The sequence below is a fragment of the Zootermopsis nevadensis genome, unplaced genomic scaffold, assembly GCF_977971745.1.
Source record: "Zootermopsis nevadensis isolate Lab colony 2312 unplaced genomic scaffold, Znev_1.0 Znev_ptg000022l, whole genome shotgun sequence".
In the NCBI taxonomy this organism is placed as follows: Eukaryota; Metazoa; Arthropoda; class Insecta; order Blattodea; family Termopsidae; genus Zootermopsis; species Zootermopsis nevadensis.
Window position 1 is genome coordinate 25,495,581 of NW_028259154.1, and position 1,026,577 is coordinate 26,522,157.

The 1,026,577-nt window shown below is 38.1% G+C and overlaps 33 protein-coding genes, 4 long non-coding RNA genes and 3 other non-coding genes across 95 annotated transcripts; 19 read left to right on the top strand and 21 right to left on the bottom strand.

Annotated features, from left to right (window-relative positions):
• The first annotated feature begins 465 nt into the window (after window positions 1-465).
• SrpRalpha (signal recognition particle receptor alpha) lies at window positions 466-11,034 on the top strand. The gene is made up of 13 exons (XM_022083072.2): window positions 466-815; window positions 987-1,184; window positions 1,283-1,460; window positions 1,680-1,733; window positions 2,819-2,960; window positions 3,312-3,459; window positions 3,997-4,151; window positions 4,649-4,793; window positions 5,584-5,775; window positions 6,410-6,581; window positions 7,128-7,255; window positions 7,839-8,015; window positions 10,144-11,034. The coding sequence occupies exons 1-13, from the start codon at window positions 699-701 to the stop codon at window positions 10,267-10,269; spliced, it is 1,932 nt and encodes a 643-aa protein (XP_021938764.1). The 5' UTR covers window positions 466-698; the 3' UTR covers window positions 10,270-11,034.
• A 149-nt stretch (window positions 11,035-11,183) lies between these two features.
• Window positions 11,184-21,656, top strand: LOC110839166 (upstream transcription factor usf). 9 transcript variants are annotated; one of them, XM_022083073.2, is made up of 6 exons: window positions 11,184-12,302; window positions 13,521-13,771; window positions 14,449-14,598; window positions 15,756-15,874; window positions 16,455-16,598; window positions 16,833-21,656. In XM_022083073.2, exons 1-6 carry the CDS (start codon window positions 12,112-12,114, stop codon window positions 17,058-17,060), a joined length of 1,083 nt encoding a protein of 360 aa, XP_021938765.1. In that variant the 5' UTR covers window positions 11,184-12,111; the 3' UTR covers window positions 17,061-21,656. The 9 variants fall into 9 exon arrangements, with proteins under 9 accessions (XP_021938765.1, XP_021938767.1, XP_021938766.1 ...); XM_022083075.2 differs by having other exon boundaries at window positions 16,455-16,583; XM_022083074.2 differs by having other exon boundaries at window positions 15,756-15,865.
• A 69-nt stretch (window positions 21,657-21,725) lies between these two features.
• LOC110839182 (uncharacterized) lies at window positions 21,726-26,884 on the top strand. Of its 2 annotated transcripts, none has more exons than XM_022083095.2 (2): window positions 21,726-21,810; window positions 23,607-26,884. In XM_022083095.2, exon 2 carries the CDS (start codon window positions 23,647-23,649, stop codon window positions 26,053-26,055), a length of 2,409 nt encoding a protein of 802 aa, XP_021938787.2. In that variant the 5' UTR covers window positions 21,726-21,810; window positions 23,607-23,646; the 3' UTR covers window positions 26,056-26,884. The 2 variants fall into 2 exon arrangements, with proteins under 2 accessions (XP_021938787.2, XP_087210132.1); XM_087354006.1 differs by lacking the exon at window positions 21,726-21,810 and adding an exon at window positions 21,817-23,023.
• A 1,046-nt stretch (window positions 26,885-27,930) lies between these two features.
• On the top strand, window positions 27,931-58,940 carry LOC110839163 (bridge-like lipid transfer protein family member 3B). Of its 2 annotated transcripts, XM_087354020.1 has the most exons (20): window positions 27,931-28,102; window positions 29,923-30,124; window positions 30,561-30,752; window positions 32,091-32,316; window positions 32,729-32,895; window positions 34,194-34,350; window positions 35,417-35,484; window positions 36,468-36,722; window positions 37,385-37,577; window positions 38,155-38,187; window positions 39,263-39,355; window positions 39,849-40,036; window positions 40,373-40,610; window positions 41,087-41,889; window positions 42,128-42,862; window positions 44,181-44,315; window positions 50,245-50,499; window positions 51,306-51,453; window positions 51,966-52,165; window positions 52,276-58,940. In XM_087354020.1, the coding sequence occupies exons 1-20, from the start codon at window positions 28,059-28,061 to the stop codon at window positions 52,402-52,404; spliced, it is 4,461 nt and encodes a 1,486-aa protein (XP_087210146.1). In that variant the 5' UTR covers window positions 27,931-28,058; the 3' UTR covers window positions 52,405-58,940. The 2 variants fall into 2 exon arrangements, with proteins under 2 accessions (XP_087210146.1, XP_087210147.1); XM_087354021.1 differs by lacking the exon at window positions 38,155-38,187.
• On the bottom strand, window positions 33,225-35,671 carry LOC147873057 (uncharacterized). Its single transcript, XR_015536592.1, has 2 exons — window positions 35,591-35,671; window positions 33,225-34,379 (listed from the first exon to the last, which is right to left on the bottom strand). It is a non-coding gene; the product is annotated as an uncharacterized LOC147873057 (long non-coding RNA).
• Window positions 58,941-59,986: 1,046 nt separating the features above from the next.
• Taldo (transaldolase) lies at window positions 59,987-66,807 on the top strand. Its single transcript, XM_022083027.2, has 7 exons — window positions 59,987-60,365; window positions 62,888-63,011; window positions 64,060-64,164; window positions 64,410-64,541; window positions 64,631-64,893; window positions 65,291-65,401; window positions 66,026-66,807. The coding sequence occupies exons 1-7, from the start codon at window positions 60,266-60,268 to the stop codon at window positions 66,193-66,195; spliced, it is 1,005 nt and encodes a 334-aa protein (XP_021938719.1). The 5' UTR covers window positions 59,987-60,265; the 3' UTR covers window positions 66,196-66,807.
• A 456-nt stretch (window positions 66,808-67,263) lies between these two features.
• FANCI (Fanconi anemia complementation group I) lies at window positions 67,264-85,372 on the top strand. The gene is made up of 25 exons (XM_087353957.1): window positions 67,264-67,942; window positions 68,412-68,522; window positions 68,896-69,068; window positions 69,902-70,069; window positions 70,377-70,630; window positions 71,426-71,622; window positions 72,295-72,431; window positions 73,029-73,252; window positions 73,858-74,059; window positions 74,673-74,823; window positions 75,069-75,186; window positions 75,836-75,996; window positions 76,638-76,778; window positions 77,239-77,433; window positions 77,940-78,106; window positions 78,650-78,817; window positions 79,075-79,226; window positions 79,854-80,050; window positions 80,376-80,546; window positions 81,591-81,771; window positions 82,015-82,231; window positions 82,710-82,782; window positions 83,088-83,249; window positions 83,600-83,698; window positions 83,936-85,372. Exons 1-25 carry the CDS (start codon window positions 67,841-67,843, stop codon window positions 84,038-84,040), a joined length of 4,026 nt encoding a protein of 1,341 aa, XP_087210083.1. The 5' UTR covers window positions 67,264-67,840; the 3' UTR covers window positions 84,041-85,372.
• A 4,320-nt stretch (window positions 85,373-89,692) lies between these two features.
• On the top strand, window positions 89,693-162,903 carry Vmat (Vesicular monoamine transporter). Its single transcript, XM_087353959.1, has 14 exons — window positions 89,693-89,834; window positions 104,659-104,940; window positions 139,092-139,238; window positions 151,582-151,758; window positions 151,882-152,032; window positions 152,872-152,930; window positions 153,889-153,972; window positions 154,213-154,395; window positions 154,505-154,606; window positions 154,901-155,075; window positions 156,133-156,184; window positions 156,905-157,088; window positions 157,615-157,748; window positions 159,684-162,903. The coding sequence occupies exons 3-14, from the start codon at window positions 139,097-139,099 to the stop codon at window positions 159,750-159,752; spliced, it is 1,512 nt and encodes a 503-aa protein (XP_087210085.1). The 5' UTR covers window positions 89,693-89,834; window positions 104,659-104,940; window positions 139,092-139,096; the 3' UTR covers window positions 159,753-162,903.
• Window positions 162,904-163,804: 901 nt separating this feature from the next.
• Window positions 163,805-169,988, bottom strand: LOC110839181 (cytoplasmic dynein 2 intermediate chain 2). Its single transcript, XM_022083090.2, has 10 exons — window positions 169,830-169,988; window positions 169,387-169,471; window positions 168,908-169,132; window positions 168,206-168,327; window positions 167,524-167,636; window positions 166,580-166,799; window positions 165,834-166,033; window positions 165,375-165,526; window positions 164,754-164,962; window positions 163,805-163,951 (listed from the first exon to the last, which is right to left on the bottom strand). Exons 1-10 carry the CDS (start codon window positions 169,886-169,888, stop codon window positions 163,873-163,875), a joined length of 1,464 nt encoding a protein of 487 aa, XP_021938782.2. The 5' UTR covers window positions 169,889-169,988; the 3' UTR covers window positions 163,805-163,872.
• A 72-nt stretch (window positions 169,989-170,060) lies between these two features.
• On the top strand, window positions 170,061-196,818 carry mura (ring finger protein murashka). 3 transcript variants are annotated; one of them, XM_087353676.1, is made up of 13 exons: window positions 170,061-170,151; window positions 178,368-178,533; window positions 179,574-179,793; window positions 180,633-180,759; window positions 181,737-181,813; window positions 182,265-182,440; window positions 182,931-183,261; window positions 183,598-183,789; window positions 184,489-184,689; window positions 185,326-185,468; window positions 185,595-185,765; window positions 186,097-186,232; window positions 186,654-196,818. In XM_087353676.1, exons 2-13 carry the CDS (start codon window positions 178,370-178,372, stop codon window positions 186,714-186,716), a joined length of 2,001 nt encoding a protein of 666 aa, XP_087209802.1. In that variant the 5' UTR covers window positions 170,061-170,151; window positions 178,368-178,369; the 3' UTR covers window positions 186,717-196,818. The 3 variants fall into 3 exon arrangements, with proteins under 3 accessions (XP_087209802.1, XP_087209801.1, XP_087209803.1); XM_087353675.1 differs by lacking the exon at window positions 170,061-170,151 and adding an exon at window positions 176,627-176,982; XM_087353677.1 differs by lacking the exon at window positions 170,061-170,151 and adding an exon at window positions 176,989-177,177.
• Window positions 196,819-197,500: 682 nt separating this feature from the next.
• On the top strand, window positions 197,501-209,976 carry LOC110839155 (coiled-coil domain-containing protein 186). Of its 4 annotated transcripts, none has more exons than XM_022083059.2 (15): window positions 197,501-197,761; window positions 198,400-198,658; window positions 199,285-199,471; window positions 200,367-200,579; window positions 200,861-200,980; window positions 201,271-201,406; window positions 202,012-202,166; window positions 202,610-202,752; window positions 203,353-203,533; window positions 204,091-204,330; window positions 204,911-205,111; window positions 205,485-205,700; window positions 206,236-206,271; window positions 206,678-206,827; window positions 207,710-209,976. In XM_022083059.2, exons 1-15 carry the CDS (start codon window positions 197,716-197,718, stop codon window positions 207,779-207,781), a joined length of 2,355 nt encoding a protein of 784 aa, XP_021938751.2. In that variant the 5' UTR covers window positions 197,501-197,715; the 3' UTR covers window positions 207,782-209,976. The 4 variants fall into 4 exon arrangements, with proteins under 4 accessions (XP_021938751.2, XP_021938749.2, XP_021938752.2 ...); XM_022083060.2 differs by having other exon boundaries at window positions 197,502-197,748; XM_022083057.2 differs by having other exon boundaries at window positions 197,501-198,658.
• Window positions 209,977-211,547: 1,571 nt separating this feature from the next.
• LOC110839157 (uncharacterized) lies at window positions 211,548-253,569 on the top strand. Of its 10 annotated transcripts, none has more exons than XM_022083062.2 (7): window positions 211,548-211,699; window positions 214,118-214,196; window positions 245,300-245,398; window positions 245,761-245,901; window positions 246,645-246,911; window positions 247,122-247,283; window positions 248,701-253,569. In XM_022083062.2, the coding sequence occupies exons 1-7, from the start codon at window positions 211,656-211,658 to the stop codon at window positions 249,604-249,606; spliced, it is 1,698 nt and encodes a 565-aa protein (XP_021938754.1). In that variant the 5' UTR covers window positions 211,548-211,655; the 3' UTR covers window positions 249,607-253,569. The 10 variants fall into 10 exon arrangements, with proteins under 10 accessions (XP_021938754.1, XP_087209805.1, XP_087209806.1 ...); XM_087353679.1 differs by lacking the exons at window positions 211,548-211,699; window positions 214,118-214,196 and adding exons at window positions 221,029-221,559; window positions 222,343-222,672; XM_087353680.1 differs by lacking the exons at window positions 211,548-211,699; window positions 214,118-214,196 and adding exons at window positions 221,029-221,191; window positions 222,343-222,672.
• Window positions 253,570-254,327: 758 nt separating this feature from the next.
• On the bottom strand, window positions 254,328-256,816 carry LOC110839156 (heat shock protein 70 A1). Its single transcript, XM_022083061.2, has one exon. It carries the CDS (start codon window positions 256,539-256,541, stop codon window positions 254,637-254,639), a length of 1,905 nt encoding a protein of 634 aa, XP_021938753.1. The 5' UTR covers window positions 256,542-256,816; the 3' UTR covers window positions 254,328-254,636.
• A 93-nt stretch (window positions 256,817-256,909) lies between these two features.
• Window positions 256,910-265,599, top strand: LOC110839178 (coiled-coil domain-containing protein 149). 2 transcript variants are annotated; one of them, XM_087353683.1, is made up of 11 exons: window positions 256,910-257,559; window positions 257,649-257,807; window positions 258,151-258,312; window positions 258,867-258,983; window positions 259,124-259,296; window positions 260,359-260,431; window positions 261,820-261,901; window positions 263,161-263,305; window positions 264,060-264,259; window positions 264,747-264,929; window positions 265,423-265,599. In XM_087353683.1, exons 1-11 carry the CDS (start codon window positions 257,500-257,502, stop codon window positions 265,554-265,556), a joined length of 1,488 nt encoding a protein of 495 aa, XP_087209809.1. In that variant the 5' UTR covers window positions 256,910-257,499; the 3' UTR covers window positions 265,557-265,599. The 2 variants fall into 2 exon arrangements, with proteins under 2 accessions (XP_087209809.1, XP_087209810.1); XM_087353684.1 differs by lacking the exon at window positions 261,820-261,901 and having other exon boundaries at window positions 256,912-257,559; window positions 263,166-263,305.
• A 2,736-nt stretch (window positions 265,600-268,335) lies between these two features.
• On the top strand, window positions 268,336-303,167 carry LOC110839159 (uncharacterized). Of its 11 annotated transcripts, none has more exons than XR_015536481.1 (6): window positions 268,337-268,434; window positions 269,147-269,582; window positions 269,688-269,864; window positions 271,161-271,208; window positions 274,203-274,679; window positions 282,717-284,969. It is a non-coding gene; the product is annotated as an uncharacterized LOC110839159 (long non-coding RNA). The 11 variants fall into 11 exon arrangements; XR_015536484.1 differs by lacking the exon at window positions 271,161-271,208 and having other exon boundaries at window positions 269,147-269,309; window positions 269,382-269,582; XR_015536485.1 differs by lacking the exon at window positions 271,161-271,208 and having other exon boundaries at window positions 269,147-269,309; window positions 269,387-269,582.
• Window positions 286,441-353,776, bottom strand: LOC110840935 (uncharacterized). 6 transcript variants are annotated; one of them, XR_015536473.1, is made up of 67 exons: window positions 353,608-353,776; window positions 352,928-353,042; window positions 334,126-334,186; window positions 333,892-333,961; window positions 333,626-333,695; window positions 333,475-333,539; window positions 333,275-333,322; window positions 333,035-333,078; window positions 332,877-332,952; window positions 331,539-331,826; window positions 331,381-331,457; window positions 330,021-330,308; window positions 329,863-329,938; window positions 328,741-328,788; window positions 328,501-328,544; window positions 328,343-328,419; window positions 327,211-327,254; window positions 327,053-327,129; window positions 325,933-325,980; window positions 325,693-325,736; window positions 325,535-325,611; window positions 324,414-324,461; window positions 324,174-324,217; window positions 324,016-324,092; window positions 322,896-322,943; window positions 322,668-322,711; window positions 322,510-322,586; window positions 321,389-321,436; window positions 321,149-321,192; window positions 320,991-321,067; window positions 319,871-319,918; window positions 319,631-319,674; window positions 319,473-319,548; window positions 318,351-318,398; window positions 318,111-318,154; window positions 317,953-318,028; window positions 316,830-316,877; window positions 316,590-316,633; window positions 316,432-316,508; window positions 315,310-315,357; window positions 315,070-315,113; window positions 314,912-314,988; window positions 313,792-313,839; window positions 313,564-313,607; window positions 313,406-313,482; window positions 312,286-312,333; window positions 312,046-312,089; window positions 311,888-311,963; window positions 310,766-310,813; window positions 310,526-310,569; window positions 310,368-310,443; window positions 309,246-309,293; window positions 309,006-309,049; window positions 308,848-308,924; window positions 307,726-307,773; window positions 307,486-307,529; window positions 307,328-307,404; window positions 306,173-306,226; window positions 305,938-306,097; window positions 305,713-305,785; window positions 305,114-305,231; window positions 304,964-305,035; window positions 304,365-304,482; window positions 303,183-303,300; window positions 302,206-302,381; window positions 293,802-295,094; window positions 286,441-286,556 (listed from the first exon to the last, which is right to left on the bottom strand). It is a non-coding gene; the product is annotated as an uncharacterized LOC110840935 (long non-coding RNA). The 6 variants fall into 6 exon arrangements; XR_015536474.1 differs by lacking the exons at window positions 310,766-310,813; window positions 327,053-327,129; window positions 327,211-327,254; ... (1 more) ...; window positions 328,501-328,544; window positions 328,741-328,788; XR_015536475.1 differs by lacking the exons at window positions 310,766-310,813; window positions 311,888-311,963; window positions 312,046-312,089; ... (3 more) ...; window positions 328,501-328,544; window positions 328,741-328,788.
• Window positions 353,777-353,797: 21 nt separating this feature from the next.
• On the top strand, window positions 353,798-355,392 carry LOC147873058 (uncharacterized). The gene is made up of 2 exons (XM_087353636.1): window positions 353,798-354,273; window positions 354,370-355,392. Exons 1-2 carry the CDS (start codon window positions 353,965-353,967, stop codon window positions 355,351-355,353), a joined length of 1,293 nt encoding a protein of 430 aa, XP_087209762.1. The 5' UTR covers window positions 353,798-353,964; the 3' UTR covers window positions 355,354-355,392.
• Window positions 355,393-356,227: 835 nt separating this feature from the next.
• Window positions 356,228-379,727, bottom strand: bbx (bobby sox). Of its 4 annotated transcripts, none has more exons than XM_022084287.2 (9): window positions 379,433-379,727; window positions 375,841-376,113; window positions 374,851-375,010; window positions 371,927-374,498; window positions 371,234-371,488; window positions 370,578-370,703; window positions 369,788-369,981; window positions 367,776-367,979; window positions 356,228-366,804 (listed from the first exon to the last, which is right to left on the bottom strand). In XM_022084287.2, the coding sequence occupies exons 1-9, from the start codon at window positions 379,457-379,459 to the stop codon at window positions 366,713-366,715; spliced, it is 3,903 nt and encodes a 1,300-aa protein (XP_021939979.2). In that variant the 5' UTR covers window positions 379,460-379,727; the 3' UTR covers window positions 356,228-366,712. The 4 variants fall into 4 exon arrangements, with proteins under 4 accessions (XP_021939979.2, XP_021939978.2, XP_021939977.2 ...); XM_022084286.2 differs by lacking the exon at window positions 379,433-379,727 and adding an exon at window positions 379,147-379,407 and having other exon boundaries at window positions 367,776-367,976; XM_022084285.2 differs by lacking the exon at window positions 379,433-379,727 and adding an exon at window positions 379,147-379,406.
• Window positions 379,728-381,220: 1,493 nt separating this feature from the next.
• Window positions 381,221-649,735, bottom strand: Dop2R (dopamine D2-like receptor). 4 transcript variants are annotated; one of them, XM_087353261.1, is made up of 9 exons: window positions 649,053-649,735; window positions 633,337-633,446; window positions 404,839-404,948; window positions 393,388-393,640; window positions 388,904-389,095; window positions 388,532-388,650; window positions 388,207-388,372; window positions 387,200-387,476; window positions 381,221-385,996 (listed from the first exon to the last, which is right to left on the bottom strand). In XM_087353261.1, the coding sequence occupies exons 2-9, from the start codon at window positions 633,358-633,360 to the stop codon at window positions 385,782-385,784; spliced, it is 1,356 nt and encodes a 451-aa protein (XP_087209387.1). In that variant the 5' UTR covers window positions 633,361-633,446; window positions 649,053-649,735; the 3' UTR covers window positions 381,221-385,781. The 4 variants fall into 4 exon arrangements, with proteins under 4 accessions (XP_087209387.1, XP_087209388.1, XP_087209386.1 ...); XM_087353262.1 differs by lacking the exon at window positions 633,337-633,446; XM_087353260.1 differs by lacking the exon at window positions 649,053-649,735 and having other exon boundaries at window positions 633,337-635,947.
• Window positions 649,736-651,222: 1,487 nt separating this feature from the next.
• On the bottom strand, window positions 651,223-655,405 carry LOC110837520 (uncharacterized). 2 transcript variants are annotated; one of them, XM_087353505.1, is made up of 5 exons: window positions 655,322-655,405; window positions 654,431-654,673; window positions 653,742-653,822; window positions 653,119-653,370; window positions 651,223-651,550 (listed from the first exon to the last, which is right to left on the bottom strand). In XM_087353505.1, exons 1-4 carry the CDS (start codon window positions 655,331-655,333, stop codon window positions 653,128-653,130), a joined length of 579 nt encoding a protein of 192 aa, XP_087209631.1. In that variant the 5' UTR covers window positions 655,334-655,405; the 3' UTR covers window positions 651,223-651,550; window positions 653,119-653,127. The 2 variants fall into 2 exon arrangements, with proteins under 2 accessions (XP_087209631.1, XP_087209632.1); XM_087353506.1 differs by lacking the exon at window positions 653,742-653,822.
• Window positions 655,406-657,255: 1,850 nt separating this feature from the next.
• On the top strand, window positions 657,256-799,566 carry LOC110836406 (uncharacterized). The gene is made up of 2 exons (XM_087353653.1): window positions 657,256-657,489; window positions 797,218-799,566. Exon 2 carries the CDS (start codon window positions 797,247-797,249, stop codon window positions 798,318-798,320), a length of 1,074 nt encoding a protein of 357 aa, XP_087209779.1. The 5' UTR covers window positions 657,256-657,489; window positions 797,218-797,246; the 3' UTR covers window positions 798,321-799,566.
• LOC110837523 (uncharacterized) lies at window positions 669,803-672,554 on the bottom strand. The gene is made up of 2 exons (XR_002545696.2): window positions 672,475-672,554; window positions 669,803-670,447 (listed from the first exon to the last, which is right to left on the bottom strand). It is a non-coding gene; the product is annotated as an uncharacterized LOC110837523 (long non-coding RNA).
• Window positions 678,504-681,570, bottom strand: LOC147873059 (uncharacterized). The gene is made up of 2 exons (XM_087353483.1): window positions 681,486-681,570; window positions 678,504-679,457 (listed from the first exon to the last, which is right to left on the bottom strand). Exons 1-2 carry the CDS (start codon window positions 681,495-681,497, stop codon window positions 678,846-678,848), a joined length of 624 nt encoding a protein of 207 aa, XP_087209609.1. The 5' UTR covers window positions 681,498-681,570; the 3' UTR covers window positions 678,504-678,845.
• On the bottom strand, window positions 703,020-706,224 carry LOC110837521 (uncharacterized). The gene is made up of 3 exons (XM_022079739.2): window positions 706,148-706,224; window positions 704,946-705,104; window positions 703,020-704,206 (listed from the first exon to the last, which is right to left on the bottom strand). Exons 1-3 carry the CDS (start codon window positions 706,157-706,159, stop codon window positions 704,006-704,008), a joined length of 372 nt encoding a protein of 123 aa, XP_021935431.1. The 5' UTR covers window positions 706,160-706,224; the 3' UTR covers window positions 703,020-704,005.
• LOC110837524 (uncharacterized) lies at window positions 713,011-714,026 on the bottom strand. The gene has a single exon (XM_022079740.2). The coding sequence runs from the start codon at window positions 714,024-714,026 to the stop codon at window positions 713,067-713,069; it is 960 nt and encodes a 319-aa protein (XP_021935432.2). The 3' UTR covers window positions 713,011-713,066.
• On the top strand, window positions 739,724-742,099 carry tko (30S ribosomal protein S12 technical knockout). 2 transcript variants are annotated; one of them, XM_087354018.1, is made up of 2 exons: window positions 739,724-739,977; window positions 741,335-742,099. In XM_087354018.1, the coding sequence occupies exons 1-2, from the start codon at window positions 739,908-739,910 to the stop codon at window positions 741,703-741,705; spliced, it is 441 nt and encodes a 146-aa protein (XP_087210144.1). In that variant the 5' UTR covers window positions 739,724-739,907; the 3' UTR covers window positions 741,706-742,099. The 2 variants fall into 2 exon arrangements, with proteins under 2 accessions (XP_087210144.1, XP_087210143.1); XM_087354017.1 differs by having other exon boundaries at window positions 739,726-739,977; window positions 741,332-742,099.
• LOC147873060 (uncharacterized) lies at window positions 742,683-745,081 on the bottom strand. Its single transcript, XM_087354016.1, has one exon. The coding sequence runs from the start codon at window positions 744,699-744,701 to the stop codon at window positions 742,689-742,691; it is 2,013 nt and encodes a 670-aa protein (XP_087210142.1). The 5' UTR covers window positions 744,702-745,081; the 3' UTR covers window positions 742,683-742,688.
• Window positions 746,912-751,011, bottom strand: LOC110839767 (uncharacterized). The gene is made up of 2 exons (XM_087354014.1): window positions 750,003-751,011; window positions 746,912-749,895 (listed from the first exon to the last, which is right to left on the bottom strand). Exon 2 carries the CDS (start codon window positions 749,863-749,865, stop codon window positions 747,793-747,795), a length of 2,073 nt encoding a protein of 690 aa, XP_087210140.1. The 5' UTR covers window positions 749,866-749,895; window positions 750,003-751,011; the 3' UTR covers window positions 746,912-747,792.
• Window positions 751,037-756,200, bottom strand: LOC147873061 (uncharacterized). The gene is made up of 3 exons (XM_087354015.1): window positions 755,800-756,200; window positions 754,951-755,026; window positions 751,037-754,843 (listed from the first exon to the last, which is right to left on the bottom strand). Exon 3 carries the CDS (start codon window positions 754,811-754,813, stop codon window positions 752,744-752,746), a length of 2,070 nt encoding a protein of 689 aa, XP_087210141.1. The 5' UTR covers window positions 754,814-754,843; window positions 754,951-755,026; window positions 755,800-756,200; the 3' UTR covers window positions 751,037-752,743.
• On the bottom strand, window positions 757,157-761,194 carry LOC147873062 (uncharacterized). 2 transcript variants are annotated; one of them, XM_087354012.1, is made up of 2 exons: window positions 760,702-761,194; window positions 757,157-759,931 (listed from the first exon to the last, which is right to left on the bottom strand). In XM_087354012.1, the coding sequence occupies exons 1-2, from the start codon at window positions 760,756-760,758 to the stop codon at window positions 757,829-757,831; spliced, it is 2,160 nt and encodes a 719-aa protein (XP_087210138.1). In that variant the 5' UTR covers window positions 760,759-761,194; the 3' UTR covers window positions 757,157-757,828. The 2 variants fall into 2 exon arrangements, with proteins under 2 accessions (XP_087210138.1, XP_087210139.1); XM_087354013.1 differs by having other exon boundaries at window positions 757,157-759,986.
• Window positions 763,391-767,723, bottom strand: LOC147873063 (uncharacterized). Of its 3 annotated transcripts, none has more exons than XM_087353482.1 (2): window positions 767,676-767,723; window positions 763,391-766,120 (listed from the first exon to the last, which is right to left on the bottom strand). In XM_087353482.1, the coding sequence occupies exon 2, from the start codon at window positions 766,088-766,090 to the stop codon at window positions 764,018-764,020; it is 2,073 nt and encodes a 690-aa protein (XP_087209608.1). In that variant the 5' UTR covers window positions 766,091-766,120; window positions 767,676-767,723; the 3' UTR covers window positions 763,391-764,017. The 3 variants fall into 3 exon arrangements, with proteins under 3 accessions (XP_087209608.1, XP_087209607.1, XP_087209606.1); XM_087353481.1 differs by lacking the exon at window positions 767,676-767,723 and adding an exon at window positions 766,891-767,385 and having other exon boundaries at window positions 763,391-766,175; XM_087353480.1 differs by lacking the exon at window positions 767,676-767,723 and adding an exon at window positions 766,891-767,384.
• Window positions 769,113-772,057, bottom strand: LOC147873064 (uncharacterized). The gene has a single exon (XM_087353579.1). It carries the CDS (start codon window positions 771,742-771,744, stop codon window positions 769,672-769,674), a length of 2,073 nt encoding a protein of 690 aa, XP_087209705.1. The 5' UTR covers window positions 771,745-772,057; the 3' UTR covers window positions 769,113-769,671.
• Window positions 774,975-778,201, bottom strand: LOC110840925 (uncharacterized). The gene is made up of 2 exons (XM_087353507.1): window positions 778,155-778,201; window positions 774,975-777,270 (listed from the first exon to the last, which is right to left on the bottom strand). Exon 2 carries the CDS (start codon window positions 777,238-777,240, stop codon window positions 775,168-775,170), a length of 2,073 nt encoding a protein of 690 aa, XP_087209633.1. The 5' UTR covers window positions 777,241-777,270; window positions 778,155-778,201; the 3' UTR covers window positions 774,975-775,167.
• Window positions 799,567-801,169: 1,603 nt separating the features above from the next.
• On the top strand, window positions 801,170-869,054 carry l(2)k10201 (zinc finger protein 511 lethal (2) k10201). Of its 5 annotated transcripts, XM_022077554.2 has the most exons (6): window positions 801,170-801,394; window positions 802,043-802,197; window positions 802,610-802,811; window positions 802,963-803,158; window positions 804,817-804,873; window positions 868,991-869,054. In XM_022077554.2, exons 2-5 carry the CDS (start codon window positions 802,052-802,054, stop codon window positions 804,867-804,869), a joined length of 597 nt encoding a protein of 198 aa, XP_021933246.1. In that variant the 5' UTR covers window positions 801,170-801,394; window positions 802,043-802,051; the 3' UTR covers window positions 804,870-804,873; window positions 868,991-869,054. The 5 variants fall into 5 exon arrangements, with proteins under 5 accessions (XP_021933246.1, XP_021933247.1, XP_021933243.1 ...); XM_022077555.2 differs by lacking the exons at window positions 804,817-804,873; window positions 868,991-869,054 and adding an exon at window positions 804,023-804,472; XM_022077551.2 differs by lacking the exons at window positions 804,817-804,873; window positions 868,991-869,054 and having other exon boundaries at window positions 802,963-804,472.
• On the top strand, window positions 809,992-810,063 carry TRNAT-UGU (transfer RNA threonine (anticodon UGU)). Its single transcript has one exon. It is a non-coding gene; the product is annotated as a tRNA-Thr (tRNA).
• Window positions 822,984-823,055, top strand: TRNAT-CGU (transfer RNA threonine (anticodon CGU)). Its single transcript has one exon. It is a non-coding gene; the product is annotated as a tRNA-Thr (tRNA).
• A 38,727-nt stretch (window positions 869,055-907,781) lies between the features above and the next one.
• Window positions 907,782-907,854, bottom strand: TRNAK-CUU (transfer RNA lysine (anticodon CUU)). The gene has a single exon. It is a non-coding gene; the product is annotated as a tRNA-Lys (tRNA).
• An 8,060-nt stretch (window positions 907,855-915,914) lies between these two features.
• LOC147873065 (general odorant-binding protein 19d-like) lies at window positions 915,915-918,887 on the bottom strand. The gene is made up of 5 exons (XM_087353360.1): window positions 918,737-918,887; window positions 917,617-917,695; window positions 917,429-917,481; window positions 916,560-916,719; window positions 915,915-916,210 (listed from the first exon to the last, which is right to left on the bottom strand). Exons 1-5 carry the CDS (start codon window positions 918,788-918,790, stop codon window positions 916,140-916,142), a joined length of 417 nt encoding a protein of 138 aa, XP_087209486.1. The 5' UTR covers window positions 918,791-918,887; the 3' UTR covers window positions 915,915-916,139.
• A 37,727-nt stretch (window positions 918,888-956,614) lies between these two features.
• Tis11 (Tis11 zinc finger protein) lies at window positions 956,615-965,113 on the bottom strand. Its single transcript, XM_087353228.1, has 2 exons — window positions 964,754-965,113; window positions 956,615-959,569 (listed from the first exon to the last, which is right to left on the bottom strand). Exons 1-2 carry the CDS (start codon window positions 964,811-964,813, stop codon window positions 958,472-958,474), a joined length of 1,158 nt encoding a protein of 385 aa, XP_087209354.1. The 5' UTR covers window positions 964,814-965,113; the 3' UTR covers window positions 956,615-958,471.
• Window positions 965,114-989,817: 24,704 nt separating this feature from the next.
• LOC110840927 (putative methylmalonate-semialdehyde/malonate-semialdehyde dehydrogenase [acylating], mitochondrial) lies at window positions 989,818-999,081 on the top strand. The gene is made up of 10 exons (XM_022086247.2): window positions 989,818-990,076; window positions 990,564-990,716; window positions 991,342-991,491; window positions 991,961-992,039; window positions 992,225-992,592; window positions 993,318-993,564; window positions 994,095-994,276; window positions 995,003-995,182; window positions 996,199-996,297; window positions 997,214-999,081. Exons 1-10 carry the CDS (start codon window positions 990,041-990,043, stop codon window positions 997,313-997,315), a joined length of 1,596 nt encoding a protein of 531 aa, XP_021941939.1. The 5' UTR covers window positions 989,818-990,040; the 3' UTR covers window positions 997,316-999,081.
• The last annotated feature ends 27,496 nt before the right edge of the window (window positions 999,082-1,026,577 follow it).

The window sequence follows — 1,026,577 nt, forward strand, 5'->3', positions numbered from 1 at the left end:
TCCTTTACCTACTAGAGCAGAGCGCTCCTTTTGGAGCTCCTCGGGCGGGTTGGTCAAGTTTGTAAAATGCAACCAACCGTGTGTAAGAAACTAAATTAACCCCCCGAATGGAGGGTTAAAACACTTGAACAACCCCCCCTTCGGGGGTTGGGGTTGGTTGCGTTTTAAAATCTTAAGTAACACACTAAACTATCCTCCCTTCGGGGGGTAGTTTAGTGTCTCATTCAAGTGTTTTAACCCTTGAGTAAGAAACTAAACTAACCCCCCGAATGGGGGGTAAAAACATTTGACCAACACCCCGTCGTGGGGGCTTGGTCAAGTGTTTAAAACGCAATCGGCATATCTGTTGACATTGTTGATAACGTCATTTCTTGAAGGCATTGTTGTGTTTCATTATTGCCGTCAACAATGTCATAAAAATCTCTAGACTTGTAATAAGGTAATCTTAACGAGCTGCGCGACCATTACCTTCTCAAGGGCAATTTCATATACATATTTGCTGTTGTGGTTCGCCTGTCATCGTATTTCTTCGTTGAGACCAAGGTTGTTGTGTGCTCGAATTAGAGTGGTATCACTTAAAAATTGTATTTAATCTTTGTGTTTCGAAGCTCAGCGTACTTCCGACAACCGTGACTTCGTATATAGTGCGTGTTTCCGGTCACAATTGACATACTAACAGCTGTTAACAAAGGGACAAAATGTTGGATTTGTTTACGATATTTAGTAAAGGTGGCATCGTGCTCTGGTGTTTCCAAAGCACTAGCCAGATTTTTACGCCATCAGTTAATGCTTTAATTCGAAGTGTCATACTGCAAGTAAGTTATGGCATGGTGTACTGAGAGGTTATGGTCATCTGTTCACTACTTGTCATCTATAAACTTTTATTTTTAGTTGGTTAGAATGTGTCAGTTATGCATTTTATGATTTATAACATACGTCGATTGCATCTGACAGGATGTCACGAATTGAAATTTCCGATGTTTCAGGAAAGAACTGGAAACGACAGTTTTGAGCACAATGCATTGACTTTAAAATATAAACTTGATAATGAATTTGAGCTTGTATTTGTTGTCGCATATCAAAAAATTCTACAGTTGTCGTACGTTGACAAATTATTGAATGACATCCATTTGGAATTTAGAGACAAGTACAAGACAGATTTGCAGGAAGGACTTTACTTTCAGGTATGTGATGTAATTATAATTTAATTATTTTTATTGCAGCTGTTTGACTCTTTTCAGTAAAGGCTGAACAAAAAATTAATGTTTTAATTTGCTTTTAGGGTTTTGAAGACTTTGGTAGTCATTTCAGAACTATTTTGAATTCAGCAGAACAATGGGGAAAATATCAGTCAATGATTCCCAAACAGATGAGAACTTTTGAAGAGTCATCTAAGTCAAAGAAAACTGTTGCGTCTATGATTGAAAGAAAGAATGATGAAAAAGAAAATAAGAAAACTGGTGAGTTGAGAGTCAACACAATTGATTTTGGGTTTGCTTGTAATCCGTAGAAGCATGTATGTTTATAAAGTTTAATTTTAGTGAACTCAGGGTCATTCCTAAGCAGCATAGTCATCATGCTGGATGTAGCAGGCCTCGTTTATTATGAGGTTTTTATTTGAAAATGCCCAAATGTATTGTTTCATTTTATTCACTTTTAATTATCATTATGGTTCACAGGGAAGAACAAGAAGAAAGGAGTTGCTTTTGTTAATGGTGAAGGCATCACTAATAGTAAGTACTAATCATATTGACAATTTAGCAGTATTTTTATCTCATTCAGTGGGAGAGTTGTAATGGTGCATGTAAAAATACTTATTGAATTTCCTTGCTTTTAATGTCATCATTTAGCTAAATAACTGCCTAAAATGTTGTAGTGTTATGGTTTCTCTTGCTTCATGTCCATTTCAAACTCTGGCTGAGAACAACTTGCATGATGGAAGTTTACAAAACTTTTTCAGTCTCTCTAGTTAAACAGTGCTGCATAACCTTGCAGTTGGTATAGAATTGTTAAATAACCTAAAAATCAATGATAAGTAACTGAATATGATTCATAAATTACAAGCAATAAAATCATTGCTTTTTCCACTGCATGGGTTTATTGGTCTGCTATGAAACAGGAGACAATGATTTTCTTAAACAAATTGTGATTACTGAAAAGTCACGTGTGAATCGCTTACAGTCTGAAACAAAACATCCTAGCAGACAGTTGTGTCAGCCTTCACTGCAATAACTCAAAGTATTTTGATGACCACAGTCTGCTGAAAAGGTCATGTTCACTGTTTTGTCAGATATGAGCAGTGCATGGCTCCAGAATTACAATTTAAATATGCTAGTCAAATTACAGAAATCTCACTCATAGTCCTGCAATATACTTCATACAGATACTTTCACATACTCACCACCAGTTTCCATTAATTTGTGTGCGACAGATGTGCAAGTACATTTCTAGAGCCCTGGCCATTGTGACAGGTTTCTTGTGGAAAAGGCCAGCAGTGATGAGTGATACATTTCAAGTTTTTGAAGAGTCTGAAGGTAAAAACGACATTGAAAAAGAATACTCATAGGAGTACACTGACATTCTGAACGTGTCTTAATGCCACATCACATAGGTCATAATGAATAATTATGTCTGTCTTAAGAAATAATGTGTATTGATTGTACTGCAAAGTAATACATATGTTTCATAGCAAAACATCTGTTTTAATTTGAATTACTGTTATGTCTTTATAGCAGGGTGCAGGACTGGTTGAGGGGTTAATCAGAGAGTCACATCATTTTCTTCTAAATCTTTTCTTATGTTGTTTTTCACGTTGTAGTGAAGAATGCAGAACCTCTGAAGACCGAGACACAGCAGCCCTCTAATATAAAATTGGATGAAGAGACCTTACAGCAGAACCGTCTTCGCCTTGCCCAAAGGATGGCAGCTGCTGGGAAGAGCCCGAAACCCAAAACAGATAAGTAAGTTTGGGTGTGGAAAATACTTGCAGATAAGTCTATACCATATCAATTTAAATTGGAGTTTTCATTGATTTGAGATGAACAACCGAATTGCACAAATTTTCATCACTTTATCAGATGTCTGTAGTTTTAAGAGGTCTAATACCTGTTTTTTTTTTCAAACTAAGGATTGACTTATATTTATTATAAGTTTGAATAAAAATTCAGGTTTCTACTGACATATTAACAGCAGTGCAAATGCTAACATGTATGGTCTGTAAATACAAGGTTTGGTACTAGTGGTGTTGAACATTATGGATCTGCTACTCTGCACCACCACTTGCATTAGCTATCGTAATGCTGGCATTACAGGAAGAGCCCAAAGCCCACCAAAGAAGGAAAGAAGCCACGTGTATGGGATCTGGGAGGCAACACAAAGGATCTTGCAAACCTTGATTACACCAAGGACAAGCCCACAGACGGAGTGCCTGGTCAAGATGAGATCCAGCCTGACACCAGGGTAAATCTATGCTATATAATTTATTTTGTGCTGTTCAGGTGCGCTAGAACAGTCTCAGCAAGAGAATAGTTGGGTGTTCCTCTTGTAGTTTCTTGGCTTCCAGATTTTTAGTTATATTGATTCCATCATTTGCACATTTTTTCTTGGAATTTTTTAAATTAAACTTGTAGCAGGGAATGATCTATCTGAGCTATGCTGAATGTAATATCTTCTGTCTGCTTGCTCACTTTAGATTTATACCTTCTACTATGCTTTTCAGACATTGGTGAAGAAATTTTTCGTTTTTCATTATCAACCAACATGCTCTTATATTTTCCTTGAATCATTCGACAATGCTTTCTCAGCTTCATAGATTGTATAGTGTTGAATTGAAGAATATTTCATTGGAGGGACTGAGGGGAACTATGAAAATCTTCAGTCAGGATAGCGAAACCTCTGGGTAAAGTTGAACTCTGATGTTCCTAATATGAAACCACTACTAAAGCATGAAATGCAAGATAAACTTCTGCAATATGATTCATATTCTGTTTGTTGTAGATCATTGGGTCAATGGCAGGTGGCATTCGTGACCTGGAGGTGGAGAGCGACTCCGAGAATGAAGTAGAGTATGAGGAAGAAGGAATAAACTCAGAGCCTCGCAAGCAGAATGCTGTAACTGGTGCTAAGTCGAAGGGTGTGTTTTCCTTATTCAGGTAAGTTATTGTTATGATGGTAACTGTAGTAGAACAGAAAGGGGTGGGCATCAAATTGCTCTCATATTCCAACCAATCATGATCTGTTTCTTGTCCCCAGTAATTATTACAGTAGTAACCTTTCTCCTTGAACAAATTTTAATACTTTACTCATTGGGACCTTACGATAATCACTAGAGTTTAACAGGTAAGCAGACAGTACCTGAATCCTGCAAGGGACTTGTAATATGATGGCAACTCTGTGTGTTACTTGTTTATTTATGGTTTGTTTATTGACTGTCAGTAGCTCAGACTGTTTAGTAGTGAATGACGGTCATTAATAGAAGAATTTGTCAGCTCTGTTGAAGGTTGTGTAATATTTCAGTCTTAATTCTCCAAGAACTACAGATCTTCAAATATATTTAGATACCGAGGAAAATGAAGGTCCTAGTCATTTATTTGTAATGCAGATATCTGAATTGAAGGAACATTTGTTATTTTGAGGTTGTTATATGCAGGGGTCTGGTAGGAAGCAAGAATCTGACACACGAAGGCATGCAACCTGTGCTTGACAAACTGAAAGATCATCTAATTGCCAAGAATGTGGCAACAGATATTGCTCATAAGCTGTGTGATTCTGTGGCAGCCAAACTGGAGGGGAAAGTAAGTACTTATCTGTAGCGGTTTACTATTGATGTTGAAGTTACAGTGAAATTCTATTATATTGTCAAGACACTGTAAAGTAAATAAAGTCAGCTGGCTGAGTAAACATTTATGACATTACCTGCTTCTTGGTTGAGTTTGCTGAATTTTGTGCATCCCATGATCTTTTGCAAAACTTACAATATCCTACATTGTATTGCGTTATATACCTAAATCCCTATACTGTGAGGCTTCAGGTTTAATGGTGTAGCAGTATTCTGCTGCAACCAATAGCCAGCTTAACTGCATGTAAACTGTGATACATGGCCAGTAAAGATTAATAACGCTGTTAGAAATTTTCTGCAAACCCAATGTGTTCTTTTAGAGTGGTTGAATAACATTGTCTGACTTCTTCAACCTTCAGTAATTTTAACGCTTCTGGGTTAACTTTGCATAGAATCTCAAAACAGTCTGTATCAATGAAATCCATCTTTGTTTCCTTTCCACACTCTTACGCTTTTATAATCTGCAATTTAATGAAAATAAAATCAGTTTTATATCTTTCTTTCATAATTTTGTGTTGTGTGCTTATTTAGTATCATATATTACTATTTATTCACATGTTTGTAAACTGTGCCTTAGCATCACTATTCATGTGTAGTGTTTACATGACCTCTTATATCAAGATCTGGTAATTAAAAATTGGCTACTTATGTGTACCACTTAATGGACCTGCCTGTTACATTTACTGTCTTAAAATATTGTAACCTGCTTGAGAGAATTTTTTTTGTGAAGAGATACTTTATTGCAGGTGCTGGGAACTTTCGACAGTGTAGCTACCACAGTCAGAACTACTCTGACAGAGGCTTTAGTACAGATCCTTTCTCCTAAGAGGCGTGTAGACATCTTGCGAGATGCCATGGAAGCCAAAAAACAAGGCCGGCCCTATGTTATGACTTTCTGTGGAGTAAATGGTGTTGGGAAGTCTACTAATCTTGCCAAGGTAAGCAGGTAATTTTATTCTAGCTAATATTATGGGTTTATTTTAACATTTTTAGTCCTTATTTATCTTATTGTAACAGAATTTAAATGTTATTCCTTATTTTATTATTTAATTTAAATAAACTTGGTGATCAGTTCATGATCCCAGCTATGTTACCATGTGTTCTTTTGGATTTTCCTTCTGCTGTTCATGTCCTGGACACAAGTGTGAATGCAGTCTGAGTGCACTGCCTGTAACATGAACGTGTAATTTTTTTATGTACTGCTTAAAAGGTTTCAGTGTACTTTTAGTTACTGCATTGTTCAGAGTTTTTTTTTTGTTTAATGTACCTGAATTTAAAGTTTTCACTTATTTAGGATTAAGTTTGTATTTTGTGTGTTTAATTATATTTATTAAATTTTCTTCATTTAAGGTTTTTCGTGGTTTAGTCACCATACCGCTATATTCTCTTTTATTTTCCTGAGATCTGCTGTGTCACTGCTATCTATACGCATTATAAATTGCCTGTAAATTCCACAAAATGTTGGTTCTTGCAAGAAATGTAAATATCAATAATTTCCTTGTGGGACTCTGTAATATGGTTGTGCCTGGCTTCATGGCTTTGTTGGCATCAGCATTGTTTTTTTTTTTCCAGATCTGTTTCTGGCTCATTGAAAACAACTTGCGTGTACTTATCGCAGCATGTGACACATTTAGGGCTGGGGCTGTGGAACAGCTGCGTACACACACACGTCATCTGAATGCTCTTCACCCTTCAGATAAACATGGTGGTCAGCAGATGGTGCAGCTGTATGAGAAGGGATATGGTGAGTTTACATCTACAAGTACATTTATTTGTAACTCTTTCTTTGGTCAGCATGAGACTATCATAATAAATACTTATAAGCTGTCACATCCTATGGGTACATGCAAACATACATTAGTATATATTCATTGGATCCAAAATATAGTTGCGTTGGCTGTAGGACATAGAATACGTTATAGAAAGAGAAAACTTATGTAGTATAGTTTGCGTTACAATATGAGAAAGGAAGGGGCTCTTTCATTGATACATGCATACACAATTTAAATTGCATAATTTTCTAATTTGTGTTTCTTGATTTAAGGTTTTCTCCATTTTTTGTTGATTTTTTTTAGTCACAGTCTCGTTATTCCAGAATTAAATTTCTTCTGTTTAAGATTTCCCTCAGTTAGTGCTAAGTTCGTTGTCCCAGAGAGAAACATTGAATGGACATTTTACTGTAGGTAACACTGGATTTTCTTTGCAAACTCGGGTATTGAAAGAATTATGGCTTTAAAATTTATTGTTTATTTAGATTGTTACAAATTATGAATTTAAATGTGTTTTCTAGGCAAAGATGCTGCGGGGATTGCTATGGAAGCCATCAACTTTGCACGTGACCTCAAGATTGACGTGGTGCTGGTCGACACAGCCGGGCGGATGCAGGACAATGAGCCGCTCATGAGGGCCCTTGCCAAGGTAAAGTGTTGCTCTTAATAGTGTAGTGGTTTTGCAGTTACGTGACTGGAGGTGAACACCATTGTAATGAAAATTTTGTTGCAAAACAAGGAGCATACCTAACATAAAAAATACATTGTATTACTTTCTACTTAATACAGATTTCAGAAAATAAGTATGCAATACTTGATGTAAACAAATTTTGCCATCTAGAAAACCATTACTATAAGGGAATTCGACTTGGCTACTTGCTGTAAGTGTTCAGGTATGTGAAGTGCTTGTACTTCTAAAGACAAAACTGTGAACAAATTAATGAAGCGTTTCTATGGTATTTTATGTTAGTTATGTAGAAGGCTTTTAATCGAAAGATGTAATGTGGCTAGAGTTGCTGTAGAATAGGATTTTGAACAGGTAGATGAACAAAAGACTGCATTTCAAATTGTTCGGAGCATGAAACTCCATTCAGACTGTCCAATATGTTCTCAAGACAAGAAAGGTACATTTATTTAAAGAATGTAATCTTTTGCACGTTATAATCAGTGATAATACATCCAAGTTGCAGTAGTACATTTTAATCTAGTCATATTTCTATGTGATGTTGCAGTTGATAAAAGTGAACCAGCCTGATCTGGTGCTGTTTGTTGGAGAAGCACTTGTAGGCAATGAGGCTGTGGATCAACTTGTTAAGTTCAATCAGGCCATAGCTGACTATTCTTCTTCTTTTAACCCCCAGCTCATTGATGGCATTGTTCTTACCAAGTTTGACACCATTGATGATAAGGTAAGTATAATGATTGCCAGATTTACTAACACTTAAGGCAGTGGTCCCCAACCTTTTTGTGCCTACGGGCACATTTGAGAGTTTATGAGATTGTGGCGGGCACCAACCATTTAACAAAGCCAAATTTTCTTTTCTCTGGGCAAATAAGATATGGACACCCAATAATACACAAAACAACACGACGTTTAATGATACAAGAAACCATGCGATCAAAAATACATAGTTTTATAAGTACAATTATTATTACTCAAGTGGGAAGTTCGTGTGATGTTTGGCACTGCATTTCATCGGCCATTTTTTCAAATTTGGGAGTGTAGGATGATGTTGCTGCTCGCAAACAATCGTCAAGATGGGCATCAGTAAGTCGAGATCTGCGCTTTGATTTTATAATGTTCATGGTTGAACGGCCTTCAGTTCAATTCAATTCAATTCAATTCAATTCAATTCTTTATTATTAGTTGCTGTATCAACAGCCAGAAGGCCAATTACAGATACAGCACAGAGATGAGCACACGAACACAATAAAAACATAAAAGGTAAAACAAGCAGAATATAAAATACATTAATACGGAGGACGTAAATACACAAGAAAATTGCAACTAAATATATTAGCATATTTGTAAAAATAATTTAAATCAATTAAGTGAATTATACTATTATAGAATGTGAAGAAGTGTGACAATTTTCGTCTCAAATATGTCCAAGTCCCTGCAGACAACATTAGCAGCTGATGCGCATCTAGCAGAAGGACTGTTTTTGATCAAAGGGCTAAAACTGAACCTAGAAACATCTCTCAGATTCCGAGCAGGGATGCGGAGACCGATAGCTTCCAGAAGGGAAGGACAGCATTTAAAACCGCGGTAAACCTGCGCAAGGAACAGTGCATCACTACAATGCCTTCTCATTATTCAGTATAACCTCTTTCCGTAACAATGCGGGCACCCAATAAAAGCCTTGGCGGGCGCTCGCGGGCACAGCGTTGGGGACCACTGATTTAACACATGGTATTGTCCTATATTAGGATCTGAGAAACCAGGAATTTTCTTCATTTTGTGTTATAATAAAATACTCTTTCGGGGTGGACATATATGTTATGAGTAGCACTGTACAGTGTGTTTGTTTGCTGATGCTGTACTGCAGATTTTGTTAAACCATCATTAGGCTAGATTTCAGGTTCTCATGGCAGTGAGTGTGCACACTACAGTGGTCACATGTTATAAATATATTAACATGTTAATAACATTTTTCCAGCATATCCAATAACTTTTCCCCATTATTGAGTAGTTTGACAGCATTCTGTCTGAACTTCATACTAGCTCATACCCAATCTGAGTTCCATCGTGTTTATTAATATTTACTATATACCATAATTTTAACAAAATCTCACAGTTTTGTTCTCAGCACCTTCACTTATATTCACATTGTCTTTCACATCTCCCTTTGACCATATTTATATTTAAAGCACATTTACTCTTATGCAGTGTAATTATTTGTACATATCTGTTATACTGTTGGCAGAGCCACTTATCAGCAGAATTAGGTTTTGCCACTAATGTGCAGCATGATGAAAATTTTTATTTTATAGAGGGGAGATACCAAGTTATTATTAGTCTGGAAAAGTCAGGGAAGAATACTGGAAAGAGGAGACAGATGTATTTGCATTCATTATGACTACAGTATGAAACAGATGAAAGCATCTACAGCAGTTCTAAGCGAGAGAAAATTTTTAAATTTATTTCTGTGAATTACATGCGATGGACTGGTAGCTGTCCAAACTGTGTGAACATATGTATGTTGTTGCCATATAAATGTATTAGAATAGAATAACTGTACCTGTCAATTTCCATTTCTTATTTTTAAGGTTTTGCTTTTATCATGCTGTCTTGACATCTTTGTCGTTCTTAAATAATTATAATATTTTAGTTCTAAAGCATGTTCATCTCCGTTGTGGTGATATTGTTTAAATTGGGATAAAATAGTAAGTTGTATTGTTTCAGTTCAGACATAGACTAGCCTGAACTTAAAATGAATAGCATAAAGAAGGAGGATTACATTTTTCACCACATTAAGCACTTTGCTTATCAGTAGTTTTCATTTAGTTTTTATTTGACTCACACATTCTGAACAGGTTGGAGCTGCCATCTCTATGACATATATCACGGGCCAGCCTATTGTGTTTGTGGGTACAGGGCAGACCTATACAGATCTCAAGTCTTTGAATGCCAAGGCCGTCGTACATGCCCTTATGAAGTGAAGAGGCTCTTCAGTCTTTGAAGCAGGAAGATTATACAACATTCTAAATTTATCAGATAGTCATTTTATTAGCAGAATTTTGATATTTTAATTCCTTCTTTGTAAATGTATTTTAATAGTGTAAAACAGAGTATCCAATCATGTGTTTTGACTCTGACAATATACATTCTTTCCTGCGCAACATATCTGAAATATTGTTTTCTTTTTAACACTATTGTTTGTTACTATCCTTCACCATCTTGATTTATAGTTGTCATATTTGTAAAAATTTTATAAGATGTGTTTACTTTATAATTGAAAATGAAATATATCATGTGACATGTAACTCAATTTAACAGTTGGATGAAATGTCCAGATATCAACAGCCTTTCATCACTGTTACTAAAACTACTAGGTCTCATATGTTGATGTTGATGAGAGCAAAAAGACTTGTTAGACAAAGTCAGTCTATAAAGGACATTTTGTAATACAGTCTTAAGATCCTGAGGAACTGATATGTGAGTTCGCATCTTGAATAATTATTTTGTGAGTAATATATGACTAATTGTGCAAGTCTGTTAGTGGCCACCCATCATACTCCACTATTTCACTTGGATATCATTGTTGATGCAGATGGATTGCCACCACCCATTACCATAGTCATCTACATGGTGGAGGTAGCTTTTGGTGTAGCATCTGCTACTTTAACAGTATTGATCATTGTTAATATTACTTCAAGTGGTGTATATATTATATCTCTGGATTAAATAAACATCTTCTCCTAGTTTGTGGAATTCCTTTCAATATTTGACAGTTTATTAAGCCTAGAGGATGTTGCATAATTAGGAACTTCATGATTTCTTCAGTTGCAGTATTCTTAGGACAGTTCATTCTAAGTTTAAAGGGCAGGGCAGATATCTTGAAGAGAGGAGATGGGATATACAAACAAGATTCTGATAGTCAAACCTCTTTCTTTTGAATCCTGCACTTACTTGATGAGACCCCATTTTGAATTACGTGTTCAATATGAATGTTCTTACTTGAATCTAGATACATTTTCACAATTTCATTTTCTATTCTTCTATTTGGAATTCATTGTGAAAATTGGTTCTAATGTGTCCTCACAATGCTATTTTTTTCCCCATTAACAGCTCTACAGCATTTTAAACAAATGTAGATACTTTTATTTAATTTATATTTTTACCCATGTAAGAAATGTTAAATTATGTTTGTTTAATTTATATGAATTTTTAAAGCATAAAAGATGGCATAATATCCTATGATTGATATTAAAATTATAAATACTTTTTGTAGTAGGTAGTGGAAACTTGTACTGACACAAGATAAATATAGTCATAAAATTGTTTGAAACATTTGCCCAAATATGTATTAATCTTTTGTTATATTGATTTTTGTTTATTACAAAGGACAGTATGCTGGTTTTGATAAGTTGGTGGATTCTTTTTTATAACAAATATACTGGCTCTCTCGCCAGAACTTCTTAGTGCAAACTTTTCACAAAGTAGAAATAAGTGGTGTCATTATTTGGTGCTTATTTTGTTGAAAGAGTGAGTAATTTACTTTCCCGTTGATGTATGTTTAGTTTTGTGTTCTGAGCCACAAATTGTCACATTCAGGTGCACATTTATATAAGATATTTAAACCCATGTTTAGACATTGTGTATGTGCTGCCATCTTATGACTGCTATGTCTTACTATCGTGATAAATTGTAATGGAACATCATGTCTTTGCTTGATGTAATATATGCCATGTAACAGTCGGACTTTGATATAATATTCGTTGTTAATTTTGTCTTGTACTAAGTCCAGTGAACAGTGTAAATGAGGGATTTTATTCGCATGAATGCAAAAATGTGGCACATTATTGAGTTTTAGCAGATTTGTGAAGTTCTTCCTTTTAGAAGGATATGTTCTGATTGACCTCACGACCCATGTTCAAGGATTTTCAATTGCGCGACAAATAAGTGCCGAAGGTTTATCGTCAAATATATTGCTTCGTGTTAAAAGCGCAGATATATTAATGGAATATATAAAGTATGTTTAATCTTTAAACACACTTCTTGTTAGAGACATTCAGTGTAGAAAATATAGTGTTTCGCGGAAGTATTTATAATATCCTCCCTCCAAGTACTCAGTCGGCCATTACATGGTGCTCACATGACCCTGTTGTTTGGCCCCGTGATCAGGTCGGCTGGCTTCCTGGCAAATTCAAAACTTTCACAAAGTGCTTTCTCATGGATATGTTAGATCATACTTTGGAAAGCAGGTATGTTGTTAAAATGGAGCTGTGAAGCCGGTCAGTAGACGAGACTACGTATCTATTTCCCCAATCTTACGACGAAGGTCACTTGGTAAATGTGTTCGTCGTATCCTGACTGTATAGTAGGTATTGCCATGAGGTCTTATCAATTTCTTATCACAGTTCATTGGAATTTGCCTCACAGTGGTTAATATTAATTAAATTATTCGAAGGTTGGTGACATAAGTTTGGGTTCTCTACTTTGGGTAACTGCTGTACACGGACGGACAGCTACAGATGAAATATGGTTTTTGCCTTGCAGTCTTATTCTTCTTATTAGCAATTTGTAGAGGTGAAAGAAACATTGATACTTAAAGTTATACTTGATTGTAATGCCTTTTAATTCTAGAGGTGCTGTTTCTGAAATGTTGACAGGAGAGTTAAAAATATGCAGGAAGTGGTACATACAACTACTAATAGTTTGAAGTATTATACAGAACATGATTGTAATGTTTATTTTATTTATTGAGTATTTAACAGTGCATTAGTACTTTTGACTTAATAGCAGCAAATTATAGAATGTTTATGAATTATGGAATTGGATAGGAAGTTGGGGGAAGGGGCCTTGCTCAAATTTAATTTGCTATCTTGGTATTTGTCAGTGTTAGCCTTATGGGTATTATTGCTAAGTTTGAATTAGCATGGTTTGTCTTATATAGCATTGCATTTAGGAACTCTTGATAGAATTGTAAGTTTGTTGTACTGACCTGCATCACTTTCAGTGTGAGTGAATTATTTGATAGTAGCCTAAAACAGCATCGAACTGCATCTTCCATGTCTTGTCAGTTCATAAATGCATGCCTGTAAAAGGATTCTGTTTAAAATTGTACTATTGAAAAAAAGTATACTATAGCACTTAATTTACAGATCTGTAGAAAATGGCATGTTTGGTTATGATGTAAACTGATGTTAGGGTGGCAGTAGTAATACAGTTCTGTTGGTTATTGTTGTAGAGTTGCGTACCACTTCGATTCTGACGGAAAGCTGTGTTCCAGCCAGGACAAGGACGGGGAAGCAAGTGATGGGTCCTGTCTTGGCAATGACAAGGAGATCATCACAGCACAGAGTTTGACCATTGTGGAGGAAGATGGGTCCCTGGGTTCGGGCGAGGACCAGGCAGCAGTTGCAGAACTGGCACACACACAGGGACTGCTGGATGCTGGTGATGATGACGTGCAGTACCAGTTTCGTTCTGGAGAGGGTGGTCAGTTCTGAAAGTAAAAAGTAAAGTAAAGCTGTCCCACTATATGCCATGTAGGTGCTTGGGGGGAGAGAAAGTATAGCTCCTACTCATTCTTAACCTTGGCAGTTGTGTACCAATGACAGGCAGTTCAAGAACTGTTTGCTCTGTCTGAAAATTCAGATGCTTAGGCCATACATTTTAAGTGTATGAGATTGTAGTCCATTCATATAAGCGGGAACACGGTCTCCATGTTTTAATAACCAACCAACTAGATGGCTTACGGAACCCGAAAGGTTATTCACCAGATTAACTAAAGCCCTCCATCAGTCCCTGTCTTGGGCCAACAAAATCAGTATCCTTCAACTCATATCTCCCATAGATCCTGTCTGATGCCTGATATTATCCTCCCATCTACGTCTAGGTCTCCCCAGCAGTCTCTTCCCTTCAGACTTCCCGACCAATACCCAGTGCACACCTCTTGCCCCATCCATGTGCACCACGTGCCCCGCCCATCTTTGTCTTGACTTAAATACCCTGACAATACTGGGGGTACACTTTTACTTTTTACTTTTTTGCAATGAAAACTTAAAATTTCAGATAACATTGATATAGTTGAACTTGAGGTGGTCAGAGTTTCTTAAGTACATTGAGCTCAGTACTGTAGACTGACAAAAACAACTTAATTTTAATTTTTTCAGCCACGGTAACATACAGAGTGGTGCAGGTGGGTGGCGGGAGTGACACAGTGGATCCCCTACCGCAAATCGTGTCTACATCTCCTAACTTCTCGGCTACATCAGCAGGGGTACAGCAAGGTGTGCAAGCAGTCCTTACGAGTCCTATCAATGGTGAGCTATTTCATACACGTAGATATGATGTTGCACCATAACTTTTGTATCGCAACTTTGTAACTTCGTTCGTTTTTTCGCCATACCGCAGTTAACTGTATTCACTAGTAAACTGATTCTTAGTAGGATTTTAGGTTTTCATGGTGGTGAGTCCAAATATGGCTGTCTTCTGGGTTGTAGTGCCGTGTAGTCTGGTAGAAGTTTATAAAACATTCATTTTACGTTAACTTTATGGGCTATCCACAAATTTGCTACTTTGTATTGCAAGTGTAAATGAACATTTCTCGTGCAAGTGGTTGCGTCTTTAATGTGTTTGGAACTGCTGCTGTCTTCCGTGTTTAAATGTAAGTTTAGTGGGCTTTCGTTTAACAAATCTTTGTCAGAAAATCATAGTGGAGATGCACTTGGGGATGTAGGACCTGGATGTTCCATTATTATTTATTAAAGGAATCTTCTTCTTTTTTGGCTGTACAACCCAGTTGTGGGTCTTCACCGCCTCCTTTTTCTGAGGTTTTCCTAGTCTTTGAAGTGTGCATTTATGACTGGTGAGTGATAAGCCCACTGCCTCTGCACAATTTTTACTCAATCCTGATTTGTCTGCTAGAGCCATCTAGTAGTGAATCAGGAGAGACTTGGGTGGGAAATGGCCGTTGAATTTTGCTTATGAAACATCTTGTTTCATGCTCGTAAGGTTCTTTTACATGCCGTAAATCTACGACATGGAACCGCCGACTTTACTTCCCCTCCGAAGGAAGTTGTGCTACGGTTTTTATCACCCTTAAAAATCCATCGACCTCTGCCAGGGTCCAGTGGCGAGCACGTTAACCACTAGTCCACCGAGGGTGACGATTAAATGAATCTTCAAGGAAAAAAATATGAGGGCCTGGACTGGATAGCGTCAGTGGACAGGGTTGTAAGGACACTAATAAACCTTTGGGTTTCATAAAATGTGGGAAATTTGTAGAGTAACTGATTATCTATTAGTTTTTAAGATACAGCGTACTGTTGATGATATGAAAATGTGAATGTGTAATTAATGTAAACTGGCTTCCTGAATGTACCACGAGTGTTTCACCATTAACCATCCAGGACTAACCCAGTGGCATGCCAGATTAAAAGCTGTCTTATTTGTGAGAACATTTCCTGTCTGTTCTCAGGTCAGTTCTACGTGATTGGCTCACCACAGGATGTGTTTGGTACACAGAACCCTCGCTCACTTGCACCCAGAGCAGGCATTCAGATCGAATCAACTCGGGGAGGTGTCTCCGTAAGTGGGGTAAACAGTAACTTTGATTTTTATTTGCTTTATATTAGAATCCCACTTGTGGGTGAGTGGCATGAATTGTTTACTTTTGATATGTGATTTGAAGCTTTCGTGATGACGTAACTCAATAAAATTTTCTCGGGTGATCAGTCGCGTCAGATGGTTAAACGATGACCATCGTTTTATTGTTTAACCATGTGGCACGGCTGATCACCCGAGAAAATTTGAATTTTTACGTTTGATAAAGCCGTTCTAGTTTGTCATTTTCATTGGATTTTGTATATCTAATTTTGACATAGTTTTAAGTGTAGTTCGGTGTTTTTTCTCGACATTTGGTAGTAACTCAGAATACCAGTCACGTCAGATTGTGCAGAAGGATACTGAGGAGATAGAAGAAAAGGAAGCTTCTCGTTCATTGATAAGAATATTATAGACTGGCAACTCTGTTGCTTCATGTAACTTGACAGTAAGTTCATTTTATATTTCATGTACATGTGACTTTAGTTGGCAATCCTTATTGTTTATGGTGTTTACATTGCATTTCTTTCTTATGTGTACCCACCTAACTTGGACACTGTTGTGGGTTGAACAGAGAGATGATAGGAGACGCGCAACACACAATGAGGTGGAGCGCAGACGGCGTGACAAGATTAACAACTGGATTGTGAAGTTGAGCAAGATCATCCCTGACTGTACAACCGAAAGTGCCAAGACTGGCCAGGTGGGTGATGCAAGGGTAAGGTTACAAAGAACAATAAAAATGTTACTTATCGGATTTTATTAGGGTTTTTACTGTGAGACTCGATTACTGAGCTTGCATGTTGCTGTCTACTGTGTTTCAAAGTATATATTGTCTGTAATTTGTATGAAACTCTATATGAACAGTATGCCGTTGAAGAATTTTCACTTTGTATATATGGATGAAATTATGCATGGCATAATGGCATATGGCACATGGTTTATTTTGCAGAGCAAGGGTGGGATCCTTGCAAAGGCATGTGAATACATCGTGGAACTGCGTTCATCAAATCAGCGCCTTGCAGAATGTCTGAAAGACAACGAGCGGCTAACAATGGACATGGAGATAATTCAGCGGCAGAATGAGGAATTGAAGAGGGACAACTCACTGCTGCGTGCACAGTTGTCGCAACATGGTATCATCCCCCCACCTGATTTGAGCAACCCGACAGTGTCCTAGTACAAAATCACCGAGGTTCACGGATGGATTTCATGGTGTGATTTTTTTTACAGAAATGTAGGGTGTGATTGGTTTAACATGTAACCAGTTGTTTAAAGCAGAAGTTGGTAACAGTGGTGCACTCTCTAAACCCCCAGCAGCCTTGGTGCAGCAAGCAGTAATGTACGAGGAATTCTTAATCTTGGTTCAGAGATTTGTTTCTGGTTATCAAGTTTTAATTGATTTTACTATTGTAATGTGTGGAAGAGATGTATGTTACAAAGAAAGCTGCACACGAAAACATGATTGTAATATATTGTAAAAACCAAACAAGAAGAAGCAAGTTCAGTAATAACAACTTATGCGCATGATAGTTCTTTGCAATATCAAAACTGAAGCGCGACTTCCTGATTACAAAAGTTTTGTTGTGTGTGATAGGAACAAATGAACAAATATGAACTGATTGTTCAGGTCTTCGGGCAGTCCTGTGTGGATTATTTTTGTATATGAGTAAGGTACCTGAGTGAAAGATTCCCCCATTTTCGCTAGTTCAGTCGCTGTTGTGAATTCAGTTTGAGATCGGATGGATAGGCAAGAGAATCTTCCGAACTTAGGTGTTTGTTGTGAATGTTAAACTGGGGCCTTAGTTGACACATGAATTGCTAGGTTGACCATTATCAATTCAGATTTTTTTGTATAAATTATTCTGAATACATGAATATTTATTATATAAGAAGGATATAGTTTTACTTGCACCAAAATTTATATTCTTGAGTTATGTTGAGGGAAAGTCTGGCATGATAAAATACATTCCTTTTCATTTTACCAACTGTTGGAAGATTTGAGTATGGAAAATGAATAAAAGGTGAGCCAGCTCATTGTGTTCTACATGAACGTAGAATTTGTTATATCGCATTTTCCGTAACCGTGGAATAAAATAGTCGTGTTTAATAGCTATTACATAATGAAAGTTCTTGTAGGAGTCATGATCTTAACTTGTGATGATTTTTGTTTTCTTTCTGATGTCACAGGAAGTTGATTATAGAAATTCACAAATATTTTACCAGAGAATCAAAAGTTTCTTGTGTTCTAACATTTTTCAGAAAGTTAATTGTTTGGGTTGAGCGATGATAAGTGGTCATTTTAGTGGGTGATATGTATATATATATATATATATATGCATACTCTGCATCGTGTGGGCGGTATCTTTGAAGCAGGCTAGAGATATAATTTATATAACCGTGTGTGGCCGAGATGTAGTTACGTGACCTGCGTAACTCTGAGTACAAGAAGAATATATATTTGTGTTGGGAATTTTAAATAATAGAATTGAGTACAGTTTCTTTTTATTATTGACGTATTTGACTTCTTGCGCAGAATGATGCATCTTTTTTTCCCAGTACTGGTCTAACATTGCACTGTAATTAAGAAATGGCAGCATTACAAATGCAGTAAATTTCTGGTATGACATTTTTTTGACCTTGTGGATAATTGTGCAGGCCTAACATTTTGTGTTTTACAAAAGGGAGTGTTGTTGAAAGATTTGATGCTTCGGTAGAAACATCATATATTGGCGTTTATTCGTGGTTTATTTGTTTTGTTGTTTGACTACTGGAACATAATAGATCCATCATCATGTGAAAAATTATATGGTAAGACGTGTACAGATTATGTTTTGATGTGTCCACTGTTGCCAATCTTGGAAGCAATCTGGTGACCAATTGGCCAGCATTGATGTTGGTATGGGGTGGTTGAAAACCGGATTAGATTGTTGTTGATAAACTATGCAATGATATATATATATATAAATATGAATGGTTTTTAATATTTATTATTACAATATTGAGAGAGAAGAATTGATACTGTTTATATATTTGTTTGTTCTTCATTGAATTGGTTGTATAGGGACAACACTGTAGACTGGGTGCAAGACACAAAGTTGTATTTCATAATGTTTATGGTAGCTGCTGTATGGAAGCTCTATGCATTAACCTTTGCTGCAAGAGTACGTAAACTTAATGGTTCCGTTGTGGCTAGGCACCCAGCATTGAAGGCTTGTAAGGGCTGTCGCAGGTGTTCTCAGTCTTTCCCAGACTGAGGTACAAATTTAGGCAATGTCCTAGGTAAGCGATAAGAAGCGAGCTGTGCGAGCTGCATAAGCAGCATGGGGTGTCATATGACATAAGGGAATCGCTTGTTGTGTCCTGCGTGAGAGAAACACACGGCCTTCCTGCGCATGCCCCTTCCGTGTACTGCACAGGCAGAGCTTTCTTGCGCGTGCGTCTTACTGGCCAGCGCAGCGACCTGCGCGAAAATATCAAAATATTTGATCTCGGAATCCGGCCGCTTTACTCTCCTGATCGCTTCGGTATAACCTAGGATAGCGCCACACAAACAGCCAGTTTGATATTTCCGCTTCACCCACGCAACTCGCACCGCTCGCATTTAATCGCTCACGTAGGACACCGGGTTACAGTCTTATCGACATGTGGGCTGAAAGCTTTCAGTCAGAACAGTTTGTAGAAACTTAATGGAATTTAACAATGTTGCTATCATAAACAGCTTTATGTGCCAATTTTCTTTGGCAAAATCAGTCTGGTGAGATTTAATGGTGTTTTTGATAGAGTAATTTTTCAGAGTCCTGTTTAATTTATATTGTTACATGCACTTGCTTCAGTAAGATGCATCTTAATTCTGACTACATAATCAAGCTGTATTCTCTGATATCAGGGAACTATTTTTCATCATACACATTAACACAGTAGGTTTTAGAATAATGTATGTAGGCCTCGGAAATGTTGGGTGGCTGCATCCTGCCCATCACGAGGCCCCTATCTGTACACAGGACAGCACAACACAGATGTGGACAAACATCCGTGCCTTCAGTGTGATTCAAACCCACAGTCCAAGCACACAAGGCCCACGCCTCAGACCGTGCGGCCTCTGTGACTGGCTCATGCAATGCTTATGTCCCATATTTCCATATTTATGAACTGTAGGGTTTTGTTGAGGGGGGTGGGTATTTTTGACATACCAATTCAAACATTCGTCCTTGGTTACACATAATTCTTGAGATTAAGTCAGATTAGATGCTGGAAGTATATGGTATTGACGTATTTTGTAATGTGTGTGAGGCGGTGCAAATTGTTGCTGGATGAAGTGCATGTAGTGATGAACTGTAAGCAGCAAAGTTCTACAGCATCATTGATTGCTCGCTGGTTCTGCTAGTGTCATTAACTACAGTGCTACTGTTGGTATATGGCTAATATATTTTTGTCAGTTTTTGATATTCTACTCCTGTGAAAGGAGTATGTATCTTACATATTTTAAAATGATACTATTAGGGCTACATTTTAAGGAACATCTGTTCTAGTAGGTCTGAGTTATGTGCCATGAATTGCCTTCCATACACTGAACCGCTATGGCTACTGTAGGCATCATGAAATGCTCGTCTCAAGTAAACTTTTTAGGTATTTCAATATTGACTTGCACCAACTTTACCAAGTTAGATATTATAATCAGCCTTTCAAGTCCATGGAAATGTTATACATATTATATTATTATATGAGTAATATATGAAAATGGTAGATTGACTAGGTGGATCACCATTGTAATGACTTCTACGAAGTGATTTATTTCTCAGTGTGATGAGATGCCTAATTTTATCTGGTGTCAAGACATTTTTCACTAGGTTATCTGCATGCTGATAATAAACTAGTTTTGTTGAGTGTTATATAACTTAACATTTATGTGTGTGCACATCGGTGGAGTCCTTTTGCACTTGTGGATCCCTTTTAACATGGCTGACAGTTTTCAGGATTGTTTGCTAAAACTGGTGCTCTTAAAGTTTGGTCCGAACAAATTATGTAAGATCTTTGTTTTTCATTTTGTTTCAAACAAGAAATTGCACTTTGAACATTTGCTGAGCTGAGGGTGTTATTTTAGCTAGGTAACTGAATGTGATTTACCATTCTTAATTTTTACAACCAGTCAGTGATGCAATCATCAGTGAACTGTGGGACAGCTATAGTTCAGTCTTTGGTTGATTCTTTAGTAAATTTTCTTAGCACCAGAGATTCTTTCCTTGGGTATAGATGTGCCTGGAGCCCTGAAGCTGACGTCTTTCTCCATAGCCATTGCCAGAAGCTGTTTGAAGTTTTTCTCATACATTGTCTGTATATGGTGCTTATACAGCTTCTGTTTTCCTTCTACATTTCAGTAAGAATATTCTTATCAAGTTCAGTTATGATTGTAAAACATTTTCATAAAATGAAGAGAGGAGAAGTTGTTAAGATGTGTTTATGTTTGATAGGAAATTTCTCGACAAAGTGTTTTCCTCATATGATTTCATATGTAATGTGCCTATGTTTGGGGCACTGTCACTGGTGCAATTAGGCTACACTGTTGCCAACCCTGTATATAATATTACACCTTGGTATTTGTGGTGGCAGCCCTGGAGGTGCAATATGTAGGAGGAATGAACCATTGGAATATTTGTTGTGAATACATATTTAGTGGTTGTTACCTTGCATATTACTGCAAAGTTAAAAATTCTGCACCTCTAAGAACTAAGCAGGTTTAAATGACTGTGATATTAATAAATTGTGTCCAACTTCACTTGACTTTTTTTAGGTGTTTTTGGTCTTTATTGTCCACCAGTTGTGGCTGTTGGCAGATGTCACCACTCTCTGGTAGGGTGCCACTTCTCCAAGATGCAGTTATTACAATGGACATAGTGTACGGGATACATGGCTGCCAACATAAGAGAAGGGTATTACAAAGAATTGTAACTTGTCTGAACCATGCCTCTTCTTTCTTAATTGCTGTTTAAGAATGTATGGTGATATTCTTTTACATTGTATGAAATACGATGTGGGCACTGAAATAAGTCCAGATCTTCATTTGTCTAGGTGACAGAGATTCATGTGCATCGACCTGCTACAGTCTACAGGTTTAGAAGGCATTGTGTGCAACATTACTTTGGCAAATTGTGTTTGTTGTGTTATGTGAAAATTAGCTTTTGTTGGTAATGCATTACAGTATACATGCAGTCATTTAGGCAAAGGTAAAATCACTATGCCATCAGCATATATGGGGAATGTTCTTTTCATGGCTTCTGGTTCCCTATTTCCATTCATCACCCTGCCTACATATCCAGCTGATGTTCATAACTACATACAATACCACACAGTGTCATAACAGAGAAGATCACAATCCAATCTCATCATGACCCAGTTCATGGTTTTGGCTTGCTTTCTTACATAATGTTTCTCCCACCTGAATTTGAAGTTTAATTGTACGTATTTTGGACCAGGAATTCTGTATTTCATTGTAACACCTCATTACATTTAGTGATTGTAAAATTTTAGCAAGCATTCTTGAGATCTTGTATTTGCTATTTAAAGCATCATATCTACAGAAGTGCTTATTTGAGTACTCGAGGGACTGTAGAACCATTTCTATAATGCGGTCTATTACTGACATTAGCTTGTGACAGTGTGACTGAGTGTTCCGTGTAAGTCACATTAGGACTTCCATTGGCATCAAATTTGGTGACTTGTGTCCATTTCCTACCTAATCCTTCTCTTGCTTCCTTTTGCCAGCCTGAGTTTTTTGTTCCATCTCTTTGTCACCATTAAGACTATGTAAGCAGCTCAGTTTCTGGAGTCTGCATCATGTTCATTAATTTGGTACTACCTCTTGGATCAGTTCACTTGGACAGGTTATAGAAGGAAGTAGTCATAGCCTAATTACATTTATAAATATATATACCATCTGGAACAAAATGTATTCAATGTCAGCAGCTCAGATACCATCAGTTGTGTGGGTCGCTTGATGAGTACACTCATTATACACAAGATGAAGATAGCTTTATCTTGTTTATATAAGATTAGAATCAAGTAAATTTAGAATTAAAGTTTCTAGATTTCAGAGATACATAGCCAGATCAGCTTGGATACTGCGTGACACAACTCATATAGCAGGTAAGTTTTCAGGTCCTTATGGTGATGTATGAAAATGGCTGTCTTTTTAGATTTTGCAACATGTATTGTAGTAGACATAGACTGATGTTCCAGAGGAACTAACTGCCTTGGTCTTCAGGGTGATGAGTCCCTAATGATGGAGGCAGTTAGCTCCTCTGAAATGTGAGTTCATATCTGTCACACTGCATGATGCAACATCCCAAAAAAATAGCCGTTTTCATTATGTCTGACAAGGCAGAGATAGATATTTTAGATTTGGATAAAGATCCACAGGTTATGATGAATTGTCTGTGGATATAATGAAAGCAACAAGATCAGTTGGTACATACTGGCTGTATTGCGTCTTTAGGCAAATTTGGATAGAAAAAAGAATACTGGAGCAGTGGTATAAAGGAATAATTTTACCAACTTACAAGAAGGGAGTTGCCTCAAAATCTGTAAGTTTCGAATGTGGATAATGGCTTGGCACTTGCTCAAATTTCCCTGGTTAGTACGTAGCTGCCTTATTGTCAGAAGACATAGTTACTCTGAAGTTGTATTTGCCTGTTTGTTGAAAGCTTACAGAGAACTGTTCTTGTTTCAGGTACTTGATTGTAATAAACTAACAAGCAATAAATCTTAACATGGCATTGTGTCATGGATCAGTCATCTTATGTGTGCTATCATCAGCATTACTTTTGGGAAGTATAGTGAGTAGTGAAGAAAGTGCTATAGAGGAACATGGGGGTAACCCCAAGTGTAGGGGTTTGACTAATGAATCAGGAATGTTGATGGTTGACTGCAGTTTGCAGGGCCTGATGTCTGTGCCCACCATCAGCCCAAGTCAGCTGGTGCATATACTAGACATGTCTCACAACATTCTACACAAGCTACATAATGACAGCTTTCATCCTTATCCAAAACTCACACGGCTGATACTTTCATCTGACAGTATCACCGAAATTGAAGTAAACACATTTAGCAGACTTAGAGCTCTGAGGAAAGTGGATTTATCCTATAACAGCCTGACATCCATCCATCCTAACATGTTTATTCACAACACAAAACTGGAGTCGCTGTCACTACAAGGAAATCCTCTGCGCCTACTAGAATCCAGAACACCATTTTTAATATCTACATCACTGCGGTCATTGGACTTGAGTCACTGTCACCTTTCAGAACTCAATGAAGAGAGTTTATCTCAGCTTCCAGAGCTGAAGATTCTGAATCTCAGCCACAACAGTTTGAAGCAACTTTTGATGAACAGTATGTCTGCACTTTTTTCACTTCATCTAGTTGGCAACCCTTGGCAGTGTGACTGTCACTTCCATGCTCTACTGATGTGGATATCAGCCAATCCAATGGTGGACTCAGATGTCGGAACTGACAAAACAGTCCAGTGCTGGCAGGGGGATAGTCTCAGAAGTCTAACAACAAGGCAAGAACAGGACAGCATCTGCAAGGTAGACATGGGTCACCCTACCAGTCAGAAAATAACACCTGAGTCTGCTGTTGTCAGTAGCAACAAAAATGAAAATATACACAGCAGGGAGGAAGGTGCTGAGTTTGGGATTGAAACATTGTTGGATGATGTTTCCAGTAATTATGATGAATTGGGTAAAGACAGTGGTTTATCTTCTGTCTCCAACAAACATGGTGTATGGATATATGAAGACGAAAACCTAGACATATCCAGTTCTGATGATGAAGATTTTGAAGAAATGCACAAGGATAATATTCCATCTTCTGCAGCTGAAGTTCCTATGGACCTAAATTTGACTGTTACTGTCAAAGTTGGAGAAAATCATAATGAAATTAATAGAGAAGAATCAATAAATTCTACCAATCAGTTCTCAGGAACACATGGTTTTATTCCTGAAGATATTGGTGTTGGTTTTGATGAATTTTATGGTGATTATGAATATTCTGGAGAAATGGACAAGGATATCACCTTACATTTACCAGCAGAAATCCATAGCTTAGACCATCAGAATGAAAAGAATGTCAGTATGAAAATTAGAAAGAATCTTACTGAAATTAGTAAAGGAGATGAAATCAGAGATTCTACCAGCAAATTTTTAAGTTATGGTTCTATTCCTGAAGATACAGATGATTATGAATTGTACGAGTATGATGAGATTCAAGATTCTGAAGAATTGTATGAGGACATTTCACTTTCTTCATCAGAAATCACAAACTTAACACTCAAGGATGATAATCTAATTACTAATGCGCATTATATTTTGGAAAATTCAGATTTACAAGAATTAGACACAAAACATCAAACAGCAATCTCTACATCAGGTTTTTCAAGTCAGAATAATGACTCAGTTATGGATGGCATTGCTTCTGATAGCAGAAGTCTTAGAGTGCCAAACTCACATTTGACTTCCAATGACAAAGATGATACCTTGAATAACAGTCATGGTTATGAGTATAAATGCATATCCTGTGGTGATAATAATGCACTTCCTTCTATCCAAATCCCAAGCTTGAAAAATGAAAGTGCATATGAATTTGCAGAAACATCTATTTTCTTTGAAAATATAAGCTCTGAAGAAACGGCTATTGAAGATAAAAACACAGACTATACCATTCAGTTCCCAAGTATATATGATGACTTTAATCCTGAAGATGAAGGTGATCCATTTGCCTTTGTTCTTGATGATTTAGATTCTATAGAAGTAGCCAATAATGAAACCTTACCTTTTACTACAAATCATCAAGATTTAATTGAAGAAGATAATTTTGATATTGACAGACTAATTGCCTCTGTTCTTAAAAGCTTTTATTCTGAAGAAAATATTCAGGAACATACACCTTTAAAGAACCAAATTAATGATAAACCACTTAATGGGCTGAACCTCAGAATATTCATGATTATAAAATTTCTGATTGTGGCAGGAATGGTTTCAGTGATAGTGTTTATGTTGATAGTGACAATTTATTGTGTTAGCAATATATGCCTTACGTCTATGCGTTCTAGGCAAGTTATTGGCTACAATAGAATGGAAAAGAATGCTTCAAAAGATGTACTTCTGCAGAATGTGTGATGCAATATTTTAGGCAGGATAATGAATTAATCCATGGAATTACAGATATCTCATATTAACAATAATCATAGATATGTGAAATTTTGTATGGAGATAATTCATGAACATACCTACAAATTCTGTATGACTCATACTTCATTATTCATTTATAGTGACAAACATGACAATAGTGCAAAACTTTGAGGTTATATTTCACATATGAAACATAGAGGGAATCTGTAATGGAAATTATAGACAGAAAGGGCAGCCTAAGAAATGGAGAATATCCCTATTTAAAAGTTACTGCATACCCATATTAAAGTAAGGAGCACAGATTTAGCTCCATATAATCTTAATCTCAGCACATATGAAGGTGAGTAGTCAGGCTCCTACCTCAGCCACTTTACTTCTAGAGAGATAGCCCCTGGTACTTGTTGGATAAAATGCTGGGCATGATAATATGTTGACATAGGATGTTGCAATATGCCTTCCAGGTGTGTGTGGTGATTATTTTGCATTTACTAGCAGAGATGTTACATATTCTGAAGAATGGTCTTCTATCTTAAGGCATTATCACTGTCAATAAAATTCTATCTAATCTTATCATTTAAGTTATTTATATTTCTAGATATAGATATTTTATGTATAACTGAAAAATTGTAATTAACATGTAAGGTCTAAGCCTCAAGTTAATTTTGTACTTTTTCAAGCTATCCTTAAAGAGGAGTGTGCTGGTACTGGCGGTGATGGCTGAAAGGGGCATTATATTTTATGTTTACTGCCAAGTGGTATTACCTATTATGTGGAAATGATTAATTTAAGCCTGAATTAAAATTAAAAGACATCCTTATTTTTGCCTCCATTATTTCTCAATTTCTATCAACATATTTTTTTTCCTCTTGTGACATGAAGAAAGATGTTGGTATTGTATACTGCTGTGTGCTGATAGGAAAAAAGCCTTCCCCCTGTAATAATAGTTTCAACATGTTGACTCCTACATGATTTTACACTGCTGGAATGAACTAATTTTTGTGGAGTTCTGACATGTTCAGCTAACTCCATGATGCTGAATCCTTCATGAGAAGCAAGTCACAAAATTCTCCACCTTTTACAGAACCCGAAGGTTTATTATCTTGTTCACAAGGACCTGCTACTGGACCCTGTTCTGATCCACTTGAATCCATTCTATTAATACATCCTTATACTCTAACATAGTTAATCTGTTTATTGAACACAAGAAGCATGCTACTAAGGCAACTATCATAATGTAATAATACATTCATTCTTTTGTTGTAAAGAAAATTATGAATAACTAAAATATGTGACATAGTTCAATGTTTGGAGGAACTGGGTAACTGCAGAAAGTACTTTATCTGTTTTAGAGTGGCGGTGGTATGAGTAAATCATTGTTCTGTACAGTGCATCATGGTGCAAATGTTACTAAATCTGAAAAGGGAACCCACTGCTACCAAAACCCTCTATTTAGAGTTCACATGTCTGAACCATTTCCACCCTGATATTTGAAGCAGTAAGTGCCTCTGAGACATTGGTGAACTACTGGAATACATAAGGCAACATCGCAGACAGCTGCCTTCTTTTCCATCATCATAACCTATATAAAATTAATCTTAATGCTTCTAATCAGGATTATGGTCATTAAAATGTATTTATTCTGTCAACCGAATTAGATTGGTGGGGAGGGGCCTGCATAAGCGAGCTACCGTCACGGAAATTGTTGTTGGCATTCATCTGTGTTCATAACCCTATAACTTGGGCAGAAAGCTTTCAAGTACGAACAATAGATGTCAACAAATATTGTGGCGGAGCACGTTCAGTTTCTTCCGCAATGTAATCGTATCATAGCGTATTGATTGCTTTAGAAATGCACTCTTGGAATAATTTCAACTTTGCATCCGTAGAGCTCGCTAGTTTCGTAAAATCTGTAAAATTACGCATGTTTTTTTTTTGTAAAAATGTAAGGTTTGCGACAGCCGTCTAGTAGGCTAACAGAACAAGTCTGAATAATGGTATCTATAATAAAAAATCAACTTTTGAAGCACTTATCAAGGTAATGTAAGAATTATAAACGTCAGTAAAATGTTGTTGTGATGATGACAACATTACTTTATTATGAAAATTTGGCCTTTTTCGAGTGGGATGGAAGTTGAATACATATATTTGTTAGTTTCAATATAAATTCTGATAAAGATCTCAGATATTACTGTATTGGCCTTTAAAATATGGTTAGCAATGTGTTTAACCTATCTAAAGATAATTTTGTATAGACTAAAGAAGCACATTTGTGTACAGTAGTAACATATTCTTGTCTTCACATAATTCAGAAGGACTTGTCATTAGAATTTAGCTACCATAGAAGTTAATCATTCTGTCAAATATGTGAACTATGCTTGAAAATGAAAGGATCATGTTATTTGGCGTTCAGGGATAGGACACGTCGAATGTTGATAGTTTTCCAAAGATTCTGCAAACATTGCAGATACTGTCTTTAGGGTGAATATATGGAGGTGGGCATTTTTGGAAGCATTTTCGGCCAGGCAGTAGGTTGCAAGTTGGATTTGATCATCCCGATTGGTGGAGTAGAGGTGTGAGCTGATATGTAATAGGAGAAGAGTTTGCAGATGAGGAAAGTTGTTTAGGTAACAATGTTAATCGGGAACGATTTTCAGAGATTATGTGAAAAGGAGATGAGGTTATTCTTTGACCTTTAGGTTTGAAGACTGGGTAAGTGAAAACAGCCTCTTTCAGGGCCAGGTAAAGGACAGTAGATGACAGAGGAAGACCTGAAATCTATGAGAATTGGAAAGGAGTGATAACTCTTTTAGTGATTGTATGGCAAGGAGAGGAAGTGATAAGATTTATGACATGTATGGGGAGGAATGTTAGTCACTATTTAGGGATAGTTGTGGTAGGGTAGCTGGTTTGGAAGAAAACTGGTGAAACCAGGCTCTGCTTACCATCTTCATGGTTGAAGTTCTGTAGGTGTTTAGATATCTTGATTGCTTCCCTGATTATGTGGGAATGGCAGCTGTGGATGTCCTTTGATGGGAGGTTTTGATCTTTCATCAGAATAGAGATAGGGGCCTCTATATTCTGTGAAATGATGTCAGACTTGCCTGCCATATTGATTGAAAGGGAATACATACATATATTATTGCAGTATTACCTGTTAACCCTGTGTCTTTTCCATTTATATCATAGCTGCCTTGTGCCAATAGATAAGTTTTATAAAATCTTTGCCAAAGATGCATAAAACTAATATAAAGTATGATGCCATGTCAGTCTGTATTTCCAGAAGTACCAGACAGATTTTGGTGTTATTGGAGAGGTGAACATTGAAATTTGTCAAGAAGTTAAGATTTGTATTTAATATCAAATTTAAGTGGACATTAAAAAAAAAGGAATTTCTGGATCCTTATGTTGATGGAATTAATATTTAAATGTATTTCCAGCCACAAGATGACAGATGTACTATAAGATGTTATTGTTATTGCTGTCATTACTTTCCTAAAAAAAATTGCCTTTACAGAAACAAATTGTTTCATTTTTTTGTACTTAAAGTGCTATTCTGTATGTATCACAAACTGTCATGTGGAAGATTTTATGAAACACAGTGATAGCCATTTCTTGTATTTGATTAAGTTAGTGTTTATAAAAGAGTGTTTTATCAGTCCTTCTTTGTTTAAATAACCTCAAAAACCATATAAGTTGAAATACTTTAATTGGTTTTTAAGTCAATGAACTCACTGAAAAATGAATTGTAAAAAGCTAGGCGATGTTTGCAAATTCTAAGGTGAACATTTACTGGTCAATCATTATTCACTTGCTGTCTGAACCATTCTCTGCATGTCTCATATATTTCCGTTTCAGATTCACCAAAAACTTATCAGCAGACAAAATCAATCTCAGCACATTCAAAGGTGAAGGTGAGCTGTCTAACTTGGAACTTGATGAAATTGTGCTAACAGAATTGCTAGAGTTACCATCATGGTTAAGGCTCACTAATGCATGGTGCAACCGCGTGTCTTTCCGTATTCAGTGGACCAAGCTGAAAAGTGTACCAATATTTCTGGTAAGTTGGTGTTGAAATAAATATGATTCTAACACCTTCTCCTTTTTTTTTTTGTCATTTACTGTTTTTCACTTTTATTTTTCAAATATCTTATCATATTCGGTTTTCCCCTTCCCCCCTGTGGTACAGATACACAGAAACTGGTCTTTTATCACCTGAAGGTGTTTAGTATTTGACAGTATCAGACAAAGGAGTTCTCTCGTGGCCATCTTTTGAAAGTACTGTCTGTTGTGGTGACTTTACACAAATTGAAGTTTAAGTCAAATGAATGTATGCACACAAAAGAAAAGCCATTTATTTTGATTTAAGAACTCTTTGTGCACTGTACTTACATATGTTTATATACTTCTGTGCACTAATTTGCTGGTAGAATTTTCTTAACGTGATTGTATGCAATAACATTGGTACTGTGTGATGGTTTTCATCATGTTTACAGAGTTTGGATGAAGTCCACATACAAGTAGAGACATGTGAAGAGCTGCGTTCAATGTCTACACAGCAAGGTCTGTCATCGTATGGCGGCAATGCAAAGTATAGTTTTATCAACAAGGTGATAGATGGCATGACTGTTTCAGTCAATACTGTACAGGTTACCTTCAAGAGTCCAGCATTCATAGCCTCAGTTCAGGTGTGTAAATCTAATTTAGCTGTATTCTGCCCATTTTTTCATATTTGTATGTGTTTGTTTAGATTTAATTTTGCGAGAGGAAAATTCCACCCATATGTCTGTTTTATGATGCTGTATGGTCTTGTAGGTGATTACAAATGTTTTTTAGGATGTTTTAACTTCATATTCAGGGTATAAGGAGGAGATGATACATTCCTGTGAAATATTCTTCACCACGTGCAAGTCTAAACAGTGTCACAACCCAAAATAAAACAACAAACATTTTCATTGCCATGAAAACCTCAAATCTCATACAAAATTGCTTTACCTTGGAGACACATCACGTAGACATTTACATTTTATTTTGTGGAGCTAAGAGTAAGTGTAATTGTTTCCTCCATAATTATGCTTGATAGTTCATAATCACTGTGTCATTTTCTAATTAGCACACATCATAAACAGTCAGGAACCGTAATGCCATGATATATGTGAACATGTCTGTAGCATTATGTTCTATTGCGTTTTGATTTTGTTTTTTCTATATTATTACTTACAACCAGTGGTATAACCATTTTCTTTTCGGTACTCTAAATACTGTGTGAAATTCTTCATTCTTTTGTTTCTACCAATCAAGTAAGATGATCTACTGGAAATTAAATTCAGAATTACGTATCTAAGGAACTGTTACAGCCCACAAAGTGTGTTATTTCTGATCATATCACACTACACAGCAATATTAGTTTTCTAGACACTGCTGACAGTTTAATGTTTAGTACTCGTATACATGGAATTTTGTTTCAGAATTATGATTTTTTTTGTAGAGTGTTATATTTTGTGAAAAATGGCCAGGCTACTGGATTGTGAAACCTTCATAAGTTGTGGTCTCACTGTTTTAACAATTTCTGTTACTTCATTCTGAGTTTTAGGAATATGACATTACTAAGAAGTAAAAGGATGTAAGACTTGAGGTTCTCACAGCGGTGAGTATGAAGATATCCGTCTTCTGGGTTGTTGCGCTGTGTAGTCTGGTCGATGTTAACCAACGTTTCAGAGGTCATACTGCCTCTGTCATCAGGGCGATTAAAAATATGAAGATTTCTGTCTTCTGGGTTGTTGCGCCGTGTAGTCTGATCGACGTTTACCAACGTTTCAGAGGTCATACTGCCTCCGTCATCAGGGCGATGAGTATGAAGATATCCGTCTTCTGGGTTATTGCGCTGTGTAGTCTGGTCGATGTTAACCAACGTTTCAGAGGCGGTATGACCTCTGAAACGTTGGTTAACATCAACCAGACTACACAGCGCAATAACCCAGAAGACGGATATCTTCAAGTAAAAGGATATTTTTGTGTCTTCCTAGATGCAACGCATTATGGTAGAATCCAAGTCACCGTCCTGGCAACGCTGTGATTTACGAATGACAAGATTAAAGGAGCCAGATCGTGGTCAGTTATTAATATTCAAGGAACTGGAATGGCAGACAGTTAGGATTGAAGCTAAGTCTACAAAGGATGCGGATCTTACTCCACTTCGATTGCTTACCAACCAGGCTCGATGCAGAATTACCATTAAGAAGAGAATAGCAGGTAATATTGTTTGCTTTAAAGAAACAGATTTGATAGTGAACTATTAAAAATTGGGAGTTGGGCATGTTGAAAAACACATTATACTTCGTGTGTTGCATAATACAGTAATATAAGCATGGCTTGTGAAAATAAACTTTAAACTTTTATCGAAACATAAACACTTCCTTGGGGCGGTCAAGGCCTGTAATAGGCTGTAGAACCCGCGATGATCGCTGAAAGTCTAAGGTAAATTTTATCCTTTATCAGCAGGACTCATGTTGATGTCTTTCAAATTAATATTCTAAGAATGTAAGTTGAATATCTTTGCTGAGCTGCTTTACTGATAAGACCTTAGGTTTTTTGATTAGCTTCTTGGTATATATGTTTATTGAAATACAGACATTTATTTCATGCAAATAAAAATATTTTGCAGATTGTTTCATCATGGGTTCACGCTTGGTATTGATCTTAGATGATCTGTTGTGGGTATTGACAGACTCACAGCTGAAGGCAGCACTTCACTTCCTTCATTCTTTGACTGGGCTTGTGCAGAAAGCAACGGAGTTAACAAGGATAAAGAAAGCGGCTAGAAAATTAGAGGTAATTTTCGTAATGCTTCGTTTAATCGGCTGTCTAATTAACCCTTTGTTGGTAGGGACTTGGGACTAATTTAATGATTTTTGCACTCCCACCTTAAAATTAAATATTTTTGTAAATGTCAGCATTCCAAGTTTATCCAAGTATTTTTAAGTTTCAAGTTGCCAATTAATCCTATTTTAAGAGAGCAGAGTCTATAAGTATTTGTATTTAGAATTTAGAAATAATTTATGAAGAAAAGACGTAATGCGTAATTTCCTTCATTATGCTTTGAAACGTGTGATATTAGGTCGTGGTAAACCCTGTATATAGTAAACTTAGAACTCCAAATCTTTTTGAATTTGTTGTATTTGAGTTTATTTTCATGTAGAACTTATAACCTAACAGTGTAAGTAAGCACTGAAATGTCAGTATAACAGATTTCAACATTTGCAGTTCTGGTGTCAGTGAAGAGAGAAAAAGCCTGAATTGTTTCATAGCAATTCACTGTTGACAAGTTTTCAATCTGAGATACCAGCATCATTGCTTGCCAAGGATGAAAAAAAGGATTGCTAGAGTCTCCTCATCAATTGTCACAGATTTCTTGATTTTGTGTACTGTGAGTTGAGATTTGCAGTCCTCTGAGGCTTCAAATTTTCAATAAAATAACATTGACCGTTGTTTTGTAAACATACTGTAAATAAAATATGCCATGAAGGTATAACGTTGGACTAGTGGTAAAGCTTAATTCATTTTTAATATCATTGTGAAATGGAAGTGAGGCCTTATGGAAAGCGCTGCTGATACCCATTGAATAAGAGGCCTTTATTTTACTGACTGATAGACTTTAACCCCATGGCAAAGAATCTCCTTTGAAAAGTTGAACTTGAATGTCTATCACTGTATTTAGAAGAGCCCACCATTTGACCTTATCCTGAGGCAGTCGATTCATTTACATACATTCCCATTTGTATCTCTGTATGTTCTCTGCTTCTGGTGTTTATCAACCAAAATTTTTTGTGCATTTCTTCCTTGTGCACTACATGTTCTACGTGTTTCAACCTTATTGATTTAATCATGCAAACAATAATAGGTGAAGAATACAAGTTATGAAGATCCCAGTTGCTCAGTTTTCTCCTGTTGATTTTTATTTTACACATAATAAATATGAACCTTGTAGGATGTGAGTTTGACTGGAGTAAGGTACATAATCAGAATTTATCTGTGCAATAATCTTTATCTTAATGTTTGCGTGGTACGATCGTAGACGTCATTCCAGTTTATGTGACGACTATAAAATTACTGTGTTATGTTATTTGCAGGTATTACCTGAATACCAAGCTCAGGTCTCTCAGCAAACCCAAGGCAAAGAGCCGAAAAGTGCTATATCTCGTATCTTCAGCAGGTATGATGTTGTTGAGACTTCCTACCACTTTCTATGTCAGCGTATAGATCTTCACTTGTGTGATGATCCTGGAGGTGAGGGACAGTTGCTTCAACCTATGTTTCTGTTGACAAAAAGGAACATCACTTTCATGGTTGTCTTCTTCTTCTTCGCTCATTGTATTTAGAACAGTTTACGTTGTACAATAAAGAGTATGAGTAATACAATCCCTAATTAACAGTGCAGGCAACACTTTTCCAGCAGTATTTTCAATTTTGATCAAAGAGAGGATGGTGTTTATGTGCTTGAATATTTTAATGTTTGTTTCTAGAGTATGGGTCTGAGCATCGTACAATACGTTTACATATTTTATTTGTGGTTTATTTGATAATGCTGTCAGCTCATGATACATACCACTGAATGATAGGATGATTAATAAATAAAAAGTTGGAAGGGACATGGAAAGAAAGAGCTATGACCTAATTTAACATTTAAATTACAAGAGATGGTAAAAGAAGGAAGTTAACACAGTGTTTAATATGGAACTGAACAATCTAAAATGACACAGCTTGTACATGAGAATTATTTAATTCAGTCTTGTAACATTATAAGGGAAAGCCAGTAGAGTTGTTTGCATTTTGACTGAAAGACATGTCCCACTGTCAGAAATGCACCGCCATTATTAATGATTGTGTATAGGGAAGTTGTTATGAGCCAATGAACTTGCAGCTCTGTGATGGAACAGCGAATACAGATGCTTATGCAATAAGTGGTAAGTAAGTATATGACTGCGGCAACTGCTTACATTGTACTATTGAAAAACAGGAGGTTAATTATGCAAGAAACTAAGTACGGCTTAAATATTTCATGTGAAACAGTAGTCTTCAGCATCCATAAATTTGTATTTCATGTTTGGTTGTAAGAGCGGTAACTGAAGACCACAGCATATTTAAATTGCTCCTTCCATGTCAGTTCAGCATTGTACTGCTGATGGCCAGACACTTCTCAAACGCAATGCCACAAGAGATAAAACGTGAATTCATTCCCATAATTTTTTATTATATTAAGGATTTTGTGAAAGAAAGGTTTGTATGATAGAAATTATAAATGTTAATGTAAGTTGAAAGTACATTTTGAGTACTTTTGACTGTGATTTTCCAGATGGGAGGTCAGTTCATCCCGACTTGAAAGATGGAGGTGCCCTTCAAATTAGCTTGCAGCATTTTCAGGTATTTCCACAGTTGTGAAGTTTTAAACAATTGTTGTCTCAGTTGATAAGCATGAAAGATGAGTCAGTAGAGCAAATTTGTTGTTGTATCTTCTTAAAGTACTTACTATTACATGTGTCCCCACCTCCTTATCACTGACTGATGAGAAATATACTCAGGTACTGTTAAACCTCTGCAGTAAAATTTAAGAAAGCCAAGTTGTGTGTGTTCGTTGTTTCTATATTTATTTACAGTAGGGTACCTTTTAGTGAGCCAACATTTTGTTTGATGTGGAGAGCTTTTATTGTATTTGGCGGTGTCTCAGAAGATCCATGCGTATACAAGTGTTCTATTTGTCCTGTTTGAAATGACGCTATGAACTCTCAGAGGTCAGGAAAATGTTTAAATTAACACTGAAGCATGTTTAAGTGACATGCTTTCATGGAACTAGTAGTTATATTTTTATCAATTTTGATTTGTGAAAATAAGGAACCACCTTGCAGTGAAATTTAACCATTATCATTGTAATGTGTGATGTATGTACAAGCAGTTTTATTTTTAATCTTGCACATTATTCCATTTGTCATTGTTACATGTTCCATCTCTCGTTCTATTTCTGTCGTCTCTATGTTCTTAACTCAATGAGTTGTATAGCCATACCAACAATTTTTTACAGAAACATTCTTTTTAAATACATTTAAGTATTTCACTGGGTTATTTATTTCAGCTCTTAATATGTCCTCCCTCAGATCATGTGGTTTCTGCTAATAGTAATTATATAATATATGTTAAAATCCAACATGCAGCATCTAACTGTTCCAATCATTACTTTTGTTTGTGTGTGAATGCACCGTACTGAATTGTTGAATGTTGTATACATGACTGCTGGTGTTGCAATATGCACCTCTGATTGCCAGTTTGTAATGGATTTCAGCTGGTAAAAAATAATTTTGCACTCATAAATAGTCAGTGTTCTTATATTTGTGACTCACCTTTGATTTCAGGTGGATTATTACCCCTATCATCTAGCTATTGGGCATCGAAAGCACTGGCCCAAATATCGGGAAGGGGCATCTCCCCATTCACAGTGGTTGGATCAGGCATTAGCTGCGTTTCGTAACAGTTTTTTGGATTTAATTGATCAGGGCCGAATACAGCATACACCGCTTGTACGCACTCAGGTTGCTCAGCAAGGTCCTAGCAAAACTGGTGCTGCCAGTGATGGTAATTATCATCAGCAGCATCAGCACCAGGCCCAGGTAAGAATGGAAGCTTGTTGCATAAAATTTAAAGGCTTACAGTACCTGAGAAAAACAGGTTAAATTTTTTTATTATGTACAGTGGGAGAATGTGTTACTGAAGCAGTTTGGAATTTGGAGAGTGGTTACCTGTATTTTAGAAAAGTTAATTTTACAACGTTACGAACTTCAGTTCAAGATTGCTTGAAATATCAGTTAAAATCAATAAGCTGGATGTTGATGCACGTTATTTTTGGTATTTGTTAGTATTCCAATAATCTCCAAATAATATGTATTGCACTGGATTTAGAATGCTGAGTCATATTAATCATGGTAAATAATTATGGATTTTTTTGTCTTCCAGAGGTTAATCCTTGTTAAGTTGTAAGACTTAAGACAGGTTTAAGTTCTTAGTTCATTAAAATTAAATTATTTGGTTATTCAGTCAAATCACAATGTATTTAAAATAAGATAATTAAAATAATTAAAATATCATTCTTTGTTCCATATCGAATAATCGATTTACAATTGGAATATTTTAATTATTTTAATTATCTTATTTTAAATACATTGTGATTTGACGGAATAACCAAATAATTTAATTTTAATTTAATAAATCACAATATGACGCAACTACACTATTTTATTTTCTTAGTTCAGATAGATTATTTTCTGATGAATAGGAATCACAGAGAAAGTGTCCAACAACAGCAACAACAACAACACATGGTAGCACTGGTAACCCTGTAAAGAACTATGTCCTCACACAATTGGCCAAGCTGATGACAACTTGTGTAATACTCAGGATACAGGATTTTATCCTTTACCAAGTAACCACATCAAAACGCAAACAGATACCAAAGGAATTCATAACAGGTAAATTAGCTACAAAAATATTTTAATGAATTTTGGGGTCTGGTAACTAATGCTTCATTAATGAAGTTCTTGTGTCCACCACAACAGAACAACTCTACTGTATTTTTATGCACTTTATCCTATTTCTCTGACTTTCTTATCCAAATTAAGATGTTGGTACACTGCAGAGTTAATGTTAATTTTAGTGAACAAAATGTAATTTCCTAACAATATTAACAGCGTTTAATGTACCGTGTGCATTGGATGGAAACATACAACACACACGCGTGATATTCTGAGTACATTGGTAAATGCTGAGGGTTTAATATAAAGTTTTTTTTTTTGAGTCATTGCTTTCAGTGCACTGTGCAGGATAAATATTCTTTCTTTCAAGAGAATTTGACGTTATAATTATGTAAATATAAATTTGAGATTTCTAATAAGTATTATGTTTCTCAAAAACTATGTTTTTTTGATGCATTAATTTTCTGTTTCACACTTTGTGGTACAGAGAATTGAAAAGGGGATTATGTTGATGTTGACTATAATACAAGATTGAATGTGGTCTGTATTTTATTTTTTCTTTCTATTACTTTAGCTCAACATAAGAGGAAAACAAAGATTGGTCCAGGTATTATACGTGCATGGTAGATGCATGACAAAGTCCGTCATTGCTATGACTAGGTTTAAAGGTACAGCATGTCTGTTTCAGTATATAAAAGCTTAGAAGGAAGTGTTAAGACATTTATGATTGTTTTTCTTAACAAGGCAATAATTGGTTAAGAGTACTGAAAGTTGTTGGGTACTGAACTTAATTTGCCTCTCTTGCTTGATGTGTTGGCCCTTGGGTGTGTCCTTATAACTAGGGGTGATTTATTGATGATGAACACTGAATCTTCTGTCAGAAGACATTCCCTCATATGATAGATGAAATTTCCAAGTGACCATGCGTTTTTGTAAGCGATGTGTTGACCTTTGCACGTCTCGTAGCGTTGGTACACTGTACGTATTAACACTTGCAACAGAGAAGTACGTGGTAATGAACATATTCAGGGCACTTACAATCCTGTGTGTATTTAGCTAGTGCAACAGATGTCAAGCCTCAAGTATTGGTTTGGTTTGTTGATCTTGCATGTAATTATGCTGTCAGTCCTGGAAGCTTAAGTTCTACAGTAGTTCAGGGATTTATATTGGCATATGTGCTGTACTAAAATGTGTTCCATAGGTAGTTGGAAGTATTTGAAGGAAAGTAGGCATCACGAGTTCTTATAAAAATTTGCATATGTAGTCAGAATTGTTAGCATTTTTGTGTCTGTAGGAGTTGTTATGTATTCATGCTTTTTATGTTGTGTTATTCTCTGCATGTAACTGTTTTCAGCAATGTTAATAAAACATCAGAAAATGTGGCATCACAGTTCAGAAAATACCGCTGCTAGGAGTTGCATTGGGGTATTTTTATATCAATATTTCACTAGCTGTTTAAATTGTTTAAAAAAATTAATTTACATGGTTATAAAAATTTACTATTTTAATTGTAAATATGTTAATCATAATACTCATGCGTTTATCAGCCTTCATGTCTAGTATTCTGCAGTGAACTTCAAAACCTCTCTTTAATTCAGAATGCTTGTAACAAGTTGCAGAATGCTGGCTTAAAATACAGCAAGACAGTTTAAGCCACTGTTCACATTTTTCTTGTTTTGTAGGTGATCGGGACCGCTATTCTTTGCCTGAGGACCTTCCCATCTTGCATGCGGAGTTCACGTACTACTACTACCCAGGCGACATCCCATTCCCATGTAAGTCATGCAGTGTTTGCTTTTCATCACATTTTCTGTCATCAGCAGTCTGAATGTGTTTCTATAAATAGTGTGTTACACTATTATTTATAGTGTCCGTGCTTTTAGATGAATTAATTTTCGAGGAAAGGTGAACATTCGAATGAGAGTATATTTTGATCCTTATCAAACTTTATTTCTTTAACCTCTTAGGTCACGCATTTATTCACAGACTAGCCTTTAGAGATCCAAGAATGCGACGTTGCCAATACATGATCAGAAAGAGCATTTCTTCCACACCAGATCAACTACAAACATCATATATCAGTCATTATTTCCATAATTATGGGCTTTTGAAATTAGGCTTAACAGCAGACCGGGAATTTAAATGCCAGGGCGTCCCGGGACGTCCAACCACCTTGAAGGGTTAAATTCTGTTTATTTAAACATAAATTTGTCAGATTTTCTAAAATGTTGTTCTTTTATTAAACCACTATTTTCTGTTTGTCTTTAGTGCCTCAGCCAAAGTTCTATGTACAAGTGAATCCAATTCAGATTCACTTCGATGTGTGTAGCTGTTTATGGCTCAACTCCTTTGCTCTGAATCTTCATCAGTCACTGTTATCCTCAAATCCTGAGCAGCAGCAGGCAGCCGCAGCTTTAATGTATATGGATGTCAAGCTTGAAGCCATCATGCCTAGAGTATGTTAATGTTTGTTATTCTGTATGTATTGCATCACTGAACAGTTTTGTAGCTTTCTGACAGCATGTAGATTATGTGCAGCCAAAATGTTACCAAACAGATTTATTTAATTAGTTTCTTTAATATAAATAATGTTCTAAAATCGCTTAGTGCAGTGGTTTAATGTAAATATGTTACTTATGCAGCTTTCTAGTGTAGGATGTAGATGTAATTGACATGGAACTGAATAGCACTTGGCTGCCGATGTTTGTGGGTTGCTGGTGAATCGAGATGTACAGAATATTGATGCTTGACTTTCATCGCTTTTTGTTCATATTCACCCACACATATTGCAGGTCATATTTGAGAGCTCTGCAGAGCATCCAAATCAACGAGATCGTCCAAAATCTCTTCATTTTCAAGTGTCGCGTGTCTCGGTGACTAATGTACGCAGCATGGAACACAGTTCCAGGGCGGATTTAGCCAAGTGCATAGACACATACCAGCTGGGTTCTCTCTTCTTTGGGGCAGATTTTCCTGCCTTACCTGATGATTACCATGTGGTAACAGACAAATTCCTGAAGCATGTTGCGGGTAAGATGTTCGTATTATTATTTTTAAATAGGACTGTAATGCCTTTGAAGCGCATACTAGTTGCTTTAACAAATAGCAACTTTTAATTTTGTGTATGTATGGTTTGTATGATTCTCACTGTAAACAGCAATTTTATCCTTAAACAGCATTAAGCAGCTGATCTTTAAAATGGTGACATGTTGTGTTTTCTTTGTAATGTATGAATATGGATGATTTGGCAAATAATACTCACTATTATGTAAATGTTAGGACTAAATGGGTTTCTTTCAGTTTTTGTTTTTTGCTGTCTTTCTAATTACGTAATATATGAAGATTTTCATATGTGCCATTTGAACTCAGGCTTTAAAAGACAGCATTATTAGCTTTATATTTATATATTAATGAGACATTATACAATTGAGATAATAATAATCATACAAGATTTACAATAAAATATTGTTCTTATCATTTTTATGTGTACGTGTGAAATGTTCCAGGCACAGATAATGTCCGGCCGTCTCCTCCTCCACACTTCTCTGCATCTTCTGTGTCAGAACTGGTACGCATGTTGAGCCGTGAACTTCTGTGGACAGAAGCAAAAGATGTGTGGTGTGTGAACTTAGAACCTGTATGGGGGGATTTCTTTGGGGCGTCTGCTGTTGGGAGTAATCGCCCCGTTCCGTTCCTTGATGCCTTTCCTCTCACATTGTGGGTCTACGTCACAATTTCTTCTCCACTTTCTCCTTCTATGAACTCTAATGCTTCTTCCCAGTTTGATGCTGTTTCTGCTATGAGAAAAGTTCACCCTTCCTTCCCATCTCCACAAAACATTCCTCCAACTCTGGCTTCTTCCAATTCTTCCCTGAGTTACAGTATTCAGACAGGTACTAGCATGGGTGGTGATAAAACTGGCATATACCATGAAGGTTTGAAAACTAGTGAAATAGGTAATGATGTAACCAACAGTAGAAAATCAGATTTTTCATCTTTCAACCACGTTGCTTCATGGGGCTTCCAGGATGCTTCCAAAGTAAATGCTATAACACAGTCGACTTCTGATACTTCAAGAACTTCTGCTGGGAGCCATGTTGACTCTGAGAGAGTAAAGACTGCAGACATTCATGTGTTGGCCTACATATCAAATCTGGTCAGCATTCAAATTAATCACTATCAGTTTCTTTTCCTATTACGGCTATCAGAGGAAGCTGCAGAACTGGCAACATTCTTGGCCCTGGACTCAAATCGCATCTTCAAGCAAGAGCTGGGTGGTTCACTAGTCATGGGTGCGTTAATACCACAGGTGAGACTGCACGTGCAAATAGGAATATGCAAGCATTCAAGGTTTCAAACTTAAATTTTGTCCATCTACTAAAATTTACTTTCAAATTTGATATTTTCTTAATGTGTAGCATAGTATAAAATTCTCATATTATTTCTGACTCTGTGGAATGTTTCACTTCAGCACCCTCTTGTGGATGTTCTATGAATATGTTTTATTTCTATTATCTAGTATTATATAACTGTGCTGTGTGTTCCAGTTAGAAGTGACGTTTGTAATGCCATCTCAGTCTCCTGGTAAGGAGTGTTCGGGTGGGGACCTGGAGTCTGTCCTGCCGGATTCCGCGAGCATTCCAGAGGAACTAATGGGTATCAGCAACAACTTGGCTGCTAGTAATAGTAATGTTACACAGAGCGTAGGTGGTGTTGGTGGCAAAAGAGTGGTTATGGGAGGGGTGAATACACCAGTGAGTGAACTTTCATCATTGTCAATGGATTTCCCGCCCCATGAAGTTATATCTTCCATCGTCACTGCCTCAACCACACCCGGTGTCAGCTGCACAAAACCAGCTGCAAATGGGCCTAACCCTGCCACTGCCTTTCCCAACATTAATATTCCTGATAACCTAAATGCAGGGATAAGCTCTGTTAAAAAGGGATTCAGTAGTCTCATGACGTCGATAGACTCGGCACTAAAACCGAGTCCAGATGATGCTAGTGACACGGTTTCTTTGAGGAGTGACGCGTCATCAGACAGTGAGAATTATGTTGTTGTGAACATGTCAGCTGGAGACTCAGGTGCAGCAGAAAGGAGTGTGTTGGAATGTGTGGATGCCATGTTCCGAATTGATCCAAATACTAGTCGTGGAGAGACACCACTGCCTCAGCAATTAGAGGTTGCAAGTGAGGCAGTACCTGAGGAAGAAGATGCAACAGCTACCACCACTACACCCAGTGAACGTTCGGTTGACAGTTCTTATAAGAGGAGGGATTTGGTAAGTTGACTCTTAGATTTATTTGTTTCTCTTTGGTGAAAGGAATTATTATTGCTGAAGAGAAATACTGAAATGGAAAAACTTGTGCGAAGATATGGATTTGCTTAAAATAGAATTTGTAGTAATGGCAGTGAAGTTGTGGGTTCAAAGTTCATTGTTAACAGAAGAAACATCAATTACTGATAACATCGCAGATGCCCATTTTAATCAAATTCTTGTTTGTATATTAAATCATTTTGAACACTGTGCTGCAATAAATCTTTTATTAAATCTGTGCTCTGGATTCCTGGTAAACCATTTTGTTAATGACAGAAAATTTTTGTAGTTGCCACTTTGGCCACGAAATTGCAGTTCCTCAACATATACCTCACTAATTTCCTCAGCTATCATTTTGTTATTGCTGCTTGTAGCATATTCAGAAGTATAATTTCGAGGTTGTGCAGAATAGCACACACAACGTCTACATCAAATTTTATCTGAATCTGTCCAGTTCATGATTTGAATCAACTGGGAAGACAGACAGACGGATGGGCATTCATGACCAGCCCATAATTCATTCTCACTATGTACTTCGTGCAAAGAGCATGTACGAGGCGCGTCCTCAAAGTAAGTTTCCCTGGGGCCGTTTACAGAAACAAAACACAATTTCATGGGAATATTTATTGCAACAGATACAGCAAGTGTCCAGCTATTTTTCAACATATTCGCCACCGGAATTGAGACATTGGTCATACCGTGGGACCAACTTTTGATTACCTGTGTCGTAGAAGTCTGCCGCCTGGGATTGGAACCACTGTGTGACAACCATCTCCGCCTCTCTGTCATTCTCAAAACGCTGACGCTGACCGGACAGGAATTTCTTGAGGTGTAGGAAAAGATGGAAATCACTGGGAGCGAGGTCCGGGCTGTAGGGTGAATGATTAAACACCTCCCAGCTGAACTCCTGCAGGAGACTTGCTGTCCGTCGAGCCGTGTGCGGCCTAGCGTTATCACTGACCGCACTTCACAGTCGGCGGGAGCTGGAATAAGAACCTCCATCTTCAACAGCTGCAACGATGCTACTGTGAGAACGCGGGTGGTGCCGTTAGTGCATGCGCCATTCTACGTCATTGCTCTATCACGTACGCACAGTCGCTTCGCGCAATATAAGGTTTGCTAGCTGTGGGACGAGTGGGAAACTTACTTTGAGGACGCGCCTCGTAATAAGAATATGTATTATTTTGCAGAAAATTCTGATTTTGTGAGTGTGAAAGTATAATGCTTAAATCTTAGTTACAGAGGAAGATTTTATTAATGTTATTGGTATTTCTGACTACAGGTATCCATGTCCACTTTCAAGCTGGGAAAGGTTGAATTTGTACAGCAGTCCCAGGGGTTTTCGTCTGCTATAAAGGTGCAGGTGTCAAGTCTCACCTCTGATGATTGTGGAGCAATCCCTTGGGATGAGTTTCAGGTATTTTAATTTGGTGCTCTGAGGAAGCTCTTTCCCATACAAAATGCACAGTTTTCTTTGAGAGGGTGTGATGCTTTTTGTGTGAAAAGATTGGAACTAGGTTGATAGTGATGGATTGGATGGTGTGGATTTGGGTGGCAGTTCTGTAGGAATTTACTTTGTGTGAATTGCAGACCCTTAGCCATCTTCAAATAGCAAGTATCTCTGAAGGAGATGAAGGTACAAAAGAAAAGAAAATTATCGCTGCAGCTATGAAATTCATCTGTCGCTGGCTGTTTGTTCCTTGGTCTGTATTAATATTAATAGGACAGAGTTAAAAGCTGGGAGCGTGTGGATAAGGAGGCAGGTGCTGTCTTAGTTTGTGTATGTTTCCATCCCTCATATCAACTTCGTTCCAGTCCATCTTGCTGCTTTGTCATTTTAATATTTATCACATTTTATTGTGTTACATTTTCTTCCATGTGTTTTCCTTTTTTGACATTAGATGTAAGTTACATTATTAAAGTATAATTACTCTTTACAATACTTCTTTCAAACCTGTAGTGAACAGTTATAGTTACTGTTTTGCATCATCTTTGCCTCCCATATTTACTAATTAATATATATGCATATGTCAAAAAGTAGCTAGTCAAGTTGAGTAGAGGTACTGACAAGCAGATGGAGAACAAAAAGATATCTCAATTAACCACTACAGAAAAAGTCCTGCTACGCAAATTATACTCTTCTTAAATTATTGTGGTTTTACAAGCATGATTGTGGTTAATATCTATGTTTGTAATCTGCTTGTTTATACAGTGTGTCCAAGAATGTATGACTTTCTCACATAGATACACGTAATCTGCCCTAAATGACGAAAACATGCCAGCAGATGTGTTTATGATTGTTGGCTTTATGCATCCTCATAATGAAATTACAGATGTTAATAGGTGTTATAAAAATAAAATGCTTTTTCTTGTTTGCCGGAAATCATAGCTACAGTAAGCAGTGAACGCCTGTAGCAATGCTTTCCCATTGTAATTAAGAACACTGCTAGGAAACTGTTTTAATGCTGTTGTTACTTTTCGGTAGTCGCCATTTCAAAATAAAATTTTGATTTATTAATATTCTTGTTTGTTGCATAATATGCATTTCATGCAGAGGCATTTGATTTAAGTAAGATGTGAATTATGTTTGTAGGTTGGCATTTGGCCTCGATTTGTTGAATATGGAGTTTTGGTATGCTGTGCCATGGCTGATGATTCTTCATTCTTATCTTGAAATATTTAGAATATTTATTAAAATTTATGTTTAAAACCAGTTATGATTTTTATAACCTCATTAGGCATCCATAATTTGCTTGCTTACAGAGCTGTAAACTAAGGAAATTTTACTTGCAGGCCGGGGAAGATGACATATATAAAAAATTGTATAATTATTATTTCCATCGTTAATATTATAGAAACCCTGAATATATGTAAGGGTGTGTGTACAGATTACAACTTACAGTTTGCAAAACATTTGATTTCCTGTATTTGCAAAAATGACACAGTTGTTAATAGATGCTAATATATTCTTCGCTTGGACACATTGTACATTTTCCTCTACTCATAAATTCCCCAGCTGACAACTACAGAATTTCTCCAGGATTATCAATCTTCCTATTTTATCTTAATGCATTACCTTGTAATTAGTAGAGCCATTTCATCCGACACATTTACTGTCCAGAGACAGAGGAAGGTATATAATTCTCTTAATACACTTGAGCAATAATTCTGCTCTCAGATGATGGCAATTAATTGCACTGTATAACTTTGTCATACCAAGGAGGGCTGTCACAGAATTCAGAGAAAGTATCCACAGATGGCAACCATTACAGTATATCAAGACACGTCTTTGATATTGAGGACTGTGTCATATATACTGGCATTCATACCAGCCACATGCTGTGGTCATTAGGTAGAAGTTAGTGACAGCTTGTTATTATATTTCTCTTGAAACAACACCTACAACATTACCTAACATTTGATCTGTTTGTTGTGTGCCTCGCATCTAGGCAGTTTGCTGCTTTTCAGTCTCTTTGTGATTTATATGTTAATACTACTTTGTGGCATTGGTTATTTCGTAGTATTAATGGGGATTTAACAGTGTTTCTTAGTCAGGGATGTCATGTTAAAAAACTTTTTATAATATGTATTACATGAAAACATAATTCCGAAATTATACTAAATTCAAAATTACTTAATTTATAAATAACTTTCACACTTACCGAGGTCTTCTTGAAGGATTGCAGAATTTTGTGTTAGTATTGTTGGTTTTGAAATCATAAATAATGATATTAATGACCTAAATATCAGTATCACTGTTCTCAGTAATTATTAGTATAAATACCTTTTAAATGGTTTTAATTAACTTCATGTAATAGAAATATTTATCTGTGGATGACACAGGATTTGGTTAAATTTCTGTATGTGAAGCTGCACACCACACAAAATAGGTAACAGCATTTTTTAATAATGTTAACTTACCTTTCTTATAACATTACGAACATAAATTGAGCTGTGATCTTCTTTATGCTTTGACTATTTGCAGTTACTTCTAAACAATTAAAGTTTATTATATTCTGCAAGATTGACAGAATTAAATTCTGAAAATGTTAGGTTTCCCTTTCTCCCTCCCTTAATTTACATTAGCAAACACACCTGTGTGTTGCTCTAGTCCTTATACAAGGTATACCAGAATTAAGTTGCAGCATTGACTCAGTGATCTTTTAAGCATATTATAAGATACACTTTTCTGATTTCACTGTGACTAACAGTTTGATAAAATGTTCAGTTTTAGTTATATAAATTAAAATATGTTTTAAATGTAACTGTTAAAGCATATCACAATATGTACGTTACTATTACAAAGCCCTTTATGATCTCCTGATGAGGAAGGACATCTAAAATTTTTTCAAGTTAAATTTTTGTTAATGTTAACTGTTTTCATTATATGATAGACTGTATATAATACCTACTGACATGACATAATGAAAGTAAGTGCTGCTATTAAAAACTTTTTTTTGGTATATTTTGTACGTCAAGTTATATACTACAAATTTTTCTCTGTACATTTTTTGCATGCCCTCTTCCTGCCTTCGGTCTCTTGTGAATGTTGTGTGTGGCACATTGGCAGGCCAAGGTCAAGGTATTGGCAGTTTCTCTTATCGATCTGCATGATAAAACAACTGGGATTGGAGTATGTGAGTTTGCATGTGTGTCTATTGATGTATGTGTGTGCCAAGTTGCGTTTGTTTCGCCACACTTGACAGGCATATGAATGCTTGTTACACTGGCTACTTCTATGAAATTCTGTACACATAATGTTGTAAATAAAACAACAGAATCAGCCTGTCAGTTCTGTGTTCTCATTAATTGCTTGTCAGATGTTCGTTTATGAAGTAGACATCCATGTGTTACATGTACCACCTAGCTCCCGAAGCACACTTTTAGAGTTGACTGTTGGTGTACTGTGTCCAAGATTTATGAAAGTAGTGAACTTAAAGAAATTCTGTATGTAGACTGTTTCATAATATTACATAATCGAGGTGATTTTAATACATGAAAGTCACTGAATTTGCCATGGAAATCGTGACTGATGAAAGTACTGTCTTAATTTAACTCGTGAAGAGTACAGATCTTCTCCTGAGCTTAAGCATTCTTCCATGAATTTTTCCTGAGGTATGTAAGTACATTCTCAGACTGCAGTAATAGAAAGAAGGTAGTGCTGGAATTTTCTGTATATTTAGCAATCAGCTTAGTGGATTGATTCCCAGAGCCATTCTGAGTGTGGAAACAGAAATTCTTTCACATTCAGGTTTTAAACCCTTATCTTTTACTAACTACCTACCTAAATAACTCCTGGCAGAACCCGCAGGTCCAACACCAAAGCCTGACACTGGGTACAATCCTGAGCCAACTCCATCCATTTTCCATCCCCACAGCCTACCTCCCAAACATCCACCTTGATATTATTCTACCATCTCCTTCTTTGTCTGCCCAGCAGTCATTTCCCACCAAAATTCTGTGTGCACGCCTTGTATCCCCCCATGCCTGCCATGTGTCCGGCTTATCGGAGCATCCTAGATTTCACTATCTTTATTGTGCTAGGTGACTTGTACAATTCGTGCAGCTCCTACTTATGTAATATTCTAAATTACCCTCTTATTCCATCATTCCTAGGTCCCAATATCTTCCTGAGCACCTTGTTTTAAAACACTTCTTTGAAGGTAAGATCTTTTACTCTGAAGTTATCTTAGTAAGCTACCATAACATTTCCTGTTATCACTGACATTATAATCATTTTAATCTTCATAGGTATGAATATTAAGTCTTTTGTTGTATCAAATGTTTTGAACTTTTGTGTGTTGATCAATAATTTTTATTTTGTCCCCTCTTCGTAATGGTCTCCTTGCAGGTAACTTGTGTTTTTTACTTGTTTTGTTGTTGGAATCATCTCAGGACCCTGAAGGCTGCATGATTTTTTTGGAATTTGCTACTAAGTGGTATAGATAATGTTATATTAAGAATTACATTTTTGTGTAAAATATTTATGCTTTTGATAATGATTTGAAATTTGAAGTTATCACAACAATGAACATGTTGATTGTGGTGTTGTGGGTTGTGATGCCATGTAGTGCTATTGGTGGTTACCAGCTTATCAGAGGAATGTATTTCCTCCGTCTTCAACCTTGAAAGTGAAGGTGATGTGTTCCTCCAAAAATGTTGCTACATAACTACATAGCATCACAATCCAGAAGACCAAAATTAATATTTGCCTGTTTACGATTCCTTTTCTACTCTTGATTCTGATCTACGATTTCTGTTGTTTTTATTCTGCCTATATCATAACTGGATAGTTGTTTTTTATTATTAATCTAGAGAGTAACTGGTTTTTGCAGTCGTTAAATCACCATGTTCACTAGCTTTGTAGTAACTGTAATGATGCAGAAAGATCATATTCAAGCTGCTTTTTTCATCTATTGAAACAAGGGAGTATTTGGGCAGCAAATTGTAAATAGCTTGAATTTTGCATGGCTTCTTAGAGTAGAGCTTTAAGGTTAGATTTGTGTGATCAGATGAGTTGTAGCTGTGTAATGTAAAATTAAAAATGCATGAATGCATGCAATAGGTCCCACACTCTTCACTTGGTGACTCAAGACTCAAATATGATATTGTGCAATAATTTCAGAAATATTTTTATGTGTTTCTATATTAAATGTTCATTGTTTAATTTTGAAAAAAACAAAAAACAAAATGAGCTGACAGAATGTTGTTAAGAGGTCATACTTGGTGTCAGAATATTAATTCTGAATACAGAATCATTACTTCAGGATTAAGATGTGATTTGCCATCTATGCCCTTTCCTTTGCATAGTTTGTGAGTAAAATGAACAGGCAGCAAATCTGTCAGATGACTGATGTGATACTAGATTTACACTTACTGTTGCTGTTGCATATACAGTGAACCTCTTTTATTGTTACAGACATAAATTCGCTTAATATAATTAGCCTCACATATACTGTACATTCCAGCAGAGGAGTCCTGTTCCAGTTTGCTTGAAGGATATTGGTTGAACCCTTTGTACTTAGAATGCAGTTTTGTGACTTTCTTTTTTTGGCATTTCAAATGTTATTAAAGACAATTATTTTTGTGGCAGAAAATACAAGAAAATTCATTACATGATTCTGGTGTAAGTAATATTGTAATTTTTAATGCATATTGTAGATAGCAAATAGCACACTGTTTTGGCATAAATGATATTCCCACTTAGTTTGTCATAGCCAAGCACATCACTGCACCCAGTGTGTTGTGGCTGATGGAATTAGCTTTGTGGGGAATTTGCATGCTAGGATTTATGTTCTGGTGAGAACTAGAATTTGATTTCTTTTTTCTTCAATTTTCCTTTGCAGAGCAAATTTAGTTGTCGTTCCCGTGCTTGGATGGAAGTTCCGTTGGATGCTGCCGGCCGTCCCTGTGCTCGGATACGACTGGACCATACGGTGAATCCAGGTGTGATCCCTGACAGGACAAGCTTCAAGGAGTGGTGTAAAGATCACATGCAAATTAAGATCAGCGACTTGAGTTTGGATCTCAATATGAGCACTGTGGCAGGTCTGGCTGATCTGGTTGAGGATGAAGTGATTCCTCACCCGCTACCTATGCAAGTGAGTTTCTGATATTTATTAACAGCATTTTGTCCTGAGGCCCTTACACTTAAATGCTAGTAGAACCCCTCACCAAAAATGTTTCTATGAAGGAACATGAACAGAATGGAGCGTGAGAAATTAAATGAAATTACGTGATTTTTCCCTTTAGCTACTGAGCTAGTACAAAATTTACTTTTACGTTAAATTAAGTAAATCCAAGGTGAATTGTGTTTCTCTTGATGTTTGGAAAGTATATGTTAGTTGTTACACCTCAGAATTATTTTATTTCCTTTTCATGAGACTGGAAAGTCAAATTTAGCAAATAATGACTTTCTGAATTCATTGTACTTAACCGATGATTGTATGCAAGCTGTTATCTAGAGTGTCCTCTTTATGTAGTAATGGTGCATGTACCTTAAAGGCATTTCTGGATAATTAATGTAATGAAGTTTTACATAGGTTATTTTTTAACCCTAGGGTTCTGTTTTTTGGCATACCATCAGTAAACTTTGAATCAAATTTGTTTCTTTGCTCGTAATGGTTGGTGTTTATATATTTTACAGCAACGAAATTAAAATGTTGTATGAGATTGAACATAATCACAGCAAATGTTTTGGTTCATAATTGTATGCATGGTAGATTTTTTATAAATGCTACATCAAGAAACTTAGAATTTTTATTGGGTCCAGGTATTCTGATGAATCCAGACTAAGCTGTTATGAGTGTGAAATGTAATTTAGTTATTAAAGGTGTTTGTTTATTTCACTTTAATTTTCACGGCGCTTTCAGTACTTCCTCTATCGTAGGTTTCTGTTTTATTTCAGATGGTGCTTGATAATATCAAACTTTGTTTAAATGAAGATCGTCCTTCCACCAACATAACTTCACCGGGTCCAGTCCCTATAAATTTAGAGGTATCAGAGTTGATTGTGAACAGAGGATCAGATGGCGTATTCCACATAGAACCACCAGGTAATTTAACTATAGAAAAATCATACAGCTGGTTAGTTCATTTAATTACCTAGGTGTAAAAACAACTTCCGATGGAGATTTGAATAATGAAATTAAAGAACAGACAATGAAAGATATGAGGATATCGGGTGCTGTAGGTGACAACATATGGAATAACAAATGTCTAAGAAGAGATGAAGAGATGGTCTCTTGGTCTATTTAAAGTAGGGTTTATTTTATATTTTACTTCACTTGGATGTGTATATATACATTTATATATAAACTTTTAACTATGTGAGATTTGAGGCTTTCCTGGCAGTGAGGATGATGATGATCTGGGTTATGACACCATGTAGACTCATAAGTAGATACCAACATTTCAGAGAATGGTATTGGCTTCCATCTTCAGGGTAGAAGTGGTAGTGTACAGCCATGAAGATAGAGACAGTATGTTTCTCTGAAACATTGGTATCTATGTGGCGTTCCAACCGTGAAGAACGTCGGTTTTTGTTGGTGTTTTTATGTCCACCTAGTGGAAGCAGTTCAGCGAACTGGAGATGTATCTAGTTGTGGTGGGATTCTAAGTGAAGATACTGTTAGACACCTAGCAGCTCTGGAACATTCCAACAGACAGCTGCAAGCAGAGAATGCAGAACTGAAACGGAGATTGACTGCTTTAGAGAGAGTATCAAAGGAGAACCACACCCTGCGTCAGTCAACGGAGGAGAGCCAGGTTAGCTGACCCCTTAACTGTGTAAACTAGATCTGAGCAGTAAGGTAGTGAAGTATTTGCAGTACCTGATTTTAAGTGTCACTAAATACTGCACTATTACGTCTTTTCAGATTTTACGATCTTGTCTAGCGACTGCTCAAGATGATGTTGCTTCTCTGTTGGAAGAGAAGCGGTCACTACTAGACCGTATGCGACACCTGCAGGATCAAGTGGACCAATCGCAACGCAGCAAGAGATAGCAGAAGTGTTTCAAATGCTGTAGTGCCAAGAGAGCATCATAGTAGTGGCAGTAATACCAGCCATTTGTTCTGTGAAATGGTTGTTTGTTTGGAAGAAGGTTTATTTCTGTTTATGTTCTATACAAACCGTGGAAAATAGTAATAATACTTCATTTCTAAAAACCTATCAACTCCATTTTCATGCAGTGATTTCAGATAAAGTAAAAGTACTTAAATAATCAATTAGTTTTTAAACATTTGATTATTGTGATGTAAATTTATATTTTTGTTTTGAATGCATGATATATAATCTGCATTTTCTTTGCATAATCGCAATAAAGTAACTAGGATATGTTCAGTCACAATATGTTACTGGAAATATTTTATGTGATCTATGATTTCTTTTTGAACTTTGCCTGGTGATATTCACATAGTGTGAAGTAATAGACAAAGAAAGATCTGTGAAAAAGAATAAGTTGCTGCTGCTACTTTACTTCTGTTACAGTATCAAAAGTACTTAATTTTTTGTCAAAAACTGTTTCATTTTGCCATGTTGTATGCATGTTTGCTAGAATTCTACTTGTCCATTTGGATCTTATGTGACAGTATTTTTCATGTTTCTTGCAAACAGTTTATTGTAAGATATTTATGGTATTGTCTGACACATCTACTTCCTATGTGGGAGGTCCAAGTTTCGGATCTTTGTCTGGAGACTAGTTATCCTGACTAACGTATTTTGTGGTTTTCCTCAATCCCACCAGGCAAATTCCAGGATAGTCCTTTAAATTAGGCCATGACAACTTCTTTCTATAAGCTTTCTAATATATTATTCATTAACTATCCTATCATTCAATACTCTGAGCAACTTATGTCGTTAAATTACTGAAATAGATTTTGGTCTGTTTTGGAGTTGCTAGGTTTAGTAAATGAAGTGTTAAAGTTAATAATAATATTATAGATAATTTTCCATGGTTTTCTTTCAAGTGTTCTTTGGTAAAATGTGATTGCTAGATTTATTGCAGTACCTATATCTTTTTTTCCTTCTTCTTAGGTTTCTATTAAGATATACTTTTCTAGCAGGGTTATTAAAGTTTAAGAGTTTTCACCCAAAATATCTAGTGTATATTTTTGTAATTTGTATTAGAAGGATTTGGATAATTTGATATTAAATTACAGAGGAACCATGGTGCTAAAATCAACCCTTAAACCCTAAAACCCTTAAAAATAAATAAAATCCTGTTAACTGAAATAGAAAAGGGAAAGCAGAAATATAAAACTTGTATCTGTCTATCCAAAACTTTTAGCATTCTAATGAAAATGCTATGGATGTTGGACATTCATAACAGTCCCAGTGTTTCAACTTATAAAATATGTGTGTTACGTTTCCCATTAAGTTATTTTCGCATTAACAGAACAGTCAGTCTTTAATGAATTACTGGGAAAGAAATAAAGCTGTGGCGCATCTACAATATCTTATAAAGCTGTGGCTATTCCGATTTCATTTGGGGATCAGGCTATATTGCTATTTGCCCCTTGTCGTAACTTGTTTTATTTAGTATGTATTTTTAGCAGCTGTCATCTAAGCAAGCAAATACATAAATTTGGCAGAACTCAGTGTCTGTGTCTTTGCTGTTTTCTCATAGATAAGCTTTTCTGAAAGTGGGAATCTTTTAAATGAGTAGGTGAATGAATGTTTCTGTTGAACCTTTGATGTATTTAAATTCCCACTGACTGAAGTTTTACCTGAACAGTACTAATTATTTAATCATAACTGTAATGACTTGCTGGTATAGGTTATGAAAACAGTAAAGACACTGTGAACATTTACACTTTTTTAATGCATATGAAAGTGTACATATACAGAAATTTACTCTAAAAAAACTTATTTTTTCCTCAGGTATAATGTGATATATATATTTTATCTATTGTAATGTTCTTGAATACTGTTTCTGTTTCTTCTCTTTTTTCGTGTTACTTAAACATAGCATCGCTGTAGTTATGTATTTTCTGTTGCTTTTTAGTTTGCCATTGATAATTAGTCTACAGAAGTTAAAGTTATGATTGTCAAAATGACTTGATGTTTAGTCACATCAGATTTAAAAGTACTCTTTGTTGGCCTTCCAGTATGACATTCAGAAATGTTTAGTGAATCATATGCGTTCACTGCTACTCATTAAGAAGAAAGGAGTTAATTTCTTGCCACAATTAATTAAGATTTACTGCACTTTTTTTTTGATTTATTAAACTGCACCATGGAAATAATATTGGATTTTATATTTTTTTTGGGGAATGCACATTATGAACTGGTGAGAGAAAGGCGCATATAATATATGATGTATACTGAAATATGACGAGATTTTTGTGCTATAAAATATCTCGTATCTTCAAAAATTATATTCCCCCTAATAATTTATGAATATGGACTAGTTTGGACTATGTAAATATTGATATGTACAGCTTTGAGGATAGTTACCAATTTAATCCTGATCAGCATTTAGTGTCATCTAGTAATACAAGCTAATTACTACCTTTGTGTATGAATGATGTATTCATATCTCGCGTGGTGGAAATAAGCAGTAGATTATGTAGCAGAAGTTGGTACCACCATATGGGTACTCTACATGTAAGGAGAGAGTACTGAATGTGGGTGCAAGTTATGATGTGTTCTTTGCTCACCAGTTTTTGTTTATTTACTTACTATTACTGGTTGGAATGAGATGTTCCCCACATATATCTTCTATGGTCAGCTTTTATATAATTCTAAAATGAAATCAGACACTGAGATGCCATCGTAAACTGTACACAAATTTATATGAATTAACTAGCTAGTATTTACTAATATGCTTCAATACATAAAATTTAATGGAATTATAATTGAATGCAGCCATTGCTGTTGAAATTTACATAAAAAATATGCATCTTTGCAGAGTCAAAATTATGGGATTTGTAGAAGCTGTTTGTTGATATTTGTTGCTTGTTTTGTTGTGGTGTTTTGAAGTTGTAGGCAGAAGAGAATTGTGCTAATGGTTTACTGGATTCCAAGATGACTGCAGTCCTTCGTGAACTGTGAAATAAGTGTGGAAGGGTGCATTCCAGAATTCAGAACACATATTTTTCAGTGTCTTATTTTTTACTTTGTATTTCTCATTTAATGTGGATGCAAGTCAGTTCCATTTCTTACCGCTTGTTTCATCTTTTCCAACTTGTGTTTAACAGCCCATACGGTATAATACAATTTCCAATTTAATAAATAAGACTGAAGAGGTCCATTTATTTTCAGACCTAAGCACTTCTAATTGCGTAATTTTCATGTTTATCTCATTCGGTTGCGATGTCATCTTGGGGACAAGCAGTTTTATCTGACAGATGCATAACAGGTTATGGAGGTGTTTCATGTCATTCCTTGTAAATGAAATTCCTCATAAATAATGCCTTCATGATCACCGTTCTTTGGTAGCAATGGATAGGTAATGTGTGGAAGAATTAACTGTTGTGTGATACAACTTGTTCATGTCTGTCATATTTGGTTAATCAAGGTGTCAGTACAACACTTTACTTCAGTGGTGTCTCATGTAATATAGCTGTTTGGTGTTATTGTAGATATGTGTATGTATTTTCAGCCATGCAGATGTGTTGAGAATGTTAAGGGCAGGTAATTTATAACTAAAACATTAAAATCATTTTATCTTTTTTTTATATCTGAACATATCTTACATGCTTAAGGCATTTTAGTTAAATGAAAAATCGAAGAAAGTTTGTGTTCATATAGTTTATTTGCTCAAAGCAAGTATCATTACTTGAAAAATACTGTAATTCATACATACCACCTTCTGTTTACTGAGTTTCCATAAATTGTGTTTTGGATTGTATTTGCCAATTATACCTGTCAATACATATTGTAACAAATGTTGATACTTGCTTAACCTACGTAAAGAAATCGTCCTTTCCATACTTAAATAGCAAAGCTTGAAAGCATGAATTTTCATATATAAAAAGGTGTTAATTTCAAGAGACAGGGAGAGCTCAATGATAATTCTTAATGCTTTACTGTTGTTATATATAAACCAAATGTTTGTTGCATTTGATCAAGAACCAGTATGATTTGAAACATAACCTTCAGCCTTTATGTTGGAAGTCTTGTGTGGTTAGAGTAGGTGTACCTATAAGAAGGATATTTTTAATTATCCTTCTCCCTGTACAGACAGACTGATAAGTACTAAAGTTTTATTTTATTACGGTCTGTTATACTCAAAAGTAGAAATTTCATTTCAGTCTGAGCTTAGTGGATTAGTAACTGTACGTGTACTGTGAATGTGATATTGTTGTGTAAGGTTTAAGGTTCTCACTGCGGTGAAATTGTTGATTGTGGTCAGTCTTCAGCACATATGACCTGAAGACAGAATTTGTTATTCAAAACTACCTACAAGACTGCATGGTATCACATCCTAGAAGACTATAATCAACATCTTAATATTGCCTTAGAATTGATTTATGATGTAAGGTTGAAAAAACATACACACAGTTGCAATATGTAGAAACTTGATACAATATTCAACATTTCTGAGCAAGGAAGACACATCTTGATAAGAAACAGAGAATGTGAATTTTATGCATTTAGAGTCTGAAAGAAAGAGGGATCTTGTTTATTCATAACATAAAAGGTGGATGTCTAACATGAATTAAATGAATATAGTAACATTATGACTGGTAATGACATATGTCTAACTAACTTCATGGAGCAGAGTCCCTCTTGGGAAGCTGATAGTACTGTCAAGAAATTTCTCATCTTCTATAGAAGGTATTATTAAGTCTTAAAACTAGATGTTTAATGGTTACCTTGTACTACATATTGATATTTAAAAATAACCAACCTGTGAGTTTAAAAAAAACTTAAAAGGGCAGGTAACTTTTTACTGTGTGAATAGAAACTTGTAGTGGCATTTTGTCTCTAACTAAGCATTTCATGCCATATTTAATGAAGGTCAGATATTGTTTATGATAAAAAATAACAATCTTTATATGCTTCCTTGTGTTGAAATTTGAATGTGTGTCATGTATCATTTCTTTGAAAATGTTGGATGTATCTTGTGGCAAACTGCTGTAGGAATGCAGTATTCCAAGATAATTTGATGTATACATGTGGGTCTTATTTCTGAACAATTCTTTAAGCTCTTGGAATGTGCCTAAGATAAGGTTAACACATTCTTCATATTTTGAGCAACACGTGTAATAACCAGTTCAAACAGGCTTATTGGTTTTTTCAAAGTTTCACACTTGTGAAAATGACTTACATATTTAAGGGAACATTATGTTTTATCTAATAATCTTGCTTAAATGACAAAACTGTATTGTAGGTTGATTTTAACAATCTTTATTAACATTTAAATGATTTAAAAATGCTATCTATATTGGATTATATTTTATGTTACTAAATACCAGTCATTACTGTGGTTGTTACTACAAATGCAATAGAAGGTTGTTTCATTTATGGAAAATATGCAGTACTATAAAGACATGGTACAGATTTGTTACAGTTATGATGTAAATGCATTTTGTCTTTTGGAATTTAATATGTATGTACATAGTGGCTTTTAAATATGGGGAACATATTATGTGAACAAATACAATGTGTAGGTGTTTTGAATATGTGCCTCATCTGGTTCTAGTCAGTTGTTGATCCAGATAACTAATCATCATCACCTCTGTTAAAAGCTGCATATCTATTTATGAACAGAATTAATTCTTTTGATTTTATTGTGGAATATAAGTTTTGCAGTTTTGTGAAGGAGCACTGTGTTGGGATTCACTTTATTATTATTAATTCTCCATTACAAGTATATTTAATACAAGTACATGGATTGCAAAGATAATTGATAATACAAAACTCAAAAGGAAAATAATGTGGCCAAGAAATATGAATAAGAAAGGAAATGTGATTTGTAATGTAATTAAACATTTAAGTCTGTGATTAGCAAATAGTGACAGACTTCCATTATAATAGTTATGGTAGATTTTTTGCATTTTCTGAAATTTTTGCTAGTAACATAAGAAAAACAAAAGTAAAATGCTTACAGATTCTGTCACTATATGGAATTCACATATTTCCGTTCAGTGAGCATTAGTGCAGAGAAGAATAAAAATGAACATTGTATTTCTTATGAAAGCGTCCATAGTAATAATATGGCAAATCAAAAGTCAATCCAATTGTGGGACTGAAACTAGAAATAAGTAAACAGTTGCATAATAAGGAGTTGCACTTCAGAATAGTAGCCATGCTGGAAGTCAAAGCATACTTAGTTATTCCATTGTCATATTCAAATGGGAATCAGGTTGTGTATGTGTGTTCTATTCCACTGCAACAGTTGAATTCAAGCAGTTGTGATTTTGGAGTTGAGATTATTTTATAATACCTGTAACATATAGATTTATATATTTTTTTTTGGTTTAAAGCAAGAATACTGTATGTGAGTAGCATTGTTATGTACATTGGAATCAGAACATTGTAAAGGAGTGTAGCATGTTTATTTGTTGAAAATAATATATAAATCTGTCATTTATTTGTGATCCTAATTCATTACAGGTAGATCCTAAAATGTTTAGAACAGTACAGGTTTTACATGTTAAGGTAGACATGGTTCTGTGCCTTTCAAATGGATGAAAGTAAGAAGAAATTTGAAAAAAAATCGTCATATGAACATTACATTTTCCCTCTTGTCCTAATTTTGAGACTGTCATTCAACAAATTATTGTACTGTAAATTAATTACTTGCAGATAGTCCACATCACAGCATTATTTTAATATGGTCTGGAATTTAGTTTCAGAGAGTTATAGCATATACTCTACTGAGAGGCTACTAGCAGTGGTTGGTCAATGCATTACTCAAAATTGTAGAGATGAAGATTTGATACAGACATCAGATCTTTGGAAGACATATGGGTATGCTTCGTTATGTGCGGGCTAAAAAAGTGTGATTTAATTTTAATGCAGTCAACTATAATTTAGACCAATTTCAATTTATAGCAATAACATTTATACATATTGTTGGTCAATTGAATGAGGAGGGGGAGTTGAGTCTGGTAGAACTTCTACCGTACTGCACGGTGTAAGAACCCAGAAGACGGCCATATTCAGACACTGCTGTGAGAACCTCAAATCCTACAGAGTTGGGGGTGGTTGGTGGAAGAGGAATGTGAGGGGAGAAGGGATTTTATTTTTTCCATTTATGTGATTTAAATAAACTCTGTATGAGTGTCTTTGGAATACAGCTTACATAAATTGGAGTACTTGCATATCAAATTCCTTCATTTTTTATGCATGAATTTTAATTATGAGGACATGGACATGCCCTAAGAGAGAGAAACCTAAACTCCATGCACCTGAAATAAAATTCCTGAGGGAAATACTGGGGAAGGGGGAAAAGGAGATAGGATTATAAAAAAACAGACGTTAAGGGAGATATAAATTTGGAGGAAATTCAGTATCTATGTTGGTATAAGTAAGTTGGTATTATTTGCCATTCTGTCCCGATTCACTTATGTTCTGACTGTTGTAAGCAATGTTGTAAACAGTGAAAGATGTACGTGAGGTTCGTAATTTTATGAAATCGTTTGTAATATGTGCTTAGCGGCTGTGATTTAATACTTAACGTATGTAAAAATAATAGACCTCATATTGTTACCTTATGTTAGGAACGTAGTTTCTTATAACATTTTCACACAACATAAAGTACAGGGAATGTTGGAGTGTAAGTTTGGTTGCCCTGTCGAGTCATACTTGTGGCAGGCTGTAGTTATCTATGGCATAGGTTTTCTGCGTCTTCTCGAATGCTATTTAAACAGGGCAATTGTTTCTACTCGGTAATTGTAAAAGGAAGGCAGGGTGATGACGGACAGTGAACCTCAAGCAAAGAAGAAAATGTCAAGTTCTCTTGCACAACTTAAGAAGTTTACCACTGTTGTGGCAGATACGGGGGATTTCGAAGGTAAGAGTCGCCACCGTTGTGTAACCTAGTTATGCAATTCATGCAATGCAAAATTACATAATCTATCAGGATGTCCCCGGGCAAGGATTTTCAAACTGTATTAGAAAGTACGATATGTATAACCAGAGTTTGAAAATTCTGAAAAAAATTACACTTCGGAATAAAATATAATATACCGGACGATGGGGGTTATGTACTCATCATATTAACTTTGTCTTTACATGTGCATTGATTTATTATAAAGTTCGTATTACAGCATTGTAAACCATCATGTATAAATTAATTACGTTTGTTGGAACTGGTAAAGAAATTGTGTGATGAGTATTTTTCCATTAAGGGGGGGGGGAGGAGGAGCAGCAGCAGCAGCAGCAGCTTTCAGAATGAAATGTTTATGCTTGCCCAGGGCTTACGTCCATATTTTATTGATTAGTTATTGGGCTAATAACAAGAACAAAGACTTTGTAGAACATGGAGTATTATAGCTTACACATTTTTTACATCCAACATAGACATGAGTTTTGATAAGTATTCTTTGGGTTATTTCATATGAAATCAGTACAATACATAATCTGATACTGTTTTTGCATCTGTTACATATAGGTTTGTCGCATGAATTCTTTTACATACTTTTTATTAATTTTTTTAATTTCTGACAGAAAATGTAGGTGACTGAGGAGGGGAAAAAACTCTACTTTTGTTGTGCTTTCACTTGCTGACAGAATGTATACTGCAGACCAAAAATTGTCATAAGCTTGTCACAGAATGTTCTGTGCCATTTATCATTGTTATTTTCTTGTAGCTTGCCAAAGAAGCTAGTGGGTCTAATAAAAATGTGCTTAAATGAAACCTGCAGCAAAATTCGAGTAGGTAAATATGTATCTGAGACATTCCTCATCAAGAACGGTCTAAAACAAGGAGATGCTTTGTCTCCCTTGCTCTTTAACTTTGCGCTAGAATACGCCATCAGGAAGGTCCAAGGTAGGCAGGAGGGTTTGCAATTGAATGGGACACATCAGCTATTGGCATATGCTGATGATGTTAATTTATTGGGGGACGATATAAATACAATAAAGAGGAACGCAGAAGTTTTACTAGAGGCTGGTAGACAAGTGGGGCTGGAAGTAAATTCAGAAAAAACTAAGTACATGTTAGTATCTCGTCATCAGAAGACAGGCGGGCAAAATTATCTTAGGGTGGCTAATAAATCCTTTGAAAGGGTTACAAAGTTCAAATATTTGGGAACAACAATAACAAATCAAAATGATACTTGTGAGGAAGTTAGGAGGAGACTAAATTCCGGAAATGCTTGCTACTTCTCAGTCCAAAATATTTTGTCTTCCCGTCTGATTTCTAAGAACCTGAAAATTAAAGTATACAAAACAATAATATTGCCTGTTGTTTTGTATGGGTGCGAAACATGGTCTCTCACTCAGAGGGAGGAACACAGATTGCAGGTGTTTGAGAATCGGGTGTTGAGGAGGATATTTGGGCCTAAGAGGGAAGACGATGGGGCGTGGAGAAAACTGCACAATGACGAGCTTAAAAATCTGTACTGCTCCCCCAGTATTGTGAGGGTGATTAAGTCGAGAAGAGTGAGATGGGCGGGACATGTAGCGCGCATGGATGGGACAAGAGGTGTGCACCGGGTACTGGTTGGGAAACCTGAAGGGAAGAGACCGCTGGGGAGACCTAGACGTAGATGGGAGGATAATCTCAGGCGGGATCTATGGGAGATAGGAGTTGAAGGAAACTGGATTTTGTTGGCCCAGGACAGGGTCCGGTGGAGGGCTTTGGTTAATTCGGTGATGAACCTTCGGGTTCGGTAAGCCATCTAGTTAGTTAGTTAGTTAATTTTCTTGTAGCAGGGACATTCAGCACTGTGTTGAGTCACTAAAAAAATCTGTAAACTCAAGTTTAGTAACGGATTGAATAAATTTTGTTTATAATGGTGGTTTGTGCCATGTCAAAAATTTGTCTGGGAGATGGTAATTTTTTTGTAAGCTTGTTTATACTGCCATTTAGTTCACAGTTTTCTGTAGACCATCATATGCACTCTTATAAAGAAGAAGTGAAATTCAGGAGGTTAAATAAAAAAAATCCTATTCATGTATTGAGTGGCTGATCCATATTAGAAATTGATAACTTCTTTAAAGAAAATATAATATTTTGTAAAAGACAGTAATTTTTGTGAAAGAGATAAACAGCAGCACTGTCATATTTTAGACATCTGGTGTATGCATTTTAAAGTAGTGTGAGTTAATACCACTGAAATGAATTCTCTAAAATTTATTGTAAAAGAGTGAACACTTTGTTGGACATACTTCAGTATAAGCTTTAAGCCTCACTCCCCATCTTGCAAGACATGGATCCATAATTTACGGAATATAATAAAGATGTATTTATATGTATGTATGAATAATTTTTAACCAAACTTCTCTACATAACTTCACCTACTTTTAAGCTTGCTAATAATTTATGAGCAGTATAAATATTGTGTTCATGGTAATTTCTTATTTGCATAGCCATGAAGCAATACAAACCCACTGATGCCACCACAAACCCATCTCTTATGTTGTCTGCTGCCAACATGCCACAGTATAAACATCTTATTACAGAAGCTGTCAAATATGGTCGCAAAGCTGGAAAGTAAGTTTTGAAATTGACATTTATACTGATATGGATCTGAATAATTGGCTCAGAACTTAATATGTGCTATAAAACATTTCATGAATTTAATTAACACTTGCATTTATCATTGGATCTATATGCTTTTTTGCTTTTAGCTGCCTTTTTTTAAAATTTATAACAAACAAGGGACAAACTAACCCATTAACTGAGTGGTAATAGGGTTCAAAAATTCAACACTGCAGCACATGAATTTGTAACAGTTGGATCCAGTCCACAATCTCAGTGGTAGTTTTACTAAGATACACTTTAATATTCTCTCCTTGGTCTTCCAGAGATATATAAACCATTAAGGTTCTTTTTATGTAATATTGTCTGTTTTCAATTACTATCAAAAAGATTGTTAGTTCAAATTATTATCTGTAATAGTAACATTTCTAGAAGCTCTTAGTAACAGCGTGGAATGAATTTAGTTATTTCACATCATAATTATTTGTCCTTGAACTTTTTTTTTTTGTAGTATTTCTGTAACATAGTGACCTTTACAGACCACATGTCCACTTGATAACCTCTTAAGTATATTGGTTTGATAAGTAACATTGACAAGGAGCATGACTGGTGTGTGGACTGATTATGTAGTGAGTTCTTTTGTGAGTGCAGACTAAGGCAGAAGAGCCATGTGCTGCTCCTCTCAAGTTGTGCCAACCCATAAGGCTGCACTATGCAGAGAACTTAATGTACTTATTACCTAGTATTTGAAAATAATTGTTTGACTTTGTGAGTACTTACTGTGAGCCACCTGTATTTCATTGACTTGTGACTCTTTGCTGCAGTACATAAATTAAAAGTTATGGAAGGGGTAAAAGAAGTCTGTGCTTACTTTTCCTGTGTTAAAAATTTCCAAACACTGGGAGGAACTTAGGTATGAGCATCCTTCACATTGCATGTATTTTAATAGCCATGGCTTGAATTTAGTTACATATGTGTCAAAAAATTCAAGATATTAAAATATCTTTGATATTTGGAATATTTAAGTTGGCAGGTATGACATGAATAAATCTTATTCTAGCCCTGTTAAACAACTGAAGGCTGCGGCGGATATGTTGCTTGTCTTGTTTGGAAATGAGATACTGAAAATTGTTCCAGGACGAGTCTCTACAGAAGTTGATGCTAGGTGAGTTTTGTAAGCAGTTGTCTGACCCTTAACATCTTACTTTTTTCTGTTTTGAGTAAGTGCCCTTTGTGATGAAGCACTGTAAGAGGAAGCCTGGATACAATGTAATTGTCAATTTACTTTTGTTATACACAGGAGCCACTAGTTAAATTACTAGTGTGATTCTAATTATGACATTACAGTGGTTTATAGAGATTTTAAATTGTTTCATTGTCAGATTTAAAGATGCTTTTCTCTGTTTCAAGGTTGTCATTTGATAAAGAAGCCAGTATACAGAAGGCTAGGCATTTGATTCAGCTGTATGAAGAGCTGGGGATAAAGAAAGACCGGATTCTCATTAAGCTTGCATCTACGTGGGAAGGCATACAAGCTGCAAAGTGAGTGCATGCATCTTAGTATCTGGTTTAGCGGACATGTTTGTGCATTGCAGCGACTTTGGCATTATTACATTTTCACTTTGTAACAGAGAATTGGAAGAAGTTCATGGGATCCACTGCAACTTGACATTACTTTTCTCCTTCTGCCAAGCAGTGGCATGTGCTGAGGCAGGAGTTACACTTATTTCACCGTTTGTGGGTCGAATTCTTGACTGGCACGTAGCAAATACAGGCCAGAAAACGTATGAATCGCACGAAGACCCAGGAGTTACATCTGTTACAAAAATCTACAACTACTACAAGAAGTTTGGATACAAGACAGTTGTCATGGGAGCATCCTTCAGAAATGTTGGTGAGTTGAAAAATTGAACCCTGGGAATGTGTGATCAAACATCATACCAAGATCATGATCATTGAGGTAAGAGTTAATTATAAAGTTAGTTGCAGACTGAAAACTTTTTAAGGGGGCATCTTGTGTTATTTCATTTCTAATTAATGTCATGCTTTCATTGAATTGTTGCAACATGACCAGGAAATTATTTAAATTGCCTACAATTCCATAATAAAATTCTTTTTTAAAGACATGAGAGTCACACGTACAGCTTTTTGGGTCATGGCCACCCAGTATTAATACATCGTACAAATAGAGCTGGGTGAATTAAGAACCTGTATAGATGTAGACATGTTGGTATATCTGGCAGTAGCAGAGATTTTTGGTGTTGGTTTCTATATAGCCTTTATGTTTTTAGGTCAGGTAAAAGCACTAGCAGGTTGTGACTTGCTAACAATTAGCCCCAAGCTGCTGGAGGAGCTTGACTCAAGTAACGAAGAAGTGTACGAGTCTCTTACCGAGAAGTCTGGTATGTTTGTTGTTACTTATAATGTGGTGGAGTTAGAATTTTAAAATAAAAATGAACAAAGTTTGATATGTAAGAAGATTATTTGTAGTGGAGCGATATTCTAAAATCTATAAGACATGAAGTGTGTCACAGTAGTCAGTAGTATTTAGTCTGAGCCAAGCTTCTGCAATATTGTGTTCTAGAAGATGCAATATCATGTCACATGACATCAGAAGGTCAATTTGAAAAATAATGCTGGAAAAATAATGTGCTTAGCAAGAACAAAGCATATAGAAATTTTAGAGATTATTAGAAACTATATGGAAATTGGTTATACTGTAAATAGTTTGTGGGTTACTAATCAAAATACAGTAATATTCCTTTTATTAAAGGAAAACCTGCAATAAGTGAGATTTAAAGTTGAGAGACTTGAACTGGAATAATATGAATTACGTCTAAAATAATGTAATCGTTAAATTGAATCTTAGATCGTGTCCCCTTGTAAATTAATTTATGAGAAAGGTGACTGTAATTGCCAGAACAAGTTCTCATAGAAATACAAATTAGATGGTAACACTAGATATTTTGTTCACACGTTTATTTTTGTTATGAGTTGTTAACATATCTAAGACATTTAATTTGCAGCTCTTAAGGCCGATGTTGAAAAGGTGACTGTGGATGAGAAACTATTCCGCTGGATGCTGAATGAGGATCAGATGGCCTCTGACAAGCTGTCTGAGGGTATTCGCAAATTTGCTGAAGATTCACGCAAGTTGGAAACGCTTCTGAAGGAGCATTTGAGCAAGGCTAAATGAAATTATCAGTGAACTGTCATACTTCAAAATGCAATCAATGCCAATTGCCATCAAGAAATAAATTATATATTCATTACACTGGTTTGGCATCTATAATTTTGGTAAAAGGGAAGGTGAAATTCAGAATGATACTTATAGTCGTAATTGAGGAAATGGTAACAAGTTATTACTATTTTAAACTTTTCACTCTCTTTTATTATATAACATCACACAGTTTTATGAAATATATTGTCTGTCTTTACAGTTCCAGAACTGTTTTTATCTGCATTCTTTTGTATGCTTTTTTATTTGAGATAACTTCCAGAACTGAAGTACATCATTATATTTTAAGGATTTTTCTTTTTCCCCAATTATAATATAATATTTAATTTCAGACAATGCAAATTTTTAATAATGCCCTGATATGTAATATATATATATCTGACAATAATAGTACTAGTTGCAGTTTTTGACATGGTATGGGTTTTGCGATAAAAATGCTGTGTAACGAGTCTTATCAAAATCTGTTGAATGACTCAAAGAATGCATATTGTTTACATGTAATACTTATCTTAGGAGTTTATAATGAATGAGAGTGTAATAAAGTTTGTGTATGACACTTATATCAAATGATTTGAAAAATCAGTTTATTAATGTATTTTACTTCTGTTGATTCTCAGTCACCATTCTTGTGTATCCATCCACTGCCCTTCCTTAAATCTCTGCCACTCAGTCCCTTGATTTAATTTATTTTACTTTGTGAACATTTTTTACATGTGTATTCATGCCCCACACATTCTCCTTGATATTATCAACGTAGTAATGAAGATTCTTATTGTGGAATTTTCTCCAGCCATTTGTAAACTTTTGTGTGTTGTAATGGGGTGAGACTAGGCCCCAGTGGAATGACTACTGCTAATGGACCCATTTTCCACTCTGCATATCTGAGAATGTGGCTATAGTGATGGAATGATAATGGCCGTGGACAACTGAAGGAATCTCTGAAAAATCTGTCCCAGTGCCACTGTGGCCACCACTAATTCCAAGTTCACTGAAACTGGGTGCAAACCCATTGATAACCCCTTGAGTTGACATGGTTGTCCCATTATTTGCATTTTTCAGTATTGTGATGATTTTCTTTCCATTGTGGTTTGGAGGGTGTTCCAGTGTATTTATAATACACAATGTTGTAAAGTGCGGCCAGGTCGTGACGCTGACCATTCCCCACTCGTGCCGATGTTAAAAATGAGGCGCCATACTGTCTTCACAAGCGTCTGCATGACGTTTAGTGGGACAGTTTTACTTTTACTTTTAGTATTGTGTTTGTGCTTGACTCTTAACCTCAATGTATACCTAGGTCAGGAGAAGGGTTTACCAACACACTGTATGAAAACTTCCGGAAGGATTACGAAATAATACATATCGCGGGTAATACGGCCTTCCTCTCTGCCATGCATACATTTATGGATGCATCTTCTAAAGTGGCGGTAGCTCAGCCGATATGAAGGTTATTTCTTTTCGTAGATCATACCAATGAAGATAGAGTAGTGAGCTCCCGCATTTTATGCTGTTATTAAGTGTGTGGCAACGGTATAATTGTGTTTTAATGTTACTTATGTTTGTTATTGTTTGTTGTACTCGTCCTTAATGGAAAAAGAGAAGTAAGATGGTCACAATAAAAGACATAGAAGTAAAATTGAAGGCACTGGGTACGAAGAATGATATCGCCGCTCTTGAAGATTTTGTGAGTAGTTTGGAAGATGAAAAGGTAATTCTGACAATTCCAGACTTATGTGGGCTGTACTAAATATGTTGGGAAAGATCAGCATAGTTTACGATGTTTCGTATAAAATCGCATAGAGAAGAGAAACTAAAATCATGACGCCAACATTTCATCTGTATATAAGTAAAGTTGAAATTATTTAATGATTAATGAAGCATTATTAATTATTTATTAAACATAACCTCAGAGTTTTGTACTATTATATCATGTTAATGTATAAAATATCATCCACCATGTCATGAGTGGAACATGACAGGAAAGTGGTTAGCTGTCCTGTTCTGTGTTCTGTAGGCCCTGGGTTTAAATTTTGGCCTGGAGAGTGGATGCCATGGCAGGGTTTTGTGGTTTTCTCAGCCCTTCCAGGCACATGCCAGGATTGTGATTTTGTTTTTACTCACGCATGATTAAGGATAATTTTTTTTTGCAGTATGTTAATGTATATACCTGTTTGCAGATTTGTTCTCTGATTGCACACAAGATATGTCATTCAGATGCTCCCCAGTTACTCAATTACCTTTACCAAGGTATGACCCAGAAAAGTTCAATGGAGGTGAAACGCTTCAAGGTAACTGATTACTGCTATACATATTGTTAGAAGATGGCTGCCTTCTGAGCTGTATAGCTGCGCAGCTTAGTCATTTCCTACACTTATTGTTTTGATTATTATATACAGCCTGTGCCTGGCACATAGTACAGTAGATTCTGGTTAAACAGGCCATTGGTTAATTGGGGCAGCTGCTTAATTGGGCCAAAGTGTTCTAGTCCTGATGTGTCCTAATCAACTGGAATCCACTGTATTTGCAATTACTGTAGTTTTTATAAGTTGATTTTCTTCCAGTGTCTTTAAAGCATCGTGTAGTCCAGGTATGATACTCAAGTAGTAAGTTGTTGACATATGTGTTTAAGAATTCTGAGCCAAAGAAGTGAACATTTTGCAGGTGACAGAGAAGGTTTTTAAGGAACTACAGTCACAGAAATTACACAACAGGCATGTGAATGCTATTGTGAGTAGGCTGGCACTGGAGGTAGAGAAGCTGACTTCTGCACACCTGGTCCAGTTCTGTGAATACTGCATCCACTGCATTCAGCATAGTGATGGAGAGCAGACAAGGTGAGTGGGTGTCTCAGATTGGCTTTGACTTACATTTTTCTGTTCCTCAATTACTGTCTTTTGTGTTGTTACTGTGCTGATTTCTTGTCCCTTAGTCTCCCACCATTATTTCTCTCTTTTCTTGCTCTCATCTGAATTTAAAATCATAATGAACAAAGCACCCAGTTCACTGACCTGCTTAATCAAAGCCCACTGTCTCACCTTGCTTTTCTTGGGAGTGCAAAATTTTGTTTTATGGTTTTTATCTTGGCATCTTAGCTAATATATTCCCATTCTCTTCATGAGCTATACCAAATATCATCATGCATTTGCCAGGCATTCAATATATATGGTGTTATTGATTGATGAAATGGCCCTGATAACAGTCTGTTGACTTAAAAAAACAGTTGATTCTTACTGTGTGCATAAAATAAAAGTGTACAAGGTTGATTGTTTCTGCCTTCATGTATCAAATCTGGAACTGTGCTATGGCTTTTGATTAAATTTGTTATGAATGTTGTGCCATTGAAGGCTATCCCAATCTCATACTATATCATCTTCTTCTTCTATGGCTCTCCGGTCCGTATTCAGTCCATGGCCTCCGCAATTCTCCTCTTCCATTCGGTCCTCTGTTAGCTCATACTATTTATTGTCCTATAATTGGTATTAATATGACTAAGAATGTTTAGAATCATGTTCAGTTGTTGACTTTGGTATTAATGGCTTTAAATCATCAGGGCCTATTACCTGAGAATCAAATATAATATGGCATGTATGTGTGTAATAATAATAAAAAAAAAGTAATCAACAAGCATTGCAAACAAGTATCTTTATTGTTGGTTAAAATCTTGCAGTTGGAAAGATCTGCTGCCAAAGATACTCAGTGTTCTTGTCACCAATGATTTGGTGAACCATTCTGGTGTGGATGTGAGTGGCTTGGAGTACAAATCTGAGGTCATCAGATCATTACTGATGGTGCAGTGGCAGCCTTCAATTGTAACAGCTCTAGCTTCAATGTTCACGTAAGTAGAACCCTAGTCCGAAGAAAACGTAAATGCACAAGAGAGTGAGCATCACTCTCTGAATCAAGGATTTACAGAAACAGTTACAGGCTGATAAACCTGTTATTTTGCACATAATGTTAAGATGGATGATATTAAAATTGATTTTAAATTAATATTATGTGAGGGTTTGGTTTGGATTCAGCTGGCTTAGGACAGGTTCCAGTGCCACCATCAGCCACTCAAGATAGCTGTCTGTTGTATGGAGTTTAGTTTTCTTAGTCTTGCTTTCAAGTTACTTGTGAATAAATATGTTTTTTTATTACAGTGAGGTACCAATGTCCGCCGAACAGCACTTGCAGGTTGTGAACAAGTTGTGTGCAAGCTTTGAGCAGCTAGGTCCACCAGAAATACCACCTTTGGTGCATCAGCTACTTCGTCTGTGTGAGAACCAACACGGCGTAGCTCTTTTCCTTAGACTGCAGGCGTATTTCTGCACACGGCTGTATAGCCGACTTCTTTCAAAAGCCAGCGACTTGGAAAGTATCGACTTGCTTGCCGACAGTGATTCTATTGGACTGGGTATGTATTACAATAAGAATATTTATTAAGTTAAGAGCCAGAACTTCATGCAGTGAAATTGGAGTACTTTTCAGAAGAACGTGTCTCTTTCTCTCTATACACACATACCAGCGCACGCACACAAAACTTCTGTATCAGTAATGGCCTGGCTCTAGAAATATGACTTAAATGTGCTCACTTAATTGAATTCACTCACCTGTAGTCTCATTTTGTGCTTGATACAAAAATTTTTGTAGTTTATAAAGTGAAACTTTCACGGCGACTGAAGTTGATATTTAAATATTACGGCTGGAGAATGAAAATAATACAGTTTTTTAAACTTTTTTCTATGTATTATTTATTCTAATAAATAATTTATTATATTTTTATTACATCTAGACAAGGCCAAAAATGTACTAATTCTCAATCTCTGTTGACTCACCATGGTGAGTGGGAAGTGCATTATGGAGCCCTCGGTGTCAGACAACTGTTTCTTGATTAAGAGCCACTTTTTCAGGTGCAGAGTACTGGTACTTTTGCGACAGAAATCTTTATGTAAAGCCAGTGGTTTGTCTTGCAAAGTCAGGTAGACTACGTTCTCATATATACAGAGGACTTCCATAATATACAGCCTAAAAGTTGTTGAATTTTATAAATGTTGCTTTACGGAGGTTTCGCTCTGTGTAAAGTGCATTGTGAGATCCCAAATTTATCATCACCTAGATCTATTTTTTTATATGCATATACTCAGTTATTTATTAAATTAGAAATAGTCTAACGAGGCAGCGTTTGACACTGGTGTTCATGGTATTGCAGCCAGCGAATGTGAAACGCAGTTTGCGGAGGGTACTGTACTGTTCCATGTCAATCAGTCTGCTGGATTTGGGCATGCCAGCATCAAGAATTTTTTGAAGTTTATGAAAAATGTAACAGATGCCCCAGAACTTGTATTGGATCCATTCCTGCTGACTGTACTGCTGTCCATATCAACTATTTCAATCTATGAGGCCCAGGTACTTTTATATTCAAGTCGTGTGAGGTGATACCAGTGTGAATGTTTGGTAGTACTGTACAGTGAATTTTGAGCTGTTAGAGTCGGTATCAGTATCGTGGATAAACGTCCTTGGAAAAGTTAAGAGTTCGTTCAACTGGCCAAGAAATTCTTTGTCATTTATGGGACCGAGAGATTCATTACAATGTATATTAAGATCCTGCCACTGGACCGTGAGCTAGTTGAATCCAGTCCACGTCATTTTTCTAAGATACATTTTAATGTTATCCTCCATCTGTAGTTAGATATGAAATGTGTGCATTTCTCGTCTCTCTCATATTTGCTGCGTCTCGTACAGTGCATTTTCCAGGAAACTTCTTTTGGACGATAATTGGGTATTTAAACCCTTGCGTTACTGGGCTGCCAGCTGGATTTTAACTCCAGAGTTAATGGTTTAGTGTTATGTTAGTGTGATTCACAGTAAACTTGATTGTGTTTAAGGAGTATCATATGGATGATAAAAGTTAATGATATTTGAGTTTTGAAATTAAAGGTGAATTTGTGTTCTAGTAAGGAAGAATAACATATAAAGAGGTCGAGCATCAACAAATTAATCTTTTGATTTCTTTCTAATGCGTCTTGGTTACTGAAGTAATGGATGTGGCGTTAAGAGATGTTTTGTTGATTGGTGCAGGTCTTTGATGTCTTGAAGTGCACTATGCAGAGGGTAGTGCAGGAGGAAGAGAGGAAAGTTGAGTCCGCTTGGTTCCGAAACGTGAATCCCAGTACCTGTAATGTAGACATTGTACTGACGAAACTCATGGAGAACAGGTATACTGTCATTGTGGGCATTTTTCTAGGACAATTGCACTGACTTTGGCTTCGATCTCTTTAAATTATTTTCTTGATCATATAAAAGGGATTCTTTTGTGAAACGAGCTTATATATAACACTAGGCCGTTTAGTGTGAATCCACCAAACGGGTATGAAGGAAAACACTTTTGGACTGGGAGCACTTATTGCATTGTAGTGTACTTCCAATAGGACATTAATAAAAGCTGTTTCTCAATATTTATGGCCTCCATTGACGTGTATAAACACATGAGAAATCCAGTGCCTTATCTTATGTCACTAAGCCCTTTATGCGGAAAAGTTTAATAAACGTACTTATGAGTTGATTAAATATTTACGAACATTTTTTATTAAAGAAAGATTGATATCAAAAGGAATAGTTTATACACTCTAGTGTATTTTGAAAACAGTGGAAATCACAGCTTAATTTGGTCTAGAAGAGAAAATTCTCATTCTTGTCTTGATCCTTGGAATTGTTCCCAGTTCTCATGTCAAACTGGAAAAATAATTCTTACAGTGCCTGTTGTGTCTGTGATGTGCCCACACTTATTTATGATGTAATGTCTTCTTTTCTAGTCTGCGAGAGCGCAGTTCGGTGATAGAGGGGATGGTGAACCTGGCCTTTATACTGTTGGGAGAAAAGGCTGCAAAGGGGAGGGAGACCTCGGCAGAGAAGCTGTGGAGATTAGGCATTTCTGTACTAGTGAAACTTGTAAAGAAGCATAATAAAGTAACTGGTTGTGTTCTGCAGAGGCTGACTGATTGCATCATCAGTGATCAGGCTGTTACGCAGTACACAGGCAAGTAATGTATCTCATTGCTGCCATAGTAGCAGGCATCCATTATTCTGTATTTATGGTAATTGTGATTTTATGTTGTTTCACTTGGTATAGTTGTATTATTTTTCCAAATATTTTTTGAATATTTTTGAGTTAATATTGAAGAAGTGACAGTAGACTGAAGAAAATCCATAACAAGGAGCTCCATAATTTGTACTCTTTGCTTGTAGTATCAGAATAATCAAATTGAGGAGAATGAGATGAGTGGGACATGTAGCTCGCATGGGAGGTATGAAAAATGTGAGCAACATTATGGAAATAGTGAGGACCTAGGCATAGATGGGAGATAAAATCAAGATGGATATTACGGAAATTGTGTTTGTGAGTGTGGACTGGATCTATCTGGCTTAGGATCTGGTGGTGGTCTCGTGAATGCAGTGATGAACGTTCAAGTTTCTTTCAAAGCAAGACATTTCTTGACTAGGTGAGACCAAGTTTTGTCTTTTTAAGGACTTTTCTTTTGTGGTGTTAGTTAAATATTTTTTCTGTGCCATGCTATAGAGTTGTGTGTGAATGGTCATATTCAACTGTAATTTCTTTCATTCTCAAAAACGTGTGTTCCACAGATTGCCTGCATCAGTTGTCGATGTCTGTACCATTGGTATTAAATGAATACCGTTCCAGTATCATCACCCTCTTGGAGATGCTTACACAGTTACCAGGACCCGTCGCTGAGAATGTGGTTTATGCAGTGTTGCCAATTGTGCGTTCATTTCCATCTCTGCGAGATGTTCTCATCATGGTATTGCGCAAGGCTCTCTTTGCTCGGTAAGTCGGGTTTCCAAATTCCGATGCGTAATTCTTAACACATCCGAATCAGAATTATTTTTGCGTTCAAGTTAGAAAATATTTTCCAGTCTTTTCAGTTCACAGTGTGAATTATGGGGAAGCTGATAAAAGCTAATACGTGATTTATTTAATGATGCAGTGCCAACTGAAGGTAATATATGTAATATAAATTTAAGTACTGTATGAAGTTAGATGTGACTGCTCACTTTATGAGAGCTAGTTGCCTGATCAGAAACTGGACTCATATTTGTTCAGGATAGGAACCCATTTTGAGTCCTGTGTACTTGGTAATGAACCTTAGGATGCCATAAAATGCTAGTAATTGACTCACTGGAGATGCCTATGTTCTGAAGTCAGAATGAGTCTGCCACATCGAGCTGGTACATCTAACCTGCAAGGCGGACACTTTGTTATAGCAATGCTGTAAGGCCACTGTATGGGTGAATACCTGGAAAAGTCTTCTCTGTGTTTACAGAGTCTGCCCTGATACATATTTTTCCTTTTCTGAATGATCCATCTTCTCTGTTTCTACTTTATCAACTTTTCCGTGTTTGTTAAGGATGCTGTGTGATATGGCATGGTTGTTTTGTAGTAATGTGGGAACAAGGAAGATGGCTGTGTCAGGATTCCTGCAGCTACTGAAACATCTCGATGTGAAAGGGTTGGCAGTACTGAGCAGCAGTCAGTCAAGTTACCATAGCAGCAATCCACGTCAGTCTCCAGGACCCAGCTTGTTGACGCAGGTAAAATTGATGCTGCTTCTGTATGCAAGGAAACGGTAGCTAAATATTGGGCTGTTCCAGCTCCAAGTAGTCCCCGGTGAAAAGTTAGATTGTCAGCTCGATGAATGTGACCGGTGTTCTCGGTTTAGAATGGGAAATAGTCCGTGGCATAATTCAAACTCCAGTCTTGTAGCCTGTACCAGTCACTTTATTGATCGAGCTTGTACAGCTCAATTAGTATGTATAAGCTGGAGAATTTATTCCAGATTGACATGGAAACTGGAAATTCTAGCAGCAACAATGAGGCCATTTGTCTAGAACTGCTGGGAGTGTTACGCAGGTGTTTTATGCAGCAGGCTGATGTAAGGCTTCGTCTTTATGAAGGTGAGTCGCGCTACTTATTCAGCCACTGATATGATGAACTTCAAAGGCTTATTTATACTGCAAGAGACTATAATTAGACCTTACTTTGAGCCAGCTCAAAGCAGCTTATGTCTATAAATTTATGTTAGTAATATCTGTTGTCACCATGATGATCACATTCACAAATAAAATGACATGTCCTCTAAATCCCCCCCCAAAAAGCCACCAATGATATGCCAGATTGTGTCATCAACTATGCGAAACACATGAGTGGAACTGACGGAACCAACCATTTTCTTAGCCTCTTACCAATTTGTGAGGTGTACTGATGTTCTGTTCATCATAGATGTAGACAGAAGTTATCCCCTACAGCAGTGGTCCACAACCTTTTTGTGCCTACGGGCACCCAAATTTTCTTTTCTCTGGACAAATAAGATACGGACACCAAATAATACGCAAAACAACACGACGTTTAATGATACAAGAAACCATTCAATCAAAAATACGTAGTTTTATAAGTACAATTATTATTACTCAAGTGGGAAGTTAGTGTGATGTTTGGCGCTGTAAATGAGTTGTTTATCAGATGGACAGTTTTAGAAATTATACAACATTTTATTGTAGGAAACCATTTTAGAATACCGTTGTATCTATGCTGCTATGCTGACAGGTCTGCATTCCGGAGTGACACGAAACCCAGAGCTCAGAGAATATGTGCAAGACATGCTGATTAACCACTTCGGTCAGTTCTACGAGTCTGATACTGACACTCTGCCACCTATCAATTTCACCAAGGCTGTTGTTCTCAAAGACATCTCTGTTGAGCTACTGGTATGTTACATCAGATCTCTTCTGTTTTATGTTTAGAAAATAAAATGTTAACAGGGTGAAATGAATATGTTAAAAACCTCCTTTGACTATGTACAGTTAATGTCATTGTAATGTGTTATCCCTGTGGTGATCAGTTATGATTGCCTCTCCTTCTTCCCAAATGTCCTGTCTAAATCTTTCTTCATCAAATCTATCTAATCTCTATTCATAGCATGATCCTACCTTAATCTTCTTCTTCTTCTATGGCTCTCCAGTCCGTATTCGGTCCATGGCCTCCTCAATTCTCCTCTTCCATTCGGTCCTCTGTTAGGTCCGTCTGTCCGAGGTTGAGGTTTCGAAACATCTTCCTTTTTACGGTGCAAGGTTGTTAGCCTTGCGGCCGACCCCCAACCTGGAGGACCAGGGTACCTGTCTTAGTCTGACCTCTCCCCCCTCGACCAATCTGGCTAGGGGGGCCCTACCAGTAGCTCTTGGGGTCACTGAGGTAATCAAGCCCCACCACCACGACAAGGTGCAGGGTCCTACCTTAATATTTTGAAATATTTTTTAAGCTTTGAAAGTGATCTGCAGAATCTCTGATAATAATTTGTTATTATGTTGTAAGTGAACAGCTTTTGAATCAGTTCTCATGATTTTTTCAGGAACCTTTGGGACACCTGGTGTTTTCACTTCAGCAGGTTGCAACCCCTAACTCTTCTGACAGTAGTCCCACAAAAATCATCAGTGTGCTGGAGTCGCTGTGCTTGCGAATGTTGAAGTGCTCTCTTGAAGACTTCGGTTTGGTAGGTGTTGCATACTTCTTAACCACTTTCCTTTTTTTTTATTTCTAGCTTATCTTTATGTAAGAGTGATAATTAACTTTTATGTGTCTTCCCACTTATTATGGAAGCATGAGTATTTGATATGATAAAATTGTAATTTTAAGAGGGAGGAATTATTTGGAAATTGAAGAGTAATGCAAATTTTGTGGTTTTCTTGGCAGTGAGTTGTTAGCTATGGTCTTCTGGATTGTGTTGCCTTTGGTGTTGAAGGTGGTTACCAACGTTTCATAGAAATATATCGCCTCACACTTAACTCTGAAGATGTAGGTAATATGTTCTCGTGAAACGTCTCTAACCACCTACAACACCATGCGGTGTAACAGCTAAGAAGGCCACAGTTAGAGATCAATGGTTAATAATGTTTTTATGAGGTTGAAGATTTGGTGCATACTGAATTTGTTAGTTGTCTGTTACTTTGTAGGATGAGACAACGAATCTTCTGGATGTTGTGCCTGAGAGTCAGCAGAAGCAAGAGATTGTGTGTCAAATACTTGGAGTATTTGAAGCTCTTATGGGCTACACTGTCTCTTCATGCACCGTAGATACTTCTGCTGAAAAAGTGCGGAAACTCAACGGCCTGTTCAAAGGCTATAGGATGCTGGCAGAATTCGCTAAGGTAAAGTTTTCTAGTCAGATTGGGATGTTAGAAACCACGTAACAGAGTTTTCAATTTGTACACATATTCTTCTCAAGGCTTGGTTTATACATACCATGCTAAAATTATCTGAGTAAAAGTCAGGTGGTTATTTAAACCTGTACTGCCAGGCCATTTTTTTCAGTGAACACAGAAATTTTTGTACGCTCAGTTATTGTACATTTTCTTGAAACATGTAACTTTCTTACATCACTTTAGAACTCTGACTATGATGTAAACATTGCAAATGTTTTAATTATGTGTGACTATCTAGTCATCAAAGAATTTCAATCAGAAATTCAAATTGAAGGAATTCAACTTAAAAGTGAAGTAATGTAAATAGGCTAGTAGGATTTTCCCCACACCAGGCCTAATGGTTATAAGGCCATATCTTGGTCACCAGAACACGTATGTGAAAATGGAGTTACTGTGGTAGGAGAGACTTTATAATGAATATACTATCCCTTACTTGCTTGTGTGTGCCCTAGAATAATGGCAAAGCTGGGAAGAAGACTAGCAGAGATTCAGATACACAGCCAAAAAAGATGGACGTTGGCAAAAAAGCAACTGGGAAAGGTCGAACAGTTGCATTTATGTTCCCACACACTGTGCTTGATTGTCATGTAACATACAAGATGCTCTGCATTCTGTACATGTAAGTGATATCGAACAGTTTCCTATTAGTCTTCTTAACTTTCATAAAAGAAGTGGCTTTGGTGTGCGCGTGACTGAAGACATTTATAATTTTTTACAAAATTTCGTATGGACATTGTATTATTACAGGTCACCCCAACCTTATACTTTTTAATTTCATACAGTCAGTATTAATTTTGTGTTGGACCTCTGAACATATGACGGAGTGACGCTAGCAGTATGTTGAAGGATAATTTTAATTATATCTGTTATTATTTTAACTTGTTCTTTTGTTTTGTTATGAATGAGGAATGTGTTTTGCTAAATTGTAAATTTGTTAATATATTTAGAAGTAGTGTTAAAATTATAAGTATTTTGAAGTAATAACAATTATAAGATTTACTGACACATTGTATAAGGAGATCTGCTTAATATTGAGCAATTTGACTCATTGGTAACAAATCTGATTTGTGTATTGGAGTTACCTGGTTGAATTTCAGCCAGTATACTGTTCTTAAGTAATTTTTTGAGTCTCGTTAGGTGATCTGCTAATGATTTTCTCCAGGAACTCTGTGCCATGGTGTACAGCCGAAGCAGCTAATTGTGTGAAAGGTCGACATGAGTTCAGTAGTTACGTCATGAACACGACACTCAAACTGGTAAAAGCATCGCAAGATGAAAAGCGCAGGAAGAAGTCTACATCCATGCTCACCTCCTTCGTCAATATTGGCAGGTAATTTTGAAACAGAACAAACAGTGGGTAAGGGCTGTGAGCATGCACTTGGCAGATGCCGTACACTTCCAGAAAATAGATTTGTGATTGATAATTGTGAGAAACAGTGCCATAAAGCATGAACTTACAGTAATTTGAGTTGCATGGAAACAGGCTGTTAGCGGCTTATATTATTTTTATTCTATGCTCCGCAGTGAAAACGTTAGCATTTAAATTGGTTGTGAAGAGTGGACTGACGTTCCTTACCTGTGTTATAGATTGCTGTACACCAACTGTGTGATCAGACTGCGGGAGTTCTCTCAGTTACACGTTGGGACAGCTGCCCTTGCACTGGAGTGCTTTAATGAATTATTCAGCCTTATGTGTTCTCATTATGAGGATAAGCTGGAACAATTTCTGGAAGAAGTGGGTATGTCAATTTAGTGTGAATGACTAAAGATGACTGTCTTCTGGGTTGTTGTGCCATGTAGTCTGGTCGAAGTTTACTGACGTTTCAGAGGTCCTTGCTTATCACTCTCATGTTGGAGGCAGCAGGGATCTCTGAAACATCAGTAAACTTGTAAGATTTGAGGTTTTCACAGCAGTGAGTATGAAGATTTCTGTCTTCTGGGTTGTTGCGCTGTGTAGTCTGGTCGATGTTTACCAAAGTTTCAGAGGTCATACTGCCTTTGTCATCAGGGTGATGACGGAGGCAGTATGACCACTGAAACGTTGGTTAACATCGAGCAGACTACACAGCGCAACAACCCAGAAGACAGCCGTCTTCAGACTCACTGCCGTGAAATCTTCAAATCCTACATGTGATTAACTTAATTAATTTTTAAGTTACTTCTACTGAGCGTCATAGCTGAATGGTTAGAACTCTCCAGAATATGATGCATTAGTGTTAACCATTGGACTATAACATTCAGTATAGTTACTTCATTCTAATGAGAATTTGTTCCACTAATACTGCAATTTCTGTATAACTTATTCATTATTATTTCCGGCTTCATTAATAATCTTGTTATACAGTGTGTCGTATGTCTGCATATAGGAACTGTACCAGTCAGAGAAGGTCTGACGGAACAGCTGCTTGCTCTGGTGTCAAAGTATGAGGAAAATCTGACGAGCGTTCTGTCCGAGGCAGGTGATGATGAAGATGACCCATTAGCAAAGAAGATCCCGCTGTTGCTCATACAAGGCCTCGGACTGTTCACATTGAAGATCCCGTGTAATGATGCCAGTACTACGGTGAGATAGCATTCTCAGTCTGTCGTTACTACGGGCGAACAAGGCGTAGTCCAAAAATGACTTCCGTTTGCTTGCTGTTACATAAGTTTTTCTTTCTGCAGGAAGTCAGCAGTTCTACCACATGTTACTACATATGATTTTTTGTGTTCTTAGTTCAAGTTCAAGTCTAAATTTGCTTTGCGTCTCTTAAAGTACTTTTTTACTGTCTTGGCTACATCTGACTTCTGTCCGGTATCAAAGTCTATTTACATTTAAAAATTATGGATTTATGCTTTCCGACAAAGTAATAGGTGTTAAACTATTTTATCAAATCTTGTTGTTTAAGGTGCTGAATTGGGTGAAGACATTTGTGAAAGACAAAGTGTTGTCAGATGTGTACCTAGTGAAAGCGATATTGTCTCTGCTTTTTAAACTCGAGGTTCGCTGCAAGGGATCCAGTCAGCTGTTTGACCACATCACTATGCAACTTTTTGAAATCATGGGGACTGTTGATGAAGTGAGTCCACAATCAGAAACTGTAATTCTCATGACTGACGCATCATTTATTGTGGACTGGTTGTGGGAAGTACCGTAATGTGTATCATAATTTAAATATTTTGATTGATAATTCAATTATGCTTTTAAATTTCGTAGGTTTGTTATGTCAAGTAATATTATGATTGTGAATGATGAACTGGAAGGGGTATGGAAGGAGGTGGTCAGGGCCTTTATTAAGATACTGTTCCAGAATTTGCATGGAGGGTATGTGAAAAATCATAAAATATCTGTCAGTGAGTCTAGCCTGTTGCCAAATCTGATCCTGGGACCTCCGAAGTGCAGGATGGAAGTGCTAATCATTGTACTGTGATGTCTGGAACTCTTTACAATCCAGTCTTATTTCTATAAAATCTCATTTCTCTTGACTTAAGTCTGCTTTCTCATCTGTCTTTGCACAAGTTTCACTTTACTATTGAATTACTGTAGAGCAGTGGTCCCCAATGCGGTGCCCTGCGGGCGCCATGGCACCCGCCAAGGCTTTTTTTTGGGTGCCCGCGTTGTTACGGAAAGAGGTTATACTGAATAATGAAGGCCGTTCAACCACGAACCTCATAAAATCAAAGCGCAGGTCTCGACTTACTGACGCCCATCTTGACGATTGTTTGCGAGCAGCAACATCATCCTACACTCCCAAATTTGAAAAAATGGCCGATGAAATGCAGCGCCAAACATCACACGAACTTCCCACTTGAGTAATAATAATTGTACTTATAAAACTACGTATTTTTGATCGCGTGGTTTCTTGTATCATTAAACGTCGTGTTGTTTTGTGTATTATTTGGTGTCCATATCTTATTTGTCCGGAGAAAAGAAAATTTGGCTTTGTTAATTGGTTGGTGCCCGCCACGATCTCATAAACTCTCAAATGTGCCTGTAGGCACAAAAAGGTTGGGGACCACTGAGATAGAGAGATTGGTGGGGGGGGGGGGGGGGGGGTGATATAAACAACAGTGGATTCTTGCACGCGCTGGTTGGCCGTCACCTGACACTTCATTTTCCGCAGGATGAAGAAGTTCAAGAGCACACATCGTACTGTATTGTCAGGGCTGGCTGTGAAAGTGCAGTGTTGTCTCAGTTGTGTGACACTGTGAGTCAAATGCTGAAGCATGTTGACTGGGTACTGTCACGATTGCAGGCGGAATACACTGCCATGACACACGCAGTTTCCGACACACTGCAAGCAAGTAAGTGTTAACATTTGAAACAGAAATATAGGAAGATATATTAAATTTGTAATTGGCAGGACTGCAGTGATTGGTCAATAAGTTGTATGAGTTGTACTCTGTGGAACACAAATTTCGCATGAAGTGCCATGGGTTTGATTTTTTGTATTTGAGCAAAGAGTGTTGAATTATGTATATTGTATTTGTTGTTGACTGCCAGCCTCAGAATTTACTGTTCCATTCTTCATGAATGATGTTTTTCAGAACGAGAGATTCTGAAAAGCAGGGAGTGTGATGTCGTGCATCAAGTCAGCCACTGTTTGAAGATCCTGAACTATATGAGCAGCCTGGCGCTCGACCCAGGCCCCACAACTGATGCTGTCCTGAAGCTTCTGACTCAGCAATATATTAATCTCACCATGCTGACCAAATACTTTATTCTACGATCTAACAAGGGAAACCCTGCATTTCAGAATGCCAGGTACGGTGATAATTTTAATTTTTATGAAGTTATGATATATTTTATCAGATTCTGTAAGTTATATGTGGTTTTTGGTTAGGATTTGAGGTTCTCGGAGTGGTGACGATAAAGATGGCTGTCTTCTGGGTTGTAGCACCACGTGGTTTGAGAGAAATCAGTGTTTCGGAGGTACTCCTTATGGTGGAGGCAGCAAGTACCTCTGAAACATCGGTAAACATTTACCGGACTACGCAGCACAATAACTCAGAAGACAGCCATCTTCATGGTTTTTATTGTCTCCCTTCCCTTTGGCTACTCTTATGTTAAAGAGGTACTCAGAATTGAGCAGTGAGTTTAATGAAGTCTATCAGTGAATCTTTGAGCCCTACGCTTGTGTTTTTCGTACGTGCAGTTGATGAAAGTTCATAATTTTCTTCAATGCTTAAACTGGAATGAACACAAAGTTTTTCAGTATTCTTTTTCTTCCTTTCATTTGCAGGTTTGAGATGGTTGTCAGGCTGGCAGGGAAGCATCTGTCACCCCATGTCTACAATTTAATTTCTTATATTGAGGTATGTTACTTTGAAGCGAACATCAAATATTTATATTTATGTGCCATTAGCCTTTGACTGCTAAATGTTGAGTATCGGTTACGTTTCATTTCCTGCGGATGTTCAAAGTTGAGATTGCTGGAAGCATTTCCTTCAGAATAATAATTTAACTCTTATTTGGTTACGAGATGGGTGTAGTCACATCTGTTGTGCAGTTCACACTAATTACGATTTATTTCCAATATTAGAAGAGGAAGCAGAGAGACAAGGCTGACTATTGAAACTGTGTTCATGTCCATTGATTTGAGACATATCTTCTTTTGTAGGCTAATCAGAAGAAGAATAAGAAGAATGGTATTAAAAAGAAGAAAGCAGGTCCATTGCTTATAAAATCAAAGGTTCTCAGGGAGACACGATTCATCCCAAATCTTATATTTGAAATTGAACAATTTGAGAAACTTGTCATAGAATTATCCAAAAAATCAAAGGTGAGCCTGTAAAATTATTTATCCATGTGATCGCTTATAGTTCTTGAAACACATTGTATTTTCATGAATAATGATAAACATTATACATTAGATTGTGTAATTCTAACATTTAGATGTGCGTGAACTTGTGATATACATAACTGTTAACGCATAATTTTAAGAATGTAAATACAAGTAATTGATCAGATTACGGTATATAGAAGGATAAAAGATGAGGAACTGCGTTTGATTTTGTCAGCATCTAACTAGTGTAAACACACCACCAAAAATGTTGTCCTAACCTTTGCTGTTCAAGAGGGGCAAAATCAGGTACGAAGGGACTCTCATTATTGTCATGTAACCGTTCGCAGGTTAATCTGATGAATTACGTGAAGCTCGGTACATACCGAGACTTCCGCATCCACTCGAACCGTTTGCATACCACTGACGACGAGGATCAGAATGTTTCTGTAAGTATCTTTTATTTCTGTACATTGCCTTCGGTTCTACAAACAAGTTAAATGAACCTGAAGTTTCTTGTGCTATTTCTGGACAGTTTACGCTTTCCCATTTACAGTTTTCAAATAGCGTTGTAGCTGTGGTAGAAAATATGATATTAAAGGAAATTATAAACAAAATTCTCTCTGTAGTAAGCATTAAATAAATGAGTTTTAAATTTTCTTAAACATTCACATCTTTATTTCTAGAATGCAAGCGATGCTGTTGTGGATGGGGTAGAGGCACAGGGAAAGGGATGTGCTGATGACAGTGTTGTGAAGGAACCTCCGAGAAAGAAGGCTCGCAAGCAGTGAGGTTGTGTTTCACTGCTTATCATGTCATGACTGTGACTGCCGTAACTGTCATCATCATCATCATCCATTGCTGTTTCCAGCCTGGGGCCGGGTCCGCTTGGTAAAGCCCATCCATGTCTTCCTGTCCCTCCACCAACTGTTACTGGGCACCTCTCTCCATCACTCCTCGTCTCATCTGCTCCTCCCACCTTCTTCGTGAACTGTGAACCACGGAATTACACTTGGCTTTATTTGAGAGAAGACGATAAGATGGGAAGGATCATTTAACCACATAAAAACCTACTGAAGTACGTAAGTTTCTGGTTTCTGAGTTTGTAGTCTGCATTCCGTGTTTTTGAGTTTGTAGTCTGCATTCCGTGTTTTTGAGTTTGTAGTCTGCATTCTGTGTTTTTGAGTTTGTAGTCTGCATTCCGTGTTTTTGAGTTTGTAGTCTGCATTCCGTGTTTTTGAGTTTGTAGTCTGCATTCTGTGTTTTTGAGTTTGTAGTCTGCATTCCGTGTTTTTGAGTTTGCAGTCTGCATTTCCGTGTTTTTGAGTTTGTAGTCTGCATTTCCGTGTTTTTTTGTTGTATCAGTCAATACTTCTTTTAGATTAAAAATGATAAATTTCTGTTAAAAAACATTTCAGCAGATGAAGTGTTGTAAATGGTATGAAGAAATCAGAGCGTGGTTTTCAAGAAATGCACAAATTGTGTCTATGGAATCCTGGGTCTGTTGCACGTTATCTTAGTTACATCAGCATTCTTGTTTTGTTCACTGAAAATCAGTCGAGGGAATTGCTTAATAGGTTTTTAAATAAGCAGTAAGTAAATAAATTCATATTGTCCTTCAGTGTGTGTGGAAGTGTCCAAAGTGATCTTCCATGAAGTTCAGTCACTCGGTGGTGCAGGATATATTTTGAAAAGTCGATCGTTTACTCGTCTTGTCAAAAAATAGTCCACTTTCTTTATGGAACCCGAAGATTCATCATTGTGTTCGCAACAGCCTGCCACCAGACTCTATCCTGAGCTAGCTGCATCCAATTTGCTCCATCAATTCCTATCTCCCTGAGGTCCATCTTAAACCTAGGTCTACCCAGTGGTCTCCTCCCTTAAGGCCTCCCAACCAATATCTTGTAACGCCCCCTTCCCCCTCATGCATGCCACATGTCCCACCCATCTCATCCTCCTCCCGTGAAGATTCGTAACCAAAGCGTTGTATTAATTTCTTACTTCCGCTGTATGAGCTGCGTATCGGGTGAGTTCCATGTAGCACTCGGGTAGACCCTAACGCAGCTACAGTCTTTTTTAAAAACTGATGGTTGCTGTAGTGATCAATAAAACCTGAAGGATCATTACCTTATTTACAAGATCCTGCCCCTGGACCCTGTCCTGCCATTTCCTCGCACCGTCATCGGCAGTAAAAACCCTTGTGGCACTGTAGGTGGATCTTACGGTCCTTACAAATGCTCGGAAAGTATTAGACCCTGACGCTGTCGCATCTTATATGCGGACAAGATGGTATCCATTTCAACAAGAAAAGAAATAGTTTTATGTATCGAAATATTAGTAGTCTTTGGACGTATACGTAACATTTCTCTAAAGAAAGTTCCGGAACCATAAAAAAAGATGACGCCTGTAACTCCATCAAGATTAGGGAGGATGTGGATTGGATTCATCTGGCTGAGGGTAAGAGGCTGGTGATGAGGTGTTGTGAAACTTTGGGTTCCATAAAACGAGGAGAATTTTATGAGTATCTGAGCGACTGTTAGCTTCTGAAGGAGGACTTTGCTCCATGGAGTTGGTAAAATTATTAAAAAATTAATATATCCAGGCAGGTTAAAAGTATTAAGATGTTTAAGTGTAAACTCAGCCAATGTATTCTAACATCACCAAATTATTATTTTTTTCTTGGTAAATTTGTGCTGGATTCCTCGGATATTGTGAGGAGCGATGTAGACTGTCTTATTGGCTACTTGAAATGGTTCGGGAAAATGGTCTACAGTTTTTCAGTTATCTACGGGGAAATAATAAAATTTCATCAGTATTTTGAACGCTTGTGGGAGGCAGGGCTCTTGATGCTTATTCAGTTCCCAAGAGCCAATTAAATTTTCCGTTTGTGACACATTAATTTGCTGGCCTCTTGAAGGAGATTGCGAGTTGCGAGCGTCAGCTGTTCGTGGCGTGCGAATTCTGGTTAACAATGACCACAGTACCGTGCATCTGCCGCTAGATCGCAGTGTAGAGAATAATAAATAGATCACGGCATACAGCGCTCGACATGAAAAATTCAACATGGTCGTATGTAGTGGGCGATTAAAAATATTCATTTTCTTCATTCCTTTGATACGGAAAGAAAGTTGCAGAATGACTGAATATTTTACTGAAATCTTTGTGGATGTCTAGGTGTTTGTTTTGATGAAAAAATCTACCAAATCTTTAAACCAAGTCACATTCCACCAGAGGCACTAACTTCCAACGTTCGCGTCTAATTATTATTAACGGCTACAAAGTGGAAACACTACATTGAAAGAAAAGACAGTGCTCTTATACTACAGGAAAAATCCTTCCTTACGTGTTTCCGCTCAACAATGGAAATAGCGTAACTTTGCAGTTCTCGCAAAAACTTTTCCAGACATCAGGGCGACATCCTTAGAATGAGTGATCGTACATCCCTATATACTTCCACTCGCTCACAGTTGTAATAACTTTACAAAATTCTATATATCGAGGATTGTAGGATAATTAGGCGTAAACGTAACAATTTATACTTTTTCATAGTAACTTCGGCGCCGATGTAATTTATATGGGAATTTTGCGTAAAATTTCGACCCACGATCGAGGCTGTATCGATTGTTACGACCTCAAGTACCGGTTTCAGACAAATGGGGTGCTTCAGAGTGACGGAGTGGGCCATGGAATGACGTCACGTTGTTGTGATTCAAGCTTAGTAGATGCGTTGATGTTTGTTCTGTCCTTGGCCTTAGTCTGCACACCGAATGCTGTAGATACTAACAGCAGATGCGGAATATCGTCTTAGTCATTATTTAAGGACGTTCGATCAAGTACTGAATTATTTAAACTCCCAACATTTGATACCGTGAGTTAAGCCAAAGATGATTATGGAATGCATACCACTTGAAAAAAGACCATCACTTGGGTAAGTGTTCTGACATAACCTTTGTGTACGACTTTCCGGAGTGAGGTTTTCCGTGGTTTCTCTCGGAATCTCCAGGGAAAATGCCTTAAATTAGGTCACAGGTATTTCATTTCATATCCTTTCCAATATTTCTAAATAGACCACAGATAAATAAACAAATGCACTATAAGTTTATACTGTATTAAATGTATTATTTATAAAAATTAAGATCATCGAAGTAATACCAGAGTTTATAATAATTTAACTAATGATTGCAACATTGATTTTATCTGTAAGACGTGCTTATATGTTTTGTATTGTGTAGAATACTTGGGCTCTGTGTTGAACACGTGACTTGAGACATTGTTGGCCTCATATATCTTCGTTGCTCGGTACGTTTCGAACTAGGACTTTTATTTTATAGTTCTGGAGTCGTTCATGCTCTGTTAATGTTCATTCACTGACTGGCGACTCTATTGTGAGCCCATCAGTGATGTGATTGAAGACTAAACTTTCAGAGACAGAGTTAACGATGTTATATGAGCACATGTCAACCGCGATTTTTCAGAAACGAGCACAAAATATATATTCAACGGAACTGAAACAGTCGTTAATTTGATAAGATGTAATTAAATGGTTCAGAAGTTATTTTGGGGGGACACGTGGGTATGGTATGGTATCTTTCTTTGTAAAATGAATGGAGTAGGTTAAAATTGAACGTTGTATATTTCTCGTTTGCTACGACGATGCTGCCATCTATCTCGTGCTGTTAAGTACCGGGCACACTTTTGCACTAAACAATGCTATAATAAAAAAATTCGGTTCAGACGCCGTCTAGGATGCCTGACATACCAAGACACACCCTCTGGGTGCAATCCGCGGTATTTAACAAACGAGCATCGCAATGCCAGGAACACACAAAGCGCGAGTGGTATTACGCGGTTCTTAATAATAGACATTCCGATTGTGCATTATTGAGACACGCTATGGACTTCAGTGGCGTGAAGTCTACGTGGCTGTCAGACGATGTTAGTGGTTTAGGGTCATCCGGGGGGAGATAAGGATTTCACGTATCGTGGCAATTATTAGTCCATATGTGGGTCTACGTGACGCGCCTTCAAATTCCTGGCAATTGGGGCAGAACAAGACTTTGAAGTCGCCCCGGAATGAACGTTTTAAATAAGGACTAGGATTCAAGTGTTGGTTGTCATATTATCTGAAATCTTAACCAGAACTGTACTGTTATTTTAAAGTATTATATTACGTAATCTTGGTATCAAAGAAGACGAGTTACTTTATTGTATAATAACAAGGGTTAAAATGTGGATTTAAAAAGAGGGTAGGATTATCAAAAGGATAATTAAAACTGCACAATGATGGAGTTATTTGGTATTTTAGAATCCAGAGGTGGGCTTCTAAGGATACATTAATGGACCTTCGGGATGTATAAATGACGACTGTTTCATTGACTAGGCGAACAACCATAATTTTATCAAGAAAGAATCTGAGATGATAAAATTGCGTCATATTGTGATAAAATATATATTTGTTTAATTCTTGTCCGTTTAATCACAATTTAAAATATTTAAAATACCATATGATGTTCTCTATCGAAACATTCGATTTACACTAGAACATCATTTTTTCTCACGACATGTTTCAGTTCTTAAATGAACCCGGCGGTGCCCGAATTTATAACTTGTGTTGGGCAAGGCCGTGGTCTAGGCAACACGGAGTTTTCCTCCGTGGCATCCCGACAATTACTCCATTCACACACAGAAGAAGGCAATGGCAAACCACTTCTGGATCATCTGCCAAGAACGTATATGAACAGGTCCCAGTCCGAGAAAAGGATGGAAGATCCTGTTCATATGGACCTGTCGTCAGACAGAACACTACAAAAAAGAAAAATATACGTACATATATAGAACAACTTCGAATGTGTTAAAAAGAAATGGAATCCGGAAGAGAACATCATTGATATCTAATAAACATCTGACTAAAATACAATAATATATAAAAAAAGTTGCATTTAAGAAATTATATTTAAGTTTAAGTTTATATAATTTTAATTTTATACACCTGAAGATAGTTCATTTAAGAACTGAAACATATCGTGAGAAAAAATGATGTTCTAGTGTAAATCGAATGTTTCGATAGAGAACATCATATGGTATTTTAAATATTTTAAATTGTGATTAAACGGACAAGAATTAAACAAATAAACAAAGAAAGAATTTGTTTGTTGGAGTTATTTGGAAATTAAATATCAATTTAAATTCCGTATAACTGTAACACGTTTTTATTGTTTTTACTGTTCGTGTATTTTGGACGTTTCGTGAATTTTTTATGCTAACAGACCACATAATATATGCAGCCACCCGCTGTGATGGCATTATGCTGTTCTATAAAAAACGCCTAATCACTTTCAATCAAAATAGATTTTACTGTCATCAGCATTAAAATCAAGCTTTTATTTCAGTGATCTGAAACCATAATCTGGTGTCTGACTGTAAGTCCACACGGAGTTACAAATCAAAACACCAACTCCGGCCTTGAGAACCTGAAAATGCAACCATTCTCTCAATCATGCAACCGGAAATGAAGTAAATATCTTGAAGCCGATCTTAAAGACTCTACGAGTTGACGGAACACACTTCCAGAACCCTCTGTTAATGGTAAGTTATTATATTCAAATTTATATTATTTATTGAATGGTATTTTAACTTTACGATCTGCTCCATTCCAGCTGTAGGTTTCTATGGCAACGTGTTTACAATTACTGATAAATTAATTATGAATCTCATCGCATCAGACAGCCTTATCCATGAGAGCTGAAATCATGGATCAGTGTAATTACTTGCATTTTAAAATTGTTTTTGATAACGAAAGTAAGTTTCACTAAAATACGTCGAAGAAAATTATATGGGCCTAATCACTGCTTAGCGGAAGATCAAATCAATGTCGATAAGATTTTCCAAAAAAAAAAACTTTTCGTGATATAAAATTGTGATGGATTACGCAATATATATAATTCTTTCGAAACATTTTCGATGTAACAGATATTTAACGAAATACGTGACACTGTGTAATGTAGTATTTTTTTTGTTTACAATAAATGAACATCGCGGCCAGCAACATTGGAGTAGGCCTCTAAATTCCCAGTATTCTTTGTAACGAACGTGTTATGTATTTAACTGTGCAGAATCCGATATTTATGTGTTTCAGAATCGACAATTTAATTTGCATTTTGTTAGATACGCGTCTCTAAATTTACAGACTATTGTTTGTGTCGTGAAATGTTCAATTAAAATTAATAAGAAAGAGGCTTCGGTTTGTATACTTTTAACGTCCTACTTATAAATGTGTGTCGAGAAATACTTTTTTTATCGCAATTTTTATTTCGTGGATTATTTAATCATTCTCTACAAAACTCTCGTGTACGTGAAGTTACTTATTATTTCCACCTTTTTTAAAAATGCCAAAGTATATATAAGGAATGATACTAGCAGATTCAATTAAGTTGTTGACGTCAGGAAAAGAGAAAAATTATGTTGACGTTACAATGCCACTGGGAAGAGACGCTCAGTGGACCGATGCGATGAACTTCATTGACGACAGAAATGTATGTGACGTTGTATATGGATGCACGATATTAAAGCAGCTGGTAAGTTGTTGAATTCGCAGTTTCTGCGCTGAACTGGACGTTTTGCCATAGCCTTGCCTTAAAGCGTGACTTCGGAAATCGGTCATGACTGGAATATTTTTAAGAATTTTCCTTCACCTCAAATTTAGAATTTCGTACCCACAAACTAAGATTTAATTAGGACTGAAATATTTTCTTTCTATAATGTTTTAGTTGTGTTTATTTAAAGTTTTAACTTGGGAAAATAATTGCCTTGTACTTCTTCAGGAAAATTCTTTTAGGACATTCTCGAAACGTCAAATTATAATATTATTGAAGATACATTACACGTAATGATTTATGAATTTATTTATTATATTTCTTCAAAACTGTACTTACACTAATCACCTTGTCTCATTTGATGCTACATACATTCATTTGTTAATTCAGCATCGTTAAATAACTCGCGAAGGAAGAAATCAGTCTAAGATAATTTACGGTCTCTTATTTGAAAATTATGCTGTTACATTCTATACGTGTTTATGATTTGTATTGCAATGAAAAGACGTGTAATATTATGATAATTTTAGGAGCTGTAAATAGTTACATGATTGTGGTGTGGGATTGGATCTTTCTGTGATTATATTTTATTTTTCGATGTGGCTGCGCGAAGTATGGTAGATCTACCATACTGGAATATTTTAAGAAGTGATTGCATTAACGCCATATGAAAAAATAAGTTTATAATTGATTTTTTTCTAAATCAATTTCGTTTTCAAGCCCACTTGCTTATGGAGATCAACAGGTGTCAGAGCAGCCGAATGGTTGGGCCGTGCTACAGACGAAACTATTGAATTTATGTTAAACTTATATTTTATTTTATTCTTTAGTTACTAGTTTGTTTCTGTCAAGAGTGTTTGCTCAGTATAAATAGTTAACTTTAAACAAAAATTTTTTTTTGTAAGGGAATACGAATCTAGTTTGGTGAAGGTCTATTTTATTCATAAGTCATTTCATATTTAACTCAGACGCAAGAATTATGGTAATTGGGATCGGGTCGCATTCTTCAAATGTCTCTGCGTTCTGTAATAAAGTCGGGCACGCCCGCTTATGGCTATCAACCCGTGCCGAGGATTCCAGAGCGTGTACGGCATAGATCATATATCGAGAGCGGTCCAACAGCCTCTATAGATCATGTCACCTGTATATCACCAAGTCTAACTCACCACCGAACACACAATGTTACTTGCCTTCAAACTCTCTTTCTTTTGGTATTTGCTTTAAAGACTTGGGGCAAGAGTGGCCGAAGTTTCTATTTATTTTGACACCTCTAACTGCCCACAATAGTTTTTGATCGTTCAGATGTTGCTCAGGATGTTTTAAACGAAGTTATGTTTTTTTTTTATTTTCCTGTATTTCCCTACGTTTGTTACACATTTTAAAATGATGATAACGCAGTTTACATACTCAGTGGTATAATTCCATGACAGAATCTCCCAATTTTAGCATATTATTCTTAATGTTGCGCTGTTATAAATGAAATCAGGTTTTGTTCTCAAAATTTTAGTTCACTCATATTTTGGATGAGTGGCGGAAAATTAGGATCGAAAATCGTGTGACATTCGGCGGGCGCTTGTGATGTTCAGGCGATCATGTGACACGTTCATGCTTGCTTCTCTGCACTTTGCGCCAGAGTAGCAATTGTGCTGTTACGCCATTCTTGCGCGATATCTTCGTAGTAACGACGTTTTAATGGGGAAGTTCTAATTAATGCCCGAGGAAAAACAATAGGTTAATGCTGAACTCTGTACGTGATTAATAGTTGTTTTAAAAAAGCCATGTGACCTTTCAGAACGCTAATGACACGCGATGAAAAATAGTTCTTATAAGTATTAAGAACCGTTGAAATTTCAAAATCAGCTTTTACCCACTCTTTGCCGATCTCATTTCTTCCGAACTGTATTTATCTGATTGATTATACTCATATCACGTTGATTTCACAGATCTGCAAAGGTCAAAGAATGGTCTCGACAATTTCAGCCCAGGATTTTGCGTAATACAGACCTTTAATGATTTCAAGGTCATATGTTCTCTTATTTTTGCCGAACTGTAAGATACAGATGTACTATATTCTGGTTAATTTGAGGTCACACATAGGGCAAGGTCTTGTACAGGCCTCGACAAAATTACCCCAAGGGCATGCCGAATAGTGGCATCCAAATTATTCAAGGTCTTTTCATGATAATACGTTCTCACGTTTATATCTCTCGAACCGTGTGCACTTGAGTTACCATTTTCTTGTGAGTATGAGGTCACATATAAAGTAATGAAATGTCAAATTCGCGATAAAATCAGCCGAAGGGTTTGCCGTGTAGAAGCTTGTAAATTTTTCAAGGTTGTCTCAAGGTAGTTTTTCTCACGATTATTTCTGCCAAACTGCAGATACCTTGTTGACCATTTTCATGTGTCTTAGTTGTTACGGATAGGTGAAGGTTATGACAAGGTCACGATAAAATTAGCCCAAGGGATTGCCGGATAGATGCTTGTAAAATTTTGTAGGTTTTTGGAAGTTAAATTTTTCGCACGTGTTTCTTCCGAACTGCATTTATCTGCCTTACAATACTCGTGTCTATTATAGGTCAAGGTAATATAAGAAGTCACGATAAAATCAACCCACTCGTTTTCCGGCTACAGGCCTCCAAACTTCTCAAGGTCATTTCTTCTCAAGCTTATTTCTGCTTAACCGCAAATTCCTGGTTGACCATACTCATGTCATGTGCACCGGTAGTTCAGAACTCTATCCATGAGTTTTCCTGAACGGATTTTGAAAACAACGTAAATTTCTGCCCGAGATTCAAAGTTGAAATTCCCCGAATAGTTATCAGCAGTAGTGAACTGAGACACAGTTGTTAGTATCCCAGTAGAAGCATTTTTGTAAAATATCTGTGCTAAGATACATGGATTGAATATTCACTGGACTTTTAATCTTTTCCATGATTTTAAGTTCGCCATTACAGAAGCTGTCCCTCGACGGGAGTCTACGTGGCAGAAAGAGATCTCTTTCACGACAATTGGTAAAATTGTCGTTGGATCACGGTACAGGAAGACTCTTAAAAGTTGGTTTCTTTATCTCTAGATTTACGTCATGTTCCGGACAATGATTGGGTTCTGTGTTATTCTGTCACGTCTCCATTGTTCCTAGCTTCCAGGCCGTGGTGCAGTATCTAGGCACTTTTTAGCCGTGTTACATTCACCTGGTGTATTTTTATTCTCATGCCTTGGTAGACAGCGCGTCCTATGACCTCTGTATCGAGTCTTTGAAACACTCGCCCGAACGTCGTAATCGAGTGGTTAGCACTCCTATTTCGTACTCTGGAGTTCCTGCTTTTAAATCTTGTTTATGAGTTTTTCGTGATTTTTCTCAGTCCGTCCAAGCAAATGCCGGGGTAGTACCTTAAACCAGGCTATAGATAATCCAAGCTACTGACAGCATAGTTGAATATATCACTACAATAAAAAAACTCACCATTTGACTTGATAGGTTCTCCTGGGCCATGATATTTTGGGCAGTTTTAAATTTATAGGGGAACAGACCAAATGCTCATGCAGATAACAGACAATACCCGAAGTAAACATTAAGGTAAAAGTGCTTAAAGAGACGGCTTAGGTTCAGTACTGAGGGGAGACTTTAATTTTCCTTGTAATTATTATGTCCAGAACTGCAGTTTTAATTAAGAAGGATTATATTCAATTTGAAGATTACTAATTAATTACAGATTATATTGATATGATAAATATACGTCTCTGTGATTAAAAATACAGATCTAGTAACTATGTAAGACTTGAGGTTTTCACGGAGGTGATGGCTGTCTTCTGGGTTGTTGCATCGTGTAATCTGGTAGAAGTTTACCGACGTTTCAGAGGTCCTTGCTGCCTCCATCATCAGGGCAGTGAAGTAGGCAGCAAGGACCCCTGAAACGTCGGAGTAAACTTCTACCACACTGCACGGCGCAACAACTCAGAAGACAGCCATCATCAGCTAGAATTTAGCTATAACGCCGTGCTTATGCGGCAACTTCTCCGACACGCTAGTGTGATTGGTAGCGTGATTGGAGGCTGCTAGGGGATTCGCACTTTGGTGTTGAGGTTCTTAGTGCGGTGAAGATGTTTACACCTCACTGAGGTAGAATTTTCAAGAAAATGAATGCCTTCGAAGAGGTTAGCTCATTAGTCCTGAAGTACTTAACATGTATTCTAGTGATGGTGGTTTCAAATTTCGGTTCGTCGGCTGTCATGAGTGACATTTTTAACGGTTTTATACACTGCCCATCTTTCCGTATGGACCCTCCGTCTTTTTAATTAGCAAACCAACAGAGCAGAGTCTTTTTTGAGAAGCTAATAGTCGCTCAGCTAGTGAATAAATTCCGTGCTTTTACGAAACTCGAAGGATCTTTTGCCGTGTTCGTAACAACCCGCCACCGGTCCACACTTTCAGCCAGATAAATGCAGTCCACACCCACGCCTTCCAACTCCATTTCCCTGAGAACCATTTTAATGTTAATACCAGGCCTTAAAATGTATTTTTCTTGTAGGCTTTCCAACAAAAGTCCTGCACGCATCTCTCATCTCCCTCCATGCATGTTACATGCTCCGTCCATATCATTATCTATGATTTTATCGTCTTTAAAATATTTGGAGAAGAGTCAAACGATTGTCCTCAAGTTTAATATTTTAGTATGAAGTCTGGTATTTGTCCTGTCGTGTATATCAGTTTAAGAGTCTTCACGTTTTCACATGGGATTCACGCAAACAGACCTTAAGGGCCTATGATTATTATGTGCAGTATTTATGTTCTATTTTTACCAAGAACAGCAGTTAGGAGCGTATGCACTAACACAAACCCCTCAGTACTGCGTAGTTCGATAAATAGGGCCGCATCTTGTCTTCCTCGGCTCTGGAGTGGGGCAAGTCCGGAACAGATGGCGCTCCGGGACTGTGCCCGGAGGAGATCCCGGTCTGTGAGGATTCAACCATTTTCCTTTCTCTATCTCTCTTCCTTCACTTTGAACGCGAGCTCTAAGAAGAAAAGAGTCAGTGAGGTGGAAGTATCCCCCCCCTCCCCTCTTTCCCCCACATCTCTCACTAAACGTCTATATTCAGGCTCTTTGCCAGAATTGTGCCGCGGCGTGATATAGGCGCAGCCACTCCGGCAAATTGGTTCGCGCTGCTCTTTTGTCGATCTGACGTCACGCTGTTTTATTAATTTGTTTTCATAGAGTAAGATCTGTAGATTTATTCGAAGTGTCCGGGAACGACACTAACAGATGAACGAGGTTCATGATGAAATTATAATAAAGTTTCAAAATTCCCCTTATTATTCAGCCCAAAAAGTGTTATCATCGGATCAAACTTCCGAAACTATTAAAATTATGATATGCAAAGGACAAAATTGCCAGTGAGGGGGGGGGGGCTTTTATGAATCCAAATTTTATATCTTTGCATAGCTATTCATACCAACGTTGAATGGTTTCCAGCGACGTTTAACACGAATTAAATAAAATAAATCCCCTAACGAAGTGGTAGTAGAGCCCATTACATTTTCATCCTTGTTACTACTTATAAAGTTGACGGGTAATGAAAAAGTGATCGATTGATCGGTACCTGCATGCGATTTGATAACCGCAAAGAACATTTCATTTCTTTAAGAACCAAAATATCGAACCGTGTGATTCAATACATTCTGTTTAGACCTCCTATCCGAATGCCCACTATAACAGACTTTTTCTATAGTAAAAGATTTATCAGTGCAATACGGGGAATAGGAACCAGCTTTACAAAAGGAGAGTTGGAAGAAATAATCCATGAAAAAAAACCCAGCTTTATTCTCTATAAATAATCTTACAGTGGGTTATATATAACCCATTCTACTGTCCGTATAAGAATACGAACAAATATTCCTCTTCGGTACATTTGTCAAAATGTTCTGACTTATGTCCGTTATCTGCAAGAAGTGTTGTTTATGTGGGACTCAAAATCTGTTTTTAAAATTAAAGAAAACGATGATGATTTCATGTCTTTATATGAAGTTTACGAATTTAAGTGTTCAAATGTTTCTATTCTAGCAACTATATATGCACAACACGTTTCGAAGTATACGCACAGCATAACAATTCTGTAACGTTCACCAGTGACGCGCCTCTGACCTTTGTAAATTGACAGGGATTTTTTCCAGTCAATCTTCAAGGAAAGCGAACCGTTATTGCTGTACAGTCTTGACTAAAATTAGGATGAGCCGACAAATTTTATTAAAACTTCTCAGTATCGAAATTTATGAAAATCCTCTCAGTTGTTCTAGAGGTCTTACGCACGTGCAGTTGGAAAGACGTCTTGAGTGGTCTAGAGGTTAGAACGCTGGCCTTGTAATCCTGGGATCTCGGGTTCGATTCCCGGCGGTACCCGAATTTATAACTTGTGTTGGGCAAGGCCGTGGTCTAGGCAACACGGAGTTTTCCTCCGTGGCATCCCAACAATTACTCCATTCACACACAGAAGAAGGCAATGGCAAACCACTTCTGGATCATCTGCCAAGAACGTATATGAACAGGTCCCAGTCCGAGAAAAGGATGGAAGGATCCTGTTCATATGGACCTGTCGTCACACAGAACACTAAATAATAATAATTTAGACGAGACTTGCGAATTTTACATTTTCCCAAAGTTGTCGCTTCGAAATGTCTACATTTCCATAATACCCTTTTCCCTGTCTGTGCATTGACAACAAGGGTGTTACGTAACTGAACATTCTTATTCAAGCTGTGTCCAAAGGACCCGATTTTAGGACTCCATGAATCGTAATTATCCTCACCCTCCTCAGGATTATTACCAATAAACTTGGCCAGGACATTTTTTGTACATAACTAATACAGTTTTTCATTCGCTGTAATATACACTATGCAGCTGATACAGTTCCCATAATTATGACTCGTCACGCTGGAATTATTTTCCAACGTGGAAGTTTTCTGGTTGTAGCAGCAAGTTTTTTTGGCGGGAGAGATTTGTCCGGAGAGGAAGAGGTCTTATCGCCTGTAATAAAAACGCTTTAAGTAAAAGTCGAAAGTCCTTAAAACATAATTCCAGCCATTGACGGTCTGATATGTAAAGTTGTATGAGAGTTATGTAAGAAAAACTTTGCTTTTGAAATCCTTGACTCTACACCTCATTTGATCTTGTCTGTTTCGTGTACTCCACACTCTTTAATCCCTTCTAGTCAGACAATTTCCTATTCTTGCAAGAGCTTCTTGCCTTCGCTTTTAAATTCTCTTCAAATTTTTCCCCTTCTCCTCATCTTTTAAAGAAATTTCGTCCATTTTATTTTCCTTCTCATCGCAGCCGAGCAGATTTCTGTTCTAGTGCAACTTCCAGTCTGTTACCACTGCCTTATCTTGTCACTGTCAAGGGCTTTGAGCTCTGTCTGTATTATTCCGCTAAGCTCAAAAAGTCCCCAGCTACAAACTTGTTTGAAGAAGAACACAAGATATTTCTCATGCAGATTTAATTGTATAAACTTTATTTTATAAGCAAATTTTTGTTTAGGTATACTTTTAATGGAAGACATGAGAATTTTTAGTCCAAAAATCTGAACGAAAGAGACTAGTTGAAAAAGCTGTATTACTTATACATACACACGTCTCTTCTCAGGACTCATGGTATGTCGAAAGACATTTGACGGAATTCTAGCTGATTTTCTATAAAAATAACAGTTACACTGATATCAAATCCAGTTTTGAAATTTCTTCCGGACTCCATTTTGCTTACGTCATTGAAACATATGTTCAATCGTCTTCACTGTACGGAGAACACTGTACTTTCCACTCGTAAGCAAGCTTTTTATTTTTGAGTACCTGATAAATTGTTTTGAACAACAAGGGACTTATAATGTTCAAACCTACTTCCTATAATTCCAAGCGAAATTCTTTTGTAGCCGAACACATCAAAGCTCCATGACAAAATCAATAGTGACCGATACGCACGACATCTCTCGTCACTGATGGGACGCATTTAAGAACTTAGTATCGATGTTTGTTAATTTGATTCATTGTTGTTTCCGGTAGAGTTCGTTACTGTGTGAGCCCAGCAAGTTCTCGATCAGGCATATAGGAACGTATCGATATATGTATACACGTAACAGCGCGCTACCTCGTGATAAGAAATAAAAATAATCTAGTACGTAAGCCATCGGTTCTCCACATTCCTTTCGTATTTAACTATTCCAAATGATCTGTAAAATTATTTGAGGCCGACATTAAATTGTTAATTGATGCAAAATCATTCACTTACACTTATTATCGGTCTTTTGTAACATATGTATTTACGTATGATTGATTCTGTACGCGATTCCTTACGTATGTATCTGCCGAGGCCGGTGTGTACGTATTTGAGGTAAATTTTTTTCGAAATAAAATATTCTTTTGTAAGTATTTGTGTTCCAAAATGTATTTCACTACATATAGACACGATTTAAGTAATGTTAGCATGCACGTGTCTGCATAATTAAGTTAATATTAAATTTCGTACATATTGGTCGTGGCCGATTTCACTTGTGTCCACCTCCCGACTTTGACGCCTTCGTGGGAATTTATTACAATTGTTATGAAATAATAGAATATGAATTTCATTAACCTACCTGTGGCATGAGGTCCATATAAAATTTCGTTAACTTCCGACCATCTTTTCTGTACTTTCAAAATTTGTGCGCAAGACGCCATCCTTCACCGATGTCTGGTCTTGGTCGAGTTGGGTTAGCTAAACGACTATTAGCTTCACGATGTCCGAGTGCTATAGTCAAATTGGTTGTGATGACACCTTTAAGTAAGTAAGTTTAGTCACTTTTAATTTATCTGGAGGTACTGTGTAAGACCATGAAATACCTTAGTGAATGTATCCCCGGTAAATCGGCTGGGATTCGAAGAGGGTGCTTCCTAAATACAGGTCCAGAGCGTTGCGCTTGCCCGATCAATGCAGAACGTTAAAACACGTGTTACGAAATTTGCAAGAAGGCACAGGATATCTGACGTTTCAACATTAAAATTACATGGATGGGCCTAAAATGCAACCCTACTTCTCCGTACCGAGATGAGATGCCTACAAGTTTATAGCCAGAGGAAGATCTTCGAGCGGGTACTTACCCTCAGTAATAAAACGGTTTCAAAGCGCAAGTTTACTTTAATTAATCGGTTCAACGTTCATGCAACAAGACACGCGTACAGAATTACGAATAAATCTATTTCGAGATTAGTTAAAACGACTTACCTGAAGGTGGAGGAAGTATGTTCCTCCGAAACTTTAGTATTTATTCTCAAGTCCCTACTGCGCCATCATCGAAAACTTCTCCGTCTTTATATCCTCAATCCTCATGGTACATTTTATTCTTTTGAGATAAAATTCTCTCAGGCAAAAGTTCTAGACATAAGCCCAACGTTTCGGAAACCTTCTCTGCTTCCATCATCAGGGGAAGTATATTAGGTTTTGCGGTGAAGTATCGGACACTTTATGACTTAGCAACTGAGAAACGATATAGAGTTCTAGATATTAAAGCTACGTGCATATCGGGCAGTTAGCTCCGTTCCTTATCATTCAGACCGATTTAATGCGTTTATGAGGTGGTTAATTGAGTTGCAGGCTCGTGCGGCCATGAACACTTCATTACGGTCCATAGACGTCAAGACGCTTAGGAATTTTCTAAGTGACCCGTAGCAAACATCGAAATATAAACTTCTTTGATCATAAAGGATGTTAAAGTCAATGAAATTCCTGTTACAGCATTTTAATCAGACCTTGAATCAGTCTCTTAAGTTAAGAAAAGATATTGGGATCAGGGGTGTTAAACGTAAGAGTTTTGTGTAACATTAAATTAGCCTAAAAGAATCGAATGAAAGGGTAATAATGAATATCGAATTGACAACGATGTTACAGAAAGTGGTCGTAATTTACGTAATGGCATCTTCCTCCAAATTGCCTTATGGGGTTGTGATAAGTCATTAGAAACTCATGTTAGGTGGTCATTCTTTTGGATTCGATCGTGGGAAATTCGGATGAAACATTGGAGTGAATAACTACACTTTATTTATTATTATTTAGTGTTCTGTATGGCGACAGGTCCATATGAACAGGATCCTTCCATCCTTTTCTCGGACTGGGACCTGTTCATATACGTTCTTGGCAGGTGATCCAGAAGTGGTTTGCCATTGCCTTCTTCTGTGTGGGAATGGAGTAATTGTTGGGATGCCACGGAGGAAAACTCCGTGTTGCCTAGACCACGGCCTTGCCCAACACAAGTTATAAATTCGGGCACCGCCGGGAATCGAACCCGAGACCCCAGGATTACAAGGCCAGCGTTCTAACCGCTAGATTATCTTATGTTAGCAAGTAATGCATACATCGATTTCATTCCGTAGCATGAAATTACACCAACTACAGAGTATACTAGATGGGTGTCGAAACAGATTCTTAAAGTCAGCGACTTATTTTGAAACAGAACATATTTGCGTGCGTGTCACGTGGCGAAAATTCCTAATCCAGGACCTCCAATGGATGTGACCTGATTAGATGAGCTATTTCTGTTGTAAGGCTCAAGGCACCGCCCCTAAGAAGTCTGCAACACGGCTTCACACTCTGGTTTAAGAGCTGCCACTTAACTCTGACGATAACACATGAGGGAGATGTGTCCTGACCTCAAATTATAGAACTTACATACGACAGTATTAACAATCTTTGATCTTAATGTTCTTTATGCAACTCGGGGAAGCCCATATAGGATTTTAAAGTTTTGGAATACATATAGTGACATCATTAAACACAAAATACTTTCATACTTAAATTATATTGCTTGAGATGCACAACAACCACTATGGTGTTATAACGATTTAAGATCTTAAGTTAAGTTAGGTTAGGTTAGGTTAGGTTGGGTTGGGTTAGGTTAGGTTAGGTTAGGTTGGGTTGGGTTGGGTTAGGTTAGGTCAGGTTGGGTTGGGTTGGGTTGGGTTAGGTTAGGTTGGGTTAGGTTAGGTTAGGTTAGATTAGGTTAGTGACGCGCATGCTCAGGGGATTATGGCTGATCGTGTCTTTTCCATCCCACCTCTTTAGTGTCAGAGACCATGTTTCACACCCGTACAAAACTACAGGCAAAAGTGTAGTTTTGTATGTTTTAATCTTTGCGTTTTCGGACGGTAGACGACAAGACAAAAGTTTCTGAACTGAACAGTAGCAAACATTATTATTATTATTTAGTGTTCTGTGTGACGACAGGTCCATATGAACAGGATCCTTCCATCCTTTTCTCGGACTGGGACCTGTTCATATACGTTCTTGGCAGATGATCCAGAAGTGGTTTGCCATTGCCTTCTTCTGTGTGTGAATGGAGTAATTGTTGGGATGCCACGGAGGAAAACTCCGTGTTGCCTAGACCACGGCCTTGCCCAACACAAGTTATCTCCTCTTAATTTCCTCATGAATCAAATTTTGATGTTTTACCATCGGTTCCAGGTATCTGAACTTGGCCACATTATAAAACGATCCATAATTATATTTATCTTACAATTTGCCCTGCATTCTGGTGACGAGACATCAACATATGCTTAGTTTTTTTTTGCTTTTACTTCTAGATCAACCAGTTAGACCTTTGTTTCTGTGGTTCTTGTATTATCCCCCAGTAGATTTACATCATCAGCATTGACCAGAAGCTGATGTGTCCCATTCATATTCAACCCCACTTGGTTTTCTTGGAACTTCCTAATGGCTTAGTCTAAAGCAAGAATCTCCTTTTTTGAGATCATTTTGAATAGGAAAGGACTTCATCGTAGGTTTCAAGGGTGTGATGCTGGAATCGCTGTATTCAGTGTCAACATGCACGGGAACTCATAGCTCCCTAGGTGGAGGTTAATAATCTGTGTGATTTATGACGAGAATAATAATCAGTTTTACATAATTAGGACTACATTGTCTAGGGGTTAATTTATAGGGTTTGGAGACTATCATTCGAGAAAAAGAAAATTTCCCTTTTGATATTTCAGCTAGTTAAATTACAGATTTTAATTTACGTGGAACTAATGTTAAGAACGGGTATTATTTCAACAATCTCACGACATTTATTTTAATTCGTGATGTGTGTGTAATAATATAGTTACAGATATACAGAAATGTGGACATTTCTTACTGAAAGTAACACGAATTATTAGTTCGTAAGTTGTGACCGATATATGACGTCACAAGTAATATGAGCTGTTTAAAGATCGCGTACGAAGAAATTCGATAAACAGACATGGAAGACGTTGAATACAGAAATCGACACCACCAAATTGGGTCACGAGACTTGCAGTGCGAACCGTTTCAAATTGCAGATACGTAGGTGGGGATCCAGCTCTGTCCAAATATAAGTATCCACGACTTTTTCAGTGTTGCCACCACAAATAAAGAAAATTCACTGGTAACGAGGAGTTTTTTTTTGCGAATTTCAGCCTCATTTTAATATAAATATGGCTCTCTCTCTCTCCTGGTGATTTGCGTTAATCCTTTTCGCATTACATGCCCTTACTATTTCAACCCTTTCGTCTACATTCTGCCTGTTTCTTAATTACCAATTATTCTTCATATTTCAGAATTTCGCTTCACAGCCATAACACACAATTCTCTTCAATGTGGCTGTTATAAGTTGTCTTCATGTCTTGTAGTTGAAATGTTGCGGATTCTCTATCCGGCAACCCCATCTCCCATTTAGAGCGGTTGATTGATTGATTGATTGCAGTGTTGTATAGTGCATATGTTGGCAGCTCATCAAACTGACGATATGCACCGGGTGTTCAGAAAGCCACAGTCAGTATTCGATTTACTTAAATATTGTTATTTGTTTCACACGGTTTAAAATCCTTTTCTGCGTCTGGTGCCCAATATATCTGCTCAACATTCCGAGTTATGCAGGATCACTGACTCGTCTGATGTTGAGCCATGTTTTCGGGTGTTTTGGAAAGAGAGAAAGTAAGTCAGGGTCCACTGAAAGTTAATTTCATGACACAGACTCACAAATGAAGTGTACAATCTAATATCAGTGTTCAACTAGATCACGAAATCTTTATTTTGGAGTTAATTTATTCAGGACGTACATTTTGGCCAACAGTTCAATGTATTTGTGGCAAATTTTAACCTCGTAAGCAAGGCAAGGCCGTGGTCTAGGCAACACGGAGTTTTCCTCCGTGGCATCCCAACAATTACTCCATTCACACACAGAAGAAGGCAATGGCAAACCACTTCTGGATCATCTGCCAAGAACGTATATGAACAGGTCCCAGTCCGAGAAAAGGATGGAAGGATCCTGTTCATATGGACCTGTCGTCAGACAGAACACTACAAATAATAAAGCCCTACGAATGCGCGACATTTGAATTTATCTCTGCGACAAGTATGAAATGGTGGTTCTCTGAGCGTGGGCTGGTATACGATTGCAAGAACATGCAATACTTAAGAGCGTTGGGACAACAGGAGAAAGTTTGAGGCAGCGTCGCGTTATATGAACTATCCTATGTAACATTTGAACCAAAATCTTGGAGGAATGCGGTTGATATTCTAAATATAGGGCATAAGGCAGGATTTGGAGCTGGTCTTTTCAAGTAAAAATCTAGTCAGCAGGGCGGAAATCATTCGCATTCGCGTGAAGTCGTCCTAACATACCAAAATATAGGTTCTCCTGACAACAGTCCAGTTCATATTGAGTCGATAATTAAACTTTAGGGCGTGGAAATTGATAGACGGGTGGAGTGGAGGGGAATAATTTTACAAAAGAAGGAAATTTCGCATGCGTATCGTAATAGTTGTTGTTCTGGCCAATAGGGGTGCTGTGAGTGGGTTGCTCGTGTGGATATCAGAGCGCTGTAAAGGAACGCAACCCGCCAGAACACGCAGACGCGCCCGTCGGCTGTCGTTTGTTCTGCTACGACTTGGAGTGACAGACGGAGCGCGGCGAGCGTCCATTCAGCATCTGAGGCAAGCAGCTCGGTACTCCATCGCTCTTTGCCGGGGGCAGGCAGCCTGCCTTACATGTCAGCCGCCCCCGGACACCATGGGACCTTGAGGGGGGTTCCCCGTCCACAACAGTAGAAGCGCCAGCAACCGGTGAGTGTTGCAACCACTTGCTACACGTGGATTTATTTCAGAGTTTAATGAATAGTTTATATGACAAAATATGGTTAGTAATGCAGAAATATGCAACAAAATAGTTAAGTACACCTGCAAAGTCACACTGGATATGACTTAAATAATTTATTATTGTAACTAAAAGTAAAGCAAAGTAGAATAGAATTAAAAATGGCTGTCTTGTGGGATATCTGGTAGAAGCAACTCTGAAACGTCGGTAATCTTACAATAACATCCGAGAAGACAGCCATCTTCACATTTGCCGCCAGTCTCAATCGGCCTGTGCTTAATTATGCGCCTCGCCATTAAGACGTGCGGGAGTGGAGGTGAAACCCCACGCATTCTCAACCCCGGCACCAGGCGGAGGTCAGTGGTCACTTTCACGACCCTCGATTTTCCTCCAGGGGTAAGATCCCGGAACCCATTGGGTAGAAAGCTGGGTGGGCCCCAGAATGCTAATATTTATTATCGTAGTCCAGAGGAAGCCCCTGAATCTCGGCAACAAGTGAAGAGGAGGGGCGCGAGTTAGCTCCGTGCCCTGTCTGACGCGGCACCAAAGTGAGAAATCTTTGCCCCTGCCGAGAATCGAATTTCATTTGTACAGCCCTAGCTCAGTCAGAAATGTGATTGAATAAGAAGAAGAGATTTAAACTTTCTAGTAAGTCTGATATACAGCCCATTTAATCCACCAGAATTTCATGTTTTCGTGTAGTCTATAAAGGAATAAGAATTTGAAAAACTTTGGTTTTCAGCGCTCTCGTCTGTTATTAAAATCAGGACAGGGAAATCTATAAGGCAACTACAAAAAAATCGGAGCTGGTGACATTAAACTCATGAGATGAAAAGAGAAGAAAAAAAGGATCGAAGTTTTTTAAGAATGAAGAACTGACGGCTGGGTACTGGCGAAAGCCCCCCCCCCAAAAAAAAAATTATATACGCAATTTGTCAGTGAGGTTCCTTATTAATTACGAGAAAAAGGATTTAGCATATAATTCTTAAATCTGCGACATTAAAGCAAGACTCTGTGCGTCCCGAATGTTTCTCAGTGTAATTTTTCAGGTTGTCACTGAAGATGTCTGACTTCTGGGTTGCTGCACCTTGTAGTCTGTTAGAAGGCTACCAACGTTTCAGAGGTTCTTGCTGCCTCCATCATCAGGGTTTGTTTCCTTACTGACGATGGAGGTACCAAGCATCTCTGGAACGTCGGTAGCCTTCCGTCAGACAAAAAGGTGCAACAACCCGGAAGTCAGCCATCTTCGTATCTTGAACACCTCACGAGTTCGGAAACTCCTCCTCCAACATGAGCGTAATGTACGTACCTTTCCGGGAGTGTCCCACGTTTTTTAATCTCTTTACGAATATGAAAACTTTTTGGTGTTTGTGACAACTGATGTTCTCAGGAAGGTGAAGGTAACGATGTTGTTCTTGTAGGTTATGACGCGATATTCATCCCTGAAGATGGATACAGTATGTTTCTCCGAAACATTGGTATTTCATTATCCAGAAGACCAATATTTTCATCTCTTTTCAATGCGTGTTTGCTTTACCAGAAGGGAAATACGTCTATTTACCGGTGTAATAACTTTTTTTTTGTACGATAGAGTTTATATGGCGATTTTCTATATTACGTAGACGGTAGATACAAGACGTCCCAGAATAATGTTACCACTTTGCAAAAAAAACAACAACCAGTGTTGGAAATAATGTATGTAATATAGCAACACACAGGTGAGAACTGTTACATTGCAGTTTGTTTTGCCACAATATCACGCTACTGTAAATTCTGATGAAGGACGAACGCACAGAAGAAATGGTCGCGTTATTATGGGGCATTCTGTGTTTCTGCGTATATGAACGTTAAAAACTGCTGTCATTCCATAGTCTCAGCGTGTTAACACTTCCGGATAGCAAGCGAATCTGAAACTTGTCTTCTCCCACGCGTCTATCATAATTAAAACGAATTTTTTTCTCAGTTTCCCACTGCTGTCTGTCAGCACTCCACCACGATACATATGAATAAGTTCAGAGAAATTATAACGAATGCTGTGTAAGCAGAATATTGTATCAAAGACGTAATTTTCTTGGAAGATTAACCCGAATTCCGGAATCAGACGAGTTTATTTCGTGAAATTCTACGATAATACATAATTTTAATAGACTGTTTCCGTCGATAGTCCACCGTCCACAGATGGGATGTAAGAAATGCACACAAAATTTTGTTTGGAAGTTGAAGTTCAGAGACCGTTCGGAAGACCCAGGCGTAGATGGGATGATAATATTAAAATTGATCTCAGGTGAATAAGTTCAGGGAAGGAGTGCATTGAATCTGGTTGGCTTATGTTAGGGAGCGGTGGCAGGCTCTTGTGAACACGGTAATGAACCTTCTGGTTTCATAGAAGACGGGGAATATCTTGAGGAGCTGAGACAATATTAGCTTCTCAAGAAAGGCCGAGCTCAGCTGAGCTAGTTAGTCCAAAATTAGTTCAGTGAAGATTTTTGTGCGTCAAATCTGCGTCTCTAAATACGATACGGTCACGAAGAAAATAATTCTGCTTTAATAAGTGATGTTAGTTTAACGTAACACGTGTTCTATCTTATGATAGCAAGACACCTTGTCCCTCATCCCGGCAGGAAGACGATTTTAAAATTCACCTTCGCATCTCCATTAAAGCCCGCTGTAATATGTATTTCACGAGGCTTAACGAGCTTTATTGGGGACTAAATTTGTGTCTTTGATTAAGGCAACAAACACTGAATTACGGAGTGACGCAAGCTTCGGTTGTGACGTTGCGTCGAGTAAACAGGGCAACAGTGATTCATGTACAGTACGAAGCGATCTGAAGTTTTCTGTCTAACTCTGAACGCCCGCGTCTCAGAAGAAACGATATTTTTTTTTAAAAAAAAAAACTGCTTAGAATTTGGTTTATTGTGATTTCTGCGTCACTGTTGAATTATTTTAGATATAGGATGAATGCAATGTAGTTCGCCGGCATTTCTGTCTGCAGTGTAATTTTCTTGTTAAAATCCCACTTCCAATCGTTGCTTTGAGGTTCTCAGGGCGGTGAACACGTCGATGTTCGTCTTCTGTTCCTAATTGATGAGGTAGTCATATTTTAAATTTATAATCGGAAATATTTTGTAGTATTTGATGAACATCTGACGAAGAATTGCACTTAGGATATTACATTTGAGTTTATATGGATTATACACCTGAAGATGGTTCATTTAGAACCGAAACATGTAGTGTAAAAGGTGATTCTCTAATGTAAATCGAAACATTTCGATAGAGAGCATCATTTTAATATATTTTAAATATTTAAATGTTAATTGTAATAATATTTTTAACATTTAATAATAATATTTTATTGTGATTAGACTGATAAAATTGAGCAAGTATATATTCAACACAATATGACGCAACATTATCATCTCATTTTTGCAGTATGTAACTGTTTTCAGTGTATGTTCGTAATTTATACTTCCATGGAGTGAATTCCTTTTTTTCAAAATTCCACCACGTAAAAGTTAAGGGTTTCGATTATTATCGTAAACACGTCATTCAGTGTTTTGAATTCATTGACGGAGTAAATATATATATATTGTAATTTTGTGAAGACATTCAATGCCAGAATTAGTCGAATTTCTTCCGTGTAAGTAATCGTTGTGACACGTGTTCAGACAATAGGAAGACTTCCCTGAATCTAATATGTGTTTACGAACTCATGTTAAATGCAATAAAATAGAACACTTTCGCTGCTAGTCAAGCGTGCATTTTAATTAACATTAATTAAATATGTCTGTGGGGTAAAGTGTAACGGAACAAGATTGTGCGTGGTAAAGATGAAAGGAAATCCTTTTGGAAGATGAAATTTTGCTTATCTTATAAAGAAGATTCTTAATTTATATTAAGCCCCATTATAATTTACGTAACTTTGAGGTTTATAGGTTGTATTGTTTAATTCTAGCAAATATTTTACAAAGACGAGTCTGTAGGATTGCTAGAAGCTTTGATAAACAATACACACCTAATTATAATTATACGACGCTCCGGGATGCTGAACTCACGTCAAGTTTCCATGGATACCGCATCTCATTGACAGTCATAAATGGCTGGAGGAATTATAAAATTGAGGGCCGGGTAATTTGTACGTGGCTTTCAGACCATGAGCGAACAGTTGACTGGGTCAGAGCACTGAAGATAGAAGCATAAGATGCTGGAGAGATGAAACACAGAGACGGAATAGGAGGAGATTAACGAAGGAAAGAATGTAAGAAGCAGAGAATGGAAGAGGATAAGATGGAATCTTTCAGTTTTCTTAACTAAATTTGGCCAAGAAACGAACCGTAGGTTGAAGACGGAAAAGGCTAATTGTCGGTGTAGCTTTCTTTCTTAAATTTTCGACGTCGAAGGATGAAAGTTCTGCTGAATAAATGGTCGAGAGGGGAGGTCACACCCCGAAGACGGGCCGAATGATTGAATTACATGTCTGATTGTTAATCCCTAGTATGTGCGTCGTTAAATACAGAATTCCCTTGGTTACAAGTACACAGACCTGTCACACAGTAATCTGACGTAGACTCGAGGGAGTAAAATACGTCTGTGAGCGGATTTATTTATTCTACCAATCAGTTAAATTAAATCAGAATCACAGTCCGAATCCTGTCTCGTAGTCTGAGCTGAGACTCTGTGGAGAACCAATCAAGGTCGGGAAAGTCTTAGGACTGCTTTTGGAATTACCTTGAAGTCAGTTTTGTTACCACACACAGAAATTCTTTTTGCAGTCAAATTATTTTTTCCCACTTTTGTAGGTCTGTTCTCACTCCATAACCAAACGCTAGGGCTTGTCTTTCCCGTGGTTTTGTCATCGAAGTAAAATTTAAATTTTTGTAAAATGTATAATTTACCTTATCCGACATTCTGAGTAGTCAAATCCTGCTGTGATAGTGAAGTGACCTACAGGAGAGAGCCGATGTGTTTGAAATTGTTAGTATGAGGCAAAGAAGTCAGAAAAAGTAAGAGTTCATGTTTTACAAAGAAAATTTGGAAAGCTGTACTAAGAGAAAGTTTTCATGCAGTAATTTGTAACAATGTTATAAGCCTATAATACGTAAGAGGGAAATATATAAGTAATGTGACTCTATTGAAGAACGACATCGAAGATTGTTGTCGGCAGATTCAGCCCACTTCAAGACTTCGCGTTGTATTTTCTCCGTACACTCCTTCGAAATTTTCGAAATGCCAAGCCATTTTTAAAAATTATTTAACTTACAAGTAGCTGAAAATTATAGCTCTCTTAATGAAATTTTATTTTACTGTATGCTAATACAAATCTGTTATTTCCAAAATGACTTATTTTTTCAAAATTCTGGGCTTACATTCAAGAACATTTTTTTTATAAATATCCTATGTTTTCACGATGATTTATCTTGGCATCTGGCCGCAATAATAATCTCATAATTTATTCTTCTTCATCTCTTAATCACATTGACTTCGTCATACGACACGTTTCTCTGTCTGTTTCATTTTACGCTTTAGCAGTATAATGTATTCTAACCTGCATGTAGCGTTTCTGCAGTGCAACGCGTAGTGTATGTGTATTTTGTTGTTACAAAATCACCGCCATAAATCCAAGCGTCTGTACCCAACTTCTCAACAGTTGCATTCCCTCGTCACCCCTAGTAGAAGGTAGGTATATCGATCTACTGACGAACAACCCTCGTCTTCAGACAGTTAAACCACCCTGGGCTGTTAAGTCGAAGGTTGCAAGCCGTGAGCGAGAGTTTTTCGCACATTTGTGTGTGGACGGGTTTATAACTCTTTTACAAATGTTCTGTCTACTATACGTCCAGTAATAACTAAGGAAATGCTTCAACGTGGATGTAAATCTCCTTTGATATCCTCCGAGGATTTTCAAACCCATTCCTCACTTTAAAACTCAAAATTAGACCAATGTTTTGTTTCTACGACCAATTTTTCAATAACCTAATTTCGTCAACCACGAGCTGGCTTCTATTGGACAGCAGCCCGCTCCTCAGTTCCACCAATCAGGGTCTTCACACCTGCTGTAAGGCTCCCTAAACCCCCCCAACTCACATTTTCCCTGATGATGGCAACTACAATGCTTGCCGAAACGTTGGAGAACCCAGAGCGTCCCTGGGTGTGATTGTAGGGTGTAAGTTTATGACCCGTGAGGGACAATGGTGTGAGGCAGTGGTATTCAACCTGGGGTACGTGTACCCCCGGGGGTACGCGAAGACATCTTAAGGGGTACGTGAAATTTAAAAAAAAAATTATGATAAACACTGAATAATCAGTAATGTAATTTATTTAATTTATTTTAGATGTAGATTATATACCATGTACAACTTGAATTATACATCAACAACTTTGGGGGTACAAAGTTGAAGAGAAATTATATCTGGGGGTACGCGAACAAAAAAGGTTGAATACCACAGGTGTAAGGGGTACCCAAACACTTAATCATAGCCTTGGCCCACAGATATTGTCCGATCACTACTGTAAATCGGGATTTTGCGTCTGTAATGTTTGGCATCATTTCCTTAAACAGCGTCAATCAGTTGATCTTTGTAATGGTGAAGTGTTGTGTTTACTTTGCGGTACGGGCCGAATTCTTAAATAATATTTAGACGAGCTTTGGCGTCAAGGGGGTAAGCAGGACGCTGTGATCAGTTGCGAGACACGTGCTTGGCTAAGTCTCTCGATCGTTGGACGAATTTATTGCAAATAAATTCTAGGCGCGCCCGTGAATCTTCTGCCCTCACGCTTAAGAAATACGGAGGATCAGCGCGAAGGAACTAGGGGCAGTAATGGAATTGCGTTCGTTGTGCGGATCGGGACAACGTTAGTGCGCCTACGTACAGCGAGTTGAATGCTGTGACAGAAAGAGAATTAAGTCACTGCTGTGACTCCTGTCCTCTCCTTTTTCTTTCCAGGTCAGTTTTGTACCATTTCTGTTCCTTGTACCTGTTCGCTTTTCCTCGTTTATCCTTCCTCATTTAAATGTCGTTTTCCTCACAACATCCCATCATACTATTGTCACATCTATTTAAAATTATATTTTTATTTGAATTTTTTCTGCGTTTCTACTTTCGTTAAATTCTTTCCTTTACTCCGGCAGTCACGGGGCAGTGGCTTCCACTTCCGTTTTGTGTTTATCTCGTACAGGATTCTTTTCCCCTGTCATTGTCACCCATGAACTTACGTCATTGCTTACCTCACAGGAAAATTCTGGGCCAGCAAGTCACGATTCATTTCTCCTAGAAATGCGTCCACACTGCTCGTGCTCGCGCTGCTGAGTCTCGGTGTGTACAGACGTGTATACCGACGCTGTAGCGAACTCCTTGCGCCCATGGCTCACGTTGATCGCACGACTTCGGTTCGTGAAACCGTCCACATTCACTGATGCACACGATGTAAATATCATATCCTAATTTTCCTCTACCGTGCCACGGTGGTCTAGTTAGAACGCTGGCCTTGTAATCCTGGGGTCTCGGGTTCGATTCCCGGTGGTGCCCGAATTTATAACTTGTGTTGGGCAAGGCCGTGGTCTAGGCAACACGGAGTTTTCCTCCGTGGCATCCCAACAATTACTCCATTCACACACAGAAGAAGGCAATGGCAAACCACTTCTGGATCATCTGCCAAGAACGTGTATGAACAGGTCCCAGTCCGAGAAAAGGATGGAATGATCCTGTTCATATGGACCTGTCGTCAGACAGAACACTAAATAAATAATAAGATGAGGTGGTCTAGCGGTTAGAACGCTGGCCTTGTAATCCTGGGGTCTCGGGTTCGATTCCCGGCGGTGCCCGAATTTATAACTTGTGTTGGGCAAGGCCGTGCCGTGGTCTAGGCAACACGGAGTTTTCCTCCGGGGGCTTCCCCGGTTTCTCCGTGGCATCCCAACAATTACTCCATTCACACACAGAAGAAGGCAATGGCAAACCACTTCTGGATCATCTGCCAAGAACGTATATGAACAGGTCCCAGTCCGAGAAAAGGATGGAAGGATCCTGTTCATATGGACCTGTCGTCAGACAGAACACTAAAAATAAATAAAATTTTCCTCTCCATTTTGATATTCTTCATTTTTTAATATATTTCTTCCAAAGTCGCATTATGTCGGAATAAACAGCGATTATTAAAGAGCAGCATTAATCAGCTGATCGTTGTCATGGACACGTGTTGCGTTTTCTTTCAGGTACGGACTGAATTTATAAATTTCATTCAGAATACTCGTGGCTATGAAGGTCTAGAAGTTCGCTGAGGCACTAGTACTTTGGCAAATGTTCATAGTTCATACTGCAGAGTGGCAAAGCTCCGTAGGCAGTCAATGAGCGTGAGTTCTTGGTCCTTATAACTCAGCGAGCACTTGACAGCGATAGAACTCATTCGCTAGTTATTCGTATCCGCTCTTGTGCAACGCGAAGCTTCGCTGTGTTTATTATCCAATTGCGGAATCAATGTACGGCGTGTACTGAGGACAGCTGACCGCTGCGAGCCGCTACAGAGGCCGTAATTCTCGAGACGCATTTCGAAAAAAAAAAAAATCAGAAAGCACACATGTCCATCCACATGTTGGCAAATAACGGCGATGAGATTTTTAAAGATAGATTTAGACGAAACTTGGTATGGAGTGCCTGTAACTGTTTTTATTCTACTATTCTCATTTTGGATTGGAGTGATCCATTTTATAAAATTGTTCACAGAACTCAACAAACTAAAATTTATGAGCCCTGTAAGAAGTTTTGATTAAAATTGACATGCCGAACTTTTATTAAATATATTAAAATGCGTAAGTATCGTCCATTTTTCGCCCAGAAGATGGAGGCAGCGACGACTTATGAAAAGTCGGTAAAATTCTGTTAGACTACGCGGCGCGGAAACCCGAGGATCCTACGGGAGATCCTAGCAGGCGCTGACTTGAGTCTAGTTTCCTACTGAATCTGACTGTGGGACTTGCAAAGTTTGTCCATTTCCTTTCATGGATGCAAATCACGCAGAAGCCAAATAAAACATTTATTCTCGAAAGACAAACTTGAAAAAAGGGGGGGGGGGGTTTCTAGACGGGAAGGAAAACAATCGAAAGAAGTTATAGTTTTTAATATTCGAGTTAATACAACTCATTCTGTACGTCGCCCATTTCAGAAGACTCTCAAAGTTTGTTTGACAACAAAATAAATGGAACAGGAAACACCTGTTGTTACGAAGCCCCAGAATTTTGTACCGATGTTGAATAAAACGTCCGGGCTGTCTTGAAACGAAAACGCATGTTAACCCTTTAAAGCCGAGTGGTAACGATATATACCAGGTGCTTTAACGGTAAGTAAGGGAAACTTCTGTTGAAAAGAGACTCCTCTGATTTATATTTTATCTCCCTTCAGCTTGTACAGTTTAGGATATCTGACCTACTCCAATTTAGAATTGGCTTTTGAAATAAATATATTTGAGTATTTTGAAGGCCTCTACCTACATCCATAAACGCTGACAATCATTCATGCCTCGGGTGGGATTCGAACCCACGATTCCTATTTTAGGGCGATCTAATACCGTAGTTTTTTCCTTCTCTCTTTACATTCCTTCATATTCGTTCCTTTTCTCTCCACATCCTGTTTTGTCGCAATTTTCTCTTATTTCCCTTCGTCTTTTACGTGAGTGCGTTTCATTCGTCGAGTATGTCTCTCTTCAGAACAAAGCGCTCAAATTCTTCTCTCCGCCTTCTTAACATCGCTCCATTTTAACTTGAGTACCTGAATAATTCTATTATGTGCTGAATCTTGAGTGAGTTACCTAATTCTGCATTTTCTTCAGGGTCTGCGCTAAGTGTCCAGTAAGAGGTGTAATTTAATTAGTCTGACTTAAAAAAGTCATGCTACTTCCACTTTTTTTAATTTCTACATTTCTGTGTCCCATTGTATGTGAAAAAGTTAGATTTTACTGTGATATTACGTAGGATTTATTTTGAATTCTTTTCACGTCTCGTATGCAGTATTTCATTCCATTCTTTTATTTTAATTTAAACCAATCAGCTTCTTTCTTACGGGAGAAGCTAAAACCACTACAGAGTTGTGAATCTGCTGAACCCAGTCTGAACCCTCATAATTATTCCCTTCATTTCATTTTAAGATAATTCTTTATTTGATTCTACTGAGACTCATTTCTGAACTGACTTCATGGCATAGGATAGTCACTCAGCTGTTCGAAAAATTCTTAGCTCTTCAGGAACTCCATCTGTTCCTAGGTCTCGAATATGACCTTTTCTTTTAGGGTGGAGACAATCATGTCGATTGCAGATCTTTATAAACGAGTTTAGTCTGTGTCGATTCTGGCCTCCTGGGTTGTTGTCACGCCGTGTAATGTGGTTCAACCCTGAAGAGGGAGGCGTTATGTTCCTCCGAAACGTTCGTAACCACCTATAAGACTACACGGTATGAAGATCTCAAATCTCATGAACTTAAAGATATTTTAAATAGAAACTTAGTTGCAATGAATTTTACGAAAATTACGTGTAAAATTTCTGGGGGGCAGTTGTTGGTTTTATCTCGTTAGAAGCTGCCATTACCTAGGACAGATTTATGAATCACATTCAGATAGGAAGTACACGAAGTGTGTGCGTTAATTACTTAGTCAGAGACGTTTATTTCTTAAAAACGTGTACAAAATTTTAATGATAAAAGATCAACTCACTTTGAGATTTTACATTTTGAAATATTGCAAAAACGTTTCCTTAAGTAAAATTAAATTATTTTCGTAGGATGTGTAACTTACTTGCATTAGCTTTGTTTAGGATTTGGCTTCTGTGCTTTATATAATTGAGTGCTTAACAAAATAAAAACGAATTGTAACAGGCACGGGCAAGTGTACCAACTTTGTAACGTGAATGGTTTTGCTCTCTATGGTAGAACCTGGAATTAATTACTGAGAAACGGAGCTATGATAGCCCTTGATAGGGTTCGAGAGAAGGGCGAAGGGTCTCCATCAGAGAATGAATTACTAATTAGAGCACGAGCGAGGAAGAGAGAGAGAGACGGAAGGTAATTAAAGTGACAGAAACAGACACGAAGTCCCTTTTATCACGTATGTCGAGAAAGGAAAAAAATAAAGACGTAATCTTAAAATGTTCCCATTTTTATGGAAGAGTGTATCACGTGTTAAGTTTGTTTTGTCCTCGAAACTTGGTTAATGATAAACTGTATTGAAACAGCACGTGGAAACTTTGTTATTAAAATCTGAATACGTAACTGCTTGCAATTTTTTGTTCGTGGTAGGTATTTTATGAACGAACAAGTTTGTAACACTGGAATTTTTATTTCGAATAGCTGATGTGTGTATTTTGCGGTCCAGCTCTGTTTGTTTAATCCAGGTAAAAAGTTTGACTTATTATTGTTGTTAATTTAGGAAAATATTATTTGTATAAATATATGTACTATATATCTATACTAAATGGAGCAGAGTATTAAGTTCGATAAAACGGAATTTATTTATTTTGTGGGATAATTTTATTTTATCAGGGATGTGCAAACTGTTTAAGTGAGACCAGTGATGATCCATAATTGCACACTTTTACACAGTCACATTAAATGTGATGGAAGGAATACAATTTGCTTGAATGTGTTGTGATTGGTGGGAGAATCGGTATAGTGTTACCAACGTGAAAAATTAGTTGACAGAATATAAACAGCAGAATAATTTTTTTGTTGAAATTAGATCGTGGTCTTCTTTGTTAACACGAAAACTTCAGATCTGATAATGATGAAATTTACTTCCTTTGTTGTATTTTTCATTCTGTCCAATCGAAGGCTTGTTTAAATGATTAAAATGTAATTTTTGGCTCGAAGTTTAAAATGCGCCAAACATATCGGCAGACGTTAGTAAAGTAAAATGCTGTATATTTGTGGAAGATTATAAAAAAAAACCCATCTTTTTGTGCGACTGTCCCAAGAATCAGTCGCTGATTCCTTTTTGATTCTGCTGGTTAGCCGGGTAATTTAGCGATCTTCTGCTACGGCGCGTCACCAAGACAACGCGTCTGATCATGTAGAAGTGTAATTAGTGATACTGCAGTGCAAAGTCTCCTGATTAACTTATAATTGGCTACGATACTTCACACTGCAGCCAACTCAACGCTGACAAAGGCGTTCTCTTCCCTTCAAGTTTTCCGACTGAAGTTGTGTATGAATTTCTCATCTTTACCATACATTCTACATGGCCCCGCCCATCCTATCGTCCCTAATCTGATTTGATGTAACATCTGTATACATAGATCATTATTTTTTGTGATGTTGACACCACTGTCTTTATTGTTTCCTGTAATGGATGAGTGGTATCGTGCAGTCAGACTCTCAGTTAATGAGACTATTGTCTAGGGAGCTCATTTATTACAACTGTATATATATATATATATATATATATATAATATATTATTTCGACAATCCTAGAATGACGTCAGAGTGTGGGAGAAGGACAATATACAGAGAATCGATGACACAGAAGAAATTCTGTCGCTGTCTGAAATCTACTGCAATTATTTCGAATTAAGCTCAGCGACTCAATCTGGAACAGATTTTTACTTAGAAGGAGTTCTTCAGAAGCTACTGCATGGCTTGGAGACGGGAGGGCTAAGAATCGAATCCTGATATCCGAGTCCCAGTTCATAAATTTTAATATGTTGTCGGCATATTAAGATATAGTACGTATTAATTACGAAACGGCTAGAAAAATTAGGGGAAAAATTAAGCATTTATTGAAATCTATTCCCAAAATTAGCTCAGTCGACGTAAACATAAGAGTGAAATATGTCTGAAAAAATTGGGAACAGTTATGACTCTTTAACCGGAATAAAGAGCTTTATCTATGACCTTAATGTTGATGAACTCTTATAATAGTTACAGATCAAGTTGATTAGCATTTATTGGTAAAGATGAAGGAGCAAAATTGTATATAAGCCCACCGAAATATGTTAGTTCATCAGCCCCAAACTACTTTACCAACCTTTTAAAATTACATTTGAAGGATATTCTATTATTTGATAAGCCAAATACAGAATTTAGGATTTCAGTTTATAAAATTTCTACCAGACGTCGCGAAAACCCAGAAGACATTCAACTTCAAACACCCACGTATTTGCCACCAAGTGTGACGTGTTGTAGTACGAATTCATATGAATATGTGGAAATCATATTTAATACTGAAAACATTTTGTACGTCACAATAAATACGTGATTGATTACGAAGGGGAATCGGTCTTAAGAAATGTGAAAAATCATTAGCATTCAATGATTGTATCAGCTATGTTGTTCTGAAATGATTAAGATGGATCTGCATAATGGTATTTCGTATTCAATTAATTCATTAATTCGTTCATTAATTTGTGCAGTGCTTTTACTGTGCTCCGTGATTATTATGTCAGAGTTAGTTATTAAGTTGTAAACTTGTTTATTAACCATCAATCTTGTACTAATTCCATTTCAGGATGCGAGACGGTATAGTACCTAATCTTTCCATCTGAACCTTCGCGATTAGCTCTGTCTCGCTCTGTCCTCATGTAGACTGCTTTATTCTCTGATGTAAGCGTCTTGAGCCACTCTATCAACTCATTCTTCCTTCGGGATGTTATGAAAATGACTACAGCTTCCTAGTACTCGTGTAGATTAGCTAGTTTTTGTTCCAGTGCCGGGAAGAGTTGTAATATCTTTGAATGTGATGATGCAATCTTTTATACTTATTTGCATGTCGGATGAAGGAAATTATTACAATTAGGGCGTGGGAAGTGTCAGATGTTCAGTGAGGTTCAGAATTGAAGTATACAGAGCTGTGAATTTGGCTCCAACATTTTGGACTTAGTATGTTATATGAGTGTCATGGCGCACACTTATGATTAGGTTTTCGCATTTATTGTGTTCAGAAAAGATTCTTTGACGGTAGATCCAGCGTCACTGCATTGACTTTACGTTTAAAGTTTTGCGTAAGGAAGATTTTGATTGGTGAATTAGGCGACGCCTTGTTTATGGCACTGTCCGTACGCTCGCCTGGAATAAGTGAGTAAAATCTTGTAATTTTATCAGTAAGGAAAGCAGGTGTTTATACAAAAGTGTGATACACGTTTTAAGGCTTGAATATATGTTTCTACGACGAACAATATTTGAGAATACCTGAAAATTCCGTGTGATATTTCTGTTTTAGTTTTATTCTAAAGCAGAAATTTGTGTTGGACCGAAACTGACCGAATTTCAGTTAGTTTCGTAACATTTAATGTAGAACTCCTATACCAAATTTTATTAGAAACCCGTTGTGTAAAATTTGAGGTTAAACTGTGGGTGCGAGGTTAAAAATGTATGAGTAAAGAAATTAAAACCGGAGCATGATCGCTATGTTACAGCCTGTTTTTAATATTATCAGCAATTTGGAAAAAAAGTATCGCGTTAGATTTAAGGTGATATGTGAAATAAAAATTATGTTTCTGTAATTTTTTTGGAAACAAATAATGAGCATGATTTGTGAGAAATTTCCAATTTTTTTTTGTCGTTTTGTAAAAGAATTGCGAATTGTAACTGGTTAAATACACGGACGGTCGGACATGTGTTAATTTCGTGTGTTTCGGATGGAATCAGATGCGACAAATAAACTGAATCCTTGCGTTCTGGACAGAGAGCTTCGAGCCAGTAGATGTTGTAAGTCTCACGGAAATTAATTGAGCTAATTTGTAGAGTTCTTTATCTCGTTTCGCCATTACGTTATCTGACATTTACAGACGCCTGTGGACAGAAAGCAGCATCTTAGAGGAACCGGTTAGCAGATCTTTTCTTCCAATTGGCCGCAACTTGTTCCTACGACATCCGATGCATTTCCTGCTCACGGCGTCCAATTTATCACGACACCAGCACGCATGAGGGTACGGTGGCTTGCGTCATAATCTTGGGACGGACCGTGATTTGGTGGCAAATAAAGTTCCTTTATCTTGCCCTCACAGAGTATTTGTGGGTTTCGTATATGATTCTCAGAATAAACAGCGATTAGTTCCTTGAACAGCGTTAACCAGCTGATCTTCGTAATGGTGAAGCGTTGTGTTTTCTTCGCGGTACGGACTGAATTCTTAAATATTAATCAGACGAACTATGATCCTCACTATAAACCGGGATTATTTCCTTAAACAGCGTTAACCAGCTGATCTTCGTAATGGTGAAGCGTTGTGTTTTCTTCGCGGTACGGACTGAATTCTTAAATATTAATCAGACGAACTATGATCCTCACTATAAACCGGGATTATTTCCTTAAACAGCGTTAACCAGCTGATCTTCGTAATGGTGAAGCGTTGTGTTTTCTTCGCGGTACGGACTGAATTCTTAAATATTAATCAGACGAACTATGATCCTCACTATAAACCGGGATTATTTCCTTAAACAGCGTTAACCAGCTGATCTTCGTAATGGTGAAGTGTAGTGTTTTCTTCGCGGTACGGACTGAATTTTTATATGTGATGTGGATAAGCTTCGGCTGTTGAGATAGGTTTCTCATAAGAAATGAGCTCTGCAGTACTCATTTAAATTGAAATAAATAAAATGAAGTTATTTTGATATGGAATGCCGTGGACTCCTGACAACTGTTGTCGAAGCAGATACAAATGTTCCTGTTCTTTTACGTGACAGACATTGGTTCCAGTTATGTCGTGCTGGGCCGCGTCGCTGCGAACAGCTGACAAATTCTCGCGTCACTGCCGTCCAGCGCAGACATAGCACTTACGACTTCTCTAGGACTATTATTACCCAATCATGGTTAGTCTTGCAAACGTCCTACAAATGTGCGTCCTCGCCTGTCTCCTCACCCGTGTGCAGTTACAAAAATTACGAACACTACGTGACCGATTTCTGTAAAATTCAGTCCTTTGTAACTTCCAGTCGTCAGTATTACCAACATGGCGGCCGTTAAACTGTCATAACTCCATAGAGCAATCCTTCGTGAGAATCTGATAGTCACTCAGCTAGCCAAAACATCCCTCGTCTTCTGTCTAACACCAAACGTTCATTATCGTGTTCACAAAAGTTCGGCAACGGTTCATGTGCTTAGCCAGATAAATCCAATCCACACCCTCTAATCCTATGTCCCTGAGGTCCATTTTAGTATTATCCTCGGGGTCAGTTTGTATCGAGACGCGGCGCAAAGTCACAGAAATTTTGCGACTGATTCTCAGTAAAGATGTTGTAAGTAAGACGTAAAACCGATCGTCATTTGGGATAAAATGCCCCGTATGTAGGTCAGGAGAACGAACTGAGATTAGTAAGACTTGAGTCTAGCGTTACGTCTTCCGGGGGGGGGGGGGGGGAGGAGGAGGAGGATTTCAGTTTGTTATTGGACGAGACCGTCAAAGAGCTGCGAGGACTTTAGATTTTCTACCACTCATCCTGATATTTAGTAAACGAACCGGCTTCCGGAAGGTATATATTAAGCTTCTACGTCACTTCTCAATCTTCGTACACAATGTTCCCACCAGTCACTCACGATAATCTATTTTTGTTGAAATAGCATCGTTAAATAAACTAGTCGATACGTACTGGAATTGCAGAGACCAGGTCAGAACACCACGGCGAATATGGATTCCATGATGAAAGTATTGCATGGGGATGGCGTGCGTCGTTGAACATACACAAGGGCTCAGCTGCGTTGGGTAGACGTAGCTTGTAAGCTTATTAGAACCCGCGTTCTTTTTATTAATTCCTTCAAATTAAAGTGAGGACCGCAAATCCTAACCAGACGGAGGATTACAGGATTAATTGTTCTGCAACAGCGGACTATTAGGCTAATACACCTCCACTTTCTGTGGTCCTTAGACCGCTCTGCGATGCAAGGAATTGGGCGCCAGACTGGATTTCTCAATGACCTTACCTTCAGTCGCTACAGATTACAGACCGACTGGCAAATTAATGTCAAGGCTTAATCTATAAAAATTTAGTGTAGAAACTCGGAAATGTGTTGCATAAAGTGTACAGCTTGTCGCGATATCATTTTCGTCGCAAACTATAGCAAAAATAACGATAATAATTGCATGGAACAAATGGGATAGTCGCTCAGGTAGGCAAGAAATAATCCGCCTATAAGATACCCGAAGTTTAATTAAATAAATAAATAAATCCGTGGCGTAACAGCTCTAGAGAGCCAAAGCCGACTAGCTTGACTGCTGGTCTCACGTTCACATGCCTAAGCAAAGGTGAACGATCATCCAAGTTTAATTACTTGTTTAAAATAACCCTCCACCGACAATTATCACGAGCCAGATAAATTCATTCCACAGTCACTCATATTATTTTTAGATTTGACTTATCATTGTCCTCTCATGTACACCCCAGGCCTCCCGAGTGGTAATAATTATAATAAACTACGAATTCCTTACAAAATATAGATTTTTTTTAGATTAGGAAATTTTAATTGTTCATGTGTAGATATATAATAAACAGCTTTACGTCGGAAAAAAAAGATGTCTCCATATACATTTCACTTTACTTTAAAAATTGTGTAATTTGTAAGGAAGTGTATAGTTAATATTATTTACTGTTTGTTAGGGTTAGTTGTATAGCTAACGGAATCTCCGGATATCCTAGATTCTATGTGAAATGTCTTGTTATAACAATTAATGTGTTGTAAGACTTGAGGTTCTCACAGCGGTGAGTATGAAGATTTCTGTCTTCTGGGTTGTTGCGCTGTGTAGTCTGGTCGATGTTTACCAACGTTTCGGAGGTCATACTGCCTCCGTCATCAGGGCGATTCTTAGTATGAAGATTTCTGTCTTCTGGATTGTTGCGCTGTGTAGTCTGGTCGATGTTTACCAACGTTTCGGAGGTCATACTGCCTCCGTCATCAGGGCGATTCTTAGTATGAAGATTTCTGTCTTCTGGGTTGTTGCGCTGTGTAGTCTGGTCGATGTTTACCAACGTTTCGGAGGTCATACTGCCTCCATCATCAGGGCGATCGCAACAACCCAGAAGACAGAAATCTTCAATTAATGTGTTATCGTTTTTAGATATGGCACTGTTTAGTGCTAGTGTTAAATATTTTCACGAAATCTTCAGATAGTCTTCAAAAAGTTTTCCCGAGAAGACTCAGTCTTTCAATTGACCGTCTCTCATGAGGTTTCTCCGGCAAAATTCAATATGCGCGACACCCGGACAGAAGCGACGCCTTGAATTTGACTACCCTGCAGTACGAGTTCTCATACCGCGATCTCTCTAGTTTCATTGAAGCTCTGTAGAGGCGATGGAAATTAATTGTATCATTTCAAGCACTTGCCAAAGAATGACTGGAGACAGTAACGAAATTTTACAAGGCAAAAGCTTTGAACGTGGTGTAAGAATGGATAAAAAAATCTGAAATTGGATTCTTCGAGCAATATTGGGGTTTACGCTGTGAAAGAAATCACTCATACTGAGATACTCACAAACTGAGTAAATAGAATAGATAAGGCCTACTAGGTGGGGACAAGGCATTCTTTAATAATAATATTAATGATAATAATAATTAGCGTAGTAAATTATGCTCAGTAATATTTTTAACACAACTTGTATATCGCATTTATAAATTTGCTGTAGTCTGCCAGAATCTGCAGATATCACACCTTGTATTCCACGAAAAACAAAACTGCTTTGTTATCTCACCCCCCCTTACCCATTTGCTTGTACCGAAAGACAATTTTGGGTTTAACCCCTTTTCAATAAGATAGTGTAGTTGCGTCATATTATGACTTATTAAATTAAAATTAAATTATTTGGTTATTCCGTCAAATCACAATGTATTTAAAATAAGATAATTAAAATAATTAAAATATAATTCTGTGTTCCATATCGAATAATCGATTAATTTTAATCCCTTTTAAATTTTGATTTGTCAAATGTTCTCTCTTTTTGAGGCAACGTACAAAGTCCGATCCGCTAGGTGTGTCACTTAGTTCACTCGTCCTTTAACAGCGCTACTCTATTTCCCTAGTAATTTAGAATTCAGCAAATTTGAGCTCTCGTCTTATTTCTAATCGGTCCTTGCATATGAGCGTTTGAAGGTCTCCATAGCAACCGGATGATGTCACAGTTGTACGAAGATCAACAAATCATCAGAACTTCTGTCAACGTACTGAAGTATGAACTTAATTGTTATTTGAACTTGGTTTATTTTTTAAAAGCTCGATGTTCTACGGCGGCTTAACTGAAATCCAAACAAAACTTGTGCTACTTTTCGTTTTATTTAGAGAGTTTCATTATCTCGTCATGAAAGAGAATATTAATATGAATTACAAGGACAAAAATGTTCCGTACTGTGCCTTAATTTCCTAGTAATGACCCCTGTTTGTCTCATACGAGGTGCGATCGGAAAGTTTCAAGACTGCGCCTATAAAAACCCGTACACTTATCTCAGGTATTAAATTCATCCATCACCCTCGAAGTAGTTCCCCTGGGAGTGAACACAACGATCCCAGCGCCGCTGCCAAGCCTGGAAGCATCCCTGGAAATCTTTCTTTGTCAGCCTGTCAAGCACCATCTGCGATTCTGCCTGAATCTCTTCTATCGTCTCAAATCTCCTTCCCTTTAGCTGAATTTTCATCTTTGGGAAGAGGAAGAAGTCACACGGAGCTTAGAAAGGAAGTTGGGGTCGGTTCTTGCAAGATCTTTGAGCTCCTGACAAACGAGAAGTCGATTCTGCTTCTGGCCCTCAGACAGGATGCGTCGCATGTGGAGTTCTTCCTTTAGAATCAGCTGACAGGTTCCATAGCCTATCCCAAGAATGTCGCACAAGTCGTTGATGGTACGACGTCGATCTTCGTGAATGGCCTGCCGAATCTTCGTAACATTTTCGGGCGTTGTGCTCGAAGATGGTCGTCCAGAACGCTCGTCATCATCGACAGAGGTTCGGCCATTTTTAAAACGTGAATGCCACACAAAAGTTTGTGCACGACCCATTGCGGACTCCCCAAATGCTTGCTTTAGCATTTCATAGGTTTCCGTAGCCGTTTTGGCGAGTCTTTGGCAAAATTTGATGCACACTCTTTGTTCATGAAAATCTGCAATCGCAGGAGGGTCGGTGTAATGCACTACCAAAACGCCCATAACTAAGAAACAAATGCTAATTCGATGATGCCGGCTGGCACACTGATTCACTATGAATGTAGGCCGCACCCCCTAGCGGCAGAAGCTCGTACTACATCCGGTTCGCCCGCTATTGACACAGTCTTGAAACTTTCCGATCGCACCTCGTATATGATGTGCTGTAAGTCGTTGTTAGGAATCGCTCTTAACCGTTGCTGAAACGTGGTAATTCTACCGAATTATTAATTAATTATAATTCAATGTCACATGTAATTCTAGAATATGTGATTTTTTTTAACATTTCTACCACATGAAATATACATATCGAGTTACAACGAATAAGCTGTTTTAATTATGCTAAAATGTGTCGCGCAGTCGCCATGACTAATCAATCACAGAGACGAAAATAAATGAAATATAAAAAACAAATTGTCATCATTTAACAAGTAATGTAACAGGCATTGAATCAGCAAAAGAGAACTCTATATAAAAACATTCAACTGGGAATTAATGGCATGACAGTCGCACAAATATCAGAGCTCGCTGTCATATATGTCAGGCTTCGTAACGGGAAGATTTCACGGCCGATAGAATAGTGATTTCTGTTATCAGCCCGTGATGCAAATTTTCCAGTGGCTGTTGTGGTATCTTCAGCAACACGTGTATATCGGCATAAACGCCTTTCAAGTTTTCAAAATTAAATGTATACCATCTAATTTATTTCCTTTTGAATTTATAAAGTAACGTAATTGATAATTGTATCCTTTTAAATTATCGAAGCTGCACGCTTATATCAATGTGAATTATGCCCATTGGTACGTACCACTTGCTCTAACAACGAGTAGCTTGATATCCATGGTAAGTTTGTAGTTAACAGGAAATTTACTTTTACAATACGCGCCATAAATCACTTGAATACAGCTATTTATGTGACGCTATGACCTTGTAATCCTGGGGTCCCGGGTTCAATTCCCGGCGGTGCCCGAATTTATAACTTGTGTTGGGCAAGGCCGTGGTCTAGACAACACGGAGTTTTCCTCCGTGGCATCCCAACAATTACTCCATTCACACACAGAAGAAGGCAATGGCAAACCACTTCTGGATCATCTGCCAAGAACGTATATGAACAGGTCCCAGTCCGAGAAAAGGATGGAAGGATCCTGTTCATATGGACCTGTCGTCAGACAGAACACTAAAAAAAATGACTGTATTGAAGAAAATATATCAAAAATTGAGTAACGTTCAGAACGAGCGTTGTAATGTACGTTTACATATGCCACTATGGCACTATAGTTTGTACGCCAAAACTGTCCATCATTGCAGACGATGTTCATTTATTATTTCACATTTGTGTATTTCAAATGTCTGTCCGTTCAGACATGTTTATATCAGATTTATCTCTCCCGTGTGTCTCCGTTTCGTGACTGGGAAGAAACGATTTGAGCTGGAAAATGGCTTCATCATGTTACATTTGTTATCTGATGTCGGAGGTCGCTGCTAATGGACAGATAGCGATTAATTTGTCCCATGTCAAATTGTAACTTGCGTTATACATTTTCCTTTTTGCCTTGCATGTTCTTTAAATAATTAGTTTGCAAATAGTGTTCACCTGTTTCAGTATACAATTACTACTTTTAGCGAATGACCCGTTAAAGTAGACGGAATGAAACTTTTCTTGTGTTGAACAGCAACTCAATTTCTTGCAGAATTATCTTTGAAATTCACTTTAAAATTACAATATTTATTAAAGTATTAAAGATGGATTCCTGTCAAATACGCGAACATAAATTAGTCCGCCTGATTCCAGACTCGGACACACCCCACCATAGCCACGTTTGTATTTCTTGCTACCAGAGTCGCCCCTCATACACTGAAGCATGACAGGCATTGCCTATTAGATAAAGTTATATAAGTTATGCGATTGTTTAACGGAGACTCGCCTCATAAATCTTCTCTACTATAAGAATTTGTGATTAGTCGTTGTCGTCAACCAATTTGTCGTCAAAAATGACGTCATCAAACAATGTTACGTTATGTTAGTTTACTCGGGGGGGGGGGTTATTTTAGTGTCTTACTCAAGATTTTAAAACGTAACCACGTTTTAAACACGGGGGGGTTGGTTTAATTTCTTACTCAAGATTTTAAAACGCAACCAACCCCCCAAAGGGGGGGGGTTGGTTGCGTTTTAAACACGGGGGGTTGATTTAATTTCTTACTCAAGATTTTAAAACGCAACCAACCCGCCCGAAGGGGGGTTGGTTGCGTTTTAATAACTTTGAGGAACCCCCCAAGGAGCTCTCTGCTCTAGTTTAAATAAAAATCCCACTTTAACTGCTGTTTTGCCTATTCCGGATTTCAAGTATCCGCGGTGTTTCGTTTGTACATACTTTTCCCAATACGGAATTATATATTGTATATTTTAAAATTAATGTTTTTAGATATTCGAGAATGTAAAATATTCTGGATTGCGGGGTAACATGTGTTCCGCACCGCAACTAGCTCTTAATTTCTCTCCGAATACAATTTTTGATTTATTATCCCCTCAGACATTTAACTGTTTTTGTTCGTAATGGCTGTATCGTCGCCTAGTAACGAAAAGTAAAGTAATTGAACACATTTCAGAACTCTGCTTTCACAAATTATCTATAAATGACAAAATATACAAACTAAAAGAGGTATATTTGCTGTATTTATTGGGACATTTTGTGTGCAGTAATTGTGAGCACTGTAACTGCGTTTCATGAGAGTAAACAAAAGACTGTCGGAAACAAAGCCGCGGCGCTGATGCCCGACGACGGCAATATGAAGTGCAAACAACGCAAAGTCGTGGCGCGTCGTTCGCCGCACGATCTTCTTCTGTTGGGTCGAGGTCAACAGAAGCTCCTCAAGTGGTGATGGCGGCCCCCTCTGCTCATGGCAGCAATTGTTCACGCAGATTGCTGTTAAATTTGCTCTTTAGAATCGGCTGGCTTGGCCAGACTGTCGGATAGTACGCTGAAGAAGTCAGGACATGTTGCGACAGGGCAAGGCTGTCATTAGGGCCCGTCTGTTCCTATCTGTATACCCCTCAGTCTGCTGTTTAGAATTCAGTTTCTTAGACATGGCCGCTGTAGCTACAACTTAACTATTTCACTGCACGTATTCAAACCCCCCCCCCCACTATCTTTGCCCTCACTGCCCCTCATGCGCAGATCAGCGGCCACGTCAGAAAAATTGAACTGTACATAATGAACATCAACGTCGTAAAAAAATTACTGAAGAATTTGTGTTATGTCTGCGATATTTTAAGCAGTATGTCATTGAATATTAATTCGTCTTGATATGTCTTCTTTTAACAGACACGCATTGACAATGCCAATATGGCAGCCGCCAGAACTTGATGTTACATCGAGTCTACTTACGTTCTGTGGCTGAACACGGTGATTAATCTTTCAGTAGTATGCGGATTTTTCAGGGAAATTTATTGGAATGTGCTTATTCAGAGTTTATCGTCGTCTTCCAATTTATTTCAATGCCAAACTACAGGTAAAATATCATAGTTAAGTAATCTAAGAATGAAGGAAATGAAGGACTTGGACGAATGAATAAGGGATAGACGATTAATGACCCTACCCGCGAATTCCCAAGATCTACTGTGCATCCCTTCGTGCCTTAAAGTCTAGCAGTCTTCCACCTCGAAGGAAGATCGCAATTTTACTTAGTGGGCCTTCGAGAGGTGTGATCTAAGATGACGAAATCGTCATTCAGCTGAGGCTACACAGTGAGATAGAACTTTTATCTTGTGACGGTAATTCTAGGAAGACGTGCGAAAAGTGTATCGACACACGTGTAGGTCCAAATGTTTCTTCTCGTGTTATTATAATGTAGAAAATATAATTCATTTGGACTGTGACTCCATCGTTGCAAAGAAGGGTGTTTGCTTAGTTAGATTATATGACAAAAGACATACCTTTATGACGTATAAATGGAGAAAGAAGGTTTGGGAAGAGAATAAAGGAGTGGTGATGAAAGACAACAAAGACAGATGTAAACCAAATCACGTGCGGGTCTTGTTTTTAATGGCAAAGTGTTCCTCGCTTCAAGTAAATGCAAAGTTAATATTTGAACTGTATCAAGCCTTTTGTCTGAGACTGGGCTTTGTGAAAGAGGACCATCTGCAGCGGACATCACGACATCTGGCGTCATTCTGACATAACGGCGACAATTACATTTCTGGAGGTTACTTACAGTTTGTCACGGTGGTCTAGCGGTTAGAACACTGGCCTGGGGGTCTCGGGTTCGATTCCCGTGGTCTAGAAAACACGGAGTTTTCCTCCGGGGGCTTCCCCGGTTTCTCCGTGGCATCCCAACAATTACTCCATTCACACACAGAAGAAGGCAATGGCAAACCACTTCTGGGTCATCTGCCAAGAACGTATATGAACAGGTCCCAGTCCGAGAAAAGGATGGAAGGATCCTGTTCATATGGACTTGTCGTCAGACAGAACACTAAATAATAATAAGATGAGGTGGTCTAGCGGTTAGAACGCTGGCCTGGGGTCTCGGGTTGGATTCCCGGCGGTGCCCGAATTTATAACTTGTGTTGGGCAAGGCCGTGGTCTAGGCAACATGGAGTTTTCCTCCGTGGCATCCCAACAATTACTCCATTCACACACAGAAGAAGGCAATGGCAAACCACTTCTGGATCATCTGCCAAGAACGTATATGAACAGGTCCCAGTCCGAGAAAAGGATGGAAGGATCCTGTTCATATGGACCTGTCGTCAGACAGAACAAACAAAACTTCCAGTTTGTATAGAAAATCTTCTCAATATCAAAGTGCTGTTAGGTCAGTAAAATCGAAGACGTTGCTTTGGTTCAATTCTGAAGGGTTTTGACGGTGGTGGATTACACTTCAAATTGTTCATTATCTGGACTTTTTCCATCGTTCTTGTCTAAAAGAAAGAAACCGCGACGTTTCGGAAACTGGCTCTTATTACTTTGGGTTTCGTGTTGGAGGGAGCAGACAACAAACTTGCTTATAGAATTTTTCTGGGGGAAATTTTTGCAGACCGAAAAGTAGTCTACATTTGGATGTGACATAAATATATTTATTTCAGGAGAATTATTCGTGTTTTTTCCGTCTAATCACAATTGTATATAAATAAAATGATACATAAGATATTAAAATATCATTTACATATTTGGTACAACTTTTTACAAAGTAATTAAATTTTAATTCACAATATGACGCAATTATATCAACTTATGAATAACATTCAGGAGAATGGCTAGAGAAAACGCGTGATGGGTGAAAATGGGTTAGGATAGTGTCCAATGGTGTTCTTTCTTTATTATAATTGTTTATCTTCCTGGTTATATTGACTAAGAGATGATTTGGTTCATATTTGTTCGTTAGATAACTTGAAAACCAATCCGTCGTAAGAAAGAGTCTTGTCGGTATAAAGAAATCTTAACCGCTTTGTAGACTAAGATAATGCTGACCTATAAAGTCAAATTAATCGCAAGGAAATCTGAACTTTATAATGCGAGAGCGTAATCTAGAGGAACTGACAAGTGACGTTAGCTTCAGAGATGTCTCAAAGGGAAAAGTTTTAATTAATTCCGTGCGTGTGGTGAAGCTTGAAGTTGGATAAACAGAGGCGGAGTTGGTAAACAGAGCGCCCAGTAGTAGCAAAACGGTATTACAGCTAACTTGGCACCCTCGCCCCATGAAGTGAGGCAGACCAACTTTCTGAAGAAATCTTCGTTTGACGCTTGGCTCGACTGGGGGAAACCACGGTAAGACTGCACGAGATCAAGCGGTGGTGGGTTTCATCCTATGCGGGTCGGCTATTTTGAATTCATTTAAGTTTGATTTTTATAAGTTACTTTGGATAGGTTGCGTTTTCTGTTAGGTTAGGTTCGGTTTAGTTAAGGGTAAGCTAAGGGTAGGTTATATAATGTTGTTTTACGATGGGTTGTGTTGTCCTGGAGAATTTGAATCGTGTTCATCGGGTGGTCGTAGGAATGTCCTGGAGAAGTGCTGGAGAATTCCAGGAGAATTTCTGGAGAAATCCTGGTATAAGTTACTTTGGATAGGTTGCGTTTTGTGTTAGGTTAGGTCAGGTTCGGTTAGGTTCAGTTAGGTTAGGTTAGGTTAGGTTAGGTTAGGTTAGGTTGGCGTCTTCGGTAAAAATACGTCCTTCGAGAACTCCGTTACGCACGGCGTCGATTTTCTATCATCGTGCCCAACGTCATACGAAGGGTGGTATGCTTCATCTGGCGTGACGGCGGGTGGCGTCGCGACGCCAGGCGTCGGTTTTCTAATTTCGTCAGCAGTGATATTTAAATTCATCTGCGGTTACTTTGGCGCCATGATAGGGCGTCGCAATGATCGGCGTCGCAATGATCGGCGTCGCGACGCCAGGCGTCGGTTTTCTAAAATTGAAATCAAAGTTATCCAAATCTTTCGAGTCACGTTCCTGGGTCTTGTGGTGGTGTCGTGACGATAGGCGTCGCGACGCCGGGCGTCGCTTTTCTACTTTTGTCTTCAGTGATGTCTGACTACATCTGCGGTATCTTTTGTATTATTAGATGGTGTCGTGATGCTCGGCGTCTCGATTCGTGGCGTCGATTAGGTTAGGTTAGGTGTGGTTAGGTTGGGTTGGGTTAGGTTAGGTTTGGTTAGGTTTGGTTAGGTTAGGTTAGGTTAGGTTGGGTTAGGTTAGGTTAGGTTTGGTTGGGTTAGGTTAGGTTGGGTTGGGTTAGGTTAGGTTAGGTTAGGTTGGGTTAGGTTAGGTTAGGTTGGCGTCTTCGGTAAAAATACGTCCTTCAAGAACTTCGTTACGCACGGCGTCGATTTCTATCATCGTGCCCAACGTTATACGGAGGGTGGTATGCTTCATCTGGCGTGACGGCGGATGGCGTCGCGACGCCAGGCGTCGGTTTTCTAATTTTGTCAGCAGTGATATTTAAATTCATCTGCGGTTACTTTGGCGCCATGATAGGGCGTCACAATGATCGGCGTCGCGACGCCAGGCGTCGGTTTTCTAAAATTGAAATCAAAATTATCTAAATCTTTCGAGTCACATTCCTGGGTCTTGTGGTGGTGTCGTGACGATAGGCGTCGCGACGCCGGGCGTCGCTTTTCTACTTTTGTCTTCAGTGATGTCTAACTACATCTGCGGTATCTTATGTGGTATTAGATGGTGTCGTGATGCTCGGCGTCTCGATTCCTGGCGTTGATTAGGTTAGGTTAGGTTAGGTTAGGTGTGGTTAGGTTGGGTTAGGTTAGGTTTGGTTAGGTTGGGTTAGGTTAGGATAGGTTTGGTTAGGTTAGGTTAGGTTAGGTTAGGTTGGGTTAGGTTGGGTTAGGTTAGGTTGGGTTAGGTTGGGTTAGGTTAGGATAGGTTTGGTTAGGTTAGGTTAGGTTGGGTTAGGTTAGGTTAGGTTGGGTTAGGTTAGGTTAGGTTAGGTTGGGTTAGGTTAGGTTAGCGTCTTCGGTAAAAATACGTCCTTCGAGAACTCCGTTACGCACGGCGTCGATTTTCTATCATCGTGCCCAACGTCATACGAAGGGTGGTATGCTTCATCTGGCGTGACGGCGGGTGGCGTCGCGACGCCAGGCGTCGGTTTTCTAATTTCGTCAGCAGTGATATTTAAATTCATCTGCGGTTACTTTGGCGCCATGATAGGGCGTCGCAATGATCGGCGTCGCGACGCCAGGCGTCGGTTTTCTAAAATTGAAATCAAAGTTATCCAAATCTTTCGAGTCACATTCCTGGGCCTTGTGGTGGTGTCGTGACGATAGGCGTCGCGACGCCGGGCGTCGCTTTTCTACTTTTGTATTCAGTGATGTCTAACTACATCTGCGGTATCTTATGTGGTATTAGATGGTGTCGTGATGCTCGGCGTCTCGATTCCTGGCGTCGATTAGGTTAGGTTAGGTTAGGTTAGGTGTGGTTAGGTTGGGTTAGGTTAGGTTAGGTTTGGTTAGGTTGGGTTAGGTTAGGATAGGTTTGGTTAGGTTAGGTTGGGTTAGGTTAGGTTAGGTTGGGTTAGGTTAGGTTAGGTTGGGTTAGGTTAGGTTAGCGTCTTCGGTAAAAATACGTCCTTCAAGAACTTCGTTACGCACGGCGTCGATTTTCTATCATCGTGCCCAACGTCATACGAAGGGTGGTATGCTTCATCTGGCGTGACGGCGGGTGGCGTCGCGACGCCAGGCGTCGGTTTTCTAATTTCGTCAGCAGTGATATTTAAATTCATCTGCGGTTACTTTGGCGCCATGTTAGGGCGTCGCAATGATCGGCGTCGCGACGCCAGGCGTCGGTTTTCTAAAACTGAAATCAAAGTTATCCAAATCTTTTGAGTCACATTCCTGGGTCTTGTGGTGGTGTCGTGACGATAGGCGTCGCGACGCCGGGCGTCGCTTTTCTACTTTTGTCTTCAGTGATGTCTAACTACATCTGCGGTATCTTTTGTGGTATTAGGTGGTGTCGTGATGCTCGGCGTCGCGACGCCTGGCGTCGATTAGGTTAGGTTAGGTTTGGTTAGGTTAGGTTAGGTTAGGTGAGGTTGGGTTCGGTTTAGTTAAGCCAGTTAAGTTAAGAGCAGGTTATATAATGTTGTTTTACGATGAGTTGTGTTGTCCTAGAGAATTTGAATCGTGTTCGTCGGGTAGTCGTGGGTATGTCCTGGACAAGTGCTGGAGAATCCTGGAGAATTCCTGGAGCATTTCTGGAGAAATCCTGGAAAAGTCCTAGAATAGTGTTGGGGAAGTCCTGGAGACGTAATTCGGAATTTTTTTGTCATGGGGTATTACTGGAGAAATCCTGGAGAAGTCCTGGAATGTTATTTGGAAATTCCTAAGCGGTGGTGTGTTTGATCCTATGCGGGTCGGCTATTTTGAATTCATTTAAGTTTGTTTGGTATAAGTTAATTTGGATAGGTTGCGTTTTGTGTTATTTTGAGTTAGGTTAGGTTACGTTAGGTTGGGTTAGGTTTTGTTAACTCCTCGCGGTTGTTGATCTTGTGGGTTTTAACGCCGTTTCGGAGGACCATATTACCTCCCTGACGATTATGGCGGTATGTTCTCCCGACAGGTTGTAACAATTTGCTTCACGGCTTTGCGTAATAACTCAAGAGATGATAGTCTTATTTTTTTATAAAGTGTTTTAGTTTAATTCATGAACGTTCGTTCGTAACGATGGACGGTTTAAACTCTCGAAACTAGTAATCGACATGATGACATGTCCCTGAACCGCCTTGGGCCTCGTGTGCCAACCTGTGCTTGCGTGTGTGTGTCGTGGAAGGAGCAATAAGGTGTCCCGTGAACTGTCCCGGGCGATTCCATTGCTTGAGTAAGTGAATTCGTTTCACTGTTCAGCAGAACTCATTGCCCGAATTGATTGAATCAGTTCGGCCCCGTGCTGCTGCACTGGCAGGAACAGAAGTTGGTTCGTGTGCGCGCGAGAATGGATTAAGCGACTGTCATCAGATTGTATCAATCCTTATGACCTGGGCACTGCGTCTGTTCCAATTTGATTCTTTTAGTCTGAAAAGTTATTTTCTCTTTCTTCCGTTCAGCGTCTCTGTAAATAACTCGATGAAACTGAGTGCTCTTCGAGGAGCTGATAGTCGCCCAGCTAATCAGTCCCCTATTAATTGAATTAAAGGTCTTTGGTTCCTATCTTGAGCCAGATGAATCTGCCATCCATCACAAACCCTCATATCCCTTTCCTTTAAAATATGTTTTAATAATATACTTCTGTGTACTCTTCTATGTTCTTCCTTTAGGTATATAGACTAAAATTATGTATGAATTTATGGTCAGGGTGATTACAGTCGAGAAGAATGAGATGGGCGTGGCATGTAGCGCGCATGGATGGGACAAGAGGTGTGCACCGGGTACTGGTTGGGAAGTCTGAGGGGAAGAGACCGCTGGGGAGACCTAGACGTAGATGGGAGGATAATCTCAGGCGGGATCTATGGGAGATAGGAGTTGAAGGAGACTGGATTTTGTTGGCCCAGGACAGAGTCCGGTGGAGGGCTTTGGTTAATTCGGTGATGAACCTTCGGGTTCCGTAAGCCATCTGGTTGGTTGGGTCCACAATTTGGGAAGCCTGAGGGGAAGAGACCTCTGGCGAGACCTAGACGTAGATGGGAGGATAATCTCAGGCGGGATCTATGGGAGATAGGAGTTGAAGACGATTGTATTTTGCTGGCCCAGGATAGGGACCTGTGGAAGGCTTTGGTTAATTCGGTGATGAACCTTTGTGTTCGGTAAGCCATCTGGTTAGTTAGTTAGTTAGTTAGTTATGCATTTATGGTCTCTCCCTTTTGTACTCCGTAATAACATTTCGTGAAAGTATTCAGACAAAAAGTTTGTTTTATTTTCTTGCTTTTGTTATTTATATTTCTTTTGTACTGTTCTTATGCTGGTCTCTCTTATCTTCTCATCCTCAGTTCTTTTCCATTAATCGTCCTTCGACCATTTGTTTCTTACACTTAGAGTTGATAGAGATTTATTTCATTGGGACTGAAGCTCCTTCATTGCCTGTGTGAGTATTAAGTTTGTTTATTGGCAATTCGTGCAATGGAACCGCGTGCTATCAATCTGTACTGCATAAATCTAGGCTTAAGCTCCATAAAGTTTACTTAGTAGAGAATTGTTTTTACTTGTGCGTTCCTTAGCCCCCTTTTCCACTGAACACTCACTCTCAAAAGAGACATCTCGACTGATCGACTCGATAGAAGGATTTATCTTAACAAACTGAGCCACAGAAAGAGGAGTAGAATCCACGTGTTCGTGTCTCCGGTGGGCGCAACTGGAGAAGATTTAAAGTCGGATAAAACAGGAGGTTTAATAAATTTCCAGTATTTTGTACAGAAATGTTTTTTATGGATGACGAAGCTTAAAGACAGAGGGACACAAGTGCAGTAAAGAGAACTTCTCGAAAGCATCGTCATATCGAATATGATAATTCTCCTCAGTACAAACTCGGGATTCCCCTTGAATCTGATGCCCTTTTTGATGATTTGACAGTTAACATAACATACTGCTGAAGATGTTTTGTGTTCTGTAATGCTGCGCCGTGTAGTCTGGTAGATAACTGACCGACGTTTCGGAGGAATTTATTGATTCCATCATCATTGCAGAAAATGAGGCCATATTGAAGCAAATATAAAAGATAAGTTGAAAAGGGGGTGTGACAAAGATGCTGGAAAGTAGATGCAATCTGTAAATATAAAAAGAAAGAGAGTGTGAGGTTGAATGTAATAAATGTATGTAGAAGCCGGGCAATAAGACCATAGATTTATGACCCTCACTGTCAACTGCAACGAATAACCTCGATAAATGTCAATGTCTGCGCTAAATTTCCACAAAGGTCAAAGGTCGATTTTTGTGGTTTTGTGTTCGTTACAGCAGCAGGCCATCTCTTGCTTTATTAAACATTAATTACGAGACAATAGCTGGCGGTTACTGAGACTCACAGTGCGACTGACAGTAACAGAAGATTCTCTTTGATGTAAGACCGCTTTTAAAGAATAAAGAAACAAAACTTTGAAGTCTGTTTGCTGTCAAACGTGCAGTTTCTTTCCCATTATTCTCTCTACACTCTTAATTATTAAATGTTTCTAACCTAACCTAACTTTTTTTTTAATTTCTCAGCCGACAGCTTCTCTCTTTCCACTCTCTGGAATTCAACTCTTCACCGAATTTCTCCTTTGTAATTGGGAGGTCTTCGGTAAGAATCTCGGTCGAGGGACAAGCAATCTTACGGTTTTTAATAGTTTTCCTCAGTCCCTTAAATAAATGCTATAAAAATAAAAATTTACTTGGAGATTATCCATCGTCTAGTAATAAAACGTAAAACGACGTTTCGGAGATGGGGCTCTATCTCCGTCTTCAGGTTCCTACTCAGTTGGGCCCACTAGATAGAGCTAATCCCTATCTCCGGACCGGAGAGTCCCATCTCCGAAACGTCGTTTTACGTTTTTTACGTTTTATTACTAGACGATGGATAATATCCAAGTAAATTTTTATTCAATTGACTCTTCACCATCGTCAAGAAGTTTTAGATTTGCTACAAAAATACCTCGAAAGTCGATGAACGTATCATTTTACGTAATTTATAGTAATCTTTCGTTTATCATCCGATACAGGCGGGAGGGAAAACGTCGGTAATAAACAAAGAATTAGTCATCATCAATTCTATGTTACTGGCTTGTAGGAACACAAACTGTGAGTAAAAGGAAATCTTTATATATTAAGCGTCTTCGCAATGGGACCCTCGGGCGATGAGTCAACCCTGACGATAGAGGTGAAGGCAGTGTCCGTAAGTCGAACTATGACTCTATACTGACACGGTTGAATGCCGGAGAATACTTCATTGCATTCAGTCGTCGTGAAAGCTTCTAATCTTAGATTGTTGTTCTTATTTAGAATAGATCTGAGGTCCGTTTTTAATTTTGTATGTTAAATTTATGGCTCTTTTTTACTGGTAGAGAAGAAATTTCTCTTTGGATTGTGACCCCGTGAATATATGTAATCCTTCGATCTTAAAGTAAGTTAATTGCATGAATGTAAGTTGGCAGAACTGTCCCTTCTGTCAGCATGTTTACTTGGCACGCCGCAAAGTAAATCAGGCGACGAAGCTAATTAGGACGGTTTAGTGCTGTAATGAATAGTAACCATGAAGTGATACCAACTTCTGAACGTTTTCATTATCTTCGTGGATGAATTTTTATAATCCTGGTAGATGTTAGTGGCTGTATAATTAGAAAGGGATGAGAATTAAATTGCTTTTTAAGCGACTCTATCTCCTTCCTTCTGCTGAACTCCTGGAGTAATTAAAACTTGATCGTAATTAATATTAAAAATTGTGAAGCTGACATAAACAAAGTTATCCGAAGATTTCCCTTCTGTTTTCTCGCGTCCCGGATTGGTTCGTCGTTTATGTATAATCGTGAACCGCAAAAGTTAACTCCACCAACTTTTCAGCCACACTAGCTTTGGCTGTGAACGAAGATGCCGACAGTTCTTCAAACAAGTCAGGGCCATTCTGTATATGATTGACCTGTACTTCTTAATCGACCGCAAAGAATTACTTTAAAAAGTTTTATGCTCGCGTATGTTCCTTTTCTATACTCAATATTGTGACGTGTAAGAACCTTCCAATTTACAAACGAGCTGCATTACAAATTTCGTTAGTATGTCTTTCGATCGAAACTAATATCCACAGGCACAGTGTTATATATAGTAATTACGTCCCAGTGCCAGCCAGCAATTGTCTATTTAACTTATAATTAATCTATAGTAGGGACTATTGTACACTTAAAATGAAGTTATGTTGCTATAATGTTAGGAAAGAGACCATGTATAAAGACAATCAAACTGAATAACAACTCTTTTTAGATTTTGACGTTCTCACAATGTGGATTATGGTATTCATGAAGGTGTTACGTTTCTGACGAGACGCCAATGCAAATGTATACGTTTCTGACGAGACGCCAATACAAATGTATACGTTTCTGACGAGTCGCCAATTCAAATGTATACGTTTCTGACGAGACGCCAATGCAAATGTATACGTTTCTGACGAGACGCCAATGGAAATGTATACGTTTCTGACGAGACGCCAATGGAAATGTATACGTTTCTGACGAGTCGCCAATGCAAATGTATACGTTTCTGACGAGACGCCAATGCAAATGTATACGTTTCTGACGAGACGCCAATTCAAATGTATACGTTTCTGACGAGACGCCAATGCAAATGTATACGTTTCTGACGAGACGCCAATGCAAATGTATACGTTTCTGACGAGACGCCAATGCAAATGTATACGTTTCTGACGAGTCGCCAATTCAAATGTATACGTTTCTGACGAGACGCCAATGCAAATGTATACGTTTCTGACGAGACGCCAATGCAAATGTATACGTTTCTGACGAGTCGCCAATGCAAATGTATACGTTTCTGACGAGTCGCCAATGCAAATGTATACGTTTCTGACGAGTGGCCAATGCAATGTATAAGTGTGTGATGAGCCGTCACTGTTACAGGCAGCATGACTGTGGTGCAGGACTGCAGCTCAGTGGGCGCCTCGCGGTTCTCCGACTACCTGCAGCGATGCAGGGAGTCGCGACGCCTGGTACTGGTGATCGTCGCCATCGCTCTTCTGCTAGACAACATGCTGCTAACCACAGTCGGTGAGTCGCCTGCCTCTTGCACTCCTACAAACCAACAGTCTCTTATCTGGTCAAGAAACCATCATCCCGATAATGGATCCTATCCTGAGCTATATGAATCCAGTCCACATTCTGGATAATCCAGATTACAAGTTCTCGTGGTTTTACGCTGTATGTTCAGTCTGGCCGATGTCATAGTTATGTCTTCACGTAGTCCATGATTTTCTTCTTCAAAATTCTTTCTCACCGTTTATAATTGTCTTCGTTATATAGGCCTCCATCTTATGTATATGAAACAGAGTCGTTGAATATCCTAGGAATCATCACGCAAAATATATGAACTTAAAACACGATTTGTGCTATAAATTTCGCTTGTGAAATAACTCCAAACTGCGTACCAAGGGAATTTTAAAAATGCACGAAGCATGATATTGCTCGCATAATACTTGGATTTGCATTTTAATTCACGAATGAATAAATGCGAAAACGTTCCAGCGGCTGTGCCGTCCATTGATATTTGATCTCTACCACACTGTGCTGGTGTGTGTGTCCCCCTTCGATTTCCTCATACCTCAGAAAGGCTAATCTCTTAACTGCAGAATACCATTGCGCGGAATTTATTTAATTACTTATGTTCTATTTCCTTTAACTTTTTAAATACCTGTTGGTGCCTGACAAATGTTTCATAATTACGTTTGTGGAATATTGAACGTTTCTGAATATGAATTATGCGTCTTTTCGATTTCTGCAAAATAAATTATTTTACTTTTATTTAATATCCATTCGAATGATAAGAAATAATGTGGAAGGGACGGGGGAAACTTTTGTTAGAGAACACCTCAATAAGAGTATATCTAATTGTCTTCCTGAAGTTATTCGTTTTAATTAAATATAACTCTATAGTAGATAAAGTACCCAATCTGTGAGACGTGATTTATAAGAATACTCTAATTAAACGCCCCTAATTTATCGCCCTGTTACCACAGCCTGCACAATCTCAGATCATTCGAAGTTAGAGCTAAAAGATGAGATTTTCCGTTGGATCCATGTCCTTCGCATTAAATACGGGCTACAACCTTCAGTTGTTTCTTTGTCTAAGCGATACGCGGTGGACGCCGCCTGTAGAAACCCTGTGTATTACGACGCGAAGCGTTCACACCGAAACTGCGTTGAATCGATTTTAAAATTATCGATATGGACAGGGACTCCGTGTTGTGCCTTGTAGCTTCATCCGATGAGCCATTGAAGAACAACGAACTCTTAAGTTTCTGCAAATTAAAGAATACGCAGTGTGCAATGATCATTTCATTCACCGAAATTTTTACAAACCCAGTTTTATAGCTTCGGTGTGAATCTACGAGCGATATGATATCGCCTGTCGCCTGTCGCCTGTCGCTTGTCGCTAGTTGATTCGGTGTAGATCCTGCCTAATGAATAATGAATTGGGGAGTACATTAAAGGAACTGGCTTGAAGGGAATGAGGATAACTCTGAGAAATCTCAAGATAGCCGGTGTCAGGACCGATATTTGAATTTAGATTCTCCCTAATTTGAAATAGGCGAGACGGTTTTTGAGTATCGTATTTTTAAACAGACGCCACGGTGGTCTAGCGGTTAGAACGCTGGCCTTGTAATCCTGGGGTCTCGGGTTCGATTCCCGGCGGTGCCCGAATTTATAACTTGTGTTGGGCAAGGCCGTGGTCTAGGCAACACGGAGTTTTCCTCCGTGGCATCCCAACAATTACTCCATTCACACACAGAAGAAGGCAATGGCAAACCACTTCTGGATCATCTGCCAAGAACGTATATGAACAGGTCCCAGTCCGAGAAAAGGATGGAAGGATCCTGTTCATATGGACCTGTCGTCAGACAGAACACTAAATAAAAATAATTTTTAAACATTAGTAAATCTATTAGGGGCCTGAATATAAAGACAACGTTGGTATCTTTTCATGCCACTAATAAAAGCAAATATCATTCTTTTCCTGGGGGCGGGGGCGGCAAGCCGTTGACAACTTGAACGACTGTAACGCTCTAAAACACTCTGTCGGCCGCATAGTCGGTTGTGACAAAAGTTACGGTCAGGTACGAGATATTTCTGCAGGAAGTTTCCACCCTTAGAGGACGCAGAGGTGTTCCTGGCTCCCTCGCAGTGGATGGGAGACTGAACTGCCTGTCTACAGAGTCAACAGTGTGTCAGATAGAGGAACCTGCCTGTGAAAGGGCCTGACTGAGACAACGTTTGTTGAGGATCCTAAAATTCGCGTTTGGTGTCATCTTCTTTTCGCTTAACACGCGTCATTTCTAATGCTCAGAGCATTTCTTGCAGCTCAGGCAGGTTAGGACTTTTTACAGAGGATCACTTTAACCTTTTTTTAGAGATAAAAATGGAAACCTGCAGGCATTCGACTGTTTCCTCGTGTCTTTGATTTGAAGCCGAAGATCGTCTGAATATTATTTATGAATTCAGTCCGTACCGCGAAGAAAACACTTCACCTCAACATTACGAAAATCAGCTGGTTAACCCTTTGAAGCCGAAGCTCGTCTTCATAATATTTACGAATCCAGACCGTACCGCGAAGAAAACACTTCACTTAACCATTATAAGTCGAATCAGGCGGTACCACATAAGATTTAACAAAAGAACATCCCGGTCAAAGCCTTAATGACGGTTTCTTAACTACAGAGGACACCTGGACGCAATGATTTGGGAATACTGTGGAATTAAAAGGTGTCGTGGCACATTTTAAAGCCCAGATGTTGCCTTGGTGGGCAGAGAGAAGTCACAAAATCCTTTTTTCCTTCCTGAGACGAAAGGGAAAGGCGTGGTCGCTGCCGGTGGCATAGCTGTTCTCTTCAGGAAACGGAACTGTAGTGATCATTTGTTGACCGAATGGCGTGAGATTCGGTCTCGAGAGATCCTTGCCTGTTATTTACGCGAATGTGTCACTGCCTGCCTGCGACCACGGGTTCCGGAGGGGCGACCGGATGAGCTACCTGGAGCCGTGTTCCTCGTGTGGCAGCGAGAGCGACACAAGGGACAAGACAGAATCTGCGTTCATATTCTATCCATTTACAGAGTTGCCCGTCAATAACGACACGAAACTCTGAAGTAGAAGACACACATTATCATAAATATTATCACACAAGACCCAAAATTACCATGACAACGGTTAGACCTGTAACAACACACGATCACCAACAGACACTTGTGTGATCACCACGCATCTCCATCTACTGCCGAGATTAAGAACCTCCACGCCACCATACGTCTTCATGCGCGGTGACAAGTTTGTACCTTTTTACCGAACATTACATAAGAACGAGAATGAGCCGGGATAGCTCAGTCAGTATAGTGACTAGCTACGGGCTGGACGGCCGGGGTTCGATCCCCGACGGGGGCAGAGGATTTTTCCTCTAGCCTCTGCGTCCAGACCTGCTCTGGGGCCCACCCAGCCTCCTCTACAACGGGTACCGGGGTCCTTTCCCGGGGGTAAAGCCGGCCGGGGCGTGATGCTGACCACTCACTCCCATCTAGTGCCCAGGTCAAGGAAGAGAGGAGCTATAACTCCACTCCCCCCAAGCGCCTACATGGCGTATAGTGGGACAAACTTTACTTTACTTTTTACATAAGAACGAGAACTCTGATTTTGTGCGCCGTGTAACATCAGACACGTGAATGTTTTCCTCAGGATTCGTCTCAGGCAAGAATCAAGCCTGTAGTTATATTTGAAGTTAACTCCGAGGAGAACGAATGAAAGAATTTAAGATTCTTTTGTGACAAGTGCAGTCGTCATTCATCGCATCCTATTCTATGCAGCGGTGGTATTTGAAACATCGTCGTTCAATAACTTAACAGTGAATCATTCGTTAGTAATTAATTTTCGCCGGTCCCGGTGTGCCTTATGCCAGTTCTGCGCGTAGCATGCACAAAGCAGGGCATTTTTGTTTGAGCGGCACTCGTGAAGCACCGCGTGGTTGAAGCTCCTCATAGTTCAACTCTGAAGTTGAGAACGGTCCAATGTTAGCGGGGAGGGCCCCAGGTCTGTAGAGGGCTGTTAGCCGCCATCACTCCGACTGTGTCCTCCTCGCTTTCTGGGGCAAATCCCAGCTGTCCTCTGTCCAGACAGGTATTAAAATTCAAACCCATTTCGTAAGGTCATCATTTCAGGTATTTCGTAGTGGGTTATTAAATTTATATTAAAATATTGTTAAAATTGGTTATATCCTTGATTAAGGACGTCATAATACTTTAATTTCAACAAGTGGTAAATATAATAACCACCTGCATTAACCACAAGTAACTGCAATTTGCCCACGAAGTGACCTAATGGGTGGTTTTTATGATTTTAAGAGTAAGCAGCGATAACTAGCATTTTAAAAAATTACCGTTGTCATGGAAACGTGTTCTTTTCTTTGAGGTAAAGCTGTCCCACTATACGCCATGTAGGCGCTTGGGGAGAGTGGCAGTATAGCTCCTACTAATTTTTAACATCGGCTCTAGATAGGGGTGCGTTGTTAGCGTCACGCCTCGGCCGAGCTTACACTACGGAAAGGACCCCGGTACCCATTGAGGGCGCTGGGTGGGTCCCAGAGCCGGGCTCGACGTAGAGATGAAGGTCCATGCTTTATAGATCTTGTACCCAGCTTAAAGTTCTGGCCTCATTTACCGTAGGAGGTAGGTATGCGTTGTTCCGTCTTGCCTGTTTTTAGGATAATTGAATACATCGCAAATGGTGTTAGGAAACTGCCAGAAAACCTAACCTAACCTAACCTAAAATAACCTAACCTAACCTAACCTAACCTAACCTAAATTAACCTAACCTAAACTAACCTAACCTAACCTAACCTATTAAGTCGATGTTATTTTGACAGTCCAGAAGTCAGGAAAAAATTGTTCTACTGTCTTCTGTTAAATTTATTTATATTTGTTTGCATTCATTCGCCACATTCCTGCAGTTGACACGAGAAGATTAATTTCCTAAGGTGTCAAGGAAACGTCTGTCTAATTATTAATATTTATGTAAGTAATTTCTTCCATTTCAAATACGCCTATGGTCTGTAATTTAATTGCAAGCAGCTACGTTTTTTTTAACTCCTGTCTCTCCACTGAAGGGACACAAAAGTATTTTTTTGTGGTTTCACTCAGAAATAAGTGTCGGTCTCTCTGACTTCCTGGATATCTGTGATTTACCGCAAGGGATCCTACCCTCTGCTTTATCTCTCCACTTGTCGTTCCTCCCCCTCGACTGTACATTCATGATAAATTCACCACTCTTTCTTAGCTGCCTCCCACGCACCTTTATCGTCTTCCACTTTATTCTTTCTGTGTTATTACTACATTTTCCGCTTCGATCTTCTAAAAGCCGGCCCCGTTTTATTTAAGAAAATCGCTTGAAAATGATGGCGGAAGTTCTTTCTTCTCTGGCCTGAATAAAAGTGACGTTCTAAAGCTCTTAGTTGCGGTTATGGATGTCTTTGCAGTGAAGTTCTTATGGCTATCTGAGCATCGAACCGTGCTCTATTGACTCTTGGTTCCATCTTTAGAGCTTTTCCTACCACTTAAGCGCAAAGTACAACGATGTGGATCTATGTAGTGGCAATCGGACAAGAGTTTAAAACTCTGGGACACATCAACAGTGGTCTTGGGTTCGAAGTTGGCGCTGTTAGTCTGCTAGAAACTGACTCACGTTTCGTAGGTGTTTATTGCCTCCATCATCAGGGCGAAATTTCACATGGAAGTTTTGTTTTTAGCATATTCTTATGTTACACCCAACATATGTAATAAAATTATCTATTCATTTGTGGTTTGTGAAACAACGGTGTTAGTAGCTTAGATTTTTAGCGTGCAGTTACGAAATAATGAATGAATTGGAAACATCAGTCGAGGTAGTCGGTCTCCGGATCAGGATTTGAATCCGGCGTTTCCAGTCACAAATACTCGTCGAGTTTATGATTTATATTTTATTATTTGTACACACGCAAGTGATGTTTTGTATGCTTACTGTCTTTAAATAAGTTCTGATTACTTAGGCTTGAACGAAAACAAATACTGTCCTTTTTATTACTACGCTGTACCAAAATTGTGAAATTTGGGGACATAGAATCAACAGTTGGTACTCCTGTCGGTTGCCTTTGTGTATATATTTTTTAAAAATTTCGTCAGTTACTACGCATTGGCTCCCGATTTCTGCATATTGTTTACATTCTTTTCAGATTTTTACAAGTAGAATTTTGTAAAGCTTGAAGTTCTTCGCAGGTTAGGTTAGTTTTAAATGGCATTCTTCAGGGTTGTTACGCCTTTTTGAATTTCGGCTGCATGCCAACTTTTCAGGTTAAAATACTGCCTGTATCTTCAGTCCTGAAGACCATAGAAGCTTTAAATAGTCTAAGGAGAATATTTTTTTTAAAAAAATAACAGCCAATATTAACGCATGCCCAGATAATCTACCCACCTGTTGCATTTATACCAGAGGTACCCAAAGTGTGGGGCGCGCCCCCCTGGGGGGAGTGGTTTTCTGGGGGGGGGGGGTGGTGTTGTTTGTATGAAAAACTTTCTTTTAACGAAATATGGAGAAACGTCCTTTGTTTGGTCGAGCCTTTAGCATTATTCTTGTGTGAAGTTTTTATTTCCAGACGGTGGACAAACATTTTTGGTTGTATAAGATGTTCCGAACAAAGAAAATCAATCAATCGATACGGATATGCATTAACTTTTCACGTTTAACCAGATGGCATCTGTACATTTCAGAAAGCGTATGGGCAGATTCTATTTTCGAGCAGTGAAACAATTGAAGGATTATCTCCTTACGTCATCATCACCACTTAATTGATCCATTTGAGATAAGATATTATCCTGAGAAACCGTCTTACTGGATTATCCTTCTTAATACGAGGCCATATAGAACACGTCTATTGTTAGACAGCGAGGTATCGATTGGTCGAGACTTCTACAAAAATTTACTGCTCTGAGGACCATTCTGCCTCCTTTTTCCTTTCCATTTACCCCTTTCTTCCAATGGTAAGACTTCCAACCAACCACTGTTGCATAAAACATGAAAAGGTTGTGCCTTTCAAAGGTTAGAGACGTGATAACTTCGGAAACTGCGCTGAGGATGGACCATCTGCTACAGTGGCAGTTATGGATTGGCCACTTCTCATCTTCTCGGAAAACCACTGCTCTTTCCAATATAAAGTATTTCGATATCCATCTTACAGTAGTTGAAATAGGTGATGTTCTGCCTATCGACATAATTTCCTGTTATCTGCAAGGCCGTGGTCTAGGCAACACGGAGTTTTCCTCCGGGCTCTTCCCCGGTTTCTCCGTGGCATCCCAACAATTACTCCATTCACACACGGAAGAAGGCAATGGCAAACCACTTCTGGATCATCTGCCAAGAACGTATATGAACAGGTCCCAGTCCGAGAAAAGGATGGAAGGATCCTGTTCATATGGACCTGTCGTCAGACAGAACACTAAATAATAATAAGATGAGGTGGTCTAGCGGTTAGAACGCTGGCCTTGTAATCCTGGGGTCTCGGGTTCGATTCCCGGCGGTGCCCGAATTTATAACTTGTGTTGGGCAAGGCCGTGGTCTAGGCAACACGGAGTTTTCCTCCGTGGCATCCCAACAATTACTCCATTCACACACAGAAGAAGGCAATGGCAAACCACTTCTGGATCATCTGCCAAGAACGTATATGAACAGGTCCCAGTCCGAGAAAAGGATGGAAGGATCCTGTTCATATGGACCTGTCGTCAGACAGAACACTTAAAAAAAGTGTAAATAGGGATTTTGAGACTTAAATTATTGGTCTCGCTGCAGGTGCCAAAACTACGATGAGATAGATATAGAATGTCGTCTTGGGATAGCTAGAAGACACTCTGACCAACTGGGGTAGGTTTGAAGAAAAGTAGCGTATCATTTTTAATATATTTATTCCCGTCAAATGTCATTGCCCCCAGTTAAGTGACGCTAATATCGCTCCCAACTCAGAAATTTGCATAGTTGATATTATTTTCTGTAAGAAATTAGAAAACAAGTTACGAAGATGTGAACAAAACCTGGTATTGAACTTGAGGCATTTTTCGAACTGGCCATAAAACACGTGGGCAATTCTTATTTGTGTAGGAAAGTTTGGAGACTTCTCAAGTAGAATCTCAGTATTCGTGTGGCCGTTTGAACGGATTCCTTCCCCCCCTCGGAGTGCATAATGCAGCACTTGTTGACTTATTCATAGGGGAAGTTCACGTTGGGTCGACAACATCGCCCTCAACGTCTCATCCCTTTCTAGACAGCCTCACCCCTTCGTACTCCACCGACTTCAAATACTAACTGAAACTCTCGACGGTTTTTACTTGAAGAAAAAATAAACCTCATATGGGGTAAAGTGTAAATACTGAGGACTATAAAGGATTCGTTGTCGTGGTGAAGTTAGTTCAATGCAAGTTGTCATGAATTATTGATGAGAAGTTCTAAATAGTCACAAAATTTTGTCGTAGTTTCAAGTATTGTTAAAGTAAACATTTGAATGTGGATTAAGTATACTGTAAACATTAATTCTTAGAATAAAGACTGGGAGTCTACTCAGATTAAGAAAACGCCCAGCTGCGCATTTGAAGTCACTAGACCTTCATTTTAATCAACAGAGTTTCGTATCATCTGTGAGTTTTTTTGTGTGCAGCGAGTCTTATAACAAATCAAATAGTTACACAAATAGTAAAGAAATGTCCCGCCTTTTATGTAACTCGAAGATTCATTACCGTGTTCACAAAGCAGGTCACCGGTTGTTGTTTGCACAAATATTAATCCAGTCTACACTGTCCAGCGGCGTCGCGACGCCCGGCGTCGTTTTGTATCGTCGCCTCAGCAAGCGTCCCGACGCTCGCACTTATACACGTAGCTTCCGTCGGCCGCGTACGGCGACTGGGAAGCATCGAATGGAATCTCACCTGCGATGAATGTGGTATCCCATGAAGGCGTCACGACGATACGCATCGCTGCATTCTGCGTTGATTTTCTGAACTTCATATTAGAAGCATCCCGACGCTCATCTATGCTAAATGTGGCGTTTTTTTAACTGCGTCGCGACGAGTGGGTCGGGGAGCCTCGACCTCAGTTTTTAAATTGAATATTCAGAGACTTTTCTAGGATCACCTGTGCTGAATGTAACGTCTTATGGCGGCGTCGAGGTTAATGGCGTCTCGATGCTTGGCGTCGATTTTATATTATATTTTCAAAAGTATATCGAAATTTACCAAAACAGAATATGATTTTTACACTTGAATAATCATCAGTCTCTTATCACGAATATATGACATTACGTCAACTTTTATTTATCATTACTGAACCAGTTCAATTTTACACTGCGTTGTCTTAGGAGACAGTTTACATACTAGTAGTAATGGGAGGGATGTTTTATTAATCAACCGCAAAGAGTCATTCCGAGAAGAAAATTTGTTGAATCTTTAATTTACAAATCATCATTTTTTATTATTTTTTGGAATACACCCAGTTCGTATATCGGATCAGGATTTGTTCTTATCTCATGAGGCCGTGTACCGGTCGGCATTTTGAAAATCTACTGCCCGTAAGATTTTAAGTTCTCACTGGTTAATTCAATTTTGGGAAATATTTGCTATTTTTACTTCGAGTATCATACAAATAGCACTCTGTGAGGAAATTGTGGTTACGAAACGTTAAGTCAGGTGTCGCATGCAGTTGGCAGTGGGCTTAAATGAATTAATTACTGTGGTCTGTTGCAAACTCAAATTTTACACGTTAGGGAATATTATCTGTCCGAAAGTTGAAAAGTTCTCATTAATTTCCGAACATGAGTTAGGGCTGCCATTGTATGAAGCTTCTTTTTTTCGGGAAATCAGACCCCGAAGATAAAATATCTCTGTGAAAGATACGTTGTTAAACAAATTGAAACTTCATTATCTGAACCCTTCAGTCTTTCCATATCCGAGTAGAAGCTTTTAAACTGAACTTGGAGATATAAGGTTCAAAATGTCATGTTTGATAGGTCGTATTTACGACGTAATACGAGTAGCACAGTGAACCATATCGACTTTATATTTAGAACCTTATTGGTTTTAATCAGATAGATGGCTGACAAATACGATTACATGTCTCTGCAATATATCGGTTCTTGTACCGTGCTTCACTGCATATACGTCGGCAACTGAAGCCGACGCTCCACGTACACGAAACTGCGGTTGTGGCTAATTCCGTCAGAGCCAGGACGACCTACGATGGCATCTTGACACTTTATACAGTGGGCCCCGTCATGGAACTTCATTAAAATTCAGCGATATATAAAAAAAACGGGGTAGCCTAAAGACACGGGTGGTTCTGGACACCCCTCTCCACACTCAAAATGTATCGCAGAGGGGGTGCCCCCCTAGATGGAAAGATTATGTTTTATCAGAGAGAATACGAAAATGTTCGCTCTAGTATTAAAATCTCTTAACTTATATAATGTGTTTGTTTATTTATGGGTTGTATGTCGTTAAATTGTGTTTTTAAAAGCACAAGGATATTGTTAGAAACAGTGATTTTGGCCTTATCGCCCTGATGATGGAGGCAGTAACCGCATTTGAAACATCGACCAATTTCTACGAGACTACGTAGAGCGACGTACCAGAAGGCAGTCATCCTCTTGTAGGACGATACTCAAAATCCAACTAGCCTGTTGTTTTGCTGTAACCATTAACCTTTGAGCAGGATCCACGTTTCTGGGGAAATACCAATACATTTATACATTCTCACAACAGACTAAATAATATACGTAACGTCTACACAGGCGGCTCTGATATCAAAATTCTATTGTAAATTCCACACATATTAAACTCGGTTAATTAATCGATAAGTCCTTCCATAGGTTCAGGCCCCCGCGGAACCAAGAGATGTATGGACGGCGATTTCACACGAGCTAAAGACCCTCGTCCAGAAACTTTCTTCAGGAAGGATTAATGTTATTCTTTATTTGTTATACAAAAATAGAGAAAGTATTGTATTCGAAAATATAAAATAATTATAAATCGAGATATTAGCGGAAATTTAAAATTTTCTACCTCAAGTGGACAGGTTTGTATGTTTCCGTGTTTCCTGATAACACCAAAAACGTTTCAGAATATCTTGTCCGAATTACCTATTAATAGTATAGCTATATTATTTCATCGCTGTTATCATCATTAACGTTATCATTATTGGGATAGCGACTGGCTCTTGTATACACGGTAATGAACCTTTGGATTCAGTAGAAGACGACGAATTTCTCAACCAGCTGAATAACTGTCAGCTTCTCAAGAAGTACTTCGCTGTATGGCTTGGCTAATGCATTATTTATACGCTTCGAATCAACAGCGTTTACTAAATCCCAGAAGTCTCGTGTATGTGAGATTTGAGGTTCTCAAGGCTGTAGACTATCAGCCTTGAAGATGGAAACATCATCTTTCCCCGAAAATTCATTAAGATAATTCGATCTTTTGTGATGTTTAACCGGGTAATGGGCTTTCAGTGCCCGAATGTCTGCAGAGGAGATGTCTCCAATCGGCGCCGCAGGGCGCTTGTGAGCGGAGCAGGGGCGTTGCTAAGGGCCACTGCGCTATTAGTCACGTGACTGAGATGAGACTTAAGTGAATTAGACGTGGAGCGTCAGGTTATTACAGAAGGCAGTGGCAATATTGACGCGCTTAAATTGAGAAGCGAGATGGGACCCAAATCACATCAGTCCCAAGCACTGATAACCTGGTTCTTATTACAGAATTTAAATCTCATTTCGTCATTTAGCGTGCAGGCCTAAACTTATTTTTATCTCTCTCTTAATTAGGTAGTTGTCCACCATTTATCATGCGTCTGCTTTCCTACTCCGTTTAAATTTTAATAGGGTCTACATTTACAGGCTTTATATCACGGAAAACACTGGTTCTTGTCCGATCACCGAAGTTACAATGTCGTTGGGTAATAATATTAAAATGGTCTCTAAAGAAACAGAATGTGAGAGTGTGGACTGGATTAATTTCGTTCAGATTTGGTACCAGTGGCTGGCGTCTTTAAATACAGTCATTTAGCCTTCATGGACTATTATCTTGCAGAATGAAACAGTACCAGCAAGTATCGTATTCAAACTCTTATTCCTGTAAAGTGGTCATTGTAAATACCACCTGCTTTAACATTTTGCCAACACAGTGTATTTATAGGATTTGTATGGATTTCAAAATAAACAGCGATTATTTCCTTAAACAGCGTTAGCCATTTGATCTTTGTAATGGTGAAGTGCTGTGTTTTCTTCGCGGTACGGACTGAATTCTTAAAATGGTTTTCACTTTATAATTATCGTTGATTGCTGTGTCTCAGTTCCCATTATACCGGAGTTTCTCTACGAGATCCGACACCCGAACGAGACTGCTGCAGATCTCATGACCGCCGCCAGCACCACGACAGTGACCGCCCCAACACCGCCCCCGCCTTGTAGCAGTAACCCCTCGGGCAGCCAGGAATACTCCAGTGAGCCATCCACCACGGTCGAAACTAGTGAGTATCTGCAGGTCTTTGGTCCAGACGATGAATTATCGCAGATGAAAATCCTTTGCGTCTTCACGAGATGAAGGGCAGATTCTCGCCCTTTTTCCTACCCTCGTCGTCACAATGTTGCAGGTAACGTGACTACGTTGTCGCCACAGCAGGTGATGCAGAAGAAGAGACACGAGGACTTGATCAAAGAGACAGTCCCCGTTGGTATGATGTTTGCTTCGAAGGCCTTTGTTCAACTCCTGGCCAACCCTATCGTCGGACCTCTCACTCACAGGCAAGGATAAATAATTACAAGTTTTTGCTGTTGAAGAATTAAAACAAGACGGTAAAAATTGAAGAAACCTTGTGGTGAAGTCAGTGGCACACACTCGTCGGAGGAATTGAATTATTTTAAACCAATTCTGAATATTAAAAATATTACAATAATTAACATTTAAATATTTAAAATATATTAAATGATGTTCTCTATCGAAATGTTCGATTTACATTAGATCATCACTTTTTTTACACGACATGTTTCAGTTCTAAAATAACCATCTTCAGGTGTATAAAATTATATAAACTTAAATATAATTTCTTAAATGCAACTTTTAGTCAGATGTTTATCAGATTTCAAATGATGTTTTCTTCCAGATTTTATTGTATTTTTAATATCGTATTCGAAGTTGTTCTGTATATGTACGTCGTGTTTAACATGATTTTGTGTGGGTGAAACGTTTTTTTTTTATATCATCCAGAAATGAAGTTGTGGAGGAGTTACGTCCGTCTGGAAGTATTGCCGTGTTTGAACTTTTATACACCTGAAGATGGTTCTTTTAGAACTGAAACATGTCGTGTAAAAAAAGTGATGATCTAATGTAAATCGAACATTTCGATAGAGAACATCATTTTAATATATTTTAAATATTTAAATGTTAATTATTGTAATATTTTAATATTTAATAGGAATTTTATTGTGATTAGACTGACAATATTTAAACAAATATATATTTATCACAATATGACGCAACTTTATCAACCCAATTCTGAAGTTAAATTGAAGAAATTCGTAGAAATCATTCTACGTAAGTTAATTTCGTTCAGGAACTGAAAGAACTCTTTGTTTTGTTCCAGGATTGGTTACAGTATCCCGATGTTCACAGGATTCATTATCATGTTCCTGTCCACACTCAGTAAGTTTTTTTGTATTACGTCAGGAGTTCGTAACATTTTTAAGTCCTGAGACATACTTCGTGCAACTTAACTATTGGCGAAGTCCAAAGTTGTGGGTCTAAATTGGGACAATGTATTAGTCTTGTATAATTATAGGGAATTTTACTTTTAAAGTACTTCCTGCGGTGTTTCGTCCTGATTAATACGCTCTTATGAGAGAGTTGTCGCTTTTGATACAAGTGTTGGACCACAGTGAAAGCGTTTCCAGCAAAATAGCTAATAGAATTATGTCGTGGACCACAGACTGTAGAACATTGCGTTAACCAACTTCATATCGTGATGTTGGATGCAATGGATCAATGAAAATTTAATTTGGTAGCATTGAAACCTGTGTTCCCTCTAGCGGTAATGGAATTAAAACAAACAGGAAACGGAAGTGGATGGAGTTCTTTGACTTTCTAATGCAGCTCATCAGTCTTTTGAACCACGAAATGCTCGATCCTCTGGTCTATTAAAACCTCACACCACGATAAACGTTTTCCTTCGGGTTTTCCTTTCGAGATAAAAGAAAATGAAAAATGAGACTTAGAAGAAGGTGATCTGTCTTCAGGGCTATTTCTTCGATAGTCTGGTAGAAGTTTACCGACGTTTCAGAGGTGCTTGGAGCCTCTGTCATCAGGGCGATGAATGAACTTGTACCAAACTACACGAACACAACAACCCACAAGACAAGTCATCTTCAAAATTGTAAGTTTTTTCGTAGTATTCGAGGTAGTGGCGCCATATTGATATTGTACGTGTTTGTGAAATTTTTGAGAAGAAGTAACTATACCGAAAATGAAATCGATGAAACAATTCAAGCCATTTGTCCACGACTAACACGAGATCTTATCGACTAGCTGAAATGTTTGAAAATTATTCAGTAGCAATGCGAGAGCTGTCTCTGCTGTCTGCTAAGTCGGTGCTTTGTTCTTCCAGTTTTCGCTTTTGGTCGTAGCTACAGCGTTCTGTTCCTGGCGAGGGCCCTTCAAGGCATAGGCTCCTCTTGTTCCAGTGTTTCTGGTAAGTGATCCTTGTTTCATAATGCAATGATTCCCGGATTAGTTTCAGCTTCAGATTCCCTTTGGTGTGATTAAAACTTTCCCAGATCTTCCAGCCCATAAAATGACTCATATTTAAAAAAAAAAATTACTAATGAAAGTTAATGATACTTACGAAGTATTCATTTGGTTAATTGTATTAATTGTGGGTTTGTAATTTAATGGGTTGTTTTGTGTCTCGTTCCTTGGAACCCACCCCCAGGCATGGGGATGTTAGCGGAGCGGTACCCTGACGATAAAGAACGAGGCAACGCGATGGGTATCGCCCTGGGCGGTCTAGCGCTGGGCGTGTTGATCGGCCCGCCCTTCGGCGGTGTCATGTACGAGTTCGTTGGCAAGTCTGCTCCTTTCCTTATCTTGTCGGCCCTGGCTTTAGGAGATGGATGTAAGTATAACTGGACGGTGCCTGCTTTCAGTGAGCGCATGGATATGACAAAGCGTCCCTATTGCGTTCCTCGCTTGTTTTTTCAAACGCGCCGAACTATTTTTTGCAGTGTTGCAGCTGCTGATGCTACAGCCTGGCGTGGTACGACAGGAGTCCGACCCTCCGTCGCTCAAGACACTCATCATGGATCCTTACATCGTGGTAGCTGCAGGTGAGTACGCCGTATAACATTTCTGCCCGTCATTACAGCGATTCGAGTGTCGGCCATGTTGGCTTCGTGCGTGTATGCGCGCGCAAGCGGGTAAATCAGGGAATAACAATAATTATCGTAACGCCACCGGCCCCTATCCTGAAACAGATGAATCCAATCCACGCCCTCCCTAAGATCCATTGTAATATTACCCTCCTCGTGATTTGTTCCCCTCGGGTATTCCAACGAAAACTTTGTGTTCATTTCTGGTCAGAGCCAGCAGGTCACGTGAGGCGGCGCCCTGTTGTGTTTCAGGCGCCATCACGTTCGCCAACATGGGCATCGCGATGCTCGAACCGTCTCTGCCGATCTGGATGATGGACACGATGGACGCGGGCCGCTGGAAGCAAGGCGTCACCTTCCTCCCGGCCAGCATCTCCTACCTGATCGGCACCAACCTTTTCGGACCGCTGGGACATCGCATGGGACGGTACGGCATCTGCAGATTGTCATACGCCCCCCCCCCCCCCACACGCACTTTTATAGGCGCGTTCGTATTCCTGCAGGAGGGCCCATTGAAATTCGTCCTTACGTATGAAACACCTCGAGAACAGACACGCTTATTTTGATTAAAACTTTATATTTGAGAATGTTACAAAAAATTACTGACCGTTTCAGTTTTAAATTTGATCCCACAGTTTTAATGACCATTTTTTAAATTTAAAAGCGTTTTAAACGTCACTGATCTCAGACAATTATGACATCATCACAGGCGTCGTTCGTAGAGACGAAGGGTCGAATTTTTTCCTAACCCGCCAGAAATGTTATGCAGTGCATACATTTACAATTTTTTTTTATTCTGCGTAGAGTAATCGGATGTTCGACAAAGATCTGAACCTGGTACCTTCATTTATGTTGTCACAAAGCTCTGCAAGTTCAGTCAGACAATGTAAAAGACAATGTTTGTGAAAAAAAAAAAATATATAAAAAAGATTGGTGACCCACATAAATATAAAGGTTATTTAACTATTCAAGAAATGTACTGGTTCCGATTATTTACTGTTTCTTAAGATTTATGTCTGCCGGTTTTTCAGGGCCCCATAGATGACGTATCATCTGAATCTGTGAAAGCTTTGTGAACAGAAAGATCAGTATAGTCGGCGTAGTAATTTTTGGCCGGTGGAGCTGGCGGACGGGCCTACTCTGTGTACCTGAGGTGGCACGGTCAGTGTATTTCTTTTGTTTGGGCGTTCAGTCCGATAAGCTCCTCGGTGCAGTCAGCATTATACTATCGCACAAGTGACTCGCTCCTAGCCTTCCCCTTGAAAATTCCACCGGCCAAAAACTACTGCGCCGACTATTCATGAACGTACTCCATCAAACTGTACGACTGAAGAAAAGACTGAGGGTCGGATAGACAAATGATTGTTCTTATCTTCAAACAGGCGTCGTGTCTTTTGTTCTGCACGTGTGAAAACAATGCTTGTAACACTTTGTCCTTTGATGTTTGATGACGATGTTATCAGTGACGAATGGCTTTATTGCAGATGGCTGGCTTCACTCTTGGGGCTCATTATCATTGGAATCTGCCTCATGTGTGTGAGTACCGACCTTGATACATATAGATATATGTAGAGTCATATTGATGCATTTATAAATATTTCTCCTTCTTACTATGACAATCCTGATCCATAGATTCTATGCTAATTTTTTGCATTTCCCACTATATTCTTTTTGTGATTAATTCGTTTGTCAATTTAATGTTACGTACTTGTCTTATTGCAAATGGCTGTAATCGTAATTTAACATTGTCGTTACCCAAATTACCAGCTGAGTTGCATCTAGTACACTGTATTCAGACATACGTATTCCGACAGTAATTGGAAATGTGGATCAAAATACGTAGGAACATAACGTTAGTCAGTACATAACGATTGTATGTGACCTGTGGAGTTCTTATACAAATGCATGACGTGAAGGAAAATAAGATTTATGTCGAGGGTGGAAACACGAAGCAGCGAAGTATTCGCTGTTACTCTGTTGCCACATTTTGCTTAATTGTAGGTTGTGTTTGTTTAGAACTTGAGTCATACCCAGTATTCACTGGCTGTATTGCCAAACCCCAAAAACGTTCACATTTGCGTGGGCTGTCGATCTGTGAGCCGCTAGCAACGGGTGTAAACATCGACTGTTTCTAGACGTAACTTTTTCTGTGAGCCGCTGGCAACAGTAGATCTCACACCTACTTTGTTTCTAGACGCCACTTTTATGTACTGTGAGTTACTAGCAACAACATAACCTGACGCTGCTTGTTGGCAGATCCCTCTAGCACGCAGTATGAATCACTTGATTGTGCCGAATGCTGGACTTGGATTCGCGATTGGCATGGTTGACAGCTCAATGATGCCCGAACTTGGTTACCTGGTGGACATTCGCCACACTGCAGTTTATGGCAGCGTGTACGCCATAGGCGACGTTGCATTTTGCCTGGGTTTCGCTATTGGTGAGTGTGATCTCTGTTAAGGCTGCCTCAAGTAATCATTCAGTAATCGATTTTATCAGTGTTCTACTGGTTTGATAGGAGATGTCAGTCTATTTGTGTTTTAATTTAGAGCAAACTTGAAATATTATAAACGTTTTAGTTAGATACTGCATCTACTTTTACTACATTCCGCGAGCTAATTTTAAGAATGACACACTGAAAGCTTAAATAGTTTTTGAAAACGTACTTTCTACGTGGAACAGCATCTTAAGCTACCTCAGTGTTGGTACTTTTACATACGAACAATTATTAGGAAATTTATGGCATTTTATGATTGTTGATGTTATTTAGTTTAAAAAATAAAAGTTTCAAGAACATTAATTGTAAATTCAACTTTGTGCTCATCACCGTCAGAACCTGAAATTTCACCTGGGACCAAAAACAGAAAATGTTCATATCCTTTGGAATTTTGTTGTGTGTAGGTCTAACCGCATTACTAGTAGGTAGGTACAGTCACCGTAAATTGCAACTTGCCGGTGTCCTGCAGGTCCTGCACTGAGTGGAACGCTGGTGAATTCCATTGGTTTCGAGTGGATGCTGTTTGGCATCGCGATCCTCAACTTCCTGTATGCGCCTCTCATGTACTTGCTGCGCAACCCACCCACCAAGGAAGAGAAGAAGGTGCGCTTATCCGGATGCTGACGCTGACACTGATCAGTCGAGCAGATGCGAAGACCACCGGGCGTTTGAATCGCAGTCAAACTTCATAATGATACTATTAATAATATCTACTTCTTCTGCGACTCCTCTTATCCTCTGCTACTTATAATAATACAAGTGGGGGGGGGGGGGGGCGTGGTCTCAAATGGTCCCATTGCACCAGAACCTGGTGATATCATTATCCTATGTTACAGGCTGTTATGGTAATTAACTAGACGATGGAGCAAAGTCCTCCTTGGGAAGGTAAAATAGCCCCTTTGCTGATGAAGGAATTCCATACTTTTAATGGCTCCCGTCCTATCCTATTTCCTTGGTATTAATTTTAATATCCTTACATTTATGCCATGGTCTCCTAAATAGTCTCTTTCCTTCTGGTTTTTCTGACAAAAATTTTGCAGGTTTTTGTCATTGCCCAATTTATGCTGTACGCCTCTTTTATTATATTCTTCTTAATTTGATCTTCTTACATATTATTTCAATTAGTTTGGTAATTTTATAAAAAATTTATGATGATTTTAGTTTTAAAGGCTTCATTTATGATGTAATGGTATGTAACGTGAACTTCTTTACGTAAATTCCATTTCTGATGCCATCGGTCTCTTTTCGTCAGTTTTCTTGTCACGCGGGCTTTACGTCCATATGCTAACAAAGTTTTGTAAATATTCAGTCTGGGATGTTTTTTGACTAGTGAAGGTGGTGATGATATGTTTTTCATTATGACGATGTGTCAGGTCGAGAACAAAGTCACTCAGTATGTCCTCTTCCATTCGAGAGTGTTTTGTTTTTTTGCAGTTTGAGTATGAGAGACGATGGAAAATCCTACCGATACATATCAAATGTGACACGGTAACAAATCATGAACGTGTTTGCGGTTGTGCCGTAAAGTGTTGAATATTACGAACATGGTGATTGAGCAAATGAAAGAAAAGGAAAATGTTACAGTTTGCTTTAAGCTTGGTTTGTGTTATTTAATTGTTTTTTGTTGTTTTGTTTTTTTTGTTTCTTGTATAATCAAAAGTATCATCTAAAGGTGAGACTGATTAAAATAGGTCAAATCCTTGGGCATCTTCAACTTTTCTGAAAGTGATGATTTGCTAATAGTTGGACTGTAGAAGTACACATTACTACTTGCCAGTTGCTTTGAACTTAAGAATTGAAAATATTAACATCTTAGGAGCAAGATTTAACTTGTTCATATTTAAGTTCTGCTACTTTTAACTTAAATTTATTTTAAATTTTAAAAGTTGTTAGTTAATGTTTTTCTTTATTTCTTTAATAATTCATAATTTTACTCTGTAGTATTTCTTGTGCCTTACTTATACCATTTGTACCTGTATGCTGTAATTATTTTTTGTTTATTAAAACTTTGTTCATGTAGTGTCCATTTATTTTAATTTTTAATATTTTGTTGATTTTTCATTTTTTCTCCTTACAGTTATCTTGAAATAAAACATGAGCATATGCTGTAATCAAAACTACAATTATAGATACCAAAATTATTATTAGGTTTTCATATAAATCCAGATTTTGGAGCAGCACTTTTAAAGTCTTCTTGTTTCATATGTTATATATATATATATTTTTTAATAGCACACGACCACATGATGAGTTAATTTAGTCTTAACATTTCCAATACAAATTATTAATATCAGCACATTAGACATTTTCCTATATGACAGGTAAGTTCTTATGTCATTAAAGAATCATCTTATGAATTCAGTTCATTTCTTATTAATTTTTTTCTTATTTTATTCTGTCCTTCCTCCTCCAATTTTATTTTCTTCTGCTTTACCTCCTCTACTTAATTTTCTTTCTGATCCTTACTGTCCTCTTGCAGCCCAACCATCTGAAAGGGTTACTGATGAAATTGGATAAATATGTTGCTTTTTGTTTCAGTCCCTGATCCTCGGAGAAAAGTCTTCAGTGCGATACGTGACGTACCAGAACGAGGATGAAGACGAGTAAACCTTATTGCTGTCGCGGTATTTATACCGCACTCTGAAGATGACGTCCTTGCTTGGTCTCAAAGAGAATAATTCAGTCTGTTTTAAAATACAAGAACACGAAACGGTGTTCGTATTGTCAATCAATCAAATAATGCTTACAGACATAAATTTGGCTGAATGCAGAGTAAGTTACAAATGACCATGAATATAATTACAAATTAGCATGCACTGAAATACCATGTACACACATCTGTACTCCCAGTTGTTTCTTTATATTGCAGTGCATACAACTTGAGGAACCAAAATACCAATCACAACCTGTAATATACAAGTACCCACTTAAAAGGGGAAGTCATCGATGTCGACAAAATAATCGTGCACAAAATCGATACCAAATTTAAATGTAAAAGCATTAGTCTATATCATGTAGGCCTATACAGATGGTCTAGATAAGTTTTAAAGAGACCTCCAAACACAATTTATTTATCCTTGTGCAAGAAATAATGGAGACAATTTTTATTTTAAATTTTTACTGCAGAACACTCTTGATGCACATCTGTTTGAGCTTTTGAAAATTTACTTTGATGATTCTAGTAGTTTCCAACAGTTTGTTTTCATAATCAGCAGGATTTCCGACATGATCACATAATGGTAATAAGGAAGAATTATGATGGACTTAAGAAACAGCTCTTTCTGCCATAGATCATGGTTTTCCAAACTGGTTATTGTATTTCATTGTTCGTGACGTTTCAGTGTAATTGTAAAATGTAATAATATTTCCCCCATTCACAGATCGGCCTGACATTACAAGATACGGCTTTGGAAAGCTCTGATCTGAGATATGTGCCGAAAAGTTTAATTAAATGTCATGATATTTTTTTCTGAAAATTATTTCTCATAATGGTTGTGTTTTGACTATGAAGATATGCATAGAAGCTTAATTCAATATTATATGGACCAATAGTTGACTGCTAAAATTTAAAAAAAAAAGATGAAAACATGGCTGTTTATTTCTACTTTAATGTGGTAAATTGAGACGCTAATAACTGTTGTTCTGTTCTGGTTTAAAATATTAATTGGTTAATGAAGATATCTGAAGTTATTATACAATATCATGGTTTCTATTACATTTAAAATATAAGCATTCGAGATTTGCTGTTTGGAGGTCTCTGCATTCACTAGGAATGCCAAAATCCACAACAAAAGCCTGACAACAGGGTATATCAGTGGGACAAACTTCATATTACCTTTTTCACTCGCCTCCGTTCACTGTAAATACTTTATTTAATTGGCCACTACCATTATCTCATATTATCTGACAACAAATTGTATTATCCTTTTATCCTTTGGCCCACTAGTTTCAGTTAATATCATTTTCCTACTTCCAAACCCGTACATTGCTTGATATACAGGATGGGTGGGAAGTAAGTAGGCATTACATAATATCTTTGCATTGGAAATATAGAGGTTATAACCATTTCTCAATGCCTACTTACTTTCTACCACCCTGTAGATGCATATCTTTGTCATATGCTCTACAAATCCTCTAACAGATGCATTTCTTTTAACGAGGATCCTATTTTGAGATGATGGTTCTGTGGATATGTAGAATGCATTACTAAAATTTCTGAGGTTCTTTCTCCCTTCATCCTTAAGGTGAAGTGTCTAGTCTAGGTATCTATGCTTGCCATTGGGTACTCACTTCTCCGAGAAGATGGAGAATCTCTGAAACACTGGGAATACAGACTACTTCTACTCAGTGCCACCAACAAAACACAAGACCCACATTAGAACTGTATTGCCAAGAAAGTCTAAAATCTTCTAAATGCATTTCTTGTGTCTAAAGTTTTTGAATCTGTCCAACTGACTGTGAAGATAACAAAGATACTATTTTAATTAATAATAGTTTTGAATAACAATATTTATTTGGTAAAATACAGCAATGAAAATATTTATTTTTCCATATTTTCAAGAAACGCTAAGATAAATTGTGAAAACAGTGCACTACTTTTCAATCGACTTCTTAATGCGGGTAGATTAGGTTTTATAGGTCAGGGATGGTGATTATTATAGCATGCAGGCGTCTTAATTTGAACGAACCACCGAAAACGACTTTGATAAGAGTGCATGGAATTAAAATTTCTATTCATATTGCATTAATAAATCTCCAGGTTCTTGCCCGGAAAATGGGTGTCCTTACTAAGGATTTTTGTGAATGGCTGCACAAAATCCAATTATATAAGGTTCAATGTAAAAAATACACCCCTGTACAATTTGGTCTCCAATTTGGAATCTAGTTACACATTGCTTTATAAATCGGAGCGCTCTTATCACTCAACACCGATGATTTTAAAAATCGATCAAGACTTTTCAGTAGACTCTTGTGCAACTGCCGACATCTTGATATTACAAAATATTGATAACAGTTGATGCTTTATGCACTACTGTGTCTGGGCAATCCTTTTAGTTTACATTCTTTTCATGATGTCGCCATGATGAAGGCTGAGCTTGTCTATCCAGACTTTATTTCCATCATCTAATTGTTACATGCCAAGACAAACAGAGGTGTCTGACTCATTGCATTTTGTGGCATTAGCCAAGTATTGTGTATTGTAATTAATAAACAAATCAAGAGATACACTTCTAATTGTTCATGTAAAACTAGCATGTTGTGTATCTTATTTATGTTTTACTCTGTATAAATAAATATGCTGAGGTTGTTTTTTAAATTTAAAGAGTTAAAGAAAGACAAACTTTCTTCAGACGAGCTGAACTCGCTGCTCTCTGAATTGTCTTTGTGAACAGACAATAAAATGTCATGACACAAATAAAATGTTTGTTCTCTCTGCTGCGCATGGAATGCGCTCAGCTGGTTTGGGTCCGAATACATTTACATGACGGGCACCATCAACTTGATGCCACCTGGTGGCAAGTTTGAGAGCTGAGGGGCTCGTCTGTAAGATACTATATATAAATATATATTCTCTATGATAAATATTAATTGTGCGGATATAAGCAGAGTATTCCACTTCCCCTTATAAATAACTGGCTAAGTGTTACATGGCATTTGTAAATGGAGTGCTTCAAATGTTTTGTGGTGTTTGCTGAAATGTGGTGCAAATAAATGGTGTTTAAAATGTTCAATAAATCCCTTATTCTTTGATCCTGTACTGCAAAGTAACTACATTATTTGAGAACTGAGCCAATACCCTAATTAAAACTAGCTATTAGGGGAAAGAATACACTGGATGGTACCTGTTTAGGTAGTCCTGAGCAGTGTGATGCCAGAATTGGAAAGGAGCAAGTAATTGCCAACAAAATTTTTAAGAATCCAATACCACCTACGTGGTACCATTTCAACGTTGAAATACGGTGGTCTCAGTCTTCACTAGTAGCGAATTTCAAGGTTTTCCATTTGTTCCCCATCTACCAATCATATTTGGTTTTATGTATTAAAGCTTTCTGGTCGTGTGCATGTGGAAAACATCACTGGTTTCCACACCGAGATATCCACATTTGCTAAGGTAGGGTTCTAGTGAAATACAGCTTCTCTAAAGAGCAAATTTGTTCAAGTAGCTTATTGTTAAATGGTGAGTTCAGAATATGTTTATTATTTTAAGTGCAGTTTATTAAACGGTGGTAATGACACTTCCAGATGACGCAGTATGTATGCCTATATTTATTATGAATTATTATTATGAAAGGTAAGATTCTGCCTTTTTCTGACTGTAACATGTGAATATACAGTTTTGTATAGAAATCTGCATCCTGAAACCTTGTGGCAGTGCACCAGTTGCAGAACACCACTGTGAAATGAAGTCAAAATGGTGATGGAGCATAGCAGTCTTACATTTCAATTGAAAAGTGTTGAATCTGTATTTGGATTATGTATTTATTGCAGCAGGAACCTGGTGACGTAAGTGGGTGGAACTGGGACAATAGCGATGACACCGTTGAATTTCTGAATGTGGAACAGGATCCAGGTGACCAACAGCATTTCTGCACGTGGATGGGTTATGGGGAGTAGTAAACAGACCCAGTGTAGCCGTCTTAGAGGAAACAGTTTGTAAATATCATTGCTCATAGATCACTTTATTAAATAATTCTTGACATAAGTAATTTTAATACTAACAGAACAGTTATTTGTCTTCCTTGTAAGAAGGTTGCTGCCACACTACCACTTTTCCTTGTACATCTCCTACTGCGACCAATTGACGGCTGTAAGGCAGAGATATTGAGATACTAACAACATTTCTAAGTTCTTATTTTAATTTCTCTCTTTTTTAGCCATGTCAAGTTTAAAAAGTTCTGTTTTGTGGTGGTGGAATTAGAATGTAATAGTGATTTTCAACTCTTTGACATTTTGAGTACTTTTGAAGTCATTGCATGCATTTGAGGCATGTGCCTTATTCAAGAGTCCCATTCCAAATTCTATGTTACCAACCAAATTGGTAAAGACCTTTGGAGAGACCATACACACACCGGCATGAGACTGTAGTAGGTCACCGGGCCTAAGCTGTGTCCATACAGATCATAGGTGATTTTCAGTGTCAGGTCGCTGTCATATCCTTTGTTACAGATGTATAGTTTCTCCACATTTCAGGTTTAGTCATTTAACATAATGTACAATCGCTGAGACTTTTATACCAGAATTGAAGTTAATTCACTTATGCAGCCATGTATTCAAAAATGTTAACCCCTTAAAATATTTAGACAGAAAATAAATGCTTGACCAATATTCATGATAATCTTATGGGTAAATTAATGTTTGCCCTTCATCTCAAAAACTTCCTGATTCAAACAAAATGCTCAAAGACTTATTGGAACAAACCCCACTAAAATGCAAACCATCTAATGGTCAATCTCTAGATATACATATTTGATAATTTTGCATTCATACATATAACTATGAATATTTGTGACATGCAGTAAACCTTTATAATTTCAAAAGTTTTAATTGATATAATTATATAAATTTTGCTATGTAAAAGATGGGTAAGTGAAAATGAGAGGCACAAACCTATGAGGGTTGCAGCATACAGCAGAGATAAGTGCAGGTTTCTCACATGCAGGAAGCTGCAATGAAGGAATGATCTCCCCATTGTTCAGGTTGTAGAAATTGACGCAGCCAGAGATGTTGCCCCATGCCCCAAACAGGTCTGGATGTGCTAGGCTCCACTCCAGACCCACAACACCAGCTTCTACATAAATCACTCGGACAGGAGCGGTCTGCAAAAAATTTGAAAATAATCTTTCTGTGGAGATGACAAACTTTAGTTTCACCGTATGTGTCCATGCACCAGTGATTTTCAGACAAACAGTAACATTTGAAAATGTTGCATGCTGCTTCTGTAAGTGTGCCCCACAGTCACTAAAAACTGTCAAATTTTCGCTCTGGTTGTGTGTTTTATAAATGACATTAGCATCAATTCTACTGTAGCAGCAATTATGGGCAAACCCTTGTACCGTTAGCTTTCCAACAGTAATTTTAAATCTTTAATAAGTGAAGTATGCAAAATTTCAAAGAATGGATTTGAAAAATATGTGTAGTACAAGTTGGAGTAGTGGTTAATAATATTAATTTGTCATTTTTACATGGGGCATATTAATTTTCATCATTTATGTAACTTGAATAACAAACCTGATTCATATGGTAGATGCGAATTTCATTGTCAGTTCCACAAGATATGAATGTTTTTGCATGGTGTGGAGAGCACTTTACACATGTTACTGCTCCCTCGTGCTTCTCAAACGTGTTCAGAACTGGATCCTTCAGCGGCACTTCTGAGTGCACTGAAACTCAGTCATATGATCTGTATTAATATAATGTCCCATTCTACATTTGGTAGCCTTATGTGGTAATTTTCTATAAAAAGTCAAAGAACCCCACAAGTCCACAAGAGCCTACCACCAGTCTCTATGGTTTGTCTAGTAGTGCTGCTGATTAAGAACAGTAAATTATAACTTTTTGAAACCCTAGAAAAACAGAGGAAAGTGTTTTTTTTTAATACTGCTTTCACGATAATTGTTTCTTATGCCCCTTTATATTTTTCACTGTCAATCTGTAATAACAAAATTTAAATTTAAAATTTCAAACAACCTGGTGCAGGTTTCGTTGCAATGGTGGTACAGTGCAGTAGGCCACCTCCGTCCACCCCAACCACAAAAGTTGTCAAGTCCTGTGCAGCAAAACTAAAGCATGTGACTCCCAGTTCCATATCCACATCAGGACCACCTACGGGTGAAGGCACTGCTTTGCTTGGACCTGTGTACTTTATGTGTTCCAACATGATGAAAAACCTAGTAGTAATGAGACGTTCATTGTTAGCTGTGACTGCTAATTTGCACACGCACACACTCACATTTGTCTACTGACATATCATCTTGCTGGCATAATTATGGAATGGATTGGCTGTATGAGTTACCAGAGAATCTGACAATGTTCTGAACTTCCTGAGCATAGCCCATTATTCTATTAATTTTAAACATTTTATTAATACTTACCAAAAGTTGGTAGCTTATAAATTTGGTGGCACCGTTTTAATGGCACCAGCCACTTGCTCAATCGTTAGCTTGTATTTAGGAAGCGTATTGAATGTGGAGAAGTGATACATAATAAATGATTTTGATTGTGAAGTGGAAAGTGGGTAATGGGTAAAAACAAATAATAAAATAGATAAGTACTGTCAACAGAAAGCAAAACAATTATATTTAGTGTTTTCCATCTTTGCTGAATTAAAGACAAACATAAAAAAATTAAAACCACTACAAAACCCTAACATTTGCAATGTTTTTGTTAATTTGTTTTATTCAGAAGCCTAAGACATGCATGAATGTGTTTCATACCCTTCGATCAGTTGAATGCTCCCTGAGTGAGTTCCCACTTGCCACATTAATAAACGCCCGTCACGGCCTGCTGAAACAAGCACGTGCCGCTGTTGAGTAGGATCTGGGTTACGAACCCAGGACACTTGGCTTACAGCTTCTCTGTGAGCACCAGGTACAGTGACAGTGGTACTTATCAGACAGTCATCATCTTTTTGGAGGTTCCACACTAGAATTTCTCCTGCAATGTATGAAATGTACATTCAAATTTTCCCATCTCTTCTCTTATGCCCTAGGATTATCTTACTTTAAGGCTTACAAGTTTGTGTTTGTTTAGATATCTTGGTATCGTGTAATTCTGTTTCATCCTATGAACTGTAATGACTTTATTCAAGGACATGTTTACTTCATAGCTGTCTTAAGGTATCCTTGTTTCTTTCATGAATCATGTTCAGTGTCTCATAAATTTCATATTTGTTGCTGCTATCATTATGATTCTTGTCAGATTTTTTTTTTAAATTTGTAGCTTATTGCAGTCAAAAAATTTACAGAATGAAAATTCTGTTTTGAAACTTTTGATAGTGACTTACACTTGATGGCTTAAACTTTTATAGCTGTTATAAATTTTAAACCCGTGAAATCATGTAATTTTCAAATTTACTGAACACCTTTGTAAGTAATACACCCTTCTTTACCAATGTAACAAGGAAATATGAATCGCCAACAGTTAATTCAGTGAAAAATACACATGACCTGTACTTCAGCAACAGTACCATTTTTGGTTTCTTCATTTATTTAATGCTTTTAAATTTAACTGGCTCATATATGGAAGAATGATTGTGAATGGTTAATTGAAAAGGGTGTGGATATGACCTAGCTGCTCCCCTGAAGTGCCTATATGGCATATAATGGGACAGCTTTACTGTACTTTTATATATAAATCGGAAGTAACTGGTCTCACATACCGCTAAATGTTCCACCTGCCAAGATGGATGGTTCATAGGGATGAGCACTTAGACTTGTCACACAAGACCTGGTCTCCAGTGTTTTGCTTGGCACTGAGTCTGAGAAGTCCTGCCTATGCAAATAGACCCATAATGTGACATTACATTAGCATTCACACTTAGGTTTACAACTAACTTGATCCAAATTGAATTTTGGATAAAGCCACATCAATAAATAGGTTCTGAGGACATGAATTAATTGAAGATATGTCAAAATTCTTTTGACATATGTACAAAATGTAGGTGGGGTCTGTAGAAAGTAGTAGTATGAATAAAATTTTATCAGAAATTTTAGAAAGCCATGTTTGGTTTACATAAATGTCAGTTCATCTGATGTATTTCTGTTGTTTGATACAAAAAAGTGGTAATAGGACTATTTTCTCTCAAGAATAAGAAACACAAGCTTGCCTTTGCAAGTATACAGTTTAATTCTTTGTTCTACAAAAATTAAAATTGACAGTTTTGAACTTTTTCATGTGCAATGACAGTAGATAATTTACTTCAGCTTTAAGTTCGAACTCAACACAAATTTTGTGAGAAGTGTATAATTAATAGAGGCTAATGATCTGAGGTCAGTGCCATGATAACACAATTCAGAAACTTTTTTTTCTCGTTGATCCTTAAGGCAGCTTCATTGCTTTACCTGTTAATGTTAAAAAGATGCACATTGCCTGAATGGTCACACCAGCTCTCGTGTTTTGACTGGCTACAGGCAAATGCTACCACAGCACCAGTGCAGCTCCAGGACAGACTGCTAACTTTCATCTGTAACAAATTAAATTTATTTAGATTCGCACAGTAAGAAGTTTTTACACAGACGTTTTCCAGTTCAGAGCACGTGTTTTGTACCAGTAGTTCAAAGTTAATTTCCATATTGACTGAGCAAAGTAAGATATCAAACTTCTACCTAGAAGGTTTTTGAATGATATCAACTTTCAGACCAGTCATACTGGAGAATTTCAGAGTTGTCAGTTCCCCAGGTATATACCAAAAATACCATAAACCTGGGCTTCCATCCTCCTCATCATTCACATGCCCCTCAGTGGATCACATGCCTCAAAAAGTGTGAGGAGGGGACACCTACATTACATAAACTGACCTGAATTTCATGGTTTCAGGTTAAAATCTCAGCCCAGAGATTGACTATTCTGAGATGTCATGTTTGTTTTCCTCAGCCCCTTCAGGAAAATTCGTATAATACCTTAAATTAGGTCATGACTGCTTCTGTGTATTTTCCAATTCATTATTCATTCTATTCTGTTATCTGATGCTATACAATCTAAACTACTGACAGTATCATTAAATAAACCATAAATAAATACATAAACATTGCACTTATCAGTACCTCAGTCTGTGAATTGGTGTTGCGCACTTGAAGAGTATGTAACTTCCTAACTGCACCATCAGTATTATCTTCTGTTGGCTCATATCCATTAAATGCTTGGCTTATATGCATCTTGTCAAGTTCAGCAATCACTTTAGGGTAGATACGATTCAAGAAGGCAGCTAGTCTGTCATAATCTACATTTTCAGCCATTATCAAGTTTGGTTGTATATGGTCTGTTTGTGTCTGTAACCAGGAAGCAGAAACATATGTAAAAGAGCTGGCAGCATATTGTATAAAGGGCATTTGAATGAATTGATTTCATAACATCAGGATACAATGAATTGAAGTGACATGACATACAGTTAATACTGCAAATGTATTCTAATCCCTTCTAATGTGAGAATATATTGGATAAGTTTTTGTGGTTTTTAGAATGCATGTGATCATGCAAAGGTGTATTATTAAACTCAGTAAGAGGAGTAATTAAGTTCTTATACCTCAGCACCTTTGGAAACTGTGGACTGTGACTCCTGCTCATTGTATGATGAGGCTGTTGTTTGGATTCCCTCATCCTGAAATTCTCTGAAATATACAGGGGAAGATATTGATCAGAACTCAGGGCAGTTTAATTGAAATGTATTTAATTGTATTGAATATTTATCTAAACACAAGAGAAAGTAATTTCTCACTACTTTATCTTGTCTCTTGCATCCAGTGTGTATGTGTAGATGCACACACACACACACTTTTATTTGGAGATGTAAGTTTTATTTTAGGAAACGTATCAGGGCAAAACACAAAGGTATGATATGTTATTGACACTTTCCCTGGACAAAGGGCATTAAAGGGAGTCAATGTCAGGTATAGTACCATACATAAAGGTAAAAAATGACATCTGTAACCTACAGTTCAAAATGGTTTTGAAATCAGAAATTTGTACCTGGCAGTTTTCCAACATGAATGGAATCCAACAACATCAAAAGATTTGTCTGAAAACATGTTCCTTTTAAATATGTTCCGTTTTTTTATCAGTACAGCTGATTTTACCAAAATACCGATTCTAAACGAACACCGCCATAAGTAAACGTTTGTTTTCTTTTGTCATGTTACCATAGCAACAGGAATTGTAATATCTAGGTCTAGGTGGCTCTGATAACAGTTTGACAGTATGAAATGAATGTCGTTTTAATTGGTGCTCGTGCTTGTGTACGTGTGAGCGAGATTGTGGTGTTCAGCTCTGATGTTGTAATTTTATGGAAAAGGTCCGTATTTATTACTCAAGAAGTGTACCTCATAATAATGTGCCAAACATAATACACTTTACCTGGAAAGTCTTGCATAAACAATAGACGAAATGAGACAATTTTTGAAATTGCGTATTTATAGTTCATATATCTAACAGACTATTATAATTAAATTTGATAATTTTGAAATATTTATGTGCTGTATGTGAAGTTTATATTCTGTTTTGTTCGTTACATACGTTTGGAGTTCTGTATCGTTCGGCAGAGAAGGAAAGTGTATGATGTGGTAACAGTTCTTTCTCTGAGGTTTCTCTGTCTTAAATTGTTTGGGTGGTGCATGTCTTTTACAGTTTACTGACTTCTATGTGCTTTCCCCCATTGCCTTCATTAGTATCCCAGTTCTCATTAAGGTTCAATACTTGGTCCTCTGCTTTTTCTTGTATATATCAATGATCTGCCACGAACCATCAACTGTCAATCTAAACCTAAACTCTTTACTGATGATACTGATATTATTATTTCACATCCAGAAATTGACTGTTTTCAAAACTGCATAAATGATGTCTTTTCTAGATTGAACAAATTGATTAATTCCAATAAACTCACATTAAATTCTGACAAAAGAAATTTCATTAAATTTTGTACTAACAACAGAATTTGTGAAGATTTCTGTCTTCTGGGTTGTTGCGCTGTGTAGACTGGTCGATGGTAACCAACGTTTCAGCGCAACAACCCAGAAGACAGAAATCTTCATACTCACCGCTGTGAAAACCTCAAATCTTACATAAACAGAATTTGTGTAAATCTAAATATATGTTATGATGATGAAATCATTGAAGAAATAGAAACAATAAATTTCTTGGCCTACAAGTTAAACTGGGAAACACGTATTCAATATATTATCTCTAAACTTACGAGGACAGTTGCAGCACTCATGAAACATGGATAACGTGGAAAAATTTCAAACAAATTAATTTATCCAAAATATAAGAACAATATACAGATACAACCTTCATGTGCCAAATTCTAACCTCAGTAAATATCAAAAATTAGTTTGCTATACTTTATTAAGTTATTCAATAATCTTCCACCTACTATCAAAAGTTGAAATCATGATATAAAAATGTTTAAACCAGTTTTAAAAGAGTATCTCCTATCTCACTCCTACTCAGTAGAAGAATTTACATTGCCTAAAAAGTCTCAACTATTATAAATAAATGTAATTAATAATGGTGATGGTTTCTTGTGATAATTATTTTGCTGTAATACTGTAGTTCCAAAAATCTGTAAATAGCTGTTATAACTATGTATTTATTTTTGTACTGCAAACAAGTATTGTATTTGTGCTATGACCTGTTCTACATCCTTGGCATAGGCCTATGGTAGGATGTATGGAATGTAAATAAATTCTGTTATAGTCAGTAGTGCCAAAAAGTGTTTATATGCTTAATTTGTACTAAAGTAGAATTGTTTGTAGCACAGAAATAGTTGTTGAAGGGCGGTAGTAGACATTGTGATAAAGTAATAGACATGTTACACTCAGATTTACTTACATTCTTGCCTATATTTTTATGTTAATTTACGAGTCTTGAAGCAGATGGTTTTTGCCCCCGTCTCCCCAATCACAGCTATAGGTCTAAAAGTGTTTTTATTTTAGTCAGTTCTTATCTGCTTTGTGCTTAACATGTTTCATCAGTTCTTGATATTATTGAGGGCTTTTCTTTATGCCACTTAGGTTATCATTAATACTGTCTTCACCTACTCTCAGGTTTTCCAAGTGGTCTTTTCCCTTCAGGCTTCCAATCAATGCATTTCTTATCGCTGCCATGCTTGCTGTTTGTGATTTTACCATCCTCAGTATTTTGTGAAGAATATAAATTATGAAGTTCCTGTTGTTAGTTTTCACAAACCTCTGTAAGTGAACCTTCTTTGATCAAAATATTTTCTCTACTGACCTGTTCTCAAACACCCTCTTGCAATTACAAGAGGTAAAGTTACAGTTTAGTAGATTGTAATTTTATTTTAAAGGTATGAGGTGGAAAGACAAAAGAGTATGAACTTGATAGTAGTAAATCAGTTAAGTAATTTTAAATAAAATTTCTACTTATATCAGCTACAAACCAGTTAAATTAAAAGAAATCAAAAACACCCAGAATAATCACTGATCAATTTGAATGTTTAAAACAAATTAAATTGGTGCTGCATTACAGCACCTTTGAAGTTGCAACATTTCATTATGGTCCAACTTAATATTTGTAGGTTAAAATAAGGTTATCCCCTGTGCTCTGGTAACATATCATACATTTATATGGGGGAGTGAAGGTATAGCTCCATGTCTTATTTACCATAATAGCATTAGATGTAGGTTAGTTCTCAACTTCATGCCTCACATAAAACCATTATTGATGAAAGACTCTCGGGCTACAAGCCATGTCAGGTGGCTTGAAGGCCAAGTCTCTTTCATAAAATTCAGTCGCTGCGAAAGCTTCACTTTATACAACAACTTTTCATTAGATAAGAGGGTGGGCGGGCTTCAGAGCCACTCTGTTGTGAACAGAAAAATTGTCCTGACTGGAATAAAATCCCAATCTACCTGTAGCCTAGTCATTATGCTGACTTAGTTATCCTGGCTCCTGTAATTTATACATGTTGTTGGAAAGCAACGTTGCTATGGGCTACCATTTGGTAGGCCACTCAAGAGCAAGAACCAGCACCCAGTTTTAACACTTTTGATACCAAGCCCCGCCACTGGACATATCACGAGCCGGGGAAAAAAAATTATGTTTTCTCCATTAACTTATAACCCCATGACCCATACTAAGATTATTCAGCATACAAGTTATCAAGTAACACAATACTTGCTTACCTGCAGTAGGTCCCACTTTCTGCAAGCATCATCACTGTGCACAACTGAAATAAAAAGTTTGGTTTGTACACAACAAACTTGCTCTTTTGTGATATTTTTGGTGGGCCCTTAAAAGGGCCCTAAAGGAAACAGAATAAACAATTTTTGAGAAGAGAAAACCTAGGATTCATTGATTTTAAGGTAAAATTTTAAAAAGAAAATAATGGGATTTCTGGTTTAGCATGAGTGTTTCTTTGGCAAAGGTTAAAGGATGGTTTGAAGCTGATGTAGAAAGGAAAATGTGACATACTGGTAGTGATAGGATAAGTATTGAGATCTAGGAAATACATAACAAAAATATAAGGAACACAGGACATACACAATTATACAGCAACCAATATCACTTCCTGCTAGGCCTAAATTATTGCACATAGCAACATTTTTTATGTGGAAGACACAATGATCTTGATTTCTTCTTAAATGTCTCTCAAGTGTTTCTCAATACATTGTATACAGTTCCAATAATTGGCTTTCTTCTACTGATTTGATGACAATGGGTCAGCAGTGCCCAATGATGCGATGATACTGAAAGACGAAGGATTCCTCTTCGAATACTTTGTACTGAACTGCATTTAGATGGGACGCTGAGACTTCAAACTCGAATGTTGAAGTTAGTGTTTCACTTGGTCCTTTAGGTATTTGAAAGTTGTCTTATAAACTTTCACTGTACACAGGCAGATGGCTTCAGTGAGAAATGAACAGATTGAAGGTTTATGTAATGTTATTAGATGGGAGGGCAAACCCATGTCATGGAATGTTACAAAATTAATCAGCAGCGGTCCAGAGGCTGTTTTAAAACAGTTCATCTGAATCTTGCATGAGCATGATGCACTGAAGTCACTCATATACTGCAGAATCCTCATTGTGTATCTTGCATTCCTGATACCTAGACGACATCCTTCTCAAGTATGTCCAATTCCAAATGCTATTAAATTTCAATGGGGAGGGGGAAGACATCCCACACAGTCCAACAAGGACATAAGTCCACCGATTTTCCAACTTTATGGAATGAATTCTGAATTAATTCTACCTTTTGAGAGGCAGTCAACAAGCATTTGTACCTTGTTATCACATGGAAGGAACTGTAAAACCTGAGTATCTCTATATAACAAATGACTATTACTAGTCATTGTACAATAAAAGGGTGGCTCCCTCAGATCATAAAAACATACCATATACAATTAAAGTTTACAGGCAACTTTCATATCATCACAGACAATTTAAAAAATAGCATTATCTTCTACACAATATTTACAATCTACGTGGTATAAAATCAATGACCTCTTTGACTAGATACTAATACAAATCTTTGCTCAGTCTCTCAAGGTCATTTGGACATGATGAAACACTAACTTATATGGAAATGAGTAGAAATTACTACTACTGTTAAGTAATCTGAAGAACCTTCCTAATACAAATTCTACTGAATGAGTGATACAGTAGTGGGTCTACCTGTGATTTAACTTCTGAATGGCAAGAGCCACTTTTAATCATTGTGTCTGAATTAAAAACCACTTAACCTACACTTATAGACTATTGAAACTTGATAACAAATATTTATTCCAGAGCTAAATTATCCAAAGATGGAAATCACATTATAATGAAACAGCTGATCAGATATTTAAAAATTCAGTAGTGATGAAAAACTTTTCAAGCAGACAGCACTGTCTGATGACAAATACAAATTTTAATCCCTCTCATTCCTTTCATTAAAATTTTAAGAATTCCTTCTCAGAACAATCTAGCTGCTCTATGATTTCGAATTTTGAAAATCTGAACACAAAACCCACACTTGAAATGTTCACAACTAATTAGTTGAAAGATGAAATTACTCTATTACTATAACTGCAATTCTTGCAGTCAAACTACAAAGACCACATTGATGTTTACATAAGTGAGCAAAACAATGATTTTTATCTTTGCTGGAAAGAATGTTTCTTTCCATACTGATTTGCCAATTGCAGTATTTGATACAGAAATAGAAAAATTACACAAACAATTTCATGTTACAGCTTTTAAAAATTACCATTTTACTATAACAATACCAAAGATGCATCAACATTGTTCTGCCCACATACTGTGTAGTAAATAAACCTTCCCACATAAAAAGGAAACTACAAAACATTCAGTTTAGCTTCCCATTATACATATTCTAAAATACATGATTACATCTTTGCACTTTATACTCTTAGAGTCCACCCATTAGTGACCTGCATCAGAAGAGTCAGGCTGAAACATTCAGCAGCATTTTAAGTTGATTTGATATTTCCCTACACTTCTCTGGTCTCTGTGGTGAAATCAGAGGGAATGTAGTCCCTGATGCCATGTACATACAAGATGTCCAATGAGTAGGTGGCTTGGGCAGTGCAGTAGGTGATGGTGGTTCACTGAACTTGGCACCAGCATAGAAAACTCCAAGCGTTGGGGAAAATCTTGGGCTCCCTTCCTTGGACGGACTAGCTCTTGGTTTCAATTTGGGGGAGCCCTGTCTTGTGGTATTTGATAACTGTACTGCAGCTTCAGAGGATGGGTTTGCTTTGTATTCCTGTTCACTGACATCTTCACGACGAGTTTCCACTTTTCGATGTTTACTTCTTGGCGGAGTGACGATACCCTGAAAGTAGGTGGAACTCTTTGATATTCTAGGCCTGTCATGGTTCTTATGGCGATTGTTATGTCCATGAGAACCTGGGCTACTGTATCTTTCAGTGTTTTTTTCTACCATTTTTGTCGTATTTGTCATTAAAATTTCAATGAAAGCGACACATCCAACAGTTCAGCACATAGGTTTTTTTTATCGATCACACAATTTGAGCGTTCAATCAGGCCAACGCTCCAACACTACAATTTGACCTTGGCAACGCTTGATAATCGAAGCATTTTACGGATTTTCTTCTTTGCTTTTTGTAGGATGTATCACAAGTCTTAGCACCACAATGCATTTACAGTTAATGGCTTCAAGTGCCGTAAATCGATACGTCAAGTCACAACAGCTGTTTACAGCTTTCATAAACACATCTTCCTTGAATACAAACAAAATGGCTTCTTTGTCCAGATTCCAAAGTCAACTCAAAACACTCTTTCAATTATTACAAATTATTTAAAATTGCCAATAATACTGCCTCTTAAAGAGACATAACAATATTATGAAGACCGCGAGCTTGACGAACACAATCGACAAACTATATACAAAAACTATGTTTCTCAACGGCAAAGCTAACTCCAACACCTTCGCTATATCACTGAACTGCGTCATGAACAATGGGAAAACAAAACTTGCCGACTGACGTAACACCAATAATATTGTAGAATTTAGTCACATGACTGTAGTTGTCAAATCATGACAAGTATATCTCGGTGTCCTTCGTGTATATTCGGATTGTTTTGCTATAAACAACTATTAATGCGAGCAGAATAGAGAACATTTTAGACATACATATTTCTACAATAATTTGTTTTTTTCTTTATAGAACACTAGTTTTATTTATGAGGAAACACATCAGTGTTATTAATGACGTTAAACCCTGGGTGCGGTGTTAGTCAAGAAATATCGAGCTCTGATTGGTTATGTATTGTATGTGGGCGTGGTAAAGTTTAGTTTGATACGAGAGATCGTTTCTGACGGCCATGGTCATGTAGCTAAGGCTTTGTAGAAGCAAGGGGAGTAAAGGGAGAACTGGAATGGGGCAGTGGTAACGCAATCAGTAAGACGTTCGTAGACGGGGGTAGGGAAAGTTGAATCACTTGGCATAGCTTAAAATGGAAGCTTGTGTCTGATGTTTGGTAATACTACTATCAGAAAACGTTTCTACAAGACAAATTGTTTCAAATTTCTAAAGGACAGTGCAAATAATTTTCATTAGTGAGTTTTATCAACAACACTATGTAAAACTGCTTTGTCAAGCAGTTACAGATAACAGTTTTCCTGTTTTACATATTCGCAGGTTAGTTGAAAACGATATTTTGGACAAAGAATTGTAGGTGTAAGAAAAAAATTATAATCTTAAAAATGTTGGAAATAGAATTATCAGTGGATCAATACCGGGCATCATCCTTAATGGTACTTATATTTATAACGAAGCTATCCTAGGTCCGGGCAAAAAATTATCAAGGTAATATTCCTTGAAGGGCATGCTACAGTAAGTATTGTGCTTTATAACTCATTTCGTTTGTGTGATTTCCTTATATAAAATTAAAGCTAGGTTAGGGATGCTAAAACATGTCAGAATTGTGCCACTAACTATATATATATATATATTTGTCCCTATTATAATGTGTATATAACCCACATGAGATTTCAGCAAGTACAGGATCGACACAACATTACACCCATGAAACAGTAAGGAGACTTGCAAAACGAGAAGGCTCATTTTTCAATGAAGTATTCTTGCGAGATTGACTGTGTAAGTAAGGAGTTACTTTCCAATGTTTCGAAGAAATGAACATCAGGAAAATGTAAATGTACAAAAAAGTCATTATTCTACTAGAAGCAGCAGTGCAGTCAGTCACCAGGGTCAAGCTGCCTTTTATAGAACCCATAGATTACCATGTTTGCAAGCGCTCACCACTGGATCCTATCCTGAGCTAGGTGAATTCACATCCTCATCCCTATGTCTTTAAGAATTACTTTAATATTATCCTCACATCTGTAGTTGGTCTCTTCTGCTCCAGTTTTGCAAGTACAATTTTGTATGCAGGTTTCTTACCCATCTTATCCTCATTGATTTGATCCATCTGATAATTGGTGAAGGGTACAGATTATGAAGCCCCCTTTGTGCAGTGCAGTTTTACACCATCCTGTACTTAAATTGTTGAAGGCATATGTAATAGACATGTTACGTAGGTTTGAAATACTGACGCTCATCAAACAATAATTTGGTTGATAGGCCAGTTTCAGACATCTGTGAGAACAAAAGCTTGTCTTTACAAATACTTGCAGCTATGATGGTGGCATTATGTGATTTGTAACATGACAGTAATGTATTTAATATTGTGCATGTGTATGGTATACCAAGAGAAACAGCATTTCTTTGGATACTTGTCAATAAAGTCAAGGTTACATGTTTTATATGGTAATGTTAAGGCCATTTTTTATTATAGTTTGCTAGTTTTCTTCATTGACTATTAGTGTATTGTAGTACTGAACTACTATCAACTGTTTTGTCTTGTGCATGGCAAATTCTACAAATGTTAGGAAATTAATAAATTGTATCAGGAATTGTTTTGCAAACTCTCAGATTGAGTTCTTAAGTGAAAGTACTTCATTTTTCATAAATATCTGAGAAGTTTTACATTGAGTTTCTATTTAGTAGTTATTTTATTTTGTTAGGGATGTCTTCAAATAATCGCTCTTCATCAGTGAGAAGTTCTGCACAGTTTACTCGTCACGTCTCTGCAAATCACTCAAGTCGGCCAAACCACCAGTCACGCTGGCCAGTGAGTCACGTCTCTTATCCCAAGGACTTCAGGCAATACGAACCATGCTACAGTGCTGGGTAAGAGTTGCTCAGCTACACGTGACTTATTAGTAGTCTGAGTTCAAGATCAGTGGCTGTTGAATACGTCTTAAACATCACCGCACTGAAAGTGTTACTAGCCGGGAGAGGTACTTTCTGTGGGTTTGAGATTTCTACAGCAGTTAAAGTTATTGTCATCGTATGGGTTATGATTATGTGTAATTTGTAAGCAGTTGCTTCGAAAGTGCCCTCCCATGTGTCTTTGGCATGGATATTTCACAGAAACGTTTTAATGCAGTATCTATAAAATTGATCAGATATGCTTTCTGATGAAAGACTAACAGACCGATTAGTAAGTGTTGCTGATAGTTTGACAAGTTTACCTGAAAGTTCAGTTAATGAAGAATGTGTAAGTTGGTCAGAAGCAAAGGCAGCATATCGCTTTTTGCAAAATGAGAGCGTAAAAGAAGCTGGTGTTTTAGCATCACATGTTACAAAAAATGTTGAAAGAGCAAAAGATTATAAAAGAATTATTGTAATTCAAGATACAAGTTTTTTTTCTCTTCATATACTGGCCACAAAAAAACAAGTGGGTTAAGGACTATTTCGAGCAAAATGAATAATGGTCAAGCCAAGGACATGACAATGCATACAGCTCTTGCTGATATTACAGAAGGTTTGGTATTAGGAATATTGGATCAAAAGATTTATTCAAAATCTTCTGAAAAATTTAGGAAAAAGAAACCATAACGCTGCTGTCCATAATAAAGATAAGAAGAGTATAACATGGTTCTGTGTCTTTGATTGAGGCATTATTAAATAACCTGTGAACCAGTCGGTGAACCACAACCTTTTCGGCCTGTATTTTATATTATAAATGGAAATCAGTTTAGAATTGTTTTATTTGTTGTTAGATATGCCCAGTGGCATTTTGCAGATTCATGTGATTTTATAGGTCTTCATCTAACTTCAAGGCAATTCAGTTGGGTATCAAACATATGTTATGTGGTGTTTGGATTAAAATGTATGGTACGGAAAAAATAAAAACTATAATGTCTTTCCTTATGATCACTTTCCAGAGATTGCCCACCAATACCTATCACAGGAAATAACATCCCCCAAAAGGACTCTGGATATTTATCTCACCAGAGTTACCCAAAGCCAGGTCACGGACCAGGGTCCCAGCTCAGCCCCAATACTCAAGGACACACAGTGTACTCAGGAGATCCTGTCGCAGGAGGTGGCATACAGGAGAGACGTCAAGTATCACCACCCTTACATATTAACGTGTGTGGCCAGGTAGGGTAGGAGTTGATGTTTGATATTCTTACAGTGTTGCCACATTTGTTCAGAAATAGTGATGGGACTCATGGGCAAATACCCACCTATTGAAAAATTGCATTAATCAGGGAATTGGTGGAATGTTTGTAGGTTTCCGTTGTTACCCCTAACGAAACTAATAAACTCATACATGAGACAGTATCTGTCGAGAACTACCCATTGAAAAAACTGTGGGTTATGATAGTTGTTAGATGTAGGAGGCAATGATCGAGTCTGAATGGACCTATAGACTTCAAAATATGTATTATTTTAAACGAAGCAGTGGTAGAGTTGCTGGAATGAAGGGAGCTAATTATTCTCAAGCCATTGTGATGGTTACTCAAGGTTTTGTTACCAAGGTTACAGAATGGAGTATATAAAAACATGCAATAGTAAAGAAGATTTCTGTCTTCTGGGTTGTTGCGCCGTGTAGTCTGGTAGATTTCCACCAACGTTTCAGAGGTCATACTGCCTCTGTTATCAGGGCGACGACATTTATCGGTGCAACAACCCAGAAGACTCGACACTGTGAAAACCTCAAATCCTACATACAAAAGTAAGTTTATTAAACATCTAACTTCTTGATTTAAAAGTGTTGATGAGTATTTACATTTTTCTTTTGGCAAGTAACATGCTTGCAGCTTTCGAAAAGTTGGAAGTTTTGAAAAAAACTTTGTGTTGCCGAGGAGAATTCTGATTAATGTAGAATTTTTGTAGCTTTAAATTTGTCTCTTTCCTTTTTTCTTGTTGGACGACAAATTTCTGCAGTGTGGATAAAGTTTCCATAAATGTGACAACTTTGATTATGTGTGTTGCAGGAGAGTCCTCTGCGAGGAGCATCCCTGCTGAATCTTAGCCCCACTAACATTGGGAGTGGCACCATGGATGGACTTCCTCACTCTGGGGGTATTGGCTTGGAGTTCTCCCCACATCGAAACACGGGAGGTGAGGTTCTCATACATATCTGTTTAGGCGTTCTTCACGCTCCATTGTGAGCGAAGATCAACTTCTGGCTCATCAACATCAGGCCCTTCACGAAGATGCTTGCTGTGTTGGGGCCTGGCCCCCTGTGTTTTGTGTTCCTAGTGCTGTGCCGCTCCTAGGCCTTTTATCCCGTGCTTATCGGAAGAGGGCTTTGGAAATATATTCTGCCCTCACAGGGCATCAACCATGATGGGCTCCACAGGTGCCTGCAGGCCTTTGCTTAATCAGGGCATCATAACTTTGGTGTTTTACCCTCAGTGGCATTGTCTCCTTGGCCTTCCTTCACTGTTTTGGACACCCTTTAGCATATACCATCTCAGGTTAGGTCATCAAGGCTTCAGGAGGATCTGGATCACCCTCGAGGGGTTTTACCACCTATGGGACTAAACCCCCTTCAGCATACCTCCAGGTAATACCCACAACCAATGTCCAAACCAGAATCATTTAACTGATGGCTTCACCAGCCAGGCCCTTCCCAGGTATGCTTGCGTTTTTGGGGCTTGGCACCCAGCAAATTTTCTTATTTATTTATTTTTTCTTCAGGGGCTTTTAACATGGGTTTCCTTTCCTTTGTCCACAAGGCCTGGATATCCCTGTACGCCCACTATCCTGGTTGCATGTAACATGAAGAATGCCTTTGGAGTGTCAGTGTCCCCCAAAAGAGTGGACCTTTCCAGTCTTATTGTGTGTTCTTTGTACAGCATGTTCAGATAACAAATTGTGCTGTTCATCTAAACATCCATCCGCCTACATTTCATCTGTGAAACCACTCGGCAGATTTTGACATTGGAGAGTCGAAGCTAAAAGTTGCCTACCAAGTTTTAATTTTTGTCTTCTTACTTTTATACATAGAATGTGTGTGTGTGTGTGTTACACAGATTACTTCTGAAGTTAATGAGATGTTTCGCTTAATTAAAGTTTAAAATTCTGTTTACCAGAGCTGCGATTGAGTCCAGTACAAATCCAACATTCTCCAAGTTTTTACCATGCGTCCAGCCAAGATGACAGTGGGAAGGTAAGTGAAAATTTTATTTGTTGTTACCATGTAAAGGATTTAAAACAAATGTATGAAGTTTGTGACCACCACTTTCTCCAGATCCAGTAATTCCCATATTAGTTATTTCATTTTTGAATTAATTTCCTGCTGCCTTTTTAAGAAACATCGCAGTTATTACCTTTCCAGATCATCGTTATGTCTTTATGGTGTTATTACCAGATTAGGTGTATTTGTGGAACCAGTAAGTCATTGATATTTCTTCTTTGCATATAAAATCCCTACCCTTAAACATTATTTTCTTGTTTTTTAATTTTTTATCTGATTTTGTGCTGAATAGTTGTGACTGCAAAAATAATTTTGTAGATTGGAGTATTGTGGATGATTTGGATTTAACGCATGTCAATTGTTGTGGTAATATAAATTGTCTTCGCACAGTTCTACTATAAAGGAAAGCCGCTTTTCTGTTCAGAGTGAGAGTCCGTCTCGCAAGCGGCGGCGAGTATCGCGGGGAGGCCACCACCAAATCTTGGAACTGTCTGCTCCAAATACTACGCCACCCCCACACCCACGTAGTCCTTGGGACCATGCAGTGACCAGTCACAGACGATCGCCTCGGCACCAGCCTTCCAACCGGAACAGAGGGAGGTGAGAATACAGGACAAGAACTGCTAATAAACTCTTAGAAAATGCGGCAGAGTTCAAGTGTTTAACTTTATAGAATGGGAATAAGAGTTTAAGTCCCAATATTTTGGGTCTACCAGACGAGCTGCAGTTCCGGGGTTAACAGTTTAGCAGAAGTAAGCGCTGTGGTAGATGCTTTCTCATCTCGTCACCCATTGGTCCTTCTGACAGCACGAGTCTTGTGAACATCCTTTCTCCGTTTTTCAGTATTCTTCTGTGAGTGTTCGTGCTGTATTTGTGTCCTTTAACTACTCTCTTTTGTATACCTGCCCTTACTTGATTTCACCATTTTCTTGAACTTCTCAAAGGTGACTTATTCAGTGTCTTAAATTTTATGCTTTCAAAGTGATGCTGTTTTAATTCATATTCAACATTTGTTCATATTGTATCTGTAATATATCTGATTTATGAATTTAATCCTATGATTTGCAAGATTTAAATTGCATTGTTTCAGCCCTCCATTAAGGCGAACACGATACCATGAGTGTGGCCCACTTTGGAATCAGGACGGGTATGCTCTGAACCATTCTCACCACCCAGCAGCATTCCTGCAGACCCCGCAGACGGGGGTGTCGCACCAGCCGACCGCGGTGATGATGGATATGAACCAGGTGCCTGTGTCCATTCCAGTCCCACTTCCTCATCATCACCGTCATACTCTGCCGCTGTATTCAGGACCACCACCTCCTCCTCCTCACTTGTCTGGAGTGTGTTCTGCTGGCACCAGCGGTGCCTGCCAGCTACACGGACTCTATGCCTGCCCACAGTTTCCACCTACCTGCCAAGTAAGTCTGAAAACCACCGTATTCATAACTTTGATATGTGCAAGAACGAAGTGGAATTTTGTAGGACATCAACCTTTTCCCATCTTCCTCCAATTTCCGTATGTTTTTTTGTAGTATAGTAGTCTAAAACATCCTGACAGTCTTATAAACAGCACAGTCTTGTAATATCAACCATGTAACGAGTTTTCAATGTAGGAAGCCCTTCAGGTAGGTTTTCAGTTTTCACATAAATGGGATGTTGTCTTTAAGTTGCGTAAATTATCAGTCTGCTGGTTTAACTTTTACGTTTTGTAACATAATGAAGTTTCTCATATCACGGTCGTGTTTATCTTGCAGGTTCATCAGTTTGGGAACTGTATGCCGCCGCAGCAGCATCATCATCACCACCACCACCATCATCAGTCCTACCCAGCGTTCCTAACACAGCCACAACCTGGTACTTATCCTCCACAGCACAACCCTCTACCAGTGCCACCGGGAGTCCACACCACACACTATGCACATCCACATCAGCATTTGCAACCTCAGGTATGCAGAACAGCACATTGAGATGCACTTTTATACTTGAAATGTATGTTTCTGCTACACCATGTACTTATCAAACTTGTTCTTTATATGAGCTCAACTTTTCATACGTAGGGCAGTCAAAAAGTTCCCGGAATTGTGGTATAGCACTGTAATGGTAGGACATATGGCAACGCTTACCTAATCACCTTCAAAGTAGGACCCTTGCGCGCGCACACACTTGCTCCATCGATCCTGCCATTGTTATAAGCACCGGCGGAACGCTTCGTTTGGAATCTTCTGGAGTTCGGCCATCGCGTTCGACACATCGCTGGTTGTGCAGCAATTCCTCGCTGAGAAAAGCATTCCCATCATCACCCAACTGCCATACTTTCCGGATCTCGCTCCGAGTGACTTCTGGCTGTTCCCTACTCTGAAAATGGGCCTCAAGGGGGCACATTTCGCAACCATGGAGGACATCAAATCGAATGCGACGGCCGAACTCCGGAAGATTCCAAACGAAGCCTTCTGCCGGTGCTTCCAACAATGACAGGATCGACGGAGCAAGTGTGTGTGCGCGCAAGGGTCCTACTTTGAAGGTGATCAGGTAAGCGTTGCCGTATGTGCTATACCACAATTCCGGGAACTTTTTGACTGCCCCTCGTATATCTGTAAAGAACCCATGATTTGCCTTGTATATGCACTAACAAATTTATGTTGCAGAGACCAGATGGTGTGGACATGGAACTTCTGACTGAGCAGCATCGCAGTAATGCACCTGCATTCCACCATCACCATCACCCCACTGCTCACCCCTCATTACATCCCAGTCCTCACCCCTCAATGCACCACCATCCCCACCCCCATCCTTCTGCAGCTGCATTGGCTCAAGTATCACCACCACCCCCAATATTCCTCTCGGAGGTAAGTATCGTTATATGGGACTCAGACTTTTGAGAGGTTGCGAAATTTTATTTTGGAAAGTAATATTTACATCACGCATATTCTGTAAGCTGTAATACGCTTATCAGAATTATTCAAGACTTACAGTTTTTGTGGGACTAAAAGTGAATGATCAGCCATGTCAGGTCAGAGAAAAATTGCAGTATTTCACAGACCACGTCTCCGTCACTTGCTTGATGTCGCGCACTTCCTGACGGACACATGAATTTTTATTCTTTGGCATTTTGTTCCGGACAACCGCGGTGCCACGTATCAGTGGAGGACTAGGGGTTATGTCTACCAGGAGTTGGTGGTCAGAACGGAATCTGTGGAGTTTGTGACCTTCAAGTTGTGGTGCCTATGTGTGAATACACCCCTAATTCTTATTGTACTTGTTCATAACATGTAGAAAATTGTACTGGCTTCTTTGGACCAAGCCTTTACTGTGGGGTCTGAAAGTGATCTATTGTGACACATGGCTGGCTGGATTGTTATAAGGTTGTGATGCAGAACTGATTACGATAAGGTTGTTCAGGGCGTCTTTAGGTTAGATCCTACCAAGACATGAACGTATTGATACAGATATTGGTAAATTTTAATATATGCTTGAACTTACAGGCACGAGGTAGTCAGCTGGACCATATACCATCATGCACCAGGCATCCGAGCTCACAGAGTAGGCGTGTTAGTACACATCAGTGGCGTGGAAATACCCTTCCACCTGGTCCAGCTGTATATTCAGGACTGCTTCTGCGTGTCTTGTAAGCGATACATAACATTCTTTTGGCTACTGAAATAACTACCAGTATATCGTCATCTTTTCTTACAGTACAGGAATATATGCTTTAGTTATGAAGATATAAGAAATTATGTTTATTATTTTGCAGAGCGGTGTTTTCAAATCCACCACTGTCACCATACAGTCAGGCAGAACTGGGAAGCCCAGATTCAACAGAGACGGAGAACTATGAAGCACTGCTGAACCTTGCAGAGAGGTTGGGTGAGGCAAAGCCAAGGGGTTTGGCTAAGGTGGAAATTGAACAGCTTCTGTCATACAAGTAAGTGATGATCTCACAGTTGGTTTGATAATCAGAGGCATGCGTATTGTTGTTTGTGGTTTTTTTATGGTACTCTCAGTAGCTCGGACTATATAACTTTTGAAAGCATAAACAAGATATTCATAAAAGTTACTTTATTCTGAAAAGGGACTACACTGACACCGAGAAGTTCAAAGGCAGTCAGAAAAGATTTATGGAAACTTTGGAAAAATGGAGTATTTTTCAATTGCTAAAATTTCTGAAATTGTATTCGGTCATTAATGCATAAATTGATTAAAATTATTGAAGTTTTTTCTTTTTGAAATAATATCTGATAACATACTTTGTTCAGATTCAATCCAGATTCTCGTCACGGAGACCAGACGTCCTGTGTGGTCTGCATGTGTGATTTTGAATCGCGCCAGATGCTCAGAGTTCTTCCTTGCTCACACGAGTTTCACGCAAAGTGTGTCGATAAATGGCTCAAGGTGGGTTTACGCTGTACTATTGCATTAATACCTACCAGCATATATGTCACTTTTTTGATTTGAATTTGTCATTGGTTTCATATTTAAAATCTCAAACATTAAAGTATGCAAAACTATAATATACTTACTTTGTATTAGTGTTATACTCGTGTTAGCTCGTAGCTACAAGTAAAGAAAGTAAAGGAAAGTCCCACACATTTTTGTAACAGTAATAGGCTTTAGTTATCCTTACTTGCATTAAGATATCAAAATCAAACTTTTCTTGTTTGATTTGAAAGAAGCAAAAGCTAAGGAGGTGACAGATTGCCAACCAAGAGAATACGTAGCGTTGATCTACTAATTTTATTCCGCCATTAGATCGCACGATGATTTATTGTTGTCTTCTTATATTCTGTTTGCTTGTTTTGTATTGTATTTACAGTCCAATAGAACATGTCCAATTTGTCGTGGTGATGCATCTGAATACCTCAGTCATTTGGATTAGAAGAATACTGCAGGGTTTTGAAAAGAAGTTCCGTCAGCTTGAAGTTGAAATAATTTACGTGAAGACAAATCGTTGTTAACTCCCGGTTGTTTTGTTTTGATAATGTTACATATATGTGTGTGTGTGTGTGCATTACACAAGTCATTGTGCTGCTAGCTCTAAGCTGTGAACAAAATGATGTTTTACCTCAGATCATACAAATTGAAGGACCAATGTTACAGAGAGCAATAAGATTTGACACTCTTGGTGCTGTCAGAATGCAAGGTAATATTCCTATATTACTTTTTTAATCTTCCTGGTGATATGCTTGTTTTGTTTTACACGACTGTCTGTTTTGTTTGTTATTTTTCACATGTGTATGTAGGCTGAAACAGTTTGTTAGATATTTTGGTTTGCACCTTTTATGTATTGTAAATTTTTCTTGTAGCTGCAGGAAATCACTTCTGAGGTGAACTTGATGTATGATCCATCCAGGTTAAGTTTTGTTGTAAAACAACAGTCTCTTTTGTTTGAGTGAAAACGGTGCATATGAAACCATATTAAAATTAATACAATTTGTATAAAGATGAAGCTAGATTTTTGGGGGTGCCTTGTGTTTGAAAGTATAGGAGTTCAAACAATGACAGCTGTGTCGAGATGTATTCTGAAAGTAATTTGCTAGATTGAGTGGAAGAAGAAGGATACCGCAAGTTGCAAATGGAAATTATGCAAAGTTTTCTAACCTTGCAGATTGTCATATCTTGTTTAATTTTGTGCTTCTATAGACATAGTAATGAACTTCTTGACATCTCACAGTCCAAGTTCTGTGAATAATTATTTTGAAGGAAAATAAACCTCATTGAAATGTATTATATGCACAAATAGTTTTATGTATTACTGAGAAAATAACTTATTACTGAATGAAAAATTATGAAATTGCTATTGTTTCTATCATCTGTTTCAGAATGTTTAAGGGTTATTTTGTATTCATGCTAGAGGGAGGTAGCATTATCCAAACCTGAGTGAAATTTACTAAATTTCGTACCTTACTTATTTGCTTCTTAAAACTTTTAGTCTTGTTATAACATGAAAGAATAAATTCTCCTTTTTAGTTGAGTTCGGCATCATTCGAGAAAGCTTCCGCTGTTCCATCCCACCAGTGTTATGCCGAGCAGGGGTGGTCAAACAATGCTTTCAAGTCACATGTCTCTCTACTCTTTAAAATGCAGTTTTAGCAAATGGGTGTAAAAGTTCACATAATACCCTTGCCACTGAGCATATTTGTCTGATAGAAAATAGGGTGAATATGTAGAAACATACTAAAAGTAATAAGACTGATACATTGACTTTCTGAAAGTAAATGCTGCATCATGTTCTATTCTTTATATACTGGTATGAAGTTTTATTTTTCATGCTAGGTCCTGTTTCTATGTCTTTATAAACGTCTATTTCAGTCAGATAGTAATGGTTAGAAAACCATCCCTTTGTAAAGTTAATATGTAGAAATTATGTAACTGGTATCAAAATGCTAAATGCATGCAGTTTGTATCATAAGTATCTTGATCATGTTGATTACCCAAATCAGGAATGTTAGCCACCCCTGTATACGTCTGAGCAAATCTGCTGAAACTAAGATTTGTGTTGTTTTTTTGTTAATACATTCTGTGACTGCATAGTACAAAAATGCACTTGTAATAATGTTTACTGTAGACCTAGTTTAGTTCTGATGTGCCAGATGCAGCTTCTGAATTTTGCTGTTCCATGCAGAGTGAACATTTCTTCCTATTTACGGTCATATATTTTGAGGCATGTAAATATTTTTGCTTGTTTTTTTTAAGAACTTGAAGCAATACATGTGTGTTGTAGGCAGTAAAGAAATCATTTCTTTAATACCATGTTTTGTAAAGTGTGTGTGCATGGTGTAAGTTTGGTGTATTCCTGTATCAACATGTTCCGCATGTATATGATATGAATCCCATATTTGGTGACCATTTTCAGTTTTATGTTGTCATTCAGGTTTAAACAATCCTTGATATCTAACCCTGTTCATCCAACTATTCAATGTGATTCATTGCTTAGATCATGGCAAAATTTGTAGTTAAAATTATACTCTAGCAGTATTTGGTTTAAATGTTCCTAAACGGGATGATTTATATTACTTTGTGTATATTTTGTGTGTGAGGATGGTATAAACAGTAAACTTAATTTCTTGTGTTATGCATGTGTAATTTGCTTGCTTATTTTTTATGGATTATTTGGGACAGTTCATTGCGTTATTTAAATATGCAGATTACGCAAAAGTATAATACTAATTCTGACAGAACATGTTATCTAAATATTCATGGGCTGGTTGAAAAGAAATTATGAACTAGCACATGGAAATACACCCAACCACTTCTAAGATGTGGCATGTAGGTTCAAGTGTTTGATCCAGAATCCCCCTCCCCCACACTTTCAAATCAAATTAACACATGCACTGTTGGGATGTATTAGAATCTCATAACAGGTATTAATACTGTACTTTGCGATCTGTTACTATTTAATAGATTTCATTATATTATTTATTTCTTCAACATACAGAATCCATGCCATGAATAATCTGCTCAGGCATAATTTGCGTTTTATTGTATATATGTACAATTAATCATTTCTAATTAACTTCAGACAAAGAACATTTAACAGTTCAGCAGTATTGGAGAAAATACACGTTTTCTGGACAGATTTGTCAAGGAGTTTAAGATATTAGTTCTGTGCTGGAATGATATGAATATGAACTGTTTGTAAGAAAGATAATTAAGAGATGGCTGAATATTTAGGTATACAGAATAAATATAAAATAACGCATCAGTTTCTGTTTCTGACGTGGTATGTGTCTTGTGTTTGTTTTTGTGAGATGTGAAATGGCCACACACAAGCAGAGGAATGTGTACAGGACAAATTTGTACATTCCCCAAAATTGAGTGTTGAATATATTTTTTAAAAATGTAAATCTAATAATATTGCTACTCAGTCTCAGGCATTGATTAGAAATCTAGAAGCTGAGATAAGTACAAGATGGAAGGGGCAGAAATCACACTTCAACAAATTTAGTGCAGTTTTATCAGTCCTCAAAGAGTAATACATCATGTAGTTCATAAAAGGGGTATACGCATCTTCCTCTTGCCAATGTGTATGTAAATAAAAGTCTCTAATCGTGATGGGCAAATGCTTGATTTTTAAGATAGGTGAACAGATTTCGAGTAATACGGTACAAGACCATGCATATGAAGTCTGAGTGGTTTCCAATTTGGGGAAGAATTTCAGAATAGTCAAAATATCAATTTTATCTATCCAATCTTTTCTTTTGATTAAACATATATTCATCATACCAATAGAAAATAAAAATTTAACATTTACAGTAAGTTAGCCAGCCATGGGCAGTGTAATTAATTGTTATTATATTCTGTCTTATGTGTCTTCCAAAATGGTTAACGTCTCAGTATTTCTATACCTGCCATTTATATTATGATTTGAAGCTGCTGTCTGTTGACAATAGTTACTTACCTTTGCTGCAGAAAATTACTATAAATAGGAAATAACTGTTTCTATAAACCTTACCTTCATGTTTTTTTGTGTTGATGCCATATTGTGGACCTCTTTGTTAACAGTGTGGAGAAATTATATCTACACATGGGCAGACTAACCCACCACAATACTCTGTCATCATCAAAAACTGGGAAGTCATTAATTTCTTTTTCTTATGCCTTATTTACTGTTATGACATCTTCATGTTTCATCATATATCCTTTTCAAAATCATTACACTTCTGCATTTAGGAACGATTGCCCTTCTTTTCGATGTTAAGTTGGGAATTTTCTTTTTAAAAAAGATATGGATACAATTTCAAATACTTGTCTTGCATAGGAATGGTTAAATATGAAATACTGTCAGATGTGTTGGCTAAGCAAATTGCATATTTATCCAAATACTGCACTGCATCTTTTTCGTAAAATGTTTGCATCAGTGAAGCTAATGAAAAGGGGAATTGTACTGTGACCAGAAAGTTCTGTACAAATGAAAGGGTGGAAGATCTTCCCCAACAAACACACACATACACAAAATCTGGGTGCACATCTTATTTGGGAAAATGTGGTATTTGGATAAATACAGTTTGTCTGTGAATTATGATATATTTTGGTATGGTATTTTCTTAGAGAACTGTTACTTTTGTGGTTTGTAAACATTCCTAATATAGGACTCTAATTTTAACCTGAATACAGAATTTCAGTGCAATATCTACCATTATGTTAAAATTAACAAAAAAATTATTTGAAATATTTTTGTGATTGTGATGTGTTGTTAATGCTTCCTCATTCATTGTTGTTTTGTTGTCTGTTGATTTATTGATTTTCTAAAGGTTTGTGACTGACCAGTTCACTGTACAGTTATTATGTTGGACATTTCCTTGTGTCGGCTGTTTATTTTTTCTGGCTTTGCATAGGAATAGTCTGATATTTGTCTTCCTTTTACAGCTTGATCAGGAATGTCTCATAAGTTCTAAATGTACCTTTTACTCCAGATCCGTAATAGGTATGAGAACCAGTTCCCAAATTGTGCATATCAAGTACACACTGTTCATTATCCAAGATAATAATTTGTATAATGTTGTATTATTGCTTTCTTGCTCAACATGTTTAAGACAGTTGGAAGCTACAGAATATTTGATTTTGTTCCTGAGTGTAATATAGTACTGGGTGCTTATGGTAACCAGGTACATGGCACTACCCAAGCCTAAAAGGCCCAGGTTTTTGGGCAGTTCCCTAATTGAAGAGGTTATCACACCTACAGGGAGGCCATGATTATGGCCACCAATAAAAGAATTGCCATTGTAATTCTGGTATGTAGGTACTTTTTGGGAGGCATGTGACTACAAGTGGGTTAAGTGAGAAGGAATGCACAAAAGGTCAAGAAATTGTCACAGTGCAAACGTTGGTTAGGCTCCCACCACATTTAAAATATGTAATCTAATTTAGGGTATAATAAATTTTGGGTCAGAATTATGATTTCATTGAGAGGTTCTCTTCCTGTCAGAATTTCTGTTCTAACCAACGGACATCAGATGCTGACTAGCCACATTTTTGTACATTTCTAGTATTCCTGTATAAAACTACAGCAAAGATTCTAACTCTTTAATATGTATATTTGTACTTTGTTTTCATGCGATTGGATAACAGCTAAAAAGGAAAATGCAAATCCAAACAAGTTGCATTACTAACATTCATTTCTTTGGAAATATTGTGTTGATTTTTTAACATATCTAATCAGTAGCACATAGTAGTCTCCCAAAATAAAATGTAATCAAAATCCAATGAATATTTCAGTAGATAAATGTATAGCCATGATCTCCCATTTGGCATTAATTATATGCACTTCATGCAAAATGTTTATGGAAACACATGTACTGTATGTATTTCCATAGGCATTGCTGGTATTTTTAGTAACCTATATTATGATAATTTCACCAACTTTTTTGAGGCATAAAAACAATTTTTTTAAAGCACCTTATACCTTTCAACAGATTTTTTCACATAATTTTTTTAGGATAGTTGAAAGATATGGGTCAGTTCATTACATGCATACTCCACATCAAGGAGTATCTTAGTCTATGATGTTTCATGATTAATGATTAACAAAATCAAATTATATAATCTAGAAATATTTCTTCATGTGTTGAAATTAAACGGTGTTGATATGAAACGCAGCCCTCATGTTTAAAATGAAGGTAAACCAAAGATGTATACTTGTAAAATTTGTATAGGCTACTTCGGTATTCCGGAGGAAGAACAACCAGCTTGTACAGGCTGCCAACTGTTAGATTATGTTGTTTTGCAATGGGAAGGCATGTCATTTCTTCTTCCCTTCCCATACCTGCTGCCATTTTTGTAGTGTATCATATTTCTAACCTCCTCATCAATCTGATAGTGTGTCTGTGTGTGCATGCACGCATGTGGTTTCCTACAAAGGTTCAGTGTCTTATTAAAGAAGTAATTATCAAGTTGCAGCATCAGAAGTGTTACTTTATCAACTGATTCATTCTTATCTCCTACAGTTTTCACTGTAAAAATGATGGGAAATAGAATCATGCTTGTGAGTCATTTTTGTGGTCTAGATGACAGAAGTAATTCTGACTCTGCTTTTTGTGGCTTTCTGCAGACTATACAATACATACCTTTATATATAGAGAAAAAGAACTGTTTAATGTTGAACAGAAATGTTTTCTGAATACATGTACTGGTTCATTCCACTTGTTCCATAAAACAAAGATGATTCTTAATAGGTTGATTTGTTGTATTCCTGTAACACTAACAATGTTGGTGTGTGTTTGTAATTGACTTACAGGTTATAGAAAACAGTTCAGCTGTATAGAATTCTTCTATATTGTATTACTTGCTATTCCTCACAGTCTGTTTTAGTGCTAGGTAAACATTTAATTCTTAAAGCAATCACTGTGTGAGGCCACAAAAGTAAATATAAAATTTGTCGACGTAACGCAGGTGAGATTTCAAGTTCTCACGATGGCAATGATTAAGATGACTGTCTGATGGGATGTTGTACCGTGTAGTCTCGGACTACAGAAGCAGTGTGACATCCCAGAACACAGTAATCTTCAACAGAAATATATATTCATAAGATTGTTACAATGAATGATCTCATTATTTCAGTACAGTATAATATAAGAAAATCCTGAAAAGTAAATGGGATATTTTCCTTGCATTTAAATTACTTCACAAGGTGTGTGTTAGAGTTTATTCAAATTTAATGTTGCATGCATCATTATATAACAAAGGTCCATAAATGGTGTTTTCAAAATCAAATTATCCCCCTGATATTCAAGATTACTACAGTAACCTCATATTAGAAGTGGAAAAAAATGTTCTGAAGTTAATGCCATTTTTAGCCAGGTATCCTAACCTGTGTTGGAAGTAAGTGGTCAGATGTTATCCCGAATGAGTATCCCTACTGGCCCTTCATGCATATGCTTTTCAGGTGTTTGAAGCGATAGTGATTTTTTGGTAAAATTTGTTAATCTATGTATGATCAGGACTGCTATAAGGCATTGATCAGCCCTAGGCAGTATATCTCATTAGCTCTAGTCCATTTCTTATAAATGTCTAGCAGCATAATTTATTACACCTTTTTATATGAGAATAGCATTCTACATATATTTAGTGACATACTTTTTCAATGTCTTGGCCTTTATTGTAACAAGATTGGAAAGGTATACTTCTTTGACTATACTGACATTCAAAAGGTATACTTTATACCAGATTATGCATGTTGTTACACAAAAGTTCTCTGAGATCACTGTTGAGTAACAATGTGTTCCAAGTGTTCTTAGAGGTCATCATGCTGATGTGATCCAAGGTCATTGTTGATTAAGTGTTTTTCAATAATGGTGTTAGGTCATTATTGCACTGATAGGCCAAGGTTATTTTGCAGCCAAGTGTTCCAGCAATGGGACTGGTTCCCGTTGGGCAACAGTGACTCCTGGTCACACAGGTTGCCTTCCTCCTAGGAAATCACAGCAGTTAGACTTACAGTCATGGATGGGCCAATAAGGTGTTCTTCCCTCACACCAGCTCTTGAGGAATGCTTAATAATTGCTTCTGATAATTAATTGAAACTAGTCTGGTCACTAAATGATTGAGATTTCTCGATAAGCTCTTTCTGCTTAGCAGTTCTGTTACAAATATTAACAGTAATTGCTCATAGCTTCAGTTTTGATTTTGCCAAGAGTTTTAATGTGTGAGTGTGAGATGTTTGTATATGAGCGCAGCAGAATGTGTGTCAGCTAGTGTAGTGTAGCTTTCTTACCAAGCAAGCTAGTTACCAAAGAGAGCTCAGAGCACTTTTTTAACAATAGCATCTGTTTCATGTTGTAAATGATTGTGGGCTTGGCATCAAGCATGTTGTGTTGTGTTGTGTTGTACAACTGTGGTTGCATAAACAATTATTTTAAATTCCCCTTTTGTACATATTATCTTTGGTGAAAACAGACCGCTTTTGATAATGCAGTTATGTATACAGCTAGGTCATTTCTCTTCTAGCATTGATATGAAAAAAAATACTGAACTACAAGTTTGGTGAATTGTCATGTATATATTGCAATTTCTTTCATGGGCAAATTTAATTTAAAAATGTTCTTTTTTTAATTAATGTGTGATTTTTATTCCATGACATGTTTATTTTGTGACTGAAACTTCAGATAGATGAGTTTAAGCCTTTCACAGCTTTTTAGGTTACAAGAATCCATGCTAAGCACAAAATTGCTGAAGGTCAAGCATCACTTCTCATACATTTATATTTTGTAAGTTTTCTTATAATCTTCCATTTTATGCCTTATGATAAAAGCTGATAAAATAATATGTCAGTGCAATGTAATTTTCTGAGTTTCTTTTATATGTACTGTAATGATATGATAAATACAGTTCATAACAACTGTGACCTGATTCTTCATTGGGAGTCAAAAGAGTAGATATAATCAGTTTTGTTTCTGGTGTTAATCATGTATTAATAATATACATCAGCACTAAACTATAAGAGATGGGGGCAGTGTGGCTTAATTTCTGAGACTCCAAGTTGTACAGTCCTGATGGAAATTATAACTTTATTGCTCAGAAGTCTCATTATTTTATTTATTACCCCAGTTATTTGTGTGTGGTCTCTATTAAGGTATTTGAAAAGTTGTGTCTAAATTAAAAAGGTATTAGGGGTTAAAGTTGTTGGTTGAAATTTGTGGTCTCCAGTCACTGTTTGCGAATTATTTGAAGCAATAATATCTTGAGTTTTGTTTGTCTCGGACTGAAGAGATGTGTCGTCCGATCTACTTGGTCTTAATTAGTTTAATTATTTGTATTTTAGGGGGAGGATTGTTTTTGTTGAATGAAAGTGCTTTTTTTGTTATGTCTGGAGATGAGTGATGTTAGAGTACTGTTGACAACAGATGTGTGGAATATTTAGCAACCAGACTGGATATCTCCACTCCTTGTTTTAGATAAGCTCAAGCATCCAGCACATCTTCATTTTACAGTCTATTCCACTATACATCCAGGTCATTAAAATTTGATTTCATATCCTTACAAGTGTAGTGATTGTCACGTGTTCTCATAGTTAACATGGTTTGGAGTATAATACCTGAAATCTGCAGCTTAGTAGGTTTTTCATTATTTCACTTTAAGACAGCCATCTTCAGACCCACCACTGTAAACCTCAAATCCTATATCTTTAAAGGAAATACTGGAAATTTAAACTGATCATAGCTAATTGTATATGCTGGCTGGATTTGTGCAATTATGATGTACTTTGTTGAGTGAATAGAGATTCTTTAAGGTGGATAGTCCTTGAATCTAAAAACTGTCATGCTGCCTTAATGCCATGCATAGGTGAACATGTCATATTTTACTTGAGGAAGATATAGACCTGGAAAGTATTTGGACTGGATTGAATTTGTGGAGGATCTTGAATTGTGTTAGTTTCTCTTTGATATATTACTGAAACTTCTTTGATCAAAAGATGTGCCATTTTTAATTTGATTTTTTTGACTGTTATACTACTTAATGGTTTATATATAGGTAATTTAATGTTTTGGTTTGCATTATATAACTGTAGGATTAATTATGTTCTTGAATTATTTGTAGCCAGTCTAATACTAAACTTAATTTTATTAGTTTTATTATTAAATTGAATTTGTTTTGGCAGTAATCTTTCAGCTAACGTATTGGCCAGTATGTTTTACTCATGTTATTGTCTTATCGGTATTAATTTATCACATACTATGTAATTGGGTCTGAGTTTTAAACCTTTTGTTTATGTAATGTAATGTACTTTGAAGTGACTGCAAAAAGATGATTAATCCAATCATAGTATGAATTATATGTTCAGTTTACTTACTTGAGTGCATTATCAATGCAATCTGGAGTCATGTATTGTAAGCCAGAAGGACTATTTTTTTTCCTTGGCATTTTGTGAAAAGTGCTATATCAAACATGAATTTAAATCACAATGTCAGATAGGTAATTTGTAAACATACTACTTTTCTTAACTATAACTGTCAACATTATTAAATATTGTATGTCAAAAAGAAGTGGAATTGTTTATTTTTCAGATATCAGGAAATGTGTAAAAATGAGAGCAGAAACCAACAACCAATACCCAATATTTATTATCTTTCCCATATGGTGTATAAAGTCTTAATTTTCTATAATGCAGTATTACTAAATAAGATCATTTTGAGGATAAAGTACTTTGTGTTTATCACATGTCCTTTACGTTAACCATTACAAGTTCTCATATTTTACTGCAGTCTTACGTATGTGTAAGACAACAATCAGGGATCCACAGTTTATGTCTTGTGTCTCATCTGTTATAAGAGTTTTCATTTGCCTGTTTTTTTAGTATATTTATTTCCTTATTTTACTATCCAACCTTTGAATCTTGGTTAAGTGATTTTCTTTTAGGTAGAATCAAACTCAGTGTTTGCTAAGAGCCACTTATGAAAGAGGCAGCTCTTACAGGTACTGTTACATGGATGCAGGAAATCATAACCTCCTACTGTTTCTAGATTCAAGCTTATGCTATATTTGTTTTATTTCACACAAGCATGCACAAGTGCAATTTCTATTTATTTAATTGACGTAAAAGGCAGTAGCACACTAGTGCCTGTTAGATGGTATGCTTCTGTACCTGTTGTATAGTAGGTTACGTTGTCGTCGATTGAGCTATAGAGATCTGGTTATGGCAATATTGGTTGTGCTCTGACAAAAAGATGGGAGGTTGATCGATGTCTGAAATATTGTGCTTCAGCTGCGTGTTCAGCCAATGCATTAAGTAGTCCGTGTTGACTGATATTGTTTTATTAACTATGCTTCTCCCGCAGTACTAATGAAACATTTTCGTGGTTTTAAAGTATTTGTAATAATTATCATGTAATCTTGGTGTTCTGTTGAACAACGGCATATTAAAATATGGTAGGCCGCAGGTTATGTATGACTGTGACTGCATAAAAGCTGCCAAGGTATCTCCAGAACGTAAGATACGTAATACTTAGTAGTTATTAAATATGGATTTTATATCAGCATTTTTATGAACTAAAATCTCATATTGTACAGTGTGTATTTCTAGCTGCTAGGTTTTAGTTGGTTCACTGATATGGAAAATATTCGTTGTTACGTAGGGTGAACGATCGGTCACAAAAATGTGTGATTTGTCAACGTAAGACATACAGTTTTGATTAGTTTCGTGGGTTTAATGAATAATATGCAATGAACAGCGTATAAATTGTAAATACTATTGACGACTGTTAGCTGTAACATTTAGTTTTCTATGCCTTTTTTATGTTCAAAAAACGAAGCGTATGTTTTTGCCTGTATAAGTAAGTCATTCAATAATAGAATGTCCGAATCAAGTATTAATGAAGATTTGGAATCATGTTTACCGACATCAAATTTCGCACATTCTACAAGTAACAATAATGAAAATGAAATGGGTACTCTGAATTACAATGTACCTGAAGAGACTAATAAAAAATTGGATCATATTAGTGAGGTTAGTAAATCATCCAGTGAGTGTGAAGCGAATGATGATATCGATTCATCAAATTCAGGCAGTCTTACTGTTAATAATGCATATTCAAATTGTGATCACTTTTCTGAAACCTCTTCGCAAGATTTGCGTGACAGTGGTGCAGAAATGGAAACTGATATCACAACAAAGTTTATGGACTGTGCAGTGCCAAATCTTTCTGCTGAGGATGAACTGTTAATGGAGATAAATATGCAGTTGCCAGAGTCAGAAGATTTGTCAAGAAGTCAACCTCCAAATGGCATATCGGTGTCAGTTTTCAATCATCCAGCCTATAAAACTGTAATTCAAGAATTGGCCCAGTTTAAAGAGCAAGTTTCTGCATTACACATGGAAATCAACAGGTAGTAATCACTTTTTCCTGTTGTCACATTTTAGAGCCATGTAGAGAAATTATTATTTAATGTTTCTCAATATCAGTATTTCCAAAATGTGGTATTTTAAGTTTTTAACATTATAGTCTCATTATTTACCCAGAAACTAATTACAACTTGGTAGTGGAGAAAAGGAAAGTGGTGACCTATTTCATTTAGAACTTTGTTAGGTCTGTCGTATGGTTGTAATAAACTTTACCATTCAGAAGACGAGATATAAAACTGGAATATACATAAATATTGGGTATGACCTAATCAAGGGGGGAAGGGGGGGGATAACAAAACCTGAAGGGAAGAGCCTTGGGAGAACCAGACATAGGTGAGAGCAGACCTTAAATAAATAGGGTGTTTGGGTGTAGATTGAAGTGATCTGGCTCTCCTGTGAACACTATAATGAACCTTCAGGGGTGCCATAAGAGGCAGACAATTTCTTGACTGAGTAACTGTTAGCTTCTCTAGAAGGACTCTGCTCCATATAGTCTATTAAATATTTTCTGGACAGGTATTGTATAATTATAGGTGTTATAACCTATATATTAAATTTGTTTGATATGAATATGAATCAGGTTAACATCTGAGTACTATGATGTTGGCAGACTTGAGGCTGAAAACCAAAGATTAGAAACAGATCGATCACACGAAATCTACATGGTGCAGCTAGAAACTGTGGAGAAAACAATTGATGAGCAGCAAAAGGAGCTGAATAGACTCAATGCACAGGCCACTCAGCAGGCGGAGGCCTTCAGTCAGATGAAGCAGGACATGGAAAATAGGCTTGAAAAGGTGCAGTCACTTGGGGATTTAAAGGATCATGTTTCATCACGTGGAATTGTATATTATATTACCGCCTCTCTCCATATTTTTCAAATGAATATCTTGGTTGAGTACTTAGAATTCCTGCTTGAATTTTGAGAAATTTGAGCTTGACTCTCAGCTGTAAGGCTGGAATTTCTGACTCAGGGTTTTTAATGGTTCACCTCAGTCACTTGGGGAATCTCAGAATTAGCATGCATTCTGAAATGTGTTTTGGTCCTTTAAGTCCTGTTTTTAAGAATTTTTGACGGTGTATCAGCTTTGTGTTTAAGTTAGTACAAACTTCCCTGAGTACTTTGTAAACGCAATGGTGTGCATGACAGCAGCTGCAATTTAGCATTGATAATCTTTAAGGAAAGTAACGGATTTCATGTCATGTAACTGTTACACAATCTTCATCAGGTATATTCTTTGTTTACAGAAGCTGGTACCCTTTTCTAGTTTGAATTTGTTGTGAGGTATTGAATTACTAGGTACATTAACCACAGCAAAATAATAACAATTAAAAAATCTCCAGAGATGTTTTATGAATGTCATTTTTTTAGTCATGTGATTGAGTGTTCTAATTTTTGTCTTGTCTTTGTTGTGTTTTCTTGTTTGTGGCTGATATGATACGTGTCTGTTCAGACCTTATGGTTTTGATTTCACATTGTCTTGTGGTAGGTTACTGACATTTTGGACAGATATATCACCTTCTACCTTGAATATGAACATGTTTGTAATCACCTACAAGACTATGCTGTGTCACAACCCAGAGGACCAGCATTTGGCATAGGGTTTTACGTACTCTGGCAGTCACGTTTCTTTTTCTGTGTAAATGATGTTCACAGAAGGATTGTACAAGGTATCATGGTTTGTGGTTCAGGTGACAAAGCAGTATGAGGCATCGAACAAAGACAAAGAGGCAATGGTAATGCGTTACGCTGTGAGCGAAAAAGAAGTGATTTACCAGAAGGGGGAACGGGAGTTACTGGAAAAGAAGCTCCGTGAAGTGACTCGAGAAAAAGACATGCTGCTTGGCAAGCTGAAGGGCGCGTCTGCTGAAAAGGCACGGATCTGTCAAATGCTAGACGTCAAGGTAACATCCAGATTTATATTGATTTCACGGTCTTTTCATATGACATTAAGTAGAACGCTCATAACTCATTTACTTTAAATATGAACTGCCAGAATTTGACAAATGACGTAATTATGTTAATTGAACATGTGGCATGTTCCCCGTGACCTAGCTCCAAAGGGGCTTACGAGACTACGCAGCATCATAATCTCTTCTTCATAGTCACTTCTTTTCAGATTATTTTAGCGTAGTTATAGTTTAAGATCAGACGTTGTGGCAGTTACGTATGTTCTGTGTTTCAGAATCATGAGCTGTCTGTAGCGCAGAAGACGAATGAGAAATTGAAAGAAGATCTGAGTTCTCGCGAGATCAAAATAAAATGGGCACAGAATAAATTGAAGACTGAAATGGATGCTCATAAGGTACTGATGATCTAGAAGGTGTGATGTATGTGGTTAAAGAATATGATATTGCAGAAGAGTGTTTAGTACCGAAACAGATTATAGCAATATTAAATTATATGAAGAAGGGAAGTTTAGAATGACCACTGAGGACATCGGACTAAACCGTAACTGGTCGTATGGCATAATACAAGGCAGGATAGTTGTGTGTGTGTGTGTGTGTATTGTACATATGGTTCTGATCATCTTTTTTTGTGGGATTTTGGAAATTATTATTATGTGATATAACATTTTGAATGTTATAATTGTAGGAGGTGCAGGCAAAACAGGACAAGTTGGTCCAGAAGCTTCAGGAAAAGCAAGAAGAATTGGATCAGGTGCGGCGAGACTGCCAAGCAATGATGCAGGCATACCAAGAGTCCCAGGAGAACAGGGCTCATACACTAGGTACTTAATCAGGTGCTGTCATATATCACCATTTTCAGGTTCACCAATTTCCTGCCACCTTACAACCACAAGAAGCACAGTTATGTTAACAGCATAACTGGTGTTGAAACATCCCAGAAAACCACAATACATCTCTGAAATTGATCAGTTTCTCAAATGGTGTCATTACTGCAGTGTTTTAGCAATTGTGATTGTACTATTTTTAAATTAATATGCAAGTGAATTTTGTCAGTTTTGATCTTGCGATTGATAAGAGCATGTGGATATGTAGGAGTGGATGGTACCTGTGGAAGTTTCAGTACATTTATTTCTTTTTCATACTAGAAATATTATACCATTACAATCTCCTCAATGTTCTACTGACTTAATCCTCCATCCTTCCGTTCGCCATGCGAAATTATTCGTAGAGGCCCAAACAAGAAGCCGAATGTGGATTTCAACAGTGGCTGAACTGTGTGCACCAAAAGAGTAAAATTTAGTAATTTAAATTTGGCAGCTCAGATTTTTTGATTATGTCTCATAATAGTTAATTAGGTACACGTAACCTCCTGTCTTGCTGCCATGTATGTATTAGTCTCATATTGACTAGTGTAGTGTAATTGCAGACCAGCAGTTGAAAGAGCAGCAAGCAAAGCTGATCTTGGAGCGACATGAGCGGGAGGATAAGGAGGAAATGCATCGGCAACTGCAGCACGAGGTGGACAACCTGAAAAGAAAACATCAGCTCATCATAGATGAGAACAACCTTCTGTCCATCAAGGTATACCAGCATTATGAAAGGACAGTTTTTTGTTAAAGGTCTAGATTTCATAAATACAAACAACTTAAAATTGATTTCCTGAAGGTATCTGGACTGTTGGGTTTTTGGACCTTGTCCGTCGTCTGATGCTATAAAATTACATAACATTTCAAGGACTGGATGAGCTAATCTCAACCACCGGTCCAGTGATTTGAGAGTAGGTCGTTGTAACAGACCTCCTTCCCTCTCACCACACATGCAAAATGAGGCAGATCAGTCCTTGCAACGTTGCGTAATTTTAAAACATCAGGCGATGGACAAGGTTGAAAAACCCATCACTCCATATTGTATTACACCATTATCAGAACCCTTCAAGACAGATTTCCAGAAGGTATCTTCACTAGTGTTGAAATTTTCTTGCCATTTTATATAACTGTGAAATATTGTGGATGCTGTGTCAACAGGTGCAGAACCTGGAGAAAGAAAGACTTGAGTATGAGCAGAACCTTTCGAAGCTAAAGAGGTCATCAGACCAACAGCGGCAGGATGTCGTAGACCTGCAAGCACGGTTGTCGGAGATGGAGTCACTCAAGATACAATTCCAACAGTAAGCTGATGCTTTAATTCTCATGTATGTTGTGGCAGATGACACTGAGAACGGACTGGTGGTATAATATTTACATTTCCTTATGTTATTTCTGAATCAATGGAGGTCAAAATATGTAAAAAAATTGTGTTCAGTGTTATTATTTGATAGGTATGTAAACCATATATATCCAGTGTTGTTAAATTGACTTAAAGGTCCATTAACTTCTTCTTCTTCTTCTTCTTCTTTTGCTCTCCGGTTTGTATTCGGTCCGTGGCATCCTCAGTTCTCCTCTTCCATTTGGTCCTCTGTTAGGTCCGTCTGTCCGAGGCTTTCGTCGAGGTTTCAAAACATCTTCCTTTTTACGGTGCAAGGTTGTTAGCCTTGCGGCCGACCCCCAACCTGGAGGACCAGAGTACCTGTCTTAGTCTGACCTCTCCCCCTTGACCATTCTGGCTAGGGAGGCCCTACCAGTAGCTATGCTACCGCCAGCATAGCTCTTGGGGTCACTGAGGTACTCAAGCCCCACCACCACGACAAGGTGCAGGTACCATTAACTGGTCCATTATATTATGCTCATACTTTTCAAAACTTGTGTTTGATCATCATATTATTGTTAAGTGAACAGGAAAAACTGGTAGCAAGTCAGGGGGAAGTGGAGCACCTCAGGTTAAGCAATGCGGAGTTGCAGCAGGACATGGCAGTGTGTCGGGAGCGAGAAGCAGAGCTGTTGGACTTCACACAGAAGCTTACAGAAAAGAATGTTCGTCTGCAGTCGGAGTTCTCTGCCACAGAAGCGAAGGTAGTATACCCAATCGGATTAGAGTTGCGTTGCTGCAGCTAGTGAAGTGAGGCCACTTTTCTGTCTGGCATCCATACCACTGTATTATCCAGATGAAGAGCAGATTAAGTTTGGGAAATTCTCATTACCGTTCAGTTCAAAACCTTTTATCATTCTGTCTGCTAGCTGAAATTGTAAAATTAAAATAAACACAAATATACAGTGACTTTTGCTTTTCAAGAAGGACTTTGCGTCATGGACGTAGTTTAGTTATATTCCAAGTCCTTTAGTAAGACATTTGTTTATTTGTTTGATTATACAGTTATGATTCATTTAATGATATTATCACTAGCTCACATATGTAACATAGTAGTAGTTGCTTCCTGATAAAATACTATTCTGGTATTTGCCTGGAGAAACTGAGGGAAACCATAAAAACCTTAGTTGGTTTTCATGTTGAGACTTTAATATGAAGTAGAAGAGCTGACCACTTTGCTGTGGCATTCAGTGGTCAGTATATGCACTGCAACGTCTTTGTGAAATGTCGGTAAAGTAGCCATTATTATTTGATGTACCAGGCCCAGCAGTTAGAGTGTGAACAGGGGCCGCTTCAGCGACAGATAGTGGAGCTTGAGAACCGTGTTTCATCACTGAGTTGGCAGCTAGAACAGGAGCAACAGCAGCGGCAGGAGGAGAACCAGTTACTGGCGCGTCACCTTGCCGAGCGAACGCAGCAAGCCGAGGTGCTGGCGGAGCAGCTGGAGGATCAGAAGGGCGAAAACCAGGTGCTGCGCCGGAAACAGGCATCTGCGCTTAAGGTTAACATTTATATTACTACCTTCCTTTGAATCAGGTTGGCAGGTAAATAAGAAAATGCTTTTTCTGAAATTAGGGTTCAAGGTTTAAAGCTGTAGCATCTGTTAATATTGATATAACCCATTTATGTTTTTTATTAGAATATGTTCTGAAATTATTCTCTCATTCTTAGAAAAACTGTGTTTGAGGATGTGGACTGGATTCATCTGGCCCAGTGTAGGAACGAGTAGATGGCTTTTGTGAACACTGTAGAAAACCTGGGTTTACATAAAATGTGGGGAATTTCTTGAATGTGCTACTATTATTTACTTAAGTGAGACCTTGTGGTCTTGGGCAAGACACTGGGCTCTCGTTCAGATGCAAAACTTGAGGAAGTGCAGTACAGCAGGCTTCCACCTCAGAAATGGATTCTGGACGTTCTAAGATTGGAAGATGCCACGAACGGCCATCACGTCATTTGGAACCAACCATCAACAAGCTTCTCAAGAAGGATTTAGGTCTATGGGGTTAATTTTCTATGATTTTAAAACATATTATGTTAGTTGTTCCTGTTCACTGGACTTGAACCACCGTTCTGTGCAGGAGCTGACAAGGGAGCTGCAACATTGTCGGAAGAAGCTGGACATTTACGAGTCTTCAAGTGGCAGCAATTCCCTGGGGCAGGGTTCTCGAGCCAGTTCTTGTAATTCTCTGAACACTGTAGAAGGCAGCATGGTTAACACAAGTAGCAGCAAGGTATCAGCAGGAGGGCAGAGCTCCCCAGGAAACTCTGGTACCAGTCAGGTAATGTTTTATTCCACAGCATTTTGATAATTTGATCAGTCATATTTTGGATGTAATTTTTGCCTTGCAAATTTTCTTTCTATACAGTCCAGAAAATTTTACACACACTTTTAAATCAACCATGAAAAGTCTTGATGTTAAGTATTTTACTTACTGAAATAACATTCTTGCATATTTCTTTGGGTCTCTGCCTGGAGACCCGTGATTATGACTGAGGTTTTCCATTGTTTTTTTTCAATCCCATCAGCCAAATGCCAAAATAATGTCTTAAATTAGGTCATGATTGCTTCCTTCTGTATCGTGTAGAATTCATTATTTACTAATCATTAAATGCTGTAAAACCTGAAATTTTAAAAATGAAATTTATTGTTAGGCGAGCCCTCCTTTGGAGCCAGATCGCCAGACACTAATTGAAAGGATCGTTAAACTGCAGCGAGCTAATGCACGCAAGACAGAGAAATTGGACTTCATGGAGGAGCATACGCGCCAATTAGTGGCTGAACTGCAAAAGAAAGCACGCATTGTGCAGAACTACATTTTGCGTGAGCAGTCGGGTGTGCTGTCCCCTGCCTCAATGGACCAGAACAAAGTACGGTGTACTGTTTTGTAATATAATTTGTTTACCACTTGTCAGAAGATTGGAAATTTAAATTTAAATGAAATCCAGTTCGTATCACGGATTTGAACAACTTAAAATGTATATCAGTTTTATACTAACAAGTTAAAATAAAATAAGATGCTATGTCGTAATAAAACCACTGTTCATTACGCAACAAAATGTTTCAGTATCTTTCATTGGTTGCAACATAATGTAATGTTTTGAAATAATGAATTTCTTTTGACATCAAAGTTTTTAAAGATGGTCACTGCGATGTATGAATATGACAACTTCAAAAACTATAGCTTACTTTCAATTTGTACCTAGATATGGGTTTCTGTTTCGAATAGAGACGATCGATTTACAGAGATTCTAAAGGAATTCTCTGCAGCTGCAAAGCTGTTTTGCTAATTTTTTCTGTTAAATCCATTCTATCGCATTAGTGTTCAAGTGCTCAGAAAATGAATACTTTGATTAACATTGAGTATCTTGTGCTATGTGTTTAATTCAAAATTTTTTTTACAAGCCTCCACATTCTGGACATGAAAGGATGAAGACAAAGGTAAAAAGGAATTACATTTTTGTTTTGTATTATGGAGGTATTTTGTCAACAAAAGAGAGAGGGAAAAGAATAGGACTAAAATCACAGTTTTTAATATAAATAAAAACTAATTTAGTCTGACATAAGCTCACACGTGTGATTGGCTGAGAATTCCAAACTAATATAATTCACTGTTTTAGAAGCTTCCCATATGAAAGAATGGGCGTAAAATGTTTTGTTATAATATTTCACACACCTCTTCTGATGGATAGCAAGATTGTTTTACTTAATTGCTGTGGTAAATTAAAATAACTTTAGTTTCACATGAATATGCTGCTTACATGTATAAATTTATAACTTATAATTGTGCGTAACAATTGCTTGAGCATAGACATTTCACAAATTGACATAATCTTGTCACGTTCAGGCGGATCTTTCACGGCATGGTGGTATCATGGCCTCGGTGTATGGTTCCCGGGCAGTGGACAACAATATGACACTGGAATTATCACTGGAAATTAACAGGAAACTCCAATCAGTACTTGAAGACACACTCCTAAAAAATATCACACTCAAGGTACTGTTGATGTGTGCATTACCCTTAGTTAATAAACAAGAAGGAACCAAGTTTGTTACTCACTGTTGTGCCAGTCCAAGTTCATAGTTCGATTCCCGAACGGGCTGAACCTTGAGATGAAGGGTAAACCAGGTTTTGACATGTTAATCTGGTTTATATAAATGAAGAAGGTGTAATTAGATGATTTTTTGAATCCCTTACTTCATCTAAATTTGATTGAGTTATTAATTTTGGCTTCGTTAAACGTATTAAGTTCAAGGAATGTGGCCACATACAGTCACTTGGGCGTCTCCCTCCTTGACATTCCGTCTGGAGGGAGCCAGGCGTAAACAAAACACTTAAGCCATCCCAGACATGGAATGAACCCTTTCCAGATGTCGGGTGACGACTGCATTACGACCATCGCCTTGCTGCGAAGGTCCAATTGAATTATGAGCGCGTTCCCGCTGCTGTGGGAGAATGAATCAGATCACCGCATTTAATTCAAATTCAATGACAAACTACGTAATGCAGTAGTATTTAAAGAGCGACTGTGGTTGAGGGGCCCTCTCTTAGCCGCTCATGCTCACCAACCTAAATCCCTGCCCATTATCAAATTTTCCTAAAATCCCTTCCGCACTTATTAAAAAGATTCGAAGCTGCAACCATACGAGTGCCTGACACGTCACTGGATTTGACCCGTGACTTAAACAAACAAACATCGAGACGAGAGCGTGGAAGGACGGTTGCACTATATGTGGGTGTCTTCATCTTATATCTGTTTTGTTGCTTAAGAAATGGGAATTCCAATGATTCCTTCCATGTTACTTGTTTCATGTTTCATATTTGTTAAAGATATATTTTCATTTACTTATAGAATTAAATTTTATTTTACTTTCGCAGGAAAATATTGACACGCTAGGTGCTGAAATTGCAAGACTTACAATGGAGAAGCAGAATACAAAGCAGCCATAGTCATTTTGTTTGACAGACTTCATCTAATTTCATTTTGGTAAGACTGATAATATTGTGTGTTTAATTGTTACAAGATTTATATATATCGTGAACCATCTCGCACGCTTTTATAGGTTATGTTAATAGCCAACTATGTGCAATATGTATATACAAAGAAGAACTCTAGTACAAATTTCACTTCTGATTAGAAATGTACTAAAGGCATGACATTAAAGAGGAAAATGGGTTGTGAACATACTGGTCCTCATGTGAATTTAAATTTTCGCCAAATTTCGCAGTTTGTTAATAGAGTGTTGGTCTATACTTTGATTGATATATTCGTCTGTTTCATTGGTGTGAATGATTTTCTGATATCTGAAGAGTAAGTTAAATTCTTAAGCTGAATGGTATGCTAAATTATACTTGAATGGGAAATAAGGATGTAGGGCACGAGTCAGAAGAACTTTTTCTGTAACTGATCATGGGAATCATATTTTAAAAATATATGTACAGAATAGAAGAAATTTTACTGCTTTCTCAACAATCAAATCGCCTTAAACAGTGAGTCGCATACACATCATTCTCTGTACCAGAGCTGTTTACCAATTTTTATCATCTTTGGTAAACAAAATTCTCTCCCTATTTGAAATAAAGATGGTTTATTAGGAAGAAAAATGTTGAAAACAAGTTCAGACATGTTTAGTTTCAAAATTGTAACATTAAAGTACACAGTCTGATACTAAATAGAAATACACATGCATGTCTATTGAAATAACATGTATAAATTCTTTTCTCATAAACATCAGAAAATTAACAGTCTTTAGTAATATAATGTGAAGATTTAACACATTCGTTACTGAAGACCACCGCCCAACCTGATCTTGAAACAGTTCTATCCTTTGTCCTTCTTCATAACCTATTTCTCTATGATCTGTCTTAATATCATCTTCCCTCGTCTAGCCTCAGTGTATTTCCCTTTGTAAGCTCCCATTTCACAAAACAGTTGCAGGATGCTAACACCTCTTTCGTGGATATTGAACGTAAAGAAAACAAGTCTGACAAAGTAGGATTCGAGGTTCTCATGGTGATGAGTATGAAGATGGCCATCTTCTGGGTTGTAGCATCAAGTGGTCTGGTAGAAATTTACTGACCTTTCAGAGGGCCATGTTGCCTCATCACCCTGATGATGGAGGCAGGCATTAAGGACCCCTGAAACATCGATAAACTTATACCAGACTACATGGCACTACAACCCAGAAGACAACTATCCATGTCTGAGAAAAGTTACCACTGCCAGTACAAGTCTTAAGCAAAGTTATACTTCTTGGCTAAGGACATGAATAGCGATGTCGAAAGTGTACAGTTGTTCCAAAAAATAGTTATATAAGTCATAGTTATGTAAAAGTGACTGAATGTGTGAAATATGTACATAATCATGTGTGTACTTACAAAACTGCAGCTGGCACGTAAATTGTCGGTGTATTTCAATTATCACATGGCATGCTTCATTCCTCCTTATCTGTTATTATACAAGTGTTGTTAATGCATTTACTGTTAAGTTATGAGTACCTGTTTTTTCAGTTTCTGGCTTCAAATGTTTATACTGTGAAAATTCCATATAGTGGAAGTAAAGAGTTTTCTGGATATTTTCCATCATCTAATAAATAAAATCATAAAATCCACGGCGTTTCAGAGATGGGACTCTTGTCTCCGTCTTCAGGTACACCTAACTCACCTTTGCCATGTCCGGAGATAGGATTAGCTCTACCGATTGGGCTGAACTGAGTAGGTCTACCTGAAGATGGAGATAGAGTCCCATCTCCGAAACATCGTTTATTATATGATTTTATTTTTTAGACGATGGAAAATATCCATAAAACTCTTTACTTCAACAACGCACCATCGTCACAGACTTTTAGAATTGAGCTTCCATGTAGTGGAATTTAGAAACCCCAATACTTGTACTTCATTGTATTGGAGTTCTGTATGTAAATGTTGTAACGTATATAAATATATTATTTCTTTACACTCATGTGAAGGTTTTTGGGGGACTATGTTGTTGAAGGTTTGCTATGTATGACATTCATCTACTTTTGTTAATGTTTACAAAATTGAACATTTTTTTCCCCTATGAACATCACTCAGATGCTCAGTGTCGCATACGAAAGACGAAGTTGTGTAATTAAAAAATATATATATTTATTTATTTATTAAAATTTGTATTTCTTGTTTTGTATTTTTGAAAGTTACAGGTTCAGTCATGGCTGGTAGAAGGTTGTGCAGAATTGTTTCCTTGCAGTGAGCGTTTTTTAGATGAGGATGAGGACATTGTTTCTCAAAGAGAGAGGCATTCTGTGTTTATGAATTTAATTCATTCTGGATATATCTTAATCAGCATTAACAGTAAATAGGAAAGTTTTACTTTTATTTAAGCATGCCATGAAGACATGTAAAGGGAATGAAGAATAACTTTGATACTGTGTCAACTAAACAGTTAAGTTGTCCTTGGAAATTAATTAAGCATCATGGAATGCAGAACGTATGGGGAGTATAACTCCACACCTTCGTCACCTGGGGCAGTAGAGGTACAGCTTCACACATTCTTGGCCTTTGCATGAGATGGAGGTGTGTAATTCATGGCCCAACCACTGATGAACCCCATTGGGCAGACCAGCTAGTCTTGATGTTGTGTCAAAGAGCTGTGTTAAGATTTGAACCCTGTTATCCAGCCTATAACCCAATATCTGTACTAACTGAACTCACCAAGCTTTTACTAAATGGTGATTTTGAAGTGTAAAATCTGATTTACCATAACACATTCTTGTCAGACAGTGGAATGGCTGTGTTGACTGCCTGATGTTATTCTAGTACTTCTACATATATATATACTACCCAAGAACTGATGACCAAATAGGTTCATGTTGTAACATTCTTATAGTCCTATATTTAAGAAATTCCCAGTTCAAACCTCAGTTGGGCTGGTTATGGTAAATTCAGAGTTCAAGGGAGACATGGTGACAACAGTCTGGGAGAAAAAAAACTAGGACTGGATTTCATTTAAAAATCAACAAAGAAATTTAATCATAAACTTCTGTGGTACATATTGGTCATACTAAGTAATTGAGTTTTTATCTCCTTCAACTGTTACATTCGGAATCATTCGTAGTCCAGAGTGGCACAGACTTGCTCACATAGCTGCTCAGAACTTCCAAAGTATTTTCTTGTGTAAAACTTATTTGAAGTGTTTCAAGCAGGAACCATGATGTTTGTTCTCATTTTCACATTTAGAAAACTCTGAAGTGGAGCCCTCAAGAAACTAACAGTTGATAAACTAGTCAAAATTTCCCTGCATTTTGTGGAATTTGAAGGTTCGTTACTGTGTTCACAAGAACCTACAGGGCCCTGTGTAGCTTTCATAGAATGCTGATCTCTTGTGAGTTATTAGTCCCTTCCCCAATCATCAGACTAAGGGGTTACTCTTTGTCAGCTGTTGGCTATTGCTTTTACAATTTTTTTCCAGTTGCCCTGCATGGATGGAAGTCACCACTGCCATTCATAGGCTGAGGACAAGCCGTGTGGTGGTGACAAAGGGACCACTTTTTGATGTTTCATGCCCTATTTTGGTTCTGTTTATCAGAATATTTCGTGATAGTAGACAAAAATAAATACTACCAACTAAATTTTGAAATTAACTGTGCTGTAATGATGAGTATCTTAGGTGGATAATCTCGGAAGAGTTCGAATGTTTATCAGCAGGTGGCACAGTAAACAAAGTTAACTTCTTTGGTAATTTTAAAGCCAGGACCGGCAATTATTTGTGTATGGTGTTTTTTTCTTTGTGTTGGTATAGAAGTTTGAAAAATGGCCACAAAATAACAGGTGTGTTGTCATCGAAATGTGTGGAACTTACGCAGTATATTTCTCTGGAACTTTCCATTGGTAAGTATTTATAAAATAAGTATTAGTTATAGGGATTATGAAAATTGTGTTTCCTTCTGGTGTGTTATCCATTCGAAGCCATTATGGGTTGCTGGTTTTGCTCCTGGTTAATGCGGGACTGCATAATATAATATATATATTTTTTTCTGGAGAAATATATCGGAGACCTGTTGATGAATGGAGTTTATAACTAAGTCAGACTTTTGATTATAACAAAAGATTCTTCTTGGGATTATTCCATCAAGCTTGTAGAATTATGTATGACATATAGTAGAGGTGACAACAGCTAGGAGGGATATAAGTTTGCATTTTTCATAAAGAAACACTATGCTTGGCTTGGAATCAGGCTACAGTCTGAATTTAAATGTTGAAGTAAGCTTCTAAAGTAAGGTTAACTAGTGATATTCATTAATGGCATTGTTAAAATCAACATAATCCATTGTCTCTGATATAAAATAATGCATAAATGCTGAAAATTTGGGAAATTCTAATTGTAAACTGGTTTAGAGGGTAGATTACGTGCAGGTGTCCTTTGCCAAAAATCACCTTTACTCTGTAATCTTTGTCGCTGCCTTTCGCAAGCAGCCAGGAGCCTCAAAGATAATAGAAGACTATAATGAGAAGCAATCTAGAAAAATGTTTTTCATTAAACAGGCTTTCGAAGTCCATATTGTGTGGTATGTAATATGTGATACAGTGTTTGAGGAATCTGTAAATTTTGTCGGTAAACTTATTCCCTCAGTTGATAACCTGTCTTTCAAGATATATCTCATTTTATCAGATGTTTGTTTTTATTAGTTCAGTTGTTAATGTTAGTTCAGTCAGTGAACATAAATGAAATATTATTAAATATCAATGGAAGTTCATTCGTAAAGTATAATCAGAAATTGGCAAATAACCTAAAAGATCACATGATCAGTTTAGAAACATCATGAAACCTATCATGGAAAGGAGACTTGAAGTGTGTGTACAAACAAGCTGGCTGATGTTTACAGCTAAGCAGACAGGTCTCTTGCATCTTCATTAAATGAGTGTCTGTCTGCCACTGTTGAGTGACTGAATGTCTTCTAGGGAGATGCTTCTGATGAGTTCAGAACATATTGTTTCTAATTTGCTTTACTATAATTATATATTATTAATCCTGTACATATTTATATATGAAAGTTGACATGTTTTTCATACTTAACTTTCCTGTACGTGACTGCAGAAGACAATATTATTGTATAATAATGTATTATGTAGTGTTTATACATATACAAGAGGTTTATCGTCTCTTTTTAAAAGCATCACCGCAGAAGGAAACATCAGAGATTATTAAATTATTTCATCTAGTATATATCATTGTGACCAGAGTGGTATGGATCTTGTACCTACTCTGTCATCGTTGAACAAGTATTGGGAAAAATTTGTACATTTCTTTTCAGCATAGAAGAGTCCGTGAGGTAACAAACACTCGGTAGCCGAAGGATTAATGTACATATTTTTGTATGTATAATGATTTGGAGTAGCCTGTATTTTCTGAATGGACTGGGCTTGATGTGTAGTTATTGCAGATCAAAAGCTGTTGTTTCAGAGATTATGACACGAAATATGAATTACTTTACATAGTAATAAATATAGTGTCCTTGTATTTCAATAAATATATATGTCATGGCAGATGTAGGTCATAACACTTTTGTATCGTTTCTTCTGTGATGAGCCGGGATAGTACAGTCTGTGCAGTGACTAGGCTGTTGGATGTACAGCTGAGTTAATTTCAGAGTGGGACAATATTTTATTTTCAGTGAAACCATTTATATTAGCTGCAGGGCTGACCCAAAGACTTCTATCCAGTGAGTTCCAGGATGAATCTAACCACTCACCGATTTCTGCCCTGGTTCACAAAATCTGTCATAAGTGGGATAATTTACAATCCCTTTTGTGTGATTAATAGTTTCAAATGTTCATCAGTATGATCCACCTAAGCAATTATGATTTTCATTTCTTTGAGCAGTTATTGTCAATCTTGGTCGCATCAGAAACGTGTTTTTCGTCTTCAGCTGTTTTCTTTGTAATACAGAAAACAGTTGAACAGAAGATGTGCGAAGATCACACAAAATACATAATTTTATACCACATGCTGTATCCACTACTGTAATTCACTAACCCTTGACCTCGATTTAATGTAATTTAAAGTTAAGGTCTTGCATTACGACATGGATTGGCGGTAGTGTTTGCTGCTCGATAGTGCAGCCAATCAGTGCGCTGGTAGGCGTGGCTATCAGGGGAATAACCATATGCATATATTTGTTGACCTGAGTGAGCTGAATATTTTGACGTAAACAAAATCTCTGATTAGGTGTCAGATGTGGGACCGTGTTATCAAATTAATGTTGGTTACAGCCCTGATATAGTGTAATTATTGCTGTGTTTTTGTAGTGTTCGAGATTATACTGAAGTATATGGATTGGAGTGTGTTCCTGCCCAACTCAGCGAGATGAGCACCGAGGAAATTTCGGTGAGTCTCTGTGTCACTACGTTATGAATCGTAACTTACATCGTATTCAGAATATTGAAGAGTTTAGTCTCGAGGTCATATCACCTTGATGACAGTGTTATTGTTTTCAAACTCCCAATTCGAATATGGAAACGATCTTCGGTGAACTATCCCTCCCGCCCAAATCCTTGGCAGTTTCTGATCGTATTATTTATGTTGCTAACTATTGACGATTAAATTAAGCTCGGTGCTTGGTGCTTAACGTCTGGCCAGCTCTGTTTTCCCACGGTTTTCTCCAGTATGTCTAGGTAGACGTTGGATTATTTCTTCAATATGGCCATCATTCTTAGAATTGTAGTATATCCCCACATATGTATAAGATATTTATGTCCAAAGCATAAACTTTACGTACTACGTGCTGGACTTGAAAGCTAAGATCGCCCCCCCCCTCTCCAGATGAGAACTTATTTTTGCGAAGTGGAGAGTAGAACATCAGTGTTGTTAACTGTGAAGTGGCCAGATTGAGTAAACATTTGCTGATGTGAAGATTAAAAACATATCAGATTAATATTTTTTTTAAAAACCCCCCAGTGATTTGAAGAAGTCAGTATGATAAGTGTACCAATTTATTTACACTCGTACCAACTCTAGCGAGTAACATTATTTTTAATTTTCCTCATTGTTGCCAAGCACTGTTCTTATATGTATATGAAATATTTTATAACGTTTTATTTAATATATTTTATTCGTGGCGTTACGTGAAGTGTTTTTTTTTACAAATTGACCATTGCCTTGTGGTTATGTAACTTACTTAAGAGGCCTGTAATTTTTGCTTATATTAATATTAAGGAAGACTTAGCTTTAGAAGGGTACCTCATTGGCATCTGCCAGGTGTTAATCTTGCAAGTGACGGCTCGTAATGTCAGATCGTTAAGCGAGATAAAGGCGAGTTGCTATAGGAAACATGTCAATAAAAGTAATAGACGCTTAAGATTTTGCTAAGAAAGAATCCTTGGGGACGAGGTAACGTCTTAAATTAAACCACGACGGATTCCCGTCACATTCTTTGCATATTCATCTTTCAGAAAATCGTTTTCATTATCGACTGCTAAAGCGTATCGATTTCATAAACCAACAATCGATAAGTCGCTTATCCGATTAGTCGTAAGCTCCAGTATACCATCGGTAAAGTTGTAGTTTTGAATGCTAACAATCGGTTCATATCACAACAATGTAACGCATTTGATTAAAACGTATGTTACAGCCGTATATGCATTGTTGCCGCAAAAAGCCGTCAGAATTTAAGCTGAAGTGCTCATTGTTAGTTGGTTGTATTCTTGTTAAAATTAGCCAAAATTATTATTTTGACGTTAGATGAAGACATTGATGGTCTATTTATGAAAGCAAAACTTTGTTTGTCTATTTAATATGACAGGCAGTTGTTGGTGAGTGAAAAGATGACAGACTGCCGTTTTGTTTTGAATAATGTGCTCCAATCGGTGTCGCCGTCTAGTGGAAGTTGTTAAACTCGCTCCCAAAAACAATGATGGTTGTTTCGTGTTGGTTATTACTTCTGATAAAATGCGTGTTATATTTCTGAATATGGTGCGATTTTAGGTTGTTTGACGTTGTGTGAGTTTCGTTGAATACGTAAACGTAGAAATACAATGTGTGCATTTTTTAACGAAGACACTTTGTGGACGTCCTGAAGAGTACGTTAATTCGCCACGAGCTGAAGTGTAGTCCAACAGATGGCAGTAATAACGCTGGCGTCTTGAGTGGGGAATCCCTGTTTTACAAAAACATGCTCACATTACAGTTACGAGCTTTTATCATCCAGTAATGTAAGTCAAGCTTGTAGTGAGCTAGCAGGCAAAGTATAATTTTTGTTAGTAAATGATTTGTTGACGTTAGATGAACCATTTCGCCGTTCTGAACGTAAGAAATGGAGAGACGCCATCCGACGTTCTTTGGGAGTTTCAGTCTGTAGCCAGTCACATTTTGGGTGTCTCTCAAACTAATTAGTAGTGTATTGACCGCTTGAAGCAAAGGGCAGGAGAGTTTTGGCGATTGGCAATACATTCAGAGGTGCATAGTTCTATACTTAGCGTGAGCCAGTCTAGTTACCTCACATTGGTGTGTTGGTTGGACACTTTCAGATTTGACTCAACTTTGTAAAGTTTACGAGGGGGAAGTAGCTTTGTGTGTAATATACACGCTGTCTCCAGGTTTTATTCACCAACACTGGGTTGGATATCAGCTGCAGTTACTTCCTTGCATAATTTACGTAATAATTATGTAAGGAACTTTTTTATGTATCTAAGAGCTGTCTTTCTTTTTGAATTTATCTGCGATAAATAAGCGAACTTTTTTTCTTACATATTTTTTATATAGTATGATTGTAAATAGGGCTAATGATATGCAAAGCAGTATTATGTAAAGGAAACATTGAATACGTCATCATCAATTCGTGTTTGAATATCGTAGAAGAGTTGATAAGTTGTGACGGTATCAGGTTAAAGTAAGCCTATTCAGTACAACCGAGGAAAAGCACGAAACTATATCAGTGAATTACGATTACCGTATCACTTGTAGGCAGAACGAAGTGAATATCTACAGGATATTAAGATATCCTTGAGGCACAAAGATACGAAATCTTTTTTTTTCGATCCTTCCTTCATTTCCTTTCCTGTTTCTTTATTTTTTCAGGGGGAAAAGTTTAAAGCATGTCTTCGGGGCTGCTTTGTTCAGCATTATAAGCCACTGCGGAAGAAATTCTAACAAAATTCTCCCTTTGAGATGTTCAGAAGGAACTTATTAAGAACCATGACAAGTAAAGAGGATTAAACTGTGCTGTCCTGCTGGTAACTTGGTTCGAATCCTGTCACAGTAATTGAGGCTGTCAGCCCATTTACGCAAATGCGGGAACAGTGCAGTAAAGGAAGCCATGACCTTCCTTTCCTGTTTGTCGTTCATAACTATCTTACCACATCGCTTTTTAAACTCAACGGTCGATACAACGTCATAAAATTAGCCGTAGTTTTGTGTGCCAATGGTTCGCGACCCCCCCGCCGTGGGCCCTTTGATAATTTCCTAGGTCTTGACCCTCCACTTTAATGATTTTTCCACTTGTTGCGATGTGCTAGATGCCAAAGATAATATTAAAAAAGAAGTGGCACTGTGCTTCATTCAACAGGTATCTTGGTATTTTTGTACTACAGCAGATCCTTACCTTTTTTTTTTGGGGGGGGGGGGGGTTGACGTCGACATTCGTGGTTTTCAGGATGATGGAACACAGGACAGCGATCGGTTCTGAAAACCTTCGAGTGGAAATGATCTGGAGCATGGAGTAACAGGAAAAATCCTTCGCGCGAATCTGACAGTGATTGATTCGTGTTTGCTCACACTTAAGCAAACTTGCATTTAAGTTATGAGAAGGAAGTTTCTGCCCGCGAAGTATCAGCTGTGGCAGCAGGTCACGTGGACTACAGATCTGCGCTTTGGGTGAACTGAAGAAACTGGTCACGTTGGCGGGGTTTGGTGAAAGCTAGAAATGACACCGAATTCTGGTTGGTAATCCTCAGGACAGACTAGTTGAGAGATGTCTGATACAGGAATGTTAAAAGTATGTTAAAATATGAATATGTATGAAAAATGGGCTATGAATACTTTTGACTTGCCAAATGCAAGATTTTGTGAACACGGTGATGAACCTTAGATGTCTGTAAACGCAGGGAATATCTTAACCAGCTGTAAGTTATATTAACTGGCGAAGGAAAACCTTGTACTTGGATTAATTTTTTAATATTTTCCGTCAAATCACAATTTTTAATAAGATAATAAAATATAAAATATTTAAAATATTATTTCACGTTCCGCATCGAATGATCGATTTACAAATTGGAACGTCTCTTACGACATGTTTCGGTTATATTTAACCGTCCTCAGGTATAAATTAGATTGGTAAATTTAAAACTCGAATTACAATCATTTACAATGTTATGCAGTTTATTGAAATGTTCTTATCAGATTATTCTTATATATTAGAACGAAGGTATTGTTTTTTATAGGGCGTGGTTCATCTGATGTTCAATATTAGTCGGTGATGAGTTGGTAGAGACATGACGTGTCTGGAGGAAGACATCTAGAAGTATTACCGTGTCGGGTCGAGGTTTAATACTGATGCGGAACGTGAAATGATATTTTAAATATTTTATATTTTATTATCTTATTAAAATTGTGATTTGACGGAAAATATTAACCTAATTCACAATATGACGCAAATATACTACCTTGTACTTGGAGTTAATATTCAGACGTATGTAAAGTTATGTAGGGGAATTTACAGGTCACTGGTTGGGAGTCTTGAAGGGAGGAGTTAGCTGGGAAGACCTCGGCGTAGATGGGAGGATAATGTCAAGGTTGACCTTAGGAATCGATGGAGCGAACTGGATGAAGCTGGCTCAGGATAGAGTCCCGTGGCCGGCTTTAGTGAACACGGTGATGAACGTTGATTCTATAAAGAAAATGGGCTATTATTTGACAAGCCAAGTATACAATCGACTTTTCAAAGGATTTCCTGCACCGTAGACTGGGTGAGTGAATGTACAGTCATGTAAAAGTGTGATGACACTATCCGGTGCTTTGATTATGTACTTTGTATGTTGGTTGCATTCGAATTTCTATGAACAGGCAGGGCGTAGCCGGATTTTGGCTGTCACATGGATCGACCCCGCCTTGTAAATTTGACTAAAGTCAGACGCTATTACTGAAGTGACAGCTGGGGCCGATTTGGCGTCGTCCGACACCGTTTACGTCATGCTCTGTGCAATTCACAGATAAAATATAGTTAATTTAGGCTATATTAGTTTGCGGTAACCTTGAGACCGATCTAATAATAGGTCGATCCAGACGCCGATGACAGAGGACTTTGTCCGGCGACTGAATTAGTCGTCGTCGTCGTCGTCGCATCTGATCATCGCCGAGACGAAGTCAGTCTCAGCGGATCCGCGGAGTGTCGATTTTGGTCCGGACCGGATCTCGGCTATATGCGTGCGGGTGATTCAGCTCAAAGTGGATATTTTGGTTATTTCCACATATGCTGATGTACACGCAACACTTGCATGGAAACTTGCCTGAACAAACTGAATTATTGAACCTTGACACGTATGATTAACCCTTCGAAGCCGAAGATCGTCTGAATATTATTTATGAATTCAGTCCGTACCGCGAAGAAAACACTACACCTCACCATTACGAAAATCAGCTGGTTAACCCTTTGAAGCTCGTCTTCATAATATTTACGAATCCAGACCGTACCGCGAAGAAAACACTTCACTTAACCATTAGAAGTCGAATCAGGCGGTACCACATAAGATTTAACAAAAGAACATCCCGGTCAAAGCCTTAAAGTGGAATGGTGCAGTCTTGTTATTTTATGTTGTCTCTGTCAGGAACTCGCCGATGAGAGAAGTCGCCTGTCAGTTTGCTCCGTGTCCGAAGGCGGTCGACTATGGAAAATTCTTGGTAGATTTGTGAGCAGACATGTCGGAAGTCTAATGATGTTTACAGTAAAAATATTTCGTGATGCCTTCGCCGTGTGTTTTTCGAACGGTGAGTCATAGTGAATGACTCTTGGAGGGACAACCCTAGGATAATTTTTTTTTTCTGTTTTGAAAAATTAATCGTATGGTGCTCAAAAATCGGTAATAGAAGCGCGCGTCGTGGATAGAATGACAACGTAAAAGAAAAGTGGGCTCTTCTCGGAGACAGAACCTCCGGAAAGTTATTGATTCCGATAGAAAATCAGGTTCATGGTGTCCGAAACACCCGGTGCCTCGTAGAAAATGCCTTGCTTCCGGTCAAACCCCTCCAGTTCCCAGTCTCCTCCGCCCTACCCATCACCTTAATATAATATTCTGCAATGTAAATATAAATCAAAATATCGCAGAAAACACGTCGTTAGTGAAGAACAGTGGAAATATATGAACGACGTTTTTACCGTGGTCTGCTCCATTCTTAAATATCCTTGTCAGAGCAATCAAATACTTTCCGTGAAGCTGCCCCCCCCCCGGTCCAAATGTTATGGTGGCCACCAAATGTCTGATTATTCAAAAATTATTTTGTACGAGATGCATTAATGAGAATTTCCGCTGTTCCCCGGCAAAAGCTTCGAAATACGAACAACTTTGGTCACAGATTTGACTGTGTATTTTATTTGAGAGGAACAAGATGACGAAGGTTTTGGAACCTGCACGTAATACGCCAATCACAGCGGAACAGCACGTACATTAGGCCGACATATTAAAGCACTGGTACTTGGAATCCACGCATCAAGGACGTGCTAGGACTTGAATTTGAAATAAATTCTTCTCACAGTTTCTCCTCTTAGGCAAGTACTGTTAGGGTGACGTTGACGCGGGTTTGATGGGCGGGTCGAGTAGCACGCATGGTGGAAATACGTTATGGGATAATATTTGGGTCGGAAAACTCCTAGATAGAACACTTCGGAGACGTAGGCCCAGATCGGAAGATAATATTAAAAAAATGTATTTTACATGGGATAACTGGATGTGGTCTACTGGTGGACTTTTGTTAACGCGGTGATGAACCTCTGGTCAACATTAGAAGCAGACTGTTTAATGATTCACTGTCGCCCAGCCAGTCCACGTGGTTCTGACTGTGCACCGTCAGTAAACAAGGTATATTTTGCGTAAAGGCTGTAGAGAATTCCAACCCTCTCTCTCCCCCCCCCTCCCAGACACATGTGCGTCGCGACGCTGGCGGCGTCTCCCGTGGTGTTGATTTGGGGCAGAGCGCCAGCCAAGAGATTCATGAGAGTGGCATGCAGAACCAGGGCTTCACAATGAACGCTGTGCGTCTAGTGAGTTGTCTCTGTCTCTCGTGTTTCGGGATTGTGCTGAAAGTTAGACAGTCTGTGTTCTACGGTCGTACGTGTTCGGAAAACCGCTCTGTGTTCTATACATAACTTATCAGAGTAGAAGCATTTCATTTACGTACGTGATTTGTATGTGTCAGTGCTCGACATAACTTGATAAACAGGTTACGATGGGCAGGGCATGTAGATTGAGTGTAAATGAGGAAGAAATTCACACTGATCTTTGTGGAGACTTCATTTAGGGCATGGTCTATCGGCAGACAGAAGGATGATACTAGAATGGTTTAAGAAATAGATTCTGGCAATGTGCAATTTATGTTTCCAATATTTTGTGATCGTGGTTTTGAACCATCGGATTCTGTTACTAGACAGTTGCTTGGTTGATCAGTCGTTCGGTTGAAGACTCATTTAAGTGATTTAATATGTTAAGTTCGGTTAATTATCTGCACTTATGACTTACATCAAGGGTTTTGGATCCGCGGTCTCGTAAGTTTCATGCGGTTCGATTACATATTTTTTTTTAATATTGTGTTTCTCTGTTTTCCGAAAAATATTTGATACACGTGACAGAAATTTCTGATATCGGAAAGCACGACTCTTTTTGTTGAGTTTTAAAATTAAGTTCCAAGAAGTTTGACCTCCGCCTTCTTAATCTTTTGCTGTCAAAAAGTCGATAAGGAAGGCGTGAAATTGATGTAGACCTGAAGAAGGTGAAGAACCTTTGACTTAGATAACTTCCTTATTACAAAATCTGTTTTCAAATTTATCACACTGATGATTAAGGCAGCAAGAATCTTCATACTCGTCGCCGCCCTGAGAACCTAAAACTTCGCCGAATTTTTTAAATGTTATTAGACGAACTTTAAATGGTTAAAACAAATTGATTTTGTAGAATGCATTTGATAATGTAATATAATCCGGAGGCTGCAATAGGGTTATTTTGCGCATGTGTCGTGAAGTAGGAAGGAATGCGTACACAATTTTGGTGATGAAGTCTTTTTAGAGAAATCCAGAAGTTGGATTAGGGTCTATAAATTATCGCTCTGTATTTTTCGGAACGTTTTCTTTTCCTCAATATTGAAGTTTTCTGTTAATTTAAAAATTTCAGCCGAACCAAATCGTGGCTCGTAATTATATCTCACCCGTTGAAATTTGCTGTTAGACGATTGGCGTAATTATTATAGGCACTAGCATATAATATGTTTGTTTTTTTATTATTTGAATTCGTACTACATGTTGAACGTTAGTAATAATTAATTTGTTACACAGCAGAGAACAACATCGAATTGGTTAATTAGTGAGTAAAGTGTTTATGTAAACGGAAGTCTCTTGAACTAAAAGAGAACTGAAAAGAGTTGGTTACGTGAACAAGTTTCAGCTATTTTCTCCGAACACTTCGTGGCTCCTCGCCTTGGCTCTTGCGATGTCCTTAAGTGAAATTTCCGAGTGAAGATGGAGATGTGGTTTGGAATGGACGAGGACGACGACCTGTCGTCCCGACGCCGTCGAGTTCTGCGTAGCAGCCGGCTGGACATGTCCTACCTGCAGGAGGAGTTCAACACAAGAAGAGTCGAGCGGTTCAGGACGCTCTTTTTGAAGGTCAGAGACGAGCGTCTTTTCTGGAAGTCGAAGATTCGTCGTTGTTTCCACTAGACCTCCACAACTGCAAATTATCCTGAGCCAGCTGAATCCAAGTCATACTCTCCCACCTTTCTCTCGTTATCATCAGTGTTATGTGTGTTCTACGACCATGTCTAGGAAATGGTTTCTTTCCTCTGGGGTTTCTGTCCAGATTTTTGTATGCATTTCTTATCTCCACCGTGCCCCTCCCATTCTGTCATCCTAACATTATCGGTAGATGTTTCTCGTCGCGTCGTCATCTGAAGTCTCCTGTGCGTTATCTCTGATAGATTCAATAGGGTCTCAGCACCGTGTTCTGAAACAACGTCAGTCTGTGTAGTCTGCTAGAAGTTCACCGACGTTTCGGAGTTGTTTTCTGCCTCCAGCATTATGTACTTTAGTTTTCTCATGAAGAACTGTTTATGAAACAGTATCAGTTTTCAGTTTTGATGGTGTTTTGTGTTTATGAATCAGAACTCGCACACGAACACGTGTCTCGTCATGGTGAAATTCTGTTTTTTTCTCTTCGGAAATCGCATTTCTCTCGCAGGAGAGTTCTCGCGAATCAGTAAAATGACGTCGCCAGGCGATGTGGGAGCAGGTCGCAACATTAGCCTAAATATAGGGCGCCCGGATGACGTCATACGTGTCCTTATATCGGTCGTCTGTCAGTTGGTACGGCAACCCAGGTTTACCAACTTTTCCTCAACGAAATCTTCGTTCTCCATGTTTCCAGGTTATTTTTTATCCAGAGATTATTATTATTATCCTATCTATTCACCATTTTATAGGGTATTTACTTCTATGTACCCGAGACAGACCTTGTCCCTAAGGTATTTCCGGGATCCATATTATTTTTAACACGTGCCACATGTATTATATAATTTTATTTTATAACAGCGTTATTATTATTAATCGGAAAATCGTGGCGATCGGACTTGAGAGACGCTGATCCACGATAAGCTACGAATGAAGTCTGAGGAAGACTATCGTGAGTGTTGCCGTAGGTCAGTAGCCAGTTGGTAACCCTGGCGAGGTTTTAATCAAGTGCCACTCGAGTACAAATAACAATCTGCCTAGTCTCGTGCCACATTTCATTAAAATCCACCGACTGAATCTGCAATTGAAAGACTTGAAACCCCGACTTGTTCTATGTGTTTATTTAACGACGCTGTCAGTAGCATAAGTTGTGTAGAATCTGACGATGCTGTGATTAATGTGCGTCAATTAGATTATATAAAGTATGTCGTGGCCTATTTCAAAGTCTTATCCCTGAAATTTTCCTGAAGGATCTGAGGAAAACTGAAGAAAGCATAGAAAAGAACTGGTCTCCGGGCCGTGATTTGAACCGTAGACCTCCCAAATGCGAGGCATCGGTGTTGGCTACTCGGCGGCGATATTTGGCCGCAGTGATAAGGCATTGTGTATGCAGGGTCTGGGCGGTTCCTTCGTGTGGTGTCGTAACCGGTGTCACCCGCTGGGAAATGTCCGGGGGAAGATGATCGGGGGGAATCACGAGTTCCGCCTGGGTGGCATTTTATGTCGAGAGCTTCGAGAAACGATTAAGTCTGAAAGCGATTTCAGAGATTTTCACGTCTTCGCGCGAAGTTAACAGTGGCATCGTCGAAAAGGTACCCGGTTCCCACTTTTCAGAAGACACGCTCGTGTCCTGGGCGGACACGATCTCGTAACTTAATTATATCTCCCTGTTCCCGTCATTCTGTGTCCCTTTGATACAGAATATTCCCTCAGAACTATGCTCCGAGAAAATCTACATCCTTCCTCGTCACACACAAAGTTTCACACCGATATTAAACAGTGAAATAAGCGTTGTTTAACTCATTCTTAGATTTAGATAAAATTCTGATCTCACTGGCAGTAAGCATTTCACTTCCTACTCAGAGTAATTTTAATTCGTTACTGTCGTTGAGCACCAAAGTATTTGAACTTCGCCACATTTTCAAAGGATTTGTTAAATCTGATTTTGTCTCGCTGATAACGCGATATAAACATTGAGGCCAACTTTATTTTCCTGTTCGTTTATTTGTACAAACGTCCTAACAAGTGTTTGCACATTTTCTTTTAAAGTTCTTTTTCCACCGGCCAGAAAATTGTCGTTGGTACACTCTTGAACTGAACGTTTCATCCAGTGATAGTCTGTTATCGCATCGAAGTTCACTTGCAACCAGGGTTTATGAGATGATAATGTTGTATCATATTGTGTTGAATATATACTTTTTCAATTTTATCAGTCTAATCACAATAAAATATTATTATTAAATATTAAAATATTACAATTAACATTTAAATATATTTTAAATGTTCAATTTTATCAGTATAATCACAATAAAATATTATTATTAAATATTAAAATATTACAATTAACATTTAAATATATTTTAAATGTTCAATTTTATCAGTATAATCACAATAAAATATTATTATTAAATATTAAAATATTACAATTAACATTTAAATATATTTTAAATGTTCAATTTTATCAGTATAATCACAATAAAATATTATTATTAAATATTAAAATATTACAATTAACATTTAAATATATTTTAAATGTTCAATTTTATCAGTATAATCACAATAAAATATTATTATTAAATATTAAAATATTACAATTAACATTTAAATATATTTTAAATGTTCAATTTTATCAGTATAATCACAATAAAATATTATTATTAAATATTAAAATATTACAATTAACATTTAAATATATTTTAAATGTTCAATTTTATCAGTATAATCACAATAAAATATTATTATTAAATATTAAAATATTACAATTAACATTTAAATATATTTTAAATGTTCAATTTTATCAGTCTAATCACAATAAAATATTATTATTAAATATTAAAATATTACAATTAACATTTAAATGTTAATTGTAATATTTTAATATTTAATAATAATATTTTATTGTGATTAGACTGATAAAATTGAACAAGTAAACCAGGGTTTAGCTGTGCCTGAAACTTATTAAGCGCCTCGCCACGAAGGCTCATCTCGTAGTGGAGGTATAACTCCACTGCTTCTCGACTTGTGCACTAGACTGGGCTGAGTGGACACTCCGCTTTACCCCCAGAGAAATGGCTTCCGGTCTCCAACCAGTTTGTTCTTCAAGAAAAACAGTGGAAATACGTGGATTCGTGAGACGTTACTCAGCGCCCCGCGTAATGACGCGAGGATTCCGCGAGGATTCCGTTCGGAGTGGCTTTGGCGCCGTGGGTAAATCTGTCGCGATGAGTAAGATCAGGGGTTGCCTTCTGTTTGGGTCCACATATGAGACGCCTTTACTCTGCGTCTTGACCTCGTTTGTAGCGCAAATGTAGACTCGACACGTACGCGTAGACGGTGATGCTGGTTCCGTCATTTCGAAGGAAGTAATTACGCGTACGTGCCTGAATTTTATCTTTGAGAATTTTTGAAGAAATATCTTGCTTCGTTGATTTCTTTTCCGTCATCTGGTTACGTTAATCTAGGGAACGAATTCTTGTTGAACCGCATTTCTGGTTATCGTCAAGGCACTTGGAAGATCCATTCGGACGTTCATAATTTCGTTTGATCCTGGCGAGTTTTGGTTCCAGTGATGTGGATCGAGACCTGGTTGCCACATCAGTCATCTGTGTGTCTCGGCAAACCTGTTATCACCTGGTACACCTCCACAATCATCCATATGGTCCAGGTAGGCTTTTCCATCACCGCTACATCATTCTGTATAATCTCCTCACAATGAAACGATTAATAAGGAGACTTAATAACTCAGTCGTGATTGTGGCTAGACTACGAGCTACGTCGGGGTTTGATTCTTGAGAGGGGTATGAGATGTTTTTTTCTCCAGACCGATTCTGGGGTTTGCCCATCCCCATGGATGTCAGAATCGCCTTTCATGTGCTAAGGCCTTGAGGCTGGCCGTTCTTCAGAATCAAAAACCGAAGTCAGAAATGATTAGAACCATATCCGAGTCCCTCTGTAATTTTTGAAGGCGTCATACTTTTTGTTTTTGTTTTAAATGTCTTAGTAGTTGCTGAAGTATGTTTTTTTTCGATTGCCAGCCAAGTCTTGCCGCCGTCACGGCCGCGGGTTGTAACCTTGCCACCTTAGCTTTCATCTCTGTTTGTAGCTGTTACGTCATTCGATTCCGTTGAACAATCCTTGTGTCATAGTTTGAGATCACATGCCACAGTACAAAAGGTGAGAGTTAACCAGGATGCACGACGTCACCTGGTAATCTGACATCTCCTGACTCTGCGAATTGTCTACTCAGCTGTCCTTGCCCGAAAAGGGTGCGTTGTCCCTTTCTTCGTAAAAGCTCCCTATTGGCTCAACATACAGCAATGCCATTTAAGTGTAGTGACTCGACTGCGAGCATGACGTCAATGACGGATAATTATGACCCGAAGATGGAGGCAGAATGTGAGAAATTGGATGATACCTGACCGGGGCCCTTTGGGGGGGGGGAAGGGGGTTAGTGGGAATTGGACCGATTTGTTTGTCCCACATGACGATTTTTTGGAAAACACATGAAGTTGATTGGGTGGTTTTCATTTTATTTCATGATTGTATCCCGAAATTTTATTCGAAGTAGACGCCGTCTGAAAACGCTGAAAAGTCTGTAAAAACTTCTTGATACCTGAATTTTTTTACTCTTTGAAGACCAGATGTAACTTCGTGTACTTCCGCTTTAAACATCACTCACACTGCTCCAAAGGTTTATTTAAATCCGGATTAAATGGCAGGCCGGAGTTGGACAGATCCCACAGTGACGACGTCTCCGTCATGTTACCTGTAATGTTATTTGTGTTTTCGGGAACATTTGTTATAAAGGTCCGACTTTCTTGTTCCATTGGCCCTGACCGCAGTTTCGCAATTCACCGCGTGCACACTGAACCGCGACATTCATCCGGAAGATTTTTCAAGGAAAATGTACGTATGTAACTCCAGTTCTCTGCGATTACCAGAAAATAATGGCATGTTTGCTTTAGTTGTTTGAAGAGCCATTTCACATGACGTGGAGTTTGTTGGGTCTTTGAGTGGTTTTGTTAATGGAAACTGTCCTTCGGTACTTCCAAGAACGTTACACATCGCATGTAAGCTTTGCTCGTATTAGGTAAATGTCAAACTTAAAACCGAGTCACAACATGAAATTAAATATGCTGGGCCTAAGAGGGAAGACGATGGGGCGTGGAGAAAACTGCACAATGACGAGCTTAAAAATCTGTACTGCTCCCCCAGTATTGTGAGGGTGATTAAGTCGAGAAGAGTGAGATGGGCGGGACATGTAGCGCGCATGGATGGGACAAGAGGTGTGCACCGGGTACTGGTTGGGAAACCTGAAGGGAAGAGACCGCTGGGGATACCTAGACGTAGATGGGAGGATAATCTCAGGCGGGATCTATGGGAGATAGGAGTTGAAGGAGACTGGATTTTGTTGGCCCAGGACAGGGTCCGGTGGAGGGCTTTTGTTAATTCGGTGATGAACCTTCGGGTTCGGTAAGCCATCTGGTTGGTTGGGTCCACTATTTGGGAAGCCTGAGGGGAAGAGACCTCTGGGGAGACCTAGACGTAGATGGGAGGATAATCTCAGGCGGGATCTGTGGGAGAAAGGAGTTGAAGGAGACTGGATTTTGTTGGCCCAGGACAGGGTCCGGTGGAGGGCTTTTGTTAATTCGGTGATGAACCTTCGGGTTCGGTAAGCCATCTGGTTGGTTGGGTCCACTATTTGGGAAGCCTGAGGGGAAGAGACCTCTGGGGAGACCTAGACGTAGATGGGAGGATAATGTCAGGCGGGATCTATGGGAGATAGGAGTTGAAGGAGACTGGATTTTGTTGGCCCAGGACAGGGTCCGGTGGAGGGCTTTGGTTAATTCGGTGATGAACCTTCGGGTTCGGTAAGCCATCTAGTTAGTTACTTAGGTGATTTAACCTTTTCCATGTCCTCTCGGTGTAAAATAAATAATTTTTTCCCTTCTGGGTTGATAATATTTATAAACGATTACAGGCAACATATAGAATTAATGTTATGTGTGTTTGAAGACAGCAGACAGGAAGAATTCCCGAAATTTAGTATATTCTTAATTTTCTCTTGAAATTGTTATAATCACGTATCGATTTTAGAGTTGTGAAAGATTTTTAAAATCCTTCTCTGGAACTCATGGGAAGGAAAAGTTTTTTTCCAGCGTCTAAGCACCGCACCTCGACGGCGTATAGGCGGGGACGGGAGTATGAATGCTCCAGATTCGATCTCCAGATGGTGACATATTCCGTACGTCTTTAGGGGACTGAACCTCGCCGACCTACAGTTGTTCCCGAAGTCTTTCCGGATTTGTTGGAAGCTACACATCATAGCATTTCCATTTTTATATTGAAGGTGGTTTCCGTTCCAGACTTTTATCTTTCTAGGGGGCTGCAGTATCACCCGAAACCATTTTCCTAACTCGCGTCTTATCGCGATTACACTTGTTACGTTCTGTACCAAATGTTGGTTTACTCCATGTTTTATTCAACGCTGTGAAAAGTTTCTGCAAAGACCGGAAACTTTTCGACGAGAGATTCTGTCGACTTGTTCGACGCGTTTCGACTCTTTGAAGACAATTGACGGAGAGGTGTAAGGAGGTTATAACGTGACGTGATTAATCTAATCGAATTGTAATCGTCGATACGTATTTTGACATAGTGCAAGCATCTTCGTGTGAAGGATATGACAGCGGTGCAAAGTGCATCGTTGAATAACCCCTGTGTTTTTTAGACCTATGATATGGCCATGAATTTCTATTGTATTTTCCTTTTAACCGTAATCTTTACGCAAGGAACTGTTTTCCTGAAGTAAATAAGGATTGTGAAATACATGTCTTTTTGAGTTGACTGTATTTGTGAGCTTGTGCAACAAGAATGAGGAAAGATACGCTCGTTTCCTGGTCATGTTGAAATGGATTTTTCTGCGCCGCGATGTTCTCTCAAGGAGTCCTGTATACGAGGTGCGATCGGAAGGTTTCCAGACTGCGCGTATAAAAAACCCGTACACTTATCTCAGGTATTAAATTCATCCATCACCCTCGAAGTAGTTCCCCTGGGAGTGAACACAACGATCCCAGCGCCGCTGCCAAGCCTGGAAGCATCCCTGGAAATCTTTCTTTGTCAGCCTGTCAAGCACCATCTGCGATTCTGCCTGAATCTCTTGCCAAAGACTCGCCAAAACGGCTACGGAAACCTATGAAATGCTAAAGCAAGCATTTGGGGAGTCCGCAATGGGTCGTGCACAAACTTTTGTGTGGCATTCACGTTTTAAAAAATGGTCGAACCTCTGTCGATGATGACGAGCGTTCTGGACGACCATCTTCGAGCACAACGCCCGAAAATGTTACGAAGATCGACGTCGTACCATCAACGACTTGTGCGACATTGTTGGGATAGGCTATGGGACCTGTCAGCTGATTCTAAAGGAAGAACTCCACATGCGACGCATCCTGTCTGAGGACCAGAAGCAGAATCGACTTCTCGTTTGTCAGGAGCTCAAAGATCTTGCAAGAACCGACCCCAACTTCCTTTCTAAGCTCCGTGTGACTTCTTCCTCTTCCCAAAGATGAAAATTCAGCTAAAGGGAAGGAGATTTGAGACAATAGAAGAGATTCAGGCAGAATCGCAGATGGTGCTTGACAGGCTGACAAAGAAAGATTTCCAGGGATGCTTCCAGGCTTGGCAGCGGCGCTGGGATCGTTGTGTTCACTCCCAGGGGAACTACTTCGAGGGTGATGGATGAATTTAATACCTGAGATAAGTGTACGGGTTTTTTTATACGCGCAGTCTGGAAACTTTCCGATCGCACCTCGTACTCTCTTTCCTTCGTTTTTCTTTGTTTCTTCCTCCTTCATTCTAAAATTCGTATCAACGTGGGAGAGAGTCATACAATTATCGCTTCTGACTTTGCTGTCAGTGTGGTCGTACTTATACAAACATTTTGTCCATCCGCCGAAACGTCTAGTTTCGACAGGTGAGTTTATGCGTCACAGTATACGTGCATAAACGAATACCGCGTAATCGCGGTATGTTCAGCGCTTGTGTTCCTGAACTGCATGATAACATACGCTATTGAAGGACTGCAGAGTCGTTCAACATGCATTTACAAGGAAAGAAAGATTTTAATGAGTAAGCCAACAGGAACTCAGTTGTAAAATGTTCGTTGCCGTTCACTGCTTTCTGTAAGTCATTTTGTAATTAGCGGTTGTTAACGCCTCTTAAAATTCCGCTAACATTTCGGAAAAATTTTCGTTCATCTGCTTTTTACTCTCGTTAGTGTGACCAAAGTTCGAAATTGACGTATTTTATGCTCGGTACTTTTACGTCTGACCTTGGCCTTGATTGTCGTAATCACATGAAAAAACATTTCGTGTGTACTATGGTATAGTTCGCGCACTTATTCGCAGAAGTCATTTACTCAAATTAAATGATTGAGAATGTAGATTACGCAAACTCATGCTTTATACCCGGAAGTTACGACTCAAATATCCGACTAAAAACGTGACAGTTGTGTGATAAATATCACGCAGACTTAAAAAAATGGAGACGATGGATCGTAAGTAAGATAGGTTGGAAGGCATCTGTAGGTCTTTAGTTTATATAAATGTCGTTTGTGTGTTTGAATATTTTTTTGTGTGGAAGTAGCATTGCTCCTATGACGTTATCTCAGTAAGAGTTGTTGTAAACATCTCTCTTAATTACACTTTTTTTTAAAGTTTCCTACGTCTTAACTTCATGATTTGTGCTCAGTCATTTTCAATCGATTCTATCGTAAGCGTACGAATTTACGTCAGTAGAAGTCTGACTCTCCGCCGAATCAAGGAGGTGCTGTGGGATGTGTGGCCCGCATGGTGGGGGGGGGGAGGTGAAAGATGCTTACAGAGTTTTTGGTTGGAGATCCTAAAGAGAAGAGGTCGCTCGGATGGAACGTTTATAAAATGTATCTGAGGCAAATATGGATGAAGGGAGTGGAGTTTTCCTTCAGCAGACGGATTTTCTTATTAGTTAAGTGTTGAACTTTAAGGTTTCCTTCATCATTCTTCAGAGTTGAGATGTGTCGCTTGTTCTAGAGGAATTTCCGTATTTTATTCTCGCCCCCCCCCCCCCCTTCGGCTTTATTTTGAGGTAAGTTGCCGTTTCAAATGCTGGTCGGTCTGCGTGATATTTCTAATATTTCACACTGTTATACCTCCCGAATGTTGGTTCAAAATGTTGAAGAACGTTTCACCTTTGAGTGGCGATGGTTAGAACTGGAACCACCGATTATGACCGCTGACCTAGTAGGGAGTGTCTAGTATGCGGACCACTCAATGAAGGAAGGAAGGAGTTTTCGTCGTTCAGTACAGTCTGTGTCAGTGCAGCAGTGTAGAAGCCTGATAATTATTGTCCTGTGACTGTGATGTGTTAACAACATGCCATGTGTTCGTTGCAAATTCCTTTCTGGTCATTCATAACGCCTCGTATCACAACACTCGGACAGACAAACCACAGACGTCCTAATCAAAGAAGGACGAGATGAAAGCCTGGCTGTTGGAAAGAAACATCCCATTTTGTGACGTGTTGAAAGCTCAAATGTACGATTTAATCAAATTAAATAAGTCAAAGCACAAATATTATGTGATTAATCAGATTTTAGCAGACAAAGAACTTAATATGCTGAGACTTCCGCCGTACAATACCGATACGGTGATCCCGTGTCACGACGTGAACGCAGGTCACGCTTAGTCACTAAGTCACGTTTCGGCAAGCTTACGTTAAGTTACGTACGGCTCGGTTAATTTCTGCTACTTTGCAGTACTTTATATGAAGTAACGACAGGTTAGGTTGGGTTAAGTTGGGTTAGGTTTGGTTTGGTTAGGTTAGGTTGGGTTTGGTTAGGTTAGGTTTGGTTTGGTTAAGTTGGGTTAGGTTTGATTTGGTTTGGTTAGGTTAGGTTAAGTTTGTTTAGTGGCTTTTGTTAGGTTAGGTAACGTTTTGAAAATATTTGTGACGTTTTGACACTTGTGGCCACAATTCGTCACGCCCTTACAGTACGTCACGTTTGGTCACACTTTTGTAAATATTCGTCACGTCACCACATCTCGTCACTCCGTTACAGTACGTAAACTGAAAATAACGCCGACAATGCGTTTAATTTGCCGTCCGTTCGCAAGTTCTTCCAACTTCTAGATATTTAATCATCCCACGGAGATAATGGATTTCAGCTGTCCGCAGCCGAGGACTGTGCCCCTTATTGAAGTGTGTGTGGGGGGGGGGGAGGTCCCTCATTGGCTACTGCTGATTATGCGTGTACAAGACATCACAGGACAGACTAAAAGTGGAAATACGAGCATTCCCCCCTCCGAGATTGAACTCTGCAGCGATCCATACGCGGTCACTTTATTACTCGTAATATGTAAATGTGACGAAGCTAATGTCACGTTTTCCGCACTGTGCAGATAGCAAGCCATTTGCGTCTTATGATAAGATAACATATGGGCTTTCAAAAACTCGTGTGTTGCAGTTACAAACCAAGGACATGTCATATCGGTTCGTATTGCAGCATTCTGACAGAATCCAGGTGAGTCCTTGCTCTGCACAGAATGTGGCGGACATTCCTGAGGTTTTGTTGCTACTCAAAAGGTCACGAATCCGTGTTGCTTCGCGAGAAATACAACTCAGTCTTGGAAAGAACGTCATAAGACCAGAATAATAATTTTGTCTCCCGCTACTGATAGAGACGCTGTCGTACATTTCTGGACCGAGTAATGCTGCCAACTGTCGCGTAGTCTCCCGGCTGTGTGGTTGGTATCCCTGGGAGACGCTGCCGTACATTTCTGGACCGAGTAATGCTGCCAACTGTCGCGTAGTCTCCCGGCTGTGTGGTTGGTATCCGTGGGAGACGCCGTACATTTCTGGACCGAGTAATGGTGCCAATTGTCGCGTAGTCTCTCGGCTGTGTGGTTGGTAGCCCTGGGAGAGAGTTGAGGCGTTGCACAAGATTTTATTTTCTCCGGCCCTGTCTCTGTCAGTTCACTGGAACTTTTCTCTTTTTCCAGTAAGTGTCTGTTAATTGGTGACCGCCTGGTTCTAGGGAATTCGTCTTGACTGACCGCAACATCATCCTGCCTGTACTTCACCGATCTTGTTCTTTGTTGTGGCCCCAACCACAGCCTTCATGATGTGTTGTAATAATCTCACATTTCCTTCTTGTGCTTCCGATCCTTTGTCCTCATTCCGCGAAGTGTTGTGGCTAGGCGCTGATCTCCAATCTGTGGCTGGTAACCTTATATCCGGTCGACCTAGTTTTACGCCCTCTACTTTGGGATTGTGTTTTTTCTTTCCTGCGTATTCACTTTGCAAATGTCACGGAAATTTTGGGAACATAAAGATCCTTACCGTGTCCGTCTGTTTAAATTTTAAAATGTTTTCTCATTGTTGGAAATGGCTTTTTATTAGACGTTTGTGGACCAGAATTAATATGGATTTCTTGTATCCCTTCTTACCTGCTTTATACACAAATAGATTAATAATTATTTAAGAAATATTAGTTTAAGAGCCACGTTTAGGCAGACAAAGGAGGATTTACGACTGTCGTAGGACATGCAACTTATTTAGTTTCTAAGTGAACAAAAATATATAAGTAAACATGCAAACAAGAATTCAGATTAAAGTAATTTAAAAATCCGGTGTTGTTCAACGACACTGTATCCCCTGTAGGCCGTGGTATAGTGTCGAGGTATGTACAAATACTTTCCTGGCATTGTTAATTTATTTTGTGTTAGGGAAGGCGGTGGGATATTTACGCTTAGAGAATTTGCTGTTGGTCAGTGATGAGGCATTTTGCCAAATGTGACAACACAGAATGAACACCTGCAACCATCATACACGCCCCAGGCTTTCCCCCTGCCACTAAAATGTGAGAACAAATTTCCCTCATTCGTGTTTATGGTAACTACCCTTTCGTTATCCAACGCAGTGCTGACATATTCATCTTTTCTAGTTATCTGTACGTCATGGTACGTATTCGTGCGAACTGTGAGATAAGCGTTGATGACGTCATGTAAACAGTCTCGTCATTCTGCTACGTCACTTGTGGAGCTAATATGTCTCCCTTCCTTCGTTTGTTCGCCATTGTGCAGTAGGAAGCCAACGCGGTAGGTGGTGATGGCGGTGAATATAAAAACGTTCTTATCGCGGGCTTTTAGTCGTTCACATGTTAGTAGCCGCCTCGTAGGGGTGGTTCACGAAACATGAAGAGGTGGTGGAATTTTCGTAGTGTCAGAAAGTGGTTAATGAGACAAGAACTTATTTTAGTCCAGTGTTATTAGTTTATTTATTGCAACTGGTGTTTTCCAGTTGAACATTTGTGCACAGACGAATAAAAACTACATTTTATCGTGTATTGTTGCCAATATTAATTTAAATATCGTGTTACCATGTGTTCTGACACATTTAGTCTGTTACCAAAGATGTTTCTGTGTTAAAATAATATTTATTTTTGAGACTTTCTTTCGACAATGAGAACAGTGTGCAATCCAAGTCCAACGTTCGGGCGTTTTTTGCAAGCTAGGAATCCAACAGTCTCCGCCCATCCCAAGGTGAGTAAGTGACTGTCAGAACCCGGTCATCGGTTATACATGTAGCACGCATGCAGTGGTATAGTCCGCAAACCTGAAGGAAATAAACCATTTGAGTGACCAGATGTGTGTAGGAGGATGTTAATATAATCTTTAAGATACAAGGTGTTGACAGATTAATTTGGCTAAGGATGCTGGTCCCTGGTATGCTCTTGTGATCACGGTGATTAACCTTCTGGTTCTCTAAAAGACGGGGAATTACTTTGTGACTGTACATGAAGCATGAGGCAAATGTCATTTCGACTTATTCTCTGCTCCTGGAACACGTCCGTTATTGTTGTACAACATTAATCGAAATTGGAATGTGTCGACAAATTGTAGTGAAACGCTCCAGTATCCGGTTTCATGAAAAATCCCGTTCATCCGTTCTCGAGTTGCATGAACTCCGACCGACGGACGGACGGAACAGTTTTAACAGGCGTTCGAACGCTACAAGAAATGAAAAGCGTCTTTTGTGGGTACGTTCAGATACTTGCGGATTGTGTGGACCTCGAGAGTGGCAAAGAAGGTTATCACGGGATGTGCCACAGATTTCATTGACATCGGGCAAGTGTAACACATTCGTTCTTGTTCGTGAAGATCTATTGTTAGTGGCTGGGTGAAGGGTGATCTGTGGGCTATTATTATTATTCAGTGTTATGTCTGACGACAGGTCCATATGAACAGGATCCTTCCATCCTTTTCTCGGACTGGGACCTGTTCATATACGTTCTTGGCAGATGATCCAGAAGTGGTTTGCCATTGCCTTCTTCTGTGTGTGAATGGAGTAATTGTTGGGATGCCACGGAGGAAAACTCCGTGTTGCCTAGACCACGGCCTTGCCCAACACAAGTTATAAATCTGAGCACCACCGGGAACTGAACCCGGGACCCCAGGATTACAAGGCCAGCGTTCTAACCGCTAGACCTACTGTGGTAAAAAGTAAGGTTATGACGAACGCGCCGGAATCGACACATTATGCGTACATTGTTACAATCTTCTACAGAATTCTGTCTGGTACTTGCAGTCAGAATACATTGTCAGTTAATCTGACTCGTTCAAACAGACGTTTGTACTCGTCTTGTTAGTGTGTCTTGTCTCGGCTGTCTTCCATTCTTCTAGTCTGATGGGCGTTGCTTCCTCGTGTACGTTCCGTGGGCGTATTCCATTGTAAGGTCAAAAGTTTTCGGTTATTTCCTTGAGGAAAAACCGGCTTGTAATGTTTATCGCACCAGCGTAATGAGTGACGCTTCATTCAAGCAAATTAGTTTGCACTGTAATTACATTGCAACAATTGCACGGTTGGAAAAGATCGGAATAAATTTCATGGAATTGGAAGACCCCCCGTCGTCAACAAAATGTCTTGCATTAAGAGTGTCTTGAACTCGGTTCTCTTGATAACAGGACCTCTGTGAACGAATCGCAGTGCTCGTCGAAATCAAACAGTGAGTCCCCCCCCCCCCCCCCCCCCCCACGTATGTCCATATTTCACTTCGTGTAAAGCAGGTTGGGCCAACCCAAATGATCTTTCGGGCCACTTTGGAAATGCATCATAACTTCGCGGGCCACATATAAAATTATATATCCCCATATTAGATTTAGATACACTATAGACATTTTTTTGGAGTGAAAAATTGAAACATAATGAGTTATTATTATTGTGTTTACTATTATTCTTACATGTAAACATAGATAATATAATAATAATGATACTAAGCGTACATTGGCCATTATAAAATAAATATATTTTGTAAAAGTGTGATGAATCTCGCGGGCCGGAAAAATGTTCAAGGCGGGCCACATGCGGGCCGCGGGTTGGCCACCCCTGGTGTAAAGTATCCACAAATATATTTTAATCTCCTGTTTGTTTTGTCATTACCGTGAGTTGGCATATGTAATGAAAATTAAATGGTGAATTTTTAAGACTTGCGAATTTCGTGCTTTGAGGTTTTCGGGGCCTTAGACCATGTGATAGATACCAACGTTTCGGAGAACATATTACCTCCGTCTTAAGCCCCGAAGATGGAGGACAGTATGTTCCTGCGATAACGTCGTATCTGACTACAGTTTCATACGGCGCTGCTGCCAAATAGACCAGCTTCAATATCCCTCTGTCGGCACAGTATATGCAGTATGTATGGCCGATACACGTTTTTTCTGTCTGATGATGCCAAATGTGACGCCTCCTTGATAACACGGGTGAAAGAATGTCTTGTGTACAATCCAAGGAATAAGGAAAACGAAGAGAATGTAAATATTATGTTATTTCCTCACTTAAAGCTTACTTTTTATGAGGTGGTGTTTGTGATGTTGTCAGCCAACACATATCTGCCACTGTCTCTATTCGCGCTGCCCTTTTGTACAGGTTTTGACACCAGAAGTTTCCGGTAAAAATCAGTGGTTAAACATCAGCAGTGAAGAAATAACAAAAACAGATGTCTTTCTCGGAAAGACTCATTCTTAACAACATCGATTATTGGTCTCTTTTCACGAAATCGATTGTTATGCCAATGTCGGCCGTGCAGAACCCATAATTCTTTACAATCGATAATAACGTGTTTACAATCGATAGTCGATAATAACGTGTTTACAATCGATAGTCGATAATAACGTCTTTACAATCGATAGTCGATAATAACGTGTTTACAATCGATAGTCGATAATAACGTGGCAAACTTGTGAGATAAGAAGGAAGGTTATTTTCAAGAAATAATAATGGTAATAGTTTGTATCGTACTACGGTAACCCGTCAGTCAAAATGATGTCCTGAAACGTTCAGTAGGAAAGTGCCATGAATTATGCACGAACCTGCTCCTCCCGTAAACATCGCGAACAAACAAATTAATAAGTGAAATGGCGTCTTGAGTACGTGTATGTGCCCTAAAGATGTGTGTAACACATTACGTCACTCCAGGCGTTGAACCAACGCGACCACTTGGCTTCGTCGGGTTATATAGCGTTTGCCCTAGTTTAATTATCTTTATACTTTATTGGTAGATGTTTGTGGAGTTTACGGTCTTGGGAAAAAGTGTTAATGCAAATTTTAAACGCGAAGATGCATGAATATCCTTACACCCGTAACGAGAATAATTATATAAATGAACAGGGGGCGGTGCATTTTTAAACGCCAGTGACTGCCTTCTTCATGAAGCAATGCATGTGTCATCTGTACACACTCATGTACAATAATTACAGTGTAATGAGTCATCGTTGATGTAATAATCTAATTGTCCGTATCCTCTGTGAACATGGGTTAGACCTTCAAGATCTGTTTCTCCGTTAGGGAAACGTGGTTTCTTCCATCTTCTTCTGGGTCTGCCCGGTTCTCACTTTCCTCGTTTCTAATGTATGCTTTTTTCAGAATTATCTCACCAGTCGTTCTAGTGACCTGATTTTCGAAATAACTAATGTTCTCACCGAATATTCTATTACACATTTCTTGATCAAGACATGGTTTTGTTCCTTCATCATACTTGTTCTTAGGCTATGACGTCAGAATATAGAATAATTTGGAACTTTGGTTAAAAGTAATTACCGTGGCGTATTTTAAGTCGTTATTGAGCATATGCGTGAAAGGACAGCGTGTGACTATTAAGGCTTCGACCGGGATGTCCTTTTGTTAAATCTTATGTGGTACCGCCTGATTCGACTTCTAATGGTTAAGTGAAGTGTTTTCTTCGCGGTACGGTCTGGATTCGTAAATATTATGAAGACGAGCTTCGGCTTCAAAGGGTTAACCAGCTGATTTTCGTAATGGCGAGGTGTAGTGTTTTCTTCGCGGTACGGACTGAATTCATAAATAATATTCAGACGATCTTCGGCTTCAAAGGGTTAAAACCTGCGGGTACAGTTGTAGAGATTCGAACCAGTGACACATAAAAGCAGGGCCGGTAACCCTTCGTTGTATCGTTCTGGTAAGAGAGAACATGGCACTTCGCACGTAAAATGAGAACGCAAGGTTACGTTCTTCATTTGAGCACGGAGCCGTCGAAGGCTACGTGACGTAACAGACCAGTTTCTCCCGTAATTGGACTCGCGTGTGCACAGTTCACTGAACGAAGGTGCTAAAGAGATTTGCTGCTCTGAGGGTTGCCTGTGGCTCGTGTGGACTAACACGAGGCTCAGTTACGTAACGCACAAGGAAAAGTGTCCCAAGATTTCCTGCTAGAGATTCAGATAATCATCAAACAACATACCTGAAGTGCTCTCTCTGTGGATAGGCTTGTCCGTGAAGCTGACACGAGACGAGAATTTCTGTCCAGAAAGGAATGCTATTGATGGGATTTTGCGTTTTTGATTGAACGCGTAATGGCGAGTTTGTTTTGTGTTCGTCTGTACGCATGTTTGATGTCCGTTTTTACCGGCAGTATTTACAATTCTTGTTGTCTGTTTATTTTCCTTCCATTGTTTATGTACTTTTTTATTTTTTAAGGCTTGCGAGACGTAAGTTTAATTTTTTGATCGTATCGGCTGTGGTTAATTCAATAATTTGTCTATGATATGAGGTTGCATTTGCTGGTTAATAAGACTGTCTTCTTATTACAGTCGTTGAAATTTCTTTCCGTGTTATTTTTCATATATATAAGCTTAAAATATATTAAAATTGTCCGACATTGACGGACAATTTTAATATATTTTAATACTATTTTTAAATAAAATCACAATATGACGCACCTACAATATCTTATATATAAGCTCTTCAAACCCCGGGATGAAAATGTACCATCTGCTTTAACAGTCAGTAATTCTTCTGCGTTTTTGCCCACAGATTGCATTCTGTGGTTCTCAGAATAATGCAGAGATCATTACTCCAAGCAGGATTTACCAATTGATCGTTGCCATGGAGACGTATTTTCTTTTCTTTCGGGTTTTTTTGAAAATGTTTCTAGACGAGCGTCGGCTGTAATGGTTTAAGTAGGAAATGCTGAGATGTCACTTACGCACTGCAACACCCCCGAAGACGGTCTGTCAAAAAGACACCTGTCGCAAGCGACACACGTGGCCTGTTAATAGTTAGTGGACTTTGGATACTGTCGGCTCTGTCCTTGGTCTTCGAAGCGGGAGCCCCCTCGAGGCCTGTGATGCAGTCCAGTGTGAGGTTGCACAAGCTTAACTACGCGACTAAACTTCCTACGTCACTCTGGCTTTCGTTTATGGTAACACATGTTGCTGTTTTATATTATCGTCGACATGTCACGTCTGCACCATGTTTGGACAGTTACAGAATCGCCCATAGTAAATGTCTCCCTACTGTAGGTGACGTACTCGATTAAAATACCGGGTTTTAAATCCGTTATCCTCGCTAATGTGTCTCGTGGTTGTCCTTAGTCTCCCCGTTAAATAATTTATAAATAAGTAATAGAACAGATAAAACATATCTTGTCCTCCGTCGTCGCTGAACTAGTCATTGAGAAGTATTTTTATGTTTTCCTTCTTCATATGGACATGAACTTGGAGAGAATTGCACTCTTCGCCGAATATTATTAGGGCGATAAGTTTAAGGAGGGTGAGATTGGTATGGAATGTAGCATGCACGTTGTTAGATGATAATGCACACAGAATTTTAGTGTGAAAACTGAAGGGGACAGACCACGGATGGGATCTAAACGCAGATGGGATGTCTTCTGTGACTTGCCTTTCGCTTAATGCAATTTAACCCCCCCCCCGCATGCAGGTCTCCAGAAGCCAGATGAATTCAATCCTTTACCTTGTAACCCTATTTACACAAGAACTATTTAGTACTACCCTCCTGTCACGTGGATTCACGTGACTTCGAGGTCTTTTTCCAGTGGCTCTTGTCACGTGGATTCACGTGACTTCGAGGTCTTTTTCCAGTGGCTCCTTGTCACGTGGATTCACGTGATTTCGAGGTCTTTTTCCAGTGGCTCCTTGTCACGTGGATTCACGTGATTTCGAGGTCTTTTTCCAGTGGCTCCTTGTCACGTGGATTCACGTGATTTCGAGGTCTTTTTCCAGTGGCTCCTTGTCACGTGGATTCACGTGACTTCGAGGTCTTTTTCCAGTGGCTCCTTGTCACGTGGATTCACGTGACTTCGAGGTCTTTTTCCAGTGGCTCCTTGTCACGTGGATTCACGTGATTTCGAGGTCTTTTTCCAGTGGCTTCTTGTCACGTGGATTCACGTGATTTCGAGGTCTTTTTCCAGTGGCTCCTTGTCACGTGGATTCACGTGATTTCGAGGTCTTTTTCCAGTGGCTCCTTGTCACGTGGATTCACGTGATTTCGAGGTCTTTTTCCAGTGGCTCCTTGTCACGTGGATTCACGTGATTTCGAGGTCTTTTTCCAGTGGCTCCTTCACGTGAACATGGTAATGGATCTTCGGGTTTGATAAAGGCGGAGGAATTTAAGCTTGTCTAAATTTCGGTAAACACTTGTTCTGTTATCTGTGAGCTGGTGACTTAGTGTGCGCCGGTGTTGCGTTGGTGTGTGGCAATTGCTGCAGTACGATTACAAGTAGGCTTTAGAACGTGGTCCATTTTGTGCAGGGATCGAAATAGAACTGCAGAGACGCAAGATGCTGAGAAATGATAAGACGTGATCATGGACTCACAGGTAAAAGAATTCAGAGAAGGGTAGAGGGTAAGGACTCCAGGAAAACGTTCTGACCGTAAGGTATAACAGCCCAGAGCTGCTGGACCTCTCGCCCACGTTTGCCACCCTGGGGAGACGCAGTGCTGCATCTGGGTAAATATCAAGGGGTAGCCAGCAGATGTGAGTAAAATTAAGTGCTGAGTCTTGTCCATTATTTCACTTTGATTACCAGTGCGCAATTAAGTAAAATTGTTAACTTCTTACGGTCCTTGCCCTCACGAAGTTTTCTGCCGTTGTCTTATGGTTGAAGGATGTTTTATTAAGATGAGGTTCCGACTAGGAGACTTAACGTAACGGTGCCCGAGAATTGCGTAATTACATTTAAGCATCGAAGCTTTTATATGGGTCAAAATAAGTCTTAAGTAGCTGGGTAATGTATGTCGGTCCTTTGGCTCTCGTTTTGGTTAAGAAATTATCTGATTTCGTCCAAGTCTCTTAGTCGTGCATTACCACCAACGAATGAGGAAGTCGACGTTTGAAATTTCAGGGGTTCCCCGTTCTGATTTCGCCCCCCAGCGTTTGTTAATCATCCGTTATCGACACTATTATCAGTATCGATTGAGGAAAAGATATTTAAATTGCGTTTAACATTTCGCAGGAAATAATAATGAAAGTGGGTAATCTGTGTTCTTTATTCATGGTGAAAGACGAACTTCCATCAGACTCCTGCTTTTTTGTGTTGGACAACCTGTAGAACGTTCGACTATATCAGTGGTATTCAACCTTTTTCGTTCGCGTACCCCCAGATATAATTTCTCTTCAACTTTGTACCCCCAAAGTTGTTGGTGTCTAATTCAAGTTAAACGTAGTATATAATTACATCTAAAATAAATAAAATTACTGATTTTTCAGTGTTTATCATAAAATAATATATTTTTTAAATTTCACGTACCCCCTAAGATGTCTTCGCGTACCCCAAATTGAATACCACTGGACTATGTTATGAATTATTTTCAACGATGGTGCTGGACCACTGGAAGAGGGGGAAATGGACTCTGATAAAGTCCCGGTGCCACAGTCCACCACACCCAGGTCAGTCCTCTGTGCGAAAATGGATTTTTTGAACATTGAATATTTTACAATGTATATACTCCCTATATAATGCAAATTTACCTCAATAAATCGATAACATTTCTCACCACAGTTTACAAACACGCTATTTGTAAATCCTCTAATGTAACTTCAGTATTCTCTGCTGCATACCGCTGGCTCGGGGGGGGGGGGGGTCCCCCCTTTTTTTCATTCTGTTTTGGTGTGATTCCATCAGGATTATTTTTTCGACTGATAAACTGGGACTGAGGCTTTGAGTAAATACGAATACTGGGAAATTACAGTTTAGCCATTCAGTATTAATGTGTAAAGAAACTAAGGAGTTTTCATTAACTTTGCTACAACAATATTAAAAAAAATTAGGTTTCTATGTTTCCAAATGCACTTGATTTTATTTATTTAGTGTTCTATCTGACGACAGGTCCATATGAACAGGATCCTTCCACCCTTTTCTGGGACTGGGACCTGTTCATATACGTTCTTGGCAGATGATCCAGAAGTGGTTTGCCATTGCCTTCTTCTGTGTGTGAATGGAGTAATTGTTGGGATGCCACGGAGGAAAACTCCGTGTTGCCTAGACCATGGCCTTGCCCAACACAAGTTATAAATTTGGGCACCGCTGGGAATCGAACCCGAGACCCCAGGATTACAAGGCCAGCGTCCTAACCGCTAGACCACCTCATCTTATTATTATTTAGTGTTCTGTCTGACGACAGGTCCATATGAACAGGATCCTTCCACCCTTTTCTCGGACTGGGACCTGTTCATATACGTTCTTGGCAGATGATCCAGAAGTGGTTTGCCATTGCCTTCTTCTGTGTGTGAATGGAGTAATTGTTGGGATGCCACGGAGAAACCGGGGAAGCCCCCGGAGGAAAACTCCGTGTTGCCTAGACCACGGCCTTGCCCAACACAAGTTATAAATTCGGGCACCGCCGGGAATCGAACCCGAGACCCCAGGATTACAAGGCCAGCGTTCTAACCGCTAGACAACCGTGGCTGTATTTCAACACATTAGGGTCATATAAACAATGTTATAGTTCTTTTAGATGTTTAAAAAGGTTCATATTAAGTTACGTAATGTTAAATAGGTAATTTCTCAAAATACTATCATTTTACGTAGTTTTTTTTGTTCAATTTGTCGAATGTTTATGGAAATAAATATAAGACTGCATTTAAATCGCAAGTAATATGGCAACCACTTTTTTTATTATTATTATTCGTGATGGCCGAGATGACATTTCCTGTTTACGCAATTTGAAATATTACTAAAACCCCGTTCACGAACGGACAGAACGAGGCGTTCGTTGTTTTTGTTGTGGCAATGAAAATGCTCCTCTCCTGACCGTCTAAAAATCGGGGTGTGATGAACGCTGCTTTGTTACGATTTGGCAGATCATTCCGACGGGCAAACCCCCCCCCCCTTCCCCTGTTTTTTTCTGAGTGCTGTCTTGAGGAAGTACCACAGACCTGTCTCATCCTGATCTGTTTGTTCCAGTCGCGGATTGGCCTGCGCACTTTTCCTTGTTGCGACAGAAGACCAATCACTGCCTACTTCTCATGGGAGGTCGATATCGTATTTAGACTCTACATAAAAATACCGCAACAAATTGCCATTTCATTTTCCCTATGGATGTCAGAATCCAGGTTATACGAATATTCTCAGTCAGGCTTCAGCAACTGTGGGAGAACTGTTTCTTTAATAGGTGAGATCTTAGGTTCTCACGGCAACAAATAAAACAAATGACAGTCATGTTGGATGTTGCGACATGTAGTCTGCTAGTTTTCAGAGGTGCTTAAGGCGATCGCCCTGATGATGGAGGCAGTAAACACGTCTAAAAAAACATCAGTAAAATTCTTACCCAGACTGCATGACGTACCTTTCCAGAGGGCAGGCAGTCCTCGTCATCGTGACTGGAGGCACATTCTGCCCGCAGTCGTGTTCCTTAAATTTGGGGTTGAAAACAGTTTTGACACCCCTATTTCTACATTAGTACTTAATAAAGACAGTGTTGTCTTTGTAACAAACATGGAGATGACATGAACCCTTTTACCACTGAAGCAAACATTCATCCAAACTCTTGGCAACATTTCTCAGGGATCTGTTGTTTTCATACCAACATAAATTCGGCCACGTGAACTATGTTTGGTATTATCGCAGTTTTGTTTTGTGATCTGGAGAAATTATCATCTCTTTTCTTTTTATCTCGTGACATTCTGTTCGTAAGTAATGGAATTATAGTCACAGGCTTCGGAGTGCATCCTCGTGGTGTTTAACGAAGGCTTTTACTCATTTATCGTATCTGTGTTACAGAGCAACGGTGATAGTCCAATGACAGAAGTTGATGAGCTCAAGAAAAACTTCAGAGCTGTTCAGGAAGAAAATTACAAGTTGCAAGCAGTAATTACAGATGTGAGTATTTCGTAGGTGTTCGAGGTTTTGCTCGAAGTATATAAGAAACAATATTAAACATTTTACTCTTTTTTTATTCTCAATAGTGTAGTCTTTGATCACAGGTCACTGTGCGTTAACGTAAGGTCATTATCTATGTGGGCAGTTTCCTGTAAAAAATTCACTGTTTATCTGATGTGAAGTGATCTGGGATTGAACCCGGGTCTCCTTGGTGAAGAGCCAGTGCCTTAGTCATCTGACCTATGACATGGCCTACTTAAAGGCTATTATGTCGGTTAATTAATGTTAGAATATGTTAATAATATGTGTAATAATAGAGCTGTTATTTTGAAAAATTAGGAAGTAATCAATTTTTGGCGCAGGTTACGGAGGTGAACAAGCGTTGGCAAAAATACAACAATGACAGGCAGATGTACGTCCAGCGTCTTCTGTCCACCATACAGGAGCAGCAGGAACAGATGAATAAGATCGTTGAATGCAGAGCATTTCCATCCGTGCAGCAGGTAACTACTCCTTGGAAGTTTGACGTTGGTATAACACGCAAGACGTCCCACGTCTTGAGCTAATTGAGTAAGAATTGTCGTTGCACATGAACACACGTAATGAAGAGACATTTAAAGTTACGTTCATTCTTAACATTGACGTCGGATGATGGGGTAAGGTTTGGCGCGTTCCAACCGCTTGCCCGGCGCTCGGATAGGGGACGGTGGTCCCTGGAGCCAGTCTTGTTACGGTGGTTCTTATAGCCCATGACGTTGAGATGCTACCAGAAGAATACTTTAGCCATTTTGCAGTTCAGTCTTGAGGAGAAGTTTTGTATGCCTTCAGAGGTGCTCGTTGCCGTCTGCCACCTCTCGGAACGTTGTTAGATATCTGCACAAAAGTGTTTTCCCTCAAATAAATGCATCCTCTAGTAATGTGAGGTTAAGAACCGGTTATGCGACTAACTTAGAGATCGGACAGTTAGGACAGATTGGCGACGGCGAGGTTTCTGTGGGATAAGTCAAATATTTCTCTCTCGGTTTAAATGACTTCTGACTAATTTACCTGAATTTTGTGTCTTCAGTAGCCAGAAATAATTCTTAAATTAAATTGGTCCGAGGGAAGCTGTAAAACAGATCGATATGTTACGCTGATGAGAGATGTAACCGCAAACAATATTTTGTGACACGTGATCGAGTGATATCTCATGTAATGTTTAATGAATCTTTTACTGACTCTTAATCACACGCCTCTGCATTGTCAGGTAACGCCAGGCCATCACAAGACTTTGGAAGACGTGCAAGCCGAGAACGCGTCCCTGAAGGAGGAACTTGAAAAACTACAGAAGCAGTTGGAACGGCTGGAGCAGGAGCACCGGGAACACGTGGAAGTACTGGAATTTCAAGTGAAGGCGCACCGTGACGACTGGGAGGCAGAGCGCAGCGAGAAACAGCAAGCGTTACATGACAAGGCTGCGTTGGAGCGCCTGGTGAAGGAGTTGAAGAGGGATGTCCACAGTTTGAAACTCAAGGTGCTGGATGCATTATCAACTTTATCATGGGCTTTGCTGTAAAGTGCTTCATATTTCGTCGTCACATAATTCTTATTCATTCTCTGCGTCATTACATATTGATAGATGAGGAGGAAGCGTAAAATTTAATGTAATCATTGGTATCATCGCTCCGTAACGAAATATATGCTGCTCTGGTTTTAATAGCTTGTGCCGTTCTGTGTTCCGCAGCTGAGGGAAGGGCGACCGCACAAGCAGCTTGTCCACTGCGTTCACTGTTGCGCCGCCTACGCGTGCGAAGCCGGCCATTGCGGCGCTGCAACAGCTGGCAGCCACTGTCACAGGGAAAACCCAAAAACCTACAGAACTTCGGTACATCTTCCTTGCGCTTCTGTATGTACATCTCTCCAGCTAGCTGAGAATTCTGATAAGCCATTTTTTATTATATTTTGCCTGGATCTGATCAGGCGAATGAGGCGGCGATTAGCATATAGCACGTATGGGAGAGATTAGAGATGTATACAAAATTGTGGTCAGAGAATCTAAATGGAAGAGACCAATTGAAAGAAAAGTAAAAAAAAATAGTCTTTTTTTATTTTGTCTTTGTTTGCAATTCATATCAGATACATTAGACGGTGTTGTACCTCCTTCTTAAATTTCTTGAAACATTTTTGTTGTTCTTCTCTTCTATTTCTCCCCTCCCCCCATTTTCTTGAAAAACACGTACTCTGCTACCGAAACTTACAGTTGTGTATCAAACTAAATTCCAACAGTTGTTTGATACGACTGCTCAGTCATCGAAATGATCATTTGATCAAACACCCGACTCATCAGAGTTGACATTTGTTGTATGAAGTCCTCTCACATCGTAAATAGATAGCAGGTGCCCATGTGGTTAGGTTAGGTTAGTCAAAGTATTAACTGAAGGGTGTGTTCTGTTAGAAGTTGTAAAAGCAAAATGCAGTAGAACCCTCTATACCAGTGGTATTCAACCTGGGGTACGCGAAGACATCTTAGGGGGTACGTGAAATTTAAAAAAATATATATTATTTTATGATATACACTGAATAATCAGTAATCCAATTTATTTAATTTATTTTAGATGTAGATTATATACTATGTATAACTTGAATTATACATCAACAACTTTGGGGGTACAAAGTTGAAGAGAAATTATATCTGGGGGTACACGAACAAAAAAAGGTTGAATACCACTGTTCTAGACCATAGCACATTAAGAGTCATTTAAAAGAGAAAGAGCGGATGGGTGGACAAACCCATGTCTGTGAGTTTTCATTCGTCCCCATGTATTGTTAATGTGTGAAGCGTCGCTTCGTGCTGAAACACGGTTGAAATGTTTCAACCCTGTGTTTCAGTTTGTCAAGAAGCAGAAAAATTTCAAGTCTGGTATTATATGTTTATTATCAATTGTCCATGCTCAAAAATATCTTCTTCTTCTTCTTCTTCTTCTTCTATGGCTCTCCGGTCCGTATTCGGTCCGTCACGTCTTCAGTTCTCCTCTTCCATTCGGTCCTCTGTTAGGTCCGTCTGTCCGAGGCTTTAATCGAGGTTCCGAAACATCTTCCTTTTTATGGTGCAAGGTTGTTAGCCTTGCGACCAACCCCCAACCTGGAGGACCAGGGTACCTCTCCCCCTGGACCAATCTGGCTAGGGAGGCCCTACCAGTAGCTCTTGGGGTCACTGAGGTACTCAAACCCCACCACGACAACAAGGTCTAGGTACCATTAAGTGGGGGTTAAAAAATATCTGGGGAATAATTTCTTGAACGTCATTTGTCTTTCTCCCGCAGGGTCACCTCCTGTCCAGAGGAACAACCGTGTATTTTGGTGATGACCTTGTGACTGATGGTGATGAAGCGGTTGGTGATGACTTAGAGAAAACTGCAGTATCTCGTGGTGAGATGCCGAGGTCCAGATCTTCGTCTGTGGACGAGTCTCCTCCGCCTTTGTCACTTAATGAGGACGTTCAGGAGGAAATAATGCACAGAACAAAGTCAGATGGCAACAACAATCTATCCCATACAGTTAAAGTAGCAAGCTCCTGTGCTGAAATAGTAGAAGGAAGAGAGAAAGCTTTGGAGCTTAACATTGCTCCTGAGGACGACTCGGGGCACGAGTACAGGTACTCCGTATTACACGTCTCCCCTGCCAATAGTGGCAGCAACCTTACGGCAGATGATAAGTCAATGGATTCTTCAGCCAGTGGTGTGACCATTGGCTTTAGCGCCAGTGGTTTGGCTGCCGTCACGTCCTTCTCGCAGAGATCGGTTGTCAAGTCGTCGTCCTTGCCGATATCTGAGAAGATACAGTTTGGTAGCGAGATTGAGGAGAATCCAGCGATTTCCCAATGGTCTCTTGATTCAGGTTTGTCCTCAGTGGTAGGTCCACCAGTGACCTACAATTTCACAAAAGATGTTTTTGAAGAGAAGAAGTCGTTCAAGACGTTATCATCTGGAAATCTGACGAAATCAGAGAGTAACGTTACCACGTCAAACGTTCGAAAAGGTTCGGTCCCGTGGAAGGCAAGATACTCTGAGGAGGGAGTTGCGACCCAGACTCAGGAGGACGTAATCTGCCCGGGTTGTGGGCAGGTATTTCCTCCGAGACTCCATCTCAAGTTCCTAGATCACTTTGAGGTGTGTCAGAAGAACATGAAGGACTCCTCAAAAAGAAGCCACAAACTGACAAACTTATAGCGATGGAAATTACTAGGCTTACTGAAAGAGTATTTGTGTAGACTTCATAACCATCGTTGTTCATAATGGCTGAGGAAATGTAAATAATAATAATTCCTGTGTAAGCCCTCATACTCCGAATCCTTTCCCACTTCTTATTTCTTTATTCTTTCCCTTGTGAAATAATTATCACTCGGTGAAATGTCTTATGTATCTCGCACAGTCTACCAGTAGTTTTATTTATTAATTAATATTGCCGAGTGCACTTTGGTATTTTGTATGGTCTCTGCTCTGAGAGTCAGGATGGTAGTGTTTCAGGAATTATACAGGGTAAAGTAGCTTTCATCTTACTGCACAAAAGAATTAGGATGGTCCTAAGAAAATAGTAGTTGAAATAATAATTTAACAGTTTTGACTAAAAATGGTATTCTTCTTCTGTGGCTCTCCGGTCCGTATTCGGTCCATGGCCTCCTCAATTCTCCTCTTCCATTCGGTCCTCTGTTAGGTCCGTCTGTCCAAGGCTTTGATCGAGGCTTCGAAACATCTTCCTTTTTACGGTGTAAGGTTGTTAGCCTTGCGGCCAACCCCCAACCTGGAGGACCAGGGTACCTCTCCCCCTCGACCAATCTGTCTAGGGAGACTACTGCCAGCATAGACTAAAAGGTATTGGCAAAGTGAATTTTAAGGTTAAGTGAAGTTTAAGTTTGTGTTTAGTGACAGATTTTTTTGTTCCGCGTAAGATTAATTTCCTTTCGTAAGAAGTGATACGATACTCCCTTAAATGTCTTTAAACACTATTTATATTTGTATATTTAAAATGGTTTATTTTTTTAGATGGAAATGTTTGGTTAGTGGACACTGTATGCATAATGTTTGTATATTAACTTTAGTATTGACCAATTTTTGACTGGTAGGAAAGAATGCCTGAAGGTTTGTACACATTTAAAAAAAATTCTATGGGATCATGTTTTCTCATAACATGTAAGTCAAGCTTTGCAATTAAGGGGTATCTATTTTATGACAGGATATTATTGGCATTTTTATTTATCGTTGTAAAGAATTGATTAGTGAAATTCTATTGACCCAAACTATATTTGGCAGCTGCTTGAAGTATTTTCTTGTGCCACAGTTTCCAGTACTCATTCTATATTTACATGTGCATAATAGTTTCATTTGTCTCTTATTTTGTATATTTGAATAATTGTTTTTAGTTAATGTTTTATATAATTGCAATTAGTCCTGCGCCGTAGCCACGCTGTCTGAGGCATCATGCTTCGGATGTGCGCCGGTTCAAGTCTCGGGGAAAAGAAATTTCTCATGAGATTTCCGACCGGTGTATGGGACCGGTGCCAACCCAGCATCGTGAGGAAATTGGGGATTTACAATGGGTAGCGTAATCCGGTCATCGAAACTAGCAATGTCTGGGGGTTCGTTGTGCTGACCACGCGTCATCCTGTATCTGGTTGGATGATCGTTCACCTCTGCTTGGGCATGTGAACTTGAGGCCGGCAGCCAGCTAGTCGGCTTTGGCTCTCAGAGGGCTGTTACGCCACGGATTATAAGATTTTATAATTTCAATTTGTAACGTTTTACAAAATTCAGTACTTTCTAGCACTTTACGAATTCATAATTACTAAGCGAAGAAATGTTAACATTTGTATTGTATTTACTGTAATGTGAAGATGCCTTAGCCTGGTGTCATATCGTAGGCTTCGTACAACCCGAACCACATACCTGAATTTCTTTGTCTATAACTACGAGGGGTTAGATGAGATTCTAGTCGTATGCAAGTTCTCACTTATCTCCTTGGGAATGAAACCAATAATAAATTAGTGACAGAGCTAGAATAGAAGTTGTTATATGTCTGGAAGTGAAAGAAGTTTTTTAAGAAATATATCAACTTACATCAAAAAAACATATCATTCTGGATACTTTTTGGTCCCAGTCTGGAATTAATTTGTCAAAAAAATCTCTTTCACAGTATGAAAGATATGCCATTTCTCTTCTATACAATTGACTGTTCAAATTATAAGCAGATGGTATATTTTTTGCCTGTTTGTACGAGATATTATTAAGACATTTATCTGATAATCTGGATTTAGCATTCACTGTCTCACTGTAATATGTATTCACGTGTGTGTACACGCAGTGACCAAAATTTTAAGAAACTCTTATTCTTCTGTTGGCTGTTCATATACCGAAAACACTCCTTTGTTTTGAACAAATTCTTACGTCTCTAAGCCTGCTTCATAATCACATAGACCATCGTTGCTGTACTCTATACCTTTTCAAAATTCATGTCTCTTGGACAGAGAAAGTAGTTCTCGTGGAATGTATTACATTATGCGAAGGAAGTAGTATTTTTAAATATGTTCAGAAGATTTTGAAGAGTGGCTTGATCTATACACACTTTGAATTTCCGTGGACTTGTTTAACAGAGATTTAATACATATTTGCGAATGTCAGCCTTTTGGGATTTAATGCGTTGTAGTCCTATAGGTATGCAACAAATATCAGAGGAATGTACTCCTGTCTTCCTCTGAAATGTTGGTATCTACCTACACGTCCTGGCGTCACAACCCAGAAGAGCAGCATCAGCATCTTCATGACAATTTCAAATCTCGCATACATAATTGGCTACTTGACTTCGTATTGTCTGAAATAACTTATTATATGTCATGTCACTGTGTGCGCAGTCTCCGGCAGTACCGACGTGCTGTTGTCCGATTTGAGTGCAGTCTTAATTCTGTCGGTGTGGCTGATATTGATGGAATCAACACTCCTCATACTTTTAAAGTCTTTCATAATTGTAGCATATAACAAATAAATAGGTGTATTAACTTATTGACTGATGTTGTTAAATATCTGTTGTGACTTTTAATTACTGTGATGTAAAGAAATTTATTCTTTACATTTAGTAAGCATTTTATTATTAATTTAGTTGGAACTGTGAGAAGCAGAACTGAGTCTAAAGACGCATTCGCCATATCTTCAGAAATTATTGTACGGCTCTTGGCTTCAGACTGGGTACTGATTAAAAGGGAACCTTAAATATTGTTGATTATTGTGACGAATGAAAGTTTATTTACCATTGCATGAAGTCCGATGGGAGATGTGGACAGAATTTTATTTTTATGACTACTCGTGAAAGGTGCGAGCTGGAAAATCTGTTCAAAGAAGGAAGCAGGCATTGCAGAGGAGAAGGTGGATGAGAACACAGAAACAGATAGAAAAATTGACTGTGGGGCTGATGTGGTATGGAGGCGTGGCAGAAGAAAAAGTGAAAGGGGAAACAGCAGGTTGAAGCTTAGATGGTTTGAGATGGCGTAAGTTGAAAGAAATGAGAGAGAGAGAGAGAGAGAATGGTGTGACTGATAAATTAAGAGTAAATTAATGTGAGGGAAGTATGGTTGGAGGTGATGCGGTAAGTTGTAACTAGTAAGAGGAAACTGGTAGCATTAAGAAAGGGAATTGGGATGATTAAAATAAATGCACACATTTGAAGTGATTGAACGTGTTTACCTTGAATTGCCTCTTTACATATAAGCGTGCCAGTGGGCACCCTCGTGCATCAGGAGGGCTATCCAAACCGAATAATGAGCCCATATTGGCCATTACTGTTGAGCAAAGAATCATCATTGTGTAGTGTAAATGCTAGACAGGAATTGTATGTGGCAATAATGAGAATTATATTCAGTATAAGTTTAATTGAATGTGGAATACTTTTGTTTTTAGAGAGACTGTTACGTTCAGTCCCTCTGTGTTATATTAATTTTCTCTAGTACATGAAATAATTACTCATTAGTAATATTGAAGCATGTGTATAATAATTTATTTTGTCCTGTTTATATGTGTATTTTCCTGTGACAATTGGGGAGAAACCTGCATTAATTAATTCAAGATACTTTCTTGACTCTGAAACTATTCAGGTAATTATTAACATATTTTTGACACAAGGAACAAATAAACCAGTCTTCCCATCTACTGGTATATGATTTCTAAGTCTTCATTTCTTTTCCCTCTCAAAATGAAGTTTATTTGGCTATGTTACAGGTGGTTCTGGAAACGTTTAATGTTAGTTCTGATGTGTTCCCTACACCTAAACAGATCCTCCAGGTTCACGTACCATAGTTCATTGACATTTCTGAGTTCTTTGTGAATTGGTTTGACAGACTTCCCCACTGACTGGAGATACCAGTTATGGAAATTAAGTATGCCTACAAAATCATGTGACTGCAATTAGCACACATGTCTTATTTCTTCTGATCATCCATAATGTTAAGGCCATGTCATAACAGCCAGACATGCTTGTGATATTTTAGATTTTCTTTCTTTTACTGTGCAGTTCTAAAAGTGTAGTGGGGGAGGTGTTTGCATAGGAGACACTAACCTTGTCCTAGGTGTGTTAAATTCTAGAAGCATTGTGTTTACATTTGTTTCTTTTAAGCATCTTTCAACAAGAAGACCACTTAAAATTGAAATAGCTATCAGGCTACTGGATTGATATGGTTTGAGATAGGGAAAAGTGTTGGGATCTTATGAACACAGTAATCAAACTTTTGTTTTTATAAAAGGAAAGAAAACTTATTGATTAGTTGAGAACACTGAATATTTAATTATTATTACTGAATTTCTGGACTGTGTCCATTGTCTGGTATTTTGAAAAGTACAAATTTTGGGGTCTGTGTTCTCAAAAGTCTACACCAATATGGTAGTATTCTTTCTAATAAACAAATACATGGTTAATTGTAACATTTAAATATATTTTAGCATGTAGAATCCTACAAATATTTAAATGAATTGACTCATATAACAGTTTAAACAGCTTTTACATATATAGTTGCATACTTTACATTAACATTTTAACATTTTAAATAACACACATTCACTGGCAACAATCGGTTTATAAATTAAAATGTACATGAGAATTTATAAATAACTTTGAACATAATTTATATTCATACATTTAAAATGCCTTCGTTTGTCTCTTCTTGGCATTTTTTGGAATCCCTATCTTCGGTGGAAAAGAAGTAAGCAGTTACAAATCAGTACTAGTCCACTTCCTCAACAGTCGGTCCCTGACTTCCTGCCTGCTGACCAGAACAGCCACCACCTGCACCTTGATGAATCTTGGTCATGATGGGGCCACAGACTAGCTGCACCTCCTGTAGTTTGTGTTCTAACTCGTCCTTGTCAGCCACGGTGTTGCTGTCCATCCACCGCAGAGCACTGTCACATTCTGACCTCGCTGCCCTCTTGTCCTCTTCGCTAAGTTTGCTACCTGCCTCATCTACAGACTGCTTCACACTGAACACATATCCTTCCAGTTGGTTCCTTGCTGCGACTCTCTGCCTCTGCTTCTCATCCTCTTCCTTGTACTTTTCTGCTTCTGACAACATCTTGTCAATCTCTTCCTTTGACAATCTGCCTTTATCGTTATGAATTATAATGTTCTTTGATTTACCAGTACTACTGTCCTTTGCAGACACATTCACAATACCATTGGCATCAATGTTGAATGTGACCTCTACCTTTGGCACACCACGAGGTGCTGGAGGAATGCCTGTGAGATTGAAAGTTCCTAGGAGATTGTTGTCTCGAGTCATTGCTCGCTCGCCTTCGAACACCTGTATGGTGACAGCAGGCTGATTGTCAGAATACGTTGTGAAGGTCTGCGTCTGTCTGCAAGGGATGCGAGAGTTACGTTCGATGATATTCGTCATAACTCCACCAGCTGTCTCGATACCAAGGGAAAGCGGCGTCACATCCACCAATAGAACATCTTGGATCTGTGAGCTGGTGTCTCCACTCAGAATAGCAGCTTGCACAGCTGCCCCATATGCGACAGCCTCATCAGGGTTGATGGACAGGTTCAGCTGTTTCCCACAGAAGTAGTTCTGAAGCAGATTCTGGATCTTTGGAATTCGAGTTGAGCCACCCACTAGCACCACGTCATGTATCGACCCCTTGTCAAGCTTTGCATCTGTCAGTGCTTTTTCTACAGGGTGCAGTGTCGAACGGAAAAGATCAGCACAAAGTTCCTCAAACCGTGCTCTTGAGACTTTCGAATAGAAATCGATACCATCAACCAAGGCATCAATTTCAATGCTTGCCTCTGTACTGGAAGAAAGGGTTCGCTTTGCTCTCTCAGCTGCTGTTCTGAGTCGTCGCAATGCTCTTGGATTCCCACGTATGTCTTTCTTGAACTTCCTCTTGAACTCATCAGCCAAGTGGCTTACCAGTCGGTTATCAAAGTCTTCACCACCAAGGTGGGTATCTCCTGCAGTTGCCCTAACCTCAAAAAGTGATCCTTCATCAATAGTAAGGATGGAGACATCAAAGGTACCGCCTCCCAGGTCAAAGATGAGTACATTACGTTCTCCCTTGAGGTTCTTGTCTAGCCCATAGGCCAGAGCAGCGGCTGTGGGCTCATTGATGATGCGGAGCACGTTGATGCCTGCGATGGTACCCGCGTCTTTTGTAGCTTGACGCTGTGAGTCATTGAAGTACGCTGGCACCGTGATTACAGCGTCGCGTACTGTGTTACCCAGGAAAGCCTCTGCCGTCTCTCTCAACTTAGTCAGTACCATGGAGCTGATCTCTTCTGGTGCAAACTTGCGTGTTTCACCCTTATATTGTACCTGGATTTTAGGCTTCCCGCAGTCATTTACCACTGTAAAAGGCCAATGCTTCATGTCACTTTGAATCTTTTCATCGTCAAAGCGTCTACCGATCAGCCGTTTCGCATCGAAGACTGTATTTTTGGGATTCATAGCCACCTGGTTTTTAGCGGCGTCTCCAATAAGACGTTCGGAGTAGTTGAAAGCCACATAGCTGGGAGTAGTGCGATTTCCTTGATCGTTTGCAATGATCTCGACCTTGCCTTGTTGCCAGACACCAACGCAAGAATACGTGGTTCCAAGGTCAATTCCGATAGCCGGCGTTTTCGGTCCCATGTTTCACTCTAGAAAATATTTTTCCTGTTGTCAGTACTGTAACTTTAAAATGTTTTCGCTGTATGCCTGTTGTTCACTAGCTATACTTTGACTCGCTGCTCTTATTCCTTATATTTGCTTCTCTTGCTCAGAATAAACTGTCAAGTTTGACGCGTCGACCCCATTATATACTACAAGCTACATCCATCAGATATTTCTGGATTACCTAGAAAATTCTAGCTATTCATATTCCGTACGCTTCTCGAAGCATCGAGAACCCCTTTGCCATTGGTTAATCTCTGCTGTCGTCATGGGAACGTAGATCAGCTGTCGTCATGGCTGGTTAAATTGCGTAATAAACAGAGGTTACTAAATGCCACAGATAAAAGACTAGAAGTGTCGAAGACAACTGATGTAGAGAAATATCGATGTTATTAATTTGGCAAGTTTCGTTTTAGGTAGAAGGTCGTCACAATTTGGAACATAATAAGTGTTCTGTTTGTTACGTGAGATCAAAATATGTATTTTTACATCATCCCTAAACCGTAGATTGAACCTGTTTTTATTTAAGCTTGAATAACTAGTCTTGGCTCTCTGTGCTTTCAGCTACACAGCTGTCTTCAGAGTAATAAAAGCAATGCCATACAAATTTTTCTTATTGCCTGCAAATTTTTGTATATTAACGGTGCTACAGTTTGAATAATGAGTTTTTAAACGCTTTGACATAATTCTTTTTATCATAGACCAATATTAACAGGCATAATGCAATATATATATAAAAGCAATATGAAGAGTTTAAAATCGTCCAATTTTTTGACGCTTGGCATTCCTGAGGAGTTTAGTCCCTGCTTTAAAAGTAGGTAAATGAGAGGTTATGCATCTGTTATCAATTTGAAAATCAACTAGACAGATTATGTCTTATTAATACGTAGCCACACATGTCTGTTTTTGTGTTGTGAATGATCGGTGCTTCTGAGTCATGGCGAATGCTCCTGGAAATGTAGGCTTTGAGGAGTACGTCGATAATTTCTTGGCTGAGGTACGTAGTTGGACAAATACTGTTGAACAATTTTATACATGAGTTAAGACGACGTTTGTAACCGTTTTGCATTTTCCACTTTGTAACAGAACTCAGCCCTGCGTCGTAAACTTCAAAGCAAATCCGAGGCTTTGCTAATTCTGAGTAAGGATCTTGACCAATGTCGCACTGAACGAGATCAGTTCAAGTTAATGGCAGAACAGCTTCAGGACCGATATTCCATGCTGAAGAAGAAATCGCACGATATGGTTAATAGACGATAAGCTACAGTTATTTGTTTATAAGTTATTCTAAATTAACATCAAGATAATGTGGTATTTTATGACTGCTATGTGCAGCAGAACATTTATAGACATGATGGCGAAATAATGTAGCTTTGCAATTGTAGTGAAAATGTTTCAGATTGCCTGTAACTACGATGTTAGGTTGTATAACTCTTATGCTAGCACAAAGTAGGATGCCAGAAATTTCAGTTTTATGTTTGAGGGCTCATGTCAGTTATCAAGTTTAAGTCACAGAAATTATTAACATTGTTGAGTGTGCTTTCTCCTAGTGAATTATCACGATTTCACTTTTATTTTCTTCTTGTAGGGTTTCAATTACATGATGTTCTATCCTGATGGTGTGGACTCTAGCAGATGTGGCAAAAGTCTGGCGCAAGTTTTAGGAGAAAGCACAGAACAGAACAAGGCTCTGAGGATTGAGCTGGAGGATCTACGACAGAAACTCCGTGATGCACATGGGGATATCAAGGTAAACCAGCTCTGACTATGTTTATTATAACTATTATAGTTATGATTCATATTTAAGAAGTTATGATGTGTAAATGTTGTGAACAGTAAAATAATGAAATGTCCAATTTTACAAATTATTTTTTTGTCTTGTTTCATAAGTCAATATGTGATAACTTTAGAAAATTGTGGGACAGTAGCTTTACCTTAAATACAGTCACTAAGACACTCTCAGATGCAGCTGCTAAAGAACAGAACTCATTGTTTAATACATTACTGTATTGAAGTATATGCTGCATATGTAAAGATAAGATTTTATTGTTGGAGATAATCACCTCTAACCCAGATGTTATAATTTTAATGCCTGTAGTTTATGAGGCTGAGTGTAATCTTAACCTAATCTGGGATGAGATGATCTTTATGTTCTGTTAAACTTCAACCCTCCATCCCACCACATCAAAGTGATCCTATGAGGATAAGAGTGATCTTGATCTATTCTGATTGTGAACTCGCAAGTGCCTGACCAGTGCTCCTGAATACTTTGTAATATACTGTCATGTTGACTGCCCTGTCCAGGTGCTACGTCTAAGTCTAGGACAGCAGCGTCCTGGCACAAATGTGGGAGAGAATCAGGCATTCCCTGCACATCAGAGGGAAGAATTGGTTCAGCAGTTGGAAACACTGAGTTTGAAGGTACTGAGTCTCAAATTTGAATCAGAATTTAATATTGTTACACATGCGGTACCTGACGGCGATGAAGTGACACAAATCGGCAAGTGTGCACGCACAGCGCAGTCTTCATTTGCCAGGTGTCAAATTGTGTTGTGTTACAGTGCACGCAGATGAGGACTGACCTACAGGCAGTGCTGGATGAGAAGGAGGAGCTGGTCACAGAACGGGATGCGTACAAGTGTAAAGTTCATCGTCTGAACCACGAACTAAACGCTTTGTTGAAGGGAGACAGTAAGAAACTGGTTGACGTTGATTCACTGGTCATGGAGAACAGGTACTGTCATGTTGGTAGCAGTAAGACTGCAGAATGCAAGGAAGAGAGTGGGGTGTGGGCACGTTATGTTTTTTCTCCTTCCTCTTGATGTGAAATTTAAACAGACGTTGCTTATAATTTGTTAGAAAGTCAACAAATGCTGTTATAGGAGATAGTAAGAAAATCTTTGTAGTTTTATATAGAATAATAAGATAAATTCCTTCAAAAATTTAACCAAATTTAGGTAATTGACAACAACAAATAAGGAGATATTTAGGGATAAATGAATAGAACATTGTGCTGCTGGCAGCGAATGCCTCCAGTTTTGGTAAATCAGCCTTTCCGCATTCTCCCCTTGAATTCCAGTAGTTTTATGTAAAAGTGAAGAGAAATAAGATTTTCATGTGCGTAGCTGAAAAACGTCTGAGGAGGATAGTTGGAGATGAGAGAGGAGAAGTAGCACGTAAATTGAAGGGTGTGTGTTGTTTGTAGTGTTCATGTGACAATTGATGGGGTTGTTAAATTAAAGAGGTTTAGATGGGCTGAACATGTAGCTTACACGGGAATGAAGAATTACATATCACATTCCTCAGTGATGTGTTAAAACTCATGGTACATGTCAAGCGTGTTTTATGACATTTTACTTATGGTCATCGCCATAACCTTCAAGATGAGAGTCATTCTGGTTAGCATATAAAGTCACCCTAAATGACCATCCATCCATCCAATGGCTCTACAGCCCACATCGGGCCTTAGCCTCCTCGAGATTTCTCAACAATTGATTTTTACGGGGTGGGCTGTCGGCCACACGCCCAATCAGAACCGATGGAGCTGTTTGAGACACCTTTCGTCTGGGCCCTAAGCGTTGACCTGTCCGGCACGGTTGGACCTATCAGTAGCTAAGATACCGCCGGCATAGCTCTCCGCTTCAAACAGGGCACGCAATCTCTCCGCCACGTAAAGGCAGTGTCTCAAGGAAAAGTCCTAAATGACCACCCAGTCCATTTTGTAAAGAAACACCGAAGGTTAAGAAATTATGGAAGTAAGAACAGTTACATGAATTTTGTTTTTGTCATGTTGCAGGTATTTGAAGGAGAGACTTCAGCAAGCAGAGGAAGAGAAAGACATGTCAAACCAAGCTCTCTCTAAGTATAAGGTAATATAGTGATCAGTTTTGAGTGGTGGGTCACACATGAAAGTGATACACGTGTTTTTTTGTAATATTTTTTTTTTTTTTTTTTTTTTCAAAATATCTCATATGAGGCAGATCATTTATCTCAATTGAGTTCTCAGCTTTTGCTTGAAACATTTTTCTCTGGTAGTGAAATCACGCGATTCTCCTCACGTTCTTCTTCAGCTTTGGCTTATGTAACTTTTGAGTTTGATGTGCAGGGACTTTACAACCGCGTGCAGAAATGCTCTGGGCCCCTGTGGCCTTCTAACGAGTGGGTGTTGGGAGCTCTCTGTCTGTTTGGAGTAAAGTTGTTATGTTGTGAAGCTGATTTTCTAAAGATACTTGAGTGATAATAATAATAATAATTATAATAAAGGTTTCTGGGCCTCAAATTTCAGATAATTATTCCATATACGAATCTACGTTGCTGGTATTAGAATCTGTTTCACTGCTTCATTTCCTGTTTACGTTAACCAGTTGTGAGATCCGAATTATTTACTTGTGTTTTGTAAATGCTGCATACTTGATGCTGTTGACATATTTCATGTTTGAGAACAATATGACAGTGCCCTGTCTCATTTTTGTTCTTGCTCTCATTCCCACCAGGCAAGTATTGCGTACTTCCTCATGTAGATCACATCCCATCTGCCAATTCTTAAGTCACCAAGTGCCCTGTGATGTGAGCCGGGATAGCTCAGTCGGTATAGTGACTGGCTGCAGACTGGACGACCGGGGTTTGACCCCCGACGGGGGCAGAGGATCTTTCCTCTAGCCTCTGCGTCCAGACCGGCTATGGGGCCCACCCAGCCTCCTATCCAATGGGTACCGGGGTCCTTTCCGGGGGTAAAGCACGGCCGGGGCATGATGCTGACCACTCACCCCAACCTGGTACCGAGGTCAAGAAAGAGTAGGAGCTATACCGCCACTCCCCCCAAGCGCCTACATGGCGTGTAGTGGGATAGCTTTACTTTTTAAGTGCCCTGTGATATATAAAAATTTCCCGTACCTTGATCTCCAGCTTTGCAATTCAAGGTTGGCCTACCTTTAAATTTCTGGGCCATTTTGGTATCAGTATATTCCAATATTGTTTCGTATCCACAGATTATTGTGTATTTTTAATGTTATGGATTAATTTCATGAGACAAGGCCCTTTTTGGGAAACTATCATTCAGTTAGTCAATGAATTTGACATCTTTTATGATACTCAGATTTCTTATTGTCGTGATTCATCACAGGTGAAGAGAGAAAGTTATAAACTCATTATGCAGTTTTCTCAATCTTCCTGTTACTTCCTCCCTCTTACGTCCCGGCAGTCTGTGTTCTAACGACTAACACGTAGTAAGTGGCCGTATGTTTGTGTGTACTAACAGAGCATGCTAGACAAGAAGCGCAGCAAGGGCACCGTTAAGCTTGGCACTAACAACACTGGCATGGTCATGTCTCACAAACAGGGTGAGTTGTGAAGTTCTTTGTGGGTAGGAATGTGTGAAATCTTGCGTGACTAATCGAGTTCAAGTTCACAGTAAAGCTTCATTTGTACACATGAGGAATTATTCACTGGTTGAGGACATTATGATGAAATGTTATATCGGTCGCCAATACGAACCGTCATTTAACCTCAATTGAACAGTTTGCAATTCCTTTTACATGACCGGTGTACGTAAGCGGTTAAATATTTGTAAAAAAACCTTAATATTTGAATTGAAATATAAAGTAATACTCGTTGAATCAAGTACAGACCGTAGTTATATGATGTTAGAACCTCACGATCTTGTTGTTAATTTGGCATTAGATAATATATGCCGTCCAGTGTCATTTAGTGGATCATACCCAAGTCCTCTCTAGCACAACGTTATCCTACAAAATATTACCGCGTGGACTTGGGCATTTTGTGTCGGCAGTGGTCGTGTGGGTTGTGACACAATGTGGACTTGTAAGTGGATACCAACATTTGTGAAGAACTTTGTTTCACATGGTGTCATAGCCTGGAAGACCACCATCTATCCCAGTGGTCCCCAACCTTTTTGTGCCTACAGGCACATTTGAGAGTTTATGAGATCGTGGCGGGCACAAAGCCAAATTTTCTTTTCTCCGGACAAATAAGATATGGACACCAAACAACACGACGTTTAATGATACAAGAAACCACGCAATTAAAAATACAATTATTATTACTCAAGTGGGAAGTTAGTGTGATGTTTGGCGCTGCATTTCATCAGCCAGTTTTTCAAATTTGGGAGTGTAGGATGATGTTGCTGCTCGCAAACAATCGTCAAGATGGGCGTCGTTAAGTCGAGATCTGCGCTTTGATTTTATGAGGTTCGTGGTTGAACGGCCTTCATTATTCAGTATAACCTCTTTCCGTAACAACACGGGCACCCAAAAAAAAGCCTTGGCGGGCGCCATGGCGCCCGCAGGGCACCACGTTGGGGACCACTGATCTACATCATCACTGACGTGAATGTGATACAGCATTTTAGATAATGTTTGTGGCTGTTTACTGCAGAGCGTAAAACATAAATCACTGATGCTGTTATTTCAGGATGTGTATTTTACCATATTGCCTTTGGATTCAGAGTATCCGTCATAATAGAAAGTTTAGTTTCTAAATTAAGAATCTGAGTGTTTGATAATGGTGGAAAATATCTTCAGGTACTCTTCTGTTCTTATACTTTGGTTATTTGATTTTAAAGAAGTCTGTTAATTTGTAGTGCAGCAGCTGCTTGAACGAGGCACATCAGCACAGTTGCCCAATACTGCTGCCACCCTGTCAGACTTGAAATCACTATGTCTTGCTTTACTGGAGGCTCTCGGAGATAAGGTTCTTGCACTAGCTCATCAGAAGAAAGCAAACAGGTGAGAGGCATTTCATGCCAGTTACTGAACCAAACTCTTTATTTAATTTAAAATAAAGAAGGAATGTGGCCTAGAAAACTCCTTTTGCTACATGTCGGCAATTCTTCACTGCAGGATACGCCACATTCACATTACTGCAGAGTACTCAAATTAATATTAAATCACTTAGCCTACAGTTGACACCTGGCTTCATGTTTCTTATCTTGTTTCCAAAAATGAAGGTTTGCCTTCAAGATAATAAATTTTCAAGCCCTGAAAATGGATGGCGCTAAAGCTCCGTGCCTATACCCGGCCGCCGGAAGGCAAGGCCGTTACGCTGAAGCCCCGGGGAGTAGGAGGGCGCGACGGTGTGCGCGGAAGGGTCCGGGCACGAGCCCGCCCATTGCCGCCGCAGTACTGTAAAATGATAAATAGAACGGTGGCATTTGCTTTCAGAGTTGGTTCAGGAGAATGAACTTAGAACGAAATGAGGAGACGGGTGTGCTTAGAACTGTTTTTGTCGCAATTAAGATATTACTTAGATTCTTTGTTGGTGTCTGCAGAAATAAAAACATTTTCCAACAAAGCCCGGATGTGAGCTCCACTCCGTGTGACCCTAGAAAGATGCTGCATATGTACCATAAGTAGACTTATAAGAAGAAGCATTATAGGAACACCACAGTGGTTTAGTGGTTAGTGCACTGTACTAGTTTTAATTCCCACAACTATTATAGTTACAAATTTAGTCATGTCCTAAAACTGAGTTGGTCCGTAGGATACTGGCGAGTCGCATCTCTGACTTAGAACTGGCGGCACAAAGTGGGCGAGTGGCAGCTTTCCCGTCACAGTTGCTTCTGGAAGGCTATGCCAGCTCTGAAGTGGACCGGGAAGTCGGTCACATCGTGTCCGCGGAGCGTCTCGATGGATCGGATTCGGAGGGAGAGTGCATCACCAGCATACATCTTAACACTCGGCGTGAGTCGGCACTTTGTGGCACAGATGGTGTTTTAAGTCTGTAATGATATGGAATTTTGTTGGGAATTCTGAAATGCAACCACATGGAGTCATAAAGACAGTCAGGTTCCAAATAGGGTAGAACATTTCTTTACTGGCTGAGAGCTATTAATTTATTCATATTTCGGAGGTCCCTGGTTCAAATCTTAGCCTGAAGACTAGGTATTCTGACAGCTTTTTTGTGGTTTTCCTCAGTCCCTGCAGGCAGATGTATGGATTGTACCTTAAATTAGGCCGCAACTGCTTCCTTCCACATCCTTTCCAATTAATTGTTCATTAACTATCCTATCATTTTACACTGTATTAAATAAATAAATAAGCTTAGCAGGGACTCTGCCCCCTAGAGATATTTAGTTTATTGTTTTGTTAATCACTTTCTGTGGCCATCGTGGCTTGCAAGATGGTGGTTTTGTGTTGAATTAAATTATTGTATTGTGTGTAATTTCAGACCCAGAGGGTGCTCCTGCGGCAACAGAGATAAATCCAGGCGGCAGTCAAAGTGATGTCACGTCAACTGACAGAGTTGAAGTGTCGAAAGCGCCGTCCGTGTCCAGACCGTCAGTGAAGGACCATACAGTTACTGCAGGGCGCGAATCATGGCAGCATCTGTCGGGCAGACATACAGTCAGGGGTAAGTGCATCAGAAGAAATAGTCATAAGACCTCACAGCAATGAAGATGTCAGTGGCGGTATTCTGGGACGTGGTCTTGTATGTTGGGTGTCTTGACAGTGTGTGAGGTGGGAGATGTGACATGCCTGCCTCATCAGCGTGTCAAGTATGGACGCGTCGAATTTTGCGTCATCATAGCAAAGTCACAATGCCTCTGTGGTTTCAATGATTCCAGTTTACCTTTGAAAGTTCTTTCAGAAGCTGTTATCATTATCATAAATAGTAAAGGTGCTGGATCTGAAAGTCGGCGAAACATATCGTTAATCCGAAGCCAATGAATGTTATATAAGTTACAATATTGACTACAGTTAACCTAACCTAACCTAACCTTACTGCTAGGACTATTAAAACAGGCATATGCAAATCATAGAAGTTTTTGGAATTTAAATTTTTTTCCTGTCTTAATAAAATTGGGTTTCAGGGATTGGTAAGACAGTAATTCTAACATTTATAGGCCCATACGTGGAAGATGCCGTCTCTCGCCAGACGTGCGTACCAGGACAAGATGACGGTCTACCCCCACAGCTCCAGCATCTCGTGCAGAAGGCTTTGAATGAGATGAAGCAGGAAGCCAAAAACGGATGCTAACAGCGTCGATTTATTTTACGTCAATAAACTACCTGAGAACCTACAGATTTGTGCAAGAAATTAATTTGTACCTTTTGGGTATTACAGAGAGATTTTGGCCGCTAAGCCGGGGCACGGCTCCTCTGTCACGAGCGAATGCCGTGTCGGTTGCCGCCTGTCTTAGTACGTAAGAGTAGGCGATAGTGCGATTACAGCGAAGTTTATTTACCTTTTTTTTTTTTACAGGATATGTTAAAAAAAATTCCCCCTTAGCTTATAGCATTCTGCATAAATTTTAAAACAGATTTGTGGATCACGTGCTATGCACACGTTAGAGACGGAGGAGTCCAGACTGACTTGAGTCATGCTCCAGTTTAACGTCTGTCACCAGATTTGATTGTTCATTCTGGCTTTGTCATCTAATTACTTTTATATGCTTCTGTAACTGTAAACCTGAGTGAAAAGCCAAAGGTAGTTGAAAGAGGCGTTTTACGTTAACAGCGGACATGGCGAACCTTGATAGTACCTTTGATCACTTATTTAACTTCTCTCACATCGCAGGGCAAGCCGTAGGAAGGGAGCGACCGCGGGGTGATAGAGGAACCAGGTACTTGTATTTCATTGTTCCACTTGTTCGTTTATGTATTCTGATGTTTCACATCCTTGGCTTTTACTGTGAAGAATCTGTAAAATGTAAATAAATTGTAATTTTAAAGAAAGCGGCATTACGACTAAGCACCTGGTGGGGTCAAGGACCTGCCACAACAGTTCTCTGCAAGATACTCTGCTCTTAAAACCACACGGACACATTGTAAGGATGGCCAAGGAACGAATGGCAAAAAATACGAGGGCGTTTCAAAAAGTAACAGCAAATTAAGTATTTTGAGATATATAATTTAATTGGAGATACAAATGATATGTCATTTTTCTACATAATCACCGTTGCACCAACTTCTTTATTCCATCAGAAAAAAATGTTTTTGGTTGTGCCTTCAGCCAGGAATGCTCCGCTTCTTTGACCTCGTCGTCATTCCCAAATCTTCGTCCTCTCAAAGCGTCCTTCAGGGGGTCCAAACACATGATAATCAGAGGGAGCAAGGTCAGGGCGGGAAGATCTGAAATCTCAATCTCCGAATGGTGTGAGGGCGCGCGTTATCATGGACGACCGGAGCGTCGGTCATCACAGATTGATGTTCGCCCATTTTTAAACGCGTCTACCCACTCGTACACTCTTCTCTCGCCAATGCAGGCATCTCCATACCGTCGCAGCATTCTTCTATGAATTTGACGAGGGTTTCACACCCTCGGACCACAAAAATCTGATGATTGCTCGCTGCTTCTCAACGGTGCAAGCAGCTAAGGGCGCCGCTTTAGCGAGATGGGAAATTCATTAATTATCTTGGAATAACGTAAGGGAATATTACTTTGACAGGCTGAGAATGAATGACAGGTTATTATTAAACACAAAGTGTCGGAGGGAACACTCGATTCACCTGCCTCATGACTGGGAGTAATTGTGGGATCAAATGAACACAAAAATTAACCTTCGAGTTCCACAAAATGTGGGAAATTTCAGGACTAGCACAGCAAATGTTGACTTCTCAGGAGTATTTTGCACCTTGAAATTACATAAACAATGGTGGACACATATCAGAGGGCATCGCTATCACCAAAATTCTGTAATGAAGATAGGATCTCATTTGTTTTATGTTTTCAGAGCAGTGATTGTTATTGGACACGGCATAAGTCACTGTAATTTTAAATACGTAAAGCAGTGCGACACTTCATCTCATTAAGCTTTTGAAGCCAGGAATGAGCTGCGTTGAATGTTGAAAGTTTATCCCATGTTTGCCGTTACTTTGGATAGTTGTCAGCATTTGACTTGGTTCAAAATTGTTCAAAATTTGATCATGGCATTTCTCCTTGTTTGCAAGCAAAACATCGTCCCTGACATAGAGAGAAGAAAAACTGTTGAAGGTAAGTGGATTTGTTAATTAATATCCATTGTATTACTTGAAATTGAGACTTGTCTGAGGATTAATAGAATGAAAGGAAGGAACTGAGGATTGGTAAGTAGATTTCAAGTTATAATATATGGCTTCCAGGATTTAACTAATTCATCTAATAATAATATAGAAGTGTATGGACTCTTCACCGAATAATATAAGGAAGTTGAGAGCAGGACATGAGAAATTTGCACAAAAATGTGATTGGAAGGAGATCATTCAGAAGATCCAGGCACAGATGGGAGAGTAATATTACAATGGAACTTGCACGCTACGGAAAACAGGTCCTTGTAGTCGAGGCGAGTTGTCCAACTCTTTCGACTAACCCACCTGACAACAGATCTCTTCTACAGGATATAGCAGGAACATAATAAGATTAGGTATAATGAAAGGAGCACTCAAAATTCGAAAATAGTAATAGCGAAAGCGCAGTAATTGACATCGAATAATACCGACAGGGGGGCTCAACCCCAACCGCTAAGTGGTCTTAGGAAATTAAAACAAAATAATAACCTCTTGCGCCCTCTGTGCGGGGTGGCGCTTGTGGTGGGTCCCTATGTTCCCGCATAGAGGACGCTGCCATTTATTTTATGTTTTTAAGCTTTGTTTTATTCTCTACGACCATTTACAGGACCCTCCGCCCCGTGATTTGGTTTCATTCGATTAAATCATCGAGTTTTCGCTGCTCGGTAGTATTTTCGATTTTAGTGTTTTATTACTGGACGTATAATTTTATCTGCCCCTTAGTTATCTCTGCCGACACGCGTTGGATGAGGTTTTCATCTTTGCCTTTCCCAGCATGCTCCGCGAAACTTGTTTCCTACGGACAAGTTGAGTTTTTTCCGGTTGTCATTCTCGTGCTCCGGTACAGCTCGTATGTATGCAGTCTTTACGTAAGTTGGGGCCTCAGTCGGCCATTTTGATATTACGTCTCAGCTTGTGTTTGATTGAATTATCGATCTATTCGACAGCCAAAGAGATGTTGAAGCTTTCGTGGTGGTAGTACGAGGTTCTAAAGAATGCAGGGGATTTCGTAATAGTGAAAGTAGTATAACCGATTTTCTCTAGAAATTACATAAATCGTCGAGTTAGATTTTATTCGACTTACACCATTGAAAATTTAATCTTGGAATCTGAAGCGAAAATAATAATAAATTCTTATTGTGTGGATTTCCACCTCTTTTGGTATTCACTGAACGTGTAATGCAAGAACAAATCGATGAAAATTGTAATATTGATTACGATTGACTCCTGGATTTGACCTTATCATCGAAGATTATGTAGTCATAATGAATACAGATTTAACCTGGTCGCATAGATCAGTGGTATTCAACCTGGGGTACGCGAAGACATCTTAGGGGGCACGTGAAATTTTTAAAAATAATATTTTATGATAAACACTGAATAATAAGTAATGTAATTTATTTAATTTATTTTAGATGTAGATTATATACTATGTATAACTTGAATTATACATCAACAACTTTGGGGGTACAAAGTTGAAGAGAAATTATATCTGGGGGTACGCGAACAAAAAAAGGTTGAATGCCATTATTGGTCTAGATGACCCTTACTTATCGGCATTTCTGTCGGGCGACTTTACAGGTGAATTACGACGCTTTGCCATGGAGGAATATTCCGTCCTCTGAAGTGGAGAGTTCTGAAAGTACGTTGAGAAAAAAAAACGGGTGCTGTTACCGATACAACGTGACTTGGCCTACGTCACAGAAGACGAGATGCCTGAAATGACGTTGCAATATCGAACTAAGTATTCTGAGATATTGTTTTCAATTGCGTTTGGTTTCTATTAGAATTTGAAGGCATTTGACGGTGGTCTCAGTGCAGGCTGGCTTCTTGTTTGTTTGAGGAATTTCGTGGAACCTCTGGACACTCGTGTGGCTTTTGAAGGAGGGTTGGCCGTTCACGTCAAATGCCAACCTCTTGTCCGTAGAGTCCATTGGCGCCAGGTAACTCGTGCTTACGTCATACAACACGAGATACCCGAAAATTATGTTGGAGCATCAGCGAACTAAGGACTCCGGTGAGTACGATGATAAATTGTCAGGTAATGCCCACTGATCGAGTTTCAGAGCGTACATACAGAAGCGACGTAATTATAAATTCTTGTCATTATGTCTGCTTTGAGGTGATTGGCGGAGCCGTCTTCACATTCACGGTGATTATGATATCATCATTCTTCATCGCCGTCGTGAACCCTCTGAACCTTAAGATTTTCCCACGCCTCGCTCCTGGACGCTGCTCTGTGACGTCATATGACACGAGACGTCTGAAATGATGAGGCACCAGCGAGCGACGGACCCGGGTGAGTACGGTGATATATTATTTCAAGGTCGATTCAAAATTATTATGATTTTCGTAGATAGTGTTCTGCGGGAAATTAGAAATTATTATGTCTCGACGGCGATGTGGTGTCTGAGTAAAGCCTGGTCTGCGTGGATGTGAGAGGAATGGGATTTCGCGAATGTACCGATATCGTAAAAATGAAAGAATGTTTGAAACTCCTTACGTAGGTAAGGAATTGAGTTCTTTCGTGAGTTGGAAACAGAAAGGAAAAGTTACAGATCATTTGAGAAGTGTTGATGGGAAAATGAGAAATTGCTGACAATCGCTGAGACGTTACGTGTCCTTTGATAGACACGCACACAATTTATTCCGTCTCTTGTAGTAAACATAAACACAGCAGTCATCGTGTAGCTGACAGTCGTTTAACTGGTCAAAGCATTTCTCTTCGTGTATGGAAACAGAAATTTTATTACAGCATTTACAAAAACTGACTGATCCAAATTCTGAAACAGAGGAATGTAGCCTGCTTCCTTACTTCATTTCTCGTGAATAAATTTGGTAAGGAAATGCAGTGGTGTTAGGTGGACCGAGTCCTTCCAGACAGTGGTTTATAAAGGGGATTAGAAGTGCGTCGTGTGCTATCGTAGTGTCGGGAGGGGGCAAACAGACTCGTCAACAGCTGCGGGTTATTAGTATAATCGGATTTTTGTATATTAATCTTCTTATCGTATTTATAGTTCAATATCTCCACGGTCTGGCCCGTAGCTTACTGACTCTTACAATATGGTTGATAATTACAAGTATCTATTAATGATAAGGATTAAAATTATGAAATAATAAGTTTGGTCATAAACATTTACGTGTGTGAAGGGTCCACATGCGACACCTGGAAAGCGACCTTAGAGCGGTCATTTAAAAATTCCAACCTCGATGTCGTAAGTTATGTTCACAGAAGCGACCACATCCATACCACTAATCCAGGAATGAAGCCTATATTTTATTAATTTTTTTTAAATTAAATGCATTGAATAATATATACTAAATTATAAAATAATGTATACTCGTAGCTAAATTTTATGTCAAATCTGTTTGGTTGCACTTGTTCTGGAAGGGGGGGGGGTGGCTTGAAATTTATTAAATGTTTTTTAAGGGGGGGGGGGCGCAAGGTATAAAAGTTTGGGAGCCTCTGGTATAGAACATTTCAAAAGTCTGTGCATTACAGAGCGATGCAGGTGGCCTCTGTCTCGCGTGGTCGTCGTTGAATCCATTTGATTCCGGTATCACGTTTTGTTGATAATATTACGTCTATTTCCAGTGTCGGTGGTCGTCGTTAATGCAGATCTCTGTTCTACTATCGTTGCTGGTGAGCGAAATGAATTGTTTTCACTAACTAACTAACGTTTCGGGTGCAGAGGTTAAACTCCTTCCAGTGTTCCTTAATTGTTTCTGTTCTTTTCTTCGTTTTCGCCTTCGTCCTACCCTCACAGGATAGAAAGAGATTGGTGTAGAGTTGTAGCCGCATTTATTCGTAACCACTAACAAGATGAACTCTACGGTCCAGCCGCTGAGCTGCAACGGAATACGCACACACACACACACAGTTAGTTTGCCCACAATATTAGAAATGACGAGATGTAAATAGGGCGGGTGAGATTATAGACCATATACCGGGTCTACAATTTATGACTTTCGGGGCGTGCTTCCATCGCGTTGTCGGCCGGCGATCTGTTGACGTCGGTGGGAGTCACCGGCGAATCAGTTTCATTGCGTCTCTCGTAGCGGATTGACGTTGATAATACGGTGCATAGTATTAAGCAACGTGTGTTCTTAGTCGAAACATATGTCAAATATTCATCCTACGTAAATATCGCAGACATTTTCCTGGTATAAGTGTTCCTAGCAGGTCCATGATAGAGAGATTAGTAAAAAGAATTCGTAGTACGGGATCAGTTTTGGATAAAAAGAAGAACAGGAAACGGAGTGTATTGACGGAAGAGAAATTGGATGAAATTGGGGCTTTTTTAGAAAAAAAAAGTCCAAGGAAATGTTTGGCACGTTTAGCTGCACAATCTGGCGTGTCATCGGGATCTGCTCACACAGCAACAAGACTTCTGAAATTGCGACCATATAAGACCACTGTTGTTCGGAGACTCACAAATCCTGACTCTGGTGCTAGGATCCGTGCATGATGGGATTGTTAATCCAGAGCTATTGTTTTTTTAGTGATGGCTGCATTTAAGTGGATACGAGGTGCGATCGGAAAGTTTCAAGACTGTGTCAATAGAGGGCGAACCGAACTCGCCAAAACGGCTACGGAAACCTATGAAATGCTAAAGCAAGCATTTGGGGAGTCCGCAATGGGTCGTGCACAAACTTTTGTGTGGCGTTCACATTTTAAAAATGGCCGAACCTCTGTCGATGATGACGAGCGTTCTGGACGACCATCTTCGAGCACAACGCCCGAAAATGTTACGAAGATTCGGCAGGCCATTCACGAAGATCGACGTCGTACCATCAACGACTTGTGCGACATTGTTGGGATAGGCTATGGGACCTGTCGGCTGATTCTAAAGGAAGAACTCCACATGCGACGCATCCTGTCTGAGGACCAGAAGCAGAATCGACTTCTCGTTTGTCAGGAGCTCAAAGATCTTGCAAGAACCGACCCCAACTTCCTTTCTAAGCTCCGTGTGACTTCTACCTCTTCCCAAAGATGAAAATTCAGCTAAAGGGAAGGAGATTTGAGACGATAGAAGAGATTCAGGCAGAATCGCAGATGGTGCTTGACATTCTGACAAAGAAAGATTTCCAGGGATGCTTCCAGGCTTGGCAGCGGCGCTGGGATCGTTGTGTTCACTCCCAGGGGAACTACTTCGAGGGTGATGGATGAATTTAATACCTGAGATAAGTGTACGGGTTTTTATATGCGCAGTCTGGAAACTTTCTGATCGCACCTCGTATGTCAACAGCCCAAACAACCGCTACTACAGTTCCGAAAATCCACATCAGTTGCATGAACATCCTCTTCATGCCATTAAGGTTGGAGTCTGGTGTGCAGTTACCTCCAAGAGAATAATAGGGCCAATCTTTTATAATGAAACCATAAATTCTGAACATCATGTAAATTTAATACTTAGACCCTTTTTCCAAGAAATGACAGACGAAGAAACGACTTGAGGTTTCTTCATGCAAGACAGTGCTACAGCTCACACAGCTGATCGGTCGATGTTAGCATCAAGAGAAGTGTTTGGTGAACAAGTTATCGATCTGTGGCCTCCGCGTTCCCCAGACTTAAACCCGTGCGATTTTTACCTGTGGGGCATGCTGAAGAACAAAGTTTATGTAAACTATCCGCACACTTCAGAAGAACTTAAAGAAATATTCGAGAATTCATTTGGGCAATATCCCAAGAAGAGCTTCGTCGAGTATTTCGAAACATGTTAACGAGATGTGAAGTTGCAAGCACAAGGAAGTCACTTTGAACTTCTTTTGTGATTTAAGGTAAGAACAATCAATGCAATAACATGTATCAGTGACGAGAAACACTCGCAGCTCCGTTATTAGCTGCACTGAAACTGATTCGCCTGTGACTCACGGGAAGAAGACGAACCAGTCCCGCCGACGTCAACAGCGCGCCGGCCGACCACGCAATCCAAGCACGACCGCAGCCTCATAAGTTGTAGACCCGGTATATCTGCTTTGGTTTAGGTTCCAGTGACAGGCTTTGGAAATCCACGTAGAAGATATTCTGAATTTTAAAAAGTGAGGATTTTTATTTTCACGATTTGAGTAACCGGTAGCTTCTCAGTGACTTTGCTGCGTCAAGATATCTAATCGTGAGGCGACTCAAGTGTCTGCAAACAGAAACTGTAGAGCGGGGAAGGTTTTGAAGTTTGTAAAATTTCACGTAGCTGAAAACTGCATCATCGTTATTTGCCCTGAGATAGGCGTATAAGTGTGATTAAGAGTCATATGGCAGGATGAACGTACAGTCCGCATTTCTGTCATGGAGTAATCACGTGGACCTTTGACCACCTCTGACGTAGACAAAGTGCATTCTATGGAAGTAACTTGGAAGTAATCGCAATTTTATAGTAGCATAGGCGTGAAAGTGTGATTTGATGAGAGATTCACACGGAAATTAGGAATTAAGACATAGTAGGCAAACGAAATTACGCGTAGACGACGTCGTCCATGTCACGAATAAAATAATACAGGGTGTTGGAAGTTGAAATAAGTGAAAGGCCTGGTATTGACATTTCAAGTGAAGTTTTCTAATTATTGTTTAATAAAGAAATGATTTAATTGTTTTAATTTTTCTGATTGTTGTTTAATCCTCCATTTCTCTTTATAATAGGTAGAAGAACTACACGTGCCACTGTTTCGTCTTGAAATTCTTCGTATTTACGTTGACTCGCAGTGAGGGGAGATTTTTTAAGAGCATCTAAAATTTCTGACTTGTTGAATTATAATTATTAATTTTATAGTAGAGAAGGCATCAGTTGTAGCAAATTGAAGTGTGAATTTATATGATATTTAATATTTATTTGGCTGAGTTTTCCACTGCCTAATTAAAGCGTGCATTGGTAGTGAGTAACCGCGTCATCTCCAGAAAACGTCTTTTTATTATAAATAAAATAATACAGAATTTAATGAAGTCAACTCGAAGAATTAATGGCAGTGTGAATGGAGTTAGTGCGTCTTAAACATGAGTAAAGTTGTAGCAGACTTCAGACCGCAGCATCTCAGGATAGAGCGGCCATTTTGAGAAACAAGGGATGAATGCGGAACGTGGCCATGTCTCAGCGACGTCTGGATCCTCGGCTCGTCATCGGTGAGTGAAATTGATCTCTCCAATGTTGTGGTAGTAGTAGTTTGTAGCTTAGTTTTTCCCGTAGTTGAGAGATTTTAGCTAATGAACTCATTATTTCCATCCTTGAAGGAAAATTAGTTACAAAACTTGTTCTTTATCTTGTTATTTCTTCTTATCTTGTTCCTTAGACGGAATAGACTGATTTGTTTGTGGGATAAATTGCGCCAGCGTCTAATTACGTACTACGACATGAAGGCTTATGGGTTATTGCAGTTTGAAAAACCAGACTATGACTCGGGCGAAGAACGAGGAAGGAAAATGGATATACAAGAAGCTACGTGGAACGTGGAGAAATGAATGAAATTGGGAATGAAATTCTGACATTTGGTTTAAATGTAGTCGCTCTGCAAGAAATTCGATGGCAAGTGCAAATATATAAGAAAAATTATATATTTTTTTTTTCCCAGTGGAACCCACAAATAGAACTGGACAGAGTTTGAACCTATTAATGGCAAGACTTTGGAAAGTGACGATTTGAAGGAAAGTTTACGAATATCACATGCCCCTACAGAAGATAAAGAAGAATTTTATGACCTATTAAATAAAATATGCTATCATATGACATGCTATTGAAATTCGAAAAATTAGTAATAAATTCATGTATCGAAAGTTGCAGGTAAATGAAACTAGTGGAAATGGGTGTGATATTTTTAGCCCAATTTGCTTAAAATGAATAGATTAATAATAATGAGCACTTGCTTTCGTCATAAGTTTATACATAAAGGTACACGGAAACCACCAGAGTGGATCAGATGGACCAAATTGTGATTCGGGTCACTTTTTAGTGAAAGCAGTTTTGACGGAAAGAATGTCATACTTGAAAAGAAAGAAATGGGACTTGAAAAGAAACTGAAAGATCCAAATTGTATGAGACAGTATCGGGATAGTTTGAAAGAATCACAGCATTTTGTCTTGTACAATGATAATGATGAGGAGGAAAGTGTGGGACTAGAATGGAATAAAATCAAACAATCAATCACACAATCTGCAACTGACAATATAGGAATAGAGAAACAAGGAAGAAATGCAGATTGGTTTGGCAATCATTGTCTTAGGTTTGTGGAAAAGAAAAATGAAGCTAGAAAAATAAAGTTACAACATGAAACAAGATCAAAATGTGAAATATATAATAACTACAGAAGGGAAGTCAATACAAAATGTAGGAAGAAGAAAAGAGAAATTATTAATGAACAATTACAAACAATACAAGAAGTCAATTCTCAAAATTAAAATAGAAAATTTTATAGGTAAACTTTAATTATAAAAAAATTGCAATAAACCAAAACTCAATGCATGTAAGGATAAGCAAGGTAAAATAATAGGAGATGAAAAAGAAATTTTAGATAGATGGACTGAGTATTTTGAAGAGCTCTTAAATAAATAATAGAGATAGTAAATATTTAACAGCTCAGCCCTTTGTTGAATGTCCCATCATGAATTAAGTGAATGAAGGAATGAATAATATAATTGAAAAATAACAAGGCTCCGGGTGAGGACTCTATTACTGCAGAATTAATAAAACAAGAAAGCCAAGTTCTGTTAGGAAGAATACATAAGTAAATACATAAATATGATATGGGAAAAAGAAAGAATGCCATCAGAATGGAAAAAAGGTCTTACATGTCTGATTTTTAAAAAAGGAGGTAAAATGCAATGTAGTAATTACAAAGGGATTACCCATTTAAATGTAATATATAAAATCTTCACAAATATTATACTCAAAAGACTTAATGTATATATTGAAGAGATAATAGGCGATTACCAATGTGGATTCAGACTTAACAGAAGTACAACTGAGCAAATATTTGTAATGAGACACAGACAACGTCAAAGGTGGAAAGATGAAATGGCTTTGAAAATTATGGGAATTAAAAACTGGCACACTGTAGCTAAGGATCGTCAGGCCTGGGGAGGAATTGTGAAGGAAGCCAAAGTTCACAGTGGACTGTAGAGCTTGAGAAGAAGAAGAAGAAGAAGATGGAGATACATGGACAGCATTACGTTCCAGCCGCTTTATCCCAGGGAAAAATTCGCGATATCTTCTATCTATCGATCAATCTGTCTGTCTGTCTGCTTCTCTGCTTGCCTATCCATCAATGAATGAATGAATGAATCTATCAGTCTGTCTGTCTGTTTGCCTGTCTGTCAATCAATCAATCAATCTGTCTGCTTCTCTGCTTGCCAATCAATCAATCAGTGAATGAATGAATCTATCAGTCTGTCTGTCTGTTTGCCTGTCTGTCAATCAATCAATCAATCTGTCTGTCTGCTTCTCTGCTTGCCTATCTATCCATCCATCCATCAATCAATCAATCAATCAATCTATCTATCTATCTATCTATATTTCTATTTACATCTTAATCTGTATATCCATACGTAGACTAACCGAAGCACGCACCCATCCACATCAGTCATGTTTTAGTAGCTGTTATTTTGTTTGTTAAGAGAAAAATGTATATTCTGGTATGTGTTATATGACATCGACATTTTATGATATTTCTAATGCCAATTTATTGTGCTAAATGCTATTGTAATAATACTGCATATAAGGTTGTTGTTTTACGGTGGGTTGGGTTGTCCTGGAGAATTGAGATCGTGTGGTCGTGGGGATGTCCTGGAGAATGCCGTAGAATTGCAGGAAAATTCTTGGAGAAGTCCTGGTGTGTCTCTCACTCGGTGTCTTGCCGGACTCAATCTCTGCCTCGTCTTGGAAGTGATAGTAATGTCTTGGGTGAATCTCGTACATCATTGCTAAATGTGCCCCTGCCTCGTCTTCGAAATGGTAGTACATTCGATGAATTTCTGCCGATCTTTGCCAGAACCGGTCTCTGTCTCACCCGGTCAGTGTCTCACTCGGTGTCAGCCGGACTCGATCTGTGCGTTATCATATCTCTGCCGGACTTGGTCCTATTTGCGTATGGTCCGGTGTCTTGGTCGTGTTCGTAGCTTGTAGACCTGTGTCTCTGTCTGAGTGAGTCCCTTTGGTTCTACCACACGTCACACTGCAGCTCAGGTGGTTACAGCCTCTCTTTTCGACGTAAGTTCGTCTATACGGAAGGGTCATTCGGCAAAAAGTGAAAGGAAAATGTGTAATATGGTTACCTAGGAAACATGATCATAATTCTGTACGCTACTGGGCTCATAGGAAGCGAGAAGTATTTGCCGTGATAAGGCAATTGTTTATATCAATGAGAGCTCGTAAAGCGCAACATGACGGAGATCTTGGCGAATCTTGAATTCCAATATTGACCTACAATTCATACTTGAAGAATATTCATGTGCTTCCTATGTTGTGGAGTATGTAAATAAGACGAACCGAGGCACAAGCAACTTGCATAGACACATGATTCAACTGCAAGAAGACTACTGTGAACTATTGAAGAAGGTGAGTTTGAGTGTCTTAAACAGCGTCGAGATGAGTAGCCAGGAATCAGCTTGGTACCTGATGAGGCAATGAAGCAGATTTGTCAAATACACTTTGGCCTGACGAGAGATAAAATTGTATAAAAACACTGAAACAGATGGAACAAGAAAATCTCGATGACAATTCCACTGGTGTATGGTATGATAATAATATATATACGAAAGTATGAAAAACGTCGTATAGACTGGACGGAAAAATATTGCGCTGGCAGACTTTGCTGCGAGTACAGATGGAACGTACAAATGCAGAATCATTCGATATATAATAATTACGATATGAGTGACATGGTATAAACTACAAACGAGAGATGGTTTTGTTGTACTTTCCGTTTAAGGACGAGGTGTTGGATAGAAACAAGTTTGTGGATACAAGAACGAAGATGTTAATATGATCGGTAGAAAACGCTACGTGGTAAAACGTTTACTCTAAAATTACTGATGGAAACATATAATAGGTTTTGCGAGCAACAGGACGTTTTAAGAAACGCATGTGCATCCATAGGAAAGGCTGCTCTGCGTTTAGAATTGCCATGTCAAGGAAGCAAGGAGGACTTAGTAGGGAGACGTTGCAAATGTACAGATCGGCATTTCATAACGTTCAAATGTTGTTCGTGGACGAAGTAAGCATGATTGGAGGTGATACTTTACTCACCATAAATGCGAGAATACAGGCAATATGCAATGACTATGATAAACCATTTGGGGGGAATGAATGTGTGTAAATGCGAAAGCCATAATGTACAAGCCTCACAAGAATTCCTTGGCTGGTGCTAATCTGTGGCAATCACTGATGTTCTTTCCTCTGATGCAAGTAATGAGACCAAGTGACGTACAATTTTCTGACATACTAACGAAATTTGGGATCGTGTTGTGACGCGAAGAGAAGAAGCCATGTTGGATGCTCCTGAAGCCATAAGATTATTCTATCTCAATGAAGACGTTGCTGTAGATTGGGTACCAAAACCGAGAACAGTTGGCTATCACGCGCACCAAGTTGTACAAGATGAAGGTTGCTGAAACAGGAGGATTGCCGTTTGTGATGAAGCTGTGCGTTGGGAAAACCTTATACAGTAGGGCACCGCTTATACTGCGGGTTAGGGACCAGACCCCCGCCATAAAGCGAAAATCGCCGAAAAGCGGATCTTTGCCTTATTTCACTTGCAAATGCATATCAAAGCCTAATAAGATGTTTACGCTATGAAATAGTAAGTGCACAATAGCGCCAGCCTAAGAAAACGATATGAAATAAAATGAATCCACACAACTAAAAGTTTTTCCATGTCGGCAATAAGGCTATCTCTTTTTCTTATGACTTTAGAGTTCATTCGTGTGGCACTTTTAATTCCTTTAACACTTTCTCCTTAGCGTTCACGATGGCACTAACAGTTTTGCGAGCTAAGCTTAGCTTACGTCCTATCTCGGCCATAGACATGCCTTGTTCACGAAGTTTAATTATATCTAACTTGGTATTTAAAGTAAGAGGCTTACGACTCCTCTTTTTATCGCTACTACCCTTTGACGCCATTGTAATTACACTGTAGAAACACAAAAATATTACATAAATATACAGTTTGTAATAACTTTGAAAAATTGCCAGAAATACGGAGACGCGGAGCGTACAAAAGCTGTAAACAGATTGAATCAGCGACGAGAAAATGGCGCCGGACGCACTTCTCTGACTCAGCTGTTGAGCGCCGTATTAGCGAATCGCCGTAAAGCGGGGCCCTACTGTATGATCACTAGCAACGTCGATGTTGAGGATGGTTTGGTTAGCGGTAGTATGGCAACTTTAACGTACATTGAATACAATCGTGAGCATCTCGCTCGTGTGCAGCGGCTGTGGATGCTTGTGGAAACCAAAATTGCGGTACAAAGGGCTAGCTTCACAACCAAAAGTACTGAAATACGATTGGACACCATCAAATAGACGAAGCACTATATCTCACATTTAAAAACATGCAACTTAAATGTAAAAGATTACAATTCCCGTGCTTAAGTCGCAGGATGGTACGTTTCAACAAATTGTATTCAACTACAAGAAGAGTCTAGATCATGGGTCGGCAAACTACGGCCCGCGAGCTAAGAATGGATTTATTTGAAATTTCAAACTGATTTGTGCATTTCTGATGCTGTCAGAAATTAAAAGAAGCGAAATCTCCATTCGCACACAAATTTGCAGCGGATATATTTTCTGAACTGAAACTACAGTTCCAGCAGCGTTTTTCGGATCTTGATCCAAGCGCAGAAGACATTTACATATTTCAAAATCCATTTGACTACAATTGAGAACCTTCCACCTAACCTTCAATAGGAAGTGATTAATCTCAAGAGAAGAATCTAACAGAATTCTATAAATGTCTTCGAAGCGATGAATACGGCCAATTAAGATCATATGCTCGGGGATTTATATCTGTATTTGGCAGCGCCTACCTGTGTGAAAAGACATTTTCAAAGATGAAATATGTAAAATCTCAATACAGGTCAGCATTAACTGATGAACATTTACAATAAATTTTGATGATAGGGAGTACTGAATCTAAACCTCAGTTTGATGAAATGTTATCTCATAACAGGCAATTCCATTCTACTCAGTAGTAGAGCTCAATTTCAAATGTAGTCTACTTATTATTATTACGTTACATTTTGTTCAATAAATTTGTTAAAACTTGTTTTTTTTTCGTGTTACATAAGTAGGTTTGCCTATACAAATATCCTCGAGTTTGCCTATTGGCCCGCAGAGACTGAAATATTTACTATTTGGTCCTTTAGAAAAAATGTTTGCCGACCCCTGGTATAAATCATGAGTTCTCGCGTTACATCGTTGGACAGTTTGTACATCACAAGCAGAAACAACGACTTCGTGTTTTATCATGCCAAGGGAACAAACAACCCGAAGGAGCTGAGGCGGTTAGAAACACATATATTGCCCACGATGACTGCTTCGGTGAGGGCATTCATAAGGAGTGCTGGTATTCATGATCTAAAAATGACCACTCTAAACGTACGGTTTAAAAACTCACGTGCAAGACAACTGAAACCGATATCCTGGCTCTCACCGAAACTGTAAATCTGGAAGGTTATAAATGCATCACGTGACGAACAGAGAGCAGGTGGAGTGGCCATCATGGCTACCCCACATCTGTTGATGAAGTTACCTAAGAATGATGGAGCAGATTACAGAGGTGATATCTGTGCGGCAGACTTATTGATGATTGTAAGAGATTTGTTTTGAGTCATTTGGGAAATTATACAAAGATGTTTTCAGTTATGGCCACAGAGAATCCTAATACAATGCCGATAATATTGCCAGGAGATTTTAACATTGATTTAAAGAAGGAGGAAAATCAAAGCTTTGTCACATTTATGGAGGAAACGTTTGGATTAATGTTGATGTCAAATCCTCGATGTAGTACTACTGGATCAAAATCTTAAGCGAAAATAATTGAAGTTGAATAAGCAAAGTCTTAATCAAACTTTACTCAATTGTAAAGCATGTATAAAGGAAATATTTAGAATAAAGCCAATATATAAACTTCCTTTCCGTATAGACGTATTTACGTCTAATTCTCCGGAACAGTGTTTCCACTGACAATGTGTGGAGAGATTGAAGGGAATTTGTCGGCGAGTAAGAGCCTCCGACACTCAGAGAATATACGTGGGGCAGATGGTGAGGCGACTTTAGCACGGACGAAGCGAATTCTCTTTTCTCGTGTCGCTGTGATATTTCGGAGACGCTTACTTTTATTTTTTCTTAAGACACACAAAAAATAGGAATATATTCCTAATTAAACTGCTCGTAGGCGGCTCGATGATTCGGCTGTTGCGTTTGATAGAAACGTGCCTACTCGGTGGAAGGATTAAAACTTGAGAGCAGCAGCCCGCGTTGGTTCACCTCGTGTAGCAGCTTTGTTAATAGGATCTTGTCACAGAGCTTGCCGACAGTGTCAAGAAGATTGGTTGGTCTGGAGGAAGAAGGCAGCGTGGGGTCCTTCCGCGGTTACAGTATGGACACCACGCGGAGGACCGCGATGAACACTTTCGTGAGAAAGGTTATCGCGCGCCGTGGAAGATGTCTCAGGGACCCTATTTGGTATACCGTTGGGGCCCCGAGCCTTGCCAACCTTGAGTCCCTCGATGGCCTGAAGGACCTCCGAGGGACTGGTTAATGTCGGTTCACTTGCGGGGGCATCGCCTCGTTAACCATGTCAATAACAGCCCGGTCTGACGGGTCGTCCACCGGCAGAAACTGGATCTCAAGGTTGTCGGCGTCTGAAAGAGCCAGTGCTCCTCGGCAGTAGTAAGATTACAGGGTGTCGCTCCACTGTTCGTCCGTGAACTCGTTGAGCCGATAGGTCACCGACCTCTGGAGTCGGTTGACCTGGGCCTTGAGAGCGGGGTCTTTCGTGACCTGCCACCGCCTCCTCAGCCGGTTCTTCAGGCGTTTTTCATCCTCAATACTAGGAAGACACGGCATGGGTTTGTTCTAACAATGACGTACGAGATTCACACAAGACACTACCACTTGGAAGATAAAGCAGGGGTTGATTTACTAATGTTTTGCTTGATTCTTCACAGACATTACCACTTCGAATTCAAGGCAGGGGTTCGTTTACCAGTGACATACATGATTCATTCAAGGCACTACCACTTCCATGACAACGCAGGGGTTTGTTTTAACAATGGCGTACGAGATTCAAACAAGACACTACCAGTTCCAAGGCAAGGCAGGGGTTTGTTTTAGCAATGACGTACGAGATTCACCACAGACATTAACAATTCGAAGAAAAGGCAGGGGTTTGTTTTAGGAATGAGGTATGTGATTGACCATAGACGTTACCACTTTCAAGACAAGGCAGGAGTTTGTTTTAGCAATGATTTGCGTAATTTACATAATACACCACCAGTTCCTACACACGGCAGGGGGCTGTTTTACCAATGATTTACGAGATTCACAGAAGACACTACTATTTGCAAAATGAGGCAGGGATGTCTTTTAGCAGTGACTTGCGTGATTCATACAATATGTGTAGCGTGTTTCAAAAGTAGCTTTACAAGTTGAGGAGGGCGAGATATCGGTGAACTGATAGGAGAAAAATATAATCTCAGAAACACTGGAAGTTTTATGTCCATCGGATTTTTATGGTTGAATGTGAGTTTCATTTGTTATGCGGCAATATCTTGCTACACGTGGTGTAGTAGCATCTCCGGTGACACTTGAGCGGCGGTAATTGGAGTTTGGAGTTCGGCCACATTTGCAGGTTAGGGTGGCACGTACACTCGATGTTTAAGAAATGCAAAGAAGAAAAAATATAGAGGTGTAACGAGGTGACCATGCTATTGGTGCGGCCCGACCGATCCACCGACCTGGGAAACGGTTGTAGAGGTACTCCCGCACTTCTCCGAGGTAATGAGGGGGTGCACCGTCTTGCTTGAAGTGAATGCGTCCTTCGTGGTGTTCTTCGTCAAGTTGAGGAATGAGGAACTGTTGGGGAATGTCCAGATACACGATGCCGGTAATGGTCTTCTCCATGAAAAAGTACGGGTCGCACGCTTTATCCTTGCTGAGGGCTGAGAACACATGTTCCAGGAAGGCGCGTGGATTTTCACTACCCCGAATCCTGCAGTTGTGTGCGTTGACCTTACCAGTGACATGGAACGTGCTTTCGTCACTGAAAATTACTGAGTCCAGAAATCCTTTGTCTTGAACGCGACGTAATATTTTTCGGTACTACAGTTTATGTGCATGAAACTTGATGTGTTTGGCTAAATTCGTGCATTTAAAAATATTGCGTACGTCGTTTAAATAAATTTATATTCTGCTGAGAAGTTGTAAAGCTACTTTTGAAAGACGGTGTATACTACGACTCGACACACACGGCGATTCACCCAAGACTCTACTACCAGCTCTTGCAATTTGCTTTATGCGTGTATCATTGTAATTATTGTTATGACATGAATAAGTTGTCGTATGCTACATGGGACGTGTGAATAAAATATATCGCCTGCTGAGAACAATAGTGACGTAAGTCAGAAATCTCAGTTTGGCGCAACTGCAATCCTTGATCCCTCTTCTACCATAATTACAAGTTATTCCGAGTAAATTGCTTTGAATTAATTATGTAATTTGTATGTTTTCTGCATCTTTTGAGTTGTGTAGCTAAATGCATGACGTGATGCATAATATTTCGTTTTGTAAAGTAGTTTATTCTTAAAAAAAAATTGGATTTAACATATTAATTAACGTTTGGAATAATAATGATAATCATCAATCTACAACTTTTTCTGGAAGAAGGGTAAGCTAATGTTATCTATAGAATGACGTTGATGTCAAAAGGTTTGTGCTCTTTGCTGACAAGATGATAATGGTAATTAATTAGTTAAAGCTACTCTGAGGTTTGGCTTTTTAATATTGCATATCACATGAATTACTATTATAATAATTATTAGACCAATAAAGCAATAACAATAATAATAGTAGTAGTAGTAGTAGTAGTAGGTAAAGGAACTGTAAAGCTATTGAAATCACAAAGTAGGTGCCTACATTAAATACGTAATTTAGAAAATGACGCGTTTACTGACGTAAGTCGAAAATAGGTCTTTTAACAATTTTCACAGTAGTTGCAGTTACTGACGTGACTATTGACGTGAACACTCGCCAATCCTAACGCCATCTAGGTCGTCTCTCATGAACGAAGACGGTAAGAGATACGAAGGAAACCTCGACAATGGTGGCGTTTTATCGTTCACCTAGCGGCGTAGGGCGGAACTATTATTAATATGTGTATACGTAATATTTTATAAATAAATGGAGCAGAAGGAATATATAAACGTTGTTTTTTATTGTTTGAGAGAATACGCATTCTAAGTGTTTTTTAAAATTAATATAGATAGACGGGTTTAGTACTAATTTAAATTCGACAGTTATTCTATTGTAAGATATCAGGAAGTTTTAAATTGCAGTATGTCAAGAGCCTTGGTAGCGCAGTGGTTAGCGTGCTTGGCTATGGATGCAAGGGTCGGTCGATCGAAACCCGGCCAGGTAGAGTTTTTTAAAATTAATATGGATAGACGAGTTTAGTATTAATTTAAAATCGACAGTTATTCTATTGTAAGATATCAGGAAGTTTTAAATTGCAGTATGTCAAGAGCCTTGGTAGCGCAGTGGTTAGCGTGCTTGCCTGTGGATGCAAGGGTCGGTCGATCGAAACCCGGCCAGGTAGAGTTTTTTAAAGTTAATATAAATAGATGAGTGTTTAGCATTAATTTAAATTCGTCAGTTATTCTATTGTAAGATATCAGGAAGTTTTAAATTTCGGTATGTCAAGTAACTTAGTAGCGTAGTGGTTAGAGTGCCCCGGCTTCGGATTGTAAGGTTCGCTGGTTCGAATCCTGGTTAGGTAAATTTTTTAAAGAAATGTAAAAAAATATGACCGTCCGGTTCAAAGACTGCGCCGGACTTGGGAAGAAATTGTTGGGGTTTGCCGCGCAAAAAAGATTACGTGCAGCGAGAAAAAAGTCGAGATTAAAGAAGAAATAATAAAAGAAATAAAGTAAATTATAAGAAAATTGAATAATAAATAGTACAGCGAGCGAGAGGAATTTCCTGCACGCAGTAAAAAAATTCTTCGAGGCAATTTGATTCGGAGCAGGGTTTCGTAGAAAATAATTCTGATATTCAAGCAGCGCGGCGGCGCCGGTTCTCTATGCAGGGGGAAAAAATCCCTTAGACACCAAGAGGTAAGCCTTGCCATGGATTTCTTCTCAGCAGGTCCCCCAAGCAGCGGTTTCGTTTATTTTGTAGAAAGGGGAAAAATTGGCTTAGGGGCACCACCAAGAGGTAAGCCTTGCCATCGAAAATCCGAATCCCCCGCCTATATAAAAAGAGCAACGACGGAAGCGCCGCCTATATAAGGCGCGCTTTTAAACAGCTCGCAGAACTTAGAAATATTTCTTAAACTATAAATATTTTTCAAGTACTTCTTCGACCTAAATATTTTTCAAGTACTTTGCCGCCTAAAAACTTATCATTTTCCTCAACTATAAGAAGAACTTAGAAATTTTCGTATTGCGGCCAAAAACTAAGTTTTGACCAGCAATACGAAAAAATTTCTAAGTTCTTCTTAGAATTTTCCGAACTTGTACCAAGAAACTAAGTTCTTGGCAAAGTCCGAAAAAATTCTAAGTTCTTAGAATATTTCGTACTTCTACCAGAATCTAAGTTCTGGCAAAGTACGAAAAAATTCTAAGTTCTAGCTAGAGTGTATGGAAGGAATTCAGGAACCCTAAATGATAACATTACTCAAAATAAAAAAAGTCTTTATTATGCAAAAAATTTCTGTTTGTACATCAGTTTACAAAATATAATTCATTCATTTATTTTCATCTTCTTTACCTCGACTGGAAAAGTATCATCACCTGAAAAAAAGCAAAAAACAAACATTAATTTCAATCAAAGCAAAGAAAATTATATCTCAAAACATAAATAATAAATATAAAATAAAATAGATTCTGAGTGCACGTTCTGTCTACGTATACGCAAATTATTTCTGCTTTTCAGTTGCACGCGTACATAGCCGTAGGCGCATTCTGCGTGCAGGTGAAGTCGATAGATGTCTTGTGCGTAGTGGAGGCAGGTTCTCTCTGTGTGGGGGCATGCATGCGTGTGGTATGTGCGCTCAGAATATATATATAATAAGTATGTGTGCAAGTTATTATTGATTATATATGCGAAGCTCTTGAGTGCAGCATGCGATTATTATAATTTATGCATGTGGAGAGTATTTGCTAGCATATCTTATGAATGCAGAGAGTGTGTGTTGAGATCTTGTAGAAATATATTTTATTTATTTACTTTTCGTATGTTTTAAGTTGATATTGATGTTTGTTATTTCATAAATAATTTCTTGACTGACTTCGAGTTAGTCCGCTGTCAAGTAAAAAAAAATTAAACAGCACAATTAAAAAAGTACAAGAAAATAAGAAATGAATACAAAGTCACTACACAAAATGAAAAATTATCAAAAATACAAAAAGTCATCATCCATTAAAAACAACTCAACACTTGCAAAGACATGATAAATGGCAAAAAAGATGACTTGCTTAAAAACATACAATTCATAAAAGCTGCTATGTTTTAAATTAAATAATATTTTGCCACAAAGTGTCTCTTAAAGCATCAACAGTCTTGTTTACATGGATGATCATTTATATATATTTCAAATAATTATTCAACATTAGTCAAAATTAAAAGAATAACTGCAAGAGAATAAGAAAAAGTAAAACAATAAAGAAATTAGACACAAAACGAAAAAGAAACAAGAAAATAAAGTAAAAGACAATAAATACATACTAAAAGCTGAAAGAATTAAAAAGAGCAAACTCTTTTAATTTCTTTCAGCTTTTAGTATGTATTTATTTTCTTTTACTTTATTTTCTTGTTTCTTTTTCGTTTTGTGTCTAATTTCTTTATTGTTTTACTTTTTCTTATTCTCTTGCAGTTATTCTTTTCATCTTGCCTAATGTGCAGAGTTGAATAATTACTTGAAATATATATAAATGATCATCCATGTAAACAAGACTGTTGATGCTTTAAAAGACACTTTGTAGCAAAATATTATTTAATTTAAAACATAGCAGCTTTTATAAATTCTATGTTTTTAAGCAAGTCATCTTTTTTGCCATTTATCATGTCTTTGCAAGTGTTGAGTTCTCTTTAACGGATGATGATCTTCGTATTTTGGATAATTTTTCATTTTGTGTAGTCACTTCGTATTCATTTCTTACTTCCTTGTAATTTTTCTTAATTCTGCTGTTTCAATTCTTTCGTACTTGACAACGGACTAACTCGAAGTCAGTCAAGAAATTATTTATGAAATAACAAACATCAATATCAACTTAAAACATACGAAAAGTAAATAAATAAAATACATTTCTACAAGATCTCAACACACACTCTCTGCATTCATAAGATATGCTAGCAAATACTCTCCACATGCATAAATTATAATAATCGCATGCTGCACTCAAGAGCTTCGCATATATAATCAATAATAACTTGCACACATACTTATTATATATATATATTCTGAGCGCACATACCACACGCATGCATGCCCCCACACAGAGAGAACCTGCCTCCACTACGCACAAGACATCTATCGACTTCACCTGCACGCAGAATGCGCCTACGGCTATGTACGCGTGCAACTCAAAAGCAGAAATAATTTGCGCATACGTAGACAGAACGTGCACTCAAAATCTATCGACATGTAGTACTACACACACACACACAAGAACTAAACACATAAACTACACACACACTACAGTTACCATCCACCTAATATCAAAATAAATTCAGTACAAATGGAAGCAGTCACCAATCTACTTTCGCATGGCTTTGTGACTCCCTTTAACATAAAAGCAGTCACATACCCATCACATTTCACCTCAAACCAAAGCAAAATAATCAAAAAGCAAACTGAAACCAACCCAAAAGCAATCACATACCAATACCAAATAAAAATCTATTTTCAGATAACTTTGGGAATGCTGTCAACATAAAATCAGTCACATACCCATCTAAAATCAAACCCAAAACCATTCACAAATCAATCTAAAATCAAACTATATCAAGATGACTTTGTGATTGCCTATAATGTAAAAGCAGTCACATACCCATCTAAAATCAAACCCAAAACCATTCAAAAATCAATCTAAATTCAGTCTATTTCAAGATAACTTTGTAAATGCATTCAATGTAAAAACATTCACATAGCCATCAAACCCAAAACCAATCAAAAATAAATCTAAGTTCAGTCTATTTCAAGATAACTTTGTAAATGCATTCAATGTAAAAACATTCACATAGCCATCAAACCCAAAACCAATCAAAAATAAATCTAAGTTCAGTCTATTTCAAGATAACTTTGTAAATGCATTCAATGTAAAAACATTCACATAGCCATCAAACCCAAAACCAATCAAAAATAAATCTAAGTTCAGTCTATTTCAGGATAACTTTGTAAATGCATTCAATATAAAAACATTCACATAGCCATCAAACCCAAAACCAATCAAAAATAAATCTAAGTTCAGTCTATTTCAGGATAACTTTGTAAATGCATTCAATGTAAAAACATTCACATAGCCATCAAACCCAAAACCAATCAAAAATAAATCTAAGTTCAGTCTATTTCAAGATAACTTTGTAAATGCATTCAATGTAAAAACATTCACATAGCCATCAAACCCAAAACCAATCAAAAATAAATCTAAGTTCAGTCTATTTCAAGATAACTTTGTAAATGCATTCAATGTAAAAACATTCACATAGCCATCAAACCCAAAACCAATCAAAAATAAATCTAAGTTCAGTCTATTTCAAGATAACTTTGTAAATGCATTCAATGTAAAAACATTCACATAGCCATCAAACCCAAAACCAATCAAAAATAAATCTAAGTTCAGTCTATTTCAAGATAACTTTGTAAATGCATTCAATGTAAAGACATTCACATAGCCATCAAACCCAAAAACCAATCAAAAATAAATCTAAGTTCAGTCTATTTCAAGATAACTTTGTAAATGCATTCAATGTAAAAACATTCACATAGCCATCAAACCCAAAACCAATCAAAAATAAATCTAAGTTCAGTCTATTTCAAGATAACTTTGTAAATGCATTCAATGTAAAAACATTCACATAGCCATCAAACCCAAAACCAATCAAAAATAAATCTAAGTTCAGTCTATTTCAAGATAACTTTGTAAATGCATTCAATATAAAAGCATTCACATAGCCATCAAACCCAAAACCAATCAAAAATAAATCTAACTTCAGTCTATTTCAAGATAACTTTGTAAATGCATTCAATGTAAAAACATTCACATAGCCATCAAACCCAAAACCAATCAAAAATAAATCTAAGTTCAGTCTATTTCAAGATAACTTTGTAAATGCATTCAGTATAAAAGCATTCACATAGCCATCAAACCCAAAACCAATCAAAAATAAATCTAAGTTCAGTCTATTTCAAGATAACTTTGTAAATGCATTCAATATAAAAGCATTCACATAGCCATCAAATCCAAAACCAATCAAAAATAAATCTAAGTTCAGTCTATTTCAAGATAACTTTGTAAATGCATTCAATGTAAAAACATTCACATAGCCATCAAACATCAAATCCAAAACCAATCAAAAATAAATCTAAGTTCAGTCTATTTCAAGATAACTTTGTAAATGCATTCAATGTAAAAACATTCACATAGCCATCAAACCCAAAACCAATCAAAAATAAATCTAAGTTCAGTCTATTTCAAGATAACTTTGTAAATGCATTCAATGTAAAGACATTCACATAGCCATCAAACCCAAAAACCAATCAAAAATAAATCTAAGTTCAGTCTATTTCAAGATAACTTTGTAAATGCATTCAATATAAAAGCATTCACATAGCCACCAAACCCAAAAACCAATCAAAAATAAATCTAAGTTCAGTCTATTTCAAGATAACTTTGTAAATGCATTCAATGTAAAAACATTCACATAGCCATCAAACCCAAAAACCAATCAAAAATAAATCTAAGTTCAGTCTATTTCAAGATAACTTTGTAAATGCATTCAATATAAAAGCATTCACATAGCCACCAAACCCAAAAACCAATCAAAAATAAATCTAAGTTCAGTCTATTTCAAGATAACTTTGTAAATGCATTCAGTGTAAAAACATTCACATAGCCATCAAACCCAAAACCAATCAAAAATAAATCTAAGTTCAGTCTATTTCAGGATAACTTTGTAAATGCATTCAATGTAAAAACATTCACATAGCCATCAAACATCAAATCCAAAACCAATCAAAAATAAATCTAAGTTCAGTCTATTTCAGGATAACTTTGTAAATGCATTCAATGTAAAAACATTCACATAGCCATCAAACCCAAAACCAATCAAAAATAAATCTAAGTTCAGTCTATTTCAGGATAACTTTGTAAATGCATTCAATGTAAAAACATTCACATAGCCATCAAACCCAAAACCAATCAAAAATAAATCTAAGTTCAGTCTATTTCAGGATAACTTTGTAAATGCATTCAATATAAAAGCATTCACATAGCCATCAAACCCAAAAACCAATCAAAAATAAATCTAAGTTCAGTCTATTTCAAGATAACTTTGTAAATGCATTCAGTGTAAAAACATTCACATAGCCATCAAACCCAAAACCAATCAAAAATAAATCTAAGTTCAGTCTATTTCAGGATAACTTTGTAAATGCATTCAATGTAAAAACATTCACATAGCCATCAAACATCAAATCCAAAACCAATCAAAAATAAATCTAAGTTCAGTCTATTTCAGGATAACTTTGTAAATGCATTCAATGTAAAAACATTCACATAGCCATCAAACCCAAAACCAATCAAAAATAAATCTAAGTTCAGTCTATTTCAGGATAACTTTGTAAATGCATTCAATGTAAAAACATTCACATAGCCATCAAACCCAAAACCAATCAAAAATAAATCTAAGTTCAGTCTATTTCAGGATAACTTTGTAAATGCATTCAATATAAAAGCATTCACATAGCCATCAAACCCAAAAACCAATCAAAAATAAATCTAAGTTCAGTCTATTTCAAGATAACTTTGTAAATGCATTCAGTGTAAAAACATTCACATAGCCATCAAACCCAAAACCAATCAAAAATAAATCTAAGTTCAGTCTATTTCAGGATAACTTTGTAAATGCATTCAATGTAAAAACATTCACATAGCCATCAAACATCAAATCCAAAACCAATCAAAAATAAATCTAAGTTCAGTCTATTTCAGGATAACTTTGTAAATGCATTCAATGTAAAAACATTCACATAGCCATCAAACATCAAATCCAAAACCAATCAAAAATAAATCTAAGTTCAGTCTATTTCAGGATAACTTTGTAAATGCATTCAATGTAAAAACATTCACATAGCCATCAAACATCAAATCCAAAACCAATCAAAAATAAATCTAAGTTCAGTCTATTTCAGGATAACTTTGTAAATGCATTCAATGTAAAAACATTCACATAGCCATCAAACATCAAATCCAAAACCAATCAAAAATAAATCTAAGTTCAGTCTATTTCAAGATAACTTTGTAAATGCATTCAGTGTAAAAACATTCACATAGCCATCAAACCCAAAACCAATCAAAAATAAATCTAAGTTCAGTCTATTTCAGGATAACTTTGTAAATGCATTCAATGTAAAAACATTCACATAGCCATCAAACATCAAATCCAAAACCAATCAAAAATAAATCTAAGTTCAGTCTATTTCAGGATAACTTTGTAAATGCATTCAATGTAAAAACATTCACATAGCCATCAAACATCAAATCCAAAACCAATCAAAAATAAATCTAAGTTCAGTCTATTTCAGGATAACTTTGTAAATGTATTCAATGTAAAAACATTCACATAGCCATCAAACATCAAACCCAAAACCATTCAAAAATAAATCTAAGTTCAGTCTATTTCAAGATAACTTTGTAACTGCCTTTAATATAAAAGCATTCACTTAGCCATCAAACATCAAATCCAAAACCAATCAAAAATAAATCTAAGTTCAGTCTATTTCAAGATAACTTTGTAAATGTATTCAATGTAAAAACATTCACATAGCCATCAAACATCAAACCCAAAACCATTCAAAAATAAATCTAAGTTCAGTCTATTTCAAGATAACTTTGTAACTGCCTTTAATATAAAAGCATTCACTTAGCCATCAAACATCAAACCCAAAACCATTCAAAAATAAATCTAAGTTCAGTCTATTTCAAGATAACTTTGTAGCTGCCTTTAATATAAAAGCATTCACTTAGCCATCAAACATCAAACCCAAAACCATTCAAAAATAAATCTAAGTTCAGTCTATTTCAAGATAACTTTGTAACTGCCTTTAATATAAAAGCATTCACTTAGCCATCAAACATCAAATCCAAAACCAATCAAAAATAAATCTAAGTTCAGTCTATTTCAAGATAACTTTGTAACTGCCTTTAATATAAAAGCATTCACTTAGCCATCTGAAACCAATCTATACTACACACAAAGCCATCTAAACCCAATCCATTTTCAAATCACTTTCTAACTGCCTTTAATATAAAAGCATTCACTTAGCCATCTGAAACCAATCTATATCACATACAAAGCCATCTAAACCCAATCCATTTTCAAATCACTTTCTAACTGCCTTTAATATAAAAGCATTCACTTAGCCATCTGAAACCAATCTATACCATATACAAAGCCATCTAAACCCAATCCATTTTCAAATCACTTTCTAACTGCCTCTAATATAAAAGCATTCACTTAGCCATCTGAAACCAATCTATACCATATACAAAGCCATCTAAACCCAATCCATTTTCAAATCACTTTCTAACTGCCTCTAATATAAAAGCATTCACTTAGCCATCTGAAACCAATCTATACCATATACAAAGCCATCTGAAACCAATCTATACCACACACAAGACACAAGACACGACAATCCACAACACTCGCAACCAAACATACCGCATTCGACACACATCCACACCGCACTCAACACATCTCATTATTTTTAACATGTTTTACCGCCATACAAATTCATTTCAGCTTTCGCTTACCACCATTCTTCTCACTCCAGGACCTTTCTCCTCACTCCAGGACCTTTCTTCTCACTCCAGGACCTTTCTTCCAGCCAGGACTCCAACTTCCACTCCCGTCACGACATTGGCTCTGGGGCACGCACCGTACTCGGCGACAGTTACCAAACTCGGGAGCGCAGACCTAATTCATCGGCAGTTTCCGAAACTCGGGGGGGCTCAGAACGGTCTCCTCGACAATTACCCATACTCTGGGACTCAGACCGCACTCGGCTGCAATTACCAAGACTCGCCGACACAAACCGCAGTCATCAGCAGTTACGGACACTCGAGGACACACGTCGTACTCGTCGGGAATTACCGAAACTCGAGGGCTCAGACACCTCTCTACGGCACGCACTCACCGGAAGTTACCGATACTCGCAAAACCAGGCCGCACTCGCGACAGCACCAAAGCTCGACGGCCAGGCCAACCTCGGCAGCAGTCTTCGAAACTCGCAATCAGAAAAAGTTACCCAAACCCATGGGCGCAGACTACACCCCAAACAAGGACCGGACTCTCACACACACACACGACGGCAGCAACTGGATTCACCGGACTCCACGGCGACGGCAGGAACCACACACACACACACACTCTCTCGACGTCATACTTCGAATTCGACGACGCGGCAGGAACCCCCCCCCCCCACACACACACACACACTCTCGACGTAATAGACGCTATAAACCTAATAGACTCGACGACAGAAACTGGGTGCACCCAACTCCACTACGCGGAGACTACATGTATCGGACTCGAGGACATGGACAGAATACTACGACCGGACTCGATGTCACGGACGGCGACGGAGAATGCAACTGGCCTTTCAGATCGGGAACGATTTCATGAAAACGAGATCTAGACTCTGCTACGAGGGTGGTATCTGGCTTTGAGAGTGGACTGTCTAATGAGAACGGGAACTGGCCATTGAGATCAGAACTATCCTGTGATAACGAGGTCTGTCGTAAGAGAGCAAAACTGGCCTTCGAGATCGGAACTCACCTACGAGAACGAAAAAGTGCCTTTCGAGGCCACAGCTGCAAAATGACAACGGATTCCGCCTTTGAGACTGGCAATCGCCTCAAGATAACAGATCTAGCCTTCGAGAACGGCAACAGCCTCAGACAACCAAACTAGCCTTCGAGATCGGGACTGCCTTAGACAATGGTACTGTCTCTAGAGATCGTAACTGGCCTTGGAGAGCCAATTGTACGGAACGCAGCAAACTGCACTCCAAGGAGACAGTAGCCAACACAACCTAAAAAAAATCACTAAAAAAAGGCAAACACAAAACACATTCGAACCAAACATACGCACCACATACATCCGTACACTCAACCAAGACAACGACAAACACAAAACTACACTACACTACCTTACGCTAACAAATTCATACAACACAAGCAAATATTTCAAATATCATATAAATAATTTACGCAAGTGCTACATACACTAACCTTCACAAATATGATTCAGCATTCTTAAACGTTAGGAAGCTCTTTGTCACAGAAAAGCAGTTTCTGCATAATACTACAAGTTGTGGCTTTTTACGATGAGGAGTTTTCATAAGTGACGGTACATGAAAATGTAGGCTTGAAACCTGCAATTATTTTTCAACTTGTCTTCTTCACTCTTACAGCATTTTTCCACAAAATGTTCTCCCTATTTAACTGAGTGACGTTAACACTTGTTTCACGGCGATATATTTTAACACGTGCTCGACTTAGCAAACGTTTAAGAGACGAAACTCTTTCAAATCCCGAAATTAATTTCCAAACAGAAAATTATCATATTTTTTACCAACTTTCGTATCTTGTCATCCATCATAAGTACATTTACGGCCAACTTGTAAGCTGCGATGAAAATTTCTCTCGTCATAGACTACTGTCCGACACTACACGAGACATTACGAGTTCTGATTAGGTACGTCATTCGAAGCACATTTATTTTTCAGAATAAAAACGACTACTACTACAAAATCTCTTGAAATCCGCGATTTCCTGTTCTCACAACAATTTGCATTCCGTAATTGTATTTCGGCGTCTAAGAAATTCAGTTAGCAACTCTTCCTTCAATATCACACGAATGTAATTTGCCCACAAAAAATTTCATTATATACATATTAATAAATTCTCCTAGAGTGTGTTACCCTCAATTTAACATTCCTGTCTCCCAACAATCTTCTAATGTAACCAATATTTTATTACTTTGAACATAAAGCGTTAATCTATTTAACATAAGCTTTTCAATTATTTAAGAATAAGCATTTAATACTCTCCCACGTATCCTGGACTTTCCTGTCTTTATATGAGATGGAAAGACAAAATATTTTCAACTGAATCAGACCAAACGTTCCCCAAATTCAATCTCTTCATTTCGTCATAAATCCCATTCTCACTTTATAGCGTCTTCCCCAAGTACTTCAATTTCGCCACATTTTCAAACGATTCGTAACCTATCATATCCTGGCTCTGTCCTGAATCCTCATGTCGAGACACCATCATCTAATTCTAGACCGATACCACTGCTGGCCCTAACAGTTTTCCTGCGTTCCCATTTATAATATTTACATAATATTACCAGCACACAACATAACTTCATGTATTTCATTCAATTCCAAGCCGCCCTGATTTTCATTCCAATTTCCTGATGGCATATTCTGTGGCAACATTCACAGAGCATCTCCCCGTTTCAAGCCATTCTGAACAGCAAACGTATCGGACGTATCACAAAGTTTGCTAGAGGTTTCAATTAAACACGTGTTAATCAGCCCAACTAGCTTCTCAGGTACACCAAATTCAGGCTAAATATCGTAACCGAGTCACAGACTCTCCTCAACTCTACACACACTTAGACTGTCCCATTGTACTACCACTTTCTTCTCTATAATCTGACAAACGTAAAAAAAAAGATCAGGTGTGTAACTATTATAACAGAACCCCGACACATAATTTAATTTGCATATGAAATCAGCCTCGTCACAAGAATGTTGGATAAAATTTTGTACGTGGATCATCAGAGAGAGTTTCTTCCATAATCTTCGCAATCAGTCTTATCGCGATATCAACTGCTTCAATAACAGATTCCTTTCTTATTCTATATAGAGCGAGTAAGTGTCTCACCATGCCATCTCTTCTTCCGGTAAGATTTTTCCTTCGCCTGTCCTCATTTCGTACTTTATCAGTCCACTTAATTTTCAACATTTCAAATGCTTCTATCTTTCTGGCTTTCCCACTGACCATGTTTCGCTTCCGTGTATACAACTTCAGAAAAATCTTTCTTAATTCTCCACTTTTCTTATGGCCACCTGATGCTTATATAAATACTGTCAATAACTCGTCTATCTTCGTACTTCAACCCCCACCTTCCTCAACATCTCAAACGTCTTATTCCACTTTACGTTGTCAAAAGCCTTCTCCAAGTCTCCAAATTCCATAAACGTGTCTTTATTTTTCTTAATCCGTCCTTCCATTATCAAACGTAAGGTCAGAATTGCCTCTCGAGTCCCCGTACTTTTTCTAAAACCGAACTGATCGTCATCTCGTGCCTCTTCCGACTTTCCTTTATATTCTTCTAGTCGATACTTTTGATGCGCGATATATCGAACTGATTGTGCGGTAGTTCTCGCATTTGTCTGCTCTCGCTTTCTTGGAAATCTGAAGGTATTTCATCCACTCCCACTGCCTTTTTTTTTGAGCGTAAGTCATTCAGAGCTGTCAAATTCAGATTCATTATACGACGCTTTTATCTGTTATAGTTAACAAAATTCTATACTTCCTTGATATTGCCCATAATACGTATTTTAACTTCCAATCCATCTCTGAGCCAACTTCATCCATTTATCATCATCACAGCCCACCTAACTAATATCCAATCTTCATATTTCCTTCATCGTCTGCCCAGCGGTCATTTTCCAGAATAATTCTTGTGCCTTGTGGTGTTTGTTACCGTTCATATATATTTAAAATTTTTTTTTAAACATTTTCAAATCATTTCAGATTTCCCAATGTCAATCTCAGCTTCAATACGGCTCCACTGTACGTACTCCAGCTTCTTAAATTCATCAGCTACGTCAACATCTAGCAATTTCCGAAACTAATCTTTCCTTCTGTTTACGATGTCACGCGAGTCTGCGAGCAGATGTGTCCCGAGTTTGAACCCCTTATTAACCCTGGAATCTAATCTGCTTCCTCTGTATTAACAGGATACAGCATCCTTAATCAAACCGCGCTGTATTTCGCAAAATTTTATAACACTCTACATCCTTCTTCTTATAGCGTTATAACCCTGTGTGGGTCTTAGCTTGTTCGATGAGTCTTTTCCATTTTCTCCCATCATTCACAATTCTTCTCCATCGTCTATCCATCGTTTCCGTGGTCTCCATTCCATCACTCTTCTAGTTACCCTCTTTCCTTCCACTCTTTCATCAGCCTCACGATATCTGCTCCCTGTATGATTCATCCTAATTCTCCAGGAGCCATCACTATTCTGTATTGGACCATAGATTTTCCGTAATATTTTGCGTTCAAATATTCAAAGTCGTTGCTCGTCAAAGCTACTGGTCTTATCAGAACTTTATAGATTCTCAGTTTAAGTTCCCTCCCCAGTATTTTAGACTTCATTAAATTCTGATAGGCATAGTAACACCTATTACCATTCACAATACATGCTTTAATTTCATTAGTTACTGAATTTATAGTATTAATCTGTCAACCCAGGTAATTAAAATTCTGCACATGTTCAAAATTATAATGCCCTATTCTCGATTTATTTGTAACTTTCATATATTTTCTTTTCAATAAATTTATTTTTAGCCCCCTTAACTGTGTTTCTTCCAATGCAACTTCATTTCTGCTATTAATAGCTATATCATTATGCCCATGTGTCCTGAGATCTCAAGTTTCCGAACAGATGCTTCCAGCGTCAGGTTAAAAAGCATTTCAGAGAGAGCGTCTCCTTGTCTGACTCCCATATTTACATTACATGGTTTAGTTAGCTCACCATCTACTCTTACTACTGCCTTCGAGTCTTTCAACGTCGCTCTAATGAGCCTGACGTACTTAGACGGTATCCCTAACACGAGAATATCGCTCAACATTTGGTCTCTATTGAGACTATCAAATGCTCGTCTCTCTCTCTCTCTCTCTCTCTCTACACTCTCCTCAGCTGAATTTTTCATGTTAGCCCGTATATTTTGCCAGGCCTTACTGACGTCTACTCCCCTATCCTCTGCACTCTCTTCAGAATTTTCGCCGATTAAAAATTATTCAAAATTTTTAAGTGATGCTCTTGCTTAATTTCTACATCGCTCAGTCTTTCGACGCTGAAATTCTCAATTCTGTATATTTGCCCCGCCTCTTTTCTGACCTAGAGTCTTGACTTGTCACTAAATAATAGTCAGAGTCACAGTCCGCTCCCCTATAAGAGCGCACGTCTAGGATGTTTGTTTCTCTGCTCCTATCGATAAGAATGTGATCCATGTGGTTATGGGTCATGCCATGTGCTTTTAAATATCAACATGTGCTCCTGACGATCAGATTTTTCAATGTGGCAAAATTCACAAACCTCAACCCATTTTCACTACTAAATTCATGTAGACTCTCACGCCCTATAATTGCTTTGCAGACAACCTCCTGATGAATTTTGGCACTAAAGTCTCCGAGCAGAATTTTCATGTCGAATCCACTAAACTGATCCATAAAACTATCCTTTACATTATCATCCTCCTCTTTAGTTGGTGCGTGCACATCTAAATTAATAATAATATCACACCGTCGACCACGAAATATCAAGTGTCACACCCCATCACTGACAGATTCTACTCTTAGCTGCCCGCTGAAGATATCTTTTCACTAATAGAAACACGTTCCCAAGCAGTGGTCTTTATTCTCGTATCCATAGTGTAATATGTAGCCCCCCCCCCCCCCTCTTAGACTTCCATCATCAGGTCGCCTAACCTGCAATATCCCAACTATACTTCCTCCATAGCTAATGCATCCCACGCCAGTGTTCTATATGATACCAAATTCCACGTTCCAATTCTAGTGACTGGAGGCTGTTCCTCCATCCGCAACCTAACGTGGATGCTAGCATAACCCTAAAAGTAACGACAGAAATACAACTAAATTGTGTCTTCAGACCATGATTACACATTTCGACTGTTTACCCCATGGTGTATGACCCACGCCATCCACTAACAATTGGCTCCAAATGTTGGCAATATGCCTCCAAATTATACACCGAAATAAAAATAAAAAGTTTCATAAATATAATACGCGTACCATAACATTTTCAGCACATATTTATCAACTACGATTCTGTAGTTCAGAACAGCCTTGCGTGCTGCCTGCAGTCAAGTGGACGAGTTTCCGGCAAAATTTTGCTTCCCCGATTTATCGACCGAAACCTTCGGACGAGCGAGAAGATCGCAGCTTTACCCACACAGATACAAAATTTTTAAAATTTCCTCGTAACTTAAAGCGTCAGAATTTTTAGGACCGAGTGCTATAAATTGTCAAAGTTTTAACATCGAGTCCAATCAGCGACAAATAATCCGTATTTTAAATATACTTTTCCTACAACATAACGGTTAAATTTCGCATCGATCTCTCTTCGACGACGGCGTATTGGCACGATTCACAAATTCTGTGCTATACGTCGTATATGAATTTTATACTTCACGATTTAGAACGTATGAATGATCAAATCACCACGGCTACGAGGCGTCGCAGAGGAACGCGAGACCTTCGCTAACACGACGACTTTGCCCATCTCTCAGATGGAGAACGACAAGATCATCTACCGCATCCTTTACAATCATTCCACTAGCCTAATGGCTAGAATCTTAATTGCCTTCATTAAATCCATTTCATTGTACAATGTCATATATGATTATAATATATATTATTCCGTTTACACGACGTCTTCCAGTAATTTATGCCTTATTCCTAACGTTACGTTGTTTGGTCAAATTCTGATCTTCCTCTATCCTATCAAAAGTCTAAACTCAACTGCGTGACATAATATTTATCCTACCGTTAAAATTATTAATTTAATTATCAACTTCCAGTCTAATCACATCTTGAATACCAAATACTACTCCTGTAATTGTTAATAATATGAATAATATTGAATCCTCCTGTGAAATAAAACTTGAAAATTCTAGAATCTGCACCTACTCAAATAGTTAGGGAGTCATTTCCAAATTTATCAATTGTAAATATTACTGTTTATTAAAATCTGATACTTGGTTTCAAATACTAAATACTGCTTCTGTAAATGTTAATAATATTGAATCCTCCTGTAAAATAAAATTTGAAATTCTAGAATCTGCACCTACTCAAATAGTTGGGGAGTGGTTTCCAAATTTATAAATTGCAGCAGTGTCATTGAACAACTCCTCTTCTTTTTCTTGTCATTTGTCCCGCTTTTGCGGGATCTGCTTTTTGGAGGTTGGGTGATCTACTTAAGACGTTTGCTACGACTCGTTGGAAAAGTGATTAGCCCGTCACAAGGCCCGATATCACTGAACGATGCCTACTGTAAATATTATTCTTGATTCTAATCTGATACAGTAGGGCCCCGCTTTTCGACAATCCGCTAATACGGCGCTTTTCAATTTCGTGTATGTGCCACGCGCGCTCAACGGCCGAGTCAGAGAAGTGCGTCCGGCACCATTTTCTCGTCGCTCATTCGGTCTCTTTACGGCTACTACTTATATTCATTTTACTTTCATATCGTTTTCTTAGGCTGGCGCTATTGTGCACTTACTATTTCATAGCGTAAACATCTTATTAGGCTTTGATATGCATTTGCAAGTGAAATAAGGCAAAGATCCGCTTTTCGGCAGGGTTCCGGTCCCTAACCTCCCGTATATCCGGTGCCCTACTGTACTTGCTTTCAAATACTAAATACTGCTCCTTTAATTTTTAATAATATGAATAATAGTGAATCCTCCTCCTGTGCAAAAAAACTTGCAATTCTACAATCTGAACCTAACGAAATACTTAGGGAGTCGTTTCCAAATTTATAAATTGCGGCGACGTCAGTGAACAGAGTCACACGACAGAGAATACGTTGGAAGGACCAGCTGTGATTAGATCCACAACATGGATCAGACCCAATGGCCTAATCTGTAGAGTTGTTGTTGTTGATGTTGATGATGATGATGGTTGTTCAACAATGACTACTGCAAATATTCTGATTGTGCGAATAAGGCATAAATTAGTAAAAGTATTGTCGTGCTTATTGCGATTACAACGCCGATAACATTTACGGTGGGAGAAACGATATCTGTAACTTATTAACTGCTTGTATGGAGCACTTGCGTATAACAAAAATCATCAACACTCACCACCCTTTGAGTTGTCAATTGACACTCACCACTTGTTGATTTGATGATTGACGGCAGATCGGAAGGCTGCGGGATCTCGGCGTGGCGCCGGGACGCGTCTCTCGAGCTCGGCTCGGCACTGCGCGGCGCCGCAGATCGGAAGACTCCGGGTTCTCGGCGTGGCGCCAGGACGCATCTCTTGAGCTCAGCACGGCGCAGTGCAGCGCTGAAAAAATACAATAATTTTCAGTCACACTGTTCATACGATTTAAATACAAAATTCTTTTTACACCTCTAAATGAAGTAATTTTAAATTGGTAAATTTCTAAACAATTGCACTATGCCCTTACAAGCGGAGACATTTTCAAGAATGAAATAAATTTAACAAGTTAAAAAGACATCTTTATTACGGAATACAGGGTGTGGTTATAAACCAGCACCGAACTATAATTTATAAACCATTGTAAACAACGACAAATTTTTCTATTTTATCTTTTAAGTGTCAACAAACAAACATCAAGGCCAGGATTTAAGAGTTAATGCACTAACAACATGCCAAAATGCCTCAATTTCTTACGCCACATTCGTCGGGCATCAACTGTTACGGCATAGGGATTTCGGCTAAAAGAGATTCGATGACTCGTGACGAAGATAATACAGACCTGTCTTTCTCTTCTTCAAATGCAGGGGTAGAATTCTCACATATTGAGGCTAAATAGAATGCAATGTCAGTAAAACCATGTCATTCACTTTTAATTTTCCGTCTTCATTTACTATCGCAACGTGCGTACGATTTCACAAGTAAGGTTCCAAAATGCAATTCAGCGAAAATTGTGCTTAATGCACCAAAGATCACAAAACTTCTCCAAGTAACTTTTTCATGTCTATCGTTAAGACTTCTTTCACATGTCAAAACAAAATACTTTCTTTTTCTTAATTTTAATTTATGTACCAAATTTCAACTATGTACATTTTTTAACATTGGAAGAAATAAATATTGTAAAGAAGTGAATTCGAGAAAACTCACCTATTATGACGTGATGCAAGTATATGCAGCCCTAGGGTTGGCGGTGGTAGTCGAGGTCCTCTGACAGGATTAACGACTTATGAAGAGAGGTGATGGTCATCGTCCGGCTGTCGGAATTCTTTAACAATTAAGAAACGGGTACCAATTAACAACAACATCATCGTAGTTTTCAAAACAATTTAAAGTACAATACGCCAAGTTGCGAGAAAATTCAAAACACAGTGTAACGAGTGTTAAATGGCGGCAGCTAATACTCTAATGCGCCGATCCCTATAGCGTGAACCAACTACAAATTCATAATCTAAAACCAGGAATGTAATGTTCAGATAAATTCCGAACTGATGTACGTAGCATAAAATGACTTTCAAAAGACGAGCTGTTTTTTCTAAGCCAATAATCGGTCACCTCGTCTAAAAACTCACAGCAATTCCACGTAACTTACAAAATTATGGGTGACGAAGACAGATTGCTTTTTGCACGAATTACATTCTTCTACCAATGAAAACATTAAGTTGCATTCCGCTAAAAATTATGCATTAACAGTATTTTGGACATAGAACAACAATTCAAATAGATACGGCAAACTCAAGAAAACTCACCGATTAAGACAAATTTTTCTATTTTATCTTTTAAGTGTCAACAAACAAACATCAAGGCCAGGATTTAAGAGTTAATGCACTAACAACATGCCAAAATGCCTCAATTTCTTACGCCACATTCATCGGGCATCAATTGTTACGGCATAGGAATTTCGGCTAAAAGAGATTCGATGACTCGTGACGAAGATAATACAAACCTGTCTTTCACATTCTTCAAATGCAGGGGTAGAATTCTCACATACCGAGGCTAAATAGATCACTTAATTCCTAAAAAGAATGCAATGTCAGTAAAACCATGTCATTCACTTTTAATTTTCCGTCTTCATTTACTATCGCAACGTGCGTACGATTTCACAAGCAAGGTTCCAAAATGCAATTCAGCGAAAATTGTGCTTAATGCACCAAAGATCACAAAACTTCTCCAAGTAACTTTTTCATGTCTATCGTTAAGACTTCTTTCACATGTCAAAACAAAATACTTTCTTTTTCTTAATTTTAATTTATGTACCAAATTTCAACTATGTACATTTTTTAACATTGGAAGAAATAAATATTGTAAAGAAGTGAATTCGAGAAAACTCACCTATTATGACGTGATGCAAGTATATGCAGCCCTAGGGTTGGCGGTGGTAGTCGAGGTCCTCTGACAGGATTAACGACTTCTGAAGAGAGGTGATGCTCATCGTCCGGTTGTCGGAATCCTTTAACAATTAAGAAACGGGTACCGATTAACAACAACATCATCGTAGTTTACATAACAATTTTAAGTACAATATCCCAAGTTGCAAGAAAATTCAAAACACAGTGTAACGAGTGTTAAATGGCGGCAGCTAATACTCTAATGCGCCGATCCATATAGCGTGAACTAACTACAAATTCATAATCTAAAACCAGGAATGTAATGTTCAGATAAATTCCGAACTGATGTACGTAGCATAAAATGACTTTCAAAAGACGAGCTGTTTTTTCTAAGCCAATAATCGGTCACCTCGTCTAAAAACTCACAGCAAGTCCGCCTAACTTACAAAATTACTGATGACGAAGACAGATTGCTTTTTGCACGAATTACATTCTTCTACCAATGAAAACATTAAGTTGCATTCCGCTAAAAATTATGCATTAACAGTATTTTGGACATAGAACAACAATCCAAATAGATACGGCAAACTCAAGAAAACTCACCGATTAAGACGAGATGAAATACAATATGACCCTAGGATCGACGGTCGTAGTGGTCGTCAGTCGGATGAATTACTGAAAAACAAAGAAACAAACTCCTATTAACATCATTGCAGTCACAAGAGAGAGTGTACCACACATGACAAAACTCACCGCTTACGACGCGATGCACGTAGATTCAACCCCCGGGTTGGTGGCGGTAGTCGAGGTCCTCAGACAGGATTCACGACTTATGAAGAGAGGTGATGGTCATCGTCCGGCTGTCGGAATTCTTTAACAATTAAGAAACGGGTACCAATTAACAACATCATCATCGTAGTTTTCAAAACAATTTAAAGTACAATATGCCAAGTTGCGAGAAAATTCAAAACACAGTGTAACGAGTGTTAAATGGCGGCAGCTAATACTCTAATGCGCCGATCCCTATAGCGTGAACCAACTACAAATTCATAATACATAACAAGGAATGTAATGTTCAGGTACTTTCCAAACTGATGTACGTAGCATAAAATGACTTTCAAAAGACGAGCTGTTTTTTCGAAGCCAATAATCGGTCACCTCGTCTAAAAACTCACAGCAATTCCGCCTAACTTACAAAATTACGGATGACGAAGACAGGTTGTTTTTTACACGAATGACATTCTTCTACCAGTGAAAACATTAAGTTGCATACCGCTAAAAACTATGCATTAACAGTATTTTGGACATAGAACAACAATCGAAGCAGATACGACAAACTCAAGAAAACTCACCGATTAAGACGAGATGAAACCAAGTATGACCGTAGGGTTGGCGGTCGTAGTGGTGGCCAGTCCGACGGAATTACTGAAAAACAAAGAAGCAAATACCCATTAACATCATTGTAGTTTCGACAAAAATGAAAAGTGCAATCAGACAAATAAGTATAAAGTTCGTATGCATCAAGAGCCCTTTCGAGCTCGAAAATACAAAAGTGTCCCAAACATGACAAAACTCACCACTCACGACGTGACGCACGTAGATTCAACCCTAGGTATGGCGGCGGTAGTCGAGGACGTGACAGGATTCACGAATTATGGAGAGAAGAAAGAAACTGCGCCCCCTACAGCCTGTGGCGGAGGTAGTGGTCATCGCCCGGTTGTCACAATTCCTGAAAAACTAAGATAGGGGAACCAATTAACGACGACATAATTACAGTATACATAATAATAATAATTTCAAGTAAAATCTCACCTATTAAGATAAGATGGTGTATCTGCGACCCCAAGCTTGGGCGGTGTCGGAAACCTGAAAAACAAACCATCAAAAAATAACGTGTTCCAGTCAACATCACTGTAGCTTTAATAATAATTTAAAGTAAAATCCATACGAGTACTAAAGACCTACAACGAGATACAAGGTCTCCTACTACAAGCAAGTATGCATCAACTGAAATCGAGAGATGCCCAAAACTCAAGAAAACTGGTGGTCAGGCTTTTAAAAATCCTGAAAAACTAAGATGCAAGTTACAGTTAATACACAGATAGACCTCGATTTGCGCCGATTCAGAATAACGCCAATTTTGAAAAAATAAAGTCAAAAAGTGAAGAAAATATATTTTACCATTAATTAAAAACATTTTACAATGTCTCTCGTACTGATTCTTATACTAAACCGTAATTCTTACACCGCTCATTTTGAATGAAAATTATAAATACAGTCCTCTCTACAATTACGTATGTCTCATTAACGCGAATTTGCTCCAAAGACATCGATTAATCGGAAAAAACCTTTTGTGTAATGGAAACTTTTGCATATGCGAGTTTGCTCATATGCAATATCATTCCTGGCCCTTATAAATTTCAAGGGACTAATTTAATCTCTAAGGAGGTACCGATGTTATTTTTACTACGCGATTTTCAATTGGTCAGCATCTTATATGAATGCAACTATCGCATAACTGCAGAGATGACTGTACACATCAATCGCACGAAAGAACCGCAGTCAATCGCGGTGACCAACGAATTGCCGATTGTAAGTGTGTAAAATATATTTTTTAAATTACTCATATTTTATTAAGTTATTTCAGATCTTTACCGTAATGACATTATATTACTCATCAAAGTTTGAGTGCTGGGAACGCACGTCATTGACGTCCCATTCATTTACACTATAAAACAGTTTCAATTTACTCCGACTCTGATTACGACATTTCGTCCAGCAACATATCAAGGCGAAAATCGAGGGACAGACGTAATAGCATTCTAATCTTGATAAAAATTTAACATACTACCTAACAAATATGAAAAACTGAAGGAGGCTATAAACTTACGTGCTGTTAACACGTATCCATCAAAGGGCTTAGACGCAGAAAAAGAGAAAAGATGACCAGGAATCAAGAAAACTCACCAATTCAAATGACATCAATCAACTCTGCCCCCTAGGTATGGCTGTGGCAATGGTCGTATTCAGGTTGTTGAAAATCCCTGAAAAAAATAAACGAGGTCCAATTAACAACAACATAATTACAGTTTTCATAATAATAATAATTTGAAGTAAGATCTCACCTATTAAGATAAGATGATGTATCTGCGACCCCAAGTTGGAAGTCCTGAAAAACAAAACAAAAAGAATTACGTGTTCCAGTCAACATCATTGTAGCTTTGATAATAGTCTCTAGTACAATCTGCCAAATAAGGAAATACTAAAGCAAAGGTATAGACTTAAGTAGTGCTACCAACTACACAACAAGAGGGCTTTGTCATTCGACAAGAAAAAGTAGATGCCCAAAAATGAAGACAACTCACCAATTAAAGGGAAATGAAACCGACGGCGGTGGACAGACATCGAAGATCCTGAAAAAAAAGTACCAATTAAAACAATATCATCGTAGGTTCATAATAATTCAAAGTAAAATTCATACAAGTAGTAAAGACCTATAACTCCTATTACAAGCAAGTATGCATCAACTGAAATCGAGAGATGCTCAAAACCCAACAAAACTGGTGGTCAGGTTTTTGGAAATCCTGAAAAACTAAGACGCAAGTTACAGTTAATGCACAGATAGACCTCGATTTGCGCCGATTCAGAATAACGCCAATTTTGAAACAATAAAGTCAAAAAGTGAAGAAAATATATTTTACCATTAATTAAAAACATTTTACAATGTCTCTCGTACTGTTTCTTATACTAAACCGTAATTCTTACACCGCTCATTTTGAATGAAAATTATAAATACAGTCCTCTCTACAATTACGTATGTCTCATTAACGCGAATTTGCTCCAAAGACATCGATTAATCGGAAAAAACCATTTGTGTAATGGAAACTTTTGCATAAGCGAGTTTGCTCATATGCAATATCATTCCTGGCCCTTATAAATTTCAAGGGACTAATTTAATCTCTAAGGAGGTATCGATGTTATTTTTACTACGTGACTTTCAATTGGTCAGCATCTTATATGAATGCAACTATCGCATAACAGCAGAGATGACTGTACACACAAATCGCATGAAAGAACCGCAGTCAATTGCGGGGACCAACGAATTGCCGATTGTAAGTGTGTAAAATATATTTTTTAAATTACTTGTATTTTATTAAGTTACTTCAGATCTTTACCGTAATGACATTATATTACTCATCAAAGTCTGAGTGCTGGGAACGCACGTCATTGACGTCCCATTCATTTACACTATAAAACAGTTTCAATTTACTCCGACTCCAATTACGACATTTCGTCCAGCAACATATCAAGGCGAAAATCGAGGGCTACACGTAATAGCATTCTAATCTTGATAAAAATTTAACCTACTACCTAACAAATATGAAAAACTGAAGGAGGCTATAAACTTACGTGCTGTTAACACGTATCCATCAAAGGGCTTAGATGCAGAAAAAGAGAAAAGATGACCAGGAATCAAGAAAACTCACCAATTCAAATGACATCAATCAACTCTGCCCCCTAGGTATGGCTGTGGCAATGGTCGTATTCAGGTTGTTGAAAATCCCTGAAAAAAATAAACGAGGTCCAATTAACAACAACATAATTACAGTTTTCATAATAATAATAATTTGAAGTAAGATCTCACCTATTAAGATAAGATGATGTATCTGCGACCCCAAGTTGGAAGTCCTGAAAAACAAAACAAAAAGAATTACGTGTTCTAGTCAACATCATTGTAGCTTTGATAATAGTCTCTAGTACAATCTGCCAAAAAAGGAAATACTAAAGCAAAGGTATAGACTTAAGTACTGCTACCAACTACACAACAAGAGGGCTTTGTCGTTCGACAAGAGAAACTAGATGCCCCAAAATAAAGACGACTCACCAATTAAAGAGAAATGAAACCGACGGCGGTGGACAGACATCGAAAATCCTGAAAAAAAGTACCAATTAAAACAATATCATCGTAGGTTCATAATAATTCAAAGTAAAATTCATACAAGTAGCAAAGACCTATAACTCCTACTACCAGCAAGTATGAATCAACTGAAATCGAGAGATGCTCAAAACCCAAGAAAACTGGTGGTCAGGTTTTTGGAAATCCTGAAAAACTAAGACGCAAGTTACAGTTAATACACAGATAGACCTCGATTTGCGCCGATTCAGAATAACGCCAATTTTGAAACAATAAAGTCAAAAAGTGAAGAAAATATATTTTACCATTAATTAAAAACATTTTACAATGTCTCTCGTACTGATTCTTATACTAAACCGTAATTCTTACACCGCTCATTTTGAATGAAAATTATAAATACAGTCCTCTCTACAATTAAGTATGTCTCGTTAACGCGAATTTGCTCCAATGACATCGATTAATCGGAAAAAACCATTTGTGTAATGGAAACTTTTGCATATGCGAGTTAGCTCATATGCAATTTCATTCCAGGCCCTTTAAACTTTCAAGGGACTAATTTAATCTCTGCAGAGGTACCGAGGTTATTTTTACTACGCGATCTTCAATTGGTCGGCATCTTACATGAATACAACTATCGCATAATAGCAGAGATGACTGTACACATCAATCGCACGAAAGAACCGCAGTCAATCGCGGTGACCAACGAACTGCCGATTGTAAGTGTGTAAAATATATTTCTTAAATTCAATTTATTTTATTAAGTTATTTCAGAGCTTTACCGTATTGCCATTATATTACTCATCAATGTCTGGGTGCTTTGAACGCACGTCATAGATGTCCCATTCATTTACATTATAAAACAGTTTCAATTTACGCCGACTCGGATTACGACATTTCGTCCAGCAACACGTCCAGGCGAAAATCGAGGGCTACACGTAATAGCATTCTAATCTTGATACAAATTTAACGTACTACCTGACAAATATGAAAATATTGAAGGAGGATATAAACTTACGTGCTGTTAGCACGTATCCATCAAAGGGCTTAGACGCACGATAAGAGAAAAGATGACCAGGAATCAAGAAAACTCACCAATTCAAATGACATCAATTAACTCTGCCCCCTAGGTATGGCGGTGGCAATGGTCGTATTCAGGTTGTAGAAAATCCTTGAAAAAAATAAACGAGGTCCAATTAACAACAACATAATTGCAGTTTTCATAATAATAATAATTTGAAGTATGATCTCACCTATTAAGATAAGATGATGTATCTGCGACCCCAAGTTGGAAGTCCTGAAAAACAAAACAAAAAGAATTACGTGTTCTAGTCAACATCATTGTAGCTTTGATAATAGTCTCTAGTACAATCTGCCAAAAAAGGAAATACTAAAGCAAAGGTATAGACTTAAGTACTGCTACCAACTACACAACAAGAGGGCTTTGTCCTTCGACAAGAAAAAGTAGATGGCCCAAAATGAAGACGACTCACCAATTAAAAAGAAATGAAAGCGACGGCGGTGGACAGACATCGAAAATCCTGAAAAAAGAGTACCATTAAAACAATATCATCATAGTTTCATTATAATTCAAAGTAAAATTCATACAAGTAGCAAAGACCTATAACTCCTACTACCAGCAAGTATGCATCAACTGAAATCGAGAGATGCTCAAAACCCAACAAAACTGGTGGTCAGGTTTTTGGAAATCCTGAAAAACTAAGACGCAAGTTACAGTTAATACACAGATAGACCTCGATTTGCGCCGATTCAGAATAACGCCAATTTTGAAACAATAAAGTCAAAAAGTGAAGAAAATATATTTTACCATTAATTAAAAACATTTTACAATGTTCCTCGTACTGATTCTTATACTAAACCGTAATTCTTACACGGCTCATTTTGAATGAAAATTATAAATACAGTCCTCTCTACAATTAAGTATGTCTCGTTAACGCGAATTTGCTCCAATGACATCTTTGAATCGGAAAAACCCGTTTGTAAAATGGAAACTTTTGCATATGCGAGTTTGCTCATATGCAATTTCATTCCAGGCCCTTTAAACTTTCAAGGGACTGATTTAATCTCTGCGGAGGTACCGAGGTTATTTTTACTACGCGATCTTCCATTGGTCGGCATCTTACATGAATACAACTATCGCATAATAGCAGAGATGACTGTACACATCAATCGCACGAAAGAACCGCAGGCAATCGCGGTGACCAACGAACTGCCGATTGTAAGTGTGTAAAATATATTTCTTAAATTCAATTTATTTTATTAAGTTATTTCAGAGCTTTACCGTAATGCCATTATATTACTCATCAATGTCTGGGTGCTGGGAACGCACGTCATTGACATCCCATTCATTTACATTATAAAAGAGTTTCAATTTACGCCGACTCGGATTACGACATTTCGTCCAGCAACACGTCCAGGCAAAAATCGAGGGCTACACGTAATAGCATTCTAATCTTGATAAAAATTTAACGTACTACCTGACAAATATGAAACTAATGAAGGAGGCTATAAGCTTACGTGCTACTAGCACGTATCCATCAAAGGGCTTAGACGCAGAAAAAGAGAAAAGATGACCAGGAATCAAGAAAACTCACCAATTCAAATGACATCAATCAACTCTGCCCCCTAGGTATGGCTGTGGCAATGGTCGTATTCAGGTTGTTGAAAATCCTGGAAAAAAATAAACGAGGTCCAATTAACAACAACATAATTGCAGTTTTCATAATAATAATAATTTGAAGTAAGATCTCACCTATTAAGATAAGATGATGTATCTGCGACCCCAAATTGGAAATCCTGAAAAACAAAACAAAAAGAATTACGTGTTCCAGTCAACATCATTGTAGCTTTGATAATAGTCTCTAGTACAATCTGCCAAATAAGGAAATACTAAAGCAAAGGCATAGACTTAAGTACTGCTACCAACTACACAACAAGAGGGCTTTGTCCTTCGACAAGAAAAAGTAGATGGCCCAAAATGAAGACGACTCACCAATTAAAGAGAAATGAAAGCGACGGCGGTGGACAGACATCGAAAATCCTGAAAAAAGAGTACCATTAAAACAATATCATCATAGTTTCATTATAATTCAAAGTAAAATTCATACAAGTAGCAAAGACCTATAACTCCTACTACCAGCAAGTATGCATCAACTGAAATCGAGAGATGCTCAAAACCCAAGAAAACTGGTGGTCAGGTTTTTGGAAATCCTGAAAAACTAAGACGCAAGTTACAGTTAATACACAGATAGACCTCGATTTGCGCCGATTCAGAATAACGCCAATTTTGAAACAATAAAGTCAAAAAGTGAAGAAAATATATTTTACCATTAATTAAAAACATTTTACAATGTCTCTCGTACTGATTCTTATACTAAACCGTAATTCTTACACCGCTCATTTTGAATGAAAATTATAAATACAGTCCTCTCTACAATTACGTATGTCTCATTAACGCGAATTTGCTTCAAAGACATGGATAATCGGAAAAAACCATTTGTGTAATGGAAACTTTTGCATATGCGAGTTTGCTCATATGCAATATCATTCCTGGCCCTTATAACTTTCAAGGGACTAATTTAATCTCTAAGGAGGTACCGATGTTATTTTTACTACGCGATTTTCAATTGGTCAGCATCTTATATGAATGCAACTATCGCATAACTGCAGAGATGACTGTACACATCAATCACACGAAAGAACCGCAGTCAATCGCGGTGACCAACGAATTGCCGATTGTAAGTGTGTAAAATATATTTTTTAAATTACTCATATTTTATTAAGTTATTTCAGATCTTGACCGTAATGACATTATATTACTCATCAAAGTTTGAGTGCTGGGAAAGCACGTCATTGACGTCCCATTCATTTACACTATAAAACAGTTTCAATTTACTCCGACTCCGATTACGACATTTCGTCCAGCAACATATCAAGGCGAAAATCGAGGGCTACACGTAATAGCATTCTAATCTTGATAAAAATTTAACATACTACCTAACAAATATGAAAAACTGAAGGAGGCTATAAACTTACGTGCTGTTAACACGTATATATCAAAGGGCTTAGATGCAGAAAAAGAGAAAAGATGACCAGGAATCAAGAAAACTCACCAATTCAAATGACATCAATTAACTCTGCCCCCTAGGTATGGCTGTGGCAATGGTGGTATTCAGGTTGTTGAAAATCCCTGAAAAAAATAAACGAGGTCCAATTAACAACAACATAATTACAGTTTTCATAATAATAATAATTTGAAGTAAGATCTCACCTATTAAGATAAGATGATGTATCTGCGACCCCAAGTTGGAAGTCCTGAAAAACAAAACAAAAAGAATTACGTGTTCCAGTCAACATCATTGTAGTCTCTAGTACAATCTGCCAAATAAGGAAATACTAAAGCAAAGGCAAAGACTTAAGTAGTGCTACCAACTACACAACAAGAGGGCTTTGTCGTTCGACAAGAAAAAGTAGATGGCCCTAAATGAAGACGACTCACCAATTAAAGGGAAATGAAACCGACGGCGGTGGACAGACATCGAAAATCCTGAAAAAAGTACCAATTAAAACAATATCATCGTAGGTTCATAATAATTCAAAGTAAAATTCATACAAGTAGCAAAGACCTATAACTCCTACTACCAGCAAGTATGCATCAACTGAAATCGAGAGATGCTCAAAACCCAAGAAAACTGGTGGTCAGGTTTTTGGAAATCCTGAAAAACTAAGACGCAAGTTACAGTTAATACACAGATAGACCTCGATTTGCGCCGATTCAGAATAAGGCCAATTTTGAAACAATAAAGTCAAAAAGTGAAGAAAATATATTTTACCATTAATTAAAAACATTTTACAATGTCTCTCGTACTGATTCTTATACTAAACCGTAATTCTTACACCGCTCATTTTGAATGAAAATTATAAATACAGTCCTCTCTACAATTACGTATGTCTCGTTATCGCAAATTTGCTCCAATGACATCGATTAATCGGAAAAAACCATTTGTGTAATGGAAACTTTTGCATATGCGAGTTTGCTCATATGCAATATCATTCCTGGCCCTTATAACTTTCAAGGGACTAATTTAATCTCTAAGGAGGTACCGATGTTATTTTTACTACGCGATTTTCAATTGGTCAGCATCTTATATGAATGCAACTATCGCGTAACAGCAGAGATGACTGTACACACAAATCGCATGAAAGAACCGCAGTCAATCGCGGGGACCAACGAACTGCCGATTGTAAGTGTGTAAAATATATTTTTTAAATTACTCGTATTTTATTAAGTTATTTCAGATCTTTACCGTAATGACATTATATTACTCATCAAAGTTTGAGTGCTGGGAACGCACGTCATTGACGTCCTATTCATTTACACTATAAAACAGTTTCAATTTACTCCGACTCCAATTACGACATTTCGTCCAGCAACATATCAAGGCGAAAATCGAGGGACAGACGTAATAGCATTGTAATCTTGATACAAATTTAACATACTACCTAACAAATATGAAAAACTGAAGGAGGCTATAAACTTACGTGCTGTTAACACGTATCCATCAAAGGGCTTACACGCAGAAAAAGAGAAAAGATGACCAGGAATCAAGAAAACTCACCAATTCAAATGACATCAATCAACTCTGCCCCCTAGGTATGGCTGTGGCAATGGTCGTATTCAGGTTGTTGAAAATCCCTGAAAAAAATAAACGAGGTCCAATTAACAACAACATAATTACAGTTTTCATAATAATAATAATTTGAAGTAAGATCTCACCTATTAAGATAAGATGATGTATCTGCGACCCCAAGTTGGAAGTCCTGAAAAACAAAACAAAAAGAATTACGTGTTCCAGTCAACATCATTGTAGCTTTGATAATAGTCTCTAGTACAATCTGCCAAATAAGGAAATAGTAAAGCAAAGGTATAGACTTAAGTAGTGCTACCAACTACACAACAAGAGGGCTTTGTCATTCGACAAGAAAAAGTAGATGCCCAAAAATGAAGACGACTCACCAATTAAAGGGAAATGAAACCGACGGCGGTGGACAGACATCGAAGATCCTGAAAAAAAAGTACCAATTAAAACAATATCATCGTAGGTTCATAATAATTCAAAGTAAAATTCATACAAGTAGTAAAGACCTATAACTCCTATTACAAGCAAGTATGCATCAACTGAAATCGAGAGATGCTCAAAACCCAACAAAACTGGTGGTCAGGTTTTTGGAAATCCTGAAAAACTAAGACGCAAGTTACAGTTAATGCACAGATAGACCTCGATTTGCGCCGATTCAGAATAACGCCAATTTTGAAACAATAAAGTCAAAAAGTGAAGAAAATATATTTTACCATTAATTAAAAACATTTTACAATGTCTCTCGTACTGTTTCTTATACTAAACCGTAATTCTTACACCGCTCATTTTGAATGAAAATTATAAATACAGTCCTCTCTACAATTACGTATGTCTCATTAACGCGAATTTGCTCCAAAGACATCGATTAATCGGAAAAAACCATTTGTGTAATGGAAACTTTTGCATAAGCGAGTTTGCTCATATGCAATATCATTCCTGGCCCTTATAAATTTCAAGGGACTAATTTAATCTCTAAGGAGGTACCGATGTTATTTTTACTACGTGACTTTCAATTGGTCAGCATCTTATATGAATGCAACTATCGCATAACAGCAGAGATGACTGTACACACAAATCGCATGAAAGAACCGCAGTCAATTGCGGGGACCAACGAATTGCCGATTGTAAGTGTGTAAAATATATTTTTTAAATTACTTGTATTTTATTAAGTTACTTCAGATCTTTACCGTAATGACATTATATTACTCAGCAAAGTCTGAGTGCTGGGAACGCACGTCATTGACGTCCCATTCATTTACACTATAAAACAGTTTCAATTTACTCCGACTCCAATTACGACATTTCGTCCAGCAACATATCAAGGCGAAAATCGAGGGCTACACGTAATAGCATTCTAATCTTGATAAAAATTTAACATACTACCTAACAAATATGAAAAACTGAAGGAGGCTATAAACTTACGTGCTGTTAACACGTATCCATCAAAGGGCTTAGATGCAGAAAAAGAGAAAAGATGACCAGGAATCAAGAAAACTCACCAATTCAAATGACATCAATCAACTCTGCCCCCTAGGTATGGCTGTGGCAATGGTCGTATTCAGGTTGTTGAAAATCCCTGAAAAAAATAAACGAGGTCCAATTAACAACAACATAATTACAGTTTTCATAATAATAATAATTTGAAGTAAGATCTCACCTATTAAGATAAGATGATGTATCTGCGACCCCAAGTTGGAAGTCCTGAAAAACAAAACAAAAAGAATTACGTGTTCTAGTCAACATCATTGTAGCTTTGATAATAGTCTCTAGTACAATCTGCCAAAAAAGGAAATACTAAAGCAAAGGTATAGACTTAAGTACTGCTACCAACTACACAACAAGAGGGCTTTGTCGTTCGACAAGAGAAACTAGATGCCCCAAAATAAAGACGACTCACCAATTAAAGAGAAATGAAACCGACGGCGGTGGACAGACATCGAAAATCCTGAAAAAAAAGTACCAATTAAAACAATATCATCGTAGGTTCATAATAATTCAAAGTAAAATTCATACAAGTAGCAAAGACCTATAACTCCTACTACCAGCAAGTATGAATCAACTGAAATCGAGAGATGCTCAAAACCCAACAAAACTGGTGGTCAGGTTTTTGGAAATCCTGAAAAACTAAGACGCAAGTTACAGTTAATACACAGATAGACCTCGATTTGCGCCGATTCAGAATAACGCCAATTTTGAAACAATAAAGTCAAAAAGTGAAGAAAATATATTTTACCATTAATTAAAAACATTTTACAATGTCTCTCGTACTGATTCTTACACTAAACCGTAATTCTTACACCGCTCATTTTGAATGAAAATTATAAATACAGTCCTCTCTACAATTAAGTATGTCTCGTTAACGCGAATTTGCTCCAATGACATCGATTAATCGGAAAAAACCATTTGTGTAATGGAAACTTTTGCATATGCGAGTTTGCTCATATGCAATTTCATTCCAGGCCCTTTAAACTTTCAAGGGACTAATTTAATCTCTGCAGAGGTACCGAGGCTATTTTTACTACGCGATTTTCAATTGGTCGGCATCTTACATGAATACAACTATCGCATAATAGCAGAGATGACTGTACACATCAATCGCACGAAAGAACCGCAGTCAATCGCGGTGACCAACGAACTGCCGATTGTAAGTGTGTAAAATATATTTCTTAAATTCAATTTATTTTATTAAGTTATTTCAGAGCTTTACCGTATTGCCATTATATTACTCATCAATGTCTGGGTGCTTTGAACGCACGTCATAGATGTCCCATTCATTTACATTATAAAACAGTTTCAATTTACGCCGACTCGGATTACGACATTTCGTCCAGCAACACGTCCAGGCGAAAATCGAGGGCTACACGTAATAGCATTCTAATCTTGATACAAATTTAACGTACTACCTGACAAATATGAAAATATTGAAGGAGGATATAAACTTACGTGCTGTTAGCACGTATCCATCAAAGGGCTTAGACGCACGATAAGAGAAAAGATGACCAGGAATCAAGAAAACTCACCAATTCAAATGACATCAATTAACTCTGCCCCCTAGGTATGGCGGTGGCAATGGTCGTATTCAGGTTGTAGAAAATCCTTGAAAAAAATAAACGAGGTCCAATTAACAACAACATAATTGCAGTTTTCATAATAATAATAATTTGAAGTATGATCTCACCTATTAAGATAAGATGATGTATCTGCGACCCCAAGTTGGAAGTCCTGAAAAACAAAACAAAAAGAATTACGTGTTCTAGTCAACATCATTGTAGCTTTGATAATAGTCTCTAGTACAATCTGCCAAAAGAGGAAATACTAAAGCAAAGGTATAGACTTAAGTACTGCTACCAACTACACAACAAGAGGGCTTTGTCCTTCGACAAGAAAAAGTAGATGGCCCAAAATGAAGACGACTCACCAATTAAAGAGAAATGAAAGCGACGGCGGTGGACAGACATCGAAAATCCTGAAAAAAGAGTACCATTAAAACAATATCATCATAGTTTCATTATAATTCAAAGTAAAATTCATACAAGTAGCAAAGACCTATAACTCCTACTACCAGCAAGTATGCATCAACTGAAATCGAGAGATGCTCAAAACCCAACAAAACTGGTGGTCAGGTTTTTGGAAATCCTGAAAAACTAAGACGCAAGTTACAGTTAATACACAGATAGACCTCGATTTGCGCCGATTCAGAATAACGCCAATTTTGAAACAATAAAGTCAAAAAGTGAAGAAAATATATTTTACCATTAATTAAAAACATTTTACAATGTTCCTCGTACTGATTCTTATACTAAACCGTAATTCTTACACGGCTCATTTTGAATGAAAATTATAAATACAGTCCTCTCTACAATTAAGTATGTCTCGTTAACGCGAATTTGCTCCAATGACATCTTTGAATCGGAAAAACCCGTTTGTAAAATGGAAACTTTTGCATATGCGAGTTTGCTCATATGCAATTTCATTCCAGGCCCTTTAAACTTTCAAGGGACTGATTTAATCTCTGCGGAGGTACCGAGGTTATTTTTACTACGCGATCTTCAATTGGTCGGCATCTTACATGAATACAACTATCGCATAATAGCAGAGATGACTGTACACATCAATCGCACGAAAGAACCGCAGGCAATCGCGGTGACCAACGAACTGCCGATTGTAAGTGTGTAAAATATATTTCTTAAATTCAATTTATTTTATTAAGTTATTTCAGAGCTTTACCGTAATGCCATTATATTACTCATCAATGTCTGGGTGCTGGGAACGCACGTCATTGACATCCCATTCATTTACATTATAAAAGAGTTTCAATTTACGCCGACTCGGATTACGACATTTCGTCCAGCAACACGTCCAGGCAAAAATCGAGGGCTACACGTAATAGCATTCTAATCTTGATAAAAATTTAACGTACTACCTGACAAATATGAAACTAAAGAAGGAGGCTATAAGCTTACGTGCTACTAGCACGTATCCATCAAAGGGCTTAGACGCAGAAAAAGAGAAAAGATGACCAGGAATCAAGAAAACTCACCAATTCAAATGACATCAATCAACTCTGCCCCCTAGGTATGGCTGTGGCAATGGTCGTATTCAGGTTGTTGAAAATCCTGGAAAAAAATAAACGAGGTCCAATTAACAACAACATAATTGCAGTTTTCATAATAATAATAATTTGAAGTAAGATCTCACCTATTAAGATAAGATGATGTATCTGCGACCCCAAATTGGAAATCCTGAAAAACAAAACAAAAAGAATTACGTGTTCCAGTCAACATCATTGTAGCTTTGATAATAGTCTCTAGTACAATCTGCCAAAAAAGGAAATACTAAAGCAAAGGTATAGACTTAAGTACTGCTACCAACTACACAACAAGAGGGCTTTGTCCTTCGACAAGAAAAAGTAGATGGCCCAAAATGAAGACGACTCACCAATTAAAGAGAAATGAAAGCGACGGCGGTGGACAGACATCGAAAATCCTGAAAAAAGAGTACCATTAAAACAATATCATCATAGTTTCATTATAATTCAAAGTAAAATTCATACAAGTAGCAAAGACCTATAACTCCTACTACCAGCAAGTATGCATCAACTGAAATCGAGAGATGCTCAAAACCCAAGAAAACTGGTGGTCAGGTTTTTGGAAATCCTGAAAAACTAAGACGTAACTTACAGTTAATACACAGATAGACCTCGATTTGCGCCGATTCAGAATAACGCCAATTTTGAAACAATAAAGTCAAAAAGTGAAGAAAATATATTTTACCATTAATTAAAAACATTTTACAATGTCTCTTGTACTGATTCTTATACTAAACCGTAATTCTTACACCGCTCATTTTGAATGAAAATTATAAATACAGTCCTCTCTACAATTACGTATGTCTCATTAACGCGAATTTGCTTCAAAGACATGGATAATCGGAAAAAACCATTTGTGTAATGGAAACTTTTGCATATGCGAGTTTGCTCATATGCAATATCATTCCTGGCCCTTATAACTTTCAAGGGACTAATTTAATCTCTAAGGAGGTACCGATGTTATTTTTACTACGCGATTTTCAATTGGTCAGCATCTTATATGAATGCAACTATCGCATAACTGCAGAGATGACTGTACACATCAATCACACGAAAGAACCGCAGTCAATCGCGGTGACCAACGAATTGCCGATTGTAAGTGTGTAAAATATATTTTTTAAATTACTCATATTTTATTAAGTTATTTCAGATCTTGACCGTAATGACATTATATTACTCATCAAAGTTTGAGTGCTGGGAACGCACGTCATTGACGTCCCATTCATTTACACTATAAAACAGTTTCAATTTACTCCGACTCCGATTACGACATTTCGTCCAGCAACATATCAAGGCGAAAATCGAGGGCTACACGTAATAGCATTCTAATCTTGATAAAAATTTAACATACTACCTAACAAATATGAAAAACTGAAGGAGGCTATAAACTTACGTGCTGTTAACACGTATATATCAAAGGGCTTAGATGCAGAAAAAGAGAAAAGATGACCAGGAATCAAGAAAACTCACCAATTCAAATGACATCAATTAACTCTGCCCCCTAGGTATGGCTGTGGCAATGGTGGTATTCAGGTTGTTGAAAATCCCTGAAAAAAATAAACGAGGTCCAATTAACAACAACATAATTACAGTTTTCATAATAATAATAATTTGAAGTAAGATCTCACCTATTAAGATAAGATGATGTATCTGCGACCCCAAGTTGGAAGTCCTGAAAAACAAAACAAAAAGAATTACGTGTTCCAGTCAACATCATTGTAGCTTTGATAATAGTCTCTAGTACAATCTGCCAAATAAGGAAATACTAAAGCAAAGGCATAGACTTAAGTACTGCTACCAACTACACAACAAGAGGGCTTTGTCGTTCAACAAGAGAAACTAGATGCCCCAAAATAAAGACGACTCACCAATTAAAGAGAAATGAAACCGACGGCGGTGGACAGACATCGAAAATCCTGAAAAAAAAGTACCAATTAAAACAATATCATCGTAGGTTCATAATAATTCAAAGTAAAATTCATACAAGTAGCAAAGACCTACAACTCCTACTACCAGCAAGTGTGCATCAACTGAAATCGAGAGATGCTCAAAACCCAAGAAAACTGGTGGTCAGGTTTTTGGAAATCCTGAAAAACTAAGACGTAAGTTACAGTTAATACACAGATAGACCTCGATTTGCGCCGATTCAGAATAACGCCAATTTTGAAACAATAAAGTCAAAAAGTGAAGAAAATATATTTTACCATTAATTAAAAACATTTTACAATGTCTCTCGTACTGATTCTTATACTAAACCGTAATTCTTACACCGCTCATTTTGAATGAAAATTATAAATACAGTCCTCTCTACAATTACGTATGTCTCATTAACGCGAATTTGCTTCAAAGACATGGATAATCGGAAAAAACCATTTGTGTAATGGAAACTTTTGCATATGCGAGTTTGCTCATATGCAATATCATTCCTGGCCCTTATAACTTTCAAGGGACTAATTTAATCTCTAAGGAGGTACCGATGTTATTTTTACTACGCGATTTTCAATTGGTCAGCATCTTATATGAATGCAACTATCGCATAACTGCAGAGATGACTGTACACATCAATCACACGAAAGAACCGCAGTCAATCGCGGTGACCAACAAATTGCCGATTGTAAGTGTGTAAAATATATTTTTTAAATTACTCATATTTTATTAAGTTATTTCAGATCTTGACCGTAATGACATTATATTACTCATCAAAGTTTGAGTGCTGGGAACGCACGTCATTGACGTCCCATTCATTTACACTATAAAACAGTTTCAATTTACTCCGACTCCGATTACGACATTTCGTCCAGCAACATATCAAGGCGAAAATCGAGGGCTACACGTAATAGCATTCTAATCTTGATAAAAATTTAACATACTACCTAACAAATATGAAAAACTGAAGGAGGCTATAAACTTACGTGCTGTTAACACGTATCCATCAAAGGGCTTAGATGCAGAAAAAGAGAAAAGATGACCAGGAATCAAGAAAACTCACCAATTCAAATGACATCAATTAACTCTGCCCCCTAGGTATGGCTGTGGCAATGGTCGTATTCGGGTTGTTGAAAATCCCTGAAAAAAATAAACGAGGTCCAATTAACAACAACATAATTACAGTTTTCATAATAATAATAATTTGAAGTAAGATCTCACCTATTAAGATAAGATGATGTATCTGCGACCCCAAGTTGGAAGTCCTGAAAAACAAAACAAAAAGAATTACGTGTTCCAGTCAACATCATTGTAGTCTCTAGTACAATCTGCCAAATAAGGAAATACTAAAGCAAAGGCAAAGACTTAAGTAGTGCTACCAACTACACAACAAGAGGGCTTTGTCGTTCGACAAGAAAAAGTAGATGGCCCTAAATGAAGACGACTCACCAATTAAAGGGAAATGAAACCGACGGCGGTGGACAGACATCGAAAATCCTGAAAAAAGTACCAATTAAAACAATATCATCGTAGGTTCATAATAATTCAAAGTAAAATTCATACAAGTAGCAAAGACCTATAACTCCTACTACCAGCAAGTATGCATCAACTGAAATCGAGAGATGCTCAAAACCCAAGAAAACTGGTGGTCAGGTTTTTGGAAATCCTGAAAAACTAAGACGCAAGTTACAGTTAATACACAGATAGACCTCGATTTGCGCCGATTCAGAATAAGGCCAATTTTGAAACAATAAAGTCAAAAAGTGAAGAAAATATATTTTACCATTAATTAAAAACATTTTACAATGTCTCTCGTACTGATTCTTATACTAAACCGTAATTCTTACACCGCTCATTTTGAATGAAAATTATAAATACAGTCCTCTCTACAATTACGTATGTCTCGTTATCGCAAATTTGCTCCAATGACATCGATTAATCGGAAAAAACCATTTGTGTAATGGAAACTTTTGCATATGCGAGTTTGCTCATATGCAATATCATTCCTGGCCCTTATAACTTTCAAGGGACTAATTTAATCTCTAAGGAGGTACCGATGTTATTTTTACTACGCGATTTTCAATTGGTCAGCATCTTATATGAATGCAACTATCGCGTAACAGCAGAGATGACTGTACACACAAATCGCATGAAAGAACCGCAGTCAATCGCGGGGACCAACGAACTGCCGATTGTAAGTGTGTAAAATATATTTTTTAAATTACTCGTATTTTATTAAGTTATTTCAGATCTTTACCGTAATGACATTATATTACTCATCAAAGTTTGAGTGCTGGGAACGCACGTCATTGACGTCCTATTCATTTACACTATAAAACAGTTTCAATTTACTCCGACTCCAATTACGACATTTCGTCCAGCAACATATCAAGGCGAAAATCGAGGGACAGACGTAATAGCATTGTAATCTTGATACAAATTTAACATACTACCTAACAAATATGAAAAACTGAAGGAGGCTATAAACTTACGTGCTGTTAACACGTATCCATCAAAGGGCTTACACGCAGAAAAAGAGAAAAGATGACCAGGAATCAAGAAAACTCACCAATTCAAATGACATCAATTAACTCTGCCCCCTAGGTATGGCTGTGGCAATGGTCGTATTCAGGTTGTTGAAAATCCCTGAAAAAAATAAACGAGGTCCAATTAACAACAACATAATTACAGTTTTCATAATAATAATAATTTGAAGTAAGATCTCACCTATTAAGATAAGATGATGTATCTGCGACCCCAAGTTGGAAGTCCTGAAAAACAAAACAAAAAGAATTACGTGTTCCAGTCAACATCATTGTAGCTTTGATAATAGTCTCTAGTACAATCTGCCAAATAAGGAAATACTAAAGCAAAGGTATAGACTTAAGTAGTGCTACCAACTACACAACAAGAGGGCTTTGTCCTTCGACAAGAAAAAGTAGATGGCCCTAAATGAAGACGACTCACCAATTAAAGAGAAATGAAACCGACGGCGGTGGACAGACATCGAAAATCCTGAGAAAAGTACCAATTAAAACAATATCATCGTAGGTTCATAATAATTCAAAGTAAAATTCATACAAGTAGTAAAGACCTATAACTCCTACTACCAGCAAGTATGCATCAACTGAAATCGAGAGATGCCCAAAACTCAAGAAAACTGGTGGTCAGGTTTTTGGAAATCCTGAAAAACTAAGACGCAAGTTACAGTTAATACACAGATAGACCTCGATTTGCGCCGATTCAGAATAACGCCAATTTTGAAACAATAAAGTCAAAAAGTGAAGAAAATATATTTTACCATTAATTAAAAACATTTTACAATGTCTCTCGTACTGATTCTTATACTAAACCGTAATTCTTACACCGCTCATTTTGAATGAAAATTATAAATACAGTCCTCTCTACAATTACGTATGTCTCCTTAACGCGAATTTGCTCCAAAGACATCGATTAATCGGAAAAAACCATTTGTGTAATGGAAACTTTTGCATATGTGAGTTTGCTCATATGCAATTTCATTCCAGGCCCTTTAAACTTTCAAGGGAATAATTTAATCTCTGCGGAGGTACCGAGGTTATTTTTACTACGCGATTTTCAATTGGTCGGCATCTTACATGAATACAACTATCGCATAACAGCAGAGATGACTGTACACATCAATCGCACGAAAGAACCGCAGTCAATCGCGGTGACCAACAAACTGCCGATTGTAAGTGTGTAAAATATATTTCTTAAATTCAATTTATTTTATTAAGTTATTTCAGAGCTTTACCGTATTGCCATTATATTACTCATCAATGTCTGGGTGCTTTGAACGCACGTCATAGATGTCCCATTCATTTACATTATAAAACAGTTTCAATTTACGCCGACTCGGATTACGACATTTCGTCCAGCAACACGTCCAGGCGAAAATCGAGGGCTACACGTAATAGCATTCTAATCTTGATACAAATTTAACGTACTACCTGACAAATATGAAAATATTGAAGGAGGATAAAAACTTACGTGCCGTTAGCACGTATCCATCAAAGGGCTTAGACGCACGATAAGAGAAAAGATGACCAGGAATCAAGAAAACTCACCAATTCAAATGACATCAATTAACTCTGCCCCCTAGGTATGGCGGTGGCAATGGTCGTATTCAGGTTGTAGAAAATCCCTGAAAAAAATAAACGAGGCCCAATTAACAACAACATAATTACAGTTTTCATAATAATAATAATTTGAAGTAAGATCTCACCTATTAAGATAAGATGATGTATCTGCGACCCCAAGTTGGAAGTCCTGAAAAACAAAACAAAAAGAATTACGTGTTCTAGTCAACATCATTGTAGCTTTGATAATAGTCTCTAGTACAATCTGCCAAAAAAGGAAATACTAAAGCAAAGGTATAGACTTAAGTACTGCTACCAACTACACAACAAGAGGGCTTTGTCCTTCGACAAGAAAAAGTAGATGGCCCAAAATGAAGACGACTCACCAATTAAAGAGAAATGAAAGCGACGGCGGTGGACAGACATCGAAAATCCTGAAAAAAGAGTACCATTAAAACAATATCATCATAGTTTCATTATAATTCAAAGTAAAATTCATACAAGTAGCAAAGACCTACAACTCCTACTACCAGCAAGTGTGCATCAACTGAAATCGAGAGATGCTCAAAACCCAAGAAAACTGGTGGTCAGGTTTTTGGAAATCCTGAAAAACTAAGACGCAAGTTACAGTTAATACACAGATAGACCTCGATTTGCGCCGATTCAGAATAACGCCAATTTTGAAACAATAAAGTCAAAAAGTGAAGAAAATATATTTTACCATTAATTAACAACATTTTACAATGTCTCTCGTACTGATTCTTATACTAAACCGTAATTCTTACACCGCTCATTTTGAATGAAAATTATAAATACAGTCCTCTCTACAATTACGTATGTCTCATTAACGCGAATTTGCTTCAAAGACATGGATAATCGAAAAAAACCATTTGTGTAATGGAAACTTTTGCATATGCGAGTTTGCTCATATGCAATATCATTCCTGGCCCTTATAACTTTCAAGGGACTAATTTAATCTCTAAGGAGGTACCGATGTTATTTTTACTACGCGATTTTCAATTGGTCAGCATCTTATATGAATGCAACTATCGCATAACTGCAGAGATGACTGTACACATCAATCGCACGAAAGAACCGCAGTCAATCGCGGTGACCAACGAATTGCCGATTGTAAGTGTGTAAAATATATTTTTTAAATTACTCATATTTTATTAAGTTATTTCAGATCTTTACCGTAATGACACTATATTACTCATCAAAGTTTGAGTGCTGGGAACGCACGTCATTGACGTCCCATTCATTTACACTATAAAACAGTTTCAATTTACTCCGACTCCGATTACGACATTTCGTCCAGCAACATATCAAGGCGAAAATCGAGGGCTACACGTAATAGCATTCTAATCTTGATAGAAATTTAACATACTACCTAACAAATATGAAAAACTCAAGGAGGCTATAAACTTACGTGCTGTTAACACGTATCCATCAAAGGGCTTAGACGCAGAAAAAGAGAAAAGATGACCAGGAATCAAGAAAACTCACCAATTCAAATGACATCAATTAACTCTGCCCCCTAGGTATGGCTGTGGCAATGGTCGTATTCAGGTTGTTGAAAATCCCTGAAAAAAATAAACGAGGTCCAATTAACAACAACATAATTACAGTTTTCATAATAATAATAATTTGAAGTAAGATCTCACCTATTAAGATAAGATGATGTATCTGCGACCCCAAGTTGGAAGTCCTGAAAAACAAACCAACAAACAATAACGTGTTCCAGTCAACATCATTGTAGCTTTAATAATAATTTCAAGTACAATTCATAAAAATAGTAAAGACCTACAACTCCTATTACCAGCAAGTATGCATCAACAGAAGTCGAGAGTTTCTCAAAAACCAAGAAAACTGTTGGTCAGGTTTTTGGAAAACCTGAAAAACTCCGACACAAGTTACAGTTAATACACAGATAGACCTCGATTTGCGCCGATTCAGAATAACGCCAATTTTGAAACAATAAAGTCAAAAAGTGAAGAAAATATATTTTACCATTAATTAAAAACATTTTACAATGTCTCTCGTACTGATTCTTATACTAAACCGTAATTCTTACACCGCTCATTTTGAATGAAAATTATAAATACAGTCCTCTCTACAATTACGTATGTCTCATTAACGCGAATTTGCTCCAAAGACATCGATTAATCGGAAAAAACCATTTGTGTAATGGAAACTTTTGCATATGCGAGTTTGCTCATATGCAATTTCATTCCTGGCCCTTTAAGTTTTCAAGGGACTAATTTAATCTCTGCGGAGGTACCGAGGCTATTTTTACTACGCGATTTTGGATTGGTCGGCATCTTACATGAATACAACTATCGCATAATAGCAGAGATGACTGTACACATCAATCGCACGAAAGAACCGCAGTCAATCGCGGTGACCAACGAATTGCCGATTGTAAGTGTGTAAAATATATTTTTTAAATTACTCATATTTTATTAAGTTATTTCAGATATTTACCGTAATGACATTATATTACTCATCAATGTCTGGGTGCTGGGAACGCACGTCATTGACGTCCCATTCATTTACACTATAAAACAGTTTCAATTTACTCTGACTCCGATTACGACATTTCATCCAGCAACATATCAAGGCAAAAATCGAGGGCTACACGTAATAGCATTCTAATCTTGATAAAAATTTAACATACTAAATAACAAATATGAAAAACTCAAGGAGGCTATAAACTTACGTGCTGTTAACACGTATCCATCAAAGGGCTTAGACGCAGAAAAAGAGAAAAGATGACCAGGAATCAAGAAAACTCACCAATTTAAATGACATCAATTAACTCTGCCCCCTAGGTATGGCTGTGGCAATGGTCGTATTCAGGTTGTTGAAAATCCCTGAAAAAAATAAACGAGGTCCAATTAACAACAACATAATTACAGTTTTCATAATAATAATAATTTGAAGTAAGATCTCACCTATTAAGATAAGATGATGTATCTGCGACCCCAAGTTGGAAATCCTGAAAAACAAAACAAAAAGAATTACGTGTTCCAGTCAACATCATTGTAGCTTTGATAATAGTCTCTAGTACAATCTGCCAAATAAGGAAATACTAAAGCAAAGGTATAGACTTAAGTACTGCTACCAACTACACAACAAGAGGGCTTTGTCCTTCGACAAGAAAAAGTAGATGGCCCAAAATGAAGACGACTCACCAATTAAAGAGAAATGAAAGCGACGGCGGTGGACAGACATCGAAGATCCTGAAAAAAGAGTACCATTAAAACAATATCATCATAGTTTCATTATAATTCAAAGTAAAATTCATACAAGTAGCAAAGACCTATAACTCCTACTACCAGCAAGTATGCATCAACTGAAATCGAGAGATGCTCAAAACCCAAGAAAACTGGTGGTTAGGTTTTTGGAAATCCTGAAAAACTAAGACGCAAGTTACAGTTAATACACAGATAGACCTCGATTTGCGCCGATTCAGAATAACGCCAATTTTGAAACAATAAAGTCAAAAAGTGAAGAAAATATATTTTACCATTAATTAAAAACATTTTACAATGTCTCTCGTACTGATTCTTATACTAAACCGTAATTCTTACACCGCTCATTTTGAATGAAAATTATAAATACAGTCCTCTCTACAATTAAGTATGTCTCGTTAACGCGAATTTGCTCCAATGACATCTTTGAATCGGAAAAACCCGTTTGTAAAATGGAAACTTTTGCATATGCGAGTTTGCTCATATGCAATTTCATTCCAGGCCCTTTAAACTTTCAAGGGACTGATTTAATCTCTGCGGAGGTACCGAGGTTATTTTTACTACGCGATTTTCAATTGGTCGGCATCTTACATGAATACAACTATCGCATAATAGCAGAGATGACTGTACACATCAATCGCACGAAAGAACCGCAGTCAATCGCGGTGACCAACGAACTGCCGATTGTAAGTGTGTAAAATATATTTCTTAAATTCAATTTATTTTATTAAGTTATTTCAGAGCTTTACCGTAATGCCATTATATTACTCATCAATGTCTGGGTGCTGGGAACGCACGTCATTGACGTCCCATTCATTTGCATTATAAAAGAGTTTCAATTTACGCCGACTCGGATTACGACATTTCGTCCAGCAACACGTCCAGGCAAAAATCGAGGGCTACACGTAAAATCATTCTAATCTTGATACAAATTTAACGTACTACCTGACAAATATGAAAATATTGAAGGAGGATATAAACTTACGTGCTGTTAGCACGTATCCATCAAAGGGCTTAGACGCACGAAAAGAGAAAAGATGACCAGGAATCAAGAAAACTCACCAATTCAAATGACATAAATTAACTCTGCCTCCTAGGTATGGCGGTGGCAATGGTGGTATTCAGGTTGTTGAAAATCCTTGAAAAAAATAAACAAAGTCCAATTAACAACAACATAATTGCAGTTTTCATAATAATAATAATTTGAAGTAAGATCTCACCTATTAAGATAAGATGATGTATCTGCGACCCCAAGTTGGAAGTCCTGAAAAACAAAATAAAAAGAATTACGTGTTCCAGGCAATATCATTGTAGCTTTGATAATAGTCTCTAGTACAATCTGCCAAATAAGGAAATGCTAAAGCAAAGGTATAGACTTAAGAACTGCTACCAACTACACAACAAGAGGGCTTTGTCCTTCGACAAGAAAAAGTAGATGCTCCAAAATGAAGACGACTCACCAATTAAAGAGAAATGAAAGCGACGGCGGTGGACAGACATGGAAAATCCTGAAAAAAGAGTACCATTAAAACAATATCATCATAGTTTCATAATAATTCAAAGTAAAATTCATACAAGTAGCAAAGACCTATAACTCCTACTACCAGCAAGTATGCATCAACTGAAATCGAGAGATGCTCAAAACCCAACAAAACTGGTGGTCAGGTTTTTGGAAATCCTGAAAAACTAAGACGCAAGTTATAGTTAATACACAGATAGACCTCGATTTGCGCCGATTCAGAATAAGGCCAATTTTGAAACAATAAAGTCAAAAAGTGAAGAAAATATATTTTACCATTAATTAAAAACATTTTACAATGTCTCTCGTACTGATTCTTATACTAAACCGTAATTCTTACACCGCTCATTTTGAATGAAAATTATAAATACAGTCCTCTCTACAATTACGTATGTCTCGTTATCGCAAATTTGCTCCAATGACATCGATTAATCGGAAAAAACCATTTGTGTAATGGAAACTTTTGCATATGCGAGTTTGCTCATATGCAATTTCATTCCAGGCCCTTTAAACTTTCAAGGGACTAATTTAATCTCTGCGGAGGTACCGAGGCTATTTTTACTACGCGATTTTGGATTGGTCGGCATCTTACATGAATACAACTATCGCATAATAGCAGAGATGACTGTACACATCAATCGCACGAAAGAACCGCAGTCAATCGCGGTGACCAACGAATTGCCGATTGTAAGTGTGTAAAATATATTTTTTAAATTACTCATATTTTATTAAGTTATTTCAGATATTTACCGTAATGACATTATATTACTCATCAATGTCTGGGTGCTGGGAACGCACGTCATTGACGTCCCATTCATTTACACTATAAAACAGTTTCAATTTACTCTGACTCCGATTACGACATTTCATCCAGCAACATATCAAGGCAAAAATCGAGGGCTACACGTAATAGCATTCTAATCTTGATAAAAATTTTAATACTAAATAACAAATATGAAAAACTCAAGGAGGCTATAAACTTACGTGCTGTTAACACGTATCCATCAAAGGGCTTAGACGCAGAAAAAGAGAAAAGATGACCAGGAATCAAGAAAACTCACCAATTTAAATGACATCAATTAACTCTGCCCCCTAGGTATGGCTGTGGCAATGGTCGTATTCAGGTTGTTGAAAATCCCTGAAAAAAATAAACGAGGTCCAATTAACAACAACATAATTACAGTTTTCATAATAATAATAATTTGAAGTAAGATCTCACCTATTAAGATAAGATGATGTATCTGCGACCCCAAGTTGGAAATCCTGAAAAACAAAACAAAAAGAATTACGTGTTCCAGTCAACATCATTGTAGCTTTGATAATAGTCTCTAGTACAATCTGCCAAATAAGGAAATACTAAAGCAAAGGTATAGACTTAAGTACTGCTACCAACTACACAACAAGAGGGCTTTGTCCTTCGACAAGAAAAAGTAGATGGCCCAAAATGAAGACGACTCACCAATTAAAGAGAAATGAAAGCGACGGCGGTGGACAGACATCGAAGATCCTGAAAAAAAGTACCAATTAAAACAATATCATCGTAGGTTCATAATAATTCAAAGTAAAATTCATACAAGTAGCAAAGACCTATAACTCCTAATACCAGCAAGTATGCATCAACTGAAATCGAGAGATGCTCAAAACCCAAGAAAACTGGTGGTCAGGTTTTTGGAAATCCTGAAAAACTAAGACGCAAGTTACAGTTAATACACAGATAGACCTCGATTTGCGCCGATTCAGAATAACGCCAATTTTGAAACAATAAAGTCAAAAAGTGAAGAAAATATATTTTACCATTAATTAAAAACATTTTACAATGTCTCTCGTACTGATTCTTATACTAAACCGTAATTCTTACACCGCTCATTTTGAATGAAAATTATAAATACAGTCCTCTCTACAATTACGTATGTCTCGTTATCGCAAATTTGCTCCAATGACATCGATTAATCGGAAAAAACCATTTGTGTAATGGAAACTTTTGCATATGCGAGTTTGCTCATATGCAATTTCATTCCTGGCCCTTTAAACTTTCAAGGGACTAATTTAATCTCTGCGGAGGTACCGAGGTTATTTTTACTACGCGATTTTCAATTGGTCGGCATCTTATATGAATGCAACTATCGCATAACTGCAGAGATGACTGTACACATCAATCGCGGTGACCAACGAACTGCCGATTGTAAGTGTGTAAAATATATTTCTTAAATTCCCTTTATTTTTTAAGTTATTTCAGGGCTTTACCGTAATGCCATTATAATACTCATGAATGTTTGGGTGCTGGGAACGCACATCATTGACTACCCATTCATTTACACTATAAAACAGTTTCAATTTACTCCGACTCCGATTACGACATTTCGTCCAGCAACACGTCCAGGCAAAAATCGAGGGCTACACGTAATAGCATTCTAATCTTGATACAAATTTAACGTACTACCTGACAAATATGAAAATATTGAAGGAGGATATAAACTTACGTGCTGTTAGCACGTATCCATCAAAGGGCTTAGACGCACGAAAAGAGAAAAGATGACCAGGAATCAAGAAAACTCACCAATTCAAATGACATCAATCAACTCTGCCCCCTAGGTATGGCTGTGGCAATCGTGGTATTCAGGTTGTTGAAAATCCTTGAAAAAAATAAACGAGGTCCAATTAACAACAACATAATTGCAGTTTTCATAATAATAATAATTTGAAGTAAGATCTCACCTATTAAGATAAGATGATGTATCTGCGACCCCAAGTTGGAAGTCCTGAAAAACAAAATAAAAAGAATTACGTGTTCCAGGCAATATCATTGTAGCTTTGATAATAGTCTCTAGTACAATCTGCCAAAAAAGGAAATACTAAAGCAAAGGTATAGACTTAAGTACTGCTACCAACTACACAACAAGAGGGCTTTGTCCTTCGACAAGAAAAAGTAGATGCTCCAAAATGAAGACGACTCACCAATTAAAGAGAAATGAAAGCGACGGCGGTGGACAGACATGGAAAATCCTGAAAAAAGAGTACCAATTAAAACAATATCATCGTAGTTTCATAATAATTTAAAGTACAATTCATACTAGTAGTAAAGACCTATAACTCCTACTACCAGCAAGTATGCATCAACTGAAATCGAGAGATGGCCGAAACTTAAGAAAACTCACCTATACAGAGGAGACGACCAGACACCGTCTCCCTAGGTACAGCAGTGTTTGTAGTTGTGGTGTGGCTGAGGAAAACGTGAAAGAGGAGAATGAGTTCCGGTTAATAAAAACTTCTTTGTACTTTTCATAATAATTTGAAGTAGCTTCTCACCTATTAAGATAAGATGATATATCTGCAGCCTCAAGTTTCGGCGGTGTCGGTGGTCCATGTGTTGGAAATCCTGAAAAACGAAACAACAAAAAATAACGTGTTCCAGTCAACATCATTGTAGCTTTAATAATAATTTAAAGTACAATCTGCAAAATAAGGAAAAACTAAAGGTAAGTATAAAGTTATGTACTGCTACCACCCTCACAACAAGAGGGCTTTGTTGTTCGACAAGCAAAAGTAGATGCTCCAAAATGAAGACGACTCACCAATTACAGAAGAATGAAACCACTCTGCTCCCCCCTAGGTTCGAAGGTGGTGGGCAGCCTGTCGAAACTCCTGGAAGAAAAGAGTTACAATTAAAACAATATTATTGCAGTTTCATAATAATTTAAAGTACAATCCATACAAATAAAGGAGTACATCAAGATACAAGGTCTCCTACTACCAGCAAGTATGCATCAACAGAAATCGAGAAATGTCCAAAACTCAAGAAAACTCACCTATACAGAGGAGACGACCTGACACCGTCCCCCTGGGTACATCAGTGTTTGTGGTAGTGTCCTGTTGTCAGAACCCTGTATTTAATGTACAATCTACCAATAAGAATGACTGTGTAAGAAAAATCAATTGGCCCTAATACCCAAAGATTTACAAATTTACAAATTTCCACTGACCAGAACAGCAGAAGCTGAGACTCATTTTCAAAGCGTCCCATTAGCAGCCCAATTTAACACACCTGAAGCGTGAGATCTACATCACACGGTGTCAGAGAAACTCAGTGTACTTAATTAAACGCATCGGAAATATACATCGCCAAAACTGGCAGAATGCAAATGAGAATTATGAAAATCTGCTTTTTATCCTGTGCTTAGTGGTCGATGAGGTCAACATGGAGCCAAAACCCAGTAAAACATTTGCATTATAGTCACCGCAGTAAAAAAAACCCAAGATGTAACAAAACAACGGAGTTTTAACAGAAAACGCAAAATGGTTGAAGCTTCACGCGAGTTCAAAATAACATCGACCACAACAACACTGGTGTAAGACCTAGGCCTTTTTTAGGTTAAGGCCCAAATGTATCACAAAATTCCTGAAAGATATCCAAGTCACTGTAAATAAGCCAGTTCTAAATTTAGATCACATTCAAAATAAAAATTTCATGTTATATCATCAGAACATCAGAGGCCTTTCCCAAAAACTGAAGAATTGATAATTTCTCTTAAAAGTGCCAAATTACCACATATTCTTTGTCTAACTGAACATCATTTGAAAGCACCAGATATCTTACAGGTAAATTTAGACAATTGCACACTAGCGAGTAGTTTTTGCAGGAAAAATTTAGCGAGAGGAGGAGTGAGTATATTTGTTAAAAATAATCTAAAATTTACTCAGATAGAGCTAGCGCAATTTTGCAAGGAGCAGGACATTGAATGTTGTGCTGTACAACTTGACATAAATTTTTCTAAATTATGTTTTCTAGCAATATACAGAGCACCAACAGGTGACTTTGAAACATTAATTAACAAGTTAAACAGCATTACGGACTACCTCTACAAACCGAAAACGGAATTTGTCATCTGTGGGGATATAAACATTGACTATTTCTCTGGAAGCTGCCATAAGCAATGTCTAAGTTCTCTTTTAGCAACGTTTAATCTTACACCTACAGTTCGCTTTCCCACAAGAATTCAAAATAGCTCAAACTCTGCCATTGATAATATTTTTGTAGATAGTTGCAGGTTAGAACACATTTCCATTAAACCAGTAATAAATGGGCTATCTGATCACGAAGCTCAGCTATTAGTTATAAAAAACATAAACCTTATTTCTAACTCGAGTGATAAATGAAGTCACTTTAAATGAATTTATACAACATCTCAGAAGTGAAGATTGGGAATTATTGCTCAGTGGTGGTGATATGGATTCGAAGTTCAATTCTTTTCTAAACATCTTTTTAAGCACATTTGAAAAAAGTTTTCCTACTAAAACAGAGAAAAAATTGTCTGAAACCAATGTATGGATAACTAAAGGCATCAAAACATCATGCAAATGTAAGCGAGCTCTTTACCTAAGTAGCAGGTCCAGTATTAACCCACTATTGAAACAACGCTATAGAAAATATTGCAAAATTTTATCTCAAGTCATTAGAGAAGCTAAACGCATGCATTAAAATAAATTGATAGACCACCATTAATGATAAATAGTAACAGAGTAAATGATCCTAAGCTTATAGCTAACTATTTTAATACCTACTTTTAAACGATTGTAGAAAGAATGAACAGCAGTGACACCATAACCCCAAAAACCGAAGATGCGATGAAGTTCTTGGCTAAGGCAATTCCTAATTCATTTCCAAATATTAATCTTATTCCTACCACACCAAATGAAATTAAAAGTATAACAACTTCTCTCAAGCCAAAATATTCATGTGGTTATGATGCAATTTCATCTAAAGTACTTCAATCTTGCGTAGATTATATAAATATTCAATTAAGTTATCTTTGTAATCATTCAATGGCTGTAGGAATGTTTCCTGAAAGACTTAAATATTCAAAAGTAAAACCACTATTTAAAAAGGGTGAAAAATCCAGCATCTCTAACTACAGACCAATTTCACTGCTGTCAACATTTTCTAAAAATTTTGAGAAAGTTATATGCAAGAGAGTAAATAATTTCTTAAACTCAAACAGCATCCTTGTTGAGGAGCAATTTCGATTTAGAAAAAAATCTCTCAACAGAAAAGGCTCTATTTAGTTTCACTAATGAAATTGTATGTGCCCTTAACAATAAAATGCATGTGGGTGGAATATCTTGTGACCTAGCCAAGGCATTTGATTGTGTAAACCATGAAATATTAATAATGAAACTGAAATTTTGTGGTTTTCGAGGTATAGCAGGACAATGGTTTAAATCCTACCTAAACAATAGAAGGCAGAAAGTAGAAATTAAAAGCCCCCATACCTATCATAATACCTAATCAGGATGGGGTATCGTAAATCACGGAGTGCCACAAGGCTCAGATCTTGGGCCCTTACTTTTCCTCGTATATATCAATGACCTGCCAGCAACTGTGAACCCTATGTCCAAACCTATTCTTTTTGCTGATGATACAAGTATCATTATTACACACCCAGAATTGATCTATCTTGAAAATATCATGAATGATGTCTTTGCCAACATAAACAAATGGTTTAGAGCTAACAAACTGGCACTAAATTTTGAAAAAAACAAACTTCATAAAATCTGTTACTAAGCATAAGGCATATCCTAGGTTAAATATAGGTTTTGAAGAAAAATTAATTGTGGAAGTTGAAACAAACAAATTCATTGGCTTACAAGTCGACAATACCTTAAATTGGAATTGAATTGAGTATATTATTCCCAAATTAAGCTCTGCATGATTTGCCATGAGAACAGTCGTACCACTCACGACAACAGATACTTTAAAGCTAGTTTACTTTGCTTACTTTCACTCTGTATTGTCATCTGGATTAATCTTTTGGGGAAATTCAACAGACAGTAATGAAGTTTTTTACATGCAAAAGAAAATAATTAGAATAATGGCCAGTGTCAAAAGCAGTGTATCTTGTAGAAAATTATTTCGTACATTTAATATACTTCCACTTGCAAGTGAATTTATACTCTGCTTGCTATCATTTGTGGTGGAAAACATGGATAAATTTAAAAGAAATGCAGATGTACATAATTTAAATACAAGACGTAAACATGATCTCTATGTGCCAAATGCTAACTTTACTAAATATCAGAAAGGAGTGTACTATACAGGTATCAAGTTGTTTAATAATCTTCCACCAACAATTAAAAGTCTAAATTCCGATATAAAGGTATTCAAGCCTGCATTGAAAGATTACGTCTTTACTCACTCCTCCTATTCTGTAGATGATTTCATCTCTGCTGAAAATTTTTAAGCTTTATATCCATAATCTACGTATATGTAAAGCAAGTTTTGTATTTATATTTAAAATTCTGAGGTTTATGTATATTAATTTGTAAAATTATTTTTCATACTTGTATTGCAGAATCTGAAATTTATGTATATTGATATGTGAAATACGTTCTTGTACTTGTGTTGAAAGTTCTGAAGTGTATGTTTATTGTATGAAATGACATGATCTACATCCTTTGGTTGAGTCCTAAGAAGGATCTATGGAATGTAAATAAACTTTACTCTACAACACAAGCTGAGACACAATTTCAAACCGTCCCATTAGCAGCCCAATTTAACACATCTGAAGGCTGAGATACAAAACACACGATATCAGAGAAATCCACGTATTTAATTAAACGAATCGGAAATTATATCACCAAAACTAGCTGAATGAAAATGAGAATTATGAAAATCTTCTTTTCATCATGTGCTTAGTGGTCGACGAGGTCAACACGGGGCCAAAACCCAGTAAAACATTTGCATTATCGTCACCGCAGTAAAAAAACCTAAGATCAAACAAAACTACGGAGTTTTAACAGAAAACGCAAAACGGTTGAAGCTTCACGCGAGTTCAAAATAACATCGACCACAACAACACTGGTGTAAGACCTAGGCCTTTTTTAGGTTAAGGCCCAAATGTATCACAAAATTCCTGAAAGATATCCAAGTCACTGTAAATAAGCCAGTTCTAAATTTAGATCACATTCAAAATAAAAATTTCATGTTATATCATCAGAACATCAGAGGCCTTTCCCAAAAACTGAAGAATTGATAATTTCTCTTAAAAGTGCCAAATTACCACATATTCTTTGTCTAACTGAACATCATTTGAAAGCACCAGATATCTTACAGAAAAAATTTAGACAATTAAACACTAGCGAGTAACTTTTGCAGGAAAAATTTAGCTGGAGGAGGAGTGAGTATATTTGTTAAAAATAATCTAAAATTTACCCAGATAGAGCTAGCGCAATTTTGCAAGGAGCAGGAAATAGAATGCTGTGCTGTACAACTTGACATAAATTTTTCTAAATTATGTTTTCTAGCAATATACAGAGCACCAACAGGTGACTTTGAAACATTTATTAACAAGTTAAACAGCATTATGGACTACCTTTACAAACCGAAAACGGAATTTGTCATCTGTGGGGATATAAATATTGACTATCTCTCTGAAAGCTGCCATAAGCAATGTCTAAATTCTCTTTTAGCAACGTTTAATCTTACACCTACAGTTCGCTTTCCCACAAGAATTCAAAATAGCTCAAACTCTGCCATTGATAATATTTTTGTAGATAGCTACAGGTTTGAACACATTTCCATTAAACCAGTAATAAATGGGCTATCTGATCACGATGCTCAGCTATTAGTTATAAAGAACATAAACCTTATTTCTACCTTTCACAATGATAAGAAGGTAACTAAGTGATAAATGAAGTCACTTTAAATGAATTTATACAACATCTCAGAGGTGAAGATTGGGAATTATTACTCAGTGGTGGTGATATGGATTCAAAGTTCAATTCTTTTCTAAACATCTTTTTAAGCACATTTGAAAAAAGTTTTCCTACTAAAACAGAGAAAAAATTGTCTGAAACCAATGTATGGATAACTAAAGGAATCAAAACATCACGCAAATTTAAGCGAGCTCTTTACCTAAGTAGCAGGTCCAGTAAAAACAAACTATTGAAAATATTGCAAAATTTTATCTCAAGTCATTAGAGAAGCTAAACGCATGCATTACAATAAATTGATAGTAGAATCTGAAAATAAAGTAAAAACTGTTTGGAAAATTGTAAAAAAGGAAACCGGCAAACAATCTACAGACATTGAAAGCCCACCATTAATGATAAATAGTAACAGAGTAAATGATCCTAAGCTTATAGCTAACTATTTTAATACCTACTTTTAAACGATTGTAGAAAGAATGAACAGCAGTGACACCATAACCCCAAAAAAACCCGAAGATGCGATGAAGTTCTTGGCTAAGGCAATTCCTAATTCATTTCCAAATATTAATCTTATTCCTACCACACCAAATGAAATTAAAAGTATAATAACTTCTCTCAAGCCAAAAAATTCATGTGGTTATGATGGAATTTCATCTAAAGTACTTCAATCTTGCGTAGATTATATAAGTATTCCATTAAGTTATCTCTGTAATCATTCAATGGTTGTAGGAATGTTTCCTGAAAGACTTAAATATTCAAAAGTAAAACCACTATATAAAAAGGGTGAAAAATCCTGCATCTCTAACTACAGACCTATTTCACTGCTGTCAACATTTTCTAAAATTTTTGAGAAAGTTATATGCAAGAGAGTAAATAATTTCTTAAACTCAAAAAACATCCTTGTCGAGGAGCAATTTGGATTTAGAAAAAATCTCTCAACAGAAAAGGCTCTATTTAGTTTCACTAATGAAATTGTGTGTGCCCTTAACAATAAAATGCATGTGGCTGGAATATCTTGTGACCTAGCCAAGGCATTTGATTGTGTAAACCATGAAATTTTACTAACGAAACTGAAATTTTATGGGATTCGAGGTATAGCAGGACAATGGTTTAAATCCTACCTAAATAATAGAAGGCAGAAAGTAGAAATTAAAAGCCCCCATACCAATCATAATACCTATTCAGGATGGGGTATCGTAAATCACGGAGTGCCACAAGGCTCAGATCTTGGGCCCTTAATTTTCCTCATATATATATATATATATATCAATGACCTGCCGGCAACTATAAACTCTATATCAAAACCTATTCTTTTTCCTGATGATACAAGTATCATTATTACACACCCAGAATTGATCTATCTTGAAAATATCATGAATGATGTCTTTGCCAACATAAACAAATGGTTTAGAGCTAACAAACTGGCACTAAATTTTGAAAAAAACAAACTTCATAAAATCTGTTACTAAGCACAAGGCATATCCTAGGTTAAATATAGGTTTTGAAGAAAAATTAATTGTGGAAGTTGAAACAAACAAATTCATTGGCTTACAAGTTGACAATACCTTAAATTGGAATTGAATTGAGTATATTATTCCCAAATTAAGCTCTGCATGATTTGCCATGAGAACAGTCGTACCACTCATGACAACAGATACTTTAAAGGTAGTTCACTTTGCATACTTCCACTCTGTAGTGTCATATGGATTAATCTTTTGGGGAAATTCAACAGACAGTAATAAAGTTTTTTACATGCAAAAGAAAATAATTAGAATAATGGCCAGAGTCAAAAGCAGGGTATCTTGTAGACAATTATTTCGTAAATTTAATATACTTCCACTTGCAAGTGAATTTATACTCTGCTTGCTATCATTTGTGGTGGAAAACATGGATAAATTTAAAAGAAATACAGATGTACATAATTTAAATACAAGACGTAAACATGATCTCTATGTGCCAAATGCTATGCTAACTTTACTAAATATCAGAAAGGAGTGTACTATACAGGTATCAAGTTATTTAATAATCTTCCACCAACAATAAAAAGTCTAAATTGCGATATAAAGGTATTCAAGCCTGCATTGAAAGATTACCTCTTTACCCTCTCCTTCTATTCTGTAAATGACTTCATCTCTGCTGAAAATGTTTAAGCTTTATATCCATAATCTACGTATATGTAAAGCAAGTTTTGTATTTATATTTAAAATTCTGAGGTTTATGTATATTAATTTGTAAAATTATTTTTCATACTTGTATTGCAGAATCTGAAATTTATGTACATTGATATGTGAAATACGTTCTTGTACTTGTGTTGAAAGTTCTGAAGTGTACGTATATTGTATGAAATGACATGTTCTACATCCTTTGGTTGAGTCCTAAGAAGGATCTATGGAATGTAAATAAACTCTACTCTACAACACAAGCTGAGACGTAACCTCAAGCCGGCCCACTAGAAGCCCAATTTAACACACCTGAAGGCTGAGATCCCAAACACACGATATCAGAGATATCCACGTATTTAATTAAACGAATCGGAAATTATATCACCAAAACTAGCAGAATGAAAATGAGAATTATGAAAATCTGCTTTTTATCCTGTGCTTAGTGGTCGATGAGGTCAACACGGAGCCAAAACCCAGTAAAACATTTGCATTATCGTCACCGCAGTAAAAAAAAACCCAAGATGTAACAAAACTATGGAGTTTTAACATAAAATGCAAAATAGTTGAAGCTTCACGCGAGTTCAAAATAACATCGACCACAACAACACTGGTGTAAGACCTAGGCCTTTTTTAGGTTAAGGCCCAAATGTATCACTAAATTCCTGAAAGATATCCAAGTCACTGTAAATAAGCCAGTTCTAAATCAAAATCAAAATTTCATGTTATATCATCACAACATCAGAGGCCTTTCCCAAAAACTGAAGAATTGATAATTTCTCTTAAAAGTGCCAAATTACCACATATTCTTTGTCTAACTGAACATCATTTGAAAGCACCAGATATCTTACAGGTAAATTTAGACAATTACACACTAGCGAATAGTTTTTGCAGGAAAAGTTTAGCTAGAGGAGTGAGTATATTTGTTAAAAATAATCTAAAATTTACCCAGATAGAGCTAGTGCAATTTTGCAAGGAGCAGGAAATAGAATGCTGTGCTGTACAACTTGACATAAATTTTTCTAAATTATGTTTTCTAGCAATATACAGAGCACCAACAGGTGACTTTGAAACATTTATTAACAAGTTAAACAGCATTATGGACTACCTTTACAAACCGAAAACGGAATTTGTCATCTGTGGGGATATAAATATTGACTATCTCTCTGAAAGCTGCCGTAAGCAATGTCTAAATTCTCTTTTAGCAACGTTTAATCTTACACCTACAGTTCGCTTTCCCACAAGAATTCAAAATAGCTCAAACTCTGCCATTGATAATATTTTTGTAGATAGTTGCAGGTTAGAACACATTTCCATTAAACCGGTAATAAATGGGCTATCTGATCACGAAGCTCAACTATTAGTTATAAAAAACATGAACCTTATTTCTAACTTTCGCAATGATAAGAAGGTAACTAAGTGATAAATGAATTTATACAACATCTCAGTAGTGAAGATTGGGAATTATTACTCAGTGGTGGTGATATGGATTCAAATTTCAATTCTTTTCTAAACATCTTTTTAAGCACATTTGAAAAAAGTTTTCCTACTAAAACAGAGAAAAAATTGTCTGAAACCAATGTATGGATAACTAAAGGCATCAAAACATCATGCAAATGTAAGCGAGCTCTTTACCTAAGTAGCAGGTCCAGTAAAAACAACGCTATCGAAAATATTGCAAAATTTTATCTCAAGTCATTAGAGAAGCTAAACGCATGCATTACAATAAATTGATAGACCACCATTAATGATAAATAGTAACAGAGTAAATGATCCTAAACTTATAGCTAACTATTTTAATACCTACTTTTTAACGATTGTAGAAAGAATGAACAGCAGTGACACCATAACCCCAAGAACCGAAGATGCGATGAAGTTCTTGGCTAAGGCAATTCCTAATTCATTTCCAAATATTAATCTGATTCCTACCACACAAATGAAATTAAAAGTATAATAACTTCTCTCAAGCCAAAAAATTCATGTGGTTATGATGGAATTTCATCTAAAGTACTTAAATCTCGCGTAGATTATATAAGTATTCCATTAAGTTATCTCTGTAATCATTCAATGGCTGTAGGAATGTTTCCTGAAAGACTTAAATATTCAAAAGTAAAACCACTATATAAAAAGGGTGAAAAATCCTGCATCTCTAACTACAGACCTATTTCACTGCTGTCAACATTTTCTAAAATTTTTGAGAAAGTTATATGCAAGAGAGTAAATAATTTCTTAAACTCAAAAAACATCCTTGTCGAGGAGCAATTTGGATTTAGAAAAAATCTCTCAACAGAAAAGGCTCTATTTAGTTTCACTAATGAAATTGTGTGTGCCCTTAACAATAAAATGCATGTGGCTGGAATATCTTGTGACCTAGCCAAGGCATTTGATTGTGTAAACCATGAAATTTTACTAACGAAACTGAAATTTTAAGGGATTCGAGGTATAGCAGGACAATGGTTTAAATCCTACCTAAACAATAAAAGGCAGAAAGTAGAAATTAAAAACCCCCATACCAATCATAATACCTATTCAGGATGGGGTATTGTAAATCACGGAGTGCCACAAGGCTCAGATCTTGGGCCCTTCCTTTTCCTCATATATATATATATATCAATGACCTGCCGGCAACTATAAACCCTATATCAAAACCCATTCTTTTTCCTGATGATACAAGTATCATTATTGCACACCAAGAATTGATCTATCTTGAAAATATCATGAATGATGTCTTTGCCAACATAAACAAATGGTTTAGAGCTAACAAACTGGCACTAAATTTTGAAAAAAACAAACTTCATAAAATCTGTTACTAAGCACAAGGCATATCCTAGGTTAAATATAGGTTTTGAAGAAAAATTAATTGTGGAAGTTGAAACAAACAAATTCATTGGCTTACAAGTTGACAATACCTTAAATTGGAATTGAATTTAGTATATTATTCCCAAATTAAGCTCTGCATGCTTTGCCATGAGAACAGTCGTACCACTCATGATAATAGATACTTTGCATACTTTCACTCTGTGTTGTCATATGGATTAATCTTTTGGGGAAATTCAACAGACAGTAATAAAGTTTTTTACATGCAAAAGAAAATAATTAGAATAATGGCCGGTGTCAAAAGCAGCGTATCTTGTAGAAAATTATTTCGTAAATTTAATATACTTCCACTTGCAAGTGAATTTGTACTCTGCTTGCTATCATTTGTGGTGGAAAACATGGATAAATTTAAAAAAAATACAGATGTACATAATTTAAATACAAGATGTAAACATGATCTCTATGTGCCAAATGCTATGCTAACTTTACTAAATATCAGAAAGGAGTGTACTATACAGGTATCAAGTTATTTAATAATCTTCCACCAACAATAAAAAGTCTAAATTGCGATATAAAGGTATTCAAGCCTGCATTGAAAGATTACCTCTTTACTCACTCCTTTCATTCTGTAGATGATTTCATCTCTGCTGAAAAAATTTAAGCTTTATATCCATAATCTACGTATATGTAAAGCAAGTTTTGTATTTATATTTAAAATTCTGAGGTTTATGTATATTGATATGTGAAATACGTTCTTGTACTTGTGTTGAAAGTTCTGAAGTGTACGTATATTGTATGAAATGACATGTTCTACAGCCTTTGGTTGAGTCTTAAGAAGGATCTATGGAATGTAAATAAACTCTACTCTACAACACAAGCTGAGACGCAATTTCAAACCGTCCCATTAGCAGCCCAATTTAACACATCTGAAGGCTGAGATCCAAAACACACGATAACAGAGAAATCCACGTATTTAATTAAACGAATCGGAAATTATATCACCAAAACTAGCAGAATGAAAATGAGAATTATGAAAATCTTCTTTTTATCCTGTGCTTAGTGGTCGACGAGGTCAACACGGAGCCAAAACCCAGTAAAACATTTGCATTATCGTCATCGCAGTAAAAAAAAACCAAGATGTAACAAAACTATGGAGTTTTAACAGAAAATGCAAAATGGTTGAAGCTTTACGCGAGTTGAAAATAACATCGACCACAATAACACAAGCTGAGACGCAATTTCAAACCGTCCCATTAGCAGCCCAATTTAACACACCTGAAGACTGAAATCCAAAACACACGATATCAGAGAAATCCACGTATTTAATTAAACGAATCCGAAATTATATCACCAAAACTAGCAGAATGAAAATGAGAATTATGAAAATCTTCTTTTTATCCTGTGCTTAGTGGTCGACGAGGTCAACACGGAGCCAAAACCCAGTAAAACATTTGCATTATCGTCATCGCAGTAAAGAAAACCCAAGATGTAACAAAACTATGGAGTTTTAACAGAAAATGCAAAATGGTTGAAGCTTTACGCGAGTTTAAAATAACATTGAAAACAATAACACAGGCTGAGACGCAATTTCAAACCGTCCCATTAGCAGCCCAATTTAACACACTTGAAGGCTGAGATCCAAAACACACGATATCAGAGAAATCCACGTATTTAATTAAACGAATCGGAAATTATATCACCAAAACTAGCTGAATGAAAATGAGAATTATGAAAATCTACTTTTTATCCTGTGCTTAGTGGTCGACGAGGTCAACACGGAGCCAAAACCCAGTAAAACATTTGCATTATCGTCATCGCAGTAAAAAAAAAAACCAAGATGTAACAAAACTACGGAGTTTTAATAGAAAATTCAAAACGGTTGAAGCTTTACGCGAGTTCAAAATAACATCGACCACAATAACACAAGCTGAGACGCAATTTCAAACGGTCCCATTAGCAGCCCAATTTAACACACCTGAAGACTGAGATCCAAAACACACAATATCAGAGAAATCCACGTATTTAATTAAACGAATCGGAAATCATATCAACAAAACTAGCAGAATGAAAATGAGAATTATGAAAATCTTCTTTTTATCCTGTGCTTAGTGGTCGACGAGGTCAACACGGAGCCAAAACCCAGTAAAACATTTGCATTATCGTCATCGCAGTAAAGAAAACCCAAGATGTAACAAAACTATGGAGTTTTAACAGAAAATGCAAAATGGTTGAAGCTTTACGCGAGTTTAAAATAACATTGAAAACAATAACACAGGCTGAGACGCAATTTCAAACCGTCCCATTAGCAGCCCAATTTAACACACTTGAAGGCTGAGATCCAAAACACACGATATCAGAGAAATCCACGTATTTAATTAAACGAATCGGAAATTATATCACCAAAACTAGCTGAATGAAAATGAGAATTATGAAAATCTACTTTTTATCCTGTGCTTAGTGGTCGACGAGGTCAACACGGAGCCAAAACCCAGTAAAACATTTGCATTATCGTCATCGCAGTAAAAAAAAAAACCAAGATGTAACAAAACTACGGAGTTTTAATAGAAAATTCAAAACGGTTGAAGCTTTACGCGAGTTCAAAATAACATCGACCACAATAACACAAGCTGAGACGCAATTTCAAACGGTCCCATTAGCAGCCCAATTTAACACACCTGAAGACTGAGATCCAAAACACACAATATCAGAGAAATCCACGTATTTAATTAAACGAATCGGAAATCATATCAACAAAACTAGCAGAATGAAAATGAGAATTATGAAAATCTGCTTTTTATCGTGTGCTTAGTGGTCGACAAGGTCAACACGGAGCCAAAACCCAGTAAAACATTTGCCTTATCGTCACCGCAGTAAAAAAAAACCAAGATGTAACAAAACTACGGAGTTTTAACAGAAAATGCAAAATGGTTGAGCTTTACGCGAGTTCAAAATAACATCGACCACAACACAAGCTGAGACGCAATTTCAAACGGTCCCATTAGCAGCCCAATTTAACACACCTGAAGACTGAGATCCAAAACACACAATATCAGAGAAATCCACGTATTTAATTAAACGAATCGGAAATTATATCGCCAGAAACTAGCTGAATGAAAATGAGGATTATGAAAATCTGCTTTTTATCGTGTGCTTAGTGGTCGACAAGGTCAACACGGAGCCAAAACCCAGTAAAACATTTGCCTTATCGTCACCGCAGTAAAAAAAAACCCAAGATGTAACAAAACTACGGAGTTTTAACAGAAAATGCAAAATGGTTGAGCTTTACGCGAGTTCAAAATAACATCGACCACAACAACACAAGCTGAGACGCAATTTCAAACCGTCCTATTAGCAGCCCAATTTAACACACCTGAAGACTGAGATCCAAAACACACGTATTTAATTAAACGAATCGGAAATTATATCGCCAGAAACTAGCTGAATGAAAATGAGAATTATGAAAATCTGCTTTTTATCGTGTGCTTAGTGGTCGACGAGGTCAACACGGAGCCAAAACCCAGTAAAACATTTGCATTATCGTCATCGCAGTAAAAAAAAACCAAGATGTAACAAAACTACGGAGTTTTAATAGAAAATTCAAAACGGTTGAAGCTTCACGCGAGTTCAAAATAACATCGACCACAACACAAGCTGAGACGCAATTTCAAACGGTCCCATTAGCAACCCAATTTAACACACCTGAAGACTGAGATCCAAAACACACAATATCAGAGAAATCCACGTATTTAATTAAACGAATCGGAAATTATATCAACAAAACTAGCAGAATGCAAATGAGAATTATGAAAATCTGCTTTTTATCGTGTGCTTAGTGGTCGACAAGGTCAACACGGAGCCAAAACCCAGTAAAACATTTGCATTATCGTCATCGCAGTAAAAAAAAACCAAGATGTAACAAAACTACGGAGTTTTAATAGAAAATTCAAAACGGTTGAAGCTTTACGCGAGTTCAAAATAACATCGACCACAATAACACAAGCTGAGACGCAATTTCAAACGGTCCCATTAGCAACCCAATTTAACACACCTGAAGACTGAGATCCAAAACACACAATATCAGAGAAATCCACGTATTTAATTAAACGAATCGGAAATTATATCGCCAGAAACTAGGTGAATGAAAATGAGAATTATGAAAATCTGCTTTTTATCCTGTGCTTAGTGGTCGACGAGGTCAACACGGAGCCATAACCCAGTAAAACATTTGCATTATCGTCACCGCAGTAAAAAAAAACCAAGATGTAACAAAACTATGGAGTTTTAACAGAAAATGCAAAATGGTTGAAGCTTTACGCGAGTTCAAAATAACATCGACCACAACACAAGCTGAGACGCAATTTCAAACGGTCCCATTAGCAGCCCAATTTAACACACCTGAAGACTGAGATCCAAAACACACAATATCAGAGAAATCCACGTATTTAATTAAACGAATCGGAAATTATATCAACAAAACTAGCAGAATGAAAATGAGAATTATGAAAATCTGCTTTTTATCGTGTGCTTAGTGGTCGACAAGGTCAACACGGAGCCAAAACCCAGTAAAACATTTGCCTTATCGTCACCGCAGTAAAAAAAACCCCAAGATGTAACAAAACTACGGAGTTTTAACAGAAAATGCAAAATGGTTGAGCTTTACGCGAGTTCAAAATAACATCGACCACAACAACACAAGCTGAGACGCAATTTCAAACCGTCCTATTAGCAGCCCAATTTAACACACCTGAAGACTGAGATCCAAAACACACGTATTTAATTAAACGAATCGGAAATTATATCGCCAGAAACTAGCTGAATGAAAATGAGAATTATGAAAATCTGCTTTTTATCGTGTGCTTAGTGGTCGACGAGGTCAACACGGAGCCAAAACCCAGTAAAACATTTGCATTATCGTCACTGCAGTAAAAAAAACAAAAACAAAGATGTAACAAAACTACGGAGTTTTAACAGAAAACGCAAAACGGTTGAAGCTTCACGCGAGTTCAAAATAACATCGACCACAACACAAGCTGAGACGCAATTTCAAACGGTCCCATTAGCAGCCCAATTTAACACACCTGAAGACTGAGATCCAAAACACACGATATCAGAGAAATCCACGTATTTAATTAAACGAATCGGAAATTATATCAACAAAACTAGCAGAATGCAAATGAGAATTATGAAAATCTGCTTTTTATCGTGTGCTTAGTGGTCGACAAGGTCAACACGGAGCCAAAACCCAGTAAAACATTTGCATTATCGTCATCGCAGTAAAAAAAAACCAAGATGTAACAAAACTACGGAGTTTTAATAGAAAATTCAAAACGGTTGAAGCTTTACGCGAGTTCAAAATAACATCGACCACAATAACACAAGCTGAGACGCAATTTCAAACGGTCCCATTAGCAACCCAATTTAACACACCTGAAGACTGAGATCCAAAACACACAATATCAGAGAAATCCACGTATTTAATTAAACGAATCGGAAATTATATCGCCAGAAACTAGGTGAATGAAAATGAGAATTATGAAAATCTGCTTTTTATCCTGTGCTTAGTGGTCGACGAGGTCAACACGGAGCCATAACCCAGTAAAACATTTGCATTATCGTCACCGCAGTAAAAAAAAACCAAGATGTAACAAAACTATGGAGTTTTAACAGAAAATGCAAAATGGTTGAAGCTTTACGCGAGTTCAAAATAACATCGACCACAACACAAGCTGAGACGCAATTTCAAACGGTCCCATTAGCAGCCCAATTTAACACACCTGAAGACTGAGATCCAAAACACACAATATCAGAGAAATCCACGTATTTAATTAAACGAATCGGAAATTATATCAACAAAACTAGCAGAATGAAAATGAGAATTATGAAAATCTGCTTTTTATCGTGTGCTTAGTGGTCGACAAGGTCAACACGGAGCCAAAACCCAGTAAAACATTTGCCTTATCGTCACCGCAGTAAAAAAAACCAAGATGTAACAAAACTACGGAGTTTTAACAGAAAATGCAAAATGGTTGAGCTTTACGCGAGTTCAAAATAACATCGACCACAACACAAGCTGAGACGCAATTTCAAACGGTCCCATTAGCAGCCCAATTTAACACACCTGAAGACTGAGATCCAAAACACACAATATCAGAGAAATCCACGTATTTAATTAAACGAATCGGAAATTATATCAACAAAAGTAGCAGAATGAAAATGAGAATTATGAAAATCTGCTTTTTATCGTGTGCTTAGTGGTCGACGAGGTCAACACGGAGCCAAAACCCAGTAAAACATTTGCATTATCGTCACTGCAGTAAAAAAAACAAAAACAAAGATGTAACAAAACTACGGAGTTTTAACAGAAAACGCAAAACGGTTGAAGCTTCACGCGAGTTCAAAATAACATCGACCACAATAACACAAGCTGAGACGCAATTTCAAACGGTCCCATTAGCAGCCCAATTTAACACACCTGAAGACTGAGATCCAAAACACACGATATCAGAGAAATCCACGTATTTAATTAAACGAATCGGAAATTATATCAACAAAACTAGCAGAATGCAAATGAGAATTATGAAAATCTGCTTTTTATCGTGTGCTTAGTGGTCGACAAGGTCAACACGGAGCCAAAACCCAGTAAAACATTTGCCTTATCGTCACCGCAGTAAAAAAAAAACCAAGATGTAACAAAACTACGGAGTTTTAACAGAAAATGGAAAATGGTTGAGCTTTACGCGAGTTCAAAATAACATCGACCACAACACAAGCTGAGACGCAATTTCAAACGGTCCCATTAGCAGCCCAATTTAACACACCTGAAGACTGAGATCCAAAACACACAATATCAGAGAAATCCACGTATTTAATTAAACGAATCGGAAATTATATCGCCAGAAACTAGCTGAATGAAAATGAGAATTATGAAAATCTGCTTTTTATCGTGTGCTTAGTGGTCGACGAGGTCAACACGGACCCAAAACCCAGTAAAACATATGCATTATCGTCACTGCAGTAAAAAAAACAAAAACAAAGATGTAACAAAACTACGGAGTTTTAACAGAAAACGCAAAACGGTTGAAGCTTCACGCGAGTTCAAAATAACATCGACCACAATAACAGAAGCTGAGACGCAATTTCAAACGGTCCCATTAGCAGCCCAATTTAACACACCTGAAGACTGAGATCCAAAACACACGATATCAGAGAAATCCACGTATTTAATTAAACGAATCGGAAATTATATCAACAAAACTAGCAGAATGCAAATGAGAATTATGAAAATCTGCTTTTTATCGTGTGCTTAGTGGTCGACAAGGTCAACACGGAGCCAAAACCCAGTAAAACATTTGCATTATCGTCATCGCAGTAAAAAAAAACCAAGATGTAACAAAACTACGGAGTTTTAATAGAAAATTCAAAACGGTTGAAGCTTTACGCGAGTTCAAAATAACATCGACCACAATAACACAAGCTGAGACGCAATTTCAAACGGTCCCATTAGCAACCCAATTTAACACACCTGAAGACTGAGATCCAAAACACACAATATCAGAGAAATCCACGTATTTAATTAAACGAATCGGAAATTATATCAACAAAACTAGCAGAATGCAAATGAGAATTATGAAAATCTTCTTTTCATCCTGTGTTTAGTGGTCGACGAGGCCAACACGGAGCCATATCCCAGTAAAACATTTGCATTATCGTCACCGCAGTTAAATAAACAACCCAAGATGTAAAAAAAAACTACGGAGTTTTAACAGAAAACGCAAAATGGTTGAAGCTTCACGCGAGTTGAAAATAACATTGACCACAACAACACAAGCTGAGACGTACTAACAGCAGCTATCACAGCGCTAGGCGATAATTGATATCAATGCGGAATATTAGAGATCGCAACAGACCTGAAGACTGGATATGTCCACGTTCAACAGAAGAGCACGAAACACTGACGAGTTCGAACTGAAACACTCACGAGGTAACTCGTATCTGGTGACCTGCCAAATTACGCGGAGCACGCAGGGAAAGTGAAAGTTAAAACATTCACCGACACACGTGACAGCAGAGAACTTGTCGGGCAGAACTGACTTCTGAAAAAGATCTTATCTTGGAAGGTCACGCATTCCATCCACTTCGCAAATCTTCTAAATGAACCTGCGGGAACAGGCATACCTTAACCCAAGCCTCGGTGGAATACAATGGATTCCGGTAAATTACGACACATCGGCACGGGAACATTTTGGCCCAATTAAGCGGCTGCCCCAATTAACAGGAATCTACTGTATATAGATACATTTTAATAAAGTCGACGGAGATGAAGTTTTGTAAACATCCGTTACCATACTCGTGTACCGGCCTGGTGGTAAAATCACATTTATGATCTCTCGTACTAAAACACAATCCTCCTAGGCACTGATTTATAAACAGATTAACATTTCCTGAAGAAAATTTTCATTAACATCCAATATTTTCATCACTTTTACATCTAGAACTACAAAGAAATTGAGCCTTTTAGTGTCTGTCTCCCAAACATACTACATATATGCAAAAACTACAGTCAAACTTCCTTTTTATTTGCATTTAGAATATGTTACTAAATTACATTTGTCTCAGTGACTCATACAGTGTTTCAGGAGTTGGCTCTACTCGCATTAACAGGTGACTGGTTTGTCATTAACTCCTCAACATCAGGACAAACGTTTCACTCAAACATTCGCTTCTTTAAATATACATTTCTGCAATGCAAAAAATTCACTACCATTAACACAATTTTGTTTTGTAGTCAATGATTGCAGTAATGATCAGTGACATCTTGAGAAAACTTCTTTGCTACGACGAAGCAAGTCATATCACAGGCTAGGATGACAATTTCTAACAATTTTATCCAATGTGAAGACTGGAATTTATCAGCAACAGTTATACTTACCTTGTACCTGCATATTATCCATGGTTGCAAACTAAACTGTGTCAGAAAGCCCCTGAATATTATGGATATGCACTCCATCATATCCCGCTCCATGTCATGCATACATGGCTAGAATCTACAAGTAAAGAGACCATCATAATTTCTATTAAAAACATCAGCTACATAAACATTACATTACTGGTGACTTATGATATTGCACCCTCATGGATCCTAGTCATACCATACATGATCCATCCAAGACACCACAATGTCCCTGACATCTATACCTACACGCAATTACCAATGTTCTACGCGATTCATCCATGGCACTACCACTTCCCTCCTATATCCCACTACATACAATTTACCAATGCTATACGAGATTCACCCAAGACACTACCAGTTCCCAAATGTATCTACCCATGTACTATTATCCTTACTAAACAAGATTCATTCAAAAGACTACCACTTCCCTGACATCTCTCCCTAGGTACAATTAGCCATTCTATACATGATTCACACATACTCTACCACTTATTAAGTATCAACCTCTGCTCTCAAGACTCCATGTAGTTCCTTAGCAATAGCATGAAGGGCCTGCAAGACACTCTATGCCATTCGTTAAAGTGACATACAACAGTTATATTTTGCAAAATTGCACACTAGTTCTATCAACAAACGTAATAAAAATATTTACTTGCCACTAGTGAAGATGAATATTTGAACGATTCAACTCAGGCCTACTAAACACACGACTGAAATGGTGTCAAAATCAATCTGTTTCGTAATATTTCCACATATTTACGAACTACAACATAACATATACCACAACCATAAAGCATGTTTACAATCAAAACTGTTTACACTTTGAAGTAAACAAGCAAATATTTCGTTGGCGTTTACTAAAGTCTTTGGTAACTTTCTTTCATATTTCCTTCAGGGGATTGGCATGCCTGATTACTGTTGTTTCATTGGTGAACAGAATAACCGGCAAATGTTTGTTTTTAATTTAAAAAACTTGACTGTGCAGTAATAACTTCGCTGTTATACCTAGCAGTATGTATTTAAATATTCATATGGTGGTGTTTCTTACACTTCTGCTTCTCAGGCTAAGTGAAAACAAGACATTTAATGTTGGAACAAAAGAAATAGCGAAGTTGATCGAAGAAGGAAGGAAACAATATAACCTCATAGAACAAAGGAGCATTATTCCGCAGTATGGTTTGTGTTGGAAATCTTCAGTGGCTTTCCTTCATGAGGGCTGTAAACGTCTTACGGAAAATACTCAGATTGAAATCGCCCTAAAATTTACAGATTGTTTTCTGAAGATGTCAGGTCATGAGCCATATGAATGTGAAAAGCACCTGGTAAGGAAAGCTTGTATTAAAAATATGTCTGACAGGGCTTTCAACGTATACACAGAATTTTACACTCATGCATACAACATATGTTTCTTTCTTCAGAGCCATATCTGGCATGAAGAGACTGAAAAAACCATTGACAGACTATCAACAAGTTCAGCACATGTAACAAGACAACTGGAAGAGGCAGAAGTAATACAAACAGTACTATTACAACAACAAAGGGAAAGCATGTCTGTTCAGCAGGAACTTCTGAATAATGGACTGTCATTAAAAGAAATACTTCACAGTTTCCAGGATAATCTTCATGCAATAATGCGCGAGTTTCGTACATCAATCCTCGAGCAGAACAGAATCCTATTTGATGTTTTTGACAGATTAACATCTCTGCAAGCTTGGGCAGTTGGTGAAATCTCGTGGTTAGACACTATTGTGTTCTACATTGGCAGCATTATAGTTTCTTATATTGTCACTGCAACACAAAGGACCCAGGGGGCAAGAATTTGGATATTTGTTATTATATCAGTGAATGCAGTAATTGAAAGGATTGTAGTTAGAGTCTTTCTTCAAGAAAATATGGAGCAGCTAGAAGTATTGAACAAAAACCTGTACTGGTGGATTTGGCAATGTAGGAAAGTAATGCTAACAATCTCTGCAGTATCAATAGGAGTTGCAGTTTATCAGTACTGTGATTATAATGCTGTCAATCATGAGTTACTACTTCAAATCCAGAAGCAGAACATAAAAGTCATTAACTGCTTAGAGAAAATTAGAGACATAGGAAACAATCCAGACCAAAAAGTAACACATCAGAATAAGTTGGAAGAAGTAAGTCATGCTATATTACTTGAACCAGCAAAGTTGGCCAAAGAGATAGGTGTGCTTCAAAGGATGAAACTGCATCCAAAGGCCAAGTCTGCGTCACCACGTACCGTAAACACTGGTAGAAGTGATATAAGCGCTGCACACAGTGAGAAAAGACAATACTCATCTAGAATGACATTGGAGATACAGACTCCAGGTGTTCCCTACAGTTTGCGAAGCATGCAAAGAACTCCATCCAGAAAAACAAATGAGATTTTGTGAGAGAGCTTCTAAGTGTTTACTATTAAAATTGGCCGTCAATCACAATATAAGATAATTAAAAGATTAAAATATCATTTTACGTTCCTTATCGAGTACTCGATTTACATGTGGAACATTTACGACATGTTTCGGCTATATATAGCCGTCATCAGGTGTTATATTATAAACTTATTAACTGAATTACTGATTTTTACTGATATCAGTAATTCAGTTAATAAGTTTATAATATAACACCTGATGACGGCTATATATAGCCAAAACATGTCGTAAATGTTCCACATGTAAATCGAGTACTCGATAAGGAACGTAAAATGATATTTTAATTATCTTATATATATATTTTAATACTTATAAATCACAATATGACGCATCTACAATATCTTATAAATGTTTACTATTATTCAAATTGATATCCAACATTTTTTTGCATCTCACAGGTAAGTGTCTGATGTATGCTGACATATAGCATTATATAATCTAGAAACAAATTTAGCAAAAATATGCCATCAAGTTCTGGTCTGTGCTGATATCAGTTTTTTATGTTGAATCATAAACATCATAAAGAAAAACACATAAGCTCCATTGTATGCTCTTAAGTTGATTAGTCTAGAAGTAACACAGAAAACTGTGTTGTGACTCATCCTCAAGTTATACAGGATGGGTGGGAAGTAAGTAGGCATTGAGAAATGGTTATAACCTCTATATTTCCAATGCAAAGATAATGAAAATAATTTTTACATGTACCTTTTTAAATGGGAATGCCTACGTACTTCCCACCCACCCTGTATAACTTGAGGATAAGCCATCAAGTTAGTTATTGTGAAGGAATTATTCATGAGGATTCTTTCAAGGAATATTGTCACCTGCAAGAAACTAATAGGCAGATGTTTATTCAAACTACATTTATAAGATATAGACAGTGGCTCTTTTTTATATTAACATTTATCAAATAGTAGCACCAAACCAAAATAGAAAACCTGAATGTTTTTTTACAAAACAGATCTTTTAATGTTAATATACTCAAATAATAATGTCTATATATAAATTAACAGATAAAGAATGTGTATGACATAATGAAAGCTGTATTTACTATGAGAAAAGTGATCGGTATGTATATAATTTTGAATAGCACATAAAATGTACTAACTCCAAGAGTTTTCTAAATCTGATTTTTACAAAGCACACCATAGTGTGGAATAACTGTAAACCCCAACCATGTATGCAAACTGTATTTTGTGATAATTATTACATTTCTTTACTACCTTTGTACTAAGGTGTCAAAACGATTTACCAATTTATTGTAATAAATATCCATTTAATATTTCAACATTCCTCATATTTTTATGAAGCAATAACTATATATATATATATAAATGGTATTGCTAAAAATGTTTATTTTATACTGTGTTATACTTCCAAGTCACACTTTTTTTTACATCCAATGGATTTAAATATGGTCTTCCTATTTCCAAGGAAGTTAGGATTATTGTAATCTTACATTCTGATGTAATAAAACATTCTTAAATGTTTAAATTTCTTTTGTACAGATACAACAAAATCTTAATATTTATCAGCAGATACTCAAATACTCTTCAGACATAATATTCCAACCTACAAGAATGTCCAAAACACACATGACCTGGAACTTAAACATAACCTTTAGCCAATGCATGATATGTGGTGCATTATGCTGATCATTCATGAAAAATACAGCTGTGTTAAGTCTATAACAAAATAACCTGTGTACAAATTTAAGTATGGTGTTACATAGTCAAGAACTTACTGAGAAAAAAATTGTGTGTTCCTCAGTACATAAGAACAAAAATGGATCAAAGGTTCAACAGTTTAGCTGATACCCTCAGTGAAAGGTGTTTTGTGAATTAAAACACATGATGCAAGTCACAGCCATAATTAGTATGAACCACCCCCTTCTATTTCAACTTGCCCACTCTATCTTTAAATGGCAGAAACGTGCAAAAACAGTTACAAAGTTAATTTAAAAATTCATGTTTTACTACAGTTTTCACACTATGCAGCATAAAAAATATTCATAATACAAATATGTCTCTTATTTGATTCCACAAATTTTATTCAGCGTAGCTTTTGAGAGTATGTGTACCCCTCTGCAGAATAAAATTCAAATGGACAATGACTGCAAAGGTGCTGAGAAATCTCATTTATAAATATTATTAGGCATCAATTTTAAGTGAGTCGTCTTTCTGACAATGTACAAATATGAACAAGATTTTAGGTTCTCACAGTGGTGAGTATAAAGACACTTGTCTTCTGAGTCACTGCACCACATACTCTGATGATGACTGAAACATCTGTAAAATTCTACCAGACTACACGGCGCAAAACCAAGAAGACAGCCATCCTCATGCAATAACAAATTTATTAAGATGATATTAAATGCATATCTCAAACATTACTAAGATTTTATACGCATGATACAATGAAATCGCCTGAATTAAAACCTGGTTCCTCGACAGTATACACTGTATTAATTTAAACACAGACTTCTCATTAAAATAAGCTTTCTGCAGTGAAAATTATTTTCTTATGCTAGCCAAGACTGCTGTAATCACAGGTTCCAAATTGAATGCATTCTATTATAAAAATACTTCCTGAATTACTAATTCTACAGAAATTTGTCATAAGAAGAAAATATAAAGACATTTATCACTTGTGCTTATGAATATCTTTATTTGTGATATCTGCTTATGACAAATAAGAAACCTTAAGATTCATGATCCTTGTCAGACCTCCTCTAAACATTTACAAATTCTATTATTCCAAAAATATATTAATCTCAAGCAGCTCAATTATTTGCCTACTGTCAGCTACACAGGGAGTTCTTAAAGAAATACAAAGTGACACTCCAAAAACATACTGAATATTCTGAGGAAATAATGCCCCCAAAATGAAATCCCAGGTACAATTCTATGTAATCATTACAAAAACTACCTTGCAAAAGTACTGAAACATAATTAATTCTGAACAATTTTAACACGAGTATTAGACAACACATTATAATGAAGTGTTCCTGTTAAAAGGTACATAATTACTCACTTTAATCCTGGATCATGTGCTTTTTGAATCATTCAAAAACATTACACTCTTCCAAAACCAATACAATAACAGGTATACAGATATTCAAATAATTCACCTATAATATTTGTTTACATACTTTGAAAAAAAAAAAACAAATAACACATTCCTTAACCCTGTTCAGCTATTCAGGCTCCTTTTCAATTATACATCTGCCATTTGTGCTATGTGATATGTATCAAAAGTTAAACAGAAAAGTGAGAAATGTCAAAGGGCGTGAGCATTGGACAACCAGCGCAGTATAGCCAAATTTGTACAGTACTGTGTTTAAGACACCATTAGTAAGACCTATACATTTTTTATGTACTTAGAGTATTACTTACAGACTGAATAAACCTAACACAGCCATAAGAGTATAAATAGCCTACTGTTCATAAGGAGGTATTAATAAATAAGGGTACGAATACAATTTGAAACTGAAAATTATTTCAATACTGACAAAATTCTTTATACTGATAATTTAAACTTTCAACTGCTATATCTTCTGTATTGCTAACAAACCATTCTAAGCATGTGCTAATATATACTCTGAAATTCTCAAAATTATTCATAATCTGTGATGGCTATCATGAAATATCAAAATTATACTGAAGTGTTTCCTGTTCCTTAAAATTAAAATAATGTTTTACATATTCTTTTTAGAAATCTCTGGAAAAATGAAATCATTCAACTCTAAAAACTGCCCTTTTCCTATTTACTGTTATTGGCATTTGGAAGATACATATGGTGATAAGCTACTAAGGTCCAGTGACGATAATATGGTCAGTGGTGGGGTGTGATCATACATCATGTATGTTAACACGGACACATGTAGAAAATCGTGTGCAGGAAAAGAAGGTGATTTTTCTGGGCATGTGAGATCGCCTCTTTTGAAGGGGCTCAATGCTTTGTGTCGAACACAGTCACGCTATGTAATTGGAAACACAACACTAAAAACAGAATATACAGACTTTAGACACACGGTTCTTTGTTAGAGTCTCAATGTGCTGCTGCTAGTGACAACTGAATGGGGGAAAAGGTCAAATGAATGACAAGATAAAGGAAGAATTCTCCCCTTTACAGCACGACATTACAAAACCATCAAAATCGCACAAAAATGAAACTGGTCTCAAGCAGCGTGCAGCTAACCTATGAAGTGATCGAGATTCATACTGCAGAAGAGACAGAAACTTCTGTTTAACAGGTCCTGGAGACAGCAAAATACTTTCAAATGAACAAAAACCTTGTACATGTACACCCGGAGTTAACTGTACAAACATTTTACTTTGTGTTTATTTGAAGAAAAGAAACGAACTGCTGTCATACCATTCAATACAACCATTACATTATCAATTAGAATCAGTGTTCACGTACAGCAGCCAATTAATTTATTATCCAAATGAAAATGTTACTATCAGTTTAATAAAAACAACTTTCCAGCACCTCTAATCGAACAGAAATTCTCACTTTCCGCACTCAATTTTCATGTATTGTAACGTCTGTCAGAAGTGAGTGAGGCAGATATGAAGAGTGGTGAAATTACATAACGAAGAAAAATTACAATTATAATTGTATATACATTATATACATCTCTGACACTGAACGGAGTTCATAGTTATGACACACTGCAGCGACTTAATTTACTTCTATTACTGTCCATGCCATTTTTTTATGTCTAGTTACTGACATGACTTTATTAGAAAATTAAATTCAGATATTAAGTATACACAAACAAGAAAAAATGTGGTGGGGGGGGGGGGGGGGGCTGAAAATATTTAAAGAACAATAAATGGATATATATATATATAACCTTTTATAACATGCTCCAAGAGGAGCTGAAATGCAAGACAAGTGTCTGAATTAGGAAACAAAAAGCAATACGTTCCACTCAAAAACTGGTAACAATAATATTGGTGAAGCACACCACAATTTTGATGTGGAATAACAAGGTCTTCTGGAAGGGATACCAAAAAATCAAATTTTAAGGGCACTATGGTTCTTGTATGGAATTAACTTGGCTACTTCAGCTGAAACTAAATGCATGAAAATTATCAGTATCATGAAACGTGTTTACCGCAGGACAAAATTTTAGTTCGAAAATATGACATAAAAATACCACTTGGGAGACCTAGGAACTGATGGGAAGATACGAAAATTAACGTAAGTTAACTGGGGTGTTAGGATGTGGGCTGGATTCAACTAGGTGAGGTTAGGGTCAAATGCTAAGCTCTTGTGAACACGTAAAAAACTAAATTTCTATATTTTTACCAGTCTTCACACAACAATTCATAAATAAACAATTTCACTTGTCTGCATTATTTATTTCATGTCCTCAATTTTTTATGACATGTTTCGGGCTATTTGCCGTTATCTGACGACGGGCAAACGGCCCAAAACGCATCACAACAGATGAAGGACACGAGTAACTAATGCACGTAAGTGAAAAGATATTTATATATAAATTGTTGTGTGAAGACTGGTAACAATTTAAGAATTTAACAGATCCACAACATGACAATGAAATATAATGGTAATGAATTTTTGACTTCCACGAAAGGTCAGGAATTTCTTGACTAGCTGAACAATCATTTACTTCTCAAGAAGGATCCTGTTCTAATGAGTTAGTCATGAAAGATATTTACAGTAGACAAGACAATGAATGAAAACAAGAAATGCACTAGCTCATGATTTCCAGTGAAGTCTGTCCATCCACACTCTTGGGTGTACATAATTAAAAAAATACATCTCTTGGACTTGGCTAATTGCATCCCTGACAGTTATGTCCCATTATTAGTTCCAAGACATATCACAAATATTGTCCCAGGTGACAAAATTATATTACCATACAGCACTACACCACTGTACATTAACTGTTCCAAATCCTCTGCTGCTTCACGTGTAGTATACAGACAGTACCTATTTATATTCTTCTGATTTGTACTGTTAAGCTGATAACTGAAGTAGCGCCACGATTTATTGAGCCATGGTACTGTCTGCATGTGACACAGCAAGCTCCAGTTCAGGCAGAAAAAATGTAGTGCTACTGCTAGCTCTTCGTTTGAACCCCAAACACAGAAGTGTGGAATCACAAACTTCGAGCAGTCAGAATACATTCCAGTAACGTGGCAGAATCATCGGGCGATTCAATGGCAAAAGAGAGCAATTGGCAACATACCTAACAAACACATGACTGTTTGGCCAATGCTGTCTTGAGGTGGAGGGCACTAATCACTGATTCAATGGATCATCAAATCATGATTCTAGTGTAACAGAGGAATACACTTCAAGTTATTCCTTTGAATGAGTGACGTCCCATTTATGTCTTTCTGTTGTAAATTTACACTTATATGAATTCATCTCTAATATAAACTGGAAACTGTGCAAAATATGAAAATGGCTGTCTTCTGGGTTGTAGTGTCGTATAGCCTGACAGAAGTTCAGCAACATTTCAGAGGTGCTTCCATAATCACTCATCACCCTGATGATCAAAGCAGCAAGGACCTCTGAAACATTACTAAACTTCTACCAGACTACACAGCGTTACAACCAAGACCATCTTCATATTCACTGCCATGAGAACCTTCGTTCCTACTGTCGTTAGAAATTATATAGGTTGTCCGCACACAATCTACATCACTCTTGAAATCTGAACTGCGGTAGCCCTCATAAGTTTCACAAAATACATCCTGAAACAATGACTAGAAAATAAATTCCTGACTAATGTGGGCCCTGTTTCTGGCTTACGACATCAAGGTTCTACTATTGTCCATCATCGAAAAACAGGAACCACATTATCAACGAACTGCCATGGAATCCTGAATTTTTATACACTTCCTAATTACCTTACAAATTTTGAAATTTAACAATTGGACACGGACAGGGTCCTTACACAAAGGCATACAATGTTTATATACATATAGTTACTTACTGAGCAGTTTATAGAAACATAAGAGACCAATACTACTGCTACTAATGAGGTAAATATTTCATTCCACACAGTTTATGAGACAATGCTAATCAAATATTAATACAATGTTGTAACAGTTACTAGAAATGTGTCATGTGGATGATAACCTGTAGAGTAAGGAAGACAGATAAGAGAAGAAATATTCATGATCTATTCAAAGGTAGCAATCTAGTATTCATAACAAAAACATCAAAACAGCCCAATGAAATTAGAGACATTTTCTTTTCCTCTTGATGCAAAATGGAAGTGTTAAGCATTAAGCAAAGCATTCTATATATTCGAAAAAATTATCAGAGCACAAAATTAAAAAAATGCAAAGTTATTCTGATGAGGAAATGTGAATCCATCATCAACTCACTTTTCCTAGGTTGAAGAAAAAAAAATCTCATCTCCCATAACGTTGAGAACTTCATCACTGAATTTTCAAGTAGGGTCATACTAAATTTAAATATTTATTAAAACAAAAGACGCAGTAATGTCTTAAAACATACTTGGAGAGTTGTTTAAATGGCTTAATTAACTTATATCTGTAGCTGATGTTACATTAATAAGCACAGTCTAAATGACAATGAGATAATTAAGTTAGAAGCCAATATAGAAACTTCAGGAACAGCAGCAATCAACATGAATCAAACTCTAAAAACATGAGAGGGCTAAAACAGTTTCAGGGGGGGGGGGGGGGGGGGATAACATTCAGGAAAACTATCATTGCCTCATTCATTTTTCAATGTGTAACTATATGATGAAGAGAACAACTGCAACTACTTGCAAAGAAAGAAAACATAACCTTACTTTCATAAAAGGGAAATGAAGACTATTAAATAATGCAGAATTCTATGACATACTTTTCTCTTTGTATTGGTAGGTTTGTTAGTTAGTTAATATTTTAATGGGATGGGAATACAGCTTGACTACAGTAAATGTGAAATACATACAGAATTTTAGAAGGGACACTTCTCAGAAAGTGGTACATTAGGAATATAGATAAGAGAAGAATGTAAAATTAAAACTGATTTTAGAAAAAAATAGGTGGTGATGTAGATGGCAATAAACTGGATCAGGTGATAGTTTCATGGATGGGTTTTGGTTTAAAAAAGGTGCGTTTTCACATAATTAAAAAAAAGCTGTACAAAAGCAGTGAAGAAGCTCTTAACACGAGCACGTAAACAAAATAAAGTTACAAAAAATGGTACTGCCAGGTGAATTGGCTTCCAGAAACGAAATATGATGAAACAGTTTAGTAGTCGAGTGAATGTGAAATTTAACGCCTCAAAGCTCATGATACAGGAATAACTTGAACATGAACTGAAACAAAATTCACCAATATCCAAAAAGATTTCACTCTGATACACTGAAGTTTCTCTACATACAAGTTTTAGGGAAAAAAAAGCTTTTATAATGAAATTTATTCTTTAAGATACTATTATTACTATTATTATTCTATATATGTAACACCAACATTTTAAATTAAAATATGAATTGTCACATCTACAGATTCTCCTCATACAGTGAATATGTGTCATTATGACAGCAAAAAACAAGAAATGGGAAAACTGCCATGTGTAACTCCAACATATATAGCTGTTATTAATCTTCAGAATTATATAAAGCTTGCAAAGTTTATCTGAAGATAACTGAATGGAAATTGTTAAACCTGTCGCACAGTTTTCAGTTAAAATAATCTTCATGCTTGTCTCGCACTTTTTTCTTTAAAGAAAAAATAAAAACAAAGTTGAAATTTCTTTCCAAAATTAATGTACAAATTTAAAAGAAAGCACATTCCATTATAAAAACAACTAAATATAGCTCACAATATATAATCACAATTAATCTAACACAAAAAATTACACTAGGCTTCAAACAAGGTTAACTGATTCAAGAAATAATGTCGACTTCTGCGTCTGCAAAACAAAATAATATATAGTCAATTCCTACAGTGATAAACATACAATTTTCAAATTATATATGTATTTGTTGTGCTTATAAGTTCTGGTTGCCCATTCTGTCATAAAATGTGTGTCCTTTCATGCCTTGCATTTAATATTAAAAATTAATTTAAAAACAGATTCAAATGATGAGTGACTCATAGTACAGCTGCAGACAAATAAACTAAAAAAGCACAACTTGGTGATGTTAAGTGTGAAGAAGCACATATATGGAACTACACACAACTTCAAGGCAATACCAATACTCTCACTGCCAATTATTTACATTTTTCAATGAAACCTGCCATCAATCACATATATCACAAGTTTTAAAACTCTGCCAGCATTATATTTTTTACAGAATACTGTTCCTCCATTCTCGATATTTAAATTTCCATTTAATCGATGAACAATATCTTATTAAAAAACTATTTCTATGATAATGGTGTGAGATACTCAAAATTGATGGTGAAATGGTAATCAGCCAATTTTTATACATCTAAAAGTTGGGTTTAGATGCTGACTATAATTGAAACCCGTAATGGAAAATTGCAATTGATAACCTAAAATGTCTTACAGATAACATAATATTGTAGACTTTAATACAGATATAAAATAATGCTTCTTAGTAATATAAATTGTTTAAAGATTTAAACTTGTACTATATACATTAAGGGGTGGGGCGGGGGGGGGGGGAGAATATAAAAAAAAGTCTTTAATATATAGCCAGGAAAACGGAATTTTTAAAGATGACGGCATTCTGCCAAGTCAGCCATTTGCATATTTCACTGTCATAAACAAAACTATTACGTAATTTTATAAAATTCCATTCCTCCCCAACCCTTCATAGTATTCTACAGAATGGCAAAAAACAAAGAAGTAACTGAACTGAACTTTCATTTATAATGTTAACATTACTGTCTATTACAGCTAGCAGTTACTCTGAGTTACAGCTTGTGTCACGTGCTGATCCTGATACGCTGCTATGCGTTCCATGTGCACAAATAACTGTGTTCAGTTTCCCTTCTTTTTCAACCACTCTGTAATCAGGTGAGATTAGTCAAGATTCTGGAAATTAAATGTTCCAAGTAATGAGGGGAGTGAATGAAGAAAACCTTTGTAAAGTGATGCCAAAGATAAGCACTACAGTCAAAAATATTAAGTTCCCTGACACTGTTATAATCATGTTGTTATTAATATGGCATCAACTATTATTTTCTGTATATGAGTGTTTTTATAAACTTAACAAAAATGTATATTTATATGTACGGAACAGATGTTGTACTTATAACATCTTACGTGTGAGGAAAAGTAATGTTTCCATCAATTCAAAAACATTTTTCTGAGATTATATATCTCATTACATAAAACATAAGCTGTATCACTTGTAAACATTTTTCTTCTGTTTGAGTAGCTGCCTCATTAATAGCAGCGAGTCAGTACACCGATCAGTGTAGAAAATCCACAATCAATCTAAAATGTTTTTGGTCATACCTACACATGACGTACTCATTTACCACGACATAAAACCAGGTAGTCTTGTATAATCCTATAGAAAATGTTAAACCATTACAGCATATAATATTTATGATTCAAAACATTTTTGCTCCCAATTTTTTTTAAGCTTTGCTTTCCAACAAAAGAAAGAAAATACAAAACAACTACAGAATTTCAGAGTCATAAATTGTTTTAAATAAGAAACAGAGCATCTAGTAATTTTATAAATTTATAAATTCCATGAACATCCATTCATGCAGACATTTAGCAAATTTGACAGGAATAACAAAAAAAAAAAAAAAAAAAAAAAATTGTACAAATAAAAAAAAACAACAACAAATATTTAACATTTTATCCTGTCTCTACACTAGGGAGTTGGGGAAATATTTGTATCAAATACCAGTCTGATATTAAACAACATTCAATTTCCGTACCACACCCTCTTTTGTGGCCGATAATAAAATCTGTTTATGCCCTCACAACTTTGCAATAGGTACATATATTTTCCATTTACTTATCTTATACTTGACTAAGTTTAGGACATCACACCCAGGTATCAACCATAGAGATCAGGGTGTATTTATAGCACCATTCTTTCAACTTGTAAAACTATTCATCACTATGCCAAAGCACTCAACAGGATATATTTCCAAATAACAGCGTATAGCTTCACTGCATTTTACAGTAAAACACGGTGACGTTACTGCAAACAAGACCCGACGCTCCTGATATCAAAACATGTACTCAGATCACTTTAAATATATTTTAAGGTTATAAAAAAAATATATATGTAATAACAGTCATAATACAAGGCAGTATATGCAGGCTGAAGCATGCTGCTTTTACTTAATATCACCATCACTATACGTACAAATACGTTCTATTTTGCGAGTTTCTTCTTGGCAGCTGCTACTTCCGCTAGCGTTGCCAGCCCAATGTTATTCAACACGTCTTGTTCCACTACAGCGGTGTCTGCAACACAATCACAAAGAATTACGGCACACGACTCGCTACCATCTCTGTCCCGGGCCACACGAATCCAATCCAGTATTTAAGACCCATTTCAATATTATACTCCCATTTTTACTTTGAAATGGTCTCTTCCTTTCAGACTTTCCAACCTAAAACTTTCTACGCATTACTCATTTCTCCCTGTGTGCTATATGCCTCGATCATCACATCCTCCTTGATTTGACCATCCTAATAATATTCGATGACAAGGACAAATTATGAAGCTGTACCAACTTCTTCACATTACACCCATTTTTGAGAAAAATTTTAAAACTTCATTGGAGCGGGAATTAAACTGGATCAATACATACCAAAATGAAATTAATCTAGAAACTTTTAGGGTTGATCCTCGGTGTCTATTTATTGTAAAAACCAATCAATAGCTTTAGAGATATAACGTGTGGACAGACACACAGTGCCTCCCCACTGAGCATTAACTTCATGAGCGGCAAAAAGGGAGGGAAGTCCGTGATGTATTGCAGAAAAAACCTTCATATACACTTCAGCGTAATGTTTAGTAGCACGAGTTTCCACAGTTTAAATATGAGAATCCAAAACTGTAGGAATCTGGTCCATAAAATTGTCATATGAACCAATCATTTCAAGTTTCAAAAGTTACATTGCAAGGATATTTTAGAGCAGTAAAACATCAAGGAGCACCAATTTTGAAGCCCTGTTGATGTCCTCAAACAAGGAATGCACTGAAAGGAAAACACTGACAAAAAAGAAGTTTTTTTTCATTGACTAAAAGATGTAAAATGGTTACATTTTATGAACACCCTGGAGATGTCTCAAAATCAAATAAAACACGAACGGTGAAAATAAAATAAAATAAAATGAACACTTAAAGCATCAAGTATTACGTTGTTAATTTGATGGTAAATATAGACATCAAATGTACAAATGAATTAAAGCCCAGACCCGTAACTTACCTCTGCTTGTGCGAACGTTCTCTGGATCAAGTCGAGTGATGCATCGCTTGCGAGCTTTACGTTTCTGGCTGCCAACCAAGTGTGATGTTGTGACTGGGGTTGTGGGGGCAGTGCTGACCACGATTACACCAGGAGGAGACACTGCCTTGATTACACCAGTAACCCTCTGTTCTGTACCATGGTCACTCTCAAGGCTCAGACCTGCTGGTAATGCCGGAAAGAGACACTGACGTGTAAAACTAACACCGTGCACGACATGAGTGATATGATACACCACTTACAAGAATCAAAGCTCATATAACCCACACTGAAACATAATTATTATGTTCCTCTTACAATTTCTATGAACTTGTTCAAATTCTATATACACAATATAAAAAAGAAAATAACGGTTATTAGAGGACATGAGTAGCGCTGATGTTACGGACGTTACAAAAAAAAATGAATCAACGTGTTTCAAGAAAGCAGGGCCCAAATTGCTTTAATAAATTCACAGACACTTCTGTTATTCTATACAGAACTCTTTGTGAATGTTTCACACCCATAAAAAAGCAGATAAAATTATATTTTGCATATTTCAAAGTTAAGTGGTCTTCTGATTAAAAAAAATTCTTATGGGGCTACATAGGTCAAGGGCATTGCTTCTCGTTTCAGAAGTCAAAGGTAATGACTCCACTAAAAATTCCTGGCTATTCTGAAGACACATGAGAGCGATACTGGTACGAAAGTTGTTCTTAATGTAAGCCTATGACTAATGCAAAGGCAAGCCAAACCTTGTAAGAGTATCTACATTGTGTAATGTTTATAAATAGAAAAGATCTGCAACTCAGCTGAAGCTGATGTTATGTAAACAATCATGACCTTCACATGTTGACTTCATACTTCTCTGTGTGAACGAGACAAGGCTAGAGAGTTGCAGTAACTGTATTAACAATTGTCAGGTTGCTTGTGTGACCTACTTGATCAAATTCTTTATTTTAAATTTTTCTTTTTCAGTGCGAATAACCTTACCTTTCTCACAAATAATACTAAATTCTCTAACATTTGCTCAATGATGTAGCCTGGCAGTCTCTGTTTCAATTTTACTGCCAAGATATCTGTTTATTACTTACATTAAAAGAGGCTTTATTTACAGCATTATTCAATAATAAATCAGACTAACAGGAAGTAGCACATTGGCCAGACAAAACAAAGATTGAATCGCCTGGAATAAAACTCTTAAGTACACAGTTTAACTTTTTCAAGCCTATGTAATATACAAAAATTCACTAAGTACCTCACAAAAACAAAAAACAAAAATACAAAATACAAAACAACCTGTCTCCATGACAATAATAAATTTGAATAATGCTGCGTAGGATTTGAGGCTTTCACGACGATCACTCCGAAGACGGCTGTCTCCTGGGTTGTTGTGCGATGTAGTCTGGTAGAAGTTTACGGATGTCTCAGAGGTCCTTGCTGCCTCCATAATCAGGGAGATGTTCTACCAGACTACATAGTGCAACAGCCCACAAGACAGCCATCTTAAAGTTTACGTATGTTTCAGAGGTCCCTGCTGCCTCCATCGTCCTGATGATGGAGGCAGCAAGGACCTCTAAAATGTCAGTAAACTTCAATGAAACTACATGGCGCAACAGCCCAGGAGACAGCCACCTCCTTGAATAATGCTGTTTAAGGAAATAATTCATATCTCCTGGGATAATCGTACAAAACCCATATATGCATTGTAGGCAAAATTAAGAATTACAGATTATTAAAGTAGGTGATATATACAGTTACCACAGCGCTTTAAAGGGTTACGAACGGACAAAAGTAAAGTTCCGAGAGACTTTTAAAATTACAAACCAGGACACGGAGGAGAAAACGAAAGATCCGAGACAACACGAAAGATGAATTCAACTGAAGACAGAAGAGGTCAGAGGGTCTAATCCTTGAAGATGAAGACATACATACAATCCCGTCCTTTCCATATTAAAGTATATCAATTTGCTTGATTGCCTATTTTCACTTACAAGCACTCTGCGTGTCCTGACTGGCTGTACGGAGCCTCGTAGTTGCTGCAGCTGCCACCGGGGTGGACGACGTCACAGTCTTTCTCAAGCTGCCACTGGAAGGGTTTCGTTTCTTCCGCGCCTTCTTCTTCAGTTGAAATTCCTCCAAACTCAGAGAAGGTAAAGCCTCAATCTTCTCATCCAAGTTAAAATCTCTGAAACACAAAGTTTTAATGTGAAAATGTAGAAAGAAAATGCGTCAAAGAGCAAGCACGTGCCTGTTCGACACAATGGAAACTTATCCACTATCTAAAAACCTACATTTTACCAGTTGCTTTGTACTAGACATGAAACGTGGTCTCTCGGTATAAGGGAAGGACATAAATTAGATAATTTGAGAATAAAGTGTTGAGGAGAATGCATGGCCCTGTAAAAGTGAAATAACAGGATGGAAAAAATTAACAGAGTGAGGAGACTCTTCACAAAGTATCATTAGCGTAATGACATCAAGGACAAGATGGGCAAGCCATGTAGAATGGAATGGGGGGGGGGAGATGAGAAATGCATATAAAATGTTGAACACGACCCTGAACAAAGTCCTAATTGTCGAATCTAAACTGAAATTGAATTACAAGATCAGCAAAAATATCATTCCTCACGTGCAGACAATATTCTCGCTGTACATCAAACTAAAATCTGAACTGAACACAGAGTTCGTAAACTTCAAGTATAAAAACAGACAACATTTTCAGCTGAGTTGTATTCTATAAATAATAAAACATCAAGTCAATGCTCTGCGATGTAAACTTACGCAGCTCGAAATCGTTTCTTCGGCGAGGAGTCAGAAAACGATTCTTCTGAAGTATCTGAACGTTTCCTAGATTTCTTGTCCGATGATGAATTTCCAGATTGTGATGATCCATCTTTTATGGAATAACTAAACAAAACAAATAATGTCAGAGTCTTGGAAAAATTAATTAAACTACACTTCATCAAAGAAACAAATGAAACAGAAGTCATTCAGACGCACGTGTAGAAGAAGCCACTGATTAAAATCTTGACATACTACAACTGAAACAGAGATTTACGTTTCATTAACTGCTGTTTACTTATATCTAGGTTCCAAAATGATGTTAAAACTAATTTTAATCATGATACAGGATCCAGAACCGCATCATCAATTTTTCTGTTGATCTAAGTACGGTGTATACGAAATATGAAGTATTCATGTAATTAAAGATGTCAATGTTGTCGTCTGGGCTACAACGACACGTGGACTTGTAGATACATGCCAATGTTTCTCAAAAATGTTGGTATCTACACGTAAGTCCACGTAGAGTTACAACCCAGAAAGACCAACATCAAGATAAATATCGTCCAATTAAATTGTAAACTCGAAGCTTAGTACTAAGCAGGAAAATCTCTTGAAGTAATTGATTAATGTATCTAATATATTTGATATAATACCTTAACTGTTTTCCTGTTGTGGCTGCCTTTCTAATGCCCTGCTTCAGGTTAGAGGTAGTAATTTCTTTCTTTACAGTTGGCAACTTGTTTTTTAATAAGAGTCCTGATGATGGTGGCCTGATATTGGGTTGAACTTCAAAATCTGACTCTTGTAATGCCTCAGAGTTTTCAGTTTTCTCACTAGTGGTTGAGGAGCCGGAGTCCAGTCTTTCTCTCCTTGGAACTTGGGTTGGTGGAAAATCCACACCACCGGAACTGATCAATAAAAAATTTGTTTCAAAAATAAAAGAGCCAGGAAATTAACCCATGTATACTGCAAGTCACAGTACTTTGAAAAGAAAATAATTAATACAGGATCCAAATATTCCTCACCAAAATCCATAGTTTTGGTCAGGTTAATGTTGCATAAGTTGAACGTGCGAGGACATCCTTCAATATCCATTTTACTGTTACACTACACGACTTAGATTTCAAATGATATTTTCCCAAAGACTTTCAGCACCTAAATTTGTATAAATTATAAAAATATAAACTAACCACTGTCCAAGAACCCCATTTCATCCTTGAGGAGACAGACAAGAATAAGACATATACCTATTTTCCTTTCACGACAATTATTTAATATCACAAAATTAAATTAACACATTACAGATGACGAAACCTAATTAAATGCCTGAATGAATATAATTTTACCTGTCATTGCCGCCGAACATGTTCTTCCTAGTCCGCTTCCCAAGTACAAGACGGCCTTCACTCATAAATTCCTGGTAACGTCTCCCTTTGCAGGTACGTAGCGATTTCCTTCGTTGCATTTCCCTCGAGTTTTGAAGCTCTCGTGGAATATCAGACGCTACAGGAGATTCATCCTCAGAAACACTTGCCCAGTTCTTCGTATTCTTTAACGTTTGATCCGACTTTGTTCCAGCTGAATCAACGACACACTCCAAAGTCTTTGGCCTGATTGCCACACTAACACTTTCTTTGGAATAGTCTTGAGTTCTCGTTTCTTCAGAAGTCTTTCGAGTACCTGTATCATTAAGCACGGTAACGCCTGAGGTCTCTTTATCATTGTCTGTGCCGTTCATTGCACGTTCCAATGAATTTAATGTGGATAATTTTGAGGCAGTTTTCTTTGAACTATGAATCAACTTCTTTGGCCTCATTATATCTATGTATCTGTTTCTTACCCCATAATCATTGACACTCAAAGTGGAACTCACTGTAGGAACACTGTTAAAAGTACCGTCAGTACCGGACTCTGGAGGGACATCGACACTGCCGTTTTCACCTTTGACTACATTTTCAGATCCATCGCTTGACAGCAAGCCGTCACCGTTTGTTGCGCGTAATTCTCGGACACCGTCGCGGAACACGGGAGGTGAAAGCCGCTCCTTTTCGCTTCCCGAGGACGCAGAGCTCACCGACATCTCTGTCGCGGCACGATCAAACGACCTGTCCTCACTCAACCTTTGCGTCAGACCTTGATCTCTCTCTTCTTGACTGCGTGTGTACTTTTCTTTTTTAGCAAGAAAATTCTGCCCTGGTGGACTGTGAATCAAAACTGTTCTGATATCAGCGTCATCATCACAATGCGGCGCGGATACTAACTTACTTCCTTCCATACTGTCTAACCCCGTTTCCAATTTTGGCACAAAACCCAATCCTCTATTATCTTTGGGATAACCAACCAATTTGGAAACATTTTCATTTTCAAACTCACTGCTGCGATCATTTTCTTCTGTTTTAGAAGTCCCTGAAAAATCAATAACACTCAGCGATTCTTCACTTCTGTCAGACTCGCTACACGTTATCTTTGGTTCGGTGTGACTTACAATCACGTTAACAGTCTTGGTTAACTTATCGTGAACACCGGAAGTTATGCCTCTGTTACAATTCAACGGGCAGGGCGATAAACTACGACGATTCTTCCAGTCTCCAGAATCCGCAGTCTTAGCCATGGTGCGGACATCTCCGTAACCTGCAACTTCTGAAGCAAGATTTGTACGACAATCAACAAAACTGGGATAACACCCCTCAGGCCCGCAGTTTCCCATCCTACCCTCCTTACACATTTCCGAAGCAACGTCTTTACTAACATATATATTATTATTCATGTTCTTTAAACCAAATTCATGACTGGAATCGAAACTGAAACCACATTCCGTGCCCTCCGTGGTACAGAGATGTTTCTCTGGCGAAAGAGATGTGACGCTGTGTGCGTCTGGTGTTACTGGAGATTTGACTGGTGGTGATTTACAGTCGCTCTTAGGCGCAAGAATGTTGCTGCAGATCACAGTACTCTTAGTCGAATGCAAAGGTGAGGACATTAAATTCCTCTGTTGTTTGGCAGGACATAGAAGGGCGGGCGAGGTCTCCAGAGGCTGAGACTTTTCAATTATAAAATTATTATTGCAGCCAACACTTGAGTTTGACAGGAGTGATGGCGGTGATGGCGATCTGGCACGATGTTCTGCAAAACCACAGAGTTTATCAACTACCCTGTCAATAATTTGTTGCTGCGATGCTTTTATTGTCGTCTCCAGACTGGTATGGTGTTTTACACGATCCCAATTCTTGTCACTGGAGATGTGCCGATGGATGACAGTGGATGGTGCGACAACCATTTCTAAACCACTCACAGAACCATCTTTGTCGTGACTCATACTCCGATGGTGCCTGCCTCTCAACTTTGCGGGAGCATCCGCGCAACCATAAGCATCTTTCGGCTTAGGTGTCATTTGTAAACTTGGCACACTGGATATAAAATTCAAGTTACTCTGACTTCCTTTAGCCTTAGAACAACCATCTTTCAAATTTACTAGTTTCCCTTCCTTTGACTTATTTGTTACGGAATCAACACTAGCCCTACGACGGTGTGTCTTCTTCTCTTGTAATGAATTCAGCTGGTTTGCAGCATGGTTTCTTAGTTTTGTGAACGGTGACATGAAGTTAACTGAAGATAAACCCACAGAGGAGGACTTAGAAGAAGAAGAAGAAGACCTGAAGTCCAATGTAGTTGAAGAACAACCCTCACTTGGTCCATTTCCGAACAAGGGGCTGGTCTCCTCCTTTTCAGTTGGAGTTTTATACTGCGGAGGACACGTGGCAGTGCTGGCTACTAGCAGCCCCATGGTCTCCTGCAGATATCGTTTCTTCGGAGGTTTTGGTACAGTCGGTGATGTCGGAGTGGTAGGAGTGGTAGGAGTGGTCGGCGTTGTGGGAGGAGAAGCCAGAAGGCTACTCAGCCCTCCCATCTGACTTTCATCTGGCGAGAAAAATAAAGAAGTCATCCTTCAGTATTCCAGCATTAAGACACGACTAAAATGTACAAATTGCACGCACTTTTTAGTACGGAGTAAACATCTGACATACATTATTTTAACTTTGGAATCAAATTTACACGCTCTTTTACACTTTTCAACATACAGCATTGAATTATTTTATTCTGACCTTAAACCTTAATTTTCTTCAACTACAACGGCTGACACAATTCACCTTGTCAGCTAGATAAACATTTTCACGAATTAAGTTAAGTATGAATGAAGTAAGTCACATCAATTGCGTGTTATCATTAAATTAAATTTCTTTAATTCATTTCTGAACACAGATTTACTGACCCGCCAGTTTGCCTGGTGTGATAGGACCGCACGTTAACTGACACTCCAGCTTATGAGGTTTGTTTTGATTGGATGGACGTGTGATGAGCGTACGCAGTGGTGGCGCAGGAAGCTTGTACCACTTGAAATCTGGGTTTGCTTTCAGGAATGCTTCTTTGTACTGAAAATGCAATGATTTCTCACAATGAAATGTTGTCAATGATTCCAGCTCATATCAAAAGCAGAATCCTAATGAAGTGTTTTAGAACCTGAAAAGGAAGGATCCCATTTCATACTAACCTTTCATCTGCCACCTCTGTTAGCATAAAGAAGTGTAGGAATAATATTACAGAACAAATATTTAGAGAACCAATCTTATTTAAGTCTTAAATGTCTGTAATTACTCACATAATTTCACCACACTTTCTAACGAGTACCGTTCCTACTTCTCCACTTAATGGCACCTGCACCTTGTCGTGGTGGTGGGGCTTGAGTACCTCAGTGACCCCAAGAGCTACTGGTAGGGCCTCCCTAGCCAGATTGGTCGAGGGGGAGAGGTACCCTGGTCCTCCAGGTTGGGGGTTGGACGCAAGGCTAACAACCTTGCACCGTAAAAAGGAAGATGTTTCGAAACCTCGATCAAAGCCCCGGACAGACGGACCTAACAGAGGACCAAATTGAAGAGGACCGGAGAGCCATAGAAGAAGAAGAAGACTTTTCCTACTTTCTGTGTTTCACAAACTAATCTGAGATTTGTGGTAACACCATGACCACAACGGCCAATTCTCATTCTCAGAAAATTCAGTATGAAGGTCATGACGCCGAAGACCACGTGTTCACATTTTTCAAGTCTCTGCTACCAACAATATCAACTAAAGACGTAGAAGCAACACGCACCAAGCAATGTTGGGTCCCAATATTTTAAAAAATCTCAGAGACGCTGCGGCAGAGCTTCAGAAAATATGAATCGATTCTGATATAAAAAAGTGACACTGTCTATTTCAGACGAACCTGGCGTGCTAATTCAGTATATGATGCCTTCTCAGGTGGTTCAAGATTTGCCCACCACTCGCCAAGGATTTTTGTGATTGAACGATTCTCAAGGTGAGGGTAACGGTCTCTTACAACACCACGGTGTCGCTTGCAGAAGATAAGAAATGCATTCATGGGACGGCGAGCATGGTGCGCTGGTTCTCCTAGCAGTGAGTCCACACCGTCCTCGTCTGAACCAGCTGCTTCACCCTGTCCTGCCCCCTTCTGAGCCTCCGTGTCTGCTGCTTTATCCTGTACAATGAAATAAACCCATCAAATTACTTCACATGCCATGCAGAACCACCAACCATCTATGTTTAGGTTGCCCAACTGGTCTCTTTCAGGTTCTGTCTTGTTTACTGTAATTATTGGTATTCTATTTTGTTTTATTCGCTTCAAGTATGCAATGGCGTTTGACATAACAGCCACATTCTTAATCTTCAGTTGGCTGATGCCCATTGGTTAAATTTGTTAAAAATTGTAAGTTCTCTACTTTCTGTTAGTACATATGTTATCTAAAATTGCTGCTGATAACAATTTTTATACATTTGAACAGAACACACCTTGAAGCAGGGCACTTTTTATAATTTTTCTGTTTTAATTTAGATTACATGTAGTCAATTGGAAATTCTGATCGCCGAAGTTTCCGAACCCAAGACTTACATGTATCCATAAACATGCTAAGTAATAAAAATTATTATTTTATGGTTACCATAATTTAAAAAAAAAACCCAAACAAAATCAATCTTAATTCTGCTAAACACACAGACTTCAATTACATCAATAAAAAATGCTCCAGATTCACATTTATTTATTATATCCGACTATCCACTTTCTAAATTACCACACTGTTCCTGATATGGAACTCCTAACTTCAAATATATTACTTCAATCATATGCAGCCTTAAGGAAACCCAGTGTCGCACCTCGTCTGAAGAATCTATGTCAACAAGAGCTACACTTTCAAATTAATTCTAACAAGACAATGCCCCCTATATCATCAGGCGGCCTTAAAAAATACATTCAAATCCGTGTTATCATTTATTCAATCTTCAGGCTACTATCCTGAAGACATAATTTTGTGTGATATTAAAAAAAAATTATTTCTGGCTCTAAACAGAATGCCCACACTTTATTTCATAAAACATTTATGCCAATTTAGAAATTTAATACAATCATTTCAAAACTTCCAGTTCAGTTTCATGAAAAGGTTTGCTTAATGTTGTTCTAGACAAACTTCGTCCTTTGGTCTGTCACAGCAACGGGCAGGATTCTAAAATACTTTAAGAGCACAGCTGTAACAGTATCCTGTTTTACGTTTATTTGATGAATCTGTTGTTACTAGATACTGTCAGAGTTGTTCAACTCCATCAAGTGAAATAATTCATCGTGTACATTCGATAACATCCAAATCACTCCAAAATAGTGATACAAATATTTCTTGTTTGCTTATAGTGATGCTGCAGTCACCTCTCGTAAAACACTCGTACCCTATCATGATACACCTGTTAATGTTTCTCAAGAACTTTTATTGACTGAAGTGAATCCTCAGATTATGAGCTTTATGTTCGGTAAAAACAACAAATTTATTTTTTTATGGAGCACGGCACTTTAGTTCACATTGTGTCAGAAGCCACTCTATGAAGAAAAACAGACGCTGGTAATTCTCATCATGATTTAGAGGCAAATACTAATTATTTATGTCACAACACAACTACAGCTTAAGATTAGTTCTCCAGATAGGTTTACACACAAACAAATCATTCTCATGTCTTAATACGTGGCATCTGAAGAGTCACTGTGCGGTTAACCATCATCTGCTAGCATTGCCAGGGCCAATGCCAGTGTTACGAGGTTGTACATTTGTAAATGTACAGTGACTTTTCTAACACACTGTATACAAAAAGATAGTGCTCTAGTATAATTGATTTCTGATCATTTACAGGAACTAACACTGGCCACTACTTGATGCTTCCAAAAATTACGGACATACCTTTCAGTATGAAAATAAGCAAAGCAAAAGTTTTATGTGTAAACATATAACCTCAAGAAGCATAACGACACATAAGCTAAAGAACATATTCAAATCCCAAACAGATTTAAAAAGCTCAGACAAAAATGTTGACATCAAAATTTTGATTGCAAAAGTATTAAAAGAATATCAAAATTTCACAGAAAAGAAGGGTGCAATTCTAGTCTGGGGGTTGGGCAGGTCATGACATAAAGCGTGTTAGGAAACACATTACACATTACACATTTGATGTGCCACTGTTCGAAGCACAAGCTGTCACATGACAGAGAAATGAAACAGGCAGCACAGCATCCAGAACCCAAAATCTATCTATTCAACCCTGTGTTATATTAACTAATCATGAGAGCCCTGGTAACAAACTAGACGTAACACAGAAGCAAGGCCAGTAATATAAATTCTTGTCCCAGCTTTTGCTGTCTTTCGTGGTTTTTTGTGTGGGTGTGGGAGTAACCAAGAAACTAAAGTAGAGCTCCCACTCATTTTTAACCTTGACACTAGGACCTGGTACCCACTGGAAGGGAGGCTGAGTAGGCCCCAGCTAAAATAAACAAAATAAGTTTTAACCCATTTATTCCATTTTAATTAGCTTAAAAACATAAGTTAAAACCATAATTTAAACAATTATAGGTTGTAAATAAGGATTTATCCTTGATAATACCCTGAATTCACAGGCAGCTGCATTTAATGGTTTAATTATTTATAAAATTACAAAACAACAAATATAAAAAATATGAACTTTCCTTAAAAATAAATGACAACAGAATTACCCCACTTCTTATTTCATAATTTCTGACCTGGAACAACATAGACTATAGTATAAATTCAAGGAGACAGTATTAATTAAAATAAATCTCACAGATTTCTAAATTAGCTCGTACTGCCCACCTGGTGTACATAGAAAACGAAATACTTAAGCTTTTATGAAACGATAAATCTAAATAATAAAAAAAGCAATTACCTCCTGTTATGCAATAATCACAACCCACTACTTTCGCTTTCATTGCATATTTCACACTGATAAACATCAAAGTTACTAAAATTCACTCCCAAGAATGCACACGAAATTACAAGCGTCATTTTTAACTCAGGGTAACTGCTGTTAACAGCACTGCGAAGTTCCTCGTCTCACCTTCACGACCTACTTTTTAAAAAATCGTCACTTTCTCAAACAGACATTTCTATTTGATAATGACATGACAGATGTTTTAAATATCTCCAAGAAAAAGTCTTGTCCATTTAAAACAAATACATACCATGAAACGAGACAACAAATTGAATATATTGACACCGTTTTTCTTGCCAAGTTTACACATAAACAACAACAGCCGCTAACGTAAAGTGAATCTCAAGGTTATGCCATCTCACAGGCACACAGACTTACTACATCGTCAATTTTCGCGACGGGATTTCTAAATGAAATTTTAATGCACAACCAATAGCTCAAGTACTTTTACAATCAGTAGTCTTCAAATGATGATTATGAAGGAAGCACTTTCTGCATTACTTCGTATTACAAACATAATAACACAAAATACTCACGGACTTCTTCACCGCTTCACTCGCCATAATATCACCACATAATGTGACGTCACGTTTAAGTCAATCGACATTCCTCGACTTGGCAACACGCCGTCTATGCTAAAAACTGCACTCCTTCTTAGACATGTCATTCACTTGCACATAGTCTTAATTAATGACCACATTCTAGTGTATTTTATATCACTAACATTAACAATTGTGTCTCTTTTGTTTTTAAGTATCACGTCCATAAGCCTCTGTTACCGTGCATGATCAGCTGGTACTCTGGGTGCCACCCAATCAAGGAAGTTTCATTTGCCGGCTACAATTTGTAGGTACTAATATTCGCGAAAGAATTATTTCCTTAGTTAAGCCTTTGAACAAATTACAAATCATTCGTGCTATTCTTCAGAATATCTAATTTAATAATATTTTCATTTGTAAGTCAGGTTACAAACTTCTGGCTCAGAAATCGAAGCACATAGGCTTTCGTTTTGATCCGTGAAATGTCAATGTATACAATCTGTCCGCATTGCAACAAATCCCAGCGATTGAGTACATGGCGCGACCTTCAAAAATGAAGGATTGTATGACGCGAAAGGAAACCGACTCCTGCATAATTCAAAATTTTGGGACGCATCAAAATTTCTTCAATCTCTACCTCATTAAATCGATAGCCACAGGAAGTGAGTTTCATTCGAACAACACTTTGTTTGTAATGCTTAATGTCCTAGAGCACTCCATGCAACCAGTTTTATACCCTTGGAGTGTGTTTGTTTGGAGCTGTATTGTGGTAGATCAGGAGAATCGATTTGTACTACAAACGAACACTTTATAGTAACGATGCATAAACTCCATTCAAAATATATTGACTTTATATGAAATATAACAACGAAATGCAAACATTCAAATGTATTTAAAAAATAAATATATATGAAATTATTAAACAATAACCAACTTCATGGTTTACATTTTTCATATAATAGTGTTAGAATTTATTAAATAAATAACGTTGGAATGGATTAACCACGAAGAAGGCAGGATGAAACATAAAATACACACCAGTATAAAACAATCATGACATTTAAGGTACTACTCCAGAATAAATATTAATAATATCCTCTAAATTACATACAGGTCTCTGAAGTGCTCTCATCCTTTTAGGTTCCAGCTAAAATTTTGTATGCATTTCTAACTTTCCTCATGCATGCTAGACACCCTCATTTCATTACCCAAATAATATTCAGGGAAGAGTACAAATAACAAAGCTCCCCCATCAATGTATGTTGTTCTCTTAGCATGACAAACCATGTTTCACTTTCATTTTGAAGTCAGAGGAAAACTAAAGATCTTCAATCTTAATCACCAAAATTTTATTGACAATTTTGTGTTTGAAGAGCCAAGCAACCCAAATTTAATTCAAGATGATCAAACTTGATCATATTTAAAGATGGTTGTCTTCTGGGTTCAAGTTGGTAAATTTCTACAGTCATCTTCATATTTGCTGCCATCATAACCTCAAATCCAACTTGATTAAATTTATGCAAGATTTGCGTCTCGTGGTATAATTTATTTTTGAGGGTTATAAGAGGAATTTACTTGAAATTAAATTATTTCATAAAACACTGAAGTCTGCTGTAGCCTACAGCTTAAGATTTATAATATTAACACGTGTAATGTTGACCCACTTCTAAGATGGACAAATTAATGGAAATATCCCTTAATCGATTACAGAAAGATTGTAAAATATTTAAGTTTTCTGGAGATTGGAAAGAGGTTATAATATGGGACACTGAAAAAATCTGACAATAGAATAACAAATATTTTATTTGTTATATTCATCTTACAAGTAATTTTAAGTTTACTTTTGATGAAGAATGTCGAGAACAGGGCCACCAACTTGGGCAATTATTCAACAGTGAATGTGGAATTGAAAATGTACACAAAGAAATCACAATCTTCTTTAGCACTTAACATGATAAAGATGCTGATAGCAAGGGGGGAAAAATGTATAAAAATTATATTACTGAAAAATAAAAGTTTGAACAATTCTCTGGTATCTTTAAATTGGCTATCAACTAGCGTTAATGTGCCGATGCTAGCACAGGATTCATAAACTGGTTGCATCACACTTCAAAATAATTTCTATTCATAAAGTATTTTGTACACAGAACCAGATCATGGAATGGGGCTCAAAACAAAAGAGAATCACAGAGTAACTTTACAAGTACATCACTTCCGAATTCACTCTATAAAACCCTTTTAATATTCCATGATTTGGAGCCCATGATAAAATTTTTCACTGTTTAAAGAAGTTAAAATTGATGCAAAAAACAAAATGCTTAAGAGCTTCTTGAATTTCTTTGTATACAGGTTATGTTATTTTACTGCACATACATAATGAAGCATTAATACGAACCACTAAATACACTGACCATTATATTAGAAATCTATGTTCATAATCCTGGAACGATATTCTCCATGTTACAGTAATATGCACAAACACACAAATCAATGTTCAGGTTAGGTTAGGTTATGTTAGGTTAGGAACACACCAAAACATATACATACACGAACATTATTCACAGTTGCAAATAGCTTAAGTATGTGCACAGTAGAAAAAGTAAAGTACACAATATTTTATTTCTTTCAAAGAAGAGCATGGAATATCTTCTCTACAAGCTTCAAAATTGTCCCTTATCATTCCAGAACCCTGCCGTGCTTTAACATTAGCACCAATATAAATTACCACGTTCTCTAACATATTTATGGACAGATTACATATGAGTCTTATTTACAAATGCTGAAAGATGCTAAGTTCAAGAATGGATGATGTATTTGGAAGCACTCCCAAATAAATGAACAGCTTGCGTACTCAACTTGGATCACTTCTTATTGCTTGCTGTCTCTAAATATGGTCACTACAAATGTACACACAAAGTTTTGGCACGAATACAGATGAGCTACTTTATAAATAGCCATCTTAAGAGTGTTTAAAATTATATTAAAATATACGTAAATACTGGAAATATTTATAGGTTAATGCATACTGCACTGGATTGAAGTCTTTAGAAATTTAAGGTTATGTTCAAAACTTATAAACTTTATATTCTGTGTATCCTTAAACTGCAGACAATTGATATCTATATTTGATAACAAATATAGATACCAACAATTAAAACTTATCATCACTAAGTTATGACTACTTTAAGTACAATGCTTACATATAAAATCTAAGATGATCAAAGAATTAAAAATATATGTTCATTTAATACTGAAAATAATAACAATAACAAAAATTGACAGTTTTTCCATGAATAAAAGCTCATTCTCTTACCTGTATGTGACAAGCTGTCAATTCTGAAATGTTGCTATCTAAAATTCTATTACTGAAAAAATTCAATATGGTTATCACTACAAAATCAAATTACTAGATATGCGTAGTTGTTCAGATGACCAAATGTAGATGTCACTATATTCATTAAAGCACCTATTAATTTTACTGATATCTACCTCTCGGAACAAAAGAAGCTGCTGTTTGGAGTAAATGCGGACTTCATATAACTCTTTTGTCCAACAGACTGTGGCATTTTCTGTGCATGCATTACAGCGCAGAAGGGCAACTTCCTCTGTACTTATAAAGAGTCTTGTTGTATGTAGCATATAAATTATTTGTGATTTATTTAATTATGTTGTAGTAGCTCAGACTACGTGATGTCAAATGATACGATAATTAATTGTAAAAGATGTGGAAGGAAGCAGCCTGGCATTTTACTGGAGGGAATGTGGAAAACCATGACAAATCTCAGCGAGGACAGTCAGTCTCTGAGAAAAAATTTGAAACACAGACCTTCCAAATACGAAGCACAAATATTAACCACTCGGCCACGATGCTCGGTGAAGCATAAAATTGGATATGTTGATTAAGGACATTACCTGGCTTAGAGGAAGGATTTCTGTGGAATTACATTATTAAATTAATAAATACAGAATGGTTAAGAATCAGCGTACGATGACAGATGCAGTTTGGTCAAAGGCGAAACGACTGGATGCCCAAACGCCTGCGCTTATTTATACAGATCTGACACAAACATTTTAGTATGCTTCTCTAAAACAAAGCAATCAAACAGTTTCTTTGGTAGTTCACTTGATAAAGTTGATATAATATCCTGATTTAAGGTGGTAGGTTATTTAATGACATTTTCTTGAGTACAGACGCTACGTATCTTTAAACAACTGATATGAGTAAGAATGGGCTCATTTAATGATATCATATTGAAAGTCACAAATGGATTTGAAGCAAATATTACTAATATTAGTGATAATAACATTCAGGATAGCGATTTCTGGCCGAGCTTTAATATGACGCGACTCCTCCAAAGAAGCGGCAGGACTGCGAGCTTTAGAACCAGTAGCACGGCACTGGATTATCAAGTGAGCAAAATATTCAGCCAGGGAAACTGATGACGTACCCAGGGGGGTCTTACATTCTGGTAAACGCAGTCCGTTTTTCCTTCGCTCCATCGTCCCTTCATGTACGGAGCGAAAATAAAAAAGTAGAACACTCAGAGGATTTAATGTTTCTCGCAGAACTTTCACAGTGTTCTTATTTTAATCTAACCCCATATTTCAGAACCGTGAAGGGGTTCTCACGTTACCGTGCCAAAATCCTTCGTTGAAAGACGCTGGATACAGAACGTAGCAGTATTACGAAAAACATAAAATGATAACAGCATGATTTCAAAGATATCCTCAAAGTTTTAACCAATATTTAAAAATGAACCACAAAGTTTATGGGTATAAATATGATAGTTTTCTCTAAGCTATGACGACACCGTAACTGGTTACCTGTATTTTGAACTGTTTTCACATAAAAATGTGTTAAATGATTTATTATAACTGCAATACCAAGATTATATGTGGAGCTTCCAGTGTCTGCAAGGCATATTAAGAGATAAACCCTCTTAAAATAAAATATCTTTATAAATTAAGAATCGCTTATTTTAAATTGACTCTAATTTGCACAGATATTAGCGAGCCGGTTTATTGAATACAAGATATGTCTAGTCTGAAGGAAGGATTGAGATGAAAATAATGTTTTCATGTGTATGACTTGAGGTTTTCATTCAAGTGACTACGTCGACAGCGGTCGTCAGGGTTCTGACGACGCAGAAGGTGATGATTCCTCAAGCCGTCGCAAAACGAGAAGACTACAAATGACACCGGTACATTTTGTAGCATTCTTAGACCTAACTTAAACTCTCAAACTTTGTATCTGTGATATAAAATGAAGTGATACAGGCTGATATAAGATATGACACTGTAAGTTTTCTCTGAGGAATTTTTTTTTGTTAATCCTGAGTCAGACCTTTTTCAGTAACGCACGTCTATGAGTATTACTGGAATTACTTAATAAATTTCAATAAAGACACCAGTTACACTTGATTACAATTTTTTGTGTGACTCGAGACGTCGATCGAAAACCATTTAACTGCGACGTCTCTCGACATTTGACTCAGAGTGATACGGCACACAGTCTCCTGTCACAGTGAGGTTATGCGCTGATTCATAGATCAGGATACACTAAATCTCTTTGATGGGCACGTGCATTCTTTACATTTATGAGCAAATTCACGTAGAAAAATTTCTCACCTTCCCCATTCGACACGTCTCATCATCTTGGATTTTAACAACTGTAACAGTATTTGATTATGACTACAAATTTTGAAGCTAAAATGTCTGTGAAATTTGAAATCAACTGCAACTGGTCCATTTTGATCCAAGAAGACATAAACTGGGTAGTAATGTCGAACCAGCACAGCGCATGTGGAATCTTAATACTAATTACCATTGAGAAGCTGTTCCGCTTGACGCCGAAAGCTGTCCGAGGCCCACATAAACTTGATATTGTATTCTAATGCATCATATGAGAGTATATGTTTCAAATGCAATCACATTTCAAGCCAATATTGTACCAGAATCTTTTCTATTTTTTTTCAAGGCCATCAGATTAATACTCAAAAAAATTTGAATTCCAATTTTCATCGCATTAAATAATGCAATAAAAAATTTTAAGAATAAAAATGTCACTTCGTGGAACTCTAAAAATAAATAATCACATCGTAAATATTTTGACGCAAACATTATTTCAGCGGAAATTAAAATCCACTTCAGAACGACATTTTCACAAAGTGGTGCTTCATTATTTTATGTCGAAATAAAACATGAAGTAACTAAAATATATTGACTCAATCCCATTAACCTGGTACCTGGTTAACATACCTTCACATTTTTCAGCAATTCTCCGCACAAAAACCACAAAACTCTTGAAAATCTTGAGGAACTCTGAGGATGGTGGAATCCAGTAATGTTACGTGCCAAGCGCCATTATTTTCTTGAATGCTTTACGAAATTCTGGGTTAAATATGGTATATATGACAGGGTTCACAAAGCTGTTCATGTATCCTAGCCACGTGGTCAGAAGGAAAGCTGTAACGCCTGGTGAGCAGTTTGATGATAATTTGGTGCACATCGCGTCCAGGATGTTGCAGGTGAAGAACGGCACCCAGCAGATCAGGAAGACACCTGATACATTCAAACACATATACGTTACAGGAATATGCGATCCGTCCATTACGAACATAAAATGTACGCGGGCTGATCGACCAGCGCGTCTGATTCTGCTGTGATCAAATGACAATCTCTATGATCATCTTAGATGACGGGATGATCATACTCGATGATCTGGGAAGGATATGAGATTCGATGATCTGGGAAGGATAGGAGATTCGATGATCTGGGAAGGATAGGAGATTCGATGATCTGGGAAGGATAGGAGATTCGATGATCTGGGAAGGATAGGAGATTCGATGATCTGGGAAGGATAGGAGATTCGATGATCTGGGAAGGATAGGAGATTCGATGATCTGGGAAGGATAGGAGATTCGATGATCTGGGAAGGATAGGAGATTCGATGATCTGGGAAGGATAGGAGATTCGATGATCTGGGAAGGATAGGAGATTCGATGATCTGGGAAGGATAGGAGATTCGATGATCTGGGAAGGATAGGAGATTCGATGATCTGGGAAGGATAGGAGATTCGATGATCTGGGAAGGATAGGAGATTCGATGATCTGGGAAGGATAGGAGATTCGATGATCTGGGAAGGATAGGAGATTCGATGATCTGGGAAGGATAGGAGATTCGATTATCTGGGAAGGATAGGAGATTCGATGATCTGGGAAGGATAGGAGATTCGATGATCTGGGAAGGATAGGAGATTCGATGATCTGGGAAGGATAGGAGATTCGATGATCTGGGAAGGATACGAGATTCGATGATCTGGGAAGGATAGGAGATTCGATGATCTGGGAAGGATAGGAGATTCGATGATCTGGGAAGGATAGGAGATTCGATGGTCTGAATATGGCACAAGATCAGTAACCTAACTCATTTTTTGCAGCAGAGTCCTTGAGAAGAAACTCTTCACCTTTCGTGCGACACAGAGCTTCTTCATTACTGTGCCCAAAAGAGTCAGCCACTGGACCCTGACTTCATCTTAATATTATTGTCCCATCTATACCTAAGTCTATCAAGATATGCTCTCAATTTCTTCGCGAATGTAATATTTAATTCTTACCACCATTCTCAAAAATGTAAATTTTGCAATATTTTTTTAAGAACTCGTTGGCTGCGTCTGTATTACAATTGCCTTGGACACAAGCAAATATAATCAGCGACGTCTCACAGAAGAATCAGGGGACACTTCACCTTTCAAATTTACTCACCCAAAACGATCGCGAGGGTTTTGGTGGCTTTTCGTTCCTTTTTGGCTGAAGATTTCTCCCGTTTCTTGCGACTTGCTTTGTTTACTTTGTAGATCGTGAATCGGGAACTCGTCGTGCTTTTACATTCCTTCTTGGAGCCGGTCATCCTGGCGCTAGGAGGTTCTCCTTCTGGGGGCTCTACTTCTCTGCAGTGCCGAATGGACGGGCTACCCTTTTGTGCCGGGCAGTCGGGCTGTTGCTCGTTCACGCTAGCTGCCCCATTTCGACGAACCTGCAACTTTTCATTTCAAAATTTACAGTTTATATTTTTATAATAATTTGCACAAGTTAGCTCCATTTTAAGTTTGACACTTCTTCAACTGCAGCTGCTTTTTGGCTGTTTGCAGCAGTGAACTGAATGCACCTCAAATTAAGTTCAAGGTGACGGTACGTAAGAAAAATTCCCCAAAGAATTTATATTAAACAACAATCAGAAAGAATTCCGGGTAAATTATACAGTATAAGTCAGTGAACGGTAGATGGCACCATGTTTTTAGGTACATCTGTGCATTTTTTACAAACAATTTGGTTAGAAGAAGGAAATTAAAAGCAATATGTATGTTAACTTAACCGAAACTAACCTAACCTAAAAAATCCTAACCTAACCTAAAAAACATAACCTAACCTAAAAATCCTAACCTAACCTAAAAAACATAACCTAACCTAACCTAAAAAACCTAACCTAACCTAAAAAACGTAACCTAACCTAAACTAACCTAACCTAAAAAACCTAACCTAAAAAACCTAACCTAACCTATTAAACCTGACGACATTTGAAATGAATTTCGTGTTGCAAAAATTCAAATACAGAAGCAAACTCAAAACTCAGTGCCATCACGTCTATAAAGACATGTTTAGTTTGTTAAAAATTATGTTTGGGGAATTTCAGAATTGTCTGAAAATGGAAGATGTCGGTATTTGCATTCTGGTTACCAACATCATCGTCTCTAACGATAAAGGCAAATTACTTTCTGTCTCTCCTCTTGTTGAGCCGCGGACCGTCTGCGTGGGCTGCTGGAGTTAGACGTCGCCTGCATTATCGTCTCCTCTACATTTGAAGCTGCATAACCAGAGTCATTGTTGCCATTCGGGTCCGTCACGGCCGCAGATGGAGACGCTAACCTGGCAACGACGCTGTGAGACATGTTTCGTATTATCCTCCATGATTTTTAAACAGTTAACGAAAAGTATACGTAACCTCAAAACAACTTTAATGACAATGGAAACACCAACTAATAAATGGGTTAAGATCTCGAGGCTCAGAGCCAAACAGAGTAGAGGTTAGGGACTCACGCGGAATCTTCCACCACTGTTGCCAATATGAATTCTGTCGACTTGTCATTCGGGATCACGTGACAATCGTCCGACGCAGGCGACCGATTGCCTTCCTTTTCCAATTCTTCTTCTTCTTCCTGCAACGACACAATCTTACTAACAGTTCTCGCCACAGCCTTCTTCACGAGTATCGCTGTTATGATTTAAGAACTGCTGAGTTTGAAACACAACAGAAAAGAGGAAAATCAGAATCTGATGTGACAAAACCAAGATCTGTTTTTGAAACGTCACTTTCTCATAGTGACCAGTAAAAAGATGGCTGCCTTCCGCACGATTATTTTAACTTTAGTTAGTTTTAAATTGAGAAACTGAATACTCGCTCATCCTTACCTGACTGCCACTTCCTGTGTTGGTAGGCCGTTCCTCCTCCATCCCAGACGAAGGTGGGACCAACGTGGGTCCCAGGGCAGTCTCAGCCAGCCGCTGCGTCTGCGCGATGTTCTCTATCACAGATCCCGGTTTGATGTCCGATAGGTTAGGTTTCCTTGAAGCTTTTGCCTTCCTGGCGCGATTTCTCAGCGCCTAAAACGTTATCAGCACAAAACAGTAGGCCTATTTCTAGAAATGTTAGGAACAGACAACAATTACGAGGGTTAATAGTCAGAATAACAATGACACGAAAAACTGTATTTATTTTTTTTAGAGAGCTTTGATTTCGCGTTACTCTGTTCAATTGTTACGAAGTCGTGGCTCTTCTAATTATACTTTAAATTATTAAGAGCCAATGTTAAAAAAACATTTTCTTTTCTGTTAGTGCATTATTCTGTCTATAACAAGAATTCTGTTCAACATGACTTATTTCTAACCTTAGAAATTCTCGTGGCCTTCGTAAATAACGCAGAAATTTTAATAACTGAGTTTGCTATACGTCTAAAAGAATTTTAATTATGTTCAGAAATAGTTTCATATTAAATGTAAGTTTAAATACTGTATTAAAAAGTAAAAGTTTTCTTTTCGGCGATGAAACCTGTTTATTCAAACCGAAATCATGATCCTTAAATACAAGGATAAAATATCTGCTCGTAACAAACGGTTATTGTTCAAAGCTGGGTTGGAGGATAAAAACGTATTATCACGTGAAATTATTTAAAGTACATTTGCACACATTTATTCGTTTTCCGCTAGCAACCGAAAAGTAATTTGGGCGAATCTTACAGAGGACCAACTATTCTCCTACTTCTCGAATTCTACCCGCTTCCTTCCACATTCATCCCGACTCTATAGGTGGGGCATGTAGCACGAATAGAATATGAGAAATAAATCCAAAATTTTTGTTGGAAATCATGAAGATAAGGCAAAACTCATAAGACCTAGACGTAGATAGGAGGAGATTATGGAGATGGAGGGTGTAGACTAGACTGGATATGGAAGGGAGCGTTTGTAGCCTGATTCAAAGTCCTCTCCCTACATTTTCCTGGAGGGTCTGTGGAAAACCACGTAAACCTCATATAGGTATTAGGAATTTACGTGTTACGAATCCGGAAACTTGTCTAAATCCATTGAATAATATTGCATGTGTTTTACATAAGACGAAAATGTGTCTGAGATCCTCTATTGAAAGAAGCCATTTTTATGTTAATACAAATGTAATTTTCAATTCAGCTCAACAGCTGTTTACTCCAATTCCATCGTCCCCTCCTTTTCTAACATGACCTAGTTAAATTTCATTACAATCCAGCTCTTGCTGAATATCTGACACCATGTTTCAGTCGGGGAAACCAGCCTTTGTTAGGTTGGTAATACACCGAAGCCACTGTGTGGCGTAATTAGACGGAAATTCATAACTTTTGTCTCCGGCCCGATGGCGGAGGGGCGTAAGAAGCAATTTCTGTGTCAGATGGAGAATTAATTAGTTTCATAAGCCTAAATTTCTTCATCTTCTTTGCTTATTGCCAGTTAATCGCTTAAACCGCAACGTCACATCTAAAAGTTTACTCGAATTCATAAAAGCAAAATTTCAATAATTTGTGTTCGACTATTTTACTTTTTGAACTTAAACAAATTCTTTTGCAACGCAAAAATGTCTCGCTTATATTACTAATTATTTTCTTGTTAAATTGTATACATTAGCAAAAACTTCGAAATATCGTACGCAACTACCGAAGTTTAGCCGCGGCGAAAAAACTGGATACAGGCGTCACATAAACAAGCCTGATCAATAAAAATATATTTTTTGTATCAACAATTTCTGCTCTGTGTTTCAACTGTTTTAATACGTATTGATTTTGCTTGATATAGTCCAGTGGTATTCAACCTTTTTTGTTCGCGTACCCCCAGGTATAATTTCTCTTCAACTTTGTACCCCCAGAGTTGTTGGTGTATAATTCAAGTTATACATAGTATATAATCTCCATCTAAAATAAATTAAATAAATTACATTACTGATTATTCAGTGTTTATCATAAAATATTTTTTTAAAAAATTTCACTTACCCCTTAAGATGTCTTCGCGTACCCCCAGATATAATTTCTCTTCAACTTTTCACACCCAAAGTTGTTGGTGTCTAATTCAAGTTATACATAGTATATAATCTACATCTAAAATCAATTAAATTACTGATTATTCAGTGTTTATCATAAAATATATATATTTTTTAAATTTTACGTACCCCTTAAGATGTCTTCGCGTACCCCAGGTTGAATACCACTGATCTAGTACATACTAGACCTCAAATTATCCTTGCAAAGCTCATTTACACGACAGAAATGTCATTCCTTCGTAAATTTCACGAGTTTTTACTCCCTATGGCCGTAGAAATTAGACCACAGCTCATTGTTGTCATCCGACTAATTCTGCCAATCGAGCAACAATGTTAAATTCGTCATTGTACTACCAATAATCAAGTGACAATGGAAAACACCCGTGCGATAAAGAATGAATATTCATAATGTTTATACGAGCCAATTACTTAAACGTAACTTCTCATACAAACTAAAACTGTCCTTAACTGCTCAGAACCTCACGTAACTACAGAATAGTTTAATATCCTAGAGCACTCTAGTTTCATGTGGATGAACTAGTTATATTATTTAGCTGAAACCTGAGCTGTCATAACGAAGTTTCCTTGCTTTGGTTACGCCGTTTAAACCCAACAATGAGCAGGAACTTAACGAAGCAACACAGGAAATGTTTGGCGGGTAATCCTCATCTGCATAAGCCTGTCTGTTAATTTGCAATAATTGAAACTTCGAGGTCTCTTGCCTTACAAAACTAGCTTTTAATAAACCATTCAGTCCAGTGGCGGATTTCAGTAATCCAATATTTCAAAACCGCTACCGTCACTAAGCACAGCTTGTTTTAAACTAAAATCTATACCTTTTCGAGTTTAAATTATTTTTTAATAATATACTCGTATATGCAGTCTTAATAGCCAAATCCTAATCTTTTACTCTGACGTTTGTAAGAAATTATTATCAGTTTTGTTAAGCTGTCCTTTGGTTTATTCTAATGGCTTATTATTACACGTAAACAGCGTAGTGAATTGTTTCTTATACACAATAGTTTTTTATTTACATTAAGATATTTTACTACCCTGACAATGTAGACAGTAAGCTCTTCTGAAACGTCCGTCAGCATCTACCTGACTACACGGTGTAACATCTCAGAAGTAAATTGGTATTACTTTGCAACAACAAACAGTCGTTAAAAGACTTAACAAATTTTGAATACCAAGGTTGGTAGCTCTGTCACGAGCCACCACTGACTATTTGTCTGCATCACGGGGCAATTTTGAATAAACATGATGTATTTCCGCCACAACTGTTAGCCATAATTAAATTGTAAATCTACATGCCCTTGGAGAAACTGTCCCATCGACATGAATTGTGCGTACAGGGAATGTTAGGAACACATTCTCTACACCTGTTACTGAAAGTTTTCGTCCAAAACTTACAGGGCTGCCACTACAACTAGGAAAGCAATCTTGGAACAAGAAACTGTGTGCTTAATGTAGACCCCCGAGCTTTAGAAATAATGTTCCAGAAACTTTCTGTATTCTGTAGAGTCACTATTTCGTATATTTCTCTATAAGACGGATGGTGTTTCTTGATTCTAAGAGAACTGACAGATTCTCACGTGACTTAATTTCAAGGCCTGTATAACAAATCTAACTTTATACAAAGAATTTCGGACAGAAATCATAAATGTTATTGCCCTCCTCTGGGCACAGACATACGTTGATAAAAATCATGTTGATAGCGTTATATTTAGGCAATGCAAGTTTATAAATCTAAAAGAAATATTAAATTTTGATGGGTTAAAGAATAGATATCAACTTGGTGTCTATTAGGGAAAGCTTAGAAGTCCTTCTTTCCGGGGTCCAACTTAAGGGTAGGGTAAATCATGACCGAAGATTTGTTGAAGGTGGCTGTCTTCTGGGTTGTAGCGTCGTGAAGCCCAGTAGACGTTTACAGACGTTTCGGATGTCCTTGCTGCCTCCATCATCAGGTAGATAATGAATCCTGCAAGGGCCTCTGAACTTAAACAACATTAACCAGTTGATCGTTGTCATGGAGACGCGTTGTTTTCCTTGAGCTTACAAATGTTACATGGACGAGATTCTTTTTAACCCAACCTAACCTAACCTAACATAAACTAACCTAACCTAACATAAACTAACCTAACCTAACCTAACATTAACTAACCTAACCTTTACCTGAAGGACGAATGGGTATTGCCTAGGAATTTTCACAAACAGGAAAGAATTTATTTATTTATTTATTTCACTACTCCCCTCAATATTTTCTCCCTTTCTCGGCTTCAAAGTTTTAAATTAAGAAATAAAAGAAATACCAACGTTGCGGAGAAACACTTACCTTAAAGATGTTGTAATAAAGGAAAACCATGATGATACAGGGGATGTAGAAGGAAGAAAGAGAGGAGTAGATGATGAAGTCACTGTTGAAGAAGATACAAAGATGGGGCTTGCGGTCTGGGGTGTTGTTCAGCCCCAGTACGATGGGACTCCCTATGGCCGCTGAGATGACCCACACCAGGACAATGGTGAGCCAAGCTCGGCGATTATTCTTATGCTTTGCGTACTTTATCGGCTGAGTCACCGCGATGTACCTGCAAGAACACAACGAACATGTAGAGCCTTCTTTGATAAGCTGATAGTACCTCAGCTGCTCGAAACACCGTCTACCAATTACGGAAACCTAACATTTATTACTGCAACTAATCTCTGTACTGAGTCAGTAGAATTCAGTGCGCACTCTCACACCAAGGGCATGTCTGTAAGATCCATTTTAATAATATACCCTATCCAGGGCTGTGGAGTCGGTACTAAAATCTACGACTCCTAGGTTACCTCTACATTTGCTGGTGTTAGTAATCGGTGACGTTTGTTTGTTCGTGAATTTTATCAATTTCCCAGTGACTTCATTATGGGCCCGTACATGTCTGTCTGTCTGTCTGTCTGTCTTAATTTTATCACACTGTGACAATAACCTTGAACACGGCAATGAATACTTGGGTATAATAAAATATTATTTCTTAAAACAAGTATCAGCTTCTGAGAGATTAATTGTTTTGCGAGATGAGTTATTTCAAGACATTACTTGGATTTTTGTCACAAGAGACAAACATAATCATAGATTTTCAACTTTTATTTCTACGAAAATATCTTGACGGCATTTTAAAATTTTCGTTCTGGAAGGCCTAAATGAAATTGTAATTAGGTTTTAAGTTTATAATTTTAACTTTTACACCTGAAGATGGTTTATATAGAAACCGAAACATGTTGTAAAAAGATGTTCCAAATGTAAATCGATTGTTCGATGAGGAACATCAAATGATATTTTAATTATCTTAATTGTAAATTTTAAATTTTAAATTTGAATTGTGATTAGACGGACCAAAACCGAATAATTAATTAATATATGGTATCACAATATGACGCAACTATATCATCTTATTAAACTGAAATTGGCCAACGGAAGAGTTGTGTCGTTTTTCTACAAAATATTCGAGATGAGGTCCACCTCATTCCACGGACAAAAAAGACATTTCTGGAAGTTTTAGGGGGCTGACCGAGTGGATATGGTAAACTGTTCCCATTACGATAGAACGTGTGGTCCTGTTCGTGATCAAGAAGGCGGTGGAATTGTTAACACAGCTCCTGGCCATGATCCCAGTCTATGAGACGTAATGAGAACGCAATCCGGTACAGTCCTGTACAGTGAAATTTGACTACATTTACGTCTAGCTGTACTTATCAACACTGCTCATCTCTTCAGCAAAATTTCTGATTAATTCTTATCATTTAACGAAATACTTTTAACACAGGGTGTTTAAAAACATTGGATACGTCGTTAAAAACGAGTAATGGCGTCGTATGTAAAATTGTTTGCTTATTTTAAGGCCGAATTCCAACTGAAGGAGTTAGAGTCCATAAAGAATATAAACCTAACCGCCCAAATAAAGGTAAAAGCTGTTCTTGTGATTGAGAACCACACCATAAAGACGTATGGGGGCGTGGAGGTGTGGCCCCATATAATGTTAACCTAAGAATTAGATGGAGGCCAATGTCCAGTTTTATGCTGAGGTCCAAATGTTACTCGTGCCAGTTTGAGAGGAGGCTGGGCTGATCCCAGAGACAATCTGTACGCGGTGGCAAATATTAGAATCTTAAACACTGTTAAAATTGAAGTGATTTTACTTAACAACCATCACGGCTGAAAATTGTTCCACGTTAAACAGAACAAGTACTATACAGGGTGAGTTAAAAGTATGTTTACAAACTTTGTGAGTGTGTGTGTGTTCCAGGATCAAAAATAAGAAAAGAGATGTCCCTATGAACATGGGGGTCGCAAATGTTTCGTTTTCGAAATAATAGCCAAAAATAAGTTTCAATGAATTGACTTTATATCAAAGTAAATCCAGCTTCAAGCAAAGATTTTTAATTAAAATTTGAGCAGGAATTGTTGTCGACATGCGTATTGGTCCACACATTCTTCCATCGCGTCTAAGAGGACCTTCATATCGGCGATTCTTAAGAAGACACTTGCCACGCCCCCTTGAAGACGTACCACTGAATACAAGAAGACAAATGTGGTTTATGCACGACGGAGCCCCATTACACTTCTCCCATCACGTCAGATATCATCTCAATGAACAGTTCCCTCAGCGATGGATTGGGCGTCGTGGCCACCAAGGTCTCTGGACCTGACTCCATTGGACTTTTATCTGTGGGGGGTCACTTGAAGTCTGTCGTTTATGCAACACCCATAAACAATGATGACGACATATGGGAACGTGTGCAGAATGCATGCCAGATGATTCGAGGAAACCCTGGAGTGTACGAACGAATTCGTCAGTCTTGTGTACGTCGTGCTCGTGCGTGTGTTGAGAATGGAGAACAACCTTCGAGCATCTGTTATAAAGAAACATCCCTGTCCTTATACTTGGCAATAAAATCATAAATTGAAACTTATTTTTGGCTGTTATAGAAACATTTTTTTTTGTTTTTGATTCAGGAACACGCACACAAAGTTTGTAAACAAACTCTAGACTCGCCCTGTATATTATTTGCTGTAATCGGTATGTCAAACAAAAAAAAATGAAATATTCTTATAAAAAAAAAGATACGTTTTACTTTAACCAACGTAAGAATTCAAAATCAAGTTAAGTCTCACATAAACTGCTTGACGAATTTTATGGAACATCAGCGTTAAGAATAGGGCGTGTTAACTTACGGGAATTTTTTTTTTGAATAATGCCAACCATACGAAATAATTTTGTTGTTTACTCATATTGTAATGCTGTATCATCACGTTACACCATTTCGATGTCTTTTCTTAAGTATGTTTCTTGCACGGTTTCAATCTTAAACCATCTGTGACCATTATGTCAATTTTGCACTCGTAATTACATGAACAGAATCCCCAAACATTAGTTCACATGGTTTTCGTATAGGAGCGCTACTGTTCTCGAGATAAGTTAACTGTCAATTCCCTAAATCTCTGAGAGGAGTTGAAATGCTAACAGAGTATAATAAGATGAGAAACTATTTTACAGACTTTAATTTAAACCCGCCTGGGAAGGGGGGATCCCTTCCCATCGCCCGATAAATCCTTCGCTGGTTGCATGAATCACGCGTATGTTGAAGCAGGCACTTCACGATTAAGTGGGCCTCGGATTTAGATAACGACTCAGTCGCAGATCTCGCTCCTCAAACGCCAGGGTGTTCTAGTATCAGGGTAATTCTAAAACGGCCTAAGAATGTTCAGTATAAACTTCCAAACGCTGCGGAAATTTTAAAATTTATTTTCACAAACACCCCCAAAAGAAATAAAAAGTAAAATTACTTAAGTCTATAATTTAAAATCCTTCGTTTCTATGTTTCATTTTAATATTATCGCCTGATACTAACAATTATAAACGTAACAGCAAAAAGAACTTTGAATCATCCACCTCAGAACAGAGTGAAGTCGTGGTATCTGAGGTCTTTCGTGACTTTTCTCTGTCCCTGAAAGTCACGGAATATATTTTTCTTAGCTCCTTCCCAATCCATTATTCAATAGCCATCTTTACAGCGTCTTTAAATGAATAACAAATAAATACCTAACACGGAAATGTGTCTTAGGGTTGCATAAACGACGGGATATTCATTGACCAGATAAGCGGCTACTAGCTTCTTAATAAGGGATCTGCTAGGTGGACTTAGTCCGGCTAACCTACGTGACAGATATTGTAATCGAAGGTCATCAAATTCGCGGGGCGGACTCGATTAGCGAATTACAGAATGTGTGCACCCAAATATCCACGTTTTAATAATATTTAAGTTTCGAAATTATGTCAGATAATTACTAACTGTTTTATATTTCAGTTAAATAAATTTAGAAATGTATTTAAATGAAATTAAGAGTTTTGTTTCCTTGCGGGAAAATCAAGAAACAAAAAGTGTTTCTAGTTTTAACTTTGGGTTAGCAAAAGTAGGCGGGTATTGCTGTCCTCATCCACGAGATGGGACCACGAAGTGTAACATAACCTAACCTAACCTTACCTAATCTAACCTAACCTAACCTAACCAAACTTTACCTAACCTAACCTAACCCAACCTAACATAACCTAAAATAAACTAACTAAACCTAACCTAACCTAAACTAACCTAACCCAGCCTAACTTAACCTAACCTTACCTAATCTAACCTAACCAAACTTTACCTAACCTAACCTAACCCAACCTAACCTAACCTAACCTAAACTAACCTAACCCAGCCTAACTTAACCTAACCTAATCTAACCTAACCCAACCTAACATAACCTAAAATAAACTAACTAAACCTAACCTAACCTAAACTAACCTAACCCAGCCTAACTTAACCTAACCTAACCTTACCTAATCTAATCTAACATAACCTAATCTCTCCTAAACCAACCTAACCGAACGCAACTCAACTTTAGCTCAGTCTGTATAGCCAATGGGCTCGACCACCATAGTTACAACCACATAACGCCGAAATTAAGAATGCGTGGAGATATACCTCCAATGTCATGGTACGGTAGTTAATGCAGTTAAGGGACAACTTTACTTCACCTTACAATCCGCCAATAAGGACTGCATTAAATCCACCATTTCTCACGCTGCCACTTCATACTCCCTCTCAAATTCTGCTGTGATTGAACAGTGCACATTTGTGAAAATGTCGATTTCAACTCCTTTTACCCCCCCTCCACCCACCCATTCTCCGCCTCATAAACTGAATGCATGAGCGGTCTACGTACGCTACCGATGTTTCACGCCGGCCGAAGGGAATATTTTTTCCGTTAGGTTGGCGCAGGCTAGAACGTAACGCTGGAGGTCAAATCAACGGTCTTTGTGACGCTCCAATTACACGAGCTTGTAGCTAAATGTTGTAAACTACAACAATAGTCAGCGCTCGTGTTCTCTATTCAGAACGTGCCAGCGTCGAACACCGCCAGTATCCTATATTCTATTTATCACTACGATTTTCCATTGTTAAATTAGGCCGACTATAATAAGGACCTATTTATTTAATACCAGTCATAATATCGTCTCCCACTTACATCTAAGTCTCTAGAAAGATTTTAATATCATCTATAAGCGTTGTTTCAAAGAAGAAAAGTCCTATTGTTGTCTGTTTGCGGGAAACAATGGCATTTGTAAGGATACCACCTTATAGGATAGTATTACATTAATACAAACTGTAAATGAAACTCGAAATTGAATTTATTCATGTTTTGTTAAGCTCCAAAAAGGGCACACGACTTAAAATAGAATTCTAATTAATATCTACAATGTTTAATTTGATCATTTCAGTATAACGCTTATATGTAATCCTATGTAATGAAATATAATAACAAATAAAGTTGTATTTGTTTTATTTTTTAGTTAAATCTGTTTGTTTCTCAACAATGACATAATTAATACATCAACGAATTTTGGTTTTACATTGTTGTTCAGTTTTTACCACAGAATCTACAATAAAATAATATGAAGACGAAAGTGTTTTAAACAGCGAAGAAAGGTTTTTAAATAGTATATTCAAAATTACATATTATAAATTTTCTTTTATTCATGCAAACACGCTTCGAACAATAATGTGTAATACAAACTGTTAACATTCCAATTTCCATCACCAGATTTCGCACGTGATTGAAATTGTTGACACAAACGCTTAATAAAATATTACTGAAATTGGCTTCGTAATATTTACTTACCCAAAAAAAATTAATAGAAATGTTTCGATAGTAATTATATTAGAATATTTATTTTTCATACAAAAGAGAAATGTATTTATTTCTGACACGTAAAAAATAACGGAGATGCAAAGAGGCTATTTTTCTGAGTGACCTTGAATCGAAGGCGTGATCTGTGTTCAAATGACGCATTGTATATAAAGCCGTTAATATTTCAAAATCTCTCGCCTGAATTTAAAGTAACCAGACGACCTTTTCGTGACCAGCGAAGAATAAAATACAAATTCAGACGATCTAATGTTTATTTTCACCTCTTTTAGTATTCATGCGTTTGGTCCATAAAGCTTGTAGTTTGGTTTAGGTTAAGGTTTTCGGGGCCCATCTTTTAAATTATTTATATATATATATATATATATAAAGTATTTTACTCAAAACAGACAGCAGTTACAGCCTACAAGAAGATTTTCATGTTATTAAAATGGCGTGTGTTAGGTCGCTTATCCTCTTGAAGATATCGGCAATTCGCTGGCTGACATTTTCATTCACCGATTCCTTTCTTCAGAATCCCCTGACTTCAATAACCGCAGACACGCCCCTAAAACTGTTATCTCAAGAGATGTCGGGGCAGACATGATCGATTTAAGGGCCGGCGGAAACGTTTCGCAGTGTCTAATTTAAATTATACCAATCTCTCGAAATTGCTGGTTGAGAAAACCACCCGACAGATGTCTCTTTCTTCATTTTGGGTTGTCCCTCACGTCAGGATCCCCCATTTGGGTTTTCAAAACCCTCGCCTTCTTAATTAATAACAGTTCCTAGTGTCTTAACGAGACGTAATAGCATAAGCTTTAAAGTAAAATTTAAACTACAAAGTGATATTTACAAAGGCTTCTTCAGTCTTAAATTTTATCTTTTTAAAACTTTATAGATCAGTGGTAATTATTAATATCACAGATTTTTACGTTTATACGTCTGTATATCTCTTTCACATTTTAAGTAAACATTCGGTTCTCATAATAAAGATCAAGATTTTTCTTCAAGATCATTAAATTACGTGTGTACAGGTAATGAGACGTATTTAATTTGTGGTAAAAAAGTGTTTTTAAATATTATTAAGATGAGCTTTGCCCTACATGTATTTATTTATTTATTTATCTTATTTTCTTACTACTAATTTGCCATTTTCCTTTGTCATATGTTACCAAAATTCTTCTTTGTAATATTTCTTCCTTTATCATATTTTCATCGTCTCGTTTCTAATATTCGTCAAACTTTTTTTATACGACAGACGACCCACGGAGCTTTGAGACGAGACAAACATCAGCAAATGCTGTACTTGAATGCTGTATCGTGTTTTGGCATTCTTTGCGGTAGCCACTCGTCTGCTTATTTTGTTTACAGTAAAAAAGAAATATAAAGAATACAAAGAATGTTAACCTGATTCATATTTTTTAAAACTAGGTAAATGGCTTAGATATTTTTATTTTACTACACAGACAAACTTGTATAATAAGTATTTTGCTGTTATTGTCGAATGAAGACGTTCCAATTTTGAACGTGAAATTATACCACCGTCTGTCCTAGCGAGTCTTTTTTTTAAAACTGTACATCAGTAAATTTTAATTTTTATACTATTGAGTTTGATTCAACAATAAATGCTTACAAAAAATCAGCGTGGTTATGAATCAAACTGTTATAAATACATTTGTAAAATATTAACACGGCACTCAAAAAAGTAATCTCATTATACCCCTAATTTACTATTTATAACAATTCTTGGGAATAAAAATTTGACAGACACTAAGCATGTACTATATCATTTCCCTACAGGGAATACCAAAAACCAATTCACACGTACAGAAAACTGAGCATCGTCATTTTGTGAAGAGCCGATACGAGGGAACTGTTCCCTTATACTGGGTAATGTGTGCAGTTTAGATGTTGGTACACTTGTTGTGGAGCACAGATAATGTTACAGCGACTCATTGAAGTGCGGGGCACGTTCAAACTAAACGACGTTCTCACTTAAATCCCAACACCACGAGTCTAAGACATCGCGAAGTACATCTTATTACGATGGCGGAACACCTGTTTCGACATATTTTTGAAGAACGGTATTAAATCAAACATACGTCCAAGAAGAAATTACATCCGTGGAACGTTTGCTAACTTTCGGTTACGTCCGTCTTCTGTCTAAAATAATACAAATTAAAATATACAGAACTATAAAATAATCTGTCTTGTACGGGTGTAAAACCTGGTATCTCACATTAGGCCAAATTGAAGAACACAGATTAATTATATTTAGACCTAAAACAAGACTGAACGTGCAGTATGAATGGAAGACATGAGAAATGTATAAAAAAAATTAGTTGGAATATCTAAAGGGAATATACCGTATAGTAGACCTGGACGGGAAGATAATATTAAACTGAACATGAAATAGCAACGTGTAACCTTAGGGTTTCATGAAGTCACGGAATTTATTTACCAACTGAGTCACTACTAAGTTTCTAAAAGGGGCCTATTACATCGAGGTATTTTTCACAAAGCGCATATTTTATTTTACAATACGAAGTTAGCAATTACTAAGAAGGAAACAAAGCTTGTCCCGTAGCCACGAAGATGTATGCTACACGCAATTTTATCCTCATCCCGGGCGGGGGCTGAGTGGTCCTTGGAGCCGGTCTGGACTTGGTGGCGAAGACAGACGTGATTTTCCTTGCCAAAAAATGGTCTGGGTACCGCAATACTGATTGAGGTATCCTGACCGAAGGAAAATGTTGATGTAAGACGTGGTTTTAATCAAGGCATTAAAGAAATTGTCCAGACAGACGCGTAAATTTCACTTACCATTTACATTTCAATTTATAATCAGGTCGTTCAGGATTGGAACACCACACGAAGCAACGCGGGGCGAGTTCTATGTCTGGTTGTGATTTATAAGCGCTCAGTTCAGGCGCTCACTATATGACGTCATCAAGTATGCATGAGATTGTCCCCATTTACGGTCCTCCGCCCCCCCCCCCCCCACAAACCAACAGCCGAATAAGCGACAAATTCATCGTGGTCTTACCATGCGATTTACATTTAATATACGCTAATTCCATCTTCTTCGAGTAGACAAATCCTTCCAAAACATTCAATCAGTAGGCTCATATAAGACAGGCCTAACATAGGTTACCATAACAACCAATGAAAATAAGTTAGGAGTGAAGTGGTTCTCAGTTTCCACTTGATTGCAAAACTCGAAAATAGTCGCTCAGGTACTCAAGAAATTCCCTGACATTTTTGGAACCCCAAGGTTCATTACCGTGTTCAGGTTCCTATCATGAGCCACATTAATCCAATCCGCGCTCTCGCATAAAATCTCTTTAAGACTGGTCTTAATGCTAGCCCCCCCCAAACATCTCCGACAAAGATGCCGCAACAAAATTATATACGTATTTCTTGTTTCTTCCATGTAGTCCTATGCCCAGTCCATATTTCGTAACCCGTCTGATCTCGCTGTCATAACACCACAAAGTTCCTCGTTATATAAAGTCGAAAATTAATCACGTACTTTTTTTAGGCCAAATAATTCTCACGTGAACATTATCTCCGGTCACATGTAGCGGTTAGAACGCTGGCCTTGTAATCCTGGGGTCTCGGGTTCGATTCCCGGCGGTGCCCGAATTTATAACTTGTGTTGGGCAAGGCCGTGGTCTAGGCAACACGGAGTTTTCCTCCGTGGCATCCCAACAATTACTCCATTCACACACAGAAGAAGGCAATGGCAAACCACTTCTGGATCATCTGCCAAGAACGTATATGAACAGGTCCCAGTCCGAGAAAAGGATGGAAGGATCCTGTTCATATGGACCTGTCGTCACACAGAACACTAAATATTAATAATAATAATAATATGTATTTTATTTTCTTCAGTACAAAAGAGTTCATAAAGCACCCTCATCTTCAGGGGGTTCGGAAAATGAAGCAAAGTTCGAACACAGGACTTACGAACGAATTCTGCATTTTGTGCACCCCTATTTTTAATAACATGATCTTTTGCGTATCAAAAAACGTGACTTCAGAGGAAACAAATACAGAACGTTGAAACCTATTACACAAATTTTAACCTCACTCCAAAAAGTTGTACTGAAAGTTCCTGACTTTCATGTAAATACATTTTATCTGTTACATTCAAAAACAAACTCTACGTCACAAGTGGATGTCCCTTACGTCAATCTAATATCAAACATCCCCTAAACTTAAAATTTAATAACCCCGAATGTCCGTGACTTGGAACAGGCACTAAAGTTTATCTCAAAGGAACGTTATCGAAATAAATAATTCTTTTCTGCTTAGTCTGAGCTTGTGATTTAAAATGTAGACGAGGTTACGTATGGATACAGCAGCTTTTTACGATGTGGTTCCTTGTCAGAGAAACAATTATGAGCCCAACCAGAATGAAAGATGCATTCGGTTTACGGCGAGTCGTTTTGCTAGAAACAAATTCGAACAGATGACGTCACAGAGTTAACAACAGAAAATACTCGTTTCTTTTATGCAGAGATGGCAAAAAGTTGTAATCACTTTGAGCTCCGTTCTGAGGCTGTAATCTGCTTATTTTCCGGATACGTCAGAGGAACACAACTTTAGAGGACGTCAATAAATGTTTTTTTAAAAAAAAGCGATTTATAATACAAAAATTAGTGGATTATACACAGCTCAAATATCTACAATAGCTTTGTTTACATGTATGAGAAAATTATAAAATTCATTTTAAGGTAAATGTAAAATGATACCCGTTCCAAAGTATTGTACCGGGACTTCGCGGAATTATATGGGATCTACTCTTAACATCTGAACCACAAGAGCTTGAAACTGAGCTTACTTAACGTACTGAACTCGCTCTTCAGATAACCCATCTTAAATTTCACAATTAATTTTGAATCACACGTATTTACAAACGTTATATATAAAACGGGGTGGGAATAATCAAATCAATTTCGCCTTCCTGAGAAGCTAATAGTCGCTAAGATAGTTCACCGGTTCCATTTCGAGACAGTTAAATCCAATCCACAAGTTCTTCTAAATCGATTTAAATACATGTCGTCTACGACTAGGTTTTCCAAATCGCCGTCTTCCTTCCTAATATCAGGATATAGCACTCTTAAATAATTACTTTTTTTACGACGTAGTGCAATTCTGAACGCTTTTCAACTGTTAATTATTCATTATGTGGAATTGTAATTCTTCTACATCAAATTAAGAAGAATGAGATGGACGGGGCATGTAGCACGCATAATAAATGAGAAATCTATGCATAATATTAAATGGAAAATCTTATATGAAGATACCACTTGCGAGACACAGGCATAGATATAAAGATAATATTAAAATGAATCTTGAAGTTATTTTTTGTGACGGTGTGGATTGGTTTCAGGTAGCTCGCGACAGGAGCTACTGGTGAGCAGTTATGAACGTCTTCGCGTACCGTAACAGGCAGTGAAGTTTTGACTCGCCGAACGTGAGATGAGCTTCTGAAAAAAGTAATTTTCTCCATGGAGTTCGATTAATATCGTACCTTCCCATTACGATAATCGATATGTCGTGACTGACCTGTCTATGCTTATGGCGACCAGATTAAAGATGGAGGACGTACTACATGTGACATCCATTGCTATGTAGAAATCACAGACGAAGCCTGGCAGAGTCCACGTGCCGTTCACCTGTAACAAAAGATGATATTAAAATGACGTGGTCCGCAGAGATTATCAAGGGGCCAGGTAAAAAATGTACTGACAAGTACAATTGTGTATTGTAAACACTAAGTGTAAGTGATATTAAAGAAATACTAATTACTCCGGACTGAAGAAAAATTAATATACATATAATATGTAATGTCTTAGGCAATTCGCGAACAGACCTTACAAGTAAACATGTTTATTGCTGTAAATAATTCATCTAAATTTCGCTGAACTCAACGGGATAGTTGTTCACAACTTAAATCAAATCGATAGCTCGTTCTGGTCTCCGATAGTATCGACTTCCGGGCTCCGGAATTGTTCCAGGTCCCTACTGGCTTGAGACCGGAACACAAGTCCGGTGATTCCACTAACTGGCCCTTAACTTCTCGCTAACTATCTTCTAACACGAAGCAGTCGTCATTTAATCAGAACTTACTCACGTAATTTACCAGTTCCTTTTGAAAAAAAAAGTAGGATGATTCTCTCGGGGCTTGTGGCTGTGAGGCTTTTAAAATAGACACCACTAACTCCAACGAACAAAGCATTTTGAAGAGCTTATAGTCGCTCAGGTGGTAAATAATTTCCACTTATTTTAAGAAACCACAAAGTTAATTTCTGTGTTCACAAGAGCTCGCCACTGGATCATATCATGATCCATAACTTCCAACCCTTACTCCCAAGATACATTTTAATATTATTCTTTCATCTGCGCTAGGTTTTCCAAGGAGTTTCTATCCATTTATACTATTCAATCACGCGAGGAAGTATGATAAATTTCTAAGTATTTGGAAGAGGCGAAATGGTGGTAATCTGTAAAACCTGAAGCACCAGACACACGAATTAATATCAGAAGTTCATAGCCTCAATTTTCGAGTCATTTATCTCTTTTGAACCTGTCAGGTCTGTACAAAGTGTCCGATTCAACATCTGTAAAACAAAGTCTGTCTCTGACCTCGATTTATTTCTCATATGCTGACGTTCACAAGGATACGCTGTCAAAAGTAATGACATCATCGAACCTTCACTTGCAGAGGAAATGAGATGTCCTTTAAGGAATTGGTTTCAGGAAAGATAGCCAATTCTATGAAATCAAAAGTCTAAGATTACATTTTCTCCATTTCACAACTCCCGGAGCGAGTCCTCGAGGGATTACCGTCGAGAGGTCTCGATTAAACACAGCCATCTTTTGGGGAAACTCATTCCGCCCCATCGTATTGTTTATCTTACACTTTGGATCTTCTTCTGTTTTCTAATATAATTTTCCACCAGATCTAACGCCCATATGGGACAAGATGAATTCCCAAGTTAAGCCAGTTTACTCACTGTCTATGAATTCGTAAAGTTACTTTACCGGTTGTCCTAACTTATATATTTTTTTCCTTATCGTCGTCTTCCTCCCCAGGTAAATTCTAGAATTCCACCTAAAATATACCACAAAAATTTTATTTCAAATCCTTACCAAATCATAATAAACCTCCCTTGCGACACTCTGTAAATTAAGCAATTCGTAAATTATACTTCAGAAACCAAGTTGACTTAAAACCAGAGTGACGCCGTAAATGTTTGTAAAATAAAAATAAAAATACACGTGGAATAAAGATTTTATCTCCGACTGTACAATAGTTTGATGACACAATGACAGTCCACGGGCTTCTATTGGCTCTTCTGAGGCGTAAAAAGGTGAGATTACCTACAAACAAATTAGCCATGATACTTCACCCAACATTTTGCAGAGAATTTAAATTACAAAATTCTTTATCGGAAATTTCAACGTACGCGGTTCACTTTGGTAATTCTCATCGCATCGAGCGAATTCCAAAGCCTCACACTCTCCCTGCAGTTACCGTGGTATTCGCCAACAGCCATGTTCGAATCTCGGCCAGGTTACTGGCCTATTATTTTTCACGCTTGTCTTTAACATTCCCACTTAAATTTCGACACTAAGGTTACAAATATTTCTGTATCTCGTAATCAGCCTTTAAAATTAAAATACAGTGACATAATACATTAACTGACTTACATAAACTCCATTCCTTAGGTTTGGCGTTAATCTATCAACACCTGAAAGCACGAAGTTTATCTAAATCGTATTTAAAAGATCAGTCCCTACCTCAAAGAAAACGCAACGTGTTCACACGACAACGATTAATTGGTTGATGTTGTTAATACTGCGGATTAAACTGTTATGATTGATCAGTAATCTGTTTGTATGACAAAAACAAACAAATTGATTTAAAATAAATTTAATAAAAATACAAATTTAGGAAATTTTTTTCCCATAATTAATTTCACGCAGGTACTGTTATATTTCTGTTCTTAAACGACGCAATATCCCAGAAGACAGTCATCTTCATACTCGTGAGAACCTTAAATCTCACCTGATAAATATCTTCTTATCTCAGATGAAGCAAAGAATGCCTTGTTACCCTCAAATGCCTCATGTGCACGTGTTCATAATAGCCACAAAATCCACACTCCCTTTTACTTAGCATGAACTCTGTTCCTGCATGCAAATTGGATCTTACTTAATTGTTTCCTCCTACCGAATCAATTTGCGAGCGACCACCCGATGTTTGAGATATTTAAAATAATTTGCATAAAAATACGTAACATTAATATGCGTACAAACGCACATTTCAGATGAAAGAGAATTGCCTACGATTTTAAGATAAACTCTGAGTAAAATATTTCCTAACGATCGTTCAATTCTTCTTTAAAATACATTATTTTTATATTATATACAATTTTTTTTTTTACATCTTCGTAAGTTATATTGTGATCGCATACCCTGACGATAGTAGCAATACATCTATCCGAAACGTTAATAATTATGCACATGACTACACGGATTGCAATACATAATACTAAAAACTTTCCAGTATAGACACTTTTTTTGTTAAAACACGCGTGGTTCTTAAATTTTAATGTGTTCATGTACGTAAAGAACGCCTATTATTTGCAAGTCTTTAAGATGAGTCATAAAATATCAAGAAACAAAAATCGAATTTCAAAACGTTTTCACAAATCATGTTTACCGATTTAATTTTTTTTTTAAAAAATATTATTGTAATATTTAAAACAATCTCTCGGCTCCAGTACACTAATACTTTTTTAAATAACAAATAATATGAAATATCGCCACGTTTGGTAGTGAATGAGGAAATCTATATACACGTAAATGAAACATTATAATATGAGACTTAAAAAATTAGTTACGTGTTGTAGCAGAGATGTACAGAGTTCAGGTCTTTGATATTTAACACTGATTATACACTTAAATCGATTAGTGGCTTATACGAACACAATTTTTATTTTCAGTAATTTTCTGACCCCTCTCAACATCATCTGAGTTGACTCACAATTAGTTTCACATTAATGAGAGAGAGAGGGGGGGTTTGATACACAGAGATACTTTATAAGCGATGTAAAACGGTAATTTGTATGTATAGCTTAATGGATTTTCATCATTCTGATAAGCGTTACAAATTGCTTCTGACGTAAAATTCGTCACTGCCGAGATAAAATGGCACAAATCCAGAAATGATAACCGAAATATCATTGCTATTTAACGGCCTGTATTTCATGTTATCTGTAGACCGTAACAACTAGCAATTCATTCTTAACGTCATGTCAAAATTGTATATCACGGATGTGTATATGATTATATTATGATTTTAAACCAATGAATTTGACGAGCGATTCGAAATTGTTTTGTTTTTTGTTTAATGAACTTACACTACTTTACAGTGATACCGTCGAATTGTTAAATCTTTTGATGTATGTTTTCTATTAGAGTAAATTCTAATCTAAAATGATCTAGAGATATAATGACGAAATATAACGTATAATAATAATATTGAACCAATTAATTTCTTATATTTTCCTAGACTTTTAAATGAACACAGTGCTCCACATTTGGACAGGGTCGTAATAAAATCCAAATAAAAATATATATTTCTTAATTAAAATCTTTTGATTTGATTTGCCAGAGATATCGAATAACAGAAGAAATTTCTATGGCAACTTTCCATTGCGAAATTACATTTTGACCACAGAGTTTAATATGATTCTCAAAATAAACAGCTGTTATTTCCCCAAACAAACTTAACTAACAGATCGTTGTCATGGAGACGTTTTGTACTCTCTTGCGGTAGGAACTGAACTTGTAATATTATTTAGATGAGATTGTCTGAATTCAAAAGGGTTAAACAAGTTAATTAAATTTAAATTTATCGTGTTCATTACACGAAATCTTATGCATTGTCTTAAAGACACGCGATATTGCAAAATGCATTCGAAAGATACAAATAACGTTTTGTAGTAGGGATGCTGTGAACACGATAATGAATCTTCTGGTTCGCAGAGGAAAAGGAACATTTTCCTGGCCGGCTCTGTTATTATCAGCGTCTACAAGGAGCACTGTGCTCTATGGAGTTGGTTATTGAAATAAATCTTGGTTCCTGGACGTTTGCTACCCGCACGGCGTTGTGTTTCCACATCCAGTATCCATGGAAACAATAAAGAAAGCAAATAGTGTTGGAAGAGTATTTCATTGTACTTATCAGCCCCAGTCACTCGTCCATACACATCCGTCCCTGCTCATAGGTTGTTCCGAAATTCAGTTCCTGTTCACAGGAACTTTGAGCGGCGGGTTAGGAATTACTGGCAAGTATATAAATTATACTTTGTGATATTCACGTAGTATTTACAATAATAATTAAATCAAGACTCTTAAAATGGTTAGACTCGGGTGACAAATAAGAAATTCAAGCGAAATATTGGTGGAAAACGCTTTTTGGAATTTACCTTAGAGCAGAGAAATTTACGCTAGACGTTGAGTTTGTATAATGGCATTTCAGGTTGAAGAACCCACACATATCCTCCTCGTTCAAACATATTTTCGTCTGATTAACGCAAATAATATTACAAAATATTAATACAAAATAAATTTAAACAACCAGACTCGCCGGAAACCTGGTTATAACGTAATCGTAACTCGTGTTTCTATACGCCCTGTTGCATCGAGGTGGACTGCCAAGAGAATGCTCCTCTGTTGATCCAGTTCCCTCGTTTTGGGACAAAAGACGTCAGTGTGTATACGAGAGATAGTGTCCTCTCCACAATGACGTCATCAGACGCGACAATACATCCTCAGTTCTACCACTACATGCCTTAGAAGGAACACATCACATTCTGCAAGATGATTTGTCGGATAACGTAGTTCAATAATACGATAGTCCTCCTTGATAAGGGGACTGATAATATTCAGTTTCATTATTTTTTTTCTTGTCAATTATTTCTGGTTTGTACTTCAGAATTTTTGTCATCTTTTCACATCCGTTCAGATTTATTAATTTTAAATCAGAGACGGTTAAATTTCTGCCCACCTTTTACTTCAACAGAATAAAGAAACTCCAGCGAAAAAAAAAAAATTCTCCCGACATCTGATTTCTTTCAAAACCCATAGAATTCTGCTTCATTTTCTATAGGGTATATTTATAAACGTATGACGTAGTTAAAACAGTCCAAAATATTTTGTCTTCCCGTCTGATTTCTAAGAACCTGAAAATTAAAGTATACAAAACAATAATCTTGCCCGTTGTTTTGTATGGGTGCGAAACATGGTCTCTCACTCAGAGGGAGGAACACAGATTGCAGGTGTTTGAGAATCGGGTGTTGAGGAGGATATTTGGGCCTGAGAGGGAAGACGATGGGGCGTGGAGAAAACTGCACAATGACGAGCTTAAAAATCTGTACTCCTCCCCCAGTATTGTGAGGGTGATTAAGTCGAGAAGAGTGAGATGGGCGGGACATGTAGCGCGCATGGATGGGACAAGAGGTGTGCACCGGGTATTGGTTGGGAAACCTGAAGGGAAGAGACCGCTGGGGAGACCTAGACGTAGATGGGAGGATAATCTCAGGCGGGATCTATGGGAGATAGGAGTTGAAGGAGACTGGATTTTGTTGGCCCAGGACAGGGTCCGGTGGAGGGCTTTGGTTAATTCGGTGATGAACCTTCGGGTTCGGTAAGCCATCTAGTTAGTTAGTTATGACGTAGTTAAAATGTGTAGGAACAAAGACCAGAAACTTTTTAAAATTTATACATAGTAACCTGGCACCTGGTGTCCAATAAGTAAACTAATTAGACTTTTATCCGGTTAACGTTTCAGAACCGTAAATGTGGGCTAATTACGTAGTCAACAGGTGAACGATTATCAGTCGCGAACTCATGCCAATGGATTAAACTAGGTAGAAAGGCCAACGTTGACTTATAAACCAATTACAGTGTAACTTCGTTTTTCACTGTATTAAGTACAGTATGAAAAGTTTCCACCTATAAAAACGTTACATTTCTGACTGAAAAGAATGCGACAAAAGAATTATTAAAATTAATCCTTAAAATCGTACGAAATTTTAGTAAAAAAACACAAGAGACGAGACCATTCAGAAGAGTTAAAAATATATTCGAGGACAATATTAAAATAAACCGAAATCTCAGGGCCCAGTTCATGTGTACACCGTAATCAACCTTTGGGTTCCGCAAAAGTTAAGGTTTCTTGACCTAATAACTGATTATATACTTTTTAAGAAGAACCCTGCAGCTCGCTGTTAGAAATTTCGTTCACAGGAGCCTTTATGTGTTGACGTATTCTCCCCGAATTACCCTTCTCCAAAACATAGACTACCCGTCAGGCGTGCCACGTCACGTATTCCCATAACATTTAGTCGTGACGTCACTGACGGTCCATTACCGGCACAACAGCTGTGCGTAATGAAGTTCTCTCACTAGGCTTTCCTCAGTCACTCCGAACGCACACGCAGTATGTGTGACGTCATACTTTACGCCATTTCTGTCCTACGTTTCAGACGCTCATTGATAGATTCAAATAACCAACTACGCTTAGTATCGAATGATAAGGCGATTATGAATTTGAAAGGGCGTGGAAAAACGAGGTGATGATATGTTCTGTGACAGCTTCTCTGTACGTGCTGGGATCTCACGAAGTCGGAAAACGATTACTCCATTCACACACAGAAGAAGGCAATGGCAAACCACTTCTGGATCATCTGCCAAGAACGTATATGAACAGGTCCCAGTCCGAGAAAAGGATGGAAGGATCCTGTTCATATGGACCTGTCGTCAGACAGAACACTAAATAAATAATAAGATGAGGTGGTCTAGCGGTTAGAACGCTGGCCTTGTAATCCTGGGGTCTCGAGTTCGATTCCCGGCGGTGCCCGAATTTATAACTTGTGTTGGGCAAGGCCGTGGTCTAGGCAACACGCAGTTTTCCTCCGTGGCATCCCAACAATTACTCCATTCACACACAGAAGAAGGCAATGGCAAACCACCTCTGGATCATCTGCCAAGAACGTATATGAACAGGTCCCAGTCCGAGAAGAGAAAAGGATGGAAGGATCCTGTTCATATGGACCTGTCCTCAGACAGAACACTAATAATAATAAAAAAATTGAGTTTAATAAATTTTAGTAAAAGTGTTATTCGATGAAACAGTCCTAAACGGCTGTGTTAACTGGGAAATATCTTCAGAGGATATAATGAGAATATATTCTGACCTCAAATCCCCAAATACAGCGACAATCAGCGATGTACCTAACAAAATTCAATTAAAACAATAAAACAATAAATGATAGTCCACAATGGTTTGAGACAGAAGCTTACATAGACTAGACACATCGTTAGTAACTCGTTTCTGATTAATTCTACAGTCTGTCCAACATTAACTAAACTAATTACTTTCTTCACTATCCTCCGGAGTGGTTTCCAGCTTCATTAAGCAGAACCACGTAGAATGTTTGCTGCCTGTGTAGTTACTCTTGCTTTGTGCGTCATGTGGGCACGAGAAACTTCTATTTCAATTAATTTAAAAGTCATTTATATAACGGATGTCCCAAAAGTATCTTTTATTATAACTTTAATAGACAGATTTGAAACTTGACGTTTAATGTTTAGGAAAATAAATTTAAATTAATATAACGTTTCCGTAATTTTTATTTCTCGTGAATAACTTACTAATGCATTAACTTCAACGCAGAATTTGTTCGAATAAGCAAATACTTGGTTTAAAAGCTCTCAGTTGTTAGGCAGAACTTAATAGTCATGTAAGACTTGAGGTTCTCACAGCGGTGAGTATGAAGATTTCTGTCTTCTGGGTTATTGCCCTGATGACGGAGGCAGTATGACCTCTGAAACGTTGGTTAACATCGACCAGACTACACAGCGCAATAACCCAGAAGACAGAAATCTTCAACTTAATAGTCCTTTAACGTAATAATTATACATAGCTTAGTGATTTAATATTTCGCAAACATTTATGCTCGTAATATACTTCCAATGCCTAGAATTTTAAAAAAAAATCTCACTTCTACCAAGTACAAAAAAATTAAATATCTTAATCCTGGTGCTTCCAAACTTTGGGTGTACAAGAAATACTACCTACAAAATTTTAAACACGTTCAAATCCTACCACCATTGCACAAACATCTAACTAACAAATTTAATCAGTTACAGTTGTAAGACTTAGAAGCCAAGATTGCTGTCTTCTGGGTTGTTACACCGTGTAGTCTGGTAGATGTTTTCCGACGTTTCAGAGGTCATGCTGCCCCCGTAATCGCCCTGATGATAGAGGCAGCAAGGACCTCTGAAACGTCGGTAAACAGACTACACGACACTACAACCCAGAAGACAGCAATCTTCAGACTCACTGCAGTGAAAATGTAAAATCCTACAAAATTAAAAATGTAAACATTATTACTACATCTCTTTACATATTAGAAAATAAAAAAAATCCCATTTGCACACTTTTAAAAAAATATGCTTACAGATTTTAAAAATAATCTCGTCCAATCAGGCTTTCGCACTAAAACGTTACATATAATTTTCAACTAACTCGTGCGTGCTACATTCCCCGTCCATTTCAACCCCATTTAACTGAACACCCTAATAATATTTCGTTAAGGGTAACAATTATGAAATTGCTCACTGTGAAAATTTTTCCACCCCCTGTCACTTTCTCCCCCTAAGCTCAAATAATAAAAATCCTAAAAAAAAAAATTAAAATCAGTCAGCCTAATCGAACGAGCCAAGAACAAAGATTTCATTGCTTGAAATATTTTTTCGTCGTACCGAAGGAATCAGTTTTTCCAACTAAATCATAATTCGAGTCAAACTACGAGGCTCGTCCACAAAGTAAGTTTCCCTGGGGCCGTTTACAGAAACAAAACACAATTTCATGGAAATATTTATTGCAACAGATACAGCAAGTGTCCAGCTATTTTTCAACATATTCGCCACCGGAATTGAGACATTGGTCATACCGTGGGACCAACTTTTGAATACCTGTGTCGTAGAAGTCTGCCGCCTGGGATTGGAACCACTGTGTGACAACCATCTCCGCCTCTCTGTCATTCTCAAAACGCTGACGCTGACCGGACAGGAATTTCTTGAGGTGTAGGAAAAGATGGAAATCACTGGGAGCGAGGTCCGGGCTGTAGGGTGAATGGTCAAACACCTCCCAGCTGAACTCCTGCAGGAGACTTGCTGTCCGTCGAGCCGTGTGCGGCCTAGCGTTATCACTGACCGCACTTCACAGTCGGCGGGAGCTGGAATAAGAACCTCCATCTTCAACAGCTGCAACGATGCTACTGTGAGAACGCGGGAGGTGCCGTTAGTGCATGCGCCATGCTACGTCATTGCTCTATCACGTACGCACAGTCGCTTCGCGCAATATAAGGTTTGCTAGCTGTGGGACGAGTGGGAAACTTACTTTTGGGACGCGCCTCGTAACATTCGCGTCAGAGACGACGTTCACTTGTACAGGCTCTGTAATTCGATTTTCAGCCGATGATATAACATTTCCGCACAGACTGTACAGCTCAAAGGGGATCAAATGCCGGAGAAACTGAAGTTGAGTGTCGTTCACCGCGGTGTTCGAAGCCTCCGCTTCCAGGAACGGAATATTGAGACAGAGCGTCGAAACAAATTGAGTTTGCTGGCTGAAAATTCGCAAGCAGCGAAGATCTTAATACAGATTTTCAGTTTATGTAAAACAGAATTAAATTTTGAGTTCAAGAATCCAGATTCAGTGACACGCGCTGTCTTTTTCGTTTGACTAGGAAATGTTTTAAGATCTTACACAACAGATTTTGAACGTGCAGCTGACAGACACGAGAAATGAGAAGGAAGAAAACATATCAGACCTAAACCTAGATGGAAGGGTAATATTAAAACGGATCTTAAACGAGAGGTTATAAAGTTTGGGCAGGATTAAACTGACTCATGACAAGGACCAGTGGCGGGCTCTTGTGAGCGATGAAATAATACTTCCGAGTTCTATGAAAGGAGACGAATTTATTTATTGACGAACAAACATTAGGTTTAAGATGGCTGTCTCTTCTGGGTTGTAGCGCGCGGTGCAGTCTGGTAGAATTAATAGTATTAAAATATTTAAAAATAACCGTCAATCACAATAAAATTAAAAGATTAAAATATCATATTACGTTCCCTATCGAGTACTCGATTTACATATGGAACTTACACAACATGTTTCGGCTATATATAGCCATCATCTGGTGTTTTGTATATAAACTTTTCACTGAATTACTTTTAAGGATTTTTAATGATTTTTCTTATGATGTAATTCACTGAAAAGTTTATATACAAAACACCAGATGATGGCTATATATAGCCGAAACATGTTGTGTAAGTTCCATATGTAAATCGAGTACTCGATAGGGAACGTAATATGATATTTTAATCTTTTAATTTTATTGTGATTGACGGTTATTTTTAAATATTTAAATACTATTAATTCACAATATGACGCATCTACAATACCTTATAGTCTGGTAGAAGTTTTACAACGTTTCAGAGGTCCTTTCTGCCTCCATCGTCAGAGTAACGAGTCATGAACCCAGAAGGCAGCCATCTTCGGACTCACCGCCATGAAAAACTCATAAAGCATATTCTTGCAACGTTGAGCCAAACATTTGTAACAGCTACAAATCAGCTTTTGGGTGTAATTTCACCCTTCAGTCGTCCTAACGACGTACGAATCCAGTTAAATGTAAAAAGCGCCGAGCGCGATGCAACCTGCAATACAGCTCATTTGGTATTTCGTACCGACACAGAGAGCAACGCTGTCCGGGCGACATTTTGGTATTCAAACCAATAAACAAAGTGTCGGAACTTTACAAAAAAAAAAAAATCACTGCATCAACGACACATGTATCAAAGGATATACAAATCTATCTTTTTTTTAGACAAGTTCTCATTCGATTAACAACTCTTCTGGCAGGTTACGCTACGTTACGTCAGCGTAAATTGAAACAACTTGTGAAATTTAATAAAACTTAAGCGTACAAAACCTATTAAATATTATATTAGCGCGTATTCCATTCTTTTCTATCCTTCTGTCTCCCCCATTTCTTAGTCCTTTCTTTATCGTGATGACATGAGATCGCATCATGTGCAATGCACAGAATCCATTTTTACTCCTGTTTATTTAGTAGGCAATTACAGACGATTTAATGCTAAGAGCGATCATTTTATTTACAAGACGTACCACCACGTGACGCTGAGGCAGAAACTATCAGAAATGACGTATGAAGTCACGCCCTTTCGTTTGAAGACAACTGGACGGACTTATTTATTATTTTATTTAGTGTTCTGTCTGACGACAGGTCCATATGAACAGGATCCTTCCATCCTTTTCTCGGACTGGGACCTGTTCATATACGTTCTTGGCAGATGATCCAGAAGTGGTTTGCCATTGCCTTCTTCTGTGTGTGAATGGAGTAATTGTTGGGATGCCACGGAGGAAAACTCCGTGTTGCCTAGACCACGGCCTTGCCCAACACAAGTTATAAATTCGGGCACCGCCGGGAATCGAACCCGAGACCCCAGGATTACAAGGCCAGCGTTCTAACCGCTAGACCACCTCATCTTATTATTATTTAGTGTTCTGTCTGACGACAGGTCCATATGAACAGGATCCTTCCATCCTTTTCTCGGACTGGGACCTGTTCATATACGTTCTTGGCAGATGATCCAGAAGTGGTTTGCCATTGCCTTCTTCTGTGTGTGAATGGAGTAATTGTTGGGATGCCACGGAGGAAAACTCCGTGTTGCCTAGACCACGGCCTTGAACAACACAAGTTATAAATTCGGGCACCGCCGGGAATCGAACCCGAGACCCCCCCAGGATTACAAGGCCAGCGTTCTAACCGCTAGACCACCGTGGCGGATCAGGACGGACTTATTAAGTACGTATTAAGTACGTCTGACATTATATGCTAGCAGTTTGATTATTTTAATACGGTTTATTCTAAGAGATATCTATATATGAAATTTTTAATTATAAATCGGGCTCGCTAACCTCACGAGCCACAGCTTCTTGCGGTTTACAGGTTTAAAACCCGTGCGAAGAACGGTTTCCCGTTCAATTTTCCGATTAAAACAAAGCAGGCGCGCTGGTTATGGGAAGTTTTCAATTATACGTTGCTATGATAAGGCACTCAACGCTTCGAAATGCAGTGAAGTGGAAACGTTAGTCGGATATGAAAAGTGACGAGGACCGATTAATGCGAGACCGACTCGTAACTTGGGCGAGACGCGTGTTAAAACAGCAACAGCTTAAACAGGAAGGGGGGGGGGGGGGGACTCCTGGCGGACGAACGGTGTAGTATCAGCGACTTTCTATTTGCTTATTACCTAGAGTAGACATTTTAATTAAATTATCACATTTTAATAAATTCTGCGATGCGTTTGAGATAAAAGCTTGCAAAGAGGCTTGAATCGAACTGCTGACATTTCAATTAAATGTCATAAATTCTAGATTAATTTTGGACATCACACTTTAAAGAAAAAAAAATCTTTAAAAAGTGCAGACATGCATGCAGATATAGCCTCAAAGTATTAAAACAAAATATTGGAATAAAAATGTGACAATTACAGAGGATGAATCAAAGTAATAATAATCTAATAATGTAACATTTTAAAGGAGAGAAATACGTCACTATTTCTTTAAGATATTTTTAATAGTTGTCCTTCCATCTATACCCAGATCTTCTAAGTGATCTCTTCCTTTCTAACTGCCATTATAATCATTATCATAATCATAGTTATCATTTTTGACAACACCCTCACGTCGCAGAAACGTAGTCTAGAGGAGTTGAAGATGTCTTGCAATGTTAAGTGAGTGGTAAAGGCTGTTCGAGTTACCAGATCACGTACCAGAGGTCGGAACGTGAAACCATATTTGATACACAATAAACCGCTCCAGACTACGATTTGAACCACACAAAATATTCAGAATCGATTCATCATGACGGGACGCTCAGACAGCCAAGAAGCACGTAATCCATTTGTCATTTCATCGCGTAACGCGATTCTCTGATACGTGGCTTCAAGGCAGTGCAGAAATGCTAGGCGCCACTTTCAGATCTGAAGATAAAGGCGGTACGTTCCACACAGCGCTAGAACCCAGAAGATCAACATTGCCAGACGAACACTACTTGGTACTGATGCGGATCTATATTTAAAAAACGACGTTTCGGTAGGCAGTTATAATAACTATTAAGACGACTGGCTGTTATTAAATGACTTATTTTATGGTGAGGACAATTTCTTGGGAAATGACTATTATGAAAACCAAGAATGAGACACGAGGATAATATTAAGATGGATTTTCGGTAAATGTAAAGTTGATGGAAATATCGGGTTTTTAGCTTAGACGGCAGGTATTAGAAGATATGATATAATTACGGTAACTAAACTAAGTCTACGTAGCAGACTTAGTTCCGTAGAAGCTGATATTAGCCCGAGAAATTCAAGATATTTCATGCCTTTCATAGAAACAGAATTTTCATGACCGTCCTCACAAAAGACCTCTCCGAGGCCAGGTGTAAAATTTATTAACATTTCTACTTTATACGGCAAGGAATTATAAACCTCCCTCTCCCGACAAACCAAAGCTTGTGGACCACCCCCTGTCGGCCATTCAGCATTCATAACTACCATCCACATCTGTACGTAGTCTCCTGAGACCTCAACACCAAGACGTGCCTCGCTGTGCTAACAAGTGTAACACTTTGCATCTGTTTGATAGATTTGAAACACAGTTGAGCATTTAATTAACACGGCAGCTTACAAGAATGTTGCCTCAAACTGAAAATTAATTAAGTGAAATACTTTCCTTTAAAGTGAAACTCTCCAAGTTAATGAACAGACGTGTTCTAATCATCCAAATGCTTAATCAGATTTCTCCTATGAGATTACGGAAGGACCGGAGAGCATGGAAGTTTAAGAGATATTTTACGGAGCGCAAAAGGTTTCGCTACCTTACGCATATTCTGATTCGAAACTGTCTCTTTCTTTAAGAACACATGGAAGGAAATTCAAATATTTTGGAGGCAAGACTGCTCTTCAATTCCCCCAATCCTTTGAGAAGGCTTAACGCGGCGCCCGAATGAACTTTATACACTGATACACACACGACAACCGATAAATCACGAATCTGCGTGCACACAGCGGACGTAGACGTATCATTGAATTTTCAGGAATTTATCTCTTGTCTCTGAACACGTGCAACAGAATTATTTCGTTCCATTTACCAAATTTATACGTTTCTTCTTACATAAACCTAGTCCTATCAGCCTATTTGCATCGTCTCCTATTCTTACCAACATCTTCCTTCTTTCTCTCTTTCTTTTAATTCGTTCATTATTTCCAGTCCTCGCGTCTCTGTTTCACGAATTGAAACATCGAGACAATATATTCTATTATCTCTGACCACTGAACTATGTTACATGACTTCAAAATGCAAAGATGATTTCGAGGTGAAACGTTCTAAGCGACAATTCGAATTTCTGTAATCTCCCTGACGAATCAAAAAAAAGTTGGTTTGACTCCTTTCTTGTATTGTGCATTATTTCCGAACTGTAAGAAATCACTCATCGGGAATCGAACTCAGGGCATTTTCCTTAAAGTTTTAACCTTCCTGTGTTCTGCTGTTGGTCTCAAAGAATGCGCACGTGAAGTTTATCCTTTCTCGACCTACAACTGAATACACTTATACAGAAACAATTATTATTATTATTATTATTCGCTTGCAAAATAAAATATAAGAAAAGTCACATTATTTATCCGCTTACGAGTGACAGAATATGACAAAAAAAGTTGAAGGTAAGGCGGCAGTGCTTGTCGACACGTGTGAGAGCGAACATTCCAGTCGATTTTAGAACTCCGAAGTGGATCATTAATGGTCCAACCTCGACCCGGAATTTAATCTTAAAGATACGAACATGACGTCATCGAAAGACGTTCCGAGCTGCACTTCTCGCGATGAAATGAGACTCCATATTGTCAAGAGACAAAATGAAAATCATAAAAAGGTCAAACTTCTACTAAATACAGTGAGATTCGAAATATAATCTGCAGCAAGAAGTTCGAAGATATTTACAGCAATTTCCGTGTTCGAGTAGCCGGCTAGCTGGGGGTTTTACTCAGTCTCTCCAACAAAATGCTAAGAACGTACCCTCCTTTCAAAATCCTTCCGATTCCTAATTATCAGATCATTCTACGAAATAACTGACTTGTCGTAGTTCGGGCTAAGTACAAAACACTAAAATTTTATCTTCTCGCCACTTTGTGGTGATTACCTGCGAGCATTTCACTCGTCTCTGCGTCCTGCGGTTCGCCGTGCCTTCGCGGCAACTTCTCCGCCTCGCGTGTGAGGCGGGTTGTCCTCATTTTTGCAGGGGCAATATTTCTCCAAAGGGTTTTGGAGTCTCCTTTAATGTAGAATTCTTGGCATTGTTTCGGCAGAATTGAGTCGTAATTACAACAAGAAAATGTCGAACAATTTCAAGGCGATAGTGGATAACGTTCTGGGCCTACTGCAAGCTTATCTCTCATCTCAAACGAACATCGGCCTACCTTAGGCACTAAGAACGATGCAGCCAGAGTCTTTATCAGCCACCGAGAAAAGAAATTGCCCGCCTTTTAAAAAACCCTGAAATTCATTACCGTGTTCACAAAAGTCTGCCACTGGTCACTAATTCAGCCGGACGAATCTACCCTACACACCATTTAAGATCATTTTTAATATTATCATTCCATATATGTCTAGTGGTCTAGTGGTCAGAACACTAGCCTTGTAAGCCTGGGGTCTCGGGTTCAATTCCCGGTGGTGCTCAAATTTATAACTTGTGTTGGGCAAGGCCGTGGTCTAGGCATCACGGAGTTTTCCTCCGGGGGCTTCCCCGGTTTCTCCGTGGCATCCCAACAATTACTCCATTCACACACAGAAGAAGGCAATGGCAAACCACTTCTGGATCATCTGCCAAGAACGTATATGAACAGGTCCCAGTCCGAGAAAAGGATGGAAGGATCCTGTTCATATGGACCTGTCGCCAGACAGAACACTAAATAATAATAAGATGAGGTGGTCTAGCGGTTAGAACGCTGGCCTTATAATCCTGGGGTCTCGGGTTCGATTCCCGGCGGTGCCCGAATTTATAACTTGTGTTGGGCAAGGCCGTGGTCTAGGCAACACGGAGTTTTCCTCCGTGGCATCCCAACAATTACTCCACTCACACACAGAAGAAGGCAATGGCAAACCACTTCTGGATCATCTGCCAAGAACGTATATGAACAGGTCCCAGTCCGAGAAAAGAATGGAAGAATCCTGTTCATAATATATGGACCTGTCGTCAGACAGAACACTACAAATAAAAAAAAATATGTCTAGGTCTTGCAAGTAATCCTTTGCTTCACAGAAATAGATTTATATAATAGTACAAATAGGCCTGCCAGTTGACTATTCAAATTTTTTGTTATTTTATATTTATATTTACGGTTATGATGAAATTCGTGTAGAGCTGATGACAGGACACATTAGTCCCACGCAGAGCAAGACGGAGGGTTGATCTCTTTAGGCTATAAACGAGGCAAGTTACGCCCCGATTCTACGGAACTGAACAAGGATTATATTAAAGCTCCGATAAAAATCCTCACTGTATGGTGGACTGAAGTAAAAACTTCGATTCAGAGTAACTCTTTGAAGCCGAAGCTTCTCAGAATAATATTTAAGAATTTAGTACGTACCGCAAAGAAAACACGACACTTCACCGTTGCAAAAACCAGCTTGTTAATGCTGTTTCAAGATATGAATTCTGTTCGTATTGAAAATCATGGGTACAAAATTCACTGGTATTAATTGTTACAGAGGTAAAACACTGGTCTTCAAGGGGTTCATGATGGAACTTATTTTACGTAGCTTCAAAAAACAGGCGCAAAATTTTTAATACTTTTATGGTTACCTCTCTCTCTCTTTTGTTTTGTAAATTACGCATAGAAACTTATTTTTCCTTTACATTTCGTCCTGTGAAATTACCGCACCATACATACATACATACCTATTAACATACACTGACGGACACACAATTTCTGAACTACAAGGTACCTCGTTAAAACAATCACAACATAAAAGTTGTTTACTGTTTATTCAGGTAACAACTGTGAGTGATATGCATCACGTAGCTAACAAACAAAGCAACTGACTCCATTTTATATAATCCAAACATCAATATCCGTGTTTAAAACAACCAACCATTGGATCGTATTCTGAGCCAGATTAATCCAACAATCCCCTCCTCTCACTCAATTTATTAAACGCTACCTTTTAATATTATACTTCCACCTACGTTCAGGTCAACTATTTGGCCTCCGCTACACGAATTTTCCACTTAAAAGTTTGTAAGAATTTCGCATTAACCCGCGGTAAGGGTTGTTACCAATCTGCAAAATTCCCAAAGGTAGAGAGAATCGCCCATTGTCGGCTGTTCTTCGCAGGTTCACCCGGAGGCCTGAGTCGCCATCCGAAAGCCATATCGTAGTGACAAGAGACGCGTTTGACATCAAAGTACTGAACTTCCCAACAGTGCAATTTACAAAGTGAATTTTATACATGAAACACTCTTTTGGGAGTTTACGTTAATGGAAGACGGAGAAGGAATCCTCTGAGGTATAAAACGAAAAGCCTATTAAAATGGAGTGAAAGATGTGTAACATTTTATTATCTTGGTCTGAAGACGTGAAAAGTATTGACCAGAATACAAGGCATGAAATTAGATTCGCCTACAAATTTCTTTTATTCCTTTTTTGATTTATAAGTTCCATGCATTCAGTAATACTTTTGAGGCGGGAGCATTTAAACACAGGGTTATGAAATTTGTGTTAATTGAAAGTTAAAATTTAAGGGTAGGTCTCCACATCTGCACTAAATGACATATTTTGTATATTAAATGGTGATACTGAAATTTATATTAAACATTTGAAGTCAAATCTCACCTAAATAATGTTTAAGAATTCAGTCCGTACCGCAAAGAAATCACAACGCGTCTCCATGACAACGACCAGTTTGTTAATAGGAATACTGTTTAAAGTAATAATTCCTACTTGCACTGAGAATTGTACTTAACCCATAAAATCACACAAATACAGCAAAGCACAGTAAATTTAGTACTTTAGTACTAGCGTTAAGAATGAATTCAAGCTCCAATTTTAGGTTTTTCTGGGTTATGACGTCTTGTGGTCTTTTAAGCGGTTACCGACATCTTCGAGGAAACAACTTCATCATTTTTCAGGACATAAAACACTTACCTGTAATATATTTCTGTAAAAACGTTGGAAAACACATATAAGACTACATGATGTCACAACTCAGAACAGAATCCACATTTTAGCCACCGCAAACATTTAAACATTTTATATAAAAACCAACTCGTTAAATCTCAAAACATCGTAAAACTTTCTGTTTGCAGGATATGACTGTCAATGTTTTTATTGTTCGGAACAACTGAATATTTCATTTTTTTTTATATCTTAATTGCGTCATGTTTGTGTTTATTAATACAATAATTTATTTACCGTCTATACACAAACTTAAAAATGTTGTTAAAATTACTTAAAATTTATAACATTTTTTCATTAGATACTAGATCTTGTTACATTTTATATTGACGACATGTTTCGATGTGTATTACACCATCATCAGGTCTATCAATTTTAAAAACTGTTTTAAAAACTGTTGCACATCTTGCTTTGCGTATATTGATTTGTTTGATTTTTAAGTCTCTTCCTTTAAATGTTTTTAAAACAGTTTTTAAAATTGATAGACCTGATGATGGTGTAATACACATCGAAACATGTCGTCAATATAAAATGTAACAAGATCTAGTATCTAATGAAAAAATGTTATAAATTTTAAGTAATTTTAACAACATTTTTAAGTTTGTGTATAGACGGTAAATAAATTATTGTATGAATATTTCATCTTTAATTCTTTCCATGGAGTGCCTCAATTTTAATAATGGGTAATTCTCGTTTCTGGCAATATAAAATTAATGGAACAAAACAAACAAGCTAAGAGATGTGTGATTTTTTACATCAACTGTCTCTGTTTTAAATCCTTATTGCAGAGCTCATGGAAAATTTCCGTCATGTGACTGTGTGCTTTTCTATGTTAGGTTCAATTGATTTGCAAATGTCGTGTGTAAACTCAATTAATTAATGTCCACTGTGCTGAGAGTTTTATTTCGAAAACGAACTTTTTTTTTTAATTCTACAGAACGAAATGTCTCTAGGACAATTCTCGTTTTGATTAGAGCTTTATAAACTTGCCAATTAAATAAATTGGTTTCAATTTCGGCACACACTCGTAGTAACAACTTCAGCCACCAATCAATCCACTCCGTTTTCAATCTTTTCCCTGAATGCAGGGCCAACTTCCATCTGTCAGCTAAGTATTGAATTATAAATGTTTCTAAGGAATGAGTTTCTGTAAATGTTTTATCTCTGAGGTCTTTCTAATTTAATACACTTTTAGGGGCCTTTAGCCCTCTATGATCCCCAATGTTTGTACCCGTATCCAGGGTCTAAAAGTCACATAATTTAACGGCGAATAATTTAATAAAAATTAGTTACCAAGACAACATATACGAGGGATTATTAAAACTGCAAAATGAAGATGTTAATAATTTATATTCTTCAAATTGTAAAGGCCTATGTATCGGTCATGCAGTGAGCTCAGGGGACACTGGTTCTAATTTAATTTAACAACACTTAATCAACTATGTATGCTTTATGACTCACCATTCAAGTTTTAGGTTATGAGAGATTATTTCCTGCTTCGCCACGGCTGGAAGGAAGGGGCTTAAATTATTACGACCAGAGATTTTTTATCAATTTTTTTTGTTCGTCAACGCTCATCCAAGCTGAAATTATACTTTTCTTTCAAAACATGAAACATGTCACTTTTGTCTTCATCCACTCAGGCTATAAAACGGTAGTGAATTTTTTTTTTTCAGTTTACGTCACAATAAAAATTGCTTGGTCTACAAAAAAACACACAATGATGTAGTCTCAGATTCTGCTTTATGAAGACTGCAGATGTCAAATTTAATATCACACATTGTTTTCATGGGGACCCAGTGCCACGTCGTAAAAAATAAGAGAGCCATAGAAAGTCATCACAAACAGAAAACTCCAAAGAACTTTAGAACAATAAGTCTTGATGAAAACAAATGAATCAACTCTGAAAAGAAACAAAACCTCCCAGAGAATTTATGTGAAACAACATATATAATTGCCGGTTAAACAGAGACCTGCATTTCTTCTGAAGAACTGTGTTGGTCTAATGAGAATGGCTCGACAAACCCTTCCGCCTCTAGTCATCTACTCTGAAGATAGACAAATGCGATTCGTTCTCGCCCACAATTTAAATGTAGGCAGATATTAATAGCTAAATCCATTCTACAGGGCCGGTCTATAAAAAGTGATATTCACCAATCTCGCCCAAGAAATCACCCTCTCTCGTGCTCACAAGAGCCTGCCACTCGGACCTGGTCTGAGCCAGATGAATCTCATCTGAAAAACTACCTTTCTACTTCTATAAGACTAATTTTAATATTGTTTGCCAATGCACTCCAATATCTGCCAATTGAACTCTTCCATTAAAGTTTCCCACTAGCATTTTGAGTAAATTTCTTATTTTCGTAGTGTGTATTACATGTTACAACCCCGATATGGAACAAAAATGCAATAAGATCCGTTTATTATCAAGATTATAGATATTATGCATTAATAAGAAAGAAATAACGTAGTGAGGGACATTCTAAATTGTACTTAGAAGATGATTAAAGGAACAATAAATGATAAAGATGAAGAAAGAAGGAAAGAATATTAGAAATAAAATAGTCTACACCGGTAGATTACAAAAATTCTAACTTCTGTTTCACGCTCAATAAAGTCCTTAGTTAGAATTACGATGAAAATACTGAACTAACTAATTAAGGATTTTGAGATTTTTCATCAGCCAGATATTTATTGAACACGTAAAATCCCTTCCTACCACACTAGATAAATTAATAACAACTTATGATTCACTTGTTGAATGACGCTTTGTCAATTCATGGACCTGACACAAAGAAATATGAGCGCCTATTGCCTGAAGGATGTCTGCAACGTTGCATCACGTAGCCTGGTGGAAATTGACAGACGTTTCAGAGGAGCTTAAGGCCTCCACAGTCAAGGCCACAACAGAAGATAGCCATCTTCAAAAGATTCGCCGTGAAAACCTAAAATATCAGATCAGAAGAAGGGCAAAGCGTCTCGTTAACTCTCTCAGGCTCTATCAGGATGTCCTATGCATCCTTCAAGCTGCCACTGCGTAGAAAAATCTCTGTAGTTAAAACAGAGTCGTTTAATAAACCACTAACAAATAAATAAAACAAAGAACGTAAATTAAACACACCAGATTCTTCCAGTACTGAGTTCGGAGCCGTGTATTAAAATAAGGACATAAATTTCTCCAACCTTACAAGGTCTGCCAACTTGACGACATAAATAAGTTCTGTGCCGGGTATTTATTACGTTCCGGCGGCAGTTGTTTTAAATCTCGACAGCCTTCCCCGTCTCTCTCCGCTGTGCCAGACGTGTTTATGGCTCCTCAGGACAGAACAGGACGTCCCATTTCAAAATGCCAGCGAGCACCACCACATTCATGGCTGGACCCTACATTTTTATTATCCATACATTCGGACCAGGACACTGTATTTCAGTTTAAGACGTCCCACGCACCGCGTTTCAGAATTAACTGACATGTAATTTAATTTGTCCACGCCTTCGTATGACGAGACGGGGAGTCATTCTGCACGCGTTGTCTCCAACTCTTCAAGTAATCACACGAAGAAGGCAAGCCCACCTAGTGAAGAAAATTTCCATCTATTACGGAATTAGATGATTTATTGTCGCGTTCACAAGAGCCCGCCACTGGACCCTACCGTGAACCAGATGAATTTAATATTTTAATATTTTTTCCGTCAAATCACAATTTTAATAAGATAATAAAATATTTAAAATATCATTTCACGTTCCGCATCGAATGATCGATTTACAAATTGGAACGTCTCTTACGACATGTTTCGGTTATATTTAACCGTCCTCAGGTATAAATTAGATTGGTAAATTTAAAACTCGAATTACAATCATTTACAATGTTATGCAGTTTATTAAAATGTTCTTATCAAATTACTCTTATATATTAGAACGAAGGTATTGTTTTTTATATGGCGTGGTTCATCTGATGTTCAATATTAGTCGGTGATGAGTTGGTAGAGACATGACGTGTCTGGCGGAAGACATCTAGAAGTATTACTGTGTCGGGTCGAGGTGTAAATGATTGTAATTCGAGTTTTAAATTTACCAATCTAATTTATACTTGAGGACGGTTAAATATAACCGAAACATGTCGTAAGAGACGTTCCAATTTGTAAATCGATCATTCGATGCGGAACGTGAAATGATATTTTAAATATTTTATATTTTATTATCTTATTAAAATTGTGATTTGACGGAAAATATTAAAATATTAACCTAATTCACAATATGACGCAAATATACTACCTTACCAGATGAATTTAATCAATACCTTGGCACATTACTTATTTAATTCATTTTAATAGCATCTTTCCGTCTACGCCTAGATCTCCTAGGTAACTTTTCAGTATAAAATGTGTACAGTAGACTCCCATTTATCTGGGAGGGGGGATCAACTGTGTCTAATTGGTTTAAACGAAAATTAAAAAAAAATGATTTTGAAATTAGTTGTAAAAGTTAGGTTACGTTAGGTTAATTTAGGTTAGGTTTAAAAAGAAATTAATAAATACAAAAATGACACATTATTTGATGTATTAATATAAATCAACTGTTGCTAAATTCTAAAGTTTACGATAGTAGAACTTTGTTAATATTCACAAGAATCCATTTTTAAATATATATATATGTACTTTATTCAGTTTTACATAAAATCCTTTCTATTATTATTAAATTCTTAAAAAAATTTAAAGCGTCTTATGTATCCAAATAAAATTATGTATTTGTTACATTTATTATCTGCGGATTATCCGGCAATTAGATCACCCAAAAACATTTATTTCCCAACCAACCCGGATAATCTACCGTACTTATTTTCCTGATCACTAATATTTCAAACTACTTAGATGTTTTTTAGGCTACTTAATTGGTTAATAAACCTCGGTCCCATGTTTGCGCTGGCCTTAGAGTAAAGGCAGTTTCTTCATTTGGACACTCTAAGAAACTGTGCGAGGTGTGGAAAATTTCCTTTCAAGTTCAGACTCGATATGAGAAATATAAGTACAATCTCGTCTGCAAAATCTGATGTTCCGAAGTAATTTATAATAATTATGAGCGATACTTCGTGTTGTTAGTTTCGCAATGAAGACAGAACTAAAGTTCCAAACATTACAGAGCAGAAGATAAGATAAAACCGCCAAGCGATCAGAAAACACGCTGAGACAGAATTTAAACGAAATGATATATTAAAATTGAAAGTGGACAGAAAACGAGAGAGGAATATGAGAATGGGAAATAGTGAAAGTAATTTAGTTTATGGGGTGAGTACCACGGTCCAAATTACAATTCTATTACCGATATTTTATGTATGGGTTATTCTGCTTACACAGCAAATTTCTGACAACTTTTTCGATAGTAAAATTCAGTTACCCCTACCACTTTTCGAACCCCTTCAATTTCTTCAGAATTCTATAGAAAACCACTTATTTTCAATATAAAGCCTTATACGCGTCTGTCCGCATTAACAACTAGAGAGTGGCTAAAGGAATTTCCATTAAATTTGATATTGTGGGGGTTTTACAAAAATTTGTCGATAAAATACGATTTTGATTCGGATACGACAATAGCAATTTTGATTTACCTGAAGACCCAGTTGCTCGCGGAAGAGACTGAGTGGGACAATCATAGATAATTCGAAAGAAAAAAGGTTAAATTCGATTAATCGCTCCAGAATTTTTATTGCAATGCGTACATTCCCTAACTTGTTAGAACTAAATTATGAGCACTGCCTTGAAGAGATGAAAATTTTATTTTCTCCGTAAGCCTACGTTTATTGAAGGGATGATATTTTGATACATGCCAGTTAGTAACGCATGGAGAGTCAATTTATATTTTTATTTCGAGTACTCATGAACAATCGTTACAAATTGCAGTAATTCCGTTTTCTCACAGGGGCGACTCTAATTCAATTTTATTTCACTGATACGTAAGTTTTAAATTTAATTTTATCCCTGCCATGTACAGACATATGCTCCGAAACAGTTGAATATCGATGTAGCGCGCGTAAAACATTTATCTCGTGAGATATTTTCGCCTCTCGCTTCATACGTTTTGGATATTCAGCTTCCTGTAACAAACTACTCACTGATCTGGTAAAATTATTTGATTTATAGGTACGTAATACTTTCCTCCCAGTTAGCTGGTCTGACAATGACATTATTATAAAATTACGATATATTTCGGATACATCAAAAAGGCAACCAAGTGGTGGTCTGACAGCCACAACAAATCACGAAAAAGCGGGAATGAAAAAAATACCAGAAGCTACGAAAATGAATCTCAGTCAGAGATAAAACGATAAAGTGACAACGAGGTGTATATTATTTCTGCATTTCGATTTGTTTGATATTTTAATCATATTAGTAGCTATATGTACCACCAGTTCGCCACGGTGGTCTAGCGATTAGAACGCTGGCCTTGTAATCCTGGGGTCTCGGGTTCGATTCCCGGCGGTGCCCGAATTTATAACTTGTGTTGGGCAAGGCCGTGGTCTAGGCAACACGGAGTTTTCCTCCGTGGCATCCCAACAATTACTCCATTCACACACAGAAGAAGGCAATGGCAAACCACTTCTGGATCATCTGCCAAGAACGTATATGAACAGGTCCCAGTCCGAGAAAAGGATGGAAGGATCCTGTTCATATGGACCTGTCGTCAGACAGAACACTAAATAATAATAAGATGAGGTGGTCTAGCGGTTAGAACGCTGGCCTTGTAATCCTGGGGTCTCGGGTTCGATTCCCGGCGGTGCCCGAATTTATAACTTGTGTTGGGCAAGGCCGTGGTCTAGGCAACACGGAGTTTTCCTCCGTGGCATCCCAACAATTACTCCATTCACACACAGAAGAAGGCAATGGCAAACCACTTCTGGATCATCTGCCAAGAACGTATATGAACAGGTCCCAGTCCGAGAAAAGGATGGAAGGATCCTGTTCATATGGACCTGTCGTCAGACAGAACACTAAATAATAATAAGATGAGGTGGTCTAGCGGTTAGAACGCTGGCCTTGTAATCCTGGGGTCTCGGGTTCGATTCCCGGCGGTGCCCGAATTTATAACTTGTGTTGGGCAAGGCCGTGGTCTAGGCAACACGGAGTTTTCCTCCGGGGGCTTCCCCGGTTCCTCCGTGGCATCCCAACAATTACTCCATTCACACACAGAAGAAGGCAATGGCAAACCACTTCTGGATCATCTGCCAAGAACGTATATGAACAGGTCCCAGTCCGAGAAAAGGATGGAAGGATCCTGTTCATATGGGCCTGTCGTCAGACAGATCACTAAATATAAAATAATGTACCACCTACTTTAACGTTAAAAAAAACTTAGAATTTCCCTCACATAATGTCTTTATACGTTTCGTATAATTCTCAGAATAAACAGAGACTATTTCCTTAAACTACATTAATCATTTCATCGTTGAAGTGGATTTCCTTTTAAACAATGACGATGGAAAAAATCCAGACAGCATAATAATTTTAAGTGGATTTAAGTGGTTCATAATAGAGACTAGCTAAGAAACTATTATCTTCTCGAGAAATAGTCTTATCCACGTAGTCTATTAAATTATTCCACGACTGTACAGGGCTAGTACCCTATTGCACTGTCATTAAATACAGGATTTATTTTCAGTAATTCTGGAGACGAAATCCTATTGTGTGACGTAATTAATAATGACTAGTGACCAACTTTTGGGCCGTGTCTTGTGATTATTCATTGTACTGAAGTCAATAGCAGTATAGAGGGAAAGGATTCTATATTTCGTCTTTGGCAAAGTTTCTAAATGAAGCCTCTACAATGGCCATTGTCGCTGCTTTTACACGATTCTATTACACAGACAGTGAAGGGCCTACCTTCCTTACCGACCACAGGGCGAAACAGAAAAGCTGTACTCCGTACATTTCCAAAGCACTTCCAGGGAAATATAGACCGTCGGTCCTCAATTTGTTAATATATCATTGTGATTAAATTTAAACCAATTTGTTGAATCAATAACTAATTAAGATGTCACTGAAATTGCTGAAACAGTATTTGGAGCCCTTAATTGACTTAGGGCTAGAGGACTGCGGTTCGAATCCAGACAGGGGTAGGGATTTGTATCTTTGTCACGTCAAAGACAAAGAATCATTCGGAGTACAGTCCTCAACAAAATGATAATTGAGATGATAATGTTGCGTCATATTGTGATGATTATAATTGTTTAATTTTAACCGTCTAATAACAATAAAATATTTTGAATGTGATAACAAAGTACAATTGATCTAGAAGAGGATAACTTGATATTTAAAGGACATCTGACGAAGGATTGCATTTAGAATATTACATTTGAATTTATATCGATTATACACCTGAAGATGGTTCATTGAAAACCGAAACATGTCGTGAAAAAGATGATGCTCTAATTGTAAATCGAACATTTCGATAGAAAGAGCATCATTTTAATATATATTTTAATATATTTTAAATATTTTAAATATTAAATGTTAAATGTAGTAATAATATTTTAATATTTAATAAAATATTTTATTGTGATTAGACGTTTAAAATTAAACAATTAAAATGATAATTGCTCATATATATTCAACTCTTGTCTTTTATAAAATCCGAAAATTCATTACCATGTTCAAAATATCTCAATACTGTGCCCTGTCGTCGAGCCAGATGAGTCCGATCAATAATTTTATACCAAATTTATTTACGATATATTGTTATCTTATCCTGAAATCGACTTCTTCTCTTGTCTGGATGATTTAATCATCCTGTAATCCATTGAATCTTTGCCTTCGTGGGTAAATACCAATTTCAAGGCTGCCAACATTCTGTCTCTATTTTCCCACGTTAATAACTTTCTTCGTGTTCCACTTTTCTTGTTGGAACAGCAGACGCTATTGAAAGACGTTCACAATATCGGACGAGAAGTGAATGGACTGGATTGTTAAGGGTTCTGTAACAATCACCGACGTAAACAGAATCTCGAGGGTAAATGCGAGACAAGAACAGGGTTGGAACACCCCACCCCTGTAGTACAGTCGCGTGTTGTGATATAAGGCACAGTAAAGTTAGGACAAACTTCGTGGCACAACAAACAATAAAAAACATGAAATAAAATTAATATTTTGAAAATTGACATTATTTTTAGCCATAGATTAATTATTAAAACTCAAAATACATATTAAAATATGGACATCTCTTGGTGCAACAATAATTAGTAACAATTAGGTTTTGTCACGTGACTGTTACAGATGCACACGGTTAAATTGCCTACAAAACCACAACTACAATATGTTGTCTTGTATGGGTGTGAAACTTGGTCTCTCTCATTAAGGAAAAACGTACATAAATTGAAGGAATTTGAGGACAAGGTGCTGAGTATAATATTTGTACTTAAGACAGCTTAAGTGACAGGAGAATGGAGAAAATTGTGTGAAGAGGAGCTTAATTATTTTTGTCTACGTCATGTGTTATTAGGATTATCAGATGAAGGAAGATTATATGGGCTGGACATATAGCACGTATGCCGAGATAAGACGCACAGAGAAGAAGTCACTCGTAAGACCTAGGAGTAGATGTCAGAATAATATTAAAATTGATCATAGAGAAATAGGTTCTGGAATTGTTGGATTGGATTCATCTGGCTCAGTATAGGGGCCAGTGGTATGATATTTTAAGCACAATAATGTTAGGGATCTATGAAAGTCGAGTAAGTTTTTTACCAGCTGAGCGACTATCGGGGTTTTCAAAAATTATTCTGCTCCCTGAACTTAGAAATTCACAGATATCATTTCTGGATTTTGGTAATGTAATTTTGGAAGTAGACAGTACACACAATTATATACAGGAAGGAGGCATATAGTACTTTTAAAGCATCATACATCAGTCTAAGATAATATCAGAATTCGAACACAGACGAGACTCTTATGTCGCTTTCACATTCAATTTCTGAGACTTTGTAAGACAGAAGCCACTCTTTCAAGATCAGACTGTCCAGGTAGGTTCATTATCTTCACATAATAATATGAATATCGCCCTTGAAAGCGTTATGCTTGCCTGACGGGCGTGTCTTATGTTTGATGGCCCATGAAGTCTGGCCACCGTATTCTACCGGTATATAAAATTTCTCAACTCTCCAGCCAGGAAATTTCTCTCGTACAGAAAAGAAAGTGGCGTCAATGTTTAATATTTTACTCAAAATAATCTGAGTCAATTTTTATATCAGGGTTGTTCGTACGAGAACACTCTTCATTTGGTGTGACTCATAAATTACATGACATGAGACTTCATGTTCTCATAGCACAATAACATAAAATGACAGCCATATTAAAATTACATGACGTTTAATCAAACACAACTGTTGCTATTATTAATGAATGTCAGCGTTTGATAAATTAAATACGTAGTTAAGGAGGAGTCTTTACTAGAGAATTTTTAAAACATTTTAAAGGTAACATCAGTAGACTTCTTGACAAGCTGACAGTCGCTCAGTTAGTCAAGAAGATCGCCATATTTTATAAAACCAACAGTTTCATTACCTTGTTCACAAAATCCCACCCCTGTACCGTATCTTGAGTGACACGAATCCATTCCAGGCCCTGATACATAATTTCTTTAAGATCCATTTTAATATTATCTATCCATATTTTTTCTAATTCTACCAAGTGAATCCTTTCTTAAGTTGGTCGTAATTTTGAATAATCTTATTTAAGTGCAACTTTAAATTAGATCGCCTACACACGCTTAAATAATTCCAATAAAAATATACGAATATCTATAGAAAATGGAGTAGTTTATAACACTAAAGAAATCCTTAATTTTCTAATTATCTAATTCGGCAGGACAGAAGCGATATTGTTGCTTACACTCGTATTGACTCTGTTAAAGAGGAACGAACAGCTAATCCCTACCAGGTTAATTGTATTTCCCGGAGTAATCTCCGTCCCATACCACTCGCTCTTTTTACCATGAAACTTAAATCAGTTACCGACTCCTGTGTGCTGACCGAACATCAGGCGAGTTCCTCATTAAAATGCTTAAATTAGATATTAAGCCCCTGACTTAACACGCGGGGCAGCAACCTTCTTCTCTGTCTCGAGTGACTGCAGATGTCCTTTGGCAATTGATGCTGTAAAATGGAGCCTATTATATGTACGTAGTACGTCTCCTGTGTACCACCTAATTCAAAAATTAACAAATCTTAATTTTACATTTATATATTTCCTACGATTCTCGTTATAAACATTGTCACACAGACGTTTTGTGTTCTCTAAGAGGTACGGACATAATTTTTAATTTCTTTAAATAAAATTACTATTCCGCTGTTTGTCTTGTGACACTACTCCCTACTACCATAAAACCTTCAGTTTCATGCTACGGACAAGCTGGCAAAACCTGGGAACCTCCTTCAACGAGAAACCGAACAGCATCGCATGTTCAGCCCGCTTTAAAAAAAAACTTCGAGTCTTAGAAGCTTAACACAAGCAACTACATTTCCTTAACTCCTTGTGATCTATCGAGAACATTCATGGACATTAACACTGATTTTAAATGAAGGGGGGGGGGGGCGACATTTATTCAAGGAGCAAGAAACATGTTCTCTAGAAACAATAAATTTCAACCCTTAAGAAAGGTTTCTTCTACCATAGATACTTGAGAATGCTCCCTGTTTTTTCTGCTAATCCAATTTGGTACGAAGAGACATTAAACTGGAGGGAAAATATTAGGGTCGTAATTATAGGACCATAAATGTTAAGAAATTCCTACATTAGTTTTTATTTCGCTGAGAATTAATATGCTGGTTCTTGAAAATTAAAATTAATTAACAACTGCACAACCCACAGGCTGAAAACCATCGTTCATAACTTGTATTCTTCAACAAACATTAATTAAAATTATCGAATCAAGGAAGATGAAATTAAATATGACATGTAGAATACACGGGAGACATGAGAAATTCGTACACAATTTTGTTACGAATAGCTGAGAGATGGCCATTTGAAACCAAGTGGTATCTATGTGTACCAAATCCTTTAGCTGTTACTAACTTCGCATTTTGTACTTATGAATTTCGTAAACAGCGATAAGTACTTGAAGTCTGTAATGGTGAAGTGCGGTGTTTTCTTTGCGGTACGGACTGAATTCTTAAATAATATTTAGACGAGCTTTGGCTTCAAGGCGCTGAAGTGAGGTCTTGGAAGATCAATGTAGACGTATCAGATAGGATAATTTTATAACTGATCTCAAATAAATAGTGTCGGATGGTGTGGATTAGATCCGTCTGGATCAAAGTCCTATGTGAGAATTCGTGAACACGATAATAAACCTTCAGGTCCTGTTAAAAAACAGGGAAGCAGCTGTTTATGAGTTCTCGGTTTCTACTGTTAAAAAACAGGGAAGCAGCTGTTTATGAGTTCTCGGTTTCTAAGCCTCAGACAATGAAGACGTATAAGGAAATGGAGGTCTCGATTTCCACTTATTCTTATTATGAACACTAGGTGGATTTGAATTGCTAGTATCATGTCCTGTCAGCATTTGCCTCAGGTGGCTCGATGTTTAATATATGTGTACGAGAAAATAATTAAAGGCTATGAAATTACAAGGACATGGTTGAAATATAATTCTGTTTATTCATGGGTACGCTTCACATTGGGGATGTTTTATCGCAAGAAAGAGCTTTTCCTTCACGTGGTTAGTGCTTGAACCAGCCCCTGTTTGGTGAGGCCTGTTGAATATTCAATTTTCCAAATTCCACTTCTCCTTAATGCTCTTGGCCAATATTTCACAGAACGTGGTAAAAACAATAAAAAAAAAGGACTGAAGAGAGCGAGTGAGCCGGTGGCGAGAGGGCAGTGGAGGGACAGACACAGGTTAACAGAGACAGATGAATAATTAAAATCTTAAAACAGAACCTCAACAAGTTACTATGGAATGTACCCGAAAAAAATACTAAATTCCCTTAAAACAAAATCAATAAAGACACAAACCAAATTAATACAAATAAAGCAAAATATGACGGATACTGATTTTTTTAAACAGCTGCCTGAAGAAGCCGGCAGTAGTTTCGTACGAAACGTTTTTATCTGCCTGCAAGTCTAAACGGCGATACGACCCAGTAGAACATCACCGACAGCTGTACTCTGGTAGAAGTTTACTAACGTTTCGGAGTTACTTTATGCCTCCATCATCAGGGCGATCGCCCAGGTAAACTTCTATCAGACCACACGGTGCAAAAACCCAAAAAGACAGCCAGCTTCAATAAGGCTTTATACCCTTTTAGCGCGATGACATTTGTATTGCAGTGGATATGGAGCAGTTAAACAGGCGGGCAGTACTAAATAATTATTAAGGATGTAGGCAGCAATTAGTACGCCATAATTACCACACACTTGTTCCTGCTTTAACAGAACCAAAGGTCAGTAAAATCGTACCTGTACGTAGAGATGTATACACAAACGCATTTCTATGGTTAAATATTTTAAGCTTCCTGGCTTTGTGAGGGGGGGGAAAAAAAGGAGCTCTCTGAAGCATTTTGATGCCATAATATAAAAGACAGAAAATATCGTGGTTAAACAGAAATACCAGAACCTAAACGTAAAAAAAAATTTAGAACCAAAACAATTTCACTCACCGGCTTAATTTTCTGTAGAGCCTGATATTAATTTCGCTTTCAGTGAAATTATTCTAGTTTTGAAATCTCGTTAAATCCACAATCTGCATGCACCAATGATACCACGATTTAGAGCAACAACCTACTAATTCTACCGACATGGTAATTGTCTCTATCGGATAAAACGCACAAAGAACTGGCCCCCAAAAATCTGAGGCAAATCCATTTCAGACACGAGTCATAAATTTCAGTAAATGGATTGGCAATGAGGTGCGTGGAGAATGTAAGGCACGCAGATGAGAAATAAGTACAAAATCTTGGTCTGGAAGCCTGAAAGGAAGAGATTACTCAGAAAACCTAGACGTAAACAAGATAATATTAAAATGGATCTTAGGGAAACAGAGAGGGAAAATGTGGATTTGATTAGCCTGGCTGAGGACAGGAAGCTGTGGCGGGTCTTTCAAACACGGTAATGAACCTTTTTGGAATCATCAAATGTGGTAAATTTCTTGACTAAATGACCAAAATAATTGGAACATTAGAATCTAATAGATGACGTCACATTTCTAACAAATATATTTGCATCATTCTCATTCTTTGCACGTTTTAATGGTGCCATCTGTTTTCAGGATATATGTAAAAAAACAATTGCGGTTCACGATATATTCGAAATCATTATAGTTGCGTCTGTTTTGCTTACGTCAGCAAAATATGATTTGACTCTTTCGTAATATCCTGATCACGACATGGGATACAATTTTAAGAAATTGGATTTACTTGTATGGAAAGAAGATTAAAGGAAAAGAAAAAGAAATAAATGAAGTGCGTGATAAAACAGTAAAGAGAATAAATATTGGATTGAGTGCGTTATGGAGACACCAATTCGTTTTGCGTTTAATCTCTTAAACCTCTCGGCGAATTTTGATAAAATTTAGTATTGTCGTTCGACACTAAAAACATTGCTGAGGTACGCGTCGTGCCAGGATTGTGATTGTCAGTCAGCGTGGATTTCATGATCGTCTTTCGGCAAAAGAAGGAGAGTGTGGATAAAATATGGATGTCTATACAATGCGCGTATCGCCCTGTTCATCCCAGCGTAAGTAATGGAGGAAATGAAGCTTTTTTTTTATGTAAACTCAGGTATCGAAAGTCAGTCAGCCGCTACGCATTGCGTTTATCTTCAAACGTACAAAAGTTTGAGGATACAGAGAAAGTTTAAAGTGTGGAAAACAGAAAAATAAAATTAAAGTTGCATATCAGAAATTGTAATTAGGTTTTAAGTTTATAATTTTAACTTTTACACCTGAAGATGGTTTATATAGAAACCGAAACATGTTGTAAAAAGATGTTCCAAATGTAAATCGATTGTTCGATGAGGAACATAAAATGATATTTTAATAATCTTAATTGTAAATTTTTAAATTTGAATTGTGATTAGACGGACCAAAACCGAATAATTAATTAAAATTAAAAAATAAATAAAATCTTCAAATTCTGTACAGCGGCTAAATAAAGGTACCAGCAGCGAGAATAATTTTTTTTGAGTTCCATAACCGACGGGAAATTTCTTAACTACGTGAGTGGCCGATATCTTCTGAAGAAGGAGACGACTCCATGCAATCATTTAACAGAACTTTTGAAAAAAAAAGAAAACGTAAGATTCATTAATATGATTTTTGTCCAATACACAGAGCAAAGAGTTTGTGTATTAATTTTACCTTGCTCAACTTAACTCATGGTTACCTATATAGGGAGGTTACTTAAGAATCTCCCGGCCATTTATAAACCCGGAGGTTCATTTCGTGCTCACAAAAGCCCTCCATCAGTCCCTGTTCTAGCGAGATAAACCCAGACCCCACAATCATAGACGTTCTAAGATCTATATTAATAATATTCCCCCATCTACGTATAGATCTCATAACTAGTCTCTTCCTTTAAGTCTTTAGACCAAAATTTCGTATGCATTTCATGTTTCTCCATCCTGTCGTCACTTAGATAACAAAAATTCTCTTCAGCATTTTGCTCTCATTCACTGTGAACTAATATTCATTTTCCGTGAGGTTGAGAGACTACTTTATATAAACCATAACTTTTTTTACTGCTCATAAAATTGACAGATACTGATATTATATTGGCACAACACATCACGTGCTACATAGATCATTCTTCCACTAACCGTAATGTAAACCCCCATACCGGGTCCCAACACCGCCTCTGAAATACGGGTCTCTCTACACCATGAAACACAAATGTCTCGCATCAGTAACCAAGCCAATTCTATTCCTTCTAAAACAACTTTCTTTACGAACATAGTCAGAGAGTACCGTAACTTTCTTGCTATGCTCTCTGCATTGTGATAGCGCGATCTCTGCTTTGTATTCAGTCAACTACCCGGTCGTGAAATTCGGTATTGACATTTGCAAAATCTTGTCTCGGCCCTTCTTAGGGAACCCGTTCTGTTCCCCCGAAAAATATACGTGGCGCAGGTTTTGATAAAGTCGTCTGCTCACATTTTATTGGAAAAAGTAAAGACGGAATATATTACCAATGCAGAAAACATTAAGGAGCAAAGTTCTGTTTGTAGTTCGAGAAAAACTGAACCGAGTCCATTAGGATCGGTTATAGTAGTTCATTTTGTTTTAGAAAAAAATCTGACCTGGTTTTATTTTATTCAAAATATGTCTGACCGTCTCTCAGACCTACAAATCATATTCTAATTATGACAGAACACGACAGAGCACAGCATCTGAAGAGATTTTTTTTAAAATAACTCCACAGTCATGTTGGTAAACGTGTCTTAGCGACAATTTTTAATTTGCGTTGTTTTTGATTATCGTAATCTCAAATACAAATCCTTCCAATATCTGTTGCTAAGAAACCATTTAAGACAATATACAAAACGTTGTTTATCCACCCCTGTTTCGTTGCTAGGCAACCATACACGTTTAATCGTATTGAGCATTGTGATTTGTTTTTTAACTTTATTCTTTTATTTGTTATAATTATGCGTCTATGTAGCATCGGGCTTAAACCTTGTCTACTAAAAGGACTGTAATGCGTTTAAAATTTCCTGTGCTTTGCGATGGCTACTCTGACGTAAGAGTAGAATCCTCACGAATCTTCATATCTTCTTTGTGCAGTGTCAAAACCGCTCATAACCGTGATTTATGGCACCCACAAAACACGGATAATTTCGGGAATAAGTTTTAATTCTGACCTAACATAAATCATAAATACAAAAACCACGAAGCACGTAATTTGTTATATTTTTATCTAAAAAATAAGGACGTTTATTTAAAGGATATTTGTCTAAAATGGAAGCATATTCCACTACAAAATATCAACTTCTCATCTCGCTTATAATAAGCAGTACTTATTAAAGCATTAAACACGTGTATGCAGAAATTTAATTTTCTCAAAACGAAAGCCAACGCTGTTATGAAACCCGAAGTATCATCACCGTAAGAACAAAACCCACCGCTGATCTCCAACCCAAGGCAGATAAATCCCGACCAACCTTTTTTTTAACATCCACTTCAATATTATCCTTCCATCTACGCTTAGGTCTTCGAAGCACTATCTCTCTTTTAGTGATGTTTTCAGGGCGGTTACATGAATCATCCAGACGTTACTCCTTAATTTCATAGCCTTAATTATTTTTTGGTGAACGTTTACGATTTTTAAGCTCCTAATTGCGCAGTTTTCCTCAGGATTTTCTTACGTCCTCTCTCTCAGGGTAAAATATTTTCCTCAACGTCTTTTCTTGGTCCCTTGTTGCATTTTCTCTCCTTACATCATACATACACAGACCTTATGTACCTACAAGCCCCGTACATGTTACACCCCTAATCATAAGTAGATAATATAGACGAAAGCAAAGAGAATACAATTGGCATGTCAGTTCAAAACCCCCGTCTCGCTTCTCTTTCGAATATGCTCTTTGGAGACAGGGGACAAAGTTTTCGATGATATTATTTTCAGGAAGCAATTATTTTCCAGGCGCGCAAAGCGGAGGTGCTGCAGTCTGGCGGTAATGTGTGCAGCTTATGAATAGTTATACACATGGACCGGACCACTTTGAGCAAAAATGACATACGAAGGCCAATTTACAGATAAGAACTATCAAGACAATAAAAATAAAATAACATTAAAAACAATATTTTTTCCAATGTTTTTGCTAGGAAATTACAAGATTATTTAGAATTTTTTCATCAACTAATGTTCTTGAATTTCAATATATTTTTTTTTCAAATTGTCTATAAATTCCTTCTTTCTGTCAGAATAAAATATTTTTCTGCGTGGATCTCCAGACATTCTTAAACTGCTTATCACCACAGTAAACACTCATTCCAGATACAATTTCATCTGTGCTGATTCTTTGGTTGTCTCGGATACGCTGATAGATTTGAAACTTAAACCTAACACACGTCATATTAGATGGCTGTCCGGATCACACATTATCAACATTCATTCATCCTTTAAATATTTAAACCAATTCGTAAAATTTTCTCTGTGTTATGCACAAAGGGCAAAAGTTAACCATAATTCTTTAAAAAATTTCAGGAGTCTCCACAACCACGAAATGGATCACACATCATTGTTTAATTTCGTTACATTGTGTCGATGTAGCATCAATGATAAACGTCTCATAATATTATCATTACAAAAAAAAAAGCTTGGTTGAGATTAAAAATTTTTCATTTATATTATATATATTCTTTCTCAGTGCTGCCAAGATGGATTAAAAAATTAACATAATTCCTTTTACCATCTAATTCCCCTGTTGAGCATGTAGATAGACTATAAAAATATGAATCAGCTTAATTTAACGAGAGAGAGTGAGAGAAGTTACATCACTTATGCGCTAATCAGTAGACTGGAATTCACGTAGGAAATGTAGTTGCCTAGGTAATCCAGCGAGGATTCATGCATAGCTAAGTGGATACAACCAGACTCTCCCCGCCCTTAGAAAATGTCAGTGGAGCCGGTGCTTTCAACCTATGCAAATACAAAAGCAAAGTCGCGCTTTTAACTCTCCCAGCGTTCGTAGCCCGATTTATTAATAGCATGAATCGAAAATGTTCATTTTCAAAAACCACGTCCGAAACAAATTTCAGGACCTGAGTGTTATGGAATCTCGGATATTCGTAGGGTTTGTATCCACACAGCTACCGTTAATATTTGATTAAGAATCACTCAAATACGCCACTTACAATTCTGACAAGCGACAGGGAAATGTCATTACAAATAATCATATAAATACATTTCAGTTTGAAGCAAGGGTTTTACGCTTAGTACACTGTCAAAAGTAATGAAGCTACTCATAGAATAATGATATATTGCGATAATTTTAAGGTACACGTACGGAAATTCCTGTTCAATGCGGGCAAAATTATGTTTCCTAAGCTTCTAGACAAAAACGATGTTTCGTTCGTAGGAATTATCTTGACAGATGAATAGTACTCTAAATAAAATATAAGGCACATTTTGAACTCATAACGCAGGAAGACAGACGTTTCCAGTAGTCATTAATAATATAATACAATACGGTTGAAATTAAATGTGATTTTATGTATAATATTTCAGTAAACGTGTTTCTAAGCTGTCTACGGCGTTGAAAAGACCTCGTCATGTAGCCCAAGAATCAATAAAGCCCTGTGAATCGCCCCCAACAAGCCATCTTGCATTTGAAGCACAAATGAAAACTTCAAAGATCCCACATAACGCACCGGGAGTAATTCCATCGCGCAGATATTCCGACTTTTTATAAATCCTACAAGGGTGACTTGAAGTCGCTTTGCGAAAGACGCCACACTCCTTTCAGTAGATGTTTAACACATACCCATCCACCAGAAAAGCCTCTTTCTAAGACTGCCTTCCATTCCAAGATTCGTCTCACACAAATCGCTCTTTAGTTGAAGTACAAAGCCCTGTTCAGAGACAAACTTATCGTAACATAACGTAACGTAACATACAACACATTCAAGTATGGTCGAGTTTGTAAACTAGCCAAAAAAAAAACCGTTCATTTTTCCTTATTTCATCACATCGTACAATTCTGTAGGTCCAACATTTTGGGAGTTTTAATCATGGACACACAGAAGTAATTCAATCTGAACTTCCGCTGCAGAAGAATCTACAGGCAGAGGTAGGTCCTTGTTACTTATCGCTTGTTAATAATTGTGGTTAAGTACGTTTATTTGCAATATAACAATAAAAATACGCATTTTGTAAAGTTACCCACGTGACTGGCCATCTATATTAAATAAGTATAAAAAATCTGATTGATATAGAAAATAATTAAGTTATTCATACAACCAGTCACAAATGAATTCAAAATTGTTAGGAAAAATTAAAGGTAAACGACTAATAATTACCCCAGCGTATATGCGAGAATAATATTAAAATACGTCTTAAATAAATAATATACGAACAGTTGGCTCAAACTGTCTGGCTAGAAATAGACAGCAGTGATGGGCTCTTCTTCAGGAAATACTTTTTTTAGTAAGGTTATTAAATGATGAAGATATCCGTCTTCTGGGTTATTGCGCTGTGTAGTCTGGTCGATGTTAACCAACGTTTCAGAGGTCATACTGCCTCCGTCATCAGGGCCCTGATGACAGAGGCAGTATGACCTCTGAAACGTTGGTTAACATCGACCAGACTACACAGCGCAACAACCCAGAAGACAGAAATCTTCATACTCATCGCCCTGATGATGGAGGCAGTATGACCTCTGAAACGTTGGTTAACATCGACCAGACTACACAGCGCAACAACCCAGAAGACAGAAATCTTCATCGCCCTGATGATGGAGGCAGTATGACCTCCGAAACGTTGGTTAACATCGACCAGACTACACAGCGCAACAACCCAGAAGACGGAAATCTTCATACTCACCGCTGTGAGAACCTCAAGTCTTACTTATTAAATGATGTTTGTAACAACGAGTTATTACATTACATTACACTGCATAAAATGTGATCTTTCGCCAAGGTGCGACATACGTGTCCCCGAGGTACCAGATCGTCTCAGTAGCACAAAGTACTACTAAACATTTCTTGTGTATGAAAAACCTCTTACACAGAGAAGCTCGAGTCGTGTGAATATCATCACGCTCCGGGTAAACTCTGATACTAAGAGAGACCTTCTGTATCACCAAGGGATTTGTGCAATGAAACATAAACTCTGGGGAATTTTCTCACTTCGTAGAACTAGACAAATATGAAAAAACAATGTCAATTGTTCTGTTCACTTCCTACCTAGAAAAAACTTTTTATTCGCATTACATCGCGAATGTATTAAGAACATATATTGCAAAAATATTTAGTAACTTAAATGTATTTTCAAAAAGCCTTATACGCCTATATTTAATATAAACTTACCTCTTATAGGCTTGATTGCGACGTAAGAAATTAACTACTCTTACAGGTTTAGAATTTTTTGGCACATGCTGAACGAAAGCAAAAAAATGTAACCCCTGAATTCCCAGTGGTAACTATATGTACCACTTGCTTTAATAATCAATAACTCTGAAATTTTGAACAGAGAACGATTCTCTGAAAAAGATAGATTATTTGCCTAAACAAAATTAACCAAATGATCGTTGTCATGGAGACGCGTTGTGTTTTCTTTGAGGTAAGAACTGAATTTTCAAATATAATTTAGAATATCTTCATTCTACAAATGGTTCATAATCTTGTATATGGAAGTCAGCCAGTGGACTCTACCCAGACCCAGATGAATTCAGTTCGCGCGCTCCAGCCTAATTTTTTTTTTTCCAAATTCATATTAATATTATCCCATCATCTATTCCAAGCCATACAACATGGACTCTTATAAAGATGTTTCTAATCTAAATTTTTCTTTGTATTTATTATTTCACTCGTGCTTTCTACAAGCCCTGCCACTCTTCTCGATACGTTTACAACAAAAACATTAGGTGAACAGCATAAATTATGAATCTCCTAAATAAATTCGCGTTGTTTTTACCGGGAAAATATCGCCAGGCAACACGGGTTGTGACGTCACATTGAAGCTTTCAACCGTGTGCCTCATCACTCCACTGTTCCATTAATTTTATCCACTAATGGCGTCTTTTGATTCTGTGCTAGATTTACATTTGTGGAAGTTCCTACGACATGAAATCTGAGATGCGTTAATTTTGGCTAAATTTTCCTTTAACACTGACCTAGGTCAATGTGATGCATATTTCGTTTACACAATCGTACAAAAAAAAAAATTTTCGAAAGCGACCTTGCGACAAATTCTTCAATCCAAGTTATCTCAGAGATTGTCTGCCTGAGGTACTTTAGATTTTCCCCAGTCACACCAAGAGAGTGCTTTAATATTATGTTTAAAAACTCACATTTCGTTTAACCTGAATTTAAATTCGTATTTCACATATAATTGGAACATTCTGTGTTAAATAATTAACACCGCTCAGATAGCGTTTTTCATTCATAAACACCAACTCATCTCTATAGACCCCTAAGTCTATGGAGTAGAATTTTTGAGAGCTAATATTCGCTAGCCTGTGAAGAGATTTAGCGTATTTTATGGAATTATATTGTTCATTACAGTGTTCACAAGAGTCACCTACAGGTTTCATTAGACCTCTACAGATACAAAACCCGGAATTTTCCTTATACAAATCAAGGATGTTAACAAACGCTGCTTATAAAATACAGAGATAATATACATAAATACAAAATATTTTGTCTTGGTATAAAATTGTATTTCTTGTCTTTAATCAGTCACAAAATAAATATAAGTGACATTCCCGTACAAAACGTTTCCATGACAACTGCAAAACAAATGAGGACGTCGCATATTAAGACAGGCAGTCCGTAAAGAACGCCATTACTTGCAAATGAACATCTAAGAGTGAAGACGGAGGATTTTCACTAACTTAACACTAAACCCTTGATGAAATGTTCTCTCAGACTCAAAATAAGTAAGACCCAAACAAAACACCCACGCCCCTAGATTCCGCACTTTATAAAATAAACCTGAAACAGGGTATGACTTCTGATATCTCCCTTCACAGTTTAAGTATCCCATTAGACTCTGACAGCGTACCATCTTCTTAAATGGAATCCAGAATTACCACTGGAACATTTTATAGTAGAGTCAGGTATCAGGTTGCTACGCAACCGTGACAAAATTGTTAACAACTCTCCTAATGACAGAGGCGAGAAGCAGGAATTCAGAAAAGACACAATCACCTCTCTTCTAAGATGGCAGTCTTCTCGGTTTTAGCACCGTGTAATCTGGTAGAAATTTCTAACGTTTCAGAGGCGCTTGCTGCCTCCATCATCAGGACGATGATGATAAGGACAGCGAGTATTCACCGCGGTGAAAAATTCAAATCCTACATGATATATTCCATCCATAGACATTCATGTGCATAGAATATAGACACTCTGAAAAATAATATCAGTCAATTGAATAAAAATTTTCTTGGATATTATCCATCGTCTAATAAATATAAAACGTAAAATAAACGACGTTTCGGAGATGGGACTCTATCTCCGTCTTCAGGTTCCTACACAGTTGGGCCCACTAGATAGAGCTAATCCCTATCTCCGGGATTAGCTCTATCTAGTGGGCCCAACTGTGTAGGAACCTGAAGACGGAGATAGAGTCCCATCTCCGAAACGTCGTTTTATGTTTTATATTTACTAGACGATGGATAATATCCAAGAAAATGTTTATTCAATTGACTCTTCACCATCGTCAAGAAGTTTTAGATCTGATAATAATATCAGTATATAGAATATTAACCTGACAATAACACAATAGAATAAATATTATAATTAACGTGAGTGGGCAAACATTCTTCAGACATGTAATAACAGTAAGATAGGTAAAAATTATACAAGTCTCTTCCATAAGTTTGATCAATTTTGTAGTCCAAAATGCATTTTTAAAGATATTTAAAGATTTAATTAAAATTTATGCTATTAAAATAGTCAATTAGAATCAAAACCAGAATCGAGTTTGTTCCTAATCTCCATAAGGCAACTGAGAATATGCCACCACTTAATAAAACAAGTACTGATTGTCCCTTCATTAATAAGATTTAGGCGAAATATTTCAACACGTACAAATGGTTACAGAGCAAAAAAGTAACTTACATGTCAGAATTAATTGCGAAGTAATTCATTAACCCTCTGAAGCACAAAGTTCATCTTCATACTGTTTAACAACTCGCCTACAACCTGAAAGAAAACAGCGCGCGTCTCCATGACAACGATCATTTGGTTAATGTTTTATACGGGCAAAGATTTCGCGGTTTATTGTGAAAATGATACGAAACTCATATACTCCGCTTTAAAGCAGGTAGTACAAAAAGTCACAGCACTGCTTTTTAAAGAGTAAGGAACAAAATTTAAGAACAGAAACTTGCATCCCAGTTTCCTCAATGATACAAAATGAAATGTTCCATTTTCGAAGAAACGTAGAAGTTGAAAAATTAATAAAACTTACGTAAAACGCATTCTTGTTTTAATTAATTTTGTTCCTTCCCCTTATTTTTTTAATTCTCCCTTTCAATTGTGTCTTTCTCGGTTATAATTACAAGGAGGATATTACAGAAATTAAGCAATATACGACGATATCAGAATTACGCCAATGCGCATGCGTAGAACAAATTTAATGCGATACCATCACGAAAACCACGTTTTATCGATAATGACCCTACGGAATACGAGTGATGACAGCAGAGAATGCGGTGTAAAAAACGGAAACAAAAAATAAATTCAGATACACTATCTCTAACTATTTCCACGTACGTTAACCTAACCTAACCTAACTATTCCCACGTACGTTAACCTAACCTAACCTAACCTATTCCCACGTAAGTTAACCTAACCTAACTATTTTCACGTACGTTAACATAACCTAACCTAACCTAACTATTTCCGCGTAAGTTAACCTAACCTAACCTAACCTATTCCCACGTAAGTTAACCTAACCTAACTATTTTCACGTACGTTAACATAACCTAACCTAACCTAACTATTTCCACGTAAGTTAACCTAACCTAACCTAACCTATTCCCACGTAAGTTTACCTAACCTAACTATTTTCACGTACGTTAACATAACCTAACCTAACCTAACTATTTCCGCGTAAGTTAACCTAACCTAACCTAACCTATTCCCACGTAAGTTAACCTAACCTAACCTAACCTATTCCCACGTAAGTTAACCTAACCTAACTATTTTCACGTACGTTAACATAACATAACCTAACCTAACCTATTCCCAAGTAAGTTAACCTAACCTAACCTAACCTATTCCCACGTAAGTTAACCTAACCTAACTATTTTCACGTACGTTATCAAAACCTAACCTAACGCAGCACAACGCTACATAACTCTCGATTGGAATTTTAATTCCAATTTATTGATCTGTACGGAGAGCAGTAGGAATTCGCATGATGATCTGCAGAAATGAAATCAATTATACTCCGTGTGTCCCTGATTTTAAAACGTACTTAAAATATTTCCTTCTTGCCCACTGGTATTGCACTCGGTTCGAATCCAGGCCTGGAAGTACCTTAATGCTCGCTCACATCTTCCCAGGCCATCTTAAGAACGAGCTCTTAACAGAGAGACACAGCTGTGACGACGTGTTTAAAGCCTTTCATTTTACTCCCTTCGTAGAGGATCTAGTCCCGCACGGTTAAACGCTGGATAGCCTGGCAACATTATTAATACCTCTGAAGATTATTTGTAATTTAAGATGTATAGTTGGTAATAGTGCTGTACCTTCCACGGCTTAATACGAACAAGTAAGTACGGTATTGTTAATTGCTGGCAACATAAATCAGGAGATGATACATTTCCCTCTCTAGATAATGAAATGTTACTAGCTCTGACTCTTGGGTTCAACGAGAGAACAAATTTACATGAATTAATGGAAGTGACTTTGTTAGGGGCAACGCTGAAGTTAAAACACGAACGTCCTCTAATACATTCGGCTTTCAGGGTATAACGCGCGCGTCTCTGTGGTTTTAGATTCTGACTGGTTTTACTGAAATAAAATACAATTAGGAATAATATTTTAATATTTTCCGTCAAATCACAATTTTTAATAAGATAATAAAATATAAAATATTTAAAATATCATTTCACGTTCCATGCGGAACGTGAAATGATATTTTAAATATTTTATATTTTATTATCTTATTAAAAATTGTGATTTGACGGAAAATATTAAAATATTAACCTAATTCACAATATGACGCAAATATACTACCTTACAATTACGAAGGAAAGATAGAAAGACGAACAAAGAATGATACAAAAGCAAGGAGCTGATAAGGGATGAGAGAAATGTAAAGAAAAACAGACTGAGGAAAGAGATAAATATAAATATAACGAAAAACATAAATAAATATAGAAAATTATCCTGCAGTCACTTGAACTGACCAGAGACGAGACGAGTGACGTGGTAACCATGACGACATTTCTCGTTTTTCGGAGTGGAATAAATAAATCCTGCTTCAGGACAGAAAAACGCCTATCTCAGGGCCCCCCCCCCGCCCCCACTTTCCGGTACAGCAAAAATACACACGCATTCAGATACTGCGCCCATGGCCAGTGTTGACAATGCCCGATGACAAACCAGATTCAGAGTTTCTTCCGCGGATTTCAAGTTTCGTGAATTCAAAAGTGGGCGTGTGGGATGGCTAACAGAAAATGTATTGTTCCTGAGAAGCTCTCTCAAATAGCTTTCAAGGGATCCGCTTACATCACTGCCTATGACGTCATCAGACGACTCCATGAGTGGTTGTGTCTTGTTCCGAAAGAAAATATTGTATCCACCACTTCACTGATATTAAATTCTTTCCGAATAGTGAGTCTGAAAATCTACTGTCACAACAAAAATCTTTCCCTTAGGTCTAGAAAAAAACGTAACTGGTTTAGGTTAAGACACGGGAGATATTCATGATATCACAGCCCATTAGTCTATTTAAACAACGCTTTATCAATTATATAACTTATACAGACTTCAATGAAGTAGCAAGATTATCACGAATTTTGAGGATTTGGAACGAGACTACACGGAGGTCGTGAGGAAATATAAAGAAATATTTGGATTGTAAAGTTTGAAATCTGGACTTCTAGCGGTTGCCGTGTACTTGATGATAAAATCTGAAAACCGAGAGGAGGTACCCCCGGAATACAGCGGTCTACCGCTACGGTAACCTTCTCGATAGACTAACTATATTACGATAACATGTCGTTATAATATGGACGAGGAAAAGAGAGTGCACAGTTTTTGTGGTGATCGATCTTAGAAGTCGACATAAAACGAGAAGATTCAGAGTCGCGCTGGACCACATCAGAGTCACTTAAATCCAACCGACATCCTCATATCCTATTTATTTTAATATTATTATTAATTTATAACTTGTGTTGGGCAAGGCCGTGGTCTAGGCAACACGGAGTTTTCCTCCGTGGCATCCCAACAATTACTCCATTCACACACAGAAGAAGGCAATGGCAAACCACTTCTGGATCATCTCCCAAGAACGTATATGAACAGGTCCCAGTCCGAGAAAAGGATGGAAGGATCCTGTTCATATGGACCTGTCGTCAGACAGAACACTAAATAAATAAAAATTATTCTAACATCTATATCTTGGTCTTCTACATTGTTTCTTCCCTTCACGTTCTTTGACTAAAATGCATTTTTTCTACCTCTCCTTTCCCCATTCGGGGAATTTAAGAATTTTTCCTAAATTTTCTTTTCCTCGTTTGTAATCCTTTTGCAACGTAGCACGTACTAAACAGTAGGCAATGAAAATATACAGGGTATTTTAAAAATATTAGAAAATTACGAGAGTTTTAAAAGGATTCCCTTTTTGTAAACGCTGGTGGGTATACATGTGGAATCATAAAAGATCACCCTGTAGCCATATTCAATATTCTACGTCTTTGTCAGGCACACAACACAAAATACGTCGAACTGTAAATCATGAGTGTTTACATTAAATTTATTTAGAAAATATAACCTACATACATCCTTGTGCGACTTCAATCTGCATAATGAAAGTTGTAGTGTATGGATGTGACGGGTTACCAACTATACAAACATGATAACAAGAGATATAATATTCGAGCTGAAGATGTCATAAAAGCGAGAAAGAATTGGAATAAAAACGGAACGTCTCTCGACCAAGCTCAGCGTTTTTTTTGCAAAGAACGGGCTTTAGTAACGCATATATAGGAATAAATTCTCAGCAGAAGAAGTTTTTTTTTTATGTAGGACTACTCTTCACATCGTTTCGTAAACAGTCTCAGGAAAACCCGTTTTAGAAGACCATACCAATAACTTTCATCAGTACTCCATCCATGGTAACAACCGCTGAAAAAAGTAAAAAATGCAAGAGTAAAGCCAATTTCAGTTTACCACAAAAAAAATAGGTTGGCAGAACTGAATAATATGGCGGATACGAACAATATAAACCTCCCCACATTTTCACCCAGCTGAATTTCCGGGTGTTTTGATACTGTGACGCGTTTAACGTCGTAGCTGCATCAACAGACTTTACCAAAGCACATCAGCGCTCTGTGAGCTGATCTCTACGACAGGGAGATGAGAAAACCCGTGAATTGTACGGAAACATCGCAGTTCCGTATGACGGGGAATGTATAAGCCACAGGAAAGTTCACAGACGAGTGAAAATTTGATAGAAGGCTAGCTGGACTGTTATTGACGATGCAAATTCGGTTTGGACATCTGTTTATGTCGAAGTTAAGGACATTTATCAGCATACCCTGGACAACAAATGAATCATAACTGATGAAAACATAACAGACACAAGCGATTCAAGCATAAGTTTAACTAAAATAATTTGATTCGAGGCAAATCAGGAAGATATGGGGGGGGGGGGGGGGGGTAAGATCGCGTTTACGCAGAACAGCAGCGTAGATACAAAGAAATATATTCAACAACAAAATTACTTCAATTTTTTTTAAAAATACATTTATGTACGTGGAACTGGATGCAAGTATTCCACTGTTTGCAACGTTGTAACAGGTCAGTTTTCCCTCTTAATAACCTGAAGATGGCAGTAATTATGTAAGCTGTAAATACATGACAAATGCGATCTGAGGTTGGCCGACATAAGGGCTAACTTGGAATGAATTTAATAAAATTAACACCGTACTAAAGGATTAAAAGGTAACTGTTACTTAGGCCAATTATTATAAAACAATAACATCAAAAATGACAATTATTATCAAAATAAAACGATCCATCATCATTAATAAAGCTAGTAGTGGTTAAATGGAATTACGAATGAAGTGTCCAAAGTTAAAGCACGATATTTATTTAACGATTATAAAGTTTCCTTCCGAATTTAAAAAAAACAAAACACAAACCATCTCCATGACAACGATAAATACTTTAAGGCAAAAGTCGCTGTTTATTCTGAGAACCATACCAGATCCATAAATAGACGGTGTGGGCAAAATTAAGAGTTGTTGAGTATTAAAGAAGGTGGTATATATACTTACCACCGTGATATAAAGTGTCAAAATATTTTCAGTCAAATTTCATTTTCTTCTTATAATCACTACTCAATTCTGTCCAAATGTAAAGAATTCTACATTAACCCTTTGAAGCCGAAGCTCGTCTTCATAATATTTACGAATCCAGACCGTACCGCGAAGAAAACACTTCACCTCACCATTACGAAAATCAGCTGGTTAACCCTTTGAAGCCGAAGAGAGAGAGAGAGAGAGAGAGAGAGAGAGAAAGAGGAAATTGGTGGGGGAGAAGTGAGAGACACTTCGATATCTGGGGGGGAGAAAGAGCATCTTATAGCTAGAAGGTCCCCAGGCAATGCCCGCTCGTCCTTCTGTTAAGGATAAAGTAAGAGTGAAGGCGTTAGTGTGATGATTGGCATAAAAGGCGGAATTTTGAACTTTGTATTAGCGAAAGCTGAGGCTATTAATTTGGAAGTGTAATACATAATTTAGAAGTTCCTACTGAGAAGAGGGGGGTAAATTTTGACGGTGTTAAGGGGTGGTAAATTTTGATTAATTTAAATCGGGAGGGCTGCATGAGAAGCTTGCAGTGGCAACTTGGAAGCTGAGATGAAGCCGAAGCTCGTCTTCATAATATTTACGAATCCAGACCGTACCGCGAAGAAAACACTTCACTTAACCATTAGAAGTCGAATCAGGCGGTACCACATAAGATTTAACAAAAGAACATCCCGGTCGAAGCCTTTAAAGGAGACTCCAAAACCCTTTGGAGAAAGAATGCCCCTGCACAAAATGAGGACAACCCGCCTAACACGCGAGGCGGAGAAGTTGCCGCGACGGCACGGCGAACCGCAGGATACAGAGACGAGTGAAATGCTCGCAGGTAATCACCACGAAGTGGCGAGAAGATAACATTTTAGTTTTTTAAAATATCAGTGTTCAGGACGATATCTTGAACCAAGGCGGACGAATATTTAAGTTCGTACCACAAAGAAAACTAGTCTCAATGACAGCGATCAGTCGGTTAATGTTGTTTAAGGGAGTAACCGCTGTTTATTTCTAGAATCAAACAAGACTCACAAATAATTCCTCAGACATAATCCAGTGTTACTGCGTGTTAAAGTACACGATTCGGGTTCGATTCCCTGCGGTGCCCGAATTTATAACTTGTGTTGGGCAAGGCCGTGGTCTAGGCAACACGGAGTTTTCCTCCGTGGCATCCCAACAATTACTCCATTCACACACAGAAGAAGGCAATGGCAAACCACTTCTGGATCATCTGCCAAGAACGTATATGAACAGGTCCCAGTCCGAGAAAAGGATGGAAGGATCCTGTTCATATGGACCTGTCGTCAGACAGAACACTAATAATAAAAATAATAAAAAAAAAATACATGGTAAATACCATAGTTACAATTATGAACACGCTTTCATTTATATTTTTAGTATTTAGTCATTATAAAGAAAAAAATTGAACTTCGCGTAAGCGTAATGCATTTCAGGGCATCCGGTGAACGACCTGGTGATTTGTGGGGGTGGAGGTGGGTGGTATCGAGGGTATGGCGCCTGTAATTTAGCACCAACATCAGTTCTTCAGGGAGGAACAGCATCTGGGTGCTTGCACGATAGAATGATTGCTTTCGCTTTTTTTACAAGACTCATTAAGGCAGGACTGCCAACACAAACAGGGTGGTAAGACAAAAGTGCCGTTAATTTTTATTCGTATCTCCTCTGCCATTAGCGAAATACAAAGGAGGTAACACGTGTTCGATAGTGGTTTTTTTACGGATATGAAGGGAACTTCCCTGTTTGGTTCATCTAAGCAAGGAGCTGATCGTTTTATAGATTCCATTTTCGGTCTACACTGAGTTGCGTAATCGTACCGGACATGTTTTATAATTAAAATGACATCGTATAGAAAATACCCTAACGATTTAGAAAATAAACCTAAAATCCTTGAGAAATATAGGACTTTATCTATTTATATATTAAGGATTGTTGGTTGGTATTTATTTACTGTTGTTAAACAAAATAATATTTTTTATGAACGTGAGTATTATTACCATTTACATGGTATAATGATTATGTAATGTTATAAGATTTTGGTCTTCACTGAGTAATAGCGTAGAAACAGGCCATGGAGCCTAAACCATAAATAGTTCATGATGGTGATTATGATGTCGATGATGACTGAGAAATGTAGTAACTGGTGCCATGGTAATAATGTTAAAATTTACATCATTCTTGACGGACAAATTTTTTTTAATTATATAATATTACATAATTTGCATTTGTCCGTAAATTATAGTTATATATAATCTTTAGGCATGAAGATGGAAGCAGCATGTTTTTCCGAAACATGTATATTTCTCCTACGTAAAAGTAATACGTTGACATTTTTACCGCCGTTAAAACCTGATATATCAAAAACAATATTCATAAAAATTAAGTGAATTCTCGCTGAAATTTAAACAGAAGTTAAACAAAGAAATACATAAACTTGACGTGAATATGTTAAGTGATGTCAGCACTGACTACTGCGCTATATTCAGAGGCGCACATCGTAATGTATAACGAATATAAAAGCAGAATCTTTGTTAGGTTGGCAGAATGTAAAGGCTTTCGGACTGAGTTCCTTTCACCTACGAATTTCGCTGTTATGATTCTCCGGACAGAAAAACTACAGAAAAGAATTAGAGACGTTTACAGCTGACAATAGAAAAACGACCATTGGGAGACGACGATACTTTTCTGTTCTCTAAAAGTTGAAATGTTCACGACGTGAAAGGGGAATGTCGTCTTAAGTTTGTCCTTTCGTCAGCTGTTCCATTTGCTTTATTGTTTTTACTAACTACGTAATCAGTATTAGTACTTTCTTGCTCAAAGTCGTGTTATTTGGAACTTCTGACCTGGGAATGTGCCAAGTGTTATTTAATCTGCTTTTCAGGGAAAAAATAAATTATATTATTTACCGAATATAAGAACTTTAAAGGAAACGTTATATTTTAAACAAGAATTACAACATAATGAATTGGATTACTATCCCTAATAGGCTAAATAACTTTGTCTTTCTGGAGTATCAATGTTTAGTTCTTAAATTTGCTTCATCGCTCCGGTATGTAATGCAATTTTCATATTCAGGAAACGACGAAAAAGAATGTTTATCGTGAATGAAGTAAATAACATTACATGAATCAGTCTACAGAATGCCTACGATTTTTATAAGACTCTTAAAAAAGTAATAAATAAATATCTTTATATTTTATGTTTTGCAATCGCTGTACACAATAACTAGATATAAGCCTACAAATTCGCGTATTTCATATTTCAACCTATCGATAACAAAATCGATATTTAGAGATGACGCCATATTTAAATAATCACATAAATAAAAAACGATAAAAGATAATTTATTACGGATAGGATTCACAGCTATCCTAAGAGAGCAGGTCTACTTTCTGTTCGCTGTCCAAATAAAAGTGCACTAAAGCCACTGATGGACTATTTGAAGCTTCCACGGCGACTAAGTTTAATAAATTCATTCATTCTACTGTCTCATATTTAAAGTTTTCACAACTGGGATAATTCCAATTGCGGTGCTCTAATTTGTAACTCCACGTAATATTGTACGTAATTACAAACGTTTCGAAGGGACGTGTCGCCTCAATCTTCATAGCTGAATTAATAGTTTAAAGTTTAACCCTAAAGTTGGAAAGAAAAATACATAGCAGAAGGTCACGACCTACAAATTACACCAACAGCGACGCGTTCAGTCAGTGACATCTTTCAAACTGAGTAACGCCGGGGGGGGGGGGGGGGGGGGGGGGGGGGCAAAGTCCTTCTCTACAACTTTGTAATCCCCAGGATATTCAAGATATTCCAGGCCGTGTACAGTACACAGAAGGGATACAATAAACATGAAGCCCCACGTATAAATTGTCCATTCAGTTGTTCATCAACAGACGAAAATAAGAAAGGTCTATGTCCCTCTCATGGGTCTAGTTCGTACGGTCCATTAGAATATTACAGCTCGTCTTAAAAGCAATCATCAGTACAACGCAGAGCGCAGTGTTTTGTTTTTACCGTCTTCGAAAAAAAGGCCAGAATCAGACGTGACGTTTAGGAAATTTAATTTTGAGTGCGTCCTAATGTTTGCATAACTCTGCATATTATGGTGTTCATGACAAATAAGGCGCCCGTCGGTTTAATTTCTGTGTGGTTCCGTGTTCATTTTTAATAATATCACGGCTGCACTTACAAAGCCGCGGCCTTTTTTTTAGCGGGGAGGGGAAATATTGCCTTCGTCGGATTTTACGTTGGAAGTGTTGTCACATCTCGTTTTCATCCCTCGGAGCTCCACTCAAAGGGAGAAATACAAGCACAAAAGGAAGCCGTTTGCAACAAGGCGTATCCTCTTACGGTCGTCCGACTGTCCGACAAGGAATCGTCATTTACAAGCACAGAGGGATATTGTTTGTTGTGACATTTGTCAAACTGCATCAGTGATGCCACCGTTTGAAATTGTTTCGTGAGGTTTCTCACTGTTCTACCTTTTCACTCAGATTCCGCAAAATAATTTCCCCCTGAATCTGAAAATCTAGCACCCCCCATGACAAACCACAGGCGACTTAAAACATTTAACATAAATACAGTAATATGATTTATAGACAAAGTAATATTCCCTGGTTGCTAGGCGACATGTCTTATAGTACAACAGCGATCTATGACCAAGGCTTTCTCGTTGCTTTGCATACATTTACAAATTTATAAATTTAATTTCTCACGTTTCGACTTCATTACAATTTTAAATAAAATTAATAATACAGTAGATGATGCCTTATACGTATGTTTACTGAAGATGTTTTCTATGTGGTAAGAAAACTGTCCTGTCAAAATTAAACTATCTCAATCTGCACTTTCAATACACACCTAGGCATTTGCCTCGAAATATTATTTAAACGAATATAATTTCTAAGATTTGAGGTTTTCACAGCGGTGAATTCATCGCCCTGAAGACGGAGGCAGTATGACCTCTGAAACGTTGGTTAACATCGACCAGACTACACAGCGCAACAATCCAGAAGACAGAAATCTTCATACTCATCGCCCTGATGACGGAGGCAGTATGACCTCTGAAACGTTGGTTAACATCGACCAGACTACACAGCGCAACAACCCAGAAGACGGAAATCTTCATACTCATCGCCCTGAAGACGGAGGCAGTATGACCTCCGAAACGTTGGTTAACATCGACCAGACTACACGGCGCAACAACCCAGAAGACGGAAATCTTCATACTCATCGCCCTGATGATGGAGGCAGTATGACCTCCGAAACGTTGGTTAACATCGACCAGACTACACGGCGCAACAACCCAGAAGACGGATATCTTCATACTCATCGCCCTGATGATGGAGGCAGTATGACCTCTGAAACGTTGGTTAACATCGACCAGACTACACAGCGCAACAACCCAGAAGACGGAAATCTTCATACTCATCGCCCTGAAGACGGAGGCAGTATGACCTCCGAAACGTTGGTTAACATCGACCAGACTACACGGCGCAACAACCCAGAAGACGGATATCTTCATACTCATCGCCCTGATAATGGAGGCAGTATGACCTCTGAAACGTTGGTTAACATCGACCAGACTACACAGCGCAAAACAACCCAGAAGACAGAAATCTGAATATAATTTGTTTTACTAAAATAATTCATTTTAAATTATTATATATCTGAACATTGGTGTTCATAACTACGAATAAACACCGTGAAAATAATTGTGTTTAAAAACTATGAAGATGCTGACAGATATATTAAATTACGAAGAATGACTCACAACTGACCCTTGCTTGCCGACCCGTGGGAAGAAATATTCACGCATAGGCACAATTTAAAAAATCACTCAACAATTTCCTTTTGGTCTAACAAAAACAAACACTACTGGAATATTTGACTCATTCCTTGTAATTTCTGTTGTTGGGATTTACTAACATTTCCTTACGACAGATGATGGCCAAATACTTATGACAACATCAAAGAATTCCTTTTGGTATCCCGTAACTATTTTTCATACAGCTGACACAACATTGCAATACAAATACGCGTGTCGTACAGAACACGTCGGCGGACCACGGGTTAATAATCCTCGATCTATACAAACGAGACGTAGATCAACGGATAATATTAAAACAGATAATACCAACAACTCGGTACAAACGTGATAACGAAACTAAAGCACCTCAGGATAAGTTAACAGTCTCTTCTACGAATAAGCAATATCCTGAAGATGGAAGCAGTATATTCCTACGAAACGCTGGTATATTATATACGTGAAAATTAGAAATCAGGGGACGAAAATCGACATTTTCACTATCACAGATCACACACACACACACAGTGTTTTCTTGGCAGTTTGATTAACAGTCAACTGTTCCAGGAAATCTGTTTCCCAGAAACAAAGCAGATCACTCATCTCCATGTAGTATCGAGATTAATAATTAATAAAGCTTTACTTATAATGTCCCGTGCGTCATCCAGACAAAGTGCTTAAGAACAGAGACAAGCTCTTGATAGTTTATATTCTGGGAAATTGTAACGAGACGGGAATTTACGTTCAATTTCAGTAAAGCTTGTGCAAACCTGAAGTAAAAAAAAAATGAATAAGTCATTAAAATATAAGATAGTATAATTGCGTCATATTGTGAATCAAATATTAAATTAATTATTCGGTTTTGTCAGTCTAATCACAATTATATTTAAAATTTACAAATAAGATAATTAAAATATCATTTTATGTTCCACATTTGGAACATTTAAAAATGTTCCAAATGTAAATCGATTATTCGATGTGGAACATAAAATGATATTTTAATTATCTTATTTGTAAATTTTAAATATAATTGTGATTAGACTGACAAAACCGAATAATTAATTCATTAAAATATTTTTAATATACATATCAGTGTAGTGCTACTACAGAACTCTTGTCTCAAACTACTAAGTTTTGTTTTACTCGAAACTATGTTGTCTAATTACATTACTTAGGCATGAGACTTAATTGACTTAAAGCACGCCACCTGCTGGATAGTCCTTTCACTCTGTCAAAGTTTCCTCTCGTAACAGCACCTGGTGGAAGATCATTACACAGACCCACGTTGAAACAAATGACGGATCCGTACTATAAATCCGTTACGACACATAAAATTGAGGCAAAGCATACCAACTACAGACAGAACTAATTTACCACAATTCCATCGAAACTCCGAAGCAAATGGTCTCAACGTAATGATTCAGCGAAAAGTTCTTTCTTTATATCAATGTTGAATTCCACTAAAAGTCACTCAAAATGTGGTGGTGACTGTTCCGGGAGTCATCGTAACTTCCACTACTAATACAAATTCCAATCTTTAGTTTAGTACATATTTTTCATTCGAGTGTCTTCCCACAAACATACACAAAATGCGAATTTCAATTAAACATATTTCCATTTTATATAAACAGCCACGCGTAAGTAGCAATTTCACGTATAAAATTTATTAGAATCGGGATATTTTGAAGCCGAACATCGTGTACAATTCGATAACAGAGTCGGACCTCGTAACACATCGAAAGATGCCACATACAGTCCTCGGGTCGTTTTGAAATTGACGTGAGTCCGAACATGGGCGTCTTCTAGGTTGTAGCACCGTATAATTCTGGCAGAAATTTGTCAACGTTTCAGAGGTAATTACTGCCTCCTTCATTAGGGCGATGAGTCACTCAGAAGACAGCCATCTTCGAATAAAAATATGTTTTAAGATCACGTATCAGCAAAATCACAGAAACCAATACACGAAGCAGAACCTTCTTAGAGACGACGATAGTTTCTCAGCTGTTCAAGAATTTCCTTACCTTCCACTGAGCCCATTATAGCCAACCGTTTGACTCTAGCCTGAGCCATAACAAAGTTATTTATGATTCATTTTAATATTATTCTTCCATTTATATCTTGGTCAGCCAAGCGGTATTTTCCTTCGACAACAAATTATTTATTACAAAAACTGCCAATTTATTTTGACAAGACTGAACTATTTACTGAGTTGCGAAATCATCACATTCTCTGTGACTCCAATCTGTTTGAATTATAAAAAGTATTAGAGAATCTGTGTAATGTTCATAACGCATTATAAATCAAATTAATTAAAATAATTCAACAAAACGTGACAAAATTAGTGTTTAATGTGGCTGTGATACATGAAAAGAATTTTTTTTAATGGATTTAGATGAGGTTAAAACAAGATATGCTTTTAACATGAAAAAAAGTAAATTAAAGTTCATAATTATTATCATTTAATACTCATAATTATCAAAACATGGGATTAGTTCAGGTTAGCAAGTACAGGCTAATATTTTTCGGTAATATTTATCAATTAAATTGTAGTTTCATAAAGCTTGGATTAACAAACAGATAAATGTTTTACCAGTATCAATTAACACGTAATACCATTTACGGAATCTAAATATTACCATGTTTTATACAAATCTATTCAGATTTTAGTCGAGGTTATAAACAAGCTTTAAGCCCACGTAGCACTAAACGTTCAAACACGCCACGTCAGGAACATACGAATATACTTAATTAAATTTAAAAACAAATTGTCTTTATTATCAAATGTTTGAAACCTGTTTCAATGCTGCAAACATTTAAACACAAATATTCAGATAACAATAAAGTTCAAAGGCAATTATGAAAATGTCCGTAAAAATATGTGGATTTGTACGTACAAAATAATAACTGCAACAAAGTTCGAGGCATTTTTGACTCGAAAATGATGAACTTATCATTATCTATCAAATACAGTTCGATTGTTTACACTTCTACATTGCAATCACACTAAACTCGCAAAATGAAACTACGATTTCAAGTACACAGAATACAAAATCATATACAAACATTATTTATTTTGGTTTCATCCGCTGAAAACAAAAATTATCAAAACTATCTCTTCCACTCCAATTTAAAAAAGTTGTCAGTGGAACCACGGTTCCGGAGAATTTGACGTAAATACGTCTATACGGAAAGGAAGTTTATATATTGGCTTTATTCTAAATATTTCCTTTATACATGCTTTACAATTGAGTAAAGTTTGATTAAGACTTTGCTTATTTAACTTGAATTAGTTACGTTTAAGATGGGTCTGTCGTAGCTGAATGTAATTTAAAGTAATGTATTGTAATGTAACGTTTCCTAGGTAACAACAATTCCGAGTAAACAGATGACGTTTCCTAGGTAACCAGATTACACTTTTTCGTTCCCCTTTTTTTCCGAATGACCCTTCAATATAGACGTATTTACGTCCAAAAAAACCCTTCTAATCTTGTGTTTTCATGCACTGATTATTTACTGGGTTAACCGTAAAACAACACAGCATATTAACGTTAAATCTACATTAATACTGTAGAGGGAGCTTCGTTGTGTTTATCCTTTCGAATCCCTCCCCCATGTTTGACAATGAACATTGTTTTTCTTCGTCCAAACACCCTCACACCAGCCCAAATGTAAACTCATCATAAATCACATTACAAATCTACGCTATTTCAATATAATTTATAACGACGGACTAAAATTCAGGCAATGCACTTTTTTTTTAATCTGTTCTACCATGATCCGGTTGTAATGAAGCCATCTTGTTTCACGAATGATTTACTTTTCGTAATAAGTCTGTTGCAATTTTCAAAACGGAATGAATTTGTGGTGCCACATATATATATATATGTATATACATATATATTACGCTCGCTTGTTTTATGTTCATGAAAACGGTACCAGTTTGTGGTGACGTCAATGGACGCCCGCTCTGTGTGAGACGCGGTGAACCAGTTTAATTTCCGGTCGGCAGCGCTTCCAGTGTTGACCACGGTAACTAACATACTGCAACAGTATACGAAATTAAAACTATCCGACGACACTGAAAAACTTCATCTTGTATGCCATAACGATATTACATAGATTTTATATTTAACAATGAATTACTAAGATCACGAATCTGTTCTGAATCGAAAAATTTAAATAATATTTTACATAGCATCTGAAGAACATCAAATGACACACAACAGGCACGTGAAAGTTGAGATACTTTGATAAAATATTTGGTCACAGACCTAAGCTTAGATAGGTGGATAATACTAAAACGGATAATAACGCAACTGTTATCATTTTGTAAAAAAACAGTAATTCGTATTTAACGAACATTTACTAGGGTACATCTATATCACATAATTACTTACGTGAGAAAATATTTAATTATTTTAAATATTTTAAAAAGCGGGGTTTACCGAGAATAATTTAGAAATATATTCAAGGGGGGACGCTTCAATGTTCACGGTATTATAAAAGTGAGAAAAATGTTATAAAAATACGGAATCCAAAATAATCCAATCTAAATGGAACATCGCTTCAATGAATTTGACCAGAATTTCCTGTACGAATTTTAATGCGTTTAGCATTCAAATTTTACGTCACAAACGCTAATATTTCCGTACTATTTCCAATGTACCATGAGCCACGTTCTGACCAGACGGAACTTTGTCCCTCAGGTCGACTACACGTGGAAGTATTTTCTGTTGCTACATGTTTCGATAATGGATTGAAAATGAATCGAGTTTGTAAAGATATCGATACTATGTCCAATAATAAAACTGAAGCTCCACCTGACCCCCCCCCCCCCCCCCAAGCTGACTTCGTAACAATTTCTCGTGTTTAGGAATTACGAAAAGTAAATAAACGTTTTATATGAGCGACTAACGACACACGGGATATATTTTTTGAAAAGTAATGAAGGACAGAAAATAAAAAGAGATAGGAGGAAAGGAGATAAAAGAGAGGAAAAATGAAACAAAGACAGGACTGAAATCAATACGAAAACATGGACAGACAAATTAATAAAAAAAAAACACAGTTATGTCTGGCACCAAAATATTACGAAGCAACATTAAAATGACTAATAAATGTTCTTCATTCATGGAGAAGTACTGGAGAGGTCCTGGAAGGTTATGGGGAAGTCCTTAAGCGGTGATGGGTTTGATACTATGCGGGTCGGTTATTTTATATTTGTTTATGTTATAAATTAATTAACTTGTGTTGGGCAAGGCCGTGGTCTAGGCAACACGGAGTTTTCCTCCGTGGCATCTCAACAATTACTCCATTCACACACAGAAGAAGGCAATGGCAAACCACTTCTGGATCATCTGCCAAGAACGTATATGAACAGGTCCCAGTCCGAGAAGAGAAAAGGATGGAAGGATCCTGTTCATATGGACCTGTCGTCAGACAGAACACTAAATAATAATAAGATGAGGTGGTCTAGCGGTTAGAACGCTGGCCTTGTAATCCTGGGGTCTCGGGTTCGATTCCCGGCGGTGCCCGAATTTATAACTTGTGTTGGGCAAGGCCGTGGTCTAGGCAACACGGAGTTTTCCTCCGTGGCATTCCAACAATTATTCCATTCACACACAGAAGAAGGCAATGGCAAACCACTTCTGGATCATCTGCCAAGAACGTATATGAACAGGTCCCAGTCCGAGAAAAGGATGGAAGGATCCTGTTCATATAGACCTGTCGTCAGACAGAACACTAAATAAAAAATAATAATGTTAGATTGGCATAAGTTACATTGAATTAGGTTGCATTTTCGGTTAGATTGGGTTAGGTTACGTTACGATAGGTTTAGTTAGGTTAGTTAAGGTAATGGTAGGTTATTCAGGTTAGGTTAGATAAAGTTGTGTTGTTTTACGATGGCTTAGTTTGTGTCAGGTAAACTTTCTAGCGTGTTCATAACCTATGAACACGCTGGGGATCTCCTGGAGTAGTGCTGGAGAAGTCCTTGAGAATTCCTGGATAAGTCCTAGAGTCCTGGAGAGTTTATGTGGAAATTCTTTATTCATGGAGAATCGCTTCATGCTTGGAATCTGTAAATTATCAACTCTGAATCCGTTGCTATGCAACGCAGAGTAAACTTAAAAGCCAAACATTACCAGACATCTTGAACGCAATGTTAAGATAGATACGAATTTCCTAATACCACGCTAAACGACGACCTCAAACTTATTCTCCTGTCCTAAAGCCTTTAAAATCCTATCAGTTACACATACTTACGCATGCGTACAATTGAAAAATATTCTCGTATTCAGAGAGAGACACGCGTGAAGTACATTGAACATCAACGGTGGAAAAACTTTTGAATTACTTGTTCAGGAATATCTCTGCACAGAGACTGATAAAATTCAGCCAAGCTGGAAGCACCATCCACGTCACATATCGCTGTTACAGTCTTTTCTTTTTTCATAATCAGGTCTACCAACTGAAATTCAGTCACTACACACATTAGTTTTTAGTGGTTTATCTTCCAAAGTCATACAAAATAATTTTCTGCGAAATCTTTGCATTATTCACAATTTCGTTGGAAATAATATATATATATCACTTTAGCAATTGTTAACTGTGCACCTTTTTTTTATGTACTGAGCCTCTCGGCAGCAATTTGGCATTAGTGCTTCAGGAAACGGAAATGACCGCAACATAGCAACCAATATTGTTGCAATTATAATGGCGGTCCCTGGTGAGTGGTATGCTAACTATTATTTCCATAGCGAATTAAAAAAAATTCTATATTTTTTTATTTGTAACTCGTTTGACAATCAAAAATCCGATACATGTAGAGTAATATTAATAAATTTAGCACAAGAGTGATACGAGAGAATACAAAAATAATAAAACACTGAAATGCAAAAAGTAAAGACTTAATTAAGTTCAACAAGTTTAACGTTAAAACAGTTTATTTTATGTAGGACGTTAATTAAGCTGATCGTTCTATGGACTAGCTCAGGACTGTAACGTCAATCATTAACAAACACGGGGGTCGGAAATAATTCTGAGGGATAATAAAACCCATTTGTACATATAAAGTGTCTTATCAGTAATGTGAGAAGCGACATTCATTTGAAACTTAATTAAAACTAGTATTACAGCAGAAGTAACACCTAATTGTTTACCAAGAGCTTTGAGTGGTCCTTAGTTAAAGGAAATTGTATTCAGCCAAATTATATTTTAAGACTACGTGTAAAATAACAAACTTCATTACATTCTATATTCAACCAGTCCATTTCCCATTACTTACAGGCTGTGTATAAAACTCTTTCACTTTCAAAGCTCAGATTCTGTTTATAAATTTAATAGGATACACATTTTCAGACAACGGTACCTCAAATGTTGGACGAGCTGCATATGGAAAATAATTGTTTACGCTGTTTCATTATATCCAGACTTTGGCATATTTGATGTTTCATAGATACAAATGTATGTGGTATGAACCCCAAATAAAAATTTATGATTAGCATTTCACATTTATTTTTTCGTATTTAATATTTAATATGTCTTCTATCAGATCTGTAGTAAATTTAAAAAAAATATTATAATAAATACATATATTAATCTTTCTAATTATAAAGTTATGACTTCAGAATCGTACGTAACCGCAGTTTATAATACAGTACATTAATAATAAATTTTATTTGTTAATATTTATCATGACGACTCTGCATTTCTGCTTCCAATTTTTACTTTATTCGGTAATTACATTCGACTTATTTTAAAATTAATGGCAGATTATAACCTGGAATATCTGATAAATTCTCTGACACTACAACCTAAAGTTTTAAAGCTGCTAAGACCTCCTCCCTTGTCACACTATCCCGAACCACAGTTATATCCTCTGTCAAAACTCAATACCTTAGATCCATTTTAATATTATCTTCCATAATTCTGTCTATCACATACCAGAACATTTATAATACTTCAAGGTTAAGAATGTTTTAACCAGCGTAAAAATAAATTACATAGAGGAGTTTTTTTTTTGTTTGTTTGTTTGTTTGTTTGTTTGTTTTTTTTTTTTTGTTTTTTTTTTTTTTTTTTTTTTTTTTTTTTTTTTTTTTTGCAAGTGTCTTTTGTAACCTACTCTCAGGTACTAAGACGTTGGGAGATGTAAGCTCTACGGTAGTTCGTGACGTAACTTTAAAATCTCTGAGCATGTCCGGACTCTGAAATGACAGCCCGTACTACACAGTTAACGCTTTCAGTCCCTCAGTCATGTGGTCTAGAAGATTTACTCTTTCCGCCTCAACTTGCGATGATCGCATTTCGTACTTAAAATTCATACCGTAATCTAGAGACGATGTTTTACTGCGGGAATCGAAGACTAATCCATATTGTGCCTTGAAGCATCTCCGTTAGCATCAAGGTATCGTTACGTACGAAACTTTTAAGGTATCTTCATTTTTCTTTTTTCCTTTCATGCTTTCTCTCCTCCTCCTCCTCCTTCTTCTCCTTCTTGGGCTTAAAGGAAACTTCTTAAGACCGTAAATACCTCAAAGTACTAGCTTTCTCTTCTAAGGCAGAGAGCAGAATGGAAAAGAGAAACACGCTAAACTTTGCCTATAAGCTTAAAAGGACGTCGAAATATTCCAATACATTACCCCTTTTCTTCAAACTCATATCATGAATAAAGATCCAGAAGTTTTTTTTTTTAAAAACCCCCATATTGTATGCTAAGTCGTGTTTACATTCAATCCTCTTCTTACAAAAGCTGATGAAGATGAAGGATTTGACAAACATTGAATAAACAAAGTCTGCCTTCAAATATCAATCATCTCATGCATATAACATTTCTTTATATTGTATAGTACAGTCAGAAAACATATTTGACTATCTTAGCGACTATCAGATTCTCAAGAGAACTTCGATTCATGGAAATTAGGTATTCAGCTTCGTATACGCACGCTATTAAAATTAAATCACGTAATGGTTTCCTTAAAAATCATACAATTCAAAGACACGACTGAAAATGACTGTCTTTAATTTTTGTGATCATCGGGTCGAATTAAGGAACTTTTCATTAACTTTTAAATTATCTTGTTCAAGAGGCAAAAGCCAGAGAAAAGCTTCGATATAATCAGATATTTGCGTTTTTAAATAACTTTTATATGCTCACAAGTTTTAAAACATTTTTTTTTATTATTATTATTTCTTTCCGGGAAAAGAACCCTGGACCACTTTGTCATGAACCCACCTCCCTCGCCGGGTGTGTGTCCAATTTCAGAACCACCACCGGTGTAAAAATAATTCGTAAACACAGAGCTGCTTGGTTAACCTATAAATTTATCGAATGGTTAAAATTTTACCCTCGCCGTAAGGTTACTATAGGAGAGATCATATTCTGAAAGCCATATATGAACAAGTGTTGATCTCTCACTATTGAAATCACTCTTACAAGTTTATGTTTTGGTGGAAAGGGGGGGGGGGTTTCGCTGTTTCTATGAGGTTACAATTTGTCAGAATCAAAACAACATTTTATATTAGCGGCCAATAACAAACGCTTTAGAAACTTAATAAAGATGGGAGAACTATTTGTGTCTAAACGCATCATATAGAATGTTATCATGAATAGAAACTTGTCAGATATGATTTATGTTCCATCATCATCTTCCTTGTCACGTAAATTCCTCTAATAAAACGGAAATTACTCATGAAGAAGCTTTTAAGAAACGGAAAACTCTATAACACGACCCCGTCTTTTGTCTTAATGACGCTGCATTTCCGTTGCTTCGACGATCACACAATATCCGGGTTCTTGATCTAGAGACTAACAGTTAATTAGCTGGAGTAATTACAATGATAGCAGCGATCCTGGCGGTGAGAGGCAGAATAGTGCGTCGTTGACAATACGTTTTGGTTGATGGTTCCTGAGGGGTTATAGTGTGAGGAGGGGGGGGGGGTAATTAAAGCCTCGACCTCTGATCTCACGAAATTATTATACCACTCCAAGCCTTTCAATCGTTCGGTCATGTCGAGATATTATCAGAAATGTTTGTATTACAAGCCTTCGGGTTACTACGAAATTTAAATGTTAATATACTACTAGAACCAAATATGAGACGTCTAATTAAGGAAATGCACCCGTTCTATGGGAATTATCAGAATGTAGACACAAGATATATAACTGGTTATAGAATTTACTATCTAAACTGAGGGTTCAAATTTTAATATTGGGTACCAGGTTCGATTTCGTTTAAAAAAACTCTAAAGTGAAGGGCGTTGTAAAATCAAATATGTTTGATATTCTATTTTAATATAAAATAATATGAGCAATGTCTCCGAAAAATAATATTAATTAGAATTATAAAAATTATTCTCTAAAGGTTTGTGACAATGGTTGATTTGTTATATGAATACCATGTTGGGTACTGCCCATTGTCCGAAGTACATCAGACAGAGCACGTCTCGGTATCTGAATGTAGGGAGTAGAATAAAATCCCGAAACGTCGATTAGGGTAAGGTCGTTATAGATGGGCCGGCTTCGTAATTTGGCAATGTTTAAACAGTAGCTCATCCTAGCGGCAAAATACAAATTACGTATGGGTAAAGCCGTACCAAGTTATTTTCATCTTGTTCAAAAAGAAATTTTTACTTATTATTTTAGTAGAAACTTATTAATGTTATATAAATTTTCTGTAAACCGCTAAAAAGTATTCACAACTAATTCTGAGGCAACAAAAATTAATTTCTTAAGCCCGAGACACAGACGGAACTAAATCGAGATATCAAAATTACGTCCTCGAACTATCTTCGCATTGAATTCTGTTACTCGGTTATCCACTTTCGTTCTAACTCAACTCATGTGCTCCTACACTCGACAAATATTCACTGAATTCTTAAATAACTTAAAATAAGAAATACGACAATTTTTTTACCAGGTCAATACGCGGTCCAAAATCACCGAACTTGAATTTCTACGTCACTAGAATTTTTCCTCAGTTTTAAAACATTCATCGTAAGAGTTCATTCTGCCTGGTTGGTATTTAACGAAATACAAACAGAATAATTATAAATTTACGCAGTGTAATTTTTGCGCTGTTAATAATTCCTAACCATGACCGACGCTGTTGCAAATCTGTTTATCTCCTTCTGTCCTCTGAACGCTGTTAATCATTTCTGTCATTCGCACAATTTATTACCCGGGTTTCAAAGCGTCTACACTCCTAATTAACCCCATCAACACCAGATTTCTACCTGAAACAAATAAACATTCTAACAGTAGCTTACCCATGCGGAGTCTCGTAATTCACAGTCTTCATAAAATATTATTAAAATGGTCAAATTATAGATCATGATACAAAGGATTTAGCTGGCTCAGGATAGAGTTCAGTGGCGTAATATTGAGAGAACGGTGTTTTACCTTAGGGCCCCTGAGAATTTCTTTACCAAGAACGCAATGGCTCTGCTCCATGGCGTTCGTTTCGCAAAATTGTGTGTTTGTAATGTGAGAGCTCAAGATTTAGTGGCTCCAGTTCTCGCATTCATCCTAAGAGAACCAGGAGGCGGTGACCTTGAAATCCTGCGCGAGTTCGCTTTCCAGCAGCTGGAGAATATCCGCACTTCCTCGTCTCCCTTGCATCACCGCAGGTGATCTCTAACACAGGGTCGCGCTTAAGATTGATGGTGTACCTCAGTCACCCGGGCTGTAACCAAGCAACGCGAAGTAGCGACGGGACAGACAGCCAAAGTTCACAGCAACAACATCAATAATAACAACTCAACTGCGTAAAGTACTTCTTGGGAAGCTGACAGTCGTCCATTTAGTCAAGAAACTGCCTACCGTATCTTGTCAACCTCACAACACCACTGGATCATATCCCGAGTCACAGGAATCAACTCCACAACCCCAAAACAAAATTTCTTTAAGATTCATTTTAATATTACCCTCCCATCTATGCTTAGGTCCTCGACGTGGTGTCTTCACTTTAGTTAACATGCCTAAGACAAAAAAAAATATTCACTTACGCAACTATATGTAACATCAAATCTAAAACCTCTTGACAATAGTGAAGAGTCAATTGAATAAAAATTTCCTTGGATATTATCCATCGTCTAGTAAATATAAAACGTAAAACGACGTTTCGGAGATGGGACTCTATCTCCGTCTTCAGGTTCCTACAAAGTTGGGCCCACTAGATAGAGCTAATCCCTATCTCCGGACCCCTACACAGTTGGGCCCACTAGATAGAGCTAATCCCTATCTCCGGAGGTCTAGTGGGGCCCAACTGTGTAGGAACCTGAAGACGGAGATAGAGTCCCATCTCCGAAACGTCGTTTTACGTTTTATATTTACTAGACGATGGATAATATCCAAGGAAATTTTTTATTAAATTATATGTAACATGACATTTATTTATTCTCTCCCGAAGACATCTACGTAACTTCTCGTCTCTAAAGTGATATTTGTTCAACCCTGAGCCTACGCGTTCCACATAAGTAATGCATTAAACCACCATCTTTGCGTATTTGCATCATCTAATTCAGGGTCCCTCCACAGAAAGCAACTCTTAAGTCCGCCTGGGAGTCTTGTAACTATGGTTTGGTTTACGTCTATTAAAATTACGCAAAATTTCGTATCTCTGCGTTTATGATAATACTGACAGTCAAATCCTTAACCTCTAGATAGCGCTGTATAAGAAGGGATGACGTAAATGTGTTACGTCAGAGGCACTGAAGTTTTGTATTGCATACGAAGGTAATTAAAAATCAGAGGGGGAGAGAAAAACGCAGAAAGATTAAATTCACTTTGTCACATTCTAAGAAATTTGTCAATTGTGATCTTCCGGTCTAATATCGATGTTTCGAAGGAATACACCACCTCTATCTTCAGGATACAATTAATGATATGTATCTCTGAAACGTCTGTAACTACAAGACTACATGACTTCCGATGATAAAGACCTAATAACTCACATAGGCGCGTTCGTATATTTAATGTTAACATTTTAAAACAGACGACGAACGACTTGGAAATGTTCCCAAAACATTTTCAGTAGCGCCCCCCCCCTCCCGAAAAAATACAAAGTTTTTTGCTTCGACACATTGTCCGAGGGTTTCGTACAAATCACCGTGTGCTTTAAAGTTTCATTACAGTCTTCCTGTCTACGATTATGGAACAAATTATTATTATTATTATTATTATTTAGTGTTCTGTCTGACGACAGGTCCATATGAACAGGATCCTTCCATCCTTTTCTCGGACTGGGACCTGTTCATATACGTTCTTGGCAGATGATCCAGAAGTGGTTTGCCATTGCCTTCTTCTGTGTGTGAATGGAGTAATTGTTGGGATGCCACGGAGGAAAACTCCGTGTTGTCTAGACCACGGCCTTGCCCAACACAAGTTATAAATTCGAACCCGAGACCCCCAGGATTACAAGGCCAGCGTTCTAACCGCTAGACCACCGTGGCGGATGGAACAAATGCCTAACGTTAAGTATCCTCTTTCGAAACCCAATCTACAAGAAAGAAGGATATAAAAGTCTGACGCGTTGCAAATCACATGAACTCATTATCCGCGGTTTATAGCTGGAGCTAGTTTGCGCAATGCAGCCAACTTTTATTCGTAAAATTACTAGGTCGTATCTCGCAATCCTCAGGGACATTTCGTGGTTTCATCAGTTGCTATGGAAATTCTGGGCTGTTACCTTAATAAGACCATACAGTAACTGCTAGTTGGTTCAGGTCTTGCGGTCTCTAGAGCTGGTGGTCCGTGTGTTTGACACGCGATAAATGTCAGTCGTATTTTGAAACTGTGTAGCCTTTAGAACCAGAAATACACAGAGAGACGGAGAAACAGAGGGCTAGGGTTGGGGGGGGGGGGAGCACGTTGAAACTATTGTGGTTAATTCTTCAGGTAGTTTAAACGTTCTGAAGTTTCCAATGCAATAAACGTTCGTCATCTTAGTAAAAGTAAATTTTAGGCAATTTAAAGTGATTGAAAAATGTTCAGTTTCGTAACTAGGTAACAATTATTCCTTAAAATTATTTATAAGAATTTATAATACAATTTTAATGTGGTATTTAGTGCAAAGGGTATAATTTTGATATTTAAACAGGCTGTGATGTATGAAAGACATTTGATCTCAAAGTGAAATTTGTTTTTTATATCAGCAATTTGCATTGACTAATGTTAGAAGCGTTATTCCCTGGCTGTGGATGACCAAAATTGAATGGTATACACTTACTTCTGTGGCAAAGACGGAGTTTGAACCACGGAATGGCGGTAGGATACCTCACTTCATTACGACTGCCTGAAAATTAACCCCTGGTTCACGAAGCACCAGCTAATGAAAGTGAGTGTCTTTGCACAGGGTTGAAGACGGACGGAGTATAAAGCTGTGCACGTGACTCCAAGTTATGCAAACTATAGACCCCCATCTTAATGGCCTCGTGGTTTAATCACGATTCAATTCTGCCCAAACAAATCTGTAAGTTCTGTGAACTGGATCCATACGTCTGTACAGGGATCGGCAGAGGGCTGTTTAAACACAAAAACAAAACTTCGGAAGTGAACAGCAGAGCGACTACGAGCTTCTCAGGTACAACTCTGTTCCACAGAGTTAACTCCTTACGAGTTTAAAGCTAGCATTGAGTTACGGTACCAAGATTTCTAAAACAACCGAGAATTTAAGAAATATAAAACAAGCGGATATAATGAGGAAACTGATGAGGTTATTAGTTGATAACCAAGCGGAACTGAGCACATCTTCGTCCGCGCACATGTTAATAACTGGATACAGCACGTGATTAAGTATGGCGTTCAACCTCTTTGACAAATTATCGTCTCCTTGTAGTTATGTGTTCGTCCTACATTTATAATCGTGTTACACACTTTACCCTAGACAGATAGGCTTCCCGTACGGCGTTATGTACTACTTCACACAACATACATTAATATGTAGCCGCGTCTCACTAGCGACACCTGTTCTCAATGCACAAAACGCCTCGGTCATGATTGGATAGAGAACAGTATTTCAGCCAAGACCGGCGTAAGTACATTGCTGATTACTGATTTGTAATAAACAAATAAATTTAATATCTTTCTTTCCCGTTCTCTATGTATTTTTGCTTATTAGCAGGGAAAAAGACACGATTTAATATATTAAGCTACTTAGGGCCTGTAACCAAATCTGTTTTGTTATTTAATGTAGAAGTTATTTATTTGGTATATAAATTACATCAATAGTGTAACATAGGTTTATTATTATTATTATTAGTGTTCTGTCTGACGACAGGTCCATATGAACAGGATCCTTCCATCCTTTTCTCGGACTGGGACCTGTTCATATACGTTCTTGGCAGATGATCCACAAGTGGTTTGCCATTGCCTTCTTCTGTGTGTGAATGGAGTAATTGTTGGGATGCCACGGAGGAAAACTCCGTGTTGCCTAGACCACGGCCTTGCCCAACACAAGTTATAAATTCGAACCCGAGACCCCAGGATTACAAGGCCAGCGTTCTAACCGCTAGACCACCTCATCTTATTATTATTTAGTGTTCTGTCTGACGACAGGTCCATATGAACAGGATCCTTCGATCCTTTTCTCGGACTGGGACCTGTTCATATACGTTCTTGGCAGATGATCCAGAAGTGGTTTGCCATTGCCTTCTTCTGTGTGTGAATGGAGTAATTGTTGGGATGCCACGGAGGAAAACTCCGTGTTGCCTAGACCACGGCCTTGCCCAACACAAGTTATAAATTCGGGCACCGCCGGGAATCGAACCCGAGACCCCAGGACTACAAGGCCAGCGTTCGAACCGCTAGACCACCGTGTAAATTTTGTTTTACAACATAGGTATAAAACAAAATTTAATTTTCATAACGTGAATTTAATGATAAATAACATTTATTCTGATTCTAACTCTTTCGGTGCATGAAATTTTATGTATCAATCAAATGAAAATACATTAATTTGCTAATTACGATGTGAACATCTCTCATGTGTCTTAAAATAATTTAAAATAAATTCTTACGCGATATTTTGTAATTTGGAGAATGAGATGGCTTATATTTTACGATGAAATTACACGAATCATAAATTTCAATTCGCAGTTCTATACTAAGAAGTTAACTTAATACATCACCAATAACTAAAAAGAGGATTTAGCTTCACATGTGCGCAAGAACTGTCACTTAGACCGCTCTGCCGCCAGATCGCACTCACGGAAGAAAAATCCAATGTCACGAAATTCTTTTCGCCTGCAAAATGAAAACGCCAGTCTGCTCTTATTGACAGAATTTTTCACAAGCCTCCGATCAAAACCTATTTTAAACTTCCTTACATTCGAAATTTTTCTTGTCTAAATAAAGATTCTTTTGTTGATGTATATTTCATTAGTTAATGTCACAAACGACAACTTATTGCATTCATACGTGTGTGGTTGGGCAGTCTAAATAATGCCTTCTGATCGATGCATTGTGCCTCTCTGTACTGACTCCTTCAAACGACCCCCCCCCCCCCCCACCGCCCGAATCAAAATTCAGAGATTTAAAAATCTGTCCCCTAGAATTTTTCATAACTTCAGAACGTTACACAGCATAATTAACCTAACCAAAATACGATTAACAGATTAAAGCCCGTGGTATGTCAAGACCATAAGCTATACAACCTATTTTTATTTATTTATTTAGTGTTGTGTGTGACGACAGGTCCATATGAACAGGATCCTTCCATCCTTTTCTCGGACTGGGACCTGTTCATATACGTTCTTGGCAGATGATCCAGAAGTGGTTTGCCATTGCCTTCTTCTGTGTGTGAATGGAGTAATTGTTGGGATGCCACGGAGGAAAACTCCGTGTTGCCTAGACCACTGCCTTGCCCAACACAAGTTATAAATTCGGGCACCGCCGGGAATCGAACCCGAGACCCCAGAACATTAAATAACTCTGAATTTTTCCCACAGAGTTAATTTATGGGTTTTGTACTATTTTCAGAATAAACTGAGACTATTTCCTTAAACAACATTAAGCAATTTATCGTTTTCATGGAGACGGGATGTGTTTTATTTGATATATGGTCTGAATTATTGAATATTATTCAAAATATCTTCGACTTTTAAGTGTTATTCAACGTTATATCAGCAACATCGACAAGAAGGACGTTTCGATTCTTAATTATTCTTCGTGACCATCTGTCCTTATTAAGTCTCATGTGAATACCTCGTCAGTCATTCATAACCTCGACTATTTTGATAGATCCTGAAGGAGAGTCTATTATCTCTCCAATAACAATATAAATATTATCTTTATCGGCTAATAAGCCAAATGAAATAAATTCCTACTTACGTCTCTAATTGTACAGCAACCAAGAAAATGTTTAGACAGAGGATTGAATTAGAAAAAAAAATAAATTGTTTATGTCATGTAGAAGCTATATACATTTCGCCAAATATAAGTGATGTGATAAAAATTAAGAAAAAATTAGTTGGCGAGACATGAGAAATGCTTACAAAATTTTAGCCGAAAAACGTGAACATAAGACGACTTGGTTACGTAGACTTACATAAGAGAATAATATTTTCGTAAATATGAAAAAAAAGGTGATTAGACTCATCTGGCTCACAATCGGGACCTACGAGCGATTCTTCTTAAAAAAAAAGTCAGGGTATTTTTTTGTCTAGTTGATTGGCAGTACGTTTCTCGAGAATGAACTCCGCTCTGCTGAGTTAGTCGTGAGAAAGGTACCAACGAATAAAATATAAATCAGAAAAATTAATAGCACTAAAAAAGAGACAAGAAAACGAAATTCCTAGCAGAATTAAATCAGGGCAAGTGTGGTATAATTTCTAGCCGAGAGATAGCAGGCCTAGTCAATACCCACCACTTTCAGCTTGCGACTTAAAAATAATTCAATAAATTCTACAAGCGTCTGGGGGACATTTTCAAGTAATTGAATTTAATTACAGAGAAGAAGGCGAAACTTCTGTGAATGTTTCGCAATAGAACCTTCTTGGCTGCAGATGGAAAGCGAGTGTACGGTGTTAGAGGTTCTAAAGTCATGAAAGTGCACCCTGAAGATCGAGGAGCTACGTCCCTACATAGCGTCGATAACCGTTTGCCACAACACCTCACGGCGCCACGACCCATAAGGATACAATTGACCTCTTCACATTATCTGGATATGAACAAATCACATCCTCTCGGCGTTAGGCAGATTTCCGTATTAGATCGCTAAAAGACTTAAATTTCATTTAAGATCTCGGCCCGTACCGCAAAGAAAACACAACACTTCACCATTACGAATATCAATTGGTTGACGCTTTTTGACGTAAATACGTCTATATTGAAGGGTCATTCGGCAAAAAAGGGGAACGAAAAAGGGTAATCTGGTTACCCAGGAAACGTCATCTGTTTACTCGGCATTGTTGTTACCTATAAAACATTACATTACATTACTTTAAATTACATTCAGCTATCACAGACCCATCTTATTATTATTTAGTGTTCTGTCTGACGACAGGTCCATATGAACAGGATCCTTCCATCCTTTTCTCGGACTGGGACCTGTTCAAATACGTTCTTGGCAGATGATTCAGAAGTGGTTTGCCATTGCCTTCTTCTGTGTGTGAATGGAGTAATTGTTGGGATGCCACGGAGGAAAACTCCGTGTTGCCTAGACCAGGGCCTTGCCCAACACAAGTTATAAATTCGGGCACCGCCAGGAATCGAACCCGAGACCCATCTTAAGCGTAACTAATTCAAGTTAAATAAGCAAAGTCTTAATCAAACTTTACTCAATTGTAAAGCATGTCTAAAGGAAATATTTAGAATAAAGCCAATATATAAACTTCCTTTCCGTATAGACGTATTTACGTCAAATTCTCCGGAACCGTGGTTCCACTGACAACTTTTTGTTCTGACAATTATACGAAACTCACAAATACAGAACACAGCAATAAGGTTGTTAAAGGAGATGGTACATATAGTTACCACGACTTTCAAGGGCTAAGTAAACGAAAGTGTTATTTCAGTGTCGTGCCGAGCAGTTAGTGGAAAATTAAGGATATTATTTCAAATGTCTCTCTCAAGTTAAGAGGTCTTGCGATTCAAAAGCACCTGCTCCATTATAATAATTATGACGCTATTTCAGATCATGTGCTGCCTCTGTTGTTAACAAGTTGTACCACTCTGGAATGCTCTGTAGCAAAGACCCTGGTAATTAACTATACAATACGAGCGTATATGGAGAGGAATTACATCTCATGGATCTTTATGACTTCTGTAACGAATCGCTTGTGGGTATTCAGTGGTTAACAAATGATAGTGTGACATCTTAAGATGAACGACGCACTCAATCAACTCTCCGTAACATTATTTTGCGATATTTCGCGTCTATTAAAAAATCGCCCCAGCCATCCGTACCAATAAAACAATTCGATAATGGCTTAACGAATTTTCATTAAATTTTATACTAGAAAGTTGTAATAAAATTTGTTGATACATTTCAATTTTGGTTACAATCGGAGAAAAATGATGTCCGCTTTACGTGAAGACCTATTTTCGCGTTTATATACGAAAATGTGAGTGCTCTCTCATTACTATAGTTACTATGGTTACACTGAATAAACGTAACAAGTCAAAATCTGAAGAACGCGCGAAAATTATCTCGTTATGTAGGATCTGAGGCTTCTCCCCATATAACGGCTTTGATCAGCTGTCTATTTAATAATGGTACATATAATTTACAACCAATTCACAAATCTCGAAGTTCGATAAGACGTGTTCTATTTAAAATTAATACTCTTTTACGGTGGTCTAGCGGTTAGAACGCTGGCCTTGTAATCCTGGGGTCTCGGGTTCGATTCCCGGCGGTGCCCGAATTTATAACTTGTGTTGGGCAAGGCCGTGGTCTAGGCAACACGGAGTTTTCCTCCGTGGCATCCCAACAATTACTCCACTCACACACAGAAGAAGGCAATGGCAAACCACTGCCAAGAACGTATATGAACAGGTCCCAGTCCGAGAAGAGAAAAGGATGGAAGGATCCTGTTCATATGGACCTGTCGTCAGACAGAACAGTAAATAAAATAAATAATTAACCGATCCACACATAATTTTCATACGACCATTTTATCAACAAATTATCACCAGTCTGACTTTTTGAATATTAATATTGAAGTCCTTCTTTCGCTGTGTGGTCTTGTAGAGTACAGTAAGGCCTGGGGTATGAAAACTGGAAACCCGGTGGGGGTGGGGGGGGGGGGGGTTTGCAATGTGAGGCATCTGAATACGACACAAGACCTCGGTCATGCTAAACATTTCATCTTGTGCGGTTAAGTGTGTTAACAGTGTGGACATAAGGACATCCGTGTTTTAAATGGCTCTGGCTGGATAAGTCCAGAGGTGCAATTTTAACTGGACATTTTGTTTCCACATATATATGCAAGTGTTCGCAGGTTATGGAGTTACATGTTGTTTTAATCCTGAGGGAGAAGAATGGAACGTAAATGGAATATGGTAGTATATACAAACAAACGTCCAGTTTGTATGGACAAAGAGAGCTTTAATTAAAAATGTAAAGATGAGTATCCCATGGCCACATTAGGCTTCGACGTATTAATATAGACATTTCACGTTTGTTAGTATCTCTAACAGGTCTGAATGTTAACACTGCAATTAATGTACAAAGGCTCGTTGAAGATCAACGGGGGAAGATTTATTTCGTACTTTTATAATACTGCTTTCAAAATCTGTCTTTACCAGAGAACAAATCGAGCTACGTGATAAATTATTTGAACGATATTCACCAAGTCTCAGCCCGTTTAAACAGACGCAAGAAATCATAATATTCAACATCTCTTTAATAAAAGGACGAGTAGGAATTTCCTGGGAACCTTCAGAGCCGAAAAAATTATTTTGTTATATTTCTCTCTCTGCCTTTTAATCGTGAAACTGCGCTGTTTCTTATTTAAAGATAAGATGTAACGCTAGACCCGAAGCCTTGCAAAAGACGGGCGAAACAGTTAGGCAAATTTAATTAGGTTGTGTGCGTGTTTATGGCACGTGATTTGGATATAACGCAACGTAGCAAGTGACAACAGGACGAAAGAACTTGGTGCTTCAACTGTTTTTATAAAACAATTTTTACGTAACGCGAAAATGTTCAGGAAGTCATCTGTCAGACGTGGTTTATCGTAAAATTGTAGTTTCCTTAAAACAGTGTTTAAACTCACAACACACCACACGAAGCTCGTTTCGGAAAATTGGAACATTTTCTAACACGAATCAGTTCCTGAAGTTTACTTAAGAAACTTCAGTACGAGAGAGCAAAGTTTACAGTTTCTTTTCAGGATGTATCAAGAGAATCCCCGTGGAACAGTCACATAATACATATTGACACTTGGTAAGGTTTGTAGATTTGTTAATCCTTGTTACACACCCGGTCAGAGATGAAGCCCCTAACTTAGGGTCGAGTTTGTTATAATCTGGTCAGGATTATTGCACATCGCATGGGAATTACAGTAATTTTTTAATTAATCTGTTACAGGAATTTAATAACAACAATTAAAGCACGAGAAAACGCGATAAACAAAATGAAACGGAGGACAGAATTGATGAACGAATGAAGACACAGTGGAAGGATATGTAAAGGAGAGAACTAGATAAAGAAAGGGATTAAGAGAGAATAAAAGACGGAAACACGAACCACGTGGGGTTGTTTCCTTCGTGTGTGAAGTCTCGTTTCCATGCGATCAATCTTATCTGGGGCGAAGCCCAGGGGAGAAGACCTCCGTACAGACAACACTGGTATCTTGGGACCTGTCCCACATAGAAAACACGTAGAGAGGAATGATTTGAACGGGATTAGTCAAGATGCTCTGTTACCATCATCTAGTGGCTCGCCGGAAGAGAATTCATAACTTCTGAGTCCAGTTTCTTTCTTACTTTTTATGACTCGTACGCCCTCGATTTAACATGGAAGGCAGCTCGTAAATTTTGTCTGTATTTTATAGTTCGCCCCTTCAACATCGCCAGAAGAGAAATGCATTTGTACACGGTTCATAGAAAATCATTACAAATAAACAGCGGAAATTATGGTTTCAAAAAAAAAATCAAAGTTTTGAGAGATTCACGATTTGTAATCGAAACCAAATACTACTAATTCTGTAAAATTGAAGATAATGAGATGGGCGGGGAATGTAGCATGTATGGGACTTTTAAGTCCGAAGGGAAGAGGCCAGATATCTGATATGAAACACAAGTCCGTGAACTGCGAATTTAATTTACTAGACTCAAACATGGTCCAGTTGCGAGACATGTGAACAGGCCATGTCGTGATTGGTCCTTTCGTCCGACTACTATTTATAATCTGGGGTGGATTAAGAAGAGTGACGTTAATAACAGAAATCTTTCTGTTATTAATAAAAAAGGAATGCTTTGTGTTTCGATGATTGGCAGAGAGGGTGAGGCTTGCCATACTCCTGCCTGACGACAGAAATAATTCAGGACACGTCAATATAAATCTGTAAGAGTTTTGCACTGTCAGCGCAGAACCGGCTTAATGCATTAACTGTGTTTTATTTTTTTTTTTCAGTATTTGAATCTTTAAAACAGAATACATTTTATGACAAAACCATTTTATGTTGTAAGAAATGGAAATAAAAATTTTTCTTCTGAATCTCAATGCAAGACAAAAAATAAATTCAATATAAATATTAAGATCTTGTTAAATTTATAAAATATTACCGAAGAGATATATTTAACATTGATCCCTGATCTCTTCAAAATAAAATTCTGTATGCATTTTAATCCCCTCACGCTTGTTATACATATCTGAAATCTACATATTAACTAATTTAATTATAAAACACAATTTTTACAGCTTAAAAACGTGATTCGATATTTGATCTTCGCGACGCTAGCCTCTGCCACTGACCTGAAACAAGATAACTTACAAATCTGAGTCGCCGTCTCTTCATATTTGCTTGAAATCATCAACTTTAACCAGAAATTTCTTCTTTATGAAAGCAATTTCATATTGAACGCCCCGTATGCCAGTGTTTCACGCATTTTGCTGTAGTTGTAAATGTAAATGAAGCATCTGAAGAGCGATTTTCTGTCTGATGGTGTCATTTTGGAGCGTGTGACACTTCGCCCCGAGCGGGTGTAGCCGTACCGTTACTCTCACGCACACAGACAGACAGACTAAAGGGCGAATGGCATCCGCCCTTAGCGGAGACAGTGGATTCGTGGATCATAGCTCTCAGGGTAGTTGGATCAATAGAAGAGCAGGTGTTTTCAACAGAATCTGCTAAACAGTGATGTCTTCTCCATACTCAGAAGTTTGTATAGGTTTTGGAACGTCATTTTGGTCTTACAAGTTCTAATGTCGTGTGGGCTTTTAAGTCCATATCGACGTTTCGAAAGAATACATTACCTCTAACTTCAAGAATAAGGAAACATGTGCAGCTACCTTCAGTATATGGAGAAGCGTCATTAACACGGACTTATTACACTCTTGTAGAAAGTATCAATACGAGGCTCGTCCACAAAGTAAGTTTCCCTGGGGCCGTTTACAGAAACAAAACACAATTTCATGGAAATATTTATTGCAACAGATACAGCAAGTGTCCAGCTATTTTTCAACATATTCGCCACCGGAATTGAGACATTGGTCATACCGTGGGACCAACTTTTGAATACCTGTGTCGTAGAAGTCTGCCGCCTGGGATTGGAACCACTGTGTGACAACCATCTCCGCCTCTCTGTCATTCTCAAAACGCTGACGCTGACCGGACAGGAATTTCTTGAGGTGTAGGAAAAGATGGAAATCACTGGGAGCGAGGTCCGGGCTGTAGGGTGAATGATTAAACACCTCCCAGCTGAACTCCTGCAGGAGACTTGCTGTCCGTCGAGCCGTGTGCGGCCTAGCGTTATCACTGACCGCACTTCACAGTCGGCGGGAGCTGGAATAAGAACCTCCATCTTCATCAGCTGCAACGATGCTACTGTGAGAACGCGGGAAGTACCGTTAGTGCATGCGCCATGCTACGTCATTGCTCTATCACGTACGCACAGTCGCTTCGCGCAATATAAGGTTTGCTAGCTGTGGGAAGAGTGGGAAACTTACTTTGTGGACGCGCCTCGTAATATCAGTTACTTCTAGTATTCAGAATCCTTCATTGCGTACAAATGCAATATATATCATGTGTGCGTGTGATACATTAGAATGTGTTGCTGTCATTGTCGTCATTAAAATCTCGTAAATCACGAGAACAATATGAATGAACCTCACATAACTTTACAGGAATTTTTGTACACGTTCACTCCATTAACATTTCTTTCTGGTCAGTGATTGATAGTTCGCATCCATTGAAAACATAACGTATCATATATTTTGAAAAAGAGCTACTAGTTTTAGTAATTAAACAAAACATTTAATAAAATTTAAAGCTTCCGAAGATACACTATAGCCTGTCACGGATAAAACAATTTTCATTTCCTGTAATTTTACGTTCCAGTGCTTTGATAGCGTGCTTCGTCATTCTTTATTTTTATCAGAGTTATATGATGTGTTACGTAAACCTAATACATACCATGTTCCAATATGTATTATGTAAAATATTTAAAGCCTACAAAACAGCAATAAATATAAGATCATCATTCTCTACCTTCAGAGACAGCCCAGATTCCGGTACCCCCCGCGCCACACCGACACCCCCTTCCCTCCCTCTTGTCACTCCGTCTATCTAAAGAATCCCTGATTGACCTCTGACTTCTGACCCTTTCCGTTCTACATATTTCGGAAGTTCTCCTTCGGTTTACAAAGACACCCCACCCACAATTTCCTTCCACCCCTCAAACCTAAGTCAAAAAAAAAAATGTAATAAAAGACGGGCTGGAAGTTCTCGTCTTTCGTTGTAATCATTTCTAAAACCGTTTGATTAAAGACTTTCCTCTTATAGAATTCCGAGACCGTTCGTACGTACGAGAATGTACAGGACTGCGGGCCCCAGTCTCTATGGATACAGTGCGGGCGCATCCCGAAACAAGTGACTAGCTACGTGTTTTATTTTCAATTTTTTTTTCTAATTGAAAGCCACGAATCACGAACAGCTACCACAATAGCAAATACAACTTTAATATTTATTTTTTTCAGAAACAACCGTCTTATAAATTTATAACTGTAATAAAATAATAAATTATTAAACAATACGACTCATAAATTACGTGAGATAAATTCATACAAAATTTTGGTAGAAAAATCTGAAAGCTTACGACTTCTTAGAATATTACTTACAGATGGAAGGTTCATATTATAATGTAACATAAAAGGTTAGGGATTTCTTGACCAGCTGAGCAAGTAGAAGGTATATTTTAAGAAACAGTTTGAGGCAAAATGTTTTTCATCCCGTACTCATACACGAAAGTTTCGTCAATCATGCGCGGTAACCAAGAACATTTCTAAGTGACGCCCTGGTAGCCTATGTGTAAGGCGTTTCTGAAGTCTCGTGCTGGAGTAACAAAGCTGTTTGCAGTAACAGGAGTAGATTATAGTGATTTTTTTCCGGCAGCGCAGCTGAGACCAGTTTATTCTTTAAACTGAATAATTGAAGATCATTTGTCTATAAAATAAGAAAGGTTTGGTTTGTTGGTCGGCGATAATTTGGTGTTAAAAAGAATTTTTGGCCTTGTGTGATAATATTTAAGACCACATAAGTTCAAAACTTTTTCCGTCATTATAGAAAAATAATTTACTAGATTATTCAGGGCTGATCCTAAATCATACACAAGCGTAAATGAACTCAAAAAACGCTCCTGGACGTATGCAAGTCTTATCCTGTCGCCCGAACAAAGACAGTATAAAATAACGTTTGAAAAACATCCTATAAAGAGCTCTAGTTCACGGAATTATTGCCAGTTTCTTTGTACAACGGAACTCAGGCTTCTCCCGTATGATGAGACGGTCTCTTAAGATCGACTGTATCTCGTGTTTCAGATCCGTTCGACTTAGATTTTGGTTCTACCACCAGAGTTCGTATCAGTCACAATTAAAGGACTGTACATCTTTTCGACAATTTTAATTTCGGGTAAAGATTTATACAAGAATTCATTGACACAGAAATTAACTATTTTGAAAATTCGACAAATTTTAATAGCGAATATGCCTGAAAAGGGACAAAGAAAATTTAATGACGGGAAGTAAAAGACGAAAAAGAAAGGTTAGAAGAGAGGAAAAATAATAATAATAATCCACTATGGAGTTCCATCTGACACGGCGACTTTCAAATTGTCTCCACCGGACCTAACCTGAAACTAACGCTTGTCGTTCTGCTGAATTACGAGGGCTGAATGCAGCATCACGTAGGCTCTGTGACTTGACGTGGGCCGCTCCGGTGTCAAGTCCGGAAACGAATCCCCGGACGACGATTTCCGGAACAATAACCACCTGCTAACTGACCGTCAGTCGCATAAAGAATTCCTTGCTTCGTGACGTCACGGGACAGACGCAGTAAAGACGAATTAAGAAACATCGTCATTGAATTATATTTATGGCTTGCCAGGGTGAGATTCGGCGGTATACACTTACATAGAGTAGTTATAAATATAAGATTTAAATATTATATTAAGGTATACAGCATTTGTTAGATTTAACAAAGATAAATGCGGTAAGAACCTGTGATACATCAGTAAATTTATATCAGAAAATACGGTCCTGTCCTATGTCACACTTTCAGAGGATTTATTAGCCACCCTAAGATAATTCTGCCCGCCTGTCTTCTGACGACGAGATACTAACATGTACTTAGTTTTTACTGAATTTACTTCGAGCCCCACCTGTCAATTGCAAACCCTCCTGCCTATCTCGGACTCTCCTGATGGCGTGTTCTAGCGTAAATTTAAAGAGCAATGGAGACAAAGCATCTCCTTGTTTCAGACCTTTTTTGATAGAAAATGAGTCAGATATACGAATTTTGCTACAGGTTTCATTTAAGCATATTTTATTAGACTCACTAGCTTGTTTGGTTTACCAAATTCAATGAGAATATTGTATAACACTTCTCTCTTATGAGAGTCGTCGGTTTTTTGAAAGGTTAATAATAATGTAATACATCTTAAATTGACAAACAATCATGGTCCTTCACATGACAGAGTAATACATTATCGTTCCATTGTCTCATTAACACACGTCATTCTGACAGTATGCTACACGATATTTCAAACAGTGTTAGTGCCTGAGGAGAATATTTGGAACGAATAAAGCAGTGCCATAATTTGAACACTTCACCAAATATTATAAGCGTCAAGTCAAGATAGATGAGATTGGCAAGACATTTAGAAAGCAAGACATTATTAAAACATATCACAAATAAGTATGTTAGGGTGTGAAATTAATTAATCTAGGTCCATATACTGACCAGTGGCGGCCTCTCCTGAACGTGTGGAACTTTCATGATTAGCTGAGCTGCCATTAGTTACTTAAGAATGATCTATGTTACTTTCATTTGCTATAAAGTCACTTTCAGGCTGTGATATCTTCATGCAGATAATTTTCACGAGAAAATCGACAAACTGACACAGTTACATGAAGCGATACGAAGCTATTACTATCTTAAATGAAACATTATCCAGACTCCGAAGGAACACCAAGTTTCTAACTTGTCGAGTTTAAGATAAGAGTTAACCGTATGAGAATATAACAAAGGCCACTCCCTTTGTGTAGAACGTCTTAAGGCATCCGATAAGCTGCTTTAAGTGAATTGAATCAATGAATAAATTGAAGTAATTTACACAAAACGTTTCCGTGGATAGCGATGATGTGATATTTGATTCTTATGTGGTTGAAACCACATAAAGATTTTGTTTTGAATTCAATAGAGATTGTTCATAATTCAACAGTTGTAATCGAATAATTTAGTGAAGATGAAAACAAGAGAGAGACGCCAGCTAATAAGAGAACAGCGAGACGGAATAAGTGTGATGCGACCTCTCTCCGTTACGTGTGGACTCTGGGTTTAAGACAACATACCTCGAAGTGAAGTTCCAAAACTCTGAAGAAGTCTGGCGTCGTGCGACGTGGGTACCCGGATAAATACGCGTTTATTTCTGAAAGTCAGGTCTACCTGCTGCTTTGAAATTCACCCTCCGGCGAATCGGCGTGACCTCCTTTCGACCCGACCACTAAAGAAATAAGTTGACACAAAGGAACTTTGTGTCAACTTTTAAAAGAAACGTTTCTCCGTGTGAACATTTTTAAATGTAAGACAAATATTCTAAATTTAATGAATGCTTCGCCCAAAATAGGTTTAACTACAGACACAAATTAAGCACTAACGCGTGTGTAAGAATTATAACAAAGTACTATCTACACATACCTTATATCACTTCAGCCCTGAAGATGGAGGCATTATATCACACCGAAACGTTTGTATCTACTTATATATGGACACTGCGTTAAAAACTACAAGACCGACATCGACGGTTTGTTGATAAATTTTCACATTTATGAACAAGACTTTAACTCAGAAGAAGAAAATTTTTTGTGACCAGTTCGCAGAGTATTTCGCGTCGATTCCTTTGTCTTGTGTCTTTTAAGCACACAGCTATGTGTGTCGAAACCCCCCAGGGACTACTTTGCTCGCTTGACGAGAAAGGGAGATGCTAAATGTCAGGAACATTGTAAGGTCTGTTTAGGAGAGCTAAATTGTTCTGCGAACACGGCCGTATAATTCACGAGATAAATTCACGAACAAGCTGGTTAACTAATGAACATTATTTACAGTATCAATGTAAATTTATCAATTAATTATATGGTTAACAACCGACAGACCGACTAAGTAAATAACACACTAAGTGCGACTATCTCTCGTTTGAATTATGGAAAATTAATAAATACTTTCTTAAAGAACATACGTATCAATCTGCTTCAGATTCGTTTTAATATTATCATTCACTGGGCCTTAAAAGTGGTTCAGCTGGCACAAATCTTACTTCCAAACTCTTAATTTCAATGTTTATAAGAATTTTCTTTCAGATATTTCACATCACAAAATCGGATCTGAGTCAGACAGGTTAGGTTTCCCATGCGCGTTCGCAGGGACGGCCAACTGTGTTGCCAACCTACGAAGCAAAATGCTCCGTCTGTGCTCTGTATAATAGAAAACGAAGTCGGCAGTCCCTAGGGAAGACGTTCCTCCACCTGCCAACGTCACGAGTGGATCGCATCCAGTTGAGGCGACAGTGAAGTTGTGGTAATCCCCGCTGCTTCCATATGAAACAAGATTTTCATTCTACGCTCTGATTCTCTCGAAAACCGCGAGACTTGTACATAATCCGCGATATGGACTAAAGTCATGCTCTAAAAGTCATATAATGACGAATTTAGCCATTCGTATAAGTTAGTATCGTTAGAATAATTACATCTTTTATATTTAGATAAACTGAGGGAATAGTTTGGAAAATGAAACGACGAATATATATATATATAATTAAATTAAAAATAAAACACTTGAGAAGAGCATTGATAAATGTCTCGCGAATAGCATCAAATGATTTCGATGTGAACTAATGTCGAAGGAATAAAGCACGTTCTGCTCGTAAATTCAAAATATTTGCATCTTAATAGCTTCTGCGCAACTATCGTGAGTAGCGGCCTAGCAACCAAGATAAATTTAACTCGATTGTCGCGGTGGGGGTTAGGAGAATCTATTACACTGTGAGAGGGGTTAAACCTGTTTCTAATTTTATTTTCATATCGCAGTACGTAATTGTTTTGGGATTGTATTTCTAATAGTATACTATGTACTTTGTAAACTACGTGGAAAAGTGATGATGATGATGTTATTGATGGTAGACAATTTAAAAACAAGTGACCTATATTGGTATTATGTTCATACCAGGTTTCATGAAAATTCGTCAGCTGGTTGCATATTTAATGGTGGCAGAACAACACACAGAGCCATCTATCCTTGCACGACTGATACAATGAGAAACAGAGGAAAACGAAGGAAGGAACACGCCCACAGTCGTAACCACGCAACGCAACTGTCACCGGAGCAATCCGCGTTAAGTCCGGGGAGGACTTCAGGCCAGCAACTTTCGGTTTCCTTCGGGACACAGCACACAGGATATAACAGCCTCATTCCCTGCTAAGTCCCATTTAATCCCACAGAGCAAGAGGATTATAAGGTCCGGAACCTAACATGGTTTGTTATTTGTAAGTTACGAATCCCTAAGGTCTCCAGCCTCTTACTACAAACGGAAATGCAAGGCACTGGTTTGTTTCCAGAACCAAATGAAAGAGAATTTTCACATAATATCAACAACAAAAATTTATTACCCCACATGAAAAACGAACTGCAGAAAAATATTTATAAAAACAATAAGTATATAAACTTTAATTACAAATCTCTTGATTAAATTCTAACGAAATTATAAGAGGTTCTAATAAAGCAACGTGATGTGTTTTTTAAAGCTAAAGTAGAAATTTAAATCAAGAAGCTTGTCTGCGTAATATTTAAAAATTCAGAACGTACCTAAAAAAAACGCGTTTTATAAAAACGATAAGTTAATTAATGTTGTTTATGGAAATTATAGCTGTTTATTCTGATAAAGTTATGAGATATTTTAACAACACAGTGGGAAAAACACAGAGATATCTAAAGTTGAAGCAGATGGTACATATACTGACCACCGAGATTAAAATATTCAAGTGTTCTAACAATTATTTATTTTAATCCGTCTTATCACAATATTTAAAATTTCTTATAATTAAGATAATAAAATATCATTCATGTTCCATATCGATTGATCGATTTACATTTTGGAACATCTTTTACACAACATGTTTCGGTTTTTATAAAACCATCATCAGGTGTAAAATATATCTAAGAACTTAAAACTCAATTATGATTTCTGTAGTTTTTTGGTGATGTTTCATTACGTTTGTTTTTCCATTTTTGGGCGAAGGTGTTGTTTTTTCTTAAATGCTATTAGATGTACATATCGGCCAAAGATGTAGGAGTGAGTGTCCCGATATGTCCAGAAGTACTAGTGTCTTCGAATAGGTGTGGATCAAGTGTTCTGTAAGGATTACCTTTGTTTTAAAAATTCGTGAAGAGTGGGTACTTTTGATAATAAATAATACTTATATTTAGAAACAAATCACCGCAGGCTAATAACAATTAGACTAATTGACGATATTTTTAATTTATAAACCTGTTGCTACATTTCGTCCCATCCTGAATGTGAATCACTCTGTTGCATCCCACATACGCGGCCGAAGTAATTTCAATGGTTCCATAGTTACAGCAGAACTGATATGCACTAATCCCCACTCCCTAATTTGCGGAATCAAAGTCCGCTGAACCACGTGCAGATGTGCTCGAAACCACATCATGTATTGGTCAACGTCACCTCTGTGACCACAGCACACGGCAGACAACGACCGCCTGGAAATTCCACCTCAACCCTTATCCAAACATCCCTCTTACCTATATAACTTGAGGGGCATTACTTCATTACCCGACTCGTTATCAACCTCAGCACGTGGGTCGTGATTATAACCTCGCGGGCCCTCGAATTATCGTTCTGGCGGCGAACTGCACCATTTAAGAGAAGGTACGGGGAAAGACCACGAAATTAATCTCTCCCCTTGCGTTCCTACCGTCTCCTTCTCTATTGTATACTCATGTATGTGTTAATTTAAACAATTATTTGTTGGTATGATTTTTAATCACTAGTTAATAAAGAAAGACACGTGTACCTGGAAACAAATACCTCCATGTAGCACAGTACAATCTTGAGAAGCTGTCAGTCGTCCAGCTGATAAAGAAATTTAAAAACTTCTACGGAACCTGAAGGTTCATTACCGAGTTCACAAAATCCGGCACTGATCCGTATCCGGTGTAATATGAACCCAGTTTTTTTAGGATCAATTTTAATATTATCCGCACGTCTACACCAATATGTTTCAGATAGGTTCTTCCCTGTAGAGTTTCCGACCAAATTTTTCGTGCCTCTCTTATTTCTCTCAAACATCACATACATACCTCGTGAGTATGATCCTCATTTAATCGTTTTAATAATTCGTGATAAAATAAAACGAATTATAAATTTATTGATTTTATATATATATATATATATTTTTTTTTTTTTCTGTACTTCCTCCCTCTCAGATCCAATATTCTCATCGGCACCCTGTTCCCAAGCACCCTCAAACCCTGCGCTAAGAATACGGCAACAACATATATGACTTCCAACTTATTATCTAGCACGGCGTTAACACTTCGCCAAGATTTCCATCACCGATATATCTCATTCGCGAAGCTTTCAAACATTCATTTAAGCGAAACACAGCACACTCTACCGCCGACACGATGCATTAAAGCAGCCATGATGAGCAAACTGTAAATTGGTACAGAGAACCGTGATAATCATCATTAGCGATGATGATAATGATGATAGTCCGCCGAGCTGACCCCCCCCCCCTCACTATCATCATTCACATCGCAGTAATTAAACATAGACCGAAGGATGGATTGCACTGTGTTTATGCGAAGCATCTAACTACTGCGTCTGATTGGAGGATTAAAGGCGACAGGGAGGATTGAGACCGTTTTTGAACAACTTAGTCCCTGAACGTTTCTGCTTTGGATCAAACTATTGAGCTTACAATCTAAAGATTTCAACGACCGAACCATACATAAGCGTTTTTTTTAAAAAAAACGCTAAGATAATTTTTGAAAGCCCATGTAATGTAAACAACGAAGTTCAATGAATTTTCAGTCACACGACAATTAAAATTATAATGCATTTGCCAAAAAAAATTATCGTCCGACCTTCGTCAATATACGCAGGATTCCCAGACGTAGGATTCCCCCACCCAGGTACTTGGGAACACAAAGTCATGTAAAGTACACGTCACTGTTATGGGCTAATTAGGAGGGGGTGGTGGTGGTTGTGGAATGTGTCGATAAATTCTAGTAAATCTCCACAATATGAAATTTCATTAAAATTCTTTGAAGCCAAAGCTCTTCTAATATTTAAGAATCCAGTCCGTACCGCAAAGAAAACACTGCACTTAACCATTAAAAAGATCAACTGGCTAATGCTGTTTAATGAAATAATTGGTGTTTGCAGTGAGAATCGCACTAAACGCATAAAAACAGCAGCATTACCAGTTGTTAGAGTAGGTGGTTCATATAATAACCACTTGGAATTAAATGGGTAATAGGCGCTAAGCATGGATATGAAAATACATCAAAATGTAGAGAGTATAATAAATTATACGTTGGCAACAATGATAGTGTTTCAAAACACAATTTATTTGTTAAACGTTTGTGTAAAGTACTATCACAATTTCGTGACTTAAATACCACTCAGCGTTTCATGACAACTGATGATGTAAAACACAAGCCTATCTATTATATTAGATACATTTACATTTCTGAAACCAATACTTAAAGACATAGTACTTTGGCGCAGTCGGCCATCTCAATAAATCGATGCTGACCTGCAGTAAACATATCTACCTACGCTGCAGATATACGCAGTGTCCCATAAGTGCACACGCGTCTCGAAAACCTCCAATAATTCATCTCTGAAGAATTTTGTTGCATTCGGCGAGATGTAATTTACAGAGAGTCCTTAATGATTGGAAATTCAGATTCGGTAGCGGATATACCCTCACGACAAATGATATTCTCTGTGGTATCAGGGCTTATGGGACACTCTATAGTTCGGAATCAGTACAGCAGGGTCAGTGTGTAATGTGACACTAATTCGGTGTAATATGGACATTATAAAGCACAAGCATATTCTCTGTAAAATGTTAGTAGTCGCACCTCATTGGTTCCTGTAACTGTTGCCCGTTCTTGTGTTAATTTAGAGAACCATATTTGGATAACAACTATTATAAATCCAGATGAATGCCAATTAATTACTAATTGCCCATTCAACTGAAACTGTAATTAAAATGTTAGGGAAATACGGTGTGAAGAAGCAGATTGGATTCATCTGGCTCAGAACACAACACAGAAGTTGACACTTCTGAACATGGAAAATAACTTCAAGGTTATATAAAATTCGTGGAGTTTCTAGACCAGCTAAGCGACCGTTAGTTTTCAAAGAACAACTCTGCTCCGTGCAGTCAGTTTACTACTCTGGGCCCAAATGTTAGTTAGTTAAAATGCGTTCCACATCTCTACAAACGTTTCTTTAAAACCCACTTACGTATTATACTGCCGTCTAAGGTTAGGTCTACCCAGTCGTCTTTTTCTGTAGGTTTTTAAACTAAATGTTACTTCAAACGTTTCCAATAGTTTTATCAGCAGTTCACTCAACTCATTAATAATTAAATTAACTAACCTTTTATTTAAAAATAATATTGTTCCAGCAACCGGTAGAAATTTTGTACGTTTCCATGGTCACCTCTAAAAAAAATAGTAACTTCCACGTGGCCATGACAGCTGTTGGCATTACGTAAAAGGCAGTAGTTTTATTTTGACTAGAACTGCCAACCGTAAGGCCAAAAATCCCATAACAATTAAAATAATGTATGCATAATCGACAAACACAGCCATAAGTTGATATAATTGCGTCATATTGTGTAACTTTTAACTTTACACCTGAAGATGGTTCAATGTAACCGAAACATGTAGTAAAAAGTTGTACCAAATATGTAAATGATATTTTAATATCTTATGTATAATCTTATTTATATAAAATTGTGATTAGACGGGGGGAAAAACACGAATAATTAGACACAGCCATAAAAATTCTCCTATTACGATAATTATCAGGGAAATTATCAAATCTGCTTATAAATTTATATGTTGGTGATATGAAATATGGAACGATAATTGTGGATCTCGAGTTGAAGAGCCTGTGAAAATCTTAAACGCCTGCCAGTAGCGAAGAGTATTTTATCTTATTCACGAGAAGAAAATGATCGATTCTTCCTGAAGGAATAACATCGTTGTATGTTTCATGCTACGTACGACCTGACACTCCCAATAAACACTTATCCTTAATAATCCGTGCGCTCTATTTCTCTCGTTCCGTTCTGCAGAAGACAAAAGAACGCTCTGACGTCTCGGTAAGCTCATTTTGTGAAACCTCTCGCCCCCTTCGCGCCCTCGTAATTCAATTTCAGGGGTTCCGATGGGAATTTCCTTCTTGGTTTCACGCAGAATGTAAAATATGCACAGGCGAAACTTGCGTAAGAATCTACCCCGAGATTTAAGCATCAGAGAAAGAAAGTTTATCGCGGCCGCATACCTGATTCCTGTTTCAGCGGGATTCATCACACGTAGTTAAACTACTGCACTACACACACGCTTATTCGTTCTGAACACAAACAATTCTTAGTCTTAAACTTTAAGACAAAAATAATATTTACAAAAAAAAATGATAGTGGAACCACGGTTCCGGAGAATTAGACGTAAATACGTCTATACGGAAAGGAAGTTTATATATTGGCTTTATTCTAAATATTTCCTTTATACATGCCTTAAAATTGAGTAAAGTTTGATTAAGACTTTGCTTATTTAACTTGAATTAGTTACGCTTAAGATGGGTCTGTGGTAGATGAATGTAATTTAAAGTAATGTAATGTAAGGTTTTTATATTTATTTAGTGTTCTGTCTGACGACAGGTCCATATGAACAGGATCCTTCCATCCTTTTCTCGGACTGGGACCTATTCATATACGTTCTTGGCAGAAGATCCAGAAGTGGTTTGCCATTGCCTTCTTCTGTGTGTGAATGGAGTAATTGTTGGGATGCCACGGAGGAAAACTCCGTGTTGCCTAGACCACGGCCTTGCCCAACACAAGTTATAAATTTGGGCACCGCTGGGAATCGAACCCGAGACCCCAGGATTACAAGGCCAGCGTTCTAACCGCTAGACCACCTCATCTTATTATTATTTAGTGTTCTGTCTGACGACAGGTCCATATGAACAGGATCCTTCCATCCTTTTCTCGGACTGGGACCTGTTCATATACGTTCTTGGCAGATGATCCAGAAGTGGTTTGCCATTGCCTTCTTCTGTGTGTGAATGGAATAATTGTTGGGATGCCACGGAGGAAAACTCCGTGTTGCCTAGACCACGGCCTTGCCCAACACAAGTTATAAATTCGGGCACCACCGGGAATCGAATCCGAGACCCCAGGATTATAAGAATGTAAGGTAAGGTAATGTAATGAAATGTTTTATAGGTAACAACAATGTCGAGTAAACAGATGACGTTTCCTAGGTAACCAGATTACACTTTTTCGTTCCCCTTTTTGCCGAATGGCCCTTCCTTATAGACGTATTTACGTCAAAAAACATAGTTCAGGGACTATCTGAGAAGAATATTTAGACACAAGAGACCACATGGAGCCGAGTCCTCCACGCAAATTACATTCGCTCAGGTACACAAAATAAACCCGCGTTTTATTAAAAGTGCAATATTTGTGGTAGATTTATCGCTTACGTTACATTTTGTTTCACGAGGGGGTTAGGAAGTTGAGAATAGTAATAATAAAGATGTAGGCAGCTTTGAATTGTTAAAATTTTAAATCCTGTATTTGTTATTCCAAACGTTGTTGTTGTTGTTGTTGTTGTTGTGGGTATCTGCATAATCTCGACAGTCATCTGTCCTATCCCCACCTCACCGCCAAACGCTCTGCCTCATGGGAACTACACGGAGACTCGATCTGCATAAAGCGATTGTATGACAGGCTTTACTAGGCCCTACAACTGCTCCCAAATCCACTGAAGCTCAGAATATTTCATTATGTATTAGCAAGTGATTTTAATACCAAACCGCATTTAAAATAAATATAAATATTAGTAATGTTGTAAGAGAATTAATTTTATCTTTGAAGCAGGATGCATAACATACATGAGGGGGATGAAACCTGCGTACAGCTTGTTCCAGTAATCTGCGGGGAAGATTTGGGCGTAGACGGGAGAATAATATTAAAAATGATGTAAGAGAAATACGATTTTTGTTAACAGGATTCAATATTAGGTCCCGCGACTGGATCTTATGCACATTGCAATGAACATAGGAAAAAATATTTACTAGCATGTAGGTTGTTAGTTTTTACAAGACCTGGAGAAGACGGAAAAGTAAGCCATCGAAACATCGTGACTGTAAGTTTCTGATATTTTTAAGACTCAAAAGAACAGACGATGAGTAACAAAGCATAAATATATGATGTATTAATATAAGACCATCGCCAATGGCATTCTGAGAAAACATAATTGCTTAGCTGAGGACTGATTTCAGTCGCGTAGTTAAAAGTAGTCCTGAGGCAACTTCAAATACTAGACAATCCTTTCGTGAAGATTTGTAAACTTTACTGAGCGTGTTACTGCGTTTGATGAACATGTAACTTATTACAGATATTAGCAGAGCAAAGTAGAATCATTTGCTAAGCAAATAATTCTCAGGCAATTTGCATGTGCTTATTAAATGTAAACGCACCAAGTGTGCATATATTTCGTTCTGTTCATCAGGATTCAAAGTCGAAAAACTATGCAATCCCTTTTTTTATTCTAAGACAATTTCATAAGGATCAATTCTTTTCCTGAAATGTAAGAAGACGTACCAATGATAAAATATTAATAACCTAGTAAGAAACCAGTAGTTTCACAGAATACATTACAATTCAAGCCCAAATTCCGAATGTACCAAAATAAATATTGAGCACGTCTTATATTATTAATGCTCGTACATTAATAATATTTATGTCTGTATCTTGAACACATTAACAGGGTAGTAATATAAAATATGACACAGCGGATCATTTTAAATAACCCCTGACCTACTTACCCACATTCTTTGTGTCACGAGCAGATGGTCTCTCGTTATTGTTTCCGTCGGGACACACTTCCAACTCTCGTGCAGGTCCAATACTCAATTTTAAAGATTTTTTTTTTTGGTGTTATCCTCAGTAGACAACAAAATCACTTAAACTGTATTAACTACTGCCCTGAATTCTAAGACACTTTTAAGTCCAACTTCAGGAAGTCAAAGGAACGGAAGGTGTGTTATTTTTAATTTAGAGCCTGAGATGGGTGTATTTAAAAATTACTTGCCGAAGCTACACGACAGATGGAAGTAGTTACTTCAGAAGGTTAATTTAACAGAGCAGAATGTTGTCTGAAGGATACAGCCTCTGAAATATAGTAAAAATGTGCATACGAAACTGTCACACGCCCGCCGAGTTATGCACGAAGACTTAATTTGCAAACTGGAACCAAAGTGTCAACACGACGCCCGTCAGATCTTCGTACGTCGGCTCACAAAAAAGGAAACTGGGAACAAAATGCAAGCAGGCGGCCTATGAAGAAGGGGCAACTGAATGTAAATAAAGATGGGAAAGGAAGAGAGTAAAGAGAATATACAGAAAATAAGAGAGGGGAAGCAGGAAAATGTAAAATAATATAAATCAAATGAAGTTGAAAATAAAGTTAATAATTAACAGAAATTATATAATAAAGAAAATGATGAGTTCGAATAATAATAATAATAATAATAATAGAATAAAATAAAATAGACAAATTAACAATTATAGAAAAACATAAATGGAAAGAGAAGAGAAAGATTAATGACAGCAAAGGAAGAAGCAGGGGAGCTTTTCTACACGGCGACCGTTCCAGACCTTCGTGGCGCAGTTTACATTTTCGAAAAAATTCCGCCGCTAAACCGGGTCCCTCATTCTACGCCCCCAAAAAAAGAAAAATAATTTCACAGTTGTTCGCATTCTCTCCATCTTTCATGCAGAAATTTTCAATTTTCTTTTCGAAGAGGGTTTTCGTGTCTTCCGTCACCCGAATTTTCTCTGTCCCATTCGTCTTCGCACGCTCCCACTGGATGGTTCGGACAAGTTGTATAGAACCACTTAACTTTACCAACAGAAGACCCTCGGAAACCTTTGAAACACCTGACCCTAAAAAAAGATGGCCGCTATTGTTCAGATCAATTTGACGAAATGGAAAGACAGTAGTCATATTGGCAGTAAGTCAGAGAAAATGGATTTCCTATATTTCTCTGTTCCCCTAATACAATCGACATTCGATTCGCGTTTACTTAGAACCCTTCGCAATATTCTCTGGGGGGGTTTTCCGTCGCGAAAAGTCCATGTTTCAAGACGTGAGGGCACTTTCTTCTTAAACGAATCACCAGGTATACAATAAAGCAAGTTGACTGTACTTCAAGAAGGAAAAACAAAGGCACAAATGCTCCTTTCTATTTGTTGATTTTGGTATTGGGTTTTAAAGCAGTGTGGGGGAAAGACCGGAATATGGAGGCAGTATGTTCCTCCGAAACGTTGGTATCTACCTGAAAGTTCACATGACACTACTACCCAGAACACGGACATATCCACCGCTGTGAGAATCCCAAATCCCTTATACTTCTGTTTGCTTATTACTTTAATTTAACAAAGTTCATTTTGTCGAACAAAAGCAATATAAATCGATTAATTGTATTTTGATGAGGGCTGAGTTTTGTACGGGTTCTAAATTTATCGTCTCAGCCTTAGGAAGTATAAAAATTTAGATGTTCAAAAATAGGATGCTGGGGATAATATTTGGGTCCAGGTGGCCTGAAATGACAGAAGACTTGAAAAAATTACACAATGATGACTTTGGCAACTATTCTCTTTGTCAGATATTGTTAGATTGCAGAGAAGAGTGGGCGACAAATGATTCGTCAGATGATGAACCAACTGAATGTGTAAGTTGCACAGAGTTGACAGAAGTTCGCCCTTCATTCTGGCTGTGAAAAAAGTGTTCAGCGAAATATCACCCCTTCCCACAAACAAGGATTGCTTTCGCGGGAGATACGTTCCTGATAAGGAAAAGAATCCTAGGACCATTACATCGTCAATCTCATTTAACTTCTGACAGTTTTCTGCGAGAAGACGGAGAATGTTATCGGAAAAAAAACTGAAGTCGATGCGCATGATATTACAGTGTCAGCAACCAGGCAATGTTGTGGTCATCATATCAAAGAATGGCGACACATAATAGACACGTAGCACGTACGGGAGACATGGAAAACACACACAAACTTACATTCTGAAAATTACGGGGGGAAAGGCCATTTAAGGCATTAAAATAGAGTGAGAGGTTAATATTAAAATAAGTCTTAAAAGATAAATTTTTAAGAGCGTGGTCTGGATTCACGTGGTTTAAGACAGATCGCCATAACGGAACACTGTAAGTAATCTTCAGAGTAATAATAAAAAAAAAAGACATGATGGGGGAACTTCTTAAGAAGACGCATTACTCAGAAAAAATTTCAGTAAACATTAATACATTATCACAGAGCTCTAGCGTTCTAAAAACAACATTAAGTTCTACCTGGAATTTTTTTCACTACTTCTAAGCTCTATACAGTTTCTCTCAAGTAAAATGACACTTTCTTTCTAAAATAAAGCATTCCTTATATCCACTTAATACCTTACAAAACTTAAATGTTGTCATGGCAACCTTATTTTAGTCATTAGGAATGTTGATACGTACAGTATGAACGGCTAAATCGTAGTGGTTATGCTGTAATTGGTGTTGCACGTCTGTGCTGCGTGTAGCCGATACATTACTATGCAGGCGGAGTAACATGTTAAATGGTGAAAGGTTGATTAATATCTCACGGTGTCTCTCGATCACACGCCTGTTGAATCCACGCGCTGATTTCTCCCGCGATACACGGAGTGACTCGCTCGACTACCGAAACCTATAATTTAAAAATTATATACAAATTCGAGTCGATGAAATTCTGTGGGGAGTCTTTACATCCCCGCTCAACCCTGAAAGTGGAGGTGGAAGCTGATATAAAGATCAGACTAAATTCGAGGAATGGTTTTGGTACCAAGCGGTTCAGAATATTCTGTCGTCCCATCTGGTGTCTGAAAACTTAAACATAATTTACTGTTTTGATTAAAGGTGTTTGGGATCAGCGTGCTAAGATGAATATCTGGATTTAACAGAGATTAAACAAGAGGCGATGTAGAAAACTGCATAATGAGGAGCTCCTTAATTACCTCTGAATAATTAATATTATTGGAATAATAAAATCAAAGAAAGATTAAGTGAGTCGGTGACATGGCGCGCAAAGGAAGATAGAGAAATGCTTACAAGATTTTGGGCGGAAAACATGAAAAGAGGAGACTAGTCTGACGACTTGACCTAAGATGAGAGAATAATATTAAAAAGTATCTTAGGAAAGTAGAGTTGGAAATTGTGGATTTCATTAATGTGGATCGAGACAGTGGCGGAAATGGATTTTTGAGAATATATTAATGACCCCTCTGGATTCCGCAAACGACTTGAAACCTTTTTGACCAGCTGAGCGTACTATTAGATTCTCAGAAAGTACTTCGCTGTATGAAGTTCGTTCATTATAATTCCTTTGAAATGTCGTATACTTCAACACAGTTCTATGCATCTAAATTCAAAACAGACTGAGAATCTTGTCAGGTCTCTTTAAGTACACTAAGCAATAGACTCCATACATAAGCATGCAACGCGTGGTATCTTAGGAATATTCCAAATTCAATGCAAAAGCGAAATAAATACATTCGTTCCTCCGAAAATTCTACCTCATAATATGCGAATATCGTGCAGCTGCTATTTCATTCAGTAGAAAATAGAAAATAAAATATCACAAAAAACCGGATGTGATATAAAATAAGGAAGAAGAAGAAGAAGAAGAAGAAACGAGACGCGCGATAAGAAATTTGGTTCGTTTGAGCAATTGAGTTGAAGCCGGGAAAAATGCTTTATCGTAGTTGGTATGACTGACACGTACCAACTTGATAGAGCCCACGCTGTCTTCGGCGTCCAATGAATAATAACAAATGCTCGCCTCCCTCCACCGCCTCAACACACCACTTGCAATTCTCACGTCAGACAAAGGACTTTACTGAATCTGGATTTCTTAAATTTGACGTCACATTCCCGGATACTTAATTTCAAGGGTTTGACTACAAAGTTAAATAATAACTGGACGGGTTTTTTTTTTTTTTGTAGTAGCTACTGAAACCATTGTGACAACTCTCTGGATCATTTAGTTTAAGAATCAATTACTCTGAAATTTGCTCTCATAGTCCATAAGGTCCTCCTTGATTTGATAACTCTAATACTAATTAATAAACTTTCAAAATATATAAAAAAAGTAACGTCAATGAAAAAGTCTGCTATAATTGGAATCTATAAATATGTGATCGTAACAAGTAATTTCTGTTCTGCAGATTCGTGACACACATTCAGACTGAAACGCAGCGAGACAATCAAGAACATCCATCACTGATATACTCGACTGTCAGAGACGACGAAAATGAGAGTTTGTGTCTCAATGATGATTTTAACACCTTGATTGATTCCCTTCATTACCATAGCAACGAACAAATGACTGTAGCATGGCGTGAACGTGTATAAAACTATGTGATGTATTGTTAAATGTGGTAATAATATAGACAAAATAATATTACTGCCTGGTCATACGTATACAACCTTAAATTTCAGTATAAACAGGTGAGTATAAATGCATCGCGTATAGATCATTCATCCTAATATAAACATAAATTTCTCAATTTATGGGCCGGAATTATGGGCTGGGTGACCGGGGTTAGATTCCCGGCAGAATACTATTCTCTTCACCACAACAAAATCATTCAAATTACCCTGTCATAGCAACCTCAAAGGCGTCTACTTCCAAACCAACATCGATTAGTAATTCAGTAGTTGGAATTTTATTTATTTATATTTATTTAGTGTTCTGTCTGACGACAGGTCCATATGAACAGGATCCTTCCATCCTTTTCTCGGACTGGGACCTGTTCATATACGTTCTTGGCAGATGATCCAGAAGTGGTTTGCCATTGCCTTCTTCTGTGTGTGAATGGAGTAATTGTTGGGATGCCACGGAGGAAAACTCCGTGTTGCCTAGACCACGGCCTTGCCCAACACAAGTTATAAATTCGGGCACCGCCGGGAATCGAACCCGAGACTCCAGGATTACAAGGCCAGCGTTCTAACCGCTAGACCACCTCATCTTATTATTATTTAGTGTTCTGTCTGAGGACAGGTCCATATGAACAGGATCCTTCCATCCTTTTCTCGGACTGGGACCTGTTCATATACGTTCTTGGCAGATGATCCAGAAGTGGTTTGCCATTGCCTTCTTCTGTGTGTGAATGGAGTAATTGTTGGGATGCCACGGAGGAAAACTCCGTGTTGCCTAGACCACGGCCTTGCCCAACACAAGTTATAAATTCGGGCACATATGAGTAGAATCCTGTCGAATCCCTTTTTATTGAATACGTATTGTAATTATCTAAGTAACTGTAAATATGACGATGTTCAGCCCTGCAGATGGAGACAGTATGTTTTTTTATCAGAAAATATGATATCTACCTGTAAATCTCCACGGCAACAGAACGCAGAAGAACAAAATCATCACAGATAATTATTAACGAAATGTCAGCGCGAGAGGATAAATCTCTGTTCAGGTCACTCTTTGTTGCTGGTAAGCAACACCTATTCATGGAGTGACAGGCTGTAATCTACGCCAATCAGGTTTCGGAGACGGGGGTGAGAGGGATGATTAGATAATCTCCAAACAATACGAACATTTTTAGTCTCATCTTCAATTCCGGCTGTCCATTGTTTAATGTTCTGTAACAGTGGTGAAATGTACTCCGGTTTACAGTACGGATATTTCCAATTTTTCTTTTTTTAATTTTGAAATATACAATTTGTCTACCTTGATCTCCTTTAATTCCTTAATTACAATTAAAAGGTAATTATTCTTCCTGTAACTGAATCATAATCTATTTAATAAAAATTATTTATAGGACATAAATCTTAAATATTTTAAACTCTTTTATTTAAAATACTACATTTATACATTTAACCCTGTGTTGCTATATCAAATAAAAATACTTAAAAGTTTAGTGAATAATACATACCTATATATATATATATATATATATATATATATATTGATTTATGTTTACTTTTAGTATAATTTCAATTCCACCTTCTTAAACAATACAAAATAATTAATTCTTAAATGTTTTCTCATGCAACTCCTTCTAAAATATACAAAAAGAGTATTACTGTCGTTAAATTTCTTCATACAAATCAATTGTAAAACTTCTTACATTTCGTACCGTAAAAAAACAATTTTACAGTATATTTCCTTAAACATTTTTAAATATTCAAAAATGTTTTAAATAAAAATTATTAAATATTAACACGGTCAATTTTCTATCCTACATAGGCCAATAACTGATTTTCCTATTACCCTTGAACGAAAGAAGACGATAAAGTCCTATTTCAGAATTATTCAAAATAAAGTATATATCAATATACTTGACTTCAAACACGGAGATCAAATTTAGATTACGAAACATTGAGGTCTAAAAGTATCGAGTACAATTAAAATCAAACATATAATTACAGAACAACACAAATATTTTGCTTAGACTGTAATGAAAGTTACTTAATTGTATTTAAGTAGCTCATAAATATGACCAAAGGTTAAATTTTTTATGCGTATAAAACGAAACATAATTAAACTTTGTAAATTAAATTTTGAAACAATAGACACAGAAATAGAAAGAAACGCGTGTGAGACAAAACTCAATAAATCAGAAGAAAGAGAAATGAGGAGAAAATTAAAGTAGCGAAGTATATCATAGTCCATTTTTAATTAGATTCCGAGGGTGGAAAACAGAAGAGGCTTTGAAAATAATTAATGTAATAGGAACACAACAGCGCAATGTTTTAAGGCTTTAAAGATAATTCCCCGAAAAGGTCAACGCTGAAATCTAGGCACATTAAAAATAATCGCTTCACACCCACAGAAAACCTCTGGCAAGACTAATGTTTTAAATATATATCCTTATTTTCAGCGCATTGGTAAATAGACAGAATTACAAAACTTTTCAGTCTGAACAAATACAATATTTTCGTACTGTAATGAAAAAAATGCCGTTCATATTTATTGGGACAATTTACTTCGTGTCGTGAAGCTGATCTTAATAATTTTTACATATTCAGTTATTTACTCGAAGAAATTGAATCCCCGTTCCCAGGACAACGATTAAGTTGTTAAAGCTGTTTTGGTAAATAATCGCTGTTTATACACTCAAACATTAATGTGGTAAAAATGTCGATTTATTCAATATCAAATTAATGTTATCCTCCCATTCATTCTTTGGTCTTCAAAGTAGCCTTTTATTTCAGATTTTGCGAAGAGTACTATCAACCAATTTCAAGTCTCGTATGAGTGCTAAATGCTCGCCAATATCATTTAAACATCTCAGAATTAACAGTAATCATTTCTTTAAACACCCTTAACTAGACGGTCGTTGTCGAATTTTTAAATATTATTTAAGTGGGCCTCGTGGTTTGAGGGGTTAAATCATGTGCATTATTCGTGAGTAATAATTGCAGTAAATGTGAATTTAAATGGATCAGTGGAAATCCAAATGCAGTTTCCATGTACTTAGTAAATAATTCTAAAGTTCATTAGTGTGTTCACATTTTAGAGTTAGTGAAACATTGTGTTCACTTAACAGGGGTTTTCACAATGTTCATATACATTCAAAGCTTTGCGTTAGGGTTACAAATTTGCACCAAACGCTCTATATAATCGGATCATTAAATAAAACGCATGAAAGCAAACAATTGGGTTGTGAAAGCAATTGAAGTGCTGTCAGTAGGCCTTTCTTATGTCCCCCTTTTAACCAAAAAAGGAAAAAAAAAACTTCTGAACATGCTAACAGGAATTCGTGAAAGTTGGCTTGTATATCATGTCATTAGAGGTTCAGCCCAGACTTCAACTGCAGTAATTTCTTTGGTGCTTAACTGTACATTTTCGTCAAGTGCTTTTTAACACACGCTCATGTGTTCTCATGATCTTTGGACAACAAAAATTGTATTGACCTGCGTTTAACGTTTGTTTTCTCCCAACCCCCACATTTAATTACTTCCAATCATGGCATGAAATGCTTTTTATCACATCGACTTCAGTACAAGAGCAGTTTTCAATGTATTTATTTAAAAAAAAATCTAGAATTATAAACTTCTGTTGTTGAATCACTGTAGCAAAAATTTGATCATCCACTCATTTTTAACGACTGAGAAAAACTCGAAATACTTCAGTCAAGAAATCTTGTCACCGAACGGGATTTGAACCAAGTAAATCCACGATTTCATACCGACAAACATTGCTGTGCTAACCTTCTCCGTAATCCTGATGGAGAACAGCAATGAAGTCTTCTTTTTAAACACCACAGAGTAACATAATTAAAGTAGCCCATTTTATAACTTACACCTGCCACAGAATCATGACAGAGTTGATGTAAATCTTACTGCATAGCAGTTTACATGGTTTAATTAAAGTTGTCTTCTTTGCTTAAGTAAGTGTCTGGCTGAATGGAATATCTACGCAGGCCAGCATATAAAGTTAGGAAGACGTAAGAAGAAAATTACACGTATATATTATATATTAAATTCAATATCAATAACTTAAATACAATTTCTATATATTATTTTAGCGTACATTTTTATCAGATTTTTATCAGATATCAAACGATGTTAATTATTGTAATATTTTAATATTTAATAAGAATTTATTGTGATTAGACGGACAAGATTTAATATATATTTATTATATCACAATATGACGCAACTTTACCATCTCATGAAAATTATACGTGTAATAACGCCTTTTAAAAATCAGCGTGCACTAGGCCACAACAACAAAATATGAACATGTGACTCGATGGATAACAGAGGGTGTGGTTCTGGACCAAAATTCTCTGGCTACTCACAGAGCTCTGCAGAAAAGATACCTTTCTAAAAGTCATTAGAACACAAACAGTTTATGTTAACAGCCGATTTAATTCAATTCAATTCAATTCAATTTAGTTGTGAATTATAACAAATAACTGGACAAAGCAGAATATTTTTCTAAAAGGTAATAGTCGCTCAATTTATCAATAAATTTAAATAAAAAACAATATATTTTAAAATAATCTTAATTTGAAATATTGATGATAATTCACCTATAGGAATTCCCCTCAAAACCAACTTTAAAAGAATTCGGTTCACTTTTTAATGCTGTACAAAGAAAGAATTCAAAACTATATAAGTTAATATCTGACGCTAAAATTTTTTTCAAAATATCTACGATACGTAAGTCTACACTGAGAACAATATTTAGAATATTGCTCTGCGTGTTTTACTCAAGTCAGTATCTTAGATTTAAACATCTGGAATAAATCACGTCTTTTGTTTCATTCTCTCGCAAAATCTCGTTAATTTATGAATTTGTGGTCTGCAGATTAGTGCGTCAAGAATAGTCGAATGTAATGTTAGTTCCGAAATCAATTACGCTTACTTGGCTTCTATTTCCAACTTGTATCTTGTGAAAAACTTCTCAAGACTTTGCTCCGGTACGTAACAATGTAAAGATAAGGGAATAATTACGAACCTCCTCGTTCACACTAAACCTCTAATCAGCTTACATACTCCGAGCAAGAATCTTCTCTTACGGAGCGCATCCTTCATTATTACATCACTAATATGTTTACACTGCTATCCCGGAGCACAAATAATGCTTGTACATCAAGAGAATATTAAACTTCTGTTTATAATCTCTGAAATAAAAAACCTTGTAACGTCTTAAAGTAATTAAATACACAATTAAATGAAGCATGAAGTTCATGATACATGGATTCACGTAATATATTTTTTTATATAATATGTACCATATATTTTTTACATTACATTATTATGAACATGTTTTAATTGTCCAGGGGCTAAAATTTTAATTTAATATAAGTGTTACACACATTAAGGGTAATTTGGGTAACAAAAACACCTTAATTATGTTTTTGCGTACATTTAACCATCACCATGAAATGTTAAGATGATAATATGGTACGGAACGCACAACATATGTCTACCACATATGAAGACTAAAAAAAGTAATTCAATTTTAAAGACACATTGCCTCTTACTAACCTAATTTAACAAGGTCTACATGATGTAGGGAACTGAATATATTTTAGAGCAAATTGCATCATATATCTTCTGGATAGTAGTGTTATGTACGTATTATGTAATATTTACATAAAAGCCACACATTTAGAGAAAATTAATAATTTGTATTCTTCACGAATTAGTGAGAATTCTCTCCGTGGGGGAAAATAGAACAAATTAAAGCTAATAGAAACATGCTTACAAAATTTAAGTCGGAAAACCGAAAGGGAAAATACCACTTGGAAGACCTAGTATTAGATGGAAGAATAATATTAAAACGGATCATAAAGACAAATTGAATGAAACTTTTCGCTGCGTTTTGCCTCGATTTGGACAGAAACAAATGGCTGGTTCTTGCGAAATCAGTAATTTATTTTATTAAGTCCGCAGCTCTCAGCTTCTGAAGAGAGAATTTTCTCCACGGAAAAACTAAGCAACAAATTCCTTGGAAGTAGATATTATTTAAGTAACAAAAGAAACTGGCATTTCGACGGGATAGAAGTATAGAAAATGAATAAATAAACGTACAGAAAGAAAATGTAGTCCGGAAAAGTTTAATGCCATTTCTCTGTTTGCAAATGGATGAATATTTCATAGCTACTTTTACATAGCTCTCTCTGCTGAATAGTTTGTATTTCACAAATAATATTTAAGGTTATGGAGCACACGTATTCAAAATTGGAAGGGCAGGTTCCCATTGGACCTTTCCTTCCTCTGTTTTCCTCTCAGCGGTACGATTACTAAAACAAAAGACACGAACTTGTTCAGAAACGAAAGACTGGCGTTGCCATGGTTACTACTGTCACGACAATTCAAATTTTTATATTGTTCCTCTGAAGTTATAAAGGACGATAACGTTACACATACGAATTTCCGTACTTTGTACGTGATTTGAACCCGTAATTGTGTGACATCTATAATTTAAAGGTCACGATGACCGAGCAACACATAATAGAAGGTGTCAAGACACTGCCCGCGTTTATGGAATCCATCTATGTCTAGGTCTACCGAATAGTCACCTTTCTTCAGGTTTTCCAAAATTCTTTTGCGAATTTCTTATCTTCTACATTCATGCCACACACCCGTGCCCCCCAAATACATAGTTTACGTATTATAACAAAGACGGTAATAAAATGGAAGCCGGCAATGAATTCGTCTGTTTATTGAAATGTTGCAGTGTCCTATAAAGAATTTTACGAGCTCGTAGAGATTAATACGTTATGTTTTATTCAGAGAGCTGGAATATGTTAGCGGCGGAATTAATAAACAAATATACAAATTGTTTTGTTCAGAACAAAATTATTTTCCCTGTGGTCCAGAATTCAGTGTGATCTATCCGAGCAAATTAATGTTTAACAATGCATTTATTATCTTAATTGTAAAACTGTGTAAACTCTTAAAAGTGATCTATTTCGTCCATTGGCATCCTTGGTTTTTACTACTCTTGACAACTGTGGAATATTAAAATGATAAATGAATGTTCCTAATTGTTTTAAACATTTTATTCTGAATTCCATAACTTTATTCTAATATAAACAATATAGCTGATTCACAGGTTTGTGATCAGGCACTTATTTAACAACTCAGATAAAATATCTCACAAGAAGTAGGAGACATTTTCGTATAAAATTTAAAATATAATTTTTAACAGCTTATCACAAAATTAGGGTCAGTTTGAAAAACGAAACACACACACAAAAGACTTAAAATGAGACAAATCCTTTTTTGACAGGAAGATGTGCACAAAGTTGATTCGTCTTTTAATCTTTTTAAAACTCAGTGGTAACTATAAGTACCGCCTACTTTAATAGTCTGTATCACTGCATTTTGCATGCATTTTCGTGTTATTCTCACAGTAAACAGAGATCATTTCCGTAAACAGTATTAACCAGCTGGTCTTTTCAATGGTGAAGTGTTGTGTTTTCTTTGCGGTACGGACTGAATGTTTAAATAAGTTATTATTTAAAGAGCTTCAGCTTCAAAGAATGAATGCTAACTTTAGAGAGTCGCTTTTATTTGTCAAATGTAGCTGTAGAACCTCTTAGCCAGAAAAACTTTATTTTTTAAATTTTTAAAACGCTATTAACATTCGCCACAAACGGGAAAAAAATCTGTAAAACTCGTGAAACAAAGTGGCAGCATTCCAAACGTACATCAGGAGGAGAGATGGAAGGTAATAAATAATTAATTATTTAGTTATTCCACAGTTTACAGGTCCTGGCGCATTACAATGCATGGGCCCGGTTCAGGTCAAAGTAATGTAACATTCAGTACGTCTTAAAACCTATTCGGCTTGGAAAAATTCTTTAGTCAGTAAGGGCAAGACCAAATAATACAGAATTTGTGTCTTAATCTCCACCTTTTCGTATATAAGCTGATTTTGTTTTATTTATAAGACACGCCCATATATATTTATTTATATAAAAAATTATTCTATCTCTAAATACAACCTAGAACATGGGAAAGTTTTTTCTAGCCTGTGCGTTCAGACCGCTTCTGGGGCCCACCTACCAGCTTCCTATCCAGTGGGTTCAAGGGGTACTTTCCCCTGGGGTAAAGGGCGGTCGCTGGTCACTCACCCCAACTATTACCCCCCCCCCCCCACAAGCGCCTCCGTGGGACAGCTTTGCTTTACTTTACTGTTTATCTAGTAAATTGGATTACAATTATTAATATCTTCATAGAAAGGTTTAATTAAACCTATACGTATATACAATTTGTGATATTTTTTACGGATAAACTTCAAATTAATTACCTTTCATTTCAGAAACGAATGTCAAATTACTTCTTATATAATATATCAGTTTGAATGGCTCTTAATCTGCAAGGCCATAATTAAATTATCTGTTAGTTTCATTAGCTTTGAACATGCCCGGAAACAAGATGGCGAAGTATGACGTCAAGTTCGCCGACAGGTAGCGCACACGTCGGTCCAGTCTCAACGTTGAAGGGCGCTAATTGAGTTGTCATCTTCAGAATCCTCGTCATAGATACACTATAGACGAATGGGAAGCTTTTGCTTAAATTGATGCAACGAGTCTGTGTGATGACTAGGTTAGCTCAGCGGTAGACTGACTGTCCTAACTTTCACTGAGTTCGATTGTAAAACCCCGACCATGGGATAATGCAGCTGAAGTATTAGGTCATTATTCAAAGTCCTTACTGTAACTTGGGTAGTCTTCTACTTACTGATGTAAATACCAAGTTTAGTTAATATTCGTCCAATGGTTCACAAGTTACGAACAACGTAAAGTGTACTTAGCTTACTCTAAAGCGTAATTGACACCTGTAACATAATAATTAAATTCAGTTAGTTGGTCAGTCAGTAAGATAGTTTATGTTACCGAATAGTATCGTAACACAACAGTTTCCTTCCTTCCAAATCCTTTGCAATTCATCGTGCATACTGTTCACCCTGAACGCTGGCCTTGTAATCCTGGGGGGGTCTCGGGTTCGATTCCCGGCGGTGCCCGAATTTATAACTTGTGTTGGGCAAGGCCGTGGTCTAGGCAACACGGAGTTTTCCTCCGTGGCATCCCAACAATTACTCCATTCACACACAGAAGAAGGCAATGGCAAACCACTTCTGGATTATCTGCCAAGAACGTATATGAACAGGTCCCAGTCCGAGAAAAGGATGGAAGGATCCTGTTCATATGGACCTGTCGTCACACAGAACACTAAATAATAATAATAATAACAATATAAGTGTTCACCCACTGCTAAATAATATCCACAGAATCCACACTGACTTTAAATAATCTACGAAACAGTCACGAATGATAAAAATGTTTACATGCATATATATTACAAACAAATATAGCATTAACAAACTTAAATAGATTACCAATTAGGTTAAGACAATGGTAAGACTTCTAGTTTGTATTTAAAAATATATTGAGAGAATAAGCGATAATTTTCACTTAATATATTTCCATGTATTTTTGTTTTAATTACAACGCGATTTCAAGGGTACTATCTGAAAATACGCCGTTAGAAATCCGTCAAAATCAACACTTGAGATAAATCATCACCTTTCATTTCATTCCATATAAACGTATAACTTAGGCTTTCGGGCGAGAAGAGCTTAATACCCAAAACATTGAGCCCCATACGGAAATCAAGCTAAACAAATTTTGTAGTTGACATATCATCTACAACCATTTAATATCTAATAAAATAGTTTAAATACACAAAACTCATAATAAAACATATATAGGACATAATCTTACGAAAATACCAAAATTTAAGTACGTCATTTTGATAAGCCGCCTTACAAATTGCGTTAATAGGTTCTCGTCAATTTTCTGTAAACGGAATTCATCGAGATATATCGAATCCCTGACAATGATAATGACGATCAACAGTAAAATAGAAGAGGTAATCTCGGGATTGGACCCGAAGCTGTGACGCCATGTTGACAATCAACTTAGCAAACAATAACAACGCTGTTAGCAGTCCGATAGACAGATGACTAGCTTTAAGATAGATAAGATTCTATCAGGGAACGTATTTCCTCTGTTAACGAGATTTCAGGCACACAGTGGTTCCGGGACACACAAGCACATCGACTCTAGGACTTAGCTTCAAAATAACGCAAACCCATTTTTACGGGATGGCTCGATTCGATTCAACGTGGAACAGAATTGTAATTGAGAAACTAACAGTGGCTCATGCAAGTAATAAATTTCCCTATCACCTTTTATGAGCATTTTCCATGTTAACAAGATCCCGTCAGATGGCACTAACAATCATTTTTTGAAAGCAGGCAGAAATATGCCAAATTTTCTTTACAATAAGGAAATTCATAGAGAATATGTTTTCTACGTCTGATATGAAAATTTAAAAACTTGTATATGACTATTTTTATAATAATAATTGGCCTCAGTAGACTTAAAAAATAAAATATCTCAGTTATAAATGGGCAGGGTTATTGTTTTCTACAAAATAATTCACTTTCCTTAACATAACACCATTCAGTGTACGAGTGTATAGAAAGAATTTAAAATGGCGTTGGAAACTTGAGTAACGTACGTAGTCTGTTGCAACAAGTGTTTTCGGAACAATATTCGAATATAATACTATGTAACTATAACAGAAGAATATTCTTATAGAACGCGGGCACGTTTTTAATACAAATCGATCGAGCACGTGACAGCTCGCATTCAAAACTCTAAAGATGTGGTTCAGGGTATAAGCACTTTAAATTATTTTCATAACACGGCATATTCTACAGCGCAGAATTTTTCTAGAATGTTACCAAAACAGAAGTAATTTCGCATGGGGAACCCACAATATTCGGTTCATATAACAATTACTTGACTGTAGGCCTACACAATACGTTACATTACTCCAAGTCTGAATATGAACCCATCCTAATCTGAGATTAATAAATACTGTCACCACCAAAACACTTGTCTCAAGCAGATACAGCGTTAACATCTAAGCGTTTCAGGATAGAGGCACACAAACCACTGTCCTTGTTTTACGTGAGCTTTAATGTTTCCTAAAATACAGCAGCTTCGCTTGTAAATTGATGAAAGCTATTCGGCTGCAAATAATTGTGATATTGAGTTCTGATAGTGAGTTGTCAAGGTAACGGCTTTGTCTTTAGTAAGTAAGGAGGTGGTATCTCACAAGAGGGCTATATTACTGACGTCATAGCAACTTCCCATTACGTGCTGTTTCTTTAGCAACGTTCACGGCTTAAAATTGTCTTTGTACTGAATAAATGAAGGTTTTGAAGTCAGCATCAGATATGCATCACGCAACACACAAAAGACTACCCGCATTAGAGACCAGGATTTTATACGTATTTACTGCTGAAGTAATCGTCCATTATTTAAGTTTCTCTTATAAGAAACAGAACAACAATAATGAAATTATTTATCTCATCAGGCACTACCGAACACATCACTTCGTGAATTAAACAAAAGTCTTCTTGAAAATCTGATAGTCGCTCAGCCCGCCAATAAATTCCTTCCACATTTTACTGAATCCAAAAATTTCATTACCGAATTCACAGAAATCTGCCAATAGACCCCGATTCAGACAATTCCAAACCAAAACATCTCTTCAAAAACCTTCAAGATCTCTTTTAATATTATTATCCTGTACATACATCCCAAGTCTCACATGCCTTGTATGTTCGGATTAAGTTCTGAAGTGATTAAGTCCCCGAATTTATAACTTGTGTTGGGCAAGGCCGTGGTCTAGGCAACACGGAGTTTTCCTCCGTGGCATCCCAACAATTACTCCATTCACACACAGAAGAAGGCAATGGCAAACCACTTCTGGATCATCTGCCAAGAACGTACATGAACAGGTCCCAGTCCGAGAAAAGGATCGAAGGATCCTGTTCATATGGACCTGTCGCCAGACAGAACACTACAAATAAAAATAATAGGCTTATGTATTATGTATAGTCCAACTTTTAATATTTCCATACAGCCTACCATTTCATTGTTTAAGTAACTCTCGTCTGTATTTGACTAAAGATTGTGATGAGCTTCCACGTCCATACGTTTTATCAGTCTACCTTGGACGAAATGCTCAAAATCAATACAAAATTGGGGATGGAATATAATGTTCTGAGTTTGAAACTAATCAAAGATTAGGTTCCATGAACCTTCAAGTGGAAGTTCAATGTAAAGTCAGTTGCAAGCTCAAACAAGTTCAATACTTGTGTCGAACTTCATCGTGGTACATTACTACAGCAGACAGGGGTGTGAATCTTTACAATTTGATATATCACATTTACATATTCTTACAAAGGCACGATAAGCTTATACAAAAAAAAATTATTAAAAGTTTATGACAAGAAATTTGGTTATAAGATAAAAGTTTTGACGTAAGATAATTTTGGACTGGTTTGTCTCGTGTTGATTTACTTCACATGTTCAAAATCTTCACGTAATTGTGTACAGACGGCGCAATAATAACATCTAACAGACCAGCAAACTGAAAACATTAGATTATTGCAAGCTGTGGTCCAGTGGCTGACTCTTGTCGATACGGTAATGAACATTCGGGTTCCATAGACGACGTGGAATTTCTTGACGAACTTAGCAACTATCGGCTTCTCATGAAGCATCTTGCTCCATGTTCAGAATCCTTAAAACTGTGGTTAATGAAACGATCTTCAACTCTTTGAAGCCGAAACTTATTTAAATAATATTTGAGAATTCAGTCCATACTGACCAATGAAAATATAAACCAGTTAATCTGTTTAAAGTAAAAGTCGGTGTTTACACTTAAAATCACACAAAACACAAAATATAAATGCATTTACTTATTGCTAAAGCAAGTGGCACGTATAGGTACCACTGTTTTTTTATTCCCACTGCGTTAAAACGTAACAAAGAATGTGTTAGCCCACTGTAGCGTATAAGGCTTAAATTTAAGCTAAAGCTTTTTTAACTGTACTTAAATACTTAAATATTTTATAACAATGTTAGAGATAAAAGTCACTCCAATAACGTAAGTAGTAATTTAAAAATATCGCGAATACGATGGATAAAACATTTTACGTCACATCTATCAGATTTCGATAGTATTTACAAACAGCAGTAGGTAAATTTGGAAAACAACGTGGTATTTGTACACCCCTATAGTCGTGTCACATCGCAAGTCAAACATTGTTGCAGCAATCGAACAGCCATTGTCGTACGTCTTGTAGGCATTGACACACTCCGGTTTAATTACAAGTTTCGGTCCGGTATTGGCTCTCTGGAAATTTTGTTTCTGTGTTTTCGACTGTTTTCCAATGGCACTTTTGCAAACGCAATGACACTTCAAAGTTGTTCGCCCTCTTTATTGTCGTCATTCAACTTTTTCAGTTTGTGGCTCGCTCTTTCTGCAGAATTCGTTTGTATCCAACTTTTGTCTGCCTGTCTGTCTGTCTGTCTGTCTTGTGCTACAAAGCTAATAGTTGGTATCACTGAAGTTACAGCGTGTGTGGTCTAGATTTACATTTGGTGTAACGTCAAGAATGTGTTTTCGAAAAGGCGATATAAATATGGCAGATGGTAGATAACAAAAGTGCTTGAATACTAGTCTCAACAATGAGATCGTGACAAGCGTACAACACCCGGAACAGAAATATGACGTCTACATGTGAGGATATTTCGTACAAATGTTAACACTTTTTTAAACTTATTATATTTTTACAGTCAACAAATTAAAGTCTTCTTTTCCATATTATATACGCCAATGGTTGAAATCGAATAGTGACACCATTTTAAAAACGAATTTCTACCTTGACCATCAGACAATTTTATAAAGGTAACAATGGTTACTTCATTACATGATATTTTCATCGCATATAACAAAGGCCTACGTAAGAAACAGCAAAAGTTTTTAGTTTTTCATGCGTTCTAACAATTGACTGTAATTGTACTTAGTCGTAAAATACTTTATATTTTAAAGACCTTTCCACAGAGGACAAAACTAACAAATACATAATAGGTTCGAGTCTGATAATTATGCTATTATGCACAGAAAATTTTAAAAAAAAAACACTTTATAAATTTACTACACAGAACAAAATCCTTTTGAAAAGCTGATTTCTCGCTCATAAAAGTCAAAAATTTCCCACCCTTTTACAGTTTCGAATGTTCATTACTCAAAACTGTACCAAATTCTCAGCTATTTGAAATCAACTCACCCTCTCATATTCTGCTTCTCTATTCTCTATTTCAAAATGGCCTCTTTCCTTTAGATATAAGAATGTCGCATGCCACTGTTCGTGCTACATGGACAACGAATCTTATCCTCATTAATTCTATAAACATGCCACTTCATCAGTCAGTTACAAAAACTTGCAATGAAAAAATGTTAATTCCAAATCAGCTTCAAGAATGTCACTCAGTAGCTTCCTGATATATTAACGAGCAAATTGTAACAAACGTAAGTTTTCAGTTTCTTTGTGTGTACTGATGACATGGAAATGACCTCCACAGACGTCACAAATGAATCCCAGAAGCTGAGTTACAATCACAAATATCCCTTTCCGTATCAAAGAGCATATTCAGTCCAATACGAACAACATAACCTCAAAACTGATTAACATAACCTCAAAATTGATTAACATAACCTCAAAACTGATTAACATAACCTCAAAACAGATTAACATAACCTCAAAACTGATTAACATAACCTCAAAATTGATTAACATAACCTCAAAATTGATTAACATAACCTCAAAACTGATTAACATAACCTCAAAACTGATTAACATAACCTCAAAATTTATTAACATAACCTCAAAACCGATCTAAATATCAGTAGCTTCTGTCTCTCCTGCTGAATTTTATAAGCAACTGTGTTTAACTCAGGCAGCTTCTACGAGTCGAGTTGCAAAGAATCATCAACTGCTTTGAGGACGGGGCTCTAGTCCGATTGAACAGAGCCCCGCTGGATTAAGATAAGACCCACTCCATCACGCCTTGGGGCTTAACAGCTTCTTTTGATGGCCGCCAGAGCGTGTGTCTAGCTGCAGCTTCCTAATTGTTCCGCTAGGGCGAGGCAAAAAGGAAAATGACGACATTGAAATTCATTTCATAAAATTTCTCGTATAAAACATGTAAAATCATGAGGCAGATATGATTTAGTTGTGTATCTGGAGCTCTCATATTGACTTCTTTTTACCTCCAAAATCTGGTGTTCACCTTCGCGCTGTATATATTTAAATTTTCCAGGTCTGTATGAAGTGAGCTAAAAGCATTCGCTGAACATATATTTTTTTTTATCTCTAAGAGGATTCTCGCTTCTCATGCCGTATTTATTTTGAATTGCAAAACTAGCTAAAATCGGTGGGCATTTTCTATAATTCTTTCCTGTTGCTTGGTGTTATCACGTCTCAGTTTGACACTCGCTCGGAATTATCTTGTTTAAACTTAAACAGTGTCACTGAATATCCATCAATCAAATATCCAAAATATTTCCCCCGCTTTAGAGAAAAATAGATCTTTTTGGATCAATATTAGCTATAACTATGTGAAATTCGGTACTTTTAACTTTCATTTCACAAGCATTTGCATTTTTTTTTTTTTTTTTTTTTTGGAAGACCGAAAAAAAAATATTTCCTTTCTGTCATCTTTCAAAAAATCGTACGCACTAGTGCAGCCTCCATGACACGATTCCAACTATTCATGTCACAAAAACCTCGATGAATGAATAGCGCATGCGTGGAAGTAGAATGCCATACATCATTTACCGATATCTACGATGGATCAAGCCATCAGGTCCTGATGCAAACAGATCACACATAACCTCCCTTCTTTCAGTATGAGACACTTCTTCAAAAGAACTTGTCCATGCAACAGCGTCTCATGTACCGTTTGTTTCCTTTTTCAAAATCTAAAATACACGTACTAGAGAGTCCTAGACGCTCAGATTCGTAACAGGGGTTCTTTATTTTATCGAAATGTTGTCATTATTCTTATATAAACAGAAAATAATTATAGAAACCTATCCTGGGGTCTCGGGTTCGATTCCCGGCGGTGCCCGAATTTATAACTTGTGTTGGGCAAGGCCGTGGTCTAGGCAACACGGAGTTTTCCTCCGTGGCATTCCAACAATTACTCCATTCACACACAGAAGAAGGCAATGGCAAACCACTTCTGGATCATCTGCCAAGAACGTATATGAACAGGTCCCAGTCCGAGAAAAGGATGGAAGGATCCTGTTCATATGGACCTGTCGTCAGACAGAACACTAATAAATAAATAATAATCCCCGAAACAAATTTCATCCAAATGTCTCTTAAACTTATGATAAGATATCATATTTATGTTAAAGTCCTACTCTTACCGAGTCAAATTGTTTTGCACTGAATTCGTTATCACTACTTACGATGAAAACTCGAAAAAAAAATTCGAACATATTTCAAAATATTGTTAGCTTGGATAAACAGCTACATCACTAAAAATATCTTTAAAAGATGTATTCAAGAATGAAATATATTACAAAAATAAACTTACATTACTTTTTTAAAATATACTTTACTTAACGTAAAATGATGTTATTCGTTTCCCTTTCCGGATGTATTAAACAAACAATGTAAAAGTCATTATTAGACACTCAAGCACAGAGTCCTAACAATAAAAAACATATTGTTGTACCCCACGTCGACTAAGCAACTTCTGGAAAAAGTTAAGTAAGGAGAGACATTATTATATTCCAAAAATTAAGTATATTTCGGGATGTTTATAAGCTCTCATTCTTCCATTTTTCGCAAAGGACTTTTTAACAAGTATTAAATTGCATGTTTGTTAAGGTACGTTCTCATACAATATGTCGTAGCTGTGAATTAAATGATTTTTTTAGTCGCTTCCAGCTCTAGAGGTAAAATTCTACTGTGTTTGTGTTCTTTAATTTTTAATCTTGTTACCCTGAACGCGAAACAAAGGCTACACACGAAGGTGAGTATCATTTTATATAAAATAACAGCTACAATAAAGTTTATACTGTCTTGCCTCTGTTTTGTGTACAGCGTTCTTTCCGAAAACACTCCACTCTTTAAAGTGAGTTCTCTTTAAACAAATTTCAAGACCGGCGGTATATGACACCATAAAGAAGCCAATTACCATAAATGTAATAAACTATTCTACGTATACACCTCCAAACTACTAAATTTATTTTCAGTATTTAAAAACTTCCACTTAAAGCGAACAGACTACGAAAGCAGATCATAAAAATCCAGCACGTTCAATTGTTTTAACAAAAAACTTGGCGACAATTAAAAAACTAAACAATTATTACACCTTAGTTTCGTCAAAATATCTCGTGACCGCATTTGAGAATTGATCATTGGCAGTGATAATTAATTTCCCAGCGGTTAGAACGCTGGCCTTGTAATCCTGGGGTCTCGGGTTCGATTCCCGGCGGTGCCCGAATTTATAACTTGTGTTGGGCAAGGCCGTGGTCTAGGCAACACGGAGTTTTCCTCCGTGGCATCCCAACAATTACTCCATTCACACACAGAAGAAGGCAATGGCAAACCACTTCTGGATCATCTGCCAAGAACGTATATTAACAGGTCCCAGTCCGAGAAGAGAAAAGGATGGAAGGATCCTGTTCATATGGACCTGTCGTCAGACAGAACACTAAATAAATATAAATAAACCACAAGTAAAGTATTATACTCGGGAAACTTTACAGCTGAATAAAAATATAAGCGGAGAGATATGTTTTTTTTTTTGCAATGTTTTGTCACGTAATTCAATGAAAAGTAAGTATTTTACCATGTTTATATAAGAACAACAAGACGTACCCTTTTTTAATAAAAGTCAATATATAAAGAATTATGTGTGATTTCCACGAGTTAACAGTTTCAAAACATTTGAATACACAAAGACGCATAGATGGCACAATGACTTCGTAAGCCCCATACAGTTTGGAACAAAAGTAAGCACACACTTGAAATGAAAACGCATATAAGTACTTTTAACTAAATTTCATTTCTTCATATGTCTGCCGTTATAGAAATCTTTACAAACACATAATAAACACCTTTTAATTTTATTCAACGTCGACCTGAATTTTTTTCACCGTGTTTCTACTCAGCACTTAATCGTGGTTAATATTTTAGTGTAATCTCTCACTCGAAAAATCGTATCACAGTAAATATGTTCCAAGTGCAAATATATCCCACGTGGAGTGAGTCTCGTATTTTAATATACTAGCCAAAAAAACTGCACGTGAAACTGGATATACACTATTTTTTGTGTCGCTAAAAGAATTTCTTTCAATGACCAGCGTTGAAACATTTCAGCTCCAAACTCCAGTTGCTGCAGGCCATCAGACATTTCTCGTCTCTTCGTTAACTCATTTGCTGTAATGGATTTATCCACAGGAAATGGATCAACTGCACTGTAATCAGCGTTTTGTAAAATAGACGGTCATAAGATTAATTTCGCACCGAGCCATGGCAGCCTCGCTGATCAAACTTAATGTCCGACATCAGCAGAAATGAAGCATTGTTCCCCTGGGTGGGTAATCAGCTTGTCTTGGCTTACTGCAACGCCAAATGGGCGTTATCAAACACAGCACCTCCGTATGACGTACAATCTGTCGGCAAAAACCTCTCGTCTTTCGTTATTTACCTCCAAGTCATTCAAACTGCTCTCTTTGATGTCCCGAAACTTTTTCTGTATACGTAGAGTTGCAAAATTTAGTATTTAACTTCGAACAGGATGTTTTGAAGTGCGATAGCTCGAGGCCAATTAAAATTCGAGACAAATACTACCACAGTAATCGTGTCAGACCGTCTTATAAAACACGACATTTACGAAGGATAATTGTCTTAACGGATAAGTACATGTAATTTGTATTACGCCATCGTAATTACTGCATGCGGCCATAATGGAGTTAACAGTAAATAAAAAACTAAAATGATCATAAAATATGACATGGCGTATCATATCAACGAAAATTTGTTTTTATTTCTACAAGTATAAAATGTTTTATATGAGACATTAAACTTTTCTACATAACTCTGAAAAATGATAATATTATGCGATGTTTATTTCTTGTCATGTAATTCGCTAGAAAATGATGTGTGTTCCTCAGAGCGAGACAGTAAATTATGTGAAATGATGCATCATTGTCCCATGGTAAACATTACACTAACAAAATTCAGAAAATATAAAACCGAACACGTTTTTATGGAGTCAGACGTTAATGTCAGCGTTTCTCTGTGACTCCCAAGATCACACTAAAAGGTTCCACAAGGTTCAAACCTTAAATACGGACAGACCGACATTTATCGTCTAAATTCAGTGGTACAGAAGACGATAAAGTCACAAGGTTCTAAAAACTTACCTGCAAATCTCCTTGAGAACGAAAGTTATTGATAAAGGCATATCGTGTTACATTTCTGTTCTAAAATTATATTTTCATCGTTTCTCGATCAAAAATTAAACAGATCTAGGCCAATGAACCGAACAAAAACAATGAACTAACTTCTCCTAAAGATAAAATAAACATACAATTGTTACTACTTAATTAAGCACCACAGAGTAAAGACGTGTAGTGAATGGAGGTACAGCTCCACATATTCTTCGCACACACACACCGCAGTAGACAGAGATAAGTGGTAATTTTCATGCTCCGACCATCTTACCTTTAAACCCCCCCGCCCCTCCCGGGTACCCTTTGGATAGGAGACTGTTTCTCATCACCGAAATATTGTATGATTTTTCTTGTTTCCTTCGTCTCATGCAGCCAATCAGAACGATTTTGACTAAGTCACTCAGAAGCGTTTTCTTCAAATATTACTCCAGCTTCCAAGAGTTAGAAGCTCACGAAATAAAAGTCCGTATAGCTCAGTCACCACGGGCTAGAAGACCGGGGTTCTTATCCCCAACGAATCGTTCTCTTTCTAATTTCATCCAAAGCGTCTCGGGGCGATTTCCTCCAGGAGATAAATTCCACCCCCGTCATACGTTTCTATGGAGTCGTGCTTTTGAGAACTTAAAAGTCTTTACCAGTGAAACGAAACACGGTAATGCGAATTAAGATTATATAAAAATTTATAAATTTCTTTACCAACTGAGTGACAATCATTTTCCCAAGAACATGCGTTTATTTTATTGGTAAATTAAAGCACGAATCTTTATTTTAATAGCAGTTAAATGTACATTTTTCACAAACACTCAAATGTTCTCTGCTCCGAAGCAGATCGTGTGTAGACAGCGCCACTGACAGTGGAGTTCATTTCAAAATACACGCAAAATCTCATCTCCCTTTTTTCTGTATCAACTGCAAAACTCTATACACCAGAACATACAGCTAAATTAACGAACTCTGTCTGTTTGTTTGTCTGTTTTCCACGTCTGCAAATTTCTTCATGTCACATGCAACCCACATGAACCCCAAAGGTAATCAATTCACAATTATGTTCTCTAGCGAATACAACCACGTACATATTCTCCATAATTTAAGGCCGGGATCATATTTCAGTGGGACAATTCTTTGGTACCACAAAATATAAAACAGGATTACAGCTTAACTTTTTATATATTAATATTGAGAAGATTTCGAGTGTTTTCAATGTCACATGATCAACAGTTCTAGTCCACAACGAGAAAATTTGAATCTTTGATCTTATAACTTGACAAACGCTCTGATTTTCCTCAGTATCGCCAGGAAAAACTGTTTTCTGCTCAAACAGGTCTGCCACCATAAACCCCAAAAGTATGACATCACTTCCATGTTATTAATCAAGCGATTGATTCTCAGACTATTTAATTACGATGTTTCAACTGATGAGGTCATAACAGTGCCAAACTTTGTAAAGGTAAGTAAAGTTTTCGATCGAAGTGATCGAGTATAAAGACTGAGAAAACACATGAGAAACTGAGGCAGGATAATGTAAGTCTATAACCTAACCTCCACGAGTATTTTGACAGCAATCAAGGACAAACTTGTGTAAGATGCACGTGACCAGTTAAGGATTTCACCCTGAAGATGGAGGAAAGATGACCTTACACTTGGACAGTCACGAAATAAACGTATTTTAATTATTTTTAAACAAAAGTCTGCGCACAGCAGAATTTTGAATAAAACAAAACGTAGCCATCTTAGACCTTGAAGTTACGTAAATCGCCAGCTTCACGTTCCGTCCATATTTACTCTAAGTCATTGCTCCAGAAACGAAACAAATTTAACAGCTGTGTTACCATATCTGTGCCTTCAGATTAAACTGCAAATATCATATGAAAGAGCGGCAAAATATTCTCTTTCATCTTCTCTTTGTTTCCCTCCTTCATCTCCTTTCTGCTTATCTTCCTTCCCTAACTTTCTTTATACCTTCCATAATAAATTTCAAAACACAGCTGAATCCTGTGTTAATATTCTCGCAGTTCGAGAGTGTTTTGTTGAAATTGTCACTATGACAACCAGCAGCTAGATTTGATGTATTTATAAACAGATGTCCATCGTTTAAAGAGAGTTAGGACACGTTTAATCCAGGTGCGACCATTTTCAATAACCAGATGATTAATGTACAATTTCGAACTTTATCATTTATTTAACAGCCACCCATTACCTAATAAATAAACCGTACGACTTCGAAAATAAGAGGACTTAACGTAATTAAAAATAAATTAATCTAACTATAACAAGTGATTCATTTCATTCGTAATATGAAATGGTATGATATTAATATCAAAAGAAATATCATCTTCGTTATTATAAAACGCTAAAAAATGTATTAGTGTCTCTGAATTGTATAATTTCAGTTAGTAATAATGAAGACAAATAAATAAATAAATACAATTATTGTGACAGAAGATGAAATACTTGTACGGTATTAGTAATACCATGACCTGCTTCAAATTATCTTCAGGGCATGAAAGAACTCAACACGTAAGCCGAGTGACACGTGGAATTTACTTTTGTAGATAAGTACAGTTCTGACATTGGTAGAAAATTAGCTCGAGTTTTTTAACAGATGTTTATGCTTTGTGCTGTAAATGTCGCAAACATACGTTATTAAATTTTTTCTTTTTAATTGTAAAACACACGTCATTAACCAGAGCAAACATTTTAACACACGTGTTCAAGGGCCAAAGTTACGTGGAGAAAAAAAAAGTGTATTTTGATCAAGTTGACAATATCTTTTCTTCTGCACGAATCAATTAAATGTTTTATTAACTCGGTTCGTGTCCGAGGAAATGCAATTTTTCTTTTGTAATAAACTTACCGAGAGACAAAGTACTCCGGATAATATGTGGAACTAAGTGAACAGACGTAGGAGGAGAAGAAATCACGAGGCCGCTTTTAAATCGAAAAGAAAGTTTCGACAGGCGGGAATGTAGCATGATTAGGGATGTTTAGAAATTCATATAAAATTTTAGTCGGAGAACATGAAGGAAAGAGACCACTTGCGAGTACAGGATAACATTAATATGTTATGAGATAGTATAGCTGCGTCATATACTATCAGGACATGCATATAATACAATAAATGAAACAATGGACATTATAAAAATAGTAAACAAAAAAAAGACACAGAGATACAATAGAAAAATATCACATACAACAAACTTATAAACAAAACGACAATAACATTTTTCTTAATAACCCCATTTTCAATGCACTCCAGTACCTTGACCCCAACCCTGACAAACCACCTTTCACCCACTAACACCGCAGTCAATAACGAACCTTGTTCCGAGATGGTAACACTTCTGGATCTCTCCTCTGAACACATCATATATGGTATATTTATTTGCTATTATATATTAATTTAGTTCTATATTCAATCATATTTCATTAATATTTTCGAATCTTTTACTTCACAGACTGGTATAAACATCAAAAACACCACCTCAACAATAATGTTATATTAATAATATCTAAACACAACTTCCATAAAATATACTGAGAAAGATGATAAAATTATAAAATTGTAAAAACTATAAATAATTGTAATTTGAGTTTAAAAGTTTATAATTTACACCTGATGACGGTTTTATAAACCGAAACATGTTGTGAATGTTCCGATGTAAATCGAATGCTCGATATGGAACATAAGATGATATTTTAATTATCTTATCTTACTATTTTATTGTGATTTGACGGTAAACAAATATATATAATTATTTTAATTAATATGTTACTTAAATACGCAAGGTGTTAACAGTTCATGGTCGAGCGGGAGGATCTCGTGAAAACGGTGATGAACTTTCGATTTTAATAAAAACCAGCGAATTTCTTACCCATCTGAGCGACTAATGTCAAGAATGATTTCGTTCTATGAAATTATAGTTTATAAAAAATACGTGAAACATTTTAACTTGCGTAGTAAGTACAAGATTTCTGTCTCAACAGTTGACTAATTTTAAGAGCCTAGGTATTCGAATAGGTTACGTAATTCTCTATCACTTTGCGTTACCATGACAACGACATTTCTCCGTAATATTAATAACTTGGATTGGAATTTTTCAATTTCAATTTTGTCTCGCCTTGGCTACAGATTTTGATATCCAGATTTTGTGTGGGCAAACATGAAAGATACTTTTCAGACACTGAAAGGTAATGTAACGTTCACTACAGGGTCCAAAGTTTACAACTAAATCCCACCAGAATCGTACAAAATTTGTTGTGTGAAGGATGTTTCGTCACGTCATTTTGGCAATATGTGCTACGATGAAGCTCTCTGACTTGTCGCCTGTAGATTTCTAGCACTGCCATTGCAAAGTTTTTTAATCTCCTTCCCTCCACATCCTGTTTCTCCATTATCATCTGCCGTCTGATGTTTTCCATGTTGAACTGCTTTATCTCAGAAACTAATTACAGTGATAATCCAAACGACAGGGTGATTCAAAGTGTGAGTGCCGCTTAGTAACTTTACACAGAATAAACGTTTAACATCTGACTATGGCTCAGACTGCGAGCTTCACTTTACAATTCCACATTCTTAATCCAGATATTCTGGGTTCGACTTTCCTTTATTCATTTCTCGAAAAAAAAAATTTTTTCGATAATTACGAACCTAGTGGTCATCATTCAGTGACGTCACTTCTATACCACAAACCATTTAAGACTCATTTCAGTTGTGTAATTTCACTTCTGTCTGCCGTTAACTTTTTTTTAAATGAATATTTTAAATTGCGCACAACATCTGTGTTAATCTTGTTTTACAAACTTCTTAACCATATGAACATGAAGCTCTTTAAAATTATATCCAATAATTTAGCCTGTATAGCGAATAAAACACAACACGTCTCCCTGACAACGAACAAGTTGTTAACCCTTTGAAGCCGAAGATCGTCTGAATATTATTTATGAATTCAGTCCGTACCGCGAAGAAAACACTTCACTTAACCATTACGAAAATCAGCTGGTTAACCCTTTGAAGCCGAAGATCGTCTGAATATTATTTATGAATTCAGTCCGTACCGCGAAGAAAACACTTCACTTAACCATTACGAAAATCAGCTGGTTAACCCTTTGAAGCCGAAGCTCGTCTGAATATTATTTATGAATTCAGTCCGTACCGCGAAGAAAACACTACACCTCACCATTACGAAAATCAGCTGGTTAACCCTTTGAAGCCGAAGCTCGTCTTCATAATATTTACGAATCCAGACCGTACCGCGAAGAAAACACTTCACTTAACCATTACGAAAATCAGCTGGTTAACCCTTTGAAGCCGAAGCTCGTCTGAATATTATTTATGAATTCAGTCCGTACCGCGAAGAAAACACTACACCTCACCATTACGAAAATCAGCTGGTTAACCCTTTGAAGCCGAAGCTCGTCTTCATAATATTTACGAATCCAGACCGTACCGCGAAGAAAACACTTCACTTAACCATTAGAAGTCGAATCAGGCGGTACCACATAAGATTTAACAAAAGAACATCCCGGTCAAAGCTTTAATAGTGTTTGAGGAAATCATCGGGGTTTATTCATACAATTATATGGACCAAACGCAGATGCTAAACGTTAAGCAAGTGGTGTACGTGTATATATATACAGCCTAGTTATCTCTGGGCTAGGGAGTTAATAAAGAACAGCTTCAAAAAGTACGATATGGGTTTTATTAGTATTGAATTCGACGTTGTGAATTCAGCCATTTAGAAACAAATTCCAAATTTTTTCAGTGGCCTGGGACGTAGTTACTGCATGCATGTGCGCTGCACATAAACCGTCAGTAAACAAGACCGCAGAATCAACTCATTCGGTTTGATGTTTATCATGCAAATAAACACTCAACTCAAACACTAATTTATGAGATACACTGACTATGTTGTTTCATAAGACTATTTTGATTTGGCGGTTAATAGCATATTTTATACGCAAACAATAAATCCGCGGTATTTTAGATTTATTTACCGAAATAAAGTAGCTTAAAAACTGTAGAATAATAATTACGTACTGAGATTCGTAATTAGAAACACGGGTTAAGTATATGTGTCATTTGATTCAACACTCAGAAACCTTTAATTCTTCTCGCAAATTATAGTTGCAGGTTTCCGACTATCATCAGATCAGATAACAATTTCATAAAACATGGATAATTTCCTGGTTATAAGGTTTCGAATAAGACTCCGCTCCATGTAATTAACATCGAAACCGTGGTGAAAAATACGGAAAAAGCAGCATTGGTTTTCTAAACTTCTAAACTTGCCTTGGATACAGCGAAAATATATAAATGTATTAACCTGTCTTAAGAGTCGCTAACTCTACGTTATTTTCCTTAAACGACGTCGAAAAGTCGACCTTCATAACGGTGAAGTGCTGTGTTTTCTTCGCGGTACGGACTGGATTATTAAATCCACTTAGATGAGTTTAGAGGTTTAAAGGGTAAAACATACATTTATTCAGTTTAAATCTGCCGAGAGCCCTCGAACGCTAATCCAAACGATTGAACATTACACGGATTTACGTCACATGTGGTAATTATTATAATTCGTCATGCACTTAACTACGCGTGCGTTGTGTATATTATTTTCATATTGACATTACAATTAGAAATGTTGTATTTTATAGCGCTGAAGTTTACACGACAAAATGACGTCACATACACGAAATTGAGAGACTTGCCGTGTTTAACGTCTACATGCAAATCCTGTACAAACAACTTTCTGTGATATTTGTAGCACAAAATTTGTATGTACGATATACTCTAACTTCATAAGTAAACCAGAGGCAAAAAAAAATTTTGAAATATAATTTTTTAACATTATTATTTTACATGTGTGTTTAAATTAGTCTGTATCATGTAACTCGTTAGATATGAACTAACTAGAAGGAACTCGCTGGTAGCATAACCCGCCGTCCAACACCGGGAACACGAAATCCCGACACCGGACACAATCCTGAACCAATTCGATCCATAACTCGTTAGATATTATAATGATAAATACTTTAACAACTAACTTATTTTAATACCGTATTAATTAAATTTATTTCTAGGATATTTTCCATTTGTGCTATAAGAAAATTAATTGTAATAGCTCACGTCATAAAATGACTTTCAATTTTAGTAATTTTAATATTTATTTTATTTATAGTTTATTTAACGACACTTTTCAGTAGCTCGGGGTCTTCAGCGTTGAACGAGAGGGCGACAGTGAATAATGTATTGAAAAGGATGTGGAAGGAAGCGGTCGTGGCCTAATTTAATACACTATCCCGGAATTTACCTGGAGCGACTGAGTAAACCCACGACAAACCCCCCAGTGACACTGTCATTCTTATATTATATTTATATGCAATTAAATTTACAGTTTGTTACAATTTGTAAATTATCAGTTTGATCCAACCGTTAAAAAGTAATCATCTGCATATATGATATTAACATGTACGTAAGCAATTAGTATTTGGTTAAAACTTCCTTTGATATCATCGGTAAAAACAATTACAGCTTCAAGTTATTTCGCGTTTCATGATTGCAATTCCCGCGTAAATGTATAAATCAGTATTTTATTTACATCAAAGCAACAGGGACTGAATATTTTTTTTATCCAAACTGCATGAAAAAAACAGCTTATCACATTTTAAGTAACATTAATGAACACATTATCTATCTCTGTAAACGCGCCTAAGCGTTTGATTATTTTCTGCTATGTCTGAGAATGGAAACAATGAAATCCCTTTTTAAGTGGCAATTTATAACTTGTGTTGGGTAAGGCCGTGGTCTAGGCAACACGGAGTTTTCCTCCGGGGGCTTCCCCGGTTTCTCCGTGGCATCCCAACAATTACTCCATTCACACACAGAAGAAGGCAATGGCAAACCACTTCTGGATCATCTGCCAAGAACGTATATGAACAGGTCCCAGTCCGAGAAAAGGATGGAAGGATCCTGTTCATACGGACCTGTCGTCAGACAGAACACTAAAATAAATAAATAATCTCACTAGTTGCTTTTAACAGCATGAATTTCGTTTTCCAGTATAATTTATGGAGCAGACATATCTGTTTTGTCCTATTTTATTAATCTCCGACAGGACGTGAGATTGTCTATGCCTGTGAGTATCTGGATTCTGTACGGGAGAATTAGCGGGTCACCAAATACGATTACTGAGATTAAAAGATTTAATTAAGTAATGTTTTCAGCTCCCTAAGTTATCCACATGCTGTCGGATAAAATGACATTTAATCACAGGAAATCTTCAAGCAAAAGGGTAATTTTACTTAACCTTGTGAATAACGAAGTTCGGACATACAATAGTAAAGAAATTAAAATCCTAGTTCGAAAAAAACTCCTCATTGAATTATATCCCTAGACAGTTCAATCCAGTCCACAACTTCACAAAATATGTCTTTAAAATCCGATTTATTATTATACTCCCATTTAAGTTTAGATCTACAAAGTGTATTTTTGTCCTTCGAAGTATTCCTAGAAAAATTTTAATATGAATGACATGAAGTAACTCAAATTTATTTATTTATGACGAAGCCAAAAATAAATTCTGCCTCTGTGTCAAACTCTCCATATACTGAAATGACGTTCTAATTCTGTTTTAACCCTGATAACTTTACGGGACAGAAACGGAATATTAGCATTGAATTTAGGTGATTGAAGGATGTCATACATGGATGATTTGACTAGATTATGTACCAGGAAAACACAGTATAGCTACAAAAACATTAACTACACCCGACAAAGAGTGATGTGATTAAAACCTAATGGCAAGCCAATCTGCATGAATACATTCCCAACATAATTTAAAGCTTAAATTGTCCCAATATAAACTCTTGATTATAAAATAACTTAACTCCAGAGACAGACAAAATGTTTTGACAAACCATGACAGAGCCGTACTAGGGTAAATCAAATGTAGCTTTATGCTAAATAATATAAACGTTCAGAATCTTTACACTTCACCAAATATTTTAAATCGATGTATAAATTATATTAGCAAGAGCACGCTGGTATGATATAAGAAGTGCGTACACAATTTTCGTCGGGAAACTTTAAGGGAGAATACCTAGTGAAATACATAGACATAGAATGGAGGATAATATTAAAAATAGTTATAAAGAAATATTGTGTATAATGTATTCACCTGACTGGGTCTTTTGAACACGATAACGAACCTCTGGGGATTTTAGTGAATAGCTGAGTGACTATTAGCTTCTCAATAAGGACTCTGCTCCATAGAGTTCACAACGTTATTTGTCTTAAACTGTCAATAGACTATATTCTGATGTATAAACCTTCCCTTAGCGGCCTGGTTTGTATGTCCCTAGACTGTGTACGTAAATTACGTAGAAACTACGTATTGGCAGCTAATTTCAAAGCTGGGAGAAAGTATATTCTTATAACTGAATTCTTAGCTAATGTTTATATATGACGATAGCGAAAACAAAATGGCTTCGTAGACAGATCGTTAAAGCACGTTGAATTCTTTCTACTAGAAAAAAGATATCTCATAAGCACTGAGTCCTTATTCCAATGCACAAGTCGTCACTTACACACGAATAAAATGAAAAATACGTCTTCTATTTTCGCAAATAACGTGCATTACCAACTAAGCAACGGTGAGTGTAGGGATTCGTCACTGTTCACTCCACACGTCATCAGTTATTTTGTACAATTTCCTTGTGTAGAATAAATAATTATATTAGTGTGACGATGTTTATGACTACATGTTCTTTTTATGCAGAAATTATCACAGACATAACTGTTGTCATGGTAAAGACATTAAGGGATTTTAGAAGTTGTGGGATAATTTATATACAATTAAATATGTGCGTTAATCTTGTTATATTATTATAATCGTTGTTGTGGTAAAACGTTTGGAGAAATTCTTGGCCCCACGGTTTGCATTACTGGCAGCAAAACCTTTTTCTCCTACGCCTGATTAATATCCATTAGGCTGCTTTGAGGAACATAATTTTGGAGTTATTTTACACTCAAATGCAATGGTAATTTCAATATAATAGACAGAGACTTTATTGGAAATCCTGTATTATTCGTATTATATACTTTGCAATAATTCTCTCATACACTGATTAAAAGATGGCTTTTTAGTAATCAAATCTGTTTTTTAATCGAGTAAAAATTATTCACCTTTAGATTTATACGCAAAATACACTAGAAATAAATATATTTATTTTGTACAGTCTATACACAAACGTTTGAAGTTTATTGGTGTTGTAAAAATTATACATACAGTTCCTTGACCCTACCCCATGAAACAACTTTCACTTATACGAGGCTCGTCCTTAAAGTAAGTTTCCCTGGGGCCGTTTACAGAAACAAAACACAATTTCATGGAAATATTTATTGCAACAGATACAGCAAGTGTCCAGCTATTTTTCAACATATTCTCCACCGGAATTGAGACATTGGTCATACCGTGGGACCAACTTTTGAATACCTGTGTCGTATATAAATAACCCTCAAACAACATACATACACCAGACACAGATTCTCTTCACCAGCCGTCAGACGCACGTTACTCTACACAACACCTCTTGGTATGTTCCTCGTTTACTATTTTTAATATATATTTATACGATTATTTATTTATTTATTTCCTATGTCAATTCATACTCATTCCAAGAAAATAATTAAACATTAATTCCACAGATAAATATAACGTCTGACTACAATAAGCAACTTACCATGAAAATGGAAAGTTACAGACAGAACTACGGATCATTATAATATATTGCATCAAATATCTAATAGTTTTTAAAATATTTTAAATTGATAAAAACCTGAAGACGACGGTATTACCCGTCGAAACATGTCGTTTTAATAAAAATCGCTAAAAAATATAATGTAAAATCGTATTTACGATTAAGAGGCGCTAATATAATATTTTACACAACAAAATGTTTTAATATTATATAATTTTTTACAACACCAATAAACTTCAAACGTTTGTGTATAGACTGTACAAGATAAATATATTTAATCAAACGCAAACATGACGCATATAAGATACAAACTAGAAATAAAATAAAATTTTCAACAAAAACTGAAAATAATTGGAGTGTGATATTTACAAAAAAAAAAAATAATTTGGAGAGTCCCTTAAAAGACTTTAAGAATATATTCGTATTACAATACATTAATAAATAGCAAATTATCTATTAAAAATAATAAAAACATATTAAAATTGGCCGTCAATCACAATATAAGATAATTAAAAGATTAAAATATCATTTTACGTTCCTTATCGAGTACTCGATTTACATGTGGAACATTTAATGTAAATCGAGTACTCGATAAGGAACGTAAAATGATATTTTAATCTTTTAATTATCTTATATTGTGATTGACGGCCAATTTTAATATATTTTTAATACTTATAAATCACAATATGACGCATCTACAATATCTTAGCAAATTATCTGCATAAAAATTGATTTTATTTATCCGCCTGGTGAAAAGGCTGGATGCTGGATAAATTTTCGCCGTCTTGTAAGCGAAGATGTCTCTTGGATAGAAAAAAAAAAACAAGCATCCTTTAAACCCGTTTCTTGTGATGTCAATGGATAATGGAATGTCAGAAACACAACTGCTTCGTTCCCACAGCAACAAGAAGATGGTCAACTCGGGCAACATTGACTTAACACAGAGGAGACTTGCAAATATTTCCACCAAACTTAAAAATATTCGTGAGAATTATTATACAGAGCACATTTCCAGCAGTACGTTCAGAAACACCGTTTTAATTTCTCCTTATTTTCCGATTATAATGCGCACTACAAATTCTGAAGTTTAAATTCAAGGACAACATTTATAATTTATTTGTATAAAATGCTTTTTTTAAAGTACAGCACAGCTTTGTTACCGCATCAAATATTTTCTAATCATGCACAAGGAAAGGACCTGAATTTGACTTGAATGTAAGTCAAAACGTATATTGTATAATTTGATTTACAGGAAAAAATGTTTAAATACAATAAATTGTCTTGTGTGTGTGTGTGTGTGTGGTAGTTCATCTTTTGTAACGAAAACTGCGTATTATTCTTGTAAATGTTGTATATTTATTTATATTTAGTGTTTTCAAGTAAGAAACACAGCATTGTCTTTCTCACATCAGTTTTAAAATCTACGTACTCATACAAAACGAACATTAAAAAGCTTCGAAACAAGTTTCCTGGACATAATTACACTTACCACACACTTGCAAAATTTTAGAAAACATTCGGAGTTTCTCGTAACCTGAGAGCAGAGTTGGCCAAACTAATTTCAGTGTTGTCATCCCCGTAACAAAGCATTACTATATAAAGGGACGCAGATGGGGCTATAAGCTTGAATAAAACATAAATTACATTTTCCGCTAACCTCTTCCTACTAACGTGATAAACAGATAAAAGCTCCAAGTTATCCAATATTAGATTAAAAGCATATAAGAGGTTACATTGCATTTAACTAACTAACTAGATGACTTAGGGAACCCCGAAGGTTCATCACCGAATTAACTAAAGCCCTCCAACGGTCGCTGTCCTGGGCAGGAAAAATTCAGACGCCTTCAGCTCCTATTACATGATATTTATATTAAGTCAAATAAAATATTCCTAGACTTCTTTAAAATGTTTCAATTTCGATATTTTCCTTCAGTGTGCATTAATTTATCCAAAAAAAGGGCTCGTCACTTCGTCTTTCTTTCAAAAGTATTTTATAAATCTGTTTTTAAATTTTGCCAATGCGTGCTACATTCACAGACTTATCACTCTCTTGAATTTAACCGCCTTAAGAATTCTACAAAAAATTTTGGCCAGTACATAGAATTCGAATCCGGGTAATTACAGGACAATGGATTAAAACAGGACACGGAAAATTATTTCAAACACCACCCCCCCACCCCCCAACCTTGTCACCAAAATTTATAATTCCTAATCAACCTAGCAACTTGCGACGACTTATTTTCCCATACAATGAATATTACCCAAACGTCTAAAAAGAATTCGATGTTTCGGAATCTGGAGAGACCATGTGGTTTTACACATCAGCAAGAATTATAAAAATGATGGTCTAATGCAAATCGAAATATTTCGATAAAGAACATCATTTAATATTTTAAATATTTTAAAATGTCAATTATTGTAATATTTTAATATTTAATAAGAATTTATTTTGATTAGACGGACAAAATTTAATATATATAATATATAAGAATAAGAAAATATTCAAGGAGTCATGAAACATCCGATACTACACGAGATCAGCTGTTGTTAAATTTCACCGCAAAACAACCAACTAATTTATAACATTCTCGTTTCCTGAACACACACTTACAGAAGCACACATTTACCGCGTTATGGAACTACATTCATATAAATGCGAATTCTCTTGTGTACTAAAGTAATATCCTACACCGACTTTTTTTTTGTTACATAACTCTGTTTAAAACATCTGGGCACCTTGAATAGAGTAGATTTGCTCTTTGGCTCAGTCTGAAAGCCAATTTCACATGTTCCAATTAAAAGAACACAAAATAAAAATTTAAAAAAAATTCAAAAGAGAAATGGAAACAAATTACTTAGCACGTAGATTAAACAAGTTGGTATAGTAGGAATTTCTACACATATAAATTTGGAGATAAAGCAATGCAGAGCTTATCCCTGGTGTATCCATTACACACGAGACTCTTGCGGTCTCAAAGCAGGTATGTACCTGCCGGGAATCAAATCCCGGGCGTCTAAACCCTTACCCGATTGCTGACCACCTCACGAATATTACATATGGGTCGATCATAACCAATTTGATACCGCAAACGCGAAATATTTCCTCTGGTGTTTCGTTGCTAGGCAACCGTTTACCATAACTCGAGGCCACGATGGTGACTTTCCTAAACAGGAATATACCATTAACAAGAATGTTGTAACACATAAGCGATTTCTATCAAATCCTAAGCAAAGACATTTCACAATCTCAAGGTCACGAAGATGGCTGTCTGTCTCTTAGGATGTTACACTACGTAGTGTGTTAGGTACTGACCGACGTTTCAGAGGACTCTCCTGACTGTCATTAGTAAACTGGTCTTGAAGGCAGTGTTCTCATCTGAATCTACCAGAGTACCCGAGGCTATGTCCAAGAGGACACAGTCATCTTCAAAATTAAACCTCACACGAGGACAAACGTTCACTAATTCCTCAGTTGTTGTTTTTAATAGCTCCAATCAAGATTCATGAAAAAATGGTCCGCGGTAATTAGAATTATAAACTGCGTAGAGATGTTTGCTTTGCAAAGAATTATGGCTTAATTTGTAGAGACGTTCATTAAAATTTTTTTTTTAAAAGGGGAGGGATGAATATTCTTATCTGTAGACTCTGACAGAAATGTAAAAAAAAAAAAAACATTTTTTTAACCAAATGCAATTAAATCTTCTCGGACGATACAGAAGTACTGAGTTCCAGTCTGACGGTTCAGAAACTCTCTCCATATTCATGACCGGCAAACACATTCTGATGATGGAAGCAGAAACGGTCTCCGAAACGATTAATTCAGTCATATACTTTACGGTTCCGAAGGATTAGACACCTGAGTGTCAGTATTACTATAAATAAAAGCATATTTCTTCTCTCTTCCTTTTGCATTTATTATTTTATTTATTTATAAGATAACGAATTCCGCGCTCTGTATGCATACGTTTCATCAACCACATTAAAAAAAAGACTATTTCTGACGGTTACCATTTTCATGTTTCCATTTATCCTAAATAATATCCTGACAATAAATGACAGAATTTCCAAAAAAATCTGTCACTTCGGATAACAAAAAGATATTGAAAGACGTTAAATTCGCCTCGTCCACTGGACACGAATCTCAGTGAGACGCCGTGAAACGAAAACTTCGCCTGTGAGGAACAACTCGACGACCGATCGTGTACCTTAGAAATCACTAGTATAAAACACGAATAAACATCGTAAACATTTCTGAACGTGCTTTCCTATTTAACGCGTAAAAGTTAATTTGTATGACTTCGTCCTCCATTACCCTGTCACACCCTATCTTGATCTAAATTCAGAACAGATTTAAGAAAAATCACAAAATCCAATAGATGTAAATTAATTTTCTTACTTACATCATTCACGCGCAGAAGATTCAACAACACAACCTCAGAAGTATCTTCAAATGTGTAAACCACACTTACCTGAAAACAGAAGTAAGTACTATTTAATATTAGTTTTTTTCTAAGATGGTTGTCTTTTGGGTCGTAGCACCGTGTCGTCTGGTAGAAGTATGCCAACGTTTCAGAGGTCCTTGCTGCCTCCATCATCAGGGCGATGAGTAAGCCATCGCATATAACTGGTTGCAAAATATAGTTACTGGTCAGTCGAAGGCAGAACTCTGACCTGATTGGTGTGGGGGTCAGAACCCGGTAGCCATCTGGCGTGGGAAGATGTTAATAATGATGATGGAGACAACACGGGCCTTTAAAACGTTGGTAAACGTCTACCAGACTACACGACGCTAGGACCCAAAAGACAACCATCTTCGTACTCACCACCGTGAGAATCTGTAAGATAAATTACACTAAGCTGTAATATAGGAACATTTATTGAGATAGATTCTAAACTGCATTCTTCAATTCGAAGAGACACCTACAGTAGAAAATATTAAAGGTACAATAGAACATTTTTCACAAAACTGACCTCCTACTGGGATTAGGATGATATCACAATTATTTTCAAACAGAATTACGACATTACACAATATTTATTCTGCGTGATGGGAGCTGTATAATGCTAGCAGCTCATGGTGTCAGAACAAATTAATATCACTATTACTTCGAGTGTGCGAGTTTCGTCTGTCTGTCTGTCTGTCGCACCCTTACACATAAGTCCGGCCACCAGCCGGACCATCGCACATTATCAATGCAAACACGTCAGAGTGATGGGTCGCCATGTCACGTTTGTGCCACTAAAACTGGGTACCTGTCACCCCGTGACACGGAAGGTCACCGCTTACGTCATTGCTCATTATTTAACAGTTTTGCTTTACTTGGTACGTGCTCTGATTTAAAATTCAAATGAAAAACAAATCAACTGTCTGTAACCGAAAATTGGGAGAGAAAAAAATGTTTTTGATATCTTGTTAATTATCTCGCACGAGACGTCGTGTCTCTGATTTCTGATCCATTACCTCTGTCTGTATTTGTCCAGCATTAAAAGAGAAAAGAATTAGGTTACATCACACATCCAAAATGTAATCACAGCGTATTAAAATCGCACAGAACTATTAATTTCTTCCACCAGACATTTATTGATCTCACAATCACGTCACGTGTTTGAAACAGAATATCACACGCATAATACTGAAGAAAATTCGAGAAACTATATTTGGAAATCCTTAATACAGAGTTCTATAAGAAAAAATGGCATACAATTGATTGAAGAATTTCCCGTATTTTATTAAAACATTCCCTCCAGCACACCCCATGCGGAGTCAGAAGATAACCGAGGTTTCGAAAGTGTTTGCTGCCTCCATCATCAAGGAGATGATTAGTCGCCCTGATGACAGGGGATGATATGAATTCGACGAGGAATAATTTGCCTCAGAATGTGAAAGGTTATTTGAACGTTTTCCACGAGGTTTGTGCCAATTTAAACAGCGCGGAGGTCGACATAAAAGGCCCTAAATTATTGGACACGTGCCACCGTCACAATTTTACCACACGTGACTTTCCCAAGGTCATCGTAAAGATTCAGAATTCCGAAGATCCTTTCCCTGTCGTCTTCTCAACCCTCCCTTTATCAGGACGAGCGGGCAATGCCTGGGAACCTTCCCTCTCTGAAATACTGATTTATTTTGCTTTCAAATTATCATGAAATTACTTGACAGACACCCTATTCGTTCGCGGCGTTTCTTTATGCATCGAACACGTGACTCTGACACACGATGATTCAGTTCCATAACGAACGTCACACAAATGTCACAAGAAATATTTAATTCGTGAAATACGAGCTGGAAACTGAATCTCACAATTCTGGTGGTTTCATTAGGAAGTGAACGTGACTGACGTTGATTTGACGTCATTTTAAACGCTGTTTTGTGACAGAAGTGATTGGAATTCTGGTATCAAAACTTATACGTACCTACGTCATCACACCGAGTTCAAGAAAGGGGTTTACCGCACTGCCTAATCCTTGTTTAACGTTCGTAATTATGTGAAGCTCCTGAAATTAATACGCGAATACTTTTCTTTTAAACATGAATGAAACTTTTCGGTGTTCTGAGTTGTAAAGCCATCTTGACCCCCAAATAGATGCGTACAAACGTTTCGGAGCTACGTGGTATTGAATTACGAAAATATTACAAAGAATTGAAAATGTTAAGTTCACTCTCATGCGGTTTCCAAACTAAAGTTACATTGAAGCTTTTTAAACACACAGTGTTCGACATAATAGAAGCAGGCGAGATGTTCAGAACATGTAGAACGCATGGAAAATAAATTTATACAAGATTTAATTCTGAAAAGAATACCCTAAAAGCTCTGGCATAGACGGGAGGATAATATTAAAATGTGTTTTAAGGAAAGAGGGTCTGAAGATATGGATTTGACTCGTCTGGAGCATGATAAGAGTCCAATGGCTTATTTATTCTTCATATCAGCGACTACTCGGTTAACAGCTGGACCTCAGGAGGCATGACTCAAACATTTAAGAACTTTAATTTCAAAGATCGTTCAGATAATATTTAATCGTCCAGTTTCCACCTGAAATAAAACAAGTTTCCATGGCAACTATTTACGGAAATAATCGATGTACCATATATTCTGAAGATCATAAAAAACACAATAGATCTCAATTTTCACACCCTTACTAAATAATATGCAAAGTTAGGATTTACAGCATTGAATATTTTAATTTTTACTTTTTTTTAAAATATAAAACAGTAAATAAAATTCTGAAACAAATGGCAGTAAGCATTTTCTAAATACAGATTTTTCGTAATTTGTTTGTCAATATGATTTTGACTTTCAACGCCCATTCACAGATATCTGAATGTTTTTTTAGAAGTTGAGAAATGTTGAAAAAAAATTTTAATTGAATGTTTTCCATTGTGATATTATTCCACTCCCTGTTTTTATAAGTCTATAGAAAAAAAATTTTTGCTATTCAATCGCTTATTAAAGTGAGTTGCTGAATAAAGCAACTTCAACCTCATAAGTGCCACCTGCAATAGAATTACAGTGCACTCGTTAGTGGCAAAACCAATCAAGATACAAATAGTTTACATTCCAATTAACCGAACACCTGCTCAAATGAATTTGTGGTAAGGCAAATTGCCATTGTAAATAAAGTTCATTAAGGCTGTAAGAAAATTAGCCGAAAAACAACAAATCATTAATTGGTCATAACAATCCCAGTATCTATTAGTCTACATGCCTGGGCTATTTCGATGCAAAAACAAATTAAACTTTTTAAAGAACGTTGATAATAAATTCGCATGTACAGTCAACTTTAAAAATCAATAAGTCTGCAGTTTGCCCACAGAGTGCGTTTATGAGTTTTGTGCGACTCTCAAAACAAACAGCGATTATTTCTCTAAACACCATCAACCAGTTGATTGTTGTCATGGATACGTGTTGCGTTTTCTGCGAGGTAAGAGCTCAATGTTTAGACGTTATTTCTCATTCAATGGCATTGAATTACATAACGTCCGAAAATATCATTTCATCACACGTTAACCAGAAAATCAAAATTCCGCTACCACAAATCTTTATTCGTATTCAATCTTTATTAAAAAGACGAACGGACGTTGCCAGGGAACCTTCTAGCGATAAGATGCTGTTTGTCCCTCCAAAAGTAAAGTTTTTCTCACTTCTCCCCCCCCCCCCCCAAAAAAAATTATTTTTGTTTCAAACATTTTCAATACTGTCCTTCACCAGAATAGTGAATCACATACCCTTTAATAGACTACTTTTGGATCGCAGATCAGAATTGATGGTAAAAATTTTTTTAAAAAAAATGTATCTGTTTAGAATCGAACCTCGAAATTACTCGGGTCGATTTTTAATCACGAGGTAATCTTTTCCAACATTTGAAATCGTCTTCGTGTGGTAAAAGTTTTAACCACTGAAACCAAAAAATATATAAATATATATATATATATATATATATATATATATATATATATATATATATATATAAGCAAATTTGAGTGGAATCAGCTCCGACAGCGAACTGAGAGCAAAACAGATCCGTTACAAAATGTTACTGCGAACCATTTGGAATTTTCATTAAGGACTCAGACCTTTGTCTCAGTGCCATCCTCTTCCAGAAGTTTTACGTGTTTTTATCATTTACCACAGTTTTCCCTCCACTCCAGCAAAAATGTCGATGACAGAAACGAAATTTTCCTCGATTTTCCACACGTAACAACTTATTCTTTCTCTAGTCATCTATCCAGAAACTAATTTGTGTCACAGAGTCCTCCTTCAGACGCTGACAGTCGCTCAGTTGGTCAATATATCCCCAGTTCTTTATGAGACCCGCCACTGATCGCTATCCTCAGCCGGTTGAATCCAATAAGATTTGCGGTTCTCATGGAGGCGATGTTATGTTGCGCCGTGTAACCTGGTAAAAGTTTAACGACGTTCAAGAGGTGCTTTCTGCATCATCGCCCTGATAATGGAGGCTGTAAATACCTCTAAAACGTCTATTAAATCTCAAACGCCCTATGTACTAAGAAACATTTATTTAAATAACTTATAAAAGAACAAACTGTTCAGTGACTTTTAAGAGTCAGTGCTTACGTAAAAAAGCAGTAAGTACTTGCTAATTACTGCAGTTCTCCAATCGAATGCTCGGACAGTCTTGTTGAGAGACAGACGGACAGACATCTCTCGGTAGCATCAAGAATTACCCCACCATCCCCTAAACTTGAATTGAGTTTAAACTTATTTTTGAACAGAGATAAATACCGTAAGTCTACCTTCTGCAGTGTGTGGTATTTTTTCAAGTTTCAATAATTAATTTAATGAAACACACGAGTAATCTTCAAATAAACATTAAATTTCACAATTTAGAGTCATTATGTTTCTTGTTTTGTAACATAATTCACGTAACTGATTTTTCTACTATCCTTTTTAATATTATCCTTCCATCTACACCCGTGTATTTTTTATCCTCCCTTAACTTCTATCACATAAATAATGCATGGTAAAATTCCATTTGCTTAAATGTGAAAAACAGCTATTAATTCCCCCAAAAAATCATTAACCAATTGTATTTGTAATTGTCAAATGTTGTGTTTTCTTCGCGGTACGAACTTATATATTATTTAGACGAGCCTCGGGCTTTATATGTCAATGTACGTACAATTTCCATTTGCCCTAATATACCAATTAAGTATTTAAAACACATTACTTCAGTTGCATCCAGTTTATTTTTTAAAAATGCCCACAAATACGCTACTCCAATTCTTTACCAACCCCCAATGTCTCCATGACTATTTATCAAACAATTTTGTGATGCAGGGTTGCATTTCAACCCTCCAAAGCTAAATTAAGTTTGGCCTTCGTACAAAAGCAATGCAGTAATGAAAGATATTGAGAGCGAGGGTTAAAACAGTTAGTGAAAGGTATGAGAATATTAGCAAATGAAAATGAACGACTACTGTGTTCCCCGGGGAATGAGCTGCTTCCCAGCTCTCCCCTAAATTCAACCTACTACAAAAAAAAATCATCGATTGGATTTCATTTTCAAGACTGTCCAAAATACTCAACACTGTAGACTTGCAACGCCAGACTTAACCCCTATTTTGCTACTAGGTTTCAATATCATAAGCTAAATAAATGTAGTCCATACCCTCACGCAATAAATTTCAGATCCACTTTAATATTACCCTCCCATTTACTCTTAGATCTTCCAAGCAGTTATTTTCCTTTTGGCTTTCGTATAACCACGGGGAAGGAAGAAAAACAAATGAAAATAAAGACAGTTCCATATTGGTTCTACCTACCATCGTCTTCGGTGATACCAACATTAATATAAATAAATTTACCTACAGAGTTTCATTTTCACACTGAGCTGTGGATAAATCCATTAAGGCACAGTGATAATTATATACAAAACCCATTTCAAAATTAAATAACTATGTATTTTTCCCACAGAGCACATTTATGTGTTACATACGATTATCAGAATAAACAGCGTTTATCTTCCTAAAAATTATTAACCAAGTGATCGTTATCATGTGGACGCTCCGTTTTCTTTGAGGTACGGACTGAATTCTTATACATTGCTCAAACGATTTTCGGGCATCAAGGAGTTAAAATATGCCTATGTTCGTATTAGATACGAATTCCAGCTAAATTATAGGCCTGTAATTACAGCAGGAGATGCCCTGTGGCGGAATGGGGCGAAGACACACAACGAAATGGTAACAGCAGGCTTCCCGTGGTGCGTTCTGATCTGACAGGTGTGGCTTGCTACTGACATATGTCCAATTAGACAACATTCAGAAATGTGTTTCATTTACTGGGTATATTGCTTATGCGCTAAATTGTTAAATTATTTCTTGCAGCTGAATAAATGCTTAAGTAAGTTTACAGAAAACAGAATTAAAACACTAATTTAAATTTGTCCCTTATGTTAGTTTACATTTGAAAGGCTGGTATCTTATTTTTACAAACAATTAATTCATTCAAAGTAGCTTTAATTTTACGTTCTGTAGAGTAAGATCTATAAACGATAATTCTTTATATAAACATTACCAGTCTCTGGACAACAACTCTGATAATTTGAGATAAGGAAAAAAAAGACTAACAAACAAAATCACTCGCCTAACCAAGTAATTTTCCTGCTTTTATAAAACTCGAATATTCATTACCGTGTTCACAACAGCCCTCACTGGACCATTTCTTACCCAATGCAATCCACATGTTTCAAACCGTATTTATTTAAGATCCACTTTAATATTATCCTCCCATCTTCGCTTCGGTCTCAAGTGGTCTCATATATTTAGAATTTCGACTGAAATTTGTAAGTTGTTAAAACTCCCTTGCGTTCTATATCCCTCCCCATCTCATCCTCCTTGATTTTATCACACTAATAATATTTGGTAAAGAGTACAAAGCATGAATCTCTTCATTAAGACATTTTTCCCCTCAACGCGTTGTTCATAAACACCCTGAATTTGCGTTCTTCCCTTAACCATTAAACGAAAGTGGTAACTATACGTACCACGTGTCTAACAGTCAGTAATTCTGTAATTTTTCCACAGAGTGCACTATGGCGTTTATTTCGTTAAACAGCGTTAACAAACTAATCGTTATCATCGAAATGTATTGTTTCTTATTTGTGGTAACAATTAAATTTCTAAGTTCTGTTCTGATGAACTTATAACACAGAAATGCTTTCCCATTCTGGTTAATGGGAAATTTAAAAAAAAATTATTAAATTTCCATTTAGTAACTAAACACGAAAGTTTTCTACCGCTCTTAATCAAAGAATGAAATTCTCTACCTCGCTAAATTGTAGTGAGCCCGAGGAAAAATTCACTGGAGAAGCTCTATCCAGTGAGACATTATTATAATGAGAATAATTTGTAGAATTAACCATAAACCATATTTCTAATGCGAGCCGGTTTGTTCATGATGGACCTAAATACTTCGGAGAGAAAAGCGAGACGCTGGATATTTAAAAACGCAGCACATAATTTTGGATGCAGTCAGAACGGATGAGAAGATTGAAGGCTAAACCAAAAGGCATCAAAGAATTTTAGAACTGAAATAAATCCCTTCTCTTGTTTTCTGCGAGAATTTTGTTTCTGTTTTATGAACACTACTTACGGTCTACATATAATCGAACTTCATTCTAAGTTACTTACACGAAGCAAAAGTTGAGACAACTTTCAGCTGGCTTTCGCCACCCCTAAATATTCGTGTCTAGAACAAACACCCTTCGATTGCAATGCTACAAAGAAACAAGTAAAGCTGTAATGAAAGACACCCATTTTTGTTTCCTTAATTACAATAATCAACCAAATAGCGTGCCCAAAAATTTGTAAATTTCTATATTCCCAGTCTTATGTTTCATTTTATATGAATGCTTATTTTCCTTCTGTCATAATTACTGGAATCTTCCAAGGATCTTCACAAGAGTTTTAGTCTTGCCGTATATTCATAATTATTACCAACATCCTTTTTAATTTTCTTATCTTATGAGCATAACGTCGCCACGGTGGTCTAGCGGTTAGAACGCTGGCCTTGTAATCCTGGGGTCTCGGGTTCGAATTTATAACTTGTGTTGGGCAAGGCCGTGGTCTAGGCAACACGGAGTTTTCCTCCGTGGCATCCCAACAATTACTCCATTCACACACAGAAGAAGGCAATGGCAAACCACTTCTGGATCATCTGCCAAGAACGTATATGAACAGGTCCCAGTCCGAGAAAAGGATGGAAGGATCCTGTTCATATGGACCTGTCGCCTGTCGTCAGACAGAACACTAAATAATAATAAGATGAGGTGGTCTAGCGGTTAGAACGCTGGCCTTGTAATCCTGGGGTCTCGGGTTCGATTCCCGGCGGTGCCCGAATTTATAACTTGTGTTGGGCAAGGCCGTGGTCTAGGCAACACGGAGTTTTCCTCCGTGGCATCCCAACAATTACTCCATTCACACACAGAAGAAGGCAATGGCAAACCACTTCTGGATCATCTGCCAAGAACGTATATGAACAGGTCCCAGTCCGAGAAGAGAAAAGGATGGAAGGATCCTGTTCATATGGACCTGTCGTCAGACAGAACACTAAATAAATAATAAGATGAGCATAACACTCTTGAAACGTTTAATTAAACTTGTTTAACGTATAACTGTATCAAAGTCCACCAAATCTTTCGAAAGTCAGTGATTTGAAAAAAAATTCCAAAACTGAAAATATTTTAAAAGGACTTGTAAAGGAATCTATCATCTTCAGGAACACAATTCTGACATTTGAACATCGTTCAAGCATTCAGATCTATAGTGTAAAGCCAGCTCGATTGTAATTTCGTAACATTGAAAGTTTCAACACAATAAATTACAATGACAGACTTTAAAGTTTTAAAACTATTATAGGTGTGTACTGGTTACTCATTGTCAGTCTTAAGACTTAAAGACTTTTTAAGGCAATAAAAAAAGTTACTTTATTCTTATGCAACGTGAAAAATTATGATTTGTGTAAGAGATTATTTTATATTTATGGCTTATTTCCTGGAAACGTTTTCGTAACATGATTACGTCTGTAACGTCTCTCAATTTTAGCAGAGTACACGGTTCAACATCCCGAAAGACTGTCATATTCAAACTCGTTGTCATGAAGACATAAAATGTTCGTTCTGTAATTGTCTCTAGATTTTCAATTCGTGAGTGACAATTTTTTATTCTTTTTAAAGCGAATCCCAGCGAATTATGACACATTGCGGTATGAAAATCAATAAGGACGGATTCTGTTTATTATACGTATTACCGATTTTTTTAAATGTCAGCTTTCAGATACGCGAAGCAGTTAGTGGTTTCGAGGAACAGCAATCTGCTCGTTTTTCGTTTGTAAGAGCACAGAAATTATAATTGTAACTGTGATAGCTTCTTGTAACTCTTGAAAACTCAAGATCTGCATGACAGAGAAGCGAACCAATTATAAAACTTTCGAAGCTTGGTAACGTTTCATCCTGACTTGGGAGCACACCCCAGAATTTTACATTTGCCGCAATTTGCAAAATCTTGAATGTAATTAGTAAATTTGTATGGAAATTAAAAATGTCTTCGTTCGTAAAGCGAAAAAAGACGGTAGTTTAAGATGATGTTTTACTTTTTTAAGTGTAATTCTTAAAATTGAGTAACGTTTTTCATTTTAATTTTCAATTAAACTTCATGCTGCTGAAATTATTATAACAATTTTTAAAATAACACGAAGAGGGTGGAAATCTTGATTTATTATTGCTAAATTACTAAGTCGATATTGATAAAAAAAAAACATTCTTTCTACAGACTCTAAGAATAAAAGCAAATGTAGCGAAATGACCTTGAAGCAAGTGTCTTACTGATTCTGTGCGTATTTTAACTTCCTATGATGAAGTAAGTAACATAAACAACGAAATTGTTTATTTACTTGCAATCCCCACAATTTAAATAACAAAAATTACATAAACATAAAAAATATCTCTATTTTAAACACAGAATAAATACAAAATACCAGTCCAAAATAAAAGTTCTGCATGGAATATAATCCCTTCGAGACAAAAATATTCGTTCAGCTAGTCATCAAATTCCCCGAATTTTATGGAATCAAAATGTTCATTTAATTATTCAAAATACCTCACCACTGGACCCTACACTCAGCCAAATACATCCATTCCATACCCTGCACCCCTAAGATCCATTTTAATATTGTCTTCCCACCCACCCCTAGGTCTACTAAGTAACCTCTTCTTCCTTAAGTTCCCAGACTAAAATATTGTATGCATTTCTTATTTCCACCAAGTCTATTACATGTCTCAGTTATCACATTATTCTTGATATGATCGCCCTAATAGTATTTTAATTAATGTATTTGAAAAATAAAACATTGTAGGAGAAAGAATTAGAAAGTACTGAGAAATATCGAAGATCATTGTTCACGAGCGTCAACTGTCCCATTCGAAGGGTGAGGAGCTATTAATAATCCATCAATCCAGGGAGGTTTAATTATAATTTAAGCCTTCGTGTCATAGTTGGCGTCAATGACTTTACCGAACAGCGACCAGTGACGTCATTAGCAAGTGATGAATGACAAGGATCAGATTGCGGCCCGTAGTACGGAAATCGAACACAGGACAATCAAGGTCGGAGGACAGCGGTAGATAAGAAAGCAAGGAACGAAGTGCAGAAGGAATGAAGATGTAAATTGTAAGAGAGCAAACTAATTTTAAAAAAAAGAACATTGGACACCGAGAATAATAAAAATAAAAGACGCCTTTTTAATGCCCGTTCTCGTGTTTCGTTAGTTCTTAACACTCGCGGTGCCAAGCCATTTACATGAAACTACTTGCAAAAACAGCCAAGTAATTTTGTTTAAAACGCAGGCCGGCAGATAAAAATATCTTAAAATGTTATCTTTTCGCTAGAGACGTAAATTTTACAACCAACAGAAAAATCCTCAAGATTTTTAAGAAAACTGCAACTTATATACAGACAGATGAAAGAATTTTCAACATTCGTAACGCAAAATCAATTTCACTCTACGTAAAAATTTCGATTTTTTTTTTAAAATCACATGCTCCAAAAATCAATCAATTATGGATGGACAAAATTAATTTAAAATACAGTAAGAAACAACACATAAAAAGAACAGTGAGATTTGAAGTTTTCGCGGCGGGGAGTCTGTGTTGTAGCGCCGTGTAGTCTACTTGAAGTTTACCCCGACGTTTCGGCGGTCCTCGCTGCCTCCATTATCAGGGCGATATGTCAAAAATGTATCTCGTACAACCTACAATGTTTATAATCACTAACAATGGCTGACGTTTACCAATGCCATTCGCTTTTCTTCTGCTAACATAACAGGTCTAAACCTGTCACTTCACGCCAATTATCTGTCGAGTTCTTCGACTCTGGCAATATGCATAGGGACACGGCACACTAACAACATGGCCTCACCCTTAATAATGGCGGATTTTTACCCCTTAGTCTGAGTACCACTCCTTGTCGGCTGTCCGTCTCTGTTTATTCTGTATATTCGCAGTTAGAATCCGTATGTAGAGACCTTTTCTATCTATTATTTTGAGGCAAGGGACATAATTAACATTTAATTGCTGTAAACAAAGAGCTAATTAGAAGGTCTAGAATATTATTAAAGTTATTATGTGCATATCGCCGTGTTAAATAAGTAGCTTTCTGTAAAGACATGGTTAATTACTAGTAAACAAGGGTCGTTTATTACAGATCAATTGGAATGGAAAATTGTAGCGTTGACATAAATCGTCTACTAACAAGGTAAAATGAGATTGTGTGCAAAAACGTCGTAAACAGGAAACAAAATTTGGTATTCATTAGAGTTTTCAAAATGTGTAACACAAGAGTTAGAATATCGCTGTACACTACTGGAAATCAATTTACTTTAGTGTAGGATACATTTTGTTGCAAGAATTTGATACGTATTAATAATAAAATGAAATCAAAAAAAACACATTACAACTGTAATGTTACGTTTAATCACGTTTAACAAATGTAATAAAACATTGCAAGTTCCACTCCACACAACCAGAGGCTGCACACTTCAAAATTTCATATACACATTTTACTTCACATTAATGGGCCAAGTTTTGAACCCATTAGCCCAGTTTGTGGGCCTTAAATTGTGACACAATCTATACAGTTACGTTCAGTGGATATAGTCAAACTGTAAGAACGTTAATTCATCTTGTATTTTTAAAATGATAAAAATCTTAAAATATGAGCTCTGTCTCGTAAATGTTGAATGTTATAAATGTATCCGTATGTGTATTTTACAGATATTTTAACAATTTTTTTTAATGCAAGTTTAATTAAATATTTGGCTACATACATCAATCTAATTGCGTAGTTTGAGACACAATTTAAGGACCGCACGATGGGGTAATGATTTCGAAACATGTCAGCCAGTAGCTAGACGTAAACTTGAGTTTTAAAATAAATAATATTTTGTGTTTCTTATTTATCAAGATACGTAATAAGTTAATAAATATTATATTCTAATCTGAATTTGTAGTTTTTATTTAATTTTGTACGTGGTTAAGTTCTAGAATTTGAATGCTCTTCTACTCAACTCAGTTACATAAGACAGTCCGATATCAACTCCTCTGATATTTCGTGTTATTCAAAAACTATTCGAAACTTTGAAAGTAAAGAGGAAGGTATAAAAGGAATAAGAACCCGGGGAAGGGGGGGGGGAGACTTTTCCGGTAGCAACAAATTGGCATTTTACTTCCAAAACCGTAATATACAAGGATCATAACTTTTTCTTTCTTAAGCCAAGTTTAGATTCTTTTCATCTCTCCTTCAAAATCATATAACGAGAAAATGTTCGTTGCTCATTTGAAATTCAATTCGGAATGTTGCAACGTACACAAAGGACGTTCGTTGAACATTCTGTTACAAAGGAATGATCTACATATTTCTGTAAAAAAAAGATGGACACAGGTCTACCTCGGGTTTCCCCCCCCCCCCCCCCCCCCCCCTTTGTAGCTCGTGTCTCGTCAAAATTGCGTGTACAGGGGACATTAGTTACAAATGAAGCCGTGAGATTTGAGGTTCTCAAGGACCCGGCGCATGACACAACATAATGATCTCCTGGTAAAAGGGTTTTGTAATTAGCGCAAACTACTACATCAAATCTTCAAGTACGCCGGGTAATAAGGTTCAATATTCAGCGCGACGTATTGTTCTCATAATGAGACACGGCGTATTGCATTGGATTCATAGCTCACTACACGTGTTGAAGCTCTTGTTGAATTTAGTGATGTACTTGACATCTACACGAATTTAGGTTAAAGCTGTCAAGATCCTAATGCCATCAGTCTATCAACGGGGGGGGGGGGGGGGGGGGGGGGGGCAACTGTTGCTATCCGCGGAGCTGAGCCACTTCAGTCTAGTTCTGGAGTGTATCGACTAAATAATTCATAAGCTGTGCAAACAACTACTGTCATTATCGATTCCTTAGTTTGTAAGATTTATCAAATTAAATAGATAAGATTATAAATGCACATTAACATATTTTGCGGTAGGAATGCACATATTAAATTGAGAGCTAAACGCATTTTGGTTTATTATGTGATCACGTGTGGGCTAAAATTGAATCGAGTTATGATATCCGCCAGGTCACCCACGGTACCCTCATTAAGCATTTGTAAAATTTAGGTAACAAAGTCTTAACCACATAACGTACTGAGATTTTTTTTTTCAGTATTGTAACTTTTAGTTCATGAGTAAAAATTACAGTAAAATGGTAGTCTATACATTTCATTAATATTTTAATATTTTTTCCGTCAAATCACAATTTTAATAAGATAATAAAATATTTAAAATATCATTTCACGTTCCGCATCGAATGATCGATTTACAAATTGGAACGTTTCTCTTACGACATGTTTCGGTTATATTTAACTGTCCTCAGGTAAAAATTAGATTGGTAAATTTAAAATTGTAATTCGAGTTTTAAATTTACCAATCTAATTTATACCTGAGGACGGTTAAATATAACCGAAACATGTCGTAAGAGACGTTCCAATTTGTAAATCGATCATTCGATGCGGAACGTGAAATGATATTTTAAATATTTTATTATCTTATTAAAATTGTGATTTGACGGAAAAAAATATTAAAATATTAACCTAATTCACAATATGACGCAAATATACTACCTTATATACATTTCATGTTTACGTCCTCATAAAAAAATTAAATTTTATAGCATCAATGAACATGCGAAGATATTAACTAACCTGAATAATTATAACTACAATTAACTCTTAACCAGACATTAAATCCACATACAGAAGTGTCATGCTTTGTAATATTCAGACGAGTTTTTGTATTTCAACGGGTTAAGAATAAAGTTAAAATTGGTACATCCTGACCGTATATTTTAATTATCTCAGTGGTAGGGAGTATATTCTTAACGGTACGTTTCGCAGAGCTTCCGTCTGAACACAAACCGTGAGGGTGTTCAATGATAAACTAATTTCTTAACTTCAGTGCGTTTTATCATACTTAGATGCGGTTACACAGCTACCAAGCTTTCCACTTAACAATTCAATTTGTCTTGCAAATTACGGCAATATAACGTACCAGCAATTCGGTATTTCTTAACGAGGGAAATTTAGGTCGCAAAAGATGGCCATAAACTTTTCATATATTTTACTATTACCTCTCAGTCTGTACGGCGGAAGAAAACTTTAAATAGAAACAAAACAAAAAATCACGAGGAGATAACATCGCAGAAGTAATAAAGAACAGATTAACGAAATACAGGCGTAAAGAACGATTAAGTATTCCTAATGTTACCAGTGTAACTAAGGACTCCAAAAATAATTTGCTGCATTATTTATTAATTTATTTAGTGTTCTGTCTGACGACAGGTCCATATGAACAGGATCCTTCCATCCTTTTCTCTTCTCGGACTGGGACCTGTTCATATACGTTCTTGGCAGATGATCCAGAAGTGGTTTGCCATTGCCTTCTTCTGTGTGTGAATGGAGTAATTGTTGGGATGCCACGGAGGAAAACTCTGTGTTGCCTAGACCACGGCCTTGCTCAACACAAGTTATAAATTCGAACCCGAGACCCCAGGATTACAAGGCCAGCGTTCTAACCGCTAGACCACCTCATCTTATTATTATTTGTAGTGTTCTGTCTGACGACAGGTCCATATGAACAGGATCCTTCCATCCTTTTCTCGGACTGGGACCTGTTCATATACGTTCTTGGCAGATGATCCAGAAGTGGTTTGCCATTGCCTTCTTCTGTGTGTGAATGGAGTAATTGTTGGGATGCCACGGAGGAAAACTCCGTGTTGCCTAGACCACGGCCTTGCCCAACACAAGTTATAAATTCGGGCACTGCCGGGAATCGAACCCGAGACCCCCAGGATTACAAGGCCAGCAATACAAACCATCGGGGCATATAGATGTCGAACGCCTGAAGAAAACCTGGACAGACTAACTACGCCTACAGGGTTTGGGAACACCAAGTTCAGTGTGATTCTAATACATATTAAATAATTATGATGACGATGTGTTGAAGTTAAGCCTATATTTCTTGAAGTAGGGATTTAGTAATATTTTAACTTAATAATTCCAACATTCAGAATATGCCTTGTGAGAAAGGGATATTCAATGGATTTCGTAACTGCGATTGCATATAATTACTGTGACAATTCGGTCGACCTCATGGTCGAAGTCGTAGGTCGATATCCTTCGATATCATGTTCGATCATTCTGGTTTCCCTCAACAGGTAGAGAAATGTAAGGGGTTAGGAGATTGGAAGGTTTCTGCCAAGAGTCGTGATCTTCTTTGTATGTATTTCATAGTTCCTCGGCTTTCTATATCATCTTCATCTGTTTCTTTGTGGTCTTCAACTTGTAAGGATGCTGCTCTGGGTTGACCGAGACAGGTAAGGTCTTGGTAAATTCACAGAGTACATGCTGTAACTCGCACTATTAAATCAACTCTGAGTGTGGTAAGATATGATTTTGAGATCCACAGGTTGTTTTATGAATGACTGGAGTTACAATTCCAATAGTAAACTTACATCACTTTTGGTTCGGGACTTAGAAAATTTTGGTTTCTGGTGAACAGAGTGTACAAAGATTCAAGAGAACTTTTTTTTTTTCTGAAAAAGTAGGAAGTAACAGATGAAAGTAACCTGAATGGCTGAAAGTCCAGTGAGAATTTTCGTTTCTATAAGCTGATAAAAGTGTGAAGTTTAACTGTAAGGCCTGACAGATAGTAGATAGACCGTTTCAATAGACTGATTTTCCGGGGAACTGAGCTCCAAAATACTTTTAAAAATCGCGTGCAAGTAACTCATTTCAACTGTTTGCTTAATAGTCTCCAAGCGACGCGTTTGAGTTTATTCATGAAAGAAATTTTCTTTATGAAACTAAAATTTAAAACTCTGAAATGAATTTGCATACCGTCAGTCTGTGAATACAAACTCGTAACAATAAAATGTATTAATTAGAATTTAAATCAGTTGGTGACACGTATTTGAAATTTTGAGGAAATATAAACTTAACAAAAAAAAAATATATCACTGCTGGTTTATGAATTGGGGCTTGCTGCCTGCTCATACAATATTTTATTTCGTTTGTTTGTTTGTTTGTTTGTTTATCGACGCTGTCAAAGGTTCATATTATAAAGAATCTCGTGTTTCGTTGTTATGGTTAATAATGAACTGGAAAAGGTTTGGAAGAAAGCGATTATAAAGTTATTATCCCAGCATGTCTGGAGGGACTGAGGAAAAACCACGAAAATAATCGTCAGGATCATGGAAGGGAATTAGAAAAAAAAATTCTAGAATAAAAACGGATCCACTAATGGGAGCTGGGCTCATTAATCACGTCTGAGGATGGTGTGCCTCTGGTGCTCAAACCAGGAACTAATGTAACCTACGAGAGAGAGAGAGAGAGAGATATTGGCCCGGCTGTGACATCAAAATGGCTGTCGTAACCTCAAAGAATTCCTGAGAGAATTAAATACCAACTTTTAGTGGCTTAAAACCAGATAAACCACAACCGTTGAGGGGGAGGTGGGGGGGGGGGGGGGTAAAGGCATGTTGAAAAGTTGTCACCGGGTGCAGTTTTGATTATCTGTACCAACAAGTTCGAAACTGCATAAATTACTTTGTTAATGAAGTTAACACAAAACTCAAGATTATTAAAGTAGCAAATTAGCATGGTGAATGCTTATGTCACGAACTGAATAGGCGGTAGTGGACAGCCGACAAGAGGTGGGCGGTCCTTAACCTTGGACAAAGCTAAATTCACCTTCAAAACAAGCAGGCATCGAGATAAGTAGACTTTTTTAAGGTTGTCTGTGTCGGTCTTCTGAATTGTAGGGTCGTGTGGATTTTTATGTTGATATCGACGTTTCGGAGGAGCATAATGCTTTCATGTTCAGGCTGAAGTATCGGCTCTGACGATGGAGACAGTAAGTACGTTTCTCCGAAACATTCGTTTCTACCTACAAGTCCACACGACGTTACAATTCTAAAGACAAATAAGGACATTTTACAACCGTGAGAACCCCAGGAATCAAATCGATTGAAGGTATTCGAGAGTAGAGTAGAGAAGACAGTAAGTGACAGAAGGATGGATACAATTCCACAACGACGAACTGCAATATTTTATTCTGCACAAAGTATTTTAAGGGTTATCAAACAAAGAACGAAATGGGTGGTACATGTAGCATGCATGATTAAGTTTAAGAATACGTACGTCTACAGAGATATTAGTAGGATTATAGGTTCTCGTGGCGTTGAGAAGAATAATGACTGTATTCGTACAGATTCTTTTTTTCGGATCACCTAAAGGAAAGCACCCACTTGGAAGATCTAGACAAAAATGGAGGAATAATATTAGAGTGGAATTTAAAGAAATTCCGTGAAGGGTGTAGGTCAGAGTCATGTTGTTTAGCGTCTTAACCACATTAATGTAGGGCTCATATAACCATGAAAATGAACCTCAGGGTTTCGTAATAACAAGGGAATTTCTTGACGAAATAAGCAACTATCAAATTTTCGAGGTTTAATTCCATGTGACTGGTTGGTTGATTAGTAAATAGTGGAATTTTTTACAGTCAATAGTATCCGCTAATATGCATATTTCAAACATATTTATCCTTAGAAAAATTAAAATAACAAATTATCTATTTGTTTTGCATTAATTTTAAAATGAAGATCTGCTGATAGCAGAATCCAGATTGAAACTAGGTGCCTCTCAAATGCGAATCTGTAGTTCTGCTTATGCAGACACCTGATAAGCACGTTAGTAAGTCACTTTTAACTCAAAGAAAAAAATATTACACTGAAATCATCCGAGTTAACAGCTTACTCATTTTAAAGATGTCGTATCATGTGGGAATTACCATGTACCTGTCTGCGTCAAACTTAAAAGATTCTGAGTGTTACATTTAGTTAGGCATTAAGTCTGACTGCTGTAAGTTGGCAGGAAGCATAATGAGCAGGGGCTTGTGGTCTGTGGCCTCAAAGGTTGGGGGGGGGGGGGCCAGGTGTGACGCCATGACAACCGTACAGCTGCCTCCAAGAAACAGTGTGAAGACGTCACACCTACCAGAGGTGTGAGAAACCACAATTCAGGGGAAAACAAAATCCATTCTCTCAAGTTGCTAACATCGGACAGGGGTAGACAAAATCAGTTTTTTTGTATTAAGACATATTATCATCTTCTTAAATCAATTTTATGACAAGTTATAGGTACAGATGGCTAATATCCCGATAGAACATGGAAGTGGATTATCAGCTTTAGTCTCTGGCCGTCTTTACACGCTGGGATAAAGACGGCTTGATATCTGTTATAAACAATTTCAGAATCACGAAACAATAACGAGGTATATATGAGATCTGAGGTTTTCACGGCGGAGAAAATGTCGATGTCGGTCTTCCGGGTTGTTTAGTCCTGAAGATGGAAGAAATATATTCCTCCGAAACGTTGATATCTACCTACAAGTTCCTTGTTCTTCTCTAGTCACCCCAGCTGATTATTCGTATTGTAGACATAAAGTCTTTGTAATAAATAAGTAAATCCATACGACCGTTTTGGCATAAATCATGCTTTGCCTGACGACAAGACGGTCAGAGCAACGTTATTACTTTCATAGTATGAACAGTGCGCTGGACAAACAAACTCTTTTCGCCAGCCAATGACAATATGTGACACAGATTCAAATGCGTTATTCAAGGCTCATTATCGATAGAGATTACTCGGTACAATGAACTTTAACAATTTTGGAGATTTTGCGGTTCTAAGCCAGAAACATACAGCAATTCAAGGTTTATTTAACGGGAGATGTCAGATGGTTTTGTCGTCCGTTTTTCGGGAATGTTCCGTTCGTTTCAGACGATTCCATTGCTTTCTAGATTAAAGGAATTCTTGGGAAAGAAGAAGAACTAGAGAGAGAGGGAGAGGGAGAGAGAGAGAGAGAGAGAGAGAGAGAGAGAGACAAAGGAAAAAGGAGAGAGCAGTGGGGAAAGTTCTAGAACTGTGTTAGGTAATTACTCAAAGAAATTTCTTTAAAGTTTAAAACATATTTCAACTAAAATATGTAATTTAATTACATTTCTTACCTTGAATTCTGAAATTGAATAACTGAAAACCTAATTATTAGAAATATTCTCAGCTTTCGAAGCGTCTATCAAGATAGCTCGGTCCGTCCGTCTGTAGCCATGTAAGAATTCCAGCAAAGCTGAAAGGATTTTTATGAAAATTAATATTAGATGGTTTTACAAAACTTCGTCGAAATATTCAAATTTTTGGTTAAAATCGGACAAAAATAAAGATACATTTTACTTGAAGATCGACATGTATTTTTGCGTTCGAAGTGATTTGATGGGGAATCTCCACCCTGAACATTTCCATGTTGACATATCCCTTGGCATTCAATTTCTGGATAAACACGCCAGAACTGTTAAATTATTCGTATTTTTTATTATTACTGTAGTGGGTGGTTAAGCTGGATGCAGCGTCCTCCTAAGAAACGCTGGCATCTACTGATAATTTCACAGAGCGTTACAAGCCAGGAGAAAAAAATCTCATCTCCACAGCCGTGAGAATCTAAAATCTCATTCGTCATTAAATATTTCACCTTTTTTTTTCCAGAGTGAGAGTTATTTTAACATGATAACAGCACGCAAAGAGTTTCTCCATCTGACACCCTGTAACACGTGAAACGAATTGTATCCCATGAAGAAATTTGAACGTCGGGTTGCAACAACTCGGCTATAACTCACACCTTCTATGCTACGAACGAGATATATCGTTTTGTAACCTGACCTCCTTCCCTGTAAATCTTTGGTATGTGGTGGCTTTATCGGTCATTTCCTAACAGTATAATCCAACCATCTGCATTATCCCGAAAAGCTGAAGGCAAAAGTTTGTCTGACGAAAATTTCGGTGGTCCTAAAAAATTCCTGACCAAACCTGTGACACTACAACCATCATCACAACCTCATTATCACTGTTACAGCTGCTCATCTTAGCAAGTACGATGATAATGGCTGTAGTTTTTTAGTAAAATTCCCACTGTCCTTAATAATCATCAAATCCTGATAACGCACGCATTCCTATCACCATAAATGTCATCTTTAAGTGGTTATCATCAATCCTGCATACTCGGGAGGTGCCGGGTTCAATGCTCGGCCCGGGGACCATCCGTTCTGTGTGAGGTTTCTCGTGGGTTTTCCTCACTACCTCCAGACAAGATCCGGGATAAGGAGTTTAATTAACTCAAATGGAAGTTTGTAGACTGGATTCATCCGGTTCCAGATACGAACCAGTGGCAGGCTCTTTTAAACATGGTAATAATAACACTATGGGTTCTATAAAAGGGCAGAGGATTTCTTGATCAGCTGAGCGAATATCAGCTTCTCAAGAAGAAAGATTCTCCACTGAGCTGTTAGAATAAAAAAAAAAAACCAGCTATTTTACATGTTCCACAGCAGATGGAAATGCATCAGTAACAATGTGATGATAAACGAATTTCTTCACGCATTAAAGGCATTTTCAAAATTAGATTTCCCGTTGCCTGGCAACTTCATATTTACTTCCACGCCTTCCCTTCTCCTTTTCAATTTCCGTTTAAAGATGTTATCAAACACGTTTCTTAATGCACCAAGATGGCAACTTTACAATTCTGTATCATCAGATTTGCTCTGTAACTTAGATTTATCCCCCAACCCCCAAGTACTTCATCGAAGAGATAAATTTTAAAGTGTCTTAAGAGATGCATAAAAGAACTCATACAGCTGTGAATATCAGCAAAGACCCATCCGCGATTTTCGCATTCCTACATTTAATATTTCTTAATTTCCTTCATCTTGTATGTTTCTGTCCTTATATACCGATCTTAACTAGCGTAAAGAATCCTTAATTTCTTTCTGCCTTCATGCAAAGCTCGATCAATATTTGTAGCGCACATATAAACATTCCAGCAAGAATTTAAACGAAATCCTGCGTACATTTACGTCAGTATTACCTAAATTATTAGAATTAAAAATATATTTTAAAAATTTGTGCCATGAACCTTCATTTTAAAATTCTGCGACTCAACACAAGGATTAAATTCAATTCTCCAAGCCAGATTTTGTATCTTATGTAAACGTTTTCTTGTTTTAATAATTATTCAATAAATTTCGTATTCGTCCTTATTAAAATGTTACAGACACTTTTGTTTTAAAATCGAATTAAAATATCTTAGACGAAAAATTTCATAACTGACGTACGAATTAAATCGAACATGAAAACAATTGACCTACAATAATTTTGGGTGGGGGGGGTGAGTTGATTCTTTGGCTGCTCGGGAGAGCCCTGTTCGACCAGAAAACGTACCGTATCTTTCTACATATTTCTTCCAAGACAATATTTGAAGAACCAGTTCCTACCGCAAAGAAAACATAACCCATTTCCATGACAACAATCAACTAGTTAAATCATTTTAAGGAGATAATCGCTATTTATTCACATAATCATACGAAACCTACGAATAAATTCTGCGAACAAAATTCAGTTACAGATTTCTAAATCAGTTGGTATGCATAGTTACCACTGGACTTAAAAAAGTAGGTAATAACATTCATAAGCCTATAATATCTTTACCATTTCAATACAATTATATATTTAAAGCAACAGAAAGAATTTATTTACACATTTTTAATTTCTGTTTATATCGCAAAGTTTCCGCACGTGACCCACACCAGTGACCGAATTACCTTCGTATCTGTTCATCGTACCAAATACTCAAGTCGATATTTCAGTATATGAAGGAACCAGTTTGAACAGCGAACAAGCGATAAATATCACGAGGCCTACCGCTGCTCCGATAGACCACTGTTTCAACACGTAGCTTGTCATTTCAGCGGTTCCAATATCGACCACCTCATATTTGGACCACCTGTCCAAGTAGAGCTCGCATCAATCATACGATATTACACAGCATCACGTGACAAATCTGATCTGCCGGCATCACGTACAACATCAATGTCCAGCGGGATTACATAATCAACTGGCTTAGTGCAGTTATGGACCTTCAAGATGCATTACCATGTTCAATAGAGCCCTAACCCAGTGCAATCCACTCATCGCCCTGATTATGGGGACAGCAGGGACCTCTGAAACGTCGATATCCTTCTGTGCAACAACCACAAGACAGCTGTCTTCGTACTCAAATCCTACAGATTATAACATTGTATGCATTTTAATATCTACCATTCGTGCTACTCGTTCCGCCCATCACATACATTTTGAGTTGTTTACGTTAAAATCATTCGATAAAATGTATAATTTATTAAGCTCCCAATTGTTCAATCCTCTTCTGTAAGCTCTGCCCTTTTAATTCGCCTCAGTACTTTGCTGTTTAAGATTTACAAATTACGTTCTCTCAAAAATGTTTGTCTGTTGGTTTCCACTCGCATCAAGTCCTTTCGTTTCTGGCAGTAAAGATGAAAATATATTCTGTGAATAATCACTACCAGCACTGAATTTCCATTTCATAAGAGACCCAGGGGGGGGGGGGGGGGGGGGATATTTTCACTACTCCTTAATTTAAAGTATTATTATGATTCCAAATGCACGGAAGATAAAACATGCCCTTATTTTTAAAATAAAACGAAGCTAATTATCTAATTTTCTGCTAATTAACGGGAACTTGCCGTCTCTTCAATGTTTTTTTCCCTATGAAATCCACTTCCCATTTCAATTACTTGATAAATTTGCCTTAATTATTGTACAAAAAGCAGTCGATGTTTTAACAGAAACACAGCATAATGGAGATCGATGTTTCTCTAACGAAAAACCAGAGAAGAGCAAATAGCCGGGGGACATCGGAACTACAGTTCGTGACAGAACACAGGTAACAGGAATAAAATATAATATTAAAATGTATCATAAATAAACAACATATGAGGGTATGGACTGGATTCAGGATAGGTTAAAATAAAATGCTTTTAAAACGTAGTGAGATTCTTACTCCTTTATAATTGCCCTGATGATGGAGGCAGTAAGAACCTCTGAAACGTCTTCCACCAGACTACAATTAATTATAAATCATAAGACACAAATTTTCAAAATCGCCGCTGTGAGATCCACAGGTCCTATTAAATATACACGAACCTAAAGATGTTTATATTAAAATAACTCGCAATACACCAATAAAATCAATATATTATTTTCTTATATTCATAATTACTCGTTGTAAAAAAAATAATAAAATAAAAGCTGTTTTAATATTATATTTAAGGGACAGGTCGGACGAAGAAATGCGAAAAATAGTTGTGGCCTACTTTAAATTAATGCTCAGGCATTGGCGAGGAGAGATTCTTAAAGGGGGAACCTTTAAAGATTCAGTGACCTGTCACACCAGCTCAGAACAGAGAACGGACTATAATAGCAAAGAACGAAACGGAAATAAAGCAATTTTTAAAGGTTTTCACTTTTGTCAGGTAATTCGTATGATCTTATCACCTGAAATTACACAGAAGTTCTATCAGCACAACGGAGCTGAGAAATTCGACCTCGCTCTAAACAAGAAATCCATTGTTATTACCGCCGTGACTGGGTCTGAACTTAGAATGACCCAGTCCCTTTTCACTGACCACCACAGTCATCCATCAACCAGGCCGTGAGTCTGTTTCCAATAAAACCAAAACTGAAAGGTCGTAGGATCGAGGTAACCAGCCACCTCAAGAATGACTAGACATTATTAACCGTAACCATGGAGATCATTACAAGAGCCTGGACCACGACGTCCATAAAATAAGCGACACAATTTCACTTCATCCAGACCATGGGCCCAACTTTACCAATCCCTTATCATCCCAAAATAAAAATCCGTGGGGTCTCGGGTTCGATTCCCGGCGGTGCCCGAATTTATAACTTGTGTTGGGCAAGGCCGTGGTCTAGGCAACACGGAGTTTTCCTCCGTGGCATCCGAACAATTACTCCATTCACACACAGAAGAAGGCAATGGCAAACCACTTCTGGATCATCTGCCAAGAACGTATATGAACAGGTCCCAGTCCGAGAAAAGGATGGAAGGATCCTGTTCATATGGACCTGTCGTCAGACAGAACACTAAATAATAATAAGATGAGGTGGTCTAGCGGTTAGAACGCTGGCCTTGTAATCCTGGGGTCTCGGGTTCGATTCCCGACGGTGCCCGAATTTATAACTTGTGTTGGGCAAGGCCGTGGTCTAGGCAACACGGAGTTTTCCTCCGTGGCATCCCAACAATTACTCCATTCACACACAGAATAAGGCAATGGCAAACCACTTCTGGATCATCTGCCAAGAACGTATATGAACAGGTCCCAGTCCGAGAAAAGGATGGAAGGATCCTGTTCATATGGACCTGTCGTCAGACAGAACACTAAATAAAAAATAAAAATTATTGTCATTTATTAATCGACGTAATATAATGTGAACTGTTGGCACAGCTCCTTTAAATAAATCACCAATTTAACATCGATGCACCAGGTACAGAAACTGTACGGATTTTAGTTACATGGTATATAAACCACATTAACATGGCTGCAAACATTAAATACTAAAATAATGAAAAACATAAGAACTTTTAACATAAGTTGGCAAAACTAACACCAAAGTTCACCACTGGACACGATCCACAGCCAGTTACATCCATTTATTCAATCCAAATATTTTATTCAGCAAGATTTGAGATTTTCAGCCCTGAAGATGGCTGAAGTGTGTACCTGCAGAACGTTGGCACAACACAAATAGCAAAATAACTCATTTCCCTGAGCAGTGTTTAGAAACACCCCTAATTTATTTTCTACCTCGATGTAAGAGACCAAATTTCACGCCCATACAAAGCGTAAGAATTATGAGTCGCTGTTCAAAGGACACGCAACCGAGGAGCGCCATATTATCTGAGGTGTGGCCTGGCAGTTCTGATTAGGAACTGCAGAGGGCAGGAATTTAATAATAGAAGTCTCTGAGGAGGGGGAGGGGGGGGGAGATGAGTCATCAAGGCAAGCGTTGAAATTACGTCCTGGAGGAATACTGCATCTATCCGCTTGAAATTGAAAGGGCCACGGGAGGGTATACATACATACCATCTGTCCAGGTACCGCACACAACACATTGACAATTCGCGTCACCGCTCACACTGCACTATTCCATAACGCAGAAGTTTCGTCATTGCAATAAAACTAACAGAAAAGATAACAAATCAAGTATCAGATGGGTGCCCTCTGGATTGTTACCCCGTGTAGTTTCACAGTTTCGATGATTACGTACTCGTCGCCCTAACGATGCAGGCAGCAGGCACCTCTGAAACGTCTATAAACGTCTACGAGACTACATGACGCAACAGCCCAGAAGACAGCCATCGTAATACTCGCCGCTGTGAGAACCTCAAATCCAAATTAAGCGTAAGATAATTTAATAAAATTCCTAAGAGTCAGATGGGCTCGGCAAGTAGAATAACCGGCAAGAATTGTCATATAAACTTGAAAGAAATAAATAACTTTGAAAACTTAGATGTTCATTCGAAGATAATATTAAAATGGATCTTAAAGTTGTGGGTTGTGAGTGGCGGAATTTTATGGTTGTTTAGTAGCTGAGAGTTTCTCGGCTGATTAAGAATTTCCGCAATTTTTGTTGCCGTGTTCAAATAGGCCGTCACTGGACCCCGAGCGAGTTAAATCCAGTTCATCGTATAATCCTTTTTTCGTTAGATCCATCTTAACACTAATCTGTCATCTACGCCTAATTCTAAGCTATTCCGATCAAACATTTCCAAATATTTCACTTCCCATACGTGCTATATGCCTCTCCCATCTCACCCTCATTAACTTCATCATCCTAACCAATCCATAAGAAATAACATTGGAAAATATTACGTTTGTTCAGTTTTCAAATAATTTGCCATATTATTGTTTCGGTATGTTCTAGAACGTCAGTTAAACTTACCTATTCCAACAGCGAAGACTTCATTTCCTTCTCACTGTGCTGCTTGAAACCATCACAAAGGGATAATATTTCACAACAACAAAACTCCGCGTATAAGCAACATCACTACTCCACAACTACCAAAACTATCACTAACATAATAACTGTTAACACTATTTTAACACTCACTTTCATTATCGAACGTAAAAACACAATTATCTTCACAATAAACTGAGTTTGTTACCTGCACGTGTTACAAACAGTATTCCTACGCCATCACACGCTTTGACAGTGTTCATTTGTCTGTAATGGCCACGAACAAAAAGATAAGAAAAACAGAGAAGACTCAGGTTCTATGCTCACGTGGTAGATGGCACTGGCGTATTTGCTCAATGAATAATGAATAAGATAGGGCGTATAGACCGAGCTTCGAGGCGAACAAGGCAAATATTTTAAAGTTTAGGAGTTTGTAGCTTTATTTTCAACTGCTTCTTGATTCAACTCTCGTATAAACAGAAATCAATTTATAACGTCATGAGATATTGAAAATCTATACAGTTCAGATTTATCAGCACGCTTCTATTTATAAAATATTAATTACATTTGTTTGAAATTATACGGTAATATTTTTTAGAAAATTCCGGAAAATTAAGTCACATCCCTATAATTTAACTAATAATGTTTGTCCCCACCCCTTGTTTCTTTTATTTAATCCAAAGTTTCTTATCCGTGTTTAAAAGAACTCGCCATTTGACCTTAGTTTAAGCCATATTAATCCATTCCACACATAATTTATTTATGAAAAATCTTAGATTCCACTTTTGTCTCAAAATATTTAATATTTATATATTATAAACTATATTATTATAAAGCAGAGTTTACCTACAACGCAAAATATTATGTATATATATATATATATATATATATATATATATTTTACTAAATTGTTAATTAATTATTCCGCACAAGATAGTTTCTGCAATCTACTCAGATTATATCTGCAAAGGCAGTGCAGGAACGAATCAAACATTCCTGTTATGGCAAATGTGTTTCGTGTTCTCCCAACACAATATCAAATGCGTCAAATTCTGTCGTCCAAAATTCTCATCGATTTATATCGATCGTGTCAGGTCTTGTGCATGCCCCGGTTAACTGTACGTCCACTGAGCTAACCAGCAAAACTGTCTGTATATCACAGGGACTGTGGTTGATCAGTGTTGCACAATCAACTTGCTATTCAGGATAATAGATAGAAATCTAATAGAATTTTAATACAAAATTATTTGAACATGAGTCGAGGTACAAATATTTCGGAAGGTTGGTAACAAATCCAAAATTACGTTCAAGAAGAGTTTAAAATCGCACAAAATAAAGGAAATACTTTCTGCCAAAAAAAATAACAATCTTTTTACCTTTTTCCACCCCCAATTAAAAGATTTTAAGTTTATAAAAGTGCTACAGGTTTTCCTAACTTTTATAAGAATGTAAAATCTGGTCACTTATCATAAGGGTATTAAGACAGATGAAGGCTCTTTGATTACAGGTGTTGAGAGGAACATTTGACCTACGAGAGAGGAACATTTGACCTAAGAGAGAGAAAGTCCACTACGAAGACCTAAACGTAGGGAAAGGATAATATTAAAATAGATCTTAGATAAATAAGATGGCGTGGTATGAACTGGAATTATCTGAACACGGAAATAAAGATTCAGGTTTATGATAGAGGAAATATTGCGGTCAACTGAGCGACTATCAGCTTTACAAAAACGACTCAGCTGCATGGATTTAGCTATATAGTCAACGCGTCGGATTTTTACATTGGACACGGGAAGATAAAAAGTCATTTCTGGTGATGAAATAAAATGTAAAATTTAGAATATAGTACTGGAAATTTTGGAATTATATATGAGGGGGTTTGGAATAACTAGCAACGCCCTCAATCTGGATTAGATTGGATGAATATGGAATAAACGTCGGACACTTTTCAATTAATCCAAAACTGCTCGGTGATTTGAATCCCTGTGCAATTATTTAGAAAGCAAATCGCTTAATAAAGGCACAATTTTTCGGCATATTTTAAGAGAGATTTTTATCGTTTTGTGCTAAACAACTCCGAGTTTAAACCGATTCCATGCATCAATCCGAATTAAATCTGTTCTATAGCACAGAAATGCTAACATGATTTTGTATCAAACTAGTCAGAGTTGTATACATACGTAGTGGTACTGGACTCGAAACATGTTCGAATCCGCATTTAATAAAAACTGTATAATGGATCATGATTTGTGAAATATTTTTAAAATATTTTGACGTCAATTCTGTTTTGTAAGTCCCTTTCTTAATTCATTTCTCTATTTCTCCGTCTTTCTATTCGCTTTCCACTCTTTATTTATTTTATTATACTGACCTTATATTTATAAAGCTCTGTTTCTGTAAAGATAGACGTAATAAAACATACATATTGTTTGTAAATGCAAACAATTTACAGGTAGTTCCGTGTATCAAGATACAATTCCTCACAAATCAGGCCGCCATCTTAGAATTGTTCTCTGAAACATTAGTGCTTTATAGACGTTGGTCTAGCGGTTAGAACGCTGGCCTGGGGTCTCGGGTTCGATTCCCGGGGGTGCCCGAATTTATAACTTGTGTTGGGCAAGGCCGTGGTCTAGGCAACACGGAGTTTTCCTCCGTGGCATCCCAACAATTACTCCATTCACACACAGAAGAAGGCAATGGCAAACCACTTCTGGATCATCTGCCAAGAACGTATATGAACAGGTCCCAGTCCGAGAAGAGAAAAGGATGGAAGGATCCTGTTCATATGGACCTGTCGTCAGACAGAACACTAAATAATAATAAGCTGAGGTGGTCTAGCGGTTAGAACGCTGGCCTTGTAATCCTGGGGGTCTCGGGTTCGATTCCCGGCGGTGCCCGAATTTATAACTTGTGTTGGGCAAGGCCGTGGTCTAGGCAACACGGAGTTTTCCTCCGTGGCATCCCAACAAATACTCCATTCACACACAGAAGAAGGCAATGGCAAACCACTTCTGGATCATCTGCCAAGAACGTATATGAACAGGTCCCAGTCCGAGAAGAGAAAAGGATGGAAGGATCCTGTTCATATGGACCTGTCGTCAGACAGAACACTAAATAATAATAAGCTGAGGTGGTCTAGCGGTTAGAACGCTGGCCTTGTAATCCTGGGGGTCTCGGGTTCGATTCCCGGCGGTGCCCGAATTTATAACTTGTGTTGGGCAAGGCCGTGGTCTAGGCAACACGGAGTTTTCCTCCGTGGCATCCCAACAAATACTCCATTCACACACAGAAGAAGGCAATGGCAAACCACTTCTGGATCATCTGCCAAGAACGTATATGAACAGGTCCCAGTCCGAGAAGAGAAAAGGATGGAAGGATCCTGTTCATATGGACCTGTCGTCAGACAGAACACTAAATAATAATAAGCTGAGGTGGTCTAGCGGTTAGAACGCTGGCCTTGTAATCCTGGGGGTCTCGGGTTCGATTCCCGGCGGTGCCCGAATTTATAACTTGTGTTGGGCAAGGCCGTGGTCTAGGCAACACGGAGTTTTCCTCCGTGGCATCCCAACAAATACTCCATTCACACACAGAAGAAGGCAATGGCAAACCACTTCTGGATCATCTGCCAAGAACGTATATGAACAGGTCCCAGTCCGAGAAGAGAAAAGGATGGAAGGATCCTGTTCATATGGGCCTGTCGTCACACAGAACACTAAATAAATAAATAAATAGACGTGATGCTAAGACGTTAAATATGTTTTCAGCCCAAGCACAAATTCATTTCTTGCACCTTCTCGTGTTGAGTCTGTAAGCCTCAAGAATAAATCATACCTGATTACATTAACCCACCGCACTAAAGCAATGAGATTATAATCACTACACGTTCCTTAATCTTGCAGCCCCGAACTTAGGAAATCCAATCATCGTCAAACACAAAAGAATTCACAGCGACAACAATTACTGTGGAGTAATCTATGGCTCCTGTAACATCGACGACACGCGAAGCACTAATGCCTTAAGTCCCTTGTCCTTAGTGTGTTGACTCCTGTCACGGAGCGTGAATTGAGCTGTTACATGAACTCTGAGATTAAGACGACGTAGGAGAACAGTTTCAGTCCGAACCTCAAAGAGAACACAACACTTCACCATTACAAAGATCAGCTGATTATTTATTGATGGTGATAATGCACGGATTAAAATATGACTGTCTTGTGGGTTGCTGCATCGTGTAGTCTAGTAGATTACCGACGTTTCAGAGGCGCTAACTGTCTCCAACGACATGATGATGGAAGCTACCAGACTACAACCCAGAAGACAGCCAGCCATCTTCGTACTCACCGCTTTATAAACCTCAAAAATGAATTAAATCAGAACAGTCATTGGGATCTGGTGAGGTCCGGAGACAAGAACGGACGAACCAACATGACGTTGAGTCTAGTTCCACAATAAGTCGTGCGCTGTTTGTTCCGGGAATGAAAGAAGAGTTTGTCAGACGCGAGGTCCATTAGAGTAGATCCGATTTCTTGAAAGAAACTCATTGGAACAGATCTCTCCACCCCCCACCAAAGCTCAGTTCTCTTCCCAGTCATCAAAGAGACGTCTTCTTACATTTGCTCTTTATTTTTCCACACTTTGAGACTTGATAAGAAGCAGATAACAGCAAAGGAGAAGGAATCCATGTCAATGATTTGCAGACGAAATCGTCTGGCTGACACAAAACGGAAGTCGACCATTAGGAACACCCTCTCCAAAGTACCGTAGCATTTTACGACATGATATATACCAATAACTAACACTCGCCAGTTTAACCTCGAAGGTTCATCGTTGCTAATACTTAAATCTCACCACAGGACACGAACCTGAGCCAGCTGAATCCATCTATACGTTTATCATTTGGCTACTCATCATATTAACATCAAACTTGATATTATCCTTCGATATCCTTCTCGATCAACTTTAACTGAGTTTTATTTTATTTTTCTAAGTCTGTATTCCATTTAATCAAAATATTTCAGATAATTTTTTTTTTGGTGGGGGGGGGGGGGGAGTTCCGCTGTGAGAGAAATGTTCATAAATATCGATTTAAAATGTAAAACCTTAGATGACAGTTTAACTAATAAATTGGAAGGGATGTGGAAGGAAGCGGTCGTAGCGTAGTTTAAGGTAAGAGACCACACATTCGTCTGGAGTGACTGAATAAAAGATCGAAACTCCACCCCGCCTCGCCAACCCCAAATAACTCCTTTCCAGACTAACTCTTCGCTGTCATTATTTTATCATCATTATAAACTTAAAATTTGCTAATTGAAAGGCAAGTATTTTAATTCTTGCTTCAGGGAGAGAGCTGGTTATACGCATTCTAAACATTTAAAGTTTCATGCACTACGATAGCAGGTTTATTGATTTCATAAACAAAACACACACAAAATCCGCTGTGATGACCACAGGGCAACTAGAAAGGGGTTGTGCACATTCACATGTAACCATGGCAACGGTCACTTGGCTCATCATCGCGGTGAGAAGGACAACGTGGTGATGATTAAGAGACGTGATCACCGGACTGTGATCGTGTGTGTTGTTACTACCACTGCACACATTATTAATCAAATATACGGACCACGTTACTTAAGACACTAACAGGCGCCTTTTATGGAAAACGAAGTTTCATTTCTTGATTCAGATTTATCCAATTCACACCCTCATATTTTATTTCTTTAAAAAGCATTTAAATAGGATCCTTCAATTTATACCCAGTTCTTCCAAGTAGTCTCTTTACTTCAGGTTTTCGAAATAAAATTCTCCATGTATTTAATTATTTACCTCAATACGTTCTAGAAGCCTCGATAGTCTAATCCTCCTTGAATCTACCAAACAAATAACATGTGGTGTACGAAATCTACAAATTATTAAGTTCCCAATTAGATTTTTTAATTTTGTTGTTAATTCCAAATATTTTCCTCGTCACCCTGTTCTTCCCCTCGATTATGACACAAGTATCGATATATTTTCAACTAAAATGGGACATTAGAAACGCATGCAAAATTTTAAAGGGGAACACATCACTCTCCAAGATCTAGACGTTAGATGGGAGAGAAAATAATTTAAACAAATGATCTGTAGCGGGGTGGACTGGAGTAGACTGGATCAGGAAATGTTCACTGGACTGAATGAAATTTAGGGTTTCATACGAAATCTATAAATTTTTTGGTATAGCCGATTAGCTATCAGTTCATGAAGAAGCCTAATTTACTTAAAGTTCACGCGAGGATTCTTCGCTGTCATTCCAATAAGTGTTCGATAAACGAACGGAAAGCTGCCCGTACTAAAATAGATCTCCCGGGTGTGGTCCTTTCCAGTCGTGCGGGTCGACCTGACGTCTGTCATCAGAAGCTTATAATTAACTTCGCGAACACTATCAACAAGTGGCCTGTCGAACCTTAAAAACTGGGGCAGCAGAGACTTACAAAGAAACAGCCCCAAAAGATCAAATTCTCTTTCGTGTAGAGACGACAAAAAAAACTTAACACGTTCCAGGTTTCTTCAAACACACGAAAATATGCTTCTAGAGAACCTCTGTTAGCATTAGCATTATAATTTTACATAAAATATTATTTTGCTCTAGAACTCTAGAACTCTAGAACCAATTAACTGTTCAAAGCCTAGTGGTAACTATTTGATCCACATGATTCTATAGTCGATTCATGAATAGTTTCGGTAATTAATTTAAAATTGCAGTTTAAATTAATACCCTATTTCATTCCAACAGCCTAAATATTAAATATACCACAATATAATTTTACCTGTTGTTTTGTATGGGTATGAAACTTTGTCTTTCCCCCTAATGGGAAAATATATTTCGAAGATATTTGAGACCATGATCAAAATAAAATATTTGGACCTTAACCGAAATACGAAGATCGAGAAAATTACATCAGGATGCTAATTTGATCTTCTGGGTTGCAATATGACGTGGATTTGGAAATATATATTAATGTTTCGGGGGGAAATAATTCATCCATCTTCAGGAAAACGTATTAGGGTGATTAAAACGAAGAGGATGTGATTGGCAGGACATGTAGAAACTTCAGGAGATATGACAAATTCATTTAAAAGTTTATTCGGAACTCACAACGGAAAGTGACCACCTTTGGAAAAACCAAAACATTAATGTGAGGATAATATTAAAATGTATTTCGGCTATAAGTGTGTAAACTGGACTTGTCTGGCTTAAGATAGGCACCAGTGGAGGATTCTTATGAATAAAATAATAAATCTTTGTGTGATGTGGGTAATTTTTTTGGCCAGCTGAGAAACGACAAGATTCACAAGAAGCACTACTCTACGGAGTTAGTTTAAAAATTTCAGAACAACATGGAGCTACTGGCTGTTTGACATTTTTCGTTATCAGAACTCTGATTCCTCTAAGGAACGTTCTAAGATTTGACCAGGGACCCATCTGGCTTACATGTTGCGCTGTGTTCGTTATCCTGTCCCTAGGGACTAAAGTCGACGCTGAAACTTTCGGATCCCTGGAGATTCACTTGCAAACGAGTGACAGGTACAAAACACAGTTCGTAACTGGGAGTAGTAAAGCTGAAAGTGAATTATATTACCTACTCCAATTAATGGATCTGTTGATACCAAAGACTTCCATTACTAATTCAAAGCATAATATGGCGTAAAAGCACGTATAGTCTGACTCTTCCGTGCAACAAGGGGCTATAGCTAAGAGTTTCCATTGCGACCGGTTAACTGGATGGTTCAATGTTGCTGTCTCGTCACATAAGACTCGGATGAGAAATAGTTCGAGATTTATTATAGTGTTCTGAGTGGTGATATTTCAATGCTTGCTTTCAGTATTACTGGTGGTACGGTAATATATTTAATGTCGCTCCTAATATAACATAATAAGTCAAATAAGTTATTCGTAATCATAACAAAGAAACAATGCAAAGGCAATGCGTTAATACATAAAATATAGATAGATTACATCAAAAAGAACAAATTCCGAATTTTCCATAAAGTAGATTCTATCAGAAATTTTCCGAAATTCATAAAACCCGAAGTTTTATTATCGTTGCCACAAGAACCCATCACCAGTTCCTATCCCCAGACAAATCCAATATCATTTTTTAATATTATCCTCCAATCTATGCCTATGTCTACCAATTTCAGAATCTCCTACAAAAGAAAAAAAATTTTATACACAATTCTCATCTCTCCATGCGTGCTACATGCCTCACCGATCTCATCACTCTTGGATCGATTATCTTAATGATATCTGGTGAAGTTTACAAATTATGAACCTCCTTATTATTCACATCCCTCCATTCTCCTCTCACTTCATCTCTCTCACTTACAAAATTTTAACCTCAGTACCGCGTTCTCAAAAACCTTCAAATGTAAATAAAGATTTAAATGTAATTTTAATTGAATTTGGATGACACGTGTGAGTCAAAGGTTAAGTGTTCTAAGGTCGTGGACGATCTACCGCAATAACACATAATACAAAGGATGTGAGGTAAATATTTCGACCACAATCTTCAAGCCTGAATGACACTGAGTCAATAGAAATATTACCAGGAAATCCCGTTAAAAAAATTGAGAAATAATGATGACGACCCATTCCAAATAACAAACCAGATATTATAATCCGAAACAAAAATGGAACACGTCTCTTAATTGATATAGCAGGAGATTTTGAAATACAAGGACCTTCTCATAGAAATACAGAGAATGTGGAAGGTTCAAGGAAAAGTAATCCCAGTAGTCATAGGGGCAACTGGAACTGTCTCCAGGTCACTCAGAAAATATTTGGCCAACATTCCGGGCGAACACGACATCAGGGAACTTTAGAAAACTGCCAATTTACGATTTTCATACATCATTTCGAAAGACGCTCATGTAAAATATATAGTCATCTCTCACATTAAAACTATATAATACATGTAACGCGTATGTTTCGATAAGGAGAATCGCATGGTATTTTAAATATCTTAATTTTAAATTTTAAATTGTGATTAGACGGACAAGATTAATTAATTAAATATATATTTTCACAATATGACGCAACTCTATTATCTTACGTATTAAAAGCAAAATGTATTTCGGAAAAAGCTGCTGCACTATGTACCTCAGAGGCAAGGTTTGTCTCGGGTACATAGAAGTAAATACTAATAATAATAATAATAACAAATATAAAAATAATAATAATTAGGGATTTAAAGTCTCAGACACTTACGAACTGTTACAAGTAAACAGTAGCGTAGTTTGCAAATACAGGCTGGAAGCAGTCAATTGCTCACTGTGAATCATTGCGTCTTTTATATCCATTTCAATGACACAAGGACAGCAACAAAGTTACAAGATACATTAGCAGTAATTTAACTTTATAGCGCGTAGTTTATCTGTTTAGAAACAAAGTATATATCAATAAAAACAAGTGACCTACAAAATCCGTCTTGTTTACAGTTTTGTTAAACTTTTTTATTCTGCTCAGACTCGACATGTTTTAATCAGAGCGTGTAAGTTACGTAATTATCTCTCCTTTAAATAGTTGATTACGAAAACCATAACGAATCATTATATATCCTTTCAAAAACGAAGCTTGATTATAATTTGGTGTTACGCCACAGTGTCGTTTTATTGATACTGGACAGTTGAATACATTTTCAAATCATGTATACTCATGAAAAATATCACGCTCTTAATGAACAATAAACAATAATTACGTAAAATAAGAGGTAGACCTGAAAACGAAGTGAGCAAACCTAACAGGAAGATAATATATAATAAAAAGTTTCATAGTTTGTAGGAGAGTCTTCTACAAATTAGCATCAGTTTAATCAAATTAAGTAGGATGAGATAAACGAGTTGTATAGCATGTATCAATAAGACAATAAATTTAAAAATAACATTAATTTAAAACCTCAAAGAAACCAATTTGGAGAAATAGGTCTAGACACGAGGATAATATTAAACTTGATTTTACATCTGGCTCAGTGTACAATCAAGTGAAGGGCTCTTGTTTAAAATTGTAATTCGTCTACAGATTTTTAAAGGAAAAAAACTGTCTTGATTAGTTGAACTACTATCTAATCCTCAAGAAGATTTATTCCACGGAGTTAGTTGAAACTTTCAGACCCAGTGGTAACTATATGTACCACCTGCTTCAACATTCATTAACTCTGCATTTTTTCTCCCCAGTAAAGTGCGTTCGTATATCTCGTATGTTTCTCAGAATAAACAATGGCTACTTCCTTAAAATGCATCAAACTATTGATCTTTGTCATGGATACGGGCTTCGGTTTCGAAAGGTTAAGTATCGATTACATAAAATCCAATGTCGATCAAGAACTCCACCATTTATCTTAGCGTGTTCATTTTATACTCTCATCACTCAGAATGTAATGCTTTAATTTGAAATTCTGGATGCTATAAGAAACATATTTTTAACAACAATTACAAAAAAAGCAATTTAAAACTAAATATATATGCAAATACGGAAGCGAACAACGTTGTAATGACATACAAGAACACATAGATATAAATGAAAACTCTGCTAAAATGAAAATATGAATCAACTTCGTATAAAAATGTAGTCGTACTCATTAACAGATGAATAAACACAAGTTAAGCGGGATATAAGAAATAAAATGAGTATAAATTTATTTCTACGAGCGATTGTTTAGACAGAAATAAAAAAATATCACAAATAATTCACTATATAATCTAATTTATCAGTAATTGTTTCAATAATTGTCAATAAATATTTTATATTGTTAGTTGTGGCGGTAAGTATGCTTAAAAGATTGTCCTGACAGTAGTAACTACCATTTGATAAAATCTGCAAATCCTTAAGTTATTAAATTTTATATTATTCAATTTGAAAGAAAGTTAAATTTTTTAGATTGCTCTCAAAACAACTACAAGTGGAGTTAACTTTTTAGGACGCTAACGGAATGATTCAATTTATTCAGTCGTCATCAATCAGTAAACTACGAAAAGAATATGAGTTATTTCGACAATTGCAATTCGAATGTGTTTCTGCCCAGAATAATCTGACTTAAAAGCCGATTAAATCTTACAATAATTTATGTTTACGGGCCAATTAAATTCCGGAAGATTTTAGGCTTAAATTATTCAAATTATCTGTCTTCAAACTTCATCTTTTTTATAACTTTCAATTTTTTTTGTCACGTGAATGTACACGTATCAAATTCTCCTTTTCATGTTTACACATTTTAAATTACAAAATACATTTTCGTTCTCGTCAAATTAGACCTTCTAATATTTGTGACTGAAATTCGAAGAGGTGTTGGTAGATATGATACTCGTTTTGGTGAGCAGGATTTGTACCAGAAACCTCATAAGTAACGGTAACCGAATACCACAGTTCGCATTTCGGTAAATTAATGGCATGGAAGATGAGAGAAAACAAAATAACCTCTGCATCAACAAAAAAACTAATATGTCCCGCGAGATGATAAGAAAAAGTCCATTAACAATATGACGTCAGAAAACTTTGTGGTATTCACAAATATAAAACGAAATGTAAAAGACAGTGACAGTGAATTAGACTTATAATCAGCGTTCCATAATTTTTAAAACTTTTTTACATAAATTTAATCTCAATCTCTTGAATAATAATGTTAAAAAAAATTTTAATATTATTTACATCAAGAAATAAAGTATCTTTTATCAAAAGTTAAAGACAGTGTTCTGAATTACATTTATAGAAGCACTGTACGAAACTTAAGTTAATCTTTTAGATTTCGGTTGACATTATTTCTGCTATGTTCCGCCCTGTCGCCGAATTCTGACCATTTGGTGCATTAATCGGCTACCAAACAACGAAAACACCGGACACACGAAGTTGTAAGCGCTGTATTTGAGACTTGTAACGTGATTTAAAATAATGCATGTATTTAACCACAGAAAATAATATACAAGAACTCAGTCCGTACCTCAAAGAAAACACAACACTTCACCATTACAAAGATCAACTGGTGAATGCTCTTTTAAGAAATAATCGCTGTTTACAACGAGAATCATAAGAAATACATAAATACTAAATAAAAATGTAGACTGTTAAAGCAGGTGGTAGATAGACTAGCTACTATTTTGTAGAGGGTTATTAAATCGACATACATAAATTTAAATAATCTGTTACTAAAGCAAATGAAGTTTCTTTCTGCATGCAACAGAGCCACAAATACTTGATTTATTAACTAAATAAATTAACTCCATTAGCAAGTTACTAGTCGTCCAGTTTGTCAAGAAATTCTTTATCTTTTATGGAACCCAAAGATTCATTACCATGGTTACAAGTACCTCCACAAGTCCTCGTCTTCAGCGACAAGAAACCAGTTCTCGTCTTTCCACTGTATTTCCATGTTAACATCGCCTTTTCATTTATGTCTAAGTGGTTTCTCTTTCCTTCTGGCCTCCCAGTTAAAACGTAAATATTTTGCATGTATCATATCCGTGCTAAATGTCCCCTCAATTTTACCCTTCTTTATTTATTTACAGATTTACTTATGTAATTTAATGCAAGATTTTTTTATGAGTAAAAATTCCAAACATAATACTAATTGGACTTTGACCATAATAATAACTTAAAATAAAAATTTTATCACGTAATATGTTGGAAGCTTTACTGTAGTCTCTTACATAAATGTAATTTTTCAGAAACTAGAAACTTATTAATGCTTCTCTAAGTAAGAGAAATTATTAAAATGCTAAGTAATGAGTTGGTGTTGGAATAAAAAAAAATTAAAAAATTAAAAGCAGAAGCAACTGGACTGCAATTAGTTAAATGAGACATTTCTGTTTGGCTTTGCTGTGTGCAATGCAATGGCGGCATTAGACTGTGCTACGTACTACTTTATTTATAAAACCCTGAAGTCAACGTAACGTGTGAAGTCTCCCTAAAACGAGTAAAGAGTTTTTACTACAAAGCGTCTTGAGAAGCTACTGAAAGAATTATTAGCCTTAAACCTACAAACCTCAGAAATAATGAGTTCAAAGTCCCCAAGGATCTCTCCATAGAATTTTGTTTCTTCTGTATATGTTTTCTCCATTAACAAGTTTCGTTTTCCTTAAAGCGAGTAATTTCTTGACTAGCTGAGCGACAGTTAGCTTCTAAAAAAACTCTGTTTCGTAGGGAATATTTTTGTATATTCAGCCAGACATACGGACATAAATTGAAAGTTTAAATAATATATTTCTTTCAGTCTACTGATAAATAAGTCATTTGGATAGAATTTCAAAACGTCTACATTAATGTTTCTAAATTTTGTAATTTTAATCGTAACCCGTACACATAAACAGTGAAAATATATCTAAAATTCGAATAATATTCTTGGATCATATACTACTGTACTACAATTTCAGATGCGCTGTTATGACACTCGGGTTTACATTTCGCTCTGTGTATTGGTAGGGACCAAGGCACTTGGCTCGTCCAGTGGACGTGAAATTCCGGACAAGAAAATTTTTTTGAGGTCCAATACTCAACATTCTGTCAGACCCCTCCTCTCCCACAGAGAAACCTTTCATCTGCCAACTATCGGACACTAAAGTGGTTCGCAACAATCTTAAAACAGTTGAAAATCTGATACTAACAAATTTTATACATCAAAGACGAGAGTTTATACCAAAGTGTTGGTAACCGTGTTTCATTATGTTTAGAGTTCGGCTTGCTCTCATATGATACTCCCTCTAGACTTTAAATCCGTGATAGCAAATTTTTGTTTAATAATTTCAAAAGCCACGCGACTTACGAAAGATAAAATTTCAGAGATAAAATTTGTGTTTCAAATATCTCTGCTTTTGTTTGAAATATTTTTTTCGACCTGATAAATATTTAGAGAGTTTCGCTCGATATGAAATGCTTCTAGAGTGTATGTAAAATATGAAGGGTTTTTTTTTGCCCGAACTAAAAGTAGAAAAAGACGATAAATTTTATTAAAATTCTCTCCCGGTACGAAAATATTCAGTTTAGGTTAATTTCTCGACAGACAGATTTTGTGAAATTCAAAGATTCATTTTTGCAACTTCGTTGCAAAAATGCACCTAACAGTTGATGGTATCTAGAAAAAAAAATATTTTTAGCTGTAGCATATATTCAAAGCGTGGAAGTGGTTGATTTTAATTCTGTTCTTAAATGTACTTCAATGAACGATCCCATAGAACAAAAACCAAGTTTCTGTTCCTGCCTTTCTGAATGGCAATGATAAATCTATTTCCTCTTTTCATCGTGTTCATACTGAGAGGTTTTGTGCCTGTAATTGAAGATGCTTGTTCACTGGAGCTATTTCTTAGCGAGGAGAAAGTGAGAGAGAATTTAACAGAATAAGAGGGGAAAATAAGCATCGCTCTGAGTAGAAGCATTTCATATTCAAAACCCTATGAACCATTCTCAAGATAAGAGAGGTCTTTCGTGTTGATAACACAGGGTAAAATACCTGAATAATGAAAATAAATATTCACCGCTCTTAACTTTGTTTTCAGCTTAAGGTAATTCTATTTCGTAATTTAAAACCCACCCATGGCACAGCTGTAACACGTGCGTAGGCCGATCAGGTTTGCACAGCGGTACAGCGGCTGACTTGGATTTCCCAATCACATGTACCTTCAAGACAAATATCATGGAATGGCTCTGAGATAGGCCAAGGCTTTTTAGTCTAAAATACGTCATCTCATTCAACTACGAAATTAGATATTCTTTTCAGCGTCCTTCAATCTGTGATTTTATATTCATGAGTGAGACGAAATTTCACATCCATACAAAACAATACATAAAATTACAGCCTTACGTCTTTAGGGTGAGACGAATTTAGTCTGCTCTAAATTCATTTATGTCTGATATTTTGACGTGTTATCCGTCGTTGGCAAATATTTCAACGTTGTCAGATTTTTACGTGACCCGATGAACGAGCGAGCTACAATGTAATTGTAGTACTAGTCGCAGCAGGGGATTCACAGCAACTCAGCTTTCAGTACTGCCAACTATTGCCCGCCTGATCAAAGTGCCTCGTGTTCCTGCTACCCGCTCTGGAAATTTAATTTATTAAACCTGACTCCCGTTTAACACTTTCCTGGAAATTTCTCCAAGCAAATAATCGCTAGACAATCTCAGTCACAAAATTATCTTTCGTTCTTCAATTTTACCAACTCCATTTTCCAGGCAATACCCATGAAAAGGGTGGTAATAATGGAGGCTGGACTGAGGGCATTAATATTTCAGTGAAATATAGTGTTTCATTTTAACTTTGTTACCCTGCATTTGTACATGAAGAACAGAGAAATATCATCAAGGGAAATCTCTTGTGTGAAGGTTGGTATTCGATACTTTATTACTCAATGGAAATTATCCTCACATCTCTCGGTCGTTAATAACGCTTGTAGCTATAGTCTTAATTCGGAATATTGCAAATGTTACTTTATCTATAGGGACTTTATAAAAGAATGCTCACTTTCATTACAAACAGGGCGTAACAAATTACATGCAGTTAATTTATTTTTATAATGCTAACAGTCGCTCCACTTGACAATATATTTCCTCCTTATTATAAAACTTGAACTGTGTTCATAACGTTAATGTTCCACTTACGACTACGTCACAAAAATAATATTTTCCCGCCATGTTTTACAACAAATATTTTATAAGTTAAATAGAGCATATTTCACTGAAATATAAATATATTCTCTATGAACACATTATCTATATTTCTGAGAGTAAATATAAAATTAAGCACATTACCTAAGTGAGCTTAGCTGTAAGACACTTTACCTCAGTTGCTCTGACTGATATAACATATTAATACGTGTATCAAATATTGATTAAGATACTGGTGTTAGACAATTCTTATATTTTAAACATTCAACCTAATTGTAAAACAGGCGCAGTTCTCTAAAAACACCTACTGAAATTGTATGATTAAAATCGAGGCTTTAATTTTCAAAATTTTATATTTAATTTATATGTGTATTTTTGGTAAAAGTAATTAAGTTGTTTGGTGAAGAATGAAACATAAGTTTCGGGTGTTATTACAAACGTCAATTGAATTCGCTATTTTCGTCTTTTAGGTTACGAGTTAAATTGATCTGTTGATTTGATTATGATTTATATTATTTTTTAAACTCATAAAGAAGTGAGGGCTTCATCCCTGCAGCATATAATCATTTTATTTGTGTGACTATGCCTTTCAGTTTATAACGAAACTTATTTTCCTTCCTTGCCAACAGACATAGACATACGTATAAAAGGATTTCTTGTTTGTGTTGTTATTGATTTTATATTACAGGAAAAGGTCGTGGGGGCGAAAATGCAACCATTCACATTTGTCCTCACTTCAAATTACATACTTCTAAAAATGCCTTATACAACTCATCTACCCCTCCCGTTCACCCCTGCCAGCCACCCTCGTCTCCTCTATTCCTGTGATCTCGTTTGACGTCGTTACTCCAAGGTTATAATCTCCATGTCGGGCTGTAAAACTTTGATCTTTCCTTCACAAACCAATACGATGGTTTGTTAGAGGGTGGCTACGTATAAATTAAATTCCAGGACTAATCTTAAACCCCCTTCCACCCCTAACACCAACATGTTTTCTTATTAAAGCATTGGAATTTTATACGGGATCAATGTCGATATATGTTCTTATTCTTCTCAGAGGCTACCTGTTTAAATTTTCACCTTGAAACGCAGATAGTTAGTTGCCGGTTTGGGATATTAACGCCGATAAACCATGTTTTTTGACGTAAATACGTCTATATTTTAGGGTCAGTGTTATTCGGCAAAAATGTGTTACGAGAAAGTGTTACGAAATAGTGTTACGAAAAAGTGTTACGAAAAAGTGTAACTTCATTGTTATGTTACTTAGGAAACCTCATCTGTTTACTCAGCATTGTTGTTACCTAGGAAACAATATATGAACTTCCTTTCCGTATAGACGTATTTACGTCAAATTCTCCGGAACCGTGGTTCCACTATCACTTTTACTTTGAGTGAGGGAGAAAGGGGTGTTGTTTTTGGAAAAATGAGAATCTTAATTTTCATCTAACACGCTACAAATCCAATAATGATCGACTAACGGTGGAACAAATTCAATAAAATTAATCTTACATAAATAAGGTGTGATGAAAAGTATTGGATTTAACTGGCTGTAGACACAGTCAGTGACAGGGTCTTGTGAACATGATAACAACCCTCCATCTAACATAAGAGGTGAAAATTCTAAATTTGACGTTCTCGTACGGTGAAAATGTCGACGTCCGTCTTCCTAGTAGTAACACTTTTTACACTTGAAGATCCATAACAAGGATTCGGAGAAGAAAACTTTCGTAGGTCATGTAGTCTGGTCGAAATATACCGTCGTTTCAAAGGTAATTACTGCCTCCATCATCAGAAAACAATATCTCACAAAAAAATCTTTTTAATACGCATAACTGTGAGAAAATCTCTGGTCGAAAAACTGACAACTTCTCTCGCTCGTAAAATAAAAATATGTCTCAGACAATCTGCGCGAATGTTTTTTAAAAATTCTCGATAATAAAGCAGCTTTACAGATTAGTACAATAGCAGACATGTAGCAGCGACAGTGTTTCGTGAAAACCTTTATTGTTTAATTATTTATACTAGGTGGATTTTCATTGGTCGATTTGAAATTAACACGCTCTCAACACGCAGGCACGACAGACAGACAACATGCGAATGCTTCAGGGCACTTAAAACACTCCAAAACAATTGCTTAATTAATGAGGGTAGACCAAAACGGTCACGTAGGTGTTTTCAAAGTATATCCCGAGGTTGAATTAATTTGGTTTTTAAAAAAAAATACAATTCGTAATGATAGTTCTTGAACACATTTACAAACGTAATTGCATTTTAAATTCCGAACAATTTACTACTACGACACTACTGGAAACTGCAAAACTAAAACCTTCAGCTGCTCTATGACTTTATTTAATTCCTTCATTATTTCTTTCAGTATTCTTTGTTTCTTTGAGTCTTGTTTACGTTGATTTAAATTTGACGACATGTTTACGAGTATTAGACTAGTTTATTTATACACAGAACTCGTAACCTTTAATAACAGAATATTTATAGAGAGACATGGACGTCCTTGTTTTGAAGGTTCCCATGCAATTCCCACTCGTCCTTTTATAATAACGTAATGAGAGTTAAGACATTATGATAGTAATAAGTGAAAATTTGAGACAGAAACAACGGAATCTGAAGACCGAAATTCAATCTGTGCTTCAAAGAAAATATAGTTCAACTCCATGACAAATATTAATTGTTTAATTCTGTTCATGGAACAAAAATTGTCATCTCTAGATAATGATGTAATGTTTGTTATTAACTGACTTCATGGAGAGCAGGGTTTTTCTTTGAACCTGATTAGGCAGTAGGTAGCTTAGATAATAAATACATTTTCCTCTTTTCATCTGTCCCAAATATTCATTACTGCGTTCATTATGTGCTCCTGTATAAGCTTGAGGACCTCCCTCTTTCGGCTGTACGCAGATTTTTAAAACACGTCGAGAGGCACGTTTCTAAAATTCGCTTTTTATAGCTATTTTAGTGATGTATCTTTATGAAAATCACGAGCCATACGTCTCTTCACGTTCGTGAAATGTCTATCTGTGTACAAACACCATTACTCGGCTCAGACATCATCCTTTAAAGCAGAACCACTTCTGTGTTCTCTCCATTGACCTTTCAGCTGGAAACTATTGATAAGAGTTGATGCGTGGAGGGAAACATCGCAAGCAAGTTACCTCTTCCGATATGTGTTGATAGCCACGGTTTCAGATTCATGGAAGCCAAATGCCTGCTATGATATTTTGTGCCAACCTCATGCCTCGTTACGGGAATATGCTGAGGTTAAAACGCTTTCCACAGCATCCAGATGAATGAGCTTACAAATATATGAAACGAGTTACTCGTTTTAAGATTAACTGTTGCGCAAAAATTAACCAACACATATAGCTTTGTATCAGAGGTTTAAATCCAATATCGAATGTAATATTTAACTGCAACTCTACACTCGTAATTTAAATGACAAGTAGAATATTCATTATCAGGAATCACATATGAAAACTATGGATAGATAAGAGTTTAATATTAAAATGGATCCTGAAAACTGGATTTATCTGGTTCAGGATAGTAACCATTGACTGGCCAGAGACGAGTTGAGCAACTATCAACTTTTGGCAAACTATGCTCCATTGAAGAATTTACTTACCCGATTAGCTAATTATGTGGATTAAACGTTCTTAATATTGCTGTCTTCTGGGTTGTTGCGCCGTGTAGTCTGGTAGATTTCCACCAACGTTTCAGAGGTCATTGCCGCCTCCGTCATCAGGGCCCTGATTACACGGCGTAACAACCCAGAAGACAGCAATCTTCAGACTCACCGCTGTTAAAACCTCAAATCCTACATAAAATTACTTAATATTATGAATTATTAATCTATTCAATGCTTATTAAAATAATGTCACTGCTTTATGAAGTGAATTTATCAGTTGATTAAAGAAAGCATAGAAATATAACATTATCGTAATTAAATATAACTATGAATCATCGTTAAATTTTTAAATTACAAAGAAATCAATAAACCCTACAAAATAAAAAAAATAATTCAAACATCGATTAATCATTTTCAAGTTAAATTTTGTGTAGCAAAAATGCCTTCTTTCCTGCGTATGTATGACTCGGGGGATAAACTGAAGATTTCATGTGCAAATGAGCGTCTACCCGCAGGAGCTCTGATATTCTGCAGTTCCTAATTAGACGTAGGAGGCTTAAAACTTATTCCAAAATCTTTTAATAATTCAGTGAATCAATGATTACTCGAATTTTTTGAACGTTTAGAAACTAAATTGTTATCCCCCCAATTTTTTTTTAAATGCGGATATAATAACCATTAAATCATCATTAAACATTCTGTAAGGATTTTGCAAGAGCGAGTACTCTTGAAATTAGAATACCCCCAAGGCTAATCACGAATGCAAATTGCATTGCATACCAAGTTAGTAGTCCTTTGTTTTGAAACAAAATGCTTTCTCAACATACTTAAATTTTGAGCACGCACATATTTATTACAGCCAATATTTTTTGCAGGTTAATAATATACAAATATGTTTTTGTTGTTTCAAGATATTTATAGAGTGTTCTTAGGGATTGCGAATGAATGGAGCCAAAATGGCTGAAAGTTTCGACTACAAATGAGGCAGACATATTCAAACCACAGGAAGTTCACTTAAAAGGATTTCGCAAATCGTAATTCTTTTTACCTAATAATTTTGCGACGTAATAATCAAGGTATTTGAAATGGGTGAGATATTTAACACACTTTCCAAAGATAAATTTATTCAAAATTTTAATATTAATATCTGAAGTTAAAAGACAATTTGAGTGTTCTAAACATAGATGAGAGGATAATAATCTGTGTCAGTCGTGAGTTTTTACAAGAATATTTGGATTTCGTTAAAGTTGAGAAGTTTATTAACTCGCTGAACTACTATTACCTTATCTCAAGAGATTTTTGCTTCGTGTAATTAATTAGTAATTAAGTAGTTAGTTGGTTAGCGTATAAGCCAGAAGTTAAGGCTTTTTAGTGAATCAAAAGTACCTTCTTTAATAATTCATGTCATCTCTGCTATTAACGGCCCTTGCTTCTAAAGAGGCTGGAAAAACTTTGCTAACCTTTAAGTAACTCACATCAAGCTACAAGTTATGACAACACAGAGGCAATGAAGAAATGTCATTTCTATTGCAATATAAGACAGTATCTCACCTTTTATTCCGATCTGTGGGAAAGAAATTCCGTTCCAGTACCTTAGGTATTAACTGCGTTCGTAACAAACGCGTTATTATAATTCCTCCATATTTTACACCACAACATTTCAAAACCGATATAAGTTCCGAATTTTCTGAAATACGCAATATATTCAACAACATATTTATCTTTAAAAGTTAAAAAATTACGTATGATCTGAATATATCTCATACGTCTTATGACTAATAATAATATAACTGGGGAATTTAAACGCTTGGGAGATATATTAAATTAAGAATTTAGTCGGAAAACCTCAAGTGAAGAAACCACTTGGGAGACCTAGACGTATCTAATTAAAATTAATTAATTAATATTAAAATAGATCTTAAATAGTGTGTATGTGTTTGGACTGGCCTCGTCTTACTCAGGTCAGCTCTAACACTTACCCTGTTCTCAGCCAAAGTCAGTCTGTCACATAATAAACACACTGTGAATTCTTAACAAGATCATTTATTCGTCCTGTCATCGTGTCTGAATCTTGTACCGATGTTGCTCTCAAGGTTACCTTAGTCTTGACTCGCTCTTATAGTAACATTACTATTATAATAGTCTCAGTATAGTTTTATATTTCCATTTGTTCTGAAATACAGGAAAACTTCTAGTTTGAGAAAATTCTATTTAAAGTATGACGTCTCTTTCTTTCTTTTAAGGGGATGGGGGAGAAAGTTTTAAGATTCATAACTTAGCCGGAATAAAAGAGTTCGCGATATTTGTATTTTGGTTCCCGAAACGCATCACCTACAAGCGGCCACTTCTCATTCCAGGCAGAGGAGCGCGAGATTACGTATCGCAGAAGACGAAATTGAAACAGAACTTTCTTGTGATGTCTTCCCAGCGTGTGGCGCGAACCGCCAAGGTACCAAAACGTACATAAATTATGGGGTGTCGTTTGCACGGGGGCAGGTAAAGTACATCTTACCTTTTTGAGAGGGGTAAAAAAGTAGGAAGTTGCAATGACGTTTAGAAAATATGTTGTTGTTTTTTTTTAAAAAAAAATACCCTTCGCAACTTTGAATAATTCACGTTGTTGGTTTACTGCAAATATATATATTAACATCACAGATGGCACACTGCAAAAACTGATAGATTAATTTTGGATGTGTTAGCTTATAAAATTCCTTTTTTCTGAATTAAAAATGACATAATCCTTTTAATTTCGAAAACGTAGTACATAGGGATATACAGACTAATAATTTTACCGGTTGTTTTGTATCGTTGTGAAATGTGGTTTCTTTTTTAATAAAAAAACAAATTACAAGTGTTTAAAGAAAAATTGAAGAAATAAACTGGCAATTTTTAGTTTCATACACAATAAGGGATAAAGTGTTTTATTACAGTACAGTGAAATTCAAATTCGGGAGACGAGAAACACGGTTAGAATTTTGGTGGTAAAACTCCGGTAACGATCAAAAACAAGACAACTTAGAACATATTAATGCATTTAATAATTATAAAATATCTATTATACATTACATTTTTATTGTATTCGTCATTTTGAATGATCTTATACGCGACTGTACTTAAATCTTCGGGTCATTTGTCGTTTTTACACTGAAGGATGTTTTCAGCTTCTATGTGGGAGCTTTAAACTGGAGAAATTTTAATATGATGACGTATACTAAGAGCCATTACAGCATCAGAGTGGGTATTCATTGACTAAAGTTATGCTTAACTGAAGCCTTCCCCCCCCCCCCCCCCCCCATATGTTTAATTTGTTTTCATATTTTGCAGACTTGCATCCACGTCATTACCCAAACGAGCCTGGTTGTAAATTCCATAGAACAAATCTCGAATAATAGAGAATACCGCAATGTAAAAATTCCACTTACAGAGAAATGTTCCAATATAATAAAACAGATTGGTACTCGACGAACCCAAAATCTCTAGAGAGAAATTGACCTCCAATATCTGAAATAGTCCAAAAAGCATTGCTTTCTCGGTTTATCAATGACTCCGACAGATCGAGCGCCAATTCGCTTGAGACTTCTACTCAGACTAAATGACCGCGTTCCAATGTGCATATTTTCTTTACGAGTGGAAATTGGACACATCACAATATTATCATGCCTAACACTCTACATGGGGGTCTTATGTGAACTATGTGTATATGTATGTATGACAGACACCCTACGCCGTCAATTTCAAGTTCCTGTGGGCGCCATGTTTACATATAAATAAACACTTCTTTTTTTAAAATGTAGTCATACTTCGCAAAAGATTTCTCCAGTATTGAAGTGAAAGGTTTAGATATGATTAACCCTTTGAAGCCGAAGATCGTCTGAATATTATTTATGAATTCAGTCCGTACCGCGAAGAAAACACTACACCTCACCATTACGAAAATCAGCTGGTTAACCCTTTGAAGCCGAAGCTCGTCTTCATAATGTTTACGAATCCAGACCGTACCGCGAAGAAAACACTTCACTTAACCATTAGAAGTCGAATCAGGCGGTACCACATAAGATTTAACAAAAGAACATCCCGCTCAAAGCCTTAATGCATATTCGTGATTTTAAGCTGGACTTATCTGCTAGAGGAAATATCTAAAATGCTGATTATTATTCCCCTCAGTTAATTCGTATTATCACCGAGAAGAAAATAAATACAATTTTCAATTCTTCCCGATGAATCTTATTACAATATTTTGAATATCTTGGAGATTTCAAGTAACTACGGCTTGAGATTCTTACAGTCGCTCAGTCGCCTTTTATGAAACACTGAAGTTCATTACCATGTCCACAAAAGCCAGCCACTGTACACCAACGTTAGCCAGCTGAGTCTAATCTACATCTCTACAGCCTATCTTTAAAACCCGTTGTAGTCTGCCAAGTGTGCAGAATCGCAGATGGTGCTTGACAGGCTGACAAAGAAAGATTTCCAGGGATGCTTCCAGGCTTGGCAGCGGCGCTGGGATCGTTGTGTTCACTCCCAGGGGAACTACGTCGAGGGTGATGGATGAATTTAATACCTGAGATAAGTGTACGGGTTTTTATACGCGCAGTCTGGAAACTTTCCGATCGCACCTCGTATATTAACCCCAGCTTCCTTTTCTCAAACATCCTCAATTTCTTTCCACCCTTCCGATAAGTAACAAAGGTTTGCATCGTAAAGAAGCATTTCCAAAATTTTGTCTATTCTGCTGTACATCTGGACTAATTTTATTTCATTCTGCAATATTAATTTTTTTTAATTTTTTTACTGAAGAAACTTTCAGTACAACGGTGAATATATCTGCTGTAGAAAATTCTCAAAAACACTTCGTTCCAGTGAGCAGTGTGGTCTCAGACAGCAATGTCCGCATTTGCAGGTTTCAAACAGATCCGCAGTTAAATCAACGACTTGTCAAACAAAAGACAGGATTATTTTTTATGCAAATTCCTCACGCAAGTCTCAAAAATGTATTATATTATAATTCGAAAATTGAATAGAAAATTAAATCAATAAATACTACATTGAAGATGGTTGTCTTTCGGGTTGTCGCATCGTCTAGTCTTGTAGAAGTTTACAGACGTTTCAGAGGTTTCTCCATCATCACTTATCGCCCTGATGATGGAAGCAGCAAAGACCTCTGTAACGTCGGTAAAACTTCTACAAGACTACACGAAACAACAACCCGAAAGACAGCCATCTTCAGAAAACCTCAAATCCTACTATATTAACTTAACACAAAAAAGTACCGCATTTGAATTTGAAATCCTCAAGCGAAAAGACAGATACAAGTATTTGAAGATAATATTAAAAAGCTTTTACTTGTGCGAACTACGTTAAATTGGTTCACTAGCAGCAATGCAAATTTATAAACGTGTTTCTTTGTATTCATTACCAACATAAAACTCTTTATCGTGTAAATTATTACTTTCAGCTCAAGAGAGACGTTAAACGCAAATGTAATCACTCAGTTTAGAAGCGAAATGCTTCTTTTTATGACAGCCCTGTAGATATATACTTTCGTCATACGATGTTACATTGCCTATTTTCTTCGCGTGTCATAGTGGTCACTTTATTCATTAAATGGTTTCAAAGCAACCAAACATCGGTGGACGTAGATCGTTCTTGAACTCAAAAAATATTACCGTTGCCTAGCAACTTGACAACAGATGAAGAAAAAGAAGAACATCGAGCAGAGTGGCTGTGTATTTAAATCGAGGCGGTGCGTATTCAAAGAGTAAATATGCGGTGAAGCCATACAATTTTTGTTACTGGCAAAATCAGTTACATTTTGTAGTTTCAGAGCCCAGCGCTGTACGGATCTGATACTTTGCCCTTGGAAGAGTGTAAAATCACGTCTCTTTCCTCTCTGAAGCACTTTGTTCTGACATAAACCTTGCATGTATGCGTGAAAATTTAATTCGCCAGGATCTGTTACAGCGGAAACAAAGAAGACCTAATTATGAGGCCTGTTTGTGCTGACAGAGAGTGACCCCCACCAAGTGCTTTGAAAATATCAACACATCAGACGAAGGTTTCTTAATTCTTCTTGTGAACTACAGTAACTCCATAGACACAAAGGAAAATTAATAGCCAGCAATTTAAACATAAAAACAATTTTCTCGTGGTTAAGAAAGTGAAAACCTTTCACCAGAAGCCCCTTTATTCTTAGTAACAGCCGACTACAAAACAGAAAGATCTCTAAAACAAGTTATAAATGTAAAATTCTTTCTTTAACGTAACGGTGTTACGTATTCTCGAAACAGTTCAGAAGTACGAAACCGTTTTACCATTCAGGAACAAACATCTTTAATTCCTCAGGCACTAATACATGATCGTGCATCGTCGTATAAGATTCCGGTTTTAAAAGTATTAAGTTGGTATTACTGCTTCTTGGAAGTTTTAAGTGCGTACAGACAGGTTTATTGGAATCCATTCCTTTACGTCTAAAGATATTTACCTGACCTTCAGAAATATCTTCTCGTTACATTTCCGTCTTCTGGGTTGTTGCGCTGTGTAGTCTGGTCGATGTTAACCAACGTTTCAGAGGTCATACTGCCTCCGTCATCAGGGCGATTCTTAGTATGAAGATTTCTGTCTTCTGGGTTGTTGCGCTGTGCAGTCTGGTCGATGTTTACCAAAGTAATATGACCTCTGAAACGTTGGTTAACATCGACCAGACTACACAGCGCAACAACCCAGAAGACAGAAATCTTCATACTCATCGCCCTGATGATGGATGCAGTATGACCTCTGAAACGTTGGTTAACATCGACCAGACTACACAGCGCAACAACCCAGAAGACGGAAATCTTCATACTCATCGCCCTGATGACGGAGGCAGTATGACCTCTGAAACGTTGGTAAACATCGACCAGACTACACAGCGCAACAACCCAGGAGACAGAAATCTTCATACTCTGATGACGGAGGCAGTATGACCTCTGAAACATTGGTTAACATCGACCAGACTACACAGCGCAACAACCCAGAAGACAGAAATCTTCATCGCCCTGATGATGGAGGCAGTATGACCTCCGAAACGTTGGTTAACATCGACCAGACTACACAGCGCAACAACCCAGAAGACGGAAATCTTCATACTCATCGCCCTGATGACGGAGGCAGTATGACCTCTGAAACGTTGGTTAACATCGACCAGACTACACAGCGCAACAACCCAGAAGACGGAAATCTTCATACTCATCGCCCTGATGACGGAGGCAGTATGACCTCTGAAACGTTGGTTAACATCGACCAGACTACACAGCGCAACAACCCAGAAGACGGAAATCTTCATACTCATCGCCCTGATGACGGAGGCAGTATGACCTCTGAAACGTTGGTTAACATCGACCAGACTACACAGCGCAACAACCCAGAAGACGGAAATCTTCATACTCATCGCCCTGATGACGGAGGCAGTATGACCTCTGAAACGTTGGTAAACATCGACCAGACTACACAGCGCAACAACCCAGGAGACAGAAATCTTCATACTCTGATGACGGAGGCAGTATGACCTCTGAAACATTGGTTAACATCGACCAGACTACACAGCGCAACAACCCAGAAGACAGAAATCTTCATCGCCCTGATGATGGAGGCAGTATGACCTCCGAAACGTTGGTTAACATCGACCAGACTACACAGCGCAACAACCCAGAAGACGGAAATCTTCATACTCATCGCCCTGATGACGGAGGCAGTATGACCTCTGAAACGTTGGTTAACATCGACCAGACTACACAGCGCAACAACCCAGAAGACGGAAATCTTCATACTCATCGCCCTGATGACGGAGGCAGTATGACCTCTGAAACGTTGGTTAACATCGACCAGACTACACAGCGCAACAACCCAGAAGACGGAAATCTTCATACTCATCGCCCTGATGACGGAGGCAGTATGACCTCTGAAACGTTGGTTAACATCGACCAGACTACACAGCGCAACAACCCAGAAGACGGAAATCTTCATACTCACCGCTGTGAGAACCTCAAGTCTTACGTCTTCTCGTTATTTAAGATCAAATATTTTCAAACACACCTAGACGCTAAAGAACCACTGTTATTATTCATATTAATATTATCATTATATTTTATATATGTTTAATAATGTTTGCCTGTCATAGGGATTTTTCTGTTGGAAAATAATCTTATAAAGGAATTACATTCAACTGGATTATCGTCATGTCGTCTGTCATTCTATGTGATTGGTTGTTAATGTTGGTATTATTATCACTGTTATCAGCATCATTATCAGTCGCTATGCAAATAAAATAAGCTTGCTGCATGAAAGAATGTGTGTACGGGATCCAGTGCGATAATTACGTATCTCTCGTTTTGGGGTGGCCAAACAATTATTCAGTTTTGCAATATCCAGGGACTGACGTCGATGAATTTGATTTTTGTTTACAGATACAAAACTTTTTTTTCAAAAAAAAAATGTTATAGTTTAAAAATGGACAAATAAATATGTGAAAAATACTAAAAATTAGAGTAACAGAGTTTGGAATTAGAACTGGAAAGAAATTACTCCGCGAATTTTAAATCGAAGAGCCCGCAGAGAGCGAAATGTGGGAAGTGGGAGGGGGGGGTGATAAAGGACAGAGAAAATCCGTGGGGAATATGGATGGGATAAAGTACAAAGCTCTCCACAACAGAGGAAAAATAAAAGATCCTCTCTCTAGCAGCAGGTATGCAGGGTACAGCGTTACACATAATTCTTGCCACACGTTTACCGTACAGTACGTTGCAAAAAAAAAAGTGTAGTGACCAGGTACAAGAATTGTACTCTTCACCAGATATCATTAGGATGATCAGATCAATAAGGATGAGATCTGTGAGACATGTAGCACGCATGGGGGAGATGGCTGGTAAGCTTCAAGAAAAGAGACCTTTTCGAAGACGTAATACATTTTAGATACAAAATAAAAATGATATTAAGGCTATACGGTGGAATGGAGTGGACTGGATTCATCTGGCTCACGATGTGGACATACGGCGGGCTTTTTTGAACACAGTAATGAACATTTGGGTTACTTAAAATCTGTCCAGCTGAATTTATTGTTAGTTTATCAAGAACGACTATGATGCATCGAGATATTTAATTACTTTTGTTAAATTTGATAGATTAAGGTGAATAATGAATTGGAATGGATGTGGAAGGAAACTGTTGCTGCGTAATTCGAGTTACTATCCACAGAATTCTCTCGGAGACACTTGAAAAAACTACGGAAATGCTGTTAGGTCAGCCGGTCCCCGTGTCGAAATTTTAAATCAGATTATTGTTATAATTATTTATTTCCAGTTATAAATGTATTTCATTGGCGGAGATGTGCTAATTGTGGGAGAAGAAGGTAGGATCAGAAATCTATGGTTCGTAAGAAATACGGAGAGCTGAGCGACTGTTAGCTTCTGAATAAGAAGACTCTGTTACATGGAGTGGATATCTTTATACTAGTGACTTTGGCGTGTTTATTAAGTTATAAAAACTCTCTGGTTTCTGAAACTGCCTCAATCTAAAAAGATTAACAACAGAACCACAAACCAAGCTCTAAATTGAAGTAAAATATTGCCACTGAAATCGTTTCTGTAAATAAAAAAGAGTGTTTACTCCAAATAAATAATTAGCGCTGCATTTTTAAAATTTGAGACAATATTTCAGACAAAAACATCGGATACATAAAATAAAACATAGCCAATTTGTAAGTCTCACAGTGTACAAAACCAACATTTTTTTTTTTAAAAATCGATATTGATCTTCAGGGTTGTAACAGAATGTAGGAACATACAGGCTCCATCTTCATAATGTAACCTGAAGAATTTAACATCGCCATTTGACAAGATCCTGAACCAGTTACATCTAGTTACTATACTTACAATACTGAGTTTCAACAAATTAAATTAAACAATTTGATAAATTATACAAACTTATTTTCGTTCTACATACAGCACTTCCCTTCTGTGCCTAAAAAACAGCAAACGATCTACACAAATCTTCAAATTAAGCTGTTATATTACGTATTAGATCTACAATATTTTCAGATTAATAATTAATTGTTTCTTAAAAGCCCAGTGTGAACTACCACCCGCTATATCAATGTTAATTTTGTATGTATTTATAGTCTTGTATGTTTTCTCATTATAAATGCCGATTATTTTCTTAAACACGTAATTTTCGTAATGGTGAAGTGTTGTGTTTTCTTCGCGGTACGGGCAAGACTCTTAAATAATATTACGTGACGACCTTCGGTCTTAAAGGGGTAACGGAGTAGATAATTAATATTATTTTTATCAACTTGGTATAACACATAATGCTATTACATAGAAGAAAGTCTGATTTTTATAAATTTAATAAAATGTGATCTACATTTTTGACAAAACGCTACGGTCCGAAAGGCTCACAGGACTGCTTGTTTATTGAGTATGCAACCAGCAAGAATATGCCTATTAAGTCGATTTACCTTCCGTCGAGTCATAAATTTCTTTAATCGTTGCCTGGTTACGAGAAGAAACCGAACATTTCGGAACGGAAAACAATTACTTACTTCCTCTAAATTCGTCCATCGAGGGCTATAAACTATTCACAGTTATAGCATCTGTAACTCAATGGAGAATAGTCCTTGAGAAGCTTATAGTCGTTTAGATCGTCAATAAATTATCCTCTTCTTAAGGAACCCTAAGAGTACATCACCGTGTTCATAAAATCTGCCACTGTACCTTAACCTCGACTGGATGAATCCAGTCATCAGAAGAACAATTCCTAAATTTGTTTTAATATATAAATAAATCTTCTGTGAACACGGTAACTAACCTTTGTCAAAGCAACTACCAGCTTCATACACTTCTCACTAATAACAAACATCACAAATTTTCAGGTAAGATTATTAATATCTCTGCCTCCAAATTTATCTCTTAATTTACATAAATATTATACTTAAAATGATATTCTTTCTTATGTTTTCGTTTATAACATTCTGACAGGTTTGAGAAATTTAATTTATAATATTTTAATATATCAATTACGCTGACGACACCCGTCAACAAATGTCATTTCATCCAAAAAAAAAAACTTTCTAATGTCTGTATATATTTTTCTTCTCTGAGAAAACTAATTAACTTCCGCCATAACAATAATAACCACAAAAAATAACGAAAAAGAAATGTGTAGTGCAAAATCTTAAGGCCGAATGTCCCTCAAGAGCATTACCATGGCAACGGTTAGTATCCTAGTATTAAATTCCATACCATTGTGTCTCTCAGTCTTATTTATATGCCGGTCATGCATTCGTTTAAAATTATTTTATAACCTTCAGAGACTGAATCCTGGTAAATAAATGTTAACAAAGGCAAACTAATTCTGGCGGTTAAGGACTTCATGTGGGCGATAGGAGTGGGTCTAACAATGAGCTGCTGCCATGGCAACAGCCTCTCGTCCTGTACAAGAGAAGCCCACGTCATTCCAGGGTTGACCATAAAGTCTGTAATTTGTATTTTAATTATTAAAAGTTTAATTTTAACATGTGTAAGTTACCTGAATGCTTATTTATTCATCTGCTAAACAAAACGACATAATAAACCCCTATTTGACGCTAATGAGTCAAAAAGTATTAACAATAAAACCAGATCACGCGATTTGTTGTATTTATAAAATTTTAAAATTATTAATTAGGTGAGATTTTACGTGACTGAATATATTCAGTGGTGGTGCATCAAATAGAATTCAGATTTAATAAGTAATCACACAGGAGCTCAAATTTAAAAAAAAAGGTCAGACTATTAAAAATGTGAATAAAATAGTCTACTTGGGAAACCTAGGCATAGATGGGCTTATAAAGAAATTTAAATAACTTCCTAACAAGAATCTCCATACACATAAAATGTTAACCTAATTTATCAGCACATTTCAGAATTCAGAAAATTAACACTTATAACAAAATATTTGGTTCTGTGCCCTCAATGTCAGACAGAACCAACGAGTAAGGATTCGGAAGGAAGAAAGGAAAACCTTCCTCGAATTTCGAACGAAAGTCAAGAATTTTCTCTGTTCTATACCGCGTTTTTTGGTGTAGCGAGAGTACAGTCACCCCCATGCATAATTAAACACCGAGTCAGTAAGACGTGTGGTGAAGTGGGCGTGTTACTCCACGTATTCTTTAACTCGGCACTACATTCATCTGAGTGGTCAGTGTTACGTCGGACCGCTTTAATCTAGGTATGGATCCCCAGTTAAGGATTCAAGTGAATTCTCAGAACCGATCGGGATGTGGTTAGAAAATAAGAAATTCCTTCCCCTACCGGGAGTCAAACCCCGGACGGTCTATTCCAAAAACTGATAAATCTACTCCAGTTCATGTGTATCTGTGTGAACAACATATATGTACATTGAATTGTTAAATAATGATTAATAACGTGCGCTATTTACAAATATCCACTTCAATTTCTGTTTAAACACACAACAGAGGCATAACTTAAGTCTATCAACATGAAAGATGGTTGAACCCATATCGTAATATTACATACTTTGTCACACGAGCTTCAAAGATCTCTTATTTATACATTAATTACATCTATTTTTTTTATTTAGTGTTCTGTCTGTCGACAGGTCCATATGAACAGGATCCTTCCATCCTTTTCTCGGACTGGGACATGTTCATATACGTTCTTGGCAGATGATCCAGAAGTGGTTTGCCATTGCCTTCTTCTGTGTGTGAATGGAGTAATTGTTGGGATGCCACGGAGGAAAACTCCGTGTTGCCTAGACCACGGTCTTGCCCAACACAAGATCTCTCTTTTCTAACAAGTCTCACAGTTATTGTACTCTACCATTAGATTTTTAATAGGATCTGATTCTGAAGTACAAGGAACATGTAAAATTTCCCATACTATTTTTTTTACATATGAACGAGGGGACAGAAAACATGACTAAACATTTAAGTAAGCATCTCGAAGCTCCAGGCGATTTCTGCTTAACATAAACTCGACGTAAGTTTTAAAATAGTCATTGTCTTATTAAGAAATCTTAACTCCGTTTCTTAAATACGACTAGGGAACATTTGCTTCGCTCTATAACCTTCGTGTTTTGTTTACGTATTCTGAAACACGTTTTGAAACCCCTTTCAGACGTTCTTCAGACTTTGCAAGTAAATTTGTATAAACCACTTTGGTTATGAATGTCAGAAGTACCTTTGTTCGTCACCCCCTTTCTCAACATGTTTTCTGTTTCTGCATTCCTTGTCTGATGTTACGCTGAAATATGCATAGTTACTCATTCTTCTTTGTCTCAACAGGACATGTGTGTAGAGTCGCATGAATAAATCATGACCAGTGGGAAATATTTATGGCGGATTATTCTAATAAACTGTAGAGACTCCATTTATAAAACAATACACACGAGGCATCATGAATATTAGACATTACATTTCTTGTTGAGCCAGCAAATGAGATTTGTTCATGCCATGACGTCGTACATATGTCATGTGAAATTAACCCTTTAAAGCCCAGTGGTAACTATATATACCTCATGATTTAACAATACGTAAAACTACATTTTGTACTAATGGATGTCCTATTATTCTCAAAATACTACGTTACTGAAATGACATTTGTGATCGTAAAATATTATGTTTTCTTTGAGACATGGACTGAATTAATTTAATCTTGAATGCTATAAATGACAAGTAGACTAATGAACCCTGTATGATAAACCTCTCGATAACACGAAATGTGGCCTACTCGCTACAATGCCCGCTGATTGGATAGTTCGTGGGTGACGTCACGAAAACACTTGTCTACAGAACTGTTGTCATATAATTGACCTGTTCAATTCGTGTGGGGGTGGAATAAATGTGCTGCGTGTAGTTGACATTTCACCCGTATACCTAACGCTCCACTGACCTCCCTTAGCACAGGGGCTGACTACACCCTCAGAGCACAGACAAATGGGTTTAGAAGCCCTCACTTAAATGTATTTTGTGACCTTTCTGGAGGTTTGTAGACAGCCTTTGTGGTGTGTACAACCTGGTGCTTGCCTGTACTCTCATCTTCTTGGCTTGTTTGTAGTTTTTGTTACACTGTAATTCTCTGGTATTTTAATTTTCTCTTAGAAACCTCAATTAGTAAGAGTAAAAAAAATATTTTTTTTTAAAAGTCACATGTAATAAATAACTTATTATATTACATAATCACGGATGATTTCATTCTACTCTTGTGGAAAAAATTTCCGACTTTTACGAGAAACTACATACCTCCTACTTTATTAACCAAGACACTTGGTGAAGAGAACTCGATAAGAGATGTGTGTGTGTGTGTGTGCCGATTTCACACCTCCACACCCTTGCGGAACAAATTATTAAAATCGCTTTGTCTGTCCGTCAGTTCATACGCATGTAATAACTTTGAGAAAGACTGGACGGATTTTCATTAAATATTATATTGGAGACTTTTATTAAATCTGTCGATCCACTCCAAACTTCTATCAAAATCTGACAATAACTGGTAATTTACATGAAGACCTTCATGTGTTCCCGTGACCCCGAGTGAGTGGAAAAAAAAAATTATCCAGCCGTCAACAAAGGTCAAATGTAAAATTCTGCGTAACGGGACGTAATTTCTACGCTACTCGCATATTAGATAATTGGTTTATGATGAAACTCGTGTTACCATGGATCGAAACCACAGCATGTAATACATAACTTAAAAATGAGACCTACAGAAATACACTGCGTCATACAATCTTTTTTATTTATTTATTTATTTATAACAATAAATCGCCCTTACATAATTTTAAGTTTGGAATAAATTTTCACTCCAAATAAACGAAAGTAACAACTACGAGTTGACATACGAGGTGCTACCCAAAAGTTCAGGGAATTTGCCCATAAAAAGAAAATTGCTTGTCATAACTCTTAGTTTTGATGCAGATTCTTTGCTCCTTAAAATCTGTCATTTAAAAAAATCCCCAAACCACTACAACACGACGTCACAAAAACGCACGAGACTCAAGAACGCCTCGCCTTCATGGCTGTCGGCTCACTAATTCACAAAAGGTACTGCTCGCCCCATCTAGCGGCGGCAGGCCACTCCACAACCGGTTCGCGCGTGGAATTCAAGTTCCAAAAACTTTTAGGTAGAACCTCGTATTTCCCTCCTTGACAGGTAAGTAATATGTTCAAATTACTTCACGTTTGTTGAAAAATTCAAGATGTCACCGAAACGTAGCAAATTGTTACACGCTCCAGTACAATCCATTTCAAAACCAGTGTCATGACGTAAGGTGCCTTGTCTTATAAATCCTGTCATCTGAGACGAAATTCTTGGTTTGATATCACCTATGAACTTTTCCTTTTCTAACAGAAATAAATTCAGCATATCACAGTAGGAATTCTGTTTGAATGTCCCACAAGGCAGCTATGTTAACATCACAAATTCCACCCCAAAGAATCCACATATATATTTTCTTGTTCATTTTATCAGTCTAATCACAATAAAATATTATTATTAAATATTAAAATATTAAAATATTATTACAATTAACATTTAAATATTTAAAATATATTAAAATGATGATCTCTATCGAAATGTTCGATTTACATTAGAGCATCATATTTTAAATATTTAAATGTTAATTGTAATAATATTTTAATATTTAATAATAATATTTTATTGTGATTAGACTGATAAAAATTGAACAAGTATATATTCAACACAATATGACGCAACATTATCATCTCATATATATTTTGTTAAGAAACACGAAAAATTATTGTAATGATCTCTGAAACGTCGGTAAGATTTTGTGAGACTACACGACGCTACAAAAGTTAGCCATCTTTACCGCCGTCAGAATCTGATATCCAGAATTCCAAACACAGGGTGTAGGAACGTCTTTAGCTTGTATGGAGCTCAGAGCTATGATCCCTTACAATTTAACGCTTCTGAGAGAAATAGTGTTTGTACAGAAACACAACCTCAGGACGGGTTCTCTCTAACAGGCGGAAATCGACGAAAGACGGAAAATTCCTTTGTGCTCTGAAAATTCCGGGCAAGTGGAGGTAACTGTCCGGTAATAGCTGCTAAACCCGCTCACGTCCTCCGGCAATTACAAGTATCGATCACGAGACACGTTGTTTCCTGATAACTTACACGCATCGACACAGTGTGTCTCAAAATAAAGTTATCAACAGGGCGATTCAGAAACAGCCAACCGGCAGTTTGGCTAACTAATCCCATGGACGACATTCCTTCTTGAGAAACTTCTGGTTGCTAGGCTGGTCAGTAAATTACCCGAATTTTACGAAAACCGACTGTTCATTACCCTTTTCATAACAGCTGGCATATACATCCTTTCCTGGCGCCTTAAACGTGATCCACAACCTCACATTTGATTTGTCCATAAGACACTTTCGCCATTAACATCCCATCTCCCTCTACTTTTACCAAGTTTGAAGACGGAGATAGAGTCCCATATCCGAAACGTCGTTTTACGTTTTATATTTACTAGACGATGGATAATATCCAAGAAAATTTTTATTCAATTGACTCTTCACCTTCGTCAAGAAGTTTTAGATCTGATATACTCTTTTTTAGTGTTTTACGACTAAAATTTTTAATTAATTTCTCATTTACCCATGCGTGCTACATGCTCCGCCTACATAGCTCATCTTAGATGGCTTTATTCGGACGTAACGTCGTGGAAACAGCAAATCCTACTTAGAATTCACCTTTATTACATCGCTTTAAAAGTATTTGGTAAATAATTCAAACTGAAGCACTACATTTTCATATTTTCGCTGTCTACCATCTCTTTTTAGGTCACGTTCAAATGTCTTTTCTGAAACTAACTTTAAATAATGTCCACTGGATATTAATATTACCTACCCGTGCTTTATTGTATATATCTTTATCGACTTTTCTCGAAGATACAATAAATCGATTTATAATATGAATACTACAGTTAGAGCCACAACGTAACTTCACTCTGACGTCATAACCACTCACCCCTACCTGCCACGTTGCGTCAGAGAACAGCGTCGCCCTGAGAGGTCTCCAGGACAATGGCGTCCCAGTAACATTCATCATTCGGAGTGACGTTCAGCTAAATTTAAGGAGCTGAAAAATATTCACGCGTCGTGACGGTCGTGTTTTTCCTCAGAGCGTCTTACTCCGAAGATTCGCTCCCCTAGAAACAGGAAGTAAGGTGTATATGACGAATCAACACATCAGGGCACTTTACGTCAGTTACATTCATGATTTCTTGTCATCAACTACTCAGGTCGATTTTGCAGCGAAACAGAGAAATTAAGTGCGTGGAATGTGAAAATTAATTCTGAGTGCTGCCAGAATCACCTACAGAAGTTCAATATTGGACTAATCCGGTTCAAAAGTTTCCAGGACTTACGAAACCAGAGGTTCCACTGCTGTGTTCACAAGAAATCTACTTTTGTCCTTGTCTTGGACCAGATGAATCATGTCTACGCCTTTATGTCATATTTACTTATGGTCCGTTTTAATATTATCTTCTCTACTTCTACTCTCCCAAATGTCATTTCACCTTCAGAATTTTCAACCAATTTTTTTGACGTAAATACATCTATATTTTAGGGTCAGTGTCATTCGGCAAAAATGTGTTACGAAAAAGTGTTACGAAAAATTGTTACGAAAAAGTGTTACGAAAAAGTGTAACTTCATTATGTTACCTATGAAACTTAATCTGTTTACTCGGCATTGTTGTTACCTATAAAACATTACATTACCTTACCTTACCTTACATTACATTCATCTACCACAGACCCATCTTAAGTGTAACTAATTCAAGTTAAATAAGCAAAGTCTTAATCAAACTTTACGCAATCGTAAAGCATGTATAAAGGAAATATTTAGAATAAAGCCAATATATAAACTTCCTTTCCGTATAGATGTATTTACGTCAGATTCTCCGGAACCGTGGTTCCACTATCACTTTTAATTGTCAACTTCCCCAAACGTTTTACACGTAAATAAACTTTGAACGTCCAATTTTTAATTTAAATTAAATTAATTTTGAAGTGTGTCATTTTACATTTATGAGCCTAATTAAATTTACGTAATCTATAAGATGTCTCCACCGATCACGTAATTTTTTCTTTAAGTTTATCTTGTGTTCTAGATTGTTTGAAAAGAAAAATAATCCATTCTGCCTTGAACGAGCAGGTAGCAACTACAATTAACTTCAAGAGGGAAGCACTTGGCCTGATTCTGGTCGCTGTGACTGTAACAAAGAGACCGGTGAATGTTGTCCAGAACCAGCGAGGCTTAACAAGAACACAGCTGACGAACTCTGACGCGAACAAGCGACTCATTCTGTACAGCGGTAAAGAACGCTGTCCTGAGAAACTGATTCCCTACGATAAATAAAAGGACATGCTAACAGTCATTAATAAGGTTTCGTTTCAGTTACCATTTTGTTCAAGACTGGAAAGTTTCATTGTTCAGTTATAAAAGCCAAGGGGTGTACAAACGTCACGACTTCCGCCAAAATTCTGTGAGGTGCGTATATATGAACTTGTTCCTACAAATAGACTGAAAGTATCTATGCATTATTGATGTCAAATGATATTTAATAAATACAATATCATGAGTACCTAATTAAATAACGTATAAAACGTAGCTCATTTATATTATTTTTAATAAAAAAACTATTATGCTTGTCCGTATATTGCAAACTATTATTATAAAACATCCCTGGATTGGGTTTTTTGTGATTTTAAATTAAATACCAGTAATTTTATGCTCTCAAATAATAAAGAGATATATTAATATGATAAATGTATATTGACGTACTATGTTAATAATAATTATTATAATAACAATAGAATATACATTAGTTTTAAAGTCAAAATTAATGTTACATGCTAAGAATTTAGTCAGTGAATTAAGAATAAATTATTTAAATCTTTTTATCCACATATTCGAATTCTGCTGTTAATAATTATTTGTTTAGATAAATACGCTACTAGAATTATATTTCTCGGAATAGCGAATGCAGCATGAATTGTTACGACGAAAGACAAATGAAAAATGATATTTATTACCACCACGTATTTCATGGAAGTTTTTGTATCCCCACTTTCATTGTACGTATAAAATGTTACGGCTGATTTATTGTACCAATAAGGAACAGAGAAAAAAGACAAGAGAGGACTTTACAGGCTTCGACAAAAATAACTACTTTGGCGAAACGCGATTTTCCTCACATTCTTCGTGAACCTAGGCATATATTCAGTTGCCAAAAATTCTAGAGACGTGTCACTCTTTGATCAAAATTATTTATTTTATTCGTCAGTATTTCATTAAGAAATATTTCTACTAATTAAATGTTAGGAGTGATATTTTTTTTTCAGTTCACGTATTTTAACATAAAATATTGTTTACGAGGAGGATTTTTCAAGGAAGTGGAAATATCTAACCAATTCCAGAATTAATTTGAACAGAAAAAAATATTAACTAATTCTTTACTTTTACGAAATATCAGATTGCAGTTCAGAAAATGGACGAATATATACGTTAAGTCCTATTTTATCCTAAACAAGTTTGGTAAAAAAAATTTAATGTTAAAATATTTATTAAAACAATGATGATAGTTTATAACCCAAATATTCAAATCCCTTGCGAAATAATTATTTTCAGTTCTAAAGTAAAACAAGTTTATATTGTAACTGTTTGATAAGTGACATGTTTATTGCACTAAGTAAAATAAAACAATTAAACACAAGGGGATCATAAAATATGCTGGACAGCAAACAGAAAAGTGGAATGACAGAGATGAAGAAATATTTTGGTCATTTTCAATCTGTGTAATAGATTAAACAAAATAGTTGGCAAATGTAAGCAGAATATTCATTAAAATAAATAATATATTATTTCAGATAAAGTTACTTAACTTGCTTTAATGATGGCGTGTACTTCTCTACAAACCAAACTGGCGTAAAGATATGACAAAAGATCATTGAAAAGATATGTATGAGGTCGGAACAGGCGTGAATCTAATCCGCTGAGGACATAACAAGAGGTAATACTTTTATCGTAATTCTGTCTCAATAATACGAAAATTAACTTAATGGCAATTGCATTATTTGTAGTTATCTGTAATTGTATAATATTTCAGAATTAGTGTTTACAATCTCTTGAATTCGCTTTTTATATTTTGTTTCTTGAAGGTACAAACGTCATAGTAAAAGTAAACAAGTTTTTAGATGTACGTTTATAATTGATTTACTGTAAACAATGAACACGCATCTGTGCCACGATTATTAAAATGTCTTATCAGTCACACCAAATAATTCTACGTTTTTATTTGGTATTTACGAGAAACACAATTTTATAGAATAATCATAAAAAAAATTGTCTTACAACACTTTATCTCTGAGGAGTTCAAATACAAGAAATCTTCGAGTTCGACCCAGACCACGTTTCCATAGAAACGCGATTTAAAACGTCTCTAAGAGGAAGCTTTTTTTTACTTATTCCATTTATGCACCGAGGATTTTTCAAATGCTTTGCCTTTAAAGTGAGGAGTGGTCTTGCCTGTACATTTGTTTTGTTACGCCTCCTCAAACCACGGTAGCCACGTGCCTTGTTTATCAACGCACTTGTGCAACAGAAGGAAATTGAACAGATATAAAAGGAGCCTGAAACAAGCGGCCTAATTCTGGCTTTTATTTTACAGGAAATGAAGACTACTGTGGGCTATTTTGAAGGTTTCCGAGAAACAAATGTCTAAATAAAGTCAACTTAGATGGCTGATCGTCGCATTTACTTAAAGACTAAAAATTACTCTGTATTGGTAATTATTTACGTGATGAAGTGAGAAAAACCACGAAAAACTCGGGACTTCCGGAATCCGGGTCGAAAATTTAAACCCAATGCAAACCACTCGGGAGAAATATTTTAATTTCAGACGTTACGTGCCGGGAAATGTTAAAGGCCTGTCCTTCAGATAATTTCCCCAAAAGACGGTCCAGAAACTACTGTTAAATTTATTCCAATTCCCAAGTTCTAATGATTCATATATTCCAGTCTATTTATTTAACCAGTGAATAACTCCACGGAGCATAATCTTTCCTCAGAAGCTAACAGTCGTTCAGCTGTTCAAGAAATTTATTTTTTTTATGAAACACAAAGTTCCATTACTCTGTATATAACAGTCCGCCACTGGCCCCTATTCAGATTCAGATGAAACCAGACCAAACCGTCTCATAATATAAGTTCTAGGTATTTCAAGTTGTATTTTCCCTTCAAAATTTTCTAGAGGAATCTGACTTGGTCCTGTTTTCATCTAGCCGACACTCCGAAATCCCTTATGACATTACGTAACATGTTACTTTGTCCTCGAAACAAAACCCACAATCCGGAGGATCACCCATTGTCAGCTTTCCGCGACTGATCAACACATCTGTAACTAACCTCTGGAGACACAGTTCTTTCTCTTTTCGTTTCCTTGGCAACATCAGACCTATCTGCAATATTCACTCCACTTTCAGTGGCATTCTTCGTGAGACCGACCCCTAAGATGGATAATCTGATAAATCTGACAAATCGATTCGTAATCCCCTTGCATGAATTTAAAACGCAGAATTCTGATATGAGTGATTATGGTTGCCTTTCGATTTTAATGTGACACGAAGTCGGTAATTTTTATAATCATTATTAAGTACGTAGGATTATGCTTAATTGTCTTTTCCTAAGCCTTACAAATGCGAGAATTTACTCTTTTCAATTTCTTACAGTGGCTTCCATTTTACTTCTTCGCCACAACTGTTTAGATTTCAGGGTCTGATCTGGTTTTTCCTCAGTTCTGCATAGGCTTAGCCCTCAATTTCGCTGATAACTCTACAATTTTCTTTTCTTATATCTGTAATTTTTTTTATTAAATTTTGTAACACCCTATAAAGGTCACACGAACCTTACTTATTATGCCTCCAGTAGTCCGGTGTCCCTGTCCATTTAAAACCGGGGTGTCACTACGGTTTGTGTGTGTGTGATTTTACACATTCTTTCATTTTTTTGGTTATGATTAAATATTTTGCCGAAATTATTCTTAATAAACTTAATACCACGTAATCTGTTTTAATATTTTACTTTGGTTGAATGTTCTGAGATAAATTCTGATAATAAAGTGTTTTAATATTCAACGGTGATTTATTGTTAATGTTGAACCTTATTTTGTGAAAACTGATATGTATTCCCGACGTTTCAGAGTAATACATTAACCTGACGATAGAGACAGAATGTTCATGTGTTCGTCGGTAGTACGTAACGTAATATCGTAGTGTTTTGAAGCGTATATTTAGTTTTAATGGTAATATTTACGTTTAGACAGTAATAATTAGATTTATATACAATTACTTTAGTATACATTCTGAAGAAGATAAAAGCACGATCATCTTCGGAAAACACTTTTAGGTTTCTTTTGGCCCATGAGAAGAGGTTTAAAACCACTTTTATACATTATTTTAGAAACATCCTATGTCATGTGAACTGCATTGTATGTTGGCATGTAATCTTCCATATTCATGTACGAGGGGCAATCAGGAGGGAATGGATTTTGATTAAATTTTAAGTGGAGGACTCTCAATGAAATTGTATCCTCAAATTATCTATTACAGTCCATATGCGTCTAAAACTTTATATGACGGTCTATATTAAATAATATGTTACGTCAGTAAAACTTAAGAACCCCGTTTGAATTGAATGGGGAATATTTTATTTCAAGTTTTACGTCATTTCATCAATTTTTTTTCTTTTCCTTTCGTTCCTCCTTCCGTCCCAAGAAAAATCACAAAGAAAAATAATTCACTTGAACGTCTTGCGAGATGAAACAGCAGGCAAACTTAAAATGTTGATATTTTCTCACGTTGACGAATTGGATAAACGTTAAAACGGGTATTTACAAGAATATTGATTTATGGATGTTAATAATGGTTACGGTTATAAAATCACTCATATCAAAAATGGTTACCATGGCATCAGAAAACGATACATAACAAAAGAAATACGAGGCGCTTTCCGAATATCGAATATGGCCGGTCCAATTTCACGGGTGCTCGTTAAAAATGGATTTCACTTTTCGTTTATATTTTTAGTCCAGAAAAATTTAATTAATTTGTGTGTGACCCTCGTATGTCTGTCTGTCTGTCGGTACTAAACCAACATATACATAGACTCTGCAAGAAGGGTACATGTAAAACAGTTGGTTCAAATATCCGTTGTTGTGTTTGAATTTAAACTTGTTTGGCTATGAACCACAGTCATTGGTTGAACAAATCTGCTAAAAATCTGACTATAACCATAGGGATATTAATGTAGTTGTTTAATAACGCTACATCCAATGCATGGGTTATGTAGTCTCAAAATAATCGTGAGTTTCAAATTTGAAGAGAACATTTTTGAAGTCAAAATTGAGAAATTTTAGTCTTTCCATGAAAAACGAAACTTAATACTGCTTTAATTATTCAAAATTAGTTCTCGTATGCTTAAATTCCGAGTATAAACATGTATCAACCCAAACTGATATTTATGATTTATATAAAACATAACCTAACCTTAATATAAACTAATACTCACTTAACTAGTCCAAAAATTACCCGTTTTATGACACCCGAAAATTAATTATAGTGTTTATAACCTGCCAACCATCTTTAATTTGACCCATATGAATTCAGCTCACATAATAATATCATATTATTTAAAGATACATTTTAATATTATCCTCTCATCTACGCGTAGTCTATCTTTACCGCAAAACTGATAACATTACAGAATAAACACAGATTTTTCGTACCATTTTAAAACGGGTTTTGGTGTTGACGGCGATGGACCTGAGAGTTCTTCTACCAGGGACTTAGTTATTGAAAATATTTTCCAATATGAAGCAAACGTTTGTAAAATACACTGTAGTTACTTTGCGAAGACCTGGGGGAGGGGAGGAGGCGAGGGCTGTCGAACATATTAGATTCCTTTTATTAACATATTGAGGTCAATGCGCCATGAGGGAGCATTCGCGTGTTTGCATAATTTGAGATATTTGGTTTGACAACAAAATAGTGGTTTTATGCCATGCCAGAAGGGCTTAATTCCGATGATAGAACACACAGAGATACGGGCACTGGACATCGTATTAATGCACATTTGTCATATATAATAAGCGTAAGAATTAGGTCTCCTGTAAATCAGCCATTTTGTTTATACGCCCTTCTGGCGTGATGCCCTCGATATATGCTTATTTATGTAACCCACTCAGTAATAAGAATAAAGTATATTATCTTATGGACTCATGAAATTAACAGTGAATTTCTTAGGAAGAAATATTTTAAATGTTGCCCAAATAATAAAAAATTGTTCTTTTACATAGTGGTATTCTGAGTTAAATGCCGTGTAGTGTTATAGATTCCACCCTGAAGATGGATGTGATACTTTTCTCCGAAACATAGATAACCACCGACAAGGTTACTTGGTCGTCATAACCCAGAAGATCGCGTGCAATTTACATTTTCTTAAAATTTTATACATTCTACAAAACTATATAATTATCTTGCACAGGCAAGTTAAAACTTCTGAATTTTTAGGTTAGGTGTATTTAAAATTACATTGATTAAGCATTAAAATATGTTTAGTTCCTCTGTTTTTATAATGTAAGAATTATTTTTTTATTTTCTTACGCCGACGTATCAGGTGTCTGGGTAGTATTTGAGTCGAAAGGATTTCGATTCTTGTTTCCACAAACTTCGGCCAGACTCGTACTTACACGGATGTCGTTCGTAGTTTGTTTTGCAGTCAAGGACATCTACACCAAAATATAGTTTAATAGGTCACGTTATGATAGCGAAAATTACCGAAGCTAACTAATTCCGTAAATATTATCTAAAAATATTTTTTTCATTTTATTAACCATCTCAATACGAGAGAGAGTGATTAATTTACATTATTTGGCCAAGGTCTGACACGCTAAAATACGTATATAAGCGTAGTTGTTTTTAGTTTCATTAAGGGCAAAAATATTTTGTTGAAAATCCTTGCAGGATAATATATTCTCAAATGTAAATCATACCGTCTCTAAATCATGATGTTTCTTCAGTCGTCCTGACAAAAGGAAAATTATATATATTTGAAACGTTTAGCACTTTTAAGGGAATAAAAGTTTATCACATAGAGACGTGAATTTTAATGATTTTAAATACTAAAATACTCACTGACACATAAAGAAATATCGTATTCTGTACATCTCTCTGTCTACGGCTTAGCTTTCTACTTGCAGAATTTTCAAAAGAGAACAAACTCTTTTACATCCGAAAACCCGAAAGCTCTGAGTAGTTTCGTAATCCAGCCAATTAGACACGATTCCACTTCCTTTTTTAAAGAAATATGTGTACAGAATTTTAATTGAACCTTGAGAGAATATTTGGACGCAAGGAGAGAAAGATTATAGGAGGCTAGAAATATTTCTTAGTAAAAACAATTACAGTTGACATATTATTAAATCTTCATTTATACTTGAGGGACCCTGGTTCAACTCTCGGCCCTGATACTAGTTATCTTGAGGTTTTAGTGATTTTCCTCAAGGCCTACATTCAATTTACGGGAGAGTATCCTAAATGAAGCCACAAACGTTTCCTTGAACATCAATTCCAATTAATTAATCATTAATTAAGCCAACATTCGACATCAGAGACACCAACAGAGTCTCTGAATAAATAATTCTCGGTAGATGGTAGTCTCGACAGATGAAGCTGTCGTCGGAAAATGAAATAGAATTCATGGACATGTACACAGTACTATTACGTGTGGTCTTCGCAACGTCAGAACATTCTGTCTCCAGAGGTCGTAAAAGTGAGAGGCTTAGCAGAAAGTCAGAGAGTGAATGCCTCAGAGACAGACAGACAGACAAAGCAAGACGATAAAATTCTCCCTTTGGGCTTAATACAAATGGAAGCACGTTCAGCGGCTTTTGAAAGTCAAGTCGCGCATCTGGACCTAAGTGTACCTTAACCTCGCACTGAGGCACCAACCCTCGGACGCACACGATAAAAAGGACACTGCAAGATTCCCAGAAACGGGCTTCAAAGTTCAACACACAAGTCCGAGACGGACACAATTCCCGCCTCGCGTTACTAAAATTCCCTGTTCGAATCCCGTCACAAAATACAATATGCTTTAATTAATCCTTTGACGCACGCAGAGAGAGTAGAATTCGCAAAGAGGAAATTGGTGGGAGACACTTCGATTTCAGGAGGGAAGAAAGAGGATCTTATAGTTATAAGGTCCCCAGGCAATGCCCGCTCGTCGTTCTGGTAAGTATAAAGTTAAGTAAGAGTGAAGATAATTAGCAGAAATGTCGAAAATTTTGAATTGTCTATTAGAAGATGCTGAAGTTATTAATTTGAAAGTTTAGTACATATAATATTTAATAATCCAGCCCGTACCGCGAAGAAAACACCACACTTCACCATTGCGAAGATCAGCTGGTTAACGCTGTTTAAGGAAATAATCGCTGTTTATTCTGAGAATCATACGAAACACATACAAAATGAAGAGTTATTGATTGTTAATACAGGTGGTACATATAATTACCAATGTGTTTGTGATGGTTAATAGTTTGCTATAAATGAGATTGTAATTTGGTAAACATGACGGCGTCGATGTACATCGGTACTTTTTGTGAAATCGCTGGACCTATTCTCAGCTAGAACCAGAAAGGATGTTTAGAGTTAAACAGAACTCCGATATCAGGTATACGGAGTAAACATCAGTTCCGAGGAATAAATTAAAGAACCAAAGAGGTTAAGGTGACAGAAGACTGGAGAAAATCACGTAATTATAAGCTTCATAGTTTGTACTCCTCACCGAATATTATTACGATGAACATATCAAGGAAGGTGAAATGGATGAAGCATGTAGCATACAAGATACAAGATATGCGTAAAAAATGTAGTTTTAAAGCTTCGAAGGAAAAGATAACTTGGGAGACCTAGACATAGATAGGATGATAATATTAAAGTGGGTATTAATGACAAATATTTAGAGTGGGGACCGATCCATCTTGTTCAGGACAAGGACTAATGTTGGGCCCTTTTAAACAGGGTTATAAAATTTTGTGTTCCATGAAACGAGAATCTTTTGCCGTCTTGTGGATATCAATGTTAACACATTCTAACAAACTTTTTTCGAACTTATTTTACTGCAGGAAAAAGTAAATCTGTATACAAATAAAAATATAAAATAATAATTAAATAAGAACCAAATATATTAATCTGAAAAATCACGTATTATTGTTGTATAAGTATTTTTAAATGATTTTTTTTTATAATGGCGTCAACTGAATTTCTTATCAGTCTATGTTTTAAACAAAATCACAATCCCTCTGCAACTGTGTCGTGCAAAAAATTACAGCTGACAAGTCACCGATACTCTGCCGTAGCACGTGACAGAGTTTAATTCAATTCAGACATCGTCCTCCTGTTTTCTATGTTGTCAGAGCAACATTTCATTTGTTTCCCATCAGCGTTCCTGTACCTAACCTGACTGCCCCTTCTAAAACCAAATCGAAACACATCACAGAATTTTATGTCATTCTTCTATCACGTGTTGTCCCTACATTAAGCTCGGAAATGGTTAATTAGATTTTTTTATAAGACGCTGCTACTGAATCTTATTTTAAGCCAGTTTAATCCAGTCTTTACTCTGAACCCCTAATTCTGTATAATTGATTACAAAATTATATTTTATAATTCATACTCTTCAATCAAAACTAATAAGATTATTAAATTTGTATCTTATATGCGTCATGTTTGCGTTTGATTAAATATATTTATCTAATAGTTTTTAAAATATTTTAAATTGATAAAAACCTGAAGACGACGGTATACCCGTCGAAACATGTCGTTTTAATAAAACCGCTAAAAAATATAATGTAAAAATCGTATTTACGATTAAGAGGCGCTAATATAATATTTTACACAACAAAATGTTTTAATATTATATAATTTTTACAACACCAATAAACTTCAAACGTTTGTGTATAGACTGTACAAAATAAATATATTTAAGATTATTAAAGCAAAGATGTTGATTAAAACAGTGGACATATCACGCATGGGGCGATTAGAAATACGTATATAATTTTAGCTAGAAACCTATACCACTTAGCATGTTTAGGCTTTACAAGGGATAATATTATTAAAACAGAATTTAAACAAATAGAGTTTGAGAATTTGGACTGGGTTTAAATTATCTTAGGACACTCTCCTTTGGCGGAATTTTTGAACACAGTAATACACCAGAGGGCTAAATGAAATGCAAACAGTGTCTTGGCCAGATGAACGACTATCAGCTTCATTAGGCCTTTATGTATTTTAGTCTTCCATATGTTTCTCAGAATTATTTTCTAATAATAAATAATGACTAACTTATAAATGAGCTCCGTTCCATCGAATTACTGATTACCGTACTATACGAAACTTTGTCGCCTTCACATGTCGGCGTCAAGACCTCTTATAACGTCACCAGCGTCCACTCTGCGTTCCTCTTCAATTCGCAATCATCCGCTGGCATAACGCTTCAAATCGCCTGTAGAGATAGTTAACCGAAATGGTCTGCTGGGGAGATTCATAGTCACTCTTACTACAAGGACTGATAGGGTAAAGGAGGGTTGTAACTCAATTTAGCTTGAGGATTCACTCTACCCTAGCTTGCTTCAGAGATCGATTCAAATGTGTGTGATGGTGTGAGATAGTAGGACGAAAACACAAGTGGAGAGAAGACGTGATGAACATAGAAGAAAGAAAGTGGTAACGAGAGGCTATAGAACAATTGGAAACCAAATCAAAATAAATTACACATCAAATTCGGTATGAAATAAGGTAAGTCACAGTTAATGAAATGAATAATTGAATGAGAAATCAAAGTCACTTCAAATTCCGTTTATAACTCCCATTCCTACACGTTTCAGTCTGTTCAACGCAAAATCAGAAGTAAAAATTGTACATTTACATATTTAAAAAAAACTCTTTAAACAAACGCTGAAGCATTTGGATTGTTATTTCAATGAATACACATTTCAAATGCACATTTAAACTAGACAGAAATCGTCAAGAATCGAATATCCGTTGCCAATACTGAGAATATTTTTTTAAGAGAATAAATATCAGAAGATTTAAAACACCTTCTGTTTTTAGTTTGTCTATTGAACATCAATATTACAGTTTTTTTTGGAAAATACTACATTGTCATAACCACCATAAATTATAGCTAGAATTATGGTGGGGGGAAAAAATCAAAATTTTAATCTAGTCATCTTAAAACATATAAATAAATAACAGGATAACAATGAAGCTTACTTCAACAATGATAACGTAGTTAGATTAATACAGAAACAATAGCTTGGATGAAGGCTTGGCTACCATTAGGTACACATTGTTTAACACTTCAAAACATTTCTAGATATTCAGACCATTGTTAAATATTAACGACCTACAGAACACCTCAGCCTTGAGCGTATCTGAAACAAAAATGTATAAATCCTTTGTTATAAAATAACTTAAGTTACGTTGTTAAAAATACACAATCCCGCTTTATTTATTTTATCAGCTAGGCACTTTAAAAAACGCCAAGAGAGTTCTAAGAGAAATTAAAATGAGTACGTTCAGAAGGAAAGCGAAATGTCATTAACATATTCAAAAAACCAACAGCTTGATCCTGTCCATATTTGTTTAAAATCTGTTACAATATTAAAACTTTTTTATACGTGTAGTAATTGTTAGTAAATTAAAATTCTAATAAATTTTTTTAAAAATTATATAGCCTAAATACAATGTCATTTCATATTTCATATTCTGTTAATTGAAGTACAACGCTAAATTCCAGTCTAATTAGATCCATTTAAGTTTCTGTAACAGAGCGTTCTTAAATTGCTTTATAGCAGTATATAGACGATTAAAATTGAATCCCGAATTTTGATCATAACATGTCTCTAAATCGTTTTACCTGTTTCGTATTAAGCAGTTTTTTTAATCGAAATACTGGTCTCCCCCCCCCCCTTTACCACGAGCCATGACATGAAATTACAGTGCAAAAATGACATAGATACACGTTTTTGTTTACGAGAAACAAAATTTCCGCACAATTTTAAAACGTGTGTAAAACCTGAGATTAATTTTCTTTAAAACGGAAAATAGTAAAATGAGATTTTAGCATGAATTCTACAGGCGTACAGGCGATGTTATGACGTCAGGTGATGAATGAATCACTACATACGAACATATGCACCTTAATATTAAAAGTGTCTGTAGATGTCTGGAACATATTTTTTTTAGTCTTTTTAGAATACGCTTATAAAAAAAACAGAACTCGCAATTTACCACGTCCAGTAACGTGTTATGCATTTCTATATAAATATCTTGAGGGTATATGAGACACATTATATTAAAAAAAATAAGTTTAAAATTAATGAGATATTGTTGCTACATTCTACGCTTCGATGATCTCATTGCATTGTTTGTATAAAAAAATTCACTGCGAGATAATCTGTCAGTCGGTTTGCAATTTGGGGCACACGACTCGAAAGAACAATGACGTAACCTCGTATGTATACGCCGTCCTTTCCCCCGAGATAACACAGATTTAGAAAGGGGGGAAAATACTTTAATTATCGGTGGCAAATGTTAAGTTTTTGTCTCCCACCAAAAATCCTATTGTATTGTCCATGAGACGTGTTTGTATTTTTCGCGATATCGGACGCCTCGGGTTTGATCCTCGAAAAGAACAACGGATACCCTGAAAGGATTTTTGATGGATTTCCTCAGTATCTAAATGAGTGGTTAGTATTCCTACCTAGTACGTAGATGTCCCGGGTTTAAATCTTGTCTCGAAGATCGGTTATCCTGACTGAAACATTTTGTTTTTATTCTCAATTCTTTTAATACAGAGATAGTATCTTAAAACATAAAGTGACAGATTTATAATAATTACACAATTTGATGTCATATAATCCATACAGAATCCAAGAATCAATCGGTCTTTTTTAAACAAAATTGTTTGGCTTCGCTGTAAAAATCTACAGTCCAAATTATCTCGGCCTCGTATAAATTTTGTGAGCCAACAGATCATCATGAACATTGCACCGCGATGAATGATGTTCATTGGCTGACGTCATGATGACAGTATTGGCTCTGATGATATAACCGACAAGAGTGATGTTTTGTTTAACCCATAATAAATGTCCCGACAAGAGAAAAACGAATAATTACACATTACTTTTATGAATGACTACATTTTGCGCTGATAAACGAATTTCAAATTTGATACTGTACTTCGCTGTATTAAATTTTAACTAACAAACACTACAAGTAAATTACTTCTAGCTCAGCTAGTGAAGAAATTCATGGACCTGTTATAAAATTGGAAACTCGCCCGTTTGCTCTATCCTGAGCCATATGATTCATATTCTCATATAACATTAACATACATTTTAATAATATCCTTCCATCTACGCTTAGTTCTCCCAAGTGGCTTCTCCCCTTAAGTATTTTCGTATAAAACTACCTATTCATGCTACATTTATTTTCGAATTGTTTCTCTTTCGATTTTTGGTGACTAGTAACAGTTATGAAGGTCCTTATTGTGTAATTTTTTCTATTCAACAGTGATTTCTTCCCTATTATATTCTTTACAGTCTTTGCTTATGGTAAGAGACGTATTTTTAGAGATATATTACACAACAGGTGAAATTTTAGTTGAATTTTAGGTTTTAATGTTAAGCTATAAATATTTAGTTGGACTAATAAATGTACATTCATCGAGAGTTGTGTTGTTTTAAGGCTCAACGCACAGATTATAACAGCGTGCCCTATTTTTATTGTTATTTATTAGATTACTTGAAGTGAACATGAGAAACTGTAGTTCAACTCTGACCACTGTACCTGAAATTGAAGCAATTCATCACCAAGATGTCATGACCATATGCGCTCATGGGGCGTCTCAGAATTCCTAATTGCCCACTCGCGCCAGACTTGCATCATTACAACATGTGAAGTCCATTACATGTTCAGAATAAACTGTCAGAATTAAATCCGTGTTTTAAAAACACACAGGCGTGATAGGAGTTATCATTTTAATAGACAAGTTTCGAAAGTTTAATCAACCTTAAATTTGAGTTTTTTAAAGTTTCATTTTAATGTTTACCTATTCACATCAGTAAATAATTGCTCAACTGATCAATAAATTATCCGTCTTTCATGCAATCCAAAGGCTTTGTTCTCAAAAATCTTCCATAATCCTCAATCTTGAGTCGTATAAATCCAGTCCACGTTCTCTCACCCTATTTATTTAGGATTCCTTTTAATATTATCTTCCACTATATGTGTAGAGCCGGGATAGCTCAGTCAGTATAGTGACTAGCTACGGGCTGGACGACCGGGGTTCGATCCCCGACGAGGGCAGAGGATTTTTCCTCTAGCCTCTGCGTCCAGACCGGCTCTGGGGCCCACCCAGCCTCCTCTACAATGGGTACCGGGGTCCTTTCCCGGGGGTAAAGCCGGCCGGGGCGTGATGCTGACCACTCACCCCCATCTAGTGCCGAGGTCAAGGAAGAGAGGAGCTATACCTCCTCTCACCCCAAACGCCTACATGGCGTATAGTGGGACAAACTTTACTTTTACTATATGTGTAGGTCTTCGATCTGGACTAAAATCGTGTATGTATTTCAGATCTCCACATGAGTGCTATATGCTCCCCTCATATAATTCTTCTTGTTTTTAACATTAATATTTGGTAAATGGAATTAATTAACAATTTTATTTTTATTTTTGTATTTGTTCAAATTTCTCGCTAAGTTCTTTCTTGTTCCAAAAATATTCTTCTAATCCCATTTTCCTCAAACACTCTGAATCTGCGCTCTTCCCTTAATATTACAAATCAAGTTTTACACCCATACAAAACAACAGGTAAAATTGCAGTCCTGCTCGTGCATGTCTGCACGCCAGTGAAACCCCAGCGTCTCACCACCAGAAATTCACGTTCGTCTCTAGGCAACGACGTAATGTAAAGACAACGCGAATTAATGTGCATACCACCAGATGGCAGAACACTATGTAATAATTAGGTTACACAACGCAAACTCCTAATATACGAACAAGGACACTCACATTAGGACAGTCTTACTTCACACTAGAATTTATAACTTTGGGAATGAAAAACATTCGGACCAACACTCTACCTCGTTTAAAACTAATCTTCTAGTATGATATGACGTAATAAAAAAGTCAACTGGGTGTGTAATAAAAGCAGATTTAAATAGCCTACAAGCAAGAGATTATAAACTACATTTATCAAATACCTCTGAAAATTGTCTTAAAAGAAACAGAGATTTAAATATGTAATGACAGAACTGTTACAAATTCATCCGCGCAGATTTGGTGCCACGGGAAATGTTGGAGGAAGTTAGGCTACCATAATAGAACTAACTCACTTTCACTGTGCTTAATGAAGTAATTTACGAATTTCGATTAATAATTATTAATCGAAATTCATATAGATGCGTATAGATTATAATCGATATTGTAAATTTTCACGAACTAAGACAGAGATAAATTTCAAGATCGCTCGCTTTTAGGCACTGGTCCAGAATTACAATTTAGTAACGAAGATAATCTTTTTAAAATACGCACATTCTGACTATAGGCCTAAAACCACATTGTTTTCTCAAGGCACTTTCTCATGAAAACAGTTGTAAATCATAAAACACTCTTCAACAAAAATACATTATATTCAAAAGATTGTTACAGTAAATAAACAAATTTAATATTTTAGTAGAGTTTATTTTAATAAGCCCATGTTAAAAGTCGGGAGCTTTCACTCAGTGCAAATGGAATTTTGCGCCTGTAAAATTATTTGTTTGTTTGGTTAATGTCTTCCTGTCACATGCCTGGTGGTCCAGAATTGTTTCCGTCAAGACTGTCAATGATCTTACACAGATATGCAAAAAGCATGTTATGCTCTGTGGAGTGTCATTACGATACAAAACACGTGTTAACATTTTCGACAAAATTAAAACTTGTTTCTTACGTTTGGCAAGAATTTACTTTATTCGTAAACTAATTCTGCGACACGCAAGAAAATGTTTAATTTAACTTTTAACAATATTTGTAAGATATAAAACAAAGGTCTCAATAAATTTTCCTACATTTATGTAAGTTTTTTATCTCCTTTAAAAAACAAAATATTTTTCATTACTAATTTATTTCAGCTGAGTCGAAACTGGATGGCCTCGATTCGATCCCGTGCTCAGGCAAGCATTTCTCTGCGTTAAGACTAACTAGGCCACGCACTGACTCGCCTACAGCGATATTTATTTCCTGGGTAAAGCTGCCAGAACGTGAAGCTACTTATTTCCTCGGTGACCTGTTTATATAAGATATAAATTACTTTCGTGTGAACAACAGTTCAAAATTTCGAACTGACTTCGTATCCTAGCAACAAGACATTATATACTTTTGTATGAGTGAAGATGCGTATGAAAACAGAGTTTTAAAAAATTGTTTTGGTTAAGATGTAAAATAACTTCCGAAAGATAAAAAAACATTTATGATGTAAGGGTGGGTGAATGGATTTTGCTTGCCCAGGACAGGGCTTTGGTTAATTCGGTGATGAACCTTCGCGTTTCCTAAGCCATCTAGTTAGTTAGTTAGTTAGTTAGTTAGTTAGTTGGTTGGTTGGTTAGTTACTTAGTTAGTTAGTTGGTTGGTTAGTTGGTTGGTTGGTTGATTGGTTGGTTAGTTAGTTAGTTGGTTGGTTGGTTGGTTGGTTACTTAGTTAGTTGGTTAGTTGGTTGGTTAGTTAGTTAGTTGGTTAGTTAGTTAGTTAGTTAGTTAGTTAGTTAGTTAGTTAGTTAGTTAGTTAGTTAGTTAGTTAGTTAGTTGGTTAGTTGGTTGGTTGGTTAGTTAGTTGGTTGGTTGGTTGGTTAGTTAGTTACTTAGTTAGTTGGTTAGTTGGTTGGTTGGTTAGTTACTTAGTTAGTTAGTTGGTTGGTTAGTTAGTTGGTTAGTTAGTTGGTTAGTTAGTTAGTTAGTTGGTTAGTTAGTTAGTTAGTTGGTTAGTTAGTTAGTTAGTTAGTTAGTTAGTTAGTTAGTTAGTTAGTTGGTTGGTTGGTTGGTTGGTTGGTTGGTTAGTTACTTAGTTACTTACTTACTTACTTACTTAGTTAGTTAGTTAGTTAGTTAAAAATAAGGGTGAGATAAAGAATTGTTCTGTGGCATTAAGATGAAAAAATAACGGAAAGAAAGAAAAATGGCGGAAGTTAAAACAAAGGAAGTGTGAAAATTGATGTGGTGGAGGTGGCGCTATCTGACGTTATGTGGGAGTAGGGGGTTGGGGTGTGAGGGAGACAGAATTAGAAGCTGTGAACTTGTTAACTCAATAAGTCCTCCTACCCTTCCTGCCCCTCCTTGGTCTGACTTCCCAGCACAGCATAAGCAACGCTACGTATTGGCCAAAACGAATTTAATTTTCACTTGGTTCTATATGCACACTTGACACTCCATGGAGGCTTGTGGAGTGGTGTAACAACGCACCATAAGTGAAGACAACATCCGTGGCACAAATACTGTGACCTGTTAGCGTCTTCAATGGCATTCCATTTCGAAGATTTTACAAGGTGGACGCTAGAAAAACGCTTCAGTAAATAATTTATAGGTTAACTTTCAAAGTAATTTTACAATTTTTACTAAAATGTCAAAATCTTCACATCTAATTTCTTTAAGGCTCATTTTAATATTATCTTCTCATCGCATAAATCAACCAGTACAATGCGTGTTACTTTATCTGCTTCTCTCATCTCCCAAGATTCGACCACGGAATTATTCTGAAAATAAATTTAATATACCAGGCCATTCCCATCGTATAAAATGTGATAATCGCCCATCTGTTCAAGAAATCCTCAGCCATTTATGTAATGCGCGTGGTTTTTTATGAATCTGACACAGAAATTCTTCTGAACAAGAAAGCCAGATATTTCGTTTAACATTTCAGTCAATACCAATGTAAAATGCATACCAGCAGAAACGGATACTTTGATGTATTGCTCGAACGGTAAGTTTAGAGGATTTTATAAGTAAGTTTGGTTGCACGGGTGAACGGGTAGGGGAGGGGGGTGTAAGGGGGTGAACGCATGACATATAACGAATGGTGCTGGTCCAAAATATTGAAGCACATTTGTGTTAAAACTGCAGAAATATATCAGCAAAGACAAATATTTGTATACCGTAAGCCACCTCATGTATTATACTTAAAGGCATTATTTTCCAACCTGTAGAAGGTTTTTCTAACAAACGCAGTGCAAGCCAAAATTAATATCTTCTGTGCATTCAGTCTTGAGACAAATCCTAGTGGTCTGAACGCTCTACAAACTCGTAGATGTGAGCGTCTGTTTTGTAGTAACCTCGTACATAATTAATACCTGCCTCTAATTACATAAATCTGAGGCTTACCGTAGATACAAGAGTCCATTAGTGATCTTATTTTCATATATATCAATCTATATCAAATCTAAAACTTCTTGACGATGGTGAAGAGTCAATTGAATAAAAATTTACTTGGATATTATCCATCGTCTAGTAAATATAAAACGTAAAACAACGTTTCGGAGATGAGACTCTATCTCCGTCTTCAGGTTCCTACACAGTTGGGCCCACTAGATACAGCTAATCCCTATCTCCGGACCTCTTAGATATTATCCATCGTCTAGTAAATATAAAACGTAAAACGACGTTTCGGAGATGGGACTCTATCTCCGTCTTCAGGTTCCTACACAGTTGGGCCCACTAGATAGAGCTAATCCCTATCTCCGGTCCGGAGGAACCTGAAGACGGAGATAGAGTCCCATCTCCGAAACGTCGTGTTTTACGTTTTATATTTTACTAGACGATGGATAATATCCAAGTAAATTTTTATTCTATATGAATCTAGTTTAAAGCCTCACACCAGATTTATTTCAGATCCATTTTGAATGTTATTTCCCATCAAAGCCTAAATATTCCAATTTGTATCTTTTCTTGAGGTTTCCCACCAGAAGTTTGCATACATATCTAATTTCTCCCACGCGCACTTAATTATCGTTTCTTTGTTTACTGATTAATCACGAAGACCTGCTTTAATTAAGAAAATTCTTAGAAAACTCTCATTTATATGAAAAGATATTTGTGCATGTTAAGCAATTATATGAGATGATGTGGCCATGGTCTATTTAAAGATACTTTTTCTTTCATTTACTTAAACATAAGTGCAATCAAAATAAACCGCAGCCAGAACAGTCGGTAAAACATCTGGGTATTTCAAATCGGTACCCTTCGAATATATTGGGTTTAGTATGCGACATCGATCGAGAGAGGTGCGTTTCTTTTAGCACTGACTGTACAGCCGGTTTATCAAAGAGCAGAGACCGGGAAATAGTGCTCTAACCTAATATTTGAACTGAGAAAAATTCCAGTGGCAGATTTATCTGCATTGAAATTACAGCCGGTCCGAGAAGTGATTAATCCAGGCACGAGGCGGAAAGCAGGTTTGTGACTTGAGGTGCGATGAGAATGTTTTTCGTCACTTTAGAGGCAATGGGGATTGAACCAAAGAACTTGAAGATAAATGTGTCCCTGTGACCAAGCACCACGACATGAGGGGATATAAGGGCCTGATAAGAGCTTTGTCCAGAGCACCCAGGAGTTTGGACTACCTGATGATGGAAACAAAGACATCTTCCGAAACGTTGCGGTTTTAACCAGTAGATATTATTATTATCATTATTATTATTAACACTTACATTTATATATTTAGTTTATTGTTTGTTTGTTTTTGTATTGTTAGTGTTTGCCTGTCATAGGCTCTTTGCTGTTGGCAAACACTTAACAAAGTAATTTGACTATTGTTATTATTATTTAGTATTATTTATTTTATTTAGAATTATTAAATTGAATTATATTACTTAGGTATCGTATTTAGCCCATTTATTTGTGAAATATGATTCAATAAATGAATCGAATTATTATTAATATAGTACATTTATATATTTAGTTTCATTTGTTTGTTTTACTTTTATTATTATTTAAATAAATTAATTACTTATTATATTTTATCCTGTACTCTGGTTTAGTACTTGGCTGTTATTGGCTGTTGTCAAGCACTTAAATAGATTAATTTAATTTAATTTAATTATTATTATTATAAGTAAAAATTTACTAGAATATGTTGAGTTAAAAATTAAGAAGTCTCTCAGACGGTATGACATTTATACCAATTTTTTCGATCTTTTTTTAAAGTTAAGGTGGCGAGTGGGAGTGAGGAAGAGAGGGGAGGGGGGCTATTTCCGTACCCCTCCATTTTTCCCACTTCAGTCTACAATAGCAAATAATATTCTTAATTTTCATCCTTTCAATTACTATGAAAACTCAATAACTTCGCTAGGGTTTCAATTTGAAGAGGAAACCTAATTTAGCTCTGCTACTTTTTCAAACTAACTTACTCAATTTTATTTGATTTTCTTTCAGAAACAAACTTCTGCAAGGGAAAACACTCTGCAGTTCTTTCTAAATCCGCCTCCAGAGCTGAAGTTTTCTGATTATACAAAGAATTCGGAACATCGATCACAGGTAGGAACACATCGTGTTATACCTGGAAATAGACCACTCCTCGCCGTGGTAAAATTCTTGAATCAGCGAACATGAAATCAAAACGAGACGAAGTTTAGTTGTGCATTTTACATTTATTTTATTAGGCCTATAAATATAAGGTGGGGGGGGGGGGATGTCACGCACAGGAAACAGAAAAATGTTTGTCGTAAAACCTGAAGGAAAGAGTCAACTTCGAAGACCTAGATATAGATGGGCGACCAATATTAGCATATATTTTAATGAACTAAGTTTTAAAGATGTGGATTTGATTAATCTCGAACAGGGAGCTGACAAATATTCTATCCTCGTAATTAACAAACGTTTTACCAGTTGAGTAATTAATCAGTTTGTGAAGTAGGAGTTCGCTTTACGTACTTAAAAATAATAACAATTTAAATTAAGACTTACACTAAATTTTATGAGAACAGTAGCCAAATCCTACTTGAAAAATTTAATATTCGCTAAGATAGTTCATAAATTCTCGCCTTCCATGAAATTAAAAGTAAAATTACCTTATTCACAAAAAATCCCACCATTGGGCTCTAATTCTAAGCCACATTAAACCAATCCACACCTCCCACACTATTTCTTATCACCAGTTTCAGTTTTATCCTTCCATCTACACCTAGGTCTTCAAATTGATCTCTTCCGTTTACGTTTTTCCAATCTCTTATTAATACCATAAAATATAAACTATAAATTAAGGATGTCTACAGGCAAGGTCTTGTTGACCTCCTAATAAAATATTGAATTTTCCAGAGCAATTTTTCTATGGATTTAGTTATTATGAACGAGAAATTTAGTGTCACAGTGAACCGGCTTCATTCCATCTGTATGTTTCAGTGATACGGACGGACCAATACAAATAATTTGTTATGCCGCAATGCCAAAGCTTCCTACACTTTTCCCTTGTTCTGTGACTCCGATGTACGGTCTAAGAAATACCGCATTCTTATAAAAAAAAAATGACGTTCGCGAACACGCCACTGATCTGCGTTCGCCTCGCTCGTGCTTGGAAGCCGTCACATTCCAAAGAAGAATTTTCGCTATTAAAAAATAAACTAAAAGAATTTCAAGACCCAAAATCTCAACCGGATATCAAAACCAAAAAAGGAGAGCACAGACAAGAAGCCATTTTTCATGATTATTTAATATATTTTTGGTTATAAACCAAACTGGAAAGAATAGTGGCGCACAAAATTGCATTTCCCATTTTACAGAAAAAAAATATATATATATAGTAATACGAGACCCCTGAGAACATAGGCAACACAACGCACAAAACTTCCTGCAGACAAATTATAATCTTGTTTGGACGAAATTAGGCTACAATTTATACACAGCTTCGAGCACTTTCACGCTGATTTTTTTTATATATATATTTAAACCTTTAAATGTCAAATCCAGTCTACGTAACACTTATTAATTCTGTTCCTATGCCTCAGAAAAAATACGTATTAAAACGAAGATATAAATGATGAGATATGATGCACTATGACAGGTATTGCGTATGGCTGTGAAACATAAGTCCTAGGAGTACAAGAAGACCAAAGAATAGATGGTGTTCCTGGGGACAACATTACGATTTACACTGACGTACAAAATCAGAGAATAAATACGAAAGAATTTAAATGTAAAATATGAAAAAAGTATTAAATAATACTAAATAAAATCCTTAGACCATTTTTAATAAATGTAGCCTGAACTCTTACAGTATCAGCCAAACTTTCATTGTAAATAGGAGGAACTGACATCGGTCAATCGTGAAAAAAGATGGGGGGGAATAATTTAAATAATCGGGGGTCCTTGAGGCTCCTTTCGTGGTTTTCCTTAGACCCCCCCCCCCAAGTAAATACCTAGATAATAAATTTGTGTAGTTGTTTCAAGACAGCTTCTGTTTTCCAATTCATTGTTTATTAATTATCCAATCATTCTACTCTGTGGAATCCGAACCACTGAAAGTAACTTTAAAAATAATAAGCACGTTAATTTTTATGGTACATTACATGAACGTAGTAGAACATTAAATAATGTTTTAAGATAAAGATTATAAAAGATTCAGCCACTGATAACAAAGCAATGAGCGTGCATATTTGAGCTTCTACTGAAAATACACAGTAAGGCAATTACTCCATTCTTTTTCTCTTGTTCAGTGTTCATAATCTACTCGCGTATTCCGGTCACTGAATCTCACACAGAAGGCTTTTCGTTTCTTTTAAATTTCACTCAACAGTAGCTGTTTGTTGTAATAAGTTCCTCCTTCAACTGCAGATCAAGTCTTGAGGCAAATTTCTTTAAGTAAAGCCCGTGTTATGAGAATCTGTAGCGCATAAACCAAACTTTATCTATCATGTTTCATTAGTTACTACCTCGAAATACGTAACGTATTCAAAATATTCTAGACCTCTCAAGCCTCAAATTTCCAGATTGCGCAAGACTCATATGGTTACACACATTTAGGGCTACGTTCAGTACCAAATCAGTTCACATGACATGTTAACAAATGACAATCGAGCAGGGGTTTTTTTTCTGCTAATTCGGTTACTATTTGCATTCGTTGTAATTTCAATGTTTCATCTCTGAGACAAGCGAAATGAAATATCAGCTTGGATCAGGGCTGCAATTGAGCCGAGGAAAACCATGACAGTTTTTTTTAGCAGTGATGCTATACAAGTATATTTATCGTAAGTATAATGTACAGAATTTCTCCTTTTAAAACTTACGAAATTATTTGTTTCGGTATTAAAATCTACTGCCATGTTCAAAAGTAATTTCTTCGACAATTGTATGGCTTTTAAAATTTTTGTACACAGTTTCATGAAATAGCCTATTACACATATTTCATGTTTGTATATTTAAATTAATTTTAATTCGTGTATATATCACTGTAATGTGTTGATTTACTTACGTAAACAAGTTGAGTATTTCGAAACGTTATAATTCCACCACTGGGTGTTATTAACGTCATTTTGTTATAGGTCACAAGGCAAGGGAAGGAGATTATCGAAAACTGATGTTTGTCATGTAAATATGCAACCCATTGTACTCTGGCTTACTGATGATGTGCTTGTTGCCTTGTTTCAGGGGCTCACTGTGAATGTCACCTCGTGGGCAATAAGACGGGTCCTACAGATTAATGTACGGCCATGTTGTTTCTGCTGTTGTTCGATTATATTATTTTTTGTTCGGGTTGTTATCTATCTATTGTTTTCGCCTAATATATACTAGCAACAAACAAACAGGATAGGTAAATATTTACTACATACAATGCATTAGAACGCCACACTACAGTCACGTTAACTAAACAAATATATAAATCATATATGTTATTGGTCATTGGCTATATTTTTTTATTACTCCCAGTAACCTATAAATACTTCAGTCCGTTGTTATTTCAATAACTCAGCATTTTTACCCACATAAATTATTTGTGGGTTTCGTACGATTTCACGAATAAAATGGCGTTCATTCCCTAATCGGCGATAAAAAAATTGATCTCTGTCACGTAATCGCCTATTTTCTGCTTTTTCGTGCTACAATAAGTTAACGAAGTCAATATTGTCTCTGTATTAAAATTTTTATATTACCCCAGCTTATCAACAAATTCCCTCGCTTTTATGGATCCCGAAGGTTCATTATTTCGTTAAAAAATGTTATTAAATTTTTTTTTAACATACTCCGTTAAATCTAGCACACAAATTTACATCATTTCTCTAAGAAACATTTTAATAATATCTTCCATCTTATCTTAGGTTTTCTAACTTGTCTCTACCCTTATCTTAATTGCGCTACATGTCCGTCCCATCACATACTTTTTTATTCAATTTCAAGACTCTGAATGGCTTTAACGTCGTTCCCACCTCATAAATTTGCACGACAGCCATGTTGTTGTTCTTGACAGTAAGAGAAAAAAACGTAGTGGAATGCCATCTATCGGCCTGATGTTCAAGTAATGTTTTAAAGAGGATCAAACACGCTGATTTTCAGATAAAATAAGCCTTTGTACGCAAAGTTGAATAACATGTTAATAAAAGAGTCCTTACTGCATGCATCAAACGCGTTTTGCACTGCACAATGTCATATTTGTTGTCCTGGAAACTGACAGATGGCAGTTCTGGACAGAAGTCGTTTGAAAGAATTACGCTGCTGGGATTGGTTGACAGTAGTTTGGGATCTGACAGAACATTTTGACTGAACTATTGTTAGTACCGAATGGCTGGATCACGACATGACACTGTTGCCAACGGCAATCATTTATACCCATCACTTGAGTCTAATAGTGACATAAAGGACAATCAATGCTTCGTCCAGATATAATTAAACAAAAGACAATTATTTCCATAAATTTATGGCATCCTTTTCGAATTTATTCAGTTGTTCCATTTGTATGACTCTAAACCATCCATACTAAGACGAAGTTAAACATTTTAACAATTTTAAACAAAGGCTGATTCTAAAATAATAAAAAAACAAAATAACCCTATTTTTAAATTCCATCGTGAAAGTTTACTAATAAGTCTACTTAAAGGATAACGTGATGGGTAAGAACTGTAGAACGCATAAGACGATAATAAATGTATTTTAGTCCGAAAACGTAAAGGGACTAGGTCAGTAGGAAGACCTAGACATAGATGGTAGGATATTATTAAAATGGATGTTAAACAATTAGCGTGTGCGGTGGTCTGGATTAATCTGTTTTATGATAGGGTCTATTGGAGGGCTTTTATGAACGCGGTAATTAAACTTCCGGTTTTATGATAGATGGGGAATTATTTAATTAATATTTCAGTAAGTGTTCTGATTCTTGGAGTTAGTGTTAAGAATGTTTAATAAAGAAGACATGAGAAGGGATAATTTTGATGATTCTGGGTTTGAATTAGATCCATCCAAAGCTGATAAAACTGGTTTAAAATCAGGAGAAATATTCTTCAGCTACCAAGTAACTATCTGCCTTACGTTAAAAGAACATTTATTATCAGCGGACTTCGTCACGATTTCGAATACAAGAAACGATCTCGGCTTTTATAACTGTACACTAATTAGCCATGGAGCACGTTTCATTTTAAACTTGTGTTCCCACGTCTTGAGTTTTACATTAACAGCGACCTTCGACCTCATTGTTTAGCAGTTCCCTAGATGTTCATTGTTAGCTGGTAAGTTGTTGATTCTTCTCAAGAGGGACAATGGAGTTAGGGAGCAGCTAAGAAGCACTTTGCGACAACTTCTTGTTATAGGAAACTTGCAAATTTGTTCAAAATAGCCCGAGTTTGAATTATAAAGCTGGCCGAGTTCCAGAGAAACTGTTACATAAATATTGACAGCAGAGGGAAACAGTAAACATTGCTGGCAAGTGGAGCTTTCAGCGAACAAAAGACGGGTGGGGGGGAAGTACTTCAAATAATGGGAAGCACTTCCTGGCCACTACAATTCTTATAAAAACTGGTTTTAGTACTGCCCAGTTCAGACGATTATAAAAACCCTATTCTACCATTGGCATGTATACAGCTGATTTCTCGTGGTTTAACTCAGTCCACCTCAAGTTATATAGCAGTTCACCAGCTAACTAACTAACTAACTAGATGGCTTAACGAACCCGAAGGTTCATCACCGAATTAACCAAAGCCCTCCACTGGACCCTGTCCTGGGCCAACAAAATCCAGTCTCCTTCAACTCCTATCTCCCATAGATCCCGCCTGAGATTATCCTCCCATCTACGTCTAGGTCTCTCCAGGGGTCTCTTCCCCTCAGGCTTCCCAACTAATACCCAGTGCACGCAGCTAACAGACACAATAAATGAACATAAATCCTGCTACAGTGTCATAGCAACGAGACGGAGACAAGAAAACACAAAACTTAAGAAATGAAGTGATCTGATGTACTGATGGAAACAGGTACAAGCAGACCGATTTCGTTCAAACTTGGTGCTTTAGATCTGACTTACATTTCGCCCAGGTACTTTGATTTCGCCTTGGTTTGTTCTACTTTAAGGAACACTTTATACGCGTAGGCTAAGATAGGATTCCTGATTTCTTGGAGAAACTGGGTCCCAAGAACTTAAACCTCGTCTCTCGAAGGTTTACACTGGTTTCGAAACTCTCCCTTCTGTTCGACAAGCAACTCCCACAGACTTACAGGTACGTGAAGTGTTTAAAGGCGATTTGTCAGATCCATGTAACGTATTGTGTGTTAGAGCTAGCCAGTAATGTGGACACACTGAGCTGACAGACAAACTGTTACGTCATGCGCTGTTTCTGAGTAAGACCTTAGGGAATATCGGTTTATTGACCGGGAGAAAAGATGCATTTGTACTTCTCAGCCAGATATCGGGTTCTCTAAACGCTGAGAGTGCCTGTTATTGACACTACACACACACACACACACAAAAAAAACAACTTGCTCTCAGATCAATTTTAATATTATTCTCCAATATATGCCTAGAAATCTCAAGAGAGTTCTTTTTTAGTTTTTCAGATTGAAATTATATATGCATTTCTCATTATTCCACGATTGCATCAGATACACCGACAAAACAAGACAAGCGACGATCAAATTCCGTCATAACAGAATTAGTCTAATGTAAAATGAATTGTCTAAAATTTATGATAAGAAACTTAAAGTTTTTTTTTTAGACTTGTATCAAAGAGCTTACGACAAACCAAATGTGAAGCTTGGGAAAACGGTTTAGAAATAGTTCTATATATCGTCTGCTGATTGTCCTTCATTCGTCAGCAACTGCACTTATCAGAAGGAATAAATTCGTTTCCATTTTTGAAGCTGAGAGGGCGTTTTGCTACGAACTATTTCGCGCGGCGGGCTCTCAGGCGACGAAACTTACTGTATACATTCATCGCCATGGAAGTCTGTAATAGAAGTCCTCAGGCTTCTACGGTGGTTTGTTGAGAATCACTTTTTTTTTTTTTTGTGATGACGTCAAAACACTTGTCACTACCCAAGAATCGAAATTCGAGAATCTCGACAGCAAAAATATCACGATTCTGATTATCCTCTTAAGCAGGGATGTTGAGTCTGTACAAAAATCTCCGACTCCGACCCCTTCATAAAAGCTCAATATGTATTAATCAGGGTAAACTTACTAAAATGGTACCACAAGAGATTTCATCACCACTACATGAATCATAAGGCTACTTTTTAGACTTATAACCTATATTTAAATATACGTATAATGGTTATTGCAGAAATCGGTTGATTTATAGACAGTTTGTGTTCTTAATTTACCGGAGCCAAAGTTACAGAGCATTATTCCCACACTATGGGGGTCAACGCGTCGTTGAATCTCCCTAAGCGTGAATCCGTAGGCGGCTCACACGTACAGAAATAATCCATAAGATTTTATATCGAGTTCGGAGTCGGTGCTTTTTTACCGACTCCGACTCCGACTCCACCTAAAATTGCTTCCGTCTCCGACTCCACAGCCCTGCTCTTAAGTACAGTGTTAAGTATACATAAATCCTGCCTTAATATTCAGTAACACTGTATTTTGTGCACCGAAGTTTTTATAAATTTCTAATTAAATTCAAAATCAACATCGATCATTCCCTTCAAACAACATTAACCATCTGATCGTTGCCATGGAAACGCGTTGTATATTCTTTCAAGTAATAATAGAATTTTTAAAAAACGTAACTTTGTACTACGTAGTATTTATGAAGAAATATATATATATATATATATATATATATATATACATTTATTCCATGCAGCAGATGTATTCTTAAAACGCTGATAGTCACTCAGCTGTTCAAGATAATCACCATCATTTACAGATCCATAGTTTCATAACTGTCTTCACAGCATCCCACAACGTGATTCTATCCGCATACAGATCAATCTAGTGCACATTTGCACAATGTACCTCCTTTAAATCTACTTTAATATTATCCTTCCATTTACGCTTTAAAATTTTCTCATGTCTTATTCTCGAGACATGCCCTTACCACTTAATCCTCCTTAACTTAACTTAATCACCATGGAAATGTTCGCTTTTGAGCTGTCCGATCCGTGACTGAGATTTGATGTTCTCTTGGCGGTGAGGATATTGATTGTGGTCTATTGGGTTATGATGGCGTAAGGTTAGGTTAGGTTACGTTCCGGAGGAATGCATCTCCAGCATCCATTTTTCTTCCTGTCATCCTCTCGACTTCTGCACAAGAATTGGGGGGTGTACTGAAGCACGTTCGTAGCTTCAGAAGTTAGAAATTAATCTTTCCATCTACATCTACGTCTTCCTATATCTATTTCCTTTTACGTCATATTTTGAAACCTGCCTTCTTCTATTTGTCTCCAAATCAAATGTCATGTTCTGTATCTAATTCATCTCTTAAAATAATACGCTTACGACAAATCTCATGTGACTTCGTTTGTCGATGTTATATTCTGTGTATCATCAATGACGAAGGATTGCATTCAGAATATTACATTTAAATTTATATCGATTATACACCTGAAGATGGTTCATTGAAAACCGAAACATGTCGTGAAAATGATGATGCTCTAATTGTAAATACGAACATTTCGATAGAAAGAGCATCATTTTAATATATATTTTAATATATTTTAAATATTTTAAATATTAAATGTTAATTATAGTAATAATATTTTAATATTTAATAAAATATTTTATTGTGATTAGACGGTTAAAATAAACAATCATCACTGAAATAAATATTGGTGTTGGATTCAACAATGTGTAAAGTTAGTAAAATATCTTTCCTAGTTTTATTTCAACAATAGCATTTTATATCTCCGTTTATTGTTGTCCTATTATTTATGTCAAATCATCCACAAATCATCATTAACATTATTAGATACTTTACAATCTAATTACGTCACGTTTGTTTAAAATTATACCTGTGTTTTTAAATAACTTAAATCGGTTCGTATTCTCAAGTTTTCTTTCTATGCTGAGTAGAACTAAGGAAGTAATTTAAGCCAAGACAGCAAATATCGTTGATGAACTCCTCCACATTGTTGTCCACTACACCAAAATGTTCAGAATTCCTTTCACAAGTTTTGTAAATAAACCCTTGCAGTCATTGTGAACTGACGTGTTAAAAAACTCTCAGCTCACAGAATGTTTTCAACATGGGGGTTCCTTTGTTTCTCATTCATCACGTGGTTAGACGCCATTGTGTGAAATCCAATATGGTTGACGCGCGAATCCCAATTAACGTTTGTGCACGATCTAATGACCCGTGAGTCAAAACCTGTCTGTCGACCACCGGCTAAAAAAAAAGAACTTTGTTTGAAACTTTGCCAAGATGGTTAGAACTTTGTACGTCTTGTCTTTCCAACTTAAAGACGTATAAGATCAGTGGCGTTCTGGTTTCAACGTTAAAAATATAAACGATTTACGTGACAACTTCAATACAATTCATTAAATATCTGATGCACGAATTTCGTGTAAATAATATTTAAATATTCAGTCCGTATCTCAAAGGAAACACAACACGTCCCCGTTTAAGTAAATACTCGCTGTTGACTTCAAAAAATATTTTAATTTCTTATTGCGTTTAATTATTTAATTTTTTAAATTTTATAGTTACAAATATCTTAAACCATTCTGCCTTTGGTCAGTAAGCGTTCTGAGAGATCTCACAGAACATAAATGAAGATAAATGACACTGTATTATGATCCTTGCTTTTACCTAAAGCTACAAACTTTAATAAGAGTTTCTGCTGTTTATTTCTGAGCGTTGTTGACAAAACTACGAGTAAGCAACTTGCTAAAATATAACAAAAATAAAACGAAAAAATACAAACTTATGATGGATTAAACTCCTATCCACACTGATTTGCAACTGAATCATTCTCAGTGTCCTACTTGTGTCTCAGCCGATGAAAACTGCAGATCCGGAAGGAAATGACACATTAATCATTACTTTTCATATTTAGGTCAAATGAATCAATCGTCCATGGAAATGGACCAGAACAAAAATAACAGAGATTAATAAAGATAAATACTTGCTGGAAGGGGCACCATGCCTGAATCGTGTTATTACTTTACGATTTGTTGGCAACACTCGCCGGAAATTTTTAATTTGTGGAGATAAGTTTTGTTTCAGTTAACAAAACGAACTGTAAACAGAATTTTTCATCACTTAACGTTAGAATGATATTATTAATATGAACAGATATGAAAAATGGCTGCCCTCTGGTATGTTTCGCCGTGTACTATGGCACATATTGACCGACGTTTCAGAGGTACTTACTGCCTCCGTTATCAAACCACTAAGACGTAAACCTAAGTCAGTCGAATTCGGTCAAAAACGTAACGTATTTATTTAATATCTATTTTAATATTATACTCACGTCTTTGCCTAGGTCTCCAAAGTAGTATCTTTGTTTAAATTGTTCCGAATAAAGTTTTCTTACATGTTTCCTCCAACACACGTGCCTTTATTTGAGCAACCCAAATAATAATTGGCGAAATGTAAAAATTATGAAACTCCTAATTACGTTTCTTCTAATTTCAAAACTCTTGTTAGTTACTTCTTCCTGGACTCAAACATTCCACTCAGAACTTTCTTTCAGATAAGCTCTGTTTAACTTACAAAAGTCCTTTATGTTGAGAGACTAAGTCTCGCTCTAATACAAAATTAAAAGCACGGACATATATTTTAATTGTCGCATTCTTAAGTAGGATTTGAGGTGTGTCTAAAGATGGGTGTCTTCTGGGTTGTAGTAGCGTGTAATCTGGTAGAAGTCTACCGACGTTTTATAGAGTCCTGCTGTCTCAATCAACAGGGCGATCATCGCCAAAGTGCATGGCGCTAATTCAGAAGACAGCCATCTTCATATTTTTAGTTAAACACGTAAGATCTTTTCTAATATAAATTAAAAATTCACAGAGTATAAATAACTGGCCGGAAGTCATCCTGGTTTATTGATCAGAACATAAATTTTGTATCTGAAGTGACCGTGGTTCGATTTAAACCGCTGTTAGTAAAATAAATATTAAAATAATAAAAATATATTTATATAATGACAACGAAACCCCTGAAGACTTGAATAAATTAACTCCCGAAAAGTCAGTGTATGTTAAATGTAAAGTAAAGTAAAGTTTGTCCCACTATACGCCATGTAGGCGTTTGGGGTGAGTGGAGGTATAGCTCCTCTCTTCCTTGACCTCGGCACTAGATAGGGGTGAGTGGTCAGCATCACGCCCCGGCCGGCTTTACCCCTGGTAAAGGACACCGGCACCCATTGTAGAGGAGGCTGGGTGGGCCCCAGAGCCGGTCTGGACGCAGAGGCTAGAGGAAAAATCCTCTGCCCCCGTCGGGGATCGAACCCCGGTCGTCCAGCCCGTAGCTAGTCACTATACTGACTGAGCTATCCCGGCTCATGTATGTTAAATGTATCTGCGGATTATCATTATACAATTCAAAGTAAATGATATATAAAATTCTAAGAACTACTCCTTTCGAGTGTATGGGGAGAGTAGAGATATAGCTCCACGCTCGCAACTACGAGGTGATTGGTCAGCTTCACTCACCGGCCGTCTTTAACCCAGAGGGTGAAACTTATTACCAAACCACATAAGAATCTGGGTGGACCCCAGAATGAGTCTGGATGTTCTTGGTAATAGTAAAGCCGGGAATCGAACCACGGTAGTTCAGCCCCCTGTGGTGTGTCCTGTGGTTAAGGGAATCGATATAAATAAAAAGATATTGTAATCAGACGGTCGGATCAGTTTCGGGGAAAATCCCGAGTTTCGTAAAACGCCGTGCCCTAATGCAATCGCCCCCTGGCACAGTAGTAAGCCAATGTGCAGTGCCACCAACACGCCTCGTAATTTCCCTCCTGCTGATAACACGCCACACTCAGGCGGTCAGGAGGAGAGAAATCTCGCCGAGTATGAACTAAAATCCTGTTCCAAAGCTTTCCACGTTCACAAACAAGACCTGGCCTTCACTTCGACTCTTCCAACACACTTATTAATTTTCCACTTTGTCTGTCTGTTCATCATTTCATTATGTATGACATAATAGCACATATTTTAATGTAATTTCAAAAATATGGACGCTAACATTACTCGGTTTTGCCCTTCTACGTTTTGATTCCGCGAAGACTTATCGGTGGATACCGATGTTTCTGAAGAACATATCGCCTCCACCGTCAACCCTGAAAATGACAGTATTTTTTCCATCGAAAACTTTGGCATGTACCTACAGGTCCACACTGCCTAGAAGACATTAATAAGCAGTTATCTGCGTGCATAAATACTTAAACACAAACGCCCAAAGGCTTCTGAAATCAATTAGTATTCATATCACTTGAATTTTACTTAGGTACAACTCGATATAAGAGCAAATGGATGACGTCTCGATGTTTTCCTTCAAAACTAGTGTGTTTTAGTCTAATAGGATCACAGCCTATAAAATTTATTTCGCTGAAATGATAACACGAGAAAATAGAATAAATGAGTGAATTCTGGTGTGTAGATATTCATGGAGATACACCAGGCACGAAATTCATTAAAATTTAACCTAGTCACGGAACAAACAAACGAAGACAGAGAGCTACAATAAGGATAGTGAAATATTCACAAACTCTACCCAGCAGAATATAAAGACACACTTTTTAAGACTAACGTTTCACATAAGAAATATTGCTGAACTTACACTTTGCTCGATATTAAATTACGAGCGTCTACTTTTGAAAAGGCGAGGTTTACATTTTGCTTTTTTCCGTCATAATGTTCAAGCGTCACTTTCTCTATTCCAATATAAAGAGTTAGTCTCAACATTTTATTCCTTTTAAGACAAAAATAGAGTAAATATTAAATGTGACTGTATTCTGGGATATTGCTCAGTGTAGTCTGGTAAAAAAGTGACAGACATTTTATAGGCGTTTTCTTCCTCCATCATCAGGACTTCGATAGATCCATAAATACCTCCGAAACGTCGGTAAACATCTACCAGACTGCACTGAGCCATCTTCATACTCGGAGCCTTGAGAACCTGAGAGTCACCCAGAATTAATTAGTTTCGTAACATAATTTATGGAACGTGGTGTACTCACCAGGACGTAAACAGCAAATGGCATGACCACGACTGCGACGAGGAGATCCGCCAGGGCGAGACTTACGATGAAGTAGTTGGTTACTGTCTGGAGCGTTCTCTCTCTGCACACTGCCAATATCACAAGAACGTTACCAAAGAGCGTGAATATTGGGAAAAGCACCAGAATCAGAGCCCAGTAACTATAATTCGAAACGATGGCATCGCCCCCTGTCCCATTGTTGCACGAATCGTTTACCCACGACGTACTACAATTCGATTGTAAGCCGAACAAATCCATCGCCCCGAACTTATTGTAAAACCCGTTATTATTACTGTTCAAAAAATAATCACCGACGTCTTCAACGAAAAGTTCGGCCGAATTCGTCGAATTGAACGAACTGTTGTAAAACGTCGTATGTAAATACGAAGGTACATCATCAATTGTATTGTTGGCTGATGTCATTGTTGCGTAGTTATTCGAGCTGTTGAAAGCCGCCCACTTGTCGACTGACGGATGTAGACTGTGTTTTGTTTCGTTTCTCATACGAATTAATTGTTCAGAAATTTGTTTTTGTTTTTGTTCCTGACGTCGATTTGTATAAATAAATTTCTTGTTCCTGTTTTCATTGTTGTCATTTTCACCTATTAACAAAGATGATGATGAAGATGATGTTATCACCATAAACAATAATGATCTTGTAACATTAGTAATCTCATTGTCATTTGTGTCGATTTTTGTAGTTGTCATTTCAAAAATTCTTTGTTGTCGATATAGCTCATTGTTTTTGTCTGGCTTGAGCTACGCTGTGATTACAATCCGTGATGATTACAGACACGATTATTCACATACACATATCGGTTGATGATTTTGATGATAAGCGGAAAACATTAGGGGCGAAGCGGGTGATTTTGGCCATGTGACTACACTGTTAGACCTCGTACCAAATGTCGGAGTTATTGAATATACATCACACTGATATTTATTACACTGGAAACATCAAATGTAGTTACAAAGTTCACGCCAAAGCCTCCAGGTCATTACGTATTCTAATGATAGTTTTTTTTGCTCTGTAATTGTTATTTGCTCATTTATTTTGAATTAACATAAATATAAAGTCTGAAAATTCTTTATAATTTTTACTAGAAAAATGTGATTTTCCTAAAACTTTTACTTCAGTTAAATTATATCAACCATCTTGTTGGGTTTTTTTGTGATATATGGTGCGTAAATTAATATATAATTTAAGTTTAATTAATCTAATATAAGATACCACGTACGTAAAAAAGGGTTTTATAGAAAATTATATTTTCTCTGAAAATGCTAAAAATGGTAGATAATCCTAACGAATAAAACTTTTTATCCAACTCTCCCACCTGCTTCTGTAAATCTAAACTTTACATAAAATGACGCAAACAGCTTTATCAACTTATAAATATTTACGAATATCAACTACAATATCACAATGAATTCCTGTCACTGTGGTTACTCAGACATTTAAAATAAAACTTTAAGCGGACGAATTATCCTCACACCGATTATGATTTATAAATCAAGTTTAAATTAATATTTTTTCTGTCATTTTGAAAATATATGACGCAAACTCATCATTCTTGTGTTACTTATGACATGTTAAATTTTCATTTTTAACAGTTCATTGTTTCAAAACTTAAAATGAAATCACATTTTCTGTCGTCCTAAAATTATTACGTAATATTCACGTTCATGACAACATTATGAGCATAAATATCTCACAATTGTATTATAAATAATTAAGAGTCATTAATCCCTTGCCAGATAAGAGTCACAGAATTTACACTTAACACAGACATGTATTTCTATTAATTTAAACTTATTTTTTCTTGAGATAGCAACCACATCGTCTGAAGCTTCCGACAATAAGACTGAGTCGTGTTCTGTTCATCTAATTAACAGACACATTTGTACACACACAAACAGACCTTGGAGTAACATACAGTCAATTACACACTGCTTACTGTACAAATATTGAAACAGCACAATACCACAGCAGATTGTTTCTTCAACAATAAGCTATTTAAACGTAGAATATCTGCGATTCTTTCGTAGTTACTACTATCGCAACATAAAGTGTACGTAGAATTTCAATGAAAATAAAACTCACGGAAGGAAGTTACTGACGTTACTTAAATTAAGTTTGTTTTTAAATATAACACATTCTACGAATTAGTCCATAGTTTTTAATATCACGGAATTTTTAAACTTGCATCTTAACGGGAATCAAAATGCATGTTTTTTTTTTAAAAAAAAAAAAAAGACTACGAAAGTCATATATATATATACCACTCGCCACTTTTATCTGCGAAGGGCATAGTAAAAGGTTAGAGAAATTCAAATAAGTTACATTCGATTATTGTCAATCATAAAATTTCGTTGTCACAAATCAAATTATTTACGTGCTTAAATTAAAGTCATTGTCGTGAGAGAAAACAAAAACATTTCAACTGCGAAAAACTGCCAACTTTATCATTGTCGGTCGTCAACGTAGTTGTTTTGATTTTTCGGCTGATGTGTCAATTCGTCCAAATGCGGTTTCTACACCGACGCCGATATTTCGTGTCATTGTTGCTGCCAAAAGCGTCCGACGCCCGTCTCGCCCGGCACTGTACTACGGACACTGAAAGCGAGACGCCCTTACGGACCCTGCGCGGGACCAGGGAGACGCCCTCACCCCACCACCACCACCGCCACCACCACCACCCGAAATAAAAAAAAGGTAACCCTCTGGCTTCCGCGAGCAAACAGATGGAATCACAGAGCGAAATATTTCGCACGCTCGCCTTCGAATTTTATCTTCGAACAACCCACATTTATTATTACTAACTCCGCGGAACAGAGTCGTTCTTGAAAACCTGACAGTCGCTCAGCCGCTCAAAATATTCCCTATTTATGCAGTTTACCACCCTAATTTTTAATAAGCCTACGCGTAGGTATTACAGCTAATAATTCTTAAGTTGATATAATTGTGTCATATTGTGAATTAAAATTCAATTATTCGTGTTTTTTCCGTCTAATCACAATTGTATATAAATAAAATTATACATAAGATATTAAAATATAATATAATTAAGTTTTAGTTCATAAGATTATAATTTTAACTTTTAACTTTACACCTGAAGATGGTTCAATGTAACCGAAACATGTAGTAAAAAGTTGTACCAAATATGTAAATGATATTTTAATATCTCATGTATAATTTTATTTATATACAATTGTGATTAGACGGAAAAAAAACACGAATAATTAATAATTCTTAAAAAATTCAACACCCATTTTATCCTCCTTGGTTTAATTGTCATAATAATATTTCGTGAATCGTCTCTTTTAGGGTCAAATATTTTCTTGTACATTCTGTTCATAACACCTTCAATATATGTTCGTCTATTAATGAGGTTGAAGCCATTTTTCAGACTAATATAAAACACCGGGTAAAATCTTAGTTTTCTAAATGCAGTTTTTTTTTTGTTTTTTTTTTTTTTGTTATTTCCAGATATTAAAATTGTTCGCGTCCTACACATTTAAAAAAAATACATTTTAGACGACCTGCAACACATCTGTCGTGGCCTGTTTCACTATTATATATCAGATTTTGGATAAATGACTACGGATGGACATGAAACATCTTGGAGTACACATCCTAAGGCCCATATTCGAAGTCAGGGTATTCAAATAAAACGCAAAGTGTATTTTTCAATATAATTATGAATATAACTAATTAAATTTACTAAATACAGTATTATGTTACGATTTCAATAAAATAATATCTGTGAAGGAAAAATATTACGGTATGATGTGATAAATTGGTAGTTATTTATACAAATTACGTACTCATTAAGTCAACTGTTTGAGTTAATTAATACAGATTTACAAAATACATAATTCCCTTTAATTCCCGCTGTGAAAAAAAAATGTTTTTCTGTGTAGTTTGAATGTTAAGGGTGAAACGATATTTTGTCTATTTCAACGTCCAGTGATGCCAAATTTACTTTTCCCGGAGGCAAACGGGACACCCGCAAATATTTTTCAAATATTTACGGGATGGCAGTTCAAATTTTACTTTCGTAGTTCCAATAAGATTAAAGAAAACCATTACAAAGATCATCTGGTTAACGCTGTTTAAGAAAATAATCTCTGTTTACAGCGAGAATCAAATGAATCACGCATATCAGAGTTATTATTATTATTATTTAGTGTTCTGTCTGACGACAGGTCCATATGAACAGGATCCTTCCATCCTTTTCTCGGACTGGGACCTGTTCATATACGTTCTTGGCAGATGATCCAGAAGTGGTTTGCCATTGCCTTCTTCTGTGTGTCAATGGAGTAATTGTTGGGATGCCACGGAGGAAAACTCCGTGTTGCCTAGACCACGGCCTTGCCCAACACAAGTTATATATCTGAGCACCACCGGGAATTGAACCCGGGACCCCAGGATTACAAGGCTAGTGTTCTGGTAAGGTATTTTTTATCAGTGATGATCACATCTAAGAGCGAAGCGAAATTACACAGAGTTAGAGAGAGAGGGGGGGAAAACAAATTTGGAAAGGTGTACTCTTTGGAGTACACTGAAATTCCAAAGGTGTTCTTCGGGTCACAGCTTGGTCAGTGACGTCAGCTGAGTAACAAGCAACAAACAAAGTTGGAGCTGTATTTTGGAACGCCCTGTAGAATTAAATCTGGAGCAAAGCATTGAGTCGCTTGAGAGCTTATGGAACAAGTGCACGCCTGTCTGTTCATCTTTTATCTTCTCTCGTAAAATCTCTCTCTCACTCTCTCTCACTCTCTCTCACTCTCTCTCTCTCTCTGTCATCAGAGAGCGGACAGGTATAGTGGAGTTTATTACAGAAATGTGTTCATGTTTTATTCAATGAAGCCTGTTCATTTTGTGGTGAGAGGCTGAAATACGACTCGTTCATAAAGCTTCATCAGAAATTTCAATGGTTAGTCTATCATAAATAGGGGACTTGCTACAGGCTAATTAAATCCACTGTACTAGGTATTCGTATTTTCTATTAGCTGTTACACAATCATAAACGTCCCTGGTCTTAGTGATCCCAAATGTTCGATATCGTTTTCACAAAAAATCCTTCAAGATCTATCTACTTCATATTTTACTTATGTTCCCCTAAAATTACAGGTAATTTTAATAAGTGATTACATAAATAAATTCCTTTAAACGAAAAACAAAATACATTGTTTATTTTAATACAGTTTTTTCAGTGCACCCAACTTTGGAAAAACTATATAAATTATTTTTAATAATATAATGTCACACTATTGGTTAATTCAATCTAGCACGTGTTGATTTGCTAATTATTGAATGACTGATAACGAGTTCCTCAATAGTATGGAACAATCAAAAGTTTAAACAGGACGGAGTAAAATGTGTGATGAGAATTATCAGACGAGTTACCGAACGTTAGAATAGGGACCATTTAAATTATCACAGTTAAATATTCATGGCACTGAAAAAAGTTAGACAAAACAGTATTCGAAGGCTTATTACGTCATTTAAAATAAAATTAGCCCTTTTTAAATCGTTTATTATAGCTCTCCATACAGACCTGTACATAACAGAAACCCCTTCTTTGTTTTCTATGTATCCATGGTAACTGACATGGAATTTTCATTGTTGAAATGTTTCAATTAGATAGGTTGACTTGTCAAAGAGAAACGCTGGAGACATACATTTTCACGGAAATTATTAAAATACCAAACGTGTTTAGTGTATAAGTGGCTTTTGTACTCTGACCAGAAAATGCCTCTAAAAACATAACAAAATAAAGTAGTGATCTCAATATTTTCGTACGTTTTCAGTAAATTCAGATAATGAAAGGCGGGCAAGATGTTTTACATTCTGACGAAACATAAAAATGTCTCAGAGACAATTTAAAAAACACAACGTGATATTTTGAGGTTCAATAATGTCACAATTTTTCAACGTAAACAGTCATATCCCTTCAATCTTAATAAAATCTTGCCGTATCTCACATTTGATTCCTGTTTGTCCGATTGTTGCCAGGATACAGCGTACAGGAAGGTATGCAACCACGTACAGTCAAACGTATAGACGAATCTATTTCGAATTTACAAGCCTTGTAATCCTGGGGTCTCGGGTTCGATTCCCGGCTGTGCCCGAATTTATAACTTGTGTTGGGCAAGGCCGTGGTCTAGGCAACACGGAGTTTTCCTCCGTGGCATCCCAACAATTACTCCATTCACACACAGAAGAAGGCAATGGCAAACCACTTCTGGATCATCTGCCAAGAACGTATATGAACAGGTCCCAGTCCGAGAAAAGGATGGAAGGATCCTGTTCATATGGACCTGTCCTCAGACAGAACACTAAAAATAAAAATAATAAAACTCCAGTATTTTAATATAAAAACAAATATACGAAGAACAAAGGCATTGTTTAGTCTAGCAGCAAGTAACTAAATTTATAATTTTCAAGATGCTTGTTCCATTGTTGCAGGAACGTAACTTTGAACACGTAAAACCGTACAAAATGACAACAATGAGTCCTAATGTTACAGTGGCTACAACGAATGAAATCAGTTTTACGCGACGCGGAAAAGAAATTGCGAGGATTAATGACGATACGGGCAACTATGTTATGTTACTTGCATGGTGTAACATCGTCCGTGATTTAAAAACGTAGAACTAATAATTCGTGGCTTCGTGTCTTCATGCTGTTCAACACGAAGTGAATTTAACAGAATTTTGAGATCGACCACACAGTCTTTAAAAGTTCACAGGTACAAATCTGTGTAGAAGTTAACTGAGAAGCTCTGAGAACTTTTAATTTTCTTCGTGGTTTATTTACAGCTTAAATAACAGTCGTTAGGACATGTCGAAGAAGTTTCAAAACCCCTTGGCTATAATTAGTAAACTTGTGGATATCCGATCGGTTCGTTGGTTCTTGAGTAAATATTGAAGCAGTTTGTAGCAACCTGATTATATTTCTTTGTTGATTAAGTACGAACTTAAACAAACGGGCGGATGATTCAATGGACAATCCACGACTTTTGAGAATTTTGTTGTTCTAACAATAGAACAAGGGATAAACAAAATTTCGCATTTTATGTTTTGCAAGATCTCAAGTAAAGACGCCTCTTAATGAAAAGTAGATTAGTAAAATAAATTAAAGTAGAGGGTTCCTAATAAGTGTCCACAACAGCTCGCCACTTGAGCCATTCTATAGCCACTTAAGTCGCTAAGATAATATTAAAACGGATGTTTCATAAACAGATGTAAGGCTCTGATTACATGTAACTGGTTGAGCATAAACTTTATTATAATCAACACGCGTTAAGCAAGCTTAAACTTAACTGATCCCACGGTACAATGATCATTAAGACAAACCACGTCTGAAACGTCGATAAACTTCTATAAGAATATATATATAATCCAACTCCCCAATCTTCAGATTCTTTAAAAGGTGAAACATTCCTTGAAGAGATTAGCAGCTGTCAGCTTCTCAAACGCGATTCAGATTCGAGTGCCAGAGTTACTTACACGACGTGGGTCCATTTTGAAACTTCATAACACCACGACGTGTCTCAGACAACGAAATATCTGTCCCCCTTTCAAAAGATATGCTCTGACAAGGGGTTAGCTAATTAGCGATGTTGCTAACGCGAGAGATGAGAACACAGACCACCGCTTATTACGAATTGTCCAAAGTAACTGCTTATAACTGAGAGTCGATATAATGAAAAATTCATACATGTCAGCAACAATCCGTGTTCTTCTCTAACAAAAGAATAATCCCTCTTTGTACTACAATTTTACGTCAAATCTCCCTGTAAAATGCAGGGATAAGAATGAATGAGTTCGATGGTCCTTTGTTCGCCGGTTACTAAGCAACAATCATCAAATTAACTACGTTCGCATTTATAACACAAAATGAAAAGTTAGGTTGTCAAGGAAACAAAAGAAATCTCCTCCTTCAACTATCGCAGAGCATTTTATTAACAATAAAGGCGAGGTTTTTTGGAATCCTGCGGAGTACCAACTGTGTTTACAAAACTTTTACGTCGCGAAGAAAAATGTCCCTGAATCAATCAATATGAAATATAACAACTGCTCTCCTTAATCTGTATATATAAAGCTTCTTCAAGGTCTACATTAATATCTGTTTATTCTCATTATGTTAATTTTCTGGGTGCAATGAGATTGTAAATAACAAACAACAAACAAATACGCCTACAAAATTTTTATTTTTTGAGCTAAAATTAACATTTATATACATATTTAATATTTTAATATTTTCCGTCAAATCACAATTTTTAATAAGATAATAAAATATAAAATATTTAAAATATCATTTCACGTTCCGCATCGAATGATCGATTTGTAAATCGATCATTCGATCATTCAATGCGGAACGTGAAATGATATTTTAAATATTTTATATCTTATTAAAAATTGTGATTTGACGGAAAATATTAAAATATTAACCTAATTCACAATATGACGCAAATATACTACCTTATTTATATACATATATAATTCTTTAAATAAAGATTTCATTTAAGAAATTTTCTGTATCACTGTGTAATAATTACGATACGTATTAATCTCCACTTTGCGTCTGATATAAGACATTAATCATTTTAAGCCTAGTGGTAACTATATGTACCACCTACTTTAACAGTAAATACCTCTCCGTTTTGTGTTTATAGAATTCGCACACTATATAGACATTATTTTCTTAAATAACTTAAACCAAATGCTCGTTGTCATAAAATACGAGTTGAATTGTGTTTTCTTTGAGGTACGACCTGAATTCTTAAATATTATGGATAACGCTAATACAGAATAAATATTTATGAACCTGGCTCACTTTACCACGCAATAAACGACGAATGTGTTGCCAACAGAACTCACATAGGAGTATTGAGGCCTGGGGGGCTTGGTTCCACCTTATCCAAGAAATCGAAGAAGGCGTTTCATTGAATAGACAGATCGAAAGGGCGAGCTCACACTCCGATACCGAGAAACGAAAATGACTAGAATAAATTCGGTACTTATAAAAAGTTTAACTTTTCTAGGAAATTTCATCTCACAGACCGAATATTGGTTAAGTCCAAACGAAAAGGCGAGAATCTAATATAAAATCACACACAATATTTTTTTTTAAAAAAAAATTAACTTCATATTAGATAAATCGTCTGTATGTATCATATTTCTCGACGTTGTATCATCTGAAATGGTTATTTAGCGTTTACAGTTAATTTAACGATGCTCTGAGTAGCCGAAATTTATATGTCTGCCCGAAGATTGGCTATCCTGATTCGTTGTTTTCCTCAGTACCCCCAGACAAAATACCTTCATTAGCTCTAAATTTCCCTACAGAATATATTTATACGTTTCGTATGTTCCTGCGATTAATTCCTTGAACAGCATTAACCGGCTGGTCTTTTTAATGGTGAAGTATTGTGTTTTCTTTGAGGTACGGACTGGATTAGCTTCAGGCTTCAGACTGTTAAATACATCTAAATCCTCTTTTTTAAATCAAATATTGTCTGTGTGTGTGGATAAATCTGCGTGAGGTCTATTATCCACTATCGCACACCCCTGAGTGTATAATCCACCAGAAGGTATCATCCATCTTGGGGCAGACGTGCCTAGAAAACGCGACGACTTTCGTGACGTAGCAGATGTCGCCACAATTCAACTTTGTACTTTATCAAGTCCCTTATGTGAGGAGTGCAAGCGGATTTGATTGAAGTCAGCTTCTAGTTCAACGATTTGTAGTTTTAGGTGTGACGTTACGAGAGAAGAATTTTATTGTCAACAACATTTTCGTAACGTGATTGACAAATAACTTTTTACGATAATTCTGACATTCTGTTTGCGGGTAGCTAAGCAGTGTGGATAAGTTATTCTTACTTTCTTTCAGTATTTTATTTTATTATTTATTTAGTGTTCTGTCTGAGGACAGGTCCATATGAACAGGATCCTTCCATCCTTTTCTCGGACTGGGACCTGTTCATATACGTTCTTGGCAGATGATCCAGAAGTGGTTTGCCATTGCCTTCTTCTGTGTGTGAATGGAGTAATTGTTGGGATGCCACGGAGAAACCGGGGAAGCCCCCGGAGGAAAACTCCGTGTTGCCTAGACCACGGCCTTGCCCAACACAAGTTATAAATTCGGGCACCGCCGGGAATCGAACCCGAGACCCCAGGATTACAAGGCCAGCGTTCTAACCGCTAGACCACCTCATCTTATTATTATTTAGTGTTCTGTCTGACGACAGGTCCATATGAACAGGATCCTTCCATCCTTTTCTCGGACTGGGACCTGTTCATATACGTTCTTGGCAGATGATCCAGAAGTGGTTTGCCATTGCCTTCTTCTGTGTGTGAATGGAGTAATTGTTGGGATGCCACGGAGAAACCGGGGAAGCCCCGGAGGAAAACTCCGTGTTGCCTAGACCACGGCCTTGCCCAACACAAGTAAACGCTTATGTGGAGGTTAGAAACGATTTGTGGTTGTTACATTGGATATTTTTTATCGTCTAAGAAATAATAAAATAGAAAACGACGTTTCGGAGACTGGGCTCTATCTCCGTCTTCAGGTACCTACTCTGTTGAGCCCAATAGATAGAACCCCGTCTCCGAAACGTCGTTTTCTATTTCATTATTTCTTAGACGATGGAAAATATCCAAGGAAATTTTTATTCAAATAACTCACTATCTTTACGAACTTTTAGATTTGTGGTTATTACAATTTATTATTTATTGATCTTGATAAAGTTTGAATGAAAACGGAATAATTACGTGTTGTCTCGGAGGAAGGGTGTTTAAGCTTATTGAAAATCAGAATCCTTTATTCTGTTCTGAATAGTTATGTCAACATTTCGTTCATTAAAAGAAATTCAATATTTTGCTTTTCATTCAGTACAAATTCAGACTGGAGACAGAAGAATAATATTGGATAGAAGGAAAATTTATTAAACCAATAATTTTCTATCAATTTTCACAATTTATTACATCGGAGCATATCCCATTGCTTATTATTATTAAAAGAAATATCGTCTAGTTCTCAGTTACAAAATATTGGTATGATGATTAATGTCTGTCTCTTTACCTCACTCAAATTCGTACATCTGATTTCCTTCAGTCCGTCTTCCCCTATTGACCCACGAGGTAACCTAATGTATTGGTTATCATTTATTCAGAGGGTCCAAGTTCGTGACTTGACAATAAATCAAGCCGATGTAACCGCAGTGTTTCATTCTGGTTGTACCCGGTTTGAAACTCAACCGTGTTACTGACTTTTCCGACCGAATAATTTAGTTTTCTCCACAATCACTCCTGGTAAAAGCTGGGATAATAATTTACCACCACTGACTTTTGAGTACCAGAACGTCTTTCGTCAGGTATAAAGCGAACGGAGCGTGAACCTAATCACTTACCTCAAAAAAGTTCAGAGGTACTCGTTCATGGCGTAGTTTTTGATCAGGTAAAAGGAAAACTTCTCAGTTTTAACACTTTAAATTCCGGTGGTAACTATATGTACCAACAGCCTCAAAATTCATTAACTCTGTTTCATACGATTCTCAAAATAAACATCGATTATTTCCCTGAACAGAGTCGACCACTTGATCTTCGTAATGGTAAAGTATGGTGTTTTCTTCGCGGTACGGACTGAATTCTTAAATATTAATCAGACGAACTATGATCCTCACTATAAACCGGGATTATTTCCTTAAACAGCGTTAACCAGCTGATCTTCGTAATGGTGAAGAGTTGTGTTTTCTTCGCGGTACGGACTGGATTCTTAAATATTAATCAGACGAACTATGATCCTCACTATAAACCGGGATTATTTCCTTAAACAGCGTTAACCAGCTGATCTTCGTAATGGTAAAGTATGGTGTTTTCTTCGCGGTACGGACTGAATTCTTATAGATAAATATTAAAAGCGTAAGACTGGCTTCGTCTTCAAAGGGATTTTCCATGCAGCTGGAGCACGTACTTAACAACCATTCATCAGCACCACAGCTGAAAAATCTCGAGTAAAGTAAAAATGCGTGATAAATTCACTTTCCGCCCCCGTTGCAACTTCCCCGTGATCCGAGTTCATCATTTCTCGTCTCTTTTGCATGAAACTTCGTCTTTTTACTCCAGGGACGGATGAAAATCAAGCCGGATCGGAATGAATGCCATAATAAAATATATTCCCTGTGCGCCCGCACTGCTGCCACCTGGCGTTAGATTAAGGCAACCTCTCAAGTGCGCCGGATTTTCTAACTCACCCTTCCGCCATCTTGACTGAAATCAGCGTCGAAAAATCTGGATTATGTTCGACACGATCCAACTACATGCCTAGCCAGTCACGATCACACGAGAGCAAGTTTGGATAAAATGAGAGCATAATGGGATGATCTGACTGTCCGCATCTTTCATCTTCGAAAAACTTAACTAATTTCGATTATACGAGGTGATAGCCAAAATTTCAGCGAATTTGCCCATAAAAAAAAAATTGCAATTCATAACTCTTAGTTTTGATGCAGATTCTTTGCTCCTTAAAATCTGTCATTTAAAAAATCGCTGAACCACTACAACACAACGTTACAAAAACGAACGAGACTCAAGAACGCCTCGCCTTCATGGCTGTCAGCTCACTAATTCACAAAAGGTACTGCTCGCCCCATCTAGCGGCGGCAGGCCACTCCACAACCGGTTCGCGCGTGGAATTTAAGTTCCACAAACTTTTGGGTAGAACCTCGTATTTAGTTTTGTGTAAATTTTGGGTTGTAACATCGTATTTTCTTGCGGGAGGCTACCGACGTTTCGGCAGAACTTATCGCTTCCATTTTCACAGAAGACACACTAGAGATGAGAGGCCTCGTCAATCAAATTTGCGCTTCAATAAATTTTCGACCAGAGTTGTGAACGTCTTTTTCCGAAATATTTCAAAGATCTATTCCAAGTTCTGTATCTTAGGGGTCTGATCAATTAGGAGTCGCGGCTGCAGTGGGAATTTTGAAACATTAAATAAATTACGTCGATATCTGCAGTAGTTTCTAATAGTCGTACTCAGAAATTTGCAACAATAATTCAATTAACTTTGCTTGTAGTCTGGTAGAAATTCACCGACGTTTCAGAGGTCATTGCTGCCTCCATTATCAGGGCGATCAGAATTTTGTTTTTGTTTTAATTTTATTTTTTTATGTTAGATTAAAAATGTAATTGTGTGCCTTTAAAAGTACAATCAGATTCTAAGGGATATTATTTTCTGGAATGACAGACGTTTCAGAAAATGTTACTGCATTCATCATCAGGGTGATGACTCACTGAAACGTATGTCAATATTCACCAGAATGCATTGTGGGAATACCGAGAAGACAGGCATTTTCATATTCGTCGCCTTGAGAACCTCAAATCGTACACACTGAGTATTATTTGCGACCGGTGTTACAAAATATTGCGTCGAAGGTTCAAACCGGGTACCTCAAATATAAGACCTACTGTTGATGTAATCTGACGGATTTGCATTAAATCGTGTACTCTAACGTCTACTATCCCAAACTGCGTCCTGTCGCCTACAACAGGTGAAACCTGATTGCCGCTCTCCTGTTATAACGACTCGACATGCAACTTCATTCGTACACAATGAGCGGATGAAGTGGTAGGGTAGGGTGGGGTAGAAAGGCGAAATTAATACTTGCCACAGCCGCGAGAGGAGCCACTTCACGATTCCGTGACTTTCCAAAAGTAGCATAAGAACGCGGTAATGAACTTCTGAGTACTGTACAAAAAAAAAGTGGGGGGCTAGAAATCATCTTCTTGGGTAAAAATGGGCTCCGTCGAGTTTCGGTTTTATCGATTTTTTTTTCAAATTGGAATGACTTAATTTTAATGGCCTGAGTAATATTTTATATCACACGTGGTCTGTAAAGTCTGCAAGTGTAATTAGCTACTTTGGTACTTACGTAACTCCATCTTTTCAATCTAAATACACGTAAAAAGAATTTGATTTACCAATAGGGAAATTTAAAAAATATATGAATTTTCGTTGCAACTCAGTGAATTACGTATCCGCCATATTGGCTTAAAAACAATTTTTAACTTACAGATCCGTGATTTGCAATTTACTTGTAACATATTTATATAATAACTCTGTTATAAATTCTCTTTCAATATTTACGTTTAATGCTCTATTTACTGTATTTGTTGTCTTACATATCTTGAAGCTACAGATAAAAGTAAAGAAAACAAAGTTATCCCACTATACGCCATGTAGGCGCTTGGGGGGAGAGATATTCATTCTCGACCTCGGCACTAGATGGGGGTGAGTGGTCGGCATCACGCCCCGGCCGTACTTTACCCCCGGGAAAGGACCCCAGTACCCATTGGATAGGAGACTGGGTGGGCCCCAGAACCGGTCTGGACGCAGAGGCTAGAGGAAAAATCCTCTGCCCCCCCGTCGGGGATCGAACCCCGGTCGTCCAGCCCGTACTGACTGAACTATGCAGCTCGTAAGCTACAGATATATCAAACTGAATTAGGCCTAACCTACAAATTAAAAAAATGATTACAAGTGAAGTGTTCAAGTGTGATATAATAACTTGACATAAATTAGATCCACATCTCCAATCTATTCATTGTTATTAATAGTTCTCTTTAGTCTTAATACTTTGAAATTTAATTAAATTGTAAGATATAAAAGATAAGAATATGTCTAATGAGTTATCAGGCAAACGTGGCTCATGTTGTCAAAAATAAATTTTTATGGAATTCGAAATATAGCTCGTCGGTGGTTTAAATCATAGCTTCATGACAGAAAACAGCAATTAGAAATAAAATCATCAATTTTAAATGATAGCACCAGCTCAAAATGGGGCTTTGTAAAACACGGAGTGCCTCAAGGTTCAATACTCGGTCCTCTGATTTTTCTTGTATGTATCAATCAATGATCTACCCCGAACCATCAACTCTCAATCTAAACCTAAACTCTTTGCTGATCCAGAAATTGACTGTTTTCAAAACTGCATAAATGATGTCTTTTCTAGATTGAACACCAATAAACTCACATTAAATTCTGACAAAAGAAATTTCATTAAATTTTGTACTACCAACAGAATTTTTTAAAATCCAAATATATGTTATGATGATTAAATCATTGAAGAAATAGAAACAATAAATTTCTTGGACTACAAGTTAAACTGGGAAACACGTATTCAATATATTATCTCTAAACTTATGAGGACAGTTGCAGCACTCATGAAACATGGATAACGTGGAAAAATTTCAAACAAATTAATTTATCCAAAATATAAGAACAATATACAGATACAACCTTCATGTGCCAAATTCTAACCTCAGTAAATATCAAAAATTAGTTTGCTATACTTTATTAAGTTATTCAGTAATCTTCCACCTACTATCAAAAGTTGAAATCATGATATAAAAATGTTTAAACCAGTGTTAAAAGAGTATCTCCTATCTCACTCCTACTCAGTAGAAGAATTTACATTGCCTAAAAAGTCTCAACTATTATAAATAAATGTAATTAATAACGGTGAAGATTTCTTATGATAATTATTTTGCTGTAATACTGTAGTTCCAAAAATCTGTAAATAGCTGTTATAACTATGTATTTATATTTGTATTACAACCTTAGCTTAGGCCCGTGAAGGATCTATGGAATATAAACAAATTCTATTTTATTATAATCTTACCTGTGTGTCTGCCTTCATCAGAGTGATTCTTCAGCTGTGTACTAAATGAATGCGTCTTCACGTTCTGATCATAGACACAAATGATGCATTACGACCGTGATAGATAACTATTTGCCTTAAAAACATTTGAACTTATGTGTAACACTCTCGACACTTGATGAATTTTCATATGTCACAACCACAATGTATATCATTTTCTTTCATGTTTAAGAAATAACCACATTAATTTCAATTTTATTACGAGCTTGATATTTAAATTACAGAACCGCGAAAGTATAAACTTTATAATTATATTTAATTATTATGTTCAACTCCAAAATTAACATTTCTCTTTTCATAAACTTCCATATCCATTTTGCATTAAACTACACGCGGTAACCAGTAATGTTTATGGGATACATAACCTTGACTTGAGACAAATGAACAACAAAAACTCTTTGTATGCGCGCGCAGCTTCTGGGTTATGTTTAATCACAAACACAAGAAACGACTAAAACAAACTAAATACGAACTGTAATGGTACGAGCTAAATAGTATACTAGTCTGTAATTCCAGTTTCGTTAGGTTAGGTTTTGTTTGAAGTATTTTCACACCCGCACACACACAGAATAGAAAAACACGCCACCTTTTCGTCACTTATTACACGACATAAAACTCGTAATGGATGTTCATTGCACCGAAAGACAAGTGAAGCTAGACCCAGCGTTCTGCGCAAGTTGAAGTAAACAGGTTCAAGGACAGCAGATGAGTCGAACGGGGTGTCGCATGTCGCTCAGACTACCAACATAATTTCCCAGCTGCAATTCTTTGATGCCCGTTGTCTCAGGTAATATTTTCTTCCCACGTTTTTATCCCGACAGAACAAATAAAAGTTTCACTAGCTTAAAGCTTTAAACCTGTAGATTTATGTCATTTTTCAGTTTTACAGAACCTACACACATTTATTTATTTATATCCGCGTACAATAAATCTCAGAGGTTATATATCGAAATTTTCGTGGTACCCCTTTGGATTTCCATCTTTTTTAAGGTCGATCGATATCTCTTCTTCTTCTTACAAAATGGAAGACACTTGTTTTGCTATTTTCCAGACTGGAAAATAATTAAATATAAAATTTCTCAGAAAAATTTGTTCTAATCCCAGAGCCTCTTCTTGGATATTGTTCTATAGTTTTCGTAAATTAAAATGGCGTTTGACACAAGATATTCTAAAATATGGGTTACTTAAATTTTGCTCTGTAAATATTAAGTCGTAGGGAAAATCCGAAGACAACAATATGCAATATGTATATTTACTTAGTAAGGATTTTAAGTTTCAACGGCGGTGAGTCCGAATATGACTGGCAGTCGCCCTGATAATGGTCGCTGCAAAGACCTCCGAAACATAGGTAATTTTTTTATTACACTACACGTAACAACAACCCAGAAGACGGTCATCTTCATATATTTAATTAGTTATGCCCATAGAACGTTTTTACATTCCTCTAATATTGTTTAAGTAAAACAAATTCCTCCATGCGATAATCTAAGAAGTTTATGTCTGTGGAATTATGCTTAGCTCAGCGCCATTTGAGTGTAAGACGTTCTCTTTGACAAGCCAAACTCTCTTACATGAGAGGTACAAATATATCTCAGGCATGGAAATTAGGACTCTGTCATTTTGAAAGGATTGCACCATGTGGTCGAATATTGGATTCAATCTAGAATTCTCTGAAATGATCAGAATACGCCGTTAAGCGCTTATAGTCTTAAAGTGACGCACCGCCTTCAGATCAGAGGGAGAAGACAGCTGTCTCATTTAAATGCCAAATTATGGATCACGAGACGAGATGAAGGCGCCTTGATACGACCCGCCTGGCACTACTTTCTGCTTCAGAGTGTTAGTGCCGGGTTAAAGCGGTATATGTCCTATAAGATAAGTTCGCAGAAGACAAAGTAAGATTTTCGCAGCATCCTCCTAGTAAGATTAATTAAATACGTGAAATCTTAGCACCTGAAATATGTTAACTTCATAACTGGAACGCAGATAACGCATTTCAAAGGCATTTTTGAATGATTCGGTTTTCATAATTTGGTATTTACGTAGTAATTTATAAATCTGTAAGGAAAATTTTGAGGAGGAAATGGATTGGGTCGTATTTGGAATTATTGAGATTTACAATTTTTATAGGTAAGTGATAAAAGTGATTTATTTTACCAATTATTGCAAAATAAGCAGAAGGAATTAGACAGATATTTAAAACATAAATTTCGAATGTGTTCATTTGTAAACATTAAATCATCAGTACGTATTCTGTAACATCAATTTGCATTACGTTAAATAAATCAAATAAATAGATGTTCTGCTTTAATAAATACAAATGATTTCCAGAAATATGAATAAATATAAAGTTTCTTTTTCTACGGAGTAGAATTAAACCTGTAGAAGACGGTTGTCCGCTGAACAAGGAGCTAATCACTTCGATGATCCATTAGCTACATCGAACAGTCGGACTAATTCTGTAAAAATAACAAAAAAGTAATCGATTAATAACAGTTTTATTTTCAATTTTTCTACGAGGTGCTACCCAAAAGTTTAGGGAATTTGCCCATAAAAAGAAAATTTCTTGTCATAACTCCTAGTTCCCACCGTCTCCTTCGAAGTAGTTCCCTTGGGCATGGATACAGCGTTTATTCCATGATTCCGTGCATCCCTGGAAGTTTTCAACTGTGAGTGTTTCAAGCACCTCCTGGGATTCTGCCTGGATCTCCTCAATTGTGTTGTTCTCCCACTTTTACGGACGTTTCGGCCTAATACTCTCCCCTAGCCGCTTCAAAACTTCACAATAAAACTTCCAGGGTGGACAAATTCCTTGTGGACATTGCCTTGGATGTCAAAAGAAAAGATCATCATGGACTCATCGCCGTCGAGAGACGTTCGTCCATCCTTAAAGCGTTTGTTTCACAAAAAGATTTTAGTTTGACTCATTGCATTCTCACCAAATGCTTCCACAAGCACACGGTGGGTTTCTACAGCAGTTTTTTTTAAGCTTAAAGCAAAATTTGGTGCAGATTCCTTGCTTCTTAAAATCTGTCATTTAAAAAAATCGCCGAACCACTACAACACGACGTCACAAAAACGCACGAGACTCAAGAACGCCTCGCCTTCATGGCTGTCGGCACATTAATTCACAAAAGGTACTGCTCGCCCCATCTAGCGGCGGCAGGCCACTCCACAACCGGTTCGCGCGTGGAATTGAAATTCCCCGAAATTTTGGGTAGCACCTAGTAAGTTGAATATTTTTTCTTGTGTTATGTTTAACCCTTTAAAGGCTCGAATTTAAACAGCATTAACCTAGTGATAGTCGTCATAGAGAGGCATTGTGTTCTCTTTTAAGTAAGGAATAAATTAATAAATATTCATTTAAATGAACTTGGACTTCAAGCGGTTAAATACTGAGACTTTAACTGGTCTTGCAACACGACGTGGCCTTATGAATTAATAAGTGTATGGTTATAATAACATTAATTTGTCATATTTATAAAGAATTAAATATACACTAGATACTTTTAAAATATGGGCGTTAATTGATGTAAATACGTAAATAATAAAACTGATTAGAATATAAAAAAGCGTGTAGAAAACATCCTTTTTCAATTAAAGCAAGGTTATGTTTCTCGCTCTGAGTTCTCTCCAAAATTGATGGCCACATGAGATTTAAAGGAATGATTCGACGTTCGACTGTTCTTAGTTCATTGACAGAGCGACAGAGTTCCCACTTGAATCTCAAGAGAGAAACTTTGCGCTATGAAAGTTCCAGAACAAAAAAGTTTCGCCTAGTTTCCGACTTAGATTTATTCTCCGTGTTTGTCCTACGCCTTAATAATTCTAGCACGGAACTTCTCAACCACAAATGCCTCGTGACTTTATTCAGTTCAGTGTAAAATTTTGATACGAGGTTCAATGATGTATAAAAATACCAATATAAGCAGTTAAAACACAGATTAGTAACAGAATAGACATTACGTCGATGTTGGTCTGCTGGGTTGTCGTCGTAAAGTCTGACGACACAAAAGATGTTACTTACCTGTTTGACTTAGTGAAGATATCCCAGACCACCATAACCGTAACCACCATAGGCAGTAGACAGTCCATAAGCGGGTGCTGCGAACTTAGCCACTGCGGGGGCGGCATAAGCGACGGGAGCGGCTACCTTAGCGATGGCGGGGGAAGCATAACCCAAGGCTGGGGCAGCATAACCCAAGGCTGGGGCAGAATAACTCAAAGCTGGGGCGGAATAACTCAAAGCTGGGGCAGAATATGCAACCGGGGCAGCAATCTGTAAAAATAAAAAGACATATATTTTACCTGTACGTGATCACAGATTTTTTTTAAGATATTTTTGAGGATAATTCTCAATTGTAATACGATCGATCGATTTCGTGCTGATTTTACACGCATGTTCTTCCCTGGCAGTGACACACCGAGTTTTAAACCCATGTTCCAGAGGAAAATCCGTGTTAAATTATCCCAAACCACACCGCGTTCCTTTAAGATTCATTTTAATATTATCCAATGTACGCCTATATAAGACAGTGATAAACTGAGGGTAAAAATGTCTTTCTTTTTAATTAAATTCCGATATCGTATCGTTATAAACCACGACCCTTTGTCGGTTTGCTACATCAACTGAAATACCACGAGATTTACCTTAGCAACGGCGGGGGCAGTATAGGCAACCTTTGCAACGGGAGCGGGGTGGTAGCTAAGGGCAGGGGCAGAGTAACCGATCTGAAACGAAAGTATTAAATAGAGAATAGTTATCTGTCTCATTCTGCTGGGTTTTTTTTTTAAAAAAAATTCAAGTCGTAGTCGATATATCTGTGTCTCCTTCCCGCATTAAAGTAACTGAAAATTAACTCAGTTAATGTCCGTATTATTCCGCAATGTCGTAATTAATGAAACTTCAACCTCACATTATTTTAGTTGTGTTGTACAATATCATGAATTAAAGCCCTTGCAGTCTGGCGACGAGACAAAACCTTTCTGTGTTTTATTTCTAGACCAAATTACTTTCTTTCAGGTACCACGGACCTCCCGTTTTTACCATTTACAGACGTTGAATAACTTCATTATGTTTTGGTTTATGATCAAAGCGCGGCCGAGGCGTGAAACTGGCCACCCACCCCATCTAGTGCCGAGGTTAGGAATTAGTAGGAGCTATAACATCTCTCCTCCCCCAAGTGCCTACATGGCGTTCAGCGGGACAAATTTACTTTTACTCTAGTTTATGAATCACAAGATATTTTTCAAAAACCTGCAATATCATTGAAGGAAAATTCTGTCATCTAAAGTCGACTTCAGAAAGGTGACTGAGGATTAATCACAAAGGTACTTACGGCGGCTGGGGCATGTGCATAGCTGATGGCGGGGGCGGCATAGCTGACGGCGGGGGCGGCATAGCTAACAGCGGGGGCGGCATAGCCGACGGAGTGGGCGGCATAGCCGATGGCGGGGGCGACACCGTATCCCAGACCAAGACCTCGCTTGTCCTGTTTCTTCTCAGATGAGGCGGCTGCCTGTTGTTCCTCCTTCTTGTCTTCTGCGTACGCCACGACGGCGAGAGCCAGTACGATGACAGCCTAAAGCAGACAGAAGATTTCGCCACTTAGTCAATAGATACAGCAAGTGCGCGGCTTTAGGGAGTTACATTCGTCTAATAAACTAACTGTTAACCCTTTGTCGAAGTTGGACTTCCGGTTTGTAACGCCGGGTGGACTAGGTTGAGTCCAGCGTTTCGGAGAAACATCATGTTTCCATTTTCAGGTTTGATAAAAGAAAAACCCAACAGTACAACGTCGAGGGTAAAATATCATTCGGTTCTTAACACACTGACATATTCTGACGACTCCGTGACGTCATCTCATTCGAGAAAACTCTACTGTAAAATGTTAGTGGGTGAGAGTCGAAACGTCCACCTTGTAAGTCGAGATTTCATGTCCTCACGGCGACAAGAACAAAAATTACCGTCTTCTGGGTTGTTGCCTCTCGTAGTCTGATAGAAACGAACGACGTTTCGGATAAGTTTACTGTCTCCATCGTCAGGTCCCTAAGCTAGTAAGCTCCTCTGAAACGTCTGTTATCCATCCCAGAAGACAGCAATATTCATGTACTATCATGTGATTCACATTTTATGAAGTTAATGCTGATCGAAGTGATAGGTCTAGGCCCTCCGCTTGTGAATTATTAAGACTGGGAGCCACTGGTCAGCATCGCCAATTGAAACTTACCAGAACCTTCATGTTGAGATTGAATTAGCTGCTTTTACTCGAATGCAAAGTCAATAACTAACGACACATGGACCTCCGTAGCTTTTTATACTCTCTGCGCTAGATAGCGGGGCAGTCGACACACCCAGTGGTCGAGATTACTACAGGCAACGACGCTTTGAACCAAGAATGGCATAAATCTCACCGAAACTGAGCGATAATTCGCTCACAAGAATAGATCTCAAATTAGCATTAAACCTTTCAAGCCACGTTTTATTAATTTGTTACATATGATTCTCAGAATAAACAGGTGAACAGTATTAACCAACTGATCGGTTGTCATGGAGATGCGATGTGTTCTCTTTGAGGTACGGACTGTCGTTTTTTTTTATTAAATATCATTTAGACGAGCTTCGCGTCAATGATGATGGAAATAATGATAGAATCTAAGTTACAGAAGACATTGAGAAATACGCGATACGGATGGTAAAATTGATTTTATGTTTTCAGAAATACGAATTGAAGTTGATCGAAAATTTTACATTTATCGGCGTAAAGGCAGCTAGAAGCTGATAGTTTGTGAGCCTCGCCGCGACGTACGTCTTACTTGCACTCAGTAGTTGGTGCTCCGTGCTCTTGGTCTTGGAATGACTCAGGTAACAGCTGTATCGCCTCAGGAGTGGGGTCACTGGACCGACAGGCTCCCACGCACGGCAGACCGTATTGCGATATCAACCACCTACCTCGTGGAAGCAAGGTTGCTCCAAAGCTGTCCGTCCTCGAGTAAAACTCACGCACTGTGCATAAACACTCATGAAAAAGCTAATATTATCAAGGCAGACAAATCACAGAGGATGAGTTTTTCAACGAGAAGAGCCTAAAAGATTATATTCTATTAAACTCTGTAGGAAAGAAACAACTTTAGAGACTTAGTAACAGATGTAAAATAATATATTAGACTGGGCGTTTTCAAGTGTGGGTTAAATTCAACCAGTTCAGGATACAGACCAGTTTTCAAGGATTTTAAACATGGTAACAAAGCTTACAGTTTCGTACAGGGCCGTGGATTTATTGACCAGCTGTGCCAATAACAGCTTCTCAAGGACTCTGACCAATAGCTTTGTCCACTGAAGAATGTTTGGATGTGGCCACAAAATTAACCACAATCATCTCCTCTCCATTAATTTTTAGCATCAACGTAAGAGACAGTGATTTATACTCTAAATAACCTTGACACATGTAACGCGCCTCCGGGAATCAAACCCTGTAATTTCTCCTGTGTTTTCTGGTCACTAACTAATGACCGTTTATACGTGTACTGTTTCAGAAGAAAAAAATCCACGTGGAATTTGACGTAAAAGGCATTGCAGGAACGTGGTCCATAAGCTTGAAAAAAAAATTAAGTCTAAAATTATATATAATTTAGCGTAAGAGAGACCTGTCATTAAAAAAAATCCATCACTTTATTTTCATACTCAGCTCGTACATTTTATTTGAAATTCAAAATATAATCTCTCGTGTAACGTCAAACCGATCGGCATATATAATAATAATTTTGGTCACTTTCCCAGACTTTATAAACATTTTCAAATCCCAATTATATCAATGTCAGTTATCTCGTAAACCAAGCTTTACGTAACAAGTACAAGGTAAGTAAACGTACATTAACTTGAGATCTCTTATAGGTATTAACGCGTTTTTTTCAATAGTACACATATTACAGTTTATCTGATAGCAGACGCCCTTGAACAAATTTATAAAAAAATATATTTCATGTCTCGTACCCCTTAAACATCTTTTGGGTACCACTAGTGGTACGCGGACCACAATTTGTTAAACACTGCCTTTGATGCGTCTGCAGGCGGGAAATTTACCCTCTACGAGAGTCGTGCATGTTGGTGCCATTGGAGGCATCGAAGAGAGGGAGGTGGGGGAAATACAAAGTTCCGGTTCCGTCCGCCTGTTGATGTTTACATAGAATTTACGTGAAGCTTTTAAGGAATATCTGATCGTGTATTTGTGTTTAGAGTGGGATGCAGTGGTAATAATACGTTTAAATACAGTGATTGTGTTTCCATATATGTTAAAATCATTTTAATAACATGAAACAATGGTGAACAACGACTACTTAATGCCAACACTGTAACCCTCAGATGAGTTGGAACCACCGGATTCTACAGATATTAAAGGTAAACATAACGGTTTATTTACCATTATTTTATAAAATCAAAGTCGTAATAAGTGTTAATAAATTAGTGCACGTATTTTGTGATGATATTGTTACATCGTGTGCGATCAAATATTAGCCTGTGGTCCAACATTCGTTATGAATTCATTATTTACTACTTGGTGGATATGAAGATTAATTATTTTAGTGGTTTTCCTCAGACCCATAAAACATACAGTGCTACAATAATCATATCTTTAAAATACCGAGGTCGTATACATCCGTATTCAATCGAACATTTTATTAACGACCATAGTGGTTGAGTGGTTAGCACGCATGTCTCATATTCTGGAGACATCCCATTCTAATTTCGAAAAGTTTATCTTTTATAGCGATAGAATTGTTCGTGGTCTTCTTAATATTACCAGGTAATTGCTAGCACAGAGTCGTCAAAGTGTCCACGTCTGCTGAGGTGGGACTGTGCTGATACAATTACACACGATTCACCGCGCATGCGCGACACGCCCCCGATGACGTTATCTTACGACAGTACTCATTTAATAATTCTAAAACGGCTGAGCGGATTTTTATGAAATTTGGTATGCCTCTTGAGATTATTTCAGACTCACGCTTTTTAATTTTCTACACAGTAATACCAACGTTATGGATGTTAAAACTCGTCAGGAGACACCATGATAACTTAACCTCACACAGTTGACATCTGTCTATACAAATTTTATGGATGGTCGGATTTTCATTAAATTTGGGCTAGAGATAACGCAATTAAAGACTACTACAACCACCATAACAACTTCAAACCTTGATAAGCAATCAGTACTTTATTAATTAATTACAATTTATTATTAAAATCCTATATGACGTCATGGTTTTTTCACTAAAAATTTTAAACCTCCATTTGGCTAAACCTTACTGTACCTATTCTGTCTCTAATCCTTGTATTCGTAAATATTTTAAGCCCCAAGTTAATCTAAATGTTATTTAAAAATTCAGTCCGTATCTCAAAGAAATCACATCCTGTCAACCTGACAACGATAATTTGGTTAATACTGTAAAATAATGTAATTTAAGTTTATTCTGTAAATCATATGTAACGAAGAAAACAATTCAATATGCATTTAACTGAAGAGTTATTGAATGTTGTAGCAAGTAGTGTATATAGTTGCTATTGTGTTTTAAGAGTTCTATGTTACTGACTTGTAATCTTTTCCTTTGAATCTCTCCAAAGTAATCCACGATAACTGCTTACACTTTTGTGTCTGATGTTTTATTATTTGTGTGTTAATGTAAACTGTCTTCATTTCATGTTCTTTGTGCGCATGATCAGGCAGTCAATATGCAGTCGCTGCTCTTTCAAAAAAGCATCTCTGGTTTTTCTGCCCTGCTCTTCTTTTTTAAAAACCAAGAAAACTTCGGTCAGAAAAGGCAATGCCTTGGCCCAGTTCTGATGCTGGTATCTCCCGAATAGGAGAAACCGAGAATTATTCTCCCATGTAATCGAATTTTTCCACAGAATACTAAAGGAGGGTAGTTCCTCACAGACTTTGCTGCTGTTGGCAATAACCTTAACGTCATGTGACTGTGTTGGCTTATAAGTGAAAGACATGGTCCATGAGTCTGTGGCCCTGGTTTTCCTAATTTGATTGCTTCTTGTAGAACAACACGTTGACCTCGATTCTCTGATCTTATAAGTGACGTGGGTCTATATGGAGCCGGATGTTACACGTTTTCCTGTTTGTAATTCGTATAGTCATCAAGAATTTCTTTAAAAAAAAATCTCCTGATGTCAACCGTTTATCAGTTTTGTGGCAATTATTACCTATTTAAAATATTATTTTTTTATTCGGTTTCCCTATCAAAATTTTGTATGCATTTCTTCTCTCTCTCCCATCCGTGCTACATGCCCACCTATCGTGTCTGTCTCGATTTGATCATCTCAACAGTGTTTAATTAAGTGAGGCTCTTCATTATGTAGCCTTCAGACTCAGTCTTAGGTCCAGATGTTCTCCCCGCCCTTTCCTCAGACTCCCTCAGTCTGTTTTCGTCCTTGAATTTATAATTCGTATTTTAGTTCAAGATTGATTTAAATCGCTTTCACAAAATTTCAAATCTTCCATGAAAATAATAAAATGTTACCCTGAATAATATTCACGTTTACAATTTCTGTATCAGAAGGTTCTTTTGTGTGAACTGTAAAACTAGAATGTTGTTTTTAGACACGATGAGGATAATTTTTGTCATTATGCCTGCATCTCATGTAACGAGAATATCATGGACCGAATGTGAAGGGAGTACGCAGATTATTATGATGTAATTCGTACTTGACTGGACATTCCGGATTATGAACTAGAGACTCCAGTTTGTGTCCCAATACAAACGGCATTTTAGTGAATGAGTCTATCGCCTGTCTAGTTTATATTAACATCGAAATTCACTTACGATATTACGTGAAGGAACATGAACTGGTATTTACCGCAACAATTCTGATCTTATGAATAACAGTTTTTTTGGGACGATGATAGTGGATTATAACAGCAAACGTTGATTTCTATTGAGATAAATTTCTTTCATTAGAATTTCCCTCATTTTCATAGATGGACATACAGAGAGGAGATACATCATCAGACAAACATATATTTTTAATTACCATTTGTCATTCTTTTTAGATACGCGGTAAAAACTGAAGTTTTACGGAGATATCTTGTGAATAATGCATTATGAAATGAACGTTATTAACGAACAAGTTTATATTATGCGACAAAACGTCGTGTTACTTTGAAAGAAAGTTTTGTACTAATTATACAACCATGTTTATTACTTTTAAGACAATAGGGTAATAGATCGTGACAAGAAATTCTGCTGTGACACTGGATCTTACAGTTCGAAACGTCATTAAAATTCTGAATAGTATCGACTTACGAAATAACATTTTGCTTTTTCATTATCATATAAATAACAACCTTGTTAAAAATTGTTAAACCAAGACGCATTGTAATCTCCACTCCTTCTGACCGAGGTATTAGGTTTTCTGAAATGCCGTGACGAATTAAGGAAACCAGTAGAGTTATCGATTACAATGCCATTAATCCTTGAGGTGTGGTTCGTATGTTACTGCTGGTTTACAAAATATCTTTATAAGATGGTAAAGTTGCGTCATATTGTGATATAATAAGTATATATTAAATCTTGTCCGTCTAATCACAATAAATTCTTATTAAATATTAAAATATTACAATAATTAACATTTAAAATATCTTTATTTGTACACGGGGAACGTTCTGTCACACGTAGTTTCGACTGCCTTTCTTCCTATCTAATATTCCCGAGGATTAAATTGTACACCACTACAAGCGCTAAATTAATATTCATAACAACAGCAAATACACTTGGATTAAATATAAAAAATAAAACGTACAATTGAAAGAACTCAAAACAGAATCTATATTGGATAAATAAGATTGCTGTCTCCTGGGTTGTAGTCTGGTAGAATTTTACCTACGTTTCGGAGGTATTTCCTGCTTCCATCATCAGGGCGATGAGTACTCAGAAGACTGTCGTCGTCATTTGACTAGCCGAGGTTCTGTGATCTTCTCAAAAAGGACTCTTCCTTGGCTTAGTTGTCTAGTTTAAAGTTAGAATCATATTTCATAATCCGCAAGTTCTGATGTTGTTGGTCATATGCCACTTTTTCAATAAAGGGAAATGCTGGACCAGTTTTAATGCCAGATGATTAAAGCTACGCTGATTTTTTTTTTTTTTCGCTCCTGCTAACTGCTTCGTTTTTGTTCGAGCTACCTAATAGACCTAGGCCTAGTAAAGAGACCGCACTGAGATCTAGGTCGACTTTAGCGTCTCCACGCGGGAAATTGAACAGCCATTAATTAATTCAATAGAAGATATTGTTCTTAGAAATTTAGCCTTCTCTCCGTTTCGTATAAGAATATCACTGATGGCTTGGGAGTTGAATAATAAATAAATAACCCTGATTCATCCGATAATATTCCTATAGGTACAAATGGGTGAGATTTAAGGTTCTCACGGTGGCGAGAATGAAGATAAATTCTAAAAGTTTGTGACGATAGTGTTTTGTTCAATTAAATATTTTTCTGGATATTTTCCATCCTCAAATAAATAAAATAAATAAAATCCACTGAGATAGGGATTAGGTCTATCGATTGGGCCCAACTGAGTAGGTCTACCTGAAGATGGAGATAGAGTCACATCTCCGAAACGTCGTGGATTTTATGAGTTTATTCATTAGACGATTTAAAAATATCCAGAAAACTCTTTACTTCAACGAGTATGAAGATGTCTGTCTTGTGGTATGTTGCAGTGTTTGGTAGGAGTTTCCCTTAAACACGTCAACCAGTTGATCTTTGTAATGGTCACGCCTTGTGTTTTCTTCGCGGTACGGACTGAATTCTTACATATGAGCTCTGGTTTCAAAAGGTTAAATACTTTAAGGCATTTCCCGCTGTCATTACGTCATTATAATTGACAAGATCCATCACGCTAGGCTTAGTGATAACAGGCGCCTTAGTACATCGATAACCCTAGGGTTTTCCGTTGTTTTTCGCAGTCTCTTCCGACGATCTTCTGTATAGTACATTCAGACACGTTACCATTCATAACCTCTGTAGTCGATGCAGCGTTGTTTCATAACCTAAAAATGAATAGAGTCTGTTGTTGGTGATGTTTCTTCTTCAGATTTGTATAATTCGACTGGTAGTGGTTTATCTGGCTAGAATTCACGGAAACTAGGCTATACCAGCTCTGCTGTGTACTCTATAGTATGAAAGTATGTTTTTGGACGTCCAGTTATTTTTAATTACATAGCCCTCTGGCAGAAACAAAACCTACATGTGATTGGCTTGTATTTCCAAGAGCCTAAGCCATCTATTTCTTTCATGGTAGTCTTTTCATAATCCTTTCCAACCATCACTGATCTTTTAAAAACAAAATAAGTTCTGACTTCGTAACAGGATATAATTTACTTTCAGACGAAGACAGAAGTTATTAGATAATCCTTGGGTGTCTTATAACTTGTATTCCAGAAGGTACCTAGTTCACGTCTCTGCATGAATCAGTCATCTATTTGTTAATCCCATAGTTCATGATTATTTATGAGAATTATTATCAACAAATAAATTTATTTATAGAAAAACAATATTCTTTACTGTGTTTCAGTGAACCTAAGACTTAACCCATTTAAATATAGTCTACAGACACTCAATATTTCAGTTAAATTTTAATATTATCATCCAGTCTTAGCCTAATTTAAAGTAATCCTTTCCTTTTACTCCCATTTATTTAATCATCCTAATAATAGAAGCTAAAAAGTATAAAACGTGAGTAATTTTCTCCATTCCTGCCCCTGTCTCTTAAACGTCAAAACCTAACTTGTTCTCAAAACCGCTCCAGTTAAACTTTATCGCTGAGTAGGCCACTACCACAGCCTTGTATGTCCTGCCTCCATTAATAAGAATTTTTATTCTGTTTGACGGTAGGTTATTGTACATTATATACTTTATACAGCGTATTTAAACAAGCAATAGGACAGAAGAATGTTTACCATTTACAAGAAACGAATATGAAATTTTTGCTAATAGCTGATTGGTTTTTGGGGCCCTAAAATGGTTGAGAATACGTCACTGGTGAGATTTTCTTTTATAACCTTCGGGTTCCACCCACGGACATCTGGGCGTTTTTTTTTTGTTCTGTTGTGGGAACACGCATTCTTCTGAAGGCTGATATCCGGGTGTGGGACAGTGAACGTGCCGTTGCTAGGATACTGTGAAACTGCGTGAGGCAACTCGACGACACTTTCAGAACTCAGCCGGCTTCCGGGAATTAATGCCACGTAAATGTAACCACTGACACAATTGAATCTCTGATCAGTTATTAATGAACTTCGCCGAATGTGATATTCACAGCTGCCAACAAATTAAAGTAATCAAAATTAAACTACACTGACCCGATACTACATTTTGGACGATGGCAATTTTGACGATAAATGTAAAGTTTATATCAGCATGACTCGGTCATCAGAATCTCATTCGCGAAAATGGAAATATGCCATGCGATGATGCATTTGGTGCTTTTAAAGCTATAAGTTTCACGCAGAGTGAGTATCATAATTGCGTTGAATTTAATAATTATTTGCGTACCGTAAAATTGAATAGTTTAATCTGCAATACATAATAACAATTACACGAGCGTTATCTATGTAATTTCTTAGTTAAATAAATTCCATTAACACTAGCACTGAAAACTCGTTGGTTGGTTTTCCTGCTTCGTAATTCGGGAAGTCACTGATGCAAATCTCAGGCCAGAGACCCGACAACCTGTCTGAGAATTTTTCCTCATAATTTATAATTATTTATTAATAATTTTAATCTGTAATTCTGACGTTATATATTCTGAGCTACTAGCAGCCCAGTTAAATAAATAAACAGGCATTAAGTTTTTTTAACGGATTATGTAATATTTATGTGAAATTATACTCGCTCTGTGGGTTTTATTAATTCGCTGCATACATTCAAGAATGAACTCAGATAAAATGTATTTGAAACAATTCTGGAACAAGTATCTGAGCCACTTGGAAATGCATAATTTATTAGTGGAGTGTTTCTTGCTACAACCCAGAAGACAGTTTTCTTATTCTAAACTTTTTAATAATATTCTAGACCTAATATAAACATTGATAGTCACATTCATACACGGTGATAACCTGAAATCTTATTTGGAGAAGTAAAGATTCGAAATAAAAGTCTACTTTAGTTCGTACAAACCGGAATGAACCTGGAAAGACCACGGAATAGAAAACTTATGCGGGACAGTCGCTCTCCAGGCTGAAATTCGTAGGAGCGTCAGAAACTGTTCACTTCACCCGACATCATGACGATAAAATCGCGGGGATTAGATGTAGCACGCATGGGGAGATCGTAGTCTCAAAACCTGTAACGAAGAAATCACTTCGGGCATTGAAGCGCAGGTTCGAAGATAATATTAAAATGGGTTTCGACGAATTAGTGTGTGAATGTGCGGACGGACTGGATTTATCTACGTCCGGATAGGGTCTGGTGACGGGCTCTTGTGAACACGGTTATGAACCTTCGGGTTTAGTAAAACCAAGGGAATTTTGTGAACAGTTATGAATTTTTCAAAGATTCCGCCCCATGCAGGAATTAATAAAACATTAGTTGATCTCAAAAAGTCATACTGACATCCGTTGATCGTTTCAATTAGTCAGACATTCGTTTGTTTCTTGAAAGCTGGTACAAAATGTTTAAGCAGGCCGTCTGCCAGGGACTTACTCAATTCCAGGGGTGTGTCCGCGTATCGTAACTTGTTTCGCCTTGCCCAATGCATTGTTCTGTCCGAATTTATTTCTTCTATTTGTGGGTTAATCACTATTCAGTCCAGTTAACAGATGGTTAAGTTGACCAGTCAAAAATAATAAATTATTATACGGCTCCTAACCGATAATGAATCAGTCATTTAGAATTTAATACTACAGAACTTGTCCAAGGTTATAAAGCGTCTTTTATTTTATCTGTACGTATTGCAGTTACTACTCGTATATATTTCTTTCTGGTGACACTTTTAAGATAGTGCAGTGACATTAGTAAATAAATATAAGATACCTGTAATTTCGACAGCTCTTAGCTCGGGGTGTATAATAAATTGATTTAAGATTTGCTCCTTTAGAAAATTCTGTGTGGTCTGTTTCTGGGTCTTGATAGACAGGAAAAAGTTTACATTCCTCTGGTCCAGTGTCGCTTTCATTTCGTGTCGGAAATGAAGACGGTGCTGGGTTTTTACTACAAGAAATCTAATTCAGTGGTCAAACAGCTTTTGTTCCGCGCATCCAGTTAATTGAATGTAAGAGTAGTTTGAATCCTTCCTTACCGGTCATTTCCTGTAACTCTGGCGTTTTCCACTCTCGCGGCTTACTCATCGCCCTGATGATGGAGGCAGCAAGGACCTTCGAAACGTCGGGATAAACGTCTACCAGACTACACGGCGTAACAACCCAGATGAAGGGAGTTTTATGGGTCAAACACTTCGGAACATAAATACTCAGCTAACTATAAATAAATCTCTCTTTTCATCGTGTAATGGTGACGGTAACACCCTGTCTGTTTGCTTGATTGACATGAATAATAGTTCAGAATGGTACAGATTGGGGGAAAAAGTGTCGGTAATAGATCCCTCAACCAAAGCATCTTCAACTACTCCATAACATTCTGTATATTACGTGTTACATATGTTGTAGCTGCTTTTAGAACACCCTGTATATTACTTATGATGTCAGTGTAACGGTTACCGACCGATCATTTATTGCGTAGACTGCGAACCACAGCTTTCTAAAAATCAAACACAGTTGTTCAGATCAGAAGAAGTATTGGCCACTGTGTCTAGTGCAGTAGTGACGTAAGAGTCACTCAGGGACTGTGCGGGCTTCCTACCCGGTGTTTCATAAGTAACGTTTCCGTCAAAAATCTATTAGGCGTAGTGAGTGAGTAAGGACATTGTCAGTTAATTAGTTACTGTGCCGTCCCTCTGAAGTTCGCAGTAGAATAGCGTATTTAAATAAGCCAATAATTCATCCGTAATTACTTGCTTCTCAATGCATTCACCTTCTCGTAATGAATTTGAGAATTGACACAGCGTTCAGAAATGTATACAAGAAGAATAAACATGGTCTATTATAAAGTTAGTGACATTTTAGGTTCTCAAGGCAACGAATATTTCGATGGCTGTCTTCTCGATTTTTGCGCCGTGTGGTCTGGTAGAAATTTACTGACGTTTCAGAGGTCCTTGCTGTCTCCATCATCAGGGCGATTCGTGAACTTCTACCAGACTACACGACGCATTAACCCACAAGATATTCACTTTTTTTTTAATAATATTCTAGACCTAATGTAAACATCGACTGTCTTGTAACTTGAATTATTATTTCCGGCCGAATTAGGTAGGCTATGGATTCGAAGCTTGGTTTTTCAGCATTTCAATCTCAAAACTAAAAGTGCACAGGACAACGTTAAAACTGTTCTAATAATTGATACCATGATACAAATTCCGTCTTGAGAAGCTCGTAGTCGCTAAGATCGTCAATAAACGACCCGGATCTTATTGGATCCGAGAGCTTATAACTCTGTTTACAAGAACCTGCCACTGGTTTCTATTTTGAGCCAGCTTAATCCAGTCCACATCCTCACACGATGTTTTCTTAAGAACCATTTTAACATTATTTTCCCATTTACTCCTAGATCTAACACGTTATCTCTTTCCTTTAAGTTTTAAGATTAAATTACAGGGTGTAACTTTTACGTTACGTGTTTTTATTTAATTTTTTACATTTGTGTAACGCTCCTGTAATGTACGTAATGAAAAGTGTAACGTAGATAATAATATAAATGTTCTGTAGACGCGGCTCACGTGTTTTATCAGTCTGAATGCAATCCATGAAGCGTTCACTTAAACCTGTCTGCCTGATATTGGGTTTAGTTGTCTGTTTTCTGTTGTAACTTGTGCGTTAATTTCGGATTGATGATGAAATGTCAGAAATACCGTTCGTTGTTCATAGGAAACTAACTAACTAGTTCTGAAATGTTCGAACAACGGAGATGGAGCTGCATTTCAGAAATACCTGCCCCCCCCCCCCCCTTCAGAGCAGAACTCTGGCTTGAAATCGAAATTATACGTTCGTTTTATTTCCCTGTATAAGTTAACATTCTGTAATAACTAAGCTTAATTAAAATTATAAATCTGAGGGATCATAAAATAGATGTCGTATGCTAGTTACGTATGAAAAATAGCATTTGTAATGGTACAGAAATATTATAAAACTAGTCCTTTCTGATCGTACGACGTTATAAATTACGTACCAAACAGTATGTAGTAACAGTGATGATAATGTGTCATCACCCTGACGGAAGAGACGGACTGAGAAGGAGTTTAAATTCGCTTAATTCTTTGAATCTAGTGGTAAATATTCGCACAATCTGTTTTAACGAATTTTAATTGTATGTTTCTCCACAGGGTGTATTTACGTGTTTCGTATGATTCTCAGAATAAACAGCGATTATTCCCTTAAACAGCGTTAACCAGCTGATCTCTGTAATGTTGAAGTGTGGTGTTTTCTTCGCGGTACGGACTGGATTATTAAGTATTAATCAGACGAACTATGATCCTCACTATAAACCGGGATTATTTCCTTAAACAGCGTTAACCAGTAGATCTTCGTAATGGTGAAGAGTTGTGTTTTCTTCGCGGTACGGACTGAATTCTTAAATAATATTTAGACGAGATTTGGCTTCAAAAGGATTAAATCTATTTGTCTTGTTAAAAATGCCTGAGAACCCGTATTGAACACTGTCGAAACTTTCATTGAAATCGATCGGTGATTTACAGTTAACGTGCAGTTACGTGTAGTAGCCTATCTGATGTTACAGTAGGCTGTGAACTCAGGACCCGCCGAGTCCACGTATTCGAGGGTGTGTCAGCTGAGTACATAGCCTTAAGTAGAACCAGCAGACGATAAACTTTCACTGCACGATCGTCAGTATGTGCAACAGCGGTCTATGTCGCACTGAAACGCTCCATTTCTTCGAATTGTGTAGTAACTTGACAGATAAAATCTGAGGGTTCATTACTAACCAGTTAAATAATCGTTTTGTAATAAAACCTGAATTTGCATATTGCGAGGTCTATGACATATGTAATCGTAACATGGGAGTTTTACGATGGGGGAGGTACACAACGCCTAAGCCCCAGACTGGAGGGCCAACTCTTGTCGCTTGTAAGTAGCAGCTGTAGGATGGATAAAATTAATCGATGGTTTCCATAACATGTTCTCTTTACTTACTATTAGAGTAATTACATCATGGAGCATAATATGGTTGGGACATATAAAACATATGAGACAGATGAAAAGTACATTTGGGTTTTAGCCCTTTAGCCCTGAAGATGGAGACAGTATGTTTTTTTTTATCCGAAACGTCGGCATCTAGCAACATGACTCCAAACCCGAGAACAAAAACATTGTAACACAAGGATTTTATTCGGTGAATCCAAAGAATGAATTCACATGAGAGATTAGAAATTAGAAAGAGGATAATATTAAAGTGGATCTCAGAAAAATCAGGTGTTCGACTATGAATTTTTAAGGAAATATTCATTACTTTCCTTTTGTTACTTAAGGTGTTTTATTTTTAATTTTTGTTTCTTAGGTACAAGGCTCTCCATACGTGAGTAGAGTACCATAGAATATGGTAGATAACAAAATTTTGTGCCCGGAGTATAAATCGCATTCGTGTTTCCTTTTGTTTTCGCCCTCTGAATGATGCAAGTCAGCTGTGTAGTGCCTAGTGTTAAATAAGTGCAAGCAGACGGGTTTGACGTCCATAACAGGTTGAATTCTTAACCTGACACGAGATACTTCCTTCCTCGTAACTAGGCTGCTTATGACGTCATATTCGATGCAACATGCAGGCTAGTTCACACAGTGCTAAACTGGTTATAGATTTGGTCAGGAACTTGTTTTTTTTTTATTAATGAAAACGACTGTCTTCTGATGTGTTGCGCCGTGCACTGTCGCAGAAATTGGCAGACGTTACAGAGGTCCTTACTTCCTCCATCATCAGGGAGAGAAAATCCTGAAGCTCAAATCCTTAAGATTTTAAAAATGTTTAATTTTATAAATAAATAAAAAATGTTTGTGTTTTTCTATCTCGCACAAAGAATTTTCGTAATTTATGTAAGAATATTTTTAATAGATACGAGACGTGAGACAAGGTGAGAATTAATGTTGCGCAGGGTTTGATTTTCATGCGTTCACTTTGACAAGACTCATATACTGCCTGCGCATGGATACCATATGCCTTTGTATGGGTGTTCCCTGGAAAATCGATGATGATTAATCATTTAAAGCCCACTGGTAACTATATGTACCGCCTGCTTTATAGTAACTCTGCAATTTCCCGCGTTGGTTTCGTATGAATGTCGCTGTAAACAGCGATAATTTCCTTAGAGCTAACCAGTTGATCTTTGTAATGGTGAAGTGCGGTGTTTTCTTTGAGGTAAGGACTGGATCTTTAAGTGTTATTCACGTGAGCTTTTGCTTTAAAGGATCAAGGACTAAGGTGAGAGAGTAGGTTACTCGTGGGACATCGATCCAGAGTCCTTCAGGAGAAACTGAGAAAAAGTGTGAAACTAGAAGTTTATCTAGTCTTTAGGCAGGTGACCTTGATGAACTGTCTTCAATGCAGTTGCAGAATGAAGTTGCGGGATGATAATAATAATCAGACGTGTTTACGTTTAAGAATAATTTTATTGACAGAATAGTAACTTATAAGAAAAAGGTTTCACATATAAAAATAATTAAAATTTAATGCACATAATTTTCGTTTAAAGATTTCATCCAGGTGAAAACTTGTTCCGTAAGGAACGAGAAACTCGTCTTGTTCTGGCAGAACAACGCCAACGAGTTATGAAAATTAAGTTGAGCGAAGAACTTGGGAGAGACAGGTGCTTTGTGTGGATATAAGGAAGCCATTGACATCCGTACAAGTCTGGTTACATCGTCGTAAGTTACGAAACTATTCAAATTTCTAAACAGGTGTCGTGTGTGTCAAATTAATTCACAAGTGTTCCATGAGACGCGGAATTAAATCTGTTGCCAATAAAATTAGTGTTTTTCGTAGTTCCGCTGGAAGTTTGGGTTGTACTTCTGAAATGGCTGACTGGGAGGGGTTATGGAAAAGGGGAACGTATTAATGGTACCCATAACCAAGACCGTAAACCGGAGCTCCGTAGCCATCGACACCATAACCACCGTAAGATCCATAAGAGTTTGCCAGGCCGGCATCCCTGGCGACCTCAGGAAAGCCATCGTGATGTCCTCCCTGGCAGGCCAAGGCGTAGGAACAGACGGTCAGAGCTAGGATGACGTAGACCTGAGAAAGCAGACAGACGTTGACATTGTTTTCATTCTCGTAATACAGCAAAAAGTGAAGATAGCTGATCTCTGCCTTATACAGACGTGTAGTGTGGTAGAAGTTTACCGACGTTTCGGAGTTCCTTACTGCCTCCATCATCTCGGAGCTAAAATTCAGAGGTCGGCCATCTTTGACACATTTTGAGTTGCCCAAAAGATTTTACCTAAAACAATCTACAGGCCATGTATTTATGTTTCGTCATTAAGGAATTTGAAAATGTAGCATTACAATTACAGGATAATCGTTTATCAATAGAAAAAGAATTTCGATAATTTCAGTATATTTGTCAGACGCCATAAAAATGAGTTATCCCGGTAAGATAGTTTTAATAACATCTGAAAAATGCACTTTGGCTGAAGTTTTTATAAATGTCTACAGTAATAAATCTAGTAATAATCTACGCATTTTTAAAAAAAAAAAATTGAAACCACGAGACAGTTTCCTGAATTGTGTAATTATCGTAGTTTATCGATTGATAAATGTTCTCGGATGCTAGTCAGTTTGAGAATGTAATTGCAGTTGATACAAAGCGAGCAGATAAATGATCTCGTCAGTTAGCCATTGTGAACAAGAAAGAGACTGCATTTGATTTAGCATTGATATGAAAATAATCAGATAAGGTACAGTCATAGGAAGTAGTGACCTCAATTTGAGACTCTCAACGCTGTTCAAAGTGACAGATGGTTGATGATAACAAAAAAAGAACCATGGTGTGTAATAACACAGGATCTATTTCCCGTCTCTTAGCGTAGTTGCGTAATGTAATTTTTGACCGTCGCTTCGAAACGGCTAATGAGCGTTGCAAAATAAGTTACACCTCCTGACGTCAGGAAAAACAAATACGTGACTCATTACGTAAAATTTCATCACAGTCTTAGAAACCACGTGTGACAATGCACTACTTTCTTTTTGACATAGTAATGACCGTGAACTAATGTTTGTTTTGCAAACAATAAGCTCTGTATTACCCACAGCAAAACAGAGTAGAGTTAGAAACATTTTTAACACTGTAATTCTATTGTTTCTTTATTAACTCCATGAAAAATAGTTCTTATTGAGAAACTTATAGCCACTGAGCTAATCAGAAAATTCCTCTCCTTTCATGGACCCATAAGGCGACTAGCCTGTACCCTGAGTCGTTTTAACTCGGTCTATAACTTCACATCGTATTCCTTAATATCTATTTTAATATTATCCTTCCAACTTTGCCAACGTCTTCCAAGTTAATAAGTTTTATTCGTAAAAAGTCGTAACCTTGTTACTTGAATACCAATTGGAAATGCAAGCTAAGTATTCAGATGTTTGTAATTGTTACAAGTTTTGGTAAATTGGCTCCCAACAGATGAGGGGGTTTATTTACAACTCAAAAAAAAAATTCGACAGCAAGATCTGAAATGTGTGGTTTGTTTTAGGAGTCGAAAATTAAGAATAAACAATCTTTGTTTTGTAAGTGTATTCTAGGAGGGCGGATCCCTCCATCGAAGGAGTCCTACGAAAATTTCTGAAAGAATACAAAATTAATTCTGACTTATAAGAGGTCAGAGGAATTAATCTCTGAAATATAAAGACAAATTAGTCTATTTTTAATCTATATCACTAGCGTACTTCAACGATACCGTGCCTTAGGTTGTGGGCTTCTGGGTTGAAACTCCGTATTATATCGTATAACCTGAAGGTGTAAACGGCAGGTTCCTCCTAAACGTTAGTCACCACCCATTTCTCAACACTGTGTCACAGTCCAGAAGACATAATTCTCATTTTAACCTCCTTCAATATCTCAATTTTCACGTTTATCTTATTTTAATCGTTTAATCAGTGGTAGAATTTTAATACCTGAGCGCCATGTCATCTGCAACTCAGCTTAGATTATTTCGTGGTAGGAGATCGTAAATTTAACAGGGGCCTATGATTTAGCATGTGGAAGACCTTAAAGCCCGGTCTCTTGTGGTAGGACCCAGATGAAATATTAAAATGCGTTCACTTACCAAAACCTTCATGATGGTGTCGTTTGCGAAATCTGTGTCTTGTCTGTGTCGTGTGGAACAAAGGCGAACTTGTAGCTGACCATAGATTACCAGTCATATTTATACTTGACTCCCGAAACTTTTGTAGAAGTCCGGCAATATTTTATCTACCCCACCCCCATTGTTTTATCCCCTCCCCACCTGACCCCCCCGTGACTACCGAAATATGAGAATATGAGGTCGCACCTTTTTAAAAAAAACATATTGGGTGCCAGTTATTCGCTGTGAAAGCCAGATTTAGGTAAATAGGTTACGATTCTTTGCATGATAATGTTTTATTCGGGGAAGGACATCGACTTTGAGCCGCGGATAATTGTGATTTATCTTTCGGCACGTATTATCCCCCCCCCCCATCCATGGGAAAATATGAATAATTAATGAAGCCCCACCGGACGGGCGAGGACCACTTATTTAAAAACGTGATATCACGAATTTGGCTGTCTTGTTGCTTGTTACGCCTTGCGATCTGGTAGAAGTTTATCGACGTTTCGCAGGTCCTTTCAGCCACCATTATCAGGGCGATGATGATTGAGGCAACAACAAGCATTTATGAAACGTCGGCGAACTTCTACCAGACTACACGGTGTCACAACCCAGAAGACGGCCATCTTCAGACTCACTGCCGTGTAAACATGAAATGTTACTTATATGATGTTCTGATTATTCTGATTTTCGACGTTACGTATTATGTCCAAAATTGGATGCACCTCACCCAGGACGTACATAAAGCGATCGGAGGCTTTGCATTGTGTTATAGAAACTGTATTCGATTTCAGTAGATGTGTGCCGCCGTTAAAGACTTTGACATTGACTGATGAACAACAGAACTCAGTTTACAGGTTCCTTGTAGCACAGAGATCATTCTTCAAATTACACTGACAAATAAGCGAGCAGCGAAATTACGAAATGAATTGTAAGCAGAAACGCTATGACTGATCTACTATTTGCTACCTGTGGCGTACCGAGGAAGATAAAGATATTTATTAACTTTTATCGTGAAAGAATTTCATTTCAGAATCTCGTAAATTAGATCCTTGATTCTATGACGCATTTCCTGTCCAAGGAAACTTTTTTCTGATTTTTGTCTAGTATACATTAACTTAATTGAAGATGTCTGTCGTCTGGGTCTTCTGGGTTGTTGTGTCATGTAGTCTGGTAGAACAGCCCTGATGATGGAGTCAGAAAGGACCTCTGAAACGTCGGTAAACTTCTATCAGGCTACGCGGAGCAATAACCCAGACTCACCGCCGTGAAAATCTCAAATCTTACTTAAGTTAATTTAGCATATGTCTGCTTTAAAAGCTTGTAGTAGCTCAGCTAACAAGGAATTTCTGTTCTTTTATGGAATTCAAATATTCATTGCCGTGTTCACAAGCGTTGTGTGCATGTAGCAGGTTCTGAGATCATAAGTGCGATTTTATTTATTTAGTGTTCTGTCTGACGACAGGTCCATATGAACAGGATCCTTCCATCCTTGTCTCGGACTGGGACCTGTTCATATACGTCCTTGGCAGATGACCCAGAAGTGGTTTGCCATTGCCTTCTTCTGTGTGTGAATGGAGTAATTGTTGGGATGCCACGGAGGAAAACTCCGTGTTGCCTAGACCACGGCCTTGCCCAACACAAGTTATAAATTCGGGCACCGCCGGGAATCGAACCCGAGACCCAAACAACCTTTTAATCGGGTGGTAAGAGGGTAGTAAAATGTATCTTAAATAAATGGGGTGTGAGGATGTGGACTGTGTTAATCTGGTTGAGGACAGGGGCAATTGGCGGGCAGTGAGAGATGTGTATGAGAATGGACTCCTCAGTTAAAATTCCAACCACCTTCTTAAACAAGTACAACTGTAGATTTCGCTCAAATATACCGATAATGAAATACACACATTAGCGTCGTGTTCGGTAACTTTTTTTTTCCTCTCGTTCTGTGCTCGTAAATTGTTGGTTTGGTCTTTTGAGAATTGCGAGGAGTTGGACCACAGTAAGATGACGTGTTGTTCTGACCGTGGATTCCGGTTAACTTCACCGGCTTCACGGCCGGAATTTTAATGATGTTGCCGTCTTTTTTAATTCAAAACAAAATAAGGAGGAGATCTGCTCTAATAGAGGGCGGATAGCTTCGCGGAAGAGCGGCACAAGTCTTTCGTCTAGAGAAATTTTGTTTTCCAGTTTTATCTACAGGGTTTTAATTTCTGTGATGCTATTTTTCGTAAGAATAATTTAATTTTAGAATAATTTTATAGCAAGTTGAAAATTTTAAAATTAATTTTTGTATTTAACTGTGATATCTGCAGACAGCTCTAGAGATAATCTACGACTTAACCTCGTAAAGTCCAAATCTCATCTAAATAAATTTAATAATTCATTCCGTAACTCAAACTAACACATCTCCATGACAACGAGTAGCTGGTTAATGGTATTTAGTGAAATAATCGCTACTCGCCGTAATGATTACCCGAAACCCATAAACGCCGTCTGTGGGTAAACTTAGTTACTACTGTCCTTAAATTGGTTAATAAAATATATATTAACCTTAATCAAAGCACACTTGCGCACGTGTTTCTGTAAATGCTTGATAACACTAATTATTATTTACACAGCACTTAGATGAGTATTGACTTTTGCCTGTGACGTGATTGATTGAACCTCCCGTTAAATTCGTTCCATTCCAGCTCTTGACTGATCTCCTAGTACAGGGATCATACGTTCGAATACCGTTTAATATTACGATAAACCACGACATTGAATCTCCGAATTAGATACCCCATATTTAATTCAATGCGAATGTTAAACACACATTTTCCACGTCTCTTAAATATTAACATTGCATTGTTTTTTCATTGGTAATATACAAAATTGAAATATTGGGTGACTATAGCCTTTAATTAATGAATAATTACGAAAACGTTCCACTGGCGATGCCATCAGAAAAGCGCGTTTTGTCTATTCATCGCGTCCATCCACTTTCTAGACATATTCAGTGTCTTAGAACTCTAGCGGACACCACCTAGAACGCATGAAGATTGAGGGAGCCGGGACATCATTTCCGATGGCGCACATGTAAATGATTTTGGAATTATATTCTTGGTTTTCTTTTAAAAACAGCTTAAGTTGGCTACAAATATTACACTGTACAAGATGTGGCATATGTTTATTATTAAAACCGGTTTAACGTTTATTGAAGATATTTCGAATCTCATCTGGATACTTTTTTGAGACGCGTCCAAAAATATATTTATTTTTATAATTATTGTGATGCATAAAATAAATTAAGATAAAGAGTATCCGGATAATTTAATACGCGTGTTTTTTCTAATATAAGTTGTATTTTATTAACATATGATAACAAGCTCAGAAGATACACGGAATTAGGCCCATAAGCAAAGTTGAAATTACATTAATTTTTTTTTCGAAAAAGCGACTGTAGAGTGCAGGGTGCTTAACTAATTGTGAAGTGCGCTGGTCTTCAAGACATTTTTAGCGGCCACTGGACCATTAACTGTTTCTACCTGGGGGGGGGACAGCAATCGGTCTCTTGAAATGGGGTTAACGTGGCACATTGTAATTATTATTTAATAAGTTTATTATTACAATGAACCATACGTATAAATGTCAGACGTTAACCGGTGCATACAATGTCTTACGAGAAATTTGCAGTACCACGGAAGTATGTAATAGCCCAACTCATTATAAAAAAAACCTGTTACCATTAATGAATTCTCTGTAACATGATATCAGAGATAATAATAATAATAATAATTTCATAAAATAAAATTATATAATACATGTGGCACTTGCTATGTACCTATGTACCTTAGGGACAAGGTCTGTCTCAGGTACATGGAAGTACATACCCCATAAAGTGGTGAATACATGGGATAATAATAATAATAATAATAATAATAATAATAATAGTCTGCTTACAGAAATAGAAGGTGAACTTGGTTTTAATGAAATATAAATTACGAAATATTAAAGTAGGCGTGTATGTTACTATCAAAATTACCCGTTCTTCCTTAGGGTCTTTATTAAAATAAAATTTATTGAAATAAATACAATTCTACAATTATCTTAACCATCTCCTTTTAATTATCATTTTATTTTGCACACGATTCTCACCGCACTAAAAGGAACAAATATTAAATTATTATTACTTAATAAATTCGGATCTGAAAGCAAAAGGATGTGACGTCACACACGTTGCCTACTCCCGTGGCATACTATAGTGATCGTCTTATGCATTAAATGGTTGTCAAGCAGCGATTTACGGTTTTCTGACGCGCCAAAGGAAGAGAGATGTGCAGTTATATCTCCTGTGAATCGGTGCCCATCATAACTGGGTCATAATTGTGTTAATGAATGGTCCATTCCTGTGACACTGAAGTCAGCGTCCACAATAAATAATGTGGCCCTGGAGGGAGAGGAGATTCCGTATGCCATTTTCGCATGAGCGTCGTTTCTTGTAACACATTCAGTGGCTTGGTTTGTGGAAATTTCCACTGGTAAAACAAAGAGATACATTTCTTAAGACTGTAATAGATTCCTGCTTTGTGAAATGTCGAACACCTTACAGGAATGTTTACTCAGATACACCGTTTTAATTGGGATTGTTTTTTTTCTATTTTCCAAATGCACGCACACTTGTGATTTTCTCACTAATTAATTTTCTTTCACCTGAATATCTGATTAATTTTCTTCCATTTGTATACCTAAATATGATCGTATTAGCAGCTGCGTGGACGTGCTCCCCTGGTAAAAGTCACTAGAAATGTGTTTCATTACGTCAGAACATATCCTTCTGAGAATAATTATTTAATCACTTAAAATTGTGGCCAAGGTTCTAGAATAATGTAACTGCTCTATTTTAAAAAAAACAAGTTTTAATAAAACAGACTTTTTATTGGACAACTTTTGAATTCCAACACACATCGCTGGTTCATACAAATTTACTTTTAACAATTTCGTAAACGATTATTTGTGATAAATTTGTCTGTCCTCTATTTTTAAGTACTGTGTTCACCTTCATCTGCATTAACTTACGACATTACCTTACCATTAATAGCAATATAAACACACATAAGTGTCTGTGAGAAGTTGAAATTCACTCAGACAGTTAAGAAACTGTACTTTAAGGAACCCGAAAGCTCATTACCGTTTTCACAACAGCCCGATCCTGGACCCTCTCCAGAATCAATTGAGACCACTCTACACAGGTCAACCTTGATGATGGAAGCAGTACGTTCCTCCAAAAAGTTTGTATCTACCTACACATCCCCACGGATTAGCTACCCATAAGATCAACGTCGATAAATATAAAATTATTTCACCTCACAATAAAATATATCCTGTGGCATTCTACTAATAATCTTTGGTCCAAAAATTCATTGCTCCATTCTGAGTTATGGATTTGCAGAACGAAAACTTTGCCCTTTTAAATAATTGACATCATCTTCATTTTTATGTTTAAGCCACGAATTGATAATATTAACGAAAAGCTTGAAATATGCCGAATACATCCTCGATGTGTGATATTTCCTTTTTGCTCATGTCTTGCTTTATTAAAGTGGGTTCTTTGTTCTAGATTGACGGTACGATATCAGAAAACTATTCGTGAATATATCAGCTTTCGTTGCTATAAGCAACATGTTACCTTTTGCAAAATACCTTCATGTGGTTTACAGCCTCAGCTGAACCATATATAGAAAGCATTTTCTTGAGGGGAAATAACAATCTCAAGATACAGTGAATCGTAATAGAAAGTTCTCTTCTGGATTTTATATGACGACAGAAATAAGGAAATTGTGGGTAAAATAAAAATTGTTTTTTTTGTATTTGGTATTCAAAAATTTATTTCGTAAATCACATTGAATGAAATTACGTTGATACAGAAAATGCTGTGATGATAAATGATGATTAACATGTATCAATACGTAATGTTGTTGGCACACAATAAATTAAAAAAAACATAATATTGCACATTAGCATTTATGTGTGTGGAAGATAAGGTTAAGGAATTTTCAAAAGTTTTGAGAGAAGGGGAGAAGTTGACGAATTTTTAAGAGGAGTGGATTCAGAAATGAAATTACGCCGACAATTAATAATTCTGCGTGTCCTGTAAAGAATAAATAATCCGCAGACTGGTTCTTAGAAGCTTCGCCATCTTACTGAGCAGAGCTTGTTAGACGGACGGAGTCAAACCATTTATTGCTTAATGAAGCAGTTATTTTAAGAGGCTAATTGTGTTTGCAGCTTCATGAATGTATCCAGGTCGCAGAAAATTTACCTGCTTGTTTCTCATTTGACTGTACAGCGTTAAATAATCTGGCGGTTTCTTAGTGGTACCCATAACCACTATAACCACTATAACCACCATAACCCAGACCATGTCCGTAGCTGATGGCGGGGGCGGCAGCCAATCCACCATAACCCAGACCCAGACCGTGTCCGTAGCTGATGGCGGGGGCGGCAGCCAGTCCACCATAACCTAGACCGTGTCCGTAGCTAATGGCAGGGGCGGCATAGGTTGCAACCTTAGCAACGGCGGGGGCGGCAGTCAGTCCACCATATCCTAGACCGTGTCCGTAGCTGATGGCGGGGGCGGCAGCCAGTCCACCATATCCTAGACCGTGTCCGTAGCTGATGGCGGGGGCGGCATAGGTTGCAACCTTAGCGACTGCGGGAGCGGCAACAACAGCGGGGGCGGCAGCAGCATAGCCGATTCCGTGTCCGTAACCCAGGGCGGGGGAGGCATATCCGTTGCCGTAGTGCGCCGTGGAATAGCTAATCTGAGACACTGCAGCGGGGGCGGCGACGGCTGCTACGGCGGGGGCGGCGGCGTAGCCAAGTCCATGGCCGTATCCGAGACCCACAATTCCTCGCTTGTCGGTCTTCTTTTCTGATTCTTCAGCGAAGACGGAGGCGGCTACCGCCAAGATGATGCAAGCCTGAGCAGAAACAAAGACACTGTGCTGTATAGCTGTGATTTGAATCGGTGAGGGGAATGTTAGGGAGACATGATAGGAATGGTCAGTTGTCAGATCACGACGTCGATGGGAGGGGAATATTAAAATGTATCTTACAGGAAAAGGGTGTGAACATGTAGGTTAGGTTTATCTAGCTCAGGGTTTTTTGTGAATACGTTGATGAACTGTCCGATTTCACAAAAGGAGTAAATTTTCTTAACTATCTGAGCGAGTAATACCTTCTCAAGAAGGGCTGAGTTTCTCAGTTTTAGTATGCTACAGATATTGAATTGTCTCTGCGAAATTAAGGGCAGATGTCAGTATTACTTTTTTTTAAAAAAATTATGCTTTGATTCAGGTAGTAGTTGGCCAACTATTCGTTGATTTTACGTATATAAGTAACGCATAAATGGGCCAATATCTGTAAAAGACCGGTGTAAGTCCATGTCACCTTCCAGTCCAACAGTCGAGATCAGACAGTGGTTTACGCAAACAGGTAACCATGGATACGCACGTAACACGTTTTAGTACCAATTAGCCGCTGTCAGGAAGTTTCCAGTGTTAGAATGAAAGTAAGAACAAAAAAGGACAATTAAAATATTTGTTTTGTAATACATCCTGTTAGGGTCGGCAGATGTGAAAGTTTCTATTGGCTAATCAAGTCCTTAAACACGTCCTCCTCGCCCATAACTTACTGTTCGCTAACGAGACAAGAACCAGCGACCTTCGTTCACAATGACACGTGCTCTACATCGCTTGGTTCTTAAATTTAAACAGCGTTAAGCAGTTGATGTTTGTAATGGTGAAGTGTCGTGTTTTCTTTGCGGTTCGGACTGGATTCTTAAATATCGACACAGAATTTAAGATAATTTTTTGCTGTATCCTTGTAATTCACTATTTATATTCAATGTACGTAGATATCACTTTATAAACTTTATAAACGTCGTTTGATAGAATAAATCAACCGCTCATGCATTTTTGCTATCCTGTACGACTAATCAGACTTTCCTGCACTTAAAATACCTATAACTAACACCCTGATAGCAGAATCCGATGGTTCGACGCCGCTAACACCAAATTCTGTCATCGGACACGATTCTGAACCAGTTCCACCTATCTCAAGTCTTCAAAATATAATTTTCTAACACGAATCTCACTGTCATCTTCCTAATTTTCAGCTTTCCAAGCGGATAACACGTGTTCCCACCAAAAATTTTTTATGTATTTCTTGTCTCCACATTGTATCCAAATTTCTAGTCCATCGTTAACCACCTAGATTTCACTGTATTAACAAAACTAAGGGACCTATATGAATCATGATGTTGCTCGGTATTTAAAATGTGTTAGTCGTTCGATCCCACTTAAAAGATCATAAATTTTCCTGATCACTTTTTTTTTTTTTTTTACAAAATGTTTGACATTAATATAGTTCCCACAAAGTATTAAACCCATGGAAAGCAATTTAATTTTGATATTAATTAAACTGGACGCTGTTATTTTATTTTATTCTAAACCTTTCCCAGTTCTTTATCCACATGCATAAAACAAGAAAATTATTCTAATTTAAAACGCATTATTTCGATTACATTTTTTTTAAAAAATCAGTAAAATAAAAACGCTAATACTTATTATCAAAATATATGTTTTTTCACAAATATTTTCCTTTTTATCGGTTCGAAGCTACCAGGACTGTAACGAAATAATCCGAAGATTAGCGTTCTAGCCATGAAACTTTTCAAAAGCTACTTTTAAACATTTTGACGTGTGTGTGTGGTTCGATTTTGAATATGGCTGCCTATTGGGATGTAGAGCCATGTAGTCTGGTAGAAGTTTACCATCGCCCTGATGATGGAGGCAGCAAGGACCTCCGAAACGTTGGTAAAACTTCTACCATACTACGCGGCGTTAACCAACTCAGGAGACAGCCGTCTTTGCAGAATCTAATGAGTTTAGAATCCTGATCCTAAGGATCTGATATTGTCCGTCGTTCTGCGTCAAGCTGATACTTACCACAACCTTCATGGTGTAGTGAGTTAGCTCAAGTCAAGTAGACAGCAAGTAGCTTAAATTTCCACTGATGTTCAACACAGCCACAGCGAAGGTATTTATACTCTGATTCCTCTACATTACCCCCTCCCCGCCCCCCCCCCAACCTGGGGCCCTCCCACAGTCATCTGTACCCTTCCATTAAGCCAACAGCTCTAAAGAGTGAAAGGACTCGCTTCTATCTGTCCGTTTTTTTCTTTTCCTGACTTTTATAGAAGCTTTTATTTGTTATATTTTTGAAGAGTGGTCCATGTTACTTCGTACTTTTAACGTGTTTCCGTGTGCGACTTATATTAGAGGCGTATCTTATAATAAATTATCAGGCAAGTGGTTTCCTACTCTGCGTTCAGTTCGGGAAATAAACTTGCGAAGTATGTAATCGCATTTTCGTATTTAACAACGATGCAATCCAGCGTCTTACCACAACCATTTTTAACAAGTATACAGCGATATTTATAGAGGGCGTAACTCACGTGGTGTGATCCTACTCAGTCTCTTGGTTGAGTGGTAACACTCTTGAGTCAAAACGATTAATTTCTTTTTGCTTGGCTGTAGATTTGTCGTTTGCCACATTCCTTAAATCTCATCCGATGGTCTCCGCAGGTGAAATACATTTAGAGAGTAACGTAAATTCCCAAGTATCCAACCACGGATATGAGGCTTGTGGTTAAAAGTTTACCCGGCCTCAAAGGTGAGCTTCACATTCAGTCTGTCTTTACCTCTCCGATATGCATTCATTTTACCAGCTACATTCGTTCGTCTGTCTGTGACTACTATCACGCGTTCCTTTTGATGTTTAACGATGGAACAGCGGGTTTCTTGAGAAGCTGGTAATTTCTGAGCAATTAATAAATTTCTTGTATTTTATTAAAAGCGAATGTTTGTTATTGAGTTTATAAAAGTCCGTTGTTAGCCTCTGTCTTCAGTTACATTACTCCAGTCCACATTCACACGTCATATTTTTTTTTCAAGAACCGTATTTAATATTATCCTTCGTTTGACGACTTTGTCTCTTGAGTGTATCCTCCCATCAGGTTTTCCGATGAAAATTGTGTCATGAAAATAACACTATATGAGGTATTTTTGTTAATACTAGAGATTTCTTGATAAACTTTTGATTCAAGGCGTTTTTGAGATTTGAGGTTATGGTATATTTTGAATAAAAACGTTGAATATAAACTGGTATGGTCATCTTGTATAGTTGTTCTATGTAAATCGAACAGTGTCATGTACCTTCAACCTCTGTCATTATGCCCTGCCCTTGCAGACCTAAACGTTAAGATATAACATTACCTAACTAGACCGGTTGTTAATCCAGTATTTTAATTGTTACTATGGAAACCGTTGACATGACTACATGCTGTCAAGGTTTCTGGAAGACTTTCGTAAGATATTCATCCGAACCGCTTCAGAGTCGCAATCTCATAAGAGCATTCTTTTATGCTCAAAAGTTTTTGAACACGCCGCTTAAGAATTTCAAGGCAAACAGAACCATAAGGTTTAATAGTGATTCGTCTGATATCTCGTCCAATTAAATTTATGTTGTTTTTTTTTTTCAAGGCAAACAATTCCGTAAAATCAATAGCGACTCGTATTGTCCAATTCATTTTATCATCTCTGTCATTAGTTGTCATTCCTTTTGTATTTATTTTCTCATTTTATTTGTGTTATTTTTTGTTTTTATGTTTTTCGTTCCTAATAACGTGTTTTTACGTTTTTCATACTTTATTGATCGCATATCATAGTCCAGATGTTTTGTTAGTTTATTTTCGTCTTAAACTTATTGGTGTATTTCCTTCTCCCATTCGGATTTCTGTCAAACAACTCAGGACACAATGCGTTGAGTCCGAATGATTCTCAAAGCCAGGTCCTCGGTTTTATAAGCATCATCCATGGACGTATTTCCTACAAGAAAATTATTGAACATTTTTCAGGCATTCAATCAGTTCAGAAACTCGCCGGACTTTTGTGTAGACAGAATGTAGAGTTACATTGAAGCACATATGATCTCAAAGGAATAATAAGAAGAAGAAACATCCTGTTGATATGGTACTGTCTTGTTCTACAAATCTATCCCTGATCCTGATAAAAATAAAAACACACATTTACATTTTGAAGTCGACTTTCTTCTCACATGTTGCGTCGTGTAGCCTGATAGAAGTTTGCCGATGTTTCAGAGGTATTTTCTACCTCTGTCGTCAGGTTGCTCAGATTTACTAATATCATCTTATTGTACAAGATCTTCTGCAGTTGTTATGTATTCAACTGAACAAGATTGTCCTTATCTTAAGCAACTCTAAACTTCATCACTAAGATTATAAAGACATTCATTGTACCATATCCAGAGCTAGTTAGATCTGATTCACATATTGTTACTATATGTCTCTAAGATACATTTTAATATTATCCTTCTCTCATTACTTATGTTTTCCCCGTGTTCTCTTCCTTTTTTACTTTCCTAATTAATTGTTGTATTTATCTCTTATTGGTCCATTCGTGCCACATTATTCCTATTAATTAATCCTACTTCAATTAAACATTTTGACGATAATCATTAATCCAAGCTGTTAAACTTCTGTAAATTTGTAAATTTGTCTTCTCTCCTGTTACGTCCTGACTACATATTTTTCCTCAGGACTCCTTTCCTTCAAACATCCGACCATTGAAATTTGATAAAAGTTTGGTAATAAAGTACTCCTTATTCTAACAAGATTACATTAACAGGGAATGCTGGTAGGTTGAAAGCCACGTTACAAACAGCCATTTTTACCCCACAAACCTATATTTTTCGCTATGCAAGGCTAAAAGCGGTTTTCTCTTATGTTATAATTATTCTCTGTTAATAGTCCTAATTAGTTACGTGCTTCAACTTGTGAACTTACCTGATCAGTTTGTACATGTCATCAAAAGAGGCGAAACACAGGATTTAAGGTTCTGACGGATTTTAATTGTTAATGTGAATCTTATTTTTACGTGTTATAATTTCCGATAATACGTACAGCATTAGTACATTAAATTTAATGATAGTAATGTGTTCTTTTTTATGTATTCATGTGTGGTTTGAGTAAATTATTTATGTATTAAAAATGGTTGTTACAGGGTTTATTCATAAGTTTGACGTCATGCAAATTTCTTCCAGCTCTGGATTGCAGTTAATTTAAAAATTTAGCGTAACTTTATTCAATTGTTTAATTACTCTCGTTACCATGGTAACGCTATTAAGGTATTTCCCACCTTATGCAGTTTATACTATTAACCATAAATACCACTTTTCCTACGCTCCGGACAATTGTCATGACCCACAGTATTTTGAATGTAGAGACATAAACCGGTTTCAATTTTAATATTATCGTTGAAATAAAATGGCATTTTCCTACGGGTTCCGCTATTGTTAAGGTAATAATGAAACCTGACTAATTTATTGTATTTTTAATGATTCAGAAAATAGAATATCCCGTCGTTTTTTGGTATAAAACTTTTTGTTGCTATAAGAATTATCTTGGTCGCAAATCTTTTTTATTTTTGTGGTGTAAGTGTTATGTAGTGCACCAGCCAATGGCCTCACGTAACTCCTAATGACTCTCAGAAGAAAGTCAAGGCTTTGCATAACAACAAGTCTGTAAAAGGTTAACTAAAGAAACAGAAAATTAATGATGATTCAGTCGAATTAATTGCCCGTAAAGCGTAAAGCATTCGGTTTAGTAGTTCACTTTGTCAAGGAAAGTATTTCTTTGTTTGTTGGCACAAAATTATGGAAGCGACCCTTCGATGGCAGCTAGAAACTGGTTTCAATTCTGGGTGACTTAGAGCGAGATTTGTGTTAAGACTAAGCGCCTCAGGAAAAGTCTTTCCACATAGTTGTTCGTTTTTTCATTGTCGACATTTCACCGCTGCTACGTACCCATCTGTCACCGCCCCAGGAGGTCTACGATATCGCTGACCAAGCAACACATTATCATACCCTGGGCCCCAATTTAGGGGGCCTCGTCTCTGACCCGACACTTGGCTAGCCTCGGAACTGAAAGCATGTTGACAAGAGTGTCTGCTTTATGATTTAGTTTAAATATGGTATTGGAAGTCTACGGTGGTCTAGCGGTTAGAACGCTGGCCTTGTAATCCTGGGGTCTCGGGTTCGATTCCCGGCGGTGCCCGAATTTATAACTTGTGTTGGACAAGGCCGTGGTCTAGGCAACACGGAGTTTTCCTCCGTGGCATCCCAACAATTACTCCATTCACACACAGAAGAAGGCAATGGCAAACCACTTCTGGATCATCTGCCAAGAACGTATATGAACAGGTCCCAGTCCGAGAAAAGGATGGAAGGATCCTGTTCATATGGACCTGTCGTCAGACAGAACACTAAATAATAATAAGATGAGGTGGTCTAGCGGTTAGAACGCTGGCCTTGTAATCCTGGGGGTCTCGGGTTCGATTCCCGGCGGTGCCCGAATTTATAACTTGTGTTGGGCAAGGCCGTGGTCTAGGCAACACGGAGTTTTCCTCCGTGGCATCCCAACAATTACTGCATTCACACACAGAAGAAGGCAATGGCAAACCACTTCTGGATCATCTGCCAAGAACGTATATGAACAGGTCCCAGTCCGAGAAAAGGATGGAAGGATCCTGTTCATATGGACCTGTCGTCAGACAGAACACTAAATAAATAAAATAAATTGGAAGTCTATACTAAAATATCTTGAGATAATTTTATTTTTAATCGTATCTATGTAATGTAAAACGTAAATGCTCAGTTTACTCAAGACAGACTCGTCTTACAAAAGAATTAAAATAATACAACGTTAAAATATTAATTCATATGCATAACTCTTATTTGAAACGTGTTTTAATACTGTGGAGACTTAACAAAATTCAAATAAACGTATTTAACATATTTGTCATGTTTAAAACCTTGCGACGATGAAAGTTAGTCTTAAAACCTGAATTGATTCTACACGCTTTAAAGAAAACGTTTTGCCATATCATGTTAACTTAATCGGAATTAAGAATTAATTCTCTCGTGGGTGACATCGTAGATCTAAAATAACATTAGCAAAATGTGTTTATGGCCACTAAAGGTTTTTTTCTTAAATTCAGACAATATTTTTGTATGTAAACTTTTGTTGCAACATGAGACCACTCTGCCCCACTCCTCACGATGTCTCAAAATGGAATGTGTCGCCACTTTTCGCCAAAATGTGATCCATAAAATTGAATGTCCTAGTATTCATTTGGGTCAAATTCTCCCGCCAGAGGGAACACTAAATATGAGTCTCGGTTTCTTTCCTTTGTGAACCAAAGTTGTGAAAGATAAGAAAGTCATTTTTTCTCATTTCCTTTGTATATTCTAACACTAATTAAGAAGAAAGCGTATTTCGTAGAATTTTTCTGAGTGTAACGACAGACACGAGGATTACTAACAACCTTGACTTAATCCGTCTACGCGTCGCATGACAGATCGTCATTGTTTACATCATCTTCTCGATTTCGGCACCAGAGGTCAGTAGAAATTGCGACCTCTCATAATTGGGATCTCCTTCACCTTTTCAATAGGGAAATTTGTTTTCAGAGATCTAAACCTCTAATCCAAGATCGCGTGAGCAATGTTACCAACATCACAGACGAAATGTCACTAGTTATATGTTAAACCGTCAGTCAAATTCGGAATGACGCCTTTTTCAAAGAATAACCTTTCGAATTATTGGCCTCGGAGTGTTAAATAATTGTATATTTCAGTTGTTTTGCCATATGAATCATAGTTTTATAGTAGAATTAATGTTGCGAGAAGCAAACTTGGCATTTTTGAGCTCGAAAATGATAAGTGTTAAACATTTTTCCAAATTATTTGCGATTTGTTATAGTCAATTAGTCGTGCTGTTCATTTATCACGCAGGCAATTGTATTTTATGAAAATACAAGTGTATTGTTGCATAACCAATCACACTACAGGTACGACATTACTTAATATAAATGGAGCATTGGAATAAAAGGAATATGACATCACTCTTACGTGACCTTCGTAACAAGTTCCACAAAGCCAATGCTCACGTACAAACAGGATACTGGCCAGTAAATTCGAGTTTCTTTTAAGAAGTAATTTATTTTAACTTGTAAATTTCACTTTACGTAAAGAATTTATGTGTGAGCATGATTATTAATCAGCCAGAAATAAAGTATTGTTGACGTTAACAAAATCATGACTCCATGAGGAAATATCCGGTTTGGTTAGGTATATTTCTGTTCGTTTTAGTGTTGGCATTGGATGCAGGGGGATGATAAGATATTGCTTTGAAACATTCACCGTTCAGAGGCAAAGCGTGGTAGGCATTAGATAGAAGGCTGTGTGTGGGGCCCAGAACTGATGACAAAGCACTCCCGATGTTTTTTTCAAATTTTTTTTCTCGACGATATTTTTTAACTGTAAGCTTTTTCATATCTACGAAATTTTCGATGACTTTATGCCAGTGAACTATAATCTTATCTCTGAGGTAATTTCCAGTCATAAATGTCATATGAATGTAGGTCCGACTCTCAAAGGTCACGGAGCTAAACTTATTTGGAAATTTATGATGATTTGAGAAGAAACATCAAAGTCATTCATCGAGATTAGTTTTTTTTCTATTTTTCATTTACTTTGCGTTCATATACATTGTTTTTCATGTTCCCCCATACATGTTATATGAAATATAATTGGGTCCGGTGCCCATGGTGGCCAATTCTGCGTATTATCAAGGTCAAACCATCAGCCAGGTAACTGTTCATGCGTCTACGGAAATGTGGGATGCTGGAATTGGAACTGTAATCATGTTTTATGTCTGTTCGTATCACCTTGAATTTTTTCGTAATCATTTATAATCGGACCCATGACATTTCTCACTGGATATGACCTCATAATTATATTCTCGAAGCTCTGACGCAAAATCACCTGACATTTTGTGTATTTTATGTATTTTTTTTTCAAGGGAGAAGGAGAAATGAGGTTTAAAAATGGTAAATGAAAGTAAGAAATAAAATTAGTGATTAATATTCATAATAAATCATTCTCCGTTGAATTTCAACGAGTTTTTACATTATTTCTGTTACGAAATTAGGTTTTACGGGCATCAAAAATGAACCTACTTGCTACAAATCTAACGAACGTAAATCCGGTTTGACTGTCTCGGTGTGAACATGTCTCTCCTCTCTCTTCGACTGCTTCTGTAATTATGTCTTTAGCTGAAAGCCGTCAGGGCGCGGTTGTGCACAGATTGGTACAGTGTCCGTCGACTTCTGAAGGACGCGCTCCGTTCAGGATGAAGGAATTAAGTGTGCCTTGGGAGAGGTCAGACACGCAAAGTCGTAACGTTATGCATGACTACAGGCAAAGAGGAAATTCTTGCACCGTTCCCTTGTACCAGTGATTCACTGCACAAGAGAATATATTTTACATGCATGCCAGAAGTTCGCGTGAAATTTTCCAAGCATTTGTCTGTGATAAATAGTTTTAATTCCATGTAGCACAATCTTCTTGAGAAGCTGATAGTGACTCAGCTAAACAAAAGAATTCCAAAGACCATTCAACTATAATGCTTTGGTAATTAGACTTCAGATTATAATTTAATCATTAAGAATACGAGTTAAGATCTTATGAATATTTGTAAATGAAAATTCTCCTTTCTTTTTCAGGTAAAAATTACGATATTCCACAGTTTTCTGTTTGAATATCCCGGTGGAAGACGATGTATGTGTCATCACGATGACAATATTTTGCGAGCTTCTAATCCACCAAGTAGGAGGATCGCCTCTTATCGGCTCTCCGCAAGTGCCTTTAAATTATTTACTGTGGGTATCTCATCCTAAGGATGTATGCTACTAAGGTATGTGAACGAGTCGATATATTTACCAGTTATAATTAAAATAAAATTTGGTTTTACGTTCCGCTTTGGAGGTCGTGAAAGATTATGAACGATTTTCGTCTTCTGTGTATGAGAATATTTCTTTGTCGTAACGTCATAGCGCGTTTACGAAAACTAAGTGTTGGTTGTCTGGGGCTCGATTGCCCATATACAGAAAGTTGTTGGTGAGAGATAGCATTTCTTTTTAAAATTTCGAGCACAGTTCTATTTCTCATCCCATATATTGCAGGCAATTTTTTGTTGATTAGGTTATTGATTATTTTGCTGTGAAGGTATACTGGGACATATGAGATAATATTTATGAATCTGTTTGTTTTCATAACCGTTGTCATGGTAATGCTATTAAGGGACTCTGAGCCTTATGCGATAATGCTTATGACTATGTATTATTTTAGCTTTAGATTTTTCTTCATTCCTGACCGATAATTTACTAGTATTCATATAACGGCCTCGCTTTAGAAGCCAATTTTTATGGCGGTCAGGTGCACCTCTTTACGAAATCAGCGAGGTTAAGTTAGGCTACAAATTTCTACAGACATTCGTAAACACAGACTAATACAATCGGCCTGTCTGTAAAGTACTTTTGTACAAATGTTAAGTAACCTATAAAACCGATATAATACACTGTAAAAAGGACAAAAACAAACATTTCTGAATAATAATCTGTTTCTATTCCACGCCCAACTTTCCATTTAACGTTTCCGAGACGACTGTATCTCGGTAGAACATGACTCGCTGAAAATTTCATCACGAATTCATTCGGAAAATAGTAATGTACTTAGGCCCTTGTTCCTGTTAACGTCGGCATGTATCACTCCATTTCCACAGACATTCTATCTCACTGTCTTGAAGGCATTATTGTAACAGAGAAACCTACTCATGCATGACTGTGCATAAACATGATATCCAAGTTTCGTACTCTCCACCTCGTATATCTTGGCTTCTTACAGAAATGTAGCCTGGTAGGTGTGTGTGTCTGGTGTAACGCGCTCTGCGCATGCTCTGCTCGGTGCTACTATCCAAACTGTAACGTTTCGCACAATTAACAAATGGAGCGAACGCAGCCGGGCAGAATTTTCTTTTATCAGTGCCGTCCCGTTGAATAGACCGGGCCGTGACGAATCAGGCCAAAATCAATTATTGTAAAGTGTAAACGCATAATATATTTATGGATTTAGCGAGTGTATTTTTCTCACTGCTGTGAGAAGGTTAACTCAATGTTAACACGCCTGACTTATATTCAAAATATTAGTCGGTAAAGTGATTTTAGTAGAATTTAAGCGCCGTTTAGTCTGGTAGAAGTTTACCGAAGTTTCTCAAATCCTACCTAACACAAGTTCAAGCTTGCTGTTGCCTTATAATATATATCTCTCTCTCTCTCTCTCTGTCATTCAAATATGTGTATCATAAAAAATATTCAGTATCGAATAAAACGTAAAAATTAAATTATTTACAACGTTAAAAATAGTTGCGAAATCTTTTCAGACTGAGCATTTAGACGATTAGTTCTGGAATTGTGTTTCGGTTCTGCTCCTGAGAACGCAAAATAAACAAACAGTGTTTTGTGTGCTCCGGTACCTCATAATTACGTTAGCTTACTGAGTATCCAAGAGGCTTTAATTCTGATTCTTAACCAGCCGCATTGAGGTGTGTAGGAAAACAATTTATTTTATCCATAAGCAGCAGTTTTATATTTGATTTAATCTGACTCAGGATAGGAACTTGTTGTGACCTCTTGTGAACACTGTAATGAACCTCTGAGGTCCATACAAGGCGTGGAATTTCTTGACTAGCTGAGCGACTGTTAGGTTTTCAAGAAGGGATGTTTTCCATGCAATTACTTTCTACAGAAACTGCTTCACATTAGATGTCGTTTGTGTGTGTTTTTCGTTTCAAGTCTTTGACACCTTGGAACATATTCGTTTTAGATAAGCAAATATTCACTCAGTTTATCAATAACCCCCCCTTTTTTTTTTTGTAAATTACCAAAGTTTTATAAATTGTTTGCCAGATCCTGTTATTATATCCATATTTTTTTTATAAAATTCCTTTTAATATTATCCTCCCATATGCACGTAGGTATTCCACGTGGTTCTTTCCCTTAAATTTCTTAGGGATAAGTATTTTATACATTCGTCTGTCCCATACATTCTACATGTCCCGCCCATCTTATATCCTTGATTTAATTACTCTGGTGACATTAATTTAATTATAAACGAAAAAAACATAATTATATGTTTAAATTGCGGTCCCCTTACGTTACCCAGAAGCTTGTAGTGTCAGAATTAATTTCAGTTCTCATTTTCTACAGTTCGCTTTTCTGTCTCCATCTTTTTACGCGTTTTGCTCCGTCGGGTTGCGTTGCCAGGTTGCGGCCCTGCCCCTGAATTAACTACGCGAAGTGAACCCGCCCGCGTTTTTGTTACACAAGAATGTGTAATTACCGACAGAACGCAGGTGCGAGACAAGTAGGAGCTGTGCCGGTTTAAATAAAGGAGATTTATTGAGAAACAATTTTGAGTATAATTTAAAACGTAGCCTTTGTCGAAGTGTACCCACTTAAATGTTTGATTTAAGACGTCAGCCGCGATAAATATCACGGTATACGTCGGCAGAGTCAACTTGTAGGCACAATATACATTTATTTCAACATACATAATGTCGATTTGTACAGACATTTAAAGTTAAGACACGTATCTGCAAAGACAATAGACTGGTTCTTTAAGAAAATGTGATTTAAAGATGTGGATTGGATTTATCTGGCATAAGATTGGAACCAGTGAGACGAACATATACTTCTTTGAAAGCCCTAGTCATAGGTGAGAGGATGATATTAAAATGGATCTTGCAGAAATATGATACGAGGGTGTGAAGTATATTTATCGAACAGTGGCTGTCAATCTGATATTGTTATGTCATCTTCATGACCCCCGCCTATGATCCGCGGTCAGAATGAGCTATGAAAATTTTCTTTTGAGCCAAGTTATAAATAATTCAGTATTTCGCCTTTAGGTCTATCCGGGGCTTCGAAGTCCGTAGTAATTGAAAAATAATCTTTCCTGTTCCTCTATACTTTAATGAAACTTAAAAAATAACATCGAATAAAGCCGTGCCAAATATTCCCCGATGTTTCCCAGCAGTCAGCCACTGTGTTATATCATAAGCTAGCTGAATGTAGTCCACCCCTATTTCTTCAAGATACATTTTAATATTATCATTTAAACTTCCACGTTAACTTCAGCTTCTCCAAATAAAATGTTATTCGCATTTTTCATTTCCCCTGTGCGTGTCACATGTCCAGCCCATCACATCTTACTTAAATTTCATCATCGTAATAATAACTGGTGAAGATTAAGAATTATGAAACTGTGTCCATCCGCCTGTCTCTTCAGTTTTGGGTCCAAATATTTTCCTATGCACTATTTTCTCCGATACCCCCAGTCTGTGTTCTTCCAAGTGTCACATCCGAACAAAACCCACTTTAATTCCTATAACACTCAAATAAACAGTAATCAGACTTTAAAGTTACGAGACTGTTTTGTGACGTATAATTTGGAACACGGTCAGAAATCCGGATTATGGTTCTCACACAGTTGCACGCGGTCATTAGCTCGCTAGTCTGAAGACCTTGGGATGAAGACACATGTCCCGATAGGTTACAGATCACAGAACACCCAGCATCCGCCCTTGTCCATTGGACTCTCAGCTTCAAGGTCTAGCAGTCAGACCTTCACAGTACTTAACGTTCGATCGAGTGATTCGTATAAAATAAAATATATTGCAGCTGTAATTTGTAAATAGTCATTGTTTACTTCAGTTAAGTTTGTAACTCTGTCTGAAACAACATTATCTCATCTAAATTATGATCATAAAATCAGTTCTTTGCCTTAAATTGAGCACAAAATGTCTCCATGACAACGATCAAATGGTAAATGTTTTTTTTTTTCGGGAAACAATCGATGTTTATTCTGAAAATCATATGAGTTTCATAAATGAACTCTGTGCAAAATAAACCGTTGCCGAATTTTAAACTAGGTGGTGTATATATTTACCACTTTTCTATTACGTGTTCATAAAATTTAGTATATCCATAAAACTTGACGATTTAAAAAATAAATTACTATAAAAATACTAATAGTACTCCTATAAATTAAAATTAATTTTAAATTTTTCAGTAATCATGTGGTTTGCGTGTGTGTGAAAGGTGGAACTTACTGTAATCAAGAGTTACGTAAAAACGAGTTAAATAGAATTTAACAATAGGAATTTACATCAGACGTGCAAACCTTAACATATATAAACATAAAATACATGTAAAAATGATTAATTAGCTACAGAAAAGTTCTTTGTTAGTAGACGTGAGTTCTGTACTGATTTAAAGTGTAGAGCATTTTTTTTATATAGACATGAAATCCGGTTTCAACATCACATTCTTCAATTCGTCATTGGTGAAACTCTCGGAATTGAAAGGTTGGAAAATTTTGCAACAAAAACAAGAATCCTGGATTAAGATACAAGGTTGTGTGTTCTAACAGCTGGAGGTCATTTGCAATTCATTCAACCACACGAGTTGATAGTAACAACAGAACGTCTCGTTTTCAGCATTTCTAGATAATCACAGAGCGTTAAATGTTAGACATTGTCTGACGACAGGTCCATATGAACGGGATCCTTCCATCCTTTTCTCGGACTGGGACCTGTTCATATACGTTCTTGGCAGATGATCCAGAAGTGGTTTGCCATTGCCTTCTTCTGTGTGTGAATGGAGTAATTGTTGGGATGCCACGGAGGAAAACTCCGTGTTGCCTAGACCACGGCCTTGCCCAACACAAGTTATAAATTCGGGCACCGCCGGGAATCGAACCCGAGACCCCCAGGATTACAAGGCCAGCGTTCTAACCGCTAGACCACCTCATCTTATTATTATTTAGTGTTCTGTCTGACGACAGGTCCATATGAACAGGATCCTTACATCCTTTTCTCGGACTGGGACCTGTTCATATACGTTCTTGGCAGATGATCCAGAAGTGGTTTGCCATTGCCTTCTTCTGTGTGTGAATGGAGTAATTGTTGGGATGCCACGGAGGAAAACTCCGTGTTGCCTAGACCACGGCCTTGCCCAACACAAGTTATAAATTCGGGCACCGCCGGGAATCGAACCCGAGACCCCCAGGATTACAAGGCCAGCGTTCTAACCGCTAGACCACCTCATCTTATTATTATTTAGTGTTCTGTCTGACGACAGGTCCATATGAACAGGACCCTTCCATCCTTTTCTCGGACTGGGACCTGTTCATATACGTTCTTGGCAGATGATCCAGAAGTGGTTTGCCATTGCCTTCTTCTGTGTGTGAATGGAGTAATTGTTGGGATGCCACGGAGGAAAACTCCGTGTTGCCTAGACCACGGCCTTGCCCAACACCGGGAATCGAACCCGAGATACCCCCCAAGATTACAAGGCCAGCGTTCTAACCGCTAGACCACCGTGGTGGTTATTGTCAATATAGTATCTTATTATTTCTTAAAAAAAATAACTTGAATTTTTAAACACCTGAAAGGTGATAATACATATGGATTTATTTATTGTATTTAAAAATTCAATAATAATTTTCTTTTTTAAACCAAGACGGGAAGTTTCGTGTAAAGATGTCAGTCTTCTGGAATTTTCCATCGTGTAATTTCGTAAAAACTGACCGACGTTTCAGGGAGCTGGTGATAAAACCAGTAGACACCTCTGAAACGTCGGTCAATTTGTACGAGATCACATAGCGCAAGTCCCTAATCTTCACGCACGCCATCGTGAGAACCTGAAAACTCACAAAGTATCGTATCTCGAATTCTTTTTTTTTTAATAAACACTCATTACCAACGTTTTGTCGATATTTGTTGAAAGATTTGTACTTAACGCCTAAAAAATTGATAGAATAAGATGCGAGGAGACCACGAAGATGTATCAGGGTGGGGTCTGCTTGTACGTTCTGAAGATGGGAGATTGATAGATTGTGGCGGCCTTCGTTACAAATGGAGACGAACGAAACCAATAACATTTGAGACTCTGTTGTATTTCCTGGCCATGAATTTGCATATAACGAGATACAAACTTCGGACGTAATGGAGTGATTTTAAACAAACATTGCCAAACCGAAAGTTACCAGAAACAAGTATCAGACTATTAAAATGCCTTTTTCAGAGTTATGTGACACTCTTTTGTTAGAATTTAAGATAACAGTGGCTTTGTATAAATCTGGTACAGTTTCAATAAACGTTTACGCTTTTCAATTGTCAAATGGGGCCTTTGGTAACTACCGGCTTTAACAGTCAGTAATTACGCATTTTGCCAACCGAATAAACAGCTAATATTTCCCTAAAAATCATTAACCACATAATTGCCAAGGAGACATTTTCTCTTTTTCTGTAAGAACTGAGTTTGTTGATGTTATTTTTATGAGTTTTGTGCTTTGCTGAGTTAAGTTCAAAGCACGTAATTCTCCGAATTACGTCACGTACCTAGTAACCCCCATGGATACATTCTTTTGTGAAAATCTGATAGTCATTTAGTTGGTTAGAAATTCTCTATCCTTTTATATCCAGAATATTGATTACCGTAATTTTTTTAAATAAAATATCAGCTGGTGGACCACCCCTTGTCTGCTGTCCGCGACTTCTTGATGGATTTTTTTTAACAGTTTATGTGAAAACGTCGAACTTCTTTGCACTATTTTAGGAGATTTTAATTCTTACTTTGTGTTGGGTCTCGTGACCTTGTTATGTCGGGGTTTTACCATGAACTTCTCAGTCTCTGACTTTACGTGTATTTCCAAATCGTGAAAGTGCAATTATATTTAATAAGGTTCTGACGAAACATAATCCTTGTAAAATGAATCGACTTCCCGAGAAGTGATACTAACTCTTGAACTCGTTGTTCAGTTAGAAATGAGTTGTTGATTTGTAGTTGGCATTTGGTATAATTATTCTGTCTTCAGAACACGACAGCAATATTTAATACCTTGAAAATGGAACAAAATTGGAGTTAATTTCATTTTTGACGTAAATTAGTAACTGAAGCTGTAGGAATATATATACGTTCGTTGGTCGTGTTTTATATTTTAATTCCTCGGACTTCAAAAAGTTTAAATATTATCGTTTTAGTAGATTTAAAACCCAGAGAAAAATAACAGTTGTTCTTCGTTTGTTTTGACTTAGTCAGAAATTAAGTCAGTCTCAAGCAGAGATATCCCTCCTTCTGAAATTATCCCAGGTACAGTGATTATCTGCCAGAACATAGGAGAACCAGTCCAACTGACTCAGATTACAGCAGAACCAGAAGCTTCTATAAGCAATTTCCTAGATCAGATAATATTAAAATTGAATATTGACAGAAGAATCTTAGGAATTTAAAAGCTAAATCTTTTTAAAAAATTGTTTTCTCGCCATTTTCTGTAAAACAGAAGCAGTTGAGATTATAAAGTTACTTACCAATTACTTAACTTTAATCAGATTTATTCCCATTATGAACCGATTCATAATTATTAATACTTTTTTACTGTGACTAGTTTAGCAACTTAAGATATGGACTTAGTTTAATTTACCACTGAAACATGTCGTGTAAAAAGTGATTATCTAATGTAAATCGAACATTTCGATATAGAACATCATTTAATATATTTTAAATATTTAAATGTTAATTATAGTAATATTTTAATATTTAATAGGAATTTTATTGTGATTAGACTGACAAGATTTAAACAAATAAATATTTACCACAAAAATAAACTGGTTAACGCTGTTCAAGTACATGTAGAATATAGTTACTGAGTATAATACGAAACACATAAAATACAGTATTACTGAGTGTTAAATGAGGTGGTACATATATTTACCATTTGTCGTAAAAGGGTTAGACTGCTCTTCATCTGTGGTCTTTGCATCGTCGTTCACCAAAGATTTACGAACCTGTCTACAGGTACGATAGGATATTTTCTACGCAGATAAATTTATGTTTTTAATGAAACATAAAAGAAACTTTGACATCATCTTCCTTCTAGCTTTTATTTCACTGTATACACTTCCGGTTTGACAGGTTGTCGTCATTTCCTAGACAGACTCACAATGTAATCTCCGATGATCAAACCGGACACCATTTGCTTTCACGTCAGTTTATCGTCCTTGGTAACGTTGAACGTTAGAACGTTAGGCGAACTTTACTTCGATTCAAGCCAGGCCTCGCCCCACTTACGTTGCCATACCACGTCGGCTGGCCATGCCTGTCGCGCGTGTCGTCATCTGTGATACAGATTTATATCAAAAAAAAATCTTTGTGTTACGTGCGAGCAAAATCTTCTTCACGGTTGTAAGCGTCGCGATGCTCAGCGTCGTGTCTTTCTGATTCCTTCTGATCGATGTCGCGACAGGTGGAATATTTTGTCGGCGTTCGGACATCCGACGCCCCCGACGCCTGGTGTCGCTTAGGTAATTTTTCGTTCTTAAAGCATCAGTTTCTTAATGAATTTGGATTTATGTTCTGCCCGCATTAAACTAATTATGGAATATACTTGGGTGCCTTTGGGTTCTTTAGATTAATGTTGCTTTAGACCACATAATTACCTGTTTTATATTTCCCTTTAAAGTTTTTGCCAGACATTATCGGCATTTGTACTGTTCTTTAAATTATCTCTCTACTTTCATGTTCCTTCTTTCGTATGTGCATTATACGCGGATTATTCCTGGAAATGACAGTCTGTGGGGGTTTCGTATTTTAAAAGCTCTTTTCTTTATATTTTTTTATCCTTGTCACTAAAACCCCCTGCTTTCATTAAGATTTCTTTTAAATTTTTCTTAATTTAAATTTACTTAACTTCAAGTCAATACATTCGATAGTTTCTCATTTTATCTCGACGTAATTCATTAAGACTTCTAAAAATAAATTAACTGTAAATCTCTCCATATGTTTCTTATGTTCTATAGTAAACGTATCATTTATTTAGAACTTTATTTTTATAAAATTTTACAGGGCACAATAATCACTTTTCTTCCAGCATTGAAATTGTGACGCTGAAGTCATATGAAAAAAATACATGCGGACTTGCAGGGTGCACTCTTACCGACCATAAACATGAATAGGTTTTAAAAGGACTAAAAAATTAAACTTAGGAAGAAAAGCGTATAGAAATTATTTCAAGATGCCCACGGAATGGACAACTTCAGGATCTCAAAACCAAAAAAAAATTGTATACGTACAGCCCAACACGAAAGTGTCTAATTGCTTACACTTTTTTTAAAAACTGCTGAAGCTAAGTCGAGAATGACCACGATCAAATAGGTTAACTCAGCGGTAAAATGTGATTATGGTGAAGATGACTGTGTAAAATACTAGAGGCTTTGATACTAGTAGACACAAGACCATAATCAAAATTGTGGGTGGCGTTTGTTCGAAGTTTCGCCGAACTTTCTCGTAGTCTGATTCCGTAGTTCAGTTTGGATTTTTGTCAAACAAGTCATAATTGGTTGTTAGGTCCCTTGTAGCCTGTGAATATAATCCACAGGACTTCTAGAGTAACACAGAGTAAATACTTTGCGGGAAGATGGCGTCTTTCTGTAGTTCAGAAACTTTTGAGGAGGGGGGGGAGAGAGAGAGATCAGTAATTTCTCAGCTTCAGATACTGGATCGATTAATATCTCGAGATACAGCGTCATCATCGCAGTTTCTGTGCATATCGGCTCGTCGGCAGAGGTCAAATTCCGAGTGAACTTTCCATTTTTTCATGACTTCTGAAAGGCCTAAAAACAATTGAAAGGAGAACGCAGACCAAATAAAAGTTTGACATTTGTTGAATATTTAATATATATTAATGACACGACTTCGCTCTAGCTTTCATTTTATTTCCTTCGTATGGCAACGCGTGGAGTGTCTGATATTTTAGAAGTAGTAAAATGAAAAGGGAGAGAAGACGAATTGATGAGTTGAAGAGGATAAGAGAACGAAGGAGAATCATAAGAGGCTTTGTTAAGTTAGAACATGCATAGATAATTTAGGTTAGAGTAATTTTACACTTACGCTTGCAGAATATACGTAATTTAACAGCGAAATAGGTTAGTATTTAAGAAGCTTATAAAACTCATAACAGAGTTAGGAAACAAAGTAGAGTAATTTGTATGTAATGATAATTTAACTTCGTTATAAATTGTGCATGTAATGCCATGTAATGTCTGAATTAAGGGATTTTCAGTTGGCATTTTCCTGAAAATCTCAACATTCGATTGTCAAGAACCATACAGCCTTTGTAATACTTGAGGGTCCCAGTTTCTACATTCGTTAGAAATTGTAAAATTATTTTCTGCTCTCGATTTCCGAAATACATTTAAAAAATGACTACATTGATTTTTTTTTTTTTTTTTTTTTAGAAATTCTTAGAAAATGTTATTCATCGTCAATTTGTTTTACAGTTTGTATTCGTTGAGATTCTGTGTTGAAATTCGAGTGAAAAACGGACACTTAAACCACTTATACTTGTATCACTGTGTTCATACTTTTCCCTTGAATCTTTCTAGCACAAAAATACTTAAAATTGTATTTTTAAATTTACATTTTGACAGATTTAATGCACTATTTGGGGGGGGGTAATTCTTCGTTACAACAGTTATTTAACACGTCTAAAATGACATATTATTAGGTAATGTTTCGTGTTTTACTTTAATTAGAGCTGTTCGTATATGTGTTTGTTGAGATAATTGTTTATGACAGTTACATGATTGCAAATAATTGAATTTGTGAATTAAATATCTTTAGACGAACTCATGATGAATATTCTGGGATGATAAATGAAAAAGCTTTTAAAATAGACTGTCTATTGTTAACCGCCTATTATTATAGCAGAAACTGTATATAGTGCGATGGGTCTTAAAGCTGTTTTTCCTTTGTGATTCACGTGGTTAGTCTATTACTTGTCAAGTCTATTTATTTATTGTTAATTTGTTTTCTGTTCTATAACTGGTTATTGTCTTAAGTGGCTTTCTTAGACATTTAGAAAAAATATATTGTAATAATTCTCCTGGAGATTATGAACTGATTGGTATTTTGGAGATTGCGAAATGAAGACTTCTTAATCGGAACATTTCAACCTAAGAGTAAGGGGAAAATTAAAAGAACTGCATAATTTTTATTCTTCATTATGTGATATTAAGGTGATCAAATTAAAGAGAATGTGATGAGCGGGACATGTTTAAGTGGGAGACGTACGTGTCGATATGAGGATAATATTAAAATGAATCTCAAAGGAATAGAAACTTTTGAGATGGTAGCCACAGTACCGAAGCGTGATGTGTTATCCTAAATATTAATCATTGGATTTATCGAAATTATGAATATAAATTTTTCGTTTATTTTAATTAATTTTATTTTGGCTGAGCCGAATAAGAAATATTCTTTTGTTTCTTTCCTGTAGATTAAAAGTGTTAAAACACTCTTGTGTGTGGCAAAGAATTGCTGTTTTTGCAGACTTTTTTTGTTGTATCTCGGTGAGATAAGAGGTAATTAAGAGTAAGCAATTAGAAGTACATTTGAATTCTTCACTGAGCTACCGTAACGATTTTTTCCCCAATTTCAAAATCTGTCGCTTGTTAATTAGCCTATTCCGTACACTAACGAACCGGGTCATAATTGCTCATTCAAATGGTAGACTTCATAATTTCTAGGAATTCTAAATTAAAAATGTGTTTAATTACAAACTGCGTTTCTCAGGTAACACGTTCAGAATCCCTCTTGACACTTCGAAATGTAAACAAAGGATCTGCAATGCGAGATCTCGGGTTCTCACGGAGGCGAGAATGATGATTATGTTCTTTTTGGTCATGACATGGTTTTACTCAAGAACGTCGGTATCTACACGTCATAACCCAGAATAATACGTCATCAGATGATCAGAAAATTAATGATGAAAATATGTTACCATGGAAAATATTAAATTATCGTCTCGTTTGCTATCCAAAACACTAAAGATCAGGCTATATAAAACAATAATATTTCGTGTTGTCTTTTACGGTTGTGATGGGCTGGACATATAAGGCGCATGGAGGGAGGAAACAAGGGGTGAATACAGAATTTTGCTGAGAAATCCTTCTGGAAAACTCAGACCAAGAAGGAGATGGTAGGTTAATATCAAGATGGATCTTAGGAAGGTGAGCTGTGAGGATGGAAAATTAATGGAGTTTTGGCTCAGAATCGTGGCCGGTGGCGAGCTCTGGTGTTGGCGGTGTTCGATCTGTGGATGTAGTTAGAAAATACTAAAATTATATTCCTTAAATACATGGTAACTGGATGAGAAGATACCGATAACAAACATCCATTTATTTTTAAATATACATCCGATATATTCATATCCATTTATTTCCGAGGTCAGGATAGAGTGGAGCCTTACCACCACTAGCCATGGCATGATTCTTAATATGTACGTACCAGGGACAACTTCACCTCAGTTTTTGGTAGTAGGCGATATAATGTATTTCACATTTGTCTGTTATTAACACGAAGTCGTATTTTGAAGCTAAGTCAAGAGATGCTTTGCAAAATTTGAATCTGGTGCTGTAATTTCTAAGCTGCTTGTCACCGCCGTGTCAGATTAATAACACCTGTCATAGTTTGACATCGCGCTCAGGCAAACCACAATAGAAATCTTGAATGTGTTACGACGCCTTAGAAATTCAGTTCTCATTGACATTCTCAAGTCTAGCAGAGCCAAATATAACAGAACTGATTGGTTTCTTACAGCGACGAACACGTAAATTATTTGAGGTTTGAGGTTTTCACGGCGGTGAGTCCGACGATGGCTGTCTTCTGGGTAATCTGGTACAAGTTTATCGACGTTTCAGAGGTCATGCTGTTGCCTCCATCGTCTTCTGAGATGAGTTACCATGTTCTCTTGTACGCGGTTACCAATGGTTTCTTAAGAACATGCCGCCTTCATCTTCATGAATGAAGGCAGTAGTAGGACCTATGAGGGAAGACGTCACTGGATGAGGGAAATTGCAAAATGAGGACCTTCGTAATTTATACTCTTCACTAGATATTATTAGAGTAATTAAAGTAAGGAAATAAGAATGGTTGAGGTATACAGAACGCATAGGAGAGATAAGAAATACGTATAAAATTTTGATTGATAATCCTGAAGGTTAAATACAGCTTGGAGGACCTAAGTTTAAATAGGAGGATAATATTAAAATTGACGGTGTGAGCTGAATTTGTTTCAGGAAGAAGCAGGGTTGCATACACGGCGGGGAATGTCTTGACTACCTGAGCTACTATTAGCAACTGGGATTGGGCGAAAATTATGATACATCTTGTAGCTTACTTTCTCTTTAGAAGGATGCATCTTGCAACATACTAGGATGAGCCAGCTTTATCCTCTCATTTTATCTTCCTATTGCCTTTAATGTATATTTTCCATCTCTTACTTGGACTTGTATATATATGAAATTATAATGCGTGTCGCAGTTGAGGGTGGTTTCGCTCGTGCGTTGTACTTCTTCGTGTTCATTAATCATTGTCATTGGTTTTATCTCTCAGGTGCGAGACGTCACAGGAATAGAAGTTCATGAGAAATATAGAAACAGATTTTATTTGAAATATTTTAATTGTACTTCTTATATATTTACAGACATTCATCATTGTCATACTGAGTGCTGTTTATAACGCATTCATCCATCTTGGTGACATTTGCGCAGATCCACTTTAAACTCAGTTTTATATACACGTTTTATAGGTTACTTAATTTCCGTGCTTTAGTAATGTACATTTAGATTGTGCACAGACAAATTCCCATGTTTATACAGGAAGTTATTTTAAAATTGGGGTGTATATTAAGGGTCTTTGAATAAGTATATGACTTGTCTCGTAATTCAAGTACCACACCAGTTCATAACCAAAATGAATTATAAAAGTTTTATTTGTGGTTATAAATTTACTGTTACTGCGATATAAGTTTTGTTTTTGGTCAAGAAATTAATTTCTAAGTAATAATTCATACTAATTAAAATGCAGATTAGTCTATATATATTTCTGTAAAACTACAGTGCGCACATTCAAATTTGAAAGCTTCTACTTGTTCAGAAATGATTTAAAGATCTTCTTTTTTAAGTATTACTCTCTGTAGAAAGTGTCCATTTCATCTTTTGTTAAAACTACGTACAGCTCCAACTACTAGACCTACGCCTATGTAAATTTAATTTTTAGCCAAAAAACGCCAATAATCCTAAAGGTAACTCACAATAAGCAGCAAACCTTGTGTTTCATACATAGAATAATGGGTTTGTTGCAATATTTATTGGAACATCCTGTATATTCGCCGCTCTTTCGTCGGTTGAAAACCTTTTTGGCGACCAAGTATCATAACTCTAATCGACGGGATCATATTTATAATAAATAAGCTATTTAATTACTTTAGTTCAGTTTATTCTTAAGATTGGTTGCGAGAAATGACGCTTTCGCTACTGAATTACAGATTTCGTTTTGTTAATGATACATTCAATCAGATTTTATTTACTTGTGTTTTAATGCAATTTGTGCTGATGGTACATGAATTACGATCCCCGCTGCCCGCGCTAGTAGTAGCCGTGGTGGCCGTAGTAACCATGGCCGTATCCATGAAGTCCTCCGTAGTAGGAGTACGTGGGGGCATAGTGCACGGTCTTGTAACCTAATCCGTGGCCGTATCCAAGTCCGTAGTGCCCGTGGCCAAGACCGTGGCCGTATCCCAGGCCGTGGAGACCGTTTCCGTATCCCAGGCCGTGGCCAAGTGACACCTGTAGACACGTGCACGCACAATTATTCTTCAGTTGCACTGCAAAAGCCTTTCAGCTTTAGTGGACCAGATTTCATTTAAGAATTCAGTCCGTACCGCGAAGAAAACACTGAACTTCACCATTACAAAGATCAAGTGGTTAACGCTGTTTAAGGAAATAATCGCTGTTTACAGCGAGAATCATATGAAACTCGTAAAGTTGAAACTTATTGAAAATTGATGGCTAAAATTATCCATAATTAAGCTACATTAATAAAATTTCCAAAATTTCGACATTAAATAATTTGAGTTGTAGTTTTTGCGGCAAGGTATAATAATTTTTTCAGTATTTTAAAGAAAGCTCGTTAGAAGTCGGGCGTGTTTATATTTTTAAATTTTGTTAATCTTGTTCTGTCACTTTTAATGATTTATCCTCTGACTTCATACCATACCACAGGTATCAAAAGAATTTTTAAAATAATTTAATTTGTATATAAAACTTGGCTTCAAATTAAATATATTCACTCTATATTTGTAACATTCGCATATTTATAATTTGTAACGTCGTTTTAACACATTAATTTAAAACATGAAACAATGTAGAAATTTTGATACGACATTATATTAATTTCTTGATATATTATTTGTATGGTGGATTTTAATATATTTTTCCAAATATAACCCACGAATGTTATGTTTCGAAAATAATCCTCTAGCGTTGCAATCAGTTTTAATTTCCACAAAATATCCTGTGAACTTACCTTGCTGTACGACACAGCTGGGGTACTAACCACGGTCGGAATGTACCCTAGGCTATGGCCGTATCCATATCCCAGTCCCAGCAGTCCTCGCTTGTCTACCTTCTTCTGTTCGTGAGATTCCTCTGCGAAAACACCGAGGACGAGCAGGAACACGCAAACCTGACACACAGAACCAAATTCCACTGTAAATTGGTGGTATTTGGTGTCGTGGGGCACTTAATTATGTTTCGAAAGACGCTACCCTAAAGTGAGTTTTTGAAATAGCAAATTTGTAAATACTTCAATAACGATTTCTACTGTTGAAATTTCCTACGTTAAACGGAGAAGTTTCTGAAACTTATAACACGTTCGTTATGAGCAAAAATTTAATTTATAAAACACATCAAATCCACGATAACTCTGTAGGGACTAATATTAAAAATATTTACCGATTACTTTAACAGTGCGTTTCGTATGATTCTCAGATTAAACAGATTAATCCAAACATTTTGTTCATAATAACGCGATTATGTTGTGGAGTTTAACGAATATGTCAGATGTATTTTATGGACCGGAATAAAGCTTTCAGTTCTGTTCTACACGTCTCTAAGGTTGGTACGAGAGTCTTACATCTACAAGTCTGCAATATTGTAGTATTCAGGAATGAGAACTCGATGTTAAAAGCTTTTGTTACGCATCAGAACGCTTTGTGACTTCTCTGTGCGTCTGACTTCATCTCATTTCATGTGTAAACGTTTCACTACACTGCCCAATACGATACTTATGCTCCTCGTAGACTGCCTAATCTGAAGCTACAGAATCGTCAAACTTACTATTGTGTATTATACATAATATAAACTGTTATATTAAAATAATAAAATGACAGCTACGCAAAAGTTAGGGACTTTGGTGTCGATATACTTCTTCAGAGTGTAAACTTAAAAAAAAAATTAAAGCAACCTGTAATTTTGTTGAGATGTCATTTTCAGCTTACAAAGATTTTACGATACTTCTAAATTCTTTTTGTATATTACTTTAAATTAAAATTAACTATATTTTCATTTGTATTAAGTAAAATACACAGTCGAGAGACGAGAAATGATTCTAGAATTTCTGTCGGAATACCCGAAGGGAATACGTATGTGTTTGTGGAAATATAATATTAAAGTGGATCTTAATGTGTCGTTCAGATCCAAAAATTAACGTTTCATGATGTAACTCACCAAGACCTTCATATTGGTGCGATGTTTTTTGTTGTTTGTTAAACAGTGAATTGTAAGTTGACAACTGAATGCCACGAAGTTTCCAGAATCCTTTTATATATAGTACAAACTTCCTGTGGTGGGGGAGGGGTGCTAGAACAGGAGGGGAATTTTACTTTTAATATCTCTTCCCTTACTATTTTATTATCTCTAAATCTCTTTACCTCTCTCTTTCGCCCTAACGGTATAGCATGCTATAAGAAATGTTTACATCACATTCATTAAGGCTGTAGAGAGGAAGGGATATTTATCTTGAGGATGATGAAGAAATTTTGTTTTCGTGTGGTCACACTTCCTTCGCTTACTGCGATGTTCCGATGTTTCTCAACATTTCCTCTGACAGCCAACGTGTGTTTATAATTTCACGTTGTTCAACCTCCAAGAAACACACAGAGATGACCCTGGCACTTAAAACTTTTAAATCGCTGTGGTAACGATATTTACCACATGCTTTAATAATTAATAAATGTATTTAGCAGAGTGCATTTACGTGTTTCGTATGATTATCAAAATTAAAAAGCTATTATTATTAATTAAACAGGTTCAGATAAAACGTAGTTTTTGAGGTTTTCAAGGCGGTTATTTTTAAGCCAGTAACTTTGGGTTCGGTTGTAAACTGACGTTTCAGAGATAGTTGCAACAAGATTATTGGTCACAGAGTGACAGTCCTTGTCCTGTTATTGCCTCTATATTTAATTTGTTTATGTTAATTATCAGTGATGACTTACAAATAGATTAAAACAGTGTAAGATGGTAAGCAAAGACGTCTAGTATAAGATTTTATCAAAATTGGTCCAAAGGTTCTCTAGTTATGAGATGTTACAGAAAAATAAATCGGACACAGAACATGTTTAAATTTTTTCCTCTACGATGTTAGTTAAACACATTTTGTACTGCTATAAATTTGCAGAGAGATTTGCATAAAACATCTGGTGGCTGTTCATGAACGTGAAGTGTCTGTTGATATTTTAACGATTATTATTTTAATCGATTTCAAACCGAGGACTTTACAGACAAATGTAAATGAAGCCTATCGGTACAATTGCGTTATCAAACCATTTCAAATTTCGTTCCATGTACAAAATGTGGTGAAAGTATAGTTTTGTATCTTTGAGGTTTTAGATACGTGACGAGGGTACAAGACAATCTCAGATACGTCTCAACAAGAACTCCCTTTATCTGCTCCCAATTCGTTTAATAAAACTTACTAAAATCAAATCAAAATGATACTTGTGAGGAAGTTAGGAGGAGACTAAATTCTGGAAATGCTTGCTACTTCTCAGTCCAAAATATTTTGTCTTCCCGTCTGATTTCTAAGAACATGAAAATTAAAGTATACAAAACAATAATCTTGCCTGTTGTTTTGTATGGGTGCGAAACATGGTCTCTCACTCAGAGGGAGGAACACAGATTGCAGGTGTTTGAGAATCGGGTGTTGAGGAGGATATTTGGGCCTAAGAGGGAAGACGATGGGGCGTGGAGAAAACTGCACAATGACGAGCTTAAAAATCTGTACTGCTCCCCCAGTATTGTGAGGGTGATTAAGTCGAGAAGAGTGAGATGGGCGGGACATGTAGCGCGCATGGATGGGACAAGAGGTGTGCACCGGGTACTGGTTGGGAAACCTGAAGGGAAGAGACCTCTGGGGAGACCTAGACGTAGATGGGAGGATAATGTCAGGCGGGATCTATGGGAGATAGGAGTTGAAGGAGACTGGATTTTGTTGGCCCAGGACAGGGTCCGGTGGAGGGCTTTGGTTAATTCGGTGATGAACATTCGGGTTCCCTAAGCCATCTGGTTGGTTGGGTCCACTATTTGGGAAGCCTGAGGGGAAGAGACCGCTGGGGAGACCTAGACGTAGATGGGAGGATAATCTCAGGCGGGATCTATGGGAGATAGGAGTCGAAGGAGACTGGATTTTGTTGGCCCAGGACAGGGTCCGGTGGAGGGCTTTGGTTAATTCGGTGATGAACCTTCGGGTTCGGTAAGCCATCTAGTTAGTTAGTTAGTCGTTTTAAAATACGATATAGGATCTACCCGACGTTTAGGCTGCAGTTTTCAACATCCCGATTAGGTGATAAAATTACAAATTAATTTTATTTTTAGGCTCGAATTTAGGAGACGTTTCAGTTACGACATTTCGTTGAGTTTTGTCCGGGTATACTGTGTTCATAGTAAAGTAGTTAGTTCTGTTTACCATGTCCCATTTCGCCTTAATCTAAAATAGGTCTGTAACAAGTTCCGTTATTTCACACAAAAAGAGAACAGTAGAAATGCAATGCAGGAAGCATAACGTCAAGGTCCCTGGCCAAGGTCTGCGTGCGGTTGTTATGGCAACCACCTTGCAATTACTTCATACTTTTAACATTACATCTCTGATTATTATTCGTTACGTTATGTACCTGTCGAAGGCAGACTTAAAGTCGATTCCCGATAATGAAGACTGTCTGGTTGATGGGCGCCTTTGTTAGTTAAATTATTTTTGTAAACCTACATATTTTAATCTTTCAGGCACAGGTTCTGATCCTTTAAAGAACTTTGGTAAGAGTGCGTGTTACCTGCTTTACCAATCAGTTGACATAAACCCACGATGTGTTTGTTATCTTTAAGATACAGACCGGATTTTTAAATATCGTTTGGTCTAACGTCGGCTTCATATGGTTAAAACATTTTTAATTCTGTGCAAAAGACAAAATGTGGCTTGTATTTAAAATTTTTAAGCTGTAAAAAAATTTATTTTAGAAGTTAGTGGCTAGTGTATTCACACAAACGTTGTCCTAATATTAGTATTATCCTGTCTTCTTACCTCAGACACACTTAAACTGCGTTCTTCGCTTAAATTTTCATTAAATAAATCATAATAAATAAAATATAACAAATCTAAACATCGTTTTGTACCAGTATTAAAATCTTATTTTATTAGAGTGTAACCTTTATCTACTACTGAGTGTAAGAATGCGTGGCGCTATACCTCCACTCCACCATACGTCATAATGTCGTAGTGCTTAGGGAAGGAACAGTTTTACATTTTGTCAAAACATTCTAGTAGGCCAGTCCACCTCAGATAGTAATGCGGACTTTTTCGTGACAAACAGTAATTTGTGTTTATCCTTAATTATCATCGTTAATTATCCTTATCAACCTAAATTAGACAGAAACGGATAGGAAATTAGCAACGCAGACGTATTGATATGCAAAATCGTGTGTTTACATCAACTGGACACACGCCAGTAAGCAGATGACGGTTCAGTATTTAGACAGAAATGCATTTCTGTGTCTCTGATAATTACAGCTGATAAACAAGAGGGGGGAGGGGTGGTTCATCAATCAGCAGGTTTTTCGCTGTCGGCGCTAAGGGCGCGCAGGCTCGAGATGGCGAAATTCTGTGAGACCGAGTCCACAAGTAGAATTGTTTTGAGCTGTAATTAACGTGTTCACACGTCAGAGCAGATGAGATTCAGCCTTGGCGCGTTACACCGTTAACTGACACTGATAGCCGACCTCAGCGGTACTTTTCACGCGAATCATGCTTTACCTATCAGAATTGCAAGCGAAATTTTTGAAGGAAGTGACTATGAATTTCGAAGCTGCGTGGCTTTTTTAACACAGCAATTTGAATGGAGCTTTGGAGACTTGAAAATAAGCGATATTTTATCGTAAATAACTTCATTTTCTGAAAGGTATCAGATTATCACTGACGGTAGATTCTTTGATGAAAACGAAAATTGTGTTTTGTAAGAAATAATTTATTTGTTTTACGTATTGTCATTTTTTTTTGATAATGTATATCGATAATTCAAATATGTTCGTAAAGTATGTAGCCTAGCAGCGACGTATATAGGAAATTGGAGGAATTATAATATAATTAGTTTCTAGATTCATGGTTAATCAAAAAATTAAAATATCAGCGCCGAATAGACTCGTCGCTAGAGGCCGACGTTTCGAAAAATCATACTTTCTCCATCTTCATCATTATCTGAAGGTGGGAACGAGTCTACACGGCGCCGAAATCCACAAGAGCAGTATTATCATTATCACCGCAACGAAAAACCTTAAATCTCACATTAATTTAAAATATTTTTGATGTTGTGAGAAATTTGACGGAGTTTTCATTTCTGGAGATTGGAAAATACGTTGCATTAAAAAGTTTCATTTTCCAGTTTGGCCAATTTATTTATTTAAAATAAAAGCTTATTCCAAAAGAAAAGTAACCTTATTATAAAAGCACTACAAAATACGTCCCTTGAAAGCATAAAATAATGAAACAGAATACAGAATCAATGTTTCGATAAAATGGTTCTTTTGAAACCAATATTAACAATTTCATAAATTATATAGATCTGTCACATTTTGCGTTCAAAGAATAATATTAAATTTCAAGTTATCGTTCGCTGGGTGGATAATCCATATCATGATCTGAATTTATACATGAGAACTGACAAATACAAACTTTATATTACAGATTTTTCATCATCTCTGGCTGTTCTGTCGGTCGTAAGGACATGATAAAAGAGAAATATTTTAAAAATCTTTAAAAAAAACACATTCAATTCTTATCAAAATTATACCATAGAACAATCACAACTGGGTTCAAACTTCAAATATTCTTAAAACCAAGCAGACAAACAAAATGAGACTTAAAACATTTGATTTGCCACCGAGATCAAAGATCCGACTTACATACCCACGAAAACAGCACAAATTGTCCATTAATCCCCTCCCAGAACCAAATTATTGCGGATGTCTAGTTGTTATGGACATCCCATAACCTCACTTTTCCATATCAACATGTTACGCACAACAACGGCACCAAGCTCTTCCCCCCCCCGGGGCACCACTTAGGACTAGCAAAATTTATTGTCTGTTAAAAGCTCGACAAAAATGTAGCTGCCTTCCTCAGGGCCAAAATGTTTTCCGCTTTATTTAAAATAGCTTTTGTTTCTCTCGGCGATAAACAGTCGCATATTTTAGCTAAGGAATTAGTAATTATCTTGTATTTAAATCTACACTGTAAAAATTTGATGACGTTACGAAAAAACAACGTTGGCTCGTGTACAGTAATGTCGACCTGAAGGAAACATTAAAAGTCACAAAGAAGGGAATTATTTCATCGTCTACTCATTTTTCCGCCACAATCAATAAAATATCGCTATTCAGTAGTTGGTACACCTGCTTTATGTTCCGGGGGGGGGGGTGAAGGCCGGAATCGATTCGCGGTCCATAGGCTGGCTGTACCAATTGACTTTTCTCGTGATTTACAACCACTGCCGTATGTAAATTCTAGGATACAGAATAAATACGCCATTAGTCCTTTCTTCCACATTCTTCCCAATTGATCACTGATCTTCCTTGTTCCATCCCCCCCTACTTAACACTTACTTGATAAAGAAATATTAGGGGTAATATTCTTCGCATCTGAGCGTTTCTCTGTTGTTCTTCAAGAGGCGCTGATTTTTTACACTTAAAATTCTAGTCTTCTCAGGTTGCCTTAAATAAATAATGGTAAGATCTTTTCCTTGGTCAGCGCAAAAAGAATTAATTTAGTAATTATATCCGTGCGTAACAAACTTTTGAAACGTCCTGTAGACCACCTACTGTAATTCGCAGTAATTATCGAGTCAGAATAAAAGAGCATCATCACTTACAGCATCGAATTAATTATTTGTCTGCCTTTGTCAATACATCCGGGCCCCAATTTGGCCAGTGTAAACAACTGATGACGATAAACATAACCTGATTTGAGAGTAGAAACTTCGTGGCCCCAAAGATTATCGGCGAGTTGCCTTTTGTTTTAAAACTTTAGAATTTTACGTGCCTCTGACTAAATAAAATTGTTGCAATACAATGACTAGGTGTATATGACATATGAAAATATACGAGGTTTAATTAGCCTTCAATATAATAACGAATATACGAAATTTAATACAAATTGTGGAGCATCAGTTGGTAGTAAGATTGTGAGAAATTTATTCGAAAAATATGAAAGGAGGGGATTGTGGTGTGTTCTAAGGCAGGTTTCGAAAATTACTTGAAGGAACTTGGGGAGAATCTAGAGAAAATCTCGATTCACGTGAGAGGTTAGGATCTTCGTAATTGGTATAGTACGTGGGTCTTCTATCGTAAAGACTCAAATTGTGTGTTGCTAGGAGCTGCTAAGATCTTTTCTTGAAACGTACAAGAGGATAAATTGATCTAAGTGAAAAACGATAAATTAATTTATACCTGCTTTTAGTTGTATTAAAAATTACGTATTCCAAAAATGATGACGTGGACTGCGAGTAAAAATTCTGAAGTTAAAGTTTTTTCTCAGTCTTATGTACCATTGTATCGGGGGAGACGAAAACAGAATGGAGCACCATCTACCGGCAGAATGATAAAACACGTTCTCTAAACTCAGAATAATTAATTAAAATACAGTCATTAAAAAAAACGAGCTGGTGCAAACGTGTGTTGTCCCGGTGTATAGAGGGCAGCAGTGTGTTCATTATTATTAAAGAAAAACTATTTCAAATTTATTCTGTATTCCATCTCATTTCATTTACACAATATAAAACACTGCATACCTAATACTTGGGGATAACTGATGATTTATGACAGAAGCCGCCTCAAAGATGATAACTTTTGTAGCTGATTTATTGTTGTCTAGATTTTTTATAATTCAGATATTAATCCCTTGATATTGCAGGTTCTCACGGAGACGAATAAAAATATGACTGTCTTCTGAGATGTTGCGCCGTGTAGACACGAAAATTAGGCTGACGTTTCGCAGGTGTTCACTACTTCCATCATCAGGACGCTAGTTTCTACGAGCCTAGAAGGCGCAACATCTCAAAGACGCTCATTTTCAATGATTACTCATTTCCTATGACGCCGTCGAATTCTACACGTAAAATCCATGGCCACTGCCATGTCCCCCCACGTCAATACCAGCTCCAAAGCCGCCGTAATGTGATCTGAACACGTTGTTTTCCTCAGAGGCCTCTGGAGACTTGTGGCTCGCTCCCTGAGTCACGAGGACGCCGTCCGTAATATGAGTGACGCTTACGTCGTGGGTTAATATCGGGTCAGGATCGTGGGTAAGAGTTGAAACTTTATGAACCACCGTGTGTGTCACCGGAGAATCATCTTTGTCGTGTTCCATGACCGTCGTTAGAATATGATCCTGATTTGTTTGGCCGTGGTTAACTGTTATCATGGTTTTAGTCAGGCACTCAGGCGTGAGAGTTAGTGTCGACTGTTTCGAGAGCCCGTGGCTTCTTTCAAAGTTCAACGCTGCTATTGGAACTAGAGAATGGTCCACGACTGTAACTGTCGGTGATTTCGTGACTCCGTGCTCAGATAAAGTAGTTGTCGTCACGTGAGTGATGGTAGGCACCAATGTGTGTGTCACGTGTACCAATCCGTTCACAGGACCGTGGTTCTGATCTCGATCAGCGACGTTTTTCGAGATGCTGTGTTGGGATGCGTGGTCGTGGGCGAGGTATCTGTTAGGCTGGGACTGTGTTGACTTCGTAGCTTGGGACGACAACTTGTGGGCCAGGCTTGGGCTGACGCTGGATGTCTCCGCGGTGGACAGCGGATGTGGTACTGTTTCGATTTCATGGGTCAAGCTCAGAGTATGATGAATTTCGCCGATACCGAACACATATCCGAGATTCAGTGGTGATCTTCTGGTGATTTTATTCTCACCGTCGGGTTTGATGATTGTGGGTAGAGAAGATAAAAGAGACGCAATGTTGGTAGGACTGTAATGTGTCTCGTAAGACGGTGCGATCAGGAAACATGTGACTAAACATAAGTGGTTACAAAATTTCCTGATGATCCAATGTTCCTGTAACATAAACCGAGCAGTTGTTTTAGTAGTAGAAACTTTGATTTTAATTTCACGTATTAAATCAATCGAAACGAAAAATGAATTCCCCGACAACTATTCAGCGTAGATGCAAATACCAAATTTATACCATATCCATCAAGTAATTTCGGAGAGTATTATCTTAAGTACTTTGCGAGAGAAATAAATACTAAAATTATATAGGCCTAATTTGAATAATGTTATTTATTTTGTGAATAATTGATTCACTGATGACCGAGTGAATGTATTTGTTACTACTGGAAAAATAAAATATAATTTGTAGTCTATAAATGTTTTTAAGAGTATAAGAAATTAAGTAGTATGGTACTATGCTCAGTTACGTTTAACTCATTAATGCCATGTTCAGTGTCTATTCTGTGTTATTACAATGTTATTTTACTTACAAATGACCAAAATCATCATCATCACAAGTTCTTAATTAAAAATAATTATATATATATTGCCTAAATGTGGTACTTAGTAACTGCAAAAGTGAAATTTAGAGGACTGGATTGACCTTGGCAAATATATTTTAATGAAGTTATTATTTTAACACCTGTACAGAACGTTGAAGTTGATTAATCGTGGTCATTTTCAGTCTCTGAAGCCTCAGGCGGCTGTCTGACCCCCTATTTAATGACCACGTTTACGTGATATGGAAATTTGGTGAGAACATAATGGTTCCATATGCATGTTTTTTTTTCCCAGTGAGCCTATCACTTGCCAATACGAAATAATCTCTGAACAGTAACAGTAGAAAAGAATCGAAAAAAAAAAAAGGTTTTAAAACACAAACCGTGTTAATCTCTGCATTTAACCAATGAAACAGAATTTTCTATGCCATTACCGTCTACAGTGGAAACTTGATGATGAAATAAAAATTGATCTGTTTCAAAATTAGATAATATAAAAAAAAGTATAAATCACTCGATTCAAATCATTGTACTGAAATCAAATCGTCACAGGAGCGCTGCAGTCACTGACGATAGGAGATTACTTTGAAGTATGGCTGACGTAACGCGGAGTGTAATTAAAAAGCTTCCCAGCACTAATACAAAATTCCACAGTTCTGTTATCACAACTGTAAAGAGCACTTTGAAATTCGACAAGGAATTATCTCATCCCTAACCTCCAAAAACGTGTCGTTACATAAGAACAACAACGAAAAATAAGCCGTCTTATGCGATTGGTCAGTTGAAAGATTTCTGCGCAAGCGCGCTCTGTTTCCATTTGCAATACACACGTTCGTCATATCACGTGGTATATGAGACTGGCCACATCTGTCGCTAAAGTGAATGTCTGCTACCGTACTGGCTGGACCACCGTGGTTCGATTCTCGGCAGGAGCAGAATTTAGCCATCAACGAGATACGCTGTGGCATATTCGGTTCATAAACACGTAGCCATCTTTTTATTTATATATAAAAAGGAAGGAATCGATTTTAAACACGTGATCACTACGGTAGTCAATGTTAGGTTATACAAATGAGCTTGAATCTTAAACTGACTCAACTACTCGAGAAAAGAAATTGTACCACTGTTATTATTGTTAGTTTTGTTATTAATTATATTATTATTCTTACAAAGTGGAATATTTACAATATTATCTAACATGTTATTGATAATATTTATTATTTTTAATTTCAATGACAGGTGTTTAAGAATGAAATAATTACAGAGAAACACCGCTTGATATTAAAGGTCCTACGTAGTTACTGAAGCATTTAAGAATTAATAATATCAATTATCAACGTTTGGAGTCGGTTGATCAAAGTATTTCCTGTCAGAAGTTGTATAACTTTCGTCATAACTTCGCTTGGCTCTTAAAAATTTAGGACGTGTTTTTGTGGAGCTGTGCTGTTTGAAAGCAAACATGTTTGACAAGTAGCCCGTAATTTTCTTCTATTAAGTACTACGAAAATGTTAATTACAGCACATTTTCGGTGAGATGGTATCCTGTACCATTTAAAGCTACACGTGAACAGAACAATGCAGCGTCTGGTTTGCTTCAAAGAGACGACATTCCTTTTATATTCAGGATTATAAGACAACTATTTCTTACGTAAGAGCTTACATTAGCAATGAACTTCTTAGGTAAAGATATACACACAACACATGCATGATTAATTATACCGTTCTGCCTAATCAGGTGGTTCAAGATACAAAGTCATTGCCTTGTAGCAGACACTCCACCCTTCTCATTTAAACTTCAAAACTACGTAATCGAGTACTTTTAAGAATTTAACAACGGTATAAGTTAACGTTTTATACGATAAATATTAAAACGTGGCGCTGTTTACTTACATGACACATTTTCTTCATAGTTTTATTGACAGGTGTAACAAAAAGTTGGTAATTTCACTGGAGACACAGAATATAACGTTCGATCTGTTAGGTGGAACGACTTATTATGATTCCGTGCCACTTTTACGTTGGCTACTGAACATATGTAACCACCCTAAGTAGCAACTCTTGTCACAATCAGGCTTTCTTTACAGACTTCTAAATAGTTTTGCTTTATTTCGTGTTAGTTGTAAAAAAATATCTCAACAGAATAGTTGTACAATTCCATGGAAGATATTCCGTGTTTTCACGTGATGGGTGGTTCGTAAGTAGGCCAGCAACTTTTCTGGTGCTAATTCCTCGGTAACACCTTAAGTAGAAACTTCAGAGATTACAAACAAGTTATTAAATGCGTATATTTACCTTCTGGGTTGTAACGTGCCGTGTCCACTTGTAGGTAGGTACCAACTTCAACCCTGAAGACGGAAGCTATATGTTTTATCGAAACGTTGGTATCTACTTGGCGTTGTTTTCCAAAATATCAGAATCGACTCTTCATTTCCATGACATCCTCAGATGTCAACTGAGGATTTTTTTTTAATGACATTGCTTCAGCTGTGGATGTTATAATCATGGGAGAATTATTTTTCGTAAACGTGTTTGGACGTAAGAAAAAATGGGGAAGCAGCTGGAGAAAATCACGTAATGAGGAACTTTATAATTTATACACTTTAAAAGTGTTATCGGGATTATTAAATCAAGGATAATAAGATGAACACTGAATGTAGAATACTCAGCGTCTAACCGAAATACACGTAAAATTTCAGGCAGAAAACTAGAAGGAAGGGCATCACTTGAAATCTTTTTTCTAAACGGGAGGATAATATTAAAGTAGATCTTAAATAGGTTCTGAGAATGTGGGTTGGATTGAGCTGACACAGGATATGATCCATTGGTGGGCTTTTGTGAAAATTTTAATGGATTCAAGGTTACAATTAAAAAATGGGAGTATCCTTGACCAACTGAGAAGTTAGCGTGTTTATGAAGAAGAAGAAGAATCTGTGCGTGATTTAGTTATCAGAACATTAATTTTAATTCTTTTAGATAAAAATTTATAATCGCATATTTTGATATACGACATTGGGGGCCTAATATGATTTTATGGAGTTTCAATTTATTAAATATTAGGTATGTTTTGATATTGAAACACGACACTCACAGACTTATCGACTGATAACAGCGCCGCAGATATAAATTTTTCCAAACTAACATAAAATAACAATTGACATTATAATTCCGTAGTAAGTTTAAACATGGCGGACGACGACAGCTGATTTATAATTAAATAGTCTCCTTTGTCGATATATTAGGTTGACGCCAACTACCAAATGCTGTTTAATTAATTCAAACGCTTGTCAAGAACTTGTATTGTATGCGTGCGTGGTGTGTAAATCCTCTATGCTGCGTTGCATGCAGCTCCACTAGCTTGTATTTGCCCTCGTTTCATGGTATTTCATTTACTTTCTTTCAACTTGTCTCGATTAGGGAATTTACGACTTCAAACCAGATACTGACATTTTTTTTTTTCGACGTGGAATGACTTGCGAGATTTTCACATTGTCCTTGTTATAGCTAAGTAAAGCAACTCTGACAGCTAACAGTAACATGTACAAAACTTTTCATATCGCATCAATGGAACAAACGAAGGGTTAACAGCGCGTATATTCGACTGGAATGAACTATCAAAATTACGAAATATGTGGTTTTTCCACTGACGCAGGATAATAAGGTACTGGGATTCACGACACTAAACAGCAATACAAAATATGCACAGATGGGAATGTACCCTACTTCTAAACACGTAGAAAATACCTTCTTTGCCTGGTTTACATGTGATCACATTAAGACCCTGCGCGCATGAGTGGATCTTCTGCCGATTTGACGGAACTGTCTCCACAAAATTCAGCTCCCAACTGAAAATAAAACGCAGAAAATTCTTCCATTTCAACGTAAGTGTGCACAAGCAACAAGAATATGTGGTATCATAGTCACGTCAATTTTAGTCCATGGGTTTGCCGTATAGAAACCTTTGAAAATTTCAAGGTCATTCGGTAGTCATTTATTCGAAAGCATATACCTGCCGAACTGCAGGAATCTGAGTGACCATATTCATGTCAGTCTGAGTTTATGCACATGTGAGTATCATGCCATAGTCACGTCTATATCAGTCGAGGGGTTTGCCGTATAGAAGCCTTTGAAAATTTCAAGGTCATTCGGTAGTCATTTATTCGAAAGCATATACCTACCGAACTGCAGGAATCTGAGTGACCATATTCATGTCAGTCTGAGTTTATGCACATGTGAGTATCATGCCATAGTCACGTCTATATCAGTCGAGGGGTTTGCCGTATAGAAGCCTTTGAAAATTTCAAGGTCATTCGGTAGTCATTTTTTCGAAAGCATATATCTTCCGAACTGCAGGAATCTGAGTGACCATATTCATGTCAGTCTGAGTTTATGCACATGTGAGTATCATGCCATAGTCACGTCTATATCAGTCGAGGGGTTTGCCGTATAGAAGCCTTTGAAAATTTCAAGGTCATTCGGTAGTCATTTATTCGAAAGCATATACCTGCCGAACTGCAGGAATCTGAGTGACCATATTCATGTCAGTCTGAGTTTATGCACATGTGAGTATCATGCCATAGTCACGTCTATATCAGTCGAGGGGTTTGCCGTATAGAAGCCTTTGAAAATTTCAAGGTCATTCGGTAGTCATTTATTCGAAAGCATATACCTACCGAACTGCAGGAATCTGAGTGACCATATTCATGTCAGTCTGAGTTTATGCACATGTGAGTATCATGCCATAGTCACGTCTATATCAGTCGAGGGGTTTCCCGTATAGAAGCCTTTGAAAATTTCAAGGTCATTCGGTAGTCATTTTTTCGAAAGCATATATCTTCCGAACTGCAGGAATCTGAGTGACCATATTCATGTCAGTCTGAGTTTATGCACATGTGAGTATCATGCCATAGTCACGTCTATATCAGTCGAGGGGTTTGCCGTATAGAAGCCTTTGAAAATTTCAAGGTCATTCGGTAGTCATTTATTCGAAAGCATATACCTGCCGAACTGCAGGAATCTGAGTGACCATATTCATGTCAGTCTGAGTTTATGCACATGTGAGTGTCATGCCATAGTCACGTCTATATCAGTCGAGGGGTTTGCCGTATAGAAGCCTTTGAAAATTTCAAGGTCATTCGGTAGTCATTTATTCGAAAGCATATACCTGCCGAACTGCAGGAATCTGAGTGACCATATTCATGTCAGTCTGAGTTTATGCACATGTGAGTATCATGCCATAGTCACGTCTATATCAGTCGAGGGGTTTGCCGTATAGAAGAATTTGAAAATTTCAAGGTCATTCGGTAGTCATTTTTTCGAAAGCATATATCTTCCGAACTGCAGGAATCTGAGTGACCATATTCATGTCAGTCTGAGTTTATGCACATGTGAGTATCATGCCATAGTCACGTCTATATCAGTCGAGGGGTTTGCCGTATAGAAGCCTTTGAAAATTTCAAGGTCATTCGGTAGTCATTTTTTCGAAAGCATATATCTTCCGAACTGCAGGAATCTGAGTGACCATATTCATGTCAGTCTGAGTTTATGCACATGTGAGTATCATGCCATAGTCACGTCTATATCAGTCGAGGGTTTGCCGTATAGAAGCCTTTGAAAATTTCAAGGTCATTCGGTAGTCATTTTTTCGAAAGCATATATCTTCCGAACTGCAGGAATCTGAGTGACCATATTCATGTCAGTCTGAGTTTATGCACATGTGAGTATCATGCCATAGTCACGTCTATATCAGTCGAGGGTTTGCCGTATAGAAGCCTTTGAAAATTTCAAGGTCATTCGGTAGTCATTTTTTCGAAAGCATATATCTTCCGAACTGCAGGAATCTGAGTGACCATATTCATGTCAGTTTGAGTTTATGCACATGTCAGGGTCATGTCGTAGTCACGTCGATATCAGTAGAGGGGTTTGCCGTATAGAAGCCTTTGAAAATTTCAAGGTCATTCGGTAGTCATTTTTTCGAAAGCATATATCTTCCGAACTGCAGGAATTTGAGTGACCATATTCATGTAAAATTGAGTTTATGCACATGTCAGAGTCATGTCATAGTCACGACTATATCAGTCGAAGGGTTTGCCGTATAGAAGCCTTTGAAATTTCAAGGTAATTCGGTAGTCATTTTTTCGAAAGCATATATCTGCCGATCTGCAGGAATCTGAGTGGCCATATTCATGTCAGTTTGAATTTATGTACATGTCAGGGTCATGTCATAGTCACGTCGATATCAGTCGAAGGGTTTGCCGTATACAGGCCTTTGAAATTTTCAAGGTCATTCGGTAGTCATTTTTTCGAAAGCATATATCTGCCAATCTGCAGGAATCTGAGTGACTATATTCATGTCAGTTTGAGTTTATGCACATGTCAGGGTCATGTCGTAGTCACGTCGATATCAGTCGAGGGGTTTGCCGAATAGAGGCCTTTGAAATTTTCAAGGTCATTCGGTAGTCATTCTTTCGAAAGCATATATCTTCCGAATCTGCAGGAATCTGAGTGACCATATTCATGTCAGTTTGAGTTTATGAACATGTCAGGGTCATGTCGTAGTCACGTCGAAATCAGTCGAGGGGTTTGCCGAATAGAGGCCTTTGAAATTTTCAAGGTCATTCGGTAGTCATTTTTTCGAAAGCATATATCTGCCGATCTGCAGGAATCTGAGTGACCATATTCATGTCAGTTTGAGTTTATGTACATGTCAGGGTCATGTCATAGTCACGTCGATATCAGTCGAGGGGTTTGCCGAATAGAGGCCTTTGAAATTTTCAAGGTCATTCGGTAGTCATTTTTTCGAAAGCATATATCTTCCGATCTGCAGGAATCTGAGTGACCATATTCATGTCAGTTTGAGTTTATGCACATGTCAGGGTCATGTCATAGTCACGTCGAAATCAGTCGAAGGGTTTGCCGAATAGAGGCCTTTGAAATTTTCAAGGTCATTCGGTAGTCATTTTTTCGAAAGCATATATCTTCCGATCTGCAGGAATCTGAGTGACCATATTCATGTCAGTTTGAGTTTATGCACATGTCAGAGTCATGTCATAGTCACGTCGAAATCAGTCGAAGGGATTGCCGAATAGAGGCCTTTGAAATTTTCAAGGTCATTCGGTAGTCATTTTTTCGAAAGCATATATCTTCCGATCTGCAGGAATCTGAGTGACCATATTCATATCAGTTTGAGTTTAAGCACATGTCAGAGTCATGTCATAGTCACGTCGATATTAGTCGAAGGGTTTGCCGAATAGAGGCCTTTGAAATTTTCAAGGTCATTCGGTAGTCATTTTTTCGAAAGCATATATCTTCCGAACTGCAGGAATCTGAGTGACCATATTCATGTCAGTTTGAGTTTATGCACATGTCAGAGTCATATCATAGTCTTGTCGAAATCAGTCGAAGGGTTTGCCGAATAGAGACATTTGAAATTTTCAAGGTCATTCGGTAGTCATTTTTTCGAAAGCATATATCTTCCGATCTGCAGGAATCTGAGTGACCATATTCATGTCAGTTTGAGTTAATGCACATGTCAGGGTCATGTCATAGTCACGTCGAAATCAGTCGAAGGGTTTGCCGAATAGAGGCCTTTGAAATTTTCAAGGTCATTCGGTAGTCATTTTTTCGTAAGCATATATCTTCCGATCTGCAGGAATCTGAGTGACCATATTCATGTCAGTTTGAGTTTATGCACATGTCAGAGTCATGTCATAGTCACATCGAAATCAGTCGAAGGGTTTGCCGAATAGAGACATTTGAAATTTTCAAGGTCATTCGGTAGTCATTTTTTCGAAAGCATATATCTTCCGATCTGCAGGAATCTGAGTGACCATATTCATACCAGTTTGAGTTTATGCACATGTCAGAGTCATGTCATAGTCACGTCGATATCAGTCGAAGGGTTTGCCGTATAGAGGCCTTTGAAATTTTCAAGGTCATTCGGTAGTCATTTTTTCGAAAGCATATATCTTCCGATCTGCAGGAATCTGAGTGACCATAATCATGTCAGTTTGAGTTTATGCACATGTCAGGGTCATGTCATAGTCACGTCGAAATCAGTCGAAGGGTTTGCCGAATAGAGGCCTTTGAAATTTTCAAGGTCATTCGGTAGTCACTTTTTCGTAAGCATATATCTTCCGATCTGCAGGAATCTGAGTGACCATATTCATGTCAGTTTGAGTTTATGCACATGTCAGAGTCATGTCATAGTCACGTCGAAATCAGTCGAAGGGTTTGCCGAATAGAGACATTTGAAATTTTCAAGGTCATTCGGTAGTCATTTTTTCGAAAGCATATATCTTCCGATCTGCAGGAATCTGAGTGACCATATTCATATCAGTTTGAGTTTATGCACATGTCAGAGTCATGTCATAGTCACATCGAAATCAGTCGAAGGGTTTGCCGAATAGAGACATTTGAAATTTTCAAGGTCATTCGGTAGTCATTTTTTCGAAAGCATATATCTTCCGATCTGCAGGAATCTGAGTGACCATATTCATATCAGTTTGAGTTTATGCACATGTCAGAGTCATGTCATAGTCACGTCGATATCAGTCGAAGGGTTTGCCGTATAGAGGCCTTTGAAATTTTCAAGGTCATTCGGTAGTCATTTTTTCGAAAGCATATATCTTCCGATCTGCAGGAATCTGAGTGACCATATTCATATCAGTTTGAGTTTATGCACATGTCAGAGTCATCTCATAGTCACGTCGAAATCAGACGAAGGGTTTGCCGAATAGACACATTTGAAATTTTCAAGGTCATTCGGTAGTCATTTTTTCGAAAGCATATATCTTCCGATCTGCAGGAATCTGAGTGACCATATTCATATCAGTTTGAGTTTATGCACATGTCAGAGTCATGTCATAGTCACGTCGATATCAGTCGAAGGGTTTGCCGTATAGAGGCCTTTGAAATTTTCAAGGTCATTCGGTAGTCATTTTTTCGAAAGCATATATCTGCCGATCTGCAGGAATCTGAGTGACCATATTCATGTCAGTTTGAGTTTATGCACATGTCAGGGTCATGTCATAGTCACGTCGAAATCAGTCGAAGGGTTTGCCGAATAGAGGCCTTTGAAATTTTCAAGGTCATTCGGTAGTCATTTTTTCGAAAGCATATATCTTCCGATCTGCAGGAATCTGAGTGACCATATTCATGTCAGTTTGAGTTTATGCACATGTCAGAGTCATGTCATAGTCACGTCGAAATCAGTCGAAGGGTTTGCCGAATAGAGGCCTTTGAAATTTTCAAGGTCATTCGGTAGTCATTTTTTCGAAAGCATATATCTTCCGATCTGCAGGAATCTGAGTGACCATATTCATATCAGTTTGAGTTTAAGCACATGTCAGAGTCATGTCATAGTCACGTCGATATTAGTCGAAGGGTTTGCCGAATAGAGGCATTTGAAATTTTCAAGGTCATTCGGTAGTCATTTTTTCGAAAGCATATATCTTCCGAACTGCAGGAATCTGAGTGACCATATTCATGTCAGTTTGAGTTTATGCACATGTCAGAGTCATATCATAGTCTTGTCGAAATCAGTCGAAGGGTTTGCCGAATAGAGACATTTGAAATTTTCAAGGTCATTCGGTAGTCATTTTTTCGAAAGCATATATCTTCCGATCTGCAGGAATCTGAGTGACCATATTCATGTCAGTTTGAGTTAATGCACATGTCAGGGTCATGTCATAGTCACGTCGAAATCAGTCGAAGGGTTTGCCGAATAGAGGCCTTTGAAATTTTCAAGGTCATTCGGTAGTCATTTTTTCGTAAGCATATATCTTCCGATCTGCAGGAATCTGAGTGACCATATTCATGTCAGTTTGAGTTTATGCACATGTCAGAGTCATGTCATAGTCACGTCGAAATCAGTCGAAGGGTTTGCCGAATAGAGACATTTGAAATTTTCAAGGTCATTCGGTAGTCATTTTTTCGAAAGCATATATCTTCCGATCTGCAGGAATCTGAGTGACCATATTCATATCAGTTTGAGTTTATGCACATGTCAGAGTCATGTCATAGTCACATCGAAATCAGTCGAAGGGTTTGCCGAATAGAGACATTTGAAATTTTCAAGGTCATTCGGTAGTCATTTTTTCGAAAGCATATATCTTCCGATCTGCAGGAATCTGAGTGACCATATTCATACCAGTTTGAGTTTATGCACATGTCAGAGTCATGTCATAGTCACGTCGATATCAGTCGAAGGGTTTGCCGTATAGAGGCCTTTGAAATTTTCAAGGTCATTCGGTAGTCATTTTTTCGAAAGCATATATCTTCCGATCTGCAGGAATCTGAGTGACCATAATCATGTCAGTTTGAGTTTATGCACATGTCAGGGTCATGTCATAGTCACGTCGAAATCAGTCGAAGGGTTTGCCGAATAGAGGCCTTTGAAATTTTCAAGGTCATTCGGTAGTCACTTTTTCGTAAGCATATATCTTCCGATCTGCAGGAATCTGAGTGACCATATTCATGTCAGTTTGAGTTTATGCACATGTCAGAGTCATGTCATAGTCACGTCGAAATCAGTCGAAGGGTTTGCCGAATAGAGACATTTGAAATTTTCAAGGTCATTCGGTAGTCATTTTTTCGAAAGCATATATCTTCCGATCTGCAGGAATCTGAGTGACCATATTCATATCAGTTTGAGTTTATGCACATGTCAGAGTCATGTCATAGTCACATCGAAATCAGTCGAAGGGTTTGCCGAATAGAGACATTTGAAATTTTCAAGGTCATTCGGTAGTCATTTTTTCGAAAGCATATATCTTCCGATCTGCAGGAATCTGAGTGACCATATTCATATCAGTTTGAGTTTATGCACATGTCAGAGTCATGTCATAGTCACGTCGATATCAGTCGAAGGGTTTGCCGTATAGAGGCCTTTGAAATTTTCAAGGTCATTCGGTAGTCATTTTTTCGAAAGCATATATCTTCCGATCTGCAGGAATCTGAGTGACCATATTCATATCAGTTTGAGTTTATGCACATGTCAGAGTCATCTCATAGTCACGTCGAAATCAGACGAAGGGTTTGCCGAATAGACACATTTGAAATTTTCAAGGTCATTCGGTAGTCATTTTTTCGAAAGCATATATCTTCCGATCTGCAGGAATCTGAGTGACCATATTCATATCAGTTTGAGTTTATGCACATGTCAGAGTCATGTCATAGTCACGTCGATATCAGTCGAAGGGTTTGCCGTATAGAGGCCTTTGAAATTTTCAAGGTCATTCGGTAGTCATTTTTTCGAAAGCATATATCTGCCGATCTGCAGGAATCTGAGTGACCATATTCATGTCAGTTTGAGTTTATGCACATGTCAGGGTCATGTCATAGTCACGTCGAAATCAGTCGAAGGGTTTGCCGAATAGAGGCCTTTGAAATTTTCAAGGTCATTCGGTAGTCATTTTTTCGAAAGCATATATCTTCCGATCTGCAGGAATCTGAGTGACCATATTCATGTCAGTTTGAGTTTATGCACATGTCAGAGTCATGTCATAGTCACGTCGAAATCAGTCGAAGGGTTTGCCGAATAGAGGCCTTTGAAATTTTCAAGGTCATTCGGTAGTCATTTTTTCGAAAGCATATATCTTCCGATCTGCAGGAATCTGAGTGACCATATTCATATCAGTTTGAGTTTAAGCACATGTCAGAGTCATGTCATAGTCACGTCGATATTAGTCGAAGGGTTTGCCGAATAGAGGCATTTGAAATTTTCAAGGTCATTCGGTAGTCATTTTTTCGAAAGCATATATCTTCCGAACTGCAGGAATCTGAGTGACCATATTCATGTCAGTTTGAGTTTATGCACATGTCAGAGTCATATCATAGTCTTGTCGAAATCAGTCGAAGGGTTTGCCGAATAGAGACATTTGAAATTTTCAAGGTCATTCGGTAGTCATTTTTTCGAAAGCATATATCTTCCGATCTGCAGGAATCTGAGTGACCATATTCATGTCAGTTTGAGTTAATGCACATGTCAGGGTCATGTCATAGTCACGTCGAAATCAGTCGAAGGGTTTGCCGAATAGAGGCCTTTGAAATTTTCAAGGTCATTCGGTAGTCATTTTTTCGTAAGCATATATCTTCCGATCTGCAGGAATCTGAGTGACCATATTCATGTCAGTTTGAGTTTATGCACATGTCAGAGTCATGTCATAGTCACGTCGAAATCAGTCGAAGGGTTTGCCGAATAGAGACATTTGAAATTTTCAAGGTCATTCGGTAGTCATTTTTTCGAAAGCATATATCTTCCGATCTGCAGGAATCTGAGTGACCATAATCATGTCAGTTTGAGTTTATGCACATGTCAGGGTCATGTCATAGTCACGTCGAAATCAGTCGAAGGGTTTGCCGAATAGAGGCCTTTGAAATTTTCAAGGTCATTCGGTAGTCACTTTTTCGTAAGCATATATCTTCCGATCTGCAGGAATCTGAGTGACCATATTCATGTCAGTTTGAGTTTATGCACATGTCAGAGTCATGTCATAGTCACGTCGAAATCAGTCGAAGGGTTTGCCGAATAGAGACATTTGAAATTTTCAAGGTCATTCGGTAGTCATTTTTTCGAAAGCATATATCTTCCGATCTGCAGGAATCTGAGTGACCATATTCATATCAGTTTGAGTTTATGCACATGTCAGAGTCATGTCATAGTCACATCGAAATCAGTCGAAGGGTTTGCCGAATAGAGACATTTGAAATTTTCAAGGTCATTCGGTAGTCATTTTTTCGAAAGCATATATCTTCCGATCTGCAGGAATCTGAGTGACCATATTCATATCAGTTTGAGTTTATGCACATGTCAGAGTCATGTCATAGTCACGTCGATATCAGTCGAAGGGTTTGCCGTATAGAGGCCTTTGAAATCTTCAAGGTCATTCGGTAGTCATTTTTTCGAAAGCATATATCTTCCGATCTGCAGGAATCTGAGTGACCATATTCATATCAGTTTGAGTTTATGCACATGTCAGAGTCATCTCATAGTCACGTCGAAATCAGACGAAGGGTTTGCCGAATAGACACATTTGAAATTTTCAAGGTCATTCGGTAGTCATTTTTTCGAAAGCATATATCTTCCGATCTGCAGGAATCTGAGTGACCATATTCATATCAGTTTGAGTTTATGCACATGTCAGAGTCATGTCATAGTCACGTCGATATCAGTCGAAGGGTTTGCCGTATAGAGGCCTTTGAAATTTTCAAGGTCATTCGGTAGTCATTTTTTCGAAAGCATATATCTGCCGATCTGCAGGAATCTGAGTGACCATATTCATGTCAGTTTGAGTTTATGCACATGTCAGGGTCATGTCGTAGTCACGTCGATATCAGTCGAGGGTTTTGCCGAATAGAGGCCTTTGAAATTTTCAAGGTCATTCGGTAGTCATTTTTTCGAAAGCATATCTCTTCCGAACTGCAGGAATCTGAGTGACCATATTCATATCAGTTTGAGTTTATGCACATGTCAGGGTCATGTCATAGTCACGTCGAAATCAGTCGAAGGGTTTGCCGAATAGAGACATTTGAAATTTTCAAGGTCATTCGGTAGTCATTTTTTCGAAAGCAAATATCTTCCGATCTGCAGGAATCTGAGTGACCATATTCATGTCAGTTTGAGTTTATGCACATGTCAGAGTCATGTCATAGTCACGCCGATATTAGTCGAAGGGTTTGCCGAATAGAGGCCTTTGAAATTTTCAAGGTCATTCGGTAGTCATTTTTTCGAAAGCATATATCTTCCGAACTGCAGGAATCTGAGTGACCATATTCATGTCAGTTTGAATTTATGTACATGTCAGGGTCATGTCATAGTCACGTCGATATCAGTCAAAGGGTTTGCCGAATAGAGACATTGAAATTTTCAAGGTCATTCGGTAGTCATTTTTTCGAAAGCATATATCTTCCGATCTGCAGGAATCTGAGTGACCATATTCATGTCAGTTTGAGTTTATGCACATGTCAGAGTCATGTCATAGTCTCGTCGAAATCAGTCGAAGGGTTTGCCGAATAGAGACATTTTAAATTTTCAAGGTCATTCGGTAGTCATTTTTTCGAAAGCATATGTCTTCCGATCTGCAGGAATCTGAGTGACCATATTCATGTCAGTTTGAGTTTATGCACATGTCAGAGTCATGTCATAGTCACGTCGAAATCAGTCGAAGGGTTTGCCGAATAGAGGCCTTTGAAATTTTCAAGGTCATTCGGTAGTCATTTTTTCGAAAGCATATATCTTCCGATCTGCAGGAATCTGAGTGACCATATTCATGTCAGTTTGAGTTTATGCACATGTCAGAGTCATGTCATAGTCACGTCGAAATCAGTCGAAGGGTTTGCCGAATAGAGACATTTGAAATTTTCAAGGTCATTCGGTAGTCATTTTTTCGAAAGCATATATCTTCCGATCTGCAGGAATCTGAGTGACCATATTCATGTCAGTTTGAGTTTATGCACATGTCAGAGTCATGTCATAGTCACGTCGAAATCAGTCGAAGGGTTTGCCGAATAGAGGCCTTTGAAATCTTCAAGGTCATTCGGTAGTCATTTTTTCGAAAGCATATATCTTCCGATCTGCAGGAATCTGAGTGACCATATTCATGTCAGTTTGAGTTTATGCACATGTCAGAGTCATGTCATAGTCACGTCGAAATCAGTCGAAGGGTTTGCCGAATAGAGACATTTGAAGTTTTCAAGGTCATTCGGTAGTCATTTTTTCGAAAGCATATATCTTCCGATCTGCAGGAATCTGAGTGACCATATTCATATCAGTTTGAGTTTATGCACATGTCAGAGTCATGTCATAGTCACGTCGAAATCAGTCGAAGGGTTTGCCGAATAGAGACATTTGAAGTTTTCAAGGTCATTCGGTAGTCATTTTTTCGAAAGCATATGTCTTCCGATCTGCAGGAATCTGAGTGACCATATTCATGTCAGTTTGAGTTTATGCACATGTCAGAGTCATGTCATAGTCACGTCGAAATCAGTAAAAGGGTTTGCCGAATAGAGGCCTTTGAAATTTTCAAGGTCATTCGGTAGTCATTTTTTCGAAAGCATATATCTTCCGATCTGCAGGAATCTGAGAGACGATAATCATGTCAGTTTGAGTTTATGCACATGTCAGAGTCATGTCATAGTCACGTCGAAATCAGTCGAAGGGTTTGCCGAATAGAGACATTTGAAATCTTCAAGGTCATTCGGTAGTCACTTTTTCGAAAGCATATATCTTCCGATCTGCAGGAATCTGAGTGACCATATTCATGTCAGTTTGAGTTTTTGCACATGTCAGAGTCATGTCATAGTCACGTCGAAAACAGTCGAAGGGTTTGCCGAATAGAGGCCTTTGAAATTTTCAAGGTCATTCGGTAGTCATTTTTTCGAAAGCATATCTCTTCCGATCTGCAGGAATCTGAGTGACCATATTCATGTCAGTTTGAGTTTATGCACATGTCAGAGTCATGTCATAGTCACGTCGAAATCAGTCGAAGGGTTTGCCGAATAGAGGCCTTTGAAATTTTCAAGGTCATTCGGTAGTCATTTTTTCGAAAGCATATATCTTCCGATCTGCAGGAATCTGAGTGACCATATTCATGTCAGTTTGAGTTTATGCACATGTCAGGGTCATGTCATAGTCACGTCGATATCAGTCGAAGGGTTTGCCGTATAGAGGCCTTTGAAATTTTCAAGGTCATTCGGTAGTCATTTTTTCGAAAGCATATATCTGCCGATCTGCAGGAATCTGAGTGACCATATTCATGTCAGTTTGAGTTTATGGACATGTCAGGGTCATGTCGTAGTCACGTCGATATCAGTCGAGGGGTTTGCCGAATAGAGGCCTTTGAAATTTTCAAGGTCATTCGGTAGTCATTTTTTCGAAAGCATATCTCTTCCGAACTGCAGGAATCTGAGTGACCATATTCATATCAGTTTGAGTTTATGCACATGTCAGGGTCATGTCATAGTCACGTCGAAATCAGTCGAAGGGTTTGCCGAATAGAGGCCTTTGAAATTTTTAAGGTCATTCGGTAGTCATTTTTTCGAAAGCATATATCTTCCGATCTGCAGTAATCTGAGTGACCATATTCATGTCAGTTTGATTTTATGCACATGTCAGAGTCATGTCATAGTCTCGTCGAAATCAGTCGAAGGGTTTGCCGAATAGAGACATTTGAAATTTTCAAGGTCATTCGGTAGTCATTTTTTCTAAAGCATATATCTTCCGATCTGCAGGAATCTGAGTGACCATATTCATGTCAGTTTGAGTTTATGCACATGTCAGGGTCATGTCATAGTCACGTCGAAATCAGTCGAAGGGTTTGCCGAATAGAGGCCTTTGAAATTTTCAAGGTCATTCGGTAGTAATTTTTTCGTAAGCATATATCTTCCGATCTGCAGGAATCTGAGTGACCATATTCATGTCAGTTTGAGTTTATGCACATGTCAGAGTCATGTCATAGTCACGTCGAAATCAGTCGAAGGGTTTGCCGAATAGAGGCCTTTGAAATCTTCAAGGTCATTCGGTAGTCATTTTTTCGAAAGCATATATCTTCCGATCTGCAGGAATCTGAGTGACCATATTCATGTCAGTTTGAGTTTATGCACATGTCAGAGTCATGTCATAGTCACGTCGAAATCAGTCGAAGGGTTTGCCGAATAGAGACATTTGAAGTTTTCAAGGTCATTCGGTAGTCATTTTTTCGAAAGCATATATCTTCCGATCTGCAGGAATCTGAGTGACCATATTCATATCAGTTTGAGTTTATGCACATGTCAGAGTCATGTCATAGTCACGTCGAAATCAGTCGAAGGGTTTGCCGAATAGAGACATTTGAAGTTTTCAAGGTCATTCGGTAGTCATTTTTTCGAAAGCATATGTCTTCCGATCTGCAGGAATCTGAGTGACCATATTCATGTCAGTTTGAGTTTATGCACATGTCAGAGTCATGTCATAGTCACGTCGAAATCAGTAAAAGGGTTTGCCGAATAGAGGCCTTTGAAATTTTCAAGGTCATTCGGTAGTCATTTTTTCGAAAGCATATATCTTCCGATCTGCAGGAATCTGAGAGACGATATTCATGTCAGTTTGAGTTTATGCACATGTCAGAGTCATGTCATAGTCACGTCGAAATCAGTCGAAGGGTTTGCCGAATAGAGACATTTGAAATTTTCAAGGTCATTCGGTAGTCATTTTTTCGAAAGCATATATCTTCCGATCTGCAGGAATCTGAGTGACCATATTCATGTCAGTTTGAGTTTTTGCACATGTCAGAGTCATGTCATAGTCACGTCGAAATCAGTCGAAGGGTTTGCCGAATAGAGGCCTTTGAAATTTTCAAGGTCATTCGGTAGTCATTTTTTCGAAAGCATATCTCTTCCGATCTGCAGGAATCTGAGTGACCATATTCATGTCAGTTTGAGTTTATGCATATGTCAGAGTCATGTCATAGTCACGTCGAAATCAGTCGAAGGGTTTGCCGAATAGAGACATTTGAAATTTTCAAGGTCATTCGGTAGTCATTTTTTCGAAAGCATATATCTTCCGATCTGCAGGAATCTGAGTGACCATATTCATATCAGTTTGAGTTTATGCACATGTCAGAGTCATGTCATAGTCACGTCGATATCAGTCGAAGGGTTTGCCGAATAGAGGCCTTTGAATTTTCAAGGTCATTTGGTAGTCATTTTTTCGAAAGCATATATCTTCCGATCTGCAGGAATCTGAGTGACCATATTCATATCAGTTTGAGTTTATGCAAATGTCAGAGTCATCTCATAGTCACGTCGAAATCAGTCGAAGGGTTTGCCGAATAGAGACATTTGAAATTTTCAAGGTCATTCGGTAGTCATTTTTTCGAAAGCATATATCTTCCGATCTGCAGGAATCTGAGTGACCATATTCATATCAGTTTGAGTTTATGCACATGTCAGAGTCATGTCATAGTCACGTCGATATCAGTCGAATTGTTTGCCGTATAGAGGCCTTTGAAATTTTCAAGGTCATTCGGTAGTCATTTTTTCGAAAGCATATATCTGCCGATCTACAGGAATCTGAGTGACCATATTCATGTCAGTTTGAGTTTATGCACATGTCAGAGTCATGTCATAGTCACGCCGATATTAGTCGAAGGGTTTGCCGAATAGAGGCCTTTGAAATTTTCAAGGTCATTCGGTAGTCATTTTTTCGAAAGCATATATCTTCCGAACTGCAGGAATCTGAGTGACCATATTCATGTCAGTTTGAGTTTATGCACATGTCAGGGTCATGTCATAGTCACGTCGAAATCAGTCGAAGGGTTTGCCGAATAGAGGCCTTTGAAATTTTCAAGGTCATTCGGTAGTCATTTTTTCGAAAGCATATATCTTCCATCTGCAGGAATCTGAGTGACCATATTCATGTCAGTTTGAGTTTATGCACATGTCAGGGTCATGTCATAGTCACGTCGAAATCAGTCGAAGGGTTTGCCGAATAGAGGCCTTTGAAATTTTCAAGGTCATTCGGTAGTCATTTTTTCGAAAGCATATATCTTCCGATCTGCAGGAATCTGAGTGACCATATTCATGTCAGTTTGAGTTTATGCACATGTCAGAGTCATGTCATAGTCACGTCGATATTAGTCGAAGGGTTTGCCGAATAGAGGCCTTTGAAATTTTCAAGGTCATTCGGTAGTCATTTTTTCGAAAGCATATATCTTCCGATCTGCAGGAATCTGAGTGACCATATTCATATCAGTTTGAGTTTATGCACATGTCAGAGTCATGTCATAGTCACGTCGAAATCAGTCGGAGGGTTTGCCGAATAGAGACATTTGAAATTTTCAAGGTCATTCGGTAGTCATTTTTTCGAAAGCATATATCTTCCGATCTGCAGGAATCTGAGTGACCATATTCATGTCAGTTTGAGTTTATGCACATGTCAGAGTCATGTCATTGTCACGTCGAAATCAGTCGAAGGGTTTGCCGAATAGAGGCCTTTGAAATTTTCAAGGTCATTCGGTGGTCATTTTTTCGAAAGCATATATCTTCCGATCTGCAGGAATCTGAGTGACCATATTCATGTCAGTTTGAGTTTATGCACATGTCAGAGTCATGTCATAGTCACGTCGAAATCAGTCGAAGGGTTTGCCGAATAGAGGCCTTTGAAATTTTCAAGGTCATTCGGTAGTCATTTTTTCGAAAGCATATATCTTCCGATCTGCAGGAATCTGAGTGACCATATTCATGTCAGTTTGAGTTTATGCACATGTCAGAGTCATGTCATAGGCACGTCGAAATCAGTCGAAGGGTTTGCCGAATAGAGACATTTGAAATTTTCAAGGTCATTCGGTAGTCATTTTTTCGAAAGCATATATCTGCCGATCTGCAGGAATCTGAGTGGCCAAATTCATGTCAGTTTGAGTTTATACACATGTCAGTGTCATTTTACGTTTTTGATGAGTCTTGTCCTAATTGATAATATTTGTTTGGAAAGACAAGTTATGGATCTCCTTATTGTATATTGTTTTACATAATTTTGTAGTTTATGCTGTCTTAGAACCAAATTTTACACTGAGAATCCTACAAGAAATATTATTTTGAATCACTCTAGTTAAGCCTACGTCTGCTTTAACGTTTGTTTGTGAATGGCTAGAACCTTAAATCGACTTTTATTTTATTTTAAACTGCGATCACGAATATAATTATAAACTTTGAGCTTATATTTTGTAAATAAACACGAAACATCATTAATTACTTATAGTGTAACCTCGTAAATAGTCCCTAAAAACTGGTTTGCATGGCATATTTGATGTGGTGTGTGTTTATGTACACAGGATCTTTATTGGTGAACTGTGAAATGTTCTCTTGAGATACCTGAGGTGTGACCAATTCTTCGTAAAAAAAATGTTAAACAAATACAATATATTAGTAACCAAGAGACGCCACGTAATTAGGGAGCCTTGCTATTGATTCAGCTCGGTAGCAATACTCAGCCTGTCATCAGAAAACGTGGCACGCCTCTCCGTGTAGAAGCTGTTTCTACAAGACGCTCAAAATAATACAGTTCATTTGTTCGTAATTTATTCTGCTTAATTTATTCTTTGCGTAAACTTTATTGGGTTGTGTAGAGTAAAAAAATTTTATACAGTGTAAATATTTTATGAATTGCGTGAGTCGATTCTCAATTAAACGACCTCAAAGAAAGGGTACGGTTATGTTTCGTGATTAATGCGTTTATGGAAGAGCAAACTGTGGAGATTTTAATGTGATGTTACTAGCCAGCACAAATCATGACGATGTGATAATCAATCAGTAATAAACTTAGGAAAAAATGTAAAGAAATCTGTAGTACCCTAATTTAAACCATGGTTATGATAGACGCCGATCTCTGAATCGAAATTTGTAACCAGGGGACCCCCCCCCCCCATGGCAACCTTTCTAAAAACATTCGTAGCGAAAAATGTGTTTGTTCCCCGTGTTAAATTAAGTGTTTCTCACCCTTCCCTCACTGTCTCTCCCTTATTTTTCTCTCATTCATATGTGACTGTTCACTTAAGCATCCTTAAATCTATTTTCACAAAAAAGCGTAACAAGAAAGGTATACAGAATTTTGGTCTACTTACCTGAAAATAATCGGCCACTCTGAAGGCTTGGGGAGGGGGTTGAAGGGGCTCTTAGAGAAAAGGGGTGTGGAAACCAAATGGATTAGGTTAAGGGCCTGTGACATGCTTTAGTGAACCTTCTGAGTTTCGCGCTATATTAGGTATATTCTCGCTAACGAAATAACTGAAACGTTAAAGTCATTTTTCGGAAGATGATAGTTGCTCAGCTAGTTAATATGGTTTAACGTCACCGTGTCACTAAACTCTGTTCTGAGCTAACTTCACTTTCCATTTTTTAAATTTCGTATTAATGTTATCGTAACATTTGCATCTAAGTCCACCGCGTGGTCCTGTCCCCCTTTAGTTTTTCCGACTAAAATTTTGTTAGCATTTCTTGTCGCTTGCATGCATGCAAGTTGTCCTGTCTCCACTTAATCTTCCTGGAATAGATCATCGTAATAAATTTTTTTGGTGGAGTACAAATTATGCAAATTTCGCCCTTTCTCCCGATATTTCATCTTTCGTGGGACCAAAATATTTTCCTCGACACCCTGTACTCGAATACATTGAATTTATTCTTGTGTTTGGGTGAGCCCAAACTCACTTCTGCGTCAGAATCTTGAAAATATTTGCGCCTATTTTACGCGATCTGAATTTTTTGGTGTTTATTATTCGGTAGTGAATAGCAAATTAATAATTCTGCATTTCGGACTAAAAACACAGATAAATTAATATTTTTACGAATAATTAATCCGCGAAACTTCTCTCTTGACGTTATGAGTGCGAGCACTGGGTAACTTCGAAGGATACCGCAACTGAGCCACGCTTGTTCTAGCTCCTGGAAGCTGTTTATTGATTAAGCTCAGCTGAACCGTATTATCAGAGGGAATAATTTAACACAAAATTCGGTAATCATGATTGAGGCTGTAATCTGTCCTCTGGCTTTACCAGGAACACAGTATAATTCGGCGTGCGTCACTTTTTAGACGATCAGTGGGAAAATACAGCAACCTAACCTCCCAAAATTTCCCACAAGAGTTAATTTGTAATTTTTGAAAGTGTTTCTGCCCTTTAGAGAAAACAAAAAAATATTATTCAAAAGCAGAACAAATTTTTTTGGGTATGAGATGAGCAGGACACGTAGAACGCGTAGGAAAAACGATAAATGAGTACATAATTTTATAAGGTAGTATATTTTAGTCATATTGTGAATTAGGTTAATATTTTAATATTTTTTCCGTCAAATCACAATTTTAATAAGATAATAAAATATATATTTTATTATCTTATTAAAATTGTGATAATAAAATATATATTTTATTATCTTATTAAAATTGTGATAATAAAATATATATTTTATTATCTTATTAAAATTGTGATAATAAAATATATATTTTATTATCTTATTAAAATTGTGATTTGACGGAAAATATTAAAATATTACATAATTTTAGTAAAAAGTTCCTGAAACGGTAAAAGCGATTTCTACTTTATCGATCATTGTATCAGGAAACGTTTAGAACCACTGAACCAGAGATAACCTGACCTGGACCATCCGACGAGAACAGCCCTACGGGAAACGTTAGTCAATTGTTCCAGGAAGTCGGTAACGAGATTCATTTACAAACAGACACGAACGGTTATGTGTAATTCACCCATCGATGCTGGTGGATAACCGAGAGATCCAATTATTGCACTGAACTTTACGTCATGGACGCCACAGAGAAGCTAAAGTGCTGACACCTAGCCTTAAATTGCTTTAAACTGGCCCAGTAAGTATTTCCGACTTTCGATTGAATGTTGAAGCCATAGTTTGGAAACTTTAGCGGCCTCTACACTATGGGATAAAGTCTCATTGGGAACCATCTCAACATTTGCTTAAAGACAGGAAAATCAAGAAAACCTATGTCGAAGTGACCGGTCGCAGGACCTTCCGGGTGCACACTGACTACTAGCCAGGAGTCCGGCAGACTAAAGTTTCCTTAACTTGAGTGCCTTACGCTTTATAAATAAGTTTTAGTACCTTGGATGCAATAATACAGTCCAGTATAATAATGTGAAAATTAACTTAATTAAATTAAATTAAAATTAAGCTGAAATTCGTTCTTTAATATTTAAGAATTTATTCCGTATCTCAAAGAAATCACTACACTTCACCATTAGAACGATCAGTTGTTTAGCGCTATTAGGGAAATAATATTTATATATTAAATCTTGTCCGTCTAATCACAATAAATTCTTATTAAATATTAAAATATTACAATAATTAACATTTTAAAATATTTAAAATATTAAATGATGTTCTTTATCGAAATATTGGATTTACATTAGACCATCATTTTTCATGTTTCACGACATGTTTCAGTTCCTAAAAGAACCATCCTCAGGTGTATATAATTATATAAAGCTTCGAAACGATAAATAATTTCAAATACAATTTTCATACATTATGCCAGCGTACATTTTTATCAGATTTTTACCAGATATTAAACGATGTTCTTTTTCAGATTTTTATTCCATTTTTAATAACACACTCGATGAAACATGAAAAATGATGGTCTAATGTAAATCGAATATTTCGATAAAGAACATCATTTAATATTTTAAATATTTTAAAATGTTAATTATTGTAATATTTTAATATTTAATAAGAATTTATTGTGATTAGACGGACAAGATTTAATATATACTTATTATATCACAATATGACGCAACTTTACCATCTTAGAAATAATATTTGTTTATACAGTCAGAATCACAACAAATACATAAATACAAAATAACGTGTTGCTGATTGTTAAAGCACGTGACACATATACAAAGTTGCCATTGGGCTTTTAAAGTCTGAGGAAATTGTGTGTTAGCGCAACTGAGAGACGGAAGGAGATTAAATATGGGCGTATTTAATTGGGAAAGGTGATTAAGACGCTTAGTAGAAAGTTTACTTAGCAGATTTCTGCCATTTAAAAAGATGGATGTCATGGCTACCATTTTATAGACACATTATATCTGTTGAGTACCTGCAGAGACACCTGGTGGTAAAGTTTCGAAATAGCCAATAATTGCGACAGAAAAAATACGTTACGTAAATTGTCGTATTGTTACACAAGACGTGCACATCTACACACGTCATCAAAGGAGTGTTTGTGGGTCATGAAAAATAATACTTCTTTCCGGTTGAATGATTTTGCTATGTAAAGTCATTTCTAACTTAATCTAACTAAGTTTATCTGATCGCTATATTCACAATGACAACGTTACTTGCAAAAATACGTCACGTGTACCAGTCAGGTAAATATACATCAAAGAATTCGTTTCGTAACTAACATGAACTAACTCCACGGAACAGATTAATTGAGAAGCTGGTAGTCGCTAAGTCGAGAAATTCGACGAATGTTAATTGTCGTGTTCACAAGAGCCCGCCACTGGGCATGAGTCAGATGAATCCATTCCTCACTGTCATACCTTATTTCTTCAAAATCCATTTTAATATCAACGTGCCGTCTAAGTCGTGGTTTTCCAAGTGATTTCTTCTTCTCACGTTTCCCCACTGAACGTTTAATTGCGTTTATTAAATTTTAATTAGTTACGGTAACGTCGTCTCAATGTGAACTAGTCTTTTCGGTTTCTCGCTCGCTGCGCGTACTTGTTTACATCGACTGCATTCTGATCGTGAATGAAATATATATCAAAGCGAGTAATCAGCAACACGTTCCGACAGCCTTATTTCCACACAATATAAACTCCAGAACTGTCTGGTCCACAGAAATGTCTCAGGTTCTACTATCGGGCATCGAACTTTGTCCCTCCAGGCCATAGTCGGTTCTAGGCGGTTCACTGGTCTGGACTGAGCTATGTGTATAGCAGAAGGCTCATGGACCACTGCTGAACATTTTATTATACCCAAATGGAAAAAATGGAAAAGAGAATATTCTGTCCTTCCATCCATCTATTCATCTCCATAACTACTTAACAAATTTCGATTAAATTTGGTTCTGATTATTCTAGTGAAACTTTACGGCCCGAAATTTAAATGACGCTAAAATCAGACTATATTCGTTTTGTTAAAACGTGACACATTGTAGATTATAGATCTCATTCATTTCTATAGTGTTTTAAATATTATAGTAAGTGGTTAATATGTAACGAGATACATGACAGAATCATCAATATCTCTATGCCGTGTAATCTAATTAAAGTAATCTTTGGAAAACGTACAGATTTTGTTAAGGCACTTTGTGAAAATATAAAGTAAGAAGAATGATACTTTACTCTGTATTACTTTTCCGTCACTTTTATATTACCAATTGTGGGAAATTAAAAGTACATTTCTGGACAGGGCTCCAGTGGCATAATGTTCAATTTTCGTGAAAATCCATCTCGCCATTCTCAGTTCATCAACAGCTAATCTATTGCACCGAAATTTTGTCTGCACATGGAGTCATATTAATGTAGCTGATAATGATACTCCACCAAAAGTATTAGGCAGCCTTATTAAATACAGCAACGAATGTATGAAAGTTTTTTATTATTGTTGTTGTTATGGAATACACACTGAGATAGTTTGCAGCACCGTACAATGTTTCTCCATACTGAAACACGCCCAAAATGGAGATTTGTGAACTAACACAAGTAGGGAATTATAGTCGATACTTAACAGAAATATTAGGAACCTTTGTTGGCTACTCTGTTCAATTTCTATGTCATTTGTTTTGCAAGATGGGAGCTTATGGATAATGGCGGCTGATGAATAAACAGCATAACATCTGTAACAATAGGGTTATAAATTTAATAATTTTTATTTATATTCTTTTTGTTCAAACGGTTTTGTGTAACACTTAGAATTTCCTTCCTTTACATTTGTACAAAGAACGAAGGAAGAAATGAATTTTTTAATTCAGAAGTTAACACAGATCGTCACCTCTAGTGCATATAACGCTTCTGCATCATTGGGTATGTTTATCTGCCAGTAATTAGTGTATAGTGCAGCTGTGATGTAGTCTCAGTAGCAACTGAACCGGTATGATTGCTAATGTGATGGAGGGATGAAAATGTGGTAATTTTAGATGTGAGCCACGAGATGTACGGTCTTAAGGAAGCTATAAAGAGACTCGTTAAATTAATTATTTTAACTACATTTTAAGCTATTGTTTTATAGTAAGGCAGTCTCTGTAATTTACTAGCCCAACAGAACTGTTGCAGGGTTTGAATTCTACTTAAGTACCATATGTTAAAAAAAATCCTTGAAACTATAGACGTGCACACAAAAATTTTCACCCAACCTTTGTTTCTTCACTTTCCAATCCTTTTTTCAAGACTGACCATATAGTCTGATCGCATTGTTAAACAAACTACAAATAAATTAAAATTGTTCTCAATATAATCTGTTTGAACATAACTACCACACTTGCAGTCAATATCTGCCATTTCTAGAGTACTGTATAAATATATGCAATGTGTTGTAACTCAAGCATATATATGATTTATGTGGCAGGGCAGTGGCACTTTTTCGTGTACATGCTTTTAGGTTATGTCGCTAATTTTCTCTAAATCAATGAGTTTAATGCCAACATTATACATAGTAGATAGACAATGTATATATCTTGTGGATACCTGTAAGTTTTATTCAAAATATATTTTCTCATTATAAAACAGACTGGGTGTTTGGATAATAGAACTGTTATTATCCATATCAAGTATCAAAACTTTGTCATTCAGTTCAAAAGATACATGTATACAGTAATTTCATGTGCATTGTTCCCTCTTTGTGTCCTCTGCTTAGAAACACGTATCTTAATGTTCCTTTGACCAACAGAATCCCCATACACATTCCTTTTTTACTTATTATAAATAGAACTAAAGTTATGTAATCGAAACCAGGGAATTTCCCATTTACAGTTGTAAGTAAAAAAAGTAAAGCTGCCCCACTATATGCCATGTAGGCGCTTGAGGGGAGAGGGGATGTAACTACTACTCATTCTTGACCTCGACACTAGACAGGGGTAAGTGGTCAGCATCACACCCTGGCTGTGTTTTACCCCCGGAAAGAACCCCGGTACCCATTGGATGGGAGGCTGGGTGGGCCCCAGAACCTGTCTGGATGATGAAGAGGCTGGAGGAAAAATCCTCTGCGCCCTTCGGGGATCAAACCTCGGTCGTCCGATCCATAGCCAGTCACTATACTGACTGAGCTACGCCGGCTCATATTTACAGTTGTAAATGGGACTAGAAATATGTACCTCTACTGTAGAAGTAATTGTTAAAGTGTTGTAACCTGAAACTGAAGTGGAATTTCCAATTAAATCAGCAGGAACATCATTTGTTAGCGGTCCAACAAATTGGATACGAACCATGGCATCACTCCATCAGATGCACCGCACAGGTCCTCACTATAAGAAGCGACCTCCACGTAAACCTCTCGATGGTAATCCATTTGCTAAAGGTGTTGTGTTGAAGACTCTGATAAAGAAGCCAAAAAAACCCAATTCTGCAAACAGGAAGTGTGTGTTGGTACGACTGAGTAGCGGCAAGGAGATGGTGGCTTATGTACCAGGAATTGGGCATAATCTGCAGGAACACAACATAGTTCTTTGCCGTGTTGGACGATGTCAAGATGTGCCTGGAGTTAAGATCAGATGTGTTCGTGGTAAATATGACCTGCCACATGTTATTAAAAAGTAGCTTTTGTTGGAAACTAGAAATAATTTTATCTGTGAAGTGTCTGATTGGTAGTTTATTACATGTTTTATGTAACTTGAGCCTTGATTATCAATTACTAATTGTAATGCTTCACTGAGCAGGCTGTTGTGAACACTGTAATAAACGTTTGGGCTCTAAACATGGAAGTGATTCATTAATAGTGACAAAATACTAGCTTTTCATCAAGGACTCTGCTCAATAGGGATAGTTTAATGCCTCACTGAACATTTAGAAACCATATATTTGTATTTGTGGATGAATGCTAATGCTACTTGAAAGTTATGATGTTGATCTTACAAATCTGTGGCAAGGATAAAAAGTTCTACTGCTGGAGTAGTTGGGGTGATATTCTAAATAAATAGTTAATGTGTGTGAACAGTCCTAATTAATTCTGAGGATGGTTGAATGTGTTCTGGAATGTAGCACCATGCAGTCTCGTAGATATTGACCAACATTTCAGAGAAGGTCATTGCTCTCATCAAGAGGATGACCTGTAAGTCACAATCAATAGTAGTTCTCACCACATTGCGACGGTTTCAGGTGGGCTCGCGCCCGCACACCGCCGCGCCCTCCTATGCTGTAAGAGGGGTAGTACTTCCATGGCCTTGAACCTTGTGAATTGATAATGGCTCCTATACCAGAGAGCATAGTGTTCAAGCATAAATAAACCCCACCCCCACCCCAAAAAAAATCAACAGCTTCACAATATTGCATGCAAACATGTGGCAGCTTCAAGAAGAATCAGACACAATATACAGGTACCACTTGGAATTCTTTTCTTTAAACACACATAAATTTTTTAATGTTCCATAACTAATATGTGCAATATACATGCTATGAATACATAATTTCATTGCAGGGTAGTTTAAAGTAAATAATACAAGCATGGATATATAATGAGCTGATATTCATGCCACGTTCTCAAACGTGCCGAACTTCTTGATACACCAGTGCCCTTATTTCATTTACTTGCAATACCAGTTGTGAATTAATTCAATAATAAAAACTCCAAAGCTCAAGATATTTCCAGAAATAAGCACAACAAATGCTGGAGTCAAATGAGAAACAGAAAAGATGACAAACATGTTACTCTCTTTCTTTAATCTGTCTCTGCCCCTTAAAGAGGCTTGATGCTTCAGTTCTGACCAGTGTCTTTCCTGAAGCCCAGCTTCCAAACTCCGTCTTATGAGCACATTGAACATGTCCAAAAATGGACTCCCCTTTTTTAAAAGCATAATTATACTTACATAAATGAGGTTTTCGTCAAACGAACAGATTACTGTACTTGGATCAGCAATCCCCAGTTCACTAGCAATGTATGTACTGTACACTATACCAACCATTGTAGCTCTGTCATGCTGAGTTATCATTTTTTGAACACATTTTTGAAAATCATTACAATCTTTCCTTGTTTCCTTACGTTCATGAAATTTCGAGAATTCTGGATATACTATTCCATGCAGAATATAGTTCCAGGCTGAATGATAACCATAGGCTATGTCTGACTTTAGGAGTTCATCAAAGGTTTTAATCTCCTTTCCAGCTTCTGGTTCCACCAGATAAGAGACAAAGAACGCTTGGAAAACAGTGCTCATAGCAAAGCAGTAAGAAACGTAGATAAAAAAGAAAGCCCTCAGCTTTGAAGTAGTTGGCAGCTGTGTAACAGATACGCCCATGAAGACAGCCCAGGCATTGTAGAAACAGAGTGATATGGACTTGTAAATTTCTAACTCCTTAAATGTGGATACGTGGGGACCATTTGCTACAAACCAGAACACAGAAGTGGTTAGAACGAACACGAGACCCATTGTCAACCACACAGATAATGAGAAAGTTGTCATTATCTTTTCCATTCCAGGAATAGGTTTCGGACAAGGGACAAGCATCTTAACTTCCGAATGTGTGTAGGGGATTGTTGGATCAAAGAATGATGACATAGCTAATGGTAGTAGTGGAACTATACCAGTAAGAACATCAGCTGTACCATCTTCTAAGTTAGCTGCCTGTTTAAGATATAATTCTGAATCCAAACTTATAGAAGGTGAAAGGAAAATTGTTGTCAAGTTCATTTTTTTACACACCACTCGAAGCATCTCCACGCATAATCCTGTTAATTTGTACTCAACACTTCCATCATTTTGTGTGAAATTGTCTTTCAGAATCACAAATGGGTCAATTCCTACAGATGCCACTCTAATGGGACAACCCATAAGATCTTTTGGTACTCTTTCGGGATACAAGTTCACATCTCTTGAAAATCTTCCGTTGTGCTCACAAACCCACTCAACTTGCAAAATTGCATCTCCAACTTCTCCGCAACTTCCCATGTGGTATGGAAACCAAGTGTACAAGTTCAGCAGATTAGTTCCTCTTCTGTGTTTGTTGCCCGTAGTAGTCAGAGGAGGATCTGCTTCTTGGCCTGGAATCAGAACCACTACGTTGACAATTTTGCTCATCTGCCACAGAATGGCGCATACATGAGTAGCTATTGGTTGGGGCAGTTGTTGACCGCTGTGGCCAGTCATCACCACGACAAACCGTCCGCGAGGGTTCCATGACGCGCTGTATTTGAGATATTCTACCTGATTCTCAAGAGATTTGTTTAGACTCGCTTCCTCTTCCAACCACACAAACAGAATATAGCTGTGATGTAAAACTGCTGCGTCTGCGATCTCATCTTCGTTGGGTCGAAATAGTTCAATTGGCCATCTTGTCCCCTCGTTTAGCTTCTGCAGCATGAAGTTCACCAATTGTAAATCGTCCTTGTGGGGCGTAGTTTGAATAAGTTGCCTGCTTGTTGATTCTTCCGCTGTGGCAGGCAGTGACACAATGAGAGGCTGCCCTGGTGTGCAATATCTGTGTGCGATGGTTTCCACACAGAGGACTGTGTGAAGCTGCTCCAAGGTCAAGATGTTGCTCCTCACAGTGAGAACGGATGATAAGAACCCAATGATGATGCATGAAATATAGATGTTCATCGTGTCTTCCTTTGTGTGAGTTTCTTTTATCTGCAATGCAAACAGGTGTTAGTGTCTCGAAAGCAGTAGCTTCTTCCTCCTGACTCTGTAATGTCAATAATTTTATCAGTTGATGTATGATTTTGGTAATTACTCACATTATTTTAGAAACTGTGCTGTGTTATCAATGATGTATTGTAGTTGAGATTGAAGGATGACGTTCAGTGCCACATCCTGTGAGTTAGATTGAGATGCTGAATTGTGCCAAGATGGAACTGGTTCAATAATTCTGTATGTAGACCATCAAATTAAATGGGTAGTACTTAAACACTTTCATAGGTTTTAACATTTGTGCAATCATTGGATGTCTGCATGTTATGTATTCAAAACTTTGTATTGAAGATATCATATATATTAACTGATCCCAGTAGTGAATTGATACTTCTGCCCCTTGGTAATGTTCGGTCATTGTGCTTAATGTAGGCATTCTTGGTTCTCGCATACTTGTGACGACTGAGAATGAAACTGGAGATAAGTAATTTAAAGGGAAAGAAGTCTCTGAGAACTCGGTACTAAGGAGATTATTTGTGCTTAAGAGGGAGGAAGTGATATTATTCTCAGGAAATCTATGTACGTAAGAACTTCATAAATGTTGTCACGGTGATCTAATTACGTAGGACGGTTTAGGTGGGTGTTCATCCTGTCTTAGAGGAAAAATACATTTGTTAGTGAAGATGAAGGAAAGAGACCTCTTGGTTGACAGAAGCATAGATGGGAGGATAATATTAAAATATATTATTAAATATATAAGTTATGAAGAAGTGGATCAGATTTATTTGGTTTAGGATTTGGATAAGTTGCATGCTGTTGTGAATATTATAATACAACTTTTGGGTGTCATTAATGCAAGGTAATTCCATTACCAGCTGAGCTACTACTCACCTGTCAACATAGACTCTGCTCAGAGACTTGATTGTTGTCCAGTGAAAGAAGTACGTACCTGTCGATTCTGTTATGAGTTAGCAAAGCTGAGCTGGAGCAGATTTGTCCAAGTTCTTACTCTTTTGTCTTCTTACAATTTCACTGTTCTCCCCTTCATGACACACTTCATTGACACTGAATTAGCTTACTAGTGCACATTCAGAAACAACCACCAACATTTTCATGCTTAAATATGTATGGCTTTTGTGCGTATCAATAGAAATTCGGTCGATGGGTGGATCGTGTATGGACTGTGATAAAATCAGTTTCATTTTCATGTCAAAAATACTTCAATTATTCATCAGGCAAATGTAGATATCACGATTGCTTATTTATTTACTGCTTCCACTACACTTGCTTTTAAACTTTTAATTTAAAAAATTTAGAAAAAAGAAATTTTATTAGCCTTATTAAAATATATGACATGTAAGAAATTGAATTTTTTAAGGAGATGCACATAATTGGCCATTACTTATGTGACATTATATGGAGATTCTCACAAAATTTGTAGTCCCTGAGATGATTAACAACTTATCTGTGTGTTACATATCCCATTCATTCGTAAGTGTTTTCACAGAAGCTCACCATTGATTGGATAATGGAAGGAGTAAATTTAATTCATTTTAATTCACATCCTCACTCAACTTCTTAATATCCATCGTAATAACTTTCCAATTGTGCACACGTCAACATAGCATTCTTTTCCGTTTGAACTTATCTAATCAGAATCTTTCTCAAATATTGTAATACGCACTATTCATAACGTATATAGTCATTTTATTTAAGCCACATTTTAAATATTTGTTCGAAGGCAGTATTTATTTATTTATTCCATATTTGAAGGTCTGTTTTAAATTAATGAAGCTGTCAGGTAATTTAAATAGTTAATAAAACACCATTTTGAATTTACATTTTATGCTGGCACATGAAATTGGGCTTAGTGAAATAGTTTTGTTTGACTTTGTCAGTTATCTACCTTAAAAATACAGTTACAACATTTCAGAACCTTAATTCTGCTTCCATCTTGAGGTAAAAAAGTGGCCTCAGACCTGCACTCGTCAACCAGTGACCCAAAAGATATGGTTCTGTACTATTCCTATTTTGCTTGAAAATGTAAGCTGAATCCAGCTTCTAAAATGTTGTAATTTTATTAATAAGTTAGTTATAAGTCCTAAAAACAATTTCACAGATATTATAAGGAACCATAGGCAGAAACCTTCAGAATTCATAAACAGGAGCTTTATTTCTTCTTTGTTAAAACTTTATTTTCTATGTTTACAATTATGAAACATATTTTATGCTGAAACATAAAATGGGGTTTAGTATCTTCTATGTTAAAAACTTAGTTTTCTTGAAAGTTTATTTAAACCATTTACTCAAATAGAACTTCCAAGTTACGTTATAGTGGCATTATTTTATGGTGAGCCAAAAGCTGTTTTGAATTACTGAACCCAGAATTGTAAATTGTATTATTGACAAAATGCTTTGACACTCTCACACATGAGATGTTAGCGTCCCTCAATATGTATTAACAGCGTCGTCTAACAGATAACTTATTCCCTTTTTTGACCAGTTCCAGCCCCGTAATATATTTTTAGTTTAAAAGAATTCATGCTTTTTATTCAGTCTTCTAATGACATTTGAATATAAAATCATGATTTGATGATGAATATGCATGTCCAGAAGATGTCATTAGGAGTCTACATTTTACAAGAAGTCTGAGGTAGGCAGCTATCCAGAACATTAGAATAGTAGGTTCAATGAAGGGATGTGAACATAATGTGTACTGTAACTGATGTGCCATTCAAATTTCAACTCCTTCACAATATGGCTCAAAGCATAATGGGCCATATCTGGGGAAGAATGAGTCAAAAGTCAAGTCATTATGTACAAGAAACACTTGGAATTAATTTCCTTTAAGGTGCGTAAATTCTAACTCTTGTGCTTTGTGTTAAACGTATTAATGCCACTAAATACAGGAATTGCAAGGGGTTTCAGTAATGTTTCTGTTAAACAAATTCATCACAGTTTTCATTAATGCTGTGCAACTAGAATCTGCTATATATACACTCTATATGTATTGCAGTTCTATTGAATACAGCAAAAGTATAAAAGTGTAACAGGTTGGGACTCACACTTTATTGTCAAAACCCGCCACGCAGCTTATAGAAGTACCAGTGCCCTTATTAATTTTCTTCCAATACCAGTTGTGAATTAATTCAATAACAAACACTCCAAAGCTCAAGATATTTCCAGAAATAAGCACAACAAATGCTGGAGTCAAATGAGAAACAGAAAAGATGACAAACATGTTACTCTCTTCCTTTAATCTGTCTCCGCCCCTTAAAGAGGCTTGATGCTTCAGTTCTGACCAGTGTCTTTCCTGAAGCCCGGCTTCCAAACCCCGTCTTATGAGCAGATTGAACATGTCCAAAAATGGATTTCCTTTTTTAAAGAGAATTGTTAAACTCACAGAAATGACGTTTTCATCAAACGAACAGATTACCCTACTTGGATCTGCAATCCCCACTACACTGGCAACATAAGAACTGTACACTACAGCAGTCACTGTAGCTCTGTCAAGCTGAGTTATCATTTGATGAACACATTTTTGATAATCATTGCAGTCTTTCCTTGGTTCCTTACGTTCATGAAAGTTCGAGAATTCAGGATATTCCATTGTGTGCAGAACAAAGTCCCACCCCGAATGATAACCATAGGCGATGTCTGAATTTAGGAGTTCATCAAAGGTTTTAATCTCCTTTCCAGCTTCTGGTTCCACCAGATAAGAGACAAAGAACGCTTGGAAAACAGTGCTCATAGCAAAGCAGTAAGAAACGTAGATAAAAAAGAAAGCCCTCAGCTTTGAAGTAGTGGGCAGCTGTGTAACAGATACGCCCATGAAGACAGCCCAAGCATTGTAGAAACAGAGTGATATGGACTTGTAAATTTCTAACTCCTTAAATGTGGATACGTGGGGACCATTGGCTACAAACCAGAACACAGAAGTGGTTAGAACGAACACGAGACCCATTGTCAACCACACAGATAATGAGAAAGTTGTCATTATCTTTTCCATTCCGGGAATTGGTTTCGGACAAGGGACAAGCATCTTAACTTCTGTATGTGTGAAGGGGATTGTTGGATCAAAGAATGATGACATAGTAAATGATGTGAGTGGAACTACACCAGTAAGAACATCTGATATATCGTCTTGTAAGTCAGCAGCCTCTTTCATATAAGGGTTTTCTTCCATTCCAATAGAAGGAGAAAGAAAAATTGTTGTCAAGTTCATTTTTTTACACACCACTTGAAGTATCTCCACAGATAATCCTGTTAATTTGTACTCAACACTTCCATCTTTTTGTGTGTAATTGCCGTTCAAAATCAAATATGGTTCAATTCCTGCAGATGCTACTCTAATGGGACAACCCATAAGATCTTTTGGTACTCTTTCGGGATACAAGTTCACATCTCTTGAAAATCTTCCGTTGTGCTCACAAACCCACTCAACTTGCAAAACTGCATCTCCAACTTCTCCGCAACTTCCCATGTGGTATGGAAACCAAGTGTACAAGTTCAGCAGATTAGTTCCTCTTCTGTGTTTGTTGCCCGTAGTAGTCAGAGGAGGATCTGCTTCTTGGCCTGGAATCAGAACCACTACGTTGACAATTTTGCTCATCTGCCACAGAATGGCGCATACATGAGTAGCTACTATTTGGGGCAGTTGTTGACCGCTGTGGCCAGTCATCACCACGACAAACCGTCCGCGAGGGTTCCATGATGCGCTGTATTTGAGATATTCTACCTGATTCTCAAGAGATTTGTTGAGACTCGCTTCCTCCTCCAACCACACAAACAGAATATAGCTGTGATGTAAAACTGCTGTGTCCGCGATCTCATCTTCGTTGGGTCGAAATAGTTCAATTGGCCATCTTGTCCCCTCGTTTAGCTTCTGCAGCATGAAGTTCACCAATTGTAAATCGTCCTTGTGGGGCGTAGTTTGAATAAGTTGCCTGCTTGTTGATTCTTCCGCTGTGGCAGGCAGTGACACGATGAGAGGCTGCCCTGGTGTGCAATATCTGTGTGCGATGGTTTCCACACAGAGGACTGTGTGAAGCTGCTCCAAGGTCAAGATGTTGCTCCTCACAGTGAGAACGGATGATAAGAACCCAATGATGATGCATGAAATATAGATGTTCATCGTGTCTTCCTTTGTGTGAGTTTCTTTTATCTGCAATGCCAACAGGTGTTAGTGTCTCGAAAGCAGTAGCTTCTTCCTCCTGACTCTGTAATATCAATAATTTTATCAGTTGATGTATGATTTTGGTAATTACTCACCTTATTTTAGAAACTGTGCTGTGTTATCAATGATTTATTGTAGTTGAGATTGAAGGATGACGTTCAGTGCCACATCCTGTGAGTTAAATTCACATTTTTAATTGTATCCAAAGAGAATTGGTGTAATAATAGACCATCAAATTAAATGGGTAGTACTTAAACACTTTCATAGGTTTTAAAATTTGTGCAATCATTGGATGTCTGCATGTTATGTATTCAAATCTTTTCATTGAAAATATCATATATATTAACTGATCGCAATAGTGAATTGACAGTTCTGCCTCTGGGTAATGTTTGGTCATTGTGATTCATGTGGGCATTCTTGGTTCTCGCATACTTGTGATGACTGAGAATGAAACTGGAGATAAGTAATTTAAAGGAAAAGAAGTCTCTGAGAACACATTACTGAGGAGATTATTTGTGCCTAAGAGGGAGTAAGTGATATTTTTCTCAGGAAATCTATGTACGTAAGAACTTCATAAATGTTGTCACGGTGATCTGATTACGGAAGACGGTTTCGGTGGGCGTTCATCCTGTCTGAGAGATGAAAAATGCATTTATTAATAAAGATGAAGGAAAGAGACCTCTTGGAAGAGAGAAGCATAGATGGGAGGATAATATTATAATATGTTATATATAAATAAGTTATGAAGAAGTGGATCAGATTTATTTCGTTTAGGATTTGGATCAGTTGCGTGCTGTTGTGAATATTATAATAAAACTGTTGGATATCATAAATGCAAAGTAATTCCATTACCAGCTGAGCTACTACTCACCTGTCAACCTAGACTCTGCTCAGAGACTTTGTTGTTGTCCAATGAAAAAAGTACGTACCTGCTGATTCTGTTATGAGTTAGCAAAGCTGAGCTGGAGCAGATTTGTCCAAATTCGTACTCTTTTGTCTTCTTACAGTTTCACTGTTCTCCCCTTCATGACACATTGAATTAACTTACTAGTACACATTCATCAACAACTACCAACAATTTCATGTTGAAATTTGTATGGATTTTGTACATATTAATAGAATTCTGTGAATGGGTAAATCGTGTATGGAGTGTGATAAAATCAGTATCATTTTCATGTTCAAGGTATTTAAATTATTCATCAGGCAAATGCAGATATCAAGATTGCCTATGTGTTTACTGCTTTCACTTTACTTGCTTTTAAACGTGTATTGTAACAAATATTTAGAAAAATATTTTGCAATTCATGAGTTCCTGCTCCAACATTGAATATATAAACTTTAATTTGTAGTGTGTGTGAACCATATTAAAATGTGTTGAAATGTAATCAATTGAAATTTTTAAGGAGATGCAAAGAGTTAGCCATTAGTTATGTGACACTATAAAGAGAGTTCTCTCAAAATATCTAGTAATTGGGATACTCAACAAATTATTGTCTATTATATATCCCCTTCATTCGCAAGTGTTTTCACAGAAGCCTACCATTGATTGGATATTGGAAGGAGTGAATTTCATTCAATTCAATTTACATCCTCACTCCATTTCATAATATCATTTATAATAACTTTCCAATTGTGCACAGTTCAACTTAACAGTCTGTTCCGTTTGAAGTTATCTAATCAGAATCTTTCTCAAATCTTGTAATCTTTACTATTCATAACGTGTGTAGTAATTTCAGTTAAGCCAAATTTAAATATTTGTTCAAAGGCAGTATTTATTTATTTATTCCATATTTGAAAGTCGTTTTTAATTTAATGAACTTGTCAGGTAATTTTAATAACTGATAAAGCAACATTTTGAATTTTACATTTTATGCTGGCACATGAAAATAGTAAAATTGTTTTCTTTGACTCTATCAATATCTACCTTAAAAATACAGTTACAATATTTTTTCTGAACCTGGACTCTGCTGCCATTTTCAGGTATGAAAGATAGCCTCAGACCTGGACTCCTTCAGCCAGGGGTCCAACAAATAGGGTTTCTGTCCTGTTCCTTTTTTGCTTGAAAATGGAAGCTGATTCCAGATTCTAAAATGTTCTAATTTTATTAATAAGTTAGTTATAATTAAAAAAAACAATATCACAGATATTATAAGGAGCCATAGGCAGAAACCTTCAGAATTCATAAAATGGACCTTTATTTATTCTTTGTTAAAACTTTATTATTCTTGTTTAAAATTATGAAACATATTTTATGCTGAAACATAAAATGGGGTTTAGTTTCTTCTGCGTTAAAACCTTAGTTTTCTTAAATATTATTGATGTCAGTTACTCAAATGAAACTTCAAAATTATGTTAAATTGGCCTTATTTTATGGTGAGCCAAGAGCTGTTTTGAATAATTGAACACAGAAGTGTAGTCTGTATTAATGACAAACAGATGTGTTCACCTGAGTTACACAAAAGGCTTTGACACTGTCACACATGAGTTATTAGCACCCCTCAGTGTGCATAAGTGACGTGCCATTGAAATTTCAACACCTTCACAATGTAGCACAAAGCATAATGTGCCATCTCGGAGAAGAATGAGTCAAAAGTCAAGTCATTATATACAAGTAACACTTGGAATTAATTTCCTTTAAGGTACCTAAATTCTAACTCTTCTGCTTTGTGTTGAACTCTATTAATGCCACTAAATACAGGAATTGCAAGGGGTTTCAGTAATGTTTCTGTTAAGCAAATTCATCACAGTTTTCATTAATGATGTACAATTAGAATCTCTATATGTATTACAGTGCCAGTGTATACAGCAAAAGTATAAAAGTGTAACAGAGTGATACTCACTCTCTATTGTCAAAACCCGCCACGCAGCTTATAGAAGTACCAGTGCCCTTATTAATTTTCTTCCAATACCAGTTGTGAATTAATTCAATAATAAAAACTCCAAAGCTCAAGATATTTCCAGAAATAAGCACAACAAATGCTGGAGTCAAATGAGAAACAGAAAAGATGACAAACATGTTACTCTCTTCCTTTAATCTGTCTCTGCCCCTTAAAGAGGCTTCATGCTTCAGTTGTGACGAGTGTATTTCCAGAACCCCAGCTTCCAAACTCCGTCTTATGAGCACATTGAATATATCCAAAAATGGATTTCCTTTTTTAAAAATAATTGATATACCCCCAGAAATGATGTTTTCGTCAAATGAGCACATTACACTACTTAGATCTGCAATCCCCACTTCACTGGCAACATAAGAACTGTACTCTACAGGCATCACTGTAGCTCTGTCAAGCTGAGTTATCATTTGATGAACACATTTTTGAAAATCATGGCAGTCTTTCCTTGGTTCCTTACGATGATGAAATTTCAAGAATTCAGGATATACTATTCCTTGCAGAATATTGTCCCAACCCGAATGATAACCATAGGCTATGTCTGAATTTAGGAGTTCATCAAATGTTTTAATCTCCTTTCCAGCTTCTGGTTCCACCAGATAAGAGACAAAGAACGCTTGGAAAACAGTGCTCATAGCAAAGCAGTAAGAAACATAGATAAAAAAGAAAGCCCTCAGCTTTGAAGTAGTGGGCAGCTGTGTAACAGACACGCCCATGAAGACAGCCCAGGCATTGTAGAAACAGAGTGATATGGACTTGTAAATTTCTAACTCCTTAAATGTGGATACGTGGGGACCATTTGCTACAAACCAGAACACAGAAGTGGTTAGAACGAACACGAGACCCATTGTCAACCACACAGATAATGAGAAAGTTGTCATTATCTTTTCCATTCCAGGAATAGGTTTCGGACAAGGGACAAGCATCTTAAATTCGGTATGTGTGTAGGGGATTGTTGGATCAAAGAATGACATAATATATGACTCGACTGGAATTGTACCAGTAAGAACATCTGATATAACGTCTTGTAAGTCAGCAGCCTCTTTTATATAAGAGTCTTCTTCCATTCCTATAGAAGGGGAAAGGAAAATTGTTGTCAAGTTTATTTTCTTACACACCACTCGAAGCATCTCAACAGATAATCCTGTTAATTTGTACTCAACACTTCCATCATTCCGTGTGTAATTATCTTTCAAAATCAAATATGGTTCAATTCCTACAGATGCCACTCTAATGGGACAACCCATAAGATCTTTTGGTACTCTTTCGGGATACAAGTTCACATCTCCTGAAAATCTTCCGTTGTGCTCACAAACCCACTCAACTTGCAAAATTGCATCTCCAACTTCTCCGCAACTTCCCATGTGGTATGGAAACCAAGTGTACAAGTTCAGCAGATTAGTTCCTCTTCTGTTTTTGTTGCCCGTAGTAGTCAGAGGAGGATCTGCTTCTTGGCCTGGAATCAGAACCACTACGTTGACAATTTTGCTCATCTGCCACAGAATGGCGCATACATGAGTAGCTATTGGTTGGGGCAGTTGTTGACCGCTGTGGCCAGTCATCACCACGACAAACCGTCCGCGAGGGTTCCATGATGCGCTGTATTTGAGATATTCTACCTGATTCTCAAGAGATTTGTTGAGACTCGCTTCCTCCTCCAACCACACAAACAGAATATAGCTGTGATGTAAAACTGCTGCGTCCGCGATCTCATCTTCGTTGGGTCGAAATAGTTCAATTGGCCATCTTGTCCCCTCGTTTAGCTTCTGCAGCATGAAGTTCACCAATTGTAAATCGTCCTTGTGGGGCGTAGTTTGAATAAGTTGCCTGCTTGTTGATTCTTCCGCTGTGGCAGGCAGTGACACGATGAGAGGCTGCCCCGCTGTGAAATATCTGTGTGCGATGGTTTCCACACAGAGGACTAAGTGAAGCTGCTCCAAGGTCAAGATGTTGCTCCTCACAGTGAGAACGGATGATAAAAACCCAATGATGATGCATGAAATATAGATGTTCATCGTGTCTTCCTTTGTGTGAGTTTCTTTTATCTGCAATGCAAACAGGTGTTAGTGTCTCGAAAGCAGTAGCTTCTTCCTCCTGACTCTGTAATATCAATAATTTTATCAGTTGATGTATGAATTTGGTAATTACTCACCTTATTTTAGAAACTGTGCTGTGTTATCAATGATTTATTGTAGTTGTAATTGAAGGATGATGTTCAGTGCCACATCCTGTGAGTTAAATTCACATTTTTAATTGTACCCAAAGAGAATTGGTGTAATAATAGACCATCAAATTAAATGGGTAGTACTTAAACACTTTTATAGATTTTAACATTTGTGCAATCATTGGATGTCTGCATGTTATGTATTCAAAACTTTGTATTGAAGATATCATATATATTAACTGATCCCAGTAGTGAATTGACACTTCTGCCTCTGGGTAATGTTCGGTCATTGTGATTCATGTGGGCATTCTTGGTTCTCGCATACTTGTGACGACTGAGAATGAAACTGGAGATAAGTAATTTAAAGGAAAAGAAGTCTCTGAGAACACATTACTGAGGAGAACATTTGTGCCTAAGAGGGAGTAAGTGATATTTTTCTCAGGAAATCTATGTACGTAAAAACTTCATAAATGTGGTCTTCTACAAGTGTTGTCACGGTGATCTGATTACGGAAGACGGTTTGGGTGGGTGTTTATCCTGTCTTAGAGGAAAAATGCATTTGTTAGTAAAGATGAAGGAAAGAGACCTCTTGGTTGACAGAAGCATAGATGGGAGGATAATATTAAAATATATTATTAAATAAATAAGTTATGAAGAAGTGGATCAGATTTATTTGGTTTAGGATTGGGATAAGTTGCATGCTGTTGTGAATATTATAATACAACTTTTGGGTATCATTAATGCAAGGTAATTCCATTACCAGCTGAGCTACTACTCACCTGTCAACATAGACTCTGCTCAGAGACTTGATTGTTGTCCAGTGAAAGAAGTACGTACCTGTCGATTCTGTTATGAGTTAGCAAAGCTGAGCTGGAGCAGATTTGTCCAAATTCGTACTCTTTTGTCTTCTTACAGTTTCACTGTTCTCCCCTTCATGACACACTTCATTGACACTGAATTAGCTTACTAATGCACGTTCAGAAGTGACCACCAACATTTTCATGCTTAAATATTTATGGTTTTTATTCATATCAGTAGAATTCAGTCGTTGGTACATTCGTGTGTGGACTGTGATAAAATCTGTTTTGTTTGTACGTCGAAAGTATTTCAATTATTCATCAGGCAAATGCAGATATCATGATTGCTTATGTGTTATACTGTTTCCACTGCACTCGCTTTTAAACTTGTATTTTAAGAAAATTTATAAAATATTTTTTTAATTCATTAGTCACTGCTCCTACATTTCTGTTAAATTTCAAATTGTGGTCTGTGGTGAACAATTTTCAAATGTAAGAAATGTAATGAATATAATTTTTAAGGAAATGCAAAAGGTTAGCCATTACTTATGTAACATTATAAGGAGAGTTCTCACAAAATTTAGAGTCACTGAGGTGCTATCTCTTATATATCTCATTCGAGACTGGATTTTGTTGGCCCAGGACAGGATCCGGTGGAGGGCTTTGGTTAATTCAGTGATGAACCTTCGGGTTTGGTAAACCATCTAGTTAGTTAGTTACATATCCCATTCATTTGCAAGTGTTTTCACAGAAGCCTACCATTGATTGGATATTGGAAGGAGTAAATTTCATTCAATTCAATTTACATCCTCACTCCATTTCATAATATCATTTATAATATTTTTCCAATTGTGCACAGTTCAACTTAACAGTCTGTTCCGTTTGAAGTTATCTAATCAGAATCTTTCTCAAATCTTGTAATCTTTACTATTCATAACGTGTGTAGTAATTTCAGTTAAGCCAATTTTAAATATTTTTTCAAAGGCAGTATTTATTAATTTATTCCATAGTTGAAAGTCATTTTTAATTTAATGAACTTGTCAGGTAATTTTAATAACTGATAAAGCAACATTTTGAATTTTACATTTTATGCTGGCACATGAAAATAGTAAAATTGTTTTCTTTGACTCTATCAATATCTACCTTAAAAATACAGTTACAATATTTTTTCTGAACCTGGACTCTGCTGCCATTTTCAGGTATGAAAGCTAGCCTCAGACCTGGACTCCTTCAGCCAGGGGTCCAACAAATAGGGTTTCTGTCCTGTTCCTTTTTTGCTTGAAAATGGAAGCTGATTCCAGATTCTAAAATGTCCTAATTTTATTAATAAGTTAGTTATAATTAAAAAAAACAATATCACAGATATTATAAGGAGCCATAGGCAGAAACCTTCAGAATTCATAAAATGGACCTTTATTTATTCTTTGTTAAAACTTTATTATTCTTGTTTACAATTGTGAAACATATTTTATGCTGAAACATAAAATGGGGTTTAGTTTCTTCTGCGTTAAAACCTTAGTTTTCTTAAATATTATTGATGTCAGTTACTCAAATGAAACTTCAAAATTATGTTAAATTGGCCTTATTTTATGGTGAGCCAAGAGCTGTTTTGAATAATTGAACACAGAAGTGTAGTCTGTATTAATGACAAACAGATGTGTTCACCTGAGATACACAAAAGGCTTTGACACTGGCACACATGAGTTGTTAGCACCCCTCAGTGTGCGTAACTGATGTGCCATTGAAATTTCTACTCCTTCACAATATGGCTCAAAGCATAATGTGCCATCTCGGAGAAGAATGAGTCAAAAGTCAAGTCATTGTATACAAGAAACACTTGGAATTAATTTCCTTTAAGGTGCGTAAATTCTAACTCTTCTGCTTTGTGTTGAACTCTATTAATGCCACTAAATACAGGAATTGCAAGGGGTTTCAGTAATGTTTTTGTTAAGCAAATTCATCACAGTTTTCATCAATGATGTACAACTAGAATCTGCTATATATACACTCTATATGCATTGCAATTCTTTTGTATACAGCAAAAGTATAAAAGTGTAACAGGTTGGGACTCACACTTTATTGTCAAAACCCGCCATGCAGCTTATAGAAGTACCAGTGCCCTTATTAATTTTCTTCCAATACCAGTTGTGAATTAATTCAATAACAAAAACTCCAAAGCTCAAGATATTTCCAGAAACAAGCACAACAAATGCTGGAGTCAAATGAGAAACAGAAAAGATGACAAACATGTTACTCTCTTCCTTTAATCTGTCTCCGCCCCTTAAAGAGGCTTCATGCTTCAGTTCTGACCAGTGTCTTTCCAGAAGCCCAGCTTCCAAATACTGTCTTATGAGCACATTGAACATGTCCAAAAATGGATTTCCTTTTTTAAAAAGAATTGTTAAACTCACAGAAATGACGTTTTCATCAAACGAACAGATTACTGTACTTGGATCTGCAATCCCCACTACACTGGCAACATAAGAACTGTACACTACAGCAACCACTGTAGCTCTGTCATGCTGAGTTATCATTTGATGAACACATTTTTGAAAATCATTACAATCCTTCCTTGGTTCCTTACGTTCATGAAATTTCAAGAATTCAGGATATTCCATTGTGTGCAGAATAAAGTCCCAACCCGAATGATAGCCATAGGCGATGTCTGACTTTAGGAGTTCATCAAAGGTTTTAATCTCCTTTCCAGCTTCTGGTTCCACCAGATAAGAGACAAAGAACGCTTGGAAAACAGTGCTCATAGCAAAGCAGTAAGAAACGTAGATAAAAAAGAAAGCCCTTAGCTTTGAAGTAGTTGGCAGCTGTGTAACAGATACGCCCATGAAGACAGCCCAAGCATTGTAGAAACAGAGTGATATGGACTTGTAAATTTCCAACTCCTTAAATGTGGATACGTGGGGACCATTGGCTACAAACCAGAACACAGAAGTGGTTAGAACAAACACGAGACCCATTGTCAACCACACAGATAATGAGAAAGTTGTCATTATCTTTTCCATTCCCGGAATTGGTTTCGGACAAGGGACAAGCATCTTAACTTCCGAATGTGTGTAGGGGATTGTTGGATCAAAGAATGATGACATAGTATGTGATAAGAGTGGAACTACACCAGTAAGAACATCTGATATATCGTCTTGTAAGTCAGATGCCTCTTTCATATAAGGGCCTTCTTTCATTCCTATAGAAGGTGAAAGGAAAATTGTTGTCAAGTTCATTTTCTTACACACCACTCGAAGTATCTCCACAGATAATCCTGTTAGTTTGTACTCAACACTTCCATCATTCCATGTGTAATTATCTGTCAAAATCAAATATGGTTCAATTCCTACAGATGCCACTCTAATGGGACAACCCATAAGATCTTTTGGTACTCTTTCGGGATACAAGTTCACATCTCCTGAAAATCTTCCGTTGTGCTCACAAACCCACTCAACTTGCAAAACTGCATCTCCAACTTCTCCGCAACTTCCCATGTGGAATGGAAACCAAGTGTACAAGTTCAGCAGATTAGTTCCTCTTCTGTGTTTGTTGCCCGTAGTAGTCAGAGGAGGATCTGCTTCTTGGCCTGGAATCAGAACCACTACGTTGACAATTTTGCTCATCTGCCACAGAATGGCGCATACATGAGTAGCTACTATTTGGGGCAGTTGTTGACCGCTGTGGCCAGTCATCACCACGACAAACCGTCCGCGAGGGTTCCATGATGCGCTGTATTTGAGATATTCTACCTGATTCTCAAGAGATTTGTTGAGACTCGCTTCCTCCTCCAACCACACAAACAGAATATAGCTGTGATGTAAAACTGCTGTGTCCACGATCTCATCTTCGTTGGGTCGAAATAGTTCAATTGGCCATCTTGTCCCCTCGTTTAGCTTCTGCAGCATGAAGTTCACCAATTGTAAATCGTCCTTGTGGGGCGTAGTTTGAATAAGTTGCCTGCTTGTTGATTCTTCCGCTGTGGCAGGCAGTGACACGATGAGAGGCTGCCCCGGTGTGAAATATCTGTGTGCGATGGTTTCCACACAGAGGACTAAGTGAAGCTGCTCCATGGTCAAGATGTTGCTCCTCACAGTGAGAACGGATGATAAAAACCCAATGATGATGCATGAAATATAGATGTTCATCGTGTCTTCCTTTGTGTGAGTTTGCTTTATCTGCAATGCAAACAGGTGTTAGTGTCTCCAAAGCAGTAGCTTCTTCCTCCTGACTCTGTAATATCAATAATTTTATCAGTTGATGTATGAATTTGGTAATTACTCATCTTATTTTAGAAACTGAGCTGTGTTATCAATGATGTATTGTAGTTGAGATTCAAATTACAATCAGAATTATGAAATAGTGAAAAGGTAAATTTGGACGAATTTTTTGTTATGATTCATTCCAAAATCTTTTTTGTGTCTCTCTGTGCACTTTCAAAAAATTTAAATGTTAAATTATATTTGTTCTCAATTAGAGTTGCGTTTGGCGTGTCACATAAAGCGAAGGTCACTGACTTTTATTGAGAATATTTTGACCTGAATGAATAATAATGAAGGACCTGATTTGAGTACATTCTTTATTTGTACTTTCACCAGACGTTGGGTGTCGTGTAGCGTACATGGCACAGATGAGAATTTCATACAGAAATTTAATCAGAATACCTTAATGAAAGGGACTGATTAGGAGATGGAACTGTATTTTTTAATATATATTTTATTTATTAATACTTTCAGAAACTTATAATACGAGGGTGAGTCAAATAAAAACCGTAATTTTTTTTTAAATTTAATTTATTGAGTGAAAGCGGTACACAACTATATCATTTTTCTACATAGTCTACATTTCGTTCAATACAGGCCCTCCAGCGTTTACGAAGTGTATGGATTCCTCTAGAAAAAAATTCTTGTGGTTGTCTGCGCAACCACTCATGCACCGTCTGCCTTACCTCTTCATCAGAACGGAACTTCTTTCCTCCCATCGCCTCTTTGAGTGGCCCAAACATGTGGTAATCACTTGGGGCTAGGTCTAGTGAGTATGGCGGATGTGGAAGACACTCAAAGTGCAAGTCTTTGATTGTTGCACCGGCAGAGTGGGGCCGAGCTTTGTCATGTCAAGGACACCTCTAGTCAAAAGTCCACGTCGCTTTGATCTGACTGCAGGTCGAAGATGATTCTTCAAGATTCTTCACTGATCAAAAAACGAATTACAGAACGTTGTTCTTCTTTCGTGCACGTAACTAGTGGAGCAGCCATTTTCAAAGTGGCACTGTGATGGCGATATGTTTGTCTGCATTATACTACCACCTATAGGATACTCTTTATAGCATTGGTAACATGTCTGCCAACTTATAGGACAATGGCGCGATATTTCGAATTTTTATCTCAGTTTTACGGTTTTCATTTGACTCACCCTCGTATATAACATTGATTGAAAGGATGATAATTAATAACGAATTTGAAATGATGTTGATGGAAGTGTTTGTGGCCTAATTTAAGATGTTGTCTTAGCACTTGTCTGAAGGGACATAACTGGTGATAATATTAAAATAATTTTTAAATAAATGATATATGATAGTGTGGCCCATATTCCTTAGGCTTCAACACAGTATTGTATTTTTGTGTTCCATAAAACACAAGGAATTTTTTGACAATTTGAGCGAATATTAGCTTCTGAAAAAGGACTGCAGAATTAGATACATTAACATAATTCTTGCTGGAAGTAGTTACGTACCAAATAATGTCTTCGGACAATTTTACAGCTTTCACTGCTCAGCAGAATTCCTGGACACCAAATGATATCACCAGTACTTTTTCAATAAGATAATAATTTTTTTTGGTCATTAAATTTTCATGGTTCATAAGCACGTGAATACAATTTCGTGTAAGACCCCAAGCCAACACGAACATTGATGAGATCTGTTTCCGTTGAACTTCATATTAATAAACTGTGATTTGTGTGTAAAGTTACGTCACGCACATTTCGAATAAAGTTGAATAAATAAACAAATCCCGTTTCGTTGTACCGTATGAAAAGTGTTGGGTAGAAATATTTATTAGATTATCACTAAAGAAATTTTGTTACTCGTGACTTAACACAAGGCAATATAAAATTAAAATTCGCCATCTGTGGCATTTGAATTACCACTCCAGTTTCTTAAGAGTAGAACACGGTGGGAAAAAATACATCGTACATTACCATGAGTGATTTTAGTGTGTCTTAAAACGACAGAAAATTCCGTACTGATATTAATTTGCTTTTGTGTTCAGTAATTTAAAAAAAAAAAATTTAATTCATTAGTCACTGCTCCTACATTTCTGTTAAATTTCAAATTGTGGTCTGTGGTGAACAATTTTCAAATGTATGAAATGTAATGAATATAAATTTTTAAGGAAATGCAAAAGGTTTGCCATTACTTATGTAACATTATAAGGAGAGTTCTCACAAAATTTAGAGTCACTGAGGTGCTATCTCTTATATATCTCATTCGAGACTGGATTTTGTTGGCCCAGGACAGGATCCGGTGGAGGGCTTTGGTTAATTCAGTGATGAACCTTCGGGTTTGGTAAACCATCTAGTTAGTTAGTTATATATCCCATTCATTCGCAAGTGTTTTCACAGAAGCCTACCATTGATTGGATAATGGAAGGAGTAAATTTCATTCAATTCAATTCACATCCTCACTCCAGTTTCTTAATATCATTTATAATATTTTTCCAGTTGTGCACAGGTCAACTTAACAGTCTGTTCCGTTTGAAGTTATCTAATCAGAATCTTTCTCAAATCTTGTAATATTTACTATTCATAACGTGTGTAGTAATTTTAGTTAAGCCAATTTTAAATATTTTTTCAAAGGCAGTATTTATTAATTTATTCCATAGTTGAGTCCCGCGTGTTCTGAGGTATCATGCTTTGGACCAGTGATATGGAATGCCCACTGGTTTGAGTCTCTGTGGAGAAGAAATTTTCTCATGAGCTTTCGACCAATGTATGGGACCGGTGCCAACCCAACATCATGATGAAATTGGGGAGCTACAATGGGTAGCGTAATCCGGTCAGGAAAACTAGCAATGGCTGGGGGTTCGTCGTGCTGACCACACATCACCCTGCATCTGGTTGGATGATCGTTCACCTCTGCTTAGGCATGTGAACATGAGTCCAGCAGTCAAGGTAATGGGCTTTGGCTCTCTGGAGCTGTTACATCTCGGATTTAATTTAATTTTAATTCCATAGTTGAAGGTCGGTTTTAATTTAATGAACTTGCCAGGTAATTTTAATAACTGATAAAACAACATTTTGAATTTTATATTTTATGCTGGCTCATGAAATTGAGCTTTGTAAAATAGTTTTCTTCGACTTTGTCAGTTATCTAACTTAATAATACAGTTATGACATTTCAGAACCTTAATTCTGCGTCCATCTTGAGGTAAAAAAGTGGCCTCAGACCTGGACTCATCAACCAGTGACCCAAAGAATATGGTTCTGTACTATTCCTTTTTTGCTTGAAAATGTAAGCTGAATCCAGATTCTAAAATGTTGTAATATTATTTATAAGTTAGTTATAAGTAATAAAAAGCAATATCACGGATATTATAAGGAACCATAGGCAGAAATCTTCAGAATTCACAAACAGGAGCTTTATTTTTTCTTTGTTAAAACTTTATTTTCTATGTTTACAATTATGAAACATATTTTATCCTCTTCGTTAAAACCTTAGTTACTCTTAAATATTATTGATGTCAGTTACTCAAATTGAACTTCAAAATTATGTTAAATTGGCCTTATTTTATGGTGAGCCAAGAGCTGTTTTTAATAATTGAATACAGAAGTGTAGTCTGTGTTAATGACAAACATGTGTTCACCTGAGTTACACAAAAGGCTTTGACACTGGCACACATGAGTTGTTAGCACCCCTCAGTGTGCGTAACTGATGTGCCATTGAAATTGTTACTCCTTCACAATATGGCTCAAAGCATAATGTGCCATCTCGGAGAAGAATGAGTCAAAAGTCAAGTCATTATGTACAAGAAACACTTGGAATTAATTTCCTTTAAGGTGCCTAAATTCTAACTCTTCTGCTTTGTGTTGAACGTATTAATGCCACTAAATACAGGAATTGCAAGGGGTTCAGTAATGTTTCTGTTAAGCAAATTCATCACAATTTTCATTAATGGTGTGCAACTAGAATCTGCAATATGTACATTCTATATGTATTGCAATTCTATTGTATACAGCAAAAGTATAAAAGTGTAACTGGTTGGGACTCACACTTTATTGTCAAAACCAGCGACGCAGCATTTAGAACTACCAGTGCCCTTATTAATTTTCTTCCAATACCAGTTGTGAATTAATTCAATAACAAAAACTCCAAAGCTCAAGATATTTCCAGAAACAAGCACAACAAATGCTGGAGTCAAATGAGAAACAGAAAAGATGACAAACATGTTACTCTCTTCCTTTAATCTGTCTCCGCCCCTTAAAGAGGCTTCATGCTTCAGTTCTGACCAGTGTCTTTCCAGAAGCCCAGCTTCCAAATACTGTCTTATGAGCACATTGAACATGTCCAAAAATGGATTTCCTTTTTTAAAAAGAATTGATATACTCGCAGAAATGACGTTTTCATCAAACGAACAGATTACACTACTTGGATCTGCAATCCCCACTTCACTGGCAACATAAGAACTGTACACTACAGCAACCACTGTAGCTCTGTCAAGCTGAGTTATCATTTGATGGACACATTTTTGAAAATCATGGCAGTTTTTCCTTGGTTCCTTGCGTTCATGAAATTTCGAGAATTCAGGATATTCCATTGTGTGCAGAATATAGTTCCAGGCTGAATGATAACCATAGGCGATGTCTGACTTTAGGAGTTCATCAAAGGTTTTAATCTCCTTTCCAGCTTCTGGTTCCACCAGATAAGAGACAAAGAACGCTTGGAAAACAGTGCTCATAGCAAAGCAGTAAGAAACGTAGATAAAAAAGAAAGCCCTCAGCTTTGAAGTAGTGGGCAGCTGTGTAACAGATACGCCCATGAAGACAGCCCAAGCATTGTAGAAACAGAGTGATATGGACTTGTAAATTTCTAACTCCTTAAATGTGGATACATGGGGACCATTGGCTACAAACCAGAACACAGAAGTGGTTAGAACGAACACGAGACCCATTGTCAACCACACAGATAATGAGAAAGTTGTCATTATCTTTTCCATTCCCAGAATTTGTTTCGGACAAGGGACAAGCATCTTAACTTCCGAATGTGTGTAGGGGATTGTTGGATCAAAGAATGATGACATAGTATGTGATAAGAGTGGAACTACACCAGTAAGAACATCTGATATATCGTCTTGTAAGTCAGATGCCTCTTTCATATAAGGGCCTTCTTTCATTCCTATAGAAGGTGAAAGGAAAATTGTTGTCAAGTTCATTTTCTTACACACCACTCGAAGTATCTCCACAGATAATCCTGTTAGTTTGTACTCAACACTTCCATCATTCCGTGTGTAATTATCTGTCAAAATCAAATATGGTTCAATTCCTACAGATGCCACTCTAATGGGACAACCCATAAGATCTTTTGGTACTCTTTCGGGATACAAGTTCACATCTCCTGAAAATCTTCCGTTGTGCTCACAAACCCACTCAACTTGCAAAACTGCATCTCCAACTTCTCCGCAACTTCCCATGTGGAATGGAAACCAAGTGTACAAGTTCAGCAGATTAGTTCCTCTTCTGTGTTTGTTGCCCGTAGTAGTCAGAGGAGGATCTGCTTCTTGGCCTGGAATCAGAACCACTACGTTGACAATTTTGCTCATCTGCCACAGAATGGCGCATACATGAGTAGCTACTATTTGGGGCAGTTGTTGACCGCTGTGGCCAGTCATCACCACGACAAACCGTCCGCGAGGGTTCCATGATGCGCTGTATTTGAGATATTCTACCTGATTCTCAAGAGATTTGTTGAGACTCGCTTCCTCTTCCAACCACACAAACAGAATATAGCTGTGATGTAAAACTGCTGCGTCCGCGATCTCATTTTCGTTGGGTCGAAATAGTTCAATTGGCCATCTTGTCCCCTCGTTTAGCTTCTGCAGCATGAAGTTCACCAATTGTAAATCGTCCTTGTGGGGCGTAGTTTGAATAAGTTGCCTGCTTGTTGATTCTTCCGCTGTGGCAGGCAGTGACACGATGAGAGGCTGCCCCGGTGTGAAATATCTGTGTGCGATGGTTTCCACACAGAGGACTAAGTGAAGCTGCTCCATGGTCAAGATGTTGCTCCTCACAGTGAGAACGGATGATAAAAACCCAATGATGATGCATGAAATATAGATGTTCATCGTGTCTTCCTTTGTGTGAGTTTGCTTTATCTGCAATGCAAACAGGTGTTAGTGTCTCCAAAGCAGTAGCTTCTTCCTCCTGACTCTGTAATATCAATAATTTTATCAGTTGATGTATGAATTTGGTAATTACTCATCTTATTTTAGAAACTGAGCTGTGTTATCAATGATGTATTGTAGTTGAGATTCAAATTACAATCAGAATTATGAAATAGTGAAAAGGTAAATTTGGACGAATTTTTTGTTATGATTCATTCCAAAATCTTTTTTGTGTCTCTCTGTGCACTTTCAAAAAATTTAAATGTTAAATTATATTTGTTCTCAATTAGAGTTGCGTTTGGCGTGTCACATAAAGCGAAGGTCACTGACTTTTATTGAGAATATTTTGACCTGAATGAATAATAATGAAGGACCTGATTTGAGTACATTCTTTATTTGTACTTTCACCAGACGTTGGGTGTCGTGTAGCGTACATGGCACAGATGAGAATTTCATACAGAAATTTAATCAGAATACCTTAATGAAAGGGACTGATTAGGAGATGGAACTGTATTTTTTAATATATATTTTATTTATTAATACTTTCAGAAACTTATAATACGAGGGTGAGTCAAATAAAAACCGTAATTTTTTTTTAAATTTAATTTATTGAGTGAAAGCGGTACACAACTATATCATTTTTCTACATAGTCTACATTTCGTTCAATACAGGCCCTCCAGCGTTTACGAAGTGTATGGATTCCTCTAGAAAAAAATTCTTGTGGTTGTCTGCGCAACCACTCATGCACCGTCTGCCTTACCTCTTCATCAGAACGGAACTTCTTTCCTCCCATCGCCTCTTTGAGTGGCCCAAACATGTGGTAATCACTTGGGGCTAGGTCTAGTGAGTATGGCGGATGTGGAAGACACTCAAAGTGCAAGTCTTTGATTGTTGCACCGGCAGAGTGGGGCCGAGCTTTGTCATGTCAAGGACACCTCTAGTCAAAAGTCCACGTCGCTTTGATCTGACTGCAGGTCGAAGATGATTCTTCAAGATTCTTCACTGATCAAAAAACGAATTACAGAACGTTGTTCTTCTTTCGTGCACGTAACTAGTGGAGCAGCCATTTTCAAAGTGGCACTGTGATGGCGATATGTTTGTCTGCATTATACTACCACCTATAGGATACTCTTTATAGCATTGGTAACATGTCTGCCAACTTATAGGACAATGGCGCGATATTTCGAATTTTTATCTCAGTTTTACGGTTTTCATTTGACTCACCCTCGTATATAACATTGATTGAAAGGATGATAATTAATAACGAATTTGAAATGATGTTGATGGAAGTGTTTGTGGCCTAATTTAAGATGTTGTCTTAGCACTTGTCTGAAGGGACATAACTGGTGATAATATTAAAATAATTTTTAAATAAATGATATATGATAGTGTGGCCCATATTCCTTAGGCTTCAACACAGTATTGTATTTTTGTGTTCCATAAAACACAAGGAATTTTTTGACAATTTGAGCGAATATTAGCTTCTGAAAAAGGACTGCAGAATTAGATACATTAACATAATTCTTGCTGGAAGTAGTTACGTACCAAATAATGTCTTCGGACAATTTTACAGCTTTCACTGCTCAGCAGAATTCCTGGACACCAAATGATATCACCAGTACTTTTTCAATAAGATAATAATTTTTTTTGGTCATTAAATTTTCATGGTTCATAAGCACGTGAATACAATTTCGTGTAAGACCCCAAGCCAACACGAACATTGATGAGATCTGTTTCCGTTGAACTTCATATTAATAAACTGTGATTTGTGTGTAAAGTTACGTCACGCACATTTCGAATAAAGTTGAATAAATAACCAAATGCCGTTTCGTTGTACCGTATGAAAAGTGTTGGGTAGAAATATTTATTAGATTATCATTAAAGAAATTTTGTTACTCGTGACTTAACACAAGGCAATATAAAATTAAAATTCGCCATCTGTGGCATTTGAATTACCACTCCAGTTTCTTAATATCATTTATAATATTTTTCCAATTGTGCACAGGTCAACTTAACAGTCTGTTCTGTTTGAAGTTATCTAATCAGAATCCTTCTCAAATCTTGTAATCTTTACTATTCATAATGTGTGTAGTAATTTTAGTTAAGCCAATTTTAAATATTTTTTCAAAGGCAGTATTTATTAATTTATTCCATAGTTGAGTCCCGCGTGTTCTGAGGTATCATGCTTTGGACCAGTGATATGGAATGCCCGCTGATTTGAGTCTCTTGGGAGAAGAAATTTTCTCATGAGCTTTCGACCAATGTATGGGACCGGTGCCAACCCAACATCATGATGAAATTGGGGAGCTACAATGGGTAGCGTAATCCGGTCAGGAAAACTAGCAATGGCTGTGGGTTCGTCGTGCTGACCACACGTCAGCCTATATCTGGTTGGATGATCGTTCACCTCTGCTTAGGCATGTGAACGTGAGTCCAGCAGTCAAGGTAATGGGCTTTGGCTCTCTGGAGCTGTTACATCTCGGATTTAATTTAATTTTAATTCCATAGTTGAAGGTCGGTTTTAATTTAATGAACTTGCCAGGTAATTTTAATAACTGATAAAACAACATTTTGAATTTTATATTTTATGCTGGCTCATGAAATTGAGCTTTGTAAAATAGTTTTGTTTTACTTTGTCAGTTATCTAACTTAATAATACAGTTATGACATTTCAGAACCTTAATTCTGCTTGCATCTTGAGGTAAAAAAGTGGCCTCAGACCTGGACTCATCAACCAGTGACCCAAAGAATATGGTTCTGTACTATTCCTTTTTTGCTTGAAAATGTAAGCTGAATCCAGATTCTAAAATGTTGTAATATTATTTATAAGTTAGTTATAAGTAATAAAAAGCAATATCACGGATATTATAAGGAACCATAGGCAGAAAACTTCTGAATTCATAAAATGGAGCTTTATTTCTTCTTTGTTAAAACTTTATTTTCTATGTTTACAATTATGAAACATATTTTATGGTACTGCATTAACACCTTAGTTTTCTTAAATATTATTGATGTCAGTTACTCAAATTGAACTTCAAAATTATGTTAAATTGGCCTTAATTTATGGTGAGCCAAGAGCTGTTTTGAATAATTGAACACAGAAGTGTAGTCTGTGTTAATGACAAACAGATGTGTTCACCTGAGTTACACAAAAGGCTTTGACACTGGCACACATGAGTTGTTAGCACCCCTCAGTGTGCGTAAGTGATGTGCCATTCAAATTTCTACTCCTTCACATCATAGCACAAAGCATAATGTGCCATCTCTGGGGAAGAATGAGTCAAAAGTCAAGTCATTGTGTACAAGAAACACTTGGAATAAATTTCTTTTAAGGTGCGTAAATTCTAACTCTTCTGCTTTGTGTTGAACCGTATCAATGCCACTAAATACAGGAATTGCAAGGGGTTCAGTAATGTTTCTGTTAAGCAAATTCATCACACTTTTCATTAATGCTGTGCAACTAGAATCTGCTATATATACACTCTATATGTATTGCAATTCTATTGTATACAGCCAAAGTAGAGAAATGTAACAGTGATACTCACTCTTTATTGTCAAAACCCGCAACGCAGCTTATAGAAGTACCAGTGCCCTTATTAATTTTCTTCCAATACCAGTTGTGGATTAATTCAATAACAAAAACTCCAAAGCTCAAGATATTTCCAGAAATAAGCACAACAAATGCTGGAGTCAAATGAGAAACAGAAAAGATGACAAACATGTTACTCTCTTCCTTTAATCTGTCTCTGCCCCTTAAAGAGGCTTGATGCTTCAGTTCTGACCAGTGTCTTTCCTGAAGCCCAGCTTCCAAACTCCGTCTTATGAGCACATTGAACATAGCCAAAAATGGATTTCCTTTTTTAAAAAGAATTGTTAAACTCACAGAAATGAAGTTTTCATCAAACGAACAGATTACACTACTTGGATCTGCAATCCCCACTTCACGGGCAACATAAGAACTGTACACTACAGCAACCACTGTAGCTCTGTCAAGCTGAGTTGTCATTTGATGGACACATTTTTGAAAATCATTGCAGTCTTTCCTTGGTTCCTTACGTTCATGAAATTTCGAGAATTCAGGATATTCTATTATGTGTAGAACAAAGTCCCACCCCGAATGATAACCATAGGCGATGTCTGAATTTAGGAGTTCATCAAAGGTTTTAATCTCCTTTCCAGCTTCTGGTTCCACCAGATAAGAGACAAAGAACGCTTGGAAAACAGTGCTCATAGCAAAGCAGTAAGAAACGTAGATAAAAAAGAAAGCCCTCAGCTTTGAAGAAGTGGGCAGCTGTGTAACAGACACGCCCATGAAGACAGCCCAGGCATTGTAGAAACAGAGTGATATGGACTTGTAAATTTCTAACTCCTTAAATGTGGATACGTGGGGACCATTGGCTACAAACCAGAACACAGAAGTGGTTAGAACAAACACGAGACCCATTGTCAACCACACAGATAATGAGAAAGTTGTCATTATCTTTTCCATTCCAGGAATAGGTTTCGGACAAGGGACAAGCATCTTAATTTCTGTAAGTGTGTAGGGGATTGTTGGATCAGTCAATGATGACATAGTAAATGTAACGAGTGGAATTATACCAGTAAGAACATCAGACGTATCGTCAAGCAAGTCAGACATCTTGTTTATATAAGACTCTATTTCAACTTCTATCGAAGGTGAAAGGAAATTCATTGTCAAGTTCATTTTTTTACACACCACTCGAAGTATCTCCACAGATAATCCTGTTAATTTGTACTCAACACTTCCATCATTTTGTGTGTAATTATCTTTCAAAATCACAAATGGGTCAATGCCTGCAGATGACACTCTAATGGGACAACCCATAAGATCTTTTGGTACTCTTTCGGGATACAAGTTCACATCTCCTGAAAATCTTCCGTTGTGCTCACAAACCCACTCAACTTGCAAAACTGCATCTCCAACTTCTCCGCAACTTCCCATGTGGAATGGAAACCAAGTGTACAAGTTCAGCAGATTAGTTCCTCTTCTGTGTTTGTTGCCCGTAGTAGTCAGAGGAGGATCTGCTTCTTGGCCTGGAATCAGAACCACTACGTTGACAATTTTGCTCATCTGCCACAGAATGGCGCATACATGAGTAGCTACTATTTGGGGCAGTTGTTGACCGCTGTGGCCAGTCATCACCACGACAAACCGTCCACGAGGGTTCCATGATGCGCTGTATTTGAGATATTCTACCTGATTCTCAAGAGATTTGTTTAGACTCCCTTCCTCTTCCAACCACACAAACAGAATATAGCTGTGATGTAAAACTGCTGCGTCCGCGATGTCATCTTCGTTGGGTCGAAATAGTTCAATTGGCCATCTTGTCCCCTCGTTTAGCTTCTGCAGCATGAAGTTCACCAATTGTAAATCGTCCTTGTGGGGCGTAGTTTGAATAAGTTGCCTGCTTGTTGATTCTTCCGCTGTGGCAGGCAGTGACACGATGAGAGGCTGCCCCGGTGTGAAATATCGGTGTGCGATGGTTTCCACACAGAGGACTGTGTGAAGCTGCTCCAAGGTCAAGATGTTGCTCCTCACAGTGAGAACGGATGATAAAAACCCAATGATGATACATGAAATATAGATGTTCATCGTGTCTTCCTTTGTGTGAGTTTCTTTTATCTGCAATGCAAACAGGTGTTAGTGTCTCGAAAGCAGTAGCTTCTTCCTCCTGACTCTGTAATATCAATAATTTTATCAGTTGATGTATGATTTTGGTAATTACTCACATTACTTTAGAAACTGAGCTGTGATATGAATGATGTATTGTAGTTGAGATTCAAATTACAATCATAATTATGAAATAGTGAAAAGGTAAATTTGGAGGAATTTTGTGTTACGATTCATTCCAAAATCTTTTGTGTCTCTCTCTGTGCACTTTCAAAAAATTTAAATGTTAAATTGTATTTGTTCTCAATGAGAGTTGCGTTTGGCGTGTCACATGAAGCGAAGGTCACTGACTTTTTTTGAGAATATTTTGACCTGAATGAATAATAATGAAGGACCTGATTTGAGTACATTCTTTATTTGTACTTTCACCAGACGTTGGGTGTCGTGTAGCGTACATGGCACAGATGAGAATTTCATACAGAAATTTAATCAGAATACCTTAATGAAAGGGACTGATTAGGAGATGGAACTGTATTTTTTAATATATATTTTATTTATTAATACTTTCAGAAACTTATAATATATAACATTGATTGAAAGGATGTTGATGGAAGTGTTTGTGGCCTAATTTAAGATGTTTTCTTAGCACTTGTCTGAAGGGACATAACTGGTGATAATATTAAAATAATTTTTAAATAAATGATATATGATAGTGTGGCCCATATTCCTTAGGCTTCAACACAATAATGTATTTTCGTGTTCCATAAAACACAAGGAATTTGTTGACAATTTGAGCGAATATTAGCTTCTGAAAAAGGACTGCAGAATTAGATACATTAACATAATTCTTGCTGGAAGTAGTTACGTACCAAATAATGTCTTCGGACAATTTTACAGCTTTCACTTCTCAGCAGAATTCCTGGACACCAAATGATATCACCAGTACTTTTTCAATAAGATAATAATTTTTTTGGTCATTAAATTTTCATGGTTCATAAACACGTGAATACAATTTCGTGTAAGACCCCAAGCCAACACGAACATTGATGAGATCTGTTTCTGTTGAACTTCATATTAATAAACTGTGATTTGTGTGTAAAGTTACGTCACGCACATTTCGAATAAAGTTGAATAAATAAACAAATCCCGTTTCGTTGTACCGTATGAAAAGTGTTGGGTAGAAATATTTATTAGATTATCACTAAAGAAATTTTGTTACTCGTGACTTAACACAAGGCAATATAAAATTAAAATTCGCCATCTGTGGCATTTGAATTACCACTCCAGTTTCTTAAGAGTAGAACACGGTGGGAAAAAATACATCGTACATTACCATGAGTGATTTTAGTGTGTCTTAAAACGACAGAAAATTCCGTACTGATATTAATTTGCTTTTGTGTTCAGTAATTTAAAAAAAAAAATTTAATTCATTAGTCACTGCTCCTACATTTCTGTTAAATTTCAAATTGTGGTCTGTGGTGAACAATTTTCAAATGTATGAAATGTAATGAATATAAATTTTTAAGGAAATGCAAAAGGTTAGCCATTACTTATGTAACATTATAAGGAGAGTTCTCACAAAATTTAGAGTCACTGAGGTGCTGTCTCTTATATATCTCATTCGAGATTGGATTTTGTTGGCACAGGACAGGATCTGGTGGAGGGCTTTGGTTAATTCAGTGATGAACCTTCGGGTTTGGTAAACCATCTAGTTAGTTAGTTACATATCCCATTCATTTGCAAGTGTTTTCACAGAAGCCTACCATTGATTGGGTAATGGAAGGAGTAAATTTCATTCAATTCAATTCAATTCACATCCTCACTCCAGTTTCTTAATATCATTTATAATATTTTTCCAATTGTGCACAGGTCAACTTAACAGTCTGTTCCGTTTGAAGTTATCTAATCAGAATCTTTCTCAAATCTTGTAATATTTACTATTCATAACGTGTGTAGTAATTTTAGTTAAGCCAATTTTAAATATTTTTTTAAAGGCAGTATTTATTAATTTATTCCATAGTTGAGTCCCGCGTGGTCTGAGGTATCATGCTTTGGACCAGTGATATGGAATGCCCACTGGTTTGAGTCTCTGTGGAGAAGAAATTTTCTCATGAGCTTTCGACCAATGTATGGGACCGGTGCCAACCCAACATCATGATGAAATTGGGGAGCTACAATGGGTAGCGTAATCCGGTCAGGAAAACTAGCAATGGCTGGGGGTTCGTCGTGCTGACCACACATCACCCTGCATCTGGTTGGATGATCGTTCACCTCTGCTTAGGCATGTGAACGTGAGTCCAGCAGTCAAGGTAATGGGCTTTGGCTCTCTGGAGCTGTTACATCTCGGATTTAATTTAATTTTAATTCCATAGTTGAAGGTCGGTTTTAATTTAATGAACTTGCCAGGTAATTTTAATAGCTGATAAAACAACATTTTGAATTTTATATTTTATGCTGGCTCATGAAATTGAGCTTTGTAAAATAGTTTTCTTCGACTTTGTCAGTTATCTAACTTAATAATACAGTTATGACATTTCAGAACCTTAATTCTGCGTCCATCTTGAGGTAAAAATGTGGCCTCAGACCTGGACTCATCAACCAGTGACCCAAAGAATATGGTTCTGTACTATTCCTTTTTTGCTTGAAAATGTAAGCTGAATCCAGATTCTAAAATGTTGTAATATTATTTATAAGTTAGTTATAAGTAATAAAAAGCAATATCACGGATATTATAAGGAACCATAGGCAGAAATCTTCAGAATTCACAAACAGGAGCTTTATTTCTTCTTTGTTAAAACTTTATTATTCTTGTTTACAATTATGAAACATATTTTATCCTCTTCGTTAACACCTTAGTTACTCTTAAATATTATTGATGTCAGTTACTCAAATTGAACTTCAAAATTATGTTAAATTGGCCTTATTTTATGGTGAGCCAAGAGCTGTTTTTAATAATTGAACACAGAAGTGTAGTCTGTGTTAATGACAAACATGTGTTCACCTGAGTTACACAAAAGGCTTTGACACTGGCACACATGAGTTGTTAGCACCCCTCATTGTGCATAAGTGACGTGCCATTGAAATTTCAACACCTTCACAATGTAGCACAAAGCATAATGTGCCATCTCGGAGAAGAATGAGACAAAAGTCAAGTCATTATATACAAGTAACACTTGGAATTAATTTCCTTTAAGGTACCTAAATTCTAACTCTTGTGCTTTGTGTTGAACCGTATCAATGCCACTAAATACAGGAATTGCAAGGGGTTTCAGTAATGTTTCTGTTAAGCAAATTCATCACAGTTTTCATTAATGATGTACAATTAGAATCTGCAATATGTACATTCTATATGTATTGCAATTCTATTGTATACAGCAAAAGTATAAAAGTGTAACTGGTTGGGACTCACACTTTATTGTCAAAACCCGCCATGCAGCTTATAGAAGTACCAGTGCCCTTATTAATTTTCTTCCAATACCAGTTGTGAATTAATTCAATAACAAAAACTCCAAAGCTCAAGATATTTCCAGAAATAAGCACAACAAATGCTGGAGTCAAATGAGAAACAGAAAAGATGACAAACATGTTACTCTCTTCCTTTAATCTGTCTCCGCCCCTTAAAGAGGCTTCATGCTTCAGTTCTGACCAGTGTCTTTCCAGAAGCCCAGCTTCCAAATACTGTCTTATGAGCACATTGAACATGTCCAAAAATGGATTTCCTTTTTTAAAAAGAATTGATATACTCGCAGAAATGACGTTTTCATCAAACGAACAGATTACTGTACTTGGATCTGCAATCCCCACTACACTGGCAACATAAGAACTGTACACTACAGCAACCACTGTAGCTCTGTCAAGCTGAGTTATCATTTGATGGACACATTTTTGAAAATCATGGCAGTTTTTCCTTGGTTCCTTGCGTTCATGAAATTTCGAGAATTCAGGATATTCCATTGTGTGCAGAATATAGTTCCAGGCTGAATGATAACCATAGGCGATGTCTGAATTTAGGAGTTCATCAAAGGTTTTAATCTCCTTTCCAGCTTCTGGTTCCACCAGATAAGAGACAAAGAACGCTTGGAAAACAGTGCTCATAGCAAAGCAGTAACAAACGTAGATAAGAAAGAAAGCCCTCAGCTTTGAAGTAGTGGGCAGCTGTGTAACAGATACGCCCATGAAGACAGCCCAAGCATTGTAGAAACAGAGTGATATGGACTTGTAAATTTCTAACTCCTTAAATGTGGATACGTGGGGACCATTGGCTACAAACCAGAACACAGAAGTGGTTAGAACGAACACGAGACCCATTGTCAACCACACAGATAATGAGAAAGTTGTCATTATCTTTTCCATTCCCAGAATTTGTTTCGGACAAGGGACAAGCATCTTAACTTCCGAATGTGTGTAGGGGATTGTTGGATCAAAGAATGATGACATAGTATGTGATAAGAGTGGAACTATACCAGTAAGAACATCTGATATATCGTCTTGTAAGTCAGATGCCTCTTTCATATAAGGGCCTTCTTTCATTCCTATAGAAGGTGAAAGGAAAATTGTTGTCAAGTTCATTTTCTTACACACCACTCGAAGTATCTCCACAGATAATCCTGTTAGTTTGTACTCAACACTTCCATCATTCCGTGTGTAATTATCTGTCAAAATCAAATATGGTTCAATTCCTACAGATGCCACTCTAATGGGACAACCCATAAGATCTTTTGGTACTCTTTCGGGATACAAGTTCACATCTCCTGAAAATCTTCCGTTGTGCTCACAAACCCACTCAACTTGCAAAACTGCATCTCCAACTTCTCCGCAACTTCCCATGTGGTATGGAAACCAAGTGTACAAGTTCAGCAGATTAGTTCCTCTTCTGTGTTTGTTGCCCGTAGTAGTCAGAGGAGGATCTGCTTCTTGGCCTGGAATCAGAACCACTACGTTGACAATTTTGCTCATCTGCCACAGAATGGCGCATACATGAGTAGCTACTATTTGGGGCAGTTGTTGACCGCTGTGGCCAGTCATCACCACGACAAACCGTCCGCGAGGGTTCCATGATGCGCTGTATTTGAGATATTCTACCTGATTCTCAAGAGATTTGTTTAGACTCGCTTCCTCCTCCAACCACACAAACAGAATATAGCTGTGATGTAAAACTGCTGCGTCCGCGATCTCATCTTCGTTGGGTCGAAATAGTTCAATTGGCCATCTTGTCCCCTCGTTTAGCTTCTGCAGCATGAAGTTCACCAATTGTAAATCGTCCTTGTGGGGCGTAGTTTGAATAAGTTGCCTGCTTGTTGATTCTTCCGCTGTGGCAGGCAGTGACACGATGAGAGGATGCCCCGGTGTGAAATATCTGTGTGCGATGGTTTCCACACAGAGGACTAAGTGAAGCTGCTCCATGGTCAAGATGTTGCTCCTCACAGTGAGAACGGATGATAAGAACCCAATGATGATGCATGAAATATAGATGTTCATCGTGTCTTCCTTTGTGTGAGTTTCTTTTATCTGCAATGCAAACAGGTGTTAGTGTCTCGAAAGCAGTAGCTTCTTCCTCCTGACTCTGTAATATCAATAATTTTATCAGTTGATGTATGATTTTGGTAATTACTCACATTATTTTAGAAACTGAGCTGTGTTATCAATGATTTATTGTAGTTGAGATTCAAATTACAATCAGAATTATGAAATAGTGAAAAGGTAAATTTGGAGGAATTTTGTGTTACGATTCATTCCAAAATCTTTTGTGTCTCTCTCTGTGCACTTTCAAAAAATTTAAATGTTAAATTGTATTTGTTCTCAATGAGAGTTGCGTTTGGCGTGCCACATAATGTGAAGGTCACTGACTTTTATTGAGAATATTTTGACCTGAATGAATAATAATGAAGGACCTGATTTGAGTACATTCTTTATTTGTACTTTCACCAGACGTTGGGTGTCGTGTAGCGTACATGGCACAGATGAGAATTTCATACAGAAATTTAATCAGAATACCTTAATGAAAGGGACTGATTAGGAGATGGAACTGTATTTTTTAATTTATATTTTATTTATTGATACTTTCAGTAACTTATAATATATAACATTGATTGAAAGGATGATAATTAATAACGAATTTGAAATGATGTTGATGGAATTGTTTGTGGCCTAATTTAAGATGTTGTCTTAGCACTTGTCTGAAGGGACATAACTGGTGATAATATTAAAATAATTTTTAAATAAATGATATATGATAGTGTGGCCCATATTCCTTAGGCTTCAACACAGTAATGTATTTTTGTGTTCCATAAAACACAAGGAATTTGTTGATAATTTGAGCGAATATTAGCTTCTGAAAAAGGACTGCAGAATTAGATACATTAACATAGTTACTGCTGAAAGTAGTTACGTACCAAATAATGTCTTCGGACAATTTTACAGCTTTCACTGCTCAGCAGAATTCCTGGACACCAAATGATATCACCAGTACTTTTTCAATAAGATAATAATTTTATTTCGTCATTAAATGTTCATGGTTCATAAGCACGTGAATACAATTTCGTGTAAGTCCCCAAGGCAACAAGAACATTGATGAGATCTATTTCCGTTGAACTTCATATTAATAAACTGTGATTTGAGTGTAAATTTACGTCACGCACATTTCGAATAAAGTTGAATAAATAAACAAATCCCGTTTCGTTGTACCGTATGAAAAGTGTTGGGTAGAAATATTTATTAGATTATCACTAAAGAAATTTTAATAACTCAAAACAAAATGGTCTCCTTCCATATTGATACATCTTTGTAATCGAGCGATGGTCAGTGGGTCCTAATCTTTTGCGCTAATCCGCGTATATTCACCTCTTCAGAGATTTGGTTTCCAAAAAGCTCTGTCTTGTGTTCTTTTTGCTAATGACGAATTATAATTTTGTGTATATTAATATTAGGCTTGGGTAACAAGGATGTAAAATATTCTGAAATTGAAATTCTGTTGTACTTAATCCGTTTTTAACATTTTCGTGAATGCAATTCTTTGTTTGAGACAGCAAAATAAATAATGTTCAAGCAGTTTTTGTATCAAGGCTGAAATATTCTGTTGTTACGTAATTTATTTCGATACGTTGTTGTCTTATCTTGGTTCTAAATCATTTTGGGTCTGACAAATGAAAGTTACACATTTATACAAGTTGTGAAATGTGAAATGTCGTTGTTGTTATGATGATGTTATCTTTCAACAAACAGGCAACAATATTGACTGATTTGGGTCGTTGTCCGTACATAACCTAAATATGTAATTTCTTTGTTACGCTAAGTCATACCATATCAACTACATGATTTTTATGGCGTCGAATTTGTTACCGAAGTTTCTAATCTTAGTTTGTATCGTTCCGTTCAGGCAAATGCTGAAATATAATATTAAAATCGTCCAAAATCTTTTTCACGTAATTTCCAACTCACATTTCATGATCATATTCATGAGGAAATTAGGAAAAGAATCAGTTCGGGGGATGTTTACTTCGAATATTTCTGTCTTATATCTGCCGTCTAAAAGGTATTTATTAAAATGTAACATACAAGATTCCACTTGTCTTGTATGGGTATGAAACTTGGTCTCTCTCATTAAGGAAAAACGTACATAAATTGAAGGCATTTGAGGACGTGCTGAGTATAATATTTATACTTAAGACAGCTTAAGTGACAGGAGAATGGAGAAAATTGTGTGAAGAGGAGCTTAATTATTTTTGTCTACGCCATTATCAGATGAAGGAAGATTATATGGGCTGGACATATAGCACGTATGCCGAGATAAGACGCACAGAGTTTTAGTTGTAGACCCCAAAGAGAAGAAGCCACTCGTAAGACCTAGGAGTAGATGTCAGAATAATATTAAAATTGATCATAGAGAAATAGGTTCTGGAATTGGTGGATTGGATTCATCTGGACCGTGGTCCATTGGGTTAGTTCATTTTCGTCCCATAAGTTACAAATGCGTTGTTATTTCTCGGAGGACAAAAAAAATCCTTATTATTTCTTTCAGAAGTAAAAATGGCGAGTAGTCTCCAAAAATGTGATGTTCTGTTGCGATTAGGCGTTAGAGAAAATTCAGCATTGTGGGGCTGCGTCTCTTGCGAACAAAGACTGCAACCAGTCACGAGTTATTCCCCGCTCTGTGCCATTTGTAGAAATGGGTTGACAGTTGATTGTAATCCGTCATCTTTTCAAGTGGCCCTGCGCGCTTTGGTGTTCGTCTTTGTAGCACAAGAAATGGTCAAGGAATTTTCTCTTTGTGGTTTCGCTCTGACGACTCACAAGAGAAATGTCACAAAATTCATAACATAATCAATAACTGTACTAAATGACTGACCCGCAAGTGTTGTGTTGTACGTGAATATATTAGTACGCAGATAAGCTTTAACCTCGGTATAATTTCTATGCTTCTGTCACGAACTTCCATAACACAAGAACAAAAAATTGTATAGTATTTTATTGATCGGGAAACCCGTCTAGCTCTCGGTGGTTAATCGTGCAATTCCGGCCTTGAGCCGTGATTAAACTGGTTCAAAATAGGGACCAACACCTCAAAGTTCCACGACGGTCTGAGACCTGCTACCCCGCGGGCCGCAAGTTGCCGACCACCACCCTCTGTTTTGGGGATGAAGAGTTGGTCATTCTGCTTCAGCTGTCCTGCCCGGATGCAGGAAGCTAAGCGCACTGCCCTGCCAGCTTCACCTTCTTGTTTACGTGACCCACTTACCGATGAGATTCGTGCAGAAGTGACACATCGCTCCTGTGGTCCGCCAGTAGAATGCTCTGCATCGTGGAAAATGTAGGTCGCTACATTACCCTTTCGTAGGGGCTGATTTAGAACGTAATTTCGTATTGGTTCTGAGAGTCAGATTATGAACTAACGGTTCGACAAGCTTTTTGGTTAGTTTTTGCGTTGGTAAGTCTGTATTTGAATACGCAATTTGGTTAGGTTGGGTGGTTATGAGGCTTCGCTGGTAGAAATTTACAGGGGATTTTTCCTCTCCCCATCTGAATTCCACCCAGAGGATGTACCTTGGTTGGTCAGTAGTTACTGTCAAGTTTGATAGAATTTGGTTATTCAGGGGATTCGAGTCCTGACGGCGACAGTCTACCTTGGGGTGTTTGTAACTCGTTCCTTAAGCGGTTTATAACCCCAGAAGACTTCATTACTCCTATTAAATCATTCGAAATTTGTTTAAGGACCCGTTGTCTTATCACAAAATTTAGTCTTGGGTAACTTTTGTGTCGACGTCAGTATTTGGTAAGTAAATGTTTTCTGCAACAGCAGTAACTAACTCAAAGGCAGTAGAGTCCTTCTTAAGAAGCTGATAGTTGCTCATCGGTTCAAGAAATATGTTGAGATTTTATAGAAACTGATTATTTATGACCGTTTTTATATAAACTTATCGTTTTTCCCTCCCGTGAGCCAGATTAATCCAGTCCACACTATCCCCTACATTTAAATATCAATTTTAATATTATCCTCCCACTTACGCCCTCAGTTTGGTATTTTAAAAGTAAACTCAGCAAATAATCCTCCGTTAGGTATTGTTACTAGTGTTTCGGATGAATTTATTGCCACCATCTTCAGGGTTTGACTATGAAAAACTCGGATGTTATATTACCGATTGGTTTCTGTCCCAACGCGGAAGCTTCGGTCTTGTACTTGAGCTCGTTTTCCACGCAGGTTGTGCGCTGTTCAACCCTCTGACTAATGGACATCTGCCTCTTGAATAACAAGAGACGCTGCTGCCTATTTGGCAATAACTGACCACCCGTCACAGAAACCGCAGTTATGAATTTCTGGTCGTCTTTGAAGTCTCCATCTCGTCCAGTCATCTTGACCGTCCGCTCTTGAAGCTTTGGCCTCGAGGCGGCCCTCGTTCGCTCCGTCCTCAAGTTCCTTTCCTCTTTTCTTCATTTCCTTCGTTTACTTCACGTCAGGGACGTAACCTTATCGAATATAATGCAGAATCAGTCTTTCTTCTTTAACTCTTTGAAGCCGAAGATCGTCTGAATATTATTTAAGAATCCAGACCGTACCGCGAAGAAAACACTACACCTCACCATTACGAAAATCAGCTGGTTAACCCTTCGAAGCCGAAGATCGTCTGAATATTATTTATGAATTCAGTCCGTACCGCGAAGAAAACACTACACCTCACCATTACGAAAATCAGCTGGTTAACCCTTTGAAGCCGAAGCTCGTCTTCATTATATTTACGAATCCAGACCGTACCGCGAAGAAAACACTTCACTTAACCATTAGAAGTCGAATCAGGCGGTACCACATAAGATTTAACAAAAGAACATCCCGGTCAAAGCCTTAATCAAGCGCCGTGCAGTGCAGATGGAAGTAATTTTGAAAAGTTGTTCTGCGATTTATATAAAGTAGGGTTTGACCATTTTGAACCAAGATTAACCCTTTGAAGCCGAAGATCGTCTGAATATTATTTATGAATTCAGTCCGTACCGCGAAGAAAACACTACACCTCACCATTACGAAAATCAGCTGGTTAACCCTTTGAAGCCGAAGCTCGTCTTCATAATATTTACGAATCCAGACCGTACCGCGAAGAAAACACTTCACTTAACCATTAGAAGTCGAATCAGGCGGTACCACATAAGATTTAACAAAAGAACATCCCGGTCAAAGCCTTAATCAAGCGCCGTGCAGTGCAGATGGAAGTAATTTTGAAAAGTTGTTCTGCGATTTATATAAAGTAGGGTTTGACCATTTTGAACCAAGATTAACCCTTTGAAGCCGAAGATCGTCTGAATATTATTTATGAATTCAGTCCGTACCGCGAAGAAAACACTACACCTCACCATTACGAAAATCAGCTGGTTAACCCTTTGAAGCCGAAGCTCGTCTTCATAATATTTACGAATCCAGACCGTACCGCGAAGAAAACACTTCACTTAACCATTAGAAGTCGAATCAGGCGGTACCACATAAGATTTAACAAAAGAACATCCCGGTCAAAGCCTTAATACACAACTACAGTTTTATCCGTTGTTTTACATGCGTGTGAAACTTTGCCTCTTACATTAAGAGAAGAACACATTTCAGGTTTTCACGGCGGTGAGTCCGAAGATGACTCTCTTTTGAGTTCTTGCGCCGTATAATCTACTAGAAGTTTACCGATGTTTCGAAGATCCTTGCTGCCTCCATCATCAGGGCGATCATTACCCTGATCATAGACCTCTGAAACGTCGGTAAACTGTCCCAGCTTCTAAACCAATTATAATGTAGGAAGGTCGTCGAGTTGGGGATGAAGTAGGCGGCGGGACATACTATTAAATTAGGCCACGACCACTTCTTTTGTGTTCCTTCCCAAATCATTATTCGCTGGTAATCCTGTCATTGTACTCCGTGTTCCTGTAACCATGTCGATTGAAAAGAGTTGCACAGGCGACGACCTCATGACATCGTCTTCCTCAGTGACTCCTTGTAGCCGCACTGTTCAACGGAGCATTTCGCTTGGAAATTAACCACGTGAGTGTCATTTCTGAGATCGTGTAGGTAGATATCAGCGTATCGGAGGAACTTACTGTCTCAATCTTCATTCAGCCTTGAATATGGAGGCAGAATGTTCCTCCGAAACGTTCGCGTTACAGTTCTGAAGACTTTATAGTTTAGGATGCGTCATGTTTGTGTTTAAAATTCAAATATATATTTATTATTCAAGTCTATACACAAACCTTTTAAATATTGATGTTAAAATTTAAAATTGATATTAATATTCTGCGCCATTCATCGTTATCTCGATGTTACAATATTGCGCTATATATTACAACATGTTTCGATGTCTTAGCATCATCTTCAGGTTTTTATTTTTAAAACTATTCTATGACATCGAAACATGTTGTAATATATAGCGCAATATTGTAACATCGAGATAACGATGAATGGCGCAGAATATTAATATCAATTTTAAATTTTAACATCAATATTTAAAAGGTTTGTGTATAGACTTGAATAATAAATTTAAGGTTTAAATGCGTCATGTTTGTGTTTTATAATCAAAATATATAATATAATTCAGGTCTATACACAAACTTTATTTACAGATGTTAAAATTTAAAATTTGCGCTATTCATCGTTACAACGATGTTAAAGGCGCAGTATTGTAACATCGTTGTAACGATGAATAGCGCAAATTTTAAATTTTAACATCTGTAAATAAAGTTTGTGTATAGACCTGAATTATATTATATATTTTGATTGAATAATAAATATATATTTGAGTTCTGAAGACCTTCATCGGTACTTCACAGCCGTGAGAACCCGAAATACGAATTTTTCTAGTTGTTTGCGAGAGAAATTTCACATTAGAATTCTCTTCGACCGTTAGTTTTTGAGTCGCGCGTTTGTGTTGGGGGGGGTAAAAGGTTTCTTGCGAGGTCTCATTACAGCCAAAACATCTGTATATTGCCCATTTTCAGGCAACAAATTCTTTTCAAAAAAAAGGTCCCGTTATTCCTTTTGAAATCTTTCCAATCGCGGAAAGTTTGCTCTGTACTTTTATGTGACATGTCACTTAAACAGGGAAAAACCCTCGGCGAGGGGAGGAAAGGGGGGAGTTTTAAGGCTCATTTCAATTCTTACGAGAGGGCAGTAGGCAAAAGGGTTTAGATCTCTGTAACGCTGGCGGAGGAAAGAATACAGGGCCTGATTGTGTGCAACAGTGACGCAAAGTACCATTGCTCTTTTCAAGCGAAGCGTTTTACATAATTTCTATTATTATTATTATTTAGTGTTTTGTCTGACGAAAGGTCCATATGAACAGCATCCTTCCATCCTTTTCTGGGACTGGGACCTGTTCATATACGTTCTTGGCAGATGATCCAGAAGTGGTTTGCCATTGCCTTCTTCTGTGTGTGAATGGAGTATTTGTTGGGATGCCACGGAGGAAAACTCCGTGTTGCCTGGACCACGGCCTTGCCCAACACAAGTTATAAATTCGGGCACCGCCGGGAATCGAACCAGAGACCCCAGGATTACAAGGCCAGCGTTCTAACCGCTAGACCACCTCATCTTATTATTATTTAGTGTTCTGTCTGACGACAGGTCCATATGAACAGGATCCTTCCATCCTTTTCTCGGACTGGGACCTGTTCATATACGTTCTTGGCAGATGATCCAGAAGTGGTTTGCCATTGCCTTCTTCTGTGTGTGAATGGAGTATTTGTTGGGATGCCACGGAGGAAAACTCCGTGTTGCCTGGACCACGGCCTTGCCCAACACAAGTTATAAATTCGGGCACCGCGGGAATCGAACCCGAGACCCCAGGATTACAAGGCCTTCTACCTCATAATTATATTAACACGTCTCATTTCAAGCGAATTAATTACACACAAAACAAACGTCATTATGTAAACTCAGATACATGAAACCTTTATTTATCTTTAATAGTCGCCTGGTTAAAGAATGGAACCTGACTATGGCTGTCTTCTGGGTTGAAACGCCGTGTAGTCTGGTAGAAGTTTATCGACGTTTCAGAAGAGGGCATCTGTGAAGGAGTTCTGAAACGTCCGACAATTTCTGTCAGAAGACAGAAATCTTTATACCGGAGTAAATCGTAATTATTACATGAATTCGCCCAAAATAAGTGTCTCCTTGTACATGGCCTAATTCATTAATAACTGTACGCTGTGGTCTGGAGTGGACTTGTTCCGTTGTTGCATTACACCGCGAAATGAATTCGCATCCTTGTTGGGACCGCTGAATATTTACCCAGTAACGGTTTGACACAAAGGACAGGCAACCCAGGCAGACATAACTGTGCCCTGTTGCATTGAAGGGTAGAAGATGGATCATCAGCAACTCCTTACAAATCCTTGATCCTCTGGCTCCTTTACTAAGGCTCGTAACTTGACTGTGAATGATTAATTTGAAATGATGTATCCTATTTTAAAAACTATCCCAAAATTAATTTCGCAATCCAAATGGCAGAGAATATTTGGCACGTGGAAGATTCCGTTAAAATGGATTTGGAACAAGTGGATTTTCGTTGTATAGGTGGATTCGTCTGGCTTAGAACAAGATCCTGTGACGTGCTGTTGTGAACTGACTCCATTGAACGTAGTTTTTCTTGAGAAGCTAGTAGCACGCCCAATAAGTCAAATTCTACACCGTTTATAGGTCCGGAAGGTTCATTATCATGTTAACAGAAGCTCATCACTGATTTCCTATCCCGAGCCAGATCAATCAAATCCAAGTTGTCCTATCCTAATTCCCGAAAATCCTCTCTCACATCTATGCCTAGGTCTTCCGAGTGGACATTCCCCTCGGGGTCTCAAACCAATCTCCTGTAGTATTTTTTATCTTCCCATGCGTTCTTCATGCTCATCCCATCCGACCCTCCTTCGTCTGGTCATTTTAATTATGGTTGGCATGTTACGAGCTGTTATGAACATGATAATGAATTTTTGTTTCCATAAAATATGAGAAAGTTGTAGGGTTTATGAGCGACTGTCAGCTTATTAAGAAGTGTTCTGCTCCGTGTAGTTAGTCGGTTTGTGAACTTGTTCCTGAGTCAACAGAACCAGGTTAAAGATAAGAGAGGTCCACCATTTTGTTGTTTGCTGATTCTGTGTTCAGAACACGATTACTGGATAAACAGCACGTCTTGAACTCCGCTATTGAGTAATTATTTACACGGTTTCAGATTGGATGAGCCAGAGGTCATATTGTTTACTTTCGAAACGTTGTTTGTCATGTTTCACACAAAATACGCCATAATGGCGTAGCATTGAGACAACGACAAACATTTCCATATACAGGCATACCTCGGAGATATTGCGGGTTCGGTACCAGACCACCGCAATAAAACGAGTCACACTAATTTTTTTGTTTCCTAGTGCATATATAAAAGTTATATTTACACTATACTGTAGTCTATTAAGTGTGCAATAGCATTATGTCTAAAAAAATGCGAGAATTACCAAAATGTGACACAGAGACACGAAGTGAGCACATGCTGTTGGAAAAATGGCGCCGATGGACTTGCTCGGCGCAATAAATCAAGGTATGCCTGTATACATTTTCTCCTCCCTTGTAAGGACCTGTAACTTACCTGTCCGGGTCTCCCCTCCCCAAACCGCAGCTTTCGAACAAACACATTCGCGTCTGAGATTCCATAAACTTAACACATCTTATTTCAACCCTCTTGTTAATCGTACGCTCATATCTAATTTAGACTTGGAAAAATGTACACTTTGAAACGCATTAAAATTCTTAAAGTATTGAGCATCATCTCGAGCGATGATGTCACCAGGTCAACGAGGAGACTGAAAATTCCACAATGGTATCAGAGACAACATTTGCTTCTCGAAGCCGTTATTTCAACAGTGTGACCCAAATTATTCTTCTTCGAGATTGCAGTGACAGACGGACGGGGCCCTTAGGGTGTTCGTTTACACTCAATCTGTGTTCTTCCCCATACAAGAAAGCAGGAACTTGAAATCCTACTCAGGAAAATTATTTTTGTGTATTTTACATACCAACCCAGTCTTCAAAGCTGATGGGTACCGCGGTTGTCTCCTCGAGGGTAAAACCACGGGGCCTTGAAGATGCGTCTACATAGCGCAATGCTCAGTTACGTACCAGCGATGACTTCATTTTAACCTTTCTTCCATGTCATCATTTGCCATCTACCTGACCACACAATGTAACACTTGTTATTGAGGGAAAGTCTTTCGAATAGATCAAGATTGTCACTCAGTGGCGTCGATTCTGTTACCAGGTATAAGATTAGAAACAAACAACCGTGTCATGAGTTAGGTATGTGTAGGTCGAAGAGACATGACGAAATCCACCTCGCACAACCGTGGTTGTCGTATTTCTGAAATCTGCTTTGCTGTGTTCAACAACCACTCTCTATGTCTGCTGGATGCAATCTTGCATGTTGGAGACTTGTTTCATTAGGGAATACCCAAGGAAAAACTTAAATTAGGAAGTTATATTCTCCTTTTGTACTTTTAAGTGCTACATCTGATCATTCTTCCAGGTCTCTCAAAGTACCCTTTACCCAAGGGTCCATACTCTATTGTTCTCTTAGCCAGTGATAGGCAGAATAAATAATGTTTACCTGCTTTTTCAATACTTCTGGGAAATCCATTCAATAGTCTTCCACTCCATTGGGCACAATAACTATTTTGCCTATCAATAAGGCAGGCAAAAACCCAAATTCATTACCGCCAGGATACAGTTATAACATTATCGTGGACATTGGCTCTTCTGGGCTGTGTAATTATATACCCCGAAAATTCACCTGCTTTAAAATATAATGTAAGGTCTTGAGGTTTCCACGGCAGTCAGAATATTATTCTACATCGTAGTCTGGTAGAAATCTACAGACGTTTCAGTATTATACTGCTGCGTACATTATCAGGACGATGTCTCCCTGCTGATGGAAGGAGTAAGTACCTTTGAAACGTCGGTAGATTTCTACCAGACTACGCGGCACTACAGGCCAGAACACGGCCATCTTCATGGCTGCCACCGCGAGAACCTTAAAATCCTGCTTTCGGAGAAAATTACTGCCTCCATCTTCAGGGCTGAGGAGCAACGTCGTCATGCCCGCTTCGAGTCTTAAGGTCAGCTCCAATTATCTTATTTCAAATGGCGGGATATTTGTTTTTGTTCTTTATGCCTGTGACCTTCTATCGTCATGGAAGATTTTTCTCTAAATATTTTTCGTTGTCTGGGTATAAATGTATAGAGTGTACCAAAATATGTTACCATATTGCAAAAATGCGTGTTTCATTTGGGTGTACAAATAAAATATTGTTATATGTCCGCCTCCTTAGAACTAGAAATTGAAATCCACACACTACAATTTCATGTAGTCTTTATCTTCACGCCACTGGACGACGTTTCGAACATATTAGTCCATCTTGTGACTCTCAACTTGAGTTTTAAGCTACGCCGTTGCATCAGCGGGTACAGTCTATTGCGTGTTTGATTAAGCTTCTGTTATAAAATTATAAAATTTGTTAAAAATATACACAAAGCTTTGTCATTTGTAATCTTGAATTATAGTTCCATGTTCAGTTGTGTTGATGTTCACTTATTTATGAAATATTCCTTCGTAGACCGCTTGGAAAACCTACGCGTGGTCTGGAGAATAATATTAAAATGGGGTATTAGAACAAGTCATTTGGAGGGTTTGGACTGGATTCATCTGTCTCAGGATATGATCCAATGGCTGGATCTTGTTGTCATGTTAATAAATTTCCGGGTTCCACAAAAGCAAGAGAATTTCTTGACGAGCTGAGCTATTACTAGCTTCTCAAGGTCTCTGCTGAATGGAGGTTTTTATCAGTTTCGTTTCAGCTGGCTTAAAGGCTCTGTCATAAATCCGACGCTGATTAATTCTGTTTAGTTGATACAGATTTGTTAAATAATTTACGAATAACCGAGCTTCGCCAGTGTCATGTCAAATGTCCTTATTATGGCAGACACAAGCAGTTGACCCTTGAACTACGATCACACATGCCCACCCTTGCATCTTGTTACAGAGTTGCCCTCTGCTGTGTTCTGTGTTTGCTTTGCGTACCCCTGTTGTTAAGAGAGGAATGGTTATTGCATTCGTCACGTAGATAACTCGACAGATTGTTTATATAAAATAATCGGTTTTAAGGACCCCAAGTAATCAATAGTTTTCTGAGTTTCAAAATCAAATTATAATAAATTATTATCTGAGCCCCGAATGTTCTGATGTCTGAAAGCCAAAACATTAAAATTTAAATATGACTTCCTTCCGTGTAGTCTCATATAAATTTATCTGTTTATCGCCCTGATGATGGTGGCAGCAAGTACCTCTCAAACGTCGGTACACGGCGCAACAACCCTGAAGACATCGTTGAGGGCTTCTTGGGGACTGGGCGCATAAGGGGGATGGCATTTTGGGAGGGTGGGAAAAAGTGCAATATATGATTAAGAGTTTTATAATTTGTACTTTTCGAAAATTATTATTAAGGAAAATGAGATGGATAAGACACGTGGCAGGGGTGATGGAAAACCTTTACAAAATTTTAATTGTGAAAACAGCCTAAAATTTTGTAAGCATTTCTTATGTCTTCCAAGTTATAAATACTCAGATGTCTACGCTGACGGTTGTAACACCATTCCCCCATTTATCAGTCGGGATCCTTCACTGTAGGGATTTGAATTAACTGTCCTTGAGGCGGTAGTTTAAGATTCTCAACCCTTCCATAACATAAGCAAACAGGGCATTAGGGCAACGTTAAGAACGAGCCGTTTACTGTAAATACGTAAAGCTAACTCTGTATGCAATATCGAAACTATCACACAAACAATCCTTTTGTAACAACGTCGTCAGTTCTTGGAAATTTCGGATACAAAGTTCAGATCAAAGGTTAAGGTAGCAAGAATCATCATTTGTTCAAAACGGGATTGACAGACAAGAGACAGAATGAATCAGACATCAGTCATTGTGCAGATTCTACGTAATTAAGTGGGATTCTATCTCGAGAAGTTGATAGGCACGCCACTGATCAAAGAATTCCTCTAATTTTATGGAAATCAAAACTTAATTTCCCCTTTCCTAAGAACCTGCCCTCTAACCTTAATCTGAGCCAAATGAATACAGTACACACACCAGATGTCCTTTATATCCATTTTAATATCATCCTCCCATATACAGACTGGTTTCTCATCAGACATCTGTCTTTCACTCTCTCCGACCGAAAATTTTTATGCATTGTGAGATTTCATGTTCTCATAACGCGCCTTAGAGTGTGTTAGAAATTAATCGACGTTTCAGAGGTAGTTATTACCCCTGAAACGTCGTTTAATTTCTATCAGACTAGACTGTGCAAAAATCCAAAACACATTCATCTTTGAATACATTCTCATCTCTCCTGTGTTCGGCTATGCTGATTCTGTTTAACTCCATCTGTACCTGAGTTTGGAATGCATAGAATTTCGTCTGTACGCTCCCTACACGCAATGGGGGTAGCAATGACATTAAGTTATACTTTGAGAAGGTATTTTTGGCAAGGTGAGAATTGTTACCGTATTTCCTGTTTCAGCTTGCAACATAGGCTGCCATACAGCGAGGTCCTTACCACAATAACCGCAACCCCATTGTATATTTTCACCCCTTTCCACACACGCCCACAGGGGTCTTGTCAACAAGCCGTCCCTTCCTGGTGGTCATCGTGGATGTAGGTCAGGGGACAGACGGCAATCTTTTGTTGACTGAAAACCACTGTGAAAGTCCTCAGTAGAATCACGTCAGGGCGAGGTGACAAGTAGGCAGTCAGGGTCCACTGATGATTGTGATGCTTCATTTTATTTGGGAGTGCCGATAACAGACCAAGATTGCCTTTCGCCAACAAACTGAGAGCCTTCTGTAGGATTTGAGGTTTTCACTGTGGTCAGTTTCGAAGATGGCTGTCTTCTGGGGCGTAGCGTCGCGTAGTCTGGTATACAAATTTACCAGTGTCATCTCCATGACCAGGGCGAGTGGTAATCATCTACCGGACCACACAGCGCAACAAACCAGAATACAGCCATGTACGGGTCTCTCATATAAAAGAACGACATATTTTGAGCTCCTTTGAGAACAGGGTACTGACGAAAATATTTGGACTTATGAGGGATGAAGAAAAATTGTTCATAACTTTTAATCTTCACCAAAAATAGTATCACGGCGACCAAAACAAAGACTGTGAAATTGGCGATTTAAATAGCACGCATGGCCGATTAGAGAAATGCGTACAAAATTTTAATCGGGAATGTTGAGCGCTTTTCATTGAGTGAAATTCCCCTTTTATGGAGCCCGAAAGTTTATTACTCTGTTCACTAGAACCCGCCACTGGACCATATCCTGAGCCAGTTGAATCCAGTCCACATCCTCTAAATACCATAAGATTTGTCTTTCCAGCTGTGCCTGGATCTTGCAAGTGGCGACTTCCGCTCCATATTTTAGTGAAAAAGACACGAATTTTGTAAATTTAAATAAGAGAGACGCCCTTTTAAATGTAGAGTAAATTAAAAATGTTATATTTGTCTCATATCTTTATACATGTTTCCAGAAAATTTTCTTTCCTGATGATGGAGGCAGTAAGTACCTCTGAAACGTCGGTCAATTTCTACTGAACTACACTTACAGCATCCCAGAAGACAGTCATATTTCGTCTGTGATATGAGGTAATACGTAGGTCTTACGTACCCCATGACCATTTGAGTTGATTTTGGTTGTGTCGTGCAGTGACTTACTTCCATCTTGCACTCGGTTCGCTAACGCCAGCAGGTAAATGGACCATCCGTGGCACACGCAAAGCGAGAAGTGGCGAATAACATAAAAGTTCTGAGAACTATTGTGAAGTTCGGAGGACCGTGTTTTCCCCAAATCTTGAAGAGAAGGAAACTCGGGTTGCAACGCTGACAGGAACTTTCACTATTGTCGACAGGCAGACGCAACGCGCAGTGAGGATGGCAGAACTGACCGTCTCAACAGCAGATGGCTTGAATCTACCGGACGGAACACACATTCTTCACAGACATGTGTCGTCTTTACAGGGATCCGAATGTTCATAAAATCCCATTTCCGGACGCTGTCTTGAACCAGCTGAATCTAACCCACACCTTCATACCCGATTTCTCTAAGCTACAGAAGGGAAGAGACCTCTGGGGAGACCTAGACGTAGATGGGAGGATAATCTCAGGCGGGATCTATGGGAGATAGGAGTTGAAGGAGACTGAATTTTGTTGGCCCAGGACAGGGTCCGGTGGAGGGCTTTGGTTAATTCGGTGATGAACCTTCGGGTTCGGTAAGCCATTTAGTTGGTTGGGTCCACTATTTGGGAAGCCTGAGGGGAAGAGACCTCTGGGGAGACCTAGACGTAGATGGGAGGATAATCTCAGGCGGGATCTATGGGAGATAGGAGTTGAAGGAGACTGGATTTTGTTGGTCCAGGACAGGGTCCGGTGGAGGGCTTTGGTTAATTCGGTGATAACCTTCGGGTTCGGTAAGCCATCTGGTTGGTTGGTTGGGTCCACTATTTGGGAAGCCTGAGGGGAAGAGACCTCTGGCGAGACCTAGACGTAGACGGGAGGATAATGTCAGGCGGGATCTACGGGAGATAGGAGTTGAGGGAAATTGGATTTTGTTGGCCCAGGACAGGGTCCGGTGGAGGGCTTTGGTTGGTTCGGTGATGAACCTTCAGGTTCCCTAAGCCATCTAGTTAGTTAGCTTCCATCTACTTCTAGGTCTTTGAAATATTTAGGACAGAAATTGGTGTGAATTTCTCATCTGTCTTCTGAGTGCTATATACCCCGTACATTTTACGCTCCGTAATTTCATCACCTTAAATTATGAAGCTTCTCGTCATGAGACTATTTATTCTCTTGTAGCTTCCTGTCTCTTATGTTCGAATGTTCTTCTCGGGGCCCTCAGACATCTTAATCGACCGTTTATATCTCCCGAGCTCCACTGTAACCTTTATGGAAACAGTGTTTGTACATCTGCCATGAAGATGGAATCAACAAGTTCTGCCGAAACGCTTATAACTGTTTACGTTACTATGAGGTGTAACCGCTGTGAAAAAACTCCAAATTACTCGTGTCGATACACCCTCAAACAAGTGCGCTTCGGTGGGTTTGCAAGACGAAACTTACTGCTGGAAGAATCCATTAATCATGACGTGGCATGAGATGTATTCTCGTCTTGCACGAAGATGCTGTATGCAAGAAGGAAACTTTGCACAGTCCTTTCCATGCCATGTTTCCCACCACCGCAGTCATTTAGCAACTCATTATAAACAACTACGGTACAAATGCGTATTACTTATACCAAAAACATAATGTTCGGTCTTAAGCCATATTAAAACGCCCACAACAAATTTACAGACCGATAAATAACTCCTTCTTCAGAAGCTAACAGTACGCTTAACTATCCAACAAATCCCTCGTCTTTTATGAAACCATTATGTTCATTATCGTATTCACAAGATCAATCTTGAAAATGTGATCAGAAGTCAGTTACGTTAATGGTAGACTTTTGTGGTTGCGGTAATGAAATTTCGGGTTATAATTCAATACGTAAGATACTGTGCCAGTAATTTAATTATACTTTCTTGCTACCAGTACCTAAGAGCTCTGTGGACTCGCGTCGAAAGCTACTTTGAACGCCTTTGGATTCCTCTTACCTAATTCTTACTGAAATACGTAACGCCTTGCTCGTTCGGCAACTTCTCCGTCACATCTGTTGGCCAGAGCAGTCTAGTCGGCATCCACAGGCGCTTTTGACAGCATTTGCGCCGCCCCATTGAAGCAAACTGCGATAGTAGAACGAGGTTAAAAAATGTTTTTACTCGTCAGTCGGGTCACTTACCACGTCATGGCGTGTGTCCTCAGGTTGGGGATAGACCAGGCGGCTTCTGGACATGTATGGTATACATGGAAGAAGCGATCGACAAGGGGTGCAGAATGTAGATTAAGTTACTGTCCCGGAATTTGCACGGAGGGACTGAGTAAAACTACGAAAAGACTCAGTCATGGCCTAGATATATGCCCGGGACCTTCCGAATACGAAGCAGGCGTTTGGTGAAGGACTGTTATGACAGCGGCAATGGATCTTCGGGTTCCATGAAATGCGGGAAATTTTATGACCAACTGAGCGACTACGAGCTTCTCAAGTGCTCTGATGTGTGTATGCACGTATTGTGCGAAACTCATCACCTTGATTATGGAGGCAGAAGGGACCTCTGAAACGTCGGTCAATTACTATTCAACTACACGGTGTTACATCTCAGAAGACGAGCATTTTCACATTTCTGTAAAATCCTTATCTGTCTCATCTCATCTTCCACCATCCGGTCACAGGAGAGGATGAATGTCTTTGGCTAGAACAGTAACTTCCTTCAACCCTTCCAAATGGCACGTGTCCCTTTCTGCCAAAAATAACCCCTTCTCCTGACCGGACCGTCCCTCTGGACACTGATTGGCTGGCAGGGGTTGACCAGTGTTTCCGCAATCCTTATTTCATCTGTTTTCTGGTGATAGACAGCATTTTGAGTGAATGTGTTGAAGTGTTTGGTTCTTGGGGAACTTCGGCGCAAGACTGCGACGGGAGATCCACATCGTCTCTTCTGATTCAAGATTTACATCTGGTAACACTACTGGCCTCTGTCTTCCACATTTTAGAAGATAAGATTTTTTTTTGTGTGAACATATTTTAAGCGTCTTTTAAATTAATAAGCTTCTATCAATTTTATCATCTTTTCTGACACGCAGTTTGGAAGATTAAAATTTTGCATCAATATATTTTACTTGAAACACCCTGTGTCTGATATTACAGACACAAAACCTCTGTTTTATGTGGCGGTGTGATAAATATTTTTTGTTTTAAAATTTCTTATAATTAAGATAATAAAATATCATTCATGTTCCATATCGATTTACATTTCGGAACATTTACACAACATGTTTTGGTTTTTATAAAACCATCATCAGGTGTAAAATATATCTAAGAACTTAAAACTCAATTATGATTTCTGTAGTTTTTTTTGGTGATGTTTCATTACGTTCGCCCAAAAATGGAAAAAAACAAACGTAATGAAACATCACCAAAAAAACTACAGAAATCATAATTGAGTTTTAAGTTCTTAGATATATTTTACACCTGATGATGGTTTTATAAAAACCGAAACATGTTGTGTAAATGTTCCGAAATGTAAATCGATATGGAACATAAATGATATTTTATTAGCTTAATTATAAGAAATTTTAAATATTGTGATCAGACGGATTAAAATAAATAATTGTTAAATATTTCACTTTTTTCCATTGAAAAGTATAAACTTCTGGCATACATAGCATAAGCACATGACCTCCACATGCCGAGTACGAAGCGAAATATTTATCAGAAATGTGCCTGATATACGGGATAAAGTAATTCATTATTCTTCCAGGAAGCATTTAAAGTTTAAATCATGATATAAAAGTATTTAGGTAAAACACTGGAAGATTTCCTTTTATCCTTTGCTTGTTGCCTCCTTGATGATGGAGGCAACAAGGACCTCCGAAACGTTGGTAAACTTCTATCAGACTACACGGCGTAAGAACCCATAAGACGTTCATCTTCGTGAGAACCGCAAATATTACGCGTTCCATATTCTTGCCTTGTACTGCAGACTGTAAATGTATCCTAATCAACACATTTTTCCGTTCTTTAGAATCTCGCTTTAGCTTGAAAAACGTCGTAAGTTTATTCTACGTACGTAATCTAATCTCTTGCTGATTTCTACAATACGTTCGATGGACAGACGAAATTAATTTTTCCCCATTTGTAGCGGGAATCCATCCTTTACCGATTGTTCTGAATTCCAGGAAACACCAACTCGAAACATAATTTTAGTAAAACAAAACACGTCTTTAGTCTGTTTCGTTCAGCTTTTGCGTTAAACACTCTGCATACTTTGTCGCATAAGGTTTCATTGCATTAATCAGGAAAATGTTTAAGTAACAAAGTATTTTCTGTTTTCAACTCTCTTTGTTACTTCGTGAGAATTATTCGGTGGGGATACTTGGCCGTACAGCCTTTCCGTTATGCGCGATCCCTGCCTCTGTCGACGAGTTTCTAACGGCACAGTCGCTAAATATTTTCTCTGTATTCAGACGGTAATAAATCACAAATTTGCATTCATTAAGAAAATTAGGGGTAATATATATTACCATTCACTTGACTGTCTTTTCTTGTTTTCCCTGCTACTGGCTAAGAGCGTAAGTATTTTTTAAAAAAATTAAAAACTCTTTTTTAGCTGTTTTTAATGGATGTAAAACCAAATAAATTATTATATTTACGAGGAGTCTAGCACATTGGAAAGATGCGAAATGTGCACGGAATTTTATTTGAAAAATGTCCACTTGGAAAACCTAATATTCTAATTAAATATATTTATTTTGTACAGTCTATACACAAACGTTTGAAGTTTATTGGTGTTGTAAAAATTATATAATATTAAAACATTTTGTTGTGTAAAATATTATATCAGCGCTCTTAATCGTAAATACGATTTTACATTATATATTTTTAGCGCTTTTATTAAAACGACATGTTTCGACGGGTAATACCGTCGTCTTCAGGTTTTTATCAATTTAAAATATTTTAAAAACTATTAGGTATTTGATACAATATATTATATTTATATTATATTATATTTTACACAACAAAATGTTTTAATATTATATAATTTTTACAACACCAATAAACTTCAAACGTTTGTGTATAGACTGTACAAAATAAATATATTTAATCAAACACAAACATGACGCATATAAGATACAAATCTAATATTCTAAATATGAGTGGCTTGTCACAGAGTAATATATCAGTTTTTATTGTTTGAAAAGTATTGTCACATGAGTTACCTTCTCCTTGGCATTAATATATTTATTTTCCTCCGCAGGAATAGTTTCATTTTGGGTTACCAGCGCCATGCAGGGGGCTTCTAACGAGAATATATCATCGCTGCAAATTCCAGCAATGAAGCAGAATCAGCAAGCAATCGACTTGACGTTTTCAACTATGCAACCACAACACGACGTTCAACACGGAGACGACGTTTTAGACCTCCGTGTCAGTCGTCCCAGCGAAAGAGTTGTCAAACGGGAATGCCGTACTGAATCACCGCCTCCCGTCATTATGAATCATCATCGGCCTTCAACTTCAACACTTCATCCTTCCGTCCCATACTCACATATTTCATTACATACAAATGTCAATGCATTTCCTCAGCCAACAGATACACCCGTACAACCTTCTAAAATAATTACCCCGGTGTCAGTCTCAAGTACCATTCCGGTGCCATCGTCTTCTGTGATCTCTTTTCAACCCGTTCCTCTCCCTTCTACTTCTGGAGATTCATTACAGTTTCCTTATCTTCCACAGTACATGCTGTACCATGCCATTCCATCAACTGAAGTTCCATTGACCTTGGAATCAGGTTCATCACCAGAAAACAGCCTATCAAGTAACAGTGCCACTGTACCATCATCTCCTTCCCCAGCACCAGGTCTTGAACCCATGCTGCATCTAGCAAATCCCCTCCCCATACCAAATTCAGTTGAAAATCAGACTAAGAAATGTACGAGACCCTTCAAAGCTGTGTCCTTCGATATAGGAGAAGTAAGCGCGCTGTACAGCGAGTCTTTTGGACATTTTAAAGAGGAGGTATATGCACAAGCTAAACTTGTGACAAAGAGTGGTAAGGATAAGAAGCGTCCAGCAAAGAAGCTCTCCCCCAGCCCTCAGCCATCGTCATCGACCTCTGAACAAAGTTCTCCGAATGGAAAGGACGCCGCATATTTGGAGAAACGGAGGAAGAACAATGAAGCTGCAAAGCGATCGAGAGACGCCCGTAGAGCAAAAGAAGATGAACTTGCTCTCTGGAAGGAATTCTTGGAGCGAGAGAACCAGAGGCTAAGATATGAGTTGATGCTTCTTAGGAACCGTGGCGTCCAAGTCATGACCAGCAACTGCGTGTGCACTTGCTCGATGGCTCGTACGTGAGGCAGTGACCATTCTTATCTGTTATTCTTTGGGATAACAGGATACTGGATGAAAGAAGATGATGATAGCATGCGAGCAGGACCAGCGTAGACGAAGCTGAAAGTTGAAAGCAGGCGAACAAATGTGGAAACCAACTGTGATAGAGATTCATAGGTTTTGTCAATGGTAGGTCTTCCGGGCTGTGACGCCATGTGTGCTTTTGTTTCAGAGGAACACCGTCTTCAGCACTGAAGAAGGCATGTTCCTCTGATATGTTGGTTCACGCGGAATCACAATCGAGGTGACCCATCGCCAACATTTCCTTCCCTCAACCTCAAATTTATCTTACTTCAGCTCAGAAACATATAGAAGAGTAGATGTCTGGAAATGAGATACGCTGTGAAGTTCTAAAATTATTTAACATTAATATGTTAATTTATTATACCATGTCAGTACTATTAATATGTAGCACATATGCAGAAGGAGCAACAAATATTTAGCTGACTGCATTCTCACACATTCAGAACCTTATTTTAGAGATTGCATTTGGATATCTTTACTTAACGCAGATAAACTCATGTAACAATTTTTAAATTCTGATTCGGTGCAACTAAGTGACATTAAAATTGGTCATAATGATGATTTTGATGACAGAAGATGGGATAGTAGTAACAGCATTGATGATAATGTTAAGTCAATTCTAGGATGTTACATTTACAAGTCTGAGCATCCATACTTGATACCATCCTACCTCACCCCTGAAGCATTCACATCCATTATCAGTAATTTCAGTTGCAAAAAAGATCTTAAGATAGTTTATTTATTTTATTTTATGTTTCACTTTTATGATTGGGGTGTAGGTAATATTTTGATAAGATAATATTTAGGGTTAAATCTGTGCTGTCTATAAGTAGAAGGTGGTCACATGGTCCTCCCCTTCATCCCAGTGCCTTTGTACTTGCACCTATGGAGTGCAGCTAAACCAAAGACAATATACCAAAGATTGTTCATTAAATGATAAGATACTTTTTGTTGGCAGATTGGGGCACGGGCCTGGATCAATCGAACGGTGTAATGGAAAATGTCAATTTAACATTCATACTTTTGCCAGTGAATATTCTATGAGCAAAACACTAAAATAATTGCAAATTTTTTTTAAAGATGTTGAGTATAGAATTAAAACTTTGGTGCAACATAATTAAGTTCTTGTTATAAGCTTAGTATAAACAGATGATAAAATTGCGTCATATTGTGATAAAATATATATTTGTTTAAATCAAGTCCGTTTAATCACAATTTAAAATTTAAAATATTTATAATATCATATGATGTTCTCTATCGAAACATATGATTTACACTAGAACATCATTTTTTCTAGTGTAAATCGAATGTTTCGATAGAGAACATCATATGATATTTTAAATATTTTAAATTGTGATTAGACGGACTTGATTTAAACAAATATAGTTTTACGTATATTAAATATATTTATATTTTCATGTAACTTCAAATTCCTGTAATTACTCCTAAGTTTAAAGTGGTTGTTGTTTGTCATTTGGAAATTACACCTTCTTAAGGAAAATAGGCACTTTTCACTTGTGTGGTCATGAACTGGGTAGCTCTGTCTGCATAGTGACTGGCTATGGGCTTGACTATCAGGGTTCAATCCTCGGTAGAGGTCGGCCAGTTCATGCTGTTGACCATTCACCCCCTTCTAGGGCAGAGCTTGGTAATTAGCAGAAGATATACCTCCACTCCCATACATGCCAACATTGGCATTCAATGGGAAGGCTTTATTTTATTTTCATTTATGTTGCATTTTTCAGAAATTCATCTACTGTGTCCGTATGTAGTCTCAGATTTGAATTTCTGCATAACATTGGCCTACTTTAAAAACCTTGTATATCTGTATCACTACATTTTCCAAGTAACAGTAAAAATGTCATAGAACTCATAATTAATGGTGGCAGACATGGTTTCTATAATTGTTTCAAGGGGTGCCACTATTCTTAGACTTTCATGATATTCAAATATAACATTTTTTGACAAGGTTTTTAACCAAACCGATGATGACATTATTAATTTAAGTGATTCTTTATTAAATATCTTTGAATATTTGAATACATTTTATGATATTATTTTTGTACTGTTTAAAGTCATATGCAATATATTATTTCTGATGTAATGGTGTTGTATTTTTCTTTCATAAACAGCTGAACCTCATAATACCTCCTTCCTACTCTTATTTTATGAAATGAGGACTATTTTTCTTCATAAATGCACAACCAGTCTTCTTTATATAGAGTCTTATTTAAAATAAATGGGAGAATATATTATTTGATTACATTATATCTTTAAATTTTGTGGATACCTGCATTAAAACTTTAGCTTATTTACAGACCATTTCTGTAGTCTTCACAATCAAGGGTTAGGCCTTCAGTCTTCCAAAAACAGATCAGACCATCTGTAATTAATTCCATCTCTTATCAAGTGGGTGGTCTAATTAACATAGAAGTATGCATTGCTATTAATTTATGAAGCCTTAACATCCCTTGACATCACCGGTAATTGAGCCCTTGTTTTTGTTCTGGAGGTCTTAGTTTAAGTATCAGCTTGGAGACCAGTTATCCTAACCTTTTCGTGGTTTTTCTTAGTTCCTCCAGACATGTTCCAAGTTAGTACCTTACATTTGGCCAAGCCACATCCGTTTGAATTAAAACTAAACAAATACAATAGAGGGGTGTGGTGGATTATTTATATTGAATAGTGGCGAACTGTTGTATCGGCTGAGCACCGATATCACCTTTCCGTCATCCTTGTAGTACTACCACTGGGTCAGGTAGCAGCACAATACAGACATTACGTTTGAAAATGGCTGCCATCTGACTCATGGTTGTCGAAAGGCTTTGATCTGACGTGGGTTGTCGTGTTGTTTATTGCGTCGATTTCCAGGGCGATTACTTTTTATATTTGTCGTCGTGAGAACCCGAGATTTCACTCAGAAAGTACGGGGTTTTCAACAAATATGACTTATACATCCGTATTTTTTAATATGCGAAAGATATTGTATTGATGTGATTGTAATCTGTAGTAAGGTAATTGGCGCCAAAATGGTAACATTTTAAAGTGGCATTTTGTACATCATTAGTATTTGCAAATTTCAACATTTTTCACTTTTGATGGGTGTATCATGTGAATTACAGTGCGTAGATTTGCACAAGAATTTGCATTCAGGCTTGAGGCATAAAATTAAACAGTTATATTTGAATGTGGAATAACATAAGTTGGCATTTATGTGAAGGACATTCCTGTTTTCTCATTTGTTACATTAATTAGATAACAATTGCTAGTCTTCGTAGTCATGTGAATTTAATGGGAAATAAAAGTACACAAGCATGTAGTATGAACTTATTTTCAGTATCCAAGTCAGGTATGTTGAGGTTAGAAACTTTACTAGTCCATGGATTGTTACATTATGCCATGTTTATATTGTGTAGGATTTAAGGTTTTAAGACAGCTATCTTCATGTTTATATTAATTGCAAGTTTTTTTATATATTTTTTGGGATAAAATGTTTGGCAGAACTTCAGGAGTTCTGAACATCCCAGACTGAATGTACTGCTTTCTGATTTAGTACACAATTGATTTGCTTTTAAAATAAGAACGTTGATATGGGGCCGGTAATAGTTAAGATATAATCTGCTGTAATGTACCTATATAATATGTACATTCTAACTTTACAGTTTCTGGTTATGTCAAAGATTGATGCATTATTTAAACTTGGAGTGGGTCGCAGGCAGCCTTCTGACCCATTCTTTGCGGATGGTGATGCTGTGTGCAGAGCATATAGAAGAGAAGGTGTTGTGGATATAGATGATGAAGATTTGTGTCATGAAATGTAAGATATAATTGATTATTAGTGATTAATCAGTGTTTGGTATGTTTTGAGTTTCAAGGAACATGTTCCATCACAAAATTACAGTAATTCAATGATGATGAACCTTTCATACAAGCAGTAATGCTCCTTAGGTGGGTCCGCAATTATTAACTCTGATGTGGAAGGCTTAAAATATAGAAAATTAAAGAATAGAATCAACTCAAGTTATGGACCCCGGTTAAAAAACACTGTCTTAGAGACTGATTGTGAAAATGTGAATATCTCTGACTCAATGTCCTGAAAGATTTGAAGATTCAATTGAACTTCATATTTCAGCACAAACAAGGATCTTCAAAGAGGGCTCTGTTCGGTAGAGTTGTTTATGTCTGTTCTGGCGTAAAGTTGAAACTAATTATTCATTCTTTGTTCACAGTGTCGCCAAATTTCCATGCCATGTTTTTGGCTGTAACCTTGAATTTGACTCATTGCTACAATACGAGTTGCATTATAACTCGCTGCATCGTTACTTCTGCAGCGAATGCAACAAGCGACTGCCTTCGCCACATTTGTTGGACCTGCACATTTCCGAGAACCACGACTCGTTTTTCCGAGCTCAGGCACAGAGGAAACCAATGGTACGTTCTGTTATAAAATCCTGTTACGTTGCATGTGCACTAGTGAAAATGAATTCCCCAAAATTTAATTACTTTCACTGTTGTCTGTGAATTTAAATTGTCCGCTTGATATTATAAACAAAACAATAGCAGAATGTTTTCCTTTTTTCAGTACCGTTGCTTCGTGGAAGAGTGCGATGGCATGTTTGCAGCGCCGCAGGAGAGGCGTCGCCATTGCATAGACGCACACCGGTTTCCTCACGATTTCAGATTTGACGATGCCAGAAAGCAGAAGACTAAACATCGCAAACCAAAGCAAAGTAACGACGATCTGTTGGACTCCGTAATGGAAGTGGATCCTTCTTCAGGTGATGGCAAATGCGAAACGAAAATTAGAAGACCAAAATCAGAATCCAAATCAGTAGCCATGTTTCCTCGGTCTCTCAAGGCCTTAAATTGTGGGAATGTCGAGGAATGTAATGAAAAATCTGAAGAAGGAAATGAGTTGGGAGAAGCCACGTCTTCCCACCAAGCACAGACGGGTGCGCGCACAGAAACATTTAGAAAACCGTTGGGTTTCGCTCGAGGACGTGGCAGATATCAGAGATTAGGTGGTAAATTTATGAATTTTAATTCAGGGATAAATAAACGTGACCAAAGTTCGTCCGGCGATTCAAATGTCTGGGGTACGTCAGGTTTGTTGGATGCCTTGAAGGACTCTAAGGCTGGTACCGATGATGAAAAATTTGCATGTGCGTCAGATGTCGAAATTGAACACGGTTAACACCTTTTGTATTTTTTTAATACCTTGAAGAATGATTTTGGTTTGTTCGTAATGATTGTTGGTGATATTTGCAGTACGACAGTTACGTACTTTAACTGTTTCCTGTATTAGGTGCCTTGCCGTCAGAGCTTCGTACTGTATAAGATGCATATCAGATAAAGAATATACCTTAGTACCATTTCACTCATCCTCCATCCTCACATTTTGTAAAGTGTTCACATGATTTTAATTGTAAAGTTTTTTAAAAAAAAAAGTACACCCGCACTGGGCTTGTCACGCTCAACATAGAGAAAGGGCCACATAAAAACGGGCGACTGTTCCTGGGGCCGTCATGTGGGCGGAAGAACTCGGTTGGGCCTCATAAAATGTCAAAGAGGACCACGTGCGGTGCTTAGGCCACAAGTTGATCGACACCGAGAGAATAAAACAATTTTTATCCACTTTTCAGATTCATTTCCCCGTTTACCATTTTAACTGCTGTTCCTGGCATTGAAATGCTATAAAATATTCTTCAGAGAAATGAGTTGTCATTATTCTTGGACTCAAATGATGCCGTAAAATACTTGGGACTCACAACAAAGTCATGAAACAATTGGGTTAAGGAAACATCAGAAAAGGTAAAAATATAAATGTTAGGTTATGTTTTACATAATATTTTTATAGAGATATTTAAGTGGCTTGTAAATTTAAGTTATATTTCTGGAGTAGTGATAAAGAGGTAATTTGAGTTGCTGTTACTGAGTTCTGTCTCACATAAAATCAATTGGTAGCCAAGTTTTGGCCCTGGGATCTACTTCGCGCAATGTGCCCTTCTGAAACATAAGTAAATTTCTACAAGGTGCAGGCTGCATCTTCGTGTTATTTTCTATTAAAGTTTAGTTTCCTTATATATATATATCTTAGTATTGTTCTTAATCCCCATGAGACCCTGACTGATCCCACTTAATATCAGACATAATTTCATAGTTGACAAAAATTGACGTGAATATTTTAATTATTTCATATTAAATAAACCATTCTCTGAATTCAGAACAGATTTTAACTTTTAGGTTCTCATGGCAGTAAATATGAAGACGTCTTGTGTCCTGGATTGTTGTGCCATTACCAACGTTTCAGAGGTTTGAACGCCTCTGAAACGTCGCTCAAATTCTATGAGACTGCATGGAACAACAACCCAAAAACTGCCACTTTCAGATAGCAGTTATTTGCATACAGATAAGAAGTATTTATTTTTGATTTCAGCTCGTGGTTCAACAGAAAACGAATCAGGAAGATCCTGGACTAAAGCGTTGTGATCAGGTAGGCTAATTTACGCGCCATATTGTAGTTTGCTCTTTGCTTAATAGATGGCAGAAGCCGTTGCTTTTTGGATCTTCTATTCACTGTCGTAGCCCTGCTTTCTAGTTTTAACATTACCCGGTAGATGCCTGTGCTTGTTTCATTTTTTCATGCTGTAAATGGAGTAAGATACGTAAAATCTGTTTGTAATTGAATATGTAATTTTCTTATCGATATGCGTACACTGTAATCAGACCATTAGCGTCTGAAATACCTTCCAGGTTCCCCTGGGCTGCAAGTTTGAGAAACTGATATAGAATTCTTACAGAGGAGTGTTAGGCTTCATACATTTGAGTAGATGAGCGACCATTTAGCTTAACAGGAAAGATTGCTCGACGAATTTTTGTTTATATAATTTCGAGGTTTCAACGTCTGTGGCTCAGGCTTTGTGTGGGCGCGTTCTGTAGAATTCCTGCACAGTTTAGGTATTCACCTGTTATTAGGATCTTTAGACTGTGGAGGATGACGTGGGCGGGGCTTGTAGAATGCATTAGACAGACGCGAGAGACACATTTACAAAATTCTGGTCTGAAAACCTGAAGGTAAGAGACCACTCAGAGTACCTTTGATTAGTATATGAGATGAAAATTTTAAAAGAATTATCTTAAAAATTGTTGATTTGTTCCATAAAAGACACGAAATTTCTAGGTTAGCGTAGCGATTTTTAGCTTCCCGGAGAGGGACTGTTGGGTGTCGAGGCAGTGGCCAGAATAATTGATACGTGGAATCTGTCCCCCCCCCCCCCCCAAATCGTGACACTTTCACTGCTCCTCTCATACGTGCCTCGAAACTTAGTATGCGTCTCGCGTCTCCGTCTCTCTGTAAACATTAATGTGAACGACGCGAGATGCTTTCTCTCGCTTTGTTTGGCTCGGACGTGTGAGGCCCGCCTTCACAAGTCCTGTCGCATCCTCCACACATCAGCACTTCGCATTCTCTCTCGTCTGCTCTTTGTGGAGAAGAGTCCTTCTTCAGAAGCTAACAATACACTCTCGGTTACGTGGTAAATAAACAAGCTCCCTCATTTCATCCAAAGGTTCATTGGACAACATTCCGTCCGAGAAACGAACCGGGAACCTTCCTAATAAAAATCCAGTGTCTTCCCCCTATTTGTGTCCTGTCGACGAGTAGGAGAAACGAGCAAGGTGCCTTGTGAATACGTGTCCCAGTGTCTGGATGCTTTTGTGTCTCGTAGATCGCGAGATTGTTTTAACCTTCACGCGGACCTGACATATAATTTCGTTACCTTGACGTGTTTTTTTCCTAAAAAAGACATTTGTGTCTGAATGAGAGTATATCAACGCTGTTTTTACGACTCGTAAGCCACTTAGGCCACTTACGATTAAACTTATGACTACTCCTAATGGTTTCTTTGGTAACGACGCAAATTACAATGCAGAACGATATTTCTTGAAAAGCTGTCAGTCGTCGAGGTGTTCAAAAACATTTCCTGTTAGAAACCCGCTGATTAATTATCGTATTTAAATAGGCCAAACTTTTCCTTATCGCTAGTCATTTCATATAGTACCCTAAAAACCATTATATTTTCATTTTCTTAAAAACTTCTTCGATTTTTTAAAAAAAATTACTTCCTGTGTGGTTTTCCGACAAATTTGTATTTATTTTCCTATGTTTCATGCTACATGACCGTCGGTTCCCATCCTCCTGTACGTTAAACGATACAAATTACGAACGTGATTTTCTTCAGTTCCAAATATCTCAAACACCCCAGTCTGTGTTCTTTCCTTAGGATCAGAAACCACAAAGAATAAAGCACGAAGCTTGTTTTAATAAAGACGTAATTGTCTTCGAAAAATTCATCTCTTATCTCTGTGACATGTGATATTAAAAACAGATGAGTTTCCTTCTGAGACAGAAATAATTTATCTTTGAGAGGACGATTAGCATTAACACCCTTCGAAGCTCGGAATTCGTCTAAATAATATTTAAGAATCCAGCCCGTACCGCGAAGAAAACACCGCACTTCACCATCGCAATGATGAAGTGGTTGCCGCTGTTTAAGGAGATGATCGATGTTTGTTATGAGAATCGTACGAAACCGAACGCGGAGAAGAAGCGATGGTTTGTTTCTCGTTCTATTCTGAGAGACGCTTTGTATTTGCGTTATACTCGTACAGCTGTACTTCCGTTGTTTTGTTCGCACTTATCGCTGCACTAATGAGGTCTGCTGATAACATGACTGTTTATATGTGCGAGCATAACCATTCGCGTACGTCATCGTAGACGTGCTGATTCGCAGTTAACTCCACTCAACTTTCGCATTTTCGTTTTTCGTCGAAATCGGAGATTTTTTTTAAAAAAAATTTAACCTTTTTTTTTAGAGACGAGAAATTATTCCAAAAATTTTGTTGGGAAACCTTGGTTAACTTTTATTAGACCCCAAGACTTAATTACCGCGTTCACACAAACTCCGTCACTTGTACCCACTCTGAGCCAGATTAATTCAATCCACATACTTCAAACGCTCTTTTTTTTAGGAAACTGTCATCTACTACTAGATCTTCTGAGTGATCTCTTTACTTCAAGGGCTCTGTTACGTGGAGTTTAGGTCACAACGCGTTGACGAACAGTGTTATTAAATTACGTTCTTTGGTTCGTATTGTTTTGAATTTTTATATTTGTAATTATACGCGTTTGTAAGCTTTTTTTCGATCCAGGGAATCGAACATAAATCCTGGGTTTGCTCTCAGATGAACTGTAGGAGCTCCGAGAACGTGGACGCGCCACTCGTCTTTGTGGTTAGCGGGAACAAATTTAAATTTTCACCATATACGTACTTAATTTGTGCTGAGACGAAACGGTGCTCAAAATTGACGACCGTCGGGGTTTTTGAAATGGAAATTAGTTCTCATTTTCGCCTCACACTTTAACGGAACGCCACTGATTTCGAATTGAACGTTTTCCTTTAGAATAATAACAATTTCTCGAAGAAATTTTTTTTTAAAAAAAAAAAAGATCCGAAATGTGTCCCGGCACAAATTAAGCCCTGGTTTATTTTTAAATTTAATTATTTTCTTTACGTCTACCCCAAAAGATAGCTGACCTGCAATAGAGCATACTTGGGTTACGCACCCTTGGAGCACTGAACGTCCCGATTTTTCCACCGATCTACTTATATTCATGAGATGATAAAGTTGCGTCATATTGTCAGCTCTGCGTCTCAAAGTTTCTGACTTCTCTTAATAACAAAGAAGTGACTTTGAGGTGACGTAGGTTTTTAAAGAGGAACATCTGTCTGCCTATTTAAGAAAAAGAATTGTACTACTTCCTTCCTTTATGGTGATGGACTAGAATCGTCAGCTGTTCACTGCATATCGCTGAATTTCAGAAGGGTCTCACGTCAGCTAGTTCAGGAAGTGTGTGGCAACCACCGTGCGTGTTCTAATGCGATGGTTAGAGTCTTCTCATTATTTTACAACGAAATAATAACTTTGCGATTAAAACATTCATCTTCATTTAATATGAACGACCTTATAGCACCCAGTCTATAATCGTAATTCTAGAGTCGAGGACATTCGCAAGACTGAAAGGTGTACTTCGTTTTGATGACAAATTTACTTTCCTATCCAGAAACATAAAACATGGAAAGAATTTTTGATAGGATTTAACTCAGGTTTTGAGAGTAACCGGTGTACGCTGATTAGCGAAATGTCTTTTCAGAAAACGATAACTCATTTAAAATATCCAGTCCTTTGCTTGTTTTCTCTGACTGATTAATCTTTGCTACGTATTTAAAAATCGAGAGTTGAAGATAACGTTGAATATCGATTTGTTGTGGACCTTCACACATGACCTGCAGAACTTTGCCTCTGTGCAATCCCTGGCGATGCTGTCATCGACAGTAATTTCCGTCGGGAATTTCCTGATACCCGAGAAGAATCGACAATAGCAGTCAAGGAGGTGAATGGGTCTGTTGTGCCCGAAGGAGGCGTCATACCAGGAACACTAAAAATAAAACAAAAACCTCATCAGATCAAGGGGAATGTGACGTGTAACTTGGGTGGGGGAGACTTATCCTGTTGATGGAGGCAGTAAGCTTCTCCGAAACGTCGGCCAATATCTATCTGACGGTGCTGCATCGCGGAAGACAGCCTTTTGTGCTGTTCGTGTCGTAGCTGAGAGTCGTTTGTCCACCACTAGGACAGTCGTAGGAAAGTCCCTCGCTGTCTGAAGTCCGGAGAGAGCTCTCTGCCCAGCCTCTGTACCCACTGAGCAGATTTTATGGCTTGCAGCTTAAATGTTTTTTTTACGAGCAGGAGAAGCCAGAAACGAACTTGTGGCGAGAGCATAAAAACGCGCGTCTTAATATTTTTATGGGTGTTCCTTTTTATGTCGAAAGAGCGGGGTCACAGCTTTGACCCCCGCGTCGCTTACTTATAATTTGTTGACTAAGACTCTCCGAATGTTTTCTATTTCCGTCTTGTAGTCTGATAGAAATTGACCCAACTTCTATATCCCTAGGGTTACGTAGGAGGAGGGGAATGTTTTGACCAGCTAAGGGACTTTTACCTCCTGAAGAAGGACTCTGAATTTTTGAAGTTAGCCCTTAAGGACCTGTGTTTTGAACGTAGGGCCCACGACGATTATGTGAGCTTCTAACTTAAATCTTAACATCGCGGATAAATGTTGTCATGTCAGGAGGAATAAGACATTTTATCGTGTTCTAGTGGTTGAGCTGTTTCTGTTCCCACGTATAAAAGAAACATTTCTGTAGAATTTAGGCTGACGATTTCTCCCCCGCCTCCAACAGGTGGGAGGAAGAATGGATTGGAAGTGGCGAAGGGTACAAAAATGCTGACGAGGAGGTCCTTTGTGACCTCGCAGTTTGCATAAAAATATCGCATATTGACATGAATGCACTCCTTCATGTTGAGCTCCGGGCGGAAGTGAGGTCGTTGACCTAAACATGTGGCGAACGCGCCGGACCAAATGAAATGAGTGCAGGCCACAATTCGTCCACTGCTCAATTTGTTACGCTGTGACATCGATGGCTTCTTGTTTGCCTTCCCTCGACTTTACTCGTGTGAGGCTCTCGGTTGGAAGCCTCAGACCTCGTCCGCCTCCTTAGCTCAGTGGTAGAGCACTGGTCTTGTAAACCAGGGGTCGTGAGTTCAAACCTCACAGGGGGCTAAAGGCCTTTTTTTTTTATTTGTGTCATCTGTTTTATTTTTAAAATTTTGAATAAGCCGTAGTGTTTTATCTTGTATTACTTTGCCAGTTAAATGAAATTTTACGCGTGAAAGTAGACGTAACTTAACATCGCGCGTCTGCATTGGCGTGTCCCGAACTTCTTCGTGAAACTTTGATGTTTTCTGTTCGGATCCGCGGATAAATTTCTAAAAATGTTCGATTCCAACATGAACGGCAGCTTAAAAAGGTTACTTATGTTAAAAACCTGGCTTTATTATTCAATATTGCCCAATTTTTAATTATTTGTTATTTATTACATGTCTGTTCTAATAAAAGTGCACAAGACCAAGGGATAGATGGCAGGATATTACTAAAATTGGTCTTAGGAATTTAGGGCTTGGGGTGTGTCGTTGCAGGAGATCATTCTGGTGTAGAAGGTAGTTGCAAATAGATTCTATAAACAGTTGCGGACAGCTGACAAGGGGCTGTGTTTAATTTTGGGGGTTGCTTATGGCTAACGATACTTCACCATGAAATACCTGTGTTACGAATTTTTTTTTTTTTTTAAAAATGTTTTGACGACGTATGAGGGAGTGGAAGTACAACTCCACTCATTCTTAAACTTGTCATCGACGGGTTTAGTTTTCCCCATACTTTTTATGTATGGATTTCGTATGCTTCTCAGAATAAATAAACATCGATTATTTCCCCCAAACAACATAAACCAATCGATCGTTGTCATGGAGACGTGTTCATTGTTTTCTGTGAGTAAGGGGCTGAATTTTTATTAAATATTATTTTGACGAGCCCCCAATCTTCAAACTTTGATCGTGTTTCCCAGCAGTAGTGTCCACGAATTATATGTTGGTTCAAGATAAATTGTCTGGATTACCGACAGTGTGACAAGGGGACTCCCAGTTAAAATCCCATTACTCCGCTCGTATTAATACACCAAAGCGAGTTTTTAATAAGTTTCTATTTTTTTCTAGTTCAAAGACCTTTTTTTTTAACAAACAGGTACCTCGGGCCATTTCTGTTTGTTCTGGAAACTTTTAGAAACCCATAGAACGCTACAAATGAAACACGCTAATATGTACCTAGTTGATTACGCTTGTGACTTAAGAACCATCCCCTCCCCTCCCCTCCCCTCTCTCTCTCTCCTGACTAATCTGCAGATTGGAAAGTCACGATCGGAACTGATTCCGGATTGTTTTTATTGAATTTGTCACGTTTACGTGTGCATTCAGCTGTAAGAAAGGATGTATGTGTGTGTAGGAGGCTAAAATCTGAGATAGTACACAGTCAATTTGCTACCTTTGTTCCTGACATGCCTCCGAGGTAACTAAAGATATGATTCTTCTTTTACGACAGGGTTTCGAGTCTGCCCGCGTCGATTACTCGTTTTGTAATCACTCGGTTACGCTGCTAATGTTATTAAACAAGCGTGTTCTCTTGTGGTGTTACGCAATTTTCATGCAACAGTCTTATACAGACACACGTCCGAGAAGAAACACTTGTTATATCCCCTCGGAAACACGTGTTTGTAATATTCGGTGTCTTTCTCTGGAATTGACTGAATGGTGACTCCAAAAATAATTTTTAACTCTTTGAAACAGAAGCTCTTCTGAATAATATTTAAGAATCCAGCCCGTACCGCGAAGAAAACACCACACTTCAACATTACAGAGATCAGCTGGTTAACGCTGTTTAAGGAAATAATCGCTGTTTATTCTGAGAATCATACGAAACACATACAAAATGAAGAGTTATTGATTGTTAATACAGGTGGTACATATAATTACCACTGAGCTTTAAAGGGTTAATATATTGTGAAGTTGAGTGTAAGGTTTCATTAGCTGGGATGCATATTGGCTCATACACTGTAGTTTGAAACGCTTTATATCGGCGCCCATGTATTTACTTATGGGGTAGACTCTTCATGGGGGCAGAGTGCTGTTGTAAGGGTGTCTCACCCTTGTCCCATTCAACCCTCACCCCTCAAAGAACTGTTTAAAACATTACAGGGCCATCACGTTGCCATATGTTACATGTGTTTTGATGAGTAATTTATGTGGGAGACAAGCCTCCCCTCTAACATATAACAATGACACCTACTCGAGTTTTCCCAGGCTCTCCTGATACAATCTGTGAAGTCAAACCGTGGGTGGCACTTTGAGGTTAAGAAGGGACCAAGTCGACAGTGTTTCATCACTAGGATTGCTTGTTTTATCGTAGCTTATGAATTTTAAATAATTTTTATGTTTTCGGAGCAGTATGTGACTTCAGTCAGGTCCTTACGAGCTCGAAACACATGTAAATGATATTTAAAAATTCAGTCCCTGCCTCGAAGGACATTTAAAGACGTCGCCATGGCAATGATCAATTGGACAGGAGAAATAAGGTGTGTTTATTCCTAGAATGTACCAAAGTCAGAGTTGTTTCATGTCCAAATTGTGTAGATTAATGCAAAATTGGATGAATTTCTATTGCATACGGAACTGTTATTATCAGTACATCCAGATTCTCACCTTCTGGGTTAAGATATCGTGTAGTCTCGTAAGTGGTCACAAACTTTTCGGAGGAATCTATTACCTCCATCTTCAGGTCGCATTCACTATCTACCAAGCGATTAGTTCCTCCGAAACGTCGGTAAAAACCTACAGGAGTAGCGGTATTACAACCCACAACACCACGATCTCAATTGTGGTTCAGAAAAGTATTCTCAGTTGTTTTAGGAATTTCAAGGTTGAAGCTAAACGTGTGGTAAGGGTTTAATGTAGTTTGTATGTGAGTTATGCCATTTTGCTATTAAATACGTCGAGGACTCTTCTTTAAGTACAGAATCCATCCGAGTCACAAACAATTGAGCGCTGTACCTGCCTGCGAGACACTTCGATTTTCGATGACACTTTTTGTTTCGTACACGGTGACGTTTCAGGTTCTCACGACGTTTCAGAGGTACTTGCTGCCTCCACCACTACCCTGAAGATGAAGACAGAAAGAATTACCCGTTCTGTCTTATTTTATTATATTCTTTCATAACATGAACTGAATTTTCTGAGGTCTTCAGAACTAATTTCAAAGTATCCCAAAAAGTATTAACATATCCTATGTTGTGTGGAAGGGAGTGTACCCTAAATTACAGTCAATAAAACCCCATCATGATTGCATCAGATGGTCCATCAGACCACCCCCCCCCCTTGTTCGTCTCCCCCACATTAGTACTTATACGACAGAACTGACGCATTCAGAGTAAGAGTGGCATAACTCTCGAGTTTACAAATCAGAACTCACGTTGATGAGATTTCAGGTTGTCGTAATGTTGGAATGACTGAGAATTTCATCCATATTGTGTCTCGTGTACAGGTGTTACAAAAATTAATTTCGAGCCAGGAAAAAAAGTATGCATCATACATTTTTTATTTGTAAGCATGAAGCTTTTATAAATAGTAGGTCTATTGAAAAAATTCAGTTCTTGCCTCGAAGATGTGAGGTTTGAGGCTTTCATGACGGCGAAGATGTCAATTATGTTGGACTTCTGGATTGTAACGCCCTGTGAATTTATAGGTAGATCTGCAGAGCTGAAAATGAAGGCAGCGTGTTTCTGCGAAAAGCTGGCAACTACCAGAAGCCTATATGGCGTCTCACCGTCTTGAATGCCTCATACCTCGGTCACAGGGTTCATGAATGCGTTTCTGCATTCCCATCTGGGAGAATCAGAGCTGGTATATCGTTTGGAGGCATCTGACTTATTTGTAGTTCGAATCCCAGCATGGAATATTTTTCTTGTGTAAAAGTATTCGTCGCCGTCTCTAGTTTTTTGAACGGAAATTTCGTGATAAATCTGCTTAAATTTCTAATGAATATTGCGTCTCATTGGGCACTGCATAACTCTGCTATTGATAAACTTTTTAAAACTAACTAAATTTTATAGTATCCACATTATCGACTATAGATTATTTAGCGGCTGTGCCGCTGAGACTAGGAGACGCGGCAACCGACGCAGTTGTCCCGCACAGCCGTCAAATATCGTCACTGTACTGAATGAACTTGACTGAGGAAATTGGAGGAACTTGAATTTCATTTAGGACACTCTTGCTCGAATGGATTCAATTGGTGGTCGTTTAACAGCCCATATGTAGGACCTATAATTATAGGGGTCACGTGACAGATAATACGAGGGGCTGGAGGAGTTAAAACGAGAGGGTTGCAATGCGGGATGCAGTCGCTAAATGTTTTTTTTTTTTAATATTCGCGATTGACTCAATGCATGGGGGTGTATTATGGCGAATTTAGTGCATTTAGGAAGGTGGGGGGGAGGGGATAATTTTCTGAATTTCGAGCTTCCTTTATTCTCACGCTAAATGTTTCTTTGATGCTCGAAAGAAGACTTCTTCTCTTTTTTTCGTGTGGATCCTCTCACGAAAACCTCGCTCCATGGAGAGGGTACATGTGTCCTCATGCCAAAGTCCCGAGTGGTTAGCATCCCGAAGGTTTCGCATTCAAACCTTGGTTCAGATACCGGTTTTTCTGACTTGGGGGTGTTCATGGTTTTCCTCAGTGTCTCCGTACACGTGTTGGGATAATGTCTTAAATTAGGTCACGACCGTTTCCTTCCACATCCTTTTCAATTTCTTATTCATCCATTATCTTATCACCCGAGTAGACTGAGCTGTTGATATTGCTGTTAAATAAACTATAAATATTCACGCACAGTTCATCAGACTCAATTCTTCCAGATCTTAAGTCATTTTGAGGACCAGAAAATATCAAGGGAGCACTGTTTGTAGAACATAGAATTTGTTGCAACAATTTGCTGTCTGGTAAAGGTAAAATTTGTACCCGTGTCTGATCAAGCACACTACTTGAAGACGTATGGGGGAGTGGAGGTATAGCTCCACTCACTTTTCAGCACTCTATGAAGCTGAGTGCTTGGCTTTACCCCAAGGCTTGGTAGATCGCCTAAACAAAAGTTGGCAATGGAAAAGAATCCAAAGTTTGGATGTGATGACAGAACAAAATGGTGACGAACGTCTGTTGCTTCATTTGTTAGCGATAACAGATGAAACACTGCATCAACGGATACTTATTTGGCCCACTAATGCACGAAATGTTTTTCTTTTTATGAGATATGAGGTTTTGACAGCTGTGAAAATTTAAAAATCGTGGTCTCTTCGGTTATGACTCGCCATCTGTTCTGATGATTGATGTGGCGTTTTCCTCCGAAGCGTTGGTAATCACCAATCATAACCCAGAAGACCACAAAATACATTTATGTATGTGGAAAGAGTTTTCAAACATGGCGATGATGCGAAACTTCGAGATTATAACTGTAAGGACGTGCATAGAGCAGACATGTTCAAACAATTTCCAGGGGGCAAAGAGAGATTCGATTTCGTTCTACTCGAAAGCAGGGCCAGTCCTGATGTTTTTGAACCACACGGTAACCGTTGAAATTTAACGGGGGGGGGGGGTATCTTTCGCGTCCTCGTTCCAAAAATCCCCCACCTTTTATCTCTTTCGCTCATTTACCTCTAGAAGTATTACCAAAAACCTGCCTAATGGTAGCAGCACTTATAGAATTACTCTCCTATTAGCTTCATTACTCAGAATTTGGTTGGTGTCACATAACAAGAATGCAATTCTGTAATAATGAGCAGCGTTTGGGTTGGGAATCCTTCTGGAAGACGACCACTGGGTAGACCAAGAATGCGATGGGAGGATAACATCAAGATGGATCTTAGGGAGGTGGGCTGTGAGGATGGCAAATGGATAGAGTTGGCTCAGGATCGTGTCCGGTGGCGGGCTCTGGTGTTGTCGGTGTTGGTCCTTGCGGATTCTGCTACCAGGGAGTTAATTGGTTAGTTAATTTTCTTTGCTTGGGGTGATGTCCCCTGCTATTTGCTTAACTTAAGAAGTTGTGCCTAACTATTATTCATGTCTCGCGTTGTAACCGGATAGGATGACCTGGGTATGGTTACGCTTGGGTTCAGAATTTTTCCCATGCCAAGAAACCATCACAAAGACAACGTGATTGTCATTGGCACATCCGCTGAGACACCAGCGGAAAACCGTGAATCACTAACATGTACGGTAACCCTCGCAGTGACGGATCGTGGTAAGGGATTGTGCAGGTCAGGGTGACCTGGAAATCCCAACGGCGCCTTCATCGTCGCGGTCGAAGTATAATGCTTCATATTTCGTATTTCAAAAGATCCCGGGTTTCATACTTTCAGATCTTGTTCCACGTCATTTTAAATCTATCATTCACCATCCACCTCTCGTTCCTTAAGTAATCGATGCATTTAAAAAAACGTCGTTAAATAAACTGTAGAGCGGAGGACCTCTAAGATGCTGAATCGATTTTCACTGTCTGAGTAAATAATTTAGGATATCACGAACAAAGAACGACTGAAGTCACTTATCCCTTTGAAACCGGACCTCGCCTAATATTCATTAATTCAGTACGTACCGCACAGAAAACACAACGCGTCTCCATGGCAACGATAATTGTTTGATTCTGTTTAGCGAAATAATCGGAGAACTACTTGAAACAATTACCCTCTATGGGAAAGGTATGATGTTTCTTGATGCTGTATCAGGTAGTACGACTCGATACCAGTGTACTTTGAAGGGCCAAGGGTTTCGTTCACTTCCTCCCTTCCTCTTACGAACGCTTAATAAGCCTTCCGTTTCCATACAAAGCGGGGGAAACTTTCGCTTCCTGAGCGACTATCAGCTTCTGAAGATGGATCACACATGAGAGCATGGACCCAACATTATGCTTTCAGTTTGTGCACGCAACTCATAAAATGGTAACCCGATGTCCCAGTGCTCGAACGGCGTTCTACCGAGTTATACAGTGCCGGGCGGACAACCGACAAGGGGTAGTCCTCCAGCTTTGTCGTTGGCCGTAAGGATTAACCAGTCACCGTGATATGTTCTGTGTTAATCACCTCGAAAATTGGCGGGATTTGACATTAGCGATGTCGAACCTTCGAATTCTGTTACCACAGTTGTTTGTTACGTCATTATACCACATCGAAGCGAAGAGTAAATTACAGTAGTTCATATGATTAACCGACTCCGAGGTTGAAATAATTAACGTCGCGGTGCTAATTCGCTAACAGTCTCAATAAACAATAAGAGGCAGGCGACATTCAGCTGTTAATAAATCCTTAAGTAGGCCTGCTTCAAAGGATGTTTATAGACTGTGTTACGACGAAAATGTATTCTATATATCTTGCCAGGACCAAGCATAGGTGCCGCTAATTACTTAAATCTGCCAATTAACCGCTATGATATCGTACGTTAATAACAAATAACACGTCATTCAGCTAATTAATCCTCTTATATCTTTGGCCTAAGTTTAACCCTTTGAAGCCGAAGATCGTCTGAATATTATTTATGAATTCAGTCCGTACCGCGAAGAAAACACTACACCTCACCATTACGAAAATCAGCTGGTTAACCCTTTGAAGCCGAAGCTCGTCTTCATAATATTTACGAATCCAGACCGTACCGCGAAGAAAACACTTCACTTAACCATTAGAAGTCGAATCAGGCGGTACCACATAAGATTTAACAAAAGAACATCCCGGTCAAAGCCTTAATATGTCATTGAAGGTAGGTTATAGTTTTATATTAGGGCATATTACGACCTATATTTCTGATTCAGAATTACTTCTGAAACAATAAATCCTTCAGACATTATTAGATTTCCTTAGACAGGGGATCGGCCCATCTCAATACATGTTTGCTTCAAGCGGGATTCGAACCCACAGCCGTACGCGCCTTATGAATTCTACTCTTTTACATGTGTGATAACAAAATATCGGGATGAGGGGTGTACAGTCTTTTCAAATACATTGTCGGCTCAAAACTTCCAGTAGGCGTCCAGCTGGTTTCATGGAACCATGTTTCAGTTTTTATTACAGATAATTCTCACGCTTAACCTGCGACATAGGCATTCTTTATGGAGCGAAGCCAATAACATAAAATTCATGGGGCAGGTAATTTCTGTCCGTCATCTTATATCAGAGGAGTTCTAGAAAATTGGTTTTAAACGTTTGTTAAAATAGCAACTTGATGTGATATATTTCGTATGTATATGTAAACACCGGTGCACAGTAATGGACAGTGAAAAAATCTGTACTCCTTCCCCAGTATTGTCAGGGTTATTAAGTCGAGAAGAATGAGATGGGCTGGACATGTAGCGCGCATGGATGGGACAAGAGGTGTGCACCGGGTATTGGTTGGGAAGCCTGAGGGGAAGAGACCTCTGGGGAGACCTAGACGTAGATGGGAGGATAATCTCAGGCGGGATCTGTGGGAGAAAGGAGTTGAAGGAGACTGGATTTTGTTGGCCCAGGGCAGGGTCCGGTGGAGGGCTTTGGTTAATTCGGTGATGAACCTTTGTGTTCGCTAAGCCATCTGGTTGGTTGGGTTCGCTATTTGGGAATCCTGAGGGGAAGAGACCTCTGGGGAGACCTAGACGTAGATGGGAGGATAATCTCAGGCGGGATCTGTGGGAGAAAGGAGTTGAAGGAGACTGGATTTTGTTGGCCCAGGGCAGGGTCCGGTGGAGGGCTTTGGTTAATTCGGTGATGAACCTTTGTGTTCGCTAAGCCATCTGGTTGGTTGGGTTCACTATTTGGGAAGCCTGAGGGGAAGAGACCTCTGGGGAGACCTAGACGTAGATGGGAGGATAATCTCAGGCGGGATCTACGGGAGATAGGAGTTGAAGGAGACTGGATTTTGTTGGCCCAGGACAGGGCTTTGGTTAACTCGGTGATGAACCTTCGGTTTCCGTAAGCCATTTAGTTAGTTAAACGCGAAACATCTGAAACGCCTGTCACTTCTGTGTTCTGACCACAGGGATAAATTATTCTGCGAGTATTTCTTTGTTTATCTATGTTAATTACCGCCTGATTTTTTTTTTTTAAATTTTATTTTAAGGCAGTTCTGAAGTGACGCATTTGTTCGGTCCGGAACTTTGTAGCCACACCGGTCTTCCCCCCCCCCCTCCTCCCCTCCCTATTTAGTCGTACCTCATACATATGTACATCGCATGTAAATCGAGAAGCGGCTTCCAGGTAATCAATTAGCAAAGCCGTGCAGCGCCTTTGTGGTCCGTTTGTGGGTGTGGAACCTTGAATTGAACGTAAAGTACACTCACACATGTGCCTTGTGGGAGAAGAGGGGAAAAGACGTGTTATTCTACTCTTACAATTAAGAGTTGCTTTTGTTCAGATATTTATACCTCACATTCGACATTGGACTCCAGTTTTATCTCTTTTTTCTTATGTTATTATTGTTATTATTATTATTTATTTATATACATCCATCCTCGCCCAAGATCCTCAGTATTTCAGGGCGTCTAGATCTTGCCTTGTTCATTATCAACATTGGAATCAGGTTTCTAACTTTGGTGTTTTCCTTCTGATTTGCCTAAATTACATTTCGTGATTTATTTATTTATTTTATTTTCAAGTACATGAACAGAATTTAAGCTGTCATGAATGTGTTCATCGTCATAATTAGAGCATTAGATTAAAAAAACAAACACGTAAAGAATTTTACAGGCCAACAAACGTATGAAGTTGCCAAAATATGGTTTCAAAATAAAGGGACCTTTATTTGTTTATTTATTTACTCATGTGGACTTCGTCCTCAAGAGATATTTAGATGCTTGAGGTGACAGTGTGTTTTAACAGCTGTCTGTAATATCTTCCTTATACTCGGGATCATTTCTCATGTCCACTCAGATTATGACATTTGGAAACAGATTTTCTGATTAAACCACTTTGATGGCTATTTTTTTTAAAAAACGAACCCCCAATTTCTTATTTGGGAGATGCCAGATTCAAATATTTGGCATTAAATTAGGCCACGACTGCACGCTGTCAATATCTGGCGAAGAGTGTACAAGTTCTCCTCAGTGTGTTATTTTTTGTAGACTACTGTACACTGTACAGCCTCTGGTTCTCGCCTGAATATTCTGCTAATCACTTTCGTGTTTAATCTACTCTAATCGTAAGTTTGAGGAACCGCGTTTTAGCCTACATTTACATAACATTTACATGAAATTTATGTTTCAATTTTGATGCTTCTAAAACTTTAAGAATGGTAATAAAAGAATGGAATTCCTTTGCGTTTGTAATGGCTCTGGAGTTTTATAGTTTTAATACAGTGGTTCCTCCGACTTCGCCGGGACGTGGTAACGCGTTTTGAATACAGAACGCTAAATAAAAACTTTACGCGAGTCGGTCTCTGACTCGGGGGAAGTCCCGAATTCATTCATAGGAGTGACTGTCATTGGTCCTTTGCTCCCAGGCGTGTGGGTTTGGCCGTCACAAACAGAACGTGCTTCTAATTAATTGACATTATGAGAAAATAGCTACTCGTCTCAAATCTTCACATATCGACACTTAAAAAAAATTTCGTAAATGTAATACTGTCTTCGTAATTAAATAGATGTACATAAAATCAATTTTTCTGATCGATTCTAATATAACACTGCTTCTTACTTTTTGCATTGAGGTATAATTAACACCAAATTTTCACACAAGTTCAAAGTTGACTGTGTTAGTAGACAGACGATTAAGGGACATTTTATTACATAATATTATCGTTAAATGTACATTGAATGTTTCCGACAAATAAAAATCTCCATGACGTGAATATATATATATATATATATATATATGTTCTTTTACAACTTTTATTTATATAATATTTATTTATTTATATTTGTTGTGTTTGTGAGTACATGAGTAGGTCTGTGAGCATTGGTCTTGTGTTTGTTCATGTGTCACTGTGACCTCCAGACACGTTGCTAATTCTTGTTTAAATTTGTACTCGCTATCCTTGTGAAACCCCTTAATAAATACACTCAGTCACTAGTAAGATCTTCCAGGTAACTGAGTGGAATAAATCGATTCTTTAAACAGCGCTCGAAAATTGAATTTGGAAATATTAACTCCCAGAATTTGGAACTAAGCATTTCTCTTTTATTATAATCTTTCTCTCTCTCTCTCTCTCTCTCTCTCTCTCTCTCTCTCATGTTTAGAGAAAGTGTAGGTTAGTCGAGAATAATCTACGATAGAAAATAGCAGGTTCTTAAATGTGTGATTCGATAAATGGGGCGATTACATTAAGAATGATTCAATTCAATTCAATTAATTTATTTACGTGTTTGCCAACAGCAAGAAACCAATAACAGGCAAACACTGATAATATATACAATAATAATGAAATAATAATATTAATAACAATAATTATTAGCATTTTGTTTGAGCTTATCCATAATTCGTCTGCTTACAGATTCCAGATTGCCCATCTTTCATAATTGAAATTAGACGTTTCGTGAAGTTTTACGGCCTTCACGAGTTTAAATATTTCCCTTCGATGCAGAATTTCATCCAAATAATATTTATAAATGTAGTCCGTACCTCAAAGAAAACACGTCTCCGGCAAAACGATTAATTTGTTCGTGCTGTTTAGGGAAATAATCGCTGTTTCTTTTAGAATCTTACGAAACCCACAAAATGTAGAGTTATGTTTGTTAAATAAAGTGGTACATATAGTTACCACTTGGCTTTGAAAGGTTGAAGCTCAGTCACGCGATTTGCTACTGCATTTTTGGAGATGATGGACCGAAAAGTTTGCGATCTGCTCGCGTCGTCTGCGCACGCCCAGCGCTGAATTACGCAACTGACAATTGCCCAGTGGCGTAAGTCGGCGAGGGTTCATTGACCCACTTTCGCGACTTTTTGAGGTCACGGGCAATGATAACTTTCTTCACTTTTCCCCCCGCTAACGGTATCGCCAGGTTACGAGATCACGGCTTGAGGAATATCTGGATACTTCCTTTCCTGATGCGAAAATAACCCCGAGAAGGAACCCGCGTTGCTTGTTAAACGACACTCGGCAAGGATGGAAAATGTTCGCACCGAGTCGAAGCATTTTCCCCCCAATTCTAAAACTGTGGGAAACAAACAATCAGAAATTCCTTTTTCTTGCGAATTTTCGAACATCATTGACAGGGATGAACAAATTTTGGCTCGCTGGTCACTGGCCAGACGAGAGTTCTGCTCGACAGAACTCTCCTCCACGAACTTTGTGAGTTCTGAGGTTCTCACGGCCGTATGGATGACGAATTCTTCTGGGTTGTGACGCCGTGTAGACTAGCAGGTAAATACCAACGTTTCTGGGAACACACCCTCTCCATCTTCAGGGTAGTCGTATAAATTAAACAGTCAGTTGTTAAAACGGGTTTCTTAACTCGAGGGCTGTAACCTAGTGATCGGAAGGTCCCTACATCGAATCTGATATTTCTGGACTGTTTTCGTGGTAGCCCTACCAGAAACTATGCTCTTTTAGACTTCGCAAAGCGTCTACTTTCAAACGGGGGAAATGTGGTCCGAAATTTCATTCTCGACTGTACACTTTGTTGGTGTCCTTGAATCGATCGTTGTTCCGTGGAAGTCAATACAATGAGGAACTTTTTAATAGCTTATTTTTAAGCTCGTATGTCGGGTTGCTTTCCAAAACTGGTGTTAAAATAGCGGACTCACGTGTCAGATGTGAGAATTGTTTACTGTTGTGCAGAACAGTTAACCAGAAAGGCAAATCGAAGGTGGAGACTTTCACTTCACGTACCAAGAACGCACCAGAATAATTGTTACGTTTATATGATGAAAAATCAAAATAATAGTCTGTTGGTGGCCTGAAAAGTACGATTGTGAGCTTTATAAATTCATTATTATAATAATTTTGGTATTTTGTTTATATCAGATATAAATTTATCAGTTGTAACTAAAATAATTTTGGTAGCTTGAATATAAATGACGAAAATAAATGTTTTCAGTCTCGTAATTCGTTTCAAATCGTCTTATTTTAAAAGCGGAAATCCATTCGCCTCCTTAGCTCAGTGGTAGAGCACTGGTCTCGTAAACCAGGGGTCGTGAGTTCAAACCTCACAGGAGGCAGAACATTTTTTATCCACAAAATTTAATCATTAGAACGGTACGTTACGTAAAATGTTTATTTATATAAATTATTGCAGTATTTATAAGCCCTAAAACAAATATATATTTGTTTATGTACAGGCAACAAGACTTTTGACGTAATGTTATCCCTAATATTAATTAGCACATCATGTAGGCGTATGGTTTAGCGGAGGAAAAGCTCCACGCGTTTTTTAACCTCAGCACTAGATGGAGGTGAGTGGTCAGTTTCTCTCTGGGACTGTTTTACCCCCGGGAATCGAACCCTGTGCCCATTGGATAGGGGGCTGGGTATTTTAGGAGTGTGGCATTATCTGGCCTGCGTCTCTTTGATGGTTTATGCAAATATGTGTAGCAACCGACGAAGCAAAAATATAAATCATTCATTAAGGATCAGTCCTCGCTTTTTGTCGAAAATCTCAGCATGAAACAGGTTCAGTAGCCGTGCGGTTGGTTTCGTACTTATTCGTTTTACGAAAGTTTTTTCTTTGACAGCTTTGTTTATGAATTTGATTTCCCGAAACATAAAAAAAATGCCTGTGTATTGTGCTGACTTCTTTTGTTGAAAGACTAAAATGAAGCCCGGAACTCTTCAATCTATTGAAAGACTTGATCACTATTTATCAGCTGCAATGCGGAGCAAGATCGAACATAAAAACTTTTTATGAATTAAGCAACATAACGAATTAATATGATATTAAAAGACCACGTTTTTACGTTATATTTAATATACTTTTTTCTGAGCCGTGCATTTCATCCACACTAAATGCATGGAATCGGGAAGATAATCTTAATTATCTCGTACGTCTACCCCGAAGAAGATTTTGTTTTAATCCGTATTAAAGGACGGTGTATGCGTGACGATTTTTAAATTTGCATCGTGATGTTAAATGTCCGACACTTTTGCTACGAGGCTCATGAAGACCTGAATTTTTTTTGTAATAAGCCGTGAATTCCAGACTTGGTGACTTCGCCCTCTAACCCCGTGGACATCACCTGCTTTAAAAATAGATAATTCTGCAATTTAGTTATGGGTTTGATATGATTCTCAGAATAAACAGCGATTATTTCCTTAAACAGCGTTAACCAGCTGATCTTCGTAATGGTGAAGTGTAGTGTTTTCTTCGCGGTACGGGCTGAATTCTTAAATATTAATCAGACGAACTATGATCCTCACTATAAACCTGGATTATTTCCTTAAACAGCGTTAACCAGTCGATCTTCGTAACGGTGAAGTGTAGTGTTTTCTTCGCGGTACGGACTGGATTATTAAATATTATTCAGACGAGCTTCGGGTTTAAAAGGCAGATGTTGCGTGCCGCAGATGAGGAGTATTTCGAAATATGTTATCATATTAATGGCAACTTGAGATTTGCTCTACCCTTTGTAGGCCAAGGAATACATTACACCTCAATTCTTTGCCTTCCTTATGCCATTTCTTTCCACGTGCGATCTCAGTGGGTCAGACGCCATCTTGCTATTGCGTAATGTTCTCGTGCTTTTGTGACTTCCAGTCGCTATGGTGATTAAGGATGCTGTTGAATTAAGTGCGGAATTTTTGGCAGCGTTTTTGCTCCTTCAAACGACCGACTGTCGCCTCTTTCGCCTTCAAGGTTGTTTTTTACAGATCTTCCTCTCCGATTCCTGTTCTGGGAATTGCCACCATTTTGCATCCGGGTCTGGTTGTCCTTGACTCTCGCCCCCCCCCCCCCCCCCCCCTTCTAGCCAGCATCCCGAAAACCTACGGCTCTTGTTATGTTCCAGGGGGTTTAACTTGAGAGACGTACGAAATTGGCAGCATTTGTTCTCACGTGGATCGACACGTGCAGATAAGTAATCGTTCACAAGACGACTGTCTCCTGGGTTTGAGCGCCTTGTAGTCTCGTAGACATTAACCGACGTTTCAGAGGCCGTAAATGCCTCCATCATCAGGGCGATTAGTAACGCCCGCTCTAAAATGTAGGTTCAGATATGGGATTAGGCTGGACAGTGCTCTGACAGCCTTTAATGTTTCATTTTATCTTTAACGAGGACTAATGTTGTTATTGTTTGCACCTGAATCACAGGAGAAACCTTCCCTGCTCCCATATTGTGAAACAAAGGATTAATATAGCTTTTCAGTTTTGTTCTTGTCTCTATAAATAAGCCTGGATGGTTGAAGCAATTTGGTGATCGACCGATGATCAAATCGCTGTTGAGGCAGGGACCAGAGTACAAGCAGATTTCCCACTTAATTTCCTCTCAGCAGTTTGCACTCAAACGCCATCATAATTCGTTCTTCCTTCAAGGCGAAAGACAAAGTTTCACGCCTCTATGAAACAACAGGTAGAATTATAATAGTGTCGCTAAAATGTGGTTCAAATTGAAGAAATATTACAACTCTTCACCACCTCCGTCCACAGAAAACAGATGTTTTCTCCTTCCTTTGAATCCAAAGCTCGTCTAAATAGTATTTAATAATCCAGTCCGTACCGCGAAGAAAACACGACACTTCAACATTACAGAGATTAGCTGGTTAACGCTGTTTAAGGAAATAATCCCGGTTTATAGTGAGGATCATAGTTCGTCTGATTAATATTTAAGAATCCAGTCCGTACCGCGAAGAAAACACAACTCTTCACCATTACGAAGATCAGCTGGTTAACGCTGTTTAAGGAAATAATCCCGGTTTATAGTGAGGATCATAGTTCGTCTGATTAATATTTAAGAATCCAGTCCGTACCGCGAAGAAAACACAACTCTTCACCATTACGAAGATCAGCTGGTTAACGCTGTTTAAGGAAATAATCCCGGTTTATAGTGAGGATCATAGTTCGTCTGATTAATATTTAAGAATCCAGTCCGTACCGCGAAGAAAACACAACTCTTCACCATTACGAAGATCAGCTGGTTAACGCTGTTTAAGGAAATAATCCCGGTTTATAGTGAGGATCATAGTTCGTCTGATTAATATTTAAGAATTCAGTCCGTACCGCGAAGAAAACACGACACTTCACCATTACGAAGATCAGCTGGTTAACGCTGTTTAAGGAAATAATCCCGGTTTATAGTGAGGATCATAGTTCGTCTGATTAATATTTAAGAATCCAGTCCGTACCGCGAAGAAAACACAACTCTTCACCATTACGAAGATCAGCTGGTTAACGCTGTTTAAGGAAATAATCCCGGTTTATAGTGAGGATCATAGTTCGTCTGATTAATATTTAAGAATCCAGTCCGTACCGCGAAGAAAACACAACTCTTCACCATTACGAAGATCAACTGGTTAACGCTGTTTAAGGAAATAATCCCGGTTTATAGTGAGGATCATAGTTCGTCTGATTAATATTTAAGAATCCAGTCCGTACCGCGAAGAAAACACAACTCTTCACCACCTCCGTCCACAGAAAACAGATGTTTTCTCCTTCCTTTGAATCCAAAGCTCGTCTAAATAGTATTTAATAATCCAGTCCGTACCGCGAAGAAAACACGACACTTCAACATTACAGAGATTAGCTGGTTAACGCTGTTTAAGGAAATAATCCCGGTTTATAGTGAGGATCATAGTTCGTCTGATTAATATTTAAGAATCCAGTCCGTACCGCGAAGAAAACACAACTCTTCACCATTACGAAGATCAGCTGGTTAACGCTGTTTAAGGAAATAATCCCGGTTTATAGTGAGGATCATAGTTCGTCTGATTAATATTTAAGAATCCAGTCCGTACCGCGAAGAAAACACAACTCTTCACCATTACGAAGATCAGCTGGTTAACGCTGTTTAAGGAAATAATCCCGGTTTATAGTGAGGATCATAGTTCGTCTGATTAATATTTAAGAATCCAGTCCGTACCGCGAAGAAAACACAACTCTTCACCATTACGAAGATCAGCTGGTTAACGCTGTTTAAGGAAATAATCCCGGTTTATAGTGAGGATCATAGTTCGTCTGATTAATATTTAAGAATTCAGTCCGTACCGCGAAGAAAACACGACACTTCACCATTACGAAGATCAGCTGGTTAACGCTGTTTAAGGAAATAATCCCGGTTTATAGTGAGGATCATAGTTCGTCTGATTAATATTTAAGAATCCAGTCCGTACCGCGAAGAAAACACAACTCTTCACCATTACGAAGATCAGCTGGTTAACGCTGTTTAAGGAAATAATCCCGGTTTATAGTGAGGATCATAGTTCGTCTGATTAATATTTAAGAATCCAGTCCGTACCGCGAAGAAAACACAACTCTTCACCATTACGAAGATCAACTGGTTAACGCTGTTTAAGGAAATAATCCCGGTTTATAGTGAGGATCATAGTTCGTCTGATTAATATTTAAGAATCCAGTCCGTACCGCGAAGAAAACACAACTCTTCACCACCTCCGTCCACAGAAAACAGATGTTTTCTCCTTCCTTTGAATCCAAAGCTCGTCTAAATAGTATTTAATAATCCAGTCCGTACCGCGAAGAAAACACGACACTTCAACATTACAGAGATTAGCTGGTTAACGCTGTTTAAGGAAATAATCCCGGTTTATAGTGAGGATCATAGTTCGTCTGATTAATATTTAAGAATCCAGTCCGTACCGCGAAGAAAACACAACTCTTCACCATTACGAAGATCAGCTGGTTAACGCTGTTTAAGGAAATAATCCCGGTTTATAGTGAGGATCATAGTTCGTCTGATTAATATTTAAGAATCCAGTCCGTACCGCGAAGAAAACACAACTCTTCACCATTACGAAGATCAGCTGGTTAACGCTGTTTAAGGAAATAATCCCGGTTTATAGTGAGGATCATAGTTCGTCTGATTAATATTTAAGAATTCAGTCCGTACCGCGAAGAAAACACGACACTTCACCATTACGAAGATCAGCTGGTTAACGCTGTTTAAGGAAATAATCCCGGTTTATAGTGAGGATCATAGTTCGTCTGATTAATATTTAAGAATCCAGTCCGTACCGCGAAGAAAACACAACTCTTCACCATTACGAAGATCAGCTGGTTAACGCTGTTTAAGGAAATAATCCCGGTTTATAGTGAGGATCATAGTTCGTCTGATTAATATTTAAGAATCCAGTCCGTACCGCGAAGAAAACACAACTCTTCACCATTACGAAGATCAACTGGTTAACGCTGTTTAAGGAAATAATCCCGGTTTATAGTGAGGATCATAGTTCGTCTGATTAATATTTAAGAATCCAGTCCGTACCGCGAAGAAAACACAACTCTTCACCATTACGAAGATCAACTGGTTAACGCTGTTTAAGGAAATAATCCCGGTTTATAGTGAGGATCATAGTTCGTCTGATTAATATTTAAGAATCCAGTCCGTACCGCGAAGAAAACACAACTCTTCACCATTACGAAGATCAGCTGGTTAACGCTGTTTAAGGAAATAATCCCGGTTTATAGTGAGGATCATAGTTCGTCTGATTAATATTTAAGAATCCAGTCCGTACCGCGAAGAAAACACAACTCTTCACCATTACGAAGATCAGCTGGTTAACGCTGTTTAAGGAAATAATCCCGGTTTATAGTGAGGATCATAGTTCGTCTGATTAATATTTAAGAATCCAGTCCGTACCGCGAAGAAAACACAACTCTTCACCATTACGAAGATCAGCTGGTTAACGCTGTTTAAGGAAATAATCCCGGTTTATAGTGAGGATCATAGTTCGTCTGATTAATATTTAAGAATTCAGTCCGTACCGCGAAGAAAACACGACACTTCACCATTACGAAGATCAGCTGGTTAACGCTGTTTAAGGAAATAATCCCGGTTTATAGTGAGGATCATAGTTCGTCTGATTAATATTTAAGAATCCAGTCCGTACCGCGAAGAAAACACAACTCTTCACCATTACGAAGATCAGCTGGTTAACGCTGTTTAAGGAAATAATCCCGGTTTATAGTGAGGATCATAGTTCGTCTGATTAATATTTAAGAATCCAGTCCGTACCGCGAAGAAAACACAACTCTTCACCATTACGAAGATCAACTGGTTAACGCTGTTTAAGGAAATAATCCCGGTTTATAGTGAGGATCATAGTTCGTCTGATTAATATTTAAGAATCCAGTCCGTACCGCGAAGAAAACACAACTCTTCACCACCTCCGTCCACAGAAAACAGATGTTTTCTCCTTCCTTTGAATCCAAAGCTCGTCTAAATAGTATTTAATAATCCAGTCCGTACCGCGAAGAAAACACGACACTTCAACATTACAGAGATTAGCTGGTTAACGCTGTTTAAGGAAATAATCCCGGTTTATAGTGAGGATCATAGTTCGTCTGATTAATATTTAAGAATCCAGTCCGTACCGCGAAGAAAACACAACTCTTCACCATTACGAAGATCAGCTGGTTAACGCTGTTTAAGGAAATAATCCCGGTTTATAGTGAGGATCATAGTTCGTCTGATTAATATTTAAGAATCCAGTCCGTACCGCGAAGAAAACACAACTCTTCACCATTACGAAGATCAGCTGGTTAACGCTGTTTAAGGAAATAATCCCGGTTTATAGTGAGGATCATAGTTCGTCTGATTAATATTTAAGAATCCAGTCCGTACCGCGAAGAAAACACAACTCTTCACCATTACGAAGATCAGCTGGTTAACGCTGTTTAAGGAAATAATCCCGGTTTATAGTGAGGATCATAGTTCGTCTGATTAATATTTAAGAATTCAGTCCGTACCGCGAAGAAAACACGACACTTCACCATTACGAAGATCAGCTGGTTAACGCTGTTTAAGGAAATAATCCCGGTTTATAGTGAGGATCATAGTTCGTCTGATTAATATTTAAGAATCCAGTCCGTACCGCGAAGAAAACACAACTCTTCACCATTACGAAGATCAGCTGGTTAACGCTGTTTAAGGAAATAATCCCGGTTTATAGTGAGGATCATAGTTCGTCTGATTAATATTTAAGAATCCAGTCCGTACCGCGAAGAAAACACAACTCTTCACCATTACGAAGATCAACTGGTTAACGCTGTTTAAGGAAATAATCCCGGTTTATAGTGAGGATCATAAAGAGAGAGAGAGAAGAGAGAAAGTGGGGGGAGTAGCGATAGGCACTACTGCAATAAATGGGGGAGGGGTATAAAGTTGGTTGTGGGCTACGAAGGTTCCCAGGCAGTGCCCGCTCGTCCTTCTGGTATGAATAAGTTTAGTGAGGACAAGGGATTTAGGAGACAGGATGGGGTAAGAAATAGGGTAGGGGGGAGTTGATTCGGGTCTTTGCGTTAATTTTGAATTTTGATATTGGCCTTGGGGGTGGCGTTAGGAATAATTTACGTTAATTTTGGGGGGGGGGGCTACTATAGAGCGGAATTTTGATATTACTCTGAGAGGGCTGCATGGGAGGCATGCAGAGCAACGTGGAGTTTGGGTACCAACTCAGCATTTGCTCTAGTACCGAGGAAAACCACGGAAAACCTTGGTCGAGTTGGCCGGTCGCAGGACCTTCCGGATGCGTGCTGCTGACTTCTAGCCAGCAGTCCGGCATTTAAAATCGCGAGCCCTAACGGTAGCCTCTGTCCGTGCGCTTCCTTTATTAAAAACTGATACATTTTTTTTTTTCTTTTCATTTTTACAAAGATATGTTTTGGATAAGAAACGACCAACTTGGCTCGTTGCTTATCCAATTACAAAAGTTTCAATCCATATTCCATAAATCATTTTTCCATTTTCTTGCCGTGGTCGTCTTGTGTTTGTTGGTTCGCGGTCGGTCCAGCGTAGGGGAGTGGTCGATGTGACCGCCTATGGACTGGACCCTCCGGGGTACCTATAACGGGCTGGTGGTGCACTGTAGTGGGGGCTACAAAAGAAAAGCCGAGGTTTAGCTGCGTTTATGCAGGAGGTGAAGGAATTTTAAGGTGTGCTGTTGGGCTAATGTTACAGAACAATGTACTACAGAGGCAATCCTCTGACCGTTTATTGAGCAAAAGGATTGGAGGATTTCGCGGGTTGGGTCACTTCGCAAGAAGGGCTCGGGGGCGGAGGTATTTGTCAATGCTGGGATCGTACTGTCCTAGCTCTTGAATTTGACTGTTGTAGCTGATGGCCGATTTCAAGTATAGCCTATTCGCTAATCCTTTAATGTAATTCTTGATCAACGGCATTCCGGTCTGTTCGTGTAGGGTACTGATTGGAGTAACCCTTGGCAATTTGGTTATTATTCTGAGGTGAGGATCATAGTTCGTCTGATTAATATTTAAGAATCCAGTCCGTACCGCGAAGAAAACACAACTCTTCACCACCTCCGTCCACAGAAAACAGATGTTTTCTCCTTCCTTTGAATCCAAAGCTCGTCTAAATAGTATTTAATAATCCAGTCCGTACCGCGAAGAAAACACGACACTTCAACATTACAGAGATTAGCTGGTTAACGCTGTTTAAGGAAATAATCCCGGTTTATAGTGAGGATCATAGTTCGTCTGATTAATATTTAAGAATCCAGTCCGTACCGCGAAGAAAACACAACTCTTCACCATTACGAAGATCAGCTGGTTAACGCTGTTTAAGGAAATAATCCCGGTTTATAGTGAGGATCATAGTTCGTCTGATTAATATTTAAGAATCCAGTCCGTACCGCGAAGAAAACACAACTCTTCACCATTACGAAGATCAGCTGGTTAACGCTGTTTAAGGAAATAATCCCGGTTTATAGTGAGGATCATAGTTCGTCTGATTAATATTTAAGAATTCAGTCCGTACCGCGAAGAAAACACGACACTTCACCATTACGAAGATCAGCTGGTTAACGCTGTTTAAGGAAATAATCCCGGTTTATAGTGAGGATCATAGTTCGTCTGATTAATATTTAAGAATCCAGTCCGTACCGCGAAGAAAACACAACTCTTCACCATTACGAAGATCAGCTGGTTAACGCTGTTTAAGGAAATAATCCCGGTTTATAGTGAGGATCATAGTTCGTCTGATTAATATTTAAGAATCCAGTCCGTACCGCGAAGAAAACACAACTCTTCACCATTACGAAGATCAACTGGTTAACGCTGTTTAAGGAAATAATCCCGGTTTATAGTGAGGATCATAGAGCAGAGAGAGAGAGAGAAGAGAGAAAGTGGGGGGAGTAGCGATAGGCACTTAGTTCGTCTGATTAATATTTAAGAATCCAGTCCGTACCGCGAAGAAAACACAACTCTTCACCACCTCCGTCCACAGAAAACAGATGTTTTCTCCTTCCTTTGAATCCAAAGCTCGTCTAAATAGTATTTAATAATCCAGTCCGTACCGCGAAGAAAACACGACACTTCAACATTACAGAGATTAGCTGGTTAACGCTGTTTAAGGAAATAATCCCGGTTTATAGTGAGGATCATAGTTCGTCTGATTAATATTTAAGAATCCAGTCCGTACCGCGAAGAAAACACAACTCTTCACCATTACGAAGATCAGCTGGTTAACGCTGTTTAAGGAAATAATCCCGGTTTATAGTGAGGATCATAGTTCGTCTGATTAATATTTAAGAATCCAGTCCGTACCGCGAAGAAAACACAACTCTTCACCATTACGAAGATCAGCTGGTTAACGCTGTTTAAGGAAATAATCCCGGTTTATAGTGAGGATCATAGTTCGTCTGATTAATATTTAAGAATCCAGTCCGTACCGCGAAGAAAACACAACTCTTCACCATTACGAAGATCAGCTGGTTAACGCTGTTTAAGGAAATAATCCCGGTTTATAGTGAGGATCATAGTTCGTCTGATTAATATTTAAGAATTCAGTCCGTACCGCGAAGAAAACACGACACTTCACCATTACGAAGATCAGCTGGTTAACGCTGTTTAAGGAAATAATCCCGGTTTATAGTGAGGATCATAGTTCGTCTGATTAATATTTAAGAATCCAGTCCGTACCGCGAAGAAAACACAACTCTTCACCATTACGAAGATCAGCTGGTTAACGCTGTTTAAGGAAATAATCCCGGTTTATAGTGAGGATCATAGTTCGTCTGATTAATATTTAAGAATCCAGTCCGTACCGCGAAGAAAACACAACTCTTCACCATTACGAAGATCAACTGGTTAACGCTGTTTAAGGAAATAATCCCGGTTTATAGTGAGGATCATAGTTCGTCTGATTAATATTTAAGAATCCAGTCCGTACCGCGAAGAAAACACAACTCTTCACCACCTCCGTCCACAGAAAACAGATGTTTTCTCCTTCCTTTGAATCCAAAGCTCGTCTAAATAGTATTTAATAATCCAGTCCGTACCGCGAAGAAAACACGACACTTCAACATTACAGAGATTAGCTGGTTAACGCTGTTTAAGGAAATAATCCCGGTTTATAGTGAGGATCATAGTTCGTCTGATTAATATTTAAGAATCCAGTCCGTACCGCGAAGAAAACACAACTCTTCACCATTACGAAGATCAGCTGGTTAACGCTGTTTAAGGAAATAATCCCGGTTTATAGTGAGGATCATAGTTCGTCTGATTAATATTTAAGAATCCAGTCCGTACCGCGAAGAAAACACAACTCTTCACCATTACGAAGATCAGCTGGTTAACGCTGTTTAAGGAAATAATCCCGGTTTATAGTGAGGATCATAGTTCGTCTGATTAATATTTAAGAATTCAGTCCGTACCGCGAAGAAAACACGACACTTCACCATTACGAAGATCAGCTGGTTAACGCTGTTTAAGGAAATAATCCCGGTTTATAGTGAGGATCATAGTTCGTCTGATTAATATTTAAGAATCCAGTCCGTACCGCGAAGAAAACACAACTCTTCACCATTACGAAGATCAGCTGGTTAACGCTGTTTAAGGAAATAATCCCGGTTTATAGTGAGGATCATAGTTCGTCTGATTAATATTTAAGAATCCAGTCCGTACCGCGAAGAAAACACAACTCTTCACCATTACGAAGATCAACTGGTTAACGCTGTTTAAGGAAATAATCCCGGTTTATAGTGAGGATCATAGTTCGTCTGATTAATATTTAAGAATCCAGTCCGTACCGCGAAGAAAACACAACTCTTCACCATTACGAAGATCAACTGGTTAACGCTGTTTAAGGAAATAATCCCGGTTTATAGTGAGGATCATAGTTCGTCTGATTAATATTTAAGAATCCAGTCCGTACCGCGAAGAAAACACAACTCTTCACCATTACGAAGATCAGCTGGTTAACGCTGTTTAAGGAAATAATCCCGGTTTATAGTGAGGATCATAGTTCGTCTGATTAATATTTAAGAATCCAGTCCGTACCGCGAAGAAAACACAACTCTTCACCATTACGAAGATCAGCTGGTTAACGCTGTTTAAGGAAATAATCCCGGTTTATAGTGAGGATCATAGTTCGTCTGATTAATATTTAAGAATCCAGTCCGTACCGCGAAGAAAACACAACTCTTCACCATTACGAAGATCAGCTGGTTAACGCTGTTTAAGGAAATAATCCCGGTTTATAGTGAGGATCATAGTTCGTCTGATTAATATTTAAGAATTCAGTCCGTACCGCGAAGAAAACACGACACTTCACCATTACGAAGATCAGCTGGTTAACGCTGTTTAAGGAAATAATCCCGGTTTATAGTGAGGATCATAGTTCGTCTGATTAATATTTAAGAATCCAGTCCGTACCGCGAAGAAAACACAACTCTTCACCATTACGAAGATCAGCTGGTTAACGCTGTTTAAGGAAATAATCCCGGTTTATAGTGAGGATCATAGTTCGTCTGATTAATATTTAAGAATCCAGTCCGTACCGCGAAGAAAACACAACTCTTCACCATTACGAAGATCAACTGGTTAACGCTGTTTAAGGAAATAATCCCGGTTTATAGTGAGGATCATAGTTCGTCTGATTAATATTTAAGAATCCAGTCCGTACCGCGAAGAAAACACAACTCTTCACCACCTCCGTCCACAGAAAACAGATGTTTTCTCCTTCCTTTGAATCCAAAGCTCGTCTAAATAGTATTTAATAATCCAGTCCGTACCGCGAAGAAAACACGACACTTCAACATTACAGAGATTAGCTGGTTAACGCTGTTTAAGGAAATAATCCCGGTTTATAGTGAGGATCATAGTTCGTCTGATTAATATTTAAGAATCCAGTCCGTACCGCGAAGAAAACACAACTCTTCACCATTACGAAGATCAGCTGGTTAACGCTGTTTAAGGAAATAATCCCGGTTTATAGTGAGGATCATAGTTCGTCTGATTAATATTTAAGAATCCAGTCCGTACCGCGAAGAAAACACAACTCTTCACCATTACGAAGATCAGCTGGTTAACGCTGTTTAAGGAAATAATCCCGGTTTATAGTGAGGATCATAGTTCGTCTGATTAATATTTAAGAATTCAGTCCGTACCGCGAAGAAAACACGACACTTCACCATTACGAAGATCAGCTGGTTAACGCTGTTTAAGGAAATAATCCCGGTTTATAGTGAGGATCATAGTTCGTCTGATTAATATTTAAGAATCCAGTCCGTACCGCGAAGAAAACACAACTCTTCACCATTACGAAGATCAGCTGGTTAACGCTGTTTAAGGAAATAATCCCGGTTTATAGTGAGGATCATAGTTCGTCTGATTAATATTTAAGAATCCAGTCCGTACCGCGAAGAAAACACAACTCTTCACCATTACGAAGATCAGCTGGTTAACGCTGTTTAAGGAAATAATCCCGGTTTATAGTGAGGATCATAGTTCGTCTGATTAATATTTAAGAATCCAGTCCGTACCGCGAAGAAAACACAACTCTTCACCATTACGAAGATCAACTGGTTAACGCTGTTTAAGGAAATAATCCCGGTTTATAGTGAGGATCATAGTTCGTCTGATTAATATTTAAGAATCCAGTCCGTACCGCGAAGAAAACACAACTCTTCACCATTACGAAGATCAGCTGGTTAACGCTGTTTAAGGAAATAATCCCGGTTTATAGTGAGGATCATAGTTCGTCTGATTAATATTTAAGAATCCAGTCCGTACCGCGAAGAAAACACAACTCTTCACCATTACGAAGATCAGCTGGTTAACGCTGTTTAAGGAAATAATCCCGGTTTATAGTGAGGATCATAGTTCGTCTGATTAATATTTAAGAATCCAGTCCGTACCGCGAAGAAAACACAACTCTTCACCATTACGAAGATCAGCTGGTTAACGCTGTTTAAGGAAATAATCCCGGTTTATAGTGAGGATCATAGTTCGTCTGATTAATATTTAAGAATCCAGTCCGTACCGCGAAGAAAACACAACTCTTCACCATTACGAAGATCAGCTGGTTAACGCTGTTTAAGGAAATAATCCCGGTTTATAGTGAGGATCATAGTTCGTCTGATTAATATTTAAGAATCCAGTCCGTACCGCGAAGAAAACACAACTCTTCACCATTACGAAGATCAGCTGGTTAACGCTGTTTAAGGAAATAATCCCGGTTTATAGTGAGGATCATAGTTCGTCTGATTAATATTTAAGAATCCAGTCCGTACCGCGAAGAAAACACAACTCTTCACCATTACGAAGATCAGCTGGTTAACGCTGTTTAAGGAAATAATCCCGGTTTATAGTGAGGATCATAGTTCGTCTGATTAATATTTAAGAATTCAGTCCGTACCGCGAAGAAAACACGACACTTCACCATTACGAAGATCAGCTGGTTAACGCTGTTTAAGGAAATAATCCCGGTTTATAGTGAGGATCATAGTTCGTCTGATTAATATTTAAGAATCCAGTCCGTACCGCGAAGAAAACACAACTCTTCACCATTACGAAGATCAGCTGGTTAACGCTGTTTAAGGAAATAATCCCGGTTTATAGTGAGGATCATAGTTCGTCTGATTAATATTTAAGAATCCAGTCCGTACCGCGAAGAAAACACAACTCTTCACCATTACGAAGATCAACTGGTTAACGCTGTTTAAGGAAATAATCCCGGTTTATAGTGAGGATCATAGTTCGTCTGATTAATATTTAAGAATCCAGTCCGTACCGCGAAGAAAACACAACTCTTCACCACCTCCGTCCACAGAAAACAGATGTTTTCTCCTTCCTTTGAATCCAAAGCTCGTCTAAATAGTATTTAATAATCCAGTCCGTACCGCGAAGAAAACACGACACTTCAACATTACAGAGATTAGCTGGTTAACGCTGTTTAAGGAAATAATCCCGGTTTATATTGAGGATCATAGTTCGTCTGATTAATATTTAAGAATCCAGTCCGTACCGCGAAGAAAACACAACTCTTCACCATTACGAAGATCAGCTGGTTAACGCTGTTTAAGGAAATAATCCCGGTTTATAGTGAGGATCATAGTTCGTCTGATTAATATTTAAGAATCCAGTCCGTACCGCGAAGAAAACACAACTCTTCACCATTACGAAGATCAGCTGGTTAACGCTGTTTAAGGAAATAATCCCGGTTTATAGTGAGGATCATAGTTCGTCTGATTAATATTTAAGAATTCAGTCCGTACCGCGAAGAAAACACGACACTTCACCATTACGAAGATCAGCTGGTTAACGCTGTTTAAGGAAATAATCCCGGTTTATAGTGAGGATCATAGTTCGTCTGATTAATATTTAAGAATCCAGTCCGTACCGCGAAGAAAACACAACTCTTCACCATTACGAAGATCAGCTGGTTAACGCTGTTTAAGGAAATAATCCCGGTTTATAGTGAGGATCATAGTTCGTCTGATTAATATTTAAGAATCCAGTCCGTACCGCGAAGAAAACACAACTCTTCACCATTACGAAGATCAACTGGTTAACGCTGTTTAAGGAAATAATCCCGGTTTATAGTGAGGATCATAGTTCGTCTGATTAATATTTAAGAATCCAGTCCGTACCGCGAAGAAAACACAACTCTTCACCATTACGAAGATCAACTGGTTAACGCTGTTTAAGGAAATAATCCCGGTTTATAGTGAGGATCATAGTTCGTCTGATTAATATTTAAGAATCCAGTCCGTACCGCGAAGAAAACACAACTCTTCACCATTACGAAGATCAGCTGGTTAACGCTGTTTAAGGAAATAATCCCGGTTTATAGTGAGGATCATAGTTCGTCTGATTAATATTTAAGAATCCAGTCCGTACCGCGAAGAAAACACAACTCTTCACCATTACGAAGATCAGCTGGTTAACGCTGTTTAAGGAAATAATCCCGGTTTATAGTGAGGATCATAGTTCGTCTGATTAATATTTAAGAATCCAGTCCGTACCGCGAAGAAAACACAACTCTTCACCATTACGAAGATCAGCTGGTTAACGCTGTTTAAGGAAATAATCCCGGTTTATAGTGAGGATCATAGTTCGTCTGATTAATATTTAAGAATCCAGTCCGTACCGCGAAGAAAACACAACTCTTCACCATTACGAAGATCAGCTGGTTAACGCTGTTTAAGGAAATAATCCCGGTTTATAGTGAGGATCATAGTTCGTCTGATTAATATTTAAGAATCCAGTCCGTACCGCGAAGAAAACACAACTCTTCACCATTACGAAGATCAGCTGGTTAACGCTGTTTAAGGAAATAATCCCGGTTTATAGTGAGGATCATAGTTCGTCTGATTAATATTTAAGAATCCAGTCCGTACCGCGAAGAAAACACAACTCTTCACCATTACGAAGATCAACTGGTTAACGCTGTTTAAGGAAATAATCCCGGTTTATAGTGAGGATCATACTTCGTCTGATTAATATTTAAAAATTCAGTCCGTACCGCGAAGAAAACACAACACTTCACCATTACGAAGATCAACTGGTTAACGCTGTTTAAGGAAATAATCGATGTTTACAGCGAGAATCATAGAGAGAGAGAGAGAGAGAGAAGAGAGAAAGTGGGGGGAGTAGCGATAGGCACTACTGCAATAAATGGGGGAGGGGTATAAAGTTGGTTGTGGGCTACGAAGGTTCCCAGGCAGTGCCCGCTCGTCCTTCTGGTATGAATAAGTTTAGTGAGGACAAGGGATTTAGGAGACAGGATGGGGTAAGAAATAGGGTAGGGGGGAGTTGATTCGGGTCTTTGCGTTAATTTTGAATTTTGATATTGGCCTTGGGGGTGGCGTTAGGAATAATTTACGTTAATTTTTGGGGGGGGGGGGGGCTACTATAGAGCGGAATTTTGATATTACTCTGAGAGGGCTGCATGGGAGGCATGCAGAGCAACGTGGAGTTTGGGTACCAACTCAGCATTTGCTCTAGTACCGAGGAAAACCACGGAAAACCTTGGTCGAGTTGGCCGGTCGCAGGACCTTCCGGATGCGTGCTGCTGACTTCTAGCCAGCAGTCCGGCATTTAAAATCGCGAGCCCTAACGGTAGCCTCTGTCCGTGCGCTGAGAATCATAGTTCGTCTGATTAATATTTAATAATCCAGTCCGTACCGCGAAGAAAACACCACACTTCAACATTACAGAGATCAGCTGGTTAACACTGTTTAAGGAAATAATCCCGGTTTATAGTGAGGATCATAGTTCGTCTGATTAATATTTAAGAATTCAGTCCGTACCGCGAAGAAAACACAACACTTCACCATTACGAAGATCAACTGGTTAACGCTGTTTAAGGAAATAATCGATGTTTACAGCGAGAATCATAGTTCGTCTGATTAATATTTAAAAATTCAGTCCGTACCGCGAAGAAAACACAACACTTCACCATTACGAAGATCAGCTGGTTAACGCTGTTTAAGGAAATAATCCCGGTTTATAGTGAGGATCATAGTTCGTCTGATTAATATTTAATAATCCAGTCCGTACCGCGAAGAAAACACCACACTTCAACATTACAGAGATCAGCTGGTTAACACTGTTTAAGGAAATAATCCCGGTTTATAGTGAGGATCATAGTTCGTCTGATTAATATTTAAAAATTCAGTCCGTACCGCGAAGAAAAACACAACACTTCACCATTACGAAGATCAGCTGGTTAACGCTGTTTAAGGAAATAATCCCGGTTTATAGTGAGGATCATAGTTCGTCTGATTAATATTTAATAATCCAGTCCGTACCGCTAAGAAAACACTACACTTCACCATTACGAAGATCAACTGGTTAACGCTGTTTAAGGAAATAATCGCTGTTTATTCTGAGAATCGTACGAGACACGTAAATGCAAAATGCAGAGGTGGTGATTGTCGAAGCAAGAGGGTTATATTTTTACCACTGGGCTGCAGCAATTTGGACCAAAATCACGTATCTCTTCACGCCGATTATTCGCAGTAGCGCCGTCTTTTGTTCTGCTGCAAACAAAACACTAAAACCCGAAGAGCTCGTCATATTTTCCGTTCTTACCCACACCATCCAATCTGATGAACCGTTCAAGGTACGATGTGATATTTCAGGCCCTCACGGCGACGAATATGAAGATGTCTTCTGGGACGTTGCGCGGTGTAGTCTAATAGACGTTTACTGCTCTTCTGAAACGTCGCGTCAGTTCCTACCTGACTACACCGCGTAGCATACCAGAAGACACATTTTTAGACTCATCTCCGTGAGAACTTTAATAAATGCTGAAGTTGCTTAGTGTATGACGTCGGAAAGTGGAGGCAGCAGGGTTTTTTTTTTCTATGTCCGAATGTCCTGTGAGTGGATGCTGTGGCAAGTCGGCGCTTGGAGGCCACTGGATGAACCGGTCTCGCGGACACCAGAAACCGCCTGCATATCACATCCTAGCTTAAGATCCAGTTGGTAAGAGGGAATCCTACCCCGGATCAGAGGCGGCTGGAACGTGAATCTGCCTCCACTGGAATGCGTGGAATTTTTCCTCGTTCCTGTGGAGTAACTCTTCGTGAAATGACTATATTTACCTTCCTCCAACTTTCAAAGTGATTTTTAATAATTTAGACTGTTATATCGTGTCGCTGCAAGTTGGGTGCAGACGAAAAGGGGTGCTCCTACCAGCGTGGGGCTGACAATTATTCGACGTAAGAGAACTTGCGTATTTCGGAATGTGAAACAAAGTCTCCCGAATTATGCATACGAGGTGCCGATGCTGATATATTTAATGGTTTATTTAATTAAAATGTCTTAGTCTATTCACTGAAAGTGTGTTGCATCTTTTTTCGGAACACCTTGTATTTGATTGTGTTTACAGTAGAAGGACTAATTTAATATAATTTTAATGAATCAACTTAATTTTTGTTAGTTTGCGAAATGGTGGATGTGCCCCGAGGCCTGAAGCCACAGACTCTTAGACACTTTACTATGCTTTCTAAAAACATGGAACAGCGTCCATCTTGTGAAGCTGATTGTCGTTGTGCTGGTAAGGAAAATTCCCGCTTGTTGATTGTTTAATGACGTCATTTTTTGGCGACAAATTGATTGGCGACGACGACAAATCTCAAATTTTTATAATAGAAGATACGAAACACATAAATACACTCTGTGGGCAAAATATTGTTTCTGGATGCTTCAAGCAGGTGGTACATATAGGTACCATTGTGATTTAAACGGTTAAGTGTTTCTGACGCGCTCATCAAAATGTAGAAGACGGATTTGGAGCCTTAGTCTCTGCCACGAACCGAGGGACCTTACCTGCTGCATTATCGGTGTAAACAATCTACTTCAAATTTACATAAGAAATGAGCTAAGGTGTGGAGACCTATGTTGTCATTGAAATAAATCTCGACTCTCATCTCATCTTCGTCTGGTCTAAAAAATATGAAACTGCTTGTTCAGGACTCGCCATGCGCCCCAGTTTCAGGCACGCGAGGACTTATCTGTCACCCGCAACGTTTTCTGACTTCAACAGTCGCTTGGGTAAACTAGAAAGTTTTGTAGGGAAAGTCAGAAAATGCACTGAAATATATTCCTCGGCTCTGGGACCCACTTTGCCTCAATTCCGGTGGGTGTCGGGGGGTTCTTGTCTGTGGGTCAAAGCGGTCACAGCGTGAGGCTGGCCCCCAATCACCTCCATTCAGTGCCATACGTCTGCTCAGGGCTGAGGATGGAGACGGTATGTTTCTCCAAAACGTTGGCATCTACCTGCATATTCCCGTCTATGACTTGGTCTACCAAGTGATGTCTTCCGTTCAGTTTCTCAGTCGTAAATTTCGTATGCGTTGAGAGACTAGTTTTTCAGGTCTGCCCAATCAAAGACAAGCCAGTTTAATCTACACGGATCCTATGATTATTTTTATGTTCATTCTTGGATTAGTTTCGGAAGAAATCGTCCAGAGGGAACTGAAGTTTAAATCGAGTTATGATACAGTTTTCGAGTAAAACCTCGTTGTTTATCGTCCATCTGCTGTATAAAACAAAGGATCTGTAACTTTAAAATGCATTATTTAAGGCTCAAGGATATTGGACTAGGATTTAGGATCGGGCAGTCACGAGTTTTAGTCGCAAGTGTTAGGACGTGCTGTGGAGCTGAAATGCGATGACGGAGGCAAGTCTTGAATACCAGCGCTGCGCTGCTTGTTGTTTGTAGACCCAGCCCTGCCCCTTTTTGTGCAAAAAGGCATCAAGGCACGTTCTGAGAATAGACCAGCCTCAGAGTTGTTTTTTTTAAGTGTTTGTGGCAACAGAATTTTTGCTGTTACAATCAATCACTTTGTTTCTCGTCTTTTTTTTAATAAAATTCTTTTATCGTATTCTTGGCATTTCCCAGGGTTCGCAACATAGCAGTTTTATAAACTACCAGAACGTCTTGTTTTCTGGAAATTACTAGGCTGATGTCGGTTTTTGTAAACTAACAAAGTGCATATATGACAGGAAACCTCAAAGTTGTTCAATCCTGATATCGGGACGCTAAAATTCAAACATCAAAGCAGCCGAATGTTTAGGGAAAAAATATGCCAAAGACTCTGGTAGGTTACAGCAGTGGAATTCAACCTGGGGTACGCGAAGACATCTTAGGGGGTACGTGAAATAGAGGCTTCAGTTCCGACAAATTCCAGTAATTGTAAATGTTCGTGTTCACTTCCAGATCCGTTTGCACTCGTACCCATCGATTTCATCTGACGTCGTGTGGCCCCTATACTTAAAACAGCGTCATTAAATATTATGGGGCCAATTTATTTGCGTATATTCATCTCCAAAGAATATAATTCAGTATCTGGTGGAGTTTTCAGCGATAATATTATAAATTTGTTGCTTAAACGGGATTCAATTCATTACGAAGACGAACATCCGACAGACAATCTTTTCCCGTCATATTGGTAAAAGTAAAAGCTGTCCCACTATACGCCATGTAGGCGTTTGGGGGGAGTGGAGGTATAGCTCCTCTCTTCCTTGACCTCGGCACTAGATGGGGGTGAGTGGTCAGCATCACGCCCCGGCCGGCTTTACCCCCGGGAAAGGACACCGGTACCCATTGGATAGGAGGCTGGGTGGGCCCCAGAGCCAGTCTGGACCCAGAGGCTAGAGGAAAAATCCTCTGCCCCCGTCGGGGATCGAACCCCGGTCGTCCAGCCCGTAGCTAGTCACTATACTGACTGAGCTATCCCGGCTCAGCTGACATGCTCGCTTTTTTCCGACGAAGAATTAAATAAACGTTCATTCGTGTATACAAATAGAATGGCCCCTTTTAGTTTCAAAATCGTAGGCTGCAGGTCGTTAGAGGGGGCAAACATTTTGGCAGCCGATGAGGGCACTTGTTTCTGTTTCGCATTCACAAGTGGTTTCCTACTTGACTTGGCATCTTCTGGGTTTCATATGCGGTTTTCTCCTTCAGTGACCTTGGCCAAAAGACAGAGAGAGAGAACAATGCGTTTGCAAATGGTCCACTGGCTCTTAATTATGAACTGTTAGCTTCGATTTCTGGTTTTATGAACTCGTTTAAAGCAGAGTGTTAGACATAAACAATTGAAGCTTTGTGTGAGCAGTCTGCATCTGTTTCAGTCATGAAATTGGTATCCCCCCCCCCCCCCCCCCCCACGGACTTCGAAATTTTTCGTGTGAGATTGTCTGCTAACTGACATAACACGACAAAGTTTCAGGACTTTTGTAACGCGACACAAACCTTTTGTGATTTACAAGAAGGCGTTGTCACCTTTTGTCTGCATTTTAGTTTGCATATAAATGAACTCTTTATCTTGAACGCTGCGTCATGACCACCAACTGTATGTACACAGGGCTCTTTCTTGGGGGGGGGGGGTAAATCAGCCGGAGCACGAAATTGATCAGTCTCTTCTGAAATGTGTGGTGAATGAAATTCATTCACGTGATGTTTGTCGTTAATGCTGGAAACGTGCGTTGTAACGCCGTGCGGATTTGTAGGCACATACCAAGGTCGACCAACATCAGAATCGAAAGGCGTATTTATTGGAATTAAAATCAGTGAGCACCCGAATGAGTTTCTGTTTGACTCTCAGCAGAATCAACGTTTGTTCCGCCTTCAGAGGGTGAGTTTTCCGTCGACATTTCTCCCCGTGCACCCTTCCAGACTGGAGTGGCATTTCTTAGGGGCAGATTGACCTTGCCACCCCTCGAGGATTCGCTTGACAGGTGCTGAGGGAGTTTCCTGCCCGAGGCATGTCGCACCCTGGAACACCCTGGGTCAGGTGTACGTCTTCTGCTTACACTCGAAATATCCGGGGAATTCGGATTTTTAGAAAACGTGTATTTCCTGGTTGTAGAAAATATTTCTATTATAGGCCAGTGTTCCGAAAACTTTTTCCACCCGGAACACACCACAAGACGACAAATCCTCACGAAAAAGGGGTTACGAAATTATGCATGGCCACAAATGTTTGTTCCCTGCACCATCAGAACGCAGGCGAAACAAAACACAACACGTGTTCAGCGAAACTGTCCACCCGTGTGTGAGCGCGTGTATGTTACGAATTCTAATTGCCTTTTTTTTTTCAATTATAACTTTCAATTATACAATTTCTTATAAAAAAATTTCACGGAAATATTCGCTGAAGAACTCACGATAAATACACTCCGTGGGTAAAACGCAGAGATATTGGTACATATAATTACCACTAGGCAACAAATTTCAAACACAGGGACAACTTTATCAGCGTTCTCACCAACAGTTGAGAGTAAACAGTGGGTCCATCTCAGTACTGAGTGCGTCCATCCTTCGTTCCAGAGCATTCCGGGTATGAGAGTTGCGGGGGGTGGGTGGGGGGGACCGGAACGGTACCACAAAAGTCTGTTTACAGGTGGCTAACCCTCAATGGGGAAAGAGAGAGAGAGGCTCATGGGGGACGCGCAGGGCACCTGGAGTCCTCTGGCATCTCGGTTTGCTACGTGGCCAGCCAGAGCCACGGAACAAGCGTACGATTTTAACGCAGTGCGTCATTGAAGGCATTAAAAGTGTTATCGCTTCATGAACATTCCACTGTTCTTGCAACAGCTCTCCCCCAACCTGTGTAATTGATAAGGTGTTGTTAAAAATTGTTTAAGTCCGGACGTGTCGTGGTCCCTAGAGAGCCACTTTTGTGTCCGTGAGATTGCAGGTTTGCGATGTCGGCTATGAAACGTTTATCACGACGAAATTCGATTTCGGCCTACAAAATTTTACCGTCTTCCCCTTGTACGAAGAAACTTCGTCCGAAGTTTGTCGCAGATTTGACGCTACGAATGAAACGTTTTCTTCGTTTATTCCGATAAGTATAATTTTTTTTTTGTGGGTGATGCAGAAATGCTGTTGAGTTCTGAACTTTCCCGCTTGTGATGAAGTGTAGCTTTTCAGCAACGTCGACAGATCACATGCAGCGAAGTTGACATTCATTTGTTGCGTTTCTGTGTCCGACTTTTTTTTATACGCGGTGCTGAGTAAGTATTAACGCGGTTTTTTTATCAGCCGTTTGCTCTGATTAAGCGACTGGGAATTCAGAAGGCAATGAGCACGCGTAATTAATCATCATTTTAGTCATTCTGGAATCCGAGTTGCTGAGTCAAACTTAAAACGCTCTGTGGAAAAAAAAAAGATATATATCGAAGCTGTAGTGAAAATGTAATTCTGTGTTCTTGGGCCGTGTAGTCTGGTAGACGATTACCGACGTTTCAGAGGTGCTTACTGGGGTCTACATGATTTGTGATTCCGTTTAAATTAGGATAAAAATTACATACAGCAAAGCCCTGTACCTCACTTGCTTTCAGAAGGCCTTGAACCAGCCCTAGACAAGAAATACGATCCGGTCACGCGCGACGACGTTCTTTTGTTTTATTGACTGCCGTCAGCGAGGTGCTGCCACCTTTTGGGTTTAAATTCGGCGAAATCAAAGAATAATTATTCCTCCGGTTGCCAGAAAGTTGTGTGGGTTGCATCGTAATAGGTGTCACATCCCGGAGCACAGCGTTGTGTAGGTAGTACCGACGTTTCGGGAAACATACTGTCTCCATCTTCAGGGTGATAATAGTGGAGCCAGTATCTGCTGGACTACATGGTGCATGTTCATACGTATCGCCGTGAGAACATCGAATCTTAGCTATTTAACGTAATATTTGCTTGGGGCACTGAGAAAAAACACGATACCCTCACAGCCGGAGTAGTGAGGTTGCCCAGGATGATGTTTCGCCACCCTTCTGCCCTATTTATAAGTTCTATCCGCGAAAATAGTTGAAGGCGAGTTTGCCCCCGAGGTGTCACAAGCCGGCAGTCATTCCGCTGCTTTGTAGACACCGCAGTTAAATATTTACGCCGAACGCCTTCGATCTCGAGAACTCTCTTGTTTACGTGTTAGCCAATGGGAATGGAAGGTGAAAATATCCGCCTTCACATATCCTGGAAAAACACCCGTCGAACTACGCGAGGTGTCCCTTGGCTTCGTGGATTCTGGTGTTCGTGATTTTAGGGATACGTATATTTAAAAGTTTTTGGTTAGGGGATTGCGGGGAATAAGGAACACCCGGATATCTTAACCTATTTTCATACATAACGAATGATATTACAATAACGCAAGCATGTCAGAACACAAATTTCTGTAGATATTCAAATTTTTTAGGTTTGTTTGGAAGGGGAGGGGGGGAGCCCCGTAGAAAATTGAAACAGGAAAGCGTGAATGAACGGAACCGTCTGGAAGTCCTGGGCTCAGTGGGAGAATAATAGCGAGATACGCATTTAAGGTACAGGTAGCCCTCGATTTGCGTCGGTTCAGAATAACGCCAATTTTGAAACAAGAAACTCAAAAAGTGAAGAAAATATATTTTACCATTAATTAAAAACATTTTACAATGTTTCTCGTACCGATTCTTATACTAAACCGTAATTCTTACACCGCTCATTTCGAATGAAAATTATAAATACAGTCCTCTCTACAATTACGTATGTCTCGTTAACGCGAATTTGCACCAATGACATCGTTGAATCGGAAAAACCCGTTTGTGAAATGGAAACTTTTGCTTATGCGAGTTTGCTCATATGCAATTTCATTCCAGGCCCTTTAAACTATCAAAGGACTAATTTAATCTCTGCGGAGGAACCGACGTTATTTTTACTACGCGATTTTCAATTGGTCGGCATCTCAAATGAATGCAACTATCGCATAACAGCAGAGATGACTGTACACATCAATCGCACAAAAGAACCGCAGTCAATCGCGGTGACCAAAGAATTGCCGATTGTAAGTGTGTAAAATATATTTCTTAAATTCCCTTTATTTTATTAAGTTATTTCAGAGCTCGAAATGCAATGCCATTAAAATATTCATCAATGTTTTGGTGCTGGGAAGGCAAGTCATTGACTTCCCATTCATTTACATTATAAAACAGTTTCAATTTACGCCGGTTCGTCCAGGAACTCATCCCCGGCGTAAATCGAGGGCTACCTGTATAGACTTTAACACACAGTATTCATTGGATAAATTGAATTAATTACTTATTAATAATATCGAAGGTATCACCACCTTGTCGAAGGCAATCTGCCGGGTGAGGAGGCTTGCGTGCTCAAATGACCCTTAGGGCTATGCCGGCCTGAGCTTCGGCTCATGGTAGGGTCACCCAAGCCGGACAGGTCTAAGGAGATGCGCTAGACTAAGAGTGATACCCTGGTCCTCCAGGTTGGGGGTTGGGTGTAGGGCTAACAACCTTTCACCTTTAAAAAAAATATGTGTTACGAAAAAATCAACCAAGCCTCGGATCAGGACGGACTCTTTGGCACGACCACGGCAATTGAAAAAGGACATGAGATTTGGTACCTGGAACATTAGGAGCCTCTATAGGGCTGGGGCACTGAAATCAGTGTGTAGGGAATTAGGTAATTATAAGTTAGACTTAGTGGCAGTGCAGGAAGTGCGATGGGAGGGGGAGGGCACGATCCCAGTGGACAATTTTACATTTTTCTATGGAAAGGGGAATGACAATCATCAGCTAGGGACGGGTTTTTTTGTTCATAGCAGAATTAGGGCAGCAGTTAAGAGAGTAGAATTTGTTAGTGACAGGTTGTCTTACGTAATTTTGGAAGGACGTTGGTGCGACATCATTGTCCTTAATGTTCATGCCCCAACTGAAGACAAAAGCGATGATATCAAGGATAGCTTTTATGAAGAATTGGAATCAGTATTTGATACATTTGGCAAGTATCACATGAAAATTCTGCTAGGAGATTTCAATGCAAAAATTGGGAGGGAGGATGTCTTCAAACCCACAATAGGCAGCGAGAGTCTCCATGCACTTAGTAATGATAACGGTCTTAGAGCAGTAACCTTCGCTACGTCAAAAGATTTAATTGTAAAAAGTACAAAATTTCCACACCGTGATGTTCATAAATACACTTGGACTTCTCCAGATGGCAGAACACACAATCAAATAGATCATGTTTTAGTAGATAAGAGAAGGCAGACAAATGTAATTGATGTGAGATCATTCAGAGGAGCAGATTGCGACACTGATCATTATCTGGTGGTAGCAAAAGTGAGGGAGCGGCTTTCAGTAAGTAGATGAACTAAACAAAATTTTGACACAGAAAGATTTGATTTGAAAAAATTAAGTGAGGGAGAGGCAAAGGAACAATATCAAGTTGAAATTTCGAATAGGTTTCAAATTTTAGAGACAAATGAGGATAATGAAAGTGTGGACATCAACAGGGAGTGGGAAAATGTCAGAAACTGCATCAAAATTTCAGCAAAAGAGAAACTAGGATACTACAGGAGAAAGCAAAATAAACCGTGGTTTGATGAAGAATGTTCAAAATTAATAGATCGAAGGAAGCAAACAAAATTTCAATGTTTGCAGAACCCAAACAAAACAAATGCGAATAATCTATGTAACGTGAGACGTGAGGCTAGTAGAACCTTTAGGACTAAGAAAAGGGAATACCTGAAGGGCAAAATTGCTGAACTTGAGACAAATAATAAGGAAAAAAACATCAGAGACCTGTACAGAGGCATTAATAACTTTAAGAAAGGATATCAACCCCAGACCAATTTGGTAAAGGATGATAGTGGCAATTTGCTTGCTGATCCAATAAAAATTGTGAATAGGTGGAAAAATTTCTTTAGCGAGCTCTTAAATGTTCATGATACTGGTGATATTAGACAGATTAAAATGCATACAGCTGAACTGTTGGTGCCAGAACCTAGCTTAGATGAAGTGGAACTAGCCATTGGGAAGTTGAAAAGTTATAAATCTCCAGGAATTGATCAGATTCCGGCCGAATTAATTAAAGCAGGTGGCAAAGGGTTGCATATGAGGATCCATAAGCTTATTCAGTTAATTTGGGATAAGGAAGAGATGCCACAACAGTGGAAGGAATCCATAATTATTCCTATTCATAAGAAGGGGGACAAGACTGAGTGTGGTAATTACCGAGGAATATCGCTGCTATCAACCTCATACAAAATTCTATCCAACATTCTTTTGGCAAGATTAACCCCATATGCGAATGAAACTATTGGGGATCATCAGTGTGGGTTCAGACGAAACAGATCAACGATTGATCAGATCTTTTGCATTCGTCAGATACTAGAGAAAAAATGGGAGTTCGGTGGGACTGTACATCAGTTATTTATAGATTTCAAAAAAGCCTATGACTCTGTGAAGAGAGAAGTGCTATATAATATTCTTATTGAATTTGGTATACCAAAGAAGCTAGTGGGTCTAATAAAAATGTGCTTAAATGAAACCTGCAGCAAAATTCGAGTAGGTAAATATGTATCTGAGACATTCCTCATCAAGAACGGTCTAAAACAAGGAGATGCTTTGTCTCCCTTGCTCTTTAACTTTGCGCTAGAATACGCCATCAGGAAGGTCCAAGGTAGGCAGGAGGGTTTGCAATTGAACGGGACACATCAGCTATTGGCATATGTTGATGATGTTAATTTATTGGGGGACGATATAAATACAATAAAGAGGAACGCAGAAGTTTTACTAGAGGCTGGTAGACAAGTGGGGCTGGAAGTAAATTCAGAAAAAACTAAGTACATGTTAGTATCTCGTCATCAGAAGACAGGCGGGCAAAATTATCTTAGGGTAGCTAATAAATCCTTTGAAAGGGTTACAAAGTTCAAATATTTGGGAACAACAATAACAAATCAAAATGATACTTGTGAGGAAGTTAGGAGGAGACTAAATTCCGGAAATGCTTGCTACTTCTCAGTCCAAAATATTTTGTCTTCCCGTCTGATTTCTAAGAACCTGAAAATTAAAGTATACAAAACAATAATCTTGCCTGTTGTTTTGTATGGGTGCGAAACATGGTCTCTCACTCAGAGGGAGGAACACAGATTGCAGGTGTTTGAGAATCGGGTGTTGAGGAGGATATTTGGGCCTAAGAGGGAAGACGATGGGGCGTGGAGAAAACTGCACAATGACGAGCTTAAAAATCTGTACTGCTCCCCCAGTATTGTGAGGGTGATTAAGTCGAGAAGAGTGAGATGGGCGGGACATGTAGCGCGCATGGATGGGACAAGAGGTGTGCACCGGGTACTGGTTGGGAAACCTGAAGGGAAGAGACCGCTGGGGAGACCTAGACGTAGATGGGAGGATAATCTCAGGCGGGATCTATCCGAGATAGGAGTTGAAGGAAACTGGATTTTGTTGGCCCAGGACAGGGTCCGGTGGAGGGCTTTGGTTAATTCGGTGATGAACCTTCGGGTTCGGTAAGCCATCTAGTTAGTTAGTTAGTTAATATCATAAGGCGCTATACAATGTGAGCGACTGAAGGCTTGGTTAAATAAATGAATATGTAGGTCTTATATCTTAATTGCATCATGCTTGTGTTTCAATACAATACTTTTATTTTCCGTCGTTTACACAAGCTTATTGTTAAAATCATATAAAATTTCACATAAAATTGTTACATTTTAAAATTGACGACATGTTTCGATATACAATCTTATCATCGTCAGGTCTATCAAAATTAAAATTAAAATCTGTTTTAATTTCTGCTTTTATGTATAATGTTTCTGCCTTTCGTTGAATTATTTGTGTATTATGTTATAATACTTTATATTTTGTGATTACATTTATTTTGTTTGTAATACGATATATTTGAATAATTCCTTAAAATATTATAAATTAGAGTAATATTATTCCATTTCCTATTTCGGTAGCCTTATCACGATATGAAAATTAAAATTGATTTTGCAGATATAGGCACCCAGGCGCGTCTCCAAAAATAAAATCGAAGAAGCCTGGAGATGTAATAAAAACGAGTAAAAACAAAAGCAATATAAGCAGAGCAACAGATACACCAGATTTTAATTTTAATTTTGATAGACCTGACGATGATAAGATTGTATATCGAAACATGTCGTCAATTTTAAAATGTAACAATTTTATGTGAAATTTTATATGATTTTAACAATAAGCTTGTGTAAACGACGGAAAATAAAAGTATTGAATATGTAGGTGTTAGAATCATTTTTGTACAGTGGCGAGTCATTTGTGAAAAATTATAAATATTGGATCTATGCGTATAAAAGTTGGTTTCACTTGAAGATTTTGAGTTCAGACGCCAACACTAATGACGTAAATCCGTAGTTTTATATATATTATGATTATGCATTGCTGAATTACATTGATCCTGTAAATATCAGAGTAAATTTTACTATATTATGAACAAGGTAGTCGAAATGATATTTCAGATGGCTGTCTTCTGGGTTGTTGCCTCGTGTAGCCTGGTTGTTATATTGGTACGATAGGAACAAGTCGATATGATTTCAAGGCTCCGATTTCTTGTATTTCTCTTAATGACACTTGTTTCGAGTGATGATGCATTGTCTTTCAAATACTGAAGTCGTCGCCTAAGGTAAGGATGCATTTTTGAAATCGTGTATCTTAAGGAGGAGCGAACTTGTACCGATCACGTAATGTGTGATAATTTAGAAATGATCGTTGTCTGAACGCCACTGCTACCTAACCACAGCCCACAGTGATAGTCATGTGACGAAGGCCAAGAAATCTCTTTCTGTAAGTACTGGTTGTCAGTGAAATTGAAAACAAAACCTGATCGAGGAGAGGGAACAGGTTCCTTGCGTTTCTATTGCTGAAGTGGGTAAGGGAGAACAATTTGGAAGGAAATTCGACGTTAGATTTGTTTGACTGCGGTTCGTTCAGTTTGCAGCAATAATTTATCCCATCTTGTCATCGTCTGTGAAGATACATTTGTGGTGGATTCTATTTAACGACGCTGTCAAAAGTTCAAAGCATAAGATGTCAAATGATTGGAAGATTGATTGATTGATTGATGAGTAACGAATTGGAAGGAATATAGAATGAAGCGGTCGTGGCCTACTTCAAGATACTGTTTCGATTGCTGGAGGGACTGAGGAAAACCGTGGCCAGGAGATCCGATCTCTGGACCGGCGTTTTAACCCAGAACCTCCCGAAAATATTTAGGTTAAAATTTATTTTATAATTGTTCCAGCGATGTCGAAATAAAATTACGCGTAAGATAGTATAATTGCGTCATATTGTGAATCAAAGTATTAAATTAATTATTCGGTTTTGTCCGTCTAATCACAATTATATTTTAAAATTTACAAATAAGATAATTAAAATATCATTTTATGTTCCACGTCGAAATGTAAATCGATTATTCGATGTGGAACATAAAATGATATTTTAATTATATTATTTGTAAATTTTAAATATGATTGTGATTATACGGACAAAACCGAATAATTAATTTAAAATTACGCGTATATCAACAACTGTTAGGTGAAATAATGATTCTCGTTGCGAACAAGGATTCATTTTTTTGTATAGAGTTAACCTGCTCATCTATTTAATGGTGAAGTGTTGTGTTTTCTTCGCGGTACGGGCTGAATTCTTAAATGTTATTTAGACGAGCTCCGGCCTCAAAGGGTGCGTGATGCATTGAGGTATTCTGCACTAACATCGCGTTTATTGCGAGGAAATAGTTGTCGCCCGCCTTTCTAGCAAAGTGTTCCATTGGAGTCTGCAGCTACCTGTACACGATCATTAATGATCTGATGTTGAACGACGTGCATGTAACGAAACCGAATGGATTGGCCCTGAAAGTCTCTCGTGAGACGAATGGCATTCCAGCTTACTGAGACAGTGGATTAGAAATGTTAAATAACTGGTTGTTACAAAAATAAATTATAATTAATACATTTGAAAACTATGTTGGCCATGAAACGGTAACAAGAATTTTTTGAAATGGAAAAACTTGACGTTGCTATAGAAACGCGTTTCCCGCTTCCTCGTGTACGAAGCACAAAATAAGTTGACGTCTTGTGGGTTGTTACCGACGTTTCGGAGGAGGGTGAAATTTACAACACGCAAAAGAGTAGAATCGATGTCTTTAACAGCTGCGAGAGATTTTAAATTTATAAAATTCATTGGGATCCGTATTTTTAAATATAAGTGGTTGGAAAGTGTCGGATAAAACGAAACCACGTTTTTTCTGGGAGATCACTGACGAGTTAAAAGACCACAGCGTCTCGAGAAGAAGTTTTAAACTATTTTATTTATTCAGTAGCTCAGACTCTATGAGATTTGAGGCCCTCACGGGGATTTTGATGTCGTTGTTGGTGTTCTGCGTTGTAACGCCGTGTTTCGGAGGAACATACTGCCTCCATCTTCAGGGCCCAAGGCTGGTGGAATAACTCAGTGTTGCCATTGGTTTCGTCGTTTAATGCTATTTGTGTTTGTTATCTTTGCGATGTAGACGGAACATTCCGTTTAATTAAGAATCTATCGCGAACCATTTGTAGCTGTTATCAGTCAGTAACTTTGCGTGGTTCGCACCTTCTCCGACGTATTTGTTTGTGACTTTTTATTATTGCGTCCTGACATCATTAAACAGTGATCTTCGAAGCAAATATGAAAGTGTGAAAAGTGTGATCTGAAGATCGCACGAAGAATCCTGATTTTCAAGTGTTCTGTGTACACAGCTGTTATGTTCCTTCTGGAACTGCTGTGTTTACAGCCTGGCGATCGTCTGCTGATAATGGACCTCGGGCCTTATGGGATGACATTGCTGGCTGTAGTTCCGTAAGGTTTTAGAAGCTCCGTGTAGGAGTCCCTGGCGATGATAAACAGGACATTTTCCAGCGTTTATTTTCTAAGACAATTAGGAAAGTGTTTGTCTCTGTTCACACCTCTCGCCTGTTGACATCATATTAGTTTCGTGATTCATGACATTATCTCGAAATTCTACAGGTCGGGTCTAAAAGTGGCTACTGTACACAAGAGAAACTGTTCACTCGCTCGTCTTTTGTTTATTAAGTCCCGGCGACCAGCTCTGTAAAGCAAGAAATCTATTGGTAAAATCCTGGGTTCTCAGGGCGATGAGTTTGAAGATTAATGTTTCCGTGGTCGTTGCGCCATGTTGTCTCAAAAAATTGGACCGACTTTTAAGAGGTGCTCAGTACCTAAATTAAAGTCAAGACGTCGGTCAATTTCTACGAGGTTAAACGACGCGAGATCCTGAAAGACAGACACGGAATCACCTAGCGGAATGCTTTATTTGAAACACCCTGTTCTGCGTTCCTTCCGGACCTCGAACCCAACATAAATCGCGTCGTTTCGACACTCATTTCGTACGTGTTAACGCATGAGCACTCTTTAGCAGTTTTAATGGGGACATCAAACATAGAAGCGAAAGTTGTCTTCTCATTGCGTGAATGCGTACGTGCGTGCATCTCTCTCAGGGCTGTACAGAGTTTTGAAAGTGCGATGATGTGATCTCTGACCTGCCTCTGAAATAGAAAACTATCTTACCTTTTCAAGTGTCCTTTTTTCACGAGGATTTCACCACCAAAATTTCGTATCGGTTTCTACATCCTTTCTAGTTCATCGTACTGTTTCCTGCTGTACTCCACAGTGATTCAAATGTCCCTGTGCACTTGGAAGTGCCAAGTGATTCACAGGTAAATACCCGCGCGCCCCTAGGGCGTGACTCACTCTGTTGTAATTGATTCAGTTTAAAATGCGTAATCTAATAAATGAATCCTCTCGCATCGCCTTCTCTGATTTCCGACTGACAGCGAAGACAATGCAGAAATTGCCAACGTGTCTCGTATTACCGTCTCTTTGTGTTGCCCTGTTTGGGTGGGACGACTGAGGAGGTTTGTCGAAGCTAATTCAACGTCCGTTAGAAGACGAGACAGAACACACAAAGAATTACGTAAAAGTTTGGTTTTTCATTTACCTTTGTGCTCGATGTCGAGAATACACTCAATTAGACAAAAGATGTGTATACATTCTTTTGCGTAAGCCCTCACGAGTGAGGTTCGAGTCCTCATGTATCGATACTACCTTTCGCAACAGCCACGTGTCTCGAATATATCGAAATTAGCGTCAAATTATAATGATTTGAAAATGTTGCAAAGTTTAAATACCACTCCGAAATTCAGTTCAGTGTTTTATATTCTTGAACCATACGAAACTAAAATTGCCTGTTGTTTGATGAGTGTGTGAGACTCGGTCTCTCGTATTGAAGTGAGAACGCAGACCAGGGGTGTTTGAGAACAGGGTGCCTGAGGAAAATATTTGGACCCAAGAGGGACGGTGTGACAGGAGATGGAAGAAAGCTCTATGTTTACGTGATAAAATCGATATTGGCGAGGCTTGTAGCACGTATGGGTTAGATGAGAAATCTAAACAGCAGAGACCTCTTTGGAATTCCCAGACCCAAATGTAAAATTAACACTAAGATATATCTTATGGATATTTGGCTGTGAGGGTGTGAGCTGGATTCGTCTGGCTCAGTGTAGCGTCCATTTTCGAGTTGTGAAGACGGTATTGGAAATTTTGGAGTTCATAAAATGGGAGCGAACGTTTTCACTGTCTGAGCGACTGATAGTTTTTCGACATTTAAGTCTGTATCGATAGTAACTTTCACGCTGTTATCGACCTCACTTGTTCCTGTTAATTTCCGATGGCACAGGAATTCAAAGTGTGTCACGTGATACTCATTTCGTATCAGCTGCGGGCAACAGAAATAACTTTCCTTTCTTTGTCGCATTTGACTATTCCATTTCAAATTTTAAATTTTTTTTTAACCGCTTAGACAATTTGGGACCGTGTACGTGCTGATTTAGATATTACTTGTTTTATTCTATTGGTGTTAGTGTTTATAATACTAAATGTGATGTCGATTATATTTTTAACCTAACCTGAGAAAGTTTTTTATCGTCAGTTCATCTCACTTCAATTCAAATATTCAAACCTACGCCGTGGTCTCCCAAAATGTTTCTATGTTCGAGATTTTCCACTAAAAATTTTGGGTCTGAGTTCATCACAAAGATGATGTTGATCTTTCGGGTTGTAACGCCGTGTTAATCTGTGGCTAGGTATCAACATTTCAGAGGAACATACTGCCTCAGCCTTCAACGCTGAAGCCACAAATAAATAAATATTTATCTGCCTGTAAACGCGTGTGAAGTTATTGTCAGCCAGGAAGATGCTGACACCGGTACGATGGTATCTACGTGCAAGTCCACACGTCGTTACAGCCCAGACAAATCGACAACAAAAATATTGTATGCATTTGTTGTTTCCACCATGAACGCTTTTGTTAATTCGGTGATGTACCTTCGGGTTACGTAAGCCAGCCAGCTGGCTGGTTAGTTTTTTGCTATCGACGTCTCGGGCTGGAAAACACAGATTGTGATTAATATGGAGTCTGGTTACTTGAGAGCGTATGTGCGGGTTTACGCGGTTGATTGTCTTGGCTTTGAGTATAGGCCTTTATAAAAAAAATTCAGTATGCTAATTAACCCCACATCGTAAGACGTAAGAACGTTCAAGGTCACACACTTCGTTCAACGTCTAAGTTGGTCCCCTCAGCGACTTGCATGTTGTCTAACATGGCATTTACATTTACGTTGCTACAGTCTTATTATTTTATGTTTGCCGCAGAAAACTCTTGCGAACTTTTGGGGTGTGTGAGTCACTTAAACCAGTCGTGGTGATACTAAGCGAGATTTCAAGGTTCTCACGACAGTGAGTATGGAGATCGCTGTCTTGTGGGATGTTGCGTAGTGAAGTCCAGTAGAAGTAAACGTACTCATCGCCCTGATGATGGTCACAGCAAGCACCTCCGAAACGTCGGTAAACTTCTACCAGACGACACCGTGCGACATCCATGTCGTCGTCAGAATCTGAAATATCAATTTGTTTCCAACTTGATTAAATTAATTTGTAGTATTTGTATTTCTGTTATGTACACAAAATTTGTTGTCCGAAAAACAGAATGAATGAGTCTTCTTGGAAGCCTTTGGAGTTAATGCGATGATGATATTAAAAAGGATGTTACAAAAATACTACGTGTGTCTTTGGTAGATGCTTGTGGTTGGCTTTTGCAAACTCGGGAATGAACCTTCAGGTTCCATAAAGGCCGGTTAGTTATTGACTATCTCAGCGACTGTCAGCTTCTGAAGAACTTGGACACGCTGGCGTTTGTTTGTGGTCCTGAGGAAGACCTGTCAGCTGCGTGCAGACCAGATGCTGTCAAGGTAAACGCCGCTGGCGGTATGTGGGGGGGGGGGGGGGGCATTTACAGACACGAATATCGTATTTCAAGACGATGATACCGCTTACAGCAATAATAACGTCACTGTTACAACCCACATTCCAGAATTGGCGTATTGTGTACTTGTACTTTCGATGTGAATGAGTTTACCAAGTATCTGAAGATAATATCTAACAGGTGGCCTTGGAAAGAACCCTCTTGTTTACGTCTTTGAAAGTTTTTTTCCCTCGCTACTTCTCGTCATTATTTTCTTATTTACTACAAAGTGTTAGAAAAATTCATCAGTGACCAGTCCAGCTGATCCCTGACTCATTATCTATATTTTGTGGCCCGCGTGTATAACTCAACCCTCCGAAATACGTAATGCAGCTACGTAGCTTCTCTACCTTCTCACCCACAATGTTGCTGCTATTTTGTGAGTTCCAGGAAGTTCCTGAATATGGTTTTTATGATGTTTCGGTTCGTACACTCGGCCTTGATTAAGATTCATTTGTTTCCTCGCAAGAAAAGTCACCTAAGTCCACCGGCAGTCACGTTAAACGTAAGTGACTGAGGTAGACCACGGGATGGCGCGTTCTGTTCCTCAGGGCATTGTTTAACGACGGGGAGACATCGTGAAGGAGGTGCATCGGTCGTATTTCGACATTTGACAGAAGAGCGGACGAACGTCGCTCGAAATCACGGCTTCATAATCGTTGACGCAGTCAGTATTCGAAAATGAAATATTCCAAATAAAAATCTGAAACGTAATTGGCCAGATAATCATATGCCGTTGGTCAGTTTCATGGTAAAAATTACTTTCTAGGGAGCTTAGCTCAGGATAAGGCTTCTTCGGGCTCGGGTACAGGGAAATTTATAACGAAATATGGCCGATTATTTCTCCGATCTATTTCGTATGCGTTCTGCGTATTCCGAAATGTTTTTGCCTGACTGAAAAATAAAATATTCACGAAGCGATTAGCAGATTAAATTCGGGAAATGACGATGATAATGTTCTAGGTTATGACTCTGTATAGACTTTTAGGTAGATATCGACGTTTCGGATGAACATACTGTCTCCATCTTCAAGACTGGGCTGAGATAATTTGGGCGGAAGAGGCCGTGGCTTATTTAATTTAAATCCTGAGTTTGGAATTCTGGAAACATCTCATCCCATTTCCGTGTAAAGTCGGAACGAAACTTGTCCGCTGCTCAGAACCTTCCTTGGTCGTTTATAATCAGTTGAGAAACGCTTGGAAAATCAGCTGATTGGCTGGTTAATCGTTTTAAAACGCAGTGGTTTATGTACCACCTGCATAATAATCAACAACTATGCGTTTTACGCGCGGATTTCATGTTCGTGTCGTGTGGTTAACGTAATGCACAGGTAAAATTTATCTAAACATCATTAACCGTAAATGATCGTTGTCATGGAAACATCTTCACTCCATTTTGGTACAGTTTGGTCCATTTGGTTCAGTTAGTTAGCGCTGTTTAGTCTGAAAATAGCACGAAACTTATAAATACACTCTGTGAGCGAAGTGCAGAGTTATTGGTAATTAAAAAAAAGGTGGTACGTATAGTTACCACCACTCTATAAAATTCCACAGTCTGTCTTCCATACATATTGTGCAGTCGCTTATGGAGTGACACTTTTCTGCAGAGAGATCGGAAAATTGCTTTGAACCAATTTGTCCAGAACCGGTTTGATAATTCTTTTACGATCGATCTGATTAATATTACAGGAAACGTTATTTGCGAATCTGCGCAATTTTCAAGGTTCGTTTGTCCTTTCTCCGAAACTTTCATCTGCGAGAGTATGTTGGCAACCCTGACTAAGGTCACAGTTGCATTCCAGTGTCACCAGTTTAAAATAAATTATAATTTAATTAGCAATCACAAAGCTGATTTCAAATGGCAGACGTCTTGCGAAACGAGGGTATTGATTTCGTATCACGTGGTCTGACGTCATAGTGCGTGTGTCTGTTCTATTTACGTCTGTGTTATGTTTAACCTTTGTAAGTACGATAATTATTTGTTTGTTTTCTGTGATAGAAGAACAAGAACTTATGGTATGAAATTATTATTTCTTTTGTGAACAAAAAAATATATTTCTCAAGGATCCCGCGAAAGTGGCTTTAAAAGTGTGTCCCTTATTCAGAGTAATTTTCGCGTTACTTTTAAAAAATAACACTTGTAATTGATGACGTAGCAGGAATCATTATGAATGTTGCTCTTTTCTATACCTGGTGTTCACTGTTTCGTGCAAAAAAGATGCCTGAGGTCTCGTGGTTGTAGAAATTGACTTTTATTGTGTTGGAAAACAAAATAATTTTCAAAATTTGATTTTCTCACCGCGGTGAAAATGTTGATGTTAATCTTCTGGGTTGTAACGTCGTGGACTTGAGGGTATATACCATTGTTTCTGAGGAACATACTACCTTCATCTTCAGAGCATGAATTTTCGTAGCGTATGTAATCTACCGACAAGTCCACAAGGCGAAATCCTCGAATCGTGCGTGAACAAAATGGTTTTCGTACAAAGCTGTTCTCAACCACGCGAGAGGAGTTCGTAAGGGGGAAATCTTTAGACGGAAAAGTAAAACAGGGAACTGAGGAAGCGATAATCAAGGATCGGAAGGTTTGAAGAAGGAAGATAACGAGAGAGAAACAAGAAAAATTCCGTCAGATTGAAAAAGCAATGAAATGATGTCTCGAAGTTTCGTGCGTTACGTAAGAAGTTCGCACGGCTATGTCCTTGTCATTGTTTTTATTGTCACGGTGATGAGCAGTGTGATGCGTGAAGAGTCCCCAGTGTCACAGAGCGTGAAGGTCGTGACGGAACAGTGATTTTGCGCGCTTCAGACAGAACTCAGTCCCCGAGAACCAAGCTCAGATTAAGGCCCCTCAGACACGCTGACAGACTGACACACTGACTTCTTATCGAAGATGGCGACTTCCTCATCGCACACCAGACAGCAATTTGTAGCGAAATGCTGAGGTGTTCGTTTATGAAACGCGCGCATTTCTTTGCAAGTCATGTTCAAAGGTTGGGTTCAGTTACTATAAAAAAATATTCGAGGTGAGATTTTAGGTTCTCACGGCATCGAGCGTGTAGTCTGGTAGAACTTGACCGACGTTTCAGCCACATATCGCGCTGTTGACAGAGGCAGTGACACCTCTGAAACGTCTGTAAAGTTCTACTGAAGAAGTTCTCAGAAGAAAATCATCTTCAAATGTTTGGATATTTTCATGGTGGTGAAAAATGTGAATTGTTCCACCATGTTGTCTTGTAGATGGTTGGGAGGAGAGCACCCTAGAAATGGAGGTGCCTCCATCAGTTCGTTCAGAATGTATTAGATACGTATCATGTCTCTCCAAACAAGAATAATAAATTGGTATCTGTTGTTTGATGCATGAGCTAGTCTCATGTCAGATATATCCCTACAGACAAATTGTAGGTCTATTGGAAGTGTTGTTTATGTCTGCCATCAGTTCTCATATTCATAATTCTGACCCCTGGCTGTGAACGGTGCAAGAGTGGTTCAAGCGTTCTATTTTTTAGATCGGCCAAGTCTCCTTAATAAAGTTTGCGTAATTTGGCACGCTGAAAGCTCGTACGTGACCAAAAATCTTTCATCATTGCCTTTACATGTCCAAGTTTTAATTTCTATTTCAGGAACATCAACTCGTATGTCCTCATACGCCTTGTTAGTAATGTGATTAATGTGATGGATAAATGTCCTTACTGAGACGCGTATAGTCGCTCAGCTGGACCACCACTTGAAAGACGTAGGTGGATCGTTTTAAAAGAAACACAGTAGGCCGATTGGAAAAAGATCTCCCGCTATACGCCATGTGGGCGCTTGAGGGGAGAGAAAGTATAGTTCCTACTCATTCTCAATTTCGGCGCTAGATGGGGGTGAGTGGTCAGCATCGCGCCCCGGCCGGCTTTACCCCCGGCAAAGGACCCCGGTACCTACTGGACAGGAGGCTGGGTGGGACTCAGAGGCTAGAGGAACTCCGGACATACAGCCCGTATTCAGTGAGTTTTCTGACTAAGCTACCCGGCTTATAGGAATGCGGACGAAATTCATGTCGATGAAGACAGGCAATCTGGTGTGCACCGGGTATTGGCTGGGGAAGAGACCTCTGGGGAGACTTAGACGTAGATGGGAGGATAATCTCAGGCGGGATCTGTGGGAGAAAGGAGTTGAAGGAGACTGGATTTTGTTGGCCCAGGACAGGGTCCGGTGGAGGGCTTTGGTTAATTCGGTGATGAACCTTCGGGTTCGGTAAGCCATCTGGTTGGTTGGGTTCACTATTTGGGAAGCCTGAGGGGAAGAGACCTCTGGGGAGACCTAGACGTAGATGGGAGGATAATCTCAGGCGGGATCTATGGGAGAAAGGAGTTGAAGGAGACTGGATTTTGTTGGCCCAGGACAGGGACCGGTGGAGGGCTTTGGTTAATTCGGTGATGAACCTTTGGGTTCGTTAAGCCATCTGGTTGGTTGGGTCCACTATTTGGGAAGCCTGAGGGGAAGAGACCTCTGGGGAGACCTAGACGTAGATGGGAGGATAATCTCAGGCGGGATCTATGGGAGATAGGAGTTGAAGGAGACTGGATTTTGTTGGCCCAGGACAGGGTCCGGTGGAGGGCTTTGGTTAATTCGGTGATGAACCTTCGGGTTCCGTAAGCCATCTGGTTGGTTGGGTCCACTGTTTGGGAAGCCTGAGGGGAAGAGACCTCTGGGGAGACCTAGACGTAGATGGGAGGATAATCTCAGGCGGGATCTATGGGAGATAGGAGTTGAAGGAGACTGGATTTTGTTGGCCCAGGACAGGGTCCGGTGGAGGGCTTTGGTTAATTCGGTGATGAACCATCGGGTTCGGTAAGCCATCTAGTTTGTTAGTTAGTTAGCCAGTTCACATCAGACCCGTCTCCCGAAATATCCGCGATGCATGTCCTGGTTACAAGCCTGCCAATCCAGCGGGCTTGCCCTGCAAAACTTTGGATTGGCGTCGTTAAACACGTTTTCATTCCGTAAGTTCTGAAAGTCCGTACGCCACTGTTTCTGTACCCGATGACTGCCACTGTGCAGCTGCTGCTGCTGCTACAGCTTCGGGTCACGACCCTTGGAACATCACATTTGAATAACATCACTGCTACAACGAGGCCGAACACATTCGTCTCTCTGTTCCGGTTACTGCCTTCATGTCAATATCAGACCGGAGACGAAATCAAGGGGCGAGAAAGAGCGACACTTTCGGTGGGGTGGGGGGGGGGGGTCAATCTGTTGGAAGGTTCCCAGCATTTGCCCGTTCGTCCTTCTTATTCGGATGAAAGTTAAGACGTCGGGGCATGCTATTCACACGGTAGAAACCTTCTGACAATTGTTCTGACCTCATCAAATTTGCTTTTGTGACGTTTGAGCTCCTAACAGATGATGGAGTTAAGTGGGCGTCGAACCAGGGCCTCACACTCGTATTGGAATCGCCTTATATCCTTGTATTATTGGTGTATTTTGCCTTGTGCGAGTACGTCTGAGAAAGTTTTTGCAATTCTTAACCGTGAATCGATTGTGTACTGTTAGGTCATTTTATCAGTTTTTATTATCTTGATGTTTTAATGTAAATTCACAATTTCTTGGCAGTCATTTTGTCTTCGTCGGAAATGACGTATTATCATTGTTTAGACAATGGTGTTAAGTCATTTGGATTTGGATTTCGTATTTTGCGTGTTAGATTTATTTGGTGTTTTTATTTAAATTCTATGCTGGGACATGGGAAACTTGCGGTTAAGATAAATCAGTTGTTTTTTTAAGCTGTAAAACCAGGGATTTTGTTTGGTGTACAGGGCTGTGTGTTTTGTTAGTGCGATGTTGGGTGTTAAACGCAGTGGAGAGGTAGGAAGAAAATTTGAATCCGGTGCATCTAAAAATAAAAATAAATTCTCAGAGACAAAGAATCTAGAATTGAGTGGTTCACTTCTATAATTGTATAAAAGTGTAATCAACAAAGATTCAGTAGTGAGTTGGTTTAAGACGTGACACGAATCGTGTTCGTCAGTTCTAGAGAGAGGTAGTTTCCAAATAATTAAAAATCATACTAGAAATCACCTAGAATCTAATTATTCCTCATGAGACCTCTGTGTTCCAGTCCCTCCCAGCTGTTTTATTCAGGACGTAACAAATTTCCTGAACACCCTTTAGCTTATAGGTTGACCTTTATGTCAGTTTCTGCATTATTAATACTGATGAGGACAATTGCACTCGGCTGTCTCGCCTGTTCTATTTCAATTGTAACGCTGCTGTATCTCGAAGACCATCGCTTACTTTCAAAAACCCGTGACGTATTCAGCGTCTTACTATCTTCGTGTTGGCATTCTGGGGTTATAACGCCGGCCATGAAGATGGAAGCGTCTTGTACACTCGAAACGTTCGTATTTACCTACAAGTTCACACGTCATTAAGACCAACATGGACACTTTTTTTTACGCGGTGAGATCCACAGATATCAACGTTTGCTGATGGATTGATAAAAGTGGTGGTAAGATATCATACCACCAGAATAGACAATCCGTTTGACTGAATAATTTTTATTTGCTACAATTTCCACGTTTTATTTTGTACTTAAAACGTTAGAAAAAGTACAGAATGTATCAAAAGTCTAGAAAAAAGAATGTTTATCCCTTATTGGTTATTCACAGAGAGAGTGAGTGGTTGAACCATGAAATTGCCGTGGACTGGACGTTGTCATATCATCGACAGCCATGTTATGTTCATGGTTTCTTAATTCTTGCATTTTATTTTAATCAAAATATCGCTCAGTGGCTGTCTGATGCTTTGGCTTCTGATACAAAAATACGCTTTATTTATAATCGAGAATCAGATGTATTATTAGAAACTGTTTTATCTGGTGTTCTGTTAGATTTCTTTCCCAGCAAGGAAGGGTTACTGTGGTGACTGTCTGTATTAATTCCATTGTCACTACGCCCCGCATGTCTGTTCCTATAATTGTCATCGATGTTTGTTCAAGGAGATGCATAAATAATAACTTTTTAGAAACACCTGTTGGATGTCGCGCGGATCATTCGATGCGTCACTCTGAAACATCTGCATCGGTGAAACGATGACAATTCGTTTAGCCGAGGTATTTCCTGTTCCAGAAACTACGGAAGGCCGTGCCTTTTAAAGTGTGCAGGTCTTGAAATTAATGAAAAATACGGGATTCAACGTTCGCTGGCATTGACTCCAGATACGTGGGGCAGAGTCTAGAAAATATGAAATCTAGCTGGCTGGATTTTCGACAAAATTTTGGGTTTTTCAATGTCGTAATTCTATCGCTGCTCCATATCCACGAGGTCTTCGATACCCCTACACCCTAGGCCCTAAGTAAAGGGCTTTATTAAACAACGACCTTACACGAAAGGAGTGTTTCTGGAAATTGAAATGCCTGCATATAAGGAAGCTGTGAGGATGCTGATTGATTCTTGTCCTCTAGGAATGGTACAGTTCGCTCAGAAAAATCTAATTATGGTAGAATCTTCCGGCCAGGAACGATTATACGTTTAAGTTCTTTTTTTAACCGGTTTTAATGGACTGCCGCGCCTTTATCAAATCAATGAGTCATATTTCTCAGTGGCTCTAGTTCACCTCAACCCTGAATTTTATACACAAGTAGATCGGTCTCACTTTGCGGTACAATGGTCAATGTCACACACACGCAGTCTGTAAACTGTATTTTGTAAGAATGATTAATCCGCGACCTTTCATCTCTCACTTTTTTTTTTGTCTGAATCACATTTTTAATTTGTTCAGTGTTGATGATTACATGTCAGCATCACAGCGACCAATGGGATGAATATTCGACAGTGAAGAGGACATTGTTTTCAATGCACTTTTTAATTTTAATTATGACTATTATAGCCCAGATCATTAGCGTTTAAAAATTATTTTAAATCATTTCTAAATTAGAGATCTTACACCTACGTAAAATATGCGTTTATTATCCTTAAAAACAACTTCTTCAAGCATAAATATTATTTATTGGCTCTAGATGGTGACGAGTTTCCTCGTGCAGAGGGGTTAAAGCGGCCGGAGTGTGGGACTAACCACGTATCTCTATTTAGTATCGTTGAAAATGCGTGGAGATTTACGTACGCGCTTTCCATACACCACGAAAACTTATTATAACTTAAGTTGAAATTTTTCTTATACCTTTGAGTCAACCATTTGAAGCCCATCTTTGTAATGGTGAAGTGTTGTTTTCTTTGCGGTACGGACTGAGTTCTTAAATATTCTTTAGACGAGCTCCTGTTTCAATGGTTCAAATACGAATCGTTGTAACCCAGATTCCGCCACAGAGAGAAGCTATGTGTTAACACGCTGTGGGCGGACAATGGTAGGAAGCTGGCGACGTAATGTGGTATCCATCGCAATGCCCCAACACAATGAGCATGGCCGGTGTCCAAGACGGGTGGTACGTGATGCCATCATGATGTGCGGTACGTCGGGTTCCGATAGGATCTGGTCGGACGATGCAACGCACTTCGAACGACCTCCTCCCACAGCAGCGTTCGAAAGAGGCGACCAGAAAATTTGTTTCGAACAACATGGCCTCGCTTCGTGTTCTGAAGGTCCAGGGTTTACATCTCGACCCGGAGACGGGCTCTTCTGGGGGTATTCGTGGTTGTATTCAGTCTCTCCAGTCTTTACTAATCATCCAATCATTCAATTACATGCTTCAAGGACACGGTAAAATTATACAACGTAGCAACACACAGCAGAGCTGAGGCGAGTGATGACAGCTCAGAATGTGAGGTGTAGCAAATCTGTACTGATGAGCTGTGCATTGAGGGAGGGGTTGAGAAGTATTTTCGTGGTGTTGAAGGAATATGGTGACATCTCCTGTGGTAGAGTGTTTTTTACCTCAAGGGAACAGACCACTTGAAGTCCCATGTGTGGAAGGAAGGATAATATTAAAATTTGATCTCAATAGAGTTGGGTGTAAAGGTGTGTACTCTTGGTAGGACACGGTCCGGTGGCTGGCTCTTGTGAACAGAGAAGTTGTTCTTCGATTTCTGTAAAATGCAGAGAATTTCTTCACTGTCAGCTTTGAAGAAGGGCTGTGTTGTGTGGAGCGGGTTACATGTTAGCCCCCCCTGTCCCAGACATCCTCGCTGTACAGTATGGACACAGGATTGGCAGAGACATACGGCGTATCTTCATCGTAACTTCCAGTCGGTGATGGATTGATGGATGGACGGCTTGATTCTCAACAACCCGCATGACCTTGAAGACTCATGTCATGTCATGTCATGCCATGCCGGTGATTTGATGGAATACTGCTGCCAACTGTTGAGTAAAAACTTAATTTACACTGAGGAAGTCGTCAGAAGGTCGCGGATGAATTGTTTTTAGTTTGAATGCAGAGTGCGTCGTCAGATACGTGCCAGACATACTTCGACGTTGTGCCCAACTGCCTGGTACAGCGTCTCCCCTGAGAAACAATTTCTTGGGGTTCCACGAAAGACGAGAAAATTCGTGAGTAATTGAAAAAATATTAGCTTGTGTAAAAGGACTTCATTGAAGGAGTTAATTCAACGTTACCACTCTGTGCGTATCTGTCGTCACAAAATTACCTTTTGCCTTTCTGAGAAATAACTTAGAGCGGACCCCCATGACTCCTGAATGGACAAGGCGTTAGTCAACACAGAAAAGGACACTCGTCTCAACACTTCACGTTCCATCTCGTTACAGACAGAACATAATACGGCACTTACACCAGCTAAAACGTCGCTCGTATGTTTTGTTTCATTGTGAGAACACGTATCGCGCCTAATGTTTATGCAACGTCATTACATAAGCTATAGTTTCGTCACAAAACTTGAGTCTCTCGACTTCTGTTGTGACGTATTTGCTCAAGTGCGTTTGTTATGAGGTGTTTTGATGCTTCGAAATGTGGAGAATGAAAGAATTTGGTTTTTTGATCGGTTTATAAGTCGCAAAGATGAAATATTCCGTACTGCTTGGTATTAAGCATTCCCCGAATTCAACCTGCACATATTTTATTCGTGAATTAAATTTCGACTTGTTATTATCATTCCCAAAGAGTCTTTCTCCCATTTTAGAATTATATTTAAATAAATCTGCTTTTAAGTTTACGAAATGTTTTAGAAATGTTGTGAAAACTGATTCTGTTTAATAAGATAGTTACTGAATTATAGTAGACGATTGTCAGTAAGTGGCATATGAATCATTACTCGTTAATTATGTGTCAGACTAGCCTTTATTCTCACGTGTTCCAAAAGAGTTTTGTTCGATAGAATTTATTAATTTAATATCCAAGGTCAGAATCACAACGCGTGGGAATAAGGACGTGTGAATCACTCTTGGAACAAAATAAATGCCCCCAGTACAAATTTACTGAGGTTCAACTCTCACTCAGCTGATGTAGTATAATGATCCTTATTATTAGTTCATTACAGTCTATTCTGGTACATGCAAGGCGTACAAAATTTTCCACCAATTTTCTATAAATAAGATACAGTAGTATGGTTTCAGTGCGATATATCAAATGTCAGGGTCGCAAAATTAGTTTAGGAAATGCGATTCAGAGGTTCAAAATTCAGTTACTCCTTCCGCTTATAAAAGGAACGTTGGCCATCCTGACGAGATTTTCGTAGTTTAGAACTTTGGCCATACTGATTGGAGATTTTTGTGGTTTAGAACGTTGGCCATCCTGACTGGAGACTTTTGTGGTTTAGAACGTTGACCATACTGACTGGAGATTCTGCCTTCAGGGCCTCTCTTATTTTTAGAGTAGCTTGACGAAATAACAAGTCATATCCTGACAATTTCCTGGAAGGATTGAAAGAGCCAAGACCTGTCAGTACTCTAAACGGAACTCGAACCAGGCTCCTCTGTTACAGGCCTACGAGCTGTCACTTGCGATAACTACTTCTGTTGTTATCGTCAAGTGATAATATGGCCATATTCATTTGTTTCGCTACTTTTATAAACCATCACGTGCAACGCTAGTGAAGTCGGCTTCAATGTTTCTTCTAAATCCTGGATCTACAGCGAATGCTAAACCAGTCTGTAAAACGTTTCATTATTTCTTTTCAGATCTGCATCATGCTCGAGTGTCTGATCTTGGCCTCCAGCCAGCAGGAGAAGCGTCTTCATCAAGGTAAGGCTACTCCCTGCTACATTCTTCCTGTATGACTCACTTTATACAGACCAAAGATTTCTCTGCATGAGTCCTTGTTCCGACACCCACCATGCAGACGCATGAGAAGTGGAGATATAGCTCCACACTTCGGCATTAATGAAGGCGACCTGGCCGCTTTGTCCCTTAGGAAAGACCCCTGGTGTGCACTGGAGAGGAGGTTAGGTGGGGTAACTGCCTTTCTGGACGTCATGGTAAAGAGAGAAATCCTGGCCAACCGGGAATCAGACTCTCGTCTGTCGTCACATGTCCAAAAAGTTAAGTAACACAGCATCCCCTGACCCAGAGGCGGGAAATTTTATTTTGTTTTGGGGCAGGGTGTGTCCATTTGATAGTGGCAGCGGACCTGAGTATCTGTAGTTGGAAGTTTTTCACATGACTCAATATTTCTCGGTGTTTTTGTACGTAAGACTTGTATTAAACGTAATAAGAATTATTTCCGATTGAAGTTATCAAGGTCTTAAGATGGGTATTAAACTGAATCTGTAAAGGGAATTTAAGAGATGGGTCTTAGAGAAGTTGACCGTGTTTTTTTTTTTCGCATTTTGTACGCGTTCTTACATATTTGGAACGATTACCATACATGGCAAAATGTTCGTGAGTCTTTCAAAGTTTCTTCGTAACAAGGATCATTTCCGTCAATCTGTGTCATCGTCCATGAACAAGCGACAGCTCACTCAGTGCAAGACCGAGTGAACGTTAACCAACATCGAGGGGGGGGGGGGGGTTGTGATGAGTTCATTCACAGCTCTGTGGCTTTTTGCGGTAGTGAAATGAATGAACAGTTGATGGAAGTTCATTAAATCGACATGCATTAGTTTCTTAACCCATTTTGAGCCGAACCTCGTCTATGTAACATTTAAGAATTTAGCTCGTACCGCAAAGAAAACACAGGAAGTCACCATTACAGACATCGACTGGTTGACGCAGGTTAATTAAATAATTTCTGTTTACAGTAAGAATCAAACGAGATCAGTCAACACCAAAATGTTACTGACTGTTAAAGCAGATGGTACATATAGTTACCACTAGGATTTGCAGGGATAATATTCTTATGAATCTCGCGTAAGTGCGATGTCTGGCGGGCCCCAAGTAAGAACTCCGCTATGCACGAACGAATTTTGGTTAAATGTACTTAAATTCTTCTCCCTGAACGGATTAGTTTCAAGCCATCTTCTGAATGGTCTCGCTGACCTCCTTTGGTTTGTAACGAAACGTAAGTCATTGTCCGTTCTGTTAACTATTCAAATAACCCCAAAGAGCAGTCCTCGTTGAGAACCTGATAATCACTCAACTGGTAAAGAAATTATCTGTCTTTTACGAAATCAGTCGGTTCATTATTCTTTTCACTAAAGCACTTGGTTTGTTTCTGTTCTGAGGCAAATGAATCCAGGCGGTCTTTGGATTCATTTTAATATTATCTTCCCATCTGTGTCTAGATCTTCGAAGTACTATAGATGTCATTTTCCTTCATACTTACTTATTTCGTCACCCTAATAATATTTTATCTGCTGCATAAGAAACTGATTTGCGTCAAACATGAACACACTTATTCTTACGTTTCTACCTCACATTACAGCTCACCTGATTGTTTCAAAGTGTACAAATATTTACGACATAATCGGAGAGGGATAACTTTAAATTTCGCACGAAATCCAAACGTTAATTATCTGAAAATGTTTTAGTACCTGTTCATGGCTTCTTATATCCCACAGTGTTGGTGTTCGTGAGACAGTGGTATATTTTACGATTCCCAGTCAAAACGATGCGGGGGTGGGGGTGGGAGGGGGCCCATTTGCCGAGGTTACCCCTCAGTAGAGAGGTCCCCTGATAAGTCCCACGCACGACTTCATCTACAGCTGTAAAGGCTCTTCACTGAGTACAGGACATGCAAGTAACAACTATTGTATTTCCGAGCGACTTGAAGCATTCGCTACGTGTCGCGTATGGGTAATGAGGTTCGGAATTCGAGCTTGCCTGCCTCTTAGCACAGTCGTCATAATTCATACACCAACAAAGGCACTACAGAATGTACGCCGGTCAGTATTCACTGTAGTAGAGACTTTGGTTGTCGGAAGCCTCTTCAAACTAACTACATCTGGCAGAGTTATTTTTCGTGAAGCTAATAATCCATGAGTTAGTGAGGAAAATATCGGATTTTATGTAACACGAGGGTTAACGCCTTGTTTATAACATCCCATCACTCTTAGACCCTATCATGAGCCAGCTGAATCCAGCCACACCATCCTACACCATTTCTCGAACGTCCGTTTAATATTATTCTCCCATCTGAGTCTAAAAGTTCGATACGGCGTCTTCGAAAGAACATGATAATGAATCTTCTTATTCCTCTCGCCGCTATTACATCATCTCATCTTCCTCTTTTCCCTTCCGTCTTTGTCTTTCACGGAATTTTCAAAAATTTCTTGTCCGTGTATCTCCCTGTACCAAGTTACAAGACTTTGTTGTCTTTTCAACAAGTGTTTTTGCAATCGAAAGTTTGTCACGTATTCTACGAGATGTTTCTCACTCTGTGTCATTTACGTAGTTTATGTAATGGCGGGTTCCTCATATTCCATAAAAGACGCAGCTCTTGGCCAGCTGAGCGACAGTCAGTTTCCACGGAATTTGAGAGCTGTGGTCGGAAACCTGATGCCTTGTAATTCATTTCTTCTGGTGAGAGTTTTGTGTGTGTCACTACAAAATGTCGGTGGAATTTCTAGGTTTTGTATTTTCATTCTTTCCTCTTTGTGAAGTTCAGAATCTCTGGAATAAACCGGGTTAATCATGTGATGCCTGATTCGGTAAAGACTTAAGCCCTGAAGAAGGAAGCAGTGTGTTTCTCCGTCAAGTTGGTTATCTACTGACGGATTTACACGGCTGTACAACCACGAACAACAACATTGTCATCCACAGGACGTACTCGGGCAGGTGAATATGTCGATGTTGGTCTTCTTGGTAGAAGGCACTGTTTAGGAGAAACATACTTCGTCCTTCTTCAAGCGATATATTCCCCCCTTAAACACCTGGCAACACAACTCACAAGACAACGTCCAAGGTTTACCTCTGACTTTTCAACGCCCACTGGAATATCTCTAGCGTAACAAGACAGTCATGATTCACCACGAGACAGAATTTCATTTATACTTAAAATAGGTTACGACCGAATCTTTCATTCATCATCCACGATCATTCTAGCATTAAAAAAATAAAACAGCTTTTGAAGCCGAAGCTCACTTGAAAGTTATTTAAAAGATTCAGTCCCTACCTCAGCGAAATGTCTGCACGGTAGCGATAAAATGGTTGACGCTGTTTAAGGACATAATCGCTGTTTATTCTGAGAGTCACACGAACGCCGTTTATACGCTGGGGGGCAAAATTAAGAGCTGATGGTTTGTTAAAATACGTGGTACGTGTAGTTACCATAGGGCCGTAATGTGCTAAGTAACCGAGGAATCGGTGATAAGGAATTAACAAACATGGTCTCGAGGCTACTGCCTCGTTTTCCAGGACAGTTCCACGTCCACCGTCGTGTTCCGATTGCATTATCGCACGCGACGTGACATTGAATCACTCAGCGGGCGCCTCAGTCACTTTTGCATGCCTAAATTTTTGTTTTGTACAACTCCGTTTCAGCTGATTACAGTGACCGTACCTACCAGTTAGACCATGGCTTCGTATACCATTCAGGGGAACCTCTCTCATACTGTCCGATGTTTTTTTTTTTTTTTTTTTCATTTGACATGTTTAACATCGCTGCTCCATCGTTACAACACACACAAAATCAACGATCCGTGGTCTGATTTTTGTGGTCAGACGATGTGAAAATTAGCTACGTACATCGAAGAAAAATTTACAACATCCGTAGTGTTGTGCTCGAGAAACAAAAGTTTTGGTATGATGTTGATCAGCTGGTTTGTATCGCAGTGTGGGCAACGTTTCGGAGGAAAGTACTGCCACCATCTTCAGGAATTAAGCTGGCGTTGCAACCGAGAAGACCATCATCGACTTCTCTAAACGTTCAGATAAATGGGTAGACACGATCTCTTGATATTATGCGTCACTTTTGTGCGCTGTATGCAAAGAGCGGATAGAGTCTAGTCACGTTTGGTGTGAAAAGGTGTGAAAATATTTGTACAAAACGAATTTTCCTAGAAATGTCCACAGGAGGTTCAGACAAAGTGATTCTTCATGTGTAGTGTATCGGTTTACCTTGGAACCATCTTGAAACTAAAATTGGCGATGACACGGACGACTGTAGAGGCACTTAAGGGACCGTCTGGAGATCCTAAGATCGAGTATCGGCAGGCCCAAGTGCTCAGACGATCACGGTTATTTTTAATGTGTTTACATTTCTGTTTGCAAGAAAATGATTTCTTCTTCAGAAGCTAATAGTCGCTGTATCTCGTCTCCTTGGCCCTTTTTTATCGGATCCGATGGTTCATTTTCAACTCTGGACCCTATCCTGAGCTAGTTGAATCCATTCCACATCCCCACATCCTATTTCATTAATACCCATTTTAATATTATCCTCCATCTATGCCAGTGTCTTCCAAGTGCTCTCTTTGCACCAGGTTTTCCCCCAACTAAAATTCTGTTGTTTTCAGGCGCCATTAATCATTTGCATCGAAGAACTTATGAACTACCGTATCATACCTGTAAATTCGGTTACGTAATTTGGCGTATTTCTTTTATGGAGAAGCCATCGTGTAATAATAAACAGAGGACGGACACGCCGTATGTACGAAGGAAAAGAGAAAGTGGTTCTGTATGTGACCAGCCTCATCTCTGTGGAAACGTACAACAGATACTGTTACCATCAGTGTTGCCAACTACACATACTTAAGCTCTGAAACTGTCTTTACACCTTCGTCTTACGGACGCTATTTTAACCTTTTGAAACCAGAGCTCATATGTAAGAATTCGGCCCGTACCGCGAAGAAAACACAACACTTCACCATTACGAAGATCAGCTGGTTAACGCTGTTTAAGGAAATAATCCCGGTTTATAGTGAGGATCATAGTTCGTCTGATTAATATTTAAAAATTCAGTCCGTACCGCGAAGAAAACACAACACTTCACCATTACGAAGATCAGCTGGTTAACGCTGTTTAAGGAAATAATCCCGGTTTATAGTGAGGATCATAGTTCGTCTGATTAATATTTAAAAATTCAGTCCGTACCGCGAAGAAAACACAACACTTCACCATTACGAAGATCAGCTGGTTAACGCTGTTTAAGGAAATAATCCCGGTTTATAGTGAGGATCATAGTTCGTCTGATTAATATTTAAGAATTCAGTCCGTACCGCGAAGAAAACACAACACTTCACCATTACGAAGATCAGCTGGTTAACGCTGTTTAAGGACAGAATCGCTGTTTATAGTGAGGATCATAGTTCGTCTGATTAATATTTAAGAATTCAGTCCGTACCGCGAAGAAAACACAACACTTCACCATTGCGAAGATCAGCTGGTTAACGCTGTTTAAGGACATAATCGCTGTTTATTTTAAAACAGAAATGCATACAAAATGTTTGTGGAAATTTATGAAGGAAAAGGTACTAGAAATAGGGTTTGAAACTGGTGCATATGATACAAGAATGGATCCACTGGCTGGCTTTTTTGAATGCTGTAATGAACGACGACATGAATGTGTGTCAATTAACGCAATGATAATTGTATCTACAGTAAGTTTACTGATGAAATCTGAGGTTCTGACGTCAGTGAAGAAGTTAGAAGTCCGCCGGGTAGATACCAACGTCTCGGAGAAGAACATACTGTCTCGATCTTCAGCCCCGATGACCAACATCGATAGTGCGATTCGGGTGTGTGCAGAATCGTAGATTACGCTTGTGGGGAACATCGCCAATTCTTCTCTGCTGTTCACGTAAACCGAAGTGCGTAGTTAAGCAGAGGGACTCCGTTCCTTAAGGGATTGGGTGTCAATGGGCTTCTTGACCGTAAGACGAGTTCCATTAACCAGCCATCCCCTGTCCAGTTTTGATTGTCCTGGAATTTAAGACGCGGACCTGCGCGTCGAATTCACGTGAGAAAACCGGTCAGACGAGTCCAGAGTTCGACACCCGGTCCCTCGTTTCCATTCTCAGCAGGACTTGGCTGGTGGGTGGTGTGCGGAACTGGCCCCACACGCTGTGCCAAAAGTCTGTAACCAAATCCATTGCAACCCGGCACGGCTGTTGTATCAACTATTATTATTATTTATTATTATTTAGTGTTCTGTCTGACGACAGGTCCATATGAACAGGATCCTTCCATCCTTTTCTCTTCTCGGACTGGGACCTGTTCATATACGTTCTTGGCAGATGATCCAGAAGTGGTTTGCCATTGCCTTCTTCTGTGTGTGAATGGAGTAATTGTTGGGATGCCACGGAGGAAAACTCCGTGTTGCCTAGACCACGGCCTTGCCCAACACAAGTTATAAATTCGGGCACCGCCGGGAATCGAACCCGAGACCCCAGGATTACAAGGCCAGCGTTCTAACCGCTAGACCACCGTAACTACTGACATTTATTTATGTTAGATAGGATGTGCATGCTCCCTCGTATTTGGGGTCACGGTTTCGAATTCAGGCCGTCAAAACACAACACGTCTCCATGACAACGATCGAGTAATTGTCAGAATTGTCTGTGTATTGTCAGAATCGCACGAAATACATTAATATAAAATGCAACTTTAATGATTATAATTTTGATAGTAATTCGGCCCTTTGTACACCTCTGTCTTCGCGGGACTCGAACCCAGCGTTTGAGCTGCCTGCAGCCTAAAACGCCATCCAGACCTCACTGGCATAGTGATCAGCTCGTATCCCACCTTGTTAAACCAGATCGAAGCGATTTCACATCGTCTAGAGCAGGCGAAGTGGTAACAGATCCCATCAGAACACATTACGTAAGCAACTCGTTTGTTTTGTTCGTGTTTCATATTTTTCCTGTGCACTGATAGAAAAGCTGCAATTGCTGGAAAATTAGTAACATCTTCGAGACGACAATCAACACGTTTCTTGGGGGGGGGGCAAAACTACCTCCCCTCCTCATTTTTACCTCTCCTCTCTCATCTCCGCGTCTGGACCAGACCAAGAGTTGCCATGGAGTAGGAAGGGGAGTTGTAATGTAAAAGCGAGAGACTGCATCAGAGATTCGGAAGTGTCCTTAACAAGGAACATTCCTGTGCCAAAGTTAATTATCTCGGACACAGATTCTGAACGCTACGTTGTCATCAAAATCAGAGTTCTTATTTTCTATACTTTTATCTGTCGTTTATTCCATAATTCTTTATTTTTCTTTTGAGTCATTCGTACTTCTTCGCGTCATTTTCTCTGTGTTTCTAAGGGAAATAACGTGTTTGAGCCAATAATGTTTTCTGCTTAATGTAAAATTATTGTGTGATTTCTCACTCGATCAAATATTCTTCTCGTCACTGAGTCCAGGTTTCCTCTGGGTCCCGAGAAGCCGTCATCTGGTGCCGATGTTTGCCATGCGTCTCCATTGTGTGGTGCTTGGTCACAGGGGCATATTTATTATTATTTTTTGACGTAAATACGTCTATAAGGAAGGGTCATTCGGCAAAAATGTGTAACGAAAAAGTGTAACTTCATTGTTATGTTACCTAGGAAACGTTACAATACATTTCATTACCTTAAGAGCCACGGTGGTCTTGTAATCCTGGGGTCTCGGGTTCGATTCCCGGCGGTACCCGAATTTATAACTTGTGTTGGGCAAGGCCGTGGTCTAGGCAACACGGAGTTTTCCTCCGTGGCATCCCAACAATTACTCCATTCACACACAGAAGAAGGCAATGGCAAACCACTTCTGGATCATCTGCCAAGAACGTATATGAACAGGTCCCAGTCCGAGAAAAGGATGGAAGGATCCTGTTCATATGGACCTGTCGTCACACACAACACTAAATAAATATAAAAACCTTACATTGCATTACTTTAAATTACATTCAGCTACCACAGACCCATCTTAAGCGTAACTAATTCAAGTTGAATAAGCAATGTCTTAATCAAACTTTACTCAATTGTAAAGCATGTCTAAAGGAAATATTTAGAATAAAGCCAATATATAAACTTCCTTTCCGTATAGACGTATTTACGTCAGATTCTCCGGAACAGTGTTTCCACTGACAACTTTTACTTTGACGGAGGTAGTTTGGTGAAGTTGGTAGTTAACACTGTTTTAGAAATGCCCTGAGTAAAGGTCGCTATATAGAACGTTCGCGATTATTGTCTGGGTGTGAACTTGTTTCTGTTTCCAGCGTTCCTTATTGCACAATTGTGAATGACCACGGCCTGGAGTGACGTAACCAAGTTATGTTTTTTTTTTTTTTTTAAGACTCAGGTTGCAGTAAATAAAATTCGCTATCGACACGTCAGTAACTGCGTCGCGACTTTAATGTCTTTGATTTGTTTACAGCGAAACTGCATAGTGCATTCGCGATACCAGAAAACAAGGTCGAGAACAAGCGTCGGCCATTTTGCAAGTCGGGAGTTTGAATCATGGAACGTCCTGACGGTTATTGTGTGTAGACTTTTTTTTCGGAAGTGTCTCGTCCGTTTCGGAGGAGGTAATTTTAGATTCCAGCGTGTATCCATAACAACATTTTAATGATGTCTGGTCCCTGAGGACATTAAATTAGCAATGATTCCATCCAGACCTTCTATTTGTCTTGTCTGAGTAGGAGCAGGGCCAGGAATCTATCCCCTGTTCCTGTCGTAGACAGGAGACTGTGTTAAGATGGCTGTCTTCTGAGATGTTTCTAAATTTATCAGAAATTTATCGACGTTTCACAGGTGCTTACTGCCTCCTTCGTCAGGGCTGTGAGCAAAGTTGGGTTTGACGTTAGAACAGGTCGGGCAAGGCAGATGACCAACGGAGCCGACGTCGGGAATGTGGTACGGGGGGGACTGGGAGTCTTACTTCTTTTCTCAAATTGTAATCCCTTAATGCCGTATGTAATATGTGGGGGGGGGGGACTTAACATGGCCACTCCTTCTCATCCTCCATGGCAACCCCTCTCCCTCTCTGCTGATTCTGCAGCGTCGCAGAATCTTGTATGTACTCGTGGGCGTTGAAAACCACAGATATCGAGCCGAGGATAGACACCGGTCTCGATTCTGCGTGTTTGATTTGTTTAATTTGCTCGTGGAACGTTTAACGACGCTCTCAGTAGCTCAGACTGTTTGACGTCAGGTGATTAACAGAGGATCGTGGTATAATTTAAAGTTTTTACCTACCATTTGCCTTGATGGACTGAGGGGAAACCACGAAAAATCTCAGTTAGTATTACCGGTCTCCGCGCCGAGACTTGAAAGCAGATGGGACCAGATATTAAAACGAAATCTTATGAAACAGATTTTCTTTTTAAGGTGTGGACACTGCACCAGGCATTTCGCGAGCTCTTAAAACCGACCCCTACACTGGGCCATGTTGATTTACTCTGGTCTTCATGTGACTTAAACCCCTGTTGTCCCGAATCGTGCAAGAAACCCCATAAACACCCCATCACGACCCAATAATCAACCCCTGACATCGCATTAAAGCTTTATTTCTAAACGTAAACAATGACAGCCTCCCGCAGTGATCCAGCGTATAAATGCCGGAAACCTGATCTCCTTGGACACCAAGAAATGTTACCTGGCAACCGGGATAACTCGCCTTCGACCTTTATTCCACCCCACGCCCAATCCCCTTTGTTTAAGAGTAGCGATGCTATTGAGTCTTGAACAGATGATGGATCACTGTCAAACAACCAGAGACAGTTTCAAGATCATTTCTGGGTATTGCGCCACGTAGTCTGGTAGATATTTACTGAGGTTTCGAAGCTGCTTGCTGCCTCCATCATCAGGACCATGAAATCTGACGTTCTTGTGGTTTCAAGTAACCGGGGTTTTTGGAGCTGTTTACGAAACCTGAAAATATATTGACCAGCGACATTATACATTTATTTTTCAAATAAATTCTTTGTGGCTAAGCGAATGCGTCATTGGTCATGATGTTGATTTATGTTGTAGATCGGCATGATAAGTGAATTTGATTTGTATTTTTTTTTAAATGTCAGAATTATTATTATTTTTTTTGTTAATATCTTAAAGGCTCGTGTGCTCTGATTGTATAAACAAAAGAACGCTTTAGATGGGACGGTAATAATGAATCGTGAGGGAATAGGATGTGTGGATTGGATTAAACCGCCTTACAAACACGGTTTCGAGAAGATGGAAATTATTCTTTTATATAAGATGAGGAATTTCTTGATCAGATGAGTAGTTTGTTTGCAGTCGCTGAGTAAAACGACGAAACTTCGATTAATTCTCACGCACTGCAGAGAAATATAACTCGCAGGCACTGTTTGCCCCATCTACGGAATCTAGAATGAAATCGTGAGATTTTTAGGTTCTAAGGCACGCGATCAGTTTCACCTTCGGAAGACGGAACTTCTGTGAAATTCGGCCTTAATTTTCATCAGTACGACGCCCGTTCCTAAAGCATGTTTAACCCTTCTGAACCACGTGTAAGTCAAGAGTGGCGTGTTATTTTGTGACCCAGTGAAGGAGACTCATCTGCGAAACGTGACTGACAGAGTAAATAACAAAGCTTCGTTTTTAAACTCCTCTGTCCCCCAAAAAATTCGAGCCTAGAATTACGTAGGCGCTACTCACATGAAAATTACATGTTGCAAGTGTTACTGAGGACTGAGGAATGCAGACTGGCTTAGAATTACTTTATCGTCGTGGTAACGTAAGATTTTCTTAAACCGTCCGCTCGCCACTGTACGTCTTTGTCAGAATTACAGCGGAGAACTGCGGACCACTACTCAAACATCTTCGTCACGTTAATGTCGGAATATGGCCGTCTTCTGTGTTATTTCAGGGCGATCGCCCTGATTATGGAGGCAGCAGGCACCTCTGATACGTTGGTAAACTTCTACCAGAACAACCCAGAAGACAGTCATCTTCGTACTCACCGCCCTACTACCACTTTAATATTATCCTCCCCGGCATTCTTGGTCTTCAAAATAGACATCGCCAAGAGACTTCCTCGCTAATTTCTGCATGAATTTATATAATCTCCTAACAGAAATGGGAGATGTATGTCATCATGGTTTAAGACAGGTTTTTGGAAGCTGGGATGATGAATATGCTTATCAGAAAGGACCGTGCTCCATTGCTAGAAGGCGTTTCGACAACACTGGTCAGTTACGTTACGTTACGTTTAGTACGTCGGTGAACCTCGAAATTAGGAATTTTCTTTTATATATCTGTCTCTGTCTCTCTTTACTGCGCATGAGCCAACAAGGCAACAAGTCTTTGTTTCCGTCTCTGTCTCACTCTGGAACCGGTTCGCGCTCAGCGTATGAACCATTGATAACATGTCCTTTCCGTGACATTGGACTGCCCCAGTGTGGGGCTCGAGAACAGACGGTCGTTCACGTTCTAGAATCCTTCATTACATCAGAGGGCGCTTGCCGGTGGACCACACTCCCCTCCCTATGAGATAACTTCGTATCACGTCCGTATTTAGACCCACACAGAGTGTCTGTGGCTTTCGGATGCCTCTCAGTACGAACAGCATAGCCACAACCACATGATCGTTGTCATGGAGACGTTTTTTTTTAATCGTGTACGGACTGAATTCTTAAATATTATTTATGCGAACTTCGGGCTTCAAAGGGTTGACTTCGGAATGGTCAGATTGAAGCCCCGATTACTAGACCCCCCCCCCCCCCCGTACGAAAATTGAAAACACAATGTGCGTAAATGATCTTTATGGTTTTGATCTGTTGTTACTCACACACAGTGTAAGCCAGTGGTATTCAGCTTGGGGTACGCGTACCCCTGGGGGTAGGCGAAGACATTAGGGGGTACGTGAAATTTTTTTAAAATATATATATTATTTTATGATAAACACTGAATAATCAGTAATGTAATTTATTTAATTTATTTTAGATGTAGATTATATACAACCTATAACTTGAATTATACACCAACAACTTTGGGGGTACAAAGTTGTAGAGAAATTATATCTGGGGGTACGTGGACAAAAAAGGTTGAACACCACTGGTATAAGCAATGTTTGCGGAGTCCTTCGAGAAAGACGCCTTTTCTCGTGAAAATCCGTTTAGCCTCTACTCTTGACAGACAGACAGACAGGGCGAAGTTAATCGTCGCGTTTATATAACTTCTGTTGCGAAGACTCCTGCACATGTTCTGAAGATAAATTATGTTGAATTAAAAGTTGAAACATTAGCACTGAGACTCGAGAAGGGAATTGCATGGACCGAGCTTTTAAACATGTCAGTAAAACGTAAACTGTAATTATATTTGTTTCCTGTTACGTGATACGCAGTTTCCCAATGCGTTAGGGGCTAATATAGTGTGGCGATATAATTTATTGCGTACAAGGTTGAGAAAATACGAAGCCTTGGCCAGGGCACGAACACGGCACCTGCCGCATGGAATTCAGGCATCTTACCGCTGAATTTACCTGCTCGTTAGCGTAAAATTGTCAGTTCTGTTCTTTGCTGAATAATAATCGTGCGCTAGTAATTGACATCATATTCGGTGTTTGAAGTGCGTACTCGCGAACATCAAACACGCACACATGAGGTTTTATTACAAACATGGCTCCGGATTCGTCACTGACGTTGTAAAAAGGACTCACTCACAGCGGGAAACGAGTTATGAAAATGTATGCAGATGTGTTCGAAGGATATTTGGAGACACGTCTCCAGGAACATTGTGAAAAGTTAATATTCGCTCAGATAGTCAAGAAATGTTTTGCCCTTTTATGGAAATCCCGATTTCATCATCGTAACAGCTACTGGTCCTTATTCTAATACAGAGTATTCTACTTAATACTCCCACATACCCCACATCCTTAAGATTCATTTTAATATTGTCCTTCCATCGGTGTATTACTATTTAGCATTCGTTGATTTTATCATTTTTAGCAATAGTTATTGATGAGTACAAGTTATGAAGCTCGTCGTCACGAATTTTTCTCAGTTCTCCTTGCCATTTCGTCTGTCAGAATGTTCTGAATCGAACGGTGGCTAGCAATTCGCCGAATTTAATCTGATCTTGGTGAACGTCGACGTTTCGATAACTCGGAGAAGGAGTTAATTATTATTCTGTAACTAAAAAAATATGTTTAAATTTGTACGTCTACATTTCCGTGTTCTTATTTCGTGTGTTTTGATATCAGAATCACACTGAAGGTGAAATCACTGTCGAATGAATCTTTCGGGCTTGTCTGAAGTACGAACCGATCTGTATATAGAAGTATCGGCGTAGTAACTCTACCCCGAACATCATCTGGCACTTTCCAGGGCAGTTCTTGGAGCAGAAGAAGGATGGATATAGTTCCCGGGTCGTTGTACGAAGTCAGCTCTTTTATATGATTAACATTAAACCAATCCTGAATAAACCATGTCTTCCTCATTAATGATTCATTCCATTGAATATGTCAGTGATCTTTCTTGAACTGTCTCTCTTCGTAGAAACGTGGCATTTCAATTGTTAACGAAGTTAGAAATAAACCGCGTTCTTTTGTTACGGATCCACGGAATTGTTTGACAATTGTTTATGTGATTAACTCAGGGTTCCCATAGCGACGATTGTAACCATTGTAACGGGGAGCTTCAAGGAGACGAATCCCTTTCCTTCGTGATTTAATATAATTATTATTTTCAGTTCTCATGATCAAATCTGTACGGATAAGGCGGACGGAGCGTATAGATTGCGTAAAAGATCAAATCTAAAAGTTCGTCACGATGGTGAGTTATTTGAATAAAAATTTCCTTGGATATTTTCCATCGTCTAGTGAAATAATAAAATAGAAAATGACGTTTCGGAGATGGGGATTAGCTCTATCTATTGGGCCCAACAGAGTAAGTACCTGAAGACGGAGATAGAGCTCCATCTCCGAAACGTCGTTTTCTATTTTTATTATTTTATTAGACGATTGAATATATTAAAGGAAAATTTTATGCGTAAGAGATGTTAGTCGAGAAATCAGAAGGGAGAATCAGATGTGAATGGGCTAATAACATTTAAGTGTATTTTAAGAGAAGTAGAGTTTAAAGTGTTAGATTTTTACATGAATCTTTATGGCGTTTAAATAGAGTGTCCTCGTTTATATTTCCTTGAAGCTAGCGAATTGTTAATAAAGGTAGCTGAGGCCCTACGATTTCGGAAACTAAAGAAGTTTTACTGGGATCCAGAAATACTTCATTAACGTCTGGTTAACCAAGTTCCCCTTAACGTGTAATGAATTAATTCCAAAAGTAATTCCGTCGACGCCTTTCCTGTATAATCTCATTTTTACGAGCCCCAAACTCTCCCCCATACTGACGCACAAAAAAGAACCCTCTCTTTCACAAGCGTAGATCCACCCTTCTGCTGCTTATATCATAGCTGTGCCCCCACCGCCACCCCCCCATTTGACACGCCACGACAGGTATTGTCTCTCTGAGAAGGAAGCAGTGTCATCGTCCCTCGTGTTGGTGGTACGCACTTGCGTGGTTCGGGAAATCAAAGATATTGCCGCTGGGTCCGAGGTTAGGTTGGACACGCTCAGCTGCGATTTGGAATCTCTCTCTGGGCTACCATTCCGATCCACACATCGTCTCCTGAATTTAAACTCCAGTCAAAATGGCGCTCTAATTCACAAATATGATTGGCGATTTTAATGACGGAATTTTCGACTTGAAAGTGAAGTAAATATTAATACAAATGTTCCCTTATTTGGCCTCGTACAAAGATTTGTTACTTTCATTGCAAAGGTCTAATCCATGTGACTTCTGTAATTGAAGGTGTGAGCTCATGCACTGTCGGTAAAATATTCACAGACACTCGGAGTTCTCTGAGTCCCAAAGTCAATTTTATCCCGTCGTCGTGCGCATTGGAACCAGGCACCACGCCTTGTAGGAGAGAGAGGCGACTCTGCTCTGTGACATTCTGCTAGCCGTGGTGCAATGTCCCCCTCTGTGAATGGCAAATCATTCCGAAACGAAAAAGAAGAACACGACTTTGCAAAGAAAACAACTATAACAGAGGTGACAATGGAGGTGATTAACGACGGCTCATGCATGAATTGTCTTATACACTGACTGGGTGTGAGACATGCAAATATAGTGTACAGGCACCTTCAGAATCCAGTAACACAAAAATCCACCTGCAGAATCCTGTAATAAAAATCCACCTGCTGAATCCTGTAACAAAAATCCACTGCTGAATCCTGTAACAGAAAAAATCCACCTGCAGAATCCTGTAAGAAAAATCCACCTGCAGAAATCTGTAAGAAAAATCCACCTGCTGAATCCTGTAACAAAAATCCACCTGCTGAATCCTGTAAGAAAAATCCACCTGCAGAATCCTGTAAGAAAAATCCACCTGCAGAAATCTGTAAGAAAAATCCACCTGCTGAATCCTGTAACAAAAATCCACCTGCTGAATCCTGTAAGAAAAATCCACCTGCTGAATCCTGTAACAGAAAAAATCCACCTGCAGAATCCTGTAACAGAAAAAATCCACCTGCAGAATCCTGTAACAGAAAAAATCCACCTGCAGAATCCTGTAACAGAAAAAATCCACCTGCAGAATCCTGTAACAGAAAAAATCCACCTGCAGAATCCTGTAACAGAAAAAATCAACCTGCAGAATCCTGTAAGAAAAATCCACCTGCTGAATCCTGTAACAGAAAAAATCAACCTGCAGAATCCTGTAAGAAAAATCCACCTGCAGAAATCTGTAAGAAAAATCCACCTGCTGAATCCTGTAACAGAAAAAATCCACCTGCAGAATCCTGTAAGAAAAATCCACCTGCAGAATCATGTAAGAAGAATCCACCTGAAGGATCCTGTAACACAAAAATCCACTTTCTGAATTCTTTAGAGCCAGAATAGGTGTACTAATGTAAATAATAATTTAATTCACGACGGGAAGTGTAAAGTGGGGGGGGGGGGGGGGGGGCTGTCGCCCAAAGTCTCGCAGAAATGTTCCACACGTCAATGGTTCTCCGTGTGTCCTGAAAACAGCCTTCAGACTGTTTCGTACATTGACGCAATGTTCCCAACATTATTGTAAAGACTGTACATATTCCTGTCTTCTTCTTGTCGTCCTTGGAAGCAACATAAGACTTCTTTTCCCTTCTTGTCCCCCCCCCCCCCAAACACATTCGTTTTCCCCCTCAGTCTTTAACCCCCCCCACCCAAGTGCCTTCTTAATAGATTGGGGGGTCTGGCAGAGATTCAAGGTTGCATCTCAAAACATGAAACAAAATCAAAATAAAAAATTATTGCCGCGTATTTTATCACGTACATGTTTAGGAAGGAAATTACGAAATGTTGAGAGGGAAATTTGTGTGGTATTTTAAGTGTCGTTTATTTTTGTCCGTTTGTACAGTTTACACTTGTTTACAGGGAGAGTTCAGTTGGCACCACTGGACGTTAATACGTGGTTTTATATTCTCGATCTGTGGACAGACTCTCAAGAATATATATTATATTCTTGTGCGAACAAGATGTGGTGCCAGAAGGAGACTTTTAAGCACAATCGAGGAAAAACCCTCATCCCAGTTGTTCGATGTAATGCGGTAATGTCACGAAAGATTGCCTAGGCATTCGGTCGAGGAAAACCACAAAGATGAATAACTCCTTGCGGTAGAATTCTTGAGAAACCTGTAGTCGCTCAGCTGAAGAAATACCTCTCAGTGGCCCCTATTCTGAGCCAGATTAATCCCACACACACACACACACACACCAAAACCCTGTTTTACTAAGATGAATTTTGATTTAATCCTCCAATCTACACATAATCAGCGTTTCGGATAAATATGGAAAGAGGAGGTCAAAACCCCAGGACGACAGCGACATACTGGCCGCCTTGAGAACCTCATATCTCGCGTATTACACCAGAAGGGATCACACAGTCCAGTACATCAAATGTAATTGTGATAATACTTAACTTTGTCCTCACGTCGTATCAAAGGAATTCGCAGGATCGATTATCCGTGTTCCTGTTCCCCCACGTGGGGGGGGGGTCCCCCCTCCAGATACAGGTTAGGTTAGTGCGAAAATATTGAGTAGGAAATCACATTGTAGTGTCTGGAGTGTGACACAGCCCATCTCCTTTCGACACAGTAAAATTCGGAGAATTTCTTGACGAGCTGAGCGACTATCAGTTTTCTGAGGGCGAAGTTCTTCAGTTTGAGATCAGAGCGCGCATGTCGATAATTCCGTAGTGTTCGCGCAGGTGTTGAGGGCGCAAGGTAGCCATGGCACGTGGTCCAGGATGCTTGCCTGAGATGAGATGAAAGACAAACTGGACCCGCTGGTCAGTGGGCGCAACAGCGGCACGAAGGTCGTGCTTTCGCCCCTTTTTTCTTCCCCTGTGCTGTGTCGTATTTGACGATTACATCGGCTGCAGATGTTACAGTCCTTGTTTCGAGACTGTACGTCGCAGAAGTACGTTTGGGTCTTAGGCCACTGTTGCGGACAATGTCTGGGAAAGAAAGCTTGGAGTTTTATAGACAAAATGGAAGACATTGAAGCTTCAAATGAACTGTGCTTAATTAGGGTCGCACAGATGGCTGGAAAAGAGTGTTCGAGCCCCCCCCCCCCCCCCCCCCCGGGGGGGGGGTGTCCTTGATTGGAGTGCCCAACGAGCCAGGTCGGCACCACAGCGAACTGCATTCTCTTGAAGTTAGTAGTGCGAGGAGGTCCTTGGATCGAGGAACGAAATTGGAGTAGAAACGTAGTCGCGTATCTACAACATGCAGAGGTTGGCAACGTGTTATTTTTTTGAAGATTTCCGTCTTCTGGTTTGTTGCGCTGTGTAGTCTGGTCGATGTTTACCAACGTTTCAGAGGTCATACTGCCTCCGTCATCAGAGTATGAAGATTTCTGTCTCCTGGGTTGTTGCGCTGTGTAGTCTGGTCGATGTTTACCAACGTTTCAGAGGTCATACTGCCTCCATCATCAGGGCGATGAGTATGAAGATTTCCGTCTTCTGGGTTGTTGCGCTGTGTAGTCTGGTCGATGTTAACCAACGTTTCAGAGGTCATACTGCCTCCATCATCAGGGCGATGAGCATGATGATTTCTGTCTTCTGGGTTGTTGCGCTGTGTAGTCTGGTCGATGTTAACCAACGTTTCAGAGGTCATACTGCCTCCATCATCAGGGCGATGAAGATTTCTGTCTTCTGGGTTGTTGCGCTGTGTAGTCTGGTCGATGTTAACCAACGTTTCAGAGGTCATACTGCCTCCATCATCAGGGCGATGAAGATTTCTGTCTTCTGGGTTGTTGCGCTGTGTAGTCTGGTCGATGTTAACCAACGTTTCAGAGGTCATACTGCCTCCATCATCAGGGCGATGAAGATTTCTGTCTTCTGGGTTGTTGCGCTGTGTAGTCTGGTCGATGTTAACCAACGTTTCAGAGGTCATACTGCCTCCATCATCAGGGCGATGAAGATTTCTGTCTTCTGGGTTGTTGCGCTGTGTAGTCTGGTCGATGTTAACCAACGTTTCAGAGGTCATACTGCCTCCATCATCAGGGCGATGAGCATGATGATTTCTGTCTTCTGGGTTGTTGCGCTGTGTAGTCTGGTCGATGTTAACCAACGTTTCAGAGGTCATACTGCCTCCATCATCAGGGCGATGAAGATTTCTGTCTTCTGGGTTGTTGCGCTGTGTAGTCTGGTCGATGTTAACCAACGTTTCAGAGGTCATACTGCCTCCATCATCAGGGCGATGAAGATTTCTGTCTTCTGGGTTGTTGCGCTGTGTAGTCTGGTCGATGTTAACCAACGTTTCAGAGGTCATACTGCCTCCATCATCAGGGCGATGAAGATTTCTGTCTTCTGGGTTGTTGCGCTGTGTAGTCTGGTCGATGTTAACCAACGTTTCAGAGGTCATACTGCCTCCATCATCAGGGCGATGAGCATGATGATTTCTGTCTTCTGGGTTGTTGCGCTGTGTAGTCTGGTCGATGTTAACCAACGTTTCAGAGGTCATACTGCCTCCATCATCAGGGCGATGAAGATTTCTGTCTTCTGGGTTGTTGCGCTGTGTAGTCTGGTCGATGTTAACCAACGTTTCAGAGGTCATACTGCCTCCATCATCAGGGCGATGAAGATTTCTGTCTTCTGGGTTGTTGCGCTGTGTAGTCTGGTCGATGTTTACCAACGTTTCAGAGGTCATACTGCCTCCATCATCAGGGCGATGAAGATTTCTGTCTTCTGGGTTGTTGCGCTGTGTAGTCTGGTCGATGTTAACCAACGTTTCAGAGGTCATACTGCCTCCATCATCAGGGCGATGAAGATTTCTGTCTTCTGGGTTGTTGCGCTGTGTAGTCTGGTCGATGTTAACCAACGTTTCAGAGGTCATACTGCCTCCATCATCAGGGCGATGAAGATTTCTGTCTTCTGGGTTGTTGCGCTGTGTAGTCTGGTCGATGTTAACCAACGTTTCAGAGGTCATACTGCCTCCATCATCAGGGCGATGAGCATGATGATTTCTGTCTTCTGGGTTGTTGCGCTGTGTAGTCTGGTCGATGTTAACCAACGTTTCAGAGGTCATACTGCCTCCATCATCAGGGCGATGAAGATTTCTGTCTTCTGGGTTGTTGCGCTGTGTAGTCTGGTCGATGTTAACCAACGTTTCAGAGGTCATACTGCCTCCATCATCAGGGCGATGAGCATGATGATTTCTGTCTTCTGGGTTGTTGCGCTGTGTAGTCTGGTCGATGTTAACCAACGTTTCAGAGGTCATACTGCCTCCATCATCAGGGCGATGAAGATTTCTGTCTTCTGGGTTGTTGCGCTGTGTAGTCTGGTCGATGTTTACCAACGTTTCAGAGGTCATACTGCCTCCATCATCAGGGCGATGAAGATTTCTGTCTTCTGGGTTGTTGCGCTGTGTAGTCTGGTCGATGTTAACCAACGTTTCAGAGGTCATACTGCCTCCATCATCAGGGCGATGAAGATTTCTGTCTTCTGGGTTGTTGCGCTGTGTAGTCTGGTCGATGTTAACCAACGTTTCAGAGGTCATACTGCCTCCATCATCAGGGCGATGAGCATGATGATTTCTGTCTTCTGGGTTGTTGCGCTGTGTAGTCTGGTCGATGTTAACCAACGTTTCAGAGGTCATACTGCCTCCATCATCAGGGCGATGAAGATTTCTGTCTTCTGGGTTGTTGCGCTGTGTAGTCTGGTCGATGTTAACCAACGTTTCAGAGGTCATACTGCCTCCATCATCAGGGCGATGAGCATGATCATTTCTGTCTTCTGGGTTGTTGCGCTGTGTAGTCTGGTCGATGTTAACCAACGTTTCAGAGGTCATACTGCCTCCATCATCAGGGCGATGAAGATTTCTGTCTTCTGGGTTGTTGCGCTGTGTAGTCTGGTCGATGTTAACCAACGTTTCAGAGGTCATACTGCCTCCATCATCAGGGCGATGAGCATGATGATTTCTGTCTTCTGGGTTGTTGCGCTGTGTAGTCTGGTCGATGTTAACCAACGTTTCAGAGGTCATACTGCCTCCATCATCAGGGCAATGAAGATTTCTGTCTTCTGGGTTGTTGCGCTGTGTAGTCTGGTCGATGTTAACCAACGTTTCAGAGGTCATACTGCCTCCGTCATCAGGGCGATGAGCATGATGATTTCTGTCTTCTGGGTTGTTGCGCTGTGTAGTCTGGTCGATGTTAACCAACGTTTCAGAGGTCATACTGCCTCCATCATCAGGGCGATGAAGATTTCTGTCTTCTGGGTTGTTGCGCTGTGTAGTCTGGTCGATGTTAACCAACGTTTCAGAGGTCATACTGCCTCCATCATCAGGGCGATGAAGATTTCTGTCTTCTGGGTTGTTGCGCTGTGTAGTCTGGTCGATGTTTACCAACGTTTCAGAGGCCATACTGCGAGGATATTATTTTAAAATTTATCTTCTTGAAATGGGGCGCGTGGCGGAATCTTGTGATCCAAGTAATAAACCATCGGGTTCCCCTTAGAAGGCCGGAAGTTCTGATGAACGACTATCAGCTTGTCACGATGGACATGGACTTGAGTGTTATTTGATCGTATGTGAACAAATTCTTTCAGTCTTTCTGTATTCTGTTTTGTTCCTCTCTCCTTCAACATCCCTCTCCATTCACCGTACGTGTTCATTCAGGCCTCCATACAGACGCTACTCAACGTATGTCGTTGAAAGTCCGTCCCTCAATGGAGATGGTACAGGTCTCTCAAGGAATTTTTCAGCGTTTGATGTTTCGTGGTCAGAATTTCTTAGCCAGTGCGACAAAACCTACGTTGATAAACGTTCACATGACACGAAGTCTCTTACAGGCGATGAAGTAATATTTTTGTTTCCCAGAAAAGTCTTTCAGCTTCAGTGTACGGAACCGGAAATGAAACTTTCCATGTCAGTGCAACTATGAATAGTCAGCGAAAGGTTAAGTCCATAAGTACACGGAACGCCTAGTGACACTGAACAGATCTTCCATCGGCGGGGTGTTGATCTGCTCTGCCCTCAGTGATGAATTAAGCTCAGGATAACCCAGAGGATCTCTAACTTTGTTGCTGTCCTAACCTTCACTCGTGTGCCTTCTCCGTGCGTGCAGAAACGGACTAAGGCTAATAAGTTATGTTTTCTTTGCAGTCCGCTATCGCCACAAAGTACGAGTGTTCGAATCCTTTGAAGCACGAACATTATCTGAATAATATATACAAATTCAGTTCCTTTCGTGAAGAAAGAAGGAAATATTCTCGGTTTATTCTGAAAATCATATGAAACGCGAAAATACAAAATTAAAAGAGTTATTGATTGTCAAAGGAGTTCGTGGGCTTAGACACAAGAACACGTTTTGTATTTTAATGGGAAAATTTCGTCCTCCATTTTAGATTTTTTCTACTTAGTCGATGGTATACAGGGTGTCCACAAAATCGCTTCGCAGTGACAGTACGGAATATCTGCTCTTCATTCTCTGCACATTTCCTTGTTGATTCGACACATTTTCTTCCATGTTCATGGTCGTTTTGTCGGCCTTGAAGATTTGTTAGCCGTATTTTATTTAAATGGGACCATGTGACCATTCTGTACATCACTGTGCAGTTACCTTGTTTCTCCTATACATTTCCGTGTATCAGTGGACTTTGCCCGTTGAGAACAGGAGATGTGAGTCCGTATGTTTTTCTGGATTTCAAAACTGCAGCCTTGTAGGCGTGTACCAAGGTTTCGGAGGAACATACTTCCTCCATCTTCAGTATAGAAGTGTATTCTTTTCCGAAACACTCGCAGCCACCTGAGATATTATACGGTGTCACAGAGGATTACAATCCAAATTTGTCATAAAATTATAAACAAGGCCCAGTGTGTCTAGTAGTGACTCTATATTGACAAATGCCGTTGTTGCGCGCGCAGCTGTTTGAATCTTGTTCTCAGAAGAATATCTCGTCATGTTTTCTTGTAATATCTGCTGCCAATTAACAGCCCAGCCATTCTGCTTATCGCAGCCGTTTGCAAGGAACAAAACAACACAGTATGGTAAAAATAGAAGCTGTGTTGCAAAGATGAAGTCATCCGAACGAGATAATAAAGAGAAGTGATTAATTGTAACAGTAACGAGAAGTGATCTTACGTGTTGTGAAATGCAACAAGCGATCGGACGGTCAGATGTTTAACGTCGATACTCGACGTTCAGTCGGAATATAAGAATTTGTAAGACTTGAGGTTCTCACAGCGGTGAGTATGAAGATTTCTGTCTTCTGGGTTGTTGCGCTGTGTAGTCTGGTCGATGTTAACCAACGTTTCAGAGGTCATACTGCCTCCGTCATCAGGGCGATGAATATGCCAATAGGGTGTGAGGAGTTGGATTTATAGGCAGGGAAGTGAAAGGTGTAGCCTGCCCCGAGCCAATGGGAGCAGGTATGGGAGTGGACCAATGGTAGCACGTGGGCGAGAGTGGGAGAGGGAGAGAAAGTAGAGAGAGAAAGGTGAGTTTAGTTGTATGGATAAGGGCCCTGAAAAGGGCCGAGTTAGTGGTCTGGTTGGTTAACATCGACCAGACTACACAGCGCAATAACCCAGAAGACAGAAATCTTCATATAAGAATTTGTCTGTCCAAAGGATAAAAATTACGTTGTCGTGGGACTTTAACTTTTGTTTTTGAAGATTGGTGTAGAAAAATTTAAATGATGGTAATCACACATGGGCGAGATGACAAATGCGCACAAAATATTGGTCGGAAATCCTGAAGACATGGGCGGAATGAGGGAATATGAAAATGTTATGGGAATGGGTGCGAAAACAGGTGTTCAAGACACGTGGTGGGAAGGTGGGGATTGGATTGATCTGGCTCGGGATAGGATCAATAATAAACCTTGGGGGGTTTTCTAAAAGGAGCGGAATTTCTTGAGCAGAAGGATTCTGTTTCCTGGAGCAAGTTACAAATTGCAGAGATAATAACAATATTTCAAATGAGCGCACTGACTTGTAACTGTGATAAGAATATGCCCCGAGAGTGTCTGTGCATCGTGATGCAGACGGTCCTGTAACTCGTATTATTATCTGGGCATTCAGCTATTGCCACCTCAGCATTTCGCCGTCTCTAGTTTCACTACGCCTCAATGGTTCCTTCGCCATCTCTGCCGGCTTTCTTCCGCTACAAATAGACCTTGCGAAAAGTGCATGAAGCTGACACAGAGATCACTCTTTTAATTCTCGTCTCATCTCCGAAACTACTGTCCAAATTATTATTAAATTTGGTACTGATGCCCCCCCTCCCAAAAAAGTCTAAGATTTATAACGACCTCTAGGGCGATCAGCCGCTCCAGTGTTTCAGAGACTAATTCTGTCTTCATCCCTGATGATGGAAGCAGATTTAGTCTCCGAAACAACATTCACCATGTTTTGTTTTTTTTCAAATAAATTTCTACTTAAAATAGGACTGGAGTAACATCGACTTTCTGATTAACATTTACAATTTCTGAGGTGAATGATTTTCGATCTTCCGTAAGGAACCAACGCTTGTTAGTCGGCCAGCATTCGCACGCATAAAAGTCGCCGAGTTATCGGGAAGTCACTTGTACGTTCGGCTTTAACCTCTCGCTACTGCAATGTTTATCGTAACTAAGCTGACGTGTTCCAATAATAAGAGCCAATATAAAACATATTTTCACAATTGGAGCAGACCGCAGTAGATATCGAGACGCGCAGGCGAAAATGACTCTTATGCAGTGCGACCATAAGGGTCTTAATTGTTTGCCGATTTCAGTGGGCGTCTAACATATCTGATATAACCATCTTGTCACTAGTCATTGATTTTGATTCCAGAGGTCACCGTCGGACTTACCAGATTTTAAGCCGATGTACCATATAAATTAATGTTGAAATTTGCAAAACCCAAAGTTTCAACTTCACCGTTCTAAAAACCTGCCCTTTGACACGATAACCAATCAGTTTTATCTATCTCAAAAACTGCCCCCCCCCCCCAAGATCCATCCCTTTTTAATGTTTTTGAAGAGGTTTCCGGTTCAAAATTCTGCACATATTCTTTGTCTCCCCACATGTCAGATCCATAGCACTAATTTTCAGAAATGTGACCTCACATTTGACGAAACGAGATCTGTTCTTAAGCCCTTTTTCCATGTAAAATTTCAATCACAAAACATATAAAAACTGAATAAAAATTTTCTTGGATATTATCCATCGTCTAGTAAAATATAAAACGTGAAACGACGTTTCGGAGATGGGACTCTATCTCCGTCTTCAGGTTCCTACACAGTTGGGCCCACTAGATAGAGCTAATCCCAATCTCCGAAACGTCGTTTTTTACGTTTTATATTTTACTAGACGATGGATAATATCCAAGAAAATTTTTATTCAATTGACTCTTCACCATCGACAAGAAGTTTTAGATTTGATATGTAAGAACTGGTTGACTCACTTTTGCACCGAACTGTCTCTCTCTCTCTTCGCCCAAGGTTCAGGGTTGTAGCAAGTTTTTTTATCTTCCTATTATTAAAGATACATCGTATTTATGGATGCACTTTAAAACCTTTCAACTTCTCCTCCCCGCCGTGGGTTGGTTTCAGAAACTGGTTTGTCTAATTTGTACGTTCGTTTTCCACTGGACCAATCAGGCGATGCATAACAGGTAGAAGATCCGCTCATGGGCTTTGCTAACCCTCGCCATGAAATGCACTGGGACGCGCTATAAATAGAAGGGTTTATTATTTTTGAAATTCGTTACACAACAAGGAATATCATTTGTTTTTACACCTCGGTTACGGAGATGAAATTCAGGAGGACGAGATGGGAAAGGTACGTAGCACGGAAGTGGACGGATGATCGAGGAAACCTAAACAGAAAAGACAACTTGGAAGACCTAGAAGTTGATGGGAGGATAATATTACGTGATTCTTAATTTATGTTAAGGACGAGGACGTTTGACGTTCGTCTTGAACACGGCCTTGGACATTTATACGTTTTCCGTAAAAGAGAGAGTGCTGTTTATTTGAACAGCTGAGCGTCAGTCAGCTTCTCAAGAGAACTGTCTCGCCATGTTGATTCAATAACTGTACTTTATGTGAAGGTTTAATTTGATTTTATCAGTCCCCCATAAGCGGGGATTTTTCGCCCAAGTTGATAATCTGAAAAGTTGATCGACATTTACCGACCCTGAATGAAGTTTAGTATCCTGGCGAGATTCATTTTAATATTGTATTTCCGGTTCATCGTCTCGCCTAAACAGACGTGTATTCGGGTGGAACTAATTTCGAATTTCGGCTGTTCTGATTCTGTAACTTTATTTTATTTATTTAACTGCGTAATAATTCCGATCCGTCTCCGTTATGACGACGTTACCTTGATTAATCTAATGTCTTAACTTTTACTTGACGATTTCTCTAACGGATAACGGATTTGCTCCAGCCTCAAACGCTCATCGCCACAAAATAATCAGTGACATTCTTCGCCGCGAAAGGATTCGAGCTTCGGTTCCTCAGAATGTGAGCGGAGTGTACCTACTTCCAAGAAGTAGCAGCCAGTTCGCGTTCCCCCCAGGTCCCAGCGAAAGTTGTTCGAGAAGCGTAGTCCGACTGCCTAATCCATTTTCTTCCGAAAAGGCTGTCTTCTGGATTGTAGCACCGTGTAGTCTGATAGACGTTTACCTTCATCATCATGACGACACCCCTGATGATGGAGGCAGCAAGGACCTCTGAAACGTTGGCATTCCTACGACACTTATCTGATGAGCCTTGTAACATGGAGATAAGTGAAATTTAACTCTGATATTGTTTTATTAAAAGGAAATAAAGGACTTTTATTAATTGTCTTAAAGACAAAATTGTTGGATAGTGTTTGAGGATGAAATTGGTGGATATGTATGTATTTATTTATTTAGTGTTCTGTCTGACGACAGGTCCATATGAACAGGATCCTTCCATCCTTTTCTCGGACTGGGACCTGTTCATATACGTTCTTGGCAGATGATCCAGAAGTGGTTTGCCATTGCCTTCTTCTGTGTGTGAATGGAGTAATTGTTGGGATGCCACGGAGGAAAACTCCGTGTTGCCTAGACCACGGCCTTGCCCAACACAAGTTATAAATTCGGGCACCGCCGGGAATCGAACCCGAGACCCCAGAGAGATTAATAATTCAGGTACACATTTAAGTCGGAAAAACTTGAAAGAAAAATTTTGTGATCTTTGTGTAGGTGAGAGGATAATATTAAAATTTATATTAAAAAGAGGGTGGGAGTGAGCGAACTGTTTTGTCACCTTCTCTCAGGACAACATGTAAAATTCTACTTTTGTTTGTCTGAATCTTTTGATTTTTGTACGGAAAAAAAAAATTTGTTGGGTGATTCATGTCATTTATTCTGTAACGACATTCAGTGTTCTTGAATTATGCACCAGGAGGTCGTGAGGTTTGTCATCACCGCGAATATGTTTATATAATTGTGTCACATGCCTTTGTTTCGAGGCGATGAGCACTGAACGTCTTCAACTTGTTTTGAAACCACGTGACTCTTCATGAGAATGTGGTGAGTATGTCGGTTTCGAGGAAAAAAAATGCTTGCAGAACTTTGGTTAGGAAATCTGTTGAAAGTTGCTCGCTTGGTGAGCTGGTAATATCGAAAATGCTCGTGAAAGGTACGGACGTAGTTCCCAAATTGTGGAGTCTCCGTGTTCGACCCTGGGATTCGAGTTTTAAAGAGTTCGGCTGGTAATGAAACAAGTGTCATGTGTGATGCGGCAGTTCGAGAGGACAGGGAGAAGCGAGAACTGGTAGATCCGGATGGACCGGATTTTGGGAGGCTGCAGGAGAAACTCGCACAGTGCCACTTGTCTGTGCCCCCCCCCCTCACCCCTCTCCGCAGCCAACGCAGGGCTTTTACTCTTGTTGGTGTTTTTTCGTATTCCTTTAGCTCGACTGATTTCTTAGTGTGCTATTTCGAGTACTTTTCTGCGTGTCTCGGTTGATGCGCCGCGTAGTCTAAGAAGAAATTGATCGACGTTTCGGAGGCGCTTATTCCGACCGTCATCAAAACGTTTTTTAGCCTGCTAGTTGATGATAACGCCAGGCCAGTATCACTGGACCACGAAAGACGGAATGTGTTAGCAGAGCTTGTGATGGAACCCTAAGGTCCAACAGACAGATAAATCCAGTCCACAATTTTTCATCTTATATCCTTTAGATAACGTTGTCCTACCATCTACGCTTAGACTTTCCAATTGGACTCTTTCCTATTGATTTTTTTCTCGTGTACCTCATGCGTGCTACATTCCTCGTTCATCAAATCACCCTTTACGAAAATATTTAATGCAGAGTATAAATGATTAACCTCGAAAAGAAAATGTTTCCACCTCCTGTCTGATACATACGTTCTGCAAATAGGCCTGATTATGTAGCGTCGGAGGACGGAATGATTTTCAAAGGCTGTCGTGGTATAATTCAAGGCAGGTTTACTTACAGTCCAGGTAATTTTGTGGACGGGCTGTGCAAAGACAGAATTCGTCTCATCGAGGAGATTCGAACCTGGGATCTCTCGAGTCGGAGACAGGAATACCAACCGCTTGGTCAGAGGGATGTTGTGTCACTTGCGAAGTTTCGGTGAATTTGGTTTTTGCAGAAACAGCATCTTCCTGCAATTAGGTCATTAGTGCGACTTTTGGAAAAGTTGATGACGACTTGGGATTGACTCAGTCCCATGGTTCAGTGTGTGGGAATGGTCTCTGAATGTGATTGGCTACCCTGACATTCGATGTGACGAGTATGGTATTGTGGTTATGAATGAGGTCGGAGGGATGATGTAACACTGCTCGGACCGGCGGGGGGGGGGGGGGGGGGACGGACCGGAAGGACGTCACAGCTCTTGGTTGTATCCAATATGGCCGCTGTCACCTTGCCTTCATTTGCAGAAGAAATTTTCAATTATCAGACCTTCTACTTAGCAGAACATTAGCCCCGAGATTAATTAGGCGCCATGTCATGAAAGCGCATGGGGTCGTGGAGGTATATCTCCACGAATTTTGAGTTCGGCGCTAGATAAGGGTGAGTTATTGTCCTCAGGCTCCGCCCCATTTGATCGGAGTCATTACGAGGACCCGGATCCTTGCTTGACGCCGGATTTTCGTCCATGACCAATAATTATAAAGACTGGCTGAACATTCTATAAAGATGTTTCAGAGGCGCTTGCTGCCTCCATCATCAGGGCGATGAAATCTCATCGCGGGTAGTGTATTTCGTAACAAGTCCCCGGGAGACTAGGCTACCGGGCTGTCGTCAGAAGCGAGATAATTGTGTTTCCCTGCTTGTCGCTTCTCTCTGATAGGCTGACGGAGCTTCCGTGCTGTTCCGGGCGTCCGATAGCCATGTTTGTCTCCCCTTTCGTCCGCTACGAGGACAATGATGCAATTTGCATTCTGTTCCTTCCTTTTTATTTTATTGTCCGTCACGATTTCTTGTTTTGTACTCGAGTGGTCTTTTTATTCAATGTTATTTTAACCTTGGCCTTTAAACACATCGTCTGACTAGTTACATGTTTCCATTGCATGGAGTATTAAGTAACGAAATTATGAGAAATTCCCATGTCGAGATGAATAGCTCCGGCGAAGAGAGAAACATTAACTCGCCTGTCCTTGAAGGTACCAAATAAGCGTTGCTGTAATGGTTTTTTAATTTATATTTTTACAAGTGTTTGGTTATGACGTAACACGTTTCTTTGTGTCTCCCCCCCCCCCTTCTGAATGTTCAAAATCTTTGTAATTCCTTGAAAACATTGGGTGCTATTTTTACGACTCAGAAAAACACTCTCATTTATCTTTCAGATTGATTCTTCGCATATTTAGCGATGCTTATAGAATTTCTTACCTTATTCGACGTGCAGTAGGAGAACGAATGCTTGAATAAACTAACTTAGAGAAACTGACCGTGGTTTAATTAGGGACACCTTCCCCGCTTTTACTGGAGGAACTGAAGACAATCACGGAAATTCAAATCGGAATCCGAGCTCACCGGTCGGGGTGTGAACCTAGTAACTCTGAAATGAGAGAGGTTGAAATATTTCGGAGGGTCCTATTGACGTTAAATAATTAAAACAAGGCCTCCATTAACTCTGTGGTAATTCTTTGTCCAAATGTGCCTGGAGTTTGGTGTGTGACTTAGGTTTCCCGAGATAATTTCTAAAACGCTTCGGCAAACATTCCAGTTGCCATCAACAGGGGGGAGGGGGCTTCGGAAACCATAAAAAAACATCTTGCAGTGGGAGAAATTAAAGACGTGATTGGACGATGAGTGGGGTGCTATATTCAAAGGGGAAACCAAAGACCGCCCTTGAACACGATCCGCCATTCTCGTGACTTGTCTCCCCTAAGTTCCATCTTCTCAGTCATCAAAGTGGAAGTTTTTCGTCAGGTTTCCCCATCAATATTCTGTACGCTTACGTACAATCTAGATGTCCAACCCATCGTATCGCGACGTCGTGGTACCGAGGTTAGTTGTTAGCGTCTCGGTATTTAAATTCTCCTGTCGAAAGGGAGCACGCAGTTGGTTTCCGTGGACAGCAATGAATTTGCGTGATTGCCAGCTACGAAATGAGGAAAACATCTTGGAGTGTGGAGGTCGTCATACCCGGAGGTTGTCATGGCAGCGGTGGGAGTTTAGATGTGGTTTTCCTATGTTACTCGCACGCAATTTCGAAGCCTTGAAGTCCGCCCGTTGGAACTTCCCCAGTGGCTACTGGTATAAAACGCGAATGAAAAGCCGGATGAGCATTTGGGTATCACCTCAAGACCCCCTTTGGGCACACAACACTTCTGACATCCGGGTTCGTATCTGAGGGATAATGCAGTTCACCTGCCGTAATTGCAATGGTGGAAAATTCCGCATTTCTTTAGGAACTGATAGTCGAAAGGTTACAGTGAGATTTCAGACTGAAACGGCGAAACATATGACATTTTCCTCCGACCTACGCCTTGGGTATCCCAAGATTTCTTTTTTCCTTCCGGCCTTTTTGAACTGAAATGTTGGACGCACTTCGTGTCAGACCCATCATTCTAATAATATTTGGTGAAATTCCTCATTATGTGGTTTCCTCCAGTCTCCTGTCCAAATGCTCTCCTCAACAGCCTCGATCTGTGATCTTCCCTCGATGTAAGAGACAAAGTTTCACATTCATACAAAAGAAGGAGCGAAACCTAACCCGAATTTGCCCAGTGAACGGTCCGAAAAGGTGATAAGAGTGTGCCTTTTTCTTTGGGGGAGTAAAACTGTCACACAGCCTCACTTGATTAGGGTAACATGGCTTTAGATGTCTTTTTTTTTTTGACGAGCGATACCCGAGGGCCGGGATATCCCGCCCTCAATAGTTTTCCTTGTTGCCAACATCAGGAAATAATTTCTCCACCTGCATTATAATCACGTAAGCAGGTATAATTTCAATTCGCTCAAGGCCAACCATGTATCTATAACAAAAACACGGCCTGACTCCCCCCCCCCCCACAAAGTAACATACCACCTGGAAAAGTAACAAAAAGTAACATCGTGTTCTTGTAAGCCTGCTTGCGGCAAATGGTAATCACCTGTACTTCGCTTTGTTCCATGCAAGACATTACTTTTCTACGGATATTAAATTGGGGTCCGCAGACAGCCAGTGGCAGGTCCTTGTTAGCTAATACATCGGCTCGAATACACGCAGAACCTGCAAGGTCCAACGCCGCCATCGGCCACGATCCTGAGCCAAAACTCCATCCTCACAGCCCACCCCCCCCTAAGATCCATCTTGATGTTATCCTCCCATCTCCTTCTTGGTCTGTCCAGTGGTCGTTTTCAAGGATTCGCTACCAAAATCCTCTATGCACCCCTTGCGTGCTACATGTCCGTCTGATCGGAGCCTCCGAGATTTCGCAACTTTATTTTCAAACAAATGTAATCTACATTCTTCCTTGAAAGTAAGATACCAAGAGGACTCTGCTACATGGAGTGAATTAGTTATCAGTTTATTAATTGTTTATGTTAATTAGTTTATTCCTGATTAAGCATTCGATTGCCAAGTGGTGACGTCCTTTTTCCGGAAATACGTAATCAGAAACTGTTTGTCGTAAGACCTTCAGGACATCCGGCCAGCGTTTCAAGTAAGGAGTAAGGTATTTTGTGAGCAACCTGTATCGATGAGCTCACTTTTGCTAAAGGGTTGCAGACGTTTTTATCAAGGAAGCAGACAAACGATCCAGGAACGAACTCTCTTTTCTCAGAAGGCAATGGGGGAGTTTGCTATGACGCCTTGGCGAAACAGGTGGCCGTGGGTTGGGTTGGGGGGGAGGGAGGAGTCGGGGGCTGCTAGACCCCGGAGAACCCTCCACAAATCCCCCCGTCTGACATAAATGCGTTGCAGAGGACAAGGGAAATATCTTTTGAGGTCACTGAAACATCACTGGTTGAAGTAAGCTGTAAAAAAGGAAACCCCTTACAAGGGGCTAGCAAATGACCCTAAGAAAAGGTTCAGTTGTTGCTGGCGATCGAGTTACGGGATCCTCCCTCACTGCCGCATCTCATGTACAAAATGTGGGTACATCTCGATTTAAATTCACTGCTGTTACAAACACTGTAGTGGGCCTATAATAGTTTCTATCTTTACCCTTTGAAGCACGAAGCTTGTCTAAATAATACTGAGGAGTTTAGTCCGTACCGCAAATAAAACACAACAATTCACCATTACAAAGATCAACTGGTTAATTCTCATCACACAAAATTCATAAATACAAAATGAAGTTTTACTCTTGGTACGTAAAAATAAAAGACGGAGGCAGTATGACCTCTGAAACGTTGGTTAACATCGACCAGACTACACAGCGCAACAACCCAGAAGACAGAAATCTTCATACTCATCGCCCTGATGATGGAGGCAGTATGACCTCTGAAACGTTGGTTAACATCGACCAGACTACACAGCGCAACAACCCAGAAGACAGAAATCTTCATACTCATCGCCCTGATGATGGAGGCAGTATGACCTTTGAAACGTTGGTTAACATCGACCAGACTACACAGCGCAACAACCCAGAAGACAGAAATCTTCATACTCATCGCCCTGATGATGGAGGCAGTATGACCTCTGAAACGTTGGTTAACATCGACCAGACTACACAGCGCAACAACCCAGAAGACAGTAATCTTCATACTCTGATGACGGAGGCAGTATGACCTCTGAAACGTTGGTTAACATCGACCAGACTACACAGCGCAACAACCCAGAAGACAGAAATCTTCATACTCTGATGACGGAGGCAGTATGACCTCTGAAACGTTGGTTAACATCGACCAGACTACACAGCGCAACAACCCAGAAGACCGATATCTTCAAAAGAATACGAAGTTACACTTGAGATTTTCTCGGAGATAAAAATGCGTAAAAATGCAAGACTATCCCAGTAGGCCGTGGGTTAGGTTAGACTTGTTTGAATATTTTGACCATCTGACCGACTGTCAGCTTCTCAAGAAGGTCTCAGTTCCGTGCATTTGTTTCTAAATTCTAAATTCGTGTCTCGTATTGGTTCTAAGCGTCGCCATGACACCACTGCGATGCTAGACGAGGCTTGAAATTCACTCCAAACGAATCCTGTCAAAGAATGAATAGATACAACTCCAAATCACAATGAAGCTCAGAATTTATTATATAAATATGTTTTATTCGACAAATATCGATTTCCCTCTCATCCCAAGGTGGCCTGTTATCCATTTAATTTTTCTATATAAACCATCCACTTTTCAGCCCTGAAGGTTGAAGCAGCATGTCCATCCGAGGGAATGGAGTCTGCTACAAGACGATGTTCGGTCATGACACCACGCCGTTTTGTATTCACACACAAAAATCCCTGCAGAGGGAAGTAACAGGTGGCTGGTGTGGCAACACTGCCTACCATGGAGCCAAGGGGCCGGAGTCTGAGGCACGATGGACCCTAACGACCGACACGAAGGGAGGTTTAGGTTTTCAAACCATTATGCATCGCGTTTTTTCTCCTCCAAACCGACTGGTTTACTATCCACCCACAAAAACATTCCTCCCGTCTCCATGCAACGGACGTCGGCAAAATTCAGAAGAACTTGACTGAGAAGCTGATAGTTTCTCAGCTAGTCAAGGTACATTACCGTGTTCACAACAGCCCATTCCATGTGCTTAAAACAGTTAATAGTCTTGTTCATCGTTACCGACGTTTCAGATGTATTTATATCCCGAAGATGGAGTCGGCACGTTCCTCCGAAACTGTACCAACCGCCTCTAAGATTACACGGTGTCATAGCTCAAATGACCAAGCTCTGAATTCGTGGGCCATGAGATATTAAATAATTCGTATGTTGCAATATTTAATTACGCTGTTTAAACAAAACAGATGAAAAGTGTAACGTCTCTGGAGGCAAATTCCACAACCGCCTCCTTCTGAATCTTTACCAGTTCACCAATCATAATTACGTCTCTATCTCAGCTGACGATATTCGACACCTTCCCTTAAAACGATGTCCTCCACACTCAGACCCCGAACAGACTGATGTTTTTGGATAACGTAATACAGCAACAAAGACTTATAAGCCTTAAAAAGTTAAGGGAAAATAAAAATATAAAAGTCAAATAAAAGTAGGCTGCAGGGACTTAAGGAGGAGGGGAGATGGAATATGTGCTCGTTTGGGGATCTCACCCCTCTCAAGAAACCACCCCCAGCTTTCTTAAGAACATCTCCCGCGAGTCGCTTTGTGGGAAAATGGGCTTCAAAGAGGAACATGTTCATGGCCCTAACTTAATGCACCAGCTAAAAACAGGTCTCGTGTCAATGGACCCTGCACTGAGTTGAATCCAATCCCATTTGTACAAGATCCGTTTTAATATTGTCACCTAATCTACGATGTATCGATGAATGTCGGAACGTGATCATATAGCTCTTCGATTGGTACTGATATGAAAATAACGATACTTATTGATATCGAAATATGTAAATGTATTGATGTCGAAATATCGAAAAGTGCAGGTTTTGTTATATCGATAAGTGGAGAAAGGTCCCTCGATATATCGATCTACATTTTTCATGTAGACGCACAATTATTAATAATATTTATTAATACCAATCTCACTAGTCTGGGTATGTATCTTAGGAGACGTTAAGATTTCATACGAGATCTTACGAGACTCTACGATATTCGATATAGAAATATAAACAGACCTAGTTATAGTCTCTCTGACAAAAGCAGTCGGAGTTAGTTTCGAAGCAAACACGTGTATGCCGAAAGTAGTTCTTGGAATGAATTGATTCAGAGCGCAGTGTTTCCTTTCTGTTGGTGATTAAATCTTTCCGCTGAAGCAGAGACGCCTCCACAAGACCCAGGTTTCTTTTTTTATTGTTCATCGAACTTGATCTCTCGGCATTTGTTTTTCTCGGAAGCAGTCGCCTTGTTGTGGTTTTCCTTTGCTAATATATCATCAACAGGATCATTATTCCATCTTTTCCTTGTATCCATGCATTGGATACGACCTCCATCTTTTCCTGCGTGGAATTAACTCACCCGTGCGCATTTTGATTTCGCACACACGAAAAAATAATTTGTCGTCATGAAATCAGTGAGAATGAAAATGGCGCGAGATGAGAAATTGTAGGCAAAATGCTGATTGGAGGGCTTTTGTGCGCACGGTAATGAACCTTTGGTATCGGGATTTCGTGATCAGTTCGGCGATGTCCTGCTACTGTGGGACTCAGATCCACGGAGTTTGTCAGGAGCTCAAAAGATCTTGCAAGAACCGATTCCCAACTTCCTTTCTAAGCTCCGTGTGACTTCTTCCTCTTCCCAAAGATGAAAATTCAGCTAAAGGGAAGGAGAATTTGAGACGATAGAAGAGATTCAGGCAGAATCGCAGATGGTGCTTGACAGGCTGACAAAGAAAGATTTCCAGGGATGCTTCCAGGCTTGGCAGCGGCGCTGGGATCGTTGTGTTCACTCCCAGTGGAACTACTTCGAGGGTGATGGATGAATTTAATACCTGAGATAAGTGTACGGGTTTTTATACGCGCAGTCTTGAAACTTTCTGATCGCACCTCGTATGTTCGTTAGTTTTTGAATAAGTTAATGATATTTGGACGATTTACGACCGTTTCCCGAGGGAGAGTGGATTCAGTGGGAAACGTACGATGTCACATCGTTGGTGTAGTATTCGATGCTCAGGTTTTCAGCCCTGAGGGGTCACCTCAAATCGTTTGCAGACTACGAGAAACGTACTATCAGTAGCGAACGGTGAGTCACGGTTATATGTCCGGCTTTATCCTTCAACCGCAAAATGCTGTTGAAGGATATGCTTTATCGCCACGTCCACGACATCCTTTCGACTTCCGTCGCAAAGTTTGCATCAGCCGAACATGACCTGGGCAAAAAGAGTTACCGAAAAGGAGGCTCTTGTAACTCTGGAACAGTCGACGCGAAGTACTTGGAACTGTAGGCGGGAATCTGTTTTTTTTCCCGCAAAATAAAACGTGTCTCAGGTGTGGGTCACGACGCCTTGTCGTCTTGGAGGCGGTTATCAGCGTTTCGGCAGAATGTATCACCACCATTATACCCTGAAGACGAAGGCAATATGTTCCCCCGAAACACTGGTAGCCACCCACAAGACAAAGCCACGATAAACGCATCAGACCACGATCCAGATTCTCGCCGTGTTCCAAACTCTGGAACGGACAGACAACCTTCACGTTACGCGCCACTCGTATTTGTGTAGTCTCTACGATATTAATATAAAATATAACTTCGATGTTCCGCCCTCACTTAAACGAAAACCTTTCCACGGTCAATGTCAAAATTTGAAAATTCCGATGGAATCCACTTCCTTCAACCTATTTTTTTGTAATTACTGGAAGGACGACTTAGTACTGCCTGGGAACCTTCATACCCCTGTTTCGCTTGTTAAATGTAATGTGTCTCCCCCCCCCCCAACTTTCTGATATCTTTCATTCCTTCTTTCGTTCTTCAGAGGGTTAAACTGACTTCTTCAGGAAGATATTCTCATCGGCGTAAGCCGCCATTGATTCGGGGATGTGTGGTACTGAGTTCGATTATCATTTAGAGCACAGATATATGTCGTTATTCTAAATTATGTTTGTGTGGGCAGATACAGGCCTTCTGACGACCGATCGCCACACAAGGGAATCGTACGTGTCCAAGAATCTGAAGAGAATGTGCCGTGGATTAGGAAGGAGAAGGAAAATAATCATTCACTGGCCAGTGGCATTTGTTTCTTGTTTAATATCAGCTGGACCCGAAACGGTATTGCACGAGGAAGATTTTGTTCTGCTTTTGGGGAGGAAAATTCCTGCGTTTGTATCACGAGACACGAGCAAAACAAACACAGTCACCCTCCAACCTGTTGCGCAATGCTTTGTTACGTCATGCGTGTGAGGGAATCCTCATTCGACGTGGCAACACTGTACTCGTTTCCATTCCACTATACAATTATACACGTCCGATGGTTCGGTAGCACCCAACTTGATGTCTCACTTCTACAGCAATGAACACTGTAAATATAGCACATACGGAGGGCGTGTGAGATTTGAGGTTTTCATGGCGACGAGGCTTGGGTTGTGGTGCCGTGTCAACTCGTAGGTAGATTCCGACGTTTCGGAGAGAAGTTTTTTGGTCTCCATTTTCATGTCCGAAGTGACTGATGCTGGAATGTGAAGATGGATGTCTTCTGGGTTGTTGCGCCGCGTAGTCTGGTAGAAGTTTACCGACGTTTCGGAGTAAACCGTGCGAGTTGACTCACCGCCGTGAAAACCTCAAATCGTACATGGATTAGCGTTTGAATCTGAAACTTTGGCAACTACGTATGAGTCTGCAGGGCCCCAAAATCAGAACAACAACAATAATAATATCCTATTTTAAAATCAGTTTTTGGGGAACCTTATCACAAATTGTATGACTGTAAATTCCACACAGATTTGCTAAGGGATTTTGTACATTTGATAAGGTTTATGGGTAGCAAGTCTTACCAATTCCAAAGCGCAAATATCCTCCACGCCATGAAGAGAGTAGAGGAAAAGCTACTCGAATTCTTAACCTCGGAATTAGATGGTGGTAGTTGTTCATAAATCTCATATTACGTGCAACCGGAGTTGTGGCTGTAGAATCTCCATCTTGGTTTCGTTCCCCTCATCCGAACTGTCCCTCCAGCCCTGCAGAGCTTATCCATCCACAGGACAAGACCACGGAGTGACAGAGGAGGTGGTAGCCACCGGGTGTTTCACAAGACGTTAAATATACATTTCGTGTATTTGACCCAAAGTTATGCACCTCTGTCTGTACGTTAATGACTGAACCATTGACCAAAGATTTAACGTCACAAAATGTCAATTAATTTTAATCCGGGCAGGGCTCTGGAACTTGCATGCTGAATGACTCCACCACAGTCTGGACGTGACTCTCGATCAGACATAAAATCAAAGAAGGGTGACTGAGGCGGGACATGTAGAACGCATGGGGAGATCAGAAATGCGCACAAAATTTCGGTTCGGAAGCCTGAATGAAAGTGACCACTCGAAGACCTAGGCGTAGGTGAGAGGATAATATTAAATTGGGGTTCCGGGTGTGTTGATTGGATTATGTGGCACAGGATAGGGATTGGTGACACGTTTTTTGTTATGACGGTAATGAACAGCCGCGTTGTTGTTTTTTTTTTCGAAGGACACAGAACAGGAATGTTTTTGTACGTTTGCAGGTTCGACAATTACGTTTTTTAAAAGTGGTGCCGTGTTCCAGGATAAAATTTAAAGGAAGTTTCGTTCTGAGAAGCTTCGTACTTGCCTAGATGGGTGTGACATGTAGCACGCGTGTCGATATGCGCAATTGTAATCGGAGAACCTGGGGTAAAGAGAAGATTTGATAGATCTAGGTGGAGATGCATCTTAAACAGGGAGTGAGGGCGTGGAACCTGGGCTCTTGGGAACATTGTTCTTGACTTTTGGATTCCATCTTCTCCTTGGCGATTTCCCCGATACTCGATGTGACCACACTGATAACGTATCAAGTCTGGACGTGTGATACTGAATATAAAAGAGTAGACCGGAAGGGGTCATGAACGTAAATTGGCACTGGGCACATTTAAACGAAAATTTTCTTACAGCAGTGTTTAAAAAAAAAATTTCGCCCGACGTGGGGCTCGAACCCACGACCCTGAGATTAAGAGTCTCATGCTCTACCGACTGAGCTAGCCAGGCTGCTGAAGGAGCGCCATTAGCTTTCAGAATGGACCTCAAACATCTTTTGCTGCAATCTGAACCTTGTGGTTCCGTAAGGGCGGAGATTTTACTGTGTCATAGCACGTTCTGAAGAAAGATGCTTCTCCACGTAGTTGATGGATTATGAACAGATGCTCAGAAAATGAGTAACCTAATTATTGTGGCATCGGTTGCCGGATACGACATATCGTGACGTTCTGCATGAAGACTCCATTGCGTAGGTAAGAATCACGCACTGTGTCACGGGTCCACCACACGCGTGAGGCTCTCCGACTAGCTACCTGTCTCCAGGTGCGAGGGCGTGGAGATTGTTAAGCCCTCCGTCTGCATTTCGTCAAGGCCACAGTCTGTGACCAGCGATTCATGCCCGCACACAAACGCAGTGGTTCTGAGTCCTCTGGTACTGGCAGTACGCATGGGATAAGCCCTTTTTCCCCGCAAACCAGAATTATAAGAGGGAAATAAAAGAGGAGACCTCTTACTGGAACTGATTCCGTTCGTTTTGGGTTTTTACTTAATATTATTTTCATATATTTCACTGTCACATTTTCATGTAACAAATCTGCCCAGTTTTTGCGGGAATAGTTGTTTATTTTATTGTACAGAAATTGTTCATAACAGAGGTCAGCACACTCGACACAACACGCTCTGAAATTGAGCGAAATAAAACCTTTAAACACGAATTAAATTAACGAAGCGTGAGAGATGTTGTAGTGGAAGATGATTGGCTGTCCTCTGGCCTCGACTTAACTCACCTCCGTGAGAAAGTTAAATAATTATTTGGAACTTTATTTGAATAAGTTAATTTGAATAGGCATTTGAAAAAAACAATTATTTTACCGGCTACGTCGTCACAAAACGTACGTAACCTTGACAACTCAGCCGTATATTGACGTCGTCGAAATAATTATTGAACAATTATCGAATTGCAGAATGTTACAAAGTCTGTATGTGGCACAAATCCCGCCATTCCGAATCAACTCCAAATTAATTACATCGTATCAGCGGGAAACTTCATCCCTGAAGAACAAAGAAGCTCTTTGCTTCGTCTTTATCTTATTCAACCTTCAACAAGGTTAATTTGGGAGGATGTGTGAGGCTTGTTCTTCATCTTTGTGCTGTCAGATAAGGGTTAGAAGGGTCGAGATAGACAAGAACCAGGACCCTTCTCACAGCCTCCTTGACAAGAGGGTGGAAAACAGCTGGGATTTGTCGTGGGGTAACTCAAGGAACGCCTAACATCTAAGAATGCGGGGTTTTGAGGGAACAGGGGTTTGTGCTCTGTAGATAACACGTGTTAAATACTTTCACATATTTACAGGAGAATTTTCAAGAAAAATGTCTCCCGTTACATTCATAGCTCTTTTTATTTTATGTTATGTTATGTTTTGAACCAAGAAAGATAAAATTTCTCGATGAGGACTGTCATACTTTCCATCCTTCAATTTATGTTATAAGGATTGTGTGATTTGCGGGTATAGCAGAAATAACACATGCATACAAAGTTTTAGTCTGAATACCTGTTGAGAAAATTCCGCTCGGAAGACCTCGAAGTAGATGTGAAGATAATATTAAATAAGGTGTGGATTGGATTCACGTGACTCTGGATAGGTTCCAGTGGCGACGTCTTAGAAAGACGATTCTGTACCAACGCGAAATTTGAACCTTGAACTTCAAGAGTCATTCGCTTTACGTCTGTACAAGTCCCATCAGTTTCGCCCTTTGAAGCACTGAGATCGTTCAAATAATATTTGATAATGCAGTCCGTACCGCGGAGAAAACACCACACTTCACCATTACGAAGATCAGCTGGTTAACGCTGTTTAAGGAAATAATCCCGGTTTATAGTGAGGATCATAGTTCGTCTGATTAATATTTAAGAATTCAGTCCGTACCGCGAAGAAAACACAACTCTTCACCATTACGAAGATCAGCTGGTTAACGCTGTCCAAGGAAACGATCGCTGTTTGCATTGAGAATCATATGAAACATAAATTCTCTGTTTGTGTGGGCTTTAAAGTGTTGTGGGGACTTCGTGGGCTGATTCACTAGGTTTTTGATTCCCGAATTCCAGCCTGACTGAACACGAGACAGTCAGCGCGGACTGCCCCGATGATTAGCGTGAGACCTTGACAACAGGAAACAGTAGCGATACGTAGCTACGAATTTCCTGACTACCTTGCTGACCTAATTATTACGACGACGAAACCTGACACTATACGGGTCTCAGTCATTTCCTAGTCTTTTGTTTCTTTGTTTGTTTGTCTGTCAGATACGTGAGCTTCATCGTCATTGCCACGTTCTACGTGGAGCTGTACTTCTGTTTGTCGCACCCTGAGGCTTAATTACACTTACCGGCGGATAAGGCAACTTTGCTGGTGTACCTGTCTCATGTTTCTTGGTTTATTTAAGCAGTCTTTACGAACCGAGAATTATAAATACAACATTGTTTGTTAGATAAAGTGTACAGCTGATATAGTCCTTGAAGGCAACCGAGAATATGTTGAAATATCCTTCCACGCCCACATTACACCTTCATACTGTGACGCATAAACACAGGTTTCAGTCTTCGAAGATTTGTTTGGTACATCGTCTAGAACAGTGGTATTCAAACTTTTTTTGTTCGCGTACCCCCAGATATAATTTCTCTTCAACTTTGTACCCCCAAAGTTGTTGGTGTATAATTCAAGTTATAGGTTGTATATAATCTACATCTAAAATAAATTAAATAAATTACATTACTGATTATTCAGTGTTTATCATAATTTTTTTTTTTTTTAAATTTCACGTACCCCCTAAGATGTCTTCGCATACCCCAGGTTGAATACGACTGGTCTAGAACACGTCATATTAATGTCTTGGTACTGATTAAATATAGGACACTTCGTAAATTTTAGTGGTTTGTTGGAACCCTTCCAATGAAACATTTTGATTTCACGAAGAATTCATAATTATGATCTGTCACTTTAAGTACTTTTTCAGACACGCTTCGAGTTCAAATATTTGTGGATTTAAATGTAAAATTTCTCATCCTTCGGAATCTAAGAACTACCATCCAGACGTCCGGTGCCGTTTGGTTCGAGATTATTCGCTCTCTGCTCTCCTCTCGCTGTATCAATCACTTCAGTATCAGTCTTTTGGCAGCCATTTGGTTTCCGGTCGCTGCTAGGGACCTTCGGAGACGTAAACCATTCAGCACTTTCTGGGCCGAATGACGCACGGCATTGTATCTGGCTGTCGACCTCTACCGGAGGTAATGGAATAATTGCACTAGAAATTCTTTAGAATCGATTCTCAGTTTCTGTTTCGTTGAAGGCTACGACATGACACAAAGTCTGAAATAAGAAAATGCTTTGTGAGATTTGAAGTTCTCACTGTAGAAGATGGAGCAAATGTCTTCACCCCGAAACGTTGGTATCTACCCTAAAATCAGCACGGGTTACGGTCCAGGGAAACATCATCATCATCATTGTTTAATTTTAACCGTCTAATCACAATAAAATATTTTATTAAATATTAAAATATTATTATTACAATTAACATTTAATATTTAAAATATATTAAAATGATGCTCTTTCTATCTATATTTTAATATATTTTAAATATTAAATGTTAATTGTAATAATAATATTTTAATATTTAATAAAATATTTTATTGTGATTAGACGGTTAAAATTAAACAATTATAATCATCACAATATGACGCAACATTATCATCTCATTATCGTCATTGCTGTACAATTTTTGTTTAGAACGCACCATCGTGAAGGCAAAGAGGGATTGGATTTTTTATGGGATACACGTTCTGGTCTCTGCCAGTGATTTTAATTATCGGACACGGATATTAACACAAGTGACGAACCACAAAGGCAGTTTTGGTCTGTATGATCATGAATCTTGCCGAGAACTCGGCACAGATTCATAACAACGAACACGACCTCTAAAAATAAAGACTTCAGAGGAATAATTTCATTTCCCAACTTTCCGTGTCTCGGATATGTGTCTAAAAATTGAAGTATACAACATTTTAAACTTGTCAGTTTGCTACGCGGGTGTGAATCTTGGTTTCTGAATTTAAGGGCAGGGAAGAGATATATCTGTCTCCTGATTGGTCAAATATATATGAGTTTAACAATCGATATTCTTCAGTGACTGTCATCAGGGTGATAAAAACCAAGAAAGGCGAGATTGGTGGGGCATGTAGCGTGCGTGATGGAGATGGATTCTGGAAACTTTGATTCGGAAAACCTCAGGAGAAGGGCCATTTTTGAAAGTCAGCCATAGATTTCAAAATGGATGCCAGAGTTTTTTTCTGTGCAAGTGTTGTTCGGTGTTGGGTCCAATGGTAGACTTCTGTGACCATGATGACGAAACATCTAATTACATGGTCCACTGTGCTTCTTGAGAAGATGGAAGGAAGTTAGTGGGACAAGAATCTCAGTCTTTTATAGAATCCGAAAAAGTTCGTTCCGTTTCAAAAAAAAAACTGTTCGTTGTCATTGAGACGCGTCATAGGGACTTCAAATGAGTTTGCCTTCGCTGTCAATTCATTCGGTTTTAAATGAGCGACCAAAAGAAGTTACGTCATTTCTTAACTTGTTTGTTGTGCAGGAAACAGAACTGCGTAGTCATTCATTATTTTTCGCCTGTCATATAGACTGCCACGTATGCGTCACAGTCCTGGTGCAATCACCAAGGAGTGCGTACCTGAAACGAGATCTGACGAACGCTCAGATTCAGAATGACACCGCGATGACGGATCTGTTCCTGGAGTTGGTGAAGCGATAATTATGATTTTACCTTTAAGATGAAAATTTGAGGCTTTGGCCCCGGTGTGTTCGTAACACTCAATGCAAATAATAGCCCGAATTCAAGTAAGTCCCAACGTGAACAGCAAATGCATTGCACGGTCTTGGCTGGATTTATAGCGCAGAAGCTGTTTTGTCGCTAAGAACTCGTCTGATAAATTCTCGTAAGCGATTTAGTCTACAGCCGTCCTTTGGTTCGTTTGGTAGCAAAACGCAGCGAAATACAAACACAGGGAGAAAGTTAAATGTTTAAAATATTCTGAGCGAAATTTAGGACAAGAACGACATGTGCGCAGAATGAGGACACAACCCTCAGGGCAAAAAGTGGTCCTAGACGCCTGAATAAAACCTGGTGACCAACTGCCCCCAGAGGGTTTCCATCGGACCAGAAACAACAGACTTGTCTTCGGGTTCGAATCTCATCGGACCACCGGTCGTACTAAGTTGTATTTCCCTGGTTTTCCTCAGTTTCATCCTGGCGGATGTCAAGAGTTTTTTAAGCTGACAAGGACATGATGGCTACTTCCTTCACTCACTGACCATTCAAGTTAAGGCTTTGACCGGGATGTTCTTTTGTTAAATCTTATGTGGTACCGCCTGATTCGACTTCTAATGGTTAAGTGAAGTGTTTTCTTCGCGGTACGGTCTGAATTCGTAAATATTATGAAGACGAGCTTCGGCTTCAAATGGTTAACCAGCTGATTTTCGTAATGGTGAGGTGTAGTGTTTTCTTCGCGGTACGGACTGAATTCATAAATAATATTCAGACGATCTTCGGCTTCAAAGGGTTAAACTCCGCATTCTGACGTTGACAGAGCGTCGTTGAATAACGTAAGAATCAAGCAGGCATTCATGATCACTGTCAAAGCAGCCTCGTCGCTTATCAATTGAAGCCTCTGTGTGTGTGTGAGGAACGGAAATCACAGTTTGCGATTTGAACCTGCGGTCGTGTCATTTTCGACGGCGGAAGTTTTGCCTGCAAGTCCTCAAATGCGAAGGGCAGGAGCCCCCAAACCACACAGCCACTTTGTTTGGATGTCTCGTTCTGGAGACGAGTATTTCTCATAAGGCACGGCTCTGTAGTTGAAGAGTAACGCTCTGTATGTTTATTATGAGACAGACAGACAGACAGACACTGGCTCCTTTCATTGCTGTCTGCATCTTCGAAACTTTTTTATACGACCAACTTTCTTTTCTTTTATCACTGTGTACACACGCACGCACGCACTCGACATCTGTCTTTAGTCCAAGATGTCTGCTGCTCGAAATCAAACAAGAGTAACAAAGATTAATATGGAATCATCGCTGTCAAGAAACATTTGGGTTCATTTGCGAAGGAAAGAGGTTATAAGCTACGCACGGAATTATGATCATTATTTTATAGGAATCTGTGCGCTCATTAAGGACGATGATGCCGTATCAAGGCACAAATAGCCTATAATATTTTTTCCTGCTCAACTGAAGACTTACGCGGTAACGAACACCAGCATTTGTCTTGTCTGTCCGGGAGTTGAATGCGTTCTTCAAAAGAATTACACTGCAGTTTTGAGGAACCCAGATGTATTGTTCCAAGTGGCTTCGATTGTGCGCCATGTTTCGAACTCTGGCCCTCAGTAGGTAGAATTTTTTGGGGGGTGGGGGTGGGGGGCAGAAGATATAAATTAAATTTGAGATATTAACGTCGGTGTAAATGTGGGTTGGAATATTCTCGGTTGTGACGCTGTGAAGACTTGTAGGCGGTTAGCCATGATTTCGAAAGGAACTTTTCGCTTCTATCTTCAGAGTACATCAAAATGTGTCATGATTCAGTCGTCTTAGAAGTTGTAGTGGATGACAGACATGTTACCACAAGAACATATTCTCTTATATGGAGCTTTCGCCGATAAAGTTGGACGCGATTGCCACTTCCAGGCGGGATGTGTTACAAGAGATAAATGAATTTCATTCTTTTTATGGAGTGGTACATCGGCTAAACCTTGTGGTACTTGGTGGTGATTCATGCGGTTCCGGCCGAGAGCCGGAAAGTGACAGTTGCACATTCTGTAGCATGTACCTTAAGAAATCTAGGAGAGCACCAAATCCTGTAAGCTTCACAATTATTCAATTTGAATGTGCAGGAAAACTATGGATTTCGACTTATTTTGTTCCTGGATTACGCGTATATGAGAATCTGATCACATAAAGTCGATTGACATCTAAGCGTTTCCTTCAATAATTTTGTTTGTATTCAGATCTCAAGTGACGTATGCCATTTGAAATTTTATTTTTTATATACACACTTTACCTAGTGCTGTCAGGTTGGCTACATGTAGGAGCATACAATGGGCTAGGCACAGAGTTTTGATGGGATGAAACAAGAAATTTGAACAAAATTTGTGAGGAAACCTGTTGGAAAACGTACACTTGGGAGACCAAGAAGGAGATTGGAAGGTGACATTAATCTGCATTTGTAGTGGACTTTCTATATTAGTTTCATTGGCCAACAGCTAAATTACTCTCTTGACAATTGCCCGTCCTGTTTTCATAATTCAATATTTTACCGAGACCATTGTCACGTGACTAGAGTAAACACTTGAAGAACGTGTTGCACAGTGTTTTTTTTTAAATATATTTTGTTGCAAGTACGTTATGAGCGCTTGTAATAAATAGTTCAAGGAAAGAAATGTACGACTGCTCGTAGATTGCGTTTATTCTAACAGGAAGTGAACTTATCAGTAGCGCCATTCTCTGCACAGACCACTTTGCATATGACAGTTGCTTATTTTTAAATAAGGATATGTTAATACGCTTTCCAATAGGAGGCCAAATAAATACAGATTCTTCTTCATCCTCTCATAATTTGTCCTTGGTGTACGAGGCGCTCTTATCTGTAGGGGGCTTGGATAACAAATGGAGCCACCCCCCCCCCCCTCAATGATTTCTGGTATCAAGACCGGAAGTCATGACATTATCGAAACTGAAGGGTCGTCCCATCAAACATCAAGGGAATTAAATGGTTGGGTCTTGTAGCATGCATGGTGGTACAGATACGGCACTTTAATTAGGAAGTCGAAACGTCGTTTTCTGGCTTACGTCTGATAGACGTTCACAGAAGTTTCATCATCAGGGCGATAGGTCGGACAGCCCTGCAGCAACCCAGAAAACAGCCATTTTTGTGTCGGATAATATTAAAATGGATCTTAGACAAACATTAGGGTGACATTCTGAATTGTATGTAAAAAAAAACAGAGCTTAGATCTTGTCTTTATTGGAAATAAGCGTGGTATGTTGCAGGAATACATGAAGGGAAGCGAAAACTAGAGACGTAGGGTTAGATGGAAGGATAATATTAAAAAAAAGATTTTTGAATAAGCGGAGTGTTAGAATGTGGGATGGATTAAACTGGCCGAGTTTATGTCCAGTGGTGAGATAGTCACATTGCTGCTTCGTGGTGGTTGGGCGTGGGGTGCGATCCTGTCAGTAGTGCTGGAGGATGCAATGAAGAGCGTGGGTCACAAGTTCGCATGGGTCGTCGTCCATTCCGTTCACTGTGGATGGAAGAACAGTTTAAGAAAGTTAATCCATCTGGGGTATTGATCCATTGATTAATGTCGACGCAGTTGCAAAAAAGATCGAAATTTCTTCATCGAACTTTCCGAGAGCCTCGAGAAATCTTCAGGGAAGTCGAGGGCTTGGAAAGGCAGTGATCTTTAATGCGCACGCGCGCAGATTGTGCATTGTCTCTCTGGATGGCCCCACTCCCAGCGGACGTCTTGTGGAGCGCGGAAACTGTCACCATTTGAAGACCTCGATGAATCGTGGAATTCTTTCCTCTTACATCGTTAAATTAGTCCGATAGAAATGACACACTTTTAATTAGAAAATCGGTACCGTTACCTTCATTTACACAGTCGTGTGCTACTTGGGCTCTCAGTACCGTTTGGAATTCCTTAAATCCGTAGAGCTTCTCCATGATCGGCATGATGTGGTCTCCGTCCAGCAAGTGCCCGCCACTCGCGAAAGCTCCGAGCTTCTCGTAGACGCAGGCCAGCAGACACTGAGAGACAGACAATTAAATTCAGGGAGAAAGTTAGTAGAAAGTTCCCAGGATTTTCCCATTCGTCCTTCTGATACGAATGAAAGAGGAACAAAGTGGAGGGAGAGTGATGTCAGACCATTTGATGGGGGAAACAGATGGGTTTTCGGCTGTGAAGGTTCCCAGGAATTGCCCGTTCGTCCTGATAAGAGGAGGGCTGAGGAAACTACATGGCATTTAGAAGTGGGAAAGGTGACCAGGGTCTTGCTGTGTTCATTCGGAATTCTGAATCTTTACGCTGACTGGAAGGCGGAATTTGTTGAAATTTACGTTGGGGGGGGAGGGGGAACTACTTTAGAGCAGAATTTACCCTCGTGTAAGTGCTGTTTAATGGTTAAGTTCTCACCTCAAGGAGCACAACTGCTTAATGTTGTGTAAGGAAATAATCGAATCGCACAAATATACTCACCCTGTAGACGAGATGCACAGAAATAACATATTAAAGAAGGTGGTACATTTAGTCACGACTGATATTTAAGAGGTTAAATGTTCGTGACAGATTTTGTGAGGAAGACTGTCCCAGTGCCTCGGATGATATTAAAAATGAAGCTGGTACGAAGGTGTTTGAATTTTGGGGATAAATTCCGAATCTCAAACAAGGAAGGAAAAGAATAAGAGGTGGGAGGTCGGAACAGGCTTCTACTCCACGATATAACATATAATAGGTTACCTTAGCGGTCCGTGTCTCCAGCCGATTCCTGTGTAGCACGTTCTGGAAATCATCTGAAAATTTACGTCATCAACAAATGTATACATATTATTTTATTTTCCTGTAATATTTATTGTGGACACGCAATTTTATTGTAGAATCAATCGAGAATCAATATAGATTGCTCGATTAATCAATCGATCTCTTACCGTCTGTAGCTTCGACCTTGGACATGCACTCTTGAGCTATTGGTGTAACGGCGTCTTTGAAACTTTGAGTCGATTCTCCCTGAAGGTAAACAGATATGCAACATCAGCTTTTGAATCTGCATGAACACCTTAGAAACACAAAGAAATATTACCAAGTTAGGAAATGTACGCATAGCGTAACAATTCTGGCGTGCCCGCTCTGATCTTGCCCCTAGATAGTATTCAATTTGTGACAGATAACATTTGCTTCTTTGTCTAAAACTCAGGACACTTTTTCCGGAGTTTTTAACATTTCTAAAACCTCGTCTTTGTTTCAAGGAATAATCATGCCATGTTTGGTGCAAATCGATATAGCGTTTAGCACTATAATCGACATTCGAACGAACACAATTTCAATTATTGATAAGACAGATAAACATTTTTAAACCGTTTTACAAGTGTTTACAGAATAGTATGAATAAGTATCTGATTTCTTATCTGTATCTGTGATAAGATACTGATATTAAGCCTGGAACAGAATTGTTAAGTACTTACATTCGAGGTAACAATGCCGATAAAACATTTTGAATAATTGAAATGGATTAAAATATAGCTGATAAGATATAAAAAAACAAAAAAACTACTTGAAATAGTCATTAGTACTGATAGAATATTGTTGTTGTTTTAAAAGGATTCACTTACAGTGTTTTGTTATAAATTTGTCCTAATTTCAGGTATCACTGATTAATAGTTATTTTAACCTGGCTGATTTACAGGACATGACTCGAAAAAAAAATGATTATGGCTGAAGGAAAGTAGGTTTAATATTTCAGTACTTCGATACCACACCCAAGGGAACTTAGTTTCAGATAAAATATAGAATTACTGAACCTGATACATAATTCAGTGTGTTGATAAAGTCATATTATGCTTGAAATAATTGAAATTTAAATATTCGAAATTCTGTTTCAGACTTCTGGTATGTAGTTGAACGTCGCTGACCGTGCACCACTGGGTAAGTTATCTCTGCCTTCAGTATCTCTCATTAGTTCGTCGCTTAATTTTTATTCGAAAATTCTTTGTAGCCAGCTGCTGAATCGCTTAATTGTTAATGATGTTACGTCATTAACCAATTACTTACCAAAATGGAGTTAACAATCGCCAACAGACAAATGAAACACGGTCTGTATCTCATGGTGGAGGTGTCTCCGTTTTGATCCGATATGTCGTGAATTTCAGATAATTCTGTCGTCTGTCGCAGAGCACAGAGACTTTTGAATACGTTCCATCGATGTAGTACGGTAATTATTTTAATAACAAGGGTTCAAAGTCCTCCATGCATGACACGAACTAAGCAACAATTGAAGTCCGAATTAGCGATTTTGATTACATACAATTTATTCGCATTAACAACATAATTTTGTACTGAAAATAACTTAATTACTTTCGAAACTTCATGTTCGTAGCGGCTTTATTCCCTAATTTTGTAAGAAAACATAATCCTAGACTTTAACATCATGTCTGTGTGTCGCCCCTTCCGTGCCCCCAATAATAATGTTGGAAAATGCTGATAGAATTTTGTGTGTAAGTTGGTATGAACATTAAGAGATTAGAAGCGACCCCCCCACATTTGTACATGTCTTGGTGTTTGCGAGTGTATTATTCGTATGTCTGTACACAAATACAGATACGATGTTCTTTATTGTGACATATGTAGACCTTACAAGGTCTTAAAGTTCGTAAGATTATCACCACAAACCTTCTACAAAAAAGAAATTCATTCGAGCTCTTAACAAGGGTGTTATTCTGGTACTACAGTCATGATTTTAAACTTGTGTGTTGATACCGACGTTTCGGAGAAAAATACTACACCCATATTCAGTGCTGAAGGTTTCTACCAAGGCCAGCGTCGAGAACCTAACCTAACCTCAATGTTTCTGCTGTTTCTGTGATTAGTCATGGACCCCTGACCGCCATTGGCAATTGACAGGATATTTGGTCCATCTATACAGGATAAAAGTGTTTATCATAGGTGGCCTTCGGTTTGCTATACCATGGATGAATAATTCTATGTGGCCGATTTGTATTACGCGCTGTGGTCACGATCTGAAGTATTACGCATTGGTTTTAAACTAAATCCATTTTCCCATGACAGCAAAAGTCCCCTTTCATGTGTTGGTCGTGTTGGGAGAACAAACACTTAAAATCAAGGACCTCCATGTTCATGACGTCTGGTAATAGTGTGATTAAGTCAGTACTTTTCAACACGGGAAATTTTTTACGCAACATTTGGCAACCTGATTGTAATTCGGTAACATTTGCTGTACAATAATTACATCGAGAAGTTACTACGTTTTATAATGACTGAAATACAATTTCTCTCGTGAAATTTATCGTAAGAAATTAAGCTTTATTAAAGGAAGTGACTTGGACATTTAATAATGTCATTCCTGTAAAATCCTCACTAAACCCAGGAATTTAAAGACAGTATCGTCTATTTCCACTTTCATGGAACGCGAAGACTCATTACCGTGTTTACAGGAACCTGCCACCCGATCTTATCTTGAATCTTACTACCAACTTTAATATTATTCTTCCATCCGGGTCTAGGTCGCTTTCTTATGGCACTAACAACGCACAGACTGACTGATTGTTAGACGTTGGGCCAAAAAGTCGTAATCACCCTTTCAACCCTTGTAACCGAGTCGACGCCCACACGTCAAGATGGCTGCAGCGCGCATGAGCAGGTGACATCCACTCCAGTATCCAATGATGTCGACATTGGGCGTATCTTATTTTGGACGCCCAGCGTCCAACTTGGATGACGCATGAGTAGGAGAGCAAAGGGACGGACAACTGAGGTTAGATTCACGGAAAGGGGCAGAGATTTTATTATTTACCAATCCGCGCGATTCAACATAACCTCACATCTAAGATGGCTGTCTTTTGGGTATTCTTGTAGAAGTTTACAAGCGTTTCAGAGGTACTTGTTGCCACCATCATCAGGGCGATGAGTGATCGTTGTATTTCTGACAGGCGTGGTGATACCATAAAGCGTAGCCTTGATGTAGAAAGTAGGCCGTCAGCCAGAATGAGGTATGAAATCAGTCCGATTTGTGATACAAGGTCTTGACACCGTAGTTCTGGGTTAACTAAGGACTGCTTTGGGTTTCCCGGAGGTCACGTGCACTTGAGACCAAGCGATTTTCAAGTGTGGCCATAAGTTTCTTCAATTAACTGATTGCATGGGGTCGAATCCTTCTCGCGAAGTTCAAATTCATCCAAACAAGAAATTTCCTTTTATTTTCTGAACCCGGAATGTTCATAACCGTGTTCAAAACAGCTCCGTCACCGGTCCCTGTCCTGAGCCACACGAATCGAGTTCTCTCCCTTAAACACTTTTCTTTAGATTCATTTTAATATCATCCTTCCATCTGCGTCTAGATCTTCCGAGTTGTTTCTGCCTTTATAACCAGAATTTTCTATGCATTTGTCACCATGTTCTGTACGCCACCGCCTTCTGGTCCTTGTTATGACTTGGTTAAGAATGCATGGAGCTTTTCCTCCACTCCTCCCATACGTCTTCATCGTGTGACATTCACGCACTGAGACAGCTTTACCATTAATGCTGTTAGCAACGAATGTGTGTCTTGGCTGGTAACGCGAATCAAATGAGTTTGTAGAGCATTTAATATAAAGTAAATTTCCATGGTTGGCCAGCCTGCTATTTTTTTTTTTAGGGATTTAATTAAATGTTACAAGGATAGGTCAATGTCAGTCGCCATGGTGATTAAAAGCATTTCAGTGCATTTGAAGTACGCCAGGTGTCTCTGGCCAATCAGTTATAGATGTGTAGATGGAGAATTTAAACACTTGGGGGGGGGGGGGGGGGGGGGCTCAAGAATTTAAAAGTTAGATTGTTCGCAAAAAAACGTCCCCTTGACTAGGAGACAGACAGACGCTGCTCCAGATGTGATGCTGAGCGTGGGAACAGCGACACATGAGAGCTGACAGACAGGCCACAGGTGGAGCCGCTCTGCGGGGTAGATGCACTCACAGACGGAGGATAATATTAAAGAGGATAGTTCTATGAAGAAGGAAGGGATGGACCCCACATGAAGCATGCATTGGAAACGAGGAATATGTAGAAAAATACATGCGTGGAAGAGAGGATACTTGAGAAATTAAAGTTTATTTGGGAGAATATTATTAAAGTGAATCTCAGGAAGTGTGCAGAGAAGTGGACCAAAGATTCAGGCAGCTTGGGACACAGTCTGGTTACGAGCTTTTTTAAACACGGTGATGAACGTCGGAGTTCCATAAAAGTAGTGAATGTTTTGATCAGGTGAATTAGTTAGACGTGAAGATGCCTCAGTGGGTGGGAGAATTATCTGAAGAAAACAGACCACATGTAGACCAAGACGTAGATGTGAAGAAGAAATTAAAGTGGATTTAAGAGCGTGTGTCGACTGGTAGAAGTTCACCGATTTTTCGGAGCTCATTGACGCCTCCGTCATCAGGGCAGCAACTGCAACCCAGTAGACGGAGACAATTACCTTTGCAGGGAGGACTCTGTTCCTTGGAGTTGTCTGGGTGGTTCAGATGAAGGAATCGGTGAACGGTCCTCAAGTGACGCTTCGTTAGCCGCTGGACTTTTATCTGTCGATGTCAGCGACAGATGAGACGGTCGCTTAGAGATACGTCTTCCGTAACTACGCGTCTGGAGCGGTTGTTGGCATTTTCATGTCCTTGGAGAAGGTTCAACTCTATTTTTCGTACTGAATACTTTAATACTATCCTCCCCTCTACGTCTAGGTCTTCCCAGTGGTGTCTTCCCTTAAGGCTTCTCAACCAAAATTCTGTATGCATTTCTCAACCGCTCCGTGCGTTCTACACGTCCCGCCGTCTTCATCACTTCTTAATCTCGTCATCCTCTTGGTGTCTTCCTTGCCTGATTTATGGAACGACGCCTGTGAAGGATTCCTCTCAGAATGTCTCTTGTTTTGCATCTGACGCTCAATAACGCGACGTCTCTTCTCTTTGGGGCCTGAGGGCTATCAGACTGTGGTCAATGGAGCCAGACAATGGATGGGCTTTGAAGGCCACTTGCTGTTCGCCTGTGCATCCGGATGAGGGCCCTAAGCAAATATAATTGCATGTAATTCATGTTTGGAGGTCGCTCAAACATTACAATACCACATACTGCAGTGCGCAGGCGCGAAAGGTTATTTAATTACTATTTGACGAAAGTAAAATTGTAGCCGCTGAATAATTAAGGCTTTGACCGGGATGTCCTTTTGTTAAATCTTATGTGGTACCGCCTGATTCGACTTCTAATGGTTAAGTGAAGTGTTTTCTTCGCGGTACGGTCTGGATTCGTAAATATTATGAAGACGAGCTTCGGCTTCAAAGGGTTAACCAGCTGATTTTCGTAATGGTGAGGTGTAGTGTTTTCTTCGCGGTACGGACTGAATTCATAAATAATATTCAGACGATCTTCGGCTTCAAAGGGTTAAGTGCCGTAATATCGTGTTGTACTGTCTTCTGTCTCACGGCAAGGAAAATAAGACTAGTTAAAATAACCCGCTTGCTTGGATCATCCAATTTAATGACTTACATCATCATTAAAGGTTATGTCATATTTTAAACTGTGCACCGGTTAATAAATCTTGTTTTTTATTTATTTTTCGCTTGTTTAACGACGATGAAAGCAGCTTCAAATTTTATGATGTTTGATGAAAAATGAATTGGAAGCGGTCCAATCCGGTGTTTTCCTCGAGGCACTTCGAAAAATTACAAAAAAGAAAGCCTTTGCTACGATGGCAGATGAAATTTGAAACCGGGGCCTGCCGAATGCAAACGGAAACACTGTGGCCAGGATTGCAGCTATGAACATCCTTCTTCTCTCTTTCCCTTCTTCCTTTATTCTTCTCTTTCACTGTTTATGTCTTCGCCACAGCTTTGTACTTGGACGAAGCGACGGATTTTACATTTTACCAGAATCTCGAGCGAAGTGCGTACAGAAATGTACGCGTATTTAATAAACAAAATAAACTGTAAAATTAAGCGTCACTTCACTCCCCGCGTTTCGGTCCTGAACACGGTCCTCACTGGGGCAATTCGTGGCGCGAGGATCAACAACGGCACAAGTCTCATTTGAATTGCCTCTAGTCCAGGGGTGGCCAACCCAAATGATCTTTCGGGCCACTTTGGAAATGCATCATAACTCCGCGGGCCACATATAAAATTATATATCCCCATATTAGATTTAGATACACTATAGACATTTTTTTGGAGTGAAAAATTGAAACATAATGAGTTATTATTATTGTGTTTACTATTATTCTTACATGTAAACATAGATAATATAATAATAATGATACTAAGCATACATTTTGTAAAAGTGTGATGAATCTCGCGGGCCGGAAAAATGTTCAAGGCGGGCCACATGCGGCCCGCGGGTTGGCCACCCCTGCTCTAGTCGGTAATGATCTGGAAGTAATGGGTCGTGGCGTGGCGCGTATTCTTCTGGAGCGACTGAGAAACATCACGAAAAGTATCGGACACGATAGCCGACGACCCCGCCGCGTATAATCGAACGTGGGGCGTCCGAGTCCGTCTGCTGGAGGTCAGTTCTTGTCATGACGGATAAGTTCCGTGTGGTGTCCAATGAATAGGATTACCTTCGTACCAAGTTTTGTAAGAATCTCCCTAGAAATCTGTTTTTTTTTTTTTACCAGCTTGAAAGTCAGAATCTTTGCACTTATCAGTTGATTTGGTGTAGTCGTCGTTCGCTTCTTTTTTTTTTTTTTTTTTTAAAAAAAATGGAAACCGCCCAGACAAGCGCACATGTGCCACTCTTGTCGGCGTCACGCCCTGTGCCTGGGACCTTGAGATGTGTCTCCTTTGTGTTACTCAGGCATCAGTGGACGGAATCCGGAACAAGCCGGTCACGCATCAGGCAGACACGTTGAACGGCGCACTGCGTGCTCCGGTCTTCTAATCTCGTCAGATCGAAAACGAGAATCCTCGATGGCTGGTCTTAACGGCTACAACGCCTCGTGGACATTCGGGCGTCTTCGGTGCTGAAGACGGTATCTGAGACGGCGTTAAAACCCAGAAGATCCCACAACACCGAGAAACGCACGCATAGAATACAAGAAAAATTATATTGCGTCGTTGTTTATTTAACAACGCTGTCGGTAGCTCAGTAGCGTCGGAGATGCAATGATTAATGAATTGGGAAGGGATGTGGAAGGAAGCGATCCTGGCCTACTTTTAGGTTCTATCCTAGAATTTTCCTGGAGTGACCGTGGAAATTCACAAAACCCTGTCAGGACAGCCGATGTCCGTGGTGAGATTTCAACTAAAGAACATCCCGACTACGACCTTGACGTTTAATGGGAATTCTGTTGTGTATATTTGTTGTTGTTGGATGTTGTATCCTTCGTACTGAACACACTACGTTGTGCCAGCTGCAGTGAACAGAACATTTTTGCGCAATTACTCAGTCACGGTAAGGTCAGGAGTTGCTTCAGGAGATGCCGACAGATGGACGAAGGCGAAGTGTTCATTCTAATGTCACAACGCACGCTGACACGCCTTCCACGCATCTCTCGGTGGTACTCGTGGTTCAGCTTGTACAGAAATGTCTTAAAAAGATCTAAAACCAAGACGTTCTCGAGATGCTGACAGTGGCTTAGCTGTCGAATAACATCCACAGTGTCATTTCCACAAAAGCTCTTGTCTGGGACCTATCTTGAGCCAGCTGAATCCAGTCCACACCATCTTCAGGCGTAGGTGATCGAGGTTATCTCTTCTCTTCGGGTTTTCATTACCTAAATTTAGTGTGCATTTCTTATGTCTTGCCCTTTCAACTGACTCTGAAGACAGTTCAGCCGTGTGTACGAAGAAGCTGGTTTTTTACGTCGTTAAACACGAGGGCGTTCCGCTGTCTGGCTGTGGAAGAACCACGCGTACCTATTTCGGCGACCCCTTCTCGAAGAAAGGAAGTCGTAAGGTGGGGCGAAGCCCACGGCAAAGAAATCTGTGGCGATTTGCGTAAGACACAGTAATTACTGCGAGTGGCAGGTGGGTTACGACTGCCTGTCTCTCGTCCCCCGAAAATCGTACGCGCAACCAAATTTCCTCCAAATCTGTCGGGTGAATGGATTGCGCAGTGTTGCCACGTCGGCATCGCACAAGAAGGACGACGATGTAGCAGCAATGCATCGCCAAGCCGTACTCCAGTGACGACAACGAGGCTAGGAAAAGAACTACACGTGCGTGGGGAGTGTAATTCTTTCAACGACAATCCCATCAACGAAGATGATATTGAAGGATGTCACGTGGTTAAATTTATTTAACGATGATTTTTCAACTGCAGAATAGCTGGTAGCCCCGGTCGTTATCTCCAGTGACCGAGGAAAACCACGAAAAGATTTCCTTGTTGAAAGAAAGCAACATGTACTGCATTGAAACAGATTGTTCCCTTTGGACAAGAATAATGATTGCTAGATGATGATGATTTCACTGTTTAATACTTTTTATATAAGTTATCAGCTATTTTTATCGAATATATCAATAAATTCTTGTTCCAAACGGAGACGTGTCTTGAAGATGTTTGTTTTAAGCCGGTTTCAGTATCTCGCCCGAAAACAATTGACTCAAAGTAATTATTTGAACGTGACACGTCATATTTTATTTCAAATAAAGATGTTTGAGGATTATCAGAAGTGTACACCGAGTGAATGCGGTGTAATGTTTGTTCCCAGAAGCAGAATGTAGTAAAACAAAGGGAAGCCTGTTGTGTAATCCACTTGTTGATGTGGACACAAGTGTGTCATCCGCCCAAGCGCCATCTGTGGCTCATCTGTTTCTTGCGACGGTTTGTACAGATGCGTCACGAGAGGAAGTTGGCGCTGCGACTGCGGCAGATAGATGAACCAGAATTTTAAACGATTAATAAATAAAGTTTTGGAGGTCCGAAATTTGTTACAAACCGAACAGATTGGAATAAGGTTTGTGAGGACTTGCGTTTGTATGTAAGGACAGAGGGAAATATCAGCCTTGTAAAAATAGCAAGCCTTTTAATTGTACCAAACATGGCGCTGTCATATAACAAGACGGCATTTGTAAAAGAAAAATTGTGCTTGCAAGAGTTTTACCAGCCGTCCATCCAAACATAGACAAACTGTCGCCATATGACAGTCCCTCGGGAGGATAAAGTAACCTACTGGTAAAACTTTAGGTCATGTTTCACCTCTTGTTTGTCCCCACTGATCTCCGTACTTCAGACAACAGTTCTCTGATGCGTCGACAGATGTCACCCTCAGCTGTGACGTAAAAATGTCCACATGTAACCGCGTGTAAGTTGAGGGACGACTTTAAATTACACACAGTTCCAATTAAGGGACATCCACAATGATAAAGTTGAGAAAATAAATGTCTGTCTGTCTGTCTGTAATGAACAGCTGTAAATCAAGTCGCGAACAGTTTAAAAATAAAGCAACAACGCAGATGGAGCTCGCGTTTCCAACTTTTCAACCTGCCTTCACCACAGAGACGAGTGGGCACTGCCTGGGTACCTTCATAGCCACAAATTGTTCCCCCCCCCCCTGTTAAATGTCTCTCACTACTCTCCTACATTCTCTTTTGTCATTCATTCATTTATTAATTCGAGCTTCAAAGGCTCCACGCTACTCCTGTTTTTACCCCCACTGAAATGAAGCTTCAAAGAGATGTTTTTATTGAAGGAGTAAAAAGATCGGATGGCTGCGACCAGCACTTTTGTTGTTGATCGTGTTTATTCACATCGTACAAAGAGAAAAAATAATGAATGTGGACAATTTCACCCGTACGAGGGAAATTATATGAGTTGGCAACACTGCAGCGTGAAGCACAAGGTTACTATGATGAAAGTGAAGGAAGAGAGTGAGGGTCACTGGTCCTCGGCACACTGCCTAATCACAATGTTATAAATAACTCTATAGAGAGGTCAGAAACTGAACAGTCGCTCATCTGATCAAAAATGTCTTCGCATTTTAACGAAACTCGCGGGTTGATTTCCGTGTTCACGAGAACCCGCCATTGGATCCAGATTAATCCAGGCCATACTCTCACATTTTAATAATATCCTTCGTAATGCTCGCAGCCATGTCTTCGTCAGACCGAAATGATAAATGGTCCGAGAGTTAAAAAATTCCCTCATGTCTTTTTTAAGGCGTCTTGGAATCAGGCTCCACTTGTTCTCAACCTCTGCACTAGATTGTAGTGTGGTTACATGATAGTGGCTGTCATTGTATTAAAAAGCTTTGGGACATTAATGCGAAAAATAACGAGATGCCCCCTCCCCCGGCGTATTTCTTATAAAGAAGAGCGAGAATTGGTGGAATTAAAAAAATGCTTTGAGATTAGGCAGTGTATGTAGCGCGCAACGGGAACGGTGGTACAGAGATGGCGTTCTCGAAAGAGAGACTGTTGTGACTGGCAGAATCCTGCTAGACTAGTGGCCAATCGTCTGACCGATTGACTGAATTCTTAGATTGATGTATTCATCCTCAACAACTCGTTATTTCACATCGGTTTGAGACATCGATGTTTGTCGTCTGGGTAGTAACGTCTTTTGGTAGATCCCAGTTTGTCGGAAGAACTGTCTCCATCTTCAGATTACAAACAGTTTCTAAATGAAGATGGTACAGTCGAGTTTCTTTAACGTGGCCGCTGTAATGGTGCGCGCAGTAGATTTGGACGAGTCCATTAACAGAGGTTAGGATTTAAAGCACTGGTGCAGATTCAGGTTGTACTACCGGAACAGAAAACATCAAGTTTATTTTGAAAATTCTACCTTTTCGGAGTAGATTAAAAGTCAAAACTACTTATAGCCAGAGAGTAGCGTGTGGTGGTCAGAATTGTTTGCAAAGAGGGAACTTTGATTAATTTTCAGGGGTAAGGGGCTAAAGATGTAGGCAGAATGTTACTCATAAACCTTTGTTTCTATCTACAAGTCCACAAGGCGTTACAACCATCAAGTCCAACATCCTCCGTGTTCACATTCCTGCGAACATCCTCCGGTTTGGTGTAAGTGGTTTTCATTCAAATTTCGTATCGCGAGAAACATCTCCCCAACAAAGAGTGTGAGTCAGGTCGGACAGATGTTGACTGACGATAATTGTGGCGACGTTCTTGAAGATGGGCTTTTGTTGTTTCGGGAGGGACGTCTTCGAAATGACGTAGTCACAAGTTCTAAATAGCTACTCTGACAATTAAACATGCACATATTTAAAATGTTGTTTATGGATGTGAATCTTGATCTCTTTCATTAGCGTTAGCTGTAAGTTTATCTTCCAACAGGATTAACCCTTTAAAGCAAATAGGTAACTAATTACATGACATCTGCTTTAGCAACCGATTATATACTTTGTTTCTTACAGTAAACATTTCCTTAAACAGAATCGACGAATTGATCTTTTTAATGGTGAAGTGTTGTGTTTTCTTCGAGGTACGGACTGAATTCTTAAATATTATTCTGTCAAACTTCCTTTTGAGAGAGTGCGTCTTTTCTAGGCAAAGTGCAATTAACATCGAACTGGATTCATCTGGCTTGGGAGAGGGATCAGTGGCGGGCTCTTGAGAACACGTTAACGAACATCTGGGTTACGTAACATTTTTTTGCATTTCTGGTCTGATAAAATTCAAAATAAAAAAAAACTCACAATTTAGATGGAAGCATCTACTCTGTGGCATTTCAAAGATTTAGAGGAGCTTAAGGTGGGATCCGAACCATGGTGTGCTCCAGCAAACCTTGGGATGACAAGGCTCTAATTTTGTCACAGATCACGGTAGTGAGTAAGGAGTGGATACACGTCTGGCAGCGAGGTAGTTGAGCTTATAATTATTTCTCTGACAAACGCCTCAGTTTATCGAAAACGATTTGAATAACACAGTTCAGTGGCACGACGCTCTAACTGCTATTCCCGGCCCCGAGGGAGAAACTAAATGTTGAAGAAGCTGGTAAAATAGGAGCTCAGCGAGAGAATTAGAAAGTGGCATATATTTATGCCTTCTTTTTTTTAATCTCCTTGCTCGTTCGGATTTGAACATGTAATATATGCGGCAATATCGCGTCTTTCCCACACAACCTTTGTCTAGTTCATTTGGAACTTGGACAACGTAAAATTATGCATGCTGTATCAAAGTGTGTCACGCTTACTGCTTTAAAGAATACAGTTTCTACAGAAAGTGGTTTCTCTGTCGCTGACGTCAAGTTTAGTGCACCTAAGCTCAGTCGTTAGGCATAAACTCACTATTTACCCCTGGCTTTGATGATTTCGTTCTTAGCGGAGCTATGTTACCTTGTCCAGACAGTCTGGGGGTCGACCCAGCCTCTTCCATGATCCAATCCCCCGGAGATAATACGACCGGAGGATCTACTACTAGTGTTAAGAATTCCCGCCTGTTTGATTATAACACATATGCAGGTTCTTCAAAATGAGTTCGCCTTTCTGCCTTGTCGCTATGCAACGTTCTTCACATCTTTTCTTTGCAACCCCCCACCCGCCCCGACAACGTAAGAAACAAGCATTTATTATGGGCGATGACCCCGTTGGAGGTAAGGGTATCCGTGGCCCCAATAGCCCACACGGCACATCCTAAAACCTGAAATGTGTTTTGCCGTAAATTTGTTCCGTGTTCGTCTAAGTGCCAGCCTTAAAGGACTTGGATTTCTCTGGGTCGTAAGAACGCAAGATTATATTCAGTTTTGTCTGTTCGATACGTCACCTGCGGCTTTTAAAACGAAACCTTCGATATTGTGGTATAGAATGGGCGAATTATGGGTTTAGAAGTTTCATCACCGATGCAAAGAAAAATTCCACCCCCTTCTACGTCCACTGTCTCTGAGGTCCAGATCATTCATGTATTTAATGGTCTTACCAGATGAGCGACTGTCATCTTCTCAAGAAACACCCTGCTTTATTGAGTCAGGAACATAATCTTCATTCATACGTTTACATAATAAATGTGTCATTCCGTGTAGATCCAGAGATCCTTACTGCCTCCATCCTCAGGGCGACTCACCCTATGAAACGCCGGTGAATTTATGCTAGACGATAAGGCGAAGCACCCCAGAAGACAGTCGTCTTTCATCGTGAAGTCTTCCTATTCTAAAGTGTCAAGAAAGAATTGGTAAAAAGAAAATCCCTGGACCATAACGAGAACTTGCAATGGGTTGGGGGTCGGTCCTGAGTTCTCGTAGCATCTCGCGTCTCTCGAGAAAAGAATGATACGTCACTTAATAGAGTTCCGTCGCCTGGGGATACGGAGACCAGGTAAAAGTTGCGAGGACGACTTTCACTGCAGGAAACAGCAGACTGAATCTTTAGTTCGCTCGCAGCTCCGAATGTGCAGAACTGAACTCGATTTGCCACACCGTGACACATAATAATCTGTCGTCCAACACCTTTTCCGGGGACGAGACGAAGGATAAGAACACCACAGGTTTAAAAAAAAAAATTCTGTAATATTTCAAATGCAAATCGCACAACCTGTTCATTGAATCCGTCAAGATAGACAAATAGAAACACTGAGACTTCAAAAGAGAAACGCTGTTTTATTATCTTTGTGGTGTGTTGCAGGTAACAGGGGTAGAATCATATTACGGAACGGAATAAACAGTTTCGCCTTAAATGTATTTCTTTGATATTGAAAGCAGAAGCTGTTGGCAATGTGTTTGAGCGAATTCTCTTGCCAAAACAATTAACCTTTAATTAATCTTTTCCTCTGTCGTGATTAGTTTCCGAGATACATGAACGTCCCTCACCGGGACTCGAACCCAGGACAATTTTTTTTTTTTTGTTAGAGTTCGTACCTTTCTAAAACGTCTCCTGGTTTCAGGGCATGTGCGTGCCAATTTTGGGTCAGATTGGTTCATCCCTTCTCGAGCTGTAAGCGAACATACCCACAATTTATTGAATAAAAATTTTCTTGGATATTATCCATCGTCTAGTAAATATTAAACGTAAAACGACGTTTCGGAGATGGGACTCTATCTCCGTCTTCAGGTTCCTACACAGTTGGGCCCACTAGATAGAGCTAATCCCTATCTCCGGAGATAGAGTCCCATCTCCGAAACGTCGTTTTTACGTTTTATATTTACTAGACGATGGATAATATCCAAGAAAATTTTTATTCAATTGACTCTTCACCATCGACAAGAAGTTTTAGATTTACCCACAATTTATCCTTAATTTTTAAGAAGTTAAAGAATGGATTTCATCTCCTCGTAAGGAAACTGAGAGTATCTTAGAATGTTATACTGAGCATGATAATCTTGACCTAAGAGAGATGACGTATCAAGGGACTTAATAATTTGTGCTCTTAATCTAAGCTTCTCAGGGCGATCAAATGGAGAAGGATGTGGACATGTAGCACGCATTAGACTAATGTAATGTATATATAGGCTATGCAAAAGTTTCTTTGTAAGCCTTAAAGGGAACAGACCAGTGTGAAATCTAGTGGAAGTGATGAAATTCGGATAATATTAAAACGAATCTTAGAGAAAAAGAGTATGAAGGTGTGTGAATGGATTCAGGTTGCTCAGAGTGGGGACCATTTGGGGGGGGGGGGGGTTTCTTTACCAGATGAACAACTTTTAACAGTCACATCAAGCAGATGGAAGAGAAATGTCCCCTGTCCTTCGACCAGACCGTCTCTCCCCCTTCGCAATGGGGTCAGTCTTGTGGTAATATAGTTCTGATTGAGTTGATTTTTTGATTACTGTAATCAACCGCGAGAGAGGCGAACCGTTGACTTTTCGTTAAGCAAGATGTACAGTCTGATCAAAGAGAAATGCGGACACGGCACGTTACGAAACTGTCACACGAGGCTGCCGTACAATTGTCATAGTTCAGACTTCATAAACACGTTTTTTTTTTGAATTTGATATTCGAATTCTCTTTCAAGTTTAAGTGTTTTTTTTTTTTTTTTTTGAAAAACATTAATAAATAGTTTCGCACGGATTGCGTTAGGTGTACATTTATTCCCTAAAACAGTACGTTTCAGGTACAGTTCTGTAGTCGTAACAAATGACGCAGAGATCAGTGCGTCTAGAAGGATTCGGTCCAGGGAAGATTCATGGTTACGTTTGTGATACATTAGATAGTTATGTGGCTTATGGACCGAACTGTATTTGCATGACATGGCGGACAATTTTCACTTCGGATTCAATTACAGTGGACTTCATACTGCCTGTCCTCCCATCTTCTCCACTCATCATCTCTTTGTACGTACCTCCACGTCTGACATTTCGTGTTGAAGCCAATCAGTAGCGTCTACGTGTTAATTTCACACACCGAGTTTCCTAAGGATAAAAAGAGAGCTAAGCACTTCCTAATTCAAATACGATGTTTCCTGGGGCAGTGAGGTTGAAAGGGTGATTCTGTCGCGGGCATCCAGAGTTTCTATAACAGAATTCCTCGTCTCAGAAACGAGTTTACACATTTTCTTCCTTGTCTGATGTTGCTGATAATTATCGATTATTTTCACAGATAAGGCACAGACTAACCCAATAACGAATTTTTAAGCCCACTTTTTCGAATATCGGCGCCCTAGGGTTTTGATGGTTTTACTCAGCACACCCCGGTCTAGAAATAAATGCAGAAAGGACGAAGTATATGTTCATGCCTTGTGAACTGAATGCAGGCCAACAGCTTTATATAAATTACCCTAATAATTCCCTTTTAAATGTTATAAAGACAACATTTGGAATGGAATGGGAATGAGAGATTGAAAGACTCTGCTTCAAGAAGTGATTAACAAACAACAGAAGGAATAAGAGACGATAAACAAACAACAAACAACGCGAAGAAGCAGGACCTTCGTCCGGATTTAGCTTGCTGTACTGAGTCTGCGCAATGCAGTACGAATGTCGCAGAAGACAATAGCCCCTCGAGAAAGTCGTGTTTTGAAATCGGTTGACGATATGTATTTATATTCGTAAACAAAACTGCAAGCCAATTATTTAAGCTAGGTAAAAGTGACCGATTCCACTGCACTGCTTCTGTATTTATTTCAGAATGTGTTCATTTACCCCTTTCAAGAATATTTCAGAAGCGAAGATATCCATAGGAATCTCGTATTTTTATTTTCATAACAGCCTGAACGCTAGAGAATCATTTCCGTGTTTATCGGGGTATAAAATACACTCGTCTCGCTTACTGCATGAAAAACATGGTGCCCAAATTTATGCCAGCGCGTGTAAAAATGTCTAGTAAATTTTTTCCGAGGAGTTTCTGCATCTAATCTGACGTTTCGGCCATCACAATCTCCGTACTTCACCTCACCGCGCTCTATAAGGATCCTAGCGAGAAATGTTAACTAGGCTGTTGAATTTCGTAGTGTTACTCAGCGTTGATATACGATGTCGATATTGAACTCCGGAATTCATTACGACCGGTTCCTTTCCTGTACAGTACCATTCACTGCCTGTTTTCGTTCTCATATCTGCAGATCCAAAAGCAGTGGCAACAGTTTGATCTGAATCTATTGGGGTAAGAAGAGGGATGATGTATCTGGCACTACCCTATTAAGAGATGGCGCTCAGACAAAACCATGACATCTGTCGGATTAATGAACGCCAATGAGTTCTGGCGCCATAGCTGGAAGCTCCATTTGTCTTGATAAATACGCACAAGATACTGTGACTCAGTTGAGTTGACAAGATCCTCACAGTGCGTTTCAGTTTACACGGGCAACGGAGTGAAACTTCGCGGCTAAAGTAGGAAGTGCCCTTTATTTGGGGGGGGGGGGCACATGATTCCAGTGGCGAACGCAATTCGAAAATTAGCGATGTCAACAGTCGCCACTTAATATAAATAATCGTCAACGCGTATACTCGCGAATAGCACCTAATACGAGTCCATCTGGCGCTGATTTAGTCCATGATTTAACTTTTCGAGAATAATCATTCACACTTTTATCATTTAACTAATTGGCCAAAATTCAAGGCGTGGACTCGGAAATGGACCAGCCCATTGAGTCACAAGGCAAAGGTGATTCGTGACAGGATGTTATCGACATGTGACGAAGCTGGAATTTCGATAATGGACCCTGCAACGGTGCGCCATCTGGTAGCTAAAAGGAAGTAATTTACATTTTTGGCCACGTAGTGATGGCTTTTCACAAGTAATGTTTAATGTCCTTTCTACGAATTAAGTCCAACATAATATTATTTGGATGGTAAATTAGGCTTTTCGATCTCAGTTTACGAAAAGCTACAAATGACTTTTTGTATTGCGAGGTTCTTATGTAGTAGTTTTTCAGTGAGCGTGGCTATTTATGTTATCATTCTGTCCCCCCGCTCTCTCGAAATGCCGTAAGAATATTGTTACAACATATAAGACGTTCGAAACTGCAGGTTCCCATAAATTCGCTATGATATTACGCCCGGATCAGATTTCGTCAATTATTTTCGCTCAATACTCATTGAACTACAGTTCTGTTAGTAAAAGCATTGCGTCGGGTAAAGTTAGGTCGACGACGCGCATGCGCAGATGATCATGCCCGAGGGCGTGGCCGCTGACGTCATCCTTCTGACACCTCGCGAGTTTGAACTTGTGTCAAGATGGATTTACGATAGATATGTGTTCAATAAATGTTGGGGTTGAGAAATTACGTGTGGCATGACGTCTCTTCGAAGCTTCATCGATGTCCGTCCAGCCGTTTTATAATAATGAAAATGACACAGAAAGACGCCACCTTGCGGCGTTGTACAGGACTCAAATTCCGAACGAGCGACGCATTTCAGCTGTCTCTCTCTTCCTCAGCAGTACGAGATGCTGGTGGAGGAATCAAGGTCATGCTGGTGATATGTCTGTGGTATACGGGTTCGAAATGTTATGGCGGTTTTAACTCCAACTTGACATTTAACTTAATTCTCAGTCGCCTGCAGTCGAGACGATGAGCGTCTGACTAGAGAGAGAGAGGGGGGGGGGGTATAAGACTGCGACGTAGCTAATTGGTACCCCTCAGAATTCTAATTAACTGTGAGAATATCGTGTTAACATGTGGTATTATTATTATTATAATTAAATTAACATATAATTAGTTATTAATTAAGGAGGCGAAGATGTCTCCAGTGGCGGACAACGATTTCTTGGTCTCTCTGATGTCTTTTGAACGCGCTGCACTGAAGGTTATTTGAAGTTTCGTACTGCTGTGGGTTTAAGTTTTGGAAGACGTCATTTTTGCATAAATACTTTAATCCTTGAGATGGGTTGAACGACTTTCTTATTACGCGTGTGCAAGTAGACATGAGTTATGCACATATAAGACGTTGGCAGAGTGGGATCAACAAGGGCTGAAGCGACACGCAGGCTTCAGTGTGACTGAATTGAACGGATTTCGTTTAAATTCGGTTTTGGTTTGTGTCAACTCGATAGGAAGAGTTGAGAAAGGTCAGTCGCTTTCATGACAGTGGATGAACGCTGTAGTGGTGTCAAATATTGCAGTGCGATTTAGAATGTTTGACACTTAGGTGCTAATTCAGTGCTAGGGTCCAGCCGTCTAAGAACGCAGCGAATACGTGGCCCCCCACTCCGCTAGAAGGGTTTTGGGATGGGTAAGGCGAAGGCAATGTTGTCTCTGTAAGATAATTGGTTCTCTGTCTTCGTGTAGTCAGGTAGATATTGACCGACGATTCGGAGAACGTTACTCCCTCTATCCTCACGGTGATATCATTCTAGAAGACAGCGATATTCATCGCACTGTGCTTAAGTACCACGCTGTGAAGACGTATGGAGGGACGCAGGTAACTCCACGCATTCTTAACCTCGGTATTTGATAAACGTGAGTAGTCACAATCTTCGACCGATTTACACGGTGGGGAACGTAAATTTGCCTTTATCTGTTATTCTATTAATCGTGATGCCTCACGTTAAGCGAGGAACGCGGGGGCTGGGGAGAATATTTGGACGTGAGACTAAGAATAGTTTCACGAAGATTTTTTTGGTTGCATGCGATTAATATCCTCAAGGAGTCTACGTATCTCGCAGTGGCATTTTTCTCATGACTTTGCTTCAATCTCAGACGTCATAGGATCTAGGGTGGTCGTGGGCCTCGTCACCTCATTTAAACAATATCCCAAAAATTCGCCATCAAGTTTATGATGACATCAGTTGCAGTAGGATGCGTCTGTATAGAGATTAAAAGGTGTACATCTGGAATAAAATTTATACTCGTCACCGCTGTGCTAATCTGCTCTTATCAGAAATTGATATATTTTTATTATTGAACAAACATTCATCATTTAATCGTTCTGACACTTGTGTATACACTTACTCAGTCGTGCGTTCATTCAGAAATTTATCCCCCTCAAATCATTCATTCCGTAGTCACAAGACCGCCTTGGTAACTGGCTTACAAAAATGTCCCAAATTTAACTGAAATATGACAAGGCGAAAGCATATTTCTGTTGATGATAGTTTCAAATGTCACAGATCACCTCTGGGCATAATCCTGAGCAACTAACTTGGTAAATGTGGAACATGTGAATAACAACCATTTTGTTAGTACACAAGCATCATAAAATGGCGCTATTCTAATTATGAATGAGGGTTGCATAACCTGTTATCTTATAGAACAGACGCCAAAGCAAACACCATTGTGTATCTGACGTGCAGACGTCTTCTGTTTTAAAAGCTTTGTTGGTCGGGATCATAGTTCATCTGTGACATTAAACACAACGAAGACTACACGCAACAAAGGAATGCAGGATTGCCAACACTGCACACACTCTCAACTATTTCAACACTTTGAATGAAGCAGAATCAACATCTGCCATCCTTTAACGTTCACTAAAACTGAACTTTGTTTACAGAGTGTTTAAATAGTCATAAAGAACCACGTTTCCTGTGATACATTTAACACTTTTTTAAAAAAGAAGCTGATAGTTGCTCATCTGTCAAGGAATTACCCGCCTCAAACCACCGACAGGCAAGTGTCGTGTCCAGTTCACCAAAATATCAGTCCGAGGGTTTACCGAATAGAGGCCTTTGAAATTGTCTAGGTCATTCGGTAGTCATTTTTTCGAAAGCATATATCTGCCGATCTGCAGGAATCTGAGTGGCCATATTCATGTCAGTTTGAGTTTATGCACATGAGAGTGTCATGTCATAGTCACGTTGATATCAGTCGAAGGGTTTGCCGAATAGAGGCCTTTGAAATTTTCAAGGTCATTCGGTAGTCATTTTTTCGAAAGCATATATCTGCCGAACTGCAGGAATCTGAGCGACCATATTCATGTCAGTTTGAGTTTATGCACATGAGAGTGTCATGTCATAGTCACGTTGATATCAGTCGAAGGGTTTGCCGAATAGAGGCCTTTGAAATTTTCAAGGTCATTCGGTAGTCATTTTTTCGAAAGCATATATCTGCCGAACTGCAGGAATCTGAGCGACCATATTCATGTCAGTTTGAGTTTATGCACATGTGAGTGTCATGTCATAGTCACGTTGATATCAGTAGAAGGGTTTGCCGAATAGAGGCCTTTGAAATTTTCAAGGTCATTCGGTAGTCATTTTTTCGAAAGCATATATCTGCCGAACTGCAGGAATCTGAGTGACCATATTCATGTCAGTTTGAGTTTATGCACATGTCAGAGTCATGACATAGTCACGTCGATATCAGTCGAAGGGTTTGCCGAATAGAGGCCTTTGAAAATTTCAAGGTCTTTCGGTAGTCATTTTTTCGAAAGCATATATCTGCCGATCTGCAGGAATCTGAGTGGCCATATTCATGTCAGTTTGAGTTTATGCACATGTGAGTGTCATGTCATAGTCACGTCGATATCAGTCGAGGGGTTTGCCGAATAGTGGCCTTTGAAATTTTCAAGGTCATTCGGTAGTCATTTTTTCGAAAGCATATATCTGCCGATCTGCAGGAATCTGAGTGGCCATATTCATGTCAGTTTGAGATTATGCACATGAGAGTGTCATGTCATAGTCACGTTGATATCAGTCGAAGGGTTTGCCGAATAGAGGCCTTTGAAATTTTCAAGGTCATTCGGTAGTCATTTTTTCGTCAGCATATATCTGCCGAACTGCAGGAATCTGAGTGGCCATATTCATGTCAGTTTGAGTTTATGCACATGAGAGTGTCATGTCATAGTCACGTTGATATCAGTCGAAGGGTTTGCCGAATAGAGGCCTTTGAAATTTTCAAGGTCATTCGGTAGTCATTTTTTCGAAAGCATATATCTGCCGATCTGCAGGAATCTGAGTGGCCATATTCATGTCAGTTTGAGTTTATGCACATGTGAGTGTCATGTCATAGTCACGTCGATATCAGTCGAGGGGTTTGCCGAATAGTGGCCTTTGAAATTTTCAAGGTCATTCGGTAGTCATTTTTTCGAAAGCATATATCTGCCGATCTGCATGAATCTGAGTGGCCATATTCATGTCAGTTTGAGTTTATGCACTTGAGAGTGTCATGTCATAGTCACGTTGATATCAGTAGAAGGGTTTGCCGAATAGAGGCCTTTGAAATTTTCAAGGTCATTCGGTAGTCATTTTTTCGAAAGCATATATCTGCCGAACTGCAGGAATCTGAGCGACCATATTCATGTCAGTTTGAGTTTATGCACATGTGAGTGTCATGTCATAGTCACGTTGATATCAGTAGAAGGGTTTGCCGAATAGAGGCCTTTGAAATTCTCAAGGTCATTCGGTAGTCATTTTTTCGAAAGCATATATCTGCCGAACTGCAGGAATCTGAGTGACCATATTCATGTCAGTTTGAGTTTATGCACATGTCAGAGTCATGACATAGTCACGTCGATATCAGTCGAAGGGTTTGCCGAATAGAGGCCTTTGAAAATTTCAAGGTCTTTCGGTAGTCATTTTTTCGAAAGCATATATCTGCCGAACTGCAGGAATCTGAGTGACCATATTCATGTCAGTTTGAGTTTATGCACATGTGAGTGTCATGTCATAGTCACGTTGATATCAGTCGAAGGGTTTGCCGAATAGAGGCCTTTGAAATTTTCAAGGTCATTCGGTAGTCATTTTTTCGTCAGCATATATCTGCCGAACTGCAGGAATCTGAGTGACCATATTCATGTCAGTTTGAGTTTATGCACATGTGAGTGTCATGTCATAGTCACGTTGATATCAGTCGAAGGGTTTGCCGAATAGAGGCCTTTGAAATTTTCAAGGTAATTCGGAGGTCATTTTTTCGAAAGCATATATCTGCCGATCTGCAGGAATCTGAGTGGCCATATTCATATCAGTTTGAGTTTATGCACATGTGAGTGTCATGTCATAGTCACGTCGATATCAGTCGAAGGGTTTGCCGAATAGAGGCCTTTGAAATTTTCAAGGTCATTTGGTAGTTATTTTTTCAAACCCATATATCTGCCGATCTGCAGGAATCTGAGTGACCATATTCATGTCAGTTTGAGTTTATGCACACGTGAGTGTCATGTAGTAGTCACGTCGATATCAGTGGCAGGGTTTGCCGAATGGAGGCCTTTGAAATTATCACGGTCATTCAGTAGTCATTTTTTCGAAAGCATATATCTGCCGAACTGCAGGAATCTGAGTGACCATATTCATGTCAGTTTGAGTTTATGCACATGTGAGTGTCATGTCATAGTCACGTCGATATCAGTCGAAGGGTTTGCCGAATAGAAGCCTTTGAAATTTTCAAGGTCATTCGGTAGTCATTTTTTCGAAAGCATATATCTGCCGAACTGCAGGAATCTGAGTGACCATATTCATGTCAGTTTGAGTTTATGCACATGTCAGAGTCATGTCCAAGTCACGTCGATATCAGTCGAAGGGTTTGCCGAATAGAGGCCTTTGAAATTTTCAAGGTCATTCGGTAGTCATTTTTTCGAAAGCATATATCTGCCGAACTGCAGGAATCTGAGTGACCATATTCATGTCAGTTTGAGTTTATGCACATGTGAGTGTCATGTCATAGTCACGTCGATATCAGTCGAAGGGTTTGCCGAATAGAGGCCTTTGAAATTCTCAAGGTCATTCGGTAGTCACTTTTTCGAAAGCATATATCTGCCTATCTGCAGGAATCTGAGTGGCCATATTCATGTCAGTTTGAGTTTATGCACATGAGAGTGTCATGTCATAGTCACGTTGATATCAATCGAAGGGTTTGCCGAATAGAGGCCTTTGAAATTTTCAAGGTCATTCGGTAGTCATTTTTTCGTCAGCATATATCTGCCGAACTGCAGGAATCTGAGTGGCCATATTCATGTCAGTTTGAGTTTATGCACATGAGAGTGTCATGTCATAGTCACGTTGATATCAGTCGAAGGGTTTGCCGAATAGAGGCCTTTGAAATTTTCAAGGTCATTCGGTAGTCATTTTTTCGAAAGCATATATCTGCCGATCTGCAGGAATCTGAGTGGCCATATTCATGTCAGTTTGAGTTTATGCACATGTGAGTGTCATGTCATAGTCACGTCGATATCAGTCGAGGGGTTTGCCGAATAGTGGCCTTTGAAATTTTCAAGGTCATTCGGTAGTCATTTTTTCGAAAGCATATATCTGCCGATCTGCAGGAATCTGAGTGGCCATATTCATGTCAGTTTGAGTTTATGCACATGAGAGTGTCATGTCATAGTCACGTTGATATCAGTCGAAGGGTTTGCCGAATAGAGGCCTTTGAAATTTTCAAGGTCATTCGGTAGTCATTTTTTCGAAAGCATATATCTGCCGAACTGCAGGAATCTGAGCGACCATATTCATGTCAGTTTGAGTTTATGCACATGTGAGTGTCATGTCATAGTCACGTTGATATCAGTAGAAGGGTTTGCCGAATAGAGGCCTTTGAAATTCTCAAGGTCATTCGGTAGTCATTTTTTCGAAAGCATATATCTGCCGAACTGCAGGAATCTGAGTGACCATATTCATGTCAGTTTGAGTTTATGCACATGTCAGAGTCATGACATAGTCACGTCGATATCAGTCGAAGGGTTTGCCGAATAGAGGCCTTTGAAAATTTCAAGGTCTTTCGGTAGTCATTTTTTCGAAAGCATATATCTGCCGAACTGCAGGAATCTGAGTGACCATATTCATGTCAGTTTGAGTTTATGCACATGTGAGTGTCATGTCATAGTCACGTTGATATCAGTCGAAGGGTTTGCCGAATAGAGGCCTTTGAAATTTTCAAGGTCATTCGGTAGTCATTTTTTCGTCAGCATATATCTGCCGAACTGCAGGAATCTGAGTGACCATATTCATGTCAGTTTGAGTTTATGCACATGTGAGTGTCATGTCATAGTCACGTTGATATCAGTCGAAGGGTTTGCCGAATAGAGGCCTTTGAAATTTTCAAGGTAATTCGGAGGTCATTTTTTCGAAAGCATATATCTGCCGATCTGCAGGAATCTGAGTGGCCATATTCATATCAGTTTGAGTTTATGCACATGTGAGTGTCATGTCATAGTCACGTCGATATCAGTCGAAGGGTTTGCCGAATAGAGGCCTTTGAAATTTTCAAGGTCATTTGGTAGTTATTTTTTCAAACCCATATATCTGCCGATCTGCAGGAATCTGAGTGACCATATTCATGTCAGTTTGAGTTTATGCACACGTGAGTGTCATGTAGTAGTCACGTCGATATCAGTGGCAGGGTTTGCCGAATGGAGGCCTTTGAAATTATCACGGTCATTCAGTAGTCATTTTTTCGAAAGCATATATCTGCCGAACTGCAGGAATCTGAGTGACCATATTCATGTCAGTTTGAGTTTATGCACATGTGAGTGTCATGTCATAGTCACGTCGATATCAGTCGAAGGGTTTGCCGAATAGAAGCCTTTGAAATTTTCAAGGTCATTCGGTAGTCATTTTTTCGAAAGCATATATCTGCCGATCTGCAGGAATCTGAGTGGCCATATTCATATCAGTTTGAGTTTATGCACATGTGAGTGTCATGTCATAGTCACGTCGATATCAGTCGAAGGGTTTGCCGAATAGAGGCCTTTGAAATTTTCAAGGTCATTTGGTAGTTATTTTTTCAAACCCATATATCTGCCGATCTGCAGGAATCTGAGTGACCATATTCATGTCAGTTTGAGTTTATGCACACGTGAGTGTCATGTAGTAGTCACGTCGATATCAGTGGCAGGGTTTGCCGAATGGAGGCCTTTGAAATTATCACGGTCATTCAGTAGTCATTTTTTCGAAAGCATATATCTGCCGAACTGCAGGAATCTGAGTGACCATATTCATGTCAGTTTGAGTTTATGCACATGTGAGTGTCATGTCATAGTCACGTCGATATCAGTCGAAGGGTTTGCCGAATAGAAGCCTTTGAAATTTTCAAGGTCATTCGGTAGTCATTTTTTCGAAAGCATATATCTGCCGAACTGCAGGAATCTGAGTGACCATATTCATGTCAGTTTGAGTTTATGCACATGTGATTGTCATGCCATAGTCACGTCGATATCAGTCGAAGGGTTTGCCGAATAGAGGCCTTTGAAAATTTCAAGGTCTTTCGGTAGTCATTTTTTCGAAAGCATATATCTGCCGATCTGCAGGAATCTGAGTGGCCATATTCATGTCAGTTTGAGTTTATGCACATGTGAGTGTCATGTCATAGTCACGTCGATATCAGTCGAAGGGTTTGCCGAATAGAAGCCTTTGAAATTTTCAAGGTCATTCGGTAGTCATTTTTTCGAAAGCATATATCTGCCGAACTGCAGGAATCTGAGTGACCATATTCATGTCAGTTTGAGTTTATGCACATGTCAGAGTCATGACATAGTCACGTCGATATCAGTCGAAGGGTTTGCCGAATAGAGGCCTTTGAAAATTTCAAGGTCTTTCGGTAGTCATTTTTTCGAAAGCATATATCTGCCGATCTGCAGGAATCTGAGTGGCCATATTCATGTCAGTTTGAGTTGATGCACATGTGAGTGTCATGTCATAGTCACGTCGATATCAGTCGAGGGGTTTGCCGAATAGTGGCCTTTGAAATTTTCAAGGTCATTCGGTAGTCATTTTTTCGAAAGCATATATCTTCCGATCTGCAGGAATCTGAGTGGCCATATTCATGTCAGTTTGAGTTTATGCACATGAGAGTGTCATGTCATAGTCACGTTGATATCAGTCGAAGGGTTTGCCGAATAGAGGCCTTTGAAATTTTCAAGGTCATTCGGTAGTCATTTTTTCGTCAGCATATATCTGCCGAACTGCAGGAATCTGAGTGGCCATATTCATGTCAGTTTGAGTTTATGCACATGAGAGTGTCATGTCATAGTCACGTTGATATCAGTCGAAGGGTTTGCCGAATAGAGGCCTTTGAAATTTTCAAGGTAATTCGGTAGTCATTTTTTCGAAAGCATATATCTGCCGAACTGCAGGAATCTGAGTGACCATATTCATGTCAGTTTGAGTTTATGCACATGTGAGTGTCATGTCATAGTCACGTCGATATCAGTCGAAGGGTTTGCCGAATAGAGGCCTTTGAAATTTTCAAGGTCATTCGGTAGTCATTTTTTCGTCAGCATATATCTGCCGAACTGCAGGAATCTGAGTGACCATATTCATGTCAGTTTGAGTTTATGCACATGTGAGTGTCATGTCATAGTCACGTTGATATCAGTCGAAGGGTTTGCCGAATAGAGGCCTTTGAAATTTTCAAGGTAATTCGGTAGTCATTTTTTCGAAAGCATATATCTGCCGAACTGCAGGAATCTGAGTGACCATATTCATGTCAGTTTGAGTTTATGCACATGTGAGTGTCATGTCATAGTCACATCGATATCAGTCGAAGGGTTTGCCGAATAGAGGCCTTTGAAATTTTCAAGGTCATTCGGTAGTCACTTTTTCGAAAGCATATATCTGCCGATCTGCAGGAATCTGAGTGGCCATATTCATGTCAGTTTGAGTTTATGCACATGAGAGTGTCATGTCATAGTCACGTTGATATCAATCGAAGGGTTTGCCGAATAGAGGCCTTTGAAATTTTCAAGGTAATTCGGTAGTCATTTTTTCGTCAGCATATATCTGCCGAACTGCAGGAATCTGAGTGGCCATATTCATGTCAGTTTGAGTTTATGCACATGAGAGTGTCATGTCATAGTCACGTTGATATCAGTCGAAGGGTTTGCCGAATAGAGGCCTTTGAAATTTTCAAGGTCATTCGGTAGTCATTTTTTCGAAAGCATATATCTGCCGATCTGCAGGAATCTGAGTGGCCATATTCATGTCAGTTTGAGTTTATGCACATGTGAGTGTCATGTCATAGTCACGTCGATATCAGTCGAGGGGTTTGCCGAATAGTGGCCTTTGAAATTTTCAAGGTCATTCGGTAGTCATTTTTTCGAAAGCATATATCTGCCGAACTGCAGGAATCTGAGCGACCATATTCATGTCAGTTTGAGTTTATGCACATGTGAGTGTCATGTCATAGTCACGTTGATATCAGTAGAAGGGTTTGCCGAATAGAGGCCTTTGAAATTCTCAAGGTCATTCGGTAGTCATTTTTTCGAAAGCATATATCTGCCGAACTGCAGGAATCTGAGTGACCATATTCATGTCAGTTTGAGTTTATGCACATGTCAGAGTCATGACATAGTCACGTCGATATCAGTGGCAGGGTTTGCCGAATGGAGGCCTTTGAAATTATCACGGTCATTCAGTAGTCATTTTTTCGAAAGCATATATCTGCCGAACTGCAGGAATCTGAGTGACCATATTCATGTCAGTTTGAGTTTATGCACATGTGAGTGTCATGTCATAGTCACGTTGATATCAGTCGAAGGGTTTGCCGAATAGAGGCCTTTGAAATTTTCAAGGTCATTCGGTAGTCATTTTTTCGTCAGCATATATCTGCCGAACTGCAGGAATCTGAGTGACCATATTCATGTCAGTTTGAGTTTATGCACATGTGAGTGTCATGTCATAGTCACGTTGATATCAGTCGAAGGGTTTGCCGAATAGAGGCCTTTGAAATTTTCAAGGTAATTCGGAGGTCATTTTTTCGAAAGCATATATCTGCCGATCTGCAGGAATCTGAGTGGCCATATTCATATCAGTTTGAGTTTATGCACATGTGAGTGTCATGTCATAGTCACGTCGATATCAGTCGAAGGGTTTGCCGAATAGAGGCCTTTGAAATTTTCAAGGTCATTTGGTAGTTATTTTTTCAAACCCATATATCTGCCGATCTGCAGGAATCTGAGTGACCATATTCATGTCAGTTTGAGTTTATGCACACGTGAGTGTCATGTAGTAGTCACGTCGATATCAGTGGCAGGGTTTGCCGAATGGAGGCCTTTGAAATTATCACGGTCACTCAGTAGTCATTTTTTCGAAAGCATATATCTGCCGAACTGCAGGAATCTGAGTGACCATATTCATGTCAGTTTGAGTTTATGCACATGTGAGTGTCATGTCATAGTCACGTCGATATCAGTCGAAGGGTTTGCCGAATAGAAGCCTTTGAAATTTTCAAGGTCATTCGGTAGTCATTTTTTCGAAAGCATATATCTGCCGAACTGCAGGAATCTGAGTGACCATATTCATGTCAGTTTGAGTTTATGCACATGTGATTGTCATGCCATAGTCACGTCGATATCAGTCGAAGGGTTTGCCGAATAGAGGCCTTTGAAATTTTCAAGGTCATTCGGTAGTCACTTTTTCGAAAGCATATATCTGCCGATCTGCAGGAATCTGAGTGGCCATATTCATATCAGTTTGAGTTTATGCACATGTGAGTGTCATGTCATAGTCACGTCGATATCAGTCGAAGGGTTTGCCGAATAGAGGCCTTTGAAATTTTCAAGGTCATTTGGTAGTTATTTTTTCAAACCCATATATCTGCCGATCTGCAGGAATCTGAGTGACCATATTCATGTCAGTTTGAGTTTATGCACATGTGAGTGTCATGTCATAGTCACGTCGATGTCAGTCGAAGGGTTTGCCGAATAGAAGCCTTTGAAATTTTCAAGGTCATTCGTTAGTCATTTTTTCGAAAGCATATATCTGCCGAACCGCAGGAATCTGAGTGTCCATATTCATGTCAGTTTGAGTTTATGCACATGTGAGTGTCATGTCATAGTCACGTCGATATCAGTCGAGGGGTTTGCCGAATAGAGGCCTTTGAAATTTTCAAGGTAATTCGGTAGTCATTTTTTCGAAAGCATATATCTGCCGAACTGCAGGAATCTGAGTGACCATATTCATGTCAGTTTGAGTTTATGCACATGTGAGTGTCATGTCATAGTCACGTCGATATCAGTCGAAGGGTTTGCCGAATAGAGGCCTTTGAAATTTTCAAGGTCATTCGGTAGTCATTTTTTCGTCAGCATATATCTGCCGAACTGCAGGAATCTGAGTGACCATATTCATGTCAGTTTGAGTTTATGCACATGTGAGTGTCATGTCATAGTCACGTTGATATCAGTCGAAGGGTTTGCCGAATAGAGGCCTTTGAAATTTTCAAGGTAATTCGGTAGTCATTTTTTCGAAAGCATATATCTGCCGAACTGCAGGAATCTGAGTGACCATATTCATGTCAGTTTGAGTTTATGCACATGTGAGTGTCATGTCATAGTCACGTCGATATCAGTCGAAGGGTTTGCCGAATAGAGGCCTTTGAAATTTTCAAGGTCATTCGGTAGTCACTTTTTCGAAAGCATATATCTGCCGATCTGCAGGAATCTGAGTGGCCATATTCATGTCAGTTTGAGTTTATGCACATGAGAGTGTCATGTCATAGTCACGTTGATATCAATCGAAGGGTTTGCCGAATAGAGGCCTTTGAAATTTTCAAGGTAATTCGGTAGTCATTTTTTCGTCAGCATATATCTGCCGAACTGCAGGAATCTGAGTGGCCATATTCATGTCAGTTTGAGTTTATGCACATGAGAGTGTCATGTCATAGTCACGTTGATATCAGTCGAAGGGTTTGCCGAATAGAGGCCTTTGAAATTTTCAAGGTCATTCGGTAGTCATTTTTTCGAAAGCATATATCTGCCGATCTGCAGGAATCTGAGTGGCCATATTCATGTCAGTTTGAGTTTATGCACATGTGAGTGTCATGTCATAGTCACGTCGATATCAGTCGAGGGGTTTGCCGAATAGTGGCCTTTGAAATTTTCAAGGTCATTCGGTAGTCATTTTTTCGAAAGCATATATCTGCCGATCTGCAGGAATCTGAGTGGCCATATTCATGTCAGTTTGAGTTTATGCACATGAGAGTGTCATGTCATAGTCACGTTGATATCAGTCGAAGGGTTTGCCGAATAGAGGCCTTTGAAATTTTCAAGGTCATTCGGTAGTCATTTTTTCGAAAGCATATATCTGCCGAACTGCAGGAATCTGAGCGACCATATTCATGTCAGTTTGAGTTTATGCACATGTGAGTGTCATGTCATAGTCACGTTGATATCAGTAGAAGGGTTTGCCGAATAGAGGCCTTTGAAATTCTCAAGGTCATTCGGTAGTCATTTTTTCGAAAGCATATATCTGCCGAACTGCAGGAATCTGAGTGACCATATTCATGTCAGTTTGAGTTTATGCACATGTCAGAGTCATGACATAGTCACGTCGATATCAGTCGAAGGGTTTGCCGAATAGAGGCCTTTGAAAATTTCAAGGTCTTTCGGTAGTCATTTTTTCGAAAGCATATATCTGCCGAACTGCAGGAATCTGAGTGACCATATTCATGTCAGTTTGAGTTTATGCACATGTGAGTGTCATGTCATAGTCACGTTGATATCAGTCGAAGGGTTTGCCGAATAGAGGCCTTTGAAATTTTCAAGGTCATTCGGTAGTCATTTTTTCGTCAGCATATATCTGCCGAACTGCAGGAATCTGAGTGACCATATTCATGTCAGTTTGAGTTTATGCACATGTGAGTGTCATGTCATAGTCACGTTGATATTAGTCGAAGGGTTTGCCGCATAGAGGCCTTTGAAATTTTCAAGGTAATTCGGAGGTCATTTTTTCGAAAGCATATATCTGCCGATCTGCAGGAATCTGAGTGGCCATATTCATATCAGTTTGAGTTTATGCACATGTGAGTGTCATGTCATAGTCACGTCGATATCAGTCGAAGGGTTTGCCGAATAGAGGCCTTTGAAATTTTCAAGGTCATTTGGTAGTTATTTTTTCAAACCCATATATCTGCCGATCTGCAGGAATCTGAGTGACCATATTCATGTCAGTTTGAGTTTATGCACACGTGAGTGTCATGTAGTAGTCACGTCGATATCAGTGGCAGGGTTTGCCGAATGGAGGCCTTTGAAATTATCACGGTCATTCAGTAGTCATTTTTTCGAAAGCATATATCTGCCGAACTGCAGGAATCTGAGTGACAATATTCATGTCAGTTTGAGTTTATGCACATGTGATTGTCATGCCATAGTCACGTTGATATCAGTCGAAGGGTTTGCCGAATAGAGGCCTTTGAAAATTTCAAGGTCATTCGGTAGTCATTTTTTCGAAAGCATATATCTGCCGAACCGCAGGAATCTGAGTGTCCATATTCATGTCAGTTTGAGTTTATGCACATGTGAGTGTCATGTCATAGTCACGTCGATATCAGTCGAGGGGTTTGCCGAATAGAGGCCTTTGAAATTTTCAAGGTAATTCGGTAGTCATTTTTTCGAAAGCATATATCTGCCGAACTGCAGGAATCTGAGTGACCATATTCATGTCAGTTTGAGCTTATGCACATGTGAGTGTCATGTCATGGTCACGTCGATATCAGTCGAAGGGTTTGCCGAATAGAGGCCTTTGAAATTTTCAAGGTCATTCGGTAGTCACTTTTTCGAAAGCATATATCTCCCGAACTGCAGGAATCTGAGTGACAATATTCATGTCAGTTTGAGTTTATGCACATGTGAGTGTCATGTCATAGTCACGTCGATTTCAGTCGAGGGCTTTGCCGAATAGAGGCCTTTGAAATTTTATAGGTCATTCGGTAGTCACTTTTTCGAAAGCATATATCTGCCGAACTGCAAGAATCTGAGTGACAATATTCATGTCAGTTTGAGTTTATGCACATGTGAGTGTCTTGTCATAGTCACGTCGATTTCAGTCGAAGGGTTTGCCGAATAGAGGCCTTTGAAATTTTCAAGGTCATTCGGTAGTCATTTTTTCGAAAGCATATATCTGCCGAACCGCAGGAATCTGAGTGTCCATATTCATGTCAGTTTGAGTTTATGCACATGTGAGTGTCATGTCATAGTCACGTCGATATCAGTCGAAGGGTTTGCCGAATAGAGGCCTTTGAAAATTTCAAGGTCATTCGGTAGTCATTTTTTGAAAGCATATATCTGCCGAACTGCAGGAATCTGAGTGACCATATTTATGTCAGTTTGAGTTTATGCACATGTCAGAGTCATGTCATAGTCACGTCGATATCAGTCGAAGGGTTTGCTGAATAGAGACCTTTGAAATTTTCAAGGTCATTCGGTAGTCATTTTTTGACACGCATATATCTGCCGATCTGCAGGAATCTGAGTGTCCATATTCATGTCAGTTTGAGTTTATGCGCATGTGAGTGTCATGTCATAGTCACGTCGATATCAGTCGAGGGGTTTGCCGAATAGAGGCCTTTGAAATTTTCAAGGTAATTCGGTAGTCATTTTTTCGAAAGCATATATCTGCCGATCTGCACGAATGTGAGTGACCATATTCATATCAGTTTGACTTTATGCACATGTGAGTGTCATATCATAGTCACGTCGATATCAGTCGAAGGGTTTGCCGAATAGAGGCCTTTGAAATTTTCAAGGTCATTCGGTAGTCATTTTTTCAAACCCATATATCTGCCGATATGCAGGAATCTGAGTGACCATATTCATGTCAGTTTGAGTTTATGCACACGTGAGTGTCATGTAGTAGTCACGTCGATATCAGTGGCAGGGTTTGCCGAATGGAGGCCTTTGAAATTATGACGGTCATTCAGTAGTCATTTTTTCGAAAGCATATATCTGCCGAACTGCAGGAATCTGAGTGACCATATTCATGTCAGTTTGAGTTTATGCACATGTCAGAGTCATGTCATAGTCACGTCGAAATCAGTCGAAGGGTTTGCCGAATAGAGACATTTGAGATTTTCAAGGTCATTCGGTAGTCATTTTTTCGAAAGCATATATCTGCCGATCTGAAGGAATCTGAGTGACCGTATTCATGTCAGTTTGAGTTTATGCACATGTGAGTGTCATGTCCAAGTCACATCGATATCAGTCGAAGGGTTTGCCGAATAGAGGCCTTTGAAATTTTCAAGGTCATTCGGTAGTCATTTTTTCGAAAGCATATATCTGCCGAAGTGCAGGAATCTGAGTGACCATATTCATATCAGTTTGAGTTTATGCACATGTGAGTGTCATGTCATAGTCACGTTGTTATCAGTAGAAGGGTTTGCCGAATAGAGGCCTTTGAAATTTTCAAGGTCATTCGGTAGTCATTTTTTCGAAAGCATATATCTGCCGAACTGCAGGAATCTGAGTGACCATATTCATGTCAGTTTGAGTTTATGCACATGTGAGTGTCATGTCATAGTCACGTTGATATCAGTCGAAGGGTTTGCCGAATAGAGGCCTTTGAAATTTTCAAGGTCATTCGGTAGTCACTTTTTCGAAAGCATATATCTGCCGAACTGCAGGAATCGGAGTGACAATATTCATGTCAGTTTGAGTTTATGCACATGTGAGTGTCATGTCATAGTCACGTCGATTTCAGTCGAAGGGTTTGCCGAATAGAGGCCTTTGAAATTTTCAAGGGCATTCGGTAGTCACTTTTTCGAAAGCATATATCTCCCGAACTGCAGGAATCTGAGTGACAATATTCATGTCAGTTTGAGTTTATGCACATGTGAGTGTCATGTCATAGTCACGTCGATTTGAGTCGAGGGGTTTGCCGAATAGAGGCCTTTGAAATTTTCAAGGTCATTCGGTAGTCACTTTTTCGAAAGCATATATCTGCCGAACTACAAGAATCTGAGTGACCATATTCATGTCAGTTTGAGTTTATGCACATGTGAGTGTCATGTCATAGTCACGTCGATATCAGTCGAAGGGTTTGCCGAATAGAGGCCTTTGAAATTTTCAAGGGCATTCGGTAGTCACTTTTTCGAAAGCATATATCTCCCGAACTGCAAGAATCTGAGTGACAATATTCATGTCAGTTTGAGTTTATGCACATGTGAGTGTCATGTCATAGTCACGTCGATTTCAGTCGAGGGGTTTGCCGAATAGAGGCCTTTGAAATTTTCAAGGTCATTCGGTAGTCACTTTTTCGAAAGCATATATCTGCCGAACTGCAAGAATCTGAGTGACAATATTCATGTCAGTTTGAGTTTATGCACATGTGAGTGTCATGTCATAGTCACGTCGATTTCAGTCGAGGGGTTTGCCGAATAGAGGCCTTTGAAATTTTCAAGGTCATTCGGTAGTCACTTTTTCGAAAGCATATATCTGCCGAACTGCAAGAATCTGAGTGACCATATTCATGTCAGTTTGAGTTTATGCACATGTGAGTGTCATGTCATAGTCACGTCGATATCAGTCGAAGGGTTTGCCGAATAGAGGCCTTTGAAATTTTCAAGGGCATTCGGTAGTCACTTTTTCGAAAGCATATATCTCCCGAACTGCAGGAATCTGAGTGACAATATTCATGTCAGTTTGAGTTTATGCACATGTGAGTGTCATGTCATAGTCACGTCGTTTTCAGTCGAGGGGTTTGCCGAATAGAGGCCTTTGAAATTTTCAAGGTCATTCGGTAGTCATTTTTTCGAAAGCATATAACTGCCGATCTGCAGGAACCTGAATGTTCATATTCATGTCAGTTTGAGGTAATGGATAGGTCAACGTCACCTCAAGGTCTCGACAAGATGAGTCCGAGATTTTGGGGAATATATTCTTTTAAATTTTCCAAGCTCATTTCAAGAACAGTTTTTCTATCTATCTAAGAGTATTAATCTGTGTCGATGCTCCTGTTAGTTGAAGCCAGTCTGCATTTGGGGTATTCTACAAACTTTTCCATTCTTCTTGCAAGTTTTCAATCATTTTGAAAATTCTGTAACAGTCTGATGAGTGAATTTATATTTTACGACCCTCCGGAAAAAGCGATTCGCCACTGTATGGTCTCTGAAAGTTGTCCAAAGCTGCCAAATTAGACAAGAACCAAAGGAAATGTATTTGTGATTCTCTGTTGTTTTTGTCAGATTATTTTATTCTACATTAATATACAAAAATACATTTCGGAATGAGACTGCAGGCAACACGAACTTCGATTGCTTTCAGAATGTAATTGATTGAGGAAACAAGCGAAGACAGAACCTGTCTTCGTATGTGTTAGCAAACGTAAACTGGCCGAACTAGTTTTGAAAATATAACCTTGTTGTTAGTCGACGAGTATGCCTCTAACTATTTTGCGCACTTGTATTTATTATTAGAGTAATTTGCACCAGTAATACTGATTTCGAAACAGTGTATATTAAAGCTAGAAATAATAAATTATTCTTTGAAGAGTTTGTAACAGACTTAACTACACCATTTACAAACACATGCACAAATGGTACAGACAAGATCACGTGGTTGTATATGGAGAAGTTTGCTTTATCGGTATTTAAGGACGCTTTTCAGGTGCAGGGAAAAGAGGTTTGTAGGATTTTGGGTTTAGTGACAAGCATTTTAGAACACTTCTGTTCTGTAAGGTTCGGAGGCTGACAAAGGTTGAATGTAAGTTATGACATTTTGGAGGTTAGGGTTTAACTTGAGAGAGAAACGGGCAAATTTTTGGCTTTCTAATAGGTAATTCGGAAGGGGGGGGGGATGACCTACGTTGTAACGGGGTAATTTTGATAAGTTTAAATCGCGAGGGCTCCATGAGAAGCTTGCAGTGGCGACTTGGAACTTGAGAGCGATCTCAACATTTACAGGTAGGATTAAGTAAAGTTTCGAAACGCCCCATGGCCGAGAAGAGAACCCAGTACCTTCCGTATAGAAAGCAGGCTTATTAACATATTTTAAGATAAACCCTCGTGAGTCAACGAATGCCTCGTTGTGGTTCTGAAGTGAATTGTCAGTGCCATAATTGTGGAGGCACCGAGTCCGATGAATGCCGTGAATGTGTTGAAGACCGGGTAGGAAGAGACGTGTCATTGTGAAAGTTTCCTATTTAGGACAACGTAAATGCACCGGACGTACAAAAATGAACATACGGAAATTATTTTTTCAGTCGAGCGAACAAAAAACAGTTGTTTCCTGTTTCTCCTTGTGAACAGGTCCGCTTGGAATTGCGAGTCTATCAGCCAGTACAAACTTGTTTTTGTCTTATATCAGAAGGACGAGTAGGCAAAGCCTGGGGACCCCCATTTTCCGTCCTTATCTGCGTTTCTGAAGCCTCATATTCACGACCGTCAGAACCTCAGAACTCTCAAAAAAGTATTATTTACGGACGTTCTCGTACCTCAGACAAGGGCACACCGTGAAAACCTCAAATCCTGTTTCGGAGAATGATACTGTCTCCTTCTTCAGGGCTTTGCATCACAGAAGAACAACATCAACATATTATCAGGGTGGGTCGTAAGGTGGTTTTTAAGGAATTTTGAGTCTCTCGTTCCCAAAAATTTTAGTCCTTGCAGATCGCAGGTTGAGTTAGGCCCCTCTTTCTGTAAGCATTCGGTGCAATCATTGTGTTAGAGGGACGGGCGGGGGAAGGGAAGGAGACGGCCTCCAAAACCTGTTCTGTCGGACCGCCGCAAAGTGCACGGGGGGTCGGGCCGGGGGGGGGGGCTCAATACCAGAACTCTGCACGCAGAACTGCTAGCCTACATTGTCTCGGCTTAGTAAAGTACGCACAAAGTACAGGTCACTGCAAGAGTAGACGCTTAACCGACTCCAGAATCCTCCTTGTCGCTCGGCTGATCAGGAAATTCGTCGTCTTTTATTTGGAACCCTGGAGCTTATTGCCGTCTCCACAAGAGGCCACCACTGTTTCGGAGGAAGAGACTACGTCCATCTTTCAGGGTTCGTTAAACATTCTGCGTCGAGAATGTTTCCTAATTGCGAACACGACTGCCTTCTGGGTTGTGACACCGCACAGTCTGGTACAAGTTTACGAATGTTTCAGAGGCCCTTACTGCCTCCATCGTCAGGACAAGACTTCATATGCTCTTTCAGAAGTTCGACGGCTTAACCTACCGATTAGATGACCGGAGTTCTGTTCTCGGCAGGGGTAGGAATTTTCTCTCCTCTGTCACACCAGTCTCGTATCGGATGGACAATTTTACCTGTCATCGGGAAATTCTGGCACAGTCCTCGTTGCCTTTGCAACACAAAATCCAAGGACCTGTGAGTCGATGTTGTTCTTGTCTTCTGAATGTTTGGGCTCCGTGGTTTAATTGTTTTAATTGGGAAGTTGTGTAGTTCAGTTGAATCTCTGCGTTTAACGTTTAACGTTGACGTATGGACACCAAAATACCAACTCAGTGTTGGAACAGTATCTATTCTTAAAAGTATCCGTAAACAGTTTCTCAGAGAAAGTTTTAAAAAGCTCCCGAGGCAGTGCAGGAGACAAAAGAGTTCTATTGTGGGAGCTTGAAAGTTTAAGTGAGGGCTGTCACAAGTAAATCTCTCATACGATGACCCATTCATTTTGATGGTTGATGGATCAACCAGAGGCCTCCGAACTGTGCAGATTCAAAATTAATTTTTTGAAGAAAAAGTCTCGTGTCCATCGTCGAGTATCAAAATAGTCCACGAGTTTCCTTCCAAAGTCTTTTTGATGTTCATGTGTTATGCCTGTGTGCACTGGGACTGACAAATGATCTGTGATGTCAGTAACAGTTTCAGAAGCAATCCAAAGTTTAGTGTCTGAAACATTCACATCTACTCGCGTCACCACGTAATTCTACGCTCGGAAAGTTAACAAGGTCCATTGCTGATAAGGAGTGGAATTTCCCAACAGAAAGTATTACTGCTCCATTGTAAACAAGAGTCCGTTATCAGTCACTTCAGCCGACTGCAGTGCGCACTAGACATTGCCGTACCACGATTTGCCCTTCGTAGGACGAAGCCACGACAGTGGACCTCAAGTCCAGTTACACAATTTCTCATAGCATCCACTTTATAATTACGCTCGCCAGTTCTAAATGGGCGTTTCCCCATTTCCGAGACCCACAGATTGATCACAGGACATTAAAATGAATTTTTAAACATGCCCTGGAAGGGTAATTGTATAAACTGGTCCAGGTAGACCTTACATAGGGTTTCATAAATGACGAGTCTGTAGCTGAGCGACCATCAGCTGTGCTTCATATAGTTACATAAATGTATACTTCCAAGTCATTAGCAAGATCAAGACCATATAATTGACTGTAGATTCAAGTGTCATTTTCATGTGTCTTTCAAATCGAAGTTTTAGTGTCTTCGCCAAAATTTTGTAAGCATTTGTTGCATCCTTCGTCTGCCAACCTGCCCTACCCACAATAGGTCGGTTCTTACAAATCGCGTAGTTCCTTCCCCTTGGCTCAAGTGTTCCCGACAATCTCCATTCAACATGGTTTGCAATGAGAAAATTTTTAGAACAAAGTTTTCCTTCAAAAATGAACTACCGACTCATATCATAGGACACGCTAGGCGAACCTTTGGATTTATACGTAGTTAAACGACGTTTTTCAGCAGCTCAAGACTACACAGCGTTGAACGTAATAACTGGAGGGGATATGGAAGGAAGCTGTCGTGGCCTAATTAAATGTAATACCCGGACATATCCAAGGAAATACGAAAAACAGAATGCCCAGACTCCGGACAGAATTTCAACTCGATCCTCCGGAAATTCGAAGTAGAGTTCAGAATGTATCATTTCTTACAAGTATCAGACTAGTGCTTTAGACCAGATGCCAGCCATCTTCATGGTGAGAACCTCCGACTCTCAAATGATATGCTGCCAAAATACGATTTTTTATTGCGTTAAAAAGGAATGGGGGGGGAAAGGACTTGACCAAAGACAGGGGAATAAAGAAAATAACTTTCTGAAAATGCTAGAAAATTATATATTCATCCTTTTCAAATTTTTTGTTGATTGTAAAGAATACACAAGAAGTATTTCAATGCAGAGGGGTACAAGGCTGTAGTGCGATACTACCTTATGAATACAGTACAGCAAACATAACAAAGCTAGTCAAAACTCACTCCTTATATAAAAGCAATTATATAAGATACATAAATGCAAACGTAGATTAAAAAAAAAGTGGTGTGATTACACCGCGTACCCAACTGATATCAAACTCTTGAAAAGCTTTACTTCAAAATGGTCGTCACAAACAGGATCTTGGTCCACGTCAACTTTTGAAAAAGATGGTTACATTTGTTTTATTTTTAAATAAACAATATAATTTAAAATGATATATAAACACTGTGTGCGTCTCTCTCTCTCTAAGAACACAACACTATTTGCACACAAAAATGTATATAAAACTGGATTTAATTGGTTTTATTTACTATTATAATAAACTGATAAATACACATTTTTGATATAAATAATAAGTTATATAAATACAAATATAACATGGAAAGTATTACACACAAATGAAAAAAGAATAAATGATCAGTCAAATATTACAGCTTGAGCTCTAACCAGGCAAAATGAAAAATCTTTGTGATTTGATTTAACTTATTTCTTAAAATTAAATAAATTAATTTATAACTAATTAAGTTAATATGGAATCTGCACCTGTTTAAATGTTCAAGTCTTTTTTTGGGCTAAGAATTACTAAATGGAAACAATTATATTTAACTGGTTAGAGAACCATCGTAGATAAATTATTAGAATAATAAAAAAAATAATTACAGATATTGGCAAAAAAAAAATCAAGGAGTGAAAGTTTTAAAATAATTACATCCTAATTAATAATTTTGGATTCAGGACTTCACCTAATTGGCTTTTCGATCAGTTCAACTTTGAAATGGGATCAGAAAATTTCGGCACAGGAAAAAAAAAAAAAAAAAAAGATCATACAGCGACCCGAAACACTAATTAATGAGAGGTTTCTCGTCATTATCCACGTCAGATGCGTCCGTGTCCTCTACAGCAGTTTCAATTTATTTTAATGAACCCGTGAGAAATACGGAGAAAAATTACCACACGACAAACTGGAAGACTTGTACGTCATTGACTTGGTACGTCCAGACGCATCTGCCCAGTGTCCGTCCGATATTTGCTAAAAAAATATTGTATTGCCTAATCTTCTGAACGGTATTTTAAAATATTCCTTTCAAATCCAAGTCATAAACAGCACAATGTATCACATACTGAATGGCTTTTGGTTGCAGTGAATTACTTGAAATGATGGGGATAAACATAAAATAAAATGTATTTGCGCACACAGACGTTAATGACAAATGTCAGCGACGACACTCTCAAATAATAAAAAAAATAATAATATAATATTATTGCCAAGTTGAAGATCATTCAAACCGTGGGAACAAAAAACTCAATCACATCATAGCTTTTATCATATAATTTATATATTTAAATAAAATAAGACTCCTCAAATGAAGGCCTGCCTAATCCCTGCTCGCTGCCATCTGAATAAGGCACATACCAACTCTATCGATCATCCAACCCACACAGCCTCGAATAGAAATGTTCTGTAACTTCCTATAACCTGGAATGCCATAATAAATATTCTGACCAGTCTATTTGTTCCTACCAGAACTAAAAAAAGCAATATAAAATTACTAATACCTAAAGGGGGGAAAAGTATATTACATAGAATAAGAAGTTAAATTTCCTTACTGATTCGGAACAGTTGAATTCACGTAATAGTTCCATGGGAACTGCTGGAATTGTTAGCGAAAGCCGGGGAAATACGAGACGGAAAGCCTCGCACTGCTTCAAGCCAGGAGTTCGGCCAGGCCGCCAAAGTCCATCATCGTGCCACTCAGCCTGTTGAAGACTGGTAATCGCGCCTCGGGGGTGCCAGGAGGAGGCGATCCACGAGGACTGAGCGATCTTGCAGGGGACACGCTTACCGGTGGCGATGTAGGAGCGGGGCTCTGCTGCTTAGTACCTCCGAGATGAACCAAGGGAGTGAAGTCTTGACCAAAGGAGAAGGCAGTGTTAGCAGAAGTAGCTGATGGTGGCGGAGAAGCTGCAGACATGACAGCTACTGTAGAGAAAAGATCTTGTTCGGATGAGAAGAACGACCCGACTGATGTCGTGGGGGACTGACTGAGACTTGAGGTAGGCGAGGGTGAATCGGCGGTCGAGCCTGTGACCATGAAGGGGCTACCAGTCAGATTCAGGGGCTTAGGTCTGTTGGGGATGCCAGCCGACGTTGCGGATGAACTCGTGGGAGCCATCGCGTGGGTGCCAGGCGCCTTGGTGCGGGCTTCATCTGCATTGTGGATGAAATGGCATCTGGGACCATAGGGACAGAATCCTATGGTGTGGTACGTGCGACATAATTCAGTTTTGTACTTGGGATGGCGAACGAGGTTCCTCAACTCGTGGGCGCCGTGAGCGAACTGACATTTGTCGCCGTACTTGCAGGAGCCGCTCTCCTCGAACGGTCGGCACAGCTCCGTCTTGTATCGGCTAGTGTTGATGTTCGCGGCCTTGGCGTTGGCCGCACTAAGAAGTGCGGATGGTGCAGGCTCACTCTGGCTTCGGTCCAGCTTCCTGTGGACCGGTGGCTGCTGCTGCTGCTGCTGCTGTTGTTGTTGTTCCCGAATGTTGTCCAGAATCAGTGAGCTCACCGAATTCACCAGAGATGACACGCTGATGCGGTCCGAGGACACTGGATTTGAGTTACGCCTGCTTATCGTCTGATGCTGGAAAGATGTGCCCGTCGGAGATGAAGTTCCGAGAGCAGGGGAGCCAACTGCTCTGTGATTTGTCTCCACGCCCCATCGCAAGACCTTCTGGTGATGCTGTTGCTGGAGGTTATTGATGTTGTTCTGATTGGTTGATGTGTTGTTGTTGTTGTGGTTCTGGAAAAAAAGGCTTTAATTAATTTCAATCGTCATAAATTTTTATGGTCGGGAACATTTAAATTGGAACTACCGAGCTTTAAAGAACGATGTAGGATTTGAGGTTTTCACGGCTGGTTGGTTGTCGTCTGGTAGAAGTCTACCAGACTACACGGCGCAAGGAAGCATGACCCATTTGCAATCAAAACTGACGCCCATCGACAAGTTCCTATTATTTGTCTTATGCTACTCTCTCCATGGAGTCACAAACCACTGGCATACTCTGACGAAACTGAAATATGGAGATGAGTCTTCTTGGTCACTGTCTCCTTCATCCTCTGAAACGTTGGTCAACTTCCGCGAGATTATTACGCTCTTCAGAACCTGAAATCTCACTTTACGTAAGATTTCGCCACGAGTACAGACTGACGTAACTGCAACTCTGGAGGTAAAGTAACTGTGACCACAAATGGATTCAGTTTCTGTAAAATTATCCCGTAATTATAAAAAGAAATCCAATATCGTTGGTCCAGAAAATGAATCAGTAGTGGAGAAATAGTTCCTGTCATTTTAAAAATAATTCTTGCATACTAGAAAAAAATGCTAAGGTGTTAAAAACTAAACCGGTTGAAGAATCTCAATGATGCATTCAATTGTGACCACCTGGTGGTAACCGACTTTGGATTTAAAACATAAATTTATTATCAATCAACAAAATTATAGCGAGCTATTCCATCATGCCGTACAGAATTTCCGTGGCCTATTAGAAACGAAACAACGGAGCAGATTACGATAATTACCAGCAAGTTACAAAGAAATTTCAGGCTTTAAACCGTAACACGCGTTCTTCCAAAATATAAGCTTGAATCGACAAGACACACGGAAGTGTATAAAAGCCCCCCAACCCTACCGAAAAATTAAAATTCTTACTTAAAACCAAAATTATTGTGGTTACACTTACCCCTGCAAACATACACACACAAAATTTTCACATTTTTCGTGTTAAAAAAGATCGATTAAGTATCGCATTTGAAAATACCACTTCCTGTTACAGATATTTACGTCTTAATCCGAAGGTTGGGGAACGACATTCCTTCTGAATGCTATTTTGTATGGATTACTGTGAATAAACATTTGATGACGTCAAATAGGTAATCGTTTCAAGTACGTTGCCGCGCATCAGAAAATGGCAACATCAGTGTTTAAATACAATTTTTAAAATGTTAAATCATTTTACATTGTCTTCGTGGGGATAGGAGGTTCTCACAGCGGTCTTCTGGTTCTGGGTTGTAGCCCCGTGTATGCTGGACGACGTTTACGAACCTCCGAAGCCTTGGTGAACCAAACCATCAAACCATGGCTAAACTTAGTTATGATCTAACGGAAGGAAACTGTACAATGTGATCTCTATCTGCAACCACGACAAATTCGACCTTCGAACAGTCTGCTGCCCAAGCAAGTCATTTTGACTGTCAAAACGCTCTCCACAACACGAGTTACTTCTGTACACATGCCAACTCAAACAGTCCTTTCACTTTGGTGCAGCGTTGGACGTCACAAAGACCGAGATAACATCAGTGCATTTTAAAGTAGTCAATTGTTCACGTGGCTTTTGGTAAACCAACCATGAAATCCGATGGACGATATCTCACTTATGATTCAAAATCAACAATCGTTCAATTGGTTTCGTGCTTAAGACATGCCATCAATACGCACGAGGGGCGTGGACGCATACCTCCACAATGACCTTGAACAGGGTGGCGCCAGAACAGTCTGGGGAAAACGTCGTTAGAATTGAAACTCTGTCGTCCTTCCCGGGATCAGTCAACACAAAAATGCTTCAAAATGACGAATACATTAATCCACCAACTCTCAGAAGACGAAGGTAGTCAAAATAGGGAATATTTCACCATCAAAGAAAATAATCCGCACTTACAGAGTGAAATACAAAATTTAAAAAAAAAATTACTTGCAAGCAGCTGGTTCTTTGGGTAACAGAAACTGTTCACAAGGAACACAGCTTACGTCACTTCAAAGACAGCCGAACAATTCTGCATCCTGAGCTGGGGGGGGGGGGGGGGGAGGATCTTGGCAGTCAACTGACCGAGTAACACGTCAGAAAAGTTTATAAAAAAAAACACGAATAAAAATAGCCTAACCTTGAAAACGTGTGTGAAAGGTCGCAGAATCATTAGCCCCTGAGGAGTTTTGCTCTCCTTTCCACACAATAACCAGCGAAAACATGCCAGAAATTTCTCAACCTCCGTCGCGCGGGAAACTCCGAAAACACTGCGACTTTGAGGTTAACAAGACGCGGAGTCCGAAGATGTCCGTCCTCTAGGCTGCTGTGCCGAGTAGCCAGGTAGTTGACCAGCGTTTCGGAGGTCCTTTCTGCCTCCATCGCCGTGAAGGATGGATGACGGCAGCAAAGACCTCCGAAACGTCGGAAAAACTACCAGACGGTACGATACAACCCCGAAAGACAGCAACACTCAGGACTAAATACGCAATACAAAGGGTTTGTACGCACTCGATAGGAACAAATTCAGACCCTACCTGAAAGAAAACAAGTCGTCTTCAGGACAACCAACAGTTGATGAAAGGTGAGAATATTTCGTATCACTTACCGAAAGTTTCGAGACAGCTTGAAAAAAAAAAGGGTGGGGATAATTTTTTCGGGAACAAACTGTTGTGGCGGCGAAATAGAATCTGCCACAATTGCACGTGACAGCTGCTTTCGGCATTGCTCAAAGCTTTGCGGGTGTACACTCGAGGGAGGTGACTAGTTCGCGTATTCCCTGGGTCATCCCGTGAGAACTGTTCTTGACGTGAGATCAACAGAAACTCGTGCACCTGTCACCTATCAGATATTCCTGGTGAAGTGAAACTTTTTACAGCACGGACAACCGACCAAAGAGTCCTCCAGTTCATTACCGGTCGCCACTCGCGGGTGTCCTGGCTCAGAGGCTAAAACCCGATTCGATTCCGGGAAGTTTCTCGAAGCCAACTTGTCCAAATACGTCGTGGCCAATCCTAAAACCGGGCGGGCGGTTTTTTTTTTTTTTTGCAGAATCGCAAACCATTCACCTCCACGGTAAGAATGCGCGTACCTTCGACGCCCATTCACCAATGCAATTAAGATTATTAAGTTTCCGTACAAAAATTATCAAGGATGATTCAAAACACAAGATCGAGTAGAGAATTATCGGAGATTTGAGGTTCTCACGAACGTGTGAAAATGAAAACTGCGGGCTGAGACACCGTGCGGTCACCAAAGTCTGAACCCCAGCTCTGAAGATGGCAAATACGTTCCTGCGAAACGCTTGTCATATCCATCGACAAGGCAAAACTGCGTCAGAGCCCATGAATACCACTAACAGGTTGACAGATGACCCATTAAAAGTGTTAAAAGGGAGCCCTCCTGAATAATTAGATAACTTATTCCACTTTTGAACTAACCCAGTAACTGACTTACGTCCTACCATAGTCGAGCTTTGAACATCCCAAAGTCACATGGAAAATTAAATAGGAGATGCTCACATCGGTGGAGCACGAACACCGTCCTCAGGAGGACGTGATGTTGCACAGCGTCGTCTGAATAAACCCGACGTTTCGGCACGATGCAACATCACAAAATACTTTCACGCAAAGTCTTATAAATTGACGGAATTTCTGAATAGCTCAGTCGGCTCACGATTTCCTCGCAGTCCAAAGGTCAGACATCCGTGACTATTTACTGACGCATTTTTACACCTAAAGAACACACGAAAACACAGAAAAGTGTACCCGTGGAAGGAAATCTACGCTTTTCATATTAGGAATAATCACGTAAGTGAACTCGTTACATGGCAAGATGTCAAGTCACTTTCTGAGAATAGTGGGACATGGTTTGAAATAGGCGTTGTTGCCATGTGGTCGTAAGGAATTCGTACATGCATGCCGTGATGCCACATCGCACACAGATCAGATCACTAATGAGCTTCAAAGACTATCGTATATTAATCAGACGTCCAAGTCTATAGTTAGTCACAGTTGTAAGGAAGTCAATTTCCGGAATGTCGTGTACTTGGAAAAACAGGATGTCTCACTCAGCAGTTCCAACATTCATTGCCACATAAGCATGAATTGGAAGGCCATAAAAGTTGCGGTGGATTGGAAAATGTATGCAAATGCTGAGGACACCTTCGATCGACACCAGAACTGGAAATATCACCGATCACAATAAAATATACCCACTTTCATAATCACACGTAAACTAAACCGAATACAAAGTGGTACTCGAAACAACTTCAGACAAGAACACTGCGTACCTTCGAGACCCTTTACTAAACCTGGAGTCCACGAGCCAGGCCAAAACTTGCATAATTAAAACTACTAGAAACAAGTTTGTAAAATTTCCAAATGTCAACCAGACGTCCTGTTGGGTTCGGTTACTCAATAGATCGCGTGTCGGAAGACATGATTTGAGGAAATGAATCCAAATTTCAAAAATTTATTTTGCGCCCAGACCTGAAATAACGTTAGAATGAAAACATGGAGGCCACAACTACACTGCAACCCCACAGGGGTTCCTCTACGAAGCCTGCGATACAATGTACGAGCAGTGACATTGCAGAAGTTGAGGTCAGGATACCGAAGGTGGGAACAGTAGAGAGGACCTCCCTGTTAAAATACAAGACAGGCAAATTTCTTGATGGGTTCAGCGACAATTTCTTTCGTTGAGGATGGGGTAAACAATGTCAGACGCACAAGGTGGGGGGGGGGGGGGGGACTCGGGCAGAAGTCATCTGATCTGAAATTGTTTCAACGGGCTGTGCTCCATTTCCTGAAATAACTCTCTCTTTTCAAGCCTGCTTCTAAACGCCCTCTTCAATATTTCTCAGCAGCTTTTCTCTCGTGGCATACAATCCTACTTTGCCAACACGTACAAACAACTCTTCCTTCAGCTGCTGTGAAAGCGTCTGTACTACCAGACCGAAAAACATTGTACCCAACCATAGAAATAACGTTCAATTATACGAAAATAAAAATCTGCAGACACAATTGACGAACTCCAAATAAGAATGTTCCATGTAAAAAAAATAAGTGTGACATGGAAATTATAGGAAGACAAAATGACACTTAGATCACGAAAACCCGCGAAAAGTCGAATAAAAGTTACGCCTACTAAAATTAAAAAAAGAAAACGTTTCAAAATATATTTACCTTATACAACATATCACCAAACTCGTACAACGTCGACGTTGGCATCACTGCAGTAGACATGATGCAAATTATAAACGACAAAATAATGTAGAAATTTTTGCAGAAGAATCTTTAATACCAAAAAAAAAAATCTTCTTTGCACTTTTTTCCTTGTTTTAAATACGTTTCCGATGGAATTGTAAACTAAAAATGAAAACAAAACAACAACAAAGCACTTCACCACTGTTCGGTGTATTGTCGATGTGTCTGTCCTACCTACGGTTGCAAAGTTATAAATGAATTCACTTGTAAGCCCACCGGACAGCTAGTGCGCGTCTCTGTCCACGTCTTTACCGTCCAACCTACTGCGTCGTGGCTCGTAACTGCGTCCCGTGAAAACACCAGCCGACGAGAACGGTGGGGAGGCGACAGCCAATAGCATCGCTCTCCTCGACGCTGACGTCATAACGGAGTCGGAATCCTTGTGGCAGAGATCTTCCTCGTCATGGGATGCAACTATGGACCACCCACCCAATTCCCCACCCTCGCTCTGTCCTAGTGATAATAACTTTTGATTTCGTCCGTAGCTCGTTCTCTCTCGTGTTTTTTCTCCGTCGTCAGTCCAAAAACTGGTTTGGAACGTGAGATGCAGGTTAAAAAATGTCTGAAGAGGCTGTGATACGAAGATGACTGTCTTCTGGGTTGCAGAGTACAGATTTATCGACGGTACAGAGGAACGTGCTGCCTCGATTGTCAGGGCGATGATGATGGAGGCGGCAAGGACCTCTGAAACGTCAACAGACGTTTCAGAGGTCACAACGCCGCCTTGAGAACCTGAAATCCTACCAATCAACACTTTCACTATCAGTGCTACTTGTAGAAGAACACGTGGCCAGTTGTCTATCGGTTTTTACTCGATGGTAAATCGGCTGGAGCTTGAAGTTAAACACTCTACCGTCTAGTAGCGAGGTTAAAAATGCCTGACCTTGTAAATTCTTTTACGTACCTCGTGGTCTCGGTAAAGAAATAAGGACTCGCCTGACATCAGGCAACCCGCACATCTAAATGTCTCAGCGGAAGTATTGTTCGCATAGTGCGAAAGTGGTCTAACGCCTAATTTGCAGATCGACAGCGAATTTCTCACGGCCGTGAGGACAAAGATGGCTGTCTTCTGGGTCGCAGCAGTCTGATGGAAGTTTATAACGGTTCAGAGGTCCTTGCTGCCTCCATAATCAGGGCAGCGTTACGTCGGTAAGCTTCTAACAGATCACAAGGCCCTACAACGCACATGACAACCATTTGAGTTTTTATCGCCTTCATTAAAGACACGTCTTCAGCTGCAAATGTTGATGGAAGGATGAATTGGAGGGAATGTGAAAGGAAACGATTGTGACAGAGTATCGGGTATTGCACCGCAGAGGGACACGAGCTAAAATGACTGCTTTCGGGGCGTGTTATCTAGGTTCGATTCCCGGCGGACTAGTATTTTCGTAAGCACGTCCACACCAGTTGTCAGGCCCCGGGAATCTTTGTCGTAAGGCAAAGCTGCCGGAGAATGAGGTGACAGTTTCACGTTCGTTTTATGCTGAGGTTAAGATAACGTGGATATTATCCTCCGTAAGTTTTCATGACGAAAGATACCTTCGCCTTTCATTCCGTTCTAGAGGAATCTGTTTCAACGTCAAGTTGAATTCTTCTCCTCGTGTTCCGTGTGAACAGAGTTCATTCTCGTCCTCTGATTGGAAAACTTGTGGCCGTGTTCCATTTTAAAGGCGATTGTAATCGTAGGCCCCGTCACTCAAAAACCGCAGTTTCGGAACACCAGAGAAAATGTCTCTAAAAGAATTTCTCGTTGTTATTTCTCGCATTTTCATTGCCTTGACCCTGGAAAGTGAAGTTTGCTTTTGAGATGTGAATCTCACGGAAGAAAGCAAGCACGCACGTGTGTGTGTCTCGGCTGATAATTAGGAAAGAGAGTGAAATTCGTGTGAGAGTTGGGAAAGTAATGTGGACGACGAACACCGCTCACAGGTGAAAGTAAAGGTTGGCCTTGGCACTTTCTTCACGGTCGATACCCGGTCGGTACCCTCACGATTTCTCTCTGTGACAACTCCACGCTTGATCTTTGCTAAGTTGCAAGATCAGCGGACCCTAGACGCTAACCCGGGCGAACTACAGACTGTATCTTAATCGCTGGTACTATAATTTACAAATGAAATTTTATGAAAAAAAATTCAAAAATTTTGGTCGTTTAACTGAAGGGTCCGCAAATTTCGAAGTGTATGTATGATGTGTTAACACGTCATACCAACTAGACAGGTTTAAAAGAACAGGTTGTGACGATGAGGACTAGTTTGGTGTGATTCTATATGAGCTGTTGTTGTTAACAAGATGAGACCTCTGTTTCCATAAAAGGCGTTTGTGTGAAGTATGTTCAGTCAGTGCACATAACAGATAGGGTATATTTTTTTTCAAACAGCTGTTTTTTTCTCGTAAAATCTTAGGTCCGCGGTAAAAATAGTTTTCCACTCATGCACCACGCTGTAATGAAATTCTCTAAATATATGTTTAATGTCTCACAGGATTTATTACTTTGGTTGTAAAAATGGAGTCATGATTCATCTCGTTACGTTTATTCGGTTGCTGGCGTGGGTGTAATTTAATGACGCACTCTTCGAATCGAATATAGGTCATTTCATTTTACCTGACGATGCATTTATATAATTTTCCTTATAGTTGAATAGTTTATAAATAAGTAGCGACGTCTTTCTCGAATAACGCGTCTGATGCAAGTGTCTTCAAACACTGACACATTTGTGTAAATAAATTTAAGGCACGTTGAACTTAGGAATTGGGAACATCGTCGTCGTATTGCAGATTTCTCGCATTGTCATGGAATAATGCGCTTTAGTCTAGAAAGACGAATAGGGAGTCACGTACGCCGATTCCCAGTAGAAGAGTCTCCTAAACTATGTTCTTATCATTGTGGGTCTAGGTTACCCCCAGTGATTACGTGCTCCTTCGCAAGTGAGCGCCATTTGGGTCACCAGTTGAAATTCGTAAATATCTGCTTCCGCGTTTAATATTTTTAATCCTGACATGTATTTTCCCTGGTAAGACTTTATGTACCTTATAACAGTGAAAGGAGGCAGACACGTGTCCAAGGAAGCCAGGACTCCACACTAAGTGTTTTGCCATACATCATATAGTGTATGTAGCTGCATTATTTATTTAGAATAGAAGTATTTTATATCTGATAAAATTATAAAACAAATATTTCATCTTCCTAATAGGAAATTATATTTTTTTAATTATTTTTGGCGCATAGAGCAATCCACCACTGACATTTGCAGATTATTTCGTCTTCTTATCAAGCATATATACAGCTTAGTGGCATTTAAATAGACCAGCAGAGAGCCCTAATGGGATTCAGCCCGTACCGCGAAGAAAACAAAATACTTCACGTCTAAAAAGATTAACGCTGTTTAAGGAGATGATCACTGTTTACGCTGAGAATTATACGAAACCCATAAAACATGAAGTGTTACTGATTGCTGAAACAGGTGGTACATATAGTTACCGCTGGACTTTAAAGGGTTAATCGAATACTGGAATTTAACAGCACTAAAACACAGTATGTTTAAAGAGTGTGAATCGGCTTTCACAGATTGAGGATGTCTGGAAAATAAAAAAACAAGGTGCTCTGAGAGTGTTTTGACCTAAGAGAGGTGACCGGAAAAACCTCATAATTTGTAATCTTTACTAGATATTATTATGGTGAGAGGGGTCAGATTGGCAGAGCATGTAGCTAGCATTCATTGTAGAGATTTTGGTTGGTTAGCCTGAATTTAAGAGATCACCCGGGCGTAGATGGGAGGATAATATTAAAATGGATCTTCACGTCTTAGATTAAGAAGGTGTGGCCCAGGATACGGTTCAGTAGAAAGGATTTTGTGAACGGGGAATGGATCTTGGGGTTAAATCAAAGGCTGGAATTTCTTGAAACGCTTAGCGACTGCCAGAAGTCCGTTTATGATATAAATAATTTGAAGAAAAAAAAATTAAAAATTAGCAGAATTTCAGTTAACTGGTGCAATTAGATAATGGCGATTACTGCAGTGACAAATGGCGTAAATTCTGGTGTTTTAGAAAGTTTTTTTTTTAAGTGTGATCGTATTTATCTCTACGTGAAGAAGTTCAAGCCGGTTCTGTCACCCGGGAAGTCTGTTCGAGTCATCACACGACAGAAGTACAAATAAGGAAATGGTTGAAAGCCGATTACGTCTGAAGTGATTAACTGGTGGGTCGTGGTCCGGCTGTGGCAACCAAAGTTTCAGCTAAAACAATTTCTAAAAACGTGTTATTTTAGCAATCTAGGTTATTTCAAGACGACGATACAACTGTAGAGGTTGTATAATCTACTGAAGCTGGAATACGGCTATGAATTATGGATTCCGAAGGCGGAGAACTGTGCTCTATCGCCGGAGGGACTGAGGAAAGGCACGAACATATTTAATGTGTCCCGTATGAGGCTGGAACCGAGTACGTCTCAAATTGAAGGTGGTTTTTCGCTACAGAAACGCGCTTCGATGTTAAGTGCTTCGGATATGGATTCTCAGTTCAGACGCCGCAGTTCAAGCGCTCGGTTTGTGGAGATAACGTGGCATTTGTCTGAATTCGTACCCCCACGCCCCGCCCCCACCTCGGGCCTCAGTCAAGACACCATGGAAACCCCCCTCCCCCGGTATATCTGTTTTGGTACCTTAGAGGTTACACTTTGCGAAATGTTTATTTTAATTGTGTAATTATTCAATGCGACATAATTTTTTGAATCTTTGTATGCTCAGTATTTATGTACACGCTTTGTAATATGCTAACCTAACCTAACCTAACCTAATTTAACCTAACCTAACCTAAAATAACATAACCTAACCTAAACTAACCTAACCTAAACTAACCTAACCTAACCTAACCTAACCTAATTTAACCTAACCTAACCTAAAATAACCTAACCTAACCTAAACTAACCTAACCTAACCTAATCTAACCTAACCTAACCTAGCCTAACATAAACTAACCTAATCTAACCTAAGCTAACCTAAACTAACCTAACCTAACCTAACCTAACATAAACTAACCTTACCTAACCTAACCTAACCTTACCTAACCCAACCCAACCTAACCTAATCTAACGTAACCTAACCTCCAATATAACATCTTACTTCGGTTCTCTAATTCTGCGGACATTGTCATGGAATGATGTCGCTTAGAATAACGAACTGTCCAGAAACAAGAGACTTGCTCTGTTTCTCGAAATTAGTGACTACACTTGAAACGATTAAAATTGGGATTGTTTTTCCTGTGAATCTCCATGGTTACTCCGAAGTAAATTAATTGTTTTTGGTTTTCTACTTAATGTTTTGTTTTGTAGCGATTAGAATGTGATACATGGGCTTTAATATTTCGTGACCCCCCCAACGGTGTTGAGTGCCTTTAATATAAGATGGAACGCGTTAAGTATTTCCCAGAGTAATTGTGTGCAATGTAAAACATTGCACCAACACACTTCAGTTTTATTAGTGTTGTATTATTTGTGATAGGAAGAGTTTGGGCTTTGTTAAGAACTAAAAGATAAGATAGGCTTGTTGCTTAAATCTTAGAACTCAGGTTAAGATAAGAATAGACAGTTCAGGATGTAACATGAAGGTGTCGGGCTTGAAATTACTTTTAAAAATCTAAGAGTCACTGAGTAACATGTGGACCGATATTTGCAGTCTCATATAAATATACGGCTTTATCGTTTGTTATTTGTGACATGGTCTTCTGCGTTGTCTTAGATGTGGTTACTATGGTTTCGGAGGGATATATCGCTTCCATCTTTAGGGCGAAGTCTGAAGATGCAGACGGCAAACTACTCAGAAACTATGGTAAACACACAAATTTACGCTGTCGTGATATTTTGAACTTTTTCTTTTAACTTTAATTTTTTCTCTTTTCCGGACAAGAAATGGGAGACCCGGAGAACAGTCAGACGTTGCGTACGAGTGACTTAACACACGCAAACATTGCCCTTTGATATCTTAAGAAGAGTCTGACGAGTGTTTATAAGCAAGAGATTTTAACGTAGTGACCGACAGACAAGAACCTATGACTTCTTTCGTTCTAAAGGTTAAAATCCACTCGCGTTACTTACTCTTAAGTGCGTTACTCGGGTTTATATCACGAGATGATTTGCCCTTTACAGTTCACATGAAGTTTGGGCTGATGTAAACGCAGCAATGAACCTCTGTTACACAAATTAAGGGCTCTCTCTGCCCCACTGATACAAAATTTTATCAAACTTTGTTCCCTTAGAGCAGTGGCATTCAACTTGGGGTACGCGTACCCCCGGGGGTACGCGAAGACATCTTAGGGGGTACGTGAAATTTAAAAAATATATATATTATTTTATGATAAACACTGAATAATCAGTAATGTAATTTATTTAATTTATTTTAGATGTAGATTATATACTATGTATAACTTGAATTATACGCCCAACAACTTTGGGGGGTACAAATTTGAAAAGAAATTATATCTGGGGGTACGCGAACAAAAAAGGTTGAATACCACTGGCTTAGGGCATCGCGGAATTCTAAGCTACGCTGTTTCGTCTTGTCCGAAGACGCCCCCTGCCCCTTCAAGTCTCATCTAGAGAAACGTTTTATGTCGTCGATGTACCAGCAGGTCATGGGTTCGTTGCCCATCGATCAGGAAGTTAATGCCACACTCAAGCGTCATTGAAACAGCATCGGGAGGTCTCAGTGATCCGTGCATCTAGCACAGACTGTACCTGCGACGTCAGAGGTCGTGCGTTTATCTGTGATGTTCCGAACAGTCGTCCAGATACGACGCCAGGGGTGTCCGATTTGTTCTTTGTCGCATTGTAGATGTCGTACTCGTCTCCCAACTGTGCACCCTGTCGGGGATTTTTTTTTTTTGGAATTCTGTGCGTCCTCATTGAGAGATTTGAGGTTCTCACGACAGTGGGGATGGCCATGTTGTTCTTTTGGGTTTCGACACCGTGTGGATTCTTATGTAGATAATATTAAAATGGATCTTAGTGAAATACATTTTCAGGGTGTGGATTGATTGAGCTGGTCCGGGTTAGAGACTGGCCGATATGCATGGTAATTAAATTTAGGGTACCACAAAAACACGATATTTTTACCAGCTGAGTGACCGTCGGATTATGAAGGAAAATGTTGCTATGTGAGATCACCGTCAAGACTTCCGTGCAGGCCCTCATGAGGATAAATTTTCTGAAAATGGTAATCACAGTTCTGAGACAATATGTTACCATTAATTAGTTAAAATCCGATAATGCTGTTAATGAAGATAGTGTTCCTTGACGTACTCATATTTGTGACTCCGACCTTTGAACTCCACGCCTGATGGGAGACAGCCTATGAGATCTCGACTTTCTTATCGACAGAGCAGACGTGCGCTGTCTCTCCATCACTCGGAACATGTACAGTGGTAAACAGTTATATTCAGTTACTCTCATGAGCATGCAGTATATTGACGATTTTGTAACGATTATGACCGCGAAGAAGGAGGCAGTAACTTCTTACGAAACGTGTGCCACGACCAAAACAGCGCCCTTGAAGTCTACGATAAATACATACAAATGCATAGTCAGCGAGACATATGCCCTTTTATCTCTGAAACTAATTACATAAGAAAAAGTGTCGTGGCCTGAAATATGTTTAGAGTGTGAAGATGGCTGTCTTCTGGGATATTTGCTGTGTAGTATGATAGATACCGACCGACGTTTCAGAGGAGCTAGCTGGAAGACACAGTAAGCACCTTCGAAAGGAACAACCCAGAAGACAGCCATGTTCATAATCGACGCCGTGAGAACCTGAAATCTCACCTACTTTAATATACAACCAACAGACGGTGCACTAATCGGAGTGGCTTCTTTTTCGCTAGGTTTTTAAAGTTATTTGTAAATAATAGTTGTTTATTGTTTGTGTGCCCAATGAGTACGAAGTTCATCATACCCTCGCGTGTTTTAGTAATTTTTATGGTAGGCGCGACATACGTGAAGGGATCAATTATTTTAGTAAATAAATTACAGGAACTTCTTTTCTAGAAAAAAACGTCGCGGATTGATCTAGCAGCCTGTCGCTTAAGTATTTTAATCTTGTACCTGAACAAGCAAACAGATTTATCCGTCTCTGTGTGCTGTTTCGGTACTTATAACAACCAGCAACACGATTTGGTCAATTTTTAGAGTTATGCCATTTTCGCACCAAAGTCTTAAAACGTCTATCAGTGTCTTTCGATAACACTGTATTGTAAAGGAGGGATGGGGGGGGGCTTGAGAAGCTGAGCTTGCTATCAGCGTCTCAAGGGAGAGTGTGTTCAATTGAGTTAGAACTGGAACCACCGATTATGGCCGCTGACCTAGTAGGGAGTGCCTAGTATGCGGACCACTCAATGAAGGAAGGAAGGAGTTTCCGTCGGTCAGTGCAGCAGTGTAGAAGCCTGATAATTGTTGTCTTGTGACTGTGCTGTGCTAACAACATTCCACCTGCACGTTGCAATCTCCTTTCTGGTCATTGGTAACGCCTCGTATCACAACACGCCTAGTCACGCTTTGTCACTCATGGTCACTCTTTGTAAATATTCATCACGTTTCGACATTTCTGGCCACATCTCGTCACTCCATTACAGTACGTCACTTCTAGTCACGTTTTGTCACGCTTAGTCATGATTTGTAAATCTTCTTCACGTTCCGACATATTTGGTGATCCCTGGTGATATTTTATGTAGAGCGTACTGTCCGCGGCCTGCTACCATCCCTTCCAGCAAACTTCTGGTAAGTGACTCGCTCTGAGGTTCCAATTCACAAAGTTCAGCGGTCAAAAACGCTGGAACGCAGTATAGATTACTCCTAGGTCTTCCGAGCGGTCTCGTCTGGCTCCCCAACCGAAAATCTATACTCTTCAACAGAAGGGGGCGAATAGTTTTGTAGATAGTGGGCGAGGCGACACGAGAGGATGCTGACACTTATTGTGTTGCAACCCGAATTATTTATCACATTTTGAGGAAAGTTGTAAACATTGTTTGCTCCTATTGCGAACTTAATCATCTTACTCAAGTCCTTACCCGAAGAGGCATCCAGAATAAATGAAATGTAATTAAAAAGTTGGTAATATTTTACTTTACCTTATCAGATGGCACTCGTAATGTTTCTGGATGCACAAGAAGTTGTTTAACACTATTTTCCTTATCTAATAAGCTTATCAGAGATTTGTACAGATTACTGACTCAGGGAAACAAGGGATTAAGTGACTAGAGTCACGTGTCCAGTGTTGCCAAGTTACGTAAATTCTGAAAGTGTTAAGAACAGAAGATTCCGTTAGATGCGTTGGTGTCATTACGAAATTTCAGAGACTAAATCACAAGTAGCTGTTTTAATTTTCAGTTCGGAAAGTGGGATTTTTTTTAAAACCTGCATTCACGTGTATTCACGTTTATTTCATGTAATGCTCTTACTGGTTACAATAAATTGATAATATTTCGTATTGGATTAATATTTCCACACTTCTAGACGTTACCTAGGAGTGCTGCTAGGTTTTGAGACTTCCGTGCGTAATTTATCGTCAGTCAAAACTGCATTAATGTTTAGGAGAAATTAAGTTGGGATAATCTCATCACAACTTTCTCGTTTAATTGATAAATTTCTATTTACGTAGACGAGCCGTTCGGCTTTGACGTTTTCGTTGTGGGTCCCGAGTCCTGGACTTCGCCGTCACCGCGCAATTGAATGAAGATTGATGATCACCACAGCATTTGTCGAGAGCATGCCCTATATGCCTACACCATGCATCACAATAGGGAAATTATATAGTTATAACCCAGAGAGGATTTCGTCTCACCCTGCTAGGTTTGCTCAGCGGAAATTCGTGTGACGTATTTGGGAAGAGGGTACCCTGACCACCAGGCGAATGGCGGGTACTGGGATTGGCTTGAATCATTCGTAAGTGCTTAAAAACTGTGACGGACAGACAATGTTACAAAAGTTAGCGGAAATAATGTATGTTATTTCCATGACGTAAATGTGACGAATTACGTCCAGTTCTGACGGTGTCTTAACCAACGAGACTGTCCGACGAGCCTGTCTGAATTACCTGAAGTAATGCGAGCGGTGTTCGTCATTTGTTCGTACACTTCTGTGTCAGATACTAGCACAGGTTTTTCTTTTTGACGTAAATACGTCTATAAGGAAGGGTCATTCGGCAAAAAAGTGTAAACTGGTTACCTAGGAAACGTTACATTACATTACTTTACATTACATTACATTCAGCTACCCCATTTTAAGCGTAACTAATTCAAGTTAAATAAGCAATGTCTTAATCAAACTTTACTCAATTGTAAACCATGTCTAAAGGAAATATTTAGAATAAATCCAATATATAAACTTCCTTTCCGTATAGACGTATTTACGTCAAATTCTCCGGAACCGTGGTTCCACTGTAACTTTTTCAGTAATCTCTCTGGAGTAAACCTGCCGGGACTTGAAACTCACCAACGTGCGTACATTATGAATGAGTGGAGTTTTCCCTCCACTCTCCCACAAGACGTTTTAATTTGTTGATCTGATGGGCTGTCAGCTGGAAAATTAGAATCAGGTTTGAACTCAGTGATCATGCCACAAGAGGAAATTTATTGAACAAGCAAATTGTGACCCGCGCAGACGTTGGAATTCCTGGGATTTTAACAGCTGGTGTCATCTTCATTTCCGTGTGTGTGGGGGGGAAAAATACGTCGGAGGGCAAGATGATATTAGCATGCTCAAGTTACGAACACTGGTGCAATGTTTTAGATTAGTTGTAAACAATTTCGTTATCTCAACACTGATAGGCATTGCAGTTTTTTTTTTTAAACTTATTTCTGTACAAGATGTTCTCTCATGACCCGTTTAGTCTGACCCTCACGGAGGAGATCGCCCTTTGTCAGTTCAACCTCATGGTATCGCGTAGCAACCGACAGTGAACTTTAATTTTAAGTAATGCTCAATAATACGTATTTATAATCGCTGTTATACGTTCTCCTTTTATGGGACCCGTAACCCACTTTATCAGTACTGGTCTTCTGGGTTGTGACGCCGCGTTCGTAAGTAGTTATCGACGTTTCGGAGAGTCATACTGTCTCTGTCTTCAAGGCTGAACTATATTTATCCATACGTTTATCTTTTGATAAGTTGATTCTCCTATCTTCAGGAAAATGTCGTGGTTTCGAGGAAGAGAAGTTTAAACCGCGGTTCCCAGTTTTTTGATACCAGGGGTGACATTTGAAGTTGATTCATGCGACACAGCTAAAGTTGAACTTTGGGGTTTAGTTTTTTTAGGCTGTTGTTGCAAAGCTGATTGTACTGCACAAAACACTGCTCGGAGTCCTTCAAATAGTTATCAAATGCTTATGTAAGAATTGAGTTCTAAGTCTCTATTCTATGTCACACTGATATGGGTTTTGAATTTGTGTGATGCTTTTTTTAAAAAAAGGTAGATTTTTTTTTTTGCAATTTTTGTTTGAAACAACAACAAACAATCAGTGTTAGCTTTAGAAATTCAGTCCTTACATAAAATAAAACACATTTTAATGTCTATGACAACGAATGGTTTGTTAATGTTTTTAGGGAAATAATAGCTCTTTATTTCGACAATCATGCGAAAATTACAACTACAAAATGGACAAAATGCTCAGTTGCTGAAGTTGGTGCATATAGTTGCCACTCGACTTCGAAGGTTTAATGCGTTGTCTTGTCACGTGATGTGACGACTCCTTGCAGTGGGTACAGGCTACCCCACCAGTCTGAATTACTGATAATATCAGGTGTTAAACAAATCTCTGCGACTCTAATTTGGTTTGTAACGGAATAAATGCCAAAAAAAATTTAACTTCATTATGAAGAGTGATCGACAGATTGGTTCATTGTGAGGCGCTGTCGTCTTCAACATTTCGCAATATTGCGACACATTTTTAACTGCGAATTAGTAAATTATCAGACTTTCTTTCGCGTAAAATTTTGTACGCAGCTACAGGCAGTTCCTACCTTTCGTGATCGAGTTCTTGACAGGCGGGAGAGTCGGTCGTTTCTCCCGTCAAGTCTGACCGATCCACAGCGCTCAAATTCGCTTCATGCTGTGTTCTTTAGAGAACTCCCTGTATAATTATTTTCAAACGGGCTGTGCATAACCACTTACAAACTATGTATTTGCCTCATTAATTACATGAATAACATTACATTTATCCATTGAAAATAAACATTATAACTAATATAATGTAGGCTTGTTTTGTTCGATAATGTGACGACTGGCAAACGGTTATGTCAGGACTTTTACTGATAAGTTATGGAGAACTGGGTGGAACTGGATCCTGCGGAGTTCGTCCGGAGATGCAATAAAAAATAAACAGCTCTTATCAGAATATTTGTGCAGATATTATCACATTCCCACGAACGTCAGCACTCCCTGTGTTTTGCAATCTCTCTGTATCAGGGACTGCTAAGTCTAGAGCCAACATTACAGTTGTTATTTGTATAGTCCGTGAAGGAAACAAGAAAGACCTTGATTTTTTTACTCCATTTTTAAATTTATTATTGGTATTATAAGTTTAATGAGTAAATATAATTTCTTTGACAAATATTACTTACAGCGACGACAAAACATAGTAAATAACATAGAAACGCGTCTATTTATAGACTAGAGACAACAGTTACTCGCAGGAGTAAAACAGTCTTACTCAAAGGGAAGACATCACTTGGAAAACCTGGAATACGATGGGATAATGGGCTCTCAAAGAGATATTTTGTGAGGGTGTGCCTCAGTCCAGTGACGGGCTATTGTGAACACGGTAATGAACATTCCAGTTCCATAAAAGGCAGGGTATTTCTTGAGTAGCTGAGCGACTGTTAGATTTCCAGAAGTATTTGAGATTTTTAGACTGTACAGCGACGGTTGAGAAAGGATGTGGAAGGAAGCGGACGAGACCTATTTTAAGGTACTGTCCTGACTTATGGGTTGAGAAACTAGGTTAGGGATTCGTATATAAATTCACAGGATTGAAGGGCCTGAGAAAACACGTGGATACCGCTCTGAAGAACGTATATAGTAACAGAAGTTTAAATTGCGTAATATATGATGAATTGCCTGAACAATGTTGAATACAGATATAAATATGTTTCCGGCCGAACTAAATCCTTCTGAATTCGAAGCTAGATTGGATTATGCGTCCCTGAGCACGGACTTACAACTGTGAGGCGAAACCTAACCGTAGGATCATCCTACCACCAGAGTAGCTTGTTTATTGTTAATATTTAAAGAATGAAGCAAATAGCTACGAGTCTACGAAGAATTCATATAAATGGAAAATTATTATAAATTGGGTTGTCATACGTCGAAATACGGTGTCTATTTAGATTGACTCCTCTAATCATTGAAACGTATTTAGCACTTACAATGCAAATATAGGACAACGTGCAGTCACAAGTTCTTCAAAATTATGCTGAGTATTTACTGTAGGCCCCAACTGAACAGATATTTAAGTTTGGAGGATTTCATGGCGGTCTCTTCTGAGTTACGACATCCTGTAAATTTTTACGTAGTTACCAAGACTTCCAGAGTCTCGTGTTTGTTTTTTAACCTCCACTCTGGCATTTGTTTTCAGGACGAAGTTTACTTGTGTCTGTATTCTCTGACATTCAGGTATTTTGAGTAATTTTCAAAAAAGTATGACGACATTTTGTTACAGAGCATGATACCTCCTGGCACGTCACGATAAATCTACTGTATTAAAGTTTCTTAGAAACTGCTAGGCAGTCACACACGTGCGCCAAGGAAAGTTTGTAATGATGGAGAAATTTCCGGAAATCAGCGCTTAAAAAAGGACTTTGATATAGGCGGGGAGAGGGTGCTTCATGTTTTAATGTATAATCAAGGTTGGAGTTCTCAATTCGCGGATCGGATGCGAGGTTGTGCAGCCCGCGTGATACTGTGTCACTGTGTACGATTAAAAAAAGTCCCCTTGTATCAGAAGACGCGTTCTGTTAAAGCCAGTGTTTGGCTGTAACTACGAGGCGCGTCCTCAAAGTAAGTTTCCCTGGGGCCGTTTACAGAAACAAAACACAATTTCATGGAAATATTTATTGCAACAGATACAGCAAGTGTCCAGCTATTTTTCAACATATTCGCCACCGGAATTGAGACATTTGTCATACCGTGGGACCAACTTTTGAATACCTGTGTCGTAGAAGTCTGCCGCCTGGGATTGGAACCACTGTGTGACCACCATCTCCGCCTCTCTGTCATTCTCAAAGCGCTGACGCTGACCGCACAGGAATTTCTTGAGGTGTAGGAAAAGATGGAAATCACTGGGAGCGAGGTCCGGGCTGTAGGGTGGATGATTAAACACCTCCCAACTGAACTCCTGTAGGAGACTTGCTATCCGTCGAGCCGTGTGCGGCCTAGCGTTATCACTGACCGCACTTCACAGTCGGCGGGAGCTGGAATAAGAACCTCCATCTTCAACAGCTGCAACGATGCTATTGTGAGAACGCGGGAGGTGCCGTTAGTGCATGCGCCATGCTACGTCATTGCTCTATCACGTACGCACAGTCGCTTCGCGCAATATAAGGTTTGCTAGCTGTCGGACGAGTGGGAAACTTACTTTGAGGACGCGCCTCGTATATTCCTATGTCTCATACGATTCTCAGAATGAACATCGATTATTTCCTTAAACAGCGTTAACCAGCTGATCTTCGTAATGGTGGAGTGTTGTGTTTTCTTCGTCAAATTCACTTTTCCCCTTTTCTCTCAAATATTCATTCGTTTGGGCTTCAGATGGTAAATTCTGTTTCTTCGTGTCATTCTTGATCCACTCTCCGCGTGTGAAGCTCATATTAGACGCCTGGGACTTACACAAGACACCGTGCACAGCAGCAGTAAAGTTTTATAAATCATTTATCATGAGCTCTGAGTCGTATAATGAAAGCGTTACACTCCTCTGCAAATATTAACAGCCTCGACACAGTAATTCCACTTGGTAGCCGAAGCTCCAGCTACAGAGGTTGGCTTAGTATCATTGAAACAAGGCTCTAATGAGGCGTGAGATTGTGGAGGCGATGGATGGCGTCTCGTTGTATTCTAAGCAGCAGTAATTGTTCTCATTTAACGCAAATTCATTCTATTTTTGACTCTTCCTGATGTTTGGTCCTACCTCAGTAATTACGTATCTAAGTGTAACCTAACCTAACCTAACTTAACCTAATCTAACCTAACCTGACCTAACCTAACCTAACCTAACCTGACCTGACCTAACTTAACCTATCCTAACCTAACCTAACCTGACCTAACCTAACCTAAACTAACCTAAACTAACCTAACCTAACCTAAACTAACCTAACCTAACCTAACCTAACCTAAACTAACCTAACCTAAACTAACCTAACCTAACTTGACCTGACCTAACCTAACCTAACCTAACCTAAACCAACCTAACCTAACCTAACATAACCTAACTTGACCTGACCTAACCTAACCTTACCTAAACTAACCTAACCTAACCTAACTTGACCTGACCTAACCTAACCTAACCTAACCTAAACTAACCTAACCTAAACTAACCTAAACTAAATTAACCTAACCTAACCTAAACTAACCTAACCTAACCTAAACTAACCTAACCTAAACTAACCTAAACTAAATTAACCTAACCTAACCTAACCTAATCTAAACTAACCTAACCTAACCTAAACTAACCTAACCTAACGTAACGTAACCTAACCTAACCTGGAAGCGGTCTTCACAGCGGAAGACAGTAGTTGCTAAAATGAAATGTCGGTCTGCAAAATTACTCGAGAGTTTTGTTTTTCTTCTGTATGGGTTCTTGAGAAGCTGATAGTTGCTGACTGAGTGTCTGAGAGGTGGTCGCCGTTCGCTGTCGTAAGAACAAGAATTAGCCTGTCCACATCCTTGCACCGTTTCCTACTTATGCCTCGATCTTCCGATTGCTATATTATCTTCAGGCACTGTGATTAAAATTTTGTACGCATCTTTTATTTCTCTTGTTAATAATTTGTTTCCTTCTGTTGTTCATTTAACGATGATTTCAGTAGATCATACTACGCAGCGTCTAGTGAGACAATGACAGGGTAATGAACTGTAAAGGACTTGTAAGGAAGTGGTGGTGGCCTATTTGAGGCACTGTCCCAGCATTTGCCTGGCGGGACTAACAAGAAACCTCAAGTCACGAAGGCCGGTTTGCGGGTCGAGATATGAACCTGGGACTTGCGTATTGTTTAAACCGCCGCTGACATGACCATCAGTTGGGCGGTCGCTTACAGATTGATCACCTGCCCTCATCAGTTGATTGAGCAATGGCGAAGTCCTATGTGTGAGTAGCGCCCATGTTCAGTGTTCGGCTTCAGTAACATAATCTTGTGTTGACACTCGTCTTCTTTATTCAAATACGGAACCAGATATTTTGAGACGGCAAACAGACTGTCTTATCGGATAGGACGTAACTGGGAACTCGAGTCTGATGAAACAGACAAAATTTCGATGAATTCAACAGAGAATCATGATGAAGTTTCGTACCCAGTTCATTTTCGTGGACCTTCCAATCACTGATGACGTATGAGTACAGAACCATTACCGAATATTCTAAAATTGTCTGTGTAAATATGTGTACTTAGTAAATCGTGATCTTCTGGGTTGTGATGCTGTGTGCTGTCTCGTAGGTGGTCAGTGTTGTCTCCATCTTCAAGGCGAAATCACCCTGAAAGTGGAGACGAACAAGACCCGGAAAATACGATTTACAGCTGATGCAAAAACATATCGATTATCGACAGTGAACGAAGTTTTCTAGAGAATTCTTCATAAAAAGTTGAGTTCTGTAATTGACAAGCCAGAGAAATATTATTCATTGATGAAACTTTCTTCCTACGACAATTTCCGGTCTGACTCATTACGGACAGACCACATTTCAGATTCCGTATGATTGGCCTCCACGTGTTGACTCATGAAGCACGCGGTTATATTCACAGAAAGAAAGAAGACTTGTCTTAAGCAGTACGCTCATTGACGACAGTGGACTTGGGGAAACCTCCATCTGGGATCAACACGCGAACGATGCCAATTTTTATTTTGTGGTGTTCGGCTGGAGACGCCATATTTTGGAAATGGCCGCAGAAGGATCTCCGAGAAGTGGTAGGAGTTGTCTGAACATCTGTCTCAGTAGTTCGTATTCAGAACGGTCTGAAACGACATTAACTCTCGCCATTATTTTACAACCGCCACGGTGGTCTAGCGGTTAGAACGCTGGCCTTGTAATCCTGGGGGGGTCTCGGGTTCGATTCCCGGCGGTGCCCGAATTTATAACTTGTGTTGGGCAAGGTCGTGGTCTAGGCAACACGGAGTTTTCCTCCGTGGCATCCCAACAATTACTCCATTCACACACAGAAGAAGGCAATGGCAAACCACTTCTGGATCATCTGCCAAGAACGTATATGAACAGGTCCCAGTCCGAGAAAAGGATGGAAGGATCCTGTTCATATGGACCTGTCCTCAGACAGAACACTAAATAAATAAATAAATAAATCATTTTATAGCAAACAAACTTATCCGTGCCCAGTGGTGTGACTGTCGATTGTCCCCCCTCCCTCCAAGTCTCACACGATACGTCCTACTGTTATCTTCGAAAGCTTCCAGGAAGCCACCCCTAAGCCTGCAGTCCGCACTTCCTGCCCAGAGCGTGTTAATATCTGCGTTGCTCTAGATTAGGTAATCTAGTCTGTGATTCCTTCTAGGTTCTAGTTCATTGTTCCTATTATACAAGGGACCAATTTAAAGCAGATTACACGCTTCTGAGATGTTGCGACGTTTCAGAGATGCTTGCTGCCTTAATCATATTACAGTAATGGAACGCTACGTGCATCCTGTTTCGTTTCCAAAGTAATAAAATTTTCGGAGAAAAATTACTGTGGAGCAGAGTAGTTCTTGGGAAGCTTTTGGTCGCTCAGCTGGTCAAAACGTTTCCCGTGTTCACAAGATCCCGCCACTGGCCCATATCCTGTATAGCATGAATTGAGTCCATATTCTAACTCTGTTTAACATACATTTTAATATTATCATCTTGTTAACTCCAAGGTCTCGCAAGTTGTCTCTTCTCATCAGGTGTTCACATTAAAATTTTGTATGCATTTTTGATTTCCCTCATGTGTGTTATGTGTCCACTTTCGTATCGTCTTTGATTTTATGACGCTCGAACATTTGTTGCTGTCTTTCTGCGTGGGTTATGTCAGTCCCAATATGAATTCTGATTAATTCTGAAAAAAAAAACGCTTACTTGGTTTGTCAAGTGTCAACGACTATTGAATGCATCGGGAAATAAGAATGGTTTCAGGTTCTCGCGGCCCCGAGTACAAACATGGCCGTCTTATGGGTTGTAGCGCCGAGTAGTCTGGCAGAAATTCCCGACATTTTATCGCCCTGATGATGGAGGCAGCAGGTACTTCTGAAACTTCTGTAAACGTCTACCAGACTGCGCAGACTACAATGTGCAAAGGTCGGACACAATGAGGGTCTGTTTTCTTTCATTTGAGTTAGGTTGGGTTAGGTTAGGTTGGGTTAGGTTGGGTTAGGTTGGGTTAGGTTAGGTTAGGTTGGGTTAGGTTAGGTTGGGTTGGGTTGGGTTAGGTTAGGTTAGGTTGGGTTAGGTTGGGTTAGGTTAGGTTGGGTTAGGTTGGGTTAGGTTAGGTTGGGTAGGGTTAGGTTGGGTTGGGTTGGGTTGGGTTGGGTTAGGTTAGGTTAGGTTAGGTTAGGTTGGGTTAGGTTGGGTTAGGTTGGGTTAGGTTGGGTTAGGTTAGGTTGGGTTAGGTTAGGTTGGGTTAGGTTAGGTTGGGTTGGGTTGGGTTAGGTTAGGTTGGGTTAGGTTAGGTTGGGTTAGGTTAGGTTGGGTTAGGTTAGGTTGGGTTAGGTTAGGTTGGGTTAGGTTAGGTTAGGTTGGGTTAGGTTGGGTTAGGTTAGGTTAGGTTGGGTTAGGTTAGGTTGGGTTGGGTTGGGTTAGGTTAGGTTGGGTTAGGTTAGGTTGGGTTAGGTTGGGTTAGGTTAGGTTAGGTTGGGTTAGGTTAGGTTGGGTTGGGTTGAGTTAGGTTAGGTTGGGTTAGGTTAGGTTGGGTTAGGTTAGGTTAGGTTGGGTTAGGTTAGGTTGGGTTAGGTTAGGTTAGGTTAGGTTGGGTTAGGTTAGGTTGGGTTGGGTTGGGTTGGGTTGGGTTGGGTTAGGTTAGGTCACTGACGAGCATGCGCAGACACGGCGTTACAACCCAGAAGGCAGCCTGTCTCAGTTCGAAGTATTTTTAGGCAACTTGCAACCACCAATGAAACGATTATGTTACAGTTTTACCAACATTTTAATCGATTTTCCTTTCCCCGAATCTGTGGAGGCTTTGATTCTGAATGCGTTGTCTGATAAGCGTTTCCAAGCAAGCAGGTTGCCTTTCAGAATGTCCGTGGAGCGTCTTTAGCGGTTCATTTCGCGTGCTGAAGTGAGATTGCGCGCTGAGGTCCAATGATTCTTTGCTTATGATATGGTTCAAACAACTCTTACTCAAGGAGGAATGAAATGGCGCAATTTGGAAGGATTTGCACATCAATATGCGTTCCAGATGGCGTCAGTGCATGATAAGTGAGCGCGGCGAGAACAGAAAGGACGCACGTGGCAATCAAATCATATCCACATGTACGAGCTAGCGTACACGTGATTTTCTTTCGTAACTCCGGCGAACGAGCGATGATCGCGAAGTGAGTCAGAGATTTTGTGAAACTTGAAAGGTTATCATGAAATCCCGAAATGGAGGCTGTATATTCTGCCGAAACGTCGATATTTCAATACAAATATGCGCTAAGATTGAAGGATTTTGAATCAGGGAGAACATTTAGACGTCAAAGAGTTGAAGTTACAGGATAGCGGAGACAGTTTCATAATGAGAACTTCGTGATGCGTACTTTTAACTCAGTTTAATAAGGATTATGAGATGGATGGAGCGTATACCGACCTTAGAGGACATGAGAAATTTGTACAGAACTGTGGTTAGAAAACGCCGAAGGGGATAAATATCACAATGAATGTTATGCAAATAGAAATATTTCTTTTTATCTGGCTCAGGACAGGAACAGGTGGCGGTCTCTGGCGAACACCGTAATGAAACTTTGGATTACTTAAAAGCGGGACACATGGAGCTAATTGTCAAAATTTCTTTCCACGAGACTTGCCCGTTGTTTTTGACGGGGAATTTTGCTGATAATTAATAAGCTTCGTCGATCTATGTGGTCGCATGAGTCACATAGCCGAGTGGTGCTTTGGTTTGCCAGAAATTTCAGCCGAGGCCCGTCGTTTTAGTAAGAAGTTCACACGTCATCAAGACGCTATTTAGGCACATGAAAATAATCATCCCAAATGTAAAACAGGAGGAGAGAAGGGAGTGGTTATTTATGGATGCACGTCAGTGTCAGAAGTCATGCGACCTTGCGATGTACGTCACGTGATGACGTCACGCTCGTAATAAACAAATAACCATGGAAGTTACAGTCTTGTCTGGCGAGCGGACTTGCCAAATTTGTCTCTTTTAACCTTGATTCCTACTGTCGGGGGTTATATTTCCGGGCAGTTGGAGGTTTCTGGGTTCGCACCCACTCGGCGAGAACGGTTATTCCGGGTTTAGGGTGGGGGGGGTGGGGTTTCCGTGGGTTACAACCTAATCTAAGTGACCACGTATAACGTCTGCGATTATAACTGCACCTTCAGCCCTACGAAACTGATTCAAAAAACAGCATCAACCAATTAACGTTGTCATGGAGACACGTTTTGTTTTCTTTGAGGTACGGACTGAATTCTTAAATATTGAAAATATTTCATTGACGGAAATGTTGAAACTTCTGCTGGTTTATTAGCCAACCGATCACCTCAGAAAAATAAACCACGAGTATGAAGATGGTGACCGACGTTTGAGAGGTACTTGCTGCCATCATCGTCAGAACGATAATGATTCAGACAGTGAGCCAGCACCTTTAATAAATTTCTACCAGACTACGCCCCAGAAGACAGCCATCTTGTTTTTGAAACATGTTATCACTGACGAACTTATATACTTGACAGGGGTTATTCATAAGATAGTATAATTGCGTCATATTGTGAATCAAATATTAAATTAATTATTCGGTTTTGTCCGTCTAATCACAATTATATTTAAAATTTACAAATAAGATAATTAAAATATCATTTTATTGTGATTAGACGGACAAAACCGAATAATTAATTTGACAGGGGTGTTGGTAAAGGTTGGGGATGAACCTGGACTTACAGAATGGTAGACCGTCGCTGAAAAAAAATAATCAGCTTTTCAAATAAGTTTCGTGTTCCGAGACAAATCTACTGACAGTCCCCTGTGTACGTACAGACAGAGATGACATAAGTATGGGCATTCTTTGTGTGAGAATGTTCACACTTTCGGCTCTTATCGCTGTGAAGGAACGGCCTTATGGATCTCGCATTATCGCTGTGCAAACTGATTACCTGAAGGCGATGCAGTGTACTTTTTACCTTCCGATCCTGGTATCTGACAAATATAGAGATTCAAATGACGGCTGTGAGGATGCGAAGTTGAGAATAGAGGGCCGTTGTCAATAATTTTAAGGAACACCTTAAAATATGTAACAGCGTTTTTATATATGCGACTAGCAAACAACGACCCGTCAGATTTGACGGAAAATCTCGTTGGAATTACGAACGAAATTCGTACCATTTGTTTGTGAGGTATATCAAATGCGAACTCACTTTCACGTCTCAGAAGTTTGTTCTCAGATATTCCCAGCCAGCTCCTTAAGATCGGCGGCTGTGATAATTGCCAGACATAATATTGTTATATATATACAGATTGATCGAAGACAGCTTACAACTCGCAGCGTAGCTTTACTGCTGATTTAGAGCCCGCGGTAAAGGGGGTGTGGCGAAGTTGTTTATGACGAATCAGTGACTAGCTAGGGACTTGACGGACGGGGTTCTATCCCGGGCAGGGACAAGTTATATTTTATGGCCTCTGATTCTAGATCGGTTCTGGGGCCTACCCATTGGGTACGGGGGGGGGGGGGGGTTCTTTCCCCGGCGGTAAAGCGGACGGAACGTGACGCTGGCCACTCACCCAGCGCCCCGGAAAATTTTGTACCCCAAAAACGTAAGTCCCCCGTATTCCGGCGGTCCTTCGTGGTTCTCACCTCTTACTTCAAAGAAAGGTCGGGGTAGTAATTATACTTTAAAATGGGACACTGCCACTTCCTTCCTCATTCTGCTACATAACGTAAGTATAAAAACAGAGCCGTTGAATTAGGTTAGGTTTACGAAGAGGTGGGAATGCGTGTTGTGGTCTTGTGGCTTGTGAGACCGTGTGAGGCTGTAGGTGGTAAGTGGACTCCGCAGCTGGAAAGAGACACTCTGTAGTAACCGGCCCTGGTTCAGGTTTCTTTTAATTTGCCTTATTTTCTTTGTGAGAAGAGAGAATTCGCCTACGTCATTCCAAGTCGAGGGAGAAAAGGAGAGAATTGATGAATGGTAGACGTGTTTTGTATCAGCGTGCTATGACGCAGGCTCGACGCGGAAAAGAAACCCTAATTCAGCGCTCCGGGCAGCGAGAATTTCCAGCGTCCACCTCTCTCCTGACATCTGACGTCATTACTAGTGACGTATGACGCAAAAATTCGTCAGATTAAAAAATCTTCTTTCGTCAGAAACATTTTTATATCCCACAAAATATTTAGGGACCTGACGCCGAGATGCCCTCGGAAACGGGTTTTAATTTTTGCCCGGGTGTAGCCAAAATTGAAACGCTTCAACAGATTTTTTGTGAAATTCCTCAATATCGTATTTCATGTTGGTTACAAGTGGCCCGTGAGCTGCCAGTTGCATACACTTAAGGTGACATGTCTTCTTTTTAAGACCAACTTTTGATGCAGGTGAGAGACGTCACATTTGAATCTCTATACGTAACCATTTAAAAAAATATTACCATTTATGTTGTGACACCCGAAATGTGTTCTTTTTTTCACACACGAACCTGGTCACCTTAGAGACTATGGACTATATTTTATGATGTTCTTGCACCATGTTCGGAGTGTAGGCGTCATTAATTAGCAGGTCTGTTTGACTTTGGGATATCTCAGATTACCACACGAGGGGGGGACCCCCCCCACCCAATCACCCTGTTGCATCATTGCTGTGACACAGCAGAACCTCCTAGTACCTCCGAGGGAACGTAGCATGACGTCTTGGACATTTGAACATCTCACATTAATCGCTTTTCCGATGAGTGGAAAAATTTGTATGAGCATTATCTGAATTATTTCATGGGGATTTTTTTTTTTCCTGTTCTCCTGTTGACAGAAGCTTGCATGTATCTTGCAGATAGTGCGTTACCATGGAAACCACTACGAAGCGAAAATTCCTTACACACTGACAGTCATTAATTTACTTGTCCATTTTAATAACATCATCTTCGGACGATGTCGATAAGCACAGGAGATGGGGTTGTTCCGCTCACATTTTCCAACTAAAATTCTACAGGAATTTCTTATCCGCAACACGTAACATACAATTTATGGTTTGTGTTCTGTTTCTGTACTTGTCACATTCTTCTGAGAGAAATGAGCATTAAAAATTGCCTGTTAGTTACGTAATCAGATATAAATACTATTCTGACCTGCATTACTGTGCTATTAGAAGGGGCACGAATCAAGGTCTGCTCACGCCCCTGCTCGTGTTATTTTAGACACAGGACTATATTTAACACCTTCCTCTGTACATTTAGGACGGTTTTACCATGTACGTATTTGCCCATAAAATGTGATACCATGAATAAAAAGCTATTACTTCCTTGGACCTATTGATCGTTGTCACGGAGACTAAATTCTTAGATATTATTTAGACGAAGGAAGCTTCTGATAAAAGAGATGCTGTTTCTTCCAACTAAATTGTCTCTGCATAACTGCATAATACATGCACTGTAGAACATTTGCTGACGAAAAGGTTTTTCCGCCCTTGGTACGCCTCGCTAATTCGGCATCTCGCATCAATTTTCACCATGGAGTTGCTTGTGTGTACAGGTGACTTTGACTATGATCGGGGGTTCCACGAGACAGTCACGTGATGGTTTAAAACTTCGTGTAATTCGTCATGTGTCCGATAGAGCACAGTCACATCGACTCACGGATATTCAATGTTTTGTATAGCAACGTTTCATTGCACGTGGAATTATGGAAAGAACTCGTATCATAGGGGACAGACGCTGTTAATCAGGCATTTTAACCCAAAAACCATAACTTCAATAAATATTCATAATTTTAGACAGTAAACATCTATCCAGTCCACTGCTGGCGACAGTGACGAACTCATGCGTGGACATGATTATATAAGCACGAAATACGGAAAGTAGGCTGGAGCTGCTAATTTGTTGTTCATTTTCTTGTTTGTACAGACTTATGTACACCCTTGGCTTTCAGAAGAAAAGTATTTGCTTTCATATACTAGAAAACAGTGAGTCAACACTTCTGAAACTGAATAACAAGTAATTTACAACATGTTTCTCGTTGCAGCTTAATCACAGCTTCTCCTGTTGCAGAGATGCATTGAATTTCCATTTATAAAAGCAAAATGATTCCTTAGACGTAGGATCGGACGATCAGAAGAAGGCCTCTGGCTACATATTACTTTAATGTAGAGACAATAACTCCAAGCAGACACTTGTCACGACATTTTAGTCTCTTCATCATAGAAGAGGGATTTCGTGCTCGGGTATTTATCAGAATCAATGCCGGTAGAGGCCAATAGATGGCAATGTAGAAGATGTCATGTGCTGCCATCTCTAACCTAATACTGAAATTAATTTATTCAATCAATGTTGCCAACATGTAATTTTCATTTTGAGAATCATAAGTTTTTGAAACATTATGACGTGAAATTATCAGGAAATTAAACATTTTTATAACGTATTGAAATTCAGAAATTTTTGTGATGTGGAGGCATTATGTTTAGTGTGATGTAAATTGTTTATATAGTGTAGTAAGGCATTTTTGAGACTGTGTATTGGTGGTACTGATAAAGCAGATATTACGTTGTTACTGGCTGAAATGAATGATGGTGCGAAGGTAGTGTGAAATTCAAGTTTCAGTTTGCTTCAGTATAAGACCGATAAAAGGTGAATTAGCGTACAGTATGGCATCTGCTGTGTTTAATCAACCCTTTAAAGATGTAAGTATTAACAGAAGTGCGGTGACATTTCTCGTAATATGTTGAGACTGCTTGGTAACGAGTTAAATTGATCTCATAATCACTTGTTAGTGTTCTTGGCCTTGAATTTGTTACATCTCAATTTCCATATGGGAATGGGTAATCGTTATATTGGTATGATACTGTGACCTCCCAGCGCAGTTGCTTTTATGGTTGTGAGTTTAAGAAGCTCAGTACTTTTTTTAGAAAATAAAAATTAGATTTTGTTGTTACTATTTTGCTTACACGTGCTGAAGGAAAGTGACCTTGTTAATGCTGTACCATTCTTGCGTAACAGGAGTGTAATGATCTGCTTCATCCTCTTTATTGAAGGCAGGCCTCTGGGCTGTTGTGCTGTATACCATTTTGGCTATGTCAGCATTTCAGAGGAACTTCACCAAAACCCTACATATTTCATCCTTGTTATTTTTGTCGATTAATTGTAACAAAACTGCCTGTTTGTTTCTAGGGGCTTATGTTGATGAATAGGGTCCGGAATGGTGTGGTAGCATGGAATCGGAGCATGTCAGTAGTACCAACTACAAAACTCTTCATCAATGGAAAATTTGTAGACTCCAAAACAGAGGATTGGATTGATGTACATAACCCAGCAACTAATGAGGTATTACACTTACGAGTTATAAATAATCACACATGCACATGTATAGGTCTTAATAGAATGATTATTCTCTAATACCGGGAATTTTAGTAAGGACCTCAAAGAAAACACAACACATCACCATCACGAAGATGAGCTGGTTAATGAGGTATAACGAAATAATCATTGTTTACCATCGGAACCATATGAAAAACACAGGTTTAAAATATTGTGTTATTGTGAAACCATGTGGTACATATAGTTACCACTGGTGTTTAAAGGGTTAAACACATGAGACAGCCCACTGAATGGTTATTTAATGATGATGTTTGCAGGTGAAGCTATATAGCATTGATGGAAGGTTGTGTGTTTGTTAGAAAAACAAATGACTGACTTTTAGAACTTGGTACGTGAAGCGATGGCCACTTGAAGTCGCATGACACGGTATCTTGAACAGTAACACCCATTTAATTTTATATAAGTGTGCACCTTTGAAAATGTTTTCAGGTTTTGTTAAATTTGCTTTTTGTAGAAAATATAAAATTGCGTGACAGCCAAGGAGCGCAATACACCGTCTGACCTTTTCTTTGAACGCTTAAAGAGACCCGTAGTTTAAAATAATTTGCTACAATGCATAATTTTGTTATAGGTAGTGACAAGGGTACCAAAAGCCACAGAGGCTGAGATGTTGCAGGCGGTAGCATCAGCGAAGGAAGCCTTCAAGAAGTGGTCGCAGTTATCGATACTGTCTCGGCAACAGGTCATGTTCAGATACCAGGACATCATTAGGAAGAACATGGTCAGTTGTGAGTGGTTAAATGTTTGTTCAGTACAAAGTTCCAGCTGTCCGTGTTGAATTACTCCGAACTTCGGTGTCTTAGCTTTTTGGTGCTCGAGCAAATGCCGCATTATTTACAAAAGATCGTGTTCTACAGCGATTTAAATTCTTTTAACCTCTTTGCCGAGACACGAGACCGATACTTCATGTATTGGATGCTGTTCAAGGTCGTCTCTCAGCGACTGTCTGATTGGTCGTTCCTTGCTCATTTATAGTCGTTTACTATACTGAAATATTAACCAACTCCATAGAGCTTACTTATACTGAATATAGATCTAAAGACTTGTTGCATTATATGAGTTTTGTACTTGATGTTAATAAACTAATGTACCTTGCCGCACGATTAACGTAACGCTAATCGCGTGCGACGTCTTCGCATGCCCACGATCAATAAACTAACAGCATTGTAAATTTTTTTTGTTCGCTGCAGAAAGAGCTGGCCAAGAGCATCACAACGGAACAAGGCAAAACACTGATTGATGCGGAGGGAGACGTGTTACGAGGACTGCGTAAGTTTATTTAGCAACGCAGTGTCAACTGCGGCACTTATAATTGTGAATAGTTGGAGGAAAGAAAAATAAGATCATTGCTTATTTTAAAGTTCTCTCGGAGGGGCTGAGAAGAACGACAAAGAAATTTGAGATAGCTGTCGTAGCTGAAATTTACATTACGTCATGTTGGTATGTCCGTACAGAGGTGGTGGAGCACTGCTGCAGTGTTACGTCCCTCCAGCTGGGAGAGACGTTGCCTAATATTAGCAAGGATTTGGATACGTACTCGTACCGCTTGCCGCTCGGCGTAACAGCTGGTATAACGCCGTTCAACTTCCCAGCCATGATTCCGCTGTGGATGTTTCCTGTTGCCATTGTTCTGGGTAACACGTCCGTCATCAAGCCATCAGAACGAGACCCCGGAGCTTGTATGATGCTGATGGAGTTGCTCAATGAGGCGGGATGCCCTCCTGGAGTCGTGAACGTGATTCATGGCGCACGTGAGGCCGTCAGCTTCATATGTGATAATCCAGACATTAAAGCTATCTCATTCGTAGGATCTGACCAAGCAGTAAGGAAATGTATTTTGTTCACGCTATTTTTTCTGACGTTAAGGGAAGAATATATTTTTACAGATTCTGAGAACAGGGTACTGAGGAAAATATTTGAACCTAAGATGGAGAAAGTAACCGGAGGGTGGGAAAAATTGCGTGATACGGGCTTCATAATTTGTGCTTTTCTCAAAATATTATTGGGTAATCTAATGAAGAATGAGATCAGCAGTGTATTTATCTTGCAAGAAATGCTTACAAAATTTTTGTTTGAAAATCTGAAATTAGGTATAGGTGAAAACATAATATTAAGATGGATTTTAAAGATACAATATTTGAGGTGCATACTAGATTCACGTCGCCCTTGGAATAGTGATCAGTGGTAGGCTGTTGTGAGCACAGAAATTAACCTTTGGGCTCCCTAAAAGGCAGAGAATCTTTTGACTACCCGAGTAACTGTTAGTTTCTGACGAAAGACTGCGTTGCACGCAGTTGGTTGGAAGAAAACTTTCTCGTGTCATTTTATTAATTTTCTACCAAAGGAATCCCGTTCAGAAGTGTCCGTGTCATTGCCTGGGGTCATAAACTTGAGTGAAAAATGAAGAAAAAATAAATTTGAACACTTTTGAGATTTTACAGAATTTTTATTTTGATGTCTATTTGTAAGAGGCGTGCTACGTTTTTACGGCATAACATCCCGCGCCCTCTGTTCACTCGTTTCGAAGGCTGCCTGCTGTTGTTTCAGGGGAAGTATATCTATGAACGAGGATCTCTCAATGGAAAGCGCGTACAGAGCAACATGGGAGCCAAAAATCATGGCGTGGTCATGCCTGATGCAAATAAAGAAAATACTCTGAACCAGCTCGTTGGGGCTGCTTTTGGAGCCGCTGGGCAGCGCTGCATGGCCCTCAGTACGGCTGTGTTTGTAGGCGAGGCTCAGCAGTGGCTCCCAGACCTTGTTCTCAGAGCAAAGGCACTGAAAGTAAATGCAGGTGAGTAACTGACACGAGCTTAGTACGCGTCGTCGACTTGCATTGAAAACCGTCATCGTCAGACCTCTGTCATCTAATACGGTTTACGTATTTCTTTACCAAAAAATGTCCTCTGTCTGTTTTTAAATAACGTATACCTCTACTGCTGATAGTGGCACCCCAAGCAGTCATTTTAAAAACTTTATATTCCGGAAAAGGCTAAGATACAGGAGAAGTTTTGGTAGTAAACTGACCATGCAATGAATCAGAGATGTGAAACATCGAATGTGCAGAAACAATTATATACTTGCATATTTCTTAATATTGGTAATTTTGTCATGTATCGATCACTATTCCCCACTTTAGTTGCTCCCTATTTTATAAATAATTCATGCAGTGGCATATGTTATCATGTAGGAGGTTGCATTTTTGATTTTGCATCTTACTTTTGATGGTATCTCATTCCGTAATTCATAGAACTGGCCCTGAAAGCAACACGACATTACATAACCGGTAGACGATGGTTTTGAAGGCCAGATGTTGTTCTGTAGGTCACGTACCAGGCACAGACTTTGGTCCTGTCATCTCGGCGCATGCGAAGAACAGGATCTGCGATTTAATACAGTCGGGAATCGATGAGGGAGCCAAATGCGTTCTCGATGGACGAGGACTCCGGGTGCCTGGCTTTGAGAAGGGAAACTTTATTGGGCCGACCATCCTTACAGATGTTAAGGTGAGCTGGTGTGGGCCTGTGCTAAGAAGTGTTTTGTTTTGTAGTCCTTTAAAGTGAATTGTATTAATCGTGTGATCCAAGAAATTTGGTACAGCTAAGTTGTATAAACTGTATAGCTTCTTATATAGTTTGTCACCTCATAATAAAGGCAGCTAGAGCTTAAAGCTGACTTATCTAAATTTTTTGAAAGAATGAAATTTTACTTTCACTTATCTGTTTGTCTTTGTCTCACGAAGAAGATAGACGGAGCCTGAAGCTGGTCACTCTAGCATAATCTGCTGCCGATTCATTTTTAACCTCAGGTGCCCCTTTGTGGTGTCATAGATGATCCTAGGCAAGGAGGTGCTTTCTGTCTCACGATACGCACTGGATCGTCTCTATGGCGACAATAATTGTATAGGATTTGCCGTGCTTTTATTTTAACAGGAACTCTAATATCTCTATGTAGGTGATGTTTACATTACAACTTTGCCGTTATTTTGTAATTAGAAGATCGCTGTCTTCTGGGTTGTTGCGCCGTGTAGTCTTGTAGAAGTTTACTGATGTTTTAAAGGTCTTCGCTGCCTCCGTCATCAGGGCGATGATGGAGGCAGCGAGGACCTCTGAGACGTTGGCAAACCTCTACCAGACTACGTGGCGCAACAACCCAGAAGACAGTGATCTTCTCTCATCGCCGTGAAAACCTCAAATCCTACATTTTGTAATTAGTTTTATATTTATATGCAGACAAACATGAAATGTTACAAGGAGGAGATCTTTGGACCAGTTCTGATCACGTTGCATGTGGACACATTGGACGAAGCCGTAGAACTCATCAACGAGAATCCGTACGGTAATGGTACAGCCATCTTTACAACCAATGGGGCTACTGCCAGGAAGTTTACCAACACAATTGACGTGGGTCAGGTGAGTTGCGCTGTCAGAACAATGATAGGTGGTGTAGGCTCTGTGGTGCCATCTTTATATAAGTACTGAGTCACGTTGGGTGTTTGACAGTCCGTAAATGTTGTCTGGTATTTGATGGCCAGGAAAAGATGGCAGAACTAAATATATACTAAAGCTGGAGGGAACCAGCAGCATTCAAACCGTGATTTAATTTTGAAATTGTGGAGGTGCTTCTTTGATGTAGTTTGAGATTTTGATTGACTGTGTTGTGTCTAATACAGAGTGATGACATCAATGCAGTATGTAACTTTTCTTTGATGCTTGATTAGAAGGGCTTAAGTCAGTATAAGGGGTCCGCAGTGGCCGCACGGTCTGAGGCGTGGGCCTAGTGCCGCTTGGTCGCTAGGACCGTGGGCTCGAATCCCACTCAAGCCATGGATGTCTGTCCGCGTGTTTCTGTGTTGTGCCCTCCTGTGTACAGGTAGAGGCCTTGCGACGGGCCGATCCCTCGTCCAAGGAGTCCTACCGAATGTCTATAGATCGAGCCAACGAAAAGTTGGGACCCGCAGTGCTCAGGCACTTGAAGAACGGTTCGTTCTCAGTATCCCAGTAAGTCAGTATAAATTATATTTGACTTAAGCCATTCTACTGATCATATGATTATAATGTCACCATTCCAAATTTGATATAATTATGTAACTAAATCTGTGGAACAGAGTTCTTCCTTAAAAATTGATAGACACTCAACATTTCAAGAAATTTCCTGGCTCCTGTTCTGTCAAATGAATCCAGTCCACTCTCTCCCACAAATTTTCTCCAAGACCCATAATGATATGTTCTCATCTATGTCTAGGTCTTCCAAGTTGTCTCTCTCTTTATGGTATTTTAATTTGTAAAATTACTTACACATGATTAAAGTCTGTTAGTTAAGTATGAATATTCTCTTTGGTTTTCAAACGAGTTGTAACCTTTGCTCCTCATAATGGATGCCTGAAAAGGACCAGGTACTGTATCTAAATTTTGTGTTGATCTCGCAGGTCGGAGTAAACGTGCCAATTCCTGTGCCACTGCCCATGTTCTCCTTCACAGGAACACGTGGTTCATTCATGGGTGATGCACACTTTTATGGCAAGCAGGTAAGTGTGGCGCACGGTTAGTTAGAAACTAGCTGCGGTAAATTGCAGTTTGTTCGGCCAGAATCGGAGCACAGTCTGGTAGCGGCATGTTCTGAGATGTCTTTCGCGAGGAATCGATCTCGTCTGCTTTGAAAATCTGTAACTGAGGTAAATGTCCACTCGCAATATCACTCTAGCTAATAATTTCTGGACTTGTTTCTTTTAATGTCTTTGTTTCACTGACCCTTCAGGTCTCTTTATTTTACCACGTAAAATGTTATTAGTTTCGTATTAAAACTGGAATCGTTAAACTCGTCCCATCACGAACTAGAATGTTCGTGAATGCCACTCTGAAATCAACAGCCATTGATAATTTCATATATTTTTAAATATCAGGCTTACCACCATCTTCAGTTTATATAGAATTGTCTCACTCATTTTGAGACCGGACGTCGTGAGTTAAGAAGCCCAAAGGCTGCAGAATAAGTTAAAAAAATCATATATCATTAATGACAAAAGTGTGTACAGTGTTTACTGGGTAAGAAAAGAGATGAACCTAATACAGTGGTACATTTACTGCACAAACATAATTTAATTTCTTAAATACCATTTTTATCTGGATGTGGTCTGTTCTCATCAGTTCCCTGTCCCGAGAAGCTGGCCGAATGTTTAAATTAAGCGTGCGACTTTTGTGTTTATATCCAAAATTCCCATTTGAACAATTGCAGTGTTTATAGTGTGAAACATTTTCACACTTATAATTATATCACAGAATTAATAAAAATTGGTTCTTAGCTTCAGATCTTGGTCTGGGCACGTTTACGCCGAGACGATCACAGTATAAGATCTCCCTCTGTCATATGAACTTCATCCTTCGGTGTTTTTTTTTTACTCCGTTTGTAAGCGATGTTCATCGTTGCCGTGTTGTTATTTTCAGGGTGTAAATTTCTACACACAAGTGAAGACAGTGACTCAGATGTGGCGGGAGAGCGACGTGACGCACTCGAAGGCCGCCGTTTCGATGCCCGTTATGCAGTGAGTACCTCCGTACAGAAGGTTTTGCAGTCGGCGCACGGATGTTTTGATATTTTCCAGGTGGTATGTAATTCGGGCATCTTATAAAATTCACTTTCTAGTGTCAGTTGCAAGACGCAGCACAAACATTTTACGCTTTATAAAGTGCCCGAATTCTACGTGTTGCTCGTAAGAAATATTGTGAATATAGTTTGAATTATAAAAATATGGTACATATTCTTTTATGATTGGAATTCATCTCGTACCAGGAGATGAACGAGGAGTCGTTCTGGTTCTCCTGCAATCAGTAGTATAATGTTAGTGATGAAGAGGAGCTTACAGACACGTTCGCCTACAAGTTAGATTAGGAGCATATGAAGATAATCTATAGATTGTCTGCAAATTACAATTATGTTACTTGTTCACTTCTTTGAATGAAGCATTTTATTGTGTTTTTATCTCAGGTTCTGTGGATGTTTTTATCCGATCTTCATGTAACCTTGCCAGTCTTTGTTTTGTAGCAGAGTCGGAATATCTGCCAGCGCTGCTGTGCGTGATTGTAGTTTTATATATATATATATTTTTATAGCGACTCTTTTCTCGTGAAAATAGCTGTCCAAAGTGGACGATGAAATATGCAACGTGCGTATGTGAGCTACCTCCTCTGAAAGTAGTTTGTGCACTTGGTTCTGTGCAGTCCATCTGTTCCTCTCAGTCTCTTTCAGGAGAAAAAAACAAAATGTCTGGGAAATGAATAGTAGGTTTTTATTTTAATTTTTCGGTGAGTTTTGTTTTCAAAAGTCATGATGTGTAGAATACATCGAAATGCCAATAAAACAAACATCAAGTTATTGAATATTTAAATTTGCTAAATATTTATCAGAATTCACACAAATATTTAAATATCAATTTATTTATTACTAAATCAGCTTAGCAGAAGCAAAAAAAAAAAGCATTAATTTTATATTAAGAGGAAAGTCGGGTCATCTGGGGTTTCTTATCTTTACGTACAGGCATAATTTGTTACGCTTTATGCGGCGTTAAGATGTTACATTTTTCTTATTGAATGGTTTTGTCTGATAATCTTTTTCCCCCCTCATAATTAGCTTCAGTGTTTTGAGAAGGTTAAAAGGCTCGAAGTCATACTTAAAAAATCATATAAAATTTTCTTCGTAGTAACTTGAGGACTACCGCTGCGTCGTTCACTGGAGTGACTGCGTCGTTAATGGCTGAGGTTCTTCGTCTGGGGCAGAATTATATATCTGGTCTGCGATTGTTTAGTCAGAACTTCGAGTGGGGCACATTTCATGGAAAATGTCTAGGTTTCTCGGATTTCCTTCACCTAGTTCCAAGAATTTTGTCGTGTTGGGCGGGCCGGGGGGGGGGGGGGGAGTCTCCAAAGCGAGGCAACTCCTTTCATCTGCAGATACAAAAAATGGGCAAAAAGTGTTTTATTCGTAAGCATATATGGTATTTTGGAATGCTGATAAATTCTATCTAATTTTGGAGGTGGGCGTCGTCATTGATTTAGGTCATATTATAAAAGAACGCTTGAGTCTGTTATGATGGCATTTCCCCCGTTGGAGGAGTGAGAATAATATTCTGCTTATCATTGTCAGAGTGAATCTGTTATTGTTATTATTATTATTATTTAGTTTTATTTTTTGTTTGAGAAGACTTTCTTATTTGTGTGGCATCAGGAAACTAGTTCTTATTCTTTGTCTTGCACTTTGCTTTGTGCCTTACGACATTGGTATTCAGAAAATAAATGTTTAGATGAACTTGTTGAAATGTTTTAACTTTTTTTTTCTTAGTTAAAACAGTGTATTTTGATTCAGGCTTGTGCGTGGATGAATATAAGTATGGTCTTCAGTTTGAATTCCAAGTGTGAAAACAACATGAGTTACAAAATAGAAATTATTGGTTAAGAGGTTCTTTGTTAACTTGAACTAGTAGCTGCTTGTTTTATGCTAAAGTCTAAACTAGAAGTGGAAGAGACTGCTTTCTTGTATTCATTTTCAGCTGCCTGGAACAATCCAGCTGTGTCAACTTACTTGGAATTATGAAACTCAATGTAAGAAACCAGGTGGAACAGTTAAAGTACAATCTATACTGTACTGATTTTACGAAATTTTCAAAAATCTTCGAAATTTTAAAAAAATTAAAAATGTCTGCAAATGGCGTGAAACGCAAAGAAAACTAAAAATTTTCGAAAAAAAATTTGAATTCAGAATTTTGCACACACCGCATGAAGCAGAGACCGGTGAGCCACAGGACGAGTGACGCAGAGACCTTGTTAACCAGAGACGGAGTCAAGCACAGACCTGGTGAATCACACCCCGTGTACAGCAGATACCGGTTGACTCACAGACAGGGTACGGCTGAGACTGTGTGAAATAGACAGCCCGGCGGAGTCTAGTCCTGATAGGGATGGGCCAGGTCAAATTTAAAAGAAAAAAATTTCAAATTTTTCGAAAAATCAAAAAACGTTGCAAACGTTCTGAAATGCGCACAAAACCAAAAATTTTCGGAAAATTCGAAAGAAAATTAAAAGTTGAAAATCTTCAAAAATTCTTAGTTTTGTGCGCTTTTTGGACGATTTCCCACGTTTTTTGATTTTTCGAAAATTTTCGAAAAAATTGAAATTTCTCAAAGGGGTACCCCTTTGAAAATTTTCAAAAATTGTCAAAATTTTAAAAAAATTAAAAATGGCTGCAAATGGCGTGAAACGCAAAGAAAACTAAAAATTTTCGAAATTGTCGAAAAAAAATTTGAATTCAGAATTTTTCAAAAAATTTTGGTTTTGTGCGCCTTTTGGACGATGTCTTACGTTTTTCGATTTTTCGAAAAAATTTATATTTTTGTCAAAAGTTTCTCCACAATATCCAGGCCAGGACCGGTCTTTGCACGACCCGGTCACTGCCGATCCCTTTCTCTGTCGGACGCGGTGTCTATCGGACTCTCTCTCTGCAAGATACGTTCTCTGTATCACCCGACATATGCCAGGCCGTCTGTGCAAAGACCTGGTTCAACAGAGACCGGGTGAGGCACAGCCCGAAACAAGCAGAGAGAGTGAGGCGAAGACGTTGTGAGTCACAGAAAATGGGAAGCAGAGATCGGGTGAGGCAGACACCGAGTCAAGCAGAGACCGGTGAGGCACAGGACGAGTGACGCAGAGACCTTGTTAACCAGAGACGGAGTCAAGCACAGACCTGGTGAATCACACCCCGTGAAATGTCTGCTTCTGGTTGTTTGGCTGTAACAAAAACATTCATGCATGTAATGTTATTACAACAGTTTGATCACACTCTCAATAAGCCCCTCCCACCTGAAGTCCTTTGTCATTTTCATAATACCTGTATATTACATATACATGAATAACTCTCAAACTGTAGAATGTATTTCATGTATGTAATTCTGGATTACATTAATGAGAATACATCTGGAACAAAAGACTGACTATGCATGTATTTTGCCTATCCACGTTTGAAGTTTAATATTCTGCAGATTTAAAGTACAATAAAAGAAGGAGCTTGGTGACTTAATACAGGGATGTGAAGTATATTGTTACACGCTCAGAAATTAAAATCACATGCAAGGGACAGGATTGGTCCAAAGGTCTTGATGAACGACATGTCATTAAAGTGACACATATTCTTATAAAGCCTATTGATTGGGTCCACTGGGGACTGAGATAGAGCTTTTTTACAGTTGGTCCAGCTGATGAGATTTTTCCTTACGGCAGAAGCACATACAGCTTCTAATTTTTTTTCTAAAGTGATGGATGAAACGAAAATGCATCAGCTTGGTTAGATTTCTTGACTGAGCATTTGACGTCAGCATCTAAGGCATGTGACTTGAATGTTTACTATCAGAAAGAGTATATTCATTTCAGTCAAGTGTGAGAAGAGGATACTGAAACAGATAAAAACACTGCTCACCACAACAGCGTACATGAAACTCTTCACATCGTTCAATATGATATAGCCCATACAGTAGATACAGCATTATTAAATCAGCCTTGTCTAATTGAAGATCAAGATCTTTAGTGTTCTACAGGCTGCATACAAAGTCCCGCAATCCCAGGGTAAAACTTAATGTCATGGGTGAGCTTTCAGGTTCTCATGGCTGCTGGTATAAAGTCCACCAGACTACACGGTGCAATAATTTGCCATTTTATCGGTATGGGCCCCCTCTTGGAAGTCTTTAAGAATTTCAGGCATGATCTTCCATTTATGCGGTCTTGGTTCCCTGTCTTCTGGGTTATGATGCTGCACCGCTTTGTAAGAGGTCATCCATCAACGTCTGTGAGGAAGGCATCGTGTTCTTGTTTATAAAACAGCACTGCTATTCTTATAACGCTAGAAAAGACACAGCCCCCCCCCCCCCCCCCAAATACATTCATCTTGAAGCTGACGACTGCATTATTTGTCGAAACCTTGAAAATACGACGCGGATTATTGTCTCTCGGCTTCGAGGGCGAAGTTATACAATGTTGATAATACAGAAACATTTATTTGGGGTAGCGAGACTTTACATGCACCCTGTGCATTGCCATTCTTTCTGTTTTGGTCCCTACCCCCCTTTTTCCTTCCGCCCCCATCACGAACAAGAACCACTTCCTACGCCGTTGTTGTTAGACCGGTTTACCGTCTTCTATTTTAGAGGTCTGGTTCTTCATTCTGCTGTTCGCACCGGTGGAGGCAACGCAGTTTCTGGTAAGTAAGGAAATGTTTGTGTTGTCGTAGCGTTTTCTTGTTAAATGCTGCTTATATTTTAGTATGAACTCAATATGTTCATTTCGAGTAAATTATTTTCAACTCTAAAGAAGTTTCAGTATAATCTTGTTTTATTATCCATTTTAATATTGTTTGTGATTTTTATAACATTTAGTTAATTATGGAATTAATGCATCTCTTTAAAAAGATGGCGAACAAACTTGTAACTATCGAGTAATAAGACGTTTAACTACACAAAAGAAATTATCGGTGGTCGTCAGTATCAATTTCGACGTAATCGATATTAATCGTTAACTGTATGCGAGAGATTGGGTTCCAATGGCACAAGGAAAGGCTGTAGTTCTGTGGAAACGTATTGTATGATATTTTCATGAAATCTTGCTTTAGAATATACGCGAACAAAATCCGAGAGTACCGTAATTGAATGCGGCTTCCGGCCTGTATTGCAGAGCGAAAAGAGAAGCACAAAAGCTGTGCAAGACGCAGTAAGGGTGTTGGTTGAGAGATAAAGGCAGAGGAATATAACTACGGTCAGTTCTGATAATGACTCGTGTTGTTTGGATTTAAAGCGATGGAAATATTTGGGAACATTTTTCGTGACGCGATCCAACACGTGGCAGAGGGCCGGAAATAGAGATGTTGAAGACAAGGCGAAGTTACCTCTAAGACGCAGTCACATGGGCAATGGAGGTATAGATCACGCATTCTTAGCATAGACGGTCGAAAGAGGTCAGTAGTTAGCTTCACTTAAGAAAGAGGCCAGTGGCCAGTGTATAAGAGGCTGGGTGGGCCACAAAACCTGTAATATGTGAGAAATTCTGCCCAGGATCGAACCCCGTTTGTCCAGCCCATAGCCTAGTTCCAGAGTGAGCCGTCCATCACTCTGCATAATTTAACAATGGTTAATGCTTCAAATATTTAATTCTGAGTGAACAATTAATGTTAAGTAATATTGTTGAGCAGTATGTGAACCTGTTGGTAAGTTAGTCACTAAATGCAGTAGAGCCATTGTCAGAAGCTAACAAAGAAATTGTGCCTTATATTCATGTAAGGCACAAGGTTCATTGTCATGTTCACAAGAGTCCTCCATCAATTCCTCTGCCAAGACAGATGAATCCAGTCCATTCCCTACCACTCTTTCCATAAGATTCATTTTAGTATTATGCTTTCATGCATGCCCTGTCTTTGAGGTTTGTAGCTTCCATTCAGGCTTTCCTAGGATAATAATTGTTTCATTTGTAACACATTGGTGTGATGTTCAAATAAATTGTAATAAACAACAATGACACATGACTCAAAAAGAAAGTGTGTTAGAGGTCTTAAAATGTACAGAAACTTTGGACTACATGATCATGAATTGTTACCAGAAATCAGGACAATCATGGTATATAGGAAGCCAATTCTTTCAAAAAGTCTTCTCGGGCAGTCAGCCGCATTAATCGGTTACATGAGGCAATCAACATTTCTGGAACCATCTCCGTCCCCATCAGGGTTCTGACATCAGAATATATATTATTCAGATTTGTTGTAATTTAGTTAAATGGATCCATTTAGATTTCATATCACTTGTTTTGGTTATGTCCTTGTTTCGTCTTGCATTTCCTGTCATTCGTCGAGCTAGATACGTATCTAAACTGTTGGTTTGGGAAACCCAGCATATTTTGTTTGTCAGGGGCTGTTTTAAAATTGTGATTTCAGGGGTTCCCACTCCAGCCAATGTTCCTACGTGTTAGTAAGTGGTGTCAGTGGCAGCATTCCACCCTGGGTAATTGACAGTTTCAGCCAATCTAGGGAAGCTGAGAAGACAGCTGGGGATAGGGGCTCACCATTAGACTGGTCTTTCCAGCAAATCTGCATTGGTACCTAGTGATAGAAGAAATGTGGTCACAAAAGCCCAAATATTGTACATCAGTGATATAAAGTTTGAGAAGGCATTAAAATATTCTACATAGGTTAAATATAGGTAGATGTAAGTTTGAGGAGGTTTTCGAGGACAATTATAAATGAATATCGACATGATTGTAAATGTTGTATTTGTTCTAGTTCATGGTTGAAGTGGTTTCCTGAGTGGTGCAAGTTGATAACTGCGGACAAATGAATTCAAGAAGGTAATGGAAGAGAATTACAATTTTCCACCTGGACTTGGAAGTAATCATGAGGTATTGGACAAAATCGGTAACAGTATTAAGCTTTCTATAGACTTCAAAGAAACCAGGATTAATATTGGTCTTCTACATTCTTTAGTCCCCTCCAAAATCCAACCCTTGGCGTCCTCGTCGCGGAGGGGGGTAACGTCCTCGGACGGCTAACAGGGCTCTGGTCCACCGAAGCCAAGGTGTGAGGTATCGTGCTGAGGGCTGCATGGCACGAAGGATCCCTTCAGGGCACTGCCGCCTCAGTCTGCTCTCAGTATCAGCCAGCCTGGGAAAGTTTAAAAGACAACCGGAGGCAGAAGCCCACCAGTTGTCAGAAAACTACCAGAAAAGTTCTGTGATATGGAGTCTCCATTTTAAAGCTGGTTATTCTCAGCAGGGAGTCAGTATTTCTGGCAAACCACCACAGAGACCCATGGAAGAATGTGATAAACAGTTTATAGCCTTGTGGCCTTCTGGTCGACAGGCAACATTTGGCACAGACTGCGTGTCTGGAATGCCAGAGAGAGCCAAGATGGTACCAGGGGCATATGAAAACTGGGGTACATGACACTACCCAAGTTTAAGGAGGCTCTGACCAGGGTGCTTACAAGGCCCAGGTCAAAGGGCAATACCCCAAGTAAAGAGGTCAATCCTCTAGATCGACCCAGGGGTCTACAGGGAGGCCATGATCATGGCCACCAATGAAAGCTCTCTAATAAAGAGCTTTTAATGATTTTGACAATTGTCAGTCATTTAGCGAAATCCGATGATTATCATGAGATCTTGGCTGGGGGCTGCTGGTAGGTTAGAAGAAAATGAAGCACAAAAGATCAGTTAATGGTCACTTGAAGCCCATGCCCATTTATTTACATGCTTCAGTCCACATGTGCCATTGTTTGCTTTCTTTAATTACTAATTCTTGTGCTTTTCTCCAACTGAAAATACGTGTTCTGCTGGTGTGTATGTTTTTTACGCAATTCTGTTGTTTATGCATGCAGCCTATGTGACGTTATGAATTGGCCTGTTTGTCGATTGACACATGCTCATATTGCATTTCTTTGTTATGTACTCCCACATTATTGAAATGTGACAGAATACTTTAAACATGCTCTTAATTATAGATTATTCCACTTGTATGTGTTGTGTGTACGCTGCATAGAATTTTACATCTCATTTTCTTTATATTTTCTATACCTGTTAAAGTACAGATAATTATTGAAGGTTATGTTTGTACACATCTCATTTATGCCATTGAGTTACTACGTACATGTGATGCTGTTTTAATTTATTTTTTTTAATTGTCCCATCTGTTGCAATGATGTGTGTGTTCATGTTGAATTTTTGTCGTGTTTTTTCATTGCTGAATTGTTGTATAAAATTGATTAAACTTCCTGTGAATTGTTCATAAAATACGATTTTCTATGTGTCCATTGCAGACATGTAATCTGTACCACATCTACCGGTTGATGTTTTTCCATCTGCTGGGAAGAGGCAACCAATCTGAAGTGGCAGGAAAATGAGCATGCCTGGTGGAACGCAAAGTGACCTGTTTCTGTGACGAGTGTAATTTTTGTTCCAGAATGCGGTGCAGGAGCTTTGAAGTTTCAGGGAGCCATGAAATACTAGAGAAGAGAGGTTAGAGTACTTGTTACTACGAGGCTTCGAAGAAACCTGATCTAATTCTTGTGTTCATGTGTTTCAGTGCAAACATGCCATCGGGCCATTATCATTTGCGTTCTGGGCATTCTGTGTTCTGCTGTTGTGTACTTAAATTTGTTGTACGTCTTTTTTATTGTGCTGTTATTTGTACACTTATTATATCAATTCTAATATCTTGTTATGGTTTATTCGTTGTATTTTCATATTGCATTTCTTGTTTCTCTAATTCCCCATTAATTGTGATACAAAGTAAAATTAATTAAAATTGACATCAATTGTATTCTTACAGTGCAAATGCTGGGCTTATTTGTATTACATGTATATGTTGAGTGTACTTCATTTGATGTTTTTCCTATTTTTTGTGAATTTTATATGCGTGTGCTGAGTCTGTTGTATTATTTCATGCCAGTTATAACACAAGTTTCATCTTAAGGCTAGTATCTCGATGCACACAAGATATGTTTGTCTGGGAGTGGTTTAAAACCTTGATTTCAGGAGTTCCCTCACGGGCCAGCCACATTTATTGGCGTTTACAAGGCAACGAGTCTGAAGTGGCAGGAAAATGAGCATGCCTGGTGGAATGCGAAGTGGATTGATTTCTGTGATGAGTGTAATTTTTATTCCAGAATGCGGTGCAGGAGCTTTGAAGTTTCAGGGAGCCATGAGATACTACAGAAGAGAGGTTACAGTACTTGTTACTGACTGGCGTCAGAGAAACCTGATCTAATTCTTGTGTTTCAGTGCAAACATGCCATGAAGCCATTATCATTTGCGTTCTGGGCATTCTGTGTTCTGCTGTTCTGTACATAAATATGTATTCAAATTTGTTATATATTTTGTTGCATGTATTGCTTATTTAACTGTATTATTTTTTACGTGTATTGTTTGTTTAAATTCCAATATTTTGATATGGTATATTCATTGCATGTTCATATTGCATTTCTTGCTTCTTTAATTCCCTGTTAATTAAATGTGATAGAGAGTAAAATTGATATTAATTATATTCTTACTATGAAAATGTTCCCTTATTTACATTGAGTGTACTTCATTTTGATGTTGTCTTGTTATTTGTACTCTTTTATGCATTTTATATTTTTTGTGCTCCAAGCTGTCAAGCAAAGCTGCTGTATTGACGCACACAGGACATATTCTGTGCCTGGGGCTGTTTTGAAAGTATTTCAGGGATTCCGACATCAGGCCATGTTGATGGGTATTTGCGAACGATGGTGGGGCCTGTCTGCTAGGAAGAGGCAACCAATCAGAAGTGACTGGTGAGTGTGCATAGTGGAACATGAAGTGCCCCCCCCAAGAATTTGAAAGCCTTTGGAGTTAGTGGGAGCTTCTGAAGCAGGATGTGTGAAGAAAGTAGAGATCGCCTGGTAGATCATTTTTGTAGGTGGTCCTAAATTAGTACTACTCACATTTTATTCCCCGTGGGCCTCTTTTAAAGCATGAATTCAGATTCCCACCTTAGGTAGTGTTCCTGTGTGTAAAGGACATATTGTGATGAATTAATTTTTTTCTTCCAGAGGCAGTCATTCAAAATCAGCTACTCAAATGCCATAGCAACCACAAAAGGCAGAGAAAGTGAGACGACCAATTTGGATTCAGGAGAGGAAGAGGAACCAGAGATGCCATCGGAGTTATGAGAATAATTTCAGAGAGAGTTCTCGATGTCAAGGAAGAAGTATGTGCCTGCTTCATCGATTGGAAGAAGGCTTTCGATCGAGTAAAATTGAAGAAATTAATGAGGATCCTACAGAGAATTGGAATTGATTGGAGAGACAGAAGACTAATCAAAAACCTGTACATGCAGCAAAAAGTCAAAGTGAGACTGGATTCAGGAGACACCAACAGCGTTGAGATTGGTAGAGGTGTAAGACAGGGATGCTGCTTATCACCAATTCTTTTTAACCTGTACGGGGAATGGCTTGCCAAGGAAGCTCTGGAGGGAACAGGAGACTTCAAAATTGGAGGAAGAGTGATAAAGACCGTAAAGTATGCAGACGACTTAGTAGTATTGGCGAAGGAAGAGGAGGAATTACAGAACATGATGGACAAGTTAGTGGAAACAGGTAGAGAGTATGGAATGGAAATCAACATTGAAAAATCAAAGGTAATGAGGATAGCACCGAGAGCAGAACCATTGAACGTTGTAATGGGAAACCAACAGATGGAGAATGTGGAGCATTTCAAGTACTTGGGAAGCATAGTCACGACGGACGCCCTGTGCACCAAGGAAGTAAAAGCAAGGATAGCCATGGCCAAGGCAGCTTTCGTCAAGAAGAGGATACTTCTCACTAGCAAGTTGGGCTTGGAGATGAAGAAGAAACTAGTGAAGTGTTACGTATGGAGCAGAGACTTGGACACTCAGGAAGAAGGAACAGAAATACCTGGAGAGTTTTGAAATGTGGTGTTGGAGAAGAATAGAGAAGATCAGGTGGACGGATGGAGTGACCAACGAAGAAGTATTGAGGAGAGTCAACGAGCGAAGAAACATTCTGCAGGCGATTACACGAAGGAAAGCTAACTGGCTGGGACATATTATGAGAAGGAATGGGTTACTGAGTGATATCACCGAAGGCCAGGTTGAAGGAAAGAGAGGACTAGGAAGAAGATTGATACAGCTAACCAACGACCTTAAACAAGGAAAGAAGATGACGTTCCAGGAATTAAAGCGAGAAGCCGAGAATAGGGACAACTGGAGAGCTCTTTTTGGGCAGAGCAATGAACCTATCGTAAGACAGAACACTTAATAATAATATACTCACCATTCAATGGTCTGATGTAAAGGATGCTTTATTTCTAGTGCCACAAGTATTTTTGTCTTGTCTCCTGAATGAAGGACACGTTCAAGTAGTTAGGAGTAAGTGTAAGAAGTTAAAATTGCTTTCTTGATGATCAGCCAAAGTTTCAAGTGAAGACAAAATCCCGAAGCCTGTAATAAGAGGAGAGGAATTAGTTTTGAAAAATTCCGTTCATGGAGACAAACCAATTGATATGTTACAGACATATCGAATGTATGTCTGAAGGAAGTGCTGGGTTGTTTGCTACCAGGAAGACCACCAAGAGGTGGAGGGATAGAAGAGGTCCAGGATAGTGGCAGGGAGACGACTGGAAGGTCAGTGGATGGGTGGAGAATTTTAATATCAACGAGCACATGCTACTTTTCAATGTTTCATGAAATTTAACAGTATTTCATAAGTAATTAAAATAGTTTTCAATAGCAATGCTTTCAATTTCTCAGATTGTTTTCTCTGTTTTAAATTTCAGGGACAGAGTCGGCAGAACACGGCTACCCGTCTCGACAGCGTCGCATGAGCAGGTTCGTGCATCATTGCATCATGAATAATTACTGGTATTATCCAAGGTTCATAGAGAATGTAGTGTATCAATGAAGGTTGTGTAGTTATTGAAGATGTTTTTAGGTGACATCCATCCTAAAATAAATGCAGGAACAACTTTATTACACCTGACATTCATGTGTATTTCTAGTATCATAAGGAGAAACATACGACATTTATGTGTGTTCTTGATGCATCTCAGTACTAAAATTGCCTTCTCTTAAGATCAGTACTGCCACCAATGCGAGATAAAATTCAAAAGCGAGTGATCAGAGAACGGGTATTAGTTTAGCTACTCTGTTTGTTCAGGTATAAAGTCAAAATGACTGATGTGTTACAGACTTGTCCGAACTATGTGTGAACGAAGTGTTGGGTTGGTTTGCACCGCGAGAAAATAACGGAGGAAGACCAAGAAGGAATTTTAATATTACTAAACCTATTGCTATATTTGCATATGTTTCATGAAACTGATACATACACGATAAATAAACGAAATAATTTTCACTATTAATGTTCATAATATCTTCTGAGGTACTTGGATTAATTATTATATTTGTTCTCCTTTAGTCATGGCTGTAGTAGTTTCAGATATTGGAATTTTCACCGGCAAGCTATCTTTTACCAATATTTTATATAAATGTTCCTAATTCCAGGGACAGTGTCCACACGGAAGGGCCACCCACCTTGAAACATCGTCTCGAGACGTGGTTCGTGCAGTCGTGGAGTTGCTATGGGTGTGAGGCATGGTGGCAGCAGTTGCATGTTGGGCACTTCAAGTTGTCTGTGGTTCAGACATCACGGGGCTGACCAAGCTGTCCATTGGCAGGCAGTCAACGTTCAGGGCATAATGCAAGTGGACAACGGGTGACTGAAGACCAGTGAATGACTGAAGAATGTGAAAGAGAAGTGAAGGCCGAGTGTCACAGCTTGGTTCAAAAATTGATCCCTGATTTTGTGTCACGTGGTGGTTTTATGTGTTGTGTTTTACCATTCATGAAGTCTGCAAACATTTTGGAGGAACATAAGAAGACGAGACATTCTTTACTCCTGCGCAACTTGGAGTTGAGGGGTCAGCTGCAGGCCCTAACCAACTTGCCCTGAGAAGAAGCTTTTGGTGAGAAGTGAAATGGGTTACGCTTCTAGAGGGAATGAATCTGGTGGTCCAGCTTGTGACTGAGCTACATATTGTGGTATGTGACATTGTAGTGTTTATGTATCTGCTACGTGTATCCTGAGATTTCATTCTATCCCCTCAATTATTGGTATCGTGTTGGCCCACATTCCTTACAGGCACAGAAAAGAAACAAAGTAGGCTTACATGTTCACCGCGAAGTCTGCGTTTGTCCGTCTTGCAGGAGTCAAATGAATTCACCAATTTTCATGGACCATTAGGCGTGGCGCGTATCTTGCACTTCTCAACCTTTTACAGCTGATAAGGTTGTAAACTCGCAACTTGTAGTTTTAACAGATTATTGAAACCATTACAATTTTCATCTGGTAAAAAGCTAACTGGCTGGGACATATTATGAGAAGGAATGGATTACTGAGTGATATCACCGAAGGCCAGGTTGAAGGAAGGCGAGGACTGGGAAGAAGACTGATACAGCTAACCGACGACCTTAAACAAGGAAAGAAGATGGCGTTCCAGGAATTAAAGCGAGAAGCCGAGAATAGGGACAACTGGAGAGCTCTGTTTGGGCAGAGCAATGGACCTGTCGTAAGACAGAACACTTAATAATAATAAATTTCTTGTGGAATTCAATACATCGAAGTGACTGATGATAAAAAGTTTTGAATTTTAGGTGTTTGACAGTGACAAGTAATGAAATATTGAGGGTAGACGCGCGAAGTTTAATATGGAGATAAATCTTAAACATATCGTCTACATAATTTACATTAATTTTAGGATACTTGCTTTTTTGACAATAATATTTCTTAGTTGTTTAATGGAAACTGATTTATGTTGCACATTCATAAAACATAGTCTTGAATTATTTTGGCGTTGCCCAATTATATTATTACTGTCCTTACTGTATGGACGTGATGTTAGCATTCATCATTCTGCAGTAGGCGTTGTAAAGCGATATTTATATCTATATTTTAATTTGATGTTTGCATGGTTAGAGAATATTAGTATTTGAACTACACAGTGGCCTGGAAGAGGGCTGTTCGTTAATTTAATGCTTTTAATAGGTCTCTGGTTGAAATGCCATTACAGTACATTGAATGAGGTAATCACTGCCTCGTTTGTAATCGGTTCCACTCTGATAGGGACCGGCCATTATGTCATAAAATTCCATATGTGTGTTTGAAGCAACTGAAAATGTTAAATGAGAAGAAGTAATTACTTAAGGACCCACAGACCAGCAAAGTTTTAATCAAAAAGTGACACAACCGAGTTGAGTAAGTCATCAGTTTCATGATTGCATATCAAGAAATATAATTCATGGATTGTTTTATGTTGCTAAGAGTAACTCATGATGACCATTTCTGCGTGAATTTAGTTTATTGTTGTAGTAGTAGTGCATGCGGTTGAAGTAGCAGTGAGTAGCATGTTGCTGATTTGTGCTAATTTGAATTGCATGATGCAGAATTGTTGGTTGTGTGTAGGTAGATCATGTGTGAACATAAATTACGAATGTGCCATTTGCTATTGATAAACTGAAACAATATTTATATTTCTGCAGTTTTGTGTACTCTGAAATTTGTGCTAGAATGTATTTATTGAAATTCTGAAGAAATTGTTTTGTGGGGGGCTTGAAGTACTCTCACACACGAGCATCGAAGTGCATGTTGTTGCGCTTCTGGAATGTGTTGGGCACTTTGTGCGGATGAGTTTGTTTTGGAACGATGTCGCGGTGATCCTGCACACGGGTAATGCGATTTGTATACCTTAATCCGTGCCTACGCTACGTTCAGCGCGATAAGAAGCGTTTGTATTTGATTTTGAAAACTGCCGTTGTTTCTCGCCGGATTGTTTCAGCTGCCAGTTGTGCGTTCTGGTGAAGAGTTATCTTATATCCCAAGAAGACATTTTGATGTTGCTGTTTCAACTTGCTCCATGAAGAGTATGAAGCTGAGCTGCTCCATTATATTAAGCAATCGCTCATGTTCACTTTGTTCTTCATAAATGAAGATGGGTGATACGGGAATCAATTTGCTGTAACGGTCAAAATGACTTATGTACAAATATGTTCTCCGTAAGCTGAGGTGGGTGATATGTGACTGAATTTGGCGCAATACTAAAATGATGTATAAGTGTATTGTCTGTAATAATTTCCTGTATCTGGAATAACTTACTGATACTGGTGTTTTATGTTGCAATGTGTATAAAGCGATGTAATGTGTTTTGCTTGTGTAAAGAGTTAGGAACTTGTCCCTGCATACTGTATTTTAAAAAGATGGTGTTTCTGTTTTCTATTTTGAAATGTGTGTGTCACTTATGTGCTGGTTTGTACTGCTACTTGTGAAAATGTGTATAGGCAAGAGTGAGATTAAATATTGCTGATGTGTAATTCAGCACAAAATGAGACTATCTGTATGTTAATCACAAGAATTTTGTAGTACCTTGTTTGCCAGGAATGTAACCGTCTCATCCTGGAGGTGGCATAAATTGCCTTCTTTTTAATCATGACATAAGGCATTGAAGTGGGGGAACCTGTACGGCAGTACGTACGTAAATGTTTCAGAGATTCTAATTATAGTCTGCAATGTACATGTGCTGCTGGGATTTGAGAAGAAACTTTGAAATTTCTTGTAGTGCCCATTGTTACGGCACTGCCATTTTGAATCTCAGGTTTAGTGTGGTGAGAGTTATGCAACCTATCCTAAAGTTCTGTCCTTATGTTAGTGATGAATGACAACAATTGCTCACTTGAAGTGCACTGCATTTGATGATGTGAGGGAAGAAAAAGAATGTGATATGTAATGAATACAAAATAAATGTGAAATGATGATGGATAAACAGATTGGAATATTATGCAGAATGAATGGCATTAAGGAAGTTTGTTAACAAAGATGTAGTAGGCTGTAAATATGTAAACATGTTTCAGTGATTTTAATATGAGTCTGTAATGCATAATTGTTGTATGTTTAGTATTGTGCCAATTGTAAACTTTGAAATGCCTTGTAATGTTCATTGTTTTAGCATTGTTTTGATGTTGAAGTTTAATGTGGTAAGAGTCGTGCAACGTATCCTAAAAATCTGTCCTTTTGTAGGTGGCGAATGATAAATATTGCTCCCTTGAAGTGAAGTACATTTGGGAAGGTAGGTACTGAATAACAATTAAATGAGATGTGATGTCTGATAAGTAGAGTAGAATATAATAAAGAATGAATGGCATTAAGAAAGTATGCTACGAATAGAGAGAGAGAGAGACGTTAGGGCGCTTTCCCAATTGTTCTGTGTATCAGTTTTGAAACAATTTTTCAGCAGTAAACTAATTAATGTCAAATAGTAATTAAAGAGTTTTCACTGTGCCATTTCTGCCTTTGTACATGAAGAGTTTTGTGCCTAGGGATTTTGTGAGTTGAGATTAGGGGTTAGTCAAAGTTAAGAGGAGTAAGTTTCTCCAGCCTTCACCATTGTAAATTACTTGAAGTGATGGAAAAGATATCAGGGTGTGTGTGTGTGTGCTTTTTAGTGAAGAATAAATTTTTTCATACAAAGAACGCTGAGGAATATGAGTTCAGAATGTGTATTCAGAAACTGTCTAAGATGATGATGATGTTGTTTTTTCGTTTTTTTCTTTTTCTTCACCAGCTATCAGACGTACGTTACTCCGCACAACACATCTTGAAAATAAAACGTCTGACTACAAACAAACCACAGATCATTATAATACATTGCATTAAAATATCTAATAATTTTAAAATATTGTAAAATTGATATAAACCTTAAGACGACGGTATTACCGTCGAAACATGTCGTTTAATATATAAAAGCGCTAAATAATGTAAAATCGTATTTACGATTAAAAGCGCCAAATATAATATTTTATACAACAATAATGTTTTAATATTATATAATTTTAACAACATCATTTAACTTCAACGTTTGTGTATGGACTGTAAAAATAAATATATATGTCTAAGATGTGTTGGTTCAGATGAGAATTGAAAGGTGCTGAACTTTGGCTGATGTATATATTAAAAAGTACAAAAAATAAAAGAGTTTTGTATGAAAACATGTAAATTGAATGCTCTTAGGAATTAAAAATGGAAAAGAACAGAGAATGAAGCAGGAGTTGTAACCTTAATTAATTCATGGAGCCCGGGACCTTCTGAGAAGCGAGCAGTTAGGTTTCTCAGGCACTCAAGAAATTCCCCACATTTTATGGAACCTGAAGGTTCATTACTGTGTTCACAAGAGCTTGTCACTGGCCTGTTACCTGAATCCAGACCACAACACTTCAACATATTTCTCTGACATCCATTTTAATATTATCTTCCCCCTTACATTTAGGTCTTCCCAGCGGTCTCTTTCGTTCTGATTTGCCCACCTAAATCCGGTATCCCATATGTGACCTGACTATCTAAATCTTCCTTTACTCGATCAGTCTAATTATATTTGCCAAAAAGTACAACAAAGAAGGTCCTCATTATGCAACTTTGACCAGTGTCCTAGTAATTCATCCCTCTTAGGTGTAAATATTATCCTCCTCAGCACCCTGTTCTGAAAAACACTCGATCTGCGTCTTCCCGTTGGTGTCAGAGATCAATTGTTACACCTTTACATAACTACAGGTAAAGTATTATATTGTGGATCTTAAAATTTATGTTTTTAGACAGGCGATGAAAAGGCACAAAGTTGTGAATTGAATGGCAGCAGAAACTACCCAAATTGAAGGTGAATTTTTAGTGTCACTCCAAAATACTGAAATTCGCCACACACGTATGTTCTGATTTTGCCCTGCTTTCATGCTCTATGGTTCAAGATCAGGAATGACGTGTGATGTTGAAGGCTTGCAGTGTGTGTGTGTGTAGAGGAGCATGGAAGATGCCAGGAAGCACTGACGTCGAACAGGATGTTTGTGGATTGAAGAAGGAAAGAAACAGTGAGAGGTGAAGATTTAATTAGAGAAGAAAGAGATAATGAAATGATGGAGTAGGTAGGAAGAGTGAAAAGAGAAAACAAAAGGATGAGAGCAAAAGAAAATAGATTATAACGAAAATAGTATAAGATGGAAAATGACAGAAAATGATATAAAATGTTAAAAATTATGCCAAAGAGTTTTTTATTTTTTTTTATTTTTTTGAGAGTTTTTCCCCCCCCACACACCCCATGCATTTAATTTTTGTTGATATTGCTGTGCTGGTGCTGCTGCTGCTGCTGTTTAAATCTGAAAACATTGGATACATGGGGATTTGAACATAGAACACACATCATTATACACTACAACCTTAACCACTAGGCTACGAAGCTGTTGGCAGTTCACCGTTTAAAACTCCCTCATATCTTACATTGTGTAAGAGTTGCCTTGGAGTACATTATGAGGCAGATTGAAGCCGCAACTGGGCAGAGTCTCTGGTGGTCTAGTGGTTAAGCCATGAGACTGTTAAGTTTAGGGTTCCAAGTGTTGGTGGTTCAAATCCACCAGCCTGCAATAGATTTATTTTTTTATTATAACTCCCTCATATCTTACATTTTGTGAGAGTTGCCTTGGAGTACATTATGAGGCAGATTGAAGCGGCAACTGGGCAGAGTCTCTGGTAGTCTAGTGGTTAAGACATGAGACTGTTAAGTTTAGGGTTCCAAGTGTCGGTGGTTCAAATCCACCAGCCTGCAATAGACTTTTTATTAATATAAGTTTTAAAACATGAGTAAGACACTCGACCAACCCCCCCCTTCGGGGGGGGTTGGTCGAGTGTCTTACTCATGTTTTAAAAACTTGACCAACCCCCCCCCCCCGAAGGGGGGGGGGGTTGGTCAAGTTTTTATAATGCAACCAACCCCCCCCCCCGAAGGGGGGGGGTTGGTTGCATTATAAAAACTTGAGTAAGATACTACTTGACCAACCCCCCCCGAAGGGGGGGGTTGGTCAAGTTTTTATAATGCAACCAACCCCCCCCGAAGGGGGGGGTTGGTTGCATTATAAAAACTTGAGTAAGATACTAAACCAACCCCCCCCGAAGGGGGGGGTTGGTTTAGTATCTTACTCAAGTTTTTTAAAATTTTGAGTGACCTTGACCTTGACCTTGACCTTGAGTAAGTAGTATCTTACTCAAGTTTTTAAAACACGTGTAAGACACTTGACCTTGACCTTGACCTTGAGTAAGTCAGTCAAGGTCAAGGTCAAGGTCAAGTGTCTTACACGTGTTTTAAAACCTTGAGTAAGATACTACTTACTCAAGGTCAAGGTCAAGGTCAAGGTCAAGGTCAAGGTCACTCAAAATTTTAAAAAAACTTGAGTAAGATACTAAACCAACCCCCCCCTTCGGGGGGGGTTGGTTTAGTATCTTACTCAAGTTTTTATAATGCAACCAACCCCCCCCTTCGGGGGGGGTTGGTTGCATTATAAAAACTTGACCAACCCCCCCCTTCGGGGGGGTTGGTCAAGTAGTATCTTACTCAAGTTTTTATAATGCAACCAACCCCCCCCCTTCGGGGGGGGTTGGTTGCATTATAAAAACTTGACCAACCCCCCCCCTTCGGGGGGGGGTTTGTCAAGTTTTTAAAACATGAGTAAGACACTCGACCAACCCCCCCCGAAGGGGGGGGGTTGGTCGAGTTTCTTACTCATGTTTTAAAACTTATATTAATAAAAAGTCTATTGCAGGCTGGTGGATTTGAACCACCGACACTTGGAACCCTAAACTTAACAGTCTCATGTCTTAACCACTAGACTACCAGAGACTCTGCCCAGTTGCCGCTTCAATCTGCCTCATAATGTACTCCAAGGCAACTCTCACAAAATGTAAGATATGAGGGAGTTTTAATAAAAAAATAAATCTATTGCAGGCTGGTGGATTTGAACCACCAACACTTGGAACCCTAAACTTAACAGTCTCATGGCTTAACCACTAGACCACCAGAGACTCTGCCCAGTTGCGGCTTCAATCTGCCTCATAATGTACTCCAAGGCAACTCTTACACAATGTAAGATATGAGGGAGTTTTAAACGGTGAACTGCCAACAGCTTCGTAGCCTAGTGGTTAAGGTTGTAGTGTATAATGATGTGTGTTCTATGTTCAAATCCCCATGTATCCAATGTTTTCAGATTTAAACAGCAGCAGCAGCAGCACCAGCACAGCAATATCAACAAAAATTAAATGCATGGGGTGTGTGGGGGGGGGAAAAACTCTCAAAAAAATAAAAAAAAATAAAAAACTCTTTGGCATAATTTTTAACATTTTATATCATTTTCTGTCATTTTCCATCTTATACTATTTTCGTTATAATCTATTTTCTTTTGCTCTCATCCTTTTGTTTTCTCTTTTCACTCTTCCTACCTACTCCATCATTTCATTATCTCTTTCTTCTCTAATTAAATCTTCACCTCTCACTGTTTCTTTCCTTCTTCAATCCACAAACATCCTGTTCGACGTCAGTGCTTCCTGGCATCTTCCATGCTCCTCTACACACACACACACTGCAAGCCTTCAACATCACACGTCATTCCTGATCTTGAACCATAGAGCATGAAAGCAGGGCAAAATCAGAACATACGTGTGTGGCGAATTTCAGTATTTTGGAGTGACACTAAAAATTCACCTTCAATTTGGGTAGTTTCTGCTGCCATTCAATTCACAACTTTGTGCCTTTTCATCGCCTGTCTAAAAACATAAATTTTAAGATCCACAATATAATACTTTACCTGTAGTTATGTAAAGGTGTAACAATTGATCTCTGACACCAACGGGAAGACGCAGATCGAGTGTTTTTCAGAACAGGGTGCTGAGGAGGATAATATTTACACCTAAGAGGGATGAATTACTAGGACACTGGTCAAAGTTGCATAATGAGGACCTTCTTTGTTGTACTTTTTGGCAAATATAATTAGACTGATCGAGTAAAGGAAGATTTAGATAGTCAGGTCACATATGGGATACCGGATTTAGGTGGGCAAATCAGAACGAAAGAGACCGCTGGGAAGACCTAAATGTAAGGGGGAAGATAATATTAAAATGGATGTCAGAGAAATATGTTGAAGTGTTGTGGTCTGGATTCAGGTAACAGGCCAGTGACAAGCTCTTGTGAACACAGTAATGAACCTTCAGGTTCCATAAAATGTGGGGAATTTCTTGAGTGCCTGAGAAACCTAACTGCTCGCTTCTCAGAAGGTCCCGGGCTCCATGAATTAATTAAGGTTACAACTCCTGCTTCATTCTCTGTTCTTTTCCATTTTTAATTCCTAAGAGCATTCAATTTACATGTTTTCATACAAAACTCTTTTATTTTTTGTACTTTTTAATATATACATCAGCCAAAGTTCAGCACCTTTCAATTCTCATCTGAACCAACACATCTTAGACATATATATTTATTTTTACAGTCCATACACAAACGTTGAAGTTAAATGATGTTGTTAAAATTATATAATATTAAAACATTATTGTTGTATAAAATATTATATTTGGCGCTTTTAATCGTAAATACGATTTTACATTATTTAGCGCTTTTATATATTAAACGACATGTTTCGACGGTAATACCGTCGTCTTAAGGTTTATATCAATTTTACAATATTTTAAAATTATTAGATATTTTAATGCAATGTATTATAATGATCTGTGGTTTGTTTGTAGTCAGACGTTTTATTTTCAAGATGTGTTGTGCGGAGTAACGTACGTCTGATAGCTGGTGAAGAAAAAGAAAAAAACGAAAAAACAACATCATCATCATCTTAGACAGTTTCTGAATACACATTCTGAACTCATATTCCTCAGCGTTCTTTGTATGAAAAAATTTATTCTTCACTAAAAAGCACACACACACACACCCTGATATCTTTTCCATCACTTCAAGTAATTTACAATGGTGAAGGCTGGAGAAACTTACTCCTCTTAACTTTGACTAACCCCTAATCTCAACTCACAAAATCCCTAGGCACAAAACTCTTCATGTACAAAGGCAGAAATGGCACAGTGAAAACTCTTTAATTACTATTTGACATTAATTAGTTTACTGCTGAAAAATTGTTTCAAAACTGATACACAGAACAATTGGGAAAGCGCCCTAACGTCTCTCTCTCTCTCTATTCGTAGCATACTTTCTTAATGCCATTCATTCTTTATTATATTCTACTCTACTTATCAGACATCACATCTCATTTAATTGTTATTCAGTACCTACCTTCCCAAATGTACTTCACTTCAAGGGAGCAATATTTATCATTCGCCACCTACAAAAGGACAGATTTTTAGGATACGTTGCACGACTCTTACCACATTAAACTTCAACATCAAAACAATGCTAAAACAATGAACATTACAAGGCATTTCAAAGTTTACAATTGGCACAATACTAAACATACAACAATTATGCATTACAGACTCATATTAAAATCACTGAAACATGTTTACATATTTACAGCCTACTACATCTTTGTTAACAAACTTCCTTAATGCCATTCATTCTGCATAATATTCCAATCTGTTTATCCATCATCATTTCACATTTATTTTGTATTCATTACATATCACATTCTTTTTCTTCCCTCACATCATCAAATGCAGTGCACTTCAAGTGAGCAATTGTTGTCATTCATCACTAACATAAGGACAGAACTTTAGGATAGGTTGCATAACTCTCACCACACTAAACCTGAGATTCAAAATGGCAGTGCCGTAACAATGGGCACTACAAGAAATTTCAAAGTTTCTTCTCAAATCCCAGCAGCACATGTACATTGCAGACTACAATTAGAATCTCTGAAACATTTACGTACGTACTGCCGTACAGGTTCCCCCACTTCAATGCCTTATGTCATGATTAAAAAGAAGGCAATTTATGCCACCTCCAGGATGAGACGGTTACATTCCTGGCAAACAAGGTACTACAAAATTCTTGTGATTAACATACAGATAGTCTCATTTTGTGCTGAATTACACATCAGCAATATTTAATCTCACTCTTGCCTATACACATTTTCACAAGTAGCAGTACAAACCAGCACATAAGTGACACACACATTTCAAAATAGAAAACAGAAACACCATCTTTTTAAAATACAGTATGCAGGGACAAGTTCCTAACTCTTTACACAAGCAAAACACATTACATCGCTTTATACACATTGCAACATAAAACACCAGTATCAGTAAGTTATTCCAGATACAGGAAATTATTACAGACAATACACTTATACATCATTTTAGTATTGCGCCAAATTCAGTCACATATCACCCACCTCAGCTTACGGAGAACATATTTGTACATAAGTCATTTTGACCGTTACAGCAAATTGATTCCCGTATCACCCATCTTCATTTATGAAGAACAAAGTGAACATGAGCGATTGCTTAATATAATGGAGCAGCTCAGCTTCATACTCTTCATGGAGCAAGTTGAAACAGCAACATCAAAATGTCTTCTTGGGATATAAGATAACTCTTCACCAGAACGCACAACTGGCAGCTGAAACAATCCGGCGAGAAACAACGGCAGTTTTCAAAATCAAATACAAACGCTTCTTATCGCGCTGAACGTAGCGTAGGCACGGATTAAGGTATACAAATCGCATTACCCGTGTGCAGGATCACCGCGACATCGTTCCAAAACAAACTCATCCGCACAAAGTGCCCAACACATTCCAGAAGCGCAACAACATGCACTTCGATGCTCGTGTGTGAGAGTACTTCAAGCCCCCCACAAAACAATTTCTTCAGAATTTCAATAAATACATTCTAGCACAAATTTCAGAGTACACAAAACTGCAGAAATATAAATATTGTTTCAGTTTATCAATAGCAAATGGCACATTCGTAATTTATGTTCACACATGATCTACCTACACACAACCAACAATTCTGCATCATGCAATTCAAATTAGCATAAATCAGCAACATTCTACTCACTGCTACTTCAACCGCATGCACTACTACTACACAAATAAACTAAATTCACGCAGAAATGGTCATCATGAGTTACTCTTAGCAACATAAAACAATCCATGAATTATATTTCTTGATATGCAATCATGAAACTGATGACTTACTCAACTCAGTTGTGTCACTTTTTGATTAAAACTTTGCTGGTCTGTGGGTCCTTAAGTAATTACTTCTTCTCATTTAACATTTTCAGTTGCTTCAAACACACATATGGAATTTTATGACATAATGGCCGGTCCCTATCAATGTGGAACCGATTACAAACGAGGCAGTGATTACCTCATTCAATGTACTGTAATGGCATTTCAACCAGAGACCTATTAAAAGCATTAAATTAACGAACAGCCCTCTTCCAGGCCACTGTGTAGTTCAAATACTAATATTCTCTAACCATGCAAACATCAAATTAAAATATAGATATAAATATCGCTTTACAACGCCTACTGCAGAATGATGAATGCTAACATCACGTCCATACAGTAAGGACAGTAATAATATAATTGGGCAACACCAAAATAATTCAAGACTATGTTTTATGAATGTGCAACATAAATCAGTTTCCATTAAACAACTAAGAAATATTATTGTCAAAAAAGCAAGTATCCTAAAATTAATGTAAATGATGTGGACGATATGTTTAAGATTTATCTCCATATTAAACTTCGCGCGTCTACCCTCAATATTTCATTACTTGTCACTGTCAAACACCTAAAATTCAAAACTTTTTATCATCAGTCACTTCGATGTATTGAATTCCACAAGAAATTTATTATTATTAAGTGTTCTGTCTTACGACAGGTCCATTGCTCTGCCCAAACAGAGCTCTCCAGTTGTCCCTATTCTCGGCTTCTCGCTTTAATTCCTGGAACGCCATCTTCTTTCCTTGTTTAAGGTCGTCGGTTAGCTGTATCAGCCTTCTTCCCAGTCCTCGCCTTCCTTCAACCTGGCCTTCGGTGATATCACTCAGTAATCCATTCCTTCTCATAATATGTCCCAGCCAGTTAGCTTTTTACCAGATGAAAATTGCAATGGTTTCAATAATCTGTTAAAACTACAAGTTGCGAGTTTACAACCTTATCAGCTGTAAAAGGTTGAGAAGTGCAAGATACGCGCCACGCCTAATGGCTAATTGTCCATGAAAATTGCTGAATTCATTTGACTCCTGCAAGACGGACAAACGCAGACTTCGCGGTGAACATGTAAGCCTACTTTGTTTCTTTTCTGTGCCTGTAAGGAATGTGGGCCAACACGATACCAATAATTGAGGGGATAGAATGAAATCTCAGGATACACGTAGCAGATACATAAACACTACAATGTCACATACCACAATATGTAGCTCAGTCACAAGCTGGACCACCAGATTCATTCCCTCTAGAAGCGTAACCCATTTCACTTCTCACCAAAAGCTTCTTCTCAGGGCAAGTTGGTTAGGGCCTGCAGCTGACCCCTCAACTCCAAGTTGCGCAGGAGTAAAGAATGTCTCGTCTTCTTATGTTCCTCCAAAATGTTTGCAGACTTCATGAATGATACAACACAACACATAAAACCACCACGTGACACAAAATCAGGGATCAATTTTTGAACCAAGCTGTGACACTCGGCCTTCACTTCTCTTTCACATTCTTCAGTCATTCACTGGTCTTCAGTCACCCGTTGTCCACTTGCATTATGCCCTGAACGTTGACTACCTGCCAATGGACAGCTTGGTCAGCCCCGTTACATCCGTGTCATCTGAACCACAGACAACTTGAAGTGCCCAACATGCAACTGCTGCCACCATGCCTCACACCCATAGGAACTCCACGACTGCACGAACCACGTCTCGAGACGATGTTTCAAGGTGGGTGGCCCTTCCGTGTGGACACTGTCCCTGGAATTAGGAACATTTATGCAGGAAATTCTTCTTTGTGCATTGTATTATATAAAATATTGGTAAAAGATAGCTTGCCGGTGAAAATTCCAATATCTGAAACTACTACAGCCATGACTAAAGGAGAACAAAAATAATAATTAATCCAAGTACCTCAGAAGATATTATGAACATTAATAGTGAAAATTATTTCGATTATTTATCGTGTATGTATCAGTTTCATGAAACATATGCAAATATAGCAATAGGTTTAGTAATATTAAAATTCCTTCTTGGTCTTCCTCCTTTATTTTCTCGTCGTGCAAACCAACCCAACACTTCGTTCACACATAGTTCGGACAAGTCTGTAACACATCAGTCATTTTGACTTTATACCTGAACAAACAGAGTAGCTAAACTAATACCCGTTCTCTGATCACTCGCTTTTGAATTTTATCTCGCATTGGTGGCAGTACTGATCTTAAGAGAAGGCAATTTTAGTACTGAGATGCAACAAAAACACACATAAATGTCCTATGTTTCTCCTTATGATACTAGAAATACACATGAATGTCAGGTGTAATAAAGTTGTTCCTGCATTTATTTTAGGATGGATGTCACCTAAAAATATCTTCAATAACTACACAACCTTCATTGATACACTACATTCTGTATGAACCTTGGATAATACCAGTAATTATTCATGATGCAATGATGCACGAACCTGCTCATGCGACGCTGTCGAGACGGGTAGCCGTGTTCTGCCGACTCTGTCCCTGAAATTTAAAACAGAGAAAACAATCTGAGAAATTGAAAGCATTGCTATTGAAAACTATTTTAATTACTTATGAAATACTGTTAAATTTCATGAAACATTGAAAAGTAGCATGTGCTCGTTGATATTAAAATTCTCCACCCATCCACTGACCTTCCAGTCGTCTCCCTGCCACTATCCTGGACCTCTTCTATCCCTCCACCTCTTGGTGGTCTTCCTGGTAGCAAACAACCCAGCACTTCCTTCAGACATACATTCGATATGTCTGTAACATATCAATTGGTTTGTCTCCATGAACGGAATTTTTCAAAACTAATTCCTCTCCTCTTATTACAGGCTTCGGGATTTTGTCTTCACTTGAAACTTTGGCTGATCATCAAGAAAGCAATTTTAACTTCTTACACTTACTCCTAACTACTTGAACGTGTCCTTCATTCAGGAGACAAGACAAAAATACTTGTGGCACTAGAAATAAAGCATCCTTTACATCAGACCATTGAATGGTGAGTATATTATTATTAAGTGTTCTGTCTTACGATAGGTTCATTGCTCTGCCCAAAAAGAGCTCTCCAGTTGTCCCTATTCTCGGCTTCTCGCTTTAATTCCTGGAACGTCATCTTCTTTCCTTGTTTAAGGTCGTTGGTTAGCTGTATCAATCTTCTTCCTAGTCCTCTCTTTCCTTCAACCTGGCCTTCGGTGATATCACTCAGTAACCCATTCCTTCTCATAATATGTCCCAGCCAGTTAGCTTTCCTTCGTGTAATCGCCTGCAGAATGTTTCTTCGCTCGTTGACTCTCCTCAATACTTCTTCGTTGGTCACTCCATCCGTCCACCTGATCTTCTCTATTCTTCTCCAACACCACATTTCAAAACTCTCCAGGTATTTCTGTTCCTTCTTCCTGAGTGTCCAAGTCTCTGCTCCATACGTAACACTTCATCTCCAAGCCCAACTTGCTAGTGAGAAGTATCCTCTTCTTGACGAAAGCTGCCTTGGCCATGGCTATCCTTGCTTTTACTTCCTTGGTGCACAGGGCGTCCGTCGTGACTATGCTTCCCAAGTACTTGAAATGCTCCACATTCTCCATCTGTTGGTTTCCCATTACAACGTTCAATGGTTCTGCTCTCGGTGCTATCCTCATTACCTTTGATTTTTCAATGTTGATTTCCATTCCATACTCTCTACCTGTTTCCACTAACTTGTCCATCATGTTCTGTAATTCCTCCTCTTCCTTCGCCAATACTACTAAGTCGTCTGCATACTTTACGGTCTTTATCACTCTTCCTCCAATTTTGAAGTCTCCTGTTCCCTCCAGAGCTTCCTTGGCAAGCCATTCCCCGTACAGGTTAAAAAGAATTGGTGATAAGCAGCATCCCTGTCTTACACCTCTACCAATCTCAACGCTGTTGGTGTCTCCTGAATCCAGTCTCACTTTGACTTTTTGCTGCATGTACAGGTTTTTGATTAGTCTTCTGTCTCTCCAATCAATTCCAATTCTCTGTAGGATCCTCATTAATTTCTTCAATTTTACTCGATCGAAAGCCTTCTTCCAATCGATGAAGCAGGCACATACTTCTTCCTTGACATCGAGAACTCTCTCTGAAATTATTCTCATAACTCCGATGGCATCTCTGGTTCCTCTTCCTCTCCTGAATCCAAATTGGTCGTCTCACTTTCTCTGCCTTTTGTGGTTGCTATGGCATTTGAGTAGCTGATTTTGAATGACTGCCTCTGGAAGAAAAAAATTAATTCATCACAATATGTCCTTTACACACAGGAACACTACCTAAGGTGGGAATCTGAATTCATGCTTTAAAAGAGGCCCACGGGGAATAAAATGTGAGTAGTACTAATTTAGGACCACCTACAAAAATGATCTACCAGGCGATCTCTACTTTCTTCACACATCCTGCTTCAGAAGCTCCCACTAACTCCAAAGGCTTTCAAATTCTTGGGGGGGGCACTTCATGTTCCACTATGCACACTCACCAGTCACTTCTGATTGGTTGCCTCTTCCTAGCAGACAGGCCCCACCATCGTTCGCAAATACCCATCAACATGGCCTGATGTCGGAATCCCTGAAATACTTTCAAAACAGCCCCAGGCACAGAATATGTCCTGTGTGCGTCAATACAGCAGCTTTGCTTGACAGCTTGGAGCACAAAAAATATAAAATGCATAAAAGAGTACAAATAACAAGACAACATCAAAATGAAGTACACTCAATGTAAATAAGGGAACATTTTCATGGTAAGAATATAATTAACATCAATTTTACTCTCTATCATATTTAATTAACAGGGAATTAAAGAAGCAAGAAATGCAATATGAACATGCAATGAATATACCATATCAAAATATTGGAATTTAAACAAACAATACACGTAAAAAATAATACAGTTAAATAAGCAATACATGCAACAAAATATATAACAAATTTGAATACATATTTATGTACAGAACAGCAGAACACAGAATGCCCAGAACGCAAATGATAATGGCTTCATGGCATGTTTGCACTGAAACACAAGAATTAGATCAGGTTTCTCTGACGCCAGTTAGTAACAAGTACTGTAACCTCTCTTCTGTAGTATCTCATGGCTCCCTGAAACTTCAAAGCTCCTGCACCGCATTCTGGAACAAAAATTACACTCGTCAGAGAAAGAAGTCACTTTGCGTTCCACCAGGCATGCTCATTTTCCTGCCACTTCAGACTCGTTGCCTTGTAAACGC

Coding starts and splice junctions, on each gene's coding strand:
- LOC110840927 (XM_022086247.2), top strand. CDS start 990,041: ATGGCATCTGCTGTGTTTAATCAACCCTTTAAAGAT. Junction 990,077..990,563: donor TTAATCAACCCTTTAAAGAT/GTAAGTATTAAC, acceptor GTTTGTTTCTAG/GGGCTTATGTTGATGAATAG. Junction 992,593..993,317: donor TCGTAGGATCTGACCAAGCA/GTAAGGAAATGT, acceptor CTGTTGTTTCAG/GGGAAGTATATCTATGAACG.
- LOC110839181 (XM_022083090.2), bottom strand. CDS start 169,888: ATGTTTTCAGACAAATCTTTTGATGTTGTTGGATTCCATTCATGTTGG. Junction 169,472..169,829: donor TCATGTTGGAAAACTGCCAG/GTACAAATTTCT, acceptor TGTATATTTCAG/AGAATTTCAGGATGAGGGAA. Junction 169,133..169,386: donor CAGTTTCCAAAGGTGCTGAG/GTATAAGAACTT, acceptor TCCTGGTTACAG/ACACAAACAGACCATATACA.
- LOC147873063 (XM_087353480.1), bottom strand. CDS start 766,947: ATGTTTGGGCCACTCAAAGAGGCGATGGGAGGAAAGAAGTTCCGTTCT. Junction 766,121..766,890: donor AGTTCCGTTCTGATGAAGAG/GTAAGGCAGACG, acceptor TTTGCATTGCAG/ATAAAGCAAACTCACACAAA.
- LOC147873062 (XM_087354012.1), bottom strand. CDS start 760,758: ATGTTTGGGCCACTCAAAGAGGCGATGGGAGGAAAGAAGTTCCGTTCT. Junction 759,932..760,701: donor AGTTCCGTTCTGATGAAGAG/GTAAGGCAGACG, acceptor TTTGCATTGCAG/ATAAAGCAAACTCACACAAA.
- FANCI (XM_087353957.1), top strand. CDS start 67,841: ATGGTCACAATAAAAGACATAGAAGTAAAATTGAAGGCACTGGGTACG. Junction 72,432..73,028: donor ACGAAACTCATGGAGAACAG/GTATACTGTCAT, acceptor CTTCTTTTCTAG/TCTGCGAGAGCGCAGTTCGG. Junction 80,051..80,375: donor GTAATGATGCCAGTACTACG/GTGAGATAGCAT, acceptor TTGTTGTTTAAG/GTGCTGAATTGGGTGAAGAC.
- LOC147873061 (XM_087354015.1), bottom strand. CDS start 754,813: ATGAACATCTATATTTCATGCATCATCATTGGGTTTTTATCATCCGTT.
- LOC110839166 (XM_022083073.2), top strand. CDS start 12,112: ATGCAAAAATGTGGCACATTATTGAGTTTTAGCAGATTTGTGAAGTTC. Junction 13,772..14,448: donor GTTTCGTTCTGGAGAGGGTG/GTCAGTTCTGAA, acceptor TAATTTTTTCAG/CCACGGTAACATACAGAGTG. Junction 15,875..16,454: donor GAGGTGTCTCCGTAAGTGGG/GTAAACAGTAAC, acceptor TGGGTTGAACAG/AGAGATGATAGGAGACGCGC.
- Taldo (XM_022083027.2), top strand. CDS start 60,266: ATGACGGACAGTGAACCTCAAGCAAAGAAGAAAATGTCAAGTTCTCTT. Junction 64,542..64,630: donor GAAGGCATACAAGCTGCAAA/GTGAGTGCATGC, acceptor ACTTTGTAACAG/AGAATTGGAAGAAGTTCATG. Junction 65,402..66,025: donor GTCTCTTACCGAGAAGTCTG/GTATGTTTGTTG, acceptor TTTAATTTGCAG/CTCTTAAGGCCGATGTTGAA.
- LOC147873065 (XM_087353360.1), bottom strand. CDS start 918,790: ATGAGATACAGACCGTGTTTCATTTGTCTGTTGGCGATTGTTAACTCC. Junction 917,696..918,736: donor CGATTGTTAACTCCATTTTG/GTAAGTAATTGG, acceptor GTTTACCTTCAG/GGAGAATCGACTCAAAGTTT. Junction 917,482..917,616: donor CAAGGTCGAAGCTACAGACG/GTAAGAGATCGA, acceptor GTAAATTTTCAG/ATGATTTCCAGAACGTGCTA.
- LOC147873064 (XM_087353579.1), bottom strand. CDS start 771,744: ATGAACATCTATATTTCATGTATCATCATTGGGTTTTTATCATCCGTT.
- Vmat (XM_087353959.1), top strand. CDS start 139,097: ATGACTGTGGTGCAGGACTGCAGCTCAGTGGGCGCCTCGCGGTTCTCC. Junction 153,973..154,212: donor CTCTTGTTCCAGTGTTTCTG/GTAAGTGATCCT, acceptor ACCCACCCCCAG/GCATGGGGATGTTAGCGGAG. Junction 156,185..156,904: donor TTGGAATCTGCCTCATGTGT/GTGAGTACCGAC, acceptor GCTTGTTGGCAG/ATCCCTCTAGCACGCAGTAT.
- LOC110840925 (XM_087353507.1), bottom strand. CDS start 777,240: ATGAACATCTATATTTCATGCATCATCATTGGGTTCTTATCATCCGTT.
- LOC110839182 (XM_022083095.2), top strand. CDS start 23,647: ATGGCATTGTGTCATGGATCAGTCATCTTATGTGTGCTATCATCAGCA.
- mura (XM_087353676.1), top strand. CDS start 178,370: ATGTCTTCAAATAATCGCTCTTCATCAGTGAGAAGTTCTGCACAGTTT. Junction 181,814..182,264: donor GCCAAGATGACAGTGGGAAG/GTAAGTGAAAAT, acceptor TTTTCTGTTCAG/AGTGAGAGTCCGTCTCGCAA. Junction 184,690..185,325: donor CCCCAATATTCCTCTCGGAG/GTAAGTATCGTT, acceptor TTGAACTTACAG/GCACGAGGTAGTCAGCTGGA.
- SrpRalpha (XM_022083072.2), top strand. CDS start 699: ATGTTGGATTTGTTTACGATATTTAGTAAAGGTGGCATCGTGCTCTGG. Junction 4,152..4,648: donor GGTGTGTTTTCCTTATTCAG/GTAAGTTATTGT, acceptor TGTTATATGCAG/GGGTCTGGTAGGAAGCAAGA. Junction 7,256..7,838: donor TCATGAGGGCCCTTGCCAAG/GTAAAGTGTTGC, acceptor GTGATGTTGCAG/TTGATAAAAGTGAACCAGCC.
- LOC110837520 (XM_087353505.1), bottom strand. Junction 653,823..654,430: donor ATGCACATGCCCCAGCCGCC/GTAAGTACCTTT, acceptor CTTTCGTTTCAG/ATCGGTTACTCTGCCCCTGC. Junction 653,371..653,741: donor CTGCCCCCGCCGTTGCTAAG/GTAAATCTCGTG, acceptor TTATTTTTACAG/ATTGCTGCCCCGGTTGCATA.
- LOC110839155 (XM_022083057.2), top strand. CDS start 198,057: ATGCCTTTTTTATGTTCAAAAAACGAAGCGTATGTTTTTGCCTGTATA. Junction 198,659..199,284: donor TTACACATGGAAATCAACAG/GTAGTAATCACT, acceptor TGATGTTGGCAG/ACTTGAGGCTGAAAACCAAA. Junction 206,828..207,709: donor TAAAAAATATCACACTCAAG/GTACTGTTGATG, acceptor TTACTTTCGCAG/GAAAATATTGACACGCTAGG.
- LOC110839156 (XM_022083061.2), bottom strand. CDS start 256,541: ATGGGACCGAAAACGCCGGCTATCGGAATTGACCTTGGAACCACGTAT.
- LOC110837521 (XM_022079739.2), bottom strand. Junction 704,207..704,945: donor CAGCTGTGTCGTACAGCAAG/GTAAGTTCACAG, acceptor ACGTGTCTACAG/GTGTCACTTGGCCACGGCCT.
- LOC110839767 (XM_087354014.1), bottom strand. CDS start 749,865: ATGAACATCTATATTTCATGCATCATCATTGGGTTCTTATCATCCGTT.
- LOC110837524 (XM_022079740.2), bottom strand. CDS start 714,026: ATGTTACAGGAACATTGGATCATCAGGAAATTTTGTAACCACTTATGT.
- LOC110839163 (XM_087354020.1), top strand. CDS start 28,059: ATGGTATCTATAATAAAAAATCAACTTTTGAAGCACTTATCAAG. Junction 34,351..35,416: donor CTTGTGTGATGATCCTGGAG/GTGAGGGACAGT, acceptor GTGATTTTCCAG/ATGGGAGGTCAGTTCATCCC. Junction 37,578..38,154: donor ACCAAAGGAATTCATAACAG/GTAAATTAGCTA, acceptor CTATTACTTTAG/CTCAACATAAGAGGAAAACA.
- tko (XM_087354017.1), top strand. CDS start 739,908: ATGAATTTTTTAATTCAGAAGTTAACACAGATCGTCACCTCTAGTGCA. Junction 739,978..741,331: donor TAACGCTTCTGCATCATTGG/GTATGTTTATCT, acceptor CAATTAAATCAG/CAGGAACATCATTTGTTAGC.
- LOC110836406 (XM_087353653.1), top strand. CDS start 797,247: ATGCAGGGGGCTTCTAACGAGAATATATCATCGCTGCAAATTCCAGCA.
- LOC147873060 (XM_087354016.1), bottom strand. CDS start 744,701: ATGAACATCTATATTTCATGCATCATCATTGGGTTCTTATCATCCGTT.
- Tis11 (XM_087353228.1), bottom strand. CDS start 964,813: ATGTCTACTGCAGTGATGCCAACGTCGACGTTGTACGAGTTTGGTGAT. Junction 959,570..964,753: donor TTGGTGATATGTTGTATAAG/GTAAATATATTT, acceptor CTTTTTTTCCAG/AACCACAACAACAACAACAC.
- LOC147873058 (XM_087353636.1), top strand. CDS start 353,965: ATGTATTTAAATATTCATATGGTGGTGTTTCTTACACTTCTGCTTCTC. Junction 354,274..354,369: donor ATGAATGTGAAAAGCACCTG/GTAAGGAAAGCT, acceptor TTCTTTCTTCAG/AGCCATATCTGGCATGAAGA.
- LOC110839178 (XM_087353683.1), top strand. CDS start 257,500: ATGGCGAATGCTCCTGGAAATGTAGGCTTTGAGGAGTACGTCGATAAT. Junction 257,560..257,648: donor TCGATAATTTCTTGGCTGAG/GTACGTAGTTGG, acceptor ACTTTGTAACAG/AACTCAGCCCTGCGTCGTAA. Junction 263,306..264,059: donor CATCAGAAGAAAGCAAACAG/GTGAGAGGCATT, acceptor GTTGGTCCGTAG/GATACTGGCGAGTCGCATCT.
- Dop2R (XM_087353260.1), bottom strand. CDS start 634,065: ATGACAACTACAAAAATCGACACAAATGACAATGAGATTACTAATGTT. Junction 393,641..404,838: donor GTCGCCATAAGCATAGACAG/GTCAGTCACGAC, acceptor GTGTTCTTGCAG/GTACATCGCGGTGACTCAGC. Junction 388,373..388,531: donor ACAGTGGTGGAAGATTCCGC/GTGAGTCCCTAA, acceptor CATGTCTCACAG/CGTCGTTGCCAGGTTAGCGT.
- bbx (XM_022084285.2), bottom strand. CDS start 379,206: ATGTGTAAACTTGGCAAGAAAAACGGTGTCAATATATTCAATTTGTTG. Junction 376,114..379,146: donor ATTTGTTGTCTCGTTTCATG/GTATGTATTTGT, acceptor TTCATTGTACAG/GATAAAGCAGCAGACACGGA. Junction 367,980..369,787: donor TCAGGACACGCAGAGTGCTT/GTAAGTGAAAAT, acceptor CGGCATTACCAG/CAGGTCTGAGCCTTGAGAGT.
- LOC110839157 (XM_087353678.1), top strand. CDS start 222,526: ATGGAGATGTGGTTTGGAATGGACGAGGACGACGACCTGTCGTCCCGA. Junction 245,902..246,644: donor CATTTCCATCCGTGCAGCAG/GTAACTACTCCT, acceptor CTGCATTGTCAG/GTAACGCCAGGCCATCACAA. Junction 247,284..248,700: donor TACATCTTCCTTGCGCTTCT/GTATGTACATCT, acceptor TTTCTCCCGCAG/GGTCACCTCCTGTCCAGAGG.